The following is a 1,153,433-nucleotide window of genomic DNA, read 5'->3' on the forward strand; positions in this document are numbered from 1 at the left end:
GGTAACCTCCTCACAGGTATTCAAGCCTTATACTCTCGACCCTCCGCAAGAGTCATGATCAATGGTTCTCCCTCTGACCTTATCACCATATCCAACAGTACCTGCCAGGGGTGCCCTCTGTCTCCTCTCATCTTTGCCCTCATCATAGAGCCTCTTGCTGCCTCTATCCGGGCCTGCTCGGACATACAGGGTGTGCGAGCGGGGAATCTGGAGAGTAAGCTCTCTCTCTTTGCGGATGATGTCCTTCTGACTCTCCTCGGAATCGGAAGCCCTCCTCCTTAATATTCCCTCCACAGAAGGACTAGTACTCACCTCCCGCTTTAACTTTCGTGGCATAGAAAGAAAATTAAATACTTAGGTATTTTTATTACCGACTCCTATGACTCCCTCTACCGGGAGAACTACCCGGGCCTCTATGCTAAAATCAAGTCTGAACTGTTCTCCTGGCGCTCATTGATCATCTCGTGGCTGGGCAGGATCATCTCTGTCAAGATGAACCTCCTCCCTAAGCTCCTCTATTATTTTCAGACCCTTCCTGTTCGAGTCCCCCTTTCGGATCTGTCATCTCTCAAGAAATGTCTTTCTAGATTTATCTGGAACGGCCGGTCTCCCAGGATTAAGCTGGCTCTCTTAAAAAGACCCACCAGAGGTGGTGGTAGGGGTTTCCTGGATTTGAAAATTTACTATTGGGCAGCTCATCTGAGCCAGATTGTAGCCATCTTTGCCCCCCCCCGCGGCACTGTCGTAGGTTGACATCGAATCCGCCTATCTTAAATTTCCAATTCTGTCCTGTATATGGGGTCTCTAAAAACAAGCTAGATTTCCCCTCACCTCCCAAAGTCCTACCTTACTATTCCCAGCTGCGATATGGGAGACCTGCCGGCCCCATCTCAATATACCGGTGTCCTCTCTTATGGTTCTACTGTCACTCACCGGACCGTGAGTGCCTCTGCCCTTGTGCGTGGTTCTCTCTCCTTCCTGCCGGCGCCTGTCCTGAGCCGCGGCCGCCCGCCATCTTGATCGGATTGCGCATGTGCAGGATCCCTGAACTCTTATGACCTTGCTTTTAATCTAATTGGTGGATCAATCACCTCTTCCTATTTAAGGCACCTGTGCTCTTTGTATCCTTGCCTGATCTTGATTCTCACTTCCTGTGAGTCTCTGAAGGTGTTTCCTGTGTCCTGCCCGTGTCTTCAGCTTCCTGCTGGATTACCTGCTCTGTTCATCGGCGGTTCTCATACCCGCTACAGACTCCTAGCTCTCCTGCTGTGCCTGCACCTGGACAAGCCTCTCTACTTAGCAGCGGTATACATAATCACTATAGACTATTTGCTATTACCCTGCATATCTGTTCTGGACAAGCTTCTCAGCTCAACTGCTGTATACATACAGCTATAGACTATTTGCTGTTACTCTACTTATCTGCACCTGGACAAGTCCTTACCTCCTTGCAGTGGTACAACTTGCTATCCGCAGACCACTGACTCTCCCTGCTACCTACCTGCACCTGGACAAGTCTTCCCATCACAGCAGTGGTACAACTTGCTATCCGCAGACCACTGACTCTCCCCGCTACCTACCACTATAGCTGCAAGTCGCTGACTTACCTACCACTATAGCTGCAAGTCGCTGACTTTCCTACCATTATAGCTGCAAGTCGCTGACTTTCCTACCACTATAGCTGCAAGTCGCTGACTCTTATCTACTCCATTGACATTCCTTCTCCACCAGTTGTTGTATAAAGTTCCAACTATTTACCCTGCTGCCCAGAGGATCGCTGTGCAATCCGCCCCTCTGGTAAGCATTATCATCTGGTGAATCCTGGGTAGAACTCCTAGTGCCTGTGACATCTACCTCTTTGGGATAACCCTGCCTTTCCTCCTGGGCTCTCCTCTGCCTTCTATAGTCCCTGGGTCACTGCGGGAGTTTGATTTGTCGGAGACCTATTAGTCCAGGGGGCCTTTATTTCCTGGGATGGTCTCCGCTCTAAATATCCAAATCTCCATCCTAAATTCTACGAGTATTTCCACTTTGTGGGCTGTCTCCTCGCGGGGGCTCCTCTCCCCTCTCTTAATTCTCCCTTTGAATCCCTATGTCTCTCCTCACCTTTAGTTAGGGGCACAATCTCCTTTATCTACGGTTTAATTCTCAATGTACTTTTACCTCCAGGTGGCAGGCATGAGAGGGAGTGTGAGAGAGATCTGACCCCCTTCCCCAGAGGAGGATTATTGGGAAATCATAAGGGATCAAGTAGCCACCAGCTCTTTTTCCACCTTGGTGAAGGAGAACGCATATAGAGTATACTATAGGTGGTACTACACACCTGACAAACTCACTAAAATGTTCCCCTCTAGTTCTCCACTATGTTGGCGGGGTTGTGGCCAGATGGGATCTTTCTTACATATTTGGTGGTCCTGCCCTAAAATATCCTCCTTTTGGGATCGAGTTAGGACCCTCCTCTCCTCCCTCCTTCCATGTCCTGTTCGGAAATACCCATGGTCTTTTCTTCTCTGTTATCCTCTGATTGAAGATGATAGACAGTCTGCGAAATTGGCCTCCCATGTCCTTTCTGCTGCGCGATGTCTAGTAGCTAAGTCTTGGAAACAGGTTGAACCCCCCACTATGGCAGCCCTGCCATCCTATATTTGGTTTATTGCCCGGATGGAACAGATTACATACCACCTACATGACAAGGATGATAAATTTCACCAGATTGGGGCTCCTTGGCTTTACTTATAACCCCATACCTCTTGTTCCAACTCCATCCTCCTAAGAAGAACTCCCCTTGTTCATAGGTGGCCTGACGATTGATGCTGTCTCCCTTCCCAGAGTATCTAGGTAGTAATCTCCTTCGAATCCCATTTTTTTTTTTTTTGCCCCTTTTTTTATTTATTTGTTTCTCTTCTTAAAAAGGGAAAGGGAAAGATAAGGGTAAGGAAATGTGTGGATAAAGAGAAGTGTGTTCTCTTTTTCTTTCTTTCTCGGTGACGATCAGTGCCCCCGCCCCCCCCCCTCCACCCCACACACTATATTATTATAAAATGTTATAGTTTCTTGAGTATTCTGGATAACAATGGTATACTTACCTGTCTGTTTAATGACATTCTCTTGCTGTCTTTGATATTTGCTATTCAAATATTTTCAGCTCCATTGTCATATGCCCATGTTATGTATTGTTCTCTGTTTTTGTCTCTATTCCGACAAATGTACTATTTGTTGATTCTTATCTGTACATAATTGCTATTTTTCAAAATAAATAGTTATAAAAAAAAAAAAAAGAGGTGCTTTAAATAGTATAACCCGGCGGTTCCCAAAGTGTGCGCCGCGGCTCCCAGGGGTGCCGCGGCGCTGTCACTGGGGTTCCACGGGCCAACCCTAGAAAAAAGAAAGCAAACAGAAACTTACCAATCCGCGCAGCGCTAGGACCCAGCAGCCTCCTCTCTCCCGCAGCTGTCACTGAATATCGACGTCAGTGACAGCTGCGCGAGAGAGGAGGCTGCAGGGTCCTAGCGCCGTGCGGATTGGTAAGTTTCAGTTTGCTTTCTTTTTTTCTATAGCTGGCGCCTGGCGCAGGGCAGAGGAGAGGGACAGATGGCAGAGGAGGAGGGCAGAGAGCAGAGGAGGGGGACAGATGGCAGAGGAGGAGGGCAGATGGCAGAGGAGGGGGGCAGATGGCAGAGGAGGAGGGCAGATGGCAGAGGAGGGGGACAGAGAGCAGAGGAGAGGGACAGAGAGCAGAGGAGGGGGACAGATGGCAGAGGAGGAGGGCAGATGGCAGAGGAGGAGGGCAGATGGCAGAGGAGGGGGACAGAGAGCAGAGGAGAGGGACAGAGAGCAGAGGAGGGGGACAGATGGCAGAGGAGGAGGGCAGAGAGCAGAGGAGGGGGACAGATGGCAGAGGAGGAGGGCAGATGGCAGAGGAGGGGGACAGAGGGCAGAGGAGGAGGACAGAGAGCAGAGAAGGGGGACAGAGAGCAAAGGAGGGGAACAGATGGCAGAGGAGGGGGACAGATGGCAGAGGAGGGGGACAGAGAGCAGAGGAGGGGGACAGAGAGCAGAGGAGGAGGGCAGATGGCAGAGGAGGAGGGCAGATGGCAGTGGAGGGTGACAACGTGAGAAAGGGCAGAGGAGGGTGACAGCGTGAGAGAGGGCAGAGGAGGGTGACAGCGGGAGAGAGGGCAGAGGAGGGTGAGAGCGTGAGAGAGGGCAGAGGAGGGTGACAGAGGGCAGAGGAGGGGGACAGCGTGACAGAGGGCAGAGGAGGGGACAGAGGGCCGAGGGGACAACGTGAGAGGGGGCAGTCTGCCTGGATGCAGAGGGGGGCAGTCTGCCTGGATGCAGAGGGGGCAGTGTGCCTGGATGCAGAGGGGGCAGAGTGTCTGGATGCAGAGGGGCATTTTTGCATACAACTAAATAAGTATTTCTGTTGTGACCTAAATACTTATTACAATTTTTTGACCCAACTACTTCTAAAACAGGACTGCTCAGTAACTATTTTGGAGGGGTGCCTTGAAAAATTTGGAGACTCTAAGGGTGCCGCGAATTGCAAACGTTTGGGAACCAATGGTGTAATCAATAGGGGGTGTCTGCCAATGGGAATGAATGGGAGCTGTCAAAAGGGTGAAAGCTTACATAACACAAATAATTAATATTTATCAAGATGATTTGTTAGTAGTTAACTAATGACTACTAGGAGGAAAATGTATCAAGCTGTGGGTTTGAAAAGGTCTACAGGCCTATGAGGAAACGGGGTGCTACTGGACTGAAACCTTTGTATTCACCACCCGTTTCTCAGAGTTTAATGTACTTTTGAATCCTTGGCCCAGTCTAAGTATATACAGCAGAGCATTGGTGTATTATGTGTATTATTATTTCATGTTATTAGGTACATTTTGACCTTGCTATTACCTGCAATATTGTATGTAGTATAATTATAAAGACTATTGCCATACTCTGTGAAACTAACAGGAGAGCAGCAGTGATTTTGCTAGTGTTAGCTAATGTAATTACCATTTATCTCAAATGTTCATTGTTATGAGGGGCTACTTAGATTTGGTTTGTAATCAGAACAATGTCTGAGTTAACTAGTTGATAGCCCATATTAATTAGCTAGGTTAACAGGTAATCTGAGAGGTAATGAGGTTAGAACTGATAAATTATATGCCATGTGCCTCCACAGTAATATATTGGGTGAAATAGCATTGGGAAATGTATCAATATGTATCAATATAAATGTTATTGTATCAAAATGTATCACAGATTTAGCTGGTGTTACACTGCTGATACAATGTGTCAAAAGTCTTATTGTTTCATGTAAGCGTGCAGTGTCATTCCCTTGTGTAATATTGTAACCTCCTGTTTAGTGTATCCAGCCAAAATAGCTAATTGAGTTAAGCAAGTCTATTGTATAATCAAGGTAACAGGGACAGTATGTCTAGCAGCTAAAGTGTCCCTGCTGTAAGGGGGAGGTTTGAGACATTTGGCCCTACTTCCTGTGTATACAGGGAAGAATATAGGGAGAGCAGAATGTCAAGGGAGCTATTCTAGCTTGGAGGATCCTGGTGTACACGACATCAGTGAAAAGGACTCTGGGCCAGGCATTGTGGTGCCACTGGAGGCAACCCTGCCAGGACAGGGTCGGTGTGAGCCAGTAACCCAGGCTGGGAGACACCATAACTGTTTTGCTAAACGGTAGTGGTAATATTGCTGGAGGATAAGACTCTAAAAGAGACCGAGATTATTACTTTGGAGTGCTGATTGCAAGAGGCTGCTGGAGAATACATGCTACCATTTACCCTGTAACTTGTGAACGTCTTGTGGTGTTGTGCTGTTGTAAGAAAGTCTTATTTTGGATATATTCTGGTCTACCCGAGTGAGTTGAATCCCACAGAGGGTAACTGCCATCCCAGCTAAGGGTAGTATCATCACAAGGCCCAACAAGGGATATGTGACAAAAGGCAAAAGAGGGGATATGTGATAACAGTGAACAAGTGACAATAGGCCCAACAGGGGATATGTGATAACAGGGGATATGTGGTAACAGGGAATATGTGACAACAGGCCCAAAAAGGGATATGTGACAACAAGCCCAAGAGGGGATATGTGACAACAGGCTCAACATGGGATATGTTACAACAAGGAATCTGTGACAATAGGGGATATGTGAAAACAAGTCCAACAAGGGATATGTAAAAATATGATATGCATGTGTGAATGGTCCATGTGTATTAGCATAGGGATCAGTTCCTTTTCATACAACAAAATTACCAACTTTTTCATTGGAGATTATGCCCTAGTGCCACTGACAGTTAACTGTGTTCGACTATTTTATTTTGAAGTCTGCTCAGATGTATGAACACTTGAAAAAAGAATAGTTATATATAACAAATCTTATGAAAGATCACCATGCAAACGTGGCCCTGGTTAGTCTTGATCAGGAGAAGGCCTTTGATCGTGTTTCTCATGATTTTATGCATAGCGTTTTGCGCAGGTCTGGTTTCGGACAGATGTTTTGTTCATATCTTAACCTGATGTAACTTGACATTTACAGCTCGGTATTGGTGAACGGCTGGAAGACTGACCCCTTTTCTGTCATGTCTGGGGTCAGACAAGGCTGCCCTCTTTCACCTCTTTTTTTGTATGTTGTATAGAGTTCTTCGCAATGAGGCATCACTGCACCGGTCCAGACCGTCTAGAGGCTAAGTGCTCGGTCTACATGGATGATGTCATTGTCTTCTGCGCTGACCAGCATTCGGTGATAGCACTCGTCGAGACCTGCGAGATCTTCAGGGGCAAAGGTCAACTGCGGGAAGTCAGAGGCGATGCTCTTCGGGCAGTGGCATCTGTCATCCCCCACTGCATTCCCTTACACAATCAAATCAGACTTCATCAAGATTCTTGGAGTTTGGTTTGGTGGAGAGCGAGCAGCCCTGAAGTATTGGGAAGAGAGACTTGAGACAGTCAGACAGAAAGTTGGCTTGTGGAGCCTCAGAGACCTTTCCATCAAAGGGAAAGCAATGGTGCTGTGCAACAAGATTCTTCACATTCTGCACTACACGGCCCAAGCTTGGCCACCTCTTGCTGACGTCTGCAAGACCATCATGAGGACAATCTTCCACTTCATCTGGGGCTTCAAGATGGACAGAGTGAAGTGGTCGGTTATGTACAAGGAGCCCCTAAAAGGTGGAAAAGGGATACCCGATATCCCCACCATACTGCAAGCTTTTCTTTGCTTGTAGCTGCATTCGCAGGGCTTTGATTTAAATGAACATTTGCTCTGCTGGAAAGTCCATGTCTCACTTTTTCCTTTTGCCTCTTTGGAGGTCCCTGGTTTGGGAAAAGAGCTCCTTCCCTTACAATTGGGCTGCACCTTGGTTTTACCTGGATGTTGGACAATATGTGAGGGAGCACCATCTAGAGGGAATTAAACCAGACTTGTGAAAGCCAAAAACTCTCTACAAGCTCACCAGAGCTAAAGACGTTATGGAGTCTGCACCAGGGCTCCCTGCAGCGGCAGCAAAATATGTGTGGGAGAATGTGGCCTCTAAGAGGCTGACTAATAGACATAAAGACATTGCATGGATGGCTATCCAGGGGGGACTGCCTCTCAGGACATTTATGCACTCCCAAAACCTGTGCAGATATGTTCACTGTCCCTTCTGCATAACCAGAAGGGAAACAGCTCAGTATATTTTTTGGGACTGCCCCACTGCACAGGCACTGTTGGATGCCTTGGAGCATGAACTTAAGGACAGTGTGCCCAGGACTTGCCTTTCATACCATTCAGTATTTTTTTGGATTATTTCCTGGGACCCACAGTATTGGGGCAATCTAGGAGGCCTAGCGCCTTATGGACACTATATGGTTTTCCAGGAATCGCCACATTTTGAAAAGGGAAAAGATGACCATCCAGGACGGTCGCAGGCTAATCCAAAGCCTGCTAAGAGACTATAAAACCCTTGATAGTCCTGAAGAAGAGGAAGATGATTGACTGTTGTCTCCCTCTTTTTCTTCTCCTGACATGTGTCTGTTTATTCAATAAAGCTTTGGGCTTTTGTCTCCCCTTCCCTTACCCCCTCCAACCCATTCCCCCATCACTGTTTGAAGTTATGTTGAATGTCTTGCCTTAATTTATGCACCCTTCCCTATATTTGTGTCTGTCTCTCAATAAAGCTTCGGGCTTGTTCTCTCCCCACCCTACCCTTCTCACCTACCATCCCCTAATATGCATTGCTTATTTGACTATGTTATATCATTTAAATTTGAATGGTTAGTGCAGTACTTGATTTATAGTGTAGAATGTCATATCTGGTACTTATGTTTTGTACTGTGCTAAAAAGTATGAATGATTATGTTTCACGGTGTATTGTGTATACTTGAATGTAATGTATTGTATGTTTTTTGTACCTGCATACAATTAAAGATGCTTTTAAAATAAATGGTGGTCACAAGGGTGCTATGTATTGTATGGTGGTTTCAAGGGTGCTATGTATTGTGTGGTGGTCACAAGGGTGCTGTGTGGACATCTGCTGCTGTAGCACATCCACTTCAGGGTTGTGCTATGCATTCAGAGGTGCTGGTCTGCATACCACCCATGATTAATTGAGTTACTGTTGCCTTCCTGTCAGCTGGAACCAGGCTGACCATTCTCTTCTGATGTCTCTCATTAACAATGTGTTTCCACCATAGAACTACCGCTCACTGTATGTTTTTGGTTTTAGTTTTTAGCATAGTTCTCTGTAAAATATAGAGACTGTTGTGTGTAAAAATCCCAAGATATCAGCAGTTTCTAAGGTACTGAAACAACCCATATGGCACCAACAATCATTCCACAGTAAAGTCACTTAAATCAAATTTCTTCTCTATTTTGGTGTTTGGTCTGAACAAAAATTGAAATTTTTGAACATGTCTCCATGCTTTTTATGTATTGAGTTTCTGCCACATGAATGGCTGATTATATATTTGCATTAACTAGCAGGTGTTTATGTATACCTAAGTGGACAGTGAATGTAGCCCATATGGCCTTAATCTGGCACTGTGAAGTAACATATCACCTTGCATCCACATCTTACTGGTAATCGTTCTATATTTTTCCCATGTTTACTGTAGATAGGCCACATATTTTCATGTAAAATGCATTTTCATTATTTCTGTCGAAGTTGAATAATTGGATGAAGTTGTTCTAAATTAATAAATATTGATTGTAATAGTTTTCTGTGCGATTGCGATTAGTATCATACCAGGGTAAATACGCAATACACACAGTTAAACAGAAAATACATTTACATTCGCACCTACACTTGTAAATAGTTCACTTTCAATAAAGTTCCAACTCACATCATTTTATTAGTAAGACTTAAAGGTTATTTATACAAAGATAAATTTACATTAAAGGTATTTATGGTTTATGTCTGGTGTTTGATCTTATATTAATCCCCAGTTTAACAGAAAGAATCCAGTATCATCGGAGAAGCGATAGTACATAGCGATCGCTAGTTGTGATTAGTATAAGATTAATTATTTAAAGTGCTCTATTAATGGGTTGGTTTAAAACAGTTTTAGTCGGTTTCCTTAGGCAAGACATGTGCACAGTTGTTGGAGTGACTTGCCCGCACCTCTGGAGAGGAATCGTTTGAGTTGATCTATGGCCTGCATTGTACTGGACTTTTTTAAACCCTGAACCAATGAAGAGCTTTCGTAGTAAGAAGACTTCAGGAATGATGAGCTGTTACTGGATTCCAGTGCGCTGCATATTGTATCGGTTATACTTTCTAGTATTTTGTTATACTTTTTTATACTTTGATGTAATTCTGCTATATTTTGCTATTAAATATCTTTGTGCGTTGAAACCACACTGATTGCATCGGACAATCTTTTTTTGGTGACAATCGAAACTGACATAACATTTCTTACTACCATTTAGAATGGCAAATACTATACAAAATTCATTGCCTTTTGCTTAAGGGTATATATTTTAGGGTAGGAGCATCAATGGGGTCATTACAAAAATCAGTTTTAGGAGCCCACGACTAAGACTAAATTTGTACTAATTTCTCTCTATGCACTTTTCCACTTTTATGAGATATTATAAACTGGAAATATGAAGAGAAAACATTTTATATTTTTTGCAGCACATAGGTTTTATATTGTAAAAACACAATGATATACAGTATAATGCATGAAGGCTGTGGTGATACTTTTGATACTATTTGATTTCATTGGTAAGTCCATTGGTTGGTTGTAGGCTAGTCAAGACTCAGCGCAGTTGTTGTATGTTTATGTTGTATTCTGTCTATATATAAATAATGTAATGTGACAGTTTATGTTTTGACCAAATACAAGGCTGATTATGCAAACATAATATTTGTTTATAGACAATCCTGAAAAGCATTTCCACGGGTGTGATACGATTTTCTGATAGTCAGTACACCGACACTGAGTACACTGCCATTTAAAATGCAAAGACTAACACCCCCGACAGGACAGAAACAGCAACTTCCCATTACACTGACACAGTAACTTCCCAACCCCATCTGTTCCCGACTGCTGAAAACGACGTCACTTGAAAAGGCGACTGCAGTTAAAGCGTCAATGCACGGACCAGGCTTACTTTCATCTTATGTTACTATCATCTTATGTACTACTTACCAGGCTAAATATCATCTTATGTTACTATCATCTTATGTACTACTTACATGAGATGATAGTAAGCCTGGTCCGTGCATTGGCGCTTTAACTGCAGTCGCCTTTTCAAGTGATGTCATTTTCAGCAGTCGGGAACAGATGGGGTTGGGAAGTTACTGTGTCAGTGTAATGGGAAGTTGCTGTTTCTGTCCTGTCGGGGGTGTCAGTCTTCGCATTTTAAATGTCAGTATACTCAGTGTTGGTGTACTGACATTAGACTGAAAGTAGAGTACCACCGATTTCCACAGAATTCTGACATACATGTCCATTTAATTAACTATAAGGTTTAACTAAATATAAAACATGATTGTGCACCCTCGCTTTGCTTGATAAACACTGAATAAACTCTTTCCTGGAATGTATTTCTTATAAATTCACCAAGGCTTAAGCTGGCCACACATGTGGTAATTTCATTAGCCAAAATTAACAGGTGTGTGGGCTGCCACTAACAATCATCCAAAGTAATAATGAAATAACATTTTTACCATTCAAGGCAGAACAAATAAACAACCAGGGCCAAATTCATTAAGGAACTTAGACAAGAATTTGAGTAAGTTTTCTTACTAAAGTTTTCTGGACAAAACCATGTTGTAATGCGAGGGGTGCAAATTAGTTTATTATTTTGCACATAAGTTAAATACTGACTGTTTTTTCATGTAGCACACAAATATCAACTTTAAATTTCAGTGTACAAATAAGCTATCAAGTATTTGTGTGCTACATGAAAAAAACGTATGTGCAAAATAATAAGTAATTTACACCCCTTGCATTGCAACATGGTTTTGTCCAAGAGACTACTTACTCAATTTTTTTACTTTACTGAAATCACTAATTGGGCTCCGTTTATTTGGCCGACTTGGTCACAGATCTGTTCATTAAATGATCACTCCTAAAAAACAGATCTAAACATTTGTGGCAAGTCTAAGATGCATCTTACAAGTTACATGTTTATATACTTTTGTTATAAAAAATAACTTTGTGCCCATTAATTCAGCTTGATCTGTCAGCTCCTTTACTGAACACAAAACAAACACGCCAAAAAAACTGGATCAGTGATTTAAATACAGAGCCATTGTTATGACTCAGGGTTGTGAAAGACAAATACCTATTATCACATTCCAGCTGCAGCAGCTGGAAGCATTTAAAAATAATATTGCTGAAAAACAGGTAGATGAGTCAGTATTGACAGTACGATACAGCAAGGCCACGTGCGACTTGTTTATCTTTAAGATGAGTAAGGCACATATAACTGATTTCATTTTTATAACAAGAATCTGATATATACATGACCAAAGTAATGCATATGTCACTGATTCACTGACTATATCTATTGCCATATATTTACCAGGAAGTAAAAATAAAACATTACATGGGGAAGTGACTACACACCATTTATGATTTATTAATTAATACAGTAACATTATCACAACTACTGTGTCATAGAGAAAAAATAACCTTATTATAATGATAATTAAAGAATCCACAAAGTGATAGTTTGAAAGCACTTGACCTGTGACCTCAAACATTGTTTGAGTAGACAGAATGTTTCAGGATCTTGGGCCTGATTCATTAAGGATCTTAACTTAAGAAACTTCTTATTTCAGTCTCCTGGACAAAACCATGCTACAATGCAAGGGGTGCAAATTAGTATTCTGTTTTGCACATAAGTTAAATACTGACTGTTTTTTCATGTAGCACACACATATCAACTTTAAATTTCAGTGTACAAATAAGCTATCAAGTATTTGTGTGTTACATGAAATGACCTGAGAAAACAAATGGGTGTGTCACCAGCCCATGCAGATAAAGCTTTAGAACAGGCCTGTCCAACCTGCGGCCCTACAGGTGTTGTGAAACTACAAGCCCCAGCATGCTTTGCCAGTAGACAACCTGTTGATAGCTGGAAGGGCATGCTGGGACTTGTAGTTTCACAACATCTGGAGGGCCGCAGGTTGGACAGGCCTGCTTTAGAAGATGAAGACAAGGAGATCATCATCACCCAGAGCACTGGCGTTTTCACTTGTCCTATAACACATTTGGAGATGATGATCCGAGTGAAAAAAAAAGTATGTGGTCACACATACGAGAGAGAAGCAATTGAAAGGATGACTGAAAACAAACTTCAGAAGGGTAAATCCGCCAGGTGTCCAAAAATTGGCTGTGATCACTCTGACATTAGTATATCAGATCTTGTTCCAGACAATGCCTAAAAAGTGCCATTGACATTCACAGAAAAAAGCAAGGTCATCACTGAGCCTCTGCCTCTACTGAGTGTGGCTTTACAAATGCTACAAATGGCTAGACAACTGTTGTCATGATTTGGGTAAAAATAATTCCACACATAAGAGGTGGATTTTTTGGTCTTATGCCCAGGCATGACAGTGGCCTTCTTCTTATCACTGGCAAGAACTGCTTCTAATAGTGGAGGACATACCCAAAAAACACCGTTGTCATAAACATTAGCTGTTATGACTCTGCCTATTCCTTGTATGTAGCAGCAGTACCTCAAATCCACAGGTTCCTCCCTGTTCCAGTGTTTGTGCTTCTGCTGTTGATCTCCCGTTGTGATCCTCTGCCTGATTCCTGGACCCTGCTTGTTTGCCTGTTGCCCCGACCACGGCTTGATTACTGGACTATGCTATTTCGCTTCTGACCCCGACCTCTGCCCGGCTATTGGATTCTGCTTAACCTGATCCCTGCTTGATCACCGGACTCAGTTTGTCTGCTTCCCTGGACAGCCTCGTGCCTCCTGGACTGATGAACTGCCATACAATCTGGGCCTGCTGATTGCACGCCCTCTGCCTTAGTCCTGGGATTTCTAGTGTTTTTGCATAGAACTCTGTGTTTGGCTGTTAAGACATGTCAGTAAATCCACATCTACAAATGCTGCAAATGGACATTATTCAGCTCCGTAACAAAATAATACAGGTATCTACATTACTTCAGGAACTGCTTAAAGCCCTTCCTGCTTCTGTGGTGAGCAGTTTCAACACAAATATCAATTCTAGAGCAACAAACTCCTCTAAAGAAAGCATGCAGACTGCAGGAAATCCTCCCAGAACTTTTTCTGACATTAATGGTACTGCATCCACGGTATTGCCGGTGGTCTCTATCATCAGGGTTTCTAAACGGGCAAGCTACCTGCGTCCCCATCTGACCAAGGAAGAGTGATGGCGCAGAAGGATTGGCAAATTATGCCTCTACTGCGCCAGAGGCGAACATTACTTACAAGACTGTCCACTCCGCAGACCACAACATCCTATGGAGCAGCCTTCAGTGTGCTCCTCTCCAGACCCTGGATTGTTATGCACGTCACCTCCTGTTGCTTTACTACAACCTGATCAGCTCCCTGGGATGGAGCCTAATTCGTCAGTTCCAGCCGCCAGTCCTGAGGTGCCGGTCTCTGCCTCCAGTGCTGAGTCTCCTGCCATTGCCTCCAGCACTGAGTCTCCTGCCACTGCTTCCTGTTCCGAGGTGCCAGCTCCTACCTCCAGTTCCGAGGCGCCAGCTCCTGCCTCCAGTTCTGAGGTGCCCTTACAGTCTGCTCCAGAGGGGGCACTGCCCTTACAGCCTGTTTTAGAAGGGGCCCTGCCCTTACAGCCTGTTCCAGAAGGGGTGCTGCCCTTACAGCCTGTTCCAGAGATGGCCCTGTCCCTCCAGTCTGCTCCAGAGAGGGCTCTGTCCCTCCAATTTGCTCCAGAGACATTGCCAGTCCATGCAGTTCAGCCCGAGTTGCCACTCTATGCGGTTCAGCCCGAATTGCCACTCTATGCGGTTCAGCCTGAGTTGCCACTCTATGCGGTTCATCCCCAGTTGCCACTTGGTGCTGTCTGCTCTGAGGCTTCTCACAGTGTTGTCTGCTCTGAGGCTTCTCACAGTGTTGTCTGCTCTGAGGCTTCTCACAGTGCTGTCTGCTCTGAGGCTTCTCACAGTGCTGTCTGCTCTGAGGCTTCCCACAGTGCTGCCTGCTCTGAGGTTTCTCAAAGTGCTGTCTGCTCTGAGGCTTCTCAAAGTGCTGTCTGCTCTGAGGCTTCTCACAGTGCTGTCTGCTCTAAACGTTCTCACAGTGCTGTCTGCTCTGAGGCTCCTCACGTGCTATCCAGTCTGAGTGCTGTGCCCAGTCCGGGCTTCCCGTCAGGTGTGCCCAACTTGCCGTCCCAGTCGGGGACTCCTGCTCTGCCGTCCCAGCCGGGGACTCTCTGGAGACTGTTGCATAAGCTGTCAACTTTTCAGAGTCTGCTATTGAGCCAGAGTGCCCAGAGTCTGCTATTGAGACAGATCACCCAGAGTATGCTATTGAGCCTGAACGCCCAAAAGCCTCTTCCGAGTCATCAGATCCTCCTCCAGTCATCTTTGACGGAGACATCAAACAGTTTGTTACAGTACTCCAACTTTCCATGAAACAGTTTCAAGAATATCTGGATTATTTTGTTGACTTATTTAACCAAATGGGTTCATTATTATGTGTTTTAGAGGGGAGCCACAAACTTGGGCCTTTTCATTACTAAATTCCGATTACCCCATTATTCATAATGCCATGGACTTTGTTAATGCCATCTGTCAGAAGTACACTCCATCCACAAGTCAAGTCATCTGATCACGATTTTTCTGTGCCCATTCCAGCCTGTGCATCAGTTCCTGCGCTTGTCCATAAGATCTCTATGAGTGTATCTTCCATCAGGTAATCTATTTTATCTAGGGAGAAGGTTAACAAGCAGGAAAAACCCTCGCTTTGCCACTTCAGTCACAATTGACATCAACCTTGGTGGCTGGCTTTATGGGTATATCACCATCTTGCAATAAAATAAAAGGTATTATCCCAACCCTAGGCTGGGACTCAGACTCTGAAAGTGAGTTTACTGAAGATATTAGAGACTTAGTGGCCGAGCTTGTCAATTCTCCTGTTGCTCTTGAAGAATTGGGTCTTCTCTGTACTCCATTGGAGAAGAGCCCAATTGTGTCTCCAGGGAGACCCTATAAAAAGAGAAAGAAGAGGAGAAAAACCTGAAGGGAGCTTATATGGAGCATCTGGAATCCGTTCCTTTAGGGGGGGCTAAATTACGACTCTTCTTCCTTGTATGTAGCAGCAGTACCTCAAATCCACCAGTGGTGCTGCTGTTCTGTTACTGAATTTTTCACCATTTCTGTAGGAGTTAATCCCCTTGCCTGATGCCTGATTAGAACTGCACCTGTCCCACAGCTTGAAATACCTGCCTCAAGCTGTGCTCTGTGCAGTTCATCTTTAATCCCTGGCTGTTGCTGGTGCCTCCCTGTTCTAGTGGTTCTGCTTCTGCTGTTGATCTCCCATTGTGATCCTCTGCCTGATTCCTGCAACCTGCTTGTTTGCCTGTTGCCTCGACCACGGCTTGATTACTGGACTATGCTATTTCGCTTCTGACCCTGACCTCTGCCCGTCTATTGGATTCTGCTTAACCTGATCTCTGCTTGATCACTGGACTCAGTTTGTCTGCTTCCCTGGACAGCCTTGTGCCTGCTGGACTGGGGTAACTCATAATTCTTGTCCCTGCTATTTATCTGTATCAGTCATTACTTGGAACCTGTTGCTCTGTGGACTTTTTCTGCCATTGATCTCACCTGTTCATATCTGTGGATTTGAGTTATACCTGTTAATACTGCAACCTGGAAATCTGCATATCCCATGTACTGAATCCTTGTTAATGTATTTTGCCTGAATAAAGACATTTGCTTTATCATACTTCTGTTGCTGCTTCCTGAGATCGCTAGGAATCATAACATTCTCTCTCTGTCTATCTGTCTCCCTCTCTGTGTGTGAGTGTGTGTCTATATTAGGGAATTTAGACTGTAAGCTCCGATGGGGCAGGGACTGATGTGAATGAGTTCTCTGTACAGCGCTGCGGAATTAATGGCGCTATATAAATAAATGATGATGATGATGATAACATTAGTGCCATTGTCAGCTACACAAATATCCCCCTCATACTGCTGCAATTCCAAAGTGGCATGCTCAATTTGTGTATCACCGACTACATTTGGGCTGCTCATCCACACATCTGCAGAAATGCTGAAAGGAAGCTTCTTTATGAGTACAGTATCAGAAAGGTCAGACTTACAGGTAGCACTCGTGTAAGGAAGAAATTTCTTCTTCTTCCTTACAGTTTTTGAATGGAAAAGAATTACCTGGCGCATAGGTATATAAATCAGTACAAAAAACATTTATTTATACATATAAGATCCATCCCTGGTCCGGACCAGCAGAAAGCGATCTAAAAACAGTTTACAGTAAGGAAAAAGGAACTAAAACTGATTCAATAGGAGGGTATGTATGAATGAGAAACAACAATAAAGAAAAAAAAGAAAAATAGGACAATCCAAAATAACGGAAAAAACAATAAAACAAGAAAAAGGGGGAGAGAAGTCCAAAAAGTCCAGAGAGAGTATCCAGAACTGCAGAAAAATACAGTCCAATGGTAAAAAACAGCAAAGAAAAAAATGTGTGAAAAAATATGAAAAAATCACTCACTGTATCGTAGGAAACTGTCACTCACCGGACCGTGAGTGCCTCTGCGCTGGTGCGTGGGTCCTTATCCTTCCAGCCGGCGCCTGTCCTGAGCCGCGGCCATCCGCCATCTTGATGGACTGCGCATGCGCAGCATCCAAGAACTTATGACCTTTGCTTTTAACCTAATTGGTGGATCAGGCACCACTCCCTATTTAAGGCACCTGTGCTCATTACATCGTTGCCTGATCTTGAGTCTCATTCCCTGTGAGTCTCTGAAGGTGTTTCCTGTGTTCTGCTAGTGTCTTCAGTTTCCTGCTGATTACCTGCTCTACTTATCGGTGGATCCCTTACCCGCTACCTACTCCTGTATCCTGCTCGTGTCCTCAGTTGTCTGCTGGATCACCTGCTCCGCTCATCAGCGGTTCTCATGCCCGCTACTGACTCCTGCATCCTGCTCGTGTTCTCAGCTGCCTGTTGGATTATCTACTCTGCTCACCTGCAGCTCCCATACCCGCTACAGCCGTTCAACGCTCCTGCTCATATTCTCGTGGACAAGCTTCTCTACTCAGCGGTATGCTCACTCGTTATTGACTATCCACTGTTACTTTGCATATCCGCTTAGGACAAGCTCCTCTTCTCAACAGCGGTATCCATACCCGCTATAGACTTTGGCTGATACTCTGCCTATCCGCTTAATACAAGCCTCTCTACTGAGCAGTGGTATACATATCACCATAGACTATTAGCGATAACGCTGCCTACCCGTTTGGAGAAGTTCCTCTGTGCTCTCATTGTCCTCATTCAGTTATTGACTCTTTCCCTGTATTCACTTATCAGCACCAGTACAAGTCCTCACTTACTAGCATTGGTACAACTTGCTGTACGCAGACCACTGACTACCCGCTACCTACCTGCACCTGGATAAGTCTTCTCACCTCAGCAGTGGTACAACTTGCTATACGCAGACCACTTACTTCCCCGCTACCTACCTGCACCTGGACAAGTCTTCTCATCACAGCAGTGGTACAACTTGCTATACGCAGACCACTGACTTCCCCGCTACCTACCTGCACCTGGACAAGTCTTCTGATCACAGCAGTGGTACAACTTGCTATACGCAGACCACTGACTACCCGTTTCCTTCCTTCACCTGTGCACGTCCACTCTGGTCTCCGTGGTTAAACCTGCCTTTCCACTATAGCTGCAAGTCGCTGACTAATCTACCTATATAGCTGCAAGTCGCTGACTCATCTACCTATATAGCTGCACGTCGCTGACTCATCTACCTATATCGCTGCAAGTCACTGTCTATTCATCTGCTTCATTGGCATCCTCACTCCATCTGCTGTTATATACGTTCCACTATTCACCCTACTGCCAGAGGACCGCTGTGCAAACTCCGCCCCTCTGGTAAGCAAAGTCATCTGGTGAAATCCTGGGCAGAACTCCTAGTGCCCGTGACAGTAAGATCAGGCCATGACAGACTAAGGATCGGAACCAACAGCTAAAGAGATGCTGCAGTACCTTGTTACTCGAATTGAACAACAAGATGTTCGACAGCAACAGTTGTTTCAATGTTGTCAGGCTCTAGCCTCCCGAGGGATCCCTGAGCAAAATGTAGCAGCAACTGTTGACCCTCCAGTACCTCCGTCTTCTTCCCCAGTGCCATCTCAGGTGTCTACCGCTTCCACGCTACACCTGCCTACTGCTTCTAAGTATGATGGAGACCCCAAAACCTGCAAGGGATTTCTTAACCAATGTTCCATTCATTTTGAACTTCAACCTCATAACTTTTCTACTCATCGTTCCAAAGTGGCCTATCTCATCTCTTTGTTTTCCGGACAGGCTCTCGCATGGGCCTCCCCTCTGTGGGAAAGAAATGACCCCTTACTGGAAGATAGTGCCATGTTTATTTCCACGTTTCGAAGAATCTTTGATGAACCTGGTCGTGTTATCTCTGCAGCTTCCAGTATTCTCCGACTACGCCAAGGATCTCGGTCTGTAGCTCAGTACGTCATCCAATTTCGGATCCTTGCCTCCGAGCTCCAGTGGAACACTGAGGCGCTGATAGCCGCCTTCTGGCAGGGGCTTGCCGACAAGATCAAAGACGCACTGACCTCACAAGAGTTACCCCCCTCCTTGGATGATTTGATTTCTCTATGCCATCGTGTAGACATGAGGTTTCGTGAGAGAGATTCCAAAAGAGTCATCTTCCACCTCCAGTAGAACCCATGGAGGTAGGACGCTCTAAACTAACATCTGAAGAGAGGGAGCGACGAGTGAAGAATAGACTCTGTATCTATTGCGCTGACTCTACTCACATGCTGAACTCATGCCCTAGGAAGTCGGGAAATGCCAGGCCCTAACCAGTTCTGGAGAGGTAAGGTTAGGGTCCCTGGGGTCCTCTCCAACTTCTATGGATGCTAAAATCTGTGCTTTTGATGTTACCATTTCCTTTGCTACCAACTTGTTTTTGTCTCAAGCACTTCTAGATTCTGGAGCGGCAAGTGGGCTTGGACTGAGAGTGTCCTTGTTCGTTGCCGTATTCTCGGACAGCCCTTACCTGGTAGGCACGGCCGTAATCTCTGTCTCTTTCTTAGAGGGACGTGGTTGGAGATGACAAGGGTTGCGGCTGCGGATCTGCTGGGATCGGATCGCAGTTGGGATATCGGAGGCGGACTGGAAGTGACCATCGTTCATAAGGTAAGTTTGTTTGTGTTGCGTCAGTCCCTGTTTCCCCGCAGGGGGCGTTACATTTTGGCGTAGTCTGCAGGATCAACGATGGCTCATCGGGGGATCATTCCGCGGTACGAGCGACCCAGCTGTGTCCTCTCTTGTGACAGCGTTCATGAAGCCAGTCCTTGAACGTTGTGAGACAAGGAAGAAGAAGAAGAACGGAGGTACTAAACTGCAACTGGTGGAAGAAATGTGGTGCTGGAAGTGTGGGTTGTCTGGACACTTCGCATACAGCAGCCCAGAAGCCGAGGAGGTCTTTGGTGAGTGGGAGGACGATGAAGTCTTTGAGTGGAAGGACGAGGAAGCCTTCCATCAATGGTCTCAAAAGAAGTCGGAGTCTGGAGGGAAGGATCGGCAGAGCCTGCTGACTGTTGGATCGCAGGTGATCGTCCCGTCCAAGCAAGATTCGCGACCGGAATACCCACGGCAGACGGATGCTGGAGCCGGGGTATTGGAGACGTCGGATACATCAGACGACTTGTATGTGGCTGTGGAAGAGTTGGTCCCTGGAGACGAAGGGAGAACTGAGCAGACCCTCCACGGGGAAGTGTCGTGTCTGGAGACATGTGAAGATGTCTGCCCGGTGGTACCTGAGAGGATGGAAGCCATCAGTACCCCGGAAGAGAGAGCTGCTGAAGAAGTACTGCCTGAGAAAGCCGGTACTTTAGAGAGCGCAGCTGGAGAGTGGTGGATGTTGTCACCTTCCGAAGAAGCTTCCCGCACAACCGAGGAGGTATCGGACGAATGGGAGGTTCCGGCAGGCGCCGAGGAAGAGACTCCCTGGATACCGACTTCGGGCGAGGAGGTTGCCAGGATGGTGTGGATCCTGCGCGAGAGGGTCTTACTGCAGAGGATCCGATGGACGCAAGTCAGGGATGCCGGTAAGCGACCCTTGGAGGTGGACGCAGAGGAGAAGACGCCGATTGTGGGGACCACAATGGAAAAAGGCGGCGGAAATGTAGAGAGTGCCATCGCTATGCCCCTGGAGGGGCTGAAGATGTGCCTGGTGCCCTTGAAGAGGGCGAAGATGTCAGGCTGTGCTGCGCCCCTGGAGGGGCTGAAGAGTTCCCTGGTAGCTGAGCCCTGCAAGCAGGTGAAGAAAGAAGGTTACTCACCCGTCCATCGATCCAGCGGTGAGTATCGTGGCTTCTTTCTTGCAGGTCCCGTCCGCGGAGGAAGGATGAGCCAATCAGCGGCCAGATATGCGAGCCAATCGCGGCTCGTGCCCGGCCATTCAAAATATTGGCGCCGACGCGAGCCAATCAGCGCTCGCGCCGGCTAATGACATCACGCCGGCGACTATATAAGTCGCCGGGTGGCGCCATTTTGGGAGAAGAGAGTCGGCGGCCGAGGGAGAAGGACGTTGTGGGACGTCCGGAGCGGAAGAAGACCAGCAGCGGAGATCGTCGGCGGGGAGCCCTTGTAAGGGCTGAGAGCGCCCCCGCCCCAGCAGCAGCAGCAGACCCAGCGCTGAAGAGGAGAAGAGGCGCCGGCGGCTGGAGGGTCTGGAAGACCCGGAGAAAGAAGAGGAAGATGGCGTGGCAAGCTGAGATTCCTGCGCAGAGCAGGTAAGTTGACTCAGCGTTAATTCGAGCACTAGGCCCGTGGCCACGGTCGGGCACAAGGCCCGTGCAGCAGAGTATTAGGGACACAAGGCCCAGGGACCTGGGCACTAGGCCCCGTTGAAGTAGTGGGCCAGTAAGCCGTATTGTTTGATAAAGGGGATAAGCCCCTGTTAGTTAGATAGGGGGCACAGAACCCCATGTGTAAAAGGGCACAAGGCCCTTAGGAAGGTAGTGGCTTAGAGGCCATAGGGAAGGCCACAGGGCCGAGTCAGGGGGCTGATAGCCCATAGCCTGAGAAGGGCACATGGCCCTAGTTAGTAGCCAGGGAGGCCACAGGCCTCAGTAGGCAGGGGCTAGGACCCCTAGGTAGCAGGGCACAAGGCCCTAGTTAGTGGGCTCAGAGCCCTGAGGTAGAGAGGGGGCTGAGGCCCATTAATCAGAGCACAAGGCTCTGTGTGCAACTGGGCAAGAGGCCCATGGTGTGAAGGGCAGAAGGCCCTGGTGGTAGTGTGATAGAGGCGTGGGAGCCTCGTGAGTGTAGGCGCGGTCCTGTGTGAGGTGAGCACACGTAGTTAGGAGGTACAGTAGAGCGGAGGCTCCTGTGGTGCTGTTGCAACCGGCTGGTTGGCTAGCAGCGGTGTGCTCTGGTAAGTAGCTTACAAAGTACTGTATATTGTATTCTGTCTGTGCGGCGGGTATTGTTGAATTACAGTATTTTGGGTGTGCTATGTAATTGTGTCCAGGGGCAAGACGTCAGGCCCCCAATAAAGGTAGGCTCTTGTTCCTGTGTTTTCCTGTGTTAACCCGTGCTGTGGGGACAAGTGTAGTTACCAGCATACACATAGTCAGGGGAGAACACACGTAGTTTTCCTGTCCCTTAGGTCCCCGGGGTCACACTGGTTCCCAGAGGGGGTGGCTGAGTGAGTTGGTGGCAGTGCAGCACACCTTGAGGCAGTTCCAGGGGCGGCCGTGGTTCTGATTGAGGGTCCCCAAGGCCGGTTCCGTGCAGGTGGACCTGTGGTTCCGAACGTAAGGACACGTGTGAGATACCCGAGTACAGGCAGTCGGGCGGTTCAGTTTCGATTGGCTGTTCCGTGCGGCAGTTGGCCCGCGGGTTAGTGTGCTGTTCCACTGAGCCTCAGCTGGGCTTGAAGCAGCCGGTCCTTAGGGTCTGTGGGTGACCCCATAGCAAGAAGGCAGCTTCTTGGTACGACCTGGGTGAGGGGGTTAGGTACCGGCCTCCGGTTTAGTCCGTGAACACCGGCTGGTGTTCCCCGTAGTGTGTAAGTGAGCAGTTGTAGTCAGTTTAAGTTTGTGGGTGCCATCTTAGTCTCACTGAGAGCGCAGAGGGAGGCTGTGTGTGCTTGTCATCCGCAGGAGTCGGGAAGGTGCAGGAGAACCGGATCGGAAGTGGGAGTGTCCCGGTGAGTATCACGCTCGATTCCCCCTTTCGGTTAGGCCCTCACCGGCAGGTGTGTGAGGTACTTGAGGCGGGATTAGTCCTCGGACTAGTCTTGGTCTTAAGTGCCTGTAGTCCCCCGCGTCTTGGCAAGAGCAAAGCGAGGAGGCGGCAAGTGGGCTTGGACTGAGAGTGTCCCTGTTCGTTGGCGTATTCTCGGACAGCCCTTACCTGGTAGGCACGGCCGTAATCTCTGTCTCTTTCTTAGAGGGACGTGGTTGGAGGTGACAAGGGTTGCGGCTGCGGATCTGCTGGGATCGGATCGCAGTTGGGATATCGGAGGCGGACTGGAGGTGACCATCGTTCATAAGGTAAGTTTGTTTGTGTTGCGTCTGTCCCTGTTTCCCCGCAGGGGGCGTTACAATAGTACAGGTACCTGTGTCAAGTTCTTTACTTCCTGGACATGTTCATGCATGCGCCCAACCTCCGGAGCTCGATGTTCGGCAGTGGCAGCGGGATGTAAACAATCCAAACGGAGAGATGTAAAGAAGTGGTGACTGGAATGGTAAGAAGTATCCAATGCGTTTCTCCCAAAGATGGACTTCCTCAGGGATATCAATAAAGGCAACCCTTTGCTGTAGAGAACTTTATAGCAAGGGAGGTCAGTCATGGGTCCAATCATATCGTGAGTAGAGAGACATGTACTAATCAGCCAATAATGAAGCTCAGTCACAGAAAAGGGCTCTTCCATAGGCTCAATGAAGAACAAGAGGTACAAGATTCATGTAGTTGTTTTGTCTTTCATATATGGAGCCATTTTTTAGAAGTCCAGATTCAGCACAAATAGACTAGTAGTAAATAGAAAAAATGAATTTGAAACATATGAAATGATGGGCAATGTAAGAAGGCTAACATATCTTAGAACAGTGACTAGTATCTTGTAGCAGCTTCTTCCACTTGGGGTCCCTATGTCACAATGTGCCCCATTCTATGGGGAGACGTATGTGGGGTTAGACGTGTGTGATTTCTACACGAAGTGGGATTTTCTCACAAAGTGGACGAAAATGCACAGTTAGACAACACAGTTGGCCAAACATTGGACTACATTTGACTTGCTTTTACTCCCAGCAATAAGCTGCATCTGCCACAGCCTATTTCTGCACTACTTGTCTATTTATATGGAATACTGCTAAGAGGTAATTCTTAAAATACCCTTGCTTTTTGCTTTTACCCCTTTTATCACAATGTTTCACAAATTGCTTTTCTTAGTCTCATTTCATGGCATGATCTTTAGGACTGTGTCATCTTTCACCCCTCCACCAACACACAAATTTGTTCATATTGCACCTGCATTACTCCACTCACCTCTATTTAACACCCATGAACTGTTGTCCTATTTATTATCTCTAACAAGTACAGCCTCCACCTGTCGCCAGAAAATAAAAGGCCACACATCTTACAATCCCCTTGCCTATCTTTCGCTCACTCTGCTTCTATTAGCTGGTGATATATCACCTAATCCAGGTCCCCCACACTCCTCACACACACATACATCAGAACACTACCGTTCTATAGCAAACCTCAAACACATCACCTGTCTACCCTCTCTTCCCAAGTCCTTTAAATGTGCCCTTTGGAATGCACGATCTGTTTGTAACAAACTTACCTCCGTTCATGATCTCTTCCTCTCAAAAAACCTCAACCTTCTGGCAATAACAGAAACATGGTTTATGCAATCAGACACTGCCTCACCTGCAGCACTTTCACATGGTGGCCTCCATCTCACCCACACCTCCAGACCTGAAGGCAGACAAGGAGGTGGGGTTGGACTACTTCTCTCCCCACAGTGCACATACACCGTTCTACCAAATGTCCCATCACTCACGTTCACATCTTTTGAAGTACATGCTATTCGCATTTTTAATCCATTCTCCCTACGTGTTGCGGTGATCTATCGTCCCCCTGGAGCACACCAACAATTTATTGAGGATTTCTCTGCATGGCTCCCTCACTTCTTATCTTCAGACATCCCCACCATCATCATGGGTGACTTCAACATCCCCATTGATAACCCACCTTCCAAAGCTGCTTCCAAACTACTCTCTCTAACATCCTCACTTGACCTCTCCCAGTGGATTGAATCATCTACTCATAAGGATGGCCACTGCCTTGATCTTGTTTTCTCTAGACTATGCTCAGTTTCTAATTTTATTAATACACCCTTCCCCCTCTCGGATCATCACCTTATCAGCTACACTCTCACCCCCACTGCTCTAACCTCTCTACTGTCTAACTCTACCAAGCCTCCTCATACTCGTAGAAATCTTAATTCTATTAATCTTCAACAATTTTCCACCTCTCTCCAACACCTTCTCTCCCCTATCTCTACATTCTCATCCCCTGAGATGGCAGTACCTCATTTTCACCTAACCTTAGCAACGGCCCTTGATCAAGTGGCTCCAGCGACACTTCATACTACACGTCGACTTCGATGTCAACCGTGGCACACCAAAGCAACACGAAATCTTCAAAAACTGTCCCGTAAAGCAGAACGTCACTGGCGTAAATCTCGAAGCTCTAATGACTTCTTCACATATACTTCTGTCTACCACTCCTATCGAAATGCTCTGGACACTGCAAAACAAACATACTTTCAATCTCTTATCTATGCTCAGGCTTCTAACCCCAAACGCCTTTTCAATACATTTAATCATCTTCTCAATCCTCCCACCCCGAACCCTCCATCTACTATCAGTGCTCAGGATCTTGCTTCCTACTTCAAGGACAAGATTGACAAGATCAGACTAGAATTGGTATCCTCCTCCTCAACAAGCCATCAGCTCATTTCCTTCCCACTACCCTCTGACACCCTTTCTTCATTTGACCCCACAAATGAAGAGGAAATTTCTACGCTCTTCTTATCTTCCTACTCTACCTCCTGTCCTCTTGATCCTATTCCCTCGCAAATTGGTAGATCCCTGTCTTCTGTGCTCATTTCACCTCTAACTCAAATCTGTAATCTCTCACTCTCTACTGGCATCTTTCCATCACTATACAAGCATGCAGTGATTACTCCTATTCTAAAAAAACAAAACTCCGACCCAAACTCTCTCTCAAATTACCGTCCCATCTCTCAGCTCCCTTGCCCCTCCAAGCTTCTAGAGAGACTTGCCTACACTCGCCTCACACGCTTTCTTTCCGCAAACAACCTGTTGGATCCTCTTCAGTCTGGCTTTCGTTCTCAACACTCCACAGAGACTGCGCTGACCAAGGTTGTTAATGATCTGATCACTGCTAAGACTGAACGCCATTACTCTCTCCTAATTCTCCTTGATCTCTCGGCTGCATTTGACACCGTTGACCACTCTCTTCTCATACAAACGCTGCAATCCCTAGGTCTTCAAGACACAGTTCTATCCTGGTTCTCATCTTACCTCTCTAATCGCTCTTTCACTGTTAATTTCTCTGGAGCCACATCTGCTCCGCTTCCCCTATCAGTTGGAGTACCACAAGGCTCGGTGCTAGGTCCTCTGCTGTTCTCTATCTATACCGCTTCTCTTGGAAATCTAATAAGTTCCTTTGGCTTTCAGTATCATCTCTATGCGGATGATACCCAAATCTATCTATCCTCTCCTGATATCTCGACATCTGTGTTGTCCCGTGTAACTGACTGTCTTTCTGCCATTTCATCTTGGATGTCCTCTCGTCAACTCAAACGTAATCTTTCTAAAACAGAGTTAATAATATTCCCACCCGCCAACAAGAGCATACCTGACATTTCTATCTCTGTTGATAACATGACCATAAATCCCACCCCACAAGCTCGCTGCCTAGGTGTAATCCTTGATTCACGCCTATCCTTTGTTCCCCACATTGACTCTATATCTAAATCATGTTACATACATCTAAAGAACATTTCCAGAATCCGCACATATCTCACACAAGACACTGCTAAAACCTTAATTCATGCACTAATCATCTCCCGCATTGACTATTGCAATTCCCTCCTTACTGGTCTTCCCAAAAACAGACTCAAACCCCTAAAATCTATTTTGCATGCTTCGGCAAGACTGATTTTCCTTGCAAATAGCTATTCCTCTGTTGAATCACTCTGTATGTCTCTACACTGGCTGCCTGTCTTCTACCGAATCCAATATAAAATACTTTTACTAACCTACAAGGCCATCAACAAAGCTGCACCAACATACATCTCCTCTCTTGTCTCAAAATATCTCCCAACTCGGCAACTCCGTTCTGCAAAAGATCTGCGTCTCTCATTCACCCTCATTACATCCTCCCATTCCCGGTTACAGGACTTTTTTCGGGCTGCACCCACTCTATGGAACTCTCTCCCTCGCACAATAAGACTCTCCTCTGTTCTACAAACTTTCAAGCGTTCTCTGAAAACCTACCTATTCAGACAAGCTTATAATATTCCTCAACCACCATCTTAACCTCACTACCTTTAGTCTGTTACACAATTTCACACAAGACAACTACCCCCGGACCAACATTGTTGTGTGACAGGATCATTTAGCTTATGAGTCACCCTACCTTTGCAGTCTGGCTGGGCCAAGATGCAAAATGTATACTTAACCTCATGTGTCAATCTCCCATTGTCCCATAGATTGTAAGCTTGCGAGCAGGGCCTTCTCACCTCTTTGTCTGTTTTACCCAGTTTGTTTATTAGTTTATTACGTTTGTCCCTAATTGTAAAGCGCTACGGAATATGTTGGCGCTATATAAATAAATGATGATGATGATGATGATGATGATTACTAGTGTCTGACTTTTTTGATTTAATGTGTGTCAAGTAAAGTCAGTAGTGTTGGTTAGTCAGTACATTTATATGTGACATCTAAAAAAATACTACATTTGTTGAATGGACATTCTATTAGTGCTGAGGGATAGATGCTTTGACAAGATGTATATAATCAGTAATTAACTTATTATAATGACCTCTTCTGTTGTGATTTCAGTGTCATGACTGCCTACTTTCCACACATTTGCTTTCAGACTGGTGCTCCTTCAATGAGGTCTTGTTGCTAAAAGTCTAGGGTAGTGATATGAAGTCCTACTGTTACCAGTATATAGTAATGACTGAATGTATTGTGTTAAGCTCTCTCCACTGATATAGTTTAACACCACTGTGTCAGAAATATGATGTCAGAGATTGATACATCTGATGGTCAGAGTTCCATGTCATCTAGTTACATCCACAATACATTTGGAATAGTTAGTAACAATCATGCTACATTGGGTGGCCTGTTTCATGTGTTTTACAGACTAAGGCTTCTAAAGTTGTTTGTGCTAGTGAGATCTATTACACATACAGTATGTCTCTCTATTATCACCTGAGTGTGTAGTACGAGTTACTAGTAATCTCTGGTGCTGACTTCGCAGGAGTCTGCTTCTTACAGGATTATGGGATTAGGCACTAAAGTTTGGCAATCATCCAAATAAAAAACAAAACAGGAATGTCCAAATGAATGACTACCCTATAAGGACATTAACACCGGACCATCTGCTTGTCACCCCAAAATGTGCTGCAAATGTGATGTGATATAAAATTTGCAACCAACACTGTAACTTAAACTGTATTAATCAGGTCTGGTTCATATACAGAAATAGTGTGGCTCCTACAATACAGGCCCATACAAAATCCCTGCACCCTAGTGCTTCAGTCTCTTAAGATCTCTAAATGCTCTATTAAAGGTATGCCCTTGACAAATTTACTTGTGTCTTCTTTCATTTCTATGGAGACATACTAGTCCAATCTTGTATGTGTAATGCTTTCCTCTATTCTAGACAAGATGACAAGGGTATGTAGTCTCTAAATATGCAACACTTGGCTATATAGACCATTTACTGTTCTTCTGTTTATAGGCGTTTTCCTATTCAAAATATGGTAACCCCAATGATATTAACATATGTTTATTACCTTTTGGGATGCTGCACAATGTTCTTGCATTTTTATTTTTCCCTGGTAGAAATCACTCACCATTATACTGATATTTTGCAATTTATATTAGTTTAATACCTTTGAGGCATAGCTAGTTTATCATCCTCACCAGCTGTGACTTTTTTTTCCATTTTAAAATTTACAGCACACTCTAAATTGTCACTATGCTCTTTTTACTTAATGCAAATAACTTGGTTGACAAATTCCTCAGTTTTTGAAGGTTATAGCTCCTCTTCCTCTATACCTCTCTCCTGTTAGGCCTCAGTTTAGTTTAGTGCCATAGCTTGGCAGGACAGATTTTGATTTGGCCCTTTTTTTATTGGTTATTTGTTTATTTTATTTTTATTTCTTTATCTACAAGGCTTTTGCCAAATGTACTTAACGGAGCCATATTGGTGGTACCGTGGAGCTGTGATTGCGACTGTCAGGGCTGTGCACTGCTTGGAGTGGAATTGTCTCCGCTTCCATCACCCCCCCCCCCCCCCCACCAGTACCACCACTGGGCACCTCCATAAAAAGAAGCCAGCCACAGTCGCCGCAGGCTGCTCCCAGTCTTCCTCAGCAACAGCTGTATGTGAGCAGCCATTGCCTCACCGAGCAATGGAAGAGCAGCAGATGGTGAGTATAACCATCTCCCAGCAGAGTGTTTAGGAAGCTACGGCTGGCCCCAGAGTCGGCTGTCTCTATAGAGGAGGCAGCCATTAGGTTTCTTAGGAGGCTGGATCATTTAGTAACTTTTTAATTGTAAGCCCCTGCTAGGCACTGGATTTGTGGAGGGGGCTGTCCTTCTGGACAGCATCCAACCCACAGCTGGGCATTGGGGGGTGCTTCTTCTCTCTCCCTGTACGTCCTCCCTGGTGGTCTCTCACTCTTCATGTGCAGACACCAGAACATCAGCCATTTTGGAGTTTTCTTCTTCTTTAGAGTGGATGTTAAAATTCTCTACACCATCTTCATCACATAAGCACAGGCTGGTGGTGGCGCCCCAGCTGGGGAATTAGGCAGATTCTGACTATTCATCCCAGAAGGTGTGCAACATGCTTGTTGGGTCAGACGTGGAGGACTACTCATTTGGGGAGGAAGTTCCCTCTGACTGACTGAGGGTGGAAGAATTGATACGGGCTATGCACCAGGTGCTAGACATTCTGGAGCCAACAGTCCCTGAGACTGCAGAGCCTTCTCTGTTCACATGGAGGTTAAAATGTTTCTTCTCTTTTCCGTCTTCCTCCCAGTAGGAGGATTTGTTGGGTGAGGCCTAGTCATTGGAAGCTCCAGGTGTCCCATCAACTGCATTCCTATTATTCTTTTCCACCTAAGGTTATTGCTAAATGGGAAGTGCCTCCAAAGATGGACGCTTCTGTTGCACGGTTGGCAAAGGCAACTTCAATCCCTATTCCCAACACAACCACACTTAAGGACGGAGCAGACTATAAGGTTGAGGGTGTTCTTAAGTCCATTCACATGGCAACAGGTGTCTCCTTAAGGGCTGCCTTAGGGTCTGCTTGGGTGAACAAGGCTTTGGAATGCTGGTCCAAACAGTTTTCAGATGGTTTGCTGGTTGGCAAACTGAGCTCTGAATGGCTTCCTTTGGTGGAAAAGATATATGGACTATTCGGAGGAGGTGGTCCTAGATGCGAGACTGAGCGGGGCACAGATCTCTGCCTCTGTGGCATCGGCCCATTGGACTCTGGCTTAAGTCCTGGGAGGCTGATGTGGGATCTAAGAAGACTTATGAGGCACTTTCTTTGTCTGGGAGTGTTCGTTTGCATCATGTTGAAGCTCCTATGTCCAATGTGTCCAGGTTTCCCTCCTTTTGTTCCTCCAGCAGCTCACATATTCAGTATTCCAGTAATTGGTCATCTGCCCCAGGGCTATTCTGTAGTGTGGACCCCAGGCTTGGTCTGCTAGGGGCCCAGCAGCTACGTCTGCAGACAAGCAGATGGCATGATGGGCACAGTCCAAGGGGGTTACAATCATCCCTTACCTGATCTTCTTATCAACTAGGCAGACTCTGGAGTTCCACGGTTGGATCCTCAATTTTAAGAAATCCAAATTGACTCCTTCCAAATAGATGATTTTTTTTGTGTCTTCTCTTCGACACTCACAAACAGCAGGTGTTCTTGCCACTGGAAAAGATTTAGCCCTTACAGAAGATGGTAAGATTTCTATTGGCTGTCATACAGACCTCTGTACACTTCAGCATGAAGGTTCTGGCCAAGAAGGTGTCGAGACTGTTCAGTTTGCTCAGTTTCACCTGAGGGAGTTTCAGCTGGAACTACTCTCAAACAGGTCTTACCGGGAACTTTTAGGTCAGTTGTTTGTCTTTCTCCTCAGGTGCATCAGTTACTCCTTTGGTGGCTGCAGAATGACAATCTCTGCAGGGGTTGCTCAGTCTCAATCTGGGATTTGACTTTGATGAGGATGGATGCTAGCTTCGGGGTTGGGGTAATACATATACAAATACCAACGTCTGCCTTTAACCTCTAAATAAAACTGGCAAGAACATCAGTAACACCACAAAAACACATCCAGTCCACCTTCCTATATATTTCTAAAATAGTTTAATACTAAAAACAAAAATAATAATATTGAAAACAATAATCACATGGCAAGTAGCTATTATTCTATATAGCAAACCCAGGGCCATCTTAACAACATTATAGGCCCCCGGGCAAAGCAGTGCATCGGGGCCCCTAGATATAGATATAGATATAGCTATATAGATGTATACAAATATAGATATATATATATATATATATAGAGAGAGAGAGAGAGAGAGAGAGAGAGAGAGAGAGAGAGAGATAGAGATAGATAGATGTACTTGCTCAGTGACCCTTGAAGGTTTTCTTTGCAGGTTTTTTTCTTTTGCAGGATTATTTATTCTCATTAAGAGCCATTCCCATGGGGCCCCCTTGACTGTGGGGCCCCGGGGCATCTGCCCATCGTGCCCAATGGAAAAGATGGCCCTGAGCAAACCTACAGGGTATACTGAATATAAAATAGCTGCTGAAGCTATACTAATACTCCATATATAAGCACATAACCAAACACCAATAATGATTCAATCAATTACTGTAGTTGTCAAGAAACAAACAGATGGTATAGCATTACTTTAATCCACAAAATAAGCATTTCTGTGGTGTAGTAGAGCCATATTCCACACTGGTAGTACTGTACTTTTTTCTTGTATCACAGCTTTCTACAATTTCTCACACTTTGATGTGAGTGGCTACAAGCAAATACCATCAATAATTATTGGATAAGCAGTGCCATACGATCCACACAGTAATTGAAACTAAAGATTGGTCAAATCCTTTGAGTGATCATTACCCAGTAAGGGAGATATTCAAGTAATATTTATCCAAGCTTTCCTGGCACATATATAACATAGTATCCACATCAGCGGCTATCAACTGCGGAGCTTTGCGCTGCAGCCAAAAACAAGATGTTTAGATTCCCCGCCTCATATGGATGATGCTCCATTTAATTTTCAAACTGGGCTGATTTCAATGCTCAATGTCTCTGTCTTACGGTCACTAGGAGTCTCGACCCAGAATCTGCCAATAGTTGACTTTACCCACCAAAGGCACGGAGTCTAACACAGCGGCTGGTCTTCTCCAGGAAGTCCCGCAAAGGAGTATGGGTTTAGCGACTTCCTCTGTGCAGGTCGCGGTCCTCTGGAGAGTATGACAGAGTTAACGGACTTACAACTATACAGGAAGGTGGTCAGATGATAGCACAGGCTAGGTTGTTGGAGATGCTCTGTAGCTATAGGTAATGTCACCGGAGAAGTGAGACTGATCGGCGGGCAGCGGATGATGGGAACAATTACGAAGATGCTCTGTGGATGGCAGGTATACCACCGACGTGGAGAGAAAGTATCCAGGGAGCTGGTAAGGTAATGGGTAGCTGATAGGAACAGTGGACTGTCGATATCACCACAAACGTGAATTAGAGGTTATCAGGCGATAGGTACAGTAGCAGGTAACATGGAGGTGTACTGCGACTGACAGGTATTACCACTGACTATCACGGAACTAAGGGTGCGTAGCTCACTGGTTTCAGCACTGCTCAACAAAGAGGTGCGGAGTCTAACGTGCCCCAGGGACCCCCGCAAGGAAGTATGGACTTTGCTGCGGGAGACACGCAGGTCGCGGTTCTCATAGAGAGCAACCAGTGAAGCGTTTAGATGGAAGAGGAGTCAGGTGGTCCGGGTCAAGCCTTGCTTTCAGAAGGTGCCAATAGGAAAATCCGTAAACGTGGTCAAATAACTAGCCGGGTCGGGTATTTGGAGCACTGGAGACAGGAGGAAGGTCAGAAACGCAGCCGGGTCAAACACGTGGAACACTGGAAACAAGAGTCAAGGACGTAGCCGGGTCATACACTGGGAGGCACAGGAAGATCAGAATAAGTATATCTGGAGCGCTGGAGTTCAGGAGACCTAATACTCTGGCACTCATTAGGTGCCAGAGCTAGGTATAAATAGAGAGAGGGAGTAGGGCTATCTATTGGCGGTGGTGAAGCTGAACACCACTGCCGGATACTGGGACGCGCTGCAACCAGACGCGTGCAGGCAGAGACAGGCGCTCGTCCCTGTGCGGAAGACGTGGCACAGGGACGGCGCCTGACACTGACGTGGGGATGAGATTATCAGACGACAGGTGCGGTAGCAGGCAACGTTGGAGATGTATTGCGACTGGTAGGTATTACCACTGCTGTGGAGACAAGGTTATCCAGACGGCAGGTACGGTAGCAGGTAACGTGGAGATGTACTGCGGCTGACAGGTATTGCCACTGGCGTGGAGATGAGATATCAGACAACAGGTGCGGTAGCAGGTAACGTGGAGATGTACTGCGGCTGACAGGTATTACCACTGGCGTGGAGATGAGATTATCAGGCGACAGGTACGATAGCAGGTAACACTGGAGATGTACTGTGACTGGCGGGTATTACCACTGGCGTGGAGACAAGGTAATCCAGACGGCAGGTAACACGATCCAGGAGGTGAGAAACCCTTGGCTACCTCGGCAGAATGAGGACCAAGAACAGGCATGGGAAGTAGGTCGGAGGTTTCTTAAATAGGAAGAGGCAATTAGTGGACCAATGAGAAGAGAGAAAGGTTTTAAACAGTCCACCAGTCTGTACACGCGCAGAAGCATAGCTAAGATGGTGGACGGGCGCCGGTAGAGAAATGAATGAACTGGATCTAGGTTTAGAGGAACCAGAGGCCCGGTAAATGACACTCTGCTGCAGATGAGCAGCATCTCCAGGCAATAAGAGAGAGGAGAGTTATAGCCGTCCGCCACGCTGGGAATTCTACTGGAAATCAGCCTTTCTGCATTATATCGACCAGACCAGCACACCTGCACAATCACATAAATTGGTAGGTGAACTCAGAATGGAAAATTAACTAATAGAACCAAGGAGAGACACAAATTCCATTTAACGGTATAAATCTCATTACTTATAACAAAAATCATGGGAAAAAAAATCTATATTTTATATAGAAATATATAGATATTTTGATATAAGCACTGGGAAAGTTATTAAAGGCAGATATATATCTCACAGGCTTCTGTCTTGTACATTTTGAAACCCCAGGGAGATTGTTGTGTTTGGGAACACATTCTCAAAATTTGTTTTCAGTTTTAGGAAAAGCTGGTAAGATTTCCTAGGGTATGAATGGAGAGAGAAGGGTGGGCTCCAATCATAATGCCCATTCCTAGTCTTCCAAATTATCTGATCAGTGGTAGCAATCCGGAGTTGCACCTGCGTGGTGCTGATAAAAGCCTGCAAAGCAGCTCAATCGGTATCTCAATACAAATTGCAATTTGTGATCAGTAAGTTTTGTTGTTTTGTATGTGTGTGGGGCACCAGATCCCTCACTTTAGAGAGATGTTCCTGTGTATTATTCAATGCCAGACAGGCAAAGATTTTGTTTATGTTTTGTTTATTTTTAATGCTAGTAAATAAAACTAGCTGAGGCTATTTAAAAACAAAGCACTGGATTGTTGTGACATATTCTGCTTATTGCATGTGAAGTGCAGCCGTCTACCCCAGAACACGATTCCCCTTACCTGATCTTATGACAATATCTATTCATTCATTACCTTTATTATGTAAATATTTACCTACTCATGATTAGCTCTATAAACAATTATAAACAAGAATACAAACTAAATATGTGTTAAAAAGGCTTATTAAAATAAAATCAGGAAAGGGCAAGATATACTAAATAATATAATCTCTATATAAAAAGTTATGGTTACATCATTTAAGTAGTTTAGCCACATAAAAAGCACATTTCTGTTTAACCCTTACAATCTACTCAATCTACTCTTGATTTTTATTTTGACTATTTACCATTATGATTTTTGTCAGTTTGATTAAGCAATTGTTGTCAATATGATTGTGTGGTATTATACATCAAGTAATTAACAGAATTCTTACTTATCTGATAAAAGGTACAACTCACATGGTTAGCTACAGTACCCCTTATTAGTAACATTTAGTTATATACACTTAGCAGTTGAAGATGCTGCACTACATGTCTGTACTGGGTAATCTTTCATTGCTGCCCTGAATTGCTTTCCACCAAAGAGAAGCTGTCCACTCCTACATATAATAACATTTTGGTATTATAAAAATAATTTGATGCCAACTGTGTTGGAAGTGTCCAATTCTTCATTCAATGTTACAGGTGTAGCTATGAACACATGGCTTCTCCATGTTTACACTCTAAAACACCAGTAGGTATTCTTACTACTTGATCTGCCCCTGGCTCATAAATTTGTCTTTCACCCAATTTCACACTTTCTCTGATGAACACTGAAAAACTATGTTTAGCTGCTTTAATTTGGCACTCGGTACGTAATGTGATTGCATGTGAAGGCCTAGGTGCAAGGGGCTTGTAACAAACACTGGAAAGAAGTCCAATCACCAGTCCTACGCAATTCATTTATTCTGTACACAGCATCCCTGCAGACTCTATCACATCCCCTCAATGTATGCATGGGCGTTCTCTTCCTAAAGTGTTCTTTTAACAAGTCATTCATTCTTTATATTCACCCTACTGCTTGAGAATAGTAGAGATTGTGGGACTCCTAGTATACATGTTTGTCTTCGGCCCATTGTTTATTTCTGGAACCAGTGAAATGGGATCCGTTGTCTGTTTATATTTCAGAAGGTGTGACATGATGTGTGCAAATGTTCTTCAACATCTTTAGAGTGCCTGTTTATTTGGCGTGGGCAGTAGTTAACACCAACAATACTCCAGAGTATGTATCTACTGCTGTATGGCAATATTATACTTTTCCTTTTCCTGTAGGTAGAGGTCATATAAAGTCCATCTGCCAAATCTCCAGTCAAAGCTTTTCTGTGATTTAGCTGTTGAGAAGTTTCACATTTTTTGGACAATGTCACTAGCTACGATATGGGTCAATGGAATCACTTTGGCTTTGGCCAAATTATAGGTTCCTTCTGTTCCTCGATGCCCTGATTGGACATGAGCCCTCTCTCTCTGATTTTATAATTCAGTCTCATCAGTTGGGGATAGTTCTACATCTTTCACTTACACCAGAGCATTTAAAATACCATTGTGCTCAAGGCCTGTATGAGCATTTACATGGTCTATGCTGACTGATCATTTATCAAATTGATTCCATATATTAGTCCATAAATCAGTCCTTTCCCAGATTGGCTTGTCGTTCACTTTCCAGTAATCTTGCTTCCATATTGGTATCCATGTGTCCCTTGAACACTGCCCAACTATCTGTATAGATGCCAATAGAACCAATTGTTTCTTCAAGGCACATGTTGACTGCTTTCAATTCTGCAAACTGACTGGATCCACTTTTTCCTCTCTCATGTAGTATCATTTGTTGTATAGGTTGATATGATGCAGCTGTCCAACTTTGACCATTTTGTGTCAAGATTGCTGAACCATCGCTAAACTATACCAAATGCTTCTGTAATCAAAGAGGAGTAGGGCTTGGCTACTGTTACAAGTCCACCTTCAATTGGTAAAGTGGGTAACTACTACTCTGCAGTTTCAAATGAAATCATGCCAGCCAATTGTGTGCTGATTGTAGAGGGCTTTTATGAGGATACTCCACCTCTTTCTGACAGGTACCACCTCCATTTCTGTAAGATGGATTTCTGCGCAACTGCTTTTCTGGAATCAAGTCCTTCTTGTCTGACCCATCCAGCAATTGTAAATCAGTTTTTATGGTCACTTACAGCTGCTTTGGGGTTGATTCCACATACTGTACTGCTGTGTATGCAGCCAGTAGCTACTTCTCTAGAGACAAGTATCTTCTTTAGGCTGGAAAGAACTGTTTAGCCCAAAATCCAATAGTAGTCTTTCTATCTCATGGAATTTATGGCTTCTGCCAGAGACCCCATGACATGCCATATTCTGTCACAGTAATATCTAGAAAGAAGGGCTGGGCTAGGTGTAGTGGACCTAAAGCATAACGACCTGTATTGCTTGCTTTACAGCTTGAAATCTGCCTCCTGCTCAGCGGTCCACACAAATTCAGTCTTTTTTCGGCTTACATTGTAGATGGGTCTTAAAATAAGTCCAATATGTGGTACACATGCTCTCCAGTAGCCCATTGTTCCAATAATCTGTTGTGCTTCTCTCATAGTAGTTGGAGACTTCAACTGTTGATTAGTTTCCAACACTGGTTAAGGTACAGTACACTGTGGTCCTGACCATATCCTGCCCAGAAATGTAACAGTCTGTATTGGGTTTTGTACTTTGAACTAATCATCCAGCCGCGACTCCACATTAATTCAGTAACAGTCTTTAAATCCTGTGTCAACTGCTCCTTTAATTTACCTGACAATATGATGTCATCTATGTAATGCTACACTTGGCAAGTGACCTGTGATATAACATTGGCAAGATCACGTTTGACCAGTCCAAGACAAATGGTAGGACTGTGAAGGTAGCCAAAACAGTGGGAATGTATTGTCTTCCATTCCAAGAAAAAGCCAATTGGTCCTGTGACTCAGTATCAATAGGAATTGAAAAGAAATAATTTGCCAGATCCAATACTGCATGCCATTCTTCAGATGTTTCAGTGATTTTATCCACTATAGCGATCTGGTGCTGCAGCTGCCAGAGGAGAAACTAACTTGTTGAGAACCTTGTAATCAATTGTGAGTCTATATTAACCAACTAGTTTCTTCATAGGTACAATGAAGCATTAATTGGTCTGACAATTTCACAGAACACACCTGCTTATAGCAATGCTTGTACATTTTCTCCAATTTCTTTTAAACCTCCCTGAATGCAATGTTGTTTGAAGTTTACAGGTTGTGCTGGAGAAGGAATGTACACTAAGGACCATTTTAGCATTCCCTCTAATTAGCGGTTTCACTGCAGACACCATGAAGGATCTTACAGAACTGCCAAAAAGTACCTGAGTGTGTGTTTATGGACTGCCCTCTCAAAATGTCCATACCAATTATCTTATCTGGTAATTCAGATACAAACTCTTTAGCTGGGAAAATTGGTCATTTCCCTATTTGAAAACTGCATTGAACACGGGTCATCCACATCTGCGCAACTCCTAAGCCTTATACAGCTACCGATGTATTTAGTGAAGCGGGGAGATGTAAAACATGAAATAGTGAGATCTCTGCTCCTGTATCTAGCAAAGCTGTACATCTTATAGGGCTCACATTTGATTGCCAGTATATTGCCTCTGCTTCATAGGGTTTCATAATACAGATGTTAAAAAGTACTTAGTGGCTTACGGGACCCACCTTCCTTTCATAATGGGTGTAGCACCCTCTAATATCCTCTCCCATCTCCATGTACCTTGCATTGCTCAAGAGTTTTTTGTACTTCTGCATATGGGTTAAAAAAAGTGTGGTTCTGTGGGTGTTACTAGGGGAGGAGAATGTGCTTCCTCTTCCACGTCACTCTTTGCAATGTGCTTAGAGACAATACCTTGTGTTTTTCTTGCACTGTTCTCCACTGTTTAAACAAATCTGCAGTGGTTATACCATCTATGTCTTTAGGTACTCCTGCTTTTAACAATTCAAAAAACATTTGTTTTCTAGTCACTTTGTATCGAGTACTTGCAGTGGGGGCTTTAACTCTTTCTGTTGACACCACATTTACCGAGATCCAGTGCCAACAGCATCCTGCTTTGCAGTTGTTGAACCATGTCCTTCTATTCCATTCAAACATGCAAATTCATGCAGCCTCTTAATCCCTGCTATACCAGACCAATGTGTTTTACGTACCAAGACAGATGGGGATCATACACTTGTGCAATTGAATCTCTCACTAAATGTAACAGTGAAAATGCATTTTTAATCTTTCTTTCTCTCTCCAATGCTTTCTGCATTAGTTAATATTACAATGTCTGCTCCTGTTTCCCACAATCTTAACAACCAGCTTAACAAATCCTCATTATATCTTTGTCTGTTTTTATTCCCCATTTCTGTATATGACCTGGTTTCCTCAGTCCATCTAGCTATGGATTGCGGTTGAACTGTCCCACTTCCATCTTGTTTATATTCTCTCTACTGCTGCTTAGTCATTACAGACAATAATTGCCTTGCTATATATTCTGGGTATTCAATCTTTTTTTTAGAGGAGTCTGTGCTAATATGGGTTAAATCCTCTCAAGCCTGTTTCTGAATGAGCGTCCTCACATGGACAAGATTGGCGGTTTAATTCTCCTTTCTGTTTTTCCTTTTTTTTGTTTACAATATAATCACATAATTGGAGAATTGTATCTCTAATTCACCATTCTGATTTCCTTGATCCCTTATGCATGCACTAAGTAAAGCCAACGGCTCCTTTAATGAAAAAATCTCATCCTACAATCTCTCACATTCACTCTCTTGATCTACCATAACTTGTACACAGATTTTTAACACATTTAGCTACTATGTGTCTCTTCACCTTATCATACCGTGATAGATCTATGGTACATGCTGCCTGATGAGGGTCAATTAAATGAACTGGTATAACATTTTAGCAATTTCTCTCATATATGGTGTTCACATTTCATTAGACCACCTTGAAGGAAACAAATCTAGCTTGTCTGCTTTCTTTCAACAGTGTCTAAGCCACTTAAGCATTTTTACCTTGTGTCAGTTTACAATAAAAAAAACAAGTGATATTAAGTGATTATAAGAAACTCACTAGCAATAAAAACAAACAACAATTAAGTGATTCAATAGTATATACCTCACTATAAACAGTTGTTCACAGTCAGGAGGTCCCTCTGTTTCATTTTAGACACCTGATTTCTTTAGAGAGAAGACTTCTTGACATCAATTCCTTTTAATCCCAGTGTGAGGCCGCTCTTTTTTAGTTTAACTCATTCTTATATAGATGTTAGTCCCTTTACCGTGTCCATATACAAATGTACACATATGATTCGCTTAGCACAACATACCAGTTATGGTTACATCATTCAAGTAGAAACAATAGTATACATTGAAGGTATTTATCAACATAAAAAGTACATTTCTGTTTAACCCTTACACCTGTCTACTATTAAAGTAATTCTATCGTTTTCCAATAAGCATTGTCTAAGCGATTTATTGTGTTTCCAAAGCACAAACAATTTATTTAGCAGAAGCAAAAGTTTTAGCAGTTCAATACATAATTATAATACAGTACAGCCGATACCAAATAAATACATACATACGCTGTGCCCTCTGCTGGATCCAGCTAGAACAGTCCTTCAGTGCAGAAGACTGTGGTCAGTGATGACTACCTTAGCTGGTCCCAGCTTGCTTCTATAGGTTCAGGCTTCAAGAGGGTCCAGTGTAATGCAGGTCATAGGCCAGTTCAAACAACCCCCTCCAAGGGTGGGGGTCAACATTCCAAGGGTGGGGGTCTGCTCTCCAGATGATTACTCTGATTCTCCCACCCAGAAACCAGTTTAAGCCAATCTATTTACAATACACAGTCAGTAACATTTTAAACATTTATTCCCTAACATTGCTAACTAGAGTATGCAATGTGCGATCCCTTCGGCGAATGAACCGGACAACTGTAGACACATAGGGGATTAAAATGATACTAAACATGACATGTTTGCTGTAACCTGAACCTTAAATATCACTAAAGTGTACATATAACCTTAATAACTAAATACCATCTGCTCATAAATCACTGTGGAATGGAACCATTATAAATATGTAATATATAAATAGATGAATGTAAAAAGTGCGAGTGTATGCGTGCGTGTTTTATCGTGCGATCGCGCCAAGCCACGTGTTACGTGGCGTACTGATCGCAATCACATGGTAAAACAATATTAACCAATATACTTTCGTTCATCCAATTATACAACTTCGACAGTACAGAGCCTTCTATAACGGTCTCCACCTCTTTCTGTTACTGTAATCTGTTCTATCCCATATACTTTTACACTAGATGGGTCAAAATTATGGACACTTTCATAATGATCAGACATACTATGGTTCTTAAAGCTCTTTAAAATATTTATTTTATGTTCCACAAATCTATTTTTTATTTCCTCTTAGTTCTGCCTGTGTATTGTAACTGTCAGCTACACTGTAGAACATATATAACAAATTCCGCATTACGGTTCATAAAACTTTAAATACGGAATTTCTTCTTAATTACAGTAGAAATATATTCTACAGCCTTATTTTCAATGTGTTTGGAAGTAATGCAATGCATTTTTAAACACTTATAACATCCCATAGATTTCTGTGGGATCCAACAGTTTATGTTTTGAGCTCCATCTAAATTCTTTATTTTATTACACTTTTTAGAATTAAAGAAAGGCCAAAATACTACCCACATTATTGGCTTTCTTAAAAATTACAACTGGGTTCTCCGGCAAATGTGGTAGTAGGCAATTATCTTATTTCAAGACAGAATGAATTTGCTTAATAATGTTTCTGATCTCATAGGAATTAAATTTGGTGATGGAAATCATGCTGTTATTCAAGGACTTTCTTTCTTCTTGGTGTTAACGTTTCTCTATCGAGTGCTTCTACCTGTTCAGATACTTTAGTAAGAAGGTGGGCTGGATAATCTCTCTCCGTGAAAATTTCTAACATGCTCTTTGCTTGTGTTTTAAAAGTGCGCTCCACAGAACAATTTTGTTCATTCGCATGAGCTGCCTCTTGGGTATATTTTTAATCAAGGGTTTATGATGCACACTTTTATAATGAAGATTATTACCTCAATCCAATTTTTTGTGGAATGTAAGTGTGACCATTTGTGTGCCCCGACCTGATAGGGTCACATCCAGAAAGTCCATGGAGGACTTATGATAGCGGTGAGTGAATTTAAGATTATGAGAATTGGTGTTCAGGTGTGTGACAAAATTTTGTGCTGACAACTCATCCCATTCCATATGGTAAACAGATCATCTATGAAATGGCTGTAGTACAACAGGCTCTCAACTCAGTCACTATCCTATATGTATTGGGGTTCAAACTTTCCCATATAAAGATTAGCGTAACTGGGTGCGAACCTGGTTCCCATGGACATTCCCTTGATCTGCAAATAAATATCACCATCAAATAAAAAATAATTGCGCGTGAAGATAAACAAAATTGAATCCAAAATAAATGTCTTTTGTATATCTGAAATCGTGTCTAGATTACTCAACCAATAATCTATAGATTCATTTCCCAAATGGTGTGGTATATTTGTGTATAAAGATTGGACATTTAGGGGTAAATGTATGAACCTCCGGATTCTTCAACTCCGGCGAGTTCGGCGTCTTCAGCGCTTAAATTTAAAGCGGCGCTGCCTTGTAAAGGGAAGTTTCCCTTTACAAGGCAGCGCCGCTTTAAATTTAAGCGCTGAAGACGCCGAACTCGCCGGAGTTGAAGAATCCGGAGGTTCATACATTTACCCCTTAATGTCAAAAAAGGCATACGAGTCCTGCCAAACATAATTTTTCAAAAAATTTAACAACTGGGTAGAATTGCATAGAAAAGAACTTAATAACGTGACTTAAGGTTGTAAGAAAAAACCTACATAGTGGGATAAATTAGATGTGAGTAAGTTTAAACCTGAAATTATAGGTCTCCTAGGTGGTGTAGTAAGGAATTTGTGGATTTTTGAAAGTTGGCAATTTATAGGTGTAACAGGACAATCCAAATATAAAAATCTCCATTCATCCCTAGATATGACCGCATTAGTCAGAACCTCATACAAAAGTGATTTTAACTGATAAATACTGGTGGGATTATAGGAAAGTTTTACGTAAAATTCAGTATTGTTTAGTTGTCTGTATGCTTCTTTCTGATAGTCTAACACATGTTGTACCACATTACCACCCTCTTTATCTTTAGATTTTATAATGATTGAGGGGGCTGTTTTCAGTTATTTTATAGCACATCTTTCTTGCTTAGATAAACTATGATAGGCCCGCCTGGATTTGGAGCACAAATTCCTAAAGTCGTCCATTGTGACTTTAAAAAAGCATTCAATACTGGCACTCTTTGCTTGTAAAGGGTAGAAATCAGATCTACATTTCAATGTTGGTTTAATACCCGATACTGAATTGAAATCATAAACAAGGATTGATTCATCAGTATCTATACCTAGCTTAGAACTTTCCAGTAAAAGAGCCTTCAAAATATTCATACTCACCATAATGGCACCATTATCAAGGACAATAGGCACAGATTTCATATCACGGTATATAATTAGAGACTTCTGTGCAAAATATTTCGTTTTGCACATAAATCGAACATATCTATTTAATTCGACAAATACATCAAAAATGTTCTGTTCACATGCGGGAGCACACTTTAGGCCTTTGCTTAATAATGTTTTTTATTGGAATGTTAATACCCTATCTGACAAATTGAAAATCTCTCTTATCACTGATTTGCCCATATATTTCTTAGATAACTTTTCCCCCCTCGAGTTCCTTTCCGATATCGCTCTGATTTTTTTGTGTTCTTAATGCCAATGGCTGAAATGGGTTGAGATCTATTATATTCTTTCTCTGATACCAACATTTCTCTAAAAAAAGATTTTCTCCGTCTCAAAATTCCCCTCTCTCCAAAATTGCTGATCCTTATTCTTCCTCTAGTGTCTTGAATAATTATCCCAGATATTTGATATTACCACTAAAGATCTCCTTCTGGTCTTACATCATATTTGGTTGAGTCAGTGTTACCCAAAATTTGTTCTCTATAAAAGGTGATCTTTCTTTAGCTGTTGTTACATTTTCCACATAATTGGAACAATTTCTACCCAAATATTGTCTATCTTTTGAATAATTTCTGTTAGAGTTAATGTTCTATATGATTGAACTTGATCACATTCATAAACTTCAGAATTAGGTTCCTTTTTCCTTTGTTTATTCAATACTAAATTTATTTGTCATTTTCTTATCTCTTGTTTAGATTCAAATCTCTCATTTTTAATTCCTGAGAATCATTAAAACCTTCTAGTGTAGACTTTAACTTTTCTATTTCTTACTCCATTTGTTTTAACTTTATGTCTCTGTGTTTAACAATTTCATAAGAGAGAAAGAGCAGGAATCAAGAATCTGGTTCCATTCCTGTAAAAGGCTTGAATCATTTTGAAATGAGAAAGTCTTATGTATCCTTAATCCTCTTAGGATCATTTTTTTACCTACATATTTCTGTAAACTGATGCCATACCACCAGTGTCACATTTCAGTTTGTAATAAATATTAAAGTTAATTCAATTGCTTTTGTAACTTATACTCAGGCTTTTTATTACTTTTGTTGGTATGGCATCTGTTTCAGAATTTAAATAAGTTTGTCTTCTCTTTAGTCTATCATTGTAACAAATTAAAAAAACTCATATTGGGAGCCTAAAGCAGAGGTTGTCTCCATGACCACCTTCAGGGTGTGAAAAGGTATTGGTACTGTGGTATTCGCACTTTGATCGGTGTGTAATGTTTGTTACAGAGCAGGGTGGTGAAGATATAGTCAGACATTGCCAAGGCAGCACGAGAAGTCCTTTAGCCATGAGAGAGAGTCACGCAGGATCTTTCAGTGGGTTGAAATACACAATCAAGCCCTCATGGCGGTTTTCATCTCAGGGGTGAAAAATAAGGAGGCTGACTTTCTGAGCAGGCAAACTCTTCAACCTGACAAATGGTATTTCCATCCGGAGGTAGTTTATGAGTTGGTGTACAGGTGGGAATAAATGAACATCAACATGATGGAGTCTTGTTCAAAATCACGAGGCTGAGCTCTTCTGCTCCAAGGCAAAAGATCCTTGGACAGTCTAGGTAGACACCATGTTCGTTCCCTGGTGGTTCCTCCTGGTTTACCTGTTCCCTCCAGTGGCTATGCTTCTAAGGGTCTTGAAGAAAATGAAGAGAGAAGATGTTACAGTCATTCTGGTGTTGCCAGACTTGCCTCAGAGGCCCTGTTACACTGCCGTTCTCTCCATGGTGGTGGGTCAGTTGTGGTGTCTGCCGCTGCAGTCAGACCTGCTAAGTCAAGGACTACTTTTTCATCTCAGGTTCGAAAGTCTGGCTTTAACGGCATGTCTTTTGAAGCCATGAACTTCAAGCTAAGGATTTGTCTGAGCGCGTAGTGCAAACTATGCTTTGGGCTTGGATCAGCAAAAAATAATCATTGTGTCTGGAAGACGTATATTGCCTGGTGTGAAATGAAGGGGTGCCCTGCCTCTTATTTTTGATAATTTATGTTGCTTCTGTTCTTACAAGATGGCCTGAATGCTGGTTTGTGCCTTAGTTTACTTAAGGTTCAGGTGTTGGCTCTTTCTATCTTTTTTAAAGGAAAGTCACTTTGATGCCTGATGTGCAGACATTCTTGTAAGTGTATTTCATGTGCAGCCTCCATATATTTTTCCAGTATTTTTTTGGCATTTGAACTTAGTGTTGAATACTTTGCAGCATTCTGCTTTTAAACCCTTGAACACAGTTGAACTGAAATTACTTACGGGGAAGACTGACTTCCTTTTGCCCATTTCTACACCTAGAAGAGTTTTAAAGCTTGTAGCCTTGTCCTGCAAGTCTCCTCTTCTCATTTTTAGGATAAGGTGGTTACTTTGGACAAAACCCTCCTTCCTAATGTTGTGGCCCTGTTCCACATTAATCAGGATATTTTGATCCCGGCCCTGACCAGATGATGGTCTTCGGAGGTCGAGTTTTCTCTTTGTTCTCTGTATGTGGTCAGAGCTTTGCATACATATGTGCATACGACCCATGATATGTGCAAGACTGAAAATCTTTTGGTCCTCTATGATGCGCACAAAAGGGGCTGGCTAGCCTCATAGGTGAAAATTGCTCAGTGGATTATGGCTGTAATTCATCAGGTTTATGGTGGGGCAGGGCTTTTCTGGAAAATCTTAGGGCTCACTCCACAAGGTCGGCTGAGCAGCTGTGTTGAGTGGCTGCCAGGTCCTCGGTTCATACTTTTACCTGGTTCTACAGGTTTCATGTGTTTGGATCCAGGGATGTCAGTTTTGGGAGCAAGGTGCTTCCCTCTATTTCTTCTGAGATAATAGAGAAACTTAAAATGTCTAGTGTGCTGGATAAATGGAGAACACCATAATAGTCAAATACTTTTCACTAATGGAAAAGGGTTTTTAAAATGTATGGCTTGGAGCCTTCAAATATATCATGGATTTTAACAAAGTGCAGGGAAAATGCATTCTACAACGAAGAGATGTATTAGACTAAAAGAACATACACTCATTTGCGCTCCATGGGTGCAAATTAGTATTCTGTTTTGCACATAAGTTAAATACTGACTGTTTTTTCATGCAGCACACAAATATCAACTTTAAATTTCAGTGTACAAAGAAGCTATAAAGTATTTGTGTGCTACATGAAAAAACAGGCAGTATTTAACTTATGTGCAAAACAGAATACTAATTTGCACCCCTTGCATTGTAACATGGTTTTGTCCAGGAGACTGAAATAAGAAGTTTCTTAAGTTAAGATTCTTAATGAATCAGGCCCCATGTGTACAACATTTTTATGTTGTTGCAAAAAAATACTTACGTGCGTATGCTGAGTTACAAGGTTCATTTAAATAAAAAACAGTGGTATATAAATTCCAATTCAAACCTATGGCACACCATACATATAATTAATCCACTATCACTTCTGAAACCTGTACATGATGTAAATGACAACCAAGAAAAAATACAATAATATAATAAATTATATAATAATAAAATATTGAAAGATTCAATTGCAAACTGAAATGAGCCAAAATTGCTACTGTAAGGGGCTATGAGGGAAGAAGGGGTAGCATACACATTTAATAAATAGCCCTATTTCCCACCAACCAGCCCTAAAATGAAATAGTATTTCCATTTAATAAATACATCTATTTCCCTCCCTCCAAACATTTTTCCCTCAACCATCCCCAACATCAAATAAATCATAATCACATTTAATAAACAGCCCTTCTCCTTATACTTAGCCCCCGCCCACAGTCCACCATTAAATTAATAGACCATCTCTCATTACATGAATAACCCCCCTTCCCTCATTACAGTACAATCAGACAAACCCCTCTCTTCCCTAACTACATTAAAAAACTCCCCTTCCCTCATGACTTTAAAACAACCCCTTCTTCCCTCATTACAATAAGACAAATCCCCCTGTCTCCTCATTACAGTAAGTAGCGCTGAAATTCTTGGATATTTATTTCTGCATAACAGCAAGATAAATCACTTCTACTCCACTTCCTTCAATACATTAATATAAATCCCCCTCCCCTCCTTTATTACATTAAGAACATAAGCCCCCTGCCCCTTCCCCACACTTACCTTCATTCAGCAGTGCTGTGTAGAAGACTTCTCTGCCTCTCTTGCAGTTTGCCCTGCACACTTGGGATGGCAACCGTTCATGTGATGCATCCCATGTGACTTGTCAGACACATATACAGGGAGGCCAGAGAGCACGAACCCAGAGACACATAAGGGAGGTAGGGAGATTGGACACAGACACACACACACATATGGAGAGCAGGGACACAGACACACACATGCACATGAAGAGCAGGGAGGAGACATGCACAAATGCACATAGGGTAACAGAGGGAGGAGGAAACGGATCAGCTGCAGGTCTAATGCACACATGCTCTGCAAGGGTAGCAGGGCATGCATGCAATTTTTATGAAGTGGGGAGAAGAAGTGCTGGTATGGTATAACGGCACATACCGCCACCTTCGAGCACTGGCCACGGGTGTCTGCACATAGTGGCTTGTATAGTCATGTCAGAATCCCTAGCACTAGGTGATCCCGCTGCAGCTGCCACCAAATGTAAGGACTGTACATCCTGGGGAATTCTTTGAAAATCACCTAGGCTGATGTTTGCAACCAAATCGCAGTTTATTCAGTAGATGGCAATACAGGCGGGTAGATATACAGTCACCAGGCAAATGAATTCTTACAAGCACAGCGTACACATCTGATGGAAGCGCAGTTCCTAGTTACTAATCCACAACATCAATACAGTCCAAAGGCACAGGTTATATACCTTTTATTATTTCCAAGGTGTTGGAGCTAATGGGGGGCGGATTAGGGCGGTAGCCAGTTTGTAATTGGTGGGAAGGTGGTATTGCTAACCACGGAGTGTCCTCCCCATGGTGGCTGGAGACTGGTGGTTCTCTGTGGAGAAGGTGCCTAGTAGTCTGGCCCAGGGTACTATTATGCAATGACCTTACTGGCCAGATGACAAGTTTGATGACCTTGTATTTGTATGCGCTCATTGTGTAGCCCAGACATCTTCTTCTGTCTTATTCCTGATTAACTACTCTACCTGGTGACATTTAAAAATAAATCTGTCTACCATATAACAAGTAGCATAAATATGTATGGAATATAATAACGTATGTTAAGAAACGCATATGAACACAAATTAAAATATACTGTAGAGAAGCTAGATGAGGACAGTATGCAGAAAGGGGTGATGGATCGCAAGTGTGTTTATGCTTTAGTTGCACAAGTCCAAAACTTGCACAGTGTGGTTTTCACAATACATGAATAGGTTTCATCAAAAACAGTATTTTATGCACCAGACGGATGTCAGGCTTACAAGTATGTATGCTGCCCCACGCTAACAAGATATGACTTGACAGTGTTAAAAAGAAAATACTAATGTCACATTACTATATTTTGCACAGTATAATAATGTAACAAGTGTCATTACACAAAAGAGAATATTGTCTTGACAATTATTTGTCAGCATCATCATAGTTTATTTTTAAGGATCCATAGCATCTGCAGCGCCATACATTCAACATAATTTAAACAAAACAAAATACAAATAAGAAAAGGGCAAGAGAAACAATAACATCAGTAAAAATGAATACAAGAAGAATAATTATATTAGAAGACACTAGAAGAACTAGAACAAAGGAAAACTTTTCAAAGAGGGCTAGGAGACATGAGAGCTAAACATTTGAGAGCTAAAACAATTTCAATATAAAATGTAATGAAATATAAACAAACATATATTTTTTACTCGTTTTAAAAATCAAATGGGAAAATAGTACAAATGGAAATGCCAATCAAGATGGGCTGCAACTTGATATTATATAGCCACAATACTGATGATTTAAGTACTATCAGCTGGACAAGTCATTACGCAATCAGCCAATTAGAAGTCACTATATAGTGATGCTAATGATCATTATCATCATTCTGTACCATTGCACTAGACCTCCAGTACCATCAAGAGAAACGCCTCCTAAAAGAAATATCTAAGGATGCGTCCATGACTATGGAAATGTGTATTTTACACAAAAACAATTGACGTATATCCAATTGCCTCCCCTCAATGTGCACAAAGGCATTAGATAGTCTTCCTTCCCAGTTTTTGATGGTTGAACAGTGTGGAGACAGAAAATCGCAGCACATTGATTTATATAGGAAGACACCATGGCAGTGAACATAGTTCTCTGGGTAGGGTACATAATTGCAACAGAGGAAATGTCGGCACTTAACCTGCTGACATGAACATGTCGGCAGGCTAAATGCTGACACTTCTATTATGCTGACAGGTTAACAATGTCTACAGTATGATTGGCAACATGCACAATGTCACCAAGGACAATCTTGACATTAAAAGTCCAATTTAGCCTGCCGACATTTCCTCTTTCCCAATTATGACCGCCAGCGGGTTATCTTAGGTGGATGATGTAGCAGGGACTGGGGAAAGTAGTTCAAAGATGGGGCCCTCAATGATGTGATTCATCACCAATCACCTCATTTTGGCTCCGCTCCAACACAACAAAATAACATGATTGTGACATTGCATCACAGGAGTAATGCCAAAATGACACAATTTGAGATGCCCAATGTCACTATCCAGCACTCACCTGAGCCTGTGTGATGTTTGTGTGACAAAGAGATAATCAAAAAACAACCACTTGGTCTGTTTCAAAATGATTAAAAGTCTCCCAGGCTGTCCCACACACTAACTTTGCATTACCAATTATGCCACCACCAAGGTTTTTTGTGAAGATTAGCCACTCTTACTCATGAAGCCTTCAGTTCATTGGCCAATGGACTTTAAGAAATTAAGGTATTAACATTCCATTATCGTGTACACTGATAATAAAACTTTTGTCACGGTTCAATGCAGGAATGCAGCTAGGAGCCACAAATATGGTGAATAACACTCAATGTTTATTTGCTGAAGTGTACAAAACAGTAGGTACACTTGTAATGCGCTACGGAGTTTGCTGGCGCTATATAAATAAATGTTGATGATGATGATCATGAGCTTGCAGTAAATACCAGGTACAAAGTTGATGCAGGAAGCAGGAAGCAGGAGGTAATATGAGCTGCTTTAACTCAAGACTGTTTGGTTTTGCTTACCACCCAGGAGTAAGATCACACGGAGACACCTTATAACTGGTTATTTGTCCCTGAAAATCTTAGACAACCTGTTTGGCATTGATCTTCTCTTGAGAGAAGTGTGGTGGACATTTATAGATAAACACAGGAAAATGTAACTGCATATGACATTTCTGCCTGAAATAAAGTTCATAGAAGTGGACCATTAGGACAGTTATTGCCTTTGCATGTGCAGAGGGACCTTGGAGGCACTGACTATGGATTTTACAATAAAACAAGCACCATCAAAAGGATACCATATGAGTCATTATGTACCATCTTAGCAAGATGATCCATTTTGTACCATCAGCTAAATTATTGGCATCTATATTTGTACAGAATGAATTCAGACTCCATGGGATTCCAGTTAATATAGTGTCTGATAGAGACTCGCAGTTTGCGTCTAAAATTTGGAAGGATTTTTTAATTCAATTATGTATCAACCTGTCTGTTTCTTCAGTCCATCACCCCCAAACTAATGGGCAGATGGAATGTACCAAGCAGACGCTTGAACAATGTCTTGTGTTTTGTTTATGATCTACAAGTTGATTGGGTTGAGTTTTAACCATGGGCTGAGTTTGCTCGTAATAATGTGGCACACTCCTATTCCAAGGTCTCACAATTTTTATGTGTGTATTTGTACCACCTGAAAACTTGTTCATTCACATAGACAGGACCTTCCAGAAGTGGGTCACCTCTCCCAATGGTTGAAAACTGTCTGTAGGAAGGTTTAATATTCTTTTGTCATCAGCTTGTAGAGATCCAAATTTTAAATTCAAAATGGGAGATAGAGTGTGATTATCTACCAGAAATATAAGGTCGAGACAACTTTTTGCTAAACTGGGACCATGATATATTAGTCCTCTTAGGATCGCTAACATCATTAACCCTGTGGCTTTGCAGTTACAATTACCTGACTCTATGAGGATACCTAAAAACCTTTCATATATCCCTACTTAAACCGGTGATTAGGATCAGTTTCAATATGAACCCTGCCCCGGTCATTGTTGGTGGAGAGAGAATGTGAAATCGAAAATGTATTGAATTCTAGGTAGTCCAGGTGCAGTTACAGTCTCATACATTGGATAGGATTTGGCCCTAAGGAAGAGTCATGTATTAAGGATAGTGATATTTACGCTGAAATACTGCAGACAATTTCCATAGTCAGTCTCCAGAGAAACCGCATTGTAGGTTGTTTTAATAAAATTACTGAAAAAACAATAAAAATATATTTGTCACGGGCACTCGTAGTCTTTGCCCAGGATATCACCAGATGATGTTCTTACCAGAGTAATATAGCTGGTACTATGGTCCTCTGGTAGCAGGGTGACAACGGAACAGGAGAATCAGCAGATGGTGAGAGAATGCTCAAGGAAAGTCTATGACTAGCAGCAACTGGTAATGACTTAGATGTATGAACACGAGGAACCAGATGGACAAGTAAACGTGAGGAGAGTCAGTGGTCTGCGTACAGCAAGTTGTACCACTGCTATAGTGAGGAGGAATGTCCAGGAGTAGAGAGGAGGTAGTGAAAGTCAGTGGTCTGTGTATAGCAAGTTGTACCACTGTCTATAGTGAAGGAATGGGTTCCAGGTGCAAGTAGGTAACGGGGAAGTCAGTGGTCTGCGTACAGCAAGTTGTACCACTGCTTATGTGAGAGGATACTTGAAACTGGTGCCAATGGGAAACAGGAGTCAGTGGTCTGCGTTCAGCAAGTTGTACCACTGCTATATATATGTGAGGAGGGGCACGAGGAGATGAATGGAATACAGAGGATACACGGGCGGCACACGGAACTTGATCCCACGATGATAACCACAATACAATAATAACTGACAAGCGCTGCTTGAAGTATACAAAGTCACTATAGAGATCCAGGTAATAGAAAACAAAGTCAATAGTAATAATAGCTTCAGTAGATGGACGACTCCGGAGATGAACACAACACAGTCCAGATGGATATGAAACACAATAGCAAAGTCAATGGAAAGTATGCATACCGCGGTTCAGGAGAGCAGGCTGTCAAGGAGAAGTGCAGGGATACCTGAACGGCTGAACGCCGGCAGGAGGAGAGACCACTGGAGGATGGAAGAGGTAATCAGGTTGGTGCAGCGCACGAAAGGTAACCGGTAATCAAAGGAGCAATACTCAGGAAGCAGTAGTAAGTAAAACTGGAAACATGATGAACACGGGAGAGTTGAGGCTGTCTGGTATCCGGCAGTAGTAGCGGAGGCAGCGGAGGGGAGACACGCTGAACACAGGAGAGTAGAGGGCGGTCTGGAATCCGGCAGTAGTAGCGAAGGCAGCGGAGGGGAGACACGCTGAACACAGGAGAGTTGAGGCGGTCTGGAATCCGGCAGCAGTAGCAAATAGGAGTCAGTGGAGAGCTGACACGATGCGCAGACCCTCAGGATGGCGGATGGCCACGGTTCCTGAACACAGGAGAAATGGCACTCACAGTCCGGTGAGTGACAATATTATAAATATCTCAGCAGTCCCCAAAGCAGTACAAACACCATAAAAACATTTATTAATATTAAAGTTCAATCATCACAAACTATAAAATTCATATGACATGTACATAGAAAAGCACAAATACATACTGATTGTGACTGATTCATTAAGAAAACTAAACCAAAAAATTAAGCCTTGGCAAAACCATGCTGCATTGGAGGGGAAAGTAAATTTAAAATGTGAGGACAGATTTATGGTTGGATAGGGCATCTCCTAAATCAACTTTAAATTTCAGTGTACAAATAAAGCTAACAAGTATTTGTTTGCTACATGAAAGAACAGCCAGTATTTAAGTTATGTGCAAAATAATAAACTAATTTGCACCCCTTGCATTGTAACATGGTTTTGTCCAGGAGAAAACTTTTTACTTACTTTCCTTAATGAACCAGACCCATTGTCAGGGTTATGGATAGATACTGAAATATGGAAAAGAAGCAGAGGCAGACTTAGGTATTTCACTGCACCTCAGCTTGTTTGAATTGGTTGTCTGCACATTCACTTGCTCAGCAGTCTGTGAGGGCTGTACTAAATCAATGCTGGGATTCGTCACTGGGGGCTTATTAGGCTGTCAGCACCATTGTTTGGCACATTTTAGAGCATTTGCAAGTCTAAGTATCTGTGCCCTGGTTCGTGTCTACTTGTTACTAATTGTGACAGGATGGACTGCCTATGCCACCCTGTCTGCTGTTGCTGGGAACCGGTTGGGCTTACTTTGCCACCGTTCCCTTTCGTTATCCCAAATGCGCTCTCTTGCCGCAGTAGGAGGGGCTTACACGTGCTGCCACCAGAACCGGATTTCCTCAGGGTGACTGACACTGCTAGCGTACCCTGTTACTGGTGTACCTGGGATGGTACCCCTGACCTCGTCCTATAGATCAGGAATGCTGTAGATGGATCCCCCCTGGCCTATCACACTGGCCAGAGCTGCTGGGTAGTGGGCAGAGTGGTGCTGGTACTGAGTGCTGGGTCCAAACCTCAAAACAGCTTGGAACGGATCAGAACTAGGAGGCAGATTCCAAGGTAAGAAGATGGTGGAGTAGAACAGTAGCAGTGGTCACCGCTGAGGGGAAGGAAATCCAACAGCGCATGGACCAAACGGCATCACTAAGTACTTATAATGACCGGTATGTCTATTAAATAAATTTTTACTCTCTTCACCCTCTTTAATTCAAAACAAATTCTAAGATTCGTTGAGGTCAAACTTAAAGAATATCATGGCTCCCAAATCTGATCAAAGAGAGCTGAGATTAGTGTAAGACAGTATTTATTCTTTGCGGTAATTTTAATACGTCCTCTGTAATAAATTTCAATACAAGGGTGTAGTTTCTCATCTTTTTTAGCCACAAAAATAGAATCCAGCCCACACCTGGGACATGGATGGTCTAATGAACCCATTTTCTTTGATATAAGTTTCCATGGCCTGAAATTCGGGGTTAGATAATGCAAAAATCTTGCTCTTAGGTAATTTAGAGTATGTCATAAATTCAATGGCACAATGAAAGTCTTCATGTGGAGGTAATCTATCATAAGATTTCTTGAAAAACACATCACTATATTCGATGTACTGTGTGGAAACATTTTGTATACAAGTTGTCGCCAACTGAATGGGCTGGAACAAACATATGTTATTACAAGTTAACCCGTGCATGATACTCATGCATTCTAGTCAAATCAAGATACTTAAGGTCTTAAAAAGGTTCTTGTCATGCATTTGGGCCTAGCCCAGGCCTCCTCAGGGGAAGATCATTACTTCCCGACGCAAGCGCCCTTTTTAATGTGTATTCATGAGGTAAAATTACCTCACGAAAATGAGTTTGACCCCTCAACTCGTAAATTTAGCCTTTACTACCCCTCCCACGGGGGGAAGGGGGGATGATGGAAGTTAACTGACTTGACTATTCTAATTTTTTTGTCAAATAATGTCAGTATACCAAAGTTCAGGTCACTTGGATGAGCCCTTTCTGAGAAAATAGTTTTTTCCACACACACACACACACACACACACACACTAATGCACGCCTCTACACATGTGTGTTCATGAGGTAAAATTACCTCACGAAAATGATTTTGAGCCCTACCAAATTTCAGCCCTTTTTGAATTTTTTTTCCCACACACACTAAGAATTTAGTAGGTCAGTGTATAACTCTGCCCAGCAGGTGGCGCTGCAACTTGGGTTTTTTTTTCCACACACACACAGACGCCACTAAGCATTTATATATTAGATATATCTCACCCCATCTGACTTTTTCTCTTTCCAATTAATCACAAGATTATGAGTGCTCAACTATGGAAATCCAACGCAACAGGAAATGTGGAAGTATGTATTAGAAAAAAACAAGATAATTTCATTATGAATTGACCCAACATTAATCATAACTTGAGAAATACAAAAAACAATGAAACCCCCAGACAAGGGACTCCCATCCAACCACTGTAATTCAATACCCTTCTCAAGCTGTAATGTGGGTATATCAAAGACTGGGCAAACTGTATGTCTATACACTTTCCTGCTTAACCACTATCAATGAATGAAAGGTTTTCAACTGACAATTGCCCTAAGGTTAACTTGACTAGCAATAACAATGTGCTTAGTGCTCATGGAAATACCTGTTCATCTAGATGTGCTTCCTTGTACACACTTTGCCCTGGTAGTTTCTCAGCTTCTTGGAGCATGAATGTGTGTAGCAACTTTTCTCTCCACAATAAAGGCAAAGGCCTAATAATCTCATCTGTTTCTCCTTGGTTGACAACCAGGGGACCCCAATTTGCGTAGGCTACACTGAAGGAGAATTAAATGAGGGCACTGTGTAGTAACAAACATGTTCAAATATTCTTTGTTTGATACATCTAGCAATATAGATGGGTAACTGCAGTAAAATCTCCAGACTATCTCCAGCCCTTAACTTGACTTTTAAGAGCAGGGTCTTTCCAACCACACTCAGTGAACTATCATCTGAACTCTGCACAATAATCCTCTACAGGTCATGTCCCTGTCATTAATAACATGGGTTATTTTCTGCTGAAGTATCTCAACAGGATCATCATCTAGTCAGCCTAGCTGCTCAAATGAATCAACAAAATTAAATAAATTATTATGTAGCTCTAGAATAAATGCCCAAGATTGAGAATCTCTTTATAGTGATGAAATCATGACTACAATATTTTGCTGTTCTGATCCTGAAGATCGTATTTTGAGTTTAAAGTACAATTTACAACTTTCATAAAAGTTTTTTTTAAGTTTTCCTATATCCAGTGAACCAGACTGGGAGGTACACTTTAGGTTCTAGGACCCCAGCAACAGCAATCTGAGGCTCTCTAGAAATATCTTCCTGAGCAGTAACTTTAACAGATAAGTCCTGGGTCAGGACCTCTAACTGGTTAGCCAATATCTGGGCCTAGCTAGTCTCCATAAGGGTGTCCTAATAAACCTATAGTACCACAGTCCAGTCTTCACCTGTAGCAGCTGCTCCTTCCCATAGAGCGCTATGTGCTCACCGGTACTCAATTATTGTTGGTTGGATGCATACAAAGATGTTTAGGAGACTAAATTCCAGAATAAACATTAACTACCAAATGAGAAAAGCAGAAAGCACCTGTGACAGGGGCATGTAGTCCCAGAACAAATGGTAACCCTACAAAGTGGAAAACACAGTTGTGAAGATACCGGGTTTATCTGGCCCAATGCTACCCACTTCACGCTGGCTGGCCACCCACGGGTGACTACCTATGCCAGGCAAGTCAACCCGGTACCTTCTAGGATTCGTATTGTTACTTAGGCAAATGCAGTTATAAAAATACAACAGTATATTTATTGTCATACAAACAACACTAGAATATTATGTACACACAGTAAATAAATGCCAGGCAGATTTACCACATCATCTCTCCCTTATCCCACTAGTTTAAGGAATTATAGTCACCTGGCTGTCCAGACTTCACGACCCATGGATCTCTCTCAGCTGCATATATAGACTCTAGTTAGAGAACGACAACTCAAAACTAGCTCTTGCACCTTCATGAATGAAATCCCAGAATGAACACCCCCTCCCCCCTTGGAGTGACTCCTTATATCTCGGGTCTAATTTCCACAGTCTTTCTCCTCCCTCTGCAAACCCCTGGGTCTATTCTCCTTAACCATTGGTCAGTGCTGGACTAGGGGGGGTTGGAGAGGGAAGTGAAGATGAGCTGTCCTTCCACATACCCTCCCCTGTTAGAAGGCCTGTCTGGACTAGCCTGGTGAGAACAATGGACACTAATTAGTTTTCCCACTCCAGCATCTTACAACTTTACCCATAATCCCCCTGGCTTCACTTTAAAGACAATGAATAGCAACCTTACTGCAATTTATCAATATACAATACACAATATTACATATTTACACTGAACTACAATGTCCCCTTAACCACATGTTAGTAGACAATGCAGTTGTAGTTTGGTGAGCTGGGGAACAAAAGCATGGGCAATAAAAAGAACTAGCTATAATCCACATTATGTGAGAAATGAGAAACCGAATGGTCACAGGGTTATCACACTCATTTCGCCAGTATGCACTTGAGACAGTGATATACAATACACTACAATACAATAAACAGTGCAGGCAGCTCTGGTGGAGAACACCAGCCGAGGTCAGGGCAGCAACTTTCAAGGAAGAGTGATAACAAGCAGAGGTCAACACATGCAGTAATCAGGAAGAACTACGTCAAGTTAAGGTTGCTCTGGGCTCAGGGGCGGGCTGGGCCGGGGGGCAGGGGGGCATCAGAATCACGGCTGTTAGGGCCGCCCGCTCCCCGGAAGTAATATCAATGTGATGCGGCCGCGTCATTGATGACGGACGTCAGCCCGCGCCTGTCTGGGCTACAGACAGAAAGCAACAGCAGTTGGGCTGATTGAAGGAGGTTGAATCAGGCAGCAGACAATTAGAATGAAAAAAAGGGACAATATTTAGCGCTACATCCACTGGCCACACTATAACTATTACAAGTTGCTTTACAAATTAAGACTTGTTCTACTCAATCTATTATTTTGATATAATTTCACAATCCACATGTGAATATATACGTCACGGTGCTGCCTTAATAGATACCTATAATCTATAAACCATACAATTAAAAAAGCAAAAAGATGCACAGCCTCTTGTATATTTCACATAAAAATTATTTTATTAAGTGATCAATACCTAAAACCTCAATCAAAATATCTATAATAATAACTTAAAACTTAACAACTAGCATCAGTATGGCCTCAATATAAATTAGCACACAAAATCGGAGTAGTCCAAAAAACAATATGAAATATGGCAAGTTGTTCTCAGTCCAGATATTAGTAAGGGCAATTCCAATGTATTATAAATCACAGAGCGCAGCCACATTCAATTCATCTTCAAGCTCAACGGACACTTACTACAGCAAAGGTTTTCAGGGAGGAAACAGGGTGTTGAATGGGCATTTGGCTGTAGTCAGTGTCAGTAAAGGCACAGGGATTGTCATGAGCAAATACAGCAGCGATCCAAGCTCTGGGCATCACTTGTTTTTTAGCCTTATCTCTTGTTCCAGCTACAGGGCTAGTCTAAGTGCTGCCTACTAATGATGACGACTGTGTATGCATACTGTAATATGTGTATGCAATCAGTAGCAACTGTAAAAATGTATTTTATGTACAGTAGACATTAATAACAACCTAATAAATGTATTTCATGGGGGGAAAAAATGTAAAAACAAACTATTTTTATTTATTTTTAATGTTTAGTGATTAATGCCTATATTATTGCAAGGTAACATTCATTCAATATATATATCTTGTCAGTGTCCTGTGTAGTAGAGCAGAGCAGACCTACACCCTTATTCATCAGTATCTGGAGATCCGCTCCTCCCCGTGCACAGACACGAATTACGTGCGTTCTGAGCCGAACGCACATTGTGCTCAGTATTCATGCCTTGATGAATTTATCCTATCATGTGTAAAAAATGTTATAGTTTTTAATCATTGAACTTTAATATTAATAAATATTTTACTGTATTTGTACTGATATGATGACAGCTGAGATATTTTTTCATATATTTATAATATTTTTTCAATAATTTTATGGAAACAACCTAGCACCACTCACATTTTTTCTTTTTTTTAAAAAATCAGTGGGGATTATAGAGTTTTCTAGAGTTGCTGCTTGTGGTTAATTTTTACATTTATTTCTACATTTTAATAACCATAAGCTACAAATAACCCCTTTATTTCCTTTTGTTTCGCAGTCTCTCTGTGTTCATACGCAGCCATGTGTTCTCATGTTCTCTGCTGTCATGTACTTGCTCTCATGACCAATTAATTGTTTGCACGTGTGTCACTATTGTGGCCAATCAAAGAAGTTCACTGACTGCTTCAGCCACTTAATGGTCTATTTATTAAAATGACACTTAATGCAACATTAACGGTAATTTGTTTATTGTTACTGTTTGCAGTGATTAAAAGACTTATTGCCCCAATTTAACAATATTTTATTGATGTAGCAGCTGATTTATTCTAGTTACTTATCACTCTGGAGGCTCCTGTTCTGGTATACTGAGTATGCATGTGGGGCCTGGCGTATGCATGAAGTTGGTCTGGACTTCCAAATCCACTGCTATGTATATATATTGGTTATATTTCTTATCTTCCCTTCCCCAGAAAATAGTGTTTATTTTCAATGATGTGGTGTAATAGTCCTATGATTTGTGGCCCTCCTGCAGCTGAATCCATGTCTCCTTGTGGGGTCCTCTTGTAAAAACGAGAGCCTTTAGACTCCATGCCCCAAGGGAGACAGAGGCAATTAGCAGACCCACAGAAGGCCCACTTCCTGAACAGATCCTTACAAAGCATAGGTGTCATGATTCGGGGTCTTAGCCCTATATACGTCACTCTGCGGTATCATATCGTCGTGCACTGCCCTCCTGTCAGATTGCAACATTCCAAATCCTGGGACAAAGTGAGACTTCTGTCTTTTTGGGCCACACATTTTTCCACATCCTGATATTCTGAGCACCTGAATTCGTCCACCAATTAGCTCCTTCTGCTGACAATACAAAGCACCTCCTCCGCTTAACAAATTGCCAGTGCAACACTTTCCTAGTAGGACAAGGCTGGAGATCACTCTGTCATGCTGATTAAGTTAGAATAACAGACTGGAAGCTTTAAAAGGAGGGTGGTGCTTGAAATCATTGTCCCTCCTCTGTTAACCATGGTTATCTGCAAGGAAACATGTGCAGTCATCATTGCTTTGCACAAAAAAGGCTTCAGAGGCAAGGATATTGCTTCTAGTAAGATTGCACCAAAATCAACCATTTATCAGATCATCAAAAACTTCAAGGAGAGAGGTTCATTAGTTGTAAAGTAGGCTTCAAGGCCCTAAGAACATCCAGTAAGCACCAGGACCTTCTTCTAAAGTTGATTCAGCTGTGGGATCGCGGCACCAACAGTGCAGACCTTGTTCAGGAATGGCAGCAGGCAGGTGTGAGGGCATCTGCAAGCACAGTGAGGCGAAGACTTTTGGAGGATGGCCTGGTATCAAGAAGTACCATACATTCGCACAAACACGCATACTTATAAAATAGTACACATTAATGGTAGTTGCAACACATAGTCAGTTATGTCGAAATATAGTAGTATTTATATGTTATATCAGAGTTACATACATATTAGTGAAATACACGGAACGGGTTGAAGGAATAACATCATGAGTGGTATCATAATGAACCTTGTTACATATCCTACTGTTTGGTTCACTCTGCGAGGGAATCGCAGAGTGCATACACAAGTTATGAATGATAGGGAATTATGAACTACTTGAGACTAAGGAATCTTGGCGGGAAGAGCAGAGCATACCCCCTGCAGAGATGACCCCCTCCTTTGGATTCCTTAGGATGAACCAGCCAATGATTGACAACCCCTTGGACATTCCTGAGACCTGGACCAATAGATGCAAGCTATACCATCTTCATTGTATTACTGTATTTGATTGTGTATATAAGCAGCAGCTTGTGATCCAGCATGCAGACATCTTGTCCCCAGACTTCAGGATTGAATGACTGCACTGGATCCAGAGCGCCTGCGATAAGTAACGGCTGTATTTACTATTACTTCGCTTGAGCATATTATTCTACTTATTGCGAATAAATCTTTGTGCTTTGGAAACACAAATCGAGGTTCGACAATCGTTATTGGTTAGCGACAATACGCACATAACAATCTCCTTTCAGATTATTTGTGGCATCTGTAAAAACGCCTGTCCGGAGAAGGAAAAGTGAGCACTACCATCAGTCCTGTGTCATACCAACAGTACAGCATCCTGAGACCATTCGTGTGTGGGGTTGCATCTCAGCCAAGGGAGTGGGCTCACTCACAATTTTGTCTAAGAACACAGCCATAAATAAAGAATGGTGCCAAAACATTTTCCAAGAGCAACTTCTCCCAACCATCAAAGAACAGTTTGGTGACAAGCAGTGCTTTTTCCAGCATGATAGAGCACCTTGCCATAAGGCAAAATGATAACTAAGTGGCTCAGTGATTAAAACATTTGGGTCCATGGCCAGGAAACTCCCCAGACCTTAATCCCATTGAGAATTTGTGGTCAATCCTCTAGAGGCGGGTAGACAATCAAAAACTCACAATTTCTGACAAACTCCAAGCATTGATTAGGAAAGATCAAAACATCAAAATTTTTGGTCCTGTCAGGACTTAACCTTCCTCGTTCCAGCGCCGTCTCGCTTGCGCCGCTGCCCAACACTTCCGGGATCGGGTCACGTGACGGCAGCTCAGGGCGGGCTTTTTCAAACTTGCTTTGCTATTTTAGCAGCGCTCTGACACTCGTCCAGTGTCGAAGCAACTTTGTTGCCAGCTCCTGACCCCTGGTTTGATCCATGTGTCTTATCTAGTCTCTTCCCTTTGGAAACGCTCCTGATTGTCTTCTATGTACTGAACCACTGCCTGCGGACCACGCTCCTGATTGTCTTCTGTGTACCAAACCGGCCTGCTAACTATGCTTCTATTTGTCTCTGGTGTACACCACTAGTCCAGTTCCTATTGTAATGTGCGTATTGTCGCTAACCAATAACGATTGTCGAACCTCGATTTGTGTTTCCAACGCACAAATATTTATTCGCAATAAGTTGAAAAAATATGCTCAAGCGATGTAATAGTAAATACAGCCGTTACTTAACGCAGGCGCTCTGGATCCAGTGCAGTCATTCAATCCTGAAGTCTGGGGACAAGAAGTCTGCACTCTGGATCACAAGCTGCTGCTTATATACACAATCAAGTACAGTAATACAATGAAGATGGTATGGCTTGCATCTATTGGTCCGGGTCTCAGGAATGTCCAAGGGGTCGTCAATCATTGGCTGGTTCATCCTAAGGAATCCAAAGGAGGGGGTCATCTCTGCAGGGGGTATGCTCTGCTCTTCCCGCCAGAATTCCTTACTCTTAAGTAGTTCATAATTCCCTATCATTCATAACTTGCGTATGCACTCTGCGATTCCCTCGCAGAGCGCACCAAACAGTAGGATATGTAACAAGGTTCATTATGATACCACTCATGATGTTATTCCTTTAACCCGTTCTGTGTATTTCACTAATATGCATGTAACTCTGATATAACATATAAATACTACTATATTTCGACATAACTGACTATGTGTTGCAACTACCAATAATGTGTACTATTTTATAAGTATGCGTGTTTGTGCAAATGTATGGTAAAAGACCAATTACTGTTGCTGCCACGTGTAGTGGATGCGTACGCCCTTTCACGCCGTAGCGTGCCCTTGTACGACATAGCGTACCGTACGCATCTTTTCAGACAAAGACAACCAAGTTTGCTAGACTTTAATTGAAATGACTTTATCCAATTTGCTGACTTCGACAGTTCCACCCTTTGATAGTGTAATAAACTATCACCCAATCACCGTTTCAAGTTCAGGATTATACAATACTTCTTCACAGACCATGATCTCGGTATCTGGTACCACCCTTTCAGTCTCTTTCTCAGTGTTACTCTTATGAGACCGTTTTCCACACTTCAACACAGTAGGAACACATTTGACAACTAAACCAATTGCTAAGATGACACCCAGTATAAGGAGAAGGAGCTTACCTACACTCGCAATCATTTCCTGTACCCACTCCCCCAGACCAGAGAACCATTTTGCTGGGTTCAACCATGAGAACCAACCCGCCACCTTTTCCCCGACCTCATATAACGAAGAATTATGGCTCTTTCGAAATTCCCATTTCAGCTGCAAAATTTCATCCATCTTCCGGTCTATAACCTCTTTAGGGTTTTCCGTATTATTAGTAATGTACGTGCAACATTTGACACCGAACTGGGTGGCCAGTGTCACACAGTACCCACCAGTAATAGAGGTGAGATAATTTAGTACCAGTCTATGTTGCACCAACTCCTTCTTGTACGCTTGTAGCTCCCTTCCAGTATACCTGAAAGTGTCATCATACATCTCGGTGATATTATCTATTAATTTAGCTAGGTCTTGGATATATTTAAAGTTTAATGTTCCCCGAGCGGTCCTGGTGAGATCTAGAGCAACCATAACTTGGAAACCAGCAGTTTCACTAATCAATTTTGTAGCTATGGGTTCCTCACCAGGAATCATATTTCTCTTGCCACGGTGTTCATACTGTGTGTGTATGTATGGTGGTGATGTAGTCTTGTGAATATCTACCATTTCTTCATGAGTAATAGTCATGATTTCAGGAACCAGTTTAGCTAAGAAACACAAGCCCTTGGAACTCGGAGTCACCCAGGAATAAGCTTTCCTCCCGCAAACAAAATACACATCATCAGGGAGAACATAAGGAACAGTATGCCCATGAATTATATCACACAGAGTCTTGATAAAACTACCCATGCCTAGTGTCTCCATCTGTTCTAGACACGTGTCGGCATTAATGATATTTTCACATTTATCTGTAGAGACTTTTCCAATAGATACCTTCTTATGTTTGGTTATACGCCCCAACTTGTGACTTCCATCAGCATTCCTGCCTAGTAGTGACCTTGTGAGTCTCTCTCTAAAATGAGTGTGGCGAGCCATTGTCTGATCCGATAGGTCAGCCTCCCAATTCTCCAGGCGCTTTGCATGAGATATGTTTAGGCACAGCAACGATCTGCCTATGGAGTATTGTCGAAGCGTCAGACTAGGGGACCTAGTGTTATTGTACCTCCCTTCTATGGGCCTCCCACCCCTTAATTCGAGTACTTCGGATATGTTTAGCGGGAATGGCACTAGTCCTATGTTATGCTGCCCTTGAGGCACGTGAGAGCACACCCAACACTCAGTTTGGTTTAGCACCTTACCCACCAGGGAGTGATAATCCTCCAATGGATGCCCGCCTATATTCAGAGTACTGGGGGACTGGCATCATTGGATGCATCTCTCGTCAACTAGGGAGTTGCAGAACTTGCAGATACAATACTCATCAGACAATAGCCCCTCACACTGCCTCCGAGTTCCTGAGCTAGCAGACCTTTTCATAACCCCTGGACCAAGTTTGATAATGGGCTGCTCAGGATATCCTATTAACTTTTCTTCGGCCTCCATTTCATCCGTATCACTCCCAGAACTCTCCTCCATCCTCCATTCTCCTTCACAAAAATAGAATGTCCTAGAAAAAGTAAAAACAAGGAAAATCCTGGAACAAAAGAAAAACAAAAACCGCCACTCCATCGCTGGAAAGATAGTTCTGAGGCAACGTCTCTGGTTCAGGTGTCTTAACTGCAGGCTTTAGGTCTCCCGGAACAGGCTCACAAGTGACAGCTCTATGTCGTCGGTCTGAGTCTTGTCTTGCACTTTCTCCGGATTATGGACTCTCCTGCAGTGGGTGGAATGGACCCAAGTGTCTCTCTCTGCAACCTTCAGTGATGTAGTACTGGTCAGCAGCACTTGGTACGGGCCTTCCCAACGGTCTGTTAAACAACCTGAACGTAAGAAATTGCGGATCATAACATAGTCTCCAGGTTCAACATCATGACAGTTCGTTTCTGGCATACCAGGTGACAGCATTTTTAGTTTTTGTTGTTGTTGTTTCAGCTGTCTACTCATTCTTATAAGATATTGTACAGTCACTTCATTATTACACTTTAAGTCGTCTTGTGGACTCACGATCAAATGAGGTTGTCGTCCGAACAGTATCTCAAAGGGGGACAGATTAAGAGGAGGTCTAGGAGTGGTTCGAATGCTGTGGAGGACCAACGGCAAAGCCTCAGGCCATGCCAACCCAGTTTCAGCCATTATCTTACCTAGTTTGTTCTTGATAGTACCGTTTACTCTCTCCACCTTACCACTGGCTTGTGGTCGGTAAGGGGTGTGAAGTCTGCTACTGATTCCCATGAGTTTACACATATTTTGGAAGACATCACCAGTAAAATGGGTACCCCTATCACTTTCAATGATTCTAGGGATACCGAACCTACACACAAAGTCTTGTACAATTTTCTTTGCAGTGAACACAGCAGTATTAGTGGCTGCCGGATATGCTTCTACCCAACCGGAAAACACATCAATACACACTAACACATACTTCAGATTCCTGCACGGTGGTAGTTGGATATAGTCAATTTGTATTACCTGAAAAGGTCCGTCTGTAGGAGGGATGTGGGATGGCTCAGTTGGAATAGTTTTCCCAACATTTTTCCTCAAACAAGTAAGACATGACATTGCTTTCTTACCAGCTTGAGAGGAAAATCCGGGAGCACACCAGTATGCTCTCACCAGTTTGCACATACCTTCTTTACCCAGGTGAGTCAGGCCGTGTGCTGCTTCAGCCAGGCTTGGATAGTATGTTCGGGGAGCTACAGGCTTACCTTGTCCATCCCTCCAGAGTCCTGAGGACTCTTGACCACATCCCTTCGCCTTCCAGACCGCCTTCTCCTGCAGGGAACACAAATCTTGCATTTCAATTAATTTCTGCGTGTCTAATGTCTGAAAAACCATCATAGTCTTGGTCGATACAGTCATAGGTTGCCCTGCTGCCCATTTAGCAGCTTCGTCTGCCCTGTTGTTGCCCAATGACACTGGGTCTTCTTCAAAGGTATGGGCTTTGCACTTTATGACGGCTACTGTTCTGGGTAACTGTATCGCTGTCAGAAGTCCTTTTATGTGTTGTGAGTGTGCCACTGGTGTACCTGCTGCTGTCGTAAAGTTTCTAAGACGCCAAAGGGCCCCAAAATCATGCACTACCCCGAAGGCGTACCTAGAGTCAGTATATATGTTGGCTGATTTACCCTCTGCCAATTCACACGCTCTCCTTAGTGCTACTAGTTCCGCCACCTGGGCTGAGTGAGGTGGACCAAGGGGTTCAGCTTCTACCACATCCTGATCGTCTACAACAGCGTAACCAGTACATAGCTCTCCTGTCTCTGTCTGTCTATGGCAACTTCCGTCTGTATAAAACGTAAAACCTACATTTTCTAAGGGGGTATCACATATGTCGGGCCTTGCAGTAAAGGTCTGATTCAGGTGTTCCATACAGTCATGCGTGTCAGTATTCTTGCCTAACTCATCATCAACCAGGGTCTCCTCACCTCCCACCCTTTGTGTCTCTTGAGACACATACGGAAGGTATGTAGCTGGATTTAGGGTGCTACATCGTTTGATGGTGATGTTTGAGGGTGCCATCAGGGCTAGTTCCCACTTTGTGAATCTAGCTGAAGAAACATGTCTGGTTTGGGCTGAATTTAACAGAGCTGATACAGCATGGGGTGTATAGATGGTTGAATTATGTCCTAATACTACATCCTCGCTCTTACTTACTAGAAGGGCCGTTGCTGCTACACTTCTGAGACATGTTGGGAGTGACCTTGCCACATTGTCTAATTGTGCACTGTAGTATGCTACCGGTCTGCTAGCGTCACCATGTTTCTGTGTGAGGACACCTGCTGCACAGCCATCAGCTTCTGTACAAAATAGCTCAAAAGGCTTTTCATAATCAGGTATTCCCAATGCAGGTGCTCTTGTCAGACTATCTTTAAGATTAAAGAACGCTTGCTCCGACTCTTCTGTGTGTATGACACGTTCTGGTTTTGAGGAAGAGACTAGCTCCTGCAATGGCAATGCCAGAATAGAAAAACCTGGGATCCAGGACCTACAGTATCCACACATCCCCAAGAAAGTACGAATCTGCTTCTGGCTCTGCGGCAGGGTCATGTGTTGTATGGCCTCAATTCTGTCGGTTGTCAGGTGTCTTAGCCCCTTAGTGAGGCAGTGTCCTAAGTATTTGACCTTAGTCTGACATGGCTGTAATTTATCCTTTGCCACCTTGTGCCCTGTTTGTGAAAGATGAAGCAACAACAATTTAGTATCATGTAAACATGACATAAAAGAATCAGAGCACAACAACAAATCGTCCACATATTGAATTAGAACAGACCCATTGTGGGGTTGAAAGGATTGCAAACAGTCATGTAAGGCTTGGGAGAAAATACTGGGGCTGTCAATGAACCCCTGGGGTAGTCTGGTCCATGTGTATTGCACTCCCCTGTAGGAGAATGCAAAAAGGTATTGGCAGTCAGGGTGAAGAGGGACTGAAAAGAAAGCAGAACATAGATCAATGACAGTAAAATGACTGGCAGACGGTGGAATCTGCATGAGGATGACAGCTGGATTCGGCACTACGGGGAATTGGCTCTCAACAACTTTGTTAATTCCCCTTAAGTCCTGGACTAATCTATAGCCCCTCCCCCCACTCTTCTTCACAGGGAAAATGGGACTATTTGCTGTACTGGCTGTACGAATTAAAATCCCTTGTTGTAACAGCCTCTCAATAACAGGATATACCCCTAGTTCCACCTCCGGTTTTAATGGATACTGTGGGATTTTTGGGGCTATCCTACCACTTTTTAGATTGACCATGACAGGGGCTACGTTTGCCATCAGTCCAGTGTCCTGTCCATCTCTGGTCCATAGGGAACCTGGTATTTCCAGCAACATCCCCTTTACTTGAGATGGACTTTGTTCTATAACAGGAGAGTGTAACATTAACCTTGGAGGGGTGTCCAATATGTCCTGTACCTCATGTGCAACCCTCTCGGGTATATCTAGGAACACACCATCTGAAGTACAGTATATGACACATCCCATTTTACATAACAAGTCTCTCCCTAGCAAGTTAGTAGGAGCCGCTGCAGCCAAGAGAAACGAATGCTTAGTATGCAGAGGCCCGATAGTAACTTCGGCGGGTTTAGTTAGAGGATAATGTAACACTTTTCCCGTCACCCCCATAGCTGGAATAGTTTTGCTGGTCACCTGTAGATTGAAAGGAGAGGTTATCACAGATCGGGCCGCACCTGTATCTACAAGAAAAGTTTTTTTCCTGCCAGCTATGTCAACTATCATTGTTGGTTCTTCACTCTGACTCTCAGTTAACCTCACTGGCTGTAGACTACAGGTATGACCTGACCCCTAGCGCTGACTAGTGATTTCCCGCGCAGCATTTGCTGCCGTAATATGCGCGGGTAGATGTGAGTCTTCTAGTCTATGTGAATCCTTTCTTGGAGGATATCTATGTGACCCACCCCTATGTGTATTGAGTCTTTCTTTATTACAATCTCTAGCGTAATGTCCTTCCTCGTTACAGTTGAAACACCTGATCACTTTAGGTTTCCTGTTATATGGGTTGTATGCTGGTGGTCGTGTATGCACCCCTTCTAGAGCCTGTATACTTACCGTCATTAACCTATCACTTTTCTCTTCCCTTTTTCTAAAAAGGTTCTTGTCATGCTCCACAGCAGACTCCCTAAGGAAGTCTACCGTGACGCCTCTCCAATTAGGTAATGTGGTTTGTACTCTCGTCTTTAAATTTTCCCTAAGGCCATCCATCAGTACCCCTACAGCTACCTCTCTGTGATGTGGGTCCTCACTTATGTTGGATATCCCAGTAAATCGTGCAATCGCTGTTATAGCTCTAGCAAAGTAATCTGAGGCAGTTTCACTATCCTTTTGTTTAATGGTGAAAATCTTACTCCAATTTACTACTACTGGAAAACAGATGGCTAAGTGTTTGACAATTTGTTCTATATTCCGTTGGTTAATCTCATCAGTCAGGGTGTCATCTTCCTCCAACAAACAATCTCCAATAAATTTTTGTATGTTAGTATTGGGAGGAAGACACGCCCTCAACACTACCCGCCAATCCTTACTGGTTGGTTCATGAGCATTCCCTAAGTCTTTAACAAATTTCTGACATTTAGCTAACTCTTTTCTAGGATCTGGGAATTCAGTCATAATGGAACGTAATTCTGATCTAGTCCAGGGACAATGCATTGTAACATTTCTTAAAGGAACTACACCATCCTTATCCGGTTTCCCATTGGGAACTGATATTGTGCGGACCGGGAACACACCCTCTGGTACACTAACTTCAGGGGACGCTACAGGATTTACAGGCCCTAGATTTAGAACACTTTCACTCCTAGTGATCACGCTACTCTCACCTATCTCAGCCATTTTCTCATACTTGCGCTGAGCCTCTAGTACATTAACAGCATGGGCAATGGCCGAAATCACAGTGGGTTCATCTTCGTTTTCAGATACACTTGATTGAAACTGATTTAAAACAGGGTACAACTTAGTAATTTTTCTATTTTCAGTTTTAACAACGGCTGTACTTACCCCTCCCGCCACATAAGGTGGCGGGGGCGCGCTTGCGCTGAGTTCGCCACGCTTCTCAATGGTTACATCCGCCTTGCGCGCGCTTTTCGCCACGCCTATTTCCGGTTTGTATTCGCTGCTCTGCCACGTGTTACCTTCCATTTGCCACAATTTTAAACAATCATTATGTCTATTTCTCTTTTTCGTTGACTTGATCAACCATATTTTATCTTTTACAGTATTCAGTACCTCTGCATTAAAACTCCCTATTGTTGGGAAAGGCCTATCACAAGCTTTGGTCATCCCGACCCACGTGTCACAATACACAGTTGCATATGCACCATACTTCTTACACATGAGAAACCTCGCTGAACCAATAGGGCCTTCCTTAGGCAGTACACTGACCATCTCTAGCGTATGCTTAGCACCCATGTTGAACAATATACCTTCTACCCGGAACACAGACACACCGCAATGCTCTGTTCCTTCCGGCCAAATGTGAAATACAGACACACCGCAATGCTCTGTTCTTTCCACCTAATAATTTCAACTCTGTTGCTATACTCACCGCTAGAGATCTATAATCCTCGGTGAACGTATTTCCTTTAGCCGCGTTCACTCGCTTTTCTCGCCCCTGGCGAGGATCCCTAATACAGAAATATCACTGTGGGCCCCAAGGGCTATCAGCTCCTCGATACCCTGGCTAAACCACAAAATCTGCTGAGTTTATTATCGCTGGGAGCGCAAAGTCGATACAATCAACCTGCCTTTCCAGTATAATTCCTCCTAGCTGCTTCACCAATTCGCACTAACGGTGCGACCGGATCGCACTGCCTACCAATACTAATTATTAGCAAACCTTGCGATCTATTGGTAGCGCTTTGCGAAAACCCAGTTTTCGCATTCGGTATACCTGCCCTGTATACCGTCCTTCAGTTGGGCAATCCGCCTCGTCAGATAGCAACTGAGCACCTCAACAATAAAACAGTGTATCTACGTTACAACATCACACACTATACACCTTTTCTGCGCAGAAAATCAAAAGTTCCCAACAATAGTAATAATGTCTCAGAGGCTTTCACAAGTAATTATACTATGCATGTATAATAACTATCAACACGATTGTTTAACCACGTGGCAAGTTTACCAGAAGTTCGCGTACGCACAGCAGGAAGTACACATACGCTAAACAATGCAATACAGTTAAAACGCACAATGACAGAAAAAAGAAACAGTTTTCTCTTTTGTCCCTAGGTTCTAGTTAGCGTGCCCTAGATAATGCAAAACGGACATTTCGCAACACAGAGTAAAATTCAGGTTTTGAACACCATGCGTTCTTACCCGTTTATGACGCGTCTCCACCCTTTGTTGAGGAACCGAAATCCGTTGGTCTTGCGTATCATCGGCAACGAAACCTCCAAAGCTCACGAGCCCCCAAATTGTAATGTGCGTATTGTCGCTAACCAATAACGATTGTCGAACCTCGATTTGTGTTTCCAACGCACAAATATTTATTCGCAATAAGTTGAAAAAATATGCTCAAGCGATGTAATAGTAAATACAGCCGTTACTTAACGCAGGCGCTCTGGATCCAGTGCAGTCATTCAATCCTGAAGTCTGGGGACAAGAAGTCTGCACTCTGGATCACAAGCTGCTGCTTATATACACAATCAAGTACAGTAATACAATGAAGATGGTATGGCTTGCATCTATTGGTCCGGGTCTCAGGAATGTCCAAGGGGTCGTCAATCATTGGCTGGTTCATCCTAAGGAATCCAAAGGAGGGGGTCATCTCTGCAGGGGGTATGCTCTGCTCTTCCCGCCAGAATTCCTTACTCTTAAGTAGTTCATAATTCCCTATCATTCATAACTTGCGTATGCACTCTGCGATTCCCTCGCAGAGCGCACCAAACAGTAGGATATGTAACAAGGTTCATTATGATACCACTCATGATGTTATTCCTTTAACCCGTTCTGTGTATTTCACTAATATGCATGTAACTCTGATATAACATATAAATACTACTATATTTCGACATAACTGACTATGTGTTGCAACTACCAATAATGTGTACTATTTTATAAGTATGCGTGTTTGTGCAAATGTATGGTAAAAGACCAATTACTGTTGCTGCCACGTGTAGTGGATGCGTACGCCCTTTCACGCCGTAGCGTGCCCTTTTACGACATAGCGTACCGTACGCATCTTTTCAGACAAAGACAACCAAGTTTGCTAGACTTTAATTGAAATGACTTTATCCAATTTGCTGACTTCGACACTATCTACGCAGTACTACTCCCTGAGGCAACCTAGAGGAACGCGACCTGCGAGTTCCCGGCAGTAAAGTCCATCCTACCTTGCGGCGGTTCTTGGTGAATACCGGATAATCAGGGTTAGTACCTGGGTCCTTACCTTCCTGGAACATAACAGGTCCATGGCCAGGAAACTCCCTAGACCTTAATCCCATTGAGAACTTGTGGTCAATCCTCAAGAGGCGGATGGACAAACAAAAACTAACAAATTCTGACAAACTCCAAGCATTGATCAGGCATGAATGGGTGGCCATCAGTCAGTATATGGCCCAGAAGTTGATTGACAGGGCGAATTGCAGAGGTCTTCAAAAAGAAGGGTCAACACTGCAAATATTGACTCTGCTTAAACTTAATGTAATTGTCAAAAAGGCCTAATAAAAAATGCTTGCAATTTTACTTCAGTATACGATAGCAACATCTGACAAAAAGGTCTAAAACACTGAAGCAGCAAACTTTGTAAAAACCAATACTTGAGTCATTCTCAAACCTTTTGGCCATGACTGTATGTTTGTTTTTTGTGTAAGATTCACATTTTCATACTGTACAAAAAAACTATACGCATATGTCTGTATCTTCGATTTCTGACTTCTTATACCAGGAGAGGTAGTACGGAGAAGGAAGGCAGGGGCAATAGGCCTGTGATGGAAGTATATACATATAAGTCTGTCAAGTGGTATAACAGTTGTGAGTGCTTGGTGCAAATATACACAATGATAATGATGAACTATCTAGCCACATTTGATTGACTGTTTACAGATTGACCTCCGGCTAATGGTGCTTTATTCAATATCATCATCTATAGTAGATCAATTTATTAAATTAATTAGCAGCCATCTATTCACATTACTTAATTCTCATCTCCACATGGGGTGCAGCAGGACAGATGACCCCCCAGGTGCAAAGGTGATTTTTTTGAGAGGGTTTCCAAACTACTCCATAAATGGTGGGGTAGCTTGGACTATGCATGTGTGTGTAATTGATATATATATATATATATATATATTAGAGATGTTCTCTGACCCCCGTGTTCCGCTTTTGTTTTAGGTCTTGGATCTGGATTAACTTCGTGTTTTGTTTTGGTTTTGAATCCCATTTTTTTATAAAATCACATATTTTTGCTTTTTTTCCACCCTATATTATTATTAATCTCAATAACACTAATTTCAAGTCATTTGAAGTTAATTTTGACCACCTCACAGGTCACAATATTATTTTCATACACTTTCAAACAAAGACTGCAACGACCTTGCTGGATGCTGAGCGACAGAGCAATGACTCAAACACACGGCAGTTCTAGGAAACATTGCCACACAGCAGTGTCAGTAAAGAAAAGTGGTGCAAGATGGAATTTTCCTTGGATCATGAAATCAGTTATGGTCCATTTGATCGCTCCACCTGTTCTTTGGATAACTGTGGCAATTCTACAGCTAATACATGGCGACGAGCACTGACCCCCGGCTCCTCCCCGGGATGTGTGCTTTTATCAGACCCAGACCAATCCAGGGTGCCAGACAATGCACTAAAAAGAGTCATTGTAATTCACAGCAAAAAGCAAGTTCATCACTGAGCTTCAAATCAGCCCCAATTCACAAAAAATTATAATATAGTTAGGTACCTTTGACGTAAAGTGCAAATTACAAACACTTTGTGCAATACTGATGAAACAGCAGCAAAGTGGAAGGTAATACATATACATGTCTATTTAGACTTCCATGCTTACATTACTTCTGCAAGCAACGTTGTTCTTTGTTAATAAAACTGTCGTATTTATACCATTCAAAAATTTTTTAAATAATCTTCCACCATTCTTTGGATGTTGATAGTTGATAGTAGGATCAGGTAGAGTTACAGCAGAGGTGTCACTAATTCTGCTCAATTCTTTTACAGTAGACAAGACCAGGGGGTAAATGTATGAAACTCCGTTTTTTTCATCTCGCAGGAAATCGGCGACTTTGCTTGCCTTTACAAGCCATCGCCGCTTTAAATTTTAGCTGCAAAGTCGACGATTTCCCGCGAGATGAAAAAAACGGACTTTCATACATTTACCCCCAGATGTCAAAATGTTGTGCTGATCTGCATCATCAATGTGTGTCTAAGATTTTTGCAAAGCACAAAACAGTATATAGCACATGTAGGTAACAGTTGAAAGGAAAAGGAAAGTGGTGCAAGATGGAATTGTCCTTGGGCCCTCCCACCCACCCTTATGTTGGATCTTAAAGAGGACTTGCACACTTTAACAAACCAAGCACTTCGGTGACAAGGAGTGCCACTTTTGAGGCTGATGTGCTTGGTTTGTTTGGGCCCCAAAAAAACAAGCTAACAATGGACTTAAGGTACCTAAGGTAACAGTGTTGTTAATGAACTCTACTGTGGCAAGATATTGTTGTCATCATCCTCAGCCTCATCCTCACCCACATCAGTTTGTACATCATCCTCACACATTATTAATTCATCACCGCTGAAATCCACCATTACAGAAGTTTAAGTATTTTGATGTAATTGGCGGGAAAGGCCTTCCTTGTGGAAATTGAAATTTTATGAACATCATCTTTTCCACATTTTGAGGAAGTAGCCTCCTACGACGGTCGCTGACAAGGTTCCTGGGTGTGCTGAAAATCTCTTTCCGTGTACACAATGGAGGGTGAGCAGCTTAGGCAGTGCAAAGTGAGTTGGTACATGGGTCTCCAAATTCTCTTTTTTTTCCTCCCAGTATGTAAAGGGACGGTCTGATGTGTCTATTTCTATGCTGTCATGAAAAAAATCCTCCACCATCCTTTGAATGTTGATAGTAGAATCAGGTGGAGTGACGGCAGTGGTGTCACGTTTTTTGGTCAATTCTTTTAGACCAGATGTCAAAATGTTGTGCTGAGTCATCTGCATCATCCCTGGGTCTCTTGGGAAAGCTAAGTTTTCTCCTGGCAGCAGTTGAGTGAGAAACTGAAGGAGAAGACGCCGTCCTGTCATGTAACACTTGAGCTCTCATCTTGCTCACCAGGATGTCCTTGCATCTCTTCAGATGTGGGTCAGTTGGAAACAAAGAGAAGACATAGCTATTAAACATAGGATCAAGCACAGTCGTCAAAATGTAGTGATCCAATTTAAAGATTTTGATAACTCTTGGATCCTGGCAAAGCGAATAAAGTACTTGATCTATAAGTCCGACATACTAAGCGTAATTGCTTTGTTTAATCTCCTCCTTCAGTTTCTCAAGCTGCTTTTCCAAAAGTCTAATTAAGGGAATCACTTGACTCAAGCTAGCAGAGTCTGAACTCACTTCACAGGTGACTACTTTGAATGGTTTCAGCACCTTGCACAACACTAAAGTATTCTCAACCTTACTTGAGTAAAATACATCTCACCTCTTTCCCAATGTCATGGCTTGTGGAGTAATCGTGGATGGATTTTCGCTGTTCCTCTTTCCACAGAAGCATATACAGGGTTGAATTCCAACTTGTCACCACCTCTTGCCTCAGTTGGTGGCAGGGTAAATTAAATTGTTCTTGTAGCTCTTGCAATCTCCTACATGCTGTTGTCGAATGCCGGAAATGTTCAGATATTTTACGGGCCACAGACAGCATCTCCTGCACGTCCATGTCATCTTTTAAGAAGTTTATTGTGTGAGCAAAACAGGAAATGTGATGGAATTCACATAGCTGTAATGCTCTCACAACATTGGTGGCGGTATCAGAAATGACATATCCTGATGAGAGTACAAGCGGGATAAGCCATGTTGTTAGTTTCTGTAACAGATTGTCAGCTGTATGCCTCTTAGTGAAGACGGTGATACACAGAGTAGCCTGCCTCTGAAAAATGTGACGTACTTGAGATACATGCTGCTGCTGTTCCTGCTGGTGAAGGCGATTTACCAACCCAGTGGGCTGTCACAGTCATATAATCTTTAGTTTGCCCAGTTCCGCTTGTCCACATATCTGGTTAAGTGTACAGTGGGTAGAATGGCATTTAGTAGCCCAATAATTCAATTTTTACGAACCTTCTGGTAGAGGTGAGGATAGCTTTTCTAGTAAAATGTTGTGATGGAATTTGGTAATGGGGACACAAGACCTCAAGTAATTGTCTAAAACCAGCTGCATTAATAGAGGATATTGGAAGCAGATCTAATACTAGCATAGTCACCATGACGTCTGTGATCCGCTTTGCGACTGGGTGACAGCTTTCATACTTGCTTCCTCTTGCATAGAATTGTTTAACAGTCATATGTTGTAAACTACTAGTAGTTTTCTTCTTCTTCTTGGTCTGCTTCTGGGATGAAGATTCACCCCCAGCAGCAGCAGCAACAGCAGTGGGACTAACGCTCAAGAATTCTTCTGAGGACTCCAGGATAGTGGAGGAATCATCTAGCCTTAGCAACTTGGATGCAGGACAACTCCGATCGCTATTGAGAATATTGATGAGGACGGTGTTGTAGGTGTAGATTGCAGGTGTCGGGATGTAGCTGAGAGAAGGGACCTAGCTGACGATGGACTGCTTGTTGTTATTTTTTAGCATAAGTTTGATTTTCCCAACAGCTTGACATGAACTCGCTTCAAATGGCGTAACATGACTGAGGTTCCTAGATGGTTAAGGTCCCTACCTCTACTGACTTTGGCTTTGCAAACACTACATATGGCTAGAAAACTGTTGTCAGGATTTGGGTAAAAATAATTCCACACATAAGAGGTAGATTTTTGGTCAAAACTCGTGAGATTCTCTCTTTAGCTTTCTCCAACTCTGTGGTCAGTGCGGCAGAATCTTGCAGGTGTGTTGTCAGCGGTATGTGGTTTTCCCGCAGCCTAGCATTTTCTGATAGGAGAGAGCTTGCTCTGTTTGCCTCCTCTTCATATTTCTGTGACACATCTGCCAACTGCTTCTCCAGTTCAGCCTTCCTGTGATTCTGCTCTGACTCTGCTAATTTTTGGCTTAGTTGAGCAATTGTCTCCTCGCAGGCTCTCTTGATTTCTGCGTGCGGCTGTGCTGGGACATGACTACTTCTCATCTGCCCCTTTAACTCCTCAATCTGCCGCTGCAGCAGGATTTTTTCCGCCTGCAGCTTCTCCTTTTCCCGTGTAAGAGTACTGCTCTTTACTTTCATTTCATCAAATTCCTTCTTAAGTGTGTCCCACTTTGCATCTGACCTTTTCTTTTCCCTGTCTGCAGTTACCAGAGCTTTTTGCCGCTCTGTCTTCAGATTATCTTGTAGCTCATTTATTTCTCTTCCCATTTGCTCCATACGCTGATGGTATTTTAAGCATTCTACTTTTGCGGCCTCAAACCTTGTTTCCGCAATTTCTTTTTCTTGTTTTAGCATTTCTATGGCTTGTTTCTGAGACTTTTATTTTGCTTTAATAGAGCTCACGTTTTTACGGATGTCTTCAAGGTCTTGTTGCCGTTCCCTCTGGTACTCCTCTAAATCCAACTGCTGTTGCCTTATGCCTTGCCTTTGGGCCTTCTCAAAGTATAACTGATGTTGCCCGAAGGCTGTCTGTTGTTGTTTATTTATGGCGGATTGCTGGGCTAAAGCGGATTGGTGGGCCATAGTAGCTTGTAGACAATCTTTAAGCATGTCCTCCTTTTCAAGGCACTGCATCACAGCCTTTTCCCAAAGTTCAAGCAAATGTGCATCTAGCCCTTTATTAGACATAACTGCAGTATCTTGTAACAGCGGTTGCCTAACAGCTGTCTCTTGGGCCGTAACAGTTTGTAGTAAGTCTTTATCGGAAACATCCTCCTTTTTTAACCTAGCACAATGATAAGGGTCATAACCTACTGCTACACAAACGTGCTCCAAGTTCTGATTTTTGTCTTTCTCCATATCGACACTTTGACACCTCTGTATACACTCTTTCTGGTTTGAGACAGTAGGCTTCTACTTTTTCTTGCCCATTGTAGCTTGAGAAGCAGCCAATTTTATCTTTATACGAACAGAGCACTTTCTTTATAGAAGGAGCACCTCACTTAACTTAAGATGTGTGGCACTACAACACAGAGCATATGTCTCAAACTTTTCCTTTGCAGAACCAAAATTATTTTTTTTCTTTTAATTTTGTTCAATAGTTTTGCAAACACATTTGCATGCTTCTTGTTTCAACACAGAAACATCGACTTTACACTGACAAAGGTTCTTAATAACTTTTCTCTTTAAAGTCTCTTGCTCTTTGCTTATGCACAGAACCAGGCCACACCCAACTTGTGCTTTGCAGAAATACACATCTCCTTGACTTCAGCAACACATACTTGGGTTTTCTTCCCAGTTTTAATGAACACATGCTTTCCATCAATTATCAAAGCTCAGTCTTTGCATTGCAGAAAAAATATCCTTTTTAACTTGTGCCAATAATGTACTTATTTTTCTGAGACATCTTGCTGCTCTTTGTGGAAGCCCCTTGGACATTGAGATAAACCACATGAACTGTAATGCAATGGTTGCACTAATCCACCTTTGTAAACACGGAGAATGGCTTCATAAACAAATTTGTATTGACTCTGCTTTACAGCAATTAACAGACTCAGTCCATGAAACACTTCATTTCTTTGCCTTTAATCTGTCTCTCACTGGTCTTTGCATACACTTCTGTTTTTCCAACACAAATAGCCAGTTTTCACTGACAAAATTAAACTCCTCTCAAATCATCATATATGCAGCAAATGTGTTTAAACAGTATTTCACTGTAGGATTTATTACTCACATCCACATGGTTCTGTTTCCCACTGTTGCTGCGCATAAACATCCCAATTTTTAGCTGCTTTTCTCCACATGACAAGACATATTCTCCACAGTGTCTGTCCCTTTTTAAACTTTCCTTTTATCCATATGACAAGACATGCACGTATTTCTCCACGGTGTCTGTCCCTTTTAAATTTTCCAAGCACACACACAGAGCTGGTTCCTGCAAGTATCTCCAAAACTGTTGCTATTCTTGACATGCACAGATCTTTGCAAGCCAATTCTCCACCATATGTAGTATAATCAGGGGAATAGTTACTATCTTCTTGGTGAACAGCAGCAGCAACCACACAAGTCCAGAGGGTAACAGCCACAACCAGTTTATTCACCAGCTTATAAACAAATAAAACCATAAATAAAATCCTAGTTGTTTGGCTACTAGCTAATACATTTTAGCAAGACCCTCTCTCTCTGGTGTTGGACCTTGTGTCCAAACACACAGTCAACATAATATTGCTCACCATACTCACCTCCTCCCCAGGTCTGAGACAATCACTGCATCTTCTAGCTGCTTTTTCACAGGCACCTCCCAGGTGCATCTCTTGATCAGTCTCTTCAGAGACTAGCAGACCAGAAGACCAGGACTGGGCCTTATGTATACAATGCTGGAAGCCTGGGACACATACCTCTCCCATTTAGCCTCCTTCCAGTGACTCTGTCACAATATATATATATATATATATATATATATTTATGAGTGAAGTTTTATTGAAACTTGTTCTATAATACACAGAACAAGTATATGAGGCAGATTAAATATACATACATTAACAAAACATATGTATCTACATGCAAGCACAAATATACATTGACACTTCTATATCTATATAAGTCTCCATTTGTCAAAGTGTGATTCACCTCTGGAGTCGCGCATCGAGTCTTACCTCTTCAGATCCATGGGAGGAGCTACTGCTGCTGGGCATGCACAGCTGTTCTGTTTCTGCCATCTGAATTGTGCAGCTTGAAGGCAAAGAGAAGCAGACACAGTACTCCTCTGTTGAGTAAGTGCAGCCACCATGGGCGTAGTACTGGCTATTAAAGAATTAAACAGAGAGTTAGTTTCGGGCCACAGATGGAGGGTTTCTGGGCAAATGGAAACCACCCTTAGATGAACATCTACTCCAAATAAATTTTCAAAGGAATTAAAAACAGATGTGAAGGTCTTATGTTTAAGTTTTATTAAGTATTGTAAATTACACTTTCTCTTTTATTATAATTATTCTGCATTGTGTGCCTGACCACATTACCCTACTTGTACACAGCATAATAATGGATTGAAAAAGCCACTTCTGCATTGATTACTAACACATACACCTAACTCTTGCGTATCATACGCTTCCATCAGGCTTACTCTCCAAACCCACATGGCATAGGATCAAATCTTGTGTAGTCTGCCTGCATTTTTTTTTATCTTTCTAGTGTTCATTCAAGTCTAGTAAATGTCAAGGAATCAGATTTCTTGCAAGGTGGCTGTATTTACAGGCTTGAACAGCATAATAAATAAGTATTGGTTTAAGAAACAGAATGAGGTATCGCTGTAGCAACAGATTAGTGACAGATGGACAAGTGGTGTCAGCATTTTCAGAATTTTCTGCCTTCCATTTAAAGAAAGTTAAGAGGCCACTGCTCCTCAGTTTTAATGTTGTGGGTGCTCGAAATGATTAAAGGCTGAGCAACTGTAGGAGAAACAGCAGTGAACAGAGTTCCAGAGCAGTGTTACAGTTACAGAAATTGTATGGGTACATGGAAGAAAGGGTAACAAAATAGATTTTCTTAATTATATTTGTCTAACTTTTGTCTTGCCAGGACAACTATTATTTAATAAATAACATGCAGCTGCATGCAATAAATTTTGACTTGTGTTCTTATTGATGTTGTGGCTGCAGATCTCACTCTCACTCTTATGTATTCCTGGACCTTGAATGGTCCTTGGAATAATTATTAGTTACAAAGGCTTATTCACTAGATAGTGCAAACAAGTTTGCACTTCAAAGACACAAACAAAAACCACATACAATCGAAAATCCGTCTGGGAATAATTAATAAATAACAGCATGACCTATTTCACCTGGTAATTGGTTTGCTCTTTCTTCCCTAATTACTTTCCACTTTCTTTCATTATTCTGTGCTGAATTAAAGGTATATTCTTAAAATGTATTAAATATATCAGAACAGCTTACTTCAGATGGAAAATACGATGACCATACAGAGGCACAACCATGTGTCAAAATAAATAAATAAAACACACAAAAATGGGCAGACCTTTGGGGACCCTATAGCACAATTTTGAAGTGCCCCCCCCAAGGCTTCTTAGTGGGGACACCCTTCCTTTCTTACCCTCATTTATCTTACCAAGCTGCTGTCTCCCTTCTCCTCCCACCTGTAGAAGAAGTGGGCACAGGAGTTCTCTTCCCCTCTGAGCAGAATTTTCTTTGGAGCAATGGCATTCTGGTGTTTCAAATCCCTTGCAAAGTTGGCGGTCATTCATCAGCAGGGAGCTCATTAAGGTCTCACAGAAGTGCATTGGTGGCAGCTACACAGGGTACAGCAGCTGGGGGTCTCTACAGCAGTGGCTACCCCTGATACAATGGTAGTTAAGCTGATGTTGTATGGTTTTGCAGTTACTTTTCTGCCACCAACTTCTATGTTTCCACATTATACACATGTTCAGCAAAATTTGTCAGATTCAGCTATTCAGTTGAGTTGGATGCAAATTGTGTTTTGGGCACGTAAAACTCTTTTTAATTTGGCTCAAGCACGCAATGCACTTCCAAAATTACTGCTCAACGTCACTCAGGAGATGCCAGGAATTGAGAGTCACATTATTATTATTATTATTATTATTATTATTATTATTATCGTAGATTTGTAAGCCGCCAGAGTACTCTGCAGGGCCGTACATTAGGGAAAACAGTACATCTAAAAAACAGAGACATACAAGGTAGACGAAATAAACGCAGACATGAAAACAAAGGGTATGAAGGACCCTGCTTACATTCTAAGTAGAGGTAGACAAAGCTGAAACTAGAAGAGCGAATGTGGCTCAGAGTTGAGATTGGGACAGTTGTGAAGATACCTTAGTGTGAATAATGTTATCGGGGATAAGGTCACCTCTAAAAAAGAGATGGGTTTTAAAGAGCGTCTAAAGATGTGAATGCTGTGGAAAAGTCTGATTGAGTGTTGTAGGGAATTCCATAAGTGGGCAGCAGCACGGGAGAAGTCCAATATAATAATAATTTTCAAAGTCAGCCCTGAAGTCCCCTCATTCTCCAGAACAATTTAAAAATTTAAATACACAAATGGGCAGTCCCCAAGCGGTAGTAAGCGGGAACTTAAAGTGACAGTTTCAGTCTTTTCACATTTTCAATTGGATCTCCAGTCTTGTAAAGGTGCCAAATTATTTTCTGGTTTCAAAAATTGGAATTGTGGGAGTGCACCTATGACTGGGCTAATAGGACAGTAAATAAATAATGAATATTTACATGATATTGCCCAAATGTTTTTCACCTTCGTAAAGGTCTGTTATTGTTTACTAATGTTATCTTCACATATATGAACAATTTCATATAAGCCTCTCTTTCATTAATGTTGTTAATATGTTTTAGAACTTTCCGAATTCCTAACAAATTCTTCTTCCAATTATTAGTAACAATGTTTTCTGGTGGAAAATAAAGTGTATTTTATTATTTTGTTTTTCTCTTTCATGAGGGACTTATCCATATTACTTGGTAGTACTTGTAGGGCTGATATTGTAAACTGCTTGCAAATAAATATGTTGAACATTCTACAATATTCTTTCTTCAATAGATTCTAGCTAGTGAGTCTATTTACCATTATCAGTTGAAATAAAAGAGTTTTTATATTTTTTTCCCTTTTTTTAAATAGGTCACTATATCTTTTTGTGATATTCTCCAATATAAGGATACATTATTTGGTTCCATCTTAATACTAAATGTATTTCCCACTCTGTAAATTTTAGGGTTATTAAAATATTTTCATCCTTATTTCAAAACTAGTTAGATGTTTTACAGAAATCAGTTTCTTAAAGTAATTTTCCAATAGAAATAATAATAATTTTATTTATAAAAACCCTTTTATCCCTACAAGGCTCAAAGCACATTACATTTTTGCTATACATACCCTTTACATAGAAAATAAATGACATACAATGACATGAAACAGAAGGTAAAGATGGCCACGCCAAATGAGCTTACAATCTAAAAGGTGTGAGGAGCACTTGATAGATAAGGTAGCAGAAAAATCAGTGTAGCTGCTGGTGGGTAAAGTGTGTATAAGGCAGCACAATTATCAGCCTTCAATAATATAACAGTCACTGGTAATTGGTATTTTTGTGCTTCCACCAGTGCTCTGTTATGGTTGGAAGAAAGAGAGGTAGCAAAATGCGGAGGCACTAATAAGGTAACAAAAGTTATTTCTGTTGTTTTACATATTGGCTCTAAGATGTTTTTATACCTTCTACTTTCAAATTTGGAGTACTAAAATAGACTTCTTGATTCAGTCAGTAGCTCACAGTGGACTTTTTATTCCAAGGTTTGCTTTAAGTAATTGTGCTAGATTAACTAAAATGTGATCATTCTTATTTCTACTGGATACCTTATTCTGTATTAGAGGCTTTCTATAGGACATCATCCATATCAAATAATTTCCTTGTATTTTCTGCAAAGTACTATGCAGGAAAGTAATCACTAGTGTTCTAAATAGGTAAAATATTTGTGGAAGAATTCTCATTTACTTTACATTTATTCTAACAATCCATAACAACTGAAGTGTATACCATTCCAATAACATTGTAAGTTTTCATGTTATAGTCTATAGAAAGCATAAATTATACAGATAAGGAGACAATGTCAGGTTAATTGCCAAATATGTACTGCATCGATAATGATACATTTTAGTAGAAACATAATACTAATAATGGACTGGTTAGTGTCAGAAACTTGTCAGTAACTTGTAATCTGTAAAAATGCATAGCTAATGTTCTGCCCTACCAACCTGTGTCCCTTTTGAAGTTTTTATTACTCTGGCCAGGAGCTTAATTGCCACAATAAACCAGAAGTGGTAGTGGACAACCTTGTTGAGTCCCTCTGTTCATATGAGTATTTTTCGTAAACTGTAGATGCATAAATTACATTTATGGCATACTTGCCGAGTTTTATTTTTTTACCTCTGGGAGATCCCGGAAGGGGGTATGGCAGGAGGGCGGGAGGGGGCATGGTGCTGCAGATAGCTTCATTTTGGCCCCGCCAATCCGTGGCAAAATTGACATTTTGTCACAGGGGACAGGGCCAATCATGCGAATCGTGTCATTGAGCCTCACTTCTTGCCCACTTCACTAGGAACTGAACAAGATGCAGGAAACTTGTCTGCTCTCCCGGGACTCCGGGAGACCAGTGTTACGGTGCTGATAGTTACAGGTCTGATAGTCAGAGCAGGCCTGTACACGACCAGATGCTGAGTCTACTAGGTTCAGAACAAGGAGGCAAGACACGATGTAGTTCTTCAATACTTCAATGATTGATAAATATATATATATATATATATATATATATATATATATAAATATGCAGATGATGATATGCAGATGTCAATTAGCCACGGCGGAGCGTGACAAGGTGATAACCACAATAGCAGTCTATTCACAGCACAGATGATAATATGCAGGTGTCCAATAGCCACGGCGGAGCGTGACAAGGATAAACACAAGCAGTCTATTCACAGCACAGATGATAATATGCAGGTGTCCAATAGCCACGGCGGAGCGTGACAAGGATAAACACAATAACAGTCTTGTTATATGCACATGAATAGACTTGCAGCAGGCTGTGATCAGTAGAGGCACAATAGAGAGAAAACAAAGTCTTTGTAATATGCACAAGATGATACTTGCAGCAGGGGAGTCCCAGTAGAAGTGCTCCAGCAGTAGGTAGAGAACTGAAACTCATACACAGGAAAGACACAGGGTCAGGATACACAGGAGTCCAAGGAATCAGGCTAGCAACAAGTTGCACTGACAGTGAGCAGATGTCAGTGCTGAGTTTAAATAGAGCAGGTTAGAGTGACCCGCCCTGAGGTAGAGTCATGTGATGCACAGAAAAACAGAGCAGACAGGGAAAGTAACAAAACCTGGTCAGGATTGTTACCCCTCCCTTGGGGTGGACTCCGGACACCTACGATATTTTTTTAGGGAATCTTTTCCGAAACTGTTTGAGTAAACGAGGAGCATGAATGTCTGAAGCTTTAACCCAAGAACGTTCCTCAGGCCCATAGCCTTTCCAATCGACCAGGAATTGCAGTGATACTCTGGACCTACGAGAGTCCAATAGTTGTTTAATCTCATATTCAGTTTGATCTTGAGAAGTAGCCGGAAGCTGAGAAGCTGTGACTCTTGAAAATTGATTTTGTACCACAGGTTTTAACAGAGAGACATGAAACACATTGGGAATCCGTAGTGAGGATGGAAGTTCCAGTCTGAAAGCTGCTGGATTAATTATCTTGGAGATTCGGTAGGGACAGATAAACTTGGGTGCTAGTTTCATACTAGGAACTTTTAAACAGATATTTTTTGTGGATAACCAGACCTTATCCCCTGGAAGAAGTGGAGGCGCAGGACACCTTTTCTTATCGAAAAAAATTTTGGCCCGTGCAGCAGAATTCTCCAGATTACTTTTGGTTTGAGTCCAAATGAGAGAAAACTTGCGTAGCAGGGAATCTACTGCAGGAACTGAGGAGATAGGAGTTTGAGAAAAGGTAGGTGGTCTGGGATGACATCCATACATGACAAAAAAGGGTGAATTACCAACAGCTTCATGGAAATGATTGTTATGGGCAAACTCAGCCCATGGGAGGAGTTCCAGCCAATCCGCTTGGTGAGCAGACACATACATTCGTAGGAATTTTTCGAGCTCTTGATTAGTCCGTTCGGTCAGGCCATTAGACTGAGGATGGTATGCCGATGAAAAGTCCTATTTAATGCCTAACTGTGAACAAAAGGATCTCCAGAACCTTGAAACAAACTGTGAACCACGGTCTGACACGATATGAAGTGGACAGCCGTGGAGGCGAAATATTTGTTTGATGAAAAGTTCTGCCAACAATGCGGAAGAAGGGAGTCCTTTGAGAGGAATGAAATGAGCTGCTCTCGAAAAACGGTCTGTCACCACCCAGATAACTGTATGAGCTTTGAAAGGAAGCAGATCGGTAATAAAGTCCATAAATATTTGAGACCAGGGTACTTCAGGAACAGGTAGAGGAATAAGAGGACCGAAGGGTCTATGCCGAGGAATCTTATGTTGTGAACATTTAGAGCAGGCAGAAACAAATGAATTTACATCTTTCAGAAGGGATGGCCACCAATAGTACCGGGTCAGGAGTTCTCCAGTCTTCTTGACTCCCGCATGACCCGAGAAGCGAGATAAATGGGACCAGTGTAACAACTTGAGACGTAGATGTGGTAATATGAAGGTCCTGCCTGGAGGGCAAGTATATTTATGCACAGGAGTAAGAGCCAAGACACAACTAGGGTCAAAGATGGGATGAATGTCCTCAGGAGAATCCTGGTCTTCGTAATGAAAGGACCTAGAAAGTGTGTCTGCTTTTTTATTTTTTGATCCCGGACGGAAGGTAAGTCGAATATCAAATCTTGAAAAGAACAAGGACCATCTAGCTTGACGCGTATTCAGACATCGAGCCGAACAGAGATAAATTAGGTTCTTATGGTCGGTATATACTGTAATAGGAAACAAGGCCCCTTCCAACAGATGTCACCATTCAGACAGGGCTAATTTAATAGCCAATAATTCTTGATCTCCTATACCATAATTCTTTTCTACTGGGAGGAATTTGCGAGAGAAAAACCCACATGGATGTAGTTTCCTAGAAGCGTCACGTTGAGACAAGACTGCACCAGTGCCCACAGAAGATGCATCTACATCCAAGAAGAAGGGACGTTGGCAATCAGGTTGCTGAAGAATAGGAGCAGAAGAGAAGGCTGACTTTAGATGCTCAAAGGCAGAGATGGCCTCGGGGGACCAAAGCTTGGCGTCGGCTGATTTCCTGGTAAGAGCAGTAATGGGGGCAATGATGGTAGAATACCCCTTGATGAATTGTCTGTAGTAATTGGCGAAGCCAAGGAAGCGTTGGATAGCTTTCAACCCGGTGGGCAAGGGCCAATCCACAATTTTTCTTAGTTTAGCTGGGTCCATTTGAAGGGCTGTGCCCAAGACGATGTAGCCTAAGAAAGGAATCTGAGGTTGCTCGAAAAGGCACTTTTCAAGTTTACAGAAGAGGTTGTGTTCTCTCAGACGAGTCAGGACTTGACCTACATGCTCCCTATGTGAAGGGAGGTCTCTAGAAAATATCAGAATATCGTCCAGGTAGATGATGAAGAATTGATAGAGAAGGTCTTGGAAAATATCATTCATGAGGGTTTGGAATACAGCTGGAGCATTACAAAGCCCAAAGGGCATTACAAGTGTAACAAAAGGAGGCATTTAGCTGGCAATATGCAGAGAAAGCAGGGAAGTAGAGTAAAACATTGGCACAGTTATGTACCTAGGTGGAGATTAAACCAGGTAAAAACATATGTGTAGTTTAAAATTGGTTTACTTACATGATTTAAAAGCTGCTTCCTCTCAGCAAACAGACAGGGTGGGTCTGATAGTCTAAACAGAGCCAGGGATGGGTGTTTCCTTTTAAAGAGAAGGTGGGTGTGTCACCTGTCCATCAAGCTAGGCCTGTGGGAGGAGTGTCAGGTATAAAACCCTGCTTGTTTCATTGTTCAGGGAGATCAACGCTGGGCTAGCTGGCTGATCTGGACAGAGAGCTGGACTATGTATAGTAAGCGTTGAGGATCTCCATAATTGCTGTGCAAGTATACGTGTCAAAACATTATTACCATCCTGACAATAAAAAACCATAAAAAGGAAGAAGTTGTACGCGTGTGCTTCTGCAGTAGCGGGCTCTTGCCACAAGTGGTGTCAGGAGTGGGATGCTCCGGGAAGCAAGTTTCCGCTACCCAACCCGCGCAGACGTCAACATGGAGGAAGTACTGAGAACCCTCGTGAATGTGGCCGCTGCGCAGCAACAGCAGCAAGCTCAGATGCTACAAGTCGCCGAGGCACAGGTGGAAAACACAAGGCTCTTAATAGAAGAGTTAAGCCAGGTGAGACATGACAGAAATGAACCACCTGGTCCTGTTCTCCAGAAAATGTCACCAGCTGATGACGTAGAAGCATATCTGGGGGTAAATGTATGAACCTCCGGATTCTTCAACTCCGGCGAGTTCAGCGTCTTCAGCGCTTAAATTTAAAGCGACGCTGCCTTGTTAAGGGAAGTTTCCCTTTACAAGGCAGCGCCTCTTTAAATTTAAGCGCTGAAGATGCTGAACTCGCCGGAGTTGAAGAATCCGGAGGTTCATACATTTACCCCCTGGTGTCTTTCGAGAGACTTGCAAAAAGGGCAAAATGACCTCCTAAAGATTGGGCTGAGAGACTGGCGCCATATCTGACTGGTGAAGCTCAGTGAGCTTATATGGATCTAGATGAGGAACGGGCCTCTGATTATCTGTGTCTAAAGTCTGAGATATTGGCTCGCATTGGAGTTTCCGGGCCAGGCAGAGCCCAACGCTATCACCAATGGCGCTATGATAAAGAAAAACCAGTCAGAGCGCAAGTGGCTGAGCTTTCTAAAATTTTAAAGAAGTGGCTGCAGCCTGAGGAGAATTCGCCTTCTCGGCTTATTGAAGTTCTGGCAATAGATCACTGCATCCGGGGGCTGAACCGCAATTTGCAAAGGTGGGTTCTGCAATCAGACCAACAAACTTATGAAGAGCTTGCCACCATGGTAGAAAGGTTTTGTGCACTACAGCAAATGACTAAAGAACCTGTATTTGTGCCAAAGCCGCTGCCACGCCAAAAGCCAGGTTTGACAATCCTTGCCACAGGGCCCAATGGCAAAACTGCTACGGACAGAGGGCCAGGTGCAAAGCTGTCTAATCTGAAGTGCTTTGAATGTGGTGAGCCAGGCCACTTTAAGGCAGAGTGTCCTAAACTACAGGAACCCATGGACTGTTCTGTAGCACATATTGGACCTGCATTTCCAAGCTGTTTTACCATGAGTCCCACATCAGGAAGTCCTTGTTTGTTCCGGGTGACTGTGCTAATTAACCAAAACCTTGTTCTGGCCTTGGTTGACTCGGGGAGTGAACTCTCATTGGTTTCCAGCTCTGCCTTACCCGAAACCATAACTTCTCGGTTGCCCAAAGTGAAAGTTCTTTGCGTACATGGCACAACAGAGGAGTGTGAGAGAACAATACTACCAGTCACACTCAAAGACAAAACTGTTATGGTGGTAGCTGCCATAGCACCTAAACTCCCATATGCACTCATTTTGGGGCGAGACTTCCCACTGTTTAATGATGTCCTCGGTGAGCGGATCCGGCCGGACATGCCGGCAACTAATGCAACGGTCGGAAGCCCGGTCTTAGAGGAACCGCCTAAGAATCCACAACATCTGGACATCGATCTTTAGGAACCGCCAAACTGGAATGCCATCCTGGGAGTCACAGCAGGAGTTCCACAAAAGCATCCAACTGTGAGGAAACATGGACTGTCCAAACTAGCATTGGTCGGTGATGTCACAGATGAGCCCACCCCGCCTGTCAGTGAGGATACGGACTGGTCCGCAATACCAATTTTGTTTCCTTTGCAGGACTTTGCTCGAGACCAACTTAATGATGCCACTTTGGAACATGCCTTTAAAAGTGTGACTGAGGTAAATGGGGTAGCGAAAGCCGCCCAGCCTGCAGAAGGTATACCATATTTTATTGTTAAAAATAATTTCCTGTATAGAGTTGCTAATGTACAGGGGGAAAAAGTAGAACATTTAATGGTTCCTCAGGTCCATGTAACCCTAGTGTTAAAAGCAGCACATACACATGTCTGTGGGGGACACCTAGGGGAGGATAAAACACAGGAACGAGTTCTGCTTAGGTTTTACTGGCCTGGTGTACACATGGCAGTGAAAAAGTATTGCGGGTCCTGTCCCATTTGTCAGAGAACCTGTCCCAAACCCATGTACAGGGCACCTCTCATTCCAATACCAATAGTACAAGTTCCCTTTGAACGGATAGCTATGGACCTTGTGGGGCCCCTGGAAAAATCCGCATGTGGGCACCAATATATACTAGTGGTGCTTGACTATGCAACCAGGTATCCAGAGGCAATTCCCCTACAAAACATAAAGTCCAGCACCATAGCTAAAGAACTTGTATTGATGTTTACATGCTTGGGAATACCCAAAGAAATTCTCACAGATCAGGGTACTCCATTCATGTCTAAACTGATGAAGGACATGTGCCAGTTGCTAGGGGTTACGGTGCTTCACACCTCTGTATACCATCCACAAACAGATGGCTTGGTGGAACGCTTTAACCGCACATTAAAGCCCATGCTCAGGAAAGCAGTGGCTCAAGAGAAAAAAGATTGCGACACTCTTATTCCCTATCTGATGTTTGCCATCCGTGAGGTACCTCAAGCTTCAACAGGGTTTAGTCCCTTTGAGTTATTGTTTGGGAGACAGCCCAGGGGTATCTTGGATATGTTAAAAGAAGGGTGGGAGCAGCAAGGTTCCAGGGAGCCAAATCTAGTACAATTTGTGTCCCAAATGTATGAGAGGCTAGGAAAGATAGGGCCCATTGTGTAGCAACATGTAAAAGAGGCTCAGGAACGACAGAAGAAAAGTTATAACAAAAGTGCTGTTGTTCGATCTTTCAAGCCTGGGGACAAGGTCCTAGTCCTGGTTCCTACCCAGGAAAGCAAACTTTTCGCCCATTGGCAGGGTCCATATGAAGTTCTAGAGGCTGTCGGTCCTGTCATTTACAGAGTCCACCAGTTAGGTAGGAGAAGGGAGGAGCAAATATATCATGTGAACCTCCTTAAACCCTGGCATGATGAGGAAACCTCTCCTCAGGTAGTGAGTACTGCCATTGAAAAGTCTGAAGTGCCCATAGAGCCAGCCTTGTCCATTCAGCAGAGACAACAGACTGAAGAAATGATTCGCCGGAACAGGGATGTCTTCTCTTCCATTCCTGGGCGCACTACCTTAATCGAACATGACATTGTCACTGCGCCAGGAGTCATTGTCAAGCAGAAGCCATATCGTATTCCAGAAGCCAGATGGGTGGATGTGAGAAAGGAGGTCGAGAAGATGCTCCAGTTAGATGTAATTGAAGAGTCCACTAGTGAATGGAATAGTCCCATTGTGCTTGTCCCGAAACCCAATGGGACAATTAGGTTCTGCAATGACTTTAGGCGCCTAAACAGTATGTAGCAGTTTGATGCCTATCCGATGCCACGTGTGGATGAACTAGTGGAAAATCTTGCTGGTAGCAGTTATTTAACAACCCTTGATCTAACAAAGGGTTCTTGGCAAGTTCCCCTGACTTCCACGGCCAAGCCAAAGACTGCATTTTCCACCCCTGATGGTCTCTATCAATATAAAGTCCTACCCTTTGGGTTGCATGGGGCACCTGCCACCTTCCAAAGGGCTATGAATAAATTGCTACGACCTCACACAGCTTATGCAGCTGCTTACTTGTACGATATAGTGATTTATACCCCAGACTGGGGATAACATTTAGCCAAAGTTGAGGCGGTCTTAGCTTCATTACGGTCCGCAGGGTTAACAGCTAACCCAGAGAAATGTGCCATAGCCATGAGAGAAGCCAAATATTTGGGGTACATTGTTGGTTGAGGGCATGTAAAACCCCAGCTAGACAAAGTGGAGGCAGTCAAAAATTGGACAAGACCAGAGAAAAAGTCACAGTTAAGAACCTTTTTAGGCTTAGTAGGTTACTACAGGCAGTTTGTAAGCCACTTCGCCACTAGAGCTGCTCCACTTACGGACATGTTAAAAAAAGTTGTCCAGATAGATTAACCTGGTCTGACTCTGCAGAAATCGCCTGGTCTGATCTTCGGTTAGCTCTTTGTTCCTCTCCAGTTCTACAAGCACCAGATTTTACCCGGAGGTTCTTCCTCCAAACTGATGCTTCTGGTGTTGGCTTAGGTGCAGTCTTGTCACAGGAGAAGAATGGAGTAGAAAATCCTGTCCTGTACCTAAGTCGTAAGTTGCTTCCAAGGGAACAAAAATATGCCACTGTGGAAAAAGAATGTCTCGCCATAAAATGGGCTACAGAAGATCTGTGCTATTATCTCCTAGGCAGAGAGTTCACCCTAATAACAGACCATGCACCATTAAGATGGATGCAGAACAACCGGGAGGTAAATGCCAAGGTAACCCGCTGGTTCTTGGCACTACAACCTTTCAAGTTCTCAGTAGAACATAGGCCTGGATTCTACACAAAAATGCAGATGCGTTGTCACTAAAATATGCGCTCCTCGCGAAGTCCGCGTCCCCCTACTTGGAGACGCTAGGGAAAATATCATTCATGAGGGTTTGGAATACAGCTGGAGCATTACAAAGCCCAAAGGGCATTAAAAGTGTAACAAAAGGAGGCATTTAGCTGGCAATATGCAGAGAAAGCAGGGAAGTAGAGTAAAACATTGGCACAATTATGTACCTAGGTGGAGATTAAACCAGGTAAAAACATATGTGTAGTTTAAAATTGGTTTACTTACACGATATAAAAGCTGCTTCCTCTCAGCAAACAGACAGGGTGGGTCTGATAGTCTAAACAGAGCCAGGGATGGGCGTTTCCTTTTAAAGAGAAGGTGGGTGTGTCACCTGTCCATCAAGCTAGGCCTGTGGGAGGAGTGTCAGGTATAAAACCCTGTTTGTTTCTTTGTTCAGGGAGATCAACGCTGGGCTAGCTGGCTGATCTGGACAGAGAGCTGGACTATGTATAGTAAGCGTTGAGGATCTCCATAATTACTGTGCAAGTATACGGTGTCAAAACATTATTACCATCCTGACAATAAAGAACCATAAAAAGGAAGAAGTTGTACGCGTGTGCTTCTGCAGTAGCGGACTCTTGCCACACAAGATATTCAAAGTGCCCATCGTGTGTGTTAAATGCTGTTTTCCATTCATCACCTGCTTTAATACGAACGAGATTGTAGGCCCCTCGTAAATCTAATTTGGTGAACACAGTAGCGCCTTTAATGCGGTTGAACAGCTCGGAGATGAGGGGTAACGGATACCTATTCTTAACGGTAATAGCATTAAGTCCTCGAAAGTCAATGCATGGCCGGAGGCCGCCATCCTTCTCTGTAACGTAAAAGAATCCAGCGACAGCTGGAGAGGTGAATTTCCGGATAAAACCTTTTTGCAGGTTGTCTTGAATATATGTAGACATTGCCTGGGTCTCAGGAAGAGAAAGGGGATATACACGACCACGAGGAATAGGTTTGTCAGGAAGAAGCTTGATTCCACAATACCAAATGCGATGAGGGGGAAGCTTGGTTGCCTCCTTTTCACAGAAGACGTCTGCATACTGTTGGTATTGAGGAGGTAAAGATGGTAATGACAATGCAGTGGTTAGATGAAGAGGTACTACTTTCTTCAGACAGTGAGACTGACACCGTGATCCCCAAGACAAAATTTGAGCAGTATGCTAGTCCAGAGTTGGGGAGTGGAGACGTAACCATGGCAGACCTAACACAAGGGAATTGATGGTCTTTGGAAGAACTAGGAAGGATATTTTTTCCTGGTGCAGGATTCCAATCTGAAGGACGAGGGGAACCGTCCGGAACTGAATGAAGCCTCCTGGAATATTACTGGCATTGATGGCTGTGAGGCGTACAGGACGTTCCAGTGGTGTAGTAAGAATATGATATTTCTCAACCACAGTGGTGGCAATAAAATTACTGGCTGCCCCAGAATCCAGAAAGACATTCAGCGGAATAGAGAGATTCCCAAAAAACAGAAAAACAGACAACAAGATGAGAACTGATGAGAACATCTCTTTGTGATGAGAACTGTTGAGGGAAAAATCAAACAGACCTAACGGGGTTCCCACTTGCTCTGTTTGGTATGAGTGTTTTCCTGGACACGTAGGACAACTACTGATGCGATGGGCCTTCCCTCCACAATAGAGGCACAGATTATTTTTAAATCTTCTCTCTCTCTCACTTGGAGAGAGGCGGGACCTACCCACTTGCATGGGTTCTTTTGGGGGCTTAGAGGCCCCTAAGTTCTGGAAAACAGGGTAATGATTAGGACACCAAATCTGTTCCTTTTCTTGAACCTTCTCCTTGAATCGAAGATCTATTTTGACACACAACGAGATCAGATCATCCAAGAAAGATGGGAGGTCACGGGAAGCCAACACGTCTTTTATTTGATCAGATAGGCTTTGCCAGAACGTGGCCACCAGTGCTTCGTCATTCCAGCGCAGCTCGGAGGCCATTGTCCTAAATAAGATAGCATATTGTCCCACAGAATGAAAGCCTTGGCGTAAACGAAGAATTCCTGTAGCTGCACTGGAAAGCCGACCAGGTTCATCAAAAACTTTTTTGAAGGTTGTCAGAAATTCTGTATAATTTTGCAGCAAGGGGTCATTCTTCTCCCATAGGAGTGAGGCCCAGGCCAGGGCTTGACCAGAAAGAAGGGACAAAATGTAGGCAATTTTTGCCCTATCCGTAGGAAAGTTTCTGGGCAATAATTCGAAGTGAATTGCGCACTGATTCATGAATCCTCTACATGACTTGGGGTTCCCATCGTACATAGGAGGATTAGGAATTTGTGGGTACATGGTAGTTGTGTTAGCAGAAGACTCAGCAGATGTCTTAGATTTATGGGAAGATGCCAGACTGTCCTGAAAAAAATCCAGACAAGAGGATACATCCTGTAAGAACTGCATGAGACGATCTTGATTGGTCTCTTGTTTTTCCACTCTCCCTTTTAGGTGTTGAAATAGGTCCTTGGGAGAGGGATCATCCATGGTGTTTATTTCCTTTTTTGGTCAGTGCAAACTGTTACGGTGCTGGTAGTTACAGGTCTGATAGTCAGAGCAGGCCTGTACACGATCAGATGCTGAGTGTACTAGGTTCAAAATAAGGAGGCAAGACACAATGTAGTTCTTCAATACTTTAATGATTGATAAATATATATATATATATATATATATATATATATATATATAAATATGCAGATGATGATATGCAGATGTCAATTAGCCATGGCGGAGCGTGACATGGTGATAACCACAATAGCAGTCTATTCACAGCACAGATGATAATATGCAGGTGTCCAATAGCCACGGCGGAGCGTGACAAGGATAAACACAATAGCAGTCTATTCACAGCACAGATGATAATATGCAGGTGTCCAATAGCCACGGCGGAGCGTGACAAGGATAAACACAATAACAGTCTTGTTATATGCACATGAATAGACTTGCAGCAGGCTGTGATCAGTAGAGGCACAATAGAGAGAAAACAAAGTCTTTGTAATATGCACAAGATGATACTTGCAGCAGGGGAGTCCCAGTAGAAGTGCTCCAGCAGTAGGTAGAGAACTGAAACTCATACACAGGAAAGACACAGGGTCAGGATACACAGGAGTCCAAGGAATCAGGCTAGCAACAAGTTGCACTGACAGTGAGCAGATGTCAGTGCTGAGTTTAAATAGAGCAGGTTAGAGTGACCCGCCCTGAGGGTGAGTCATGTGATGCACAGAAAAACAGAGCAGACAGGGAAAGTAACAAAACCTGCGGGTAAATGTATCAATGTCCGGATTCTTCAACTCCGGCGAGATCGGCGCCTTCAGCACTTAAATTTAAAGCGGCGCTGCCTTGTAAAGGGAAACTTCCCTTTACAAGGCAGCGCCGCATTAAATTTAAGCGCTGAAGACGCTGATCTCGCCGGAGTTGAAGAATCCAGACATTGATACATTTACCCCCTGGTCAGGATTGTTACAACCAGGAATTCAGGAGTTTCCAAGACATTCCGGGAGAGTGGGCAAGTATGATTTATGGTGCTGAGAAATCCTTGGCTGAGTAAAAAGCACTTATGATATTAAACAAGTATGACAATTAACTCAATCAAATGACCTTGAGATGTCTAATTAAAGTAACTTTTCAGATTGTTCTTTTTGCTACTCTGCTGTAGTTATATTTAATAATTATAATCAGGTTCTTCTCTATGATTTAGAACAACTTCCTGATCGTTGTCAGTTATACCAGTCAGGAGCCTTGATGCCAATACTGAGTATATGATCTGTCATTATTTATGACATGTATTAGGCAATAGCTGAAAATATTGTTTTGGCTTTAAGACAAGGGTAATTTGCGCTCTAGTTCTGTCCAGTGATAAAATGTGTTTTATAACAGTTAATTGTATCCTTCAATGTCTGGAACTTTCCTTTAATTTTCATTGTCATTTCTACCTTCTCCAGGGTAAGATCTCTTTCAATAAAGTTTCACCTTGTAGTAGCAATATTTTGGAAAGATACAGGTAACACAACTTACAGTGGTAATATCCTAAACATGATTCACACCTTAGGGCTCTTACATGCATTTACAAATGTTTTCAAAGGCCAGGCACAGGATCTGGATAGCTGGAGATGCAATAGTCTGCAGCACAAGAGCTGGAACACAGGTGGTCTAACTATAATAATTATGGATATAGTTTTAGCGCTCTTCCAAAAGCCGCTCAGACTGTATATATAAAGGACTCCCAAGTGGAAGTGACCAAGGCTGGGACTATATGTCTGGGATTTGAATAAACCCAAATCTTAGACTGAACCTCGTGCCTAACGCCACTGAATGAGGTTCCCACAAAAATTCCCTAAAATGTGTGAGCATCCATAAGGGTCCGCTAGGCATTATTTCAGTGCCTTGAATGTGTAAACTAGAATACCTGCAGTTTCACTTTCATATTGCATCGCAAGTGAATGTGATCAGATATAGAGATTGAGTGGCCTATGAGAAATGTAAATTGTGAATTAGCGCTAAGATTCTACAGTCTGATGAGACCTAGAGTTTCTATAAATTTAAAACAAAACGCGCTTCGGTTTCGCTGGCTGCACCATAACTATGTCCATCCAAAAACTAAAAGATATATAATATAAGAGCCTAGAACAGTTGCTAGATTATAGGGACTAATAATATCTGCATTACAGCAGTGGAATCATGATATCGTATTTAACGCAGACATCTCACTAGGGAATATCAGAGCAATTGTTTGAAAGATCCACAATACTTAACTTATATTCAGAATTAAATTAATAGTAGTGTTTTTAATGGAAATGATTTGGTTACAATAGTATATTATAAATCATATTAAAGTAATTCTAATGTTTTCAAATAAGCATTGCATTAGCGATTGTATTGTGTTTACAAAGCACAAAGTAATTTATTTTAGCAGTTGTAAAATTTAACAGTTCAATGCATAATTATAATACAGTACTGCGCTTCCACTTGTACCAGCGATCAGTATTCCACTCCAGAATATTGTGGTCAGAGAATGACTGAAGCCAGTGGGAGCACAGCTATATTATTAGAGATGGTCACTGACCCCCGTGTTTTGGTTTTGGATTCGGTTTTGGATCTGGATTACCGTCGTGTTTTGGTTTTGGTTTTGGTTTTGCAAAACCGCCATTGCGTGCTTTGGTTTTGGTTTTGGTTTTGTTTGGTTTTGTTTTGCTATTTTTTGGGAAAATCCATGTTTTTGGGCCTAAATTAACCCAATTTAGTGCTCCAACTGTTTTAGAGACAAGTAATCTAATTGTTGAGGTAATAAATCATCCAAAAAAACAGTTTAATTCTTCGTTGGTAGGCCTATTCTACACACAAAACAGATTGTCTTCCTCTCCATCTATGCATATTGGCAATGCAGCCATCGTCTTTGAATGTATATTACACACTTATAGTTAAATATGTAAAGAAATGGAAAAAGCCAGTTTGGTTTCTGTGTCTCAAGGCCCCCCCTCCACTTGTATAAAATACCAAAAAATTCAGCCATTATAGACTGTACAATATTAATTGACATGGAGAAAGCCAGTTTGGTTTCTGTCTCTCTAGGTCCCCCTCCACTTGTATAAAATACTAAAAAATTCAGCCATTATAGACTGTACAATATTAATTGACATGGAGAAAGACAGTTTGGGGTCACTCTGTCTCTCTAGGCCCCCCTCCACTTGTATAAAATACCAAAACATTCAGCCATTATAGACTGTACAATATTAATTGACATGGAAAAAGCCAGTTTGGTTTCTGTCTCTCTAGGCCCCCCTCCACTTGTATAAAATACCCAAAAATTCAGCCATTATAGACTGTACAATATTATGAAAAATGGACAAAGCCAGTTTAGGGTCACTCTGTCTATGACACCCTACCCTTAAGGATAAATTGCCCTAACAGCAGCCTTTCAAGATGGTTTGTGATATGGAAATGCCACAAGTCCCTTTCCTCTTTGGGGGTAGATTGCACCCTACACTTACATAGAAAGTTTTAAAAAGATGTTATCGGCATCATCTTCAGCTTAATCCTCACCCTCATCAGTGTGTACGTCATCATCACAGACTATCAATTCATCGCCGCTTGAATCCGCCATTAGAGAACAGTCAGTGCTTGGATGTCTTGGATGGTGAAGGCCTTCCTCGTGGAAGATGTAGTTCATTTTTATAAACATCATTTTCTCCACATTTTTGGGAAGTAACCTTCTACGGCGATCACTGACTAAGTTCCCTGCTGTGCTGAACACTCGTTCAGAGTACACACTGGAGGGTGGGCAGCTTAGGTATTGCAAAGCAAGTTTGTACATGGGTTTCCAAATGGCCTGCTTTTCTTCCCAGTAAGGAAAGGGACTGTCTGACATTTCCATATCAACTACCTCTTGAAAGTAATCCTCCACCATCCTTTGCATGTTTATACTCATATTGGATGGAGTTATGGGCAAAGTGACACATTTTTTTGAAAAATCCTTCAAACCAGCCCAGATGTTAAATTGTTCTGGTCTGCCCCCTGTGTCTTCCCTGCTTCTTTTTTGGAAATTTAATTTTTTACGAGCAACAGCTTGAGAAAGTGAAGGAGGACACGTCGTCAAGCCGAGGCCCAGTTCAACGGCCAACTTGCTGAGCAATAGCTCCTTGCAAAAGTTCACATCTCGCTCATTTACAAGTAAAGACTCAATGTAGGTTTTAAACCTTGGATCAAGCACAGTGGCCAAAACGTACTGATCCGAGTTCAAGATCTTAATAACTCGAGGATCATTGTGAAGCGAATTAAGTACTTGATCGACAAGGCCAACATACTTTGCTGAATTGCTTGCTTTCAGCTCCTCCTTCATTTTCTCAAGCTGCTTTTCCAATAGTCTAATTAAAGGAATGACTTGGCTCAAACTAGCAGAGTCTGCACTGACCTCACATGTCACAACTTCAAATGGTTTCAGCACCTTGCACAGCACTGAAAGGATTCCCCACTGTGCAAGAGTGAAATACATCCCCCCTCCTTTCCCAATGTCATGACTTGTGCAATATGCTTGGATGGCTTTGCGCTGTTCCTCCATCCTCTGAAGCATGTACAGGGTGGAATTCCACCGAGTTACCACCTCTTGCTTAAGTTGGTGGCAGGGCAAGTTAAACTGCTCTTGGAGCTGCTGTAATCTCCTACATGCTGTGGCTGAATGCCTGAAATGGCCTGAAATTTTACGGGCCACCGAAAGCATCTCCTGCACCTCACGGTTATTTCGTAGGAAGCTCTGCACCACCAAGTTGATGGTGTGAGCAAAACAGGGAATATGTTGGAAATCACCCAGCTGTAATGCTTGCACTATATTGTTGGCGTTATCTGAAATGACATACCCTGGGGAGAGTCCGAGTGGTATAAGCCATGCATCAATCACATCTCTCAGTTTGCGTAACAAATTGTCAGCCGTATGCCTGTTAGTGAAGCCGGTGATACAAAGAGTGGCCTGCCTGTGACAAATGTTACGTAGTGGTGTACATGCTGCTGCTGTTCCTGCTGGTGAAGGTGAATGACCAACCCAGTGGGCTGTCACAGTCATATAGTCTTTGGTTTGGCCACTTCCACTTGTCCACATATCTGTGGTTAAGTGAACAGTGGGCAGAATGGCATTTTTCAGCGCAATCTCTACATTTTTACACACTTTTTGGTATAGTTGTGGAATAGCTTTACGGGAGAAATGGTGTCGCGATGGAATTCTGTAACGCGGACACAAAACCTCAATTAACTGTGAAAAACCAGCTGCGTTTATTGTGGAGATTGGACGCAGATCTAACACTAACATTGCAGCCATGGCGTCTGTGATTCGCTTGGCGACTGGGTGACTGCTGTCATATTTGCTTCCCCTCGCAAATGATTGTTTCACAGTTAATTGCTGAAATGTAGGACTGCTCATTTTATTAACCTGCCTCTGGGATGACGATTCACCCCCAGCAGCAGCAACAGCAGCAGCAGGACTAACGCTTTCTTCAGAGGAATCAATAATAGTGCCGGAGTCATCCAGCCTTAAGTGGGATGCCGGGCTAACTCCGAGCGCTACTGAGGATATTGATGAGGATGGTGTGGTGGGTGTATTTTGTAGCCGTCGGTATGTCGGTGAGCGGAGGGTCTTAGCTGATGAGGGAGTGCTTGTATTCTTTTGGGAAGAACTTTCAGCTTTTCCCAACACTTTGCCATGAACTCTCGTTAAATGGCGTAACATAGACGAGGTTCCAAGATGGTTAAGGTCCCTCCCTCGACTGACTGTGGCTTCACATACACTACAAATGGCTATACAATTGTTGTCTGGAATTGGGTAGAAATAATTCCACACATAAGAAGTGGATTTTTTTGTTTTATGCCCAGGCATGACAATGGCCTTTTTCTTGTCACGTGCCAGAACTGCTGCCACTGGTGCAGGACTTACACAAACAACCTCATCCTCATCAACATCCTCATTAGCGCCCTCGTCGCCTTCACAAATCTCCCCCTCATCCTCTTCTCATTCCAAAGTGGCATCCTCAATTTGGGTATCACCGGCTACACTCGGGCTATTAAGGCACACATCAGCAGAATGCTCACGATTAGACATCCCACTGTTGGATGGACTCTCCACAGGGATTGTTGTCATTTGTGAATCAGAGCAAATATTCTCCTGTAATGCCTCACTGTTATCTTGCAGCTCGGCTTTGACGCGTAACAGTAGTTGTGCACCAATTGTAGGCTGGGTAACTTTTTGGGATCTGCCACTAATAGCCAAAGGTGAAGGCCTCATTCTCTCTTTGCCACTGCGTGTGTAGAATGGCATGCTTGCAATTTTTTTTTTATCGTCACTTAACTTTTGCTCAGTTACACTTCTTTTTCGCTTCAATACAGTAAAATTTTTTTTGGTTTTTGTTTTTTGCACTAATTTGAAAACACTCTGTTGTTTGACATCGCCTTGACCAGATGATGTACTGGGAACACTAACATCAGGACTGGTGACAGAACCTGGTTGCTCATTCAGATCATATGTGGACTGCTTTGAATCCATTCTGAGCGCAAACCACTGGGGAGTGCTAAAAATTATTTAGTAGATACTGCTGACAGTTATGACTTTTGACAGCCAGAAATATTAATGCACAATTAGGGAGGACACCCCAAAAGCACTGAGGAGTGCTAAAAATTATTTAGTAGATACTGCTGACAGATATGACTTTTGACAGCCAGAAATATTAATGCACAATTAGGGAGGACACCCCAAAAGCACTGAGGAGTGCTAAAAATTATTTAGTAGATACTGCTGACAGATATGACTTTTGACAGCCAGAAATATTAATGCACAATTAGGGAGGACACCCCAAAAGCACTGAGGTGTGCTAAAAATTATTTAGTAGATACTGCTGACAGAAATGACTTTTGACAGCCATAAATATTAATGCACAATTAGGGAGGACACCCCAAAAGCACTGAGGAGTGCTAAAAATTATTTGGTAGATACTGCTGACAGATATGACTTTTGACAGCCAGAAATATTAATGCACAATTAGGGAGGACACCCCAAAAGCACTGAGGAGTGCTAAAAATTATTTAGTAGATACTGCTGACAGATATGACTTTTGACAGCCAGAAATATTAATGCACAATTAGGGAGGACACCCCAAAAGCACTGAGGAGTGCTAAAAATTATTTAGTAGATACTGCTGACAGAAATGACTTTTGACAGCCAGAAATATTAATGCACAATTAGGGAGGACACCCCAAAAGCACTGAGGAGTGCTAAAAATTATTTGGTAGATACTGCTGACAGATATGACTTTTGACAGCCAGAAATATTAATGCACAATTAGGGAGGACACCCCAAAAGCACTGAGGAGTGCTAAAAATTATTTAGTAGATACTGCTGACAGATATGACTTTTGACAGCCAGAAATATTAATGCACAATTAGGGAGGACACCCCAAAAGCACTGAGGAGTGCTAAAAATTATTTAGAAGATACTGCTGACAGATATGACTTTTGACAGCCAGAAATATTAATGCACAATTAGGGAGGACACCCCAAAAGCACTGAGGAGTGCTAAAAATTATTTGGTAGATACTGCTGACAGATATGACTTTTGACAGCCAGAAATATTAATGCACAATTAGGGAGGACACCCCAAAAGCACTGAGGAGTGCTAAAAATTATTTAGTAGATACTGCTGACAGATATGACTTTTGACAGCCAGAAATATTAATGCACAATTAGGGAGGACACCCCAAAAGCACTGAGGTGTGCTAAAAATTATTTAGTAGATACTGCTGACAGAAATGACTTTTGACAGCCAGAAATATTAATGCACAATTAGGGAGGACACCCCAAAAGCACTGAGGAGTGCTAAAAATTATTTAGAAGATACTGCTGACAGATATGACTTTTGACAGCCAGAAATATTAATGCACAATTAGGGAGGACACCCCAAAAGCACTGAGGAGTGCTAAAAATTATTTGGTAGATACTGCTGACAGATATGACTTTTGACAGCCAGAAATATTAATGCACAATTAGGGAGGACACCCCAAAAGCACTGAGGAGTGCTAAAAATTATTTAGTAGATACTGCTGACAGATATGACTTTTGACAGCCAGAAATATTTATGCACAATTATGGGGGACACCCCAAAAGCACTGGGGAGTGCCAAATATGAAGAAAAAATAATAAACCTCTATCCTCCTCTCTGCACTAGCGATTTTGGTTAGAGCAATTGCAAGAACAATATTGTATTCTCTGTCCCTGTTCTAATTAGCCTATGACTACACCCTGCTCTCTCCCTCTGTCAAATGGCGATGGATTGCTGTGGAGGCGTGTATTTATAAAGTTGAAGTATCGCGAGAACCGAGCCCCGAGATCCGACGACGTCACAATGACGTTCGGCCTCGATTTGGATTCGGAACGGGCGGGAGAGTACCGAGCTGCTCAGCTCGGTACTCGGATACCCAAAGTTCGGGTGGGTTCGGTTCTCGGAGAACCGGACCCGCCCATCTCTATATATTATATACACTCAGTGTTACAGAGAAAACAATGCAGATGACGTGGCTTGCTTCTATAGGTCCAGACTTCAGGTGGGTCCAGTGTAAACAGGTCATAGGCTAGTTCAAACAACCCCCTCCAAGGCTGAGGGTCAACATTCCAGATGATTCTCCCGCCCATAAACCAGTTTAAGCTAGTCTATTTACACATTACAGTCCGTATCACTTTAAGTATTTATTTCCTAACATCACTAACTAGAGTATGCAATGTGCGATCTCTTCGGCGAAGGAACCGGACAACTGTTGATGAATAGGGGATCAAAATGATACCAGACATTATGTTATTTCCTATAACCTGAACCTTAAATAACATTAAAGTGTACATATAATCATAATATATAAACTAATAATAAACTAAATACTATCTGCTCATAAATCACTGTGGAATGGAATCAATATAAATATGAAATATATATATATATATATAACGAAATGTTAGAGTGCGTGTGCGTGCGTGCACATTTTACCGTGCGATCGCGCCATGCGACGTGTTACGTGGCATACTGATCGCAATCGCACGGCAAAACAATATTAACCAATATACTTTCATTCATCCAATTATACGACTTCGACAATCATTTGGAAACACTGTGGGGCATATTGAATTGTTTACTTTTTCCGCCGCGGAAAAAGTAAACAGGTTATTACGGTAATTCTAGTCAGGTTTCAGCTAGCAGCTCCCTGAGCCGCGAGCTGAAATCCAGCAAGAAAACTACCGTAATAACGGTATTTACGCGCACTATTACCATAATGACGGTAATAGTGCGCGCTGCGAGATTTTTGGCTAAAACGCCAACAATTGAATATGCCCCTTAGTGTTAGAATAGAATTCAGAGGTGATAAATAGAACACTCAGAATACTAGTGATTTGGTTTTGAACAAATATCCATACAAGAGTACGTATCTTTCTGAGAAATTAGCATCAAGAAAGGATTAGCAAGTTTCATATATTAACTTGACATTGACCTAAAAGAACTTTGCCCACATCAATTTAGAACCATAATTATTATTTGTAATTTGTGATGGTTTTTAATATAAACACGCTCCTAAGATATGGATTGTGGTGGTTCGGTTTAAACATAGTCAAAGGGATATACATCATGAAATAATTTAAGAATAAAAGGAACGTGGTACTACCCATTAAATATAAAGGGAGCTACTTCAATTCAACCCTAAATAAATGATTCTGTCCCTAAGTTAGTCAAACTATGTGATATCCTTCTAATAAAGATTAGAAACTAATTGGGTGCATCCAGTTATTTTAAAAACACACTTATTGTTATTTATTTACTTGCACTTTTGTTTGTCCTATTTTGCTGACTTTTAACCTATGATGTTTTTTAGTATTGAATAATAAAAGTTATGTCTTTACTATCCTGAGACATTCCACTTATATATTTGATTGATCAATAATAGGGAGTAAGCAGTGTATCCATTTTAAAATAACCTTCTTTGTCCTCTTTAGTCCGCTTAAACTCCAGTATGGTAGAAATATGCCTGCGGGTATGCCTGCCTCAATGTTTTCACAAATATAGTTACAAAGGATGCATCACAGTAAGTACTTATCATTGTAAATTCTATAGTCTGAAGAAGGCTATGGGTTCTGCACAATTTTATAAGAAAACTGCGAGGTTCTTATACTCCCCATAATATATAAAGGTAGGATATAATTATGGGGCAGAACAACCATAGTGTGGTAGAATTCCCTGCAGGGTCACATACCTTGATAATGTTTTATAAATATGGTTACAGAGGATGTAAATATGTGTAAGACAAAACACCCCTTTCTTACAGAAGGGATATTTGATGTGTATGTGTTAATACAACTAGACAAGACAGGATATAGTAACAAATATGCTAGACAATTATGTATTTTAGAACACTTGATGGATAAATCCACCCAGATGGGGCAAACTAACTTTGTACTGATGCCCTGTTCCCCTATGCAAACTAGCAATGCCCTACGTTGTACCCAATAATGTAAAATAAATGTAATAACAATCAAAGACAAGGAAAAAAAAAGCAATATAAAAATGTGGATACATTGTGGAAATGCATATGCTAAGTGTTTTGTGAAGGAAAAATAATAATAAGACACTGGAAATCCATGCTTGGTAAAGCACAAGGTTTAAACAAAAACTTGCAAGTGTGTTTTAAAACAGTATAATATTATTATTATTTTTTGGGAATTTGTAATTTAAGACTAATTAAATGGTCTGCATGGAGCAGCAAAATAAGCTCTTTGAAATGGGAAATCTACTCAATATTTTAAAAGTTTTTTCATTTCACCTTAATGTTATTATATTGTATCTTGCTTGTATTTTTATTGTGAAAATGTGTTGTATTGTCTCCTTCTAATTGTAAATTAACTTTGTAAGTGAAAAATGTTACAGCAGCTTTTCAACTCTTCTGAATACCCACAGAAACAAAACAGTCACGGAGACAGGATTTATTGACAGTGAGAAAGTTTTGAGGCATCACCCACAGCTCCCCTTCCACTGAAGGAGCAGAGAGTATCACAAATAGTACATTTTTGTGAGAGGTTTGAAAAGAAGTAGTACTATGCCATGATATTGCATTTTGTGTGCAGAAACAGAAATAAAGATAAGAAAGTTTTCTTTTACTTGAGTGTTCAGAAATGTAAAATAAATACTGCTCATCCAGCAGCACAAGCACACTGAGAGACTAGCCCAGCAATAAAGTTAAAGAGTAATTTATTCAGGAAGTAATACAGAAATTAGAGCAAGGAATCCCACCCAGCAAGAATTTATGCAGTTAGTTAAAGAACATTTTGAGAGATTTAAACACCATCCTCCCTCTCTACACCAGACAGTTGTTACATCAGAAGTTCTTAATAAATTAGAGAAAATTAAAATAGCTTGATGGTGCATTCACAAATTGTTCTGATTTTTTTTATAATTTTTTGTCCACACTGCAATGATAATTGGTCATATTTTGGAAGGAAAGATGAGATTGATAACTGATAAAATTATGAATATGGATACTGACTTCCCTGTGTCCTTAATAACCACAAACTGTCTTTGCATATATCCCTAATGCTGATACATGTTTTGTTAGTTTTTGGTTTTTTTTTTCTGCCTCACTAGTGGTTAAGAGTCGCCCGGCGAGTGTCTTTTTAGACTCTGGGAGTACATTAGAAGTAACAATGTATTTTTGTTTGTTTGTTTTGGTTTCCCTGTATGACAAATGTTGACATGATTATTATTGCTACTGATATTTTATATGAAAAGTGCATTGTGCTCCATTTAAACAAGACAATATTTGTTAAAATTCAGTGATGATATTCCTGTTACTGTACATACTTATGTGATTATAATTAATGAGTTAAAAGAGATATTTTCATAGTCTGGATTAGAAAATGTTAGATTAATGGAAGTATTTACTTTTAAAATAGAATATGCTTCAGAATTGCAGGGAATCCTGGGAAATGGTACATACTCTCAAGGGACCTATTTCGCTTCTTCCTTTTGCCTCCAAATTCCTTGAAAGGGTTGTCTACAACCATCTTACCTCCTTTCTCTCCTCTCACTCCTTGTCCCGTTCCAATCTGGTTTTCGCCCCCTTCACTCCACTGAAACTGCCCTCACTAAGGTCACTAATGACCTTCTCCTCGCTAAATCTAATAGACACTACTCCCTTCTTAGTCTTCTTGACCTCTCTGCTGCCTTCAATACCGTTGACCACGCACTCCTTTTGCAAACTTTCAAATCTATAAGCCTATGTAACACTGTCCTCTCCTGGTTTTCCTCTTACCTCACCAACCGCTCCTTCTCAGTCTCTTCTCACGATTCTACATCAACCCCTCTTCCCCTACCTGTTGGCGTTCCTCAAGGCTCCGTTCTTGGCCCCCTGCTTTTCTCCCTCTACACCTCTTCCCTTGGTGTCCTCATCCGCTCCTTTGGCCTCCAGTACCACCTCTATGCTGATGATACCCAAATTTACCTTTCATCCCCTGACCTCTCCCCTTCCCTTCTGTCTCGTGTCTCCTCCTGTCTCTCTGCCATCTCATCTTGGATGTCCCAACGCTTCCTTAAATTCAATATTTCCAAGACCGAGCTCATAGTCTTTCCCCCTGCCAGGACTCTCCCACCTCCCCCCCTCTCTATTTTTGTTAATAACACTACCCTTGTTTCTTTCCCCCAAATTCGATGCCTTGGGGTCATCCTTGATTCCTCCCTCTCATTCAAGCCTCACATTCTGTCCCTCTCAAAATCCTGCTACTTCCACCTTCGGAATATATCTAAGATACGTCCCTTTCTCACCACGGGAGCCACGAAAACTCTTGTTCACTTGCTGGTTATCTCTCGCCTTGACTACTGTAACCTTCTTCTCTCTGGCCTACCTGATTCTCGCCTTGACCCTCTTAAGTCTATCCTCAATGCTGCTGCCCGCCTCATTTTTCTCTCCCGCCGCTCTGTATCTGCTGTCTCCCTCCAACAGTCACTACATTGGCTCCCCATACCCTACAGAATTAAATTTAAACTCCTCACCCTCACCTTTAAAGCTCTTAGTCAATCTTCCCCTCCCTACATCTCCAATCTCATTTCTACCTACACTCCTACCCGCCCCCTCCGCTCTGCCTGTGAACGCCGCCTCACTACTTCACTGATCACCTCCTCTCACTCTCACCTTTAGGACTTTGTCCGGGCTGCTCCCCTGCTTTGGAACGATCTTCCACGTTCCATCAGGTTAGCATCTACTCTCAAAGGCTTCAAGCATGCCCTTAAGACTCATTTCTTTATTCAAGTCTATCAGTCCTCCTCCTAACTTCCTTGTCCTGGTTCTCTCCCCCAATTAGTACCACCCTTTTTCTGTCTCCCCCTTCCCTTTAGTATGTAAGCTCTCTTGAGCAGGGCCCTCATTCCTTGTGCGCTCCTTCTACTTTTCCTTCACCCTCTGTACCTCTTGGCCTGCTTTGCTAACCCTGTTTTCCCTGTTTTCTTAAGTTTGGCCTTCTTCTTGCTGATTTCTACCACCCCTTTCACTACCTGTCCTAGAGTTAATCTGATTTTGCTTGATGGTGCATTCACAAATTGTTCTGATTTTTTTTATAATTTTTTGTCCACACTGCAATGATAATTGGTCATATTTTGGAAGGGAAGATGAGATTGATAACTGATAAAATTATGAATGTGGATACTGACTTCCCTGTGTCCTTAATAACCACAAACTGTCTTTTTGCATATATCCCTAATGCTGATACATGGTTTGTTAGTTTTTGGGGGGTTTTTTCTGCCTCACTAGTGGTTAAGAGTCGCCCGGCGAGTGTCTTTTTAGACTCTGGGAGTACATTAGAAGTAACAATGTATTTTTGTTTGTTTGTTTTGGTTTCCCTGTATGACAAATGTTGACATGATTATTATTGCTACTGATATTTTATATGAAAAGTGCATTGTGCTCCATTTAAACAAGACAATATTTGTTAAAATTCAGTGATGATATTCCTGTTACTGTACATACTTATGTGATTATAATTAATGAGTTAAAAGAGATATTTTCATAGTCTGGATTAGAAAATGTTAGATTAATGGAAGTATTTACTTTTAAAATAGAATATGCTTCAGAATTGCAGGGAATCCTGGGAAATGGTACATACTCTCAAGGGACCTATTTCGCTTCTTCCTTTTGCCTCCAAATTCCTTGAAAGGGTTGTCTACAACCATCTTACCTCCTTTCTCTCCTCTCACTCCTTGTCCCGTTCCAATCTGGTTTTCGCCCCCTTCACTCCACTGAAACTGCCCTCACTAAGGTCACTAATGACCTTCTCCTCGCTAAATCTAATAGACACTACTCCCTTCTTAGTCTTCTTGACCTCTCTGCTGCCTTCAATACCGTTGACCACGCACTCCTTTTGCAAACTTTCAAATCTATAAGCCTATGTAACACTGTCCTCTCCTGGTTTTCCTCTTACCTCACCAACCGCTCCTTCTCAGTCTCTTCTCACGATTCTACATCAACCCCTCTTCCCCTACCTGTTGGCGTTCCTCAAGGCTCCGTTCTTGGCCCCCTGCTTTTCTCCCTCTACACCTCTTCCCTTGGTGTCCTCATCCGCTCCTTTGGCCTCCAGTACCACCTCTATGCTGATGATACCCAAATTTACCTTTCATCCCCTGACCTCTCCCCTTCCCTTCTGTCTCGTGTCTCCTCCTGTCTCTCTGCCATCTCATCTTGGATGTCCCAACGCTTCCTTAAATTCAATATTTCCAAGACCGAGCTCATAGTCTTTCCCCCTGCCAGGACTCTCCCACCTCCCCCCCTCTCTATTTTTGCTAATAACACTACCCTTGTTTCTTTCCCCCAAGTTCGATGCCTTGGGGTCATCCTTGATTCCTCCCTCTCATTTAAGCTTCACATTCTGTCCCTCTCAAAATCCTGCTACTTCCACCTTCGGAATATATCTAAGATACGTCCCTTTCTCACCACGGGAGCCACGAAAACTCTTGTTCACTTGCTTGTTATCTCTCGCCTTGACTACTGTAACCTTCTTCTCTCTGGCCTACCTGATTCTCGCCTTGACCCTCTTAAGTCTATCCTCAATGCTGCTGCCCGCCTCATTTTTCTCTCCCGCCGCTCTGTATCTGCTGTCTCCCTCCAACAGTCACTACATTGGCTCCCCATACCCTACAGAATTAAATTTAAACTCCTCACCCTCACCTTTAAAGCTCTTAGTCAATCTTCCCCTCCCTACATCTCCAATCTCATTTCTACCTACACTCCTACCCGCCCCCTCCGCTCTGCCTGTGAACGCCGCCTCACTACTTCACTGATTACCTCCTCTCACTCTCACCTTTAGGACTTTGTCCGGGCTGCTCCCCTGCTTTGGAACGATCTTCCACGTTCCATCAGGTTAGCATCTACTCTCAAAGGCTTCAAGCATGCCCTTAAGACTCATTTCTTTATTCAAGTCTATCAGTCCTCCTCCTAACTTCCTTGTCCTGGTTCTCTCCCCCAATTAGTACCACCCTTTTTCTGTCTCCCCCTTCCCTTTAGTATGTAAGCTCTCTTGAGCAGGGCCCTCTTTCCTTGTGCGCTCCTTCTACTTTTCCTTCACCCTCTGTACCTCTTGGCCTGCTTCGCTAACCCTGTTTTCCCTGTTTTCTTAAGTTTGGCCTTCTTCTTGCTGATTTCTACCACCCCTTTCACTACCTGTCCTAGAGTTAATCTGATTTTGCTTTACCCTGTCACCTGTGTTTGTATATATTTTTGTATCATGTTGTGTCTTGGTTCTGTTTTCTGTATATGTAATGTACGGCGCTGCGGACCCTTTGTGGCGCCTTATAAGTCAAAGATAATAATAATAATAATAATAATAAAGGAACATGTCAAACCAATCAAGGGGTCCTTGTGAGAATGAGCAGATCTTTCTCTGACAGTGTAGGACACATATCAAATACAGTGTTCTCAGTGCTTAAAATATCATGAAGTACTAAAAATATGTTTATTTTTAAATATAAATTTTGACCCTGTTTATAAAACAAAGGGAACACTAATCTAATGGTTGTGCCAAAATTGATTCTGAATTTTGGGTTGATCTGGTAAGATGGGCAGTGTGTCTAAAATCAATGTTCAAGCCATAAGCGGTTTTTGCTCATGGTGTTTCTTATAGTGGTAAGGAAGACTGATTAGTACAGTGAGCAAAAATTGGTTTGCTCCTGGGTTTTTCTTCCAGTGACCAAATCTTTTGCAGTTCATGACACACATGCTTGCAAAACTACCCATGCAAACCTGCTGCATTGTCATCACCTGGTCATCTACCAATAACTCAATGACCCTTCAATTTATTGTAGGTTGATTTCATTTTTCATTCAGCTTCCTAAATTAAGACATTGTTAATATATACTGGTATGTGTTGATTTGTGGATGTATTAGAACATGATCATGTTGAAAGGCCACTGTGTAGGTAATGCAGAGAAACTATTAACTTAATTTGTTTGTAGATATGGACTTCGTTTGGTACTTTCCTCTAACACAGGGGTAGGCAACCTGCGGCTCTCCAGGTGTTGTGAAACTACAAATCCCAGCATGCTTTGCCACCTATCTGCTGGTTATCTACTGGCAAAGCATGCTGGGACTTGTAGTTTCACAACACCTGGAGAGCCGCAGGTTGCCTACCCCTGCTCTAACATGAGGGCAACTTTTACTGCTCAGGTCACACAAAGTATGTGTCAAGCTTAAGGTGTAACAACTTCATGCCCTTTACCATTCACAAACCAGTGGTACGGTTGATAGATACAATGGAACCATAAAAAACAAACTTGCAAAGGTCCAGAAGCAAACAAGCTTGCCTTGGCCTGATGCTTTACCCTTGGTACTTTTCTCTATTATACCAACGCCTAAAGGTGGAAATAAGTTTTCACCCTATAAAATCCTGTTTGGAAGACCAGGTAACCTTGGACTGAATCCCATAATCCCAGAACAAGCGTCTTCAAATAGGACATGACTTGTTAGTAAAGTATGTAAATGAGTTACAAACCACTCTTGTCTTCAATCATAAACAGGTTGCTGACTCCCTCCACAATGAACCATATTTGTAGTATCATACTTTGCAGCCTAGAGATTTAGTCCTCGCTAAAATGCTCCTGAGGAAAGGAGCCCTCGACCTGAGATGGGATGGACCATTACAAGTACTACTGACTACGCCATAAAGGTAGAAGGTAAAGACACCACGCATCACATTGCAAAAAGATAATAAAATAATAAAAGGGAGGTGCTGGCGAGTCTGATCAAACCCTAATATCCAGTGACCACACTGTCAGCAGTCGCGGCGGCCGCGGGCACCGCCGCAACTCTTACCTTCCTCTTGCAGGCGTCCCGGCCGTCGCCATGGCGACCGGGACCTCACTTCCGGAAATCACCCGACCATTGCCAAGGCAACGGTCGGACGCCAGTAGTAGTAGCGCTGCGTCCCGGCAGCTGGGGACAGCCGGGCGCATGCGCAGAAGCACTCACAAGCCTGTGGGCTAATTAGTTGTGGCATCAGAACCTGCTCATGTGATATCAGAGCTAAGCTCTGATTGGCTGTTACTGGTACTTAAGGCAGTGAGGTCTGCAGCCTCACTGCCGGTTATAGCATTCTGTCCTCAGTCCTGCTGCCTGCTTGTGCTATCCATTTCTTGGTTCCTGCTACCTTGGATTTGACTACCCGTGTTTTGACCCCTGCTTGTTATTGGACCTGTGACCCTTCTCTTCTGACCTTGACCTTTTGCCTGGAATTCGGATTTTGCTTCTTTGCCTGTGACCTTTTGAGTTTGACCCTTCGCTTGCCCTTGGATATTGCATCTGTGCCTGTGACCTTTTGACCTAGGATTCTTCTTATACTACTGTCCACCAATCACTCCACTTCTGGGAACTCCTTAAGTCAGTATACGTTACTCGACCCTTGGTCGGCCCACAGCCCAGTCTGTCCCCACCACTAGGGGCTCCAGCGAACACCTGGCCTTCAGAGTAGTTCCCGAGTTTCACTGTGCTGACTTGGGAGTTCCTAACATTATAACCGGCCAAGGAATATTGGTATCATACGGCCATGGACGGAGAAGAATCGAATCTGTCCCCAGCCCAGATTCTGGCCAATCAGATACAGGCGGTTTCCCAATTGGTGCAGACTTTATCCCAGCGTCTGGCAGTCCAAGAAGGGGTTTCCAGAGACCGGCAGCTCCAGCGAGTTCCCGCTGGTGACACACCGGAGCCTAAAATGAATTTGCCTGACCGATTCTCTGGAAGCAGGCCAGCCTTCCGTAATTTCAAAGAGAGCTGCAAATTGTACTTCCGTCTGAAACCACGTTCCTCTGGTTCCGAACAGCAGAGGATAGAGATCATCATCTCATTACTCCAGGGCGACCCGCAGTCTTGGGCCTTCTCCTTGCCTTCCACAAGTCCAGCCTTACAGTCTGTGGATGCCTTCTTTCAAGCTCTGGGGTTATTGTACGATGACCCGGACAGGGTAGCCTCAGCTGAGGCTCATCTCCGTACGCTAAGGCAAGGACGTCGCTCAGCGGAAGAGTATTGTGCGGAATTTCGGCGTTGGTCCACTGATAGCGCCTGGAACGACCCACCATTGAGAAGCCAATTTCGCTTAGGACTTACTGAGCAGATTAAGGATTCCTTAGTTCAGTATCCGATGTCCGACACACTGGAGAACCTGATGCAACTTGTCATAAAAATTGATCGTCGCATCAGAGAGAGAAAGGCTGAACGGGAGTCCGCTGCTCCGATGGATGTTTTCACAAGCTCTGATAACACTTTGCCCGATTCCTCTGAACCTATGCAATTGGGCGCTTATCGCTTGCCTCCAGAGGAACGTTCCAGAAGACGCTCACTAGGTTTGTGTATGTATTGTGGTCAACCAGGCCACTTAGTCCGTTCATGTCCCAACAAGCCGGGAAACTCCAAAGCCTAAGTGCAGGTGAAGAGGTGCGCTTGGGTCTTCAGATTACCTCTTCAGATAATTCTTTATTAGTCCCTGGACGTCTAACTTTTCGTGAGAGATCCATGGACCTGAAAGCTTTTCTTGACAGTGGTGCGGCTGGTAATTTTCTGGATATACATTTGGCTCAGACACTTGATATTCCACATATCAGGTTAGGATCAAGCATCACCACATGTGGTTTGGATGGTAACCACATGCCTGGGGGAAGGATTCTCGCCAGGACTCCAATGGTTCGGTTGTCTGTAGGAGTCCTCCATACGGAGGAGCTCTCCTTCTATCTTATCTCTTGTCCCTCTGCTCCTTTGATATTGGGGTATCCCTGGCTTCGCAGTCATAACCCCCTTATTAATTGGAAAACAGGGGAGATTGTCCGTTGGAGTCCCGGGTGCTCTACATCCTGCTTGACCTTGCCTCTTAGAATTATACAGCCTAGTCCAGAATTGACCTCCGAGGGGCCTATAATCTTATCCGAATCAAGAAAGGAGATGAGTGGAAGACTGCCTTTAATACCCACTCGGGACATTACGAATATCTCATAATGCCATTCGGTTTGTGCAACGCTCCGGCAGTCTTTCAGGACCTGATTAACGATGTATTACGTGAGTTCTTGGGAAAAACAGTTGTTGTTTATTTGGATGACATCTTAATCTATTCCGAATCATTATCTCAGCATCGTCAACACGTCCGCCAGGTTTTATTGAGATTACGAGAGCATCATCTGTACGCAAAACGGGAGAAATGCGAATTTGAGGTGTCCACAGTGGCATTCCTGGGTTATATCATCTCCTCATCAGGATTCGCTATGGATCCCGCCAAGGTGCAGGCAATTCAAGATTGGGTCCTACCTACTAACTTGAAGGCGATCCAAAGATTCCTTGGCTTCGCCAATTATTACCAAAGGTTTATTGGCTCATTCTCCTCGTTAGTGGCTCCTATCACTGCCCTCACTCGAAAAGGAGCTAACCCAGCGGAGTGGTCCACAGAAGCACTGGCAAGTTTCTCAGCTCTCAAAGCTGCCTTCATTTCTGCTCCAGTCCTTAGACACCCTGATCCAGGACTTCCGTTTATTGTGGAAGTGGACGCTTCGGATGTCGGTGCTGGTGCCATTCTCTCTCAGAAAGACCCACGGAGTAAAAAGTTGCATCCTTGTGCGTTTTTCTCGAGAAAGTTTTTGCCTGCGGAATGTAATTATGACGTTGGAAACCGTGAATTATTGGCCATTAAGTTGGCATTGGAGGAATGGCGACATTGGTTGGAGGGAGCTGCACATACCATTACCATCTTCACAGACCATAAAAACCTCCAATATATTCAGACTGCAAAAACTCTAAATCCCAGGCAGGCTCGCTGGGCCCTATTCTTCACCAGATTTAGGTTCATCATCACATTTCGTCCAGGTTCCAAAAATTCTAAAGCCGATTCGTTTTTTGGCCCATCATCCTCAGTCACCTGACCCGTTGCCTATTGTTCCTTCAACCACGATTCATCTCGGACTCACCCAGGATTTAGGAGCCACTATCCGTCATTTCCAGAAAATCGCTCCGGTGCAAACACCTGCCAACAAATTATTTGTTCCGGTACACCTTAGGAAATCGGTTCTAGGAATCCGTAGGACTATCGAAATTCTTTCTCGCTGGCTTTGGTGGCCTACCTTATCAGATGACGTAGAGACTTATGTCCGTGCCTGTCCTGAATGTGCCAGAAATAAATCTGCTAGAAATCGTCCTTCTGGTCTACTGTTACCCTTACCTGCTCCAACCAGGCCTTGGACTCATCTTTCGATGGATTTTATTGTTGACCTGCCAGTATCTACAGGTCATAACACCATTTGGGTAGTGGTGGACCGATTCAGTAAGATGGCACATTTTATTTCCTTACCCAAATTACCGGATGCCAGGACCTTGGCCACTTTGTTTCTCACACATATCTTTCGTCTCCATGGGCTTCCCGAAGACATTGTATCGGACCGAGGATCCCAGTTTATTGCACACTTTTGGAGATTTTTTTGTAAATCCGTTGGGATCACTATCAGTCTGTCCTCGGCATATCATCCTTAGTCGAATGGTCAGACAGAAAGAACCAATCAGGCCTTGGAACAGTTCTTACGCATGTATGTGTCTAAATTCCATGATAACTGGTCCTCTCTCTTACCCTGGGCGGAATTCGCGTATAATAATTCTTGCCATTCCACTATACACACATCCCCGTTCTTCTGCAACTTCGGGTTCCATCCGAAATCCAACTCGTTCTCTACTACTGTTTCCTGTGGGGATTCCGGAACACCTGCTTTTACTGCCAGGATGAGGGGTGTCTGGAAAAAGGTGCACTCTGCATTAGATCTAGCCTCCCAAAAATCCAAGGTTTTCGCGGACCGCCATCGTGCGCCATGTTCATTGAAAGTGGGGGATCGGGTTTGGTTGTCCACACGCAACATCAGGTTACGGCAACCTTGCAGGAAGCTGGGGCCCCGATACATTGGACCATTTTCGATCGGGAAAAACATAAATCCAGTGGCGTTCAGGCTGAGATTACCACCTTCCTTAAAAATACCTTCAAAATTCCATTGTTCTCTTCTAAAGAAAGCTGCGGCTCCCAGCAAATTCAGTCAGCCTTCCTCTAACAGGCTCCGGCCTTTGATTGTGAACGGAGACCAGGAATACATCGTCGAAAGGATCCTCGACTCTAGGTTGGTTCAAGGCCAAGTTCAATTCCTAGTCCACTGGAAGGGTTACGGCCCAGAAGAGAGATGTTGGATACCACAGAGGCGTCTCCATGCTGAAAGGCTCATTATAGAGTTTTTTAATAAGTTTCCCACGAAACCTGGATGCCGGGGTTCCTTGACCCCTCCTCAAGGGGGGGTACTGTTAGCAGTCGCGGTGGCCGCGGGCACCGCCGCAACTCTTACCTTCCTCTTGCAGGCGTCCCGGCCGTCGCTATGGCGACCGGGACGTCACTTCCGGAAATCACCCGACCATTGCCAAGGCAACGGTCGGACGCCAGTAGTAGTAGCGCTGCGTCCCGGCAGCTGGGGACAGCCGGGTGCATGCGCAGGAGCACTCACAAGCCTGTGGGCTAATTAGTTGTGGCATCAGAACCTGCTCATGTGATATCAGAGCTAAGCTCTGATTGGCTGTTACTGGTATTTAAGGCAGTGAGGTCTGCAGCCTCACTGCCGGTTATAGCGTTCTGTCCTCAGTCCTGCTGCCTGCTTGTGCTATCCACTTGGTTCTTGCTACCTTGGATTTGACTACCCGTGTTTTGACCCCTGCTTGTTATTGGACCTGTGACCCTTCTCTTCTGACCTTGACCTTTTGCCCGGAATTCGGATTTTGCTTCTTTGCCTGTGAGTTTGACCCTTCGCTTGCCCTTGGATATTGCATCTGTGCCTGTGACCTTTTGACCTAGGATTCTTCTTATACTACTGTCCACCAATCACTCCACTTCTGGGAACTCCTTAAGTCAGTATACGTTACTCGACCCTCGGTCGGCTCGCAGCCCAGTCTGTCCCCACCACTAGGGGCTCCAGCGAACACCTGGCCTTCAGAGTAGTTCCAGAGTTTCACTGTGCTGACTTGGGAAATCCTAACACACACTACCCTTTAGCAAGGAGGCCATAATAATGCCCCAGTGTATGTGTTACCACTAAGTACTCTCTGCCCGTGAAGATGAATTTGTTATTCTGATTGCGACAATGGCGGTTTCTTCTGCAGCATGGACTGAGAACACTATACACCAGCTTTATTTGGCTACTGCAAAAGTGACTAATCAAATTGACTGTTGGATTTGTACCCATATAGCTACCTCTGCAGATAGCGATATTCCATTGTATGGTATTCCTGTAGCGCTAGAAGAAATTATGGTTTACAATGGCATAATAGAATTCTGGAACACTATTCCATCTTATGCATTTCAAAATCAATATATTACACTAGCAGGTACATTGGTGATACCTAGCATCTTTGGAAAATGTAAAAGTCCAGTGGGGAAGAAATATAGACATACTTTTAAAAATGTCATTAAAGATGTCAGATTAAAAGACAAAAAGGTAGGCCATTCCAATTGTGCACAAGCTAACATTTGGTTTTGGGCATCTGAGAAAAAATAATGATCCCCTTTCATTTGATTGTAACATGACCTGTAGGTGGAGTAATACCAACCAAACTTCCAATAATAAATGTAATTTTACACAATATCGAGACCTAGATAGAAGGATGGATGCAGGAATAACAGTAGAATGGGGTATGTCATATATACTTCCTAGAGGATTATATTTTGTGTGTGGGAGGAGAGCCTACCATGGCTGCCCCCTGGTGCAAATGGAACCTGTTTTTTAGGTAAAGTAATATTAGGAACAGTTTTAAGAAAAACACTTAAAGGGATTCCTAGAAATACCTATGAACAAGTTTAAACCAAACGTTGTATAGCTTACGAAAATAAATAGGAACAGATTCTGTACTCTTTGTTTCCACAAGTAGGTATAGGAATACTGTCTGATAGACTTAAAGAATATTCTGAAATCCTAGACAAGATAGTTAATGAAACTATGGATTCTTTTAAGAAACTAAATGAAGAGGTATCTCAAATTAGAAAGGTAGCTTCACAAAATAGAATGACACTCAACGTCTTATTAAAAGATAGAAGTGGAGTCTGTGCAATGGTCAGTCAAGAATGTTGAACATATATCTCTGATAATTATGATAGCTTACAAGGACATGTTAATGAGATAACCTAACTTCAACAACAAATAAACCAGAAGAAGGATGGGATCCTTTTGGATGGTTAGGCAATGGAATATCAAACATGATTACAGGTTTTATCCAATATGTGGTTATTTTTATTGTACTATGCTTTATTTTCTATGTACTTTTTAAAAGTATACCAATGTTTTCCAGTATATGTAGAAAACCATATAAAATTAAAATTATTCCAGAACAGATGTTTATGCAGGGGAATTTGAGAAAACAGGAGGGTGAGTGATTCCTTGTAGTTCTGTATGAAAAATACAGGCACTTGGCACATTCCTCTGGTTTTTTTGTACCCTTGTTTATACATCACTCTAAGTTTTCTTTAGCTTTTATTGTATAATGTAATCAAGATTGATCAAAGGGAGGGATGATGTGGAAGTCATCCTGATTGACACAATATTGACTGTTAATAGTTAATATTGTATTAATTAAGCAATACAATATACTTATTTCTTTATCTGAATCACTTCTACTCTAGTCAGCATTAGAGAGGTGTTTTTTTCTTTACCAATGTAAAAGATTGTTTTTTGGATTTCAGTTTCCCTGACTTAAACCCACTATGCCCTTGAGCATAGGCTTTTGCAGATGACGTAGAAGGTATCATCATGACTGGTGCCAGCAGCTGGTTGCCATATTGATGGTGCTGAGTAATGGTACTGGAGACTGACAAGAGCACTGCTACCCCTTGTGTTTCTGTGTGAGCAATGGCAATGTACAATGGCCCTTAGCAATGGCACTGGAGATTGGAGAGTGACAAGAACACTGCTATCTCTTCTGTTTCTGTGTGGGTAATGGCACTGGAGACTGCAGAGTGACAAGAACACTGCTACCACTTCTGTTTCTGTGTGAGCAATTGCACTGAGCAATGGCACTGGAGACTGGAGAGTGACAAGAGCACTGCTACCCCTTCTGTTTCTGTGTGAACAATGACAATGTACAATGGCATAGAGAAATATCACTGGAGACTGGCAAGAACACTGCCACCCCTCTTGTTTCTGTGTGTGCATTGACGGTGAGCAATGTAACTGGAGACTGCCAAGAACACTGCTACCCCTCCTGTGTCTGTCTGAGAAATGCCACAGAGCTATGTCACTGGAGACTGACAAGTGGAATAACCCTAGCCTACCCTAACCCTAGCCTAACCCTCAACAATAAGAGCAGGAGGTGAGCATATTTTTGTTATGGACAGGTAGTGGTAACTGGCACCTTAGCACAGTCAACTGTGTACAAACAGAACCTCAGCACAGCCATTTTACGGTTTGCCATCCATTGTGCTGGGAATACCTTGCCATAAAGAACAGGTTTCACCATGCCCAATGCCTTCTATACCTCTTTTTCGGGGTAGTAGTGGTTTGCAAACTTAAAAAAAACACATACTTTAAAAAATAATTATGATAACTTTTAAACACTAATATCAACTATTCAATATATGTTTTTTTGTTCAAAATAAAAAAATACACCTACGAATGCCTCAGCATAGACAGGAGACTGCAATCAGTTTGAGCACAGTAATTTTAGGGAGTCCTATGCATTATGGTATAAATGCCCTGCCCTCAAGCAAGGGCTCCACCCTCCCAATGCCTTCTGTACTTCTTTTTGGAGGGTAGTGGTGGCTTGCAAACACAAAAGACAACTGTGGATATTTGTAAACACTAACGTCAACAATTTGATATGCTTTTTCTGTTAAATAAATAAAAATACTCCTATGAATGTGCCATGCACAATTTACTGCAAGTAAGATACAGCTGGTGCTCTGCTTTGCAAAATAATTTGCCATGTACAAGTCATATGCAATACACAGAGTGTCCTAGTGACATTATAGTACCATACATACAGTCATGGACAAAAGTTTTGAGAATGACACAAGTACTATTTTTCACAAAGTCTGCTGCCTCAGATTTTATGATGGGAGTTTGCATATACTCCAGAATGTCATGAAGAGTGATCAGATGAATTGTAATTAATTTCAAAGTCCCTCTTTGCCATGGCAATAAACTTTATCCCCAAAACAACATTTCCACTGCATTTCAGCCCTGCCACAAATGGACCAGCTGACATCAGGTCAGTGATTCTCTCTTTAACACAGGTGAGAGTGTTGACGAGCACAAGGCTGGAGATCACTCTGTCATGTTGATTGATGAAGAGTATATAAATAATCTATTAATTTATATCTCATTTTATAATATATATAAGAATTCAGCCATAGTTGAATGAGCTCACTGGCTGTGCAAATACAATCCCTTCCACCCGCCTGTTACTATGGAACTGAAAACCAGAGAAACAAGTTTTGAGCAGTTGGTCAGATTAACATGTGAAAGGCTGTGCTCTGTTTCCTGTCGATAGGTAAACTCCACCCAGAAGAAAGGTTTTTGATACACGTTACACAAAGAAGAAACTTCCTTTTCCTGCCCTGCTCCCAAGGTGAGAGGACTTACTTGATGAAGACTGCAAGCTTTGTGCAATGGTGGTTTGTATAAGGGGACTGGAGAGGCCATTTATATTAGAACCTGGCTAGCAGGAAAAATGTTATAATGGAGATTTGAATGTAATGAATGAAAGGTGGGTGAGTCTGTTAGGAACCCCTCTAGCCGGTACAGCACAACCCGGAGTCTGCTCTGCCAGTCTGGTGTTCACTGGAGCCCCTAGTGGTGGGGACAGACTTGGCCGCAGACAAACAGAGGGTCGTGAAGTGCGTACCGGCTGGGGAGAACCCAGGAAAGCGGAGTGAAGTCCAGGCAAGGGTCGAGGGCCAGCAGCAGACAGCGAATCCAATAAACAAGCCGAGGTCAAGGGTCACGAGCAAACAGGAAAGTCGGAAAACACGCCAGGGGTCGGGGTCACAAGAAAAACAGGCAGGGTCCAAATCTAGGCAAGGGGTCATACACAGGCAATCCAACAGAATATCCACAGGACAAGAACAAGGAGCAGAGCTGGTCAGCAGAACAGGTAACTGTAAGCTATAACCGACAGTGAGGATTCAGACCTCACTGCCTTAAATACAACTATCAGCCAATCAGAGCCTAGCTCTGAAATCCTGAACAGCCCTGCTTGATTACATAAAAAAACCCAATTAGCCCACAGGCTATATCATTGCTTGCGCACGTGCCCGGCTGTCCCCTGTTGCCGGGACGCGGCGCTAGAACCGCTGACGTCCGACCGTTGCCTTGACGGTAATAGTCATATAAAACGGTATTAAATGGCTCTCCATACTTTTGCCAGAATACTAGGGAGATTAAAACCCCATAATCACCCCAGAAATCCTTTTACACTGATTGAGATAGCATAACAGACCAGAAGCTTTAAAGGAGGATGGTGCTTAATCATTGTTCTTCCTCTGTTAACCATGGTTATATGCAAGGAAACATGTGCAGTCATCAATGCTTTGCACAAAAAGGGCTTCAGAGGCAAGGATATTGCTGCTAGTAAGATTGTACCTAAATCAACCATTTATCTGATCATCAAAAACTTCAAGAAAACAAGTTTAATAGTTGTGAAGAAGGCTACAGGGCATCCAAGAATGTCCAGCAAGCGCGAGGACTGTCCCCTAAAGTTGATTCAGCTGCAGGATTCGTGCACCACCAGTACAGAGCTTGCTCAGGAATGGCAGCAGACAAGTTTGAGTATGTCTGCACGCACAGTGAGGAGAAGACTTTCGGAGGATGGCCTGGTGTCAAGAAGGCCAGCAAAGAAGCCACTTCTCTCCAGAAAAAAGGTACAGACTGATATTCTGCAAAAGGTACAGGGATTGGACTGGTGAGGACTGGGGTAAAGTAATTTTCTCTGATGAATCCCCTTTCAGATTGTTTGCGGCATCTGGAAAAATGTTTGTCTGAAGAAGGAAAGGTGAGCGCTACCATCAGTCCTGTGTCATGCCAACAGTAAGGCATCCTGAGACCATTCATGTGTGGGGTTGCTTCTCAGCCAAGGGAGTGGGCTCACTCACAATTTTGCCTAAGAACACAGCCATGAATAAAGAATGGTACCAAAACATCCTCCAAGAGCAACTTCTCCCAACCATCCAAGAACAGTTTGGTGACAAACAATGCCTTTTCCACCATGATAGAGCATCTTGCATAAGGCAAAAGTGAAAACTAAGTGACTCGTGGATCAAAACATCAAAATTTTGGGCCCATGGCCAGGAAACTCCCCAGACCTTAATCCCATTGAAAATTTGTCAATCCTTAAGTGGCGGGTGGACAAACAAAAACCTACAAATTCTGACAAATTCCAAGCATTGATTAGGCAAAAATGAGCAGCCATCAGTCGGTATGTGGCCTAGAGGCACAAATAAGAGATGATAAGCAGAACCTTGTCATGGACAGGTGGCAGTAAGCGGAGCCATAGCACAGATACTAGATGGCGACTGCATCCTTAGTAGGAATGGGAGGAGATGAGTGGAACCTCATCATTGACAGGAGGCAGCTTTGGAAACATCAGCACTAACAGGAGGGGGTTACTGGGACCTCAGCATGGACAGGTAGTGTTGACTGAATCCTCAGCATGAGTAGGAGGGGGTGACTGGAACCTCAGCATGGTGAGGAACCAGCATCTGGAACCTCAACACGAAAACAGGAAGCGGTGACTAGAACCTCAGGACAGCCAAGCAGCAGAGAGTGGAACCTCAGAATTCACATGAGGCGGTGACTAGAACCTCTACAAGGGCAGGAGGCAGTTACCGTAACTTCAGCAAGGAGAAGATATTGCAATTGGAGTCTCTACTTGGACATTAGGCAGCCACTTGAACCTCAGCATGTACAGAAGGCATTGTCTGGAACGTCAGCAAGGGCTGGAGTTGGCAGGTGGATTTCAGTATGCATAGGAGATTGGGACTGGAACCTTAGCATGGACAAAAGGCAGCAACTAGAACATCATCACAAATAGGAGGTGGTGAAAAGAACTTTGTAATGGACAGGTGGCCATAAGCGGAACCTAAGCACGGACAGGAGGTGGTGACTGGAACCTTAGTACAGCAAAAAAGCGGTGAGCTGAACTGCACAATGTACAGATGGCATCGAGTGGAGCCTCATCATTAATAGGAGGCGGTGAGCAGTACCTCATTATGGGTAGAAGGCGGTGAGTGTTACCTCATCAAGCATAGGAGGCAGTGAGTGGTATCTCATCACGGACATGAGATGGCGGCTGGTACCTCAGCATGGACAGGTGGTAGTGACTGGAACCTCAACACGAATAGGAGGCAGTGAATAGAACCTTGTCATGAACAGTTCTGAACATGTGACCTGACAGGAGGTAATCCAGACCCTTGGGGGTAAATGTATCAAGCTGAGAGATTTCCGGTGGGTTTGAAAAGTGGATATGTTGCCTATAGCAACCAATCAGATTCTAGCTATCATTTTGTAGAATGTACTAAATAAATGATAGCTAGAATCTGATTGGTTTTTCAAACACACTGGAAAACTCTCAGCTTGATTCAGTTACCCCCTGGTCTTTTACCAATTCAGGCTGATTCATGCAGCTAGCACGTGCCTGGAGAGATTTCACATATTTAACATTGTTGCTAGTGGCAGGGGGTGTGGACCTTGTCCACAAGCTGCCAGAGGGAGGCTCAGCCTTCTCTCCTCCTCTGATGCCATCAAGTGTAATCTTTACATATCCTGAAAAAAATACTTCCAGGTTCCATGTCCCAAGGTCTGGCTATCCCCTGTAGCCAGGTTTGGCTACAGGGAGTAGACATCCAGACCTTCGGGCATCAGTCCTCCCAGTCTGCCCTGCGAGTCCTGGTTTCATTTGAATCCAGGAGGTGTCAATGAAAATCCCCTACCGCTGACTGCAACTGCCAGTGGAGTTCACATACAGGAAGCCCCAGGCTCCAAATTCACACACAGAACCACCAAGGATTGGGGACACCCCCAGCACCATAGCACTCGGTCAATGCACCATTTTTATGATATCTCAACACTTAAAATTTCCTGATGGGGACACTATTAAAAGTACAGACTTGTGACACTACAAGTGTCAGCATGCACACAAGCAATTGTAGTGTCACAAGTCTGTACTTTAAAAGGTGACCGGATCTGGAAATTGTAAGTATTGCCATATTATAAAAATATACATATTGCCCCACTGCTGATGAAACAATAAGCCACTGTTACAAAAGACAAAACAAAAAAAAACAAAAAACCGCTTACATTTAATCTATAATTACATTTGGCCCACTAATTTATTATTAAAATAAATTGTCCCCGTAAGAAAATTCATAATCATTTTTGCCTCTCTACAACAAAAAGATGGTTTATTTAAACTTCCATTATGCCTCTTGTTATATTAACATTGCCCTGCAGTGTAACAGTAATGTGTTTGCCAATCTCACCTATAGAAAATGGTGTGTTGTATCTGGCGATTTTTAATTTAAACTCAGGCGAGTTTGCAAAATCACAATTTCATACATTTGGCGATTTGTATAGCTAGAGTGAGAAAAATTGGGACCGCGATTTGTAGCGATTTTGAAACAAACACATCTCCGACGATTTTACATAAAATCGATTGGTTAATAAATCAGTGATTTTAAACTGGCTCGAGAAAATCACTGGAAATTCAAATTTGCAGCTTGATACATTTACCCCCTGGTTGGGATTTGGAAAAATCATAGGTAGAGCCTATTTGGTCCTAGTTTTCCTTTTTAGAAAATGAGGCCTAATGTAGAGTTGGACGCAACTTCTGCTTAAAACGTAAGTGTAAATTCATCCCATAGATTACTACGTGTGACTTGGAATAGCATGCAAAATGTGTACATCTTCATATCATTTTATTAAAGCATGTACTACATTAAAAGCGTATGGCATGCCTGAAGCACTGCCACCGTTAGCAGGTACTGACAAAATCAGGTGGACAAAAGTGTGGGGGGTTTTAATCGCCAAAGCCAGCATTAGTGCTGCCAGCCTAGGCTGCTACTGGCAAAATTGGGAGGACAAAAAGCATGCCCCCACCCATAATTACCAGTACCAGCACAAGGCTATGCCAGCCAGGGCTAGTGGCACTACAGCAGGGAAACCTGCAGCAGAGGGTTCCCTTGACATAGTGACAACCAGCCCTAGAACGATCAGCTAATACCCCATTCATACTGCACCAAAAACCCGGGTTTTTGCAGAGGCACGCTGAAAAACCCGGGTCTTGGTGCAGTATGAATAGTCCAACCACAAAATCCCGGGTCTAAAATCCCGGGACTTAGACCTGGGATTTTGCGAGGGGTAATTCCCGTGTTGGACCCCGCTCGCCTGCAGTATGAATGGTGCAACCCGTGTAATTCCCGGGTCTCACCATTCATACTGGAAAAAAAAAAAAATTGGGAAGTAAAAAAAAAGTAAAAAAAAAAGATTTTAATTACTAAAAAATACAAAACAAATGTTTACTTAACTTATTTTCAGCCAGCGGTGTCTCCGGTGCGTTGCCGGCTGTCAGGGGGACCTCTGGGTACTAAAATGACGTCATTTCTAATGGACTAGAAATGACGTCATTTTAGTACCCAGAGGTCCCCCTGACAGCCGGCAACGCACCGGAGACACCGCTGGCTGAAAATAAGTTAAGTAAACATTTGTTTTGTATTTTTTAGTAATTAAAATCTTTTTTTTCACTTTTTTTTTTCTAAAACCCGGGTCGGGCAGGTGCAGTATGAACCCGCCCGACCCGGGAATCTTCTGATCTATACTGCCCTGCGCCCCGGCAATATCCCGGGTTAACAACCCGGGATATAGCCGGGGCGGCAGTATGAAAGTGGTATAAGGGTTGGTTTACACCTAAAAGCTTTGCAGTTTGTGACTAATTGTTTCTAAAACACCTTAACTGGATGGCAAAATTGCAGTGCGCATGGAAACCTCAACAAAGATGATTCTAGGTTCTCTCAAGTAAAATAATTATAATAATAAAAAGTATAACATTTCAATTTCAATGTAAAAGTCTTAATTCTAGCCTTTGTATCTCCCTAATATTAGCCCACACCTAAAGCTTTACCAATAGACTTAACAATTTTTACAGTTCTAAATAAACTTACCTTAGACTATGCAATGTAGAACCTAGCAGAGGCAGCCATTGAAATAGACAATAAATATATATATAATGCTCACTTGCTCACAGGCAGCTGATAACTGACTATTTTGAGCCAAGCACTAACTTTTATTCTCAGGTTGAGTGACATCACAAGAGCAGGTTTTGATGTAAGCCAGCCACATGATCAGCCTAGTCAAAGCTTTCCAATCTCAACCTGCCTGAATGTTGTTACTGGATGGAGGAAAGTTATATTTTTTGATTAGTGGATAATAACAACTTGTGTTCCTAGCAAATTAATTCTGTGGAGCCAAATATATTTTTCAAGGATTTTGTACTAGTACTTGGATGTCAGGGGAGGGCTGGCTGACTTTAGCCCGGGGGGTAAGCACACAGCACTGGCCCATAATTAGCGGCCCATCCTTAAAGGGTGGTTTTTGGTACAATATATATTTATCTATATACAAAGAGGCTATTTGTGTTGCTTAATCCATATATATATATATATATATATATATATATATATATATATATATATATATATATTTATATTTATGCCCAGGCCCAGAGCTGGATTAAGGCTCTGGGGAGCCTGGGCACTTTAGACAGGGTAACCCCCTATGATGTAGCATGGTTATCATTTTAGAGAAAAAATACACAGGCAATACTGTGTGCACTACTGTTAGGTGCACACAGTTCTGCCATCACGTGCAGTACACGGTGAAGCGGGACATACCTCCCAACTGTCCTAAGCGAAACAGTCACCCAAATTCGGGACTGTCCCACCAGATTCAGGACAGTTGGCAGACTGTCCTGCTCTCTCCTACCTGTTCTTGTCACTGTCACCACTTGTGGCTGCTGGTTACTTTGGCTCTGGATCCTTGGAGGTCCTATTTGGTAAAAAAAAATTAAAAAAATGGGTACATGAAATTTAGAAAACTTCAACAATCCCTGGCATTAAATCAATATATCACCCAAGTTTTATAATTAGGCCCCCCTCTGTCCCAGCACCTATAGTCACACATGTCCCCCTCTGTCCAGCACCTTTAGTCACACATGTCCCCCTCTGTCCCAGCACCTTTAGTCACACATGTCCCCTCTGTCCCAGCACCTTTAGTCACACATGTCCCCCTCTGTCCCAGCACCTATAGTCACACATGTCCCCCTCTGTCCCAGCACCTTTAGTCACACATGTCCCCCTCTGTCCCAGCACCTTTAGTCACACATGTCCCCCTCTGTCCCAGCACCTTTAGTCACACATGTCCCCCTCTGTCCCAGCACCTTTAGTCACACATGTCCCCTCTGTCACAGCACCTTTAGTCACACATGTCCCCCTCTGTCCCAGCACCTATAGTCACACATGTCCCTCTCTGCCCAGCACCTTTAGTCACACATGTATCCCTATACCCTGCAGCTTCAATTCCCCCCCCCCCTACACACACTAACTCCCCCTTCCTCTTACCTTTTTGTACACGAGTGGCTCCAGGGACATAGAGAACTGCTGCAGCTCTGCACAGACCATAGAGTTCCAGCAGCCCCGCCTACACTTCCTACCATGTGACCACGGAGGTCACATGACCTGGTGATGTAGCTGTTACTGAGATGCGATGGAGACAGCCTTTGCGGTCTGTGCATGGGCTGTCACATCGCAGAGTACTCACTGCGGGGGCATCATCCACTCACAGAATTCATTCTGTGAATGGATGATGCCCCCGCAGAGAGTACTCTGCGATGTGACAGCCCATGCACAGACCGCAAAGGCTGTCTCCATCGCATTACCACTGGACCACCAGGCGGCCCAAAATACTGTTATGCTGTCCGGCCCGGGTGCCATCTGCCCCCCTGCCCAGCCCGCCCCTGTTGGATGTTCTCAGAGAAAACAAATGGTTAACTTTAACTTAGCTAAATATGTAATGTTTGAACATCAATATATATCAATATAAATAATATTATAAATATATCTAATATATATATAATATAATCACAACACCACGTCTTCGTGCTCTCTACCTCCCCTGCCTTCCCATTCTAAACACTCTTACTTCTATTCCACATGATACAGAGATAGCGGTATAACATTTGGTGGGGAAATTGCGGTTGGCTATTGCTAGGCAACAACATTATCAGCCTACAATAATGAATAATAAAGCAGCCACTGATGACTGGAATCAGTGCAGCTTTTGGTCGTGTGGTACGGTTGGTATCAATGTTTGAAAGTGTATGAAAATAATATTGTGAACTGTGAGATCTTCAAAATTGACTGCAAATGGCTTGAAATTAGTGTTATTGAGGTTAATAATAATGTAGGGGGAAATAAAAGCAAAATTATGTGATTTTTTTTAAAAAAAATAGGGATTTTAGAAAATAAATTGGGATCCAAAACAAAAACATGAAGTTTACCAGTCACTGTAGAAATCTTAAAACTATAAGCTGCTGGTAACCATAACTGTCCTTCCCCTTTTATCATAACTTAGGGTTTTTTCTTTAGTGTCATGCCTGCTCCTGGAAAAGGTAAGCAGCTGCCATCGAACATGGGGAACAAAGTCCTGTCACGGAGGCAGCAGCAGAGATCACCAAGTGAGGAATAGATAGCAACAGCAATGACAGTTAAACTCGCTGGTTCAGCAGCTGAATGAAGATGACATTCAGATTTTCTAAACAGCCCTATCCTTGGTATGATGATGACACACTTTGGCACCCCTGCCCTTACAAATTCTTAGATGTTTTTAATTTGTGGGAAGATGATTATGTGGGAGGTAGAGCACAGAGCTGGTCTAGCGTGCAGCCATCTGCAACTGATGGACGCATGACACCAATAACAGTAGAATAATAATATAGAAAGTAAGTAGATTTGCCAATACAGGCATTGAGACAGAGAAGGATGTGGTCTCGAAAATGAAATGATCATTTGGATCAGTAACAGGTGGAAAGCTAAGAAGCGATACAAATAAGATAGATTTGTAGTTTAGAAATAATTATTAATGTCAATGGTCATGGTAAAGATATCTGGCAATGAGATATACAGAATTGGCAGATAGAATAGAATAGGTGCATTAAAGATGCAGTGTGTGGCAAGAACCTACAAAGTAAGTCACATATAGTTTGTATTTACATTCTCACTATATATATATATATATATATATATATATATATATATATATATATATATATATATATATATATATATATATATATATATATAAAATGTGGCAATAGGGGCAGTTTGCCAAGTACTAGTAAAAGAAAGACTAGTGATTACCCTGAGAACCTGCAGACTGAGAATACAGACAAGGTTAAGCTTGCACACTCTTTCACTCACACACAGCACAGGTGGAGCACCTGGGTGTAATTGACTAGTGGAACAGTTAGTGCAGTGCAGTTAGTGCAGTGCTTGGGAGAAAGCTTAAATAGCTGACTTGTGCTGTGGGTGGGAAGACTGGTGCCAACAAGTGTCCAGTGTCCAGTGTCCAGTTAGGGGACTAATTATCTGGAAACGTTAGGGACGCATGGACTTGTAAATGTTATCTGGTGTGTTAGCTGAAATCACAGAATAGACTGTATGTTCCATCCTGTCAAGAGAGTAAACAGCAAAGTGTTTCAGCTGTGTGGGGAGCATTTTGTTTGGCATGCTTTCACACACTATATATATATATATATATATATATATATATTCATCATCATCATCATCATCACCATTTATTTATATAGTGCCACTGATTCCGCAGCGCTGTACAGAGAACTCATTCACATATATTAGAGATGTTCACTAAACCCTGTGTTCTGGCTTTGGTTTTGGATCTGGATTAACTTTGTGTTTTGGTTTTGGTTCTGGCAAAATCGCCCATGCGTGTTTTGGTTTTGGATCCCGATTTGTTTTCTAAAAGCACTGTTTTTTTTCTAAACTCACATAATTTTGCTTTTTTTTCCCCCCAACCTCAATAACACTAATTTTTAAGTAATTTGCAATTAATTTTGACCATCTCACAGGTCACAATATAATTTTCATACACTTTGAAACAAAGACTGCTGTGACCTGGCTGGATGCTAAGCGAGAGAGCAATGACTCAAACACACGACAGTTCCTAGCACATCTAGGAAACATTGGCACACAGCAGTGGCAGAAGAGAAAAGTGGTGCAAGATGGAATTGTCCTTGAATCATGAAACCAGTCATGGTGCATTTGCTTGCTCCACCTGTTTCTTGGATAACTGCGGAAATTCTACAGCTAATACATGGCGATGAGCGCTGAACCCCCGGGATACGTGCTTTTATCAGACCCAGATCAATCCAGGGTGCCAGACAATGCTCTAAAAGAGTCATTGTAATTCCCATCAAAAGCAAGTTCATCAATGAGCTTCGAATCAGCCCCAATTCCCACAAAATGCTAATATAGTTAGGTACCTTTGACGTAAAGTTCAGATTACAAACACTTGATGATACAGCAGCAAAGTGGAAGGTAATACATATAAATGTCTATTTAGACATCCATGTTTACATTACTTCTGCAAGCAACGTTGTTCTTTGTTAATAAAACTGTTGTCTTTATACCATTCAAAATATTTAAAAATAATCCTCCACCATTCTTTGGATGTTGATAGTTGATAGTAGGATCAGGTGGAGCTACAGCAGAAGTGTCACTAATTCTACTCAATTCTTTTACAGTAGACCAAACCAGATGTCAAAATGTGTCATCTGAATCATCCCTGGGTCTCTTGGGAAAGCTAAGTTTTTTCCTAGCAGCAGTTGAGTGAGAAATTGAAGTAGGAGACGCCGTCCTGTCACGTAACACTTGAGCTCTCATCTTGCACAGTCGCCAAAATGTAGTGATCCGATTTCAAGATTTTGGATCCTGGCGAAGCGAAGTACTTGATCTACATCTCCGACGTACTTAGCGTAATTACTTTGTTTAATCTCCTCCTTCAGTTTCTCAAGCTGCTTTTCCAAAAGTCTAATTAAGGGAATCACTTGGCTCAAGCTCGCAGTGTCTGAAGTCACTTCACAGGTGACTACTTCGAATGGTTTCAGCACCTTGCAGAACACGGAAAGAATTCTCCACTGCGCTTGAGTAAAATACATCCCCCCTCCTTTCCTAATGTCATTGCTTGTGGAGTAAGCGTGGATGGATTTTTGCTGTTCCTCCAACCACAGAAGCATATAGAGTGTGGAATTCCACCTTGTCACCACCTCATGCTTCAGTTGGTGGCAGGGCAAATGAAATTGCTCTTGTAGCTGCTGCAATCTCCTACATGCTGTTGCCGAATTCCGGAAATGTCCAGATATTTTACGGGCCACAGACAGCATCTCCTGCACGTCCCTGTCATTTTTTAAAAAGCTCTGCACCACCAAGTTTATTGTGTGGGCAAAACAGGGAATGTGATAGAATTCACACAGCTGTAAAGCTCTCACAATATTGGTGGCGTTATCAGAAATGACATATTCTGAGTCCAAGCAGGATAAGCCATGTAGCAATGACATCCCTTAGTTTTTGTAAACTAAGGTGATGTATGTCAGCTGTATGCCTCTTAGTGAAGCCGGTGATACACAGAGTAGCCTGCCTCTGACAAATTTGACGTACTTGGGTACATGCTGCTGCTATTCCTTTTGGTGAAGACGAATCACCAAACCAGTGGGCTGTCACAGTCATATAATCTCTAGTTTGCCCAGTTCCGCTTGTCCACATATCTGTGGTTAAGTGTACAGTGGGTAGAATGGCATTTTGTAGCCCAATAATTAAATTTTTGCGAACCTTCTTGTAGAGGTGTGGAATAGCTTTTTTAGTGAAATAGTGTTATGATGGAGTTTGGTAATGGGGACACAAGACCTCAAGTAACTGTCTAAAACCAGCACCATTAACAGGGGATATTGGACGCAGATCTAATACTAGCATAGTCGCCATGGCGTCTGTGATCCGCTTTGCGACAGGGTGACAGCTTTCATACTTGCTTCCTCTTGCAAATGATTGTTTAACAGTCAATTATTGTAAAGTACTAGTAGTCTTCTTATTGGTCTGCTTCTAGAATGAAGATTCACCCTGAGCAGCAGCAGCAGCAGCAGTGTGACTAACGCTCAAAAATTCTTCTGAGGAATCCAGGATAGTGGAGGTGGAGGAGTCATCTAGCCTTAGCAACTTGGATTCAGGACTAACTCCGATCACTACTGAGGATATTGATGAGGATGGTGTTGTGGGTGTAGATTGCAGGTGTCGGAATCTAGCTGAAAGAAGGTACCTAGCTGATGATAGACTGCTTGTTGTTATTTTTTTTAGCATAAGTTTCCAATTTTCCCAACAGCTTGTCATGAACTCGCTTCAAATGGCGTAACATGGATGAGGTTCCTAGATGGTTAAGGTCCCTACCTCGACTGACTTTGGCTTTACATACACTACAAATGGCTAGACAACTGTTGTCGGGATTTGGGTAAAAATAATTCCACACATAAGAAGTGGAATTTTTGGTCTTATGTCCAGGCATGACAATGGCCTTCTTCTTATCCCGTGCAAAAACTGTTTCAACTGGTGTAGGACTTACACAAACAACATCATCCTCATCAACAATCTTGTCGGCTACACAAATATCCCCCTCATCCTGTTGCAATTCCAAAGTGGCATCCTCAATTTGTGTATCACCGGCTACACTTGGGCTGTTCATGCACACATCTGCAGAAATGCTGAAAGGGGCCTTCTTTATGGTTACACTATCAGAATGGTCAAGATTACACATAGCACTCGTGGATAGACTCTTCTCAGGGATTTGTATCATTTCTGAATCTGAACATACATTTTCCTCTAATGCCTTACTGTTTTCTTCCAGCTCGGCTTTTACCGTAAAAGTATTTGAACACCACAATTTGGAGTCCGAATGACAAGGTCTTGCTTGGTCACAAGTGACCTTACAAGAAGATGCCTCAGTGACAGTTGCAGAACTAGCACTCATAGAGGAAGGCAAAGTCCTCATTCTTTCCTTGCCACTGCGTGCGGAGAATGGCATTTTGTCAATTTTATTTTTTTCTGCAGATAACTTTGCCTGGATTACAGTTTTTTTTCTTGACCAAGGTGAAAGGTGTTTTCATTACATTTTTGTTTCCTGACTTATAAACACTATGCACTTTAACATAGGCTTTACCAGATGACGTAGAGGGATTACTATCATCATGACTGGTGCCAGCAGCTGCTTGGTGCTCCTGCTCTTCTGTGCACTGCTGTGAATCCATTTTGATAACACTGTACAATTTGACTGCAATTTCAGACCAAGCCTGCCAGCCCTAGTATGTCTATTTCAGCAATGACAATTAGCAATGGAGCAATGGAGCTCTCCTCTTTGTGTGTTACCTATATAACACTATACAATTTGACTGCAAATTCAGAAGACCAAGCCTACTAGCCCTAGCATTTCTATTTCAGCAATGACAATTAGCAATGGAGCAATGGAGCTCTTCTCTTTGTGTGTAACCTATATAACACCATACAATGTTACTGCAAATTCAGAAGACCAAGCCTCCCAGCCTGGCATTTTTATTTCAGCAATTACAATTAGCAATGGAGATCTCCTCTTTGTGTGTTACCTATATAACACCGTACAATGTTACTGCAAATTCAGAAGACCAAGCCTGCCAACCTGGTATTTCTATTTCAGCAATGACAATTAGCAATGGAGCAATGAAGCTCTCCTCTTTGTGTGTAACTTATAAAACACTGTATAATTTGACTACAAATTCAGAAGACCAAGTCTGCCAGCCCTAGTATTTCTATTTCAGCAATGACAATTTGCAATGGAGCAATGGAGCTCTCCTCTTTGTGTGTTACCTATATAACACAGTACAATGTGACTGCAGATTTAGAAGACCAAGCCTGACAGACATATTAATTCTATTTCAGCAATGACAATTAGCAATGGACCTCTCCTGAATGTCACTAGAGACTTTGAAGAACACTGCTCATCTTCTTTTCTACCTATGATGCTGCCTAACTGCTCTAGAGACTGCCAAGAACTGTGCTACCCCTTCCGTGTCCATCTGTGAAATGAATTTAAAACTCGCGAGATCCGACGACGTAACGCTGACGTTTAGTCTTGTTTTCAATTCCGAAGGTGCGCGATACTACCAAGCCGTACTCGGATCTGCTAAGTTTGGGTGTTCGTTTCTCGTGGAACAGAGCCTGAGCATCTCTAATATATTTATATATATATATATATATATATATATATATATATATATATATATCTCTAATATATAAATGCTTAGTGGCGTCTGTCTGTCTGTGAAAAAAAAAAAACAAGTTGCAGCGCCACCTGCTGGGCAAAGTTGTACACTGACCTGCTAAATTCTTAGTGTGTGTGGGAAAAATTTTTCAAAAAGGGCTGAAATTTGGTAGGGCTCAAACTCATTTTCGTGAGGTAATTTTACCTCATGAACACACATGTGTAGTTAGAGTGTGTGTGTGTGTGTGTGTGTGTGTGTGTGTGTGTGTGTGTGTGTGTGTGTGTGTGTGTGGAAAAAACTATTTTCTCAGAAAGGGCTCATCCAATTGACCTGAAATTTGGTATACTGACATTATTTGACAAAAAAATTAGAATAGTCAAGTCAGTTGAATTCCACCATCCCCCCCTTCCCCCCGTGGGAGGGGTAGTAAAGGCTAAATTTTAGAGTTGAGGGGTCAAACTCATTTTCATGAGGTAATTTTACCTCATGAACACTCATTAAAAAGGCTGCTTGTGTCGGGAACTAACGCTCTTCCCCTGAGGAGACCTGGGCTAGGTCCAAATGCATGACAAGAACATTTTTAAGACCTTAAAAAATCATGGTAACACTGAATATATTTTATCAATTGATATTTTACCACACAGTAGTGCGCCAAAATCATATTTTACCACACAGTAGTGCCCCAAAATCATATTTTACCACACAGTAGTGCCCTAAGTTGATATTAAGCCACAATATTGCCCCAGTTGATATTATGCCACAATAGTGTCCCCAGTTGATATTATGCCACAATAGTGCCCCCAGTTGATATTATGCCCCAATAGTGTCCCCAGTTGATATTATGCCACACAGTAGTGGCCCAAATCATATTATCCCATTTTCTGTGTGGCACCCTTTCTCTTCTCCTCCGTTTTCTGTGTGTCACCCCACCCCCCTCCCCATTTTCTGTTTGGCACTTTTTCTCTTCTCCTCCGTTTTCTGTGTGTCACCTTTTCTCTTCTCCCTAATTCCCCCTTTTACTTTTATGTGTGGCACCTTTTCTCTTCTCCACCGTTTTCTGTGTGTCACCTTTTCTCTCCCCCCCCCCCCCCCCGTTTTGTGTACTTACCTTCTCAGCTTCTTCTCTGGTTCTGTCTTCTGCCTGCTCTTTGTCAGCTGCCTTCCAGGACCTGTACTGATCACATGTACCGTGCGCAGAGCTGCACATGTGACCAGGAAGTGTCAGTGCACGGCCCATCTGACCATCGGCTCTTCTGGCCCTTCTGGCATTTGCCGGAAGTGCCAGATGGCCAGTCCGGCCCTGGATGTGACCCTTTGGATGACCAGACAGCAAGGCCCCCTAGGGTTTGAAAAGCAAATGATAATGGTGTTTCCAGACTTTGCAGTGGAGGTTCAAAATGCTTGCTCACAGTTCACCTCAATCAAAAAAGAGCTACAGGAACACCACCTCTCTTATGCTAGGCTATTTCCTTCCAGGCTCAGGATCACAGCGGATAGCAAGTTCCATTTCTATGCAACTCCGCGAGAGGCAGAGGACTGGCTTGAAAGACATTTACCTGCCCTCCAAAAAGATCATTAAATAGTACCCAGTGATGGGTTTGCATGTATATGTGATATTTCTACATTTTGCTACTGAAGTGGGAGAAAATGTACCAGCGGAGTTAGGCTCTATCTGTTATTTAGATAGTAGGGGGTCTAGGTTTTCTCTTTGTAGGATTTAGGGATATATTGATAGGATGTTTTGTTTTTTGAGGGGTTTAGAATGATCTAGGTATGCCTTAGTTAGAATGGGTATACAGGGTGGGAAGGGAAAAGTTGTTAGTTGTAGGTCGCTATATTATGTGTTCTTATCTACTTAATTAAGTTGAACTCTCTTTTTCTACATACTTCAGAATAATATGTTGCTGCTGTTCTATACTGGTTGCTGCACAGGGCTGATAGAAGGTGAATATACCTAGTCCCGACTTTCCAGGGGTGTGGTCCTACCATACCTGCCATGATCTAGGTATGCCTTAGTTAGAATGGGTATACAGGGTGGGAAGGGAAAAGTTGTTAGTTGTAGGTCGCTATACCATGTGTTCTTATCTACTTAATTAAGTTGAACTGTCTTTTTCTACATACTTCAGAATAATATGTTGCTGCTGTTCTATACTGGTTGCTGCACAGGGCTGCTTGAAGGTGAATATACCTAGTCCCGACTTTCCAGGGGTGTGGTCCTGCCATGCCTAACTGTGAGAAAACCTGCCTGGGGAGGACTCTTTCTGCTTTCCTAGAATGTTAGTGTAACAACCTGCCTCCTGGACTTTTGGACTCTATTATTTGTATTGCTATTTTGTGTTCCAGCAGTACCTCTTTTCACCAGAGGTGCTGCTATTGTGCATTATTCTTGTGCTTAAGGAGTTAACCTGTATGTTCACTAATTATCTCATGCACCTGGGTGTGTCTCATTCCCCTTATATATACCTGTTCCTCCCAGCAGTCATTGCTGGTTATTGTTGTACCACCCTGTGATGTCCTTTCCTGTTGTCCAATCCTGATTGTTTCTGGACATTCATGCTACTTTCTGCATCAGCTGGAACCTGGTATTTATCACTGCTCCTTATTACCTGTTGTTAATACCTCTCTGCAAATAAACACAGAGTGTTTTCACCAAATTTGTGACTCCTAGCTATACTTCTGTTTGAGATCTGTGACAGTATAACCAGCCCAAAAAACAGCTTTGGAGTCAGGTGAAAGTTTTGTTTTATTCTGGGACTTTTTTTGCTGCAATCAAGTTTTCATTTGTCTTTTGCAACATGTCTGTTTTACCAATCATGGAATTACCACTGCTACAAACCTTACAAATGGACATTATATTGTTACGCTCCCAGCTGGCCAAATTTTCCACTTTGCTTTTGGACCCGCTCAGGAGACTATCAGAGACTGTTTCACTGAAATCTAATACTGTTGATTTGACCCAGCCAACTCTGTCTGCTGCTGAATCCGTGCCGCCAACACCTTGCAATAATACCATGTCTAATTTGCATTTAACTAACAACTGCAGTTTAACTAATGCCCGGTTCAAGTGGGCCACGCCCCCATCTGACCGAAGTGGAGCGACAGCGCAGAGTAACCAACAAACTGTGTCTCTACTGTGCCAGCAATGCACATTTCTTGCAGGACTGTCCTGTCCGTAGACCACGTCAGCTTACTGAACCATCTCCTGTTGTTTCTTCTCGGCACTCTAAATCTATTTATGCTTCAGCATTCCTGTTCTCTGCGAAGAGACCCAATCTGCCAGCTCCAGCCACCTGTCCTGAGGCACCCATTCCCTCTGTCTCCTGTGCCGAGGTGCCAGCCTCTGTCTCCTGTGCCGAGGTGCCAGCCTCTGTCTCCTGTGCCGAGGTGCCAGCCTCTGTCTCCTGTGCCGAGGTGCCAGCCTCTGTCTCCTGTGCCGAGGTGCCATCATCTGCCTCCTGTGCCGAGGTGCCATCATCTGCCTCCAGCTCTGAGGTGCCATCATCTGCCTCCAGCTCTGAGGTGCCATCATCTGCCTCCAGCTCTGAGGTGCCATCATCTGCCTCCAGCTCTGAGGTCACATCATCTGCCTCCAGCTCTGAGGTCACATCATCTGCCTCCAGCTTGGAGCCTGCTGCCACTGTGTCCGGTCCTGAGTCTCCTGCCATTGTGTCCAGTTCCGAGTCTCCTGCCACTGTGTCCAGTTCCGAGTCTCCTGCCACTGTGTCCAGTTCCGAGTCTCCTGCCACTGTGTCCAGTTCCGAGTCTCCTGCCACTGTGTCCAGTTCCGAGTCTCCTGCCACTGTGTCCAGTTCCGAGTCTCCTGCCACTGTGTCCAGTTCCGAGTCTCCTGCCACTGTGTCCAGTTCCGAGTCTCCTGCCACTGTGTCCAGTTCCGAGTCTTCAGCCGCTGTCTCTGTTCCTGAGCTCCAGTCTGCTCCAGAGGGGGCGCTGCCCTTCCAGTCTGCTCCAGAGGGGGCGCTGCCCTTTCAGTCTGCTCCAGAGGGGGCGCTGCCCTTCCAGTCTGCTCCAGAGGGGGCGCTGCCCTTCCAGTCTGCTCCAGAGGGGGCGCTGCCCTTCCAGTCTGCTCCAGAGGGGGCGCTGCCCTTCCAGTCTGCTCCAGAGGGAGCGCTGCCCTTCCAGTCTGCTCCAGAGGGGGCACTGCCCTTCCAGTCTGCTCCAGAGGGGGCGCTGCCCTTAAAGACTTCTCCAGAGGGGGTCCTGTCCCTCCAGTCTGCTCCAGAAGAGTTGCCAGTCCGTGCGGTCCAGCCCGAGTTGCCAGTCCGTGCGGTCCAGCCCGAGTTGCCAGTCCGTGCGGTCCAGCCCGAGTTGCCAGTCCGTGCGGTCCAGCCCGAGTTGCCAGTCCGTGCGGTCCAGCCCGAGTTGCCAGTCCGTGCGGTCCAGCCCGAGTTGCCAGTCCGTGCGGTCCAGCCCGAGTTGCCAGTCCGTGCGGTCCAGCCCGAGTTGCCAGTCCGTGCGGTCCAGCCCGAGTTGCCAGTCCGTGCGCTCCAGCCCGAGTTGCCAGTCCGTGCGCTCCAGCCCGAGTTGCCAGTCCGTGCGCTCCAGCCCGAGTTGCCAGTCCGTGCGCTCCAGCCCGAGTTGCCAGTCCATGCGCTCCAGCCCGAGTTGCCAGTCCATGCGGTTCAGCCCGAGTTGCCAGTCCATGCGGTTCAGCCCGAGTTACCACTTGGTGCTGTCTGCCCTCAGGCTTCTCAAAGTGCTGTCTGCCCTCAGGCTTCTCAAAGTGCTGTCTGCCCTCAGGCTTCTCAAAGTGCTGTCTGCCCTCAGGCTTCTCAAAGTGCTGTCTGCCCTCAGGCTTCTCAAAGTGCTGTCTGCCCTCAGGCTTCTCAAAGTGCTATCAAGTCTGCCGCCCAGTCCGGGCCAGCTTCCAAGCCTTCCGCCCAGTCCAGGCCAGCTTCCAAGCCTTCCGCCCAGTCCGGGCCTGCTGCCAAGCCTGCTGCCCATTCTGGGTCTCCTGTCAAGCCTGCCGCCCAGTCCGGGCCTGCTCCCAGGTCTGCCGCCCAGTCCGGGCCTGCTCCCAGGTCTGCCACCTGGGTGTGTCTCATTCCCCTCATAAATACCTGTTCCTCCCAGCAGTCATTGCTGGTTATTGTTGTCCCACCCTGTGATGTCCTTTCCTGTTGTCCAATCCTGATGTAATTTCCTGTTGTCCTTACCTGATTGTTTCTGGACATTCATGCTACTTTCTGCATCAGCTGGAACCTGGTATTTATCACTGCTCCTTATTACCTGTTGTTAATACCTCTCTGCAAATAAACACAGAGTGTTTTCACTAAATTTGTGACTCCTAGCTGTACTTCTGTTTGAGATCTGTGACAGTTAGGGGTTTAATTGATAAAATTAAGCATTCATTGGTGCTATGTTAGGTTCGAAAATCCAGTCCTGAATTAGTGTGTCTCCTGTAAACCCACCTTACTGGTAACAAGGTTTTTTTCCCTTAAGAGACCTTGAGTCGGCTGGCCCTATCATGCCACACATTCTACCTACTCCAGAGGTGTTTCAGTGTTAATTAGAAAACGGCTTAATTTTGTATTAGAGCAGATACAAATTGACCTAGTGGGAATATATGTTTTTCTTAGGGCCTCATTCAATTACATCCCATTGACTTTTTTGGCTGTCTACATTCCCCCTCCATACAGTAATGACATCATGTGTAAGGGTGCCGCATTTGTTGCCACAGCTCTGCACACACCAGTGCTATGTATAGGAGACCTCAATAATGTAATAGATGTATCCATAGATAGATGGCGTGAAGACCCTCGGTCACTACCCAGTGGGTCCACTGCCTTTGCTAAACTTAGTAATGATCTGGGTCTGGTGGATGTTTTGAGATTTAGAAAGCTGGAGGTTAGACATTTTTTTTGTCACTCCCACATCCACCACTCCCTGTCAACAATAGATATGATCTTGGCCTCACACACTCTAGTCCCCTTGGTGTCTGGAGTGGACTACCTTCCTAGAGGCATTTCTAACCATTCCCCTATCTAGGCTGTCTTTGATTTTAAGCCTTAACAGTGACTACATTTCTGGAAACTTAACCCGCATTGGTTATCCAGACTTGGTGGGGGTACTGGCCAGACATGCCTCTGGGATGGCTACTTTAAAGACAATGAGATGCTGGTCAACCCAACTGTGCTTTGGGACTCGTTCAAGGCCATTATGAAAGGTACCTTTATAGAGGAGATAGTGAGTATTAAAACACTTTACAAGCAAAGAGAGGAAAAGTTGGAGCAGAGATGCCGAGACCTAGATGTCCTATACTTTGGGTCTCGTGCTGTTTAGGATAAACTAAACTGGCTTCAAGCACAATCTGATTGGACTGAATTTCTATATGACAAGCAAATTCAAAGGCTTCTTTTCTCCAGACAGAATCAGTATTTCCAAGCAGACTTGGGAGGGAGCTACTTGGCTTGTCTAGCGAGAGTTGAAATATCATATAGGTCAATTCCAGCCATCATAGACAAATATAATGTTAAACAATATACATGGGCCAAAATTGCAGGAGTGTTCTATGAATACTATAGCGGTGTAAGACTCCAGAGGCTGTCTCAAGAAGCGGTTGACCTCTTAGATTCCCCCTTTACTGAGGAGGAAATTACGGCAGCCATTTATTCATTTTCCATCCATAAAGCTCCCAGCATTGATGGTATCCTGATAGAAGCATAGAAATAATACAAAGAATTCCTTGTCCCTAGGCTGTTAGACACCTATAATCAGTTGCTGGACTATGGTTCACTTCCCCCCTCTATGTCTGAAGCCATAGTCATCCTTATATGAAACCTGATAAAGATCCTTTGTATCTGGGTTCATATCACCCTATCTCCCTGATTACCACAGATGCCAAGCTAAAATTCTATCCATACGGCTTAATGAGTGCATTCACGAGCTTGTCCACCCAGATCAGACGGGGTTCATGCCTGGCAAATCTACACTTACTAATGTTAGAAGACTATTTATGCAAATTCAGAGGACCCAATTGGCTGGGGAGAGGGCAGTGGCCGTGTCCTTCAATGCGGCCAAGGCCTTTGACTCGGTTGAGTGTTGTTATCTCTGGCATGTGCTGGAGCGGTTTGGCATAGGACCCAGGATTATTAGTCTTGTTAGGCTGCTTTATTCTGCACCCGCGGCAAGAATGAATGTAAATGAATTCACGACAGCCCCGTTTGGTGTGGGTCGGGGTACTTGACAGGGCTGCCCTCTATCCCCTGCTCTGTTTGCTTTAGCTATTGACCTGTTTGATCCGCTCCCATGAGCACATTAGAGGCATAGAGATGGGAGGAGTCACTGACAACATAGCACTTTATGCGGATGACATGTTGGTCTTCCTTGAGGAGCCTGATGGGTCTTTGTCTCACCTTTTAGAGGTAGTTGAGGACTTTGGTTCATATTCAGGAATCAAGATCAACTGGGACAAATCTGTTTTTTTCGATGGGGTGGCAATCTCCGCCAGGTGCTGTGTACTGTCAGTCACTTCTGTGGACCAACAGGTTTAAATATTTAGGTATCTGGATTACAGCCCATGCATCGAAAAATGTTGCTCTAAATATTGACCCAATAACAGAATATGTAAAGACCAAAAGCCACACATGGCATAAGCTCCCTCTCACAGTCACTGGTGGGATTAACCTAATTAAAATGGTGATCCAACCGAAGTACTTATACCTCCTCCAACACTCCCCGGTGTATGTACCGTTGAAGGTTTTCCAAAACATTAATAAATATCTTATTTCCCTGATGTGGAGTGGTAAGAGAGCTAGGGTATGATTTAACACATTATGTAGAACCAAAAATTCAGGAAGACTGGCCCTGCCCAATCTTACAATTTATTATCTTGCTTCCCAGCTTACACATTTGGTTTCCAGGTTAGGCGATAAGCAGAACACCACTCTCGGATACTACTTGGACGAGCAGACAGACCCCTCCCATGGAACTTTGCAGGTTTTGTTAACTAAGCAGAGACCTAGTGAAGTGGCCCATATTATATGACGGCCATCAATGATTTGGGCAATATCACATGCTCTTATGGGAGGTGAAGGGTTAGACTCGGACACTCTTTTGTGGTTCAATACTGTTTTCAGGAAGCTGGTGGGGTTGGAGGGTTCAATGATGTGGAAGGATGCGGGAATTCACACCATTAGTTAAATATATATATAGACAGTCAATTAGCTACATATGAACAATTGAGAGTGACCTTCCCATTACCCAACAACCAATTCTTCCGATATCTACAGCTGAGACATGCACTGAATGCCGAATTACCTGAAGGTATGCTTCTTATGTCAGATTCTCCGATTAAAAATATATTACGATCTGTAGGGTCATATAAAACTATTTCTGTGCTCTATGCCTTATTGTAACCACAGGTGCCCGAGAGGATTCGATCTGCTCAGAATAAAATGGGAAACCGATCTAGGGGTTCTTTCTAATGAGGAGTGGAATATGATGTTGGGAAGTACTAGACATGCCACATCTTGTCTTAGGTTTCAGCAGTTCCATTTTTACATTGTACACAAGGTATACTTAACACCAACCAAGATGCACCCGATGGGACTGTGCACCTCTTCGGAGTGCCCCAGGTGCGGTATCACTGAGGGCACTTTTTGCCATCTTTTATGGTCAGGTCCAGTTGTCCAGTCCTTCTGGTGCCAAACATGGGACTACATCTCCTCCACACTAACTGTGACCCTTTTGGTATGCTCTAAGATCTGTCTATTTGGCACTACATTAGAAGAAATTTTAAGTAAACCACACTTCAAATATATATTAACCTTAACCTCCCTGGCTAAGGTTATTATAGCTAGGGGATGAATGGCGACTGAACCACCTAGTGTACCTCATTGGATTAATCTAGTTACTGAAGTGTGGAGGCATGAGTGGTTCAAGTATGAAAGTAGAAAGGCCATACATAAATATCATAGGATATGGCACCATTGGTATGTATCAAGTTATGTTATCCACCCTCATAAGGATGATATGGTGGGTTTGGGGAGTCACCAGGTGGATAGATAACTCTCAGCCCTATGCAGCTTCAATTGATCTCACCTGGAGTGTAGTGAAAATGCTATGATAATATCATGACCCTAAAAATTCACTAGATTTCACTGTATAATGTTTATAGCAACATAGGCAGAGATAGATGTTAGATTAGATGTTAAATATGCTATTTGTATGTTGTAACTAAAAATATGCCATACTTGCCAACATTTCTTTTTCTTTTTCCGGGAGATGCCGGCTGGGAGGTGGGTGTGCAGGGGGCGGGGCGGCAAAATCGCGTCATTTTGGCCCCGCCCCCGTTACGGAATGACGCAAATCGCGTCATTTTACAGCGGGGCGGGGCTAAACGCCGCGATTCCGGGTGAATCGCGGCGTTTAAACTGATTTTTTCCCACTTACAATCAGGGAGATTGCCACACTCGTCCGGGAGACTCTCGCAAAATGCGGGAGTCTCCCGGACATTACGGGAGAGTTGGCAAGTATGAAATATGCAATAAAAATACTTAATTCAGAAGATTGCAAATATTTTTGTTGTTTAGGATTGTGGGTATTCAAGAACTGTATCCAAATTGACTTTATCTGGACTAGCACCACCTCAGTTCTTAAATGAAGCCAGATGGATTATATCACAATGCTGGTGAGTTCCCTATTTCCAGGTCTCCAACCCACCTCTCCTAACAAACACAGGAAGTAAGCAGCTCATTGAGCCCCGTCAACATCACAAATGCTTGTAAGGGGTTAGAACAAAGACTTGTTCTTTATCAACAGGGATGAAAAATATCATTATCCACTGTTTACCACCATTGTTCTCCCCTAGACTCTAGTAGACTTGGAGGTACCAACCCAGCAGGGGAGAGCCCCACATTCCCTGCTCAACACATCTTTCCGTTTCAGCCAATACCAAGTCAATGTAGTTTAAGACTATGCCTGCAGGGTGTGATTACACCATGGGAAAATTGGACACTTTAAAAGCGCGCGCAGGGGGGACTAGGCGGGTGTTTATTGAATTTAGAATTTATTGAGCTTTGTGTAGAGTTTTGTCTCTCATCAGCTCCATCGTGTTTCATAAACCTAATCCTGCGATTAAGCCTCAACTACTCTACATATTTGGTTACCACGTATCTCTGCTCCATCTGGAGTTGCTCGTTGGTTTGTTCACAAGGTGCGCCTGCAGGAAGACTGGGTTTCAGATCCCTATCACGCAGATAGAGAGTATTGACTTAGTGACCGTGAACATTAAGAGATCGAGAAGTACCGCAGAGATATTTCCCTTGCAGTGTGTTTGCAAATTTGGAACATACGCAGTGATATTTACTCCACTGCTGGATCACAGAATTACCCCAACCATTTTTCTAACTTGACTGAAATCCAAGGATTGGTCCATTTATAACTGTCGTTCTATTAGTAACAATGAGAGGTTTTTGGGTGTGATTTCCGAGTACTTGCGTTGATTTAAATTATAGATCTTTGTGGGTATTGTTTGTATTAGATGTTTATCTTTTGTAATAAAGGTACAGTTGTATCCTTCCTATCTTCCTTTTTTTGTGTGATCCTGAACCCCAAGATACCTGGACTTTCCTCTGGACCAGACATTTTCTTTTGTTCTCACATATACTGTGGTCTTAATCGTCCTGGCTGCACTTTTTCAAATTATTTCATTCATTTGTATACATCTCATTAATTTTAAGAAGCACACTTTTTTCTTTCTCACAAATTCTGGCTTGCTTTTTGGGAGTTGTTCCTGTTAATCATATGCACTGGAGGATGGAAATGTAGGATTCATCTATTGTTGATTGACTTTTACAATACCAGCTTTTCCACATTTTGACTGGATAACTGACTGTGCTTTTCCGTTACGATGTCATCAGCAGCGTTGAACAGACACTCAGACAGTACAGTAGATTAAGGGCAGGAAAGTATTACAATTCGAAATTGTGATAATTCTGGATGCTAGTCACGCTTCTTCTGCCAATATTCCAGAGTATTATACATATGTGCAAGGCAATTCAGAATGCTACTACCATTTTCTATTTTTTTCTTGCATAATTCAATGTCTTTTAATCCTATTTTTGTTTAAAAAAAACAAAACTTATGCATCATTCCCATAATACTACAATTTTGTGGATTAGTAATAGATTTTCTTTTTCCCTGGATGGAAGTTTTGGTGACATTTTCTGAATTGCATTGTTTTTTATTACCACTGACATGAGGTTGTTTTGAACACACTGATGCATTTTTGCTTTGACATATTTCCTTTTCTTGCTATATGAATTTCTTTGCGTCTTGCAATGCACAAGCACTGACTCCCTTTCAGATGTGGCAGAAATGTGCCACATCTGAGGTGGTACATTTGGTTTGGAACATGTTGTGAGGTCTGTAACAAGTTCCAAACAAATTGTTTTATGTGCCAGTCAATGTATTTTAACAAATATACCAGTAGATATTACAGTGGATTCTCTTTTGTATTTCTATGCAAAGAAAACTAATGTCGATAATTACAGGTGCAGGCAGCCAGTGTACTGTAGTTAGGGTATGAAATGTGAATATATATATATAGTAGGCAGTGTTGCTGTATTGTTTACACAGCTATGAGGCAAATGTAGCAATGTAGCAAATGAACACCAGGGGGTAAATGTATTATGCTCCGTTTTTTTCATCTCGCGGGAGATCGGCGACTTTGCATGTAAAATTTAAAGGGGCGCTGGCTTGTAAAGACTTGCCTTGGCTATTAGTGGCAGATCTCAAAAAGTTACCGAGCCAACAATTGGTGCACAACTACTGTTACGCGTCAAAGCCGAGCTGCAAGATAACAGTAAGATATTAGAGGATAATGTTTGCTCTGATTCAGAAATGACACTAATCCCTGTGGAAAGTCCATCCAACAGTGGGATGTCTAATCGTGAGCATTCTGCTGATGTGTGCCTTAATAGCCCAAGTGTAGCCGGCAGGGGCGAATTGGGATCTTAAAGTGGCCCTGGATTTTTTTTTTTAAAGTAGCCTCATGTAGGCGGGGCCAAAACTGTAGGTGGGGTCAACACAAAGTAGGCAGGGTTACCATACCCTTAGACACAACATTGGTAAGCCAGGCCAATGACTGAGATGGTGACAACAGAATAGGTATTGCATTGGTACAAGTTCCACCACAATATTTGCTAAATATGCTTCCCCGTGCAAAGGCAAAGTTTCCAATGCCAGGGGTTACTGCCAGCGATTATGCTGCTATTACTGACAGTAACCCCTGCCAGTGGAGAGATTGCCTTTGCATGGAGAAAAGCCCAATGTATTTATTAAAGGGTGTTCGTCCTTTAATAAATCAGCCCCTCCAGTGCATGCAAAATCCTCATTGAGGAATCTCTGAGCAGCAGTGTCTCAAAACCCCATTAGCACATGCACTAATGGGGTTTTGAGCATGATGAATATGACCCATAATGTAACAAAAGTTTATTCAGACACTTAGCACAAATCATTAAAGTCAGAAATCGGGCACTTATCTGCCATCCTTATGTTCAATTATGGCTTGGACACGGTTGTGCTTCTGTTCATCCACGTCACCTCTGATCTGCAGTCACCAGCAGTGGTTCTGCTGCCACATCGACTAACAGAAAAGGAGGAACGAAACGTGTAAGGAGGCCAGTGGGTTGTGGGGGCATATGGGAGAAAAAGGAGGGGGGCATGAGATCAGGGGACACTGGAAGACATACAAACAAAGGGGAAGAAAGAAAGGGAACGTCACCCATAATGTGGAGACAGGGAGAAAAAACAATTCGGGACGTGGAGAGAGAACCGCATAGGGAGACACATGGGGGAGACCTACACACAAAGATGGAGAAAGAAAGGGACAGGCAGACACAATAAAGAGACAGAGATGAATGCACACAAATGCAGGGGAGGGGGACTGTGTTATTTTCAAAGTGTTCAAAAAGGGAAATTTAATGAATATTATACTATACGTTCAGTGCATGATCACAGAAAAAGAAAGTGTGCAAAGTGCGGCCACATTGCTTGACAACCACTTCTTGTCCAGGGGGGGGGGGGGGGGCAGAGATAAAGGGTGACAAAGACAGACCCAGAATGGTGGGGGGCAGACTGCTACAGACATAAACAAAGGGTGAAACTAACAGAGAGGAAAATGGAGGTGCAAGTAAAGGTGTGCAGGCTTACTTGGTACAGGAACAGGCTGCGTCATTTTCTCAGTGAGTGAAGAGGAATGAGAGAGGTAAATGTGAGGAGCAGGAGGGGCAGGCCGCGGCACTTCTTCAGATGAGGCCACTCACGGAGGTCGATGTGGGGGCGGGAAAGCGCATGCGCACAGAGCCTGTGCCTATACAAATGGCCGCGCTAACTCTGCAAGGGAACAGGCAGAGCAGAGCACGGCCGAGCCTGTCAAGCTTCTTTCCCAAATAATTGGGACTGGTTCTGCGGCCCAAGCGGCCTCATGACGTCATGGGGGGCCCATCGGCCTACCGGGAAAACTCCCGGTGAGGTCTATGACCAATCGGCTCCTGGTAGTTGGTGATACACAAATTGAGGATGCCACTTTGGAATTGGAAGAGGATGAGAGGGAGATTTGTGTAGGCGACGAGGGCGCTAATGAGGATGTTGATGAGCATGAGGTTGTTAGTGTAAGTCCTGCACCAGTGGCAGCAGTTCTGGCACTTGACAAGAAAAAGGCCATTGTCATGCCTGGGCATAAAACAAAAAAATCCACTTCTTATGTGTGGAATTATTTCTACCCAAATCCAGACAACAATTGTATAGCCATTTGTAGTGTATGTCAAGTCACAGTCAGTTGAGGGAGGGACCTTAACCATCTTGGAACCTCGTCTATGTTACGCCATTTAACGAGAGTACATGGCAAAGTGTTGGGAAAAGCTGAAAGTTCTTCCCAAAAAAATACAAGCACTCCATCATCAGCTAAGACCCTCCGCTCACCGAAATCCTGACGGCTACAAAATACACCCACCACACCATCCTCATCAATATCCTCAGAAGTGCTCGGAGTTAGCCCGGCATCCCACTTATTAAGGTTGGATGACTCCTGCACTATTATTTATTCCTCTGAAGAAAGTGTTAGTCCCACTACTGCTGCTGCTGCTGCTGCTGCTGGGGGTGAATCCTCAGCCCAGAGGCAGGTCAAGAAAATGAGCAGTCCTACATTTCAGCAATTAACTGTGAAACAATCATTTGCTAGGGGAAGCAAATATAACAGCAGTCACCCAGTCGCCAAGCGAATCACAGACGCCATGGCTGCAATGTTAGTGTTAGATCTGCATCCAATCTCCACAATAAACGAAGCTGGTTTATCACAGTTAATTGAGGTTTTGTGTCTGCGTTACAGAATTCAATTGCGACACCATTTCTCCCGTAAAGCAATTCCACAACTATACCAAAAAGTGTGTAAAAATGTAGAGATTGCGCTGCAAAATGCCATTCTGCCCACTGTCCACTTAACCACAGATATGTGGACAAGTAGAAGTGGGCAAACCAAAGACTATATGACTGTGACAGCCCACTGGGTTGGTCATTCACCTTCACCAGCAGGAACAGCAGCAGCATGTACACCACTACGTAACATTTGTCACAGGCAGGCCACTCTTTGTATCACCAGCTTCACTAACAGGCATACGGCTGACAATTTGTTACGCAAACTGAGAGATGTGATTGATGCATGGCTTATACCACTTGGACTCTCCCCAGGATATGTAATTTCTGATAACGCCAACAATATAGTGCGAGCATTACAGCTGGGTGATTTCAAACACATTCCCTGTTTTGCTCACACCATCAACTTGGTGGTGCAGAGCTTCGTACGAAATAACCGTGAGGTGCAGGAGATGCTTTTGGTGGCCCGTAAAATTTCAGGCCATTTCAGGCATTCAGCCACAGCATGTAGGAGATTACAGCAGCTCCAAGAGCAGTTTGACTTGCCCTGCCACCAACTTAAGCAAGAGGTGGTAACTAGGTGGAATTCCACCCTGTACATGCTTCAGAGGATGGAGGAACAGCGCAAAGCCATCCAAGCATATTGCACAAGCCATGACATTGGGAAAGGAGGGGGGATGTATTTCACTCTTGCACAGTGGGGAATCCTTTCAGTGCTGTGCAAGGTGCTGAAACCATTTGAAGTTGTGACGTGTGAGGTGAGTGCAGACTCTGCTAGTTTGAGCCAAGTCATTCCTTTAATTAGACTAGACTAGACTGGAAAAGCAGCTTGAGAAAATGAAGGAGGAGCTGAAAGCAAGCAATTCAGCAAAGTATGTTGGCCTTGTCGATCAAGTACTTCATTCGCTTCACAATGATCCTCGAGTTATTAAGATCTTGAACTCGGATCAGTACGTTTTGGCCACTGTGCTTGATCCAAGGTTTAAGACCTACATTGAGTCTTTACTTGTAAATGAGCGAGATGTGAACTTTTGCTCAGCAAGTTGGCCGCTGAACTGAGCCTCGGCTTGACGGCGTGTCCTCCTTCACTTTCTCAAGCTGCTGCTGCTCGTAACAAATTAAATTTCCCAAAAAGAAGCAGGGAAGACGGAGGGGGCAGACCAGAACATTTAACATCTGGGCTGGTTTCAAGGATTTTTCAAAAAAATGTGTCACTTTGCCCATAACTCCATCCAATACGAGTATAAACATGCAAAGAATGGTGGAGGATTACTTTCAAGAGGTAGTTGATATGGAAATGTCAGACAGTCCCTTTCCTTACTGGGAAGAAAAGCAGGCCATTTGGAAACCCATGTACAAACTTGCTTTGCAATACTTAAGCTGCCCACCCTCCAGTGTGTACTCTGAACAAGTGTTCAGCACAGCAGGGAACTTAGTCAGTGATCGCTGTAGAAGGTTACTTCCCAAAAATGTGGAGAAAATGATGTTTATAAAAATGAACTACATTTTCCACGTGGAAGGCTTTCACCATCCAAGACATCCAAGCACTGACTGTTCTCTAATGGCGGATTCAAGCGGCGATGAATTGATAGTCTGTGATGATGACTTCCACACTGATGAGGGTGAGGATGAAGCTGAAGATGATGACGATAACATCTTTTTAAAACTTTTTATGTAAGTGTAGGGTGCAATCTACCCCCAAAGAGGAAAGGGATTTGTGGCATTTCCATATCACGTACCGTCTTGAAAGGCCGCTGTTTGGGCAATTTATCCTTAAGGGAAGGGTGTCATAGACAGAGTGACCCCAAACTGGCTTTGTCTATTTCTCTTAATATTGTACAGTCTATAACGGCTGAATTTTTTTGTTTTTTCGACAAGTGGAGGGGGGCCTAGAGAGCAAGAAACCAAACTGGCTTTGTCCATTTCAATTAATATTGTACAGTCTATAACGGCTGAATTTTTTTGTATTTTCGACAAGTGGAGGGGGGCCTAGAGAGCCAGAAACCAAACTGGCTTTGTCCATTTTAATTAATATTGTACAGTCTATAACGCCTGAATTTTTTTGTATTTTCGACAAGCGGAGGGGGGCCTAGAGAGCCAGAAACCAAACTGGCTTTGTCAATTTCAATTAATATTGTACAGTCTATAACGCCTGAATTTTTTTGTATTTTCGACAAGCGGAGGGGGGCCTAGAGAGCCAGAAACCAAACTGGCTTTGTCCATTTCAATTAATATTGTACAGTCTATAACGGCTGAATTTTTTTGTATTTTCGACAAGTGGAGGGGGGCCTAGAGAGCCAGAAACCAAACTAGCTTTGTCCATTTCAATTAATATTGTACAGTCTATAACGGCTGAATTTTTTTGTATTTTCGACAATTGGAGGGGGGCCTAGAGAGCCAGAAACCAAACTGGCTTTGTCCATTTCAATTAATATTGTACAGTCTATAACGGCTGAATTTTTTGGTTTTTTCAACAAGTGGAGGGGGGCCTAGAGAGCCAGAAAGCAAACTGCCTTTTTCCATTTCTTTACATATTTAACTATAAGTGTAGGGTGTAATATACATCCAAAGACAATGGCTGCATTGCCAATGTCCATAGATGGAGAGGAAGACAATCTGTTTTGTGTGTAGAATAAATGAAAGCCTACCTACCAGGAATTAAACTGTTTTTTGGAAGATTTATTACCTCTACAATTAGATTACTTATCTATGAAACAGTTGGAGCACTAAATTGGGTTATTTTAGGCCCAAAAACATTGATTTTCCAACAAAATAGCAAAACAAAACCAAACAAAACCAAAACCAAAACACGCAATGGCGGTTTTGCAAAACCAAAACCAAAACCAAAACACGACGGTAATCCAGATCCAAAACCGAATACAAAACCAAAACACGGGGGTCAGTGACCATCTCTATTTAAAATACACAAACATACCTCTTACTGCCTCTAGATACTACCACTCACATCACCCACCTACTGATTACAAAATTAGGGGATGTAACGCATTTACCATACCTCTGCCCTATTCGGCACTCTGTCTTCCTAAGCAGTGACCCAACAGATTGTCAACACAGGGTTTAATAATCACCAGAAATTTATCCCTGACATCCTCTGCTCCAGGAGATAGTGCTGCTGTCACATTAGCCATATGTGTGCAATGTGCACAAGGGTACTCTCAGGGCCTGATTAAGGGTTCTGGCCGCCCTAGGCTAATACGGCCGCAGCGCCCCCCCCTCCTCCGAATATATAGGTGTATAGGAACACTCCTGAATATGAATGTTCAGGTGTATTCTCCAGCATTCAAATTTAGACAGATTGTGCCATTGTCTCTTACCTGTCCTTGCTCTTCTCTCTTGCAACTTTGTTATCCTCTCGCTGGCTTCTGGAAAGTTGGCGTCCTTTTTTGAAAATGCAAAAATGTATTATAATGCAAACCCTGAATGATTAGGCCCTTTAGTTAAAACAAAACACTCCATTATGGCCAGCTAAAAGTACCTCATTGGACAGGCATATATAAGCAATATCTGAATATTTGTTGACAATCAAATACAAACCTCTACCAGCCCCATCTCACTAATATTTAGTATTCTAGTGATTGCTGAGACCACCCATGTGACCACCACACAATCATGAGATTCTGCCCCCCAAAGCTGCTCTATTTTTTAAATACCCCCTGCAGCCATTTTCCTTAACCACAACCCCCCCCCCACAGCCATTTTCCTTAACCCCTGCTGCAGCCATTTTCTTTACCTCCCACCCTGCATCCATCCCCCTTGCAGCTATTTTCCTTACCTCCACTCTGCTAGCTAGCTATCCCCCCCCCGTCACATCAAAACTCCCCCAGTCACATATATCAGTCCCCCTCCTCTGCCCTCCTTCATACATATCAACCTCTCTCCCTCCCTATAGATTTTCATGGCAGACCCCCCCTCCCACCCTATAGATTTGTATGACAGTCCCCCTCTCCCTCCCTATACATATGCATGACAGTCCCCCCTCTCCCTCCCTATAGATATGCAGGGTAGTCCCCCCTTCCTCCCTATAGATATGCAGGGTAGTTCCCCCCCCTCTCTATAGATATGCAGTGTAGTTCCCCCCCTCCCTATAGATATGCAGGGTAGTTCCCCCCCTCCCTATAGATATGCAGGGTAGTCCCCCCCTTCCTATAGATATGCAGGGCAGTTCCCCCTCCCTATAGATATGCAGGGCAGTTCTCCCCCTCCCTATAGATATGCAGGGCAGTTCTCCCCCTCCTTATAGATATGCAGGGCAGTTCCCCCCTTCCCTATAGATATGCAGGGCAGTTCCCCCCCTCCCTATAGATATGCAGGGCAGTTCCCCCCCTCCCTATAGATATGCAGGGCAGTTCCCCCCCCTCCCTATAGATATGCAGGGCAGTTCCCCCCCCTCCCTATAGATATGCAGGGCAGTTCCCCCCCTCCCTATAGATATGCAGGGCAGTTCCTCCCCTCCCTATAGATATGCAGGGCAGTTCCCCCCTTCACTTACCTGTAGTTGTGCCAGCGTTGCTCCTCTCCTCAGATCAGCAGATAGGAAGTGAAGACGTCCTGCTTCCTGTCTGCTGCACAGCAACAGGCAGCCTGGCGATTGGCTGTGTGTTGCTAACCACTGACCACCAATGCTTTTGATCGTCAAGCCCTCCACCCCCCCCCCCCCCGCGGCGACCCCCCCTCCCCCACCCCAAAAAAAAAAAAAAAATGAAGAAAAAAAAAAAAATTAATTTTTTTTTTTTTTAAAAATAAAAAAAAAAATACCCACAGTGCCGCGCCCCCCGGGACCCAGCGCCCCAGGCTGCAGCCTGGTCAGCCTAGTGGTTGATCAGGCCCTGGGTACTCTGGAGTGAAACCAGGGGGCCGCACAGCATGAAATGAGACAAAATCTGATCTCATCTGAGTGATACTACTCTTACCGCTTTGATGGGCCAGAGTTGGGGGATATGCTCATGTGCAAGCCATCTAGCTGGTTCACGCACGCGCTATGGAACTTAAAGCCCAGACTAATAATAAAATAGTCAACAATCGATAAAAATATTTTTATAAAAAATATTTTAAAACTGATCAAAAAAATTATTTATTCAAATAATATAGCATTTTTTCATTCATGATCTTCTGCTATCGAAATTCTGGTTTAGGACAGTGGAGCAGCAGGATTTAGGATTGCTGTGTGATTGTGACATGGTAAACTCTGTACACATAGAAGGGAATGATTGAAAATATTCTGCCAGAACGACTCCCCAATTTTAGGGATACATCCCAAACTCCCAGGAGAGCAGACCACCCTCCTGGATCCCGCCTCTCAGATTTGTATCATCATTCCCCTGCCCCTTGCTGCTCAAAGAAAGGAGATGAGGTCCAAAAAGTAGGAATCATGTGTGACAGTAAGATACAATAAAGCAATACAATAAGGTGGCCAATCCGCTACCCTGAGCTGCGGCACGTTACACCCCCCTAGTTGCTTGTTACAAAAGGTTTCCCATTGAAATTGTAGACTGACACTCGATCTCTGCCGCTAATGTCAACATTTGCACTTTTGCAGCTTTGTATAACAAAGTATAACAAAGCATCTCTCAGGCCTGATATATTTTATTCACCAAATGAAATACACAAATGTGTGTATGCATTTGTTTAGTGTAGTATGGCTTTGTGTTTGTTTTGAAGTACTGTTACAAAGAACTTGAACTATACAAATTGTTTTACATTGAGGTTTTGCTGTTATTTTAAGTAAGCTAAAAATTTGGGAGAAATATATACTACATTAGCGATTTGGAATTTTTCCAGTTAGTGGATTGAGTTGCATGACCTCAATTTCATGCAATCAGTGCAATGTGTTATAAGCCTAGCTAGCTGCAAGTGTGTTAATTAAACAGCACAGGAACCTTATTAAAGTCTACTCTAACATCATGCTCTTTATTCCATTATTGCACAAAACCTATTTTTGAAAGGATATTTAAATGAAAACAACATCATCATTGTTTTCCATTGATTTTTCTCCTGTTGATATAACAACAGGTGCAAAGCTTTAGCCACAGGTCTGCAGACTTATTGTCAAATTTACTTACATATCACTTTTGTTTTCTCCTAAAACATTTTGACTATTTCATTATCATATAAGGAAACGGAATGGGGCTCTAATCTCTAATTGTTTCTTCACTTAGGGTTTGTTCACATGTATATCTTCAGTTGAGAACAGAGGTGAAAAAACATGACAAAAGAATGGCGCAGGCACAGGGGTTCATTGGCCTAAGCCCAAGTTTTTGGTGTTTTAGTTTGAACCCCATTTAACACTGCGGCCAATTCAACATTTTAGGCTCATTTATTGAGTTTGTCTTCTGACCAAACTGTTGTTACACATGAAAATTTGTAAACGTAGACAAAGAATTTTGATGTTTACAAGCCCTTAATGGCTAAAGGTATTTGATATGTTCAAAACCAGGCAAAGGCTCACGTTTTTGTAAAAGGCAAATAAACTGTGAACAACTTTTTGATCTCTTACTTATGTACCTATAGTCATGTCATTTCTTATTGTTTTATTTTTTTCTGTTTTTATGGCTTTATCTTGCGAGCATATATTAAGAAAAAAAAATGATTTAGGTAAAAGGAGGACAATGAGAAAAATTAATGTAATCATGATTCTGTCCATTGCTCCTTTAAAGAAATTACTGCAATTATGTATAATTCTACATATAGAAATGACATACCTGTTTACTTTATGAAAAGTATAGTCTAGTTACATATAACAGAATAAAATACACAAGGATGGCAGGGACTTAAGGGGCACACTATGCACACTGGGCCTGATTCATTAAGGAAATTTAAGTAAAAAAATGAGTTTTCTCCTGGACAAAACCATGTTACAATGCAAGGGGTGCAAACTAGTTTTCTATTTTGCACATAAGTTAAATACTGTCTGTTTTTTCATGTAGCACACAAATGTCAATTTGCATCCCTTGCATTGTAACATGGTTTTGTTCAGGAGAAAATTAACTCATTTTTTTTAACTTAACTTTCCTTAATGAATCAGGCCCACTGTCGACATCATTGTATTTTTGTTTTTATTTTTGTATACTTATTTTATATACTAATAATATATACCTATATATTCTAAATATTTAACCCTAGGGTGAATTATTTATTTTATATAGATGGGATATGGTGGAGGGTTGGTACCATGGAGGGGCTTGAGCTGCAAAGAAATCGTCGCTTAAGGAGGTAAAAAATGAATTCCAGGGCCCTGTGTGTGTTTAAACATAAATATTCAAGCAGTTAACAAACTGAAACCGTGTTTGAAATTGAGCAGAGTATCATTGGGACTCACTAAATGGAACAAAGACAAACAACTAGGAGGCCTGTGGCTGAAAAGTCCTCATCAGTGGCATCTACAGTTAGCAGGTCCTTCACTGCCACCTGCTGGTCATAAAACACAAGAGTAGAATTCAAAATAAGTTTGAAACCAGATGCTATAAGACATTCAGCCCAGTAGTATGTTCTTTTTCTGCTAATATAGTTAAACTTATCTGCCCACTAGGACAGGAATGTAGTAACAAATTGTGGAGATAAAACCTGCTCTAAAGTCATCCTTCTTCCACTAATACCCCATTCATACTGCACCAAAAACCGGGGTTTTTGCAGAGGCACGCTGAAAAACCCGGGTCTTGGTGCAGTATGAATAGTCCAACCACAAAATCCCGGGTCTAAAATCCCGGGACTTAGACCCGGGATTTTGCGAGGGGTAATTCCCGGGTTGGACCCCGCTCGCCTGCAGTATGAATGGTGTAACCCGTGTAATTCCCGGGTCTCACCATTCATACTGTAAAAAAAAAAAATGGGGAAGTAAAAAAAAGATTTTAATTAATAAAAAAATACATAACAAATGTTTACTTAACTTATTTTCAGCCAGCGGTGTCTCCGGTGCGTTGCCTGCTGTCAGGGGGACCTCTGGGTACTAAAATGACGTCATTTCTAATGGACTAGAAATGACGTCATTTTAGTACCCAGAGGTCCCCCTGACAGCCGGCAACGCACTGGAGACACCGCTGGCTGAAAATAAGTTAAGTAAGCATTTCTTATGTATTTTTTTTTAATTAAAATCTTTTTTTACACTTTTTTTTTCTAAAACCCGGGTCGGGCAGGTGCAGTATGAAGCCGCCCGACCCGGGAATCTTCTTATCTATACTGCCCTGTGCCCCGGCAATATCCCGGGTTAGCAACCCGGGATATTGCCGGGCGGCAGTATGAAAGTGGTATAAATGGACTTTGGCTTATGGGAATTTTTCTTTGACAAAGCAGGTAACTGTTTCAGATAACAGTCTAAGGACTAGGCTAAAAAGAGTTAACCAGGTTGCTGTCTGAGAGCTGATGACCCCATCTTACTTTGTGATTAGAACCATCTACCCACATTCCAATCTGTAGTTGGATTTTAAACTTTGGCATACCATTTCTCTCAAAGATGTGAGTAAACGGGTAGGGAGTTGCATTCCAAATTCTTGTTACTGAAAAGCCGTCAATGTGCAGTATTGGACTTTTCTACTTTTTCAAGTTACCTTTATGGACTTAACATTATGTAACAATAACACCTTGCTTGAGTACAGCTAACAAAACAGTAAGGAAAGTTGCTCAATCAATTTATTGGTTAACAGTAGGTGTTTGAAAGGGTGGGATTATCCTGAAAAGAGCAAATGCAGACAAAAATGCCACTGTTATTAACCAGTGACAGAGCTGCCATTTCTACTTGTACTTTAAAATGCAGAATTCTTAGATATATACATTTGAAATGCATAATAAGCCACTTGCCACTTCACGGCGCTACTACTAATAGGGTGGTCCAAACTCTAAACATTGAGAGTCCCTATTTTTTGACCATACATATATGTGTTTTGAAATTGAGAGCTAATTTACCAAGAGGTACCCCAGAAGCTTCCAAATGGGAATACAACACCAGCACCCCCATCAGCTACTGATGCCAGAACATGCCTCTCAGGCAAACAAAACAGAAACGAAAGTTGCTCAATCAATTTATAGGTTAACAGCAGGTGCTTGAAAAGGTAGCAAATACAGTGAAAAATCCCCCAGTACATTGTGGAGTACAGCTAACAAAGAAATATTGCAGCTAAGCGAAAATATTGCTTTTGATGAATGATAAAATTACTGACAGAGATAATATATTTGAATACCAGTACATGAAAGCTGGGCAGCTTTAGGAATTGAATAATTTAGAGAGGATTTGAGCCAAAGAGTGAACCAACAGATCTTCCATAGATCTAATTAGCAGCAGGACTGGGAGAGATATATTTATGCTAAATAACAGAATACTAATAAAAGGAGCGATGATAAACGTTCAGAATCAGGAAAGCACTCACAGGACAGCACGTGTATGATGGAGACTGGCTAGTTGAGTGCCTATACATAACTCCCAACATTCCCCATCAGAAAATCTAGTTCATTCTGCCTCACAACTATTTCTAGTGAAGTCACATCCTTATCCATGAGACTACACCACACCGAATGAACATGTCTACAAAATTTGACTAGCAAATTGCTGTTCTGTATTTCCCATATTAGACACTGATCTGCTCAGCAAAATGTCAACATTATATTGTGTGGCTGTGACCGCTCCCACTGGACACTAGATGTGCTCTTAGAACGAGGAGATCAGAGGTCTTCACCTGAAGCAAACCGTCTTTCCGATACAGAGCGATATTCTCACAGGTACTCAGATGCCCCTGGTCTTATACTCAAAGTAGTAAGAACTTATCTCAGTGACCAGGTAGCAATTGATTATGGAAGCTGAAAGTAATAGTGCATCAGGTGGAATACACAGGATAACTAGAATCAATGCTAAAGGTTGAGGGCAGGGAGCAGACAGAAAATGTCAAAGGGTCACACCAGAAGGTCAGGGTGGGCAGTGAGCAATAGTGGTCCAAAAACAAAGCCAAAGGGTTGAGACGGGCAGCAAACAAGGAGTATCCAGGAACAAACAGGGTCCGGCACAAGGTAGACAATAGGTATAGGATGCAGCAACACAGCAGGGGGTAAATGTATCAAGCTGAGAGTTTTCCGGCGGGTTTGAAAAGTGGAGATGTTGCCTATAGCAACCAATCAGATTCTAGCTATCAGTTTGTAGAATGCACAAAATAAATGATAGCTGGAATCTGATTGGCTTTTCAAACCCACCGGAAAACTCTCAGCTTGATACATTTACCCCCAGGTTTCTAGAAATTGCAGGGTAAGGACATTATAATCAGCAGGGAGGCTAAGCTCTCCCTGCCATTTAAACAAGAGAGGGCCAATCAGAGTACTGAGAGGAGGCAAGCAACCACAAAGTAATAGGTGATTGCAGACTTGTGATTGCAATCACAATATAAAGTGTCCCAGCTGCCTAACAAGCAACCGGGACGGAAAGAGACAGAGCAGACAGCCAAGACAGGAATGAAGAACAGCATCCTGGCTGCTTAGCAACATCTGGGAGGGAAGAGACAGTGTGAGCCGCCGCACCAGCAGGGCGGCTCAGAGAAGGTAAGTGTCCCACCTGGGACAGGGAATGCATTAGTGTGAGCTGTGGCGAATAGCGCTGCAGCTCACAACAGTACCCCCCCTTATGGAGGGGTTTAAGAACCCCTACATCCAGGTTCATCTGAAAATATTTGTTTCAGTTATTCTGCATCTAAATTGTTTGCATGGATCCAAGATCGAAGCGCTTCTTCAGCTCGCATCCAGGCTGTTATGGCAACAGCTGGGACGTCACTTCCCTCCCTGCGTTCCGGCCGTCACCATGGCAACAGCCGGGACGCCCAGCATTAACTCCGTGACCCGGCAAGTGTGGCAGACGGGCAAGTGCGCATGTGGGCTTATTATTTTTGATATTGGAGCTTGCTCCTGATTTTCCACTGCCAGTGTTAAAGGCAGGGAGGACTTAGACTCCCTGACGGTAATAGCGTTCATTCCCTATGGATTGCTGACCGGCTGTGTGTTGTCTGTTGACTCCTGAGTGATTTCTTGTTACTGACCTTGGCTTTGTATTTGGATCCTGCTTGAAATCTTATTCCCCTTACCTCTGCTTGTTATTTGGTTATCCCTGCTCATTGTCAGCACTGATCCTTAGGCCTGCTCCTGACTACTCTGGCTGCTACTGACCCCTAACCCTGGCTAGTTTCTGACCATCCACTCCTGTCAGGCTGCCGCCTCCTAACTACCAGCCGCGGTATTGCATATGAGCTTTCCCTACGCTAGGTTTAAGACCTGGGGACATCCAAGTACCTGTGAGCACGACAGGCTCTACAGAAAAGGCGGCTGCTATAGGCAAAGACCTCTGTCTCCTATTCTGAAAGCTCATGTCAATAGACACAAGCCGTAACACTCATCACATAATTTGAGTGACTGAAGTGTGATTAATTGACTTTCATCAAGGAAGGCATTTCAAAATGTCTCTATTTAATGAACTACTACTTAAGGATGCAATCTATTTCCACACACTAGCCATTTTATTCCTGAGTAATTCACCATTGAGGATATGTGCAATAGTTGCTTTAAACTTATGGGCTTCAACTAACACATCTGACTCTATAGGATGGATTCAATTCGATGCTAGGTGCAGCTGCGCCTATTTCCAGCCATTATGGCTGCACACCTCTATGGGGTACGAGAAACTATGAGCGCAGATTTCTGCCATAACATCTGCGTGATGTGTCTCCGTGCACATTCCGGAGACACCTCGCACCTAGTTAAATCAAGTCTAAAAGTGCAATTTCTGAGGTGATATGGAAGTAAAACATAATTCTGTTTAGTGACTTGTTAGCAATAGTTCTCACAACACTAACCATTGCAATTCAGTATTTTGCTTTTGTTCTAAGTTCTTATCAGTTTGGATAGACGTCACTAATACTAGGCAGACATTGTCTGTGATGAAAGTCTGTGATGAATTCCTTGTCTGAGTTACCTATACTCTACACATAGGAAACAACTCTTCCTCTAGTTAATACTGTCTCTCTTCAACTTTTCCTTTGCTGTATCTTTTCTTTTTATCTATTGAAATAAAGGTTATGTTTTAGGTGGTTGAGTATCTTATTTCGCTCAGTACCTATATTTTGGTGTGAGGAGTCCTTCATCTTATAATTTTTTATTAACGTTAGTTGCTCAATGAGCGTTTCCACATTTTAATGTTTTAATGACATTGATTTATGTGTGCAAACAAATGCTTTTTTCTATATAAAATTCACATAAACTGCACAAAAGGTATCCAGATGATGATAGTGGGTGCCCCTTCATTGCCACCTCAGAAGCCATACAAAAATAAACTGATTCTGCTCATCAAAAAAAGGCTCTGCAGACACCTAATAAAATGGCAGGCCCGACGCTGCATATCTTGTAAAATATACATCTTTTGACTTTGCCATCTTAAAGCAGAAACCCATTTGCATACTCATGAAAACATGCTCAATTACACAGAAATAAGCACATGATGTCACAAGTTTCCAAATTCATAAATGACCTTTATATCTGTAGCAGATCAACGTCACGTTTATATTATTATTATTATTATTATTATTATTATTATTATTACTATTATTATTATTATTATTATTGTCTTCTATTTACAGGGCACCACAATTGTTTTGGTTGTATTTAGGGTGAAAGAGAGTTGTATCTTGGCAATGTTGCAAAAGTGGAAGACATAATGCTGCGAGAGAGACTGGATATGGGGAATTAAGGATTGGGCAGAGTTTAGGAAGACATCAAAGCAGCAGACCTAAGGAACGGAGTAGTGTGTAAACTCTTGAATGAAGGAAGATAATGGGCTCAGTTTTGGACATGATGAGCTCTATGAGGAAATGACAAAAAGGCAGTTGGACTCACCAGATATAGGATTAGGAAGAAGATTTGAATGTCATCAGCATATAGGTGGCACTGTAATCCGAATGAGCTTATTACTTCACTAAGAAAGTTGGTGTAGAGCAAGAAGTGCAGAGGGCTAGGAACTGAGGGGTCCAATGGGCAAAATGGAGAGGTAGGACAGATGTGCTAGAGTAGACATAGAGGGCCTGAGTCATTAAGGCAAAAAAGGAGTAAATGTTCTCTGGGACAAACCATGTTACAACTTAAGGGGTGCAAATTAGTTTATTATTTTGCACATAAGTTAAATACTGGCTGTTTTTTCATCTAGCACACAAATACTTGTTAGCTTTATTATTACACTGAAATTTAAAGTTGATCTAGGACATGTCCTACCCCAAGTATAAATCTGTCCCAACATTTTAAATTTACCTCCCCCTCCAATGCAACATGGTTTTGCCCAAGTGCAAATGTTACTCCTTTTTTATGCTTTGCTCTCCTTAATGACTCAGGCCCAGAGTGATTAGAAAGTTAAGAAGTGAACCAGTAGAGAAAAAGGAAGGACAAGTTGGAATAAATGCAAGCGGGTATTGTGGAATAGAGAGCAGAGAAGATGAGAGAGGGGAAAGGAAGATGGTAGAAATCATCTACAGTTACAAGGGAGAATGCACAGATGGTGAAGAGCGCATTGGTGTAGTGTTGTGGAAGATAAGAAGAAACTGGGATAGATAGGAGAAGATATCCTGATGGATGAAGTTGATTTTGCTAGTGAAGATGACAGGGGTTGGACGACTGGGTGGAAATGAGAGACTTAAAGTAGGAATGTTTTGCAATAGAGAAGGCAGGGCTGCATAACAAAAGAATGAATTTAAGTCTCTCTTTACAAGCCACCGCCGCTTTAAATTTTTCCTGCAAATTTGTCAATTTCCAGCGACTTGCAGAAATCAGAGGTTCATACATTTACCCCCCCCCCCCCCCCAGAGATAGTTGGCTAAAAAGCAAACACTGAATCACAGAAGACCTGGGATCAATCGCAGGGAAAATCTTAAAATAGGTGCAAAATTTGAACTAAATCATAGCAACCAGCAAAATGAGTCCTTTAACTTACTTCTCCCAAATCATCACTTTATCCACATGAATAGCATCATGTCCTTGCTGTTGTAGTTTATAGCATGAAGGAGTTCATCTAAATACAGTTTATTATTATATTTTATTATACACTTGAGACTTTACCAGTGTATGCTGATCATTACGTATTAACTGCATGTAGGATGAAGAAAGCAGGGATGCAGTTAATTAAGTTAGAAGAATTTGCTGAATTAATGACTTTTACTAAGAGGCAACATATTTGCAGATGACTATCTTAGCTTTACATTCTCTTAATCTACCAGTACGGATGCTATGCTAAAGGTCACCTTTGTTCCATGAGATACTTGTCTGTCCATAGGCTCTTCAGATGTTTTGTAATTTTCCATTCTTCAGATATTCTATGTAAATAAAGGCAGTCTGCAGAAAGGATAATAAATGGTACAGTTTTTTACATGCATTGCGGGCACAATGTGGTTTTTCTAAAAAAAAAAAGAAGAAAAAAACACAAACCCCAAAATAAGATCTAAGGGCCTGATTCATTAAGGATCTTAAATGAAGAGGTATCTTATTTCAGTCTCCTGGACAAAACCATGTTACAAAGCAAGGGGTGCAAATTAGTTTTCTGTTTTGCACATAAGTTAAATACTGACTGTTTTTTCATGTAGCACACAAATATCAACTTTAAATTTCAGTGTACAAATAAACTATCAAGTATTTGTGTGCTACATTAAAAAACAGTCAGTATTTAACTTATGTGCAAAACAGAATACTAGTATGCACCCCTTGCATTGTAACATGGTTTTGTCAGGAGACTGAAGTAAGATATCTCTTCATTTAAGATCCTTAATGAATCACACATTAACACTTAGAAGCATTTTGTATACTAGCCTACGAAGTCAGACTTTTCAAAACTAAATGATACCTAAATGTTACTTATTTGATTGTTATGTATGCTTTCTAATGATCTTCATTTACCAATACTTCTAGTAGCATTGCAGATGAGAAGTATTTTACCATTTTATTAACATCTAATAGAGATTATTTCCCTATAAAGAGAAGTAGATTATAAACATTGATCAGTAAAATTTTAGTTGATCTCTTTGTTAAATGGAACCAGTTCTACCCTTTGTGCTATGTGTACAATTGTCAAAGGGCACATGCTAAAGCAGCTTAATTATTAGCAAATTGCAGCAGCTTTACCCTTATGCCACCTGCTTGTTAATGCAAATATCTAATCAGCCAATCAGGTGGCAGTCACTCAATGCATAAAAGCATGCAGACATGGTGAAGAGGTTCAGTTGTTGTTCAAACCAAACACCAAAATTGAGAAGAAATTGGATGTAAGTGACTTTGACCATGGAATGATGGTGCCAAATGAGGACATTTGAGTAGTTCAGAAACCACTGAACTCCTGGGATATTTACATACAAAAGTCTCTAGATTTTATAGAGAATAGTGCGCATAACAAATCACATCAGCAAGCTGATGATTAAGCTGACAGGAAACGGACATTAACTGAAATAAACATGTGTTACAACAGAAGAGTATCTCTGAACGCACAGCCTGTCGCACCTTGAAGTGGATGGGCTACAGCAGTAGAAGACCACACCGGGTTCCACTCCTGTCAGATAGAAACAGGAAACTGGACAGTTGAATATTGGAAAAATGTTGCCTGGTCTGACAAACCTAGATTTCTGCTGCAACATTCAGATCGTAGGGACAGAATTTGTTGCAAACAACATGAATGGATGGATAGCTCCCAGTAAAGTGGTGGAACTGGAGATTTGCACCATAGATATGCAGCCGACAAATCGTCAGCAACTGTGTGATGCTATGTCAATATGGACCAGAATCTCTAAGGAATGTTTCCTGTACTTTGTTCAATCCATGGCATTAATAATTCAAGCTGTTCTGGGGGGCAAAGTAGGGTCCTACCCAATACTAGAAAGGTGTATCTAATAAAGCAGCCACTGAGTGTATGTACCATCACTACTAAAGAAATAAAACTGACCAGTTGGTAAAATGACAACAAAGCAGAGAATGTATATAAAAAAATATTTATTTAATGAAACAAACTAGAGTTGTTCAAAGTAGAGTCATCAGAGGATGTTAAAACACATATATCTTTATGTCATCCAGAAGTATATCAGCAAAAAACTATTATGTCATGTGTCCTTAGTTATGCATTGAAATTACCTTGGTTTGTGATTCATCATATCTTTTTTTCCAGTAAATATTTTGTGTCATAAAATGACAATAGAATAAAACAGCAAATGTATGCTAAAAGCAAATTAACACCATTTTGAAAAGTGTTCCTATATTATTTTTGTTATAGAGTTATAAAGCCATATAAAGAGTCGTACCATTATTAATTCCGTTTTTGAAAGATTGAGTTTGAGTTGGCGAGAAGACATCCAAGATGAAATGGCAGAAAGTCAGTCAGTAACGCAAGCAACACAGATGGTGAGAGATCAGGAGATGATAAATAAATTTGTGTATCATCCGCATAGAGATGATACTGAAATACAATGGAGCTTATTAGTTTTCCAAGAGAAGTGGTGTAGATAGAGAATAGCAAAGGACCTAGGACTGAACCTTGTGGTACTCCAACTGATAAAGGAAGCAGAGTGGAGGTTGTTCCAGAGGAATTATCACTGAAAGAGCGATTAGATAGGTAGGATGAGAACTAGGATAGGACAGTGCCTTCAAGACCTAGGGATTGTAGCGTTTGTATGAGGAGAGAGTGGCCAACAGCAGAGAGATCCAGTAGAATTACAAGAGAATAATCACCTTTAGTTTTATCTGTGATCAAATCATTGACAACCTTGGGCAGTGCAGTCTCTGTGGAGTATTGAGAGTGAAAGCCTGATTTTAGAGGAATCAATAGATTGTATGCAGAAAAGAAACATGTGAGGCGAGTGTAGGCAATGCTCTGAGAAATTTGGAGGGGTATGGGAGTTGAGAGATAAGCCGGTAATTTGAGAAAGAGTTTGGGTCAGAATTTTGTTATTTCAGAATAGGAGTAATCATTGCGTTCTTGAATAGTGATGGAAAGATACCAGTAGAGAGAGATGGATTACAGATTTTAGCTAGAGGTGGAATGAGCACACGAGACATGGATCTACCAATTAGTGAGGGTATGGGATGAAAAGGAGAGGAGGTAGAGTAGGAAGCTAAGAATAGAGTGGAAACTTCCTCTTCATTTGTAGGATCAAATTAAGAGAGAGTGTCAGAGGAAGCAGGGAAGGAATTGAACTGATTGCTAGTTGAGGGAGATGATACCATTTCAAGTCGGATCTTTGCAATCTTGTCCTTGAAATAGGAAGCAAGATCCTGGGCACTGAAAGTAGTCAGAGGGTTTGGGGTGGGAGGATTGAAAATAGATTTAAATGTGTTAAAAAGGTGTAGAAGGGATAGAAGCCTGAGCATAGATGAGAGATTGGAAATATGCTTGTTTAGCAATGTCCAGAGCATTTCGATAGGAGTGGTAGATAGCAGTATATGCGTTGAAATCATTAGAGGTGCAAGATTTACAGCACTGACGTTCATCTTTACGAAAAAGTTTTTGTAGATCTCGTGTTACTTAGTGTGCCACGATTGATAAGGAAGTCTACGCGGAGTATGAAGAGTCACTGGAGCCCCTATATTAAGGGCAGTTGCTAGGGTTTGGTGAAAATGAAGAACTGCCCTATCAGGGGAGGAGAATATAGAAATTGGGAAGAGAAGATGTTGGAGGGAAATGGAAAACTGTTGAAACTCAATAGAGTTAATATTTGTGCGGGTATGAGGAGGTTTGGAAGAGTTTGACAGCAGGGAGGTTAAAGACCTGGGAGTGAGCTAATAACTAATAAGGTGATGATCCGAGAGGGGGAAAGGAGAGTTAAGGAAATTAGAAACTGACAATAGTCTAGAGAAAATAAGATCAAGACAGTGGCCAGCCTGATGAGTAGCAGATTCAATCCACTGGGAGAGGTCAAGCGAAGAGGTTAGAGAGAGCAGTGTTGAAGCAGCATTGGAATGTGAATGAGCAATAGGGATTTTGAAATCACCCATGGTGATGGTGGGAATGTCAGAAGATATGAAGTGAGGGAGCCATGCAGAGAAATGTTCAAGAAATTGTTGGTGTGGTCCGAGGGGGTGATAGATCACAGCGATACACATAGAGAATGGGTTAAAAATCCTAACAGTATGCACTTCAAAAGATGTGAACGTGAGTGATGGGACATTTGATAGAAATGTGAATGGGCACTGTGGGGAGAGAAGTAGTCCAGCCCACCTCCCTCTCTGCCTCCAGGTCTGGTGGTATGGGTGAAATGGAGGCCATCATGTGAAAGGGCCGCACATTATGCAGTGTCTGATTGCGTGAGCCATTTTTCTGTTATTGCCAGAAGGTTGAGGTTATTTGAGAGGAAGAGGTTGTGTATGGAGGTAAGTTATAAACAGAGCATGCAATCCAAAGGGCACATTTAAAGGACTTTGGAAGAGAGGGGAGACAGGTGAAATGTTTGAGGTTTGCTGGATTTTGGTAGCATTCAGATATGTGTGTTAGAAGTGTGGGGAACCTGGATTATGTGATCTATCACCAGCTAATAGAAGCAGGGAGGAAGAAAGATAGGAAAGATGATTGTAAGATGTGTGTCCTTTAGTTTCTGGCGACAGGGTGAGGCTGTTATAACTATTGAATTTAAATAGGACAACAGCTCATGAGTGTTAACTAGAGGTGAGTGAAGTAATGAAGGGGCAATATGGACAGAGGTGTGTGTTGCAGGAAGGGTGAGGGATGATATAGTTCTAAAGATAATGACATGAAAATTAATTTGGAAAACATTGAGATTTAAAAGGAAGATAGCAACAAATGTGGGAATTAAAATAATTACCTAGTTGTAATGTCATGTGCAACTAGAGAGGTAGCAGAGTAAGGCTAGGTACACACTGAAGAATTTTCTGACCGACGTGTTATCTACAACGACTTTACCCTCGACCGAAGGTCCGATCACTCGGATGATTAATGCATACACACTAGTCCCATTTTATATGATCAATAAAAGACTGACCGCCCGGGCAGCGACTTTTCACAGCCATATTGTCGTGAGCAAAGATTACAATTTTGTACACACTAAAAAGACTTATGAGATTCATGTAACGATATCTAGTGAATTTACAGTAGGGATGTGCTAATCTCGGACGCAGCCACAACCATATCTCTTGCTGCAGTTACAGGGCTAGTCTAAGTTCTGATCAGTAGTGATGACAGTCTCGTATGCATGCTATAATATGTGTTTGTAATCGTGTGCAAAAACTGTATTTTATGCTAAGTAGACATTAAGATCATCTTAATAAATGTATTTAATGGAAAAAAACATTTATTATTTTAACATTTTTTTTAACTATTAATGCCTATATAATTACAGGTGACATACACTAAAAAAAACTTTTTCCTGCATGTTCTTTTGCAAATTTATGATCAGCATAGCTATTGGACGCATCCTGCAACATCTTGTGTAGTAGAACAGAGCAGACCTGCCCCCGATTTCAAAAGCCTTGATGAATTCGGGAGTACGCAAAGCCTACATACGAGCATATAATACTGAATGTGGGCTGTGCTCAGAATATGTGCCTTGATGAATCAGGCCCACAATGTGTAACTTTGTACTTTTACAATGCATTCTAACCACATATGACTTATTTAAAAAATCATGTAGCTATTATATACATCAGATCAATGGAAAATGACCTGCAGCATTATATATTCAACTATAGCACTGTGTCTTTTCATTTAAGTACTACAGCTGCTTTTAAAATATAAACCATTACCAAACTTAAAGGTTTCAATTTAAAGCAATGATATGATTACAGATAATATTTTACATCTAATAATTAAAAAATAATAATACTATAGAAAACTATTTGCAAATCAGGAACACTACACTTGCAAATAAAAACTACATATTATAAATATTGTTATCCCATTATTCTGTTTTCTCTTGAGCGATGAGTCCCGTATCAACCTATCTGTATGTGGAGATGTAAAGTTGATGGCAATGAGTCCTTATGTAAATTGTGTTCCATGCATGTTGTTTAAGATAGATCATTATTTTGAATAAATTAGTTACTTGATTAAATTATGTTGGTAGAGTCACTTCTTGTCATTTAATTTTTCATACCATATTCAAAAAATCATAGTTTGAAAGTGTTTCCCTTTATGGAATTTCTAACAAATATTATCAAAAATCGTAGCTACAAACACTGCAAAATACTAAAACACACTGGTTTTAAAATAGAAATGACCAATAGATACTTTTGTGAGGCTATGGAGCATTTTGGTATGTTTTAAGCTATATGTAAATATTAGATTTTTTGGTGTCACAGCAACTATCGCCATATAAATAGTATGTGTAGTGTTAATTTCTGCAAAGAAATGATTCATTAGTTACACTTAAAGTGCCACAAAAGCTAAAATACAACTTAGATAATATAGAAAAGATTTGAAGATATTTGAGAAGTTATGATTGTGGGGAGATATATTTATCTACACACAACACAATTCCTGAAAGTAATGTAATGTAAATATACTGCAGACAGACACTTTAAGCCACTTTTTGCAAAATAAGAAGGCTAATCAAAGACAACAACATCAGACACTCGCTTAGATGGAATATTTAAATACAATGTGAAATATCTCAAGTTCTGTCAAACTATGGGAACTTTGGCATATATGTTATAAGTAGCTCTTTTATATATGATATTGTATTTTAGGTGCATTCAATGGGCTTTTCATAAACAGTTATTGATTTGATAAAATGTATCTTAACTTAAATCTACAGTATATTAATTTCTGTAAATAATTATTACTACTTCTTGTAAATAAAGACTGAAAGTGTTTCCATGTGCCCAATATCAGATTGATTATAAATGTGGAATTATTTATTTGTCCTTGTACAGAAGACTTCTATATGATATTATGATTACTCATGGAACCCTGACTCTTGATTTATAAGACCAATGGAAGCCAGGGTTATAAAAATAAGACTGTAAATATCCATGTTTGTAAGTGCAAATTTAGTAAGAAATATTGAAATAAAAAGCCCTTTGCTTGAGATTTTGATATATAGTTCTACAGTAAAATAAGTAAGTGAACAGAAGAAAAAGCCTAAGTAAAACCTCCAGACATGACTCCACTGTAGGCGACCTTTCTGCGTTTATCTAGAAAATAAAGATACATTACATAGCATAGCCTGAATTGTTTGAAGTCTATGGAAAAATATAATACTGAAGAGTTTTTATTGTGTACAGACAAACACAAAAACAATTAATACTATGTAGTGTGTTTACTCCAAAAAGAAACTTCAACAGGAAATAACACATTAAACCATGAATTGCCATATATGACATATATGTGCACAAGTAAGCCAGTATTCTATAGGGGAAGATTCAATTAGCCACAAGTGGGTTACATTTATCAAGCTGTGGGTTTGAAAAAGTGGAGATGTTGCCTATATCAACCAATCAGATTCTAGTTATCATTTATTTAGTACATTCTACAAAATGACAGCTAGAATCTGATTGGTTGGACCCGCAGCTTGATAAATTTACCCCAAGGTCTTGTATGAACCTCGCACCATGTGTTCCTGCACATAAATACTGCATTTACAGTACAGAAAACATCCCACAGAATCTCACTGCTTATTGAATCTTCCCCTATCGGTATTATTTTGTCTTAACAATTAAAATATATCCTTCCATAACTACCATTGGAGCAAGCCATGAAGCTACTATGGGACTGGTAGTGATGGGGGTCCAGGGATATGTGTCTGTCGCCTCAAGAGTCCCTCCTACGCTCTTCAAATGGGGTTCACTGCCCATGTGCTGGCACCCGAGCGTACTCAGGAGAGCAGAGTGGTGGCCTCCCCTAATTTTGCTGTGGGGCCCCATATTTGGATGGTCTGTCCCTGTATGGGTGCTACTCTGCTTGTTTATAACAGGTAAAATGACTATTATTTGTAGACTCCTTTGGAACATTGTATTAATATATTTAGATCTAAAAAAGAAGGAGAGAAGGCACCTCCTAGTGCTCTATCATTACCGTGCACAAAATGCATACGATATATGAAATAATATACAGCTTACCTGTAGATTTGTATACCATGAGCCCTGGATACCTTTAAATTGCTCTCTTGACCCACATGTCCATACGTGGTAGGAAACAATGCATATGAAGAAAAAAGCAATAGTGTAATATTGTTAAACAATATACACCCATGTGAACACACAGTGGATCGCACAGGCGTGTAATTACATTTAAATAGACGTAAATGACAAATACTTGATAGCTTATTTGTACACTGAAATTTAAAGTTGATATTTGTGTGCTACATGAAAAAACAGTCAGTTTTTAATCTATGTGCAAAACAGAAAACTAATTTGTACCCCTCGCATTGTAACATGGTTTTGTCCAGGAGACTTAAATAAGAAACTTCTTAATTTAAGTTCCTTAATGAATCAGGCCCGTTGTCTTTATCAAAGCAATTTGCCTTAGCAGGAGCATAGAGAGCAAAGATTTCAAGGGATATCATGGGAAATCATGTGCATCACTGGACCCCATATTCAGTGATAATGTAGAATTTATGGATTTTCAACCATGGAATTAGCCTTTAATGTCAGCAGGATAATTTCAAACTATAAGGAGTTAATAATTGAGTTAATGGAAATTTTTAAAGTTTGTGTGAAAGAAGGAGACTAAGGGGGGTATTCAATTGTTAGCAAGATCCCCGGAAAACGAGCGCTCGAAAAATATTACTGTTAATACGATAATATGCGCGTAAATACCGTTAACACAGTAATTTACTCGCTGGATTTCAGCTCGCAGCTCAGGGAGCTGCGAGCTGAAATTCAGCGAGTAATTACCGTATTAACGGTAATATTTTTTGAGCGCTCGTTTTCCGGGGATCTCGCTAACAATTGAATACCCCCTAGGGCTTACACTTTACCTCTGTTATCCAAACAACTGGAGAAAGACAAGCTTCCATGAGATATTGTAGGTCCATCTGCAGAATCATGTTGGGAAAGCTGGGCTTCAGGCAGCAATAAAAAAAAACTGCATTGAGTCATAGAAAGAATTTGTGAATAATTTTCGACTTGTTTGAAATGTACCCTCTACAACATCATGATGTCATCAACATGCAACAGTGTCTGAAACTGGACAAAGCATTATATTGTGACTAGAAAAGAGCTTTCTGCAGGCAATCTTTATTGCAAACTCTGTTGAGATACAGTTTGTCATTTTTCCTTAGACAAAATAACCTTTCAAGACAATTGTTGCTTGCCCAAGGTAACACAGATAAACAAAGCTATTACTAAATGTTATTTTATTTGTATTGCATTTTACATTGCCTTTTAGCAAACGATTTTAAAAAAAGACAAAAGTATATTTAGACTATAGCGGTGATTTAGAGTTGAATGTAAAATTAGCCCATGCAAATATACATCTTCACACTTCCATTTTCTTTAACTTAGTGTATAGTCGTGTCTAGAGCAACTATGCATAATTCATTATCATCCACTCGAAAACTGTACCCAACTTGTATAGGCACAGAAGTTACATTTGGTAAGGAATTTATTTCAAAGATACTTGTGTCCTACAATAAAACTCATCTTGAAGGAGCAGAGTTTAACTCTATGCCATAAATGTACACCACTAGCACATGAACACCCCTGATCTGCCTCTCAAAGCCTAGATGATAGATAATTGCAGCTCAAAATATTGGCACAAGTGTACATGTGCAGAGTGGCAAATTTTATGTTAGGCACCTATTTACTCAGCACAAATGCACTTGTGTCCAACTCTAAATCATCTTATTTATGTTCTTTTATCAGGTGTGAATTGTTGTTTTAAATTCCAATTGTCAAGATGCACAACCTGTTAAAACTGTGTTTCAGTTCTGCTAGGCAAAGCTTTGCCAATAATATAATGATATCTATCACGGAAATAGTTTGCCTCAGGGCTTACTCAGTGACTCACATAGCTTTATTAAGACTCCATGAGTGATGTCAAGTCACGCAGCTGTAGGAAAAACACTGAGCTAAAACATTTTTAGACTTATTTTTAGTCTAGAAATCTATCACTATTATTATCCTGGAACTCAGAGAAAAATAGTCAATCTTTCTTCTGTTTTTCAATTTCATTGAGTAATGTCATTAAAAACTGTCAAATTCATAGCATGATAATTTCAAAAGGAAATCATCTGAAATAATGTAATCCTTTTTAATTTTCTGAACATTTTATTAATTCAAACCAAAGTCTATAATAAAGTTAGAGAAAAACTATTTGCAACAAAATGAAAGAATTTGGCCATAAAAAGAATAAATTGATTTGTCAATTTATTGGTTAAATAAGATTTCCTGCATGAACTTCCAGTCTAGCTTAGTTGTGATTTACCTGGTGTGACCAGGGCCAATGAGAGGATTCCTGGGTCCTGATGCAATTAGTATGCACACATAGCCTCTGCAAAAGTTGTTGCCTTGTGCACAGCTTTGGGGGTGTGACTACACTGCCCTCCCCACACACACACACACACACACACACACACACACACTCTTCCACCTAATCACCACATTTGGGCCTTCAGTGGAGGCATGTGCCTGTGTATACTGTACTAGCCTCCCCCTTGGTCTTGAATTTGCTTTTGGATCAAGCTTCAAGCAAATTCAGCTGGCAAGCAGGTAGAGAGTCTCCAGGAATTGGTGAGCTGCAAGGAATTTCCAGGCTGCAAGCAAGTTAAGAACTGCGGACAAGTTTCAGGATCTTTAAGGGATCAGTCTGGAGTCCAGGAATCATGAGAGTGGGATCTTCTGGGAACTTTAAAGTAACACTGGAAGACCTGCAATCTAGACTTCAGCAACATGGTACTGAGACGACTCCTGTCAAGGCACCATCTGAGGGCACTCCTGAGACATGAACAATGACTGGGTATAGAGTCATAATGTAAGCAGCACTACCTGGGCCAAGTGCTTGGGTGCCATCGGTAACCATCTCTATTCTACCTTACTGTAGTGGTGTCAGGAATGACCCCTATTATTCTAGGACCAGTCATGCAGTGTTTAAATTCTTGGTATCCGCTTTGGTGGTCAAGTGGTTTGCCACTTGATTTAAGATCCTTCTCCTTAACATCAGTGCATGCGGGACACAGTGTGTCAGGTGGCACATTGTGCATTAGGGAGCTAAGCAAATAACCCCTTTTGAAAGAATGCAGATAAATAAAAAAGCATGGGAAAAGAATTGCAATAACAAAAAGTCATCATGTTGTGGAACCAGGCATAGACAGTCTAGGAATGCCAGGCAATCAGCTAGATGGAGTCCAGAAAATGAGAGGTCTACTTCTGCAGTGGAAAAAGTTCTGTAGCCTAGAAAGAAAAGTAGGTTTGTAAGTGGTTAACAGCAGTTAGGAAATTGCATAAGGAAATCTATGAGGTAGGCTTGCAGCTGACTGTTTTTCGAATGTCGACGACTGCACCTGTAAGAGACACGAAGAAAGAAACAGCCAGAGGCGAGAAGAAAGAAACAGTCGGCAGACGGTAGTTATATAGTGATTGCTGGCTCTATGCCCCTTCTAAGTCTATGGGTCGATGCAGGTGAGACATCACAGGTCCCTGGAAGGACTTGTTCTAGCACTATAGATTCCATCACTAAGTATCTGCATGTATTGCTGGCTCAGTTGAAACCCACAAGAGAAGGGGACTCAAGGATATAGGCACATTCTTCTTCAGTTGTGTGGGACCTGGGGGAGGTTTATTTTAAAGTAAACTTGACACAGTTGAGGTACATCTCTCTAGGTCCCCTGGTGGTATGCTGTAACATCACAAAGCTTTACAAAGTGTTCCAACTTGTCAAGACTATCAGCCTATAGTTGTAAACTCTAAATTGACTTAAGGTCAGCTACCATAATCTCAAGCACAACATTTCATATTGTAGATGAAGCTAGCACAATGAGCACAAATGTAATTTGCTGAGAGGTCCTCAGTCAGCACAAACTCAATCATCCATCAAATTATACCAATCGTGGTATAATTATTGTAATATATAATTGGCGACTTATGTAATGGAGCCCCTGAAGCACTGACTTCAGGGGCTTTTAGTAAGTCCATGTGTCACATGACAGCTCCAGGGAGTCCTAGGCTTATGACCCTTCCTTTAGATTTTGGCCTGCCATTTGAAAAAAAGAAAAAAATATGGAAAAAATAATATACTGAAATTGTCACTCTCCTCCCCTTTTTTAAATATGTCATTTCAAATAATTAGAGTAATTCTAAAGTCAAGAAGACAATCAAGTGCTTAAAATGTTCAAAGACAGGCTACAAGCCTTTGCAACATTAATGAGTAGTAATCATAATATTGCTCATGACTGTTCAGCTCTATTCACCTATTTCTACCTATTTCTATACATACATTTCTGAGGCTCACATGTATTATATGGAGGTCTATCTTGATGGTATAATATTATTATTATATTGTGATTATTTAGTGAATATTTTTAATATGTAACAATGTGAATTTAGATCGGAAAATGAAAGGTTATTAGTATGATTAACCTAATGTAAATTCAGATCTTAATTCAATGATCTCATTCTTCATTAAAATAGTATTATTATTAGCTTTAGCAGGGTTCTATTTGTCTAACATGAATGGGGTTCAGTGATTTTACCCAATCCCAGAGTAACTCTCATGTCACTTCATTCCTCTAATTTCATCAAATTGAGCACTGGCCTTCGGCAACACTCAACCAGATGAATCATAAAAAAAAAAGATAGACAGGTTTTCTTTCTATTCTTTTATCTTCAAATTTTTCATAGTTAAACATTTCCAAGATTACTAAAATTAAGAGTATCCTCGTGACACATTCTCTCCCTCACACCATTATAACTGTCCTCACAGTTTGCACACATAAACCAAAAAGCTATATTAAATATAGACAATATTTTATTGTTATTAAATTGATCACTCAATCTATATGTAGTGAACTCCATTTATACTAAAATGTCTTCCTTTATCTTTACAATTCATATGTAGAGGCAAATAGAGATATATTAGTTGTGAATAATAGGCTTTTTAATTGCTATTGCCCATATATTTATCTCATTCATGTTTTGCGGTTAGTTAGAAACATGTATTGTAGATTTTCTATATGCATAAATAACACAGGTCTGCGATGAAAAAGCATTTTTTAACGAATTTATCTGATACTTATAGATTTTTGGCTTTTGAACACGAAAATGACTCCCGATTTTGCATATCACATCACGTTTTTCTGCAAAACGTGTATTTATGAATAAGTCACTTTTTTCATATTCTTTAAAATAATAAATGTGTTCTGCCTACATTTATTATAAAACATTGTCTTAAATTAATTCAGTCGATATAGAATGTTGCAATTCAGTTCTTGTCATAAAACTCCCCCCCCCCCCCCGCCCAGTGCCAGATTGAGGTCCACTTGGACCTTGAGCTGAAATTTACAGAGGGCCTAAACCCCATACTATCTAAAGGAACATTGCACACACACAACAACTACAATTACAAGGTGAGCTGGCGAAGGTAGAACCAAATACAACAGATGCAATACAGTTTTGCCCTGTGCCGGCTCATTTTAACCCCTGCCTACGACCACATGCACCCACACAGTACACACTACACACACACAGTACATATACATTCATAGATTCTTCAAAAAGAAGTTTAGAAGCTGTTTTATTGTACAATGGCAACACATATGCATCAATACCATTAGCACATTCAGTTTATCTTAAAGAAACATATGAAAATTTGAAAACTCTTTTGGAACTGATTGGGTATACAAGACTCAACTGGTTAATATGTGGAGATCTTAAAATTTTATGCACGGTACTTGGCCAGCAATAATATGATATTAGAAAGTTAGTATTATTATTATTATTATTATTATTATCATTTATTTGTTAGGCGCCACAAGGTGTCCGCAGCGCCGTACATAGTACAAACAGTAAACCATACAGGGTTAAACAGTACAGAACAGTAAACACAAAGTACCAGTGCTTCAGAAACTCCGGGACAGACAAATGGAGTAAGGACGGAGCAGAAGAACAGGTGTGGAGACACGAGGGAAGAAGTGCCCTGCTCAAACGAGCTTACATCCTAAGGGAGGGTGGACGAAACAGACACAAGAGGGAGCGGTGATACCAGGGGAGAGAGGGAAGAGTGAGCAGAGTAGGTGAGGGGTTAGGTGGATGATTGGTAGGCTTTAAGGAACAGGTGAGTTTTAAGTGCTCGTTGGAAGGAGCACAGCTTGGGAGCGAGACGGATGGAGCGAGGGAGGTCATTCCAGTGTAGGGGGGCAGCTCGGGAGAAGTCTTGGATTCTGGAGTGGGAAGTGGTAATGAGAGTGGAAGAGAGGTGATGGTCAGTGGCAGAGCGCAGGGATCGGGCAGGAGTGTGAATGGTGAGGAGGTCGGAGATGTAGGGGGCAGTAGACTGGGAGAGAGCTTTGTAAGTGGTGGTAAGGAGTTTGAAGAGGATTCTGTAGGGGATGGGGAGCCAGTGTAGGGCTAATAAAATGTTAATAAAAGATGAACCCCTTTGAGCACTGACGTAAGCAAAGGAGACCAGTAGCTGTACTGGACACTCCAGCAGGTTCCTGAAAGATTTTCTTAAATGTCTCCAGAAAGGTACTGTAATTTTGTAACATAGGATCATTATGTTCCTAAAGAGGGGAAGCCCATGCCAGTGCTTGCCCCGAAAAGAGAGAAATAATAAACGCCACCTAAGTTTTCTCAGTAGGGAAGTTTCCTGGTTGTAGTATGAATTGTATAGCACATTGATTTAAAAAACCTTGGCAGGACTTGGGGTCACTGTGAATATACGTGGTTCCCAAATCACTCAGACACAGTATTTCAGGAAAAATAGAAGGATGATTTATTCTGCAGAACAGGATTAAATACAGCACGGCCCCTTAACGATAACAGGTCCAACAAGTGAGGAAATCAGATCAAATAAATCCAGTGAGACAGGTTCCACAGCACATCTTTGGCAGAGCATCACCTCTTGGCCAAAGTCAGTCACATACATCTCCATCTCCCAGGGTAGCCTCTTTTATCACCTCATAATCCCACCTGGGGAACTGCCTACCCAGGGGAATTGCAAAAGGTCTTGATTGGTGGGCTTCTCACACTATCCAGCCCCCTCCTCTACCTCGGTTTCAGGAAGGGGGGGGTGGGTGGGTCGGTTTCGGGAAGGGGGGGGTTACGCCACCACAGTGGTTGTGCCCTGGTCCGAACCGCCAATGCAAAGACGTCAGGCGAGAGTGCCTTGCTGTGCTCTCGCGTGACTTTGTGGTAGTGCTTGTTTACAGCCTGTGACCACGCCTGTAAGGAGCGCGAGTCATAGGGCTGGCTTCGGTGCAGGCTGAGGCTGCAGCAGGGGACAATGTAAGTAAAGTTACAGGATTGTGCTTAATATCTATACTTACTTGTGATGCTGTAAAGTTTAGTTTCTCCAAGCCAACAAGATAGTGGTTTTTCATGGTGTCTACCTTGTGTATTTTGCTGTTTAGCAAGGTCTTGAATGTAAGGATCAGCTCCAAGTATGATGTTGGGGTGACATAGTTGTGCCTACACAGAGTGCTGTAGTAGCTGACATTTGGTAGACAGAAATATATGTATATTAATAAACCCTCTACTGAGCTTGGTCTTTATAAATCAGATGTTTTAACATTTAAAATTGCAGGATTGTGGGCATAGTTTGATGAATCCGGTGTTTGGGCAAAAAGTGCCCTAGTTTTGCAGGTTTTTTTCGGTAGGAGGGTGGACTAGTGCTTTTAACCTGGTAGACATGGGGCCACAATTATGCATAGCCACGCCCCAATTGTGTGACCACTCCCACCATAGCCACGCAAAAAAAAATCTCCGCTGCTTCAGGGGGCCCCATGAGGTTGCTGTACCGGGGCCCTGAATTCCTCTTGGCAGCCCTGGTTTGGATTAACACAGACCTAGCAGGGCGTGGAGTCTAACAGCCCCATGGTCTTCACCAAGAACCGCCGCAAGGCAGAATGGGCTTAGCTGCTGGGAGACTGCAGGTCGTGGCCCCTGGTTCAGCCCCCTAACGTGGGAGACAGGAGAAGTGAGTGCCTGAGACCAAATATAATAAAAGACGGTACCTGGAAGCAGTCCAGAGGAGTAATAGAAACAGAACTTGATAGGAGCTGGTACAAGACACAATGGGTCAGGTACTGAGCATGATCCTGTAATGGAGTATAGGAGAAGGCCGGGTCTGTTACACAAATCAGTAGGCAACAGTACAAGAGATGTTCCAAAAGCGTAGTCAAGAGTAGCCAAGGTTCGGTACATGGTTCAGATAACAGTCTAGTTCAGGGACGATCCAAGGAGTAGCCTGCAAGCAAGCCGTGTCTGGTGCACAAAAGGTTAAACAGCAGGCAGAGGAACTACATGGAAACGCAGCTAGGAAGCACAGGAGTAAGGCAGTTAGGTCACCTGGGGGGTGACATGATAGGTGATGTGGCAGTGGGTGGCGTGATGCAGCTGAGGTGTGGCATGATGGGTGATTTATCTGAGGGGTGGCGTGACGTGTCTGGGCGGTGGCGGGATGGGTGATGTAACTGAGGGGTGGCGTGATGTAGCTGAGGGGTGTCGAGAAGTGTCTGGGTGTGACGTGGTGGGTCTGGGGGGTGACGTGATGAGTGATGTGGCAGGGGGTGGCATGATGCGTGATGTAGTTGAGGGGTGGCGTGATGTGGCTGTGGAGGGTGTGATAAATGTAAAAATGTATTATAATGTAGTATTATATACTGCATGATCTGTGTTATGTACAGTGTTCATTTATTGCTTGCTTTGCCATATTTACATTTTCCAATAACTCCCAACATTCTAGGTTCCATGCAAAAATCTAGTACCAGGTTGAGAAATCTACAATAACAGGTAGGTGAGAGTAACACCATTTTAATACATAATGAGGGAATTCAATTAGCGCAAAGTGTCTCCGGAACATCCGCAAGACATTTTGCGTCGGAGGTTTGAGAGAAATCTCCTCCCATTTTTCCTTGCACCTCTTTGGGGTGCGAGGGAAAATGAGCGGAGATTTCTACCATAATTGCCGGCAATATGCGCTGCACGATGTCTGCGTGTAACATCGCCGGCAATTGAATTTCCACCAATATGTCATGTATAAAGAAGTGCAGCCCCCAACATTATGTAGCCACGCCCCTTGCTGCTTGCCTTTGCAGTGGGGGGGCCCAAAAAAATTGCTGTACTGGGGCCCAAAATTTCTCTTGGCAGCCCTGGACATACTAGGGGGTTGAGATCCCAGTCAGACCTCCTGTTGGTGTACTCTAGCCAGAACTTTGACCCAGGGAGCTTGTTCTGGGCCTTCTACTGGATGGATTTGGATGATATTTAACATAAACACTGTGCAGCCACCTCATGGGTGTGTTGGAAGAACTGCTAAGCTGCTAATTATTTTTAAAATGTTGACAGTTATATCCAACTCAATGATAACTAAATAACTTGAAGATTTAAACCCAGGCAATACCGGGTACTTCAGCTAGTGTATATATACATATAGAAGAAAACGTTTGTTTGGTTGGTTGTTGGCAAATGTCATCCACAACTCTCAAGGTAAAGCTGCCAAATCTTACATAGTTATTTAGTACTAGTAAAAGTAACCTATTAGACCACTTAGCAACAAAGTGACAGAGAGACAAATATTGAAAACAAAATTTTTGGGGTTGGAAAACATTTGACTGCCGGACGGAAACCTTGCGACAACACCACATAACGACAACGCGACAAAGCAACAAATCTTATTTTCTAAATAGCATTTTTGGTCAATTACCAAATCAGCAACTCCAGAAGACCATGCTATTTTTAAATAAATGGTAAATGACTTAGTGTAAACTGAAACTCGTGTACTAAATTTTACTAATGTGAAAATGAACTTTGTATGGACTGTGCATAGTGGTGCAATTCGGTCTACAGATCGCGAATACACGCTCCCACTGACAAAACGGTACCACAACATCGTGGATTTCCGTGCGCACCCCGTAGGGTTGCGAAGGGAAATCCACGATGCTGCAGTACCGTATTGTCACTTTACACACGCAACCGCGCGTGTCCGTGATGTCTAGACTTAATTGAATATGGCCCTTTGTGTGTTATTGTTAAAGATATGTTAAAAAGTCCCAATGATACAGTTCTTTGTTAAATTACATATTGATGTATATTTGTTATATTTAATTGTTATACATTGTTTGCATTTTAGATAACATATTGTTTCCTGTGAATCTAGCTTCCCTCTTATGCCATATATTAATAGGTTATGTTCTCTGTGTTAAAGCTATGATATGCTATTTTTTATAGGTCTGTCTTCTTGTAAAGCCAGGGAAGAAATTAACTGAACATGCTCATTAAGCAGCCATTCAGCCAGTCAAAATTAATTCTAGCTGCCTGGCTAAATACAGTCTACCCCCTCTTCTGGATTGGTCACACTGCTGAAACATCCACAAAGATTGCTGTAGTGCTTCAAGTATTTATTTGAATTTATGGCAGGGGTGGATACTGGCCTTAGATCAATATAAAGAGCACATGTTGTCAGGGCTGCCAAGAGGAATTCACGGCCCTGGTACAACAACTTCATGGGGTCCCCCTTATAGTTAAGCATGGTAAAAAACTGTAAGTGTGTGTGTTCATACAATTGGGGGCATGGCTATGCATCATTGGGGCGTGGCTAGCAGGTGAAAAGCGCTAGGCCACCCTCCTACAGAAAAAAACCTGCATTGTTGTGCACTCCTGACTTTCAGGACATCTAGCACCATAGTGTGGTATATAAAGAATGCTTTGTGTACATAAAGAGTTCACAGACTTGCCTGCACTTTACATTTGGCAGAACAGTCACCAAAAATTGGGATTGTCCCACTAAAATCACAACATTTCACGGACTGTCCTGCTCTCTCCTATCTGTTCTTGGGGGCCCTATTTGGAAAAAAGATGGATACATTTAGAAAATTCCAACCAGCCTCGGCGTTAAATCAATAGCACCCATGAGTAATAATTAGTCCTTTCTCTAGCCCCAACATTAAAATAATAGTATTCCCATTTAATAAATAAACTAATTTCTCTCCCTGCAAACAGCCCCAGCAATAAATTAATAGTATTTACATTTCATAAATATACCTATTTCCCGAAACCATCACTGTCATTAAATAATTCATAGTCACATTTAATAAAGAGACCTCATTCTTCTCAAATTCACCCCCACATTCAACATCCCCCAAACCACCCCATCTTAAATTCATAGTCCCCACTATTAAATTGTCCCACCATCACCCCACAAACACAATAGCACCCATTAATTAGCCACCACATACCTTACACACACTACATTGCCACAAGCTCCCTGTGCCATCACACACATACTGCCACAAGTCACCTGTGCCATCACACACACACACACTACCACAAGCCCCCTGTGCCAATACACACACATTACTGTGCCCCTTCATCATCACCACGCTGTGCCCCCTTATGATCCCACTGCTCCTCCATGCTGTTTTCCCCCCTTCACCTGGCCCCCCTTCATCACTCTGTTCCATGCTGCTCCGCTCCCCTCTCTATCACTGTGCCATGCTGCCCCCCTCTTCTTCATCACTGTGCCATACTGCTCCCCTCTCTCCATCACTGTGCCATGCTGCTCCCTCCCATCCATTACTGTGCCATGCTGCCCTTCCACTCCTTCATCACTGTGCCATGCTGCTCCCCCCTCTCCTTCATCATTGTGCCATGCTGCTCCCCCCTCCATCACTGTGCCATGCTGCTTCTCCCTCTCCTTCATCACTGTGCCATGCTGCCCTCCTCTTCTTCATCACTGTGCCATACTGCTCCCCTCTCTCCATCACTGTGCCATACTGCTCCCCTCTCTCCATCACTGTGCCATGCTGCTCCCTCCCATCCATCACTGTGCCATGCTGCCCTTCCACTCCTTCATCATTGTGCCATGCTGCTCCCCCCTCTCCTTCATCATTGTGCCATGCTGCTCCCCCCTCCATCACTGTGCCATGCTGCTTCTCCCTCTCCTTCATCACTGTGCCATGCTGCTCCCCCTCTCTCTTTCATCACTGTGCCATGCTGCTCCCCCCTCTCCATCACTGTGCAATGCTGCCCTCCCCTCTCCTTCATCACTGTGCCATGCTGCTCCCCCCTCTCCTTCATCATTGTGCCATGCTGCTCCCCCCTCTCCTTCATCATTGTGCCATGCTGCTCCCCCCTCCATCACTGTGCCATGCTGCTTCTCCCTCTCCTTCATCACTGTGCCATGCTGCTCCCCCTCTCTCTTTCATCATTGTGCCATGCTGCTCCCCCCTCTCCATCACTGTGCAATGCTGCCCTCCCCTCTCCTTCATCACTGTGCCATGCTGCTCCCACCTTCTCCATCACTGTGCCATGCTGCTCCCCCCCCCCTCCTCTCCTTCATCACTTGGTGCTCTGTTCTGTTTTCCTCCCCTTGCCTCCATTCCTTTACTTACCTTTGTATTGACTTCTTTCATCTTCTATCTTCTGTCTTGTCTGAGTCCTCTCTACGCCACTTCTCACTGAATGTTGGGCGTGACGTGATGCCCGACATTCAGTGCAAACGGAGCAGAGAGGAAGGAGGAGGGACCCGGCGTCGTGATCATGTGAGTATGTGTTTTTTTTATTTGTTTTTTTAAATAGCTTGCGCCCCCCACCAATGGAGGGGGCGGAGCCACCCCCAACCCACTACCCCTGCTACCCACTACCAAAAAAAAAGAAAAAAGAAAAAATGTAAAACAGATTAGATGAAAAAAAAATGTCAGCAGGGAGGGCCCGGGTCAGGCCCCCTGGCATGGGCAAGCCCAGGTAATTAGCACCCACCCACCCCCTCTCGGCGGCCCTGCATGTTGTTATATGGTATATGTTACCATCTTGTAATGCTGATTGTTTGTGTGCTAGCTGTCTGGACCGGTGAAGGGTTATGGCTCCCACTGGAGCGACTGGAGAATCAGAGATTGAAGATTGAAGAACTGCGAGGAACAGTAACTCTTCAACTTCTTTCATTGGGGTCTCTGCTGGACTTCTGGATCTTTGTGTTTGCCAAAATGTTACTGTTACATTTACTGCAGTATGACTTTATTACCCATGTCTTGAAACACTATAATTTCTGTGCTTGTGTTTACACCTATCCCCAATAGTGCTTTGGTCACTGCTGTTATCCCTTTTAGTAATAAACCTTAAATATTATATTATTAGATATTTGCCTGGGTGTGAGATATATTTCCACGTCCAGAATACTGAGGGTGAGCGAGGAGCCGAAGGTAGCACAGTTTAGCTGGGTTGATGTGGGAGTCTTTGCAAGGTTGGCCGGAGGATAATAGCTGTAGGGTACCCTGGTATCATGCAAGGACGTATGTGTACACATTTTTGGTGCACATGCACAGTATGAAAATGTATATATTACACACAAAACACAGATGCAACTCTTTTGTGTCTAAAGTGGGTGGTGTCAGACACCTAATAAAAGCTAAGCCAGTTATTACATTTCTAGTCAACATGGGTAAGATTCATTTTATGAACTATAAGTACTCTTTTATATATATGCCTACCTACATTGCAATTTCACATGCTGGATTATGTCCTTCTTTGGCAGAAATACAAATTGTAGAATTATTTTGCTATGCGAGATGATCATCAATGCCTTTATGAAACCTTAACAAAGAGCAGACGATTGTGCTGTGGAAAACATTTTCATAATTCTCAGTCTTGCAAGTCAGAGAATCTAACGAGGATGTAGAAATACTTTCTGATTTTCTCTTTTTCAGTTCTTGCAATATTTGACTGTCTTTTAAAAGCCACGATCAACCATGTGTGAACGCAGCACTGAATGAGCACAGCAGAGTAGTAATTGATTCCTATGCAGAAACAGATGGTCAGTGGAAATTTTTCTATATTTTCTAGCCTAACTGACTTCCCCAAATAGACAGTGCACAGTAAGTTTGTCAACACACACTTCACAAAGTTTGATCATCAAACTGACCCTAAGCCGTGTTACAGGGAACAAAGGCATATCAATGGAGTAAAGCCTAGGATTACTAATTAATACAAACATTAGTAAACACAGTCATAAATTGAACGGAGCCTAATAATTTATTGAACAAACTAATTCATAGTGTACCAGAAAGACTGTTAATATAGACAGGTAAGCCAGTTTGGACTGCATTTTGTACTCCAATCTGGACTACTCTACTCTACAAAATATGCTTTATTATATTACATATTTTTTTTAATGAAATGTTTTTTTAAAAAATGAATAAATGTAATTCTTGACAGGTGCAGTTGCTGATATCAGGAGGGTATGATTTCAGAGCAAGGGAGTTCTGGGCAACTGAAAGCCCACCAGCTGTGTGCCTGGGGTACAGATGAGATGCGGGAACAAAAGGGGACATACACACAAAGGGGAGAAAGAAAAGGACAGCAACACACAAAGGAGAGACAGATATATATATATATATATATATATATATATATATATATATATATATATACACACACGGATGGGTCAGAGGCATACATGGGGAGACAGAGGGAAAGAGGTACAGCAAAACTTTTTTTTATCTCAAATGTGGGACCTCACTGTAGTTGTATGTGGACCATTTAGCATTGATCGATCAGATTGTGTGTTGTGGTCAACATGTACATTGCCTAGGTGTCTTAATCTGGCTTTGTCTGAAGTGATTGGAAAGTGATTATAAATCTACCTACTGAAAAACTACCAAAATTGCACGTTTGTACAATGCACCTATTTGGAATTGTTTGCCTCTCTGCGTCTCCCAAGAATGGATAGTAGGTCTGCAATTTATTGGGTCAAGGGGCGGACCCTCTAGGTTGACTTTATACAGTTCTTCGTAAATGAGGTCCTCTGTCTTTTAGCTAACTTGTCCCTTGCTAATCTTGTCTATGATGCACATTTCAGCATGCATTCCTTCCTTACCACATTGCAGCTGGCAATTTAATGAGACATCATTTCAGACTTCCTGCCACTATTGAGTAAGGAAGCTGCACATGTAGGCAAATGCACCAAAGTTGCCAGCACACATTTTATAAACATTACAAAATTTTTAGTACATTACATTGGAAAAAAAGGTTTTGTTGTTGTGACAAATTCACATCTCAGTATCATGAGTGGGTTACTTTAAATGATCTTGCCCATACTCTCTAGCTACTGATGCACATTCATAGTGAGAATAGCAGAACATGAAAAAAGCCACACGTTGGTAAAGAAATCATTAGATAAATCCTATGACTGATTTAAGAATAGTGGATAAATAACACTGGATTTCATCCCAGAAATACCTCAGTGGTTGTACAGTTTGTTTACAACTGCCTAAGCAAGTTCATACACTGTACTGACACTGCCCTGATTGAATGATTTGTCACATTTCCAGGTTGGAGCAATCACATTCAATATTCCGCAGCGCTCTACCATTCTATGATTTCTAAAACTGGCCCTGGGTTCAGTGTATATGTTTTATATGTATATGTTTTATTTTACAGCAACATAAAGAATTTACATTAATAATTTACATAAAGGTGACACATAAAAAAAAATTCCTGGGCTACTTCTTGAAATGTACTTTCCTGTATAAAATTTAGCTGAAGGCTGTCTTATAGAAGATATAGGATGAAACCTGGTTTCTGCTACCTCGGGGATATAATTAAGACCTTTTGCAAGTAAGGTGTAGGCAGGGGGACTGCTTTTTTACCGGCATATGGGACAGTATAAAATTATACGGAGGAGCTTGCTCAGCTTGCGATGTCCAAAAAACATAGTTTATAAACTATATTACAAGAGCGATAGAAGAAAATCATAATGACCTCTGCCAGGTATCTTGTCACATAAAACTGATTGCTTTGTACTAAGCTTTAAGTAAACACATGCAACAAAATGAGTCACTACATCACCGACATTTCCAGTAAGAAAGTTATGTACCTATTTTATACTGGAATAGATGTTTGTGGTAAAACATCCATTCATCTTTATTCAAGGTCAAAGTCGGTGTAATTGATCTGTAATATATTTCTTGCATTCCATTTGTCTTGTTATTTTTAAAACCCCAGTTTTATGCATATCCTCAGAGCTGTTATAATTAAAAGTTACTATTTTACACTGTGCGCTATGTGTTGCCTTCCCTGTCTGACAGATTTAGGGCTGTCAGTACCAGCAGAGAATGTCATTTTTCACCAATGAATCATGACCTTCAATTGATCAAAGCCAGAGCACTTTTTGGGAAACTACACAGATTTTAAATGATATACATATGTAAGTAATTGGCTGACCTTAATATCATAGTAAGGCATGGGACCATGACCCCGATTTTTTCAATCTTAAGATTTATGCGTCAGGTGCCTTCAATGAGTAGATTGCACCTACAAATCTGGTAAATGAATAGTTATCTGACCATCGGAGGAATTTGCAGAGAAATAGACTGGTGTTGGGTATATTCTTTTTTATTTCTTGGAAAGAATAGATAGTGACTTGTTAACACAGCAAAGACACTTACAGGCATCTGGGTATTCTAGAAGATTTCCTAAAATATATAACGACAACCTATATTTTTTAATATTGAACTTTTTTGAAGACTTTCAAAACAGAGCTTGGATGCTAAGTATATGGAAGGAATCAAAGTAATGATATACATTAGCGTTTCTTAAATTAATAGTGGAAATGCACTAAACATAAATTAACATTCATAACAGCTGTAAACGTGAATTATAGTGTTTGCAATGAGTCTTCTAAATACTGAAATATATTATATACTTTCCTTAAACAAAGAGTACTATATAAGTAACGTAATATATAAGGCACGTGTATAAAATCTAAGAAAGATGATTACCTGATCAAGCCTAAATCTGGCCACACTCTCTGCAATCTTGGTCAGTTGGCATGTATTTGTTTTGTTAGTAACCCAATAATAACCTGAAATTGGCTGGATCATTATCAGACATAATGGAAATTGAGGTCAGAAGATGACTGCACTGATTTAAAATGACACTCTACAAGATCGAGTACCAGAAGTGTTCTCTGATCACTGATAAGCAGCTGCATCTCATCCAAATTGGCCACATATGTGGACAAACAATAGAATGCTTTCAAATTAGTGTATTTTAATTTTTTAATATATTTTTTATTTCCCATTTTTATAACTGAAATTCTATAGCAAGGAAACATCAACAGGCAAAATATAGAAATCAGTAATAGAAATATTTTTCTTGTTTGACACTCAATACTCAATATGTAAGACAAACATGTAAAACTAAACAAAACAGAGGGTCAAGGGTTAAAGGTATAGGGGGTAATCTAAGGTTAGGAAGGGGAAAAAGAGTTGTATGTTCCAGAAGTATAATGTTACTCACTTTACAGTCTGGAAAGATTGCGGACAGTTTTCTCTTAAATATAATAAACTCATTTTAGAATCAACACTAATAGGAGGTATGTGTTTAGGGTAAGAAATAAGATTTGTAAGTAGAAGATTTCTTGAACTCCAGCCATTAAAACCATCACTGTCATGGTGATTTTTTTCCATCGATGAATAAAAATCTACTCACTTCCCTCCTTAATGCATATCCGATGCACAGGGATGAGTTATTTTGCAGCACTGTTTAGACGCTTCAGGCGAGATCACATAATTGGATATGGGAGCATTAGGATAAGAAAGAAGCCAAAACAGAGTCTGGTGGTCCATCTGTTCCTGTTATTTATTCTAAAAGACTAATTACTGCTTGCTAATATGGAGTTTTTTGGTGCAGTCCCACATATATTATTATTATTATCGAAGATTGTAAGGCACCGCAGTGCCGTACAGTAGGGAAAACAGTACATTCATAAAACAGGGACATACAAGGTAGAGAAAATAAATGCAGACATGAAAACAAAGGGTATGGAGGACCCTGCTCATTAAAGAGCTTACATTGTAAGTAGAAGAGGGCACAGCTGAAACAAGAGGAGCAAATGTGGCTCAAAGTTGAGACTGGGACAGTTGTGAGGGTGCATAAGTGTGAATAGTGTTATTGGGGATAAGGTTACCTCTAAAAAAGAGATGGGTTTTCAAAGAGTCTCTAAAGATTTGAAGGCTGTGGGAAAGTCTGATTGAGCGTGGTAGGGAATTCCATAAGTGGAGAGCAGCGCGGGAGAAGTCTTGTAGGCGGGAGTGAAAGGTGGTTACCAGAGACAAGGCACAGGTCAGTGGTAGGAGACCTCCCCTGGAGATATAGATTCTAATCAACATTCTAGGGATTTTTTAGGGCAAGGTACAAGAAATATGAAAGGAGGGGCAGCGCCCATACAAACCGATATGAAGGGGGGAGGGGCAAACCACAAAGACAGAAAAAGGAAACAGATGGAGGGTCAAGAAGGCCCCCAGACACATCGGAAAAGCAACCGACGACAGAGGTATTAGAAGACAATCTAAGAGTGATTAATTTGTCAGAGAGGAAACTTGATGCTATACATATAAGTAAGGGACTAACTTTTTCCCTGACTCAGGCATTTAATAGATTTGAATGGAAAAAGATCTTATGCTCTTTATTAGAAAACTCCTATTAAAGAAATTTTTTAGCACTAGAGAGATCTAATTCTGATGCGAATGATACCATCCTGTGAAAACTTAATTTTGAAACTGAGGATGAAAAACAAACACTTCTAATCTTACAAGAATTAGATGATAATGCAGATCAGAATATATCTACTAATACTAATGCTCCAAATATACAACTAAAGAAGAAATCAACACTTTCTCCCGATATATCAGTCTGTCCACAGGTCAAAATATATAGAGATTTAGTTTTCAGAGATTTCGACAAATTAATGGAAAAATCTAAATTTCGAAAATTCAAATGTAACTCAAATGTAACTTGACCAAGGAAGAGATGAATGCTCTTAGGGATGACATACTAATCATACCCTCTGATAAAGGGGGGAATATTGTCTTATGGCCGATCCCGATGTACAAAACGGAAATATACTGTCAGCTTAACAATACCCAATGTTACTAATTTTTAATCCCACTGCCAACTTTCTATCATAATATGTGAATCTAATTAAGCAAGCATTCCACAATGGAAAGATGGATTATGATTTTTTTTTGATAGAGCATCCTAAGATTCCAACTTTATATGCATTGCCAAAGATTCATAAAAATGTCAAAATTCCACCAGGGAGACTAATAGTCTCTGGAGTTGGGAGTTTGACGGAAAAAGCTTTTGTTGACCAACATCTATGGCAATTTGTTACGAGTTTGCCATCTTATACGAGAGATACACTTGATGTATTATCTAAAATTAATGATCTATCAGGAAACCAAAATACAAAACTAGCATCGTATGACGTTGAGTCGCTTTATACCAACATTTGACACAAAATGGGATCAAAGCAGTCCAATACTTCCTGGACATGAAGGCCCATAATGATCTACATACTTTTCTTATTGAGCTTCTTGAGTTCATATTGACAAGGAACTATTTTCTATTTGATGATAAGTTCTTTTTGCAGATCAGGGAAACTGCTATGGGCACAACATGTGCACCGACATACATACGCAAATATATTCCTCGATTGGTGGGACAAAGAATGTGTATATGGCGAGAATAACTAAAAATACACCAGCCATATATCATTATGGCTTCGTTATATAGACGATATAATCAAAGAGAGGGCGATAAAGTGTTGCACTTAGAGCACTCCAGTTCAAAGAGGATTATTGAAAATTGAGGAGTTTAAAATGTAACTTTTATTGGTAAATATTAAAATTCAATGAACAGTAGGGAAAGAGAATTATTAAAATGATAGAAAAAGTGAAAAGTATGAGAAATGGTGTATTAAAACTTGACCCGGAAGAGGGGCTGGACACAAATGTCCAGAATTGTAGCTCTCATATATTGCTAAGGTGGTAGTTAGGTTTCCGGTTCGTATTACATAGTAAATAGATCTAATCGTAGCTGGGGAAAGATTGATTGTGTATATCAGTTATATATATATATCAACAGTTTATTCCTGATTCGGAAAAATAATATGAACTGAGTCCCCACTACCTAATAGTTGGTATCATTGGAGTGCCAACATATAAGAGGTTGAATAAATGGGTATTGTATAGGTGTGTCTCTTGTATGGACATTATAGATCTAGATAGTCTCTAGATGGATCAATGTCACTTATATTGTGGCAAATTATCCCATTGCACGTAATTGGATATGGAATAAATTAGTGTTCCTAAAGGTATGCAATTGCGATATAAACGCTAGTATAGCAGGTATTGTTAATCGCTAATCTAGCAGTATTGGGGCACATTTAACAATTGACGGTATTGCACTATCGTGCACTTACCGTGTAATTAGGAAAAGGAAGTCTGCAATTGATATTTATGAAGCTGGCGTACATCATCGGAACTGTTACAGATTCTTTTCTTCCTCATTATGTCCAGCTCTGCTATGGAGAGAAGAGCTGGACAGCGCATGTCCAGGGAGTGATCTTGTGATCCCTCCCTGTCATCTGATCTCATTTCAGACTACAGATGCCGAAACACTAGTCTCATGTCTGTGCACAGCCTGGAGGTCTCTAGACTGCACATGCGCAGTTGCATCTACAAATGAAAAAAAAAAGAGGAGGAGGAGATCGGAATACAGCGCGTCCGAAGAGGCAGGGGTAAGTATGATTTTTCTTTTCACAGAAACAGCAGATTATCGGGACTGCTGTTTCTGTGCTCCAGTTTTGATAAATTTGAGAAATGAATCAATACTTATCCGTCCGATAAGGATTGATAACCATTTCTCTATTTCTACGATAAATGATAAATGTGCCCCATTGTTGGCTAAATGCACACTAACGTAACAGGCACGCCTTTTATAGACACTTAAGGTCTCATTCAACCCCTAATTAAATGGATACCTCCTGTAGTGTGATAGGGAGTACCATGGCACACAATCTAATGATATGTAAATGATTACCCCTGGGGTATGTATATGCAATAGGAGTCCGATAGTAACGCTAGTATAGCGAGAGTTCAGCGGGAGTTTATATCGCTACTCACAGCTAGGAGCCGCAGCGAACGGCTGCAAACATCTATCCCTCTACTTCCGGGTCTGACGTCACCACTAGTGACGTACGACCCAACGTACGTTTCACCTGATTGTCAGCTTAATCATGGGAATTACCCGTTCGTTTGACAGACAGTCCTTTTATACATTGGGCAGCCAATCAGCTATACCTCGTATTGTAAGCATTATTCAGACTAAACAGTTGATTAGAAAGTTGTTTATTGTTGCATGGTAATAAACATTATTCATGTGATTGTCACATTCATCGCGGTTTGTTAAGTAATGTATGTACATTTTTCCACAAGTGGCATCATTGATATAGAGTTTTTTATATATCTTGTTTATTTTGATTATATGATGCAGCAGATAGGGTATCAGTTTAGTATTCATCAGTGCAAACACCTAATTCTACTATCCATTATTGGTTTTAGATATTTTGATGTGTATTGTTTCCATTTTTTATTTAATATTATATATTTTCATATTCTTTTTTGTAGTAATTGTTTTTTGTTTGTTTGTTGGTTTTTGATATTTGAGTTATTTATTTATTTGGCAACACCCTTATATGTCAGAGATAGATATATGAGAATCAAAATTTACTGTTAGAATCAAGGGCTCATAGACATAAATTGGATATAGAGGATATTGTCATATCCAAATGTTGTATATTTCTGTGAGAATGGAGTGAGGAGCATATGGTCTTATAGGAAGCTGGCATAGCTGGTGTTTTCATTGAGGCCTGTGGGCATGAGGGAGTTTAGGAGGAAGATCCACTTACTCTCTTTACGTAAGAGTTCTTTAGTGGTGTCGCCTCCTCTTATGTTGGTATATATTTTGGATTGCCATCATGTTCCTGCAAAAAATGTCTTGCCACGGAGGTAAGGGGTTTAAATTTTATCTTGTCTGCTACCGCATTCCTAATCGAACCGACATGCTCCAAAATTGTTTGTTTGAGGATTCTACTGGTCATGCCTACATATAGTTTGTCGCAAGGGCATGTAAGAACATAGACAACTTGCTTGGTGTTACAGTTGATAAAGTTTTTAATTTCATGTTTATGATCAAATTTGTCAGTGAATTCCTTTGTTTTAGACATGTAGGTACATGCCTTACAGCTGCCACATTGGTAAGAGCCCTTGGTGGATTCAGTCCTTCTTTTGGTAGAAAAAATGGCTGCTAACAAGCTTATCAGCCAAGTTGGTAATCCTACACCAGCTGAAAGAGGGTTTATGGTCGAGATAGGATGCAAGTTCTATATCAGATTTGAGGATTGGCCAGTGACGTTGGATTATTCCTTGAATGTCTCGCCACTCGTGGCAAAAGTCACCAACAAATCTGACATTGTTGTTCATCTTAGTGTTGTCTTGTATTTTCTTTTGCTTGTAAATTAGATCGTCCCTATTTATAGTTCTCACTTGGTTATAAGCTTTTTTAATGAGACGTTTGCTGTAACCACATTGCATCAGTCTCAATTTCAATTCTTTAGCTCTTATCTCGTAATCTGATGACTCTGAGCAATTACGTTTAAGTCTCAAGTATTCTCCCTTTGGGATGTTACGGATAACAGGTAAAAAATGAGAGCTTTCATAGTGTAGAATACTATTCGTTGCTGTCTGTTTGCGATATAGATCTGTGGTGATCTTTCCATCAGGATTCTTCCTAATTGTTAGGTCCAAAAAGTTGACATTTTGTAGGTCCATTTCATAGGTGAGATGTAGGTTATTAGGATTATCATTATCATTGAGTTCCCCAAATGATTCCTGATCACCTTTCCAAATGATCAGGATATTATCGATGTAACACAGCCAGGTGACAATGTTGTCGGTGTATTTCTTTAGGGCCTCACTAAACACAGTTTCTCTCTCCCATAGACCTAAATATAAGTTAGCGAAAGTTGGTGCGCAAGCCCCGCCCATCGCCGTACCTCGTACTTGCAAGTAGGGATGTGCACCGGCGACTTTTGGTGTCTCATGTTTTGTGTTTTGGATTCGGATTTTCTTGAGGTTTTGGGTTTGGATTTGTTTCGCAAAACACCTGCCGAAAGGTTTTGGTTCGGATTTAAGGTGTTGGATTCTGATTTTTTTTGAAAAAAGCAAAAAAAGTTCAAAAATCAAGTTTTTGGGATTATTTTCACTCCTACGCTATTATTAACCTCAATAACATTCAATAACAATCATTTCCACTAATTTACAGTGTATTCTGAACACCTCACAATATTGTTATTAGTTCAAAACGTTGAAACGAGGTATCTTTCTGGACTGCGTAGTGGAGTGGTCCCCACAATATAATAAGAAAACCATCAACTGGTCTTAATTACACCAAAAAATGTACCTGGACTGCGTAGAGGAGTGGTCACCACAATATAATTTAAAAACCCTGAACTGGTCTGAATCGCACCAAAAAATGTACCTGGACTGCGTAGAGGAGTGGTCACCACAATACAATAAGATAACCATCAACTGGTCTGAATCGCACCAAAAAATGTACCTGGACTGCGTAGAGGAGTGGTCACGACAATATAATTTAAAAACCCTGAACTGGTCTGAATCGCACCAAAAATTGTACCTGGACTGCGTAGAGGAGTGGTCACCACAATATAATAAGAAAACCATCTACTGGTCTGAATCGCACCAAAAAATGTACCTGGACTGCGTAGAGGAGTGGTCACCACAATATAATAAGAAAACCATCAACTGGTCTTAATTACACCAAAAATTGTACCTGGACTGCGTAGAGGAGTGGCCACCACAATATAATTTAACAACCCTGAACTGATCTGAATCGCACCGAAAAATGTACCTGGACTGCATAGTGGAGTGATCACCACAATATAATAAGAAAACCATCAACTGGTCTTAATTACACCAAAAATTGTACCTGGACTGCGTAGAGGAGTGGTCACCACAATATAATTTAACAACCCTCAACTGGTCTGAATCGCACCAAAAAATGTACCTGGACTGCGTAGAGGAGTGGTCACCACAATATAATAAGAAAACCATTAACTGGTCTTAATTACACCAAAAATTGTACCTGGACTGCGTAGAGGAGTGGTCACCACAATATAATTTAACAACCCTCAACTGGTCTGAATCGCACCAAAAAATGTACCTGGACTGCGTAGAGGAGTGGTCACCACAATATAATAAGAAAACCATCAACTGGTCTGAATCGCACCAAAAAATGTACCTGGACTGCGTAGAGGAGTGGTCACCACAATATAATAAGAAAACCATCAACTAGTCTTAATTACACCAAAAATTGTACCTGGACTGCGTAGAGGAGTGGCCACCACAATATAATTTAACAACCCTGAACTGATCTGAATCGCACCAAAAAATGTATCTGGACTGCATAGTGGAGTGATCACCACAGAATAATAAGAAAACCATCAACTGGTCTTAATTACACCAAAAATTGTACCTGGACTGCGTAGAGGAGTGGTCACCACAATATAATTTAACAACCCTCAACTGGTCTGAATCGCACCAAAAAATGTACCTGGACTGCGTAGAGGAGTGGTCACCATAATATAATTTAAAAACCCTGAACTGGTCTGAATCGCACCAAAAAATGTACCTGGACTGCGTAGAGGAGTGGTCACCACAATATAATTTAAAAACCCTGAACTGGTCTGAATCGCACCAAAAAATGTACCTGGACTGCGTAGAGGAGTGGTCACCACAATATAATTTAAAATCCCTGAACTGGTCTGAATCGCACCAAAAAATGTACCTGGACTGCGTAGAGGAGTGGTCACCACAATATAATTTAAAAACCCTCAACTGGTCTTAATTACACCAAAAATTGTACCTGGACTGCGTAGAGGAGTGGTCACCACAATATAATAAGAAAACCATCAACTGGTCTTAACTACACCAAAAATTGTACCTGGACTGCATATAGGAGTGGTCACCACAATATAATAAGAAAACCATGAACTGGTCTTAATTACACCAAAAATTGTACCTGGACTGCGTTGAGGAGTGGTCACCACAATATAATTTAACAACCCTCAACTGGTCTGAATCGCACCAAAAAATGTACCTGGACTGCGTAGAGGAGTGGTCACCACAATATAATTTAAAAACCCTGAACTGGTCTGAATCGCACCAAAAAATGTACCTGGACTGCGTAGAGGAGTGGTCACCACAATATAATTTAAAAACCCTGAACTGGTCTGAATCGCACCAAAAAATGTACCTGGACTGCGTAGAGGAGTGGTCACCACAATATAATTTAAAAACCCTGAACTGGTCTGAATCGCACCAAAAAATGTACCTGGACTGCGTAGAGGAGTGGTCACCACAATATAATTTAAAAACCCTGAACTGGTCTGAATCGCACCAAAAAATGTACCTGGACTGCGTAGAGGAGTGGTCACCACAATATAATTTAAAAACCCTGAACTGGTCTTAATTACACCAAAAATTGTACCTGGACTGCGTAGAGGAGTGGTCACCACAATATAATAAGAAAACCATCAACTGGTCTGAATCGCACCAAAAAATGTACCTGGACTGCGTAGAGTAGTGGTCACCACAATATAATAAGAAAACCATCAACTGGTCTTAATTACACCAAAAATTGTACCTGGACTGCGTAGAGGAGTGGTCACCACAATATAATTTAACAACCCAAAACTGGTCTGAATCGCACCAAAAAATATACCTGGACTGCGTAGAGGAGTGGTCACCACAATATAATAAGAAAACCATCAACTGGTCTGAATCGCACCAAAAAATGTACCTGGACTGCGTAGAGGAGTGGTCACCACAATATAATAAGAAAACCATGAACTGGTCTTAATTACACCAAAAATTGTACCTGGACTGCGTTGAGGAGTGGTCACCACAATATAATTTAACAACCCTCAACTGGTCTGAATCGCACCAAAAAATGTACCTGGACTGCGTAGAGGAGTGGTCACCACAATATAATTTAAAAACCCTGAACTGGTCTGAATCGCACCAAAAAATGTACCTGGAATGCGTAGAGGAGTGGTCACCACAATATAATTTAAAAACCCTGAACTGGTCTGAATCGCACCAAAAAATGTACCTGGACTGCGTAGAGGAGTGGTCACCACAATATCATTTAAAAACCCTGAACAGGTCTCAATCGCACCAAAAAATGTACCTGGACTGTGTAGAGGAGTGGTCACCACAATATAATAAGAAAACCCTAAACTGGTCTGAATCACACCAAAAAATGTACCTGGACTGCGTAGAGGAGTGGTCACCACAATATAATTTAAAAACCCTCAACTGGTCTTAATTACACCAAAAATTGTACCTGGACTGCGTAGAGGAGTGGTCACCACAATATAATAAGAAAACCATCAACTGGTCTGAATCGCACCAAAAAATGTACTTGGACTGCGTAGAGGAGTGGTCACCACAATATAATAAGAAAACCATCAACTGGTCTTAATTACACCAAAAATTGTACCTGGACATCGTAGAGGAGTGGTCACCACAATATAATTTAACAACCCTCAACTGGTCTGAATCGCACCAAAAAATGTACCTGGACTGCGTAGAGGAGTAGTCACCACAATATAATAAGAAAACCATCAACTGGTCTTAAATACACCAAAAATTGTACCTGGACTGCGTAGAGGAGTGGTCACCACAATATAATTTAACAACCCTCAACTGGTCTGAATCGCACCAAAAAATGTACCTGGACTGCGTAGAGGAGTGGTCACCACAATATAATAAGAAAACCATCAACTGGTCTTAATTACACCAAAAATTGTACCTGGACATCGTAGAGGAGTGGTCACCACAATATAATTTAACAACCCTCAACTGGTCTGAATCGCACCAAAAAATGTACCTGGACTGCGTAGAGGAGTAGTCACCACAATATAATAAGAAAACCATCAACTGGTCTTAAATACACCAAAAATTGTACCTGGACTGCGTAGAGGAGTGGTCACCACAATATAATTTAACAACCCTCAACTGGTCTGAATCGCACCAAAAAATGTACCTGGACTGCGTAGAGGAGTGGTCACCACAATATAATAAGAAACCCATCAACTGGTCTTAATTACACCAAAAATTGTACCTGGACTGCGTAGAGGAGTGGTCCCCACAATATAATAAGAAAACCATCAACTGGTCTGAATCGCACCAAAAAATGTACCTGGACTGCGTAGAGGAGTGGTCACCACAACATAATTTAAAAACCCTCAACTGGTCTGAATCGCACCAAAAAATGTACCTGGACTGCGTAGAGGAGTGGTCACCACAATATAATTTAAAAACCCTGAACTGTTCTGAATCGCACCTAAAAAAATGTACCTGGACTGCGTAGAGGAGTGGTCACCACAATATAATTTAAAAACCCTCCACGGGTCTGAATCGCACCAAAAAATTTATCTGGACTACGTAGAGGAGTGGTCCCTACAATATAATTAAAAGACCCTCCACAGGTCTGAATCGCACCAAAAAATATATCTGGACTGCGTAGAGGAGTGGTCCCTACAATATAATTAAAAAACCCTCCACGGGTCTGAATTCCAAAAAAAAAGTTTCTTGACTGCGTAGCGGGGTGGCCCCGGTACACTATTTTTTACCTTGGCCACAATATAATTAAAAAACCCACCACGGGTCTGAATTCCACCAAAAATGTTTATGGACTGCATAGTGTAGTATTCCCCACAATATTATTTAAAAATTTTGCAGCAAAAGTCAACATTGTTTAATATCTGATACCCCTCTATCTGGACTGCATAGTGGAGTGGCCCCGGTACTAAATTTGGTACCGGGGCCACAATACATCCTCCAACTTCCAAGTGTAGTGTGTATAACATATAAACACTACAGTAATTCTAGCATGTCAATACCTCTTGTTTTAAATAATGACAGGGCATTTTACTTTTGGTTTAATTTTTTGAATTTGTTAACATTTTGTTTTACTTTTTGAACATGGCAAATGACTGTTGAATGGTCACATAATGCCAAAAAAAGAGTTGCAAGATGGAATTGTCCTTGGGCCCTCCCACCCACCCTTATGTTGTTGAAATAGGACATGCACACTTTAACAAACCAATCATTTCAGCGACAGGGCCTACCAAACAACTGTGGCTGAAATGATTGGTTTGTTTGGGCCCCCACACCAAAAAAACAATTCATCTCTCCCTGTACAAATAAAACAGGCTCTACTGAGGAAAGATGTCGTCCTCATCCTCAACCTCTGATTCCTCTCCCCCTACAGTGTGTACTTCCTCCTCCTCACACATTATTAATTCGTCCCCGCTGGACTCCACAACCACAGGTCCCTCTGTACTATCTGGAGGGCAGTGCTGTACTTCATTGAGGAATTGATTATTCATTTTTATAAACATCATTTTTTCAACGTTGTGAGGAAGCAACCTCCTTCGCCGCTCACTGACCAGGTTCCCCGCTGCACTAAAAACTCTTTCCGAGTACACACTGGAGGGGGGACAACTCAGGAAAAATAGAGCCAGTTTGTACAGGGGCTTCCAAACTGCCTTTTTTTCCTGCCAGTAACAATATGGACTGTCTGACATGTCTATTTGGATGGTGTCAGCAAAATAACCCTCCACCATTTTTTCAATTGTGACAGTATCCAATGCAGAGACAGTAGACATGTCTGCAATGGTTGGCAGGTCCTTCAGTCCAGACCAGATGTTATCAGCATCCCCGCCAGCGGCTCTTTTAGGAAAACTAAGCTTTTTCCTCGCAGCCATAGATGTGGAAGAAAATGAGGGTGGAGCTGTTGGCATGTCACGGTCCTCTTCAGAGGACAATCTCCTGACCAGCAGGTCTTTGCACCACTGTAGACTTGTGTCCGCCGGAAACAGAGACACAACATACGCTTTAAACTGAGGATCGAGCACGGTGGCCAGAATGTATTCCTCTGACTTTAAAAGAGTGACCACCCTCGGATCCTGGCAAAGCGTACGAAGGGCTACATCCACAAGAGCTACATGCTTGGTGTAATCGCAATGGTTTACCAGCTCCTCCCTCACTTTCTCCAGCTGCTTCTGCAACAGCCTGATCAGGGGAAAGACCTGACTCAAGCTGGCAGTGTCGGAACTGACTTCTCGTGTGGCAAGTTCAAACGGCTGGAGAACCTTGCACAACACGGAAATCAGTCTCCACTGCGCTTGACTCAGGCGCATCCCCACTCCTTTGCCTATGTCGTAGGTGGCTGTGTAGGCCTGAATGGCCTTTTGCTGCTCCTCCATCCTCTGCAGCATATAGAGGGTGGAGTTCCAGCGCGTCACAACCTCTTGTTTGAGGTGATGGCAGGGCAGGTTCATGGTTTTTTGATGTGCCTCTAGTCTGCGGTAGGCACTGGTTGAATGCCGAAAGTGTCCAGCAATTTTGCGCGCCACCGCAAGCATCTCCTGAACACCCCTGTCACTCTTGAGGTAATGCTGCACCACCAAATTAATGGTGTGGGCAAAACATGGGACGTGCTGGAAATTGCCCATATTTAATGCCCGCACAATGTTACTGGCATTGTCTGACACCACAAATCCCCATGAGAGTCTAAGTGGGGTAAGCCACTGGGAGATAATTTCCCTCAGTTTCTCTAATATGTTGTCAGCGTTGTGCCTCTTATTAAAGCCTGTAATACACAATGTTGCCTGCCTTTGCACGAGCAGCCATTTTGTAGATGCTGCTACTGATGCAGCTGTTGCTGTTGCTGCGGAAGGGGATGCATCTACCCAGTGGGCTGTCACAGTCATATAGTCCTTCGTTTGCCCAGAACCACTTGTCCACATGTCCGTGGTTAAGTGGACAGTGGGTACAACCGCATTTTTTAGAGCACTGAGGACACTTGATCGTACTTCTCTGTACATTTTTGGTATCGCCTGCCTAGTGAAGTGGAATCTCGACGGGATTTGGTACCGGGGACACAATACCTCCATCAACCCTCTAAATCCCACTCCACTGATGGCGGACACCGGGCGCACGTCTAACACCAACATTGCAGTTACAGCCGCAGTTATACGCTTTGCAATAGGGTGACTACTATCGTATTTTGTGGTCATGGCAAACGACTGTTGGACGGTCAATTGTTTTGTGAAAGACTTAGCGGTCTTACGACTTCCCCTCTGGGAAGATGACCGACTAACAGCAGCAACAGCAGCAGTGGCAGTAGTAGGCATACCGCTGCAGGATTCCTCGGATGAATCCCGTATTGAAGAGGACTCAGTCTGGCTGCTGACTTGGGCTGCAGGACTGAATCTGATGGAGATCGTGGAGGAAGTTGACGAGGAGGGTGTTGCTGGTGTGTATCCAACTGGACCACGGGATTTAGGTGTCCCTGTACCGATGACGGTCCTAGCACCAGTTCCTGAACTAACCACTGAACTATGAAGGTTATTCAGGTGACGTATAAGGGAGGATGTCCCTAGGTGGCCAAGATCCTTACCCCTGCTTATTTGAGCTTTACATAAGCTACATATGGCTATACATTGGTTGTCCGGATTTGGATAAAAATAACTCCAGACCGAAGAGGTGCATTTTTTGGTCTTCTGACCAGGGATGACGATGGGCTTTTTCATCCCATGGACATCAGCTGTTTCCCCCCCTGGTGCCTCATTTTCAATAACCACATCACCATCCTCATCATCAAGTTCCTCCACAGCGCCAGCTACATCATCAATAGCCTCCTCCCGAGCCACCTCTTCCCATACAGTGATGGGAAGGTCAGGCTTGACAACCACCAACACCCTTGGACTCGCCTTGGAGATTTGTGATAATTTCTCTTTAGAAGGCAGAGTTGTTTGCTGTTTTGTTGCTGACAGCATAACTCTCTTCAATTTTTTGTAAGGGGGGAGGAGGAGGAGGGCTAAGATCCTTGGGTAAAGCTGAACCACTAGTCATGAACACGGGCCAGGGCCTAAGCCATTCCTTGCCACTCCGTGTCGTAAATGCCATATTGGCAACTTTACGTTTCTCCGCAGATGATTTTAAGTTTTTTTTTTTGCTACTTTTACTTAACTTGGGCTTTTTGGATTTTACATGCCCTGTACTAGGAGATTGGGCATCGGGCTTGGAAGACGACGTTGATGGCATTTCATCGTCTATGTCATGACTAGTGGCAGCAGCTTCAGCATTAGGAGGAAGTGGGTCTTGATCTTTCCCTACTTTATCCTCCAAATTTTTGGTCTCCATTATATGTAGCACAAGATACTGCAGAATGTGTGAACTTGGTAATATTGCAGTAGCAATGGGCTTATACTGCAGGATTGGTTTTGCAAATTTTGTTGTAATTAATTTTTTTTTAATTTATTTTTTTGTATTTTTTTTATAAGTTTTTTTTAAATTTTTTAAACACTTGGGAATAATGGGGAAATAACTATGCCCTTAGAAGCACAGAGCACAGGACACAGCACCACTGGACTGAACAGGACACAGCACAGGACCCAGCAGCACCACTGAACTCAGAAGGACAGAGCACATGACACAGCACCACTGAACTGATACTGCAGAATGAGTGAACTTTGTAATACTGCAGTACCACTGGACTTTTACTGCTGAATGTGTGAACTTGGTAATATTGCAGTACCAATGGGCTTATACTGCAGGATTGGTTTGCAAATTTTGTTGTAATTAATTTTTTTTTAAATTATTTTTTTGTATAAGTTTTTTTTTATTTTTTAAACACTTGGGAATAATGGGGAAATAACTATGCCCTTAGAAGCAGAGAGCACAGGACACAGCACCACTGGACTGAACAGGACACAGCACAGGACCCAGCAGCACCACTGAACTCAAAATTGACAGAGCACAGCACACAGCACCACTGGACTGATACTGCAGAACACAGCACAGCACAGCACAGAACTAAACAGCACAGCACGAGATCTACCAGGACAGAGGACCACCTAACACACCCTCCCTCTACCCAGATCAATGCCCGAGTGAAGATGGCGGCGACTAGCGGGGAATTTATAGGATCCGAGTATCTCGAGATCCGACAGCGGGATTATGACTCCGAGCCTCGGTTTCAGGTTTTCATTTGGCACCAATACCCGGATCTGTCTCGGATCCGACTCGGATTGGAAACGTTCGGGTGGGCTCGGATTCACGAAATATGAGTGCGCTCATCTCTACTTGCAAGTAGAATTTATTATTGAAAACAAAGAAATTTTTGGTCAAAATAAATTCCAAAAGTTCGATGATAAAAGAATTGAATGCTGGATTATCATTCGTACGTAAGAAAAATTGAACTGCCTCTATTCCTTTATTGTGCTGTATGCTCGTATACAATGATCAACATCGCATGTTATGAGCCAGGTGTCTTGTTCTAATATTACTCCGTCTAGGAATTTTAATACGTCTGTGGTGTCTCTGACGTATGAGAGCAGATTTAGGACATGTTCTCTCAAGTGTACATCTACAAACGTGCTAGCCTGTTCGGTTGATCCCCCGATCCCTGATAGGATCGGTCTACCAGGTGGAGTCTGTGAGTTTTTGTGAACTTTTGGGAGTAAATATAGTGTGGGTATTTTGGGATGATTCGCTCCAGAAATTTGAACTCATTTTTGGTAATAGTTCCATTCGCTAAGGCTTTATTGATTAGTAGGTCATATTGTGCTTTGAAATCCCTTCGTATGTAATGGAATGCTCCATTCTCGGCGTGCATCATCGCTGATTGGTCCACAGCAGAAACGAACGCCCATGTCTGAGTGTACAAAATGACAGAGGAACTTGTTTGGCGCCGAGGAGCGTCAGAAGATGGCGAGTGAGAAAGTGTCAGTGGGTGTTATGGTTGAGGAGAAGGTGTCAGTGGGGGTTGCAGCTATGGAGACAGAGACAGAGTCAGAGATGGTGCTGGTAGGGCCAAAAAATGCTGGAAAAGTTAAGGTGGTGGATGGAGATACTCAAGAAGAGCAAAGAGCAAATCCAATGAGCCCAAGAGAGGTGGAGATGATGGTCAAAGTACTGGACCAGGATGACAACGACATTAAAAAAGGTAAGTAGCACATGCAGTGTACCTGCTAGAAGGACTTTATTTCATTCTAGTGTCACACAAGGCAAAGTAAACTAATTTGTAACCTAATTTTTTTATGTCAGAACGAAGAATTAACAGTGAGAAAGTTTAGATACCACTGATACCACTAATGTTATACCTGTTAGCAAACAAGAAAAAATTGAAAAAGAAAAATATACTAAAGAAGTTCTACACAAAGGTATTTCAGTGAACATGTGTAGACAACTAAATGCTTTGGCCGCATACCTGTACCGTTATAATAACCAAAATGGCGCCTGTTTTCCAGAATGTATGGAGTTTAAGCCCGCTATTATTGCGATTTCGCCACAGGGACCAAAATATAAACTGATCTCGAGCAGTGTGCAAGGTAAATGAGAGTATTTATGTGGTTGAATATTAATTACAGATATAGAAGTTAAATGGTAAACATTTTTTTATTTCCTTGTATCGTAGATAAAGAAATCAAAGGGAATAGAAACCCAAGCGTCATCAAGACCTGTTCTGCCACAAACCAGTAGCACCTTTAAAAATACTAAAAATAATACTCTGCAGTACTCTGCGCTCTGATTGGTTTGGGCGTGCTCACTTCTCATGCGGATCTTTCAGACAGCTGTGTGTAAAAAATTTTGTACCTTTTTCCTGCAATAAAAATGTTGCATGAACACTGTGTGGTTTATTCTGGGTACTTCACAATTATAAGTTAATAAAGGTTAATATAACTTTAATAGGTTATAAAGGTTAAACTTTATAAAGGTTAAATGAGAAATGATTGCCAACATAGACGCAAAGGGTAATAACACACGTGCTTTATACAAAACAGTCTGTAGCCAGACAGGTGCAATATACATCGATACAAAACACAAGTCAGTGATGTGCGGATTCCGCACCACGTGGGACTGGGACAGACATCAAAAAATTTACATACACACGCCCCCCAGGTAGAGGAAGTGTCAGAGGATTGTCGTGGATCAGTCGGAAGTTTATACACACTACACAGCGGAAACGAGATTGGAACGAAAATATTAAACGGTACGACCAACCAAATGAGGCGACAATCATCCATTTGGGCAGACTTTCGACCATCGTGTCACTGCACACACTGACCCGACTTTTGAACGAGCGGTCGTATGTCAGCTGATTCAGCCGATTATTGGACGAAAACCTTGTAGTGTGTACCCAGCTTAAGGGTGAGTAATTTTAACTTGATTCTGGAGGACACAGGAAGCCAGTGTAGGGATTTGCAAAGTGGTGCAGCAGATGTGGAGCGGTGAGAGATGAAGACCAGTCTTGCAGCAGCATTTAGGATGGATTGAAGTGTGGATATATGGGTGTCAGGAATGCAGATAGCAGGAGGTTGCAATAGTCAAGACGGGAGATGATGAGAGAATGGATAAGAGCTTTGGTAGCATGTGGAGTAAGAAAAGGGCATATTCTGGCAATGTTTTTAAGTTGGAGTCAACAAGACTTGGGGCTAGATTTACAGAGAATCGAGTTTGGTGACGGATTGAAACCGGCACCGATCGCCAGCGGATTAGTGGTCCAAACCGCCACATTTACTATAGGGCGGCTTGAGGCTTCAATTTAAAATGACTGGCGATGTATGGCCGATTGAAAAAGCTAAACCACTGGCAGTTTGGATGAAACCGCCATCAAAACCGCCATCCAAAATACAGGACAGGACAGTTTTAATATCTGCTTCAGAATGACTTGATAGCTCAAACTTGCTGTTTGAACTATTTTGCCATTCTGAACGTAAGAGAAAGCACCATTGACATTTAAATTATGTTGGCAATAATTATTTATTAATTAAGGGGCAAAATGAATTAAATATTAACTTATGAGGGGAAAAAAAATCATTATATTAAGGGGATAAAATTATTTAATTATTATATTATTCGGATAATATGTAATGTCAAATTGTGCAACATAAATAATTATATCCACCATTAACAATCAGTTAATATTATATATTCACATTTCCCCCTTAATATAATGCTATAATAGTGTCCCTAAAAAATATATAAAAAAAAAATTCTCTCATAAGTTAATATTACATTTATTTTGCTTTGTTAGCAATAAATAATGATTTTCCAAATAATTTAAATGTCAATGATGCTTTCTCTTATGTTCTGAATGGCAAAATAGCCATTTTGGCCGTTTGGATGGCTGTTTTGCGGCGGTTTTGAAAACCACAGCTTTGTAAATCCGGCTGTTTGTATGTTCATCATTGTTAAAATCCGGATGGCGGTTTGTAAAGTGGTGGTTTTGAAAAATGTAAATTCTGGACGTTTTAATGGCAGTTTGGGCTTTAGTATATCCAAGTGGCGGTTTGAGCAAACCGCCCTTTAGTAAATCTAGCCCTTGGAGAGAGTATGGATGTGAGGAGTAAAGCAGAGGGTAGAGTCAAGTGTGACACAGGAAATTGTGTTGTTATTGACAGTGAGGGAGATTTGAGGGCAAGTGGTGACTCTGGTAGGAGGGAATATAATAAGCTCTGTTTTGGACATAGTGAGCTTTCGGTAGCATTGGGACATCAATGTGGAGATAGCAGAAAGACAGTTGGTTAAACGAGAAACAGTAGTACAGAAGGAGAAAGGTCAGGGGGAAGAGATAGAGCCTTGGGTGTCATCAGCGTAGAGATGGTATTGGAGGCCGAATAAACAAATTAGTGCCGCAAGAGATGTACAATAAAAAAAGTAAAAGACCAAGAACAGAGCCTTGTGGGACCCCAACAGCTAGTGGGAGTGGAGGGAAGGATGTGCCAGAGGTAGAAACACTAAAGGAGCGGTACGATAGGTAGGAAGTGAACTAGGAAAGTATATTAAAGTAGGTGCCAATAGCAGAATTATATATCCAGCAGGAATTTATGTAGCAGCTCAGGATTTCTGTACCATAACAACAGAATTTTATATTGTGTCTCCACAACTGAAACCCTGAGTGAACCAGCATGAGTCATTCGCAATAATTTAGTCCACTGTCTGCTAAAGGACTAGGTGTCAGGAGCCGCTGCGGCCCTGGGCACCTCCGCAACTCTCTGCTCCTGGCGCCCTGGCCGTCGCTATGACGACCGGGACGTCACTTCTGGTCCCGACGTCCCGGTTGCCTAGGCAATAACCGGGACGCCTGTAGTTACCTCTCGCAGCGCCCGGACAGCTGTCAGATAGCCGGGCGCGTGCGCACAGGAGGTATATGAACTCAGCCAATAGTGGCTAATTAAGGGGGGTCTGTTGCTCGTTTACTGGCTGTATGCCAGTAATTTATCATGCAGCCACCTGGCTAATTACTCCTAGCTGGGCACCCTTTAGCCTCATTGGCCATTAGCAATTTAATCAATTAGGCTATTCCTGTGGATGCTGGTAGGGCTCTGTTCTGATTTGCTATTTGTACTATTTAAGGCAGTGAGGACTGAGCCTCACTGCCAGTTATAGCATCCTGTTCCAGTACTGATACCTGCTCCTGTGTTTGGTGTTGAAACCTGAGATTGATTATCCATGTATGACCTTTTGCCTGTCCCTGGATTCTGAACCTGTGCTAGTGACCCTGATCTACTGCCTATACCCGGATTCTGAACCTCTGCTAGTGACCCTGACCTATCGCCTGTCCCTGTATCCTGAACATGTGCAAGTGACCTTGACCCTTTTGCCTGTACCTGAAATTCTCTCTGGTGCTCGGTCCAGTCCGCTGATCTCTGGCCTGCCGCTACTCCGTGTGCTACCTCCTGTACCCGTGCGCTGCCGTGTTAGCATAAACTCATACTACTCTGAGCATAAGACCTGGGGGCATCAGAGAACCTGTGAGCATAACCAGTCTCTACGGGAAAGGCGGCTGCTAAAGGTGAAGACCTCTTCTATGAGTTTATGCCGACCCGGTGGCCATAACACTAGGTAAGTCCATGTTCTAAGCCCTGAAGAGCATGTGGGAGAGCTTCTTTCTTTTTGTTGAGTGGATGAGTGTAGAAATAATGTGTCTTGGAACAATGACAGTGTGCCCAATGGTATGAGGTAAACGGCCCAAGCACGATATAAAATGCCTGATTTGCAGATAAGCCAGTAGGTACCTGCCCCTTGCTCTGTTAGTTATTATTATTATTAATATTTATTTATAAGGCGCCACAAGGTGTCCGTAGTGCCGTACAGAGACAAACAAAATCACAATACAATGGGAGACAGCACAGTACAGTAAACACAGCAACTCAGTACGCTCAATGCACAGCTAGAGAGGGCGGGGAAGGGGGAGGGAGGATCCGAAAACGACGGGGCCCAAGAAGGGGGGCGCGGAAGACAGGGAGACCCCCAGGGGGGAGGAGGGAGCGAAAGTGGACGTGGGGTGGAGGACCTTTGAGGAGGAGGGCTAAGTAGTTATATAGATTCTCTTATTTTTATGTTGTACACACCTGTAATCTTCTGATATATGCCGTTAAATTCTGTAATGTAAGGCTGTTGCCAAAGAGGGATATATTTAAGTGTTTTTCAGTCAGAAATGCAATCACTCTAAAGCTTCAATTGAATGAGAAATTTTTTGTTGCATAGGAAGCACTTCAGCTTATATATCTGAATGTATTTGAAACTATTCTTTAGATTTTATTTTCCAATATGCTATTTATTTTCTCATACATATGCTTCTTATGAGTATAGAGAGGTTGCTAACCTATAGATTTTTCTGTTATTTCCTTCATTTATGTACTTTTGCCACTTAGTTATCAGAAAATATATAATCATAATGTGGAGATAAGAACCATATGTTACATATGTACAAATCCCGATTCTGTGACTTCATTGCTTTAATAATTTATTTAATGAAGATAGGAAGCCATTATGTATTAGTAGGAGACATGTTATAATAAGAAAGTTACGTTCTTGCATATTTATTTATGCATTTAATTTCATGTATTTTATGTATCTTATTTTTTTGGCTTGAGAAAGTCTCATTCAGAGACGAAACGCGTCGCCTATTGCTGTGTGACACATCACCGTCTATCGCTTGGAGTTTGAACACATACCCGATACACGGACCAATCTGTGAGGGATCAGACAATCTGGTTCCCTGTTTCTGCCCGGGCAGTTTTTTCAGCACACTGTCACGTGCTGACAGCCGCACGCTGTAGGAGAGCTGCTATACACGATCACTAGGAGGACTCTGTTTTTCAGGATATCGTGGCTATCTAACAGCACACAGCTGTACAAGCATCTAATCCGGAGAGCAGTGAACTGAGCAGAGACTAGGGGATCATGAGTACCATTGGTTTTCGCAATTCCCATCTATTGCTGGACACTTGAAGTAGGCTCCATAATCCGGCTATTGATCCAAGTACCTGTTATTATCGTTACTTCATGCTCTCAGTATCTACATATATATATATATATATATACGATTGTGGCTATGGTTTGCATACTAATGCTGCCTAATAACAATTTATGTGTTCAATTGAAAAGTTGATTGTGGTTTTTATATATCTTAGGAGTATTATCTCATTTTATTTTATTACTGGATCCATAATACATGTATGTGCATTATTAAATGTATAAAGTACGGATTTATTCTGCCCTGGTTTTTGACATTTTTTATCAATAACATAATTTATTCCAGTGTTATTTAGCGCTGTTATCCCTTGTTCCATTGATTTTTTTTTGTGTATTCTGTGCCAGTCGCATCTCCATGTAATGTACTATGTCAGTGTTGGCTAACCTGTGACACTTCAAGTGTTGTGAAACTACAAGTCCCAGCACGCTTTGCCAATATATAACAGCTTATTGCTGAAAGGGTATGCTGGGACTTGTAGTTTCACAACATCTGGAGTATCACAGATTAGCCAACACTGTACTATATGCACAGTCTTGATTGGTTGGCGCCATTTTGAACTGAGAGCTCTCTCCACTTTCCTGTTTACATAGCATCATGTCTTTAAGCATAGGGAAAGGAGAAGAGATTTAATAAATTAGGCATTTAATTCTGATTTAGAGGCGATACACACAATAGATGAGGATGGGCAACGGATAATGGAGAAATTAGAATTTGTACTATTAAAAGAAAGTAAATTGTGGTGGGAAACGGTCACCCTGGAAAACTATATGGCATTATCAAATAAAAATTTGAGGATTAACAATGACAAAATTACTAGCATTCAATATGGCACCTGAAACATTTAAAAGGACTGGTTTGGGATTTTAGATTCTTGTTCCACCTTTGTTGATTGAAATCATTGAAGAAAAGATTGGTGTAGGTTAGATGAAGAAATTTCATCACTTAGGGCCTGATTCATTAAGGAACTTAGGCAAGAAATTTCTTATTTAAGTCTCCTGGACAAAACCATGTTGAAATGCAAGGGGTGAAAATTACTTTTCTATTTTGCACATAGGTTAAATACTGGCTGTTTTTTCATGTAGCACACACATACTTGATAGCTTATTTGTACACTGAAATTTAAAGTTGATATTTGTGTGCTATATGAAGAAACAGACAGTATTTAACTTATGTGCAAAAGAGAAAACTAATTTTCACCTTTTGCATTTCAACATGGTTTTGACCAGGAGACGTAAGAAAGAAATTTCCTGCCTAAGTTCCTTAATGAATCAGGCCCTTAATGTTAATTAGTCCCTTTATGAACCTAGAGGACTATCAAGTAATGTAAGAAGAAATTGAATGTAAACTGAATAAAAGTGAGACAAACTATAAAAACAAACAGAGGATATGCAATAGGGTTGAAAAGGATATCATGTCGGTCCAGTACACTAGGTTAAAGGAAGCTTTAGATGACACTGGGCTTAAAGGAGACTCTCCTTATCTGGGGACTTTTTACATGACAAAAGAATAATGGTGAGCAGGAATAAAGGATCTTATTATATAAGAATTTTTAAATGAAGTTGAGTATCATAAAAGGAGGTTAGGACATCAGTATATAATTAATATTCTTTATTTATAAGGCACACAACATGGAGTGTTTTTTTACACTGCCCCCACTTTACAAGATTCTCAGCTGGCCTCCTTGCGATTTTGTTGTTCAGTGGTTTTATCCCCAACGGCAGTTATAATGTGGTTTTGAATAATCACGCTGATCACATGGCTAAGTTAGGACTAGCACATTGACTTTTCAGGTTCCATTAAAAACGTTCCTAGTTTGGAGACTACGGTTTTAGGACTTGGCATGCCAAGATGCAAAATGTATACTTAACCTCATGTGTCAATCTCCCATTGTCCCATAGATTGTAAGCTTGCGAGCAGGGCCTTCTCACCTCTTTGTCTGTTTTACCCAGTTTGTTTATTACGTTTGTCCCCAATTGTAAAGCGCTACGGAATATGTTGGCGCTATATAAATAAATGATGATGATGATGATGTTGTTGTTCTCAAGTAGGAGAGAGACGTTAAACTGAGCAGGTGTATGGTGGAGTGATGTGGATGAATGTACGTTAGTCAGGGTATTCAGTGTGGGGAGAAGCAGGTGATCCAAGTAGTACAGGACTGTGGATAAATTCAAGGCTCCTTTGCCACTTTCCTGTCTGGGATAGTGGAGTAGGCACTTAGTATACTGACAATTGGGCTTAGTGGCTCCAAGAGCCAAACGGAGATGGCAATAGCAATGACAGTTGAGCTCAATGGGTCCAGTAAATCATCAAAACCTTGTTTTTGGTGTGATGAAACTCTTCAGCACTAGTGTCATTTACCAGTTTCCCACAAATTTTAATCATAACAAACTGGCTCCTACCTCTGCCATCACTCATTGCATAGGCACATCTGGCTGATACTTCCAATGTAACTCCTACCCAAAACCGTTCACCCCTTTATTCACAGAATATCTGCTAAAAATGCTGCTCCTATATATGTTAGCAACCAACTATGGCAGAGAACAAAGAATATGGAGAGTGGAAGATTTACTGCGAGATAGAAAAATTAAAATGGGGCAATTAGAACTCTAACTGTATTTTTCAGCTAATCAGGTGATAATTCTAACTGTATGTTACAAATGAATAACTGAAAACAGCATTTAAACATACAGTGCTGGCGTTACATCTTTTAATACACCGGTGGTGATCCTGAAAAATGTAATGATTATAAAATGGACACTGATCATGAGATAGAGATGAATATAGCTACAATATCTACGGAGAGAAAAACTGATGCTCTGGGATTGTATGGTTTCAGTGATGACTGTATCTAGATCTTTATCTAGCCCTGAGATCATGGCACTTAGTAAAGCAATTGGGAAAATGGGAAATGATAGATAGAAGTAATTATATGGATTAAGCAAAAATTATGTTGAGTGGTGCTCAAATCCAACAGAAAAGTATAAATATTTTGAAAGTGGTCTCAGCCAAACAACACAATGCAGAAAAAAAACGAGTGGGACATTCCTGTCATGAATTACGGGATACAACAATTACATCAACTATTAGACTACTTAGAATATCAGAATGTTCCCTTGGAGCCTCATCATATAGAACCAGACATAATGATGACTAGTCCCTCCGAAGATACTGGCTGACTCAACCACAGAAAGGGACACATGATAGGGGACAGAGACACGCAAAATATTAGGCACTCAGACATGACTAGAAGAGGAAGCTCTATAGCTCCCCTTCACACAGTGGCAGCCCCTTGATCTAATGGAGGTTGGGTCAAACAGACACATTGCTTTGGGCATATAATTAGGAAGCATCATTAAGGACCTTCCAGACCATGACACTAATGGAGAAAACTTTTAAAAAAACAACAACCCAAGATAAGCCTCCATTGGAACAAACTCCCCCGCTCCATCAGAACTTCCCCTAATCTGTCTTTTTTCAAACGAACATTAAAAACCCACCTTTTCCTTAAAGTCTCATGCCTAAACTCCCACCGGTCGGCTACCTCTTTCTCATCCCTTCTTCCCCTTCCTCCAGTCTCTCCGTCTCATCCATGTGTCTGTCTGTCTGTCTTACCCTCCCTTTAGATTGTTCGCCCCTTTGAGCAGGGCTCTCCTACCTTCTGTTTCCATCACTTTTAACTGCGCTCTCCAGCTACTCGGCTCACCTCCTCTCAGTCCCTCTGCCTCCTCTTGCTTCTCTCCGCTCCCCTCAGTGACTCTCAACCTGTCATCCGTGCCCACCCTCTTGGGCCATAGTTACCGGCCTATACTCACTTTTCCCCTCCCTCCCTCTCTTTCATGCTGTGCCTGAGCCCCCAGAGTTATAGTGCTTACTGTTACTTGTACTGTGCTGTTTCACCTTGTACTGTGCCATTGTTTGTCCTTGTACAGCGCTACGGATACTTTGTGGCGCCCTATAAATAAAAATTAATAATAAGCATGACCATGTTCTCTGGGACATTATGAAACCTACACACCTCCTTGCCGATTCCCTGAAACAAATTCAAATCTAGAAGCTAACATACCCCTTGTACAGCAGGAAGCAGAACTTGAGTATATGGAGAACTGCAATATTGTCCCATACAAAATTAACTGGACTAAGATATGTGCTACTATGCAACGCAAAGACAAGACTGAACCAAGGTTTATCACTGGTTCAGATGCATATTCAATGTCCATTCTGACATGCCTGACTGAATTGTTATGGACAGGTGCTTTGCTAATATGACCAAAAGGCAAGCCAAAACAATGGATTGTAACATAAGCTGCAGGCAAATCTATTTTCCCCACCTCTATTCCAGTTAACGCTCTCATTTGCAAAGATCCAGATAAAACCTGGCCTAAGGACTGCAACAAAACAGGGTCCCACTGGACTGAGGACCTTTTTATTCATCACCCATTTCTCAGTTTAATGCACTTTTTAATTCTTGGCCCAGCCCAAGTCTATACACCAGAGTATTGGTGTATTGTTATATCATGTTATTAGGTATATTTTCTTCCCTTGCGATTACCTGCTATATTAGAAATATAAAGACTGTTGCCATATGTGAAACTAGCAGGACTACAGAAGCCATTTTGCTTGTGTTAAAGTAATTACCATTTGTCTCAAATGTCTATTATGAGGTGTCATAGATCTGGGTTGTTAGTAATTAAATCAAAACAATGTTTGAGTGACTGCTACAATAGCCAACTGACAGCTCAAGGTAGTTATCTAGGTCAACAGGTAATCAGGTTAGACCATACAATGTGTCTCAGTACTATACTGACTGAAATTGCATTGGAAAATGTATTAATATAGATCAATATAAATGTTATTGCATGAAAATGTATCAGACTTAAAACATGTAACACTACAATGTGTTTCACAGAAGCATGAAGGGTCATGTTATTTCCTGACGTAATATTGTAACCCTTTGCAATGTATCCAACCAAATAGCTAATTCAGTCAAGCCATTCCATTGTACAGTTAATGTACCAGAGACGGTATATCAAACAGTTAAATAATGTAAGTGTCCACCAATATATCCCTGCTGAAAGGGGAATGATTGGGACACCTTGACCCTACTCCAAGTAGAGAGTCAGGATTATGAGGAAAGCAGTATGTGCATAGATTCATTCTATAATGAAGGTTCCTGGTGTACAAATCACCAGCACATAAGCCTCATGACAAGGCATCGTGCTGCCACCAGATAAAACCCTAGTTAGAAAGGGTCTATGGGAGGCAGTAGCCCAGGCTGAGGGGAGAACAGTACTGTCTACCTAAACAGTACCAGTAACACTGCAGGAGAATAAACCTCTCAAGGATACAAAGATTGTTACTGTGGGGTAGTTTAGTAGGCTGTTGGAGATTACACGCTACCATTTACCCTCTACCTTTTGAATGTCTTATGGTGTTGTGCTACCGTAATAAAACCTCATTTTGGATATATTCTGATCTGCCAAAGTGCACTGAAGCCCACAGAGAGTAACCACCATCCCAACTAATACCCAATTCATACTGCACCAAAATCCCGGGTTTCTGCAGAGGCACGCTGAAAAACCCAGGTCTTGGTACAGTATGAATAGTCCAACCACAAAATCCCAGTACTTAGACCCGGGATTTTGCGAGTGGTAATTCCCGTGTTGGACCCCGCTCGCCTGCAGTATGAATGGTGCAACCCGTGTAATTCCCGGGTCTCACCATTCATAAAAGTAAAAAAAAAAAAATTTTAATTAATAAAAAATACATAAGAAATGTTTACTTAACTTACGTTCAGCCAGCGGTGTCTCCAGTGCGTTGCCGGCTGTCAGGGGGACCTCTGGGTACTAAAATTATGTCATTTCTAATGGACTAGAAATTACGTCATTTTAGTACCCAGAGGTCCCCCCGACAGCCTGCAACGCACCGGAGACACCGCTGGCTGAAAATAAGTTAAGTAAACATTTTAATTAATAAAAAATACAGAACACTTTTTTTTCTAAAACCCAGGTCGGGCAGGTGCAGTATGAACCCGCCCGACCCGGGAATCTTGTTATCTTTACTGCCCTGTGCCCCGGCAATATCCCAGGTTAACAACCCGGGATATTGCCGGGGCGCTAGTATGACAGTGGTATAAGAGTTGTTTCCCTCTCAAGGGCCAAATGTCTTACTGGTGTGGAGGTAATCAGGCACATCCCCCTTACAGTACTTATTTTGACTTAATTACATGGAGCCTAATTGACAACACTGATGTAACTGATTATTCTCTAAAAAGTTTGTATACAATCAGGAATGTGAAGAGATTATTAATTAGAACCACTAGAGGCAACTGCATAAGATTAGCTGCCCGTTTTAAAATGTTTCCCTGAACTCTATTCAATGAGGGTTTTTAAGCAACCTTTTATTAATAAATAGCTAGATTACTAACAGTTATTAATCTAGCCATTTAGAATCCCAACACAAACCTAATTTCCAAAATTTAGCTTCCTTTTATTGGTGGACCATGACACTATCTTGTGCAGTAAACGCATTTGACACATTTAAAAAGTCCAGATCTGATAGCTTATATATTGTCTTTCCCTCAGAAGGTGAAGCTTACTTAAAATGTAAACATACTAAAAACTGGATGTAGAAAAACAAAAAAACAACTGAATAGAACAGGTGATACTACATGAATGTGTCTTTTTTTGTAAAGCACAATAAGCATTATTACTGCAAGATAACACTTAAGCATTACCTCATGCAGTCCATCCATACTATTTTAATCCTTCACTCATCTTTTGACTGTTTCTTGTGTTTAAGTCTCTATCATGAACTGTTTTGAGCTGGTCCAAAAAACATTCTTTCACCCTTCCCTGGTATAGAGTTTGAGAGTGTGGATGCAAGAGTCAGTGGTACAGCTAGACAACTATTCTAATTGTACACTTTGAGACTCATGTTGAAGTCAGAATTCAGGAAGCTAGTTAAAAGCACTTCTGGGCAACTAAGTCACCTATGTTTATGGAACACAACTGTGATAGGAAGTATATGTATATATTTAGTGAAAATGTTAAGATTTAATGTATTCATGATGTCTAGTAGACAAACACACTTTACTTACACAGCAGCAATAGTTTCTGTAGCAGCATAGTTGTGGAAGAAGTACACAGTTACAGCTTCCACTTTATCTGCTGCACTTTTCTCTTGCATTGGACATTTAAACAACACAATATGACCTATTATAATTGTAGACCAACCAATGCATTAAATGCACTTAATGAACATGTTCTACATTGTAAAAACAGAAGACCTTGTTTTTAAAATAAAGACAACAAAAACTCAAATACAAAACAGTTTATTTTGAATCCATATAGCAGTCCTGGCTGTTTTTGCTCTAAGGATAAAGAAAAGAGAAACAAAAACAATTAAGATTCATATTTTATTTATACCCTAAATTTATGTACATCTGATAAGTTTCTGCTTTAGGAGTTTAGTGTCTTAATGCATCTAGGTTAGTAGAGTAGAAATTGTTGTACAGATTACTCTAATAAATAAGGGTCACATGGTGCCACAAATTCTATTCTATATTATCCCTGCAATGAAATTCATGTCTTGGGGGTTATCCATAGCTTCCTTGGACTAGCACACTAATAAAATACTTGGCACTGAGAGACTATTGGGGTGCTGATTAAATTTTACATGTAAGTAGGGCTAAAAAAAAAAAAAAAATGCTAGTAGTGTATGAAGTTTAGCAGGAAAAGTTAAATCGTATTATAAGATGCTATAACACTTATTTGATTAAAATGTAAGAAAGGAGGCTTCAATTTTCCTTCCAAATTCATAAAACATTACAAGTTTACCAGCCACTATGTAGTTCCTTTTAAAACCTCAGATGTAAAAACAGTCTAAAATAAATACCAGATATTCTAGGCTATCACCTCTATGAAAGACCATAGAACACACACACAGTGCCTATAGTATCCTGTAGGGGATTATAATCTTGGTCACTGCGTAAGAACAGCTGGTTTCAGCCCAAGAAGCTCTCTTTGAAGTGACCATTAAGATAGAAACAAACAGCAGGAATTCATAATGCAGTTATACCTTTGTTAGCTTAGTCTTAAACCTGTATGGAGAAAAGAGGAGTTTACAATTAGAGATCACTTTATACAAAAATAAATAAAGTACAACTATAGAGTACACTGTTGTTGTCCAGGAAGTTCTGCACTGTAAAATCTACAGCATCCAAATAGAACCTCTGAAGCTTTACTTTTTGGTCATGTCCACAGCGAGCTACAAACTGAATGTTACAGCAGCTTTGGTAATGACCAGAATATCGGTTTATGCATTTATTAAACTTCTACAGCCAGCATGGTCCATCCCCACTTCCAAGCAAGCCAGCTCGTTCAAGACTAGATTGGAGTCAGTACGAAAAACTTACTGTCATGCTGCTACTATGTGCCATTTCACTGGTTACGATTGGGATGTTTTTCACCTGTGAAAAAATTTAAAGTGTAACACAAGTAAGAAATAGTTAACTTTTAATCTAAGAGATTTGTATCAGCATAAAACCAGGTTTACAAACACAAAAGGCTTGAAAACCAACGATGCAAGTTACTGATTTACTGTTGCACTGTTTAATGAACACTACAATGGGAGAAAGCCATTGAATGCAGATACCATACAGTGCGTGGAAGAAAATTTCATCAACTTACCAATCCGGTGGCACCTGTGACCCACGAGAGCAGACACCGCCAAGCACTCCAGAACCTACAGAAAGATGCAACAGGCTGAAAAAAAAATAATAATCTGTCTACATATGAAACCACCCTCCAATCAGGTGGAAATGAGTTACAGACACTTGTTTCCCATTGCAAAGTAACATGCACCAATAATGTGTTTGAATCATGCAGCTGTTCTACCATTCCTCACATGCAGTTCAGGTGGGTGTCATGTTAAAACAACTTTAAAACCTCTTAACACATCTGTTTATGATATAGCAGGACACTTTAAACCATAAACAGTTTGAATTCACACTAGATAAGCCAGGTGTTAGCAGGCAAATATCAAGTCTGTTCTAGTCAGATATTTCAATTTAGTTCACACTTCCGTCACACAGCAGTTGAACAGAATATCATCACATGAACTGAAGTTTTGGAAACGGTTTTAATAGAATATTTCAACCTATATTGCTTGAACAGAAAGTCCTCTTTGGACAAAAAAAAACCCCCAAAAAACTAAAGGGTGGCCACTGAAAAAGTAAACAAAGTAAGTTGAATAAAAGATAAGAATTACAAGTTACCTGCATGTTGAGAAGGGTGGTTACACTTCATTAGCAGCCAGCACCAATTTAAATTCTTGGCAACTAAAATAAGTGGGTGAAAGATTCTGTGTAAGCCATATGCAGCAATAACATACAGAAACCAGCATTTCAGTGTGTGCTGTTATGCAGTCATAACCTACTAACAAAGTTTAGCAGGCAAAGCAAACTGCAAGATTAATCTCTGAGGCGTTTCCAACGACATGAACTTACATCAAAGTACCGTCGGGATAGACCTCAACTGGAATCTAGTCTCCTTCCATTAACAGTTTTTTGTAAAATAACCCCACCCCCCCCCCAAAAAAAAAACAACTTAGTGAAGACATTCGAGTTAGACTGCTACACACCATTTACCAACTATTAGACATGAATCAAAAGGCATTGAAGTTTGTAACAGCATTGAATTAAGAAATTTAAAATAGAGACTTCCAAATATCTCCTGGATAGGAGTAAAAAATAAGCACAGCAGTGTTTTTGCTCCTATAGGGCATTAAGTTACAAGAATAAGTATTTGCTAGCTCAAACTTCATTATACAAGTAAATATTGTTCCTTTTGAGATTGCACCAAATATGTTAAACCAACCATGAAAGTTAGGGAAGTGTATTAAGCTCTTTATGCTTCATGGATAATGATGGAAGATTGGTTAGGGTAGATGCAAAACCATTATTCATGTCTACAAGACCATTAAAGTGCACAACAAATTCAGGAAAAGGACTCTGGTCAGAGGTTTAAGCAACTGCCAGACAAAGATTTTTAAAAAGAAAAGCATCAACTTCCGTACCTTCAAGTCTGCATGTTCCACACCATCTGAGAAAATAAATAACAGTTAGTATTGGGATATCTGGATTTTTTTTTTTATTATTATTTACTAGATAAAACTGTTCAGAAAGGAGTTTGTCAGTCACCCTGGATCAGAGCAGTTGAACATTGCCAATCATCAGAACAGCGAAAAACTAGAAGACTCCCCCACATTAATAGATGCACAAGTGGTGCTACCCCAATCAGCTTAAGTTACAATGAGTGTTCAAAATTAAGCCCATTACCTTAGGTCATGCTCCACATTACAATGTCAGCACCTGAAAAAAACAAAACGTTCGTTTTTTTAAAAAAGGCTCTTGCAACACTTTAATATGGTATATTTATATTTCAGAAACACAATAAGGGTTGCACTGCCTAAACAAAGTATTTTAGTCCAATAAAGATAGTGTCAAATTAAATTCAGGAAGATCCCACTACACAAAACACTTCACTTCAACATGCTTATGCAAATTAATCTTCATGTCTATATCACTTGTGAGCTGGAGCATTTTAGTTTCAGAACATTATTTGACTCCCTTCTATATTTACAGCAACAAAACTCAGCCAAGATTGTTAGAGGTAACTAGCAATAACTTTTAACTTTACACCATCTGATGTTAGTCTAGGGGCCAACTTTAAGTCATAAAAGTAAATGGGAGATTGAGTTAAGACAAGTGAGGTTCAGCTTTGACAAGCTGGTACAACAAAGGGGAGTTCAGACATTCGAATGAATAGCTCCCTAGATATTATATATTCAAAATGGCAGTAGTTGAGGGACTGGTGGAAGACCCTTTTAACTGAAGAGGCATTCACATAATGCCATAAATTCAATACTTTGAATACATTTGTTAGAAGGCAGTGATGTAGTATGAAATAGGCAAAATTAACATTTTTAGTAGTAAAAAAAATAAAATAAAAATATGTCCCTTCCCGTAAGTAACACAACTCATACAAGTTAAGTAGTTGTGGGTTGCAAGAGAAGGTTTTATTCTCAGCACTCTTATTAGGTCTGCACCAACAGATAGGACAAACCAATATAACTGCAAGTGCTTTCAACATAGACCACAGTAAGAGAATGCACTTACCAATGTCATGGCACATGATCCACACCGAGAAGTTCCACATCACAGCAAGTGAACATTTTAGGCATATGTATCTAGATGGAGGGGGGAGAGCATAGATTAGCACCAGAAAACAGTTTTAGAATTCAAACACCTGAAACATGTACCAGGTCTCATTGTCATCAATGCAATATTTTTTCACATGATGGAAGCAAAACCTGTATATCTATATTGCCTTATTGAATGCGTTAGACATATTCATGTAGGAATGTGCCAGAATATGCAATAAGGCAGTCAGTGACAGCAAGACCGCCACACTGGGGAAAAAAAAAGTCAGGCCTGCAAAAAAAAAAAAAAAAATGATGCATCAAGCATCAATCTACGCTAATATCGATATATTGATCAGCACAGTACACACAGAGGAGATCTAGCTCGTCAATATGCCAATCGTAAAGTACACGCGGGTTGTTTCAGCTCGTTACTGTCTCCCAATCGAGCAGAGATTTAAGTATTTGCAACAAGTCTCATATTGCACACTACAGCTCTGCTGAATTACCCGCATATAAATGCGCACACTGGTGCGTGGAGCTGGTAACGCAGATCCTGGGGCGGCTGGGTGATCCCCTCTATGCCGGGCACCAGCTCTTACCTGCATAGGGAAGGGCGAAGAATGAGGCAGAAGATGGCGCGCGGTAGGGTTTTATAGCACGGAGATCTCGGGTGTCTGCGCGTGTTACTCTCGCGACATTTCATGCAAAACTCGCGCTCTATTCCACAGGTTGCCGCTGTCCCCTATCCTCATAGCTGCCAACATGTTAAACTGATTTCCGGGAACACGATGCTGCGCCTGCACAATAGGGGCATCTAAGCACATGCACTACAATTCATGCACTATATGTGTACTAAACTTTGTGCTACACATTTTTTTAATTCCATTTATGTAAAATGTGTTTAATCCCAAAGAACGAGATTAAATAGTGAGCATTGCATGTACAGTATAAGAATTGTACTGGGCACTATACTGAAAAATAGGGACATTTCCAGGGAAACAATTTTAAAACCTTGCCTCTTCCCTGAAAATTAAGAACATTTAGCAATTTTGCACCATTTTACATCTTACATTTGTGGTGCCATAAATATCATTTGGGCAATGCCCCCATGGCCACGTGCCGCGATCACGTTGAGGCCGGGTGCAGGGCCAAAATGAAATAATTTGAGGCAAATCACATTATTTAAACCCCTGTCCTGCCCACTTCACTAGGAAGTGGGTGGTATCTGGGGCAAAGGCTTGCTCTCCTGGGCGGTTGTAATCGCTTAGCCAATGACGATAACACAATGACCTGTTATCGTCATCGGCAACCCGTACCCCACCCCTCCTGGGGAGCCGGAAGGACTGCCTGAAATTTGTGAGTTTCCCAGACATTCATGTAGATAGGCAAGTATGCATTCACAACAGGAGACAGGCAGCTGCATCATGTTCATTATCAAAGAAAATTACATCTTTACATATAGTTGTTAAAGATTCACTTTATTGGCAGATCTGTAACTAGAGATGGGGCTGCTGGAGCCCAGGTCCTAGACAAGATAAGTTGAAGAGGGGGTTAATATAACAAATTATCGGTTAAAGATATAACATTGCATTTTAAAAAAAGCAATCAGGCTAAGAATGAACAATCATATAGAGAAGGTTAAAGAAATTCGTTTGGCGCTTCACTGTCAATTGCCTCTGGGAGGTACCTAAAGCAAATACACACTAGTTATACACACTAGTTATATTCAAATAATCTCAATTATAGACTAGGGACCTATCCAGTGGTATATATCTCTCAAATAAAGTAAAAATTGACATAAAATACTTATATTCAATGGTGAGTAGGAAAAATGTCATTCACAACTCTTCTATGTTGAGAAGCTGAAATACATGTAGGGAGAAAAAATAAACAGAAAATAGTGCAACTCTGTATATAAGTATAACCAATCTACAATAACAGTGGTTCAATAATAACACATTGTAGCACAGAAATTTCTTCCCTTGAATTCCACATGTTTACATAATTTCCCCCCCTCTATGCATGCACTTACACAATATACCACTGAAATCCCTGAAACAAGTGCTTTATATTAATCACCATTCAGCATATGCCACTCATGTGGAAAACCTACTCACAAAATATTTTTTTGGAATCTTGTATAGAATAATTTGAGATTTCATCAATGTTGGTTCCAAAACAGGGATGCACAAAAATACAGATATCATGTTGATAAGCAATCATGCATGCAGTATATATATATATGCCCGTCTCACAGCAGATCGCCTAAATAGATGTCATCTTCCACGAAGGATAATCCTCTCTCAAGGTACACTTTCCAATGTGTTTCAATCCTTCCAGGGGATCTTTTTCAAGGTTATGGGCAGCACAGCACTGAGGTCATGTGTTCGATGCCTGATCTGTGTGGAGTTTGTATGTTCTCCCCGTGTTTGCGTGGGTTTCCTCCGGGTGCTCCGGTTTCCTCCCACACTCTAAAAACATACTGCTAGATTAATTGGCTGCTATGAAATTGACCCTAGTCTGTGTGTTAAGGAATTTAGACTGTAAGCTCCAATGGGGCAAGGACTGATGTGAGTTCTCTGTACAGCGCTGCGGAATTAGTAGCGCTATATAAATAGATGATGATGAAGGTTGTCCAACTTTTTTCTATATTTGAGAGATATATAGTGCTGGAGGGTCCCTAGTCTATGATTGAGAATATAAGAATAAACAATCGTTTCAGTGTGTATCATCATTAGACTGTTGTTGCATGATCATAAAGAACACACTTCAAGCAACTTTCAATCACGTTATTTAACATTTTCCACCATTCTCAATCAGAATATCAAGTGATTCAGTCATCCATATCTGATATTGAATGTATTATCACCAGCACACTTTTTGAGTACAATTCCATTAAAAATCATTGGATCTTAAAATCAGTTTTTAACATGTATGGCCAGCTTCAGATGAAACATACAAATATATTTCAGCACCTACTGTCTAAATAATTTATAAGCCTTGTATCTAGAACTTTTCGGTGGCTTAACCATAGCGGTACCAGTGTTGAACTTTGCCCAACTGTGGAAATATTAATCACATTAATACCCTCAGGACTGGTACCAGATATTGCGGAGCACAGTACATTTTCACATCTGCTTTACATTTATTGTATACGATTGAATTAAACAAATAAATCCATTGTGCAATAATAATTATATAACAAGCAATTTAAACAATGTAATCTATGTGTACAAATCCCACTAGGATGATACTCATTGTATTATGCTAGGTACACACTGGAGGTTTTGCAGCAGATTATTGGGCCAATCACCCGATAAACGACTGCTCAGCCACATATCGCGTTAATGGAATCACACAATGAACAACAATTGTTCCAATGTGCAGATTGTTGTTTCATTTGGTTGGTAGTACTGTTTAATAATCTCGTTTCAATCACCTGCCGATTATGTAGTGTGTATGCACTCACGATCTCCATAGAATTTACAGTCATGGGGCTAGATTTACTAAGCTGTGGGTTTGAAAAAAGTGGGGATGTTGCCTATAGCAACCAATCAGATTCTAGCTGTCAATTTGTAGAAGGTACTAAATAAATGAAAGCTAGAATCTGATTGGTTGCTATAGGCAACATCCCCAGTTTTTCAAACCCGCAGCTCAGTAAATCTAGCCCATGGTCTTTTTAGCCGATGCCGGCAATGAACATGTCCTGGTGACTTAAATGCAGAGAGTGCTGTAGATAGAATAGTTTGTTTGTTCGTTATAAGACTGAAAATTTAGTTTTATAGTCACAGAAGCTAACAAAATCCGTAAGGACGTGTGGATAGCTATAACAAGGCAATTTTAATCAGTGTGATAGGAATGAATGAGTGACTATTGTGCTGTAATTCTCTAAACTAGAGGACCAGATGAAGAGCACAGATCTGAAGGCAAATCGTCTCAGTGTACTCAAGCGATCGGGACATTCAGTCGTTAGTAAAATCGTTGTAAATACGTTGGTCGGAAAATACTTCAGTGTGTACCTACCCTTAGGCAGAGTAAGTACCTGCTGAAGCTTACTTTGATTTTTCCCTGCCCCTCTCTACTCTAGTGAACAATACAAAATAAGCTCAGTGCTACCTACTTTAGTACAATTAGATGTTCCATTCCAATGTGGCCCATTGCCACAAAATACCCAGGGATACAGTAGCCAGCCAATGAAGGGCAACTAATACCAAGCTGCAAAAGCAGAAATAACCAAGTGCTGCACAAAAGACCTCTCAAGTACACAATTCATACCACAAGACAGGCCTCCTGGAAAGGTATTTCTGAAGCAAGTCCTCCAACAATTCATGGTCAAGCTGTTTATGTATGAGAGCAAAAACTTTTTTGACATACCAAGCAAGAAATGCTTCTCTCTTTTCTTCAGCCAAAGGTGGGATGGGTATCTCAGCAGCCTGCCCCTTTTGCTAAAATAATAATTGCATTTCTACAGCATATTAACTTTTAAGAAAAACATAGAATTGTTAATTTACAAAATACTAGTTTGCGCTGTGATAATATCACATTCAAATTTTATTCCTGAAATTTTTCCTCTTCAAATGAAACAGAAGAGGCTGAGATGCCCATCCCACTTGTGGCTGGAGAAAAGAAAGAAGCATTTCTTGCTTGGGTTTGCAGTATTTAGTGGAAAGAAAATTATGTCCTATTAGTAAAAGAAGGTGAGAATATCAGAGAAAGGACTACTAAACAGCATATCCAGCACATGTGGATTACAGATAAGGTATATATATATTTTTATAGCTTATCTGAGTTGCACAGCCATAATATCAGCGGTCCACCTTCGCTCCAGATATCGCTGGAGGCTGCATATGATGGAATACTACATAAGCGAATAATTCTTTTATATCTGGTATGCTCACACTCATACTAGGTGGAGGTGGTGACATGCAGTATCTCTGGTTCACTAGAATATAGTTGCTGTCCTTTAACACTGAAGCTTTTCTACCTGGGGACCCTTATATAGCTCTACTATTTTATCTTTTGTGACAATTTGTATACCTACCTAATTACAACACCAGAAGGTGTCGTATTCCTTCTCATTTCCTTCTACGTGCCATAGACATACCTATCAAGGTTCACTTTACACACAGAGCACTATATTATCTCTCATTCCAGAATCATCTACCTACCCTTTGGAATTGACAACATAAACCATTACCGGATGGTGTTTAGAGGAGTTATTACAATTCACAACACGATTGGGAATACACCACCAATAGGTATAAATCTATTCTTCTTAACACAGGTTTAATGTGTACCTTATACTAGAGAAGAAAAGTTTAAAGTAATCCTAGAAGCAAATCGATCACCTCAAATAGGTGAATGCAATTCACTTTACACTTTTTCATATTGTATTTTGAACAATACAAGCAGTTTTATTTGGTCTTCCTTTTGGGTCATTATGCGCAAGAGTGTTGCACTATTAAGGCTTTCCTTAAAGTCACATCTTATACCTAAATGGCTGCTTCCTAAAGGAAGGCCAACTGTATCAACTCTCCATTCTGCAGTCCTTTCAGTAACATCTTGGCCCATACATCCATTGCTTTACCATGACAGAGAGTCTGAATGCCAAGCTTGAGGTAATGAAAATGCAGTCAACAGGGTCACTATACCCGAAAAATCAATATTGCAGTGGTCACGTTCCACGTGGCGCAACAATACAATACAATTTTCCATGCACACATTTTCCGTGGCTCTCACTGTTCAGAAATAGCAAAACTGGTTATAAGAAATCACAAACAGCCTTTAATTCAGCACTGAATCTTAGGACACTATCCTAACAAGTACTACTAGATGCTATTCATACCTGTTAAACAATGCAGTATCTTCATGGTCTTTCAACTTCAAGACTTACAGTACCTGCCTCAGAATGATATCCACTAATCTAGGAATGCATCATCCCATCAGAAGGGAATAGAAGATTCCTTATCACTATCTACGTACTCATCCACCCTCCGCAGATTAAATGAATGATAAGGCTAACAAGTCATCTCCATCATCACCTGTGCCTCAGCAAACAATGGATGGGGCCTTGTGCTTGAAAAGTTTTAAGTGCTGTAGCCATTCCCCCCATTATTTTAGGTTGATCCTCAAATGACTGCACTAGGAATCTGGCCCAGGACACTGTGGACACTACTGTGGTAACTGCCACACTAGTGTCCACAGGTACGCAGGGTAGTTTGGAATGGATTCTATTCTTCAATTTAGCCTGCTCAGGCTGAGGTGATGTTTGGATTGCATCCTCCTAGCAGCACATGCATGTACTAAGTAAGCTTTCCAGACCAGGCCCCACTGACCAGCTGCATCTTTATCTGGATCTTTGTACATACATAGATATTAACTAAGGGCTTAAATTGTGGGCTTAGACATGCTTAAAAAATAATTAACAACAAGGGAGAGAGGGAACACACAAAGGGAAGATTCTCTCCAAGGTGTCCATTAGGAAGCAGGGTGCAAATCTCTATGAAAACCAGCAAATGAAAGGCAGCTCAAATGGGTCACCAAATTGGACAGATCCAGCTACTCAGCACTTGCGCAGAAGAACTGGATGAAAATGGTGCTTTTTATAGTGTGATTAGAAGATACTAGATATTTACAGCCATGATCAAAGTGCTACGGAATTTGCTGGCGCTATATAAATGTTGTTTATGATGACAATGACCAATAACAAGATGTATTGTGATTAGGGAAAAAAAAATTCCTAAACAGAGAGAAGGTGAGCACAGAGGGAAGTTTAAACCATATATACGAATGCAATGCTGCAATCAAAACTTTCTCGTAGTGTTGTGCAGTATGGTCTCTATATATTTATTAATTAACAAATACTCCCAGGACTGTTTTTATTTATTTTAGCCCAATTTATCTTTATTATTTTTTTGTCATCTTATCAGAATTATTAAACGTATTCCTTATATTTTACACAGCCTTAACACTGACTAAGGCCATCTACCATTACCATATGATCTTTCACAGATTCAATAATCCACTCATCACATTTATTTCCCATTCTCACAAAATACTTGTTAAAAACAAAAAAGTTTTAAATTCTTGATAAGTTTATGTAACTTAAGCATGCATTTATGCTTTTTCTTTATTATGAAAAAATTAAAATTAAAACAACAAATTTCTGTTTATTAGTTAGTATAGGGTCAAATGTGAGTAAACATTTTTTCCCCCGGATCCCTTTCAATGACTCTAGCAACTTTCGTCATTTCTGGACCTTCATTTTTTTCTTTACTTGCCAATGGCGCTTACTGGGTACTCTACAGTCCAAAATAAAGGAGCCGTTTTCCTAAAATAAAGAAAACAAGTCAATAACATGCAACTACGATTGCCCTAAATCAGGAAAAAAATACCTCTGGCTCTACAGCTGCTGTGGTACATTTCTCATGATGCTTAGCCAGGCATCAACTGTTCATTACAGGAAATAAAACATAGCAATAGCGCATACAGGTAACATAATAAAAGAGACATGTAGTGCAGATTAACAAGGCACTAGAACGAATAGGATACACAAAGTGCACTCAAAGCAAGGTCTTTTACATGTATATTACTTATTCAAAGCTTTTCTGATGAAAATCGTATAATGAACATTTCTCCACTTCTAAATACTTAAGGGCAGATCTATCAAAGGCGTTTCTGTGTAAAAGATAAAAACAACATAAATACATTTTTAATTCCTACCCAAAACTCTCCAAGCTTTTAAAAAATGTTTTATTTTGAAATCTAGCAATTTCTATCTGCTGAGCAAAATTGCTGTTTTACCCGTTAATTTGCATAGACAGTGCATTTTAATTGGTGCAGAAAGCCCATTGAAATTATTGTCCATAGAAATTAATTGGAAAAGCAATGTTTGCATGCTGACTGCTTGTGACTGGCTGAGCAGGTACTGACCTGCAGCCCCATTGATAATATAAATACTATTGTGGAACTGTTCCAGTGTGCCTTGAATGACAGGGCATGCTGGTACTTATAGTTCTATAAAAAACAGTAATTGCCAAGACTTATAATTCCACAACTGCCAGCATGTACAAGCAGTCAATGGCTGACAGACAAACAATTGTTTTACGGGTGTCTGCACTTCTCAATGTAAGCAAGTGTGATAGCTGCCACTAGGGAATGAGTAGGGCAGGATGGTGGTCCCACCCTCCAATATGTAACTATGTATGCAACAGGTATTTTAAATTCCTATTCATTTCAATTGGCAATGCACTTAAATGGGCTTTCGGTGCCCACTGAAATGCATTGTTCATTGAAATGAATAGCAAATTTCACTGAACACACTGTTTTTCTGCTGGCTTCTTTAAATCTCATTAGGCTGTATAATATCTACCACACATATGACACATTAAATGACACCATGTTTATTACTATCAGGGTGGTGAGAATTTACTCCTATCCGTTACTGTATCTCTTTTCTTTAACATGTGCTTCTTTAGCTGTCTTCTTGCCTATCTCTTGTCAGTCCAGCTCATCTCCTCTCTTTTATGCTCCCCTTGCCCTCTGTCTATTCCCCCTTGCTGTTAATCTTATTGGCAAATAATTGGTATTCTGCCAGTGAGGACTACTGTATTCACTTTTAGGAGTGGAATGTATGTAACCCTTATTTAACAAAAACCATGCTATATATGTAATTTAAAGGAGTCCCACATTTTACAAATGTTGCAAATATAAATATAAACTTCCTTCCCTGTAAGCCCCACTTTTGGATAGTCCACTCAATTGTGATTTTTTTTTTTAAATCTATGTACAGTTTTATAAATATTATATTCAGTAATAAAAAGACAATGGAGTCGATGCATTCATATGTAAAGTAAAACAAAAAGGTGATAATGTTATTCACATGATCACAGTAAAAAAATTTTTTAAAAAAATAATTCTTATGTCGAACCTACTAACTATATTTATACGTATAGTTATTGATGTGATATAAGTACTCTTTAAACTATCACAGTTGTTCTTAGCTCTTCCCGGACCAGGTGGCAGCAATTTGGTGGGACTAAATTTATTAATGTCTACAATGTGTTTCAAATTGATTATAATTTCACCCTTGAACTTATCTGCTCGCCTCTATCAGGAAACTAGAACTCACCACAATTTTTACATCAGGGTCCTCTGTTTCATCTTCTTGACAATTTACATTTTCTCTATAACAAAGGAAAATAAATATTTTAAAGTAAACCCCTTGCCTCAAAAAAACATTTGTACTTACCATAAGAAACAGTTCCAATGCTACAGAAGATGAGTAATAACATTATTAAATATCTTTATATGAAACATGTACTGGAAATATAGTTGTTCAAAAATATATATTTTTTTTACCAATTTTTATTGATCATTAAAAGAACATATACAAAAGAAATGAATACTCTGAAACTGAACGAACATGTTAAAAAAAAAAAAAAAAAAAAAAAAAAGGAGGAGGAGGAGGAGAATCGAAAAGGTAACAATAAATTGTATGCCATGGCTGGAAATAAAGTGGGACAACAAATCTTTGAATCAAGGAACGTGCAGGAGCTAAAGCAGAGAAAACTTGTTTCCGGAAGGGCTGAAATCAGGACTGTAATTCTACACGGAGAACTGAAACGAAAGGGGGCTCATTATAATACATGGAGGCAATCTATATTTTTAAAGAGGGGGAGAGTATTAATAAGTTTTATCCAGTGAGAGATGGTAGGCATGGGACAGAGTCATCTCAGAGCCATGACATTCCGAGCATAGAAAAGTACATACAGTTAGGTACAATGATGCAAGAGCCTAGGAGACATATTTTGGGTTGATTGGGGCTAAAATCCCCATAAGGTCAAGGAGAAAGTTAAACATTTGCAAAGACAAGGCCAAAAGTGAATTTTGGGCCAATAAAAAACCCCCCCAAAAAAACTGATTATGAGGGATAGTAGAGGAGTACAAGGTAGCATAGATTAAGCGGAATTGCTCATTAAATTTACCTTGGATATGAGGTTACACTGCCTCCAAGGAGTGTAACAGAGGGAATTATAGGTAGAGAAAAAAAGCAACAAAAGGACTCAAAGCTGTACTTTTGGCTCTGCCTGCTTGAATACATTTGTGAATAAAGCCTTACATTTGGACTTTTCGGTAAGATGCATGGTGTAATCTCTATTTAGGTGTTCCCAAGCCACTTCATTTTCTTAGATTTGTTCAGATTTCAAGACCCCCCAGGCAATGCCATCGTCTGCCACAAAACATTGTTTCTATTTGGAACAGAACTGCTGGAATTAAAGTTCTACTATTTGATTTAAGGGAACTTTTAGTGGACAATAACATTTGCAATTAACTGTGGGTATCTCTGACTTTATAACACATTTGGTGTATCTTTTTGTCAGTATTTAATTCAAGATGGCGCCCACTCAGCAAGAACGCCAGTGATTTTAGCATTTTGGCCTGATAATACCCCAATGATGTGCCAAAGTCATTTGCATGCCCAAAACAAATGAAAACAAAATTGATTGGATAGCTTTTAGGCATGCCCGTAAATCTGGTCACAAATGACATACACAAAATTATAGTGATATGCCAAACACATAAGCAGGTCCCCAAGATTTGGTCTTCTTATTGAGCTTAATGGCCAGATCTGTCATCCAGAAGACCAAATTGGATCTTATCACTCAACAATTCAGGCATAAAATAGAATTGGTCCATGTGTGGCCAACTTAGGTGCTCAAATAATATTTCTCCAAGTTCAGTCACTGGTCTTTCAAAATCTAATATAGCGAAGACATTTTGCTTGTTTTGTTTACTACTAACTCCCAAGGGAGTGACAGATCAGTCACACAATGCATCTTCTACTTTTGCCTTATTTTTGTATTTGGAATCTTTACTTGCAAAAAAATATTAAATAAAAAATTAGGATATCCTCCCAAACCTTTTTCTACATAATATCCTACAATATACCTTCTTGGTATTACATTTCTTTTTAAAGTTATAACAGAGCTGGAGAACATTGTAACGATATGAAGAGGAAATAATGGTAATAAGTCTTCATAATATTAAAAAAAAAAAAAGCAGCATTTTTTGTTAAAATTGAAAGTTGAGGCTGTGTTTCCATATAATATCAAATGCATTAACTTTAAATATTACATAACAATGCAACTGTATCTTACCCAGGCTCAGAAATAGGTGAAATTGGTCCATCGTCATCCATGTATGAATATTTGCGCATTTCTAAGTCTACATCCTCCAAATCGTCAGTCATATCCTTATTCTTAAGAGATTCTTGCAAGCAACGCTCAAATTTAAGATTTTTTACGTAGTTCAAAAAACCACCTAAAACAAATTGCTGCATAACAAGGATTACAAACATTTACTGAATACAATATATTAACACAACATAAAGAACAGCTACTTTCACATCCAAAACAGCATTAGAATCAAACTACTGTTCTCTTCAATACAGGTGCGGTTGTGTCACCTGGAACAAAGTGAACAGCTGTGGTTATATATTTATGATTATCTGACTAGATTACCACTAAACTTAAATGTAAATGTCCTTGTGTAAGAGTCACTAGTACCCCATTGAAGAGCCCTGTTGTGAGCCTTCCTAGGATGACTGGTAACAGATTATAGGTGCTTGCACTCCACTACATAAAGAGGTTACATACAGTAGAAAATATTTTATGTGTTTACATAAGAAAAGTACTGTAGCAATGGTTGCAGCATAGTAAAATGCAGAGAGAAAATAGCACAATATTATTATCGTAGATTTGTAAAGGCGCCACAGTGCTCTGCAGCACCGTACAGTAGGGGAAACAGGACATACATAAAACAGGACATATGTAAACCAATAACAGACAAGGTAGACAAAATGGATGGAGACATGAATACAAAGGGTATGCAGGACCCTGCTCATTAGAGAGCTTACATTCTACAGGCACAGCTGCCAAACAGAGATGTTTATTTCTTTCTCTGAATGCTGCAAAGACCTATTCCAATCCCAGGTATATAACTCCTATAAGATGTGTATTTAATACAGAGTACCCGTCATGCATTTTTTAAAAATCTGTACAGCCTGAGTAGTAATCTAATTGCAATGTACATTTATAAACACCCATACTATTTCGGAACAAGGCAACTACAAAAATTCTACCTCACCCTCTGTGTCTACTACTTCCTAATAACAAGCATTAAGGATTATTTAAAATATTTGTTGGTGTGGGAAAAAGATCATGTAACTCTATATCATGTGATCCCTAAGAGCCAACCAGGAAGATGCTACTGAGATAAACACACACACATTAATACTCATAGGTATCTAGAACTTTCCAGGAGATGACATTCATGTAGAATTGTAAATAATTGAATTTAGAAGAAACTATACAGCTTTATCGCACAGTAAATTTAGCATATGCTTAGGTATATGATGTCTGTTCATATAGGAGTTTTTTGTGTAGTTCAGGGACTATAAGTGGAATTTTTCCAATTGCCCTTTTGTAGAACATGCAACCTAGTCAGTTGTGTCATATTTAGTGCAGGATTAGGTATATACTACCACTAAATTTGTCAGGGTGTTAATAAATGCAAAGCAAGTACATCTGTTTAAAAACTTTGCATTTTTTAGTAAACAACAGTGTTCAAATATTATAATTAATACTCATTAGATATTTGAGCTAGTTTTGCAGCTGAATTTCCCCTTATATTGCACCAACTGTAATACTTGTGTTAACTGTGTTAACTGTGTATTCAACCCTGCACAATTTGGCGATATAGCCAACAAATCAATAACAATTCAAGCATTAAGATAGAAGAAAATTAATGCTTATGTGTAATGCCAATAAATACCATGCATAACTAGATTTAAAAAAAGAACAGAGAATGTATGTGATGAAAGTGCCTTACCTCATATGCATAACACAACCTAAATGGCAAATATTTTAATGTTCTAAAAGGAAATCGAATTCCTTTATGCAGCAATCGCCTCCTCCTCTGTTCAAAGGAAATGGAATATCGAGACTTCTTTTTAGTGACTTGCTTTCCTGGGACTAAATACTTTTTTCTTTTGGTTTTTCTTTTACGGTATCTTCTCTTTCTTCTGAAGTGGTTTTCAAAAATCTCTTTCACATTAAGTTTTTTGGGTGGTAACTCATCGTCTGATGTGTCATCAGAAGAGAAAAGCAATGCAGGTTGGGAATATGGTCTCCCTCTTCCTCGTGTTCTTTTCAGTCTTGTAGGTGTGCATGTAATCTGAGTCTGGAATAAACTATTGACAGTAAAATAAATCACTCTGAAATGCAATAATAAACATATTTAAAGCAAAAGTACAGCTGTTGTCAGAAACCAAAAAAATAAGTGTTACAAATGTGTAAACTACATCTGTTAAAACATTTTTTACATATTGATTTAGTGCTCATAACTGATGCTAAAAACAAACAAACAGCTGTGACTATTTACCACCATGACAAGCATACAACTGAAAACACACTGTGGGGCAGATTCACGTCAGAGCAAGATTCCATTGGAACTCACTGGACGTTGGAGTACTAAATCATTGCTTATTTTTCCTCATACAGAGCAAAAATAAGCAATGTTTTATGTATTGTTATACCCTAAAATGCACAGGAGGACATCATGCTTAATTGAATCTGCCCCCATATATTATGGCAGTGTCAGGATTTCTTAGTTTGTAACTACATTGTTGCTGTTTGACAAAGATCACAGTGGGTCTCTTTCAAACAAACAGAGATTCTCATGGCAGGATCTGCTGCCTATTAGTCCATGTTTTGAGGTGTCAAAATGTCTTACTTTGAAGCAACTTTTCATTTAATTAATATATTCTCTTTTGTGTATTGTGAGTCACAGTTTCCCATTGGTCATCAAAAACAAAATGAGTTTTCATTGCCATACCATATCTCCCTCCATCTGACACAAAGACACGCCATCATCACACTATTTCCTATTGTATGAACGACTTAAATTCTATACCTCAGATTTACTAGTGTGTATAATCAGTATTTGAATTTACTTTTGCTCAATTACATCACACTGAGGTGATCTTATTTATGTAACAGTGTTCCCATCTGTCACTAGTGACTATCAATGGCCTTATTGCTGCAGCTATATTTTATTGCAACTATATTCCCATTGCTCACTAACCATATGCATGCTTGAATCAAACAGATTTGAGAGACTTACTGCCTCCCTTTGTTTAAATATAAATACAATAAATATATCCCCCCTCCTTTTTATCATTTATTTGGGGCCACATTTTACGCAAAATACGTGTCAAAGAATCAGGCCCTGAAAGTTTATTTCTAGGAACAGAATTTGACGGCAGATTAGATGGGCCAAGTGATTCTTGTCAGCCCATTTTAACCCATGGCAACTTCAAACCCTATTTCATCCTTAGTTCTTTGTAAGGATCTTTCCCAAGCAGGTTTAAATTTCTCTACTGTATTAGCCTGTACCACCCCTGATGGAAGGCAAAGCACTAGCTCATACACCAGCTTTAATGTGCTCTATTATAAGATGAATACTGCCTGGAAGAAAGTCTACTAGCAATGCAAAAAGTACATAGAAATCCCATATAGCACATATGCTCTTACCTGTCACCATCCTGGCTTGTAGTAGACATTTCACTTTCAGCGTTATGTTCTGGATTATTGAAAAGCTCTTGGCTTTGAGGAAATGTAAGACTGGCACCACCACAGTTATCTCTGTTTTCACACTCTAAATGAGCATGATCCCTTTGTGAAGCTACAGACATTGTCCTCTATTCTCAGCAGTTCAAAAGTAACCTTTACATAGAACAATTTAACAATAAGCACAATGCCTTGGGGAATTCTGAAATGCCAGGCTTTGAGATTCACAGACTCTGTCAAAACAAACAAACAAACAAAAAGTATTAAATATTAGTAGATTACAACATATCTGGTTACTCTACAAATACTTTGAAGTTTTAAAGTAAACTTAAAAGTTTCTTTAGCAATATTGCAAGTTTTGTTTAAACTACAAAAACAAAACAAGAAAACAAAGATATATTAGAATAGATGCTGTTACTTAATCGTTTCCTTCGTAAACATTTTGAAAGTTCCTTAACCATTCTAAAGATTATCTCATTACATTTCCACCTGTTTCTCATAAATAACTAGTAATAATAATACTGCACACATTACTTTGTGTACACACGCTGCAATACTCTGTAAATCCTCCTGATATGCTCAGTCAGCGTCACATAAAGCTAGATCCTTTTAATCTTAAGGACCTTCTGACGTCACCAGGTCATGTGACTGCTGTAGTCACATGATACACAGGAGAGACTGTTGCTGCTGTTGCAAATGTAAACTTATTCCTTTGTAGCTACTGAAAGCAGGTAGAGCAGTAACTAACATTGCACTATTTTTACTGAATTCAGAAGGTAAAGTTGTCTTCCCTGTCAGGCTTACTCACGTGTGCTTTCCAGGCATTAATCCTAGAGAACAGTCTTAAAAACAGGACACATTGAAGTGTATTAACTAGTTTACATGTTAGCAACTTGAATATTGTAAATGTGCATTCCCAAAGTTGCAATGCATGTCATATATTTTTTTTAGTGCTAACACTAAATGCGATATACTTAATAATGGGCAGTGATTTATCCTAATTGTGCTTTGGCTTTGCTGTCGTCCTGTTATAAATCCCCTAGTGAATTCCACAGTGGTCTCTGTCCCAACAATGGAGGGAGGCAAATTTGCTTAACCCTTTCAGATTGCAGTCCTTCAAAGGCAATATAATAAAGGTTAGGGGGGGGTGAAAAAAGAAGTAATGCAAATTTTGCAAGTGCTCTCTGACAGCTATGAGGTGTTTTTACAAAACAGTCATATGTGAATGTTGCTTATTTTTCATGCTGACTAAATAGTATACACATGCCTTATATAGTTCTCTATGATAACATAATCTTTATATTTCTTTACATGACAGGTAAAGACCAAAAGCACAAAAATGTATTGTGAAAAAATAACTGCTATGGGGCAAATTCACATTCTAAAAATGTATGAATGGAGGGTTTACATGTAAATGGTGTTAAAGTCAATACATGTATTGCAGTTAATGATCAGTAAAATTAGATACCCAAAGAAAGAATGTCTCCCTTGCTTTGAAGAAATATAAATTACTTTGGTAAGAGCCAAGGTGGTTTGTTAACAGAACTCATTGGAGAAAATACATAAGAAAATCTTCTCCTGTTGGCACTAAATGGATAATGCAATATCATCCATTTCATTTCATTCCATTCAAGGGGATGCAGACAAACATTGCATAACAAAGGTTTGCCATCAACAGTCCTAATGAGCTTTTTGTGGTCTCTGCTTTCCTGTAGTTCACTGGATGACATGTTTAAGAGCCTGCAAGCATAGGTGTGACCTTTTCATGAAAACCCTAGACCATCCTCGTAAAAATAATGGGGCTTCTTTTATTCATTAAAAGGAAAACACACCACTTTCTTAGAGTTTGGGGATAGACCGTATGGTTTATTTTGCAATGTAACCGCTATCTGTGAGCATTTGCTATATAAACTCTCTAATATAGTATGTATAGCACTAATGTGCCCTGCCACTCCTGTTATTTTAAAGCAGGCGGCCGCTATGAGCTCTTGTATGGCTGGTCCCTCCACTACACCTTCTTGTCAACATAATATTGTCACGAAAGTAATTTGTGCCAATTCGTTCAAACCTGATGACAGTACATACTACATCTGAAAATGGCAGGAAAGGGAAGTGCTGTATACACTTTACATTAACTTCGGGTGAAAAAATAACCAAAGCAAAGCAATTTAGTCTTTCATTTTGTTTGGTAGTTATATATATATATATATATCTATATCTATCATACTTGCCAACTCTCGGAAACAAGTTTCCGGGAGAGGGGGACGTAATTTACGTCGCGGGAGAGGGGGGTTCGGGGGGGCAAAATGACGCGATTGGCCTCGCCCCGCCCTCCAAAATGGCGTCAATCACAGAGAATCGTGTCATTTGACGCGATTCTCGGTGAAATCCAGGATGCGGGAGAAATGCCAACGAGTCCGGGAGACTGAACCGAATTTCGGGAGTCTCCCGGACATTCCGGGAGAGTTGGCAAGTATGATATATATATATATATATGTCTAAAGTGAAAATGTCTACACCAAAATGTTGACAGTCGGAAGGTCCTCACAGTTAAAATGTGGACATGTAAAATGTGGACATGGTCGTAAAGTTGACAGTCAAAATGTCGACATAAATCACTAGATTTAAAATGGCACATGAAAAAAAACGGCATGCACCCTTCCTAAAATAGCTTAACCAACTCTAGTGCTGCTGGCCTAGACATAAATCACTAGATTTAAAATGGCACATGAAAAAAAACGGCATGCACCCTTCCTAAAATAGCTTAACCAACTCTAGTGCTGCTGGCCTAGGCTGGTACTAGCAATATCAGAGAGACAAAAACCCCGATTTTATAATTACCAGCTCTAGACTCCAACTTGGACTGGTGGCACTATAGCAGGGAAACCTGAAGCATGGGATTCCCTTGCCATAATGCCAAACAGCCTCAGACCGGTCAGCACGGGACTGGGTTCCCTGGAGAAATTGGTTCTCAAAAATGCAGGACATGGGGAACTACAAGTGCCAGCATGGTCTTGCACCCAGGGCCCACTGGGACCTGCAGCGCACCAAGTAAAAATGTAGATAAAACACAGACTCTAGTGTAAAACACTTTTTTTTTAGAAATAAAAACACTCCTACATTACCCTCATTCACCCTGTTTATTGCTCACCTATATTCAGGGTCTTCAACTGTAATAAATCCAAAGATCTCTGGCTTGGCAAAATAATAAAGCCCTCATACTTGCAATACTAGCTCCTAAGAGCTCCTGGCACAAATGAGCTCTTACAGTGGTTCAGTCATATTTATAACATGGGGATTTATCATGGCTTGAACTCAGAGCTAGGTTTATCCAGCCCCTAGTGCTGCTGGCATGGGCATGCATGGCTTCCAAAAACACTAGGGGCCTGATTCATTAAGGAACTTAAATTAGGTTTCTTATTTAAGTCTCCTGGACAAAACCATGTTACAATGCAAGGGGTAAAAATTAGTTTTCTGTTTTGCACATAAATTAAATACTGACTGTTTTTTCATGTAGCACACGATTTTACATGCATCATACGCAAAATCACTCTGCGCAAGCCCGAATCCGGAACATACGACTGCGAATGCAGCCCTGTCCGCTCCATCAACAAACTACCATTACTATAGCCAGGGCTGCCAAGAGGAATTCAGGGCCCCGGTACAACAACTTCATGGGGCCCACCTTATAGTTGAGGATGATAAAAAAACAAAAAAATTTAAATGTTGTGCAGGTACACCTTAAAACGTAACGCAGGTGTCCTAAGGCAAGCTCAGGGAGGACAGAAACTTCCCGTGGAGCAGAAGAACCCTTCTGACACCTCCTGCTTAAAACCCAAAAAGTCAGAAGGATCGTGAGGCCCCGCTTTTACGGTCTGTATTCATACTGAAAATCAAGATCACCGTTGCCACAAGGGTGCAGAGCTCGCTTACCGGAGCGTGACATATGTCCCAGCACTCCTGACTTTCAGGACATCTAGCACCACAGTGTATTATATAAAGAATGCAGTGTGTACAGAAAGAGTTCACAGTCTTGTCCTGCACCTTACATTGGGCAGTCACCGAAAATTGGGATTGTTCCACTAGAATCACAACATTTCACAGGCTCTCCTGCTCTCTCCTACCTGTTCTTGTCACTTTCACTACCTGTGGCTGCCGGTTTCTTTAGTTGCGGCTTGTCTGGGTCGTGGAATGTTGGGGGTCCTATGTGGGGAAAAAAATGGCTACATTTAGAAAATTCTAACAGCCCCGACGTTAAATCAATAGCACCCATGATTAATAATTAGGCCTTGCTCCAGCCCCAACATTAAAATAATAGTATTCCCATTTAATAAATAAACCCATTTCCCTCTCTACATACAGCCCCAGCAATAAATTAATAGTATTTACATTTCATAAATATACCTATTTCCCGCAACCATCACTGCCATTAAATAATTCATAGTAACATTTAATAAAGAGACCTCATTCTATCCAAACTCACCCCCACATTCAATAGCCCCAAACCACCCCATCTTAAATGAATAGTCCCCACTATTACATTGCCCCACAAACAAAATAGCACCCATTATATAGCCTCCACCTACCTCACACACACACTACATAGCCAAAAGCCCCGTGCCATCACACACACACATTACTGTGCCCCTTCAACACCACATTGTGCCTCCTTATGATCACTGTTCCCCTTCATCACAATCACGCTATGCCCCCTTATGATCACACTGCGCCCTCCATGCTGCTTTTCCCCCTTCACCTGGGCCCCCTTCATCACTCTGTGCCATGCTGTTCCTCATTCTCCTTCACCACCCTGTGCCTCTCTCCCCCCCTCTTCTTCATCACACTGTGCCTTTTTCTCTCTCACCCCACCCTTTTATTCATCACCCTGTGTCTTTTTCTCTCTCATCCCCCCTTTTCTTCATCACCTTGTGCATTTTTCTCCCCCCCTCTTCTTCATCACCTTGTGCCTTTTTCTCCCCCCCTCTTCTTCATCACACTGTGCCTTTTTCTCCCCCCCTCTTCATCACACTGTGCCTTTTTCTCCCCCCCTCTTCATCACACTGTGCCTTTTTCTTTCTTCCCCCCCTCTTCTTCATTACACTGTGCATTTTTTTCTCTATCCCCCCCCCTCTTCTTCATCACAATGTGCCTTTTTCTCTCTCCCCCCTTCCTCATCACACTGTGCCTTTCTGCTTTGCTGTTCTCCGTCTCTTTTACTTACCTTTGTATTGGCTTCTTTCATCTCTTTTCTTCTTTCTTCTTTTTAAAGGGACTCTTCACTGCGCCGCTCCTCATTGAATGACTTGATGACATTCAGTGCAAATGGAGCAGGAAAGAGGGATGCCGGCGCTGTAATCATATGAGTATTTGTATAATCACGGCGACGGCGCCCCAACCCCACACCCCGTGCAAAAAAAAAAAAGAAAAAAAAAACTCAGGTTAAAAAAAATAAAATAAAAAACATCAGCAGTGAGGTCCCGGGCCGGGCCCTCTGGCATGCCCAGGACTGGGTAATTAGTGTACACCCCCCCCCCTCTCGGCAGCCCTGACTATAGCCTACAATTTCGCAGAGTGAATTCCTTTTTGCCACAGACACTGTACAGTATGGGTGTGCCAAACTCAAGCACACGCAGCCAGGTCCGAATCCAGATCTGGCCATCTCAAAGTTACTTTTTTTTTCACCATATCTTTTGCTCCAGCTAGAGGGCTAGTCTAATTCCTGATCAATAGTGGTGACAGTCTCATATGCATGCTATAACATGTATTTGTAATTACAAGCCACTTTAAAAATGTATTTTATTCTCAGTAGACATTGAGAACATCCTAATAAATGTATTTCCTAGGGAAAAAAAACAACATTTTTATTTTAAACTGTTTTATCATTACTGCCTATATTATTAACAGGTGACATTAATTCAATATTTTTTTTCTGTGTGTTCTTTTGTTTTACAAATTTATAATCCATAGTTATTGGATGTATCCTGCAGTGTCTTGTGTAGTAGAGCACAGCAGACCTGCACATATCTTGAGATCCGTTCCTTGATGAATTTGAGTGTGCAAATCCTAAATACATGCGTTAAATACTTAACGCAGGTTGCGCTCAGTATGCATGCCTTGATGAGTCAGGCCCAAAATATCCAACTGTGCTAACCATCTGGAAATGTTTTTCAAACTGTTTTATAGACTATTTTGCGCCGGCTAGAATGCACAAAATTTGGCCTGCACACTCCAAATTTTGCTGGCGCAACTGTGATGAAAGAGGATACATTTTCCATATATTTTGGTCTTGCCTTGTTATTCAGCCGTTCTGGTCTGAGGTTTTTGCCCTGGCATATAAGGTTACTAAGATTTTACTATCCCCTTCCCCGACCGTGGCTCTCTTTATACATACCCGGAACAAATTCCGAAACCTCACAAATACATATGGCGTCACATTCCCATTGCAGCAAAAGCAGCACAACTCTGGAAACATCCCTCTCCCCCTACTGTCCGAAAAATGGTAGTTAAATTCCAATTTAGCTTTGAAATGGAGACATTGGTTGTCCCACTCTCCATAGTGGCATCCTTCCCCCTGGTTAAGTGGTTTCTTTGGCAGGCATTTGTTCTAGATGGTGAAGGTTCCCTGCTTCGACAGTTTCTGTGGACCCTTCTCTCCCAATTTAAAATAATCATAGTATTTTAAATATGTACCTTATATTGTTATTGGTTTTATGTCTGCATTTATTTTGTCTACCTTGTATGTCCCTGTTTTATGTCCTGTTTCCCCTACTATACAGCGCTGCAAAGCACTGTGCCACCTTACAAACCTACAATAATAATTATATTATCTGCACATGTGAGATTCTCTGAGATATATGGATATGGTCTTAAATATTCTCTGTTTTGTCTGATCCCCACCCCACCCCTTTTTTGCCTTCTGCTCCCCTTGACTTTTTTTTATCATGAAAAACCTATAAGGTTAAATAAAGAGATGTGAAAAAAACACAAGGATGACAAGTTTAATAAACTAACTTTTTTTTTACTTTTCAATATAATATTTATATTTTTTACTTTTCAATATAATATTGCATCTAAAGTAACGTTAGATGCAATATTATAAATGTTTCATATAAATAACAATGACAAGGTAGTTTTGCTTCATAATAACAATATCACACTCATACAAAAAAGGAAAGAAACCCTGCTTTCCTGAAGAAGAAGAGAAATTGGAACTATGTGGAAGGTGCTTTAAAAAAAAAAATTGGAATGTAGAACCAGGGCCGGATTAAGCCAATGTGGGCCCCTGGGCTAAGAGGCCCCCCTCAACCCCAGTGTATCACCTCCGCTCCCCCCATACATAGAAACTTACCTGGTACTCTTCGCTGCAGCCTTCAGGCGGGACCTCTTCTTTCTTCTTGCCCTGCTGTCAGTGAGGGCGAGGTGCGCAGTGCGCTGGTCAGTGAGGAAGTCTCGTGAGACTATGTCATAGTGTCACGAGACCTCTTCGCTAAGCAGCATGCTACGCACAGCGCCCGCACTGACAAGGTAGCTAACAGCATCAGAGTTGCTGTTAGCTGTGCCTGCCTAACTTGAATGAATGGACCCGATCGCCGGCATTAAGTTAAAATCTTTGTTAGGGCTGTCCGGGGCGCCTGGGCTATAGCCCAGAAAGACTAAAATATTCACAGAGTGTCCTCTGTTGAACCTGGCGTCTCTGTGTCAACCCCCTGCCCACGACTTAGCAGTCCTGAACCATAGGGGGAGAAATCAAGTCACAGAGATGTGTCAATGCAGGAGTCACATGCACTATTTGAACGCTTCCTTAAACAGGCAATTTTTCAGCAGGGTCTTGCAGTTAGAGAGAGGATACTTGGTAGACAGTCAGGTGAAGTATTCCAAGAGTAGTGTGCAGCATACGAGAACAGTGGTAGTCCTGAGAGCTGTGGTAACCTGGGAAGAGAAGGAAGGTTGGCGTAAGCAGAGAGTTAGGATGTAGTGAGATTGTAAGCTTAGATCTAACAAGTGGGAGAGGATTGGAAAGCACAAAATTCTTTTGTAGTGAATGCATAAAATAGGAAGACAAAGTGATTTCAGTAAGAGAAAGGCAGATAATGATGGAGAGGAGAGAGGTTACTCTTGTAGCAGCAATTTTGAAAAGCTTGTATGGAACATTTCACTGCAGCAAGATGGAGGTTGCAGCAGCTTTTCTGGGCATTGATAAGGGTATTAGAAACCAATACGAAGTGACAAATGCAATTGAAAACAGGCATTTGGTGAAGCTGGTAAGTACTGAGCTCAGGGGAATGCTGGGGAATTAGCTGCAGGCGGCAGGAGGGTGTTCTTTTGAGAAAATGGTGGGCGGAGGGCACGACTGTGCGGCAGAGAGAGTGGTGGGAGGAGGGGCACATGACACACAGAGGGTGTTTGGGCACAACATAGAGGGTGGGGACGCAAACGACACAGAAGACTACCGGCAGGGGTGGCATGTGTGGAAAAAGTGGTGAGCAGGGGGCACATGAGAGAAAAGCTAATGTGCAGGGTTGGCATGTGAGACAGAGGGGGCACCAATATTATTAATGTTTATAGAGAATATCTCATACTCACCAGCTTCTCCCTTACACGCTCTACCTGTCCAACACATGCCTCTCTGCCACCAACTCTAACCCTAGTTTTCTTGATTACCGACCAGCTTTTCCCTCACATGCCTCCCTGCCCAGCAATGTGTTCCAAACATGCCCCTCTGCACACAAGCTTTCCCTCCCATGTCCCCCCTGCAAACAAGCTTTACCTCACATGTCCCCTCTGCACACAAGCTTTCCCTCACATGTCCCCCCTGCAAACAAGCTTTCCCTCCCATGTCCCCCCTGCAAACAAGCTTTACCTCACATGTCCCCCCTGCAAACAAGCTTTACCTCACATGTCCCCTCTGCACACAAGCTTTCCCTCCCATGTCCCCCCTGCATACAAGCTTTCCCTCCCATGTCCCCCCTGCACACAAGCTTTCCCTCACATGTCCCCCCTGCACACAAGCTTTACCTCACATGTCCCCCCTGCAAACAAGCTTTCTTTCACATGTCTCCACCCTGCACAACAGCTTTTCTCTCACATGTACCTCCTGCAAAACATATTTTCTCTCACATGCCCCTTAATCACCAGATCATTCCCCACATGCCTCTTTTTCACCAGTTTGTTTCATATAACCACATATCCTTACCTGATTCTCCATTACTTTCAGTAACTACACAGAAACAAATACATTTACAACAGCAGCAGCCTCCCCTGTGTATCATGTGACTACAGCAGTCACATGACCTGGTGATGTCAGAAGGTCCTTTTGATGAAGGCAGCTGACAGTAAAGAAGACAGACAAAAAGAAGACTATCAGAAGGTAAGTAGAGTAGAACTGTGTGAAAAAGAGCACAATGTAATGAGGGGGAACAGTGTGATAAGGGGGAACAGTGTGATGATAGGACATACATATCTGTTATTTGATGCTCTTGCTGTTGTGATTTTACAGCTATATAGTGTTATATATACACCCCCTTACATTCAACCAGATATGTAAGAATAAAAGGTGCTGTAGGAAGAAGAAATATACACAAAATAGAAGTGGTTTGTTTATTTTTTGCAATATTTATTTTTATGATTTTAAATGTATCATTTATAATAATAAAGTATTGCTGGGTTAAGCAACACTAAAATAGCTTCTCTTTTATAGCGATAAATATATATTGTACCAAAAACCACTCTTTAAGGATGGGCTGCTACTTATGGGCCAATGCTGTGAGATTGCCCCCTGGGCTAAAGACTGTGCCAGCCAGCCAGTGTATAGCTGCATGAAATTTTGCAGGGTATATTGATTCACATGGTCAGGGCCTGATTAGGGGTTCAGACCACCCTAAGCTATTATGCTTTTAGCACCCCCTTGACTTCCACACCAGGCTAATACATGGTAGATAAAAGTGAACCCATCCTTAATTTAAAATCTTCCCTCAACTTTCCCCCTCACCACCATTGTTTATATTCCCGTATTTTCGAAACTCCGCTCTACCTAGATTTTTAAAAGGGTCACAACAATCTTTGTCACTCATTTGGTTTTCATTAAAATCAGAACTGTAAATCAGAGCTGAGGCATGCCTGCAGCTGTCACCATCCTTGTCTCTCCTACACTCTTATCCTCAAGCAGCCGCCCAAGGATGACTCATTTTCTTCAGCCTTTATTATGGGAATACGTCAAAATTAAAACATAGTTGTCTACTTTCCCGGAATTTCTGGGAGTACTCAGAGGGCAACCTCCTGAGTTTCTGATCAGTCCATTAAGTTAACTGGGGCGAGGCTTAGTCAAGCGATTCACACCTCATTGCGGCCCCACCCCCCATAGTAATAGAGAGAATGGTTCTGACAGCTTAGGGGGCCAGTCCATTAGGTTAGCTGGTGGGGGTGGGACTTAGTGACATGATTCACGCTTCATCTCAGCCCCACCCCCACAGTAATAGGGAAAATTGGTTCTGTCAGCTTATGGGGCGGGGCCATGTGATGCATCCCGCTTGACCATAACCTCAAAAATCGCCAGCGAGAGCTAACCTCACGGAGGGGAGATCTCAATGGTTGGCATGTATGGATTAAAACCGTATAAATTTCTTTCATTTTTTTTTTTTTTACTCTGGAGAAGACCTATTCTTCACATGAATTTTAGTTGTTACCTCTTCCTGTCACAATTTTACACCCCAAAAATGTGGTGCACCTCCTGCCCCCACCCTTTCACCCTATTATAGACCTATTTATAAAAAAATTTGTCTACTCCTGATTCAACTGATCCTTTATGTGCCACATTTATGTGTACCACGTCACTAAGCCCCGCCCCTTCCAGCCAACTAATCGTATGGGCCAGGAAACGGGAGGTTGCTCTGCTTTCCTGGGAGTCCGGAGTCTCCCGTACATTCCGGGAGAGTAGTCAACTATGCTATGCTTACAAGTTGCATCAGACAAGAGATTCACTGAACAGCACAGGATTCACGTTGGCAATAACTCCCTAGGGAGAATGTTTATTGAAGAAGGTCAGATAAAGATGTGAATCCCGTGTGCAGTTCACTGGACTTCCTGATTGATGCTGCATTTGAGGCATTGAAAACGGATAAGCAAGTAGAGGTCTAGATCAATTCATGCCTTGCAAGACTCTGGCTACAAAGGTACAAATAATTTTTAAATTTGTCCATCAATATAAGATAATTTCCCTTAGCTTCTCCATGGATGCTTCACAATACATTTCCACATGCGGCACAATCGTTGTCTAAAGAGGTTTTAAACAACAACAACAATAATAATAGAAATAAAGACAATAATAGTAATGGTGGGTTAGGGTGTATGGTGGACAGCAGAGTGGCAATTTATTGTAAGTACTAAATATTCACCCAAAGGAGGAGCAAACTCATTTGTCAGGTACCAAAAGTACACCATTAATCAATAATTAACAAAAATCCTAATACCCCATCTATTGCTGATGTCAACGTTTTCCCTCTGGCCTAAGACACAAAAAAATTCCGACATGCAGAAATATCTAGTGAAGCTCGTAAAATAATTGTCTTGTGCAACAACTAGTGTTTATTTTGCCTACATTTGTACATTTGGAATGTCATTCTGCATATATTTTAGGAAAGGCAGAAACACAATTGTGTATTGATGTGTACCATGTCCAGGGGCGCACGCAGGGGGGAGTTTCTGGGTCTCCAGAAACCCCTCCCCTCTGCTAAAAAAGTGCCCTACATAGTGGCACTGTACTATTCAGCAGCCGCGGCGCTGTCAAAGCACTGCCGCGGACGCTTCTTTGACAGCGCCACAGCTGCTGTATAGTACAGTGCTGCCGAAACGGAGCTGCTGCGACTGCACAGGCACATGCGCGGCAGCTCTCTCGCTTTTTTTTTTGGGGGGGGTGGAGGGGAAACCTTTCCTTAAAAATCCTCCGTGCACCTCTGATGTCTTATATCAAAGTAAACTCTGTATTTTTCTTGTGCTCTGTATTATTCATCAGTAAACAAGATAAACATTTCCACTTGTTTTTGTTTTACTTTTTAATCATTAATTATGTTCTGTCACTAACTGAACTTTAGTCTTTTCTGGAAGCATGTTGTATTAAATACTCCTTGTGACTCCATCACTGTGGAAGAATGGCAGACACTGAAAGCTGTGCCCTTCATCTACCTGCCCTAGAGGATATTGCAGAACGTGAGTAATAATTTATACAGCATTTTTTACCTTAAATTTAAGCTCAAAGTTGAAATGTCATCTTTTTTTATTTTGAATATTTGTTATGCGTTCCTGAGATATATAAATTTAGAGCTCATTTTTTTAAAATAAGCTCCCATGTTGTTGACTGGTTAAATGTAAGATCTGTGGGTTCATTTGGCACTAATTTCTTCTTAATACACACCCAAAAATCCCAATTGTCTAATATTATTTCATCTTTTTAATCTGTTTATTTGTGGAACACAAATGCTCATGAATCAGTTGTGAATGCTAGCCGTGTGGGCAGTGGTGGGATTCAAAATAATTAACAACCGGTTCTCTGCCCTAATGACCGTTTTAAGTATACAAAAAGATATACCGAAAGGTATTTTAATATTTCATACATTTAATACTCATATAAGAACAATAAAAGAGGTACACAAAACTGTATTATGTTATAAGAAAGAGTTTTAAAATATTAAAGAAAAAATATGAAATAATACCTGACAAAAAACTGCTATTTAAGATATTTGCCCCCCTTCACACACTGCCATGCTGCTTTTGCCCCTCTTCACACTCTGCCATGCTGCTTTTGCCCCTCTTCACACACTGCCATGCTGCTTTTGCCCCTCTTCACACTCTACCATGCTGCTTTTGCCCCTCTTCACACTCTGCCATGCTGCTTTTGCCCCTCTTGACACTGCTATGCTGCTTTTACCCCTCAAAACACTCTGCCATGCTGCTTTTGCCCCTCTTGACACTGCTATGCTGCTTTTACCCCTCAAAACACACTGCCATGCTGCTTTTGCCCCTCAAAACACTCTGCCATGCTGATTTTGCCCCTCACAACACTCTGCCATGCTGATTTTGCCCCTTACAACACTCTGCCATGCTGCTTTTGCCCCTTTCAACACTCTGCCATGCTGCTTTTGCCCCTCAAAACACTGTGCCATGCTGCTTTTACCCCACAAAACACTCTGCCATGCTGCCTTTGATCCCACTTCACACTCTGCCATGCTGCCTTTGATCCCACTTCACACTCTGCCATGCTGCCTTTGCTCCCCTTTCACACTCTGCCATGCTGCCATTGCTCCCCCTTCATACTCTGGCATGCTACCTTTGCTCCCTCTTGCTTCCGTTCCTTCACTTACCTTTTCTGTTGGCTTCTTTCTTCTCTTTTTCTCCCTTCTTGCTTCTTGCTTGTCGACTCCTCTCTGCGCCGCTCCTCACTGAACGTCAGACGTGATGACGTTACGCCTGACATTCAGTGCGGACGAAGCAGAGAGGAGGAGTGCTTTTAATTTTTTTTTTAAAGGACCCTGTTCCCCCCACCAACGAAGATGGTGGATTCAAAACCAGAGAAAAAACAAGCCTGCGCTCGGTATATCCCACATTATATATGGTACCAGCTGCTTGGCAATAAGCCTGCGCTCGGTATTTCCCATATTGTATGTGGTACCAGCTGCGAGGTAATATAAATGCCCATATATGTATACAAAACACAAAGACAGTTGTCAGCGCTTATCCTTTACACTGCATATCTGTGTGTGTCTAGCAAAATGAAAACATGAGGTATTAGTTCATATTTTGATCAAAACATTTAAGCCTGCATCCCAGCATCAAGGGAAGATGGTGGATTCAGTCTAGTCACCGGTTTGCTGAACCGAGCCTAAAATTAGGTATAGATTCTGGCGAACCAGTGAGAACCGGCCGAATCCCACCACTGTGTGTGGGTAAGCTGTCTGTGGAAACTAGCAGCGGAAATACAAATGCTAATATGTCTCTTTAAAAGAGAGGATAAGATGTCCGTAAAGGATAACCGTGCCACTGCAAAGGTTAATGTGTTTGATAAGAGTGAAGGTAAGATATTTATAAAAGGTAATGGCAGTGATATAAGTGCTAACAAGTCACTTGTGAATCCTAATAATATGGGTGAACTATATGTGAAAGATAGCAGCAATATAAATGCTAATATGAAAACAGTGAGGTAAAGCCATCTGAAAGAGATAACAGCGCAATCTTAATGTGTCTGCAAACAGCCAAGCTAAGCAATCTGTGAAAGGTAACAGTGGCAATGTTAATGTTTCTGCTGTAAATGCTAACCGTGAAGGCAGGCTTCCTATAAAAAGTGACTGTATCAATGTTAATTTTAATGTGTCTGCTATCAGTTTAGGTAAGCAGTCGGAGTTGGATAACAGTGACAGGGTGAGTGTAATTATGTCTGTAACAGATGGGGAAAAAGGTAAACAAACGTATTTACAATAGAGGTGAGACAGTCCACCAGCCAGCTGCAGGGGTTAGTAATGACAATTGATGGGTTAAAACACCCGCTGCAGATACTAGTGTTGATGCAAGTGGCTCACCAGTGGTCCATGATAGTGGTATAGCTGGTAGGAGGAGTAATAAAATAATGAATGTGTCTACTGTGGTTACCATGGAAGTCAGTACAAATAGCAAGCCAATAATATTGTTGTGAGTAGTAATGTGCAGCTGGAGGAGACAGTTCTTGCAGCAGACATTGCACCCAGGACTTCTGGCATAGCAATGGTACTGGGGGTGGTCCCAGCTGACACAAGTTATAATGCAAGTAGAGTGCCAATATCATACCAGGGCAGTTAGGGGTGAGCCAGTAAAAAACACAGATAATCAGCCAAGGGCTTCTAAGCAGAGAAATAATTTAAATGGGTTAGTGAAGCCCCCCGCCCTTCCACCCGACACAAGGAACTGTATTGGATATGATCTTCCACTTAAGGTTCTCAGCAATGATTCGGCTGCACAGAGTACTTCTAACCTACAACAGGAGGTAGTTGTTCCATAGCCCTTATGGCAGGTTCCCACATTAAAGCCTCCAGCACTAAAGGCCAAATCTGTCCCCAAAAAGGTTGTAACACCAGTTCAGACAGCAGTCATGGAAAATTGGTTATTAGTGCAGGGGGAAAGAAAGATAAAGATAAAACAAAAGTGAAAGCAGATAATCTAGACCTAAGTAGTAAGTTCTCCTTTCATATTGGAGAATGGAGAGGCCAGGTTAAAACACAAATTAAAGATTAGCTCTAAACCAAGAAAGGAAAGGCCACCAGTGAAATAAGTATCTAGTGCTGTAGGGGGCAAAGCTAAGAGTAAGGGTAAAACACAACAAATAGTGAGAGTTAGCAAAGAGAGAGGGAGGGTAGTAGCAGGTGTGAAGGATATGGAGGTAGTGGTCAAGAAGGGGAGGGAAATGGTAGTTAAGGTGGGGGCCCAAATGGAGGGGGCAGATGGGGCTGCACAAATTAATATCACATTAAAACAAGAACCAGTAATCCCTGCTAATTGGGCAGTTGTTAATTTGTCCCTCAACGAACCAAGAGGGAAGAAAGGGGGAGTAGCTGGAAGGTATAGTGAAAGGGCAAGGTTCTATCAAAAAAAGGGTGGCTAGCCTTGATAAAGCCATCAAAAACAAAGATCTAGACAAAAGGTTAAGTGAAGGGGAGGACGATTATGAGAATGTAATCCTTTCAGATATTGAAGCTCTCCAATCAGGTATTATGGTTAAGGGGATAGACTCCTCAGATGAGGAATCACAGAAACAGACTAAAAAGAGACGAACTGATCCCACTTCTATCACTCTAAATGATGGATCCCCGACCCATTAAATTGCAACCATTAATGTGGCGTCTGTTCTTTTTGAGTGAGCTCGCTACATGGCCTTCAATTGTTCAGCACAAATGAGGCTGATTTTTTATTTTTGCAGGGGACTAGGGTGGGATGCTTTGCTGATCTTCACAAAGCAAAACGTGAGTGCAGAAGAGGTCCCTCCTATTGGTCTATTGCAGCCGTACGGTGGATTGGCAGTGCTTTTAATGGGATGGTAACCGTTCAATGGGTTTTAAAGTCACAAATGAGTAGATGTGTGATTTGGAGGTCATACTGAAAGGGCAAGCTCTATGGCTTATTAATATTTATGGGCCCCAAACAAAGTGGGATAGAAAATGTCTTTTCAGTGAGATAAAGCCTTTCCGTTTTATGGCCCGTCAGGTGGTCATGAGGCACTAAGGCAGGGGATGCTCAAGGACAACCTTGGGCTATGATTCCCTTTTTTAAATAGGATGATTAGAGATGGAGGTCTGGTAGAAATGCATATTATGCACTCTCCAGACCTCATGGGTTTCACATATTATAGAGGCAGCTGTAGGTCTAGAATCAATAGGTTTGTTAAAGAGGACCCTGAACTGAGGGTGGTAGAGTTCTCAGATCACCTTTTTCTATCTATGACTATGAGCGAGGGGCCTGTGGCGCCTGAGCTCTGAATTCTTAAAGGAGAATGAGGTTAGAAAGTCCTTTTTTGACTTCCTTCAAACCCAGGAGGTTTAAGAAGGTTAAAGTGGTGGGAGATGCTAAAAAAGCGAATTCTGAATTTGTTTTGCAGTCTCGTAGCTAAAAGACAATTGTTAAATTCTCATGCCTACTCTACACTTAGGTGGAAACTTGGTTTCCTGATATCCGAGGGAGGAAATGATGGAGAAATCTCCCAAGTGAAATCTTTGCTCAAGGAGTATCAGTGTGACTGCTTTGCATCTTTGGTTCTGGAGAGGAATTATGGTTCTTACCACTCACCGGACCCTTGCCAGAGTTGCAGGAACTTGGTTGACAACAAAAGCGTGAGAGACATGTATGAAGAGTAGGGAGTCTTCCACAACAAACAGGAAGGCATCTTGGGTATACCCCCATGGGCAGCATGGTGGCTTAGTGGTTAGCACTTCTGCCTTACAGCACTGGGGTCATATGTTCGATTCTCGACCATGGGCCTTATCTGTGTGGAGTTTGTATGTTCTCCCCGTGTTTGCGTGGGTTTCCTCCCACACTCCAGAAACATACTGGTAGGTTAATTGACTGCTATTAAATTGCCCTTAGTCTTTCTCGGTCTGTGTGTGTGTATGTTAGGGGATTTAGATTGTAAGCTCCAATGGGGCAGGGACTGATGTGAATGAGTTCTCTGTACGGCGCTGCGGAATTAGTGGAGCTATATAAATAAATAAATAGATGATGATGACTCTGTCAACTATTTGGAGATCTTGATTTGAGTGCATGCACACTGCAGGATTGGATGGACGTCGTTCCATAGCTGAACAAGATTTTTAGTTCATCTGAACAATCAAATCAAACGATGATCGGTGCTTTGGAATGACTATTGGTAATCATATCAGTGTACACACTAATGCAATATCGGGCCAAACAATCGTTTATCAGCTGAAGGGCCATGGTAAATACAAAACTAACATCTAACATTCAGTAGTAGCAGATTTAGCCCTCATCGCTGGTAGTTATGACCATCAAAGAATGTTGTGTTGCTGAGTCATTGGAGGCAATTACTCTCACTAAATGCTCAGACTTCATTAAAATGACCTCAGCTTTCTTCTCCTCACATTCAACCATCCCTGGCTCGGGCGTACTTATCGAGTCTAGATCTTAGTAATCACTGGTTATTTAATTTGCATCATACAGTAGTCAGCATCACTTCTCTCAAGTTGTTGACATACATTTCATATGAGAATGTAAGATATATAATGGAATTTGAGGGACCACAGAGCAGTAAAAAACATAGACGTGACCCCCTTCTCCCAAACAAGGAATATATCCAGTATGTCATGCTATTAATCCTTTATTTACAGTTATTGACCCATTTTCTGTTTTGTCAACGACATTATACCCATAGTTAAGGTCAGTAATTTTTCCCTTCTTTTGTATGTTTCTAGTACTGGAAAGTGGATTAAAGAAGAATTATGCAGATGTGCATGTTAAGGTTGTGGACTGCCCTGATCTGACACAGGAACCCTTTGGATTCCCTGTGAAAGGTAATGTTGTTTCTCTCATATTAATATATTATACATAATTTGTTTCATTTTTGTTTTTATTTATTTCTCAAGTTTTTTTTCATCATGACACTAAAAATGTGTAGGTTTACAATTGGCAGAATGTAAGCCTGGGTATTGTGTGAATATCATTCCCCTGACATTGCGTACCTACCAAACACTAACATATGTAAGAGCAAGGTTCTGTCTTTGTGGAGGCTGGGCTGAACATGCCATGCCCCATAGTCTCGGTTCTCAAAGGGGTATATCCATGTTAGTCTGCAGAACTCTGCATTTAAAACTTCTGACCCTTGAACTCTACTCAGATGGTACGTTTGTCTGCCTGACCAACATTAATTTCTGAAGTACATCCATGTGCATAGCATTTCTTGCGTGAAATAGCTTGGCGCATGCTTAGAAATGGACATTATGGCAAAGAATGCAATTTATGATTGAGCACAATTGACACTTATGAATGCCTACAACTTGAGGGGCTAAAAGAGATAGGGAAGGTGTGAGCTAACATAGGCCATGTACAGCGATGGCATGCTGAGGGCATCCTGATGCAAATATGGCCTCTACAAGTCCTGGGTTTCTTGTAAGTACAATTGGTTTTAGCCATATAATTTGCCCCTGCTACAGGGCAGGTAAAAGTGCCTGTTGGCTGTGTCCCTGGTCCTTTACCTTCTCTGCCATGCACCAATTTAGTTGCCCTTCTCACTGTGTTTGTGTGGGTGTTCTCTGGATGCTCATGTTTCCTCCCACAGTCAAAAGACATACTGGTAGGTTGGCTTCTGACAAAATTAACTCTAGTCTGTATGTATGTGTTAGACATGAATTGTAAGTTCCACAGGGGCAGGAACTGATGTGAATGATTAATATTCTTTGCAAAGCACTGCGTAATATGTTGGCACAATATTAAAAAATGCTAATAATCTGGTTGTCAGGCTTTGACTTTGAGGAACCCTTGTGGGTGCACATGTTACAGTCTAACCCTTGCTTTGTACAGACTTTATATACTTTCTAATTGTAAATATATGTTTATACATAGAACCTGTACATGATGTCTAACAATATGACTTTGTACACAAAGAAGGTACTTGTGGAAGATTTACTAGGTTTTTTTATTTTGTATTAGGTAGCAAGCTGATAGAGGAAATTACAATTAAGCCAGAATACTGGCCATTTCGTTGCAAAGTCTTTTTTATACTAGCAGATACATTTTTTTATGTAATTATTCTTTATTGAGGTTTCAAAGGCAGTATTGACAAAGGTACAAAACCATAGAAATCAAGAGCCAAACTGGCAAATATATGGTAACATTACAGCGAAATAAACAATCAACAATACAATCTGTTATGAAAGAAGAAGAAAGGAGAACAATGGAAAAAGAAAGAGGACAGATGGGGAGAGGAAGGAACCGGCTGGGGGTAGGAGGAGAGGGGGTGTGTGGCTTACTGGGAAAATGATGAAAGAAAACAGGGGAGGTGAGAATTATCTCAGACTGTTGCTGGTTGGATGGGGAAGAACAGGGCTGGTCAGGGAAGCATATTTTTCTGAATCCTGAAAGTCAAGCCATAGACATCAAGTCGCATAATAATCTGTGAATTTATCTGTTGATGATAAAACTAATTCATCCATTGACCTATAGAAGTCCCGAATGGACGGGGGGATGGGTGATCTCCAATGAGCTGGTATCACTGCTTTCGACTAGCAGATATATTTAAAACACTACAATTGTATGTCAAAATTACAATAGTTGACATAGAGGAGGTCTGATTATACTTTAGATAACTTTTTTTTTTGCACAGTTGAACAGACTTCTACTGGGAGGCACTCATTAACTACTTTTAAATATTTGCAGGGCTGTGTGGAAAGTCAAGAATTGCTGATGTTGGAGGCGTTCCATATTTAGTACCAACTGCACGTCTTGATAAAGTATGTTTTTAAAAAGTTTTAAACACATTAAAGATAATTTGCCTTCTAAAACTAACAATATGTCTATATTGTTATTGTAATATATCTAGTCTTGCATTACTCAATTATCTTGAATTTCTCAATTTTAGCTGCAGAATGCTGTCATGTTTTGCCCTACTACACACATTGAGAATCTAGGGATAAATGCCACACTTTAAATGAATCTTAAAAATCTTTTATGTGCGCTTGAACTGCCGAACCTACAGTATGGGGGTAACGGGTAATATAAAAAGATAGTGGATTCAGGGTTTTGCTGATATTTTACTTCTATTTTATTGTTGAAGGCAACACACAAAAGTGGTTATTAAGTACTGTCTATCACATTTATGCTACCCTAGAATAGTCCAGTAAAGAGACGGTAAAATTAATGAAGTTCTAGCGGCCAAAATTGATACTGCAGCAGCTATATTTTTGATTCAGTACTTTTTATCTGAGCAGTTGTAGATACCCTAAAAGGCAAAGTTTTATTTTAAGCTCAATTGGCTGGGGTAGTGCAATTCAATGGTGCCCCATCTGACATGTCACCTATAATTAAAATTAATTTGTGATTTAATTTTGTTAATTTAAATTATTGGCCTATGTAAATTAATTTTATGCCACACAGTTTTAACTATTATTTGGAGAGTACATGAAAAATGTTATGTTTTTACAGAATATGTAATATACCTCTGATAGCTATGTTTGTTTTGAAGATTTATAACACTAATACAGTGGCCAAGAAGATTGACCTACCTGGAGCTTACATACTAGGTGCTGGAGCAGCTTCTCATAAGAGCGTGGGAATGAACGCTGAGGTTGGTGAATGTCATAATAATTTGCTAAATTGTCGAAGAAAAATCAATGTTTAAAGAGCTAGCTTCACATTTATGTAAACTCGTTTTAATGTGGGTGTGGCACACAATATAAATACTGTTGTAATAATTGGGATCACAATTGCGACCACTATTTCTATTTATATCTGGAAAATGTACCTGGGTTCTCCCATTCCCACCTCCCCTCCAACCCTGCTGCCAATGTCATTTCAAAAATTTACTGGTGATAAGATCTGATGGTGCCGTTGTCTTTCCAATGTATGCATACTGATCTAGGAATCTATGATCTAGGTATGCTCTAGGAGCAACTTGTCACATGTGAGTGTGTACACTTTGAGGCATTACAAATTCGCTATTTAAACCTGCTTCTTCTAATGCTAGGTGCCTGAGCAACAGCTTGAGTGTAGTATTCTACAACATGGTGATTGTTTCCTTTTGTCTACCTACCTGTTATTGAGCCAACCTACCTTTTGACTAAGATTGTGTTTAAAGTGTCCCTGACCGCAACTAAATTCTATGACTCTGCTGTACTATCACAAAGAGTATAGAGAACAGAGTTTATTTAACAATGATGCACTTACAGCCTTAAATTGATCGTTTATTTGTTTACAATTGTTCTGCTGGAATTAAATCTAAAAATCAATACTTTATTATTTAATAATTAAAGTCCTTATAGGCATATAAAAACAGCGAAATATTGAGACAACTTATTGTGCTTTGTGTAATGTGCTCATACAAACTTTAACACCATTTTGATTTATTTCATTCTTATAGTAACAGTACTGCTCCAAATTTATATAAATCAAAATGGCATTAGACGAGTTTTAATTCTAGAGTTTGTATTCACGATACACAGAGCACAATAAGCTGTCTTAATATTTTGCTATTTCCTTATGTTTGTAAGGATTCTATTTTTTAAATAATAAACTATTGACTTTTAGCCGTAACTAGACATTTTAGTGCCCTGGGCGAGACAGGGCACCGGTGCTCCCCATCTAAGTGGGAGTGACTATTGCCGAGTGGGTGTGGCCAACCTAATGTGGGTGTGTGGCTAGCACAATATATATATTGCTTTGCTCTGGCTTAATTTATTAGACCAGAAACATTAATTGATTAGACCAGGTGCTCCACCTCTGTGTGTGCAGATTTAAACCTCTCTGCACCTTTAGGCTGTGGTTTCCTAGGGAAACCATCACTCTTTCCTCTATTAGAAGGTGGCAAAGTGTCCTGATTAACACTAATATATTTTATATATTTTATATATATATACCTGTGTGAGCAACCATCTGTTTGCATGCTTTTCACAAAGTTAAACAGTTGTTAATACCGCAGGTGCACGTGCCTTTAATATTGGAAACCGCACACTCACGTCTTTGTGGGGGTCATTTAGGAGATGATAAGACTCGGGCTGTAAAAAACTATTGCTTATCCTGACCAGCGTGTAACCGGGCCAGTAAAACTTAAGCAGAACTCGTTCCTGTGTTTTATCCTCCCCTAGGTGTCCCCCACAGACATGTGTGTGTGCTGCTTTTAACACTAGGGGTACATGGACCTGAGGAACCATTAATTGTTTTACTCTTTCCCCCTGTACATTAGCAACTCTATACAGGAAATTATTTTTAACAATAAAATATGGTATACCTTCTGCAGGCTGGGCGGCTTTCGCTACCCCATTTACCTCAGTCACACTTTTGAAGGCATGTTCCAAAGTGGCATCATTAAGTTGGTCTCGAGCAAAGTCCTGCAGAGGAAACAAAATTGGTATTGCGGACCAGTCCGTATCCTCACTGACAAGCGGGGTGGGCTCATCTGCGACATCACCGACCAATGCTAGTTTGGACTGTCCATGTTTCCCCGCAGGTGGATGCTTTTGTGGAACTCCTGCTGTGACTCCCAGGATGGCATTCCGGTTTGGCGGTTCCCAAAGATCGATGCCCAGATGTTGTGGATTCTTAGGCGGTTCCTTTAAGACCGGGCTTCCGACCATTGCATCAATTGCCGGCATGTCCGTCCGGATCCGCTCACCGAGGACATCATTAAATAGTGGGAAGTCTCGCCCCAAAATGAGTGGATATGGGAGTTTAGGTGCTATGGCAGCTACCACCATAACAGTTTTGTCTTTGAGTGTGACTGGTAGTATTGTTCTTTCATACTCCTCTGTCGTGCCATGTACGCAAAGAACCTTCACCTTGGGCAACCGAGAAGTTATAGTTTCGGGTAAGGCAGAGCTGGAAACCAATGAGAGTTCACTCCCCGAGTCAACCAAGACCAGAACAAGGTTTTGGTTGATTAGCACAGTCACCCGGAACAAACAAGGACTTCCTGATGTGAGACTCATGGTAAAACAGCTTGGAAAAGCAGGCCCAATATGTGCCACAGAACAGTCCATGGGTTCCGGTAGTTTAGGACACTGCCTTAAAGTGGCCTGGCTCACCACATTCAAAACACTTCAGATTAGACAGCTTTGCACCTGGCCCTCTGTCCGTAGCAGTTTTGCCATTGGGCCCTGTAGCCAGGATTGTCAAACCTGGCTTTTGGCGTGGCAGCGGCTTTGGCACAAATGCAGGTTCTTTAGTCATTTGCTGTAGCGCACAAAACCTTTCTACCACGGTGGCAAGCTCTTCATAAGTTTGTGGGTCTGATTGCAGAACCCACCTTTGCAAATCACGGTTCAGCCCCCGGATGCAGTGATCTATCGCCAGAACTTCAATAATCCGAGAAGGCGAATTCTCCTCAGGCTGCAGCCATTTCTTTAAAATTTTAGAAAGCTCAGCCACTTGCGCTCTGACCGGTTTTTCTTTATCATAGCGCCATTGGTGATAGCGCTGGGCTCGGCCTGGCCCAGAAACTCCAATGCGAGCCAATATCTCAGACTTTAGGCACAGATAGTCAGAGGCCCATTCCTCATCTAGATCCATATAAGCTCGCTGAGCTTCACCAGTCAGATATGGCGCCAGCCTCTCAGCCCAATCTTTAGGAGGCCATTTTGCCCTTTTTGCAAGTCTCTCAAAGGACACGAGATATGCTTCTATGTCATCACCTGGCGACATTTTCTGGAGAGCAGGACCAAGTGGTTCATTTCTGTCATGGCTCACCTGGCTTAACTCTTCTCTTAAGAGCCTTGTGTTTTCCACCTGTGCCTCGGCAACTCGTAGCATCTGAGCTTGTTCTTGCTGCGCAGCGGCCACATTCACAAGGGTTTTCAGTACTTCCTCTATGTTGACGTCTGCGTGGGTTGGGTAGCGGAAACTTGCTTCCCGGAGCATCCCACTCCTGACACCACTTGTGGCAAGAGCCCGCTACTGCAGAAGCACACGCGAATAACTTCTTCCTTTTTATGGTGCTTTATTGTCAGGATGGTAAATGTTTTGACACTGTATACTTGCACAGCAATCATGGAGACCCTAAACGCTAGCAATACATAGACCAGCTCTCTCTCAGGACCAGCCAGCTTTCCCAGCGTTGGTCTCAGTGAACAAATGGCACAAACAAGCTTTTATACATGATACTCCTCCCCCAGCCTTAGCTTGATGGACAGGTGACACACCCACCTTCTCTTTAAGAGAAAACGCCCATCACTGGCTCTGTTTCAACTAACAGACACACCCTGTCTGTTTGCTGAGAGGAAGCAGCTTTTAAATCATGTAAGTTAACCAACTTTAAACTACACATAAGTCTTTACTTGGTTTAACCTGAATCTAGGTGCATAACTGCGCCAATGTCTTACTCTGCTTGTATGTTTTCTTTGCATATTGTCAGATAAATGCCTCCCTTTGTTACAATCTACTATATAAAAGCCTAGTGGCGTGTGTGAAAAAAGAAAAACAAGCTGCAGTGCCACCTGCTGGGCAGAGTTATACACTGACCTATATATTTCTTGAAGGAGAAGTGACAGTTGGGAGTGGTTGGTGGTTGCCAGGGGTGACAGTGGGGAGTTTTTAACACCTTAAGTAGCTTGATTTGACTAGAATGCATGAGTATCATGCACGGGTTAACGTGTGTGTGTGTGTGTGTGTGTGTGTGTGTGTGTGTGTGTGTGTGTGTGTGTGTGTGTGTATATATATATATATATATATATATATATATATATATATATATACAGTGCTTTTTTTCCCATTGAACGCTGGGAACGGCGTTCCGGCGCCTTTTATTTTCCTTTTTTTTTCTCTGCGGTGCTGCTACAGTGCAGCACCGTGTGTGTGTGTGTGTGTCTGTGTGTCCTGCTTCCATCGGCCGGAAGCAGGGCAGCGGGAGGAGCAGCGATCGAACTAAGAAGAGTGAAAAGAAGTATGCAAAGAAGGTAAGTAATACTGACTACAGAAAGCGGGAAGGGGCGAAAGTAGAAGAAGGCTACAGAATAGAGGGGGAGCAGAAAGAAGGCTACAGAATAAAGGGGGAGCAGAAAGAAGGCTACAGAATAAAGGGGGAGCAGAAAGAAGGCTACAGAATAAAGGGGGAGCAGAAAGAAGGCTACAGAATAAAGGGGGAGCAGAAAGAAGGCTACAGAATAAAGGGGGAGCAGAAAGAAGGCTACAGAATAAAGGGGGAGCAGAAAGAGGGCTACAGAATAAAGGGGGAGCAGAAAGAGGGCTACAGAATAAAGGGGGAGCAGAAAGAAGGCTACAGAATAGAGGGGGAGCAGAAAGAAGGCTACAGAATAAAGGGGGAGCAGAAAGAAGGCTACAGAATAGAGGGGGAGCAGAAAGAAGGCTACAGAATAAAGGGGGAGCAGAAAGAAGGCTACAGAATAGAGGGGGAGCAGAAAGAAGGCTACAGAATAGAGGGGGAGCAGAAAGAAGGCTACAGAATAGAGGGGGAGCAGAAAGAAGGCTACAGAATAGAGGGGGGAGCAGAAAGAGGGCTACAGAATAGAGGGGGAGCAGAAAGAAGGCTACAGAATAAAGGGGGAGCAGAAAGAAGGCTACAGAATAAAGGGGGAGCAGAAAGAAGGCTACAGAATAAAGGGGGAGCAGAAAGAAGGCTACAGAATAAAGGGGGAGCAGAAAGAAGGCTACAGAATAAAGGGGGAGCAGAAAGAGGGCTACAGAATAAAGGGAGAGCAGAAAGAGGGCTACAGAATAAAGGGGGAGCAGAAAGAAGGCTACAGAATAGAGGGGGAGCAGAAAGAAGGCTACAGAATAAAGGGGGAGCAGAAAGAAGGCTACAGAATAGAGGGGGAGCAGAAAGAAGGCTACAGAATAAAGGGGGAGCAGAAAGAAGGCTACAGAATAGAGGGGGAGCAGAAAGAAGGCTACAGAATAGAGGGGGAGCAGAAAGAAGGCTACAGAATAGAGGGGGAGCAGAAAGAAGGCTACAGAATAGAGGGGGGAGCAGAAAGAGGGCTACAGAATAGAGGGGGAGCAGAAAGAAGGCTACAGAATAAAGGGGGAGCAGAAAGAGGGCTACAGAATAAAGAAGGGGAGCAGAAAGAGGGCTACAGAATAAAGAAGGGGAGCAGAAAGAGGGCTACAGAAAAAAAAGGGAGGTGGAAAGAGAGGGCCACAAAAAAAACAGGGTGCAGAATAGGGGTGAGAATAGCTAGCAGCCATATGTGAGAAAAGTTGGTAGGCAGCCGCAGCAGGGGACATGTCAGTGTGTAACAGATGAGTGATGTCCAGTTGTTATGTTTGTTTTATTAAATTAACATATGGGGCCTCCCCTCTAGATATCCTGCGTTTACTCCATCAGTCATCTGGACTGCAGCCTTCCAGCCAACCAGAAGGAGGTAGGAGTTATTATTTTTATTTTACAATTGTCAAGTGTGTGAGGGGCAAGGAATATATATATATATATATATATATATATATATATATATATATATATATACATATATATTTTATTTTTTATTTTTTTTCATAAAAGATTAATAAGACGTGAGTTCCGGCACCTTTTTTTTTTACAAAAAAGCACTGTGTATATATATATATATATATATATATATATATATATATATATATACATATATATATATATATAAAATCTAATATGTAAATGCTTAGTGGCGTCTGTCTGTCTGTGTGTGTGAAAAAAAAAAAAAACAAGTTGCAGCGCCACCTGCTGGGCAGAGTTATTCACTGACCTTCTAAATTCTTAGTGTGTGTGGGAAAAAAAATTCAAAAAGGGCTGAAGTTTGGTAGGGCTCAAACTCATTTTCGTGAGGTAATTTTACCTCATGAACACACATGTGTAGAGGCGTGCGTTAGTGTGTGTGTGGAAAAAACTATTTTCTCAGAAAGGGCTCATCCAATTGACCTGAAATTTGGTATACTGACATTATTTGACAAAAAAATTAGAATAGTCAAGTCAGTTAACTTCCATCATCCCCCCTCCCCCCCCGTGGGAGGGGTAGTAAAGGTGATGATACCTTGGATTGACTTATGTCCATCCGAAACAGGACTGCAGTTTAAGCTAAGACGGCGGCAGTTCCCTTTGAAGGCGGCATTTGCTATGACCATTAACAAGTCACAGGGTCAAACACTTGACCGTGTGGGTATTTATTTACCAGAGCCTGTCTTTGGTCATGGACAATTGTATGTCGCATTTTCACGAGTACGGAGAGGCAGTGATGTGAAAGTGCAGGTTATGAATACTGCCCTTCAATGATAGATATGTGTGTGTATATATATATATATATATATATATATATATATATATATATATATATATATATAATGTGATCGATATATATACACAGAGAGAGAGAGAGCAATCTATAGACATAGATATATATTATATAATATATATAAATTTATATGTAATACATTTGGCTTATCATGCCTCTGCAAATATGTGTAACCGGGAATCCTTATATCTCTATCTCTATCTCTATCTCTATCTCTATCTCTATCTCTATCTCTATCTCTATCTCTATCTCTATCTCTATCTCTATCTCTATCTCTATCTCTATCTCTATATATATATATATATATATATATATATATATATATATATACTCATACACACACAAAACCTTGTCTCTGTGTAATTATGTGTTATATAAAAGAATTTGATTTACTGTTACTCTTTTTTCGTGTGTTCCAGCGGTGGGTCATGTTTATAGCTCACATATGTTCTAGGCTATTATTCAATGTACAGATGTACAACAATTTTATGAAAATAAAATATATATATAAAAATAAATGAAAATATATACAAAAATAATAATAGATATATTGTAAAATAGAAGTTAATATTAAAATAAAATTTTAATAAAAAGTGAATTAAGGAAATAGTGTGAAAATAAAATTAGAATTACTTTAATGAAATAGTTGAGAAATAGATAGAGATTAAGTAAAATAAGCTGTCAGTGAGATCAGTTGGAGTAGAGATGGGTGGGAAGGGAGGTGGTATATAAGTGGGCTGGAATAGAAGGTTGGGTATGGAGGAGGTAGGTGGAAGGGATGAGTGAGAATGGTAGTGGTATAGAATTGAGAATTATGCTCTTATGAGAGCAGTTTGTTGGGGAGATTACTTTTCCTCTCTTGCAGTAGTGATCAGCGGTGATTGGTGCTGTAGCTGTGGCCGAGCGGCTTCCTGCATTGGCATTTGTAACGCAAGTTTGTGTTCCAAATGCCTAACTTCCTGCTTTTGGTGGAATGTACATGGGTTCCACTGCTTCCGATGCCGGAAAGGAGTTGTGTCTTGTGGGGGAAGCTGGCGATATCGGTCAGGCAGATGGAGATTAGAGTTGAGGTTCCAGTAGGGCGATGTGTGCAGTGATTGAGCCTGGGCACAGAGGCAGGTAGCTTGCGCCCTGGACAACAGCACAGCCCACACCTGCCTAGTTATGGCTGTGATAATTTAATATCTATATGAATAAAGAGTGGACAGCCTGGCTAATATTTTCTAGTGCAGTAGTTTCTTTATCCCTTTCTTCTTCCATCTTCATCATTTATTTATATAGCGCCAGCAGATTCCGTAGCGCTTTACATTTAGCGTACAGCTGGGTAATACATACAGAGAGGTAAGGCCCTGCTCGGATGCTTACAATCTATGTTACAACCTTTGTTCAGATACTGTACTACCAGCTCCTATCCATGTCTGAATTGTCATTATATACCCTTTGCCCTTGTCTCTTGTCAGGTGCAGCCTAGTGGGTCTAGTTTGGGGGCCGAGAACTGAGGGCATCTCACAGTGAAGTTGTGAGGATCCCTGGTGAAATTTTAAGTGCCTATTAGACTCTGCTGCCTAGGTGAATCAGCGCAAACAAAAAAAGTGTGTCTACTTTTGGTGCTTATGACAGTGCAGTTGCACTTGCACAACCTGTACACTAATTGACTATAACACTTCAGCTGCCTGCTCTCCTGTGGATTCACAGCAGACAAAACATCTATAATGCTGTAGCCCAGAGGATTCCAAACTTTTTCAGTTCAAGGCACCCTTAGGGTTCCCCAAAATTTTTTCAAGGCACCCCTAATCCAAAATAATTACCAAGTAGTCCCCCACCTTGCTTACCACTGGCCCTGGCCGAGTCACCCCTGTGAGATCTCCAAGGCATCCCAGGGAGCCTAGGTGCACAGTTTGGGCACCACTGATGTAGCCTATTGCTACAACTACATCTGCATTCAATCACCAGTAAATTTTAATGAACGCAATTGGAGTCATAAGCAGAGGTATTAATAGAGGGCTGTACTATGTATTGTATACAGGTATATATTAGATCAGTGGTTCCCAAACTTTTGCAGTTCGCGGCACCCTTAGAGTCTCCAAATTTTTTCAAGGCACCCCTCCAAAATAATTATTGAGCAGTCCTGTTTTAGAAGTAGTTGGGACAAAATATTGTAATAAGTATTTAGGTCAGGACAAAAATACTTATTTAGTTGTATGCAAAAATGCCCCTCTGCATCCAGGCACTCTGCCCCCTCTGTCATGCTGTCCCCCCTCCTCTGCTCTGTCACACTCTCCCCCTCCTCTGCCCTCTCTCACGCTGCCCCCTCTGTCACGCTGTCCCCCTCCTCTGCCCTCTGTCACGCTGTCCCCCTCCTCTGCCCCGCTGTTTCCCTCCTCTGCCCTCTGTCACGCTGTCCCCCTCTGCCCTCTCTCTCGCTGTCCCCCTCCTCTGCCCTCTCTCACGCTGTCCCCCTCCTCTGCACTCTCTCATGCTGTCCCCTCCTCTGCCATGCTGTCCCCCTCCTCTGCCCTCTCTCACGCTGTCCCCTCCTCTGCCCTCTGTCACGCTGCCCCCTCTGCAGTCCTCTGTCACGCTGCCCCCCTCTGCTGCCCTCTATCACGATGCCCCCTGTCACGCTGCCCCCCTTTGCATCCAGGCACTCTGCCCCCAGGCACGCTGCCCCCTCTGCTGCCCCCTTTCACGCTGCCCCCTCTGCAGCCCTCTGCTACGCTGCCCCCTCTGCAGCCCTCTGTCACGCTGCCCCCCTCTGCTGCCCACTGTCCCCCTCTGCTGTCACACTGTCCCCCTCTGCTGTCACACTCACACTGTCCCCCTCTGCTGCCACACTGTCCCCCTCTGCTGTTACACTGTCCCCCTCTGCTGCCCACTGTCCCCCTCTGCTGTCACACTGTCCCGCTGTCACACTGTCCCCCTCTGCTGTCACACTCACACTGTCCCCCTCTGCTGCCACACTGTCCCCCTCTGCTGCCCACTGTCCCCCTCTGCTGTCACACTGTCCCGCTGCCACACTGTCCCCCTCTGCTGCCCACTGTCCCCCTCTGCTGTCACACTGTCCCCCTCTGCTGCCACACTGTCCCCCTCTGCTGCCCACTGTCCCCCTCTGCTGTCACACTGTCCCCCTCTGCTGCCACACTGTCCCCCTCTGCTGCCACACTGTCCCCCTCTGCTGTCACACTGTCCCCCTCTGCTGTCACACTCACACTGTCCCCCTCTGCTGTCACACTGTCCCCCTCTGCTGCCACACTGTCCCCCTCTGCTGCCCACTGTCCCCCTCTGCTGTCACACTGTCCCCCTCTGCTGTCACACTGTCCCTCTCTGCTACACTGTCCCCCTCTGCTGTCACACTGTCCTCCTCTGCTGTCACACTGCCCCGCTGTCACACTGTCCCCCTCTGCTGTCACACTGCCCCGCTGTCACACTGTACCCCTCTGCTGTCACACTGTCCTCCTCTGCTGTCACACTGCCCCGCTGTCACACTGTCCCCCTCTGCTGTCACACTGCCCCGCTGTCACACTGTACCCCTCTGCTGTCACACTGTCCCCCTCTGCTGTCACACTGCCCCGCTGTCACACTGTCCCCCTCTGCTGTTGTCACACTGCCCCGCTGTCACACTGCCCGCTGTCACACTGTCCCCCTCTGCTGTCACACTGCCCCCCTGTCACACTGCCCCACTGTCACAATCCTTTTCACTCTGCCACGCGCCAGCCATAAAAAAAAAGAAAACACAGAAACTTACCAATCCCACAGGCGCCGGGACCCAGCAGACTCCTCTCTCCCGCAGCTGTCACTGAACATCGACATCAGTGACAGCTGCTGCGGGAGAGAGGAGGCTGCTGGGATTGGTAAGTTTCTGTGTTCTCTTTTTTCTTTATGACTGGCCTGCGGCACCCCAGTGACAGCGCCGCGGCGCACACTTTGGGAACCGCCGTACTAGATGATTAGTAATGGACAATGGGAACTTTATACTGGATATTTTATAATAGGCGATAGGTACTGTATTTTATATGAATGACAATAAGGGCTGTAAATACTTACGGACTCTACTATATAGTGAATAATGGGGGCTGTATATATTATAGGGCCCTATTTTATTATGTATACTGTATGATATATCTACTGCAAGGCTGTACTGTTGTATATACTTGAGGGAATATTATGGCTAATGGGGGGGCTATATCTACTGAGTTGCAGTATATAATCTCTAATGGCGGTTCTTACTCCTGAAAGGCTATACTGCGCAATTGTATATATTGACTAATGAGTGTATGTTATATAACGGGGAGTTGTGCTATACAATACAAAATAGATGCTGTATTATGTACTGGATAATGAAATCTACACTATATACTGGACTTGTATACTGGAAATTGGTGACTTTACATTATTGGACTATATAAAATGAGGGCCTTTGAAGGACCAGCTCAGATTTTGTACCAGGCCCCAAGGGCCTCTAGCTATTCCACTGTATATGTAACTGTATTGTAATTTCTATTTTGCAGTTTATATTTTCCGTGCAAGCAGAGAGCACAACTGCTGCGGCTGTAAATGGTAATTTCATGGCTAGTGTCAACCCTGCAGATAACAGTTGCCTCTTGGAGAAATACAGGGATAAGTACAGTGACCATGACTTTGGCCTTCTGTCCAACCTGTATGCCTGTGAGGGGAAACCGGGAAAGGTAATAGTACTATAAATACACATCTATACAAATGTTGGAGGCACCCTTTTCTACCGGGGAACTAGAGGAGGCAATTAAAATGACACCCTCAGAAAGAGTCCAGGTCCGGACGGTCTCACAGTATCATACTACAAAACCTTCAAAACTAAATTGATCCCTCTCATGCTTTAGGCCTTCAACTCGATTTCCGCACAATCTCACTTCTCACACCATTCTCTGACGGCCCATATTACAGTATTGCCTAAAGAAGCGAAAGACCCAGCGCTATGCCCAAGCTATAGACCCATATCTCTGCTTAATGTGGACATAAAATTATATGCCAAGCTTATTGCCAAAAGGTTGAAACCACTCTTGCCTAAGATAATCCACTCAGACCAGGTGGGGTTTGTTCTGGGTCGCGAGGCCCGTGACAATACCACAAAAATAATTGATTTGATCCAGTTCATCACATCTACCAATACCCCAACTGTCTTGCTATCCACGGATGTGGAAAAAGGAGTTCGAAAGAGTAGACTGGGACTTCATGCTGGAATAACAAATGAAACGAGACAGGGTTGTTCCCTGTCCCCAATTATTTTTATCCTATGTATGGAGTCAATAGCGCAGTCCATCAGAGCCAACCCAGACATTTCTGGATTGCAGATGGGAGACAAAGAATAAAAATTAGCGCTCTTCGCAGATGACCTCCTTGCTATCCTTACGAACCCTGTAATTTCAATCCCAAACCTAATGTGAGAATTCCGCATTTTTGGAGATCTCTCTAATTTTAAAGTTAATTACTCAAAATCTGTGGTCCTTAATATTTCAACTTCTTTTGATGTAGTTGAAGGTCTGAAGCCGGCTTTTCCCTTTGTCTGGCCCCCCACACAACTTTAATACTTGGGGGTGATCATAAACAAAGATAACTCAAAGATTTACACTAATTAATTTCCTGCCCATCACTGCAACTATTTGTAACTGAGAGATTGGCTCCCGAAGATCTTTTTCCTGATAGGTAGAGTTAATATAGTGAAAATGTTCTTACTTCCGAGAGTCCTTTTCCTATTACATACACTTTCAATCAATATCCCCACATCATGGTTCAATGAACTACACAGAGCTATACTGTCACTCACCGGACCGTGAGTGCCTCTTCACTGGTGCGTGGCTCTCCAGTATTCCTGCCAGCACCTATCCTGAACCGTGGCCGCCCGCCATCCTGATGGTCTGCGCATGCGCAGTTCCTAAGAACTCTTCTGACCTTTGCTTTTAGTTAATTGGTTGATCAGGCAACGCTCCCTATTTAAAGCACCTGTGTTCATTACCTCGTTGCCTGAGTCTCATTCCCTGTGAGTCTCTGAAGGTGTTCCTGTGTAATTCTCCGTGTCTTCAGCTTCCTGCTGATTCCTGCTCAACTCATTGCCGGTTTCCAGACCGCTTCAAGTCTCCCGTGTTCTACTATGTCTTCAGTTCCCTGCTGATTCCTGCTCTAATCATCTGCGGCTTCCAGTCTGCTATTACCTCCAGTGTTCTACTCGTGTTCGCTATCTCCAGTGATTCCTGCATTGCTCATCGTTGTTCTACCTGTGTCAAGTTCTCTGCCTGTGTGCTGACCCGGACCCTGATTACCGCTACCACTCACCTGTGGTTTCTTTACTTGTGCTGGCGTGCAGCCGCTCAGCTGTTCCTGTATCCTCTCGTGGACAGCCTGCTCAACTGAACCGCGGTATGCTTACTTTCTATTGACTGTATTCGTTTGATGCATATCCGCTTGGACTGTTCTCCACTTACCCACGGAATCCTCTATCTCCCTGAGACTGTGTTATTACTCTGGGAAGTTTACCTCTTTGTTCAGTCGTGAGATACATATGCTAATTGACCTTCTGCTATTAGCCTGGATTCCAGTAGTGAATTCGTCTCTGTCAAGCAGCGCCTGCCACACCAACATAGACTTGTGCATATTGTTTGGGATCAAGTTCCTTGTGCTCTCAGTGTCTACATTCTATGTTTCCACTCATCAACACTTGTACACCTCCTCACCTATTAAGCAGTGGTACAACTTGCTATACGCAGACCACTGACTTCCTGGCTACCTACCTGCACCTGGACAAGTCTTCTCACCATAAGCAGTGGTACAACTTGCTATACGCAGACCACTGACTTCCCCGCTACCTACCTGCACCCTGACAAGTCTTCTCACCATAAGCAGTGGTACAACTTGCTATACGCAGACCACTGACTTCCCCGCTACCTACCTGCACCTGGACAAGTCCTCTCACCATAAGCAGTGGTACAACTTGCTATACGCAGACCACTGACTTCCCCGCTACCTACCTGCACCTGGACAAGTCTCTTCACCATAAGCAGTGATACAACTTGCTGTACGCAAACCACTGACTTCCCTGTTACCTTCCTGCACTTCTTCACGTCCATCAAGATCCTCGTGTTCATATCTACCTAATCATTAACCAGATTGCTGCTAGTCATTGACTTTTCTATTTGCATCCTCTCACCATCTGCTGAGTCATATGTTCCGCTAGTCACCCTGCTACCAGAGGACCACTGTGTAACCCACACTACTCTGGTAAGATCATCATCTGGTGATATCCTGGGCAAAGACTCCTAGTGCCCGTGACATATACAACACTTTGTTTGGAGAGATAGAAGACCTCGTTTCAAACATGACATATTATACAAGCGCAAGCATGATGGTGGTTTACAGCTACCACATTTCTCCAGATAGTATGACGCCATTATGTTAAACAGAGTTCTTGATTGGACAAGAGGGGGGCCAGACAAACAATGAGTTTGAATTGAGGTATACACACTAAACAAACAGATTGATCTTGCACAGTGGCAATCATCAATCCACACTGTCAAACATCCGACAACTTCCCCTATTTTGACTAGATGGTCTAGACTGTGAACCACCCCACATATTTGCACACAACACTCACCCCTGACTTCAGTCTTTGACAACCCAGACTTTCCGCTTGGCCTTTTAAAACAAACTTTCCAACATTGGATTCAGGTGGGGATAACGCGTGTCGGCCAACTGGTGGACGCGTCAGGAGTCATACCCTTTGCTGATCTACAGGCAAAGTGGAATTTACCCAATGTAAAAGTATGGATACACTTGCAACTAAGACACTTCACGCGCTCCCTGGGTGTTCGCGAGATGGCGGAAAGGACACTCACACAATTTGAGTCCTTATGCACCACTCTTCAATACCCTTGACATACCTTATCCTCCATATATAGACTCTTGATTGAGCATTCATTAATAAAATATGATGGGGGGACATATTCCAGCGTACCCAAGCAAGTTCAATCAGTATGAGAGTGATTGAAACACAATTCGTATTGACTCGAAGTACCGATGTCCCAGTCTACTAGCTAAAATGTTTCCCGGTGTCTCAGACCGTTGTTGGAGATGTCAAATGGCATTGGGCAGGAGATGTCAAATGGCATTGGGCACTCCATTACATATCTGGTGGGAATGCCCGTCTCTCAGATCTTTCTGGGATACGGTCTTGCTTATCTCCAAAGCAATTGTTAGAATTGAGTTACCTAATTGTCCAAAATACTGGTTACTCAACGATATCAAAATGCCAATTTCCCAATATAAAAAGTCCTCTGTAAAGTACCTCAGTAGTGCAGCAAAGTCTGTGATACCAGTCCCCTGGAGATCCCCAATAGCGCCTTCTATAAAAGAATGGTTTGCATGTCTGGACTTCTATATGTCAATGGACGAGATAATTTATTCCTCAGCTGATAAATATAGAGTATACTACCTGCTGTGGTTTGAATGGATAGAGTTCAAAGGCACCACATTGTACGCTCAGTGGAACAAGTGACATTTCTGTCTCTCTTTGTGCCACCATATGTAAGCTAGTAACATTGGTGTTGTTTAAAATTTTACAAATTTTTTATTAGATTTGATGACATTATTTTTGCCATTTATTGAATCCTTGGTCAATGCGTGTTTTTCAGGTCATTGAGATAAATGTAAAGCGAAGGACGGGTAAAGATAACTTTGTAAGCTGTATGAGAAAGTCTTTAAAAGAACACTACGGAGATAAACCTGTGGGAATGGGAGGAACTTTTATTATACAAAATGGGAAAGCAAAGCTCCATATAATGGTAAGTTATGCATTGAGTTCTGCATTTATGGGCTCTTACCCCCCTCCTTCTTCTTAATAACATCACCTGTGGTGATCCTTTGATTTTGTTTTTTGGTGACAGACCAAATAAATGGATCGCTGGGGGCTCTGCGTTGCTTGCTGGCCAGTGACCACACATACACAGACCCATGCTGTCATCGGAAGACAGTTCAAATTCCAGGAGTTCAATCCACAGACTCAATTTTTTTGTTCAAGATTATCTTGTTAGGTTGTTGGGGGGGGAGGGTGTATGTTTAATTTCACCCCATATCTAATTTTTAGTTATTGCTTAGTGAACATGTTATTGATAGACATCAACAAAATGACAATATGTACCATCAAGTTGACCCTCAGCAACTGCTGTCTTTGGCACTAATTGTTTTGATCTCACTATGTGTTGCTTGTATGCAAGTATTCGTGACAAGACAATGAGATTTACCGAACTATTGGATTTTTTTATTTACACAGAGAATACAGTTTTACAGAGAAAGTAGCCACAGTTGAGTAAAACAAATCATTTCAGCAAACCCAACTGAAAAACCTCAACAGGGAAAATGATTTAGCCCTTCCTGTGCTTGATAAATCACAGCAGGCAGCCTGTCATAACTAAGGTTAATATATAGTATACAAAATGGAGACTTGAACCTATACTGCAATATTGCTGGCTTACTTTTGTATATTATTGCTCTCAGAGGCTTAAAGCTGCACTAACACCGGTGCAGGGAGTGGAGAATTGTAGCGCCACCACTTCTTCAGAGCCCGGTGGGCTGCTCCGTGCAACAATATTTTCCAGGTTTTGTGGTTAATCTCAGAGCCCAGACTGAAAACTGGGTCTGTGTTTTGGAGGTTGGTGTGAGCCTGCCACTAATAAGAATTTTAGAGGTATATTTAGGGCATTTATGGTAAATTGGAGATCTCTTATGGTCGCTTAAATTTGGACCGAAGCAAATGCTACAGTGCAGGAGCAAGATATAAACATAACTAGCATACATTAATAACAGGGCTGCATCAGTGGTAATGATGAATTAATACTAATGCAGTATCGCAGATATGTAGGACCTTGATCTATCATAGTTAAGAAAAGACCTCCATGAAGACAGAATGGTAGCTGATCAGACCGTTTAGAAGACAGGGTCATACATAACTGTACAGGTGTTAGAAGATGAGTGCAGGAGTCCATAAGTTCAAATTGCAGAACACAGAATCTAAATCCATGTTTTAGGACTGCAAACACTATGATAAACAAAAAAACGACAGAACTGAATTTAGATGGTAACTGAATTATGGGTTTAGCTCTTTAAGTTAAACAATAAAACCTATTACTTACATGGGGTCCAGCATTCCTCTTGATCTAGTGGGTTCACCAATGTCTGCAAGAGACTTATGATGCTCTCCTTGCTCCTGCTGAGGTGGGTATTCCTTCAAACAGTGTGGACCCATCTGATAAGGAGGACTGTCAGCCCACAAGTAATATTCAAGGATAATGTTTAACAATGTGAAAAACCATAGGTTTTCATGTGTAGACAGAGTTATTCTTTGTAAGGTTTGAATAACATTTTATATTTTTATTTACAAAAGCACTTTATCGTAAACTATCCAACTAAGGTCATAATAGCAATTTGTTTCATATATTGCTGTTATTTGATATGTTTATCTGTCTCCCCTGTCATCTTTGCAAACAGTATATATGTCATTTTATATAAAATTGCATTTAAAAAATACATCATGGTGTCAATTGCTAGCTAAAAAAATACACTTTTCAACAGCCTCGTGAGTTTTCTGCCTGCCCCCTCAACACAGACGAGGATGTGGATCGTTGGTTGAACTATTATGATATGAAAGCTCCACTCATTTGTCAGTCAGTGTTTGTGTCTCATGACCCAGTAAGTGTGAACTGATTAATACATCTTTTATTTGTCTTATTTATAAAATTAGACATACATTTCATCAACAGTGTAGCAAACAAGTCCATAAAACAGCGTTGTTTTATACATTGATATTTTATAGTCAATGAGCAGCGCGATTCCAGACACTATTTTGTCTTCATATTATTGCAGTAGATGGTGATTTTAATGTGTACTATAGCTATCCTGCTCTGCGTATAGACTTGGACATAATGTTTGTTTTAACCTTAGATGACTTATTAATTTATGTGGATGAATTTTGATTTTTCTAAACACGTCTTACTGTCCTTATAGGGTCTTGACCTCCGTCTGGAACACACCCATTGTTTCAGTCATCATGGAGAAGGGGGACACTACCATAATGACACAACGCCAGATTCCGTGCACTACCTTGGCTACTTCCATCCGGCAGAGTATCTGTACCGCATTGACAAACCACCTGTTACACACATGGTTGGGCGAGATTAGGTTGATCTCCATCTTTGAGCAACATTCACAAAGAAAAATTAGATAATTATATATAATCATTTTGATGTGATGAATTTATAACAAAATCATTTTTGAAAAACTATAATGCTAGAATTTATCAGATCCTCTATGATGGTTTTCAGCTTTTTGATTTATTAACATATGTATTGATTATTACTATAATTTGAGTTATTTAGAGACAGCACAAAAATCATGCACTATTTCTGACGATGATAATGACAGTAAAAAGAACCTTTAGCTTTACACAGCTTCTCCTGTTATGTGTACTATTTGATAATGCCTGAATGCTTCCAGATACAACTTGTTTTGCCTTACTAGCTGTATAAGTATATTCAATGACTAAAATATGTAAATGAGTTAAAGATTTGCCTGTTGTATAGAACTGTGAAAGAAATGTTCCATGTATTAATTGTGGAGCATCACAAGTGATGCATAGCCCCTTGTCATATTACATGTGGGGCAGCATGGTGGCTTAGTGTTTAGCACTTCTGCCTCAGAGCACTAGGCTCATGAGTTCGATTCCCAACCACGGCCTTATCTGTGTGGAGATTGTATGTTCCCGTGTTTGCGTGGGTTTCATCCGGGTGCTCCGGTTTCCTCCCACAATCCAAAAGCATACTAGTAGGTTAATTGGCTGCTCTCATATTGAACCTAGTCTCTGTCTCTGTGTGTATGTGTGTGTCTGTATGTTAGGGAATTTAGACTTTAAGCTCCTATGGGGCAGAAACTGATGTGAGTGAGTTCTCTATACAGCACTGCGGAATTGGTGGCACTATATAAATAGATGAGGATGATGATGATTTATAGATACGTTTTTGGTTGTTTTTTTTTAAAGGAGAAAATAGCTAATGTAGCCAGTGGGACTTGTAAGAAGCTTGGTAACATAGTAACACAGAGTCAAAAGTAAAACATTTGTCTCTTATGGAATCATCAGGCTGGCTCTTCATTGATTATTCAGACAGCAGTTTGATTTGGCAGGGGTTGTACGCCCTTCTATAAATGCTGATTCCTGCTTTTAACAAGGATCGGTTGGACATTCAGTACCATATTTCCACGGTATGTGATTGGTTGGGAGTGGCTCCCAACCATTCGTGCTGACATTTATGACACTGAAAGCCACATTGCTTTTTGAAAGTTTTGATTCTAAACTCAAAAGCAGGAATCAGTGTTTACAGAAAAGAGGGCACATAACCCCTTTAAGCATAAACTCAAATACATACAGTTCTATTAGTCGTGTCAGAATGATAATTGGGAATAATTCATTCACTTGCACAGAATAATGATCTGTAATGTAATGATATAAGAAGTTACCTGTCAGTCACAGGACCCGCTGACTACCTGGTTGGGGTCTGGCGCTCCCACCTACCTCTGACAACCACTCTAACTGCAGAGTGTTACCATGTACACCTGCTCCCAGGTCTCCGGTGTGTCAGCATTATCCTACTGCAGAGCTTTTCCACCAATACCTGTTCTCAGCTCTCCGGTGTTACAGCATCATCCTGCTGCAGGGTGTTTCTACCAGTCTCCATCTCCTGCATATCAATGCTTCTGTTCACTATACCTGCAGACCATCACACTTCCTGACCCTAGGGGCCTCCTAGCTGCACAGGACCTCTGTGCCCCCGTCTACCTGCAGAATATATGCCTTATTATTACTTATTAGCAAACATTTTACTCCTGTAATTTGGTTCTCCTCTCTGTCTCGCTTGTGACCCTCTTTGAGAACCGCGACCTGCGGTTAGGGAGCTGCAAAGTTCAAACTCCCTTGCGGGGGTCCCAGGTGAATACTTCCCTCTCCGTTAGACTCTACACCTCTTGGAGGGTAGCATCAACTCAAGCAGACCATACGGGTCTTCAGGACTCTAGAGCATGACAGTAAGATTTGGCCGTAAAGAATGGAACCCGATCAAAAACCTTCTGTGAAAGATATGTCGCAACACCTACTAGGACGAGTAGAGCAGCAAGACGGTACACAGATTCAACTTCTCCAGTGCTTACAAGCTTTGGCAAACCGCTTAGAAACTCTTCAAGCAGCACCCAAGTCCTCCAGCTGCGGCAGCACCCGAACATCCAGCTCCAGCTGCAGCAGCCACTACTGCTACTCTGTGGCTGCCTTCTCCGCAGAAGTTTCATGGCAACTGTCAGGGATAAGCCCCTCTAGCTACTCTCTGATTAGATATCTTATCATATATTCCAACAGTCATGCCATATATCACCTCCATTTTGTCAGGAAACTGCTCCTGAACCCCTTTATTTGTCACAAACCGCCCTCTGCGCACTTGTGACTTGGAAGCTTACTGTAAGGGAACACAGAATTCCAGCCCCAAATCTCACCCTCACCTCCTTCTCTAAGGCTACAGATATCGCTGGTCCCTTTTCCCAACACAGACGCACTCTTCACACCTCTCCGCAACTGCCACCAGCTACTGATAAGGCCCGTAGCAAAACTATGAATTGTGCACACTCTGTGCTCTGGTAGCTAAACAGTTAACCCTTCACACACTGGTTTCTAAAGAGTTAATCCAGCCAAGCAATCTGTCTCTTCTAAACAGGCAATGAATTTGTTTAGAGCAATAAGGACAGAGCTATTACATTTTAGATTTAATATACAAAAAGTACAATGCTTACAGATAATAAAAAAAACAATTAGATAAACAAAAAAAAATTGCAAACCGTTATAAAAACAAATGGGATAAAAGTACAGAGCATAACTTACTTATCATAACCTGTATGCCTGGGGCAGTCAGAAAAGATGGACAGTCCTTCAATTAGATTGATTCCCAAGAAACTGACAGTTTGTCCCTTCAAAACACAGGTTTTTTAGCAAAATAAAATGGGATTGTCTTCACAGGGGCAGTGTTTAATGCCAATAGGGGGTTGAGGCCTGTGTCACTTTTTCAATCACCATTTGCATGTTGCCTGATTTACTAATAAATTCTACTATGTGATATAACTTTTGTAGAGCGTGACATCGATCCAATTTTATCATTGATAAATCCCCTATGACTCTGTTCATCTTTTGATATCAAACATGCCTAAATACAGTGTATTCGCAGAGCTTACACACATTTCCTTCATTTCTCTGTGGGGCAGAATTCTTAATTCAACATATGAGCTGCCCTTCATCGTGCTATTGAGGAATATGTGGTTTGATCACTACTTTTATTGATTTTAAGTGGCATATTTTGAAACGGAATTCTTTTTGTCTATATTACTTATAGCTTACGTCAGCACATGGCCTCTTTGAGCCAGACCACATGCTTAACGGTACCTAAACGTCTATTCAGGTATCACAACCAGGCTATAGCTCACCACAGGAGCTTATTGAAGCTGCCCCAGGTGACACTCCTATCTTCTCACACTGGAATGTGCAAAGCCATTAAATACATTTACATCAGACTCTGTCTTCATATCTTACACTTTAAAATAATCAATGGATTCATTTGATATAACATATTTACACTGCAGTTATGATTTTATCCCTTATAAATAACTGTAAGCTCTCTATGTTCACGACAGCGACCCTAAAATCTGTTGTGGGTTTATCAATCTATGCTCAATACAGTTCAAGTTGCTCCCACAAAATTTGCCCATAGACTGGTCCAAGCTCACCTATATAGTATCCTTACTCTGGACAAGCGTTGGCTTGGGCATCCCCACTCTTGGAGCGGGATGACCCTATTCTCCGTGATAGTGTTGTCTTCATTTTGGCCTTCGGAAAAATCTTTGATGAGCCGGGCTGCGTCTCCTCGGCAGCCTCTCCGTTTCCCAGTATGTAATCCAGTTCCAGATTCTCTCCTCCGAACTTTGGCAGGGTCTTTTGGATCGAATTAATGATGTCCTGGCTTCTCAGGAGTAACCTACAAACAGGCGCGGGCTGGGAAAACTATGTTTTTTGCATCCGGGGGGTGGCCGTCTGACCCACCGTTGCCCCCCTGCCCCCCGGGCCAGCCCGCCCCTGCTTACAATCCTCGATGCTTTGATCTCTCTCTGCCATTGCGTGGACACACAATTTCGGGAGATGTCTTCTGAAAAGGACTCTCCCTGACAATCTTCTTTCAAGTTGGCACCTTGTTTCCAAACTCCTAATTCTCTAGAGGAACCTATGCAACTTGGACAGTCTAGACTCAGTCCAGAAGAGCGTCACAGAAGGATGGCAAATAATTTATGTATTTACTATACAGAACCTGGGCATCTCCTGGCATCCTGTCCTAGGCACCAGGGAAAACGCCAAATCCTAACCTGCTCCGGGGAGGTCAGGTTGGGGACATCTAAATCCTCTCCAGAATCATACAAATCTCCTATTTGTTCCATTCCAGTCACCATTCATGGACTTACTGGTCCTCAGACAGTCTCTGCCTTCCTAGACTACGGTGCCACTGACAATTTCATTTCATCCTTCTTGGTGGAACCATTGTCTTTGCCTACGGTCCCTCTGCCTCATCTGGTTGTCATCACAGCCATAGATGGTAATCGTATTGCTAACGGCACTGTCCAGATTTGAACTCAGCTGCTACATCTAGTAGTCTTGCACTTCGAGGAGATTTCTTTTTGTATTCTTGCTCATGCCACCAGTCCTGTCATTTTGGGTCTTCCCTGGCCCCAACTTCATTCTCCCCAGATTGACATGACTCGCTCTCAAATATTAGCCTCGGCTCCAACTTCATTCTCCCCAGATTGACATGACTCAAATATTAGCCTCGGATAGTACCTGCCAATCCCGTTGTCTGGCACAAGTTAAACCTTTAAAGGCCTCATCATCCTCCGTCAAAGAATCTGGTCTGTCTGTTCCTCCTCAATAAGCATCTTTCACTGATGTGTTTGACAAATGCCGCTCTGAGCTTCTCCCTCCACATTGTCCCTGGGATAGTCTTATAGACCTTCCTCCTGGTAAAACACTGCCCAGGGGATGTGTGTATCCCTTTTTTCTGCCAGAAACTCAGGTAATGGCAGATTATGTCCGGGAGAACCTCCAACGTGGCTTCATATGACATTCCACTTTTCCTGGTGGAGCTGGGTTTTTCTTCGTAAAGAAGGATGGGTCATTACATCCTTGTATTGATTAGTGGGGCTTAAATGCTATCACCCTTAAAAATCGATATCCTATCCCTCTGGTAACTGAACTTTTCGTCCATATCAAGGGCATCCGGATCTTCACAATGCTGGACCTTCATGGCGCCTACAATCTTATCAAGATTCGTTAATGAGATGAATGGAAGACCGCTTTCAACACCAGAGATGACCACTCTGAATACCTAGTGATGTCATTTGGGCTGTGCAACACCCCAGCGGTCTTTCAGAGTTTCGTAAATGAAGTGTTTAGAGATCTCTTTTACTCCTCAGTAGTTCTGTATCTGGATTACATTTTAAATTTCTCTAGAGACCTTCCCTCACATCGTCAGCAGGTTGCTGAGGTATTGTCCAGACTTCGTGAGAACTAGCTGTTCTGCAAACTCAAGAAGTGTTCATTCGAAACCATCTGAACATCCTTCCTAGGTTACATAGTGTCCAGCACAGGTTTACAAATGGATCCCGAGAAAGTCCGTACCATCCTAGACTGGCCTCTTCCATCCGGCCTCACAGCCACCCAATGCTTTCTCAGATTCACCAACTATTATAGGCAATTGTCACGGAACCTGAGTTTGGAATAGACATCGAAGCCCCGCTCTAGATAGACTTACCCCTAGAGAGGTGCGGAGTCTAACTGTAGAGAGGTATTCACCAGGGATCCCCACAAGGGAATATGGACTTAGCTGCTCTCTAGCAGCAGGTCGCGGTCCTCTAAGGGGGATTAGAGCAGGGTGAGATGGAACCGTGGAGTGGAGCAGGACAGCTGGACAATAAATGCAAAGGTTTAGGTGAATGGCAGTGAACCGAAGCATTGAGGTCTTTAGAAAGTGAATACCTGAGAACAGGACTGATTATGAGGCACGAGGTTCCTGCAACAATACCGCAGGTCTTGATCGTGGAACAGGTAACACAGGATACCAACTGAGAAGTATTGAACAGCAGAGAACTGATGCACTGAGATCCCTGGAAGGCAAATAACTTGAGGACAGGACCGATGATGAGGCACGAGATTCTTGCAATAATATCACAGGTCTTGATCTTGAAACAGGTAACACAGGATACCGAAGTGCAGACGGGTGCCAGAAAGAACAGCGTACTAACATGTAAGGAGACACAGCACCTCCTTAATGGAAACTCCGTCTCCACCTCCTGGAAAGAGGTTTTTTTTCCAGCAAATCTTCGGAAAAGACCCCTTCGGTGGTACCACTCCTCCCGTTTCTCAGGTCTTGCGGGGACACTCAAAACCATTGAGATCATTTCCCGGAATTATTGGTGGCCTTTTCTTCATGAAGATATCAAACAATTTGTTGCTGCCTCTAACATCTGTGCCCAACATAAAACACAGTGGCTCGGTCTAGCTGGTCCTCTACTACACTTCTTTTACCAACCAGACCCTGGTCAAACATTTCAATGGACTTTATTACAGATCTTCCGCCCAGTAAGAAGTTTAACACTCTGTGGCTGGTTGTGGACAGGTTTTCCAAGATGGCACATTTCGTCCCTCTCATTGATCTTCCCTCAGCTCCACTTTTGGCCGTCTGTTTGTTAAGGAGATCCACGGGTGCCCTGTTGAGATCGTCTCTGACCGTTTGCTCATAATAGCCTCTATCATGAGTTAACCTCTTCTACCCCTCTATTGTCTACGTCCTGCATCCCAATCTGCCTAGACTTGCTGCCTTCCCTTCCACTTAGGTTCCAGCAGTTAATAACCTTCATCAAGACTTCTCCTCCATCTGGACACAGACCTTGAGATGTCTCAGTAAAACGTCTATCCGATATAAATGATTTGCTGACAGAAAATGTTGGGCTGTTCCTCCTTTGAAACCCGGAGACAAAGTGGGGCTTTTCACTAAGAGTATTCGTCTCAAGGTGCCATGCATGAAGTTTGCTCCCCAATTTATTGGACCTTTCAAGATTCTCCGATTCCTCAACCCTGTATCATTTAAACTCAAACTTCCTGCCTTTTTGTGTATCTCCAACACTTTACATGTTTCTCTGCTTAAACCTTTGGTCATCAACCACTTTTCCACTAACAAGACCACTTCGTCATCTTTCCCTTCAAATGGGGGATGACCTCGAAAATTAGCCAAATACTGGACTCTAAACGCTCACTAGTTAGAATCAAATATTTAGTAGATTGGAAGGGTTTCGGCCCAGAAGAACATTCCTGGGTTGATTCTTCTGATGTCATCGCTCCATCCCTAGTAAAGAGGTTCCATCCAGATTTCCTAACAAATCCAGAATCAGGTGTTCTGCGCCCACCTTTAAAAGGAGGGGTACAGTCAGGCACAGGACCCACTGACCACCTGGTTTTGGTCCGGTACTCCCATCTACCTCTGACCCCCACTCTCCTCTCTCAGTGGATCCCTGTGACTTGCTCTGGCGGGCGCCATCTTACGTGTTTGTACTGCGCATGTGCAAAATCAGCTCTTTTCAAAACTCCTTCCATTCATCTGATTGATTGATTGATTGCCTGTAAGTCCTTTTTATTTAAAGCGCATGTCTCCTTACCTCAGTGCCAGATCTTCATGTCTCCTCTCCTGTCTAGACGTGTTCCAGTCTGGCTCCTGTTCTCCTGCTGCTACTGAGTATTATTACCAATACCTGCTTTCAGCTATCCATTGTTTTAGCATTATCCTATTGCAGAGTATTGCTACCTTTACCTGCTTCCAGCTCTCCAGTGTTACAGCGTCATCCGGCTGCAGAGTGTTACCACCAGGGCCGGATTAAGGGAAGGGAGGCCCCCAGGCTAAAGATACTGTGAGCCCCCCCCATGAGGCCCCCCTTCCCCCCGTGAACTTACCTCCTTCCGTTGTTCCACTCCCTGTAGCAATTACGCGGTAAGTCCTTCAGTGGCAGTAGGCAGTTAACAGCATAACATTTGCTGTTAGCTGCCTACCATTTTCCTTGAACAAGTGACAGTCAGAGACCCGATAAATGTCAGCGGGCCCCCCAGCTGCCCGAGGCCCCTGGGCTGTAGCCCCTTTAGCCTTATTGTTAATCCAGCTCTGGTTACCACCTACACCTGCTCCCAGCTCTCTGGTGTGCCAGCACTATCCTGCTGCAGAGTGTTTCCACCAATATCTGTTCTCAGCTCTCTGGTGTTACAGAATCATCCTGCTGCAGGGTGTTTCTACCAGTCTCCATCTCCTTTACATCGGTGCTTCTGTTCACTATCTACCTGCAGACCAACACACTTCCTCATGACCCTGACCCTACAAGCCTCCTAGCTCTACAGGAACTTTGTGTCCCATCTACCTGCAGAATATATTCATCATTATTACTTTTATCAGCAACTATCTTACTCCTGTGACTTGATTCTCCTCTCGGTCTCGCTTGTGACCCTCCTTGATAACCGCGACCTGCGGTCAGGGAGCCGCAAAGTCCAAACTCCCTTGCGGAGGTTCCGGGTGAATACCGCCCTCTCTGTTAGCCTCCGTGCCTCTTGGAGGGTAGCATCAACTCAAGCAGACCATATGGGTTCTTCCAGACCTAGAGCGTGACATTACCTTGATGTTTTGTGACCAAGAGACTTTACAACCTTTATGAAGACCCTCACAAACATGTAAATAATTCCATTGCACTATTTAAGGCGTCTGGAATCTTTCATAATTAACTGCAATTGAGAGCATTCCCTCGATACCACTTGTGAAATCAACTTTCCAACAGATTAAACTTCTACTACTCCCCTAAACTCTATCAACATCAATCATTCAAAGGCAATATCACTATTACCATTCCCCCTAACAACACATCCAATCATACAAAACAAGTATATCCATCCTTCCTCCAATAGACTATGCCAATAAAATGCCGCACCAGAACATAGGTTTAACACAAGCTATTCCTTATGTGATTCTGAGTTCTGCTGTATGAACTATCATGCAACCAGATCAAGTAAAACAGAGCAAAACCAGGGATGGTCAAGTGTTTTTAATTATTATTATTATTATTGTTATTATTATTGCTCTTCGAATTCTTAAGCGCTATAAACTCATGTTTGGTTAGATTATCAAAAACCTTTTCATTACGTGAAATGGTAGACCTCATTGTCTACCAGTCTTAAAAATATCCAAATGCTTGAATTAGTTAAGAGGGAAGGGTTCAAGAGTACCACCCCTCTTAAATAGCATCTTTTGTTCAGGTAGTGACCAGCTATGTTTATACAAAAAATAATTTCATAGAAATGAAATAAAAATCACTGCATTTAATCAGTTAAGTTCAGGTAAGTTAAGGGGGTCCCTAATATATATATATATATATTACAGCCAGCCCCGGCGTTAAATCAATATCATCCACGATTAATAATTAGGTCTTTCTCCAACCCCAACATTAAAATAACAGTATTCACATTTAATAAATAATAATATATTATAACATACCTATACAGACCCATATAAAGCCGATGTCAGATGTTGTCCTCCTGAATACTAGGTGACTACCAAAAAAGGTTGGAGGATGGAAGCCTGTAGCAAGTGTATACTAGAGGTGACTTTTTTACTTCACTGACTACATGTGAAGATTCGTCCAAAGTTTCTACCTCTAATTTAGAACCCAAAATGTCTAAACAAGTGGTTCCCAAACTTTTGCAGTTCGTGGCACCCTTAGAGTCTCCATAATTTTTTCAAGGCACCCCTCCAAAATAATTACTGAGCAGTCCTGTTTTAGAAGTAGTATTTAGGTCAGGACAGAAATACTTATTCATTTGTATGCAAAAATGCCCCCTCTACATCCAGACACACTGCCCCCTCTGCATTCAGTCACTCTGCCCCCTTTCACGCTGCCCCACTCCTCTGCCCTCTGTCACGCTCCCTCGCCCTCTGCCCTCTGTCCCCTCCTCTGGCCTCTGTCCCCCTCCTCTCCCTCTGTCACGCTGACCCCTCCTCTGGCCTCTGTCACGCTGCCCCCTCTCCTCTGTCACGCTGCCACACTGTCCCCCTCCTCTGCCTTCTGTCACACTGCCCCCCTCCTCTGCCCTCTGTCACGCTGCCCCCTCTCCTCTGTCACGCTTTCCCCTCTCCTCTGGCCTCTGTCACGCTGTCCCCTCTCCTCTGTCACTCTGTCCCCTCCTCTGGCCTTTGTCACGCTGTCCCCTCTCCTCTGTCACGCTTTCCCCTCTCCTCTGTCACGCTGTCCCCTCTTCTCTGTCACGCTGTCCCCTCATCTGGCCTCTGTCATGCTGTCCCCTCCTCTGGCCTCTGTCACGCTGTCCTCTCTCCTCTGTCACGCTCTCCCCACTCCTCTGTCATGCTGTCCCCTCTCCTTTGCCATGCTCCCTCTCACTCGGTCCCCTCTGCCGCGAGAAAGCCAGAAGGAAACAAAAAAAACCTTAAACTCACCAATCCGCGTGGTGACGGAACCCAGCATTCTCCCTCTCTCTCACGCAGCTTGTCGCTATAGTGACAAGCTGCGTGACAGGTGGGTTTATGTTTTGTTTTTTCCTGACTTTCCCGCGGCACCCCTGTGACAGCGCCACGGCACACCTGGGAGCCGCGGCGCACACTTTGGGAACCGCTGGTCTAAACCCTAATGTTTGTCATGGGATCCACAGGCCTGTACAGAATTTGTCAGTTGTGCATTTTAAATATCCCTTTATTTACTTACCTTTGAATTAGCTTTTTTTCCTCTCTTCTCTTCTCTTTTCTTTTCTTCTGTTTTCTTCTCTTTTCTTCTGTCTTCTTGCTTCTGTCTTGTTCCTCTCTGCACAGTTCCTCACTAAGTGTCAGGCGTGACTTGATGATGTCACGCCTGACATTCAGTGTAAATAGTGCAGAGAGGAAGAAGGAGGGACGCCAGCGCTGCCATCACAGGTGAGTATATGTGTTTTTGGTTTTTTTTTCCCTTTAGCCTGCTCCCCCCTGAACACCAGCATGCATCTATCCACACAGACACATGAGAACGTCTCTTATCCTTGAGATTTCCCGGGATCAATGATTCACAACTTCGCAAGGGAGTAGATTGTTTATAATTAGAAAACTGGACTGGATTCATACTGTGTTTTCTCCAGCTGTGGAAACCACACACTAAACCTTGTGGGTGTTGACTGTACTGAATCCTGTAAGGAGCCCATTACTCACTGTGGAACTGTGCCGATATTCAGTTCCTCTCCACATAGTTGGGAAATCCTGAAAGAGCATCTCCCTGCTTCACTTCATAATATATCCACAAATAGATGGTCTGCACGCATTGATTCTGTTACACCAGTTGTACATCATTTGCATTCTATGGGAACGGCATTATCAAATATTGAAATTCTCCATCTGCACAAACTCTATCAGAAATTCAGGCCATTAAGAACTACTTGCCGAAATTTGAATTTGTTCTAATGTCATCTTTGTGGATACAACTACTTACAATAATCAACCAAACTACACTCCTCATTGAAGCAAGAAATGCTACATTCAGGGCTGCCAAGAGGAATTCAGGGCCCGGGTACAACAAATTCATGCCCCCCCCCCCCCCCCCCCCTCATAGTCGAGTAAGCCCCAAAATTTTTCGTGGGTGTGGTCATACATTCAGGGGCGTGGCAATGGGGCGTAGCTAGCCTAATGGCGGTACAAAAATTTTCGGGGTGTGGTCATACATTTGGGGGCATGGCAATGCGCCGTTGGGGCGTGGCTAGCACATTAAAATCACTAGGTCCTGAATTCACCAGAGCATCACATATGTCCCAGCACTCCTGACTTTTAAGACATCTAGCACCACAGTGTAGTATACAAAGAATGCAGTGTGTACACAAAGAGTTCAGTCTTTGCCTGCACCTTACATTGGGCACAACACTCACCAAAAATTGACATTGTCCCTACTAGAATCACAACATTTCACACACTCTGCTGCTCTCTCCTACCTGTTCTTCTCACTTTCACCACCTGTGACTGCTGCTTTCTTTAGTTGTGGCTTGTCCGGATCCTGGAATGTTGAAGGACCTATTTGGGAAAAAAAAAAATGGCTACATTTAGAAAATTACAGCCAGCCCCGGCGTTAAATCAATAGCACCCACGATTAATAATTAAGCCTTCCTCCAGCCCTAACATTAAAATAATAGTATTCACATTTAATAAATAAACCTATTCCCTTCCTGCAAACAGCAATACCTATTTCCCGCAATCATTATTACTACCATTAAACAACTCATAGTCACATTTAATAAATAGACCTCATTCTCCCTAAACTCACCCCCATATTCAATAGCCCCCAAACCACCCCATCTTAAATTAATAGTCCCCACTATTAAATTGCCCCACCATCACCCTACAAACAAAATAGCGCCCATTAATTAGTGCTTCTCTCCCCTTTTTTTTTAGTGTTTCTCTCCCCTTTTTTTTTTTAGTGTTTCTCTCCCCTTTTTTTTTTTTTTTTACTCTCTGCCTCTCTCCCCTGTTTTTTTTTATTCCCTCTTCTTTATAGCACTGTCCCTTTCTGTTTCCCTCCTTCTCTTCTTTCTTCTAGTCTTGTCTGGCGCTCCTCACTGACTGCCAGGCGTGACTTGATGACGTCACGCCCGGCAGTCAGTGTGAATGGAGAAGAAAGGAAGGAGGGACGCAGCGCCGATCACGTGAGTATGAATCTTTAAAATAAAAAATAAAAACAACAAAAATAAAAAAAAATACAAATTAGCACGCGAGGGCCCGGGTAAAATGTACCCGCTTTCCCCCCCTCTCGGCGGCCCTGGCTACATTGGACATTGAACTGGGCAACACCAAATGTCTTATCAGAGACATTGAACATACGTGCGATAAATGGGATGAGATCGTCGGAGTGCAAAATTGTAGCAACAAACATTGAGATTCCAGCAGAGTTCTCCACCACTTACCTACTCAGTCCGATGCTGAAAAGCACTATAGGGTCAACGTTTTCTATGTAGTCGTAGACTCCATTCTGTCTGGTCTTAATTGTCGATTTACTTAATTGGAAGCGGTTTGTAACTTGTTTAAGTTTCTTTTGGAGTTCAACAAAATGAGTATTGAAGACCTGTGCTCTGCAGCTGAAAACTTTCAGCAACAATACAAGGAAGATATCGCCCAAGATTTCAGTGACAAACTAATTTTCCTGAAGCAAATTTATAGAAAGCAAGCCAAAGGAACCTCTTTGGCTTGCTAGGACTGTCTGGGGTGTTTCCCAACATCACAGTTTTCTTGCGCATTTTCCTCAGTTTGCCAACATCTGCTGCTTCTGGTGAAGAAACTTTCAGTGTGCTGAAGGCCATAAAAAACTATCATCACTCAACAATCGCTGGACATACTCAATATTTTCCAAATTGATTGCTGCTAAACAAAACAAAAAAATAAGCTAGTCAAGCACTTCTAATTTGAGCATTTCTAAGTTAAGCATTAAAATCAATGTAAAATACATTTTTAATGTTTTTTTTTTTTTGTTTTTTTTTTTTAAAGAAAAGGGGGGTTTATGTACCTCTGAAAGGGCCTGTATATAACTGAAGCCATCTTGTGTACAAAAATCTTGTGGCACTATTCAGTGACAGAATGACAATCTGAGAGTATCTCTTAAATGAGTCTCGTCGGCAATACATATATCCTGATCTTATAATAACTTTCTTCACTCACCTGCCCTTTAAGTACCTTTTTTAAGCCTGGTTCTCTAACGACGCTTTAAAAAAAATGTGTTCTTGACACTCCGTGGAAAAAAAAGTTAGTGTGTATTGTTGGATTGGTTAAGGGATAACCGTTACACCACAGTGTTGGGTATTGTTTGGAAGTGGAACAGATCACGACGGATGGCTGGCATTTTAACAATGAAATTATCTAGTTGACCATACAAGCCTTCTTCACAGTAATTCTGTAGGGGCCAGTCATTTCTAGTCCAAGGCAAGCAAATGGCTGCATTAAATGTACCAATACATCCCTTAAAGCATACTGGTGGGTTCATTGACTTTTGACAATATTAACTCTAGTCTGTGGGTGGTAGGGAATATAGATTGTAAGCTCCTCTGAGAGTGATGTGAATGATAAGATATTCTCTGTAAGGCACAGATCAATATGTAGGTGCATATGAAAACTTGTCAATACATAAATCTTATATTATATATGCTAAAAGAATCCCTGCTATGTTTCTATCTTTTGATGCTAAAAAAGTTGTTCAATAGAATATCCTGGAAATTTATGTCTCTTATTTTGGAAGCGGTTAGCACCTGGAGATTAGAGATCTGCTTACAGGCATATTTGCACTATATTCAGACCCATCAGCAATGATACCGATCAATGACACACTATCCGACAGGGTTAATATCTGAAACGGTACTAGACAATGATGTCCGCTGTCGTCTCTGGTCTTCTCTGTGGTTATTAAACCCTTACCGGCAGTCATTAGATATCCACGAGTATTCCAAGACAATTTTCTTCCGCTCTTTTCCAGATTACAAACTTATCTGGCTTTGTGGCGCCCCTTTATTATTTTGTGGCCGGGCAGTATAATTATGTATTCCTTATTTATGTTTAGACTTTAGTCTTCTTGTCTTGACTTTTAAACGTGTTTATTCTGCACCATTTGTGCAGCGTGTATAGAACATGTACATTAATCCCTTAATACTTAAAAGATCACAGGAGACCAAATTCTGCTTATTTTTTTTATTCCATGTTTTTTAGTAGTTGCGCCTAGAGTAACTTAAATGTTACCTAACTTAATGGCAATAGTCCCATGCAGAAGAAAGCTGACACGATCCAAGTAACTGGTGCAACTTCAATGCTACCTAACTTAATGGCAATAGTCCCATGCAGAAGAAAGCTGACACGATCAGAGTAACTGGTGCAACTTCAATGCTACCTAACTTAATGGCAATAGTCCCATGCAGAAGAAAGCTGACACGATCCAAGTAACTGGTGCAACTTCAATGCTACCTAACTTAATGGAATTAGTCCCATGCAGAAGAAAGCTGACACGATCAGAGTAACTGGTGCAACTTCAATGCTACCTAACTTAATGGCAATAGTCCCATGCAGAAGAAAGCTGACACGATCAGAGTAACTAAGCCTTGCACGCAAACTTATTTTTGTTTACATCTGTCATCTGCAACAATGAAAAATTACAGCTTATTAGGTTAAAGATTCAGTTTTTCATGGTAGACAGAATTTGTTAAAGAAATCTTGTACAACACTGGCCTAGACTGTAATTTATACAGTAGCTGTGTCACGGAGGTGACTTCAGTACCTGCAAGTATTGGCACTACTACACAAGGAGGCGCCGAGTCTAACACGCCGCCGGTATTCACCAGGGACCCCCGCAAGGGAGTTTGGACTTTGCGGCGAGTGACGTGCAGGTCGCAGCCCTCCCAGGTAGCTACTTGCGAGGTAACAGGGAAATCCGTAGTCGTACAGGCAGGGTCAAATTCAAACGGGCAAAGAAGGTACCAAATCAGGAGGCAGAGAATAGTCAGCAGGCCGAGGTCAAACCAGAGTAGCAGGACAAGACAAAAGGAGAATCCAAAGGCGAGGTCAGGAAGCCGGGTCAGTAACAGAAGTCAAACAAGCAGGATACTATATGAGTAACAGGAACGCTGGAGGCTAGATAAACTAGTTGCTCTGGCACCCTAATGGTGTCAGAGCAGGGTATAAATAGGTAGTGGTTAGACCTCATTGGTGGCAGCGGATCGCCGGTCAGACGCTCTGACCGCCGACAGGAAGTCCAGAAGCGCGTCCCGTTGCTATGGCGACGGGCGCGCCTGCGCACCCCGCCACCGGAAGACGCGTCCCCGTTGCTTAGCGGGGCGCTCAGTAGGAGACAGACGTCCGTCCCTGCCTAACGAGGAGGCGCAGGGACGGCGTCTGACAAGCTGGAACATATATATTTACCTTTCCTTGTGCCTTTATTAGTGGGCACGTACTTTAAGGTTCCTGTAATTTCTTCTCTTCGGGGTTTTCACTGCCCTCTTTTTGGGCGTGTGGGCCTTCTTTGGTTTACTTCGGTAGACCATGTTATCAGCCTTTTTGCCTTCAGCCAGGAGCAAATGACTTGTGGGCTCCCAGCCCCCTCTTTTATACCCTGAGACTACTGTGTCCTATATGATGTGGTATAGGTGGGGTTTGGGTGTGGTCTGGCCAATTGTTGGTTAATTTGCCACACCCACATGACAAACTAACAGTCATAAGGGTCATACTAAACAGTAACATCTGAGTTCACAACAACAATAAAACAGGTGATTGGAATATATGTTCCAGGAGAACAAAGAAAAGAACCAAGCTTTATATTTGGTTTGTAAATGCAATCACAAATGTTTGGAGACCGCAGGACAAACAACTCAAACAGACCTACACGTAGTGGGAGGGTTATTGGGTACAGCCAGGGTTTCCAGCTGTCAGTAAATTTATTGACACTAAAATAACTGAATTTGCTACCAGTCAATAACAAAAGTAAATGTCAGAAAAAAAAAAAAGACCGTGAGATGAAAATAAATTGATCACAATAATTTACAGGTGGATTATACATAATCATTATTTTTCTCTTGATAGCACCAAAAATGTTATCGCTGCCCTGTCTCCTGAGTTTGGTCCTGCCTGTATGGCGCTGCTATATAGGGAAAATTGGAGGTAATCCCTACCTCTCTAGTTCATAAAGAGAGCAAAAAAGAGAAAGTGTCCCCAAGTGCTCCAAATGGCAGTAATGTAAAATGTGTAGGTGAAAAATGAGTATGGTAACTGCGACAATCTAATATTTTAATACCTATATTCAAAAATGTTAATGTAAAAACAATTAAAATCATGCACACTAATATTGCATGAACAGCTCTAAAATTGAGACAAAGAATATATACAACTAGTAATACCAATTCAGTCACTCTCGGACTGGCCTGCCGGGCAGCCGGACTATCCACCGGTAGGCGCCGACACCTGATAGCCCCGCCCACTTCCTTGGTGGGGCGGAGCAAAGTAAAGATGGTCCTGATCGATTTTCATTAAAACAGAGAGCTCAGACTAACTACTATAATAGCTGTGCACCGCTGCTGTCTGCTCCCCCAGCCTCCCAGCTGCTGCTGTGAGCCTCTCAGTGACGGGCAGCAGCTGTGAGATGAGATCGGAGGTGAACTGCAGGGGAATGACTCGTGATCATGTGATCGTGACTCTGCTTCCTAGTTCATCAACTTCCTGCTGCTGCTGCTGTAAGAAGGAGGCTCTACTGTTAGAGGCTGTGTATTTCTATTTCTCTCATCTTCCAATTATTTGTCCTGTTTACATGCATACCTCATATTCATGCTGCTATTACTATTTATTTACATCTTGTGATACCATTTAGCACAGGCACTTGTTACCCGCTTGTTATCCTTTTTCCATCTCCCTTTTTGTGCCTGTCCCTATTTCTCTTTTTCATAATTATTTGTCCTACTTTATGGAAGTGGAAGTAGAGGATATATCATGAAAATACTGGCACCTGACTATTATTCAGTGTGTGTGCACTGCAGTGATCACCTACATATTGATGACATACTTGTTTTAGAGAACGCCAGTTATTCCAGTAGGGGAAAATGGATAAAACACTATCAGATATATATGAGTATATGTTAACAAGTGATTCTTTAAGAACTAGTCTAATACTAACATGTCACCAAGGACAGGTTGTTTTGTTGTATTGCTGACAGAATAATTGAGGTGTGGAGAGCAGTCACTCCATATTGTTGTTTCTCACAAGTATCCAAGCAAACTGCCCTGGTAAAGCATCTGGTATTGTGTATTTGTATAGATGTAGATATTTATATATATATATATATATATATATATATATATATATATATATATATATATATATATATATATATATATACAAGTTAACCCGTGCATGATACTCATGCATTCTAGTCAAATCAAGCTACTTAAGGTGTTAAAAAGGTTCTTGTCATGCATTTGGGCCATAGCCCAGGCCTCAACCACCAACCACTCCCCACTGTCACCCCCGGCAACCACCAACCACTCCCAACTGTCACTTCTCCTTCAAGAAATATATATATATTTTAAATCTTTATAAACACTTTTTACAATTAACAAATTAAATTAACAAATTAAAAACATCTTAGTATACCAAATTTCAGCCCTTTCTGAATTTTTTTTCCCACACACACTAAGAATTTAGTAGGTCAGTGTATAACTCCGCCCAGCAGGTGGCGCTGCAGCTTGGTTTTATTTTTTCCACACACACACACACACAGACAGACAGACAGACAGACAGACTAACACACGGCACTAGACATTTATATATTAGATATGTATATATACACACAGATATGTATAATCTTAAAGTTTTCTGGTATACAGTGGTATATAGATAGCTAGGTGTGTATGCATATATATATATATATATATATATATATATATATATATATATATATGTGTATAGCTCAGTGGTTCCCAAGGCGTGTGCCTCAGCAATCTCACAGGGGTGCCTCGTGGCCAGTGGTAAGCAAGGCGGGGGACTACTTGGTAATTATTTTGGGTTAGGGGTGCCTTGAAAAAATTATGGAGGCCCTAAGGGTGCCTTGAACTGAAACATTTTGGAATTCACTGATATAGCTAGCTATCTATATACCACTGTATACCAGAACACTTAAATTATATATAATTTAAATTGAATTATTTCTTATTTTATAACGCTAATATTATGTTACTATTAAAAATAATGGGACCACCAAGTAAACGTTCATGTTATTTCACACAATAGTGCACCCAGTTCATATTATGCCACACAGTTGTGTCCCAGATCATATTATATCTCAAAACTGTGCCCACCAGTTTTATCCATCATAGTTGTGCCCCCAACTCTCATTAACCCTCATAGTTGTGCCCCCATTTCATATTATCCCTCATAGTTGTGCCCCCAGTTCATTTTACACCTCTTAGTTGTGAACTCAGTTCATGTTATGTCTCATAGTTGTGCCCCCATTTATGTAAGCTACGTTTGCATTTGAAGATTTTACTGGATTGTCAGCAAGAAGATAGTTTTGCAAGAGATAACAGATAAAATAATATAGTAAATGCTTTCAGGTATATGTGAGCAACTACTCATTTTGTCCTTTGTTCTGATGTAGCTTAAACTCCTTTACTTGATATTAACGGTGCTTTGGTAGACTTGTTTTTAACTAAACAGAACTCGTTCGAAGGGGGGGTCATTTGTACTGTGGGGGTCTCATTTGCACTGGGGGGGTTTCATTTATACTGGGCCCCACGATTTGGCTGATGGCAGCCCTGCTTCTGGGATAAGAAAATCCGCCCCCTGGAGGAGGGGCTGCTGCTCAGAAGAGTTGATTGAAGGATGAGCCATTGTTAATGGTCACAGGTTAGAACAGCAGCGGCAGCGCTCAGACTCTCATTGTAACAGGGAGAGGAGAGGGTAGGGGGGTTAGTTTCGGACAATATAAAAGCACTACTTGTAAACATAAAATTATACTGTTAATGGGAAGGCTGTTAAACTAAATTAAAAAATGTCCATAACTGTATGTTACAACCATTGATGGTTAATTTATATGCTTTCATTTAAAAGCTGCTGTTTAATTTTCTATTTCTAATGTATAGTTTTGTATTTAATCATACATTTGTTTATCAGTATAAATAAAGGTTATTCATTGATTGATACACATTTCTTCTCTATTTTCTTTACATGATACATGTGAAATTGACCTTATTTGCAAGGTCCTCTTTTTCTTTATAGACTACACTTGGTGCTATACGTTGTCCTCCGTGGGCAGACCACACCCCTTTAATGACTAGCAACACCCCCTCTTGCAGTTGGCCACACCCCAATGTAATGGGCCCCTATCACCGCATTTCTCCGGTGGGCCCTTTATGTCCCAGTCCGACACTGAATTCAGTTCATGTGGATTCGCAGTCTAGTTCTGTTATATTTAAAAATTGGAATAAACTAATTTTATGTGACCAGCTATCCAATACTATGCCAGGTACCTGGTCTTTGATTGACTAAAGCAATGGTACGGTGGTAGTCATTATATTGATGATGAAAACGCTGACATCTGTATATCCGACGTGATGAGCCCGAAGCTGTAATTCCCGACATCTCTAAATAGCGACAGATTGAAAAAAAAGACATGAAACAATTTGGAGGAATGAAGATCCCAGCAGACTACAATGACGTCGCTTTCAAGGGCTACACTGTGATTGGTGCTGTTAAGGTTGTAATTTAAGGAGGCGCCGGCTGTACAATGTTGTTTAGAAAGCCTACTACATTGTCCAGCCGGGACCTCCTTAAGTTTCCACCTTAACAGCACCAATCACAGTGTGGCCCTTGAAAGTGACGTCATTGTAGCCTGCCGGGATCTTCATGCTGCCCCTTTGGCTTCCCTGGACCCTGATTGTTTGCTAGTTGCCCTGACCTTTAGGCAACTGTTTCTGACCACACACCCTGCTATGGACCCATGACCACAGCTACTTCTGACTACCCGGTATCCAGGGCCGCCATCAGGGGGGTATGGGGGGGAATGTTGTACCGGGCCCGGGCTCACCAGGGTGCCCGGCAGCGGCGGAACACATACTTACCAGCGGGCCCGCTGTCTTCCAGTCTCCGTTGGTCTGTGCTGCTGTCTGTTGCTGTCTTCAGCCTGGCTGTCAGCGTGACAGCCAGGCAGCAGAATGCGATCACAGGGGTGGAAGAATCATTCCCCTGCGATCATGTGATCTGCCTGTGACAGTCAGGCAGCTGCCAATCATGATCGCAAGGGAATCATTACTCTGCCCCTGCGATCATGTGATGTTCCCTTCTTACTGATTGTGTGGTGTGACCTAACGTCACACCACTGTTCCCGCCGCCGCAGAAGAAGAAGGAGCAGTGAGCAGTAGCTGCAACATCTCTGTAACTGTAAGTATATTTTACAGATTTTTTTTTCAGGTTTTTCTGTTTGGGTAGGGGGCGCTCATAATGGGGGGGCCCGTCCCACTTCATTTGTATTGGGCCCCATGATATCTGATGGCGGACCTGCCGGTATCATCCTGTCTGCTGCCTCCTTCCTATTTCCAGCTGCGCTACGGCCGCCAAGGATAAACTTTTACTACACTAGAGCTTAAGACCTGGGGGCATCTAAGTACCTGTGGGTGCAAGTAAATCTACGGGAAAGGCGGCTGCTAAAGGTGAAGACCTCTGTTCCATCAGTTCTAAAAGTTTATCCTGGTAACTGTGAGCTCTAACAGATATGGCCCCAGATTTCAGTGACAGGCTAATTTTCCTGAAGTGAATTTATACTACAAACTTTAAGCTGGAGAGCAAGCCAAAGGAACTTCTTACAGAAATCCTACAACTGGGACTTCCTGGGGTGTTTCCCAACATCACAGTTTCTTTGCACATTTTGCTCAGTTTGCCAACATCTGTTGCTTCTGGCGTATGTTCGGTGAGCTAAAGAACGTAAAAAACTATCATCGTTCAACTATGGGGCAAGAGCTATTGAATAGGCTGGACATGCCCAATATTACCTGTGACGAGTTGTCCAAATTAATTGCTGCAAAAAAAAAAGCTAGAAAAGCACTTCTTATTTGAAATCTCAAATAATCCAGTACATCAGTATTTATTTTCTAAATTTTAATAAAGTTAAACATTAAAATCAATTTAAAATACATTTTTAATGGGGTTTTTTTGTTTGTTTTTTTAAGAAAAGGAGGTGGGTGGGGGCTCTTAATTTGGGTTTCCCTGGGCCATCTATGAACCTTTGAAAGGTCCTGCCTGGGAAGTAAAACTAATAGGGATATACTGAATCTAGGACTCCCCGACTAGAAAGAGTTGGGTTCGGACGAATCATAAGAATTGAATCCGGATTCACAGCAATCTTAGTGCAGAGAGACACTTCCAGGAGCGAAAATCACAGATAAGAATAATGGGCCTGATTCATTAAAGATCTTAACTTGAGAAACTTGTTATTTCAGTCTCCTGGACAAAACCCTGTTACAATGCAAGGGGTGCAAATTAGTATTCTGTTTTGCACATAAGTTAAATACTGCCTGTTTTTTCATGTAGCACACACATATCACCTTTAAATTTCAGTGTACAAATAAGCTATCAAGTATTTGTGTGCTACATGAAAAAACAGTCAGTATTTAACTTATGTGCAAAACAGAATACTAATTTGCACCCCTTGCATTGTAACATGGTTTTGTCCAGGAGACTGAAATAAGAAGTTTCTCAAGTTAAGATCTTTAATGAATCAGGCCCTATGTCCCTCCTGCTCAGTTGGTATATGCAAATTAAGGTTTGGATTTTTGAGCAGAAAGATTTCTTTGGTCAAAACCTAAAGCTAAAAATATTTCCAGAACTGATAACTTCTGATAACCTAGAACAATCAGAAAGCAAATATCATTCAGGAGTAACCTTTAAAGAATATTCACTTTAGTTCCACTTTAAGAAAACCACTTATCACTCAGCACAACAAAGCTTTAGGGCTAGATTTACTAAGCTGCGGGTTTGAAAAAGTGGGGATGTTGCATATAGCAACCAATCAGATTCTAGCTGTCATTTTGTATAAAGTACTAAATAAATGAAAGCTAGAATCTGATTGGTTGCTATAGGCAACATCCCCACTTTTTCAAACCCGCAGCTTAGTAAATCTAGCCCTTAGTGTGTGGTATGAAAGGTATTTTATACGTTTGTTTTTATTGTGCTTAACACAAACTTCTAATAACAACAAATCAAATTTTTTTTCCCCTCCATATTGATATAAAATGTTGAATGCATTGAATTATGTGCTATAGAATATTTTCTGTTTATAAAGGTATTTGCTGTGCATCTTTGCAGGCCCTACCTGGATTTGACAGATCTAGAACCGGCTCTTTTCAGCACAGCGGGACATCCTCATTCAACTCTTCTCTAAGGAGGACAAAGCGGAAAGCCCCACTGCCGCCATCCCCGCCTCCAAAAACACTAGAGGACAGCAACGGCGAGAACAGGAATGAATATGGTAATATATCTGAGTAGATGGTCTAGATCTATCAATACGGGATACATGGAAATGCAATAGATTTGTATTATCATATGCAGCGGTCAAGTCATGTTGAATAGATGTAGAGTTCTAAAAGGCATTTTGTGGGTTTAGAGTAAAATAAAATGGTATTCTAGTCATGCCCCATGTCCAGTGGTCAGATCATGTAGTCTGAAGAGTGTTATAGAATTATATTGTGATCATTTTCTGTGGTCAGATCATTTTCTGTATGCAGCAGGCGCGGGCTGGCAAGTCTCAGCCCGGGGGGCGCACAGGCGATCGCATCACATGACACGCGATGCGATAATAATGAAATTTGACATCCACCGGGGAGGGGCGGGGGTGGCCCAAACAGGGGTCAGACTAAGCACCTGCCCCCTGGGCCAGCCCGCCACTGGTATGCAGTATCAGGGTCTTTTTACTGACTGTTGTACAATGGTATTCTGATCATCTTAACCTTCTGTTTCATATGTTTGTATATTGAAGGGATCTTGCGAGACTCGGATGTCATAAATTCCCCGCTTGCGGCCACCATCTTCATTCTGCCTGCGATCACTGAAGAGGGAGGTTGTATTTTGGGAGCCCCTGTCCTGCTTATTTTCAGTGGTTACTTGGGAGATCCTGTGCTCTGTCCTGCTGATCAGTTTAGTGGTGCTTTGTCCAGTGCTCTGTCCTGCTGAGTCCAGTGGTGCTGTGTCCTGTGCTCTGTCCTGCTGAGTCCAGTGGTGCTGTGTCCTGTGCTCTTTTCTGCTAAGGCCATTGTTATTTAAAAATTATTAAAAAGTAAAAAAAAATAAAAAAAAAAATTATAAAATTTTTTTACAAAAATAATTAAAAAAAACTATAAAAAAAGTCTATAAAAATTTCTACTGCAATATATGAATAGGTTCACTGTTCCTGCAGTCAAGAAATATTAGTACTGCAATATATAAAAATACGTTTACTGTTGCTGCTGTACCAAAAAATAGGTACTGCAATTTCAAACTACGTTCACTGTTGCTGCTGTACCAAAAAATATGTACTGCAATTTCAAACTACGTTCACTGTTGCTGCTGTACCAAATAATAGGTACTGCTATTTCAAACTACGTTCACTGTTGCTGCTGTGCCAAAAAATAGGTACTGTTGTATAACTCCAGTCCAGTGGTACTCTCCTGTGCCGCAGATAATTTGTAAAGGCTTTGCCGAGTGTGTGTGGTTTAGGGGTACGCTCTCTTTTGCTGCATATAATGGAGTACCAAAATTTGGAGGATAAAGTAGCAAAAGATCCACTTCCTCCTAATGCTGAAGCTGCTGCCACTAGTCATGACATAGACGATGAAATGCCATCAACGTTGTCTGCCAAGGCCGATGCCCAATCTCATGGTAGAGGGCATGTAAAATCCAAAAACTCAAAGTTCACAAAAATTAGCAAAAAAAGAAAATTAAAATCATCTGAGGAGAAACGGAAACTTGCCAATATGCCATTTACGACACGGAGTGGCAAGGAACAGCTTAGGCCCTGGCCCGTGTTCATGACTAGTGGTTCAGCTTCACCCAAGGATCTAAGCCCTCCTCCTCCCCACCCCTCTAAAAAATTTAAGAGAGTTAAGCTGTCATCAACAACACAGCAAACAACTCTGCCTTCTAAAGAGATGGCATCACAAATCCCCAAGGCGAGTCCAAGGGTGTTGGTGGTTGCGAAGCCTGACCTTCCCATCACTGTACGGGAAGAGGTGGCTCCTTCCACCATTTGCAGCACGTCCTCTGCATATGCTGGAAGGATCACCCACAGTCCAGTTACAGATTTGGCTAATGAAGGTGTCAATGTTGTACACCGGGAGGAGGATATTGATGTAGCTGGCGCTGAGGAGGAACTTGACGAGGAGGATGCTGATGTGGTTATCTTAAATGAGGCACCGGGGGGGGAAACAGTTGTTGTCCATGGGATGAAAAAACCCATCGTCATGCCTGGGCAGAAGACTAAAAAATCCACCTCTTCGGTCTGGAGTTATTTCTATCCTAATCCGGACAACAAATGTATGGCCATATGTACCTTATGTAAAGCTCAAATAAGCAGGGGTAAGGATCTTGGCCACCTAGGGACATCCTCCCTTATACGTCACCTGAAGAACCTTCATAATTCAGTGTTTAGTTCAGGACCTGTGGCTAGGACCGTCAGCAGTCCAGGGACACCTAAATCCCTTGGTCCTGTTGTATACACACCAGCAACACCCTCCTCGTCAACTTCCTCCACGATCTTCATCAGAGATAGTCCTGCAGGCCATGTCACTGGCATGACTGAGTCCTCTTCAATCCGGGATTCTTCCGGAGGATCCTGCAGCGGTACGCCTACTACTGTCGCTGCTGCTGTTGCTGCTGGTAGTCTGTCATCTTCCCAGAGGGGAAGTCGTAAGAACGCTACGTCTTTCACCAAACAGTTGACCGTCCAACGGTCGTTTGCCATGAGCACGAAGTACGACAGTAGTCATCCTATGGCAAAGCGGATGCCGTAACAGCTATGTTGGTGTTAGACGTGCGTCCGGTGTCCGCCATCAGTGGAGTGGGATTTAGACGGTTTTGTGTCCCCGGTACCAAATCTCGTCGAGATTCCACTTCACTAGGCAGGCGATACCCGGGATGTACAGAGAAGTACGAAAAAGTGCAGTCCAGGGGGCGTGGTCTGGCAGCCATCCTGGTCAGCCACGTTATTTTGGAGCTCCCGGGGATCTCTCCCAAAACTGTACTCCCTCAACTGTTCCCACCTAAGGATACTCCATAAACGGGTTCCCCTGACCCTGAGGCACCCCCAGCCTGTCCCGGAATCAGGTGCTGCTCAATTCCCTGCCTGCTGACTGCCCGGCGCCCCAGAGGCCTGGCCGACACTGGAGGCCGCAGCCTCAATTTTGGCACCACCTGACGCGAGTGCATCGCTGCCCCCAATCAACTTATCGAGGCCTCCCTCTGAAAGCCGGGACGAGCTGTACTGGCCGGCTTCCATCCTGGGCCGCCGTCCCGCAGGGTCTCGGGTGCTGCTGAGGTCTGGAGCCGCAGAGAGACCTGTAAAAAGAAAGAGTGCCCTACCTGAACGGAGCCGGCGACCCTCCCGGCGATATCCCAGCAAGCCGCGGCCTACTCTTGTCCCCGCAAACACGTCCTCTGGAGAAGCTGCCAGCCGGCCACCCTGACTTCCGGTTTGCGGGTGTCGACTTCCAGTCGGCGGACAGCGGGCGCTGCAGCCGTTGGAGCTGGCCTCCTTCTTGTACAGCGGATCATCCTTCCAGGGTAGGTCTCTGTTTTTTTTGGGTTTTTTTTTCCCCTGCGCACAACCTGCTCCATCTGGTAACCCTGAGTCACAGGAATTGCCTTGCTGTGCCAGTTCTCCCCTGGCTGCCCAGCCCCTGTTACTTCAAACGAGTGCTGTTCAGGAGACTCTATTGGGCTGCAGCTCAATATCATTGTGCCGACAAGATCGTTTGCCATCCTTAGCAACTGGGCTGTGCTGCCACCTAGTGGCCGTTTGTATTCACTACATGATCACAGGCTGTGTTTCATAATATTCTGCTGCCACCCAGTGGTCGATTGTCGGTACTGCAACCTCTATTGTCAAAGCTGCAGGTCTCCATTCATACACAGTGGCCTGAAGCTACAAAGGTTAATAGGAGCTACAATATCAGCACCCCTCTATCATCCCACACTCTCCCCCGGAGACTCTCTATAAAGTGGGTTCGAGTATTCTGCTGGAATTGGGCATCTTGCATCATCTATTTACCATTGTCGCCGCAGAAGGGCGCGTTTCTCCAGGACGGTGTTTTCCCGGCTTTGAGTATTTATTCCATCCAAGTGCAGAAGTCGCAGTGCTCCTCGAGTATCTTTCCTCATACTCTGGTCGCTGGACATTGTTCTGCTTCAATATAACCCGTAATATGGAATAAGTTACAACGCCCCGCATGGCCCCTGTGCCAGGGCTCTCACTTGGAAAGTCGCGGGGATGTTCTCTTCTCTAGCCTAAACACAGAAAATCTTCACAACAGCCCTTTTTGTTTAATCTATTGGCGATCCCCTCCTTGAGTATACCATGCCTAGAGGAGGCAGGAAGACGGGCGATCCGGATCCCTCTTAGAGCCTTAAGAAATTTGCATATACGGAGACAAAGACCCCGACCACCTCCTCTTCTCATCGCGAAGCTCACTCCGATTCTGACGACTCAGATTCCTCACCATTGACTCGCAAGAACTTGCAGTCTTTATTCTCACTAAGGGCGGAGGTCCAAGACCTCGGGAATAGGACACACCATTTGGAAACCAAAATGGATGAAGCTGCCTCGTCTCACCGGGACACGGTGACTGACATCCAACGATTGCAGCAAGATATGCTCCACATGCAGGAACAACAGGAAGATCAAGAGAACAGGGCTCGGCGTAATAACTTGCGTATCAGAGGTATCCCTGAAGAAGTGGATCAACCCCTGGCCACGCCCCCATAATGGGCATAATGCCCTTGCCCGGCCCCCCCTTGCCATTGGCATTGCCCCTTACCTTTCCTGGCCGGCATCATGGACCAGGTGTGTCCCCGCACGCTGGCCCTGTCCACTACCCTACTCCCCTTTTTTCCCTCTCCTTTCCTTCCTACTCCTTTCTACCTCAGGCACTATCTCATACTCTTTGTTCTTATTACAACTGTGTTAATTTGGAACTGTTTTTACTTTTTTTTGTAGCGCGACTGGTCCTCGCTGGGGGACTTGAGGCGGCCCTGTCTTTACCTTTTGATGGCTCTTAGGGTCTTCTCATTGAACGTTAAAGGTTTGAATAGCCCGCAAAAGCGCACAACACTTTACCTCACACTAAAACAACATAGAGCCAATATAGTTTTTCTGCAGGAAACACATTTTACACGTCATTCTCACCCAGAACTGAAGTCTAAAAGGTACCCTTCTGCTTTTCATGCTTGTGACCCCAGACAGAAAAAACAGGGGGTGGCTATGCTCTTTGCATCCCACGTGACATTCGAGCTTTTGGCGTCTCATTCTGACCCTGAAGGTCGTTTTTTAATCCTAGTGGGTAAACTCAATAATACCTTATGCACCCTAGTTAATGTGTATGGCCCAAATCAAAACCAGAGCTCATTTCTTGTTGCTCTAGACTCCCTGCTCTCTCAGGTATGCCAGGGAGAAGTCATTATGGCAGGGGACTTTAATGTTGTTTTAGATGATACTATAGATAGATCGTCCACTTTGCTCCCCCCACCAGTGGCTCGGAGTCCCGTAAATCTAAGGCCTTGGTGTCCCTTCTTTCCCATCACCTCCTCTTTGACTCCTGGAGGCTAAGGGTACCCTCATCCCGTGATTATACATTTTACTCCTCGGTTCATGGTACCTATTCACGAATAGACATGGTCTTCCTTAGCCGCAATCTCTCATTGAAGCTCAGGGTGGCCCATATACATCCGATGGTTTGGTCTAATCATTCTCCCATTTCTGCCGACCTCTCGGACATAGCTTCTCGCCCTCGCCCCGCTACATGGCGTATGAATGACTCCATTCTCCATGATCAACCACTTACCCTAGAGCTCCGGACCCTTCTTGAGGAGTATTTTCTTTTTAATGACCTCCCCGATACTTCCCCCATGACCCTCTGGGAAGCCCATAAGGCAGTAGTGCGGGGCCACCTTATTAGCATGGCCTCACGCCGTAAGAAGTTGGCCATTTCCAAACGTGCATCGTTAACCATCCAACTCCGGACCCTGGAGAGACAACATAAACGATCCCCAGATGAAGAAGTGCTGACCAAACTTCTAAAGGTGAGATCTGATTTGAACCTCCTTCTCTCTGAATCCACTGCTGCGGCCCTGAAACGGCTGAAACAGACGTTCTACGAGAAGGGAGATAAAGCCGATAGAATATTAGCCACCCGTCTGAGGGCTCAGAGATCTCAAAACAATGTCATGGCCCTAAAGTCTCCTTCAGGCTCACCCATATACCGTCCTGACCAAATAGGGCAAGAGTTTCAAAAATTTTGTTCCTCATTATATAACTTGGATGCTCTAAATCCCGGAAGTGCTCCCCCTGCGGACACTATAGCAGCCTTTCTGAGGCAAGCGAATCTCCCTACCCTTTCAAGTAACCTATCTCGCCAACTAAATGAAGAGATCACGTCAGAGGAGATACTGGAAGTCATCAAGGCTCAAAAAACCTCTAAGGCTCCAGGGCCTGATGGCTATTTCGCAGCTTATTACAAAAGATTCTCCCAGACCCTGGTTCCCCACCTTCGCACCCTGTTCAATGCTGTCTTACATGGAGATCCCTTTCCTAAATCGATGTTAGAGTCATTCATAAGGAGGGGAAGGACCCCAGCGACTGCGCAAGCTACCGTCCCATCTCCCTCCTTAATGTCGACATTAAGATTTATGCAAAGATCCTGGCCACCCGCTTGAACGGAGTCCTCCCAGATCTAATCCACTATGATCAGGTGGGGTTCATCCCGGGTCGCCAGGCCAGGGATAATACCCGCCGTGCGATAGACCTGGTTCAAATCATTAACCAAAGACATCTCCCGGCCTTGATGCTCTCACTGGATGCCGAAAAGGCGTTCGATCGAATTTCTTGGGATTTTATGACCCTTGCTTTGAAGGCGTACGGCTTCTCGGCTGAATTTCTGACTGGGATATCCGCCCTCTATAACTCTCCTTCAGCTAGGGTCTTGGTTAACGGATCTTTATCAGATCCCCTCTCCCTCTCCAACGGGACGAGACAGGGCTGCCCCCTTTCGCCCCTAATTTTCGCACTAGTGATAGAACCCTTGGCGGCGATGATTAGACAGTCGACGTCGATCTCAGGTGTGACAGTGGGGCCGCTGGAATTTAAGATCTCTCTCTTCGTGGACGACATACTTCTCTCTTTGACGAATCTTTAGGAGTCTCTACCCGCCCTATATAAACTTATGGATGAATACGGCCTTCTGTCTGGCTACAAAATTAATTTTGGTAAGTCAGAGGCCTTGCTCCTGCATGCTTCCCCTTCCCTCAGGACTAGTTTACAGACTAACTTTGCACTATGCTGGCAGGCGAATAAGATCAAATATCTTGGAGTTTATATCACCTCGACTTGATAGATTGTATCGGGAAAACTTTCCCCCCCTTCTGTCAAAAATCAAACAGGACTTGGAGACTTGGAAGAGCTACATCATATCGTGGCTGGGGAGGATTATCGCTATTAAGATGAACCTGGTCCCAAAACTTCTATATCTTTTTCAGACTCTTCCGGTGAGGGTTCCCGACTCTGTATTTAGAGATTTGCATTCCTCCTTCCTAAAGTTTATATGGTGTGCCAAGCCCCCTAGAATCTCAACAGCAGTGCTTAAAAAGCCCAGGGCTCGGGGAGGTAGGGGCTTCCCAGATATTAAATTTTATTATTTGGCATCCCATCTGTCCCAGGTGGCGGTAACTTATGCCCCTTACCAGTCTATAGCGTGGGTGGACCTGGAGACCCACTATGTTGGGGTCCCATCTATGGCATCACTCTGGGGCCTGGCTAATGTGGATAGACCACCAGCAGCCTCCTCTCTTCAATCCCTCAAATTCTGCTTATCCCTTTGGGACTCATGTCGGGTCAAATATAAATTATCTTCCCCTATCTCACCTTTGACTCCTCTCTGGGGCAACCCACACTTTCCTCCTGGCAATTCCACGCAGCAATTTAAACATTGGATAAAGGCGGGAATACGGGTGGTCTCGGACCTGGTAGTCAATCAAACTTGGGCTTCTATGTCGGAACTTCACCATAGCTTTGAACCGTTTCGTCCACTTTTCTTTGAGTTCTTCCAGGTTCGACACTTCGCCATGTCTATGCCCCCCCAGGAGGCTCTCCGGGCCCCGACCTTCTTTGAATATATGTGTTTACATTCACCTCTCACTAAAGGGATTATTTCCCAGATATATAACTGGCTCATAGACTACACTTTTGACACTCCAGGTCAACATGAGCGGGAATGGGAAAGCGACCTGGGCCCTCCTCCAGACGACTTATGCTGGGAGGAGATCAGGGAGGGGGTTGCCGAAAGCTCGATCTCTACACTAATTAAGGAAACAGCCTATAAAGTGTACTATAGGTGGTACTATACTCCTGATAAGCTGTCTCGAATGTTTCCTACGACCACTCCGAGCTGCTGGTGGCAATGTGGCCAGAGAGGTACGATGCTACATATATGGTGGACTTGCCCCCTCATAGTTCCTTTCTGGGACATGGTCCTTGTAATTATAAACTCTGTGTCAGAACAACAGATAAGTAAGGACCCCTGGTCATTCCTTCTCTCTCGCCCCATACCTGATGAGAGTGGGCCTTCAAATAAGCTTATATCACATATCTTGGCAGCTGCCAAATCTCTAATAGCAAAGCACTGGAAAGACCCTAGGGCTCCCTCTATGCAGGAGCTACGGTCCTACATAAGACACGTCGCAAGCATGAAGAGTATAACGTGCTACCTTCATGATAAACCACATAGATTCGATAGGGTGTAGGCCCCGTGGTTTTTACTAGAAAGCCGTAGCTGCCTATCCAATACGGCTCCTTCTCCTGCAGATGGATCATAGTTCTTGGGCCGCCTCCGGACCCCCCGGGCTGGATATGGTGCGCCACTGGTGAGAAGGGTTTGTATGCTACTTTTCTTTTCGGTAGTATATGCAAGTGTGTGGCTAAGCTTCTTCTAGCAATGTTCCAAGTTTGATTGTTCATTTATTTATTGGCTATACTGTTATCAAAATTTGTGCCTTCCTACCCCCCACCCCTTCTTTTTCCGCCCCCCTTCCTACCGCTATAAAAATATAAAACATAAATATTAACATCTTGAATGTTAATATTTATATGTCAATTCTGTTGATTGTATCTTTTCCTGTTGTTTCCTCTTTAAATAAATAAAGAGTTAAAAAAAAAAGTGCAGTCCAGAAATATTAGTACCAGAGATTAAACTACGTTCACTGTTCCTGCAGTCCAGAAATATTAGTACCAGAGATTAAACTACGTTCACTGTTCCTGCAGTCCAGAAATATTAGTACCAGAGATTAAACTACGTTCACTGTTCCTGCAGTCCAGAAATATTAGTACCAGAGATTAAACTATGTTCACTGTTCCTGCAGTCCAGAAATATTAGTACCAGAGATTAAACTACGTTCACTGTTCCTGCAGTCCAGAAATATTAGTACCAGAGATTAAACTATGTTCACTGTTCCTGCAGTCCAGAAATATTAGTACCAGAGATTAAACTACGTTCACTGTTCCTGCAGTCCAGAAATATTAGTACCAGAGATTAAACTACGTTCACTGTTCCTGCAGTCCAGAAATATTAGTACCAGAGATTAAACTACGTTCACTGTTCCTGCAGTCCAGAAATATTAGTACCAGAGATTAAACTACGTTCACTGTTCCTGCAGTCCAGAAATATTAGTACCAGAGATTAAACTACGTTCACTGTTCCTGATTGGTTTGTTAAAGTGCGAATGTCCTATTTCAACAACATCAGGGTGGGTGCGAGGGCCCAAGGACAATTCCATCTTGCACCTCTAGCAAACTCTTGCAAACTGCCATCCTGTCTGCCACTGCAGTGCCACTCCTAGATGGGCCACGTGTTTGTGCCGCTCACTTGTGTCGCTTAGCTTAGACATCCAGCTACCTCGGTGCAACCTTTTGGACTAAAAACAATATTGTGAGTTGTGAGGTGTTCAGAATAGACTGGAAATTAGTGGAAATGAATGTTATTGAGGTTAATAATAGTGTAGGAGTGAAAAAAATAAAATATGGATTTTAGCACTTTTTATGCTTTTTTTAAAAAAAAATCAGAACCCAAAACCCAAAATCAGAACCAAAACCTTTCGTGGAGTGTTTTGGCAAAACAAATCAGAACCCAAAACCTCAAGCTAATCAGAACCCAAAACCCAAAACCCCAAAAGTGGCCGGTGCACACCCCTAGTCCTATGTCTGTATAGAGTTCCAGTGGTCAGGTCATGTTGGGGGTGTAGTGTCCTATGTCTCTATACAGGGTAATAGAATTGTATTATGATCATGTCCAGTGGTCAGGTCATGTTGGGGATGTAGTGTCCTATGTCTCTATACAGGGTAATAGAATTGTATTATGATCATGTCCAGTGGTCAGGTCATGTTGGGGTGTAGTGTCCTATGTCTGTATAGAGTGTAATAGAATTGTATTATGATCATGTCCAGGGGTCAGGTCATGTTGGGGGTGCAGTGTCCTATGTCTGTATACAGAGTAATAGAATTGTATTATGATCATGTTCAGTGGTCAGGTCATGTTGGGGGTGCAGTGTCCTATGCCTGTATACAGAGTAATATAATTGTATTATGAGTATATCCAGTGGTCAGATCATGTTGGTTATATAGCTCTCTCTCTGTTTGTGTGTGTCTATATTGGGAAATTTAGACTGTAAGCTCCAATTGGGGCAGGGACTGATGTGAATGAGTTCTCTGTACAGCGCTGCGGATTTAGTGGCGCTATATAAATTACTGATGATAGCGTCCTATGTCTGTATAGAGTGTAATAGAATTCTATTATGATCATTTCCAGTGGTCAGGTCATGTTGGGGGTGTAATGTCCTATGTCTGTATAGAGGGTAATATAATTGTATTATGATCATGTCCAGTGGTCAGGTCATGTTGGAGGTGTAGTGTCCTATGTTTATATATAGCGTATTTCACACTAAAGACTCTCAGATATGCACCTAACAGCAATGTGTACCTAGAAAGGTTTTCAAATGTTGATATGTATATACATCACATGTCTTTAAACTATCAACAAAGTAAATAATTTGTATTAGAATTTACACTGATACAAAAATAAATAATGATTTTCTTGCGTTTTACTCTGATACCAAGTGTGTCAGAAGACATAAACCAGGAGAACAGTCTTCATGTGACCTCTCCAACAGGTAAACATTTGTGTGCTTGTTTCTTAAAGGAGTTATATTAAATTCCTGGCATTCTCTCAGAAGGGAAAGGCAGTCAAAGTTTTGTAACATGTATGTGGGAACACCCATTTAATTATATAACAAATAGGGAACCTCGCAGTTACATGAATCAGAGACCCATTGACGTGCTCATTATGCCGACAGCGAGGTTCTACGGATGAGGGGGATGTGGAAGTCTTCCCATTGTTGCTATACGAAAGGCAGGATTTGATAAAAAAGTATTCATAACTCCTAGTGCCTTCCCATATGGAGAGAATAATGGGTTTCCAATATAAAATACTTGACATTCGTGGCTCATTACTTCCTGCTGCCCATGAGCTTTACTATATTATATTGTGGCAGCACTCATAGGGGTTTCCTAGTGCGTGAAAACCCCCCTCCAAGCCTGCGGCACTGTATAATTGAGGTGACTGGACTCTGCTCCCGCTTCACACGGCTCTGCTTGAAAAGGGAGAGCTGCGTGCATCTAACAATAGTGCACGCAGCATTGCCCATGTATATTATAGGGATAGGAAGAGTTGGAGAGCAGCCAAGCACTGTATAAAATTATAGCCACTCCCCCATGCATGCTGGTCACGCCCACTGACGGCATGGTGTGGAAACCCCCCTCTACAAATCCTGCGTTTGCCCCTGGCACTGTATACTAAATGCATTTAGGAACTATTGTTGGTCCAAGCTAAGAAACCTCATCCATGTGTAAACCTTTAGATAGTAATGTGGCTACACATGTATATAGAGTAGGTAAGGATAGATTGATTTTATAACCCCCTGGGGGAATTTTTAGCAGACATGTTTTTTTCCCCCAGATTTTATTATTCTTCAGTCCGATTCTGTGAGGTTAATGTTATAGAGAATATGGGTAGTTTTTTTCCTTACATACACCACACTGATGCTTTGATCAAAGACTTGCAAACTAACCTGTTTACATAAATTGATTGTGATGTTTTGCAAGTCGTTTTAAAACTACAGAAGAGATAAGGTTACATAATATTATTGTAAAGTTAAATCCACTGGTTAAAATCTACTGCAGCAGTCCGTTCCTTGTTAGGTTATACAATCCTATAGCGACACCTGCTGGAAAGTAGCTGAACTGCAGTCACTGCTCTATTAAATGCAATTTGTACAGTGTTTTCTGATGAATATTAAAACTGGTTGCTGAAATATATCCACTAATAATTTGGAATAATGCATTCTTACTCTAATGATTTATCTGCCCTTCTACATATATGTATTACTTATTATTATGTGTGTGTGCTTTATTTAAGTGATTCTGACTCTAGTTATGTTGAAGTAGATTTAAACTCTACACTGCAAGTAAACAAAATCCAATGAGACGAATGAAACCGGCTTCATGAAGCGGTTTTAGGATTAAGCAGGTTATTTTCACAGTACTACATGTCTACATGCCTTCCTCCTTTTGCCTTGCTAACCATTATTCTTCGCTGCGTCATGCAGTGGACTACTTTCCCAGCAGTCCTCATTTCTTCTCCTCCAGTGTCACAAAGGGTCACATTTACTGACGTGCAATTTTGGGTTGTGTATTTTTTCACTTTATGGCAAAACTAGTTTGAAATTCCACCTTTTCTAGCATATTTTTGCTGTTCAATAAAACACCATAATCACAATTTTTCCTTGACTGTTAAAAGTAAATTTTTAATAGTTTTTAGATAGCTGTATTATATGTGGGTGGTGCAAATAGCAGATGATGATGATGGTGGTCACCAGCAATAGCGAACTGTTTGTGATTGGATGTTTGCCAATGCTCCGCTGATGCGGATAGGTGTTCATTGCTGATAGATCTTCATTGCACGCGAATATATTATGCTTTTGTGTGAGTGCTTAAGCATTTTTATTCATGTACGTGAGACGGGGAGTTTCTCCCCAATTAGACGTTTTTGATATTTTATTGATTCCTTATAGCAAATACATATTTTGCAAGCCAAACAAATGGTTATAAACATTGGTTTAGGTATATGCAACGTTAGCCTGGCACATATGCTACTAATGCAGACCAGACAGGTGCAATTGCTTTTTTAGTGAATGCAAATTGGGGCACTATGGCAACCAACTCTGCATCTGCCTCTGTGTGTCTAACTTGCTGTGAAGGAGAAGTGCTAACCACTGAGCCACTGTGCTGCCCAATTGCTGTAGCTGGCTGGTCATGTAGTATATAAAGGGGTTAGGAGCAGCAATTGGTCACATTTTTTTTTGGTTAGAACAGAAATAAATTTTTTTAATAAATGTGATGGTAGCTGCTTTCTTAGTATGAATTGTACACAACTTAATAGGCATTTGTTGTGGTTGGCAGCAGACTGGATGGTATAGTATATGTATTGTATTAAACCTCTGCTTGTCTCAATTGACTTTGAATTTTCAAAATATCATATAGTGATACTCCACATGTCAAGTATCTCCTAAAATATTTTCTTTAAAAATGAAATGTAACGGAAGAGTTTCAGTTTTGATGATTTACAGGGTTTAAAGAGTTTAAAATCTACCACCCACTGTCATGTTGTTAACTGTGTATATTTTTCTTAAAGTATAATTTCACCCAAATTTGAAAATTCAGTTTTCATTTTCTGTTATCATAATTTTACCATTTATTCCAATCTTATTTTTCTGGAGTCCAGAATTTCATTAGATTCGGTGAGTTACCAATGGCTGCTGCGGGATGCTCTCCTTGCTCCTGCCTGTAAGAAGCTGTTCTACACAGGCAATTCTTCTATCAACAACACACTATTGGTGGAAGTAAGGAAAGCATTGCCAGATCGTCCCAAACATCTGGGGGCTGTAGGAATGGGTGGAACACCGGACCTGGAGTAATCCAGTTAAACTATCAGGGGCGAACGGAGGATTGTCGGGGGGGGGGGGGGGGTTTCCCCCCCCGACCCCCCAAAAAAAACACCCCCCGCGAGAAGCAGCAGCTTCGTTTCTTCAGCGCTGTCCTATACAGCAGCCGCGGCGCTGTCTAAGAAGCGTCCGCGGCGGTGCTGTATACACTACAGCACCGCCGCGGACGCTTCTTTGACAGCGCCGCGGCTGCTGTATAGGACAGTGCAGCTATAGCGGCCACTTAGTTAGCACAGGGTGGGGTTTCTGGAGACTCAGAAACCCCCCCTGCGTGCGCCACTGACTATCTACCCAAAAGTTTCAGTATTGGGTGGTAGCATGTTGGCTAAGTGGTTAGCACTTCTGCCTTACAGCTCTGGGGTCATGAGTTCAATTCCCAACCATGGCCTTATCTGTGTGGAGTTTGTATGTTCTCCCTGTGTTTGTGTGGGTTTCCTCCGGGTGCTCTGGTTTCCTCCCACACTCCAAAAACATACTGGTAGGTTAATTGGCTGCTAACAAATTGACCCTAGTCTGTGTGTGTGTGTATGTTAGGGAATTTAGACTGTAAGCCCCAATGCGGCAGGAACTGATGTGAATGAGTTCTCTGTACAGTGCTGCGGAATTAGTGACGCTATATAAATAAATGATGATGATGAATATAAATACAATATGTTTTTGTTTTCACAGTAATTTCTGTTTTGATTGCAGTTGTTGTAATATCTGAACCAGAACTGCAGGAGATTGAGGAGAAGGAGGAGATGAGCTTTAGTTTCACGGCAGAAGACAATTCAACTTCCAAAGAAGAAGTGAATGGTTCTATCAATGAAGAAACCAGTTTATCTTCTGCCAAAGAACTTTCAGATGCAGAAATTGTGATTTCTGAAACACACAATTCTTCTGAGCTTTCTGATGCAGAAAATACCTTTTAATATTTCAGAAGATGAAATAATTACGTAAGTACCATGTGATCTATATTTTTCTGTTTTATAATCTCTCTAATTTTCCTATTATTTGTTTTGGTGGGTTCCGTGGACACATACGGCACTGCTACACTGAAAACTAAAACACTGGCTTGTTTTTTACACCGTAAGGCTTTCTTGGTGGTGTTTTACATACTAAAATGGACAAAACGCACAGGGCCTGAGTCATTAAGGACAGTAAGGCAAAAAAGGAGTAAATTTGATCCTGGACAAACCATGGAACAATGCAAGGGGTGCAAATTAGTTTATTATTTTGCATGTATGGAAAATACTGGCTGCTTTTTCATGTAGCACACAAATACTTGATAGCTTTATTTTACACTGAAATTTAAAGTTGATCTAGGATATTCCCTACCCTAACTATAAATCTGTCCCCACATTTTAAATTGACCCCCCCTCCAGTGCAAAATAGTTTGGCTAAGGTGCAAAGTTACTCCTTGTTTGTGCTTTGCTTTCCTTAATGACTCGGGCCCACTGACTGTAGGTGGATAGTCTGTGGAAGCACAAATTGAAAATCCAGTGGAAAGAGCATTGTCCCAAACACAGTCATAAAATCCCAGAAATTATCCTTAAGGAGTACTTAAAGAGCAAATAAAGTCCTTTTTTTGTCATAAATATATAAAACAGACTATGTATTACTAAGCTGAATAGTGTACATATAATGGAAGAGTTTTTAAATATGTCCACTGTTCACTCTATCTCCCCTCTATAGCAGTTTGTCATGTTAGGAGGGATGTATGTCTCTCTCTGAGCAAACACAGAGTGGAAGACCGGAAAACAGACTTGCTCTGCAATAATGCACTGTGTGGATTGGTGGGCTCAGACACGTTCAGGTGTTGATTGGTGGGCTCAGACACGTTCAGGTGTGGATTGGTGGGCTCAGACACGTTCAGGACCTGTGATGTCACAACAGTTAAAGTAACTACAGCCTCAGTCTTATTTGCAGGACATTGAGGTGTCTTGAACTGATTCTATAGTTATAAAACTGCTCTTCCAATAACCCCATGCTGATAATGCATTTAGCACCGAGGCTAAAGCCTGAAGTCCCATGTGCAGGAAAGAAGCATTCTCTTAATAATTAAAGGTTAGCCCTGGAGACATTACAAATGCACAGGAACACTAAAACATATATATAACTCAAAAGGTTTGAGTAAACATAATGACAGTTAAGTTATTCTTTAAAGATGGTTGCACATGTCCTAAAAAGTTATTCAGTTTCTGTTCTTTTTCTACTTAAAAACATACAAATATGTTCCATGCATTTTTAAGCCACAACATAGACTTCAATAACTGTCTTGCAGGTCAAATCCGTGCACAGAAGAAGACTGTGACTGCAAGTACAACACTGGAATACGACAAAGGTGGTGAGTACAGTATGCAGTGTAGACTTCATGGTAGATGATTAATGCCAATTATAAATTACATTTTTTGGGAGTTCACCAGTGGTTCTCATATCTGTTCGCAAGTGCCCCCAATTAGCAACTTTGGATTTTTTTCCCCATCACTGCGCATCTACTATTGATGGGAAGTCTGTATAACACACACTGTTGGGTAGGAGTGATGATCCCTGCGTAGAGGATAAGCACATTGACGGTATATTATTATTATTTATTTATAAGGCGCCACAAGGTTTCTGCAGCGTACAAACAATGGAAAGTACAGGGAATAACAGTACAGAACAATAAACGAGTAATACCAAGACTTCAGAGGCTCCAGGCAATGCAAATATATTGAAGTTGGAGCAGAAGAGAAGGTAGATAGACAGGAGAGAGAAGGGCCCTGCTCATAAGAGCTTACATCCAAGAGAGGGGAGACAGACCGCCGGCACAAAGGGAGTCAGAGGAGGGGAGCAAGCGCACACACCTCTACAGAGGAGGAGCCAGGAGATGGGGGAGAGCATGGAGAGAGGGTTAGGTGGAAGGCTGGTAGGCTTTAAGGAAGAGATGAGTTTTGAGTGCCCGTTTGAAGGAGCACAAGTTAGGGGACAAACGGATGGAGCGTGGGAGGTCATTCCAATGCAGGGGGGGCAGCTCGAGAGAAGTCTTGAATTCTGGAGTGGGATAAGGTGATCAGAGTGGACGAGAGGCGACGGTCATTGGCCGAATGCAGGGACCGGGCAGGAGTGTGGATGGAGAGGAGGTTGGGAGATATAGGGGGCAGTAGAGTGGGAGAGGGCCTTGTAGGCGAGGGTAAGAAGTTTGAAAAGGATTCGGTAGGGGAAGGGGAGCCAGTGTAGGGCAAGGCAAAGAGGGGAGGCAGAAGAGGAGCGTCGAGAATATTATATATTCTCATCTTATATATATATATTATATATATAATATATTCACACTAACCTTTCCCCTTCAGTTGTTATTTAGCTATGTGTGGGTGCACTTCCCCGCAGCTTGTTTGGAGGTGAACATATAAATCATTTATCTCTTTGCAGAATATGTTGTTAGTTACATTGATGCTTATTAAAGCGTTGGACAGACCTTAAATGCTGCTTGTTCTGTTTGTGTTCCAGCCAGCGTTATTATTATTATTATTATCTTTTATTTGTTAGGCGTCACAAGTTTTCCGCAGCCCTGCACATAGTACAAACAGTAGACTATACAGGGTATAACAGTACAGAACAATAAACTAAAAGTACCAATACTTCAGAAACTCCAGGCAGGCAGATGCAATAGACACGGAGCAGAAGAACGGGTAAGGAGACAGGAGGGAAGAGGGCCCTGCTCATACGAGTTTACATCCTAAGGGAGGGTAAAACAGACCAGGCACAAGAGGAGCCAGTTGAGGGAAAGGGAGAGAGGGGAGAATGAGCGGAGGAGATGGGGGTTAAGTGGATGGTTGGTAGGCTTTGAGAAAGAGGTGAGTTTTGAGTGCACGTTTGAAGGAGCACAGAGTAGGAGAGAGGTGGATGGAGCGAGGAAGGTCATTCCAGTGAAGGGGGGCTGCACGGGAAAAGTCCTGGATTCTGGAATGGGAAGAGGTGATCAGAGGGGAGGAGAGGTGGCAGTCATTGGCCGAGCGCAGGGAGCGGGCGGGAGTGTGAATGGAGAGGAGGTTAGAGATATAAGGGGCAGTAGAGTGGGAGAGAGCCTTGTAAGTGGTGGTGAGGAGTTTGAAAAGAATTCTGTAGGGGAAGGGGAGCCAGTGTAGGGCAAGGCAGAGAGGGGAGGCAGAGGAGGAGCGGCGTGAGAGGTAGATGAGTCTTGCGGCCACATTGAGTATAAAGCGGAGGGGGGAGAGACGGGAGTGGGGGAGGCCGGTGAGGAGGAGATTGCAGTAATCCAGGTGGGAGATGATGAGTGCGTGTATGATGGTTTTGGTGGCCTCCTGAGAGAGAAAGGGATGGATGCGGGCGATGTTGCATAGTTGGAAGCGACAGGCTTGGGCAAGAGAGAGAATGTGGGGGGCAAAAGAGAGAGAGGAATCAAGGGTGACACCCAAGCAGCGGAGTTGGGTGACAGAGGAGATGGTAGTGTTGTTAACGACAATGGAGAGGTCATGGTGGGATGGGAGGCTGGGAGGAGGAAAGACAGTGAGTTCAGGAAATGTTGATTTTGAGAAAGCGCTCCGACATCCAGGAGGAGATGGCGGAGAGGCAGTCAGATACCTGAGCGAGGAGGGTGGAGGAAAGATCAGGTGAAGAGATGTAAAGTTGAATGTCGTCAGCATAAAGGTGATACTGAAGGCCAAACGAGGAAATGAGAGCACCAAGGGAGGAAGTATAGAGCGAAAAGAGTAGAGGGCCGAGAACGGAGCCCTGTGGGACTCCTACAGCAAGAGTGTAGGGGAGGAGGAAGAACCAGAGAGGCCGAGAGAGAGAAGAGTTTGCAGCAGGAGGGGGTGGTCCACAGTGTCAAAGGCTGCAGAGAGGTCAAGGAGGATGAGTAGGGAGAAATGACCCTTGGATTTGGCCGATAGGAGATCATTAGTAACCTTGGCCAGGGCAGTTTCGGTAGAGTGGAGGGGGCGGCAGCCCGATTGGAAAAGGTCAAGGAGGGAATTGTCCGAGAGGTGCCTGGTTAGGCGGCTGCAGACAATCCGCTCAAGTAATTTGGAGGCATAGGGGAGAAGAGAGATAGGGCGATAGTTGGATGTGGGGTCGAGATTGTGTTTCTTGAGGATAGGAGAGATGAGAGCATGTTTAAATGAGAAGGGTACTACACCAGAGTAGAGTGATAGGTTGAAAAGGTGTGCGAGGTAAGAGCAGGCAGTGGGAGAAAGAGAGCGAAGGAGGTGAGAGGGGATGGGATCGAGGGGGCAGGTAGAGGGTGGAGAGGAAAGAATGAGAGAGCGAACTTCTTCACCTGTTGTAGGGCAGAAAGAGCACCAGAGTTGGGTGTTGGTGGGAGGTGAAGCGAAGAGGGAGGCGGGAGAAGGGGAGGAGGAGATGTTCAGTCTGATGGCCTCAATTTTGGAAGAGAAAAAGGTGGCAAAGTCAGAAGCGGAGAGGGAAGACGGGATTGGAGGACTGAGAAGAAATGAGGGACTTAAAGAAGGATTGTTTGGCGAGGGAGAGGGCGGAGCAGAAAGAAGAGAGGATGAATTTAAAGTGAATGAAGTCGGCCATGGAACGAGATTTCCTCCAGAGGCGTTCAGCAGTGCGAGAGCATTTTTGGAGGAAGTGGGTGAGTTTTGAGTGCCAGGGCTGGGGAATAGTGCGGCGTCTGCTGACAGTAGCGGCCGGGGCGACAGCGTCCAGGGCAGTAGTGAGGGAGAGATTGTAGAGGGAGGACGCCTGGTCAGGACAGACCAGGGAGGGAAGGGGTGATAGGAGAGTTTCAAGAGAGGAGGAGAAGGAGGTAGGGTCAATAGCGTCAAGGTTGCGCCTGGTGAGGGTGGCTTTGGGCGAGGCAGGAGCAGGGAAGGAGGACAGAGTGAAGGAGAGGAGATGGTGGTCAGAGAGTGGGAAGGGAGAGTTGTAAAGGTCAGAGAGATCACAGAGATGAGAGAAGACAAGGTCAAGCGAGTGACCAAGACAGTGGGTGGGGGAAGAGGTCCACTGAGTAAGGCCTAGGGAGGAGGAAAGGGCGAGAAGTTTGATGGTGGCGGGGTCAGAACAGTTGTCAATAGGAATATTAAAGTCACCAAGTATGATGGAGGGAAGGTCAGAGGAAAGGTAGTGGGGGAGCCATGAAGCGAAGTTGTCAAGGAAAAGGGAGGAGGGGCCTGGGGGACGGTAGATGACGGAGACACGGAGGTGGATGGGGGAGAAGAGCCGGATGGAGTGTACTTCAAAGGAAGAGAAGGAGAGGGATGGTAAAGAAGGAATGACCCGAAAAGTGCAGTTAGGGTAAAGGAGGAGACCCACTCCACCTCCTGGACGCTCATCCGGTCTGGTGGAGTGGGTGAAGGAGAGGCCCCCATAGGAAAGGGCAGCAGGTGAAGCAGTGTCAGAAGAAGTAAGCCAGGTTTCAGTGATGGCAAGAAGATTTAGAGAGTTGGAGATGAAGAGGTCATGGATGGAGGTCAGTTTGTTACGGATGGACCTGGAGTTCCACAGAGCACATGAGAAGGGGAGGGAGGGAAGAGGGGAGATGCGGATGAGATTGTCAGGGTTCATGGGGCAAGGGGGAGGGTAAGGGGTGGGGCAGCGGGAGATGGGCGAGAGCAGGGGGCTGGGGGAGAGGATGGGTATAGGAAAGGAGCGGGGCGGCATGGTGAGGGACAGGGATGGACTGGGACTAAGAGAAGGGGCAAGGGTAATTAACACAGAGGTGAGGGCAGCAAAGGGAGACCAAAATGGACCAGAGCAGATAAGAGGCTTAGTTAGATTAAGGATAGACGGAGTAAAGTAAGACAAAGACTAAATTAGATTAAACAAGATAGATTAACCTTAATTAGATTAGGGATTGACAGAACAAAGTAAGACAAAGACTGTAAGGGACAAACAGGCGCGGGCTGACGTCTGTCAGCCCGGGGGACACACGCCGCACAGGCGGCCGCATCACATGACACGTGATGCGTCCGCGTCATCAATGACGCGGCCGCATCACATTGAAATTACTTCCGGGGAGCGGGCGGCCCTAACAGCCGTGATTCTGAGCAACCCGGGGGGCCGATGCCCCCCTGCCCCCCCGCCCCTGGGGACAAAGGAATGGAGCAAGAACAAAAGGCGGTCGCAGAAGCGATATAAAGTGCCGTAAAGAATTAAAATAAAATGGAGAAAATTAAAAATGCAAATAAAATACAATAATTAAGCTAAAGTACAATAATTAAGATAAAATAATTAATATAAAATACAGTGCAATACAATAAAATAAATTGCAGTAAGATATGGTTAAGCTAAGGTTAAAATGAGTTTACGGTAAATTAGAGATGAAAACACAAAAAATTAATTAAATAGAAATGAAAACACAAAAATTAAATAGCAGTAAAATAAGGTTAAACTAAGGATGAAATAAGCTAGAAATGAAATGTAAGTTAGAAATGAAAACACAAGGTGGCGAAAATGATGTAGGGCTGCAGAGAGCCGGTACCGGGTCCAGGGCAGGAAAGTCAAGGGAGACCGGGAGTCCAGGGAGGTACCGGGTCCAGGGCAGGGAAGTCCAGGGAGACCAGAGTTCCGGCAGGCGAGTCCAGGGTGGGTCAGATAGTCGCCGGAACAGAGTACATGAACAGGTGAGACAGGAGTCCGGTGGGCCACAAAGACAGGGCAGATCCAGGGACTCTCAGTGGAGGGCAGCTGCAGGCGAAGACAACAAAGCAGCACGAGGTGTAGTGGTGCCAGATGAGGCCGGCACACCGGAGGGTAGGCGGCAGGCAGTGTTAGCCGCAATGTATCCGGAGCAGGCGGGAGACGGCGGGAGTGAGGAGCCGTGAGGGGTCAGAGACAGGGATCCGGCAGCAGCAGGAGGCTGCAGCGGGGCGAGCAGAAATATAGACCGGGGGTGGCCTTGGAGGACCAGGACCCGGCAGCCGGAGTCAAGAGAACAAGGCAGGCGGACCAGACTGCGGGAGTCCAGGCAGCGGGAGACAAGTGTACAGGCGGACCGGCATCAGGTAAGCGGGTTAGAACAAGTGTCCATAACTACTGACAATGCATTTACCATAAACAATGATCTTTATTCACTGTCATTCATGGTACTTCAGCACAAGGTGAATACAGCTGGACTTGACTAATGGACAGCCGCAAGGGGAAAGCCACTTGTACATGCCCTGAGACTGGGGTGGACAAAGTAATGTAGAATTCAGGATCTAGTTAAATCTAGGAACCAGCAATCTTTTTGTAGGAGCAGAGAAAGGTGTGCTTCCATTGACAGTAATGGATATGACGGCCAACTGTTAGACACCAGTGGTCATTTTTTAGACACATTTACTATCTTGCTCCTGGCATTTATCCAGCCCTGGCCCTAGGTAGACCAATTACCACATTTATGCTACATGAGCTGCCAGTGTCGGACTGGCCCACAGGGCTACCGGAAAAATCACCGGTAGGCCCCGCTGCCTTACGGCCACACCCCCTTCTAGAAGTGGGCGGAGCCCATTCAGCTCACATGTTCGGTATCCCTGCTACCCTCACTGGCGTCCTTGCTGCTGTGTGTACAGAGTTCATCTCGTCTGCTTGTTATAAACCTTTGTAATCATTCTCACTGCCGGCCTGGTGTGTAGAGAGTTCCCCAATCACCATCCTGATATCACCCGTGTTACACACAGTACGTGTGCCCAGATCCTGCCAGCGTGTGCCTGCTGGGAGACCAGGTCCAGGGATTCTTGTCAGATATTTCCAGATAAGGGTTTGACCACAGGGAACAGTTCCCCCTACGCACATCAGACTTCTTGTCAGTAAGTGTGTTACACACAAACTGTCTGAGTGTGAGCGGAATAATAAAGGGAATACTCGTAGAATATTTAACTTAAACCAGGAATTAATGAATGGCTGCTGAACATACGTATCCTGTCATCCAGCCGGCAGGTCAAGACTGTGTACTCTTTATATACACACTGCATTCTTTATATACTACACTATTGTACTAGCTGTCCTTCGTGAGCTGACCACTCCCCCTCTAGTGTCTGGTCCCGCCTCTATGATGGCAGGCCACACCCCCACTGGTGGGCCCCTATCGTTGCAGTCCCCCGGTGGGCCCTTCATGCCCCAGTCCGACACTGTGAGCTGCTATATCACAGGCAGTATCTTGCAAATGTCACAGTATCGCAGCATTTGTGGCTCCACGTATGTCCGCAATGTCTATAAAGAGCTTTCATAAACCATGGGATCATTATATGGCATGTTGGGGAATGTTATCAGAAGATGAACGTAATCCGATTGTGTGCAGTTATCTACCAGCCACAGAAACAGCTCCAGTATTGCCAGAGATCTTCCAGCTGTTTGGCCCAAGCATCTAGTGGCAGGATATCGTCCAATTTGGCCACCAGCCATTCTGTTCGTGGCGTGTGTGGCCAACTTTACAAACCACATAAAATAATTGTGCTTTACAGGGAACTCCTTCAACACCATGGGCTTTCACAAGAATGTTTAATTGGTTAATTTATGATACATTCAAAAGGTTTAAAACTGGTAGCTAAAAGATAATTGTCATATTTTTGGGACTGAGCATTTTCATTGCAGCTGGTAGCCTGGTAGTTGGACCTTAATGCTGCTCCCATACAGTCCATAACCTAAGGATATCAGAGCTCACATTTTGGGTTTAGACTTTGTTCATGAGACACAGAGGCCTCAACAATCAGATTTCTGCTTTCTGTGACTCATTCCCAAGGAGCGGAGGCTCAGGAGAATTCTCTCTAGGACATTGCACCTGCAACATTTGAAGCTTATTTTTATTTCAGAGTTTTTAAGAAATGAAAGCACTTTTATATAAATGCTTTCATTGTTGCATGTTAGAATTGCTTTAAGCATATTCTGCAAAATTGTATTTTTTTTTTTTTTTTTTAATGTTCACTGTTGTTGGCTATAGAGCCACCTGATCATCTCACTATTTCCAGCAGCACATAGCATTTCAGAAGATGTGTGCTGATCATATGTGAGGCAGTCCAATCATTCTGTTATGTTAGTGAGGATATGGCTGCATGTGACTGAGTAGTGCCATGATGTGAGATGGGGAATGGATGTACGCAGACGCCACAGACTGAGAGTTAGATTATTGGATGGAGCAGGGTCCCCAATAACACAGAGGAGTGATGTGAGGTTTCTTTTAAACTGATGCAGAAATGCTGGGGTGTCAACACACTTTACATCCCTCTTGTTTAATTACTGTACTTCCCCTTCAGTCCATTAATGTTGTGCTAGCAACATTCAGACATAAAATGCAAGGATAATACAAAAAGCTGTTATTTAGTTTGTGCAACTTGACATTTTTGGCGCGCGTTATTTAAATGTTCCGAGATGTATTTTCCGTATGTGCTGTATAATATGCTCGGCTACAGAACTCTGTTTGTCACCTCTGTAGTGACATACAGAAGATTGGTTTCTTGTAACAAATATCAACTTTTGTTTTCTTTTTTCACTTTAAATTTGTCTGGAATAACTGTTCCCCGGAGCTGCAGTTTATAAATATAATCTGTTTGGATAACTTAAAGAGGGACTTTATTATTATTAGTTTTTAATATGCTGTGGATTTGATCATGTAATTTTATTTATGGAATGTGCAAACAAATGGCATAGTTCACTTTACATATACAAATACTTTTCCCAAACATGCCCTATCCCAGCTCGCTCTCACAGGATGGAGATTTCTGACGCAGCCGGATTTGTGCTTGCAGAATGGAGCTGAAACTGCAGCCCAGGAAGCTGTCTGAACTTCGAGCAGGAAATCAAACATTTTATAACATGCATAGAGGGAGCCAATGAGAGAAAGGTGGTTTAGGCTAATTGTCTGACCTTCTGTCCTGCCAGACATCAACTGTACTCAAACAGAGTAACATATCCTAGGAAGCAGGTGCTGCTCCCAAAGCCACCCCTATCTGGGTCCAGACTGATTACCACCTATGGAAATAAAATATCACCCACTGTAAATTATATATTGCAAACAAATCCCCACACACACATGCGCACACACACACACACACAAATTGCAAACCAATTATTGCAATGAAATACCGCCCCATTGCAAACTACGTTGCAGAGAAATACCCCCAGCTTCTGCCATGTTTTGCACAGAAACCCCCATTTGCCATTTATATGTTGTACAGATTTCCCCCTAACTGCCAGCCACCAGTTGACTGATCTCCCCCCCCACCCTTCAAAGTGCAAGCAACAGATTGCAGATACCTTCCTTGAATGCCATACATTGAATAGAGGCCCCACTCAACTTCCAGCCAGACTCCTCTATCTCAGGAACTTACCAGTCCTCTTCTGAATCTCTTGGCACCTCGATTCCATTCTCTCTGTTCTGGGCTCATTCGACGAGCATACATGGGTCCTGAAAACCCCAGAAGTAGTGTCAAGGTACTTGGGAGGAATTTTTGCTGTATAGAGTCCTATAGGCCTTTGAGCAATTAGCACTCATTGGTCCTTATGACTGCAGAATGGTGCAGCGATTACAGCGGTGATGATAGGTGAGGCCGTCTCCTCTGCTGCCAGCAGGCAGCTGCCGGTATGCGGACCTGTGGGTGAGGTGGCAGAGGAGAAGGCGGTGAATTTGGTTCGATGTTGAAAAACGCAATCAAACCCTTTGAGAAATGGCTGGATTCAGCCACAGAACTTGGTACGTCACTAAAGTAAACACATAATATGACCAATAACCCACACTTATGTACATGGCATGAAATGCTTGACATAACATACTTTAGCAATTGTCCTTCAGCAGAGATATTATCATCTAGGAGGCAAGTTATAACCCCTACAAAGAACACATTCTTCCCAAGACAACATCTCTTAAGTGAGGCCTCGCTGCACTAAAACATGCACATATATACATTCATACCAGCCAACAGTTGGGTCTCTCTTGATATTAACAGTAGTAAGAGTAGAAGCAGATTGCCGAAAAATTGTCAATTTTTGGTGAGTGTCCGATGTTATGCATCTCTTGGTACTATAACTAGTTCACTATTAAAAAGATACAACCCTTCTCATTAAGTGTAGAGCATACTGCACATGTAATTATATATAGCTCCACTACAGAACAAATCCATATATAGATATATTGCAAAGACTGTTTGGAGACGATTACGTATGAATATTGTGTTTTCTTATAAACGAGGACTAAATCCAAATAACAGATTGCTTTACATAAAAGATGTGCTTTCTAAATGCTTTTTTTCTTTGCCTTCATTACATTCTGAACAGAGCACACACAGAAGAGCTCCAAGGCAAAGTGCTGCAGGCATGGGTATTCCTATGCCAATACACAGCTGTCATTCACAAACCCAGGAATGCTAAATGGAAAATGGACAAAACAATTGAAGACAATGGTGTTAGCAGTATTTTGCTCTTAACAAATAGAGAAATGATAATGCACACCTTCAGAATTACCTGCCAGCTTACAGTAAAGGAACAGACTCCTATCAACATCCAAAATGGTCCTATGCACACCAGACTTTTAGAGAGGCAATATAGAAACTTTATTACATATAAGTCAACTCTTCTAGACTGCCATAAGATTTCTGCATTGCCTTTTTAAAAGTCTGGTGTTTAGAGGACCCTTTGTATGGACAGTATATTTTTCTTTTGGTAATTTTTTCTTCAGAAATATACATTATTAGATCTAATTTATATATGAACTTCTTAAAAAGCCCATTACATTGTCGCACTAATGTGCCCCTTTAAACGATTCTAAAAATTCTTGCATGTTATACATTTTGGACGAAGAAATTATGAACAAAGGTTCAAAATAGAAGGACAAATTAGCACTCCTTATGTTTATTAAAATATAACTTTTATTGATTACTGATTAATAATAATATCCTCCCAGAAGACAAGGTGAAATATTTTAAAAGAATAACTACCAAATACACACATACACACGTGTAATAAAAACAGAGACACCAACTGATAAGGATCTGTTATATCAAGGATTAATCATATGAATACAGAGAATTATCTGTGTGTATTCTTGCAGCGAACTTTACCATGTACAGGTAAGTAGTGGTTGATAGGAACAAAGGATGATTAATAGAGTAAATATAAACCGTGTCTCATATGATGTAGATACTGTAAATCTTCTAAAAACCACTATGACTGTTATTGCAGGCAAGTAGCGGAGAAGAGTATATGTTCTCCGTTAATATAGTGAGGGGAAACCCCTAGCTATAAATAGCGTTGACCTTCTTTATAATGATTACAGTATGGGACTAATATGGCTGATTCTGGGTCAATGAGAAATTAAGACACTGCACATTATACATTTGTGCTAATGTGTCAAACAACTCGTATGGTCCAAGCGATTTGTGAACTTATTAAATATGATGAATGCAATTTACTCAGGTGTAAATAGAAGCTCTGTTGTACCGAGCGATATAAATTGCATCAGAGTGGAGTCAAGCTGTTTAAAACAGACAGACTGATTGTTAATTTAGAGATTAGTCCTGCACGTTATAACTACTGAAGAGAAACCACCCTACCAAAGTGATAGTTCTAAGAAAGACCCTATAGAATAAAAGCCATCTCACTAATTTGCCATAAGAGAGGGGATGAAGAAAAACGAGTGTGGCTAATAACGGAATATGTATTGTCCGTGATGTTGGCGGACTTGAGTAAAACCTCCATAAAGGAGAATATTCTCCACATTCAGACTCAATTTATCTGTATGAATTATATCCCATATAATGTGATCTCTTATGTGGCTAATCTGCAGTAAACTGAGGTAGACAAGTGTAACTGGTAGCGTGATGAACGTTGTCCCTAATCTCAGCGGATTTATGTATAACCTCCGTGGAGGGCAGTGCTCACCGCAGTTAGACTCGTTATAATTCTATAAGTGAACTCCTATCACTTTGGTAGGGTGGTTTCTCTTCAGTAGTTATAACGTGCAGGACTAATCTCTAAATTAACAATCAGTCTGTCTGTTTTAAACAGCTTGACTCCACTCTGATGCAATTTATATCGCTCGGTACAACAGAGCTTCTATTTACACCTGAGTAAATTGCATTCATCATATTTAATAAGTTCACAAATCGCTTGGACCATACGAGTTGTTTGACACATTAGCACAAATGTATAATGTGCAGTGTCTTAATTTCTCATTGACCCAGAATCAGCCATATTAGTCCCATACTGTAATCATTATAAAGAAGGTCAACGCTATTTATAGCTAGGGGTTTCCCCTCACTATATTAACGGAGAACATATACTCTTCTCCGCTACTTGCCTGCAATAACAGTCATAGTGGTTTTTAGAAGATTTACAGTATCTACATCATATGAGACACGGTTTATATTTACTCTATTAATCATCCTTTGTTCCTATCAACCACTACTTACCTGTACATGGTAAAGTTCGCTGCAAGGATACACACAGATAATTCTCTGTATTCATATGATTAATCCTTGATATAACAGATCCTTATCAGTTGGTGTCTCTGTTTTTATTACACGTGTGTATGTGTGTATTTGGTAGTTATTCTTTTAAAATATTTCACCTTGTCTTCCGGGAGGATATTATTATTAATCAGTAATCAATAAAAGTTATATTTTAATAAACATAAGGAGTGCTAATTTGTCCTTCTATTTTGAACCTTTGTTCATAATTTCTTCGTCCTAAATATAACAGGACCAGCACCCCCACATGCCACTAGTTAAAGGCTTATATCCTGTTATATATTGCATGTGGTTGTTTCTTTTCAATCCCTGTGCAGAGCATTTTTCCCCCCCCTTGTTTACTCAAAGATGTTATACATTTTACCAACCTATTTTTTTTCCTCCTCACAAGGTGAAAGTGAAATAGGATCTTTAACTACAACCATGGAATTTGAGAACCATCAAATATTTGAAAGTAAAGCAATCGTTACAGAACAGGCCTCACAAACCCAGTCATGGGAGCAGCCCAATGAAACGACGAATCTTGGTTTTCAAAAGAATGGCCACATTGCTGAGGCTGAAACCGAAGCGAATTTGACACAGGCCATCACAGAAAAGGGAAAAACACAGGATTCAGCAGTTCAAACTGTTAATTTTGACAGCTATTTGAAGATAACTGCAGAAGAGGAGTTTGTAAATTCTCAGGGCAATTCTTGTTCGACATCTGTGAGCTACACTGACCATGTCCAGCCCGAACTTAACAGTCACAGAAGTCGGTAGCCACAAGTCAAGGAGTATACGGTGATTGTAACGGGAATAGAAGAAAATAAAAAGGAACATGTCGGCAGTCTCAGGGAAAATGTGCCAACCCAGACTGTTCAGGAGAACACTGTTGAGAGTTCACAATCAAAAACATTCCAGTTGTATAGACAACATTCCGAACCCAAGCCCAAGCCTTCCACTGAGCTCACAAGAGACTATCTTCCCAAGATCGGAATTACCACTTACAAAATTGTACCGCAGAGATCGTTTGACGTAGAAAGATATGTGGAGCCAGAAAGTTCACAGGATGCATAAAATGATGTTTATTCATCTGTGAATGAACATGAGATAAATCATACTGTTACAAATAGCAATATTACATCATCTTTTGATCCAATTATTGAAAGATTTGATCCAATTATTGAAAGATTTGATCCAATTATTGAAAGAAGTGATCTTTCAGCCGCAATGAAAAATGGGAATCACTCGCCACAGGGTACAAGTGTTAACCCACTAAGTATGGTTTCCAAAACTGTCGCTGACCCAAGTCGAAAAGTCCATTTTGCATTAGCAAGAAGTTTATCGTCTGCGCCCACCTTAAAAACTGATAGTACAACTGTTCCAGAGATCAAAACAGAGTCCTACAAGCCCAGTAAAAGGTCCAAGTTCTTTCTACTTACAGATGCAGAGGAGAGCTTCGAGCATGTACGTGACCCAGGCCCAGCGCTCCCATTAGGCAAGGTTAGGCACTTGCCTAGGGCGCCGGGCTCTGGAGGGCACCACAGATTTCTTTAAAACTGTGCGGCGACCACTGACCATATCTTTCACGGCCGCCACACAGCTTCAGATACATCCACAGGGAGGGGGGGAGGGACTATTGATCATCACCACCGCCGCCTCTCTGCTCTGTCTCCTCCCCTCCACTCACTGACTGTCATCATCACGGCCCGACAGTGTCAGTGAGTGGAGGGGAGGAGACGGAGCAGAGAGGAGGCAAGTTAAGGTAAGAAAAGACGGGGTGCGCCGATTTTGAAAATGGGGCGCGGGGCGCCGATTTTGAAAATGTGCCTAGGGCGCCAAAAGTCCTAGCACCGGCCCTGATGTGACCTCTGCTATTGCCAAGTCAAAATCTTCCATTAACGCCACAAACAGTACTGTTAAACTTAAAGATCTAGGTAATGAGGCTTCACAGATAACTATTAAAACACTTCCTTCTAGATTTAATGTGCTAAATTTGTCTTCTAACTTGGAGGAAAGTAAACAGGAGGACACATCAATGTTAGCAGAAAGACATACTGAGGTCAAAAATGGTGAAATGCTCTTGGAAGTCGGAAACAACATTAGCAGCTCACGGTCTCATGTTGAAAGAGAGTCTACACAAAGCAAAGTGCCAATTGAGTTCCCAATTGTAAAGTGCTGCGGAATTTGCTGGCACTATATAAATAAATGTTGATGATGATGATGATGAATTGAGGTTTCTCCTTATAACGTTTCTATACAACACCATAAGTATGTGTCATTTGAAGAGACAAAGCAAAATGTTGACTCTGTGCCGTGTCTGGAAGGAAAACGTTCTGAAACAACAAATGTGTTACCTGACGTCCCCTCTGCTGAGAAAACGTTTCAGGTTGTCCATCATGAATACCAACAAGAAGTCGTTTCTACAACAACTAGCAAAACACCGCGACCTGTGAGCTCTCCGAATGGTCAGTCCGCTCCATTAAGCCTGCAAAAGTTAAGAGCTTTTGCCACCTCAAGACCATTTCTAAGTACAAATCCTAATCCTTTTGCCTCTGCTGTCACATCAGCAGTTAAACGGTTTCAGTCATTCAGTTCTGGTACCTCGCCCGTCAAACAGACATTACACGTGGATGCTCCCATTGGATCGTCTCCAGTTACTTCTCCAAGTGAGTCCAAGAACGATTATCCACTCTTCGCAGTAAATTCACAGGAGCAGACCGAAAGTCAGGTAATAGCTACTGGATTGTTAAAAATGTGACCTTTTTTTTTTTTACACTCAAAAACAAAGGTAAATCTTACCAAATGTTGCTGCCCACTCATTCCTTAAGTCTGCAATTTGACAATTAATATTATTTATTTACAAGCACCTCAAAGGGTTTGCAGCCCCGGACAATGGGGGAGAGCAAATAAGATCAAGTAACACAAAGAACAAACAGCATGACTAAGACATACATAGTACTAAGCATATGACTGATAGGGTTTCAGTAAAACAAGTTGCATAGTACAAGGACTGTTGGGGTGGTGGAGGTTCGTGTGTGTGTGTGGGGAGGGGGAAGGGGGGGTTATACCAGGTGGATAGGATAGTGAAGGCAGGAAAACATAGGACAGTGAGCTTGTGAGAGCTTACAATATATCAATATATTTTTATAGCTAAAGAGCAGATTTATGTATTGTATGCAAATTGTAACATTTTGAATAATTTTCCTTGATGCAGGTTTTTATGCATATGCTTGTTTATGCAAGTGATTGACTTTTGAAGTTTGAAGTCTATATTAGAAAATTTACGTAGCACTCTCCTGTATTTGCATGTAGTTCATCAATCCAAGCTCATGTACGTTTTCCCATTATAAATAATATTTAATATCATAAATGCAATAACTTTTTTTTTTGGGAGGGGGGGGGGATTTTGTTTTGTAACAGTATAATTCATCAAGAGTCTTAACAAGATTCAGCAGAATTACAGCCACTGCAGGGGTATGGAGGCGAGGGGGAAGAGGGTGAAGGCCCGTCCGACCCCCAAACTTTGCAATGTGGCCCACCAATGCTATGTTCTGTCCCTGCAAGGCATCATTACTGTTTTCACTGCAAAAAAAGTTAAATTCCAGCTCAACATTTACAATAGAGTAGAGAATCTCGGGCGTTATCTTAGAGTATTATTTTGCTAAAAGGTGCTTAGAATTATTATTATTATTATTATTATTATTATTATCATTTATTTGTTAGGCGCCACAAGGTATCCGCAGCGCCGCACACAGTACTAAAAGTAGACTATACAGGGTGAAACCATACAGAACAATGAACAAAAAGTACCAATGCTTAAGAAACTCCGGCTAGTCATATGCAGTAAAAACGGAGCGGAAGAACAGGTATGGAGACAGGAGGGGAGGGGGCCCTCTCATACGAGCTTACATCCTAAGGGAGGGTAAACAGACCAGGCACAAGAGGAGCCAGTTGAGGCTAGAGGAGAGAAGGGAGGATGAGCAAAGGGAGGAGATGGGGGTTAAGTAGATGGTTGGTAGGCTTTGAGGAAGAGGTGAGTTTTGAGTGCACGTTTGAAGGAGCACAGAGTAGGAGAGAGACGGATGGAACGATGGAGGTCGTTCCAGAAAAGGGGGCCTGCACGGGAAAAGTCTTGGATTTTGGAGTGGGAAGAGGTGATAAGGATGGAGGAGAGGCGGCGGTCGTTGGCCGAGCGCAGGGAGCGGGCAGGAGTGTGAATGGAGAGGAGGTTAGAGATATAAGGGGCAGTAGAGTTGGAGAGAGCCTTGTAAGTGGTGGTAAGGAGTTTGAAAAGGACTCTGTAGGGGAAGGGGAGCCAGTGTAAGACAAGGCAGAGAGGGGAGGCAGAGGAGGAGCGGCGTGAGAGGAAGATGAGTCTTGCGGCCGCATAGAATGAACTTATAGGGAAAGAAAACATGGAATGCAGCACCAATGATGAAAAAGCAGGGTTGGCTAGGACTATAGTATGCAGAAAAGCCCATGTAAGCTTGGAAATATAACTGAGCTGCAACTTGTCAATCTGGTTATGGCACTGAGCTGAATCTGAGTCACCTAAGTTTGAAAATATTTTTAATGGTTGCTCTAAGTGTTTTTTGTCTTGTGAACTTTGAATCAGTTGCACCTTCTCGTTACCCTACATGTTTTAGATTTTTGACACTCAGTTTGAGGACTTTAGTTAAATTTGCGGGGCCCTCCCTATCAATGCATTGATATTCTCGGCGATTTAAAAGCAACAGTAATGGATTTAAATATGCTTCTTTCCTGGGAACTAACCAGTAACGTGGACAGACTTGATATGTTTTTTTTTTGAGTTTTTATATCACCATTGTATGTTTTTATTTCTTCTAAAATTGATTTGGGCCAAAAACATTGTTATATGATCTGCTTCTCACTTGATTTTGTCAGTTTCAATTAATCAAATCAATGTGATGTTTAGAGATGAAAAATTATGTATTTTGATCAAAGTCCATATTCTGTACAATGTTAGGGATACAACAAATATTGTTCCTATTTTACTGGGTAGATGTGCCGATTTTTAGTATATGTAAAACCAAATATACCAATGTTACCAATTATAGCGCCTCAAATGCTCACAAAATTGCATCATTTATGGTCAGCAATGTCCTACTTTGTGTTATTATGAGGACTTTTAAATGTTATTGTAGGAGAAAAGAACATACATCTAGTGACATTTCAGCTGTAAATATGTAGTAGACAAATTTAAATCCACCCCCAGTGTTCCTTTTTTTTTAAAGGTGCATTTGACTGAGCACCATCTTCAGTATTCATCACAACTTTATTAGCCGATCAAATCATTGGAATATTTACAGCCAAGCCAAACAGATAATCAGAACCAGCATCAGGAGATGATGTGTGAAGCAGTGACCTGAAGCTCTGGGAGTTCATACGTCCAACTTGTCGTTCTTCCTCTCCCATCCATCCACAAGGCAGTGAGCAGATACAGACTACCTAGAGCATTGGAATGTTCACAACACAGAGTAGTAATGTGCAGCTTCTGTCAAAGTGATACAGGTAGATCGTAGTGCCAAGAGCACCTTTATATGGAACAATATCTTGTTTTCATTTTTCATGGTATCCTTTATTTCCCTTTCTGAAAACCCTGTGTTCTTCAGTAGTAAAACCTGGTCAGTCCCTCATAAATCAAAGATATTTCTATTCAACTTGGTTGAATTAAAGGGCAGAACACCCATTCTGATCCCCTAGCGCACTAGCATGTCCCCTGCCTGCAAACTCACCATCTATCCATTACTAGAACAGAAGATAGTTCGGACACTCAGAAGATTCTCATCCCTGCCAATGTCTCAGCTATCATGCTGTGAGCATGGAGAAGTTCAAATATAAACCGCACGGGCCAGGGTTGCTGTTTGGAAGTTGATTGGATAAGTTGTGGCAAGTATACCCGAACCACAAGATTCCACGCGTTCTACTACTTACAATTGTTGTTTGTCTCCCGTCATATAATAAATTAATCTTTACTGGACCCAACATAGGTTGCCTAACTCTGCTACATACATGTAGTAATATACTGTTTTTATCGAAGTGTATTTATGTTGTATGTGCAGTTAAAATGAATGATTATTGTTTTTAAAGGGTAACTCCCATTAAAAATAAACTTTCTACCTCCTAGGCTTTGCCATTTGTTGTAATTATTATAGAAAGAACTGTGCCCCCCTTTCTTACCTCGCTATCTGTTAGCACTAGTTGCGTTGTGAAATAACAGTGGAAAGCCCAGCCTCACTATTATGTGCCTAAACTGTGTGTGATGGCACACTATAGTACATTAGAGTACGGCCAGATCAGTCATATCATATTTCGGCAGAGGAGAGCGAGTAGTCCTGCACTCTCCCCTGGTATTTCGCATCCCACCCAGCGCTAAATTGGGTACATAGGGAAGGATGGGGGCACAGTTAACTTTATAAAAATGACAAATTGTTAAGATTGTGGGAGTGGTAGAAAACTTTTATGTAAGGTAACTTTCATTATTGTTATAACTTTACCAATTAACAGGACAGCACAAATGTGTGGCTTTTAATAAAATGTGCTATTAGTCTGTTTAACCCTCAGAATGTTGTTACAGAGAGAAATTTTGTCTTGTAGACACTAACCCCTGAACTAAAATACAGAGTGCACAGTCCACCTCCCGTTCCTGAAAAAAAGACCACAGTATCCTTCCCAAGCCCTGACCCAGACCACCTCCGCCAGAATATCATGGCTGCCATTCGCTCGGGAGAGGCGGCTGCCAACCTGAAAAGGGTGAGTGCTTCCTAGAAAGTGGCGACCTGGACACGTTTTTAGAGTTTTCATAGAATTCAAAAAAATCAGTCTGCCAGACATGGGTCTAAATATGAGGTTTTTAAGCAATTAACAGTAGTGTTCTAGGTACGGAAATTAAACCACATTGCAGCAGTGACGGCAATCATAGAAAATGTGGACCAAAAACAAGGTCAAATTCAACATATGTTTTTGACAATATGCACTTGGAGAACAATTGGTTTCAGCAAGAGCCCTATTCCATACTTAGTTTTCTAAACAACATTTCTCTTCTTAGAGCCATCACAATTGGGACATTTTTACTTGTAAATCAATTCCCTGCACCTTGTCTGCAGTGGATTAATGCTGCAGTTAGCTGTAATCTCCCATCAAAATCACAGGGACATATGACCAATTAGGCTCCATAAACCTGTCACAGATTTGATAAATATCCCCCACTGTTTTTTTGATTTTTTTATACCTTAGATTAAAAATAGTTGACTTTGGTCTGGCATTACCTTCCACTAATGTCAAGCCCAATGTTCTGCAGGTCTTGTGTACAGAAAAGTATTTAAATGTCACACATAATCCTCAGTGCTTTTTGATTAAATGTGAACTTTACATTACCTATGTTTTAATGGAATTTGACTTTTCCCGTTTCTGAACCATTTTCTTTCCGCTTGTTTACGAATGCGACGCACTGAGCAGGTGCAGGGTCTGTGTAGTGTGTGTCATGGATTCATGTCTGTCAACCTGGTAACTTTTAAAACCCTAATTTTTACTGAAATTCACGTTAGAATTTGAATTAGTGAACAGATATGGCAAATGATTTGAAAATACTAAATTTGTATTATTATTTTTTTTTAATATTTTAATTTTTTCTCATGTCATTTAAGATTAACTTGTCACTATTGTTTCATTCTAGCCCAGGCAATATCTTGTTGCAAATTTGAAATATATCAGGAGATATTTATGAAAACAGATTTGTAAAATTATACTTCCAACAGCAATCAATCATTTTTTTCTAGAGCACTGTAGAGAATTAAATTAAGCCCCTGATTGGTTGCTACAGGTTATAGGACTTTTTTTTTTTGCAACTATTAGCCAATTTTATTCATTTTCCCCTTTAATATACTTTTTTTTGGGGGGGGGGGGTGAATAATTTAGAAATATTTCAGGCTGTTTATTCAAAGTTAACATCTGAAATTATAACCAGTACTTATATTTTATCTGAATTTTATTTTGAGCATGCAAATTCAATATAGAAGTATATTGTAAAGAAATCCGATGATGTTATTAAAGTAATTCTATCGTTTTCAAATAAGCATTGCATAGGCGATTGTATTGTGTTTCTAACGCACAAAGTGATTTATTTTAGCAGATGTAAATAGTCAACAATTCGATACATTATTATATTATGATACAGTACAGTACAGCCAATACCAAAAGATAAATACATACCGCTTGCGCTATGCTGCGCTAACCATGGGCACCCCTGGACAGTAATTCACCTTTGAATACTGTGATCAGTGAAGTCTGAGGCTGGTGGGGGTGCAGCTATTATATATACAGTACAGTGTTACACAGTGAACAATAGAGATGATCTAGCTTGCTTCTATAGGTCCAGACAAGGGTGGTTCCAGGGTAAACAGGTCATAGGCTGATTCAATCTAAGGAATCCAAAGGTGGGGGTCGTCTCTCCAGGGCATGTGAGCATTTCATAGCCAGCATCATACAAAGGTTTATTCCCTAATATCAATAACTAAAGTATGCAATGTGTGATCTCTTCGCCGACTGCACCGGACAGCTGCTGATGAATAGGGTTTTAATATGATACTAGACATGCCACCTTTCCTATTATCTGAACCATATATATCACTGAAGTGCACATATAATCATATTATATAAACTAATAATAAACCAAATACTGTCTGCTCATAAATTACTGTGTAATGGATCCAATATGAATATGAATTACATAAATAACTAAATGTTGTCATGCGAGTGTGTGCGTGCGTATTTTACCGTGTGATTGCCATATGCCACGTGTAGCGTGGCATACTGAGTGCAATCGGCCAATAAAACAATATTAACCAATATACTTTCGTTCATCCAATTATACGACTTCGACAATGTCTACATCCATATTTAACCTTGCTGTCTATTTCAGGAAAATGGCCAGAGGCATATCCTATCTAGCACAATCAACACTGTCTAAAACTCTGCACTCCATGGGTACCTTAAAATAGTGGAGTGAAAGTGCAGGCTTAGGAGCTACTGAAAATTGCAAAATTAAAGTTGCCTTAGGCTGTTCAAGTTACCACTAGGAGGACTCCTTAGCCCTTTGTGTTAATAACCTTTCTGTATATATATGGGGCAATTTTAATTCTTCTATTTATTGAATCTCATTGGGCTCGTCTTGACAGAAACACATTTTTAGTTTTACAAAGATTTCATATGCTCTGCTACAATATTGCTATTTGTCTGCAAATAAGTTAACAAAACTGTATTTTTTTTTAATCTTCTCCTTTTTTCTTCCAGATCACTATCCGCTCAAACACTATTTCTATTAATGGAAAATCTAAAATCAGTCATCCTGTACTCTCGGAATCACTACCAGAAGTCTAGAAATTGTGCCAAAATAATTCGGCCTTTTCATATTACATCAAGCTGCATGTCACACGCCGGTCCCATAGCTAGATACCGGCGTTGTGACTTTCCCTTTAAGAACTATGATTGTGCTTGCTTCTGCTTCAGAGACATTACTTTTTCGCAGATGTTCCTTGCTACTTTGATTGGGACCTCCTCCCGAAGCTTATTGGTTCTAGAGTACTATTTGAACCTCCTGTGATTATGGACTCATTGCCTGTTCTTCGTGTTACTCACGCTGCAGTGGGTTCTGGCTGTATACCTGGACTTTCCGTTGTTCATTACCTGTTCTCTGGATATTACCTGCTGCCGAAGTTACCTGTTATCGTTACTCTTCATCGGCTCAGCTGTATTGCTCTCTGCGGGTTCATCTACAAGCTGAAGTTACTTTCTGCTATTCATCTGCACACTGAACTATTTTGTGAGTTGTCTACCACACCTGTGCTTATATCTATTTGCTCAAGTACAATTCTATCCGGCTGACTATATTGCTGCACTACGATATTGAACTACAATCAAGTTGTTTGTCATCTGTATTTCTACGTCTGGCACGGCTTATTATTACTCTGCTGTTTACTTATTGCTGGACTTTTACTATGAACTGTTTGTCGAGCCTGTAGCCATTTCTTCAGCTCAAGTTGTGTGCTCCTGTTCAGCTGCTGCCTATTGTAGTGAACTCACCTTGTACCTGTGAACCGGATCACCTGTGACCTGTAGTTCCACGCATGGTTCAGATACTCTTCACCTCGCTGTTACTTCTAGGCAACATCCTATTGCATGTCTCTATCTACACCCAAGTCTTTGGATGTCGTATAACGTTTACTGTTCCGCTAAATAAGAACTATTGTGATACCTGTAACCACTTGCTAGTTGAATCATATTATCATTCCGGATCAGCCAAGGTCTAAATACTATTCTAATTGGACTTTAGCTGTATCAGTGATTCACGTTCATCTGCTGTGTGTTTCCTATTGGATCCAAGTGTTCTACTTATCATCTGTGTGTTGAACTGTTATATTGCTTATTTCATGCTGTTGCCAACGGTTACCAACTATGAAGTAACATCTGTGATTATTCCTGTAATCTGATGAACTGCCGAGTGCTCAGCTTTGCTGAGATGTATATATATTTATATTTTAATTTCTGTTGTATCATCAATTAATATACTACGTTGCAACACTACCATCATCTCCTGTGTTATTGTTATCCGTGATGCTTACGAGTTAACAACTTTAACCTGTGATTACCATCACTCTGTATACCATCGTGCTCTATCTCCACCATCCTCTACTGATACCATCTAAAATAGAGGCAGGGGATCCACAAATTATTCTGAGCCGTGATAGTAAGAACAGGCCCAATGTCTGATCCCCCGGTGGAGCCTTCTGCGAAGGATATACTACAGCATCTAGTTGCTCGAGTTGAACAACAGGATAATACACAGCATCAGTTGTTACAATGTCTTCAAGCACTTGCTGGTCGTCTGGATAAGTTGCAAACAAATCAACCAGTGGTGCCAGCTTCTCCTCCTGATCGAGTTTCGGGACACCAGGCCTCCCTTGTGACTTCCTCCAGGCTCAGATTACCTGCTCCTGCCAAATTTGATGGGGACCCTAAAATGTGTCGTGGTTTCCTCAATCAGTGTTCAATTCAGTTTGAGCTTCAATCGCAAAATTTTCCCACTGATAGATCCAAAGTGGCATATGTGGTTTCTTTACTGAATGGCCAAGCCTTAGCCTGGGTATCCCCACTCTGGGAGAAGAATGATCCGCTTCTCTCTGATTATGCATCTTTTCTTTTGATGTTCCGTCGGATTTTCGATGAACCTGGTCGCCTCTCCTCTGCCTCCATGGCTATACTTCGTTTACGCCAAGGGACTCACACAGTGGCACAATATGTCATTGAATTCTGCATTTTATCTTCTGAACTTTCCTGGAATGATGAAGCATTGGTGGCTGCTTTCTGGCAGGGGTTATCTGACCGCATAAAAGATGCATTAGCACCCCATGAACTTCCTACTACCTTGGATGCCATTATATCATTATGTAATAAAATGGACCTACGCTTTAGAGAAAGAGAAGGGAGTAGGACGTTGTCTAATTCATGGGCCCGTGCCACATCCTGTTTCACAATCTTTTGTAATTAATGAACCTATGCAAATTAGGAGATCTCGGTTGACCCCTGAAGAACGTGACCGCAGATGACGAGACAAGCTATGTATCTATTGTGGTGACTCTGGCCACTTCCTAAATACTTGTTGCAAGAGGCCGGGAAATGCCAGACCCTGATCTGTTCTGGGGAGGTCAGATTGGGGCTTGAGAAAACCTCCTCTTCTGCTGCTTGTACTATTCCAGTTTTGTTACTATATGACTCTAAGAGACATTCTACCCAAGCCTTAATCGACTCTGGTGCTGCTGGAAACTTTATTTCGCAAGATTTAGTTACCCAATGGTCTATTCCATTTGTTTCATTGGAAAATCCTGTTGTCATCACAGCTATTGATGCTTCTCAGCTTTCTAATGGTGTAATTCATGCCGGACCAAGTCTCTTTGTCTCAATATAGGAGCTTTACATTCTGAAAGTATTTCTTTCTTTATATTGCCGTGTACTACGTCACCAGTCATCCTGGGCCTCACATGGCTTCAATCCAACTCTCCACAACTAGACTGGACGACGTCTGAGATTCTATCGTGGGGTCCTCAGTGCCATTCAGAATGTTTACTCAAAGTAAGACCACTTCGTTCTTCCAAGAGCATTGTACCATCAGATTCTTCTATGTTACCTCCTCAATATCAATCATTTGCTGATGTCTTTGATAAAGTTCGTGCAGAGATTCTTCCGCCTCATCGTCCATGGGATTGTCCCATAGAATTATTACCTGACAAAATTCCGCCTAGAGGTCGGGTGTATCCTCTTTCTCAACCAGAGACTGAAGCCATGTCCGTTTATGTTAAGGAGAACCTCCAAAGAGGCTTTATTAGACCTTCTGTTTCCCCGGCTGGGGCCGGTTTCTTTTTTGTAAAGAAAAAGGACAGCTCTCTTCGTCCCTGTATTGACTATCGTGGGCTTAACTTGGTGACCATCAAAAATCGTTATCCTATCCCTCTGATTACCGAATTATTCGACCGAATTAAAGGAGCTAACATCTTTACGAAACTGGACCTTAGGGGTGCCTATAATTTAATTCGTATTCAGTCTGGAGATGAGTGGAAAACCTCTTTCAATACCCGCGATGGCCATTACGAATATTTGGTAATGCCATTTGAACTTTGTAATGCCCCAGCCGTTTTTCAAAGTTTCATTAATGAGATATTCCGGGATCTTCTCTATTCTTACGTTGTTGTATATCTAGACGATATTCTCATTTTTTCTAAAACTCTGGATACTCATAGGAGGCATGTGGCCGAAGTACTAAGTAGGCTCCGCAAGAACCATCTTTACTGTAAATTGGAGAAATGTTCCTTTGAAGCAACTTTTATGCCTTTCCTAGGTTTTATTATTTCCGGATCGGGTTTGCAGATGGATCCAGAAAAAGTTCAAGCCATTCTGGATTGGCCACTTCCAGTGACTCTCAAAGCCATTCAACGTTTTTGTAGGCTTTGCAAATTACTACAGACAGTTTATCTTAAATTATTCTAGTATTATGGCTCCAATTACAGCCCTCACCAAGAAAGGGGCTAATCCTAAAAAGTGGTCAGTGGAGGCTTTAGAGGCTTTTTCTCATCTCAAGGAGGCCTTTTCTTCAGCACCTATCCTCCAACAGCCAAATCTTTCGCAACCATTCTTTTTGAAAGTAGATGCATCTGCAGTTGGGGTTGAAGCAGTCTTCTCCCAACGTTCATCTGCCATCCGTCTGTTACCATGTGCATTCTTCTCTCGAAAATTTTTGCCAGCAGAACAAAATTACACCATTGGAGATAAAGAGTTATTGGCGATGAAGTTGGCATTATCTGAATGGCGATATCTGTTGGAGGGAGCACAACATGTAGTAACAATTTTTACTGATCATAAAAATCTGCTATATTTACAAACGGCACAGTGTCTCAACCCTCGGCAAGCTCGATGGTCCCTCTTTTTCTCTTGTTTTAATCTTTATGTCACCTTTAAACCTGGACATTTGAATAAAAGAGCGGATGTCCTATCTCAGGCTTTTGATACTTCAGCAGATTTAGAGCCTTCTAGTAATCGTCCCATCTTGGATCCTAAGAGCCTGTTGGCATCTACTGTGTCTCAATCTCCTCCTCCTGGTAAATCTTTTGTTCCTAAAACACTCTGGGAAAAATTATTATGTTGGTACCATGCTTCTAAAATTTCTGGCCATGCAGGATTTCTGAAGACTTACAAGCTAATATCTTGCTCGTATTGGTGGCCATCCATTCGTATTGATGTTAAAGATTTCGTGGCTTTTTGTGATGTCTGTGCTCAGCACAAATCTTCTCGTTTGGCTCCTATGGGACCCTTGTTGCCTCATTCTATACCCTCCAGACCATGGACCCACATCAGCATGGATTTTATAACTGATCTCCCTCTCAGTAGGGGTCATAATACAATTTGGGTCGTGGTGGATCGTTTTTCAAAGTTGGCTCATTTTGTACCGCTGGTGGGCTTGCCTTCCTCCGCAGTTTTGGCACAACACTTCATTCAAGAGATTTTTCGACTGCATGGATGTCCTCAGGAGATTGTTTCTGATAGAGGAGTACAATTTACTTCTAAATTCTGGCGAGCATTATGTAAAGCCTTAGGAGTTCAGCTTAACTTTTCATCCGGATATCACTGTTAGGGAATTTAGACTGTAAGTTCCAATGGGGCAGGGACTGATGTGAGTGAGTTCTCTGTTCAGCGCTGCTGATTTAGCAGCAGCTATATCAATAGCTGCTGGTGATGATGATAACAATAATATGGGCCTCAAAGGATTGTGCCAAGAAACCTGTCACATCTGAAGTCTCAAAGGCCTGTGCGTATGTATGAATCGACGTGCTCATTGGGACTTTCAATTGTTGGTGAAATCATTATAGAGGCATTTCATCAGCATCATCATCACCATCCTTTATTTATATAGCGCCACTAATTCCGCAGCGCTGTACAGAGAACTCACTCACATCAGTCCCTGCCCCAATAGAGCTTAAAGTCTAAATTCCCTAACATACACACACAGACTATGGTCAATTATATAGCAGCCAATTAACCTACTAGTATATTTTTGGAGTGTGGGAGGAAACCCACGCAAACACGCAGAGAACATACAACATACATTTCATCTGAAGTATGATTGCATAGGTGTGTACTCGGCTTAAGGGACCCTCAAGATTGTCCCTATTTCATGTGTTACTAATGTACAGTTTAATGTTTTCATTACATTGGTAGAAATTGGCCTAAAAATCTTTCCCATATAAACTGCGGCTGGATGCTGTAACAGGTGACCCATTGAATGTATCCGAGGACCGATCACAGAGGTGGCGTGTAAAAATCACAACAAAAATATAACACCAACAAAGTGAAATGTTTTTGTATGTGTCTGCAACGCAAGGCTCTCGTGTTCTCCTACCCTGTATTCAACCAATAAAGCCCTGATCTCTCCAGCTCATATAATTTGAAAGTGCACAGTAAGAAAATCACACTAGAGGTTTCAATGACATACCTAAAGTAGATGCCACTATCTCTGTGCGCTTCTTATTATTATAATTATTATTATTATTATTATTATCGTTTATTTGTAAGGTGCCACAAGGTTTCCGCAGCGCCGTACATGGTACAAACAGTAGACTATACAGGGTACAACAGTACACAACAATAAACACAAAGTACCAGTACTTCAGAAACTCCAGGCAGGCAGATACAGTAGAGACGGAGCAGAAGAACCGGTATGGAGACAGGAGGGAAGAGGGCCCTGCTCATTCGAGCTTACATCCTAAGGGAGGGTAAACAAAATCAGGCACAAAAGGGAGCCAGTGAAGCAACAGGGAGAGAGAAAGGGGGCAGGGGAGAACCAGAAGAGGTGAGAGGTTAAGTGGATGGTTGGTAGGCCTTAAGGAACAGGTGAGTTTTAAGTGCACGCTTGAAGGAGCACAGATTGGGTGAGAGACGAATGGAGCGAGGGAGGTCATTCCAGTGAAGGGGGGCAGCACGGGAGAAGTCTTGGATTCTAGAGTGGGAAGAGGTGATCAGAGTGGAGGAGAGGCGGCGATCATTGGCTGAGCGCAGGGAGCGGGCGGGAGTGTGAATGGAGAGGAGGTTAGAGATGTAAGGGGCAGTAGACTGAGAGAGAGCCTTGTAAGTGGTGGTGAGTAGTTTGAAAAGGATTCTGTAGGGGAAGGGGAGCCAGTGTAAGGAAAGACAGAGAGGGGAGGCAGTGGAGGAGCGGCGTGAGAGGAAGATGAGTCTCGCAGCCGCATTAAGTATAGAGCGGAGGGGGGCAAGGTGGGAGCAGGGGACGCCAGTAAGGAGGAGGTTGCAGTAGTCGAGACGGGAGATGATGTGAGCATGGATGATAGTTTTGGTGGCATCTTGAGAGAGGAAGGGACGGATGCGGGCAATGTTACGGAGTTGGAAGCGACAGGCTTGGGCAAGGGATTGAATGTGGGGGGCAAAAGAGAGAGGAGTCGAGAGTGACACCTAGGCAGCGGAGTTGGGTGACAGAGGAGATAGTGGAGTTGTTAACAACGATAGAGAGGTCATGGTGGGAAGGGAGCCTGGGTGGGGGAAAGACAATGAGTTCGGTTTTGGAGATGTTAATTTTAAGAAAGCGAGAGGACATCCAGGATGAGATGGCTGAGAGGCAGTCAGTTACACGAGAGAGGAGGGAGGAGGAAAGATCAGGAGAAGAGATGTAGAGTTGAATATCATCAGCATATAGGTGATACTGAATACTGAAAGAGGAGATGAGAGCCCCAAGGGAGGAAGTATAGAGCGAAAAGAATAAAGGGCCAAGAACAGAGCCCTGAGGGACTCCAACAGGGAGAGGGGAGGTGGTGGAGGAAGAACCAGACGTGGATACGGAGAAGGAGCGATTAGCAAGGTATGAGGTGAACCAGGCATGGACAGAGCCAGAGAGGCCGAGTGAGAGAAGAGTTTGCAGTAGGAGGGGGTGGTCCACGGTGTCGAAGGCCACGGAGAGGTCAAGGAGGATGAGTATGGAGTAGTGACCCTTGGATTTGGCTGATAGGAGATCATCGGTAACTTTAGCCAGGGCTGTTTCAGTGGAGTGGAGGGGAGTGGAGAACCATCTTCTCATAAAGATGGTTGAACTTTACAAAACCTCTTGCAGCCGCTTTAATTCTGAATCACCCGTGAAGTCATGCTAATTCCACTGCAAATGTGCCCTGTGGTCTAGTTTTAGCAATGTACACATAAATAGTGCTGTTTACTAGCTGGTGGAAACACTTTGGGCCTGGTTCAAGCCCGGACATAGTCCCGTTTGCGTAGTGTATCTTGATTGTGCAGTCCGCATGCCCAGAAAATAAACTTCAGAATTTGCATGGAATTCATATACGTGTGCATTTGACACTTCTGACCCTTTACGATTTGCCAGGTGGAATGGGGGAGGGAAGGAGCGGACTAACGTAGGCCATGTGCAGTAAATGTGTTCATGCATATGCGGCTAATTTAAATCCTGTGTACACTTGTTTTAACCGTATCTTTTTTTATGTTTACTACCTTTCACGCATGCGTCTCAGTACCTAGCACGGGACAGCTGTACACATTGAAGATTTATTTTCTATATACCTTGTGCGCACTCTGTGCATTGAAGATTTACTTATTTTGTTGTTTTAAAATAGATTTATAAAAAAATCTCAAATATATTGATATTGAAAAAAAATATTTACATTAGTTTTTTTCTAGCTGATTTGTTATTCTGTTGGTGGCAGTTGTTTTTTTAATTTATGATTATATAAAAGTTATGTGCATTCTGATTCATTTTGATTTCATTGTAAATACGGATGTATTAAATATAGTGCAACTGATCCTAAAAAGTACTTTGGCCTGTATGTGTGTTTGCTACACACTACTACAGAGCGTATTTCCACCACTATTCAAATCGTACCATATCTTAAAACCCGTTTGAATTTGATTGCGAGCGGGACTAAGCCAAGTGCATACTTTTTTTTAAACAACAATTACGCACAATTTGTATTCCATCTTGAAATAGGTCCTTTGTGTGATCTGTATTTTTCACACCTGCTGCTCGAATCAGAACTCAAGATTTTCTCTTCATAGGATAGCAGTTATTGATTAATAAATTACAGATATCCATATATAAAGGAAAGTAGGACAATTACCTCTAATTACAGTGTATACTTGGTTTCAGGGTTTATGGGTTGAATATTCATGTGTCTTTTTCTGAGGCATCACACTCTACATCCAACTGTGATCCAGAAATTCCTTGGAAAAAGGTGTTATTTTAAAATAAATCGCAGTCTATAAGAAGACTGTTGGTATCTACAATCTTCATCCTGCTGTTAGTGATTTCTGGTTGGATTACCATGGCAATCACAGTCACGTAGCACATGATGTAGTGATCAGAGAGGCTTTGGAATGCCCCTCTGAGCTCTGTCTGCTCTGTAAGATCCTCCTTCTTCTCCTTATGCCAGTGCATGACATACTGACAGTCTGTGAGCCTGTGATTGACTGTGTCTCTGTATGGCTGCAATGTTGAGATATTCTGAAGAGGAAATAGTGATTTGTAGGAGGATAGCTAAACAAAAAAGTCTATTAGATGTATGTTTAAAAGATATATTATTTATTAATATAGTAATACAATTTTATTTTCTTTGCGGGATTGCTGCTTTGAAATGTTGGGACCTGCTATCAAAACTTTGCCATTGGTTTTATTTTCTGTAAAAGTTTATCTAGTTTAATGCCATGATTTGTTATCTAATTTTGTTTTCTCTTTGTAGGATTTTTTTGTCTTAGCGAGTAAAACTTGTCTCAAGGATGAATTTTACATGCATCAAAAGTTCAAGGTAGTTGCAATGCCTTGTACTTGGTGATAGCAGGAAATCAAAAGTTTACCACATCTCAAGGAAAAGAACACACCATTCCTTAAAGTGCCAACGATCCTGTCTATTACTTGCCAATTTTTTTTTGAGAATGATTTATTTTGTAATTCTAGACCAAATAATCTAATTCACAGCATAAGTGGTGAGATAATATATTCATTATATTTTTTCTTCTATTTTGTTTCAATAATGAAATGAATGCTATAAATACTTAATACTTACCATTCTTTAGTTTACGTTTTTTATTTTCTCTTTGTATTTGACTAATGCACAATCTGAGTTCCTCAGGCTCCACAGGGTCTGTAAGGTCATTTTTTGTGGCTCGCTGGAAGGTGGACTGATAAAGGGCAGAACTAATGTAGTATTTCTATCCCTGCAACTGTCCTGCATTGCACCGGGTCTTACTGTGGCTGCGGGAATGGGGACTGTAACAGTGAGTTTAGACAGTCTTCCAGCCAATCACAATGAAGCTGTACTCTGATTTGCTGCCAGACCGTCACTGTGCTGCAGTTTTGTGACTGACATAATCAAAGGTTCATCTCCTTAGAATATGTTTCGCTAAGACTGCCTGGGACTCATCTCGTTCACACCACAGTATAGATAAGTAGAGTGATGATAATAATGGAGACAGCAGGACTGGGACTGGGGGGAGGACATGCGTTGCAAGGGGGGAAGACATGCGCTGCAAAGGGAGGAGAAATGCGCTGCAAGGGGAGGAGAGATGGACTGGAAGGGAATGGAGGAATGTGCTGCTGGGGGAGAAGAGATGCACTGGAAGGGGAGTAGAAATGCGCTGCCATGGGAGGAGAAATGTGCTGCCAGGGTAGTAGAAATGTGCTGCCAGGGGAGGAGAAATGCACTGCCAGGGGAGGAGAGATGCGCTGCCAGGGGAAGAGAGATGCGCTGCCAGGGGAGGAGAAATGCGTTGCCAGGGGAGGAGAGATGCGCTGCCAGGGGAGGAGAGATGCACTGCCAGGGGAAGAGAGATGCACTGCCAGGAAAGGAGAGATGCGCTGCCAGGGGAGAAGAGATCCACTGCCAGGGGAGGAGAAATGCGCTGCCAGGGGAGGAGAGATGCACTGCCACGGGAGCAGAAATGCGCTGCCAGGGGAGGAGAGATGCGCTGCCAGGGGAAGAGAGATGCGCTGCCAGGGGAGGAGAAATGCGTTGCCAGGGGAGGAGAAATGCGCTGCCAGGGGAGGAGAAATGCGTTGCCAGGGGAGGAGAGATGCACTGCCAGGGGAGGAGAGATGCGCTGCCAGGGGAGGAGAAATGCGTTGCCAGGGGAGGAGAGATGCACTGCCAGGAGAGGAGAGATGCGCTGCCAGGGGAGGAGAGATGCGCTGCCAGGGGAGGAGAAATGCGCTTCCAGGGGAGGAGAGATGCGCTGCCAGGGGAGCAGAAATGCGCTGCCAGGGGAGGAGAGATGCGCTGCCAGGGGAGGAGAGATGCGCTGGCAATGGAGGAGAGATGCGCTGCCAGGGCAGGAGAGATGCGCTGCCAGGGGAGGAGAGATGCGCTGCCAGGGGAGGAGAAATGCGTTGCCAGAAGAGGAGAAATGCGCTGCCAGGGGAGGAGAAATGCATTGCCAGGGGAGCAGAGATGCGCTGCCAGGGAAAGAGAGATGCGCTGCCAGGGGAAGAGAGATGCGCTGCCAGGGGAGGAGAGATGCACTGCCAGGGGAGGAGAGATGCACTGCCAGGGGAACAGAAATGCGCTGCCAGGGGAGGAGAAATGCGCTGCCAGGGGAGGAGAAATGCGCTGCCAGGGGAGGAGAAATGCGTTGCCAGGGGAGGAGAGATGCGCTGCCAGGGGAGGAGAAATGCGCTGCCAGGGGAGTAGAAATGCGCTGCCAGGGGAGGAGAGATGCGCTGCCAGGGGAGCAGAAATGCGCTGCCAGGGGAGCAGAGATGCGCTGCCAGGGGAGGAGAAATGCGCTGCCAGGGCAGGAGAGATGCGCTGCCAGGGGAAGAGAGATACACTGCCAGGGGAGGAGAAATGCGTTGCCAGGAGAGGAGAAATGCGCTGCCAGGGGAGGAGAAATGCGTTGCCAGGGGAGCAGAGATGCGCTGCCAGGGGAGCAGAGATGCACTGCCAGGGAAGGAGAAATGCACTGCCAGGGGAGGAGAGATGCGCTGCCAGGGGAAGAGGGATGCGCTGCCAGGGGAGGAGAGATGCGCTGCCAGGGGAGTAGAAATGCACTGCTAGGGGAGTAGAAATGCGTTGCCAGGGGAGGAGAGATGCGCTGCCAGGGGAGGAGAGATGCGATGTCAGGGATGACTGAAGGTATATTCTACAGGTGAGGGGTGGGAGGAGGAAATATGTACAGAAGTAAGAGATGGGGGAAATGTGTTAGAGTTGGGGAGGAGAATGTGTTACATAGGGGGGGAGCATTGTATGCCTGTTATGTACAATGTTGATAGGTATGGCATAACTGCAACGAGGTTCCTATGTTCCTGTTGTGAATTTGACTCATTTTTAAGCAAGTTAATGATTTACTGTGGCCCCTTCCATTTTAAAAAATCTGCCAATGTGACCCATAGACGAAAAAAGTTTGTCCCACTGACATTCGGAAGGTAGCACTGGTGCAGGGGCACGTTGTCAGGGAAAAGGGAAGCAGCTGATTGGTGTATGGGGCCAGTCACAGGCATACAGATCAGGAGCAGGGCCGGACCCATACATTGCAGGGCTGACCCAGATTATCCCTGTAAAGTGGGTCACATACTAGGCGACTTAGGCCCTGGGCTGTCTAACGGGTAATCCAGCTCTGAGTTTAGGCTATTCTAAAATCATTATCAGCAGCAGCAATTTATATTTTGCCACTAATTCCACAGCGCTGTACCGAGAACTCACATCAGTCACTGCACCATTGGAGCTTACAGTCTAAACACACACACACAGACACACGAAATTTGATAGCAACATACCAACTCCACACAGATAAGGCCCTGGTCGGGAGTGAAACTCATGACCCCAGTGCTGTGAGGCAGAAGTGCTAACCACTAAACCACCTTGCTGCCTGTAGATATTATATTATACCATTTTGGGGGAGTAATTCCAGTTGTCGAAAAAGATAGTTGGATATGAAGTACCGGTCGGGAAGGGAACTCATGACCCCAGTGCATTGATACCTTACCGATAGATCACAAAAGATTGCTAACCCAAAGCCTCTTGTGGATTGGGCAGAAGTCCTTATGTATATGTGGCCAATGAGGCTTTCTGTTTAAGAGCAACTATAATAAAGGCTTATCCTATCCTATTGTTAATATTTGTGAAATAATTGGTATTAAGGGGGCCCTGTCCCAGAGGACTAATGTGCCTTAAAGTACTTAATATGGCTTCAAAACAAATTTATCCAGGCAGTTATATATGATTTTGAAAATAATGAGGATTATAATGGCTGTAATTATAATTCAGACTAATGTGCCAGATTGCTATTAATGCAATTAGTTCTGTTTATTATGGAACATTGAGGGCCCCAACACAATTTTACTATGGCCCCAACCATTTCTGCAGGGCATCTGCTGGAGCAGTGCCATCAAAGGGCTGAGTTTTCTACAAATAGAAAACAAATTAAATTCCTTAATATGATATCAAATCATAACAATATATCCCATACTCGAATATGCTGTAATCCAATAAATAATCTAAAGTGGTTAATTCTTGGTATTTTCGTATTTTTCTACGGTATTTTCGTAGAAAAGCTACATTTTATTATACTGTATTTTCGTAGAAAAGCTACAGGGTGACAGGAGACTCAGAACTGGCACCCGGTGAAGCAACCAACAGGAGACTGCACCCACAGTGAAGTGTGTGAGATGGATGCAGGAGGAGGATACTGTTAGCAGGCCCAGAGGCTCGTGGTACTGCTGACAGAAGTTACAGCAGTCAGAAACAGAGCACTTGGAACTGCTGGTAGGAGATATTGCAGTCAGTAACAGCAACAAAATACATACTGGCAACAGTCTGGTGGAAATGGCAGACTTTAGAAGGCAAGGCACAGGTGTTCAGAATCCAGTACATTTGATAAGGGCGTAATATCTTCAGGCAGGATCTGATACAGACAAAGCAGCATCCAAAGCAGAGATGAGATACTGCAGACAGGCAGATCGTGACACTGCGACCTTGTGGCCACATCTAATAAATGAACACCAGATGATAATAATGTGTCCATGGACTCAGCGTCAGAGAAGGAGAGAGAAGAGTGAGTTTGCAATCCCAATGGTTGTCTGCCTAAAGGTTCTACAATGCTGTTGTCTGTGAATTATCCTATACCAATCAGCTATGTACACAATGTCACCTAGTCACTGTTCAGTTTCAAATATACTTCTTTTGAAAGATATCAATTCCTTTTTATATTTTTCTACCTGCACTTGTATTCTGTTCAACCACCACTCAGTCTTGTCCTCTACTAATATCACTGTGCATAATACATTAAATCTATATTTTTCTTCACAAGTTTTTGTTAAGGTCACTCCTCACTTTATCTATAACTGGTAAGATCAAAGCGGTTCAGCATTTATAATAGCACTGCACTAATAGCTGCAGAAGCTTGGGTTGTTACTACCAATTGTTGGTTTGGCTCTTATCCGAATACCCCTCAAGAGCTCAGCAAACTCTGCCTGATTAGGTAACACCCTGTCAGCATCCTCATCAGTTATGCTGGCCTGAACATGTTCTGCCTCATTTAACAACTTATGAAGAAATTTCTGTCCTCTCCTATGATATATTATCAATGGCAGCAGAAGAGCACTTGCTCACAATTCCTTGTCCTTAAAATTAAACATTCATAAAAAAACAAAAACAAACCTGTGTATTCAATCACTGGTAAAACCAATAGTTTAAAGGCCACAAGAATTACAAATAGTTATCAATATCCTATAACAGTCATAGAATACATTATACAGATCCAGTGTTATGTACATGAAAAAAACAACACAAAATGCATTGTGGGAGTGCATGATCCATATTCACTGTAATTTCATAAATACCCTTAGGGTAGCAGAGTCACTTGAAAAAGAATCCGTTCAAGGTGTCTCTGAAATGACCGCAAGACACCTCGCACAGGTTTTTTTTTTGCAGAAATCTCACTCATTTTTGCTTGCACCTCATAAAGGTGCGAGCAAAAAAGAGTGTTAATTTTTACCGTACTACCGGTAAAAAATGCATAGGCGCAATGTTCTGAGGAACATCACAGCCAATTGAATCTGCCTCTAATAGTCCCATATCTATAGCAAGATATCAATCTCTATATCACTCCAGGTGCATAACCAAGAACAACGCCTAGTTGGCAGTTGTATATCCACACTTTTGTCCTTACATATATGCTTTGCTTTACTGGGGTGCACCCTTGTAGTTATTGCAAAATGCTTCAGACTATTCCAGTATAAGTGAAATAGAACGGCACTCACCAGGTTTATAATAGCTCATAATATTTCATTTGTATACCATAGTCATGTTAACAATTAGGGGCCTGATTCATTAAGGATCTTAACTTGAGAAACTTCTTATTTCAGTCTCCTGGACAAAACCATGTTACAATGCAAGGGGTGCAAATTAGTTTTCTGTTTTGCACATAAGTTAAATACTGACTGTTTTTTCATGTAAATTATGACCATTCTTGCATGCAGCAGTGGAAATATCCACAATAAATCCCACATTTAGATATGTACTGTCCTAATGTGAGAGAATCCTCTTATTTACAAGTATACAGTGTTGTATGTGATATGAGGTTCCTTTGTTTTATAATTAATAATTTTGTATGAAACTATTTGTATTCATAAATATATGGGTTTTAACATCATATTCAAGAATACCTGACTTCTGATTACCTGATTTTCTAACAGCATGTACAGTGGGAACCCCTACTAAATGTTGCTATGGGGCCCTTATTACTATTAATTTATATCTCTCTAATATCTCATACCAATATACCAAATAGCCAAAAGGACCTCAACAGCAGAATGTGTGCATGATTGATGTATTGACAAATATCTCAAAAAACATACAGGTCATGTATAATGGCTAAATCAGACTTTTGCTCTTGCTGTATTACTTGGCAACGTTATTAATCAATGTCTGACATACACTGTTTCTATGACATGCAGTTGAGTAAAGACAAACATTTTCACGCATCAATTATATTTAATACATATTCAGTATACACACTGCTAGTGATATCTGCTTAAATCAAACTTTAAGATATCTCTCTTCAAGAGAGTTGTGTTGCCCTGATATGTGGACCTTGTTGTACTAGGTCTGATGCATGTTTTCTATCATGCCTAAAAATACCATTTTGATTTCTCCAAATATATACTTACAGATACTTGAAGCTTTGGAAATCATTATCCCACTTATATTATTTATCCTTAATATTAATCAATAATTACAATTATCCTCCTTGCTACATCACTTGTTCAGCATGAAACCAAAGAAGAGAAAAAGTCTTACGTTCATATCTATAGTTTGCAGTAAAGATTCTCCGCTGCAATCGCTGTTGTTCCAAAGCCCAAAGGTTTTTTTTCACAAAGTATTAGAAGGCAAAGTTTGGTATGCATACGCACGCACTTGTTAGCACTAACACAAGCTCTATCATAACACTCTGGTTTCAAAAGCCAGAGGTGAACAATTTATACACTGTACAGTTTTAAAAAGCAGTGACATCACAAAGATACACGGTTACAGTTTTAAGGTCCACATTTATGGATTGAAGGGTCTTGACCTCCCAAGAACTCGACGTGTCATTGAATGATTCCTCTGGTCATTGTTCCTTGAGATTGGCAGGTGTTCGTCTTCAGATTCCAGCCTCTAGACCTGTGCAAACTGGTTCCTTTATGTTCCCTGTGAACTGGTTATTTGGTATATGAAAAGTCATATTATTTATAAAGATAGAAAATATGTGAAACATATTTAAATGTTATGATAATAATTACGTTGAGTATGAATTGCATCGCAACTGATTGTAGTGTACAGAAATTATTAAGTACCACCTTTGTCCAATTATTAAACTTCAAGAAAAGCTATAGAAATTGAGGTTTTTTTTTTTACTAAAAAGTGCAAAAGCCATAGCAAGCAGATATCAAAGGTCATTTCAGACTGTTCAAAAATGTGCCCCTGCCAGCGCATTTGCTGTTTTGTAACATCATGTACCTATTTTTGGGCCTGATTTTACAGGCTGATGATGGAGGGGCAAAAAGGTGATGTGAAGGGGCACAGTGTGATGAAGGAGGGGGCATTTGTTTCTCTTCTATAGGTTTCACCAAACTAATTTGCCAAAAATGTAACATTTTATTACAAAAAATAAATATTTTTCATTTGTATTATTCATATTGCAATAAATGTTTGCTGTTTAATGTATTTAGAAGTATCACTCTCTATATTCAAGTTTGCTATATGATTTGTATTAAAAGAAGAAAAACATTATTGAATGAACAAATATTTTATAAAAGGAAGGCGCGAATGTATTTTATTGCAGGGGGCACCAGACATGCTAGCACCGGCCCTGTAGTCAATCAAAATCATTATTATCATTTAGTTTTGCTGCACCAGTCTTTCAGAACTCGCAAGAGATAAGCCTCTAGATAGGCATAGCTGCACCTAATTGAGTCGCATTCAAATGAACATGCTCTATGCTTGCCCACCCCTTCCCTCTCCCATCCCACCTCTCCAGGCATGGCATTTTGAGAAGTAGGTCAACCATATGCAAAAGTCTACGGACGTATGTATATGCATATTATGTTACACAGAAAAACAGACATACGTGTAATTATAAATGAACCCCTTTGCTCATAATTTGTATATGTTTATTTGTAACACCATAAATCATTCCCCTGTGACAATATGAAACAACAGTTTATTGAGAGCTGTAAAATTGCCCCTAGATGGACACCTACTGGGACTACTATGATTCAACTTGTAAGAAATAGAATTTGCAAATCAATCTTCATGCACTTTGGACAACTGTTATTATCAGTGACCATAGCACTTTTCAAGGCGGGTTCACCTACTGTTGTATCACTCTTGATGCAAGGTTTGCTTTAGTACTCCTCCAATAGAAATGCATAATCTTAATTTTCTGCTCAATTGTTTTTCATTCACTAAAAGGGGTATGCAGCAAAGGTCAGCAGCAGCTGAGGCACCATGTACAAGGGTTATGCCATTTTGTTTACTGGAATCTGGTTTATGCACCAAAATATCCAGCAATAAACAACTGAAAAGTGTAATTTTACTGTACCATACTGAGGAATTATGGATCTAGATAGCAGGAACCAAATGTCTAACACTTTGGAGGTGGGACAGTAATTTATAGGTCTGTTACCATTACCACTAAAATGATCATAACATATACTTTTAAAATGAGAGACAATAAGAAAATAGCACTAAAGCAGGGTTTTTTATATAAGATATATTATTGTTTGTTTGTTTGTTTTTTTTAAACAAAAAACAGCATGCCTTTAATGATGCTATTTAAAAACTATGCAAATTGTTTAAAATAGCTAACTAAAAACATCGATTATACCTCTGGACCGCTTTGTAAAAGTGCATAGTACAAGGAACTGCTTGTTCTGTCTGTACATTATGTCAAGTGTTCACACAAACATATCAGACAATGAATTCTATGTATTAAATATACCTTAAGTTAAAATCCCAAATCCCACAAACGGATAAGCTTTATACATCTTCTACTAAGAAACACAGTAAGATGTTGTTAATGTATATTGCAGTGGATAACTATTGCTGTTTGTTTTTCACAATACTTTTCACACAATAAAAGTTGGTTGTTCCTGTGCTACATGCATCTGACAGTACTGCGTCAGTATAAAATCCTGGATTGCTTTAGTTCACAAATGTCTCCGGCATATGAATGAGTTGGGGCTGGTTTGTATTGTTATATTGCACCGCTGCACATCCTCTGTTCCACCTCCAGGCGTCCGGAGTACCCCTGCTGGTGCCAGGCAACCAGTACACAACACACGGGTGCTTTACCTGTTTAGGAGCCGGGAAAGTGCTGCACTCTGTCGCTTCTAGTCACCGTGATTTCAGGACAAATCTGGTAAGCGTCTACATAGGGCGATTGTTGTACTGTATATCATGGATCCATTAGCAAATAGCTTCTATGATACTAATAGTTTAAGTGATATCGTTTAAATAATCTTTATCTGCATCTTGTGGTGCCTGTAATAATTACCTTTGCCATATTCCTTATGTATATTTGCCAATTTACAGAGTGTCAGTTTAGAATATTTGTCTCTGGAAGATTTTGCCTTTAAAATATCCACGTTTTACAATACTGCCTAACAGAATACAACAACAGCTTTTCTATGTACTGTATGAGCATTTAGCATAAGCAAGTTTTTTATAATATAACTTAATCATAATCATAGATCTCTGCTAACATAATGATGTAGTATGTAGTACATTATGTCCATTCAGCACACTGCATGTGACATCTACAATATATAAAGTGCATATTAGCATCTGATCAACAGCAAAGCATCCCAGAAAATCAATAGTGAATTTCTGCTATTGAGCAGAACCACCTTTGGTAAAATGGAACCTTTTTGTCAACCTTGCAGGACACCCCTTTAGAAATTAAATTACATTTTTGAAAGCATTGGCTATCACTTGTTTAAAACCAGAGAAAGCAATCACCGATATTGCATCCTTTCCCGTGTGGGCCTTTGGTTATAGCAAATTATTCTTGTATATTTCCTTGTTTCAAAATTTGGAGCAAATGAATAAGATAATGGGCCTCATTTAGAGCCGGACACAAAGTCCGTTTTAGGCGCATCGACCACAAAACCACAATCACGCATGTGCAGCAAGCACCATATCCGCCTGCATCTTGGACGCAATTTACACTTGCGACAGCTTGCGGCTTACTACGAGGGAAAGGGCGGAACACGGAATTGTGAAGGTGTGAACTTGGATAATATAGACACAGGGAGTGTGACCCAGTAGGTAAATCCTGGACGCAGACGCAACACACGTCATAAAAGGACTAAAACTGTGCGGCAGGAATTAGGTGGCGCAAGTAGTTAGCTAGCTGCAGGAACTGCTCGCAGCTCGGTAGGGTATTACAAGTGGGATGCAGCTGGGGTTGCATGCATCACGTAATACCCTACCAAGTTGCGGCACACTCCCATTCCTCCACGTCTTGGACGCACATTGCGTCCAACTCTAAATGAGACCCAATATGTTTCAAATTATTCATAGATATTAATTATACATATACAGTTACATTTTAAGCAAGAACAGTTGTGCCTTTAAAAGTACAAAATTAAAAAATTAAGGAATGTAAACTAGCTGCTGTATTTAAGTGGAACCAGTGTTCAAAGTGGGCTGGTATACAGTGGTATGCCATACTGGTACTTCTCCTATAGCCTTAACTGTAAATCTATCAAATTCAATTCACTTACAGTTCCCATACTGCCATTTCCACCTTGATCACTGTGTGGAATAATATGTTTTGACATGTGTGGAACTTGTAAAAATACAAACATGAGTTGTTGATAATCACCCTTTATTGCCATGAAATACATTGTGTTCCAAACATTTATATTTTCTAATTCAGTAATATAAAAATATAACTAGTTTTTTTTAGGTTTTTGGTTGTTCCTGTACTTACTGTACTATGCATAGACTAGCAATTCTGCTCATTGTTGCCATAGCAAGTAGCTTTTAAACAGCCCTGAGGCATGGGAGCCAGTACACAGCACAGTGCAAATTAGTGGCATAGTAAAATAAATTAGGAAAAAGCAAAACATATAATAAAAACCGAGGAAAAGATAACTCAAAATTGTTAATGGTTACTAGTATGCTAAATTTATTGAGCCCAAGTACAGTGAAGGCTAATTGGCCAAATAAAGCACAATCAGGAAAGTATAAACACCTTGCATGTTGTATCCATTTACTGTTGACAAGGAATTACATGTTGACTCAAACTTTTTAATCTTATGGGTAACAGAGTGAAATAATTATAAGGTCTTTCAAAATTCTGATTTCACAAAACAGCATGTAGTGACAGGGAACATTATATAGCAGCTTGATATAGCAGCACAGATAATAGTGATATAATATGGGAGATCATAGTGTAGATCACATGGAGTAGACACTATAGGTCTGAGGGGTGGCATTGTACCTATGGAAGTTATACATATTGTGGTAAACACCAGAAGGTATCGAAAACTTCACACAATAAATTAGGGGTGCACAGATAAATTGATTCTTTTCAGCTGTGTCCATATATAATGTGAACTTTAAGACAACTGTTATTCTACCAATGTGTGAAAACTTTTACTTATGTGTTTGGTTATGATACAATATTCAATTTAAGGTATTTATGCTGCGTTCCAACTCTCTACCTCTGTGATATTAATACTTTTTTAAATCAAATATGGGTTTTTTCAGTGATATTTAGGGCTAACTGGCTAGTAAATAAAATACATATGATTGGATTTCAGTGCACAAGAAAAATTCTCCACTTTTCCATTTATGTTAATTTTTTGTGATGTCATGGAAACCAGTCAATAATGATTTGAAGTTCTTTATTAATATAGATGACTACTGTGAATATATTTGAAGACATTTTCTCTATTCATATCATTGGTTAAAAATGGGTAAATTTTCTATTTTATATGCAGCTGTTTTAAGGATGGATGAATTACTGCACTGGCTGGAAGTCAGAATTACATCATCTCTGAAACCACGAGTGGATGAAATGAAGAATCTGCTGCTGGATCACACTTACAGGTAGTAAAGTGAAAAAAGTGTGTGGGTTTCACCGACATCTCTGATACATTATAACAGTAAATCCACCATGATATCATTACCAAACTACATATTTTAATAAATACATGAAATATAGCCCTAAAAAGTTGGAATTTGCTTGCTTGCTATGAAGGAAGTCATCATTACTTTGCAAGAATGAAAATAACCATGGTATTGTGCTTAATTCAATTCTACATAAAGGAAGAGGAAGTGCAGGTATAACTGTTATCTGGTATCTGTTTCCCAATTGTAGGGAGGGACTCTATGTTCTCTATAGTGCATGAATATGTTAGTTGATATAATTTGCTGGACTAGTGCCTTCAAGTCCATTTACTCCTAAAGCAGCTGCCTCTTTGCCGCTTTGCCTATCTTCAGCTCTGACCTTTGTACTATAAATTCTAAAAATTATTTTATTTCCCCATGATCTGTTTATATAAGTAAATTTGCAAAGTCTAAAACTGCCATCATCTTTTGCAGCCTTGTACCATGACTTATCAGAACACGGCTTTTGCCATGTACATGTATTAGAAATATATAATGTACCCCATATTAAATAGTAAATTATAAGGCTACTAGAAGTTGCCAAGGGGTAACACAACCTTTTATATACATCACTGAACTTAGATGAGTCAAGTTGGAGAGTAACTTGTATTTGGTCTTGAATTGCTTAAATTCCAATAAAAACTGGAAAAATGTGGGTGTTCTAAAACTGTTGACTGGTAGTGTAATAGTTTAACCTTTAAGGGTGTATATTATGCTTTATAGTACACAAATCTGTTCTTTAGCATACAGATCCACACTAATATAAACTAGTATTTACATGTAATTACACAAAGACTGACAGTTTAACAGATGAACACCCGACTACCTCTTCTCCTCTTTACTTTCTTGCTACTCTGAGCAGAACTGATTTGAAGCTGCTGTTGCCTTCTGCACCTGTTAGGGCCACAGCAATAACTGAGCCCAGGGCCAGTGCAAGGTTTCTCGGCTCCCTAGGCAGGTTTTCAAACTACCACCCCCTCCCCTACATACACCAAATACCTACTTCTTAGACCCTCACACACTTGATTTTTGTAAACAAACAAAAAAAAGATAAGTCTTACCTCCTCCGATAGTTCAGATGCAGTGATGTTTGATGCAGAATGCTGTCCTGACTCCACTATTGCCCAGGGGCAAGCACAGGATTTCTAGAAGGGAGGTCTCCAAGTGTTAGATTTTGGGAAAAACAACAATATTTTGTGATAATTTGATTCCTTGGTTATGTATTATGCACTTGTTAAAAGCAATGGGCATCTTCTTTCCTTTATTGGTCCAAATGGAAATGACAAGTAATACTAATAGATGGCCCTAACCAGAGCCGTAACTTAGAATTCTAGTGCCCTGGGCGAGAAAGACAAATGCCGCCCCCCTAGTCCTCAATTTTAGCCAAATTAACCTAAAATATTCCTAAATTGCGCCCCCCTTCAGCATTGCGCCCTGGGCGGTCGCCCCTGTCGCACAGCCCTAGTTACGGCCCTGGCCCTAACATGTCGCTTCATCACACAATTCCATCTTCATCACACTGGGACCTCTTCATGACACTGCCCCCCCCCCCCTTCATAACACTGCTCCCCCATCAGTAATCCAAATAGACGTCTCTAACATGTCCCTTCATCACACTGCTTCCCCTTCATCACACTACTGCCCCCTTCATCACACTGGAACCCCCTTCATCCCACTGCTGCCCCCTTTATCACATCACTACCCCTTCATTAAATTGAGCCCTGCATCACACTGTTCCCCCCTTCATCACACCGCTGCCCCCTTCATTAAACTGAGTCACCTTCATCACACTGTTACCCCTTCATCACACTGCTCCTCCTCCTGCAGTAATCTGAATAGACGCCCTAACATGTCCCTTCATCACCCTGATCCCCCTTCATCACACTGGGACCCCCTTCATCACACTGCGGCCCCCTTCATCACACCACTACCCCTTCATTAAATTTGGCCCTCTTCGTCACACTATCTCCACTGCATCACACTGCTCCCCTTTCAGCAATTCGAATAGCCCGTCCTAACATGTCCCTTCATCAAACTGCCCCCCTTCATCACACTGCTCTCCCCCTTCATCACACTACTGCTCCCTTCATCACACTGGGACCCCTTTCCTCACACTGCTGCTCCCTTCATCATACTGGGGCACCCTTCATCACGCTGCCCCTCCTGCAAAACAAAAATGACTCCGTTCATCACACTGCCCCATTGCATCAAAATGTCTCCCTGCATCACACTGCCCCCTGCTTCACAATGTCCGCCCTCCAGCATGGGAGTTATCAATCACTCCAATCACCCCACCCCCCCATGGCTCTGAAGCTGTGGAAGTTAAGCTGAGCAGCCACAGCACAGCATTACACAATAGTGCCTAACATTAGTGGCGCCTCCCAGAGGCCTGACTGAGCCTAAAGTTGCAGCCTACATAGGTTGCATTTTGGGCTTGGGATCTGTTGTGACCAAATGATAATGGACGGACCTGTTATGTTATGAAAAGATATGTGAAGCACCTTTGCTGATTTTACAAATATTATTTACAGAAATGTTTTTAGGTCCATTGGTATGTGTATTAAAAAGCAATACATTTCTGACTACAGCATTGATTGTTTCTATTTTGATGAGTTTGTAGCTGTGTTTTATTGTAGCCAGAATACCTTGAATATTGCAGCCAATCATATGTGCCTTTATGTCAACGCCCTCCCCTTTCAAAGTTTATTTGGCTGCTCGCTGTCAAAAACACAAGAGGATCAAGTATATACAAATCCTAGTTAAAAGTGGTAGCACAAGAGCTCCCTCTTCCCAGCCGGAGCCCAGGAGGATGCTACATTACTCCATTTTCCCTGGGGCTCCTCAGTTTCTCTTACAGCCCCGACTGAAAACTGGGAAGTGTGAGTGGGTGGGCCAATCACAAGCCACAATCAAGAGATTTTGGCTTCTGATTTGTCTTCTCTCTTACATCCCCTCCGCCTCCGTTAAGAAATGGTTAACAAAATTAATTGCATTAATTGCATGTTAGAGGCAAGGGATCTCCTGCAAATTAAATGTTTACCAAGAAACATAAAAGTTACATTAATTTTCACCTGTTGCACAATAGAAAATTGATCCTCATCTTTTTTTTATTAGGTCCTACCTCTGTGAATTTCTGAAAAATGAAGATGTCCACACGTTATATGTTTATTTCAAGCTTGCCAAGGCATCCCTTGCAGCTACTCTCACACCCCCTCCTGCCTTACAGAATAAGTGCATTTGCTTTGTGAAACTGGGGACAGCAATTAAGCTTTCACTGGAAAATATAGGTAAGTGTCTAATATACAGTAGTATAGGTTTCTAGTTACAGAATGCTGGAGATTCTTTTATATTTATACAATTGAATAAAAGATATAATCTACTAGAGATAATACAAGTTGGATATATAGAGCTTAACCTACTCCCACCTATACTACCCTCGTTAATACACCCTCACAACTATCCCAATCTATCCCAAACTATTGCTCCTCTTGTCTCAGTTGTGCCTTTTCCCTTTTAGATTGTATGCATGAGCAGGGACGTCCTTCCCTACTACTCTGAAGTTTGGTATTTATTGTTTATTGTTCAGTAATGTCTTACCCTGTATAGTCTACTGTTTTGTACAGTGTACGGCGCTGCGGAACCCTTGTGGCGCCAAATAAATAAAGGATAATAATAATAATAATAATAATAATAAAAGAATGAATAACATATTATTGATAACATGATCTGTTCCATCTTTAGCTAATCATGTGATGTCTGTGGACTGTGCCAAATTCCCATTGAAGTACTTTGATACAGTTCTTCACCAAGTCTACCTGCCACTCCTCTGCATTGATAATTCAACAATCGGCACTTACAGCACTGACAAGATTATTGACATTTTGCATAGGTTCACTGGGAACCTGGAAGTTATAGCAGGTCATGCGGAGGTAGGTTTCATGCTCATCGATTGATCCTTAGACCCTCACAGAAAGGGGATGATTTCATTTTGTTGTTCCATATTGCAATGTAAACTTTATTACATAGGCTAGAACAATGTAACAAAGAGGCCCCAAAAGCAAAAAGCAGCATTTTTCCTGAGAAGAGAAGAAGCATACTTGAGGTGCTCTTTAAAGCCCCATTCACTCTTTTATTTTGTCAGCATAAAAATCAGAACCACAGCTGATCCTTTTTGAGCTCTAAAGACAATGTGAATGCATAGCAACCAGACATGTATTTTCATTGTGTAACTTGCACTTTGTTGATAAAAGTTAGGGCTGCACAGTGGCTCAGTGGTTAGCACTTCTGCCTCACAGCACTGGGGTCATGAGTTCAATTCCCGACCATAGCCTTATCTGTGTGGAGTTTGTATGTTCTCCCCGTGTTTGCGTGGGTTTCCTCCGGGTGCTCCTGTTTCCTCCCACACTCCAAAAACATACTGGTAGCTTAATTGGCTGCTATCAAATTGACACGTGTGTGTGTGTGTGTGTGTGTTAGGGAATTTAGACTGTAAGCTCCAATGGGGCAGGGACTGATGTGAATGAGTTCTCTGTACAGCGCTGCGTAATTAGCAGCGCTATATAAATAACTGATGATGATGATTGCTATGTATTACAGCACATGCATAATTAAAGATTACTGGGCCTCATAGGAACATTTCATGGGTTCCTGACATTTGGAGGATGCTAATGCAAAAGGTCCCAGCTCTGTTCCTCTGAGAGCAGAACATTGTCCTCTGGAAGGTAACCATTCATTATTGGGCTCCCCTCTGGATACAACCCCTTGTTGTGGTAGTAGTTTCGCCACTGCTTCTACTCCTCTTGAAACTATGATATCTATGAGCTTTGGCTGAAATCTAGTTGCACTGGTGCAAATAAAGATGCATGGCACCACCCCAAAAAATTTTCAGGTGCTTTGTGGTTCATCTTATTACGGATCTCAAGTTGATGATAAATGTAACAAAATTAATACCTCAGTGACTGGCAGAAAGTGTGAATAGTCAAGAAATAAAAAATAAGTTGGATGTATGAACTTTATTTCATATACAGAAATATTGCAGACATCTCTTTCTTTTTTTTTCATGAAAAGAAGTTAAAAATTTGCTTATAAAATATATATGCGCTTTTGAACCACCCTTGAAGTATATTTTCATGACTCAATTTATCTAACCTGAACCATACTCAACACTTCAAATATGCTTCAAAATGGCACCCATGTTTCTTAAATATATATAAAGTCAGCTCCAAAGTGTGCATCACTTACCTTGTGCAGTGGGGGGCATAGGGATTTTATTAGAGATCTACGGATTTCACTGACATATGGACATCACTTATCTGGAAACAATTACAGCAGCCACTATCACCCTAACTCTTGAACAAAGCTATGCTACCAGTGTATGAGGTCCATAGCTCTGCAGCATTGTTGTAGTCATTTCTCACCAACCCCCCCCCCCCCCCCCCCCAAAATCTGTACTCACACAGCCACAGTGGTCAATTGCAAATTGTTTTTTCTAAATGTTACTTGACGTTTGGGGTGTTTTAAAACTTTCTGCTCTATATTTTGTAAACTATTGGATCATGGAAAATCTCAACTACATTTTTGGGGTCCTGAACTAAATGTTTGAGCAGGGCAGTGCAAGCTCTACATAACACTGAATAAGGATCTGGTTATGTGAGAGGACAGATAATGTAATTGAATCAAGTTATTGACTTTAAAAGTGCAACCTTAGGCTGACTTTATATATTATTAGATAATTTACACAATGAGAAGGGAAATCACACTTAAATGAATAGCATATTGACAGATCGATTTCATCATTAGGTTGATGAGATGATATGTCCATGAATTGTCAATGACCAATACATTTTTTATTGATCAGTGTTTTTTAATATATACTTTTCTTTAATCTTCCATTTTATGCGCTTTGAAAGGGCTCCATCGTGCTTCCCGTTCCTTCTCTGGAATTACTGAAAAACACACCGTTATTCAACAAATCCGGAGCAGCAATCCATATTATGGAAACAACAGTTATTGGCTGGATAAGGCAAATCAAGGTAAAAACTATCATTATTAACAAGAAGCGTAATAATACCATAAAAACTAAGTGTATAAACTGGATGCCCACATGCAGTGGAGCACCTAGTTATGGATACAGTAATGAGCTTAGCTGTAGTAGGAGGTGGAATATGTGTGACGGCTACAAAAACACAGTGTCCTCTCCTTACTTATAATATCATCACTGTGGAGCACTGTATATACATTACTCCATGGTGACTACTAAATAAAATGCACCACCTACCTCCAGCCATAACCAAGTCTCATATACTCTTCCAACCTTTACTCTTCACACATTATACCCAATGGTACTCCACCACACTACAACTAGCAGTGACCTTGCACAGTATATCGCATGTGATGTTCACACATTGTTGCAGAATATTGAACCCCACACAATAGAGGTAATTTACTAAGTACATCTGATGTACACAGCAAAAGGTCTTGGTTTTGCCCTGCTGCTCCTCACTTGTCCATCCAGTGCACTTCAAGGTGCATGCCTGGCTAAAATTTTTAATCCTTGAGCTCTGCCAGCTGATGAATTCACATAGGACAGGAAACTGAAGGCTTTCAACCAATAACAGAACAGGCTGATAACATACATTGTTCTCTGCTGTGCTGAATTCCATTGCTGGAGCACTGAAAGAGAGGAAATCAAGCTGCTTTCAGACAGTCAATATAAGTGAATGTGATAATACCACTCACACCACCTTCATTACAGGAGCTCTGATAGAGTCGATCAATTTAGCAAAGAGTGCTGGTGTGTGCGAAGGGAGCTCTTGAGGAAGATATCTTTAACCCTATACATATGGGAAGCAGCTGTACCCATGACAGCTGCCTTGCTTGCCTCACCCTAACCAACATAACTATATACATATCACTCACAGATGCAAATATTATTGTTTATTTCTAGGGCCAGACAGTGGGGATATTAATACATATATACATAAAGCATAGCACAAAGACATTCAGGGTATAAAAGAAAGGATGTGGATGGGAACACAAGAGAAGTGAGGGTCCTGCTTGTGAGAGATTACAATCTAGAGAGACAGAAGTTGGGTACGATAGGAGCATGGGATGAACAAAAGCTGGGCCAGTGAAAGAGGTGTCAGGGGAACGAAGGTTTTCAGGAAGTATTTTGGAAAGTCTGATTTGCCATGGAAGGGAGGAGAGTGATATTGGAGAAGCCTTGGAGGTGGGAGTGGCAGGCTGCTATCAGCGATGAAGAAAGGTGTAGTTTAGATTCGTAATAGATAGGGCAGGAGGAAGTTTACAGATAAGTGAGTTTAAAGAAGTAGGAAGGGGAGGAGTGGTTGAGGGCTTTGTATGTGAGTATCACGCATCGCACCAGTTTAGTTCCGTGTGGTTCATTGTGTTGATTGGTTTCCCTTGGTTACCGCTCTCTGCTGTACAGCCTGGCTTTCCTCTATCATCGGACGCCATCTTGCCTAGTGGTCTGCATATGCGCTACCCCGGGAACCCTCAGACTTCTGCCCAGTGATTATTGGATCATCTGCAGCCAGTTCTCTTTATAAGGGCCCTCCTCCGTTTAATGGGGGTCAGATCATCAGTTCTCGCTACCTGATAGGAAGTATCTCCTCTGACTCCTGTTCAGCTACTCCCGTTGTTCCTGACATCATGGATAGTGCAGCTCACTGCTTCTCAGCAAACACCTGTGCAGCTCACTGTTTCTCAGCGTTAACGGGGCAGCTCGTCACTTGCCAGCAATACCTGTGCAGCTCACTGCTTCTCAGCAAACATCTGTGCAGCTCATCACTTCCCAGCAAACACCTGTGCAGCTCACCGCTTTTCATTGTTACCGGTGCAGCTCATCGCTTCTCAGCAAACACCTGTGCAGCTCATCGCTTCTCAGCATTACCGGTGCAGCGCATCACTTCTCAGCATTACCGGTGTGTTAGGAACTCCCAAGCCAGTACAATGAAACTCGGGGACTACTCTGAAGGCCCGGTGTTCGCTGGAGCCCCTAGTGGTGGGGACAGACTTGGCTGCGGGCCGACCGAGGGTCGAGTAACGTATACTGACTTAAGGAAAACCCAGGAGTGGAGTGATTGGCAGACAGTAGCGAGCAGGAAAACCAAGGTCAGAGGTCACAAGCACAGGTACGAAAATCCAGGGACAAGCGAAAGGTCAGGTGCACTAGCAAAGGAGCAGAGTCCGGTATTCAGGCAAATGGTCAGGGTCAGAAGCGAAGGTTCAGTGGTCCAGGAACAAGCAAAGGTCATACACGGGAAGTCAATCAAAGGTAACAATCACCAAGCAGAGAGAGAACAAGCAGGCAGCAGAACTGAGGACAGGACGCTATAACCGGCAGTGAGGCTCTGATCTCACTGCCTTAAATAGCACTAGGAGCCAATCAGGACAGAGGAGGGTAGGGCTGAGAATCAGCCTCAGGAGGCAGCTAATTAATCACTAGCCAGAACTAGCATAGGAAATAACACAACCAGGAAGCATGTATAAAAATAAAAATGAACAGTTTAAATCATATAGAAGCTCCCCCTGGTGTTGGAGGATGTCCCTACACCCTCCTACATCTATGCCACAAGAATAATAACAGAACACAGAATCTAAAGCACACGCCCGGCTGCTAGTTCACGCTAGGATGTGGCATACAGCTACGGCTCGTGACACGGTGCAGCTCATCACTTCCCAGCAAACACCTGTACAGCTCACCGCTTCTCATCGTGACCGGTGCAGCTCATCGCTTCTCAGCAAACACCTGTGCAGCTCATCACTTCTCAGCATTACCGGTGCAGCTCATCACTTCCCAACAAACACCTGTGCAGCTCATCCCTTCGCAGTGATACCTGTGCAGCTCACCGCTTCTCAGCAAACACCTGTGCACAGGGGCGGATTGGGAACTTAAAGTGACCCTGGAAAAAATTATTGAAGTGGCCTCATGTGGGCGTGGCCAACTTAAATGTAGGTGAGGCCAACAAAAAAGTAGGCGGGATTTAGAACTTGCAATTTGGTTGGGGAAACATTTAGGAAAACCTAGATATGATGACTTAATACACAGTGGGTCATTTCTAAAGCAATGCAGGAAAAAAGCTGTAGCCCCCTCACATATAGTTTTTCTAGATGCAACCGCCTTACATATAGTTTTCCCAGATATAGACCCGTCACATATAGTTTTCACAGATATAGCCCCCTCACATATAGTTTTCACAGATATAGCCCCCTCACATATAGTTTTCACAGATATAGCCCCCGTCACATATAGTTTTCACAGATATAGCCCCCTCACATATAGTTTTCACAGATATAGCCTCCTCTCATATAGTTTTCACAGATATAGGCCCCACACATATAGTTTTCACAGATATAGCCCCCTCACATATAGTTTTCACAGATATAGCCCCGTCACATATAGTTTTCACAGATATAGCCCCGTCACATATAGTTTTCACAGATATAGCCCCCTCACATATAGTTTTCACAGATATAGCCCCGTCACATATAGTTTTCACAGATATAGCCCCGTCACATATAGTTTTCACAGATATAGCCCCGTCACATATAGTTTTCACAGATATAGCCCCCTCACATATAGTTTTCACAGATATAGCCCCCTCACATATAGTTTTCACAGATATAGCCCCCTCACATATAGTTTTCACAGATATAGCCTCCTCACATATAGTTTTCACAGATATAGCCTCCTCACATATAGTTTTCCCAGATATAGACCCGTCACATATAGTTTTCACAGATATAGCCTCCTCACATATAGTTTTCACAGATATAGCCCCCTCACATATAGTTTTCACAGATATAACCCCTCACATATAGTTTTCACAGATATAGCCCCCTCACATATAGTTTTCCAAGATATAGCCCCCTAACATATAGTTTTCCCATATGTAGCCCCCTTACATATAGTTTTCCCATATGTAGCCCCTCTCACTTACCTTAAGTATCAGGGCAGGCGCGCTCTGCAGCGTTGCTCCGCACACATGATCAGACAGACAGGAAGTGAATACTTCCTGCTTCCTGTCTGATCGGTGCACAGCGCTGAAGGACCCACAGTGCTGCAACACCAGTCAGCCTCGCGATGCGCGCCAGGTGACCCAAAAAAAATAAAAAATAGAAGGCGGCCTCGTTAGGCCAGCGGCCTCCCGGGGAGCTTCCTGGTAAAGGTAATGGCCAATCCGCCCCTGCCTGTGCAGCTCTCCGCTTCTCAGCAAACACCTGTGCAGCTCTCCGCTTCTCAGCGTTATCAGTGCAGCTCACAGCTTCTCAGCTAATACCTCTGCAGCTCATCGCTTCTCAGCATTACATCTGCAGCTCATCGCTTCTCAGCATTACCTGTGCAGCTCATCGCTTCTCAGCATTACCTCTGCAGCTCATCTCTTCTCAGCATTACCTGTGCAGCTCATCGCTTCGCAGCATTACCTGTGCAGCTCATTGCTCCCCAGCATTACCTGTGCACAGGGCCGGATAAACCATAGGGCTAACTGGGCTACAGCACAGGGGCCTATGGCATCCAGGGAGCCCTTCAAAGTGCTCAGCAGCAGTATTGATCAGTCGGGGGCGCCCCCGGCGCGATCAGTGCTGCTGAGAACTTTCACTGCGGTCCTTCCCCGGCGAGCTGTAGTCTCCTTACTGAGGAGATCTCATGAGTCTCACTCTCACGAGATCTCCTCAGTAAAGAGCGTACATCGCGCCAGAGAAGGAGGTAAGTGCCGGGGGGGAGGGCAGCTCGGATCACAGGGGGGTGGGGGGCTCCATTCCCTTAATCCGGCACAGGCTGTGCAGCTCATCGCTTTCCAGCATTACCTGTGCAGCTCATCGCCTCTCAGCATTACCTGTGCAGCTCATCGCTTCTTGGCATTATCACTGCAGAGTGTCGCACATCATTGGTCCAGTTTCAGAGTTATAATACCTGTGTGGATCTCAGTGCTGTTGCTCTCTGCAGCTCATTTCTTCACCGCCTTGTTGGTTCAGCTTATCTCACAGTCAAGACCTGTGGCTTCACTGCAGAGCATCGTTCATCATCGGTCCAGTTCCAAAGTTATACACCTTTGTGTTGCTCCAGCTCTCTGCAGCTCCTCTCTTCACTGCTACTTCCTTTCTGCTGCCGTACATTTGCTTGGTGGTTCCGCACGTTATCTCCTCTGTGCCCCCTAGAGGACTGCGACCTGAGAGCAGCTAAGACCATATTCCCTTGCGGGAATCCCTGGTGAATACCTCTCCTCCGTTAGATTCCGCACCTTTCTGAGGGTAAACTGTCACCGACCAGAGGTCAAGATCATTCTCATTATCTGGTTTTCATGACAGTGAGTCAAGAAGTTTGAATTGGTATTTGGATGGAATTGGGAGCCAGTGAAGAGATTGGTAGAGTGGTGAAGGGGAAGTGGAGGAGAGAGGAAAATCAGTCTCACCGCAGCACTGGATTGAAGCCGAGGAAGAGAAGTAAAAGGAAAAATGCCAGACTGGAGGAAGTTCATGGTATTTTTGCCACTGAGAGACTGCTTGAAACCAAAAGAACCTTAAAGGAGATGTCAATATTATTATATATCAGCCATGCACTTTGTCCACAGCCCCCCACAAAACTTACTAAGACTTACTTAAAACATAAAACGTTCAAATCTACAACATAAATATCCTTTTGTGACGTCATGTGCCAATATTACCAAGCATACAAAAAGTTAGGTTTCTTGCCTGTCAGATAAGTAAAATGGCAATGGTCCAAAATGGATTTATAGAAGGGCAAAACCAGAATGTGGGAAGCAGAGTACTTCTTGACCCACAATCCCTCCTACCCAGAGAGAATACGAAGGGATATATTTTATGAAGTCTTGTGGGGGTCAAATACCAACAATACATATTGTACATAAAGATATAAGAGCTAGAGGCTAGATCCCAACTTCTGTTCCAGAATTCTATGACTAATGATTTACCCAGTCCTTCTATATCCTTTCTCAAATAGGTTCTCTTATTGAGTACAGGTGCTCAGTATCACGGAGCCACACTTACCTTGATACCTTTGCTTCATTGAGTTCCACTCCAATGACTTCCATAACCCTAGTTCTATTACTGAGCAGAGCTAATGCGTGAACCTTTCAAGATATTATTAAATAAAGTTAACAGCAATGTCCAGTCCAGGTTTCCCAACGTAGCTTCTTGCAATTAGGTTGCCCAAGTAGGTAATAGGGACCTGGTCCAGCATACTAAACAACCCGGAACCAAGAATATTTATAAATTTCATTGCTCATAATGGATTTCACATATAAGAAGGGTTTCCTCCGGTTGCTCCGGTTTCCTCCCACACACCAAAAACATACTGGTAGGTTAATTGGCTGCTAACAAATTGAACCTAGTCTGTCTGTCTGTCTGTCTGTCTGTGTGTGTGTATGTTAGGGAATTTAGACAGTAAGCTCCAATGGGGCAGGGACTAATGTGAATGAGTTCTCTGTACAGCGCTGCAGAATCAGTGGCGCTATATAAATAATTGGTGATGATGATGATGATGATGAATAATCATGAAAACTAATGATATCACTGAGGCAGATCCTGGTGAATTTACAGCTAGCGTTCTCATGAATTTTTGTTGTGCTCACAATATAGCGACTTCCACTGTGTGTAAGCAATGGGTACACTTTAAAGAAGTTGTTCACTCCCCCTTGCTAATGCCATCAGTGATGGGTTTGAATAGAGGAAGAATCCTCTATGCCATAGAAGGCAGCATATGACTGCCTGTAAGTTGCTCTGAAGCCCTCTCCCCTTTTCAAGCCTGCTGATAGCTGTCAAAGACATAAAAAAGTAGCAAGGGAAGATGTGCAACACATTCAAGAGAGCATTATTCCTTCCTATAATTTCTTAAAATAATACATTTTTTAGTCCTAACCTTCTCTCCATAAGATCATTTGCAAGGCCACTTACTATTGCTTTTAATTAGAGATGAGCGCACTCGGATTTCTGAAATCCGAGCCCACCCGAATGTTGCCGATCCGAGTCGGATCCGAGACAGATCCGGGTATTGGCGCCAAATTCAAATCTAAAACTGAGGCTCTGACTCATAATCCTGTTGTCGGATCTCGCGATACTCGGATCCTATAAATTCCCCGCTAGTCGCCGCCATCTTCACTCGGGCATTGATCAGGGTAGAGGGAGGGTGTGTTAGGTGGTCCTCTGTCCTGCTATATCTCGTGCTGTTCAGTTCTGTTCAGTTCTGTGCTGTGCTGTGCTGTGCTGTGCTCAGCCCAGTGGTGCTGTGTCCTGTGCTCTGTCCTTCTGAGGTCAGTGGTGCTGCTGGGTCCTGTGCTGTGTGCTTCTAAGGGCATAGTTATTTCCCCAATATTCCCAAGTGTTTAAAAAAATAAAAAATAAATATTTAAAAAAATACAAAAAACTAATTTTTTTTTTTTTCAATTACAACAAAATTTGCACAACCAATCCTGCAGTATAAGCCCATTGGCACTGCAATATTACCAAGTTCACACATTCTGCAGTATCAGTGCAGTGGTGCTGTGTCCTGTGCTCTGTCCTGCTGAGTTCAGTAGTGCTGCTGGGTCCTGTGCTGTGTCCTGTTCAGTCCAGTGGTGCTGTGTCCTGTGCTCTGTGCTTCTAAGGGCATAGTTATTTCCCCAATATTCCCAAGTGTTTAAAAAAATAAAAAATAAATATTTAAAAAAATACAAAAAACTAATTTTTTTTTTTTTCAATTACAACAAAATTTGCACAACCAATCCTGCAGTATAAGCCCATTGGTACTGCAATATTACCAAGTTCACACATTCAGCAGTAAAAGTCCAGTGGTACTGCAATATTACAAAGTTCACACATTCTGCAGTATCTGTCCAGTGGTGCTGTGTCCTGTGCTCTGTCCTGCTGAGTTTAGTAGTGCTGCTGGGTGTCCTGTTCAGTCCAGTGGTGCTGTGTCCTGTGCTCTGTGCTTCTAAGGGCATAGTTATTTCCCCATTATTCCCAAGTTTTTAAAAAATAAAAAAAAGTTATAAAAAAAATTAAAATAAAAAATAAATAAATAAAATAATTATAACCAAATTTGCAAAAACAATCCAGCAGTATAAGTCCATTGGTACTGCAATATTACCAAGTTCACACATTCTGCAGTATCTTGTGCTACATATAATGGAGACCAAAAAATAAAAGTAGGGGAAAGATCAAGACCCACTTTCTCCTAATGCTGAAGCTGCTGCCACTAGTTATGACATAGACGATGAAATGCCATCAACGTCGTCTTCCAAGCCCGATGCCCAATCTCGTAGTACAGGGCATGTAAAATCCAAAAAGCCCAAGTTAAGAAAAAGTAGCAAAAAGAGAAACTTAAAATCATCTGCGGAGAAACGTAAAGTTGCCAATATGCCATTTACGACACGGAGTGGCAAGGAACGGCTTAGGCCCTGGCCCGTGTTCATGACTAGTGGTTCAGCTTCACCCACGGATCTTAGCCCTCCTCCTCCTCCCCCCCTACAAAAAATTGAAGAGAGTTATGCTGTCAGCAACAAAACAGCAAACAACTCTGCCTTCTAAAGAGAAATTATCACAAATCCCCAAGGCGAGTCCAAGGGTGTTGGTGGTTGTCAAGCCTGACCTTCCCATCACTGTACGGGAAGAGGTGGCTCGGGAGGAGCCTATTGATGATGTAGCTGGCGCTGTGGAGGAACTTGATGATGAGGATGGTGATGTGGTTATTGTAAATGAGGCACCAGGGGGGGAAACAGCTGATGTCCATGGGATGAAAAATCCCATCGTCATGCCTGGTCAGAAGACCAAAAAATGCACCTCTTCGGTCTGGAGTTATTTTTATCCAAATCCAGACAACCAATGTATGGCCGTATGTAGCTTATGTAAAGCTCAAATAAGCAGGGGTAAGGATCATGCCCACCTAGGAACATCCTCCCTTATACGTCACCTGAATAACCTTCATAGTTCAGTGGTTAGTTCAGGAACTGGGGCTAGGACCCTCATCGGTACAGGGACACCTAAATCCCGTGGTCCAGTTGGATACACACCAGCAACACCCTCCTCGTCAACTTCCTCCACGATCTCCATCAGATTCAGTCCTGCAGCCCAAGTCAGCAGCCAGACTGAGTCCTCCTCAATACGGTCCCCCCTCCAGTGTGTACTCGGAAAGAGTTTTTAGTGCAGCGGGGAACCTGGTCAGTGAGCGGCGAAGGAGGTTGCTTCCTCATAATGTTGAAAAAATGATGTTTATAAAAATGAATAATCAATTCCTCAATGAAGTACAGCACTGCCCTCCAGATAGTACAGAGGGACCTGTGGTTGTGGAGTCCAGCGGGGACGAAATTGATAATGTGTGATGAGGAGGAAGTACACACTGTAGGGGGAGAGGAATCAGAGGTTGAGGATGAGGACGACATCTTGCCTCAGTAGAGCCTGTTTAGTCTGTACAGGGAGAGATGAATAGCTTTTTTGGTGTGGGGGCCCAAACAAACCAATCATTTCAGCCAAAGTTGTTTGGTAGGCCCTATCGCTGAAATGATTGGTTTGTTAAAGTGTGCATGTCCTATTTCAACAACATAAGGGTGGGTGTGAGGGCCCAAGGACAATTCCATCTTGGAACTTTTTTTTTTGCATTATATGACCAATCAACAGTCGTTTGCCATGTTCAAAAAGTAAAACCAAATTTAAACAAATTCAAGAAATTAAACCAAAAGTAAAATGCCCTGTCATAATTTAAAACAAGAGGTATTGACGTGCTCTAAAACTACTGTATTGTTGTTTATATTTTATAAACACTACACTTGAAAGCTTGAGTCTTTCAATGAAAAAGTAACTCTCCATTGCACGAATATTTGCAACAGGGACAATTTTAGGGTTAAGAAAGTCAACAAATAACACTTCGACGCTGTCTGTCTTTATAAACACTACACTTGGAAGTTGGAGGAGGTATTGTGGCCCCGGCACCAAATTTACTAGCGGGGCCACTCCACTGTGCAGTCCATATTTAGGTGTATCAGATATTAAACAACGGTGACAGTTGATGCCCAATTTTTTAATTTTATTGTTGGCGCTGTAAAAAATTGTGTTCCGGGCACACCACACTACACAGTCCATACCCTTTTTTGGTGGAATTCTGACCCGTGGAGGGTTTTTTAATTATATTGTGACCTCGGTACCAAATTGTGTACCGGGGCCACCACACTACGCAGTCAAGAAAGATAGATGCGTATCATAGATAAAGTACATTCAGTGTTGTGGGGCAAATTGAAAAATATTCAAAATGCACTGACATTATCAAAAACAAGAGGTTTTCACACGCTGAAACTCCAACATGTATATGATGGAGAGGATGGAGGAGCAGCCGTATGTGCAGTGTAATGCAGACCTGTTGAAGGTTTTTTATATATTTTATTGTGGTGGCCAGTGGCCAGTCCTCTACGCAGTCCAGATACTATTTTTGGGTGTAATGCAGACCTGTTGAAGGTTTTCTATATATTTTATTGTGGTGCCTAGTGCCCACTACTCTATGCAGTCCAGATACTATATTTGGGTGTAATGCAGACCTGTTGAAGGTTTTCTATATATTTTATTGTGGTGCCCAGTGCCCACTACTCTACGCAGTCCAGAAACTATTTTTGGGTGTAATGCAGACCTGTTGAAGGTTTTCTATATATTTTATTGTGGTGCCCAGTGCCCACTACTCTACGCAGTCCAGATACTATTTTTGGGTGTAATGCAGACCTGTTGAAGGTTTTCTATATATTTTATTGTGGTGCCCAGTGCCCACTACTCTACGCAGTCCAGATACTATTTTTGGGTGTAATGCAGACCTGTTGAAGGTTTTCTATATATTATATTGTGGTGGCCAGTGGCCAGTCCTCTACGCAGTCCAGATACTATTTTTGGGTGTAATTCAGACCTGTTGAAGGTTTTCTATATATTATATTGTGGTGGCCAGTGGCCAGTCCTCTACGCAGTCCAGATACTATTTTTTGGTGTAATTCAGACCAGTTGATGGGTTTTTAATTATATTGTGGGGAACACTCCTCTACGCAGTCCAGAAAGATACCTCGTTGCAACGTTTTGTACTAAAAAAAATAAAAATATTGTGAGGTGTTAGGTGTTCAGAATAGCCTTTAAATTAGTGGAAATGATTGTTATTGAATGTTATTGAGGTTAATAATAGCGTAGGAGTGAAAATAAGCCCAAAAACTTGATTTTTACACTTTTTAGTTTTTTTTCAAAAAAAAATCTGAATCCAAAACCTTAAATCCGAACCAAAACCTTTCGGCAGGTGTTTTGCGAAACAAATCCGAACCCAAAACATCGAGAAAATCCGGATCCAAAACACAAAACACGAGACCTCAAAAGTCGCCGGTGCACATCCCTAGTTTTAATAGCAGTTAATGGCAAGTGTAACATAGCCAAATACTCATATTGTATTTCAGCACAAACTAACAATTCTTTTTTATTGTCTTTTTTCTTTATACAGGTTGTACTTAAACATGATCCTCTTGCTGAGGTCAAAGCAAGAGGAGTAACAGCCGGGATTTACCATGAAAAGGAGATGTGGGAAATACATATTAACAACCTTGAATCAATCATTCTGCAGCTAAATTCAGCTGAAGCCAGAGAAATTATCTACCTTCTGAAGCAGGCAAAAAGCATGTATGGAAATTCCATTGCAGCTGTGACACAGGAAGTGCTGAAGGTGAGACCAAACAAGTTATATTATTCTAAGCCGTAGCCTTTATTCTGTAAACTGTATACATATTTCATACTTGCCAACCTTATATTGGCCGGGTCCAGGAAATCCTGGAGGGCAGGATTGGTGTATGGGTGGAGGGGGCGGGGCTTCATGTGTCGCATCATTTTGGCCCCGCCCCAGCGACGTAATGTTTATTTTGGGTCTTTTTACAGTAAAGACCCCAAACAAGCATTACATCACTGGGGGCGGGGCCAAAATGCAGTGAATCGCGAAGCTCCGCCCCTCTCCACCCGTACATTCCGGCTCTAATTTTATTTAAGTGGGCAGGTGAGCCAGATGTGGGAGAATTGCCAGCTCTCCTGGGAGTCCGTGAAACCTACCCGAAATTCGGGAGCCTCCCAAACATTCTGGGAGAGTTGGCATGTATGACATATTTTTATCTGCCTTTTGAATAAAAATGCACCTATGGATTCCTCTCAAATGCCTCTATTTAGGCGGGACTGCCGTCTGAATGGTGTACACCTAAGGGAAGAGTCTTTCCCCATGGCAATTGAAGTGTGATGTTAGGGGAGGGGAAGGGTGTTGTAGTGGCCTAGTGCTTCCAAAGCACTGTGCACACCCCAGGAAGACACTTGACAGGTCCTCAACATTGCATCCCCACAGCCCATTTTGCAGCAGTGCACTATTATTGTCCTGATCACCTCTGGGGTAAATGTGTGAAGGTATGCTTTAATCAGTATTAAGAAAACTGACCTTTAGTGGTTAGTCAGGCTTGTTTTAGTTAGTATAAAAAAAAAGATTTAAATGAGTAGGACTTTCTGGGAAGTCTTGCAGGGACCACACCTAGAGATAACAGAAAAAGACTATTCAAAGTCCATAAGAGAAAACAGAAGCACCAAACTTGGAAGAATAAATACATTTATTAACAATAAGTGGTTCAATATAAAGTTGTGTACCAAAACGAATCAAATTTGTAGCGTATCTGAATATAAAGGATTCAAGGTGTCCTCTTCAGAAACCCAAAGAGAACTTGATCTTCAAGATCATCATGGAACTGTTCAGCCAAAAACAAAGTAGGATATCTCATAGTGTACAGTCATAGTGTTACGAGCGTGGTGGTACGCCGCATCCTGCCGTGACGTAGCAGCCGATCATGTGCATTAGTTTCAATGTACTGTTATCTCTGTGGAGGGTGTAGGGACATCCTCCAACTCCAGGGGCGGCTCTCGCATGATTCTATTTGTCATTTATACATATTCCTGGTTTGTGATATGACCTATGCTAGTTCCCAGCTAGTAATTAATTAGCCACCTGAGTCTGATTGTCAGCCCTGTCCTCCTCCTTTCTGATTTGTCCATCATAGTATTAGGCAGTGAGGACTGGGCCTCACTGCTGGTTATAGTTCCTGCTCTGTGCATACTTACCTGCTCCCTGCTCTGCCTTTGGATTGATCTTGCTGTGTATGACCTTGGACTGTGTACTGGACTCTGCTGTATTGCCTGTGACCTTGATCTCTGCCTGTTACCTGGATTTGTTGTTTGCCGCCAGCCCTGACCTTTTGCCTGGACTATACCACCGCTGCCTGCTGTACCCCTTGACCTTGGCCTGTTTGGACTTTGCTATTCTTCCACCTGGCCCTCGCCTGCGCTGCTGTAGGGTTATAAACTTGTACTACTTTGAGCTTAAGACCTGGGGGCATCTGAGTACCTGTGAGCATGTTCAGCTCTACGGGAAAGGCGGCTGCTATAGGCGAAGACCTCTGTGACCTGTTCTACAAGTTCATGACACTTGCCATCAGCCATAACATTATAACCAGCCTAAAAAGAAATACTGGTGGAACCTAGAATGGAGCCTAGTCCAGCGCAAGTCCTTGCAGGGCAGATCCAGACTATTTTGCAGGTAGTCCAAGACCTCTCAATCAGATTGGTTGCCCAAGAGGAAGCCGCCAAGGCCTCTCAAGCAACCCTGTCACCTGCCATAGTACCTAAATGGAATCTTGCGGATCGGGTCTCCGGGGACAGAATCCAATTACAGATCTTTAAAGAAAGCTGTAAGCTTTATCTCCACCTCAGACCCTGCTTCTCAGGTTCGGAGCAGCAGAGGGTGGGCATAATCATTTCCCTGCTCCAGGGTGATCCACAGTCCTGGGCCTTTAGCTTGGCCCCAGTCAGCCCTGCACTGCAGTCCGTGGATGCCTTTTTCAATTCCCTTGGTCTCCTCTATGACGACCCAGACTGGGTGGCTTCAGCAGAGTCGCACCTAAGGGCACTTAGACAAGGGCGGCGTATCGCTGAAAAATACTTTGCCAAATTTAGGCGCTGGTCTGTTGATAGTGGAACGACCCTGCACTGAAGAGTCAATTCCGCATGGGCCTCTTGGAGCAGATAAAGGACTCCTTAGTCCAGTACCCCTCATCTCCAACCTTGGAGACACTTATGCAACTTGTTATCAAAATTGACCGCAGAATAAAGGAAAGGAAAGTGGAGAAGGACACGTCTGTACCATCATGCCCTCCTCCGGTCTTTTTCACTTTTTCTCAAGACCCATCTGAACCCATGCAGATAGGAGCCTATCGCCTTTCTCCAGAAGAAAGATCTAGGCGGTGTTCCTTCGGGCTCTGCCTGTATTGTGGAAACAAGGGTCATTTTCTACGCACCTGCCCTAACAAGACGGGAAAAGATCTGGCCTAGGTGTATGTGAAGAGGTGCGCCTAGGCCTCCAAATGGTCTCTTCTAATTATTCGGTCCTGATTCCTGCCCGGGTTGCCTTTGAGAATAATTCCGTTTCAGTGTCTGCCTTTCTTGATAGCGGTGCCGCAGGTAATTTCCTTGACGTGGAATTTGCCAAGTCCCTCGGCATTCCTGCAGTGAAACTGGAATCTATCATCACCGTCTGTGGATTAGACGGTAGACCCTTGATCTGAGGCAGGACCCACTCCCGAACCCCACCGTTGCAACTCTGTGTGTGAGCCCTTCACTCCGAAGTTCTTTCATTTTTTCTTATTCCTTGTTCCTCTGTGCCTTTGATCCTAGGGCATCCCTGGGTCCAACATCACAACCCTCATATTGATTGGAGTAAGGGGGAGATCTTACGTTGGGGTACAGCCTGCTCTTCAACCTGCCTGACGCTTCCTCTCCGAGTTGTTCAGCCCTGATCCGAAAAGCTTCCTTCAGCCTACAGGGAGTTCCAGGATGTGTTCTCCAAGAAGGAAGCAGACTCTCTTCCCCCTCATCGTAACTATGATTGCTCTATTGAACTTATTCCTGGTTCTAAGTTCCCCAAGGGGAGATTGTATGCCTTATCCATTCCTGAGACCAAAGGTATGGAGGAATACGTAGAAGAAAACCTTCAGAGGGGGATTCATCAGGCCTTCTAAATCACCAGTGGGAGCCAGTTTATTTTTCGTGTCTAAAAAGGGCGGAAGTCTTAGGCCATGCATAGATTACCGTGGCCTAAATCAAATAACGGTAAAAAACACTTACCCTTTACCGCTCCTCTCTGTTCTTTTTGATCAGCTTAAGCAAGCTGCTGTTTACTCCAAAATTGATCTGCAAGGAGCATATAACCTGGTACGGATCAAACAGGGGGACGAGTGGAAGACGGCCTTCAACACCCATTCAGGTCATTACGAGTATCTGGTCATGCCCTTCGGCCTATGTAATGCCTCTGTCGTGTTCCAAGATTTTATTAATGATCTGCTGCGAGATTTTCTGGGCAAGTTCGTTGTGGTCTACCTCAATGACATTCTAATCTACTCCAATTCTCTGTAATGTCACCGATTACACGTCAGGGAGGTACATCTCAAATTACGCCAGCACCATCTCTTCGCTAAATTGGAGAAATTTGACTTTGAGGTTACACAAGTCACATTCCTGGGATATGTCATCTCCCCTGATGGCTTTTTGATGGACCCCAGTAAAGTCCAAGCAATCCTTGACTGGGTACAGCCTACCAATCTGAAAGTCATTCAGAGATTCTTGGGGTTCGCCAACTACTACAGGCGATTTATTCGTTCCTTCTCGGTATTGGTGGCTCCCATTACAGCCCTTACTCGCAAAGGGGCCGACGCCACTAAGTGGTCTCCCTCAGCGTTGGATTTCTTCAGGGCACTCAAGAATGCATTCACTTCTGCACCGGTCCTTCGACATCCAAATCCAGAACTGCTGTTCATAGTCAAAGTTGACGCCTCCGATGTTGGAGCTGGCGCTATTCTTTCGCAAAAGGATCCCTACGACCGCAAATTGCACCCCTGTGCATTCCTCTCTCAAAAAATGTCTTCCGCAGAAACCCACTATGATGTCGGTAATCGGGAATTATTGGCAGTAAAGTGGGCATTTAAAGAATGGCGCCACTGGCTTGAGAGAGCAGCTCATGTGATTACGGGGTATACTGACCACAAGAATCTTCAGTTCATTCAATCCGCTAAGGTCATAAATTCCAGACAAGCCCGGTGAGTCCTGTTTTTCTCTTGTTTCAAGTTCTTCATCATGTTCCTACCAGGATCCAAAAACACCAAGGCTGATGCCTTGTCTCGCAGCTTTATCTCCACACATCTTCCTGTCGCTGAATCATCTTCTATCATCCCTGCCTCTGACAGGTCTGACCCAGGATTTAGGCACGATCCTTCAGGACTTCCTGCATGTCACAGGCACTAGGAGTTTTACCCAGAATTCACCAGGTGTAGCTACACTTACCAGAAGTGTGGACCTCTGGGTAGTGTGGTGAATCAGTGGAACCATACAGTAGAATAGAGGAAAGGAATGTCAATAGTATAAATGCTGAGTCTTGGCACCGTGGAACTGTGATGGTACAGCAGTTTAGTAAACAGGATAAAATGAAAGAGTCCAAGTGCCTTAGCACGCAGGTAGCATATAGCAGGCCAGTACTTGATAACTGGATAACGTTAGGCGAAGACCAATCAACAATATAGTAGAAGAGTCAGCGACTTGCAGCTACAATACAGAGGCACTTGTAGACTTTAGTCCAGCTAGTAGGTACCATACAGAGTAGTAGCTATATCACAAGGAAACATGAATGGTCTACAGCTGGTAAGTTTCACCACGGATATGTAGAGAAGACTTGTCCAGCGCAGGTGTGTAACAGAATAGCGTGAGTGGTCTGAAATTGGCAAGTTGTACCACTGATGTGAAGGGAAGACTTGTCCAGGCGCAGGCATGGAACGGAGTAATGTGAGTGGTCTGCAATAGGCAAGTTTTACCACTGATGTGTAGAGAAGACTTGTCCAGGTGCAGGCGTGGAACGGAGTAACGTGAGTGGTCTGCAATAGGCAAGTTGTACCACTGATGTGAAGGGAAGACTTGTCCAGGTGCAGGCATGTAACAGAGCAACGTGAGTGATCTGCAATAGGCAAGTTGTACCACTGATGTATAGAGGAGACTTGTCCAGGAGCAGGCAGGTAACGGAGGTAGCGAGAGTAGTCTGCAGCGGGTAAGTTCTACTACCGATGTGGAGAGGAGACTTGTCCAGAAGCAGGCAGGTAACGGAGGTAGCGAGAGTAGTCTGCAGCGGGTAAGTTCTACTACCGATGTGGAGAGAAGACTTGTCCAGAAGCAGGCAGGTAATGGAGGTAGCGAGAGTAGTCTGCAGGGGGTAAGTTCTACTACCGATGTGGAGAGGAGACTTGTCCAGAGCAAACGGATAACACGAGCAGAAACAGGAAACACCTCAGAGTCTCAAGGAATGAGAACCAAGAACAGGCAAAGGTAATAGGGCAACAGGTGCCTTAAGTACTGAGAGGTGATTAATTAACCAATGAGACTAGAGGCGAGGTATTAACAGTTCAGGGTTTCTGCACATGCGCAGTCTTAGTCAAGATGGCGGACGGCCGCGGCTCAGGAGAGGCGCCGGCAGGAGCGAGAGAGACCCATGTCCCAACCTAGAGGCACTAACAGTCCGGTGAGTAGATTATTTGTACACCTGAGGAAGATTGTCCTCACCGTATGTCACAACAATAAGACCTTGGGTCATCCTGGAGTATCTAAGACCATTGAACAACTATCCCGTTCGGTGTGGTGGCCTTCTTTATCCGCGGATACCAGAGAATTCGTGCTTTCCTGTGAAAGTTGTGCTAGGAATAAGTCCTCCTACTGGTCTTCTCATGCCACTGTCTGTTCCAGCTAAACCATGGACACATATATCTATGGACTTTATTGTGGAATTACCTCGCTCATCTGGCTTTAACACCATCTGGGTAGTCGTTGACTGGTATAGTAAGATGGTCCACTTCATTCCACTTACAGGGTTGCCATGTGCCAGAACGCTGGCGTCCTTGTTCATCCAACACATCTTCCGACTCCATGGACTCCCCGCCAATATTGTCTCGGACTGTGGCTCTCAATTTGTCGCCACCTTTTGTAAAGCCTTTTGTACCCGTACTGGACTCTGCTGTATTGCCCGTGACCTTGATCTCTGCCTGTTACCTGGATTTGTTGTTTGCCACCAGCCCTGACCTTTTGCCTGGACTATACCACCGCTGCCCGCTGTACCTCTTGACTTCGGCCTGTTTTGACTTGGCTATTCTTCCACCTGGCCCTCGACTGCGCTGCGGTAAGGTTATAACCTTGTACTACTTTGAGCTTAAGACCTAGGGGCATCCGAGTACCTGTGAGCACGTTCAGCTCTACGGGAAAGGCGGCTGCTATAGGCGAAGACCTCTGTGACCTGTTCAACAAATTTATAACACTTACCATCAGCCATAACACATAGTCAAAAGTTTTGGGAATGATACAAACATTGGTTTTCACAAAATTTTCAGAGTGTTTAGACCTTTTTGTCAGATGTTGCTATGGTATACTGAAGTAAGATTACAAGCATTTCACAAGTGTCAAAGACTTTTATTGACAATAACATTAGGTTTACGCAAAGAGTCAATATTTGCAGTGATGACCCTTCTTTTTGAAGACCTCTGCAATTTGCCCTGGCATACTGTCAATCAAAGTCTGGGCCACATACTGACTGATGGCCGCCCATTCTTGCCCAATCAATGCTTGGAGTTTGTCAGAATTTGTGTGATTTTGTTTGTCCACCCGCCTCTTGAGGATTGACCAGATGTTTTCATGCCTTGGGGATGGAGGAATCTACCTCTTTTGAGGGTCTGAAGACAACTGTACCATAGTACACTTTTTCTTTTGCATTTTGGTGTCACGAAAGCACTGCTGCCAAGCTTGCAATAAAAAAATTGCACAGCCTAAAGAATTTTCATTGATATTAGTATATACAACACAGTTGAGCCTAAACTGAGACAGATAGCAGCCTAAAATTTGTATTTCTTTTCTGGGTCCTAGGATACAGAGGGTATGACCAAATCAAATCAGGGGCATGACTTGGCTGAATTGGGTGTGTTTTTTTAAATCAGGAATGTTGGATGATATAATAAAACTGCTGGTTTGTGATCTCTTCGTGCTGCGTGCAAATTGCATATGTGAACTGCACAATTACACAAATGCAGTTAAAAGATTGCATAAATGAAAATAGAGAATCATTTGTGCAATGGGAATATAATCAGTATACAACATATCTTACTTAAAACTAAAAACAGATCAACTGAGATTCTTCAATGCACTAAATTCGTAGGGACAGCTAGAGGGAGTGTATACATTGTTGGACAATAACTCTGCTAAACGTTATTTCAAGTTAATAAGTTGTTTGCTTTGTCAATGTACACTGACTAATTGCACAAAACGTGTTTTATTATTAGGCACATCGTCAGGCTAAAGAAAATTTGACATTTTTAAAGACGTTGAGCCAGTGTTACGATCAACTAAACTCAGCTAAAACTACCACAGAGAAGCAGAAATACTTCTTTCCCATGCTGCATTGTTTATTTTTAGTTTGGACGCATTCAAGGTAAAATAATTTTACAACAATTAGTTAGAAACCAGCATTTTTAATTCAGGATGTTTAACGTTTGTCTCCAACAATCTGTTTTCTTGATTTTATATACATTTTCTTATCTACAATCTTTACATTTAATTCCACTGAATTGTTATATATTTCAATTATTCTATCATATTACTTATATGTTATTTATGGCATAATTTTTATCAAGGTTAACCCTTCGATAAGCACATCATAATATATTCATTAAGCCTGTTATCATAAGTCGCCTTTTACATTATTCATTTTGTTTTGTGCCTAAGTTTGTTTATCAAAATTCGACAAGCCCTTTACATCATGGGGGTATCCGCAGCATTAACATTGCATAGGGAGCCCTATTTAATAAGTGGTACGAGTAGTGCCGCAATTCTTGTTCTATTTTCACCATCTCAGGATGGCGATAACAGCAGAAAATCCTAGAAAAATATTTTATTCTTTGAATTAAGCATTTTTTCTATGTGTAACATATAATTTCATTTATCAATATTTTTTAATTAGTTTAACCTTTTATTTTAGTTTTAGTTTTTTTCCACTAAGTGGAACTGAAAGCTGAAGTTTGGGCTTTTAGTTCCACTGCACATGTGTGAACTGTCTAGCCAGGTCATGCATATACATACCTCAAAAGACTGACCCATCGGAGTGGTAAGTTTTCCCATACTGCTCTGCAACCTTATCGTTGCACATTGATAAATAGGCCTCTAAATCCTTACTTTTGTCATTACGTTTTCCAACATTATGTTTTCCTCTTTCCTACAATTCAATTGAGCAAAAAAATAATAATTAAATGTAGTTAAGTATAGGGCTATGCACCTAGTTAGTGGTGATAACTATGGTACTTATATATTAAATATAATATAATTGAGGAAATATGAGCTTGAAAAGGATTTAAGAAAACCAATTGACAGAAATCCAAGTAGCAGTGCACAGTGCCAGGCAGCAGCTGCAAAGGCAGATAAAATCCTTAGATGCATAAAAAGGAGATAAATGCATGTGATGTATAAATAGTATTACCACTGTATAAGTTACTATGGATCGCACCTTGAATAGGGGGTTCAACTTTGGATGGCTCACTGTAAGAAGGGAATAGAAGGGTTATATTATAGTAACAGGTTAGAAATGCTAGGTTTGTTTACCTTACAAAAAAAGGCACATTAGATGGAACCTAATTAATATGTATATTAGATTCAAAGTCAATTGAAAGATTTGTCTAACAAATATTTTGTACCAAGAACCATACAGAGGACAATGGGTCATCAATTGTGATTTGAAGAAAGACCATTTCACTATGAGCTTAGATAAGGGTTCTTACTGTATATGTGGATAAACTGTGGAATTCCTTACCACATGTGGTGATGATCCCAAATAAACAGAATTAAAAAATGGGTTATACCCCATTCATACTGCACCAAAATCCCGGGTTTTTGCCGGGGCGAGCTCAAACGACCCGGGTCTTGGTGCAGTATGAATGGTACAAGTGAAAAATCCCGGGTCTAAAAACCCGGGTCTTCAACCCGGGATTTATCGAGGGGTAATTCCCGGGTCGGACCCGGGTTGCCTGCACTATGAACAGAGAGAGAGAGACAGAGAGAGAGAGAGAGAGAGAGTTTTTTTCATATTTGGTGTGATAAACAGATGAGTATATTGCCAAATATCTATGGTCTTTGAAGCTCATTTTGGCTATTTTTCAACTATGCTGTTTACCAGGTACCAGGGCCGGATTTACCATTAGGCAACCTAGGCAATTGCCTAGGGCACACTGGTCCCCAGAGGGCCCTCCCAGGGCCGGCGGTGAGACCACCCTTTAAAAATGGGCCGCTACTTATGGGCCAGTGCTATATGCTTTCCCCCCGGGCTAAAGTCTGCCAGCCAGCCCCTGAATAGGGGTATATGTTATGCTAAAAAACTATAGTGCTATGGATTTTTTCAGGGAGGGGGCCCCAAACCAGTATCTTGCCTAGGGCCCGTTGAGGTCTAAATCCGGCTCTGCCAGGTACCCTGCTATTTGTTTTTGAAGAATTTGCATTTGCCAATTTTTAGAGTTTGGCTAGTAACACAGTGCCTATCATACTCGATGATCACATACTATATATGACTGCACAGAGCAGCTAGTATGTATGTTGACTTCCTGACACTCAAATGCAGGAATGCTCTATGATTGCTGCCTACATTGTGATCATAGTGCTTGATATGTGGATACTAAATGCACTCATGTTTCACTACTCCTAAGTTTCACTACTCTTAATATAGCAGCCACTCTCTTCTCATTGTTCATAATACATAAGTAATTGTGGCAAATGTTAATTAATAGTGGCTAACTCATTCTTGCTGCAGGTTTGTCTTTAAGTTTCAAATAACTGGAATTGTGCTTTCTTCTGCACTCCACAGATATTATCATAAATCCAAAGTATTTATAAATCTTCTCAGACTAATGTCCAATGAAGTGGTTGAAATAGCAGGTAATCATCTAGGAAGAAATATATTAGGCAGTCCTCAGGTAAGACAACTTAATCCTCATTTTCAATATCTATTATGTTATGTTTTCTATTATTTACATCCTCTTCACCACGTCTTCAAAATGTTTAATTAATAAAACTAAATCAATGACGATCTTCTTAAGTAATGTCCAATGACCATTTATCATGTCATCCAATATCAGATATCATATATAAAATAAAGCCTGAACAGCACAGTACACAGTATCCCCTTAACTACAGTATACAGTATACATTAAACATCCTATGGTCAGCAAACACTTCACAATCCCATGACTAATACATTGTATAGACCGATGTCCAAATATATAAAAATATCTTTGACATGTGGAGTGAAACTAATATGAATAAAGTAAAGCATTTAGTTATATACAGTATAATTGACATTTCAGAAAAACTTGGCATCACTTTCAAGTTTAGTTCTTTTTTTTTTAACTGAAATTACCAAACTATTGATATTTAGTTTATATTTGGCATGGGCTTTTTACATAATATATGGCTTTTAATTCTTGAACTGATAACTTTTTTGGTGGTCGTTTGTCAGGTTGTAGGTGATGGAGAACTAGCAGCCAGGTCCCTGTCTGATATTGAGTTATTGACTTAGACCAGTGGTTCCCAAACTTTTGCAGTTCGCGGCACCCTTAGAGTCTCCAAATTTTTTCAAGGCACCCCTCCAAAATAATTACTGAGCAGTCCTGTTTTAGAAGTAGTTGGGTCAAAAAATTGTAATAAGTATTTAGGTCACGACAGAAATACTTATTTAGTTGTATGCAAAAATGCCCCTCTGTATCCAGACACTCTGCCCCCTCTGCATCCAGGCACACTGCCCCCTCTGCATCCAGGCACACTGCCCCCTCTGCAACCAGGCACACTGCCCCCTCTGTATCCAGGCACACTGCCCCCTCTGCATCCAGGCACACTGCCCCCTCTGCATCCAGACACACTGCCCTCTCTCACGTTGCCCCCTCTGCCCTCTGTCACGCTGTCCCCTCCTCTGCCCTCTGTCACCCTCCTCTGCCCTCTCTCACGCTGTCCCCCTCCTCTGCTCTCTGTCACGCTGTCCCCCTCCTTTGCCCTCTGTCACGCTGTGCCCCTCCTCTGCCCTCTGTCCCCCTCCTCTGCCATCTGTCCCCCTCCTCTGCCATCTGTCCCCCTCCTCTGCCATCTGTCCCCCTCCTCTGCCATCTGTCCTCCTCCTCTGCCCCCCTCCTCTGCCCTCTGCCCCCCTTCTCTGCTCTCTGTCCCCCTTCTCTGCTCTCTGTCCCCCTCCTTTGCCATCTGTCCCCCTCCTCTGCCCTCTGTCCTCCTTCTCTGCCCTCTGTCCCCCTCCTCTGCCCTCTGTCCCCCATCCTCTGCCACCTGTCCCCCTCCTCTGCCATTTGTCCCCCTCCTCTGCTCTCTGTCCCCCTCCTCTGCTCTCTGTCCCCCTCCTCTGCTCTCTGTCCCCCTCCTCTGCTCTCTGTCCCCCTCCTCTGCCCTCTGTACCCCTCCTCTGTCCTCTGTCCCCCTCCTCTGCCCTCTGTCCCCCTCCTCTGCTCTCTGTCCCCCTCTTCTGCTCTCTGTCCCCCTCCTCTGCCCTCTGTCCCCCTCCTCTGCCCTCTGTCCCCCTCCTCTGCGCTCTGTCCCCCTCCTCTGCCCTCTGTCCTCCTCCTCTGCTCTCTGTCCTCCTCCTCTGCTCTCTGTCCCCCTCCTCTGCCATCTGTCCCCCTCCTCTGCCATCTGTCCCCCTCCTCTGCCCTCTGTCCCCCTCCTCTGCCCTCTGTCCCCCTCCTCTGCTCTTTGTCCCCCTCCTCTGCCCTCTGTCCCCCTCCTCTGCCCTCTGTCCCCCTCCTCTGCCCTCTGTCCCCCTGCTCTGCTCTTTGTCCCCCTTCTCTGCCCTCTGTCCCCCTCCTCTGCCATCTGTCCCCCTCCTCTGCCATCTGTCCCCCTCCTCTGCCCTCTGTCCCCCTTCTCTGCCCTCTGTCCCCCTCCTCTGACATCTGTCCCCCTCCTCTGCTCTCTGTCCCCCTCCTCTGCCATCTGTCCCCCTCCTCTGCCCTCTGTCCACCTCCTCTGCCATCTGTCCCCCTCCTCTGCTCTCTGTCCTCCTCCTCTGCTCTCTGTCCCCCTCCTCTGCCCTCTGTCCCCCTCCTCTGCCATCTGTCCTCCTCCTCTGCTACAATCCCTCTCACTCTGCCCCACGCCAGGCGCCAGCCATAGAAAAAAGAAAGCAAACAGAAACGTACCAATCCGTGCGGAGCCGGGAACCAGCATCCTTCTCTCTCCCGCAGCTGTCACTGAATATCGACGTCAGTGACAGCTGCGGGAGAGAGGAGGATGCTGGGTCCCGGCGCCGCGCGGATTGGTAAGTTTCTGTTTGCTTTCTTTTTCTAGGGCTGGCCCGCGGCACCCCAGTGACAGCGCCGCGGCACGCCTGGAGCGGCGAACACTTTGGGAACCGCCGACTTAGGCTATGGTCACTTTCCATCTCAGTATATAAGATATATGATATGATTGGTGGGGCAGGGAATTTATTGTATGCTTATTGTGTGTTTGATTGCAGGCAGCTACATCTAGTTGTCTGACTGTTTCCTCGTTATCACCATTCCTCATCATACACTTGATACAACTTTGAAAACAGTGCCTGAAAGTAGTAATCTAAGGGTATATTTACTAAACTGCGCTTTGAAAAAATGGAGATGTTGCCTATAGCAACCAATCAGGTTCTAGTTATCATTTATTTAGTACATCCTGCAAAATGACAGCTAGAATCTGGTTGGTTGCTATAGGCAACATCTCCACTTTTTCAAACCCGCAGTTTAGTAAATCTAGCCCCTAATGTTTGTTTTGCATCTTGAAAAACTGACAAATGTTTTAACTCTAAATAGCTTATATGAGGATGCATCGGATCTAGTTTTCTTGTGTTCCACTAACAGTTGATTTGCTTCTTTTTTTGTACAAGTGGGGTACATTGGGTACATGCAAAGTTTTCTGAGCACACTTGCCCTTTTTTATTTTAACCTGTGTCAGATTTAGGCTCATCACTTGGTAGTTAATTTTCATGATCATCTGATCACTTTTCAACGTGGGGCAAGAGTAAATATTCATCAATAACAACCCTCTTAGGACTATAACATTGTTGCTCTAGAGTCTTATCATTTATATCCTTAAACTGAGGAGCGTAGTCACTGACAGTTGTAATTTCAGATGTACTTTGTTTTCACCACTGCAGGGACCTAACATATTGTCCTCAAGGTCTTTAGAGGTGTGACTAAATAAAGAAAGCTCTGTGTCATGATTTGATAAAGAATAATAATAGAGTTTCATTATCTTCAACTGCCAATTTGAGCTACCCAGTCAATACTTTCATGAATTTGACTCATATCTACAAAACCACCACTATAAACTCTATAAAGTCACTGAAAATCCATACTATAAACTTGATGTAGGATATGGGCTTTAATTAGAGGACATGGATAAACTGGCTAGTGATAATGAAAAGGCACAGAACAAATAGGGGGTTTGTGCCTATCTGTGCACTGTGAATGAATACACTAGTTGAGATGACAATATAGTGTATGGATATTTGTACAGATAAATAGCATATAACATTATTAACAAGTGCAGAAATTAAAAATCATTGAAATAAATATGCTAATTGAGATAGCAAGCTATGTATTGCCTCTATATCTTGGTATTGACAAGCACAAATACAATGGATTTTAGGTTTATTGAAATACTGAATTAAATAAAGAGGGTGGGCGTGTGAAGGTATGACTAATTTGTGCAAAGCCCTCCACAAACCTATTAAGTAGTATAGACTATGAGTCTCTATACGGCTAACTAAGTAGGATATATAATGAAAACTAGGCAAATTAGGCAATGCTGCTATGTTAAAGTGTGCACAGAGCCAAAGTGATAATTTTAATAGTAAAGGGCAAAACCTCTGACAAGTAACAGTTTGTGTCACAAGCCACATTTGAAATCTTTATGTTCCATTCACTGTGATTGGCCTGATTTTCTCTCTCTCTCGTAAATTATTGTGCAAACTTTCGAACAATCTGGATCTTTTGCGAAATGAAAATGACTAATTCTGTTGAATTATATAATTGGCAGAGTTGTTTCCCCCATCTCTACATCAATCTACATCAGCTGGATGTTTTCTCTATGCTTCTACTATCTTAGTAAATAAATATTTCTATCAGTACCCATAAAGCTCCTTTTTGGATGGAAATGTTATAGGCTTCTTAATCTGGATTTTATTCTGGAAAATACTCTACTTCTGAACTGTATTACCCTATACAATGGGGAAATATTTTCATATTTAGCTGGAAAATTAAGTGTGCAAGTGCACACTGGGCTGACCAGTTTGAAAAGCCTATCCCTATTCACATATTTAAACCAGAATGGTTGCTCTGGTGATTGCGTCCAAGTTCTGTAGGGGTTAATGAAAGCTGCATTGGCTGTCATCAATTGCTTTTGTATACATATTACTATTGTTTAGGACATGTTACAAGATATTTAATATATTTTCACATTTACCATTTCATAGGCATACAGTTTGCTTAAGGAAGCTTTAAAAATTTGTGCAACTTTCCGTGGAAACTATCTTGATGTCAAAATCAAGGCCGACGATTTGAATGCAAAAAAGATGACTGAAAATGACAATCTAAACAAGTAAATGGTTTATATAGCTTTGTAATGCAATGTAACCAAAGCTTTGTATTTCATATTAAAACATTGTAGCAATACTATTTATGAGCTATACTGTGTTATCTATTTACACCTCTGCTTTACATGTATTGGCCATGAATGTTACAAATTATCAGTAACAGAATTTCTAAATTTAGTTTCTAAGTTTTGATCAACAAAATTAATTCCTGAAATCTTAGCAATGTTCTTCTGAGTTCTGTGTACTATTTGCATATCTCTGAGGGGCATAGCAACTATTAACTTCTCGTGGCTTACTATTGTATGACAGAGGAGATAACTGTGGTCAATAGGATACATTTATTAAACTAATATCTGTCATGACATCAGATTGGTAGACTGATCTTCTAGACTTCATTTAAATGTGTTTATTCCCGGTGATAATTAGGTTTATCATAGATTGGATAGTAAAATTATAATAACATGCATGTGGGTACTGTTGTCTGCCACAGATCCAATAAATCAAAAGATACAGTGCGGAACATTACCATGTATGAAGTGCCAGCTCCATGGGTTTATGGAAGAGACCAATCCATCTATGATAAAAAGCAGGAGGATAAGGAAGAGGCAGTTTGGATAAATTCTCCCTGGCCACTGTACAATGCTCCCTGTTTTCAGAATATCAACATGTTTATGGAAAGGTGAGACTATCAAAATAGGGGAAAAACTGTTAACCTAGACGTTATGTCAAATAATTCTTATTTTGGGGAACTTAGTTTTCTTTTGAAACTTAATGCTCACACACTAACCATTCATTACAAGTGATAACATCAAGCATAAGCATGATTTACAGGTATAATTTGGAGTATTTTCAGTTGGTCGCAGTGGGCTGGTATATGGTAGTATGCCATACCCCCACTCCTACTTCCTTGATTGAAAAATGTTCAGATTCCATTTACTTATATTTTCCATGCTGCCACTTCCAAATTTCTACTTCGACCACTGAGTATTTTCATATGAGGCTCCTACAATTTTTTTTTTTAATGTTAAAGTTTTGCTTCCTGATTTATTGATAAAGATTCAGTTTACATGCAGATCTGCAGTATCCCTGTAAGAGCCTAGCGTAAAAGTCAGGATTCAGTTGGTGACTTGTTTCTGAATAATCCGTCCCAGGCTACTTGCGCTATTGTTACCTCTATCAGTTTACTTAAACTCTTTATTTAAAGAGGAAACAACAGGAAAAGATACAATCAACGATTGACATAAAAATATTAATATTCAAGATGTCTCCTCTATGTTTTATATTTTTATATCGGTGGGGAGAGGGGAGGAAAAAGAAAGGGTGGGGGGTAGGAAGGCACAATAGATAACAATATAGCTAATAAATAAATAAGCAAGCAAACTTGGAACATTGCTAGAAAAAGCTAAGCCACACACTTATATAGACTACCAAAAAGAAAACTAGCATACAAACATTACTCACCAGCAGCGCACTATATCCAGCCTGGGGGGTTCGGAGGCGGCCCAAGAGCTATATTCCATCTGCAGGAGGAGGAGCCGTATTGGATAGGCAGCTACGGCTTTCTAGTAAATACCACGGGGCCCACACCCTATCGAAATGATATGATTTATCATGAAGGTAGCCCGTTATACTCTCCATACTTGCGACATGTCTTATGTAGGACCATAACTACTGCATAGAGGGATCCCTAGGGTCTTTCCAGTGTTTTGCTATTAGGGATTTAGCAGCTGCCAAGATATGGGATATAAGCTTATTAGAAGGCCCGCTCTCATCAGATATGGGGCGAGAGAGAAAGAATGACCAGGGGTCCTTACTTATCTGTTGTTCTAAAACAGAGTTTATGAGTGTAAGAACCATGTTCCAGAAAGGAACTATGCGAGGGCAGGTCCACCATATATGTAGCATCGTACCTCTCTGGCCACATTCCCGCCAGCAGCTCGGAGTGGTCGTAGGAAACATTCGAGACAGCCTATCAGGAGTATAGTACCACCTATAGTACACTTTATAGGCTGTTTCCTTAATTAGCGTAGAGATCGAGCTCTTGGCAATCCCCTCCCTGATCTCCTCCCAGCATAAGTCGTCTGGAGGAGGACCCAGGTCACTTTCCCATTCTCGCTCATGTTGGCCTGGAGTATCGAAAGTGTAGTCTATGAGCCAGTAATATATCTAGGAGATCATCCCTTTAGTGAGAGGTGAATGTAGACACATATATTCAAAGGAGGTCGGGCCCGGAGAGCCTCCTGGGGGGGCATAGACATGACAAAGTGTCGAACCTGGAAGTACTCTAAAAAAAGTGGATGAAACGGTTCAAAGCTATGGTGAAGTTCCAACATAGAGGCCCAAGTTTGATTGACTACCAGGTCCGAGACCACTCGTATTCCCGCCCTTATCCAATGTTTAAATTGCTGCGTGAAATTGCCAGGAGGAAAGTGTAGGTTGCCCCAGAGAGGAGTCAGAAGTGAGATAGGGGAAGACAATTTATATTTGACCCAACATGAGTCCCAAAAGGGATAAGCAGAATTTAAGGGATTGAAGAGAGGAGGCCGCTGGTGGCCTATCTATATTGGCCAGGCCCCAGAGTGATGCCATAGAGGGGACCCCAACAAAGTGGGTCTCCAGGTCCACCCACGCTATAGACTGGTAAGGGGCATAAGTTGCCGCCACCTGGGACAGATGGGATGCCAAATAATAAAATTTAATATCTGGAAAGCCCCTGCCTCCCCGAGCCCTGGGCTTTTTAAGCACTGCTATTGAGAATCTAGGGGGCTTGGCACGCCATACAAACCTTTGGAAGGAGGAATGCAAATCTCTAAACACGGAGTCGGGAACCCTCACGGGAAGAGTCTGAAAAAGATATAGAAGTTTCGGGACCAAGTTCACCTTAATAGTGATAATCCTCCCCAGCCACGATATGATATAGCTCTTCCAAGTCTCCAAGTCCTGTTTGATTTTTGACAGAAGGGGGGGAAAGTTTTCCTGATACAATCTATCATAGGTCGAGGTGATATAAATTCCAAGATATTTGATCTTATTCGCCTGCCAGCGTAGTGCAAAGTTAGTCTGTAAACTGGTCCTAAGGGAAGGGGAAGCATGAAGGAGCATGGCCTCTGACTTCTTACGGCGTGAGGCCATGCTAATAAGATGGCCCCGCACTACTGCCTTATGGGCTTCCCAGAGGGTCATGGGGGAAGTATCGGGGAGGTCATTAAAGAGAAAATACTCTTCAAGAAGGGTCCGGAGCTCTAGGGTAAGTGACTGATCATGGAGAATGGAGTCATTCATACGCCATGTAGCGGGGCGAGGGCAAGATGCTATGTCTGAGAGGTCGGCAGAAATGGGAGAATGATCAGACCAAACCATCGGATGTATATGGGCCGCCCTGAGCTTCAATGACAAATCGCGGCTAAGGAAGACCATGTCTATTCGTGAATAGGTACCATGAACCGAAAAGTAAAATGTATAATCACGGGATGAGGGTTCCCTAAGCCTCCAGGAGTCAAAGAGGAGGTGATGGGAAAGAAGGGACACCAAGGCCTTAGATTTACGGGACTCCGAGCCACTGGCGGGGGGGGAGCAAAGTGGACGATCTATCTATAGTATCATCTACAACAACATTAAAGTCCCCTGCCATAATGACTTCTCCCTGGTGCACCTGAGAGAGCAAGGAGTCTAGGGCAACAAGAAATGAGCTCTGGTTTTGATTTGGGCCATACACATTAACTAGGGTGCATAAGGTATTATTGAGTTTACCCACTAGGATTAGAAAACGACCTTCAGGGTCAGAATGAGATGTCAAAAGCTTGAATGTCACGTGGGATGCAAATAGCGTAGCTACCCCCCGTTTTTTCTGTCTGGGGTCACAAGCATGAAAAGCAGAAGGGTACCGTTTAGACTTCAGTTCTGGGTAGAATGACGGGTAAAATGTGTTTCTTGCAGAAAAGCTATATCTGCTCTATGTTGTTTAAGTGTGAGGTAAAGTGTTGTGTGCTTTTGTGGGCTGTTCAAACCTTTAACGTTCAATGAGAAGATCCTAAGAGCCATCGGGAGGTGAAGACAGGGGCGCCTCAAGTCCCCCAGCGAGGACCGGTCGCGCTACAATAGAAAATAAAAACAGTTCCAATTTAACACAGTTGTAATAAGAACAAAGAGTATGAAATAGTGCCTGAGGTAGAAAGGGGTAGGAAGGAAAGGAGAGGGAAAAAAGGGGAGTAGGGTAGTGGACAGGGCCAGCGTGCGGGGACACACCTGGTCCATGATGCCGGCCAGGAAAGGTAAGGAGCAATGCCAATGGCAAGGGAGGGCCGGGCAAGGGCATTATGCCCATTGTGGGGGCGTGGCCAGGAATACAGACAGTGAGAAGGCCGTGAAATGTAGACACCCACATTACCTCCCGGCCAGGGTCTAAAACGCAATATAGGAAGCTATGTAGAAAAGGAATGTCGGGGGGGATGAAGGTCAGACTACTACCCAAAACCAGAGATCAGGCAAAGAAAAAGAGAATGAGATAAGGGCAGTAGGTGACTAGCATATTGAAACATTAAGAAAACAATACAATAACCTAACCAAATACACAGAAAGTTAGTAAGAAAACAAGTAAACCCAACAACTTTGTCCAATGGCACCCAATTCCTCCCAATCTACACGAGAAGGACCGATAACCAGTGGTCAGTCATGTAGAGGGGAGGTATATGAAACAGGGTGGTTTCTGAAACAAAAAGAAATAGAGAAACACAATCATCATATATCAAGGCGGTGGAACAGCAGCCGATGACTTAGTGGTTCTTGATACAGTCGACCACTCGGTAGTTTGAAGCCTCCGGGCGGCAGAGGTGGGTCCCCGAGGGCCAGGCAATGGGACCGATGCCGCTGGAAGGAAGAGGGAGGCCGGTGCCGGGAGACCCAGAGTCTCGAGAAGATGGGCTGCTTCTGCCATAGACCTAGCAGAATGAAGCTTGTTGTTATGCCAGACCAAGAGGCGGAACGGAAAGCCCCATCGATATCGAATATTGATATCCCTGAGAATAGACGTCACCGACTTCAATTCACATCTCTTAAAAAGAGTAGGTGGAGCAATGTCCTGGAAAATTTGCAAAGAGGCATCCTCAAATGAGATTGAGTCAGTCTTGCGAGATTCCCGCAGGATCCCTTCCTTGGTGGTATAATAGTGACAATGGAGGATGACATCTTGAGGTTGGGAGGAATCTTGAGGGCGTGGACGAAGAGCTCTGTAGGCCCTGTCCAGAAGAAGCTGATCCTCTGGAGTAGCAGGAGCCAGGCCAGCAAAGAGTCTTTTAAGATATTGGTTTAGGAGGGATTGATTCACTTCTTCAGGGATACCTCTGATACGCAAGTTATTACGCCGGGCCTTGTTCTCTTGGTCTTCATGTTGTTCCTGCATGTGGAGCATATCTTGCTGCAATCGTTGGATGTCAGTCACCGTGTCCCAGTGAGACAAAGGCAGCTTCATCCATTTTAGTTTCCAAATGGTCCGTCCTATTCTTGAGGTCCTGGACTTCCACCCTTAGTGAGCCAATAGCTTTTTGCACTTCTGTTTGGACCGCCTGCACCGATCTCCTTGTCTCCTTGACCTCCCGGAATAAGGACTGTAAATCCTTGCGAGTCAATGATGAGGAGTCTGAGTCGTCACAGTCGGAGTGAGCTTCGCAATGTGAATAGGAGGTGGTCAGGGTCTTTGTCTCCGTATATGCAAATTTCTTGAGGCTATGAGAGGGATCCGATTCGCCCTTCTTCCTGCCTCCTCTAGCATGGTATACTCAAGGAGAGGGTCACCAATGGATCAAACAAAAAGGGGGCTGTTGTGAAGGTTTCTGTGTTTAGATTAGACAAGAGAACATCCCAGCGACCTTCCAAGTGAGAGCCCTGGCACAGGGGCCATGCGGGGCGTCGTAACTTATTCCATATTGCGGCTTATATTAAAGCAGAACAATGTCCAGCGACCAGAGTGTGAGGAAAGGTATCCGGGGAGTGCTGTGACTTGTGCACTTAGATGGATTAAATACTCAAATACAGGAAAACACCGTCCTGGGTAAACGCGCCCTTTTGTGGCGAAGATGGTATAAATGGTATATAGATGATACAAGATGTCCAATTCCAGTAGAATACTCAAACCCACTTTGTAGAGAGTCTCCAGGGGAGAGCGTGGGATGATAGAGGGGAGCTGATATTGTGGCTCCCATTAACCCCTGCAGCTTCAGGCCACTGTGTGTGAATGGAGATCTGCAGCTTTGACAGTAGAGGTTGCAGTATCGACAATCGACCACTGGGTGGCAGCAGAATATTATTAAACACAACCTGTGATCAGGGCCGGATTAACCCGCGGTCTAACTGGGCTATAGCCCAGGGGCCTCGGGCATCCAGGGGGCCCTTCAAACTCCTCAGCAGCATTATTGATCGGTCGGGGGCGGGGGCACCCCCGGCCCGATCGATGCTGCTGAGTACTGTCAGTGCAGTCCTCGCGAGATCTCCTCAGTAAGGAGCTTACAGCGCGCCGGGACGGAGGACTGCACTGACAGGTAAGTGCTTGGGGGGGTCCTCGCGGGGGGTGGGGGGGGGCGGCGGACGGCTCACATTGGGGGCCTCGCGGGGAATGGAGGGCCCCTTAGCCCAGGGGCCTCCATTCCCTTAATCCGGCCCTGCCTGTGATTGTGCAGTGAATACAAATGGACACTAGATTGCAGTGCAACCCAGTTGCTTGGGATGACATACGATCCTGTCGGCACAATTACATTGGGCTGCAGCCCAATAGAGTCTCCTGTTCAGCACTCACTTGAATTTACAGGGGCTTGGCAGCCAGGGAAGAACTGGCACAGAAAAGCAATTCCTCTGCGGGGCTGATTTTACATCTGAGACGCAGGGTTACCAGATGGAGCAGATTGTATGCCTCCAGAGTCAGTGAATCTATATGCGACACCCCTGACTGTCGCTATCCTACAGTGCACAGGCCTCAGATTTTAAGACTGCCAGTCGCTGCCCGCTTAGAGTGGGGAGACACAAAAAGACTTGCCCTGGAAGTCCTGGGAGGATGTTCCACTGTGCAGGGAGGAGGCCAGCCTCATCGGCTGCAGCATCCACTGTCCACCGCCTGGAAGTCGATCCCTGCGAATCCGAAAGTCTGGGTGGCCGACCGACAGTTGCTCCAGAGGACGCGGTTGCGGGGACGAGAGTAGGCCGCGGCTTGCTGAGATGTCGCCGGGAGGGTCGTCGATCAGGTAGGGCACTCTTCCCGATAACAGGTCTTCCTGTAGCTCCGGTCCTCCGCAGCACCATGAGTCGACGTGGGACGGCGGACCAGGGTAAAAGCCGGCCAATATAGCTCATCCCGGCTTTCGGAGGGAAGCCTCAATAGATAGATTAAGGGCAACGATGCAATCGCGCCAGGAGGTCCCACATTTGAGGCTGTGGTCTCCAGTGTCGGCCAGGCCTCCGGGGTGCCGGGCAGTCTGCAGGCAAGGAGTTGAGCGGCACCTAATTCCGGGTCAAGCTGGAGGTGCCTCAGGGTCAGAGGAGCCTGTATATTGAGTTTCTGCAGGTGGGAACAGCTGTAGGAATAGAATTTAAGGAAGATCACCAGGAGCTCCAAAAAAATGTGGCTGACCAGGATTACTGCCAGACCACGCCCCCCAGACTCCTACAATTTTGAAATTAAAAACTGGGAATGTACTCCTTATACACTTTCTAGTCCGGTTGCATCAGGGGTCTGCATTCTAAATAAATTATCATCTTAATTTAAAGTTAAATAAAAAGGGCATGGAAAATCAGAGCAGATGAGAGCCATACTAAGCTTAAGGGCACTTTAAGTTTATTTTTTTTTGTTTAGCCATAAGATTATTGTAATGAGGATATAAAGCATTACATAGCTTTTGATTTTTCGGCTGCATAGCTTCCCGTACAGTTACTATGTGACAAGATAAATATTCACAGTAAGCATTTTAAAGCACAACTTTTGTTTTTAGGTTCATTAGATAGATTAGCCCTATTTATACAATCCTTCTCCTATTAGGGCTATTCCAAAACCAAACAAAACATGTTTGGATAGCCTTAGTAGGAAGATAAATAGCACGCCATTACATTATACAAGCTTGCTAAACATATAATAAAACAAAAAGAAAAATGAGGGTTCTCAAACATAGACGTATATACTGTATAATTCATTTAAAGGATCTAACAATTTGAATATCAGGTTCCTATGAGGTACAGCACTGAAACCTATAAATAAGCAAAAGAAATGTTGTTCATGTAGCAATGTATGTTTTTTTGTGTTTCTGATTAGATGCAATGATGTCCTTGACTTAGTTGAAACAATGAAGCACGTTGAGGTTTTAAAGGCTGTGGCTGCAATAGGGGGTGCAGGAAGCTCAAATTTGGATACTATGGTGCAAGAAATCTGGAGCTCATATTGTCTGGCCAAAGATTCTTTTACAAACCAAATTACAGATATGTTTGCGGTTGAAAAAAACAGTCCATTTCAGAAAGCATTTTTTGAATTAAGAACTACAATTAAGGTAAGTTTTTATTAATCTGAAATAAGTGTCAATTATCTTTACAGTTATAACAGCAAAGGAAGCTTATTCACTCATTCATTCATGCATTTATTAGTTATTCATTTATTCATATTTCTTTATTCAGTATTTGTGTTTTGGTATTCTAGAGCTATATTTCAGATTCATTAGACTGAATGCTTTTTAGGTTTGATGATTTCTTTGCATCATTAGCAATTATTATTTTCAAGATTTTTGTTGTTGATGTACCTGCTAATGTACATCATAATGTTATGAATCCTAGTGCATTCATGAAGAGCAACGGAAGTGTAAAGCAAAGTGTCTTTATTCAGGTAAATACACAAACAAAGATAACTCAGATCCACGGATAAGAACAGGTTCCGAAAGAGACTGTATAGTAAAAATGGCAGGAACAGGTATTATAAGTTTACCCCAGTCAAGGAGGCACAAGACAGTTCAGGAAAGCAGACAGAGTCCAGGGATCAAGCAGAGATCAGACAAACAAATCCAAATAGCCAGGTAGAGATCAAGGTCACAAGTGAATAAGCGAGGTCCAGAAGTCAGGCCAAAGGTCAGGGCAACAGACAAACGAGCAGGGTCCAGAAATAAAGCCGAGGGTCACAACAGAAGATCAATCCAGAAGGTATACACCAAACAGCACAGGAGCAGGGCAGCAGCCACCAGGAATAAAGGGGATGAACTGCACGCAGCACAGCTTGAGGCAAGTATTTGAAGCAGTGCGACAGGTGCAGTTCTAATTAGGCATCAGGCAAGGAGATTAACTCCTTCAGACATGCTGAAGAGTTCAGGAATAGAACAGCAGCACCTCCGGTGGTATAAGGTACTGCTGCTAGATACAAAACACAGGCAGAGTTGTAACACATAGCAGGTACAATTAAGTATGTCCATCCATGTAGATGGGCCAAAATATGATTGTGAAGTAATAATGTTTCCAGTGATAATGGATTACATAGGTGAGGCTACAGTCCTTGAGAAGCCTTGAAAGGCATAAAAAGTTGTATTGAGAATGTTGAAATGCAATAGGTGTTAGGTAGAGTAAGCAGAATGATTCGGAGTATATTTACAGATTTGCTTACACATGTAGAGAGGCAGGAGAGATTTCCATGTGAGTAACTTTCTTTATGCTTGATTAGATAATTGTTAGACTAGTTTTCTACCCTCCATTTTTCCTTTTCTACACTCGATCCTGTACAAAATGCAGAGAATAAATACTCAATCTATTTTTTTGTTTTACTTTGTTGAACTACTTGATAATGTGATGTATTGTTTCTTACTTTTATTTTAACATAGACGCTTACAAAATATTAAACATCAAGGGCTAGATTTACTATCAGCCGTGTTTGTAAACCCGCCGACTTTCGGCGGGTTTGGCGGCGGTTTAGCCATCGCCGGATTTACTAAGGCTAAACCCGCCGTCCAAACGGCCAGAAATGATGTTTTCAAACCCGCCTCTGTATAAAGCGCCATGACGGTTCCAACAATGTTCAACATACAAACAGCCGGATTTACTATTAGGGGGTTTATAAAGCCGCCGAAAAACCGCCATTCAAAAGACCAAAATGAAAGCGCTGCTTGTGAGCGACGAGATTGTTCAAACAGTGTGCTGTTTCAGGTATTTGGTCAATCAGAACAGAAGGAAAAGGGCCATTTCATGTACAAAGTTTGTTCCTTTGGGATTGTATATGTTAAAAGGCCAGTGTCTTGTAATTGCCGTGTTTTTTTGGTTTCTTTTTCTCTTGTGTTTTCCCACCATGCAATTTCTACATTTGTTGTTTTTTATTTTAATATTGCAACAAATCCCTTAACAAAGTGTAAAAGCAATTCTAAATGTGCTCAATAAAGAATGGGTTTCTAGCTGATGACTCCTCTGCTGCATCCTCACACATCTGCACAGCACAAATTCAATGAGGCACATACCCACTAGTAGAGGTGTGTTATAGCGTACCTTTGTACTTTGGTAAACTAGGTTCAGGTTACTAGAATAATCTGGTTGGGTGGCTATGTATGCACCTGAAAAGGGGTCTGATATTATCCTGGCTGGCTGTTTGATACATAATCTAGCATTACATCAACTTACCCCACCGATTATTGCAGTAGACAGTGAAGAAGAAGGGGTCCGTGTCACATCTGGTGATGTGCAGAGCACAGAGGGCGGAAGGCAGATTAGAGTCCGTCTCATTACAAACTACTTCACATGTAAGTGCAGAATAGGAAAAACATTTATTGCTCTAAAATGTGTTTGATGTGAGTGCAATGTTTTTTTTTATTTAAATTGTTTTGTACATTGGAACCTTTAAAAAGAGGATAGTGTGGTAAATATGAACATCCCTGGAAAGTGACAGTCAGAGGTCAATGTGTAAGTGATTTGAGTGCATAGTTTTTTTTAAACATCAGTATACTCTTGTTTAATTAGCAGAAAAGAAACACTGACACCATAGAAATTTAACTACATTTATTGCAGTACAACACAATAAATAATAAAGTATAATGCTTACACAAACTGAACAAAACATTAGGTAATAAGAATGTTTTAGCGCTAGCGACGCCTTTTTGCTGGCATATCGCTATGTCTTGCCCCACTCTCTCCTCTCCCTCGCCCACCCCTGGTGCGAGCACCTCTCCTTGGAGGAGTACTCTGTGCCGATCTGCTTGGCGTACTAGCGGTACTGGTGGTGGCCGATGAAAAAGGTGCAGGCAAGCGGGCAATGAGTTCCTGCTGTAGTTGCCCTGCCAGCCGGGTCACGTTCGCATTCCCCTCGCGAACGGAGGAATGTAAGGCCTCCACAGCCCCAGTCATTTGGGCCATCTGCAGATTTGATTGTTCCCATGCATTAGCCAGACGGTTGATTGCAGCAGGGATTTGGCTATTTGTGCGGTGTATCCGCCTCAACTGGGCCGCAATTTGGGACATGTGGCGAGTTTGGCTCTCCATGAAGAATGTTTGTTGCTGCTGGAAAGCGCCAATAGACAGCACCATTTCTCTGGCTGGGTTCATAATTTGAGGTGAAGGTTGCTGGTGTGCTGGGGCTTCAGCAGGGCCAGGTGCAACATCCTGGAAGCCAGACACAGGGGCATCCACTGTTTCCAGGGTGATTATGGCTCAGGGGACATTTGCAGGGACTCCACCTGAGGTGCCTGGTATGAAGAGGGCCCTGTGTATGAAAAATGACGGTAAGTATATAGGATATAATATGTTTGTATATTGCATTCTGAACACTGGATAGGAAAGAATAATCTTTAGCAACTACAGATTGTTTCACAATGTTTGCATTCCTGATTTCTTGTCCTATGCGACCTGCTTAAGGATGCACTTATTATCCTTTTAATACCCATTATCATTTGCACTATGTATGGTTGATGGAGCTAAAAAGCAAAGTATTTTTAACCTACAAATATTAGGATTTATTACGCAAAATCTGGCTAGACCGTGGTTTGGGGTAAACTAATCCTATTTTAGTACTCCCTCTGTGTAGTACATGCTGGGGTATTTTGACTAAACTGCGTGTTTGAAAAAGTGTAGATGTTGCCTATAGCAACCAATCAGATTTTAGTTTTCTTTTTGTAGAATGCAATAAATAAAGTAAAGGTATATTCAGATTGGTTGCTCTAGGCAACATCTCAGTTTAGTAAATGTAGCCCTAAATTCACATAGCAAACCATATAAAAAAAACAAAAAAAACATTGCCAGCAACATTTGCACAGAAAATCAATTAACTCCATTATTTAGCACAAAAACATAAATCACACACCTGCTTCCTCTTCTGTGCCCGAATCTCTGACTGAAGGTGGAGGTGTAAGTCTCGGACTGGAACTGAACTGCGGTCCTGGCGAATCTGGATGTATTAGAAAAAGAATACAATGTATTTGCAGCAAAAAGCAATTTAGAAATAAAAAAATCTTTGGAAAACATGTGTTTGCACATTAAAAAACAGTTCTAAACAAAATAACTCACCAACTCCTTGGGCAAACGAGGGCGAATCTGTGTCTTGCACATTAATTCCCTCCACTATTTCACGGGGCATTATCTGCCGCAGCTCCTCCTCATAGCTGGTATATTCAATGCGAAGAGGGGGGCCACCATCCGTGCGTCTTGTGGACCTCCTTTCCTGGGCCATTTTTTCTTTCAGCCTCTTCTTAATGTCCGAAAATCGCTTGCGGCAGTGCGCCACTGTCCTCTTTAGTGGGCCCACCGCGTTCACAGCATCGCAAACTCTCCCCCACAGTTGGTGACGCCGCCTTAGAGGAGTCCAGGCTGCCAGGTTGCCTTGGATGACCTCATAGCAGGGAACTATGTGGTGCACCAACACACAATTCTCATCATGTGAGAAACGGACATTCCTCCCTGTCTTAGTCTTCCTGCCCTCTCCTGACTCCTCAAAGTCTCCCTCTCCCTCCTCTACCCCCTCCAGCTCCATCTCCCTCTCCTCAGCCTCTTCTCTCCTCCTATCTCTGGACATTTTCACACAGAAGACAGAAAAACACAAAACACTGAAGGACTGACAAACACAAAGGACAAACTAGACTAACTACAGACACACTTTCAACACAGTCACACACAAGTAACACAGACAAAGGACAAGTCAAATACAAAAAATACAAGACAGAAAATAAATGCGAAAATAAATGTACAAAACAGAAAAATACCACAGGACTACTCACACTTCAATCAGATATCGTTCCACCAAACTCCAACTCTCACCAACTGTCACCAAACCACAATCCTCCAAACTCCTCTCACAAAACTCCTCAAAACCCTATCAAGGAAAAAGTGTCATGCCAGTGGTTTATATAGGGCTTGTGATGTCAAATCTCCTGACTTTGAAAATAGCCAATAGTAACAGGCCATGAGACAGGTGTAATTTTCAAAAAAACCGCCTTCACACGAAAGCGCCGTCATTTAAAGCAAAAGCGCCATGTTCTATTCAAAGTCGCCGGCGGCTTTGAGCATTACATCCCGCCGTGACATCGCCGGCGGCTTCAAATTGAAGATGAAATGCGCCTATTAGTAAATCCGGCTGTTTGCAATGCAAACCCGCCGGAAAACCGCCGCGATGCATGGCGGCTTCAAGCCTGATAGTAAATCTAGCCCCAAGGGTTTTAGAGTGAACGAGTGATACATTATTTAGTCCATACTAAAACAAGGAACAAGTATAATGGATATCGATAGACATATGACAATTACCACAGGGCAACTGTTTTTCTATTTAATTAGTGTTCTTCTGAAATTTAAGTAAAATCAAGATAGTACAGATCACTTTCGTCAGCAATATATCCAAAAATGTTTTTGGGTCTAGTACCATCGTAAATGTGATTTTTTTCACATGATAAAATAGGAATGTTTATTGATACATTAGACCTTCATTATCATATGGTTACCAGATGTGAACCTGGATCAGTGTCCCTGTGGCTCTCACTAAGCCAATACAGTTCCTGTAATAATATGGTGATTATTGTAAAATCTGTTCTTATTGTATTATAATTTATGTACTAGGCAACTTCACATTAATACTTCTCTATTGTATACACTTGTAGGATACTATCATTCTTAGCATAGGTTCTTATTGTGTGAACTTTTTCTTCTTGCTAGGCAGAATATGTTGATCACGACAGGCAATAATATGTTGGTCTTTGCCTCAGGATTCTGATGGAACACCTGTCCAAGTCATAGCAAGAAAAGTGTAAAATTTCAGCCTTTAGGGGCATGCAAATATCATTTCTATCCCTGGGTTTATGTCTCCAAATCTGTTAACGTTACATTGGAGATCAGAAGTGCAGATTTATAAGCAAGACAAATTAATAGAGATATCATATTGGTCCACAACTAATCATTGGATATAATCATGTTTTCTAACAGTAGTGCAAGCATTGTACAATGTTTAAAAAGGCACAATGTATCCCTTTATAATTATTATGACTAAACATATCAACAAATATAAACCCTGGAGATTTATGGAGAAGTCTCCCAAAACACATACTGCAATGCATATATGTCATGTATACATACTAATACAGTCAAAAATAGTCTAGATTCAAAATGTAGTAAACATACAGTATGATAAAGTGCTTTTGTGGACTAGCTAACAAAGCACTCTGGCTTGCAGTGAGTAGCCATTATAATGCAGTGCCAGAGTTGTGTCACACATTCAAATTAGCAGCAATATGTTATTGTATGTTTAACATGTATACTGCACATATGAAGTAGGTAAACAAAATGTTATTTCTTACAGAGTCTGGAACATCAGCTTGGAAATATTCTTAGAAGCAGTTTTGACCAATGTCCTACTATTGCTTCTCAGCTCAGGCTGCTGGAGCTTTTTGAAGGAGTCAGCAGAAGAGATATTGTTAAGGTAATATTATAGTTATTCATTTATTGTGGTTCCATTCACTTTGACAGGATGTGTTGAGCTATAAACCACATGAAATTGAAATAAGCAGTGTTTGCTAAAGTGTCAAGGATTTGATACTCTTTTTAGGGTACATTCACAACATGATATATGTGCATGTAAATCACATTTTGCTATGATTGATTACTACAGTAACATCAGGAAAAACATATGTGCACACATAAAAAACAGGATGTGTTTGTGAAAAGACACTTACAGAATGTCAAGTTTTGCTTGATAGAAATTTTTACAGTTTTGTACTTATACAAATTATTTTCTTTTGTCTTTAAATTTATTTGTAGGATCATTTGAAGGATAAAGACCTCAATTTGCTTAATATGTTTATAGAAGAAATTAGTCAGGTGAAAGACATGTACCAGGAGATGGCAGACAATCCTCCTTTACATGTTAACATGACTCCTACAATCAGCAAACTCCTATGGATAAAAGGACTTAGAGCAAGGATCTCGGTAAGTCTATTTGTGATGTGTATAACATTATCAGAGCTGATATATATAGATATAGATAAAGATGTTTCACATAAGAGCTCAATTTCCAAGCCTCAAGTTATACAGGGTCAAGCATGAGAATCCAGTAAGTCATCAGCTTGTATGAGTGTCTCCAGTGTCCTTATTCCACTGATTGCCCTATCCTATCTTCACTGAACTGGTGTGTAGCTACGGTGATTACAATATGCACATATAACAATTTGTACTCGGTATATGATCAGATTTGGTGCAATCTTACAATTTTTGCCAATTATGTGTGGCACACAAAAATAATAATTAAACCGCATAGTGTTGATGCCTCTTCTTCATTGCACAAAACCTCTCTTATCATTTAAGACTTAACACTCTAATTCATATGTAAATAAGTAAATAAAGACATGGACAACAATTTTGGAGACAGATCACAATTTATTGAACTAAAGAAGAAATGGTGGCGGCAAAAGCAAATTGCGAGTTAGCTAACAACTAATAGGAAAACCAAACAGTGTATGGTCAACAGGCACTAACCACTGGTCCCATGTCATTTTTTTTTACGATTGGCCGCTGCTAAATCTGGTGTAATAGGGACTACACCACTTCTGGGCTCACAATGATGTGCCCACATAAGGGGGGGGGGGGGGTCAAGGGGTCACCCACACTTTAGGACCAAGAGCCAGGTTGGTTCAAAGCGATAGCACCGTATGAATTACTTGCTGACTGCAAAAGCTTTCCTGCCAAGCTGAAGTCCTTTAACAGGCAAAGAGCCCACCACCAAGTGACCGAACTAAAGCCTCCCAACCTCCAATATATTTGTCCACACAAAGCCCTAAACCCTTGATCGTAAGGTGATCTTCTTCTGACCGAAATAGGTGCACCTACTCCATCCTGATTAAGGGTGGTCAATGATAAACCCCCTGAGTGACCTAATAAAAAAAGCCCCTTGAACCTAATGACCTTCTCAAGGAGGGTCCCCATGACGGGGCAGGAATAGTGACTCTTCAGGAGAGTCGGGGATTAGTTTCGACCAGCACAACATTACTGCCGGCCACCATGCCTGAATTGCATGCAGATTGTCTCTAATGAAGCTTAATCAATCCAACGACTTGCCTTTACCCAAGTCGTTAACCTCTAGGTGCATGACAAACTGCTAATAATTAACCCGGCTGGCAAAAGGGGGTGTAAGGGACGGCCATACTAATCCCCTCCTCCCCAACCACTTCACTTCTAAGGGGTAAGAGAAGGAGCTCCAGTCACGGGTCAAGCGGCATCTGGACGCCAGTACAGATAGGAATGGCCCATCACAAATCCGGATCTGCTGGCTGGTTGCACCTAGGACAAAGCAGAGTAATTTGGAGTCAAAGCTCCGCCGTAGCCGTACATGCCAGGAGCGATTGCCACCAGGGTGGAGGGGAAAACCAAAGGGGGGGGGGGGTATCCCATATGAAGGTAAAAATCCATAAAATCCCCAGAGAAAAATTCCTTCATCCCCTCGATAAAAGCGACAAGCAGCAAATCCCTTCATCCCCTCGCTAAAAGCAACAAGCAGCTAGGCCCAGGGTTACCAAAGGATGGGGGGAAGGTGGATACTCATTATATATTGGAACTTATGTAAGTTTCATAGACATCTGACTTCCAACTACTGAGGGACTTTAGTGTTGCGATGGAAGAGCCCTCCACGACTGTGGCAATAGAGGCCCCAAACCGAAAGGAATGAGTGCCATAACGAGCCGGGTCTAGATCCACTACTCCAATGAATCCTTGAAGAGCGCACTGAACTGAAATTTAGGGAGGGGAACTTGCCGGAATGAACCAACCAGAGGTCATCCCAATTGGGTCTAAATCTCAGCCAATTGTGTACACAAGGCAACCACAGCAATAATTGCCCCAATCCTAACGACTGGGTGCTATTGTGTTTACGGTGCAAGCCGATAAATACCATGTACCTCCTAAAAAATGCATCACAGTGGCCTAAGTTAGGGTTGAAGCATACTTGTGTATTAACTACACCTCTCCACAGTCTGCCAACTACGTCCCATACATAAAGTGTCCAGATATATGGTTGGAGCTGGCTGCGGAGGGCCAGTGACCCAGTGCTGTTTACCCAGGTTGGTCGTTTGTGGACTACTGAGTGTGGAATAGAATGTATGTCCTCGATTACCGTGTGTAGCGCCCCCACCCCCCAATCTTCGTAGCGTGTTTAGACTGAGTTACTGTAGCTATCGGACTTCCATCATCCTAATGCATTATCTCTTCGATGGAATACCATTTCAAAGCCACAGCTAGCCCAAACCCAATAGAATGGGTACCCTTGTACTAGTCGATAAACACAATGATCCGCTCAAGATTGCTTCACATGAAATCTATTCAGGGGACAAAAGTCCATGGGTTCCAAAATATGCAACAACTCCCTGTGGAGTAAAAGTACATACATCTTACCTAAAGAGACCGGAACTATGGTCGGTGACACAGGCATGGGGGGGTTTGCCTGTGTCACTGATGGTGAATTGGGGGATCAGAGGAGAGCAGTGTTAGATGGCCCTCTCCTGTCTGAGAAACGAGTAAGGAGTGGTGGGGGGGGGGGGGTCGGTGGTTACAGGAGGTTGGAAAAGAACGGGGGGAGGGGGGTATTGAAAAATTTAATGGGAGGAAAAAGAGGGAATGGAGAGGAATAAGGGCAAGATGCCAGTAATAAAGAGAATGGAAAGCCAGAAACGGGTGAAATTAAGATGAAACTCAAAGGAATGCTATACTACCAGTAGCAGCACAGATACCTATTCTGTGATTCTGTGCAGCAAAATAAGAGGCCCAGCCACTGGGGGAGAATATATGGGCCAGACCAATGCCCCTTCCCTGTGGATACTATTGGCTGGAAGATGTCAGAACACTTAACTCTGAATAGGTAAGTGAATGACTCATGCACAAGCATATGATGTTAAGTGCATTTGGCTTGTGACCTCTCTTGTCATAATCAATTGGGCAGCACTTGAATACAATTGTATTGTTATGTGTGTGGGTAGATTGAAAGATCATAATTAAGCAATTTGTTTTCTGTGCATTATCAATTTATACTGTTCATTCTATTTAGATCATTTTGGTGGTGTTCAAATTATTAAATGAAGAGGTAATTTGGGGAATAACCCTTTGATTAAAACTCACGGAATTGTTGCTTATGTTGGCACAATTAGCTTTATCAGGCAAGGAAAAGGGGTTGCTTTAGACATGTAACCACCTGTGCATCTATTAGGTTCCCAGTTGGTTGTTATGTTCCTGAACCATCTTTATATGAAAGCAAATAACTCAAAGTTTTGTATTTTAATTATGCTATATAAGATTTTTTTCTTTTATGAGGAACCTATGGCAAAGTTGAGAACAATGTCACCTCTCACTCTTGAAGGAGATATGGGCTGGGAATTGAGACATCTCTATACAGATCTATCGGAGGAACTGGAAAGGTAAACTAACCTTACTAAATTGTCACCAATTTTCTTATTGGTAAAGTCTTAATGGGCCAAAAACAAGTGAAAGTATTGTAATATACCAAATGTTTTGTTACATTTCCCATTCTTATTGTTGTTAAATGGACTTTCCAATTACATGATGGGAGTTTTGTGGCAAGATACAGTATGTTATTATTTACCTGGGTATTTAGTTATATTAATAATACAGTCTTTCCCATATGCATAGTTGCGTAAAGGTCTGTACTTCAATTAGCTAAGTAAATCAGAGACATTCATGAGGGTATCCAGACAAGGCTTGTGCAGGGATGAGGCTAATTCAAATACTCCTGCTTACTTCTGAAAATAGACAATTCAGGAAACTGTGTATTAAATCAAACATATGTCTACAATAAATATTTGCTGTCTTACACCACATAGTCACCACTGTATTACCTTCCTGTACTTTGATTTTCCAATATAAAAGGTTTGAGAACAGCCTGATGACTTCTTGGCTTTCAGTTGTGAACACAGAACTGAGTGACTCATTAAAACTTCCTTTGCTTGTAAGTATGTAATGTAATAAAGACATTAGGGATTGTCACAGAGGTTTCAGCTTAGCCAGACAACTCCCACTGTTGGGATCTCTTTGACAGTCTGGCCATTATTTAAACAATAACAACCTTACAAATTTTTCGAGCAAGTGACACATATTCATAAAGTCAGTAAATCAAATACATACTGATCAACATCAAGAAAAGCTAGTGAATGAAGAGCTTTAAAACCAATGAAAGAAGACAGATAATAAATGCAATTGATATCGAATGGCCTTATGTATGGAGATCTATTTAAAATTCCTCAAGGACCAGAAAAGTGTGGGAGTTCTCCAGCAGGTAGCAAGGTGTACCTGTTACCCAGGATAAATGTTTAATGGATCAAATATGGGGTAGATTTACCTATTTTTGCAGAAATACAACAATTTGCACATGGGTCTGCACATCGAGATGGCTCGGTGGTATGTTTTGATGGAATAGCTGTCGGATCCGGTCATTTGTAGCTAAATGTGGCCTGGCGCATTGGATTTGCCTTAAATTGCTGGTTACAGGTGCTGTATTTCCGCAACAAAAGTATTCGATTTTTAGGGTACAAGTACAAACCAAAACAACATTCCAACAGGTCAAGTTTTAATTATTTTTTTTTGATTATCATGAACAACATGTATTAACTGTGCTAGATCTGCCAAATAATTAACCAACATGTTCTTAATCAATGAAATTCATTAAACATTGACTGTTGCTTTCATGTGGAGAGGAATCAGAAGCTGCGCAATAAACACAGCTAAATAGTGATAAAGTAGCTGTTTATTGTTTGTGGATCAAACCTACAGCAACATAACGTAAAACACTTTTCATCAAACAAAAAAGCAAAAAAAGAAAATTGAAACTGTGTAAAATTATAACTAAACACAATAAACAGCACTATACCATATTAAAAGCTTAAATATAATTATAAATTATAACAATTGATGATATCGTCCAAGTAAAAAAATATTATTTTTTTAAACTATTGCAGTCAAATACAAACCAGATACACTATATAAATGTAATCAGTGTACATTAGGCTCATCATTTTAAGATTGCTTATTCTCATCCTTTGCTAAGTTCTAATTCTGCTCTATAGTTCTGTAGTATCTGCTGTGCTTACTATTTGTTAGTGTAATTTTTCTGTTATATTTCAGATAGCTTCCAGTTCAGCATATAGTCCTGGGGATTATCTACACACAATAGAGATCAATCTTCACCCAGACCTGCTGGTATATCTACGGGACGCAGAGTACTTTTTGAAACCTCCTTTCACAATGAAGGTAACCCAAAGTTAAGTTATTGGAAATTAGGTCTGCAAACAGCTCCCCAATGACTGTCTAGTCAGGGCAAACTTCCTTTCTTGGTCATAGAAATAACAAGGATGCACATCTGCCAATTTTTCTTTGTGTATTAATGCCAGGTGCAAATCATTTTGTAACCTAGGTGAAAAAGGAAATCCATTTTTAAAGTGCTGCGACTATATTGGCACTATATAAATACATTCTAATAAATAATAATTAACTCTTCCATTAGACAAATTGTCTTCTAGGTAGATTTATTTATTTAATTGCCCTTAGATGTGACCAGTAATCTGCTGTGTAGATTGTATCCAATTCACAGACCTAAGCTTATTTGATGTGGTACCACCCAAAAACACAGATAGACCTGGAAGATACCAGTGCTTTTTAATATCTTTATTGGTGACATTGCAAATGACATTGAATGGAAAGTATGCCTTTTTGCAGATGACACAAAGATATGCAACAGGGTAGATACACCAAGAGATCATCAACTAATTGATAATCTAGGTAGACTAGAAGAATGGTCAAGAGTGTGGCAGCTACAGTTTAATGCCAGAAAATGCACAATTGTGCACTTGGGTCTCAAAAACCCAAAGGCTAAATATAGTATTAATGGCAATACTGAGGAGGAAATGGATTGAGGAGTCACTATTTCAGGTGAATTAAAGACAGGCAAACAATCTAGCAAAGCAATGAGAAAGGCAAGTCAGATGCTAGGTTGCATAAGGAGAGGAATCAGTAGCCGAAAGAAAGAAGTAATAATGCCATTGTATAGGTCATTGGTACGGCCTCATCTAGAATATTATTTTCAATTCTGGAGGCCATATCTCCAAAAGGATATAATACATTAGAGATTGTACCAAGCGGTGGTAGTGCTTTCATTGTCACTGACAATGCTGTCAGAGTTTATAACTACAAAATAACACAGAAAACTATAACTGCGACCATATGGCAATATTCACTTACCATATACCAGGCAGTCTGGTGTCCGCCACCTTAAATTATGTACAGATTGAAAATTTGACTTTCATTAATATCTACGGGCCTGATTCATTAAGGTTCTTAAATGAAGAGAATACTTATTTCAGTCTCCTGGACAAAACCATGTTACAATGGAAGGGGTGCAAATTAGTATTCTGTTTTGCATATAAGTTAAATACTGACTGTTTTTTCATGTAGCACACACATATCAACTTTACATTTCAGTGTACAAATAAGCTATCAAGTATTTGTGTGCTACATGAAAAAACAGTCAGTATTTAACTTATGTGCAAAACAGAACACTCATTTGCACCCCTTGCATTGTAACATGGTTATGTCCAGGAGACTGAAATAAGGATCCTCTTCATTTAAGAACCTTAATGAATCAGGCCCTACATGAAGAAATTACATAATTTCTAATAGACACTGTGAAAGCGGCGCTTTTAAAGCAGCAATACCTGGATCCATTGCCTGTATAATGTAATCCAGGCAGTGGGTCCGGCTATTGTCTGGTATATGGTAAACTCTTTCGGCATTGTCAGCGCCGTTAATACATATCACACCCGTACCAATATAGACAACTAAAACGGTGCATGTCCTACAGCACAAAACTTACACGGAAAGACTCAAAGATCTTAATATGTATAGTTTGGAGCAAAGACGAGAAATGGGGAATGTAATAGAAACTTTCAAATATTTCAAGGGTTTTAACAAGGTACAGGAGGGAAAATTCTTCAAAAGGAAGAGAAGTATTAGAACACGAGGACATGCACCGAAACTGGAAAAATTGAGGAAAAACTACTTCATAGAAAGAGTAGTGGATAAGTGGAATGGCCTCCCATCAGAGGTGGTGGGGCTAATCCAGTAGAACAATTTAAACATGCTTAGGATAGACATAAGGATATCCTTACAAAGAATAAAGGATCAAATAGGGTTAGAGGTTACCATAGGTTAAAAAATGGGCAAACTAGATGAGCCAAGCGGTTCTTATCTACCATCAATTTCTATGTTTCTATGTTATCACTGTAGGAAAGTGCGATAACATATTTTAATTGTCATATATATTTTGGCCCCTACTAAGGGTCTGAACATATTTCATAGAAATTAAGCACCTTTTTTTTCTTTTCACAAAACTCTGAATCTTTATTTGTAATATTTCACTGCCATAGGTTTGAATATGTAGAGATGTGTATATTTTAAGAATAATTGTAAATAATTTATATTTTTAATAGATATGTAGTGGACTCAAGAGTCTTCTTTTGTTCAAAACTCATTTTGTAGTATTGGTTATATAATAAGGTTGGGAGAGTACCCATTCTAATGTAGTAAAATGCAGAAATGAGATGCTATGTGTGTAGATAGTTTTTTTTTAGTGCGGACTAAAACTCTCTTTTGAACCCATTTGTTTGTCACCTGCAATATTACCTTTCACTCAGAAAAAATACAGATAAAATGTTCTGTTGCATAAACCATAGATTTTGTAGAGCAATGCTTATAAATTGGAATAGACAGATAAGACACACCTTAGTGTTTGTCGTCCCCCCCCCCCCAATAATTAGTTTAAAGGTCCTTCTAACTTTTGGCAAGGCACTAATCTCCAAAAATATAGAGATTAAAAACTTTCAGTACATGTATTAGTAAACAGTATATTTGTGCTTCTGAATTCTAGCTCACTGATTTGTTTCCTAACAAACGCTGCCTTTTTCTTGCAGTAAACTGCTTCTTAAACAGAATTTTTTTTTTTTTTAGCTGCCTGAATCACTTGAATCTCTTATAAGCAAAATGGATACTAACAAGTTTAAAATGCTGTCTACTCGTTTGGAAACAGTGGTATCCAAGTACAATGAAGTAATAAAAACAATATCTCACCACCAGAAGGCGCTGTTTGAGAAGAAATTGTTAAAGATCTTTGAGGTATTGTCAGCATATTCCTGTTCTGTTGTATTCTAGAAATATTGTTCATGATTATTTGGATAAATATGTTGTTCACTAGATTGAGCAATAAATTGCTATGCTTGTTTCTTAACACAAGCTTCCTGAGAGCTGGAACAGTCACAGACTGCCTACTGTTGATTTAACATTTTGTTATATACTCCCAATTCTGCTAATATCTTTATGTTGTCTTCTCTATAAGTGGATCAGTTTTAAGCTCCTTGTTTTTTCTAACAGATCCTGAGAGATGGACTGAGCGTGTTCACTTGGAGCATGGATGAGAATGCAGATTATACTGAACTTGCTACTTCCTACATCTGTACAGACCTCTATAACAACTTCAGTATTGTTACAAACAATAACAAGCTCATTAGCGAGCTCACCGCGGCATGGTGCACGACAACCCTTGACATTTTCACCTGTCGAGAATTCAGCAGGAGCTATTCCATTACTGAGTTAGTGATAAGGCAGAAGTACGTCTCTTTTATGCACATCATTCTGGTTAACTGTGTTAAAAGTGCATTTGTGTTCATTTTTTGTTTTGTGGTCATATTTGTACCATAAGATTTTTGTACAGTTATTTGTTTGGTATATTGATGGAAGATACAGAGCAATAGAGTTGCAGTGTAAACACAACAACAACAATAATGATAATAATAATAGTAATAATACTTACACATGCACACACACATACACAAATACACAAAGTTGCCCGCTCTCCTGGAGTGTCCGGAAGACACTGAAATTCTGGGTAGTTGTACCGGACTCCTGGGAGAGCAAGCCATCCTCTCCTATCCTGCCTGATTGCTAGTGAAGTGGGCAAGAAAGGGGTCTCAGTAATGCAGGGCCAAAATTTACGTAGATCGCGGTTTCACCCCCTTTCCACCAGTAAAGTTGAGGGGTGGACATGGCAGAGGAATAAAGTATGACACACACACACACCTCCATTTTTTGTCAGAAGACAGTTAACTTAGCAGTATATTTTTGGACTGTGTGGTTGATTTATCTTATAAATCACTTAACTCCAGAACTGCTTTTGAATACATAGAGCTGTTTAAAGGGACATAAATAGATAAAGATGCAGAGTGATGCCTTTACAAGATCGTGGAGCAGCTGGTATTGTCTCTTTTAAGTGTTTGTGTTTCATTTTATTAATGTAATATAGAATATGTGTGATTGTATTGTGAAGTTAATGTTAATAGCTTTCCCTATAACATTTACTTGATCTTGACTTGGATTTATAATTACAATGAACACAAAGGACTGGGTTATGCAACATTTGATATTATCCCAGATTTATCTGGAGTCTACAAGGTGTTGGGCGTTATCACCTGAACATGAGCTTTTTTTATTTTTACTGCAGGACACATATAAATAGAAGCAGAAATATTTTTTAGTAGGTTAAACCAAATATTGTGTAGAAGGGACTGCAATTATGGGACCCATGTGTCCAGAAAGCTGATATATTTCTCAATTTGTTAGATAATATGACTTTTACATGTTTTCTCGATGAAAACTATAACATTATTCCTAAATTTTACCTAGTAGAATTGATCTAAAGTTGCTGTTAAACTTCTTCTGCCTTCATCATCATCATCATCATCATCATCATCATTTATTTATATAGCGCCACTAATTCCGCAGCGCTGTACAGAGAACTCATTCACATCAGTCCTTGCCCCATTGGAGCTTACAGTCTAAATTCGTTAATATAGACACACACTCACACACAGACAGACAGAGAGGGAGACAGACAGACAGACAGAGACTAGGGTCAATTTTTTTTAATAGCAGCCAATTAACCTATCAGTATGTTTTTGGAGTGAGGGAGGAAACCGGAGCACCCGGAGGAAACCCACGCAAACACAGGGAGAACATACAAACTCCACACAGATAAGGCCATGGTCAGGAATCAAACTCATGACCCCAGTACTGTGAGGCAGAAGTGCTAACCACTAGGCCACTGTGCTGCCCAAAACTGACCAATTGCACTGTAAAATTCTTCAATTTTACAGATTTTCTCACTATATTTTGTTATTTACTTGGCTCTATAAGTCGAAAATTACTTAAGATGAGTATGAAATGCACAAACAATGACATAATAGTCATGTTCAATATGTTCTCATGAGGTGCAACAAGGTACTAACTAGATAGTGTTCTCTGTGTGACATTCTAAGATGAACCTCCCCAGCATCAAATTGTCCCTGACATTTTTTGGTCAACTATTAATTCATGTATACAGCCCTACATTAGGTAATTCTATTAAAAACTTATTTTTAATCTATGTGCTTTTAGAGAAATCGAGCATGAGCTGACAAGTCTACTTATTCCTGATGGGCAGAAGATACACAGCCTAGTTGAGCAGTCCTTTGATGCCTGTGGTATCAGTGAAGCGTCACCTGCATGGCAGGAATTCATAATGCACATTGATGCTATAGTTCTGCAAGGTCTGAAGAAAGTAACTATATCCAGTTTGGCTGCACTACTAAACACTCTGCTGGACTCTGATGTAAGATGACTTTACCTCCACAAAGTTCATATTGATATATCTTGAATATGCTATATTTAGTAGGTGTAACTTTATTGGTAGTTAGAACAACTTTTGTTAACGAAAACTAATTTGCTCATTTTCATTCTGATCTCATTGGATGCAATCATATTTTAACAATGTCAGTCCTGCACCTGTTAATTATTTCATTATTTCCATTCATCCTATATATGCAGGCAGCAATGTATCTATAATGAGATAAACTAAGGCAACATAGTTTGAGGAGTAATCATCATTTGTTTGCTTTACTTTCCTTAATGAATCAAGCCCATTGTGTTTTTTAGTGTACATTACACTACCACAAATGGATATATTAATTTGTGTAAGGGATGAGATGATGTTGTTCCTTTTGCAAGCCCAGGCAAGAGAATAGCCATATAAGAGTGAATGTAGAAAGACACAAGAAAGAAACCCAATATCTGTCATTATTATATATCAACGTCTGACTATTACTGAGCTAAATACTATTCCTGAAACTGTTACTTGAACACTTAAATCTGTTACTTCAAGTGTTTTAAATTAGAGCAGCCTGCTTAGGACAGTAGAAATTGTTAGCTTACATTACTCTGAGACCGTATAGAAGCTTATGCAAAGTTTTCACCATTGAATAAGAAATGTGGCTTTTGCTGGTCCTGATAGAGGGCAAAATATTTACTTACATTTTATTTTGAAGAAAGTTGAAGTGAAAATCAGGATTTTAACTTCATTCTAGGTTGTTTAGCTGAAACCATGTGTTCTCCTGTCCACAGCATGTTGCAATCCTCAGCGTTGAAGTTGAATTGATTAATGGTGAAGTTGCCTTTAATCCACCTCTTGACCAAAGCACTTCCGATACAAGTGTTATGGAAAATATAGAGGAATGGCTCAAAATGTTTCTATTTCGTGGATCACAAATAAAGGGACTTAGTTCAATGGCAAAGGTAACTATACATATTGTTTACTATATCTCCATTGCAGTTTTTGAATAACTTATATACAATTAAATTACTGTAGTTCTAAATCTTCAGAAATACTCATCTTCTAAGATTCTTTCATTTACAGCTAGAGCCAGTTTTATTGGCCAATGCAAGAATACTTAATGGTTGTGTTTTTTTCTGTCTAAAGTTTCTGGCTTAAACAACTTTACAGCCCACTACTAAATTTGGTGCCTCTTTCCGTTCACCAAACTTAACAAGTATTTTTTAACTATTCTTTACAGTTTTGAGGGTTTCCTCTCAGAATTCATATAGTCTATTCTTACGTTTTATAAAGATGTTAAACAATAGAGCACATGCCATCTTTTTGATCTCATAAATGCTTGCAAGCTACTACTACTGTGACCTATGAAATTTTCTACCATGTCCAAGCAGATACTCCCCCAGCCTTCGAATGTTTGAACACTCTCTGAAAACCCACCTCTTTACAAGAGCCTAATCTGCTCCCAAATGTACTACTCACATTGGTTCAATCATATTGCTGTCTCAATATCCCTGGTGTGCCTAGTTATAAGCCTGCAAAGTCATAGGCACAGCCACAGGATTGTAACCGGCGGTCAAGTCAAATATTTGGGAAGAAATATATACTCTACACATAGAAAACAAGCAAGTGGTAAAACCTACATCAAAGCAGAATAAGTTACCAAAACACAGGACCAAGTGCACAGCGCAGCACAAGTAAAAGTCTGTTAGTTATCTTGCAAAACACAATGTGAAGCCAGGTTTAAATACAGCAAGAAAAATTGTCCAATCGGGCACAGGTTGTGCAACGTAGGTTTACAACCTGTAAGGATCTGCATAAGGAAATTAACCCCTGGTGCTCTGCTAATTGTCACTAGCTCCTTTTGGGCATGGAGTCTAATGGCACTCGTGGTTTCCACCAGAGAAACCCTCAAGGAGACTTGGGGGTAAATGTATCAATCTCCGGTTTCTTCAACTCGCGGGAGTTCAGCGAGAAGACAGCTAAAATTTAAAGCGGCGCTGCCTTGTAAAGGGAAACTTGCCTTCACAAGGTAGCACTGCTTTAAATTTTAGCTGTCATCTCGCCGAACTCCCGCGAGTTGAAGAAACCGGAGATTGATACATTTACCCCCTGGACTCAACTGCAGATTCTCTAGGTCTGATTGGTTGCTATAGGCAGCATCTCCACTTTTTCAAACCCGCAGTTTAGTAAATATACCCCCAAGATCTGAACCCTGGAGTACAGCTGTTTAGCATTCTATTATTTTATATATTTTCAATTATGTTATACTTTTATTTTAGATAGTTTAGATGCATCTGACCAGAAGTGACACTGACTTTTTAAAACCATTACATTGTCTTTTTTTGGGATCAGGTGACAGAATTTAAGTTTTGTTTTTCTGACAAGTTATATTTCAATAAATGGAGTCAAAATGAATCATGGCTATTTTTCAGGTGGGTTATCAAGATTATGTATCAGAAGATAATGAAGCATTGCAATTGATTGGCCACATCCTACAGCAGGTAGAGAATGGTGTCCTTGAGTGTAAGGTGAGCAATGCTTCTTTGTATCTACTTTCTTAGCAATACATCATTAGTCACATGCACATCTTTGTTTGTAACACTAGATGGTGGTACTGCTCCATGATTTAAGAATCCTTTCCGATATCTTCTTTTTCTTCCTTTCTGTGGAAAGACAAATAAAGAAGCAACCTAATGTTTTTTTGAATAAATAATAGCAATAAAAAACCCAACATTTATTTTTCGTTTAAGTTCTTAAATGTCAGTCTGTGATAGTCACATCTTCACCTAACTAACAAAGATTTCAGTACAGTCTGCTCATTCAGTAATGGTGTTACCTTATATGTAAACTGACACTGAAATATGACACAATGGACTGATGCAGAATGAGGACTGTACCTGTTTGTGTAGCGTATATTGTGTGAAATCACATGCATATGCACCTGTACAGGTTTGTGTGATTCTGGCACTTACGGCTGCTGGTGCCTGGAGAGACTGGAGGGGGAGGAAAGGGACGTTCTAACAAAGGCCAAATACAGTAAGGGTGTGTTCATGCAATTGCAAACAGATGCAGACAGGGACACAGACACCTGTCCAAACTGTATTATTTTCAGGTGGTCAAGGGTAGGTACAAATAAAAATAATGTATGATGATGAAGACCTTCAACAATAGTGAACTGCTTGTGACTAGCTGTTTGCAAATGCTCTGCAGGTGCTTTCTACTTTGCACATGTATATGTTATTTTTTTGTGTGCGTGCTTAAGGGGAGCTGTTTCTTTTGCATTAGAGAGGTTTTTGACTTTTATTCAGCAGCAAGATAGCAAAAAGATTGTGGGAAAAAAAAGGAATAAAATAACAAATAATTTAAGTGTGGTGAATAATGACAAGCAAATAAGTACTGAACTGTTGTCAGGTATAAACCATATAATTAAAAATTAAAAATTAGGAATGTTGAATATAAACCAGACTTCACAGAAATTAATTGTATGGAAAACAACACAGAGCTGTAGTGTATAAAATCTATAAGTAGTTACACAAATGTGTAACTTGTATGTTATGATTAATGCAGTGATTTGTCACCAGCAAGATATAGCTGGTAATTATTTAGAAAATTACATGTGGGATATTTGTGCATTTGAAGCTTTTTACTACATCTGAGTAAAGTGTGCCTAGAAATACAGTACACTTGTTCAGGAATTGAACTCATAACCCCAGTGCTGTAATGCAGAAGTGCTAACCACTACGCCACCGTATATAAGCTTTTTTACATCTGAGCATCTGCAGAAGCCAATGGTTTCGGGACCATCTTTTACAATTGTTGGCTGACTTTTTAGCTAAATACGCTATAGCAGTTTAGTAAAATGTGCTTGTTGCCCTGCCCATTTATGGTGAAATATAACTATCATTTTGAGACAATGAGAATAACGCGGCCTGTGCACTATTACCATTAGTACAGTAATTTTAACGCCGATATTTGCTTGCAGCCCCGCGGGCTGCAACAAAAATCTGCGTTAAATTTACCGTAGTAACGGTAATACTGTGCGGGCCGAGTTATTTCTAGACTAACATGGCCCTAATGAATTCCCCCCTCACTATATACTTCAGTATAATAATACAAAATGTACCTTAATGATTGCTGAGTGCAGTGTTTTTCAAATTTAGTTTTTATTTAAAATATGACAATGGTAGACTACAGTAAAACGGTACAGTAAAAATAATAGTAAAATAATGACAGTAAAGTGATTATGTAATGTTAGACATGATGATTCTCTGTGTATGCTCTCAGTTGTGAGTATGTGCAGGTAGCAATATAGAAAAATACAGTTTTGTCATCTGTGAAAGCCGTAATAAAGCAAATGAAGAAGATGATGGAAAGAAATTTCTCTCTTTACTGGCTTTCATCTTTACTTGTAACTGTAAGTCAGAAACTGAGAATCAGTGCTCAATTTGTTTAGCAAGGAGATATGTATATTGACCACCTTTAGCAATAATAAGCTATTTTTATTTTAGGCATTCCTGGAGGTTTTTGGCAATTATTCCTGTTTATGGAAAAATGATGTTAATAAAGAATTCCAACTTTTCCTCCATGGAAAACAGAGAGTTGAAATCACACCAGGAAGTGAAGTTGAGGGGGGTGCGTTGGCACCAATAATCAGGATGTAAGTAAATGTCTACCTGTCTCTTATATAATGCAGAGAAACCAATTTTATTGGATTAAACCACTTAAACCACGTAAACCACTTAAAGTCTGCGGAACATAATAGTATTTTTTTTCTTACAATGTAATATTGCTGTGACGCACAGGTAGAAAAAGTGACATATCCAAGGTCACAAAGAGCTGACACTGAGATTCAAGCCAGGTTCTCCAACATGTTTCTCAAAATCAGAAATTCAAAATGTTAAATCTTTATTTTTGTGACAGTAGTTTGTTTAAACCCAGGGCTATTACTGCATTCAATAGTCAATACAGTTCAGTTGTATCAAGTGGGGGACACTGTTTATTACCAGGATAGGATGTGTTATTATATTAGTCTCTGATTTATATTATCATCAAGTTGGAAACTTGATTATGCCCTTTTTCTTTTTTTTATTGTATATAATGAGAAGTATTTATGCTTTATCTGTCTATTTGTTTATCAGTCTAAGAAATGTTATCTTACAGTATTTTTCTGTCACCTAGTGCAAGTATTTAATTACTGTTAACAATTTTATTGAAACATTTTTTTAGTAAGCAGATACCGTAAAAAATTGATTTCTAATTTGTCTGCTCTCTGGTTTATGCAGAAACAATAATGTCAGAATGAAGTCTCACAACAATCCATTGATCATAGCAGAAAGAGCATTTATTTTCCCTAAAGACACAGCGGTGCAAATGACCCATGGACCACTGTTAGAAGACTTTGATTCTGAAATCTCTGCATACAAGGTTTGTGTGTAAATACCATGGGGTATATTTACTAAACTGCGGGTTTAAAAAAGTGGAGGTGTTGACTATAGCAACCAATCAGATTCTAGCTGGCATTTTGCGGACTGTACTAAATAAATGATAACTAGAATCTGATTGGTTGCTATAGGCAACATCTCCAATTTTTCAAACCCGCAGTTTTGTAAGCATACCCCCATGTGTCTTTAAAAACTGATTATAAATAGATGATCACCAGTTAGAATGAATGATCTGGAACAGATTACCTCAGAAGTACACAATGCAGATTATTATACTATATGGCCCTGACTCAAAAAAAGCACGCATACTGAGCGCAAGATGCATTTGTTTTAAAACGCACGTAAATCGGTTCTGTGTGCTCCAAATTCCACGACAAACGGATCTGAAGGTAGGAGTGCTGAAGAATTCGGGTGTAGGTCTGCTATGCTCTACTACATAAGAAACTGCTGTATACGTCCAATATTTACGTGGATTATATATTCGCAAAAGAACGCACATAAAAAAATAAAAAATATTGAATTAATGTCACCTGTTAATAATATAGGCATTAATGATAAAATGGTAAATGTTCTTATCTTCTCATGAAATACATTTATTAGGATGTTCTTAATGTCTACTCAACATAAAATACATTTTTACAGTTGCACCTGATTGCAAACACATGTTATAACATGCATAGAAGACTGTCATCACTAGTACTCAGGACTTGGACTAGTCCTGTAGCTGGAGCAAGAGATATGGCAGAAAAACAAGTAACTTTGCAATGCCCATAGCTTGATTCAGAAATGGCTGCGTGTGCTTGAGCACGCTATTACTGTAAATGGACTATGGTCAAACGCCCCTTCCCGCCCCGCTTTCTCCCTGAAAACATAGGCTGTAGTAAGTGTCCATTGCATATGAAGATAGAGTGGACAGCGCTGCAGAGATTTTGCATGGAGACTTTAAGGAAACTTCACTGATTTATATATGAAATGGTTCAAAGATGTCTCACAAGACCATTCGATTTGGAGATACATATTTTTGTTCTCAATGTTAGAATATTTTGTAATGTTGTTTTCATTACATTAGGCTGCCAGAGACAGCATTCAGAGACTCCCAGATCATCAACAATGCAGATGGATTCAGGTGGATTTCCAGCCAATCAAGCAGGTTCTCAGTGCATATGCCCTTAAATGGATGTGGATCTTTACCAAATACCTCATAGACCAGGTGACTCACGATTACTGGTTTAGGTGCTGAACATTAATGGGTCTTTACGTACATGACATTTGGCAAATGGATTATCATGGTTGTGTCTTATTAGTACTTACAAACTGTCTATTTGAAAAATGCACGTAAAGATGGTACATGGTACATAGACTCTGCAAATAAAGAAAGTCAATGCCTTCTTCAGAATGTGTGGCCTACAGAGCAGTTTGCACCAATACTGCAACTTCTAAACAGAGAAGACTATTCATATTTGTCAAAGTATTAACACAAGATATTTACCAAATCTCAGTGTGTTAAAGTCAAGTTAGTATTAACACAGAAGCAGCTGTTGAGCATTTTTGTGCGAATGAACCAGCATTCACATATGAAGACTGTGGCTTTATGTATGAAAATGACAAGAATAGCTATGTAGTGATGGGTGAATAGGGGCGGTCCTGTAAATGTAACAAGTAGGCACATTATTTGTACCTGGTACAGCACAAAATACTAAATGAATGTGGCTCAGAAGGCTGATATTTAAATGAGTAAAGGGAGAAATTTGTCAGACCGAATTTTTTTTTTTTTTTAACCCTCTCAGTGGATGTGGAAGAATGGATTTCCTATGGGGCACCTTGCATGACTTAGGCTATGTTGTTCCCACATAAAATTGAATAGAACTTACCTTCTGGTCCCAGACAGCAGCATTTAGCTGTGTGCAGTGCACTCTGACAACAGATTGAATGGATCTGACCATAGATACCATTGATTTGTATGAGAACCAGTGTCTCTACTCATTGATATTTATTTCATGTGCTGACTAAAATATACTACAAGCAGAAAATATTCATTATTATTATTATTAGCATTTCATTTATATAGCACCAACATATAATGCAGCACTTTACTAGTGCAGTTGTCATAGAAATCAGTGGTCTCTATTATTCATATCTGTTCAAGTTACAGCCACCGTTGGGTGAAGTGCTTGGTATAGGTATGTACATACTGTATGTATACATAGGTACAGTAACATATAAGGACATGAACATTTTATTGTCCATTATTAATTACCACAAAATATAAATATATGTATTTCTAGCTTAATGTGAGCAATAGTGCAGAATATAATGACTTCTTATCATAAAGATAGTTGTTACAACATCATTAACAGTTGTCTTCGAATTGGTGAAATTAACCTGTTACCAGTTATCAATAAAATTACAAGTTATTAATATTAATAATCCATACAGTATTAAACCTGCCCTGCTATCTACTCACATGTAAAAGTGTGTATGCATGTATTGTAATCTAAACAAGAAGATGCAGAGGCAGAACTAGCAACTATGGGCCCCGGTCCAGGGAAACGTGGAGGAGGGAACTGGGGCCCACAGGTCGCTAGTTGCCCATGCAGCCGGCCCCATTATCTTCATGGGTCCTGGAGCACCGCACCTGCTGCATCAATGGTAGTTTCACCACTGATAAGATGTCTGGAGTAAATGAATAAATTGCCACTGCAAAATGAAGTAATATATGTCTAATAACACATAATATAGAGGGGCAGCACGGTGGTGTAGTGGTTAGCACTTCTGCCTCACAGCACTGGGGTCATGAGCTCAATTCCCGACCATGGCCTTATCTGTGTGGAGTTTGTATGTTCTCCCTGTGTTTGCGTGGGTTTCCTCCGGGTGCTCCGGTTTTCTCCCACACTCCAAAAACATACTGGTAGGTTAATTGGCTGCTATCAAAATTGACCCTAGTCTGTCTGTCTGTGTCCGCTATATAAATGAATGATGATGATGATGATATACAGTTGTGACAAGTAGATTTGCAATGCAGTGATTGCCACTATTATGATTTGTTTTTATATTTTTTTTCCTTTTTAGTAAGGTTTCTACCTTCAGACAACTTTTATTTACTGGATTTTGCATGCCATTCCAAATGTTTTACTAAATGCACTGCTTTCTATTTATTGATTACTTACTCTATTTTTCATCATGCCATTTATATTAGCCAGAAAGAGTTGATACAGCATGACTCTCTTTGTTTTCTCTTTTTTAGACATGTGCTACATTAAAAAGCTTAGATTCCTTCTTGAGAAGGACCGAGCCCCAGATAGAAAGCATAACAGGAGAAGAGCGAGATACGGGGTCTTTCATGAGGATGATGCACCTTTTTAATGAGGTAAAAGTAATATGCTTTTATTTACACCTTTCAATATGATATTATTTATTTTCACCTTTCTGTTTGTTAACGTATTGATATTTTACGCTGGTGTTAAAATTTTGCATTTAACATACGTTTCAAATGCAAGGTAAGAAAACGTAAATAGAAAAGTAAAATAAAGTAATTGTACTAAATGAGACAATGCGTATTAGTATTTTTATGTGCCTTTCACTTGCATTGCGCTGTAGTGTATTTTATTGAATGCTTCTCGTTGTGTTTCAGTGCTTCTGTTGTTTGTCAATGCAGTAGAAAATTACATTTGTTTCAATGAGAGCTCATAGCAAATGTAATGGGTTGTGGGTAGGAAGTGTCTACATATGCGTTTGGCTTGAACAAGACAACAACGTATTGTTTTGCTGGAGACGCAGGTTTAAAAATATACCTTGAATACATTTGTAAATGCATGCAGAAACTTATATTGAATGAATGTAAAATGTATTCAAATACAAAGTGTTTTTTTTATGCAGTTTTATTTATTTGCATTTTAACGTTATAAAAAAACTAATTGCACACGCCAGTGTGGACAAACCCCTAGGAGTTCTACTATCTTCATTAATACAAGTGTTATCTTCACAATCTCTGTAAAACTTTACAACTCTACCAAAATACAAGTGTTTATACAATGTTATAGTATTGTATTTATGTAGTCATGCTTATTGTTCAGCAGGCTCTATATACTAAATACATTCGTCTTACTGGGATGTACTTTGATTTCTTGAAATCATAGAATTTTGACTGGTAATTCTATGGAATGGCTTCTATATACATCTGTGATCTCAATATAAAGTGAAGTGTGATAAATGTTCGATAAGAATGGATTCAGTTCTGTAGCAAATACATATATATTGCAATCGTTGTAACTTATTGTAACTGATAAGGTTTTTATTCGGAACGGCTAGATCACGCTGATTAAAAACAAATACATCATTATGTTAACATGTTATATGATTTAACACTGACACACATTTTTTAAAGGTACCACTAAGCTTCTTGTTTGCTGCACTGTGAAAATGTCATGCAGAAAATTAGATAACCGAGAGTTAGTAACTTCAAGTATTTGAACCCCTGGGTGACTTCTTTACACTTCTCCAATACCAGAGCTTGTTCACATGTATGCGGTGGTGAAAATGGGTAAAGGGTATTATTAGCAGATAGGTGTGAATGAGCCTTGTTGCAGGACTGTACTGATCACTGATTGCAGTGTGGGAGTGTGATGTCAGACTAATGGAGCCACTGATTGCTGAGCATTTTATTTGCTATCTGACATTTTCACAGTGCAGTAAGTTAGATTGTTGACGGGCAGTGGCTCCAAGTCTCTGGAACTCCACTCTCGCACTGCAGTGACTAAGCAGTAAGGTCCCTTATGTGCAGAGTAACGCATGGTAACTTTTATGGACAAACCATAGTGCTGGCGAAATGGACAGAAACTGATGGAGGTCACAGAATGAGTTCAGAAACTTGGAGACACTGACCACTAAGTATTTTATTTAGTGTGCAAATGCCTATAGAGTCTGTGAAAATACCACTGAAGCTGTACAATGGAGTTGGTGAAATAGGGTATTTGTAGATGTCTCTGTGTGTGCAAATGACATTAGGATGTGTGCAGCACGTTCTGTAACTTGTATAGGTAACCTGGGCAACATCTCCTAAAACTGGGGCAAGTTTTGTGCAAATATCTCTGGGGTCTTTGAAAATAAAACTAATTTCAGTGCAATAAAGTCTTTGAAATAGTGTGTGTGCAAATTATGTGCAATGTGCTCTGTGCATTGTAGTCTGTGCAAATGTACTGAGCTTGTCTAATTGCCAGTAGAGTGGTCTGTACAATAAGTGTGTCAATGGTAGACTATAATGTCACTTTATATATACATAGTTTATATAATTAAAAGGTTAATGCCAACAGGCATATATCATGAAGATTTTAATGAAGACAAAAGCTGCCTTTATTTCTATATTCAATTAATACTTGTACCACAGTGTGTCAATAAAAACATAAGCGTAATAGCTCAGTGAGGCATGTTTATTTTTATTATAATTAAACAAATTAGGTATCAGTCCTGTTGGCAATAGCTTAAGAGTTCCTTTCCATTGACCTGTTTTATTTTTGTTAATGTGATCTGTTTAGCATAACTGGATGTGACTACAATTAGTACTGGCTGGCCTTTAGTACAGTTATACATCAAGTTTCGCCCTCAGCAAGCATTAATAAGAGATAAATCCTCATCTAGGGAAGTGCTGCCAGTTCTTATGATTGGCTAGCAAATATAACTAGAGTCCAAGCTCTAGGTTCATCAGACAGCAATGTCCTGCATCATAGGCTAATGTGGCACTGTATGACCTATTTGGTCTTTCAATCTAGGTCATTCCTTTTGAACATTTGAGCATAGATTTTTTTTTTCAATGTCTAATACAATAATCAGTTGTCTGTGTGTCTTTCTGACAACATATGGTTTTAGGCAATAGTGTACATAGTATTAATTAAGTACAGTGTCCCTGACCATTTGTGCCTGAGGTCTAGTTTTTCGTTCCTGAGACACAAGGAGAGTTGTTAGTAACTTCACCTTTTAATAAAAAAGCAGCTACTCATAAATAGCATTTTTAAGACCCTGACAGCCAAAATAACAAATGTGATCTTAAAACTGTTAATTCCAGATTAAGATCCAAAATGTATTACTATAGTGGATCATTCTTTAGAATATTAACTTGTAATTAATGTTAAAGTTTACTTTAACTTTTCATTTATCAAGGGTCATTCACAGATAGCTGCAAAAATGTGGATCCATAACGCAAATGGCGTTTTGTGGCACGTGCAGTTATTTTTTGCGTGAATTTATTTATTTAGATAACACATGGAATAGATTAGAAATATGACTGCATAGGTGGGGATGTTTGCATCTTCTGATGAAAGGACCTGTCTGAAATTGGGCAGATCTGGATGTTCCCTCCGGACTGGACATAATTATGCATTTCATATTGTGCCCACATGCAGAAGGGAAATGTTGTGTTGGAAGCGGTGGACAGCACATATTTTTGGTAGCATTTCCAAGTTAGCAGAGCAGATATGCTGAGCAATTAGATTTTCACTTGTGCTTGAAGGTGGCAGCAATCAAATGTTGACCTATGCTTTGGGACAACTTTTGTACCTTTTATGCGCACTTTGTACAGAAAAGTGTAATTCCACCAGTGTAATAAAATCAAATATATGATAGTAATACACTTCCGGATTTCATTTAATAAGAGTGTGATTCTTAAAGTGTCAAGTGTTTTCCAGAATGAAAAGTGGTCTATTGTATGTTATTTGATTTTAATCCTTTATATTATATGTGTGTATTTAATAAATTAATTTTTGATTTTTGTAATTGGTTGGTTGATCATATATTTATATTAGATGGAGAATAAACACCCTCTTTTTCTATTTAATACATAACATTAAATAAAAATAGCCCTGATTTCAACACACTTACAAGTCAATATGAATTAAGAGAGTCCCAAAGCGATATTGGGCTGGAAGCTGATGTGACATTTTGTTACTATTACCCATGTTTTTTATACTTTTTACCAGCATTCCTACCAATGCACCTTTTCTTTTAGACCTATAATCCCATAAAAGGTTGTGCAATTTATTTTTTATGGGGGCAGCTTTCAAAAGAACAAAATGTGCATGTACCTATGTATGTGTTTGATGGACAAATGGGCATATTTACCAAAAATAAATGTGTTGTGTGCCTGTATATTCTAAGGTTATTTAGTCAGCATAGCTGTCTCCCAACGTACAAAAGTCGGCAGTGTCTGTGAATCTGGCAGGAAAACAGACATTTTTTAGGTGAACTTTAAAGAGATCTATAATACCATTATTGGGAAATTTACCAAGTTTATGTGGAGCTGGCACAGATTTAAACCACCTAATTTCTAACTGTTATTGTTATACAACGAGTGCTTTAACCACTGAGTTACTCTTCCTGTAGAAGAGAATGTATTAGTGTTCTATGTTTTTGCAAACAAGGATTAATTGATTGCAACTTACTTGTCTGCATCCCATTGTAAATTAGAACATGTTTTACTGAAGCAGGACGTGCTAATTTTGTTGGTACATATTGTTCTTTAAAAACTTTGCCTGAAAGATAAAGGTTACAAAATACAGTGTTTACAGTTTTTACTGAAACTCAACAATCTTTGAATATCTGACATATACTTTTTTTCTGTTGCCTTGTTTTGATAACTGTTAAAATTTGTATTATGTATGTATTACAAATGTAGTATACATGTTGTTTGTTTATTAAAAAGGTTTCGTCAAAGCAAGCGGAAATGGAGGTGCAGTTTATTGTGTTGCAGAGGACAGTGACTCTTTTAGGAAAACATGAGATGGCTCTTCCCGCAGACAGTGAGGTCCTCTATAAGTCAATGCCTGCACGCTGGAACAGTATGAAGACCAAAGTGTCACTTGCTAAGCAACGCTTGGGTCCCAGAATACAGCAGGAAGCTGACATAGTGACCAGGGTAATTTCTCTCCAATTGCACTTCAGCATATCTTTAAAGCTAATATACTGTTATATTTGTTTCTATGGCCACTTTTTTAACTATATCTTTATTACTACAGAGTAAATGTAAATATTTGGATTTTCATAAATAAAAATATTGTTTAGTTGACTAGCAAACAAGAACCACAGAACCATCAAATCTAGAGATGTTATTGTTCGAAATACTGTCTATATGTGATCTCTACAGCCAATTGGTGTTAAGTGAACGCCAAGTGGCTGTTGGGGAGCAATAGATTAGAGGAAGCTGGCATTCCTACCAACACCAATGTTGGCTGCTCTCGGATGTCTGCACCCTGCAGCACTGTTACAATGCAGCTATCAGTTCTTATTGTGGCTGCACTAAAATGCACAAGTGACCGCAAAAATACCTTCTTCTGGCTAAATGAGAAATGCTGTTCTCCTCATGTAGAGATGAATAGGAAGTGTCCCTGGTCAATACTCAAGTATTAAATGCCTTATGCCAGGGAATGAATAGCCAGCAGTGTCAGAGGTCAAGGTAATTCAACCTCCTGTGCCACAAAATGCATTTTGACAGGATTATCCTTGGTAAATGAAAAATAGTCAAATCCTAGTGTGAAATGGATAAATTTAATTCTAGAGTTTAGAAATTCCACTTACAACCACACATATTATATCTTGCATGACACTAACCACTACTAGATGTGTAACCATGATGGCCAATAATATATATATATATATATGTTTTCAAAGAAAAATCTTATTTATTCATAGTTAATGCATAGGTCTTTACTCCAAGTTTCACATCCAACATCACATCGACGTTTCGCTCCTCACAGGGGCCTTTGTTAAGATAATATACTACAAGTGTAAGGACCGAAACATATATGGGATGGGAGATGTGAAACCTAGAGTAATGAACTATGAATAAATATGAATTTTCCTTGAATAATGGTGATTCTCCTCTCTATTTGCTTTACATTACTCTGGTCCTGCATTCATTATAGACTGATAGGTGATGCTACTGGACCTCTGAACCCACTGTCAGACAAAGTGACATTATTTATTTTACAAGCCTTAAGGAACGGGTATGCTTGCGCGATCATCTCATGGTTAGAGCCTCTTGACCTCTGCTAAGTGTGTATTCTGCAGAAAAAATGGAGGGAGTAGCGGCTGACGGCCAGGGTCACGTGATATATAGCAATAGCTACCAGTCTATGGTAAGTGCAGTTGGGGGTTTTATATTTAAATTAAACAAGTTTGGTAGATTTTGATTTAATTATACATTAAACAGAAATATTTTTTTTAATAAAAAATATTATTATTATTATTATTATTATTTTATTTTATATTTCTGTGTGTGTGTGTGTGTGTGTGTGTGTGTGTTATAAGAGATAATATACCGATTACAGTAAATCATTATGGATATTAAAAGTCATGGAAGTATTTATACATAATTATTGTTAGAATAACTGAAAACATGGTCTTTAAGTCATAGATTCAAGTGCTCTACTATAATGGAAAAGATTTTTATCCTCTGGGTTTGCATTCAATTTCCACCGTTTGAAGCGAAGTATCTATAGCAACACTCTTCTGGTTACAGTTTTTAAGGGGTCAAGATTAATAAGTGAAGCTTAAAGGTTTATAGCATTAGATGCTATTTTAATATAAAACGTACATGGCTGGAAGAGGTCAATCCAATTTAATTACCAAAGTACTTCTCAATTGACCTATTGCTTGTAATCCAGTGTATTAAATGTGTATGCTATTTTGTACAGGTTAAGTAGTGGCATAGAAAATGACATAATATTCTACTGATGTCCTGAGGAAAATCTAGCTGTCTTCAGCTGCTAGAAAACAGATTCTTCTGTCTGTATGAACGAATATATATATATATATATATATATATATATATATATATATATATATACATACATACACACACACACACATATATATATATGTATATATATATATATATATTAGGGATGAGCGCACTCGGATTTATGAAATCCGAGCCCACCCGAACGTTGCGGATCCGAGTCGGATCCGAGACAGATCCGGGTATTGGCGCCAAATTCAAAAGTGAAACTGAGGCTCTGACTCATAATCCCGTTGTCGGATCTCGCGATACTCGGATCCTATAAATTCCCCGCTAGTCGCCGCCATCTTCACTCGGGCATTGATCAGGGTAGAGGGAGGGTGTGTTAGGTGGTCCTCTGTGCTGTTTAGTTCTGTGCTGTTTAGTTCTGTGCTGTGCTGTGCTGTGCTGTGCTGTGCTGTGTTCTGCAGTATCAGTCCAGTGGTGCTGTGTGCTGTGCTCTGTCCTTCTGAGGTCAGTGGTGCTGCTGGGTCCTGTGCTGTGTCCTGTTCAGTCCAGTGGTGCTGTGTCCTGTGCTCTGTGCTTCTAAGGGCATAGTTATTTCCCCAATATTCCCCTGTGTTTAAAAAAATAAAAAAAAGTTTTTTTAAAAAATACCAAAAACTACTTTAATATTTTTCAATTACCACAAAATTTGCACAACCAATCCTGCAGTATAAGCCCATTGGTACTGCAATATTACCAAGTTCACACATTCAGCAGTAAAAGTCCAGTGGTACTGCAATATTACAAAGTTTACACATTCTGCAGTATCAGTCCAGTGGTGCTGTGTCCTGTGCTCTGTCCTGCTGAGTTCCGTAGTGCTGCTGGGTCCTGTGCCGTGTCCTGTTCAGTCCAGTGGTGCTGTGTCCTGTGCTCTGTGCTTCTAAGGGCATAGTTATTTCCCCATTATTCCCAAGTTTTTAAAAAATAAAAAAAAAGTAAAAAAAAATAAAAAATGTAAAAAAAAAAAATATATATAATAATTATAACCAAATTTGCAAAACCAATCCAGCATTATAAGTCCATTGGTACTGCAATATTACCAAGTTCACACATTCTGCAGTATCAGTCCAGTGGTGCTGTGTCCTGTGCTCTGTCCTGCTGAGTTCCGTAGTGCTGCTGGGTCCTGTGCCGTGTCCTGTTCAGTCCAGTGGTGCTGTGTCCTGTGCTCTGTGCTTCTAAGGGCATAGTTATTTCCCCACTATTCCCAAGTTTTTTAAAAATAAAAAAAAAGTAAAAAAAAATAAAAAATTTAAAAAAAAATAAATATATAATAATTATAACCAAATTTGCAAAACCAATCCAGCAGTATAAGTCCATTGGTACTGCAATATTACCAAGTTCACACATTCTGCAGTATCTTGTGCTACATATAATGGAGACCAAAAATTTGGAGGATAAAGTAGGGAAAGATCAAGACCCACTTCCTCCTAATGCTGAAGCTGCTGCCACTAGTCATGACATAGACGATGAAATGCCATCAACGTCGTCTTCCAAGCCCGATGCCCAATCTCGTAGTACCGGGCATGTAAAATCCAAAAAGCCCAAGTTAAGAAAAAGTAGCAAAAAGAGAAACTTAAAATCATCTGAGGAGAAACGTAAAGTTGCCAATATGCCATTTACGACACGGAGTGGCAAGGAACGGCTTAGGCCCTGGCCCGTGTTCATGACTAGTGGTTCAGCTTCACCCACGGATCTTAGCCCTCCTCCTCCTCCCCCCCCTACAAAAAATTGAAGAGAGTTATGCTGTCAGCAACAAAACAGCAAACAACTCTGCCTTCTAAAGAGAAATTATCACAAATCCCCAAGGCGAGTCCAAGGGTGCTGGTGGTTGTCAAGCCTGACCTTCCCATCACTGTACGGGAAGAGGTGGCTCGGGAGGAGGCTATTGATGATGTAGCTGGCGCTGTGGAGGAACTTGATGATGAGGATGGTGATGTGGTTATTGTAAATGAGGCACCAGGGGGGGAAACAGCTGATGTCCATGGGATGAAAAAGCCCATCGTCATGCCTGGTCTGAAGACCAAAAAATGCACCTCTTCGGTCTGGAGTTATTTTTATCCAAATCCAGACAACCAATGTATGGCAATATGTAGCTTATGTAAAGCTCAAATAAGCAGGGGTAAGGATCTTGCCCACCTAGGAACATCCTCCCTTATACGTCACCTGAATAACCTTCATAGTTCAGTGGTTAGTTCAGGAACTGGGGCTAGGACCCTCATCGGTACAGGGACACCTAAATCCCGTGGTCCAGTTGGATACACACCAGCAACACCCTCCTCGTCAACTTCCTCCACAATCTCCATCAGATTCAGTCCTGCAGCCCAAGTCAGCAGCCAGACTGAGTCCTCCTCAATACGGGATTCATCCGAGGAATCCTGCAGCGGTACGCCTACTACTGCCACTGCTGCTGTTGCTGCTGTTAGTCGGTCATCTTCCCAGAGGGGAAGTCGTAAGACCGCTAAGTCTTTCACAAAACAATTGACCGTCCAACAGTCGTTTGCCATGACCACCAAATACGATAGTAGTCACCCTATTGCAAAGCGTATAACTGCGGCTGTAACTGCAATGTTGGTGTTAGACGTGCGCCCGGTGTCCGCCATCAGTGGAGTGGGATTTAGAGGGTTGATGGAGGTATTGTGTCCCCGGTACCAAATCCCCTCGAGATTCCACTTCACTAGGCAGGCGATACCAAAAATGTACAGAGAAGTACGATCAAGTGTCCTCAGTGCTCTTAAAAATGCGGTTGTACCCACTGTCCACTTAACCACGGACATGTGGACAAGTGGTTCTGGGCAAACGAAGGACTATATGACTGTGACAGCCCACTGGGTAGATGCATCCCCTTCCGCAGCAACAGCAACAGCTGCATCAGTAGCAGCATCTACAAAATGGCTGCTCATGCAAAGGCAGGCAACATTGTGCATTACAGGCTTTAATAAGAGGCACAACGCTGACAACATATTAGAGAAAATGAGGGAAATTATCTCCCAGTGGCTTACCCCACTTAGACTCTCATGGGGATTTGTGGTGTCAGACAATGCCAGTAACATTGTGCGGGCATTAAATATGGGCAATTTCCAGCACGTCCCATGTTTTGCCCACACCATTAATTTGGTGGTGCAGCATTACCTCAAGAGTGACAGGGGTGTGCAGGAGATGCTTGCGGTGGCGCGCAAAATTGCTGGACACTTTCGGCATTCAGCCAGTGCCTACCGCAGACTAGAGGCACATCAAAAAAGCATGAACCTGCCCTGCCATCACCTCAAACAAGAGGTTGTGACGCGCTGGAACTCCACCCTCTATATGCTGCAGAGGATGGAGGAGCAGCAAAAGGCCATTCAGGCCTACACAGCCACCTACGACATAGGCAAAGGAGTGGGGATGCGCCTCAGTCAAGCGCAGTGGAGACTGATTTCCGTGTTGTGCAAGGTTCTGCAGCCATTTGAACTTGCCACACGAGAAGTCAGTTCCGACACTGCCAGCTTGAGTCAGGTCATTCCCCTGATCAGGCTGTTGCAGAAGCAGCTGGAGAAAGTGAGGGAGGAGCTGGTAAGCCATTGCGATTACACCAAGCATGTAGCTCTTGTGGATGTAGCCCTTCGTACGCTTTGCCAGGATCCGAGGGTGGTCACTCTTTTAAAGTCAGAGGAATACATTCTGGCCACCGTGCTCGATCCTCGGTTTAAAGCGTATGTTGTGTCTCTGTTTCCGGCGGACACAAGTCTACAGCGGTGCAAAGACCTGCTGGTCAGGAGATTGTCCTCTGAAGAGGACCATGACATGCCAACAGCTCCACCCTCATTTTCTTCCACATCTATGGCTGCGAGGAAAAAGCTCAGTTTTCCCAAAAGAGGCACTGGCGGGGATGCTGATAACATCTGGTCCGGACTGAAGGACCTGCCAACCATTGCAGACATGTCTACTCTCGCTGCATTGGATGCTGTCACAATAGAAAAAATTGTGGATGATTACTTTGCTGACACCATCCAAGTAGACATGTCAGACAGTCCATATTGTTACTGGCAGGAAAAAAAGGCAGTTTGGAAGCCCCTGTACAAACTGGCTCTATTTTACCTGAGTTGTCCCCCCTCCAGTGTGTACTCGGAAAGAGTTTTTAGTGCAGCGGGGAACCTGGTCAGTGAGCGGCGAAGGAGGTTGCTTCCTCACAACGTTGAAAAAATGATGTTTATAAAAATGAATAATCAATTCCTCAATGAAGTACAGCACTGCCCTCCAGATACTACAGAGGGACCTGTGGTTGTGGAGTCCAGCGGGGACGAATTGATAATGTGTGATGAGGAGGAAGTACACACTGTAGGGGGAGAGGAATCAGAGGTTGAGGATGAGGACGACATCTTGCCTCAGTAGAGCCTGTTTAGTCTGTACAGGGAGAGATGAATAGCTTTTTTGGTGTGGGGGCCCAAACAAACCAATCATTTCAGCCAAAGTTGTTTGGTAGGCCCTGTCGCTGAAATGATTGGTTTGTTAAAGTGTGCATGTCCTATTTCAACAACATAAGGGTGGGTGTGAGGGCCCAAGGACAATTCCATCTTGGACCTTTTTTTTTTGCATTATATGACCAAGCAACAGTCGTTTGCCATGTTCAAAAAGTAAAACCAAATGTAAAAAAATTCAAGAAATTAAACCAAAAGTAAAATGCCGTGTCATAATTTAAAACAAGAGGTATTGACGTGCTCTAAAACTACTGTATTGTTGTTTATATTTTATAAACACTACACTTGAAAGCTTGAGTCTTTCAATAGAAAAGTAACTGTCCATTGCACGAATATTTGCAACAGGGACAATTTTAGGGTTAAGAAAGTCAACTAATAATAACACTTCGACGCTGTGTGTCTTTATAAACACTACACTTGGAAGTTGGAGGAGGTATTGTGGCCCCGGCACCAAATTTACTACCGGGGCCACTCCACTGTGCAGTCCATATTTAGGTGTATCAGATATTAAACAACGGTGACAGTTGATGCCCAATTTTTTAATTATATTGTGGCCTCGGTACCAAATTGTGTACCGGGGCCACCCCACTACGCAGTCCAGATACTTGTTTGGTGGAATTCAGACCAGTTGAGGGTTTTATTATTATATTGTGTGGACCACTCTATCTATACCACACTACAACTCTATACCACTCTATTTCCTACTTTAATTCTATTTCATACTTTAATTCTATTTCCTACTTTAATTCTATTACTAATTAATTACCATAAAGAGGAACAAAATAAACCAATTTTACCAAAAGTATAATATGACTTAGACTTACAAACACTACACTTTAAAGATCGTGCCTTTAAATAAAAAAGTCAGTCTTCATTGCACGACTATGTGCAACAGGGACATTTTTTTGGGTTTACAAAGTCAAACAATAACACTTCGACCCTGTCTGTCTGGGGTCTCTCAATGACGAATTGTCTGTACCATGTTTGGAGGAGGTATTGTGGCCCCGGTATCAAATTGGGTACCGGGGCCACCCCACTATGCAGTCCAGATACTTGTTTGGTGGAATTCAGACACGTGGAGGGTTTTTTAATTATATTGTGGCCTCGGTACCAAATTGTGTACCGGGGCCACCACACTACGCAGTCAAGATAGATAGATGCGTATTGCGTATCATAGATAAAGTACATTCAGTGGTGTGGGGCAAATTGAAAAATATTCAAAATGCACTGACATTATCAAAAACAAGAGGTTGTCACACGCTAAAACTCCAACATGTATATGATGGAGAGGATGGAGGAGCAGCCGTATGTGTAGTGTAATGCAGATCTGTTGAAGGTTTTTTATATATTTTATTGTGGTGCCCAGTGCCCACTCCTCTACGCAGTCCAGGTACAATTATTGGTGCGAATCATAAAAGTTCAGGGTTTTTAAGATATTGTGGTGACCCACTCCTCTACGCAGTCCAGGTACAATTATTGGTGCGAATCATAAAAGTTCAGGGTTTTTAAGATATTGTGGTGACCCACTCCTCTACGCAGTCCAGGTACAATTATTGGTGCGAATCATAAAAGTTCAGGGTTTTTAATATATATTGTGGTGACCCACTCCTCTACGCAGTCCAGGTACAATTATTGGTGCGAATCATAAAAGTTCAGGGTTTATAATATATTGTGGTGACCCACTCCTCTACGCAGTCCAGAAAGATACCTTGTTGCAACGTTTTGGACTAATAACTATATTGTGAGGTGTTCAGAATACACTGTAAATTAGTGGAAATGCTTGTTATTGAATGTTATTGAGGTTAATAATAGCCTAGGAGTGAAAATAAGCCCAAAAACTTGATTTTTAAACTTTTTATGTTTTTTTCAAAAAAAATCCGAATCCAATACCTTAACTCCGAACCGAGACCTTTCGTCAAGTGTTTTGCGAGACAAATCCGAACCTCAAAAATAACGAAAATCCGGATCCAAAACACAAAACACGAGACCTCAAAAGTCGCCGGTGCACATCCCTAATATATATATATATATATGTATGTATGTATGTATGTATGTATGTGTGTATATATATATATATATATATATATATATATATATACATATATACATATATATATGTTTACATACATATATATAATGTGTATATATATATATAGCAACACAAGCACCCTTCTGATGACACATACACGACAACTTATTGCTTATACTTTCCTTTTTAATTGTCAGGATGGCAAAATAGTTTGCAACTCAGAATTCCACACACTTTCTTGTAACCCTGATGTTAAGTTAACAGAGACAAACTCCCTAGTCACTGGCCAGTCTCTTCAGCATCGGTCACACTGCTCGTACAGCTCTAGTTTGATGGACAGGTGACACTCCCATCTGGTCTTTATAGAGAAGTTCACTTCAGGTAGTCTGCTTGATTAGTCTCACTGCAGACATACCCTGTCTGCTGCTGTTAGCTGTGGAAAAAGATACATCTGAACCACTTAAAAATATGTAAGTTAAATCATACTCTATACTATTATTTTGTCACACATATATACTCCACTTGAATATCCTTAAGCTAGTTGCACTCCTGTACAAATGTGTAACCCAGTCTGCAGCATTGCCCTGCAGACTGTCAGCTGAATACCTAACTTTTCTCTGAGGCCTGTGGAAAACCACTCCTTTTGTGAAAGTAGTAAATGGCAGATATATACTGTAAATCCTGAATTTCTGTCGTTTGTGTTTTAACAACCCCAGGGAGATAGTCTGTGTGCAGGAAAAAGCTTCCCAAAGAGTGTGCTCGCCTGTAGGAATAGCCGGTTTAAGTGTTCCTGGGATATGAAGAGAGAAGGGTGGGTTCCATTCATGGTTCATTTCTCCAACAAGCTAGCAAGTCGAGAGTATTTAGGAGTTGCACCTGATCAGATGCTTTTAAAAGGCTGCTAGGCAGTTAATTCACTCTCTCAATTCCTGAGAGATACTGCATTTTGTGATCTGTAAGTTTGATTGGTTTGTATGTGTGTGCAACATTAGGTTACTCAGTTTAGAGAGGAAGTTCCCGTGTATAAGTAAGAAGCCGGACAGGCTTTTGTTTCTGTTTATTTTTATGCCCAATGAATAAAATTAGATGCGGCTAGTTAAGCAAAAACAATTGATTTGTGTGATATCCTCGGTTGATCTGTCTGAAAAGCAGCCATCTACCCCAGAAAATGGTAACCCCAATATGATCTTATGAAATATGGAGCAGAATGCAGAAATAGCACTTTAGTTGCAGCCAAAAGACTGTCTGAAAGTTTAAAGGGACAGGTACCCAATTTGGGGAAAAGACTTTATATTGTAAAATCTTATGAACCCTAATATGGGACATCGTCTGCTGATTAAGGAGGATACATTCTGCCCTTCCCATGCACCAGGAGGTAGCACAGAGGATGTAATCAAGGCATTGCTATAGGCTACTTTGGCTCAGCAGGCAGCTACCACGACTCAGCAGGCAGCCATAGCAGCTCAGCAGGAGGCTACCAGGGTGCAGCAATTAGCCATTGAGGAGTCTCGGATTCAACAGCACCAGGACTGCAAAGCCTCTAAAAGAGGTGGGACAGTCTCTCACCACCTTGTCCGAAAATGCTTCCCCAGAGGTCACCACTAGCACCAGCTCCATACGGGCTAGTTACTTTTTGCAAAAGATGACCAAGGGGGATGATGTGGAAGCCTACCTACTGACATTTGAAAAAACTGCAGAAAGAGAAAGCTGGCCTAAAAGTCAGTGGGCATACCTATTGGCTCCCTCCCTGTGCTGAGAATCACCAAAGGTATATTTTAACCTAATCCTTACCGATGTCAAGGATTATGATAAATTAAAATCTGAAATCCTGACTCGTTTGGGGGGGGGGAAATGTCGGTCCAGGCACAACTTGTTCAGCTCTGCGGACACCAGGCTGATAAACCCCCCTGCTCACAGATTCATGAACTAATCTATCTCACCAAGAAGTGGCTCCAACCTGAGACTTTGATAGGGCCTCAAATTGGGGAAAGGTTCACCATGGATCGATAACTACAGTCACTGCCTGCTGTTCTGCACAAGTGTGTAAATCACGAGGACCCTAAAACAGCAGACCAGCTTGTTGTGATGGTGGAGAGGTATGGGGCAGCCGAGGGACTGATGAACGCACCCCAACTGCCCTTAATTCCACCATGATGAGCTCCAATGACACTAGTAAGACTGTTCATAATGAAGAATGAACTGAAACTTCCAGAGACTGAAGGCTTGTTATAGAACCAAACAACTATATACCGCACTGGTAAATCCACTATCCCTTGATTTATAATGAGACTATTATTATAACATAAACTTTAATATCAGACTACTAAAGGGAAGGTGCACCCCCACATATACAGCATATTATAGTGCCCCTGTAACACATTTTCTTTTCTCCCTTTTTGAACGATAAGATTGTCCAGTTATGCCAGGAAGGTTCCAGTCTCGTATAAGACTTGATAAAAATGGGATAAGATGTTTTAGATGTAGTGGCTTAGGCCATATTGCTGCTAATTGTTCCCATACCTCTGCAATGCAACCAATGCAATGTGATACTGCTTATGTACAGCACAGAGTATCTCTTTTTGCCCAGTGGCCTGCAATGCAGTTCAACAGGCTGAGCCAAACAAACAAATTTGTGAAATTACCATAGTGTCAGGATGCACTAGGATGAGTGGGATCCTTCTGTTCTGCCTGGTATTGGTGGTAGTTCACCCAGAGGCGTGGAATCTAACAAAGTGGAAGGTTTTAACCAGAGGGTTCCGCAAGGGAATTTGGGCTTGGCAGCTTCCACTCTGCAGGTCGTAGCCCTCTAGGGGAGTTCTCAGTGAGCAGTGATAGTGAACCGGTTACAGAGGAGAATGTAGGAACTAGATAACCACAAATGAGTAGGAGTACTGAGTGGTGCTCAGTGATAGTCCACAGAGAAATAATAGGTGATTTGCAGCAGCACACTTGGAGAGATGGTAGCGATGATCTGCAGTAGTTACCACTTACAGGTGGAGCAGGTAATAGGTGATTTCCAGCAGCACACTTGGAGAGAAGGTAGCGATGATCTGCAGATCTGTGATGTGTTTACTAATCACGCAGCTATGAAACACAGGAGAGTTTTCTAAACACAGGAGAGTTAGCTAAACACGGGAGTGTTTGACATCGCAGCAAATCGCCAGAGATGACCAGCGATTTTTAAGATCAGAGTAAAAATCGCAGTTTAATACATCTGGCAACTTATCACCCACTACTTTCCGCAATTTTAAAACACTGAAAAAAATCGGACCTTGATACATTTACCCCCAGGCAACCTATCAATGGCTAGACATAAACCTACTGTCTAGACACCGGACACTGTTTGGCATTGGTCGCTATGCACCAGTGCACAATACAGGTTTATATAGTTAAGACTCCTCCCACACCCTTGGCTTGAAAGACAGGTGACACTCTCACCTTGCCTTTAAAATGAGTTCCTTGCAGGTGCTCTGTAATCACTCTTGATTGCAGTAAAACCTTTATTTATTCTGTTCTGTGTACTACAGTGCTAGAAATAGCAGCATTATATAGTCTTCATTTATTAATCAGTATGTCTGTTCTAGAGGTTGCTTGTATGCCTCATGTGATATTACTTATACTTTTTGTTCTCATATAAAGAGCAATCATTGTGTGTTGTGTATTTTTATGTTGTCAAAATCAGTGAAATACAAATTAAAAGTATTTTTACATATACTGTACAACCTTTTGTCCAACCACATAAAAAGTAGTAGAGGGACTGTGGAAGGAGGGTGGTGATTGCAGATTTGAATCTACAGTTCTTACATCTTATGGCTTTATCTAACTGAAAACATTATAGACGTTAAACGGTAAGAGTAATTTACGAACTGCAAAAGTGTAGCCTTACAGAACAAATACTCTATTGTGACATCACATGCCTACTGTTGCGCAAATCCACCCAGTTTAACGGCAAAGCACATTGATTTGCAGGCTGGGATGGAAGTATCTGCAGGGGTACAGAGGGAGAAGTTGGTTGGATGTTTCTAGCTCAGGGTAGAAGTTCAAACTGTGAATTTTTGAAAACATCCAGTATAACCGATGATCAGATACAGAGGAAACAAAACTTGCAGCTGATTAAAGAGCACAGAACAAAGTCTCTAATAATGGTCATTTCAGGCAGCTATAGCAATTACAGATCTTAAGAGACACTAGCAGCCTGCAGTACTTAAAACAATATAACAGTTCTGATAGTAGGGAATAGTACTCACAGATGTAGTCTTGGTAATGGTGGATATACAATATTCCTGATCACCTAAAGGTAGCCACTGAGATAAGCCTAGAGGCTCTCAGACTCAGCATGTTGAAGGATTTCTTTAATAGTAAGTAGATAATTATTTCATATAAGCAGTTCTATGTTCAAGCTGCAGTACTCACAGAAGAATTCAAAGTAAGCTGGATGCCAAAAAGCTGAGTTGGAGTATTAATGCTATTGCCAAGGTACAGAATCAGCGTTGAAGCAGAAACCGGTACTTGAAGAATCTCAGAGAGCAGGCTGTCCAGGAGTCCAGAATAACGCCTATCACTGAACAAGATTGCATAGAACAGAAGGGGTATTTTTGATAAAAAAAGGTCCGATCAGGTCACCACTGCTGAGGAAATAATGACAACATACACAGTCAGTGATCCATGCTCACTAGAGTTAATAGCCTAACAAATACAGATTAGGTACATTAGTGTAGTTACTTTAGCACACATGCAAAAATTTAATATTTTGTGTCCTGAAATCATTTACATAAGACAAAGGTGAAGTGGGTGGTGAAGGTGTATTTACAGCCATATTTATTTTTCCGGATGGAGCACAGCTCTTTTCTCTCTACAAAAGCATTACATTTTTCTGGCACCTTGATCGTGCCCTAAAGTTTTAATTGGAACTTCAATTGGCAGCTGCATTCTTAGGTGCATTTCAATGAATGTCATAATTAACACAAAAGTAAAATGTAATAAATATAGTTCTGATGTGCCCTCAGTTTCATGATTAGTTTAAAACATAAATGAGATGAAATTAAGTTTTTAGAGTGGTCATAAGTGTTAGTAGGTTGGACATATCGCTCATTCCACTATGCTTCTGCGTTATGCTTGAACTTTAATGTTTTTATTATGTAGCTCAGCTTATAGTTAATAATGTATTCATTGGTTATTTTACTATCTTAATTTTTTTTAATTGTATTTTTGACATTGTCATTAAAGCCTTTTTAGACATGTTAGTTACATGACTCTCATTATAGGACTTAGAACAGTTTCAACAAAAACTTGATATTCTCGGTCCTGCCATTGAGACTTCTCATGTCTACAAGTATGAATGCACGTCTCAGGAAGCCTTTGGAATCATACAGAATTTCAGCACACAGGTCCAAGTCTTGCAAAACGAAGCAAAGGACTTGAAGGAACTACAAGAACTTCTGGAAACTACAGTTGTTGACTTCTCCATTTTAAACAAGTATGTGTTCTACATTTATTGTGCTATTCTAGAAGTGCAGGTGAAAGGTAAGACTTTCAATGTAATAATCCAAAATGTTGTAGGCTCATATTTAAAAGTTGTTTTTTATATAGTAGCTTTAATATTTTCTTTTCCCCTAACACTCTAACATTGACGTTCATAACATATCTGACATTAATAGCTTCTTATATTATTTTATTATGTTATTTACTTGTCACAGCTGTGAGGACCTACTACATAATCTCAGCCTTGTGTGGCAGCATGTTGATTCAATCCTTAAAGAGCAGGGCATCTGGAAGAAGGATCTGTGGCAAGATATGGGCACAGAGGAACTATACAAGAAAACCAAGCAACACCTGACACTTCTGCAATCTCTTCCAGGAGAGGTCCAAGAATGGGATGTTTACAAGCAAGCACTGGATGCTGTCAATATAATGCATGTAAGTTGGGCTCCCTGAAATTCAGCAAATTAAACTTGAAAGAATGGAGTTAAACTTGGCTAGGGTTCAAGTAGATTTTTTTCTCCATAAAGATGCTGTAAAAAAATGTAGTATGTACACTACAGATTCTCAATGTTTATCATATGTGATTCAAATTATACCTGGGAGTCAGCTATGCTATCTAATATTCATTGTTTAATTATTGATTTACTTTGTTCTTAAGAAATAATTGATGGGGAATTGGGTATAATACAATATACAATTTACTTATACAATATAAAATAATCATATAAAATATAATTATGAATTAGTTTATAAGTATCCTCACTTTGCAAAGCTATTAAACAATAGGTTTGCAAAAAGAGGATCATAAGTTGGTGATCCATGTTTTGGTTCATGAATCAGAGACTAAGGGGTATATTTACTAAACTGCGGGTTTGAAAAAGTGGAGATGTTGCCTATAGCAACCTATCAGATTCTAGGGCCTGATTCATTAAGGATCTTAACTTAAGAAACTTCTTCAGTCTCCTGGACAAAACCATGTTACAATGCACGGGGTGCAAATTAGCATTCTGTTTTGCACATAAGTTAAACACTGACTGTTTTTTCATATAGCACACACATACTTGATAGCTTATTTGTACACTGAAATTTAAAGTTGCTATGTGTGTGCTACATAAAAAACCAGTCAGTATTTAACTTCTGTGCAAAACAGAATAGTAATTTGCACCCCTTGCATTGTAACATGGTTTTGTCCAGGAGACTGAAATAAGAAGTTTCTTAAGTTAAGATCCTTAATGGATCAGGCCCCTAGTTATCATTTATTTAGTACATGCTACAAAATGACACCTAGGGCTAGATTTACTAAGCTGCGGGTTTGAAAAAGTGGGGGTGTTTCCTATAGCAACCAATCAGATTCTAGCTTTCATTTATTTAGTACCTTCTACAAAATGACAGCTGGAATCTGATTTTTTGCTGTAGGCAACATCTCCACTTTTTCAAACCCGCAGTTTAGTAAATATACCCCTAAGGGTCCCTTAGCTCTCTGGACCATCCAACTATTTCACAGGCAGCAACTGGATTCTCACTCACACTTTGGTAACTAAAGTGATAGATGGGTAAATCACTGGATATAGGACTTTGAGCAAGGCATTTGACAAGGTATGCCACAGTAAATTAACTCAGAAACTATTAAACCTTCAATTTGATTCAGATATAGTGAAAAGTATAAAGGTTTGGGTAAATTACAGTAGATGGAAGGGTATATATACTAAACTGTTGGAACATTCTATAAAATGACAGCTAGATTCTGATTAGTTGCTATAGACAACATCTCCACTATTTCAAACCCGCAGTTTAGTAAATATAACCAAGAGTGTGTAGTCAATGGTTTAAGCCCAGAAAGAGGGCTGGTAACAGTGGGGTGTTTTGTTTCATGTATTAATTTGTGATATTACATGTGGTCCAGAAGGCAAAGTGTTTTTATAGAGGGCACAAAGATATATAACAGTAGGAGTAAATTAAATGCTTAGATATTTTAGAGAAAATAGCAAGTGTGAAATTTAATAGATCAAAATGTGAAATAATTAATGAGGGACACAAAATTTCAAAAGCATATGCTGAAATGAATGATGATGTTACAAAAATAAAATCAAGTAAATGTAACTGAATGTAAAGAAAAAAATGCTAGAATCCTAACCAGTCAAAAGTAAAAGTGATAGTGTTCGTTTAAGAAATCGTTGACGTCCTTCAAACATATGCTGGGTCTGATTCATTAACATGCACAAACTGAACATAACTTGCGTTAACTTTGGGCATGTACGTTTTCAACAAGGAGCAGAAAGTGAACATACGTTTGTTGATGAATATTGCTCTAGACCGGCTTTGCTCTAACAGACAATACACTGCAGGATATGTCCAATACATATGTGAAATATATAGTCCAAACAGAAAAAAAAAATCAATTAATGCCACCTGTAAATATTATAATCATTAATGTCAAAACATTACAAAATGTAATATTTTTTTCCTGAAAATACATTTATTAGGATGTTTTTAATGTCTAATATAGATAAAATGCATTTGCACAGTCACTCCTGATTGCAAAACTATGTTCTAGTTTGCATATGTGACCGTCATCACTAGTAATAGACACTTACACCTGTAGAGTAAGACTGGTGCTGGTGCAAGTGATATGACTGAAAAACACGTACCTTTAAAAACTTGAATCAGACACTGCCATGCTGCTTTGATCCTCCTTCACACTCTGCCATGCTGCTTTGGTCCCCTTCTCACTGTGTCATGCTGCCTTTGCTCCCCCTTTATACTCTGCCATGCTTCTTTTGCCCCCATTCACTCTCTGTCATGTTGCCTTTGCTCTCCCTTCACTCTCTACCATGCTGCCTTTGCTTCCCCTTTATTTGCTGCCATGCTATCTTTGCTCCCCCCTTCACACTCTGCTATGCTGCCTTTGCTCCCCCTTCACACTCTGCCATGCTAACTTTGCTCCCCCCTTCACACTCTGCTATGCTGCCAATGCTGTATTTGCTCCTCCCTTGCTACTGTTCCTTCACTTACATTTTCTATCGGCTTCTTTCTTCTCTTTTCTTCTCTTATTCTATCTTCTTTCTTCTTGCGACTCCTCTCTGCGCCGCTCTTCACTGAACGTCGGGCGTGATGACGTCACGCCCGACATTCAGTGAGGACGGAGCAGAGATGAGGGAGGAGGGACGATCACGTGAGTATGTTTTTTTTTTTAAAGTGTCCGTTCCCCCCACCAATGAAGTGGGGAGCGATCAGGGTCGGGGCCTACCGAGGGATAGCCCGGCTCCCTGGCGGGCCAGTCCAACTCTGTAGGTGCCTTGTGTTCGTGCAGCAACACACAGTGGATTTAGGGAATCGGTGTTGGAGGTGGCTAATATGTCGCAGACATGCATCCCTTTCAGGGGGTGTGTGGCCATATACCAATTTAGAATTTTTAATTTTGGGAGGGAAATGTTCCATATTGGTTAATGTTATATTGTTTTTTATGGCCTCATGAGTTCTCAAGGTCACATTAGTCAAGAAACTCAGGAGTCTCTTCTTTAAATGAAGATTTCTATTGCTCTTCTCGGAAACCAGAGTTCTGGAATACAAGCCATTAAAGGTGTCTTATATGCTGTCATGGGGACCCTAAGCTAATGCCCTGTTTTCTTAAGCTTGATACATTTCATGTCTTGAATACTTTATTCCTCTGTTTCATAACATTATATTAATACCTAATTTCTAAGCTGCTTTTATACTGCACAATATTTTTACTTCACATTATTGCACTGCACTGCTTTTCACTTTCTTTTGACAGTTGACCTTGCCGTTAATAGAAGACCTAAGTAACCCTGCAATGAGGACAAGACACTGGAAACAACTAGTTCGTCATACAGGGGGAATGCTTCGGGTTACTGCAGAAAGCCTAAAAGCAATGACCCTGGGTGATTTGCTTGCTATGGACTTACAAAGTATGTCATCAAAATGACCAGTTGTATTAAATGCATTCCTTGTTAATAGGATGAAAGTAAGGAGGATTGTAAGCACGTTACATAGGGTGTATTCCAACTGGGCTCTGGGTCACTTCAATCTATGTCTTTAAATGTTCTCAGAACATAGTTATAAGCCCATATTTTTGCATCTTAAATATTATTCATGTAAAAAAATAAAGGCAATAACACCAGGTGCTAAGAAGTTGTATTGGACAGTTGTTCAGTTTCCAAAAATGAGGAAAATTCCTGGGACAAAAGATTTCATGGACAATTTTTAAATCTGCGGCTGGTCCCTAGAAATTTAGGACTATTGGCAACAATGGGCCTCATTTAAAATTGCACATAAGTGCATTTGTGTGTTGTAAGTTGTGCATACAATTTGCTTCAATGAACATGCCCATAATTATTATGCTCTTTGTATAAGCGGTGGGTCAGGGGTGTTCGTGTGCAGATGCAACATAGTGAGGGCTTGCAAGACTGAGATTCGTTCTATCTTGTTATTATTATTTTTTTTCGATGTGCATTTTAGGCGATGTATTTTTGTGCATCCATAAGACTGTAAGATTATAAATTGATGATGATGACTACTGACATATGTTTACTTTATTTTACGTTACACACATCCTAAAATATGGGCATCTCAAAATACAGATGTAAAAACATGCATCTTTGCTCATATACAAAAGGTGAATCTTTACATGCTCTAAATGATATTCTATGCCTTTCTCCTTAATACCAGTTACATTAATATCCCCCCAGTTAGTAATAAGCACTTTTGTCAAGGTCCACAAACAATATATACTCTTACTTTTCAAAGGTTAAGCCAGAAATCTATTTTTTGTGAATTTTCTTTCTTCATCTCTTTCATATAATGCATTTTTACCAATTCCTACATTCTGTTTTATCTTAAAAAAAAAGCATATAATTTTAGCAATGTATGCAAACTATATATTTTTATTTTATTCTATAAATGTTAAAGATGAGTGTACCTAATTATATCTTCCAACAATGCTGTGAGGTTTGGTAAGACACTTAGGGCTAGATTTACTAAAGGGCGGTTTTCGGCAAGTTTTCCGGCGGTTTTGAAACTGCCAGATTTACAATAGCCGAAATCCGCTGTCAAAACGGCCAGAAATGACATTTTTCAAAACCACCACTTAACAAACCGCCATCGCGATTTTAACAATGATGAACATACAAACAGCCGGATTTACTAAGCTGGGGCTTTCAAAACCGCCACAAAACAGCCATCCAAACGGCCAAAGTGAAAGAGGTGGTTGCAATAGGCAAGATTGATCTAACAGCTGCTGTTTGAGCTATTTTGCCATTCAGAACATAAGAGAAAGCACCATTGATACTTTAATCATTTGGAAAATCATTATTTATTGATAAAGGGACAAAGTAAATGTAATATTAATATTTTTTTATATATATTTTTTTAAAGGGAAACTATTATAGCATTATATTATGTAGAAAATGTGAATATATAATATTAACTGATAATAATGGTGGATATAATTATTTATGTTGCACAATTTGTCATTACATATTGTCCAAATAATATAATAATTAAATCATTTTATCCCCTTAATATAATGAAAATTTTTTATTCCCTCATAAGTTAATATTTAATTAATTTTGCCCCTTAATCAATAAATAATGATTGCCAACATAATTTAAATGTCAATGGTGCTTTCTCTTATGTTCTGAATGGCAAAATAGTTCAAACAGCCTGTTTAAGCTATCTAGCTATTCTGAAGCAGGTATTAAAACTGTCCTGTCCTGTCTTTTGGATGGTGGTTTTGATGGCAGTTTCATCCAAACCGCCGGCGGTTTAGCTTTTTCAATCCGCCATACATCGCCAGTCATTTTAAATTGAAGCCTCAAGCAGCCCTATAGTAAATGCAGCGGTTTGAACCACTAAACCGCCGGCGATGGGTGGCGGTTTCAAACCGCCACCAAACACGCTTCTTAGTAAATCTAGCTCTTAGGCTTAGGTATTTAACTTACAGATGGCATGATTGGCAGCTTTTTGATGATGTCATCACATCAAGAACTGAAATTCCAAACTATATATTAAAAAGATACTGACATGAGTTGTAATTAGGATGAACATTTCTTGTATTACTTATTTAGTCAACACATTTGCACATATATGCTTAGTATATAAACATGCACATTGTATGTAGAGTCTTTACACTACATTACCATACTGTACCGTAATGATTACAACTTGATAATGAAAGTAGTATTGATAGAAAGCTTGTGAAATATAATACTATAACACGGATTTTGTTAACTATGATGTATAACAAATCAGAACACACAGGTGATGTAAGGACAACTGTGCAGCGAGCAATGCGTGATGTGACCATTGAAAACTCCTTAAAAAACTGTGAAGAAGTCTGGCTGAGCAGAATATTTGACCTTAGTGCTCACAGCAGAGTTATATCAGCCGGAGCTGAAAATGAGGTATGTGAAGATCATGAAATCATGTGCTAAACTATTTAGTGGAAAGTGCATTGGAAAGCAGTTGAGTGATTTAACAGTAACTAGTAGAAAACAGGCCTTTAAGTGTAACGCAGCAGTTGTGCCCTGCACATGTGCTGAAATATGGAAATGACACAATTGCTTACTTCCAGATTACTGGGGACAACTCATTTGATATAAGATACAATAATGGAGATGTAAAAATATTTCCATATGGATTTGACAGCATGAATGTTTAGAGACTGGCGAGTCATCGGCTCTGCAGTCTTTAGTGTAAGCTGAAACTACCTGCCCGAGTGTAGTCTAAAGTAAATATTCAGTCTGTAGTTGATATATAGATTTTTAAAGTTTCTGAGCCCAATAAGTAAATTAGTTTTTTGTGTTTTTTCCATTCACAATAAAAAAAATTCAGATTACATTTCATGGTATTATATATCATGTATAAAACATTAATAAATTATAATAACATACTTGCTTTTTTTAATGTTATTTTTTACTTCATGGCCACTATTGAAAATTAACAGCAGTGAACATGAATATGTATGTATTAAAGCATTATTGCTAGACACTATTCATTTACATCTGGGTTTTTTTCCAATGGATGTTGTGTTTCATTTATGTGCTGATAAAAATCTAACTCTCTGCTTGATGTAGTCCAGAAATAATTGATTGGAAATTGATTGAGTATTTCTACAAAGTACTGGATAGTATCATTAACATTTTGTAGTAATGTGTTTATGAATCATTTCAGGCTCTGCTTTCATGAACATAACTATTTTTGGAGGGCAGAAGACAAATTGCTATGAATTATTAGAAAATAAAACTATTTAATTTAGAAACTGTTCCAAATATGTGAGAGTACTAAAATGTATGCAATTTCTTACTTTAAAAACAATGTATCAACATGAGGATTGCATTAATTACAATACAACATTAAAGACTTAAGCAGGTTCATCTTTAATCTTTGCTTTAATTGGGATATATGTATTTCTCTGAATTTGGCAACTATAAACTGATATATAATTGCACATATTTTACTGTCATTTCCTTGTAATCAAGGTTCACAGTTGTTCTGTGTTTCAGAAGGTGGCTGCTGATTCAGATGTCACAGTATATAATATTTGTAAATAAAAACATTGAGTGGCATGAAAATGTACTAGACCTCAGTGCACTTTCTGTGGTACACAGGTGCTTGCTGGGCTGGGAAGGGGGGGGGGAGAGCAGAGAGGCATCTGGGCTACTTTGGACTGGGTCACTGGGCTACCTGCATTTTTGTTCCTTTAAAATCTTCCTAATAGGCTGAGTCCCCAGGGCCAAAATTTGGCAGCCAGCACATGGTAATGCATCATTTTGTGCATATACAGCTAACCTACATCAATGATGAGTACATTAAATGCTACAATAAAGACTGCTCAATCTGTGTGTAGTTCATGGTGTACAAAGTGGTCTCAATGGCAGAAGCAGCATATGCAGTAATATATGAGTTAATGCGAGGTCATGCATATAAATGCAGTACAGGAACATATCAAATGGATAATAAGGAGGGAAACACCAGCGTCATTGGTTTTAGCAAATATGAATGACAGCTAGCCAGTCCTGGAACTATTCTCATGAACAATTGCTTGGAATACTGTATTTGTGTCGTGGCAAAACATTTGCTTGTCTGTTATAGGATATTATGACTAAAGTCTTCACATATCAGCTTCATACGATCTACCATCTGTTTAAACTTGTGCCATTTGTTTTATTCCAGGAAATTGCAAGTTCAGTGTCTGGTAGTCATTGCACCATAGGCAGGAATTTAAGAACCGGAAAAGGAAGCAGACGGAATAGCAAGCAGTCTGACCGTGGCCTATTGTCAAGAAAAGCAGGCAGAGGAAGCACAATGTCCTTGTATGAATCTCTGAAACATATAGAGGTACATTAGACCAACAGTTCAGAGATATGTTGTATTTTCCATTGCCTAATGTGTAATTACATTCTGATGATCAAACTTCCCTTTTAAGCTGAACCCCTGCTGTGCTTTTGTGGCTGTTGGCAGAGTTTGCACACATAGACCCCTAAGAAAATCTTAATGTAAGCCGTAGTTCTCTCAGGGCAGTTACATCTTTGATTTTTTTATTTGATGTCTGGAAATGGCAGCTACTGAGTTTTTCATTTTTTTATATGAAACATCAACCAAAATGATTTGTTCTTTAATTGTGCCCTGTAGTTATGTATTTAAAGCCATTCAGAATGCACATGATTACTTATTATTTTTTTTTTTAGTAATTATGTTATTGATGTATTAATGCATAACCACAGAAACAGGGTATTTTTATACATGCATAGAATATCATGCTTTGCCTGTTACTATATAATGTACTACTGTTTATAAAATCTGCCATCTCTCTTTACATTAAGCTTTGGTAATTATATAAATGTGCCCATTAGGAGTTTGGCAAAGTTCTGCTCCTGAGAAACACTGACTCTGTATTTGAGGAACTGGAACATCACCAGCTGGTGTTGACTAGTATACAACCCTATGCAGAGGCTGGATCCTTCCTCGATGAAGTGACAAAATGGCAGAAGAAGTTGCAAGTCATTGAGACAACTGTGCAGTTGTGGCTGTCTGTGCAAAACAAGTGGACTCAGCTGGAAGAGGTTAGTAATTCATTATCTCTGCTAATGCAAGTCAGTCCTTGTCCATCAGTGTCCCTTCTCCTTATCTGCTAAGGGTATAAGACAGGGTTTCCCAAACCCAGTCCTCGGGGCTCCCTAACAGTGCAGGTTTTCCGGACCACATGTGACATAATTAGGACCACCTGTGGATCTGTTACAATGTGTCAGTCAGTAATGAATACACCTGTGCTCCAGCAAGCAGATATGGAAAACCTGCACTGTTAGGGAGCCCTGAGGACTGGGTTTGGGAAACCCTGGTATAAGACTTAACTTTGAAAAGTAACCACTTTGAAAAGTATAAACTAATACTTCATGTTTTCATATTGCTAGATACACACAGATATGCAGTGTTAAGGATAAGCATTGACAACAGCTGTATTTTTTGTTTTGTATACATATATGGGCATTTATATTGCCATGCAGCTGGTACTATTTATATTATGGGATATACTGAGCGCGGGCTTAGAGCCACGCATCTGGTACCATATGTAACATGAGATATACAGAGCGCAGGCTTATTTCTACTTTGAAATATATGTTTACTAATAATGTTGTGTATGGTCATAGGTGAATCTAGGCTATGTCAATGTATTTATTCTTACTGAACTTTTTTCTTATTAACAACATTTACAAATCAAATGGAATTGAAAGCATCAAACCCCGCTGAACAATGGTTTACCATTAAGTATGTTTTTGGAAAGTCATCATTTAGTTAACATTTTCTATAAAATACGGAATCATTTGGACACTTATCACCAATGGGTTTTATTATAAATGGTAGGTTAACTGGCTTCTGACAGAATGTACCCTAGTCCTTGTGTGTGAGTAGGGAATTTAGAATGTAAGCTCCAATGGGGGACTGATGTGAGTGATTACATATTCTCTGTACAGTGCTGCGTAATATCACTGTCTTTATATAAATAAATAAATAATAATAAATAATAATAAATGCTTTGTCAAGCTGTAAAGCAGGGTTGTCCGCATGCGGCCCAGCCCGCCTGTAAATGTGGCCCAGCGGTTGTGGCAAGGGGGCAGCGCTGTTAATGAAAAAAATATCCTGCAAAAAAAAAAAAAAAAAATACTTACCTTGCGGTCACGTCAGCTGGCGCTCCGGCTCTCTCCCTGGTCTCCTCCTCCGTGCAGTGCTCGCAGTGCATGTCGGGGGTGACGTCATCACACCCGACATCCATTGCGTAGCGCAGCACAGAGGAGTCACCCGCGTGAACTATCAGCAGCAGTGAAAGATTATCCAGTATCTTATTGTTGTTACTCTGAATTTGGACTTTCTGCACCATGCAGTTATGAACTAGCTGTGTTCTCTGTATGTATCTAATATAAATACTAAGAGATGATTGTATTTTTAATATTTTAAACCATTTTAAATGTGCAGTGCTGAGTAGGGTGAAATTATCACCCACTGTTACCCTCATCGGAGGGTGCTCCATGCAGGGGCGGGCTGGCCCGGGGGGCAGGGGGGCAAAGCCCCCCCGGGCCGCTGGGTCAGACGGCTATTAGGGCCGGGGGGTAGGCCGGCCGGCCGCCACCCGGATGCAAAAAACATAGGTTACCCCCCGCGGCCGCATCTGATGATATCAGATGCGCCCGTGTCAGCGCACAGACGGCCGCATCAAGTGACAGGGGATGCGGCCGCGTCATCAATGACGCGGCCGCATCCCCTGTCATATGAAGCGGCCGCCTGTGTGCCCCCCGGCCATCCCTCTCCCAGCCCGCGCCTGGCTCCATGAGCCATTTTTCCCGCCACCCTATCTTTAAATCTCTGTAGGTTTCTATTAGTCCTCCTGATGCTACCTATATCGGTGACCATTTCAAACTGGTCAATAAAAAAATGATTCATGGGTGCAGAAAGAGAGGAAAAAAAAGTTTTTGGCATTTAATTCCCCGAACCCCACTAAGGGGCAGATGCAGGTAAGTTAAATTGCAGCTGGTAATGGGACTACTGCTTTAATCATGATTCTGCAACAGGTTTCCTAACTTTTCATATGTATCCTTAATATCTGGGTGCCTGTTAACTTTGTTGCATCTCAAAAGAGGTCTGATATATTTTGGCCAAGTGGACAACCAGATGCATTTGAACCATGGCTCTGCACCACTTATACGTTTACAGTAATAGGCTGTTATGTGAAGGGAATGAACAGGTGGCTAAATATAATGGCTTAATAGCTGTGTCCTCCTGCATTCGCTGCGTGACTTTTATAGCCTTGTAGTGAAATCTGCTATAGCTTTGTTTATATGGACCATTGACATCAAGTAAACAGTCACAGTATTGCAGAATACAGTAACTGTGGCCCACTGTCACAGTTACTACACATGTTGTCTTATGTGCAGCATCTTCGCAGTACAAGTAAAATCTTGATTGACCTGGGTACCACTTTTAACAGCCCTCCCTGGCTACAGCTAGTGGTGTAATGGGTAGTCTAACAGCTAGTCTTTACCATATATATTGGTTCTGAATTATCCTTAAAGCTGGATAAGAATTGAATGTATGATTTCCCTTTTACATGTAAGCTGTAATACAGTTAGGTGCAATGGTGGAATTACCATTGGTACTAGTGGAACTATTGGAAGTAGTGAGCTGTGGGCCCTAGTTCACTCCTCTCTGCATTCCTGCATCGGGGCCCACAACTCGCTAGTTCCGTCTCTGGTTGAGTATATAGCTTTCCTTAATATACATACATACAAGGATAAATACAAATACAAATATAAAATATATGTTATATATATTTATTTCACACAGGTGTTTTCAACATTGGCATTTCGTGTGGCGCTGCCCAGAGAGGCCATACTGTTTGCCGATGTGCATCACCATTTTTGCCGGCTTATGAAATCGGTGGAAGAGAATCCAAACATCTTGCAGAACTGCATGCGTAGAGGTTAGTGGAGATGGCGTGCCTATCAGTAAGTTACATAACACAGATACTAGTGAATTTGGACAGGTACCTGCTGTTATTAGAACCTATTTCTTATTCAGAGATGGACACATTTGTGCTTCAAACATAAGCATAAAAAGATGTACGCAAAAAAAGCTTACTTATGTGTACATGTTAAGTCAGATGCGTCTCCAGATGCTTCCAGCTAAAAAAAAAAATAGTATTTGGCCGGGCGTACGTCAGGCATACAAGTGTGTACACTTACGCCTGTCTGAATAGTAAAAGTAAAAAACGCATTTTCTACATAAAATATGCTTAAATGCAAACTTTTCCACATCTGTTATTATTTACCCCTTTAAAATCAATTGAGAATCTTCTTTCATGACATAATCCAAATGGAAATGTAAAATATTAATGTGAATAGATGGACAGCTTGATATACTATCGCCACTATGCTAATGATTTAAGTACTATCAGCAAGAGAGGGCAATAACGAAACATCTAATTTGTAGCTGCTAGCTAGTGCTGCTGATAATCATCATCATCATTGTGTATCTTTGCACCAGCCCTCCAGGAACCTGCAAGAGATACACCTACGAGGCGTAATGGGGAATGTGTCTGTCTAATTATGTTGCAATTTTGTGAACATACCCTTACTATACTCAGCTTATGCTTGCCCTGCCCTGATTGCCCTTGTTCCGGCTCTGCAGAAATAAAGGGAGACATGTCAACAATATTCAAAATTCTATATACATTGTGGACCTGAGTCATTAAGGATAGCAAAGCAAAAAAAAAGGAGTAAGTTTGCTCCTGGACAAACCATGTTACAATGCAAGGGGTGCAAATTAGATTATTATTTTGCACATAAGATAATACTGGCTGCTTTTTCATGTACCACACAAAAGCATGATAGCTTTATTTTTACACTGACATTTAAAGTTGATCTAAGACATGCTCTATCCCAACTATATATCTGTCACCACATTTTATATTTACCTCCCCCTCCAATGCAACATGGTTTTGCCCAGGTGCAAAGTTACTCCCTTTTTATGCTTTGCTCTCCTTAATGACTCAGGCCCAGTATGCGTACACATTGTTGGTTCACATGCGCAGTATGGAAATGCGTATCTTGCACAAAAAAACTGGCATACGTTCAACTATCAATGAGGCCCTAAATGTCTGCTACACTTAAGTAAAGTTAAAGGAATCAGGCATTCTGGAGTCTCTGTCCACCTTTAATGCAGTTAGATATGTTTGGCTAGGGCCTGACTATATTATTGTAGTTAATGATCATTTCTTGCCCATCATGGACTTCTACAGTTTTATAGTGTCTGACAAGGATAGTGTCATGATGTGAGGAAAGACTTGGAGGTTAGTAAGACTGACACTGACAGATATTGGAAGTATTAATGACGTCTTGTTCAGATTATGATTTCAATGGTTTCAAATGCACCTCTTTATGTAGCAAAATTCACAAATATAAATTCTTAATTGCGAATTAGGAGGATGAGTGTCCTCTACCAAGCAATTAATGTAAGATTATTTCCTCCAGGTCTACAGTCACTGCTAGACATGCTAAACTACAAACTCATGCGCTGCCAGCGTGCTGTCCGACTTCACTTGGAGCGTAAAAGACAAGCTTTTCCAAGACTGTTTTTCTTGTCCTTGGAAGAAACACTCAACATTGTGTGCTATGGTAAGTAGTTATGTCATTTCTGAATGTGATGGGACTGTTGATAGCAGGGGAGACGTACTTCAGAATTACACGGGGTACTTGTAGAGAGAAGGTTCATCAGTGCAAAAAAAAATTTGGATGGATGTCTTCTATGTGTTTTCAACTTTACTATTGTATTTGCTTCTTCACTGTTTTAAATAGGTATAGGAATGCACATAGCATATGGAATAGGTATGAACAAATGCTGATCGTCCGGTTATTGCTGAATTCACAGTAGTAGACCGATATATTGAATTGCAAAAAGTTAGTCCAGCTTATCTGTTCTCAGGCAACCGTGTTTCTGAAAATAGCTTAAGAGAATGGTTGTCCATACACTGTAAGCAAATGACCATGCACCTGATACAGGTGTTGTTTGTGTTTCAGTATCCATATAACAACTACTGTACCTGACAAAAGCCACGTTGGTTACGAGGGGAAAAAAACACAAATGTATATGCACAGTGTTTACTGCTGATAGTGGTTAATTCCAAACATCAAAAGGCTCAGTTTTTGTGATTGGCGGATGTAGCTTATATATTTTATATTTAAGAAAAGACATATAAACATAAAATGCTTTAACATATATTTTGTTTTGTAAAAACATGTTTAATAACAGTAACACTCTAACTTCATAGCTAAAACTAAAGGAGTTGGTCAGTCACAAACTTATGGAACATATTTAAGAACATATAAAGAATCGTGGAGATGGGGCTTGTTATCACATTACCCAGTATAAAAATATAAACATGGTGGTGGAAAGATTGTGCTTGATTGGGGAACCCTATTTAACACGTATTGTGGCAGTACCTATACAATACCTATACTGTTATCACAATCTCAGGCTGATCGCTATCTCAGGATGGCGGTACCAGAACAAAAGCATTAAAAAAATGTATTATTCTGGGAGTAAAGCATTAATTTAAAATTCAATAATATTTAAATTAAGGGTTTTTATTAATGTTTAAAAGTGCATGCATACATTTGTGGAGACTACGGGCCAGCATCACTGAGCAATTTTTGTTAAATTGTTGCAATTAACTGATTTTCAAACTCTCTGATGGGGCTCTCAATGACAAATAGGCCCCTAAGCCACATACTGCCCCTTGTGGTAATGAATTTACAGGGACTTACTTTACTTTGTAGCTCCTAACCATCTGTTATTTTACTCCCTGACCTTTATTGTAAGAGTTCTCCAAACTGGAGCATTAAATACAGCACTTTGGTAGCATTTAGATCACTGCAACCACTGTAGCTGCTGTTTTAAAGGAACTTGCCACTGATATTGGTAGTCAGGACAGGGTTGATATCATTGTCAGGGCTGCCAAGAAGAATTCAGGGCCCGGGTACAACAAATTCATGGGGCCCCCCCTCATAGTCAAGTAAGCCCCAAAAATTTTTTGCGACGCCTTACGGCGGCGCAAAAAAATTTAGGTGTATGGTCACACATTCAGGGGCGTGGCTAGCCAAACGGCGGAAAATTTTTGGGAGGTGTGGTCATGCATTTGGGGCCGTGGCAAACGTGCCATTGGGGCGTGGCTAACATCAAAACCACTAGGCTCTCAATTCGCCGGAGCGTCACATATGTTCAAGCACTCCTGACTTTCAGGACATCTACCACCACAGTGTAGTATACAAACAATGCAGTGTGTACACAAAGAGTTCAGTCTTGGCCTACACCTTACATTGGGCACAGCATTCACCAAAAATTGGTATTGTCCCTACTAGAATCACAACATTTCACACACTGTGCTGCTCTCTCCTATCTGTTCTTCTCACTTTCTCCACCTGTGGCTGCTGGTTTCTTTAGTTGTGGCTTGTCCAGATCCAGAAATGTTGAAGGACCTATTTTGAAAAAAAAATGGCTACATTTAGAAAATTACAGCCAGCCCCGGTGTTAAATCAATAGCACTCACAATTAATAATTAGGCCTTCCCCCAGCCCCAACATTAAAATAATACTATTCACATTTAATAAATAAACCTATTTCCCTTCCTGCAAACAGCCCCAGCAATACCTATTTCCCGCAGCCATCACTGCCATTAAATAATTCATAGTCACATTTAATAAATAGACCTCATTCTCCCTAAACTCACCCCAAGATTCAATAGCCCCCAAACCACCCCATCTTAAATTAATAGTCCCCACTATTAAATTGCCTCACCATCACCCTACAAACAAAATAGCGCCCATTAATTAGCCGCCACCTACCTCACACACACTACATTGCAACAAGCCCCCTGTGCCATCACACACACAATACTGTGCCCCTTCATCACAACTACACCGTGCCCCCTTATGCTCACACTGCGCCCTCCATGATGCTTTTCCCCCTTCTTTTTTACTTTGTGCTTCTCTCCCACTTTTTTTATTCCTCTGTTCCTCGCTCCCACTTTTTTTCCTCCTCTGTTCCTCTCTCCCACTTTTTTTTCCTCCTCTGTTCCTCTCTCCCACTTTTTTTCCTCCTCTGTTCCTCTCTCCCACTTTTTTTCCTCCTCTGTTCCTCTCTCCCACTTTTTTTTCCTCCTCTGTTCCTCTCTCCCACTTTTTTTTCCTCCTCTGTTCCTCTCTCCCACTTTTTTTCCCTCCTCTGTTCCTCTCTCCCCAATTTTTTTTTATTACTCTGTGGCTCTCTCCTTTTTTTCCTCCTCTGTTCCTCTCGCCCACTTTTTTTTCCTCCTCTGTTTCTCTCTCCCCTTTCTTTATAGTACTGTCCCTCTCTGTTTTCCTCCCCTTGCCTCTCCGTTTCTTTACTTACCTTTTGTCAACTTCTTTCTTTTCTTTTCTGCTCTTCTGTCTCCTCTTCTGTCTTCTTTCTTCCTGCTGGCTGCAGCGCTCCTCACTGACTGACAGGCGTGACTTGATGACGTCACGCCCGGCAGTCAGTGTGAATGGAGGAGAGGAGGGACACGGTGCCGCGCGATCACGTGAGTATTGGGGTTTTTTTGTTTTTTTTTTCTTCCAGCTCCCAAGAAACCCAAGACCCCCCCCCGCGGGAAAAAAAATAAAAAAAGTTAAAAAAAAATATCGCAAAAGAGAAAAAAAAATAAAAAAAAATAAAATAAAAATTAAATTAGCAGCGAGAGCCCGGCCCGGACCCCCTGGCATGGCCGGGCCCGGGTAAACTGTACCCGCTCCCGCCCCCTCTCGGCGGCCCTGCTCATTGGTAGAAAGCAACATCGTTCCCATATGCTGTCTAATTGAAAGTGCAGTACCAGTAGTCACTGTATTCTGTAGTTTGCATTCTATGGAATTTGGAGCTCATCTTTCAAGGTAATATTGTATGAACAAAGTTCTGTTAGTGATCCAATTGCAATATTTTGCTTAGGAAAGTACATTTAAAAAATATTTAATAGCAGTTTTGAACATCCTCTTTAGGAAAATAAGTGTATATTTAAAAGTAATTAATGTGGGCATGATAAATATTACACACATTTTAATGTACTTAAATCAGTCATTTAAAATTCATGTAGTGCAATATATAATCTAGTATTGTCAAAAGCATATGGCAGGAATCTGTATTGGTGCTTTTCTTAAGTAAGTGTGAGAATTACACAAGTATGTTTAAAACAATAATCCTTATCCCATCTGTCCTTAAACACTTATGCAATTAGTAAATCAGATCTTTTGTACATGGAGGGAGTACAGCATGTGTGGAAGTTTTATGGAGAAATGGTAAAACGGTCAAGTTTCTACATGCAGTACTGCGCTGCCCATGCTAAGCATTATGGGAAATACTGTTCAGCAACTATAGAATTGTCAAGGGTGGCTATTCTCTGCCTTAGAGATGGGTGAATCTGTGATAAACATTCAAATTGTTACATTTAAAATGTACAACATTTTTGGAACAATCACTGCTCTTTTAATACTCTGGTGTAAATATCATGTGCTGTTTATCCTACCCAGAAAGTAAAGTCAACTTTCATGTTGAAGCCTTCACATTCCAACCCAGTAGGTGCTTTTAAATTTTAACTGACACTAAAACCAATCTGTCTGTGATCCAATATCCCTGGTTTATTGTTCTGAGCAGCATGATCTTCATCAAACCGCACATATTTTATTCCTTCTGTGCGCTCTCCCAGCATTTAATTCACTCTTGTTCTTAAGCATGGCCATAAATAAAGCATCACAGGCATTTTAGGTCACTGCGGAGTTACATATGTTAATTTGTAATTCAGGATGTTTCACTGCTCAGCATTTGCAGCATATTCCCGCTAGCCTCTTCTGTTGGATTCCAACATCAAACTCTGCATATGCACAAACAACAGCTGATGGTATCAGCGGGGCAACAGAACGCTACAGCTTGTTCACAGTGGTGATCTGTCAGTCACAATACTTTATCTTTCAATCTAGTATTATTATCAACAATGGGATTCTGTCAGTTATACTGTTCCATCTTTATAACATTATTATTAATGATAAGGATATCTTACAGTATTTTATTATTGAATTGGGACTCTAATAAATGGTGCTACACAGTTTCAAAACTACAGAGCTGACTGTGAGTGTTTATGTTTTTAATTAGGACTTTGCGCAAAACTACATTGGCTGTAGAAATCTATTTTAAATAAAATAATTTATACTTAATCTCAAATTTCCCTCATTTTGCCTAGGCTAAACAAGTTGTGCCAGTGATGAAAAGTGTTACATTCAGCTTTGCAGCCCATGTTTCAGTTTTTCAATTAAAATCCATTCCGCTTTAAAGGATAGCTAAAACTCTAACATGATTTTGACAGTTTTTCTTAATCCTTAATATTAATGAATTCGGCATTGACCATTCCCTTCTGCAGTCTGCTGCTGTTCAGATAGGGAGCTGGCTGTCACTGAAACATTGTTTTGTTATATTTACAGTCATATGCACTGCTTGTTAACACTAGAGATGGTCACTGACCCCCGTGTTTTGGTTTTGGTTTTGGTTTTGGATCTGGATTACCTTCGTGTTTTGGTTTAAAAATCAATGTTTTTGTGCATAAAATAACCTAATTTAATGCTCCACCTGTTTCTTGGATAAGTAAGGTAATTCTAAAGCTAATAAATTAGGAAGAAAATAGTTTAATCCCTGGTAGGCCGTCCTTAATTCTCCACACAAACCTGGTTGTCTTCCTCTTCATCTTTGCCTATTGGCAATGCAGCCATCGTCTTTGGGTGTATATTACACCCTCCACTTGTAGTTGAATAGAAAAAAAAGCAGCCTGCATAGACTGTGGAATTAGAAAGTAAAAATAAATGGACCACGGTAGTTTGGTATCTGTCTGCATCAGACCCCTCTCCACTAGGAGTAAAATAGTAAACGATTCAGCCGTTATAGTGTCTAGAATATAAATAGAAATTGAGAAAGGCAATTTGGTATCTGTCTGCATCATAATCATCAACATCATCATTAGTGTCCTCGTCGCCTACACAAATCTCCCCCTCATCCTCTTCTAATTCAAAAGTGGCATCCTCAATTGGTGTATCACCGGCTACACTCGGGCTGTTCAGACACACATCAGCAGAACTGCTGAAAGGGCCCTTCTTTATGGGTACACTAACAGAATGCTCACGATTAGACATACCACTGGTGGATGGACTCTCCACAGGGATTGGTGTCATTTGTGAATCAGAGCAAACATTATCCTCTAATGCCTTACTGTTATCTTGCAGCTCCGCTTTGACGCGTAACAGTAGTTGTGCACCACTTGTAGGCTCAGTAACATTTTTGGATCTGGCACTAATAGAGAAAGGCGAAGGCCTCATTCTCTCTTTGCCACTGCGTGTGTAGAATCGCATGTTGGCAATTTTTTTTTTTATCGGCACTTAACTTTTCCTCAGTTACACTTCTTTTTTGCTTCAACACAGTAAAAAATTTTTGGGGTGTGTTTTTTTTAATGATTTCAAAACACTGTGTAGTTTGACATCGCCTTTCCCAGATGACGTACTGGGAACACTACCATCAGGACTGGTGACAGAACCTGGTTGCTCATTCTGCTCATATGTGGACTGCTTTGAATCCATTCTAAGCCCAAAGCACTTGTAGTGCTAAAAATTATTTGGTAGATACTGCTGACAGATAGTAATTTTGACAGCCAGAAATATTTATGCACAATTATGGGGAACACCCCAAAAGCACTGTGGAGTGCTAAAAATTATTTGGTAGATACTGCTGACAGATAGTAATTCTGACAGCCAGAAATATTTAGGCAAAATAATGGGGGACACCCAAAAAGCACTTTGAGTGCCATATATTGAAAAAAAAACCAAACTCCTCTACCCTCCTCTCTTCTCCTACTCGGCTCGGTACTCGGATACCCAAAGTTCGGGTGGGTTCGGTTCTCGGGGAACCGAGCCCGCCCATCTCTAGTTAACACTCTTATCTCCCTTATTTTAGAGAACAGACCTCCCTTAACCGTTTTTTAACTCCTACATATATGCTCTGGGAATGTTCCATTAATAAATGTAGAAATAATAATAATCAATAATCATAATCATATTTTAATATTATTGCTATTGTTTGGTAATACCCGGCATTGAATTATTACTGTGTTTGTTCCCAATTGTAAAGTGCTGTACCGTATGCTCATACTAAATAGATACATGTTGATAATAGGATGAATATACATTTTGATTATTGTGACTGCTGGCTACACATTTGTACAGTATGCTGTTGTTAATAGCATATACCATTTAATACATTAAACAAACTTAGTACTATTCAATCAGTGCCCTTCAATTTATGACAGTGTGTGCTAACATGATTACATAGGCGGAAGTTTAGGTCTAAGGGGCCGATTAATTTCTGCCGCGAATAACGCAGTGTTAACAGTATTACCTTTAATACAGTAATTTTAACCTGGATTTCATCTCGCAGCTCAGGGAGCCGTGAGTAAAAATCCAGTTTTGAGATTACCATATTAAGGGTAATTATGCGCAGTTTTACCGTATTAACGGTAAAACTGCTAACGCCGCGTTATTCCCGGCAGAATTCAATCGGCCGCTAAATGTCAAATTCATTGTGGTCTGTGTTTGGACAATGACCCGTAGGCCAACTACCCAATGGGCTAGGATGTCACTGGCAATAAAATGCACTTTTTGGGATATATGATGAGGTGTTACTTTTAAAACATGAATTGATAACAAATATTAATGTAGTTTTCTCTTCTTGTAACAGGTTATGATCTGGATGTTTTAAGTAACTATATAGTAAAGATATTTCAGCATGTGCATAGTCTTATTTATCAAGCCAGTTCTGAACAAGAGTCCCACCATATTTTGGGAGTGAGAAGCTTTTTAGGAGAGGAGCTAAATCTTGTCAAGGTGAGTGAAACATCCCTTTACTTATTGCATACATTGGATAGGAGTATAATATGAGAATAATATTGATCAGCATTATATTTGTTTAACAGGGCTTTCTAGTGTTTTCTTGTAAGTTACATGAAACATAAAGATTCAAACAATGAAAGTACAAAGATGTGCTTAAGACAAGGGCGAAGTAATGGTTTGCCATAATAAAGTAATTAATATCACTATTGGAAAATATTTATACACTTCTCCAGTGTTAAACGTGAATCAAGAAATTTTAATCACATGGATAAACATTTATTTAAAAGAAAATTTATAAAACAAATAATATGGAACTTCCAAATATTAATACATTGTCCAAAAGATGTAGAAACTTAAAATCTAATAAATATAAGCCACTGGTTACCAAATAATAAATGGAATCATGCATAACTTATTTTACTTAATTTTACAAAACAAATGTGCCTTAATACTCAATAAATCAGTAAGTATCATCATTATCATCATCATCATTATCAGTTTTTTATATAGTGCCACTAATTCTACAGCCTGTACAGAGAACTCATTCACATCAGTCCCTGCCCCATTGGAGCTTACAGTCTAAATTCCCTAACATACATACACATAGACAGACAGAGAGAGAGACTAGGGTCAATTTTGATAGCAGCCAATTAACCTACCAGTATGTTTTTGGAGTGTGGGAGGAAACCCACACAAACACAGGGAGAACATACAAACTCCACACAGATAAGGCCATGGTCGGGAATAGAAATCATGACCCCAGTGCTGTGAGGCAGAAGTGCTAACCACTAGACATGTAAAAACAATCAAAATATTTGCAATTAATCAATGGAAAAATATAAATCTTTTTATAAATTCCATGAATAAAGTAAGGTTTTATTCAGTAAATATAAATTAAATCGACAAAGTATGATAGCTGTATATGGTCAGTTGCTTAAAAAGATGTCTTTTGCCATCATTGATAAGCTTCCTCAAACACACTAAGTTACATAGTAGTGTGGGTGGACCTTAAACCTGAATGGATTGGAATAGTATATGGGCAGACTGACAGTGCACCTGGAAAACAATAAATACAAGTACAAAGTGTACGTGGAGTGGTGCTCACACCAATGACACAGATTGGAGTAATTTTTAAAATAAATTGTCTTGTTATCATAAGGTATACATTTACCAATTTAGTTTTTCCTTATTTGAAACATACTTATTAACTTAGCTATGTGACTTTTTGGGGTCAATATCTATTTGTATTTCTTGCAAATATCAACTAACTTATTTCATTCCTATTAGTTTGACTATTTTTATATTAATGTTTTCCACAGATGCGTTACAGCTGTGCATCTTTTTCTAATCGCCAAAAGCAGATTTTAAGTGATTTGTTATTTACAGCTATTAGATTTACATGATATTTATTAATTGAACACTTATTTATTTATTTATTTTTGACTATTAACTTATTTTATTCATTAAATTTATATGAACATTTAGATTTTTTCACTGAATGCAATTAGAGTTTATGAAAGGTTGATCTAGAAGGACCTGTGTATTTTTTCACCTTCACTATCTAATAATAAGGCTTAGATATCATTGTTTATTACATTCCCCAATTTCCACTTTTAACATTATCACAATTGGAGGACTACAGATTTCTATTCATTTAAAATACACTACTGATGTCTTCAGAGAAATATGTAAAACATTCCTACTATGTATGTATATTATCATTAGAATGATATAAACTATTTTAGACACAATCTAGGGGTAAATGTATCAATATGCGGGTTCTTCAACACCCGCGTGTTCAGCCTCTTCCGTGATTAAATTTCAAGCGGCGCTGCATTGTAAAGGGTTAACTTCCCTTTACAATGCAGCGCCGCTTGAAATTTAATCGTGGAAGAGGCTGAACACGCGGGTGTTAAAGAACCCGCATATTGATACATTTACCCCCTAGTGTATATTAGAAAGGCATAAATGTAGACAGCCATTTCTTACTTATATGACTGAAATGGTTTAAAACAAGTTTTGTGAGGGATAAATAAATATCTGCTTCCTTTTACCCTCCAAGTATAATATTTTGCCACCTGTTTTTCCTAAAGGTACCTTTAGGAAAAACAATATCCTGTTTACACATCTATTTATTTTATGTTAGTACCACATAAAGAGAATGTATTATAAAATTATTTATTAAACTTTACCTCTCGGTGAAAGAAGGACTCATGTACATTAATAACTACATATTACACACATACATGATGTTTAAGTAATTCTTCTATTTTAGGGTGTTCAAAGTAGTGTATGCTATAGAGCATGGATATATTTCAGTTAATAGTATGCTGATCTTATTTTTTAAAGGTTGAGTCTGCAAACTGGGCAATTATATAGACAACAAATTAAGTGTGACAACTAATATTTAGTTTCATTATTAAACAGAGCCATTCCAAATCTCACCAATTACAATCAAGACATGATTAGGCAAAGTTATTTAACAAAAGGTAATCTTAGCAGTTTATTGACATTTGCATAACTAAAAATGCAACTCCAGTGCATTTAATGCAATAAACTTCAAATAACTAATCTATGATTGCTGTATTTCTGTTTTGGATAAAATCTGGAGAAAGCCTTAGACACAGCATTTGCACTACTTTGTCTATATAGTGTTGATATTTTAGTAAACACTTAACTTACATAATATAAAGTTCTGCTGATCAAAGGAGATGCCTGTATGACCAACTTAGTGAGATGCTCATAAAAGCTCCTGACCAGTGTCTGGCTGGTAACTTGCTTTCTGTTGCAGCCTCTTGAATGCAGCGGCCCTGTGGAGATTTGGCTGCCACAGCTTGTAAACAGCATAAACGCTTCCCTTCAACATCAAGTGTCGGCAGCAGTGGACACCAACATCGTTACCACAAGAAGAAAAGAGATACATAGTGCCGGGGCACGGCGGGTGGTGATAAGCAAAACTGTTTCTACAGAGGAAGCTGCAGCAGACAAGAGAAGTAAGCAGTATTTATTCTGGTGCTGCAAATAAACAATGAAGATTTTTTACTATTTCAAATAATTTCAGTAGTAAATTTAGAGCAGTGTCCACTGTGACTTTTAATAACACATCACAAAATCTGATGTGTTTGCAGTTATATGGCTTTGTACAACAGATGGTACCCGTAAGATCACCAATGATAGCTTTTCAATACCAGGATTCAGGTTTAGTTAAACTCAATTTAGCTAAATGCTGAACCAAATTATGGATTATGTGATTCCCTACTAACAACACTTTGTGAAAAATATTCTTACAGTATGCATGTACTTTATTTGACTCTACACATTGCCCACTGTCCACTACATATAGCAGATATTGTGGTGTTTATTATTTATTGATTAGGTATGAAATGTTCTCAAACCTTTAACCTATCCAGAAGATTTTATTCAAATAATCACTTTGAAACAGAGGGACTGATTTAGAGTAGGTCCAATTCTATAGCCCAAACATACCTGGTAAAGTCTCGGCCTAATGTGTGTATCTTGATTTGCAGGTTTTTTAAGATAAAGTGTAAGTACTGTAACAAATAACTCATTATTTTTAGGGATGTGCACCGGCCACTTTTAGTGTCTCGTGTTTTGTGTTTTGGATTCGGATTTGCTTGAGGTTTTGGGTTCGGATTTGTTTCGCAAAACACCTGCTGTTTTTGGGTTTATTTTCACTCCTACGCTATTATTAACATCAATAACATTCAATAACAATCATTTCCACTAATTCCCAGTCTATTCTGCAGAATCAGTGAACTTTGTAATATTGCAGTACCAATGGACTTATACTGCAGGATTGTTTTTGGATATTTTTTTTTAATTTCTTTTTTTTATAACTTTTTTAAAAATTTTCGTGCTGTGCTGTGCTGTGCTGGGCTGGGCTGTGCTGGGCTGTGCTGTGTCCTTCTAAGGGCATTGTTATTTCCCCAGCACAGCACAGAACTGAACAGCACAAGATATAGCAGGACAGAGGACCACCTAAGACACCCTCCCTCTACCCTGATCAATGCCCGAGTGAAGATGGCGGCGACTAGCGGGGAATTTATAGGATCCGAGTATCGCGAGATCCGACAGCGGGATTATGACTCAGAGCCTCGGTTTCAGTTTTGCAATTGGCGGGAATACCCGGATCTGTCTCGGATCCGGCTCGGATTGGCAACGTTCGGGTGGGCTCGGATTTCAGATATCCGAGCCAGCTCATCTCTAATTATTTTCCTCCTAAATTCATAGTGAATCTTGTTTTATTCTCTCATTTACTAATCTAGTATTAATCCAGTAGGGGACAAAAACAAACCCTGATAGTAAGACGAGAAATTGCTCCTAGAGGAGCCGCAAATCAAATGTCCAGATCTGAGTCATGCACAAAGTTTATAGTGCAATGTAACCCAAAAAAGGTGTTTTGAAAATGTGTGGACTTGTCCTCATTTTTACCTTATTAGGAATAACTCGAAAAATACATCAGCAAATGACAGGAGAAAATAGTCTCCCAGAAATTATTCCTCTAAATGCAAAATACTAATGTAGCTCCTAGTGTTTGTTCACACGTGTTCATGATACGCTCTATTTCTCCCACTGAGTGTATCATAAACACATGTGAACAAACATATATATATATACCCTATTTGCTGGCGTATAAGACTACTTTTTTGCCCTGAAAAACATGCCTCCAAGTGGGGGGGTCGTCTTATACACCGGGTCCAGTATCGCGCGGTATACAGTGCGGCCGCGGCGGGTCATCGGCGTGGCTGCGGCGAGCATCAGCAGCGATACAGGGGTGCCAGCCTTTTTGGCGTGACCGGCCCGTTCTGCTGACAGGGAGGGCAGACAGGGAGCAGGGACCAATCCAATCAGGCTTTTTATACAGCCAACAGCCAACCACAGAACTGCACCATTGTACAGTACAATACAGCATAGAAAATGTCCAGCAGTCAAACCCCTATCAACCCTATCATGGCACCAGCAAAAACAAAGAAATATGATGCAAGTTTTAAACTTAAAGTTGTAAACTTTGCCAGGGAACATAATAATTGTGCTGCTGCAAGACAATATGGAGTAACAGAAAAGATGGTTCGGGACTGGAAATCAAATGAAAAAGCATTAAAGATTATGCCAAGGGGTAAGTGTGCACTTGCTCTCTCCCTCTATTTGTTATCTTCCTTCTATCATTGACTAGTGAATTACGTTTAATAAACTTGCACTGTTTTATGTTTACTGTACATGTTTGAATGTTTGATAACATACAGCCTTGTGACAGTTTTCCTGCATGTCATAAGCATTCGAATACAAATTAACATGTTGAAATCAAATCTGATGTTCTTTTACGTTTTATTTGGTGTGTGGAAGGTGTGCGGAAGAGGGGGTAGTCTTATACGGCGAGTATATAACAAACTCTATATTTTGAGTGGAAATGTTGGGGGTCGTCTTATACGCCCAGTCGTCTTATACGCCGGCAAATACGGTATATTAATTCGGTTGATTGGCTTTGGACTAAATTGGCCTAGTGTGTTTATATAAATTTATGGGCTTGCAGTAGGGGAGTTGAATTGTAATCTCTGGGAAAGAGACTGATGTGTGTGAATAAGCTTTATCTTTATATCACATAATAATAATAATAATAATAATAATAATAATACTATATGTCCAAGCTTTAAGTTGTATTCTCTAGTTGTGTAGATTTTCAACTCTCTGTTTCAGAGTGCTTTTTTCTGGTGTTTTCACATGTCCTGTGAGAGCCATTACCTTGTTTTTACACATAACCAAATATAAAGTATGCTACCTGTAAAATCTGCCTTGTGTGCCTCCAAGCTATATGTCCTGTTGTGTGGGGTTGTACTTGATTCACAGTTACTTTGTAATTTTCAGAAATTAGTGCATCCTCAATAGAAGAAAAGTCATTCATAGGATCTGGGCATGGCGAGAGCCAGGAGTCCAAGCACTGGGTCCTGAATACACTGAGTGATGTGGCTTACCTCTCCACTCAGATTAAGTTCTCCCGAGAATATAGCAGAAATGATGAACACAGAAATACAACTTTGCAGGTATTCAAGTTTGTAACCTCTTGTCTTATTTACTAATATAACTACATGTATACTTATCTAAATGTTAGTATGAATTTGGCAGCACAGTGGCCTAGTGGTTAGCACTTCTGCTTCACAGCGCTGTGGTCATGAGTTAAATTCCTGACCATGGCCTTATCTGTGTGGAGTTTGCATGTTCTCCCTGTGTTTGCGTGGGTTTCCTCCGGGTGCTCCGGTTTCCTCCCACACTCCAAAAAACATACTGGTAGGTTAATTGGCTGCTATTAAAACTAATTGGCTGCTATCAAAATTGACCCTAGTCTTTGTCTGTCTGTCCCCCTCTCTGTCTGTGTGTGTGAGTGTGTGTCTATATTAGGGAATTTAGACTGTAAGCTCCAAAGGGGCAGGGACTGATGTGAATGAGTTCTCTGTACAGCGCTGCGGAATTAGTGGCGCTATATAAATAAATGATGATGATGATGTTTGAATTTGTCACTATCAATGATAAAATCAGATAAATGCCCTCCCTTCCTCTGCTTGTCATTTATTTCACAACTGAAGACATATTTACATTATTGTCATTAATTTTATTATCATTATTATTATTATTATTACCATTTATTTATATAGTGCCACTAATTCTGCAGCGCTGTGCAGAGAACTCACATCAGTCCCTGCCCCATTGGGGCTTACAGTCTAAATTCCCTAACACACACACACACACACACACACACACACAGAGACAGACACAGACTAGGGTCAATTTTGTTAGCAGCCAATTAACCTACCAGTATGTTTTTGGAGTGTGGGAGGAAACCGGAGCACCCGGAGGAAACCCACGCAAACACGTGCAGAACATACAGGCCATGGTCAGGAATTGAACTCTTGACCCCAGTGCTGTAAGGCAGAAGTGCTAACCACTTAACCACCATGCTGCCCCATATTAACCATATTTGTGACAAATAAGATAAATGTGCAGGGGTACAAAGTACCTCAGAGACAGCAGCATTAAAAAAATCACATACCTTTAGATGTGTATGTCTTAGGACTTACCAGTCTCACAACTTTTCCAGTTTTTCTTTAGTAACTGCTTCTCCATATAGACTTCCCTTTTTCACCACACAAGAGAGAGATTAACCGCAGCTAATGATATGTACATGAGTAAATTGCAAAACCCTACTAGGAATAGATGTCAACATAGCACTTCTCACTTGCAGATTTTTTTTCAAATCCCCAGAAAGATTTTCCACTAACTCTTTTGGATAAAAATAGGGAGGTTTCCCCCTTGAGAACAGACACCTGAAATATTGTAGTGATCACATTCGAGAATTGTGGGGAATATGTCTTCCCCCTCTATGACTTTTTGGGTTGTGACTTCCAGCTAAATATATCTCTAGGTAAAATTAAAAAAAGCAGAATTTGTTTACAGTATATAGTGTGTTTTATTCACTTATCATCCAGAGCAGTACGTGTTGTTATGTGCGTATTGTCGCTAACCAATAACGATTGTCGAACCTCGATTTGTGTTTCCAACGCACAAAGATTTATTCGCAATAAGTGGAAACAAATATGCTCAAGCGAAGTAATAGTAAATACAGCCGTTACTTATCGCAGGCGCTCTGGATCCAGTGCAGTCATTCAATCCTGAAGTCTGGGGACAAGATGTCTGCACTCTGGATCACAAGCTGCTGCTTATATACACAATCAAATACAGTAATACAATGAAGATGGTATGGCTTGCATCTATTGGTCCGGGTCTCAGGAATGTCCAAGGGGTCGTCAATTATTGGCTGGTTCATCCTAAGGAATCCAAAGGAGGGGGTCCTCTCTGCAGGGGGTATGCTCTGCTCTTCCCGCCAGAATTCCTTAGTCTTAAGTAGTTCATAATTCTCTATCATTCATAACTTGCGTATGCACTCTGCGATTCCCTCGCAGAGTGAACCAAACAGTAGGATATGTAACAAGGTTCATTATGATACCACTCATGATGTTATTCCTGTAACCCGTTCTGTGTATTTCACTAATATGCATGTAACTCTGACATAACATATAAATACTACTATATTTCGACATAACTGACTATGTGTTGCAACTACCAATAATGTGTACTATTTTATAAGTATGCGTGTTAGTGCGAATGTATGGTAAAAGACCAATTGCTGTTGCTGCCACGTGTAGTGGATGCGTACGCCCTTTCACGCCGTAGCGTGCCCTTGTACGTCGATGCGTACCGTATGCATCTTTTCAGACAAAGACAACCAAGTTTGCTAGACTTTAATTGAAATGACTTTATCCAATTTGCTGACTTCGACAGTTCCACCCTTTGATAGTGTAATAAACTATCACCCAATCACCGTTTCAAGTTCAGGATTATACAATACTTCTTCACAGACCATGATCTCGGTATCTGGTACCACCCTTTCCGTCTCTTTCTTAGTGTTACTCCCATGAGACCGTTTTCCACACTTCAACACAGTAGGAACACATTTGACAACTAAACCAATTGCTAAGATGACACCCAGTATAAGGAGAAGGAGCTTACCTACACTAGCAACCATTTCCTGTACCCACTCCCCCAGACCGGAGAACCATTTTGCTGGGTTCAACCATGAGAACCAACCCGCCACCTTTTCCCCGACCTCATATAACGAAGAATTATGGCTCTTTCGAAATTCCCATTTCAGCTGCAAAATTTCATCCATCTTCCGGTCTATAACCTCTTTAGGGTCTTCCGTATTATTAGTAATGTACGTGCAACATTTGACACCGAACTGGGTGGCCAGTGTCACACAGTACCCACCAGTAATAGAGGTGAGATAATTTAGTACCAGTCTATGTTGCACCAACTCCTTCTTGTACGCTTGTAGCTCCCTTCCAGTATACCTGAAAGTGTCATCATACATCTCGGTGATATTATCTATTAATTTAGCTAGGTCTTGGATATATTTAAAGTTTAATGTTCCCCGAGCGGTCCTGGTGAGATCTAGAGCAACCATAACTTGGAAACCAGCAGTTTCACTAATCAATTTTGTAGCTATGGGTTCCTCACCAGGAATCATATTTCTCTTGCCACGGTGTTCATACTGTGTGTGTATGTATGGTGGTGATGTAGTCTTGTGAATATCTACCATTTCTTCATGAGTAATAGTCATGATTTCAGGAACCAGTTTAGCTAAGAAACACAAGCCCTTGGAACTCGGAGTCACCCAGGAATAAGCTTTCCTCCCACAAACAAAATACACATCATCAGGGAGAACATAAGGAACAGTATGCCCATGAATTATATCACACAGAGTTTTGATAAAACTACCCATGCCTAGTGTCTCCATCTGCTCTAGACACGTGTCGGCATTAATGATATTTTCACATTTATCTGTAGAGACTTTTCCAATAGATACCTTCTTATGTTTGGTTATACGTCCTAACTTGTGACTTCCATCAGCATTCCTGCCTAGTAGTGACCTTGTGAGTCTCTCTCTAAAATGAGTGTGGCGAGCCATTGTCTGATCTAATAGGTCAGCCTCCCAATTCTCCAGGCGCTTTGCATGAGATATGTTTAGGCACAGCAACGATCTGCCTATGGAGTATCGTCGAAGCGTCAGACTAGGGGACCTAGTGTTATTGTACCTCCCTTCTATGGGCCTCCCACCCCTTAATTCGAGTACTTCGGATATGTTTAGCGGGAATGGCACTAGTCCTATGTTATGCTGCCCTTGAGGCACGTGAGAGCACACCCAACACTCAGTTTGGTTTAGCACCTTACCCACCAGGGAGTGATAATCCTCCAAAGGATGCCCGCCTATATTCAGAGTACTGGGGGACTGGCATCGTTGGATGCATCTCTCGTCAACTAGGGAGTTGCAGAACTTGCAGATACAATACTCCTCAGACAATAGCCCCTCACACTGCCTCCGAGTTCCTGAGCTAGCAGAATTTTTCATAACCCCTGGACCAAGTTTGATAATGGGCTGCTCAGGATATCCTATTAACTTTTCTTCGGCCTCTATTTCATCCGTATCACTCCCAGAACTCTCCTCCGTCCTCCATCCTCCTTCACAAAAATAGAATGTCCTAGAAAAAGTAAAAACAAGGAAAATCCTGGAACAAAAGAAAAACAAAAACCGCCACTCCATCGCTGGAAAGATAGTTCTGAGGCAACGTCTCTGGTTCAGGTGTCTCAACTGCAGGCTTTAGGTCTCCCGGAACAGGCTCACAAGTGACAGCTCTATGTCGTCGGTCTGAGTCTTGTCTTGCACTTTCTCCGGATTATGGACTCTCCTGCAGTGGGTAGAATGGACCCAAGTGTCTCTCTCTGCAACCTTCAGTGATGTAGTACTGGTCAGCAGCACTTGGTACGGGCCTTCCCAACGGTCTGTTAAACAACCTGAACGTAAGAAATTGTGGATCATAACATAGTCTCCAGGTTCAACATCATGACAGTTCGTCTCTGGCATACCAGGTGACAGCATTTTTAGTTTTTGTTGTTGTTGTTTCAGCTGTCTACTCATTCTTATAAGATATTGTACAGTCACTTCATTATTACACTTTAAGTCGTCTTGTGGACTCACGATCAAATGAGGTTGTCGTCCGAACAGTATCTCAAAGGGGGACAGATTAAGAGGAGGTCTAGGAGTGGTTCGAATGCTGTGGAGGACCAACGGCAAAGCCTCAGGCCATGCCAACCCAGTTTCAGCCATTATCTTACCTAGTTTGTTCTTGATAGTACCGTTTACTCTCTCCACCTTACCACTGGCTTGTGGTCGGTAAGGGGTGTGAAGTCTGCTACTGATTCCCATGAGTTTACACATATTTTGGAAGACATCACCAGTAAAATGGGTACCCCTATCACTTTCAATGATTCTAGGGATACCGAACCTACACACAAAGTCTTGTACAATTTTCTTTGCAGTGAACACAGCAGTATTAGTGGCTGCCGGATATGCTTCTACCCAACCTGAAAACACATCAATACACACTAACACATATTTTAGATTCCTGCACGGTGGTAGTTGGATATAGTCGATTTGTATTACCTGAAAAGGTCCGTCTGTAGGAGGGATGTGGGATGGCTCAGTTGGAATAGTTTTCCCAACATTTTTCCTCAAACAAGTAAGACATGACATTGCTTTCTTACCAGCTTGAGAGGAAAATCCGGGAGCACACCAGTATGCTCTCACCAGTCTGCACATACCTTCTTTACCCAGGTGAGTCAGGCCGTGTGCTGCTTCAGCCAGGCTTGGATAGTATGTTCGGGGAGCTACAGGCTTACCTTGTCCATCCCTCCAGAGTCCTGAGGACTCTTGACCACATCCCTTCGCCTTCCAGACCGCCTTCTCCTGCAGGGAACACAAATCTTGCATTTCAATTAATTTCTGCGTGTCTAATGTCTGAAAAACCATCATAGTCTCGGTCGATACAGTCATAGGTTGCCCTGCTGCCCATTTAGCAGCTTCGTCTGCCCTGTTGTTGCCCAATGACACTGGGTCTTCTTCAAAGGTATGGGCTTTGCACTTTATGACGGCTACTGTTCTGGGTAACTGTATCGCTGTCAGAAGTCCTTTTATGTGTTGTGAGTGTGCCACTGGTGTACCTGCTGCTGTCGTAAAGTTTCTAAGACGCCAAAGGGCCCCAAAATCGTGCACTACCCCGAAGGCGTACCTAGAGTCAGTATATATATTGGCTGATTTACCCTCTGCCAGTTCACATGCTCTCTTTAGTGCTACTAGTTCCGCCACCTGGGCTGAGTGAGGTGGACCAAGGGGTTCAGCTTCTACCACATCCTGATCGTCTACAACAGCGTAACCAGTACATAGCTCTCCTGTCTCTGTCTGTCTATGGCAACTTCCGTCTGTATAAAACGTAAAATCTACATTTTCTAAGGGGGTGTCACGTATGTCGGGCCTTGCAGTAAAGGTCTGATTCAGGTGTTCCATACAGTCATGCGTGTCAGTATTCTTGCCTAACTCATCTTCAACCAGGGTCTCCTCACCTCCCACCCTTTGTGTCTCTTGAGACACATACGGAAGGTATGTAGCTGGATTTAGGGTGCTACATCATTTGATGGTGATGTTTGAAGGTGCCATCAGGGCTAGTTCCCACTTTGTGAATCTAGCTGAAGAAACATGTCTGGTTTGGGCTGAATTTAACAGAGCTGATACAGCATGGGGTGTATAGATGGTTGAATTATGTCCTAATACTACATCCTCGCTCTTACTTACTAGAAGGGCCGTTGCTGCTACACTTCTGAGACATGTTGGGAGTGATCTTGCCACATTGTCTAATTGTGCACTGTAGTATGCTACCGGTCTGCTAGCGTCACCATGTTTCTGTGCGAGGACACCTGCTGCACAGCCATCAGCTTCTGTACAATATAGCTCAAAAGGCTTTTCATAATCAGGTATTCCCAATGCAGGTGCTCTTGTCAGACTATCTTTAAGATTAAAGAACGCTTGCTCTGACTCTTCTGTGTGTACGACACGTTCTGGTTTTGAGGAAGAGACTAGCTCCTGCAATGGTAATGCCAGAATAGAAAAACCTGGGATCCAGGACCTACAGTATCCACACATCCCCAAGAAAGTACGAATCTGCTTCTGGCTCTGCGGCAGGGTCATGTGTTGTATGGCCTCAATTCTGTCGGTTGTCAGGTGTCTTAGCCCCTTAGTGAGGCAGTGTCCTAAGTATTTGACCTTAGTCTGACATGGCTGTAATTTATCCTTTGCCACCTTGTGCCCTGTTTGTGAAAGATGAAGCAACAACAATTTAGTATCATGTAAACATGACATAAAAGAATCAGAGCACAACAACAAATCGTCCACATATTGAATTAGAACAGACCCATTGTGGGGTTGAAAGGATTGCAAACAGTCATGTAAGGCTTGGGAGAAAATACTGGGGCTGTCAATGAACCCCTGGGGTAGTCTGGTCCATGTGTATTGCACTCCCCTGTAGGAGAATGCAAAAAGGTATTGGCAGTCAGGGTGAAGAGGGACTGAAAAGAAAGCAGAACATAGATCAATGACAGTAAAATGACTGGCAGACGGTGGAATCTGCATGAGGATGACAGCTGGATTCGGCACTACGGGGAATTGGCTCTCAACAACTTTGTTAATTCCCCTTAAGTCCTGGACTAATCTATAGCCCCTCCCCCCACTCTTCTTCACAGGGAAAATGGGACTATTTGCTGTACTGGCTGTACGAATTAAAATCCCTTGTTGTAACAGCCTCTCAATAACAGGATATACCCCTAGTTCCACCTCCGGTTTTAATGGATACTGTGGGATTTTTGGAGCTATCCTACCACTTTTTAGATTGACCATGACAGGGGCTACGTTTGCCATCAGTCCAGTGTCCTGTCCATCTCTGGTCCATAGGGAACCTGGTATTTCCAGCAACATCCCCTTTACTTGAGATGGACTTTGTTCTATAACAGGAGAGTGTAACATTAACCTTGGAGGGGTGTCCAATATGTCCTGTACCTCATGTGCAACCTTCTCGGGTATATCTAGGAACACACCATCTGAAGTACAGTATATGACACATCCCATTTTACATAACAAGTCTCTCCCTAGCAAGTTATTAGGAGCCGCTGCAGCCAAGAGAAACGAATGCTTAGTATGCAGAGGCCCGATAGTAACTTCGGCGGGTTTAGTTAGAGGATAATGTAACACTTTTCCCGTCACCCCCATAGCTGGAATAGTTTTGCTGGTCACCTGTAGATTGAAAGGAGAGGTTATCACAGATCGGGCCGCCCCTGTATCTACAAGAAAAGTTTGTTTCCTGCCAGCTATGTCAACTATCATTGTTGGTTCTTCACTCTGACTCTCAGTTAACCTCACTGGCTGTAGACTACAGGTATGACCTGACCCCTAGCGCTGACTAGTGATTTCCCGCGCAGCATTTGCTCCCGTAATATGCGCGGGTAGATGTGAGTCTTCTAGTCTATGTGAATCCTTTCTTGGAGGATATCTATGTGACCCACCCCTATGTGTATTGAGTCTTTCTTTATTACAATCTCTCCTGTAATGTCCTTCCTCGTTACAGTTGAAACACCTGATCACTTTAGGTTTCCTGTTATATGGGTTGTATGCTGGTGGTCGTGTATGCACCCCTTCTAGAGCCTGTATACTTACCGTCATTAACCTATCACTTTTCTCTTCCCTTTTTCTAAAAAGGTTCTTGTCATGCTCCACAGCAGACTCCCTAAGGAAGTCTACCGTGACGCCTCTCCAATTAGGTAATGTGGTTTGTACTCTCGTCTTTAAATTTTCCCTAAGGCCATCCATCAGTACCCCTACAGCTACCTCTCTGTGATGTGGGTCCTCACTTATGTTGGATATCCCAGTAAATCGTGCAATCGCTGTTATAGCTCTAGCAAAGTAATCTGAGGCAGTTTCACTATCCTTTTGTTTAATGGTGAAAATCTTACTCCAATTTACTACTACTGGAAAACAGATGGCTAAGTGTTTGACAATTTGTTCTATATTCCGTTGGTTAATCTCATCAGTCAGGGTGTCATCTTCCTCCAACAAACAATCTCCAATAAATTTTTGTATGTTAGTATTGGGAGGAAGACACGCCCTCAACACTACCCGCCAATCCTTACTGGTTGGTTCATGAGCATTCCCTAAGTCTTTAACAAATTTCTGACATTTAGCTAACTCTTTTCTAGGATCTGGGAATTCAGTCATAATGGAACGTAATTCTGATCTAGTCCAGGGACAATGCATTGTAACATTTCTTAAAGGAACTACACCATCCTTATCCGGTTTCCCATTGGGAACTGATATTGTGCGGACCGGGAACACACCCTCTGATACACTAACTTCAGGGGACGCTACAGGATTTACAGGCCCTAGATTTAGAACACTTTCACTCCTAGTGATCACGCTACTCTCACCTATCTCAGCCATTTTCTCATACTTACGCTGAGCCTCTAGTACATTAACAGCATGGGCAATGGCCGAAATCACAGTGGGTTCATCTTCGTTTTCAGATACACTTGATTGAAACTGATTTAAAACAGGGTACAACTTAGTAATTTTTCTATTTTCAGTTTTAACAACGGCTGTACTTACCCCTCCCGCCACATAAGGTGGCGGGGGCGCGCTTGCGCTGAGTTCGCCACGCTTCTCAATGGTTACATCCGCCTTGCGCGCGCTTTTCGCCACGCCTATTTCCGGTTTGCATTCGCTGCTCTGCCACGTGTTACCTTCCATTTGCCACAATTTTAAACAATCATTATGTCTATTTCTCTTTTTCGTTGACTTGATCAACCATATTTTATCTTTTACAGTATTCAGTACCTCTGCATTAAAACTCCCTATTGTTGGGAAAGGCCTATCACAAGCTTTGGTCATCCCGACCCACGTGTCACAATACACAGTTGCATATGCACCATACTTCTTACACATGAGAAACCTCGCTGAACCAATAGGGCCTTCCTTAGGCAGTACACTGACCATCTCTAGCGTATGCTTAGCACCCATGTTGAACAATATACCTTCTACCCGGAACACAGACACACCGCAATGCTCTGTTCCTTCCGGCCAAATGTGAAATACAGACACACCGCAATGCTCTGTTCTTTCCACCTAATAATTTCAACTCTGTTGCTATACTCACCGCTAGAGATCTATAATCCTCGGTGAACGTATTTCCTTTAGCCGCGCTCACTCGCTTTTCCCTAATACAGAAATATCACTGTGGGCCCCAAGGGCTATCAGCTCCTCGATACCCTGGCTAAACCACAAAATCTGCTGAGTTTATTATCGCTGGGAGCGCAAAGTCGATACAATCAACCTGCCTTTCCAGTATAATTCCTCCTAGCTGCTTCACCAATTCGCACTAACGGTGCGACCGGATCGCACTGCCTACCAATACTAATTATTAGCAAACCTTGCGATCTATTGGTAGCGCTTTGCGAAAACCCAGTTTTCGCATTCGGTATACCTGCCCTGTATACCGTCCTTCAGTTGGGCAATCCGCCTCGTCAGACAGCAACTGAGCACCTCAACAATAAAACAGTGTATCTACGTTACAACATCACACACTATACACCTTTTCTGCGCAGAAAATCAAAAGTTCCCAACAATAGTAATAATGTCTCAGAGGCTTTCACAAATAATTATACTATGCATGTATAATAACTATCAAAACGATTGTTTAACCACGTGGCAAGTTTACCGGAAGTTCGCGTACGCACAGCAGGAAGTACACATACGCTAAACAATGCAATACAGTTAAAACGCACAATGACAGAAAAAAGAAACAGTTTTCTCTTTTGTCCCTAGGTTCTAGTTAGCGTGCCCTAGATAATGCAAAACGGACATTCGGTTTCGCAACACAGAGTAACATTCAGGTTTTGAACACCATGCGTTCTTACCCGTTTATGACGCGTCTCCACCCTTTGTTGAGGAACCGAAATCCGTTGGTCTTGCGTATCATCGGCAACGAAACCTCCAAAGCTCACGAGCCCCCAATTGTTATGTGCATATTGTCGCTAACCAATAACGATTGTTGAACCTCGATTTGTGTTTCCAACGCACAAAGATTTATTCGCAATAAGTGGAAACAAATATGCTCAAGCGAAGTAATAGTAAATACAGCCGTTACTTATCGCAGGCGCTCTGGATCCAGTGCAGTCATTCAATCCTGAAGTCTGGGGACAAGATGTCTGCACTCTGGATCACAAGCTGCTGCTTATATACACAATCAAATACAGTAATACAATGAAGATGGTATAGCTTGCATCTATTGGTCCGGGTCTCAGGAATGTCCAAGGGGTCGTCAATTATTGGCTGGTTCATCCTAAGGAATCCAAAGGAGGGGGTCCTCTCTGCAGGGGGTATGCTCTGCTCTTCCCGCCAGAATTCCTTAGTCTTAAGTAGTTCATAATTCTCTATCATTCATAACTTGCGTATGCACTCTGCGATTCCCTCGCAGAGTGAACCAAACAGTAGGATATGTAACAAGGTTCATTATGATACCACTCATGATGTTATTCCTTTAACCCGTTCTGTGTATTTCACTAATATGCATGTAACTCTGACATAACATATAAATACTACTATATTTCGACATAACTGACTATGTGTTGCAACTACCAATAATGTGTACTATTTTATAAGTATGCGTGTTAGTGCGAATGTATGGTAAAAGACCAATTGCTGTTGCTGCCACGTGTAGTGGATGCGTACGCCCTTTCACGCCGTAGCGTGCCCTTGTACGTCGATGCGTACCGTATGCATCTTTTCAGACAAAGACAACCAAGTTTGCTAGACTTTAATTGAAATGACTTTATCCAATTTGCTGACTTCGACAGTGTCATCTATAAAATTACCCCCCAGAGTGCATCAATGCTATTTATCTGAAACAAGATATTAGCAGGAGACATTGAAATAAATATTCATAACAGCCCAATTCTCTGAGACAACGTTTTTGTTATCTTGAGAATCTGTCAAAATATATCAGTGCAAAAAGATTAGAAAAATAGGAAAACCATGTAACATTTGTAATACTGATGAATATTAAATATGCATGTATAAGCATCTTGTTACTAATTAACTGAGAGCTGCATAATATAAGTCTGAAAGCAACTGTAACCAGCAAAAGCTCTAAAGTAGAAACATTTCAATATTTATTACATTTGTAGAATCTTTTCACTAAAGGACAGTAAATCTAGTGCACATTTTTCTATGAGAAGTCAAAAATATGCTTAACTTGAATTGTACATAACAGGTTAATCTGCGGAAAGTATTAAGCAATGAGATCCTACATACAGGGTAGAGTTGTCATCCTGCAGCTGGGAATTAATGTCAACCAATAAACACACATGTAATGCAATCCTTGCTGACTTATAGGAGATCATTTTCTATGGGGTTGTGCGCTATTGTTTATATCCTTAGTGGGTTAATTGACAGCTATTAAAGTGACCCTAGTTTCTCTCGGTCTGTATGTGTGTGTTAGGGAATTTAGACTGTAAGCTCCAAAGGGGCAGGGACTGATATGAGTGAGTTCTCTGTGCAGCGCTGCGGAATTAGTGCTGCTATATATTTAGCTGCTGCTGATGACGACGGCTACTAAGTGCGCATATTTGCATTTTTTTTCAGCTGTCAGCCTTACTATGTCATTTTCTGAATTTCAAATTCTCATTGTCAAACTGGTGAAGCCCAGTGAATATGAGTAGATAGTGAGAACTGTATCCACAATGCAAAATAGGAAAAAATTGCATTGTCCACTTGGTCTATATTAAATATGAAGGACTTTAGAAAGGAGCACCAAGTTCTAGGGACAAATCTTTTGTCTCTAAACAATTCCTATTGGTAGAAGTGTTATGCATTTCAAAGAGCAGATCCTTATATGACAGAGGAAAACATGGACATGAAACATAAAATGCATATTTATAGAGTGACCACAAAATCCCAACATAGGTCAACAGGATTTACAGAGGTAATGCTGCAGTCAAGGATGTTTTATAGACAGTTGTTATTATTATTATTATTTATTTATATAGCGCCACTAATTCCGCAGCGCTGTACAGAGAACTCACTCACATCAGTCCCTGCCCCATTGGAGCTTACAGTCTAAACTCCCTAACACACACACACACACACACACACACACACACACAATGCAATTTTTTTAAGCTTTTTAGTTACTGAAGCTCCTTCATCTGATGAATTCATGGCTGCTCTTATAGTAACCAGTAGCAAGCAACCTACACTGTTAACAAATCACAAGTTTCTTTTTGGTTACTGTAAGAGGAGCCATGGCCCGATCAATAAACGGTGCTTCAGTAAAGCTTATTAGATGATACATTGTCTGTAGCCCTCTAGTACTGCATGGGGCTTTCACATGAGAGGTGCCCCTTCCCCCCTTCCTTATTCCCCATTGCAGCTGCTCCCCTTGTTACCAAGATAGCTCCATACCTGATTACAGCTGCAAGATAAAAGATGGTTGTAAATGCTTTCCTTAAAAAAAAAAAAAATACCACATTATTCCAGCCAATTGTGGTGCCTCTAGAAGTGATTTGTCTATATCTCTTGATGGCACTATACAGTTTAGACTTTCATTTATTATTATTTTATAGGAAATTTACTTTGTTTCCCTTTCATTTAATGAACCATTTGAGGTTTATTTGAGAGGATTAGTGTCTCTACCAAATGATTACAAACTGCTTGGTTGATGTTTGTTAGAAAAATCAGTATTCCAATATCCTCTGTTGAGTGGACTGCTGGATGTAGGGCTCACAGACTGCGGTCTGTATTTGCATGTCCTTAATATTATAAGAAATAACAAAGAACAGATTGTATTCATGTGGCGTTGAGGACATTTGCAGAACATTGCACAGTGTGAATTCACCAGCTGCCAATGAGGTAATCATAATAATAGTAATCATAATATAGTAGTTTGAGTTAGGAGCTCATTGAGCAAAATCATTTTGCTGACTCTAGCAATAAAATATTCTACCCTTTATTTATAGGGCTGCCTTAAGGATCTGACAGAAGGAATTGAGTATGCTGCCAAGATATTAAATGAAATTCCCCAGAAAGACATTCAGCTGCTTTCTGAAAGAACCTCAAAGGCAGAGAGGAAAGAAAATGGGCAAGGTAAGTCATACTTAATGATCTTGGTTGGCGTCCATTGATCTGCTCTAGGTTCCTTGGAGAGTCAGATATCTATAAAAGTCTTTTAAAACAGGTCTGAATGTTCATTTTTAACATTAGCAAGTGCTGTTGTGCATTTGTGTTAAAACAGGCTGTAATTTTCTGTGATCCAGCCATTTCCCAGAAAGAGTACTTTATATAAAATGGCTTGAAAAAAGGTACACTACATAATAGGCTGAACAAAAAGCAATTGGTTTGTAAGGGCTTAGCACATGTGTCATAAATTATACCTTATACCTAGGACAAGTACATGAGCTTTATAGATCACTATACTGTTCTATGCTTGTGTTTACTCTTTGCCCCTAAGTCAATCTGTTTGTGGAAATTGATTAATAATTCTTCTGATTTGCTTGAGTGCAGATGTGTTACTGTAATAAAGCAGTCTGAGGCAGCATGTTTTTTCTTTTTTGCAGAATGACGAGTGGGGTGTGGTGGGGGGACAGAGTAAATTGTGATCAGCATGCGGCGAGTTGTATAATGTGCACATTTAGTTCCTGCCAAATGTAGGCCCTGTTTAGGCCTACGTGTGTGAATGCAGTAATAACTCTGAACATCATAGGAATCAGTGATTCCTCTGTAGTGATGGACGGGAGTATATATGAGTTTTCAAGAAGCATAATGAATAAATTGCTGCTAAAAGTTGTGCACAATGGCAGCAGCCCCACCGGTTCTGAGAGACAGACATTACCCACTATGTTTCACTGCTAATGGCCCTCTTAAACGAAATGGGGTGGCTATCCTATTTAGTAATAGAGTAGAGTATATTCATAAATCTTCCATAGTGGACAAGGCAGGTACATATTTGATCTTGATTGGCACATTAGACAATAAACTAGTTACTATAGTTTCGGTGTATGCCCCAAACTCTAGACAGGTTCCTTTTCTGAAGGGGGTCTTTCAAGAAATAGAAAAGTATAAAGAAAGAGTTCTGATAGTGATGGGAGACTTTAATATAGTCACAGATCCAAAATTGGATAGGTCCACCCGATCTTTGACTCCCTCCTCGGATACGGAGACTTCGGGCCCCTCCTTGGCCTTCACCAGGTTATTGGCGGAATTTGACTTATATGACGTGTGGAGAACTGCAGATCCCAATGGCAGGGACTATACATACTTCTCCTCTGTTCACAATTCATATTCACGTATTGATCTAGTCATTACTGATAAGTGGACTTTACAGGCTACCAAGGTGATTCAAATTTTGCCAATAACATGGTCGGACCATGCTCCAGTACTTTGGTCATGGAAGAGCGCTAATGTTTACACCCCCCCCCCCCCCCCAGGCCGTGGCGTATGCCGACATATCTCTTATCTCTTTTGGAAGCTAGACTGGACATAAAAAAAGCGATAGAACAGTATTGTCAAACTAACGCCCCATCAGATACGAACATTTTTAACTTTTGGTGTGCGTTGAAGGCATTTGTGAGAGGGACAGCGATCCAGACGGGGGCCCGGTTGAAAAGGGCCAATGGATATCTACAAAAAGAACTCGAGGTTAAGTTGCATAAATTAGATTCCCAGAATAAAACATGTCCCTCTAAAGAGTTGAAAAAAGAAATAGCCCTAGTTCGAGCTCAACTCCAGAAAATGTTACTATCTAAGACCCAACTAGCATTAACTAGACTCCGACAAAGGTTCTATGTGGCAGGGAACCGAGCAGGGAAGCTTATGGCTAGGAAACTTAGAGGCCAGCCGGCTCAGAATAGAATTAAACATTTGCTAGATAATAAAGGATGAAAGTGTCTAACCCAAGGGACATTGCTAACATGTTCGCTCAGTATTACTCTAAATTATACAATTTGAAGGACGATAGCTCTACTCACCAGCCAATCCCTGCAGACATAGAGGGGTTTCTGCACAGTCTCCATATCCCGACAATTGACCCAGTGACGGGGGTTGCCCTGTCTGCTCCCTGGTCCTGAGATGAGATTCAGGAGGTTATTAAGAATCTTCCGTCAGATAAAGCTCCAGGACCGGATGGTTATATAAATGGTTTTTATGTGACATTCCAGGAAGAGCTCCTTCCGATACTTGAGCAATTGTTTAATGATGTTTCATCTCAGGGGTCATTCTCAACTGAGATGTTGGAGTCTCAGCTAGTTACCATTCCTAAGCTGGGGAAGGACCCTACTTTGTGTCTCAACTAAAAGTTGTGCACAATGCACTATTGATCAATCATGCATTTTCTTAAAAACCTGTATACACAGACATTCATTTCTGCATAGGAGTCAATTATTGGCAGTGTTTGTGCTACCTAAGGTGAACTAAGGTTTAGGGGGTACCCAAGTAACTGAGCAGCTGCTGCCTGATTTTTAAATTAAACACTCCCTATGTCTTCATTTTCTGACAGTGCGGAAGTGGTGGGTGTATTTAAGTAATTAATTGTGTAAAAATGTTATCCACCCATCTTCTCTCCCCTGCCATTTCTTGCTTTGTAGAACAGGTATGCAGAGGAGGCAGATGTCAGGTTCTGTGGTCATGTGATTATACACATCACACTGCTGCTTGCTCTTCAGTGTTGTTAAGTTGGGAGCAGGGTGCTCAGTGGTTGTGTCACAGCACAGCACTAGACTCCAGGCACTTATACTGAGGAGCAACAGTGTGATGCTTTGGATGACATAATTTCAGAGCCTATCATCCCCATCCTCTGCACGCCTAGTCTACAAGATTAGAATCGTCAGAAGAGGAAAAGAGTGAAAAGGTGTAGGAATTGCAGAGTGGGTAGTGAGAGAGAGTAGTATAAATAGGCAGAGGGCTGAAAGAGGGGAACATGAATTACAATGGAAGGGGAGGGAGTTAAAGATTGAATAAAGGGACATTTGGGAGGTGAAGTATGTCCCCTATAAAGCAGAGCGGTGTGAAGAGGGAGCTGAGTACATCTCGCATGGGGATGAGCAGAATTTCAGTGCTGAGCGGTGAGAGAGTTAGATGACAGACCAGAATTCCGTCTCATGGCCACTCCTCCTCTGATGGCATGATGAGGGGGCGTGGGCACAAGCCTCGCCTAGGTGCCTCGAATAAACAAGTTCTCTATCTAATTATTAAATGAATACATTTCAGTAGTTAATTCAAAATTATTCATCTATAACATTTTCTTTAAATAATCAATGGCTAAACATCCAAATAGCAACAGCTCACAACAATATGTTTTCAACTCCTCCTGTTTCATATAAATATACAAACAAGTAAGGTGTATAAACTTTTATATAGAAGTGTTTTGGATAACAAATTTTCTGCCATCAGTTTGAGTACTTAGATATCTATTCTATAAAGTTGGGGAACCCCGCTCCTTCCATTATCTCTCTTCCTCTCCTCACAGCATGACACTGCCTCTTATCATAGGCAGACCTACAATTACTTATGTAATACCAAGATTGGACAGGGCACTGCCACCCACAAGATCAGCACACTAATCTCCTGAAATATTCTGTGCTGCTATGAGCATATCAATGATGTGATTGGCTTTAGGTTGTTCTATCACTGCCTTCTTAAGATCTGGGAACATTCAAGCAAGTACGAGATAACAAAAAGGTACTCTAGCTCTGGTCCAATGTACCTTAAAAAGTCCTGCACACATTTTAATGCGCCAAATGTATTTTAATATGCAAACTTTGATTTCAATAAGCAGCAAACACACCTTAATTTCTGCTCTTATTTATTAATTTTTCATTGCATTATTTTCAGTACTTAATTTCAGTGAAGAGTGGTTCACATCTCATTAACTAATAGCTTATAACTAGAATAGTATGCTTATGTCCTGTGACATCAATACTAGGGATGAGCGCGCTCGGATTTCTGAAATCCGAGCCCACCCGAACGTTGCGGATCCGAGTCGGATCCGAGACAGATCCGGGTATTGGCGCCAAATTCAAAAGTGAAACTGAGGCTCTGACTCATAATCCCGTTGTCGGATCTCGCGATACTCGGATCCTATAAATTCCCCGCTAGTCGCCGCCATCTTCACTCGGGCATTGATCAGGGTAGAGGGAGGGTGTGTTAGGTGGTCCTCTGTGCTGTTTAGTTCTGTGCTGTTTAGTTCTGTGCTGTTTAGTGCTGTGCTGTTTAGTGCTGTGCTGTGCTGTGCTGTGCTGTGTTCTGCAGTATCAGTCCAGTGGTGCTGTGTGCTGTGCTCTGTCCTTCTGAGGTCAGTGGTGCTGCTGGGTCCTGTGCTGTGTCCTGTTCAGTCCAGTGGTGCTGTGTCCTGTGCTCTGTGCTTCTAAGGGCATAGTTATTTCCCCAATATTCCCCTGTGTTTAAAAAAATAAAAAAAAGTTTTTTTTATAAAATACCAAAAACTACTTTAATATTTTTTAATTACCACAAAATTTTCACAACCAATCCTGCAGTATAAGCCCATTGGTACTGCAATATTACCAAGTTCACACATTCAGCAGTAAAAGTCCAGTGGTACTGCAATATTACAAAGTTTACACATTCTGCAGTATCAGTCCAGTGGTGCTGTGTCCTGTGCTCTGTCCTGCTGAGTTCCGTAGTGCTGCTGGGTCCTGTGCCGTGTCCTGTTCAGTCCAGTGGTGCTGTGTCCTGTGCTCTGTGCTTCTAAGGGCATAGTTATTTCCCCATTATTCCCAAGTTTGTAAAAAATAAAAAAAAAGTAAAAAAAAATAAAAAAATTAAAAAAAAAAAAAAATATATAATAATTATAACCAAATTTGCAAAACCAATCCAGCATTATAAGTCCATTGGTACTGCAATATTACCAAGTTCACACATTCAGCAGTAAAAGTCCAGTGGTACTGCAATATTACAAAGTTTACACATTCTGCAGTATCAGTCCAGTGGTGCTGTGTCCTGTGCTCTGTCCTGCTGAGTTCCGTAGTGCTGCTGGGTCCTGTGCCGTGTCCTGTTCAGTCCAGTGGTGCTGTGTCCTGTGCTCTGTGCTTCTAAGGGCATAGTTATTTCCCCATTATTCCCAAGTTTGTAAAAAATAAAAAAAAAGTAAAAAAAAATAAAAAATTAAAAAAAAAAAAAATATATATAATAATTATAACCAAATTTGCAAAACCAATCCAGCATTATAAGTCCATTGGTACTGCAATATTACCAAGTTCACACATTCAGCAGTAAAAGTCCAGTGGTACTGCAATATTACAAAGTTTACACATTCTGCAGTATCAGTCCAGTGGTGCTGTGTCCTGTGCTCTGTCCTGCTGAGTTCCGTAGTGCTGCTGGGTCCTGTGCCGTGTCCTGTTCAGTCCAGTGGTGCTGTGTCCTGTGCTCTGTGCTTCTAAGGGCATAGTTATTTCCCCATTATTCCCAAGTTTGTAAAAAATAAAAAAAAAGTAAAAAAAAATAAAAAATTTAAAAAAAAAAAAATATATATAATAATTATAACCAAATTTGCAAAACCAATCCAGCATTATAAGTCCATTGGTACTGCAATATTACCAAGTTCACACATTCTGCAGTATCTTGTGCTACATATAATGGAGACCAAAAATTTGGAGGATAAAGTAGGGAAAGATCAAGACCCACTTCCTCCTAATGCTGAAGCTGCTGCCACTAGTCATGACATAGACGATGAAATGCCATCAACGTCGTCTTCCAAGCCCGATGCCCAATCTCGTAGTACCGGGCATGTAAAATCCAAAAAGCCCAAGTTAAGAAAAAGTAGCAAAAAGAGAAACTTAAAATCATCTGAGGAGAAACGTAAAGTTGCCAATATGCCATTTACGACACGGAGTGGCAAGGAACGGCTTAGGCCCTGGCCCGTGTTCATGACTAGTGGTTCAGCTTCACCCACGGATCTTAGCCCTCCTCCTCCTCCCCCCCCCTACAAAAAATTGAAGAGAGTTATGCTGTCAGCAACAAAACAGCAAACAACTCTGCCTTCTAAAGAGAAATTATCACAAATCCCCAAGGCGAGTCCAAGCGTGTTGGTGGTTGTCAAGCCTGACCTTCCCATCACTGTACGGGAAGAGGTGGCTCGGGAGGAGGCTATTGATGATGTAGCTGGCGCTGTGGAGGAACTTGATGATGAGGATGGTGATGTGGTTATTGTAAATGAGGCACCAGGGGGGGAAACAGCTGATGTCCATGGGATGAAAAAGCCCATCGTCATGCCTGGTCAGAAGACCAAAAAATGCACCTCTTCGGTCTGGAGTTATTTTTATCCAAATCCAGACAACCAATGTATGGCAATATGTAGCTTATGTAAAGCTCAAATAAGCAGGGGTAAGGATCTTGCCCACCTAGGAACATCCTCCCTTATACGTCACCTGAATAACCTTCATAGTTCAGTGGTTAGTTCAGGAACTGGGGCTAGGACCCTCATCGGTACAGGGACACCTAAATCCCGTGGTCCAGTTGGATACACACCAGCAACACCCTCCTCGTCAACTTCCTCCACAATCTCCATCAGATTCAGTCCTGCAGCCCAAGTCACCAGCCAGACTGAGTCCTCCTCAATACGGGATTCATCCGAGGAATCCTGCAGCGGTACGCCTACTACTGCCACTGCTGCTGTTGCTGCTGTTAGTCGGTCATCTTCCCAGAGGGGAAGTCGTAAGACCGCTAAGTCTTTCACCAAACAATTGACCGTCCAACAGTCGTTTGCCATGACCACCAAATACGATAGTAGTCACCCTATTGCAAAGCGTATAACTGCGGCTGTAACTGCAATGTTGGTGTTAGACGTGCGCCCGGTGTCCGCCATCAGTGGAGTGGGATTTAGAGGGTTGATGGAGGTATTGTGTCCCCGGTACCAAATCCCCTCGAGATTCCACTTCACTAGGCAGGCGATACCAAAAATGTACAGAGAAGTACGATCAAGTGTCCTCAGTGCTCTTAAAAATGCGGTTGTACCCACTGTCCACTTAACCACGGACATGTGGACAAGTGGTTCTGGGCAAACGAAGGACTATATGACTGTGACAGCCCACTGGGTAGATGCATCCCCTTCCGCAGCAACAGCAACAGCTGCATCAGTAGCAGCATCTACAAAATGGCTGCTCATGCAAAGGCAGGCAACATTGTGCATTACAGGCTTTAATAAGAGGCACAACGCTGCCAACATATTAGAGAAAATGAGGGAAATTATCTCCCAGTGGCTTACCCCACTTAGACTCTCATGGGGATTTGTGGTGTCAGACAATGCCAGTAACATTGTGCGGGCATTAAATATGGGCAATTTCCAGCACGTCCCATGTTTTGCCCACACCATTAATTTGGTGGTGCAGCATTACCTCAAGAGTGACAGGGGTGTGCAGGAGATGCTTGCGGTGGCCCGCAAAATTGCTGGACACTTTCGGCATTCAGCCAGTGCCTACCGCAGACTAGAGGCACATCAGAAAAGCTTGAACCTGCCCTGCCATCACCTCAAACAAGAGGTTGTGACGCGCTGGAACTCCACCCTCTATATGCTGCAGAGGATGGAGGAGCAGCAAAAGGCCATTCAGGCCTACACAGCCACCTACGACATAGGCAAAGGAGTGGGGATGCGCCTGAGTCAAGCGCAGTGGAGACTGATTTCCGTGTTGTGCAAGGTTCTGCAGCCATTTGAACTTGCCACACGAGAAGTCAGTTCCGACACTGCCAGCTTGAGTCAGGTCATTCCCCTGATCAGGCTGTTGCAGAAGCAGCTGGAGAAAGTGAGGGAGGAGCTGGTAAGCCATTGCGATTACAGCAAGCATGTAGCTCTTGTGGATGTAGCCCTTCGTACGCTTTGCCAGGATCCGAGGGTGGTCACTCTTTTAAAGTCAGAGGAATACATTCTGGCCACCGTGCTCGATCCTCGGTTTAAAGCGTATGTTGTGTCTCTGTTTCCGGCGGACACAAATCTACAGCGGTGCAAAGACCTGCTGGTCAGGAGATTGTCCTCTGAAGAGGACCGTGACATGCCAACAGCTCCACCCTCATTTTCTTCCACATCTATGGCTGCGAGGAAAAAGCTCAGTTTTCCCAAAAGAGGCACTGGCGGGGATGCTGATAACATCTGGTCCGGACTGAAGGACCTGCCAACCATTGCAGACATGTCTACTCTCGCTGCATTGGATGCTGTCACAATAGAAAAAATTGTGGATGATTACTTTGCTGACACCATCCAAGTAGACATGTCAGACAGTCCATATTGTTACTGGCAGGAAAAAAAGGCAGTTTGGAAGCCCCTGTACAAACTGGCTCTATTTTACCTGAGTTGTCCCCCCTCCAGTGTGTACTCGGAAAGAGTTTTTAGTGCAGCGGGGAACCTGGTCAGTGAGCGGCGAAGGAGGTTGCTTCCTCACAACGTTGAAAAAATGATGTTTATAAAAATGAATAATCAATTCCTCAATGAAGTACAGCACTGCCCTCCAGATACTACAGAGGGACCTGTGGTTGTGGAGTCCAGCGGGGACGAATTGATAATGTGTGATGAGGAGGAAGTACACACTGTAGGGGGAGAGGAATCAGAGGTTGAGGATGAGGACGACATCTTGCCTCAGTAGAGCCTGTTTAGTCTGTACAGGGAGAGATGAATAGCTTTTTTGGTGTGGGGGCCCAAACAAACCAATCATTTCAGTCAAAGTTGTTTGGTAGGCCCTGTCGCTGAAATGATTGGTTTGTTAAAGTGTGCATGTCCTATTTCAACAACAGACCTCTCAACTGCAGCTCATCCCTCCTCTGCGGGGATAATGTCTCCTGTGCTCTGACACGTCACTCTGTGTACTCTCAGCCTCAGGATCTGACACTACAGCTACCATGCCTCTTGTAGCAGCCCTCACTCCAGGGCCTCTTCCATGTGCAGTGTCCCCCTCTCTCTTGGGTTCACTATAGTGGCATGGAGTTCTCCCCCTCATCCAGGGCACACATTCCTTGCCCTGGCTCAGTCACCACGCTCAGACTTCCAGGCAATGCTGGGGGAGCCTGGGAGCTTCCACCCCAGGTCCCCAGCTACAACTCTCCTCTCCTGTGTCTTCTCTCTCTTTCTGACACTTGAAAGATCGTGCCTTTAAATGAAAAAGTCAGTCTTGATTGCACGACTATGTGCAAGTGCAACAGGGACATTTTTTTGGGTTTACAAAGTCAAACAGTAACACTACGACCCTGTCTGTCTGGGGTCTGTCAATGACGAATTGTCTGGAGCATGTTTTGAGGAGGTATTGTGGCCCCGGTATCAAATTGGGTACCGGGGCCACCCCACTATGCAGTCCAGATACTTGTTTGGTGGAATTCCGACACGTGGAGGGTTTTTTAATTATATTGTGGCCTCGGTACCAAATTGTGTACCGGGGCCACCACACTACGCAGTCAAGATAGATAGATGCGTATCATAGATAAAGTACATTCAGTGGTGTGGGGCAAATTGAAAAATATTCAAAATGCACTGACATTATCAAAAACAAGAGGTTGTCACATGCTAAAACTCCAACATGTATATGATGGAGAGGATGGAGGAGCAGCCGTATGTGTAGTGTAATGCAGACCTGTTGAAGGTTTTTTATATATTTTATTGTGGTGCCCAGTGCCCACTCCTCTACGCAGTCCAGGTACATTTATTGGTGCGAATCAAACAAGTTGATGGTTTTCTTATTATATATATTGTGGTGACCCACTCCTCTACGCAGTCCAGGTACATTTATTGGTGCGAATCAAACAAGTTGATGGTTTTCTTATTATATATATTGTGGTGACCCACTCCTCTACGCAGTCCAGGTACATTTATTGGTGCGATTCATAAAAGTTCAGGGTTTTTAAGATATTGTGGTGACCCACTCCTCTACGCAGTCCAGGTACATTTATTGGTGCGATTCATAAAAGTTCAGGGTTTTTAATATATTGTGGTGACCCACTCCTCTACGCAGTCCAGGTACATTTATTGGTGCGAATCAAACAAGTTGATGGTTTTCTTATTATATATATTGTGGTGACCCACTCCTCTACGCAGTCCAGGTACATTTATTGGTGCGATTCATAAAAGTTCAGGGTTTTTAAGATATTGTGGTGACCCACTCCTCTACGCAGTCCAGGTACATTTATTGGTGCGAATCAAACAAGTTGATGGTTTTCTTATTATATATATTGTGGTGACCCACTCCTCTACGCAGTCCAGGTACATTTATTGGTGCGATTCATAAAAGTTCAGGGTTTTTAATATATTGTGGTGACCCACTCCTCTACGCAGTCCAGGTACATTTATTGGTGCGAATCAAACCAGTTGATGGTTTTCTTATTATATATATTGTGGTGACCCACTCCTCTACGCAGTCCAGGTACATTTATTGGTGCGATTCATAAAAGTTCAGGGTTTTTAATATATTGTGGTGACCCACTCCTCTACGCAGTCCAGGTACATTTATTGGTGCGAATCAAACAAGTTGATGGTTTTCTTATTATATATATTGTGGTGACCCACTCCTCTACGCAGTCCAGGTACATTTATTGGTGCGATTCATAAAAGTTCAGGGTTTTTAAGATATTGTGGTGACCCACTCCTCTACGCAGTCCAGGTACATTTATTGGTGCGAATCAAACAAGTTGATGGTTTTCTTATTATATATATTGTGGTGACCCACTCCTCTACGCAGTCCAGGTACATTTATTGGTGCGATTCATAAAAGTTCAGGGTTTTTAATATATTGTGGTGACCCACTCCTCTACGCAGTCCAGGTACATTTATTGGTGCGAATCAAACCAGTTGATGGTTTTCTTATTATATATATTGTGGTGACCCACTCCTCTACGCAGTCCAGGTACATTTATTGGTGCGATTCATAAAAGTTCAGGGTTTTTAATATATTGTGGTGACCCACTCCTCTACGCAGTCCAGGTACAATTATTGGTGCGAATCATAAAAGTTCAGGGTTTTTAATATATATTGTGGTGACCCACTCCTCTACGCAGTCCAGAAAGATACCTTGTTGCAACGTTTTGGACTAATAACTATATTGTGAGGTGTTCAGAATACACTGTAAATTAGTGGAAATGCTTGTTATTGAATGTTATTGAGGTTAATAATAGCCTAGGAGTGAAAATAAGCCCAAAAACTTGATTTTTAAACTTTTTATGTTTTTTTCAAAAAAAATCCGAATCCAATACCTTAAATCCGAACCGAGACCTTTCGTCAAGTGTTTTGCGAGACAAATCCGAACCTCAAAAATAACGAAAATCCGGATCCAAAACACAAAACACGAGACCTCAAAAGTCGCCGGTGCACATCCCTAATCAATACCTTGTCATCTCAGTAAGCTCTACTGCAAACATAGATACATATAAAGCTCGGTCAGAAAGAACTATACTTTTAAAGCAGTGGATTCAGCACTGCTCCATAAAATAGAAGTATTCTATTCCACTTGGGCTCCACAAATTACTAGCAGCCACCTTATCCCTTTATACATTTGCTGTGTGTATTTATGTGATCCAGGTCCTTTATGCTGCTAGTCTCCATAACTGGTGCATAGGGTTCTATGCCTGTAGTTATGCTCTTGTGATACTTGAACAAAAAAGGTGACATATTATTTATTATTATTTATGTTTGAAAAGTATAAAATGCTGGGAATATGTGGAAGCAGAACATGAACTTTAATAGTCAAGGAAATTGGAAGTGTAAACATATATATAATAGTATTGCTCCTATTTCACAAATGTTTGAGTCAAAAACCTGAGCTTTGTTTCTGAGTTTTCCTTTCTCCCAGGTGAAGGCGAGAACTTGGGGAAAGAGCAAGATACCAGCCTGCTAGCTCCCAAACCCACACTGTCTCCAGGAGATGCAGTGAAACTCACCAACCACATCCTTCTACTTTTATATCAGGTAAATGCTATATGTTGTATCTATAATAATCTTTTATCAACAAAGTCACATGTTAGCATCTGTGTGAAAACAAAATGTTTTAACAAATTTAAAAGTGTATGTTATTAACATACAAGAAAATGAAAAAGGAATAGCAAGTGTTAGAACTTGTAGAATGTAAATATTCTGGTATGGTGCTTTAATTATGCTGATTTCTGCAAGTTACTAGATGGGCCTGAAGACCTTTGCTACCTAAGAGGCTATTAGGCACCAGGAGTCAGGGGTGTCAATGGGTTCCCCCTAGCTTCAACGAAGGGGGGGCCTGAAGACCCTTATCCCCCTAAGGAGCCTTTTGGTTCCAGGGTATGGGGAGGAACAGGGCTCTTTCTCTTTAGAGAAAGGTCCATAGACCCAAGCCTTTAGTACAGGCTTTTGCACTTGGAGATTTCACTTCAATAAGAAAAAAAAATTCTGACAGCTCTGACCTTGATGGATGAATGTCCAGTATGCTAATCAGGTTACTGAGATGCGGGGCATGAGACATGGGTTATGATCTTATCGCAGCGATAGAAAATTTTCTTTAACCTAAGTTTAGCAAGAAAATGTTGCTGAGCATGCTCAGATCCCCAGTGATACTGACTGGCAGCAGATAATCAAACTCTTAGGGCTAGATTTACTAAACTGCGGGTTTGAAAAAGTGGAGATGTTGCCTTTAGCAACCAATCACATTCTAGCTGTCATTTTGTAGAATATACTAAATAAATTATAGCTAGAATCTGATTGGTTGCTATAGGCAACATCTCCTCTTTTTCAAACCCACAGTTTAAAAAATACACCCCCGTAGCCCTTTGCCAGCCAGTCTTTGTTCCATTTGCACATTTGTATGATACAAATCCTTTAATGTTTATTTCAGTGAATTAATAATTGTTCTGAATTTTTTAATTTCTCTGAAAGGCAGTATTAGGTAAAATTTCTCTTTTGTGATTGTAATTTTAGCGTGATGTTGCAAGTCAAATTCTATCAGGAATAGTGCCTATATGGAAACAGGGCCAGCCATTGTGCTATGAATATGATGCCAGTACTAAGGACATTGTTGTGAAGGTAAGAGAATATTTAGAATAACTGTACTCTGTAGGCAGAGGATAAGAAAATACCATACTACTTCACCAACTAAAATATAAACAGTACAAACATTTATTTGCATGAAGATATAGCAATCAATGCAACATATGCTACAAAATGTTTGCAAACATGACTGGTGAAAGCCAATATTTGTGCACATGCTAAAGGACATCTAAAACTTATAATGAGATGTAAGTAATATTCAGAAACTAAGTGCAACATTTTGTCATCTTCATTGGAATTAATGATATTTAGCAGTAGATAAGAAAAAGGGAAACAGTTTACTATGCACTAGATTTCCTTGTGTGTTTTTTGAGACACAAAAAAGGCACATCCTGCACTACAAGTTAAATTTGCCTCTGTTTTTGCACAAATGCTCAGGTTATTATGTATCATAGATTTTTCATGCGAGAGTCGCATTTATTTAGCGTCAGGTGCAAATTTTGGCCGCCAAGCAAACCATGCTGCAAAGGGTGAAAATGGAAACATACTGGTCAGCTCTATTCTTACACTGCAGTTCTGAGTTGAGCTATGCCTTGCCCCCTCACAAACCTAAATCAGTTTCTACAAATTATATCCCCCACCCCCCACAGCACAAAGTGTGTTTTACAGGTGCCAATTCTGCATCCAGTAGCTGTGTTTGCTCCCATCTCCAAATCAGCCCCCTTGGCTTTACACCAGAGTCCACAGATACTCCTCCCAGCGCCCTTCAGGGTGTATGTCCACTCCTTGAAGACACATATGCTAAACTAGAAGTGCGCACATGTTTAAAGAAAGGCAGAAATATCTGTGTATATGCAAATTGTAAATATGACACCATTTAAATTAGGGATGTGCACCGGCGACTTTTGAGGTCTCGTGTTTTGTGTTTTGGATCCGGATTTTCGTTATTTTTGGGGTTCGGATTTGTCTCGCAAAACACTTGACGAAAGGTCTCGGTTCGGATTTAAGGTTTTGGATTCGGATTTTTTTTGAAAAAAACATAAAAAGTTTAAAAATCAAGTTTTTGGGCTTATTTTCACTCCTAGGCTATTATTAACCTCAATAACATTCAATAACAAGCATTTCCACTAATTTACAGTGTATTCTGAACACCTCACAATATAGTTATTAGTCCAAAACGTTGCAACAAGGTATCTTTCTGGACTGCGTAGAGGAGTGGGTCACCACAATATATATTAAAAACCCTGAACTTTTATGATTCGCACCAATAAATGTACCTGGACTGCGTAGAGGAGTGGGTCACCACAATATATATTAAAAACCCTGAACTTTTATGATTCGCACCAATAAATGTACCTGGACTGCGTAGAGGAGTGGGTCACCACAATATATATTAAAAACCCTGAACTTTTATGAATCGCACCAATAAATGTACCTGGACTGCGTAGAGGAGTGGGTCACCACAATATATATAATAAGAAAACCATCAACTTGTTTGATTCGCACCAATAAATGTACCTGGACTGCGTAGAGGAGTGGGTCACCACAATATATTAAAAACCCTGAACTTTTATGAATCGCACCAATAAATGTACCTGGACTGCGTAGAGGAGTGGGTCACCACAATATATATAATAAGAAAACCATCAACTTGTTTGATTCGCACCACCAATAAATGTACCTGGACTGCGTAGAGGAGTGGGTCACCACAATATATTAAAAACCCTGAACTTTTATGAATCGCACCAATAAATGTACCTGGACTGCGTAGAGGAGTGGGTCACCACAATATATATTAAAAACCCTGAACTTTTATGATTCGCACCAATAAATGTACCTGGACTGCCTAGAGGAGTGGGTCACCACAATATATATAATAAGAAAACCATCAACTTGTATGATTCGCACCAATAAATGTACCTGGACTGCGTAGAGGAGTGGGTCACCACAATATATATTAAAAACCCTGAACTTTTATGAATCGCACCAATAAATGTACCTGGACTGCGTAGAGGAGTGGGTCACCACAATATATATAATAAGAAAACCATCAACTTGTTTGATTCGCACCAATAAATGTACCTGGACTGCGTAGAGGAGTGGGTCACCACAATATATTAAAAACCCTGAACTTTTATGAATCGCACCAATAAATGTACCTGGACTGCCTAGAGGAGTGGGCACTGGGCACCACAATAAAATATATAAAAAACCTTCAACAGGTCTGCATTACACTACACATACGGCTGCTCCTCCATCCTCTCCATCATATACATGTTGGAGTTTTAGCGTGTGACAACCTCTTGTTTTTGATAATGTCAGTGCATTTTGAATATTTTTCAATTTGCCCCACACCACTGAATGTACTTTATCTATGATACGCATCTATCTATCTTGACTGCGTAGTGTGGTGGCCCCGGTACACAATTTGGTACCGAGGCCACAATATAATTAAAAAACCCTCCACGTGTCAGAATTCCACCAAACAAGTATCTGGACTGCGTAGTGGGGTGGCCCCGGTACCCAATTTGATACCGGGGCCACAATAAAATAAATACACCCTCCACGTGTCAGAATTCCACCAAACAAGTATCTGGACTGCGTAGTGGGGTGGCCCCGGTACCCAATTTGATACCGGGGCCACAATAAAATAAATACACCCTCCACGTGTCAGAATTCCACCAAACAAGTATCTGGACTGCGTAGTGGGGTGGCCCCGGTACCCAATTTGATACCGGGGCCACAATAAAGTAAATACACCCTCCACGTGTCAGAATTCCACCAAACAAGTATCTGGACTGCATAGTGGGGTGGCCCCGGTACCCAATTTGATACCGGGGCCACAATAAAACAAATACACCCTCCACGTGTCAGAATTCCACCAAACAAGTATCTGGACTGCGTAGTGGGGTGGCCCCGGTACCCAATTTGATACCGGGGCCACAATACCTCCTCCAAACATGGTACAGACAATTCGTCATTGAGATCCCATCAAGTATGTTAAAGACAGACAGGGTCCAAGTGTTATTGGTTGACTTTGTAAACCAAAAAACTGTCCCTGTTGCACATAGTCGTGCAATGAAGACTGACTTTTTCATTTAAAGGCACCATCTTTCAAGTGTAGTGTTTGTAAGTCTAAGTCATATTATACTTTTGGTAAAATTGGTTTATTTTGTTCCTCTTTATGGTAACTACTAATAGAATTAAAGTATTAAATAGAAGCGGCAGTTCCTCTTTATGGTAATTAGTAATAGAATTAAAGTATTAAATAGAATTAAAGTATGAAATAGAATTAAAGTATTAAATAGAATTAAAGTATGAAATAGAATTAAAGTATTAAATAGAATTAAAGTATTAAATAGAGTGGTATAGAGTTGTAGTATGGTATAGATAGAGTGGTCCCCACAATATAATAATAAAACCCTCAACTGGTCTGAATTCCACCAAACAAGTATCTGGACTGCGTAGTGTGGTGGCCCCGGTACACAATTTGGTACCGAGGCCACAATATAATTAAAAAATTGGGCATCAACTGTCACCGTTGTTTAATATCTGATACACCTAAATATGGACTGCACAGTGGAGTGGCCCCGGTAGTAAATTTGGTGCCGGGGCCACAATACCTCCTCCAACTTCCAAGTGTAGTGTTTATAAAGACAGACAGCGTCGAAGTGTTATTAGTTGACTTTCTTAACCCTAAAATTGTCCCTGTTGCAAATATTCGTGCAATGGACAGTTACTTTTTTATTGAAAGACTCAAGCTTTCAAGTGTAGTGTTTATAAAATATAAACAACAATACAGTAGTTTTAGAGCACGTCAATACCTCTTGTTTTAAATTATGACACGGCATTTTACTTTTGGTTTAATTTCTTGAATTTTTTTAAATTTGGTTTTACTTTTTGAACATGGCAAACGACTGTTGATTGGTCATATAATGCAAAAAAAAAAGTTCCAAGATGGAATTGTCCTTGGGCCCTCACACCCACCCTTATGTTGTTGAAATAGGACATGCACACTTTAACAAACCAATCATTTCAGCGACAGGGCCTACTAAACAACTTTGGCTGAAATGATTGGTTTGTTTGGGCCCCCACACCAAAAAAGCTATTCATCTCTCCCTGTACAGACTAAACAGGCTCTACTGAGGCAAGATGTCGTCCTCATCCTCAACCTCTGATTCCTCTCCCCCTACAGTGTGTACTTCCTCCTCATCACACATTATCAATTTGTCCCCGCTGGACTCCACAACCACAGGTCCCTCTGTAGTATCTGGAGGGCATTGCTGTACTTCATTGAGGAATTGATTATTCATTTTTATAAACATCATTTTTTCAACGTTGTGAGGAAGCAACCTCCTTCGCCGCTCACTGACCAGGTTCCCCGCTGCACTAAAAACTCTTTCTGAGTACACACTGGAGGGGGGACAACTCAGGTAAAATAGAGCCAGTTTGTACAGGGGCTTCCAAACTGCCTTTTTTTCCTGCCAGTAACAATATGGACTGTCTGATATGTCTACTTGGATGGTGTCAGCAAAGTAATCATCCACAATTTTTTCTATTGTGACAGCATCCAATGCAGCGAGAGTAGACATGTCTGCAATGGTTGGCAGGTCCTTCAGTCCGGACCAGATGTTATCAGCATCCCCGCCAGTGCCTCTTTTGGGAAAACTGAGCTTTTTCCTCGCAGCCATAGATGTGGAAGAAAATGAGGGTGGAGCTGTTGGCATGTCACGGTCCTCTTCAGAGGACAATCTCCTGACCAGCAGGTCTTTGCACCGCTGTAGACTTGTGTCCGCCGGAAACAGAGACACAACATACGCTTTAAACCGAGGATCGAGCACGGTGGCCAGAATGTATTCCTCTGACTTTAAAAGAGTGACCACCCTCGGATCCTGGCAAAGCGTACGAAGGGCTACATCCACAAGAGCTACATGCTTGGTGTAATCGCAATGGTTTACCAGCTCCTCCCTCACTTTCTCCAGCTGCTTCTGCAACAGCCTGATCAGGGGAATGACCTGACTCAAGCTGGCAGTGTCGGAACTAACTTCTCGTGTGGCAAGTTCAAATGGCTGCAGAACCTTGCACAACACGGAAATCAGTCTCCACTGCGCTTGACTGAGGCGCATCTCCACTCCTTTGCCTATGTCGTAGGTGGCTGTGTAGGCCTGAATGGCCTTTTGCTGCTCCTCCATCCTCTGCAGCATATAGAGGGTGGAGTTCCAGCGCGTCACAACCTCTTGTTTGAGGTGATGGCAGGGCAGGTTCATGCTTTTTTGATGTGCCTCTAGTCTGCGGTAGGCACTGGCTGAATGCCGAAAGTGTCCAGCAATTTTGCGCGCCACCGCAAGCATCTCCTGCACACCCCTGTCACTCTTGAGGTAATGCTGCACCACCAAATTAATGGTGTGGGCAAAACATGGGACGTGCTGGAAATTGCCCATATTTAATGCCCGCACAATGTTACTGGCATTGTCTGACACCACAAATCCCCATGAGAGTCTAAGTGGGGTAAGCCACTGGGAGATAATTTCCCTCATTTTCTCTAATATGTTGTCAGCGTTGTGCCTCTTATTAAAGCCTGTAATACACAATGTTGCCTGCCTTTGCATGAGCAGCCATTTTGTAGATGCTGCTACTGATGCAGCTGTTGCTGTTGCTGCGGAAGGGGATGCATCTACCCAGTGGGCTGTCACAGTCATATAGTCCTTCGTTTGCCCAGAACCACTTGTCCACATGTCCGTGGTTAAGTGGACAGTGGGTACAACCGCATTTTTAAGAGCACTGAGGACACTTGATCGTACTTCTCTGTACATTTTTGGTATCGCCTGCCTAGTGAAGTGGAATCTCGAGGGGATTTGGTACCGGGGACACAATACCTCCATCAACCCTCTAAATCCCACTCCACTGATGGCGGACACCGGGCGCACGTCTAACACCAACATTGCAGTTACAGCCGCAGTTATACGCTTTGCAATAGGGTGACTACTATCGTATTTTGTGGTCATGGCAAACGACTGTTGGACGGTCAATTGTTTTGTGAAAGACTTAGCGGTCTTACGACTTCCCCTCTGGGAAGATGACCGACTAACAGCAGCAACAGCAGCAGTGGCAGTAGTAGGCGTACCGCTGCAGGATTTCTCGGATGAATCCCGTATTGAGGAGGACTCAGTCTGGCTGCTGACTTGGGCTGCAGGACTGAATCTGATGGAGATTGTGGAGGAAGTTGACGAGGAGGGTGTTGCTGGTGTGTATCCAACTGGACCACGGGATTTAGGTGTCCCTGTACCGATGAGGGTCCTAGCCCCAGTTCCTGAACTAACCACTGAACTATGAAGGTTATTCAGGTGACGTATAAGGGAGGATGTTCCTAGGTGGGCAAGATCCTTACCCCTGCTTATTTGAGCTTTACATAAGCTACATATGGCCATACATTGGTTGTCTGGATTTGGATAAAAATAACTCCAGACCGAAGAGGTGCATTTTTTGGTCTTCTGACCTTGCATGACGATGGGCTTTTTCATCCCATGGACATCAGCTGTTTCCCCCCCTGGTGCCTCATTTACAATAACCACATCACCATCCTCATCATCAAGTTCCTCCACAGCGCCAGCTACATCATCAATAGCCTCCTCCCGAGCCACCTCTTCCCGTACAGTGATGGGAAGGTCAGGCTTGACAACCACCAACATCCTTGGACTCGCCTTGTGGATTTGTGATAATTTCTCTTTAGAAGGCAGAGTTGTTTGCTGTTTTGTTGCTGACAGCATAACTCTCTTCAATTTTTTGTAGGGGGGGAGGAGGAGGAGGGCTAAGATCCGTGGGTGAAGCTGAACCACTAGTCATGAACACGGGCCAGGGCCTAAGCCGTTCCTTGCCACTCCGTGTCGTAAATGGCATATTGGCAACTTTACGTTTCTCCTCAGATGATTTTAAGTTTCTCTTTTTGCTACTTTTTCTTAACTTTGGCTTTTTGGATTTTACATGCCCGGTACTACGAGATTGGGCATCGGGCTTGGAAGATGACATTGATGGCATTTCATCGTCTATGTCATGACTAGTGGCAGCAGCTTCAGCATTAGGAGGAAGTGGGTCTTGATCTTTCCCTACTTTATCCTCCAAATTTTTGGTCTCCATTATATGTAGCACAAGATACTGCAGAATGTGTGAACTTGGTAATATTGCAGTACCAATGGACTTATACTGCTGTATTGGTTTTGCAAATTTGGTTATAATTATTATATATTTTTTTTTTTTTAAATTTTTTATTTTTTTTTACTTTTTTTTTATTTTTAAAAAACTTGGGAATAGTGGGGAAATAACTATGCCCTTAGAAGCACAGAGCACAGGACACAGCACCACTGGACTGAACAGTACACGGCACAGGACCCAGCAGCACTACGGAACTCAGCAGGACAGAGCACAGGACACAGCACCACTGGACTGATACTGCAGAATGTGTGAACTTTGTAATATTGCAGTACCAATGGACTTATACTGCTGGATTGGTTTTGCAAATTTGGTTATAATTATTATATATTTTTTTATTTTTTTAAATTTTTTATTTTTTTTTACTTTTTTTTTATTTTTTAAAAACTTGGGAATAATGGGGAAATAACTATGCCCTTAGAAGCACAGAGCACAGGACACAGCACCACTGGACTGAACAGGACACGGCACAGGACCCAGCAGCACTACGGAACTCAGCAGGACAGAGCACAGGACACAGCACCACTGGACTGATACTGCAGAATGTGTAAACTTTGTAATATTGCAGTACCACTGGACTTTTACTGCTGAATGTGTGAACTTGGTAATATTGCAGTACCAATGGGCTTATACTGCAGGATTGGTTGTGCAAATTTTGTGGTAATTAAAAAAAATTAAAGTAGTTTTTGGTATTTTTTTAAAAAACTTTTTTTTATTTTTTTAAACACAGGGGAATATTGGGGAAATAACTATGCCCTTAGAAGCACAGAGCACAGGACACAGCACCACTGGACTGAACAGGACACAGCACAGGACCCAGCAGCACCACTGACCTCAGAAGGACAGAGCACAGCACACAGCACCACTGGACTGATACTGCAGAACACAGCACAGCACAGCACAGCACAGCACAGCACAGCACAGCACAGCACAGCACAGAACTAAACAGCACAGCACAGAACTAAACAGCACAGCACGAGATCTACCAGGACAGAGGACCACCTAACACACCCTCCCTCTACCCTGATCAATGCCCGAGTGAAGATGGCGGCGACTAGCGGGGAATTTATAGGATCCGAGTATCGCGAGATCCGACAACGGGATTATGAGTCAGAGCCTCAGTTTCACATTTGAATTTGGCGCCAATACCCGGATCTGTCTCGGATCCGACTCGGATCCGCAACGTTCGGGTGGGCTCGGATTTCATAAATCCGAGTGCGCTCATCCCTAATTTAAATTAAATTTAAAAAAAATCACCTAAAATACTGCTTGGTTTAGCCTCCTTTATATCACAAGAGTGGAGCTACTTCAGGTTTGTCTTTACTACCTATGGGACTTTTGTATGCTTTAAGGTTTTTGTTTAACATTTAGCAAAATGGCAAAATCCTCCTGGAAATGCATTTCCCTGCTAAAGTGTAACTCTATAGGATGAGACCAGACCAGTGTCGGACTGGGGCCTGAAGGGCCCACCGGGGGACTGCAACGATAGGGACCCACCAGAGGGGATGTGGTCAGCCATCATAGAGGCGTGACCAAACACTAGAGGGGGAGGGGTCTGCCCACGATGGACAGCTAGCACCATAGTGTAGTATATAAATAATAGTGTGTATATAAAGAGTACACAGTCTTGACCTGCCCCTTATATTGGGCAGCACAGTCACCAAAAATCGGGATTGTCCCACTAGACCAGGCTTGGCTAACCTGTGGCACTCCAGGTGTTGTGAAACTACAAGCTTCAGCATGCTTTGCCAATATATAGCAGCTTATTGCTGGAAGGGTATGCTGGGACTTGTAGTTTCACAGCACTTGGAATGCCACAGGTTAGCCAAGCCTGCACTAGACTCAGAACATTTGACAGACTGTCCTACCTGTTCTTGTCACTTTTACCACCTGTGGCTGCTGGTTTCTTTAGTTGCGGCTTGTATGGATCTTGGAATGTTGGGGGCCCTATTTGGAAAAGGTAATGGGTACATTTAGAAAATTCCAACCAGCCCCGGCATTAAATCAATAGGACCCACGATTAATACTTAGGCCTTCCTCCAGCCCCAATATTAAAGTAATAGTATTCCCATTTAATAAACCTATTTCCCTTCCTCCAGACAGCCCCTGCAATAAGTTAATCGCATTTACGTATAATAAATATACCTATTTCCTGCAACCGTCACTGCCATTAAATAATTCATATTTAATAAATTGACCTCATACTCCTCAAACTCAGCCCCACATTCAATTAATAGCCCCTAAACCACCCCATCTTAAATTAATAGTCCCCACTATAAAATTAAATTGCCCCACCTTCATCCTACAAACAAAATAGCACCCATCATTTAGCCACCACCTACCACACACACATTACTTTGCCACAAGCCCACTGTGCCATCACACACACATTACTGTGCCCCTTAATCACCATACCGTGCCTCCTTATGATCACACTGTGCCCTCCATGCTGCTTTTGCCCCCACCCATCATCAGCCTGTGCCATGCTGCTTTAGTTCCCCTTCACCCTGTGCCATGCTGCTCTGGCTCCCCTTCACACTGTGCCATACTGCTCTGGCCCCCCTTCACACTCTGCCATACTGCTCTGGCTCCCCTTCACACTGTGCCATGCTGCTCTGGCCCCCCTTCACACACTGACATGCTGTCTTTGCCACTTTTCACTCTCTGCCATGCTCGCTCTTCACTTTGCGCCATGCTCCCCCTTCACTCTGTTCCCCCCCCCCCCCCTGCTTCCATTCCTTCACTTACCTTTTCTATTGGCTTCTTTCTTCTCTTCTTCCCGACTCCTGTCTGCGGTGCTCCTCACTGAACGTCGGGCGTGACGACGTCACACCAGAAATTCAGTGTGAACGGAGCAGAGAGGAGTCGGGGAGCGCCGCGGTCACGTGAGTATTCTTTTTTTTTTTTTTACATTTTCCGTTCCCCCCCACCAATGAAGAGGGAAGTGATCAGGGTCGGGGCCTACCAGAGGGATTTCCCGGTCCAGTGGTGGCCCCGTCCGACCCTGGATCAGACCAGCTTTTTGCTAGTGTTTTTGTAAGTGTTTTGCATATAATATGAAAATACCTGTGCACCGTTCTGTAAAGTAAAGAGCGCCGTCAAAATTTCTCACTTTTTTCCATTTAAAAAATCTTGCTCTGCAAAATAAAATGTCACTAATACACAGATCCTCAAAGCTAGTGCATTGGTGTGCTTATTTCATATATTGAAAGTAATACCCTCTCAAGACTTGTCCAGTGGTTTAGTGCAAATTCCCGCTCCTCCACTAACGTTGCCATATTGCGCTACAAACCCATGGACTTGGTGGAATTTTAAGTTATTCAAATCAAGGCCCAAAGCACCACCAAAGAGAACTTACATTGTGTCTAGGCCATCGTCTTCATCTAGTGGGGGCTAGGCGCTCGTTATGCACCCACATGCAAATTCAAGTGTTTGTTTTCTCGGACAAGATTATATAAATGAAATTCAAGGCGTAAAGAATGCTAATTTACAGAAGTGCTTCCTGTTTATTTAAGGGGGCATTTTTCCACCCACAAGAGTTTTATTTGTTTGTTTTTTTAACAAATTTTAATAGGATTTTGGGAAAAAATTATTAATGTAGGAGGAAAGGGTACAAAACAGAAGGAGGTGCAGGAGATAGTTACATAGGGGTTAACAGTGTGTATAACCTAAATAAAAAAATATTATACAATCCCCTAGACATATTCACACCATAAGACAGAAGAAAGAGCACAGTTGGGATACATAATGTATGCCCGTACTGTTAATGAGAGAGCAGGAGCAAATACTAGAACATACTTGCCAACCTTTTTAAAGTTCTTTCCAGGAGATCCCAGGCAGGGGGGCGTGGTTGGAGGGTGGGAAGGGCGGGGCGCGGTGAATTGCGTCATTTTGGCCCCGCCCCCCGCAACAAAATGCCGTTATTGTCGCGGGGTATTCCAGAGGGCAGTAGCAATCAATATATAATTTGAAAGCTTTGAATCTATGTTGACCCAAATTTTCATATTTTTAGGGGAGGGGTAGTATCTGCCTGTACTTTCATAGTGACACCTTTTGTGCCTTATAGGTTCACTTAATATGGGAATATGCACTTCTAGGCATTTAAACAAGAACCTTCAAACATATAACAGTGAAATAATAATAAATAATAAAGACAGTCACACTGTCTCCTAAAATTAGACTAACTAAACTAAGCAGTATTTTAGGATTGAAATTAATATTAATGTTTTCACTATCCATTATGTGCATTTCCAATTGGACTCACAATCCTGCAAAAGTATGTGAAGATGTACGCGCAAGGTGTAAAAACAAACGCACATTTGCACAACATGAATAGCTTTGCTCACCCGCATCTTTTGCCCTTTTACAAATTCTGTTTACTGTATCTACCAACTTTATTAAAGGTTAGATCTGCGCTAAAGCCTTAACAACCAATCATATGTTTGCTATTTATTTAACCTGTACTAGACATCATCCCCCAGGAGGTGTATTTATTAGCAATACTCAGAAGTAACAACATTTTGGGGCTAGTCCCTATTCCTTCCAACGCTTGACCTCTTACTACCAAAATTACTTTTTCTTCTCACAGATTTCTAGTTTCTCCACCTCTAGCTCTGCTCGTTCCTTACTTTTTCATGCTTTTTCTCATCCCCCCCTCTTACAATCTGACAGGCTCTGTTTTCTTTCTAAGCTGTCTCCCATTTTTTTATGTCACATCTGCAATTTATTTATTACTGCTTGTTATTATTACTATAATAGCGGAGGTATTCTGGGCTGGATGGAATCTGGTGCAGGGCCCCAGTAAAACACAAGGCCCCGTGCAGTGGTACCCCCTTCCAGGTGGCTCTGCTCCCTTGCTTTGTCCTGTTCACCCCCCTTCCTATGATTATTGGGTCAACTTCTGATGGCCACCACATTTTAAAACAATTGTAAAAATAGTCCTTTTAGTGGAAGAAAAAGCTTCTACAGCCACCCGCTACCCAGAGGCTGACCCCGAAAATGTGAAGGTGCAAATGCAGAGGTCAATTTTTGTACTTTCGTAAATGATCCTCACTTGACTGTGGATGTGAGATGGATCTCCACCAAAATATGGCGTGCATAGACCAATTTCTGAAAGATTTTTTGACTATGCAGAGTTTTGATTTTTATGAAAGGTAATATAGCACAGTTCATACTCCTATAGATAATGTAGAAATTATGGGGGGAAGTGTGATTTATGAAGATTGTGTATTTTCCATAAATAAAATATTGCTATAATGTGAAACTGTTGCTAATTTACTTATTGTACACAGATTGGTGACTCTGAAATCCACTATGGTTATGAGTACCAAGGGTCAGCTGAGCATATTCTCATCACACCACTAACTGAACGGATCTTTCTAAGTGTTATGGGTGCAGTGACTGCTGGAATTGATGCCTTGTGTATAGGACCACAGGTAATCTTCAATGAAATGATTACGCTTTGTCATTGACTAGCCATTGAAATAGTCTCATGAAAAAAGATTTTTTAGATGAACTAACAAAAGTGGAACCACTAATTAATGCCACCTAAAAACAGTAATCTAAACAGATATTGACATTTTGGGGCAGGGTTCGCTGGGGGTCAGTGTTAGTAACAGGTACTCCCTGTAATATAAATTTAACTACAGACTATTTCTTTTATCGTGAGTTTTATTTTATCACTTGGCTTCATAATGTATAGTATACAATATGCAATATATCTATCAGCTAATTTGTATACTAGATATTTTTTGTATTATGCCTGATTATTTACTGTATTGACTTATTTCCTTAATTGTTGGATGTATTCACAGTGCCTTCCTTATTTGTTATATGTAAGTACTATACCTAATAACTTTTAAATGTCTATGTGAATGATGTGCTTACTCACCAATTTGAATTTTATATGAATGTTCAATAAATCAATATGATTTATAATTTGGTTTGGAAGCTGTAGCGGTTGGGTTCTTTCATGTTGTCTTGCAGTGCAGGTTATATATATTGATCCACTGAGCTCCCCCATAGAATTATTAATAAAATGATTAACTATACAGCTACTAAAACACCCGTGATTTAATAGGCATTTGGACTTTGTATTTCTGAGTGGTTTGTATAAAGAGATGCATGCTTTCTCTTTTACATTATTATCATAGACTTGTATGGCGCCACAGTGCTTTCTCTTTTAAATTATTATCATCGACTTGTACGGCGCCACAGTGCTCCGCAGTGCCGTACAGTAGGGAAAACAGTACATACATAAAACAAGGACATACAAGGCAGACAAAATAACTGCAGACATGAAAACAAAGGGTATGGAGGACCCTGCTTATTAAAGTGCTTACATTCTAAGTGGAAGACGGCACAGCAAATGTGACTTAAAGTGGAGATTGTGACAAATGTGAGGGTGTATAAGTGTTAATAGTATTATCAGGGATAAGGTAAGCTCGTGTCTAAAGATTTTAAAGCCTGATTGAGCGTAGTAGGGAATTCCATAAGTAGATTTCTTTTTTTTGTCATATTTGAAGTACACATGCACTCATATAAAGTAAGCTATAAAGTAGAGAATTTGTGACAGATGGTGACTCAAATTGAATTTCACAGCAGAGCAGTCCATTGTGCAGAGCTGGGAGTTTTGGTGATACACTCTCGTACCGCGTTTGCTTCCCCATTCTGCTGAATGGCAATCTGCACTATATTTGTAAAATTCCATATTCCATGTCTCAGAACATTCTAGGCTATAAATAGGGCTGAGACAATGACGGTGACAATTCACCCTACTCTGTGTTGTGGTTGGGTTACAACAAGGAAGAAGGTAGAACAGAAATGGTAGCGGGAAGTGAGCACAGAACACATATGGCCAATTTCCGCAGGAAACGTGTGAAATTCCCAGATGCGGATTGAGGCAAATATTCTGCAGAACAGTTTTGAAAATTTCACTCATCAGATATAAAGCATTGAAACTTACTAACTACACTGTATGGTATCATGTTGGATATATGAGAGAGTACCAATATTTTTGAGGCCAATGCTGGAACAATTCCAAGTATATACCAGTCCAAAAAGAGGGACCGTTTTGAATGAAATATTGACAGTAAGATTTAGGGCATCAAATACCATAGATCATAGTCTAATATCAGAGCACAGTTAAATTAACTTAAGTTTTAAATGTGCTTCTTCAGTATTACAAATGGGTATTTTTTAAATAATGTCTCTGACACCTTTCTAAAACCAAGGGTCTATGGATGTTTCTGTTGATGTATTTTGAATTTTATTCACTAGGCCTCAGGAAAAAAGTCTACCATCCGGGAATTAGCACTTGCACTAGGAAAGCCTCTTTTCTGTTTTAACTGCACAAAGACTTCAGATCCCAGAATTCTGCAAGACATCTGTAAAGGACTTGCTGCTGCAGGTACAGTCCTTTCTATTCCATAGCTTATCCTAAAAAGACTGTAACCCCAATGTTTTCTTTGCTTACCCCATTGTACCAGCTGTGAGCTCAGGGCGTGGTTTCTTTCACTCCACTCTCATAATTTTGGTTCGTTCCATAACTGGCTATGTCACTTAATGACATCTTACCCCAACACCCCAATGATGTCACACATAATTTTCCCCATGGCCCTCACTGAAGTAATTGTAATGAGAGAAAACAATCACTTTGGTAAAAAAAACCAGTAGAACTTCTACATATAGGGAACAGTGGCAACTGTACTAAATAGTGAGCTCTACCAACACCATTATAGTTACTAAAGTCCTATTATATTTTTATACATCTGTTCTTTAATATTTATATGACAAACAGAAAGGAAAAATAAAAAAATATAAACTTAGGGTCCCTTTAAATTTAGGGCAATCGAAAAGTCATAAGAAATGAATTGTTTTATTCTGTAAATGTAACTGGTTTACATAGAACCAGTACACCTTAACCAGTTATAATTTGAAAGACAAGAGAAATAGCTTGAAACACACTATTGTCTTTAGCAGTAAATCTTGTGTAACAATCCTGGCCATTGTTAATATGAAGGATTACATTAATCTATGCAGGATGTGTTTCCAGCAAAGGCCATGTCCATGGGCTAATTTGTAAATTCTGCTGCTACAGTGATTTAATGTTAAAGGGAATCCTTTCTATTATTGTAATATAATTTCAATTAGCTGTTACAGTACTACAAATAAGTCTTGTGGACATGTTGGCAGCTGCGGGGCGAGAGTGCAGATGAAATCTCTTCATAATAAAATAACATTTTAGATTGAACATGGAGGTTGTGTCGTGCTAATTGTGTACAGTGCATATCTGATTATCATGGAAGCACACAGAGAAAGCAGATGGTAATTTCAAAATGACTGTGATGGTCACTAGGATTAATCAAGCAGAGTTTGGGTTATTTAATTTTATTTGCACCAGGAAGAATTTTAAGCGGATTTCATTTTCAAGTCATGTGCAGAATCTAGCAATGAAAAACCTAATTGCATTTCGCTTTAACAAATTCTGGTAGATGTAATATTCCAAAATAAGAGGATGGATTATAATAGCACTGCTAGTTTAAAATTAAATTGTACGGAGGCATATTAATTCACTTCTGACTTACAAAGAGCTTCTTTTTTTTAACCTCTACTTCTGCTACTTCTATTTTTGTTTGTACTGTTTATTTTTTTTAAAAACACAAATAAATTGGGCAGATACACTTAGGTATTCAACAAGGAGCGGATGTACAGATATGTCTATTAATGAATATGGGTCTCAGTCCACTCTGCCCTAACAGACAATACACTGCAGGATACGTCCAATACATTTGTGGAATATAAAGTCACAAAAGAACCCACACAAAAAACTATTCAGTAAATGTCACCCGTTAATAATATAATTGTCATTAATAATGATACATTAAAAATAAGGTTTTTTTCCCCATAAAATAGATTTATTATGATGATAAGAATGTCTACTGTACATAAAATGCATTTGTACAGTTGCTCCTGATTGCAAACACATTTTCTAGCATGTATACGCAACCGTCATCATTAATAATCGGCACTTAATTTCATATTTTGGAACAATTAGTAAATTTTTTGCTCTTGTTTTTCAGGAGCCTGGGTCTGCATAAATGGACTTGAACAGTTATCTCAGCACAACCTTTCGTTACTAGCTCAATTGATTACTCAGATTCAGTCAGCAAAGCATGCTGGGAAAGAAAAAGTCACTTTGCAGTTGGAAGAAGTCCCTTTAAACACAGCAGGCACATGCATTGCAATCATTAAAAGGTATGAAAGCTTAATTTTGTCTACTAATTGGGCTCATTTCAGTGATTGCTTTCACTTGAAGACATCACAGAAGACGACATTTGGCAATTACTGTGACTAGTACAGAGTTATAGCACTAACAATCACTGTTACCAGTTATATATCCATATTAATCTCTGTGTATTATAAATAAGAGCACACACACTGTAAAAATGGTTCAGTTCATGTAGTTATACTATATAATTAGCATCCATTCATAGTGTTCATTTTCACACCATTATATTGGCCTTTCATTATAACAATGGTTGGAGAAGTATTCATAATGAACAATGGGATCTTTGTCTTCTTTCTCATTTAAATGGGCCTGATATTTAATATATTCTTAATATATTCAAAGACATTTATTGCTGGTAATTCATTCTAAACTAGGCATACATAATAGATGTTTTCATAACAGGAAAGAGTACCAGGATTATTCTGTTCAGACTACGGCTGGGATTTATTAGCATTTTTGTGTGTGGTTTTAAAAGCTGTCATGCATATGATGCGGTTTAAACGTCCAAACCGCAGTATGTATGAATCAGCGGTTTGCAAGCCATCGCCATTGATGTGTGGTGCTTTCAAAAAACCCAAACCCCAAGTGTTTAAGCCAAGCCACATATTAAAACCTTATGCGGATGGGTTTAGTGTGCCGTTTGCTATGCCTAATAAGATGGCACCTGCCTGACCTAACAGCCTGGGTGGGTGCTATAATTGCTTTAATGTCCGTCAAACCTTTTATAAAAAATATGTGCTAGATACCCGGGAGGTAGTTTCTACAATGACGGGGTGACCCTACACTCATGGTATCCTTGTTATAATGGGAAACAGCCCAGGCTATCTGGTGTTGGTTGTGTTTTTATTATGAGGTGGTGAACCTAACAATTTAAAAAAAAAATATTTATTCATTTAAATTTATATAGATTCTATTCAAGTTCCTGGGCCAAGCAGTTTGGATGGAATTGGGGAAATATATATATTTTTAGAACCTTTTGTAGGCCCATTGCTCATCGCACATGGTCTGAGCAATCTCGTCTACTAACAGATCTAAAATATTTGATTTAAGGTTTTGCAAACAGTCACTTGATACATTGTATGTTTTTAATTTGTCTAAGAAATCAAAAAACAACATTGTAAGATTATGGTATGTAAAAGTTTAATAAATAAGTGCAAGTATTTAATATAAAAAATACAATAAATGGAAAACACTCAACAGGCAATTACTTAAAGCTTTTAGTTTTAGAAATATCTGGTTTATGCCAATCCATCTAACTATAAGCTATAAATCTACTTAAAGTATTAGCTGACCTACAACTCATCGTTTAACCCGTGTAGCATATAGGGGGTAATGTAGACTGCCCCCACTGTTTTGATTATCTAAGTTTTGCTAATTTTAAACATTATTTTGATAATGCTTTATTTTTTTTTGTTTGAAATTGACTAATTTTTGCATTGCTTTGTGTAAATTCAGATCACCCAGTGGCACTGTGCGTGGAAATAACTACACTCACTTGTGTAAGTTTCCTGACAGCCTCCTGAGCTGCTTTCGGATAGTTGGAGTGAGCGAGTTTCCTGTCAACTTCATTGTTGAAGCCAAACTCCTTTTGAAAGGTATTTGGTACTTGTTCAAGAGCTTTTAAAACCCTTTGGAATATTTCAATATACTGAATATAGTCATAAAACACACTCATTCCATATGCATTATAAAGACAAAAAGCCTCTCTCTATTTTTTTATATAACCCTTATGGTATGTTTGATACCAACTTATTATTATTTATTTCTTTTATCCAGAAGTGAATACAAGTAAAGGAAACTAATTTAATATTTTTGATGAAAGCGATTAAATATAATTTCTATTTGCTTACTCTGGTGAAGGGGAATGCTTTATTTGAGTTAAATTGCACTTTGCTTGTTCCACATTACAAGTAAATTGGAGAACAGGCTTTGTGTAGTTTCTCAGTAATCATTCTGAAAAAATATTGGACATGTTCAACTGAAAATATACAGTATTTACAATGTTTTATTTTTATTTCAGTCCATTCTTGGCACTTATGTGAGACAAAAAAAAAAATTGGCTTTCCGAGACAGCGAACGGGCTGTAAGCCACCATAGCAGATGGATGGTAGTGCAGGATGCTAAGAGAAAGTGTTAATGTATCTCTAATGTGTTTATTGAGGAGAGCAATCCAAGTCAGGGGCGAAGAGCACACTGTACAAGCTGTTGTTCACATTGGAATGACAGCTAACTTTCCTGACAGCATCAGCACCTAGGATTTATCCTCCATATATATAAATCAGTAAACAGTGTGTCAGTGGTAAAGAACAGGCTTAATACTTTAAATATTTTATTATTTGACTTTCAGAAGAGGTATAATAAAATACCTGAAATATTCTTTTTTTGCCAACATGACAGTTTAAAAAAAACTAAAGCTATAAATATTGAAATGTTACAGACAATAGACAAAATGGAGGTCAGGTTTGAGATTATAGCAAAAAGTTGAAATAATAAAATAAGGTGGCTATGGGGTAGAAGGATAGATAGATATGAGATAGATATGAGATAGATATGAGATAGATGTGAGATAGATGTGAGATAGATGTGGGATAGATGTGGAATAGATGGATAGATGTGGGATAGATAGATAGATGTAGGATAGATAGATAGATGTGGGATAGATGTGGGATAGATGTGGGATAGATGGATAGATGTGGGATAGATAGATAGATAGATGTGGGATAGATGGATAGATAGATAGATAGATGTGGGATAGATGGATACATGTGGGATAGATAGATAGATGTGGGATAGATAGATAGATAGATAGATAGATAGATAGATAGATAGATAGATGTGGGATAGATGGATAGATGTGGGATAGATAGATAGATAGATGTGGGATAGATGGATAGATGTGGGATAGATAGATAGATAGATAGATAGATGTGGGATAGATGGATACATGTGGGATAGATAGATAGATGTGGGATAGATAGATAGATAGATAGATGTGGGATAGATAGATAGATAGATAGATAGATAGATAGATAGATGTGGGATAGATGTGGGATAAATGGATAAATGTGGGATAGATAGATAGATAGATAGATAGATAGATAGATAGATAGATAGATAGATTGATAGATAGATGTGGGATAGATAGATGTGGGATAGATAGATAGATAGATAGATGTGGGATATATGTGGGATAGACGGATAGATGTGGGATAGATGGATAGATGTGGGATAGATAGATAGATAGATAGATAGATAGATAGATAGATAGATAGATAGATAGATAGATGTGGGATAGATGGATACATGTGGGATAGATAGATAGATGTGGGATAGATAGATAGATAGATGTGGGATAGATGTGGGATAGATGTGGGATAGATGGATAGATGTGGGATAGATAGATAGATAGATGTGGGATAGATGGATAGATGTGGGATAGATAGATAGATAGATGTGGGATAGATGGATACATGTGGGATAGATAGATAGATGTGGGATAGATAGATAGATAGATAGATAGATAGATAGATAGATAGATAGATAGATAGATGTGGGATAGATAGATAGATAGATAGATAGATAGATGTGGGATAGATGTGGGATAAATGGATAAATGTGGGATAGATAGATAGATAGATAGATAGATTGATAGATAGATGTGGGATAGATAGATAGATAGATGTGGGATATATGTGGGATAGACGGATAGATGTGGGATAGATGGATAGATGTGGGATAGATGTGGGATAGATAGATAGATAGATAGATAGATAGATGTGGGATAGATGGATACATGTGGGATAGATAGATAGATGTGGGATAGATAGATAGATAGATGTGGGATAGATAGATAGATAGATGTGGGATAGATGTGGGATAAATGGATAAATGTGGGATAGATAGATAGATAGATAGATAGATAGATAGATAGATAGATAGATAGATTGATAGATAGATGTGGGATAGATAGATAGATAGATGTGGGATATATGTGGGATAGACGGATAGATGTGGGATAGATGGATAGATGTGGGATAGATAGATAGATAGATAGATAGATAGATAGATAGATAGATAGATAGATGTGGGATAGAGAGAGAGGTGTGGGATAGAGAGAGAGATGTGTGAGAGAGAGAGGGGCATGAGAGAGAGAGGAGTGGGAGAGGGGAGAGAGAGATAAGTTGTCATTTAAAAGTGAGTCTATAAACTGTAAACCTATTAGCTGAATAGGTAATTGTCAGACAAAGGTTAGAGGAGAAGAATTTTATACAGAAGCCATACACCATCAGTGGACGTGTTTTTAATATTAAGCTTTTTTCTTTTACTTAAGTACATAAAGTTAAATTAGATTAAGTTTTAAACATTTTATTATGGTGAATAAACTTTAGATAGGAGATGAGAAATGCCTAAATTATTTTCTCAGTGTTTTTTTTTTTTAAATAAGTAAACACATTTATTGTTTTTATTAATATATGATATTAAAATCAGCTAGCTCTGCTGAAAACAGTGTCTAACAGTCTTATTTCCCAAATTTATTCTGAATATAAAAATATATTACTATGTCTGACTTAGAATTGCATTCCAAAAAATCTTGGTGTATTATAATTAAGTAGATATATCACTTTGTGGATAAATACACCCATTATTAGTTTTTGTAAAAACATTTAAAAATCTGAAATGACCTTATCGGTTACCTTGTAATTTCCTTCTGCACAAAATGTGCAGAGGGAACTGTTTCTAGTAATAAAGACCAAGGCTTTGGTATCTTTTGTATGATAGAAAGCTTGTCTTGGCAAACGTTCATAAATCTTTAAAACTCTATTAGCAAACGTGCTATGTACTTGGCTAGTGTGAGATAAAATAATTAGTCTACAAATATGGGTAATTATTATAATTTGGCCTATTGCTTCAAGTGAGAATTGATTCATGTTGTTTGTAGAGCATTAATCAGACATGTTTTGGAGCAATGTTTGTTTATAGTTCTGCACTGATCAAATCAGATTGTATCTGTCTCTATTAATATAAATATAATTACTATTTTTACATAAATATAAATATAGAACAAAACATATTAATAACTAATTTATATATTGCTTCGTAAAATGTGGGTAAGATTTAGTATATTTTTTTTTATATAATATTCAAAGTAATCCTGTACCCAGCTTTGGGAGCAGCTATGGGATCCTTAGCTCCATTCTTAATTAATAACGTATTTCCATTTAATTACTTTAAAATTGTCCGTGACATAGTTGTATAATTTATTTATTAATATAAGACTATTAAACATTTATTTATTTGTATAAATATTTAAATAGTACCCATAATTTAATAATTTGTAGTAATTGTGGTTTTGCATAAAATAAGGTATGGCAAAACATATTTAGAGTACAGATCTCAGATCTAAATGGACTATAACAGATGGACAGTAAGTATATAATAACCTTTCTCCCTCTTGTATAGGTTTTTCACATGTAGCTTATCTGGCTCAAAAGCTCTCTGCTATATTGGGTTCATTTGGAAAGTTATATAAAGAAGATGTTACAGGATCTGGGTCATCTGAAAATGGTAGGCACTATTTTAATATACATTTCATTTACTCACCTATTACTTGAACTGTTCTCTAATGACAGATTTTACTTATGTTTTTATTCGTTTTGTATCAAGGGAAATATCATGGCTCATCAAAACCAGAGCTCAACAATCTCATTGAAGACGCAGGCAACATTCTAAAATCTCTGCATAAATGCCATATTGAGAGCCAAGGTCAGTGGTATTTTAAATTTGGTGATATGTCCTCCTGCTTCACCGTAAACTGACTAGCTATCATTTGTAATCCCAACAAATTATGCAAAGGAATATGAGGATACCCCTGTCATGTGACATAATGTTTATTTGTAGTCCTACGAGGTGCATAATAGACATCATAGTTTTAGTTCACAACAGATATTGAGGAAGGAATAACGTGTGCAGCTTATGTTATAAACTAAAAGAATGCCACAAACAGCTAAAATTAATAAAACAAAGAGTGTGAGTGCTGTATATAGAATTTAAGATTGAGACAGACAGATTTTGATGCCAATGGAGGATTTTACCGGTAAAGGGATTTTAATCTCATATTACAGAGCTATAATTTAGAAAGAATAGAAGGGAAGGTGAATTTGGAAATAGTATATTGATCAAAATAAATAAAAATATTATGGTATCATTTATATTTAATTCAACATATACACTTTATTATAATAAGTATAATAATAAACCTATAATAAATCCACTTTTTTTTTGTTTGTTGCATCTTGCACTTTTGAGGCAGTTTGATGCTGACACTGCTTGCAATTTTCCTGGGACTAAATGTGTGCTGAGTGATGGTTCAGAAGGTGTCCAGTTCCTGCTCTGTGCTCAAACACCCTACAGTGTTATGTTATGCAATCCAGGAAAAACTATAGCTCCATCAGCAACAATTATAATTGCAAGTGTTTGTTCAAGGAACATTATTTCTCCACATCCTCACAATATCCTATGATAACAAGGTCCAGCTGTGCTCTGTATTAGGGTTTCTTTCTGCTTATACCTTGTCTCTCTGCTATAGCGCTAGCGGGAAAGCAATTAAACGCACATAGAAATCTTACCTGATCGAAATCCGTTCACCTGCCATTCACACTATAGCTGCAGCATAGTTCTCTCTGCACTACTTCAGTCTAGGAGTAAGGCAGTGACAATTATTCAAGGAAAGTACAGTGTGGAACCTAATCTTGACCCCGCCACTTAGTCCATCTACTGCCCCATCTTTCCACTCCGTTTTGTTTATAAACTACTTGAACGGCTTGTCTACAGCTATCTCACTAGTTACCTTTCCTTCAATTCCCTTCTCGATACTCTCCAGTCAGGATTCCGCCTCCTCTACTCCACAGAAACTGCCTTTACCAAAGTAACTAACAATATTCTGACGAGTCCAAAGGCCACTACTCCCGACTTATCCTCTTTGACATCTCTGCAGTTTTCAACACAGCTGATCACCCTCACCTGCTACCCATTCTTTGTACCATTGGCTTTTCTGGCACTGTCATCTCCTGGTTCACCTCCTATTTCTCTGACTGCTCTTTATCGGTTTCTACCTCAGGCTCCTCCTCCTCAACTTGCTCTCTTCCTGTGGGAGTCCCTCTGGGCTCTTCCTTGGCCCTCTCCTCTTTTCTCTGTATACCTCTTCACTGGGTGAACTTATCAGTTACTGCAGCCTATAGTACCCCCTCTATGCCAATGACATCCAAATCTACGTTTCATCTCCTGACCCCTCTCTTTCCCTTCTCACTAATCTGTCTGGCTGCCTCTCTGCCACCCCATCCTGGATGTCCCTTCGTTTCCTTGAACTCAACATGCCCAAATCTAAACTAATAGACTTCCCTCCCTCTAGAGTCTCTTCCCCTCCCACCCTCTCCATCACTATTAGTAATGCCAACATCTCCTCTGCCTGGTTGTCACCATTGACTCATCCCTCACCTTCACCCTCAATACCAGCAACACACTAGAACATATGGAATTACCAGGAACACACTGGGGTACTTGGAATTAACACAAGCACACTGGAGCAAATGAAATGACCAGGAACACAATGGAAGAAATGGAATTATGAGAAACACACTCGAGCAGAAAAATATTACCAGAAACACACTAGAGCAGAAGCCAAGACTCAGCTAGCAGGGCAAAAGACTTCATAACTGGCACCATCTTGCAGCCACAGCTGCTTTACGTAGAGTGGAGACAAATGGGGGTGGGTAGGCTGGAGCCAATAGGAGGAGAGGCAAGATTTTATAATGAATGGCATGCATATGCCCGAAAAGCAAGATATCGGCTACCATCCACTGACTGCATCAGCGGCATCGGGGAAGAAGGAAGCCTGCAGTGAAACTATTGTGGGTGCAGGGGGAGGGGCCCAAGGCACCTGCTCCTCACCTGATGCCCTCGCACCACACCTGGGGCCCCTTGCTTTGCTCCTCTGACCGTGCATGCTCAGTTAAACCTTCCACTGTCGAGGAGGCTACAGCTGCATAGCAGAGCCCCTATTAAAATTTTGTTATGGGGCCTGACGCTGCACTGTTCTTCCCCTGGGCATATATGTCAGAAATACATATTTATTCACTGCGCATGCACAACAAAATGCACCCATATCTAGATTTATATGTATCTTAGACTTGAGAGGCGTAACAGGGGCAGGCAAGCATTAGTTGAGTACAGTAAGGGCATGTTCACATACGTGTAGCACACTCCTTTGAGATGTGAGATAATTAGACATGGATGCATCCAAAGATATGCCTCTTAGGAGGCGGTCTGGATGGCTGGTGTAAAGACGATGATGGTGACATCTGCATGACTATCTCCAGCCGATACTACTTCATTTAGTAGCATGGCGGCTATATTATGACAGGTAGCAGCCATCTATTCAAATTACTTATTTGACATTTCCATTTGGACTACTAACGACAATTCCTATTTATTTTTTAAAGTGTTAAAAAAATGGATGTGGGAGTGTTTCTATTTAATTATATTTTATATGGAAAATATAATTTTTACATTTATCAGTGACACTGTAAAGACATTATTCTCTTTTGAGTAGATGAAACTTATATGATTACATTGTGTACAAAATAGGATAATGTTACTGTAACACTGTCAAGCCACATCAATGAGATAGCTATTAGGCAGAAGTATACACATTTGTATACCTGATGTTTTGGAGACATGTGTGGTTCAACATACCCACATAAGTACACTTTTTGCAACAGAATCTTTACACGTAGGTTTGGAGTCCAAAATCTATCCAACTCTAATTAAGGCCCATAGTCCATAACATCACTTTTGTCTCACTTGTGAGACTCTTGTGCTGTGGTTTCAGTAAATAGTTGTAGAAATGAGTCTGAATACTACCTATAAATCTGACAGTGACTGAAGGAGAAGCATGTGAAATCTCTTTTTCTAGCCTAGTTTTCCAGTAACGTCTTTTATGTATTTGGTGCTCTAAGGATTACGGATATGCATCTTATAAATCAGACAATACTACTATCGTATGTATGGAGGGAAAGCTACAGGTGTACTATCAGCAGGTCAAGTAGAGAGAATAGAAAACAGTTCTGATAAGGATATTTTTTATTTTTATATCATTAATATAACTACTGCTGACACAATGATTTACAGATAGAAACCTATATTGCTGTAATATATTCTACATACAGAGAAATACTGGCATCAGCTCAATTTTGTAGCTATTTGACTTAAACATAAATTGGTTACTTTATAGTCTCATGTGCATATCCGAGACACTACATAGAAAAGCTTTAGGGATATTTTGTGTGACATATATTTATTTTTACGGGTTGCCCGTTCAGTTTCTTCTTTATGATAGTAAAGTATATCTCAGCAGATGATACATAGCTACATTACTTCATGTTCTGATGGATTGTTCTTTACCACCAATGAATCACAAACAACTTTCCTTACAGCCAAAACCAGTTTCTTGTATATATGGAGGAGTCTGCATGTGTTTCTGTTACCTAAGAATATTGAAATCAATAAGACTAGTACTGTAACTTAACATAATCAAATTTTAATATACATATGCTCTAAGCATTGAATGACAAATAGGTCCAAAGTAAAGGTTGATCTGATTTAAGATAAATAACCTTGAAACATATCAGGACATTTGAGCAACATAACATTTCAAATATATATGTTATGGGAAAAACGTGTTTCCCTTAATATTTTTTTCTAAAAATAGTGAGAAGTAGAGTGAGGTGACTTAAAAAAAACACATAAGAGAGAGAGCATTAGTGGTAATATAGCCTACTAGGCCTAGGCTACAGATGACTCGGGTACGAAATGAGGCCCCTGTATGATTGGAGGCCAGGGGCTGAATGTGTCTGCTGCTGCAGCTTTATCAGTGAAAAAATAATTTCTTTAAATCATTCTTTCAAAATATAGGGAGAATTCACTTTAAGTTGATGAACACATTTTAGAAGTGAGGGGTACGGGTAATAAATGTAACAGATTCTGGATACTATATTACTAATCTTGATTAGCGCTGGCTTACCTGAGGTGCGGAGTCTAACGATCTCCCCGGTGTTCACCAAGAACCGCCGCAAGGCGGGGTGGGCTTCGCTGCCAGGAGTCGCAGGTCGCGGTCCCCAGGTTCGCCTCAAGATGTAGTACAGCGGAGTGAAGCGGTGGTAGCGGAGTCAACAAGCCGGTTCGGTACACAGGAATGGAGTCAGGCAGAATCAGAAGGCAACTCGGAGTCAACAAGCCAGGTTCGGTACACGGGTCACAAGAATAGGAGAATGGTCAGCAAGCCGGGTCGGTACACAGGGAATAGAGAGCCAGGGAAGTCAAACAGGCAGAGATCAGCACACAGGAGACACAGGAAACAGGAAGACACTGCAATCCACGAAGAGCAGGAGCCAGGAACAGGTAAGTGTTGCTCTGACACTCAGCGAGTGTCAGAGTGAGGTTTTTATACAGAAGGGGATTCAAAATCCCCGCCTCTAGGTTGTGGTCATGTGACCGCCTCCGGGTGCGGTCACATGGTCCTGAATGCGGAAGTGCGGCTGGACGGAGCGGCGGGGATAAGGTAAGTCCGTAACAGTACCCCCTGCCATAAAGGTGGACTCCGAACACCTAATAGGGTTTCAAAGGAAATTTTTTATGGAAGGATTTAAGTAGACGGGGAGCATGTAGGTCAATGGCTCTTACCCATGAGCGCTCCTCAGGGCCGTAACCCTTCCAATCCACCAAGAACTGTATGGCACCTTGAACTTTACGAGAATCTAGGATAGTTTTAATCTCGTATTCCACTTGATCCCGATCCACAGCAGGAGGAGGAGTTCTGGATGAGGTGGAGAATCTGTTGGTTACCATCGGTTTTAACAAGGAGACATGGAAGACATTGGGTATGCGTAAGGAGGGAGGCAGACTCAATCTAAAGGCTACGGGATTAATAATCTCAGATATAGCAAATGGGCCAATAAACTTGGGAGCAAATTTTTTACTGGGAACCTTTAAACGAATGTTCTGGGTGGATAGCCATACCCTGTCACCAACTGCAAAACTTGGAGTCATTCTTCTCCTTTTATCGTAGAATTTTTTGGAACGAGTAGTTGCTTGTTTTAAGTTTGTCTTGGTTTGTTCCCAAATATCAGAGAAGTTACGAACCAGAGAGTCCACTGCTGGAACTTCAGAAGATGAGACTTGAGAGAAGGTGGGTAGTCTAGGATGGCAGCCATACAGAACAAAAAAGGGGGAGTTAGAGATGGCCTCATGAAAATGGTTGTTATGGGCGAACTCGGCCCAAGGGAGAAGGTCCACCCAGTTGTCTTGGTTACTAGAGATAAATATTCTGAGAAACTTCTCTAATTCTTGGTTGGTTCTCTCAGTAGCCCCATTGGACTGGGGATGATATGCGGAAGAGAAGTCAAGCTTGATCCCGGATTTATTGCAAAAAGACCGCCAAAATTTTGATATGAATTGTGATCCCCTATCGGAGACAATATGTTGAGGACAGCCATGGAGGCGAAATATTTCTTTAATAAAAATATCGGCTAAGGAGGAGGAAGAAGGAAGGCCTTTGAGAGCAATAAAGTGGGCTGTTTTAGAGAAGCGATCCGTGACCACAAGCACTACAGTACAGGATTTGGAAGGGGGAAGGTCCGTGATAAAATCCATGGAGATCTGTGACCAAGGGTAATCAGGAATGGGTAATGGGAGCAAGCATCCATAAGGCTTCTTCCTAGAGGTCTTGTGTTGAGCACATTTGGAACAAGCAGCAACAAATCTCTTCACATCCTCCAGCAAGGAAGGCCACCAGTAGCTTCGGGACAATAAGTCCCAGGTCTTGCGAATGCCGGCATGCCCAGAGAAGAGTGAGTGATGAGCCCAGTGAAGGAGCCGGGTGCGTAGATGTGGCAAGATGAATGTTTTGCCTGGAGGACAACCCTTTTTCAGGTGTGTAGCTGCCAATACTTGACATGGATTTACAATGAATTTCTTATCTTCCGAGGATTCCATGTCAGCTGGATCAAAAGAGCGAGATAAGGCGTCTGCCTTCGTGTTCTTAGATCCTGAGTGAAAAGTGATGTTGAAATCAAAGCGTGAGAAGAATAAGGACCACCTTGCTTGACGAGGATTTAGACATCGGGCAGTGCGTAAGTAAAGCAAATTCTTATGGTCGGTATATATGGTGATAGGGAATTGCGCTCCTTCTAGTAAATGTCTCCATTCGGAGAGAGCCAATTTGATGGCCAGGAGCTCTTTGTCGCCAATCCCATAATTCCTCTCAGCAGGTAAAAAGCGACGGGAAAAGAATCCGCAGGGATGAAGTTTTCCAGAAGGACCTCGCTGTGATAGTACGGCTCCTGTGCCAACAGAAGAGGCATCTACCTCCAGGACAAAGGGACGAGAACAATCTGGCTGTTGAAGAATGGGTGCGGATGAAAAGAGAGACTTTAATAATATAAAGGCTTGGATAGCCTCAGAAGACCAAATACCAGCATCAGCAGATTTGCGGGTCAATGCTGTGATGGGAGCCACGAGAGAGGAGTACCCCTTGATAAATTGACGATAATAGTTGGAGAATCCTAGGAAGCGTTGAGTGGCTTTAAGGCCTGAAGGTTGGGGCCAGTCAAGTATGGCTTTCAATTTTGTGGGATCCATCTGTAGACCGGTGCCCGAAATAATATATCCCAGGAAGGGAATTTGTCTCTGCTCGAAGGTGCATTTCTCCAATTTGCAAAATAACTGATTTCTTCGGATACGAGAGAGGACCTCCAATACATGAGTACGATGAGATGCTAGATCTTGAGAAAAGATGAGAATGTCGTCCAAGTAGATGACTACAGATTGGTACAAGAGGTCTTGAAACAGCTCATTCATAAAGCTCTGAAATATGGCTGGGGCATTGCATAGCCCGAAAGGCATGACCAGATATTCAAAGTGGCCGTCTCGGGTGTTAAACGCCGTCTTCCATTCATCCCCCTCCTTAATGCGTATAAGGTTATACGCTCCTCTGAGGTCAAGTTTAGAAAAGATGGTGGCACCCTTGATCCGGTCAAATAGTTCAGAAATCAGTGGCAGTGGATACCGATTTTTAACGGTAATGGCATTCAGGCCTCTGTAATCAATGCAAGGGCGGAGGCCCCCATCTTTCTTTTTTACGAAGAAGAAGCCAGCCCCAGCTGGGGAGGCAGACTTGCGGATGAAGCCCCTGTTTAGATTTTCTTGGATGTACTCCTCCATAGCCTTAGATTCCGGGAGGGAAAGGGGGTAAACACGGCCCCTGGGAATGGGTTTACCAGGTATCAGATCAATGCCACAGTCCCAGATTCTGTGAGGGGGAAGTCTAGTGGCCTCTTGTTGACAGAAAACATCAGAGAAGGTTTGGTATGGCTCAGGCAGGAGAGTCACAGGAAATTCTTGGGTACGTCTGGGACTATTCGGGGGAACCACTCTCTGTAGGCAGCGAGAGAAGCAGGACTGTCCCCAGGACAATATGTGACCAGATTTCCAGTCCAAGGTGGGAGAGTGGGCACGAAACCAAGGAAGTCCTAGGATGACTGGGTTGGTAGATCTTTGTATTACTAGAAAAGAAATCTTCTCCCGATGAAGTGCTCCTATCTGAAGTAGAAGAGGAATAGTGCGTACCAGGATGGACCCCTCAGGGATTCTTCCCCCATCAATGGCCATCAGAGAGATGGGTTGTTCCAAGGCTTGTGTGGGAATAGCGAATTGTTTAACTACTGTGGCAGAAATGAAATTTCCTGCGGCTCCGGAATCTAGAAGAGCCGACTGCGGGAAGGTCTTTTGTCCTAACTGAAGGGAAATGGGAATAGACAGGCAATCATTACTATTGGGAACTGACTGACACTGAGAAAAGAGGCCCAACGACACAGCTTTAGAACTCGTTAGGCCCTGTCGTTTCCCGAGCGTTTGGGACAAGAACTCAGAAGATGGCCACTCTCTCCACAATATAAACACAGCTTGTTCCGAAATCTCCTCTCCCTCTCTTCGGCTGATAAGCGGGTCCTCCCAAGTTGCATGGGCTCTTCAGGGGGAAGAACAGGGGTTTGGAAGTTGGGGGCCAAGCGAATCATGCTACGCCGCGACTGTTCCTTCTCAGAATTACGTTCCTTGAAACGCAAATCAACTTTGACACAGAGGGAGATAATGTCGTCCAAAGACGTAGGGAGTTCCTGGGATACCAACTCGTCTTTGATTCGGTCTGAAAGGCCCTGCCAGAATGTAGCTACTAGAGCCTCATCGTTCCAGCGAAGTTCAGAGGCCATGGTTCTGAAGAGGACCGCATACTGCCCCACAGACTGGTTTCCCTGGCGGAGACGTAGTAAGCCGGAAGCGGCATTGGACACCCTTCCTGGCTCATCAAATATTTTCTTGAAGGTGGACAAGAAGAGGTTGAAGTTATGTAGAATGGGGTCGTCCCTCTCCCACAAGGGGGAAGCCCATGCTAAAGCTTGACCGGACAATAACGAAATCACATAGGCCACTTTCGTTTTTCCGGAGGGGAAGTTCCCAGGTAGAAGCTCGAATTGTATGGAGCATTGATTTAAAAATCCTCTGCAATTTTTAGGGTCTCCATCGAACTTAGGTGGGTTAGGTAACCGTAGCTGCGAGGAAGAAGCTGCTGCTGCGGCCTGAGGTACAGGGGCCACTGCCGGCCCAGGTGATCCACCAGCCACTAGGGTGTTCTGGACAACATCCAAGCGAGTGGATAGACTATTGAGGAATTTTAAAAGTTGCTCTTGGTTAGCTTCTTGTTTATCCATCCTTCCTACTAAATGCTCCAACAGATCTTTAGCTGTGGTATCCATGGTCAGAGCAAACTGTAACAGATTCTGGATACTATATTACTAATCTTGATTAGCGCTGGCTTACCTGAGGTGCGGAGTCTAACGATCTCCCTGGTGTTCACCAAGAACCGCCGCAAGGCGGGGTGGGCTTCGCTGCCAGGAGTCGCAGGTCGCGGTCCCCAGGTTCGCCTCAAGATGTAGTACAGCGGAGTGAAGCGGTGGTAGCGGAGTCAACAAGCCGGTTCGGTACACAGGAATGGAGTCAGGCAGAATCAGAAGGCAACTCGGAGTCAACAAGCCAGGTTCGGTACACGGGTCACAAGAATAGGAGAATGGTCAGCAAGCCGGGTCGGTACACAGGGAATAGAGAGCCAGGGAAGTCAAACAGGCAGAGATCAGCACACAGGAGACACAGGAAACAGGAAGACACTGCAATCCACGAAGAGCAGGAGCCAGGAACAGGTAAGTGTTGCTCTGACACTCAGCGAGTGTCAGAGTGAGGTTTTTATACAGAAGGGGATTCAAAATCCCCGCCTCTAGGTTGTGGTCATGTGACCGCCTCCGGGTGCGGTCACATGGTCCTGAATGCGGAAGTGCGGCTGGACGGAGCGGCGGGGATAAGGTAAGTCCGTAACAATAAAATATACATTAGTAGGATTGCAGGAGGTGCCATCTCTATTGTGCTCAGCTGTTCTTAGGACACTTGACTCATTACATAGTCCTCTGATAACATAAATGGTTTCCATGTTTACCTGTGATACCTAGAAACTATATTAGGCACTTATGTACACATATCCAGGGAAGTTGTTTTCCGAGCAGTGCCATTAATTCTTCACCGATTGTTATCGGACAGTCTCAGAATTTTACAGCTCAGTCTCTTCAATTTCCATTATTATAATTATTAATATAGAAAACAATACACATATTTTTCTTTTGCATTTCACAATTACTAAATTAAAGCCCCTACAAAAAATAAAAAAATTAGTGAGTACAATTAAATTTTGCTTTCTTTACAGGCTAGTGAAAGTACTCATTTGCACTAAACTGCATCTTTTTTTAATCAAAGTGGTTTGTTTTCATGTAATAACTGGTGTGACTGACATCTAATTTACCTAGAACCAGGTTAAGTTAAAAAAATTCACAATGTAAAGGTAGATATTAAAAAGTAGTATGCAAGGGTTGACTCTGAGGTCTTACTACTTTTATACTACTTTTTTTGTAAATAAGTAACTGTGCTTACAGTTTATTAATCAATATAATAGAGGAATTACTCTTATATATTTGCATCTGTCAAATTATCAAACAATTTAACAATTTTAAAGATAACTAGATTAACACAAAGAAACAGAGGACGGAATACAATACACTTGTTGTTGTTATAACTGGTTTACATATCATCATCTTCATCATCAACATTTATTTATATAGCGCCAGCAGATTCCGTAGCGCTTTTCATTTGGGAACAAACAGTAATAAAATTATACTGGGTAATACATACAGAGAGGTAAGAGGGCCCTGCTCGCAAGCTTACAATGTATGGGACAATGGTTTGATGCACAAGGGTAAGTGCTACATCATATTGAATATTTGTACAGCTAGAATGTAAAGGTTGCAAAGTATTAAGTGGGCTGTATGCTCAGTTATGCAATCATGTTGGCCAGAGGGTTGTTGTCTTGTGTTAGCTGTGTAGAGGTTGCAGGGTAACCTGGGAGATTAAGAGGGCAGTTGAGGAATATTATAAGTATGTCTGAAGAGGTGGGTTTTCAGAGAACGCTTGAAGGTTTTAAGACAAGAGGAAAGTCTTGTGGTGCAATGGAGTGAATTCCAGAAAGTGGGTGCAGCCTTAAAAAAGTCCTGTAACCGGGAATGGGAGGTTGTGATGAGAGTAGAAGAGAGATGCAGATCTTGTGCAGAACGGAGGTGTCGAGTTGGGAGATATTTTGAGACAAGTGTGGAGATGTATGTTGGTGCAATTTTGTTGATGGCCTTGTATGTTAGTAGAAGAATTTTATATTGGATTCCTTGAAAAACAGGAAGCTTATGTAGAGACTGACAGAGTGACTCAGCAGAGGAAAAACGTTTTGCTAGGAAAATCAATCTAGCTGCTGCATGCAAAATTGATTGTAGGGGCTTGAGTCTTATTTTGAGAAGACCAGTAAGGGAGGAATTGCAAAGGTCAATGCAGGAGATGATGCGTGCATGAATTGTGTGAGATATGTTTGTATTCTGGAAATGTGTTTTACATGGAAGCCGCATGATGTTGTCACGGCAATAAAGTTTCTGGGATCCGTCTCGGGACCCTTGGGATTAGCTGTGGCAGGGATGAAGTGGAAACTAGGAGGCCGGATGAAGGTCTTGCTCATGGAGGATGTGCTCTGTTCCTGTACACCAAATCTTAGGAGGGGGAGTGCTGGACTGGACTCCGTACTGAAATAAACAACTGGAATCTGGACCTGGTGGACTGGACCCTGGATGCAGTAACAGAGGGACTGAACCCACAGACAGAGACTCAGTACCTCTAAGGAAACAGAAACTCAGATGAATATTATACCAAATTTGGGAATGGGAAGGCCCAGAACTCAGACAGCTGATTATCAGGGGTGACTACCTCCTGAACTGTATAAGCCTGGAACTGGCCCGGGCAATTTAGAACTCAGAACCTGAGACAAGCCTGGAACAGAAAGCTGGTACCCAGAGACACAGACGGCTCCAGAAGTTGGAAGACACAGAGCAGTAACCTACTACCCCAAATAGCCAGTAGGTGAGACAGGAATAGGCTGAAGAGAGTTGAATCCACACGAGGGGTGAGCTGGATTTATACGAGGGGTGACAGCTGGAATCTGTACAGCAGCAGATAGAATGAAGCAAAATTCACACGAAGGGTTAATAAGCAAAGTCTGTATTGCAGTTGGCAGAATGATGCTGAATCTACACAAAGGGTTAATGGCTGAAATCTGTACAGCAGCAGGCAAAATGGACCTTAATTCACACAAAAGGTTATTGGATGAAATCTGAACAGCAGCAGGCAGAATGAAGCAGCAGACAAAGTGGTAAACTGGAATCAGGAACTAGAAAAGTGTTGCACTGGCAATTAGCTGTGTAGGAGGTGACTTTATAGTCTGCAGAGAGAGCTAATTGATGGATGAAGTAAAATGCTCAGAATTAGCAGGATGTAGCAAAATGTCTCACCCAAGATGGCAGCCTACAGTGCAGCAGACAGAAGTTACGCTTTGTCCCAGGATTTTAAATGCTTAATTCTGACAGGAGGGAGATGCACGGTGATATGATATCGCCAAGTGTCGTAAACAGGGCTAAGACCTGGATTCATGACAGATGTAAATATAGAGTTGATGTGGGGAACAGACGATAGTTGTGAGTCAAGGATTACACCTAGGCATCAAGCTTGCGGAGTGGTATTTATGGTCATAGATATGTCAGGCAAGAAGCTTCTGTTTTTGGGTGGGAATATTATTAATTCTGTATTTGAAAGATTGAGTTTGAGTTGGCGAGAGGACATCCAAGATGAAATGGCAGAAAGACAGTCAGTAACGCGAGACAACACAGATGGTGAAAGATCAGGAGAGGATAGTTATATTTGTTATCATCCGTATAGAGATGATGCTGAAATCCAGAGGAGCTTATTAGTTTTCCAAGAGAAGTGGTGTAGATAGAGAATAGTAGAGGAGCTTGGACTGAGCCTTGTGGCACTCCAACTGAAAAAGGAAGCGGAGTGGAGGTTGTTCCAGAAAAATTAACACTGAAAGAGTGATTAGATATTTAGGATGAGAAACAGGATAGTAAAGATCCAGGAGAATTAGAAGAGAGTAATGACCTTCAGTTTTAGCTTTGATCAAATGATTGACAACCTTGGACAGTGCAGTCTCTGTGGAGTGTTGAGAGCGAAAGCCTGACTGAAGAGGATCCAAAAGGTTGTTTGCAGAAAGGAAACATGTGAGGCGAGTGTAGGCAATTCTCTCGAGAAGTTTGGATGGGCATGGGAGCTGAGAGATGGGGCGGTAATTTGAGAAAGAGTTTGGGTCAGAATTTTGTTTTTTCAGAATAGGAGTAAATCACTGTGTGCTTAAATAGTGATGATAAAAATAACAGGAGAGAGAGAGAGAGAGAGAGTACAGATTTTAGTTAGAGGTGGAATGAGCACAGGAGATAGACTTACCAAATTTGTAAGGGTATGGGATTAAGAGGACAGGAGGTAGAGTAGGAAGATAAGAGTAGAAGCTTCCTCTTCATTTGTGAGAAATGAAGAGAGGGTGTCAGAGGATGTTGGGAAGGCATTGAGCAGATTGCTATTCGCGGAAGATGATACCATTTCAAGTTGGATCTTATTAATCTGGTCCTTGAAATAGGAAGGAAGATACTGGGCATTGGTAGTAGAGGGAGGGTTTGGGGTGGGAGAAATGAGAAGAGATTTAAATGTGTTAAAAAGGCATTTGGAGTTAGAAGCCTGAGCATAGATGAGTGTCACGATAACAGTATAAATAATAATAATGTCTGTTACCTTATTCTGGCAATTGAATCCCCAAGGCTGGAAGTTGGCTGGTCAGAAAGGAGTTCCTGATAAATGTTAGCTGAAAGTGATCCGTAAGACTTTAGTAATAAATAGTAATAAAGTCACTGTCCAGAGTCCCTGGCGGTTTGGCAATACTGAAGAGACTTGGCGAAAGTACAGCCTAAATGGGTTAATATCCAGAGAATGTATGTCCAGTACTACACAATGCAATATGTGTGTACAGATATATGTAGCGTTGGTCAAGTTAGGAGATTCCCAGGAAACCGACTGCAGCGTGACCAGTATGCAAATCATGTCAGTAAATGGTAAGTAAATGTCAGTAAGCAACTTTCATAGGATGAAACAAAGGCAAGTCCACTTGTATTAGCCGTGTTGGTACACGGTAATAGCCAAATTAGGAAACAGGGTGACAAAGGAATAAACAAGAGCGAGGCCAAAATCCAAAGCAGGTCAATACACAGTATAGAAGGTCAGCAAACAGGATACCAAAGGCAAAAGGCAATTTCAATTTGTCTAAATCAGGGTTCAAAGCAAGAAGTCAGTGTCAGGTACTTAGGCTGGCTGTTAGCACAATCACCTAGCAAAGACTATATGACAGAGGGTCCCCTTTTATAGTGACAATAGGTGCTTCTTGATGACCTCAGCAGAAAACTTCCAGTGTGAATGAGAAAGTTCTGCACAGGCTCAGAACTTCTGTGGATTCGAAAGGAAACCAGACCAGACTTATAATGGAAAAGAGCCTGGGCAAGACAGGCAAATGTTGAAGACCTGTAACAGTGGGTAAGCCATAAGAAATGGCTTGCCCTAATAGGGAGGGAGCAGTATGTCCTAGCCAAGGACGGGCATGCCACTGCTATAGTCCCTTTTGGCGGTGACAAAGAGAGATTGGAAGTATACTTGTCTAGCAGTGGCCAGAGCATTTCGATAGGAGTGATAGATAGCAGTATATGCGCTGAAATCATTAGAGGTACAGGAGTATAAAGCAAATAAACAATATAATGCAATGGTTCCTCCGGTCATCAAAACACTACTGATGCACTGTGGATATTTGTTTTTATAAGCATTTTATTAAAATCAATCAATTAAGATTAAAAAATAGCATTTATACATGCATATATATATATATATATATATATAAGTTAACCCGTGCATGATACTCATGCATTCTAATCAAATCAAGCTACTTAAGGTGTTAAAAAGGTTCTTGTCATGCATTTGGGCCATAGCCCAGGCCTCCTCAGGGGAAGAGCGTTACTTCCCAACGTAAGCGCCCTTTTTTAACGTGGTTTTGTCCACATGTCACCACCTCATCATTCTTCTCCATCACCTCATCCTTCATTTTCATCGCCACATCTATCCAGATGTCTATCCAGACACAGGGATCTCTCTCAGCGGTCCTGAGTATCACACTCCTCTCACTCTGTCACCCCCGGCAACCACCAACTACTCCCCACTGTCACCCCCGGCAACCACCAACCACTCCCAACTGTCACTTCTCCTTCAAGAAATATATATATATTTTTTTAAAATCTTTATAAACACTTTTAACAATTAACAAATTAAATTAACAAATTAAAAACATCTTAGTATACCAAAATTCAGCCCTTTCCACACACACTAAGAATTTAGTAGGTCAACTCCTCTAAAATGTCCAGCGATATAGATAAAAATGTGTCTGGTCTATGCAATATAGACAAGATTGTTCCCAATCACTGAGCGTGAGGTATTGCAATAAGACTTCTATGATATCCAAATGGAGGTTTTTAGGGAGCAAATAGTCACTATAGGAGGATTAGCAATCCACAAAGTCTAATATAAGAAGCACTGTCTTACCAGGTTCCTGGATAATAGGTATATCATGCGATCTGTGTCTCCTTGGTTGTTCCGTGAACTTTATATCATGAGTGTTGCCAGATTTAATTCCTCTAGGGACTAGTGTTCAGATATTGTATTCCCTTTATTCCATATCGATGTGTATTACTCCCGTTAGCGCTTGCTGTTGGTCAGAGTGTGGTTGTTCCTGCAACTCTGACTAAGTGGTATCTCTATAAAAAAAACTCTGTGATATTTACAGAGGATCAAAGTTCAATCACTCATGTAACTGTGGCTGTAACTTCAGTAAGGAGTATAAAGAGTCGCTGGAGCCACTTGATCAAGGGCAGTTGCTAGGGTTTGGTGAAAATGAGAAACTGCCATATCAGGGAAGAAGAATGTAGAAATTGGGGAGAGAAGGTGTTGGAGCCAGGTGGAAAACTGTTGAAATTCAATAGAGTTTATATTCCTGCAGGTATGCAGAGGCATGGAAGAGTTAGACAGCAGGGAGGTTAAAGAACTTTGAGTGAACGAGTAACTAATAAGGTGATGATCCGAGAGGGGGAAAGGAGCGTTAAGTAAATTAGAGACTGAGCATAGTCTAGAGAAAACAAGATCAAGACAGTGGCCATCCTAATGCGTAGCAGATTCAGTCCACTGGGAGAGGTCAAGTGAGGAGGAAAGAGAGCAGTTTTTACTGTAAATTCTAACAGTATTTACTGCAAAAGATGTGAACGTGAATGATGAGACTTTTGGTAGAACTGTGAATGTGCACTGTGGGGAGACAAGTAGTCTAACCTCCCTGTCTGCTTCCAGGTCTGGGGGTGTGGGTGCAATGGAGGCCACCATGGGAAAGGGTTGCAGGTGAGGCAGTGTCTGATTGTGTGAGCCATGCTTCTGTTATTGCCATAAGGTTGTTTGAGAGGAAGAGATTGTGTATGGAGGTAAGTTTATTACAGACAAAGCGTGCATTCCAAAGGACATATTTAAAGGACTTTGGGAAAGAGGGAAGATCCCAAGCAATTTTTGTGGAGGATAACATTATTCATTAAATAATATTGTCACCTTTCATTTTAGTGGAAATTAGGTGATTTATGTGGATTACGAAGTTGTACATATACAACTACTTTTATTTTTATTGCAGATTTTTGTTAATCTGTCCACAGGATATTTGTTCATTGGATCCAGGAAATGAGGAGTGCAAAATACTTCATGATTAATACATAATTTACGTTCTTTCATGTTACACAGCATGAAAACATAGTTTGTGAGATATAGAAATAGGAATTTGATATTTGTGACTTCATACTCACAAATATAAAATTCACAGTTCTATATTTAACAATCTATGTTTACATGCTGTGTAACATGAAAGAACTTAAATTGTGCTTTCAGGCACGGGCAACCTGATTTTTAGCTAGAGTTGTTTTACAAGTCAATAGGTCATACAATACAATACTCATGTTCTTTAAATATATGCCTATTTTACCAGTAAATATTAACAGAAGATGTACAGCGAATGAAAATAGATCATGAAAATTGTGACTCAAGAAGATAAATTAAGCTTCCTGGGCCTGAGTCATTAAGTAGAGCAAAGCATAAAAAGGAGTAAATTTGCACCTTAGCAAGACGATGTTGTATTGGAGGGGGAGGTAAATTTAAAATGTGATGGCAGATTTATAGTTGGGGTAGGGCATGTCCTAGATCAACTTTAAATTTCAGTTTAAAAATAAAGCTATCACGTATTTATGTGCAACATGGAAAAGCAGCCAATATTTTCTTTAAGTTCAAAATAATTAAATAATTTGCACCCCTTGCATTGTATCATGGTTTGTCCAGGAGTAAACTTACTCCTTTTTTTTAAGTATTTGCTCTCTCCCACTTGACTTTCCCTGGCATTCCCAAAGACAAAAATCTGCAGGGGCAAATCTTTAAAACCAGAAACTTGTAAATTAAGCATAGTAGTATTTCTACTAGTGTTTTTCATGATTATAGTCTAATCAGGATAATTAGAAAAATATTAATGTGGTCATAATTAATTCTAAAATCTGAAGATGCTTTAAGTTGCATGGCTTCCAGCAAATCGCTGTGTGTAAGCAAACAAGAGGTTAATGTATTTTATAAGTTCAGCGTATATTCCATATAGGAAACATAATACAAACAACGCAATATTTTCCATGATCCATGTTTACAAAGAACTCTGTAGAAATTTATAACCACTGCAATTAGTTGTAAGAAATGTGTCAAAGATATATACCATAAGGAACCTATAGAGATAATGGGCCTGATTCATCAAGGCACATATCTGCTGATTTTGAGTATATCGTATGCAAAATCACTCTGTGCATGCTCAGATTTGGGACATACAACCGTAAACGCAGCCATGTCTGTTCTGTCTTTGAACACAAAGGACACTTATTACAGCCTACGATTTCGAGGAGTGAACGGGACGGGGAATGAGTGTTTTGCCATAGTCACTGTACAGCAATGGTGGCAATGGTGTACCAAACTCAAGCGCACGCAGCCACGTCTGAATCCAGCTCTGGCCATCTCAAAGTTACTTGCTTTGCTGCCGTTTCTCTTGCTCTAGCTATAGGGCTAGTCGGTGTCCTGATCTTTAGTGACGACAGCCTAATATGCATGCTATAACATGTGTTTGCAATCACAAGCAACTGTATTTTATGCTTAGTAGACATTGATAACATCATAATAAATGTAGTTCATGGAGAGAGAAGAAATGTAAAAGAAGCATTTTTCTGTGCCTTCCTTTGCAAATTTATAATCCACATAGGTATTGGACCTATCCTGCAGCGTCTTGTGTAGTAGAACACAGCAGACCTACACCCAATTTCAACAGCACGCATATCTTAAGATCCGTGCCTTGATGAATTTGGGAGTGCGCAAAACCTAAATATGTGTGTTTAACACTAAACCGGTTGTAAAACAGATTAGCAAAGCAGCATGCCTATTTCATTGATGCCACAGAAAAGGGGGGTTGGGGCAAGAAAGAACGAGGTTTAAAAAGTGCTAAAATTATCTTTCAGTTGGTTGCTAAGAAACTGTCCACCTTCTATCCTTTCCCCAGGTGACAGATTGCTAAAAATTACCTGAGTGTAGTTTTTATATTTCTTTGTTACTTGATTATAAACTGTTTTGAATTTATATTTCTGCATGTCAATTTATTATCACAATTTTATTTAATAAGCATTGTGACTTTTTGTCAAATTAAATTACATTTAAAACTGTATCTGTGTTTTCCAATAATTCACTTGTCGGATAATCTGTCTTTTTATAACGCTACATTTATGCAGGGGATTGTTTGGTTTACAGGAAGTATGATTAAATAAGGTTGTGATTCTATTTTGGGATAATTCAGAGAACTAAATCTTTGTGGGGACAGGACTTTGTCTTTTTTTTTTTAAATAATTTTTATTGGGGTTTTTTCAAAACAAAACAATGAGTTTGAAACATACAAAAAGAATGTATGAACATATTGCTTACATATGAAATTCAATAAACTTTACACACAATAGTAAGAAAGACTTAGATTAATTATCTAAAATCCGGTATGTTGTACACGGAAAAGAAGAATGTTGTTTGTTTTTATTTTTCAGGGGGGGGGGGGAGACGAACAAAAAGGAAAGGAAAGGTTTTAGGGGGATGGGGAGGGATACAGGAGAATATTTTACTCATTGTTTTATGCTACAGACTATAGGGAAGGGAGGCATTAACCCATGTGGCTATATAGAGATCAATTTAATTTGGGGATTTACAAAATTTATATGTGTGGTGATCCTTCATAAGCCTGATGGGGAAACCTATCAAAGCAATGGAGATTCGTCAAACGGTTGTCAAGGGAGGTTCAGCATCATAGTAATTCGTCCAGGAAGACCATGTGTTTTTGAAATTCACTGGTTTGTCTTTAAGATGAGCTGTGATACTTTCCATCCTATAAACTGACCAAACTTTATTAATAGTGGCTGAGAGAGAGGGGGGAGAGGTGTTTTTCCATAGAGCGGCAATTAAACATTTAGAAGCATTTAATATATGATTGATAAGTTTTTGTATGGACCGACTAGTGCCCGGGAGCCGCCTGGGTAGAAGCGAGTATAGGGGGGACTCAGGCATTTTAACCAGTGTAATATCCTTGATGAGATTATGAATTAGAAGCCAATAAGATCGTAATTTAGGACAGCACCACCAAACGTGCAACAGGGTACCCCGCAAACCGCACCCTCTCCAACATCTATCGCTAGTAGTCGGAAAGATAGAGTGGAGACGAGAGGGGACCAAATACCATCTGTAGAAAATTTTATAAGAGTTTTCCTTTATCCTAACTGATATAGATGACTTAGCTATGTTAGCTCTCACCTTTGACCATTCTTTAGGAGTCAGGGTCTCCCCGGTGTCTCTCTCCCAGGCGGGCTCATGAGGGTCTTTGTCGGGCTGGCCAAAGCTATAAATTAATTGATATAAAGTGGAGGGGAACGGCGACACAGAGATTCTAAAGAAGAACAATGAACCGAAGGGGGGGGGGGGGGGCGCATTTAAAGATCGATAGAGGTGCCTAAGTTGAAGATAGTGATAGAAGATTTTCTGAGGTAAATGAAATCTTCTCTGTAAGTCTGAGAATGTAGGAAAAACCCCAGTCGGAGCCAGATCCCAAATGAAGAGCAAGTTATGTGCGGACCAGTAGTGAAACATTTTATGATCTAACCCTGGCTCAAAGTTTTTATTGTTCCAAAGTGGGACAAGCAATGGGTAGTCGGATCGCAACTTATAGAATCTGGTCACTTGATCCCACAATGAAACAGAAAAACGAGCAGTTGGAAGCTGGGCTAAACGTCTAGTCCTATGTTGGGATGGTATCCAGAGTAAGGAGTACGGAGAATACAGTTGTAATATATCTGTCTCAATCTGCGTCCACACTCTATATTGAGGGGGTGAGTGCCATAAGATACACTGTGACATATGCGTAGCTCTGTAGTATTTTATTATATTTGGAAGGCCCAGTCCTCCAGAGGTTTGATGTTTAGAGAGTATTCGCATACGTACTCTAGGCTTACGCCCTGCCCATACAAATTTACATACCATTTGCTGAAGGTGCTGGAGAACATGCAAGGGAACCTGAATTGGGAGTGTTTGCCACAGATAAATCAATCTAGGTAAAACATTCATTTTAATTGAAGCCATCCTGCCAATCCAGGAAATGTGAAATTTATTCCATTGTGTTAGGTCGCCTGGAATTGCATTAATTAGTCTAGGGAAATTAGCTGCGTATAAAGAGGAGTAATTCTTGGTTATATATATTCCCAAATATTTGATCTTATTATGTTGCCATCGAAAATTATATGTGGTTTTAAGTGGTTGGGTGATATGCTGAGGAATATTAAGATCTAAGATTTCCGCATTAATTTTGTAGTTTGATAAGGAACTATAGAGCGAAATTTCTTCAAAAAGATTAGGCAGTGACTCATGCGGGCTAGTTAATATAAGTATAACATCATCAGCGTATAGAGCTATCTTATTATCTCTAGAGCTCGTGGGAATACCCGTAATTTCCGTATTGTTTCTAATTCTAGCAGCCAAGGGTTCCATAATGAGGGCAAAAAGTAAGGGTGATAGGGGGCAGCCCTGGCGAGTGCCATTACTTATTTTAAAGGGAGTGGATGTGAGGCCGTTCGCTAATACTGAAGCTGTGGGATTATGATATAGTGCCGAGATCCCTTTACAAAACGAACCCTGGATCCCCATGCTTCCCAAAGTCTGCTGGATAAATGGCCAAGCCACTCTGTCAAAGGCTTTCTCAGCATCTAGAGCAACCACCAAGGCAGGGAGAGACGCACTATTAGCTATATGGAATAAATCTATTATTCTTCTTGTGTTATCCGAAGCTTGCCTTCCTGGAACAAAACCGACTTGGTCCGGGTGGACCAGTGAAGGGAGAACAGCCCCTAGTCTATTTGCTAGTATCTTAGCAAAAAGTTTTAGATCAACGTTTAGCAGGGAGATGGGTCTATAGTTACTCACTTCCGTCGGAACTCTGTCTGGTTTAGGTATTACGACAATCCCCGCTCCGGTGGTGGCTCCATCAAATTTGCCCCCTTCTAGAATCAAGCTAAATAACCTTAAAAGCATGGGGACCAGTTGGCGAACAATTTTTTTGTAATATAAAGAAGAAAATCCATCGGGACCTGGGGCTGATTGACGTTTCAGCGCTTTAATGGCCTCAGTAATTTCCTCTGGGGTGAGCTCTGCGTTAAGGGTCGCCAACTGACTTCTATTGAGTTTGGGTAAGTGGCAGGAGCGGAGGTAGCTCTTAATGTTTGCTTTAAGGAGGATTGGATCTTATATCGTTGGACACAAATTATATAAGGAAGCATAATAATCCCTAAACCGTTGCGCAATTTTTTGAGGGTCAAAAAGAGGAGAACCCGTAGAATCTTTTACCGATATTATTCTGTTGCGGGCACGGCGGGCTTAAAGTTTGCGAGCCAAGATACTATCTGCTTTGTCGCCTTTTTCATAATATTTTTGCTGAACCCACAGCAGAGTCTTAGCCGCCTGTTTTGATAGTATTTGATTCAACTGCCCTCTAAGTGAGAGGAGTTTTAAATATAGCTTCTTTTTAGGGTTTGTTTGGTGGCGAGATGCAACTTGCTGAGTCTGCTGCTCGAGTTCGCGTAAGCGCTCTTTTTCTTTCTGCCTTTGATGCGCTGCCATTCTGATGAAGATGCCCCTTATAGTAGCCCTATGGGCTTCCCAGAGTATAGGTTGTGAGATCTCCGGGGTCACATTTTGTGAAACATAATCAGTAATAGCCTGAGATATCTGACTGATGTTAAGTAATGACTCATCCAGACGCCATTTAGGACGTGATTGCGAGAGCCGTGGTAAAAGCAAAGACAGCTCAATTGCCTCATGGTCTGACCGGGACACCGGGAAGACCCGGACATCTCCCAGTTTCTGGGTTGTCCGATGATCAACAAAGAAATAATCTATTCTTGAATACAGGTCATGAGGGGCCGAATAATGAGTGTATTCTCTGGAAGAGGGGTATAGAACTCGCAAGGCATCATACAAATTGAATAGCTTCAATTGGTCCTTCAGCCTGCTAGACTCCTTAGAGTGTCCTGGGGAGATATGAGTTTGGCTAGATCTATCTAGAGATGGGTCCAAGATCGTATTAAAGTCCCCTCCTACAATAGTCATACCACTTGCATGAGAGGATAGTTGCTGAAAGAAATCTGCGTAAAAAGCTCCCTGCTGCACGTTTGGGGCATATACTGAGGCTAAGGTTACAGGATTCTGGCTCAAAGTGCCCTTCAAGATAATATATCTACCATGAGGGTCAGATATCTGTGATTCAACAGTCAGTGGAACTCTACAATGTATCAGTATTGCTGTACCTCTGCGTTTTGCGTTTGTAGTAGAATAAAAAGCATGTGGATAAGATTTAGAAGCCAATGAGGGATGAGGGTCTCTAAGATGCGTTTCTTGCAAGAAAATCAGATCTGGGTTTTTCCTCTTAAAATATTGCAAAGCCATTGTGCGCTTATTCGGTGAATTAAGGCCGTTAACATTTAGAGATATTATTTTAACACTCATGGGGGATAATGATGTAAGAGAGGCTCTATTTTAATAATGAGATTGAATCCTTCATTTAAGCCTAGTAGTTGGATGTGGGGAAGGGGAGACACATAAGGAAAAAGGGGATGGGAATGTATGGCGGTCCTGATCTCGGGACGAGATCCAGGACCTAGATGAAAGAGATGTGGCGGGTTGCATGACACCATCTCTTTGGTAGTGGAATGATTGGTGGGGGTAGTGGCACTACGTGAGAAAAGCCGTGTTGAGCTAACAAAATCTGTGCTTAGCGCACTATTAAGGCACATGGGTGCAGGTGAGACAAGCATGGGTGGAGGGGATCTCGCTGGTAATTACCAGAACGAAGTGACATAAATAGCATAATATAAACATCAAATAAAGATATGTCAGAGCAGTTCAAACAAAAAGAACATTTCAACATTATAAACAAGAACTGTAAACATATTCTATATAGGCTCCGGAACAAAAGAAAACCCGGAGTAAGTACTAGTATACAAATTAAGACTCCATGACTATTTTTATATCTCACAACCGGATCGGAATTGGTTAATTCCACTGGCTACCAATACCTATGTCAAAAAGTTACTTGGTCTGTGAAAATAGCGAACACCTATAATCCATTTTTATGTAAACTTTAAGTATTATAGTGTATACAATAAATGTAAATGAAATATTAAGCTAAATACGTATTAACAACAGTAGCCATAGTTAAGACAGTATAATTACTCCAACCTCACGAAAAGGAGATCTTAAGATAGCGAATAGATTGGAGTCAGTTTATGTACAAGAATCACACTTTCTGCCAAGATGGAGCCGGAGCCGAAGTCTTCTGCTGCGAAGGAGATGCTGAAGTGGAAGGATCAGAGTCCTGGATAAGGTGAAGACGCCTAAGCAGGTCAAGACCCTGTTCCAGGGTTCTCACCGAGTGGTTCCGGACATCTTTTGAGACAATTAGCTGGAATAGGAAGCCCCACTTATATTTTATCGAGTGGTTGTGTAGAACTTTTGTGACATTAATAAGGTCCCTACGTTTTTTCAAAGTAGATGGAGCCAAATCTTGATACAACTGCAGGTGCGATCCAGAGTAGGAGATCGATTGTGCGTTTCTAGCTGAAGCCATTATTCGCTCTTTGGTTTTGAAGAAGTGGGAACGTATAATTATGTGTCTGGGAGGTTGATCTGGGTTTGGTTTCGGGCGAAGGGCTCTATGGGCCCTATCTAGATTAAGTGATTCTTTTGAGAGGTCTGGTAACATCTGGAGGAATAGGCCCTCCATGTAGTCAGGCAATGCTTCTGCAGAAATGGATTCCGGGACATTTTTTATCCGGATGTTGTTACGTCTGTTACGGTTCTCTAGATCTTCCAGTTGGTCCTTGAAAGTGGAGAATTCCGCACGTAAGTCAGCTATCTCCGTGTCTGTTGTTTGTTGGTGCTTGGAGACTACATCCAGCTGATTTTCAACAACATCAGTGCGAGAACCGAGTTCCGATATTTCCGACCGAAGCTCAGAGACAATTGCTCTCAATTCTGACTGAATTATTTTTGTGACTATGGCAATCACATCCTTGGGGGTGAGTAGATTTTCAGGTGATGAATTACCTTCTGAATCCGATCCCGTATTAGCTGCTTCAGTCACTGCTTTGGGTCGGCCACCAGCCTTTTCCAGAGCTTTTATAATGGTATGTTTAGGAGTGCTACTTATTTTTTTATTTTTGTGAGACATATTGGCAAGTAGAGAGCACCCACAATCGTTCCAGGATTACTGCTCACAAGCTCAGCTGCACTCCACAAACCCAGGGGAAAGACAATGAGATTAACTTTAAAAGGAGCCAGAAGTAATAATGCCAGCTAATGGGAGTAGGCACATAGCTGATTTCAATAGAACCAGGAGCAGCTTCGTGACTCACCCAGATCCCAGGAGAATTTCCAGCCTGTTTCTGCTCACCATGAGCTCTGCGATGCACAGAGGATGTCTGGTTTCCAAGGGTAACCGAGCGGCGCTGCTGCCTGGCACTAGGACGATAAATGAGGGAACTAGCGCCACCTGCTGGAGCCTCCAGCCGAATATCTGGCTATGCAAGGAAAACCGGAAAAGAAGCTGGGCAATCGCTTCCCCAACTTCCGGTATCGGCGGTTCCAGGGATCTTCCTCTGTTAGCCTGCACCCGACGTTCGGGAGGTGTGTGCAGGTAAGTGATGGCAGGCGCAGGCAGCGTCTTGCTCCTTTTTCCGCGGGGGTCACGGATGTCACCAACACCTTCCCTCCGCTGAGTGTGAAGTTACAAAATAGGAGCCAGATATAAGGAACTGCTCTGTAGCCTTAGCGGTCAATACTTTTGTAACCAGGTTTTACCGGGGGATAACCACGTGAGGTCCCGGGGCCAAGGACCGCAAGCATGCAGCAGTGTAAAGCCAGCACAGGCGACACCAAGGACTACAGGTTCCTCAGTTGAGGGCAGCGAGTATCCCAATTTCTTGGCACTATGTTTGCCTCTCTTTTATTCCCCTTTTCGTGCAGGGAGACCCCAAATAAATCGGGTTAAATTGCAAACGGTCAGAGAGCTTCTCTGATATGCGACCGTTCAGTATGGTAGCTAAGCCACGCCCCCAGGACTTTGTCTTTTATATTGAGTGTGAGATATGTTTTTTGGAGGATTTTACTCATTTTTAGACAGACCAGTTTGATTTTGACCAGGTGCTACTTGTGGTAACAACTGTTACTGCACATTTAAGTCAGTTACAGTATAAGGAGGGATTTTGAAATTTTGAAATGCAATGTTTGGCAATGCATAGCAAGTTTAAATTCTGCTAAACATCAAGATGTGTGGCATTGCTGTGGAAAATGGTGCGATGAGAAACATTATTTTAAGAAACTTAATCAAAGGAAAAGTCTCAAATTGGTTGTCTCAAGAATTAGCTTTTCCCCTCAACACCCCTTTCTTCTAAGTAACTCAGAAGGGCAATGTAGATGCTTACTGGGGGGGAACTTCACACTTGGGTGTATATCATAGTCTACTCAGGAATAGCCAGAAATTCTTATACAGACCATAAGTTTCCTCTCGTACATTACTGAATCATAATAATACATGCAATCAACAGAGTATAAATTTACAAAATGTGCAGATGTGAAACATCACTGTGAAATATTGGTTATTTGGAACAAACTCTGTTCTATCAATTACTCGCATGGTAGAGCTTTATGCTTGATGTATTAGGTGTCAAGCGTTCTCCTGAATATGAATTGCACTTGGGATTTGTTCAAATAGGTATGAGAAAAGAAGTTGCTTGATGGACATTTTTATTTGAAATTATGGATTGGACCAAGTGCATTCAGTATGGACGGGCATAAATATCTATTTGACATGTGATCCGATAAATGTGCTGCGGAGGAGCTCAGTCCACTAGCTATATCCCCCTTCTTTCAAACAGGACATAATCAACAGTTCTGTGCATGACTATGGCAAATGTTCAGTTGATATGTCAGCAAATCTAAATTGACCCCTTTGTCCACGGTGAGTTCCCTCCATTACCATTATAGTGAAACTCACCTACATGTTTTCACTGTAGTAAATGAAAATCATACACTAGTGCAAAATTATTTGCTTGTCTATTAGCCTAGTTTAGTCTTCATACCCAATCCTCAGTAATTGCATTAAATTCCACTTTTCATTATCCAAGCATCCAACTTTGGTTTTTACCCTTGATCTACATTCCACCATACCTATGGTAACTTTCTGTGTTGTATTTTGCATAAATGATAATCATCTTCAGAAGACTTGCCATTTGTGAAGACTTTTGAAAACATCTGTAAAAGAGATTTTTTAATTACTTTGTGTGTATCTATTTATGAAGTATAATTAAATAACCATATTTTCTTTAGAGTAAACAAAACAGCATATTCTCATGACTTCAATAAAATGTCAGTTATGTTTTCCTTTTTAAGTGTCTTGTACAGATAATATGTATATCCCTATTGCGTTTCTTCCAATAAGACACAAAGTATTTTGCATTGTTGGAGAGTGGAGGCAGCCATCTTGGGTGCACTCAGCTGCTATTCTATGGCATCATACATATCAGTCTCTACCCATTGGAGCTTAAAATCTGAATCCCCCAAACCCCCCCCCCCCCCACACACACACACACTAGGGTCCATTTTTTGTCAGAAGCCAATGAAGTTACCATTGTGTTTTTGGACTTTGTGGGAGTACCCTGAGGAAACCCACAAACACATGAGGAGAACATACAATCTTCTCACAGATAAGGCCATGGTAGTAATTGAACCCATGACCCCAGCATTTAGAGTAATTCTGACCACTGTGTCACTATGCACCATGCACAGTGCAATTTTAAAGAATTTTCTGTAAATTTAGTTTCATGGCAGAATAGAATACAACAAAAAGGCCAAGATTGCACTATAAATAATAATAATATTAATAAAATCTTTCACAAATCATCAGTATATTGTGTTTGAGATTATATTAGGCTTTCAGATAACCTCATGAGACTAGCATTGGTTTTATATGTTTCTAATTTAATTTATATTGATCATACTACATTATTAGAGAGTTATATGTGATTTATATTATTGTGGATGACATTTAAATTATCTATATTTTTACATGTGAGACTTTATTAACATTTATGTTATTATATATAGTGCATTTTTGGTTTGTTAGCGCTGTATTTTTTTTTCCTTTGGTCATGGCAGAAGAGGCTGTTGTGTTATATAATGTATGGTATATGAATAGAGCTGGGATAATGACATGTCATACTGCTGTGTGGGATGGTTGTGGTAGGTCTGGGAACACTCATTTGGGAGCAAATTCTGATTGTGAAACTTGAAACATTTTGTGACCAAAAGCAAAACAAGCTGAATGTTTTGCAGTTTAGAATTGTGTTTTTTTAGTACTGTGCATATCATGTATCTCTCACTATACATCTAAATTCAGCTGGCAGAAATGATTACAGCTTGTGAGTAATGATATAGAGCTGGCTGCCCATTCACACACAGTTATAGTACCACTGTAAAGAGCCATCTTTCTTGTGGAAGAACAGTTATTAATCTTTGAGCAGTATATTTCCATATCATTTTTGGACACTAATTTTCTCACACTACTATTATGGAACCCAGAATTTGTGTCAGTTTTGATGCAGTGCAGCACGCCAGAATATGAAAAGCCATAATTACTGCTGCTGCCATTTGAAATGCTAACCAGACACTAACATTTTGAAATCTGACCAATTTCTTTGTAATCCAGAAATTAGCTGGAAAGATGTGGGAGTTGAATTAAAATGCTGAGACACTAAGGACATTAGGTAAATCCCATTGCCACTAAACAAGAAGACAAACTTAATCAAATATTATCATATATTGGCTCAGCAGATGGATAAAATATAAAGTAACATTTGATGTACGACGTGGTGTAGCTAAACTATGTTATAGGCAGTATTATTTTTTGTAACTGTTCAAATCAATTTTTAAAACAACGTAATTGTAGCCAGTGTACGCAGGCACAATCCTGTAACAAATGTCATCGATCTAGTTATCTGTGCACTCTTTGACCTGCTTGTGAAGAATATTCTGCTGCCTTTGATTGAGTCTCCTATGCCTTCGATTTGTTCTTGCCAGTCTTGAGCTAATATCAGAGGAAGGATTAATGAGCATGTTTTGCACAGCTAAACCTCTTCAGAACAAAGCTTAGGCTAATCAGTTCTCCTTGGAGAAGGGGCTAACATTTTATTACTGCAGTTTTGTTCAGAGGAGATAATATAGACTGTTCTTTTCTATCATTCATTTAAGTGTGTTTCACTAGGATGTGATCAGCTTATTGTTTTCAATCTCCTGCTCATCTCAGGTTTGAAGTTGTGTGTGTGTGGGGGGGGATGAGGGGGGGGGGGGGGCTAGAACATCCTGTAACCAATGAGGTTATCAAAATGTTGAGTGTGCTGATCTTGTAGGAGGCAGTGACCTGTCCACTTATGTAATTGTGTTAGTAAGGACAAGACTGCATGTGATAGGGGAAGTGTCATGATGTGAGGAAGATTATGGCAACCAGACAGCCTCAAACTCAGATACTAGAAGGAGGAGGGTCTACAACAGCAAAGTGTACTGATGTGATGCTTTTATTAAACGGGTGCCTTAAAAGAAAGATTGAGGTGTCAATGACATATATGAAAAGGCTACACTGTCTGGGATTGCTATATTATTTTTATTTTTGTTTTAAGCCAGACCAGGACCAGGTGCAAGAACTAGAAACGTAGAAACACGACACTTGACTTGTCTCAGGGCACAGTGGATGGGTCAGTCTTTTCATTTTCAACACATCACTGAGAGAGGGACCATAAGTCAAATTCTCATATATATCACATAATTACACTGGGAGAGGGTTTATTAGTTTCTGTGTGTGTATATATATATATATCTATAATATAAATGTCTAGTGGCGTGTGTTAGTCTGTGTTAAGTATTTTTGAGCACTTTTTTTAACTATTTCTGAGTACAGATGGAAGAATATTTCAGGTTAAATACTGCAAAAATAGGCACCATTTAATCCTAATGCGATCATGAAGGCTTTGTTCATACAGCAACAATGAAAAATGAAATTTTTACAGTATATGAATTGTAACATCCCTAATTGTTAAAAGAGTTTTCCAAAAGTAGATGCCCCCTTTAAAATTTGTAATATTGACATAATGATTTAGCTACTCAATGCATCTAAGCAATAATAATTATCATTATTTAATTTATATGAGTTTATATAGCTGATAATGTAACCCTTTCTGTAATTTCTTTGGAGGTAACATTTAATGACAGACAATATTCAAATATATTTGGAACTTCTCATTAACACAAAATAGTTTTAGCAAAACAAATTTAGATCTAGGGCGCCTCAACAACCAAAGCAGCCTCGAACAAACCGAATGGAATACCACTAAACCACTAAATCAATTTGGACATACAATGATTTGTAAAATGGCGCTCAGTAATTTGTCATACAAGGTGCAAACTAAATGTCAGAAAAACATATAGGAAAATTCCCCATAGACATATGTAACATATATAGTGAAGTGAATCAAAATAGTTACATAAAATCTTTGAAGCACTCAGATGTCATATATCCTGAATGGATAGGTGTCTTATGATCCCCCCTAGGTGTTATGCTTACATCAAGAGTCAGAGGACAATCAACTTCAATAAAGGGTCTTTACATTCTCTCTTCTCTTGTATACTCTTTCTTCTTATATTGATAAATCAATCACATCTCTTTATCATATATCCGGATGGTCTCCCAGCCCAGTATTGACTGGACCCAATCCTGCTTAGCTTCCAAGATCAGTCAAGATTAGGCTTATTCAGGGTAATGTGGCTAACTTCAATCAAGGGTCTTTTCGTTCTTTTTTCTTTCTTATTACTCCCAAATATTAATTAATTGAATAGGAGATAAAAGAAAACAAAGGCCGAATCTAGGCAGATTACCCTTTTAAAAAATTTTATGCAAAATATTTTAAAAACTTTAAAAACTTTATAAAACAAAATACATCCCATACAAGGTACTTTTGATAACAGCCAATCTTCCTACCAGAATCTCTCCTTTCAGCTGCATATAACAAAAGAATCCAATATTTTCTAGATCCAATCTTGCTTGTATAGTGGCTCCAGGGGGTTGGTAAACAGAAGGCAGTTCAATATATACCAAACAATAACCAACACGTTTCGAACTAAGCATAGATCTTTTTCAAGGCTTTTTTTACAAAATAGTTTCACTTGACATTCTTTTCATTTATGAAGGTCCAGGGCTTTGGCTACTTGTGCCAGATCCAGGACTACATACTCGTATTTATTTTATCATAAAATATCTCTGTGCAACATAATAATCGTAATTAGATATATGTAAAATGAAAGTCCACAAAGCACTGATCCATGCTGAAGGAATCACAATACCATTTGTTTGTATATATTTCCATGAATGGAACTGTAGGAGGTGCACAAGGTGCGGCATCTACAGAACCCGTTGGTAAGGTGGCCTGACAATGCTGGGCTGCCCCCACCTCCTGGACCCTCCACTCTGCTCTCAAATATAGCAATGCAGAGACATTTAGGGCAACACTGTGGCTTAGTTGTTAGCACTTCTGTCTCACAGCATAGAGGTCATGATTTCGATTCCTGACCATGGCCTTATCTTTGTGGAGTTTGTATGTTCTCCCTGTGTTTGCGTGGGTTTCCTTCAGGTGCTCCTGTTTCCTCTCACACTCCAAAAACATACTAGTAGGTTAATTGGCTGCTATCAAATTGACTATAGTCTCTCTCTCTCTGTGATTGTGTCTATATTAAGGAATTTAGACTGTAAGCTCCAATGGGGCAGGGACTGATGTGAGTTCTCTGTACAGCGCTATATAAATAGCTGATAATGATGATGACATCTTCAGAGCATGTGCCAGTTTCACACATTCGTACTGGGCACAAGTGCCAGAGCATGCATGCTCAGAAATGGTCCTGCTCTATTCTATCGAGGACTGAAGGAGGGACCAGGAGATAATAATGCATTATGGGGCCACTAATCAAATTTTGCTATTGGGGCGGTTATGTACTATTCTGTCCCTGCATATCACTCAGAATCCACTGACATTAGGGTGATATAACATCTTTATATATAGAAAAAAATACAGATAAACACATTTCTTGTTATCTCTTGCTAAAATTATGTGATAGAGGAAATCTGAGAGATAGGGAATATTTTTGGTAAATTGCCATGTTGTCAAAATATTGATCTTATTTTTCAGAACAAGAATTTGCAGGCGGTGATGACAATTGGCAGCGAAGTCTTGAGGACAGAGCAGTGGTCACTGCGATACAGAATTGCTGGTTGACACAATTATCAGAAGATAGAGCACATCTATTAAGCTCTTTTGTGGCTGCTGAATGGCCATATGCAGTAATGTCCCTGAATACCTCACATGGCAGTGACATGGTTACCAATAATTTGGGTAAGTTTTGTGTAGATTACCAAATACATGAATACTACAGAAAAAAATAATGTAAATGTTTTCCTGCATATTTCCTGTAAATGTATCTTGAATGAATAGGTAGGGGTCTGCCTCTAATAAGGCTAACTAAGGCAAGTGCCTCAGGCAGCAAGTTACGGAGGGAAATCATTAACAAAATGCTGCATAATCTAAATTGGTGGTTTCTATCTTGAGGTAAGAGTTACAAAAGAGACAATATTTCTGTATTTATGGTATTTTACTCATATGCAAATATTTTATAGTAAGTTTAGGCTATGAGGTGGACTCCATTTTAGTTACCTGATTGGTTTCAAATTATTTTAACATGTGAAACTCTCAGTTTCGGTGTGAAGTAGCCTTATCCCACATGGACAGACTCTCCTCCAACCTTCAATATTTCAAGCACTGTCTCAAAATCCACCCCTTCACTAATGCCTTTCCTACCCTCACCTGCTACCTTACCTGCTGGGCACTGCCAGCTACCATACCATCCCTCTAGTTTCTATTGTCTTAGCATTACTCTCTCCCCCTATATTGAGGGCCCTCTCTACACTCTGTCTCATGTCAACCTTGTATGCTCTTGTTTTGTTTCTATGTATGGTATGTTTTTTGTATGATTTGTTATGCCAACTAGTGCTGCAGAGTGGTGCCTTATAAATATGATAACTATTTAACCCCAGAACTGGCATGGGGTTATTGTCCATGGTAGGTTCTGTTTGGGATACCTGATTACACTGACTCCTCTGACCTTTACTGTGTTTGACAGTTTGCCTACTTTGGACACCGTTTAATTGTTGCCTGTCTTGACCTCTGCCTAGAATTGAACTATTAATTTGGATTGTATTCTGTTGCCTTGCTGTACATTTCTGAGCAAACCTGACCTTTGACCTTGTTCTTGCCTGTGCTTTCTGTGCTTTACTTCGTCGTTCAGCTGAGACTCCTACTGCTTATTGTTATCTCTGCCAGGAGTGTCTGGTTCTCTTCCTTCATAAATAATAAACATTTCTGACTTGTGCTCAAGAAATGTGGATAACTGCATATCAGTAAGCACAGTAATGGAATAGGGGCTCCTATAGGTGAAGAGCACATTAACCTGGTCACCTATAGTAAGTGGGTTCAGACAACATTTTTTGGTGAGAACAACATGTGGGTAAAATAAACTTTTATCAGCCATCATTCAAACATTAAAAATGAGTTCTGAGGATATATAATAAGACATATAAGATGATTTCTAATATTTTTAATTTAGGATGTGTTGTGTGTTATTCTTTATAAATAGATATGTTTTCAAAAGGAATGACAATACCTATCAATTTTATGACATCACTACTTGTAATACAGATATTGTTTAGAAGTGTTTATATCTATATAAACATCAGTTTTGTACACACATTTTAATATCACACATATATGTATAAATACAGAAATTATTTATATCATGCACACCTAAACAGTAAAGGAGCATCCCATATGTGACATGTCTCATTTGTGATTTACTAAACATGTACTTTTGGTGATTTAAAGGATATTATTCAATATATTGAGAACTAATTAAATATATGAGTAGGAATTGTGTGCAGTTTATGACTGTAACAATTTATATACTTAGAGTAAATGCACATATTAAAAAAGCAGAGGCTATTTTTTGTAAATGAGCTTTTTTAGTGTGCCGCAGTATAAACTATTCTCTGCCACTAAATCTGTTATGTCTTTGGCTCCAGATGGTCTGATCCCTGCAGTCATTGTTGCAAAATATGGTCCTGGACAGCAGGTTCCCTCATCTGAATGTACAGAAGAAGGAAATGTCCCGAGTGCCATAATAAAAGCTGGAGAAAAATGTCATATTTTTCCAAGTAACACATTTGTATTCAAAGTTTCCCATCTGGTTCATCTGGCACCAAAGTACCAAACAGTAAGTACAGATGTAGCTCATAATGACTAATTTGAATGCATCATCAAAGTTATTGGAATGATTGCTCTTGCTGCAGGCTAGATATCCATGAAGTGCAGGCGCCTAGCATACCACGTACAATATCAGCAAACATATTCCAGTCATCCCTCAGCTAGCAGAGCCTTGGGAGTGTCAGTAACACAAGCTGAAGATTGTGTACAAGCGATCGTTAACATCTAACAATACAAAATATCCATCGTCTTATAGGTGATGGTAATGCAGAATGTGTATTCTTAAACCAAATCTTTTAAGACATTAGGATTTGGTTTGCTCTGTTGGTTAATTATCACACAAGAAATGCATCATGGTCAAGAGAGAAGTTAACATGATGACCATGTATTCCACACAGTTACAGGGAAGAATTAATGGCATCGCCAATATCATTTTGCAGATCCATGACATGAATATGGAATGAAAGAAGTACTTAGCATGCAGTTATATTTTCATTCTTTGCTCAGGTGGTGGTAACAGGCCCTGCAGGATGTGGGAAGACTACGTGTATTAAAACATTCCTGGAAACACTCAGAGGAGAAGGGAAAAAAGTCAGGACAGATACTGTATACACCAAAGCTCTCCAGTCTGGACACTTTTTGGGGTTCATGAATAAAAGCACTGGGTAAGAATAATCTGAATTCATTCAAGTGTTTGACCAACCAGATTTGTTTTGCAATCATCAGCTAGATCTGGATTAATCAGTGGATAAAAAAGGGATGGCATTCATTCTAGAAGACAGTGTACTACACCATCACACGTGTATGGCAAACAATTGTTCTACTCTCAGTCTAGCCCAGGGGTCAGGGAACTTTTTTACCTTTTACCCCAAAATATATTTAAATACGCCGATGTTACCCCCTTGATTTGAAGGGAAGGAAATCATATATTGTTAATTATTGGAATTCAAAATTTTATTGAATTTATTCAAAATTGCTTTGAAAGCTTTAACTTCAAAACTTCAGGTTTTGGAGAAATGATGTTGCTTCCTTTTTGATACGAGAGCATAAATATTGGGGCATTTTGATGTCAGAGCAATTTAGATACAGTCTTCAGCGTCCAATCGATTTCTCCGCTTTGTTTTTATGTTCATTAGAGTGGAAAATCCTTGTTCGCAAAGGTAGGTTGTTGCAAAAAGCAGCAACTTTTTGACTGTCTCCTCATGTGTAATTTTGAATGCCTTTGCAGCTGTTGACATCCAAAAATATGACAGATCTGCTTTGTTTTCAAATGCAATACGTGCTTCATTATTGCATCAAAGCTCAAGAAGTGCCTTTGCCAACCCTTGAGGTTCTTCTGGTACAACAGCAATTTCACATTTAAAGGGGTCTACAATCCAACTGACAGCATGTGAATCGGCAGCATTACCCCCAGGAATTTCATTTTTACCCCATTTGGGGTAATTTACCCCTGTTCCCTGACCACTGGTCTAGCCATATAGCTAATGCTGTTGGAATTTATTAGTTAACAATATATGCAAGTTCTTCTTAATCTCCCAATTCTTACTTTAGAAAGAAGAGTAGGAAGTTGTGTTATTGGGATGCTTGTTAGTAGTTTACAGTAATACTGCTGAGTAAGTATTAACGCTTGTATAAAAATATATCAATTGAGCCACAATGAAATGGGTGAATATTATCAAATTGATTAAATATGTTGAGAAAATTAAAGGGTAAAGTAGATGATAGCAGCTAAATATCAGGCATGAGGAACAGGATGAATTAGTATTAAGAATTGTAATGGGGAATAACATCATTGGGTGCCTAGGTGATATTAGTAGCTCAGTTTGGTATATATTGATTTATTTTAGTAAGTCATTTAAATGATTAATTAGGCTAATTTATTTTAATGTTCCATGCCTATTTCATCTTACATCTTATTATTATTTTATAGATTGTATTATGTCACGATAATGTCTCTTGACTTCAAAGGTTTTAAAAAAATTAAACTATACATTTTCAGACGAGACCAACAGCATTCCTTTACCCATTTTATAATTGCAGTACTACTATGGTCCATTTTTACCTGCTAACATATAATAATGGAAAATGTACTTGCTGTAAATAGCATTTTCACTACATTTATGGTTTCAGTTCTCTAACTATAGTGCACTCTGTCTATAACATACCATTTCACAGTTAATTTGACTGTATCTTGTTGGTTGTGATAAGTACTGTGTAAGTAGATTACGAATGTAAGATTTTTCAAGACTCAAAGGAACATGCTAGAGGCATAGATGGCTGGAGGTTAAAAAGCAATTTATATTATTTGAAAATACAGTACTGGTTTTATTATATATATGTTTTTTAGTACCCAATTTAAAGGAAATCAGCACAATATTTGAATATTGTGCTGCTATACTATAGAAGAGGTTACCATTTCACCATACTGAACTAATTTATATAACAGTTGTTCTCAAACATATAGCCAGTGTTGGGTCAGATGTCTCTTGTCAATTTAATTTTCTTTCTGTAAAAGAAGCCTAATTAATTATTTACTGCATTGCTGGTACAGTAGATCTTGAATAAAGTGAAGAAAATTGTCTGAACTATGAACTAACCTGTTTCTGGCCTCTATTGATTATGGCTAGACTCCGCACAGTACATGGACCAACACTAGGAATTCAGCTGTCAATGACAACCTTGGGTTCCACTGATGTGGCTTGAGACATTATTTTTGTTTCTGGGTCACACAATCATTGGTGAATACTGTGCACAGATCAATGTGTAAGTGCAAGCTTCCACATAGAAGTAAATTGAAGGGATTTCCCTTAGCGAGAGTGAAGTGGAGCTGTAAGGTAAATCTGTCTCTGATCTCCTCTGCCTCCCAGTACTTACAGAGACAATGTAACCTGGATCTAAGAGTGACTGGAATGTCAATTGTTCTTAAATACAGGTTGCACTGAGTCTACCAATATCGGCATTATTTGAGATCTGAGAAGCCCCATGTGATATATAAAAAATATAACTATGTTGTTCGTTAAAGCAAATCAATACACTTGCTATTGCTATATTTAGGAAATCTAGCCAATTGATTTTTCAGGTAATTTCATGGGCTGACGCCAATTTGATGGAAGTAACTGTGGGAAGAATAATGGAAAAGTATACTATTTTATATTTTGCCTGTTTAGAATCCTTCCTAAAAATGTATTTACTTCAATCTACTCCTGAAAGAAAGGATTCACAATTACATCCAAATTATTTAAATGAGTGTCAATAAAAAAATGTTACTTATCTCCACGAAGAGGCTGTTAGAAATAAAAACATACAGGCCTATTTATTATTATTTGCAAACTTTTTTGTTTTAGCATATGTAATACAAACTAATTATAACGAAATCCAGAAATGAAGAACTGCTATAAAGAATATAGTTAAAACCAAATAAAAGATATTGCCAGCGCATCCATAGTTAATTAAAAGACTGCAATAATATATGAAACATCTGTGTGTGGCAGCACAGTGGCTTAGTGGTTAGCACTTCTGCCTCACAGCTCTGGGGTCATGAGCTCGATTCCTGACTGGCCTTATCTGTGTGGAGTTTGTATGTTCTCGTCGTGTTTGCGTGCGTTTCCACCGGGTGCTCCGGTATCCTTCCACACTCCAAAAACATACTAGTAGGTTAATTGGCTGCTATTAAATTGACCTTACTCTCTGTCGCTCTGTGTGTGTATGTTAGGGGATTTAGACTGTAAGCTCCAATAGGGCAGGGACTGATGTGTGTGAGTTGCATTTTATTATTTTCTACCATATATCTACCATTGCTTGTGCATGTCCTCCTGCAGTGTTTAATAAATATTAGATGTGCGCTGACCCCTGTGTTTTGACTTTGGATGTGGTTTGAGTTCTGAAACGTCTTCGTGTTTTAGTTTTGTTACTGGTTTTGCCCAAAAATCTTGAAAGGTTTTGGTTCTGGATCTGGATTTAATTGAACATTTTGAAAAATAGGTAAAATTATGTGATTTTGACCTGTTTTTGCTCCTATATTTCCATTTATAGCATTAACATTTATTTCCAATAATTTCTAGTTTTCACTCTAGATGTGTTAAATTATGTTCAAATGTTCACCAATTTTAGCCAAAGTCTGCATGTTGTCTAACACTCCAAATGTAATGTGTGCGTAATGTGTCAACATTTTTATATCTTGAACCTTATATGCCACACACTATAGTTTTTGCTGTTTAATTTATCTAATTAAATTAATTTCTTATTCTTACTTACCCCATACACTGCACCCCACCCTAAATACTACACTACACAACACACCACCAGTGCATTTTCAGATCACCTCTGGGCCATGTCGCAAGTGCATAGTACTAGTCTTTGAATTTTTTAGTTTGGGTGCAGCTTTAACTTTAACTTTTTTGTCGAACTCTATTCATTCACACCATTGTCCATTCAATTACCTCTGCCTGTTACTGTAGCTTCACTGTCTATGATGGAGGCCTTGTAACGTTCAAAATGTATTTTGTGCGTAGTCTTTGAAGTTTTGTAGTATGGGTGCAGGCCACCTATGCCTGTTTACTTTTATAAATGTCTAACTCTATTCATTCATACCTCTGTAATTTAGGCTGTAAGCTCTAATGGGGCAGGGACTGATGTGAGTGAGTCCTCTGTACAGCGCTGTGGAATTAGTGGCGCAATTTAAATAGCTGCTGCTGATCCTTGTTTTGCACATCTGACATGGGAGCATCCTTGATGTACACATATAACATGGGAGTATCCTTGTTTTGCACAGGTTACCTGAGAGTATCCTTATTTTACACATGATATGGGAGTAACTTTGCTTTACAAAAGTTGTCTGTTTAAATATTATTTTATGTCATACATATTTTGGTTGGTAAGGCATGTAAAGATTAAAATGCTTATTTTGATTTAACCAAGCTTATTTAAAACATTTTTTTTTTACCAAAAACTTTATTTAATTAATGGAGTAAATGGTATAGGTGATACTTAGAATATGAACAACCTTTTCTGCATGGTAAAAAATTCTAGGTAGAACTTGTGCTCTGTCACAAATAACAATGCTGTTAAAGTGTTAGCCTGCTAAGGCACAGCTTTTGTTTATTTTTCAGATGGATCGATGGACTGTTGCCACAATTGCTAAGAACATACTGTCAGCCATGTACAATAGTTGATGATAATCAAATGAACATTCTGCACTTAGATGGAGAGGTGAAAAATAGCACAAAGCAGACTTGTTATGTTGTTACTGTTCTTTAGCTGTTGTTTTACAACAATAGGTGATAACAAAGCTTGCACGTAATAGAGGCTTCATGCTGGGTTCTGTCAAACTGTCATCGCAATGCAACTTATATAAGCTCTGTAAATACAACTTCGTCTGAATTTACTGTTTATTTCATGAATACATAGTTAAGAACACAATATATCTACCTATCTTCTATAAGCTAGCTAGCACCTTTTTAATAGTTTGTAGCGATCACTATATTAAGAGTGCTGATTACTGTGTGAGCAAATTTATCAGTGACTAAAAGCTCCACTTAGAAACAATCTGCTGTCAGCAGATTAATAAATTATACTACATGTCATAAAATAAAACATTTTTTTTATAAATGTCAGTATACATGTAATGAGCAGGAGGAGCCCCTTAACAATTTTGAATAACTTCCTACAATTTAATCACCAATAGAGAAGCCTGGGTAACATTACCTGTCCTGTAAGGGACTAGGAATCAGGGAGTGTGACTCTCCAAGAAGTCCCACCGCTCTGTTAATTGGGGAAATATATAAAAGGCCTTAACTTTGAGGCTTTCTTCTTTCAAGAATGAATTTCTGAAATACTATGAAGTAATGCAGCAAATAAACACCGATGTCTAATGAGGTTTGAGCACATTATAATGTGCACATTTTTTTCTAGCAAATAGTCACATTGTAGAATCTGTTTTTGATTTATTTAGAATAAATATTATATAGGTTCATTTTATAACCTGAGGCTATTTTCAAAATCAATTGCTCATGGATAAATGAGACTTGGCTGCCTCGGACAGGCTTTGAATGCTAAAAGGCAGCATAAGTGCTATTTCTACTATCAGCATTGATGGTCCTATATTAACTAACTGCCAACACTGTATAATGTTATGTATGACACTGTATCAATAAATGTATCATATTCATTTAGGTTAATGGCCATGAAGTGGAGCTTATGGAGAACTTGTTCTGTAGTGCAGGTAAGAACCATAAGAGCCATAACATTTTTTTAAAGAACAGAACAATGGAGATATGGATAATTTGCACCAAATTTCCACCATTACAATTCATTAAGCAACTATGTATTCAGAGTTGACATTGATTTAACACAATAAGTGATGTAACACCCAGACTTCACATGGGGCCCATTTAGTGTGGTTATGGTATTGGCATGACATAATGCCAATTCACAGTCATCAGATGACCAAATTTTTAATCAGTCCCATACAACATCAAAACGTTCCCTGAATGGAAACTAATTAAGGCTGCTGGTCGTTATTGCTTGTTTGGATAACTTTACGGACGTATTTGCGCATTTTTTTTATCTTTTGTGCAAAACAAATGTGTTTTAGGGTTAGCAATAATCTTTTAAAACTGTCTTTTATAAATGATGCAATGGGAATCTTAATTCGTGGAGCTTTTCAAATGTCATGTGTTGTTTAAATACATAAATAACTTAATATGTTTACATGATACAACAGTGACACTGTGTATCATTAAAGTAACATAGAACTACCGCCACTAAGATGAGCAGTAAAGTAAAATGATCACCTGTTATTTCAGTGACTGTGTATTAGAGGATTGTAAAGAGACACAAGAGGCACAAGTATAAATAATTAATCGTGTATTTCAAGATAATATGTAAAACGTTACTTTTTTGTCAGAGTTTTTTGTCTGTGAAAATAATGAACGTATAAGGATCCCAGACTCCTTCCTTCTCTTGTGGGAGGTAAGTCGAAACAATTTATTTCAACAATTTTCTTTCAAAATCAGTACCACTAATACATAGTCAAAATGACTTTATCTGTATAAATTAGTCAATAACAGATATTTTTGTACTTTAATCTAAAGAATGAAAACGTATAGAAAAATGTAATTTGAAAACTAATGTCAGTTTGTTTCTAATTTACAAATCAATTCTTTAATTAAAAAAAGTAATAATTTCATGTTGTGATGTCTTGCTAACTGAAATAACTTGAGCAGTTGCATGTGTTGCTGCCATTGAATTTCCCCAATAAGCTTAATTTGATGAATTGTCTTTACTTTCAAATTTTTAATGATTTTTTTGTTTGTTTTTAAAAACTTTGCACACAATGTACCAGGATTCCTATGTAATACCCTTTCTGATAATATCGGTCACTTACAAAGTTAGTACAGCTTGATGGAGTGCGCTCAATGTGACACTGAACACAGTAATACAGCTATAGTTTAATACAGTGTTCAGGGGAATTACAGATTACAAATTTCAAAAAAGTGTGCTACAAATTAATGTTATAGCATGTAAATATTCACATGCCACTACCAGAGCTGTAACTTACAATTTTAGCGCCTGGGGCGAGAGGAAAAACTGACAACACCCCTAGCCCTCAATTTTAACCAAATGAACCTAAAATATTCTTAAACCGAGCCTCCCTGGTCGGTCACCCCTCTCACACAGCCCTAGTTACGGCCCTGGCCACTACTCCAAATTCATGAATGAATATTTTTCACAATGTTATTACCAAATTGTATGTTGTTTCATGTGTTGTATTTTCCAGTAATTTGTGAAAACTGCTGAAAATGTACACAGCTTGGTTTATTGTGCCACAAATGTGAGAGATTATATCTCATTATATGATTTAATACTTATGGATGCCTTTGTCTCCATTTTCTTTGTCAAGAGTCAATGCCAAACACTGTGGGGCCCATGTAGAGTTGAACACAACATTCGGTATGCTGCATAAAATACGCATTTTATGGCATCTTGCGCTTACGGACGTTTGCGGCCCTGTAGGTTTGAAGAGGTGGAATAGGGGAAGAAAGTGGCATGTTGGAGCAAATGCGACTTATCTACACTAATACTCAGATGCACATACTCCTGTCAGGAGACAGGAAAACTGATAATGATATGTAAAATGTCTTTTTTCTGATGCAGATCTACATCTGCGTTTCAGACGGAAACTGTGTGCAACTCTTCATTCGCCCCTGTATGTAATGTGTCATAGTGTCTGAACTGTGCTTTCTGTGGACATATTATCCAAATAGATTATAAAGGAAACATATATGGTATTCCTATGTTGCAAGACTGGACTTTTTTTGTTTATAAAAATCTATGGAAGATATATACAAGGAAAGACTGTCAAAGCTAAACATATTTATTTAAGAGAAGAGCAGATTAAGGGGAATATGAGTAAATATATTACATACTTGCCAACTTTTCCTCATTGGCTTCAGAGAGATCCTGGGGGAGGTGGGCGTGCGGGGGCGGGGCTTGATGAATCACATTATTTTTGGCCCTGGCCCCCTAAACGATTGTCACAAGTTTGGGCAATTACAGTAAGGGACGGGGCTAAGATGATGCGATATTTGCGTCATTAAGCCCCGCCCCTGCCACTTATCTATTTCGGGGGCGAGAACCTGGAGGTTGCCCTGCTCTCCTGGGAGCCCAGGAGGTCTCCCAAAAATGCAGGAGTCAATGGGACATTCCGGGAGAGTAGGCAAATATGCGTTAAAGAAAAGCAGCTAATGAATCTCTAGAGACTGAAGTATCTTTTATATTTCTGTCTCCATTACTGAAGTCATGTTGTCTTATCTGTCAGTCTTTGATTAAATCTTGGTCTCCATGAAAATGGCCACCTCCATAGGCATCAATACATGGACATAGGACACAATTTCTGAACTGTGTCATCATGCCACAGATGGCAAAGCCAACCACGTCTTGCACTGGCTCAGCATCAGGGAGAATGCCAGACTCTTCAGGGAGTGAGGGAGATCACCCCTATTTCAGGGAGTCTCCCTGACATTCGGGGAGAGTTGGCAAGTATGATATATTAGTTGCCTATATTGAAAATTCTGCAGCAACTTGTTCAGTTTAAGGTCACCACAGAGGATGCACAAAGAGAACCAGTGTCCAGCTGGGAAAAGGGTTCTTTACTGTAAGGGCTGTGAAACTGTAGAATGCACTCCCACAGGAACTAATTTCTCTTAAAAAAAAATGTAGTGCTACTGACATTAATAACACAATATAGTATAATTGTCAGACTGCCAGGATGGGGTTAGTAAGGAATATTTCTACTTTCATGGAAAATTAGACAAAGCTTTAAAAGTTGTTTTTGAGCTTTGTTCTGGATCTGTTGTGGATTTAGAGGGTAAAAGGTTGAACATTTGTCTTTTTTCCCAACCAAAACAGCTACAGTATGTAAATGTAACTAACAGTACAAGATGCCAAATTATTTTACTGCTGAATGTAGTACATTTTTCTCTATTTGAATAATTCACACATCTTTCAAGGTTTCACATTCATGCAAGTTCTCTGTTAGGTCATAAACTCAGAAGTCAATCCTGTATCCAAATAATTTATTTAGTTTATTAATTAGATTATACATTTTTGTCTCTATCTACCTGATTATAAGCCACAATGTGATCACTGAAGTAACTTGGTTGAATTGTTTGTTCCATTTCTTTTTAAAAGAAAAATGACAGTTTTGGCTGCTGCAAAACAACATATCATGGTTTGAGCTGTCTTGATTTTGTATTTGAACAGATGGTGGCACTATGGTCACATACAAGATGCACAACTATGAGCCGGCAAGATCAATTTTATTACTTAAGGTTCCTGTGTCATTTCTTTTTTGCTTCATTTTTAGCTTGAAACATTAGCTAATGTGAGTCCTTCAGTCTTGTGCTGTATGGGTATCCTGGCTATGACAAGTGATGACATGGATTGGAAATTGCCTCTCAAAATATGGATGAGAACCCATGCAGAACATGAGCCGCTACTTCTCCAGCTCACGGAGACATTCCTAGGTAATGGAATTGATTCCCTGTGCCACACAGATTTACATTATTTCATCATTGGATAAGCTGTATCTTTTAACAAATTGTCCAATTATATCTATGCTTCAAAAATAATTTCAACAACAGAAACATATCACTATAGGGCTTGTTTAATTAACTAATGCTAACCAATTTTTACTTGATTGAATTTTACTATTATAGATCCGCTATAATAATTCTAAAATTCCTCACATTCAGTTTTAATTACGTGGTTACAGATTTAGACACTATTATAAATAAGAAGCAAATTGTTTGTACCAAAACTGTCAGAGGAAGATGCATATAAATATTCTAGCTCCACTAATATCATATGTTTAGAGCATATGAAATTGCCAGTATCAGCCAATGTTATGAGTGTGAGTGCAGGTGGCACTTTTGTAGGGTTGCCATGCTGCAATTTTTTTAAATATAAAAATTAGAAAATGCTGGTAAGGTCCATGATGATTAATGATCATCCTTTTTTTGTAAATACAGGATAATGTGAACATCAAACACATTAGTCAAGCAATGAGCCATCAAAAAATTAATGCGTACACCTTAATGTGACCAATAAATATTTATTTCAGCTCTTTTGAAACGATAAATCCTTCATTTCTGGGAGTCTTGACAATGGGAATGTACATCAATCTAGATCCAAAAACTTTGAAGTTTAGTGACAGATGAAAAATAAGCCCACCTGCACTTCGTGTAGGGCAAGTTCCCAAAGATAAGACAGAATTCACAAAAGTTGTGTCTACTGCCCCCAGATTATTACTTGCCGTACAATTCACAAATTTAAGCAAACAAAAACTTTTTGGGGGAATTTGTCTTTTTCTTTTATTTTTTAAGGTTTTGCTTTTATTTAATGAATTTAACATAAAACATTTGTAAAACCTCCACTAATACACCATTTTAAAAATAGATTTTTTTCTTGGACATGATTGTGATTTTTCCTTACCCAAATAACTTGTGACTTTTCAGACCTCTCCTAATTAATATCTGTGTGCTTGTGGAAGTATAAATAGATTTATGTGGAAATAATGAATCCAAGTTGATGACGTCTGTACAATGACAACATACATGAAGCATCGTTTTTGTAACTGCTGCTTTACACTTCATATTAATTAAATACACTTGATATTAAATATGTCTGTAAACACTTACATTTTAGCACATTCATTACTCACAATATATATATAAAATAATAAGTAAATAATACCCAGTTGTAAATATGTCAACAAAAGAGCATTTGGCAAATTGCACAACTGTTACTTAACTTACTTAGCTTTCTAAATCTAATTTTTATAAAAATGTGCAGCTGTTTGAGGAAGTTTTTGTTAAGTTTTACAGATTGTGCAAATCAGCACATATTGCTTTAATGAGGATTTTCTGGTTTACTTACATCTTAAAGATGCTGAAAGGCATTTTTAAATTACATATTTGTATCATCTGCTGTCAATAGAGTAAAGATTCCCCTTGTGCCCTTTAGCTTGAGTTCATTCCAAATGACTTGGAACATTTATTTTTAAAAAAGGTCAAGTGAGGTTTATTTTGTAAACAATCTGGAGAGATTCTTAAATCATTTAGGGAGCTGCAAAATGTAGCAATGTAGAGCAAATTATGTTGTACGATGTCACGGGCCTATGCACATGCTAAGACCGTGCCGTAACGGTCCAATATGCACAGAGTCCAGGAGTGCAAAATTGTGCTTCTTTAGTTGGGAGGAGCTAGAGGGATTGTGGTATTCCTTTGTGAGTGCAGGCTAGTCAAATTAATGAGCCTTGTATTGCATTAACATGCCAAAATGAGATTTAATTTTGCAGAACAACATATCTAAATGAGATTTAAGGTGTGGAAATCATGTTCCTGGGTTTATTGTCTACTCCTTTTCTCCTTTCAATGTGAAACCTTTTTTACCTTTCAAATGCATTTTATGGGAGACCACATTTATTTCTATCAGAGTAATACATTTCAATGAACAATAATTGCACTTGTAACAATTACAGTCCCTTTGCTTTCATAAAGACATAAATGAGGTTCGACCGAGAAGTATTTAATGAGAAATAAGGAAATAATGACAGGAGTGGTCCTAAAACGATAGTTTGAAGGACTTTGAAATAGTCAGAGGACGGGTTGTTACTGGAGATAGAGGAGGAAAAGCTACTGCTACTCTCTGAACTGGGTTTATTGCAGGAGGCAGAAGGGACTAGCCCATGTCACTGGTGGAACAATGAGGTGACCTGTGAGTGAATCCTGATAAGGGATCCACTTCCCTCTAAAGCTGTGAGTCCAGGAAGCCATGTTCCTCTTAACTTAGTGGCATCTCCAGGGCCTTGGGTGATCATGCATGTCGATCCAAATAAAAGTTTAATTACATTTTAATTAATGATTATTTGTTATATTGTTGTTGTCAAAACTGTTTAAGAGACATAGGGTGCTAAACTTTATGATTATCAGCTGTCACCGGTTATGTGCTAGATACCAACAAATGTCTACTAAATAAGTCCTCTGCTTTTACTTTCATATGTTTCTTAAGCATTAGGACAGTGAGACAGTTGCTATATTCCTGCTGGCTCAGCAGCCAATGACAAGAGGTCTCAGGATTTCATTGAAAGAGTGTCAAGTATTGAAGAGGCCTTAATGATTAATATAGGATTGTGATGTGGGTAGAGTCACGTATTCCAACAACCATTATGATCCCAGTTTGTATAGTTGTCTTGCCCACTGACTTGAGATAGAGATGGGATACTCCCAGTGATGTAACTCACAGATTAACCTCATGAAAACTGCATGTCCTCTATGGGGAAATTTTTCATTACTTGAATTGTTATACTATACTAGAATGAAGATTTGATTTGGGTGTATGGAGAGAAAAGTAGATAAAACTGCATAATTTATGATTATGTTCTCATATATTGTCCCAAAACTAATGTAACAGCAAAATGTACTTTAAAATGTATTTAGTAGTATATCCTGTTTTAAAATTATAGTGAAAACTGTATAAATAAAAAAGAATATATAGTTTATTTATATTGCACTCAGTGGTGAAAGTGGAAACTTAGAAGTGACGGTATGGAAATTTATAGGTGGTGGTATGGAAAATGTAAGTGAATGGGATTTGATAGTCTTACAATGAGAGCAGTAGGAAAAGTGACAGTATGGCATATCACTGTATACCAGCCCACTACAACCCAACTGGTTACACAGCTCTGCACAGAGAATATTTATCATTCCCTGCTCCATTGGATCTTACACTCTGAATCCCCTAACACACATACAGACACACACACTTGGGTCTATTTTAGTCAGCTAATTAAACTACCAGTGTGTTTTTGGGCTGTCGGAGGAAATAGGAGCTTCCAGAGGAAAGTCACACAAACATGGGGAAAACGTTCCCGAAATTTGGGACATAATAGGTCCCCTCCCCTGATTTATCCAAACATCACCAGAACCATCTAAAACATACACTATTAAGGTTTAATCTCAAGACCTTTGCCATGTTTTTTTTGTCACATTTTTGCCACACCTCATTCTGTTGATGACAATCGGGAATGTCTATGAGAAAGTGGGACTTGTTGTTTGCATTAATGGGCACATTTTATAATTAAGTGTGTGATTAACTTGTTTAAAGTAAGATCACTATTTTCTAATTCCAGAGCCTTTCTTTTGCTGGTGAATGTCACTAGTGATGGTATCATCAGAGAGTCTCTCGGGAGGGTATACTAGGGTAAAGGGATCAGTCTGCTTAGAGCAATGGTCACATATTGGGCCTGAGCCATTAAGGAGAGCAAAGCAAACAAAAGGAGTAAATTTGCACCTTTGCAAAACCATGTTGCATTGGAAGGGGAGGTAAATTTAAAATGTGAGGACAGATTTATAGTTGGGGGGTAAAGCATGTCCTAGGTCAACTTTAAATTTCAGTGTAAAAATAAGGCTATCAAGTATTTCTGTGCTACATGAAAAAGCAGCCAGTATTTTCCTTACCTGCAAAATAGTTGTCAGGCCCGAATAGAGATAAACACTAACCAGTATTGGCGCTACTGAGCAGATAGGCGCGGAGTCTAACGTACCCCTGGTTTTTGCCAGGGACCCCTGCACAGGGTACGCAGGTCGCGGTCCTATTAGTCTGTTGCCGGTGTCGTGAAAGAAGAGTCAGACGGTCCGGGTCAAGCCAATCGGTATGCGTGGTACAGAGGGAGAATCCAGGAGAATTGTCAAACAAGCCAAGGTCGCAGGAACACAGTGGGGCACACAGAATAGAGCATGGTCAGCAAACCGGGTCACAACTGGGAGGCAGAGACTGGAGAATGGTCGAGGAAGCCGGATAACAACAAGGAGCAAACACTATGGAGCTAGAGGCAGGAACCTGTTACTCTGGCACCCTAATGGCGCCAGAGCCAGGTTTAAATAATGACAGGTAGGCTAGGATTGGAGGGCTGAATCAGGCACGCCGAGTGCCGATAGAAGCATTGCCTAGCAACGGGAAGGGGCTCGTGCGTATGCGCCCGACAGGACTGGGCGGCGCGGCTGTATGGTTGCCCGGCAACCGTCCGGGCTAAGCAGCGGAGACAGGCGTCCGTCCCCGCCGAGTGGAGGAATGGCGGGGACGGCGCCTGACAATAATAAACTAAATTGCAACCCTTGTATTGTTTGTCCAGGAGCAAATTTACTCCTATTTTTGCTTTGCTTGCCTTAATGAATCAGGCATATTATGGCTACATCACTTTCTTGCTGGGCAGTGGTTGAAAGTCCCTAGTTACATACAGAAGCCATGTGACCCTGCACACAGCAGCTGTAGAACATAATGGGAAGAGTGAGGCTATCATTAAAAGTCCACACACATCTGCACTCTACACTTTGAATACCAGAAGTAGGAAATGCCCTCTTGGTTCACACCAATGAGTCCCTTTTGGACTAATATGAAATCTAGAGAAAAACTACATATGAATGACAAGGAACTCAAATAATAGTCTACCCTCATAATATAAATCGTGGACACCTATCACACTGGCAGTAGACCCAGTGGCCACCTATTCCTTGTAAAACTCAAGTTTTATATCTGGAAAGTGGTTTTATTCCTACATTGTTAGAGCTGTTTGACTCTCTTATTATTTTTATTCAGTAATTCGGTGCTCCACCATATATTAGAAGTTTTAAGGTATTCAAAATACCCCCCACCACCCCTCTACGGAACATAGCTACACATATTTTGTTTTAAAAAACATTAGCGTTGTATCTACATCTACACAAGCTGTGTGTTGGCAGAGTGCCACTTCAGACATTTCTCTACTCTTTACTGTTGATAAAGAGCCCTAGTTCAATACTGTAAAAAGCTTGTATTTGCTCAGAGTTTTCCCCAGCTCTGTAACTAAAACATGATTTCCATTTATTGAGTTAAATTGGTATGATTGCCAGCTCAAACCTCTCTCCGGCTGCATTGCATTGGTGAACTGGAACTCTGATAAAGGAGTTATATGCTGCAATGACAGGAATTGATTTCCAATTTTCTGTAGAATTACACTATCATTGCTCATGACTCAGGCAATTTAGCTTGCATTACAGTGCTCGTTGTGGGCTGTACATCATATTGACAACCTGATCTTCACAACACAAGGATTTTGATGAGATCTAGTACATTTATAGTAAATATGATATTCAATTTTGAATTTGGAAACTGTTCAAAGTTTGTGTAGGTATAGCTTTTGGGTGTATTTTCCAAGCACATGCAGCTCCCTACTTGTAATAAGGACAGGGTCATTTACTAATATTGCTCAATATTGCAAATGTGCACTAAAACAATAGGAACCAATCACACGTTTACTTTCATTGTCTAACTTGTAGGAGAACGATGAAAGCTAATTGATTGCTATGGCAAATGTACATCTTTCAGCAGTCTTAGTAAGTAACCATCTGATTTTATAGTAGTGTATCTTTTACACCACATGCGAGACAGGCACGTACTGACATGAGGGAAAGGCTCATCTAGAATTTAATAATCATTTGGAATTTTAATAACACAGTGGTGCATTTGCTTTTGTGTAACTAAGTTAGCAAAGGTAATTTTAAAAACACCTTAATAGCAGTTTGATCAATTGTGGCATAGCTCACACATTGTACATTCTTTTATTAATTTATATTGCATACAATATAATTAAGTTACTTTATTTTATAACAAAGAGTGTGCAGAAATGCATTTATGTTTGTCATAAATTTATAACCCATTTTATATATGTATGTAATTGGGATTTAAAGTATGGCTAAAAAAATGTCTTGGTTTAATCCAAACACCTGCAGCCTCGGTTTATCTACTTTTGCAAAAATGTATCTTTTCTTTTTTCCTCCATTTTCCCCTTGATTAATAATAATGGGTTAATTTTATTACATTTACTACAATTTATGTTGGGATTCTGAAGCTCTTCTCATCCTTAATAATATGAGTTTCATAATTTCTATAATTTTGTATAATGATAGCTGGAATTATGGAAATAATAAGAACAAAACAAATGTAGAAAGTTAACAGCACAGATGTTCTGTTTGTGTTCACATAAGTATAGTGTTGTGAGGTGTTACAGTATATGGAGTTTTGCACTTTTTGCCAGAATTAGCTTGCCATTTTTAGCTAAAGTTATCATAATCGTTATTTTACGTAATGCAACAATAGTAGTATAACATCCCTTTCCCAGCTTTGTCTATGGGGAGAGGCGTTTTACTTTACAGAATAGCAGTTCTCATCGTTGTATCTTCTGCACAGTTGTTCTCATCGTTGTATCTTCTGCACAGTTCTTCCACCTTAGTCAAGATCCTGTAGTATCTTCACCGAGTAATGTTGAGTAAATCAGGGGGAGACTAAGGGAACTCTCTGCCCACCTACTTATGACCTCAGATATACAAATAAAGTGTTAATGCCCATAAATTGGTCTTTTCAAGCCACACCAGCACGTTTATTGCTAAAACTGGGATCACTAAAGTCTTCAACTGGTTTTTCTCAAAAAATATATTTCACCGTAGAAATGTTAATTTGGCAGTATATACATAACAAAGGAAGAGAATTTTGGTATCAAACCGGACTTATACAGTTGGTGCAGTAAAATAGTCGCTAGGCAGTACCGCTGGCCTGCTTTTCACTGTTTACCAATTGATTACTCTTGATTACTAGAAAACATACACAATATTCTAATCCCAAAAGCAGCATTCTATGATGAGCGGTTAACACTCTCAAACTTGCTTGAGTGCATTGAGAGTACATTTCAAGTACACGTTCATCCAAGCAGACATTTATTAGCGCATTATCAGGTGAAGAAGCCTCTGGGTCATTTAAAAACAGATAGGATCAACCTACAGGTTTTTACTCAGGTTCTTTTACCTATGACAAATTACATAGTAGAGTGTCATTCATAAGTCACTTATAAATTTATGCACTGTTGCTTCTTAGATTAGTAAGATCAATATTTTCTTGCCTGTCTACCCTTCCTAAGTGCGCCTTTTCCCGTACAAGTTTTGAAAGACATTGTCAGTTCACAATTTATAAATCACTCAGAACAGAGTATAGTCCTTTTATCTTTAAAGCAGCCACAAATCTTTTGGTCTTATTTAGTCCTTCTACTCTTTTCATTCAGTGATTCTTCCATTTACATTCATCATCCTTTATCAAGTCATTGACTGCCTAATTTAGTCCAGGCACACCTGGAGGCCAGTAGATACTGTATCCTGGTCCTGGTCTCTGGTAACATCTGCCTTGCTTTAGGAACTTGTTCGGGCAGCAACATAACAGTTGTGCATGCAAGTCGATTGCGAGTCAAAGATTGATCACACAAGTGCTCCTTATTATTGAATTGATTTGTTTAAATTAATAATTAGTCCATTACCTTAGCCAGTAGGGGATATTATCAACTTTGCCAGGAGGGGACAGTATTTAAAATCCTTATCATAAAGTCTAGTTCTAATATTTTGGATCACACTGATAAGAAACCTGATGAGCATTATGTTAGGTATACAAGAACCTCAGCTGGTCTGCCCAAAATGAGGTCCATTTGGAGCTCATGTCATCTTACACCTGCTCAGATGCTTACCAGAAAGGCCAAAACCCCCTCCAAGGATGGACAGGTAGTAATTAACTATATATTGCCTTTGAACCTACAAAGCACCTGCAGTGAACCTATAAATTGATTGAGCAACTTCCATTTCTGTATTGTTGTTTGGGAGGTATGTCTGGTATCAGTAGCTGATGGGGAGTGCTGGTCCTCTATTGCCATTTAGAGGCTCCTGGGGTACCTCTTGGTAAGTTCGCTCTCAACTTAAAAACACATATATGTATGTCCCAATATAGGGATTCTTATTGTTTAGCGTTAGGACCGCCTGCCCCATCAAGCGCCTTGATGGGGCAGGTGGCTTATCATGCATTTGAAAATGTGTGTAGCAGAGACTTCTACATATTTATGTACAAGTATAATAACAACTCTTTCACCAGTTCACAGCAGTATTACAGAAATGTAATATAGTTCTATATTACAAGTGATTAATACAAATGCATTATAATATAATAAATGCATACAATCACATACAGTATATGATTACAGCACTGGCACATACATATACAACACATTTTCTGTTACAAGTTTTCACACAGCATTGAGGTGCAGCCAGATCTCATTGGTCCTTTAGTACTCAAAAACGGTCAGTGCAAATATTATACATATCGTTGTCCTGTGTATATCCTTGCAAATTCCATGGGACAGATTGACCCTAAAAATGAAAAATTAAATACAATGCATTTTTTCAGCATTTTTTTTCACTTAAAGACAAACTTGTATAAAGGGTTCAAGTTTCTAACATAAAGTTATTAATCTGTTCAGTATATTTAAACATATTTCATTATTTAGATATGATTCTTAAGAGAAAGATAATTTTAGATAGAAGACTGGACAGTACCTGTGACTAAAATGCCTTTTAAATCTCAGTCCATATTACATAGCAACACTGTTGCCATGGCAGGCAAAAAAATAATTGTATTCTATTTTAGATTTCCATAACTGCTGTTATGCCGTGGCAGAACATTTCACCCTTGTTTGAACTGGTGCAAACGCAGGATATGCAAGCTGTTGAAATTAATATGATGTTTTGGTCTATCAGATTCATCTCTTTAGTCATAGGACAAATGTCTTCACAACAATGTTAAAATTACCTTGCTGGCTTTTGAGTTTCCTGATGCGTTATGGTCATTTAGAATCCTGTAAGACATGACAGTAACACTGTGCATAGATATAGGCTTAGCTATGAGTGTTCTGGGGAGATATTTTATGGTACTTTGTGTACTGTTCCTGTTAGCTGCAAAGACATGCACTCTATACTGGTCGGCCATGCTCATCTCACAGATTAGCTACAAGAGGGTTTGCATTCTAAAATGCTGCACAGCGTAAGGTTATTTTTTTGGACTAATTTGAAATGTCTGCAATCAAAGTATATGTTACACTCAAACAAAGTACTTCACTTTTACCCTTTAAAAGCATAATTACCAACTTTTGAAAGTTGTTTTCTGGGAGCCTACCGGGGAAGATGGGCGTGATAGAGGCGGGGCTCCAAAATCGCATAATTTTGGACCTGCCCCCCTGATGTAACGACACAAATGCGTCATTTTATAGCAGGGGGCGGGACCAAACGCCGCGATTCCCAAAGCATTGCGGCGCTTTGGATCTAATTCACTAGGAAGTGGGCAGATCCAGGAGATTGCCACACTCTCCCTGAAGTCCGTGAGACTCTCGCGAAATACGGGTGTCTCCCGGACATTACGGGAGAGTTGGCAAGTATGTTTAAAAGCCCTACTACAGTTAGCTGAAATATACAGCTGTTAATGCTTAACAGCACCTTGGCCATACAAAAAGCCACTTGTATGAATTTATGGACATTAAAAGCAAATACCATAACTGTCCTTAAACGTCCTTTCAGTGAATGTGCTATTTTTGTGACTGAATGAATTATAGTATGAATTCTGTTCTTTGTACCAGGTTTACATGACATTTTTCTCTATTATTGTAGAGCCCAGCTTGCAGTTTCTCAGAGATAACCACCTACTTCCCCAACCTGGAGATGAAAGACAGAGAACACCGAGAGATCTCTTTCTATGTGAAGCAAGCGTGGTGCAGACATTCTGTAGGATCTCCGAGGTATTTTTTATGCATTTATTGCACTTTTATCTAATATAATACACGCTATGCTATGGAGCACTAGGTGGACTCTCCCACTAGACTCCACACAAAGGGTCCATCATTCAGTGCTCCATGGCAACAAACAATTAAGTAATACTTTCCCATAGTTTAGCCAGGTGTTTGTATCCCACACAATATTTCCCCACTAGCTATGTGCGTAGGCCGGGGATAGACGAGCATCACCCTATTAGGCAAATATTTTCATTTTATAAAGGATTTCTATAAAAGATTTAGATTTCAGAATTCAGATTTACTTATTTTGTTTAGTAATAATATATAATGTGATCTTTAATTATTAGGCTTTACTCTTTAAGAAGTTTTCTTGAGTTATTGAGATTGTAGAAATAATTTAAGTAGGGATCACTCATTTTTCACCCATAGATATATGTTGCATGGTATTTAAAAAGTGATTTTATTTTTGTAATTTTAGTTCACATTAAACTGGAGAGCTCAATGTTAGATCTCAGGTATTGTTGTACATAAACAGTTTAGAACCATTCCTGAATGTAGAATGTGTGTTTAAAAAAAAATGAAATATCTGCTAATTTTCCTAACACCAACTTTGCACAAGATAATACAAGAAAAATCCTGAGGCAGTAACATTATTATACTGTGTATTTCTCTTCCATATTAGCATTCTGTCTTTGTTCTTCCTTGAGCAGATGGTTCATTTAGCTGCCAATTAATGTACTGCCTCTAAATGTGAGAAAAATTATTCAGCGAATGGCATAAGATTTCCTACTACATCTTCTTAGGCCAAAAGCAACAATTCATACTTGCACAATATTACTAACATTTCTCATCATAAAAGCTCTAATTCTTTTGGAAAAGTGTAATAATCAATATTATTCATAGAGTTAACAAAATAGAAGTGTGATGTATAAGATCATAGGCATTAGATGAAGGCTAGAATCTACTGCATTTATCTATAAAGTTTTCTTGTATATAACATTTTCTTACAAATGTAGTGCTCATTAAACCTTGATGATACTTAAAATTAGCTTGAAAATAATGGATTAACTATACATATGCCATCATTGTTAGCTTAATGAGCTTAATTGGCTAGCATACTAAAGTAATAATTTTAGGTGGCATTAGATGGTGCCTCATTGATAGGGACCTGCCAGCCTACCTATCTTTACCTAGTAAACCAATTAGCATATATAATTTAATAGACAATAAGCATTTGTTTCTTAATTTTTAATTGATTATGGTGTATTTTTCTCTGTAAATATGAACTGAGGTCCTAAAAGTAAATAGAAATAAAGTATATAGTACAGTATGTACACTGTCATTAATCTCCCCAATGCTTAAAGATAAGCGAAATGTTCAAAACTGTTCTCTGGAATAATTGCAACCTGTTCTGTATATGCAAAGCTAGGTTACCTCCTTTTTCAGAAACTGTGGAACAATATCAGAATGCTGACATAGAAATGGTCAAAATGTCATCCTTTATTATTCCACTAATTGTAGACTATTTTTTTTCTTAAAATATGGCTTTTGAATGTGAAATGTAGTAGTCGACATTTGTCGATATGACTGTCTGTGGTTTTGCTATCAGTAAAATGCTTGTATTGGGGACACGGACTGATGTGAATGAGTTCTCTGTACAATGCTGCGGAATTAGTGGCGCTATATAAATAAATTGATGATGATGATAGATAGATAGAAAAGTAGGGCGACTCTTAGGCTATTAGAATTTCATTGACCACAATAATATGAACTCAGTGATATATATCTCAGCTTTGAGATTAAATTGGAGGTAAATATAATTGGTTTTACGTCTATATCCATGTTTATTTTACAGGCTCTGACACAGCATGTCCCAGAAATGTTGCCTGAGGATATGAAGAAGTATTTCATATTTTCATGCATATGGTCTTTCGGAAGTTGGTTGGACTCTCATGAAAAAGCTGTATTCAGCAACTGGTGGAGGCAAACATTCAGAAACCTTGCTACCTTTCCAGCAGAAGGAGAAGTAATTTTAAAAATTTATATATATTTGACTTTTTAAAAAAAGAACATTGTCATGTATGTTGTTACCAATAACATTCACAGTCACTTATTTTAATAACCTTCTTAGATATGTAAATCATTCAGCACCAGCAGTGCCATTAGTAAACAATAAAGAGCCTGCTTTAGAGTTGGACTCAAGTCCAAATTTTGGACATAAAATTCCACTCTGTTTTATTGTGCATGTACATTAAAACAATGTCTGGGGAGGTATATCAGAGGGATGCAAGTGCAACTGAGTTACATTGATTTGCCCTACAAAAGCCACAACTAGCACCAGCCCCTGTCAGATTACAAGCCCCCCGGCCGATCGAGTTTACAGGAATAAGTACTGACTGACTGTGGGTGTCCTTGTTTTAGTGTGATCAGGCCAGCCTGGCATAACCTAGTGTTGCTTGCTGCCTTTTCAGGGTGACCCCATTATATTTTTCCTCCGCATTAGCTGAGAACTGTTGCTAGTTTCACTTTTGAAGGGAAAATATAATTTTGTAAAACAGTTTATTTTTTACACTAAAACATCAGTCATCAAAAAGTGTTGATGGTGATGACTGGTGATCCTAACTGCGGCCATATACTTACATAGTATTCTGAGTTGCACATATCTTAACATATGTGCAGCTAAAAATACACATGAGAGCACACTTTTAAGTGAACGTACAGGATGCAAAATTCCGCTCAACTCTAAACGAAGTCCAATGAAGAAAGCAACTAATTATTTAAATAGTAGGCCTACATTAGTTGATAATTTTAAGGTATTTGTCTAATAACAACACAGCTTGGATACAAGAGTTTCTGTAGAAGGTTATTTATAGACATTATAGTATTTGTCTTATAACAACACAGCTGGGATACAGTAGGCGCTGTAGAAGGTTATTTATAGTCATTATAGTATTAACAAATGTTTACTATTAGTTGTAGTCTCACAAATGAAACATATCTTATGTGTGTGCTATAAGCTCTGCTCGCTCTAGACACCCACACATTTAGACAGTATATAAATATATATATATATATATATATATATATATATATATACATATATACATATATATATATATATATATATATATAAAATGTGTTTATGTATATATACATATATATATATATATGTTTATGTATATATTGTATGGGAGCAGGTATCACAAGTGTTAATATGCATCAGCCACCTTCCCTGGCAAATATCATCTTCTATAAGACACAATGTAACTTGGCACAGGGTATCTTTTGGCAAGGGATGATCATGTTGGAGTGATGTGCCTGTGAATAAGTGTCAGGACCTGCCATCGCTATTCAGGAGCATGAATCTTTAATCCCAATCGAATGTTTGTTGCTGACAATCAGTATTCATTTTTGCTGCAGGTTTGGGACTATCACATTGACACTGAAGCGCAACATTTTGTCAGATGGCATGACACTCTTTCCTCCCACTCTGGTAGTCACGGGCAAAGCATGGCCTCCGAGGCGTTTGTTCACACAATGCACAGTGAGGTAACATTTTATCTGTGCTACACATATTTTCTATTTCTTTTGCTGCCATTACAGTAAGAAAAAAATAAGATTTATTATGAACTAGATAAATATAATTTTTAAAAGTGTTGTACAAATAATGTATACATGTATTATGTGTATTTGCCATTTAGATAATTCGATACATTTACATAGTTCTAATATATTTAGTGTGTTTTTTTCTGAGTTATTTATGAGATGCTTGTAATCACATTGATTTGCAGTGTGTAAGAATTCACATTATTGGGCATGCATTCAAGTTGAGTAGAGTAAGGATGTGGAGACACAAGTCAACCACATCCCTTAGCGATGCATTTGATTTTGGCTTACACATGAAATAAAACAATTAGGGTGCATCTTTAGGCATTGTGTCATTTTCTGAGTTGATGATGATGATGGCTGCATGTTTGCGATGGATGTATCTATACGCATGTTTACAAGTTACATGTAGAAGATACGTGCAGCTCACAATACACATGTACAACCTCAATGATGTGGACATATTTTTACATGTACATTAGGCCACATTTTTCCGGCCAACTCTAAAAGAGGCACAGTGTTTATAGCTAATTCTGGGGTTGAACCAATAGTTATGAGAATTCAGCCTATTATTTTTCTAAGGTCATTAGGTAGTGTCACCAAAGCACAAGCTGATATACCGTTTCATTAGAGCTGACCTACGCTGTTGTGATGGATTTTGTGAAACCCTTTTTTGTAAATGACGAGGTTAGCAGTTGCCGAATTTTCTCTATTCGCAAATTTGCAGCTGAAGGTTATAACGGGTGTCAGAGAGACAAGCCAGTTCATCTAAATAATGGTATGTAGATATTTATAGACTGTCGCCTTGATACTCATCGTGATTTTTCTGTCGATGTTCTTCTTGTCGTTATTGTAGTCATCGTGAAACTGACTACCACCGCCTCCAACATATCATTCACCTCTGATTACATACAAGTTAACCCGTGCATGATACTCATACATTCTAGTCAAATCAAGCTACTTAAGGTCTTAAAAAGGTTCTTGTCATGCATTTGGGCCTAGCCCAGGCCTCCTCAGGGGAAGAGCGTTACTTCCCGATACAAGAGCCCTTTTTAATGTGTGTTCATGAGGTAAAATTACCTCACGAAAATGAGTTTGAGCCCTCAACTCGTAAATTTAGCCTTTACTATCCCTCCCACAGGGGGAAGGGGGGGATGATGGAAGTTAACTGACTTCACTATTCTAATTTTTTTGTCAAATAATGTCAGTATACCAAATTTCAGGTCAATTGGATGAGCCCTTTCTGAGAAAATAGTTTTTTCCACACACACACACACACACACACACACACACACACACACACTAACACACGCCTCTAGGCTTTTACTTTTATATATTAGATAATGCTAAGAATTTAGTAGGTCAGTGTATAACTCCGCCCAGCAGGTGGCGCTGCAGCTTGTTTTTTTTTTCACACACAGACTAACACACGCCACTAGGCTTATATATATTAGACAATGACATTTTGCAACAGACTTGTTAAGATGGCCTTGTCCAAAGAACCACAAAATATTATTGTCTAATTTTCATTTATGCACATTGTAAAATATGACTGTGACAAAGGAATTACTAGATTACTAGGTTTTCAATAATCTATTTAGCTGTAGTGTTTCTGGACATTACTTTCCCGGTAAATCAATGCATGTTAATGGTTATGGCTATTTTAAATGTACAGGATATTTTTCCAACTACAGTGTGTTAGTCTCAGACCATGGAGGATTTTTGTTTAGTGTACAGTAGGAGCTACAGTTTTTTGCATCATTAAATTGTTCTGAGCTGCATACATATAAAGCCATTGGATGAATATTGCTCTCTTTCCGTGGATTAAGTCTATTCCCGTTACTTGGAAATAGGCCCAATTTGTGGCCTATATTACCAACAGCACCCTTGTAGCTGTGGTTTTTCGAGTGGCCAAAGTAGTAATAGTAATTTAGATTGTAGATTAGGCCTACTCAAGTCACTCATGGATAGCCCCAATATGAGGCTTCAATTACTATTAATGATCCAGCATATGAGGGAGCTAGGACCAAGGGCACTTAGGAGAGGTGATCAGACAGAGCAGGGGTTTGGGAATAGGGATGTCACAGTGCCTAGGATAATTGGATCCTGATCTGCTAAGTTCGATGCTACTCCTTTCAGAGGCGCGCAAATTAACATAGTGGATGGTCTTCGCCAGGGATCCTTGCAAGAAGGTTTGGAGTTAGCTGCCTCCACTACACAGGTTGTGGCCCTCTTCGAGAGCACCTGGCGAGACTTGCAGGGAAAAAGGCAAAAAAGGTGATCACGGGAGATACAATAACCTGCGGGTTGCCAGATTAATACCACGGATTTGGTATAAGGTGTGATGACCTGCAGATGGCAGGGAACTTACCACTGGAATGGTGGAAGACAAGATAGTCTACGGTCTTCAAGGCTGATACCACTGAGATGATGACAGGTGTGATGGACTGTGGATTGCTAGATAGTTACCCCTGGAATGGTGGATGGTGTAAGAGTTTGCGGTCTGCGAGGCTGATACCACTGGAATGGTGGAAGTAGCAATAGTCTGCGGACTGCAGAATAGTTACCACTGGGATGGTGAAAGTGTAATAGTCTGCGGGCTGTGATGCTGATATCACTGGAATGGTGACAGGTGCAATAGTCTGCTCTCTGCAAGGAGAGATCACAAAACACATTCAACTCCTAACAAGCATGTAACCTAAAGAACAGGCACAGACTAATAGAAGTTAGTGGTTTAAATACTGGGAGACATAATAGGAGACCAATAGGCAATTTACAGAGGAAATAAAGCAGATTGGGTCTACGCATGTGCAGACCCGCTACGGAGATGGCGGTCAACCGGAGCTGTCAGCGGGACACCAGCAGTCAGGTAAGTGAGCCGGGCTTCAGTTTAGTTGGACCAAAGACCCGGCGTATTACAAGGGAGTAGAGATGGGTTTGAAAATAGCAAGGTCTTACTGGTCCAGCGAATTGGACAGGTCTGTGCTGGAATCTTAGTATTGGAATGTATCTGTAGGTGGACTTTGTTTGTTTGGGGTTGTACACTACTAATGCTGGTGTGTCTAACATGGCATATTTTTTTACTATTACACTTAAGTATTATGACATATCATAACAAAATATAACTTGTCTTTCACAGAGATTATTGTACCTTTCAAGCCTGTTGACCACATCAGGTTACCCTGTTCTATTGGCTGGAGAGGCTGGATGTGGTAAATCAATTCTCAGCCAGGAGTTACTTAATTGTCTGTGTTTGGGGGATGTTTCAGAGATGTCTGAGCTGAGAATTCCCATTAATAGGTAAATATGGGACAAAGCTGTGAATTGACAAAAATTGTGAAAGATACAAGGATTAGCGGAGGAGCACATATCCTGTGCAGGACAAGGGCTGTGATTTTATCCAATGAGTTTCTTCTGTATTTTCTAAAACAAATATGTATATTAAAAAATTGCATACATCCTCTGCATGACACCTACTAATCTCGCAATGTCTAGTATGCTATGGCAACAAAAGATAATATGGTTCTGGGTATTTCTTTCTAAATTCTGACAGATCATATATGTTTGCATTCCTTCCATTTAAGAGATGTACAGTCTCATACAGGTAGGACATATACTTTATGTCTAGAAATGCTTTGAGGAGAGGGGTGCAATATAAATTACTTTCTGTTTAACTCTTTAGATTGTAAGCTCTCACAAGCAGAGGCCTTCTTGTGACCTCTTCCCCATGTGTTTCCTACCCCTCCCTTGTTACTACCTGCCGTCCGTTACCCTGTCTCTTCTAATTGCCTAGGAATTTGCCCTTTGTAATGTGACTTTCATTATGTTGCCCTTCCGGTATTACTACTTGTATTTGTTACACACGTTTTTCAATGCTACTTGTGCTATGTCAATTTATGTGATTTTATGTGATTTATGTTTATGTCTACCTTGTTTTTACTACTGCCATGTGCGGCCCTAAATGTATCACTGTGTGCTTAAACCGAAGTAGTTTCAAATGTGAGCTCTGGCAAGTTGGAGCAGAAAAAAATTCTTTACATTTAGTATTAGTTTGAAAAGTTTCTATTTAGGAATTATAAATGTTTGTTTGTTAGGCATTGTTGTATATGCAAATATACAGACCTGTACTTTACATATTTATTTTCTAGTTCTACAGATCCTCGGAGACTGTGGGGGTATTTAAAAGACCGATTGGAATGGCGACATGGCACATTGCATACACCAGCAGGAAACAAGAAATTGTTATGTTTGGTTGATGACCTCAACCTTGCTAAGGTGATTACTCTATACCCTGGAGACAAGACTAAGAAACCTTTTATTGCAAAGTAGTTTGAAAGACCTGTCTTGTTGTGTAAAATCAAAAGTGCATTTTATAATTGTGGTGCTTGCAAGGTTAAGCATTGTACACAGCAAATGCATGAACTGTGAATTAAGGCTACATTTGAATACATTCATCGTAACATATTAATATATTTAGTAACCTACCAATGCCATTTGCTAAAACTAGTATGTATCAGTGTGTTAGAAGGAAACATGTACCTTGATTTCAGTTCATGCAATAAACACCAATTTATTGTTAGTTTAGGTGTATTGAAGTTTTACTTGTTTTCTTTATTTATTTAAAGTTTGCATTTTTCAATTTCTACTTTTTTTCTGAATGTGAAAATGTCCAAGACATTGATCTTTATATAATGATCTTTCTATAACTATTTATAGAGCAAATAGTTTAGATACCTGCAGAGTTCAGAGTGTATTAGTACTAGTGTGCTTGGAACTTGGTGCTTATAAACAGGCAAAGATTTATGTAAAGTTCACATAAGTCTGGATCTAGGATGAAAGGGTTGCAGGAGGTAGAGGCAGGCGGATAACATTGCTTTTTATTATCATATTTTTTATGGTTTCTTAAGTTCCTGCTAGTGGTTTATAGTTTAATTCTTTTTTTTACATTTTATTTATTCTTCTAGGCATACAGAATCATTGTTATTACTAGAAGAAATAATTGTTTTGTATACAGATAAGATAAGGTGGTTATTCGAATCATAGAGCACTGTGATTAAAGGAGATGATGGGGGCCGCACAACAGAAGTGGTTTTGAGTGGCAAACCTTTTCACTTTGGGCTGCTTTCACTGCCTGCTATGTGTACTACAGCACGGTAGCTAAGTGGTTAGCACTTCTGCCTCACATCGCTGGGGTCATGAGTTCAATTCCCAACCATGGCCTTATTTGAGTGGAGTTTGTATGTTCTCCCCGTGTTTGTGTGGGTTTCCTCCCACACTCTAAAAACATACTAGTAGGTTAATTGACTTCTATCAAAATTGACCCTAGTCTCTCTGTCTGTCTGTGTGTGTGTATGTTAGGGAATTTAGACTGCCCAATGGGGCAGGGACTGATGCAAATGAATTCTCTGGAAAGCGCTGTGTAATTAGTGGTGCTATATAAATAAATGGTGTTGATGATGTAAGTGTTACGGGCCATGGGACTGAGATATGCGGGCGACACGCAGATATGGCGCTCTTGTGCCACTAAGGTTTACATTGTGCAGCATTCTGAGTTGGTAAGCTAGCTAATGTTTTTCCCTATCATGTAGCTAGGTTCAATGGTTATAATTAATAGGGGCGTCAACAGGTCCGAAGCTGTGCTACCTACACTTGGGTGGCCAACTCCTCAGCCCCTCAATGGTAACCTATGTTCAGATAACCAGCTATGAAGTAGCTCTGTGTCATGAATTACTGCCATAGAACAGAACAGGGCCAACATTTCTAATCTGTTAGATGGCTAGCCCATTGGTATCTCTGTGCCAGGTTGAGTTGCTGCCAGTTAAGACTCAAGCAGAGCTGCACCATGTGACCTATAACTTACTATTTAGGGGAAGAGATAATCTTAATGGCATCTACATATGTACATACAAATATTTATAGGTAAAATGTTTGTGCTACATTTATCAATTAAACACATTCCAGACAAATTAATTGACATTCTTTTGTCGAATAATATGAGTCGATACTTTTATCTTGATACACCGCTCACCTTAATATAATCTTTGAGTCTAGGGTATATTAAATTTATCAAAGTAGTTGTTACTCTTTATTATACTGCAAATGTGATGCTATTTCAATGATTTTCATGCTACAGCTTTATAAACATACATTGTATATTGCACTCATTTTTATTTTGAAGAAAGCTTTGCTAAATGACCAATTGCAATCCTCCTTACCGGGCCGCCCATATGCTTTACAATGCAAGCCCTTCCCTTTGTGTGATGTATTATGTGGGCATGGAAACAGAAATCAGCAATTTAAAGTTCTGATATCTGTTTTGATACTATGGGCTAGATTTACTAAGCTGCGGGTTTGAAAAAGTGGGGATGTTGCCTATAGCAACCAATCAGATTCTAGCTATCATTTTGTAGAAGGTACTTAATAAATGAAAGCTAGAATCTGATTGGTTGCTATAGGCAACATCCCCACTTTTTCAAACCCGCAGCTTAGTAAATCTAGCCCTATATCTGTCTTAAGGAAAGTCAAACCTATCACGGAGCATAGCAGAATGTGTCAGAAAATTTAGAACAGACAAGAATGAGAGCACTTGGACAAAAGGGGAATATGGAATCAAATCCACATAATATATTGTAATTTGTCATTTATATGTGTATATATATTTATATATTAGGTGAATGAACATGGCAGTCAGCCAGCCTGTGAGTTTGTTCGCCAGCTTCTTGACCAAGAAAGAATATTTGACCCCATCTCTCTGAGTTGGAAAATGATCAAGGGCATCATATATCTGGCAACATGGAATATAACAAGATCCGAGGGTTCCCCAACTCAGCGCCTTCTCAGACATTTTTGCACTTTTCTCTGCAAGTACCCCAGGTTTGCTACTTCTTTACTATTTTGATTATTTATTATAACAGTTTCTGGAAAAGTCGCCATAGTAAAACCATTATAGCTGTATATAGCATTATGCCAAGCAGTAGTAACTTGCCTTGCAATTTGACCAGCAGTAGTAATATGTCCCATTATATGCCCAACAGTAATGTTGCTTACAAAGTTACACCATTACGTGACTCCATTAGTCACAGTGGGAGTTGGTAGTGGTGATGTCGACACCATCAGTTTGTTCTGGCATCAGAAGCTTGTAAATAAAAAGAACAACAATTAAGAAACAAAACACAGTTGAACCCACTATTTATGAATTCAACTTTTCCCGCAGCTAATACAGCACACTGTTTTTCTCCAAGAAATAAATATACTAGTTAGTTCTAAATGATATCTATCTAACTATCTGTATATACTGTATAGTAGTATTATACATATGCACTACAATGCATTAACAACAACCAGTAGTCACTAGTCGTATAAACTGTATTTAAGATTAGAATCAAAAGCAAATGATCAGCAAACTATTCTAGCTGCCTAATCTCTACAGAACTTCTTTACAATAATGACAGGATGCTATTTCTTTCCTATGTCCCTTGCGGTGATAGTCAGCATATCGATGTTGACTACCCCGACAACACTTACCCCGACATGATGACTCTGAAGGGCTCCTTCCCGACGATCAGCGATGACAACTACTCTTCAAAGTGACTTCAACCAATCACGTTAAAGTAAGAAGCCGGCTCCACTTCATGACGTCATTCACCATGGCGACTGTATTATCGTTGTTGTTAAGGGAGTCATGTAAGTATGCGACCATGTACAATGTAGAAAGCTTTCTAAACTACATTGTTTGTGGACGCATATTTACATTACCCCCTTAACAACAACGATAATACCATTGTCATGGTGAATGACGTCATGAAGTGGAGCAGGCTTCTTAATTCATCGCGATTGGTTGAAGTCTCTTTGAAGAGCAGTCCTCATTGCTGATTGTTGGGAAGGAGCTCTTCGGAGTCATCATGTCGGGGTAAGTGTTGTCGGGGTACTCGGCATCGATATGCCGTACCCCACCCGTCCCTTCTCCCTGAATGCTATTTCCTCCCTACATGCTGTTTGTTCTAAAATGGCACTTGAGAAAATGAGGGAGAACTATATATACAAAGGATTGCGATCAAACATTCACAAGAGTTTTTAAAAAAAAATTCCCCGGAAATGACGTTCTGCCTCGCTTTGAGATCCGAGTTTGGCAGGAGAAACCGAGTCACGGATCCCCAACGTCGGATTTCATATAATCCGAACCGCTCATCTCTACTGATCATTACCCCATCATGATCCCAGTAGCTCTCTCCTGGGATGCACCAGCACTGTGACAATAACACTGTTAAGCCATACCTCTGTTATCTCTACATTATCATGGGGTTTAAGCATTCACATATACACACTTCTTACGCCTGATGTACTTCTTGCAAAAATGCTACTGTTTTTGTGCTGAGCACATCTTCAGATGTGTCCAACTCAACATATGTCCGTAAATATGCTATTTGTTATGTGCATCTTTTCCTATATACGTTTGGAGCACAAATATATCAACCTCTTCATAAACCTCAGTTTCGGAAAGCATTTTTTGGTGAGTCACAAGGAGGTCTGACAGAGATCTTGTGGTCTAATTGGTGATAGTTGTCTGATATTGATTTGATGGGGTCTAAGGGAGGTCTGGTGAGTCTGATTGTCTATGTGAGTTATGTATGCCTGGTGAACTGGTGGGCTGGTGTGATAGTAATGGGTAGCCAGTGGTTAGCATTGCTGCCTCACAGCTCTGTATCACTGACAAACAAAGATCAAGAGAAAAAAGGTCAACACAGAAAAATGTACAGTCAGATCAACAGAGCTTTTTTCTACTGGATGCCTAAAACTTGATCCAAATAAAATTGCAGCAATTGATCATGAGATCACATGGAAACAAACATTCAGCATGTTGCAGGTATTTTGTCAACATATTGAGTTTTGTAAAGAAAGTTTCTGTTCTTTTTGTTTACTATTTAAATGGTACATTGACTTGATAAACTAAAATCAGTATATTTTTGCATAAAATTCCAGCACAGTTTGTATGATTTACGAAGGCCTTTAATTTGCACACAATCTCTAGTGCTATCAATCTGCAGTCCAATGGACAGACTGAGAAAACCTTTAAAATGACAAGCATTTGTTCTCAAAGGCAAAGCAGAAAAGATCACTTCATAGTCATAGTGGAATACAGAAGTTGAGCTAATAGCACGCTCTACTGCCAATTACAACTAAAAAGGAGTCTATCCTTCACATTCCACAATGCCATATAGCTACATACACAATGCCATATACCTACATACACCATGCCATATACCTACATACACCATGCCATATACCTACATACACAATGCCATATACTCACATACACAATGCCATATACCTACATACACCATGCCATATACCTACATACACAATGCCATATACGTACATACACCATGCCATATACCTACATACACAATGCCATATACCTACATACACCATGCCATATACCTACATACACCATGCCATATACCTACATACACAATGCCATATTAATGTCAGACTAAACGCTCTATGGCCACCCTCTGTAATGACAGGAAGCTTGGCAGTGGTCTGATGTGCTGCCTGACAGCCTGTCAATCCGCTCACTGACACGGCCCTTCCCACTGGCTGGAGAAAAGAACAAAAACAGAAATGTAAAAATAAAAATAAAAACAGCGTCAGGAGTCCTTGGAGCATTAGGTGCACCAGCCGCACCGCCAATAGTTCCACCACTGGTTCTCCCACTGTTTGTGTGGGTTTTTTTCTTGAAATAATGTAAATAAGGGGCTCAACTATATTAAAGAATACACCAGGATACTCTCCTTGATTCTTTGACCTGAGTCCCTGCTGTAAGAAAGATTTTTTAACAGGTCTTTGGCAGGCTGTCTAGGTTAAAAAGATTTGATTTTTGATTTACCAGAGATTATTTGGAGGTGCTTAATGTTATTTGTTTAATGTTTTGATACATTTAAAGTTAAATACAATTAACATACATTTTACACATCACAGGTATAAGTAGATTGATTTGCCTTATGTTTTATTCTTCTAGTCACAGTGAACAGCTTGGAATATTCAGCAGCATACTGAACGCTCACTTTGTGCCAGGAGTGACAGAACACAAGGTACCTGTCTTCTTTCTTTCATTAGTGGAATGTTTAGGAAAAAGGACACTATCGCAGCAGTTCAGCTAATCGCGTGCTCTTTGTAAGCAAATAGCGTACAAGATATTAGTTAATGGCCTGTCATAATGAAGTAATTGCAGTGCTTCACAAGTGACTGTAAAATCTAGTGACATATTTAGGATTAAACCCCTTTCAAGCATATATTAAAAAAAATATTTTAGTATTTGCACTTAAAGGGGGCGATTCAATTCGGCCATGTTATTCTAGGAATAACGCGGCCTACTCATTATTATCGTTACTACGGTAAAAGTGCGCAGTATTACCGTTAGTACGGTAATTCTAATGCTGATTTTTGCTTGCAGCCCTCGGGACTGCAAGCAAAACTCTGGGTTAAAATGACAATATTAAAAGTAATAATAATAGCGCAGTGCTATTCCTAGACTAACATGGCTGAATTGAATCGGCTCCAAAGTGTATGTAAAAACCAGTGTCCTTTTGTGGCTTAATTCATTTGTTTTACTTTTAATTCATGGGCATTAATATATAATTTGTAATTCTCTAATTGCAGAAGCCTCTAATACAGGGTTTCCCAAACCCAGTCCTCAGGGCTCCCTAACAGTGCAGGTTTTCTATATCTCCTTGCTGGAGCACAGGTGTATTCATTACTGACTGACACATTGTAACAGATCCACAGGTGGTCCTAATTATGTCACATGTGATCTGGAAAACCTGCACTGTTAGGGAGCCCTGAGGACTGGGTTTGGGAAACCCTGCTCTGATATCTGCTATGTCTTTAACATTTGCTTTTTGTACATTTTTAAAACCGACTCAAACAGTGGATATGTTTCACTAGTCTGGAAAGTTCCCATGACAACCTTCTTAAGGTAACCGTATGTCAGCATTTTAGATTCTTTACAAATATTAGCATTGCACCTAAGGTGGTATTCTTTATTTGGCTCATTATTTGTTGTATTGAGTATGTCATTTTTCTCCTTGATTCTAACTTCTTTACTCATGTTTCTATGTGGGGATGTGTTTTTTAATAATAAAATATCTACAAAACAGAAAGTCTCATTCTGATAATATTAAGCACTCCTTTTCTAACTGTAAACACTAGGCATACACACCAAGGTCTGGGTAGTTGCATTATTCTGACAGTTAAACAGGGTATGAGGCTGCAGATTTTGCAGGACAGCATAAAAACTGCCCAGATGGCAGTATAGAGTTATCATCTGCAAGGATTTGTGAGAAAGGACCTTGGTTGTTCTAACCCAGTAGTTTCAGATAAAGAAGTCATTCTAAGGTGTACTTATCCTTTATTACTTTATGAATTTATCACTGTGCTGCCGATATAGGTTTTTATTAAAAAGACACATTTTGCTATTTTGTAAATATTCCACTTTTGTTTGAAGCTTTCAGCTACAGCACTCAAAATGTATGTGCTAAGATAAAACAGATTACATCACTGAGCGGAATTCAGGACAGGATGTTATAAGACACAAGGCAACTTTTGATCATATTTAAAGGGACATTAAACCAGAACATTACGTAGCTCAATACAGTGTTTTGTTTTCAGCTCTTCTTGTTGGTGAAGAGTGTGTGCTCCCATATCTAAAATCAGTATGTTACTATTTTTCACAAAATATGGCCATGAGGGGTATTTTACTGCTTATATTTAATTTTGCCTTGACAGAACAAGACACCTAATGGGTAATACATGTAATAAATAGGACCTGTCATCACTAGGCATGTTTCACAATTCAGTAGAGAATTGCAAGTTGTAGTTTTTTTCTCCAGTGCCTACAGTACTTATGTCAGATGTGCAGTCTTTTATTCTAATGAGCTCACACTCTGCTCTAAGAGGAGAATAGTCCTCCTGGTAATGCCTCCTTCTCCATTCTGCCCTCTCCCATATATCAGAGGTGAATAAGGACTCACTCATGGTTATATGCAGGATCATGGTGATGCCAGAGTTGCGTTGTTCATGTATCATCATCACCATTTATTTATATAGCGCCACTGGTTCCAGAGCGCTGTACAAAGAACTCATTCACATCAGTCCCTGCTCCTTTCGAGCTTACAGTCTAAATTCCATAATATACACACACACACACACACACACACACACACACACAGACAGAGACTAGGGTTAATATTTTGTTATTTATTTTTTATAGCAGCCAATTAACCTACTAGTATGTTTTTTGGAGTGTGGAAGGAAACCGGAGCATCCGGAGGAAGCCCATGCAAACACAGGGAGAACATACAAACTCCACACAGATAAGGCCATGGTTGGGAATTGAACTCATGACCCCAATGCTGTGAGGCAGAAGTGCTAACCCCTAAGCCACTGTGCTGCCCCATGTATATTCTTGTACCCAGCTGATGACCTGGGGCAGCAGCAATTTGTACTTTTACTGTACTGTGGTATTTGTATAGAAAGGAGTAGATTAGCCTTGTTTTTTGATGAATGGATGATTTTTTCAGACTTATAAATCTGACAAATCAACTTTAATAAAAGGAATATGAAGAGCTATAAGGCTTTCTGTTCAGACTGAGTTATGCCCATTTACTGAAGATTTATAGAAATATAAAAATAAGCTCCAATAATTGTATACATTTTTCCCTTTAGCACATTGCAGTTACAGAACATCATAAATGTTCCATGTATTATTTAGTGTAACCACACTACCAGTTGAAAGGTAAGCTGAGCACTTATTGATTTCCTTTCTGGTCATTATTGGCATTGACTTATTCTACTGTGATTTCAGGCTGGCAGTAAAGGTGCTGTGGCTGCTGAGCCCCTCCAGGAATTAATCATTGCTATCACTAAAGTTTCAATAGAGCTTCAGGAGAGACTGAGGACGGTGTTCCTGGGGACGTCTCAGCGCTGTCACTACATATTTACACTTCGAGACCTTGCAAAAATATTCAGGTAATGGAAATGCAAAGATGTTACACGATGGCCGTCCTCATTTAAAAGGACCATTAGTTCATCTCCTTGAACAGTTATTGTTGTGTCAGCAATTTGTGCTACTTGTAAAAGCTGTTTAAAAATTGCATAGCAGTGACATGTCATGGAATGATGTGATTCATAATGCTAAGTCTTGCCAGCACCACTATAAGTAAAAATGTCAGTCCTATGGCTATATGTGACAATTACTAGAAAAGGCTGATTTGCGCTTGTCTATCCTGTTCACCGCTGCATTTCAGTGTGATGATCAATCACAAGAATTTTAAGATGAACTTGCAGTTTCTGCCCTTGTTAGTCTAGGTCTGTCCAAAATGTCCTTGTTTCATTGCAAACCACTCAGCTTTTTCCGCAGGACTGATGAGCTCTCATGTATTTTCATTGTATTAACTAGGGTTACACTTACTGATGTACTTTTTCCTGTCATCACAGTAAAAATCATTACATTATGTTTCACCCAATGCACACGATGAGCAATTACAACTGTTTTTAAGTTATTTTTGATGAGAAAGATGTCCTGTCCTTACTTTTCCAGAGGGAAATTGGCAGGAAACTTTCCCAGTTTAATGTATACAAATGTTCATTATCACCAGACAATGAAATGACACACACTTCTATAGCAATGTAGTGACTTAATTGCTCTTTGAAAGAATAACCAAAACTCATTACTGGGGTAAGAAGGCAAAGTTGAAAGTAAGTTGTGTTTTGCAACAAATTTATGTCACCATTTCAATCATCATCATCAACATTTATTTATATAGCGCCACTGATTCCGCAGTGCTGTACAGAGAACTCATTCACATCAGTCCCTGCCCCATTGGAGCTTACAGTCTAAATTCCCTAACATACATACACACACAGACAGAGAGAGAGAGATTAGGGTCAATTTTGACATCAGTCAATAAACCTACTAGTATGTTTTTGGAGTGTGGGAGGAAACCGGAGCACCCGGAGGAAACCCACACAAACACAGGGAGAACATACAAACTCCACACAGATAAGGCCATGGTCGGGAATTGAACTCAAGACCCCAGCGCTGTGAGGCAGAAGTGCTAACCACTTAGCCACTGTGCTGCCCCAATAATGCTAGTAGAACTCCCATGATGAAATAGTGTTAAACAGATCAACAACAGCACAAGAAAAGTTATAGTGTTCTAAAGTAAAAGACAGTTCATGAAGATTATCAGAGACCAATAACTAGAAACTACAGACTGAGTTGGAGTGAATACTGTCATACAAGAGCAATAACATGCAAGGATAGATCTCTGCAACATAGGGTCCTTAAACAGAAGTCAGGGTGGAGAGAATATCTGCAAGGCAAAGTTCATGTAACTATGCTGATAAGAAGGTAGGACTAGCCCTTAACAAGAATTACAAAACATAGTCCACAGATGACTCTGGGTATCAGGTTATCCTCAGTAAACATAAAGAAGCCAGGGTGGGAGATAGATTACATTCAGGATAGCTGCAAAAAGGCCAATTGATGCCTACAGAAGACTAGTTCTGCCATCTTGATTGAGGGAGACTTTATCCAAAGGTCGCTGAAACTTACTGATAACTTTCCTTGATGAATCAGGACCGTTAAGTGAAAAAGTTGAGTAAGTAGTCTCCTGGACAAAACCATGTTACAATGCAAGGGGTGCAAATTAGTTTTCTAATTTGCACATAAGTTAAATACTGTCTGTTTTTTCATGTAGCACACAAATACTTCATAGCTTATTTGTACACTGACATTTAAATTGATATTTGTGTGCTACATGAAAAACTGACAGTATTTAACTTATGTGCAAAATAGAAAATTAATTTGCACCCCTTGCATTGTAATATGGTTTAGTCCAGACTACTTACTCATTTTTTTTTTTACTTAACTTTCCTTAATGAATCAGGCCCAACATGATGATGATGTGGGGTGGGTGGGAGGATAAATGGGAAGGTCCTTAACAACTTTGCATGAAGTTTGCAAAAGCCCACCCCGAAGAGGAGAGAGAGTCAACTGTTTGGACCTTAAGAGGCATCTAAAATATGTAATTTCTCTGCCCAACATTTTACTTATAAATGCACAGTAATCTGCTATTTGTTTTTTAAATAAAATTAATATCCAGGAATATGTGTTTAATTCACAGGAATATCTGCCTTTCACTGGATGGAGGGACTACAACTGACAAGCTCCTGCTGCTTTGGAGACACGAATGTGACTGGGTCTTTGGGCAGAGAATGTCAAGTTCTGTAGACTATAGCAGATTTGTACAGGAGCTAACCATTGCAGTACAGAAAGTGTTTATAAATGAAGAACAGGTAGAGTATAGTGTAACTGCAAAAGATTTCATGAGATCATTTTCAAGATTGGAAAAATGTCTTTAGATTCACTGGGGCAAGTAAATACATTAGTTGTATTTAGTGTGATGCAGAATACATATGAAATCTCTTTCTGTAACTTGTGGAGTTTGGGTTGTTTTTACTAAATGCACCAACCATTTCATATGTGCTGATGGCCTCTCATTGCAGGAGTAGATAATAAAATACTGGTCGTCCTGTGACCAGCAGTTAAGCGATTGTGTGATCGATTTAGCGATGAGTGGTGAGAAATAGTGTGAAATGACGCTTGCTGTGGAAAAATTACAATGGTAATTCTTAGTAACCTGTAGATAAAAAGAGAAGAAAATAAAAAAATATAAAAATAGCACAAATAATTAAATGAAGCATTAGCCCTCCCAGCTTAAGTCTAGTGTGGTTGTATGCTTAGCAAAAATGGCACCAAGAAATGGTCCTCATCTACTACAATGCAGTGTGGAGCTGGATTATAATTAAACCCCCAAGTTCCAACCTGCAACATTGCATAGTGGATACTAGCTATAAACCAGATTTTTCTGGTTCCTGCTTGAGTCTAGCAGACTCCAGGAGCTCTGGGGTGAGGGCTGAAAGTACTAGTCTCCAGTCTTTAGTGCTAGAATTGATAAACACATTTTCCCTGAGATGGTTACACAGAATGTATGCCTGTCTACTCCCTAATAGCTTTGGGGGTGTACGCTCTAGGTATTTTACTATAGGGCTAGGGGCTATAAAGTGGATCCCTCTGGAGCTGGAGAGGAACAGCCATGTAACCATTCCCCCTTGAGGCATGGGATATAGGGTGAAAGCACTAGCTTCAAGCCAATCGAGGGAGATCGAGACTCCTATGTGTAAGAAGAGGCCATGGGGCGATAAAGACCAACCAAGACATACAAGGGAAAAGTCAAGTATTGATATTCAAATATTTATGAATGGAAGGGTGGAAACTGAGTCTGAGAATGTTTGTATGTTTTCATGGTATTGTCAGGGCTGCCAAGAGGAATTCAGGGCCTTGGTACAACAAATTCATGGGGCCCCCCCTTATAGTCGAGTAAGCAAAAAAAAATTTGTGTGTATGTTCGCACAATTGGGGGCGTGGCAATGTGCCGTTGGGGCGTGGCTAGCACAATAAAATCAATAGGTCCTGAATTCCACGGAGCGTGACATTTGTCCAAGCATTCCTGACTTTCAGGACATCTAGCACCCTTGTGTAGTATAGGAAGAATGCAGTGTGCACACAAAGAGTTCAGTCATGGCCTGCGCCCACTGGACTCACCAAACATTGACATTGTCCCTACTAGAATCACAACATTTCACACACTATGCTGCTCTGTCCTACCTGTTCTTCTCACTTTTACCACATGTGGCTGCAGATTTCTTTAGTTGCGGCTTGTGTGGATCATGGAATGTCGGAGGACCTATTTGGAAAAAAAATGGCTACATTTAGAAAATTACAGCCAGCCCCACCGTTAAATCAATAACATCCATTATTAATATTTAGACCTTCCTCCAGCCCCAACATTAAAATAGTATTCCCATTACCCCGCAAACAAAATAGCAGCCATTAATTAGCCACTATCTACCTCACACACACTACATTGCCAAAAGCTCCGTGCGATCACACACACATTACTGTGCCCCGTTATCATCACCACGCTATGCCCCCTTATGATCACACTGCGCCCTCCATGCTGCCTTTGCCCCTTTCTTTAACCCCCTGTGCCATGCTGCTTGTCCTTTTCTTTAACCCCCTGTGCCATGCTGCTTGTCCCTCTTTTCTTTAACCCCCTGTGCCATGCTGCTTTTGTCCCTCTTTTTTTAACCCCTTTGTGTCATGCTGCTATTGTCCCTCTTTTTTTAACCCCTCTGTGTCATACTGCTATTGTCCCTCCTTTCTTTAACCCCTTTGTGTCATGCTGCTATTGTCCTTCTTTTCTTTAACCCCTTTGTGTCATGCTGCTATTGTCCCTCTTTTTTAACCCCTCTGTGTCATACTGCTATTGTCCCTCTTTTCTTTAACCCCTTTGTGTCATGCTGCTATTGTCCCTCTTTTTTAACCCCTCTGTGTCATACTGCTATTGTCCCTCTTTTCTTTAACCCCTTTGTGTCATACTGCTATTGTCCCTCTTTTTTTAACCCCTGTGTCATACTGCTATTGTCCCTCCTTTCTTTAACTCCTTTGTGTCATGCTGCTATTGTCCCTCCTTTCTTTAACCCCTTTGTGTCATGCTGCTATTGTCCCTCCTTTCTTTAACCCCTTTGTGTCATGCTGCCCCCCCCCCCCCCGTTTTTTAACCCCCCCCGTTTTCCTCCCTTAACTTACCTTTACTTCTCTCTTCCTTCTTGTCTTCTCTGCAGCTCTGTGTTCCATTGCTCCAGACTGACTGAATGCTGGGCGTGACATGATGATGTCACACCCGGCATTCAGTCAGCCTGGAGCAATAGAGCACAGAGCAGCATAGAGGAGGCACGCCGGCGACGCAATCACGCGAGTATGGTTTTAGTTTTGAAAAAAATAATAATAATAAAAAAAAAACCACGTCGGCGCGAGGGCCCGGGCCCCCTGACATGCCCAGGCCCGGGTAATTAGTACCCGCTCCCCCCCCCTCTCGGTGGCCCTGGGTATTGTGTATCAGTGTGTATGTGGTTGGCTCTATTAATATGCATGAGCAGATATGATAAGGTGAGTTGGAGTGTGTTTTACTAGTGTACTTAGCTTAAAAATATTTATTCTAGATTTTACTATTTAAAATGTTGATCTCATATATCCTATGGTCAGCACAAACGGTATATACATTTGTATTACACAACACAGGTAATGTATGGCAAAATACATTTTGGACTTGGGCAATCTGTGCAAGTGGTGCACAGCACATAGGATTGCAGAGCAAGATAGTGTAATTTATGACATTTTTATTATGATCTTTTATTTATAAGGTGCCACAATGGATCCACATACATAGATATTTACAAAGAACAGAAGTTGGCATACATTGATGGAGGAGTGGGCAAAGTGAGGGCATTCTTAGAAAATTATACAGTGGGCACTCAAGTGAGCCTAGTAGTTTACACTCTGTAAACTAAGGAGTTGAATTTAGCACCTTCACAGAAGTAACGGTCTTCAAATCTCACCCTATAATTTTAATGGGTCTCATTGTGCATCTCAATGTTGCACTTCGGTGGAACATGCCAACTTCTCAGGCAAGCAATGTAAGTGGCTGTGTGGCATGCAGAGGATACTTCCTTGCCGTTCTCATTCAGGAACAGATCATCCGGTGCCAAGCGATTTTGCGTGCACATCAAAAGTGCCTCGAAAATGAGACCCACACTATTTGGAGAGAACAGTCCCCACCTTAATATAAATATAAACAGGCAGGAGACTAGAGGCAGATTTTCGATGTGTGAGATTTTTTTTTCAACAACTTGTTCACATGTTTTATAAACTTGAAAATGCTGTTATTTTTATATTAAAAAAAAAAGTGTAATAAAATCTAATGTATGGTTTACGATAGATTTGGTATTGCAGTATTTGTTAAAACACTTATGTTAAAATGTATTGCAGGTAGAGCTAATCCTGAGGTCTCAGCAGCCCTTCTTTAGTAACATTGTAGAGGATGATGGTGGGTTAATAACTACTGCAGCCAGACAGCAAGACATGAATTTGTTCAGGAGAAGTGAGAAGCCCAGCAGCACCACTCACATCCTAGATGGGTACCTGCAAACGTTTGATTTAGTCCATGTGAAGCAGTTGCTAACAGAGGCGCTGAGAGAATACAACAAAGTGAATCCCAGAATGAGCATCACATTTTATCAGGTCGGTTGCTGTGACTTGTTCGCCTGTCATTCATAGGCTGGCTCATTAATTATTGAAGGGATCATTGTGTGCTTGCTGAAAAGAACAGCTAACTTGAGCAACAGACATATTGATCTATTTCCCTTACACAAATCCTTTGTTGAATGATTAACTTGTTGAAAAAGCAGTTTTATTTGAAGAGACACATTTCTATATGCTGCTATTTATCTTTAAACACTGTTTTAATTGGTGCTGCACTGTATTATTTCTCTTATATTTGCTTATTAGAAGTCATGTTTTTAAGCAATTTTTGAAGACTACAAGTTTTCATGTAGGTTTACATTTATGTCACAGCCATAGCACCACATATGTGTATATTATTTCATGTTGTATCATAACATTTCAGTATTCATTTCTTGAGATAGCCCGATAGAACTTGTGCACCATACTAATAATTATAGTGAGGTACCGTTCTTCACGTTGTTGCTGGTAGGCAGAACAGTCAATACCTCTTTGTTAAGAAATAATAAAAAAAACACTCCAAGTAAATGCTACTGTGAAATTGCATAACATCTCTGTATAAGCACAATATTTCAGCATTTCCTTTTGCTTTAGAGTTCAATGCATACATAGATTAGCTTTGTATGAAGCGTCTCCATAGAGTGTGGTTTTTTTTTTAACTGTTTACTGTTTTTTAATGTATTGCTTTCACCACATATTCTGCATGGCCAGCTTACATATAATGTTTTACAAATGGACTAGTATTACTCTTATTATTATCTTTTTTTGTTTATAAAGCTCTATACATTCAAGGGATCGTGATACAAACTAATAGCATACAATTACATAAAGCAGAAGGTAAGGTTGACCCTGCCCAAATGAGCTTACAATCTAAAGGAGTGGGGTAACAATAGTGTAATAACAATTGTAGCTGTTGATGGATATATATATTAATGGATACAACCATGTGATAATTCTTGGTTTCAGGCAGTTGGTGAATACAGGTTCTGTGTTAGTTCCTGGCTCTGTGCACCTGATAACCCCAGACAGGTACTACTAGTTCTTGGATCCAGGCAGTTGGTGAATACAGGTTCTGTGTTAGTTCCTGGCTCTGTGCACCTAATAACCCCAGACGGGTACTGCTAGTCCTTGGATCCAGGCAGTTGGTGAATACAGGTTCTGTGTTAGTTCCTGGCTCTGTGCTCCTGATAACCCCAGACAGGTACTACTAGTTCTTGGATCCAGGCAGTTGGCAGAGGCAGAGAGCCAGTTCCTCGCTCTGGGCAGCTGATAATTGTAGGTACAGCAATTTCATTGTGTGGAATATATGGAATAGTGTATGATTGCAAGATATTAGAATCTAGGTTCCCAAAGTGTGCGCCGTGGCTCCCAGGGGTGCCGCGGAGCTGTCACAGGCGTGCCGTGGACAGGGGACGAAAAAAACCCCAACAACTTACCAATCCGACGGCGCCCAGAACCCAGCATCCTCCTCCCTTCTTGCTTCTCATTGAACAATACTCTGGCACTATTCAGTGCCAGAGCATCAGGTCTCCTGCCTCTAGCATTCTGCTCCTGCATTTTCATCTCTGTTGCTGTTCTGACAGTCTACAGTAATTCCTGGTTCTGACTATAGCTTGGCTACTCCACTTCCCCTTTATTTCTTACTCAACTTTATGTTCCCTGCTGCTTCACTGGTTTCTGATTCTGGTTTGTTCTGACTTACCTCATATTTGTTATTTGCAGTTTCACTGACAGTTCTTTTACCAGGTCCTGGCTTTACTGATCTTTCTGCTACATACTGATTGAGCTTCATCACCAGTTGTTATCAGTGCGTCTGACCAAAGGATAGGGCAGAGTGTTCTGGCCGGGAAGCCCAAATCTCCGTACACGCTGGTGCTTCAGTTATACCTGTGCTAGCTTTGGCTGTCACAAGAATCCACCATATTTTACCTGGAATCATGACAGATCGTGAGCTGTACAAATGCTATGGGTCTTTACCCCACATATGAGTCTTGACTACATGTCAAACAAAACATAAAGTTGCATATCCTACACTGCAGGTGTGTGGCATGCTGCATAATGTAAATTGCACATGCAGTGGAGACTTGCGTGTTCCTTCCTCACCTACCTCTTCCCTGGTCACATTATGTCCCCCCACCTCTCCTTTTCACACATTATGCCCTCCACCCTCCCTACCTTGTGACATATGCCCCTAACCCTCCATCACCTATATACACATGCCCTCCCACTCTCCATTATAACATCTACTAACCCACCCAACCAGGCCCGGCACGTGTCCCTGGGTGCCCAAGTAGCCACCCCATCCTTCCCATCAGGCGCTACTCCCCCATAAGTGGTGCCCCACTTTTACCCCAGTTTAATTTTGATATTTCATTTCTGATAATAGGAGGAATGGTGGGGGGCATAGGTGACAAAGGGAGAGTGGTAAAGGTGTACTCATAAGAATCGGGACTACTGACACACTTTGTTGCTTTTTCCTACCTGTTCTGCAGCTTTGACTACCTGTTGTCTTAAGCTCTGTTGTTGCACGGCTGGGTTCTGGAAAATTGGGCCCCTGTATGGAAAATGCTTAGCTACTGTTCCTCCTGGACCAGCCCTAAAACTAAGTATAAATCGCCCACATTTAATAAATAGGCCAAACTAGTGCCATTGTTACCACTATTGACATGTAATAAACAGGCTCCCTTCCCCCCTTGTGGCCATCTTTATTCCTCCCATGGTGATCCTCATTAGTGACAGCAGCTACTATCGAATATGACGAAGAACTGTCCTGACTCTTTTTCCAGCAGCGAGCAATGATACTAAAGAAAAACACTGGGCTACACACAGTTACTCCATATTGACAGATAAGAGATTACCTGTGCAGCATTAAAGCAAAAGCCTCTTCTAGAAACAGCAGAGAAGAGACTCCCAACTATGATAAATGTTGAAGGACAGTTATGGTTGCTAGTTGCTTACTGTTTCGGGATTTCTGCATTGACTAGTTCATGTTTCATGTCTGCCTAACAATAGCCACACCCTCTTTCCCCACAAGCAACTACAATTGTTATTTCTCTAACTTATGTATCAACTGTTCCCCACACGTCTTAAATTCTAAGCTAATTTGGGAAAATAACATTGTTACCTTCTTTTCCATGTCATTGTATGTAATTTGTTTGTGTCCTGCTTCTCTCAATGTACAGTCCTGTGTAATATGTCAGCGCTTTATAAATAAAAGTAATAAAGATCTCACATTACATTAACAGCCTCTTCTACTCACATTATATTAATAACTCCCTTACATTCCATGAATAGCCTACATTAGCACCCACATTACATTAATACCCAAACACATATTACATTAAGACCCTTCCCTACACATTACATTAATTACATTATTATTTTAATACCCCCCCACTACATCCCCCACTACATTACATTAATAGCCTCCACTGGCATAGATGCCAAAGGGAAAAGTCAATGGAGATTCTCCATTGATCATTGATGTGTGTTATACATATATAACCAACACAAGGTTTTACATATATTATCTTTATACATACCTTGTTTATTTTTAAACAACTTTAGATCAAATGCAGTTCGAAATCTGTAAAAATATTGATACTTCACTTTTTTTAGAAAAAAATACAAGCATTCTCTAGCGTGTCTTGGTGACTTACCGAGTTTTATGCAATTATTTTATGCAAAGGATCCTGGCAGAGGGGCTGGCACACGCGTTCACACAGAAACTGTCACTAATCAGAGAATTCAGGAAGTTGAGAAAACAATAATGTTACATTTCTTTGCTTTTATAATAAACAAGAATGCCGTCTAACACTTAGGGACTTGGACAGTCTGTTATTTTACGCAAAGGAAAGGATTACAATCTAGGTATAGTCTCTTTACAAGATGAGGTGCAAACTGGAAATTTCCTGCTGTCTTTACTCCACCTCCAAACGACATTGTCTTCTAGGTAAATTTGTATATTTTCTTTGCCCATGGTTATGACAATAGAATTTATGTGTGGCAATAAAAAGAAATGAGTATAAGTGAAAGAGAAAAATAGCTGTAGGTGAAGTTCCCCTTTAAATATGCTTTAATGCTGTTTGTTTCACTGATATGCACCAAGGTGTGCTATCATTTTCTGTGGCATTGATTTAATTGTTATAATTCTCTACAGTGTGCAATTATTCTGCTATGCCGCTTGGCTCGTAATCTCTGGAGTTCTCAGGGAAGTGCACATACACTACTGTGTGGAGAGGGCTGTCCCCGATATAGTACTGCAATAGCTCAGCTTGCATCACACCTCGCCGGATTCAATGTGGTCCAGCTGGGCTCACATATTAAAACAGTGGATGAGGAGCAGCGAAACAGAAACCTTAAATCCCAGCTTGTAGATTGCTATGTGAAAGCTGGCTTGAAGGTAAGCAACACAAAAACACCCCCATCTCTTTTAACAATTGACATGATTTATCATTTTAGGGTCAAAATAAAATCAACTTTTCATAAGTCCATTGATGTTAAAAATTTATGTCAATAAAAATCTCCGTACACACTAATAAATGACATTGGAATAACACACCAGTGATTTTCATATTGTGTAGAGTTAAAAACTGATTATTGACAATCATGAGCTCTCTTTTCCGCAGGTGCTACTAATATTCTCAGTTCAAATTAATCTACTACAATAATGTGTCAATCAAAATGAAATAAAGTAGAGTACATTCTTTATAAAGCTGTTAGTAAAATATATTTCCAAGAACTGGAATCCCTGCCCCAGTTTTGCAATGTTCCCATAAAATCTTATATATCTTTGGTAAACTGCAGAGGGAGAGTAGTATATGGTGCAACAGGAAAAGATATGTGTGGCAAATTAGCATAGCATAGCTACCATTACTTTGGTAGGCACAATTCTATACTATATTGTTTGGGTCAATATGTAGTTAAAGAGTTCACATAGAGATTATGGATCTGATTCATCTTAGGACTGACCTGCATATGTGCCATATAAAGTCCCATCAGAATGCATGTAAAAAAAAAAATCTATAAAATAAATTAACAATGCTCAATACTATCAACATTAATAATATGTGATTTTAAAAAATTTTTTTTTTAACATTAAATACATAAATTAGGATGTTGTTAATGCTATTTAGTAGCATACATACATGTGGTTTTTAATAGAAAGACGACCCTGTGACAGTCATCACTATCAGTCAGCACTTATAAATGCCTGTAGCTGATGCAAATGATACGGCTGAAAAACAAATACTTAAGAGGAACTGAGAACTTGAATCAGCCACACCAGCTTTAACATGTCCTTACTGTACATTGCCTATGTCCGTCTTCCACTTACCGCCCTTGTAGTTGTAGGCAGTTCTAAGTGTCATTTGCGTTCGGACATAAATTGCATAAATTGCTGTTTCACACAAGATACGCCACACAAATGACTTATGTCCGAAGATGATTCAGGTCCTATATGCATAGGCTTGCATAGGTAATATATACAAATGAGAAAAAAACCAAAAGCCACTCAATCTATGAATTATATAATATTGTGGAAGGGATTTTATTATCAAATATACAAACAAGGTCATATAATCCTTTAACTGGTATCTTTATTAAATGGATGACTGCTTTGTCTCCCCCCATGTAAGGTTGAAAGTATCATACATTCCACCTTTGCCCACATGCACTAAAGTGGATGCCTGATCAAGTTCTACAGTATATAGTGACCTACATGAAGGGTAGAATGTGACTAATTTTCCACATGTGTCTAGACATACCTAATTTTGATAATGTTGGCATATACATACACTTAAGTGGGTGGTGGATCAACTACTGTACAGTGACTGATGTCCCTAGAAAATTGTACACTATAAATTATGCTATTATGAATTTTGTGTCCTATACAGTTCTGAATTTGTGTCATGTGATATTATATTTTTGTTCTATATATTATCATGCTGTTTGGTAATATTAGTTTAGAATCTACCATATACATATGACAGTATAGTCTTATTTTTTTTTTTATATATAGGAGATATTTGTATGTTTATATTTATATATGTTTTAAATTATTTCAATAAATAATGTAGTTACGATGTTAAATCTGTGGATTACAATGTTGTAATCCACCAATTTAAAATGTTGTTTTGATGTGGAAAAGTGAAAATGTTTCAGTGATGCCTATGAGATTTAAAGAGCATATTTGTTAGGAACTCATAACTATACTATATATAGAAATATGTTTAATGTATGAAATTCCTATAGAGGTGTGCTTGACCACAATCTTACTGCATCAATTTGAACCTCACAGCACTGCTAGATACTATCAGTGACTCTGCTCATTCCATTATATAACTTTCAGGCTATGGTTTTCGGTTGCCATTGATTCCCTCCTCACATCATATCACTGCCCCTGTCATATGAAGTCCAGCCCTCCCTAACATAACCACATATCATTACCTCCCACAACATCAGCAAACTAATATCCTGACACAATCTGTGCAGCTGTTGGGATTCTAGTAAACTTACTGGCTATAGGTTATTTTAACCCTGGTCACTTCAAGATTGGGGACACACAGACATGTAGGAGATGAAGATACAATAAGGTGCTGTGATCCTATTCCGAAATGGAGCATTTGTCTTTCTGAACATCTTGTTACATTGTCTATGCTTAAAATTGATAGCAAGACTTTTCATCATACATAGTTGTGAATGGTAAATCTTATCATCACTGTTAACTGTACACTGACTATAACTCTTTCTAGGGTCAGAGAACTCTGCTCTTGCTTACAGAAGAAGGCATTGATCCTACAGTACTTGTATACATAACAGAATTTGTTGTTTTTGGATCAGTGTCGCATCTGTTTACATCAGAACAGCAAGCAACTATAGCCAATGCCATGAGAAGTGAGGTATTGTCTGTCAAGCTAAACTGTTTATTATAAATTTAAATTCAATGTCACGTAAAAAAAACTATCCTTCAATTCTATTATATGTATCTATAATCATACAACTATTCTGTTTGAATAAAAACTGCAGGTAGAGCATCTGTTTTTTTTAATGGCTTTAATAAATAGTACTTTTTGTTATGTATTTAGCAAAACAAAGTATATTTTCTGTTGCTCAGTTTGCCTGGGACAAATAATTTAATATAGCGTTCCCGGCCCAGAACACCCCACTTTCACTTAGGGGGTAGTAACAGCCCTTTCTGGGCGTTAGAGCAAGGAAAAAGTATCTGCCTGTTCTGAGCATGCACAGAGGGATTTTGCGGATGATACGCTCAATACCGGCAGATGCGTGCCCTAATGAATCAGGCCCTACATTGCTGGGCCCCATATAAAATTTTGCAGGGCTGGTGCGGAGATGTAGTCCATCTTTCCATGGCCTGTGCTTTTCTCAGGGACCAGTGCATGCACAGTGAAGCACTGTTTTTCTGTATGCTAATAATGGTTACAGGCAGTGGAAGAACTAATACCAATGCAAGCTGTGCAGCAGCTATGCGCCCTGTTCACCTCCAAGCCGCGTAATAACTGTAGTTCACAATCCAATGAATAATAGGATCTCCTGCACCTGTGCAAGAGTTCCTATTCTTATTTAGCAGTGATCACACTAAAATCTCAACTATTGACTGCCAGCATCAACTGCCTTGCTCCCCGTATGCCATCCCAAGAGACGTGAATACTGCATACCAATATAAACTAAATCTATCATCATGCCTCTTCTGTTGTTGCTTGAGACCTTGGCTAATGTGGTCGCCTTCACTGTTGTTACTGTGGCTTGTATCATTGCAATATGATCAGGTTTCTGAGCAATTTTGCCACACCTGTAAAGAGTCGAATTGCACAGTTCTAATCAGATTCAGTGATGCAGTCAAATTGCATTGGGGTTGTCTGCTAATCTTACACAGTTGCTAAATGGAGTCTGGTCAACCTGGATTCCCACCCCACCTATTGAGAGTTCCCCAATCTGGTGAAAAATGATCACATTGATTGATCTAGTCTGCATTTGTGTGCCCATTGGCTTGTTACATTTAAAGGCATTAACAGCAAATAAATTTTGTAGCATGGAGAAAAGGAGATGATTTCAGTTCTCCTTAAATTTGTAATATATCCAGATTGGTATCATTAAAAATATATAGCAAAGCTGTGAAGCACATTTTGCAGAGGTACACTATGTGAAGTTTCTGCTGATAATACTGTACATTTCATATCCGTTTCAGCATCAAAATGTACAAGTATGGCAAGAAATGGTTCTAGCGAAAAGCTCTTCCGACTCTGAAATGTTAATTAGCCAAATACATTATCTCATTCATCTTTAAACAGACTGCACTGTAACCACTTCTCCCAGTGAATGATGTGATAACTCTCTCACCAGCAGTACCAAATGAGAGCAATCTCATGTGTGGGCCTTCTCTTTCTGGCTAAAACTAAACAGCACACAATTTTGTTAATTAGTTTTTAGCTTTCTCCAGTTAAACACATTTTCTTGTTCACTTTTAGGGGTTGTTCACATACAAGCACTAGAGTGCACTACAGTGGGGTTTCACTGCACTAACTGCATGTAAAATACACTCAAAATACAGTGATCCACGAGAACATGGATCCTAAGACAAGTACATCTACTCTGTTTACATGGTGATAATGTATGCTAATGTGTGTGTCAACATTTCGTCAGAATAATCCAGGGCTGTAGCAGTGAACATTTTGAAATGCTTTTTTTCATAAAATATATGTATTTGTACTATTTACATAACCAATGTTTATGCTGTGTGCTCAAGAATGCTGTTCTATAAATGTGTCTTCCTAAACATAAGAGGCCTATTTCATTAGTGAGCTTATCTTGTGCAAAAGTTAAGATGCTTATTTTAAGAAGAAAAATGGGGAGATAAGAGTGAAGTTAAGATGAATTTTCATCTTAACTTAAGAAATTCTTCATTTACGCAGTGGATTTTGCTTCTTATCTCCCTTTTCTGAGCATGCACAGAGTGGATTTGCTTAAGATAAGATAAGATAACTAATGAATCAGGCCCAAGGTGTTTAAGAGCTAAGAGCGTTACATGCAATGGACGTCTATATGTTTTCCATAGCTGTCACATAGTACAGTGCCAACAATATGTAAAGCAATGCGTTAATATCTTTGAAATCTTCCTGCAATAGATTAACATGTTTCCAGTTTTTTCCACTTTTTAAGATATGTTCATGAACTATTTTTTCAGGTAACTAATGCTGGACTGACATATTCTAAAGAGAGCGCCTGGAATCTATTCTTGCAGTCTGTGCAGCAGAACATTCGTTGGTTTCTCATTCGTAGTGACATAGGTTCCACATTTTACAAGTGGTGTCTTCAGTTCTCATCACTTGTTAATGCACTAAATGTATATTACATCCCTCAATGGTCACAGTAAGTAAACACAAAATCTTAACATGTTTACCTTATCTCAGGAGAGTAAATGTAATAGAAATTGGTTTATCACAGGACATCAACCAACTGTTCCAGTTAAAATCTTTAGTCCTCCAACAATATTATGTGCCTTATTCATATCGGAATGCAACTTGAACGCAGTTTGCGGTTTAAAGAAGAGCATGGAACTAGAGTGTAGTTTCTTTTGATCGTAATCAAATCCAAGCAGATATTTTTAGAATGTTAACAGACAGAACAGAGTGTAGGATATGCACAAGCATATGTGCAATACAGTCACATCAGAACGCAAAACAAAAATATGTTGTCTAGAGTTGTTCATGTAATATAATCATTAATAAAAATATGGTTTGTTTTGTAAATACATAAATCAACATGATGCGTACTGTACATACAATGCATTTTTATGGTTTATCTTACATGTTCTGTGCTGTTTAGTGGCACACATATGTGTACTTTTCCAAACAAAGACTATGCCATGTCAGTCATCACTATCAGTCAACACTCACACTTGTCTGCCCAGTAGCTGGTGCAAATGATACAGCTATAACAACCATACTTTAGAGATACACAGGATTTGAATCAGTCGCATCTGTGTGGGAAACTTCCTAGGCACGGCACTTACTGTACATTGCCTACATTCGTCCACTTACTGTACATTGCCTACATTCGTCCACACCTTATCATCCCCATCGTTCCGTACTTCCAGTAGTAGCAGTTTTCAGTGTCATTTCCCTTCGGGCATGCAATTGCATTCATTAGCGTAAGGCATGTTTTTGAGTATGTGCAAAGCTATTTCACACAAGATGCGGCAAGCAAATGGACTTACATCTGAACATTGAAAAGCATAAATCAAACACAAGATTTCCTACTTACCATCCGGATTAATGTGCGTCTCGTCCATATTCTTCCATTTGAATTCGGCCAGTCTGCCACTCTCGAGAGCTATTAACAGTTTGTCACACGCTTTTTACGGTCAGTGAATCCTTTATAGGTTTACCTAGATTGACGCCACCTACTGGGAGGCCCGGAGTCTAACGACTCAAAAGGTTTTCAGCAATGACCCCTGCATAAGGGCTTGGCTGCTTTCGTGCCGCAGGTCGCGGTTTTCCGAGTAGGTGCTAAGTGAAACCCAGTGGAGAAAGAACAAGATATAAATTGGTAGTGGTGTGCTGCTGGATACACAAAATACACAAAGGAACTAGAAGCACAATGATAGGAGTACTGGGTGCAATGATTATGCAGCTGGTAGATGCTGAAGTCCAGGGATGCTGGCAGCAGGGGAGCTGGATGAGTATGTAGCAACTGGTAACAGCAGAATTGCAGGGAGCCAGAAGAAAATACGTCCACACGGTAAAAGACAAAAAACTGGCAATTGAATGAATGAAAAAGGGTGCATTAAATACTGTGGCCACTGGGGAGGCAGCTACCAATGGAAGTGGAAGGCTTTAAAAGACGGGTCTGCGCATGCGATTTCAAGATGGCATCGACCAGGATCCGCGGTGCTGCATGCTGGACCAGCGGAGGAGCGTGTCTGGCCAGGTGAGCTGGGACCTGACAGCAGAATGAGCGGGCCCGGCATGTGATAGTTTGCTGATCTTGGCAAGTTGGAGGATACTTCTGAGAGGCAGTAATACTGCTGGTGCACCCTGATGTCGTGCCCAAAAAAGTCTGTCAACTGATCCAGTTATGTGTCATTTAGGTTGAGGACCTTTGAGAGAGTGGCAATGTGCTTACGAAGCTTCATGGAAGACAGTGTGTGGGGATATTTAGCCCCACATTCTCGGGCAAACAGTAGTATGCAATTGGAGACTTTGAAGTGTGACAAGGCAGCTGGTCTGGCAAACATGTAAACATTTTGTTTATCCACTCCAAATTCTTCATGTTTCTCTGCGAGAAGTTCCATTGCACCGTGCATGGCTGGTGTCAGAAGGATGAGGACTTCGTTCCCTTGTTTTCCTCGGATTACAATGTGAGTGCCGGCAGAGCTTCCTCGTAATCTTGGAAAGCGCTAAGACCACATCTTCGTGGTGATCTAAAGTATCTCTTAAGGAAAAGGTGGTCATCAACATCTTGGAAACTTCCCCTTCCCTTCTTCAATTGAAGAATATCAAATGTGCCAGGGTGACTTTTGCAAGCAGTGCCCAGTGGTTAAACGTAGGCTCAGTGGATAGACCACTTCATCATCATCAGCAGCAGCAGCAGCATTTATTTATATAGCGCAAGCAAATTCCGTAGCGCTTTACAATTGGGAACAAACATTAATAAAAAAATACTGGGTAATACATACAGACAGAGAGGTAAGAGGGCCCTGCTTGCAACCTTACAATCTATGGGACAATGGGAGTTTGAAACACAAGGGTATGTGCTATATCATATTGCACATTGGACCAGCTAGAATGTAAAGATATAATGTATTGAGTGGGCTGTGTGATCAGTCACACAGCAATGTTCGTCAGAGGGTTGTTGACTTGTGTTAGCTGTGTAGTGGGTGGTAATAGGGCACCTAGGGAGATTAAGATGCTGGTTTAGGAATATCGTAAGCTTGTCTGAAGAGGTGGGTTTTCAGAGAACGCTTGAAGGTTTGAACACTAGAGGAAAGTCTTATTGTGCGAGGAAGGGAATTCCACAAAGTGGGCGCAGCCCGAAAAAAGTCCTGTAACCGGAAATGGGAGGATGTGATAAGAGTGGAAGAGAGACGCAAATCTTGTGCAGAACAGAGGTGTCGATTTGGGAGATAATTTGAGAAATGGAAGGAGAGTTTAATATTGGATTTGTTGAAAAACAAGCAACCAATGTAGAGACTGACAGGGTGGCTCATCAGAGGAAGAATTGTTTGCAAGGAAAATCAATCTAGCCGCTGAGTGCAAAATAGATTGTAGGGGTTCAAGTCTGATTTCGGGAAGACCAATGAGGAGGGAACTGCAATAGTCGGTACGGGAGATGATGAGTTCACGAATTAAGGTTTTTTGCAGTGTCATGTATGTAACATGATTTAGATATATAGTCAATGTGGCGAGTTGTGAGTCAAATATTACATCTAGGCAGGGAGCTTGCGGGGTGGGTTTATGGTCATGTTGTCAACAGAAATAGAAATGTCAGACAGGAAGCTTCTGTTTTTGGGTGGGAATATTATTAATTCAGTTTTTGAAAGATTGAGTTTGAGTTGGCGAGAAGATATCCAACATGAAATGGCAGAAAGACAGTCAGTAATGTGAGACAACACAAATGGTGAAAGATCAGGAGAGAAGAGATAGATTTGTGCATCGTCTGTATAGAAATGATACTGTAACCCAAAGGAGCTTATTAGTTTTCCAAGAGAAGTGGTGTAGATAGAGAATAGCAGAGGACTTAGGACTGAGACTCGTGGTACTCCAACTGATAAAGGAAGCAGAGCAGATGTGGATCCAGAAAAATGAACACTGAAAGAACTATTAGATAGGTAGGATGAGAACCAGGATAGGACAGTGCCTTCAAGACCTAGGGATTGTAGCGTTTGTATGAGGAGAGAGTGGTCAATGGTGTCAAATGCAGCAGAGAGATCCAGGAGAATTAGATGAGAGTAATGGCCTTCAGTTTTTGCTGTGATCAAATCATTGACAACCTTGGTCAGCGCAGTCTCTGTGGAGTGTTGAGAGTGGAAGCCTGACTAAAGAGAATCCAGTAAGTGATTTGCTGTAAGAAAGTGTGTGAGGCGAGTGTAGGCAATTCTCTCGAGAATCTTGGAGGGGCATTGGAGCTGAGAGATGGGGGTGGTAATTTGAGAATGTTTGGGTTAGAATTTTGTTTTTTCAAAATAGGATTAAACAATACATGCTTGAATAGTGATGGAAAAATACCAGAAAAGAGAGAGAGAGATTACAGATTTTAGTTAGAGGTGGAATGATTACAAAAGACTGGAACATACCAGTTTGTGAGGGCATGGGATCAAGAGGACAGGAGATAGAGTAGGAAAATGAGAAGATAGTAGAAACGTCATCTTCATTTGTGGGATCAAATAAAGAGAGAATGTCAGAGGGTGCTACAAGGGAATTGAGCTTATTGCTTGTCGAGGGAGATGATACCATTTGAATTCTGATCTTATCTATTTTGGTCTTAAAATAGGAAGCAAGATCCTGGGCACTGATGGTAGTCAGATGGTTTGAGGTTGGAGGATTGAGAAGAGATTTAAATGTGTTAAAAACGTGTTTGGGGTTAGACACCTGAACATAGATTAGAGATTGGAAGTATGTTTGTTTTGCAGTGTCGAGAGTATTTCAATAGGAGTGGTAGATAGCAGTATATGAGATGAAATCATTAGAGGTACAAGATTTACGCCAATGACGTTCTGTTTTATGAGAAAGTTTTTGTAGAGTTTGTGTTACTTTAGTGTGCCACGGTTGGCAACAAAGTCTACGCGGAGTATGTAGAGTCACTGGAGCCACTTGATCAAGGGCAGTTGCTAGGGTTTGGTGAAAATGGGGTACTGCTTTATCAGGGGAGGAGAATGCAGAAATTGGGGAGAGAAGGTGTTGAAGAGAGATGGAAAATTTTTGAAAATCAATACATTAATATTCCTGCATTTGTGAGGAGGCTTGGAAGAGTTTGACACTGGGAATGGTAAAGAACTGGGGGTGAGCGAGTAGCTAATAAGGTGATGATCCGAGAGGGGGAAAGGAGTGTGAAGGAAATCAGAAACTGAGCATAGTCTAGAGAAAACAAGATCAAGACAGTGGCCATCCTGATGAGTAGCGGATTCAATCCACTGGGAGAGGTCAAGTGAGGATGTTAGAGAGAGTAGTTTGGAAGCAGCATTAGAAAGTGGATTAGCAATGATGATGGTGGGGATGTCAGAGGATAAGAAGTGAGGGAGCCATGCAGAGAAGTGTTCAAGAAATTGTTGGTGTGGTCCAGGGGGGCGATAGATGACTGCAACACATATAGAGAATGGGTTAAAATTCCTAAGAGTATGGACTTCAAACAATGTTAATATGAGTGATGGGACATTTGGTAGAACTGTGAACGTGAACTGTGGGGAGAGAAGTAATCCAACCCCACCAGCTTGTCTGCCTCCAGGTCTGGGGGTGTGGGGGAAATGGAGACCACCATGTGAAAGGGCTGCAGGTGAGGCAGTGTCTCACCTGCTGCTTCTCAGCAAGGTACAAGTGCATCTTTTTTATATCTTCCGTGAAAGGTATGAACTGAGGCATGTTCCGCTTGGACTCCTTAAGACTTTTCAAAGCAGCTGATGAGATCAACTTGTTCCATCTCACCTCATATATGTTCCTGAAGCTTCGTTTGTTTTCAACTGCAGCAGTGCAGCTCTCCATCATTGCTCGGCACTCCACAATGCTCGCTATCTTTTGCAGGCCGCACCCGACCTTGAGTGCCGGGGAGGGTGACTTAAATGTACCCGTCTCCTCGTCATAGCCAGCTGCCAGCTTCACAGCGTCTACTACATGCAGAAAGTTTGATGGGGTTGTAAAGTTTTCCATCCTCTCCAAATGAGTACCTCTGCTGGCCTCTAGCAGTAGCCTGCCCATTTCTCTATGCTTCTGACAGATGTACTCGTGCCTGCAGACATCTGAACCGACCCAGTTGAAGAGATGCTGCCCCATCTGCGTGATGCATCGGTCATTTTTTACTGCAAGTCAGGTTTCATCAAGGGTCATGTCGCTTAAGAGCTTTCAAAAGCCACCACTGTTGTCAGGTGGAACAGGCTGAGCAAAGGAACACGGTGACTGGACTGTTTTTCCAGGTTTGGGATTGTTATCCCTTCGGTTAGCTTACATCTCTTCATGTACAGGTATTTTCTTGCAAACAAGCCTTGGCAGGCTGCACAGTGCATGAAGTTTTTCGCATCCATCTCTTTGCCAGGAAGTTTGCACGAGACCAGAACGCCATGTCCTGTCCTCATCATCTCAACATTGTGTGCAAAGTTGCCCTTATTGCGAACATGTGCCAATTGCATGCACCTTTCTTTTGAGTGCTTGGGAATTTCATGGCCCAGGTAACTTCCGTCTCATTTTGGTGAACATGCTCCATATGCCGGGCTATTTTTTAGTTTGGCTTCTCACAGGACAGGTAGTAGGGCTTTTTTGTTATACGCCCTGTAGCCATTGCTGTTTCTGGATAGCATTTGGATAGACGCTGCGTCGTCTCTCTGACCCTCTGTGTTTCAAACACCGCTGCCAACAGGTCGAGAATGGTCGTATATAGAACTCATTTCTGGGTTCCTGCACTTTTCTCCACTGGTGGGCAATGGGGCATTACCCACTGCTCTCCAGGTTATAATCTGAGTCTCCAGTGGGCTCTCTCATGGTTCTGTCCAAGTTTCACTTTCAGCAGCAGACTGATACTACAATGTTTTTATCCCTGTCGAGTGTAAAAAGTACTGGAGCGCTGCATGTGCCTGCTTACGTGTGACTTCTAGCGGTGGCGCGTACACACACACTCTCCCCTCCACATTGGACACGCAGACTTTAGATGTGACAAAAGTGGCTAGTGTGAACATGCCAGATTTTTATGCCGAGATATCAGCAAGGTCCCCTGCATTGATTAGCTTTGGGAAGCTTTGTGGGGCCTCATTTTTTGTCCCCACTACGACAGTGTTGGTGTGTAAAGAGGTCAATGTCCCCATAAGCATAGAAATGCAAATATACTCGCACAATAATTCTACCACAGCAATCACATACACACACTTGCAGAAGTGGAAGTTGCTCAATCAATTTATAGTCTCATAACACAAACACACTTCAGAAAACAATGAGTCTTTCTGGCTGCAGCTCCTCGTCCCTGTGAGTCTGACAGCTGCTGCTCAATCCGTGTAGCCCCGCCCCCTTGCTCAGATGTCACTATCTCCATTCCTTTCCTCTCCTCTCCTTAAGAACTGACAGCCCTATGGGAGCCATAGAGAAAGAAAGAGACTGCAGAGAATGAACTGAGCTCACCGCTTATAAAAACATGGGCATTGAGGTGGCTGCACCGTTCTAGTTACAGCCCTGTTACCTGATTTATGCTATTTATCTTTAAAAGTGTTCAATTGTTCACATACAAAAGTAATATTTTAAAATGTATCAATAAAAACAAAACCTGTTGAATCTATACAAGCAAGAGCATTGTACTAATAAAACAATGATGAAATTAACTTATCTTACATGCCAATTCTGCAATTCTTCAAGTAAACGCTGACCATCAAATAGTATAGTTCAGTCCCCTTTTCCTAATTTTAAACAAACTATTCCCTTGCGAAGTTGCGAGTCTCTCGCCCCTACAAATCTCAAGGACAAGTGGCATTCTCATGTATCTTTGCGGATAGATGCATCATGCTCAGAGAGCAGTAAGCGCATGCGCTGCTACGCGTTATGCCATTTTAATCAAGTAACATGTGTAGGAGCTTGGTTTGAACTTTTATTACTTGGAAATTGTCAAATTAGCAAATGGATAAATATGAAAAAAACAAACAAATCGGAACACAAAAACAATAAGTCAGAAAATTTGGAGGCCCCCTGCCAGTCAGAGGCCTGGGAAAATTTCTCCTCTAGCCCCCCCACCACACACACACACACACACACACACACACACACACACACACACACACACACACTCTAATAGGGCCTGGCTGTGACTTCATGTTTATGGAATAGGCTAATGTCCAGCTGCAATCATAGACAGACATGCTAGCAATGTTAAAGAGGGCAAGCTCACTTAATTAATTTGGTTACACAACCACTGTGAAATGTAGTCACATCTGAACATGTCACAGATAAATACATCTTTACCAGTACACTTATTCCTGTCTTAGGTGTATATTTCTTGTTTCCCATTATTAATAATCTATTGTCTGTCAACAGTGACAGCAAATGCTGTTGCACAGAAATGGATTTACTTGAAAGTCACCTAAATAAAGCAAGAACAAATGTCATACGGGATAAAATTCATCAGCTGCTGTAACGACTAAACAAACAGAATTATTGCTTTAGTTCTCGGAAGATCTTTTTTTGTTTTTTAGCTAAACACAGAGATACTGAATTTTTAGACATAAGCTTTTATTTCATTCCATAGCTGGAGGGAAATAAAAAATATACACACAATATTCTCAATAAGGTATCTCTTCCAACACTCATCGACCAGTCTCAATCCATAGGGAAAGCAGACAGATTAAATTCACTGTAGAAGCTGCAGCTGCGTTACCCTGGTTACCTGCCAATCTTCTACATAATTAATAAGTAAAATAGTTGTTCAGGTCACATGATTGACTGGCTACACAAGGGTACTAAGAAGACATTTCAGCACTTTGGGAAAAATTGACTATGATTATTTAGTTTGGTACAGTATATTGTTTTGTTTCCTCTCTTGCTTATGGAGTCAAATTAATTTGTTTTGATAGGATACATTTGAACCTATGAAGAAAACTAAGTGTACCTCCCAACATTTCTCTGTCTCTAAATATGGACTTTTAAGTTTAGTTATTACAAAAAACTTTTATATACACTCCCCTTGGCAAACTTTTTAGATACAAATTAGGATAAAACACCATTTCTTATGTACAGCTGCAAACATTGTGTAGCACTAAGAGATGTAATAATAAAAAGAGTGAATGTCATTGACAATTTAGAACCATACACTCACTTGAAATCAATTGAGGAGTTTATTTACACAGATCTTGAAAAGGAAATAGAGTATAGCAGAAGTCTGACCGGGGATATACAGTATAGTGTTTGCATTACAATCAGGGCCCTCTTAACAACATTATGGGCCCCTGGGCAAAGCAGTGCACCGGGGCCCAGCACGGAGGAGTAGACCAGGGAGGGAGCCGGATCGCCAGCTGACCACAAGGTAAGTATTTCCTTTCTTTTTTTGGGGGGGCAGGATTTTTTTTTTGCAGCGCTGCCTCGACGGGCCCCCTGTGTTGCAGGGCCCCCGGGCACCTGCCCATTGTGCCCAATGGGAGAGACGGTCCTGATAACAATTTGTTTACTTGGTGAAGCAAAAAAAGGGCTCTAACTGACATTTATGTGCTTGCTGTTGAATCCATATGTATTAAATGATGATTTTTCTTTCTCTCTGTCTGTTTCTGGGGGATGTATGAATCTTTAGTGATCACCTGGTCCTTAGTCGACCATGCACACCTTTGTTTCTGCTTAATACACTGTACATAGTGCTGGATATTCTCCTATGCATATACATGTAACCACAAAAAATTGTTTTATGTTAATACAAAGTTTGTTGCTTTGTGCATTACCAGCAATGGGCTAAAACTGGTCTTTTTGTGATCAGAAGATCCACAATGAGCCCCAGCTCCCAAGTTTGAATACATTTTTCACTGATGTCTTAAAATCTTTAACCAACCATGTACCTTGTAGATGACTGTATATTTAAAATATAATAATTTTGTGCTATATCAATATATATATCAATATCAATAATACATATTGCCCCCGTTATGCTCAGCCAATAATACACTCCCCTCCACATGTCCAGTAAAAGACAATGCCTCCCGTATACTAAATAAAGTACATTGCCTCTTATTTAATATAAACTGACCCATATGCCTAGCAGTTCACACCACTCCCGTATGCCCAGTAATATATTTTGTCCAATAAACCTTTACTCTCCACAACCCTCTCTCTTCCTAAGTACTTCTTCCAATGAAATGTTGCTCTGAATGTTAATAACAACTATTAAACACCCAGCACTCTAAATGGCTAATAGTTCAGGGCTTCTTGTACAGTAGACGTATCTGCCAAAACCCATTGTACATGTAGCCTGGTGCTATGAACTAATTAAAATGACAGTTGGTGTAAGGATGTAAACAAAATCCCAGGCTACCCCATGTGCCTTTTTTGCATATTCCCAATGCCAGCAATGCTTCATCTTTCAAAATATTCTTCATTTTTTCCCAGCTTCTGTAATTGCGCTTTAAGTGAGGTAGACGTCATTGTAATATGTCCATTACGTTATAGTGTAGATCAATTTACAAGTCTAAATACAGAATGTAATTTCTCAAACCATGAACATTTGTAAATTTATAATCCACCACTCACACTTGTTTTGTCTTTGCAGTATGATATTTTCTCACATTTACTAATGTGTTCTGCACCAAAGACGAAGGCGTTCTTGCATATAAACCATTTTAAAGCATATAAACTATGCCTTAAAATATATTGAACAGTGTTCAGCGCCGGTGCTAGGGTCCTTGGCGCCCTAGGCACACTGAAAATCAGCGCCCCCCCCCCTTTAAAAATCGCCCCCCACCGCGGGTACCCTGTTAAAGTTGGCGCTTCCCTCCCCACGTTTTTCTTTATCTTACCTGCATTAAGCTGCTCCTCTCTGCTCTGTCTTCTCCCCTCCACTCACAGACACTGTCGGGCCGTGATGATGATGTCACGCCCGACAGTCAGTGAGCGGAGGGGAGGAGACAGAGCAGAGGAGCAGCTTAATGCAGGTAAGATTCAAAGCCCCTTCCCCCCCCCCCCTCCCCTCCCCGTGGATTTCTCGCACAGTTTTAAACTTAAGTCATTTTTTTTTAATTTTGAGGCGCCCTAGGCAATTGCCTAACCTTGCCTAATGGGAGCGCCGGGCCTGACAGTGTTACAAAAAATAATGTAAACCAGCCCTAAATCAGTGGTTGTTCAACTTCCAGTGATGTGTTGCTGAAGGATAAAAGTGTAAAACTATTTATAAATAAAATAAACTTACTGTAAAATACTTGACTGATTGATTTGAGCCAAACATTCCAGTAATAAAAGTTGACAATAAAATAATGTTCCAAAAGTGTATTTTCTTTCTCAGTCTGCATTAGGGGTACCTTAACATTTTGATTTGTCTTCTAGGGAAAACCTAATAGAACATGCAAGCTATCATATTCAAGATTTAGACATGTTGACCAAGCAAGAGATTGAAAATGTGTGTCATCTCCTCTCATCCATGCACCTCTCAATCATCAAGCATGTTAAGTCAGCCAAAGAGAAGTATGGCAATATCACCAATGCAACCTTTGATTTTTTTGTTCAGTGTTTCAGGACTCTAATGAAAGAACAATATGCTAAAATTATAGAGGAACACAAGCTGGCAAAGGAAGTTCTTGGTTGTATTGAAAAAAAGCTTACATCACATGAAAAACTGACTGACGATCTTATGCATGAAAATATTGTGCTTGAACAACACAAAGAGGGGACATTGAAAATATTACAACAGATTGCTCAGGACAAGGCCGTGGTGGAACAGAAGATCCATGATATCCACCAACAGTTACAGAAGATCAAGAAGTTCAAATCACTTCTTCCAGAATATCAAGTTGCACTGGAGAAAGCAGAGTACAAATGTTCTGCGCTAATAGAAAATATTAAGCAACTAGTGCAAAACATGGATATAACGGCTTTAGGTGAGTAACATCCACTTGATCATTGCTGTTTTGCTCCCATATCTCTAAACATCTGCCTATCTAGACAAACCTTCCAGTTCTTTAGTATGTTACATGTGGTGACTGGTCCGTTATTGGCTAGAAGTACAAAGCCAATAGGAAGTGACCAGAATGTGCTTCAGCAGAGATAAGTTACACACTGAAATATGGCTATGTTCTGCAGAATCCGAATAGCTTTAGAGAAATGAACAACGAATGCTTTCCACAGAGGAATAAAATGCAACACATAGATAGCTATTGAAAAAATAAAATAATAATAAGTAACTAAACTCAACATAGAGGACTCAGTAGTAGTGGACAATTGTTTCAAATATTTTATTTTCCATACAGGAGAACTACGTGCAATGCAAAAGCCTGATGTGGATATAGAAGAGCTCATGGCTTCTGTCATTATAATTTTGAAGTCTCCTAACACTGATCTGACCTGGGCAAAGGGAGCTAAGAGGCAGATGGCCAATATTGACCGCTTCCTGAATGAACTGGTGACTTTCCACATGGCTCAGGTGAAATGATTGTGACTTGTATAATGAATGGACGATTGCACGTTTGCATCTTGTGAGAGGGTCCTTTTAACATTTTGTCCCTTGTAATCTTTAGCTGCCACAATCTACACTGGAACTGCTGGAAACAAACATAAGGAAAGTCCAATTTACTCCAGAAAATATGGAGAGAAAGGCATTTGGTAATGTGGCAGCAGGGAGTCTTATGAGATGGCTTCAAAGTGCAGTGCGGTATTACAGGATTTTAACTTCAAAGGTAAATTTAGAATATTTATAGCGTAAGAAAAAAAATGTATCCTGACTCATTCATGGTTAAGCGCATATAATACATACACTTATTGTTATTGAAAGTCAGCAGCACAGGTATATTATAGCACACAGCAGAGTCATATATTTTGCTTGTCATGCAATATAGGTCAATATGCGTAACTTACACCATGTAATTGCATACACCTATGTATCACTTCTCCCATTCCTATTGAACAGGAACACACATACACTGTAAATTGGTTACTAGCCTATCTCTCACCCCAGTGCACCATTATTCAATATTTTCAATAGTGTTTCCCTTTCTGATCTTCAAACAGATCCTTCATAAAAGCACTGTATGAAAATGTTACTGCATGACAAATAATACATTCCAGTAAATAAATGTAATCAAACGTTTTTCAGGTGTATTTACACATTATAACCCTAAACATCAAATAACATGTACAAAAATTCTTAACAATTAATGTCATTTAATTACTGAAGCACTGGAAAAAGTTTAATATAAATTATGTCTATGTAATGTGAAAAAAGGTAATGATTTTGATAGGGTATGAGGAGTTTCTATAGGAACTCTATGTTAATGTTGTTTCTGATCTCTTTGTGTGCTAGATATTTCATCATGTTTCAAGTGAATATGAAAGGATAGTAGTCTGGGCTTTCATAGTCACTTCTCTTCCTAATTAATTAAATTTCTATTATATATTTTGATTTGTTTTTAATTTACAACAACAATGATGCTGTTAAGTTTAAATGGTTTTTAATCATTACATGGCAAAACAATGTTTGTATGTCCTCTCATTTTCTTCTGGTGCATGTAAATTTAGAAAATTTTAGCATACATCTCCTTGTCAAATTCACTCAAAAGTAAGGATGTAAGAGTGTCAGGCCTAGATTTACTAAACTGCGGGTTTGAAAAAGTGGAGATGTTGCCTATAGCAACCAATCAGATTCTAGCTGTCATTTATTTAGTGCACTCTACAAAATGACAGCTAGAATCTGATTGGTTGCTATAGGCAACATCTCCACTTTTTGAAACCCGCAGTTTAGTAAATATACCCCTCAGTCTTGAATTCACTCAAAAGTAAGAATTTCATTCTTGAGGATTGTGCATTGGAACTTTCACGGCAAGATATTTTTATTAAAATGCACCTGGCAATTACTTTAAAACAGAAATTAAGCATACAGGTTGGGATTGGTTATAGTGTTAGCTACAAATACTGTATGTGCGCTAGTGAGTATGAATGATAGCTCAGATGCAGGCAGTTTAAGCATAACAATGGCTGCCTCCTTTCTTCAGTAACTTATTTTTAGTATGTTATCTATATTAATCACACTAGTTGTTTATGGCCTTTCATTATTGTTTTTTAATGTTTTATTGAATTGTGATTTTTATTGTACTTTATTTAGATATTGTCAATAGAGTATGTGAAACTGTATTCAAAATAATTTTGATAAAAAGTTGAGGTACATGTAAGCTTAAAGTTACTGCGTATTGCTTAAAATACTTTTAAGAAATTAAATCTAAATGGCTTGCAAATCCTGTTTTATGATATCTATTAGAAAGTAATCAGGTTCAAAGAACTAATACACACTATCTAACAAAAAACACATTCCTTAATCTATCTCTGTTCTTTTATGTGTTCAAAGAAACCAATTTAAACTAATTTTTAACCAAGGCCAAATGTCAATCATATGAAGAGATATGTGTGAAATTTTAATTGCAAGATGTTCAGTGCAAATTTAATGAGTTAAATAAGAGAGTTGAGAATTGCGGCATGCTCAGCTCATGCATAATGTTGACTTAAATTGGTTCTCTAGAGGTACAGAGAATTGCATTTGTAGAATTTACACACTGATAGAGCAAATGTACTGGGCCCTGTAGGTTAAGGTTATAAATCAGAATCATTTAACTTCCTTTGAGTGATTGCTGAAGAGTATAATGGTTCAGAAAGCTGGCTTGAGATGTAAGTGATTATTCTACCTAGGTTATTGAAATGCTGCTCAATATTCATAAATCAGTAATCATTAATTCCCCAAATAGTTCCTGTCAGCAATCTAAATAAATCTGCTCCCATTTAATTGAGATTGAAAAAGACTGTGCTTGCTCACTCTGAATTAAATCAAAAGAAAATTATATGACACTCATTTGTAAACAAGAATGAGATACAAAATTGTTTGTGTAATGTCAGTGACAATTGACAAATATATGGAAACTGCTTGACTGACCTCCATTTGAGCAGTACTATTGTAAACAATATCGAATAAAAATGAGCTTACTGGGCAGAATGGCTTCTACTTCATCACTAGGGGCCTGATTCATTAAGGATCTTAACTTAAGAAACTTCTTATTTCAATCTCCTGGACAAAACCATGTTACAATGCAAGGGGTGCAAATTAGTATTCTATTTTGCACATAAGTTAAATACTGACTGTTTTTTCATGTAGCACACAAATACTTGATAGCTAATTTGTACACTGAAATTTAAAGTTGATATTTGTGAAAAAACAGTCAGTATTTAACTTATGTGCAAAACAGAATACTAATTTTCACCCCTTGCATTGTAACATGGTTTTGTCCAGGAGACTGAAATAAGAAGTTTCTCAAGTTAAGATCCTTAATGAATCAGGCCCTAGATCACTAAGTTCACATACACCCACCAAGATCTGATTTATTACAAAACAATGACTAACACTAGTTACAACTTTAACCAGTCTACAGCTAAAGTTATATTCCTGTAACGAAACTGGTGGTATTATCTGAAGGATCAATAGCCGAGTAGATATCCAGCGAGTAGTAAGACGTTTGTCGGGTCGGTACACAAGCAGGTAGTCTCAGATGCAAGGAAGAGTAGCAAGTACCAGTAGCTGAGCAGACAGAATACTCAAGCACATGTCTGATCCAGGAACTGAGCAAATCTAAGGGTAAGTTTACGAATACAGAGACCTCTAGCGGTTAGAGGTGCAAAAATATCAAAGTAATTCCTTACAATTCCTTTCAACCTCAGTAGCTGCTAAATCTGAATGATGCCCAGGTAGATTAATATGCAGCCAGACTGAAAAGGCCCTTAGAGGCATATATTTTACTCTAGGTAATTGGTGCTAGGCCCATAGCAGTCTCATGGGGTTGGGTACGAAATAACGAGTGTGATGTTGCAGACGACGACAACACCGACAAAAAAAAATCAGATTGCAAAAATGACTATAAAAACCAAATGCAGACTTAGTATAAAAATGACAATGTGCGTGACCGACTGTTTGTGCTACATCCCAAACCCTGGCAAAGATGGCAGTTTCTATTCACGTCAGTGAATCAGATTTTGTTTGTCTGTGTTGTCGTCGTCAGTGGCATCAATGTCATTCTGATGATTACCACGGGTCTCATGGTCTGTGATGGGTATAGGTATGCACTTGATTACACATAGACTTGACAAAAACTATGTTGGGAATGTATAAAGTTAAAAAGTTTTCCTTCTTGGTTGTACCACTGTAAAAGGGTACATAAAACTGTGCTATTTCCTTGAGAGTCTGTTATTGCTCTCTGGAATCACTGAGGATCCAGTGGTGAGGTATATATGCTAATAGGATAATGACCGTTTAATAACTACCTTCATTGCCACTCACAAAGGATAGGTTATAGTTTAAATCCATTTCTATTTCAATATCTGCTCAATTTACTCTGCTACACACAGTATAATACAGGGAATAATGATAATCATATCAAGAAAGATTTTTCACAGTCTCTTTTAAGATATGTATTCTTATTAACAGTATGTATTCAGTATTTTCACTCTTTACACATATAATAACACAGTATAGAAAACATAATATAGTTTGCATCAAATACAATGCATTGCCTACTTCAACTATTTTACCAATCTGTAAATGTCTTCATTCTGTTACTAAGTTAACATGATTTTACTATATATGTATATGTATGTATGATTATACGAGTGAGAAAGTAAGGTATGTAAGTAAAATATCAATATGTCCTCTTGGTGTACATATGTCTGTTTGTATATGTTAATATAGAAAGAGTGTGTGCAAGATGACGTCTATCTATCTACCTATCTATGTATATGTATATATACATACATCCATCTATCCATCCATTCATCCATCCATCAGTTTCAGTACATATACTCCAGTACTCGTGGACAACTCTCACCAAAAGAACAGTAGACACTTCCCAGTAAAACATCACTGCTTTGTAGCACTTATCTCAAATAAGGTATACACAAACATCCCTTTGTCTAGGAGCCATTACACATTGACCTCCTTACACATATCTCACATTAAAACTTTTACCATTAGAACATAGATATTAATTAACTCACACAGGTGCCTTTTTGTCCAATTCTGTTGATCACATTGTATATCACATTGCTGCCATATTAACCATACTCAATTTCTCCAAGACTAAACTGCATTACTTCAAAAACAATAGATATTTTCACAGTACAAGGCACTTCCACTCAATCCATTCAACAAACTATCATCCAGTTTAACACTCTAGCCATCTTTAGACCAAACCAAAACCACACATTCTAGTAACGTCCAGTGCAATACCATTCTAATCAGTTTCTAATTCAGAACTTTACTACCTTCCATTACAAGCACAATGTAATCTTTTCCCAAGTCACTTTCCAAACAATATCACTTACTATTTCACTTTCTAAGTACACTAACAATATCACATACAAATCATCATACAATCTAACACAACACAACCCAATTACCTATGTTTAACAATAAATATTAAACATATTAATTCATTATATATTCCCTCCTGATCAAATATTACCACAGCCCAGAAAGACTTATGAAAGTGTCCTCCTCATACCTGGTCCATGCTGTTCAGTGAGTGAATGTATATGTCTGTCTCCAGAGAGCTCTCTTAGTAAAAGAGATAGATTGCATGAGGTTCTCAGTGTTTTTACAGTTTAAACAAAAACAGGTGGTATTATATGATCCACATCTTTTCCCCTGATCCTGCTGAATAAAAACATCACACCGGGTTATATTTTATTTAATTAGGATTTACAGGTATTTATAAACACAGACTTTGAACATTTATGTCTGCTATCAACAAACACTATTTTTCTGTGCTGCGGTTTCTCCATGACTCTAATTAATCATGTTACATAGAATTTTGTGATTTCCTAGTAATGTTACGATAGTTCTGATGCAATTTATCAGATCCTTTGTAACCATACACAAGTGGGAATTGCCACGTCACATTTTTGAGTGGAATATTTCATTGTGCATTATGACCCTCCTTTTTTATTCTTGGCAGATAAACATATTACCAATATCCAGGGGTTTCATTAATTTGAATGCAACAGGGAACCAAACACCTCCAAAATAATGACATGTGAAGTTACTGGATCTATATTATCCCGCCCATATCCAGATTACCCTAAGGGGTATATTTACTAAACTGCGGGTTTGAAAACGTGGAGAAGTTGCCTGTGGCAACCAATCAGATTCCAGTTGTCATTTTGCAGAATGTACTAAATAAATAACTAGAATCTGATTGGTTACTATAGGCTACATCTCCACTTTTTCAAACCTGCAGTTTGATAAATTTACACCTAAATCTTATCAACGGGCTTCACTACATACCTGTGACCACTAGGCAGTTTTCCTTTTACTATTTTTAGTTCTTCTCTACAATACACCATTATAAATTACTTGTTTCTACCTGGGTTTTTAAAATGAGTAGGATTCCAAATACCACCGCTCTATTATCCCATATTTCCTTATATATAGTTTTAAAACAAATTCTCATACAGCTATGGGTAAAAGTTTTGAGAATGGCACAAGTTTTGGTTTTCACATAGTTTGCTGCTTCACTGTTTTTAGACCTCTTTGTCAGATGTAGCTATGGTATACTGAAGTAAAATTACAAGCATTTCACAAGTGTCAAAGGCTTTTATTGACAATTACATTAAGTTTATGCAAAGAGTCAATATTTGCAGTGTTGACCCTTCTTTTCGAATACCTCTGCAATTCGCCCTGGCATGCTGTCAATCAACTTCTGGGCCACATACCGACTGATGGCCGCCCATTCTTGCCCAATCAATGCTTGGAGTTTGTCAGAATTTGTGGGTTTTTGTTTGTCCACCCAACTCTTGAGGATTGACCACAAGTTCTCAAGGAGATTAAGGTCTAAGGAGTTTCCTGGCCATGGACCCAAAATTTCTATATTTTGATCCCCGAGTCACATATTTATTACTTCTGCCTTATCGCAAGGTGCTCCATCATGCTGGAAAAGGCATTGTTCTGCACCAAACTGTTCTTGGATGATTGGGAGAAGTTGCTTTTGGAGGATGTTTTGGTACCATTCTTTATTCATGGCTGTGTTCTTAGGCAAAATTGTGAGTGAGCCCACTCCCTTGGCTGAGAAGCAACCCCACACATGAATGCTCTTAGGATGCTTCACTGTTGGCATGACACAGGACTGATGGTAGCGCTCACCTTTCCTGCTCCGGGCAAGCGTTTTTCCAGATGTCCCAAACAATCTATAAGGAATTCATCAGAGAAAATGACTTCACCCCTGTCTTCAGCAGTCCAATTCCTGTACCTTTTGCAGAATACCGGTCTGTCCCTGATGTTTTTCCGGAAGAGAAGTTTCTTATTTGCTGGCTTGCTTGACATCAGGCCATCCTCCAAAAGTCTTTGCCTCACTGTGCGTGCAGATGCACTAACACCTGCCGGCTGCCATTCCTGATCAAGCTCTGCACTGGTGGTGTCCCAATCCTATAGCTGAATCAACTTTACGAGACGGTCCTGGCGCTTGCTGGACGTTCTTGTGTACCCTGAAGCCTTTTTCACAACTATTGAACCTCTCTCCTTGAAGTTCTTGGTGATCCAATTAATGGTTGATTTAGGTGCAATCTACCTAGCAGCAATATCCTTGCATGTGAAGCCCTTTTTGTGCAAAGCAATGATGTTTCCTTGCAGATAACCATGGTTAACAGAAGAAGAACAATAATTTCAAGCACCACCCTCCTTTCCAGTCTGTTATTCTAACTCAAGCAGCTTGACAGAGTGATCTCCAGCCTTGTCCTCGTCAACACTCTCACCTGTGTTAACGAGAGAATCACTGACTTGATGTCAGCTGGTTCTTTTGTGACAAGGCTGAAATGCAGTAGAAATGTTGTTTTTAGGATAAAGTTCATTGACATGGCAAAGAGGGACTTTGAAATTGATTGCAATTAATCTGATCACTCTTCATGACATTCTGGATTATATGCAAATTTTCATCATAAAAACTGAGTTAGCAGACTTTGTGAAAAATAATATTTGTGTCAATCTCAGAGCTTTTGGCCATGACTGTATACCTTAGACCAGGGGTCCTCAAACTTTTTAAACAGGGGGCCAGTTCACTGTCCCTCAGACCGTTGGAGGGCCGGACTATAGTAAAAACGAAAGCTATGAAAAAATTCCTATGCACACTGCATATATCTTATTTTGAAGTGAAGAAACAAAACGGGAACAAATACAATATTTAAAATTAAGTAAAGTTAAATCAACACATTTACCAGTATTTCAATGGGAACTATGGGCCTGCTTTTGGCTAATGAGATGGTCAATGTCTGGTTCCAGTGTATGTGTGCCCAGGGTGTCTGTACCAGTGTATGTGTGCCTAGTGTGTGTACCAGTGTATCTGTGCCCAGTGTCAGCGTGCCAAGTGTCTGTCCCTTTGTATGTGTGCCTAGTGTGTGTACCAGTGTATGTGTGCCTAGTGTGTGTACCAGGGTATCTGTGCCCAGTGTCAGCGTGAAAAGGGTGTACATACCTGTGTATCTGTGCCCAGTGTCAGTGTGCCAAGTGTCTGTACCTGTGTATGTGTGCCCAGTGTGTGTACCAGTGTAAGTGTGCCCAGTGTGTCTGTACAAGTGTATGCGTGCCTAGTGTGTGTACCAGTGTATGTGTGCCCAGTGTCAGCATGCCAAGAGTCTGTACTTTTGTATGTGTGCCCAGTGTCATCGTGCCAAGTATCTGTACCAGTGTATCTGTGCCCAGTGTCAGTGTGCCAAGTGTCTGTACCTGTGTATGTGTGCCCAGTGTGTGTGCCAGTGTAAGTGTGCCCAGTGTGTCTGTACAAGTGTATGCGTGCCCAGTGTGTCTGTACAAGTGTATGCGTGCCCAGGATGCCTGCCCCAGTGTATGTACCAGTATATGTGTGCCCAGTGTAAGTGTGTCCAGTGTGTGTGCGCCTAATGTATATATCAGTGTATGTGTGTGCCTGTATTTCTTAAAAATTACTCACCTTAAGATTCCTAGCTGTTGTACAGGACGGCAGGGCGCAGCCACAGGTCAGAAGAAGTGGGCCCCACCGCGGATTTTGAACAGGAGTGGCCATCAGACGTGAGGTAGGTGCTGTGCACTGTATCAATAGACTGCACAGTCCCCACTTTGAAAAGGAAGCAAGGAGAGACTAGGGCGCGCTGCAAATTCATTCATTCATTACTTAGGCAGACTCCGCGTCCATCCTCCCGCGTAGTACACCCGCACCAAGCGCTGACGTGCGCGCTGCGTGTACTTGGGAAAAAAAATGCCTGAGACTGCCTCTTGGCGGGGCTGCAGGGTACCCCTCCCTCCCCCTTGCGCCGACTGCCGGCACACACGCCGAGTGTATTTGAAAAAAAAATCCGGCGCTGCTGACAGGTGAGATGATGCGGGCGGCGGGGGGCCCGGGGCACATGCCCCCTGTGCCCCCCCCCCTTAATCCGGCCATGCCGAGGGCCATATAAATGTCCTCAGGGGGCCGCATGTGGCCCGCGGACCGTAGTTTGAGGACCCCTGCCTTAGACATTGCAATCTTAAGGGCTAAATCAATTTCCATTTGTTGATATAACAATGACAAATCCCAGATTCATATTTTACTTATTATCCCCTATTAATGACTTTAAAGGGCAATTACCTGTTCCATGTTCTGAGTACATATATTACATTATTTCTCAAAATTTATAATGTTATGTATATTGCTGTCTGAAATCAAGTCTTTTACAACCATGTATACTGTACAAACCTGCAGTCTGCTTTACTAAAGAACCCTGATTTCGACATACTAACATTTACGTTATCTTGAATGACATAAACATTTGTATTTGCCTGCGCTTGATACAGACTCAATGCTAACCTATGATCCAGTCCTCTTAATTACACCCAGCTCATCAATATATAACCTGATTTTAAGATCTCTAACGGTGATTTCTATAAGTTTTAGCCAAACTTACATGAATAGGTCAAATATACCCCCAGTTGTGATTTTTTTTAAATATTTAAGAAAATCAATGTTTTCTTGTAAAGTTATATTTCCTGACTGTGTCAAAGGCCTGTATTAATATCTCCACTGTCTGTTGCATGATAATGAAGTCTTTAATCCTATAAGGGATTACAAAATTCTTCCCGTACGCCTGATCAACCTAGCCAAAATTGCTAAAATTGACTTTCCAGGGCGACCAATGTACTTTGCCTACTCAAAGTTCCTAATGCGTTACTGAAGGAGTACCCACTAGACAGCTCTCAAAGACGTGTTTCTGCAGGAAATACAGGTTGCAGATTCCCTAATGAATATAATTGTCTGCCTGTTCTACTGAAGATAAGCACAAGTTAAGGGACTATCCATTAAACTAAAATTATTGTATCACCCAACTGTCACGGGCACTAGGAGTCTTGCCCAGGAATTCACCAGATGACTGGGCTTACCAGAGCGGTGAAGTTAACACAACGGTCCTCTGGTAGCAGGGTGACTAGCGGAACATATATCACAGCAGATGGAGAGAGGATGCCAATAGAGAATAGGAAAGTCAGTGACTTGCAGCTATCTTGGTCAATGAGTCAGCGACTAGCTGCTGTTGTAGAAAGGCAGATTTGAACACGGAGATCAGGATGGACGTGAGCAGATGCACGAAGGTAGCAGGGAAGTCAGTGGTCTGCGTACAGCAAGTTGTACCACTGCTTATGGTGAGAAGACTTGTCCAGGTGCAGGTAGGTAGCGGGGAAGTCAGTGGTTTGCATACAGCAAGTTGTACCACTGCTTAATAGGTGAGGATGTGTACAGATGCCGATGAGTGGAAGCATACAAAGGGTAATAGGATGAAGACACTGAGAGCACAGAGGAACTTGAGCCCAACAGATATGCAGTGTATCCAGCAAAGTCTATAACGGTATGTGTGATGCTGCTGGGTAGAGAGACTTGCTCAGCACAGATATGCAGCGTAACAATAACAGTCTATAGCGGGTATGGATACCGCTGCAGAGAGGAGAAGCTAGTCCTAGCAGATATGCATAGTAAACGTGGAAAGTCAATAACAAATAGGCATACCGCTATTCAGTAGAACAGTCTGTCCACAGGAAGATGCAGGGACTGCAGAGACGCTGAACGGCAGCAACGGGTATAGGAACCACAGGTGAGTAGAAGCGGTAATCAGAGACCAGCTGAGGACACAGGCAGGAAGCAGGAGACTGTAGCAGGTATGGAAGCCAGCGATGAGTAGCGCAGGGAATCCACAGGAGACTGAAGACACTAGTAGAACACAGGAGACTGTAGCGGGTATGGAAACCAGCGAAGAGTAGCACAGGGAATCCACAGGAAACTGAAGACACTAGTAGAACACAGGAGACTGTAGCGGGTATGGAAACCAGCGATGAGTAACACAGGGAATCAGCAGGAAACTGAAGACACTAGTAGAACATAGGAGACACCTTCAGAGACTCACAGGGAATGAGACTCAAGATCAGGCAATGAGGTAATGAGCACAGGTGCCTTAAATAGGGAGAGTTGCCTGATCAACCAATTAGATTAAAAGCAACAGTCACAAGAGTTCTTGGGAGCTGCGCATGCGCAGTCCATCAGGATGGCGGACGGCCACGGTTTAGGACAGGTGCCGGCAGGAAGGCTAGGGAGCCACGCACCAGCGTAGAGGCACTCACGGTCTGGTGAGTGACACCAACCTTCTATTGAATGAGTCAAGTTCCATCTACTTCTCACTGTGGGGACTCCTTTTTTCCAGAGCAGCTGCCTAATTGCAGTGACCCCCCCTTCCTCATATTATGGAGACCTTTTCAAGGGGGCTCTCTTACAGGGGGAGCTCTACCCCTAACTCAGCTCCTGCTAGCTAATTGCCTCCACATCAACCCCCCTCACATTATGGGGGCATTTTCAAGGGGTCTGTACAGAGTGTCTTACATCAACATACCCTCCAATTGTGAGTTTCTTACCACTCACAAAAATAAATTTACAGTCCATACCCACCATAGACTGACTGTCACTGCCTTTCCTCTTGAGGAGATATTTAATCTCATTAATTATGGATTATACAATTTGAAATATTTCATTTCTATTTTCGTCACCATCTAACAATTCGTTACCCATATAATCTCATAGCTATTTTCATCAATGTCTAACAAATTGTTACCCATGACGTTGTTATTTTTCTCAACATCTAACATTTCATTACTCATGACATTCCCTAGCTATTTTGTCAACATCTAACATTTTGTTACCCATCACATCTCAGATGTTCTTAAGTGTCATCTCTATATAACGTTCCTAAACTTTCATCTTGTACCATGACCAACTATAGACTAGGGATGAGCGCACTCGGATTTATGAAATCCGAGCCCACCCGAACGTTGCGGATCCGAGTCGGATCCGAGACAGATCCGGGTATTGGCGCCAAATTCAAATGTGAAACTGAGGCTCTGACTCATAATCCCGTTGTCGGATCTCGCGATACTCGGATCCTATAAATTCCCCGCTAGTCGCCGCCATCTTCACTCGGGCATTGATCAGGGTAGAGGGAGGGTGTGTTAGGTGGTCCTCTGTCCTGGTAGATCTCGTGCTGTGCTGTTTAGTTCTGTGCTGTGCTGTGCTGTGCTGTGCTGTGCTGTGCTGTGTTCTGCAGTATCAGTCCAGTGGTGCTGTGTCCTGTGCTCTGTCCTTCTGAGGTCAGTGGTGCTGCTGGGTCCTGTGCTGTGTCCTGTTCAGTCCAGTGGTGCTGTGTCCTGTGCTCTGTGCTTCTAAGGGCATAGTTATTTCCCCAATATTCCCCTGTGTTTAAAAAAATAAAAAAAAGTTTTTTTAAAAAATACCAAAAACTACTTTAATTTTTTTTAATTACCACAAAATTTGCACAAACAATCCTGCAGTATAAGCCCATTGGTACTGCAATATTACCAAGTTCACACATTCAGCAGTAAAAGTCCAGTGGTACTGCAATATTACAAAGTTTACACATTCTGCAGTATCAGTCCAGTGGTGCTGTGTCCTGTGCTCTGTCCTGCTGAGTTCCGTAGTGCTGCTGGGTCCTGTGCCGTGTCCTGTTCAGTCCAGTGGTGCTGTGTCCTGTGCTCTGTGCTTCTAAGGGCATAGTTATTTCCCCATTATTCCCAAGTTTTTAAAAAATAAAAAAAAAGTAAAAAAAAATAAAAAATTTAAAAAAAAAAAATATATATAATAATTATAACCAAATTTGCAAAACCAATCCAGCAGTATAAGTCCATTGGTACTGCAATATTACCAAGTTCACACATTCTGCAGTATCAGTCCAGTGGTGCTGTGTCCTGTGCTCTGTCCTGCTGAGTTCCGTAGTGCTGCTGGGTCCTGTGCCGTGTCCTGTTCAGTCCAGTGGTGCTGTGTCCTGTGCTCTGTGCTTCTAAGGGCATAGTTATTTCCCCACTATTCCCAAGTTTTTTAAAAATAAAAAAAAAGTAAAAAAAAATAAAAAATTAAAAAAAAATAATATAATAATTATAACCAAATTTGCAAAACCAATCCAGCAGTATAAGTCCATTGGTACTGCAATATTACCAAGTTCACACATTCTGCAGTATCTTGTGCTACATATAATGGAGACCAAAAATTTGGAGGATAAAGTAGGGAAAGATCAAGACCCACTTCCTCCTAATGCTGAAGCTGCTGCCACTAGTCATGACATATACGATGAAATGCCATCAACGTCGTCTTCCAAGCCCGATGCCCAATCTCGTAGTACCGGGCATGTAAAATCCAAAAAGCCCAAGTTAAGAAAAAGTAGCAAAAAGAGAAACTTAAAATCATCTGAGGAGAATCGTAAAGTTGCCAATATGCCATTTACGACACGGAGTGGCAAGGAACGGCTTAGGCCCTGGCCCGTGTTCATGACTAGTGGTTCAGCTTCACCCACGGATCTTAGCCCTCCTCCTCCTCCCCCCCCCTACAAAAAATTGAAGAGAGTTATGCTGTCAGCAACAAAACAGCAAACAACTCTGCCTTCTAAAGAGAAATTATCACAAATCCACAAGGCGAGTCCAAGGATGTTGGTGGTTGTCAAGCCTGACCTTCCCATCACTGTACGGGAAGAGGTGGCTCGGGAGGAGGCTATTGATGATGTAGCTGGCGCTGTGGAGGAACTTGATGATGAGGATGGTGATGTGGTTATTGTAAATGAGGCACCAGGGGGGGAAACAGCTGATGTCCATGGGATGAAAAAGCCCATCGTCATGCCTGGTCAGAAGACCAAAAAATGCACCTCTTCGGTCTGGAGTTATTTTTATCCAAATCCAGACAACCAATGTATGGCCATATGTAGCTTATGTAAAGCTCAAATAAGCAGGGGTAAGGATCTTGCCCACCTAGGAACATCCTCCCTTATACGTCACCTGAATAACCTTCATAGTTCAGTGGTTAGTTCAGGAACTGGGGCTAGGACCCTCATCGGTACAGGGACACCTAAATCCCGTGGTCCAGTTGGATACACACCAGCAACACCCTCCTCGTCAACTTCCTCCACAATCTCCATCAGATTCAGTCCTGCAGCCCAAGTCAGCAGCCAGACTGAGTCCTCCTCAATACGGGATTCATCCGAGGAATCTTGCAGCGGTACGCCTACTACTGCCACTGCTGCTGTTGCTGCTGTTAGTCGGTCATCTTCCCAGAGGGGAAGTCGTAAGACCGCTAAGTCTTTCACAAAACAATTGACCGTCCAACAGTCGTTTGCCATGACCACAAAATACGATAGTAGTCACCCTATTGCAAAGAGTATAACTGCGGCTGTAACTGCAATGTTGGTGTTAGACGTGCGCCCGGTGTCCGCCATCAGTGGAGTGGGATTTAGAGGGTTGATGGAGGTATTGTGTCCCCGGTACCAAATCCCCTCGAGATTCCACTTCACTAGGCAGGCGATACCAAAAATGTACAGAGAAGTACGATCAAGTGTCCTCAGTGCTCTTAAAAATGCGGTTGTACCCACTGTCCACTTAACCACGGACATGTGGACAAGTGGTTCTGGGCAAACGAAGGACTATATGACTGTGACAGCCCACTGGGTAGATGCATCCCCTTCCGCAGCAACAGCAACAGCTGCATCAGTAGCAGCATCTACAAAATGGCTGCTCATGCAAAGGCAGGCAACATTGTGTATTACAGGCTTTAATAAGAGGCACAACGCTGACAACATATTAGAGAAAATGAGGGAAATTATCTCCCAGTGGCTTACCCCACTTAGACTCTCATGGGGATTTGTGGTGTCAGACAATGCCAGTAACATTGTGCGGGCATTAAATATGGGCAATTTCCAGCACGTCCCATGTTTTGCCCACACCATTAATTTGGTGGTGCAGCATTACCTCAAGAGTGACAGGGGTGTGCAGGAGATGCTTGCGGTGGCGCGCAAAATTGCTGGACACTTTCGGCATTCAGCCAGTGCCTACCGCAGACTAGAGGCACATCAAAAAAGCATGAACCTGCCCTGCCATCACCTCAAACAAGAGGTTGTGACGCGCTGGAACTCCACCCTCTATATGCTGCAGAGGATGGAGGAGCAGCAAAAGGCCATTCAGGCCTACACAGCCACCTACGACATAGGCAAAGGAGTGGGGATGCGCCTCAGTCAAGCGCAGTGGAGACTGATTTCCGTGTTGTGCAAGGTTCTGCAGCCATTTGAACTTGCCACACGAGAAGTCAGTTCCGACACTGCCAGCTTGAGTCAGGTCATTCCCCTGATCAGGCTGTTGCAGAAGCAGCTGGAGAAAGTGAGGGAGGAGCTGGTAAGCCATTGCGATTACACCAAGCATGTAGCTCTTGTGGATGTAGCCCTTCGTACGCTTTGCCAGGATCCGAGGGTGGTCACTCTTTTAAAGTCAGAGGAATACATTCTGGCCACCGTGCTCGATCCTCGGTTTAAAGCGTATGTTGTGTCTCTGTTTCCGGCGGACACAAGTCTACAGCGGTGCAAAGACCTGCTGGTCAGGAGATTGTCCTCTGAAGAGGACCGTGACATGCCAACAGCTCCACCCTCATTTTCTTCCACATCTATGGCTGCGAGGAAAAAGCTCAGTTTTCCCAAAAGAGGCACTGGCGGGGATGCTGATAACATCTGGTCCGGACTGAAGGACCTGCCAACCATTGCAGACATGTCTACTCTCGCTGCATTGGATGCTGTCACAATAGAAAAAATTGTGGATGATTACTTTGCTGACACCATCCAAGTAGACATGTCAGACAGTCCATATTGTTACTGGCAGGAAAAAAAGGCAGTTTGGAAGCCCCTGTACAAACTGGCTCTATTTTACCTGAGTTGTCCCCCCTCCAGTGTGTACTCGGAAAGAGTTTTTAGTGCAGCGGGGAACCTGGTCAGTGAGCGGCGAAGGAGGTTGCTTCCTCACAACGTTGAAAAAATGATGTTTATAAAAATGAATAATCAATTCCTCAATGAAGTACAGCACTGCCCTCCAGATACTACAGAGGGACCTGTGGTTGTGGAGTCCAGCGGGGACGAATTGATAATGTGTGATGAGGAGGAAGTACACACTGTAGGGGGAGAGGAATCAGAGGTTGAGGATGAGGACGACATCTTGCCTCAGTAGAGCCTGTTTAGTCTGTACAGGGAGAGATGAATAGCTTTTTTGGTGTGGGGGCCCAAACAAACCAATCATTTCAGCCAAAGTTGTTTGGTAGGCCCTGTCGCTGAAATGATTGGTTTGTTAAAGTGTGCATGTCCTATTTAAACAACATAAGGGTGGGTGTGAGGGCCCAAGGACAATTCCATCTTGGACCTTTTTTTTTTGCATTATATGACCAATCAACAGTCGTTTGCCATGTTCAAAAAGTAAAACCAAATTTAAAAAAATACAAGAAATTAAACCAAAATTAAAATGCTGTGTCATAATTTAAAACAAGAGGTATTGACGTGCTCTAAAACTACTGTATTGTTGTTTATATTTTATAAACACTACACTTGAAAGCTTGAGTCTTTCAATAAAAAAGTAACTGTCCATTGCACGAATATTTGCAACAGGGACAATTTTAGGGTTAAGAAAGTCAACTAATAACACTTCGACGCTGTCTGTCTTTATAAACACTACACTTGGAAGTTGGAGGAGGTATTGTGGCCCCGGCACCAAATTTACTACCGGGGCCACTCCACTGTGCAGTCCATATTTAGGTGTATCAGATATTAAACAACGGTGACAGTTGATGCCCAATTTTTTAATTATATTGTGGCCTCGGTACCAAATTGTGTACCGGGGCCACCACACTACGCAGTCCAGATACTTGTTTGGTGGAATTCAGACCAGTTGAGGGTTTTATTATTATTATATTGTGTGGACCACTCTATCTATACCACACTACAACTCTATATACCACTCTATTTCATACTTTAATTCTATTTCATACTTTAATTCTATTTAATACTTTAATTCTATTTCATACTTTAATTCTATTTCATACTTTAATTCTATTACTAATTACCATAAAGAGGAACAAAATAAACCAATTTTACCAAAAGTATAATATGACTTAGACTTACAAACACTACACTTGAAAGATCGTGCCTTTAAATGAAAAAGTCAGTCTTCATTGCACGACTATGTGCAACAGGGACAGTTTTTTGGGTTTACAAAGTCAAACAATAACACTTCGACCCTGTCTGTCTGGGATCTCAATGACGAATTGTCTGTACCATGTTTGGAGGAGGTATTGTGGCCCCGGTATCAAATTGGGTACCGGGGCCACCCCACTATGCAGTCCAGATACTTGTTTGGTGGAATTCTGACACGTGGAGGGTTTTTTAATTATATTGTGGCCTCGGTACCAAATTGTGTACCGGGGCCACCACACTACGCAGTCAAGATAGATAGATGCGTATCATAGATAAAGTACATTCAGTGGTGTGGGGCAAATTGAAAAATATTCAAAATGCACTGACATTATCAAAAACAAGAGGTTGTCACACGCTAAAACTCCAACATGTATATGATGGAGAGGATGGAGGAGCAGCCGTATGTGTAGTGTAATGCAGACCTGTTGAAGGTTTTTTATATATTTTATTGTGGTGCCCAGTGCCCACTCCTCTACGCAGTCCAGGTACATTTATTGGTGCGATTCATAAAAGTTCAGGGTTTTTAAGATATTGTGGTGACCCACTCCTCTACGCAGTCCAGGTACATTTATTGGTGCGATTCATAAAAGTTCAGGGTTTTTAATATATTGTGGTGACCCACTCCTCTACGCAGTCCAGGTACATTTATTGGTGCGATTCATAAAAGTTCAGGGTTTTTAATATATATTGTGGTGACCCACTCCTCTACGCAGTCCAGGTACATTTATTGGTGCGATTCATAAAAGTTCTGGGTTTTTAAGATATTGTGGTGACCCACTCCTCTACGCAGTCCAGGTACATTTATTGGTGCGAATCATAAAAGTTCAGGGTTTTTAATATATATTGTGGTGACCCACTCCTCTACGCAGTCCAGGTACATTTATTGGTGCGATTCATAAAAGTTCAGGGTTTTTAAGATATTGTGGTGACCCACTCCTCTACGCAGTCCAGGTACATTTATTGGTGCGATTCATAAAAGTTCAGGGTTTTTAATATATTGTGGTGACCCACTCCTCTACGCAGTCCAGGTACATTTATTGGTGCGATTCATAAAAGTTTAGGGTTTTTAATATATATTGTGGTGACCCACTCCTCTACGCAGTCCAGGTACATTTATTGGTGCGATTTATAAAAGTTCTGGGTTTTTAAGATATTGTGGTGACCCACTCCTCTACGCAGTCCAGGTACATTTATTGGTGCGAATCATAAAAGTTCAGGGTTTTTAATATATATTGTGGTGACCCACTCCTCTACGCAGTCCAGGTACATTTATTGGTGCGATTCATAAAAGTTCTGGGTTTTTAAGATATTGTGGTGACCCACTCCTCTACGCAGTCCAGGTACATTTATTGGTGCGAATCATAAAAGTTCAGGGTTTTTAATATATATTGTGGTGACCCACTCCTCTACGCAGTCCAGGTACATTTATTGGTGCGATTCATAAAAGTTCAGGGTTTTTAAGATATTGTGGTGACCCACTCCTCTACGCAGTCCAGGTACATTTATTGGTGCGATTCATAAAAGTTCAGGGTTTTTAAGATATTGTGGTGACCCACTCCTCTACGCAGTCCAGGTACATTTATTGGTGCGATTCATAAAAGTTCAGGGTTTTTAATATATATTGTGGTGACCCACTCCTCTACGCAGTCCAGGTACATTTTTTGGTGCGATTAAGACCAGTTGATGGTTTTCTTATTATATTGTGGGGACCACTCCACTATGCAGTCCAGAAAGATACCTCGTTGCAACGTTTTGGACTAATAACTATATTGTGAGGTGTTCAGAATACACTGTAAATTAGTGGAAATGCTTGTTATTGAATGTTATTGAGGTTAATAATAGCCTAGGAGTGAAAATAAGCCCAAAAACTTGATTTTTAAACTTTTTATGTTTTTTTGCAAAAAAATCCGAATCCAAAACCTTAAATCCGAACCGAGACCTTTCGTCAAGTGTTTTGCGAGACAAATCCGAACCTCAAAAATAACGAAAATCCGGATCCAAAACACAAAACACGAGACCTCAAAAGTCGCCGGTGCACATCCCTACTATAGACATGTAGTCCCAGCTATGACGCTAAAATGCTACTCCCGCAATTCTTTTGTTTCGCTGGGCCCTCTCCCAGATATAAACACATGCTTGGACATTTCCACTAAGTAACCCACAATTACGGGTCAAATCGTTATTCCAACACCAGTCTTATCGATAACTTCACCATAATCACCATATATTATAAATGTAGACAAAACATTCAATCATTCTTTCAGTTATCATGATTTAACTTTGTGATCATATATCCGGTACAAATCCTTATATACACTCTATGATACACTAAAATTCAACAGGTAAGATATCATATCACCAAACCAAGTGAAATTTCAGATAGTAAATGTCAATTTGCCTCACCTTTATGAACATTAATATTCATAAATAAATGAATTGAAAATGAAGCAATTGGCTCTTAAAATTAATGTTTTAGGGTTTCTGCAATTAAGTATGTGTCCTCTAAGTCTTTGAGGATCAATATTAAAGCACACTGAGTTCGGGCACCAATGTAAAAGGGTTAGTAAAACTGTACTATTTCCTTGAGAGTCTGTTATTGCTCTCTGGTAGCACTGAGAGTCCAATGGTGAGGTAAATATGCTAATTTGCTAATGAACAATCAATATCTACCTTTATTACCACTCACAAAGGGTAGATTCTAGTTTAAATACATTTCAGTATTCGCTCAAATTACTCATCTACACACAGTATAATACAGGGAATAATAATAACACAGTATAGAAAGCATTCTATAGTTTACATCAAATGCAATGTATTGCCTACTTCAACTATTTTATCAATGTATAAATGTGTCTTATTTAATTCTGTTAACATGGTAGTACTATATGTGTATATGTATGTATGATTATGTGAGTGCAGAAATAATGTATGTAACTAAAATATCAGTATGTCCTCTCGGTGTACGTGTGTCTGTATGTAAATATTAACACAGAGAGAGAGTGCGTGAAAGATGGAGGACAGACCGGATAGCATACAGGACGGTGGACAGACAAAGACAAACAGTAACACATGGCCCAATGGCAGCCATATTTTGCTATATATATTATATATATTCCTCTCTCTCTCATATATATATATATATATATATATATATGCATATATGTATGTGTGTGTGTGTATATATATATATATATATACATATTTATTAACCTTTGCTTCAACTGTATTGGTATATTGTTCTTGTCTTGGACTATGGAGGCATGTGTCTGGGGTGTCCCCACGTGGGTACAAATTGCTTAAGCAAAGATTTAAATACAAAAAATACAAAAATAAATATCTGGTTTATTTGCGTAAACACACATGGAACAACATGCAAATAATAGCAATACAATAATATTAGCAAACTACAGCCATATGATTACCCGCTAGCTAATCCTTGGTTGGTAGATATTACCCTATGTTGGGCCTAGTCTCCAACCTGATATTGCTGCTGTGGTGTCTGCTGATTTTGAGTTGTGAAGATACACAGTTCTATTGTGAGTTAACACCGGCAGCAGTACCGGCTCACACAGTGCTCCGCACTAAAGACTCTCAGCCATACCTCATACTTTACAGCCTAGTCACGCTATTGACCAAATAGAAAGTTTCATAAAGTCTGATAACTGATGGAGACAAGATGTCTAGTTCCCTGCACACAATGGCTTGTGTAGATCAGATTAACAGCAGCTCTGAAGATCATCATCATCATCACCATTTATTTATATAGCGCCACTAATTCCGCAGCGCTGTACAGAGAACTCACTCACATCAGTCCCTGCCCCATTGGGGCTTGCAATCTAAATTCCTTAACACACACACACACACACACACACACACACAGACTAGGGTCAATTTGTCAGCAGCCAATTAACGTACCAGTATGTTTTTGGAGTGTGGGAGGAAACCTGGAGCACCCGGAGGAAACCCACGCAAACACAGGAAGAACATACAAACTCCTCACAGATAAGGCCATAATTGGGAATTGAACTCATGACCCCAGTGCTGTAAGGCAGAAGTGCTAACCACTTAGCCACTGTGCTGTCCCAAGATAGTAGGTTTGCTAATTATTGTTCAGACACATTGTATTTGCATGTATGTACATTCAAGGGACTTAGCAAGCATACACTAATTTACTAATTAAACATTTTGCTACATATTAAGTGACTATCTTGACCACAATGGTCTCTTAATAAGTGTGGGTCTCTCAACAATGACTGTGTGGATAATCTGTTTACCTGCTCAGCTGCACAATGTTAACACCTGGGTGTCATAGTGGCAAAATATCTCTTTGAAGGTGTTTAAAGTTATGTGAATGCAGCAATATTCCACTAAATATTATAACATTATTACAACAATGGTTTGCGATAAACCGCATAGTATAAATGTACTTTGCACAATAATTGCATATAGAGATCACTGTACATTATGCAGCCACATTTGTAACATAACTGAATATATGAAATATATTTCCTCCTTTCGACTGGGGAATTAACTGCAACGTATAGTTTTACTATAATGAAGGCTGTCATGAGGGGACCAGGGATAGAAAGTAAAAGAACTCATTCCCTATTAGTGTAAATAACAAGGTGCAGTTTGTCTGGGTGATCTCATTTCATCGACATTGACCATTGATTAAACTATAGGGATTTGTGTCTCACAAGCCTATACTTTATGGAAGTCAGTGAGCTGCAGAAAGTAGTGTTTGCTTGTGGCACATTTAATAAATTAACATTGCACATTTACTTAACCTTGAGTGCTCACTTTAGTTTTTTTTGTTATCTTACTTTATCTATTTAATTACAGCAAACAAATGCCCCACTAACTTTTAATTTGTTATCATTATTATTTGATCATGCACAAATTATTATCTATCTGAGTAGTGGCAATGCATGACTGACCAGATCAGTCATTCATAGGAGAGGCTGCTGTAGAAACATTTATATAGGTCAGTGGTTCCCAAACTGTGCACCTAGGATCCCTGGGGTGCCTTGGAGATCTCACAGGGGTGCCTTGGCCAGGGCCAGTGGTTAGCAAGGTGCGGGACTACTTGGTAATTATTTTGGCTTGGTGGTGCCTTGAATAAATTTTGGAGACCCTAAGGATGCCTTGAACTGAAAAAGTTTGGAATCCACTGATATAGGTAATAATGTACTCTATAATAGGGGCAATTGTAATGGGGTCTCTGTGGACCTATAATTTATGAACCACAAGAAGTGCAGACTTACAATACTCTTTTTGTGCACCTAAAAGTGTTCCTACTTGCCTGCCTAGAGCATTTCAATGTGCATATCCACGTAATGGTCCTTGAAACTGCCCCTGTAAAATCAATATGTGTCTAGCTTTGTTTACAAATTCTCCTAAAAGGGATGCATGGTGAAACCAGTAAAAATACTATAATAAAGTTCAACCCACCCCTTTCATTCATTTTACTTTTCTGCTTTTCCCCTAAAATACTATTACATTTTGCCTCATTTGTGTCTTAAATAAGTCATGAGATTAATTTATCGCTCATGTGTGTTTCAAGATTTCTGTTACATTGGTTAAGGTGCACCAAGAAATTCGCTTTCCCACAGAAGGACAACTGGAAGTTAAAACTGAGTCTCTTTGAAAGTATAGGGTCAAGACCCTAAGTCAATGCTTTTATGCAAAACACATATGTTCTCTTTCAAAAAGGAACCATTGCTGGTGGTGGTGGTGGTAATGGTGGTAGTGGTGGCGGTGGTACTGGTAGTGCTGGTGGTGGTGGTGTTGGCATCATGATTAAGAAACAAGAAAGACAAGGTGTTATATTACCTGATTTCCCTGATGATGGTAACCAGCAGTAGAGGTCAGTGGAAACGTTTTTCAGAAATGTGGAAATGATGATGTGGTTTTAGTGGTCTCTGACAGAATGTGGTCTTAAGGTCAGTGGTCTAATAAGTGAACCTTTCCACGTTATTATTTTATAATATGTCTATCCACTAAAGCATTTGTATAATCCAGTAGTTGTAATAAATCAACTGTTACCCAATGGCTGCAGTTTTCCTGAGATTATTTTGTTTTGTAGGTAAAACCACTACAAAGCAAAGTGTCAGAGATGACTATTGCTTTAGAAGAAGCAGAACAAAAAATGTCAACTTTACAGCAGAGAAAAAAAGCATTTAATTTAAGATTGGCTAACCTGGGTAAGGGCTTTGAGGAAGCAACCATACATAAGAACAAGCAACAGCAAAGGGCTATTGAAATAGCGCTGAAGTTGGATCAAGCAGCAAGGATAGCACAGGTATTTCTTTCTACAAGATAATTTGTTTATGGGACTAGTAACATAACACATATTTTATACAATTACATTTGTCACTTATAAAATGCATATAGTCTCTATCTTTATAAAGAACCATTTCTTGTTTATTGAGCTCACAAAAGGATGCTTGCTATGTCGCTAATAACCCATTACTTTTATCTCTGAGCTGATGTGAAATGTATTAAGTATCACAGCAACACTGTACTTGCCTTGCAGCTGTTCATTGTAGCAGCATAGGTAGTAGTGCAGACAAAAGGTATAGGCAGGAATGGTTTTTCAGTAAATTATACAGTACTCTGCAGGATTTGATTGCTGTTAATAACTGCAGATATTAAGAATCAGAGTTTACAGCCTTTTCTCTTTATTACTGGCATATAAATTATACAGAATCTGTGGCTGATTGGATTTGTCTTCATTTCACCTGGATTTCATTATTCACAGAACCTATGTAATTTACATGTGTCAATAATTCAAGGGATGAGTTTGTAACTGCATTGAATAGGAAGGGTTACAATGAATATAGTCTTATAGTTATTCCTTAGCACTGATGCAAAATAAATGATGAGTCTGTAATATGAGGGATGTAATAGGGTGGTGTTTTGCAAATTATTATTTTGGTACAACAGTTGCACTGTTAAGTATCAATAGTACAAACTTTATGAGATTATTTGCCATATGGACTCTCCTGGGCAAAATCAGAACAAATTTGTGCATGCGGCATAATAAAGGAAGATGGAGCATTTTGTTTACTGTGTACAGATCTGTAAGCGGGAGATGAGTGATGGTCATAGCCTTTCAGATAACCCTCACCAAGTTCAATCCAATGAAGGACATATAACTTGACAACTACTTTTAAATGTCTTTTTTTATATTTAATCTGTTTGAAGCTTCTTGAAGAGGAGAACAAGAAATACTCTGCTATTGTAAAGGCCCTACCAGACAGACTCAGCGGGATCCCTGGAAGTACAGCAATGGCAGCCGGATTAGTGTCTTACCTTGGTGCTTATGAGCACAACTTTCGACAGCTAATGCTAACAGTTGAATGGCCTACAGCTGTGAAAGAGAGAGGTTTCCCATTAATGATAGACTCAGTTGACCCAAACAAAGGTAAGAAAAGACAGATAAAAATATGTGTATTGTGTGTCTGTGTGTGTATCTATCTATCTATCTATCTATCTATCTATCTATCTATCTATCTATCTATCTATCTATCCACACACTTTGTATAATATAAGAAACTATCAGCCATATGATTGTTCTTTTTTAACTAGATTTTGCAGTAATAGGGATTCATCTTTATTCCTTTTTTGTTATTGTATTCTATATGCGCAAATAATATTATTTTCTTACAGCTGTGACATGATATTTTCTGATTTATATAATTATATTACTGGATACATATTATATATGCAGGACCGTCTGGGCATTCTATACACAGTAAATATTGCTAAAAAATATATCCAACTACATTAATTTATTTCCACATAAACATACAAATCTGCTATTCTACATATGTGCATAAAGCAGGGGCGGGCTGAGCAGGGAGGCATAGGCCCCCCGGGCCACTCAGAATTACCGATGTTAGGGCCGGCCCCATGGATTCAAAATCGGCGATTTTTACCCGCGGCCGCATCTGATGACACGGCATGCGCCGCGTCAGCGCACATTGATGACGCAGACACATCCCGTGTCATGTGATGCGGCCGCCTGTGTGCCCCCCGGGCTGAAATTGCTAGCCCACGCCTGGCATAAAGACATGGACACACAATGTCAGGCACTGCCTGACACTGAGCTGGATGATAGCAGTGAGCTAAAGCGCAGATCAAATACCTGCTATGGCTATATACTCACTACAAACAGATGAAAGTCTATGAATCTACTTTGTCCCTCCAAAACATATAGAAAACTGATATTGACACTGCAATATCAGTGTCAGTACCAAAATGTGGTCAGGACATAAAATGGGACTAATATTTCAAATAGAGCAGTGTTTCCCAAACCCTAGCCCTCAAGTATCCCTAATAGTGCAGGTTTTCCAGGTGACCAGTGATATAATTATACCACCTGTGGATCTGTTACAATGTGTCCGTCAGAAATGAGTACACCTGTGCTCCAGCAAGGAGATATGGAAAACATGCACTGTTAGGGGTACTTGAGAACTAGGCTTGGGAAACACTGATATAGAGTATAGATCATTTAACTTCAACATCAGTGCGCTCGGGTGGGGTAGAGCAGTCCAATCTCCCAGCTGCCTTCTGATTCTAACATTGCAGACACAGTCATAGCCTTCATAATAAGGTATCCCTTCAAAGAATTATAAACTTTAAAGTAAACTCCTTAACAACAATCATGTCAGAAATGAAAGCGGAATTAAGCAACTGGGAGACCAAACAGACCATTTTGAAGGTATATTTCAAGTAGTTATTAAAAATCATGAATCTCATAATGACTGTGCCAAGCAGTATGATCATGAAATACAGCATTTGAAAATAGCAAAAATGGAAGACCGCTGCAACCAGGAATGGCACTAGCACTAGCCGGTGCCCCTCCCCCACAGGTCTGTCGGTGTCCTGAACCTTTGTCTCAAGGAGCTCAATAGGGATGAGCTGTTTAAACTTTTCCTCGTATGACGTGTACATCATCACCAGAGCTGGCTCACCACCAGTCCCTGCAGCTATTCTACTCTCCTCTGCCATTTTCTTCTTCACTCTCCATTTGATGTCAGACATCAGTATCACAGCTGCTTTTTGTTTGCAGCCAGGCTCCCCAAAATGCATTCACACAATGGGACTAGATTTCGTATGAGGACACAATTCTCAGCAAAACTAAAGTGCACATTGCGCCCGGATTTAATTTTGCCCACAGAAGGCCTTACCTCTTCCTCCTGCTCACTTCCTAGTTCCTCTATTTTTCCTCCTCCTCACTCACCCTAGCCCATAGTTGCCTACTCTCCCAGTAGACTCTTGAGAGAGCAGGCAAAAATCCCGGATCCAGATTTTTGCATTGTTTAAGATGGTGGGGGCGGGGCTAAACGTGGCATCGTGGCCTAACGGTGCACTGTGCATGGCCACGCCCCTTTGACGGTCCCCCTCCCGGGAAGCTGCCTGCAAAAGTAGGCAAGTATGCCCTAGACTCCTCACCACTCCTGCCTCTCACCATCCTGACAGGCAAACACACAGGGGAAAGACATACCAAAAAAACAAATAGACTGACAAATTAAACACAGGGGAAATCAAAAACAGAACAACAAACAAATGCATTTGCAAAACCAAGGACGGGGTAAATACAGTAAACACCAAAAAACAACACTCACCCAAAAAAAATTAATAAGCACACAGACAATAAGACAAAAAAAAGCAACTAAACAAAATAAGAGTGAACCCCCCCCCCCCACACACACACACACACACCTCACTTTCTGCACTCAACACAAAGTAAACTTTCTCCTACACTGTCACCTACTCTCTCTATGCCCCTGTACCTTGTTTTTTATAATGTTAATGAGGTCAAAATCGTGCAAGTTTTGCATGTAAATGTTGCAACCAATCAGAAAGGAATATTGGCTTGAAAATGCCGATTTTCAGCTAAACATGGGCGAGTTTAAATCGCTGCAAATCGCAAGAGATTAACTGCAGATATGTCTAAATAGATGTGTATATGTATTACCTTCCATTTTGCTGCTGTTTCATTAGTATTGCACAAAGTGTTTGTAATCTGCACTTTACTTCAAATGTACCTAACTATATTATAATTTTGTGGGAATTGGGGCTGATTTGAAGCTCAGTGAAGAAGTTGCTGTTTGCTGTGAATTACAATGGCTTTTTTTAGTGCATTGTCTGGCACCCTGGATTGGTCTGGGTCTGATTAGCTGTAGAATTACCACAGTTATCCAAGGAACGGGTGGAGCGATCAAATGAACCATAACTGATTTCATGATCCAAGGCCAATTCCATCTTGCACCACTTTTCTTTACTGACACTGCTGTGTGGCAATGTTTCCTAGATGTGCTATGAACTGCCGTGTGTTTGTGTCATTGCTCTGTCGCTTAGCATCTAGCCAGGTCGCTGCAGTCTTTGATAGTGTATGAAAATAATATTGTGACCTGTGAGCTGGTCAAAATTGACTGCAAATTACTTTAAATTAGTGTTATTGAGGTTAATAATAATGTAGGGGGGGGGGGAACATAAATATGTGATTTTAGAAAAAAAAAATAGGGATTTTAGAAAAAAATCGGGATCCAAAACCAAAACCAAAACACGCAAGGGCGGTTTTGCCAAAAACGAAACCAAAACACAAAGTTAATCCAGATCCAAAATCAAGACCAAAACCAGAATACAGGGGTCAGTGAACATCTCTACTTTTAATGTCTGTGTAAAAATAAAGCTGTCAAGTATTTGTGTCCTACATGAAAAAACAGCCAGTATTTTCCTTATGTGCAAAATAACAAACTTATTTGCACTCCTTGCGTTGTAACATGATTTTGTCAAGCTTCAAAGTTGCTCATTTTTTTGCTTTACTTTCCTTAATGAATCAGGCCCTTTATATCTAGGGAACTAGAACTTTCAACAACCCTGTTTTGCATATAAGTGGGCACAAATTCTGTATGTTTTCTTAACGTTAGCTTATACCAAACTATGATATTCAATGTTTATCAACTTAATTAGTTTTTTGTCTAGAGTTTACTACTTGTCTCACTGAACTAGCTGCCAAGTTACAGGATAAGAGGAGCTATTATTTTTATCAACCACAATTTTCTTCATCTCTAAGATTATTTCTTCTTAATATTACAAAGGGTTTAAAATAACTTTTGATAAGTGATGCATTTATCACTCAGGTCATTGTAAATTTTCTTCAACAACATGGAAGCTATCCTAAATGTAACTACTTCTTAATAACATAGCTGTCTGAATTATCTAAAGAGCGAAAACTTTTCTGAAACTCTATATTGCACTTAAATGTGTACAAATGCTGTAGGCACAAAATGCCTTGAAATAAGATATCCTGCTAGCACAATGTTATTACTATATGTTTACAAGGTTTTATAAGGTTTTCTCAAAACCTGTTTATATCAAGCTCTGTGTATACCAGATTTGATCTTAGGCTTACTGAGTTGTTGTGATCATTGGTTTCAGGGATATAGCTGCCAAATTGAAGAATAAAAATAACTCTTATTTTTCTCTGCCTAAACTTTCACTTCTTTTAAGCTAACAGTGTTCCCCTTACCAATATAGAAGGTTTGCAAGAATCCCTGATAAGTGACACATTTAGCCCTCTTGCCAATGCTTATTCATAACATATACAACATCTTATTTCGAACAATAATTGTGTCCGTACAGATGTTACTATAGGAATATCACTTCGTTTTTTTACCATGGGAGCAAAGTACAAATTATTTTTTGGCCTCAATTTGTTGGGCTGATTTGAGGAGCTTACTCATTACCTTAACTCGTCTTGCACTCCCAACAATGTCTTCATGCTTTCTTTTACCTATAGACTTGCAAAGATGATGTGCAGTGTAGTATGGCCCCTACAGGCCTTGAATTTTGTTATAAGCAAATATTCACAGCCCTAAAATAATAAATATAGAGCAATACCTACAGCTTTTATTCATACAAATCATATTGGCTTGCTTTCAAACAATGGATATAATCAATTATTTTATTAATATCTCAGAATAAAAACATCAATCCATACAAGATATACACATAGAAAAATCCACTACGGACAGAGCTAATATTATTCTAAAAAGTGTGTACATACTAATATTATGTAACATCAGTGGCGGATCCAGGGGGAGCGATCGGGGCGATCGCCCCCCCCCCCCTAGCAGACACTTGCTGCCGACGGCTGCACAGTATGTGCAGGTCCGTCCAGCCGTGACAGGCAGGGACAGTGTTCTGCCCAGCTGCTCTGATTGTGTTTAAAACACAATCAGAGCAGCCGGGCAGCACACTCTCCCTGCCTGTCACGGCTGGACGGACCTGCACATACTGTGCAGCCATCGGCAGCCTAAACTGTTAGAAAGGGGCGGGGCCTAAACCACCCCCCTAAATCGCCCCGGGTACAGTAGTTTTCTAGTTCCGCCCCTGTGTAACATACAACAGATATATTGTATTAACTGTTGACCTCAGTATAACGATGCACTAGAAACAGTTGCTTAAAACATTGTTTGTAACATTTATATAGAGAATTGTAAAGTTAGCCTCCTATATTAAAGACAAGATTCACAGTGTGCAGGGTGTCATATAAATGTGCATCCACTTATTGCAATCTCAAAAGAAACTATTGAATAGCTGTGATAATGGACTGGGAAACTATGTAATGCTTACCAAGGCCAACAGAGAAGTCTTGTGGAGAGTAAGGGAAAATTGCTGGCCTGAAGTCACTGGTTCTGGGATATAGAGTGTCACTAGCGGCAGGGAGAAACCTCTCTCTATCTATACGGCTCCTTCCCTAAAACTATATAATGAAACTTAAATGCTGTGGCTGGTTGGGAACCAATCGTCCAAGTTTGAACTACAGCCCTCAGAGCACAATGCTCTCTTCCTCCTCTTAAATAATAACACCATTGTACAGTGTAAACTCCACAGTGCAGTTTCACTCCACAATTGAATAATCTACTACTAGGATAGTGTGTAGCAACACTGTATGTCGTGAACAGAGGGAACTTACAGTTATTTATAAGGGTTAACCCATCACATAATTGTGGGGAATAAGGCCAAATCATAACTGCAGCGTACATATGGTATATCAAATGAATCCATTGATAAGTTGAGCTACTAAAGTGTAAAATGTAAAGCCAGAAAGTCTGTGTGTTATTCGGTGGCTCTGCACATTCCAGTGTTAAGAGATAGCAGTGTCACCCGTAGCAGCTTCAAATGCCCCTGCGGTGAGCTATATCCTTGCCTGGGATGGAGTTTTAACACCTGAATAGACTTTTAGGAACCGCTCAGCATGGTTTCTGGCCCAAAGAGCCTATGTGCTGACTTGGCTATATATATATATATATATATATATATATATATATATATATAGACAAGAATAATTCAGTTTTTAAATATCCCACTTAAAATCAATAAAAGTGGTGATCAACCACAAATTCCTCAATAGCATGATGAAGGGAAATTCATATGTCAAATTAAGAATTCTGCAACACAGAGACAGAGAAGTTGAGGAAATGAGTATAAGTTCTACTAATACACTGTATCTAGGCCTGTTTAGTATCAAAAGATGGACAAATTCATAGGTAAATAGCTATGGTGATGATTATAATAGGGGATTTATTAATAACATTGGGTCTGGGTGATGGTCCACAGAAAAGTTAGGTCACATAGTAGAATTGGGTAGTAAATCAGACAACATGCAAATGGTGATTGAAAAAAGTGTCTCCGACCACATCCTCTAGGGGTAGGGACAGGTGTGAAAGTGTCTTTAAAAAACTGAGACCAGTTACAACAAATTGTCTTTTGGCAAAATAAATCCACATTGATAAGCTGTCCATCTTCCTAGCCAATTTATCATGGCTCAGATTATACAACTCATGTAAGTTATACTCTGAATGTAACCCCTTTTATTTTGAACTGCTTTGCTTGTGTATGTTATGTCAATTGTTTATTAATTGTTTTTTTTATATTTGAATGCCCTGTACCTTTGTATATTAAATCTATAAATTTAATAAATGGTTTCCTTGATACTCTAACGAATCCATTAGCCTGTTAAGAAGAATATAGCTCGAACAAGTTAAACCTTTGAATGCCGGTGTGTTATTTGTTGATACATTTGACTAACAAGCATAGTGTGTGCTTGTATTTTACATTTGTGTAACAGTCTGGAAGTGTGAAGAGTTAACCCTTTGTTTGCTGGTGTGGGCTTTGCTAGCCTGCGGGTAGCCAGAAGCTTTGTGTGCCAGTGTGGGACAGTATATTGGGGTTCTTTTGCCCGTATTCAATAGGTGGTGGCAAACCTGAAGTGTGTGTGGGTGTGAGATCGCTGTGTGTGGGGGCGATTCATTAGGTCTATAACCTGTGTGATAGGTAAGTCACGAAAGCTGGCAGCGTGTTCGTGACACTGTATGAATAGGTTTGGGACCTACAAGGAAATCACCAGGAGGTGAAGAAATGCATTAGGTGGTTTGTGGCATTATTTTTATCTGTTCCTATTAAAAAGCTGATTCTTAACAATTTCTGAAAAACACTTCGGGATAAATTCATCAAGCTGCGAGTTTCCGGCAGGTTTGAAAAGTTGAGATGTTGCCTATAGCAATCAATCAGATTCAAGTTACATTTAGTTGGTACATTCTACAAAATGATAGCTCTAGAATCTGATTGATTGCCATCGGCAACATTTCCTCTTTTCAAACCCTCCGGAAACTCACAGCTTGATGAATTTACCCCTTAGTCGTGAGTTATCTGCCACTCAATGGCCATGCATTTTTTTAAAACATAGGAAAATCTCCCCTTCTCTTATATTTATTGTTGAAATTAGTTTACAACATGGCATGTAGCCCCAATAAAGCTTCATAATATACCCCTCTCTTTGCAACTATATTAGAGCAACTATAACAGTATATGCTCTTTAACTAATATCCTATGAGACTGTCCAAAAAAACATTGAAAATGTGTATTTCCTCTTATCAATTAGTTCTCACCTAATGCAATAATAATTTATCCAACAGTGGACCGTCTCAACTTAATTCAAGACCCTTTTACTAAATAGGTTTTTAATTTGTTTCCAAATCCTTAATGCTCCAAGACAATACATTACCCAATCATGGGGTATATTAATTCTTTCACCCTACTTATGATATATATTTATATTTTCTATTACATTTTATTACATGATCAAAAGTTTTATTGTATTTGTTTGTTGCTTCCTCTCCAATAAAGTTTTTTTTAATATAAATTGCTGCATTGCATGAAAGAGACATTGCACTATACAGTGAATATCCCTTTCTACCAGAGAAACAATGAGTTACAAAATGAGTAATCTGAATGAAGTTAAATTCTTTAAAAATCAGCAGTGTGACCTACCATAGATTGTGTATCAAATTGAAATTTGTGATCTGTGCATATGTATTCATTTGTAATTGAACTTATTTACAGCGTAGTTGTTGTTCTCTAGGGCACGTGATTGAGTTCTCGGTAGTATTTGCCTCTGATTCTCCTATGGATAACCAGAAGATTGATCACAACACTGAGCAAAAAGAAGTTGCAGGTACTTTATGCTGAGTCTTCCTTCATAAAGGGGCTGTACACTGAGACATTTTAATGAATTAAACAGAAGTATTGCCAAGTCATGATGCAGCCACATACTAGTGTTGCCATCATAATCAACTTGATCAATAAAAACAAATAAATAAATAGTATGACGACAGCTGTTAAAAGTGAGCTAAGCATCAGTATTAATACCCTGGGTTAATTACTGCAAATGTGAGGGGATGAACAGTGTGGAGTTCCCCCGCAAAAGCCACAACCAGCACCAGGCTATAACAGGTGGGACACAAACCCAGCCTGAACAGCATTGGGGTGCCTTGGAATTCACAGTATTAAGCACTTAAGCACATGTTGAGCACATTTCTCTGGACCAAACTATATTGTATTTTTTGTGTTTGCGTAAGGCCCAGATAGTGATCTATTTTCCCTACAAAGCTGTATATACCTTGGATAAACTTCATATTGGATTTAAACCCACATAGTCTATCCCAGTGGTTCCCAAACTTTTGCAGTTCATGGCACCCTTAGAGTTTCCAAATTTTTTCAAGGCACCACTCCAAAATAATTACTGAGCAGTCCTGTTTTAGAAGTAGTTGGGTCAAAAAAATGTAATAAGTATTTAGGTCAGGACAGAAATACTTATTTAGTTGTATGCAAAAATGCCCCCTCTACATCCAGACACACTGCCCCCTCTGCATCCAGTCACGCTGCCCCCTCTGATGCTGCCCCCTCTGTCATGCTGTCCCCCTCCTCTGTCACGCTGTCCTCCTTCTCTGCCCTCTGTCACGCTGTACCCCTCATCTGCCCTCTGTCCCCCTCCTCTGCCCTCTGTCACACTGTCCCCCTCCTCTGTCACACTTTCTTCCTCCTCTGTCACACTTTCTCCCTCCTCTGTCACACTTTCTCCCTCCTCTGTCACACTTCCCCCTCTGCCCCCTCTCACGCTGCCCCCTCTGCCCTCTGGCACCTCTCACTGCCCTCTGTCACGCTGTCCCCCTCCTCTGTCACGCTGTCCCCCTCCTCTGTCACACTGTCCCCCTCCTCTGCCCTCTGTCACACTGCCCCCTCTGCATCCAGGCACTCTGCCCCCTCTGCAGCCCTCTGTCACTCTGCTGTCCTCTGTCACTCTGCTGCCTGCTGCCCCCCTCTGCTTCCCTGCTGTCCTCCTCTGCTGCCCCGCTGTCCTCCTTTGCTGCCCCGCTGTCCTCCTTTGCTGCCCTCTGTCCTCCTCTGCTGCCCTCTGTCCTCCTCTGCTGCCCGCTGTCCTCCTCTGCTGCCCGCTGTCCTCTGTCCTCCTCTGCTGCCCGCTGTCCTCCTCTGCTGCCCGCTGTCCTCTGTCCTCCTCTGCTGCCCTCTGTCCTCCTCTGCTGTCCTCTGTCCTCCTCTGCTGCCCTCTGTCCTCCTCTGCTGCCCTCTGTCCTCCTCTTCTGCCCGCTGCCCTCTGTCCTCCTCTGCTTCCCGCTGTCCTCCTCTGCTGCCCGCTGTCCTCCTCTGCTGCCCGCTGTGCTCCTCTGCTGCCCTCCTCTGCTGCCCTCTGTCCTCCTCTGCTGCCCTCTGTCCTCCTCTGCTGCCCTATGTCCTCCTCTGCTGCCCGCTGTCCTCTGTCCTCCTCTGCTGCCCTCTGTCCTCCTCTGCTGCCTGCTGTCCTCCTCTGCTGCCCTCTGTCCTCCTCTGCTGCCCGCTGTCCTCCTCTGCTGCCCGCTGTCCTCTGTCCTCCTCTGCTGCCCGCTGTCCTCCTCTGCTGCCCGCTGTCCTCCTCTGCTGCCCTCCTCTGCTGCCCTCTGTCCTCCTCTGCTGCCCGGTGTCCTCCTCTGCTGCCCGCTGCCCTCTGTCCTCCTCTGCTGCCCTCTGTCCTCCTCTGCTGCCCGCTGTCCTCCTCTGCTGCCCGGTGTCCTCCTCTGCTGCCCGCTGCCCTCTGTCCTCCTCTGCTGCCCTCTGTCCTCCTCTGCTGCCCTCTGTCCTCCTCTGCTGCCCGCTGTCCTCCTCTGCTGCCCTCTGTCCTCCTCCGCTTCCCGCTGTCCTCCGCTTCTCCCAGCCATAAAAAAAAGAAAGAGCACATAAACTTACCAATCCGCCGGGCCCCGGGACCCAGCAGCCTCCTCTCTCCTGCAGCTGTCACTGACGTCGATATTCAGTGACAGCTGCAGGAGAGAGGAGGCTGCTGGGTCCCGGGGCCCGGCGGATTGGTAAGTTTATGTGCTCTTTCTTTTTTTTTTATGACTGGCCTGCGGCACCCCAATGACAGCGCCGCGGCACCCCTGGGAGCCGCGGCGCACAGTTTGGGAACCGCCGGTCTATCCCCTTTTTCTAGTGCACTGCTTCCCTCATCACTGTGGAGATCACATCAGTAGATCTTTACCTCTTGCACTCAAACCATGAACAACATAGAGGGGTTGATTAATTAAAGGAAGGAAAGCAAAACAAAAGAGTAACTTTGCAAAACCATGTTACATTGGAGGGAGAGGTAAATTTAAAATGTGATGGCAGATTTATAGTTGGGTTAAGGCATGTCCATGGTCACCTTTAAATTGCAGTGTACAAATAAGCTATCAAGTATTTGTGTGCTACATGAAGAAACAGCCAGTATTTAACTTATGTGCAAAATAAGAAACTCATTTGCACCCCTTGCATTGTAACATGGTTTGTCCAGGAGAAAACTTACTCCTTGTGTTGCCTTGCTTTCCTTAATGAATCGGACCCATAGAGTGGAGGCAACCTGAGAACTGCAGGCAAGCAGGAGCTAGATCAGACAGAGTTGGTGGGAAGATTCTGAAAGGGACACCACCCTGCAACTATTTTCACTGTTTGTTTCCTTATAAGTGCCTGTGCCAAATTATTATATTACCTAATAACAATGGACAGTTTTTATTAACACAGTTTTAATATTATTTTGCTTCTCACAGTAAATGATCGTATCAATGGGGAGAATAACATTTGGTATGCAAACCAAGGAGAAACTACCTCAACTGAACTGCCTTGTCACAGCCAATGTTTACCAATCATTACAGAAGAGCTCTATTTGGACTTTATAAAGGCCTTAATAATGAGAATTGTAAAACCAGATGACATTCAAAAATGGTCAGCAAATGGTAGGTCATCTTATTACTGGCACTATTTTATTATTTATAAGTACTAATATTCTTAAAGAAAAATATTGTATCCCTGCTCGATAGTTGGGCGACTTATGTATGTTTGCCATGTTTTAATTACTTGTTAAAGTACAACAATACCAAAAAGTGTAATTTTTATATATAAAAATAAATATAAATTTTATATTATAATGTACAAGTAACTTTTATTGGACTTTCTTCTGCTTACTTTATTTATTCCCCTTTCCATCACAAATAACTAACGTCAATTTCTATAGAATTTCTATGACATCACTGGTTAAACTCTTTTCTTTGAATCTAGACAGAGCAATACAGAACAATACTGCAAGCTCATATCTGTGCAATTTTAGACTTAAATGTTATTTAATTTTTTCTCACATGTACAACTTATGCTTTGGGATTTGTATGTAAACAGATGTTTATTGAACTATGCAATATTTTTCTAATACAGTTAAGTCTATCTTCTGGTTTCTGAAAAACTTTTCTTCTGTTTACTTTTAAGAGTTTGTTATGGTGTGTAGGAAGAATTCAGAATCACCCACTGTCTGATTATCATAACTGTGCTTGACTGACCTTGTTATTGGACAGGTGGTAACTTTCCTGCTGCGCCAGAATAGGGGTAACGTAATTGTAATTGGACTTCAGCTCAATACAAATATGTTTTGCTCCGGCAGACTGGACTTCTCAGCAGATGGAGAATGCGGCTATACTTTCCTTTTCTTGTCAGCGTCCTGTGCTGCTGGTAGATCCATGTTTTAAAGGAGAGACTTTGGTTCAAGATATTCTTGGCACATCCCCTGAAAATCCATTCTCTACCATAAATCTACAGGCAAGGTAAGTTAATGTTAGCACAAATAGAAACTAATATACAAAGGGCCAAACGGCTGCTTTTGACAGTTTGTACTACCTTATATTTTTTTCCTATTTGGACTGTGACAGATCAAAAAAGAAAGATTCATTTTTTTATATTTGTTAAAGTGGTAAAATAGGGTTTTTGTGGAGTCTTTTATTCATTTAAAATATACTTGAAAATGGTGTGTGTTTTTATCTATTAATTTAGTGTGTCTCATTTGGTATAATGAGCAGGAGTTTTAGAGGTGGCCCAGGTATAAAGGACAGGGGTCCCCAAGTATACTGTATGTAGTCATTTTGGATCCTAAAGTGGGTTAGGTAGATGTCAGGAATTGCTATTAAGTTAATAGTATTATATTGTATTGTCTTTAATATTTTTAACCTGTGAAGCATGTTATTATACAATAATGCAAGATGGCTGGTCATATCACCTTGTGAGAGGTGCAGTTTGGCCAGGTAAGAAATATGGATACTTACCCACATTTTACAGTGTGCACAAACACTGACACCGAGGCACTTTGTCCATCATGCACACATCAATGTGTACACCTCCTCTCTGAAATTTAATAGTGCATCTTGATCTGCGGAGAAGCAGAAAACTATTTAGGATCTCTGGACCAAAAGTTAAAAGTTAGATTGCAAAAGTTAAATGTCACATCCTCTAACCACTTTAGTACCATCTCTTTCACATAAATGCACTTTGTACTTTTTCTTCTGCAGAGTTTAGCCTTATTTGTTGCTTAAATAAATCGTGAGTGAAGGAACTTCAAGAATGCCTTATCTGTGTAAAATTGTTCTGAATATGCCCAATAATGAACTTCTTCACGGAAGGCATATTCTTTTAATGTGACTCCTGCATTGGGTAAGCTCACTTGCGGATAGACTCACCACCTATAATAAAAAACAGTCCACATTTACAACAAAAAGTAAAACAGTCCATGTATAAAGTATCCTGTGTAATTTAAAAATAAAATGTAATTGAATAAACTACTGCCTATAATTCTTATTCACTATTTCATTAAATAAAAAAATTAAATCTTCTTTTTCTTGATCCATTGTTGTCCATTTTAAATAGGAAATACAATCTTTTTTTCTTCCTTCTTCTTTTATCATAGTCCAAATAAGAAATACAATCTTTGATAATTCCTTCTTGATCCTGCATAGTCCAAATTAGGGGAGGAATCCCTGAGCAAAACCCTATAAATAATTACTCGGTTGCATACTCTGAATGACCGTAGTCAAATGATCAAAGCATGAGTCCCATGGACTCAAAGGCAGCCATTCACAAGCAACCAGCATGGAAAAATGCTCAACCCACTGGGATGGCAAACCAATGGAAATCCAGGCAAATTAGTGGAGCAACAGTGTTTCATTTCCATGACATCTAATATGTTCATTAAGTAAGACACAAATACATGTCAACCTCTAATATTGAGATATATGCATGTTTTGCTTTGGAGAGAGGTACTCTTTATCTAGACTAATGTTTAAAGATGGAAATAGTTAATTTTGATGTGCTCCTGTGTCTAACAAGCTGACCACACAATTTGCCATAAAATAAATTGGTTTTAGATTATGGCATCTGCAACGTTATCTTAATTTGTCAAACTGATTCCCTGCATTACTCCGTTGTTTTTGATTAGGCAAGACAGCAGTATCCTGGCGCCAATTGAAAAGGCAATTTTGTCTAGTGGACCACTGATTCTGTACAACTACTGCAATAAATGGGATGACTTATTGATGCCACTCATTGATCACTGTTGTGCTGCTCATAATAGAAGCAGTCAACAAGGTAAATTTTAATCTTAAACTAGCACAGTACATTAAGTACATTTTTGCCTGTCTGTTTAAAATGACTGCTGTTATATTAAATCACTGGTTGTAATTGCTATAATAAAATAATTGGTAAAATAGGAATATAATAATGTAAATACATGCAAACAATAGTCTTATAGCAGCACACCTATAAAGGCTGCAAGAGTACAAATAAATTCAGTGTAACTGAGTGCAGTTCTGATTCTGCACTTTCTCATATGCACATTGTAGGGGTGAGCTGGGTCCCTCAGCGTTATTTATTTGAGATAACAGATATTTCATCCCCAGTGTGGTGGGTTAGTACATTGGAGACCCTTATATGTAAAGCTGGTAAATTATTCATTTTTATGTAGCATATTATATATGTACATTTTGTTTCTGCCGACTGAATCAACATACTGGGTATATATTTAATTTGGGTATATTTCTCTTTTTATGTTGAAATCTGTCATCAGAATAATGTTTAGAGACAAATTGTTTAATATGGGGCACTTACAAATAAGTTTAAAAGTTTTCATTACAAGGTAACTAATATATGTTTAATATCGGCCTCACCTGTAATGTATTTATGATGTATATTTTGCAGTCTGTAGTTGTTGTAAACACCAATTGCATTTAGTCAGTCTTCGAGATGACAGATTCCTCATTTCCAGAAGTTGTTGGCAATCTGCTGTGAATGGCATAAAAACAGATTTGTGAGGGATAAAGCTAGCAGAGAGCTATATCATCTTTATAGCAATGATTAGAGTTTGATGGACTAATATGCTTTACTACTTTTCCGAGTGGCTTCCTAAAGGTGCAATAGCAGCATTGCTTGAACTAGAGTTGTGATACTTTTTACAGTGCTCAAGTTGTTGCAGATTCTTAGTACTATAATGAGTTTAAAATGACATGTTCACCATTTTTAATTTTCACTAAACATTACAGTATACTCCAGAGGAGCTCATAATCAGCAGTCATATTTTGTCTAGTATCTGCCTTTTTATTAATAGCACACAATTGATAGTGGGATGACTTGCTATTTTTTCTGTCATTTTCTGTAAGTTATAAAGTTCATACTGAAGTTGTTAACCGAGTTTTAAAAGACTGTAGGGCTAGATTTACTAAGCTGCAGGTTTGAAAAAGTGGGGATGTTGCCTATGGCAACCTATCAGATTCTTGCTTTCATTTATTTTGTACCTTCTATAAAATGACAGCTAGAATCTGATTGGTTGCTATAGGCAACATCCCCACTTTTTCAAACCCGCAGCTTAGTAAATCTAGCCCTGTAGTCTCTTTCTTTTACATTCCCCACATGTGAATCATTTATCACAACAAAATTAGTGGCATTTGAATACAAAAATAAATAAAAACAAATAGTTAATTTTTAGTGTTAGATAAGTTTAAATGTTCCCTTTTCCATATAAAACAATGTAATAATAAATAACAGTGCTTTCTAAATAATCTTTTTTATTAAATGGGGATGTGCATGTAATATAAAACATGCCTGTAAATTTCCTTTAAAACTTATAACATCGTGCAGATAGCTCACACAGTAATCATGACTTTAATCAGTCCAATGCATGTTCAACTTATTCTATTTGCATAATTTTAGTGAAATAGTATTAAATGCCAATTCTTGTATTGTCAATACGGTTAGTAGGAAATTATATTTAGAGTCATTGGGTCTGAGTCATTAAGGCACACATACTGACGCATCCTGCATTTGATATAAACTGCATGTAAAACGGCTTTGCGTACTCCCGAAGTTGGCACGGGAAGGATCTAAAGATATGTGTGCTGATGACTATGGGTGTAGGTTTCCTTTGCTCTACTAGACCAGACACTGCAGGATACGTATAATACCTATAGGGAATATAAAATCTCAATAGAACGCACAGAAAAACATAATATTAAGCATTTAATGTTACCTGTCAATAATATTGTCATTTGTGATTATATGATATTATACTTATTTTATATTATGATTTTTTTATATTTTTTTCCCTTGGAAATATATTAGGCTATCTTTAATGTCTACTGTAAATAAAGGACATTTTTACAGTTGCACCTGATTGCAGACACATGTTACGATACTGACTTCATTAGGACCCAGGACTTACGACTTGCCCTATAGCTGGTGCAAGAGATACGGCAGAAAAACAAGTAACTTTGAGAAGCCCAGAGCTTAATTCGGACGTGGCTGCGTGCGCACAAGCTTAGCACACCCTTACTGTAAATTGACTACAGCCAAACGCCTCTTCCCCTCCCCTTTTCCTCCCAAAAAGTGTAGGCTGTAGTAAGTGTCCTTTACACATGAAGACGGAGCAGACATGGCTGTGCTTTCTGGGGTATGGGCTGGCTGTGGGCATTACAGTATGTACAGTATGCTTAAAATAGATGTGTCTTAATGAGTCAGGCCCATTATGTTTTATTAACTAAGGGAAGTGAGTGGATAGTTCCTCTATGTATTATACATCACATGTATTACAGGCAGTTGAACTTGAAGAGTAACACTGGTGCTCTATATTTTAGGTTCCTCTTCCATCATCTCTTTTAATGGACATAGACTTCTCTGCGCTGATCACTTGAAGCTCTACTTAGCAGCCTATGAGTTGGAACCCCGTCTCAGCACTGAAATCAATTCAGGAACAACCATTGTTAATTACAGTTTTTCTGAAGAAAGTCTGATAGAATTGCTAATGAGAAGAGCTTTTGCGATAGTCCAACCACATCTCTACATCCAGTTTATGGTAAGATGTCAACATATTGAGATTTGAAGATAACATACAAGTAATGGTGAGTGACTGATTCTGGCAGTTTTGGATTGCAGATTTATGTCTATTCAGGGTTTAAAACACAACTCATTAAATATCTTATATCTTCTCAAAAGGAATTGTAGAGTGAAACAAACTCATCTTCACAACTATAGATAATAGTGTCAAATGGACCTATTTAAGTCCTGTTCTATTTTCAGAACATGTTAAAAATTTGGTTGAGAATTGTGATGAAACTATTCCTATATAACTGTATCCACCATGACCCTATCACATTAGATACTATAATCATTGTTATAGTATTAGATTCCACAGCACCTATAGCAAGGGTACGTCTATACAAAACAAAACACATGCAGTAATAATACATAAATACAATAATAATACATGAACAGATCATACCTAGGCGCAAATTAGAACAAAACAAAAACAATAATACATGTAGTTAACATAGTAAATAGCACAATATCGCATATCATATGTAGCATACAATGTAGCAGGTACATACAGGCAGGACCGACAGACAGGAGACAAAGGGTAGAGAGGACCCTATGAGAGCTTACATTCTAGAGGGAAGGGAGAAAACACGGAGTAGACAGGGAGAGGGAGCAGATGGTGAAGCGTGGATCTAGAAGGAAGGAATATAGGTGAGCAAGAAAAGGTGGGTTTGAAGGATCATTTTAAGGATTTAACATTGGGGGATAGACTTGTATGGTGAGGTAAGGTGTTCCAGCAGCTCCCAGCAGCTTGGAAGAAATATTGGAGCCTGAAGTGGAAGGAGGTGATAAGCGGAGAGGAGAGGCAGCGAATCGGAGTTAAGCAGGGGTATATGTCGAGATTAGGTCAATAATATAGGGAGAGGAGGCATTGTGTGGGGGGCTTCATAGGTGAGGAGTTTGAACTGAATTTGGAAGGCAACGGAAAGCCAGTGGAGGGATTTGCAAAGGTTTTAAACAGGTGAGTGTCTTAAGAAAAAGATTAGTCTGGCCACAGCATTCATGATGGACTGAAGGGGAATTAGGCAACAGGAAGGGAGGCCAATGAGGACAAGGTTACAGTAAGTTGCAGAAGGTTTCCTGAGGTGGGCAATGATGAGCGAGTGGAACAGTGTTTTAGTTACCTGACTGAGGTAGGGGCAACTGATGGTTGTGACAGAACTGAGAAAGGGCCCTGATGGGAGGAGAGAAACAGCAGAGTTAAGAATAACACACAGGCAGCATGCATGGGGAACTGGGGAGAAAATTATGTTGTCAACTGTGAGTGATATGTTGGACGGAACTATTGCGGTAGAGGGGCAGAAGATAACAAACTCAGATTTGGACATATTGAGATAGAGGTGACATTGGATAATTCAGGTGGAGATGGTTAAACAGCAGTTTGACACATGGGCTAAAACAAGGGGGGAGAGGTCAGGAGAAGAAAGATAGATATGAGTGTCATAAGCATAGTGGTTATAGCGGAGGTTGAAGGAGTGGCGCTATATAAAATAAATAGATGATGATAGTTGATGAAGGAGTGTATAAGATCCCATAGTAACGTTTTCTAGAGAGAAAAGAGCAGGAGACCATGAACAGATCCTTGAGGGTCACCGAAAGAGAGGTGCAGGGGAGTAGAGGAAGATTAAAAGGTGTAAACACTGAGGGTGCGACCACAGAGGTAGGAAAAGAGCCAAGAGAGGGAATTGTCATGAATGCCAAGGGATTGGAGAGCATTAAGACTGAGAGAGTGATCATTAGTATCAAAGGAGATGGAGAAGTCGAGTAGTATGAGGATGGAGAGGGGCCTTCAGACTTTGCTTGGATTAGGTCATTAGTCACTTTGGTGAGTGCAGATTCCATAGAGTGAAGACACAAGCTTTTCAACAATTTTGAAAGCAAATGGAAGGAGAGAGATTGAATAATTGGAGAGATACGAGCATATTTTTAGGTAAAGTGGAAGATACCAATGAGTAAGGAAAATCTGAAGAGGTAAGCAAGGTGACGGCAGACTGTTAGAGAAAGGATCTTAGAAGGAACATGGTCAAGAGGACAAGTTGAGGGAGAAGCTCACGATGGAAGAAGGAGAATGTCGATTCAGTTGCCAGAGAGAAGGAAGAGAGGGTGGCAGAGTGAGAGATGGGTAAAGGGCCATTAGGGGGAGGCAAACTTGGTGAGAAGCGATGTGGATTGAGTCTATTTTGTTTTTCCTATCTAGAAATTTTTTTTTGTTTTATTCTCTTTTGCTGTTCACAAACAAGATTTATTAAATAGCTATTTTTGCTGAGAATCTTAAAATTGGATATTGTATATCCTATGTTGCCTTTTTATTTACAGCTGTTCTGTTGGAAATGAGGCCTTTATTTGGATTACAGATAAATCATTCACCTCTCCTTAAAAATCGCATACTGTTGTATAAAATTGAAATAGTTTATCAATTGTTCAGTTTTGAACATAGCTAGTAAAAGCGTAAGACTTTATCTGGTCAATTAATAATGCAAGAATGATATAACAAAATAAAAATAATATAATATTCACTCCTCCTAGCTACCTTTAGCCCCAACTACAATTAACAAATATAAACTCCAGAAATTGTAGCATTTCCCAAAGTGTTGTGATGAGATATTGATATAAGTGGTGCACAATTAATTGCTTATTGAAAAATTGAATATAATAATTGCAGATTGCATAGTTCAAGTTTTGAGCATATGGATACCATAGCCAACTACTGAAACGTGTTCGTTATCCCAACAGAATTTGTTTTCCAGGGATCCAGGAGTGGAGGAAATTACACTCCTAACTAGAGATGCTTGAACTGGGCATGTTTCGATTCTCAAACTGTTCCATCAATCATCATTGGCTCTAAAATTAAAAAAGTTGCTAACACTTGAGATAATTGAGAAGGTCAAACATGTTCAACTATGTTCGAGCCTGTTCGACAGTGTTTGTAAGTTGGTTCACGCATGTTCAGGATGATTCACACATGTGCAAATCACCTTGAACATGTTCACGTTAAGTTTGAGATATCTGATTTACAAAAAAAAGTTAAAATACACACTGCACTGTGGGAAAGCCGATAGGTTATAAATACTACAGTCCTTGCATCATTCATATTTCATTATGTGGCAGTTGTTCCTCTATAGAGGAACAAAGTTTGTGTCATCTTAATCTTTTATTTTCTTGCCAAGCGAGTTTCTGATGATTATTTAAGGTTCAGCAAGCATGAAGAAAAGAAGATGTTTTTGCCTTACACATGTGGAATATTTTTTGGGGTTTATTTTTTAGGACAACTACAGGCTGCTAGAGCTGACAGGTACATACGTATCCTGCCTGTCCTTGAGATCCGTATCTTGAGATCTGTTCCTTGTTGACTACGGGTGTATTGCCTTACTACTGCCTTAATGACTCAGGCCCTACATGTTTTATCATTTGTTTTACAATTTTATGCTGAATGAATTTACCAACACTGTAATAGAGCTTACATTGGCCATACAGTAACATTTAGCACTTCAGACCACTAGGCAAAATAACATTACATTAATAAATAGGGTCATTCTCAGAAAATGGCAAACTATTCCCACCCCAACCCTTCTTTGTCTCCAGTGTAAAACACAGCATGTCTTTTATCTAGACAATTAACTTGAGAGATATTTAGGTACTTCATATAACACCAATGCTGATGTATATATTTTTCTTTACTTGGCAGGAAAAGGCAAACCTTATCCTAAAACACCAGCAAGATTTAAAACAGCTGGAAAAGAAAAGTAGAGAATGTTTTATTTCTCCAGAACTAAGCAATATGTATGGTGATGTCAACATAATTACAATTTCCGAGGAGAAGAGTAAAGTAAGTTGATATTGTGGCAAAGAGGGTTATTTGCCACACCTTTCCTGCATAGGGAAATGTAAAATCCCAGAGAGTTTGCAGGTACAGCCTGCACACAGGGTTAAATTCTCACTAAGTCTTTCCCACAGCACACAGACACACAGGTGCACAACATGGGTGTCATTGCTGTGGTGTGTGTATGTTTATAAAAGGATTGTAGGATCTGGTGAGCTGGGCTTCCGATGCTGACAAGCGGCAGGACGATAGTCAGGGGTTGTGGGCTAAGAAAGTGTCAGGAAGCCATGGATTATTTATGTTGCAGATGAGCTGTTTTATGCTGCAAATAAAACAGCTACTGCTTGAGAATACCTGGAGCAAGGAGTTTTTATTTGGTGATTTCTGCAATATACATAGAACATTATATATAGATCTATTGTTGCTTAGTACATAGAAATATGTTTTAGAAAAGACATATCCACCACAGTATGTTTTAACCACTTGTGTAAAAACAATACATTTATTTATACATAGCACTTAGTGGACTAGTGATAGACAGCACAGGGAAATAATAGGAAAGGCACAAGCTGCTCTTTTGCCAATATCATGTACGGTAAACAACTTAGCATTAATATTGAACTACCACTTACTTTGACTATTGCGTTCTGTTTAAGATTTCAAGAGTGCTGGAGATGGCTAAATCACAACTTAATAAGATGCTGCAAGTGAGAGAAGCACTGTACCCCTTGGCCCAGCAAGGAGCTCTGTTTTATTCCATCTTGAAGTCTCTGCGATCTCTTGCTGACGAATATGACTTTACCTTAGATTTCTTCCTGAAACTCTTTGACTGTGCCATTGGTGCAAAAAGTGGCAGAAAGGAAGATTACAAACAGGTATGATATCATATCTACTTTTACATCTCTGGAAATTAAGGAACAAGAAATGCAGTGTAACAAAGCTGTACAAATACTTTAGACAATCTTGGAAATATAAGTATGACTTTCGTAAAGTCTCTAAATATATACGTCCCATACTTTCAGAACCTCCCTAGGTGGTATTGGTATTTTAATTAAGAAAATGACAAATTGGAAGAAATACATTCTTGAGCATTAAATGGTAAGTGGCCGGCACTGCATTGTAAGCCCACCGCTAATAGACAACAATTAATTTCTGCTTATTATAAATCCTAAGGGAAAAGACACAGTATAAATTGTGTAGAGAAATAAATAAATGTACAGAGTGTGGTGGCAATTGAGGCCAAGTTAATAGAATTGTATTAACCACTCTACATTTAAAAAATGGCTGTAAGGCATAACAAGTGCATTCTCATTACTCGAGCTATTGAAGAATTTTACTTGCTTGTTTATTTTACTATTTATTACAGTAAGGTCAGTGGACGCTAACATTGCAGAGATAGAATTTATAGGTTATTTACGAGTGGAAGTACACCACATACAGTCAAGTCCATAAATATTGGGACATCGACACAATTCTCATATTTTGGGCTCTATACACCACCACAATGGATTTGAAATGAAACTAACAAGATGTGCTTTAACTGCAGACTTTCAGCTTTAATTTGAGGGTATTTACATCCAAATCAGGTGAACGGTGTATTAATTACAACGGTTTCTATATGTGCCTCCCACTTTTTAAGGGACCAAAAGTAATGGGACAATCGACACAAAAGCTATTTCATGGACATGTGTGGGCTATTCCTTCGTTATTTCATCATCAATTAAGCAGGTAAAAGGTCTGGAGTTGATTCTAGGTGTGACATTTGCATTTGGAAACTGTTGCTGTCGACTCTCAATATGAGATCCAAAGAGCTGTCACTATCACTGAAGCAAGCCATCATTAGGCTGAAAAATAAAAAAACAAACCCATCAAAGAGATAGCAAAAACATTAGGTGTGGCCAAATCAACTGTTTGGGACATTCTTAAAAAGAAAGAATGCACCGGAGAGCTCAGCAACACCAAAAGACCCGGAAGACCACTGAAAACAACTGTGGTGGATGACAGAAGAATTTTTTCCCTTGTGAAGAAAAACCCATTCACAACAGTTGGCCAAATCAAGAACACTCTCCAGGAGGTTGGTGTATATGTGTCAAAGTCAACAATCAAAAGAAGACTTCACAAGAGTGAATATAGAGGTTCACCACAAGATGTAAACCATTTGTGAGCCACAAAAACAGGAAGACCAAATTAGAGTTTGGCAAACAACGTCTAAAAAAAGCCATTACAGTTCTGGAACAACATCCTATGGACAGATCAGAAGATCAATTTGTACCAGAGTGATGGGAAGAGGAGAGTATGGAGAAGGAAAGGAACTGCTCATGATTCAAAACATACCACCTCATCAGTGAAGCATGGTGGTGGTAGTGTCATGGCGTGAGCATGTATGGCTGCCAATGAAACTGGTTCCCTTGTATTTATTAATGATGTGACTGCTGACTGCAGCAGGATGAATTCTGAAGTGTTTCGGGTAACATTATCTGCTCATATTCAGTCAAATGCTTCAGAACTCATTGGACGGCGCTTCACAGTGCAGATGGACAATGACCCGAAGCATACTGAAAAAGCAACCAAAGAGTTTTTTTTAAGGCCAACAAGTGGAATGTTATGCAATGGCCAAGTCAATCACCTGACCTGAATCCGATTGAGCATGCATTCCACTTGATGAAGACAAAACTGAAGGGAAAATGCCCCAAGAACAAGCAGGAACTGAAGACATTTGCAGTAGAGGCCTGGCAGAGCATCACCAGGGATGAAACCCAGCATCTGGTGATGTCTATGCCTTCCAGACTTCAGGCTATAATTGACTGCAAAGGATTTGCAACAAAGTATTAAAAAGTGAAAGTTTGATGTAGTATTGGTTAGTTTGTCCCATTACTTTTGGTCCCTTTGAAAGTGGGAGGCACATATAGAATCCGTTGTAATTCCTACACCGTTCACCTGATTTGGATGTAAATACCCTCAAATTAAAGCTGAAAGTCTGCAGTTAAAGCACATCTTGTTTGTTTCATTTCAAGTCCATTGTGGTGGTGTATAGAGCCCAAAATATGAGAATTGTGTTGATGTCCCAATATTTATGGACTTGACTGTAACTTTCCATATGCACACACCCAAATATGTTTATTTCAAGTGTCCCTGTACATATGATTTAAATTTTTATTTATGGGACTATTGTCTGTCATAGAAGGGGCATCTGGACTGTCTGTATTTCAATACCTTTTTCTTTTATTACATTAGCCTCTGCACATATGGTTCGGCCTTCCAAAGTTCTGTGTGTGTACTATTACATACTATGGCAAACTTTAAAGTTTTACATCACTTGTATTGCAATCCTCTCTGTCTGGGACTGGAGTATACCTGTTTTTTTAGTAGTCACATAAAATATGGATAGATATGAAAATATAAAAGAAAACTTATTCATATTTTAAAACATAAGCACTGTGCTCAGAACATATATTAAGTTCACTGAATTATAGCTCTTGTCAAATGCTTTGAATGAAAAAATCTCACCCAGTGCATTACACTACTCATGTATCACTGCTTGGTAGGAGAGAAAAACAAAAATTATACCTTTCATGACAGATCCTAAGTGATAAACTCTGCAGTAGTTTAGAAATATGATAGCTTCTGAGACGCAAACACTTCCTTGCCATTATATGTGCACTCAGATGATAAGAGCGCTATCATTCTTTCTGCACACAAGATCTTCATGAATTGCACAACTTGGTTCTCTTCTGTAATGCACACACAAAGTATACAAAACAGGTATATGAATAAAATGTTATTGACTCATACTGATGAAGCCTTGAGAGCATGAGGTGGAGTTAAATTGTGTGCAGCTGAGAAATAACTGCATTATGCTAGCTTATCACTACAATCTAGATCACCTTTTGCTGCACCCTTTGTACTGTACATTTATTGATTATACCTACAGCACAGTCAGGGGCGGGCCGGGCCGGGGGGCAGGGGGGCATCGGCCCCCCGGGCCGCTCAGAATCACGGCTGTTAGGGCCGGCCCGGAAGTAATATAAATGTGACACGTGATGCGGCCGCTTGTGCGGCGTGTGCCCCCCCGGGCTGACGTCCGTCAGCCCATGCCTGAGCACAGTGCACATCCATGTTCCTTTGCACACTAAGCCTAATGATTTCAGTTTTATTTTAAAAAGGAAACACTGTCTTTGTCTCACACATGGGATTGCTTCCATCAGAGTTCAAGTTAAAAAATGGCTTTTGTAGTCAGCCAACCTATGTAATCTCATAAGCAAGGATAGGGTTTGATTCAGTAAAACAATAATTGTCACTTTTTATTATAATACAGGATCCTGGCCTGCCAGGAAGAGTAAGAAGAATAAAAACATATATAAATTGAAAAAAAAAACCTTTCATGGAATGAAAGATACCACAATAATTATTTACCAATTTATTAAATATAAATTGGAATTGTATTTTCTTCTTTCTATTCTTGATCTGCGGTAGTCCAAACTGAGAAAAAAGATTCCCAGAAAAAATACCCCCAATCCCCAACAACCCAGCCTCTCATGACAAACACCCAGGGCTACCATCAGAAACTGTGGGGACCAGTGCTATTTAATCTGGCACCCCCCACCCTCCCCATACATGCCTCCTCCCTTTTCACTGTACATGCACCCCCTTCCCTCCTCACAGTACATGCCTCCCCCACTCCCTCATGACAGTAAATGCTCCATTCCCTCCCTCATCACAGTAAATGTAACTGCTCCCCCCAATCACAGCAAATGTTCCCCTCCACCCCCATCCCGTCACAGTAAATGTTCCCCTCTCCCCTCCACGCTATCACAGTAAATGTTCCCCTCTCCTATCACCCCCTCCCCTATTAAATTAATGACCAATTAACTTATCATCTCCTCTGCAATGCTGCAGTAACCGGTCACTGATTGACCGGGAGCACAGCGCGTAGTGATGATGTCACTGTGCAGCGCACTCCCAGACTATCAGAGCCTGGGAGCTGCAGGATCACAGAGGAGAAGGGGCGCAGTCAGTCAGACTAAGGGGCCCGAACAATCCAGGGTGTCCGGACAGAAAGAGAGGTCAGTCTGAGCCTCCCAGTCTGTCCAGGCCCCTCACAGCTGTACTGGCCGTATCCCTCTGCTGGCGGCCCTTCAAACACCTGTTGCTGAATGGCTATGACTGAGACCAGCAAGGTAGCCAGGAATCTTTTAGCCCCAGCCAGTCTCAAGCTGTATCCAGTGCTGACTGCTTGTGATTGGCTGGCGACAATGGAGAAATTGCTGCTGTTTATGGATTTGGATGGGGGGGACACATTTTTGTTTGACATTTATTACACAGGATGAAGTTCACATGCAGAGTTCAGGGTGTTTGCCATACAGAAGGTACGTAAGCACAATACATTTTGCATAATACATAATTGTATGTCAAGTATTGTATGTGTTCCAGGATAATTTTGCCCCCATAAACACTGCCACATATTGAAGTATGTTTTCATGAACATGAGTGTTTAAGACAAACTCTTTCCACCACATCTAAAAATCATTTAATATTTGTGTGAATAATTGACCCAGATATCCCACTAGACACAGTTTGAACTTGTACAATGTACTACTAACTAACTTTTTGTTATAGTGAACAGGTGACCATATAGCTTACACACTGTTACACATGTTAAAATATTTAACTATATGCACTTATTTAGAGACATACCCTCTCAATTTTTTGGTTTTAGATGGAGAGTGCGGCATCTCATGAGGACTCTCTGCCACCATCTCTACATTTGAGTGATAAAATTGACCAGCCGATTTACCAACGAATGGCAGATGCGCAAGAGAAAAAAGAAAATAGAGGTAACATAAAAGATAATAATATACAATCTGAAGAGCACAATGAGATATCTTATTGAAGTGTGATTTCTTCTACTGCATAGTTAGTAACTAAACCTTTATATGTTTTATTTAAGATCCTAGTTGGTTACAAAAACAAACTGTACAACAAGCATGTTCAGTTTGTATTACTATTGATTTCAGAGTATGCAGCATAGACTGAACAATGTGATATAATTCTGTGTGATATTATATTTGTGTTCCTTTTGATCATTTGTAAAGTGGTTTGTACACTAGTATCAAACTGTGGGCATTATTTACTAACAAAGTTGATATATGCACTTTGATCAGAGGTAATTGTCGATTGAAATCTGTTGGTTACTGGACATTTTCACTTTGCAATTTATTTATACTGCACAGTCACAGTACATTGATTGACATTTGTAAAGTACTAAAGTTTGTGCATAATTACTATGCCTAATTAGTGGTCTGATGGATATTGCAAATGGAATATAAAGTATGTGTTGGTACAGTACATATTGCCACATTTTTGCTTTAACACATTATCAAGGGAAAATGTACATGGCAAATAATGGACAAATGCAGTAGCAAACAATGATTTGTATTATTGTACCAAAACAATACCATGGGACTATGTATTATCATGATCACAAAAAAAGACTTCAGGATTGAAACATTGCAAATAACACAACAAACCCAAAATACGTGACAATATGTAGAATTAGTTTTCCATATCTAAAAGAAAATATTTTACAAATGTAATAAACTAACACACAAAGCACATTAATGAGGGAAATTAAAGGGTGGGGACATTCAGCATGGACAATTATCCCCTATGTGTTACATTGACTTAGAATAATACTGTCAGGAATTTGGCTATTGGTTATTTTGCAAATTCAAATATATTGTTGTAATGTGTGACTGTAAATACATGTTAAGTTTTTTTTCACCCTACAAAATATAAATCCATGCGTCCTTTGTATGCATCCCTGGACATTACACACTGTTTCTGTGCTCTCTTTGCCCAATACAATATGTATCCTCTGTCAGAATTGCAACTTTGTTTATTTACTTGATGTAACATAACAATTTATGATTCTGTATATTAATTAGTCAGTAAGAGGACATAAAAATAAAAGTGAATGAGGGGAAAAGATGGTGATAGAAGTCTTGTCATTTACAAGGGATTAAAACATTTGCAGGTACAAATTAACAGGTTGAGCAACAGTATGAATACTTTGTCTGAAATGCCAGATGTCTTAAATGGATTGTTTGCACATAAATAGGGGGTTGCTTAAAAGCAAACAATGGGGGGGGGGCAGCAAGTATATAAAAAAGAGTGCTTGTCCAAAAGTAGACAATTGCATTTATAATTATTGTGCCAGATTGTCAACTCCGCCTTTCACAAATACCCTATCTGAGCATTCCCAGAGTGTTTTAGGCTCTTGTTTGAGTTATTTTTACGTTTTTTCCTTTATTACAAATTCACCCTAGTTATCAGAATTGAAGCTGAAAATTTTACCTATATCCTGTTCACACTGCCTCAAAAACCCAAGTTATTGCCAGGTCGAGCCTCGTCAACCCAGGTCGAGGCTGAGTGGGAACGGGGTTCCCTGCATCTACCCGGGTTGGATGATCCGGGAATTGAACCCGGGTATTTTGAAGGGTTATTCCCGGGTCCGACCCAGGTAGATGCCAGGGCTTATCACTGATAACCATTGACAGGTAAAGAAAAAAAAATCAACATTACAAGAGGAGCCAATCAAAGCTCCTCCTGTGATGTTGCCAGGGAGACCCAAGCAGACCCGGGTTCAGTGTGAACCCAGTCGACCACAAATTTGCCGTTGTGGGAGGCTCTGTCATCTGGCAATATCCAGGGGTTCCTATACCCGGGATATTGCCGGGTCAGCAATGTGAACGTGGTACTATTGGTGGCTATTCTGCATGTTCTTTGTTAAATAAATTTACTTTGTTCTGCTTAGTAATGAGAGATGTTCATCCACATTGTGCCATCTGTGGTACCAACTCCAATTAAACCCCCGCCCCCATGGAGCTCCTTACTCTGGCTGTGCTTTGCAATAGCTGATTGCAGGAAGAAAGACAGTGATATAAATCGTTTGCTATTCTTCATGTATTGGGGCAATAGTGATGGGCAGTGTTAGTGAAGTAAAGGCAAGACAGGAAGAATATTTTGTCTCCCTCTCGTCCCTTACTCTTATCAGTCTCCATAGTCCCAATAGATTGATTGCAGGAAGGAGAGAAGAAGACTTATATCAGCACATTTATTCGTACAGTTGACCACAACGTCAGGGGAGAGGGAGAATTAGGAGGCAAGGTGAGAGTCGTTTCTGTTATTCCTTGAGTGGTGATGTCTGAGAAAAGGTTTTCATCTTGCCTCATGGTGAAACTGCTCTGCTAGTAAATACTGTATATATAAATTATACCAGTCTTTATAAATTAAGTTGTAATGGCTGTAAAGGATGGTTTAGTACAACTTTTCTGGTATGGAAGGCTATATTTTTGGACCTACACATGAATAGAATGGTATGGAAAAATTACTGTTCACACAAAAGAAAATCAATATAAATAGAAACAATAACTACACAGGACATGTGAGAAAGGTTCCTGCTCTACAGGGCTTACAGTCTGAATAGCTAAAGTAGTTCTACAAAGATGAATTAGAGAGAATTAAGTGCAATATTTGTGCAATACTGGCTTATGCATTTAAACCTTAATACCGCTGTTTTAAATTTTCACTATGTTATTTCTCCACACCTACTGCCTTTACTTTTTACATTAAAGGCAGGCTTGCTTCTGTATGAGCACCTGGGTTAGTTGTCCTTTGGTACCTGTAACTTGAAAAAATATAGGAAGCAGGGGACTGATTGAATTGGAATAAATAATAGGTTATGGGGAATATAGTAAAAAATGTATTAAGAAATGAGTCAGTCTTTAATAGGTGCATATAAAAGAAGGCACGTGTTAAAATTATTTTCAAAAGTCACTTTTCGTTAAGTTCACTTTAATAGCCACTTTGCTTACAAGGGGCTTGAGTGCCCAATGACTGCTGCTACATTCAGTTCCCCTTCTACAACCTGTAACTCTAATGTATTTTAGCTGCTTATAGCATCAGTCACTGAGCACTGAAGCCCATTGTAGGTACAAAGGACATCAGCAGTCAACCTATAATTAGATTCAAAAAGAGGTAGCCCAACGAAAGACATAGAACTGGGTAATTATATACTGCTGTCTACATTGCATTTTTTGGGACAGCTCTGTAGGTGAGAAAGGAGGGCATCAAAATATATGTTTGCACCTTAACCCCCCCTACTTCTAGTTTGGCTACAATTTCTGCATTGCCAACAAACGTATTCGAAATTTGGCAGGTTGTACGTTACTGCAACTCTATCCAAATAAATAATTATCCAGGAGATTCAGCGTGTAGTGTTTAAACAGAAAATGACTTCTGATATATTGTCACTCAAAGGAACTTCTTGGATATAATTATACACATAGAAAATTCTGCTAGAAGACCAGGCTCAAGCTGAGTTAATTGTGTGCAGCTGCTGACCACTTCTCAGTTCCATGTAATGAGCCATTGTATTTGCCCTGGAGACACTCTACCCAGTGTTTAGGAATAAGCTAGTCGAGAAAATACTAGGCCATCAACTGAACAAAGCTGCTCTGGCAAGTAATAAAGGCTGGCAATGTGTAGACATGTGTCCATGAGATTTGTATACCCATATATTATATGGACTGTGACTGCCATGCTAGGCTTACACATTACCCTTTTGATTGCTGTAAAATAGTCTGCATTAACTGCTTAGATCCTGAACTACCATAATCTGAAATTATTATATTTTTATGCATGCAAAATCATTAAGTGTGGACTGCTAACTCCACTGTGTGCTTATTAAGGACTCTTTTGCACGTTTTAGTTAAATATATACTGCCAGAGCACAATATTCATTCATATAAATTGATAAAAAGCTGAATGTGGCATGTCTCTGTTGTTGTCACCTTTTGCCCAGGTAATAAATGTAAACAGACTAACGGTGTTTGATGGAACATGGTGGACCTTACATTATTTTTCACTAATTTTGGGATCCCATTGCCTCCCTTTCTGTTTCTTTAGTCTTGTTTCTTTCTCATCAGCATTGTGTTTTCCTGGTACTATTTCTTCTAGACGTATCTTTCCTTAATTGAATCCTTTGTCTTTTTTCTCACTGCTCTGCATCGGTAAGCAGAACAGGATAATGGTGTAGTAACATTATTGTACTTGGTAGAGGCTACAGAGCAGTAACATGTCTCAGTGTCAGGCACCGTCCTGCGTGCATGGGATGGTCTCTTGTCTCTGATACCTGGGGTACCCCATTGGCTAGCAGCAGGACACTCTCCTTCTCCTGTGCCGGGACTTTGTTGGTGCATGCGCAGATGGCACCACGTCCCGTTGCTCCTTGAGTTTAATGTCGGCGATCAAGGACACCCTGACCACCCAAATCTGCTGTGGCCAATCAGGCCTGTCTCCTTCCTATTTAAGGAAGGCTCTGGCACCTCTAGGGTGCCAGAGTATTAGGTCTTAACCCCTGTGCTCCAGCATACTGTTCTGTCTGCTGACACTCTATTTGGATTTGTGGCTTAGACCTTGGCTTTCCATGTTTGGTTAACCCTTTATCTTCTGAGTTCTTCTCCTGGTATCTGACCTGTGGCTCGTTGACTCTCCCTTCGGATTCTGATTGGCACTGCATTGTTTGCCTCGTTCTGGCCCGGATTGCCTGACTACTCTTTTCCGTCTGTTCGCTGGTTACATGTCCGTAGCAGCGAAATCCAATCTCACTTGCGATGGTCCCCAACGAAGACCAGGGGCGCGTTAGATTCCGTCCTCCAGATTCAGTAGTGCCAATACCAGTAAGTAGACATTATTCAACTTTTCCTGCATGACAGTATACTCTAGCCATGACAGATAGTACAGGTGAACCCACCGCCTGGGATATTTTTTCTTCATTAAGCCCAACGGGTTGTGCAGCAAGAATCAGATCAGGCCCAGCTGGTTCAGTGTATAACCCATCTGGACTCCTTACAATACTCTCTGGCAGCCTCGCCACCTGCCCGTGTGACCTCTTCTTTCTCGTCTGCTCCTTTTTCGGTTTAAGCATCTGCCAGCTCCAAGAATCTCTGTATCCCATCTCCTGAGAAGTACGACGGGATCCCAAGAGGTGCAGAGGTTTTCTTAATCAATGCTTTAATGTGGGCCTCTCCCCTTTGGGAACGGGACAACCCATTCTGCATTCTTCATTGAAACCGTCCACAAGATTTCTAATGAACTGGCTTGTGTCTTTTCAGCTGCTTCTTCTTTGTTGAATCTTCGCCATGGTACTCGTCCTGTGGGTCAGTGAACGCTCCAGTTCTGTACCCTAGCATCTGAGTTAAAATGGAATAATGAGGCATTGGTGGCAAGCTTCTGGCAGCGGCTTTCAGACCAAATTAAGGATGAACTGGACTCCAGAAAACTTCCTCCTGATCTCGATTCCCTCTTCTCCCTTTGTATTCGTGTAGACATACGTTTCAAGGAATGTACTCAGGAAAGGTATCGTTCTTGTCGCTTCACCCTGCATCTTGCCCCACAGTTTAAAAACCCAGTGCTTCCCTCGGAGGAACCCATGCATATTGTTCTATCCCATCTCTTTCCTGAAAAATGCAAGAGGAGTTTTAAAAATAAACTCTGCCTCTTCTGCGGGGTACCTGGACATTTGCTTACGACCTGTCCCAAGAGTCCAGGAAACACCTCCTCCTAGCCAGTAACAGGGAAGCCGAACTAGGAGTTTTGGAGTCCACTTCCTATTCCTCAAGAAGTTCCGAATTTGTGATGCCTACAACCCTGAACACTCTTAGTGGTTCTATTCTTACATCTGACTTCGTAGACTCATCTCAGTTTCATCTCCTTCACATTAGTTTCGCAACTCCATCTGCCTTTTCAGGCCTTGCTGCAGCCATTATCCCTCACCGCTGTTGATGGAAACCATGTATCCAATGGCTCCATTTCTAGTTGCTGGTAGGAGCCTGCATTTGGAGCTGATCACCTTCCTGGTATTACCTCAGTCTATTAATTCCATCATTTTGGGATTCCCTTGACTGTGTTTTCCCAAATTAGCTGCAACCTCTAAATACATCATATATGTTAATATGCTTCCTTTAAATGGGCTTGGCTTGCAGTGCGAAATTTACTACTTCATGCCGTCTCAAACATGCTTCATCTGTGCACTTTTAAAGGCAAAGTAAAATATTAAACTTCACATACCACACACACTAATGAAACACATTCCGTTACCTCCTTGTGCCTATTAATAAAGCAAGGGTCAAAGCACATTTAAACCTTAAGGAAATATTAGTTTAATGAGGTGTGGGAGACAGGCTTTACTTACAATGAATTTTCACCTGAAGAGCATGGGCCGATGCACACGTTTAAAATCATCTCAGATGAGAAGCGACATGGGCAAATATAATCACTAGGTACAAAATAACACACAATATTGGACTGTGTCAGCTTGTTGTAAATAATATTAATTTTTATCAATGCAGATACATTATTATGATTCACTACATGCTGCAATTCTTATAATGGCTGTGATTTCATTTGGCCAGTGTGGGTTATGGTTCTTGCAATATAGTGTGTTTGTAAAATAAAATACAAAAATATTTTTTTACAAACCTCATGTGTATACCTAATGAATACTGCAACATTTTAAATCAGTGTAGCCTGCCTTTCACCCCTGCATTCATAGCTCATTTTGGTTCTTAACTTGTGCAGGTGCGTCTACTAAAGAGTAGCAATATGTGCAGTTATGATTTGCTTTTCTTTAATGTGTCACTGGTTGGAGCAGTTCCTCATTTTCTACATTACGCTGCTTTAGTAACGTACTTAAAGAAACTGCAACAATACTTGTTTTCAGGTACAGATGGGAAGATTAGGTATCCGTTCTTTATTATGTGTGAACATCTGGGACTAGTTTTTATGTGGATTTGAGTGCTTTCTGAAGCATGTGATAACCTCATATTACAGCTGAGTTTTTATGTTTGATGCACTTGGATCACAAAAGGGAGAATTTGAAATGAGCCCCATGTAGAACATTTGGACCTAGAACTCTGGCATTAAGACAAAGCATCCTGCATATGGTTAGTGGCTGTAAAGTGCAGCCTCACAAGGATGTTGCATATAATAGAAAAGGTGCTATGTGTGCAGATTAGTTGGAAGTGTCGGAGTGAATTGCACATACAGTGGTTTTGCATAATGAGGTGTGCAGAATCCCATGGGAGGTTGTTAAAACAGACAAGACAGCCTGTGGTAAACAACTAGGAAGGTAGTCTTTGAAAGCAGATGGCTTTGAAATCCTGGCAAATGGCTGTTTTCTAACGAAAAAATCTGTTATTTCAGGACAAGGTTCATCTTCACCCCCTTCCTCACATGCATATTTAACATTTTTAGCTAATAAAATTCTGTTTCTAATTCAACATAAGTTGTACAGCTGACTGTAAACATGTTGGAGGATGAAAGCGATTAGCACCTTAAATGGTCTCATCAATACATAATTCGCTTGCAATATTAAAAACAGAAGATAATGTTCCTGTCTCATTTAGTTGGGCTCATGTATTCACCACATCTTCTCCTAGGGGAACATTTATGTGAACTATGTGGTGATATGAAGTAGTATATATTTGCCGTTTGGCCATCACACAGAGTAACGATGCTACAACCATTTGGAGCATTCATTCCATATGAAATTAATTTGCTTCAGTGAGTATAGTGGAGTGTTTGGGCTTGTAATTTAATATAATATGTCTGGATCTGCATTTAACCTCAGATGTAATGTAGACAGAAAGGTTAATTTACAAACATGGAACCCTGATATTCCACAGCTCAAATGGGCTTTTTTATATCACACTTTTGTGCAAATGTACTGTTTTATATGGGTATGTGCAGTGGTCAATGTAGAAATTTGGCAGCATGGAAAATGTAAGTGAATAGACATTGATAGTTTTGAGACCAAAGAAGTAGAAGTGGTGGTATGGCAAGCCACCTTATACCCACTTCGACCACTAGGTAAGCACATGAATATGCTCATAAATATGGGAACATCTGGCGGGATGTTAAAGTTTGAATTGGCCAATGGGAGGAGTGCAGATTAGGCACATAAGTGCACCTAGTTTTTACTAAAGTGAAACTAGATTTGTTAAAACTTGATAGTAATGAGGCATGATATTATATCAATGAGCAGGCAATGGTGGAGAAGGCACATTTAGGGTGGCATTCCTTGGTTTACAGGTAAGCATGCAGACTTTTCCTCCCCTACAGGTGCCAGAAACCCAACTTTGTGCCTATACTTTTAAAGGGACGGATTTTGCACCTTCTAGTTACCTTTTTGCATTAAAGCTTTTTTTTCTGGGTGCACTATGACCAATAAAAACCTTCAAATACACAAAACGACACATATAAAAGTCCCAATTTCCCCTTGCACTCATGATTATTTTAAATCAAGATGAATTTTAGGAGAAAAATGTAAACGTTTAAATTAATCAAATGGATGATCCCAAAGTTGAAGTAGGTAGGCACAGATTGATTTTATACTGGTGTTTTCAATGACCAGGAAATCGATGTACATTTAAATGTGCTTGGCAGAAAACCCTGCTTATTTTGCAAATTGTAAATGAGCCTAGCGATAACTTTAGAGGGCCATTAATCACAAAATAATATTAATTTCATTAGCCTGAAGACTATGTGACCTGCACCTCTCCGGCTGTTGATGGAAATAAGGGTATGCTGGGACTTGTAGTTTCACAACAGCAGCTGAACAGCAGATTACCTATCTCAAAATAATACCAGCTTGCAGCACTACTTCCCAATCTGAGCTGGCGTCCATCTTTAACACCCATCAGTTAATACTAGCTTCACACTGTAAAATCTGCGTTACAAGTAAATAAGTGATAAAATGAATGTGTGCATATTTTGCTAGTAAATTATTGTTGGCAAAATTGTGGTAAAAAGTTATTCTTAATGGTTTTACCTGTTGTTGCGTGCCTTAATGGGTGTTCCCTTGAATAGTTTGGGGTGCTGCATGCACTGTGTAACACCATATTGATAAACTGAAATAAAAATGCATGCATGCATACTCAGACACATTAGGGCTTAGAGACAACCCTACACTCAATGTAAGCTCCTTACTGAGGAGATCTCGCGAGAGTTCAATGAACTCTCGCGAGATCTCCTCAGTAAGCAGATTACTGAGCACCGAGGACGGATGATTGCAGTGAAAGTGCTCAGCAGCATTGATCGGGCTGGGGGCACCCCCGGACCGATCAGTAATGCTGCTGAGCACTTTGAAGGGCCCCCTGGATGCCCGAAGCCCCTGTGCTATAGCCCAGTTAGACCTCGGGTTAATCCGGCCCTGATTACTGACTGCAGCACTGTGACAAGCAGTGTAACATGTGCACAATGTATCCTTTCCGTGATCCTCTTTGTGATTTAAGGTTCCCCTTAATAATCGTCTCTTGTCTTGTTAGAAGTCAGAAAGGCAAATTATTTTTGTAATAGAGCTGTTATCTTTAGGTAAGTCCAGAGACTTACCTAAAGATAACATTTTAGGTTGCACAGGAATGCCAGTACAAATGTTTTTTTTTAAAAACAGTAATTAGAGCATAAGGGGGTCAGGAGTTTAACTCCTAGATGCTAAGGTACCGTTTTAACTCATTTTTGGTATTGCTTTGTGTCGGATAGTGTTGTTTTGCTAAGAAGCAGAATATAGTCAGGGCTGCCAAGAGGAATTCAGGGCCCCGGTACAACAACTTCATGGGGCCTCCTTATAGGTACGCATGTTGAAAAAATTTGCCCATAGTTGCTAGTGGTTGTGGTCATACAATTGGGGGCATGGGCTATGCATCATTGGGGCATGGGTGGTGGGGGAAAAACGCTAGGCCCTGAATTCACCAGAGCGTGACATATGTCCAAGCACTCTTGACTTTCAAGACATCTAGCACCACAGTGTAGTACAGAAAGAATGCAGTGTGTACACAGAGAATTCACAGTCTTGGCACCTTACATTGGGCAGAACACTCACCAAAAATTGATATTGTCCAACTAGAATCACAACATTTCACACACTCTCCTGCTCTCTAATACCTGTTCTTCTCACTTTCACCCTATGTGGCCGCAGGTTTCTTTAGTTGCGGCTTGTCTGGGTCCTCGAATGTTGGGGGACCCTATTTGGAAAATAATGGCTGCATTTAGAAAATTACAACCAGCCCCGCTGTTAAATCAATAGCCCCAACAATAATAGTATTCCCATTTACCCCGCAAACAAAATAGCAACCATTAATTAGCCACCATCTACCTCACACACACTAAATTGCCAAAAGCTCCCTGTGCCATCACACATACATTACTGTGCCCCTTCATCATCACCACGCTATGCCCCCTTATGATCGCACTGCGCCCTCCATGCTACCTTTGCCCTTTTCTTCATCCCCCTGTGCCATGCTGTCTTTGCCCCCCCTGTCTTCAACCCCCTGTGCAGGGCCGGACCGGCCATCTGGCACTTCTGGGAAATGCCAGAAGGGCTGATGGCTAGATGGGCCGGCCCGACTCTTCTTGGCTTCCTGGTGGCTGGCCACCTCTGTTGCACGCTCCTCCGCTCCCTCCCCCTTAAGTTCTGCACTGTTCCATTCAATCTGGACACAGTTTCCAGATTTTTTTTTCTGAATGGGGAGGGGATCACGGGGTGCCGCAATTTTTGCGCGGGTGGGGTTTGCATGGTGCCGCGATTTTCACACGGGGAGGTCGCGGGGTGCAGAGAGTGTAAGAGAGCAAGGAGGTAGGGGATGCAGGGAGAGGGGTGAGAGAGCAAGCGGGGTACGGGGTGCTGGGAAAAGGGTGCGAGAGCCTGGGGGGAAGGGGGTGCAGAGAGAGGGGTGAGAGATCCAGGGGGAAGGGGGTGCTGGGAGAGGGGTGAGAGAACCAGCAGGGTAGGGGGTGCTGGGAGAGAGGTGAAAAAGCCAGCGGGGTAGGGGTTGCTGGGAGAGGGGTGAGAGAGCCAAAGGGGGAAGGGGGTGCAGAGAGAGGGGTGAGAGAACCAGGGGGGAATGGGGTGCAGGAAGACGTGTGAGAGTGCCAGGGGAGAAGGTGGTGCAGGAAGACGTGTGAGAGAGCCCGGGGAGAAGGTGGTACAGAGGGTTAGGTGTGAGAGAGCCAGAGGGAAGGGAGTGCAGGAAGATGTGTAAGTGCCATGGAGGTAGAGGGTGCAGGAAGATGTGTGAGAGTGCCAGGGGAGAAGATGGGTTAGGTGAGCGGGGCAAAGGAGAAGATTATGCAGGGGCATAGGTAAAAGAAAGTGTAAAGGGAGAGACATCTTAAGAATGGGAATGTCAGGGATGCAACCATTATGAAACACAGGTAGTAATGAAGAATGGGAATGCACAGAGGGGACAAGTGTTAAAAAAATTTCCACTTCAACCACTATGCTCTTTTCCTGCTCCCGACTGCCTGTGTGAGCTGACAGCTGCTAATCCCTCCCCGCCCAGCGCGCCCAGTAAGAGAACAGAACACAGAATGCCATGATCAGGTAAGTTCATATATTTTCTTGTGTGCAATGTGTTTTTAACCATCCTTTCTTGAACTGGGGGCACTACTGTGTATCCAATGATGTTTAAAACACTATGAATTGCTCATTATTGCGCTGTAATGTTTCTTGCATATTTATCTGTACAAAAAATTTTAATTAAGAGGAAAAAACGCTGCTTGTCATATTTTTTTTCTGTGATTGTGTCAATATATCTATTTTTGTTTGCATTGTATTAAGCTGCTCCTGGGACTCACACTCTCAGTATCTGATATGCTGTACCAATTTTTATTTGGGAATGTGTTTTTGTCTGGGCACTACTAATCGATTTGGGGGCACTACTATGGCATAAATATGATTTGGGGGCACTACTGTATGGTATATGATTTGAGGGCACTACTATGCTAGAATATGATTTGTGGCACTACTATGTGGCATAATATGACCTTGGGGCACTACGTTATGGCATAATATGAACTTCTGCCAAAGGCAAGTCTCTTATTGTTGAATATGATGGGAGCCAAAAGAAGTTGCTGTACTGGGGCCCAAAATTCCTCTTGTCGGCCCTGCCTGTGAGTCAAGGAGGTAGACGTCTCGAGGTAAATAATCTAAATGTTTCCTATCTAATCAAACTGATGGATCACATCCAATTATCTCTCACCCATCTCCTCTATACCCCTTAATTTATATACTGTTATTTAAAATGAATTGAAAAGACGCATATCCAGTTAGTAGTAAAAAAAAATGGAAATACTTTTAATGCGGCCGTGTGGGTTTGAATGATCATTCTATGTTTATGGTTTTTTTTAGATATATGTTAGTTTTATTTCCTGTTACCTATATGTGTAAGTACTCTGTTGTTGCTATTTTGTGGGAGATTTGAAAAAAAAGCAAAACATTGGTTTCCTACAGTGGCGCCTGTATAATTGGTGGTATTGCTGTAGTATGGGGATGCGTGGTGGTGGCAATGTTGTAGTGTGTTTGGGGCTTAGTATTGTTAATAAGTAGGAGAGGGTATTGCTATAATGTGGGGATGATTCCGGTTGCTGCAATGTGGGGGTGATGCCGGTTGCTGTAATGTGGGGTGATGCCAGTTGCTGTAATGTGGGGGTGATGCCGGTTGCTGTAATGTGGGGGTGATGCCGGTTGCTGTAATGTGGGGGTGATGCCGGTTGCTGTAATGTGGGGTGATGCCGATTGCTATAATGGTGGGGGTGATGCCGGTTGCTGTAATGTGGAGGGTGATGCTGGTTGCTGTAATGTGGGGGGTGATGCTGGTTGCTGTAATATGGGGGGTGATGCCGGTTGCTGTAATGTGGGGGGTGATGCCGGTTGCTGTAATGTGGGGGGTGATGCCGGTTGCTGTAATGTGGGGGGTGATACCGGTTGCTGTAATGTGGGGGGTGATGCCGGTTGCTGTAATGTGGGGGTGATTGATGTAGTATGAGTGTGTGTGGGGGGTTATTTATTGCTGTAATTTGGGTACTAATGTATTGTCATGGTATTTATTGATGTAATTGGGGTGCTAACAATGCAATGTTGAGGGTCATTAGGAGAAATAAATACCCCCCCACACACACACACACTCACACTACATCATATTGTACTGCACCAGCAACGCACACTGCGCCAGCATCAGTGTGCAAAATATAGTGCATGGGGCCCACAACACGTGTGTGCTTCAAATGCCAGGGCTGATTTTTAGTCCCAGTCCGGCCCTGCCCCTGTGCCATGCTGCCTTTGCCCCCTCCTTTCATCATTCCCCTGTGCCATGCTGCCTTTGTCCCTCTTTTCTTTATCCCCCTGTGCCATGCTGTCTTTGTCCCTCTTTTCTTTATCCCCCTGTGCCATGCTGCCTTTGTCCCTCTTTTCTTTATCCCCCTGTGCCTCTCTGCATTTCTCCTCTTTCACTTACCTCTGTATTGCTTTCTTTCATCTTTATTTTCTTTTCTTTTCTTCTCTCTTCTGTCTTCTGCCTTCTTCTGTGCTCGGCTCTTCACTGAATGTCGGTCCATTCATTGCAATTACAGAGAGGGGAAGAGGGGAAGAGGGACGCCGGCTGCGGGGGGAGAAAAAACACAGCCTCTCGGCGCCCCTGAGTATAGTACCTGCCAATGTGCGTCTAGTTTTCCAGAGCAGTCCAAAAACATGAGATTAAGGTGTGGAGAGAGGAAACTTTTCCTTGTTGTGTAAAGTTGTGCATTTCCACTCTGCGAAGGACACAGTGTTTGTACCAGCTCTTAGCTAGCAGAGATTGGGTCTTGTCCTAAAGATTTTTGGATGCATTTTGCACTTCACTTTGACCAATGTACAAAAAGCTTCAATGTTTTATTTAATTAAAGGGGCAGTTCTAAAGTGGGAGGAGATTATGTTTACACTTTTGCACAGTGCGCCTGTTCATATTTTCCCACCTCCCCCAAACCCTAGTATGCTCTGGGCCACCAGCTAGGCACACCAGTGTAAAGCCAAGATTTCAGCTAAGTGCATTAAATGATTCAATGAGGTGCACTAACAGATCACATTACATTCATAACTGGGTCATACCTCCCAAATGTCCTGATTACAATCCTGATTTGTGGACACCAAGTGGGGTGGAACTTGTGAAGAAGGGACTTATATAAATTCGGTAAACCTCAATTTACAAACGTTTATTTTACTGTTCGATCAACTCAAATATAATCCATCAGTTATGTGATCCATCACTGAACATCATCAACTGGTTTCTTGAACTCAGTTTATAATCTGTACGGAGAAAATGTCTCATTTGCTCATTTGTACACAATTGTATGCTTCATCCCTGGTCTGTTTAGGTTACATAATAGAATTATCAGTCTGTGTTTGTTAATGTTTATACTATACAAATTATATGTATGCAAGCTTCCCTTGTCAGCTTAAAGAAATGTTTCACTAGAGGGCAGTAGCACATCATGAAGCAGTTTATGATGCTTCATGAGACAGAGCTAGATTAATGGTTGTAGATTGTTTTCCATTAGCAAGATCCCACATTTGACACCGATTGACAATGCATCACTTAAAACCATTGAGACTAAAATAGATTAATAGGTTTGAACATATGTGGCTTTTCCTTTGTGCTTATCTAACATATTGCTTTTATGCCTTGATATGCTATTAACATTTTAGCTTAATTTTAGGCTGGGCTCATTTTGATTGCCACACAGTAAGAGAATAATGTAGTTTGGTAATCACACGGCAATTGTTTCTGCCACTCAAGAATACAATAGGGCATAATTTCAAGTTGTCTTAAAATGTTAGTTGTGATTTTTGTTATACATTTTTCCACAGATAATTATTTCTTAGATCTTTTATAAAATACACTGTGTAAGGAATGCTTCATTTCCCACAGGAGTTTTTGTTGAAATAGTCCTACATTTCAGTAATTATTTAAATACAGTTTCAGGTTATACAATAAAGAAAGTAAATATAAATCTGTAGTAAATATATTTTTGTTATAGAGTGCAGCACGGTTATCTTGGCCCATAAGAGCACTCTCCATATCCCTTTATTTTATTTCAGTAATCTCACTCTGCAAAATGTAATCTAATATTTGCACTGCTCTGCACCACTCTACTTTAGTTTGTAAAGTATACCTTCACTTTTTCCCACTCCTCCCATTGGCAGGTACAGATTTCTACTGCTCTGCAAAACCCATGTACTTTGGCAGAAATCTAGACCTATCTGTACAAATCTAGGCATATTGCACTGTACCACCATATAAGATGTTTTGCTGCCTATTGGCTATTTTGCAATTCATAAATTAAATCCTAAGTAATATGGTCATGTACACAAATGTCAGTCAGTTTATTTGCACCATTCTACACTTACTCATTGAGCACAAAGATGTCATGTACATTTCAAAAATACAGTCTGTAGTGTCCATATAGATGAGGCATTGTCCCATAATAAAGGTAAGGTGAGCTCCAAGGAAAAGAGCCCACAAGCACAGTCTAGCCAATGAACACGCTTCAGGAACATGCCAGGATGGTGCAGAATTCTGCTAAAGATATGTCCAATAACAAACTAAGATGAGGGGATGAAGCAAGCGGAGACCAGCAACAGAAAACAAATAACAGCACTTCCATAACTGGCCTGCATACTCGGTTAAATAAATCTCACTGCTGTAACACCTTGGAATTTCACAAAAGAAGAAGAATTGTAGGTAAATCTGTGGAATCACATTATGGGTAAAAAATATTCAACCAATGGATCAAATCTACATAATATATAAACTGTAAAAATGAATGACAAACAAATGCATGATACTGTTAGGAGCCACGGCGGCCACGGGCACCGTCGCGACTCGTCTCTTACCCCACTGAGCATCCTGTCTGTCTCCTTGATGACCGGGACGCCGATTCCCTGCACAGCGCCCCTCAGCAAATAGGACAGCCAGGCGCAGGAGCTGAAATCTCCTCAGCCTGTGGGCTGATTAATGTGGCCTTATTTAATTAGTCCTGGCATGTGTATTGTTACAGGGCTTATCCCTGATTGGTTCCTCTCTGTATTTAAGGCAGGGAGGGCTTAGCCTCCCTGCCGGTTATAGCGCTTCTGACCCAGTCTTGCTAACCTGCTCCTGTTTGTTGTACCCTGTCCAGTGGATACTCTGTTGGATTATCTGTCTATGACCCCTGCCTGGACTTCGCCTGTTTGCTCGTGACCCTGACCCTTTGGCCTGTATCTTGGACTCCTCTGCTTTGCCTGTGACCCCGACCTTTGGCGTGTTTATTGACTACCCTGCTTGCCTGTGACCCTTGACCTCGGCTACCGTCTGACTATCCGCTGCTTTCTACCCAGCCTTCTGCCTCCTGGCCTGCCACTGTGGGCCTGCATTACCAACCCACACTACACCTGGAGCTAAGTCCTGGGGGCATCTGAGTACCGGTGAGCACATCAAGCTCTAAGGGAAAGGCGGCTGCTATAGGTGAAGACCTCCGCCATCTGGTTCTGTGGGTTGGTGATCAGACCTGCAGCCTAACAGATACACACATTAAACACATTACTATTAGTTTTTCCAAATGTGTTTGTATTACAGATGAGCCTGTTGGTGGTTGCACAAGAACCCTCAATTAACTTGTTAGGTGTACTTAGCTAATGAAGCTCAATAAAGAAAGATATTTTCCATACTAGTTTTCGTCTTACTAAAGCATTGCATTGAGTTAGGATAAAATTTGTTAACTTTACCAACATATTCTTAACTCTTAATGGACATGGATGAATGGACTATTTCAACAAACACTATACTGTGCTTGGCGCCCACAAGAATGATTTCATGGCCTTTGTGGTCTGGACAAAGCCTATAAGCGAGAATAAGCTCTGTAATTATAGAGCTAGTGTATGAACGCTAAGCTCTTAATTTCAATAATTGGTATAAATGATGATGAGAAGTGAATTCCATTAACAGATCATACCTTCAAACACTTTTTTTTTGCTTTCCTGTGGTATAGGCATAATAAAATAATATGGAATGTTAGGATTTATTTTTTTCTACATAATGGAAACTTAGTTGAGGCACACAAGCAAAAGAAAAGTATAGATAAAACTGCATCAAAATAGGGATTGGATATTTATTCAGGAGAATACATCAGGCAGAAGTTGATGGAAGAAGAAAACACGCCAGAAGTTATATATGGTGTGCAGAAACTGTACACAGAAATCATAGGATGAGGGAATAAGATGGAATCTGTTGTTGTCCCATGGGTCATACATGATTATCAGACAGGCCAAGCTTCACATCTCAAGGCAGCGGAAACAGACAAGTCGGTCATACATAAAGATCAACACACTCTGAGAATGTCAAGAACTTCATGTTTCATTCAGATGACATTGGGATATACGTTTACCATATAAGAACCACCGATTATTTTATTAACATCAATAAAAGGCAGATCTGTATAAAATTGTGCTGGAAATAGGTTGACTCCACTACCTGTAGAGGCAGTGATCAACTGTTGTGATATCTTTATAACATCTAGGAGAGCAAAAAGAAAAAGCCCCATGTAAATAAAGTAGCCAAATATAAAAGTTTTTTCCCTTTTTTTATTCTACTGACCCACTGGTCTGGCAGTAGCAACACATATTGAGACATTGTTGGTACTTCAGCAACCCTTATTAAATAATAGCAACTAAATTAAGATTGCAAATAGAATGGGGATAAGTAAATGTGGCCCAAATGATGTAAACGTTTGTAGCATTTAGGAAGATATCAGTTTGTAAACTTCTTTAAGGTCTCCTTAACACTAAGGGCTACATTTACTAAGCTGCGGGTTTGAAAAAGTGGGGATGTTGCCTATAGCAACCAATCAGATTCTAGCTATCATTTACTTAGTACCTTCTACAAAATGATAGCTAGAATCTGATTGGTTGCTATAGGCAACATCCCCACTTTTTCAAACCCGCAGCTTAGTAAATCTAGCCCTAAGAGGCTCTGATAAGTAAGGTCCCCCAACTCCAGTTTAGGTATGACTTTGGCATTAATTAGAACTTAGGAAACCTTAAGGATAAGATGATGTAAATGATATGAAAATATAATGGCTAAGATATTAATAGCTATTTTATAAAATCTCGTAAGCTTAACACAAGGTCAAAATGTTGAAGTACTAAACCATTGTTGTCATAGCTCATTTTCATGTTTCTTAGTAACACATTTAGTTCAATAAGGTCATCTTATTTACAATACTACATTATTTATCACCATATTTCTATATGTATATGAAATATGAATGTGTAAAATACATTTTTATAGGATTTCTTATGTTGTCCCTTTTCTCTCGACATCTGATCCCACAAAATAATTCAGTTAGTTAGCTGTTTAATGTCCAGCATGAAGTAGGCTGGGCTCAAGAAAACAGGACTGGGGAAGCAGGCCAAGAGGTACAGAGGATGATGAAATAGTAGAAGGAAATGGGGCCCTACTCACAAGAGCTTACTTCCTAAAGGAAAGGGGAAGACACAAATACAGTCTTTGCCACACATGTTTGTAAACTCATGCAATGCATTGATCAAAGGAGATTTCTGAGGAAAAAGAGTTACAAAACAACTTTTAAAAACTTTGGGCTTCACTAACCTACTGTCAGGCAGATAGTGTACATATGGAGGACAATCAGCACCATTGTTACTCTCCAAGGAGTGGTTGTCCAAAAAATATCACTCGGAGAGCAATGCCTATAATATTGTGGGAGATCACACAGTACCCTAGAGTAACGCCAAGCGATCTGCACACCTCTCTTGCACTGACTAATGTCATCTTCATGAGTCCACCAATAGAGAAGCACCTAACAAGAACAGTATGTATGGAAGGATAAAAAGGAGGAAGCCACTAGACTCCCAAGACAAACATTGCTGCTAATTTAGTTTGCTAAAGACCACCTAAATGAGCCAGAAACTACTGGAAGAACGCTCTGTGGATGAATGAATCTAAAATAGAACTCTTTGGTTTAAATTAGAAATTTTATGTTTGAAGTAAGCTAAACATTGCATTCCAACATAAGAACCTTATCCTAGCCATGAAATATGGTGGTTGTAGTATTCTGGTTTTGGACTGTTTTGCTGCTAGTGAACTAGCATGACTTGCAACCATTGATGGAACTAAGAATTCTGGATTGTACTAGCAAATTCTACAGGAGAATCTCAGAGTATCCATCTGTGAACTGAAACTCAACATAAGGGGACTCTTGCAGCAAGATAGCGACCCTAAACTCACTATCTTATTGAGTTCTCTTCTACTGTCTTTGTATGACTTAGAGGAGTATCTGAACTCATTTAAGGTCACAGTTATGCAGAGAGTCAGTAAAATCTAATGGATTCACAAGCTATAGCAGGAAGGTGTGTGTATGTTTATGTATATGTATATGTGTGTGTGTGTGTGTGTATATATATATATATATATATATATATATATATATATATATATATATTCTATATCGATCAGCCATAACATTAAAACCACCTGCCTAATATCCCTCTTGCGCTGCCATAATAGTTCTGACCCATCGAGGCATGGACTCTGAAGGTGTCCTATGGTATGTGGCACCAAGATGTTAGCAGCAAAACCTTTAAGTCCTGTAGGTTCTGAGGTGAGGACCCATGGCTCTGACATTTTCTAGCACATACCACAGACGCTCAATCAGAATGAGATCTGGGGAATTTGGATGCCAAGTCAACACCTTGAACTCTCTCATGTTCCTAATTCCTGAACAATTTTTGCAGTGTGACAGGGCACATTATCCTGCTGAAAGAGGCCACTGCCATCAAAAATACCGTTGCCATGAAGGGGTGTACTTCGTCTGCAACAATGTTTCCCAAGTATTCCCAGCAGTACATTGCCCAGAGCAACATACTGCCTTTGCCGGCTTGCCTTCTTGCCATCGTGTTTACTGCTGCCATCTCTTCCCCAGCTAAATGACACACATACATAGACCACATAATGGAAAAGAAAATGTGAAAATGTGATTTGTCAGACTAGGCCACCTTCTTCCATTGCCCCATGGTCCATTTCTGTGCACATTGTAGGTGTTTTCAATGGTAGACAGGGGTCAGCATGGGCACAACTGACTGGTCTGCAGCTATGCAGCCTATACACAACAAGCTGCGAAGCACTGTGTGTTCTGACACTTTTCAATCATAGCCAGCATTATCTTTTTCAGCAGTTTGTGCTACAGTAACTCTACTGTGCAGCCGCTAGGCTCATCTTCTTCTTAACGCAGCCGCTAGGCTCATCTTCCTCTCTCGCCGCTCCTCGTCTGTCTCCCCCCTCTACCAATCCCTTCACTGGCTCCCCTTCCCCTTCAGAATCCTCTTCAAGCTCCTCACTCTTACTTACAAGGCCCTCGCCAACTCCACTGCACCCTACATCTCCACCCTCCTCTCTATTCATGCTTCATCCCGCCCTCTCTGATCTGCCAATGACCATCACCTCTCTTCCCCCCCTGATCACCTCCTCCCATGGGCGTATCCAAGACTTCGCGCGCGCTGCCCCCCTCCACTGGAACAAGCTCCCTCCCTCCATCAGAACTTCCCCTAATCTGTCCAGTTTCAAACAGGCTTTAAAAACCCACCTTTTTCTTAAAGCCTTCCAGTCTCCCACTTAATTTCCTACCTTTTCTTCTGCCTTTCCCCCTTCATTCCCCTTCCCCTATCCTCCGTTCCTCCCTCTCTCCCCCGTGTGTCTCTGTCTGTCTACCCACCCCTTAGATTGTACGCTCCTTTGAGCAGGGTCACCTCTCCTCCTGTCTTCACCACTGTTAACTCTGCTCTCCAGCTACCTAGCCCTCCTCCTCGAGGACCCTCTTCTGCCCCGTCCCCTCTCTCTCCCTCCTCTCCCCCTTGGGGGTCTCCCTGTCATTCGTGCCCTCCCTCTTGGGCTCCGTCGTATGCAGACCGTCCCCTCTCCCCTCCCCCGCCCCTAGCTGTGCTTTGAGCTCACGGAGTTACTGTACTTATTGTTTACTGTACTATGCTGTCTCTCCTCATATTGTAATTTCGTTTGTCCCTGTACGGCGCTACGGACACCTAGTGGCGCCCTATAAATAAAAATGAATAATAATAATAATAATAATAAAAATTTTGTGGGTTTGGACCTGACTAGCTAGTCTTCGCCCCCCATCAATGAGCCTTAGGCGCCCATGAGCCAGACACCGGTTAACCGGCTGTCCTTCCTTGGACCACTTTTGATAGGTACTAGCCACTGCATACCAGGAACACCCCATGAGACCTCCCGTCTGGCGATGTTTTGACTCAGTTGTCTAGCCATCTCAATTTTGCCCTCACATGTTTCTTACGTTTGCCCATTTTTCCTGCTTCTAACACATCATCTTCAAGAACTGACTGGCCACTTGCAATATATATATATATATATATATATATATATATATATATATATATATTATACAAATATCAACAATAGGTGAGAATGCCGCAGTCTGAAGTTCAAACAATATTGGTACCCACAAGGGTTGTTCAAAAATTAGGGGTGTGCACCGGCCACTTTTAGTGTTTTGGGTTTTGGGTTTTGGGTTCTGATTAGCTTGAGGTTTTGGGTTCTGATTTGTTTTGCCAAAACACCTGACGAAAGGTTTTGGTTCTGATTTAGGGTTTTGGGTTCTGATTTATTTTTAAAAAAGCATAAAAAGTGCTAAAATCCAGTTTTTTGTTTTTTTTTCACTCCTACGCTATTATTAACCTCAATAACATTCAATAAAAATCATTTCCACTAATTTCCAGTCTATTCAGAACACCTCACACCTCACAATATTGTTTTTAGTCCAAAGCGTTGCACCGAGGTAGCTGGATGTCTAAGCTAAGTGACACAAGTGGGCGGCACAAACACGTGGCCCATCGTAGGTGGCTGTGTAGGCTTGAATGGTCTTTTTCTGCTCCTCCATCCTCTGCAGCATATAGAGGGTGGAGTTCTAGCGCATCACTACCTCTTGTTTTCGTTGATGACAGGGCATTTTCATTATTTTTTTATTTGGCAGCAACAGTGAACGTAATTTAATTACTTTAATATTTGATACGAAGCTTTCTGGACTGCGTAGTGGAGTGGCCCCGGTACCCAATTTGGTACCGGGGCCACAATACCTCTTCCAACTGGTCTGAATTTCACTGCACAGATGGCTGCTCCTACATCCTCTGCAGCATATAGAGGGTGGAGTTCTAGCATGTCTCTACCTCTTGTTTTCGTTGATGACAGGGCATTTTCATTATTTTTTTATTTGGCAGCAACAGTGAACGTAGTTTAATATCTGATACGCAGCTATCTGGACTGTGTAGTGGAGTGGCCCCGGTACCCAATTTGGTACCGTGGCCACAATATCTCCTCCAACTAATCTGAATTCCACTGCACAGATGGCGGACACCGGATGCACGTCTAACACCAACATAGCTGTTACAGCCGCAGTTATCCGCTTTGCAATAGGGTGACTACTGTCGTACTTAGTACTCATGGCAAACGACTGTTGGACGGTCAACTGTTTGGTAAAAAACGTAGCGTTCTTACGACTTCCCCTCTGGGAAGATGACCGACTACCAGCAGCAACAGCAGCAGTGGCAGTAGTAGGCGTACCGCTGCAGGATTCCTCGGATGAATCCCGGATTGAAGAGGACTCAGTCTGGCTGGTGACATGGCCTGCAGGACTAAATCTGATGGAGATCGTGGAGGAAGTTGACGAGGAGGGTGTTGGTGGTGTGTATCCAACAGGACCAAGGGATTTAGGTGTCCCTGGACTGATGACGGTCCTAGCCCCAGTTCCTGAACTAACCACTGAACTATGAAGGTTTTTCAGGGGACGTATAAGGGAGGATGTCCCTAGGTGGCCAAGATCCTTACCCCTGCTTATTTGAGCTTTACATAAGCTACATATGGCCATACATTTGTTGTCCGGATTGGAATAAAAATAACTCCAGACCGAAGAGGTGCATTTTTTGGTCTGCTGACCAGGCATGACGATGGGCTTTTTCATCCCATGGACATCAACTGTTTCCCCCCCTGGTGCCTCATTTAAAATAACCACATCAGCATCCTCCTCGTCAAGTTCCTCCTCAGCACCAGCTACATCAATAGCCTCCTCCCGGTGTACAACATTGACACCTTGATTATCCAAATCTGGATCTACACTGTGGGTGATCCTTCCAGCATATGCAGAGGGTGTGCTGCAAATGGTGGATGGAGTCACCTCTTCCCGTACAGTGATGGGAAGGTCAGGCTTCGCAACCACCAACACCCTTGGACTCGCCGTATGGATTTGTGATGTCATCTGTTTAGAAGGCAGAGTTGTTTGCTGTGTTGTTGTTGTTGCTGACAGCATAACTCTCTTAAATTTTTTGGAGGGGGGGGAGGAGGAGGGCTTAGATCCTTGGGTGAAGCTGAACCACTAGTCCTGAACACGGGCCGGGGCCTAAGCCGTTCCTTGCCACTCCGTGTCGTAAATGGCATATTGACAAGTTTTCGTTTCTCCTCAGATGTTTTTAATTTCCTTTTTTTGCTAATTTTAGTGAACTTTGGGCTTTTGGATTTTACATGCCCTCTACTATCATATTGGGCATCTGCCTTGGCAGACGACGTTGATGCCATTTCATCGTCTATGTTATGACTAGTGGCAGCAGGTTCAGCATTAGAAGGAAGTGGGTCTTGATCTTTCCCTACTTTATCCTCCAAATTTTGTTACTCCATTATATGCAGTATTAATGCAGATTGCAGTATTAATGTTTCTGGACTGCAAGAAAGAACAGTGAACAATTTTTAATAGATTGCAGTATATTAATGTTTCTGGACTGCAAGAAAGAACAGTGAACAATTTTTAATAGATTGCAGTATATTAATGTTTCTGGACTGCAAGAAAGAACAGTGAACAATTTTTAATAGATTGCAGTATATTAATGTTTCTGTACTGCAAGAAAGAACAGTGAACAATTTTTAATAGATTGCAGTATTAATTTTTCTGGACTGCAAGAAAGAACAGTGAACAATTTTTAATAGATTGCAGTATTAGTGTTTCTGGACTGCAAGAATTTTTTTTATATTTTTTTTGTTTTTTTTTTATATTTTTTTAAAATGATTTTTGTATAAAAAATTTTTTTGAAGATTTTTTAATACTTTTAAAATAACTATGCACTTAGCAGAACAAAGCACAGGACAAAAGCACCACTGTACTCAGCAGCACAGAGCACAGGACAAAAGCACCACTGGACTCAGCAAGGACAGAGCACTGGACTGATGCACCACTGGACTCAGCAAGGACAGAGCACTGGACTGATGCACCACTGGACTCAGCAAGGACAGAATACTGGACTGATGCACCACTGGACTCAGCAAGGACAGAGCACTGGACTGATGCACCACTGGACTCAGCAAGGACAGAGCACTAGACACAAGTAAAGAGCACCACTTCACTATACACCCTCCTTCTTCCCTGATGTCAGGCGAAATGAAGATGGCGGCCGCAAGGTGAGTATTTATGACATCCGAGTCTCGCGAAATCCGACGCGAGACTTGGATGTCATAGCCTCGGTTTGGCTTCGTTTGGCGCCCGGATCCCGTCGGATCCGCACTGTACATATAAGTACACACAGTCCTAATTTCCGGTGGCAGCCCAATTTCGTATATCCAGATGGTCAGTCTGGGAGTTAAATCTAGAACAAAAGATTAGGGCGCCTCATGGTGTAGTAAGATAAAAAAAAACATAGCCAATTTGATAGAGTATTATGCGTACCAGATGAAGGCTTGATCAAAGCTCATAACATATAGGCATCAGATTGGAACACAGGTTCTTCCGTCTGGATCTCCCAACATATACAAAAATATGGAAATCGATAATAGTGTAGTATGCCAAAAAGAACTACTTGTTCACCCAGTGTTATAATTTACTGATCACCATATTAAAAACACCAGTGGTTATCTATAATATAAATGCTTAGTGGCGTGTGTTAGTCTGTCTGTGTGTGTGTGTGTGTGGAAAAAATAAAACCAAGCTGCAGCGACACCTGCTGGGCGGAGTTAGACACTGACCTACTAAATTCTTAGTGTGTGTGGAAAAAAAAATTCAGAAAGGGCTGAAATTTGGTATACTAAGATGTTTTTAATTTGTTAATTTAATTTGTTAATTGTTAAAAGTGTTTATAAAGATTTTAAAAAAATATATATATATTTCTTGAAGGAGAAGTGACAGTTGGGAGTGGTTGGTGGTTGCGCGGGGGTGACAGTGGGGAGTGGTTGGTGGTTGCCGGGGGTGACAGTGGGGAGTGGTTGGTGGTTGCCGGGGGTGACAGTGGGGAGTGGTTGGTGGTTGCGGGGGTGACAGAGTGAGAGGAGAGTGATGCTCAGGACCGCTGAGAGAGATCCCTGTGTCTGGATAGACATCTGGATAGATGTGGTGATGAAAATGAAGGATGAGGTGATGGAGAAGAATGATGAGGTGGTGACAAGTGGACAAAACCACGTTAAAAAAGGGCACTTACGTCGGGAAGTAACGCTCCTACCCTGAGGCTAGCCCCAAATGCATGACAAGAACCTTTTTAACACCTTTAAGTAGCTTGATATGACTAGAATGCATGAGTATCATGCACGGGTTAACTTGTGTGTATATATATATATATATATATATATATATATATTTATATAAAAATTTATATTTATATATCCCATTACACATCTCTCCCCATCTACACCATCATCTTTCTCCCATCATCATCCTTTATCCTACTCATTATACACCCTTTGATCATTTACCTACTCCTATATTAATTTAATTTTTTTCTCTGCTCAGTGTATATTTCCTGCAGAGTAGAGCTGAGCTTAGTGTCATCTGAGAGCTCATCCGCACAGAGGTACTGGCTTCAGTTTCCTACTGAGCACTTGTGTATTTGGCACTCCAGAATGAATATCAGAAGGCATTGTGGAACGCACAAGGTCCTCACTAGGAAATGGGACATTGAGCTCACTGCTTTTCTTTTAATGTTATCACATCAACCGATACTTAAAGTTTAAATAAGAGATGTTACTTAGGGTAGCTAATTTGCTTACTTACCTGTTTTTTAACATATCACTCTTGGTTAAAGAAGGTGCTCTTAAAAGCATCACATTGTTATTCTACTACCATTTCAATGAGTTACCCCAAGAAACATTGGAATGGCAATAAATGCTACTTTTGACTGTATCACTTGTTTTTGATCCTCCTTTTATAGTAGTCCAGGTGACTGGCTACTTTGCTGATCAATATGTTTGTGGTGTTGGGAATGTACAGACGAATTTCTTCACTGGTCAAGTTAATCAGCCTAGGCTGGCTAAATTTGGTTACTAAAAAGTTTAGGGGGGCTAGCATTCAGGGGAGGGCTGGCAAATTTTTGCCCGGGGGGGGGGGGACATGACTTGACTCAGCAGCCTATTACGGACATGTCAAAGGAAAAAAACGCAGGTAGCCCACTATAGGACTAGCCCGGGGGTAGATGCCCCCCAGCCCAGCTTGCCCCTGCTTGCATATGGCAAAATGTTTTGAAGACATCAGTGTATGTTTTGGGGTAATGACAGATTCTTGTTGGCTAATTTTCCAAAGCTTTTCATAATTGGATAAAGGGATATGAAGCATCCAGCTCTGGAGATTAATATTGAGCAACTGGGTTTATTCAACAACAATGTATGTGTTTCTATGAATTTCTGTTAACATTACAAGCAGTATTGTGATTCAGAACATGATATACAGGCAGTTGTAAAGTTGTAGATTGTAATTTATGCTTTCCTCTTAAATCTTAACCTGCATTATTCTTACTAGTAAAATAACAATATGTCTTGCAAAAATTAATGGTGTCACTATGTTATTTATTTAATAGACAATAAGGCTATTTGTTTATGGTTGGGCAAAGCACAACACAGTTTAATGGGTTTCTCCGATTTGCATCATAAGTGATTTATTGGCTTTCTGTATTTGCTGTTTTAATTACCATATGAATATAAGATGACACTAGGTAATTAGCTGTGCTATAATTGTTAGCTGAGCAACATTCATCTAAAGCACTACACTGGTTTCTGTTGGGTGCCTGCAAGCGAAGACTTTGTGTAAGATATAATGAAATGACAGCTTTTATTAGATAAGGCCTACAAAAGTCACACATTTCTCTGTCATGCTTTCATGCCGGTGTGCTTTTCTATGATGTTTGCATAAAATATGCTGCTTATCATGTCATGTACATACTTAATAGCTTATATAGAAGCTCTGTGATGTATGATTATGAACTGAGGCCAGTGATTAGTAAAAGGTGCAGGATTTATAAATGACATGCAGACCAAACGCAGTGAATAAACTAAGACGGTACATATAACTATATTAATTCCTTTCTGTCTACAACTTTCTCTAGCAAGTTCCGTTATGCATTGTTTCTAATTGTGCGCTCATATAATAATGGATTAGCACAATGTGCAGTTCACTGAAATCCAAATTTTCAAGCCAAAGAAGATCAGTAGGTGTACCTAATGCATTAATTAAATTATATGGCTAATTATTAATAAGAATGATTTAAGTGACCAGTGCCGTAATTAGGACTGTGCAATAGGGGCGACCACCCAGGGCGCAACGCTGATGGGGGCACAGTTTATGAATATTTTAGGTTCATTCGGGTAAAATTGAGGACTAGAGAGTGGCAGTTTTCCTACTTGCCCCAGGCGCTAAAATTTCAAGTTACGGCTCTGTAAGTGAACCGTTATATAATTATGATGCCTGAGAAGGTGTTGTGTGTGAGCTTACATGTAAGTTTTTTGAAACTATAATTACCTGTAGTGTGAAGGGAGACCTCTCGTAATGAAGAACAGCAATTTATTAATCAGCTCACCTGAGAGAGTAGGAGGTTGTTCTGTTTACATGCCCCAGTCTAAGGATACTTCTTTCTACAAACTAATACAGTAATAGTTTTCTTCTCCCCCTTTATTTATCTATAGTCAAATGATAAAACATTTGCTTAGGGTTACTGTGTTACTTAACGTCTGTGTCAAAACCACCTTTTATAGCAAATTATAATTATATTTTTTACAGTTCTGTTTCATTCTTGTGGTAGTGCACATTTTAACTTTAAATGTTGTAGGCCTGTTGTAGTAAGTTGCAGTAATATTGACTGGTTGCACTATAGACACAACTCTGTGGGGTAAATGTATGAACGTGCAGGTTCTTCAACACCCGCGTGTTCAGCGTGTTCGGCGATTAAATTTCAAGCGGCGCTGCATTGTAAAAGGAAAGTTTCCCTTTACAATGCAGCGCCGCTTGAAATTTAATCGCCGAATACGCGGGTGTTGAAGAAGCCGCACGTTCATACATTTACCCCTGTGTGTTACTATGTACCTCTTCAGTGACTATTAGGGGATATATTTCAAAAGTTCACCAAACAATTAATTATGATTTTTTCGATTTCTTTGATTAATATTATATGAATTTACACAGTAACAATTTTATTACACTTGCTGGAATCCAGCCCCTGCGGACTGCTGTAGTTACTGAGGTGTTGATAAATGGCAGTTTCCTGCAGCTATCATAAAATGTGTTCAATTCTGTACCTACGGTCCCACTCAGTCTATAATATCTGAATTCTTTCCAATTTACTCTAATTAGTTAAATATCATCATCATCATCAGCTGTTCATATAGTGCCACTAATTCTGCAGCGCTGCACAGAGAACTCACTCACATGAGTCCCTGCCCCCTGCCCCATTAGAGCTTACAGTCTAAATTCCCTAACATATACAGAGAGAGAGAGAGACTAAGGTCAATTTAATAGCAGCCAATTAACCTACCAGTATGTTTTTGGAGTGTGGGAGGAAACTAGAGCGCTGGGAGGAATCCCACGCAACCACGGGGAGAATATACAAACTCCACACAGATAAGACCATGGTCAGGAATGGAACTCATGACCCCAGTGCTGTGAGGCAGAAGTGCTAAACACTGAGCCACCGTGCTGCCCAGAAAATATGTTCAAGTGTATTGTCTGAAATAGATGAACAAGTTGTATGACAATATTCCAAAGTTCCACTATTTGGTTTATTTAATAATGTTGGTATTTAAGCTTGGTATTATCTTAGGGGGGAACTGATACAACAGTCTGTGCATATAAATGTTTCAACAAATATTTTCTCCCAGGGAATAGTTATAGAGATACTGACTCTTTTTGTGAGGTAAATTTCTATTACTCCACCAATGAATTTAGTCTTAACAAAATCTGGAGGAAGTTTATTACCTTACATGTTCATGTGGGGCCTATGGGTAGGTCTGGGTGGCATGTGAAGCGTCTGCTTGGCATGTGTTAAATTCAGTGGCGGAGATCTGAGTGGCATGTGGGGAAAATTTGATGTATGTATGGGACCTGAGGGCATGTGGGGGGCATTTTATAGCAAGTGTTGGTATTTTGAAGCAAGCAAATGGCATGTGGGGGCATTTTGGGATGAGTGATGGGAGTGCCAAAGTCATTTTGGTGCTGGTTTTTAAATATTCAAATTAGGGGTTATGTGTGGTCCTTTTGAAGGTGTGAAGGCCACAAAGGCAGCCCTTGAAGTGTGTCAGGTTGCCTACCACTGCTTTACATTCAGATAAGATAAGGTAAGAACACAAAATGAAGGGCGAAAGAGACTTTTCCTCTCTGAGTCCGTTTTGGGTAGTTTTACCTCTGCCTCTGTGGCCATGTCTGCCTATTTGAAATCAACATTTTTTGGTCAAATTCAAAAACCATAGGGTATATTTACTAAACTGCGGGTTTGAAAAAGTGGAGATGTTGCCAATAGTAACCAATCAGATTCTAGCTATCATTTTGTAGAATGTACTAAATAAATGATGGGTAGAATCTGGTTAGTTGCTATAGGCATTCCCCCAAATGTAAAAACCCAAACATTTAACGTGCTGTCCTGTTTCAGTTTATGATGTGAAATACAGACATAAATTAGCTATGCAACAAAGTATATGCCTTATTAGAGATAACTCTACCAAGGATAGAGTGCAGAGTGAGTTTAATAATATAATAATATATTGTGCAATCATAGAGAGCTTATCTGAGAAGTGCAGCCGCTTGCAAAAATGCACAGCAGAACTAATAATGAGCTTGGTAAAGAGCTAGAAAAGATGTTTGCGTGTCCTGGAACTTTAGGAGTTTCTCAAACACAGGGACTCATTAGCAATTGGTAAACACAGCACAATAATAAAATAAGGTAATTGTAGATAGTCAAACAATTGTGTTTAGCTGAAAAATCACATCCTCAATCACTTAAAAAGAAAATTGCACTGTTGTCAACATTTGAAGATAAATTACAATAAGTATTTGCTCTTACGCTATGCAAATATAATTATTCTCCCATTATCATTTGGCCACTAAACATAATCAGAATTTGTTATATTCAAAATACTAACCTAACCAGTATGTAGGTTATGGACAAATAATAAGAATTACACATCCCAAAGAGACAGCATTGTGGCACGCTTGACTTAAAAGTCCAACTTTTATTGAAGGCTTGACAAGAACTAAGCCCCTGATAAGTGAAGGAATCACACTTTCTCAGATGGCATAAAGCAGCAGGTTAACTTATGTTTTGAGAAACGATGTGTGGTAAGTTCAAGCATCTCTGCACAAGTTTCAATGGCATTGAAAAGCTCATTAATTACATCTTAACCATATGTGTTTTGCCCAACATGACTAGACTAATGTTGATATTTTCTCCTTATGTTGCTTTCATTAGGAATAACTTTTTTATTTCAGTATTTGAATTCTATTTAGCTTTGTCTTAAACAAAATAATTTTTTTATTGCATATTATTTTTGTTTAAATTATTATAGATATTTTATTTTATTTATTTTTCTAACCTCTTAAGATAGTAATAGGAAACCAGATACACTTCAGGCAGTAGCGCACGCAGGGGGGGTTTCTGAGTCTCTAGAAACCCCCCCCCCCCTGCGCTAACTAAGTTGCCACTGTCCTATACAGCAGCCGCGGCGCTGTCAAAGAAGCGACAATACAGCACCGCCGCAGACGCTTCTTAGACAGCGCCGCTGCTGCTGTATAGGACAGCGCTGGTGAAACGGAGCTGCTGCGCTCTCTCTCGTTTTTTTTTTTTTGGGGTGGGCGGGGGAAACCCCCCCCCCCCCCCCCCCGACAATCCTCCGTGCGACGCTGTCAGGGATTACATGGGTATCCCTCTCTCCTTCAGAAGGGCTACACATTACCATCAATCTCAGTAACAAGTTAAAACAATACATTTAATTTACCAATGTTTCTGGGAGAAGGGTGTGTGGGATCTATTCTCCTGCATAGCACATACTTCCTAACTGTTCCGATTTTGGCGGCACAGTCTCAACTAGAGGTGATTTTCCAGCGAATCACTATGACGTTCTAATTAATACCCCATGTGCATAGCATTTATGGGGGTGGGACAGCGCCATGTGTGTTGACCACTCTCTCCTCTCATACGTGCCACTGCTTCGCAGCGATGGTCCCATGCTTTTCCAATTCCAAAAAAGAAACATAACTTAGTGTTCTACATTACATTCTGTACAAGTACAAGAGAGCTCTAACAATGCATACTAACTAGCGTCTGTCATGTTCTGGTTGCAAGTGCTGCCCAGATTACACTAAAGTGTTACTGCATGCACTGAAGAGCAAAGGCAAGGTACATCAGAGCGTACATTTAAGACATGGGGTGTATATATTATTGGTGTCTACTGGGTGGCAGTAAGTATCATTTTGCACATTGCATACCGGAGTAATACAAAATGTACTGCTGCTTGTATTTACCATGCCAGGGTTCATTGGCGAGGCCTGACTAAACCCTCTCCCAAACTAACTGACAACTCCTTGGAGGATCTGACCCCTGTGTGTCTATAATGCATGCACAGCTAATGTTGCCCTTGCATAAATTAAATTAATTGAAGGGCTGGTCATTCTCTGGGAAAAACAGCTATTTTCTTCAGATTTTTGGCTCATCGCAGCTTAGTAAATTGATCCCCGGTCTGTTAAACCTATTGATCCAAAGTCCTTCTATTGATCCAAAGTTGTAATAACAGATTTTTGAATTTATATGATACAACCCCAGTAAAAGTAGCCAATCAGTACATAGATACATCATTGTAAGAACATATTATGGAAGCTAATATTATGTAATAATATGAAGCACTGGGCTTGTAGAACACTCACCATTATGTCCAGGATAAGCTGTTTACACAATAATGTGGTTTTGGCTTTGTGGAAGGGTAGTTTCAGAAGAGAAATTGTTATGGAATAAAAGATTATGCAGTAAGTGTAATAGATTTGAACAGAACAGATAAACAGAACAGGGAAGTATTCAAGCTTACTGATAAGGATAGAATTGAAGCTTACTAACCAAGGTCCATTGCATAGAAATACATAATATCAAATAATATAAAAGTAAAAAGCACCTAACAAGTTTGTGTTTGCCTGGTATTCTCCCGGGAACTGCACATATATCTGATAACAAGATTTTTCTTCCAAAACAAAAATCCCATAAAATTAAAAAGCTACTTAGCTAAATATTATTATCCATGCATAACCCTCCATAGAGAGTCTTCTTACTATTATTATTCCGAACTACAGAACTGTGACTGCAATCATAATTATGCACAGAATTTACAAGCAAATGTGTAGTTAATATCCAGGCAAATAATCCATAATTTGATTAACCTAATCCTACTGCTGCTGTTCTTCCCACAGGTGCTGTGCCAGCTCACCAACCACCCATTAGTCCTGCTGAACCACACAACTGTAGCCTGTCTACCAATCACATGAGGAAGGTTGTGGATCAGTTAACCCAGGCAGTATACCAAGTCATGATACAGTGAGTATTCTTGATTACAATAAGTAAAATATGCACTTAAACACTGGTTGCCATTACAGCAAAGGAAAAAGTGGGTGCCACTGGAATTGCTATATAAATAATAACTGTATGTTTGTGAAAAATTATATCAACCTATATTTGTTATGCTATGACACTAGTAGAAAAAAATCTATAGTCAGTGATAATTTTTATAATTTTTTTAGTAACTGAGACATAAACCTCATAGTTAGGGTCATCTCACCTTTTCCTGAATTTCTTGTTATGGCAGTGCCTGTACTTGAGTTGTCCTTTCTCTTTGTGGGTCCTTGCATGGTCCACCAGCGGTTGACTCCTGAAACCCTCTTCCTGGCTCACTAAACCACTTGTAGGAACACACACACTCACAGGTAAAGGGGATATACATTTGGCACAATTATTAGGGAAATTACCTGGGCCGGCACTACCATTGGTGCAGCAGGTGCCGTGCACATGGGTCCATGGAGATAATGGGGCCCGCTGCATGGTAGATGCAGAGGGTCAGGGGCACTGGTTCCCTCCTCCCTGCACAGGATCCATAGCTCGCTAGTTTCGCCTCTTACTGATAACCTATAAGCTTGACACCTGCCAAGTGCTAGGTAGTGTATAAAAAAAGTCTCTGTGCAACGTCTATGGAAAAGGTGCAGAGTAACCATAAGGCAATACATGGAAGATGAGAATTATATGCAAACACAAGTGATTAATTCACAATAAATGATTCCAAGGTGCAGAAAATAATTGATATGGTTGATCATAGAGTAGGGTTGCTTTATCTGAACTGCATAATGTCCCACTGTATATACCTTTGGATACACAGGTGTTGTAAACAAGCTGTCTAGCAGTCAAACATATTTAATATAGTATAAAAAGAAACACATACATAGTGAAAGCTACCACATTATTTCTAGAATAATTTGGAAACTGCCCTGCGTTTGCTCCTCTACACATCTATAATCTTAACCATATGTAAACATGGTGTTGGAAATGTTAAAAATACAGAATCGTACATATACTTCAGAATGTTCATAAAGGTCTTATTTGTACCATTTAGTGTTAGCGCAAATTTCAGATTATCAGTGTTGTTCACTTCACAGTCTTGTTGTGGCCGAGGTGATAGATCAATTATTCAATGTCCCCAGATAGCAAATGACTGAAGCGCTACTGTATATTAAAACTTTTTGCAATGAAAGATGTAACTAAGATAATTTTTGCAGTTCTGTTGCAGTGTAAAATCAGAGAATATTATTCTGAAATAGCAATCCCTGCCCCATGGGACTGGAGCCCACATATGCACAAACATACACACACTATGGCCATTTTAGTAATAAGCCAATTAACCTATGTATGTATTTGGACTGACAGAGGGCGATTGTACTCTACATCGGAATTGGACTTACAGCCCCTGTGTTGCCATGTAGCAGTGCTAATCAACTCGCCACAATGCTGCTGAAATGTAGCAATTAATAATAGCAATAGGTTGATAAGCAGTAATGTGACAAAACAACTTTGGTTTAGGTTGTGGTTTGCTATAATGGCTTAGCCTTCTTAGTGGATTATAAAGACCATACAGACCATGCGAGCACAATAGCCAAACTCATCGGGAGAGATGTCATACATTGTAGTCTGGTATCTTTTCTAATTTCTATATTTGGATTTCATTAGCAAGATGAAAACTGATTTTTATTTTTATTTTCGGAAGGGAAATGGATCAATTTTTTTTATTTTGAGACCTTTGTAAAAATGCATATTATTTTAAAAATGGCTCTTAGTAGGATAATCTGGTCCTTCTGTCACCCAAATTTTCTCTTTTTGACTGAGTATCACTGGATCATATTTTTCTGTGTAGCAGGAGATAACAGCTACTGTAAGTTCAGTTAATAAATACTGCCTATCCACCAATGCTATAGTAAGCCATAAAAAGCTTGCCTCTTGTAATAGGCTGAGCCATGCCTGGTGACAGGTACACAAAGCCATCTGTTTTATGCCCTACACTAAAAGATAATTAGGAGGAATTTAATTGTAAAAACATCCATGCAAGGTGCCTCCGGAAAGACCTAAAGGCATCTCGCACAGATTTCTTTTTACAGAAGTAACACCCATAGAGGCGACCAAAAATGAGCTTTACTTTTTACCGTAGTAACAGTAAAAATGCGTAGCCACAATGTTCTGAGGAACATCACAGATATTTGAATCTGCCCCTTAATGTAGGAAAAGAATCCGAACAGGTATCAGCCAGTGATCAGTCCGATCAACAAGCTGATAGGTGACCAGGAACTCGGCAGCCTGGAGGGAAAGCGGGCAAGGAGGAATCAGCAGGAGATCTTTTGTTTATAGTAGTTTTTGTTTTCAGTAATAATCAGCACTTCTTCTGGAAAATTGCCCTATTTGCCTCTTTCAAAAGCAGACCATGGGGTAAATGTATGAACCTCCGGATTCTTCAACTCCGTCGAGTTCAGCGTCTTCAGCGCTTAAATTTAAAGCGGCGCTGCCTTCCCTTTACAAGGCAGCGTCGCTTTAAATTTAAGCGCTGAAGACGCTGAACTCGCCGGAGTTGAAGAATCCGGAGGTTCATACATTTACCCCCATGACTGGTATAATTGATTTCACATAGGGTGGCCCATGTATTGTGGGAGACAGAAAGATATTTAAACAGTTCTGTTAACTTTTATTTCAATTCCAAAATACTTGCAAGTGGACCGAAATGGAATAATACTACAACTTGTATTCTGTTCTGGCTGTACTGTAAGTAGTGATACCTGCTTTACAGTACATGTATGGACTGCTGCACAATTCAACTTCCCTTATGTTGTATGCTGGATATAAGTCTGTATCTGCTCTTAAGATATATGTATGGACAGCTGTCCAATAACCAGAGGGAGAAATAGATTAAAAAACATAAATGTAAATAATAAAAAATGAACTAAATTATTTATCAACAAAGTAGTTTTTGATACTCTTAAGTCATAAAACATTAATAGTGATATATTCACTTTAAATTGATGCCACTAAAGTTAGGAAATCATCCAACACAATGAATTAGATATCAAACACGTTCAGTGCAATCCTTTTATATGTGCTTTACGTGACAACGTCATGGAATGTGTCTCACTAGAAGTAAAGTGGGTGTTCATGCCGGGCTTCTTATTACATGTTTACTTTAAGTGCATAAAATCATAATCTTAGTAGTTCAATGCTAGTTAATGAACATTATCTGGTTTCCTAACACTCATTATAGAGCACATTATATTTATGAAAGGAAAACACACATTATACTTATGACGCACAGGAGAGTAAAATTAAATTCATTTTTAATACACTCCTTTTTATAGCACTCAGGAGGAGAATAGTCATTTTAAAATGAACACAGATCTCCATCTACAAATTACCACATACATTTCTGTGCATAACATAGAAATAGAATATAGGAGTAGTGTAACTGAGATAAACACTGATTAAACAATTCATCCAATATCAGAAAAATATCAAAGTATTAATATGACTTTATACTGAAACTGATTAGAAACTGATGTGATCTATTACACAGTGTGAGTGGTCCACTTCTCTTCTTAACACTTATTTCCCAAATGCAGTAATCCACGCTGAATTAATTATGTGATGCTAAAGGTGTTTTTTTTCACAAAAATTAATTAATCCAGCCTAGGTTACTGTGACCGGTTGAGCATGAACAGGGAAGCTCGTAATAGATTGGGGTAAAATGGCTTATTTGGAAAGGTTACGTGGTTGCACAATGGTTAGCACTGCTGCCTCCCAGTGATGGGGTCATGAGCTTGATTCTGACCAGATCCCTATCTTTGTGGAGTTTGTATGTTCTCCCTGTGTTTGCATAAGTTTTCTCCTTGTTCTATGTTTTCCTTCCACACTCCAAAAACATTCTGTTGAGTTAATTGGTTTCTAATGAAATAAACCCTAGTGTGTGTCTTTGCATTGTAGGGAATATAGATGTTGCACCCTCTATCCTGCCAATGACTGCACTGTTTAAATCTTCGCACTCTTGCTTCCAGGATTTCCTGACCAGTGAAACATGCTCTATTAGATTAGCTACTAGTCTCCAAGGCTCCAAACGTGCCCTCTAAAACTCATCCCTTTATTCTAGCTTATCAGACCTCCTCCTCCTAACTCCTCTGTCTTTGTTACCATCTCTACTCCCCTCTCTGTACCAGCCTATTTGTGTCTCCACCCTCTCTCTAGGATGTAAGCTCTCATGAGCAGGGCCCTATTTTCTTGTTTTTTTCCTTCATACCATTGCACCTTTAGTCCTGTATCCCCAGCCCTGTTTCTTGAGCCCATGCTCCTGGACACACACCTACCTTAGGCGGACGCAACCTATCACTTATGCTCACTGTCTTGTCAATAGCTGGATCTGCAATTGTGTGTTTTCTGTTTATACTGTTAATTTGTTGTTGACTGGTCATTGCATAATTTTGTATTGTATCATTTTGTGTTGTGTAATTATGTATTACAAGTTAACCCGTGCATGATACTCATGCATTCTAGTCAAATCAAGCTACTTAAGGTCTTAAAAAGGTTCTTGTCATGCATTTGGGCCTAGCCCAGGCCTCCTAAGGGGAAGAGCTTTACTTCCCGACGCATGCGCCCCTTTTTAATGTGTGTTCATGAGGTAAAATTACCTCGAGAAAATGAGTTTGACCCCTCAACTCGTAAATTTAGCCTTAACTACCCCTCCCACGGGGGAAGGGGGGATGATGGAAGTTAACTGACTTCACTATTCAAATTTTTTTGTCAAATAATGTCAGTATACCAAATTTCAGGTCAATTGGATGAGTCCTTTCTGAGAAAATAGTTTTTTCCACAGACACACACACACACTAACACACGCCGCTACACATGCAGGGGCGGATCTAGAAAATGTTTGTACCTGGGGCGATGTTAGGCCGGTGCGATTTAGGCCCCGCCCTCTTTCCGACTTCTGAGGCTGCCGGCGGCTGCACAGTATGTTCAGGTCCGCTCGGCAGTGACAGGCAGGGACAGTTTGCTGCCCAGCTGCTCTGATTGTCTTTAAAACACAATCAGAGCAGCCGGGCAGCACATTGTCACTGCCAAACGGACCTGCACATACTGTGCAGCCGTCGGCAGCAAACCCCTGCTAGGGGAAGGCAATTGCCCCGATCGCACCCCCCTGGATCCGCCACTGTACACATGTGTGTTCATGAGGTAAAATTACCTCACAAAAATGAGTTTGACCCCTCAACTCGTAAATTTAGCCTTTACTACCCCTCCCACAGGGGGAAGGGGGGATGATGGAAGTTAACTGACTTCACTATTCTAATTTTTTTGTCAATAATGTCAGTATACCAAATTTCAGCCCTTTCTGAGTTTTTTTTCCCACACACACTAAGAATTTAGTAGGTCAGTCTATAACTCCGCCCAGCAGGTGGCGCTGCAGCTTGTTTTTTTATTTTCCACACAGACTAACACACGCCGCTAGGCTTTTATATTATAGATTTGTAGCTGTCTGTGCATCATGTAATACTGTTAAATGTGTACTTTGTTCACCCCCTATGTAAGGTGCTGCATATTATTTGTGGTGCATTATAAAAAAAATATAATAAGAAGAATCATAAGCTGCACTCAGTCAGGGACTGAATTGAATAAATATTCTATGCATAAAATGTAGGAGCGATATAAATAAAGGTTAATAAAGGTGTGTATCTAAGAAAGTTCACTGATGGGCTAACAGAAATAGAGGTTGGATCTGCTTCCACTTTATCATTCAATGATGGTTTATTACATCCCTTCCACTCTCTCCTTTCACTTTGCATACAGTTATAATGGGGGCAGTTTGGCATCATACTGTATTTGGTATATATACAAGTGAGATTGTAAAAATCACTGTTTTGTGCATAGAATGGAACACAATGGAATATGGCTGTTAGACAATTAGAAACCTACAAAACTACTGTTCCATTGTCAGGGTTGCATGTTCTGATAGTAATAATGAATAGGAATTTTCATCCCTTCGGAAAATTAAAAGTTCGGTTACCATCTTTCTGACAGCAATGTATTATACATAAGGGTGCTACATTGTTTATATTTTGGATTTGTAGGGCTGTGAATCCATAACTTTCAATTCCAGTATCACGTTTTCCTGTCAGGTTACAATTACATTTTAGTGTAGCATAATTATGTTTTAGTAAAAATGTTGCTTGTTACATTTTTTAAAAACTATTTTTTTTTTCTCATTACTTGGCAACCTTGCTCTGTGTGTTACATTGTACATATATCTCCCCTTCCCGCCTATTACAGATTATTGGCCCTTGGTACATAACCAATTATATAGTCAGCTGTTACGTTAAATGGGAATCCCATTTAAACCATTCTGTTTTTAATACATTCAGTCACTTTCTATTACCTATAAAATATGACAGTAGATGAAACGGCAAACTACTTATAACTGCAATTTCAAGCATGAAAATACACAAGGACTACTCATAAAATTGTCATTTGCTGAGCAGTTTGCATACTAATAGTGTACCTAAGATTCTCAAAAAGACATTTCTCATCTTACAAAGAAAAGATAGTTATTGTATTGTTCTACTAAAGAGGTTTTTAGAATACAAGAAGAATACAGCTTCATATATATATATATATATATATATATATATATATATATATATATATATATATATATATAGGGAACCTGCTATGCTATAATATATAAATATATATATTATAAGGGCATGGTCGTGCCCTTATATTAAGGTAACATGTAAAAAACGACATTCTGCCATTGGAAATCTGTGAGAGGGAGGGCATGGTGTTTGAAGCTCTAAATCTTAAAACGTATTAAAGCTATTAAGCTGAAATTTGGCATGCGAATGGAGAACTATCCACAGGTGCCGCATGTCAAATTTCAGAAAAAAAGAATAAAACATGACAATTTAGGAATAATCTAAAGTTCAAAATCTCGCCGTTTTTTTTCCACTTCCTGTTTTGCAAAAGTCGCTGTTTTTCTGTTTTTTTTTGGGACAGCGTAACTCGGTGTACAGGGCGTTTAAAGACACTTGGTAACTTTTGTTAGAAAGCTATTAGGGCTGAGGAGTGCCTTTGAGGGTTCATAAGTTTGACAAAGTTACAGTTTTTGTACAATTTGGTAAAACATGCCCCATTTTAAAGATAGGGGATTTCAGAAAAGTTCATAACATTGTACATGTCAGATAGAGTCTTGTGCTGGGTGTAGTATATGTGGCTTCACTTGGGAGCACAAATATGGCTGTGTGTTCCTCCGCATACTGATTTTGATTTGTAAACTACAGACAAATTAGATATATTTACTGGCTGTAGGTGGGCTGGTTAGTGTTTTGGGTCTGAGGGGGGCACACTGTATAATTTTTAGCCCTGGCACCGCTTTTATTTCAAAGTTTATCCCTCAGTGCGATGCCAGAGAAATGGATGGGGAATGCACTCAGCACTCCATTCCGGGATTGGAATGCACTCAGCACACCATTCCGGCAACCGGAATGGATGGCAAAGGTACGTGCAAAAACATTCACATATTCTGAATAAGGCCTTTATCACTTTTACATGGAGTTCTAGCAAATTGTATATGTATGTCAACATTTAGGCTAAGCCACAATATTGTTGATTTATTCTCTATGTAAAATGGGTCTTGTATCCACACATCTTTCCTATTGTATGTTAACCAAACTGCTTAAAAACGCTACTCAGAATAATACTGCTACATTTTCACTTTTAACGGCAGAACTGTTTGAAAATAGAACTAGCGATCTTTTACAATAGAGACACTTTGGAACTCAATACATATATAGCAAGTAGAAAATTATTGATTCCACATGCACAAGAGTGTTGGGGAGGAAATAAGCTAAGCCAGTGAATCCCATACTTTCTCAGTTTGAGGCACCCATAGGGTCTCAATAATTTTTTCAAGGCACCCCTAAGCCAAAATAATTACCAAGTAGTCCCCACCTTGCTTACCACCGGCCCTGGCTGCGGCACCCCTGTGAGATCACCATGGCACCCCATCGAGCTGTGGAACACAGTTTGGGAACCACTGAGCTAAGCTCATTGCGCATCGGAGCTCCTACTCTGTAGAAGCTCCGATACGCAATGAACTTAGTTCATTGCATTAGGTCTATTTTGTCCCCTAATACTATAAATAGACCTAGCGCAATGAGCTAAGCTCATTGGGTATCGGAGATCCTACTAGGTAGGAGCTGTTTGTGGCGGCTCCTCCATTTTTTTATTCAAGCAAGAAGATTCGTGGATCTTACTAATATGGTGGCCTTCCTGGCCGAAGAACAGAAGATTGCAATCAACAATAGCCCCCCCTGTGCAAAAGAACTGAGGAGATTTCAAGCATGGACATTTGGAAGTACAAATTTACTTGGGACAGGGGCAAGCATGGACATTTGGATACAAATGTATTTTTGAATTTGCTTACAGCCATTTTTGGATTGAAAGCTGCGGACAAGAAAAGAAAACTTCATTGGTGAGTATATCGAGGATTTATTATTTTTAATAAAATATGTGGTGTAAATGAGGGTGTTTACTGTCATTATTGTGGGTTTATTATTTTTAATACATGTTAGTGGTTGTAATGAGGGTGTTGTGATTTTGTTAACATTTTATTTTGTGGAACTACAGGTCCCAGCCAGCCCTGGGTGTCAGGGCTTGTTGGCACTTGTGGTTCTCCAAGTGCCAAGATGCCCTGGCTGCCGTGGGTATGCTGATGCTTGTAGTTATACAAGTAACAGCATGCCCACACTATTTAGGGCAACCTGGCTGGCTGGGACTTGTAGTTCCACAAAACGAAATGGCGTCTGTTTGTTTTTTTTATGACATATATCGCCGTTATTACCCTACACCCACCTCCCACGTGTGTAGGAAGAGCCCTAGTGCTTTCAGCACTGGGCTGGGTGTCCCTAGGGGGGGCCCGCTAGTTTTTTTTTGGTGGACCCCACTCCCTAGGGAATCCAACCCAGCGCTGAACAGCCTGGAGTTGGTTAGTTATTATGGCAGGGGACACGCCTGCTGCGTGTCCCCCTGCAATAGTGCCTCCAACCCCGGCTGGTTTGCCTAGTGCTGGTTCCATTAAAATAGGGGACACCCCACGCAAATTTTTTCCCCGATTTTCACGGAACCAGCAGTAGGCTGGTGTCACGCGCTGGTCCCGTAGATAGGTACCGCCATTGTGACTTTTTTCCTATGAACTATGTTTTGGACTTGTTCCCACTCAGAGACACTACTTTCATACATGTGCTGCTGGTTGTGTGATCTGGATCTCCTCCCTCATTCTCATTGGTCCTGAGTACTATTTAAACTACCCATGACCTTTGGGTCATTGCCTGTTCTTCGTGTTACTCAGATTGCCTGGCTCCTGGTTACCATTACCTGTTCCTCTGTTTGGTCCTCCTGAGTCTATTGTTGCTGTGACCTGCCGGCTGGACTTACTTAATTCATTGTTGCACTTGGTACCTGTAGTTCTACGCTGTGCCCAGAGTTTGCTGCTGCTGTTACCTGCTAGCTGGACTTTCGCTTATGACATCTTCGCATCTGGTACCTGTAGTTCTACTATGCCAAATCTACTATCATGGATGTCTGCTGATTGAACTTTTGCTTTTACATCTATGCACCTGGTACCTGTAGTCCTCTGTGGTCCGTGGCACTTTACCGCTGTCAAGTTACAGATTGGAAACATCTTCCGTGAGTTGATCGCTACATATTCAAGTTGATTCTATGCACCTGTGCTGTATGTTCAAGCTGGCTCCCGTTAAAGACTCTCCTGTGATTCTGCTCGCTATTCTACTGTGACTGTGTTCCATAGCGAGCTTGCTATTAAGATTACTACTATTAAACTTCTTCTCGGGAACTTTGCTATATATTAAGATATCTCTGTGTTGGATCGTTGCTGGAGGATATTAGCCTTACGGGGTGGCACACGGCTGGGATTCTTTGCTTTTCTATTACTTCTAAGTGACGGACTGTTTAAGGGCTCTCTGCTCTATTTGATCATATTGGGATTGATATATATTGTCCAAGAATTATCATGATATCAGTGACCACCTGCTATATGGAATATACCATCTTCATGTCTGGACTATTTGCTATTTCATCCCATAACAGTTGCTCAGAGTAACTAACAAACTGAAGTATATATTGTGAATTGCATTCTGTTTGTATTCCATTGCCGTGTGTGCTTTCCATGTTATACATATTCTTCCATTGCTATTATACCATCAGCATATATACCTGTTGTGTCATCAAGCAATATATCCTTCAATTGTATCATCTCTCCAGTGTCTTATTGCTACTGATATTCAGCCTGAGTGTTGCCTCCACTATCCTCTGTCACTTTTGAGGTAGATCATTATAGACAGAGGCAAGGGATCATTAAAAAACTACTCAAATCGTGACAGCTGGCAGCACTAGGGTTAAGACTAAATAGAGGGGGGACCCTACGCTCTTTTTTTGTTTTTTACTTTGATCTATTTTTAACACTTTTGACAGCTGCAGGAGCTCCAGCTCTATTGCAGAACAGTGTAACAGTGATGTGTTTATACAACACACTGCTAGCAAGCAGCATGTTGTATCTGGTGTGTTTGCAGCTTCATACATTTGAGAGCTGTATAGCTGCAGTGGCAAACAGTCGGGAGTTTGATCTCTATCGATTTTGCAAATAGCGATTTTGACAGAAGCACAACTCTGGCAATTTTACATAAAATCTCAGCTTCATACATCTGCGAGTTTTAACTCTCCCGAGAAAATCACTGGGTTTTGAAAAATCGCACCTTGATACATTTACCCCCAGGACTCCAGTATGACAGGCGATGGGAGTTCCTAATTTAACATGTCAGCATGCTAGCGATTTTGTAATTGGAAATCAACTATTATTTGGAATGCCAGAGTGATATTACTCTAATACTGTAAAAGAAACTCATTCTATTTTGTCTGGTCTGTTTTGGTACATTAAATATGATCTAGGATGCTTATGTTCTGCTTCCTGTGACTATCTTCGATGTATGTGTAAAACAGAGGATTGATTGATTGACCAATTACTATTACTTAATATAACATAATACAACATTGAACATTGATACTCTTGTGAATTAACATTTAGAATTAATAACGCATCAGATATTACTAGATGACTTTTGAAGAACATAATTGTCAGGGTATTAAGATCGGACATTTACAACCCTCTGATTTAACAGAGATATGTAGATGACAGCAACTGATGAACTCCAAAATTGGATCTAGCAGCAGGATGATATAATCATATTGGATGCATCCGATCCCCTTCTCCTCTGCCTGTCATCCGATCCACTTCTCCTCTGCCTGTCATCCGATCCCCTTCTCTTCTGCCTGTCATCCGATCCCCTTCTCCTCTGCCTGTCATCCGATCCCCTGCTCCTCTGCCTGTCATCCAATCCCCACAGCAGTGTATTTGTGATCCCTTCCCCCCCAGCACTGTGTTTACGATCCCGATCCCCCCTCCCTCCCCACAGCAGTGTATTTGCAATCCCGATCCCCCAGCACTGTGTTTGCGATCCCGATCCCCCTCTCCCTCCCCACAGCAAATTTGGTGCACAGGGGTGACGTGAAAGAAAAGCTGGTGCACAAGGTATGATATGTGAAGGAAAAGCTGGTGCAGAAATGGTGATGTGAGATAAAATCTGGTGCATAGGCAGTGACAAGTGAGAGAAAAGCTAGTGTGAATGGGGGTGATGTGAGAGAAAAGCTGGTGCGCAGGGGGTGACATGAGAATAAAGCTGGTGCACTTGGTAATGGCATGTGTGCATGTGATCAGAAAGCTGGTGGGCATTAGGGTATGTGTGAGAGAAAGCTATGCACTGGAAATGGAGGGTGCTAGGTTTGGAGGAAATCTTAGGAAAAACTACTTTATCAAAACTGTAGTGGATAGGTGGGACAGTCATCCAACAGAGGTGGTAGAGGTTAGTATAATAGAGCAATATTAAAACTCTTGTTTTTTAGGGATTAAGAAAAATAGTGGAAATTAGATTGGCCAAGTTATTTTTAAAGGCCCTACAATTTTAGGCTTATAAATTTATTATCAATATTTTTACTTTACAAAAAGCCATGAAATTCCATAGAAAAAACCTTACGGTCCGATTAAGGTTCCTTACACACCATCTAAAATTGAAGAAAACTATTGAAACTCTTCCACTCAAACTCCAAAAAGCAATGAGATTACAACGATTAAGGCAGAAACCTTATTGGACGTGTTACTTGCGCAATACAGACATGGTATGCCATCACATCCTGTGGTTAACTGCAGATTCAGCAGTATCATGGAGTGAGATTGCTATCACTCACAAAATGGTGGAGCTGCTAATTCACAGATTTGTGTCTTCACTGGAATACACACATGCAGTACTATTACATTTTCTTAGTTTAGCTTTATCGTAGTTTAGGCTGTGTGTCTTAGAAAGAGACATTAGAGCAACTTCATAAAAAAGTAGAACTACAAAATTACATTAGAGTTAAATTACATTAAAATGGTGTATAAGCCTCTGCTTAGTTTGGTTTTCAGTGAGCAATGTTTGCCATTTCATTCTTTTACAAGCTCTAAGCTAACTTTTAAGGATACATAAAGCCAACAAGACTTTAACGGAAAATATTTTTCCAAACTGCAAATAGTGTAATCCAAATGCACAGAGAGATTCTCTGCAGGGATCTGTCAGCTGCAGGAACCATATTTGATGAGGAGGCATGTATTGTAGCTATCTTTTAAGAGCAAGCACAATATTGGAGGGAGGATTGCTCTACAAGGATCTGTCAGGAGGGGTTAGTATGTTGAATGGAGGGATGCTCTTAAGGGGTCTGTCAGCTGCAAGGAGTGTTCTGGGTGGAGGAATGCTCTGCAGGATTCTTTCGGGAGCAGATACTGTTTGGTGATGAGCTATGTTCTGCAGGTATCTTCTTGGTGCAGGCACAGTCTTGGAGGGAAGAATGCTCTGCAGGGGTATGTCAGGAGCAAGTATTGTGTTTCGGGAGGAGGTGGGATATTCAGCAGGAATCTGTTTTATTTATATATATATATATATATATATATATATATATATATATTATGCCTATCACTGTGCCTTAAAAAGATCCTTAGAAGATTTGGAGAGTCATGCAAGATGACTTTATAACTACTCGGGAAGTCCTGGTAATCAGAAGTCATCATATACTTTCTATACAAAGGAAATTTCATTACAGGAAAGTGCATTTCTAGGTATTCCACTAATGTAAAAACATTCAAACCCACAATTGTGATACATGTAATGAAGACAGTTCCGACACTCTGGATGCGTGGTACTACCTTCCTCTGAGCTCTTTCCACAAATGAGCTCTTAACAGCAATACAGTCATATGTGTATCCGGTGGATTTCCCATGTCCTGAACTCAAGATACATTCATTTTGGAATAATAAGTATGGGGTGCACTTTATGCCTATGCTGGGAACATAAATTGCGTCCTACTCTACATGAAGCCCTAAATATGTAAATGTATAGTAGAATCTTGGGAAAAGTAAATTTTTTTACTATTATTTTCAAATATTTCTTATATAATCCAAATAAAATACAATTATATTTGTTTTAAAATTGCTGGATACTTGGATATCCTAACAAATAAAAAGTTATTCTCAGAATAAAGCAAAAAGGTTGACAATGGTCTTGTCATAAATGTATAACCTGGGAGGATTCTAAATCTTAGAGATGCTCAAGTTACAAAATAAAATAGAAATAAAATACTGTTTGATTTTGTCTCATGTACAGGAGTCTGCTTCCAGAGCACAGTACGTTGGCCTGTGCTCTCTTGTTTCTCTGCACACACCAAATGGAGAATAAATATACCATGACAGAGGAGGAACTTGCTTTTTTTTCAAAAGGTACAGGTCATATAAAAAAATATACCTTTTAAGTGTGTACTCCTCACATCCTCCCATTTACTATACTTGTGATGTTATCTGTTTTATTTCTTTTAGATATCCTAGAGTGCCTCAGAAGTTGGCAAATAATTAGTTGATGACTATCCTATTCGAAACAAATGTATATGCTGTACTGATGGTGCATATAAAATTCATTCAAGTACTATATAATAATATTGGACAAACTTGATCAACTCTAATTATGACTAACATAGCTACCGCATAAGTCCTCAGTAAATGACAAAGGTGAATAATGGGAGCATTTCACAGGGTTTAGAGACTTATTTTGCCCATTTCCCCTCATTTGCTCCCTCTTTAAAACTGAAAAATAAAAATAGTCCTGTTCCATAGAAATTATTATCTTTCCCCGATGTTGTAAGAAGTGCCAGAAATTCAATTCACTGTGATTTGACCAAATATTGGTTCAAAATTTGTGACCCACCAGGTGATGAGGGCTGAGAACAGACCTCAGTTGTTATCAGGTGTAGCTTCAGCCTCAGAATGATCAAGAGGTACATTGTTATCACTCTCATCGCCATCAGCAAGGATAACAACTTTAGATGAAAAATCACAATGTTCATTTTTATTTATGGACCTTCCGTCTAATTTTGTAAGGTCTTCAATGTATCAAAGGTGGCCACTGTGCCTTTCCATATGTTTGTTCAGGGGCGATGTTCCAAACTTTGTTCCCTGGCAACCTTGCCAGATCCTTTGTGTACATGCTATGTGCTTGACCGTTACCATCTTAGCCCATGATAATTTGTAGTGTCCGTCACAGTATAATGGTTTTTTGGAATAAGATGATGGGGAATATTGCTTCTCAATTGCAGTTGGTAATAAAAAAACAATTTCATTAATTATTTCGCCTGGGTTTATCACCAAATGGAGCATTGAAACCTTTTTGAGATTCCCATCATACTTCAGAGCTTCCCTAGTCTGTATTGTATGGACTATATTTTATAGTGATAAACTACAGCCCTAACAAGCAACCATGCAGCTCCTCTCCGTCGAAAAAATCATATACAAGTTACACGTATGGAATCCTTTACCCAGAGACCCGGTATCCAAAAATTTACACAAACCAGAAAAAAGTTCTTGTAGCTTGGTGACAAGGCCATAGGCATGGTCATTGTGCATATCCTCATAGGGTCACTGTGAGGAACACAGCTGCTCAAAGGAATGAGGAAGAAATGCCAGGTGCAGCATAGGGAACTACATATGTGATTATTTAATTTGTTTTGGTACATTTTTAACATTTTCCTGAGCATTCTGAACTGAAGATCCTGTACCTGCATTATCAGAGGTAATAGCCTTATAGAAATTAATATTCCTAATTCATCTTCAATGGAATAGCAAATATAAAAAAAACCAATTTTATTCTGCCTAAATGCAATGCTTTTACTCAGTCACTGCAGCACAGCCTTGCAATTAATAGGATAAATCAAATTATTCTTTACAGACTGCTTCTCAAGAGTCTTGCTCAATCCATATCACAGCAAAAGCACTGAAATGTTAAAAGTGTTTCATTTGTATTCCTTGAAGATGTAATATTACAGTTTTACTTGTGTATTAAATCACAGATGAAGACAGAAAAATCCACTTTTCCTGGCAGCATCTTTCAACTAGTGCCATTCACTTATCTGTTTGATAATGAATAATAAAGTAAATACTGCAATCTTTCCTGTTCCAAACACTGATCAACAGTCACAATGTGCCGTCACATACAGACCGCACTGATTAAATTCTGTGATACTACATTCTGCTACATTCCTCTTCCTAACATTCTAATTCAAACCAACCTATGTAATGCAGGGCAGATATATGTGCCACCGATGTTTCCCATATATATGTAGAGTTTGTTGGCACGTGCCTTTAACATGTTTGTTTTGACAGTGTTATGCTTCACTGTGTTCATTGTTTGCGTTCACATGTGTGTGCTGTTTTGAGTTTAGCCGTATAATATACTTTGGATGGTATCATTGAACCATATAGAGATTTACATAAGAAATGTTGGATCCATTATTAGGTAACAGGGGCAGGCTGGGCCGGAGGGCAGGGGGGCATTAGCCCCCATGACGGTCCCATAGTGGGCTACCTTAGACTGGATCATTGGGCCACCTGCATTTTTGTCCCTTTAAAAATGTTCCTAATAGGATGCTAAGTTGAGTCTTGTTCCCCAGGCTAAAATTTGCCAGCCCTTCCTTGTTAGGTAATGATAAACAGCCGGGAATGTACAAGGCAATAAAAAAAATCATTATTATTATTATTAGTATTTTCTATATATTAATAGCATAAGTATGACTATTATGAGTAACTTATTTATTTGATTCCTTTATCTGAGCAGGGAACATTTATACATGTAATGTAGTGTATAAAAAAGTTATTGATTTCTATTAATAAAGTAATTTAGTCATTATATATCAGTTTAATTTAAGAGGGCTTTCTCTAGCTATTATTATTATTATCCTTTATTCATAAACATATTACATAGTGTTTTAATTTGAGGAAATTATGATACAAATATATAAAGTACAATAACATTGAAATGATAATGATGGCTCTGCCCAAAAGATCTTACAATCTAAGCTGTGCATGGAACAATTGATACATAAAATAGTGGATTAACAATTGTAGCTAGTGGTGGGGAAATTGTGTGTGGTTACAATAAGCATTATCAGCCACCAATATTAAAGCCACAAAAGACAATCACCTGACAAGTTCCCCAATATGACCAGAGAAGCCTGCATTTTGATGTAATCGACATGTGGAACAATGACCCTAATGGCTACAAGTCCTGCAATTACATGGACAAACACGCTACAGGAAATCCCATTGTGTATGCACATTGATCTAGCTACACAATAAGTTTACTTCCATTGAAATCTACAAATAATGGGTGTATAAAAATGTTTTGAACTATTGTTTAATGGATTTGACATATGAGTAATGTATTTTTTTATATGTCCCAAATTTGCAGGCAGCTGTGCATTCAACACAATAAAATTGGAGACATTTATCTCCAATATAAGCTCACCACCATGGCTGCCTCATGAAAGATGGGAAGAATTAATGACTTTATCAGCCTCGTCAGTCCACCTGAAACAATTATGTGTGCAGGTAAGTGGCAGTATGAAAAATGTAATGGGGATGTAAGTGAATGGAATTTGATAGTCTTGCAATGAAGGCAGTAGGAGAAGTATTGGCATGGCATACCACTGTATACTCCCCCACTTTGACCACTGAATACACCCAAAAACAAATTGTATGAGGGTGGTTTTAAGGTAGTCACTAAGCTTGGCTAGTTTTGCACAATTTTTGTATTGCAAGTGCAATGGGTAAATGGATATTGCTTATATGATAAAAGTTCTAAAATGATTATAAACTTAGAGGAATTTGTTAGCTGTTTACATAATTTTAGAACTTAGTACATAATGCATATGCTTTTTATTTGTAATTTTTCAGTATGTTTAGATAATACTTTTTAACTGTAGAAATGCTTTTTGTGCAGAAATGTGCATAGCAAAAAAACATTAACAGAACATGGCCATATACAGTATATGTAAAATTGCTCAGCCCAACCCGCGTTTTCTAGTTGGCAAAGACCCATGCTGTACCTAACCATGTATCTGTTACAGCGGGACACAATAATATATATGTTTAATGCTATAAAAAATGCATTTCATCCATATCAATATTATAGTGGTGCTAAGAGTATAGTACTTAATTGGACTGAGCTTCTAAAAAAGCAGTTGCAAACTGGGGCCCCCATTCAATATAGGTAGATTCAGACTGTGGTGGGTAACAGAGTAGTAAACATGCAAGAACACCGCTATTATAATTGTTTACATATATTTATTTAGATAAGTAGCTATCCAAATAATATTTAATATAATAAGCATTAGGACACTGCTGTGATGTGTTAAGGACAGGGTTAGTAAATTCCCCTGTACTTTCGATATAATGCCATACTCCTTTGCATAGAAATACATCTTAAACATGTTAAAAGAAGTAATTTTTTTCTGCAAGCTATTTTTTCTTGCTTTGTTATTAAAGCATTTAGAAACCCCCCTTTAGAAAACCTGTGTATGCCACTGGCAGAATTGTTGAGTTTTACATCAATCCCGCTTCTTCTCTCTATTTCCCCATCCCCATGTTCTGAATCCTGCATATTAATATGGCTCAGGATTGTCTCCTACCCTGCATACTGACAACTGCAAACTAATAGGACTATGGCTTGTCTCCATTCCTGTCTACCAACTCCTGCAACTACGACTTTCACTGTTTTTTTGTTCACCATGTCCTGTAGTCTTAATTTGGAATCTGCTAGATCTACGTCACTTTTTTTGCTGTAGAAAGTTCATCAGTATTAGCAAAATATAATTTTAATATCAAGTGGTCCTTCAGCTCCATTAGTGACCCCACTTGAGACCCACGTCTCATTACCAGCAGTTTGGAGGGGGGAAATCAATGATACCAGGGATTTTTAAATCTATGTTTACATTTCCAAATTCTGCTTTATCAGTTTCCCACTGAAATATTCAAGGTTGGATTTATTTTGACAGATGAAGCTTTGGATTGGGCAGCATTATACATGTACAAGGAAATAAGTTTCTGGGTAGTCTTCAGCCCTTGATATGGTAAATGCTACATGCCAGAATTTGATTCTGATTTCCAATGATGGGTAACTGACATAACATGGAATAATTCTGATCAGAGGATTTGGGAACAAAGATGAGCTGGCCCATTGAGACACAATTCACACCTTAGATGTGTCAATCCTTCTCAGAATTCATATTGATAAAGGGCTTCTGGAAAGGAAATCAAATAAAAAAAAGGAGCAACTACTACTATGTTGGATTCAGCTGTTTAAACCGCTTCTTAAGTTATGCTGTTGACCAAGATATCTACTCAATCAGGCCCTGAAACTGAACCAAAAGTCATGCAAGTTGACTCTCTGATGGTTCCTTACCTTAGAAAAACAAAAACTGAGATGCTCATTAAATGTATGCATATATTGAGGAGGCACATGAAATTATACTAATATCCAATAGCCATAAGACTATAGTGGTATCATCAGACAAAGTAGATCTTAATCCTTATTATTCTTCTGGTCAATGAACACATTTTCTGTTACCCATAACATTGTGTATACAGTAGGCTCATAGAAACAGAATACAAAGGTGATTGTGGATTCAGGAGTAACTCAAATTAAAAAACAGCCCCAATTTTTTTTAGTTGTGTTGGGAAAAGAGGATTAATCCCTTCCGAACTCAAGCCAGGCACTCATGAGGGTTTGGATATGAAATGTCTACAATGAAAATGTTGACATTCAAAATGTTAAAACAAAAATCTAGACAGTCAGAATGTCAACACAGTTAAAAAGTCGACATTCAGAATGTCGACATGGTCATTAAATTGACGGTTAACATCTTGACATTGTGAATGTTGACAGTTTGTAAAGTTGATAGTCAGAATGTCGACATAAAGCAGTAAATTTAAACCAGCTTTACTGCTGGCAATAGAATAAACCCTCCCCCCCCCCCCCCCAAAAAAAAAACCCGGAGAAGATGCTGCTACATCATTGTGCCTAATTTTCCCACTAGATGTCACCTCCTGAGAAGAATGATGATATTGGCAACAAAGAAAATGGAGATCACATAATTGCATTAGCTGTACACCAGAATGTTGTCACTTTTCTTTTCCTGGTTCCAGTTTTTTTTTATAACGACCTAGCAGTGCTGGTGCTAGGGTCCTTGGCGCCCTAGGCACAGTGTGAAAATTGCACCCCCCCTTTAAAAATCGGCGCCCCCCGCCGTGGGTACCCTGTCTAAATTGGCGCTGCGCTTCCCTCCCCTCAGCTCCCCTCCCCATGTCTTTTTTTATCTTACCTGCATGAAGCTGCTCCTCTCTGCTCTGTCTTCTCCCCTCCCCTCACAGACACTGTCGGGCCGTGATGATGTCACGGCCTGTCACTGTCAGTGAGCGGAGGGGAGGAGACAGAGCAGAGAGGAGCAGCTTCATGCAGGTAAGATTCATAGCCCCTTTCCCCCTCTCCTCCCCGTGGATTTCTGCAGTTTTAAATGACCATAGTAATTTTTTTTTTATTTTGAGGCGCCCTGCAGAGCCCGGCGCCCTAGGCAATTGCCTAACCTTGCCTAATGGGAGCGCCGGGCCTGCGACCTAGATATAAAAAATGGCAAGGCTGCTGCCCCTTCCGTCTTCATTTTTACCCCTTTAAAATTCTGCTCCAATGTATTTTTCATCTTGGAGGAAGTATTTCCTGTCATTACTAGCTTTTGCTGTCATCATTGACAGATTGTTGAGCTTTGCTTCAATTCAGCTTTCACCTTTCTGTTTGCTTGTATTCATCCCTGTCTACCAGCTACTGCATAGTACTATGATAATCACTTGTCTCCAATTCCTATGTACTGACTACTGCATACAACTACAACGTGTCTGTTTAAGTGCTTAATGTCTCTGTTCTTGACTTGTTAGCCACGTCCAGTACTTTCCCTGACCAGGTCCCAGCCACTGGTCTTTTCTGCAAGGAAAACACCATCACTTAACATCCTCTATTTAAACCTAATTGAAAGCAAATTGTAAAGAGCATGGAACCTTCAAAACCTCATCAATCAACATCAACATGATCTTTCTGATGTTGATTAGGATGGATGAAAAATCCAGTTGCTCAATGACCATAATTTTTTTGACAAATGATGTCAAATCAGATAGAGCTCTGGCTGCTCGGTTCTCAAATCAAGTTTATGGACACATTTACTACCACACATTGTTTATATTAGAGTATAATAAGGGTGATATGAGCAGTGCAACTTTCATACTAATTAATGTTCCGTTTGTTAGGGAAGGGCAAACTGGGTATAGCCAGGCTTTACTAAGAAGTTTTATAACTTTGCTAAAGTACTACAGAACAGTGCTCATTAAAAGAAGGTCAGATTGTACATATTAAACTGTTAAACTTGCAATTTTTTTCAAATATTCTGCAAACATTCCTTGAATGCTCTATAAGTGCCTGCCCAGAACATGATTTTTTGAGTTGGATAAACTTAGTGATTAATTAAATGTAAACTGTTTCATGTTATGTTTCACCGTATTTTTGTACTGAAAGGAGTAAAGGCGAAAAATAAAAACATTATTAATAGGTTGCTGAGGAAGTCCTGTATGTTTTGACTGGAAGTGCCTGCTAGGTCATATTTGTGGATTCCCACTTGTTATCGCTCACTGTGGTTGCTACTTGTCATTCCTGCCTTAAACAATAATATTTAGTCTGTCAAACCGGCTGGAGAGGAGCGATGCTGGATACTATGGAAGAGAAATAAGTGATAGATGGAGCCCAGTTAACAGTTTGTGAGAGGTGAGAGGGTTGTCTCTAAACTGTGATCAAATCCTCTCTCATGTATACTGCTGTTCAAAACTCGATATATCAGTATAATGGGGAAGAAAAGGTACATGTTCCACAATGCTCATATTATCCTCAAAACTGCAAAACTAGATGCAAATTGACTTTACAGGGGTGTTTCCATGGCACACTCGGACACATAAAAAGGCTTTATGGGCCTGCAGTATTTGCTGTTTGTAAATTACACATTGGTAGGTTAATGGCTGCTGACAAAAGTAATACTAGTCTGTGTTTGTGTTAGGGAATTTAGACTGTAAGCTCCAGTGTGGCAGAGACTGATGTGATAGACTAATATTCTCTGTACAGCGCTGCAGAATTAGTGAATATATAAATAAATTGTGATGATGATGCATGATGCTTATTATTAGTCAATATAATTTGAGAATCAACCCGTTTAATCATTGCAGATAGCAGAAAATCCTTCAGAGTGGAATAAATGGTACAATTCCGATTATCCAGATGTTGGAAATTCAGGTAAATATGTTTATCTTTATATTCATTCATATATGGTGATACCACAAGTGTGTAAGTAACAAAAATATTATTTTTTCCCCCTGAATACTCCATTTTTCATATATTAAAGTTGCATTACCACCTAAGTTAATGTTTTACTAACGTGCCCCATCCTGGTAGCTTGAGCCCTGGGGGCTGACACATACAGGTGTTTTCCTTCTTTTAATGACAGCAGAGGGGTTGAGCAGGAGGACCAATCACAACTTGTGATGTTTTGATTGTGGTTTGAGCTTGGTTCTCCCTCTCACTCCTTCCTCCTCCTCCCAGTTTTCACTTGGGGCTGGGATAGACAAATATCTTCCTATGTGGTAGTGCAGCTTTAATAATTGTAACATTGGATAATAAAATGTATCATAAATAAGAACTAATTGAACTATTCAAATTGATCCTAAAAAAATAAAATATGCTAACACTCTCTAATACTATTTTAATGAACAATAGGCCCACTAGGACTGATGACTCATCGTTAGACTTCAGAATAGAATTGTTGTTCTCCCTACCAAGATCATCCTACGGTTCTGTTGAAAATATAAAGCACAAATATAAAAATTAAAGAGTACTAAGATCAACCTCAGTCTTTAATAATGTATCTTGGCCCTTACCTAGTCCTAAATGTAAACCCAGACCTACATTTAACCTAAATGTAATCCAATAAATCCTAGATAAGTATATGTGCGTTAAGCTCTAAAACTGTCCATAGTTTTTAGCAGAGCTCTGATAATGTCCCCTTTATATGTAAGAAACCCTCACACAGAGTCATTTGGTGGTCCACTCAGTATTGCTGACAACTTCACAATGTACAACCCTTAACATTCATGCATGCACATACATGCACATATGCATTTGGCATCTCTTACTTGGTTTCCTAATAGATTGTAAATTCTAACATGTATGGTCTACAAATGTTTTGCCTCAAGTTATGTCCCTGCATTGTTTGGAATAATTGTAAATAGGAATATTAGCAATCTTATACAATTTAATACCAAGTTATTTATGCAAAATGTATTTCCTAAAACTATAGTGAAATTACTAAGCTATTTGGAGAAAAAACAATGAATTTGCAAAGGCGAAACAACAACTATTTGTGTATATGCTCTTAAATGTTTCTACTCATTGTTTCAGTAAATCCTGTTGCTTGTGCCACAAAGCTGGACCAATGTCCAATTTATGGGGGACCAAACTGGTTGTTCTGCACTCAAACAAAGTGGCCAGTCCACTTCCAGCTAGCACTGGGGCCTGTTGGTGCAGTTGGAATATGATAGCATACACAAGCCAATAGTGGTCTCTCTTCAACCACATTTTCTTATATGCAAAATAGTGATATTTCACTTCATTTGAGGCTGTACATGCTGCTAGTGGCCCACTACCACAGCATTGTGGCCAGCATTATTCAGATGCATAACATAAGTTTTGGAAGTGCAAAACTGCAGGTTCTTAGTGCAAATGACATTTTATGATGTCATGCTCCTATTTTTTTTGTTTATAGATTTGCCTAAATGAGTGTAAACAACCCCTTTACAGTGCATTCTCTAGTTTGTGGGCAGCAACAGAGCATTTATGTAGGATTGTGACACATAATATAGCCCTCATGCCCCCTCACTTTCATGATTTAGTTAAGACATAAGTGAGATTTTAAGTGAAAAAAAGAAAAAACTGAAAGTAATGAAGTAATCCTAAGTTAGTAATAGGCTGGACTTTGCAGGGGTATTTTTACTCCCTCCACCATTCATATTCCCAGCTGGAACTATGATTACGCAACAATAGTGATTTTACAGGGGCAGTTCCAAAAATCTTACAGTGAACAGGCAATTAAGGACACTTACGTAAAAAGGAATTCTCTCCATGCCCGCATAGAGTTTGATAAGTGAATGATCTTTAATGCCCATGTTTGTAAAGCATATAGCATGCTTTGCTGTAACATGAATATTCATATTAAGCGTTAATAGAGCAAGTGACGGATTTATTTTCCAATGCAAGGAAAAATTATTATATAACTATAAGCGCAGACAACATTTACAAATTACCTTGTGTAACTTGCTTGTTCTGTATTCTATGACATATTCCAGCATGCAGTGTTTTGGAAAGTATAGCAATCAAGACATGGGAGTTGAGAACAATAAAGTGTTTACAATTTACAAGAGTACATTCAAAATCATTTCTATATTACTTTCTGTTATAGTGCATCCTCTATACACATCTGCCATGCATTAATAACACAATGAAGGAAAGGTTGTGCCCTAGGACTCTGAATTACTGTATCTCCTTCAGTCCACTTTACAGTCCTAATGGATTCATTTATCATATGTCCCTGGAGATATTTAAGTGGCATCCTTCAGAATGGAAGTGCAGAAGGGACTGGGTCAAACTGTTTGAAGGTCTTCCTGCTTTTTCAGGCGTAAATGTACATCAGGTTACTCAGTTACTCATTTAACCCCTCCATTGCTTGAGATACAACACTGTATAACAGTGATTACTGTACTTATGATATAATTTGTACTTACATAGATACAGAATAATACTGTTAACTTGTAAATTCACAGGACAAATGATTGCACCTTTCTAGGAATGCTAGTGAAGTGATGGTAGAGAGAACACACAGTGCTATGAGACTTTTGCTTTTAATATTCTTTGTTGTCACTGGCAGACATGTCTATTGCAGACAGCGCTTTACATATTCCCATATTTTGCTCATAGTAATGAATTAGAGTGATAATGCCTTGAGGGCGAGGACAAGATGTTCCATCAATTTGATTGCTTTATTTTCGGATTGTCATTTTGGTTGAATTATCTTTCTTACTTAAAAAATCAGAATAGAAAAAATGCAGTTTACTTAAAGAAGAAAAAAAGCAATTATCTTGCTATTGTTTTATTTAGTCAGATACCTTCTCACTTGAATTTTTCATTAAGAGTTGCTAATTAATCTATTTTTTAAATATCCACATAAAATTGTAATGTAGTCATAGTGAATGTTTGAAGCCTGAACACAGGGGTGGACCAATACATAGACGAGCCCTCAGCCAAATTTGGGGAGGGGCCCAGCAGTGCCGCTCCAGCCTCCCGGGGCCCCTGAAAGGCTTTTTGAGTCCTATTATGAGAAAAGTGCTGATAAAATTCTATATTATTATTTTTTTTAAAATTATTATTATTATTATTATTATTATTATTATTAAAAGACTAGTCTTGTTATGTTAATAGTTAGTAGTAATAATTGCAATAGTTTCTTACATTTCTCAGATGTGTTAACCCAAAGGCCTCTTAGTGAATAGCAATATCTACTAATTAAAGTACAAAATATTTATACCATTGTGTTTATATGTCATTGCAATTAGGTTCCCAAAGCACATTTCTTAACTCGTACTTAGTTTAACTGAATGTGATGTAATCAATTGTGAAATACAGGTGTGCAATTAAGTTTGCATTGAACTTACAGCTCATTCACTGGTGATTAATAGATAGTTAACATTGTCTCCTCAGATGATAGATATTTTGCTTGTCCTTTACGTGATAACAATGAGTGATAATATGGTAAAGGACATCTCTAACATATATTTCACAATCACTTGTGTAAATAACTCCAGATGGTTCAGGAAATGAAGAATCTGCAGAGAAAGGTGTTATTCAGCTTCCTGCATGTGGTGACATGGGATGTCAGTTGGATGACTTCCACCGCTTACTGGTGATTCGTGCAGTACGTCCAGACCGTTTTCCTAATGCTTTATGTCGATGGGTTGAAAGATCGTCTAGTGACCTGGAACTCCATGATCTCCTCCCAGGCATTGAAAACATAGCAGGTAAGTAAATGTAGAGCACTAAATACTAGTTTCTTATATTGTCTCTTTTCACAACTCTTCTCCTAGTTATATTTTGACTCAGAAGATAGATATAAACCATACTACTGTCAACATACAAATCATGAGCCCGATTCATTAAGGATCTTAAATTAAGAAATATCTTATTTAAGTCTCCTGGACAAAACCATGTTACAATGCGAGGGGTGAAAATTAGTTTTCTGTTTGCACATAAGTTAAATACTGACTGTTTTTTCATGTAGCACACAAATATCAACTTTACATTTCAGTGTACAAATAAGCTATCAAGTATTTGTGTGCTACATGAAAAAACAGTCAGTATTTAACTTATGTACAAAACAGAAAACTAATTTTCACCCCTTGCATTGTAACATGGTTTTGTCCAGGAGACTTAAGATATTTCTTAATTTAAGATCCTTAATGAATCAGACCCCATGACTTTAAAAATTGTGTAATACACAAGTGATGCCAAGACATGTATAAACTCCTGTAAATAAATTCTGATGTTGCTACTGACAATTTTTGAGTTCAGAACATTGCTTAAATGTTCAGTAGGAAAACTTGTGTATTATAAGGCAAAGCACACTCTCTAACGGATAGTAAAATAAATACATATACATGTTTTTTTTTTTTCTTTCCAGAACTGGAGCAAAATACATTGGGTGTTTTAGTTATTGAACCTTCTAGCAGGACCAAGAGCCCTTCATATGGGGATGCAATCTTGAGCTGCAAAGCCAATTTAGCAATCTGCCGTGCAGCAAAGGTAATGAGATCAAACCTTCTATTCCCCTACTGATTAGTTAGTAGAGCACTGTTAGCTCTGTAAACTACCATTTTCAGATCCAGTTATAAATATATATATAAGCCAAAGAGGGGCAGTAATGATTTGCAATAAAACTATTGTGTTGCTTTAATTATGTAAGCAATATAGCCATTTTGCTTTGAGGACATTTATACATACATTTATACATTAAGCTGTTGTTCTTGCTAAAGAGAAAAGGCTTAGGATTTGATGGCCCATGAGCAGCAATTAAATGAGCAGACTGGATTACAGAAAGACCGTAGGTAATGTAGACTAACTGGAAATGTACTGGTACAAAGCAAGTCTTAGGCTGGGTACACACTACAGAAATTTTCGACCATTGTGTTATCTGTAACGATTTTACTAACAACTTAAAAAAAATAAAGTCCTGATCAGCATGCCAATTCATGTGTACACACTTACACTATTTACCTTCAGATCTGTGCTCTTCATCTGGTCCAAGAGCAATGTAGTCATTTAGAGAATGTTATGAAACTGAGCTAGAGAGCTCAGGTTGAGAGAAAGTTGCCATCTGTCGATCGATGTATCATCACGGTACCTCTATTACAAGCACATATAGGAGCTTGTTTAAAAACCCAGCCTCCAAAACATTCATCAAACAGGCTGGAATTCCAATATGCATTAATATTTTATTAACATCTCTGTGTCCACTCTCATTGCTCCCTCCATTCTATACTAACAATAACTGTTCCCTTACTCTCACTTATGCCCCATCTCCCGCTGCTCCCTTCGTATCCCCCCTCGAAACTCCACTCACGTATCCCGTAGCCCAGTTAATAGCATTATTTTTTTTTCTCTTGCATAACACTAGTTCTGTTTTTATGTCATATGCTCTAGCAAGTATTACTTGCTAGCATTTTATGTACCACCATGCATGATCTGGTCCGGACTCCTGGCTGCAGCTGCTGCTCAATGTTTGCCAGGCTGGAGGAAGAGTCTTGTGGGGTGTATACAGCACGCTGTTTACCCGAACCCCACCTCTGAGCTGCCCCTGCAGGCTCTTGTGCAGGGCCAGGGGACTTGTGCCAAGATGAGTAATGTAGAGTACAGCCTGGCGTGCAGGACGGGTGAGAGTGGTTCAGGGTGAGGAGGGGGCTTCAGATAGCTGTAATATTATACTACGGGGAACAAGAACATGCTGTCACTTTCTCAGCCAATTACAACTGCAGTTGGGGTTCAGGAAGAGGAAGAAAGGTGCTTCCCAGCAGAGTGATGTCTTCTCTGGCAGGGACAATGTGGCTTGTAATGTATTGAAAAGATGGTTGTGAGTGTACACACACACACACACTGCAAAATTGGAATGACATCATTCCATTGTTGAATGAGATTTTTGGTTCAGTTTAATAAAACTCATTCAACGATACAGTGGGTTTTGGAACGATAATCTTTCATCGTTGCAGGGTACACATTACTGTGATATCAGGCAAATCAAGCCATAATCTGGTATATAATTCTGTTAATCATGTGTAATTTAGTCGTGGCCTAATCATCCTCTAAATGCACATTAAGTAGTTATAACATATATTTTGCTAAATCTTTCAGAAGCTTCAGGCTGTAATATTGCCCAAACTCATTTCAGTACCGCAGGTGATATCAGGCAATCCTCCCAATATTACTGCATGTGTGGCTGAAACAGCTGTGGTGTCTGATAAATGATCTCTTAGAAATCTACGGTATCATTATCAGACAATTTGCCAAAAGTGCTTGGAAGATGACTGCTGCTGGCTGTGGGCATTGATCTTCCCACCACAAGGAAAGGCTACAGATACTCCAGGGGGTAAATGTATCAAGCTGAGAGTTTTCCAGCGGGTTTGAAAAGTGGAGATGTTGCCTATAGGAACCAATCAGATTCTAGCTATCATTTTGTGGAATGCACTAAATAAATGATAGCTAGAATCTGATTGGTTTTTCAAACCCGCCGGAAAACTCTCAGCTTGATACATTTACTCCCAGGAATGATCTGGCAGCTCCATCTGAATAGTCGCAGATTGGTTCATCAAGTCAGGGTATGCATCCTTGTTAAGTGTACAAATGGGAACTCACTGGGAAAATCTTGTTTCACACTCTGTGAAATATAAAAGCATTATGCAACATGTAAATGTCATTTGCGTTACCATCACCTTTTACTCAAGATGATGCGTAGACATGCCTTTGCATTAGTACATAGGAGATGTGTGTCTAAGGGTTGGGCATGTGGAAATACACAATAATGGGGTGAAACTATTCACCATAAGTGGCCCCTGTATTTTTTTATATGTTATATTTTATATCTTTTTAGACAAACTAATATGAGAATATTCCTGCAGATAATGATTTTATATATTTGTTTGCAGAATGTTGATAGATCATATTATGTTTATTACAATATCATTTCTATGCCATTCAATATATTGTTCTCAAATGATTTATCCTATTTGTGTACATTGTAGCAAGTAATAGATTAGATAGAAGTGTTCTATAGATGGCATCTTGCTGAGACGCAGCCTGATGGGACATTTCCTGTTAATCTTCAATGCCTTGTACCATTTATTTGTTGCTTTATATCCTGTGCCAGTATCTTGTGTTTCACACAATGTGTTCTTGATTGAGATAACCACATCATGCAGAAGAAACGGTGTTAATCTTGGCGCTTTCAGTCCTTGCTGAAAAGATGTACAAAACAAAAAACACTTATACATGATGTTATCTATTTGCAGTAGACACCCTTGATATTTCTGCACAGTGCTGACTTAAAACTGAAGTACAGAATAGCTGTTTAGAGATGGATCAGTTTATGCAGTAAATAGCACACCATGACATGAAAAACATTTTAGAACTAGTTACAAAATTCTAAGCAGAAGCTGATTGGAAATTTGTTGCATGATTATCCGTTTAAACCTTAGCCATGGCAAAACATTACAATAAAATAAAGTTAGCTCCAATGATAAAAGTTAGCTTCCTCTAACTTTTGTTCTAAATAAGCAACTTTTTTTTCAGGCATTATAGCACTGTCCTAAAAAATTACCATTTTTATGAGAAACGTTCTTTTGAAACCTATTGCATTATTTTTCATGGAAATTTAGAAAATAAATTAAATTTTACTGAATAACATTTCTCGATTTGTTTAATCTTTCTGTAAAACTAAACTTTAGAACAATGATGTATTGACACAGGACAATGTAATTAAGCCCTAAAGACGTTCCCTGCATCAATGTTTGTCTCTTGCACTATGACCTCTAGACTGACACAATCCTGAATGTTATTGGGTGTCAGAACCATTATCCTCCTTCATAGTTCCCATTTCTTGCACTTTCCCCTGGTAGTCTTACAAACTGAACATTATGGAATATCATGGTATCATATGCGGTTACAGACCACCAGGTAGCAGTACAGGCCACCGTTGGGAACATCGCAGGTTTTAGTTGGGGCATTGAAGCTGGGGCTTTTCTATAGGTGCTGTAGAGTAGTGCTGTAGGCAAGTTAGAGTTAAATTGCAATTTGATCACTTTTTATTCTTTATAATATTTGAATGCTTTGGGGATATCGTTAGGCAGTGTCAGTTTTTCCTTCGTAATACTGCTAAATTTGATTAAAGCCTGTATTAAAGTACTCATGCAGGACCTCAGGATTGCATACCTTTACTTCTAATGACATAGGGCCTGATTCATCCAGAGCGCACACATTGAGAGCGCAATGTGAGTAAAATGCATGTAAATCAGCTCTGCACACTCCCGAATTCATCAAGGAACGGATCTTAAGATACGTGCGCTAATTGATTGGGGTATAGGGCTGCTGTGCTCTAGTACACAAGGCACTGCAGGATATGTCCAAAGCCTATGTGGATTATAAATTTGCAATAACCGCCCTTCCCAAAACAACGCACCGAAAAAAATAATATATAGCATTAATGTCACCAGTTAATAATAAAAGCATGAATGATCATCATCCCACCATTCATCATTTTTCATTTAGGAGTGATGGAGGCACACTCACACCACCGCAAGTCACTGTTTCTCCCCACCAGTGATTGGTAACCAGAAATGCTTCCGAGCAGCTGGCTGGGTAAGTCGAAATAGCGATCTTATGATCACTTGACAGCCATCCAGCTCGGGGGCTTAGCTCCTCATGTAGCATTTTGAATGACTACCTGCATCTACATTTAGGAGGGGGGGGCACCGTGCTAAATTCTTTTACTAGTGGTAGTACAGCTTTAATAACTGAGACATATTACTTTAGAAACATTAAGTTTAACCATGAAAGATTACGTTTTAATCAAGAGACGATTATGCAAAACATTAAAGTACACATATAGGAGGGGGGGGGGGGGGGATTCAATTGCCTGCACACTACTACTGTTACTACGGTAATAATGCACATTATTACCAGTAGTTCGGTAATTTTAACGCTGACTTTTGCTTGCAGCTTTGAGAGCCGAGAGCAGAAATCGGTGTTAAAATTACCGTACTAACGGTAATAGTGCACAGGCCTTGTTACTCGTGAGGGTAATGCGATCAATTGAATTCCTCCCAAAGAAAAATATAAATGTATTTTGCATGAACCTCAACTGCTTATTTTCCTGTTAAAAAAAACATTATTAGATGTCTTTGTTTTTAGGAGAAAAGCATACCATTGTTCATAGTAAGTATAAAGAATGGTAATGAGGAAGAGATAAAGACAGCAATAAATGACACAATGAATCAGAATGGCTGGCTCATCATAGAAAATGTTCATCTGGCATCAAAGGCCATGCTAAAGAATCTGCACAAGTACCTGGGATATGCAGCAAAAATGCGAGGTAAGGTACATATCTAAGCTGTACTTAGCTTCCTGTGTGTCTGCCAATCAGGTGCATCAACTGTCTATTGCTATGATAAATGTAAGAATGCTGTAGTTTAACTATATTAGTACTGGTACACATTGTATATATGAATGTCTTGATCATGTGGTAAACATATTTGTACACATAATAGTAAGGGGCATATTCAATTGTTGGCGTTATAGCCAAAATTAACGTGCCGCGCACACTATCACCATCATTATTGTAACAGTGCGCGTAAATACCGGTATTACGGTACTTTTCTTGCTGGATTTCAGCTCGCAGTTCCCTGAGCCGTAATACCGTTATAGTTTTTCCGCGGCGGAAACTGCCGAGAATTGAATATGCCCCTAAGAATATAATAATAATAATAATTGCTAATCATAAACTTCTGTAATTAATAGTATATCTGTATAATCAGATAAACATAGTTCTAATATCCTTGATTATAGTCAGTGAGTGTCCTCACTTTGGTGTTCATAAGGGGACTTGTGTATCATAAAAAATGATGTACTCCCTACTGTAAAGTATTATGAATATTAGGAGTGACCTCAGTCTTCTGTAATCTGTATAAAATTACACAAGCTACAACCTTGTGCTTTTATATGGTCACATACACAGATCAGCAACATACACAGATCAGCAACATTAAAACCAGTGACAAGCGAAGTGAAAAGCATTGATTATCTTGTTACAATGGCACCTGTCAATGGTTGGAATATATTTGGCAGCAAGTGTACAGTCAGTTGTTGAAGTTGATGTGTTGGAAGCAGGAAAATTGGGCAAAGCGTAAGGATCTGAGCGACTTTGACAAGCGCCAAATAGTGATAGCTAGATGACTGGATCAAAGCATCTCCAAAACAGCAGGACTTTATTGGGTGTTCCCGATATGCAGTGGTTAGTACCGACCAAAAGTGGACTAAGGAAAGACAGCCGGTAAACCAGTGACAGGGTAATGGGTGTCCAAGGCTCATTGATGTGCCTGGGGAGCAAAGCCTAGTCTGTCTGGTGGAATCCCATAGAAGAGCTACTGTAGCACAAATTGCTGAAAAAGTTTAATGCTGGCTATGATAGAAAGGTGTCAGACCACAGACCACACAGTGCATTGTAGATTACTGTGTATGGAGTGCCCATGCTGACCCCTGTCCACCTCAGAAGGCGCCTACAATGGGCACAGGAGTGCCAGAACTGGACCATGGAGCAATGGCAGAAGGTGATCTTATGAATTATGTGTAGGGGGTCTTATGAATTACACTTTCTTTTACATCATGTGTACGGCCGGGTGCGTGTACGTCGTTTACATGGGGATTCACTATGGGAAGGCAAGCCGCCGGAGGCAGTGTGATGCTCTTGGCAATGTTCCACTGGGAAACGTTGGGTCCTGGCATTCATGGGGATGTTACTTTGACACGTAACACCTACCTAAACATTGCTGCAGACCAGGTACACTCATTCATAGCAATGATATTCCATGATGGCAGTGGCCTCGTCAGAGTAATAATACGCCCTGCCACACTGCAAAAATTGTTCAAGGATGGTTTGAGGAACATGACAAAGAGTTCTATGCGTTGACATGGCCTCCAAATTCCCCAGATGTAAATCTGAGAATCTGTGAAATGTGCTTGAAAAACAAGTCCAAGCCATGGAGACCCAACCTCGATGCTTAGAGCACTTAAGGGATTCGCTGCTAACGCCTTGGTGCCAGATACCACAGGACACTTTCAGAGATCTTGTAAGTTAATTCCTCGACGGGTCAGAGCTGTTTCATGACACAAGGGGAACCTACACAATATTAGGCATGTCGTTTTGATGTAATGGCTGATCAGTGTATGTCCTCAGTAACCAGGCCCGGCGCTCCCATTAGGCAAGGTTAGGCACTTGCCTAGGGCGCCGGGCTCTGGAGGGCGCCTAGAGGGCGCCACAGAATTCTAAAATACTTTAAAACTGTGCGGCGACCGCTGACCATACCTGTCACGGCCGCCGCACAGCATTCAGATGCACGGGGAGGGGGGGAAGAGGCTATTTTGTCACCACCGCCGCCTCTCTGCTCCGTCTCCTCCCCTCCACTTACTAGTGTCAGTGAGTGGAGGGGAGGAGACGGAGCAGAGACACATAATTTCAGCACCGATGACATTAAGATTAAGATTTGTTCACCTGTAATCCTTGCTGTGACATTTTCTGTCTGTTGTCTACAGTATCTCATAAAGAGGAGAGACAGTTCTGTGTGTGGCTGACTTCTGAGCTCGGAACATATATTCCTCAGGAATTCCTAGCACATCTTAAAAAGGTAAGATTATTGTGTTTGTGTTATTATTGTTGAAAATAAATAATATTCCTATGAATAATTTTGTTGCATCTTTCATTCATCTATCAAATATGTAGCTTCAGCAACTGTAAGTTAAGTTCACTATATTTATTGTATTGAAAAGATTTGTATTTTTTCTTCCATACTGCTTAACAGCATGTGGTTTTTGTTTTTTTTTTTACTTTTTTTTATTATAAGCGTATAATGTATGTTATATATCCAGTGGGACCATATTATCTACTTGAATTTTGTCCAGTTGAATTATTTCAACTTATGTAAATTCAGTTTCTTCTTAATTATAGAAAGTATTCAAATAAATTTAAAATATGTAAATTATAAGTTGGCATGATTTAATTATTGAATACAAAAAATATTCTAAGTGGAAAATGATGTTTATGCTCAATAAGCGTTCAAGTCAGGATTTGCTAACCTTTTCTGTACAGTTTTCAAACTGCCATATGTCAGATGCGGATTTAAAACACAAACTGCAACATGTATAAATCTGCGGTGTGCATGACATCATATGGGATGTGTGGTGGTTTGAAATATCCAAAATGCAATTAAGTTATAGGCTGTCTATTTATTATATGGAAAAAAGCCCTATCTCTGGTGAAAATTGGTGTTTTTACCAGAGATAAAGTTTCTACCTATGTATCATAGTCCCCTGGCCATTGTGAGCTATTACCAGGTGTCTGTGGAGAAGGCTTTCCCATGTAAGGCACAGGGAAGTCTATGCACAGACTTAGTACTGCCAGCCAGTATCAATGGGTAGCTGAGTAGTTAATAGTAAACAAATATAGATTAATAGCTGTGATAATCGGCGATAAAAACATCTTTGATAACACCATATGATGGTAAATAGTTATCTTAGTGTGTGTTTTTTGTGAAAATAAATAGTAAAAAAATCACCCTCACCAATTCCTCTACCAGTGGTAGATATCCTGGAGCTGGTTTCTACTAAAACAGAAGACCACAAGCTCCCTTGCTATATAGTAAAAACCAGAGCAGGGCTGGTGTCTCTTTGAGAAAAGTGCTGGGGCTCTTCCTGGCCCCCCTGGGCTACAGGACTTGGGTTAATGAAGATTGAAGAACTTTGGCACCCCAGTGGACCAGGTTCCTTGAGACTTGCCCATTATACAAAAAAGAAATTAATTAAAACCAAAATTGTAAAATAGTGTCCAATTGGACAAAATACTCACTCAAACCCCTTATCAACCATTTTATAAAAAAATGTTTCCTTTGGCTTTAAAAAAAAACACTCTTCTATCTTGATCCACAGTAATCCAAGGAGTTAAAAAGCCTAGCAAAAATCTATATTAAGAGCAACGCCACCAAACTCCATAATCACTAGCTGGTTAATGACTATGAAGAAGAGTAACCTGCACTTCTCTTAGTGGCCAACCAATCACAAGTATTTTACCATGCCAATCACATTGTGGCCAGCATGGGAAAACTCTTTTGATTGGCTGGCGGCTAAGGGAAGTCCAGATTACGTTCAGTTATGTTCATTTACCAGTAGATGCTTGCAAAGTTTGGTGGAGACTCTTCATGTGGATTTATTTTCATTGCATTGGACTAAAGCTGATCAAGAGAACAGACATTTTTTTTTTTTTAATAAAATGGTTAATGAGGGGAAAGGGGAGTGTTTTATTCAGTTAAACGTTGTTTTGAAATTATATTTTTTTACTTATATTTACACTTTTTCTATAATGGGCACTCTGGTGCATAATACTGGTGGAAGTCCCCGGGCCAAGATGTTTGGATTGAATTGAGGAATTATTATTTATTTTTGTACAATCTTTAAATAGCCACATTGCTCAAACCACATGCAGTTTGAGCAATCTCACCTTTCAGAACCAGGTCTAAAATATTTGAATTAGATTTTGGTTTTACAAACTGCCGTTGGATACATTTTGCATTTTGTATTTCTCTAAGTTTTTTAAAATTCACAAATTGTTAAGTGGAATTGTTAAGAACAAAAATAGAAGTAATTGTACTGGATACTTTCATTAATTTCTCCAAAAAAAATAAGATGGCAATGCCAGTAACTCTGCAGGTGCAGAGGATGTAAAGTAGAATGCTGAACCAGTTACTAAATGTTATCTTGTGACTTTTACAACAATATTGAACACATGGTTTACTCCAAGGATCTTGGGCAACAGGCAGACAAGGCTCAGTGTGTATTGATTCTATGGCAGACCACTGTGGATGGGTGGTGTCTAATATCACCAAAATACATATACAGATACATCTTCTTAAAGACTACCAGGAGGAAGAGGGGATATGAAAAGGATGTGAACAACCTCTGCCTAAATAGACTTCCAAAAATGGTCAACAATGCCCAATCATATATGGAACTATTTCCATCTGTTTAGCCCAACTTACCTATCTTTTCTCCTTTGCATTATAATCCCCTACTTTCACCTTTACCTCCACTTCCTCTTTTGCCTAATTTTTATCTGTTTTAAGTTTTACAATGTTTAATAATGTTATATATTAATTCACTTATATTGACATTGAAATATCTGTTTCAGTTAAGGATGCTGCTAATGTTCTAGTTTGTCCACACCCTTCCCGATTATCACCTACACCCCTCACCCCACCTAAACTCCTTCTTTCAGAAGCTTCTGTAAATACATATTCAGTCCATATAGCAGCAACAATCACACTAAATTGAAGATGTTAAACTCACCTACAGGCTTCAACACTCAAATTTCCTACCTTGCCCACTGTGGCTTTAGTAATACTTTTCTCCAATTTGTTTTATAGACTGCATCTATGCTGTAAAAATCATCTTAACTAGGATCTTTATTATTTTTTAACGTTACCCCTTTTATATATAACTATAACAGCATGGATGTACAATATCAAGTAGTGATATTTATGTGGATTAAGGAGCAGTACCATGGTATCCTAGATATCTCAAAGCTGCTTCGCTTGCAGGTCTACTATACTTCACTTCCTTAAATCTGTCACATGTTACCACTTGGACAGTATTGAGAATGCCTTACTACATCTCATCTCTACATATTCAGTTGTCTGGCTTCCTCCTGCACATAGGTTGTAGATCTATCACAATGGACCCCATACTATCTCACTTGTTCCGATCATGGTCAACTCTTTTTGAAACACTCCACACTAGTGTATCTCCCAAAGCTTCTGCAAAATCAGGTATCTTTTCCATTTCACCATCTCCTTACAAATGCAGATTCCAGGAGCAATTTGAGGCTCTTGACCAAGAGTTCTTTCACAATAGACAATTTGTTAAGCACGAGGATTCTCTCCCTGTCAATATTAGCACTGGCCTAGCAAGGCTCGGAGTCTAGCGAACTCCCTGGACTTCATCAAGAACCGCCGCAAGGTGGGATGAAGTTAGCAGCCGAGAGACCGCAGGTCGCAATCCTTCATTCAACCCACTGATGTGAAAGACAGATAGGAGAGAGCGACTACCACAGACCAAAGAATAAGGAGGTAGTACCTGTAAGGAGTACAGGAGAGATGAGCCAAATCCGAACAAGCCAAAGTCTGATACATGTATCTGAAAGCAGCAGTACAAAGGGAGAATCCGGGAGCGTAGTCAGAGGATAAGCCGAGGACTGGTACACATATCTGGTAGCAGCGGCACACAGGAAGAATCCAAGAGACTGGATCAAAAACAGGCTAGGCCAGTACACAGCAAAGTCAGCAGGCAGGCAGAGATGGATCAATGGGAGAATAGGCACAAGGAAGATGATATAGGAGTCAGACGCTGGAAAAACCTGTTGCTCTGACACCAAGCAAGTGTTAGAGTGATTCTTATATAGGAAGGGAAGTTCAAATTCCCCACTGAAGATCACATGACCGCCAGAGTCGCACACCGGAAGTCCCTGCGTGGCTGTCGGAACGGAAACAGGAGCGTTGATCAGGTAAGTTTCTTACATAATTGGCTTTTAACCATCAGCAAAAAAAGAAGGTGTGGGCTGCACAATGTGACAACACAGAAGCTTATACTTAGTTTCTTGCCTTTACTTTGCAGTGAATCTTGTAAAACACTGACATAGGCAAATAAACCATTTCAAGGCTCCAAATACTTTATAATCCAGAAACCACATTTGAGTCTCTCTGCAAAAGGCCCTACTCAGAAGGTGTTATTACTACCTTAAATGCCTTGTTATGGCTCTATAAGAAAGACTCTAATAACTTCATATGTTCTCCACTGGGTTGACCTGGCTTAATGATGCACTTCCACTCCAATCCTGGAAAGCAGAGTTGTATTCAATAGTAAAATCCTCTATCAACATTATCCTTAAAGTAACTGGTTATGTTACTGATGGACTAGTATGTCAGTCCTACAAAATTATGCCAAATGTCTGGTTCATTCCTGTCACGGAATCTGAAATTTATTATATTTATTATATTAGTATAATCTATCTATCTATCTATCTAATCTTATATATCTCGAATTATAACGATTCCAATATAAGTTCAGATGTGAAAATTCTGCTCTATTAACTTAATTTAGTCACAGGTACGACAAATCAACAGAGTAGGAAGATGCACCATAGAGATAAATATTTCTAATTATATTTATGCTTCTTTAATTACATAACAACATAAACCTATTTTTGCAAAAACTAAACAATTAATACATACTTGCAAGAATGATATGAGGGTAAATACATAGCTACCTTTCCTTGGATGTCATAGAATAGTTATTTCTGTGTGTCTCTTTGTGGTGTTCTGTCCAGGACTGACCCATTATTATACCTATACTCTTTTTTACCTATCTAAGCTTTCTGATAGTGTGTTGAAATCCAGATAAAACCAAAATCATGGTATGCTTCAATATGATCACTATTCCCTTCACTTCAGATGCCTTAGGATATTTAACTTCCACTAATTCAGGTGACTTGATCAAAAGTAAACCTCTTGACAACTAATGGACACATTGCCTGATCCCGATTTGAGGTCCTAATCTTAACCTGTGCAAAGACAACCTGTTTCATAATACACAATAACTCAGTCTAGCAGTCAAACACAAATATACATCTCTATGCATACATATACAAACTAGTTCACTTAATTATCTAACTTGTACATTCAAAGTATTTCATCTACTTCCTACTATAGTATGTGTGTATATACATATATATATATATATATATATATATATATATATACACACATACACACGCCTATATGCTAAAATCCCCCCCTGCTTTTGAGACTGTTGTCACATAAGTGATATTTTATATGTATAGTGATTTTGTCCCTAGTACAACTTATCTGGATATTAAAATAGATTTAACTTTCTTTCAGCACCTTACCAATCTTACTATGACTCCAGGGGGGTAAATGTATTGAGCAGTGGATTCTGCAAGTTTAATTTGGCAGTGGCTTTCAAGGCAAGTTTTGCAAGTTCAGAGAGTTTTATAAACGGGGGAAAAAGTGAACAAAGGAAAAAGAGAAGGAGGAGGGGGGGGGATAGAGAGAGAAATCTCCTCATGGTGTAAAGGTTGCATTACAAGAGAATGAATGCCCAAAGGGAAAAAGTACGATATGTCTATCCTCCCGTGTGTGTCTCTCCACACTCATCTCCACCTGAGAATGGCTAGCCCGAATCAATGAGGGAGCGGTAAGACTGTGGTTCCTTAAATTCAAGCCAGCTGTGCCACATTGCCTTATTTTCAGTGACCTTCTTTTGGCCAGGGAGAGTTTTGTCGCCCATAAGCCTGTACAGGTCTATCCGTCCAAACCACTCCAGCATGTTAGGGGGTGCAGGGGCCCACCAATGGACCGGGATGACTGCTATGGTAGCATTACATAAATATCGAAGTAGAGATTTTTTTATATTGAGAAATGGGTACTTCCGGAAGACTATGCCATAAACTGGCCCCTCCGAGACTGGGCTACCCATTATTTCATCTGCAACTGTTTTCACCTTGCGCCAGAATGACGCTATTACATGGCAAGACCGCCAGATATGAAGAGGGGATCCCAGCCCAAAGCCACCTATCCAGCATGACTCTCAGACCCATGGGCGCATCATGTTAAACTGGGAAGGGCATCTGTACCAACAAGAGAGAACTTTGTACCGTGTCTCTACTACAGAGAGGCCAGAGGAGCTCACAATAAGATATTGAAATGCTCTGGCCCAAAATTGTTCGGAGGTAGGTCTCCCTAGCTGTCTATCTCAAGCACCTGTATAGCCAAGTAGTTTGGGGTATAAATTAACAATGAGCAGTTGGTAAATCATTGATATTGTGTGAGAGGGGCAATAATGGAGATGAAATAGATTTCAAAGGTTGGAACCTGGCCCAGCATTGGAGTGTAGTGCCTATAGTGGGGTGCAAGGTGTGTGAAAATGTGGACAACCAGGAAAGTATGGTTGTGGGAGTCTCCATCGCCTGTCCCTCAATATGGACCCACTTTTAAAGACAGTGCCTGAAATCTCTCAAATTCTAGCATTAAATTAGGCAGAGATATCAAAGGCTTGGTGACCATTGCTAACAAGTCATCCACATAAAGGGCTAATTTGTACTCTGTCCTCCCACATTCACCCCAGACACATTAATAGACTGCTAATAGACCGAGCTAAAGCTTTCATGCAAAGGACAAATATCAATGGGGAAAGCAAGCAGCTCTGGTGTATATCATTATAGATGGAAAATGATTTGGACATATAACCATTGATCTTAATACGAGATGTTGGATTCCTGTAAAGGGAGAGAATTCTATAAAAACAGACTGGACCCAATCCCATATGCTCCATCACGGCTTCTAGAAATTGCCAGTCTACCCTGTGAAAAGCCTTTTCGGCATAAATTGATAGCATCAAGGTAGGTGGATGACCTCCCTCTATCAAATGCATCAAGTCAATAATCTTAGTGGTATTGTCCCGACCCTCACGGCCCAGAGCAAAGCCAACCAGATCACTATGTATTAGACCTGGCAGGGGAGTCTTCAGGTGGTTTGCCGTCATTTTCGTGAAGAGTTTTAAGTCAGCATTAAGCAGAGAGATCTGGCGATAGTTTGAGCACAGGGAGGGATCCTTTCCTTCCTTAGGGAGTATTGTAATGTAATGTGACACATTGTTTTCCTGATTCACCGCAACCAGCAATAAGCTGGTAGGCTTAATACTGTTTACAGGGGGGTACCCAACGCTTTTTTTTTTTTTTTTTTTTCTAATTCATGTGATTTTTATTGTATACAGCCAGCAGGTCGGCTGTATACAGTATATGGCAGTGTAACTGTCGACATTTTCAGTGTATCGGCATTTCTTACATATTGGTGCTTATGGTCTCGGGATTTATTGACTGTCACTGTTTCTAAAGTTAGGTATTTCTTAGTTGTCACTATTTTATGTGTCGTGATTTTGATGTCGCTTTTATTTGTGTCGACATTTTAGTTATAAGAATCATGACTAAATCACAAATGGTTGTGTTCAAAAGAGGAACATTGATAGACACGCATTCTGTACATTAATACGTTATTACTGGCTTTCCCATACTTTATTCAGCTACTGCAGCTACATTAAAAATCATTTATAATTTATGTAGTTATGTAATTCTTATTATTAATATTTAGTACTAAAATGTAAAAGTATCCAGATACCTTATCTCTGGAATCTCCTGAGACAAAAATTATATTGCTAAAGGATTCAGGCAATCTACTTAATTGCAATTAAAGCCTACTCAACCCAAAGCATTATTCTTAATGCTTCATTCAACATATAATTGGGGTCTAATGCACACACTATAATCTTTTAATAACAACAAAATAGAGTTTCGTACATATAAATACCATGCTCATGTGGTTACACAGGTTATTTATCATTTATGCTTTGTGTTAATCTATAAATTTACTTGAAGTTAATTAAACATATGAACCTCCAGTGGTGGGTGATGCTTAATTGCTGTTTATTACATTTTAATGATGTCGGTCATAAGGAGTTTTCAAATTTCAATTAGGTTTGGTGATGCTATAAGCCCACATGATGAATGAGGCAGAGAGAGGTAATATACTACACACACACACACAAATACAGTAAAGCACAACTGTCCCTGTCACCATGAGCTGAATATTTAATAACTTCAGTATGAATTCATCATGCACTTGGCGGTTTACAGAATGCAACTAGGGAACAGAAAATAAGATAAACTTGCCAAATTATTGAAGAAGTATAGAATTGGATGTGCCAATTACATCCATGTAGTTGTGAGCCTAACCATATTATAGTAGCAAATGTCCTATTTATCTGAATTCAATGTTACTTTCTTCTATAGAGTAAAATCTGAAAAGCCATATTTGTACTGTTATTTAAATTCTGTATTTGTGATAATGCTTAATTAAGTGATAATTCTTAATTGAGATACAAAATAGTATAAATTCAGCAAAATTGATCTTAATATTTATTGGTTTGTGTAAAATAAGTTTATTTTCATGCACACCTATATGAAAGGGTGCTGCTACACTGATTACTCCGTCCAAGGAAAGAACAGCAAGGAACTTGAGCGTAGTTCTGTCTGTATTCAAATCCAAGCATATCCTATGATACATTTCGATTGGAATCTGGATGGAAGTACACTCTGGCTAAATGTAGACACACATATAAGACTGCAGTATATGCACATGCATAGGTACAATAAAAGGTCACATCAGAACGCATTAAAAAATATTATAATCTAAACTATAAGAACCACTCTTAACAGTATAATAATTTATATAAATATTTATTTTCAACAATGTTTATTTTTTTTACGTTGAATACATAAAGATGCTTGAAATATGTACTGAACATAGAAAGGATATAAGTCTATATTGCTTGAATACACATGTTCTGTGACTATGTCGTGTCAGTCATCACTATTAGTCGACCTTTACACATAATCTGTTGTGGGTGCAAATGATACGGGTGAAACCAAGTGTACTTACGAGAAACCAAGGACTTGAATCCTGGGTCCTGTATCAGAACACCCTTACTGTGCATGGACTATGTTAGTACGCCCCTTCCCTTCCCCATTCCTCTTCTCAAGCCATAGACAGTTGCAAGTGTCATTTTCGTTCCTACATGAATTGCATGCACTTGTTTTCAATGGCTTTCGTTCCATTTCTGAGCATGACCTGAGCTATTTAACACAAGATTTGCTATACAAAAGGACATACATCAGATCGTGAATGAGGCCCCATGTGTGCATTCATCTTATTGGAGAACCATTGCTCCAGAATAAACAAAACCAATCTATCTAGATATAGACCCAATACCTCTGTGGAATCCCCAAATATGTATATAAACCTTCATCTGAAGAGCCAGTAGAAGTCTGACAAGCTAATATATTAACAGGTTGTATCGCTCACCTCCCTTGATATACATCGAAGTAACTATCATGTTGGGTAATAGCATGTAGATGTGTTTCTACCTTTGTTTCTTTGATATTCATAAGGCTACCAAACTAAGACATTACCAGTTACATCAATAAAAATGCGAAATATGAAATTACATTGTACAATGGATTGTGATATTTGTAATATTAAACTTTAAAGCTACACATTTAAAGATACTTCTACCTCATTTATGTCTTCATTTTTGTCTTAAAAGGTATTTTCTACAGACAAAATATTGATTGAATCATGTTGTATGCAAAATTTAGAGCAAATCATAGTCAACATTGCAACTTGATAGAAAACGGTATCAGTTATATGAATAAAAATGGTTTAATGTTATTTAGTATGCATTAATTCATTTTAGCTATCTATATTAATATAACTTAAAATAAACAAAACAGAAAATAATGTATTTATTAAGAAGTAATTTTTTCCTGTGGGCACCTGTGGCTAACGCCATCCTGAGAGGACAGCAGTGGAACTTGTATCAAAGCTGTCCTTGGTAAATAGGCTTACCTATGCTTTGCTGGTGGCCAACTGGCGGCGACTACCCGCTTACTATCGCTAGCTGTAGCCTATTACTGGCCGTGGGCTTTGGTAAATATGGAGAAGCCCTAAATCCTACAGAAACAGGCTTATGGTCAGTTTAAATTTATAGACTATTTAGTTACTTATGTACTCTCCAGTTCAAATGCTCTCCAGTTCTCATCAATGATCAATTAATTAAGTGGTAATAACTTTTGTTTTGATTGCAGGTGTCCTGGCATTTCCTAATGTTGAATCAGACAAACAGGAAAACATTAATGAGTGATGTGTTATATATTGATTCTCTGCCACGACTGCTGTATTCAGGTAAATAGATACTATTTTTTAAATATAAAGTAATATGTCTTTTGTTTGCAAACGTTTCAAAGTTAAGTTTAATGTTCTTTACTTAAATGTATTTGGTAGAAAAACAAAAAAACATTCCTCTGGAAAATAGTTATAGTTATTTTCTTACATTATTATTTTCTTATATTTATTTGTAAATTTATTATAAGGCCTAGTTACTTTTACTGATAGATAAATTTTAGGGTTTCATTAATATATTAATGAAACGAGTACTATTACTTGTTTTTGTTTTCAATAGTGTGAACGTTTTTTTGGTTTTCATACCATTAATCTAACCCCTCAATTATGTTTTATATTCCTACGTAGCTGCATAGTTTACCATAAAGTGTATCCTCTCTAGCAAGAGTGTATGTACTGTTACCAGTATCTGCAGAAACTGAAGAGTGGTTTAAGTGCCCCAAATGCCAAATCATTTACTGGTGTCAATGCTTTTGAAACCCCTGTTGTGAATAGGTTTTATTGCTGGGAATGTCATAACTGCTGAGATCTGTACATGACACACTGGTGAAAACAGGTATGCTTGTAGTATGTACTACATGTTATTTAACTGTGAAAAGGAGAGGTTCTTTAATTTCTGCAGATTCAGACATCATTACTTACACTCTGCTAGAGAGTATATCTGATCAATCATGCAAGTTAGCTAGTGACTTATATTGGTTAAATAAACCATAAGGGGTTATTTACTAAACTGCAAGTTTGAAAAAGTGGAGATGTTGCCTATAGCAACCAATCAGATTCTAGCTGTCATTTTGTAGAATATACTAAATGAATGATGAACCTGCTGATTCTAACTTGCCATACAGTCTTAGTGAACTTTTAATTTTAATAAATTTTGGAAGCACATAGCCCCTGCTATAGAGTTTCTAAAAGCCATTAGCACCAATAGACTCTTTCCCACACTGACCACCATCGGAGACACCAGATGACTTTTGCCAGAACTTCTCAGCTCCCCATTTATATGTGGATTATATCACTGGAACATATAATGGGCATTTCTACTGTAACTGAAGCACTCAGGGGGTTGTCTAGATCACCCGACCATCTCATTTACTAGATGGAATTTGTGATTGAACAAATAAGGTCTAGAATCTGTGTACCGGTATGCAGTAATATTTTGAAATATTTATTATTTATATCCTATGCACATTTATATTCTTTTGAATATGGTTTATGTGAAAGAGAATGCACATTTCTCCATCTTATTCCTTAACATAGATGTTTTAGAATTTTCTGCTTTTCAAGTCTTTAAAGGGATGTGCTACAAAGCTTTTGTTGTGACCCACATTATTTAATGTGTGAATGCTTCAATGCACGCAGTGTTTAGACAGTTGATATGCTTCTGACATGTCTCTCATGGAGCAAGGAAACAATGTTTCCCATTAACTCCTTCATGTCACTATGGTAGCTATTCCAGCCAGGTAAGCACTCCAGAGTGTTTGTACAAAAGAAACTGCAGTTTGGGGTAGAAGGTGGACAGTTTGTCCTGTGAAACTATATTACTCTAGCTTGTATGATACTTGAACACCATCATCACTAAGACAAAGAGAGAGGAGTTACGGAGAATTTTAAGATTCACTCCACAGGGACAATAAGCCACTCCTAATAATGAAAATAGACTTCTCAGTAAAGTCACTTTACAATCCTTTGAGTAATTTATCTACCCATTGGGGTTTAGATAGCATGAAACAGGCCATCTCAGAGTAAATCTACTTTGTGATCTAAAATAAAGTGGTTACATCATTATCAATTCTCCTCAATAGGAAAATCTTATTTTCATAAGAGATGCTCACTGACCCCTGTGTTTTGGTTTTCATTTTGGATCTGGATTAACTTCGTGTTTTGGTTTTGGCAAAACTGTTCTCGCGTGTTATGGTTTTGCTTTTGGATCTGTATTTTTTGGAAAAATTGCTAAAATGTGCTAAAATCACATAATTTTGCTCTTTTTTGTTCCAATATTATTATTAACCTCAATAACACTAATTTGCAGTCATTTCCAGTCAAATTTTCCAGTCACAATATTATTTTCAAACACTTTCGGTCAAAGACTGCAGCAAGCACAAACACATGGCAGTTCACAGCACATCTAGGAAAGATTGCCACACAGCAGTGGCAGAAAAGAAAAGTGGTGCAAGATGGAATTGTCCTTGGGCCCTTCCATCCACCCTTATGTAAGATATTGAAAAGGACATGTACGGTTTAACAAACCAAGCACTCCAGCGACAAGGAGTGCCACTTTTGTGCTTGGTTTGTTTGGGCCCCCACAAAACAAGCTACCAATAGCTTAGCTGCCTTAACCCCAAAAGAGGCAGGATGATAAATATGTCCAGTTGAAAGAATAGCTAAGACACCTGAGAAAACAAATGGGAATTGTTCAGAGTAATCCCGGATAGGGGAGAAGTCATTTAGCCTTAGCAACTTGGATGCAGGACTAACTCCGATCACTAGTGAGAATATTGATGAGGAAGGTGTTGTCGGTGTGACTTTACAAATGCTACAAATGGCTAGACAACTGTTGTCAGGATTGGATAAAAAAAATTGCACACATAAGAAGTGGATTTTTTGGTCTTATGCCCAGGCATGACAATTGACTTCTACTTATCACGTGCAAGGACTGCTTTCACTAGTGCAGGACTACAGCACAAACAACATCATCCTCATCAACATCCTCATTAGCCATCGTCAGCTACACAAATATCCCCTTCATCCTGTTGCAAATACAAAGTGGTATCCTACATTTGTGTATCACCGGCTACACTAAGAGGCATACCGCTGACAACCTGTTTGAAAAACTAAGGAATGTCATTGAAAACATAGCTTATCCCGCTTGGACTCTCTTGAGGATATGTCATTTGTGATAACCCCGCCAAAATTGTGAGAGCATTACAGCGGGGAGAAAATCCATCACACCCTCTGTTTTGCTCACACAATCAACTTGGTGGTACCGAGCTTTTTCAGAAAAGACAGGGACATGCAGGAGATTCCGTCTGTGTCCAGAAATAATTTGGGTTATTTTCGGCATTCTGCAACAGCATGTAGGAAATTGCAGCTGCTGCAAGAAGAATCGAATTTGATGGGGAATGTACTTTAGTCCAGTACAGTGGAGAATACTTTCTGTGTTGTGCAAGGTGCTGAAACCACTCTAAGTAGTCACCTGTGAAGTGAGTTCAGACACTGTTTGCTTCAGTCAAGTGATTCCCCTAATTAGACTTTTGGAAAAGCACTTAGAGAAATTGAAGAAGGAGATGAAACTAAGCAATTCCGCTAACTATGTAGGATTTGTAGATAAAGTACTTTATTCGCTTCGCCAGGATCTGTGAGTTATCAACATCTTGAAATCAGATCACTACATTTTGGCAACTGTGCATGATCCTAGGTTAAAAGCTAGGTCTTCTTTCTTTCCAGCTGACTCAGATTTCAAGAGATGCAATGAGTTCCTGATCAGCAAGCTGACAGCTCAAGTGGTACATGACGCGATGACTCATCCTCCCTCAGTTTCTTTGGCAACTGCTGCTAGGAAAAAACTTAGCTTTCCCAAGACACCCAGTGGTGATGCAGATGAGTCAGCACAACATTTTGACATTTGGTCTGGTGTATAAGAATTGCCCAAAAATAATGACTGCTCTGTCGTAGAATGAACTACAAATTCTACGGGGAAGGCTATTACTGGCAATTGTATCAAAGTACAGAGATTTCTGTAATGGTGGATTTCAGTGGAGATGAATTAGTATTGTGTGAGGATGATATACACACTGATGAGGGTGAGGATGATGACAGTGTAGATTGCAGGTGCTGGGATCTAGCTGAGAGAAGGGAGCTAGCTGATGTTGGTATGCTTGTTAATATTTTGGGTAGAATGGCATGTTGGCAATTTTATGTTTTTCTACAGTAAACTTTCACCTTTATTAAAGAAGTGTTTGTTATTTTAAAAGGTACAAGCTTTTTTTTACATTTTTGTTTCCCTTACTTAAAACCATTGTGCACTTGAACATAGGCTTTAGCACATGACATAGAGGGATTAGAATCATCATGACTGAAGACTGGAGAATGACCAGAACACTACTACCCATCCTGTTTCTGTATGAGCTATGGCACAATAGAATGTCACTGGAGACTTTTAAAAACACTGCCAGACCTATTATTAGAGTTTCTGTTTCAGCACTGAACACTGCCACCTCTCCTGTTTCTGGGTGAGCTATTACTCTTTACAATGTCAATGGTGCCTTTGAAGAACACTGCCATCCATATAATGTGTCTTTCAGTACTGAAAACTGACACCTGTCCTGTTTCTGGAGGAGCTATGTCACAGTACAATGTCACTGGAGACTTTTTATTACACTGCCAGCCCTATAATGTGTCTTTTAGCACTGAAAACTGCACCCTCTCCTGTTTCTTGGTGAGCTATGGCACAGTACAATGTCTCTGGAGCCTTTGAAGAACACTGCCAGCCCTATAATGTGTCTTTCAGCACTGAAAACTGCCACCTCTTTTGTTTCTGTGTGAGCTACGTCACAGTACAATGTCACTGGAGACTGCCAAGAGCACTGCCACCCCTCCTCTTTCTCTTTCATTAATGACGCTGCCAAACTGTACTGGAGAATGCCAACAACCCTGCCACCCTTCTGTGTCTCTCTGTGAAATGGCGCTGGATCTCCATGGTGGGTGGTACTTATAGAATCCTAAACTCACGAGATCCGATGATGCAACAATAAGGTTTTACCTCGTTTTCACTTCCGAGGGCGTACGAAAGTACTGAGCCGATTCGGCTTGGTACTCTGATCTCCAATGAGTGTAGTTTAAAAACGTATTTTCTCTTTTCATGTCGAACAGATAAGCATTTGAAAATAATTAAATTGTCTATAGGGTGCAAGAATTAAAAAAGTGGGTGTTCACTCTTAACTAGTGTTTGCTAGGTGGACACCTATGTACATATTTAAACACGTCTCCTCAAAAACCATAATATCTGTATATGTAAATTCATTCCTTAGCAATCGTATCAGCACTTGATCAGATGGAAGAAGAAATATGCGAGAGAGTGAAGTTCAATCCGAACATAATTCAAAGACTTTGCTTTGGCATTTGTGTATTGCATGGAGTTCTGCAGACACAGTGGAAATTTCCTAGAACTGGCTTGAATCACTTAATATATCTGGGCCCTAAACAGCTTAACCAGGTGAACTAATTGCCTTATGTATATTATTTGCATATAAATATTTCTGTCCAATAAAACAAACTTTGATTGAAATAGCATACAATTTTACATGTGCTTAGTTATAAATGAGTTACGTAACATTAGCAATAAATCATGTTCTTATAGTCTAAAAAAATGTGTGTACAATGTGACTTCCCATCTATATTAGTTTTATTTCATGATAGTTTGGCTTCAGTATAAAAGTCCTTCCAAGGGAAGAAGACTTGTTTTAAAAATAAATAATAATATATGTAATATCTTGATTTCTCTAATACAATAGATCATGCAGAAAAGTCTCTTTAGAGTGTCTATTTATTTAAATAAAATACATTTATTTTATGATGTTTAGGCTATGTACACAAAGCCTTGGCAAAAAGCTTGTTAAAGCGTAAATACCTTGACCTTGCTTCGGGTGACTTTGAGTTGCATTAAAAAAGGCATCTTAAAGCTGCACTACAGCATAGTGTACTATAATGCTTTCGTAGGCACTAAATCATCATTCCTATGGAACTTTATATACATTATATATTACTGAGCATTAATAATTATAAAGCAATTGCTTGTCAAAACATAGTGTGTGGACAGGTCCATTCCCTACATCATTTTTTTGAACCGCGGCATCACTGTTGTTTGCCAGACTTCACTAATGCGCTTTGAGCACTTCCATTTGTGTACAAGCCCTTGCACAGAATGTATAACTAGAGTAGCTCTAGGTTTTTGCTGTGATGACTGCTTCCTGTTATAATACTGTATACATTGATTCATAATATTCATGAAAATCTATCTGCTTCTGTGATTAGAGCCTCAATGCAGTCTTGTCGACCTATGATAAAATGAAAACATGGGATAACGACTTTAGTGGAGCCGTGGCTGAAGCAGTAAACTCTGTATATACTTGTCTCACGTTAACGTCAGTGGATATAGCTTACATTCAAACCATTGTGCATGAGATTATTTCATCCAGCCAACAGCACCAAGGTAAGTCAAAATGCCAATTACAGTTGGTAACCCTTTAGTCCTGACTAAAGTCCTCATGCAACCACTGTACGGTCACAGTTGTTGCTACAATTTTTCACCTCCTGTGGAAGGTCTATAAAAGGGAAGTTTGTAAGAAGTGGTAAATACACCTTGTTCTATATTAAAAATGTATAACTTTTAACAACACTAATGCCACACCTTATGTTACTTTTAAAAAATGTGGATGGGGTTTTAATCATGCTGAAAATATTGCACTTTAAAAAAAAATTGAAATGTTCAGAATTTGTTATGCATGACAATGTAAAGTCTAGAAAAATGGTTTCAATTTGTGGTATATTAATGAAAACCTTGTTTAGGATCATTTCTATTTTAGACAGCTTTTAAAAGGCTTATTTTTATTAGGATTTCAAGTCCATACGCATCTGCATTGACAGAATTATTGTGACAATAGCCCTATATTTGTTTTTTTGTATTTGGCAGAAATATTGTCTAAAAAACATTTTCATTTTAACTCACAATGAAATGCAACCTTTCATATGATTTATTTTACTTTTGCATATAGTATTTGACTTTTTCTACATAGACAGGCACTTGTTTTAAGTATAAAGCTCTATGTACTATCGTACAGCGAGCCCTAGTGCTTAAATTTTTCCACAGAGTAGTGCTGTAGGTGATACTGACTTATATTTAATACTGCTCTACTTCAAAATGGACCAGACGTGACAGAGGATTTTGGAGCAGTTAAAAGGGGAAGGAGCAGATGGTAATGATTCACATGATTATCATGTGTGTGCACCTCTGCTCGTACATGTCGAGTACTGCAGCAATGCCCCTGGCGCTTGGCGGTGCAGAGTAGCCATTTGAAGGCAAATATGGAGGAAAGAGTGAGAATACTACATGGAACCCATAGTAACTAGAATAGGTGGATATTGCACTGTGTAGAGTTACATTGTGGAAGAAATTAAATTTTTCACCTAAATTTATGTTGTGAAATCAATGTTCCCTTCACTTTCTGTAATAATTTACATTTAATCTGATAAAAGTTAGAGTGGTTCATGTCTAAAGTAAACATTTTGTTTGGACGTTCTCATGAAGAAAAAGGTTAGTGAGGGAGACGTTAAATTGTGCCTTGATTTCTTGCATCTAGTGTATTCATTGTAATTCCTATTGTACTCCTCTTTAGTCATTTAATAGTCATATAAAAGTTGCTTGTGTGAACTGTGTTTTATCTTTGCCCATTGCCTTTAGTTCTTATTACATTGCAAAACAATTTCAAACAGTTTATGGGACCTGTATCCAATATACAAATGGATGACCAAAAACAAGCTACAAGTCTTTTGCCTTTGTTACAACATGTCTAATAATGTAAAAGGCGATATAAGGGTTTATAACGTAGAGTTCCTGAAACACATTTTTCATACTATTTTTTTGATTGCTTTGGTTCTTCATAATTTAGACTTGAGAAATATGGGTATGCAGTTTCTCAAGAACAATTATGTAATACAGAGAAGTAAGAAAAGAGATAATTGATGTTGTGAAAACTTTAAAAATGTTTACATATATGTCGTACAGTGCCGTAACTAGACATTTTAGTGCCCTGGGCGAAACAGAATTTGGTGCCCCCACCCCCCTGTACCTTTATGGGAGTAGATGCTGCTTCTCAGCGGTTAAGCATCACCGGTGTCCTCTGTCTGCTCGTGTCTTATGCGCCGTTGCTGCTTAAATGGATCCTGGAGCCATTGTTATTACTGACCTCCTGGAAAGTTGAGCAGTGAGTGAAGAATCTAAGTCTCCCTCCCCACAACCAGACAGACTTTAAATCAGTTGCTTTTTCTGTTTAAAAACAAGCCTCCTTCCACCCAATCAGCTCCAGAATCTAATTAATAGCATTTACAGTAAATGTCTATTTTCCCCATATAGCCCCAACATCAAATTAATAGCACCCACGTTTAATAAATAAGCCTCCCCCATCCAGTTCTGACATCTCACTCCTTTTCTTCAGACCCCTCACTCCTTCTCTCCACCCCACCCCCACCAGATCCCTCAGTCCTTCTCTGCAGACCACCCCCCCCACCAGACCACTCACTCCTTCTTACCAGACCCCTCACTCCTTCTTTCCAGACGCCCCCCCATTCACTCCACACACCTTACTCTTCAGCCCTCGCTTCTGTCCTCTCCAGACATGGCCCTTGTCCTCTCCAGACATGGCCCTTGTCCTCTCCAGACCTGGCCCCTGTCAACTCCAGACCTGGCCCCTGTCAACTCCAGACCTGGCCCCTGTCCTCTCCAGACCTGGCCCCTGTCCTCTCCACCAGACCTCACTCCTGTCCTCTCCACCAGCCCCCGCTACTGTACTCTCCACCAGCCCCCACTACTGTCCTCTCCAGACCCGGCTCCTGTGTAATCTCAAGCCCCTGCTACTGTCCTCTCCAGCCACTGCTACTGTCCTCTCCACCAGACCTTGCTCCTGTCCTCTCCACCAGACCTTGCTCCTGTCCTCTCCACCAGACCTTGCTCCTGTCCTCTCCACCAGTCCCCGCTACTGTCCTCTACAGCCCTCGCTACTGTCCTCTCCAGCCTCCGCTACTGTCCTTTCCAGCCCCCGCTCCTGTCCGCTCCACCTCCCGCTACTGTCCTCTCCAGCACTGCAGTATTTTACTCAACTGAGCGTGTCTTCTTCTGTCGTTCTCTACTGTCCTCTTCCAGCCCCCACTACTGTCCTCTCCACCAGACCTCGCTCCTGTCCTCTCCACCAGACCTCGCTCCTGTCCTCTCCACCAGCCCCCGTTCCTGTCCTCTCCACCAGCCCCCGTTCCTGTCCTAATCACCAGCCCCCGCTCCTGTCCTCTCCACCAGTCCCCGCTCCTGTCCTCTCCACCAGCCCCCGCTCCTGTCCGCTCCACCTCCCGCTACTGTCCTCTCCAGCACTGCAGTATTTTACTCAACTGAGCGTGTCTTCTTCTGTCGTTCTCTTCCTTCTGCTCCTCGTCGCCTGTGTTTTGACAGCATCCTTACGTCATTATTTGTACGTCAGGACGCTGCAAGAGCTGGAAGCCGGCACCCTCGCGCTGGCTGTCTTCAATGGGCAAAGTAGTCCTGTGGTGCTGGCACCGCAGGACTACTTTGCCATTTCACTGGTGATATGTAAAGGGTGGGCGGGTGTTGCGCCCCCACTAGGCCTTGCAGCCTGGGCAGTCGCACCGCCCGCACCACCCTCCTTACGGCTCTGATGTCGTATTTGTCTTTGCTTGTCATATTTGCCATTTGTTAGGATTGGAAGTTCTTTCTAAATTTGAACGGTTTTCGATCGTATTGGACTTTAATGATAGCAACATATTCATCAATACTTTCTGTTTTGCTCGTCTTGATATTTTACTGAGGTCCCACAAGAAATGTTGATTTAGAGAGTATTTTTTTTGTCTTGTTATCATTAGCACAATTTATTTACCATGCCTGCAATATCCCATTGTTTACTGGTAATATAGATATATTTCAAAATTTATAAGTACTTAACAAAATACATGGTAGATTTATTGGTCCTATGTGATTCTGTCAGTCAGCATTTCTGCACACGTATTGAGAAATCAATTTTGAAATCAGCTTTGTGAAATGGAAAGCTGCCTGGAATTATACATTACTATCAATTCAGCCTTCACTGGCATCTTGCTTTTAAGGAATAAATAACAAATTGTCCTTGCAAAAGCTATCATTATTTTTCCTTAGAGTCATCAAATGAAAACTGTGCTGCATTTGATGCACAGTTTAAATTAATGGTCGCAGGAATTTAATGCAGCATTACAATATGCATTATTTGTGCAATCAAGTGCAGAAATGTTAGTGTTTCTCTTTTTCCCTTTGCTTCAATATACTGCAATTTGACTATATTAGTATAAAGCAAATATGACAATTCTTACATTTTTGTGTACATTTTTGTATTTTTGTGTAGCGCAGTATTTTCGATCAATTTTTATTGAGACCACGAAAGCAAAGTAAAAGTTAAAAAATGTTTTTTACTAAATTGTTCCCACAGTTACGCAGAGAATAAGAGAGTAATACAGAGAATTACACCAACATTTTATCACCTAATTCACCCAAGTATGGGGATACCAGATGTATGTACTTTTGTCAGGGTTTCAGTTAATTATTAGGGTCAGGAGCAATGCTAATGTGTTTTTTAAAATGTTTTTATTTTTCCTAAGTTTTTTTGCTTGGATGTAACAATAATACAGCAGTTATTGTAAGATGTATGGATGTATCAATATTACTGTGCACAGGAGACCTGGATCAGATTTGCTATGCATCTAATGCCAGGGCATGCTTATTACATGAAGTGGTTTTACTTTGTAAAGGTGTGTGTTATTATTTTGGGGACAGGAACCAATCTGTGTATTTCCTCATTCCATCAATGGACTTTCTGGAGGTTCAGGGTTACAGGCTCCTCTTCTTTATACTTACTGTAGGTGAATATGAACACACTAACACAAATGCACACACAATATGTGGCTCATTTATTAACATGGTGCAATAATGTACTGTAACCCATACCAACCAGCCATTTTGATGGTGGGCAAGCAAGAACACATGACCACAAGCACACACATACATAATGAGGCTTAGATAATAGCATGGTGCAAAGAACAATGGTATACTGTAACTTATAGCAACCAACAATCCATCAGCTTTCAGACCAAGACTGGTTTAAGAGCCGTAAGCACAGCACCCCTGGACACCTCACCTCTGGTGCTGTGCCACTAACAATACCTACGGTGGGGTTATTGGGGGTGGGGGGTGATGGCATCTTCTACTCCTCTTTGTCAGACTGGGAGGCACCACCTCCCACCCTTACATTGCTAACTGTTGCTGCTCCTCTACATCAGCTGGCACTGTCTAGTGTGGGGACACCGCAGGGAAATTGGAATCTCTAAATGAGTGACATTATATCACTCATTCACTGTTTTGTGGGACCCCTGAATCTTGGCTCCTATGTGACAGACCAATGAAAGCTATTGCTTGCTAAAGGTTATGTTATGTGTTCTACTACTACTTATTGTAAGACCCCTTTTGTACAACCATGCATGCTTACACACACACACAAAGTACACATACACATTTACAAGACCTGTACGTGCAACATTACTTTATATTTTTATTTGCACGTTCACATTATGTATTCTGTAATAAATGTTCAATAATCATTATTGCTACCCCCCATATATAATGTATATACACACAAAAACAATAATGTTACATTACAAAAAAATGTGATATTAACAGTGCATCAATTTATTTCTGCTAAATCATTGTCCCATAGCAAATGATGAACAGAGAGTTTGAAAGATTGATAAATAGGTCTTGAATTAAATTTACTAAACCATGAAAGTTTATTCCTGCACAAGCTCTTAACACCATCATAACTTATAATGAAAAATATTTCATGTCTCCAAGTACATTAAGAAGCATGTTTCTCATATGGTGTTGTTGCTTTACAGAATTCCTTGTCATCAACCACCTCAGCATTCCAATTCCACCTCCTGATGTGGACCCTGCACAGTATTCCAGCTGGTTGATTGACCACATGCCAGCAAATGATTCCTGTAAAGAATTACTCTTGCCAAGGGCAACTGAGAGAGCTGCTGATGACACATAGTAAGTTGTGTATTGTATTTATGTACAATTTTTTATATGGCAACAATGATGTTGTTACACTTTGATTCTGTAGTAGATTTTCAAAAGAACATTTCTTTTGTCCATAACTTGTAAATAATGACTATAAGACAAAAGGTAAAATTCTTATGCCCAGCATGTTTTTAGTTTTAGTAAACTTAACTCTTTTTATTTTTTTTCCTCAATTGTTAATTATGGTGTAAATGTGACATTGCAGTTCAATCACTGTTTCATTTTAAATCAATTTGGTTTTCATTGACTTTTGTGCTTTAGTACAAATTAAAATAACAAGCAATCAGATTAGAGGTCTCACAATACATAAATTTCATACATCACAATTACCATTACTTAGAGGACTCACACTGTCTCATAACTCCACTTGCACAACAAGAATCAAAGGCAAGTAACCCAACATTGGATTGTGTGCAGATTGCAGTAACAAGCGAATGTGAGTGCATAGAATATTTGAATGTACAGTCATAGCACCTAATGTGCAATTACACTTAAGGAGCATAACAGAATTGCAACATAGATTATTGTCTACCTAAGAGCGGACCCCCTCAACTTTTAAGTGAAGTCGCCACCTCCACATCATATGCTAAATGGGATTTGGTCCATTTTGACAAGACACATATACAATTTATACTTAGTGAATCCTGCTAAGTTATACAGAATGCACCCATCTCACAATTTCATTGACCAGAGACACCATTTTTTCTTTTGATCCTGGCCCATCTGACCTTGCTGTGCTAATCTTGGCTAGTAAGTTAACAAGTTAATCATGTATTGACAAGTTGACCTGTCTGTTATTCAGCAAATGGGAACTCTGGTCCTTTACATACCTTTCTACACACTGCAGTTCAATCACTTTTCATACAGTTTCCATGTATCTTGTTCCATTAAACTTTAATATCAAATCACCTATATGCATTACAAGTATTAAAGTTTACTACAAACCTTTTGAATAAGTTCTTCATCTAGAATCAAAACGTAGTAAGTTGTATTAATCACCTCCTGAGCCTCCAAATTCACCTTAAGAAGTTAAATCTTAAAGGGGAGCTACTGTAGCGCTGGCAGCCCTGTCCTGTAATATAACTGCTGTGTGCCATGTGCAAGCACCAGCTTTGTACTAATATGTGTGTATTGGATGAATAATGCTACTTTACTTGATACTTCCCACAGGTATTACTTGGTTAACTTTTAATAAACTAATTGAAAAATCCCTCTAACAGATTGCTGGTGTGATGCGATCCTTATATTTAGTTATGTTTTGTCTTCACAGACAGTGCATTCCACTATTAAGTAATGTCTAAGAAAGAAAATGAATCATGTGACACCAGTGACCAGGGCTTTTTTTCCTTACACGGATTGTGCATTTTTGGACAATCCCATCTCTTTACGTCCCATCCATATAGCAAATAGTGTGTGTGCGTGGGGGGGGGGTTTATCTTCCCCAGGATTCCTCCATTACCTGAAGCTGGGAACCGGACCACACTGGATGTCAAATCAGCCACTGTGGCTCACAGAAGAGGAGGATTCAATTCATCTAGTTTTATACAATACAGCTGAATTGAATTACTCTACTCTACCCAGCTCTGTGGCATACAACTTGATGGATTGTGTGTGCATTCTGAGCTGCACTGGCTGCCTTCACATATGTAAAGATATCCAGTTCCTAATTTTATGTAATGGGGCTTCCAAATTGCTGAAAAACCCTCCATTTGACCTACAAAATCATGCAAATGTACGGTGCTTTTTCACATTTTAAATATGCATTATGTCAGAATAATAACTGTATTTATGTGTGCCCCTCATTATACAAGTACATCTTACTGTGTATGCACAATATATCATTCAATACACTTATATAAAATACATAATAACATGATTCTGATCAATTGTGCTATAGGACTTTTCAAACAAATCTATATTGTGAAATAATTCTAAATAATTTCCACAAAGATGATTGCTATAAATAAGTGATTGAGTGAACACAAAAACATAGTATATAACTTTTATTTTTAGCATGATTTTGTATATAAAACCATTATTTCTATATGGTTAAAGAATAATATTCTTGTTGTCCTTTTGTTCCAATGTGATATTCTGATCTCTTGCACAATATGTTTTGTGGTGTCCGACAAATTGCATTTGCAAGATACACATCAAGCGGTACCTGCTGTAATCCCTGTGATGAGCATTTCTTGTACACATTGTTTCAGGGGCTGTTAGGATCTCTCTAGAGAAATAAACACATTTGTACTTATCCATTCTGAGTGATGCATGCCTGGGTGAGCATTACATTGGTTTCAAGATTTAATAATAGGCACAGCAGACACGGAGCGGCATGTTTAATTTAAAGCTGTGTCAGGGAGGTGAATATAAACTCACAGCACTTACTAAAGATACGTATTAGATGCCTGTGAATATATCTAGGCAAAATAAAATCTTGTTTTGCCATTATGTGAAGATTGGGAGTGTGGGATTTATTCTGTGTAATTTGTTAGGCTTTTTTCTTATGGCACCAGCCATTAAAGTGCTAGATCTGAAACTAAAGTATATTGAAAGTTTGAGCCAATAGATATGCACAGACAGAGCCGCCATGAGAAATATTGGGGTACATAGTAAGGGCAGGGCCCATCATCACCATCGTTATCATCATCAGCTATTTATATGGCGCCACTCTCCACTAATTTTACATGTCCTTGCAGTTGCACAAGATTGTGGGCAGCACGGTGGCTAAGTGGTTAGCACTTCTGCCTAACAACACTGGGGTCATGAGTTCAATCCCGACCATGACCTAATCTGTGAGGAGTTTGTATGTTCTTCCTGTGTTTGCGTGGGTTTCCTCCGGGTGCTCTGGTTTCTTCCCACACTCCAAAAACATACTGGTAGGTTAATTGGCTGCTAACAAATTGAGTCTGTGTGTCTGTCTGTCTGTGTCAGTCTGTCTGTGTGTTAGGGAATATAGACTGTGAGCCCCAATGGGGCAGGGACTGATGTGAGTTAGTTCTCTGTACAGTGCTGCAGAATTAGTGGCGCTATATAAATAAATGGTAATAATAATAATAATAATAATATTGTACTCAGCCTTATTACAGTTTCCACTAATCTAATACTGTGAAGGAGCTCCAGTATTGCTGCTGTTGGCCTGTGATTACGGAATCGCTGTCTGCATGTGCCAAACTCTTGTGCAGATTAGGATATGAACTGGCTGGTTCCAGAGAATATCAAGTAAATAGAATAACCTCTGACATTTGGCCAGAGCATTTCAAATAAAGAAATTATCTCTAGCATGAGGTTTGGCAGGATGCTAATATCAAAGAAAGAGGATGTGCTTGACAGGAAGTACAGCTGAGCACTCAGAGTAGTGACTCATAATTCCAGTGTCCAGTTGCGGGGGAGTGGTGAAGTAGTGCATGCTGGTTCAGTGTTTATAAACTACTGACGCAGGGAAAACAAGTCCTTTTGGCCATACACATACACACACCTGGAAGCTTGAGACATTCACTGGACATCACATTGCAATATAAGATATTCCCTACACTAACTTCTCTATATTTCTGCAATTTATGTCTGTATAGCCTTATCATCTACTTACCTTATATGTATTATCCCTACAATTTATAATATACTTTGCTTGCATGTATATGTAAAGTTTTTATCTATTTCCATTAACTTTCTTAATCTTTAAATCTATTTACCTTATCTGTTACATTTTATATACAAATATATTTATCCCTCCAATCTGCTTGTTAAGTAGCTATCTCTTTCACACATACTGCCCCCCCCTCCTCCTTGATACTATCTCTCATGCATACTATTGTTTGCAGACCTGTACTATCCTTTAGGCTTGAACACGTTTCCTACTTACACATGGTCTCCTCAAACACAACTTGTTATTTACACACACATGCTTACATACATATATCTTTCTAACACATATTCATGATATCATTTATCTCCCTATTAAACACATCCTCTTTGCTTGCATACTTAAATGCTTCATATTTAAGCGCACACACACACACACACACACACATGCTTGTTTTCTCTCTCTCTCGCTCTCTCTCTCTATATATAAGTACAAGAATATACAAAGAGCAAATACTGATAATACACTCATATACATTATTCTTGTCTTTAAGCATACACACTCGTACATACATGTACACATACACACACAAAGGAATCCCTGAATTTAAATACACAAATCAAAATTACTGAAATATAAAGTTAACACAACAACAGAATAGGTGTTATGAATCCCAGTGCATTCACGAAGAGCAACAGTAGTGTAAGGCAAAGTGTCTTTATTCAGGTAAATATATTAACAAAGATAACTCAAATCCATGGATAACAGGTTCCAAAAGAGACTGTATAGTAAAATGGCAGGAACAAGTATAATAAGTTTTACCCCAGTCCAGAAGGCACAAGGCTGTCCAGGAAAGCAGACAGAGTCCAGGGATAAAGCAGTGATCAGACAAACAAATCCAAATAGCCAGGCAGAGATCAAGCAAATTAGCGAGGTCCAGAAGTCTGTCCAAAAGGTCAGGGCAACAGGCAAAATAGTGTGGTCCGAGGTACAGGTAAATGATTCGGGGTCTCAGGCAAGCAGGCAAGGTCCAAGGTACAGGCAGGGGTCATACACAGAAGTTCAGTCCAACAGGTATATATCAAATAGCACAGGAGCAGGGTAGCAGCAGCCAGGAACAAACAGATGAACTGCCCAGAGCACAACTAGAGGCAGGTACTTAAAGCAGTGCAATAGGTGCAGTTCTAATTAGCATCAGACAAGGAGATTAACTCCTTCAGGCATATTGCAGAGTTCAGGAGCAGGACAGCAGCAGCTCTGATGGATTATAGGTACTGCTGCCAGATACAAAACAAAGGCAGTCATAACATAGCCCCCCTTTAAGGAGCGGATTCCTGATGCTCCATACATGCTCCCTTCAGGTTTTTCTCCTCTTCTTTTTCTTTTTATAAGATCTCCCTGGAGACACAATTGGGCTCTTCTCTAATGGAGTACAGAGAAGACCCAATTCTTCAGAAGCAGAAGAATTGGCAAGTTCGACCACTAACTCTCTAGTATCCTCCACAAATTCACTTTCAGAGTCTAAGTCCCAACCTAGAGTCGGGATAGGACCTTTTATTTTATTACCAGATGATGATATGCCCAAAAAGCCAGTCACCAAGGTTGGGGTTTGTTGTGACTGAAGTGGCAAAGCAAGGGTTTTTCCGTTCTTGTTAACCTTCTCTCTAGATGACCTAGACTGACTGATGGAAGACACATTCATAGAGGTCTTATGGACAAGTGCAGGAACTGACGCACAGGCTGGAATGGGCACAGAAAAATCATGATCAGATGACTTGACTGTGGATGGAGTGTACTTCTGACAAACAGCATTAACAAAGTCCATGGTATTATGAATAATGGGGTCATCAGAATTTAGTAATGAGAAGGCCCAGGTTTGTGGCTCCCCTCTAAAACACATAATAATTGTTACGAGCCGCGGCGGCTCTGGGCCCCGCCGCGACTCGCTCCCGTCTGCTGCTGGACAAGGCAACGGTCGGAACGCTTCCTTTGTGTAGCGCCGCGTCCCGGCATCCAGGGCAGCTGGGCGCGTGCGCAAACTAAAAAAAAACAGCTGGCCACTTAACTCCTGGGCATTTCCTATTGGCCAGTACTTTTATTTAAGGCAGGGAGGGGCAATCCTTCCCTGCCGGTTATAGTTCCTGTTTCTGCTGACTAGCCTGCTCATGTTGCTGGTTGCTGTACCTTTGTTGGATTGATTCTTCGTTGCTGACCTTCTGCCTGATTCCTGACTCCGTTTTGATTGCCTGTGCCCTTTTGACCCTTTGCCTGGATTTCTACACTGCTGATTTGCCTGTGCCCTCTGACTCCGGTTCGTGTCCTGGATATTCTGTTTGCTGCCGGCCTTGACCCTTGCCTGACCTCACTCCGCTATTTCTCCCATCTGCTATCGCTGGGTTCTCCCCAGTCTGCGCACAATTCACGACCCTCAGCTGTCTGCGGCCAAGTCTGTCCCCACCACTAGGGGCTCCAGTGAAAACCAGACTTCTGAGCAGATTCCGGGTTTTGTGTTGCTGGCTGTGGTGGTTCCTAACAATAATTGAACCCACTTGGTTAAATTGGTCAACAAAATAATCCGGACATTCTTGAAACTGTTTCATGGAAAGTTCGAGTCAAAGAAGGCTGGAGGAGGATCTGATAACTCAGAAGAGGCTTTTGGGCATTCAGGCTCAATAGCAGTCTCTGGAGAGTACCCAGCTTGTGCAGCAGTCTCTGGAGAGTCCTCAACTGGAATGGCAGAGCAGGAGTCCCCGACTGGGACGGCAAGTTGGGCACACTTGACGGGAAGCCCGGACTGGGCACAGCACTCTGACTGGATTGCACTGTGATGCCTCAGAGCAGACAGCACTGTGAGATGCCTCAGAGCAGACAGCACTGTGAGATGCCTCAGAGCAGACAGCACTGTGAGATGCCTCAGAGCAGACAGCACTGTGAGATGCCTCAGAGCAGACAGCACTGTGAGATGCCTCAATGCAGACAGTACCAAGTGGTAACTCGGGCTGGACCGCATGGACAGGCAACTCGGGAGAGGACTGGAGGGACAGGGCCCTCTCTGGAGCGGACTGTAAGGGCAGCGCCCTCTCTGGAGCAGACTGTAAAGGCAGCGCCCCCTCTGGAGCAGACTGTAAGGGCAGCGCCCCCTCTGGAGCAGACTGTAAGGGCAACGCCTCCTCTGGAGCAGACTTTAAGGGCAGCGCCACCTCTGGAGCAGACTTTAAGGGCAGCGCCCCCTCTGGAGCTGAAGTCTCGGGAGTAGAGGCAGCGGCTGAAGACTCGGGAGTAGAGGCAGCGGCTGAAGACTCGGGAGTAGAGGCAGCGGCTGAAGACTCGGGAGTAGAGGCAGCGGCTGAAGACTCGGGAGTAGAGGCAGCGGCTGAAGACTCGGGAGTAGAGGCAGCGGCTGAAGACTCGGGAGTAGAGGCAGCGGCTGAAGACTCGGGAGTAGAGGCAGCGGCTGAAGACTCGGGAGTAGAGGCAGCGGCTGAAGACTCGGGAGTAGAGGCAGCGGCTGAAGACCCGGGAGTAGAGGCAGCGGCTGAAGACCCGGGAGTAGAGGCAGCGGACTCAGGACCGGACACAGCGGACTCAGGACCGGACACAGCGGACTCAGTGCTGGTGGTAGCTGGAACTGGCACCGCAGGACAGGCGGCAGCTGGAACTGGCACCGCAGGACAGGCGGCAACTGGAACTGGCACCGCAGGACAGGCGGCAACTGGAACTGGCACCGCAGGACAGGCGGCAACTGGAACTGGCACCGCAGGACAGGTGGCAACTGGAACTGGCAGATTAGGCTGAAGTAAAGCAACAGGAGGTGACGTGCAGAACAATCCAGGGTCTGGAGAGGAGCACACTGAAGGCTGCTCCATAGGATGTTGTGGTCTGCGGAGCGGACAGCTTTCAGCTTTTTAAGAAATGTTCGCCACTGGCGCAGTAGAGGCATAGTTTACCAATCCTTCTGCGCCATTGTTCCTCCTCAGTGAGAGGGGGACGCAGGTAGCTTGGTCGTTTAGAATCCCTAATGGTAGGGACCGCTGGCATTACCATAGATGCAGCACCAATGTCAGAAAAAGTTCTTGGAGGATTCTCTGCGGTCTACATGCTTTCATTAGAGGAGTTTGTTGCTTTAAAATCAGAATTAGTGTTGAAACTACTTAACACAGCAGCAGGAAGAGTTTTAAGCAGTTCTTGGAGTAAAGTGGATAGTTGTATGATTTGGTAACGGAGCTGAACAATGTCCATTTGCAGCATTTGTAATTGTGGATTTACAGACATGTCTAATAGCCAAACACAGAGTTCAAATGCAAACACACAAGGAATTCCAGGACTAAGGCAGAGGGCGTGCAATCAGCAGGCCCAGATTGTATGGCAGTTCATCATGTTATGAATCCCAGTGCATTCACGAAGAGCAACAGTAGTGTAAGACAAAGTGTCTTTATTCAGATAAATATATTAACAAAGATAACTCAAATCCATGGATAACAGGTTCCAAAAGAGACTGTATAGTAAAATGGCAGGAACAAGTATAATAAGTTTTACCCCAGTCCAGAAGGCACAAGGCTGTCCAGGAAAGCAGACAGAGTCCAGGGATAAAGCAGTGATCAGACAAACAAATCCAAATAGCCAGGCAGAGATCAAGCAAATTAGCGAGGTCCAGAAGTCTGTCCAAAAGGTCAGGGCAACAGGCAAAATATTGTGGTCCAAGGTACAGGCAAATGATTCAGGATCTCGGGCAAGCAAGCAAGGTCCAAGGTACAGGCAGGGGTCAGTCCAGCAGGTTTATATCAAATAGCACAGGAGCAGGGTAGCAGCAGCCAGAAACAAACAGATGAACTGCCCAGAGCACAACTAGAGGCAGGTACTTAAAGCAGTGCAACAGGTGCAGTTATAATTAGCATCAGACAAGGAGATTAACTCCTTCAGGCATATTGCAGAGTTCAGGAGCAGGACAGCAGCACCTCTGATGGATTATAGGTACTGCTGCCAGATACAAAACAAAGGTAGTCATAACAATAGGTTACCAAAAAAGATTTGGTTTATTATAAATTCACTTCTGAAGTAGCTTAGTAAATTCTATATTAACATCATGTCTGCTGAAACTATAATGTTTTATCGATATTGTATGAAAGCATTTTATGTACTGTATACTTGATCTCATAGTTATCTTTGTAAAGTAAAATATTTTGTACATTTTGTCTGTTTGTATGTGTAGATAACTGAGAGAAATGACAAATGGTTTTTTTGTTTATACAGATAATGCAGTATAGTGAAGTGAATTATAGATTGGTATTTATTTAGCAATTAACACATAATAGTGAGCTAACTGACGTGGAGGTCAATAGATGTGTAATACTTATGTGATTCCTTTGTTTGACCAGGCTTTATACCACCTAAGTTACTCTTACAGATTTCTAGTTGGGATGTGTAAGCACAACAACTGGAATTCCTTGTTTGTGGTTGGCATCATTCAAGGCGAATGTTTAAAAGGTTGTGTAAAATAATGCCTTAAGTACATTTGAGATGTCATGGGTGCGTGTTATTTAATGTGACTAAAATAGCGAAAAAGTTGAAAATGGCATTATATCCCAATAATTAATGAGATTAGTTGTTAATAAGATCAAAGGCATTGTATCATTATTATGGTGGAACACACAGGATCCTATAACAAATACACATCCCTGTCCCAACTTCAATCTTGAACTCCACCCCAGCCCAAGCTATTTAGAAATATGAGGGGCAGCTCTTTGATTGTGTGTGAATCTTCAACAGAAAATCAGACTTGGTGGTACATTTTAAAAATGAATTTGTTCTACTAGTATCAGCAGGCAACCAAATAATTTCAGTTATCAGTTATAAGATTACTAGAAGGTAGAAATATGAGGTAGTGTTGAGAAATAAGCAAAAGTTGATTACAGCCTTATTACAGGTAAATCATAGTAAATGGCGGAAAATGCAGGAATACAATGACAGGAGCAATCTCGGTATGGTAAGGTTTACAGAACAACTTAGGTGATTGCAAGTAGAATCAACAGTCTATGTAAACTTCAGGTATTGTAGATAATATGGTGACGTTCACAAAACAACTTCAGCAATGTAGATAGAAGCAACAGTCTATGTAAACTGGAGATAATGTAGATAATATGCTAATGTTAACTAAACAACTTTGGCAATGCGGATTGAAGCAACAGTCTTGCACCAGATAAGATGATATAGGTACCAAGAGTTCTGAATATGGAATAGTGTGATGTACAAACAAATGCTGGAGACTCATGATATACAAGAAACAGCTATACAGACAGTTCAAATGGATGACAGTAAAAGGAATACAAAGATGGAATGCAGAGCGCAACATAAGCTACTGAGACTAACACAAAGCCATTCAGTGCTAGATGTAAGGGGCCACAAAGAGACTCTGTGTTTATAGCTACCTGTAAGTAGTGTGCTGTAGGAGATGAAGGTGTGCGAGTTGGTGAAGTCTGTAAAAGTTCCAATGATTTCAAATCCAGAAATCAGAGATCAGCAGTATACCATATTTAGTTCCAATGAATCAGGAACCAGAGAGCAGCCAAATTCAACTCCAGGGATCAGGAACCAGAATTCAACTGAATATAATGCCAGGGATTAGGAACCAGAGAGCAGCTGAATTCAGTGCCTGGGATCAGGAACCAGAGTGCAACCATATACAATGCTGGGTATCTGGAACCAAAGAGCACAGCAACCAGGAAGCTAGCTAGCAGAATGATATCACTGGCAAGGGTATGCAGACAGGAGAGGTCTTAAATAGTGCGGCTCACCAATCAGCTATTCAGAGGGAGGCACATGTGCACAGCAGCTCAGGTCTAATTAAAAGCAAAGATGCAGTGAACAACCAGCTAAACTCTTAACAAAAATATTTAGAAAAAAACTTAAATAAAACTGTACAAACATATATAGCTGAATGTCTAGAAAGCTAGAAAGAAAACTTTGCAAATTTAATTAGAAAGTGGACATTAAACCGAACTTAAATTATAATAAACATATAGTGCAAGCTTTTTGTTGATGTGGCTTGAAGTAGGGGTGATGCTCCTTGTTCTATGGATAGGGGGGTACAGTGGGGAGATTTGGGGTCAGGTATCTCATTTTCTTGATCTGGAGTCCTCACAGCCTGATCTTGACCCTGGAGGCTGGAGGTAGGGCAGGGTTACCAGGCCAGCAGTGTTTCCTGTGACATGGGATATTGGAGTGCAGAATTTGATGACAGACTGCACAGCCTAGGCAACTTTGGAGGCAGATTGCTCATTATAGAAAGCTAAGATAGGGGACTGAACTAAATCCCGGATTTCCCATATGGTTGTGCCAAGCCACTCCAGCCTCACGTACACACGTTTTCTATGATATTTCCAATAAGTATCTGGGAGATCTTTACAATGTAGGAATAATTATCACCCAAAGAGAAGTACATGCTCAATAAAACTAGGGAACATCATAATGAATACTGTGTAGAAAAATGTGTCAAAAATCCACTCATCTAATTTTGTGAGTGAAAGAACCCATAATACAACATTAATGAAACATCAAAGCACCAGATAAAATGTAGTATTTTACTATGAAATATTACACACCAACAGTGCAGTAATGTCTTAAAAATATACTTGTTCATAAGTCTCTGCACTCACATGGAGTCAAATGAATGAATGCTTCAATCAAATATTTTTTTTTTTTAACATGAGAGCTTTCCTCTGCTTTCCTGTGGACTAAATATAATGTCTTCTTCACTAATGAAACTTAGACCACTTCAGCGCATTTCATAAGGACTCCCTCACTTCTTCAGTAAAAAAAGACATTATTTCTCTATTTTTACTTTGATAATTTCAGAATTTAGAATTTGTTCTCCATCACACATATTATCATTGAGCTTACTGCATCTAGATCATAGTCTCTATTTACAATGCTGATATTTCTTTTTTACTTATAGCTTGGGTTATGTACTATATAGTTTTGCATGTTGATATGAAATTGTTTCAGCTTCAGCATAGTGCACCGAAAAAAATGAGGCCATCCAGTCACCCAGTGTTTGGCATTGCGTCCAAATCTGTTTCCAATGTTCTGAGAATTAAACAAGTTACCCCTCACTATAGTCTGAATTGATCAGAAGCACATTTTCACTATGAAAACAACAAATACATTGTTTCATTCTTCCAACCAGTCATGAGCAAGTCTTGGCTCATGTGTAATGCCCAGTAGTCCCTGTGTGATGGGACAGTTATTGTTGCTGGAAGTATAGGAAATTGTTAATTATGCATGTACCTTAGGTTTTGTCCATAATTGCACAACTTCTGCACACAGGGGTACAAGCCTTAAGACCTTTTTAGAATGTAACAAAGAGCAAACCACCATGTACTAGTGTAGAGTTTCTTTCCCTTCTACTTTGTATGAGGTTTGCATCTTATACTGTAGATTATCTGATTTATCAAACAATTAGGTTGGTATGCTGGATTAAGTTATTGCATTGTCTATTTATTTTAAATGATGTTTTCATCAGACAAAGACTGTAGAATTCTACCTGGAGAGGGTTGTCAGCAGTGAAGTAAGAGATCACCTCCAGCTTTACAAGATTGTCCCTTTTGCTTCCTAACCAGCAGCTATGGCATTGAACTGTCTTGTTTATTTGCATAATTCATAATTATCTTGGCTCTTCAGAATGTAGATGTATATTTAAAATCATGATTCAATCTGATTTCATTGCCACCACATTGTGTTCAAAGCAATTACCATTCATTTGGCTTTTGAGGCTGTTGAATGAATTTTCCACATGAGATGTCTTAATTTGTATGTGTTTTATTGCTGTAAAGTAGTTATTGGCAAACTGCCTGAAACTCCAGCAAAGGACTGTAATTCTTTTTGCTATGTAATAAAACAATGGGCTTGTGTAACCCAAAGTGAAATTATTAAAATTGATTTTGTTGGTTGTCAAATTCACAGTGCCACTGGAAAAATGGTTTAAAAATGTAAAAACAGGTTCAGTTTTCACATTTTCAAGAGAAAAGTATAATTTTTTTCTACAGTTGCTACTGTTGTTCTGCCTATATCCAATGGTGTGGCATACGTCAGTGCAGCTGTCCTTCTGTTTGGTTAAAATTTGAAACTTTTGTTGTCTCATATTGTCCATGCTCAATATATCAAGTTTATCTTATTTGGATTGTCCTGCTTATTTTATTTCCTATGCAGGAGTGAGCAGTGCTCTATAGGTGCACCCACCCAAGTAGATGCTTCCTTTATTGTTGTTCCTGATTTGGTGCACTACATGAAATGCATGTGCTTGTTCAGATACATGCATGTGACATCAATCAGGCCTATATTGAATCCACTCTGCCTTTGACTAGTGCCTAAGAAACAGGCTTTGTACCGACAATTGCCTGATCTTCTTCATTATGTGACTGTATTATTGTTTACCAACCAAACTTGTTTTTGACCATGTTTGTTTACTTGCAACTCTTACCTTTAGTTTTTGATTTATGCATCTGTACCGCCTGCCCCTGACCATAGACTAATTATGTGATTTTATATCAGAGCTGGTAGCACCAACCCCAATCTGTTTCTGACTATTCTCGTGCCTTGAGAAAGCACACAATGCGAAATGCGCATTGGTGTTTGCTTTGTTTATCTCTTTTCTCTTGTCTGCAACTATGAGTCTTTGGCCATAAGCTAGATTTCTATTAGGCAGCTAGCAATTCACCAGAACCTATGTTACCCATGGTCACGGGATAGACCTTATATAGACAGGTAGCAATTCATTACATTACCCTACAGAGTGGAAATGCGGCTGATACATTGCTGTACTCTATGATAATAACAACCACTGAACAGGCTAATTAATCCTTCTAGTATATTGGGATAATTTTACCCTACTTTAATTGTTACATCTGTGGGGGATTTTTCCTAACAATAATTAACAACTTGATTTTTGGCTATGTATTTCTGTGGTTACACAGATTACCACTACCTATATTAATTATATCAATGGGTGAATTATTAAATGACACAGATATTAATCCCTATCCTGTTGGGAGAGGCTGTTTGATGTTGCTAATGAATGCCTGGCACTTAGCTGTAACTAACAGGATCATAGAGTAATTTTTATACTAATTCTGATAGGTGAATTCTAATAATATATTTTCTCTACTCCATATAAAGGAGATTAACAATTGCGATATTACTTTAGCAGAGTAAATAAATAAGACACAAATCAAAGTGTTGATTGTTTGAGAAATATAAGAGATAACAAAGTAATTACAGTTGAATCTGCATTTTTAATCACTGCACACTAGTTTATCACCACACTTTATCACGTTCATTTTTATTATTTTGCGACTTCTTTTGAAACCAAAAATACAATTCTTTTTAATGTGTATCAATAAAATATATGATTTTAATGGTGATTGAACATCCCGGAGTGCCTCCAAATATACTTCTGTTTCTCTTCCTTTATGTATTCTCCTGTCTGTCAGAAATGAACTAGCGAGAGTAGCCTTGGGGCCATAACCAGCAAAGTTCATCGCTCCTTTGCAGAGGTCCTTGGTAAGAATAGTGGCTCCCATAAGATTCCTGTCTGGGTTAGTCAGGGGCAATGATTAGTGCCATAGAAGGTCTATGTCTAGGAAGTTTTGTAATAGTTTTCTCAGGACACTGTTATTTGTGTACTGGTCTCTAATTGAGAAGCAGTAAAACAAGGCCAAGATGCACCTCTTTGTCTTCATTAGACTCATCATAATGTAGACAAAGAGGTGTATCTTGTTAGACAGAAGAAAGCAAAGACTGTAATCACATGGGCAAAGGCACAAGCTGAAGAGAAAATTGCCCAGTCGATAGGTAAAGGAGACACGTTTATTTTTAGGTATATATATCAAAGGAGGAAAGAAAAAGGAGGAATAATAAAGCGAAACACAGAGAGTGACAGTCTTGTTAAGAGAGACAAGGAAATAGCAGATTATCTTAATATTTTTTTTTGCCTAGTGTTCACTACAGAAAGAGCGGGGAAGGGACCACAATTAAGTTGCAAGTATACTTGCAAATTCAAGGTAGATACAAGTACATTTACAGAGAAGAAGGTCCAAACAGAACTCTTAACACTGAAATTGGATAAATCAATGGGGCCAGATGGAATACATCCAAGGATACTAAAAGAGCTTAAAGGGGTGCTAGTAACACCATTAACAGAATTATTCAATCAGTCACTGGCTTCAGGAGTGATTCCAGAGGACTGCAAAGGAGTGGATGTAGTCCCACTGCACAAAAGTGGAAGCAAGGAAGAGACAAGCAACCACAGACCAGTGAGCCTTACATCAGTAGTAGGGACATTGATGGAAACACTATTAAAAGAAAGAGTTCTCGAATATCTCAAATCCAGTAACTTACAGAATCCCAAACAGCATGGATTTACAGTGGGAGATCATGTCAAACAAATCTTGCTGACTTTTTTGACTGGTAGACTAAAATAATAGATTAAATACGGTGGGGGGGGGTCATAGATGTAGCTTATCTGGATTTCAGGAAGACTTTTGACACTGTCCCACATCTCAGACTGTTAAATAGACTTGAGAGCATGGGATTGGATTCTAATATGGTTGAATTGATAAGATCTTGGTTGCAGGATAGAAAACGGAGATTTATAGTAAATGGACTGTATACACAGGAGGGAGAGGTTACCAGTGGAGTACCCCAAGGATCTGTTCCTGGACCAGTGCTTTTTAAGATCTTTATTTGTGACATTGCAAATGGTATTGAAGGGAAAGTATGCCTTTTTGTAGTTGACACATATATATGCAACAGGGTAGACATACCAGGAGGGAAAAAAACAAATGATTGATGATCAAGGTAGACTACAGGAATGGTCAAGAGAGTGGCAACTACAGTTTAATGCTAAAAAATGCAAAATCATGCACTTGGGTCTCAAAACTCAAGGGCTAAATATAACATTAATGTCAGTATAATGGAAACTACTGAGGATGAAAGGGATGTTGGAGTCATTATTTCAGGTCACTTAAAGGCAGGTAAGTAATGTAACAAAGCAATGAGGAAAGCATGTCAGATGCTTAGTTGCATAGGGAGGGGAAGGAATCAGTAGCAGAAAGAAAGAATTAATAATGCCACTGTATAGGTCATTGGTATGGCCTCATCTATACGGTGTTCAGTTCTGGAGGCCATATCTCCGGAAGGATATAAATACACTAGAGACAAAGAAGGACAACTGAAATTGTGCATGGCCAACAGCACAAAACTTACCAGGAGAGACCAAAAGATCTTAATATGTATAGTTTGGAGAAGGGAAAAGGGAGACATGATAGAAACGTTAAAATATATCAAGGGTTTTAACAAGGTACAGGAGGGAAACATTCTTCAAAGGAAGAGAAGTATTAAAATACGAGGACATGCAATAAAACTGGAGGGAAGTAGGTTTAGAGGAAATTTTAGAGGCTAATGCAGTAGAGCAGTATAAACATGTTGTCTTCTGCATCTGCTGGTCTACATTTTAGGCAGGGCATAACAGTGGGTCAATATACCATACAATTTAGGACTCTAGCCTCAAATATGGATTGGAACTATAAGGCTGTTTTCATTGCCTTCTGTTAGAATGTATTATTGTAAAAGAATGTGATTAGAGATCTTAATATAGTTTACTTTCTATTTTAGGTCTATGTATACCTAATATTATTTATATATTAATATTTTTTTATATTAATATAAAATAATAATATTTATATTAATACTTGTGTACATGAATAAGACTGTTTTCCTGTACTTAGACAAAGATCTCATTGGTGCAATTTATTGTATGCAGTGAAAATACATTTCTTTTTTTGCATCTCCACATAGAGAATTACAATCTTCCCTATAGAAGAGATTTGTGTGTGTTATCTCATATTGCGCATACTTAATTGCAAGACTTTTTTATTAAATAATGGTATTGAAAATTGGAAGGCTTGTGATGCACAGTTATTTTAAACTCTGCAGTGATGTAGTGCAAAGAGAAACATAGCTAGGGAACAAAATAATTATAATGCAACAATTGATATGTTAGCTTGGCAGAACACCAACAATCATAAAGTAGCATTAAATAGATAACTTCATACCATACCTTCCAACTGTCTGGATTTCAGCTAAGGGTGTGCCGGCCACTTTTGGTGTTTTGGGTTTTGGGTTCTGATTAGCTTGAGGTTTTGGGTTCTGATTTGTTTTGCCAAAACACCCCACGAAAGGTTTTGGTTCTGATTTTGGGTTTTGGGTTCAGATTTTTTTTTAAAAAAAGCATAAAAAGTAATTTCCAGTCTATTGTGAACACCTCACACCTCACAATATTGTTTTTAGTCCAAAAGGTTGCACCGAGGTAGCTGGATGTCTAAGCAAAGCGACACAAGTGGGCGGCACAAACACGTGGCCCATCGTAGGTGGCTGTGTAGGCTTGAATGGCTTTTTTGCTGCTCCTCCATCCTCTGCAGCATATAGAGGGTGGAGTTCAAGCACGTCACTACCTCTTGTTTTAGTTGATGGCAGGGCTGGTTCATGCTTTTTTGATGTAGCAGGAACAGTGAACGTAGTTTAATATCTGATACTATTATTTCTGCACTGCAGGAACAGTGAACGTACTTTAATATCTGATACTAATATTTCTGCACTGCAGGAACAGTGAACGTAGTTTAATATCTGATACTAATATTTCTGGACTGCCTATTGAAGTTGAATCTCGACGGGATTTGGTACCGGGTGCACAATACCTCCATCAACCGTCTAAATTCCACTGCACAGATGGCGGACACCGGAGGCACGTCTAACACCAACATAGCTGTTGCGGCCGCAGTTATCCACATTGCCATAGGATGACTATATAGGAGTGGCACTGCAATGGCAGACAGGATGGCAGTTTGAAAAAACTAGGCCCCAAAGAGCACATAATGCCAAAAAAAGAGTTGCAAGATGGAATTGTCCTTGGGCCCTCCCACCCACCCTGATGTTGTTGAAATAGGATATGCGCACTTTAACAAACCAATCATTTCAGCGACAGGGCCTACCAAACTACTGTGGCTGAAATGATTGGTTTGTTTGGGCCCCCACACAAAAAAAGCTGTTCATCTCTCCCTGTACAAACTAAACTGGCTCTACTGAGGCAAGATGTCGTCCTCATCCTCATCCTCTGATTCCTCATCCTCACACATTATCAATTTGTCCCCGCTGGACTCCACAACCACAGGTCCCTCTGTAGTCTCTGGAGGGCAGTCCTGTTCTTGATTGAGGAATTGATAATTCATTTTTATGAACATCATTTTTTCAACGTTTTGCGGAAGCAACCTCTTTCGCCGATCCCTGACCAGGTTCCCCGCTGCACTAAAAACTCTTTCCGAGTACACACTGGAGGGGGGACAACTCAGGTAAAATATAGCCAGTTTGTACAGGGGCTTCCAAACTGCCTTTTTTTTCTTGCCAGTAAGAATAAGGACTGTCTGACATGTCTACTTGGATGGTGTCAGCAAAGTAATCCTCCACCATTTTTTCAATTGTGACAGCATCCAATGCAGCGACAGTAGACATGTCTGCAATGGTTGGCAGGTCCTTCAGTCCGGACCAGATGTTCTCAGCATCCCCGCCAGCGGGTCTTTTAGGAAAACTGAGCTTTTTCCTCGCAGCCACAGGTGTTGAAGAAAATGGAGGCGCTGTTGGCATGTCACGGTCCTCGTCAGAGGACAATCTCCTGACCAGCAGGTCTTTGCACCGCTGTAGACTTGTGTCCGCCGGAAACAGAGACACAACATACGCTTTAAACTGAGGATCCAGCACGGTGGCCAGAATGTATTCCTCTGACTTTAAAAGAGTGACCACCCTCGGATCCTGGCAAAGCGTACGAAGGGCTTCATCCACAAGAGCTACATGCTTGGTGGGATCGCAATGCTTTAACAGCTCCTCCCTCACTTTCTCCAGCTGCTTCTGCAACAGCCTGATCAGGGGAATCACCTGACTCAAGCTGGCAGTGTCGGAACTGACTTCTCGTGTGGCAAATTCAAACGGCTGGAGAACCTTGCACAACACGGAAATCAGTCTCCAATGCGCTTGACTAAGGCGCATCCCCACTCCTTTTCTTATGTCGTAGGTGGCTGTGTAGGCTTGAATGGACTTTTGCTGCTCCTCCATCCTCTGCAGCATATAGAGGGTGGAGTTCCAGCGCGTCACAACCTCTTGTTTGAGGTGATGGCAGGGCAGGTTCAGCCTTTTTTGATGTTGCTTGAGTCTGCGGTAGGCACTGGCAGAATGCCGAAAGTGTCCAGCAATTTTGCGGGCCACCGCAAGCATCTCCTGCACACCCCTGTCACTCTTCAGGTAATGCTGCACCACCAAATTAACGGTGTGGGCAAAACATGGGACGTGCTGTAAATTGCCCATATGTAATGCCCGCACAATGTTACTGGCGTTGTCTGACACCACAAATCCCCAGGAGAGTCTAAGTGGGGTAAGCCACTGCGAGATTATTTCCCTCCGTTTCTCTAAGAGGTTGTCAGCATTGTGCCTCTTATTAAAACCGGTGATACACAACGTTACCTGCCTTGGAACGAGCAGCCGTTGTGGAGATGCTGCTACTGATGCAGCTGCTGTTGCTTGTCCACATGTCCATGGTTAAGTGGACAGTGGGTACAACCGCATTTTTCAGAGCACTGAGGACACTTTTTCGTACTTCTCTGTACATCCCGGGTATCGCCTGCCTAGTGAAGTGGAATCTCGACGGGATTTGGTACCGGGGACACAATACCTCCATCAACCGTCTAAATCCCACTCCACTGATGGCGGACACTGGACCCACGTCTAACACCAACATACATAGCTGTTACAGCCGCAGTCATCCGCTTTGCAATAGGGTGACTACTGTCGTACTTTGTGGTCATGGCAAACGACTGTTGGACGGTCAACTGTTTGGTAAAAGACGTAGCGTTCTTGCGACTTCCCCTCTGGGAAGATGACCGACTACCAGCAGCAACAGCAGCAGCGGCAGTAGTAGGCGTACCACTGCAGGATTCCTCGGATGAATCCCGGATTGAAGAGGACTCAGTCTGGCTGGTGACATGGCCTGCAGGACTAAATCTGATGGAGATCGTGGAGGAAGTTGACGAGGAGGGTGTTGGTGGTGTGTATCCAACAGGACCAAGGGATTTAGGTGTCCCTGGACTGCTGACGGTCCTAGCCACAGTTCCTGAACTAAACACAGAATTATGAAGGTTCTTCAGGTGACGTATAAGGGAGGATGTCCCTAGGTGGCCAAGATCCTTACCCCTGCTTATTTGAGCTTTACATAAGATACATATGGTCATACATTTGTTGTCCGGATTGGGATAAAAATAACTCCAGACAGAAGAGGTGGATTTTTTGGTCTTCTGACCAGGCATGACGATGGGCTTTTTCATCCCATGGACAACAACTGTTTCCCCCCCTGGTGGCTCATTTAAGATAACCACATCAGCATCCTCCTCGTCAAGTTTCTCAGCGCCAGCTACATCAATAGTTTCTCAGCGCCAGCTACATCAATATCCTCCTCCCGGTGTACAACATTCACACCTTCATTAGCCAAATCTGTAACTGGACTGTGGGTGATCCTTCCAGCATATGCAGAGGGCATGCTGCAAATGGTGGAAGGAGCCACCTCTTCCCGTACAGTGATGGGAAGGTCAGGCTTCGCAACCACCAACACCCTTGGTCTCGCCTTGGGGATTTGTGATGCCATCTCTTTAGAAGGCAGAGTTGTTTGCTGATAGCTTAAGTCTCTTAAATTTTTTAGAGGGGTGGGGAGGAGGAGGGCTTAGATCCTTGGGTGAAGCTGAACCACTAGTCATGAACATGGGCCAGGGCCTAAGCCGTTCCTTGCCATTCTGTGTCGTAAATGGCATATTGGCAAGTTTACGTTTCTCCTCAGATGATTTGAATTTTCTTTTTTTACTAATTGTAGTGAACTTTGGCTTTTTGGATTTTACATGCCCTCTACTAGGAGATTGGGCATCGCCCTTGGCAGACGACGTTGATGGCATTTCATCGTCTATGTCATGACTAGTGGCAGCAGCTTCAGCATTAGGAGGAAGTGGGTCTTGATCTTTCCCTACTTTATCCTCCAAATTTTTGTACTTCATTATATGCAGCACAAGAGAGCGTACCCCTAAACCACACACACTTCGGGACTGCAGAAACAGTGAACGTAGTAATATAGATTGCAGTACCTATTTTTTTGGACTGCTGAAGCAGTGAACGTAGTAATATAGATTGCAGTACCTATTTTTTTGGACTGCTTAAACAGTGAACGTAGTAATATAGATTGCAGTTCCTATTTTTTGGACTGCTGAAACAGTGAACGTAGTAATATAGATTGCAGTACCTATTTTTTTGGACTGCTTAAACAGTGAACGTAGTAATATAGATTGCAGTTCCTATTTTTTGGGACTGCTGAAACAGTGAACGTAGTAATATAGATTGCAGTTCCTATTTTTTGGACTGCTGAAACAGTGAACGTAGTAATATAGATTGCAGTACCTATTTTTTTGGACTGCTTAAACAGTGAACGTAGTAATATAGATTGCAGTTCCTATTTTTTGGGACTGCAGAAACAGTGAACGTAGTAATTTAGATAGCAGTACCTATTTTTTGGGACTGCAATAATATATTGCTCTAGAATTTTCTTATACTTTTTAAATTATTTTTTAATATTTTTTTTAAATTATTTTTTTATATTTATTTTTTTTATAATTTTTTGGGGATTTTTTAGGAGTTTTTAATAATTATAAAATTTGTAGGGACTTAGCACAACAAAGCACAGGACTAAAGCACCACCGGACTCAGCAGGACAGACACTGGCCAAAGCACCACCGGACTCAGCAGGACAGAGCACAGGACAAAAGCACCAATGGACTCAACAGGACAGATCACAGGACAAAAGCACCACTGGACTCAGCAAGGACAGAGCACTGGACACAAGCATAAAGCACCACTGGACTCAGCAAGGACAGAGCACTGGACTGATCACGCAGGAGCACCACTACCCTACACACCCTCCCTCTTCCCTGATGTCAGGCGAAATGAAGATGGCCGCCGCAAGCTGAGAATTTATGACATCCGAGTCTCGCAAGATCCGACGCGAGACTTGGATGTCATAGCACCGTTTTGGTTTCATTTAGCCGCCGGAAATACCCGAACAGTGCTCGGATCCCGTCGGATCCGCACTTTTCGGGTGGGCTCGGATTAGCGGAATCCGAGCCCGCTCATCCTTAATTTCAGCGGAACAGTTCGAAATTGTGACTTCAAAAGGGGAGCTTACATGAAAATGGCTGGATTTCACCCAAAACTGAGTATTTTGGGGAGCATCTGGGCGGGGTTTGCTTGCATTGGGGCAGGGTTTATCTTGTCCTGGTTCTGCATGTCTCAGTGTTGGGAGGTCCTGTATGTCATACTCTTCCCAGCCCTTCTTTTGCAGTGGATGCTGAGGAATATAAACCATTGAGTTGTTCTGGAGGTCAATATAACATTTAAAAGTAATTTATGAATACATAATGTACAGGTGCAAAATGTGTCTGTCCATGCATGTCAATGCACTTATTTGTGCTTACCCTCATAGACTAGTATGTCAAAATGGAGTTGAACAAGGGGAGCAACAATTTGCTCCTTCTAATTGCTGAAGCTGGGAGAACTGGGAAAATTAAGGTTACAGTAATTTAACTAATTTTGTACCCAAGTGCAAAAATTAGATGTAGTTTTGCAGGATGAGATATTGTAATCAACATTAAGGGGCGAACACTGAGCTTTTTGTTGGACATTCTAGATTTAATTGGCACCCAACGAACCTTATTTGTACACACAAAGTGAACTGTTTTTACCCCTTAGATGGCTGATGATTGGTCTTCCGGCTTTATTTCAATAAGATCCTTTTGCACTATTTAGGCATATTTTGTTTGGGTACATGTACCATATTTTTCGCTCCATAAGACGCACCTGACTATAAGACGCACCTAGTTTTTAGAGGAGGAAAACCTACACTGGCCCCTTCACTCACACAAAATACACTGGCCCCTTCACTCCCAGTGTCACTTGCCAGTGTGGTCTAATGATATTTAAGTGATGGTTCCACACAGAACCCGTGTCCTGTTATACCAAATAATCCAACCGCTATAACGTGTTGCTGTAGAAAAAAATCCATCCAGATCACACTAGAGGATAATAAGTAATCAAGTAGGTAGTTCTATTATCAGCGCTATTATCAGATATTGAACGAGGTGGATATAGTGATACTTGCTGTTTGCTCTCTGCTCTCAGTCTCTTCCAGCCACGCTGCATTTCCGGGGGTGTGCCTGCATCAGTCCGTGTACAGGTCAGCTAACCGGCAGACTGAGTGTTAGATTGGGGATTCCCGGCGTTTGTGTCGGGTCACAGATGACTTCGGGACTTTTTCAAGGGTAGCGTCTTGCCAGCAGTATTCGATCCATAAGACGCACACACTTTTTCCCCCACTTTTTTGGGGGGGAAAAGTGCGTCTGGAGCGAAAAATATGGTATTTCTGTAAATACATAAGCTATTGTAATTAAACAATCAATTAAACAATCAAAATTAAAATGTTATTAAAGTGTTGGTCCAAAAATGAAAGTAGGCAATACTTTTCCAGTACTATGATGGTCTGAAATTCTGATAACTGTCACCTAAGTTTCTGCAGGCAGGGCAGAATAAAGTGTGAACATATTTATGTACATGATGGACAACACAGGATAGTTTGATCAAAAATAATTTTTTTTCTATTTTCGAAATTTCACCCATTGTATTGTATTACCCAGATCTTTAAACTCCATGGGGCTGAGAAGAACGCACTGGCCACAGATCCAAATTTGACATAAGTTCTGCATCTTGCTGGGACCACCACTCTCAAAGTAGATTAATTGTGGAGGATAAGATCAATTTGTCACATCATTTGATAGGGAGATTTTAAAGGCATGCAGGCTAATAAGTTACACAAAAAAAATTATCTTAGCTCTCTTTTGGCAAGGTGGTATTTTATTAAATACTTGATTTGTAAAGGGAGCATCAATGCTGGTGACATGGCAGGCAGAGGATCCATGGGTGCCCTGTGCCCCCTCTCCCTACTCACTTCTTACCTTTGCAGATGAACAAATTGAGGTGGTGGTGGTATCTTTTGCTCTTGTCACACTGGAAATATGGCACTGGGCAGTGATATCTTAGTTCAGCACCACATTCCCAGTGTATCATTGACACGGAGAAGCATCACCTGGCAACCACACAGCTAAGTAAATGCTGATGGCTGCCCCTCAATGTCAGCAATTGTTGTGTCTAGTGTGGGGTGCCATGGGTAACATAGTAGGCACCAAGATTTACCATGCTTCAAGGTTCTTTCACTCATTCAATATTTTAAACTTCCCCCAAACCTTGGCAACCTCCTAGAATTGCCTAATGATAGCATGAGCCATGATTAGGGGAAAGGTTTGAATAGATTTCTTTTTATAGGACTATTTAAATATGGTATTTCAGTATATGTAAATTGATATACATTGATATATCGGCTTGGTGGGTGCTAATATATTGACATTAACAGATTTAAAATCTTAATTGTATGCCCATACAATTTAATATAATCTAAATTTTACCAAGTACGGAATCCAATGCAAAATTGTTTTGATTTTCATTTCAGTGCTTCAGAATTCATGCAGGACCTGTCAGCAATGTGTGATGCAATGAGTAGTTCTTTGCCTTTGATCATCCCTGAAGATCATAATTCTGTAAAACAGTTGGCTGACCTGCGTACAACCTGTAATACAGTGTTAGAGCAACTTCCTCCATTGATACAGGTATGTTAAAGTGCAAAAAATCCCAAGTGAATTCACATGAATACTTATAAATAACAGATTTATTTAATAAAGTGCGTTAAGTAGAGATCTAATGTAAATTATATGTATAGTGTTACTTGGTATAGTAAATTGTAAGCCTGAATATTTCCTTTTATCTTCTTTTTGCAGATTGATGTTCTACATCCATCTTTCAAAAATGTGTTTTCCAGTAATCATGGAACTGCAGAAGATCAAATTAGTAAACACATACTTTTACAGGTAACATTCATGAAACTGTCCAAAGAGCTAAAGATTTGGGATCAGTTAGCTATGGGAAGCTGTAGAGCCACCTAAAAAAATAATAATTCTATAAGTCAAATTTTTTTTCCTACAACACGCTTGGCAAATTCTACTCTACAGTCGTGCAACTACTAAAATCTCAGTAAGTTTCTGCAATTAATTTGCAAACCTCTAATTACATGCAGTTTGCTACATCAGGTGTTAGTCATCATCCTCATCTGCTACTTACACCTGCCTATGACCACCCACGTATAAAACCTCTTTATCAGCCGTATCTGTGACTGTTCCAATTTGAATTTGAACGCAATTGGTCGAACATACCCTTACTGTCCATTGTCTACTTTAGAACAGCCTTTCCCTCCCCCATCACCCCACTGCAGGAGTAAGGAGTCGTAAGTGGCAAAAAGTTGCAGCCCAGAATAGCCGCAGTTGCATATGTTCACTTTCTGTGCTTGTACAGTGTGACAAAGCACAAAGAGCAAATGGGCATACTCTGAATCAGGTCCAAAATGTGTTCATGGTTGCTTTAAAACGTGTCCAATTGAAAGTATACTACACCACCATCCCATTAAAGAACAAGCTATGTGAAAGCACCATGCTGGCACTTCTGAAAAAAAGAAAATGCTATTAAGAATGCCACAGGCAGAGCCACCATTATTTATTTATGAGGTGGACGCACATGAAGGGTCTAGTGTGAATCGGGGGGCCGGTGCACTTAGGTGCTACACTGTTAGATACCACTATACTTCTTCATTGCTAGAGGAAAATTTTGCTAGGAGACTCACAACTACCGGTCATCTCATGCTACTATGATTTAAATAGTGTGTTAATAGTAGCTAATAGTGTGTCTCCCGGTGCGCTTACTCTAAAAAATAGAAATTTATCCCAGAATTTTAACATTTAAAATGAGGTTTATTATGTTTTTTATGTTTTCTTTTGCTTTTCTTTATGTTTGTAAATTACATACTCTACCGTTATAGCGTAGTTGAAGGTGAACTGTGCTTTGCCTAGGTGATTAGAACTATTCTTTTTCTCAGTATATCATTTAATAAGAGTTCACTCAGATTTGCTCAGAATGTTTATTCCATCTCACTCTATGATAGGGTGAGTGTTAATAGAGTTGCCTGAATAGATTGTACTGTTAGAAGAACAATATATGCTACAGGCAGCAGAATCACAGAAATGTGTGGGACCCATAGAAAAGTTTTCATGGGGCACCCACTTCTCCCAACACTTAGCTTGCAGGGTCGGCCACCTGTTTCCTTCCTCTGGAGTTTAACAGAGTTTAACTTTGGAGTAGAATGGCAGCTCTTGTGCACACTATTCTGAGGCTTCCAATGCATTAAGCTCACTGCTGACTGTAAATATGCGCAATGCTCCCAGAGGGTGTGCAAGAGGGGATCAGGACCTGGAAGTGCAAGTGGCAGTAACACGATGGTCTTCTCAACTGCCGCCCCATAGCAGCTTTTTGCCCCTACCACCTGGTAGTTATGCCCATTGCTATACTTGTTTGCAATCTTTTTTTTCTGCATCTCATTTTAGAAACAGACAATCCTAGCAGGGCATTTCTATTAGAAAAAAAATATCTTTGCTGTCAAAATATAGTACCGGCCATTATTACATGTCAGTTATAACCAAAATCCTTCTTTATTTTTATGTTTTTAAATAGGGGCCAACATAAGCAGCAATTTATTATATAAAGAAAACTGTAACTGTTCTAATATATTAATTATTTCTATAAGATCTTACAATGTTATATACGACTCTCTAGCTCCTCTAGTCTGTATTTTAATTAAAAAAGTAACAACTTAGCGTCACTTTTTAATTTCTAAACATAGTCCAGTTCTTTTTTTTACAACATAAACTTTAGTGTTAAAAACTGGACTCATTAGGTAAAATCCACTATGAAGGGTTGTACAATGCAGCTCGTTCTCAATGTATCCCTCTGGAGTTCTCAATAGATAAACCTCCGACTCTTATTTCCAAACCGCTCAATTTAATGGGGACTTTGGTTTCAATAATTAATTGGGGCTAGTTTTGGGAAAGCACACACGGAATAACTAATTTTTTAATATCTGCTTGTAAGATAAACGTTTTGATGCTGAGATGCCGCAATTGCGCCCCAAATCACAGATGTAAAATGCATTTACAAAATAAAAATTGCAATTGCGTGTATATGCAAAGTTGCAACTATCTTAAGATGCATTCAGGTCAGCAAGAGTAGTCAGGGCGAACAGAGTATTGTCGGGGGGGGGGGGGGTTTCCCGCCCCGACCCCAAAAAAAAAACCACCCCCCGCGAGAGCTGCTGCGCATGCGCAGCAGCTCCATTTCTTCAGCGCTGTCCTATACAGCAGCCGCGGCGCTGTCTAAGAAGCGTCCGCGGCGGTGCTGTATACACTACAGCACCGCCGCGGACGCTTCTTTGACAGCGCCGCGGCTGCTGTATAGGACAGTGCAGCTATAGCGGCCACTTAGTTAGCGCAGGGGGGGTTTCTGGAGACTCAGAAACCCCCCCTGCGTGCGCCACTGGTAGTATATGTGCCTGGTTAACTCCTGATACACATGAGACACTTGCGCCCATTTTTAAACCATTTCTTTCATGAATAACAAACACATTTGCTATTAGCCATGAATAAAACCTAAAAATCCTCTCTAAAACATCATAAACAAATCCCTGTCTCTTGTACGAAAAAAAAGTTTTGTTTAAACAAACACACAAAAGGGTCATTCCATGTCAGTTCAGCCAGGGTTGTCCACCACCCACCTCAGATTTCTACGAAAAATTTTTAGTTAAGAGAGGATGTCAAAACAACTATTTCTGCCAAATATCTCGACTGTCTGACAATTGATTATATATTGATTTTTCAATTTATTACATAATTTACTAATCGCGGCTTCTTTATCCAGTTTATTTGAAGTATTACGAGTGTTTATTAAGGAATCGACACAAAATTTGGACCCCTAAGGTAACTCTTCCTCCTAAATCGAAAATCCAAACCAAATTACTTTTTCTGCCTCATGTTTTGTGTTACGGCAAAAACGCACGGTTTTTGAATATCATTAAAAACGCTAGGCTCAATTGACATTAGGGATCCCATTTTTTGGGGGATGTTTAAAAAAGGTATAAATTACTACCACAAAAAAAAATCAGCCAGGTACTCTGTTTCATAGTGGAGAAAAAAAAATAATGAAGTTGATGCTCGATTACTGCTGTACAGCATACATAATTTACATATTGTTAACAACCATACCAAAAAAGTGAACTAAACTGAGGCAATGGGATAAAACTCCCATACAGGAAATGAAACAAACAGAAACTGATAGGAAGGGGATTCCCTTTAGAGAGACCAAAGCTGAAACTTTCCAGAGAAAGAGAGAGGGAGACACAGAAAGAGTCAATCATGGCAGCTGCTCATTTGGTAGTCTTTTACATACAGACTGCCATATTACTATTTACTCAAAGAACTTTTGATTACATAGCTGGGACCACTCTACAGATGAAGAAAAAGAACTTTTGATTCCGAGAACTGAAGTTTCAAATGCAGTAACCAATGATCCTGAAACCTCAGTCTGCTAACATCATGAAAAGCTTCTGCTGCTAAGATAGGAAGAATTTCAGAAAATGTGCTGTAATCCTTTTTTGTCTCACAGAAAAAGGAGCCAGAAAAAGCTTAAAAGTTATGTCACTGAAGTGGACCAAAAAACACGGTAACTGTCGGCTTGTTGTATATTTTAGGCAAGATGATTGTGACACTTCAAACTGTGTGAGCATGTGCGTTATTAGCGATACCCATGACCATGTAGTTATAACTGTGCAAGCCTTCATTACGGTAGCTATGAAACACTGTGAATTTAGTGATGGTGCTAGTGCATTATATAAGAATTGCGAAAACGTTTTTAATTTATGCTTCAATAAGGATGAGTTCAACATTCAAGCAGAATGAAATTTTTTGCCACATCTCATGGTAAGAGTCCATGTGATGGTATTGGAGGGACAGTTAAACGTCTAGCCACACGCACCAGTCTGCAAGCAGTGGAAACCCATCACATCTTGACGCCTTTGGACCTGGGCAAATGAAAATGTACATGGCATAAAGTTTTTTTTACGTGTCACAAAACGAAATACAAGACTGCGAAACCAAGCTGCATAGCCGTCTACAAACAGCAAACACTGTAGCAGGAACACTTTCTCACCACAGATTTCGGTCTATTAGTAATGATGAGCTACACATATATCGATTGTCATCAGACGACATAAAGACAGAAGGAACCAAAGTTAGTGTCACTATGACCACAGTCACAAAAAATGTGGACAAAAGTCAGTGGCGCACGCAGGGGGGGTTTCTGGTTCTCCAGAAACCCACCCCCCCCCCCCCCCCCCCCCGCGACCCAACGGTAATGTACAGCAGCCGCGGCGCTGTCAAAGAAGCATCCGCGGCAGTGCTGTATTGTAGTATAATACAGCATTGCCGCGGATGCTGCTTGACAGCGCCGCGGCTGCTGTAGAATTTAGACTCGCCGAAATGGAGCTGCTCCCTCTCGCAATAATTATTTTTTTTTCCGGGGGGGCGGAAACCCCCCCTTCTAAATCCTGCGTTCGCCCCTGAAAGTGATCTGCAACCTGGAACATACATAGCAGCAGTGTATGATAACATCTAGTACATTGGGTATATCATTCAATGTAATGATGAGGAACAAGGGGCCTGATTCATTAAGGATCTTAACTTGAGAAACTTCTTATTTCAGTCTCCTGGACAAAACCATGTTACAATGCAAGGGGTGCAAATTAGTGTTCTGTTTTGCACATAAGTCAAACACTGCCTGTTTTTTCATGTAGCACACAAATATCAACTTTAAATTTCAGTGTACGAATAAGCTATCAAGTATTTGTGTGCTACATGAAAAAACAGTCAGTATTTAACTTAGATGCAAAACAGAATACTAATTTGCAGCTGCGATTAGTAAATTATTTAATAAATTGAAAAATCAATATATAATCAACTAATTGTCAGACAGTCGAGATATTTGGCAGAAATAGTTGTTTTGACATCCTCTCTTAACTAAAAAAATTTCCAAAAAATCTCAGACGGACAAATCATGTTTTTTTGGGTGATCTGATGTGGAATGACCCAAAAGCATATTATATGCCTCAGCGACGAAGAAAGCACCAATCAGTGTCAGCGGAGTATTTGCAATTGCCAAATCAAAAGCAGTTCTCTAGTGTCAGTGATCATCCTCATCATCAGGTATTTGCATCTGTAAATGCATCTTTTTCCTGGTCTGCATCTGTTTGCAATCGCGCAAAAAACGCTTTTCCTGTACTCTGTCTACATTATTGCTGCCTATCCAGACAAAGGTTGGTGTAAGAGGCAAAATTAGGGAAATTTGCATGAGCGCATTGTTTTGGGCATGCACAGTGCAAACTTTAAATGCAAACTAGTGTTGTATTCACTCTGGATCAGCCCCAAAGTGTATAATAACACATTTGTGTTAGTTTATGCTCCACAAACGATTTCACTTTTCAGTGCGTAACAAGCATCATTGCTTTTCATGACATTGGGAAGGCTTCTGTTCTTTTAAGGGCAGCAGAGAACATCAATTTCAACCCTGGTAATATTTTATCATCAGAATATAACAGTTAGAGCTGACACTGCTGAATTAGCTTGTAGCAGTCATGATAATATAAAGCCTTCTGCACCTGCTACTCTTGGCACTTTTCTTTGTGGACTCTTCCCGCTTATGGGTTATTAATCATTGGCAACAGGGGAAGTTGCAGACCAATGCACTTTGGATTGCAGGCATAATAGAAAGAACATCGCTCTCTGAATGTCTTTATTGTGATGAGCAGTTTGAATTGACCATAGTGGTATTATGGTTAACCACTTAATTGGAAAATATTCTCACATTTCTGCAATGAAGCATAAGAGAGCTTATTAAGACACTTGTACAGGAAGTCATGGTTTTTGCAGGATTGTTTTGTGTAAAATAATGTAAGTAAGCTGATTTAACATCATTTGCCATTGAAAATAAATCTTGTAAACTGTGACTAGTTTACACAATTTACAAACCTTTTACATATATTAAGATAATCTGATCATTTAAGAAGTGTGCAATTCATCTTTATAATGTGTAATGTCTAAAAGTTATAAAATTGTAATTTAACAATTGCTTTCATAAATTGGATGCCTAAAATAAACATGTTGGGCCTGTGTCATTAAGGAGAGCAAGGCAAAAAAAAGAGTACATCCGATCCTGAACAAACCATGTTACAGTGCAAGGGGTGCAAATTAGTTTATTTTGCATGTATGGAAAATATTGTTTTTTTCATACAAATACTTGATAGCTTTATTTTTACACTGAAATTTAAGGTTGATCTAGGACATGCCCTAGCGCAAGTATAAATCTGTCCACACATTTTAAATGTACCTCCCCATACAATGCAACATGGTTTTGCCAAAGTACAAAGTTACTCCTTTTTTTTTTTACTTTGCTCTCCTTAATGACTCAGGCCCGTTATTTCTAGCCACAGTAGTTTATAGCTATGTACCATAATTTCAGTGGCACCGAATGATTTGTAGTATGTTGATAGGGTTTAAAGCTGTAAAATAAGTTTTATGATGAATAGACAAACTTGAGCATTTGACTTTCGAAAAGTTGACAGTAAAGTAAACAGCATATACTTATGAAATACGTTGTTATATGCAGTATTGGAAAGGATCATAGACTACTGGAAACACTTCACAAGGTATGCACCTATAGCAGCCCCCACCTGTTAGTAATATGGCCATTGATGAAAAAATTGTTAAAAAAGGTTGTCCAACCCCTCCCCCCATAAAATACATGTATCAGGATATTATTATGTCTATAGAACATGTAATACACTTTTACAGTTGCTCTTGGTTGCATACACATGTTCTAGCATGAATATACAGCCATCATCACTAGTAATCAGCTCTTACACCCTACCTGAGAGCTTGTGCAAGTGATATGGCAGAAAGCACATACCATTGAGATGCCCAAAGCTGGGCACGCCCTTACTGTACATACGCCCAGTCCCTTCCCTGTTCCTGTTCTGCCCATGAGATTGTAGGCCGTAGGAAGGGTACTTTGCGCTTGAAGATGGGCGCTGCTGCATTTACTGGCATATGGCCTAGTACTGGACATGCGCAGATTACTTTTGCGCAAATTACAGCACGTATTGGCATTATTGTTCATGATGAATTAGGCCCAGTGTCTGCAATTGCACCTGACATAATGCAATTTGGGGATTATGTAACACAGTATGTTAACATGGACAAAAGAAAGTATATTCTAGACCATATGCTACTCTTTATTAACCATAAAAAGAAGGATCCTATGGAACTGGACAACAAGGAATAATTACCTGAATGGCTTTACATCAGGGGCGGGCTGGCCCGGGCCGCTCGGTCAGACCGCTACTCGGGCCGGGGGGGTAGGCCGGCCGGCCCCCGGATGCAAAATACAGCACTTTCCCCGCGGCCGCATCTGATGACATGAGATGCGGCCGCGTCAGCGCACAGGCGGCCGCATCACATGACAGGGGATGCGGCCGCATCATCAATGACGCGGCCGCCTGCCTTTTCATGTGATGCGGCCGCCTGTGTGCCCCCCGGGCTTCCCTCTCCCAGCCCGCGCCTGCTTTACATCACCCTACTTGTAGAACATGGGTTGGTTCTATGTACTTCAGAAACTGCTTAACACCCCGGATATCAAAATTTCTCCATCAATTATTTTTAGACAAATTACACACTGACATGCATAAGAAGATGCAAATCAAAAAACTTAGTTTGCAGATGGATCATTTTGCAGAGTTCACAAAGCTAATGAAAACATTTTCGTACACTAAGAAAACCTATTGGGCAAAGTTAAAAGTAATAGAACCCTAAGCCCTTCATGAACAAATGGGGAGTAACCCAAGCTATGATAAATGGATGGCATAATATCCAAGTCATATACTGTACGCATGAAATTCAAATTTTGTATGGACTGGCGACCAATATTTGTAATGACAAAGAATAGTACACTTAGACATTTCTTAAATACTAGTTCCCTGGCTATGCTTTTGCACTGTACCTTATTTATGTGCATTATATATGTAAATATTAATAAAATGTTAACCAACAAATCCTAAATTTGGTGTATCTCTAAAAAGTACTATAAAATTGTTATGCATATTTTTTTGTTACTTTTCATCTGCTTCCTTCAACTCATAACAGATCTAGAGGTCATTCTATTAGTTTAAAAATAAATATTGTTACCTTTCACTGTAGTTTTGAGGAATTTAAAATCATATTTTGTTTAAACACGTGTTGTGTTATTTTGGACTCATTGTTATACAGCAGTGCTTTCAGTGAAAAACTAAACAGAACTGAACTGACAATCTTATTCCTCAAAAAATATATTTTATTTACTACTGTGCATTCTTCTATTTGTCCCATGTTATTTCAAAATCTATAGACTGATATGTTCTTTCCAATATGTTGTACTATATGTTGAGCATCACATTGATTGTATTTTATAGCAGAGCTACAGTATATTTCTAATGCAGCTGTATGAACTGATTTTTGTGTATATGAATTAACAAGTAAAACTAGCTCAAGAATTAGGATTGACATCACATCAAAGTTTTTATTTTTTATGTTCTGTTTGAATCAAATAAAGTACAGCTGGACAACTAAGACAGCTTCCAGTGCTGAACTTAGATAATAAATATTATTATTCATAATTTCTAATTCATATTCATAGACTGGAATAACAGTAATCCAGTCTGACAAGCCTTGTAACATCATAGCAGCTGTGACATACTGCACAGTTATTTCTTGCCTACAGTGTTAGATGAAAATGTGTATTGGAACCATGTTTATGCAATGGAAGAATGAATTGTAGCCTACACCACTTCTTTTTGTATGTACAGTTGTGTCATCCTGCACTTATGTAAAATGACCCGCACAATGTACAGACTCTTTCTGGAGATTTTTTTTTACAGTTACAGTAGTGCAGTCGTAGACATGTGACCCACTCACAAAGAATAGTGTGTCATGCACAGCATGAAACAGGCATACATGGCACACATTACCTTCTGTAGTTGTTTTACTAAATCATGAAATTAAGAGGCCTTGTTTAAATATTAGGATTTTATGCAACTTTATATATAGGGTTATTTGTGTGTGCCAGAGCCACCATCTATAACCTTGAGGCTCTATAGAACTTGACAAATAGAGCCCTGTCTTACCCTCACCTCCTTATGGTGACTGTTATGAAATATAGAGCTCATTTCAGAGCCTAGTGTAAAAATCAGACCCACATCTGGTGGTTAGTATAGAAGGCAATCCCCCACTTTGTGGCTAGTATTGATAGAGTCTGGTGGCTAGTGTGCAAATCAGACCCCAATCTGGTGACTGAAGAAGAAAGCAAACCCTCATTCTGGTAGTTAATTTATAAAACAAGCAATCCAATGGCTAGGGTGCAAAGCAGACTTTCAATATAGCAACCCCCATCATGCAGTCACTGCCTGCATGGACCTTGACTCTGAAATGTGCTTTTTGCAAAGGGGAAATGCCTATGCCAACAATCATTGACATCTACCACTCATTTGTTAATAGTTTCACATAAGAAAACACTCTTACAGTTGACTCCAGTTGGCTTTTTGTGTCCACAATATAAACAATTTCTGCATCCTGATACTAATGACAAATCAGAACTCCAGGAGCTGTTATTGGCATTTCTTGTAGACTCTTTCCCTTTGTAATTACTATGCAGCAATGCAGAGGCCCAGGGTTATTGCTCTTGGGAAAGCTATGACTGGGCATATGTCACAGTATTTACCTGGGATAACAGTTTTTTCATTGCTGCTAGATTCACGCTTATGTATTAGTCCCTGTGCTTCTTAAGGTTTCAGTTCGGGATCGCTATGCTTTGCTAAATTGGTGCCAGATTTGAAGTGTAGTCAACATGGCCGGATGCATGGTTGCATTTTCCGGAATGATTGCATCCCGATATACGCTCATGCTGTCTACTGGATACAGGACAATGTCACAACCAGTGAATGCCCCTGTGTCCAGAAGTGGAACGCAAACAATAGTGTGACTGGCAATTGGCAATGTGCCCAGTCCTGGAACCCAAATAAACCATTCACCAGCTATACACCTGAATCAGAATTTATGCTTGAATCTCCCATGCAAGACTAATTATTACTGTATGTAAGATGGCCATAGCATTGGTATCCTTATGTGCCTGTTAAGCAGTGAATTGTTCCTGCTTGATTCTACGTGTTTCCAGCATCATCTGACTTTCCTCTCCATTTTTGTTCTTTTCGCTTTTGATCTCTGTCTGCTCTCCATGATACCCAGCAATTGGGATCCTCATGGTCCTGTACTTTCACTTGCCAGTAGTGTTATTTTCACTATACACACATCTGTGCCCAAGTCCGGGGGCAACCGAGTACCAGTAAGTGCATTTAGCTTTAAAAAGAAAAGGGCTGACAAAGTTGAAAAACACACTGCCCTGTGTGGTGGAGTACACAGGGGCAATGTGACAGACCCATATTGGGCCCCGACCGTGCCTTGCGTGCAGCAAATATAATGGACACAAGGTAAAAATGGTGATTTAGGTAAGATTTTTTTTTTGTGCTGTGCGTTAATACACTTCTGTGTAGATTAACCACACATGTATCATGAGTTGCCATAATCAATTGATTATATGCGACATATTGCCCATCCATTCCTGAAGCATAGTATATGAACTCACTCTGGACTTGATACAACACAACCAATGTTTACTTAAGAGCAAATATATAAATAGACCATAACAGTTGAAGTTCATGTTCCAAATATTTAAATAGATTTTTCAATGTACAGTATATATTGTAGGTTTTTTTCTTTTACCCAGTTCTGATTTTATTACTTTGTTTTAGGAGTGCAACTGGATGAACACAAACCTTAAACATATCAAAAACAGTGTTTCTATGTTATCAAATTGTTTGCTGGGAGGTGTGACTGCAATACCAGAAGATCTAAGAGATGCTGCTGATGCCTTAGAAAACGCAGTGGTCCCCAGATCTTGGCTTCCCTCACACAGCTGCCAAACATCTCACAATATTATACCCTGGCTGGAAGGCAAGTCATGTACCATATAGGCTTACTAACACGTCATTCTCAGTCTATTCATAAATTACGGATTTACTCTTCAGTACTGTATGTCAGGTATCTTCTATCATTTTTACTACACTGAGCTGCTGGTAATGATGGGATTTCTGACAGGAAGAAGAATGATATGTGTAGAGACTGGATAGGAAGTGAATGAATGCAGCAAGAGCCACTTTCAGACTCTGCAGATACTATACTTCACGGTTTACAATATCACAAGTTAAAGTCTAACTCTAGGGGGGATTAAGTGACCTTTTATAAAATGCAAAGTTTTATTTTATTTACCGATGCTCCCTGGATCAGGCCAATGAATGGGAAGTTAATAAGAAGGGCCAGTGAGTAAAACTTTGTATTTTATTTTAGATCTCCTAATTCCATCCAAAACACAATTTTTAGTGTGGTATAGTTATTAGCCTTTAAACAAATAAATAATAAGCATTTAGGTAAAAAAAATGCATATGTGTGATAGTGAGGAAAATGAGGTATTAAAAATGACAATTAGATGAGAAGGAACGAATTTTGCCCCAATTAAATAAACATTGCATTGTCTTTGGCTCTTAACTTAGAGACCAGAAAATGAAAATCATGTTGGCTAATAATCTCAATCTGCACGTGTGAAGTCAGCAACCAACCTAGAAAATGAAGAGGAACATAGACTGACCTGGCATACAGTATGATCCAGTTGCTTAGCATGGTGCTTAAAAGATTGGATCTGTACCAATGGTCATCTGTGTGCATGGTCAAATTTTTTACATATCCGGATATTTGGTGATTGGATTGGAGATTACACTTTCTGTGAGCATTTTGAGAGAAAAAAATTATGATAATATGTCAACCATGGCAAAAAAAAGTGGTGAGGGTGAATACTCTAGGAAATAAATGGAAGTAAGAAAAAAACGAGGACATTGCTTTGGGAGGCTAATGCAAGATGGTTGCCAGTTTGATTCTTAAAACATTTCTTGTGTCTCAGTGATCTGTGTAATAAAGATTAGTTACTTTGTAGATTAATGTTTAATGCTTCAGTAGCCAAGTTGTAGTAGTTCTTGGTAAGGGATGATAAAGTGTTTTATGATACTTGTGGCTTCTATACTACTTAAGTGTCTATATTCAAGTAAAAGCATGTAACAGGTAGGGAATGAAACCTATTGGTCCCAATGATCCCATACCCACTAATGTGCACTTAAAGTTAAGAGCATTGGCATTGTGGTGCTATTCTTTGGAAGCTGCATGCTCAACTTACTTGCATTCACCGTAAGTGACTGCTGTGGGTTCAGTGGACTGTCCTCCACTCCATCCCACCCTCTCCCTGACCACAAGTCATGTGCTCATTACCGGCATATGTCAAGCGCAACCACCACTGGGTAACCATCCTAATAGAACTCATTATAGTAAAGTCAGGGCCTCACAATATGACAATTCAGAATAGTGAACAAATAGCAGATCAGTTATACTGAATGACTGGATAATCAAACCATATTAAGTGCCCCTATTGTCATTTCTTTGTTTTATATTAAACATTTAGAAGTGAAACATAGAAGTAGCTCATGACTAAAGACAGTCTTACATAAACCAATCCTATTAAACTAATATAAGTTGGTATCTTTGATATCAATAAATGGACATGGCCATCTGTGCAGCTAAAACAGCTACACATTTTCTAGATCAGAGGAATACCAGAAGCTGCACATATCAAACACTAAATTAAGAATATATTATGAGTTGTGAGACACAATAATATCTTCTCATACCAGTGTAGTTACCACTTAAATTTTCTAAATTATACATTTTATCCTAATGTTCTCAGTCCTGTCAAGTTTCATCTAATTTTATAGATTTGGACAAGAATTCAAACAAACAGATGGACCATCTAAATGTCAAACTGTTAGCTTGGCGGTGTACCTTCCTGCATTAGATAGAGCAAATCCTGAGCCAATAAGTCAACATAGCTGCTGTGTATTCTGGATATTTAGCCTCTCACCTATTTCAGCATATTATGTGCAATTGACTGAAAATGGGACTAGCATAGTCTTTGTGAACACTAAATTGTAAAAAGCAGATGAGGCCTTGAAAGCAATCCTGTGTTCATTGTTTATCATTGTCTTGACACTGTCTGACAGCTTAACATAACCATATATCTTTCTTGAGTGTCAACTAGAGTACATAAAATATACAGTTTTGGCTACATAACAATTGGTTTGTCTGTCTGATGATTTGATGTCACCTAGGTCTGCATATGACGCACAAACAGTTAAAGCAGTGGGTGAAGAAAGGACTAATGCCGTTTGCCAAGTCTGAAAAGGGGGCCCTGACCTCCATAAACCTTGGGAGACTGGTTAACCCGGAGGCCTTGTTACTGGCACTGAGAGTGGAGTTTGCAGTTCATCATGGATATTTATTGCATGAGGTATGTTTTTGCAGCCTAACCGACTGCACCCTCCCAACCACTGTCCCAGCTTATGTATTTGGAGGCAGATGTAAATGTGGCTGAACTGCATTATCATTAATTACTGATGCAAATCTACATTAATTACTAAGAGCAGCATATTTGCACTTTGTGTGCTCTGAATCGCTATTGGAAGTGGGATTTATTTTGGACAGTGGGACTGAATCACAGATATAAACTTATTGTTATATAGGATTTGCCATATATACCTGTGAAATTGAATTACTTGAACTACATCTCAATTATAGATTTGTGATTGTGCATCAAGTAGTGGGGAGAGGAATATTATTTAATCTAAAATTTAACATAGTTTTAGGCAACCGGATATGTATTTATATCCACCAACATCATTTCCTTGCTTTCTTTATTGTTCCCTTATGCGTCTTTTCCCTTAAAGTACAATTTTTGAATTTTGTTCAATATTGTATTTATTAAAAACTATACCTGCATCTCAAATGATATCAACCCTTCAAGATATCCTAAGCATTAGCCTAGGTTATTGCTAAATCCTAATAAGTGGGAAAAGCAGAGTCAGCTTTTATCACACTATGACAAGGAGCCTTGTTAGCAGGTATAGATCACACAATATATATATATATATATATATATATATATATATATATATATATATATATATCTCCTATTAGTGATAATGGGTTTATATGGATGTAAAATGAAGTGGAATATAAAATGCAAAGAGATTTATTTTGCTTGGATTATGGATATAAGCTTGGATATCAGGAGTGGTCACACCCCCTGGCCTGATTGACAAAAGAGGTAGGGTTGGGGGCTATGGTCAATTTGCGTGTATATATACAGACGTCCACCCACACCCCCTGTAAATAGGAGCAAACTACCACAGCATGGTTGTTAATAAGCAGAAGTGCAGTGGCTTGGGTAAAATAGCAGATAAATGGAGGCAAACTTAGACAACAATGTAATACACACAGTTCAGTTGAAGCTTGGAGTAGGAGCATACAATGTAAATCACAGTAACAGGCAAATAACATAATTACTACTAAATTCAGATATTATCATGCAGTTCCATCCTAACTGGTATAGGTGGCTGATCACAGTAATGTACCTTACTCTAATTGTGTTAATTCAGTATACAGTATGAATCACTTATAAACTACTCTCACACCTGACCCTCTGGATAACTACACTTCTGATAATGACACATGTATCAGGCAGTGGTGTGGATGATTTTTCAGTGGTGTACATACAGGAACCCATAAATAACTTCACTAACAGATGGAAGTGGTGTCTTAGTCTGTCCTGGGTTTGTATATGAACAATAAATCTCCCTTTGTGTGCTCAGCCCTTAAACCAGTTCTCTCTCTGTGTAACTCCTAGCTGTCTTTATCCCTCCATTAAGTACCTCTACCTCTTTTAAAATAAAAAATACTAACCTACATGTTGATTCCTGCAGGCTGCAGCTTCTCTGTTGCTTCTTCCTATATCATTGGCAGGAACTTCAGTGTGAGGTCAGCTGACAGGGAGAGGGGGCGGATCACATGATCGCAGGGGTGGAACGATCATTCCCCTGCGATTGTGTTTGAAAGCTGCCTGGCTGTCAGTGACAGCCAGGATCAATGCAGCAGTGGGGACGCCGGGATTAGAGGAGAGCGGGCCCCCTAGTGAGCCTGGGCCCCATACGCTGGTACCCCCTGTACCCCCCTGATGGCGGCCCTGCTAGTTAGTAATTCATCCCCCTGGAGGGTATGTTTATTGATGCATAACTGAACAAATGGGAATGCTCTCAAAATGCTGCGTTATGTTCTGTGCTTACATCAATAAACATACCCCACAGGTTTAACATTTTTTTCATGCATACTTTTGGAGTATAGGAGCATATGAAAAATATTGGGCAGCACGTTGGCTAAGTGGTTAGCACTTCTGCCTTACAGCACTGGGGTCATGAGTTCAATTCCCGACCATGACCTTATCTGTGAGGAGTTTGTATGTTCTCCCCGTGTTTGCGTGGGTTTCCTCCGGATGCTCCGGTTTCCTTCCACGATCCAAAAAATTACTAGTAGGTTAATTGGCTGCAAATTGACCCTAGTCTGTCTGTCTGTCTGTGTGTGTGTGTGTGTGTGTGTTAGGGAATTTAGACTGTAAGCCCCAATGGGGTAGGGGCTGATGTGAATGAGTTCTCTGTACAGTGCTGCGGAATCAGTGGCGCTATATAAATAAATAAGGATGATGATGATATTACCCCGTGCTGTTACGGGAGCAAATTATCTGCTTTAACAGATAGGGTCTTTTTTGCTTTCAGGGATTTTAGAGAAGCTGTTGATAGTGAAAATGTTGTATTGTTATTGGTATGAGGTAGCTGTGGTTTTCTTTGCCCTGCAAAGGGTGATGAGTGAAGCCATGTACAAATAGGTTGTTGCAGCTACCAAGACTCCCAAGAGGTGGTTGTATCTATTTCTATATTAATACATATGTTTAGGAGCTTTTGTTTAACTGTACATCATCAAGTTTCATCACGAACAAGGGCCATTTGCTATTCTGTATGTCACTGTCAGTTGTACTTTGCTGATAATCAAAAATACTGTATACTAAAATGACTAAAAATGAGTTTCCCTATTGTGTTTTCTGTGTTATACAGCTCCTGACTCTAAATAGTAATCTAAATGGCTTTGTTTTGCCTGCAGGTTGTACTCCAGTGTCACATAACAGAATATCCTGACTACAAACCTGACAGTGATGTGTATGCACTTTATCTCGAGGGCCTTGTCTTGCAGGGCGCAGCATGGGATTTCAGAAATAATCAACTGAAAGAATCAAGGTACTGAATGCTCTAAAATGTTAAGTTAGTTCATTGTTCAACATGTATACAAAAGAAGAGGTAAATATATTATAATTAATGTCAATTACTTGTTTGTTAGTCTGATTAAAGTGATTAAAAAATACACGATTATAATGAATTTGAATGACAAAATATGGTAAAATAAATTAAAGGTTAGAAAATATTGTAACAAATTGCAGCTCTTGCTATTTTAACATAGTGTAAACATAATATGTCAATATTCCCATTGAAAGAACTACAGAAAATCTATCTAGCTATTATTGTCATTGATTTGTGAGGTGCCAGAGTGCTCTACAGCACAGGACAGTGGTGAAAACATACACAACACAGGAACTTACAAGGTAGAGCAAATTAATGCAGACATGGAAAGGTAGGGAGGTCCATGCTCATGGGAGAGCTTACAATCTAATTGTAAAAAGGTCACAGCGGAGACAGGAGGAGCAAGTGTGGATCAGAGTGTGGAGATTGAGACAGGTGTGAAGTTGCACTAGTGTGAGTAGTATAGGCAGGAGTAGGGTAAACTCTATTGGAAAGATGGGTTTTCAGAGATTTGAAGGAAGTGTCTGATCTGGCGGGATAAGGAATTCCTGAAGTGGGTAGCATCACAGGAGAAGCCATTGTTGGCATTTGCAGAGTGGAGCAGCAGATGTGGACCAGTGAGTAAAGAATATGAAAAAGCACAAAAAAGTTTACAATGGTATAACAATCACAATGAACTGGTGAAACACTGCGGAATTTCAACAAATATAATTTATTAACATATGAATATAAATATAAAACATAACCAGTGGTAGCGCCACTTAATATCAAACAAATTGACTGCAATAGCTGGTCATTAAAACATCAAATATATAGGTGCACCTATAATGACATGTATATATATTGGCCAAGAGTCAATAATCTAACGGCAGAATCAGAGAATAATACTCAATCCATTTGGATGGACAGCAGTGGGACTATTAAGTGTGTAAAAGTGGCAATGACCAAGTGAAACCTTGGATAAAGCTGATGAGTCCACAGAGTGCAGTGACCAAATGCTTGTAGCAAGGTCAGTGAAACGATAAACAGGCTTCAACAGCTAAAAGAAACAGTCTCTTACCAGATTCTTTGATATTGCGGCTTACTGTTAACAGCAGATGGTGTCCCGCAGTGATGAATGGTTATAGCGGGTCCCGCTTCTGGTTAGATGACGAGTACTGTATTAGCCCAAAAGCTCTGTGTAAATACAAACGTTGCACCCGTGTTAGATGATTAATGCAGCAACTCTCAGATATACCTTTATGTGGATAGTATGTTAAATCCTCCTCCTGACTGTGAGGCAGTTGCTAAAGATCTTTGGTAGCTTCCATAGGAAAGACAACATCTCACCTGCCACAAATTAGTAGAGAAACTGCAGGGCTGTCAATCCTGCACTCTTTCAGATAAAGATGAGAACTGGTTTGAAATGAAGTCCCAATTAAATAAATGGTAATTCTCTGCCAGTTATCCATGGAGATCAAAAGGACATAAAATCACTTCATTAGAAGATAGTGGCGGTCACAGGAAAAGATTAAAAACTTCTTACGCGTTTCATTACCATCAGGTAACTTCAAACTTGCCTAGTTAAAGCTAATAGCAAAACGCGCGTCGGCGCACGCCGCGTAAGCTGCTCTGGTATTCCAAATCTCCACTATAATAGCATCTAATCTATGAATTAAGATATGATTATTAAAGGTGCCATGCCGTTTATCTTCCACTTTGTTAGGGATTATCAGCACTGTCCGATATAAGGGGGGAATGAACGCTCCTATAGAATCAGTTCAGCTACTAATAGCCTAAGGAGGGTCAATTCTACCAGCAGTCCCGAGTATAGAGAGCAACAGACTTATATAGCTCCACTCGTAATATCAGATTGCAAAAACGCTATTCTGAGTTATTAGATAGAGGTGACCCAACAATTAGGGGAATCCTTATACCAATGTTAAGAGCAGGAACCCTACATACACCGTAGATTCCGATGATTATAGTGGGCATCATTTCAATCTATTTTGCGTCAGCAGTTGACTATGAGTTTGACCAGCAGTGTCTCCTAATTTGTAAGGAGGTAATTATATCCCTCATAGACCATATAGGTGGTGTGCTAATGCTATTATTAGAGGACGGTATACAATATAATTCAGTTGGAGGTAGTTTGGTAAAATTTGTTATATGGCAAGTGTCCATGATATATGAGACCAATCAATTATTTATTCCTTTGAGCAGCGTCGCGGCAGGACAATTAAATATTGTCCATTTTAACAGTGCCCATTCTGTTTCATTTGTGTGAACCATATTTCAGTTCTTAATATTTTGCTACTAGATACTTTTAAATTAATAATTCAATAAAGATTCATTTAACAGAATAAAATTATTATAAATTTTCTTCTCCATTTTAAGTGCCCCATATGATCATTCTTCTCTTTCTTTCTTGGTTTTGGTTAATGAACTAATATAATGATCGGGTGCACCCTTCCTCTATCAGTGTTTCATGGCATGAGTCCAATTAAGGTATATATATTGAGAGGAAGGTGAATGGATCACCTGGTGCGGTCTTTTTCTCTTCTGTCTGTAAATAAGGCTCTGTATATTTAGATATAGGCTATGAGCCTATAAATTGATTGAGCAACTTCCACTTCTGTTTTTTGTTAGAGAGGCATGTTGAAGTCAGAAGCTGAGGGGGAGTACTGGCGCTCTATTGCCATTTGGAGGCTTCTGGGGTACCTCTTTAGCTCTTAGTTAACTCTCAATTTAAAAACACATATATGTATGGCCTAAATATATGGGACTCTCACTGTTTAGAGTTAGGACCACCCTATTAGCAAAAGCGCCGTGGAGTGGTGGATGGCTTAACATACATTTGCAAATGTGTGCAACTAAGACTTTTGCATTTTTATGTACAAGTAGAATTGGCAGACAGAAGTCTCAATTATTTGTTTTCCATACCATCTCTATAATAGTAAACTCTTTATTTACACTTCTTTTCACTCAAGCACAATACTTGAGTTGCAAAAAATTAGAGTAAATATGTAGATCTTCTTTCTATTTCCAGCACAGTTACTCATCCCTCCTATGCAAGGAACCTATCCCTTGGACTATAACACATTCTTGCTGTGCGCTCTCTGCCCCTCCTGGGATTCTCACACTCTCTTTTAGGTGCACTCTCAGTCTTGCTTGGTAGATCTGACACTCTCACTAGTGTCCTTTTGCAGCCTGTTCATCCATCCCTTGGGCTATAACACCCTCTCTGATGTCCTCTCTGCCCCTCTGGGTCATATTAAATACTGCGACTTGCAGCAACCCTCTGCTTAGGGTCTCTTTACATTCTCTCCCCTCTCTAGATATAGCAGATCCTCAATGCTGCCACTATTTATTGCCTCCACTCAGCTTTGGCAGCGACCCCCTCTTCTTTATAGAGGTCCCCTCTTTTTATTCCCAGGGGCTTTATTATTATGGTGACTCTTCAAGTGGCTCTCTGTACTTGGGGACTCAAGCCCCTCTTTATATGCATCCCTACTTTCAGATAATTTCTCTCTCAAATCTGTCCTGTCTCACACATATTCTTTCAGTTATGATGTTCTTTGGCCCCTTGTGGAAGCAGACCACTGATGTGCTCCCAAATCTGCCGGGGGGCATCCCGGGACCACCTTCCCTCTGTCCCGAGTACCTGGCTGTCACATTCTCTCCACACACTTCTCCTCAGTTCATAGTAGCCTTATATTGCTTGTGTTATGTACTCTGGAGTTCTACTTTCATGATTCCATTATCACAAACAGTAATATTATTATCTTATAAATTAAATGTATCTAAAGAATCACTATAACTTTAAAATATTTATGAGTTTTATTAGAAATACCGTGCCAAATATAACAGAGGATGCAGAGAAATAAATATGCCACAGAAAAATTAATGCTAAAATAAGCTACTTAATATGTTATCTCTTACAGGGACACAGTGCATCCATTACCATTTGTCATCATAACGCCTATGCTTCTTAGGAATATGAAACCCAGTGAGGATGGTACTGAGGTATATGAGTGTCCTGTCTACTTAGACCTTACAATGCAGGTAAGTAGTGTATGGCATCAACAAAAACTGCATGTTGACTATTCACAAATCATTTTCCAATTATATGTGTAGTCCTGGTACCTGGAGACGAGCTTGTAGACTGCTACAATTTGTTAGACCTGGAAGATTTTCTCAGCTCCAATCACCAGCACCCATATTCCAAGGAGATTGACGGGATGTAGGCAGCTCACTTACAGAGGTAGAGGCAATATGGTAAACAGGGAAATGTCCAAAAATACAGTAATTGAACTGTTTTTTAGATGGTAACCTATGCACTGCTGAGGTTATAGATTATATAGCCTTTGGCACAGAGTATTGGTGATATTGTCTTATTCAAGTTTATTTACAGCATAGCAATAAGCTGGCCTTCTTTGGTTACACCAGAGAAGCACTCTTGAGGACCATAATGCCAGACTTTATGTTCCACCCAAGCTCTCATAACAGTGATGAAGACTTGGAGGAATTTCCATAAGGGAATTCCTGGGTCCTCAATTTTGTGGGCAAGTTGACATTTAGAGGATTTTCAAACGGGGCATTGTCTTATCATTAGCTGAGTCATTGGTTTTTGTGGCAATTAAAATTGGTGATGCTGTCAGGTCAAGTCTGATATAATTCTAGCCACCGTACCAGGTGATCACATCCCTGAAGTATGAATAACCGCTAAAGAATAACTGCAATATTCGATGTCGGGTGATGCACACATAATATGTATATTAGACATGAATACCAAAGAACAGAAAGAGGAAAACATGACACACTGGGGCACTCTATGATCCAAATTAATAACCAATAAAACAGTAATCTTTATTGATATATTTTTAAAACTAAAAAGAGGTAAAGAATTCCCATTGATTACCTGAGCCTAACTAGTACCAAAATATGAAAAACAAAATGGTGATAGTGATATTACAATGAAAAAAAAAACCTAAGTGAATAAAATTAATGGACAACCTGAATTAGAATCGACCAATTGTAATCAAATTTCATGGGACTAGGCTACCATAGTGGTCCTGGGTATCAGACTATAGTGAGCCAGCTTTCATTGATATGGGTGAATCTAGCTAGAGATGTATGAAGTCAGCTGTTACCAACATATGGGAATTATAGAGACAAAGATAATAGGTCTCTATAGTACTATTTGTCAAAATAATAATGAATATGACTTTATAGATAGGTCCCTATTCCTTCAAGTTACTGCTCCAGTACAATGATAATGTATTAATCAACCTTATATATAAGAGGTGATTTTATTTTACCAATATATGTAATGAATATCAAAAGTTGAGACAGTACACAGGTAGTTGCAAAGATTTATTAAGGAATGGCTGATGACCATTTTAGGTCCTCACTAGGAACTATCTATCTAATCATGATAACATGATATGTTGCTATTTATATAAACTGATATAATACAAGAGAGTTTACACAGCAAGGTTGGTGGCATTGCTATCATTCCATTCACTCGTTTTCTTTTATTCACTATAATATCACTATCACCATTTTGTTTTTTTATATTTCGCTACTAGTTAGGTTCAAGAAATCAATGGGAATTATTTTCCTCTTTTTATTTTGAAAAATATATCAATAATTACTGTTTTATTGGTTATTATTTTGTATCATGGAGTGCCCCAGTGTGTCATGATTTCCTCTTTTTGTTCTTTGGTATTTATGTCAGGTCAAGTCGTCCCATTGTCTTCGTATAAAAAAATATTCACTCCTTAAGAATATAATTAAAGATTTTATGAAGATATAGTTCAATATTATAAATACTTTCTGAGATTGCGCCAAGATTTTATCCTTGCATGTAGACCAAATTCTGTCTATCAATGTTATAAGCCAGGAGTGTAGACATTTTATCCCTTTTATTAAGTGGCAAATGACAGGGCAATGAATTCTAACTGTGCTAAAAAGAAAGTGACTCATGTTATTAATGAACTTGTTAGCTACCAGACTCAAACAATGAATAGTAATGGAAAACAAAAAGAGGGCATTAAGAAAACTGTTTACACACTGAGCAGCTGGTAGAAATAAGTGACATAGATATGTATACATTTAAAGTTACTGGCAAGAGCACAACTCCAATTAGAAAACAGCACATTGATTTAATATTTATTATGAAAAATAAATTAACAGTAATCTAATTAGATGTGTTAAATTTAGCATTCTAATTAGGACTCCTTCCCAGATGAGGCTAAGTAACTGTCCTTATATATTGGAGCATTTATAGAATATATCTGTAACAAGATTAGAGAATTCAGCTATAGAAATATGTTGAAGAAATAACAAGTCTCTCTACCCATAAGGGAGCTGTTACACATTGCAGGTAATAATTATATTCTCTAAACCATGGGGTTATTAAAGCTGAAACGTAAACTCCATTAACTTTTATGTAGTTCTGTATAACAAGAAAATTTGTCACTGCAAAATATTTGAGTATACAATAGTAAACTAGACCCGCTATATCTTAGTGGGGGGTAAATGAGAAGACTGATGTGTTGTAAAATGATGTGCTGAGAGAACTGTTAAAGACATTACAACGTAGTGGCCTACTTGTACAAACCTTATCACAACAATAGAATAACTAACTGACACAGATTCCTAACATGTATAGGGCTGTGTTACCATTTTGAGCTACCTCGGCAAATACCCAGGACCGTATTTGTCAAGGGGCCGCAATGAAGCATAGAAATGTTTTAATGTCATTTTTCTTTTTCTTTTCATTTATTGCTAGTTATGTAAAATTAATGGGAGGTTTATTGGACATAGGGGCATAAGCCTTTTGATGAATAATTACTAATTTAGGCCATGTATACTTGCACGGCTTACACTAATGCTAAATACGGCTCTAAGCATGTGCTCTGTTTGTTTCTATAAAATAATGGGATACTCTAAGCCTAGCTCACACATATTATGGGGTACATTTACTAAAGCTTCTAAAAAGGGAAAGTGGAGGTGTTGTCCATAACAACCAATCAGATTTTAGCTATCATTTATCTTGTACATTCTAAAAAATGATAGCTAGAATCTGGTTAGTTGCTATGGACAACATCTCCACTTTTCCTTTTTAGAAGCTTTAGTAAATCTACCCCAACATCTGATGTGACACTCACAGTAATACACATTTAGTTGACTGAATTTAGATCACAAATCTGCCTAGTTATCTGGGAACTACTCTTTTTATCCATGGAAAGCCATAACATGATTTACTGTAAAGCAGAAGCTCTATAGGAACAACATTACATTTTAAAAGGTTTGTATTTGCCATAAGTGCAAACTAGGCATGTGCCTAGGGTCGCAGTGGTCAAAATATTTTATGCTAATTTGATTTATCTTTGCCCTTTTAATTTTCTACCTGTGTTACTTTATATTTACCAACCTCTAATTTTTTTGCAGTAAAAAAAATGGCAGTACAGTGTTGGAAATGGTGTCCAATTAGTTAATTGCTATTACTTGCTCTCAATGCCTTGGACATAACCAATTCAAGGCAATACAATAAAGCCATATTATTTTTTATTGTATAAGTGTGTATTGTAATATACATGTTTATTTAAATGCATTTTTCCAGTAACATAGAATAACATAACATGACAGATTAATGAATAAGCAGTGGAGGGGGATTAGAGTACTAATGGCTCACCTTATTCTTCTGCCTATGCTTTAGAGACCTTTTTATCAAAGAAACCACATACACACTGCCAAAACAAAAATCTATTACAAAGACAAAGATATTGACTTTTCATCAGGTGATCAGTCTTGATGAGTCAAAACAATCACTTTGGAAAAATAAAAAGCTATAGCTTTCTATTTTCAGAACACAGGACATTTAATAGCTGATGTTCTTTTCTGATTTATTTATAGTGCGTCCTGTTCTGCTGCCGCTTCCTGGAGCTCAGCCTATCAGTCTGTTCTTTTGCTTTGAGCTTTTCCATATCATGCATAGAAATGTCTGGGATTGCATAGCTGTATAATCTTTTCCATATCAGTCACTGTTCTGCTAAAATACCCATCTGTTAGCTCCTCTATCAGTAAACAGGCAGAAGTAGTGTATGCATTATGAAAGATAATGCTTGTTTTTGTACACACTTATACCAAGTAATTAGGCATTTGGGGGAAATATGGAAAATAGTAATGTGTCATGTTGGAATAAAACGCTTAATTTTAAATAAGGTTTTAAAATTGTGCCTCGGTTATTACTTTGAACAAGGTAATTTACAAGACTTTTCATCTGAGAGAACTTATTTTGCAAATAGATTGACTGAATAAAGGCAATTTATTTTTTTACTGAATAATCAAATATTTTTATTCCAAATGTCTTGGTAGGTAAAATAGAAAAGCTAGCTTGGCGTAAAGAGAACACTAGCACCAAGGTGATTTATAGAGCCAAGATACACAGCCATCAAATTTGGAATCAATATTTCATAGCAACAGCACACACACATTATGTACAGTAATTGCATAAAGCGTAATTACTCATGCAACAGCAATGGGACGATTAAATCATAGCATTGCAGTGAACAGATAACAATGATAAGGTGTGTTAAAAACATATTAGATATTTAACTAAATGTATTCTCACCTACTTAAAACATGGCCAACTCCAAATTAAAATGTGTACAAAAATCCCAGAAAGTGGATAACCATAAATGATTGGGATCACTAGTAATAACTCTTTTAAACAGATGGTATTTACATATGTCTACTTTAAAATAGCATTGCCTTACAAAACTAAAATAAGAATTGAATGTTTATTTAAGGTTCTGTGTGCGGAGATGAGCACATTGTTCCTTATTTCTCCCTGTAGGCTAACTGTGCATCCAGAAATGTGGATTTATAGCACAGATAGAGGCAAATATGTAGTTATATATCCAACTTACATACAGCTGTTTTGAGTTGATTGGTTCTCATCAGTCAACATATGGCACAATGGCTTATATGGTGAAGGATTTGTAATACCATTGCTATTTTATTGCAGAGACATGTAAGTATACCTTTTTGTTTTAAGAAGACTTTTGTTGTGATTTATTTACAGTGGAGGACATTTTTGTTCCTTTTAGATCACTTCAACTTACACTGAATGGTTAGTCTACATGGGATCCATACTAAGATTCTAAATGGTTCTTCAACTTGTCAAACTCAGCTTTGGTGTTGAAGCCATAGCCAGTTCTATTTTCTAGACAACTCCTTGCCTTAGCTTTAGTGTGCAGATATCTTATTCTATTGGAGTGTAGCTTGCATAGGACCAGTTCTCTCATCTCCTTGCTTTTCTGGAGTTGTTCACCTGTGCTCGGATTGGTCAAGACAGATAGAAAATACAGGAAAGGGAAGGTACACAGCGCAAGTAGAGGCAGACAAGAGAACAGGTGCATGAAGTATTAATGCTCGCTTCCAGATAGAAAGTAAAATAACAAGGTAGCTTGTAAAACTACTCAAAAGACAGCAGGGATTTCCGGAATGTGCTGAACTTGTCTCCACTATAATTCCTTTGTGCATAGTGCTAGAAATTACACATCGTACATTTCTGCACAATATGTTCCCTCTAATAAGTAAATCTGTAGCCAATTTCGTTATAATAGGTAAATGTAATAGCCATTTCTATTTGTGAAAACAATACTTAGAGAAAATATGTCTGTTTGTAAAATACATTATTTATTAAATGCTAACTTTACCCTTAACAAATAAGTTTAAATCTGTATGCCCGGTCATTTTATATAAAGTAATTATTGGTTGGTTAATGAATAGGTGGCAGAAACCCTTCTGTGAGGGCTTTACCTTGGACGTCTTGGTTTGGGTATTTTGATAGTTGGTGCTGCCGTGACGGATATTCCAATTCCCGTGTTATTTGGTTGTTTTCTTGTTGTTTCCGTGGCGCAACCTGGGGTGGAGAAAAAGAGGGGGAAGAACAAGGGGGGGGGGGTATGTGTATGTGGTGGTGTGTAGGTATTCTGGATTTTCAAATAATACCGTTGTTTGCCCTTTTGCTCTTATAAGAGCAGTTGTGGGATGTCAGTGCTTTCAATGTTTTCCTGGGCAGGGTGCCGTGGGTGAGCGGGTGGGTGTTGAAAAGATCTTGTTATTAGTAGCACTGGACGAGCGGTCGGGGTGGCTGCGGCCGAGCGGCTAAGACCTCGCTTCACTTCCGATGGACAGGTGGAATGCACAGGCGCCTGTGCGTTCTACTGCGGTGTCGGGCTCTCCCCTTCTGCCTAGCTCGTCTGTGTGGGATCTCTCTCGTGGTGACTTGTGCTTCGGTGGATGTAAACTATGCTGAGAGAGAAGCTGTTAGATATACTTTAATACAGCATGTTGGCTTTCCTGGTCATAGTCCATTGACTTATTACATATTAATGTAGCATTTATTTTCTTGACATTCACTTTGTAATTTGCGATGCACTCTTCAATCCATTAGTTAACAATTCAACATCTTAATAATATACTCATTCACAGTATCCAACCGTGTTCTGTGTAAAGAGCAGAGTATTACATCACCCTTGTTACAAACTTTATGATCAAAGAAGAATACTCTATACACACCATATCACATAATAATTGCTATAATTCATATTAATAACTCAATATAAATTAGTAATTCAGCAATCATAAAACTAGAGTTGCTTGGGCTCAGTTTTCCGAAAACCGAGCCCTTCCGAACACCGCAGTTAAGAGTACTGAGCCAGGCCAGCTCGTTAGTTTTAAACGCCCTCGGAACTGAAAATGAGGCAAAATATTGTTGTAGAATTATCTGATCTCACGAGTTTTGGATTCTATAAGTACCGTCCTCCATGAAGATCCGGCGCCATTCACAGACAGACACAGAAGGGATAGCAGTGTTCTTGTCACTCTCCAGGCTCCAATCACATTGTTCTTGTCACTCTCCAGTCTCAGTGCCATTGCTCACACAGAAACAGGGGTAGCAGTGTTCTTGTCACTCTCCAGTCTCCAGTCACATTGTTCTTGTCCCTCTCCAGTCTCATTGCCGTTGCTGATGTATATTACTGACTGACGTGTGTAACTGCCTGACGTGTGTAACTGGAATCCGCCATTACAGAAGTCTCTATACTTGGATGTAATTGCTGGTAATGGCCTTTCTTGTGGATTTTGTAGTTCATTTTATGGAAGAGCTAACACGATTTTTGGGCAATTATTTTAGACCAGACCAAATGTCAAAATGTTGTCCTGATGATCTCCTGCATGTCACTGTTATTTTGTAAAAAGCTATGTACCACCAAGTTGATTGTGTGAGCAAAACATGGAATGTGATGGAATTGTTCCTGCTGTTATGCTCTCACAATATTGGTGAAGTTATCAGAAATGACATATCCTCAGGAGAGTCCAAGTGGGATAAGCCATGTTGCAATGACATTCTTTAGTATTTCAAACAGGTTGTCAGTGGTACGTGTCTTAGTGTAGCCGGTGATACACAAATTGAGGATACCACTTTGCATTTGCAACAGGATGAAGGGGATATTTGTATAGCTGATGACGGCGCTAATGAGGATGTTGATTAGGATGATATTGTGTGTGTAAGCCCTGGAAGCAGTTCTTCCCAGTGATAAGAAGAGGACCATTGTCATGCCTTGGCATAAGACAAAAAAATCCACCTCTTATGTGTGGAATTATATTTACCCAATCCTGACAACAGTTGTCTAGTCATTTGTAGCATTTGTAAACCCACACCGATAACACCTTCCTCATAAATATTCTCACTTGTGATCGGCGTTAGTCCTTCATCAAGGTTGCTAAGGCTAGATGACTTCTTTCCTATCCAGGATTCCTCTGAAGAATTCTTGAGCATTAGTCCCGCTGCTGCTGCTTCTGGGGGTGGATCTTCAATGCAGAAGTAGACCAAGAAGAAGACTACTAGTAGTTTACAACAATTGATCGGTAAACAATTCATTGCAAGAGGAAGCAAGTATGAAAGCTGTCACCCGGTTGCAAAGCAGATCACAGACGCCATGGCGACTATGCTAGTATTAGATCTGGGTCCAATATCTACAAATAATGCAGCTGGTTTGAGACAGTTACTTGAGGTCCTGTGTCCCCGTTACCAAATTCCATCACGACACCATTTTACTAGAAAATCAATTCCTCACCTCTACCTGAAGGTTTGAGAAAATGTAATTATTGGGCTACAAAATGCCATTCTACCCATGTACAATTAACCACAGATATGTGGACAAGCAGAACTGGGCAAATTAAAGATTATCTGACTGTGACAGCCCACTGGGTTGGTGAATCGCCTTCAGCAGCACTAACAGCAGCAGCATGTGCCCAACAACGCCAGATTTTTCAAAGGCAGGCTACTCTGTGTATCATTGGCTTCACTAAGAGACATACCACTGACAACCTATTAGAAAAACTAAGGGATGTCATTGCAGCATGGTTTATCCTGTTTGAACTCCACCAATATTGGGAAAGCATTACAGCTGGATGAATTCCATCGCATTCCCTGTTTTGTTCACACAATCAACTTGGTGATACAGAGGTTTTTGAAAAATGACAGGGATGTGCAGGAGATGCTGTCTGTGGGCCAAAAAAATTCAGGACATTTTCGGCATTCTGCAACAGCTTGTAGGAGAATGCAGCAGCTGCAAGAACAATATTTTTACCCTGCCACCAACTGAAGCAAGAGGTGGTAACAAGGTGGAATTCCACACTTTATATGCTTGTGAGAATGGAGGGACAGCAAAAAGCCATCCACGCTTATTCCACAAGCCATGACATTGGGAAAGGAGGGAGAATGTATTTTAGTCCAGCACAGTTGAGAATACTTTCCGCGTTGTGCAAGTGGCTTAAACAATTCAAAGTAAAGAAATAGAAGGAGGAGATGAAACAAAGCAATTACACTAAGTATGTCAGACTTGTAGATCAAGTACCTTATTTGCTTTGCCAGGATCGAAGAGTTATCAACATCTTGAAGTCGGATCACTACATTTTGGCGACTATGTCTTCTCTTTCTTTCCAACTGTCCCAGATCACAAGAGATGCAATGGGCTCAAGTGGAATGTGACACAACGGCGTCCCCTCCTTCAGTTTCTCAGGCTACTGCTTGTACGGAAAAACTAAGTTTTTCCAGGAGACCAGGGGATGATACAGATTAGTCAGCAGAACATTTTGACATCTGATCTTGTCTAAAACAATTGCCCAAAAATCATGGCACCTCTGCCAAAACTCCACCTGATCCTAATATCAACATCCAAAGAATGGTGGAGGATTATTTTAACGACAGCATAGAAATAGACAAGTCAGATATATATACTGAGAGGAAAAAAAAAGGCAATTTGGAGACCTTGTACAAGCACGCTTTGCAATACCTAAGCTGCCCATCCTCCAGTGTGTACTTGGAAAGAGTTTTCAGCATAGCCAGAAACCTTGTCAGTAATCAGCGTAGAAGGCTATTTCTTAAAATTTAGGAAAGATTATGTTCATCAAAACGAACTACAATTTCCACTAGGAAGGCCTTTACCGGCAATTACATCAGAGACTTCTTTAATGGTGGATTCCAGCGGGGATGAATTAGTATTGTGTGAGGATGATGTACACACTGATGAGGGTGAGGATGAGGCTGAAGATGACGACAACAGCATCTTGCCACTGTTAGCTTTGCTGTCTTAAGCCTATTGTTAGCTTGTGTTGTGGGGGGCCCAAACAAACCAAGCACTAAAGCCACAAACTTGGCACTCGTTGTCGCTGAACTGATTGGTTTGTTAAACTGTGCATGCCCTTTTTAAGATCAAACATAAGGGTGGGTGAGAGGGCAGAAAGGGTAATTCCATCTTGCACCACTTTTCTTTCCTGACACTGCTGTGTGGCACTGGCAGTGATTCCTAGATGTGATATAAACTGCTGTGTGTTTGTGCCATTGGTCTAACCAGCCTATTGCTTTAGTCTTACAGTTCATTGACAGCACTGTTAGCTTAGCTGTCTTAAGCCCATTGTTAAATTGTTGTGTGGGGGCCCAAACAAACCAAGCACTTCAGACACAAAAGTGGCACTGCTTGTCGCTGAAGTTCTTGGTTTGTTAAACTGTACCTGCTACCCTTCCTGTTTCTGTGTGAGTTTTTTAAACCTTTTTAACATATGGGTGGGTAGGAGTTCCCAAGGACAATTCCATCTTGCACCACTTTTCTTTCCTGCCACAGCTGTGTGGAAATGTTTCCTATATGTGCTATGAACTGCCGTGATTTTGTGTCGTTGCTCTGTCGCTTAGCATCCAGCCAGCTCGCTGCAGTCTTTGGTCGACAGTCTGAAAATAATATTGTGACCTGTGAGGTGGTCAAGATTTACTGAAAAAGACTGGAAATTAGTGTTATTGAGGTTGATAATAATGTAGGAACAAAAAAAGAGCAAAATTCTGTGATTTTAGCATATTTTAGAAATTTTTCTAAAAAATACAGATCCAAAACCAAAACACGTGAGGGCGGTTTTTTCCAAAACCAAAACTAAAACACAAAGTTAATACGGATCCAAAGCCAAAACCAAAACCAAACACGTGAGTCAGTGAACATCTACATAAAACATTCACTTCTGATAGCTGCATTTATGATATAGTTATTGGTTCTGATCACTAGAACAACTAAGATCTCACTTCCAGTTAGGATTTGAGTATGCTATTTATATTATTTATATTAATTATATTAATGAAATACGTGTGCACTTAGTAAATGATTTCCTCAAGAGCACTGTTCTGTAAGAGTTGTAGATTATGGTTGCAGACAGAAATACACACTTGGGGCTAGATTTACTAATCGGCGGGTTTGAAGAAGTGGAGATGTTGCCTATAGCAACCAATCAGATTCTAGCTTTCATTTTGTAGAATGCAATAAAGAAATAACAGCTATAATCTGATTGGTTGCTATAGGCAACATCTCCACTTTTTCAAACCCGCCGTTTAGTAAATATACCCCTTGATGTGATACTGACTTGCATTCCTATACAGGACAGGATTCACAATCAGCCTGTAGGAATAATCCCCTTGATTCCATAAGGCCTGCTCCATCCATTAGCCACACATTTTTAAAACAGAACATTCTATACCATTAGCAGTTCTGTCTCAGAATACATACAGTGATACTTCTCCATGCTAAGATCTCGTTTTAGTTTTCTAATTTTCTCAGTTAATTTTTCTTTGTTTGCTAAAAGACAAAAAATATGCATACATGCTTTGGAGGGAAAGAGACACCATTTAACTCTCTGATGGCTGCACCTAATTCTAAAGCTGGCCCTAATCAAAACTGCTGTTATTGCTTAATGATTTCCCTCCACTCCTTAGCATTATTACATGAGGTAAAAATGAACCTTATATTGTAGAACTTCTGACACCTTGCCATACTGACATCCCTTAGATATCAGTCACAGACAGCTTCTTTCTTGAAATCAAACATACTTTTATTTTCGCATCACAATAAACAGCAACACTTCTTGTCAGGTTGACACCTGTAAGCAATACCAAGTTGCCTACACATCCTGGTGACCCTAATGATAACTAATCACAGTCCAGCTTTCTCATAACTGGCCAACTTGCTGAGCATCAGTCACCAACACAAATGTACAATTCTGGTATGGAGACAAGGTTGGAGATTTAGGGAGCAGTGGAGTTGGAGAGGGCCTTGTACATGAGGGTAATTTGTTTGAAGCGGATTCTGTAAGGGAATGGCATCCAATGTAAGGTTTGGCAGAGACGGGAGGCAGATGTGGTAAGCTGAGAGAAGAAGATACGTCGAGCTACAGCATTAGTATAGATTGAAGATCAGTGAGATGGGAGTCGAGAGGCCAGTAAGCAGAAGGTTGCTGTAGTCAAGATGAGTGATGATCAGTGAGTGGATAAGAGTTTTGGTGGCATCCTGAAAGAGGAAGCATCTGATAAGGACATAATTGGGCAATAGATTCATTGTGAGGGGTGAAGAAGAGGGAGCACCCAAGAATGAAACTCAGACAGCTGTGTTGGGCAACGGAGGATATAGTGGTTTTGTCAACAGTAATAGAGAGGTCAGGAGGGGAGTAGCCTCTTGATGGAGGGAAGACAATGAGTTCAGTATTGGCCATGTTAAGTTTCAAAAAGCATTCAGGAGGAGATGGCAGAGAGGCAACTGGACACCCGAGAGAGGAAGGAAGGGGAGAGGTCAGGAGATGAGTAGTAGAGTTGAGTGTCATCTGCATAGTGGTAGTGGAGGGTGAAGGAGTTGCAGAGTTCACCGAGGAAGGAGGTGTACAGAAAAAAAGCAGAGGGCCAAGGACAGAATCTTGTGGGTCTCCTATGGGAAAGATGGATGGGAGAAGGAGATTTTGTGTCTGATTGCCATCTTTTTCACTTCCAAAATTTAGGCTAAGTCAGTGGCTGTAAGGGAGGATGGGAGGGAAGGAGGGGAACAAAGGAGTGTGTTGAAAGTGTCAAAAAGACTGTGAGGATCGGGGGACTATGAAGAGATGAGAAGAATAACTGTTTATCGAGGGAGAAGGCTGAACTGTAGGATGAGAGGATGAACTTAAAATGAAGGAAGTCTGCCAAGAAAGAGATTTCCTCCTGTGGTGTTTGGCGGTAGATATGTATTTTAGAAGGAACAGGGTAAATTTGGAGTGCCAAGGTTGGGATTTAAAACAGCAAAGGTGTGCAGAAGATGCGAGGGCAGCAGAGCCAAGTGCTCTGTATGGTTGTAGAGAGGCCGCATAGTTGGGGCAGGCCAAGGTGAATAGAGGGGAGAGGAGAGTTAAGTGAAAATAGCAGGATCAAAATTGCTTCTACATAGGGTAGATTTGGGCATGGGAAAGGTGCAGAAGATGAGGAAACAGCAAAGGAGAGGAGATGATGGTCAGAGAGTAGGGGGAAGACGTCCACTGTGAGTGGCCAAAAGTGGAAAGTAGGGCAAGAAGTTTGATTGACGTTTGGTCTGTGGGGTTGTCAATGGGAATGTTAAAGTAATCTACGGTGATAGAGGGGAGCTCTGAGGTGAGTAGTGGGGAAGTCAGGCAGCAAAATTATCAAGCAATTGGGAAGTGGAACAAGGCCGACAGTAGATGACTGAGACACGGAGGTGGATGGGATAGAAGAGACGGATAGATTGGACTTCAAAGGAGGAGATCGATAGGTAGGGTTCAGGGGGAGATGACACAAAAGGTACAATTGGGGGATAGCAGGATACCCACCTCGCTGCCTAGGCGATCATCAGATCTGATGGAGTGGGTAAGAGAGATGCCCCCATAGGAGAGGGCAGTGGAGGAAGCTGTATCAATGGAAGAAAGCCAGGTTTCTTTGATGGCAAGAAGGTTAAAAGAGTTGGAGATGAAGATGTCATGGATAGAGGGCAGTTTGTGGATCTAGAATTCCAGAGTGTACCAGAGAAAGAGAGGGAAGTAAGGAGATATGGATGACATTGGCGGGGTTGTTGGTGCAGGTTGGTGGGCTGGAACTGGGATGGAGATGAGGGCAGGGGGTGAAGATCGATATTGGATTGTAAAGATGGTTATTGAACAGGAGCAAGGAGAGATGGTGAAAGGCTAAAGGATTAGGGAGAAGAAGGATAGAAGGGGAGAGGATGCACTAGCAAATGAATGGGCAAAGGGTGCAGGGGTAATAGAGGATCAGTGGGGTATACAATATATATAATCCATATAATCATTTCTATATAATAAACACTGTAAGTTAAGAACCATCTTCTTTGTTTTTCTTAGTCACACAGGATTGCACAGGCCATTCAATTTAACAAGGATCCTGGGGATAGTTGCTGTATTTACAGAACTGTCCCTTGGTTCAGTATGTCGCTTAGTACAACCCATATCTAAATTACAGTACAACACCACAGCAAGTGTAGCTTTTGAAGATGGAACAAAAATACTATCATCCAATGATAATGCAGTATTCCAGACTCTCTTTATGTGGGTGAAGGGGCAATTAGTGTTAGAATGGGGGAAGTTAGGATGTTTATTGCCATAGTGGGTGTGTTTTGTATACTTGCCTCCAGAATGGACCATGTAAATGGTTCAGTATATTTTTTTAATGAGCAATAATTTCAGCAAAAATAATGAAATACTAGAGATTTTATATAGACACTTCCACAGAAAAACAGTCTATATTTGAAGCCCTGAAGTCATGTTTTCTTCCTGCTTAATCTAAACAAGTATAAATATTATTGACATGACTCATGATAGTACACATCTACATAGAGTATGTATTTTTAATATATAATAATTTAAATTATATATTTATAATACAAGTCTTGAAAGCAACAGCAAGTCTGTGTGAAACAGTTATGACCAAAATAATAATTTAGTCTCTCATTTGTGCATTTTGTTATTGCTCTGTAGCACATCTAAAGCGGTGAACACTTAGATTTAGTTTTCCGCAGGATTGCATAAATCACAGCGTTAATCTCCAGTGTACATTTAGGATCAAAGAACCTGAACGTAGCAATCAGTACTTTGCGCTATCTTATCATTTCTTCTGCTTATAATTAAATTGAAAATAGCTGCAATGTATTATATTAAACCCTCTCTTTTGCTACATATATTTTAGAATTTTATTACTAATGTGAGAAAACGAATATTGTCAAAATTATCTGGACAGCTTTGATTATTCTGGATTTTTCTGATAACTTGAAATATAGTCTATTCCAAGTGTTTACAAAAAGAGTATTTTACCCCTTTGGATGGAGTCATAATATCGGTTTAAACACTTATTTACATATTGTTAATATTATCCAAGTACTCTTGTATACATAACAATAAATAAAGATTCCAAGTATTATCCAGGACTCCTCTGGTGGACTGCAGCTGTTTGTTTATATTTTTGACCTGCTTTGTTATGATTATATTTAGGTATTTAATAAATGTCAGCAGTTAACTTTGTCTTTTTAGTTTACCATAATATATACATCATGTAAGGTTGCATTGAGTCTGATTTTTATTGTTTGTAACTTGTAGACTCATAGATATGGTGCTCGTTTCAGAGGCACAGGTTTGTTTATCATAGTCTTAATGCTAAACAGTGAAAGCATCCTATGGGGGTTTAGTCATTTGTAAATGTGATGAATATACCAGTAGGGTAAAATGTAGAACTGACATATTCACTATTCCCTCTTAGAAGATGCTCAAATTCTATGTAATAGCAATGAATGCCACTAATGTTTGTTTGTTTATTCTTATGTGGTTTAGCATAATATGCATGTACATAACTGTTTTACTCACACACAGCAAATCAGAACATAAGTCTGGGGTTTGAATGCAAAGCAATAACAGCTTTCCAGAGAGATTATGTTCAGTGCTCTAAAGGGATAATGTTCAATCATGCAACAACTGCTTTAAGACCTTAAGTACCCCAAGCAGCACAAACGTAACCCTCTGGGAATAACCATAGAGAAGGGGGAAAAAAGAGATCGCTTCAGCAGAATAAGAGGAATGCTAAACTCATTTTCTTTCACCTCTGCAGTAGAAATAGTCTCATATAGTGTATGTACTACTTTAGAATATAATGTGTTTGTAAATGAAGTCATGTTCAAAAATTATTTAACCACAATATCCTTGCAACTTATTCTGCTTGTACCTCATTACATAAAACTGCTTACAGCGTTGGCAAATTGTGGCATCGAGATTGATTATAAAATGCAATTTAGCTGCTGTCATTTTTTTTATTTGCACTGCACCATATCCTCTTATACACTTGCAGTCCTGACATACAATCAAATGATGACCCGCTCAGCTTTTTTTTTTTTTTTTTTTACCAAGCCTGAATTTGTTTTTGTTTTGTGTTTTGGTCCTTGTTTGCTATAGTGTACATTGTTGTGCACAGTAAGTAAAGAGGTTGTTAGTGTTTCATATATTATTGTGATATAAGGGCTTATGGGCCTGATTCAATAAGGAAAATATTCATTTATTTTACTTAAGTTAACTCCTGGACAAAATCATGTTACAATGCAAGATGTGCATATTAGTTTATTATTTTGCACATTAGGAAAATACTGGCTTTTTTTTCTAGATCAACTTTAAATTTCAGTGTACAAATAAGCTAAGCTATCAAGTATTTGTGTGCTACATGAAAAAACAGACAATATTTTCCTTATGTGCAAAATAATAAACTAATTTGCATCCCTTGCATTGCAACATGGTTTTGTCCAGAACACTTAAGTAAGTAAACTTACTCAATTTCTTGCTTAATTTTCCTTAATGAATCAGATCCTATGTTACCTCTCTTCAGCTGCAGGTCTATTGCTTCCTGCCTTGTATAACTTTAAGATAGTTGGAGCTTGAGCACTTGGGTTGATACAGGGGCATAACTAAACTTTTGTGGGCCCCATAGTAAAACTTGGATAGGGGACCCCATGTACCACCCAGTCTTGAAAAACTCACATACACATGGGGCTTTAACAGATGAGCCCCCCCCCCCCCTCATTCTTGCTAACTTGTGGAGGAGGGACTTACAAACAATAATACAGGTTTACATTTTTATACAATGCAGAATGAGAAACATTTTATATTTAGGTTTTTTTTTAGATTAAATGCATATAATGAAATCATTGATCTAGCATGAACTTTAGAATTGTGGAATCTATGTAAAATAAAATCTTGAAGTACACTGATTCTAAAGACATTATTTTACTTTTGTTATCTGCAGCATTGTGTGATGAGACTTCCTCTTCTGGGAACAAAACCTATAAGACAGTGGCATCTTAGCAGAGTGGCTATTATCTTGAATCCAGACGTTGAAGTCAACACATCTGGGAGAGCTGCGCCAACAATGAAACAAATTAGGAGAGGCATTCCAGTAATAAAGTAAGTCATTTCACAATAATTATGTTTTGTTGAAGCTATAATAGCTACAGATGGAGCTAGCTTATTAAAGTCATTACAACACATTAATTCCAACTACCATTATACAAGTGTATGTGAGTGCAGTAAGGCTTTAGGCAGGCAGATCCATCTGCTCACCACGTGACAAACACTGATCATACTGTTTATCTAAATGAAGCTCTGTTCTAATCTGTACTAAGGTCAACTAAAGTAGACGTTTCAAAGTTTAAGAAACTTGAGATAGAATTCAAAAACTTTTAGAATTGAAAAAAACATTTGAAGCATGTGAACAGGTTTCTTGATCCAAAGCCTCACTGGAAGAGACACACCGTGTATGTGCCTTTCATTGTGTGAACCTATGATTGCATGTCCATAATATGTTTGAAAATTAGAGTAGAGAAAATTCTGCTGCTGCTATGGAAATATGAATAAGTAGGTTGGTATCTTGGACCTTCAAACAGCAGAAACTAGGACATGAATGAAGGTCATTCAGACAGGTAAAAATGCATTTGCAATTCCGTGAAACAATAATATGGTCTAATTACAGTTTTGAGCTGGATTTGAAAAACACTTATTGAATTATTATTTGGTTTTAATTATACTTTAATTGTGTATCAACATTTGTGCATAAATCTGTTAAATTGAAACACAAACATATGCCAGCATTTGAATTTGATATTGTTGTCCTGGACAGTTTTCTATTACAATAATGGTGTTCCTAAAGTGAGAGTGATAGTGGTTCCCGGGTAAAATACATTATAAAAACACTCTACTCTAGAATAAATACATCTCACTGATGGATAATTAATATTTATCTTTGAAAGATAGATATATATATATATGTGCATATATCTGAAGGATGGAAAGACCCATTAATTGAAACTACAATTTTTATATTTTTGTATTGAAACTGTGTGTCACGATCTGCCTTCAGCTGCACAGCAGCATCTTCCATTGAGATACTGCTTGCCTCTTTCAGCTCTTGTCTGCTAAGAACTATGCTTGATCTTTGCCTTTGTGTGTATTGGGTCTGCAGTGCCCCTGCTGTCTCACCATTACACACACCACCTCATTAGCAGGAGTTACCTCATTCCCCAATCAGCACCCACACCTGTTTGCAGCCTTTATAAGTCTGCCTCTCCCAGTAATCTGTGGCAATTCTCTGTTGTCTTGCCTGTTGCTGACTCTTCTGCGTATCCTGTGTCTGAGTTTCTGCTCCAGCTCATTTCCTGGTACCTTAGTGGCTCTCCTGTCTTTGACCCCTTGGCTTGTTTGACCCTCCTTTATTCTGTCATCCACAGATTGATCAAGCGTCTTGTACCTCCTGGCAAGACCTTAAGCTCTGCTTATTGTGGTTTATCCAGCACCTAATTCTCGCACCTCCAGGCAAAATCTCAAGCCCTGCTTATCGTGGATTATCTTGTACCTTGTGCCTCCTAAGCCAGGCTTCTCTGTTTCTCCAGCCTCAGAGTTAGGTCTGCTAAGCACCTTATCTGTACTGCCTCTAAATGCTGTGTTCCCATTTGTAACTCTCAGAACATCCCACCTTTCGATCCATTCTCCTGCTGTAGTTAGCTGGACATTGGTGTTTTCTTGTTGCAATTCATCGTACCTTCTGATCCAGTCTCCTGCTGCAGCTAGCTGGACCCTAGTGTTTACCTGTCGCAGAACATCGCACCTTCCAATCCAGTCTCCTGTTGCAGCTACCGGGAGCCTGGTGTTTACCTGTCGAAGTACATCACACCCTCTGATCCAGTTTCCTACTGTCGCTACCTGCACTCTGCTGTATATCTGCTGCAGATTATTTACCCGCCCGCAGTCTCCTGCTTGCTGCTTCCCAGACCTCCCTGTACACCTCCCGCAGATCTTCCTTCCTACTCTCTCCACTGGGTCTCACTGAGTACCTACCTAGAGCATTTTTTCCATTGCTGCCCACGGCTAACACCATCATGAGATAGCATTAGAAATCAGAGGACAATAATGGTGATAGTCATCACAAGGAGGGCTTTTGTAATTAGGCAGAAGCTATCAGTCCTGAGAAAACTCTAATTTTCTCAGGATTTAGATTTTTTGTTACTTTGATAAATAGACCCCATAAAGATATATTAGGGGAACCATTCCCTAAATTAATGGTAGTTCATCTGCTTGTGGAATGCATTATTGCATGGAGTTCTCCTTTTAGCAAGATTTATTGCCATCATGTCAACATCCCCAGAACATGTATTAATGAATACAGCTTTGCTGCAAATACATATTCACTGCACACATTTGTTTCTCTGAACATTTAAGTGAAAATATATCCCACTTACAAAACAGGATGTATTTTTTCATATAGGATTAAGAAAACATTCCCAAGGGCACCTTGATCTACTTAGCTAACATTATTTGATGTGCACTGTAGTACATAAAAGAACATTTTTATGGCTTCCTTCATGCCACTTAATGGAACATTCTTATGTTTGAAAGATAAAATTCTTACAAGTACTTTGATTTCCTGTCTCTTTGTCACAAATAGATTTCTCGGTGGTGATAAAGCAGAGAGCTGCATTCCTATAAAATAGATATAATGGGTAAAGTGTTGTTTGCTAAAGATATTAATGTGTTCTTTGTTGCAGTACACAACTTCTTGCAACACACCTGTGGGAAATGCACTACTGTAAGGATCTGGTTTAAGACTTTCCGGGTACTTTCCTAAATAATTGTAATTGACATACATAGGTGCCTATACAGGTTTTTGTTGTGGTGAGAATTAATCATGTAAATGGATGTAAACTACAGCATATTTATTACATTTATATAAGCTCCACTGTGTTGCTCATGGTTAAATGTAAACAGAAAATGGACTCTCTTTAGAATTAGATTAATATATGCTCAAAACGTATGCAGGGAAAAGACGCATCCAAAAAAAATCATATTTAGGTGCATACATTAAATTGGGTGCATCTCAAGGTGTGTCCAGCTTAAACACAGTAGCATTTGCGCCTGGCATAGTATACATAACAAGTGGGCATAAGTATACCTCACAACAGCATAGGGAGAAGTTGCATTAAGCTATTTGTGCAAAATATAATAATGTAATGAAGTGTCATATACACAATAGAGAAAAGTATCTAGACAGTGTTACTAATACATGCAAAAGTCACATTTTCTATATTTACTGTAATTAAATACAAACACAAATCCAAAGGAAGTTATATTAAATTAAATATAAATATCTGTTGTTATCCCCTTTAAAAGTCCAATACCAATTTTTGGCAGATTGATGCTGTCTTCTTAAGTTCAGTTACTGCTTTTCTACATTTTGGTAAGTTGGGGCTCTTTTTGGAAAACAAATGGGTACATGAAATAGGCAAAGCTGAGCAACGAGTGAATAGTCTAGGCCTCCCTACCGCCAACTATAGCTGACGCTTGGCTCTTGGTCCATCAAGGGGGCTGCACACCTTTATGTGAAGCATCAGATTACACTATGAGAGCAGCAGCAAGAAGTGTTCATGCAACCTAAACAATAGTTATTTTTTGACTGTCCAGAAAAACTGGTGAAAAGAACTGCTGCTCTACTTGTGTTAATGCACACTAGTAACTACCCTGGTCATGAGCGCTGCATTGGACCACTTTAAGATGGGCTGCCTGTTGACCTTAATTACAAATTTAGGAACATTAACATTTCACTGAAATGGGAAGCAAAGTGGTACATTGGTAAGCATTGCTGCCTCAGCACTGTGGTCATGGATTTCAAACAGGCTGTATCCGTGTGGAGTTTATATGTTCCCTCTGTGTTTGTGTGGGTTTCCTTTGCGAACTCTGAATTCCCTTCCCCTCCCACAGTCCAAAGGCTTATTTGTGTGTGTCTGTGTGCATGTGTACTATGATTGGCACTAAAGTAATAATAATAATACATGTTGAATACATAGTGTTAAGTTACCGTCAACTCTTTGCTTTGTTGAATTATTCATATCCATAGCAGAGCCTAATCATGTTCTTAAAACAAATAACATGTTTTTGTCTCTTCAAATAATAGCTTGAAGAGCAGGTTGGTGACCTGATCCTTTGTTTACAGCGTGAGAACTGATGTTGTGTTTCTTTTATCATTGTATTAATTTAGTTAATTTTCAATCTCAGTGCCAAATTTTCACTTCCATCTACTAAATAACTTCCCTGGGAATTTATGAATCTTATATCTATCAATTTAAGACAGACCTTTGTCAAGAGAAGATAATTATGAAACCCATGTTTCTGAGATAAAAACTCTCCTGCTGTGTTTTTTTTTTCAAATCACCGTAGGCTTCTATATTTTGTAACAGTAACAGGGAGGAAACTGTTTATTACTGGCCTTCTGTAGAATTTGTCAAGGATCATTTTCAGTGGCGTAGAATTGGGATGGGGGGATTATTATGTAGAAAAGTCTGTTGCACAAATCAGAATTAAGTTTTTATAGACAAATCTAAATCAAGTGTTTTATATATGTAAAACATATTAGAATAATGTTTATTATTAATGATGAGAATTTGTTTTTTGGGACTCTTGCAGAATTGATCATAAGACCATTCACTGTAAAATATGTATATTTGTACTGTACACGCGCACAAAATAGGCATATGTCTATGTCTACGTGCAGATTCAGTTCTTGGGCCTAGTTACGCTTGGAAAGTTGGAATGGGGAGGTAAAGGACGTGCAAACACAGATAGAGCAAGGTAAGGGCATGTGCACGCAATTGCCAAATGAGGAAGGTCCGCACAGAGATGCCTGTTAGTAGCCATATCCAGGGCCGCCTTCAGAAAAAATCGGGCCCAGTACGGGCCCCCGTGCCGCCCGGGCCCCCCCCCACCCATGAGCGGGGCCCCCCCATGAGCAACACATACTTACCTGGGGCCCGCCGCTGGTCTCCGCTATTCTGTCTTCAGCCTGGCTGTCACCGTGACAGCCAGGCACCAGGATCCGATCGCAGGGGTGGAGGAATCATTCCCCCTGCGATCATGTGATCTGTCACAGGCAGAGCACCCAGGTAAGTCTGTGCTAAGCTGTTGTACCGGGCCCCCTGGTGAGCCCGGGCCCGGTACAACAGTACCCCCCGTACCCCGCTGATGGCGGCCCTGGCCATATCACTTGCGGGTAGGGACTGGTGCAAACACATGCTGATGTCTATGATGGTCACCAGCACTAACTAGCTGCTTCTGATTGGCTGATTGCAGATTCACCTCTGAAGCAGATTGGTGCTTTCTCATTGCGTATATTTTATGTTTTTATTCGTGTATTTTAGAATTTACTTTTTACATGAGAGGAAAGATTACACCTGCTGTATTATAGATTATTTTTTAGTTTAAATCTAACCTAATAGCGAATGCTATCAAAACTAGTGTTAAAAAACTTTTCTTGGGCTTATGACCTGTCTGGGTGTAAGTATGCCTGATGTAAATCTGGCACATATGCAATTGGTGCAGAACTGGATGCATTTTGAGATGCATCCAGGGGCCGGCTAAGCTGGGGGGCAGTGGGGAATCTGGCACATGGGGTAAATAGGCTATTTTTATGTGCCGCTATTTAGAGAGTATTTTTTAGAAAGTAAATTCGTCCAAGTCAGAGCGAGTCCCTATATTTTTAAGATTTTCATTACAGTAAAAGTCAATATCAAAATGAGCACAAAAATGGAATCTCACACTATTGATTTCAGTTTTAATTTGTCATAACCAGGCTCATGTGAAAGCATCAGGCCCAGTTATAAATTGTGTCAGTACTGTGTATGCCTCTATACGCATTTGTCTATTTGCCCAGAAGAATGTTTACGAAAATGCAGTGATCCCCTGAGTCACCATTGCTTTCTGTTTTCCAGCTCAGTGACAAAAGTGGATAAATCATCACACTCCAGGATTTTCAACAGAGCAAGCAAGAGTAAGGATTGTCTATTAGTACAAGCCGACTCACAGGAGACTTCTAGGATAACTGGTAAATATGTGATTTATCACAATTGATTCCCTTCTTTTAATACATATCGGAAAAAAAAGGTAGAACATGCATCACAATCGCAGTGCAAAAGCTAAATGCATCTGGTTATTTGTGAATTCTTTTAATGTTTTTCATTGGCTAGTTCTGTAACCAAGAATGTGGCACAGGAGTTGACTGTGTAATGACCAGTACATGATGGTCAGTAGTCACTACTATTTTGTACACGTTTTGGAGCATGCACAGTGCAAAAACGTGAAACAAAAAATGTGAATTTGTTTAAATAAGTCACATTGCTAATAATTTGCAATTGAACAAGTACATTTAATACACAAATGTAATTTGTATATTTTTTTTTATTTTTAACTTTACAGTAACTTTAATATGAATTTGAGGATCAACCAAGCAGTAAAATTTGCATTAAAAAGGTATTGAATTAGGCAGTGTATAAATATGACTTTGTGTCTAGTGCATGGGAACCCCACATGTGTATTTCCAAAAAAGGGCACATCATTCCTGTTTAGGCAGACTGTGAGCCATGGTTTTACACAGAATTGGGTACATTCCATCAAAGCTGGCCGTGAACATAAGAAATGTTAATGTATATGGTAAGTGTCTACACAATAATGCGCACAAGGCACACAGTCACAATCAGGCTTAAAAAGAAGCACATGTTTTGCACTACAGCTGCATGTTATAAATGATCTGCTTTACTTTGAACAAAAACGATTGTCAAGAAAAGTATTATAAAGCAGATTCCAAATATACAAATCTGCTTAACAGTAACATCTGACTTTATTAATTTGGGGAGCCTAAAAATAAATTTGAGTTGATAAAGTATTAATTGCAACAGGCTTATCTACTTTGAGGCAGTTAAGGTATGGTCAGAGAGAATATGCTCAACAATGACCCAATGTAAATATGATTTACATGGCAAATGGCAGCTGCTGGCCTATGGATTTAAACCAAAGACTGCCTCTATTTCCAGTAAGGTAGTTGTATGAGGGCAAAAGCTGTTGGATTTAGTTCCCTGTAACCTGGTCATTTCAACTTTTAACCAAACATTTTCATGTGAAAATGATGTGCTACATTTAATTTCCTGGAAAACCTAGTGACAAACTTTTAAAGTGGAATCTAGGAATTGTGCAGCTGAAAAGATATTTGATGGATGTGGGGTAGACCAAGTCTGGCTTATTAAAGGAATTTATAACTTTTTCAGAAATTATAACTTTACCCACACCCCCACATTGCATCTCTGATAGTGTATTTTACCCCACTATTTATTTCATTATGTAATCAGTGACTAATGCAATGAAGGGCAACAGGCAGCCCTAGGTCCTTGCTCCAGCATTTCTCTGTGACTGATCCTTTTGTATACTAGACCCGGCTTCTTGGAATTTCCTTTAGCCCCTCGATTGGCCACTACATTTGGTGACTTTCTGTTGCTGACCAAGGCTTGTCCTGATATTTCTTTTGCTTTCCGATTTGTCACTTCACTGTATTGTGCATCGGACAGCCTTCATGTTGATTTTTATGAGCAACAACGTTCTGGCTGAAGAACTCCATGTCTGCTACCTTGGTACCATTCTTGACTTCACCGTCAGCTTTACTCTACACATCCAGTCCCTCGCACTTTCGTTTCGTCACCTTCTTTTTATACATTGCAAAAATTTGTCCATTTCTCCTGGCTACAAGAGCTTTCTCTTATCTGGCCTTCCCTACATCAACCTATCCCAGCTACATTGCATCCGAAATACTACGGTGAGACTAAAATTTATATTTCTGCTCTACATCTGTTGCAAATCTCTGCTTATCCCTACACTGGCTCCAATACTCTAAAGAATCTAATTTTAAATACTCACACTCACCTTCAATGCTTACCAGAACCTCCCCTTCGTAATTCTTTGACCTCATCACTCCTTCCAGGTACTGCGAGCTACCATACAAATCTCCACTCCAAGGGGTAAATGCATCATCCTTCAATTTCTGCAAGTCGCCAGAAATCAGCGACTTTTAAGTGAAAGTTTAAAGCGGCGATGGCTTGTAAAAACAAGCCATCGCCGTTTTAAATTTTCACTGCAAAGTCGCGATTTCCAATAGTTTGCTATTTCAAGCCTGGGGACAAGGTATTAGTCCTGGTCCCAACCCACGAAAGCAAACTCCTTGCCCTCTGGCAAGGTCCATATGAAGTCCTAGAGGCTGTCAGTCATGTCAATTACAGGGTCCGTCAATTGGGGGGGGAAGGGAGGAAAAAATATACCATGTCAACCTCCTTAAACCTTGGTACGACGAGGACACCTCTTCTCACATAGTGGGTACTGTCAACGCAAATTCTGAAGTGCCCATAGAGACAGCTTTATTTATTAGGCAGAAACAATAGACTGTAGAAATTATATGCCAGAACAGGGATGTCATCTCTCCGATTCCTGAGTGCATTACTTTAATTGAACACGACATTATCACTCCATTGGAAGTTGTCGTAATCGCATTTCTGAAACCAGATGGGCTGATGTCAGAAAGGAGATTGAGAAAATGGTCCAGCTAGACGTGATTGAGGAATCCATTAGTGAGTGGAAGAGTCCCATTGTCCTTGTCCCAAAACCCAATGCTAGTAGTTGGTTCTGCAATGTCTTTAGGTAGCTGAACAGCGTGTCTGTTCGATGCCTATTCGATACCATGTGTGGATGAACTGGTAGAAAATCTAGCTGATAGTAACTATCTGACTACTCTTGATCTAACAAAGGGGTATTGGCAAGTTCCCCTGATTTCCTAAGCCAAAGACCGTATTTTCTACCCCTGATGGTCACTTCCAATATAAAGTCCTTTGGGTTGCACGGTGCACCGGCCACCTTCCAAAGGGCTGTGAATAAATTGCTACGAACCCACACAGCTTATGCAGCTACTTATATAGATTATATAGTAATTTATACCCTAAACTGAAAGTCACTACTGACACCGACAAAGTAGAGTCGGTCTTAACAGCTAATCTATAAAGTAAAACCACAAAATCTGGAAAGTAAAACCCCAGATAGACAAAGTGGAACAGTCAAAAACTGGCCAAGATCTGAAAAGAAATGACAGTTAAAAACCTTCCTAGGCTTAATAGGTTATTACAGGCGATTCATAAGCATTTTTGCCACTAGAGCTGCTCCACTTACGGACATGTTAAAAAAAAGTTGTCCAGATAGATTAGCCTGGTCTGACTCTGCAGATGCTGCTTGGTCAGAACTTTGCTGGGTCCTCTTGTTCCTCTACAGTTCTACAAGCACCTGACTTTACCCAGAGATTCTTCCTTCGAACTGATTCCTCCAGTGTTGGCTCAGGTGCAGTCTTATCGCAGGAGAAGGATGGAGTAGAAAATCCTGTCCTGTATCTATGTCGGAAGTTACTTCCAAAGGAACAAAAATATACTACTGTGCGGAATGAATGTCACACCATAAAATGGGCTACAGAAGCTCTGCGCTATTATCTCAGGTAGAGAATTCTTCTTAATAACAGATCATGCACCATTGCAATGGTGTCTATAGAGCTGGTCTCTGTTAATTAAACGTCAGGGTCACAAAAAGTGTATGGATTCTTTATGTCGTCAAGTACTTTGCTATTCTGATATTAAAGCAGAGAAAGAAAGAAAGAGATTGTTTGCTTGTGTTCCACCTGAAATGTGCTTTTGCCCCAATATATATATTTATTGCTTTAAATTACTCTTTTTCTGTAATAGGAGTAGCAGTATGTTTTGTTTACAGTCTGGAAAACATCCCCTGTCATATATAGTAGAACAGTATATTGCCCACTGTAGCTGTGTTCTTGACCTTTCCATATTTCCTTAACATCACATTTTCTGTTACATTGTGCTTTGCGTTACTCTTTGTACAACATCATAATATTTGAAGGACATTTTACACTCCATTTTATCCTTGAAGCAAACAACTTAAGTTGATACACTGTCCCCTTTGAAAATGAAACAATTGAACTACAAGAGTGAAAGAACAGCTTATGTTTTCAGACTTATTATTCTTTCAACATGAACTTTGCTCAGTGATTTTTTTTGTTTCTTACAGCTAGGACTTTACATGAATAGCAAGGTCATTTGAAGAACAGCAATGTTTAGCTGACACTTTTGACAGAAATACAAGGTGCTTATTACATCTTGGAAATACTGGTGTAAAAAGCTTTTTGCTTAAAATGAACCTTCGTATAGAGATTAGAAAAGAAATGTCAGTTCTACGCATTCACACACAAGTTTATATTTGGAATCTGAACTAAGCAGCAATATATATAATAAATAATGTAATATTTTATCAAGTTCCTGCAATATAAAAAAAATATTTAATTAATGTCATAAAGCAGTGGTGTCCCGACGACAGGTCACCTGTGCCCCCCCTGCCGGCTCCTCTCAATCTTATTCTCTGCTTATTAGGCAGAACAGGGGTAGCCGACGTTAAGATCACGTGACCTGCTCTGCATAGTGCAGGGAGGTCACGCAGTTTACCTGGAGGAAAATGGGGTACAGTGTGCTTTCACACCTTCCTCTGTGTGGTCCATCACTGTCATAAAAGGTGTCACTAGTTAACCCACCATCACAAGCCTGGTAGGGCTCCTTATATGTTTGTAAATGTGGCTTCCAGCTGGAGATGAGTGAATAAGTTGTCATGCAACTTCACAAAATTTTCTGCCATTACAGTCTTTGGGCTGGTTGGAAGAAAATAAGGGGACCCCACTCTGTTTGTCCCCCCGATTTTCCTCTGGCCGGCCCTAGGCTGACAGCATTAGGGTAATTTAACACATTCATTACCCAGCACCCACCTGCCAGGGGTGTGGAAAGAGCCCTAGTGCTTTCAGCATGGGGTTTGTTCCGCTGCTGCAGTATGTCTTCCTTGCGCTCACCAGCGGATGGAACAGGCCTCCATTCATGGCCGTATCTGCCGGTTCTGGGCATTCGCAGAGTGATTTTGCGTTTGATATTTTCAAATTCAGCAGATACATACCTTAAGGAATTAGGCCCTTTGGGGGGTATTCAATTGTTAGCGTTAATGGAAAAAAACGAGCGCTCAAAAAATCTTAGCGTTAATACGGTAATTACTCGCGGAATTTCAGCTCGCTGCTCCCTGAGCGGCGAGCTGAAATTCCGCGAGTAAACTACCGTATTAACGCTTTTCTCGCGCAATATTACCGTATAAATGGTAATATTTTTTAAACGCTCTTTTTTTTCCGTTAACGCTAACAATTGAATACCCCTTCCAGAGTTATATTTTTTCCATTATCATCATGCAGAATGCCCATTCCTAACTGTTTTTGTATATTTGCATGTTGCTGAATTTATAGTATTTAAATAGCGTTGGGGCGACAACAGTTTATTCATTCTTCTCTGTGGTGTGGTTGGGTTATAAGGGAGATGTCTATAGGGAACTAAGATGACAGGAGAATTACAGGTAGAAACCATAAATCCCAATTCTACCAGAGAAATGTACAAAATTTCATGCCCAAATATGGAATAAGGCAAATATTCCACAGATTACATTTGAAAATGTTGCTAATCTCTTCTACAAGTTACTACAAGTGGCTCTTCTCCTGAATTTAAATTAGGGGCTTTTTGTAATGTAATATATTGTAAAGGAAAACAAATTACAACACACTCAACTCTAGTACCAGATTGTACTATTCATAAAAACTAAGGGTGCTCCAGGTATATAAGAGAGGGTGGGCCTGATTCATTAAGGAACGCAAAAAAAACGCAATTTGTGTTTTTTTAAAAACGGACAGAAAATGCAAGTAGGTACGTCCATATCTAACAAGAAGAGGATTCTAGTTGGATAGGGGTCTAAGTACACTCTTTCTATGTGGCACTTGCCATATGCAGTCAAACACAACACACTACAGAATACACACAATGCATCTGTATATAATAAAAGTCCCATCAGAATGCACAGATATAACATTGTTTAAAGACATTTATACCTGTTAATATAATCATTAATAAAAATACTTTCAAAAAAGTTTTTTCCACCCCATGAAATACATGTCAGGATGTTACTTATGCTTACTGTACATAATATGCATTTTTATAGTTGCTTTTGATTGCAAACACATGTTCTAGCATGCATACACGATCGTCATCACTATCCCTCGGCACTTACACCTGCCCTGTAACTGGTGCAAGTGACACAACTAAAAATTATGTACCTGAGAGATGCCCAGAGTTTGAATCATACGACTGTTCGTGCGCACAACCTCGGCACACCTTTACTGTACATTGATTATGTTGATATGAGCCTTCCTTCCCCTGTTCTGCCCTTCTAATCCCACTCTGTTGGAAGTGTCCTATGCAATCAAAGATGAATTGCAAGTACTTGCGTTCAATGAGGTATAGTCCATTTCTGAGCATGTGCAGAACAATTTTATGCAAAATACAGCACATATAAGCAATTATGTTCCTTGAGGAATCAGGCCCGGTGAGAGCAGACGCGGGCTGGCGAATCTCAGCCCGGGGGGCGCACAGGCGGCCGCATCACATGACAGGCGATGTGGCCGCGTCAATGATGGCGGGTAAATATAGAAAAAAAAACAGTTACCGGCATCCCAAACAGGGGTCAGACGGAGCGGCCCGGGGGACCGATGCCCCCCTGCCCCCCGCCCCAGCCCGCCCCTGTGTGTAGCAAATACTTAAATGTGTTCCCAATATTGCGTGGCGAACCACAGCTTTTTTACTGCAAAAGGCCTTGAATTTAAGGTCACCTCAGAGGTAGCATTAAAATGGTTTTCTTCTGCTCATATAAGCCATAGTAAGGTGCAAATATACCAATGTAATTATACACTATACAAATAGGGCATTGAAATAAAGACTTGATGCCACTTTAATATTATGAGAATTGTAAGACCTGACTAAGGTTAAATTAGTATGTAATTATTTAGTCTAATATGGAAGTGGGCACAAATGGGCAAGTAGGTAAAAGTTTTGACCAGACTGTTTTCCCTTTGCCCACATAAGGAGCAACAGGTGGCAGACCTGTCTAAACAAAGAGAAAGGGGGGATTTGGGGCAGGATTAATTAGAAAGTTATTGTCCAAAGTGGCTTGCATTGTACAGTCCATCCTTTTATCTATGCTCTGCTACATATTTGCAACAGTATTTGTAAAAAATGCAATGTATTTTATTTGTATTTGTTTTAATCAATGCTAATAATTTTAGGTATTTCACTTGTCATCCATGTCAGTTTAATATTTGTGCAATGGATTACATAAAAATTTGGAAATTATACCCAGAAATTCCATTGCTGTACTTACCAGATAACAGCACATCTCTCTTACAAAAGAACATAAGAAAATAAAAGGCTGTTTTGAAAAATGTGCACATTCTGTTTAGTTTTATGAAACACGCTTTTGTGCATGGCTAAGTAGACACTTCACATTGTATTGACAAAGACTGTATTTTATATTTACAAGGAAGAGGAATATATGAGAGAATATTTTAATTTAAATTTATATTAAATCTGATCTGAACTGTTACATCTAAACCTCATTACAAGTTTAATTGGTTTATTGTATGCTTACATTCACCTTGAGGCAAAGGTTGACTTTACTTGTTTCAATGATTTTTCCTCTTAGTGTGTATGGTAGATGTTATACGATTGCAAGTTTTCCACAATTAATTATCTTATATGATGGAATATTTAAAGACAAAGTTCTGGAAGCAGAACGTTCAGAAATACAATTTAATTACGGTTTTGTAATAATTTAATTACTAACATCAATTTAACTGTTTATTTAAGCAACTTTGCATGGTGTACAAATAATAACTTCATGACTATGTATTTACATTGGCATAGCACAGCACAACTGATAAATATGGCTTTACGTTTCAGTAAAGGCGACTGTCACCTTTGGGCAGGGCCGCCTTCAGAAAAAATCGGGCCCAGTACGGGCCCCCGTGCCACCCGCCCCCCCCCCCCCCATGAGCGGGCCCCCCCTCATGAGCAACACATACTTACTTGGGGCCCGCTGCTGGTCTCCGCTATTCTGTCTTCAGCCTGGCTGTCACCGTGACAGCCAGGCACCAGGATCCGATCGCAGGGGTAGAGGATTCATTCCCCCTGCGATCATGTGATCTGTCACAGGCAGAGCACCCAGGTAAGTCTGTGCTGAGCTGTTGTACCGGGCCCCCTGGTGAGCTCAGGCCCGATACAACAGTATCCCCCGTACCCCGCTGATGGCGGCCCTGCCTTTGGGTACTACTGACACTGGTGTTCTATATATATATAATATTAACAAATCTAACACAGGTTTTAAGTTTTTATAATTGTATTATTACCATGAAACTTCCATGATAATTTTAGACTTAACAATCCTTTCCAAATAACTAAGTTACTAGACCCATAATTGAGTGATGTCTCATGTCAGGCTTAACATACGGAAATCCATCCAGAACTGCATTTCTGGATAAAGGAGCCCAACACTTGAGTAAGGAGGAAACTCTCACCGCTGCAGAGTGGTTATCTACAGTCCTTGTTTTTCCATTTAAAGATGCTCAGACTAGGTGCCCCACATAGGGCTAAATAATGGTGGTTGTCTCTATTGTCTGGAGCAAGCAATATAACCTCAACCAAAAAGGGCATGCCCTGCCATACTGTTGTGGGCTAAATCTTCCTATAGAACGGTTTGGCATATATATATATATATATATATATATATATATATATATATATATATATATGTCTGTTCTTTGTGCTTGAAGGTCTGCCAGCAAAGACAGTTCAGTGGGGCTCCATCAATTAGGTAGACACACAAGAAGGATAATTGTGACAAAAAACTGAAAGAGAGCAAAGCTAAACCTGGGTGGCACTCAACCACTAGCCGCTCCCCTAAATCTGAATGTCTAGAAAGTATGCATTACCATGTAGGGGCTCACATGCGAGAAATATCCTATTTGGTAAATGGTATATTTTATTTAGCACCTTAAAATGACTTAGGCATGTACATAGCAAAATCCACTATTTGGGATACATTTCCCATGCATTTTAAGCTAGAAGAACCTGGTTCTCTGGTAGTGGCTGTATCAAGTAAACAATTTAGTTAACTCTGGAAAGCACTGTAGTAATAATGGATTTGCATTTATATTTAGATGAAAATACACAAACAGAAGCACGTTTATAGGCTGGCCCCAAATGGGCAAAATAACACAGGTTAACCTGTATTTCCCATGCATTCAGCAACGCGTTTCAAAGGAAGACCTTTCTCCTTCAGGCTTCAAAACCTGTGTATTTTTTAACTAAATCTAAGTGTAATTCTATTATTAATATTGGTGTGAAATATACCTCTGTCTATTGTTTTTCTGTTAATCATTTACAGCACCTTCCAGACCTAACTACTTGTAGCCTTCACTTGTGTGGCAGTATAATCAGAGATTACTTGGTCTGGAATATTTCTTAATGATGGTGCAACCTTTTTGGACATTATAGATGGAATATTTAATTATTCCTAATTTTAAAGGGTAGCATTAGATTGATTTTACTTTTGCTAAGGATATACTTTCCGAAGAAAATATTTTTAACAATTTTCTGGTATTTATATGTCCCATTTAAAGTCTTCAGTGTTAGTGTTACTTTAATTAGAACTATTGACCTGCAACAATTCCAATGACATGTCAATGCACAATGCATTTCTTGTTAATCTGTGCATAACAAATAACCTGTTGTTATACATCAACTGTAAGAAATGTAGGTGCATATTGCTCATGTTAGTTAGCAAATCTTATCACACTGATAAGAAATGAGTTGCAATTTATTAAAATTGGTTAACTGGGACAGTGGGCTCAGATAGGAGCCTGCCCCGGCGAATAATCTATTATAAAGTGATTAGAGCTTGATAAATAGGATTTTTTCATAGACACCTATGGGGACTGCATTTGTGATTGAAGAGGTTGGGATCACCAATCCTCTAATAAATAAATAGACTTGTTACTTTAAAATGCAGTAATCACCCCATGACTGCAGTTTTCGGGGGATTTACTATGATAAAAACATCTTCTGAGGTTCATAAATAAGCCCCTTAATACATAAAATAAATAGACACAGAACTGTATAAATGTGTGTTGTTCTAAGACACATGATATATCCTCTTATTAGGCAGCTTTATGAATCATCTGGCATGACTGTCTTCTCTTTTAGTCTTCCTTGACATGACCCTCTATTTAGATGAACAAAGATGATATAAACCTTTGTATCTTTATTTTATTATCTTCAGATAAATCCAGTTTTCCACCACTCTTCTGCTACTATATGAGCCAAATCAAATAGATGACAAAAGTGCTGAAGCATTTCCAGCTCAGAGTGTGCCTGCGGGTTCTCTCGTCCTCCTGTTTATAGTTTTATTCCATTTACTGTCTTTACATTTGATCTCTATCTGTTTCAAGCTCCATAGTGCACACAATCCCCTCGGTAAACACAAATGCCAATACCAGGGCGATTTGTTGATACACATAAAACAGACATCGTCTTTATACTGTGTTTTTTTGTATTCTGATCTCTGTTCGGAATAATTTACATTACAAAAGACAAAACAAAATATTATTTTAGCGTATGGCAACAATTATGATGAATTGAAGTCTGTCACTTCTATTTCATTTTCCCTTCACAAGTGAGAAATGCTCTTCTGGGTAATCAGATTTGTATATGTATAGCAGAAGTGCTAAACTATTAAGGGGATGATGGGACAACAAATGTATTAACCAAATATATGTAAATCAATAGAATTTTTAGGGATGTATTTAGTACACTTGATCTTGGTGAAAATCTACTATCTGTGCAGTGATCTAGAAGTGTAATACATAATAAGCCCATAAGTTTCTTAGCATTCTCACTACCTTATTCATGATAACTGACAGTTGTGCTTAAAGATCCAATATGGAAATACCAAGACCTGCAGACACTATAATATTAGAATCCTTTTATAAGATCAATTATAAAAATATGGTAACGCTAGTGCAGGTACTTATATTAATAATTAGAAGCTCTTACTGAAGGAAATAACAAATTTTAATTCACACGTGTCTTTGTGTATACGTGGTTTTTCACTTTATATTTTATATTTATGTTTTTTTAATATTTCACCTTAATATCCTGGTTGAAGATTTTATTTGAGATATGAATAAAAATGTAATTTTATGATTTATCAATCTTTGGTGGACCGGAGTACTCTACGTCCCTCCTTTTTGAACCTTGCTCATTTGTTTCTCTTGGTATATTTGTTTGAACAAAGTACCCCTCTATAAACAATGAATGGTATAATCCATGTCATATAAATATGAGGACAGTTCTATTTTCTTATTGCGGAATCACCCACATATGTTACATAATCAGAGTTGTAACAATAAATTAAAATAAACAAATAAAAAGCTAGTTTCACTGATTCATACACTTCATACTTTATACATACAAGTGTTAAAATACACCAGCCTTTTTAATGCCAGTGCCACGTACGTAAACCCATTGTTTCCAATATCAACATACTCGCTTGTGCTTTCACTTGCATGTGGATGTGTTGTGCTTACGTTACAGCACTTTCTTTTTGGAAGATTCCAATTTCGATTTAGTGGGCCTGAGTCATTAAGGAAAGTAAGGCAAAAATAGGAGTAAATTTACTCCTGGACAAAACATGTTACAATGCAAGAAGTGCAAATTTGTATATTATTTTGCATGTGAGGAAAATACTGGCTGTTTTTTCATGTAGCACTGTAATACTTTAGCTGTATTTTTACACTGAAAATTAAAGTTGATCTAGGATATGCCCTACCCCAACTATTAATCTGTCCCCACATTTTAAATTTACCCCCCCCCCCCCCCTCCAATGCAGTATGGTTAGGTGCAAAGTTACTCCTTTTTTTTTTTGCTCTCCGCCAATTTCATGAAGTCAAGTAAACATTCTAGTTAACAACTGCATCTCGAATGTATTTCCCTTTGACATGCTTTTTCAGTTGCATTTTTAAAAGCACATCAAAAGTCAGTGGTTGCAATGCCTTATTATGTAAAAAATATATGTTTGATATAGGCATTGTAGAATATGCCATATTGTAAGAGGCACTTTAGGTTACATGTGCCTGGAGTCCCTTCCTTGGTAAAAAAAAAAAAAAAAAAGAACTCACCCAAAACACAAAAACACTGCTTGGAAAGCAAGAAAATAAAAAAAAACAATACTGCACCTCATTAGCGTAGTACATCGTGTTCTTCCAAGCCTCTAGTTTTTCAGTATGTGTCTCAGTATAAAGACTTGAATATCTCAATCTATAATTTAGTCTCTTGAGTATGAAAACCTGCACCTGCTGTTTAATGATAACACGTAACAAATCTCATAGCTTATTACTGATTTATTTTTATTTTTCTTGCATGATCTTAAAAAGCAAAAACATAAATAACAGTTGTGTTGCAATACTTTGAATACTTTGAATTAAGATGCAAATTGCATTTATAAAGTGTGTCCAAAATGCATGCATCTAAGATTCCTGTTTTGCTTGATATATAAAATATTTGTACTCAAGTGTAAGTTGTGACTTAATACACTGGGCTCTGTGTATTATTACTTGAATGCAATCTGTGTGATTTATATTGCCTCATGTTGTAAGATCATTGAAATTATTTTTAGTTTTGTAAAAATTGATGGTGCCTTTGTGAAATAACTTCTCACAGTGGCAGTTTATCAAACTTTCAGGAAGGACAATCTCATTTATGTTTCTGACAGACTAAGTACTAAACTACAAAATGTATCATTTTGTATAACAATATTTGTTTCTGCTCCGAGAGTAAAGCTAAGTACACACTACTGAAAATTTCTTTAAGGATATTTCAAATGACTGAAAGTCCCGATCAGCATGTTGATTCATGTGTACACACTTACTTGATTTTGCATGATTTACCTTCAGATCTGTGCTCTTCATCTGTCATAACCATCTGCTGAAAAGATTGTGTCTCTGTAAACTCTATGGAGATCTGGCTACACTGCTGGTCGTGAGTGCATACACACTGCAGAATTTGCCCATCATTGTTCCATCGTTTATAGAGATTTTTAGTCTGGTTCTAAAAAAAAATTAAACAATACAATGTGTTTTGGTACGATAAAATATGATCATGAGAGCGTACAAACTAGTGCAATATTGGACCTAAAAGTTGTGTATTGTGTGATTGGCATGGTAGTCGGGTGAAAAAACTGTATTGTGTACCCAGCTTAACTTGTGATTTGTTACATTTTTTGGGTTACAACGTTTTCCTTTTATCATTACAGGTAATCAAAATATTTCTACAGAGAGAGAACTAAATCATAGCTTACTATTTGATGAAGCAAGTGAGTCTACAGCATTTCAGCAAGACCTGAAAACTGATGTGGTTAGTGAGAAAAGGATCACAGTTTCCCGTAAAAACTCTGTATCAAATCAAAATGATAAGTTCATCAGAGATGTCAACGATAAAAATCAGATGTTGTCTGTGGCTGATGAAAAAGATGACGACAAGGAACTGAAAATGGGGCTATCAGAAGGAACTGGTTTCATTGCATTTCAGTCTGACGGAGCTGAAGATTCAAAAAAGAAACCATTCATTAGAGAACACTTAATGGTGCATACAAGAAATTCTGATAATGAACATGGCCATGGTTGTAACAATGGCAACTTTGATGGGTCTGAAAATAAAGAATACAAAGGAGAGTTTGATAAGTGGCGAGACACCTTTAATGAAAGTCTGCCTAGCAATAATGATCATGAGGCAGGTGAAAATCAAGCTGGCTACAATTATGGACAGGACAATGTACGCTATAATGAAGAGGATTTTAATTGCAGTAACGATAGTTCATATGTTAATGCAGGTGATGACAACACAGGTGACACTAGGGGGCATATTGTTAACAGTCAGGAGGCTGAAGAAATCCTCTGAAGAATCAGAGAGCACTGGTACAAAGAGATGAGCTATCAAATGCATGCAGAACAAAGTATAAAATTAATGGGACTTGCGGTAACTGCTATTTGTCTTACTGGACACATGGCATCATTGGATGTAATGATTCTTCATGAAGCTAAAGAAGTAATGACAGTACAGAATGTCATATGAAAGACATTTGTGAAAAAGATGGAATCTGCATTACACAATAGTAATTTGTCAATGTATAAATAGGACATAATCCATATTTCATCTAAATGCATAGAATGTTTCACTACAAATATAAGAGTATATGATATATTGGTTTACTTTTCTATTGTAACATAATGTGGCTTATAAAATAAATGATGGTGGGTGAACATTATATTGTGTTATTAGTTTTCTTGATACAGTATATATCTATTACTAATGGCTACAGAAACATGACAATATTGTTTACAAAGGTATAACCTAAGGTTGTCTGAGTCTTGCCTTACATGAAGACTTGTGCTGTGGATTATATATAGGTCACCTATGCTGTAATCATGTTATGGATTTACTGCTCAATAACTTGAGCACTTGACATGTAAACCCCAGTCTTCTGGTATACCACACATTTGTACTGACAACAATTCATATTTAGTTTCAGTAGGGGACCTTTGAGAGAGAAAAAACCTTGCTGTTAATGAAATAAAAAAAACACATCATGGATTATATGATACACATACATTGCTGATAATGCAAAACTGTACAGATTGTGGCACATGACATGTTCTAGAGTCCAGTACATTAATACAAATAACAATGACACAGACTTAGTGAGATGTACAGTAAGCAATCACAGTCATGCTGGTGAATTCAAGTAGGCATTCAGTGCTTTATCTCCATGTAGATATACTGTAGGCACTTAAGAAATCACTTTCTAGCACTGTTAATGGTTTAAGGCAGACAACTTTTGGCCAGTGGACAAGACACATCTAATTACAGTAAAGGGTTATTATGGGTAAAAATGTACAGCAAAGTAGATAGTCATAATGGTTCAGCAGCTGCATGCTTCTGCATGATAGTCATAGTTATCTTGTGTCATATAATAGTTCATAAAGCCAGTGACATCCAGTAAACTGCCACATAGGTTCTATAATACTAAATATGCCCTGCACAATCTGCCTCTAAATGTGAGTGGTTCAAGAAACCTTTACCCTTGCAAGCAATTCCCCAATTGCAAAATTTTCAATTGGGAGTCCATTCTTTTATTTTGTACTGTACTTAGTTTTTTTAATATAAAACCTATATATACACCGATCCACAACAGTAAAACCACTGGCAAGTGAAGTGATTAACATTGATTATCTCATTATAATGGCTCCTGTCAATCAGTAGGATATATTAGGCAGCAAGTGAACCATTAGTTTTTGAAGATGTGTTGGAGCCTTTGACATGCTCCAAATTGTTATGGCTAAATTACTAGGTCAGAGCGGGTTGTTCCCAGTATGCTTTGGTTAGTACCTACCAAAAGTGGTCCAAGCAAGGACAACTGGTGAACCGTTGACAGGGTCATGGGAGCCCTAGGCCCATTCATGTACGTGGGGAGTGAAGGCTAGCCCATCTGGTCCAATCCCACTGAAGAAGAACTATAGCATAAATTGCTGAATTACTAAATGTTGGGTATGATAGAAAGGTGTCAGAGCACACAGTGCATTGCAGCTTGCTGCGTATGGGGCTGCGTAGCCGCAAACCGATCAGCGTGCCCATGCTGACTCTTGTCCACTGCTGAAAACGCCTACAATGGACATGTGAGTGCCAGAAGTAGACCATGGAGCAAAGGAAGAAGGTGGGCTGGTCTGATGAATCACATTTTCTTTTAAATCATGTGGACGGCCGGGTGTGTGTGTTCTTCATTTACCTGGGAATGAGATGGCACCAGGATGCACTGGGAAGAAGATAAGACAGTGGAGACAGGGTGATTCTCTGGGCAATGTTCTGCTAGGAAACCTTGAGTCCTGGCATTCGTGTGGATGTTACTTTGACACGTACCAGCTACCTAAACATTTTTGCAGTACAAGTACACCCCTTCATGGCAACAATATTTCCTGGTGGAAGTGGCCTATTTCAGCAGGATAATGAGCTCTGTCACACTGCAAAATTGTTCAGGAATGGTGTGAGGAACATGACCAAGAGTTTAAGGTGTTGAAATGGCCACTAAATCCCCCAGATCTCAATCTGATCAAGCATCTGTGGGATGTGCTGGAAAAACAAGTCAGAGTCATGTTGCATACATGTAAAATACATGACTATAGACTATTGTAATTCCTTCCTTACTGGTCTTCCCTGAATCAGACTCTTACCCATACAATCTATTTTGCATGCAGCTGCTACATTGATTTTCCTTGCAAATCGTTCTTCCTCTGCTGAGACACGAGGTTAAGTCTACCAGTCAGATTCTAGTTATCATTTATTTAGTACATTCTACAAAATGACAGCTAGAATCTGATTGATTGCTATAAGCAACATCTCCACTTTTTCAAACCCACAGTTTAGTAAATATACCCATTGGAGTGGAGATTTGGATGGAAGCTGGTAGTACCTTGAATCAGTGATGAGGTCAGATAATTATGAAGGGGAGATTTTGGAAAGCATTGAAGGTGAGTGTAAGTATTTTAAACTGGATTCTTTAGAGTATGGGAGCCAGTGCAGGGATAAGCAGAAATTTGCAGCAGATCTACCTCTCAGTCTCTACATTAAATAAAATACTTCTACCTACAAGGCTATCAAGACTGCACCAACATACATCTCCTCACTTGTCTCAAAATATCTCCCAACTCCACAACTCTGTTCTGCACAAGATCTGCCTCTCTCATACACTGTCATTACATATTCCCATTCCTGTTTACAGGACTTTTTTTGAGCTGCACCCACTATATGGAACTCCCTCCTTTGCCAAAAAGACTTTCCTCTGGTCTTTAAACTTCAAAGCATTTTCTAAAAACCCACTTCTTCAGGCAAGCTTATATCATTCATCAACGACCCTCTTAACCTCACTATTGTACCCTATTATCATCCTTTACACAATTCACATAAAACAACAACCCTCTAACGCCCTGACTAACATTGCTGTGTGACTAGATCATATATCATACAAATCACATTTTACCTTTGCAGTATGCAACAAAATGCGATAAGTAGACTTAACCTCATGTATCCAACTCCCATTGTGCATTGAAAACGTGCGAGCAGGACCTTCTTATCCCTTTGTCTGTATTACCCAGTATTGTTTTTTTTTACTGTGTTAGTCCCCAATTGTAAAGCACTGTGGATTTTGCTGGCGCTATATAAAAAAATGATGATGATGATGATGATGGTGGTGATGATGGAGGCCCCACCTTACAGCTTACAGGATTTAAAGGGTCTGCTTCTCACATCTTGGTGCCAGATACCACAAGACACCTTCAGAGGTTTTGTATAGTCCATGCCTCAATGGGTCAGGGCTGCTGTGGTGGCACAAAGGGGACCTACACAATATTAGACAGGTGGTTTTAATGTTGCTGATCGATGTATAATATATATATGCAAATGTGTGTGTATATATATATATATATATATATATATACATACACACACACACACACACACCCACACACACACCATGTCCTAGGAGATTGTGGTGACACATCTGATCATGGACAGACTACCTTGGTCCTCTGGCCTATTTTCTGCATATCACCTCCATTTGTCTTGTCCTTATGGCAGCAAAATTTGTAAAATAGCTCTCAGCCATGAGGCTAAGGCAATAATCACTTAACACTATTTTATTTATTTCATCTCCTCTTTTGTCACCTGCAATTTTCTTTTTTTTCCACTTGGATTGACAGGGTGCAGTAAGCCCTTATGGGCTCTGCATTACCTGATGATCTGGGGGCGGTGGTGTGACCCTGAAGCTCCCACTCCCCTGAAAACTCTCAGGGGGTGGGCAAGTTTACAGTCCTTGAGTGAAGCTTTGGCGGATCCCAGCTGAAAGGTACCCACTCCTAGACTTACAGTGGAGGGTGTATGAAGACTATTGACCCCCTAAGAGACCTTTTGGTCTCAGGGTCGGGGATAGAGGGGCCTTTCCTCTTTTGAGGAAGGCCTGAAGTCTGCTGCATCCTTGGGTATTCTTTTGGTTTTGCACCTTTTTTTTTAGCTCTTAGCTCTTGGGGCACGAAACCACTGATCCTGGGCTTTCACTTAAAAAAATAAATATATATTTATATATATTCTCTTTTATTGACCTTTCTTATTTGTATCACATTTGTTAAGCTTATCAATACTGTATTCTCATTTTACTTTGTCTTGTTTTTTCAGGCCCACTAACACTAGTTTCTAGTTTCTCCCATTGTTGTACATTTGTAGATTTGTCTAATTCAGAAAGGAAGAAATTAAAGCATAATATTGGGGATGACTAATCATCTCTGTAACAGGTCATGAGTAGGGGCAGGATGGGCTGGGGAGCAGGGGGGCATCTGTCCCCCCCAGGGCCGGTCTCATAGTGTGCTACCTTGGGCTGGGTCACTGGGTAACCTGCATTTTTTTTCCCTATAAAATGTTCCTTACAGGCTGCTGAGTCGAGTCTTGCCTTCTTGGCTAAAATTTGTCAGCCCTCCAGCCTGGTCATGAGCTTGTGAATTGTATCTGTCCATTACATCGTCTATGGTAAATCTCATATATGTACATTTTTGGCCCATTTTCTACCAGTTATCTTGCTTATTACCTATCACCTGGTTAAAAAGAACCAAAACTGCGATTTGCATTTGTGTACAAAACAATGTACCTCAGTGGGTCATTAAAGGAGCAAAATAATGCTCATGTACATTAGCCTAAATTTTGAACTATAATTCCGGTTGGTTGATTTAATGACATGTTAGATAGGTTAACCTTGAGAAGTACTAAATTATAAATTATGATCGTTACTAGATGATTATGTCATTCTCATACAAATTGTGTCCTTTTAATGTGCAACGATAAAGCCTTGAGTTCCGACAAATGAATTGGCCACAGAGACTTTTATCAGGTCACCAGGTGCTCAAGTTAAATATATACTGTATAAAGGAATGTGTTTGTAGGAAGGTATATGGGCATATGCAAGCCAATGCATGATTTATTATGCAAAAAACCCAACAACTTTCTTTTATACATTTACATTTTAAGCTTGCAAATGTGCATGTGCCACAATAGCAGTATTGTGCACATATGACAACATAAACATATAAATTATTCAAATATAAGAAAGAACATTCAGAGTAGATTAAATAAATAAATCTTATTTCTCCAATGTCTGGTTTGCTTTTCAAGTACTTGGAATGGCTGATTTATTACTAATGCTTTATGGCCTAAAACCATGGTTTTCTGATATCTCCATATCAATAAGGAAGGAAAAAACTATTTCAAGGCACATGCTTATAAGTAGACTCTATGCATAGAGCTCCCCTTGCAACTACTGCTATATTGCTCGATGTGAAATAGATCTTCCCCATTCGTACCAAACATAAGGATTGAGACAAACAAGAAAATTCACCATTTGTATCACTTTAGCAGACCTCCAGTCAAAAAAAAATCTTGATCATAATTAAAATAAACAAGTTAGATGTATGAACTTAATTTCATAAAGTGGTGAGTTTAACACCACGATCTTCCTGCATCAGTGTGACAGGAGCCTCAAATCACTACACTGTGCTATTGGTGCTCCTGATCCTTCCACTATATAATTCACAGTCAGTAACTTCTTGCTTGTCCTCATATCATTACACTAGCCTGGTTAGATGCAGCATTGTCCTCACTACCATAATCACATATGCCAGATAAGCATATTCATCTCCTGCTGTGAACATTCTGATGATCTGATTGGCTAGTAAACAAGCGAGCAGGAGATGAAGATTCTATACAATAAAGGTATGTATACATTTGGATTTGCAATACATTTTTAATACATGCTAAAATAAAAGTGAAATACATATAAACTGACAAAACAGGAATGTATTGACTTGTTCAAGCCAAACACATATGGAAAAACAAATGGAAACACTTCTTTTCACATCTCAATTAGTGTCAAACTCACTAAAATGGAACAATAAGTGTTCAAAATAACACAGAGCAATGCAAGTTGAACGCATATAAAAGCACAAATATGTCTATGTTAATCGCATAATTTTAACGTCAGTGGGTACGTAGCTTTAGTTGTTCAGACTATCGTCAAACGCATTTTAATAAACTGGGATTACAGCCAACGAAGTATTACCTTAATTTCAGAATGACAAAGGAAGATTGTATTGCGTTAGTGATTAATGGAAGCGGAAAATTAATTTAAAGTGACTAATTGAACAGATTTAAATTGCAAGATTCAAGGCTACTAGAGTCTCTACAGACATAAAAGTAGTCTTGAATATTTGATATTGAAATCTGCTCACATAATCAATGAAGAGTATCATTCTAACTCATTTTTTCCCTGGCGTATTTTCATATCATTGTTCTCTTTACATTGATCATTTTATTTCCATTTTTCATGTGAAAATATCATCACAAAGGATACTACAATGTTTGATCGTCTAAGAGTCTATTGCATATCCCAGGAGATGGGGAGAATAAATTAGCTCCTATTCGCTCATATGAGACTTAGAGAACTTTACAGCATTTCCAGTATTGCTTAACTATATGCTGATTTACAGTAATTCTTTCCATTTCATTTCTAATTGAACATTTCCCACAGGATTAACTCTGACAGTGTGATCTGAGGTCTCAAGTCTAAAGTAAAAAGCAAGGCAAATTGCATGACTTAAGGCAAAGACAGAGACATTTTTGGAAGGCAAATGGAAATCAATATGTATCATCCCTATGAACTGGTTTTAAGTGAGATCCCTGCAAGTATACTGAGAGCCAGTAAATTTGGCAGAAATGTGAAGTACAATGACAGCCCATGAACTTATTGCCATTTTATGAATATTAATGTCAAGCAAGATTATGAAGAAGTGCTACATTTTAATGCAGTCAAAGACAAGATTACTGCAGTCTTCAAAATTGAATTTCCAAGCACTCATCTACTTTAAGAGGAATGATGTATAATATAATATTTTTGCAGATATTGTCAAGCACCATTTTTAGATTACTTTAACTGACCTCCAATATACTTAACTGTATGCAACAGACACTATAAGGGTAAAAGATTTTTAGTTTTATATTGTAGCTTTTATATAAATGTACACAGGTTTAAGCATTAGAAGCAAATTCCATATTGTTGTAAAGTCTACTTATCTTTGAATTGCGATTCATAATATTTATATGCTACTTGTTACTAAAGTTGTTATTAAAGTTGAAGTTACTATGTATATAGTAACTTCAACTTTAACATCATGGTTAAAAAGAAATTATAATAATAATTTAATAATAATAATTAATATTTAAGCAGAAAGAAGAAAAATGTTCAGGTTTCTCAATATTTGGTAAATGTAGTCAAAAAAATACCAAGGGCAATTTAAGGGACAAATCAAAGGCGACATCTAATTTCTTAAATGATAAAATATAAAATGATTGTTTGTGCATGAGAGAGTTTACAATCTACTGAGCAAAAAGGCACAGCCGAGAGGAAGGCACAAGGGTGGCTCAGAGTGGGCATTGGGACAGTAGCGATGCTGTACCAGTGTGAGTAGCAAAGGTGGGAGTAGGGTATCTAATAAAGAGTTGGGATTTCAGAGAATGTTTAAATATTTGAAGGCTGAAGGTGAGTCGAACTGGGCATTTTAGGGAATTCCATAAGTGGGTAGCAACATGGCAGAAGTAGTGGGCATGAGAGGTTGTTATCAGAGATGACAAGCAGGTTAAAGGTATATCTACAAGTCCATGACAAAGAGCATTTGAGATTTGAGATGTATGAAAGGGTATTCGCTATAAATATACACAAATTAAGTTTTTTTTTATATATTTGCCACTAATGCCATTTAACTCTCCCCACATCTCACTGACAGTGGGCAACTTCATTCTCTCCCCTGTACCCCATGCAGACTGAATCTGTGACATCCTTCACTCTGCCCTCAGCTTCACCCCTAACATCCAGTCTCTCACAGTCTTGCCACCTTTTCCACAATATTTTTAAAATACACCCCTTCCTCACTCTGCAGCTAACTAAAACCCTGGTCCACTAGTTCATTATCTCCCACCTTGACTACTGTAACTTCCTCCTCACTGGCCTTTCCCCTGTACTGTCCATCCTGAATGCTGCAGTTAGACTAATCTTTCTCTTCTGTCACTTCTCATCCACTGCCCCTCTCTGTACAGTCTTTTACTGGCTCCCTATTACTTCCAGGATTTAGATCAGGCTGCTGATCCTCACATACAAAAACTTCACTAACAATTTCCCACCATACATCTGACCTCATCAAAAATGCACCCCAGCTTGACCACTCCGCTCTGCCTCTGACTTTCAATTCTCTTCCCCTCTCATAAACTCTTCCCACAATGGTTTTCAAGGTTTCTCCTGAAGTGCGTCCCACCTATGGAACTCCTTGCGAAGCCCCACGAGACACCTCCTCCAACCTTCAATCCTTCAAATGATAACATTAAAAATACTTGGTTTATACAATTAGGAGGTGCATTAGAGGTACTCCATTAACTATAATTATATACATAATATATAATACTAATTATATACATAAATGTCATCCTACTTGATATTACATGTCACTAAGTTTGGTGTTAGTGCCCTGTTCCATGCTGACCACTCCATTAGACCAAAGAAATAATATAATAAATTATGCCAGATATTTGCCAATTCCAAACAGCTTGCAGGGAAGGCATAGTAGTTATAAAATCACTGAGACAGGGCTGATATGGTACCTATTGCAGTACCCTAAGCAAGCTAGCACTTCATGATATTGCAATGATGGCACATAGTTTGAAATGCTAGATAAGGATTCTTCTGCATCTGAAGCCAGCATTATTTGATGATATTTAGTCATCTGAAAGCTATAAAGTAAGACACCATTATCCTATACCTACATACAGAACAGTTATGGAAAGATAATTTCTTAACTAGATATAATTTCTCTTTGGATAAGATTACACAATTCTACAGTATATAAACAACTAATGAATCTTACCGTGATAAATGTCCCTCTTCAAATATAACTCATACAAGAAGAAATGAATATCATTATTATATATCATGTTCCCCCCATAGCAAATGAGGCCCCCGCTTTTGCATGAAGCTGAGAGCCAGAGGATTCAATCAATCAATATCTTCTTTTCTGTATTCTATTGAAGAGTTTTGTAGTTGACATCTCCCAAAATTAGGGGGTTTTCTGGGGGACCCTACCAATTTTCTATTCAGATGTATTATGTTAATTAAAAGTATGACCTAGTGAGCTGTTAAAAATATAAAATTAAATTGTAGAAAATCCAACAACTTGAATAAATAAAAAGGAAGACATGGAGGTAACTTCAAGGAAAGAAATACAAATTACCTATTGGAAACAAAATAAAATAGGCTTCTATGTCATAAATATATGTTTGTAAACTCCTTTGTCTCAGTTGTGCATTTTAATTTTTTGCTTGTATGTGGCCAAGATGACTATCATATTTCAAACTAGTAACCCTATGCTAACAAACTCCACATAAAGTCAGAATAAAGAACTGTCTATAGAGGATTTTCTGCTTTCAATATATAGGTTTCCATGACAATCAACCAGAAGCAATGACTATCTTCTGCTGCTTGTACTTTTATTAGGATCCAACGGAGGCCCACTTTAATTTACATTTGAATTACACAGTTCCTAAAAAGTGTAGAATGCATGTTAATAATAGTTTAACATTAAGTTATTTTATAGTATAAAGTATCAACTCTTATAACTGATAGACTACAAAAACATGAAAAAACATGAAAAAAATAGAATACTTTGTAGAAAGAAAGCATAATATTTATTTTGGTGTTTTGTGCTAACTAGCAAATACTAAAATATTTATTTGATTTATAAAACAGCAAACATATACAGTAGAACTGTACAAGTTGGGAAACAAAAATAAATCTTCAACAGTCCAGTTTTAGTAAGCTTGTGCCCAAAGTAGCCTCAGGTTCCTAATCTTAGCTGACAGGAGTGAAATCCAGCCTTTTCTTTTGCTGCTGTAGCCATCCACTTCAAGCTGTGTGTTCAGAGATGGGTGTATACATGCAGGGATGTCTTAAGAGTATTATAATCCTTGGGGAAAGGCAGTGCACTGGGGTCCTACCTACACATCCACTCACAGGAACAAAAATTTAAATTATCGATAAAATTAAGCTTATACTTATTGGTACCTCCATCAAAGTCCAAAGTCCAGTACCTCCAACAGAGTTACTACTAGCACGGAGAGGCAACTACATGGACTGTTAAAAATATTAGAAGAACTTTATTAGAGCTTTACGAACTCCAAAAATATGTGTGTTGATTTTGTCTTGCTTATGTGCAGTTAGTACATGTATGTTGTTTTCGTCAAGGTCAAGATATGTATTCGCAACAGCAAGATCAGATGTATAGATACTGATACTGATACTGAGGTGATTAGTTCACCTAAAGGTTTTTATAAAGAGGGTTTGAAGGTTCTGAATAAATCTGCTGGAATAAAATACTGAGAGGTTTGCAAGCCCATGGGGACCCCCAGGCAACTGTCCAGACAACTCTGTATGCACGTAGTCAATGTACAGTTAATGACGTGCCAAGTGCATGCAGCAGTCTCCAATTCAAGCATTGGCCATCTCAAAGATACGTGTTTTTCTCTCGTATGAATTGCTTCAGCTACAGGTCAGGTGTAAGTGCTGATTACTAGTGATGATGGTTGCGTATGCAAGCTAGTGTTACGAGCCGCGGTTCCCTGATGGGCCGCGGTGGCTCACTTCCGGTCTCCTCAGGCGTCCCGGCCGTCTCCATGACGACCGGGACTACTTCCGCCCCACAACCTGGGACGCGCTGTCTCGCCTGCCGCATCGCCCGGCCAGCTGTACTACAGCCGGGCACATGCGCACAGAAGAAAGTAACAGTTTTTTGTTCCTCCAGTGCATCTGTAGCTTGTATTTATATGCCCTTACTATACATATATATACTGGGCACAGATTTGTTTATTATGGTTATACATACTCATCATCATCATCATCATCATCAGTTATTTATATAGCGCCAACATATTCCGTAGCGCTTTACAATTGGGGACAAACGTAATAAACTAATAAACAAACTGGGTAAAACAGACAAAGAGGTGAGAAGGCCCTGCTCGCAAGCTTACAATCTATGGGACAATGGGAATTTGACACATGAGGTTAAGTCTATATTTTGCATCTTGGCCCAGCCAGACTGCAAAGGTAGGGTGACTCATAAGCTAAATGATCCTGTCACACAACAATGTTATTCCGGGGGTAGTTGTCTTGTGTGAAATTGTGTAACAGGCTAAAGGTAGTGAGGTTAAGATGGTGGTTGAGGAATATTATAAGCTTGTCTGAATAGGTAGGTTTTCAGAGAACGCTTGAAAGTTTGTAGAACAGAGGAGAGTCTTATTGTGCGAGGGAGAGAGTTCCATAGAGTGGGTGCAGCCCGAAAAAAGTCCTGTAACCGGGAATGGGAGGATGTAATGAGGGTGGATGAGAGACGCAGATCTTTTGCAGAACGGAGTTGCCGAGTTGGGAGATATTTTGAGACAAGAGAGGAGATGTATGTTGGTGCAGCTTTGTTGATGGCCTTGTAGGTTAGTAAAAGTATTTTATATTGGATTCGGTAGAAGACAGGCAGCCAGTGTAGAGACATACAGAGTGATTCAACAGAGGAATAGCTATTTGCAAGGAAAATCAGTCTTGCCGAAGCATGCAAAATAGATTTTAGGGGTTTGAGTCTGTTTTTGGGAAGACCAGTAAGGAGGGAATTGCAATAGTCAATGCGGGAGATGATTAGTGCATGAATTAAGGTTTTAGCAGTGTCTTGTGTGAGATATGTGCGTATTCTAGAAATGTTCTTTAGATGTATGTAACATGATTTAGATATAGAGTCAATGTGGGGAACAAAGGATAGGCGTGAATCAAGGATTACACCTAGGCAGCGAGCTTGTGGGGTGGGACAAGCATGGCAAGTCAGCCATTTTGGATGGTGACTACATTGCATAGAAAGTGATGGATTAGGAAGTGATCAGATTGTGGTTAAGTGATCAGATTGTTAGATATGCATAGAAAGTGCAGGTTATGTTGGTTTATGCATAGAAAGTGTAGTAGTTTGAACTGGTTGAAACCATGTGCTTGAAAATGGCCGCTAGACTTTAAGTGAGGTATGTTTGTGGTCTGTATGGGATGAGTCTTGCTGGCACACTGCTCCTATTGGTTCAACTCACTACTTAAGGCAGTGAGGACAGAGCCTCACTGCCAGTTATAGCTCCCTGTTCCGGTTTCTGCTCCTTGATTGTTTTGCTTAGACCTGACCTCCCGTGTATGAGCCCTGGCTTGTTTCTGGACCTTGTTGTATTGCCTGTGACCCCTGACCTCGGATTATGCATGGAATTTCTTTGGCTGCCGCCGGCCCTCAACCCCTGCCTGGATTTTACTCTGTCGTTGCTTTTACACGCCACAGCTGGATTCTCCCCAGTCAGCGCTCATCTCTCGACCCTCTGTAGTCTGCGGCCAAGTCTGTCCCCACCACCAGGGGCTCCAGTGAACACCATACTTCAGAGCAGACTCCGGGTTTTGACGTGCTGACTGGAGGGGTTCCTAACAGCTAAAACATATGTTTGCAATCAGGAGCCACTGTAAAAATGCCTTTTATGTATAGTAGGCATTCATAACATCCTAATAAATGTATTTTAATGAAAAAAATTGTTTTAATTTTTTTTAATGTCTTGTCATTAATGGCTATATTATTATCAGGTTTCATGAATTGAATAGGTTTTTTTTTCCTGTTGTTCTTTTGTAACTCTATATTCCACATACTGTATGTATTGGATGTGTCCTACAGTGTATTGTTGGTAAGAGCAGAGCGGACCTAGACCTGTATTCATCAACAGATACATCTTTACATCCGCTCTTTTTTGAATAGGGATTTGCTTATGCCCGATTTATGTGCGTTTTTAAAAAAAAAAAGCATAATACTTTGATTTTGCATGCCCTAATAAATCAGGCCCTGAGTTTATAAACTGTTTCAGTATATGCAGTTATGATATATGGGTAAGTCAGCACCACAGTAAAGTGTTTTAAAATAGAACATCTCAGCATTTAGGGGCCTATTTATTAATCATTTTTTTCCCTGTAAATTCCACGAAAACGGCAGTTTTTGGGGAATAGCTGCAAAACTAAGAATACTGCAAATTTATTATTGGTGCATTGTAGCAGATATAATAGATATCTGCTGCTTTGCATTTTGTTTCTAAATACATAGCAGTCCCAATAGAGCTCTATAGGGACTGCTATGTACCCTTATTTAACAACTTTTGAAAATGTATTGAAACATACGTTAAAGTACGCCAGATAAGACTGCTGTACATTACCGTTTTTGATAGTTTTCAAATCTGTTCAGCGAGCAGAGCTTTACAGCACATGTACAGCTCTGTCACATGACCGAGGTCCTTCTGTCAGTGCTGTTTGGATGTCTGTGTGCATGCCTGAGTTTTTCACTTGCCGCGTGCCCACTAAAGTAAGAAGTGGACACAGGGGATCACAATCTTAATCACATGAGAAGAGGCAGGTGTAAGTAAATTTTTTACTTCACAGGGATGTTAGGAACTCTTCCAGCCGGCACAACACAACCCGGAGTCTACTCTGTCAGTCAGGTGTTCACTGGAGCCCCTGATGGTGGGGACAGACTGGGCTGCAGACTGACAGAGGGTCGTGAAGTGTGTACCGGCTGGGGAGAACCCAGGCAAGAAGAGTCAGGTCCACGCAGAGGTCAAAAGGCCGGCAGCAGGTATCAGTATCGATGAACAAGCTGAGTTCAGAGGTCACAGGCAGAGAAGCGGAACGGGTAAACGAGCCAAGGATCAGGGTCAGAGGAAACACAAGCGAAGTCCAATACAAAGCCAAGGGTCAAACACGGGTAGTCAAAACGTAGGTAACAGGATACAGGAACTGGAACAAGCAGGTCAGCAGACTGGAGCACAGAAGCTATAACCGGCAATAAGGCAGCAGACCTCATTGCCTTAAATACAGACACAGACCAATCAGCAGTTGAACACACTCCTGCAGGCTAATTTACTAGTATCCAGCAGGGCCAATCAGGGCTTGCCCCTGACCTACACAGTTGCAGGCTAATGCCTGTTAATAAGCCTAATCAGCCCACAGGCTGCCTGCTATGCGCATGCGCCCGGCTACCAGCACCGCCGGGACGCAGCGCTAGTGTACTAGCGTCTGGCCGTTGCCCTGGTAACGGCCGGACAGGAAGAGGAAATGACGTCCTGGTCGTCAAGGTGACGGCCGGGACGCTGGGGCGCATGAGAAGCGAGCCGCGGCGGCTGTGAGTACCGCCGCGGCTCGTGACAGTACCCCCCCCTTTGAGGAGGGGTCAAGGGTCCCCGTCACCCAGGTTTTCTTGGAAATTTCCTGAAGAATTCCTTCAATTGTTTGGGAGCATGGAGTTGTCTCCGCGGAACCCAAGAGCGTTCTTCTAACCCGCGGTTCCTCCACTGTACCAAAAAGTGCACCTGTCCTTGCACTTTTTTGGAATCCAAGATTTTCTGAACACTGTACCTCTGTGGCTTGCCTGAAGACTGGGCTTGAGCTGGATAAAGAACTGGTTTTAACAGAGAACAATGAAATGTGTTTGGAATTCTTAACGAGCCCGGAATTTTTAACCTAAATGCAACAGAGTTCACCTGCTTGATGATGGAAAACGGCCCGATGAATTTAGGGCCCAACTTCTTGCAAGGTTGCTTCAGCCTGATATTTTTTGTAGACAGCCAGACTTTCTGGCCAACCTTAAGAGAGCAGATGGTACGGTGTCGGTCCGATTTTTTTTTTGCAACAAGTGAGGCTTGTCTTAAAGATGAGTGCACTTTCTTCCAGATAACTCTGAGATCCCTGGCAGTGGAACGGATCTCCTGGATACCAACGGACTGGAGAGAATACAAAGAGTTCGATCTGGGGTGAAAACCATAATTGCAAAAAAACGGAGAGGTTTTGGTGGAGGAGTGACAGGAGTTGTTACAGGCAAATTCCGCCCAGGGCAACAAGGAGGACCAGTTGTCATGGAACTCCGACGTGTAGCATCGCAAGAACTTCTCCAAAGACTGGTTAACCCTTTCCGTCTGCCCATTTGACTGAGGGTGGTACGCTGATGACAAACTAATCTTGATTCCCAGGAGGGTACAGAATGATCTCCAGAACTGCGCAATGAACTGAGAACCCCGATCGGAGACGATGTCTGTAGGGAGTCCATGGAGGCGAAAAATGTGTTGAATGAACAGGACGGCCAAATCTCGAGCAGAAGGAAGCCTGGCTAGTGGAATGAAATGCGCCATCTTGCTAAACCGGTCTACCACAACCCAAATGGTATTGTGTCCCGCAGAGGGTGGTAGATCAACTATAAAGTCCATGGATAGATGTGTCCAAGGTTTAGCAGGAGCGGCTAACGGAACTAACTGTCCTACCGGGCGAGTCCTGGGAACCTTGTTCCTGGCACAAACTTCACAGGACAGGACGTGACTTTTGACGTCGACAGACAGAGACGGCCACCATACGGTACGGGAAAGTATCTCTAGTGTTTTGTAGATGCCAGGATGTCCAGCAGTCCGACTGTTGTGTGCTTCAGCAAGAACTGTCTTCCTTAAATGAACTGGGACAAACAACCGTCCCACCGGAGTGTTGTCAGGAGCCAACTTCTGAAACCTTTGTAAGGTACAGCTCAGATCTTGAGTTAATCCGGCATGGACCATGGATACAGGAACAATAGGCTCTGGGTTAGTGACTGGGGCATGATGTGCCAGAAAACTTCTAGATAGAGCGTCCGCTTGAATATTTTTAGAACCAGGACGATAAGTGATAATAAAGTTAAATCGGGTGAAGAACAGTGACCACCGAGCCTGACGGGGGTTTAGGCGTTTAGCTGACTGAATATACTGCAGATTCTTATGATCCGTTATAACGGAGATCTGGTGTGCAGCGCCTTCCAACCAGTGTCGCCATTCCTCAAAGGCCCATTTAATTGCTAGCAATTCTCGATTTCCCACGTCATAATTGGTCTCCGCTGAGGAGAATTGGCGGGAAAAAAAGGCACATGGATGCAAGCGGTGAGTCTGAGGATCCTTTTGTGACAAGATAGCTCCAGCACCGACGTCAGAAGCATCTACCTCGAGAATAAATGGTACCTTTGGGTCCGGGTGTCTGAGGACCTGAGCGGACACAAAAGCTTCCTTTAAGGTTTTAAATGCATTTATTGCTTGCCGTGACCAAACAGCCGGATCACCCCCTTTGCGAGTCAAGGAAACGATAGGAGCCACGATGTCAGCAAAACCGCCAATAAATCTCCTGTAATAATTGGCGAATCCTAGGAATCTCTGGACCGCCTTGAGGTTATTGGGTTGTACCCAATCCAGGATTGCCTGGACCTTGGTGGGGTCCATGGAGAAACCCTCTGAAGAGATTATATAGCCAAGAAAGGATACCTTCTTAACCTTACATTTTTCGAGTTTCGAGTAGAGATGATGTTCCAGTAGTTTCTGTAGGACTTGTCTGACATGACTCCGATGTGCCGGCAATGAATTGGAATATATGAGAATGTCATCTAAGTAGACAACAACAAAGTGTCCCAGGAACTCACGTAACACCTCATTAATCAAATCCTGGAACACAGCAGGAGCGTTACTAAGGCCAAACGGCATGACCAAGTATTCGTAGTGGCCCGAGAGCGTGTTGAACGCCGTCTTCCACTCATCACCTGCTCTAATGCGTATGAGGTTATAAGCACCACGAAGGTCGATTTTTGTGAAGACCGTTGCTCCTCTTAATTGATCAAAGAGTACAGAGATGAGAGGAAGCGGATAGGTGTTTTTAACCGTAATCATATTCAGTCCCCGATAATCGATACATGGTCTGAGTCCACCGTCCTTCTTGGACACAAAGAAGCACCCAGCCCCTACTGGAGACTTAGATGGCCTGATGAAGCCTTTCTCCAGATTTTCATCAATGTACTCCTGCATGGATTTGGTCTCTGGACCAGTGAGAGAATACAAACGTCCCTTGGGTAGTTTAGTACCTGGAATTAACTCGATGGCACAGTCGAACTCCCGGTGCGGTGGTAGAATATCAGCAGCCTTTTTAAAGAAGACATCCCAGAAGTCATGATACTGGGAGGGAGGCTGCTCCGGAATGGACCGAACCACACATAGAGGTACTGTCAAACAGGACTGTGAACAATGAGAGATCCACTGGACAATCTCTCCTTTTGCCCAATCTATGACAGGGTTATGACAGGATAGCCAAGGATGACCTAGAATCAAAGGCACTGACGGGCATTCAATGAGACGAAAGACTATAGATTCGGAGTGGAGAGCCCCAATCCTCAATTGTAGTAGCGGGGTCTCCCAGGTAACCTTACCGCCTGGCAATGGAGCACCATCTAAGCCACATACCGTGATGGCGGATTTGAGTTTAACCCGCGGAATTCCAGCAGAGCGGGCAAACTCGAAGTCCAAGAAGTTACCTGCAGCTCCACTATCAATGAAGGCCGCCAGACCCACAGAACAAGCACTGAACGTGAGCTGTGCAGGAACCAATACCGCATTTTTTTGGGAGACAATTTGTAGACCTAAGTGAACTCTCCCCTCGTTCCCTAGGCATGCTCGTTTCTCGACTTGTTTGGGCAAGAACGGGAGAAGTGGCCTCTTGCGCCACAATATAAACATAAGCCTTGTGACCGTCTCCTGTCTCTTTCCTCAGAGGAAAGACGGTATGCTCCCAATTGCATTGGTTCCTCACCATCCTGGGAGATAGGAACGAAGGCGGATGGAGGTAATGACGTTTCCTTTTCAGTTTTCCGCTCTTTATATCTCCTGTCAATTTTAATGGAGAAGTGCATCAGATCCTCCAGAGAGCTAGGAGACGGGTATTGCACCAGCGAATCTTTAATCTGTTCAGATAGGCCGACACGGAACTGACTACGTAAGGCAGGGTCGTTCCATCCACTGTTAGGTGACCATCTACGGAATTCCGCGCAGTATTCTTCTGCCGACCGTCGGCCTTGTTTCAAGGACCGTAGATGAGCTTCCGCGGAGGCCACTCGATCCGGGTCATCATACAGTAAACCCAATGCCTCAAAGAAGGAGTCTACGGACTGCATGGCCGGACTGGTCTGTGGCAAAGAAAACGCCCAGGACTGGGGGTCACCCTGTAGAAGGGAAATAATAATCCCAACTCGTTGCTGCTCTGAACCGGAGGAGCGGGGTCTCATCCGAAAATAGAGCTTGCAGCTCTCCCTGAAGTTCCGAAACAAGGTTCTATTTCCGGAGAACCGATCCGGTAAATTCATTTTGGGCTCACAGATGGGATCTGGAGGAGATTGTGAAGCTTTTGTGGCTTCTTCTTGAACAGACATACGCTCAGCCAATCCCTGCATCATCTGATACAAAGACTCAACATGGCCTGCTAGGGTTTGTGCCGGAGACGGTGTGGATCCACTTGCATCCATCCTAATCTTGTCTCCGTGAGTGGGCTGGTTATAATGTTAGGAACTCTTCCAGCCGGCACAACACAACCCGGAGTCTACTCTGTCAGTCAGGTGTTCACTGGAGCCCCTGATGGTGGGGACAGACTGGGCTGCAGACTGACAGAGGGTCGTGAAGTGTGTACCGGCTGGGGAGAACCCAGGCAAGAAGAGTCAGGTCCACGCAGAGGTCAAAAGGCCGGCAGCAGGTATCAGTATCGATGAACAAGCTGAGGTCAGAGGTCACAGGCAGAGAAGCGGAACGGGTAAACGAGCCAAGGATCAGGGTCACAGGAAACACAAGCGAAGTCCAATACAAAGCCAAGGGTCAAACACGGGTAGTCAAAACATAGGTAACAGGATACAGGAACTGGAACAAGCAGGTCAGCAGACTGGAGCACAGAAGCTATAACCGGCAATGAGGCAGCAGACCTCATTGCCTTAAATACAGACACAGACCAATCAGCAGTTGAACACACTCCTGCAGGCTAATTTACTAGTATCCAGCAGGGCCAATCAGGGCTTGCCCCTGACCTACACAGTTGCAGGCTAATGCCTGTTAATAAGCCTAATCAGCCCACAGGCTGCCTGCTATGCGCATGCGCCCGGCTACCAGCACCGCCGGGACGCAGCGCTAGTGTACTAGCGTCTGGCCGTTGCCCTGGTAACGGCCGGACAGGAAGAGGAAATGACGTCCCGGTCGTCAAGGTGACGGCTGGGACGCTGGGGCGCATGAGAAGCGAGCCGCGGCGGCTGTGAGTACCGCCGCGGCTCGTGACAAGGGACAGCAGTTTATCGGAACTACAGTTCCTATGGAAGTTTTTTGATAAATATGAAAGATAGTTCAATCCTTATCTAAGAGATAAGGATTGAAAACTATCTTTCATAAAATGTGGTGGTACATAAATATGTCCCCAAGTACCAACTTTCACTACGGCAAAAATAATCCAAGGGAGGAGAAGTACCACTTAGGGGTTAACACTTATCAACTAACGGTTGGATACTAGCAGTGCATTAAAGGGTAATTTCCAGTATAGTGAGTTCCTATCAACATATATCATCACGCATTGTATACAGCCTGCCATTATGCAGACACTCAATTTAATCCTTCTGTGAAAAGACCCTGCTATATACATCGATCTACACCGAAACGTCAGCCTGCATTTAAGATATAGGATGACACAATGGGGCACCATTTTTTTTCCTTCAGCCAGTGAGGATTTGGAGTATTTGAATGAAGCTTCCGTAAATAAATTTGACTCCACATTAGCCATCAGTCTACATCAAGGTCTCTATTACTGTGAGTATATTTGTGACCCTGACTGAAAGATATTACATCTTATGCTGTGTCCATCATTTTCAATACACTACATGCTGAATTTTACTGGCAAGGATTCACCCACGTGCTAAGTAGTGACATTGATATTTTTCTTTAAGTGGCTAAATTAGCTTTTCGATGTCTGGATATACATGTCAATACTGCCATAATTGGAGCCAGCTGCATGATCTCTAACCAGCTTCCAACTGCATCTTGTCCATGTTGTTGTGATACAGGGTCTCAATACTGACATTAAAATTGCTTTCCTTATTTTCACAAGTTGATTTAAATTCTGCTTTGCTTTATTTTAATCTCCACTACGAGTGACTTTTGAAATATAGGTTCTAGTGGTTATTATATGTCTATTATATTGTTCAGTGTTTTAGTGCTTGATTGCATTTATTATTGCATGTGAGCTCACATTCATTTGGTACAATTATTTGTTGTAATCCTAAGTTTTAATAAATGTGTTTTTTATTCATTTATCCATGGATCTACATTTTTTGTGCATTTAATGATAGCTTCTGTGCACTGTTGTATTTACATATTTTTACTTTGATGGTTTTTATTTGGGGAGTGGCCTTGAGCTATTTAAACACCCAGCGTTTAAAAGGTTTTACTGTACTTATTTGTGTTTCCATTACCCCTACAATCCAAAGCTTTCCAGTTCACTGGGGAAAGTGAGAGTCAATGATGTGTAAAATCACATTATTTTAACACTAAGCATAATCTATAGTTAGCAATACACTCACACTGAAGACTTTCAAATATGCTAAAAGGTAAAAGGTACTAATGGGAACCCCAAAGACGGATGAGTCCTACATTTAAAATCATCACTTTATGTGGAGTTAGCAGGCATAGAGTTACTAGTTTGAAATGTGTTAATTAACTTGGCAAAATACAAGCGTGAGTAAGTACCAGATAGATGGCAATTGCTGATGAACCCCATTTGATTCTCAAGATATTTTTGCTTATTGGGATATTACAATTGAATAATCTCTGCTCCATTTAGTTACAGTGCTCTCTGGATTGTTATTTTAAAAGAGAGAATCATTACATGCATCCAAGGTCACCAGGAGGAACTTTGAGCCTTGATACAGCAACTCTTTTGGGCACCTTCCATATATGATCAGGACAGAGTTTTTGCCACTGAAGGGGTGTGATCTTACCATGTTAAAGACATGGCCACTACATAGGCAGGCCGGGTCCTGGTACTTTCTAGCCACTGCTCACCACTCTCTGCGCCCATAGGGAGTAATAGATAAGTTTTAGGAGGGTTATAGTTTTAAAGCCACAGGAGAGGGCTAATAGGTTAATAATAAGAGGAGTTATAGTTGTACAGGGACAGGAGAGGGGTTTAGTATTGGGAGTACTTTTTACAGAGGCAGGGAAAGAGAGCACACATTATGTCTGACAATCTCTTTGCTTGTAAATTATGTCTCCTCAGTGTACATGGAATAATTGTTTCCCTGCACTCTCACACTCTACTATCACTGACTCTCCAGGATTCTGTATCTCTGTCAGCCACCTCTTCCTGAACTTATGTCTGAGCTTCCTGACACTCTAAGACAATTGTCCCTCTCTTTTCACTTCCTCATGGTGTATTTTTGCTTGTGGGACAAGAATCCAGTCCAGACATATAGGAAAGGTTCAGTCGCTCTCTTATTCCTGTACAACCAATTCTGGACTGTGTACAGTGATGTGCAGCTTGAGGGTACAGTCCATTCCCAGCATTGCTGAACCCATATTGCTATTTGTTGAGTTATACATTCTATTACTGTGTGCTGTATGTTCAGGACTAGATTAAGGTTTGTGGGACCTAAAACTAACTTAATAAAATTAGCTTTATGGGAATTTACCTAAATAAACCCCACTGTACCCCCCCTCCCCAAATACTTCCAGCACTGTGACCCCTTTAGTCAAATGCCACAAGCACTTTTTCCACATCACATGGGTCTTCCAGAATTATAACACCAAAATACATAAAGAAAGTCCTATAATATTTGCATGATCAACGCACCCAGCAGCTTCAAAGGTGAATTTGTAATCTACCAATCAGAAGCAACTAGTGCTGGTGATGGTCATCATCAACATCTATTTGTATCAGTACCTAGGCTGGTGTAAATAATACAGCTGTAAAAAGCATATCTCCATCAGCGTTCATGCCCTTACTGTACTCAGTCTACGTTAGATCGCCCCTTCCCTCCCTTGACATGCCTCTTCAAGCACAAGCAGACGTAAGTATGGATGCGTGCAACTCTGCATAGGATTAGGTACTTGCGCCATTTGTTGTGGGCATGCACGGAGCAAAATAATGCAATTTTTGCTACACGACCAGATGTACTTCAACTCTGCATCAGCCCCATTATGTTCCTAGGGAGTACATTTTTGCAATACAATGAAGAAATATACACACAGAGGAAATAAACACATTTACAAAATAAAACATCAACCACGTTAGACACTTAAGAGCCAATTCTCATTTTTCACATATGTACAATTCCCATCTTAATGCTAAGACAGTGATTTCAGCAACCCATATAAACAATGCTGCTTTCAAATAGAGTACACAATTAAGGAAATGTTTGACAGGAAAAGTTGGCAGCACCTTTTGACTGGCATTTCAAGGGCATAATCTGCTGTACTCATTCTTCCAGAGAATTCTCCAGACACCGTGTATTTAGATATGTTGACGGATGCTTTTATTAAGAACTTGCTCTGGGCCATATTACCTCTCCTTCATTCTCCTCATCAATCCCGTTCTGCTGCAGTTGGAAGAATTCCCCATGGTAGTATTCAATGCCTTCTGCATTATTGCTATATTTTAAAGCGGCTGTGCTCTAGGTTTCACTTTAAGAATACTAATGTATTTCACTTGGAAATATTCATTATTTCGAAAGGTTATTTTAGTGTATATCTATATATTTGAATATAGACACGTTCTTTTCAACAATATTATATATGGAAAAACAATACATACTTTTATTCTCTGTTTCTGCTGGGGTTTGAAAACTACTCAAATTAAAGAAAAAGTATTACTTGCTAAGGTCTTTTCTATCAAAGGCATTAGCCACTAGGTGGTGCTGTTCTATTAAAGCCTATGCATGAGGTTTTATTAAAGGATATCTCAACATAAATGTGTTATTCTTTAAAACTAATGTGCAGGTAAAGGGGTCTTTACAAAAATGATTATACCAGAAGCCACCATAGGACAGGCTGCCAAAATTTCTTAACACACACTTCTTCATTTTTTTATTTATTTTAACCTGTGAAAAATGTTTGGTTTTGTTGCAGTAGGAGTCTAAACTAATGCCAGAGAGAGAGATGTGTTTTTGTATAAGTTACAGTGTGACTTGCATAACTTGTTAAGGATCTGTTCAAATTAATTCAAACTACTTACCCTTATCTACAAAGCCCTCAGCAACACCACCCCATCGAATTTGCATACATCTGAAATCTCATATCAAAATTCTCTCTCTCCAACCCTCCTAGATCTACCTCTGGCCTGCACTTTGTCTCGTCTCTGGTAACCACCTCTCAATCGCGCCTAAAAGATGTCTCCCGTGCTGCTCCCCACTTATGGAATTCCCTTTCAAGCCCAATCAGACTTTCCCACAGCCTTCAAATTTTTAGAGAGTCTCTAAAAACCCATCTCATTTTACACCCTCACAACTGTCCCAATCTCCACTCTAAGCCACACTCGCTCCTCTTGTTTCAGCTGTGCCCCCTTCCACTTAGAATGTAAGCTTTCTAATGAGCAGGGTCCTCCATATCATTTGTTTTCATGTCTGCATTTATTTTGTCTGCCTTGTATGTCCCTGTATTTTTGTATGTCCTGTTTTTCCTACTGTACTGCGCTGTAGAGCACAGTGGTGCCTTACAAATCTACAATAAATAATAATAATAATAATAATAATAATAATAATAATAATAATAATAATAATCTGTGGGTCTGAAAACATGCCTGGCAGCAAAATCATGCCTTAGATACCCACACCAGGCACCAAAGAAGGCAGTCGTGGACCTGACATGTGGGTCAGGCAGTGGCGGAATGTAAGGGGTCTGGTGCCATCTACCCATCCATGACCTCCTCTGGCCATCCATGCCATCGTTTGAGCCAGTTTATAAATGTGACTTTGCACATCAATTGCTTCTTATTGGTCGATGTGGTCATACTGCCATAGGTTGCACCTGCTTTGGCTGAGGCTTCTTGGGAGAGGGGGAGGATTCACCAGTCCCATTTTGGGCACCTCACACCATTTTTAGGTATGTTCCCCCCTCTTCTGCTCTATGGAAATCAGAATTGAGCCTCATGTTTGCAGAGGTTCAATTGGCCTCATTTACACACTAGAAAAAATGTGCCTTATCCATTCCAAGCACATCATAGTGCATGTCAACTTTATGCTTTTTTGCAAGTTGTCTTAGAAAAGTACACATGTGTGATTGATGATCCAGTTGTATTTTTCATGGTGAAATAAATAAATATGATTTCCAAATCTTGGAGACTATTGCTTTAGGACTTACCAATCATTATCATCAGCTTTGAGATTTTCTCCTAAAATACTATTCGTTCCATCCTCAATCATGTCTTAAATTAAAAATATTTAAATATTTTAAGTATAGATTTAAGTGTAAAAAGCTTATGAAGCAAGCTGGCAACAGTTATGGAGGAGCAGAAGTTTGCTGCAGTTGTTGGGAGGAGTTTGGCAAGAGAGAATGCATTCCTTGCAAGGTAAGGATGTAGGGCACCTAATTCTGCAGAGGCAGTACTGAAGCGAGATATCAGTATTCAGATTTCAGGATTTCTGATCATTGAAATGAGATAAAGGGGTTAAGAGGTTCCACTAAAGTGAGAGGTCGCTAAATTGGCAAAAAGTTGGACATTTGAAATCATGTCTACATTTTTGCAGAGGGTGTCTCTTCAGAGATTTCCACCACTCAACACACCTACACATGGGCCACTTCTAATTTGCACAGGCATCTCCAGAGAGTGGGGAGTATGTGTGCACCTTGAAGTGTTCAGGGTGGACCCTCCAGGCACAGAGAAGCAAAAGCATTTTGCACTGTGCATTGAATGTGAGCAGTAATTCCAATGTCTTCCATTTCACAAACAATAGAAAGCTGTGCTTGTCACATTGCATAAAACTGTTTTGTGTTTAAAATTGTGTGGAATATATAATGAGTGCTAAAGGTGCTTGGGTTTGGACTCACTACAGTGTATCTTAAGAAAAAACAGCATTGTATACAGTAAATGGCTTAAAAAGGTACCATAAACACAATAACAATGCTAGAAACTAATTTGTTTTAGCTCGTTCTGTAGAAAATAAGTTCCTAGAAACATGGCATTCATCATAAAGGTAGAATGTCACAAGCCTGACTGGGGAGAATGGCTGTATACCTGCAAGTATTTGACTGAGTCTAACACGGGATCGGTGTTTACCATAGACCCCCACATAGAGGTTTGTTTGCGTGGGATGTGCAGATCTCGGCCCTCAACGCAAGTCACTAGTGAGGTAGATGGAATCACAGGTAGAGTGTAGTGGAAAAGCAGTACAACCAGTACGAAGAGTAGATGGGGGCAGCCGAGGTCATAACCAGGAGATCCAAACAGAACCAAATCCACAGGCAGAAGAATAGCAAGGAACAGGCAGAAGTCAAACCAGGAATCCACCAAAGCCAGTCAGAACCACAGGAGAACAGAAACTTAAGTGGCTCAGGAATCGGAACCAGAGTCAGACCGATGGAATTTGATCCAATACTCTGGATCAGAGACTGTCTTATTTAGACTGTCCAATGATAATTTTGACTGTTAGTGACGTCACGCTGACCGCCATTATATGTTTTAAAGCAGCATCCCGTTGCAGGTCGCGCTTGCTTTGGCTAACAGGCTGAATATCTGGAAGTCGGATCCAGGGCGTGCACTGCCAAGAACCAAAGTGGTCCATCCCTATGGTGCTTGACATAGAAGAAAGATTGAACAGTTCTACAATGTTTTAAATTTTTATTGACAGACGTTGCGATGACGTCAAGCTGCAGAGCTGAACTCTTCTCCAATCGGGATAAGTTGCTGTCACCATGGTGATCCAATCGGAGATCTCCAGCATCGGCTTCAAGGTAAGTCTGTTTATTTTCACATCGGTTGTTCAGACATTCGGTTTTTTGTTGGAGGGCTTGTCGATGTCTGAGTTTTCCTCATTGATCAAGCGTACCCAACCCCTTTATCTTGCCAAACAATAATGACATGGTGAAGGGAATGGATGATGACTTGCAGAAAAAAATGAAAATGGACTTTGTTAACTGTTGTTACTTTTCCTTGCAGTTTTCTGAATCCTCTGATATAGTTGATACTTCTCAATTAATTGTGTTCACAAGAATTGTATTCCCTGATATGAGTTACATGGAGGAGTTATCCCTCTGAAATATAAAGCTTAAGTTGAAGACATTTACCAACAGTTTCTTAGTTTTGCTAAGAAAATAAGCTTTCTTCTTTAGATACTTGTAAGAACAATGGGCTTCTTGCAAGGACTAAAGAGGCAATTTCAGGATATGAAGCAGTTTGAGACAATTTTAGTTTTCTTGTCATTTCCAGTTGCTGATGCTCACATTGAAGTCATTTCTGCAACTATCTCCTCTATATTTAATATTAATGCATCAGATTTAGATGAAGAAATATTGAAGCTGCAATATTGATATTCTTCTGAAAGCAAGAGCTTCTGATAAATATTTCTGGAATATACTCCATGAAGACCAGTACACAGGTTTGAGATTAATAGCTCTTTGTTTGACAGCATTTTTTTGGATTACCCTACCTTGGCAAAACAGTCTTCAAGATAGAGAAACCTTCTGATCAAACATTTAAAATACCGCTTTTACTTCTGACTAAGTATTTTTGAACTATATACATTGCAAGATATATAGTGTCACCTATCATCTTACATATGAAGGTAAGTGAAAAACACATTTTAAATATGATAAAATATATGTTTGATATCATTATACATGTCATTGCCTAGTTGACCTAATAAATGCAGAAAACATAGCATACTGGGTTAAAGGCTCTCTCCTGTGTAAATGTGATTCTAGGAGAACCCTGTGTTTTTTCTTACTACATAGTGCTTAAAGGACTACGTATTAAATTACAAAGATATTCATGATAGAGGACCTGGTGACAGGTCCATTTTAACATTCAACAGGACACCAAAGACCTCAAAGAGAGGCTATAAAGAGCAAGATAAAGAAAATGACTAAAACAAGGAAACATAGTGTGAGAGGTATCACCACTGATTCCACTCAACTGGTGAAATCAGGTTCTGTAGTGAATACTACAAGCTGTATTCTAGGTCTACTTTTCAATATTGATGAGTTAATAGAACAGCTAGGTATAGTCTGGTACCAACTATTAATTGACTAAAATCCTAATAGCATGTTTATTTTACAAAACAAACAAGGGAAAAACTGTTTTCCACATCATACATTTGTTTCCTGTATAAGGTATTGTTATTTGGGATACATGGGCCCCTTACAACTTCCAAAGGATGATGGTCAGAAACTTCAACGTTAATTATCCTAACTTGATAACATCATTATTCATAGCAAAGACTAGGAATTTTAATAAACCAAAGTCCAAGTTACCGTAGAGGTTTTCAGAGTTTCATTCTTGGTACTTGATTTTTCTGTTGTTAGCAGCTCTTTTACTACGGTGTAGTGATCTTGATGGGCACAGAAAGCCAATGTAACAACAAAGCCACTGTACATTTTAATGCAATCTTGCATCAGTAATACCGCTTTCATACTGCCACCCAGGCAATATCCCGGTTATATGAACCCGGGATATTGCCGGGGGACAAATTGAGGCAAAGGTTCCCCCAGAGTCAAATTCCCGGGTAGACCGCGTTAATACTGAACACGGATCTGCCCGGGGTCATGATGGGAACATCACAAGAGCTCTGATTGTCACCTCTTGTGATGTTTTTTTTTTTACTTTAACATTGTGTCTGGTTTTTCAACCCGGGTTGCACCATTCATAGTGCAGCCTTCCCGGGATAGACCCCCAAAAGACCCAGGTCTAATTCCCGGGTCTGATGACCCGGGAATTAGATCTGGGACCATTCATACTGCACCTCGACCCGGGTCGTCTGGGCTTGCCCTGGCAAAAACCCAGGTTTTTAGTGAAGTATGAATGCGGTATAAGAGAAAGGAGAGCAGCAATGGACCTTTAGAGCATTTGGGCAGGCAAAACCCAAAACTAGATTGTAAACTTAAGGTAAAGTTCTTCTGATTTAAATTCTACAGTGAAACAAAGTTATTAGTCAATCTCAAAAGTTCACTCATTTCTAAACACACGTTTTATCTTAAGAAAATGTACTTTTTGGAGGTTGTACATAAGTTTAATGTTGAAGCAGAGAATGAAGGAGAGTTTCCATGTTTGTTATGCGTAGCAACCATCAGGCAATTGAATTAATAAGCTCAGATTGTAACCTTGTTGCAGATTTATATTGGGAGGTTTTTAAATATAAATTTAGTCTGCAGATATGTATCAATGGTTTTTAAAACTTGCTACAATGATCTATGTATCAATTGTTTGTACTGGGATTTTACTAAAATGTCTCAGCTTCTGTGGCAGGTGTGGCAAAATGCCTGCTGAAACTCTATTTTGTTGTTTTATACTTCCATGTGCATATTACTTTAAATGCTTTTAGTAAACACAGAAGAGTCAAGACAATGCTAACATATCTTGCCAGGGTGTCGTCTCAGGGTTACTATGCGATGCAGAGAAATGTATTGTTTTTATCTCTATTGTACCAATCAAAAGACTGAATTCATTTAAATAACAAGTGATTTCGCAATGCTTATATAATCATGGCCTTTCTAGAATCTTCTACACATTTCCAGTTAGGGCGGTGGCTTTGGGCCTACTGCACATGCTCAAGATGTTATCAGTATTAAACCAATAGAATGTTCGAGATCATGTTTCTAAATTATATGCAAATGATGTTAGGGTCCCCGTCAATAAAAGTAAGTTATCTGCGACATAACCTTGCCTCAGCTTGGAATGCTGCAGAATTGCCAGTTGTTACAGCCAAATAACTGTTTGTTGCCAGTAGACTTCCTGGCTTTTGAGTTTGTGTGCCAGGTTGACACGGAGAAAGGCGGGGTCCTAGGAAATAATGAATAATCGATATCTGTGATTAAACATATCTACAGGATGATCTGTTGGAAACAGCTAAGTATTTTATTTACTTTTTGTATTATACTAACTTTGTATTATATTTGCTTTTTTATATTCTTTACATCAAATAAAATATATACCTGTTAGACAATCTGAGTGTTACATGTTATTTAATCCACTGCACCCCGAACCCACAGTTGCAACAGGGAACAGCTTCAAACAGTTCATAGGTCAACATTTTGGCATTGATATTGTTTTTGAATCATTTTCATCTTTTAAACTTAACCTGCACATGTGGAGGAAATAAAGTTAAATAAACCAAGAAATACCACTGTTTACACAATATTTTAGTTATTTAATAACTTATACAGGCAGTTTTTTTTCACCAGTGAAATAGCTTTACTGCACTATTTTGCGCAATAATGCAAAATAAACATAACATGCATTTACTGTACTTAATACATACCGGAAGACTTATAATGTTCACTAGATCATCTTCAACATCTATTTTTGTTTTAGTAAACATAAGTAAATGACAGTATGTAAATAAGCATATGTATACTGAATAATATGAATTCCAACTAAAATATAAAATTATATTGAATTGGAAAAGTAAGACTAGGGAAAGGACAATTCCATAGAGATCAAATTCTGTATTTATTTTGCCCCTAGCTGATTGCATGAGGCATGTTATTTGTATGGTGACTATTTAAATATTTTCCTATATTCTGTTATTTAAACTATCATGCAAACTATGTTTTGCAATGTCACAGGACTATTACTATTTGTCTCTATTATTTGTTTATTATTTGTGATATGTATTGTTGTTTATCTGATGTATACTATGAAAACCTTGTAAAAAGGAAAACATATTATAAAAGCACACAAATGATTTGCTGTTGTTGCTCAAAAAGTGAGCTCCTTTTATCATCCTGGAGGTGGTAAAAAGTAAAATACATTTACAGTGCTTATTGAATCTTTGCTTCCCAACGTGCATATATATTGTCATGAACATAGAGAACTTACAGTTATTTATAAGGGTTAACCCATCACATAATTGTGGGGAATAAGGCCTAAATGATAACTGCAGTGTAAATATGGTATATTAATTAAATCCATTGATAAGTTGAGCTACTAAAGTGTAAAATGTGAAATCAGAAAGTCTGTTGTATGTGTATTTGATGGCTCTGCACATTCCAGTGTGAGAAGATAGCAGTGTCACCTGTGGCAGCTTTAAAGAGCCCCTGCTGTGAGCTATATCCGGACACAAGTTAGTTTTTGGACACCGGAATAAACTTTTAGGAACCGCTCATCAGGGTGCCTGGCTCAAAGAGAACATGTGCTGACTTGGCTATAATTTTATATAGACAAAAGAAGTCAGTTTTAAAATATGCCACTTAAAATCAATAAAAGTAGTGATCAACCACATATTCCTGAATAACATGATGAAGGGCAGCTCATATGCCACATTAAGCATTCTGCCACACAGAGAAGTTAAGGAAATGAGGGTAAGCTCTACTATAACACTGTATCTAGGCCTGTTTGGTATCAAAAGATGGACAAATTCACAGGGAATTTATTAATAATAAAATTGGGTCTGTGTGACGCTCCTCATAAAAGTTAGGTCACATAGAAGAATTGGGTAGTAAATCAGTCAACATGCAAATGGTGATTGAAAAGCGTATCACAGACCACAACCCCCGTTAGTTGGGGAAGATGTAAAGGTGTCTTTTAAAATCTGAGACCACTTACAACAAATTGTCAGTCTTCTGGGAAAATTAATCCACATTGGTAAGCTGTCCATCTTCCTAGCCAATTTCCCATGGCACAGATTATACAACTCATGTAAGTGATACTCTGAATGTAACCGTTTTTATTTTAAACTGTTTTGCTTGTGTAACTTAAGAAAATTGATAATTATATTTTATATCTGAATGCCCTGTACTTTGTATATTACATCCATAAATTTAGTAAGTTGCGTCCTTGGTACGCTAGCAAACCCATTAGCCTGTTAAGAAGAATATAGTTCTACCAAGTTATATCTTTGATTGCCGGTGTGATTTGTTGATACATTTGATTAACAAGCTTAGTGTGTGCTTGCATTTATATTTGTGTAAGTTTGGTGTGAAGAGTTAATCCTTTGATGCTGGTGTGGGTCTTGCTAGCATGTGGGTAGCCAGAAGCCTTGTTTGCCAGGGTGGGACAGTATATTGGGGTCCTATTGCCTGTATTCAATAGGTGGTGGCAAAACCTGAAGTGTGTGGGGGGGGGGGGGGGTGAGAGTGCTGTTGCAGGGGTCGATTCAGCAGGTCTATAACCTGTGTGATAGAGAGATACTTGAGTGCTGGAATCATGTGTAACCTCATACAGTGAACATCCCAAGTCACGGCAGCTGAGAGCGTGTTCGTGACATGTTTCAATACCTACAAAAACACTGTATATAGATCCCCCTGGAGAACTCCAACTTGACAAAGCACATGGTGAAAGGCATCTAACATTGAAATTAACTGCTAAAATAAGGGAAAATTGCATTCTGTAGCTTACTTTGTATTCAGAGCCAGATGCATCTTAAGGTATGAGTGACTCAGAATAGCACGCAAAATACATAAAATTTTGCGGGTCACACTTAAAGCATAAAGTACAATACGCAGCGTATTATTTGCTTTAAGAATATCATACATAACAGGCAAAAAAGGACAAAAATGACATACATTTAAAAAAAGAGCAAGCTGGCCACACCAACAAAAAGGATAGTCATCCCAAATACTATCAGCCTAGCCTCGTTCTGGCAAAATCAGTGACATCCAGCCCTTGGCTATTCAGCATGGCCTGGGGGATCAGGGCTGTAAAATAGTTGTCGTCCTCCTTCAAATTAGGGAAACTAGCCCTGTGCTGAATAGCACTAGGGCTATTCCAAAACCCCTGGAGCAGTGGGTATGGCTTAATGTAATGAAAAATAGAATAATTTACTACAAATGCCAACATGCCCAACCACTTATTGGCGACCTGAGCATGCTGGAATCTGTAATGCACCATGGACAAAATGCTTAATTTCTTCTATTTTTTTATACTATATTAACTGATATGCATGTGCCATTCAGCACAATCCTGCTTAATCCTGGGGGGGGATGCCCACATTTTATTTTTGCAGGCTGAACCACCCTATGCTCTCCCTAAGTCAGTGGATGCCAGACTTTCTCAGATCAAGGCACGCTTGGGGTCTCCATAAATTTTTCAAGGCAAAATAACTACCAAGTGTTCCCCCGCCTTGCTTACCACCGGCCCTGGCCGTGGCATCCCTGTGAGATCGTTGCGGCATCCTAGGGAGCCGCGGCACATAGTTGGGAACCACTGTCCTAAGTAACTCAGCCCCATGCTGACTGAAAGTCAATATGCAAGAAAACAGGTCAGGAAATGCCTATCACTAAATTGCACAGAAGGGTAGAACCTGAGAGAAACTTAAGGATTCATATATGTAGACCACACCCTTCATTGGTCATATTCAACATGTGCTTAGTTATTAGTGATGTTGTATATTACAGGGATCAACATTGAACTTTGTCGTTTTACATTTTTTTATTAACTAAATTGTAAGTTGCCTAGAAAGTGAAATGTATATATGACTTATGACACTAGGGTGCCAATAGTTAGGGGGCATGTGACAAAACGAGTTTGATAACACTTTAACCAGCCTGTCCCTTTTTTCTCACTTAATGTGGATTATAGCCCTTGCTTTTGTTCCCCAGCTCAACAGAGTACAACTGCAGCGTCTAATTACATGTGGATAAGGGAACATTGTAGCTCATTGTAAATATGTATATTGGTTATTGTATATTGCTGATGTGGCAGTGAGGTTGTTATTCCTTTTTCATTTTTCAAGTGAAGTCAGGGATTTTATGGGTAAGGATCAGGTTGCAAGATACTGGTGAGGGGGAAGGCTAATTAGTATCCATTGTTCTCACAAGACTACTCCAGACTTTTGGTCTACAATCTGGCAGGGGAAGTTCTGTGGAACTACAGCTCATCTCAAGTCCCCTCTCCAATCTCCCTAGTGCAGGACTCACCAAAGTTTAACAAGGAGAGGCCCAAGGGTTTGCCCAGTGAGGGGAAAGAACTGTGTACATTTTAGCCTACATATAAGGAGCCTCTCCAGGGGTAGAGGTGATATTCATTCTGGGATTTGATTCATGGAAGGTGCAGTGTAGCTAGTAATGAGTTTTCTTTCTCTACCAATGGACTACAGCTGCAGCTAAAAGAAGAACTCCATGGGTCTTTAAGTCAAGACATCCAGGTGACTGTAGCTCCTTAAGCTAGTGGGGTAAGGGATAGATGATGTGGTAAACCTGCCTGGCATTTATTTACTGTGTGTACATAATAATCTAGTGATTGTTTTTATTACAATTAATGTATTGCTTTACTATCTAACTGCATTTGCCAGAGTGACTATACGAATCCTAGAAGGTACTGGGTACAATTTCCTGGCCTTGGAAGGCACCCGTGGGTGGCCAGCCAGCGTGAAGTGGGTAGAATTAGGCCAAAAATCCCAGTATCTTCACAGGGCACATAAATGCTGAGTGATGTGTTGGTCAAAACAAATTCACTAACTGGATTTAAATATTTGATTTAATGTCTTTCTTAAAATAAATTGCCCCTGTAGCTATAAATAGTAGACAACATTATGAGAATGAACCAGGGAATTTATCTGATTGCTATCAGAAAGGATTCCCCCCTTGGAGCTAACTGTTACACTAAGGGTTTTTGGCAAAAGTTTTTGGAATTTTCTTGAATTTTTCATCACTAAAAAAACGAGCTAACAAGTGAATTTACTGGTGGGCTCAACATTCCTCACAGTCAGACATTGGTAGTGGTTGCACCACTCTGGGACAGTACAGAAACCAAAGTGAAGGTGACCAGAATTCTGGATGACCATGTGGATGTTTGGATTTTATATAGCAATGATGTAGGCATTAAGGATCTTTTATACAACTGTGTAAAACTGTGGGCCGGTAGCTTAATGCCATATTGTGAGTTCATGACACTATTTTTGGTGAGGATTCTCTCATTTACATAGTGAGGAGCATCGATTTGAAGGCCAAGATGATGCCACCTGTGGGGGTATAACATTAGCACTAGTGCCGATCAGAAAATTGTATGTAAGTAAATGTGATAGCAGCTAATACAAAATAGATACTTTAGGATGTCTGTCCAAAAAATTTAAGATGAGGTAAGTAAGATCATAAAAAGAAAATAAAAATATGGTAACATGGAATCTGTTCAGAGGATCTCTGTAAATAATTGTACATTAGCCTACACTTAATCCATAGTCAGAATATACAGATAAAGTCCACAAATGATTTTAAAGAATCATATATTTCAGATTGGGGTAATGTACACTTTCCAGGCTACCAATGGTTGCATAAAAGGCTCCTAATAAAACTGGCTTGAATGCCATAAAACGTTAAACTACATTTACTTTTTTTTTTGCCTATAGTGCTGTTAATTACTCATTGCTAATAAAAGTATATGACTAGAGTCTGCCTCTGGAAAGCGTTCTTCTGCCTCCTGGAAGAAATATGCTTCCAGCTATTATTACTTACATCAGACACGTCAGTCCTTACATTGGTTGCCTGTTTTTCAACAAATCCAATATAAAATTCTTCTTCTATCATACAAGGCCATCAACAAAATTGCACCCACATACATCTCCTGGCTTGTCTCAAAATATCTCCCAACTCGACACCTCTGTTCTGCACAAGATCGGCATCTCTCTTCCACTCTCATCACATCCTCCCATTCCCGTTTACAGGACTTTTTTCAGGCAGCACCCACTTTGTGGAATTCCCTCCCTCACACAATAAGACTTTCCTCTAGTCTTCAAACCATCAAGCACTGTCTGAAAGCCCACCTCTTCAGACAAGCTTATAATATTCCTCTACCACCCTCTTAATCTCCCTAGGTTACCGTATTACCACCCTCTACACAGCTAACACAAGACAACAACCCTCTGACCAACCTTGCTGTGTGACTGATCATACAGCCCACTCAATACTTTTTATCTTTGCATTCTAGCTGGACCAATGTGCAATATGATGTAGCACGTGCCCCTGTGTATCAAACTCACATTGTCCCATAGATTGTAAGCTTGAAAGCAGGGCTCTCTTACCTCTCTGTCTGTATGTATTACCCAGTATTGTTTTATTAATTATTGTTCCCAATTGTAAAGCGCTACGGAATTTGCTGGTGCTATATAAATAAATGTTGATGATAAGGACACATCACATTCTGGTGCAGACCTACCACAAATGTACCTTCATGTAATTCAGTACAACATATACTACAGTACAATTATTTGCTACCTTCTTCTTGTAGTCTAAGTTTACTATACCATTATGTCATGCAATTGCGTGTTTAGATTTTGATTTGCACCCAGGTGTAATCAAACAGAATTTCCTATACATCAGTAGATATTGCAGCTCAGAGATCCATAATTACATATTTTAATAATTTGCATATGCATCATGTTTCTATTGTATAATATTATTATAATATGTGTAATATAATTTATAGATTTGAGTAATCAAGACATATGTAAAGTATTTTGTCCAATTAAAAAGTAGATGTCATATTATTGTTGCAAAGATTTCTTGGAAACCAAGGATGGCAGGAGAGAGCTGCTAAGCATCTAGAATTGTGTCCTCTATCTAGACATCACAATTTAATTGGAACATTTGATGAAAAGCAGATTACTTGGATGCAGTGCGAGAGGAGACATCTTATCCATTACAAATTCTCAAATAACACAGAACAGGCCTCTTGTTTCCCTAAACATGCTTTCTGCGATGTCTATGACTTCCTGTAACCAATTTTATTTTCTGCTAGCTGATGAATTAATGCTTCCTTGGGAAATAATTGTAACCACTGACAACACATTAGCATAAGTTTTCCAAGAGGATTATAATATTCCTTAGGATACTGGAAATATTTCCACCTCAGTGAATCTCAATATATTAAAGTTAATCCAGTTCTGTCATGAACTGTAGCTGTATATAATAATGTATATAATAATGGTTATTAAGTAGTTTATGAGTTTGTTAAGATACTATTGACCCCATTAACCTATACAGTGCATTGATTCCTTAGTAAGTTATCATGCTGTGAAATCCATTTAGTGACTCTGGGGATAAGCTTATTGATCGATGCTTGGTATGTTTCAATAACAATATACTCAGAGTGGGATCATTCATAGCAATAGGCAAGCAATTGCTTTTTGGGTCATGTAGTAAAGAAAATTAAAGATCTCTGTCAATGTATTATTCATTTTCATACTTTCATTACTCAATAGATAACTGGTATGGCTGTTTTTTGGGGTACTTAGTGCATTATAATAACTATGGAACAATAAGCTGTCATAATTAATAAAGAATGGCCCTGGACTTTTAAACAAAGTTTTGCCATAACTACAAAAACCATAACATAGTCACATTGCAATATTTATTAAAATACAGTATCAAGATGATGATGATGACTGCTGTATGTTTGCTCTGGTTGTAGCAAAATACACTTATTAGATATTAAAGGTATTATCGTAATGCAGCAGGAGAGTTGCACAATAGTTGTAGTGGTGCCAATCTTAAGATATGTACCACTCCAAATATACACATTAGGCTGTAATGTTGTGGCTCTAATCTTACTCTTATGCCCAGGCCACAAATTTGTGGTGTACTCTAAATGAGGTCCATAATTTTATCAATGTATTTAAAACCCCATATAAGAACTAACTAACCTTGACTTACTGAACTAAAGATCAGGTTCTTAATGCTGAACTGTGAAGTTTCCTTTGCTGAAAACAGAAATGTTGCTCTATGGAGCAGTGTTTGGCTTCCAAACAATCTAGGGAACAGAAAAGCTCAGGTCAATGATGTCACAGGCAGCTTAACTTTGTCTATTCCCCACTGCCTTTACAACACCTCATAAACTACCTGTCTAAGAGCTGTAAGATGTAACTTTAGCTGTTTTTTAGAGAGTGGGTACGGACTATCCCAGCACATAATGATGTCTGTCCCTTTGCATGCCATATTTGTGAAATCTTGCGTGAAATTGCTCTGCGCATGCGCTAGAACGGGAATTAGGCCAGTGATAGCAATTTGCATGTAATTCATGTCCAAACGTAAATGACAATTCCGACTGCCTACAACTTGAAGGGCAAAACAGGGGTGGGAGGGGCGGACTAACATAAGCTATGTACAATGTCGAGCGCACATACATTTGGCTGATTCAAGTTCTGGGAATATCTTAGGTACGTATTTTTTAGCCATATCACTTGCACTAGCTACAGGGCAGGTGTAAGTGCCGAGTGATGACTACATATATGAATGGTAGAACATGTGCTTGCAAGAAAATAAACTATAAAAATACATTTTATGTACACATTAAGAACATACTGATTTATGTATATAAATCCAGATGTGTGATTTATGTAAATATTTTTTTTAAAAACATATATTATTTATAGTATTAAGAGTTGTTAATTTATTTAACAAATTATGTTTTTGTGCACGTGTTCTGATGGGACTTTATACTGCACATATGCATGTTCCTATCTTGCACTGTGTTCTATCTGTCTGCATACAGCAAATAACATATAGTCAGAGTATACCCAGATTCAAATGTAAACTCTTCTTGAAATCCGCTTGTATATGAATACGGGCATACGTGCGTGTAAGTTATGTGCAGTTTTTTTAATGAAAGTTGCGCTCAGATTGCGATGAATCGGGCACAATATTTTTCATTCTTAATCGGCTTCACAGTGTAAAAACATACAGCTTTATTGTGTCATTTTAGCTTTGCCCCTCTTGTGACATAATAATACCACCAAACTTTGCTTCTCTTGTGCTCCATGGTTTCAAGTATACATACTATTAATGCTTTTCATACTTTATGTAATTATTATATCCATTTGTGGATAGTGGTATATGTCTTCTAAAGAGCTGAGGAATGAAGTGCATTTTTTGATTACTAATAATATCTAATACAACATCTTAAATTTATTACATAGCCATAATATGGAAGATTTAACATCAGTCACTCAAATTAGGTATTTTTTGTTGCAAACTTATACATTGCAATTTATTAACTACAGATACAAATTTAACAGCTAATACGAGATGTCCAGTCTGATGTGTTCACTAGTAATGAAACAGTCTACATTTCTCAAGGGACCTTTTCAAGTTTGACCTTTAAATGTTTTGTGTGTTCTATAAAATATCATAGTGCCTACATCCATAATTACTACACCAAAGCAGATAGCATAACATCATTTTCTGTTATAAAAGTTCATGAAATAAAGGCACATTTAAAAATGGTAATATTATTAATATAGGGAAATAAAAAACATTTCAGTAATAATTTAATAAGATGGCTTTAGTGCACATATGTTAGAAACTCTCAGATGGAGTCATTGCTTTATTTATTTATTTGTGCAAGCTTCTGGTTATTATTTTGCTTTTATGAGGAATGGTTACTTCTCTTTTATATTTAGAACATTCCACATTTTCATTGATAATGTTGTAAGTTACAAACAGTTTGCATCAAATTTGCACGAAGGCACAATTAACTATTGTTTTATACTATTGTGCTGCACTATAAGGATAATCTTGCCTTCACGCAGCTGTTCTCCCCATTGAAACCAAGCTGTTAAAGTATCTTTATTTGGGTACATACACAGGGCCTGATTATCCAATAGGCTGACAAGTCTGTAGCCTAGGGCATAAAGTTTTTGGAGCCACAAAAGTGTGACTGGAAGAGATCTAAACTGAAATTTATTGTAGAATTTAAATCTTGACATATTTCCATGGTGAAGACCGAAGACAATGAGTCATCTTCAGGGAGTAGGAGAGCCAAGGACTGTGACAGGTCAGGAGTGAAGGAAGTCGGATTTTAAATTCAGGTCAAATTTGTTTTAGCCTACTGCTTATTAGCCTGACATGGAAGGCAAGGGGCACTATGAGCCTATTAGCTTAGGGTGGGCTGAACCCTTATTCAGGCCCTCCTTTAGCAACAATGCCTGTAGGATCAAGGATATGCAGTACACCAGCACATAGATGGAAATAAATTAAACTAAAGTTGTCCCTGTTGAAAATCCAGCAAAGATACACCAGTCCTCTAGGAGTACTATAGATCCAAATAATTGAAGTATTTTTTCCATGTAGTAAGTTCCCAGGGTCTCCAGTCACAAAGCAGAGGAATGCCCAGGCAATCGATGATTGTGTGTTTGTCTAGTCCAGATGTGGAATTCTTGGCTGTCCCCTCACCTCCCTTGCTGGTCCCACCCACCCGTCCATGAGTTCTCTACCAATGTGATAGGAGTCTGGACCCTAGTCACCCTACCCCTGTAGGCACATCAGCAGGGCAGTCTCATTAGCAGCTCCCATCGGAGCAGAGGTTTGCAGATTCAGGATAACCAGTTGCAGATGCAATTAAGATGCAGAATTGTGATCTGCACTCCCGATGGAGTAGGTAGGAGACAGAAAAAGTAGCTTAGATGATCCAGATAATGCAAGGTTATTCTGAAGTTAGCTGTGGAGGGATTGACTGGGAGATGCATAGGAGCTCGAAATGAGTGGAGAGGATGGTCAGATCCACGTGGGGTTCTCCACTGGTGGGATGGTGCCCAGAAGTCTAACAGAGTCTAGGCGAAAGCAATGGGCTTCCAACTTCCTGTTTATGTAGTGAGAAAGTATAGTGGTCAGGAAATAACATGTCTTAGCGTGAAGAATGTGTAGTGGCTGCTGAAAATGTCTACATGTTTGTAAGACCAGCCGCTTTATCACATTTCAGAGGCTCTGTTTACATACGACTCTTTGCTCAAGATGGAGCTAAAATGTGGAGCTAAAAATCTCCAAACACTATCCTTCATGAATCTTTGAAAGCATGTTGCTACTCTTTCAAAAGTTCTCAACCTAAACAACACAGACTTGGATCAACTGGCAGACTTCCTTGGGAGTGACATCAGGGTGCACCAGCAGTATTAGAGCCTCCCAGAAAGTAGCCTCCAATTAGTCAAGATCAGCAAGCTTTTAATGGCTCTGAAGAGGGAAAGATTGGCTGAATTCAAAGGCAAGAATTTGGAAGAGTTTTACCTTCTAAATGGGTCATTTATATATTCGTTCTTCTTTTGAACCAGTCCAGCTACTGAATGACAAGTTAGATAATGAACAATCCCCTGAATCAGAGAGACAAGTGGGCATGCATGTCATCAAAACTTTCCTTTCACAAGTGAAACAATGTAAGTATCCAGCAACACAGGACCAAAGCACAGCTGAAGCTTCCAAAAGTTGTTGTAGCATCCTGTTTTGCTACTAAAAGCACAATTCTGCTTTCTTTCAGGTCATAAAAAAGTGCGGGAAATAGCCTGGGACAAACAGGAGGTCAAAGCTGTAAAGAAGCACATGGTGAAGTATATTCACACATGCAGGGTGCCCGGAAAGCATGATTACATTGCATGCATCATGGCTGAGCAATCTGCACTGAGAGCTCTATACTGGTTAGCTGTGAAATTCTACATCAAGAACTAGACAACAGTTGTAAAGAGAAATAGAAATAGTTAAACACTTAAACACTCAACTATTATCCCGTAGGTTAAGTGGTTAAACACTTAACCTACGGGATCCCGACATTACCGCTTTAAATGAACATTCATACAGACCGCGATGACGTCACTTTGTAGTGCCGGTGAGCTCTCCAGTTGGAATAAGTTGCGGTCAGCATCCTGGTCCCATCGGTGATCTGCATTGTCAGTTTTCAGATAAGTCTGTTTATATTTAAATCGGGTTTTCCTGAATTTGGATTTTATTTGTAGGTCTCCTCAGTGTTGGATTTGTGGTAATCGTTTTAACGATTAACACCTGGTCAAGAAGTGCTCATATGTGATTACACATAAGATAATATAAAATTGTCACGGGCACTAGGAGTCTTTGCCCAGGATATCACCAGATGATGGACTTACCAGAGAAATAGAGTTGGTGCTATGGTTCTCTGGTAGCAGGGTGACAACGGAACAGGAGAAACAGCAGATGGTGAGAGAATGCTCGAGGAAAGTCTATGACTAGCAGCAACTGGTAATGAGTAGATGAATGTACACGAGGAACCAGATGGACAAGGGAACGTGAGGAAAGTCAGTGGTCTGCGTATGGCAAGTTGTACCACTGCTATAGTGAGGAGGAATGTCCAGGAGTAGCGAGGAGGTGGTGAGAATCAGCGGTCTGCGTATAGCAAGTTGTACCGCTGTCTATAGTGAAGGAATGGAATCCAGGTGAAGGTAGGTAACGGGGAAGTCCGTGGTCTGCGTATAGCAAGTTGTACCACTGCTTATGTGAGAGGATACTTGAAACTGGTGTCACAGGGAACAGGAGTCAGTGGTCTGCGTCAGCAAGTTGTACCACTGCTATATATATGTGAGGAGGGGCACGAGGAGATGAATGTAAAGCAGAGTATACACGGGGCACACAGAACTTGATCCCACGATGATATCCACAATACAACGATAACTGATAAGCACTGTTAGAAGTATACAAAGTCACCATAACAGTCCAGGCAATAGGAGACAAAGTCAATAGTAACAATAGCTACAGTGGATAGGAGGCTCCGGAGGAGAACACAACTCAGTCCAGATGGATATGCAATACACAAGCAAAGTCAATGGAAAGTATGCATACCGCGGTTCAGGAGAGCAGGCTGTCAGAGAGACGTGCAGGGATACCTGAACGGCTGAAGGCCGGCAGGAGGAGAGACCACTGGAGGGTGGAAGCGGTAATCAGGTTGGTGCAGCGCACGGCAGGTAATCCAGAATCCACGAAGCAATACTCAGGAAGCAGTAGTAAGTGGAACTGGAAACATGAAGAACACGGGAGAGTTGAGGCTGTCTGGTATCCAGTAGTAGAGGTGGAGGCAGCGGAGCGCTGACACGATAAACCCAGGAGAGTTGAGACGATCAGGAACTCTGTAGAAGTAACGGAGGCAGCGGATAGGAATCAGCTGAGTGCAGGCACGATGAACACAGGAGTGTTGAAGTGAGCAGGAACTCTGTAGAAGTAACGGAGACAGCGGATAGGAATCAGCTGCGTGCAGACACGATGAACACGGGAGAGTTGAAGTGGTCTGGAAACCACACTAGCAGTAACAGGAATCAGCAGGAGCTGAATACACGAGGAACACAGGAACACCTTCAGAGGCTCATGGGAAATGAGACTCCAAGATCAGGCAACCAGGTAATGATCACAGGTAGTTTAAATAGGGAGGGTTGCCTGATCATCCAATCAATTAAAAGCAACAGGTACTGAAGGTTTGAAAGGGCTGCACATGCGCAGACCCTCAGGATGGCAGACGGCCACGGTTCCTGGAAACACAGGAAATGGCACTCACAGTCCGGTGAGTGACAAAAATCTTCCAAAAGTGGTCCACTCATGTACATAATAAAAGTTGAAGGAGAATTGTGACAACACCACATTGACCAAATAAGAGAAGACAAAACACAGAAATTCATCCGGGTTTGCTACAGAGACTGAGCTTTCTATGGATTTACCTGAACCTGAGGCACTCATGGTGGCAACATCTGATCCTGAACCTCATGGTATGATTACAGCTGAGAATCCTACATCTCCAGTATTTAAACATCGCTACCCAGATCGATTTCATAACACCCCCCCCCCCCCCCCCCAAGGCTTGACCTGTAGCCTTCAAGGGTAACTTATATATTGTATTTTGATAACATTTTATTTTTGTCTGCATTTAGTTATGTTGGGAGGAGTGTGGTGTATGTTGCTCTTATTTTACTATGTGTATCCAGAAGAGGGATACACCAGCATCTCTCTCTGTCTTTACCGGTAGTGCTCAGCATACGTGTAGTCGACTACTTGGCAAGTTTAAGGCTATGTCAATGGGTTTAACCCTAGATTTCACCTAGCTTTTGACTTCCTCTAGTCTCAGTCACAAAAAAAGTGATTCCCCTGAGCCCAGTCTCTCCCTTTCCTTCACTTGGGATCACCACTAACACTTGATGGTGTTTAGGCCAAGAGGCACTAAACTGGAAATAAAAATAAAAATAAATATCAATAAAATGTACAAATTTAAACATTATAATAAAAAACATTTCTTGTTGTTAAAATAAATCCAGAAATAATAATGAATAATTATACTTAATAAAATAATAAGAGGGATATAGCAGTTAGGTAAAAAACACAATTAGCATATTAAACAAATAACATAAAAAGGAAAGTGCATTAAATGCATCTATAGAATTCATAAAAATATAGATATTAATGCAAAGAATGTTCACAAATAAATAAATTTACTTAATCAATTTATAAGAATATTCAAAAATATGTAACTTATATATCCATTACTAGCATATGTGCCAGGTTTACGTCAGGATTGTGTATACTTATGCCCCATTATAGCGTAGAGAAAGCATAGAGACAGCGTAGTGATATGGCAGGACAGAGTTAGTATTAAATGCGTAAAGTAAAAGCAGTAGAGTTGCTTTACTTCCTTTGTATACAAAATAATAATGTAGTGAAGTGTTATATATACAGGAGATAATAGTGTCTTGACTGTTATAAACAAATGTGAAAGTTGCATTTACAGTACAAAATTAAATAAATACATACACTTATGCAAAATACAGATAAAAGTAAAATTCAATTAATTTAAATACAAATATCTGTTACTTTCCCTTTAAAAAGCAGGTGGGGATCTTCTGTTGCAATCCAAATGGAAATATAAATAAAATAATGTGATAAAAGGTTGTGACTTTGAATAACAAAGCAGTTACTCTATGAAATTAGGTACTATCAGCTAGAGCAGTCATTCTGCTCTCAGCGAATTAGAAGTGAATAGCTAATGCTGAGATCGTCATCATCATCATCATCATCATCATTGCATGTTATTTCACCAGGTATCCAGCACTTGCAAGAGAGGCGCCCACTTAAAAATGTATATTAATCTGCTCCAGGTCTACTTCAATTATAATTACATCAACATGCCCTTGCGGTACTTGATCTAAGTTTGTCCACCCCTTCCCTTTTCCACCTCGCTCTCCTAGAGAAAGGAGTCATATGTGTAAATGTATGCATTTTTGGTACACATGAGCAGTACAGTACTTATAATGTATTTATACTCTATGGGGAATACCCATGACAGCGTGGGAAATGCCCATGAAGTATAAATACAGCACATAGCTGTATTCTATTCATTAACGTCGGACTGCTTGTACAGCGTACAAGCAGAAATAACGTTGTTTGTGTATTGGGTTTATTTTTTTATCAAGCATGTTTCAGATTTGGATATACAAATATGAGGGTCCTTGTGGCCTGAAAAAAACGAAGATATCTACAAGCATGGACATTTGAATCTACAAATATTTAAGGACATGTCTTTCTATCACATTTGGATTAAAGGCTGCTGACAAAAGAAGAAATCAGATTGGTGGGTATTTTAGGTTTTATTATTTTTAATACATTTATGTGGTAATAAAGAGGTTGTGTTATGCTTTTATTGATTTTTTTTACTTTTATTACATTTGTGGGGTTTTAATGAGGGTGTTTTGGGTTTTTTAACATTTTGTTTTGTGGAACTACAGGTGGCAGCCAGCCATGGGTGTTATGTCATGTTGGCACTTGTGGTTCTCCAAGTCCCAGCATGACATGACTGCCATTGGGTATGCTGGTGCTTGTAGTTATACAAGCATCAGCATGCCCAGACTGTTTATGGCACCCTTGCATGTTTGGGACTTGTAGTTCCACAAAACAAAATGACGTCCATTTTTTTTTTTTTTTTAACTCTATAATTACCGTTATTACCCTACTACACCCATTGCCCAGGGGTATAGTAAGAGCCCTAATGCTTTCAGCACTGAGCTGGTTATTCCTAGAGGGGGGTCCTGCACTTTTTTTTTGTGGACCCCCCTTCCTAGGGAATCCAGTCCAGCGCTGAACAGCTAGGGGTTGGTTTGTCACTAAGGCAGGGGGACCCCTGCCTCTTGTCCCCATGCTATAGTGCCAACCACCCTGAATGGTTTGCCTAGTGCTGGTTTATTGAAAATTGAGGGGACCCCACACATTTTTTTTTTCCTATTTTCACGCAACCAGCAGTAGGTTGGCAGTGCTAGAGTTAATAGTGGTCGGACGGGGGGAACCCATGCATTTTGTTTATTCAACACTTAACTATTTTTATGCTTTTGACAGCCGCCGGGACCTGCGGCTCTATAGACAGGGCAGTATAACAGTGATGTGTTTACTAATCACGCAGCTAGGATGCTGCGTGTTTTATCTAATGATTTTTAAAGCAAACTCGGGAGAGTTTCTTAATCGCAGCTTCATACATTTGAGACTTGTATAGCTAGAGTGGTAAACATTCGGGACTTCGATTTCTAGCGATTTTTGAGACAGCGATTTTGACATTAACACATCTCTGCCAATTTTACATCAAATCTCAGGTTCATATATCAGTGAGTTTCAACTCTTCAGAGAAATTTGCAGGATTTTCAAAATCACAGCATGATACATTTACCCCCAGGAGAGGTAAAGGAAATGATTGATGATCTACGAAGACTAGAACAATAGCCAAGAGTATGGCACCTACAGTTTAATGCCAAAAATGCAAAATCATGCACTTGGGTCTCAAAACCCATAGGCTAAATAAAGTATTAATGGTACTATAATGAAAGCTACTGAGGAGGAAAGGGATCTAGGAGTGACTATTTCAGGTGACTTAAAGGCAGGTAAGCAATGTAACAAAGCATTGAGAAAGACAAGTCAGATGCTTGGTTGTATACAAAGTGGAACCATTAGCAGAAATAAATAAATAATAATGCCGCTGTATAGGTCATTGGCACGGCTTCATCTAGAATACTGTGTTCGATTCTGGAAGCCATATATTCAGAAGGATATAAATATATTAGAGACTGTACATAGACGGACAACTAAAATGGTACATGGCCTACAGCACAAAACTTACCCAGAATGACTGAAAGATCTTAATGTGTATAGTTTGGAGCAGAGAAGGAAACCAGGGGACATGATAGAAACTTTCAAATATATCAAGAGTTTTAACAAGGTAGAGGAGGGAAACATTCTTCAAAGGAAGAGAAATATTAGAAGAAGAGGCCATGCACTGAGACTGGAGGGAAGTAAGTTCAGAGGAAATTTGAGTAAAAAATACTTCACACAAAGGGTAGTGGATAAGTGGAATAGCCTCCCACCAGAGGTGGTAGAGTCTAATACAGTAGAGCAATTTAAACATGCTTGAGATAGACATAAGGATATCCTTACAAATAATAAATAATAATGGTTAAATAATGGGCAGATTATATGGGACAAGTGGTTCTTATCTGCCATCAAACTCTGTTTCTATGTTTTATTTCACAAATGCAGACAGATAAATCACAACAGTCCAGGGTTTTTGCACAACTTTTCTCAGCGTTTTGTTAAACAGAAAAAACAAAGAATATTTAAAATTAAACACCTTGCCTGTCCAGCAATAACTAAACACACAAAACACTCTCTCCTGTGAAGGACCTTGTGTCCCACACACATACAAAATATAGAGCTTACTGGTCACCATTTGCAGTGTCTGTCAGGAAGCATCCAACCTCCTCCACAGGTCTGAGAGAGAGAGAAAACTGCCTAGCAGCTTTTTGTCAGCAACTTGCAGGTGCAGCTCCTGATTACTAGCACTTGCTAGCTGGTTGGAAAACCTGAAATGGGCCTAATAAATGGAACCAACCCTTCCCAATACATTTATACCCCAGGAATCCTTATACCGGCTCTTCTTAAAGTCGAACACACTCTTTGGGAAGTTTTTTTCCCACACGTAGACAATCTCCCGGGGGACTAAATGCATATAAGAAAGACAGCCTAGGACATATTGTATACCTCTGTCATCCACTACTTGCTCAGTGCTTCCGTCACACTGGTAAAAAACAGACCTTGAGATATGCAGTAGACAAGAAGGGTTAAAAATGAGCAGAGTGCATAATCTTGGCAAGCTGACGATATTCAAGGCAATGAGTAAATGGCGTTGAGTCAGAGACTGTCATGGCAAACAACACACTGTCCAAATGGACTGAGAGGCAATGGAACACCTGAGTCTGCCATTGTTTCTATCCCAACCTCTGTCCACAATCTTGAGAATGCTGCAACAGGTTAGTGACAGGATGCAAAGAAGAAGATACAATGTTAATGACCATAACCACTAGTTGCTCTATTAGACTCAGCAGTACTACACATACTGAACTGCCCCTTGGTCTCGTGAACAGAATGTCATCCAGTAGATGATTTGCTTGTTCCCTGTTTCTTCCTTAGAACCCACTCCAAAATGAGCTGAATGTTTCAAAAAAGGAACATGATATTGAACATTCCATTTCTCTACATAAATGTTTCTAAACATATCCAAACAAGTGGAAACATTCTGACTGAACATCTAAACCCATATAATGCCCAGTCAAAAGGGTGTACTGCATGTCACAGAATAAATTTCCTCATATTTGGAAATAATTATGGATCTGTCAGAATTTTCAGGGCTCTTTTTTAGGGAATACACCCAGCAGGGAGATACAAAACCATTTCTATTTTACCACAATTGGTTAAAGAGGTCAAAGTGTCCATATTCACACTCATTGAATCCACTCGGCAAATGCAAAAGCATGCTCTCATTCTGCCCAGTATAATGAACACCATCTCACTCTCTCCCATCTGCGTCCCAGTGCCTTGGTAGTGTGTAAGTAATAGAATGTTGTACCTGTGACTTGTGTGGGCCTGCCAGTCTCAGCATAGAAAGCCTCCTAATCTAATCACTGTCCCAAGGCTCCTGTTACTGCTGGACACTGACTATTATCCTTTGGTCTCCATTGAAATGCTTCCACCATCTGCTCCTTAGGTCTGAGATGCACACCCTGGTGTAAGGAAGCTGTTGCAGACAGTCTTATGTCCCTAATTGAGGCCTTACTTCTGCTACGCATCATTATTTGGCTAGATTGCCACACGCATCATCCAGATCCACTATGCTCCGTTCATCACTCCTATCTCTCCTACCTCGCTTTTTCTCTAATCTCGTTTGGAAAGGCCTTATGTTCCTCCCAGTGCTTGGCCTGTTGTTGTTGAAAATATCTCTCCTGAGCTGCCTCCCTGCTAGAGCCATGCTGTTCTCCACAGGTGCTCTAAAAGGTCTCCACAAGGGTGGTGCAGAGCCTACGGGGGAATAAAGGACTGAGGTGCCTTGACCTCCAAGTGCATATTGAGGTACTTGGCCTTGCTTGCCCAGATCTCACCCACATTTCAATATTCAAACCCCAAAGTGTGACCTGAAGTCACACTCCTACTCTCACTAGCACTGTAGCTAATAATTGGGCAAGTGCACGTCAGCAATTTCTGTAACAATTTCTGTATAGAGTAGATGCTGTCCCTTGGAAACTACCATCAAAGAACACTCTTCCATTTTTCTCTATACATAGTCGCACTGTGAGCCTAAGTGAACCCCCTAGCTATCTTAACAAATGTTTACTCTTTACTTTGCAATACTTCTTTCTCATATTCCTAGCTCAGTTATTTTCCTCTTCCACAAATCTTTGCTTGCCCCAGGATCTTTAGTAGCCTAAATATAGTAAACTTCTCTCCAGAGCAATTGAAAATAAAAGGAAACAAGTACCCACCTGTGTATTAATGGGAGAGGAGGGTCCACATTACATAATTAAGATTGTAAACTCTGATTTGTGCTTACTTTGATTCAGGGCCGGACTGGGACTAAAAATCAGCCCTGGCATTTAAAAAACACACAGGCCCACCTGCTGTTGACTCCATGCGCGATATTGTTGCACGCTGAAGTGGCGTTGCTGTGTATCACACTTTGTCTTCAGCCCACCCTGATCAAATGTCTTGTTGTGCAAATCAGTTTGCTTGAATAACAAAAGCATACCGTTCCGACTGTGTGCGAAAAATAAAACGACTACAGTAAACCCAGGGCCTGAGTAAGGGTTTCGGTCACCGTAGGCAAATACACCAACAGCGCCTCCCAACCCCCGTTCCACCCAATGTATAGAAATACTCCTAAATATAAATATTCCGAAATATTCTTCAGTATTCAAATTTAGATTGATTGCGCCGTTGTCTCTTACCTGTTCTTGCTCTTCTCTCTTGCTGCTTTGTTGTCTTCTCGCTGGCTTCTGGAAATTTGGAGTCCTGTATTGAAAATGCAAAAATTTTACTATATTGCAAAATGTTAACAAACCCTTAATGATTAGGCTCTTTAATTAAAAAAACCCACTCCATTATGGACAGATAACACTACCCCATTGTACAGGCATATATAAGCAATATCTGAACATTTGTGGTCAATAAAATATTTACCTCTACCAACCCCATCTAATATTCTAGTGATAGCTGAGACCAGAGAGCAGCCATGTAACTGCCACACAAAACAGATATCATGCCCCCCAAAGCTGCTCTATTTTTTAAATACCACGCAGGACATTTTATAAACCCTGTAGACATATTCAGCCCCTCTCCCCCCTGCAGACATTTTCAGTCCACCTTCCGCCCCCCTGCAGACATTTTCAGCCCCTCTTCCTCCCCCTGCAGATATTTTCAGCCCCTCTCCCCTCCCTGCAGACATTTTCAGCCCCTCTTTTCCCCCCATGCAGACATTTTCAGCCCCTCTTTCCCCCCCATGCAGACATTTTCAGCCCCTCTTTTCCCCCATGCAGACATTTTCAGCCCCTCTTTTCCCCCTCATGCAGATATTTTCAGCCCCTCTTTCCCCCTCCTGCAGACATTTTCAGCCCCTCTTCCCTCCCCGCACGCATTTTTGTGTCCCGTCTCTTCCCCCCATGCGTACATTTTCGGGGTCCTCTCTCCCTCCCTCGGGGACATTTTCAGGTCCTCTCTTTCCCCCCCTGTGCACATTTTCGGGACCTCTCCCCCCCCACCTGTGCACATTTTCAGGTCCTCTCACCCCCCCTGCACACATTTTCGGGTCCTCTCACCCCCCCCCTGCACACATTTTCGGGTCCTCTCTTCCCCCCCTTCCTGCACACATTTTCGGGTCCTCTCTTCCCCCCCTTCCTGCACACATTTTCGGGTCCCCTCTCCCCCCTTCCTGCAAACATTTTTGGGTCCTCTCCCCCGGGAGCACCATTTTCCCTGTGAAAAGAAAGAATACACTTTTTCGGGTCCTCTCACCCCCCCCCTCACACATTTTCAGGTCCTCTCACCCCCCCCCCTTCCTGCACACATTTTCGGGTCCTCTCTTCTCCCCCCCCCTGCGCACATTTTTGGGTCCTCTCTTCCCCCCCCTTCCTGCACACATTTTCGGGTCCTCTCTTCCCCCCCCCACCTGCGCACATTTTCGGGTCTTCTCTCCCCCCTTCCTGCACACATTTTCGGGTCATCTCCCCCCGGGAGCACCATTTTCCCTGTGAAAAGAAAGAATACACTTACCTCAGCAGCCTCCGGGAATCCACTGTGCGCCCTCCACAGTCAATCCTACGCGCCCGCGCGATGTGACGTCTGACGTCACGCGCGGCCGCGTAGGACTGACTGTAGAGGGCGCACAGTGGATTCCCGGAGGCTGCTGAGGTAAGTGTATTTTTTATAAAAGCGCTGCAGCAGGGCCGGCCCACAGAGCCGTCATGACGTGTGACGTCATGGCGGCTCAAAATATAAATTTAATTTAATTTAATTGTATTTAATTTAAACGGGGATCGCAGGGAGCCGGACCGGCCCACACTGCCATCGGCCCTTCTGGCATTTGCCAGAAGTGCCAGATGGCCAGTCCGGCCCTGCTTTGATTGCATATACTTAAAAGGTAGCATTTAAAATTGTATTCATTATAGCCATTAAATTACAGAATACCCATACCTTGCTACACATTTAAATTTATGTACAAGCATTTATTTACACTCATCCTCACAAGATATTAAATAACCCTTAGATATGTAAAACTTGTCTGCAACAATATTCAAGTAGGAATTGCTAGATCCATTAATTACAATGCATGTTTGACTGCCCAAATAACATCAAAGTTAACTTAATCAGGCCAGTAACTGAATTGATTAGTACTTCAACATAATTATCAATGCTGTGGCTTTAAAACACAATAAAGTTGCAGTCGACTGCCGCAGTGAAAGGATGTGTAAATAGAATAGCTGTTGTAATCACCAATGACATTCCTTTGGCTGTGTCTATCAGGACAGGAAGACACATTTATCATTTTGCTTTATTGCAGATTCTATTCTCCCATCTCTGAAGGCCTTTGTAAAGGGCATTTGGGCAAGATTTTTTTAGGCTGATATAAAGAGAAGAAAAATGTGCCTGCCAGTCTGCTTATTTGCTTCTGAATATATGAGATGATGTGGCACAATGTAATTAAAAGGACTCTGTTGAGTGCTGCGGCCTATGTGCTGCATTGCATATCATTATTGAAGATGTTGTCTCGTTTATTGGTCGTACTCTAATTATCTGCAAAAGACAGTTATAAATCTACTAGGAGCACATGTGGCATGCAGTAAGTAGTAAAAGCAGAATTAATAGAGGTAACTTCAAAATGTAATTTATCTAAAGAGTCTTTAATATCCCTTATACACTCCTCTCACTGACCATTTACAACATCAGAATAATATATTGTATGCAGTGCTAATATGACTTACACTGGAGTTAGATACAATATTGTATACTCATGTCTGCAGTCGTCTTGATTTTCTTACAATTTTCTTATTCTTCTTTTTATGATAAACAGTAAAAGTAAGTCTTGTACATCAGTCAGCGTGTTTTTAAAATCAATACAACATACAATAATGTATTCTATCTGTTCTTATATTTATGTCAAGAAACTGTATTTCTCATTTAGTAGCAGTCAAAAGAAGAAAAGATAACAATACAAAGAATTTTGACAGCAATTAAATACTCACTTATTAGTGGCAACACTTTCCAATGTGTAGGAGGTGTTCCCACACTGGGCTATAGTTGGCCAGCATCGCTCCTCGCTCCTCAAATCAGCAGACATGATGTGAAGACTTCCTGCTTCCTGTCTGCTGCACAGTATTGTGGGTGCCCATACAGCAACAGGCAGCCTAGTGTTTGGCTGCCTGTTGCTGACCACTGACCACCAATGCCTTTGATTGTCGCCACTTCCACCCCCCATGAGCAGCGGCGACCCCCCCCTGCGGTGATACCCCACTCCCCCACCCCCAAAAAAAACAAAACAAGTGAATTAAAAATAAAATAAAAAATAATAAAATAAAATAAATACCAGAAACGCTGCGTTCCCCCGGGACTAAGCGCCCCAGGCTGCAGCCTGATCAGCATAGTGGTTGATCAGGCCCAGTAGCACACAGAATATGTATTCTCCTCTATGATCTATAATAAGTCCTAAAATTCCGATGCTGCTGGGCTTTGGACTACTGCAATACAACACAAGTATGTTTTCTAATATAAATAAATAAATCACTTGTGGTAAAGCAAAATCCAAACTGACTACACCGTAAAGTAAGATTAAAATGAAACTTGGCAATTCAACTATTGAAGAAGAAGAGGGATATTGTCACCTTTTTCTTCAGTTAGAAGACCCGCAAGATGGAACAAGTGTAACGCTCTGGTCCCACAGATAGTACCTGTCTCGTTACCTGCAGTCCATTCATCTGGAAACTGCCATGACCCAGCATCAGACATTCTCCAGTTCATTCATTCAGCTATATTCAGATCTGTGCAGGTGCAAGCCTATTGCACTTTAGGACCTCATCCCTCTATTTCATTGGCTAAGCACTTCTGGAGCACTATTTAAACCTCCTGGATTCACCTGTCTGATGCCTGTCCTTCAAGCTCACTTCCTGCAGCCTGTGGTTCTGGTTCCTGTTCTCCTTGTGGTTTACCTATGTTCCAGTCTGCTCTCAGTTCGTGGTCTGTGCTAAACCATCGCTGTTCCAGTACCTCTCTTATGATCTCCAGTGTACCTTATCGTGACAGCTCTGGTTCTCTCATCGCTACCACTCAGAGCAGCTATTACACCTGTGACTCCTCAGCTGCTATCACGAGTTACTTCCGCTACTCCAGCCTGCTTTCAGTCTCTGGCCGTGTTGAACTATGGCTGCTCCAGTACCTCTATTACCATCTCCAGTGTATTTCATCGTGACAGCTTCAGTTCTCTCATCGCTACCGCTCAGAGCCGCTACTCTCTCTGTGACTCATCAGCTGTTACTACGAGTTACCTCCATAACTCCAGTTTGCTCTCAGCCTGCAGCCGTGTTGAACTATCGCTGTTCCAGTACCTCTATTACCATCTCCAGTGTACTCTATTGTGACAGCTCCAGTTCTCTCATCACTACCGTTCAGAGCTGCTATTTCATCTGGAACTCATCAGCTGTTACCTCCACCACTCCAGTGAGCCTTCAGCCTCTGGCTGTGTTGAACTATTGCTGCTCCAGTACTTCCATTACCATCTCCAGAGTACTTCATAGTGACAGCCTCTGTCCTTTCGTTGTATACCACAGAGCACCTATTCTCCTAGTGACTCATTGGCTGCTGACTGTCAGCCTATATTATTGTTGTGCCTGTATTTATACCACTCATCTGTGGACTCCATCATCTCCATCCACTTCACCTGGCTCCCCCACATCGTTCTGCTGTACACTCACTCATGGGACCGCGACCTGCAGACTTGGTGCAGCTAAGACCATACCTCCTTGCGGGGGTTCCAGGTGAAAACCACCTGTCTGTTAGACTCCGCGCCCGTGGGTGGGCTTAGCCATGTTCAGCAGAGCCTAGGGATCAATTTCCTGTTAGCCAACCGTGACAACAAGAGCATTCCAGCCAAACATCTGTCCTAAATATTTCAAATGGAACCACAATCCAAGGCAGAGTAATGGAGGAAGATGCAAAGAATGCCTATCAACAGGAAGCAGAAGTGGATTAAATCTGTTGATGAAGAAATTCAATCTGCCAACTAGCTCCAAACCGGGAAATTCATTAAGTTTCCAACTGACAAGCATGCAATTGGAAGCACATGAGTTTTTAATACTAAGCACCCCTCTGAAGGTAAAGTTCAATTATTCAAGACAAAATTAGTTGCAATCACATATTTTTTTTTCTGAAAAAGGAGAAGAGGACATTGTTTGCAAGCTATAGAGATGAATCCAGCAATCAGCCACACTTCTGCGATCAGCAAGGCTTTGTTAGAGGAAAGGTTCACATGAAGTTAAACTAATCCATGCTTAAACCCCAAGTGTAACAATTAAAAATGAATGTTCCTGTCTCTATGTAGATGACCTTATAATAGCTCAAAAGGAAGATAAACACTTCACAAAGTTAAATAACGTTCTCAACAAATACTTTAAAGCTAAGGACCTGGGACATGTAACACACTACACTTTATGATTCATAGAATTTTCTACCAGTGGGCTTTAATCAGCACAATTCTCAATGCGTTTGAGATGACAGAAACAAAAGTTTCCTTAACACAATCATCATTTTCTCCTTCCAACTGCAGACAAGAATTGTTGTATATGGAATTGACTACATGTCCAAATATTGCTGAGATTGAAATGAAATTAAGAGAGGCATGACACATCTTAAAACAGACTCAGAACATGAATCTGAAGATATTGAGTCTGATTCATTTAGGAAAGTGAAGCAAAAAAAAAAAGGAGTAACTTTGCACCTTGGCAAAACCATGGTGCATTGGAGGGGGAGGTAAATTTAAAATGTGATGGCAGATTTATATATGGGAAGGGCATGTCCTAGATCAAATATAGATTTCAATGTACAAATGAAGCTATCAAGTATTTGTGTGCTACATGAAAAAAACAGCAAGTATTTAACTTATGTGCAAAATAATAAACTAATTTGTACCCCTTTGCATTGTAACATGGTTTGTACAGATGAAACCTTACTCCTTTTCTTGTCTTAGTTTTGTTAATGAATCAGGCCCATTAGCTTTAAACTCACAGGTTATGTGGATGCAGATTGGGCTGGTGAATCCAATGTTCGCAAGTCAACAAGTGGTTGCTTGTTTTATTTTAGGGAATATCTCAATTTCCTGGTCCAGTAGAAAGCAAGTGTCAGTTGCATTATCATCCACAGAGGCAGGATATGCTAGCTTATGCTAGCTGAAAGGTGATTTGGTTGTGCCAGATGAGGATCTTTAAAAGCCACCAGGTGAATCAACAGTGATACACGAAGACAACCAAGGGTATATCAAGCTTGTAAATAGTAATAAGATCAGTGCTGGAATCAGCTATATTGATGACTGAAATCATTACCGACCTGATTTAGTGGAGCGGGATGTGACTGTGTTTGTGTACTGTAAGACTGGGAAGATGATAGCTGATGCTTTGACAGAGCTGCTACCAATTCCCAAGCTTGAACTCAGAACCAACAAGGGACTCACATAATAAGTAGCTGTTGAGTGGGAGTAAACATGTAGTTTTCAAGTGGGTGTAGACTAATGTTTATTTTTATGCTTATTGTGACAAATACCTGTACTGTATGTGCTTTGATAAGTTATTAATAAAGTTAAAAAAAGATACAAGATAGGAAAGTATAAAATGACTGTGGATGTGATGTGTGTTGGTAAAGTCTAAGAAGAAGATTGTAAGATTTTCCATTAAAATAAAAACATCTTATTTAAAAATGTTGTCCTGAATTGTCTTCTGTTAACAGGGGGTGAAAACATTATGAACAGGTTGGTTTGAAGAGATGTATCTTCAAGGACCTGATGTATTGAATACATAGTTAATTTCATTATTATTACATTATAATTATAATTATAATTTTAATGACCCTTTTAATGACCAGTCAAAAGGGACAAATGGATTTGATATATCCAGTTATGTTCCAAATGTCCCAGCATTATGTACAGTAATGTCTATATGCAATTATTGTACAAAGAACATTTATGTTTTGCAGTGTATTGCACACCAATGTTATAATATTTAGTGGACATACTGCTGCATTCACATATTTTTAAATAACACTTTCAGAGACTTTTTTTGCCACTATAACACCCAGGTGTTAGCATTATGAAGTTGAGCAGGTAAATAGATTATCCACACAGTCATTGTTGACAGGCCCACACTTAATAAGAGACCATTGTGTTCAAGATAGTTAAAATGTTTATTTAGTAAATCAACAAATTTTTTCTGTATGTTTATGCAGACATACGAACTGCAAACCTGTAATCTCCAGACCTGCTGTTATTCTCATCACATATACCCCATTGTGTGCAGGGAAATAGACATCTCATCTCCACTCCTAACCAGACTTTAAGACACATTCTATGCGGTCAATAGTGTAACTAGGTTATAAAGTATGAGGGAGGATGGCTAAGAAAGAGTGGGGCATTTGGATCTCAAACACTGAACTGTATCTGTGGATCCATCCCTGGTGCACGCCACTGTGTGAGCAGGTATCCTAGATTGAAAGACACATAACTGCTGCCGGACATTAACATGTAATAGGACTGCTTACATTCTCAACTCAATAGCGGCATGGACAGCAGCAGTGGACAGTCTCAGGCTGAAGATTAAGCACCTCACATGGTAAATACCAACCAGGGCTTAGCAAGCGGGTAATCATATGCTTGTCATTTGCTTATTTTAATGTATTGCTATTATTCTTATGTTGTTCTGTGTGTATATATGCAAATAAAATGTGTGAGAATTTCTTGTTTTTAGAATTGAAGTTCACTATGTTACCCTGACCTCTTAGGTTCAGGAATCATACAGGCAAGGAGGAGAATGAAAGATACAACGCTATCATTACTTTTTCTGCAGTAACACAACTGATCATAAGCCTGCACACTTTAAACAATAGGTCAGCAGATCACCAGTATCAATAGGAATCCCAGCAAAGTTCCCCACCGATCTTAGTTATGCAACAGTAAACAGTCTGTCAACAGAAGGTTCAGGGAGTCCTGGTATTTGGTTGTTCCTGGCCGCTTGACCAGCCTTCCACCAGTATGGTGGGGCTCCGGGTATCAGTCTCCCCACTCCTATGGGCACACCAATTTACCTAGAACCTGTTGAGTATCTCCCAATGGAATGAGCTGATGACAGGCCCCCAGATGGTACAATAACCTCTTTCCCATGATACAGGACAGTGATGATCACCGGGTGTGCTGTTAGAGCACAGAAACTGAAGCAAACTCAACACCAGTCCACCCTGCACCTTATAGGAAATCAATCCTCAGAAAATACACACACACACCACATTTCCCCCTGGGGTGGCTCATTATATCCATGGTCAAATTCCCATGGGTGTCTACTTCTTAAGCATTGTAGGTGCTGGACCAGGGGGTTGAAATGAGAGTAGAGATGAGTCAGCCTTCCACAGTGGCTCCCCTGCTTTGTCCCTGACACAATGTCTGGACCTGTCCTGTGGAAGACAATAGGTAAACATTGGATTTTCCATGTCCAGATCTTACATGGCACCCAGTCCCTCATGAAATTAACCTCTTCCATGCTTTTGGTACGTGTCAGGGCTTCTAGCTGTCCCTCACTTTCTGTCCCTTCCTTCTTACTTCTCCATGTGTCCGCAAAAATCCCCCCATCCGCCGTACAAAATTGCAGAGATTCTTGCTTAAGCTGGGTACACACTACACAGTTTTTATCCAATAATCGGCTAAATCAGCCGACATACGACCTCTCGTTCAAAAGTCGGGTCAGTGTGTGCAGTGACACGATGGTCGAAAGTCTGCCCAAATGGACGATTGTCGCCTCATTTGGTTGGTCGTATTGTTTAATATTTTCGTTCCAATCACGTTTCCATTGTGTAGTGTGTATAAACTTCCGACCGATCCACAACAGTGAGTATGAAATTACAGTCATTGCTCACGACAACATGGCTGTAAAAAGTCGCTAACGTGAGGTCCGCTCTTCCCTTTATCGTCCTAAACAAGGCTAGTGTGTATGCAGTCCATGGACCGAGCGATCGGAACATCGATCGCATGTAAAATCGCTCGGCATAAAAAGTTGGATGAAATTTCTGTAGTGTGTACCCAGCTTTAGAGATACTAATAGTTTGATATGAGATGGTGACTAGAGGAGCACAAAGAGACAATAGGGCAGTATTTTTGTCTAAAATATATATTGGATAGACGTTATCTAGGTATTTGTAGGCAACAGATAATTGATTTAATTGTATTGTGGAGATTTTTGTGAGCTAATGTAAAGATTTTCAGGGAAGATTGAGGAAGTTGAGGAATGGCAGGATGTATAAATGAGTCCATTATTCAGGCAGAGGTGACAAGCAAGATAATGGGAGGCTAGAAAGAAGGACATTGCAATAGTTAGATATATATGAAACACCATATTGTCTGTTTGTGCTGATTTGTCTGAATTTGGATGCAAATTTGACTTGCCTCACCCAGTTTTCAAAATTCAAGTCTTTTTGCAGAGCGAAAATGACTGCGTTCTGTTATGCAAGGATCATCCCTAAAAATCACCACTTTATCTCATTTTAATAATGTCATGCATCAAATTGAAATATTGTTTTCACATGTTTTCACAAAACTAGGCGCAGTCCGCACTTAGGAAGTGATGCTCTCCCTTTGGTTAACTCCTTCTGTTGGTCCATGCAAATAACATCAATTTACCCTGCAAACATGTGTACTTGGTAGAAAACCAGGTGTGCCAAAATAAATTGATTCCAATGACGCTAGAAAGGAGGATTTTGCAGTGTTCATCTGCAGTTTTGCTTGTAGTACAGGACCTCCTAACTATTTAAGTCAACATATATCAAGACTGTTCAATTAAAAAAATGTACAAAATACAACCAAAATTGTACTTGCAGTTTAATATCCAGTTTCTACTTTGTCCCAGATCAATGTAATGTTACACCTATCAAAGAACAGTACATTTTATACATAACAGACTTATTGTTCTTGTGAACCTTGGGCATGGAGAAATTTAGTGGGTATCCATTGTTGATTATTTTCCAGCATTTCTGGGGATAACTGAATGTGCTTATTGGCTACGATTCCATTGGCAGTACTGAACATAGTCAGACAAATACTTTAAACAGTGTTTTTCAAACACAGTCTTCAAGGGATTTCACATTTTCAGCGAAATTTCCAAGCAAATTTGGTGTTCAGTATTCCTCTTACATACCATGTTTAAGAAAGGGTTAGACAAATTTTTAGCGGAAAGGTGTATCCAGGGATACGACCGTTTATTTAAAATAAAGGATAGTAGTGGATATAGGGTAAAAATTGGATTGCAATATTGAGTCTGGGGGGATTTTCAAAATTGAAACAGATTGCCGGTTGCTTACTCTGGATTAATTTCAAATATAAGTGCAGGATCGCAGGAGATCCAAAATAGGTTGAACTTGATGGACTGCTGTCTTTTTTCAACCTCATCAACTATGTTACTATGTTACTATGTTACCATCATTGGCCTATTTAGAGACTATGGGCCTGATTTAATTAGGAAAGTAAAGCAAGAAAAATCAGTAACTTTGCACCTTGGCAAAGCCATGTTGCATTGTAGGGGGATGCAAATTTAAAATGTCATGGCAGATCTATAGTTGGGATAGTGCATGTCCTAGATCAATTTTAAATTTCAGTTTAAGCTATGAAGTATTTGTGTGCTACATGAAAAAACAAACAGTATTTAACTTATGTGCAAAATAAAAAATAATAGTTTGCACCCCTTGAAATGTTACATGGTTTTGTCCAGCAAAAGTTACTCAGTTTTTTGCCTGACTTTCCTTAATGAATCAGGCCCTATATATTCAGCAAAATGCAGAATTTACAAATACTGAGCAGAATGCATTTGCAAAGCAAAAGTGGATCTTGAGGCTTGTATCATCAAACCTTCACACCTCTGCAAAATGGCCAATACCTTTGAGAAATTTGTTTGATACAAGATTCCACCACAATTTTACACATCTCTACTAATCACTATTGAACTTTCTGTTTGTGCCTGTCAGTGTTTTTGAAAAAATACACAATTAATTGTTTGTGTATTTCTACACCAAGATAGCTAATGGTGCTAATTACAGCTATAGAAAAAATTGTGCTCTGTGGTGGTCAGTGTGTTGTAATAATTGTGTAAAATAAAACAGAAAATATAAATCAGGCAGGCAGTGCTGCAGAACTGTTTGCACAACTCAGAGATTATTCACGTTTAATGACCAATTTGTCCATTTTATTATCACATTCTGAGTCATAGCCTAGGACTCTCCTATTTCTTTGAAATCCACACAATCAATTTATTTTTTCTTCTCAACCTTTGCAATCATCACCCCACAGGTCCAGTCTCCCAATTCTTTTGCTTGGCTCACTTATTGCCTATTCTTTGACCTGACTACTCTAATACTAGGTGATTTCAACATTCCAATGGACAACTTAACTGTCTCCGCCACAAAAGTTCTTTCACATACTTCCTCTTTTGATCTGTCCAGGAGGACTTCATCTCCCACACTCTATGATGGACTCTACCTTGACCTTGTCTTCACCCGCTTCTCTTCTCCTAAACACCCTTCACTCCATTAGCCTCCACATTTCTTTCCTGGTCTTTCCTGACTTTGTCACTATTCAGTGTATTAGGTGCTCCTTAACCATTGTTGCCCTAAGCAACAGTTTAGCTTCATTCAAGTTCGGTTTTAATTTCTTGGAAAAGAATGACCAAAATAGTTGATCAACGCTAGATTGACATTAATTAAAACAGTAACTTTCACGCTCATTGCAAAAAGAATGTAAGGCAAACAGCTTGTCTTTTTTTAAGGAAAGTGTGCCTTTTTAGTTATTCCCTCATTTACTGTCCTTGAATGCATTTTGCCAATTCCTGCAGACCTTGGAAATTTGTGCAAGCGACAAATTATTTGATCACACAGCATGAACTGTTTCTCAGCCTAATTTGAAAATATGAAGCTGCTGTTCACTAGAATAACAGACATACACTCTCATGGACATATTAGCAAAAATTGGCTGTTCGTGAGGATGGAAAAGAAGACTCTGGAGGAATAGTCTAAGTTAAAAATAATGTGCTTATTAAATTTGCAGTGTTTGCATGAGGATACAAACTGTTAAGATTGAGACAAAAAACTGTACTCCTTAAAGTTGCAGTACCATCTGGAAAATATTTTCCTAAGGTGTCCTCTCACTTTTGACATATTTAGAATAACGAACCAGTAAATTCATTTCCCACTCACACCATCCCCTCATCCCATCCACCAACATTAAATGCTGTTGGGGGGTGGGAGGAATGGTGTGAGTGGGAGGACCAGTCATCAGCCACAATTTCTTCATTGCAGCTTTTGGTCTTCCCGCTTACACACCTTCTGAATTTGCCTGATATTGTGGGAGAAATGTAGCAGCCGCTGAAAAAGCTGACACACAGAACAACCCCCAAGCTACGGCTAGGGGAAGGGGCACCGTAGAAATATATTTTCCTATAGTGCAGCTTTAAGCATTATGTCTTTTAAGTTGTATTAAAGAAGTCCATCCAAATATTTTTTACCCAATAACCCCTTTCCCATCCAACTAACTAGAAGAACTGCCAGAGTGCTCTGTCTGTGTTCCCTGTATTTGGGAGGTGCTCAGCCTAAACAAAGCTTACAGCCAGGAAATGTTTGAAAGTAAATCATATTGCCGACATTAAAAGACCAAAGCCATCAGCTGTACCCCGGGCCCAGCGGCATTGGAATTTTAGTATCGTCAATGTGATTGGCAACATTGTGAATGTCGCTGACAACATTGATGACGTTGTCAACTTGTCACACAATGCAAGTGTTGGCATTTAACCTGCCGACATTTTAGTGTGGGCAGGTTAAGTGCCGACATTTACATTGTCGAAAAGATGTATGTAACCCGGTCAGTAGTGGTCTCTTCTCTTGACAAGAATTCCTGCTCCTATTCATTCTTTGCAAAAATTTGATCCACCATCATCAATAATAAGCATAAAAACTGCTTCTGCTCTGTGCATTTGCAGTTTTGTGGTTTTTAAATTACCCCTGTCATAGGCAAACCGAGGGGGTGAGGGGGGGGGGTTCCCAGTGCCCGGTAACCCCACTTCAAGCCTAGGGCATTGTATAAGTGAATTGGCTGGAATCTGCCCCCGCTTCAAACGGCTCTGCTTGAAAAGGAATAGCTGTGTGCACCTAACAGTAGTGCAGGCAGCATTGCACATGTATATTATAGGGATAGGAAGAGTTGGAGAGCAGCCAAGCACTGTCTAATATTATAGTCATGCCCCCATGGATGCTGGTCACGCCCACTGGTGGTGTGATGTGGAAACCCCCCTCTACAAATCCTGTGTTGATGACTAATCAAACCATCTTATTCATTAATATGTTGTTAAAAAAATGTGTATCAAAATAAAATTGAAATAGAGTGTTCCCTACAAAGGAAAACCCTTTTACTGTTAACTTTAAAAAATACTAATCATTATTATCTTTATCCTGTTAAAACACACTCTGTGAAAAAGATTAATTTAATAGCGAATAGTAATCATCATAACAACCATGATCATATGATTTTCAGGGTCATTACTCTTTGAGGTGAGGTGAGAGCTTTATCTCAGGCAGCACAATTCTATTGTTCTCCTGGCTGTAACTTTTCATATGTCCTCCAGTGCGTGGTCACAGGTTGTACACGGTAATAATTGGTTACAGCAGTGGTTCCCAAACTATGCTCCCTGGGGTGCCGTGGCCAGAGTCAATGGTAAGCAAGGCAGAGGTCTACTTGGTAATTATTTGGCTTAGGGGTGGCTTGAAAAAAAATCTGGAGACCCTAAGGGTACCTCGAACTGAGAAAATTTGGGATCTACTGGGTTAGAGGACGGAGCTGCTACTGCATCTGCAAGTGCCATATCATTGTATTTTTCCTCTCTTGCTCCTATTCCTCACACTGTGCAAGTCCTTGCAGTTAGTGGCCAGTGACCAGAGTGACCGGTGGGGAGCAGCAGTGTGAAAGTGCTGCTTTGAATGTCACAGAATGTTCCTGTACATATCCCTTAAAATTGATATGGAATACATTACATTATTATTGCACATTTCACAGCACATAATTAAATCTCACATTTTACATTACACACATTCTTAATCTAATTGAGTTTAACTGCTTCCTTAATCCCTTAAACTGTAACACAGGTGTTTAAGTCATTGTGGGCCATATCAATTCTAATTCTAAGCAGGCAGTTTGAATCTTCCTACAATACATATATGGGCCATTAACAGTAATATACATACTGCCATATATTTAATTTATAGGAATACTGAATTGTAACGGTTTTCATTTGTTTTAAACATCTGGCAATGTTGAAAATAAAAAAAAAAATCGATGTGTTATGACTAATGAACTAACATTGGGAGAAAATTGATTACTTAAAATGTAATTATGATATACAGTATGTAAATGATGATATGGTATGTAAATTGTGTGACCATATTAAAGCCTTACTATGGTTGTGCCAAGTTAGAGGCATGGGCAATTGAAGTTCTCCCTGAAGCAGCTGTCTACTAAAAATGCCAAGAGTACTAAATAGAAGCAAGTAGATGGTAAGATACAGAATGATGAGCAACACTCATTACCAGGTTCCTATTCTTCATTCAAAATTTCCCCACAGCATCTGTGTTGGTGTATGAAAACTTGGCATGTGTTTGCCGACAAAGTTTCCAATATGTGTGGCAAGACAAAAATCTGAAGACAGCTTTAACTGAGCAAGCAACATAAATTGTCTGCCAAATTGGTCATTATTTGATTTTGGCCATCAATATAAAAGCTAGTAAACACGATTTGATTCTGTTGAGCAGTCTATAAGGTAGATCTTAAATACATTGAATATGTTCCATTATTTGGCTTTCTAGGTTGCAAGTTGTGAATTCTTTTCATTCTGATGAATAATTAATATAATAATAGACCCATCTCTAACAAATGACAACTGTGTCCGAGGCATATTGGTCTATTAATTGAATTAATTAACAAAAGTATTTGTATAGAAGTTGCAGTGAGCTTAAATCACACCGTTGGATCAATATATCTATCATATACATTTGTGTATCATTGATACTTGTATTAATCTTTGCTCATGGACAAATTAGTTAAGGGAGCCTATGTCATCAATTTCAATAAGGGTTCTCCAATGTTGAAGAAATGGTAGAGTCTGTACTTGCCGATTCCATGCAAATATTCTGTTATTTTTCATTATTATTTGTTCCTTTCATATACAAAACGCTATTAAGAATAAATATTTGTACAGAAGTTTAAGAACTATCCCTCTATCTCCTCCAATAAGCTAAGGTAGCCAAAGCATTTTTCTTTGACTGCTCTCAGAACGGTCACAAAGTTTTTTCCTCACACCCTAAAGAGGTAATCAGGAAAATGTGGAATGTTGGGGTGCCATAGTACCCAGAAATGCCACACAGCTGAACAGCTGTGGTGATGTTCGGTGGTAAATCATGCAGAACTGAATTCCCCATTAGACTGCTTGTTCAGTCTGTCTCCTGTCTCTCCCTTGCATAATGTAATTGGCAAAATAGTTAGCTGACACATTTTAGGGTATGTAAAATAATTAAATGTAGCACTGGCATGAAACATGTTAGTGTACAGATTTCACCTCCACCTTGGTTCCAGTGTCTCACCTACTCTTTTCATATTATTAAAATTGCAAATTAGAGCAAGTTGCTAGTTTAGTATGATATGTTGGTAGTATGTTAGGTATTGCTGAACTATAAATTGTTAATTAGCAGTGACATATCCACTGTAACCACCCAGTGAGCCTCCATTTAATGAAGTTAGTCTGATTGCTCCTATTCTTTATACCGTGCCATCTGCAGCATAATTAATAGCAAAGTCACACTTAAGTCATTCTGTAAATTAAAATCAGCATATTTAGCAGGCATGTCATCTTTCACAAACACCACTTATCATCAATACTACAGCTTTCAGGAAAGGTCATTTTTCGACAGTATAACTACAGCATCACAGTGGAAAAGATAGATATGCAGTTATATACACTGATCTAGATGCTTAGTGGTATGGAAATTCAGCTGCAATTTATTGGACAGCAGGCTAGGATAGCCCCTGACAGTGATGCAGGTATGATCAGGATGGGCCGTGATGAGGATAATATACAACTGTTAAATATCCACAGCGCTGAAGAACTCATACTATGGAAGACCATGTCAGATTTGATACTTCCCCAGGAAGCAAGACCCAGAGAACGAGGTAATGTGTGTCTGTATTAATTTTATTTTTATTATTTAATTGTATTTATTCTTTCATGTTTTTTAATATAACTTTATTTCAAACCACTACATAACTTTTCAGGAATGGATTTTTTTCCACCCTATAATATTCTACATTACTAAATGACACAATGATTGAGTGTAGTAAACTTTTTTAGTATATATTCTTATTTTCTATGTACGCACAACTTCATAATATTATTTCTTGAATTCTCTATGCCCAAAGTAATTCTCACTATCTGTTCTGGTTTTCTACTTCTATTTTTCTGTATGTATTCTGTTTTTTTAATCATGGTTTTGCTTTAACCTAGTTATGTACTATTCAACTTACATTGACAAAGATCCTTCCTGCTTCATGCAGTAAACAATGATGATCACATCACCGAAGTTTCCTATATGCCAACAGGTATAGTGATGGTGATCTCTATAAGATCACCTTTTCATCTACTGTGCAGCCTAACTACAGTTCTAAATTAGCTTTGCATGCAATAGGAAAGAGTGCCAGCTAACATAGGAGTTATGCTAATGGACCCTTCAATGAAAGTGTCATTTGTTGAAAATGCAATATGGTGAATGGGATAAAACTGCTGTTTAGTGTCATTACAGATCTTTGAATGGTTTATGAAAATACATTTGCTGCATTATAGAATTTTTTCATCAAGTTTTCACGTATCCATGAGGCCTACCTTCTCCCTCTATACTATATCTGCAGCATAATAAACAAGAGGGGCATCAAAATAAAAAAATAACTATAGCCAAAATTATATATTATGTCTGTAACAGATAAGGTTCTGGTACCCCATGGAGTTGATAGAATCTATGAAATTTAATCACTAAATGACATTTTCAAACCTGACAATCTCTGCTGTGTTTTGGGCTGGAACCCAAAGCATCATGTGGTTGTGAGGAAAAATTGCAATATACACAATGTAAAAGATCCCCTGATTACACTTAATTGCGCATGCTATCTTCATATTCTATTCCTAGATACCTAATTTACTGTATCTCACAGAGTTCTATATATAATAAAAATTCATTATAAATTCATAATTGCAACGCAAATATATATGTATGAATTTGAATCTTTTGTTATGAGCGTTTTGTCGCTATCCAATAACGATTGTCGAATCTCGATTTGTGTTTCCAACGCACAAAGATTTATTCTCAAAAAGTAGCAGAATATATTCAAGCGAAATAATAAGTACAGCCGTTACTTATCGCAGCGCTCTGGATCCAGTGTACAGTCATTCAGGTCTGAAGTCTGTGGTCAAGGTGACTGAACACTACATCAGAGCTACTGCTTACATGCAAACAGAGATACAGTGAAACAATGCAGGTGGTATAGCTTGCTTCTATTGGTCCAGGCATCAGGAGGGTCCAGGGGGATACACATCATAGGCTGATTCAAACTAATGAATCCAAAGGTGGGGGTCTCTCCAGGGGATGAGCTCTGTTCTTCCCGCCAAACTCCAATTACAATCAGTCCATTAGCATTTGACAGTTAATATCATATTCAAGGTTTATTCCCTAACATCAATAACTAGAGTATGCAATGTGCGATCTCTTCGCCGAATGCACCGAACAGCTGCTGATGTAAAGGGGGTTAATATGATATTAGACATGACACATTTCTTTTAACCTGAACCATATGTATCACTAATATGCATATAACTTATAATATTACACATAAACACTACTATATTTCGACATAAATAACTATGTGTTGCAACTACGATTAATGTGTACTATTTACAAATGTGTGTGTTGGTGCGAATGTATACTATAGTGTAAAAATTGCCACGTGTTCCGGCTGGATACGCCCTTCCAAGCCGTAGGGTGCTCTATGCATAATTTCAGACAAAGACGATCAAGTTTGCTCGATATCAATTGAAATGACTTTATCCAATTTGCTGACTTCGACACTTTACTTGTACAACAATGTAATAATATAACTTCATTAACATAAATTTACACAAGGTACATATTATTTAATTTCAACAGAGATGACAATCTGTGTGCTGTCACAAAATCTTATATTACTAATTTCTTGCTAATTGTGTATATACTTAATCATCTGTGTGTGTGTGTGTGTGTGTGTGTGTGTGTAGCTTAGAACTCATTATCATTCCCATGTTGGCTGCATTATCTCCAGCTTACATATAGTGCAACAATATCCATGCATCCTAACTGCACTCAATATATACATACACACACACACACACACACACACACACACGTCCATATATATCACAATTTCGATACATATGCTCTAGTACTGATAAGAAAACAGACAAATCTTGCCAATGCATCATCACTGCTTATTAAAACTTCCCTGTGTAAAGTCACTGCTTAACAAAGCATGGTATGAGGTCTGCCATTTTGAGATCACATGTTAACAAAGCATGTAGCTCTATGGTGGGCATTTTTCTAATTACCTGTTTTATACTACTCATGGTATATGGCTATAAAAGAAGTACTGTATAACTTGATATTCACACAAAACCATGTAACAAGCAAATTACATAATACAGTCCATATTAAACTCTACAACCACTATATAGCAATGTTAATACTAACTCCAACATAACAAAGAAATATTTGTAAATATCACCTTGCTGCCATATTAAATAACACAACTGAACTTATCCCATGTAACACTTAATTCTGTTTCGCTGTGTCCCATAAATCACCCACAATTGTACAGTACTGCAGAAGTCACTATATCTAGCCATATTGTTCAATTATAATGCTATCTCAAACTTATTCAATTCCTGTCTATACAGCACAACATACACAGTCACATATTAATCATACAATCTCCATTATCAAAACTTCATGATCACATTACCTTACTTAAACTAACTTCTGTAAACTTACACAAGCCTTTTCTATCAACACATATGTCCCATTGCAGGGGGAGGGGAACAACCATTTTCTTTGTTTCACGTAAAACTATCTTTCCCATCTAAGTCAAATATCTGTATCATATTGTTTAACAAACAGTCTATGCAATTACACTGAACGTATCCCATGTAACAATTTCCAATCACTTTTACCAACACCACACATTCTACTAACTTCCATTGCAAACCCATTTTCTTGCGCTCTTCATGCATTCTGGAAACAAAAGACAAGTCCATTCAAACTCCACATATACTGACCAAACTGATCAAAATATGTAATCTTGCCCAGGTACCACCCAACCATTCCTCCTTGTTGGCCTACCTTGTAGGTCCTATATAATCCATGAATACTTGTTTGTCCATTGGGTCTGCATATAGGTGTGTGTGTGTGTGTGTGTGTGTGTGTGTGTGTGTAAGAAGAGTGCTAGCCTTGTGTATCAGTGGGATTTTAACAGATTTCTAAGGGCAGGAGAGATCTGTGTAACAAGGAATGACTCACAGCATTTGATATGTAAATGTAGGCTGCTTCAAAGACCAAAACCTGTTTCTCTAGTTAATGTAGGGGAGGAGAGTTATGTGCAGGGAAATCAGTTCATTTTGATAATGGCTATTCTTGATGAAAAATTGACTATATAATAATGGTTTATATATATTCTTCTTTGTACAACATAAAATTATATGTTGTAGACCTGATACTTTACTGGAAATAAAGATACAAAGGCTAAATTTAATAGCATACACACAGTTTACCCATAAACCCCACAATATTGTAAACTCAGTTTGTGAAAATAAACTCCATTATTCACCTAGCTGTTCCACTTAAAGTTATTACAATACAAAAGCTGGGTATAGTGATTACCTAAAATCATATGAGAGACTCAGTCTGGAAAATTTGATTTTCAGACCTCTTAGATCATCCCCTTTCAGATTTGACTGAAGAATCACATTATGTTTGAACCCAATGACTGGGGGCTCCTTTCTATCCGTAGATAGCACACTATTGGCCTACACTACTAAATATAAACAACAACAAGATTACTCCCCGGTGCTCTAAAATAAAAAAATTAAAAAGAGGAGGAGAGTGAAAATAAACACATTTATAAATATAAATATAAAATTGAGCTCATTGAACAGCGAATACCATAAATGGCTAAAGCCCTATCTGTATACAGAAACACGCATAGGAGAAAGAGCCGGCTGGCGTCTCTTCATTCATCGCTGATAAGGAACTGGAATTACATTTCTTTGGGCTGTCGGTTTTCAAGACATACTCCTTTGTTGAAGTATTCAATGTTTTAATTTGGATAAAGTACTTGTTGGAACCATTAACTTTATATTTGAGACAGCAATTTTGGTGGTGCCGATGCAGACCCATAAGGGTTTTGACTTTTTTGCTTAGGGATTCATTTTTCTTCTTCTTTGGATTTGTTTTTACATTTTTTCTGGACTGTTTTATTCTTCCATTCCCCCTTCCATTCCCCCTTTTATATATATATTTTTTGGTTCTTTTTTATATGTTGTGTAAATTGTCTGCAGACATTTACAATTTTCTTTATATATTATGTCCAATTCTGTGACTCAATAGGGCAGTGCTAGGTCTGGTTAAGATTTGTTGGCAGTATAGTGTTTAAATTAAATGATGTCACTGAGGTGGTGGGACATTTAAAATGGATTCAGTTACAGCCTCTTGCACTGCTTGGACTGTTTAAACCCCCCTTTGCCCCAAAACACTAAGATACCCCTCTCAATACCACAAATATGGCTAATTGCTCTCCAGCTCACAGAAGATAATCTGTGAGAGAGGGCAGCCATATTTCTACTCTCAAGTGAAACCACTCTGACTACACCCAGCATAAGCATTTATTTGACATGGCCAATGGTATGAAATCCCCTATCTTGAAAATGTGGCACATTTTACCAAATTGTAAAAAAAAACATTTCTCAAAAATGTCACCCTTCAAAGGTACTCCACTGTCACAATAGTTTTCAAACAAAACAAACCCAGAGTCTTTAAACACCCTGTACACTGAGTTACACTCTCCCAAAAAGTGGAAAAACAGGGATTTGTAAAAACAGGAAGATGAAAATGTTTCATTCTCATTCTAATTTGGCATGCAGAACTCACAGGCGGTTCTCCATTTGCATGCCAAATTTCAGCTCAATAGCTCTAATAATTTTTGCGATGTAGCCATTCAAACACCAGGCTTCCCCCTATCACAAAATGAACATGGCGGAATGAAATTTTTATGTGTGTATTTATATATATTATAAGGGCACAACTGTGCCCTTATAATATATATAAATACACAGATACAAATGAACTCATTAATTAATCAAATTAATTCAAGAATTCAAATATTCACTTAATATTTTTTGTTGTCTTGATATAAATTTTTGCTTTTAGTTTTCCTCCTTTATTATGTTATATGGCTATACGCTGCATGATATTTGATGCATTGTTTATGGAAATAATGATTGTAATTACATTCAATGAAGTCTGTTAATCTATTATTATATGATTATGCTATTCATTGATATATTTAGTTACATCTATCTGGATTATATAATTATTTACATAGTATGTAATCTTGTACTGGTGACACCTATTACAACTTGAACACTCAACACAATTGCTAATTATCAAGTTGTTAAAAATCAATGTGCATGGGTGACAATCTATCCAATATGATCAGATGTAGGTGGCCCAATTGATCAATTATCTGATCACTTTCAGTAGAAATTGTCTATCCAGTAATCACTTGTTGGATACATCCCTCATGTGCAGTAAATGTCTTTCTGTTTTGTCAGATCAAAATTGTAATTTGTGTGAAGCAATGACTTCTTTTTTTACTGTCTGATAAATATGATCATACTGAGAATGATTGGATTGCAAAGCTTGAGCTGCATTTGAGCCTTGAGCCTTGTTTGTATATTACTGTGATTTAGTAAAAATCATTGTTACACAAATGAAATATGATGTATGTGTGGAGGGCTTTAACATAAGTGATTACTTTAACTGATTGATAAATTGAACATTATCTATTTTTACCACTAAATGTACTATATGTAGCTTAGTTTGGTTTATCATGAATTTATTTCTAGCATGTATGTAAGTTCTCTAGTGCTGTACCACACAGTTCTAGTTTGTTCATTGTTATTATTTATTCAGAGGTTATCAGTTGGTTGGCTCTAATGTACACTTTAAAAAAAATCAATATAATTTTATTACAGTGCAAGTAATCAATATAACTAAAATACAACATGGGCTTTAATCTTTTGACAAGATTACACATAGTATTTACATTTAAATAGATTGAACAAAGACATTTTTAGGTTAACTCTACACACAAAAAATCGTTGTCTAATTAAAATCATTATGGTGATTATTACAACTTACTGGAATAACTCCTGATTCTTGAAATAGGACGTCTGCCTGAAATCACTTGCTTAAAATGCAAGTCTAAAAGGATCAGTAAAGTAATCACTGATGTTGATGTAGGTAATATCTTGTTATAATGTTGCAAAAATTAAACAATTTCTAGGCAGAAACTTTTAATACATTGTAAGTAATCTGGTAGAAGAAAAAAATATCCTGACATTTACTGTGTCCCAGAATATGCTTTCTACAGTGAATCAGCCGACACTGCTACCAGTTCCACATACCATGCTCACTGACAGAGTGTTTGCTCACGTCTTCACATTGGAAGTTTGATGAACCAGAACGGTGAATACAGGAGATGTAACATGATTGGAATGGTAAAGAAGTATTCTTTGGGAGGAAGGTTTTTGTCACGTAGGTTCAGACCCACTATTCCGAGTAATGCTCTCAGTTCTTACTCCTGAAAACATCATAAGATTACCAATAACAAGTCCACATATGTACTGTTCTTCTTTAGTCGCAGGAGTAATGTTAAAGTTTACCTGTCACCTGTTTGGTATTTTTGGAATATTATGGCCTGGAGGAGCTTCTTTTTGGCATACTATGATCCAGGGGCATTACTGTTTGGCATATTATGAAGTGAGGGAACTTCTATTTGGTATAATATGATTTAGGGGCAAAACTGTTTGGCATAATATGAATTGTGCTTTATATAATTTGGCTGAGCCGCATGAAAATGCGTTCGCGGTTTTCTTCACATACAGTTCAGGAGCAGACAAACTGCTGCTTTATTTACTCTACACTGCTATTAAGTACAAGGATATAAATATGTTCTCGTAGAGAAATGTACCTCTCAATCGTTCCAAGTACAGAGTTCTTTTGTCATGCTCAATATGTCACTGAACATTTGATCCTTATATAAGTATAAGACATTTCATTGAATTCTCTGCACAAAAGTAAGGTTGGTTTACGGTCTTTTAAGAATATATTTTAATATTATTTTTTATGTGCAGCTATTTAGGATTTTGTTTGGAAATTAATAGTGATTTTATATAATAAAAATGTATAGTTCAATGAGCCGGTTTTTGCATGTGTTTTGTCTGACACAATAAATATGACTTATTATGTGAGTGTTCAATAAATGCTCCCCTTTAGAAAGATAAATTTCCTTGCATGCACACACACCCTAGTGACATGTGCTACATGCAGCATCAGTGGAGAACAGTCTGGTGATAGTGGGGTGCAATAAGAAGCTTAATAAGTTCCTGAACGTCAATATTGATAAAAAAAATTTAAGCCCCATAATGCATGCATTCTAGGGCTCCAAAAATCAAATCTGCTCAGAGTGGAAGGGAACTACATTCCTTCTTCCTTGAGAAGGATATTGCCGAGCAGGGCCGCCATCAGGGGGGTACCCTTGTACCGGGCCCGGGCTCACCAGGGGGCCCGGCGGCACACTCTTACCAGGGGGCCGACTATCTTCAGCCTGGCTGTCACTGTGACAGCCAGACTGAAGACAGCAGCGAAGACGCCAGGGCTGAAGGACTTCCTTCTTCAGCCTTAACTTCCCCTAATACTAATATATATATATATGTGTGTGTGTGTGTAAAAAGTGATTATATATATATATATATATATATATCTACACATACATATAATCACTTTTTTTTAAATAAAATATATATTAAACAGTGATTTTATATATATATATATATATATATATATATATATATATATATATTAGGGCCCCTTAACTTACCTTTCAATCACCTAAGTGTGACCCCCTTCATGGAAGAGAGGATCAGGGAGGGGGCTGGATCGTGACCACAAAAGGTAAGGTTTTTTTTTGTTTTCTCTACAGGATTTTTTTTTTCATTGCCTTGAGCCCCCTTTCCCCCTGGGCCCCCAGGCACCTGCCCATCTTGCCCAGTCGGAAATATGGCCCTGGTTCATGGGGGGGTCATCGGGTGGGGTCATGGGGGGTCATCGGGGGGGTGGCCCTGCTTGCTTCATTGTACTGGGCCCCACGATTTCTGATGGCGGCCCTGTTGCCGAGCATGCGCAGTGTAAGCATAAGCAGGAGAAGAGACCAGGAGCTGGCTGCCCAAGTTATAGGTAAGTGAGGTGAGGGAGTTGGGGGGATTGATGGGTGATATGATGACATGGGGGAGATCGGGGGGACATGGTGATGAGAGAGGGTATTGATTACATGAAAATAGTGCTAGACACACCCACTGGGTGGTGCTACACACACCTCTAAGTGGTGCTAGATACCCCCCTAAACAGTGCTAGACACTTCCCTCTGGCTGCATGCCATGGCACAAGGTATCCCCTCTAGATTTCTCTAGGTGCACACCCTAATGAAATGTGCTGTGCACGCCTAGGATGTCAACATACATCAAAAGTTAAAATTAACATAAACACAGCTAAGATGAAGCAGGTGCAGTGTAAATACATGTGTCTACTTTTGTTTTTGTCACGTATACATACATGCGTATGTACATGGGTACACCTACAAAGCGAAAGTTTGCCAATTTATTTTGGCTGTCTGAGTTTAACTCTTTTATGCAAAGTAAAGTTTAAGCACTGCTAAACTGTATACCTGTGGTTGCTCCACTCATTTAATTATATTGTCTAAAGTACTGTCACTTAGCTGCTTGCTTCTCTCTCATTTTATCAGTAAACAACTTGAGGGAGTAAGTAAGGGGCTGTGTCCGATTAATGTTTTTCTGGTTTGTAAATGTAAATCTAGCTTTCTTTCCAATATACTATTTTCCCCAAAGGAAAACATACGGCTTCCCATTGAAAATCTATGTGCTCACCACATCAAGATCAGGCATAAAATATGTGGACAATGTAGCTCATGAATGATACCAGGACACAAACAGCTCCCTTTACTATTGTTTATTTATATAGCGCCGTCATATTAGGCAGCGCTGTACAGAGGATATGCGATTATTCAAATCAGTCGCTGCCTCGTTGGAGCTTTCATTCTAAATTCCCTACCACACACACACAGGTACAAACACGCACACTAGGGTCCATTTTGTCAGAACATCCCAACCCTCCCAATGTTCTAATAAATTTAAAGTGTATCTGCAAGCATCTAACTTTACATGCAGAGAGACCATCTTGGTGCATGAGTCAAGGCACCAAAACAGGCTCAATAATTGAAAACATGGAAATTATTTGTGCTATGCCTGTACAGTGTAGATAGCAAATTAATCAGTGCATTGGATAAAGAATATTAGTTTTTCTCACGTGGTTTCCTGATAAATTAGCTCTGCAAATGTCTAATGGTATGTATGTATGTGTGTATATCATCACCATCAGCTATTTATAAAGCTCCACTAATTCTGCAGCACTGTACAGAGAACTCACTCACATCAGTCGCTGCTCCATTGTAGCATACAGTTAAATTCCATAACATACACACACAGACAGAGAGGGACTAAGGTCAATTCAATAGTAGCCAATTAACCTACTAGTGTGTTTTCGGAAGAATGTTTTTGGAGGAAAAGATAGATAGATAGAGACAGTGGTTGAAGTGGATATCTAGAAGTGGCGATATGGAATTTTAGAAGTGATAGTATGGAAAATGTCATGGGAGTACATGCGAATGGATTTTATGGTTTTGTAATCAAACTAGTAGAAGTTTTAGGGAGGGAGGCCTAATTATAAAATGTGGATGTTATTAATTTGATGCCAGGGTTTTCTATATTTCATGTGCATGTTTTTTCCAAGTGGGGCACTAACATTCCAGGATCCAGATAGACAGCACCTGAGCATAAGTTACCAGGTAGTGAAAACTGCAAGGACAGGTAAGACATACTAATAAAAGCAAATAGCTATTTTTCTTTTAAAGTGACCTAACATTTGTCTTTGTCTCAGCTGATGTCAGGATTAATTAGTATTATGCATATAATTAGTATTATGTCATTTTGGCTTAAAAGAAAATAACATCCTTCTACCCCCACGCACACATACACATATCTCACTTTCCCGCAATAGACATATAAAAAATATGGGAACATCTAAAACATTTATTATTAATGCATGAATTCACTAGTAAGAGGGAAATATAGTAGCAGGGACAGGTATAGATATATGGGAGCAGGGGGGTAGGCACAAATGAGAAGAGGTGGGGCGAGAGAGAGGAGTTACCTTAGATAACACAGGTTTGCAACATAAAGCTGTTTTCATAATTTTATCTGATTCTTATGTTTTTTGGTGCGCTAAATTCGAAAATAACCACCGTTTTTTCCTGGGACGTCAGGTTTTTTCACAATCGGAATGTGCCTTGGTCAAACAGGTAGCTGGAAATAGCTAAATTTCAAATTCATCATACTCGGGGAAAAAAAACTGAACATGGAAAAACAAATCTATTTTCACTGCCAGTGCTCCCAAAAACATGAAAATCCATATTTATTGGTCCTGATGGTGATCACTGCATTGTTGAGTGTGCTTGCTAGGGCCTGCCCGGACATGTTGTTTCATGCATTAACTTGTTCTCTGATTCCTCCACAATCTTGTATTTCATTTCAGTCGTCATCCTGCTATTGTCTGTGTGGTTCAAAATTAGTGCAATGCCTCCAGGAAAGTGTGTAAATTCACCTGACAGTTTCTGTTTCATATGTGGAGAGTTCATGGTGAAAAAGCAGCAGTTGAATATTACGGATTTTGTTAAGAAAGTTTATTTTGTTTATTTTAAATTAAAACTTGGTGACCAAGATAAAGTTTGGGCTCCTCATAAAGTATGTAAGCGGTGCATCGAAGATCTTCGTAATTGGTCAAAAGGCAAGATAAAAGCTTTTCGATTTGGAATTCCTATGATGTGGCGCAAGCAAAAGAATCATAGTGATGATTGTTATTTCTGTTCCTGTGATGTGAAGGGGTACAATTCAAAGTGGACGTGCACAATCACGTATCCCAATCTTCCTTCTGCTATTCGTCCCAATCCCCATGGTCCAGACGTCCCTGTGCCCGACCCTCCTACAAACCTGGATGAAGTCAATTGGCCGGACGAGAATGGAACTGTACCTCAGCCTGAAGATGGATCAAGTTCTTCAGATGTTGAAGTTGACAAACCAAAAATTTTGCAAGAGGAACTCAATGATTTGGTGAGAGACCTAGATCTACCTAAGCAATCTTCCGAATTACTTGGTTCTAGACTTAAAAGCAAAAATTTGTTGATGGAAGGTACATCTTTTGCATGGTGCAGACATTGGGAAAAAGACTTTCTGTCTTACTTTTTTCATGAGAGCAGTTTGGTGTTTTGCTCTGATTTAGAGGGGTTGATGGCTCAGTTCCACATTCAGTATGATTCTTCTGAATGGAGGCTTTTCATTGACTCTTCCAAAAGAAGATTAAAAGCAGTTTTACTTCACAATGGTGGCCATTATGCGTCCATTCCTGTTGCTCATTCGGTGTACTTGAAGGAGACTTATGAGAACTTAGAGTTGGTACTCAAGAAAGTGGGCTATCAAAACCAAAACTGGTTGGTATGTGGGGATTTAAAAGTATTGTGTATGCTGCTGGGACAACAGGCTGAGTACACCAAATACCCTTGTTTTCTATGTTTATGGGACAGTAGAGACCGACAAAATCACTGGAAGCAAAAAAATTGGCCACAAAGAAGTCTAGTTGTTGGTGAAAAGAATGTTCTCAGAGATACATTGGTGCCCCCTGAGAAGGTTTTATTACCACCACTCCATATAAAATTAGGATTAATGAAGCAATTTGTTAAGGCACTTCCCAAAGATAGCGAATGCTTCAAGTACTTGGGATTCAAGTTTCCAGGTTTAATGGAGGCAAAACTGAAAGAAAGAAGGGGTTTTTGTTGGCCCAGATATTAGAAAACTCATATCCGACAAAGACTTCATCAGTTCATTGACTCCAACTCAAAAAAAAGCGTGGGTTACTGTGGTCATAAAAAACTTTTTGGGAAACCAAAAGGACCCAAATTACAAGGAAATGGTGGAAACAATGTTGAAAGCATTCCACAAGCTTGGTTGCTCCATGAGCTTAAAAGTCCATTTTCTCAACTCACACTTTGACTATTTTCCTGAAAATTTGGGAGCACTGAGTGAAGAGCAGGGAGAACATTTCCGTCAAGATATAAAAGAAATGGAAAGAAGGTATCAAGGGAAATGGAGTGTTACAATGATGGTTGACTACTGCTGGATGTTGTACAGGGATCTACCGGAAGCCATCTACAAGAAGAAAATCTCAAAAAGAAGTTTAGAGTTTAAAAAAAGACGATTTCACAAGCAATCTACTTGAGTGTGGTGTTAATTTTGTCGTCACCTGTGCAAATGAGTTAATATTTTTCATGTAAATAAAATATTTGCGTTAAGAGATTTTTTTAAACGATGACCACCCGTTTGTTCTAAAACCTGACGTCCCAGGAGAAAACAGCTGTCATTTTTATATTCAGCGCACCAAAAAACGTAAGAATCAGTCAACTAAACCAAAACAGCTGTCCAAAAATTTTTTTTTTGCAGATCTGTGTATGATAGGGCAGATAAGGGAAAGTTGAAGGGTAACAAGGAAGACATAATGGAGAGGTGCAGAAACTCCGGATTTTTGGTTGACACAGGGTGAGTAGCCTTGCATTATCATTATTTAATGTTTTGCAATATACAAAATCCCTATAAACTCAAGGCGGCCCCCAGACTTTCATTCAAAATTCCATACCTGCATGTCTACATTCCCACTTCGACCACCGTATATATATATATATATATATATATATATATATATATATATATATACATAATGTATCTGTGTGTATGTGAGAAATATTCTTCTTCTACTACTAAAAGATTGAGATATCAGTGCAACTACAGTGAGATTACACAACTGTGTGAATATCGTTGAACAAAGATTATGTGCATTTGGTAGACTGCTTTGAGAACTATGCTCTAGATTTGACAGTTAGCGCAAGAAGCCCGTTCAGGTGTGATGCATTGGGATATCTTTTGTAGTATATGATATGTGGTCATGAATAGTTACTTGATGCTTGTATGACAGTCACAAACAATGATTTTGAGACGGTGTGAGAAGGGAGCCGCTGATTTCAGGACTGCGTATTCAGAGATGGAGAAAATACCTAAACATTTTCATAAATAAAAACAAATGCAAATATTTTATTTTCAAAAATAATTAGCAAACCTTTCATATATTTTTTTACTCTTGATTTACTTTAAATAATAATTTTTTATTCTTATATCATAAAAAATATAATATTTTTAAAAACGCTCTTGCTCTCTTGTTTTGTGTGTATTCAAAGTGTATTTTCTTGCTTATCAATATTAATTAATTCTTATAGTTATTAATACTGATTTACCATCTGGGTAAATTTTTTATAGTCTCTACCTCAACATATAATTTATTTAAATATCTGTCCCATGGCAGTCAGCATATGTAAGCCCATTAGTCATTCTTGCTCTAATGTTGATCTTCATTAATATGTCTTGGATAGTTAAGACTGTGTGACAAATTAATCCAAAGTATTTAAATTTTATATTCTGATATAATATTTAATTAGGCTTAATAAATTGATAATAAATAGAAACCAAATTAAGCAAGCAATTGATGAGCAGTAAAATCTGTAAAATGTGGTAAAGCCCTTAAAAGCATAAACTCAAATACTGATATTGATATAAAAATGTTATACAAAATTAGGGTGGCAGGATCAGCAATTTAGAATGGGAGACATATTGCATGCAGATGATTAATGGTGATCTGATTGCAATGCAGCCATGTAAAAATAAAGTAGAATAGTATATATACACAGTACAGCCTTTATAGTAACAATATAAGCATAATATGTACAGGAATTGATTACCTTTTTGTAAAAGAAAAAAAAATCTGTTATCCTAATATGTTTCAGTCTACTTCTATCCAATTTTAAAATGTGTCCCCTTGTTCTAGAAATACACCTATTTTTAGAAATCCTGAACTCTATTAATACCTTTCATATAGTTGACTGTTTATATCACACTGTACCTTCTCTCCTCTAAGTCGTGCTTGTTCAGCTCTTGAAGTCGCTCCTAATAAGTTTGGCTATGACTTTTTAAAAGTATCTTTTTGAAATAGGACTTCAATACTACTGTGCACATACATTCAGGGATAAAAAAAAATCTGAATATACTACCTAGCTCTATTTGTTAGATGGGGTGTTTTTTATTTAATGTTGGAGCAGGTTGGAGAGATGGACACCTAGGGGCATATTCAATTAACCACGATGTTCAGATTAACATTGCGGCTGCGCATTTTCAATGGTAATATAGGACCGCAACATTGCAGATTTCCCTTAGCAATCCTATGGGGGACAAAGGTAAATCCGCAATGTTGAAGCAATGCAGAGTGCCTTTGCACCTGTTCCGGAGGCACTCCACGCTTAATGGAATATGCCCCAAAGAATATTCACTCATTGTCTGAGGATGTGAAAAGTACCAATCTTTTTTCCAAATAGGGCTCTATTCCAAGGTCCAGACAAGCAACACCTGAGCTTAAGCCACCCGCAGGTATTGTAACCTTCAAGATCTGTGCCAACTGTTTCAATTATGGTGGCACTTTCTCACACAGTCAGGACTGCTCTGGTGGTGAAAAGGGAGTTACATATATGTTATATTCTAAACTTTTTTTCTCAATTTTTTTAAGGAATAACCATGTGTCTGAAACCAGTGAATTAATTTGGCGATCTATTAAATCAATTGTTCATAGGTCACCTGTTCTATACTTAAAACTGCAGAAATCTGTGATTCACAGAGTTTACAATGTCTGGTGTTTTTCCCTGGCAGTTTAGAAACTAGTAACTTCCATAGTGATTGCCACGTAACATTTTCTGCCATGTAAACTGCCCCAAGATACAGATTAATATCACTATTTATGAAAATTGTTCTTTAGCAGACCTCTGTATCACTCTATATTTGAAATGTTCAGTACGTCTGAACACACTGAATTACCATTGGCATATATATAGACTTTATTTGCTAAGCATTTCAGGGCAAAAAAAAAATAATAAAAAAAAAAAATATATATATATATATATATATATATATATCTACAAATATTTATAACTTATTTGCATGAAATTACTATTGAACATGGAACTACTGAATTATGAGTTATCGTATATCTATCCTTTATATGCAAAGAGTTGAAGTACAAACTGGCATAGTAAAATATGTACATCTTTTTTGTGCCACTTTTACACTCAGCACACAAGCATAAATTTGTTTTATGTTTGTACATTACAAGTCATTTCATAAAGGAAGTAAGAAAACCAAAGAAATAATATTGTAACACTAAATAGTAAGTCTCTAAATGCAAAAAAATGCCCAAATCCTTTAAGGCCTATTTCCCTTTATTTTTCTATAAATGCTCAGAAAATAATACTGCTATGTACTGTTCCTCATAGAAATTGTTATATATCTGCATGCTCTGCATTTATGGAAACAAAGAGCTGCAATATTTTAAGTGAAATTAAGTTATGTACAGTGAACATAGGATGGGATAGCAGAGTTGACAACTTTTTCTATTAAATACAACTGAGTAGGAGGGGCGGTGCACCACTATTTGTGTAATTTTGGCTGTGAATTGCATCATGGAGGAAGTGGACAGGATGAGGGAGAATGGCCTGCTCTCCTGGTAGTCAAGAGAGGCTTACCCGAAATTCTGGAGTCTTGCAGAAATTTTGGGAGAATTTGCAAGTATGGATAGAGGGTTACTGTTTTACATACACCGCTTGGTGGTCCTACTTATCGGGCCATCTGTACTTCTCAATATTCGTCTATGTTCATCTATCTTAAGATACCTGCAGCTCATAATACACCCTACAGATGGAGCTGCTTCAAACTACTATTCTGAAAGCATAAACATTCAGCTGGAGTAAAGATACTTGATAATGATAATAAAAATGTAACCAACACTTGCTAAAAAATGGAGAACAATGAGCGTGGGTTCCCCTTGCAATGTGATCCTCCTGTCCTGGCATAAGGGGCTGCAAGTGCAAGTTACTTGAAATCCTAACTAGGGATTGATTTTTCTCATCGTGAGCAGTGCAGCAAAGCCCATTTTCCTATGCCACAGTTAGACTTACATCCAATTCTAAATTAGCCCCTATATCAAGCATGGTGCACTCTTTACTGTACAAGCAAAAAACTGTAGCTTAAGTATATCACAGAAATCTGTGGCAATATCTGTAATAACTCACAGGAAGGAGTGCATCATTCCTCATGGTACACAGTAATACCTACTGAACACTGAAGCGATGGCATCGGAAATCACTTATTATAAATATAACATCAAAATAAGCTGCTTATACAGATATTATTTACAGGAGTGTACACATATATTGTACATATATGAATATTTTTCATGTAATTTAATATTTACAAAAAGGTAATCCAATCACATAAAAATACAAAAATTGCAAAGAAACTGAATATATGTTCTAAACAGGTCACGCATATGGATCACTTCAATATAAAATATAAATGTAAAAATAATTAACAACACATACACAAACATTGTACTAATTCAGACCTAAGGTCACTGAGATAAATACAGCGAGTGAAATAAGTATTGAACACATCAACATTTTTCTCAGTAAATATATATTTGATGTGGCTATTGTAATGAAATTTACACTAAATGTCAGCAACAACCCTTGCAATCCACACATGCAAAGAAATCAAACCATAGATGTCCATAAATTAAGTTTTATTTAATAATGTGAAATGACACAGGGAAATTGTCAGGCCTAGCCATAGACTTGAGTGTAGAGAGCCACTAACAGGTATTAGCGCTACTGAACTAGCAGTGCGGAGTCTAACGTACCCCTGTTCGCCAGGGACCCCCGCAAGGAGATTTGGACTTCGCTACACAGGACACGCAGGTCGCGGTCCTACTAGCCAGTTGCCGGTGTAGCGGTAAGGAGGGTCAGATGGTCCGGGTCAGAAGCCTGTCAAAGTCAGCAAATTGGATAAAGTCATTTCAATTAATATCGAGCAAACTTGGTTGTCTTTGTCTGAAAAGATGCGTATTGCACACTACGACGTGGAAGGGCGTACACAGCCACAACACGTGGCAATAACAGTTTTTACGTTTTTACACGCATTCGCACCTTCACACACATTTGTAAATAGCACACATTAATGATAGTCGCAACACATAGTTATTTATGTCAAAATATAGTAGTGTTTATGTGTAATATTATATGTTATATGTATATTAGTAAAACATATGGTACAGGTTAAAGGAAAGGTGTCTGGTATCATATTAATCCCCTTTACATCAGCAGCTGTCCGGTGCATTCGGCAAAGAGATCGCACATTGCATACTCTAGTTATTGATGTTAAGGAATAAACCTTTAATATGATGCTGACTATAAAATGCTAATGGACTAGTTGTAGCTGGAGTCTTGGCGGGAAGAACGGAGCACATCCCCTGGAGAGATGACCCCCACCTTTGGCTTCTTTAGTTTGAACTAGCCTATGATCTGCAACCCCCTGGACCTTCCTGAAGCCTGGACCAATAGAAGCAAGCCTCACCATCTGCATTGTTTTACTGTATTTCTGTTTGCATATAAGCAACAGCTTTTCATCTAGTGTTCAGTCATCTTGACCACAGACTTCAGACCTGAATGACTGTTCACTGGATACAGAGTGCCTGCGATAAGTAATGGCTGTACTTATTATTATTTCGCTTGAATTATTCTGCTACTTTTTGAGAATAAATATTTGTGCGTTGGAAACGCAAATCGAGATTCGACAATTGTTATTGGATAGCGACGAAACGTGCATAACAATTAATCGGGATGCAAGGTTCAAAGGAGGATCCAAATGGGTAGTCAAACAGGCCAAGGTCGCAGGAACAATATGGGTCAGGAAACAAGAGAATGGTCAGTCAAGCCGGGTCACAACGGTAAAACACAATCCAGAAGACTAGTCAGGTCAGAATCCAATAATCAGCCACAAAGAATATGCTGGAGACAGAAACCCGTTACTCTGGCACCCTAATGGCACCAGAGCAGGGAAGCAGGGATTGGAGGAAGCAGGAGGAGGCGTGGACAGGCACGCTGCGTGCAGACGTAAGCATCACATTGCCTAGCAACGTGACGGATCAGGAGCGCGGCGTGCCTGTTACTAAGCAACAGGGCGCCCCGGCCAAGACCCTTCAGGCATCCGTCCCCGCATAGCGGAGGAACAGTGGGGATGGCGCCTGACAGAAATGTATTGAACAAGCTTCCTCAAATTTATTTAATACTTTGTACAAAAGCCTTTGTTGGTAATGAAAGCGTCAGGACAACTGTATGGAGAAACTAGTCGCATGCTTTGCTAAGGTGTGATTTTGCACCATTCTTCAACATAAATAGTCTTCAAATCTTTAAGTTTTCGTGGGCTCTTTCTATGAACTCTGATCGTTAGTCCTTTCCATATATTTTTAATTGGACTGGGCCATTATAGCAGCTTTATTTTCTTTCTCTGAAATCGATTGAAAGTTTCCTTGTCTGTGTATTTGGGATCATTGTCTTGCTGAAATGTCCACCCTCGTTTCATCTTCAGCATCCTGGTAAATGGCAGCAGATTTTATCAAGAATGTCTCTGTAGCTTTTTCAATTAATCTTTCCTTCAATTATATACAATATGCCAGTACAGAGTGGAGAAAAACACCCTCTCACCATGATGTCCCCACCTCCAAACTTCACTGTTGGTATGGTGTTTTTGGGGTGATGTGCAGTGCCATTTCTCCTCCAAACATGGTTTGTATTATGGCATCCAAAGAGTTCAATTTTGCTCTCATCTGACCACACTATATTCTCCAGTATTTCACAGGCTTGTCCAAATGTTGTGCAGCAAACTTTAAACGAGATTCAACATGTTTTTCTTCAGCAAAGGAGTCTTGCGTGGTGAGCGTGCATACAGGCCATGGCGGTTGAGTGCATTACTTATTGTGTTCTTTGAAACAATTGTACCTGCTAATCCCAGGTCTTTCTGAAGCTCTCCACAAGTGGTCCTTGGTTCCTTGACAACTCTTCTGATAATTTTTTCACTCCTCTGTCAGAAATCTTGCGAGGTGCACCTGATCGTGCACAGTTTATGGTGAAATGATGTTTATTCCACTTAGGGATTATGGCCCCAACAGTGCTCACTTGAACATTCAGCAGTCTAGAGATCCTTCTGTAACCAAGGCCATCAGTATGTTTTGCAACAAAAACTTAGTGAAGGTCTTGAGAGAGCTCTTTGCTTTTACCCATCATTAGATGTTTTTTGTGTGACACCTTCATAATGAGACACCTTTTTATAGGCCATCAGTTGTGGCTGAACCAGCTGGAAGGATTGCTTTCTAATTACTGATAGATTTAAGCTGGTGTCTTGCCTTTCCAAGGCTTTTTGCACCTCCCTTTCTTCGTGTGTTCAATACTTTTTTCCTGTGTCTTTTCACATTATTACACAAAACTTAAATTATGAACATCTATGATTTGATTTCTTTGCATGTGTGGATTGCAAGGGTTGTTGCTGACATTTGGTGTAAATTTCATTACAATTGCCACATTAAATATATATTTACTGAGAAAAATGTTGATGTGTTCAATACTTATTTCACCCGCTGTATGTGTATAATCATACATGTGACACTTTTAGATATGTAACTGAACATGAGTTTATTAGTATAATGTTTGTGATTACTATTGTAATAATGTCTGGCTTTTATGCTGTACTTAGGTGCTATTTATTAACAAGCAGCGATAATAATGACTTTTTGTTGCTGCTTATCACAGCGATAAAATATTTTTTTATTGCAGCAATTTATGAATAAAATCTCACTGAAGCAGCTGAATGATACTCAGCTGTCTCTGTGATACTGTTCCAGAGCGTTAACGTTTATTAGTGACACGGTTTGCTGGCTCACGCCCCGCAAGAGCAAGTGGCACACTAATTTTCACAGGCAATAGGGTTTTTCACCTTTCATAAATATAGCCCTCAGTTTCTTTGCAAAGTTCTACAAAATCTGCTGTGCAACATTTTAGCATAATCTAATTTTAAACGATCTGTTTTGAAAGACACAGGCATGAAATGCATCTGGACCAAAAGGCTACATGAATGTGTATACAGTTTTACAATTTATAGTCTGCTATTACAAATAGTTCTAATGGCTTACAAGGGATACAAACAATTTAATATACACAGAAAGTTCCTCTTCTGAATGCATTTGACAGTAAATTATTAAGTCTTCAGGTTTTTTTAAGCTTTAAACCTACTTAGGTGTAAATCTCTAAAATCTTCATATGGATTCTACCTTTTATTATGCCCTGCAGGTTTCTCCTAGTCAAATTTACTTTCTCTTGCTAAACCACAAATCCATTATAACTCTTCGGAAAGATGCATCTTTGCATACTGTAAATGGTTTGTTAGGACATGCTTATTAGTCCCCTGTTAATATAATTTATCCTCATCCTTTTGTTTTATTTAAACTTCCCTATCTTTATCTTATTCATAATTGCTCATGTTGACATTGAGATGTAGGTTTTAGGCAAGCCTCAGTGTCTTCGGATTTATGGACAAAATGTCAGCAACCCTTAACCCAGAGTATTCGCTGCTAAGTAACTTATTCTATGTTTTACAATGACTAGCAGCTGTTATATCCACCATGTTGAAGGTCTTCAACCCTACAGTTTAAAGCATTAAGGGCTGACACCTCCAGCACAGCACCACCATTCCCTTTCCCCCAAGCTTATTTAAGCTCCGTAAACCAACCTGAAATAACGACACAAACACAGTTTTAACTTTTGGCGCCCCAAGGTCACAGTTTTAATTATTAACTAACATAGTGGCAATGAAAGCAGATGCAGTAAAACAGCTACCAGTCAATACCTACAATAAATTGGGGTGGCCAGCTGGCTCTGAATCCCCGGCGCTACTTTAAAGACGTCAAAAAGACTTCACCCCTTCTGGCTTCAGAGGCACGTTCCAACAAACGATTCCCCGGACACCTAAACAAGTGACCCTGAAGAGACTAGAGCAAAAGGGAGAGACTACTGTCACTGAACATAAACACTTGCACCCTTCTATTAGACCGTTGACTCTACTGCTTTCCCGCTGACTGTGCCTCGTCTGAATTAGGAAGAAAACAAGTTAATATGAAATATACATGATGTCAGTGTCCTGGAATACGATGTATATATAAATATTAGGGGAGGGTGGGAGGGAATCTTGAAGAAAAGAGGATGAACTTCACATGACCCTAAGCTTATAAAGACTTCCTAAAGAATCCACGCCAATGATCCTATTGGCTACTTCAAATTCCTGAGGAAAAGTTTAACCCTTGAAGGTAAGTGCTGTGGTGTGAATGCAAGCCCACTGCTTAATAACATTCGTTCCCATTTGAGTCCTCATTTAAAACATTTTTTTTACATTTAATTCTATCATGTGCTTCTTTCTTATTTAGATATGACCAGTGTCGGACTGGGGCATGAAGGGCCCACCTGGGGACTGCCACGATAGGGGCACACCAGAGGGGGTGTGGCTAGCCTTCAAAGAGGCGAGACCAGACACTAGAGGGGGAGTGGTCAGCCTATGAAACGAAGGACAGCTAGCACCATAGTGTAGTATATAAAGAATGCAGTGTGTATATAAAGAGTACACAGTCTTGACCTGCCCCTTAGATTGGGCAGAACAGTCATCAAAAATCGGGATTGTCTCACTAGACCAGGCTTCGCTAACCTGTGGCACTCCAGGTGTTGTGAAACTACAAATCCCAGTAGGCTTTGCCAATATATAGCAGCTTATTGCTGTAAGGGTATGCTGGGACTTGTAGTTTCACAACACCTGGAGTGCCACAGGTTAGCAAAGCCTGCACTAGACTCAGAACATTTGACAGACTGTCCTACTGTTCTTGTCACTTTTACCACCTGTGGCTGCTGTTTTTCTTAGTTGCAGCTTGTCTGGATCCTAGAATGTTGAGGGCCCTATTTGGAAAAAATAATGGGTACATTTAGAAAATTCCAACCAGCCCCGGCGTTAAATCAATAGGACCCACAATTAACACTTAGGCCTTCCTCCAGCCCCAACATTAAAGTAATAGTATTCCCATTTAATAAACCTATTTCCCTCCCTCCAGACAGCCCCTGCAATAAATTAATCAAATTTACATATAATAAATATACCTATTACCTGCAACCGTCTCTGCCATTAAAGAATTCATATTCACATTTAATAAATAGACCTCATGCTCCTCAAACTCAGCCCTATATTCAATTAATATGTAGGATTTCCAGCTGTAAATAGTTCTTACCAGTTAAAAATCAGACAAATAAATGTCCCATCTAAAATAGGACAGACAACATTTTAAAAGCAGACCCATATTTATTGGCTTCCCTAGACAGACATTCAATCATTCTATACTCAATCAATCAATCCCCACTCCATTCTCTTTAGACCTGGACAACTGCTGATGCTCTGTTTCATCTAGTGTCACTGAACCATTGCACATCCTCCTGTCCCAAAACAGCTGTCACTTTGTGTGTTTTTGGTGCTATGTTTTCTTTTCCTCCTGTTGTATCTGTCATTTAAAAGCAGCATGTGACAGTAGAATTAGAAACAGCAGGCACAGGACAGTCAAAGAAGGGTTTCGGGAGGTGTCAGAGAGGAGACAATACAAGGGGATTTGGGACATTAATGGAAGTAAGTAGATCAGCAGGCGGAAGGGTTGTAACACCAGTTATTTTGACATAAGGAGGGAGAGAAATGCAGAGTGAAGTCTTTATCATGAAGTTTAGAGCTGTAAATTGTACAATACCACTGATGTTGGATTTATGATGCTATACATCATGGTTACCAGTTTTTGCAGCTTTTACCAACTGAAAACATATACATTGCTTGTTGGAATTGCATAACCTTTCAGAAGTAGGATTTGGGCTTTTAATTCTCTACCTGCCAGTGTCACTCTTAGTTTATTTGTTGAAACTATGATTTATCTGCAAACTATATGGGTGTGAGTGAAACAGTTTGCTGGACTGCAAATACAAAAAGTCTAAATAGAGTAAAAAGAACCCAAAAACAAATGCAAAATGTCAAAGTGTTGACCCATTACCCCATCACACAGTAACAATAACATCACAAATGCATAATAAATGTTTGCACTGTTAACCCAGTCCTTTGTAAATGACAAAGTGTAAGCCATCATGGGAGGGCATCAGAAAAAGCCTGATGTTGGGATTCAGTAATACTGTAGCAAGAAGCTTGCAGGAGTTAGTAGTGATCAATTTTCTTATATAGAGAGTGGGCACCCTAGAGGGTATATGAAAATGAAGACCTAGCTTTAGGAAGAAGAGGAAATGTGGTTTCTAATACTGTATGATACTAGTTAATGTTTTAGTTCAATGAAATATGCACATTACACCAAATGTGGCAAAATCTACCCAGACTGCTTACAAATACATACATTTCAGTTGCAATTAAACAATTGTTAAAGAACCATGATAGGTTTTCACCCAAACGGTATCAATATATTTACAGCCAACTAACTCCAGGGGGTATATTTACTAAACTGCTGGTTTGAAAAAGTGGAGATGTTGCCTATAGCAATCAATCAGATTCTAGTTAGCAATAATTTAGTACTGTCGTGAATATAGAAAACTTTTTTATAAGGGTTAACCCATGACATAATTGTAAGGAATAAAGGATAAATCATAACTTCAGTGTAAATATGTTATATCAAATGAATCCATTGATAAATTGAGCTATTAATGTGTAAAATGTGAAGACAGAAAGTCTGTTGTATGTTCAAGTGTGAGAAGACAGAATTGTCACCTGTGGCAGCTTCAAAGAGCCCCTGCTGTGAGATATAGCCTGGCCTGGAATGGAGTTTGACACCTGAATAGACTTTTAGGAACCGCTCAGCATGGTGTCTGGATCACAGAGGCAATGTGTTAACTTGGCTATACTTTATATAGACAAATAGAATTCAGTTTTAAAATATGCCACTTAAAATCAAAAAAAGTAGTGATGAACCACATATTCCTCCATAACATGATGAAGGGTAGCTCATATTTCAAATTCAAAATTCTGCCCCACAGAGAAGTCAAGGAAATGAGTGTAAGCTCTATGATTACACTGTATCTGGTCGTGTGTGATATCAAAAGATTGAGAAATTCATAAGGGATTTAATAATAATAAAATTGAATCCATCTGATGCTCCTCATAAAAGTTAGGTCACATAGTAGAATTAAGTAGTAAATCAGGCAACATGCAAATGGTGATTGAAAAAAGTGTCACAGGCCACAACCTCTGGGGGTAGGAAGAGGTGTGGAAGTGTCTTTAAAAGGCTGAGGCCAGGTAAAGCAACTTGGCAGACATTTTGGAAATCAATTCACATTGATAAGCTGTCCATCTTCCAAGCCATTTTCCCTTGGCCAGAATATACTACTTATCTGTAAGTTATGCACTGAATTCAATTCCTTTTATTTTAAACTGTTTTTGCTTGTGTATGTTATTTCAATTTATTAATTGTTTATAAATTCTTTTTTATATCTGAATTCCCTGTACTTTTCTATATTAAATCTATAATTTAATATGTTGTGCCCTTGATACTCTAAAAAATCCATTAGCCTGTTAAGAAGAAATAGCTCAACCAAGTTAACCAGTTTAATGCCAGTGTGTGATTTGTTGATACATTTGATTAACAAGCTTAGTGTGTGCTTGCACTTACATTTGTGTCACAGTCTGGAGGTGTGAAGAGTTAACCCTGTGTTTGTTGGTGGGGGCCTTGTTCGCCTGTGGTAGCTAGAAGCCTTGTGTGCCAGTGTGGGACAGTATATTGGGGTCTTATTGCCCGTATTCAATAGGTGGTGGCAAAACCTGAAGTGTATAGGGGTGTGAGAGCACTGTGTGGGGGCGATTCAGTAGGTCTGTAACCTGTGAGATAGGTAGAGAGAGCCTGGGGGCTGGAATCGTGTGTGACCTCATACAGCAAACACCCCAAAGTCACGTCAGCTGGGAAGCGTGTTCATGACAAGTACATTCTACCAAATGACAGCTAGAATCTGACTGGTTGCTATAAGCAACAACTCCACTTTTTCAATCCTGCAATTTAGTAAATATACCCCCAGAAGTTGTTCAGAAAGCACATAATACACTTAAGGTTAATGCAGTGCACAATGTTTATCATATGGGGGATAGTAGTAGGTCATATAATTCTGTACTAATCCCAAATTGTTTTTCTTTACACAAATGTGACCACATTTCTGTCATATTCCTACAAAGAGCAAAAAATGACTGCAGATGCTTAAAAAGTACCTTGACAAGATCATCATATAATACTCACTTACCAGATAGAAGCTAGTATTTTGCTATTGTTTCTTTTCAAAAAGGAATGTTGTTGCTGCAAGAAGAGAAATGATATCTGGTACAATTGCTAAAAAAATTATATACAGCAGGCACCACTTGCCAGATTAGGTGAATTCTAAATCTCAGATGTTGTAAAAGCATGCTGGAAATAAAAAGAGAAAAAATCTGATATAGTCTCCTGTAGGTAAAGACAAGGCGTATTTGAGAGCAGATGAAACACATTTAATTTTCAGGAACGGGGCTGCTGTGATAGCAGCTGGGGAAAATCAAATGCGCAGCAGGGTAGTATAATTCACAATAATTTTGTGTGGCAGTTTTGATGACATGATGTCAGGCAATAATTTTTTCTGCTTCTTTTGCTGTTCACCACTGCTTTATCACTCTAGCCTGTGCTTCTGATGTTATTCAAACAATCTGCAAACCTCTGACTCCCAGGCAGATGAGAGTGGCAGAAAAATGCCTACAACTCCTCAGCGCATCCCTTTGTTTATTCTTAAATGATAATAATTGAAACAAAATCTGCAAGCTGAGAGGCTTTATCATCACTGTAAGTCAGTGTTATATACTTATACATATAACGTGTACACATACATAGACACACACACAATAACAAATTAGCGTATTGAGATTGAGAAATTGTTTATTATTGATATAGCAACAACAATTTCAGTTCTGAATGTGCAAAAGAAAAATAACAAAAGTGTATACACAAGCAGATTAAAACAAAAGCTTATTGTTGTTGGTGTATAAGGCACTACAGCGCACAGCGGCACCGCACAGTGGTAAAAACAGGGCATACAGAACACATGCAATGTACACCAACATGTGCAGCCGTGAAAGGAAAGGTTAGGTTGAGCACTGCTGAAGAGAAAGCTTACAATGTAGACTGCGGGAATTGTGGTGATATTCATGGCAATGGAAATTTGATGGTGGGTAGTGACTCGGGGAGGAGGGAAGATTATAAATTCTGTTTTGGACATGTGTTTTAGATGGTTTTGGAACAGATGTATATATACGGAGTTGGCGGAGCTTGGTGAGTGGGGAACAAAAGGTGGAGGGATGGGCTGTGCCAAGATTGAGAGGCATTACTCTCTGCCTGCCATCCCCGCTTGCCCACCGGCCCATGCAATAAACCCAAAAAAACTTACCTCTATGCAGAGGCGGTAATGTCTTCCTTCCCTTCTCCCTGCTCTGTTTGCACTGACTGTCGAGCGTGACGTAATCACATCTGACATTTTCAGTGAGGAGCAATGCAGAAAGGAGCCACAAGCCTAAATAAAAAGAACAGAATAAAAAAAGCCACAGAAAGGTAAGTAAGGGAATGAAGGGGCAAAGTGTGATGATGAAGGGCAGTGTGATAAAGATGGCATCATGGCACAGTGTGATAACAGGGAAATTGACGGAGGGGAAACTGTATTGGAGGAGCAAAAGTATGATGGAGGGCACAGTGTGATGTTGAATGGTGTGGAAGTCAAATAATTGGATGAAGTAAACGAAATTGATTATTATTTGTTTTCATTGCGATTAGAGCGCCATGTGTAGTGACACAATCGGACGGATTAATAAAACACACATTTACAATCGCACTTACACTTGTAAATAGTACACATTTATTAAGGTTCCAATCCACATTTATTTATTAGTAAAATTTATTAGAGATTATTTATATATAAATTATATTATATTAAAGGTATCTAAGGCTCAGGATATAGGAAATGTATAATGTTTAGTGTCATTTTGATCTGCACATTACCATCAGGAATCCGCTACTATTTGTGAAGCAATCGCTTCCTGCGATCGCTAGTTATGTAAGATAAAGGATTAATGCTAAAAATGATATTGGGTTTGGAATGCAAATAGGTTGGTTTAAACTGGATTCTTGTTAACTGAAACTGCATATAAGCAAGTCCTGGGGCCAGTGTTATATAGCTTTGTACTCACGGGCCTACTTATATTCGGTGTATCAACAAAGGATAGACAACTCATCTTATGTTGCAAAACCAAAACCTGCATGCTGATTTGAATAGTCGCTGAAAAGAATCTTAGGACTATGGTAATTATACATAGTCCGAGTGTATTATTGCATTGCATATTATTGCATTTGCGATTTATTTTAGTTTGCTTTCCGTTTATTGCCATAATTCTCCATTTTTTATATAGCTTTGATAGCTTGCTTAATATTGTATTGGTTGTTAGTTGAAATTAATGCAAAGTATGTTAAGATATATTGCCAACAAAATGAATATTATATTTTCAGATTGTGTGTGAGTATATATGTTGTAAAATACTGATGGACTGCGTGCTAGAATAATATTGTGTACTTTAGTGATAGTGTGGTGCCCCAAAATCTGAGTACCCTGATGTGTATCTATATGTTTTTAATTTGTTAATTTAATTTGTTAATTGTTAAAAGTGTTTATAGAGATTTAAAATTTTTTTTTATATATATTTTCTTGAGGGAGAAGTGACAATTGGGAGTGGTTGGTGGTTGCCGGGAGTAACAGGAAGGAGGAGTGTGTGGCATAGCAACAAGTCCACTAACTTTAGTAATAACTGTGAACTCCCAGAAAGCAGTGGGAAGAGGAAAGTTCTAGACTTCTGAGGGAGAGAGATCCCTGTGTCTGCATAGACTAAGAGAGAAGAAGATAAGAAGTGAGCCAAAGAGAGGTGTGAGTAAAAAGGAAAGTACTGAAACAAATAAGCAGTATAGAGATCTGTGACATCACACTAAACAGACTGAGCTATGTACTGAGAACAGTGTGAGAGGAGAGAAAATAGAGAGGTCTGTGAATACACACAAAAGAGACTGTGCAATACAAAAGATCATCAGTTTATTTGGTGTGAAAAAGTAATTTATGGGCCCCAACCACGTGCAGCACTTCTACTAAATTCCTATGCACAGTTCAACCCAGGACTGAGTGTAAAATATGGTAACGTTACCAAGTTAATATTGGTGCACCAAATGTTTTAGTTGAATATTAATGTTAAGTGATTTACCTGAAAATTGATTTATTATTATATGTTAAATGCTATTGTGCTCTATGTTGATCAAATGAGTGTTTTGTCATTGCCATTGAGTTGAAGGGGTCAGTGGCGCGGTGGCTTACCAAAATTATCTTTACCGCATTATTATTAAACCCAAGTTATTTGACCAATCCTTGTCCCTCTCATTGAAGTATTTATCTCCTGACCACCGGATGTCCGAATAAAAAAGAACCTGACTCGTGTCTGAAGCAACAAGGCGAGGGAAGGGAATCCCATCAGTACTCGGCCACCACAATAGGTTATCTAGCAATAGTTAGAGTATAGTAGAATAATTGCAACGTAAATCAATTATCGTGGACGTAGAGCCTCATACCATCCATCACAGATGATACTATAAGGTTGAGTGTTCGTCGTAAAGACTTGTAAGGCTACAATCAGGCACCATGAATCTCACTTGTATTGGTTAGGATTATAGCATTAAAAGTACTGTGTGCTTCTATGACTTCGGTGGATACACTATAATCAAACCTAACTATCGAGTACTGTTGGGTGTCTGCATAGTCGGCCACAGACCATGGGAGTTAGGCAGGCTTGGTAAATATACCATGTACAATGGTGATAGGTTCGGCTATTTTTATTACAGAGAGGAAGTATGGTGAAAATGCAACTGTGTACTCTGAGAAGATGACTGCTCAATGTGTGCACCCATTTCCTGTTGTTGCCAGTTTTGATAGACATATTAAAGAGTGTTTGTGATAGGATTAGTAGAAATAGCTCACACAAGTTGTGGCTAAAACATATAAATGTTTTGAATTATGGCAATGTGATGGTGAGGAGTGTTGTGAAAAATTGCAAAACTGTGAGAAAAAGAACGCAATAGTTTTGCACGCAACAACATCACCACCCACCACCATATGTAGATAGCAGCAAAAGTAAAGTACCACCAATATTGCAAAATTGTATCCTGTTTTAACTGACAAAATGTTAAAGAAGGTATTGAGGAGGATAAACACTCCCTAACGACATCACTTACTCATCTGTTACAATTACCAGCAGGACAACAAAGGTGAGGAGTGGATTTTCCGCCCAAGCCAAACATCATCATTGAACCACAGAAAATGAATGTTATAAATATGAATACACCTAGGATTATTCATAGCTCAGCTAAATTTGAAAGCCACAAAGATCTACAGCCGGTGCATACTTTTGCAGTCCCTAGTGGGGCAGATAAGGAGGGTGCAGTACCAATTAGGAAACTTGACAAAATTCATTAAGGATGCCCATGAACTCATTAACTGTAATTGGCGAATTGTACTTGCTTTTCCTCAAGTACTGATATTTGGGCTTTTATTAGGAGTACTTGGCTCAAGAGAGACACAACTATAATGGACAAAAACAATCAAAGCAACATAACTAATATTTATGTCTAATTAAGTCTTTTTTTCTGTAGTAGTAGATTGGTATAATTTTTTTTCGCATAACACGTTTATAGCCAAAGAGACCCAAGTGTTTCAAACAGAATTAATGCAACATAGAATGGTGTTAAATTATCTAATAACTGGTGGATATTGTGTCACATCAGAGACTAAATTTGGTACCAAATGTTGTACCTACATTGCTAATAAAACAAATGATCCAAGGGAAGTGTAAGAGGAAGGCTTCTTTTGATGATATTGGAGATGTTAGTACTAATTTATGCATTTATGAAATTGGTATTGTTAGCATTTAAATGGGGTAAAAATGTATATATTACAAATAAGAAATTAACAAAACACCCTAGTAGAGAATTGACCATAAGAATCTCAATACATTAAATAGATATAGAATTGGAGAATCTGTATTATGATCCTAAAGTTGAGCAAAATTTATGATAGCTTTTGGGTACTATCAAAGCGTGGACTATCAAAGTCAAATCATTTAAAGATAAAGTCATTATTGAAAAAAATAATTTCTGTACACATTATTATTGCTTGCGATTGCAAGTTATATTTTGCAATCGTAGATAGCAACTGTATGTATATCCAGTAACTGCAATAGTATGCATAGGAAATAGTTAAATGTATAGCTATGAGTTAATTTTAACCAAGGTAACAAATGTAAGTTTCTCAATAAGTTTATGTTTGATAAAGACCCAAAGGCGAGGGCCCGAAGGTATTTACATTTAAAGACATTGAAGGGCACCTGTAACATGTAATGCAATGAAAGGCTATGACCAATTGAGCGTTGACTTATTAAGAGGTCTCAACTTTTTACCATTAACCTGAATTCTTACTGTAATCCATTTTATTGTACTGCACAAAAACCCCACACCTTAGACTGTGCGGGAGCTTGCTCATAGAAGCTTTGTAGCTAGTACTAGTCGTTAGTGCACACTTTATTGGCAATATCTTTTAACTTACCGTATGTACTCGTGTATAAGCCGAGTTTTTCAGCACATTTTTTATGCTGAAAAAGCCCCCCCTCGGCTTATACTCGAGTCAATAAGTTTCCCCAGTTTTCTGTGGACCTTGGCTTATATTCGGGTCGGCTTATACTCGAGTATATACAGTACTTTTATCTGCAAAATTAACCTTCTGTGATTTGACACCAGACTATGGTATCGGACAACTAGTTATTTGACCTTTTGCAGCCCTTTAAAAAGTACCATTAAATTGGGAAGCTCTTTTTCTATTTAGAATATACACAACTTTATTAGTATGGATAATTTTATCAAAGAGGGTAGCTATTCCAATTGACATGGATTTTGCAAATATTTTTAGATCAGCATTCAAAAGAAAGATTGGTCCGTAAATAGTACGTTTAATGGGATTGTGATTTTCTTTTGGTATCACTTTAAGATCCAATATGTGTCCCCAACAAACTTTTCACCTTTGAGGATCCTGTTAAATAGTTCAGCAAGGATCAGCTAAATATAAATAAAATGCAGTAAAACCACCTGTCCACTAGTCATGTTGTTTCTCATTGATTAAAAAATAATTTCTATATTCTATATATTTTATATATAGATATAATCTCTATTCAGGAAATAAACTTATTCTTCTGTTAGTCTTTGGAGATTGCAAGAGCACAGATATATATTAATATTTGTATTTTTCAGCGGAAGGATTATTATAATCCTATAATATTATTATTATTATTATTATTATTATTATTGTATTTTATATTCCATAAGATATGGTAATAATCTTGAAACATGTCTGTTATTATATTTTGGATCATGAACTAGTCTATGAATAGAATCTTCTATCTTATAAGATGATAGTAAGCAGGACTTTGAAGGAACTGTTTCACAATTTTCAGCATGCTAATTTCCAGTTGTACCTTTTCCCAAAAACAGGATGTTTCTGTTTGAAAATGAGTCAAAAAGAAATTCACAGATGAAAGGATTAGTGGAAATATCCATCTATCCATAGTCGGGGTTGATATTTATAATTAGAGATTTAGGTGAGCAATGTTAGCTTTGCAGATCTAGGTGTAAATTTTGAGGATGATGGTCTCAGTAAGGATTTGTCATAACCTCTTTTTGAGTATGGGACAGTTAGGAAACTTCCCATTTATTCTTTCTACTGACAGTTAATATTTGATATATTATCAATGTCACTCAAAATAAATTCCAAATTCACGATTTTTGAGTTGCATTGGTATCTGGCTTTTTAGATGCATGGCTTGGAGAATTTCCAGCCTTGACATTATCTAGTATTGAATTATTGTTTTTACTTACTGTGATAAAGTACATGTTCCTTGTAGTGTAATTGTTTTTTTCATTTTTGGGGTGACGGGAAAAGAGGGTGGGGGTGTTGTGCTTTTCAAATGTCATTGGTGGGGAAGGCAAATTTGATGTTTATCATGCATGCTGAGCGAGAGGAATATTCTTATCATATGTATGCATGCTGAGTGAAATGTAGAGCTACTTTCGGTGCATGACTTTTTCTTATTTACAATCAATGCTGCACACAACTTAGCATTTTAAAAGTGCTGAAATTTTGTGAGGAATTGTCACTAGTATCTACAAAGACAGATTGTTTCACATTTTTACAAATGTTTGCCACCTATTATAATTTTTATATTCAAAATAAATTAGATGAGGATACAGCATGCTTCATTACCACTCTCATTAGTATTGCTTCTTGTGTTGGATAACGTAGTTAGCGATGTGTTGTCTAGGCACATTTTTCCCTCTTTTGCCTATACCAGATTCTGATTTAAAAAGAAAACACTGCCTCCTAATGGCATACAGAGTGGTCAGATAATCAAATTACACAAATTTCTATGAACTAAATAAATAATAAAGTGGTCAATAAAATAATATAATAATTTACATTAAAAAAACAAAGCTAATTGCTATGTTTAGGCAAACGGTTCCCAAAGTGTGCGCCGCAGCTTCCTGGGATGCCGTGGCACTGTCACAGGGGTGTCATGCCCAGGGTTTCTTGTCCACTGGCCAAAGGAAAAAAAATAAGAAAATACCACGCTGGCGGCTCTTCGGACCTGGCATCCTCCTCCCTCCTCCCTCCTCACTGTCCCTTTGTCACTGATTGTCGGGCGTGATATCATCACGTCCAACACTTTCAGTGAGGACTAGCGCAGAGAGGAACCTCATGATAGAAAACAGAAGAAAAAGAAGAAAGTAAAAGCTAAGTAAAGGAACGGAGGAGAAAAAGCAATTGGGGGACACAGTGTGTGACTTGGTGAAGGAGGACATAGTATGTGACATGATGAAGGAGGATGTGCAGAGTGATGATCTTTGCACACATTGTTGTTTACTTGTGTTTTATTTTGTTTGATCTTATTCCTATCAATGAGTGCTGTAAGTTCTTTGAAGGAAATATAATTGAAACTAATATAAAAATATTCTGTTTCTTCGGATTTATGTGTACTACTTTTGCAAATAATTTATATATATATATATATATATATATATAAAAGCTATGTTACATAAATATATAATATGTATTTCTGTCCTGAGCTAATTACGTTATTTTGACCCAACTACTTAAAATAATTACAGAGCAGTCACGTTTTGTATCTTTGGGGTGCCCTGAAAAAATTATGAAGACCCTAAGGGTGCTTAAAACTGAGAAAGTTTTGGAACCATTGGTCTCGGCAACTGTTGCTGCTATACAGGGGAAGATTGACAAGCATTGAAACAAGAGAAAAACAGTACAGCACTGAGAGTTGTCCAAAAACCCAATTATCAATACAGATTTAATATAAAATACAGTAATTTATAACATGAACATAAAAATTCATGTATAAAAAATAATCAATGCTGTGCTAAAAAACACACAATATTCTGGTATACATAAAATATAACACTGTTGTCACATCAGTAGCAGATATCATAAATGACCTAAAAAAAAATAATGAATCAGCCTAACTGGCCTGATTGATAACAGAACTTACAGACAAGAGTTTGCACACTTAGCCTGCTGCAGTCATAAAAAGTGAAAATGTAACTTGATTTATTAAAGATGATACTTCTATTAGAGATATTTGTGTGTGCTTATTCAAGACAAAAAGGCCTTGAATAAGCACGCAGAAGCGAAATGCGTGTCAGCTGGATGCACTAGCTGATTCCTACTGATTAATAGGGGCTATAGAAAAAGACACACTCCATTAAAGCCTAAGTTAGTTTGGAGCATTTAGGAGGTAGGCAGCAAATCACTCCACGTATCATTCATTTTAATAGAGGCAGCTGCTGTATTTAATTTACGATAATTTAGAACTACCAGGCTAGCTAGTATTAACAAATACTTGGAACTGCTTTCTATATATATGTTTATAGAGACTTTCCAAAACTAGTCATAGCATGTGGATTGTCAGTTAAGGAAACCATAATAAAAAATAACCTATTTGGAGGAATTGAACTGATATTCAAGAGAACACATATCCTTATAAATCATACCTACCTCACCAAAATAAAATGATATATATTTTGTGTTCATCTTATACATGATACTCCCCAATCTATATTGAGAAAATGTCAATCAGTGCATTCAGCAGATTTTAAATTCATATATTGTTTGTCTTTATTTGTTCAATTATTTTAGATATTTCGCTGTTTGTTTAACAATATTAATAAAACTCAAGTTTTATATTTATGTACCATGATACCTTTACCTAGCAAAATGAGTGAGCTCTAGTGCATCTTATTTAGCAAACTTTTTGTCTGTCCTATGTTATAAGCTATGTACCAACTGCAATGTACACAGAAGTGTACACAGAAGTGTATAACAGTCTGGGCATTGACAATCACAGCTCAGATTATGAGAGCAGCCACTTATACTATCCAGGAGGAATGATGGTCAGAGGGGTTATAAGCTGCTTATATAAGGTTACAGACATGTAACATTTGTTGATGCCTGCTGATTGGCTTCTTTAGGTTTCATGCACTGGTCTGCTTGGTCTGATTCTCCATAGGATGTTATTTATTCTGCAATTTTTGTTGATTAGGCTTTGATTTGCAAGATAATTTAAATATAGCAAATCTCAAATGAAACCAATTTTCAGAATTGCCCATCTCCTTTGCCTCAACCAGTGACATGTGGCATCCCTTACACCCCACATCATTTTTCCAAGTCTCCTATTCCACAACAGATTGGAAGTCATCTACTAAGAACCTTTCTATTTTGTCCGAGTTAATTCTATGAGTATTATTAATCTTCTGTGTAATGCAAATATCCTTATAGTGCTTTATTAATCTTACAATGTATCACTTATTTAACATCATGACATAAAAAACATTGTCTAATAACAATATTATAACTGAATTTGGAATCTGTTTATATTGTATATTTTTATCAAAGGGTAAAGTTAAAAGTAACACAACCGTTTTGATAGCTGTTATTGTCAATTTAGGAAACTTGGACCCTCCTTTAATAATAGTAATAATAATAATAATAATAATACTAATAGTAATAGTGTTTAGGATTAAATTATAATTTCCAATGAAGTTACTGTTTTATTAGACTATTTCCTACATTCCTTTGCTGCATAAATTACAGATATTTCTCTCTATGGGTATGAGTGTATTGATGCACATGCAAAGTAATTATTTTTACTGTGAAAACTAGTCACTAAAACAGTATAGAATTTTTATCCTGTATTGATTTCCCAGCATGTGCTTAATTGCATGATCCATTCCATTTAAAAAAATATGAATGTGAATAAACAATCTGTATAATCGAGTTAGTTTGCTACATTTTGTCATAGAAACTAGATTTGCTCAAATTCAGTATTAACTGCTTACATACTTCTTTTACTGTCTAAACAGCCACCTGGATTGCCAAATATTGAATTTTTTCCCCAAAGTAGACCATGAAGCCTTTCCAGATTTTGGATCGGTGCCAATGTTCAGAGCTGTTTCCTGGTGCCTTTGACTGACCTTTTGTGCACACACTACGCACATGTTTTCCATATTACTCTAAAAAGCGTTCAAACCAACAGTTTTCAACTTGTAATATTGGCTGGACTTTTGACAATGCTTTTTGCATTGGAAGCTTCTTTGACATTTGATTGTATCTATGAGGGTGTTGTAGAATTTGGGGCATCAGGTGCTCTTTATCAATGTGTGGAATTTGCTGACACTATATAAATAAATGATGATGATGATGGTTGATGTGGCAGGTAAATTATTTTTATGCTTATCATGGGCCTGTTGAATGGAAGCTCCATCTAGTTGCGTGGTTGTTTCCTCTTTATCGTCATTTCTCAAGAACTTTGTTGCCTCTTTTATTTAATTTTTTGAGAAATTGTCACCAGTATCTACATTTGAATGTTGCTTAGGATTGACACTCATTACATTTTTTGCGATTTATAAATAAGTTGAATGAGGACGCATTTGCCGTGCTTTTATTTGACTTTAGAATTGTTTCTTTTATTGTACTATGTACTGAACAATGTGAGAGTTTCTCAGTATATATATCTTTTTTTTGCCAATACCAGATTTTTGTTTATTAAGTTTATCAGTAGTCTTGATTAATCATGTTGCATTCATATGTGAAGTTCCTGTGGATTAATAATGGACGATGAGTGTTAAAATGTCTGCGCATTTTAGTTTTAAATTTAGATAATATTTGAATATGTAAAGTTATTGATATGTATTGTTCCCTGTACCTTTTGTCATGGAAAGCCCTCTTTCAGACCTGCTGGAGCTGTTCCCAAAGGAGCCAGGGAGGGGCAGGTAATATGGCTGCTTGTTAGCCAACCCCCTGCAGATCTGGGGTATCCAACCACAACTCTCAAGATGCCTAAGCATGTGGAATGTGAAGGATTTAAAAGTTTCATACCAGAGAAGGTATTCTGTGTGGAAGATCATTTAGAAGTGATTAGGGGTAAGGACTGGCTGATTCTGGTTCCCACTGCCTGAACAGTCATAACTGGTGAAGGGAATGAAGTCGTAGGCAAGTGGGATTAAAGAAGAAGATCTTGGAGTTGTGTGGAGCGCAATTCTGACTTTAGCTGGACTTGTACAGCCATGCCAGGATCAAAAGTAGACAGACACTTGGAAGATACAAGCGTTACCTATCTGGGGTGTTTGCACAGTTTTGTGTCCAACTATAGCGAGGTGTCATTTCCACTAGACTATGGCCACATCAGGCAATAGCATGTAAATTATCCAGACCTCCTATTTAAAGAAGTGCTCTCACAATAACATGTCCAGCACCAGTAAAGCCTCTCTGGCTATTGTATTTATATACCCTATGTGTGTGTCACTGTGCGCAGTATTGTTGTAATATTTTATAGAGAGGTTTCAGTATTATTATTCGGTAATTCACTCTTACAGTGTTATAGCCTATTATGGGTGTATGTAGGTACAATTACTACACTTGTCCTGGGATGGATAGAGGAGGCATAGCCCCTATCTTAGAGTATCATGACAACTGTATTCTTTTTTCTGACTGTACTCCCAGATGGTTATACTTTTGCCTGTTGTGGGATTGTCTAGAGCACTTCTTTCTATTTTCAGATTCAGATATCTTTATACAGTTACATAATAGTTGGTGCCAATAATATAATGTTATTATTATTATTATTATTATTATTATTATTATTATTATTTGTGACTTTGTTGGTCTTGTGTTTTTTGTTTAGTATTTTTTCATTCCAAATAATGCATTACTGAATTTTAGAATCACAGCTTCAAACATTTTTGTAGGAAGCAAACAAAGCAATCATTTCAACTACAAGGAATATAAACTATATTTAACCACAACTCTTCATATACTTTATTTGACTCCATAAGTTAATGTATTTTCTTGCCTTGTTTCGACTTACAGTTTTATAATAACTTATTACCTTGGCAGTTACAGAATGAAATGCAGTGCTGACAAGACATAAACTTTCACCATGGTAAATGTTTTGTGATTCACTTCATTAAAATACAAATATACAGCAACTGTAGCATTCAGTGTCCAACATTTTATTTACTCTGAAACAATAATACCTATGCTGTGTTTACAGTACAGTATACTTAAAGACATTGAAAAAGTAAAAAATGGGTTTGTTGGAATCTGTGGCCAGGTCCCCCTCACCTCCCTCATGGTCAAGATGACTGCTGTAGCATTGAATGGGTTAATACCTGTTGTTGCTGTGCCAAATGGGTTAAACACCAGCATCAATGAATAAAAGTAGTATTAAAGAGTATATTTAAAGGGTTAAGTCCTGGCGTTAAGCAATGGTAGTGTAAATGTATTTATTTTCATATTGATCATGTATTGATTTATGAGGTAATGTTGGAGGAAGTTTGTTTTTGTAAGAAAATAAGAAATTAACTCGTATGCTAATTAAGTATTTTCATCACCGATTGACCAATATATCTTTTTAGTCTGAATGTTCAGCAGAGGGTCGTTACAATTATATTCTGTGTAGCTTTATCATCCTGTGTCTTAGAGAGATAGGAAAGCTCTGAACAATGTAAACAGCAAGTGATTTGGGAAATCACAGATTGGTGTAAATTTTGTTAAAGTTAAATTGCTTTATCTCCAAATCTAGAGAATATTACATCCTGAGCATAGATATCGGATGTAATATCTCAGACTTTGTTTTGCCAGCTAGGATCAGGGAACTGGGTTACCGCCTGCCAATATGTGTGTCAGAAACTCTATAAAAAGAACCATGCTTGACCATGTATGGAGATCCCTAGTCCCACTAACTAGTGCGTAACTCTCCTTATAAAGACTTCTTGATCTAATAAACATCATTGCTTCAAGATCCTGCTTTGGTGCCTACATACCTGCTGTAATTCCTGTGACCTACAGATAAGACCACTCTAATCCTATATCTGGCTGTTCTGAGGTTGAGACTCAGCGTCTAATAACAACATTCTGCCTGCTACCCTACAACTCTGGCCAATGTGAAAGGCCAGGGGGAACATCCACAGCAACCCTGATCTGAAGGAAGAGGTCAGAGATACGAGCCCAAGTTCCAAGCAAGGAAGTATACTAGCAGCTAGAGTTACCCAGATGGAAGCAGTTCTAGATGTCAGTAAAGAAGCCTAGTGATGGCAACAGAGCATCTCCTATTGCATTTAGAGGGGCGTAATTGGGATAAAGAAAGGGGACGGTGGTAAGGCAATCCCAGCCGGCCCCCAGCAACACAGACAGGGCTGTCACAAATCCACTTTTCTATGCAGAGATAAGTTCTACAATTAGTGTCAAATGCCCTCTTTTTCCAGGCCAGACCAATAGTAAAAAAAAATAAAAAGTTTTTGTCTGGGTAAGACACTGTGTGGGTAAGGGTATTTTATAGTGGTTTGGAACCCATAGGTTAACCAAGTATCGTGACACATTTAGTAAACTTGAACTGGAATGTTTGTAAAATCCATGGCGCTCCACCAGTTGCATAGTTTTGTAAAATGCAATGTGCAGTGATATAAAAGTTGAAATAAGGAATGTGTGTATTTGGGAAAGCCCAGATATTTTTGTTATTTCTTTTTCTTTTATGTGGATAAAAATGTGATCTAACATGGAAGTCTCTCCCTGACTGTGGTCACAAAATATGTAACACTATATATGTGAGGATAGCGGGTTTAATCGTAACCTTCTGCGTCACACAGCTGGCCAACCCAGTACCTACACAAGGTTCAAAATCACCCAGGTAAATGTCCAAAATAATACAAATAAGTTTATTTAACAAAATGGTAGCACAAAACAGCAATAAACATATTTAAATAATAGATCAAAATATAGTAAGAGTTCACTTTGGCGCTCCACTCAGATCTGCAGCTTAGTATGTGACTGTGAATGCCACTAAACTTCACAACAAAAGTACATGTATAAAGAGAATGTCACATATATTGGCGCTCTCTTTTTCACTCAATAACGCAATACATATGCTTCATCTCATTCAGGGAATGATGCTTTTCCATTCTATGTATATCCACTCTTCAATATGACCCATAAGATATGAAAAAAACATATACACAAACATCGTATAGATGGTACACACTAATAAAGATAAATCCCGTCACCAAAACAGCATTATGACAGACAGTGATATATGTCCATAGCAGAAATCCAACAGTGGCGTCAATCTTTGGAGAAGACCCCTTAAGGGTATGTGCTTATGAGACAAAACTCGATCATGCGCTTCACACAGATGTCTTTGATCCAATGAAATACCTCCCAGAAACGATGGACACCCTGTCTGTCATAATGCTGTTTTGGGGACGGGATTTATCTTTATTAGTGTGTACCATCTATACGATGTTTGTGTATATGTTTTTTTCATATCTTATGGGTCATATTGAAGAGTGGATATACATAGAACGGAAAAGCCTCATTCCCTGAATAAGGTGAAGCATATGTATTGTGTTATTGAGTGAAAAAGAGAGCGCCAATGTATGTGACATTCTCTTTATACATATTTAAATAATAAATTGCAACAAATATTACTATAGTCTGGCACAGACAACATACAGGGTATAATGAAAGCATATCACCAGTATCCTTGTCACTCTCAGGGACTGCTGTCTATCAATCCAAGCTTATACCCGAAGGTAGCTGCCTTGAGTCACTGTCACTCCGCTTTCGGCAGACACACAGCTCCCTTAGACCTGGAGAGGTAGATCAGGGCAACGGCAGTACTCCAGGGACCAATTGTTCCTTTCCTGTCAGGGGCAGAGATCTATATCTCAACGCCAGCTTGACTTCAGCTATCACTTGGTAGTAAATGCCCTTTTACTGTCCTCCATAGCTCTCTTTTAAGCCCAAAAATGACCTCATCAGAAATTTCAGAACCTGCCTGATTGGTCCTTTTCTGTGTTTACCTTTTCACAGGTAAACATACAGACAAAGGGATAGCAGATGAGTCACTCCTGATTTAATTAGGGACAGGTATTGTTCTGTGGCTATACAGCAGAGTTTGTTTAAGCAGGATACATCACAATCCAGACATATTTACATTTAAATACACAATGCAGTCCTCTGCATTTAAACATAGAGCTCACGGCTAAACAAAGACAAGAGACCCCCTGTTGTGATGTACATTCATACAGGACTGGTTGAAAATAATAATCTTTTTACCTAGGCTGACACAATGGACTAGTCTGCAAGATAACAAACCATGCTGGCAGACATTTTAACTACTTTCAAAATAGAATATATACATGCTTAAATATGACTGACAAATATGGGGAACAAGAGGGCTAGAAAAATTATATGTTTTTATAGTCCACAGTTTGTGAGAAACGAGGTGCAGACAGGTTGAGGGGATATTAATACCTCGTTTCCCCACAATATATATACATATATGTTGATTGTACCTGTAACTGATTTTCAATATGTAACAACTATTATTGCATTATATGTATCTGAACTTCTTCAATAAAAATGTTTTAAAAAAAAACATCCGCAGCAGGTCCGATTAGGTTCCAGCTGTTGTTTCTTTCTCAGTCTGTTCCGCTTACGTCCCGCAAGCAAGCAATTCCTCCCAGGTTGCAATTTAGGTAGCAATTCAGCTTGATACACAGTTCTTAACAGTAGGATGTAGTGTGTCCATGAAAGAAAAGTGGAGAGGGGAGCAATTTTGTTACTAACACGTTTCAACTCATAAAAGGAGGCTGCCTTAGGAATATGTCAATATGTGTGTCACGAGCCGCGGAGGTACTCACAGCCGCCGTGGCTCGCATCCTGTCTGTCCCAGCGTCTCGGCCGTCGCTATGAAGACCGAGACGTCACTTCCTTCCAGCTCCAGACCATTGCCAAGGCAACGGCCGGGCAGCGTCGCGGCAGCCAGGCGCGCCTGCGCATTAGGGGCTAATAGTTAGATTCAGCCTGTGGCTGAATTAGCAGACTTTAGCCTGCAGGTGTGAGGTGGCCTTTTAGTATCTGGCAATTAGTCTGCAACTGTGGCTCTGTTTGTGATTGGCTCTTGGCTGCATTTTAGGCAATGAGGGCTGATGCCCCATTGCCGGTTATAGCGTACTGTCCTCAGTTCTGCTGTCTGCTTGTTCTCCCTGTTTGGTTATTATTACCTTTGATTGACTACCCGTGTATGACCTTTGCTTGTTCCTGGACCATTGAACCTTTGCTTCTGACCCTGACCATTTGCGTGAATTCCGGATTTTGCTCCTTTTGCCTGTAAACCTGACCTTTCGCTTGTCCCTGGAATTTCGTACCTGTGCTGGTGACCTTTGACCTTGGATCTTCTCCTCACTACGGCCTGCCAATCACTCCTGGGTTCTCCTTTAAGTCAGTATACGTTACTCGACCCTCGGTCGGCCCGCAGCCAAGTCTGTCCCCACCACTAGGGGCTCCAGCGAACACTGGGCCTTCAGAGTAGTCCCGAGTTTCACTGTACGGGCTTGGGAGTTCCTAACAATGTGTCCCTAGTCAGCATGCAGGTTTAAATAACCCTCCTCTAAGACCCTGATTGGTTGTCCCCTGGAGATAGGAGGTGCTGATAGAGATCTTATTGATTTGTTATTCATCATCGTCATCATCAGCTATTTATATAGCTGCCACTAATTCTGCAAAGCTGTACAGACAACTCACTCACATCATTCCCTGCCCCGTTGGAGCTTACATTCTAAATTCCCTAACATATGTTAAAACTCTGCCTGTTATTTGTATCTAGCAGCAGTACCTTATACCACCAGAGGTGCTGCTGTTCTGTTCCTGAACTTTTCTACATGCCTGAAGGAGTTAATCACCTTGTATACCTGGCTGTTGCTTGTGTTCCCCCTGTTCCAGTTTTATTCTGCTGATATTTGATCTGCCGTTGTGACCTTGGCCTGTTTACCATTTATGCTTGTCTGCTCGTGACCCTTAACCTTGTCTGAATACTGGATTCTGCTTGACCTCTCGTTACCTTAGACCTTGGCCTGATTACCAGACTATGCAAGTTTGCTTGTGACATTTACTTTGCCTGGACTCTGTTTGCTTCCTGGACAAGACTTTTGCATCCTGGAATTGGGTAACTCACCCTTATTATCCCTGCATTCAAACTATATTAGCATTCTGTGGAAACTGTTATTTCTGTGTACCTTCCTGCCACATCTGTTCATGTTTATGTTGGGAGTTATACCTGTTTATGAAAACCTGCATGTTCCTGGAACTGAATCTTTGCTATACCTGTTTATGAAGTCCATCCATATAATGTTTATAATTATCTTGTAGCAAAATCCAATGTTATAAATAACTGCTTTCAACTGGGATGTGAACATGTATTTGGAAATACCTAAGTTTTACTATCTATGTACCTGTCATAGATAGTAAACTTTAACATTCTGTGATTGGCCACCAGATACACTCCTGGGCTCTAGTCGGAGGATGGATGTGTCCTGTTTTTTATCTTTATTGATTCCTTTACCCAACCCTACATTTTATAAATAACGTATTAGTGGCTCTTACAATCAGTCTGCATTGAAAGTCTGATATCCACCACTTCCTCTCACTCAAGAATGCAGTACCTGGACTGAGCTTTAGAGAATAGTTAGGTAAAAAGTACAGAGAGAGAGAGAGAGACCTGCTGTCCGTACCCCACCCCCCATCATCATCATCATCAACATCATCATCATCATCATCAGTCTCCTGAATGGATAGCTGCCACTCAGTGCTGGTCATCTGTATGTAAGATAAACTGCATGATCTACAGTACCTTGCTCTTAGACTATTGAGGTGACCAAGATAGAACCTTTCTGCATCTAACCAAATTTTCCAAATTATTTCAGTAAAGTATTAAATGTATTAAAATGACTGGTGTCTATTTCCATTATACTCTACTATCAGGCAATAAACATTATCAGAACATACCATTCATTCTCATTCTCTGTGGTGGGTCTGCAAATTCAGATATCTGGGAAGATGGATATAATCCAATGGATTAAGTTTTGAATAATATTATTTATTTGATCTATTATGCACATAATTTCTCTGTATTGACCCTTAATGTATTTGCACATATTAATCATATCTCCTCTTAGACGCCTCTTTTCTAAAATAAACATGCCTAAACTGGCTAACCTTTCCTCATAACTTAATGACTCCATACCCTTTATCAATTTTGTCGCCCTTCTCTGAACCCTTTCTAGATCCAAATTATCTTTTTTACAGAGTGGTGCCCAGAACTGTACTGCATATTCAAGATGAGGTCTTACCAACAATTTATACAGTGGCAAAATTACACTGTCTTCCCTTGCATCTATACCCCTTTTTATGCATGCCAATACTTTATATGCCCTTGCAGCTGCTGCTTGACATTGAGCACTATTGCTAAGTCTACTATCTACGAGCATTCCCAAATCCTTTTCAATGATAGATTCTCCTAAATTAATTCCATTTAAAATCAAAGGACACTGAATCCCAGCTTAAGCACGGAGTAAATAAAATAGGAAAAATATATATTCAAATTTTCTTGAAATCTTTTGCACTAATACTAGCAGAATTCAATATACCCAAAATGGTTTTCTATAGATATTTACAACTTTTTAACTTACTTAACATCCAGTATGAGAATTGTGAGCTGAAACTCATTGCTTCCACTATCAAAATTATATACCAATGTATATGAGCTCACAAATATATTTCTGGTTTATACATAGAGTTCATAAAAAATGAAACTTAGATGAACTTATTTAGCTTCAAATGGATTGGAAAGAAGATTTAGGATTTTTTTCTGGCTGTAAAATGGATTTAAATGTTAGGGTTGGCTTGGAAATCTGCACTGTGGATAAAATACTAGCAAATATAATTATTTATTATACATAGAGTTTATTTTACACCAGTAAGAATGGAAAAAATGGAAATGGGTAAAGATCAGATTGTCTAAAATTGGATGTGGCTCAAGGTACATATTCTGTAAGCTTGCGAGCAGGGCCCTCTTACCTCTCTGTCTGTATATATTATCCAGTATTGTTTTATTACTGTTTGTTCCCAATTGTATTGCGCTAAAGAATTTACTGGCGCTATATAAATAAATATTGATGATGATGATGGTACGTTTTGGCAATTTCTTTGGCAATATCCATTGGGAAATATATTTTGGTTCCAGGTAGTTTGATGTATTGATTAAATTGGTGTTCTGGTTCCTCTGTCTACACCACCTGTGGCATCCTTTGATTTGTCATTAAAAGAATACACATGCAAGTGTTTTTTGCCAATATATAATACATTTATTTTCTTTGGCCAAGGAGTTTATAGTAAAAACCTGGATTGCTATGGAGGGATAACATTTTTGCTATTGGAGATGTTGCTGCTGTATCTCCCTGAGGCAAGTAACACATATACCCACCAACCCCCTTGCTTATTGTATTGTAACAATACCATTTGTAATATTTTTTTATTTTATGTACAAAAATCAATAAAAACACTTAATTAAAAAAAAAATCATCCAAGTTCCATCCCTTGCCATATCTAACATAAGGTATTCTGCTACTGTTCAAGTCCCCTGGTTTAGACCCTCAAAACAATATTATTTAAACAGATAATTTAAAAGTTGACATTTTGGTCACCACAAGTAATACATTCCTGATAGCAATGTTTAAAATTAGTCACAAATGTCATCTATGAAAAGGGCCTGAGTCATTAAGGAGACCAAAGCATACAAATGGAGTAACTTTCCACCTGGACAAAACCATGTTGCATTGGAGGGGGAGTAAATTTAAAATGTGGGGACAGATTTATAGTTTAGGTAGGGAAAATCCTAGATTATCTTTTGTATAAATAAACCTATCAAGTATTTGTGTGCTACATGACGAAACAGCCAGTTGTGCAATATGACAAAACAGCCAGTATTTAACTTATGTGCAAAATAATAAACTAAATTGCTCCACATGCATTGTAACAAGATTTCTCCCGGAGAATATTTACTCCTTTTATTGCCTCACTTTCCTTAATGACTCAGGCCCAGGATGTTAAAATTATTTTTAAAATATTTTAATGCATTATATTTGGTACAAAATGAACCTAAAAACATTTTCAATATGTTGCAATAAATAATGTAATTACTTTCCCTAGGTTGTCAGACTAGCTCTGTTTACCGAATAAATTGACTTGGTCTAGGTAAATGTACTTTGCTATTTCATTGCAATGTATGTTAGACAAGATCAAACTACCACTGGCGCAGGACATGCAGCAACTATAGGGCCCACAGATGTGGGGGCCTGTCTTCCCTGCCAAAATGTCAAGTGTATATGTGAGTTTTTCATCATTGGAAGGTAATGGGTGGACTAAAGGCACATTTGTAGTATCCCTGATGAGCAGACATTTTTGCAAACTGAATTTATGTTAACATAGAATTTTTTTTGCTAGTCTTTGAAAAATGACAGTTTAACTGACTGGCAGAGAACACAGGCAGCAAAAATTCTTAAACAGCAAAACTGATGCATTTCACTATATATTATCCATGCATCACTTCAAAATTTCTGCTTAGATACTTTTTTTTTTTTTTTACAAAGCACTGCAATGTCTCTCAATATTCTCATCTCAGTTTTTGAGTATGTGCACAGTTATCAGAGGTATTGGAGGTCATAATCTAATGCTAACGAAATCATAGATGTAACACAATAATCATTTCTTTATTGTAATGACGTTTCTGTTTTTTCTCTGTTGTTTGCGTTTTTACTTATTTACGTAATGAAAGCTTTTTTCCTTGGAATTTAGAGTTTTGATGCACCAAGACAAACATCATTTTTGCTATACTATTTTACTATATTTAAATAAATAAATAAATATTGGCTCATTATTGCTTAGCTGCATTGAACGTTACAATTTTAATAAGAGGTTAATGTAGCGTGATCCAGGGATCCTCTGATCTTTTGGAGAATGCTAGAATGCTAGATCATGCCAAATGCTTCATTCAAATATACTCCCTTTGTATGTGAATCATATGCACAGGAAATGGTTTAAATTGGTTCCCACCATTTCCTTTGTATCTGATTTTTCTTTCAGCATGAAACATCATATTAATATTAACACCTCTGAAGTTTTTCAATTAGTAAAACTATTTAATTCTCAGTTTGCAGTTTAAATGTAATTATGAATTGCTAAACAAATACATTTTGACTATAAAAGCTCTTAGTTACTGTAGCAGATGCTGAAAAAGCATAATTACTCTGAGTTTGCCATAATAATTATAATCATATTCCTTAAATAATGAATGTGTTCTTTTAAACACACCAGCAAGTAATCAAATGGCCAAGGGTATATTATGAAACCCAGGACATAAATCATGTTACAGATTTGCAAAATGTACTCATCTATTAGATGTGTAAGCATTATAAAATATTCATGGCTGTTTGTGAACAGAGAAATAATTTATGCGTGCTGAGATGCATTTTTTTCTTGGTCAAATGAGGAAACTTATATAAAATACTTGAGTGACCTTCTAGCTAAAAGACAATTTGTGGCTTATTTTTAGGTAGCTGTACCTCAATTTGCTTGTGAATGAATTTCCATATTGTGCATGTCTATCTAAATTGTCTACTCATATATTCGTATGTAGTATTTTGCATATCATTGTCTTGCATCTCCTTAGGTCTGGAGAGGCAGAACATGGGCGGGCAGGGGCAGCCACACTTATGTACAGTAAGGGCTTATTCATGTAATTGCCACACAATTAGATGTGGATGCATCCACAAATACACCTTCTCTGAAACATCTTTCTAGAGTGCTGGTGCAATAATATGTGATGATGATGATGACTATAAACAGAACTATGTAGCCACTTCTTATTGGTTGATTGCGTATTGACCTCTCTTGCTGACTGTACTTAATTCATTAGCTTCCAGCCATAATTATGAAGTTGCAGACATCTATTTGCATTACTCAATCTCCATTTCAATTTGGACTATTGCAGGTTGAAGTTTCCCATCTAATTTTGCAAGGGGAAAACAATAAATAATTGTATTTATTTGAATTTAATGTAATCTGTATCTGTATTTGCATTTGTGTTTACTTACAATGCATATTGAAAATGCAGCTTTCACATTTAATAATAACAAGTTTATGACATGTTATTACATTATTATATTGTGTACAAATAGGGTAAAGCAAAGTTGGCATTTATTACTTACACTGTCAAGCCATATTCCTATGGTATTTCTACTTTATAATGGGAAGTAATTGTACAAACTCATATGCAAATGTACGGCTGACCCAAATGCTGCTGCTGTTGAAAGCCAGACACAATCAGTCTGTTACACAGATATAGGCAGCTCGCAGTGCATGTCGGGCGTGATGTCATCACGCCCGCCCGACATCCATTGCGGAGCGTGACGGAGGAGGAGACCATGGAGGGAGCCGGATCACCAGCTGACCGCAAGGTAAGTATTGTTTTTTTTCCAGGTTTTTTTTTTTTTGCTGCCTCTGACGGGCTGCAGGGCCCATATATATATATATATTTTTTTTTTATATATATGTATATACAAGTTAACCCGTGCATGATACTCATGCACTCAAGTCAAATCAAGCTACTTAAGGTGTTAAAAAGGTTCTTGTCATGCATTTGGGGCTAGGCCAGGCCTCCTCAGGGGAAGAGCGTTACTTCCCGACGTAAGCGCCCTTTTTTAACGTGGTTTTGTCCACATGTCACCACCTCATCATTCTTCTCCATCACCTCATCCTTCATCTTCATCGCCACATCCTTAATCTCCATCGTCTTACTGTTCTAAAACCTCTCGATACACGTTTCTGCTAAACACCTTATCGCTGTGCTCAATCATTCTTCCTTGAAGGGCAGTATTCATAACCTGCACTTTAACATCACTGCTTCTCCGTACTCGTAAAAATGCGACATACAATTGTCCATGACCAAACACAGACTCTGGTAAATAAATACCCACACGGTCAAGAGTTTGAGCGCTCAACTGATAAATTTAGCCTTTACTACCCCTCCCACGGGGGAAGGGGGAATGATGGAAGTTAACTGACTTCACTATTATAATTTTTTGTCAAATAATGTCAGTATACCAAATATCAGGTCAATTGGATGAGCCCTTTCTGAGAAAATAGTTTTTTCCACACACACACACACACACACACACACACACACTAACACAAGCCGCTAAGCTTATATATATTATATAGGGGCCCCGGTGCACTGCTGTGCCCGGGGGCCCAAAATGTTGTTAAGAGGGCCCTGGATATAGGCTCACAGCTCTCAGCATGTTAGGTCATGACAGATGAGGAGGAAGATGTCATAGTGCAGACAGAGCTCAGAGGGTGTTCCAACACCTCTCTGCTCACTGCATCATGTGCCATGTGACTGTGTTGGCATGGCAGTCCAGAATTATAAATCTTCAACAGCAACCTGATGAAAAATAAAGTGTTTGGCAAACCCTTATCAATGGTGGTAAGGAATTTAAATGGAGGGTAATGGCATACTGGCTCTGTTTTGGGCATGTTGGAATATAAAGTGATGTCCGTCTTGAAATAGACACATTTATCACGATAATAGGATGGTAAAGAAATGGGGAAAATATACATGAACAACTTCTACTGTGCTTGTTCTATGCTGTTTAACATTGTACTTGTTTGGCTATATTACATTTATCTTATGGAAACATGAAGTAATACTTGAGTACACATTATTAAGATATTCTTTCTCACTTATACCGCAGGGATGCAATGGAAATAGTAAAGTCCCTCACCAAAGGAATTGGTGAAATCAAAGTCAGACAATTCCAACAGGTCTTTGTTAATTAGTATGATGAAAATTATGTTTCTATCACAAATTTAGAAGATTCTTAGGAGCCTTGGATGAAAATACAGCCAAGTAAGGCATGTATTAGGAATTCACAGGAATACAAGGTAATGTTGTAGTAAAAACAATATGGAGTTTATTGCAGTTCATCGCATATAATAATGGTGTGAGCACAGTGGATAATGCAGTAATCAAAAGAAGTCATGTAAAATAACACGCTCTGTGGTAGTTTATGGATGAGTTGCTACCAAAAGAAAATGCAGTAATATACCTTTACTAGTTAAAAAAAGAATAATAATAATAATAATAAAAAAGCATTCCCCACTAAAATAAATGCTAAAACCTGTGCTGGTTACCAGTGAATTATGGGAAAAATTAGCATGGGTTTCCCTTGCAAAAATGTCAACCAGCACCAAGCTATGCCAGACTTGGTTGGTCCAGGGTCGGAATGGCAATCTAAAGTGGCCCTGGAAATTTTTTTGAAAATGGCCTCATGAAGGAAGACCCAAACCAACTGTGGGTGGGGCCAACACAAAGTAGGTGGTGTCAGCACAGTCTTAGTCACAATGGTGGTAAGCCGGGACAACCCCTGAGATGGTCATAACTTGTTAAATAGGCTTCCACATGCAAAAGGTAATCTTTCCACTGCCAGGGTCTACCCCAAGCAATAGCAGCATTATCGCCAGCAGCAGCCCTTTGAAACAAGAAAAAGTCCTACTGATTTTACTCTTTAATAAATGTGTCCCCCAGTGCCTGCAAAATCTACAATAAAGAATCCCCGCCAGCAGTGTCTCAGAACCCCATTAGCACATGCAGTAATAGGGTTTTGAGCATGATGAATAAGATTTATAACATGGCAAAAAAGTTTACAATTGAGACAAAATGCCTAAAATCAGAAAATTGATCTTACCTGCTATCCTTAGGTTCAGTTACGGTATGTGGCATTGGACATGGTTATGCTTCCTTCTGTCCACATCACTACTGATCGGCAGCTACTAGCTCTGGTTCTGTCTGCGAGACTCCAGCAGAAAAAGAGAAAGGAAAAGCGGGAATACACAACAAGGGTAACAGAGGCACAGAGCCATAACTAACAATTATAGTGCCCTGGGAAAGACAGAGCCCTGCCATGCCTGCTTTCCTACATACTTGAGGGATATGGAGCTGCTGCTGGTATCTTAAACTCAGTTGCTGATTTTCTGGATCCTGGAATGTTGGGGCCCTGTTTGGAAAAGAGGTAGTTATTATTCACTTCCTGAAAAGTCGAGTAATGACTAAACACTAGACCACCTTAACCCCAACCAGCCCCATATTAAATCATTATCTGTTTTTGTTCAATAAACAAGCCTCCTTCCACATAATAAGACCCAGAATTGAATTAATAGCATTCACATAAATATTAAATATAATTATTTTCCTCCCATATAGCTCCGACATTAAATTAAATAGCACCCGCATTTAATAATTAGGCTTCATTATATTTTTGTCTATTAAAGTACTATATATTGTAATCCAAAGAAATCCCCCTTCACTCCAACACCCAGCCCCCCCCCATTTTTTTACAGCGCCCCTCCATTTTTTACAGTTCCCCCTCTCCTCCTCCTCCGTTTTTACAGGCAGCTCTACCCCCCTCTACTTTTTACAGCCCCCCCTCTCATCCCGCTCCATTTTTACAAACCTCTCTTCCTCTGTTTCTTACCCCCCCTCTCCTTCTGTCTATTTTTTACAGCCTCCTCTCCCCCTCCCTCCATTTTTTACAGGTCCCCCTCTCTTCACCCTACATTTTTACAGACCCCTCTCTTCCCGCTTCTTTTTTACAGACCCCTCTCCCTCTACTTTTTATAGCCCCCTCTCCTCCCCCTCTATTTTTTACAGCCCCCTCTCCCCCCCCTCTATTTTTTACAGCCCCCGTCTCCTTTTCCTCCATTTTTACAGCCTCCTCTCCCCCTCCGTCTATTTTTTACAGCCCCCCCTTCATCCATTTTTTACAGATCCTCCTCTCCTCCCCCTACATTTCTACAGGCACCTCGCCCCTTCCCTCTAATTTTTACAGCACCCCTCCATTTTTAACAGAAGCCCTTCTCCTACCCAATACATTTTTTACACCCCTCTTCTCATTCATTTTCTACTTACCTTGAATGCTGAATGCTGCCTTGTTGCTTCTGCTGGGACTGTGCAGTGCAAAGTCCCAGCCAATGAAGGATACCGCTGAGAGTAAGGGGAGGAGATGGGGCGAACACACACACACCAATTGCTCAGTCTAAGTGGCCGAGCACTTCATCTGTAAAGCAACAGACAGCGCGCGGTGCAGCCTACAAAGATCCGGTCCAAAATGCAACAATTTGCCCTGCCCTGCCCCCAAGCGGCCTCATAACATTATGGAAGGCCATCAGCCTACCAGGAATTTTCCCTGTAAGGTCTATGGCAAATCTGCCCTTGGGTTGGTCACACTATGACAGGGAGACTTACAGACAAACAAGCCCTGTGTTGAGTTGCACTGGGGCTTATCCTGGCAGACATGGCTCGCTGGAACATTTAGTTTCCCAAATGTGCTTAATAGTAAAAAAAAAAAAAATACACCAAGAATTACATATCACAGACTTTGCAAACTGTTTGGGAATGCATGTGCCCAGTATTGCCAACTGGAGGCATCATTTCCGAAGATCAGAAATCTCTTTGAAGGTGCTATCTGTCTATACATCCACTAGTGCACACGGATTTGTAGAACAAGATGACAACGACTGGGGATGAGCAGATGTTCGAAGCAACATATGGGAGGAATTAGGAAGACTTAATATACACAGGCAGAAAACAGCAGCACACTCAGGAATTCCACTTCTTGAAATGTTCATCCTTGTTATTCAATTGCAGAAAATGTATGAATAATATATAATTGGAATTACATTACCTTTATCAGTTATAAGGGAATGTGATTTTGAAATGTTATATATTATTCCCACACTTTCTGCAATTAAATAAAAAGGATAAACATTTCATAAGTCCCTATTTTCTGTGTGCATATGTATAAAGTTTGGTTGATTTTGCACTGTTTCATTTGAAGAGCTAAGCACCAGGTGGAAGTGATGTCAGCATGGTCCTAGAAGCTGGGTGATGGCATCGTGGTTTGTTTAAGTACAGAGTAGCCACACTGGTAAGCCTGCTTTTACAAAGAGGTACAAAGAAGGATTTAATTTATTTCATATTAGTAAAATGAGATAAAATTGGATAATGTTATTGGATAAGTCTTGGATACTGTTTGGAAAGGTCCATGTCCACTCATCAAAAGAACTTGATGTTTGTACCAGCATTTTGCAACTCCAGTTGTATATTGTTGACAAGTGCACTTCTAGGTACTTTTTGCCCAATGTTAAAAAAAACTGGTCATATATACTGAAAACAGTCCTCTCGGGATTGACATTACCCATAAATTATATTAAACAAGACAGTATAATGTAATACTAAGTGGTAGGAGGTTAGACTTTGATGTAATGTTTACACTTTTGCAAAATGCTCCTCTGCCTCACAAAACTAAAAGATGTCTGCTGATAGCGGAAAGTAGGCTTGCGCTTTGAAATGTGCTGGGTGGACCATTGACGATGTCCAGGCATTTTGTAGCACATCCAATGCACTCTGTATATGAGGTCCTGTGTGTCTTGAATTTTGAAAGGTTTTATGCATTTTCACAAATGGGCATACTAGAAACTAAAATCATATGCAATACATTGTGTAAGATACTGAAACTAAGGGTACTCCACACACTTAGGGCCTCATCGAGTAACTCCCAAAGAAAAGTGTATATATCATACTGGGAAACTTAGTGTGATCACCGTTTCCCAGAGTAAAAAGTTGTCACAAGCAACATATACAAGAACTCAGCCACACTGCACATAAGGCACATAGATAACAATTTCACATAAGAATTTCACATGCTGTAAGACAAACATCATAGAAGGTAGTCTTTAAAGGTCCTAAGAAGACAAAAGGGCAACAAAATAAATAAAATTGATTACTTTTTTACATGGACATACAGCTATTTTCAGATTGAATATACAGTATGTATCCATTAACAAAAATACAGAATACTAACATGCCTCAAATATGCAACTACAGATATATTAAAGCACTTTAGTCTTACAATATTATCATACACATAATAATTATTTACTAAAACTGATGTTAAAACAGTCAAAAACACATAAAGAAAAATCAAGTAGTATGAGCTTCAAAAACTGCTATATATGAATTTTAGTTGATATTATAGCAGAAGTTCATAAAGATTGTAGTGCAAATTATAAAATTAAGAATTAATGTTTTTCAATCAATAACCGGTCATCATTTGGCTTTAAGTTAGATCAATGCATTCAAATTACTTGCAAGTTAATGTATTCTCTATTTATCATAATAACAAATGCTGTATCTAGTACTAAGTAATTTGATAAGGTATCTCTCACATACTTACCTGTTCCACACACATGTGCTGCTGATTCCCTCTGTCTCTGTGTAAACCCAGCGCTTCCTGGTTCAGGGGGTCACATGATCGTGGCTGGGAGGCAGGATATTGATCTGCACAGTGTATAAAGCTCACTCTGTCACAGCACTGTCAGAGCAATAGGTATCCATACCCAGACTGACTCCTTGTTATGCTGTATTGCTGTTGACCTCGGCTTCCCTTGCAATTCCTGCCTGGATAATGCTTCTGCCTGTTAACCCCTTATGTACCAGTCCTTGTTTGTTTTGACCACTCTCTCTCAGATCATGATTTTGTACTGCACTATTGCCTGTGTTCCAGATCCTGGATTGATATTGCACTTCCCTACTGCTTACTGATTTTATACCTGGTTGCCACCAGTATATCAGTTCTTGGCAAGCTGACCTTGGATTTCCATTTCTCTCCACTGTGTTTCGTCTAGTGGTTGATCAGAGGGCCGTGACCTGCATGTTCCTGGCTGCAAAAGTCCATCCTGCCTTGCGACGATTCTTGGTGAAGACGGCGGGACTCGTTATACTCCGCGCCAATGTTTGGCCAGTGCTTGACCAGGCTAACACGTTTATCTATCACCCCAGGGCTCTCCTCCCGCAACATCATTACAGTATCACTCATTCATAATAGCTTATTGAAACTACTAGTGTCAAACTGGATCACAACTTACAGGCTTTTTCACCTACATTTTTAATTTTTTCCATTCCTATCCCTCTTTCTTGGGTATCTAATTAGTACACACTACCATTACTGTCTTGTAATGGCTATCCAGAATTAACATCTACAGCTGTAGATTCAGTACTGCTTCTGATCAAGGCAGGTGCAAGACGGTAGCACCCCTCCACCCTCTGAATTGGCACCACCCCCTTGGAGGTTGCAGCATCACCCTCAGTAATTATTACCTTTTTCTGCTCCGTAGACTGGGTGTGTTCTGCTGGGCAGTGACATCATAACTGAGCACTGACATTGAAGTGCAGCAGTTGACAGCTTCAAGCTCCCGCCTGTTTCTCATGTCAGCTCTGTGTGGGGGCAGAGGGAGGCATTAAAACCAGTGGAGGAGTGACATTATTTCACTCATTCAGTGTTTTAGGTGCCCCTAATCATTAGTGCCTTAGGTTGCTACCTAGGTTTACCCAATGGTATCAAAGACCTTGTTCATGGTTCTTGGTTGTTACACCAATATTCTAGACTTCTTTCTATTTTTCAATACGTGTCAATATTTAAAAGGTCATTCATTGACATCTATAGTAAAAGAAAGGGTGTTTGCTTGTCAGTGTCAACATAGCTGAACACCCAAAAAAAAGCTATATATTCTAATCCTTTATATTTTTCAATACTTTCTAAAGGGTTATTCAAAGGATGTTTGCATGTGAGGGTTTTTTCTGGGCATTTTCAACATTCCGTGACCCCATGTAGAACATTATAGCGGCTGCAAAAATATGTCATTTGCCATGCCACCAACTGAAGCAAGCCCATTAGATAAATTAAACAACAACAAAAAATTAGTGTAAGGCGCAGAAGATAAAAATGTTGAAAGTATAAACATTAGACAGAATGCGTCATGGAGAGTGAAGAGGCATCAGTAAATATTTAAACAAGTAGATACTCAGTTGCAAAGCGCCATGTAATTTGCTGTCTCTATATAAATAAATGAGGATGACAGACAAAGGTGCATGTACTCATACCAAAAACGCCAAAGACTAGTACTATGCACTTCTTGATGGACAGAGCATTCACCTTAGCCAAGAGAGGAGCTTCAAATACCTTGTTTTACTTAAGTGGTTGTTTATGCTACAATTAAGTTAGATGTGGGCTGTAATGCAGCCCTTGTTATTCAAACAATGGGAATTGTATGGTGGGGTGCAGTGTATGAGGAGTGAAGAGGCAGCAACAAAAAGATGTCATTAGATAGACAGAGGCATCAGTTGATATTTAGACAAGTAGATACCCAATTGTAATGTTCTACATAACTTCGTGTCACTATATAAATTAATGTTGATGATGTGAGATTTGAAGATGGTCTGCACCCTTACTGCAAAACTACAAAAAGGCTAGACACACAATCCATTTTGAATGTTACATGGCATCCAAGCTAGTCAGTGAAGCTATGGTAACAGGCAGAAGTCATTGGATGGACAGTGGTATGAATGAATAGATTTAGACATTTATAAAAGTAAATAGACAAAGGTGACCTGCACCCATACCAAAACGTCAAAGATTAGTAATATGCACTTCTCGATGAGCAGAACATTCATCATTTGCCAAGAGTGAAGCTTTCAAATATTTGTCCACTATATAAATAAATGTTTATGATGGTAGATGACGGTGACCTGCACCTATACTGCAATGCTTCAGAGACTACACACACAATACATTTTAAATGTTACAGGACATCCATCATAAACAATGAAGCTACAGTAACAGGCAAAGGTCATTGGATGGACAGTGGTATGAATAGAGTTGGACATTTATAAAGTAAATAGATGAAGATGGCCTGCACCCATATCAAAATCTTAAAAGACTAGTACAATGCACTTCTCAATGGGCAGTACATTCATCAGTAGCCAATAGCGGAGCATTCATATACCTTTTTTTACTTATATGCCTCGAGTAAGGTTGATCTGTGCCGTAACGCTGCCCTTGTGAATCAAACAAAGGAACTCTGATATTTATGCCATGAATACCTACATCCAGTTACCATGTCCAGTTTGATATTAAAATGTCAATATCGATTCATCCTTTTGGCTAAGCTCAAGTGTAGTATCTGACCTAGTGTGGTTGGTTCAGGATGTCCTGAGTGAGTGGGTCCCCTAGGTCTGATGCCAAAAGGCTGGTGTTTCTTGGAGCCCCGAGGTACCTGTGCTTCTGGGGACAGGGTCCATAGGCTACCTGAAAATGCAGTGGTGGTGGCACTGGATCCCTCACCTTACACAACCCCAGAGTAAAGGTGACTGTCTGAGACTTCCAGCGGAGGTGGTGCCCAAAACCCGTGTATATAAATATGAAATGTTTATAAATAATATTTATATGTTCTATTAGTGAACTGTAATAAATATGTAAAACAGACAAATAGGCAAATAGTTGCTATTCCCACACAAGTGTGTATTTATAATACTCACATTGATGCAGATTTGGCTGCCCAAAATATGTCTTGACAATGCATTTGAAAGTCCACATTCTGAGAAATTAAGAGGACAGAATTTTTCCCTGGCAAAAATTATATGTAGAGGTGGAGAAATGATGGCTGACGATTTACTCTATGTGATGGAGTTAGAGTTTTTATTTTTTAATGTTTTACCATTAATACCTATGACAAGTAAGGCCATATTCCAAACACATTTAAACTCATGTGTTTGTACAAGTGTCATTCACTTACCCATTTGGGCTTAAGTCTCCTGCATTCCCAGCCAATAAGATCCACAGGGAGTATTTTAGACTTCTCTATATATTTTGCCCCAGTGGATGCTGAGTCTCATTGTTAACCTGTTACCTTCTCTTGCCTGTCTTATTGCATTATTGTCTGAGTTAACAATTTTTGCTTTTTCCCTATCACAGAGGAGGTACAGGAGGCAGGAGAACATTGCAGTCAGCAACTATTTCATATGGCGATACCGCTGATTGGTCGCAGGTCACTGCCCCTTTCCAAGTAACCTGACTCTTGGTCCTTTTATGTAGAGAATCGCTTGACCTGCTTTGTGTTGGCACATCATTAGGAGTCCAGAAGTGGTGTAGTCAATCTGATGCCAGATTTAGCACTGGCCAATTGTAAAGGATTATATCCTGGGACCAGCGCTGTAATGGCAATTTGACCTTGCACTTTTTGGTTTTGCTATTAGTTGTTAGTTGACTCGCATTGCTCTTTCCGCCACCATTTTTGTTTAAATAAAAGAATATGCAACAATGCTAAATTAGAATGTTAATGTTATAAATAGTAATATAGGAGAAAAAACAGCTCAAAATTACATTATTTTACCAATTTTTCACAATTTTTAATTAAATCCAGAACCAAAACCTTTCACAATTTTTTGCCGAAACCAGTTACAAAACCAAAACACGAACATGTTTTTCAAAGAAAACCACATCCAAAACCAAAACATGGGGGGCAGCCTACATCTCTTGTATATATGGCTCTTGTCGTATTGAGAAAGATATAACGCACTACAGTTTATATACAATATATATGTGCAATATAAAGTCCCAGCAGAACGCACACAGAAAAAAAGTATTAAATTATCGAATTATTGTCACCTTCATAATATAGTCATTAATGAAAGATCATTCTAAAAAATGTTTAATTTCCCCCACGCCCACCTCCACCAAATACATTTATTAGGATGTTTTCAATTTCTACTCTACATTCAAATTGTAGATTATTGTCGGGAGTGTAATTTACGTGTGAATATGAATTGCGGTCTTTGGTCTTTCGTACATGCACAGAGTGAAGGGCGCAAAGTCCGTCACATGAATGGACTTATGTTCCTATATGAAACAGGACCACAATGCGTTTTTATAGTCTATCTTACTTGCATATGCATGTTCTGTCTATCTATTGGTTCATACGTGTTCTTTTCCAAACAAAAACTATGCGTTGCCAGTTATTGTCATTTGCATTCAGACATGAATTATGTTCATTGATTTAAGGTACATTTCTGTGCATGCGCCTCGCAATTTTACGCAAGATACGGAACACACATCCAAACATGAATCAAGCCTAATATTTACAGTATTTAGAAACATACCTCTGGTAATAGGTTGTTACATACACATGATAAACAAAAAATGACATTTATATATATTTAAACATTTTTTTTATTGATGTGCAAATAAAAAAAGAACCAGTTCCAGACACAGGCTTATAGCTTAGAGAATAGAGTTTTAGATTTTCTGGCAGTGAGCCAGCATTACAGTGTGCAGATTAGGGATACTTATATATTACTTCTCTTAGAAAAGTCAATATCCTGTGGGTTTGAGAAAGCAGTAACCACATTATTTTCATTCATTTTTTGTCAAGTGGATGTGTATTGCCGCAGCTGGTTTCCCATGGCAACATCTTATTACAGTGAAAGTAACTACCACTTATTTTGTTGTATTATAAAGTTGACAAATCTCCTCCAGAAGATAGTCTGTAATTACTGTATATCTTCTGAGAATCCAGCTCAGAGCACACATTCAATTATTAGTCCTTGCAATAGCTGATTCATTCTTTTCAGAGAAATTACAATTTAGTTTTACCTTAACCTTGAAAATATATAAATAGCAATGCAAAATGACCCATTATTCTGATTGGAAGTGGTAAAGCTGTCATTCCAGGGGCTAGCTGGGCAGGGGGGCATTTCCCTCCCAGTTCATTCCCATAGTAAGCTACCATGGACTGGGTCACTGAGTTAATTGCTTTTTTCTCTTAAAATGTTCCTAAAAGACTGGTGAGACTAGTCTCGCTGAAAGGGCTAAAATTTGCCATCCAGTACCTGCCCTCTCACCACTTCCACCACTTTACAAAATATGAAAAGTCACAGTGCATATAAGTGCATTGAACAGAGGGATGGGGTACGTGGTAACAAAGAGCTAAATTCCGTCACGAGTTACACCAATATGTTAATCGTGGCTGAGCTCATTTCAAACTTTTAGGAAATTAGATGTCTTGAAATACTGACTAAATAATTCCACAAAACACACATACCAACAGTGAGCTTTGTCACTTGTAAGGGCGACAGTTCCATTTATACTATTAAGGGGGCAATGCAAAGACCCAGCCGCTGTATAATGTTTTTTTTTAGGAAGGATTGTACATTATACAGCGGGTGGGTCTTTGCATTGCCCCTTAATAGCATGAACAACACACCACAAATAATCAACAGTTTAGACTCTTTGCATTTTGCTTGCTTTGACTCCACCCACTACGGAGGCACGGAATCTAATGAGATGAAGCTTTTCACCAGGGACCCCCGTAAGGAGGTTTGGACTTTTCAGTCTGCAGGTTGTGTTCTTCTGCATGGGTACCAGGTGAGGCTGAGAAGAGAAGATGTTATAGTTGACAAGAAAAAGATCAGAACAGAAACGAATACTGGACAGTAGGTACCAGGATAAATTGAGAGGCTACAGCACAGGATACCAGGATCTGCTGAACAGGAATGGATACTTGATAATAGGATACCAGGATTAGCTTAGAAACAAATGTAGCTGGATACCAGGATCTGAAGCATAGACACAGATACAGGATAAAAGGATTAGCGAGAAGCATATGACGTTGGATGCCAGGATCTTATGAATAGACAGGGATATAGGATACCAAGATACCAGGATTAGCTGAGAAGCATATGACGCTGGACGCCAGGACCTGATGAATAGACATGGATACAGGATAAGAGGATACCAGAATAAGCTGAAAAGCATATGACGCTGGATACCAGGACTTGAGTAGATATGAAAACAGAATACCAGGATCCCAGGATTAGTGGAGAAGCATATGACGCTGGATACCAGGAGCTGAAGAACAGATATGGTAAAGGAAACCAGGATTTAAAAGAGTCAAATATTGCAGCAACTTTACAGGGTACAGGACTTGAAGATCTAACCCCATCTTGATAAAACAGGTACCTTAAATAGTTTGGTGAATGAGAGGGCGTGCCAATCAATCAAGCAATGGCTAAATATATTTATAAAATTATAAAAGATGGGTCTGCGCATGTGTATACCAAAATCAAAGGTGGTGACCAACATCGGAGGAGCCACGCTAGCATTAGCACCTGGAGGAGGCCTGCTTTGTGCAGTGGATCATGGTAAGTAAGCCAATAGGGTCCAATGAATGACAGTATACCCCATCCTAGTGGTGGGCTCCAAACACCTTTCACAGGGTTTGTTGGGAAATCGAAGATGAAATCTCTTCAGGAGAGTAGAGGCATTGAGATCAAAGGAATCAACCCAAGACCGTTCTTCAGGACCAAAGCCCTTCCAATCCACCAAGCACTGAATCTTTCCTCGGGAATTTCTGGAATCAAGGATCTGTTGGACTTCAAATTCATCTCCTTTCTGAGTGCTGATTACAGATGGAGTAGAGGGTGAAGAAAGAAAATGAGTGATAATGAGTAGTTTCAATAAAGAGATATGAAAGGTATTACAATTCAATATGATGACTGCCATCGGAGGAGTCACGGTGGCATCAGCGCCTGGAAGAGGCCCGATGGTGAAGGTCTGCTTTGCTTTCCGGACCCCAGTACGTGATCCGGAGGGTTCGGTGCATGACAACAACTGTGTCATTGGCGCACTTCATGGAAATAGTGGCATAGATAAGTTACTGAACTATAAATGATGAGCGTAGCAGTGGCCAATAATTTCTCCAATTTTGGGAGAAAGCAACTATTGTGAGGGGGAAGGGTCGTGATGACAGTTGGAGGTGCTCTCCAATTTTAATCACACTAGCAGTGCCACACATGGGGAAAGACAAAGTCATACATACATTGGCACCCAATGTAGAGGTAGTGTCTAGTTGCTATGCATTAGCAATACTTGCTACTTACATGTAGTAAGGTTACTCATGGTCACTGTTACTCATGGTTTCTTAGCCACTGTTCCAGGTGCCACCAACTGTTTTACACAAATTACACTTACGACTAGTAGTACTTGAGAGGTGCGATGGGGGAGGAAAGGGATGTATTAACTTATAGTGATGACTGACACAGCATAGTCTTTGAATTAAAAATGCCAGTAGCTTGCACAGAACATTACTATGCAAGTAAGACAGACTATAAAAACACATTGACCCTGATTCCTCAAAGCACGTATACTGAGCGCCAATGGTAGTCAGCATACTGATGCTGAAAAGTCTGACAAGACTTACCTAAACATCTTGAGGGTGAACCTGTCCTTCCCAACGCACTTACAATTACCACTGTTGTAAAAAGTGACGTCCAACAATTGAGATGAATAAGGAAGCCGGCAACAGTAAATCACTGTTAAACCCGATGCTATTATTCCTGCTGTTAAGGGGGTAATGGAAGGAGTCAGTGATGTACAATGTAGTTTACAAAGGCTTCTACATTATGCATCGCTGCCTCCTTCCATTACCCCCTTAACAGCAGAAATAATAGCGTCATGTTTGACAGTGACGTGATTTGCTGCTGGCGGCTTCTTCATTCATCACAATTGTTGAACGTCATCTTTTTAGAACAGTCGTGACTGTAAGTGCGTCGTCGAGGACAGGGTCATCTTCAAAATGTTGGGGTAAGTCTTGTTGGACTTTTCAGCATCGATATACAGTACCCAATCCCTGAGCGCAGAATGTGTTTATTTTAAAATGCACATAAATCGGTTCTGCGCACTCCTGAATTCAACAAGGAACGGATCTCCAGACTCATGTGAGAATGAATTCGGGTGTTGGTATGCTGTGCTCTGCTACACAAGACACTGCAGGATACGTCCAAAGTCTATGTAGATTATAAATTTGTAAAAAGCATAGAAAAATAAAATAATGTCATCAGTTAATAATAAAGGTATTATTAATATACCAGTAGAAAAAAATAAAAGTTTTTTATTTACATTCCCCCATGCAATTTATTAGGATGTTCTTATTGTCTGCTGAACATAAAAATCATTTTTACAGTTGCTTCTTTGCAAACACATGTATGCATGCATTCCAAACTGTCATCACTAATACTCAGGTCTTAGACTAGCCCTATACCTGGAGCAAGAGATATACAGCAGAAAAATAAGTTTCTTTGCAATGCCCACAGCTTGATTGTATGTACAGAACACATTGGAAGCTGTTTTATTTATGAATAATGTAAAAAGTAAAATTAAAAACAGAAAATTCTATGAATGATTATATTGTTATCAGTTGATGTTTAATTTTATAATATAATTGTTTTTAATGTGGTCTTTTCTGCGTGACCTCTTATGTTACATCTGCAAATGTGTGAGTCTTATCTGTTCATCTGGCGGCTGATGGGCTCGTTCCGGTCGTCACAGCAGCTCCCCTTTTGGCCGGATCGGTGAGCCAATCAGGGCTCACCTACTGGCCTTTTGAAAGTCTGGTGCCGCGGTGAGCCAATCAGGGATTGCCGCATCACCACACAGCATCTCTTTGACACTGCCTGATGTTGGTGCGCCTGTGGCTATATAAGCTGCTGGGTGCCACCATCTTTTGTTCAGTCCGGGCAGCGGAGCCCATCAGAAAGGACATCGTGGGAAATCCAGAAGGAAGAAAGAAGAGGATGTGGCAGGGAGCCCTTGTAAGGGCTAGTAGCTGCCCTGCCACATGAAGACAACAGAAGAAGATGCTGGGATCAAGCAAAAGAAGACATCACCAGCAGGGAGAGTCCTAGTAAGGGCTAAGAACGCACCCACCAAGAAGACAGGGAAGAAATCAGCGCCAGAGAGGTGCCACCGGCTGAAGGGTCTGGAAAAACCAAAGACGCTGAGGGAAGTTGAGTATTCTGCGTGGAGCAGGTAAGTATAATTACTTTTGTTAGGTTGGGCACAAGGCCCGTGGGCCATCTGGGCACTAGGTAGTGGGCACAAGACTCTGGCCAGTTAGGGATAGGTAGAAATATTGGGCCATGCAGGCCCTTTAGTATATCTGGGGCACCAGGCCCCTGTAGCTAAGTGGGGCACAAGGCCCCTAGGAAAGGTTAGTGGGCACTAGGCATTAATTAGCTACTGGGCACAAGGCCCATAGGTAGCTAGAAGGACACAAGGCCCTTTAGCTAAAAGGACACAAGGTCCTATAGGTAGTAACTTGGGGCACAAGGCCCTAGGTAGTGAGGGGGCATATGGCCCTTAGGCTGGGCGCAAGACCCATTAGTTTAGTGATTAAAGCACAAGGCCCTTAGTTAGTTTATAGGGCACAAGAACTCCTCATAGGTCAGGCGCAGGACCCATCGCTACGTAGGGTGTATGGCCCACAGTTAGCTGGCACCAGGCCAATAAAGTAGGAGGGCACAAGACCCTTTGTGTAATTCGCAGTTAGGCATTGATGGTTGGTTAGGTGGCACTGGGCCCTATGTTGTTAAGAGGGCATTAGGCCCTGATAGCTTGAGAAGATGCTAGGTCCTGGTTAGTGCAGGAGGGCGTTAGGTCCTGGTTAATTTAGGAGGGTGCTAGGCCCTGCTCAGTTAGTAGAGCGCTAGGCCCTTGAGGTAGTGGGACATCTGAGTGAATTTAGTAGTAAGCAGAGAGTGGTTGGTCCGGAAGGGCACCCAAAATCCTGAGCTCCAAGAGAGGCAGGATAAAAAGCTGGGGTTTAGGCGACAGCCGGAGGCCTGCAGAGTGGTGGAGTACAGGCGGACAAAGGTGGCCCAGGGCAGGTGAGCAGAAGCTGGAGTGGTAAGGTTTCAGGTTAGTAAAGGTAGGCCTGTGACCATTGGTGAGGTGGGCGCTGGCCCATGATGGACTGCATGTTGTTTTCTATGCCAATTGTCTGTTTACTTTAGTGTAGCACTCTGTAGGGTTCAAGTGTCAGACCTTAACTGAAGATGGTGCTGAGACGAAGAGAGGCTAGGGTGGATCTGAAGCTGACGGTAGATGGCCCATCGTGACTATAGTGAGACATCTGTGTACGTCTGTTCCATTCCCCCGCAGGCGTTACACATATACATATACTGCAGTCTGTTATATGTGTCTTGGCATGGCAAGTATTGTTTAGGATACACCCAGATTCAAATTCAAATGTATCTTGAGATCCGCTTGAGATCCGCTTGGATATGAATGTGGTCGGAACTATGCTCAAGTTCCATGCTCTTTTTTTATTTAGTGAATTACAACTCCAATATAAATTTTCTCATGAGCATTGCCCTTCATAACCATTTTTTCACAATTGCATTTATTTTATCTACCTTATACTGTATGTCCCTGATTTATTTATCCACTATTTTAATACTGCTTTTGAGCACTATGTGATTAAAATTCAACAATAGTAATAACAAAAGTAATCATAATAATTCACATTTAGGCTGTAACCAATGGCAGAGCTTTGTAGTATAGGCTGTAGGGAGCTTGTCACAAAATAAAGCTTTCTCACTGCATGTAAACTTGCGAGCACCCTCTTTCCTCTTTGTCTGTATTACCCAGTTTTGTTTTATTACAGTGTTTGTTCCCAATTGTAAAGTGCTACGGAATATGCTGAGCAATATAAATACATTTTGATGATTGATTATGATGATGGGTGATTGTGTTGTAGCAGTTGCATTTAATCTAGTGTGAAAATATTTCTGCAAATTGCCTCATTTCATATTAGCAAGAAAGGTCTACAGTAGAAGTAAGTCAACTGTTCAATGTTGGCTCCATTTTTATTACCAAAGTACATGGGAACTATTTAAAACCAATCCTGGTCAATAAATATATAATATAATTTTATCATTCCTATGTTTTAGCATTTTTTTTTTGCTTATTCACTGTTGCACTAGAGCAGATGGCTGAGATTGTAGCATAATTGTAATTTTCCTAAACACAACATTTTTTCAATTAAACATAACTTTATTATGTCATTTTGCTAGGACAAGCCATGCTGCTAGTTATTATATTCATGAGGGAAAGACACACGTATTCATTTTTCAGCTTCAGTGCCTGCAGGGCCGCTATAAGACATCAATGGGCCCAAGGCAAAAATCACATTCGTTTTTCCCAATCTGCTTAGCAAAACAAAATGGGACATCTGCAACTCTATCCCAAAAGAAGAATGTAGTTTCCTTAAGAATAAAAATAAAATTCTTCCTATTGGTATACATTATTTAATTTTTACAATAGGGGCACATAAGATAAAATATATTTTAGAACATAGTTTTAGAACTAGAGTTAAGAGTATGGGTAAACTTAAATTAGGGCTTAACATAGATCTACTGTTAAATGTGATGTAGGTTTATCAATAGTGCATTATAATGATTAGTTTAGATTATACGGTGGAGACTAATATTTTATTTACTTGAATTGTTACCTTTATATTCTACTTAACAAGGGCTCTCCTGTTTGAAACAAGGTATCTCTTGTCTTACTAGGACATCATTAATCTAAGGTAGAAGCTATCCAACCCGAACTCCATTGTTAGGAAGTGTAATAGTGGACTCCCGTCCTGAGTGACACCTACAACTTCTATAACACCAGTCAACATTGTTAACTTTCTGGGTGTCCGAGATGCCGGTGCTCGTTCTTAGGAGTGTACTTTCATCTCTACTTGCTTGTTATAATATGTGGTTTGAGATATGGCCTTGAAACTGTGCTCTTCTTTTAATCTTGGAACACTTTGCTTATTTCGAGTCACAATGTTTTTTTATACACAGCTTATTGGGCCGATACAATCTTATCCATATTAAGGAAAGCTGCAAGGCCATTTCCAGAACATGCAGTGGGCACTAACACATCATGCCATTTAGGCCATGAAATTTGTCAAAAGTCTTTCAACATTTTTTTAAATTGTTTTTCCACTTTAAATATGACCTTCGAATTGCCTTCCTTCCCAAAAATAGTACCGCAGCCAGTGAGATCACATCATTCACTGTACCTAGCAGAGTCCTACATACATATAGCCAGGACCTATTTCTCCGTTGCTCAGCTCACTCCACAGCCGGGGAGATCTTAATTGATCTTAATTGACTGTCTTAGTCGCAGGAACTGGCACAGGAATTACAATTGAGCTAAGTTTCTTCCAGGTAACAAGTTTGGTCACCCTTTAGATTTGGTTGGAGAGAGGTCTCCAGAACCAAACTCATAAAAATCACCAATAACACATAATCTCTCCTGCAGGGTCTTTTAAAGCAGCTTAAAATTCTCAAAAGGAAAATCCCACCCTACAGGCTTATTCTAAGTTCATCCAGGATGCTATTGGTTCACAAATATTAAGGGGATGGAAATACAATGGGAAAGCAATAACTGCTCAGACCAGTTCCTGATTGTTTTACGCCTGGGTAAGTAAGAGAGCCTCCTTGTTTTAACCGCTTTCATGCTTTTTTGATGTCGAAGGGGATATAGTTGGTCCAGACTTCCTGTCTGTAAGAGAAGAGTGGTGTCTTGGCCAGGAAACAGTAAATCCACCATTTTGCATTCCGATATGATGTTCAGATGAATACATGTAACCAGTTGGTTTTATTTAAAATTAGTATGGGTAAACTTAACTCCATTGTGACACAGTTAGATAGTTTAACAAATGATGTTAATAAATTAAACAACCCAACTAAACAGTTCAGACAAGCATCTTTTCATCCTAAGTGTTTAAAATGTCAGATGGGGAAAATTAGACCTATTGTGTTGCAGAAGGGGATCTAGTAAAATCCAAATTTAAAAAAGAAACATTTCTTTATTTATTAGTCTTTATAATGACATTCTGATTTCAGATTTAATCTGACATCTCTTCCATGTCAAAATGTTCTCAAACACTTTTGATAAAATAGATTACATGTCAAATTTAAATAATATGTTATGAACAATTATAGGTTCCCTTCCTTCTGACTCCAGTCTTAAAACGTATCTGCATGAATATAGCCCTGAGTCTATTGAACAGTGTGACGATTATGTAGTATATCTAATGACTTATTGTTATTTTTTGTTGAATTCATGTATGACAATGTGTATATTTTATGTAACCTCTCAAAGTATGCTTTGCTGACTGACCTGGGTGACCTGTGCAATTAACAAAGAGTATTTTGAAACTAGCCAGATAGATAAGGATTTTGGAGGCATTTGAAGCCCCAAAGTTGTAAACTATCTAGCCACTCAGGCAAAGAAGAGATTCTCTGAGGTGCCCAAACATATATCTTAGTGATAGATAATTTACTTCGGAATGCTCTGTGTCATTTTGGGAATCAATCTCACTTAATAGAAAATTTAATCTCTAAGGTGGGGGTTTTTGAGCCTGTAAGAAGGGTGCACAATCTTCTGCTATAGACATTGCAGTGTGCATTCTCATGAGAGGGTCTATGAAGACTGAAATGTCCCATTTTCTCAATTGAGTTACCTCACACCAGGGGGTAAATGTATCAAGCTGAGAGTTTTCCGGCGGGATTGAAAAGTGGAGATGTTGCCTATAGCAACCAATCAGATTCTAGCTATCATTTTGTAGAATGTACTAAATAAATGATAGCTAGAATCTGATTGGTTTTTCAAACCCGCCGGAAAACTCTCAGCTTGATACATTTACCCACAGGTCTTAACTAGTAAGTAGTAACTGTGATTTTATTTTCTATTTTATTTGTGCAAATTTATAGTATGCCTTGTTGTTAACTTTTTTTTGTAATAAAGCCTTGGAAACATTTTTCAGATTAAATAAATTTAATCTAGCATGTTCTCCATGATTATTTTTGAACTTGCGAAGCCCAGGGTGGCTCATGCTACAGGTGTATGTGATTTAAGTGTGAAATATGAAAGTGATTTGGGTGAATGTAAGGACACCATAATAAATCCTTTGTGGTGGCAGAAAAGGTGTATTAATTGCTAAGTGACTAAGGTGACGCCAGTCACGGTCAACTGTTCAGATTGCTGAACAGCTGGGACAGGTTGGTCGTTCGTGACAAACTGGTTGGCAGTGGTGGGATTGATAATATTATTCTTTTTATCATAAGAACTTAATGAATTAGTGGTGTGTGATTGTAGAGATAGTCAGCATCCTAATTGCCCAGAGAATACGCTCAAGGCTTAAATTGTTTTAAAAGACATACTGCGCAAATAGGTTCTGTTCCCCACATATTGTTTTCTTTCTATTTTTTATTTGGTGGAAGTGTGAGGTCCAGAATGGCCCCTGACTATAAGCAGATGAAAAAGGATGAGTCTTTGGCTTTGTGTGTCGAAAGAGGAATTGCTGTCATCCCTTGCAGAAAGCTAGAGCAACTGATTCAAGCGCTTGTGGAGGCTGATCAGAAACTAAGACCCGGAGGGGACAGTGGTGCAGCTGCTACATTTGTATGTGATTTAAGTGTGAAACATTAATAAGTGGTTTTGTTGAACGTAAGGACACCATAATAAACCCTTCGTGGTGGCAGAAAAGTTGTATTGATTTCTAAGTGACTAAGGTGACGCCAGTCACGGCCAGTTGTTCAGATTGCTGTATCTAGGACAGTCTGGGCGTTCGTGACAGACAGACTAAGATGTTAAATCATTTTCTTGTACATAATTTCAGAACTTCACTTAGCAAGATGACTGGGCAGATGTGCTTATAAAAATCATGTTCTTGAATGGACTATACAAATAAACCTGTAGATACCTCTATCTGTAATACTGAAGACATCTGGAGAGAAACTTATTAAGCACTACTTGAGGCCTCTATTCATCACATGAATATGCAGGTAGACCACATTGACAAATGCCGCTTATACATCCAGGAGATAAGTTATGACTTTTCACTAAAAATATTAAGCTGAAAGTGATTTCTCTCAACTTTTTGATTCTTCGGACCTTCAAGTATTTTGGGACATATTAGCCCTGTCTCGTTCCAGATTAAATTACTCCCTGTACATACCAAATGTCATCCAAGTTGCTCTTCTTAAACCTTTAGTGATTAATAAAATTTTCTCTAGGAATTCTATGTTATAGCCCTGATGAGAAACCCGGGTTCAAAGATTCAGCTCTTTTTATATAGAGATGCTCACTGACTCCTGTGTTTTGGTTTTGGATCTGTATTAAGTAGAGATGGGCAGGCTCGGTTCCCCGAGAACCGAACCCACCTGAATTTAGGCTATCCGAGTACCGAGCCGAGCAGGCTCGGTACTCTCCCACCCGCTCAGATTCCAAAACGAGGCCGGACGTCATCGTGACGTCGTCGGATCTCAGGGCTCGGTTCTTGCGATACTTGAAAATCATAAATACCCGCCTCCACAGCAATCTATCGACATTTGACAGAGGGAGAGAGCAGGGTGTAGTCACAGGCTGATTAGAGCAGGGACAGGCAAGACAATTCTGATTCCAATTCTGCTAATAATCGATAGAAAAGAGCGGAGGATAGAGGATTTGCATTAATATTTCTGGCTGTCAAAAGTACTATCTGTCAGCAAATAGAAAAAATAATTTGTAGCACTCCAAAGTGATTTTGGGGTGTCCCCCATTCTTTAGCATTAATATTTCTGGCTGTCAAAAGTCATATTTGTTAGCAGTATCTAAAACATTTTGTAGCATTACAAGTACGTTGGTCTCATAATGGATTCTAAGCAGTTCACATATGAGCAGAATCAGCAACCAGGTTCTGTCACCAGTCCTGATGGTAGTGTTCCCAGTACGTCATCTGGGAAAGGTGATGTAAAACTACACAGTCTTTTGAAATCAGTCAAAAAAACACACACCAAAAAAAAATTTACCGTGTTGAAGCGCAAAAGAAGTGTAACTGAGGAAAACGTAAATGCCGATAAAAAAAACTTGCCAACATGCCATTCTACACACGCAGTGGCAAAGAAAGAATGAGGCCTTGGCCTTTCTCTATTAGTGCCAGAACAAAAAATGTTACTGAGCCTTTTTCTTGTACGGACACTCGTGACAAAGCAAAACCAAGTAATGTGGAGTCTAAAAGTGGCGCACAAGTACTGTTACGCGTGAAAACCGAGCTGCAAGAAAACAGTAAGGCATTAGAGGATAATGTATGCTCTGAATCAGAAATGACATCAATCCCTGGGGAGAGTCCATCCACCAGTGGTATGTCTAATAGTGAGCATTCTGTTAGTGACAGTGTATCCATAAAGAAGGTTCCTTTCAGCAGTTCTGCTGATGTGTGCCTTAACAGCCCGAGTGTAGTCAGGGCATAGATAGCCACCAAACTACCAAGGTCCATTTATTTTTACTTTCTAATTCCACAGTCTATGCAGGCTGCTTTTTTTCTATTCAACTACAAGTGGGGGGTGATATATACTTCCAAAGACGATGGCTGCATTGCCAATATAAAGAGGAAGACAACCAGGTTTGTGTGGATAATTAAGGATGGCTTACCATGGATTAAACTGTTTTCTTCCTAATTTATTAGCTTTAGAACTACCTTACTTATCCAAGAAACAGGTGGAGAACTAAATTAGGTTATTTTATGCCCAAAAACATTGATTTTTAATCAAAATAGCAAAACAAAACCAAACAAAACCAAAACCGAAACCAAACCACGCAAGGGCGGTTTTGGAAAACCAAAACCAAAACACAAAGGTAATCCAGATCCAAAACCAAAAACAAAACCAAAACATGGGGGTCAGTGAGCATCTCTAGTATTAAGTTCTTGGTTTGTTTTTGGTTTTGGTTTTGGCAAAAACCACTCTCATGTGTTTTGTTTTTTTTGTTTAGTTTTGGATCTGTATTTTTTAGAAAAATTTTAAAATATGCTAAAATCACATAATTTTGCTCTTTTTTATTCCTACATTATTATTAACCTCAATAACACTAATTTCCAATAAATTTTTGACAACCTCACAGGTCACAAAATTATTTTCATCCACTTTCGGACAAAGACTGCAGCGAGCTGGCTGGATGCTAAGCAACAGAGCAATGATACAAACACACGGCAGTTCATAGCACATCTAGGAAACATTGCCACACAGCAATGGCAGAAAAGAAAAGTGGTGTAAGGTGGAATTGTCCTTGGGAACTTCCACCCACCTATATGTTATAAAGCTTTAACAAACTCACACAGAAACAGGAGGGATAGCAAGTACAGTTTAACAAAGCAAGTACTTCAGCGAGAAGGAGTGCCACTTTTGTGTCTGAAGTGCTTGGTTTGTTTGGGCCCCTTCCAAAACAAGCTAACAATGGCCTTAAGGCAGCTAAGCTAAAAGTTCTGTCAATCAACTGTAAGACTGCAGCAAGAGGCTGGTTAGAGCAATGGCCCAAACACACAGCAGTTTATATCACATCTAGGAAACATTGCCAGTGCCACACAGCAGTATCAGGAAAGAAAAGTGGTGAAAGATGGAATTGTCCTTGGGCCCTGAAAAGGAGACTGATAAGAAGAACGTCGCCTTCTCTCCTGTTTCAGTGTGAGCTATGGCATGGTACAATGTCACTGAAGACTACCAAGAACACTGCCACCCCTCCTCTTTCTGTTTTAGCTATGATGATGGCCAACTACACTGGAGACTGCCAAGAACGCTGCTATCCCCCTCTGTGTCTGTCTGTGAAATAGCGCATTATCTTCGTGGAGGCTGGTACCTATAATATCCAAAACTCGCGAGATCCGACGGTGCAACAATGAGGAATTTGCCTTGTTTTCAGCTCAGAGGGTGCGCAAAAGTACCGAGCCAGCTCAGTACTCAGATCTGCTAAATTTGAGTGTGCTCGGTTTTCGTTAATTCGAGACAGAGCATCTCTTCTTTTATTGCGGGTATTGTAGCGTGTCTCTTTTAGCGATGTTGCCTGGCGCTCCTAGCTGTTTACATCTGTACCGCTTCCTCCTACTTATACCATGCCACTCGGGATGTTCGCCCACACATCAAGACTGTGCAATGTAGGCTCTGAATTCAGAATATCTCTGACTGCACATCATTGTGCATGTATTGATGTGCTGTTAGTTCTTCTGACCGAGTATAGTATTTTTTTTAGCCATTACTGAAATATCTTATATAATGTCGATTCCTGTCTGCTAGTGAACCTAACCTTTGACTTGTATCTTGTATTGGAACCTAGCTGTCTGTACTGACCACTGGCCTTTCTCTAACTACCTATATATCTCATCCCTAGTCACTTGATCCAACCTGCATTGACTGTTGATAAGCAGGGCTCACTACTAACGCTTATGAAAACTTCCTCACCACTCCTCTAGAAAAATATCTGCATAGAGAAATAAATGCATTTAAATTAATGCAAACATAAAGAATACTTGCTATTCTAGGAAAGATTTTTTATGATATGCTAGAATGAGTTAAGGCAATTAAAATAATATGAAGCTATAATATGGAATCTTTGGGACACAATTTTCTAAATAGAGTTTTTGTAATTTGGAGTACCATACTTTAAATATACTAACTTATATTTGGCCTTCTTTCAATCTTGTTTTATTACTGTGTTTGTCCTCAATTGTAAAGCACAGTGGAGTATGCCAACGCTACATAAATAAATGTTAATAAAAAGAATAATAAAATTAGACTATTCCTGAACATTCATTAAGTTGTTTAGCAATGATTTTCCAAGTGAATGGACTAAGCATTTGGAGTGAATGTTTGTGTGCTTCGTTCCCTCTAAGATGTGAGAATGTCTGCACACACACAACCTGTAACCCAGCACACAGGGATAAAATTGGAACTCTCACACCTTAATCTCAGACTCAGGGGTCTCCGCATAAAGCTAATTTCCACTTAAAAGATGCAGAAACGGCTGTTTCCATCTAAGAACCTCATCCGTGTTATGCCATTTGACGCAAGTTCATGGCAAGGTGTTGGGAAAATTAGAAAGTTATGGTAAAAAAATAACAACAAGCAGTCCATCATCAGCAAGGACCCTTCTCTCACCTACATCCCGATGCCTGCAATCTACACCCACAACAACGTCCTCATCAATATCCTCAGTAGCAATCGGAGTTTATACTGCATCCAAGTTGCTAAGGCTAGATGACTCCTGCACTATCCTTGATTCCTCTGAAGAATTCTTGAGCGTTAGTCCCACTGCTGCTGCTGTTGCTGCTGCTGGGGGTGAATCTTCATCCCAGAAGCAGACTAAGAAGAAGACTAATAGTAGTTTACAACAATTGACTGTTAAACAATCCTTTGCAAGAGGAAGCAAGTATGAAAGCTGTCACCCAGTCGCAAAGCAGATCACAGACGCCATGGCGACTATGCTCGTATTAGATCTGCATCCAATATCCACTATTAATGCAGCTGGTTTCAGACAGTTACTTGAGGTCTTGTGTCCCCATTACCAAATTCTATCACAACACCATTTCAGTAGAAAAGCTATTCCTCACCTCTACCAGAAGGTTCGTAAAAATGTTATTATTGGGCTGCAAAATGCCATTCTACCCACTGTACACTTAACCACAGATATGTGGACAAGCGGAACTGGGCAAATTAAAGATTATATGACTGTGACAGCCCACTGGGTTGGTGATTCGCTTTCACCAGCAGGAACAGCAGCAGCATTCACCCAAGTACGTCACATTTGTCAGAGGCAGGCTACTCTATGTATCATCGGCTTTACTAAGAGGCATACAGCTGACAATCTGTTACAAAAACTAAGGGATGTCATTGCAACATGGCTTATCCCGCTTGGACTCTCCTCAGGATATGTCATTTCTGATAACGCCACCGATATTGTCAGAGGATGGCAGGATGGCGTCTCCTCCTTCAATTTCTCACTCAACTGTTGCTAGGAAAAAACTTAGCTTTCCCAAGAGACCCAGGGATGATGCAGATGACTCTGCACCAAATTTTGACATCTGGTCTGGTCTAAAAGAATTGACCAAAAAAACGTGAAACCTCTGCCGTACGTCCACCTGATCCCTACTATCAACATTCAAAGGATGGTGGAGGATTATTTTCACGACAGCATAGAAATAGACACATCAGACAGTCCCTTTACATACAGGGAGGAAAAACAGGGAATTTGGAGACCCATGTACAAACTCGCTTTGCACTGCCTAAGCTACTCACCTTCCAGTGTGTACTTGGAAAGAGCTTCTAGCACAGCCGAGAACCTTGTCAGCGATCGGCGTAGGAGGCTACTTCCTCAAAATGTAGAAAAGATGATGTTCATAAAACTGAACTGCAGGTTCTACGAGGAAGGCCTTTCCCACCAATTACATGAAAATACTGAGACTTCTGTAATGATGGATTCCAGCGATGATGAATTAATAATGTGCGAGGATGACGTACACACTGATAAGGGTGAGGATGAGGTTGAGGATGATGACAACAACATCTTGCCACAGTAGAGTTCATTAACAACACTGTTATCTTAGGTGGCTTAAGGCCATTGTTACCTTACCTTGTTTTGTGGGGGTCCAAATAAACCAAACACTTCAGCCACAAGGAGTGGCACTTTTGTGGCTGGAGTGCTTGGTTTTTTAAAGTGTGCCTGTCCTTTTTAAGATCCAACATATGGGTGGGTGGGAGGGCCCAAGGACAATTCCATTTTGCACCATTTTTCCTTTCAGCTACCGCTGTGTGCCAATGTTACCTACATGTGTTATATATTGTTGTGTGTTTGGCAAAAATCTTAGACACCCATTCATGATGCAACATTTTGACATCTGGGGGTAAATGTATGAAAGTCCGATTTTTTCAACTCGCCGGAAATCGGCGACTTTGCGAGTTGAAAAAAAATCGGACTTTTATACATTTACGCCCTGGCCTTGTCTACTGTAAAAGTATTGACCAGAATTAGTGATACCTGTGCTGTAACTATAGTTGATCCTAGTATCAACTATCAACATCGAAAGAATGGTGGAATAATTAATTAAAAGTTTTTTGAACGGTATAAAGACAACTGTTTTATTAACAAAGAACAACGTTGCTTGCAGAAGTAACGTAAGCATGGATATCTAAATAGACATGTATATGTATTACCTTCCACTTTGCTGCTGTTTCATCAAGTGTTTGTAATCTGCACTTTACATTAAGGTACCTAATTAGATTATAATTTTGTTGGATTTGGGGCTGATTCGAAGCTCACTGATGAATTGGCTTTTTGCTGGGAATTACAATGGCGCTTTTTAATGCATTGTCTGGCACCCTGGATTGGTGTGTGTCTGATAAAAGCACGCATCCCAGTGGGATCAGTGCTCATTGCCATGTATTAGCTGTAGAATTACCTTACTTATCCAAGAAACAGTTGAAGCAATTAAATGACCCATAACTGGTTTCATGATCCAAGGACAATTCCATCTTGCCCCACTTTTCTTTTCTGTCACTGCTGTGTGCCAATGTGTCCTAGATGTGGTAGGAACTGCTGTGGTAGGAACTGCCGTGTGTTTGAGTCATTGCTCTGTCGCTTACCATCCAGCCAGATCACTGCACTATTTGTCCAAAAGTGTATGACAATAATATTCTGACCTGTGAGGTGGTCAAAATTGACTGCAAATGACTTAAAATTAGTGTTATTGAGGTTAATCATAATGTAGGATCAAAAAAAGAGCAAAATCACGTGATTTTAACATATTTTAGCAATTATTCAAGAAAAAAAATACAGATCCAAAGCCAAATCCAAAACACATGAGGGTGATTTTGCCAATATCAAATCCAAAACCAAAACACAAAGCTAATCCAGATCCAAAACCAAAACCAAAACCACTTCACGGGGGTCAGTAAGCATCTAGTTTAGGACGCCAACACAATTGAACCGACATACATTTCCTCACTTGTCTCAAAATATCTCCCTACTCGACACCTCCGTTCTGCACAAGATCTGCTTCTCTCTTTCACTCTCATCACATCCTCCCTTTCTCGGATACAGGACTTTTTTTGGGCTGCACCCACTTTGTGGAATTCCCTCCCTCGCACAGTAAGACTTTCCTCTAGTCTCCAAACCTTCAAGCATTCTCTGAAAACCCACCTCTTCAGACAAGCTTAGTAGTATTCCTCTACCACCATCTTAATCTCCTCTATTACCACCCTCTACACAGCTACCACAAGACAACAACCCTCTGACCAACATTGCCACACACACAGCCCACTCAGTACTTTTAGCTTTGCGTTCTAGCTGGTCCAGTGTGCAATATGATGTAGCACATGTCCTTGTATTTCAAACTCCCATTGTCCCATAGATTGTAAGCTTGCGAGCAGGGTTCTCTTACCTCTCTGTCTGTCTGTATTACCCAGTGTTGTTTTATTAATATTTGTTCCCAATTGGAAATCGCTACGGAATTTGCTGGCGCTATATAAATAAAGGATGATGATGATGATTATGATGATAGTCTAATATATATATATTTTCTGTAGTGTAGTGTGTCCTTATTAGTGTAGTGTTCCTATTAACCCTTTCCTGTAGTGTAGTGTAGTGCTCGTTGTCAAGGGGCAGCAGGCAGCAAGAGAGAGAGGGGAGTTCAGAGCATGGACTTTTATAGTCCAGACCTGGAAACTCCCAGCCTGCCCAGCAGCCGCGTGTGTGTGTGGTGATTCACCACACACACATGAAGCTTCCTCTGTGTCCAGGGGTGATGACATCATCACCCTGGCATTTCTACCCACCATGTATGTGCCGACTTGAGTCGGCACACACAGTGGGGATTGTACTATGCAACTGCGCATGCGCGACTCGCGCATGCGCAGTTGTACTCGGTGCGTGAACGCGTGCGCCTGTCACGCGCACACGCACCCCATATGTGCGCACGCCTGTCACGCGCACCCATCCTGCGTCTCTTCTTCACATTTCAGACTCATGTCATTTAGAAAAGCACACGTTGAGATTACATTACAAGATTACATAAATTATTCACATTGTCATACATGAATTCAACAGAAAATAACAATCAGTCATTAGATATACTACATAATCATCACAAAAATCTTGTGAAACATTACAAAGAGTTCAAGGTGTTGACTTGGCCTCTAATTTCCCTAGATCTCAATCCTATCAAGCTTCTGTCCGATGTGCTAGAAAAACAAATCCAAGCCACGGATACACCACCTTGCAACTTACAGAACTGAAAGGATCTGCTGCTAACGTCTTGGTGCAAGATACCACAGAACATCTACCGAGGTATTGTGGAGTCCATGTCTTGACAGGTCAGAGCTTTTTTGGCGCACAATGGTGACCTACACTATTAGGCAAGTGGTATTAATGTTGTGGCTGATTAGTGTATATGTCTGTTTGTGTATGTGTTTTTGTGCATCAATGTGTCGTGAACATAGTGAACTATTATTTATAAGGGTTAGCCCATCACATAATTGTTTGGAATAAGGCCTAAATCATAACTGCAGTGTAAATCAGATATATCATTTAAATCCATTGATAAGTTGAGCTACTAAAGTGTAAAAATGTGAAGTCAGAAAGGGAGCTATGTATCTGGGATATATCTGTGAATAATTACCCAAACGTCAAAACTTTGGGAATATTTGTGAGCAAACTATAGGGGCACCCAGGGAACATCCTTGTTCCCCTATTAGCATTAACACTGCCCCTGTGAAGGCCATCCCATTTCATTTGGCTTAAACAACCTGTACTAGGAAGGGTCAAATTGTCAGTCTTTTGGGAAAATCAATCCACATTGATAAGCTGTCCATCTTCCTAGCCAATCTCCCATGGCACAAATTATACAACTCATGTAAGTTATACTCTGAATGTAACCCTTTTTATTTTAAACTGTTTTGCTTGTGTAAGTAATGACAAAATGTTTATTAATTGTTTTTTTTATATCTGAATGCCTTGTACCTTTGTATATTAAATCTATAAATTTATTAAGTTGCATCCTTGATACTCTAACAAATCCATTAGCCTGTTTAGAAGAATATAGTTCAACCAAGTTAATCCTTTCAATGCTTGTGTGATTTGTTGATACATTTGACTAACAAGCCTAGTGTGTGCTTGTATTTACATTTGTGTAACAGTCTGGAGGTGTGAAGAGTTAACCCCTTGTTTTCTGGTGTGGGCCTTGCTATCCTGTGGGTAGCCAGAAGCCTTGTGTGCCAGTGTGGGACAGTATATTGGGGTCTTATTGCATGTATTCAATAGATGGTGGCAAACGTGAAGAGTGTGTGGGGGTGTGAGAGCGCGGTGTGGGAGCTGGTTTAATAGGTCTATAACCTGTGTGATAGGTAGAGAGAGACTGTGGGCTGGAATTGTGTGTAACCTCATACAGAAAACACCCTAAAGTCACGGCAGCTGGAAGCATGTTCGTGACACTGTGCTATTTATGTTTTGTAGTTTTAATAAAATTTGTCTATTGTAAGATTTCATTTATCCATTATCCCTTTAGCTCTTATAATTCCATAGATCATGGAATTCTGGTGTGGTTCCTAATATTAGCAATGGAGGGAGTACATGTGGGTTTGGGGGTCCTCCAATAGAATTTTGCAGCAGAGTCCAAGGGTAACTGGTACTGTATAACATTTTAATTTTAATAACATTTCACAACACTCTGAACATGCAAAACGAAAAGGAGATGCAGTAGGCAGAGTTGAAAGTGGGACAATTTTAATTCCAGCAATGTGAAAAATACGGTGGACATCATTCTCCCCACCTGTACCAAGTGTTTTCAAGCAAATTGCTTCAAATACACAGCAGAAATATTAATTACAAGTTAATCACAATGATTACTTCTGCTAATCCCAGTTCTATATCTGTAAAATATTCCAAAGTTGTTTTCAGACATGTATATCCCATTTCATGTAATTACAACAACTTAGTAGCTTGCTGGAGACATAAAGGCAGAAAGTAAAACATTGTACTTACACAGCCCCAGTGATTTCGGCAGCAATCATTGTAGGATTTAGATAATGGCAGGGTTTAGAGGCCCAGCTCCTGCTGAGATTCCATTACCTTGTAATTTTCAGCTTGTTCACTTTTGCAGTAAAGATCTTCTGTCTTGTAATTCTTCTAGCATTCACATCTCATCTTTTAAAGACTTGAAAAACATAAGATGCATTCTGCTGGGGATTTATTTAGATAAGTTACTACAGTCAAACAGTGGGACAAGCGTGCAATATTGTACTATTCAACTACATTTATTTTTTCACAGTTGTCTTTGAAAGTCTAATGTGATTGCAAACAATGTGTTTTGTTGATGTTAAAAAATTCATCACTTTCCTGCACAATGAAGAAAGTGATTTGAAAAACATCTGACTTTTCCTCGATGTCTTGAAATGTGACTTATAAAGCACATGCTTGTTAAGACAAACAGCTGTTTCTGTAAAACCTTGTTAAATATGCCTAGGTCAATTACACCATGTGAACACATTTTCTAGAAGAAGATGACATTCTAATAATAATGTATATTTTTATTGTCATGCAGTTTATTTTATCCAGAACTATAGAAACAACTTAGGTAGCCAGTAGTCCTAGAGGACAGTTCACAATGAAGAGAATATTGTAGTGAATATCAAGTTTAAACTGCTCTCTAAGAAAGTATCAGGACTTCTGAAGAAGGTGTACAACCTCTTGGTTCCTGTGAGAATAAACACAATAAAATGCTTAACGGCTGATATCTTTACTTCCTTTAACCTCTTAACCTTATTTTAACCATTCTTGAATAAACGATACAACATCTTAGAGTGGCAAAATTAACAGAGTTTATTTTGAAGATATGGTGGTGGAGAAAAAAAACAGTCAGTTTGACATCCACCAGGCAAACCAGGATGCCCCAGCATTAATCATGGGACACGCGCAGATGGGGGGACAACCAAACACACCCTGGGCGCACATATCTACCTTCTATGGGGCATTTGCCCCGGGCACTACAGAAACCCGCAACACCTCTGGGCTAACAGAATGCAGCCACAAACCGACCCGCATGGGCGGTACTTGGATTGAGACTATAGCCGACTCCATCAAAGAGAGTCAGGTTAAGGGTGCCTGCTACTGTAGGAAAAGAAGAAGAGGAAAGGAAAGTAGAAGAAAAGAGCGTGAAGGGGGAGGGCAGAAAAGAGAATTGGAAAGTTTGAGGGAGGGGGGCAGGAGATGAAACACTGGGGACGGAAACAAAACACGGCACCAAAAAACATAGGAGGGAACAAACAGGGGAGAGTGGACAGGGAGAAGGAGTAGCCCAGTTCTTGTCAGTCTATAGTGCAGTTGGGCAGCGTCTCTAGTGCAGTTGGGCAGAGTCATAGGTAGAATAGAAAGAGGAGGGGTAGCAGTGTTCTTCAAAGTCTCCATTGACATTCAGTGGAGCTCCATTGATCCATTGCTAATTGTCATTGCTGAAATAGAAATAATAGGTCTGGCAGGCTTGGTCTTCTAAATCTGCAGTCTCATTGTACTGTGTTATATAGGTAAAACACAAAGAGGAGAGCTCCATTGCTAATTACACCACTTTTCTTTACTGACACTGCTGTGTGGCAATGTTTCCTAGATGTACCAGGAACTGTTGTCTGTTTAAATCATTGCTCTGTCGCTTAGCATCCAGCCAAGTTGCTGCAAACTTTGTTTGAAAGTGTATGAAAATAATATTGTGACCTGTGAGGTGGTCAAAATTGACTGCAAATGACTTTAAATTAGAGATGAGCGCATTCGGATTTATGAAATCCGAGCCCACCCGAACGTTGCCGATCCGAGTCGGATCCGAGACAGATCCGGGTATTGGCGCCAAATTCAAATCTGAAACTGAGGCTCTGACTCATAATCCCGTTGTCGGATCTCGCGATACTCGGATCCTATAAATTCCCCGCCAATCGCCGCCATCTTCACTCGGGCATTGATAAGGGTAGAGGGAGGGTGTGTTAGGTGGTCCTCTGTCCTGCTATATCTCGTGCTGTGCTGTGCTGTGCTCAGTCCAGTGGTGCTGTGTCCTGTGCTCTGTCCTTCTGAGGTCAGTGGTGCTGCTGCGTCCTGTGCTGTGTCCTGTTCAGTCCAGTGGTGCTGTGTCCTGTGCTCTGTCCTTCTAAGGGCATAGTTATTTCCCCAATATTCCCCTGTGTTTAAAAAAATAAAAAAAAGTTATTTAAAAAAATACCAAAAACTAATTTAATTTTTTTTTAATTACCACAAAATTTGCACAACCAATCCTGCAGTATAAGCCCATTGGTACTGCAATATTACCAAGTTCACACATTCAGCAGTAAAAGTCCAGTGGTACTGCAATATTACAAAGTTCACACATTCTGCAGTATCAGTCCAGTCAGTGGTGCTGTGTCCTGTGCTCTGTCCTGCTGAGTTCCGTAGTGCTGCTGGGTCCTGTGCTGTGTCCTGTTCAGTCCAGTGGTGCTGTGTCCTGTGCTCTGTGCTTCTAAGGGCATTGTTATTTCCCCATTATTCCCAAGTTTTTAAAAAATAAAAAAAAGTTATAAAAAAAATTAAAATAAAAAATAAAATAAAAAAGTAATTATAACCAAATTTGCAAAACCAATCCAGCAGTATAAGTCCATTGGTACTGCAATATTACAAAGTTCACACATTCTGCAGTATCAGTCCAGTCAGTGGTGCTGTGTCCTGTGCTCTGTCCTGCTGAGTTCCGTAGTGCTGCTGGGTCCTGTGCTGTGTCCTGTTCAGTCCAGTGGTGCTGTGTCCTGTGCTCTGTGCTTCTAAGGGCATTGTTATTTCCCCATTATTCCCAAGTTTTTAAAAAATAAAAAAAAGTTATAAAAAAAATTAAAATAAAAAATAAAATAAAAAAGTAATTATAACCAAATTTGCAAAACCAATCCAGTAGTATAAGTCCATTGGTACTGCAATATTACCAAGTTCACACATTCTGCAGTATCTTGTGCTACATATAATGGAGACCAAAAATTTGGAGGATAAAGTAGGGAAAGATCAAGACCCACTTCCTCCTAATGCTGAAGCTGCTGCCACTAGTCATGACATAGACGATGAAATGCCATCAACGTCGTCTTCCAAGCCCGATGCCCAATCTCGTAGTACCGGGCATGTAAAATCTAAAAAGCCCAAGTTAAGAAAAAGTAGCAAAAAGAGAAACTTAAAATCATCTGAGGAGAAACGTAAAGTTGCCAATATGCCATTTACGACACGGAGTGGCAAGGAACGGCTTAGGCCCTGGCCCGTGTTCATGACTAGTGGTTCAGCTTCACCCACGGATATTATCCCTCCTCCTCCTCCCCCCCCTCCAAAAAATTGAAGAGAGTTATGCTGTCAGCAACAAAACAGCAAACAACTCTGCCTTCTAAAGAGAAATTATCACAAATCCTCAAGGCGAGTCCAAGGGTGTTGGTGGTTGTCAAGCCTGACCTTCCCATCACTGTACGGGAAGAGGTGGCTCGGGAGGAGCCTATTGATGATGTAGCTGGCGCTGTGGAGGAACTTGATGATGAGGATGGTGATGTGGTTATTGTAAATGAGGCACCAGGGGGGGAAACAGCTGATGTCCATGGGATGAAAAAGCCCATCGTCATGCCTGGTCAGAAGACCAAAAAATGCACCTCTTCGGTCTGGAGTTATTTTTATCCAAATCCAGACAACCAATGTATGGCCATATGTAGCTTATGTAAAGCTCAAATAAGCAGGGGTAAGGATCTTGCCCACCTAGGAACATCCTCCCTTATACGTCACCTGAATAACCTTCATAGTTCAGTGGTTAGTTCAGGAACTGGGGCTAGGACCCTCATCGGTACAGGGACACCTAAATCCCGTGGTCCAGTTGGATACACACCAGCAACACCCTCCTCGTCAACTTCCTCCACAATCTCCATCAGATTCAGTCCTGCAGCCCAAGTCAGCAGCCAGACTGAGTCCTCCTCAATACGGGATTCATCCGAGGAATCCTGCAGCGGTACGCCTACTACTGCCACTGCTGCTGTTGCTGCTGTTAGTCGGTCATCCTCCCAGAGGGGAAGTCGTAAGACCGCTAAGTCTTTCACAAAACAATTGACCGTCCAACAGTCGTTTGCCATGACCACAAAATACGATAGTAGTCACCCTATTGCAAAGCGTATAACTGCGGCTGTAACTGCAATGTTGGTGTTAGACGTGCGCCCGGTGTCCGCCATCAGTGGAGCGGGATTTAGAGGGTTGATGGAGGTATTGTGTCCCCGGTACCAAATCCCATCGAGATTCCACTTCACTAGGCAGGCGATACCAAAAATGTACAGAGAAGTACGATCAAGTGTCCTCAGTGCTCTAAAAAATGCGGTTGTACCCACTGTCCACTTAACCACGGACATGTGGACAAGTGGTTCTGGGCAAACGAAGGACTATATGACTGTGACAGCCCACTGGGTAGATGCATCCCCTTCCGCAGCAACAGCAACAGCTGCATCAGTAGCAGCATCTACAAAATGGCTGCTCGTGCAAAGGCAGGCAACATTGTGTATTACAGGCTTTAATAAGAGGCACAACGCTGACAACATATTAGAGAAACTGAGGGAAATTATCTCCCAGTGGCTTACCCCACTTAGACTCTCATGGGGATTTGTGGTGTCAGACAATGCCAGTAACATTGTGCGGGCATTAAATATGGGCAATTTCCAGCACGTCCAATGTTTTGCCCACACCATTAATTTGGTGGTGCAGCATTACCTCAAGAGTGATAGGGGTGTGCAGGAGAAGCTTGCGGTGGCGCGCAAAATTGCTGGACACTTTCGGCATTCAGCCAGTGCCTACTGCAGACTAGAGGCACATCAAAAAAGCATGAACCTGCCCTGCCATCACCTCAAACAAGAGGTTGTGACGCGCTGGAACTCCATCCTCTATATGCTGCAGAGGATGGAGGAGCAGTAAAAGGCCATTCAGGCCTACACAGCCACCTACGACATAGGCAAAGGAGTGGGGATGCGCCTCAGTCAAGCGCAGTGGAGACTGATTTCCGTGTTGTGCAAGGTTCTGCAGCCATTTGAACTTGCCACACGAGAAGTCAGTTCCGACACTGCCAGCTTGAGTCAGGTAATTCCCCTGATCAGGCTGTTGCAGAAGCAGCTGGAGAAAGTGAGGGAGGAGCTGTTAAGCCATTGCGATTACACCAAGCATGTAGCTCTTGTGGATGTAGCCCTTCGTACGCTTTGCCAGGATCAGAGGGTGGTCACTCTTTTAAAGTCAGAGGAATACATTCTGGCCACCGTGCTCGATCCTTGGTTTAAAGCGTATGTTGTGTCTCTGTTTCCGGCGGACACAAGTCTACAGCGGTGCAAAGACCTGCTGGTCAGGAGATTGTCCTCTGAAGAGGACCGTGATATGCCAACAGCTCCACCCTCATTTTCTTCCACATCTATGGCTGCGAGGAAAAAGCTCAGTTTTCCCAAAAGAGGCGCTGGCGGGGATGCTGATAACATCTGGTCCGGACTGAAGGACCTGCCAACCATTGCAGACATGTCTACTCTCGCTGCATTGGATGCTGTCACAATAGAAAAAATTGTGGATGATTACTTTGCTGACACCATCCAAGTAGACATGTCAGACAGTCCATATTGTTACTGGCAGGAAAAAAAGGCAGTTTGGAAGCCCCTGTACAAACTGGCTCTATTTTACCTCCAGTGTGTACACGGAAAGAGTTTTTAGTGCAGCAGGGAACCTGGTCAGTGAGCGGCGAAGGAGGTTGCTTCCTCATAACATTGAAAAAATGATGTTTATAAAAATGAATTATCAATTCCTCAATGAAGTACAGCACTGCCCTCCAGATAGTACAGAGGGACCTGTGGTTGTGGAGTCCAGCGGGGACGAATTGATAATGTGTGATGAGGAGGAAGTACACACTGTAGGGGGAGAGGAATCAGAGGTTGAGGATGAGGACGACATCTTGCCTCAGTAGAGCCTGTTTAGTCTGTACAGGGAGAGATGAATAGCTTTTTTGGTGTGGGGGCCCAAACAAACCAATCATTTCAGCCAAAGTTGTTTGGTAGGCCCTGTCGCTGAAATGATTGGTTTGTTAAAGTGTGCATGTCCTATTTCAACAACATAAGGGTGGGTGTGAGGGCTCAAGGACAATTCCATCTTGGAACTTTTTTTTTTGCATTATATGACCAATCAACAGTCGTTTGCCATGTTCAAAAAGTAAAACCAAATTTAAACAAATTCAAGAAATTAAACCAAAAGTAAAATGCCCTGTCATAATTTAAAACGAGGTATTGACGTGCTCTAAAACTACTGTATTGTTGTTTATATTTTATAAACACTACACTTGAAAGCTTGAGTCTTGCAATGAAAAAGTAACTCTCCATTACACGAATATTTGCAACAGGGACAATTTTAGGGTTAAGAAAGTCAACTAATAACACTTCGACGCTGTCTGTCTTTATAAACACTACACTTGGAAGTTGGAGGAGGTATTGTGGCCCCGGCACCAAATTTACTACCGGGGCCACTCCACTGTGCAGTCCATATTTAGGTGTATCAGATATTAAACAACGATGACAGTTGATGCCCAATTTTTTAATTATATTGTTGGCGCTGTAAAAAATTGTGTTCCGGGCACACCACACTACGCAGTCCATACCCTTTTTTGGTGGAATTCTGACCCGTGGAGGGTTTTTTAATTATATTGTGGCCTCGGTACCAAATTGTGTACCGGGGCCACCACACTACGCAGTCAAGATAGATAGATGCGTATCATAGATAAAGTACATTCAGTGGTGTGGGGAAAATTGAAAAATATTCAAAATGCACTGACATTATCAAAAACAAGAGGTTTTCACACGCTGAAACTCCAACATGTATATGATGGAGAGGATGGAGGAGCAGCCGTATGTGCAGTGTAATGCAGACCTGTTGAAGGTTTTTTTATATATTTTATTGTGGTGCCCAGTGCCCACTACTCTACGCAGTCCAGATACTATTTTTGGGTGTAATTCTGACCTGTTGAAGGTTTTCTATATATTATATTGTGGTGGCCAGTGGCCAGTCCTCTATGCAGTCCAGATACTTGTTTGGTGGAATTCAGACCAGTTGAGGGTGTATTTATTTTATTGTGGCCCCGGTATCAAATTGGGTACCGGGGCCACCCCACTACGCAGTCCAGATACTTGTTTGGTGGAATTCAGACCAGTTGAGGGTTTTATTATTATATTGTGGGGACCACTCTATACCACACTACCACTCTATACCACTCTATTTAATACTTTAATTCTATTTAATACTTTAATTCTATTACTAATTCCCATAAAGAGGAACTGCCGCTTCTATTTAATACTTTAATTCTATTAGTAGTTACCATAAAGAGGAACAAAATAAACCAATTTTACCAAAAGTATAATATGACTTACAAACACTACACTTGAAAGATGGTGCCTTTAAATGAAAAAGTCAGTCTTCATTGCACGACTATGTGCAACAGGGACAGTTTTTTGGTTTACAAAGTAAACCAATAACACTTCGACCCTGTCTGTCTTTAACATACTTGATGGGATCTCAATGACGAATGGTCTGTACCATGTTTGGAGGAGGTATTGTGGCCCCGGTACCAAATTGGGTACCGGGGCCACTCCACTATGCAGTCCAGATAGAGGTGTATCAGATATTAAACAACGTTGACTGTTGCTGCAAAAATTTTAAATAATATTGTGGTGACCCACTCCACTACGCAGTCCAGGTACTTTATTGGTGCGAATCATACAAGTTCAGGGTTTTTAATTTATATTGTGGTGACCCACTCCTCTACGCAGTCCAGGTACATTATTCGGTGCGATTCATACCAGTTGATGGTTTTCTTATTATATATATTGTGGTGACCCACTCCTCTACGCAGTCCAGGTACATTATTGGTGCGAATCATACAAGTTCAGGGTTTTTAATTTATATTGTGGTGACCCACTCCTCTACGCAGTCCAGGTACATTATTCGGTGCGATTCATACCAGTTGATGGTTTTCTTATTATATATATATTGTGGTGACCCACTCCTCTACGCAGTCCAGGTACATTATTGGTGCGAATCATACAAGTTCAGGGTTTTTAATTTATATTGTGGTGACCCACTCCTCTACGCAGTCCAGGTACATTATTCGGTGCGATTCATACCAGTTGATGGTTTTCTTATTATATATATATTGTGGTGACCCACTCCTCTACGCAGTCCAGGTACATTATTGGTGCGAATCATACAAGTTCAGGGTTTTTAATTTATATTGTGGTGACCCACTCCTCTACGCAGTCCAGGTACATTATTGGTGCGAATCATACAAGTTCAGGGTTTTTAATTTATATTGTGGTGATCCACTCCTCTACGCAGTCCAGGTACATTATTCGGTGCGATTCATACCAGTTGATGGTTTTCTTATTATATATATTGTGGTGACCCACTCCTCTACGCAGTCCAGGTACATTATTGGTGCGAATCATACAAGTTCAGGGTTTTTAATTTATATCGTGGTGACCCACTCCTCTACGCAGTCCAGGTACATGTTTTGGTGCGATTAAGACCAGTTGATGGTTTTCTTATTATATTGTGGGGACCACTCCACTACGCAGTCCAGAAAGATAGCTCGTTGCAACGTTTTGGACTAAGAACTATATTGTGAGGTGTTCAGAATACACGGTAAATTAGTGGAAATGCTTGTTATTGAATGTTATTGAGGTCAATAATAGCGTAGGAGTGAAAATAAGCCCAAAAAATTGATTTTTTAACTTTTTATGCTTTTTTCAAAAAAAATCCGAATCCAAAACCTTAAATCCGAACCAAAACCTTTCGGCAGGTGTTTTGCGAAACAAATCCGAACCCAAAACATCGAGAAAATCCGGATCCAAAACACAAAACACGAGACCTCAAAAGTCGCCCGTGCACATCCCTACTTTAAATTAGTGTTAATGAGGTTAATAATAATGTAGGGGGAAAAAAGCAAAAATATTTGATTTTAGCAAAAAAATAATAGGAATTTTAGAAAAAAAAATCGGGATCCAAAACCAAAACCAAAACACGTAAGGGCGGTTTTGCCAAAACCAAAACACAAAGTTAATCCAGATCCAAAACCAGAACACGGGAGTCAGTGGACGTCTTTACTGTCAAGCCAAATTTCTAGGCTGTTCTTACGCTTTCTCTATGCTATCGTGGGACATAAGTAAACTAAAGTAAATCTAACGCATATGCTAGTGATGTACTGCAGGATGCATCCAACTGAATATATGCACAAACATGCACTTTTCATGGGTGCATCTTTTCCTGATTACATTTGGGGTGAAAATGTGCTCTACTCTACTCTGAAACTCCAAATTTTTACCTTAATTTTGTAAGCTACTAGTAAAATGACAGAATCTAACTGTTACTATGGGCAATGTCATCTCCTCTACACTGTTACCTGTAAACAAGTTTTCAGAAATATCCTCCAATGAATTAAGGTGAAACCGTAGGCCCAATGAAGTTGAGAGTGAGGAGATTATACTTTCATATTTCATCATATTGTATATTTTAAAATAGAAGCATATTTTTTGATTAAACGTATATTTCTTATTGCCACATCTCATTTTTAAATTTAAATTTTAGTGTGATTTTTGCTCAAAAAATTTATAAAAATATGTTTCAAAATAGTACACTTGCTACATAGCAAAGCAGCGAGTATAATTGTTTCTGCATATTTTTAAAGGAAAAATCACAGTAAAATTAACAAACAATAACAAATAGCAAAAACGTAAAATGGAGCTGATGTAGACCCAAAACGCGTGTAACTTACTCATGTGCAGTACTGTATGTATATAAAGGGATCTCTCATCAGCAGCATATGTGCCTGGTTTACGTTAAATCATCAACATCATCAACATCAGTACGTATTTGCAAATGCCCAATTTTGGTGCAAAACATACTCCTTCTTATGTGTATATGTGCCTTTCTGCATGTCTGCCTGACGGGCATTTGCATTAACACACCTTTATTGTAACCCAGCCTGCGTTTGTAACTTCCTTTCCTTCTCTGTCCCCTCTCCAGATCAGGCGGGCGTAAGCGCCAGAAGTCTGCATAGGAGCATAGGTGTGCTCCTACCTTTTTGGTATGCTCAGAGCAATTTCACGTAACATACGCTACGCAAACTGGCATACTTTTTTTTTGTGTGCTATAACATGTTTGTCAGAGTACTGGAGTGTTGGGTATTAATTTGCACCCTTCAAATCAAGTTAAATTTACAATGTACATATAATGAGTTATTTAGTGGATGATCGTGGGCACACAACTGGTTAATACCCAATTCCTCTACCAGTTTGTTAGAATATGCTTTCTTGCAATCAATGTTATGCATTTTATAAGTTGAATTGATTTTTTTCCAATTAATGCTTTAAGTGCCAATGCAAAGCTATGAATGCTGATAATATGAAACTATGTATTATATTTTGTTTTAGCAAGAATTTAACTTTTTTTTAGAAAAGGAAATAAAATACAATCACCCCGTCATCCATCCTTTCCTGCTTTATAACTCCAAGGTGAATTTTCTTTCCTGCACTAATCCAAATGGACATGACAAATAAGTAATATGAATAGATGGCCACAACTTGATATACTATAGCCGTGATGCTAATGAATGCTATACTATCAGTTAGAGGGGTAAATATACAAGCAGCCAATCAGAAGCAGCTAAATACTGCTCCTGTGTTATCATCACTATCACGTATCTTTACACCAGGCCTCCAGTAACCAAAAAAGATATGCCTCATACCTCATATCTGGGGATATGGCTAAGTTTAATTAGGCTGTCTATCCAGGGAGAGTGCTTGTAGTGCTTATTTACTTGTAGACGGTCTTACTGTACTGACCTTATTCCTGACTCCCCTGTTCCGCCTTTCCAAATGTAAGGAAATGGAAACTGAGGAAAACCTGTGTGTGTGGGGTGGGGTGGCGGTGGGGGTTATACACAACCTTATTTAGAGTTTTGCAAGGGGTGTAGTCTAGCCTAACTATAAAATGTAGTGTAAAAATATAGCTAACCAGTACGTGTCTGCAGACCATGCAGTATATATCCTGCATCCGAATAAAATGTTTGCGTTTGCACCTATTGCAGCGCAAGATGATTTGTCTGGCGGGAAAATCTGCACCCAAGCAATATTTACACCTCTAAATCAGTCTCATCGTTTCTAGTAGAGTGTTAATATCAAATGTCTTATATATCATGATCATCGGGGTGCCAGGGCTATGCATTACTCTATTTACCCCTACCAGTGTTGTAACTCAAACCAGAAGTCACTGGATTTGATCTTTTACCTAGTTGATATTTTCTAATAGTTACAAACTAATCCATTCTGGAGTTAATGCACCGATAGGGCTTAACACAGCAGCAACATAATTTTTTAAATGTTGTAAGTGATAGTCTCTTTTGATAGCCTCTTGACCATTTAGGAGACCAGTGGGGTTTTGCCATCCTAATTGTTGTTGGAAAAAATTTCCATGTACATTATACTTAAATAGTTTTTTGCTTTGTACATTTTAAACTTGCTGACTTTGATGAAAGAACTCACAGGGGAATTCCATATCTTCAGAGTGTGTCTGCCTCGAAGACAGAGTAGGCTGCTGCATTTATTTGATTCAATATATCTCAGGGTTGTACTGGCCCACCGGGGTACAAGGGATATCCCCAGTGGCGCCCGACTGCCTGACGGCCATACACCATTTCCAATGTCGGCACGAGAAGTAGTTTTAAAATAAAATAAAGAAAAATTCAGTTACATATATGCTGGCGCTACTTTTCCGTTGCTCTTCATCTGGAGGGGAAGGGGGTCAGATTTCAGTCAGTGCCAAAACAGTACCCCACCTCTACTTCTCCTTCACTGGAGAGTGCATGAAATCCTCTTTACCACCCCCCTGCACATGGAGCTATATCTGTATACTATCTGCGCAGCCTCATTTTCTATCCCCTCTCTGGGCCAGCATATTTGTTCTTCGCTGCTGTTTGTCAGCCTCTGTGCCATTTTCCTCTGTGTGCTAACCCCTCGGCCCTGTCCTTGTTTGTGCCAGCTTCTCTTCCCTTCCCCTGCCTGTGCCAGACTCTCTGCCCTTCCCCTGTGTGTGTCAATCCATATCTGTCCACTTTCTGAACTAGATTATCTGCCCTACCTCTGTCTGTGTCTGTGCTAACCTCTCTGACCTTTTCCTATCTGTGCCAGCATCTCTGTCCTTCCCCTGTCTGTAACAGTCTCTTTGCACTTCCCTTATGTCACTCACCGGACGGTTAGTGCCTCTGGTCTGGTACGTGGCTCTCTCTCATTCCTGCCGGTGCCTGTCCTAAACCGCGTCTGTCCACCATCTTGACTGGCTTGCGCATGTGCAGGACTCTTGAACTTAAAACCTTGCTTTTAATCCTATTGGTGAATCAATCACCACTCACTATTTAAGGCACCTGTGTCCTTAGTATCGTTGCCTGTTCTTGGTTCTCATTCCCTTAAGACTCCTAGGTGTTTCCTGTGTTTTGCTCGTGTGATCGGTTTTGCTGTGGACAAGTCCTCTCTGCTCATCCCTGGTAAACTTGCCCGCTACAGACTACCTCTACTCCGCTGCATGCCTACACCTGGACAAGCCTTATCTGCTCATCTGTGGTAAACGTACCCACTATAGACTGCTTGCCATTCCGCTGCATACCTGCACCTGGGCAAGCCTGCTCTGCTCATCAGTGGTAATGTACCCGCCACAGACTATTCGCTATTCAGCTGCTTGCCTGCATTTGGACAAGTCTCCCTTGCTCATCAGTGGTATACTTGCCGCTACAGACTACCCGCTATTCCGCCACCTACCTGTACCTGGACAAGTCTTCCCATCACCGCAGTGGTACAACTTGCTATCCGCAGACCACTGACGCTCCCGCTACCTACCTGCACCTGGACAAGTCTTCCCATCACCGCAGTGGTACAACTTGCTATCCGCAGACCACTGACACTCCCACTACCTACCTGCACCTGGACAAATCTTCCCATCACCGCAGTGGTACAACTTGCTATCCGCAGACCACTGACGTTCCCGCTACCTACCTGCACCTGGACAACTCTTCCCATCACAGCAGTGGTACAACTTGCTATCCGCAGACCACTGATGCTCCCGCTCCTACCTGCACCTGGACAACTCTTCCCATCACAGCAGTGGTACAACTTGCTATCCGCAGACCACTGACTCTCCCCGCTACCCTCCTGCACTGACACGAGTCTTCACTGCACATCAGTTGTTATACCTACCTCCGCATTATAGCTGCAAGTCGCTGACTCTCATGCTGCATAGCTGCAAGTCGCTGACTCTCATGCTGCATAGCTGCAAGTCGCTGACTCTCCTGCTGCATAGCTGCAAGTCGCTGACTCTCCTGCTGCATAGCTGCAAGTCACTGACTCTCCTGCTGCATAGCTGCAAGTTGCTGACTCTCCATTGACAGTTCTTATCCTAAGTTGTTGTACTGTTCCAACCATTCACCATACTGCCCAGAGGATCGCTGTGATAAACTCCGCCCCTCTGGTAAGCATAATCACACCTGGTGAATCCTGGGTAGAAACTCCTAGTGCCCGTGACACCTTATCTGTACCAGCCTCTCTGCCCTTCCCCATCTCCAGCGGCCTCTATGATCTAACCTAAGTCTTTGCCAGTTTTTTTGCCTGTGCCAATGTTTCTTTCCTTCCGCACTCTGTGCCAGTCACTCTCAATGTCTCTTCATGTGTGCTTTTTATGTGTCTGTCCCTAATTTTGTATGTGCACCTCTGTCTCCTAATCTGCCTCTCTTTATCCCCCCCCCTTTGTTTTTATGTGTCTCTGCATTGTGGGTGTCTGTCCTTTATTACGCTCCTTTTGTGTGTGTGTCTGATTATCTGTCTCTCTTTACCCCTCTTATAATATCAATCCCCCACAGTCTTCTTTCATTTGCCTCCACACTGTGTCCCTTCATATTCCACATCTCCCTCTTCACTCCTTCCTTCACTTCTGCTGAAGTTTATGATGGAATCCTGGTGGCTGCTGATCAGATGCATTGAAGATAAATGGAGGCACAATATTTTTTCCATTATATGCAAAACTATAGCACTAGCCATGTCCTATGTGGGCTGACCACAATCCCTCTGTGTTTAATGGGCCCCTTCCATTTAGGTGGACATATATTTTAAATGCTTTTTATGTAGGCAATGAAGCTTACTTTTAATGTTCTCCATTTGTTTAATGTCAATTTAATCCATTTAAATTGTTATTAGTGGGGTTTTTTTCTTTTGTTTGCTATTAGATTTGTAGCATTTGTATTCAATAACTCTGTTTGCTACTTTAGGATCTAGAAGCCAACTAATATATCATCATCATCATCAACATTTATTTATATAGCGCCAGCAAATTCCTTAGCGCTTTACAATTGGGAACAAACATTAATAAGACAATACTGGGTAATACATACAGACAGAGAGGTAAGAGAACCCTGCTTCCAAGCTTACAATCTATAGGACAATGGGAGTATGAAACACTAGGGCATGTGCTACATCATATTGCACAATGGACCAGCTAGAATGCAAAGGTAAAAGTATTGCGTGGGCTGTGTGTGTGGCAATGTTGGTCAGAGGGTTGTTGTCTTGTGTTAGCTGTGTAGAGGGTGGTAATAGGATGATCTAGGGAGATTAAGATGCTGGTTGAGGAATATCATAAGCTTGTCTGAAGAGGTGGGTTTTCAGAGAACGCTTGAAGGTTTGAAGACTAGAGGAAAGTCTTACTGTGCGATGGAGGGAATTCCACAAAGTGGGTGCAACACGGAAAAATGCTTTAATTAATGCCCATTTTTAGCCACTTATTTACTGTAATTAAAAAATGCATAGCATTGATACTTCCTTTCATGCACCCTCCCTCATTCTAAATTAAAATCTACATGAATTATATGTTACCAAAATAAAAACACGGACTTCAGATTATGATTTGGAAGAAGGACACAGTTTATTGCATTTTAATTTGCTCAAAAGCGGTGGCGGCAAGAGCAGGGCAGTAAGTTAAATCTTTTGCAACACCAATAAAGTTGAAAATGTCAGACCATTATACCACCAACCCAGGATATACCTTATCTATTGGCCAGTGCTAACTTCTGTCGACGGAGTGACTGTGCCACCTCTGGACTCGACAACAGCATTCCCCCCCTTAGCAGACTAAAGGGTCCTCCTGTTGACTTCAAAAGGGGCAGTGACCCGTGACCAATCCTTAGCAGCACCATATGCTATCTGACTGCTGACTGTGATGATCTCCTATCGAAAACTGTGCCTCGTCTGTGCAGTAAAAACTAGAAGATTAGTGCAAACATTACATTTCAATTGCCGTGAGGGAGGTATCCAGATGCATGAAAAAAAAGGGTCCTCTGCCAGGGGATGAAACGTATATAGAGAAAAAAACCTGGACACTCCCAGCGATAACTATTGGCTGTTCCTCTGGAGACTTAACCCTGAATGGGTAAGTGCTATGACTGTTACAAACTCATGATTTTATATATACGTTTGGCTTATAGCCTCTCTTGTAATTATTTTATTTTAGGAAAATAATACTCCAACATACTCCAGTGAAACTTGAAAATATATCACATTATTATAATAAGAACTATTTAATAAAAAATACATGTTTAACCAGTGGGTACAGGGCCATTTTTATCAAGTAAGCCAATGGAGCTATAATGTCATACCTTCTTCAAGTTGCATTTAGAAACTTTATTTAATAGAGAAATTTGTTTGATAGTAGATTCATATGGGATTGTTAGGGTCAGTGGAGAGTGCAAGACACTAGGGGGTAAATGCATTAACCTCAGATTCTAGCAAATCGCTGATATTCGGTGACTTTGCTGGCCAAACTTACAATGGCAATTTATTTAAAGGCAAATTCTGCCTTTAATTGGTAGTGGAGAGAGCACACTGCAGGACAGCTTAAGTCTGATTACCGAGCCAAATGTGTAGATGGCCAGCTGGCCCTGACTCCACTTAACCAAGGATGTAATCCCTTAACAGTGGCGGAACTACCATTGGTGCGGCAGATGCAGTGCACCGGGGCCCATAGAGATAATGGGGCCAGCTGCATGGCAGATACATAGGGTCAGGTTCCCTGGTTCCCTCCTCCCTGCCTCTTTGCACCGGGGCCCACAGCTTGCTAGTTACTCCTCTGTGCTTTACCGAATGGCCAGTACTAAATCTGGTTCCAGAGTGACTACGTACCCACTAGTCTCACAATGACTTATGGAGTGGTTAAGCTTTTTAACAAGCTTCTGCATGGTCTTTAAGGAAATCTCCACTCACTTACATAGGTGAGGCATTACTGCAGACCAGATCAGGGTAATGACCGGCCATTTGGTGGAGGTAGACAGTAACCCATATGAAGGTAAAATCACGAAAAAACCCTGGAGGCATGCAGCTAATCAGGCCTTGATACAGGGAGAAAACAGGAAAACTCCCTTCATGCCCTCGCTAAAAGCAACAAGCAGCAAAGCCCTAAGTTACCAAAGGGAGGGGGAGGGGGCGGAGGGGTTTTTGAAGGGGGATGGGATAGGGAGTAAAAATTTAAATTTAAATATCTAATGTACTTATTGTAGACTGATGATTTCCACCTGCCTAGTGTCTATATAGTGGCCACAGAGGAGCCAGCCAAAGCAGTGTTCATAGCCGCCCAAATCCGGTATGATTGGGTACCATATTGGTCCAGGTCTAAACCCATGAATTCTAACGTTCTTTTAAACAGGGCATTAAATTGATATTTGGTTAGCGGAGCACCTTCATTATGTACATGGAACTAGCCATTGGTCTAATCCTCACTAACTGCCTGGTTAATGCTTGTGGGCAAATGTTAGTTTCTATGTGTGAAGGAATATGAATCCAACAGACTCTACCTGCTTGATCTGTTAATGACTGGTAGTTCACTGAAATATATTGTGTTGATTGAGTTGTTGACCAAGTCACTGGTTGGTTATTAAGCGGAATTTGCCCGCTGACTCCTTGGGTAAAACCCTTATGGGGAATACAACTAAATTGGGCAGGGGAGGGGATGAAATAGGACCTAACATCCGGCCAAGGCTGGTTTCTTTAAAACCATTCTTAGCCAGTATGTCCGGAAAAATGTATGCAGACTTTAAGTTCTTCAGGATGGGATGACAAAGTGTCTCTCGGAAGGGTATTCTGAAACTTTCCTGAAAGCCTTGATTCAGAAATGTGGCAGCCTTCTGATCAGGGAAAAGGCTAAGCCATCTTTTTAAAGCTTGCACATCAATTGGTGAAGTAAGTAGCTATATCAGCAGAGAGAGAAAAGACAAATGTAATAAACACAGCAAAAAATGATTTTAAATATACAAATCCTTTTCCTGCAAGTCTATCCCCTTTCAGTGACGCAGCACTACAGTCAGAGTGGGACTTTATATAAAGATCCAAGACACTCCCCCTGTCTGCCATTGGCTGAAATACATTCAAGAAATGGTAAGTCTTGCAGGTAAGGTGTAGTGTACATAGAAACACACATCTTAATTTAAGTGCGTTCATTTTGATTACTCTCTTGCAAATACTATTTTTTCTCAGTAGCACCCTGTGCAGATAATTTGTGTTTTTCCTTATTCACATATATTATTCCAGTATAGACTAATGTTTTTACATTAGGCAATACTTTCAATAAAACACCTTTTGCAACATTAAGACTGCACCTTATGCGGGAAGGTACATATATAGTTGCAGAACTCAATGTAATATAAGCATTGCATATTCTATAAAAACAGCCCAAATATCTATTAGTCTCAAGACATAAATGATTCCCCAATAATTACTGGAGAAAAATATAATGTTGAAATTAAGATAAAGTGCCTATAAATTAAGTTTTGCACTATAATGTGAGACTCTGCAAAATGTAACCTCAGAAACAACATTTTGTGCTACAAATTGGAAAATGTTAAATGGACATCCTAATTTAGGGTAGGGATGTGCACCGGCGACTTTTGAGGTCTCGTGTTTTGTGTTTTGGATCCGGATTTTCGTTATTTTTGAGGTTCGGATTTGTCTCGCAAAACACTTGACGAAAGGTCTCGGTTCGGATTTAAGGTATTGGATTCGGATTTTTTTTGAAAAAAACATAAAAAGTTTAAAAATCAAGTTTTTGGGCTTATTTTCACTCCTAGGCTATTATTAACCTCAATAACATTCAATAACAAGCATTTCCACTAATTTACAGTGTATTCTGAACACCTCACAATATAGTTATTAGTCCAAAACGTTGCAACAAGGTATCTTTCTGGACTGCGTAGAGGAGTGGGTCACCACAATATATATATTAAAAACCCTGAACTTTTATGATTCGCACCAATAAATGTACCTGGACTGCGTAGAGGAGTGGGTCACCACAATATATATTAAAAACCCTGAACTTTTATGATTCGCACCAATAAATGTACCTGGACTGCGTAGAGGAGTGGGTCACCACAATATATTAAAAACCCTGAACTTTTATGAATCGCACCAATAATTGTACCTGGACTGCGTAGAGGAGTGGGTCACCACAATATATATTAAAAACCCTGAACTTTTATGATTCGCACCAATAAATGTACCTGGACTGCGTAGAGGAGTGGGTCACCACAATATCTTAAAAACCCCGAACTTTTATGAATCGCACCAATAAATGTACCTGGACTGCGTAGCGGAGTGGGTCACCACAATATATTAAAAACCCTGAACTTTTATGATTCGCACCAATAATTGTACCTGGACTGCGTAGAGGAGTGGGTCACCACAATATCTTAAAAACCCTGAACTTTTATGATTCGCACCAATAATTGTACCTGGACTGCGTAGAGGAGTGGGTCACCACAATATCTTAAAAACCCTGAACTTTTATGATTCGCACCAATAATTGTACCTGGACTGCGTAGAGGAGTGGGTCACCACAATATATTAAAAACCCTGAACTTTTATGATTCGCACCAATAATTGTACCTGGACTGCGTAGAGGAGTGGGTCACCACAATATCTTAAAAACCCTGAACTTTTATGATTCGCACCAATAATTGTACCTGGACTGCGTAGAGGAGTGGGTCACCACAATATATTAAAAACCCTGAACTTTTATGATTCGCACCAATAATTGTACCTGGACTGCGTAGAGGAGTGGGTCACCACAATATATTAAAAACCCTGAACTTTTATGATTCGCACCAATAATTGTACCTGGACTGCGTAGAGGAGTGGGTCACCACAATATCTTAAAAACCCCGAACTTTTATGAATCGCACCAATAAATGTACCTGGACTGCGTAGCGGAGTGGGTCACCACAATATATTAAAAACCCTGAACTTTTATGATTCGCACCAATAATTGTACCTGGACTGCGTAGAGGAGTGGGTCACCACAATATCTTAAAAACCCTGAACTTTTATGATTCGCACCAATAATTGTACCTGGACTGCGTAGAGGAGTGGGTCACCACAATATCTTAAAAACCCTGAACTTTTATGATTCGCACCAATAATTGTACCTGGACTGCGTAGAGGAGTGGGTCACCACAATATATTAAAAACCCTGAACTTTTATGATTCGCACCAATAATTGTACCTGGACTGCGTAGAGGAGTGGGTCACCACAATATCTTAAAAACCCTGAACTTTTATGATTCGCACCAATAATTGTACCTGGACTGCGTAGAGGAGTGGGTCACCACAATATATTAAAAACCCTGAACTTTTATGATTCGCACCAATAATTGTACCTGGACTGCGTAGAGGAGTGGGTCACCACAATATCTTAAAAACCCTGAACTTTTATGATTCACACCAATAATTGTACCTGGACTGCGTAGAGGAGTGGGTCACCACAATATCTTAAAAACCCTGAACTTTTATGATTCGCACCAATAATTGTACCTGGACTGCGTAGAGGAGTGGGTCACCACAATATATTAAAAACCCTGAACTTTTATGATTCGCACCAATAATTGTACCTGGACTGCGTAGAGGAGTGGGTCACCACAATATATTAAAAACCCTGAACTTTTATGATTCGCACCAATAATTGTACCTGGACTGCGTAGAGGAGTGGGTCACCACAATATATTAAAAACCCTGAACTTTTATGATTCGCACCAATAATTGTACCTGGACTGCGTAGAGGAGTGGGTCACCACAATATCTTAAAAACCCTGAACTTTTATGATTCGCACCAATAATTGTACCTGGACTGCGTAGAGGAGTGGGTCACCACAATATCTTAAAAACCCTGAACTTTTATGATTCGCACCAATAATTGTACCTGGACTGCGTAGAGGAGTGGGTCACCACAATATATTAAAAACCCTGAACTTTTATGATTCGCACCAATAATTGTACCTGGACTGCGTAGAGGAGTGGGTCACCACAATATATTAAAAACCCTGAACTTTTATGATTCGCACCAATAATTGTACCTGGACTGCGTAGAGGAGTGGGTCACCACAATATATTAAAAACCCTGAACTTTTATGATTCGCACCAATAATTGTACCTGGACTGCGTAGAGGAGTGGGTCACCACAATATATTAAAAACCCTGAACTTTTATGATTCGCACCAATAATTGTACCTGGACTGCGTAGAGGAGTGGGTCACCACAATATATTAAAAACCCTGAACTTTTATGATTCGCACCAATAATTGTACCTGGACTGCGTAGAGGAGTGGGTCACCACAATATATTAAAAACCCTGAACTTTTATGATTCGCACCAATAATTGTACCTGGACTGCGTAGAGGAGTGGGCACTGGGCACCACAATAAAATATATAAAAAACCTTCAACAGATCTGCATTACACTACACATACGGCTGCTCCTTCATCCTCTCCATCATATACATGTTGGAGTTTTAGCGTGTGACAACCTCTTGTTTTTGATAATGTCAGTGCATTTTGAATATTTTTCAATTTGCCCCACACCACTGAATGTACTTTATCTATGATACGCAATACGCATCTATCTATCTTGACTGCGTAGTGAGGTGGCCCCGGTACACAATTTGGTACCGAGGCCACAATATAATTAAAAAACCCTCCACGTGTCAGAATTCCACCAAACAAGTATCTGGACTGCATAGTGGGGTGGCCCCGGTACCCAATTTGATACCGGGGCCACAATACCTCCTCCAAACATGGTACAGACAATTCGTCATTGAGATCCCAGACAGACAGGGTCAAAGTGTTATTGTTTGACTTTGTAAACCCAAAAAACTGTCCCTGTTGCACATAGTCGTGCAATGAAGACTGACTTTTTCATTTAAAGGCACGATCTTTCAAGTGTAGTGTTTGTAAGTCTAAGTCATATTATACTTTTGGTAAAATTGGTTTATTTTGTTCCTCTTTATGGTAATTAGTAATAGAATTAAAGTATGAAATAGAATTAAAGTATGAAATAGAATTAAAGTATGAAATAGAATTAAAGTATGAAATAGAGTGGTATATAGAGTTGTAGTGTGGTATAGATAGAGTGGTCCACACAATATAATAATAATAAAACCCTCAACTGGTCTGAATTCCACCAAACAAGTATCTGGACTGCATAGTGGGGTGGCCCCGGTACCCAATTTGGTACCGAGGCCACAATATAATTAAAAAATTGGGCATCAACTGTCACCGTTGTTTAATATCTGATACACCTAAATATGGACTGCACAGTGGAGTGGCCCCGGTAGTAAATTTGGTGCCGGGGCCACAATACCTCCTCCAACTTCCAAGTGTAGTGTTTATAAAGACAGACAGCGTCGAAGTGTTATTAGTTGACTTTCTTAACCCTAAAATTGTCCCTGTTGCAAATATTCGTGCAATGGACAGTTACTTTTTTATTGAAAGACTCAAGCTGTCAAGTGTAGTGTTTATAAAATATAAACAACAATACAGTAGTTTTAGAGCACGTCAATACCTCTTGTTTTAAATTATGACACGGCATTTTACTTTTGGTTTAATTTCTTGTATTTTTTTAAATTTGGTTTTACTTTTTGAACATGGCAAACGACTGTTGATTGGTCATATAATGCAAAAAAAAAAGGTCCAAGATGGAATTGTCCTTGGGCCCTCACACCCACCCTTATGTTGTTTAAATAGGACATGCACACTTTAACAAACCAATCATTTCAGCGACAGGGCCTACCAAACAACTTTGGCTGAAATGATTGGTTTGTTTGGGCCCCCACACCAAAAAAGCTATTCATCTCTCCCTGTACAGACTAAACAGGCTCTACTGAGGCAAGATGTCGTCCTCATCCTCAACCTCTGATTCCTCTCCCCCTACAGTGTGTACTTCCTCCTCATCACACATTATCAATTCGTCCCCGCTGGACTCCACAACCACAGGTCCCTCTGTAGTATCTGGAGGGCAGTGCTGTACTTCATTGAGGAATTGATTATTCATTTTTATAAACATCATTTTTTCAACGTTGTGAGGAAGCAACCTCCTTCGCCGCTCACTGACCAGGTTCCCCGCTGCACTAAAAACTCTTTCCGAGTACACACTGGAGGGGGGACAACTCAGGTAAAATAGAGCCAGTTTGTACAGGGGCTTCCAAACTGCCTTTTTTTCCTGCCAGTAACAATATGGACTGTCTGACATGTCTACTTGGATGGTGTCAGCAAAGTAATCATCCACAATTTTTTCTATTGTGACAGCATCCAATGCAGCGAGAGTAGACATGTCTGCAATGGTTGGCAGGTCCTTCAGTCCGGACCAGATGTTATCAGCATCCCCGCCAGTGCCTCTTTTGGGAAAACTGAGCTTTTTCCTCGCAGCCATAGATGTGGAAGAAAATGAGGGTGGAGCTGTTGGCATGTCACGGTCCTCTTCAGAGGACAATCTCCTGACCAGCAGGTCTTTGCACCGCTGTAGACTTGTGTCCGCCGGAAACAGAGACACAACATACGCTTTAAACCGAGGATCGAGCACGGTGGCCAGAATGTATTCCTCTGACTTTAAAAGAGTGACCACCCTCGGATCCTGGCAAAGCGTACGAAGGGCTACATCCACAAGAGCTACATGCTTGGTGTAATCGCAATGGATTACCAGCTCCTCCCTCACTTTCTCCAGCTGCTTCTGCAACAGCCTGATCAGGGGAATGACCTGACTCAAGCTGGCAGTGTCGGAACTGACTTCTCGTGTGGCAAGTTCAAATGGCTGCAGAACCTTGCACAACACGGAAATCAGTCTCCACTGCGCTTGACTGAGGCGCATCCCCACTCCTTTGCCTATGTCGTAGGTGGCTGTGTAGGCCTGAATGGCCTTTTGCTGCTCCTCCATCCTCTGCAGCATATAGAGGGTGGAGTTCCAGCGCGTCACAACCTCTTGTTTGAGGTGATGGCAGGGCAGGTTCATGCTTTTTTGATGTGCCTCTAGTCTGCGGTAGGCACTGGCTGAATGCCGAAAGTGTCCAGCAATTTTGCGCGCCACCGCAAGCATCTCCTGCACACCCCTGTCACTCTTGAGGTAATGCTGCACCACCAAATTAATGGTGTGGGCAAAACATGGGACGTGCTGGAAATTGCCCATATTTAATGCCCGCACAATGTTACTGGCATTGTCTGACACCACAAATCCCCATGAGAGTCTAAGTGGGGTAAGCCACTGGGAGATAATTTCCCTCATTTTCTCTAATATGTTGTCAGCGTTGTGCCTCTTATTAAAGCCTGTAATGCACAATGTTGCCTGCCTTTGCATGAGCAGCCATTTTGTAGATGCTGCTACTGATGCAGCTGTTGCTGTTGCTGCGGAAGGGGATGCATCTACCCAGTGGGCTGTCACAGTCATATAGTCCTTCGTTTGCCCAGAACCACTTGTCCACATGTCCGTGGTTAAGTGGACAGTGGGTACAACCGCATTTTTAAGAGCACTGAGGACACTTGATCGTACATTTTTGGTATCGCCTGCCTAGTGAAGTGGAATCTCGAGGGGATTTGGTACCGGGGACACAATACCTCCATCAACCCTCTAAATCCCACTCCACTGATGGCGGACACCGGGCGCACGTCTAACACCAACATTGCAGTTACAGCCGCAGTTATACGCTTTGCAATAGGGTGACTACTATCGTATTTTGTGGTCATGGCAAACGACTGTTGGACGGTCAATTGTTTTGTGAAAGACTTAGCGGTCTTACGACTTCCCCTCTGGGAAGATGACCGACTAACAGCAGCAACAGCAGCAGTGGCAGTAGTAGGCGTACCGCTGCAGGATTCCTCGGATGAATCCCGTATTGAGGAGGACTCAGTCTGGCTGCTGACTTGGGCTGCAGGACTGAATCTGATGGAGATTGTGGAGGAAGTTGACGAGGAGGGTGTTGCTGGTGTGTATCCAACTGGACCACGGGATTTAGGTGTCCCTGTACCGATGAGGGTCCTAGCCCCAGTTCCTGAACTAACCACTGAACTATGAAGGTTATTCAGGTGACGTATAAGGGAGGATGTTCCTAGGTGGGCAAGATCCTTACCCCTGCTTATTCGAGCTTTACATAAGCTTTACATAAGCTACATATGGCCATACATTGGTTGTCTGGATTTGGATAAAAATAACTCCAGACCGAAGAGGTGCATTTTTTGGTCTTCTGACCAGGCATGACGATGGGCTTTTTCATCCCATGGACATCAGCTGTTTCCCCCCCTGGTGCCTCATTTACAATAACCACATCACCATCCTCATCATCAAGTTCCTCCACAGTGCCAGCTACATCATCAATAGCCTCCTCCCGAGCCACCTCTTCCCGTACAGTGATGGGAAGGTCAGGCTTGACAACCACCAACACCCTTGGACTCGCCTTGGGGATTTGTGATAATTTCTCTTTAGAAGGCAGAGTTGTTTGCTGTTTTGTTGCTGACAGCATAACTCTCTTCAATTTTTTGTAGGGGGGGGGAGGAGGAGGAAGGCTAAGATCCGTGTGTGAAGCTGAACCACTAGTCATGAACACGGGCCAGGGCCTAAGCCGTTCCTTGCCACTCCGTGTCGTAAATGGCATATTGGCAACTTTACGTTTCTCCTCAGATGATTTAAAGTTTCTCTTTTTGCTACTTTTTCTTAACTTGGGCTTTTTGGATTTTACATGCCCGGTACTACGAGATTGGGCATCGGGCTTGGAAGACGACGTTGATGGCATTTCATCGTCTATGTCATGACTAGTGGCAGCAGCTTCAGCATTAGGAGGAAGTGGGTCTTGATCTTTCCCTACTTTATCCTCCAAATTTTTGGTCTCCATTATATGTAGCACAAGATACTGCAGAATGTGTGAACTTGGTAATATTGCAGTACCAATGGACTTATACTGCTGGATTGGTTTTGCAAATTTGGTTATAATTATTATATATTTATTTTTTTTTAAATTTTTTATTTTTTTTTACTTTTTTTTTATTTTTAAAAAACTTGGGAATAGTGGGGAAATAACTATGCCCTTAGAAGCACAGAGCACAGGACACAGCACCACTGGACTGAACAGGACACGGCACAGGACCCAGCAGCACTACGGAACTCAGCAGGACAGAGCACAGGACACAGCACCACTGGACTGATACTGCAGAATGTGTAAACTTTGTAATATTGCAGTACCACTGGACTTTTACTGCTGAATGTGTGAACTTGGTAATATTGCAGTACCAATGGGCTTATACTGCAGGATTGGTTGTGCAAATTTTGTTGTAATTAAAAAAAATTAAACTAGTTTTTGGTATTTTTTAAAAAAACTTTTTTTTATTTTATTTAAACACAGGGGAATATTGGGGAAATAACTATGCCCTTAGAAGCACAGAGCACAGGACACAGCACCACTGGACTGAACAGGACACAGCACAGGACCCAGCAGCACCACTGACCTCAGAAGGACAGAGCACAGCACACAGCACCACTGGACTGATACTGCAGAACACAGCACAGCACAGCACAGCACAGCACAGCACAGCACTAAACAGCACAGCACTAAACAGCACAGCACTAAACAGCACAGAACTAAACAGCACAGAACTAAACAGCACAGAACTAAACAGCACAGAACTAAACAGCACAGAACTAAACAGCACAGAGGACCACCTAACACACCCTCCCTCTACCCTGATCAATGCCCGAGTGAAGATGGCGGCGACTAGCGGGGAATTTATAGGATCCGAGTATCGCGAGATCCGACAACGGGATTATGAGTCAGAGCCTCAGTTTCACTTTTGAATTTGGCGCCAATACCCGGATCTGTCTCGGATCCGACCCGGATCCGCAACGTTCGGGTGGGCTCGGATTTCATAAATCCGAGTGCGCTCATCCCTAATTTAGGGTTGTAAAAGGAAGGGGGGAGGGTTCATGGACAAGTCCAGATCTAAATGCAGTTTAAAAAAAGAACTGATCAGCATGTGTTTGCAGAGTTTGCAGAATGCAATACATGCAGAAACATTTGTATATGGACCCCTTGCAGTACAACATGCTTTTTCTCAACTGCAAACTGTGATGTTATTGCATTAGATATGCTTAATGTTTGTAGACACTCCCTTATATGTTTAAGCTTGAATCTTTAGTGATGGTCCCTAAGACCATGGGGAATGCTGGGAAGTGGGTGTGGCCAGTGTGCAATGTACCCAGAGTCTGCAAATGGCTGAATAAAGAGCTCAGCAGTGCCCACCCATGCTTCAGTGTCCTGATGAACTGATTTACAAGTATATTAACAAAACATGGTGTCAGAAGAAGTTTTAACTGGACTGCTAGAGCTCAGAGTGTGAAAGGATCCTGCAGAAGTCTGTAAAGCTGTGACACGCAGTGTCTGAATATCTGCCTTGTGCTCTGGTCACATCAAACAGTGAGTAACTATGGATAGGCTGTCTCCTCCAGCAGGCATGCTCATGTCTGGCAACTTGTCTGAAAACTGGAAAAGATTTAAACAAAGGTTTAATATATATCTTGCTGCATGTGGAGCTGATGCAATGGAGGATAAAACAAAGTCATCCATCTTCCTCCATGTGATAGGAGAGGATGTGCTGGACATTTATAACAGTTTTCAGTTTGCTGAAGGGCAGAATATGGTGCTATCTTCTATAATGCAAAAGTTTGAAGATTACTTTGTGCCAAGGAAAAATGTGACATATGAAAGATATAAGTTTTTCACCTGTGATCAGAAGTCTGGAGAAGGATTTGATCAGTATGTTACAGAACTGCAATCACTCAGCAAAACCTGTGAGTTTGGTGATTTAAAGGACTCACTGATTAGAGATCGTATTGTCTGTGGAATACCTGATAATGGACTCAGAGAAAGATTGCTGAGAGAGCAAGACCTAGAACTTGACAAGGCAATGACTATGTGCAGATCTACAGAAATGACCAGACTGCAAGCCAAACAGTTACACAAGGAATCTGATACTACTGTACATGTGGTGAAGAAAACAGAGCCAAGCAAACCACCATTCTCTAAAATGAAGCAGTCTAAAATGCAATCTAATAGGAAAATCTGCAGTAGATGTGGAAATACTCACAATCCTAAAATGTGCCCTGCTTATGGTAAAACCTGCATGAAATGTGGTGGACTTAATCACTTTGCCAAATGCTGTAGAACCAATAGTGAAACAAACAAAGTGCATGCCGTTGAACAAGCTACGTCTGAAGATTTTTTTGTGAATTGTATTGAACTTTGCAGTACAGACAAGAAAGAATGGATTGTTCCTTTAACAGTGAACGAGATTGTCATTCCCTTTAAGCTTGATACTGGTGCGCAGGTGAATTTGATATCGTTTCAAGACTATAAGACTTTTAGAGTAAAACCTAAAATTCATCCAGCCAATGTGAAAGTTACAGGCTACACTGGGGAGGAAATTCCTGTGAAAGGTACATGCCTAGTGACCCTGAGCTACAAAGGACAAAAGTTCAAAACATCGCTACTGATTGTGGATAAAGATGTACAACCGATTCTAGGATTAAGTTCATGTGAGAAGCTTAACTTGATAAAGAAAGTTTTCATGGTGACATCACAAGTAGAAGATGAATGCAAATCAGTGTTTACAGAATACAGAGACATGTTTGAAGGTTTAGGTTGTCTGCCTGGCGAGCATAAGATAAATCTAGACACGCAAGTTCCTCCAGTGATACACCCCTGTAGAAAAGTGCCATTTGCGCTAAGAGAAAAACTCAAACAGGAGTTAAACCGCATGGAAGCTTTGGGTGTGATACAGAAAGTTGATGAGCCTACTGAATGGGTGAGCTCCTTAGTAATTGTTGAAAAGAAAAATGGACAACTCAGAATATGTCTGGATCCAAGAGATTTAAATAAGGCTATTAAAAGAGAACATTTCAAACTACCAACCAGAGATGAAATCATGTCACAGTTTGCGGGAGCAAAATGGTTCAGTAAATTGGATGCATCTTCAGGATTCTGGCAAATGAAGCTAGATGAAGCCAGCTCAATGCTGTGTACATTTAATACCCCAGAAGGTCGATACAGATTCCTTCGACTACCATATGGGATATTGTCTGCTCCAGAAGTATATCACAAAAGGATACACATGATTTTTGAACACATTCCAGGTGTTGAAACAATGATGGATGACATTATTGTCTGGGGATCTACAAAAGAAGAACATGATTCTAGACTGAGACAAGTAATGGAACTTATCAAGAAGGTGAATCTAAAGCTGAACAAGGACAAATGTGAATTTGGTGTGAAAACACTTACCTTTATGGGTGACGTGGTCTCGGAGGAAGGTGTGAAGCCTGACCCGAGGAAAATATCAGCCATAATAAACATGGAACGTCCTAACAACAAAGACGACGTGAGAAGATTCCTAGGAATGATTACTTACTTAGGAAAGTTTATTTCTCAACTCTCCAAACAAACAGCACCTCTAAGATGGTTGTTGGACAAAAATAATGAGTGGATGTGGTCACATGAACAAGAAGAAAGTTGGCAAAACTTGAAATGGACCATCACAGAGCAACCGGTACTAAGATTCTTTGATCCTACAAAAAGTATAAGAATTTCAGCAGATGCCTCGCAATTTGGCCTAGGCTCAGTGTTGTTACAAGAACATGAGGATACATGGCAACCGGTAATCTATGCATCAAGAGCATTGACAAGTGCTGAAACAAGATATGCTCAGATAGAAAAAGAACTTCTAGCAATCACATATGCATGTGAGCGATTTCATCAATTTGTGTATGGTCAAGCGTTTACAGTGGAAACTGACCACAAGCCATTGGTAGCTATCATGGCTAAATCGTTACATGACTGTCCCATGAGAATTCAAAGAATGCTTATAAGACTACAGAAATATGATGTCCAATTGCTGTACTGTCCTGGTAAATACATGTACATTGCTGACACACTTTCCCGTGCTGTGAACAAAAGTGAAGGTTCTGAAAGTCTGATGGATAAAGAGATAGACGCATATGTTAATTTGATTGTAGCTTCTCTACCTGTGTCTCTTGCAAGACAAGAACAGATAAGAAAAGAAACAGAGACAGACATCACAATGAAAGTGTTACAAGACATCATTCTGAAAGGATGGCCAGCAGAAAAAAATGCGTGCCCACTGTCTATTCATGATTATTGGATGTACCGCACTGACCTTACGGTTGTCAATGGTATTATTTACAAAGGCAATAGAATTATTATACCTGCACGACTAAGAAAAATTATGCTGTGCAAGATACATGAAGGCCACTTAGGAGAAGAGAAATGTAAACGGAGGGCGCGTGAAGTGATGTATTGGCCAAGAATGAACCAGGACATAGCACAGACAACAGCTACATGTGAACTGTGTCTTACGTACAGACCAAAGCAACAAGTCGAGCCGCTGAGTCCTCATGCAGTGCCAGAGAGACCATACCAGAAGGTAGGCGCAGATTTGTTTGATTGTATTGGAAAAACACACATTGTCGTGACTGATTATTATTCTAATTACCCTGAGGTGCAGACTCTACCTACAACTACTAGTAAAGCCGTAATCAGTTGCATGAAGTCAATCTTTGCAAGGCATGGTGTTCCTATGGAAGTGTTCACTGACAATGGACCTCAGTTTTCCAGCGCTGAATTTAGACAGTTTGCTGAAGAGTGGGAATTTGTCCATGCAACATCGAGTCCCCACTATCCACAGTCAAATGGGTTGGTGGAAAGTTCAGTAAAAACTGTAAAGAGTCTAATGAAAAAAGCACAAGCCGGCAAAGAAGATTTCTACAAAAGTCTTTTAATCTACCGCAGTACACCTTTACAGAATGGACTCTCTCCTGCACAAATGCTGATGGGAAGGAGGATTAGAGCAAATCTTCCGATAAGTGACGAACTGCTTAATACGCATAACTCAGCATTGGTGAGACTGAGTAAGGTACGTCAACAGGAGAAACAGAAACTGTACCATGATAGGCGAGCAAAAAGCTTATCTGATCTAAGATCAGGTGACCAAGTCCGTCTCCGAGATCATGAGAAAGGCATTTGGATGCAGAAAGGTATTGTGCAAGCACAAGTAGCACCAAGATCTTATATTGTACGTACAGATCGTGGAACAGAAGTAAGAAGAAATCGGGTCGATTTAAGATCTCAACCCAACCATAGTGATGGCAACACGACTGAAGAATACCCTTCATCTGACATGTATGATGGACTTGATAATGGTGAACAAACCATGATGGAAGAAAGGTCCAACATGGTTGACGATACACAGACTTTGTGTGAAAGACCCATAAGAGAAATACGCAGACCTGAGAGACTCATTGAAACGTGTTAGATGATGTTCTTAATGTTATATTGTTAAATTGTTATACTGAAGGATACAGGGCTTATCTTTAAAGAAAAGAAGATGTGATGTTATTGCATTAGATATGCTTAATGTTTGTAGACACTCCCTTATATGTTTAAGCTTGAATCTTTAGTGATGGTCCCTAAGACCATGGGGAATGCTGGGAAGTGGGTGTGGCCAGTGTGCAATGTACCCAGAGTCTGCAAATGGCTGAATAAAGAGCTCAGCAGTGCCCACCCATGCTTCAGTGTCCTGATGAACTGATTTACAAGTATATTAACAAAACACAAACTAAACTGTGTACCCAGGCATATTTTGCACCTAACTCTAAACCAGCCACATAGTGATAAAAGTATGAAGATAAACTGTTTCATTGGCATGTCTAGCACTGCATAAGCACTTGCATTGACTCTTACCCATCCAAAAGCTAATAATTAACTGGAAAATACCAGGGTGCATAAGCATTATAGTGAGCATAATGTATAATGTATTAACTAGAAAGTCGAAAAGTTCAAACCTGTTTCACTAAATATTTGGCTTGCTCTGGCACCATTTCACCACAAAATTTAGCATTTGTCCCAAGCTGAATTTGGCCTTAAGTTTTCCCAAATCTATCCCAACAGCACAGCACAGCAGACTTCAATGACCACCGCAGTTCCAGCTTAATTCATAGACTACTGTATAAATTCAGTGAAATGCAAATGAACTAACACAGTACAGAAAGTATTCTACAGAATGCTGAAGCTAAATCATAATTCAAAGATTGTATAGCAGAAAATTCACTTTGCATCTGTCGAGGGTGGGAAACTATAAAGAAATGATGTCTGCATATTTGAACCATTGCAAATTAGAATTGGCAAATGGTAACTGTGAGCAATTACTTTTAATGTAAAATTAATGTAAGCCAATTAATCCCCAGCCTAGGCACATAAGTGTGAGCTTGGAGTTGCATGTATGTCAACCTAAAGCAGCAGGAGCTACTGTATTCTTCCTTTCTCAGTTACAATTACAGACAGCCTTTTACTTTAGGTCACATCATAATAGCATGTTGGGTTATCACAGCTCATTAAAAGCAAAGGGTGACTATGTCCACACTCTATAGTGAGCTTTCTTGTATTAAACAAAAATGACTGTAATGCTATGTGGCCTGGCATTCACCCGTAATTAAAAGGTTGAGTTACTCTTGTAAACAAATTACCAGGAACAAAGGGGTTTACAAACACTTGCTAATTAGTTTAGATTCCCTAAAGCTTTTAGCTGTTTGTAATTCAATAACTCAGTATAAATTCTCCAGTTAAAAATGTCTAATGGGAATTGACAGAAAACTAAATAATTGATATTGTCAGCAATTGCAGCCGGAAAACACTAGTACATTATTGTCTGCCAGTTTGCAGGACTGCAGTGATTTCCAGGGAGGATGAATAACTGGCTTTAATGAATTAGCAGCATAAATGGTAGACAGCTGGCTCTCCATATTGCAGCTGAGAAAGCGTAATCTTCTAGCTGACTGAATCAAAAAATAAACATACACCTTCAACATGACTGGCTTTTAATTTCATCAGTTTCTGTCTAATGACCAGGCATGAAATCATCTGAAATGGGCTAAATTATATCATCTGTGTAGAATTGTATATAGAATTGCTCCCCTTATTAATATGCTGTCTGCTCCCTTACTGAATCTGTAAAGAAAATGACCCATAACTTTATGTGGGAATATTTAAATTTACCTGTCAAAGTTGTCAAATATCGACGATTTGCAAAGATCGCTCTTTAATACAATTACCCACTGTAGTTGAAAAAGACAAATACTAATGTTATGAAAGCTGAAGAGTAGTCAGCAAGTAGACCAAAACTCAATGTACAACTCAGGCAGGTTCGCTGCTACCATTAGACAGCTTTAGGCAGCTGCCTAGGGCTTCGGGACTTAGGAGACACCACTGGGGATGGACAATAAAATGACGTGCATTTTTAAAAGAGACATACTTGTTTCATTCTGGTGGCCTCACAGCTTTTTATTACCCATCCGTTCCTGACTTTCATCATGGACAGGCTGTGGCACCGCTCCCCTCTCCTGCCAGTCACACAAGTTCCATCCCTGAAGAAAGCAAAGAGTTATGATGGCCTGCTGGACCCGTTAGATGTGCTCTCTCTCCCCTGCTGACCATCTACAGCCCTGTATTTATAGAAGGTAAGTGAAGAAGGGGGAGAGACAGATTTCAGAGTCTACAAAAAGAGAGTCAGCGCAGCCGTCATTTCTGTGGATGAAGTAGGAGTGTTGTACATGGTACAAACACTAGTCTGTCTCTTTTCTCAACCTGAAAGTGCAAGAGCACTTTCAAAGCACTGGATCCATTATCATTGGTAAGGATTTTTGTGGCTTGAACCTCTTCAGCAAACAGTCAAATGATGATCAATACATTCTAACATGAGGATAGTTATATAACCCTTGCAGAAATCAGCACAGTTTACATTAAAAGCTCATTGCATTTCTCATGCATTAAAACCAGAACAAACAGTTGTCAATGGTGTAATATTGGTTTTAACTTGGTCCTAGCACATATGAATGAATGTTTCATTTCTTATAGCTCCTTCTATATGAGATAGATTTTCTTGTTATGTTCAGATATAGTAGAAATTATGTCTGTTTTCACATGGATTTTAATTATTTCATAGTTCGGATGGTCACCATGTTCTGGAACTAGGCAAGTATGCAAAATGTAGAAAATTCTCAGTTTATGGCATACTTGCCAACCTCTAAAATCTCCCCTTTGGGAGATCCTGGAGGGGAAGTTAAGTGGCAAGTGCAGGGGTGGCATAGTGCTGCAAATCATATCAGTTTTGGCCCCACTGCACAATGACGTGATCGTGTCAGTGCGCCTCAGGGAAGTGGACAAAATGATACAATTTGTGCCGCCATCCATCCCACTTTACAAGGAAGTGGGCAGGATCTGGGGAGCAATGCCTGTTTTTGTGGGGTGTGGGAGAACTACCCAAATTTGGGAGTCTCCCGGACATCCTGGGTGAGTAGCTAAGTATGGTTTATGGTTGATATAAAGGTTCTTAATGCTATATACTGATCCTGGAAGACATACATGTGTGAAAAAACCCAAAAAGTAGATAACACACTGGTTTCATTAGTATTTTTGTATCCCATACTGTCTAGACAGCTTTAGCTGTCTGTAATGGAGTACTGATATGGTGTTTAATACTTTACTTTTTAAGCACTGGTGCAATGAAATGTTAGGTTAATACTGAGTCATGTATTTTACCTTTATGGATCATACATGAAAGATTCAATTCTGGGGGTTTAGCGGTCCTATAAGTGCAGATCTGTGCACTGGACTGCCAGTAAAGCTATTAAAAAGGCATAATTTATGAGCTGTAGTATATACCCATTCTACATGTAAAGTGCTAAATGGGTAAACAGTAGATATGATTGGTTAGGATTATTTGAAATCTGATAAGATCGGATGTTGGGGTCCGAGTGAAAACGGGTTGTGGATGGGTTTCGCATGACAAATTGAGACCTCAGAACGAGGCAAAACATAATTTCCAGATTTTTTTGTATATATATGTAGTAGTATTTATTTAGTAGTGGTCGGCCAATCTCAAACTCCAGTAGCAATCAGAGCTGGATTAAGGTTCTGGGGGGCCCGGGGCACTTAAGACAGGGGGGCCCCATATTGTCGAATATGGTATTCATTTTAAACAAATAAACAGGCAATGCTGTGTGCACTACTGTTAGGTGCATGCAGCTCTGCCTTCACAAGCATAACAGTGTGAAGTAGGACATACCTCCCAACTGTCCTTGTAGTCAGACCAAATCCCGACTAAGTGAGACAGTCACCCAAATTCTGGACAGTCCCACCATATTGAGAACAGTTGGAAGATGGTCCTGCTCTCTCCTACCTGCTGTTGTCACTTTCACCACCTGTGGCTGCTGGTGTCTTAAGCTCAGTTGCTGCTTGTGTAGATTCTGGGATGTCGGGGCCCTATTTTGAAACAAAAACCGGTACATAAAGTTTAGGAGTCCCCAAACAGTCCTGTCAATAAATCAATAGCATCCCCCTTTAATAATTAGGCCTCCCTCCCTGCAACCAGCCCCAAATTTGGAATTAAATTAAATTAATACTATTCACTTTTAATAATAGAACTATTTTCCCCAAGCAGCCCCGACATTAAATTAATAGCGTACACATTTAATAAACTTATTTCCCTCCCCACCAAACAGCCTGGTATAAATGAATAGCATTTACATGTAATAAATAAACCTATTTCTCAAAACCATTGCCAACATTTTATAATTCATATTCACATTTAATAAATAGCACATTCTCCCCAAACTCAAGCACACATTAAATTCCTCACAATCACTCCACAAATAATTAACAAAATAACCTTACTATATTTAAGTATATATTGGTTATCCCTAACAGCCTAGTCCAGCTAAGCACTAGCAGGCCTGAATTTGTGGCAAGGCAACAGAGCTAGCATGGAGGCATTGTACATTTTGTACATTATACGTTTCCATATAAAGTAAGTGTATGTCCAGCTGAGGAGAGCTAACAGAATGAGTGGCCTTAATTTTGTCATTTTTCCAATAATGCCCACTTTTAGAAATGCTACTTCCCTGGGGCATGGAGAGAGGGTCCACAATAAGTAGAAAATCTAGATCTGAGCACATTGTACTTCTCTGTTCTCCATTTATATCCCAACATCCCACTCCTCAATCCTCTTCTTCATCTTAATCCTCTATCTTCCCTCTCACTCCTCATTCCCCACCTACTTAGCATCTTCAACCCCCTTCTCATCAGCATTGGTTTCCCTTCCTGGGTTGTCACTCTGCAACCCCCTCTATGTGTATAATCACCCCCTCCTTGTCCATAAATCACCCCTTCCTTGTCCATAAATCACCCTCTCCTTGTCCATAAATCACCCCCTCCTTGTCCATAAATCACCCTCTCCTTGTCCATAAATCACCCCCTCCTTGTCCATAAATCACCCCCTCCTTGTCCATAAATCACCCCCTCCTTGTCCATAAATCACCCCCTCCTTGTCCATAAATCACTCCCTCCTTGTTCATAAACCACCCCCTCCTTGTTCATAAATCACCCTCTCCTTGTCCATAAATTACCCCCTCCTTGTCCATAAATCACCCCCTTCTTGTCCATAAATCACCCCCTCCTTGTCCATAAATCACCCCCTTCTTGTCCACAATTATCCACTTCATTTTCATAACCACCTCCTCCTCTGGCTGAAACACAGACAGACACAGTCACACACACACACACACACACACACACACACACACACAGACACAGTGACACACACACACACGCAGTCACACACACAGACAGAAAGTAACACACACACACACACACATACACACACACACACACACACACAGTGACACACACAGTGACACACACAGTGACACACACAGTCACACACACACACAGTCACACACACAGACAGAAAGTCACACACACAGCTGATATTACCTTACCTTATGCCTGACAGGCAGGGCAGCTCTTCTTTGCTCCTCCTCACACTGTCATCTACACGGCAGCTAAGGAAGCCCAGAAGACTCAAAAAAAAAAGCAAAAGCATGCTTGTGCTTATAGTGCCGACAGAGCACTTAAAAACTGAACCCTGTGCTGCCCCCTGTAGACTGACATTTGGGGGCAGCAAAAAGAGCCACAGCTGGTCCAGGGGGCGCCCTGAGAGATGGGGGCCCGGGGCACGTGCCCCCTGTGCCCCCCCCTTAATCCGTCCCTGGTAGCAATCCCCACTCCTCTATGGTTTCCACCATTGCCTTTGCCATAGTTTTTGCGGTTCCATCCTGAAGTTTCGGAACTGAGAGCAGCTTTATTACATTCTGTCCTGAAACCAGAATTGGGAGCCTGTCAACCCATTTTTGGGGAAACATGGTAATAACAATGAATATCTCCCATATTATCACTCATTGACATGACTGCAGTGCATTAGGATATTAATGCTCACTTCTATTTGTTCCTGCAATTATACAACATTAATAGAAATATTTATAATGCATATTCTTAGCATAAATTGTGTATTGAAGTCACTACGTCTGATATCGTGGAAAATCGTATAACATCAAACTTTGACCATCTTGTGACTCAAAGACAAACTGGCTTACTGTGCTACAACCGTATGTGTCACCTCAACATATTATATATAATATATCATACAAAAATTCATATATCCTCTTGTCGCATACCCTATATGAGATTGCCAATCTCCAAAATGTATATAGAACCACAATGATAGACAGGGTGCATCCAAAGAGGGTTTAAAAATATTTATTACAAAAAAATGTATAGAAATATATATAGCCGAATTTACATGTGTGTCATACAGATGATAGAACGAGTAATACCCGATACGATGTTACAATAAACACATTCCCAATGAGTGGGTAAAAATGAGTAATAATAAATGTCTGGCCAGTACACTATATCATAAAAACAATATATATGGATCAGGTCCTGATGATCAACAGGTAATAACAGGAGAGATCTCATCCAATGATTTAGTACAGCTGCAGCGCGAGGGTGCATGAACACAGATCCGTAATATGATCTAGCGTGATCCTCAGCGTTAATACCTTAGCGCTTTTACTATCTATACACGGATCTGTGTTCATGCACCCTCGGGCTGCAGTTGTACTAAATCATTGGGTGAGATTTCTCCTGTTATTATCTGTTGATCACCAGGATCTGATCCATATATATTGTTCTTTTGACCATCTTGTGCATGTTGAAAATATGCACTGAATAAAAAAATATTTAGGATTCAATGTAAGTATACCAAGTGGAACCGAATGATGGGTTGGAGAAGTATGAAAATAAAATATTGGCAACTGGAGATGGAATCACCATAGGAGGCAGTAACAATCAGGTATTTAAATGGACAGAGGGATCAGTAGATATTTAGACAAGTAGATACCCAATTGCAAAGTGCTGCCTTATATAAATAAATGAGTATACTGAGACAAAGGTGGCCTGCAGCCATACTAAAAGTCTTCAAAGACTATGCACATAATACAAAACATTACCATAGTATTCATTGTAGCCAAGAGCAGGGCTTTATCTACCTTGCCACTATATAAATAAATGAGGATGCTGAGAGATGAAGGTGGCCTGCACCAATACTACAAAAATTCAAAGATTAGGCATACAATACAATAATTGCCAGAGTATTAATCCATTGCCAAGAGCAGGGCTTTCCTTACCTTGCCACTGTACAAAATAAATGAGGATGCTGAGAGATAAAGGTGGCTGGCAACCATAATAAAAGCTTTAAAAGACTACATACACAATACATATTTTGATGGACAGTGCACTCTTCGGTAGCCAAGAGCAGGGCTTTCCTTATCCTGTTTTACTTATATGCTCTGTGCTGTCATACTGTCCTTCTGAATCAAACCAGGAGACTCATAAAGATTTATGGGGCGTGAGGGCTAAAAAATCATTCCCCGGGGAAAGCTTCGTCCAACCCCAGGGTAAGGGGGACTACCTGAGAGTTGCTGCAGATGAGGTCCCCAAGAAGGAGTGTACTCACTCTAATGCCAGGGCCGGTACAACTCACACTGCTGCTGCATCCCTAATCCCTAACTAATGGCATGGCAAGCAGCGGTAATTAAATTATTACTGCCTCCTGAGTCGATGTGGGCAGCGTGCTCTTGGCTCCATTTCTCCTATTTCCTGTTTTCCATTAAGTTATTAAATGTGGGTGCTATTAATTTAACATTGTGGTTGGTTGGGTGAAGGGAGGCCTAGAATGTTCAGCTATTGCCATGTTTTCCATATTTCATGTACATATTCCTTTTTCCAAACAGAACCTCAACATTTCAGGATCCAGACAAGCAGCAACTGAGCTCAAGACACAAGTAGCAGCAGGTAGTTACAGTGGCAAGAACAGGTAGGATAGAGCAGGACTGAGAGGTATGTTATGCCTCACTGTTCTGCTCGTGAAGGGGGAGCTTCGTGTTCCTGACAATAGTGCATGCAGCATTGCCTGTGTATTTGAAGGAGATGGCAAGATGTTGGTTTGTGGCCTAGGACTGGCTAAAATTATAGCTATGTCCCTTGCCTGCTGGTTTTGCCCACTCTGCTGGCCTGGCCTGAGAACTCCTCTCTAAACATCCCCTGAATAATAAAGGCAGAATTCATATTATTTTCAAAAGTCAAGTCTGTGTATGAGTGGCTGGGAAGAGGCTATTGGGGGTAGCAAGAAAGGCAATAGGTTAAAGCTTTGCCTAGGGTGCCTAGAAAGCTTTTTACTGGCCCTGGCAACAATCATGGGGGAAAAAATGTTGTGTGTAGTTTCCTTGCAGGATAACCCCACCCTTTCAAGCACCTGTTATGGCCTATAAATTGATTTGAGCAGCTTCCACTTTTGTATTTGTCTGAGAGGCATGTTGGCGTCAGTAGCTGAGAGGGGGTACTGGCACTGAATTGCTGTTTGGAGGCTTCTGGGGTACCTCTTTGGTAAGTTGGCTCTCAATTTAAAAACACATATGTATGGCCCAAATATATGGGACTCTCATTGTTTAGAGCAGGGCCATCCTATTAGAAAAAGCGCCTTGGCGTGGCGGATGGCTTAAACATACATTTGCAAATGTGTGCAACAAAGACTTTTGCATTTTTATCTACAGTAGAAATGGCAGATCTGTTGCTGGCTATTGCAGTGTGCTGGGGGAAAAAATGTTGCGTGTAGTTTTCTTGCAGGATAACCCCACCCTTTCAAGCACCTGTTATGGCCTATAAATTGATTTGAGCAACTTCCACTTTTGTATTTGTCTGAGAGGCATGTTGGTGTCAGTAGCTGAGAGGGGGTACTGGCACTGAATTGCTGTTTGGAGGCTTCTGGGGTACCTCTTTGGTAAGTTGGCTCTCAATTTAAAAACACATATGTATGGCCCAAATATATGGGACTCTCATTGTTTAGAGTAGGACCATCCTATTAGCAAAAGCGCCTTGGCGTGGCGGATGGCTTAAACATACATTTGCAAATGTGTGCAACAAAGACTTTTGCATTTTTATCTACAGTAGAAATGGCAGATCTGTTGCTGGCTATTGCAGTGTGCTGGGGGAAAAAATGTTGTGTGTAGTTTCCTTGCAGGATAACCCCACCCTTGCAAGCACCTGTTATGGCCTATAAATTGATTTGAGCAGCTTCCACTTTTGTAACAATCATGGTTGGAGTAAGAAAGACATTAGAGACGAGTGAAATTTCAAATTGTTCAGTTGAAGATTCACCTAATTCCATTTTTTTGCAAACATTATCAAGTTTCACTTGCGAAATTTTCCCTTAAGGTTTTCCCGTCATACTCTGAGAACAGCAGATGACTGTCATCATCTCAGTTCTATTCATAGACTTCTAAATTCTGCAAAATGAATATGTACAAATACAGTGTGAAATGGCCATTCCACAGAATAGCAAAGCAAAATCAGAACCAGACAATTGTATCATTGAAACATCACACTTCTGCAAAACAACATACTGTGCTTTGAAATCGCATAAATCTAACATGCAGAAAACCAGGATTATAATTGTGCAATTGGTCAATTCGAAGTAAAAATTTAGAAGTGGCGGTATGGAAAATGTAAGTGAATGTAATTTGATAATTTTACAATGAGTACAATAGGAGAAGTGGCAGTATGGTATAACACCATATACCAGTCTAATTCAGCTTCTTTTTTCAGGTATAGGCAGAAACCAGAGAGCACAATTACTAGAGATGTTCACTGACCCCCGTGTTTTGGTTTTGGATCTGGATTAAGTTTGTGTTTTTGTTTTAGTTTTGGTTTTGGCAAAACCGCCCTAGCGTGTTTTGGTTTTGGATCTGTATATTTTAGCTAAAATATGCTAAAATCACATAACTTTGCTCTTTTTTGATCCTACATTATTTTTAACCTCAATAACACTTATTTCCAGTCATTTGCAGTAAAGTTTGACCACCTCACAGATCACAATATTATTTCCATCCACTTTTGGACAAAGACTGCAGCGACCGGGCTGGATGCTAAGCCACAGAGCAATGACACAAACACATGGCAGTTCACAGCACATCTAGGAAACATTGCCACACAGCAGTGGCAGAAAAGAAAAGTGGTGCAAGATGGAATTGTCCTTGGGCCCTCCCACCCACCCTTATGTAAGATATTGAAAAGGACATGTACGACATGTACAGTTTAACAAACCAAGCACTACAGCGACAAGCAAGGCCACTTTGTGTCTGAAGTGCTTGGTTTGTTTGAGCCCCCACAAAACATGCTACCAATAGCTTAGCTGCCTTAAGCCTAACAGTGCTGTTAATTAACTGTACATTATTACACCATGTCTGCTTGTGCTGCATCTTTAATATCCTTCTCCTATGTGGATACCTCCCTCTCATCCCTGAGGAACTGCCAAACTTATGTAGGCACAGAAATGGAAACTACAACTGGAGTGGAATTACATCTGCTTCAGACAGACTGTGACACGGAACATAGGGGCAGCATGAAATCTTTCATGTTGGAATACGCTGCATTGAACAGAGATTCAAACCAATATATAGATGCAGTTGAGGAGACCGTACTTAAGTTAAAACTTGACCAACCGGATGAGATCACATATTTAAGAGAGTTTGTACATGAGAGTTACACCGCGCATCAGAAGAATAATACAGAGGAGGCCCTGAGGCAGGACGATAAATATGTCCAGTTTAAAGAACAGCTAAGAGACCTGAGAAAACAAATGGGTGTGTCACCGGCCCCTGCAGACTAAGCTTTGGAAGATGAAGATGAGGAGATTGCTGTCACCCAGAAGACTCCTATAACACAGTTGTAGATGGTGGACCCAGTGAAACATAAAGTATGTGTTCACACGTATGAGAGAGAAGCAATTTAAAGACTGAATGAAAACAAACTTCAGAAAAGTAAATCCGCCAGGTGTCCAAAAATTGGCTGTGATCACTCTGACATGAGTATATTGAATCTTGCTCCAGACAGTGTAGTAAAAAGAGCCAGTGAAATTCACAGCAAAAAGCAAGTTCATCACTGAGCTTCGAATCAGGCCCAATTCCCCAAAAATTTAAATATAGCTAGGTACATTTGACAAGTGCAGATTACAAACACTGAACATGAAACAGTAGCAAAGTGGATAATATATGTATGCGTCTATTTAGACATTCATGCATACATTACTTCTGTTCTTTGTTAATAAAACTATTGTTTTTATACTGTTCAAAAAAAAAAATAATAATCCTCCACCATTCTTTGGATGTTGATAGTTGCTAGTAGGATCAGGTGGAGTTACAGCAGAGGTGTCACTAATTTTGGTCAATTTTTTTTACAGTAAACCAGATCAGATGTCAAAATGTTGTGCTGAGTCATCTCATAATCAATGGGTGTCTTTTAGTTTTGCAAAGCACACAACAGTATATAGCACATGTAGGTAACATTGGCACACAGAGGTAGCTGAAAGGAAAAGTGGTGCAAGAGGAATTGTGCTTGGGCCCTCCCATCCACCCTTATGTTGGATCTTAAAAAGGACATGCACACTTTAACAAACCAAGCACTTCAGTGACAAGGAGTGCCACTTTTGTGGCTGAAGTGCTTGGTTTGTTTGGGCCCCCACAAAACAAGCTAACAATGGCCTTAAGGCACCTAGGCTAATTAATGTTAATTAATGTTACACTAAGCTGTTAATGAACTCTACTGTGGCAAGATGTTGTTGTCATCATCCTCAACCTCATCCCCACCCTCATCAGTGTGTACAAAATCCTCACACATTATTAATTCATCCCTGCTGGAATCCATCAATACAGAAGTCTCTGGACTTTGATGTAATTGGCGGGAAAGGCCTTCCTCGTGAAAATGGTAGTTGATTTTGATGAACATCATCTTTTTCCACATTTTGATGAAATAGTCTCCTACGCCGATCGCTGTCAAGGTTCCCGGCTGTGCTGAAAACTCTTTCTGAGTGCACATTGGAGGGTGGGCAGCTTAGGTAGTGCAAAGCGAGTTGGTACATCCAAATTGCCCTTATTTTCTCCCAGTATGTAAAGGGACTGTCTGATGTGTTTATTTCTATTCTGTCGTTAAAATAATCCTCCACCTTCCTTTGAATGTTGATAGTAGAATCAAGTGGAGTTCCAGCAGAGGTGTCACGTTTTTTGGTCAATTCTTTTAGACCAGACGTCAATATGTTGTGCTCAGTCATCTGCATCATCACTGTCTCTTGGGAAAGCTAAGTTTTTCTGAGCAGCAGTTGACTGACAAACTGAAGGAGGAAACGTTGTCCTGTCATGTAACACTTGAGCTGTCATCTTGCTCACCAGGAGCTCCTTGCATCTCTTGAGATCTGGGTCAGTAGTAAGCAAAGAGAAGACATAGCTCTTAAACCTAGGATGAAGCACAGTCGCCAAAAGGTAGTGATCCGATTTCAAGATTTTGATAACTCTTGGATCCTGGGGAAGCAGATAAAGTACTTGGCATAATTGTTTTGTTTCATCTCCTCCAATCTCTTCTCAGCCTTTTGGCTAAGATCAAGTGTAGAATCTGTTCTTGTTAGGCCCAAAACCCGGTGGTCGTAATGCTGATTCATGGCTCTTCCATAGCATGATCTAACACTGGTGAGGGTTCAAACTGTTTAAGACTCTGCTGCACTGGTGTACAACCTGTCCTTTTCAGGTCCAACACCCAGTGGTCATAATGCTGATTGTGGCTCTTCCATAGCATGATCTAACACTGGTGAGGGTTCAAACTGCTAAAGGGGGTCTGCACCTGATTCTTACGCTGGCCAGAAGCAGGAAGACAATGAGGAAGATCGACTTTGGGGAAAGAAATTCTGCTAGATCCTGCCTGCTGGAAGAAAACTTTGTGATCAACCCCTGCCGAAGAAGCCTTCTTTTCTTCTGGAGATCCTGCCCTGCTCTTCCCTGCTTGGGAAGCCTTCAGGATCAACCCCGACGGAAGAACCCCTCTTCTCAGCGGAAGACCCTGCTCTTCTCTTCCCAGTGGGAAGAAATCTGCATAGCTCCACCCCCTTGAAGAAGATTGCCCTCCAGACCAGCTATTCAAGCACTTCTGCCATGGGAAAAAGAGCCAGGAAGATGACCTCAGCTGCTGCAGCTCCTGTCTCCACCCCTGCTCCTCTCCCTAGGAAGAAGGGAGAAAAGACCTCTGAACCAAAGCCTCTCCCTGAGGCCGGAAAACCTGCCTCCACCGCTCCAGCTGCTTCTGGACAAGGGAAGCCCAACCAGGATACCTCCCAGAGAACTCCCATCCTTTAACCCTGGATGAGGCAGACCCTCGTCCTGCAGCTAAAGGAAGTGGACGGAACAGTTCCAGATCTGAGGGCTGAGACCTTTAGGAAGAAGATGGTCCTTGAAAAAGGCTTCTCGAAGGCTGAAACCCTCAGCATTCAGACCTACATCAAGGGGATCTTCTACATCACCTTTGCCTCCATAGCGATCTGTAAGAGATACTAGGAGGTGGTGAAGTCAGCAAGACCGGAATCTCAATTTTCTCGATTTGTGGGGAACTGTCCCATCCAGAGAGAGTAAAGAAGAGTGACGGTCTCTACGAGGAATCCTCTACAAGGATATCGCTAACTTCCTGAACCGCTTTTGCTCTGTGGTCAAGGACACCTCCAAGATCCTGGATGCCAACTGTTTCTGGACAGGCAAGTGGTCCATCATTTTCAGGCTGGGAAGAAACGACACTGCAACAAACGGTCTCCAGCGCCTGCCATCATGCTTTGCCCTGGGCGGCTCTGCCGGCCTTCTTAACTATAGGGATCAGCCAAGGAACTGCAGGAAGTTCGGGGAAGCTGAACACATGTCGAGAAGCTGCAATGTTTCAGCCTGCAGGAACTGCAGAGTGGCAGGGCACGAGACCAAGGATTGCCTAAGGAAGACATCTTGCAACCTCTGTGGCCTGGCCAGCCACTTCTACAGGGACTGCCCCCAGAGGGCCAGAATCTACGTTGCAGCAGCTGATAAAGGAATACTAGAAGGTGGACCTGCTCCTGCCCTGCAGCCCAAGCCAGCCAAGAGGATGCAACAGAAGCAACAGAAGCCTTTACCACACCCATGAGTGGGTAAGATTGCTGGGACCTATCCTGTTTCTGTGTGAGCTATAATAACACAGTACAATGTGACTGCAGATTGTGAAGAACTCTACCAGCCCTATTATTTATATTTCAGCAATGACAATTAGCAATGAAGCAATGGACCTCTTCTGTTTCTGTGTGTACTATAACTCAATAGAATGTCACTGGAGACTTTTAAGAAAACTGCCACCCCAGGGTGTGGCCTAACTGCCATTTTGGAAGGACGTGCAGGCTTGGAGCTCTGTGTCCCGGGACCCTGAATATCACCTTTTGGGGCCCGTTATCTACCTATTTCTGTCCAGAGGGCTGCCTAAGTGCCGTGGGCACGGCTGAAACCTACAAGTGCTGCATTTGAGGCAGATCCGGTGGCTCCTTGCACAGGGAAGTGCTGCAGCCCGGCTGGTGTGTATGGTGTCACCCATCCTACCTTTCCGAGGATAGCTGCATGGTTCTTTGGCCTCCTGCCCTGCTCTTGGTGCCTCCCCGCCGGATGTAGGTCTGTGCTGGAGCTTGAACCGAGTGAGAAGACCGAAAATTAGCCACTTCCGGTCCGCGGCGGGGCACTTCCGATCCACGGAAAACGGAGGCCAGATCCCCGGCCTAAAGTTGGAGACTCCTTGGGCACCACCAGTGTGGGAGAGGACCTCCTCAAACACCCATTGCAGGCGAAAACCGGAGGTCTTGGACACCCGTACATCCGGTTCGCCACAGGGACGCTGTCTGTGGGCTCACATCATTGAAGTCTCGGTGTCTTCCTCATTAAGGCCCTCGGCACCTCTCCACACCTTGCCTCACTCGCAGTGCCTAAAGTAAGTGAGATCAAAGTATATAACTCCATTGCCCCAACCTGGAGTGGCAATCTGATTGGCCCGATTAGATTGTAGTATTGTGGAATAATACTGCCCTCTTGGGGTGGCTAAAAAATACTACATCCACTGTTTATTGCTGTTGCAACTATTTTCATCTAGCTAATGTCTATTTGAAGGATCAGCGTCAAATCACAGTCTCTTTACACGCTGACACCCATATGCTGGCCCTTATCCGGTCGCTGAATATGTGACCTCCTCCATTCAGGCTGGACCGGGACTGACCCCTATAATACTGACAATGTAAAAGTGTGTCCCTTTTTCGCCTCCTTTCCTCATCCCAGCCTTCCTCTGCCTCCTTCATCCTTCTCAACTGGCCGACGGCTCCCAGCTTTTCCGTCATGTCCAACAAACCAAAGAAAGTGACCTCCGGGTCCTCTGCTAATTTTTTTGGTTCAAAGAATAAACCGTCTTCCCCGCCTTCGACTCGTACAGAAGTGCCTGGCTCCCAGCCGCCTGCTGAAGTTGAGCTGGACCCACAGATCCTAGCCATAATGACCAGTCTACTAGAAGGAGTCAAGCAAACATTCCACCAAGAACTCTCCAAAGTTGTTAATGACTTTAAAACCAAACTAAACTCACTGGGCAACAGATCTGACGCGCTGGGGTCAAAAACAGACGACCTCTGCCGCTCACAAACTACGATGGACAACGAACTTACCCGTCTTCGTGACGAAGTTGAGACTCTCAAGGAACAGCAGGAGGACTCTGAGAACCGATCTCGTCGTAACAATATCCGTATCCGAAATGTCGCTGAAGAAATCTCTCCAGTGGATCTTCAAGCTTTTCTTAAAGACCTTTTTCAACATATCCTTCCAGAGCTTTCTGACACTGACTGTTTGATGGATTGTGCTCATAGGGCTCTTCGGGCCTGTCCTGCCAATGGCCTGCCTCCTCGAGACATTATTGTGCGCCTGCACTATTTCCGCACAAGGGACCGAATTCTCTTTGCGACTAGAGATCAATCTGCTCTCTCTTTCCGGAACATGGACATCCAGCTGTTTCAGGATCTTGCTCCCTCCACAATTCAGAAACGGAGAAACTTGCAGCCTGTTACTAGGATTCTGCGACAACATAATTTCCGGTATCGCTGGTGCTTCCCGTTTCAACTTTAGGTGTTTGCAACCAACTCATCGTATTATATTAAAACGGTGGACCAAGGACAGGAACTATTGGCGAAATTGGACATCCTTCCCGTAACGATTGCTTCGCAGACCGGCTCTCCGAAGGCCCAACGATCAGCGCCTCCACAACCAGATTGGACCCGTTCCTCCCGCCGCAAAGTCCGAGATGCTACGCCGCCATGACGTGTCTTTTATTGTTACTGATCATTTCCTTTGCTAACGTTTCATCCAACAGGTGGACTTCCTATACGGGTTGGAGCTCTGAGCTCCTTGTCTTCATCTATAGATATATTAGTTTTTCTATGTTGCCAGTTTGTTAGTATATTTATAGTGGTATTTATTTGACATGGCATTAAATTTAAAGTATCCTGTTGCTGCTATAATCTCTTGTGTTTTACTTTTGGTAAGGTGATCCCTGCTCTCTTCTCTCCCGTAGGGCTGCTATTACCATGCAGAAATTACAGCAACGGTACTACGATAAATCTGACAAAGCAGATTCTGTGCTAGCCAGAAAGCTTCGTAAGAAGATGGCTCTAGGTCACATCGATAAAATTTACAACCCACAAGCGAGCAGAGTTACATATAACCCTAAGGAGATAGTCCAGATGTTTCAGGAATTTTATTCCTCCCTTTATAACTTAGCCCCACCACCCACCCTTCTAAGAGCTCATATGGTGCCATCTCTAGACGAATATCTAACCGCCACCCCCCCTCCCTAGGCTCACTCCACCTCACATAGAGTCCCTGAATGAAGACATTACCCTGACCGAGGTTTTGGTGGCTATTAAATCCCTGAAACCCTCTTCAGCTCCAGGCCCTGATGGTTTCACCCCACAATATTATAAGAATTTCGCTGCAGTACTAGGCCCCCATCTGACATCTTTTTTTAACGAGATCTTGGTGCCACGTTTGATGCAGCCACAACCAGAGCTAACATCATTGTCATTCCAAAGCCAGGGAAGGACCCAACTCTCTGCTCTAGCTATAGACCAATATCCCTCCTCAATGTGGACCTTAAAATGTATGCAAAAATTTGGGCCTCTAGATTGAATCCCCTCCTCCCTTCCCTCATCCATCCCAACCAGGTGGGATTTATCCCGGGGTGTCAAGCCCCGGACAACACTAGGAGAACAATTGACCTGATCTATACAATTCACAGGGGTAAGCTCCCCTCCCTCCTTATGTCATTAGATGCTGAGAAGGCGTTCGACCGCATCTCCTGGTCATTTATGGTTGGGGTGATGGGAGCGATGGGTTTCTCTGGCAAATTTATGACTGCCATCTCAGCCTTGTACCGGTCCCCATCGGCCACAGTCTCTGCAAATGGTCTGACGTCAGTCCCCTTCACTATTTCCAATGGCACACGGCAGGGCTGCCCCCTCTCCCCGCTCATTTTTGCCCTTATCATAGAGCCATTAGCAGCTAGAATCCGGGCTAACCAGCAGATACTAGGCATCCCGGTGGGTAGTTCTTCTCATAAGATAGCATTATATGCGGATGACGTCCTGTTAACTATTGCTAACCCAAATCTTTCCGTTCCTCCTCTTGTAGACAAATTAAATCTCTATGGCCACTTCTCGGGATATAAAGTTAACACTGACAAGACAGAAGTCTTAGACTTTTATGTTTCCCCAGCAGACAAGGTGTCTTTAGAAAGTTCCTTCCCATTTAACTGGCGTCTTCAAAAACTTAAGTACCTTGGGGTATACTTGACTAAGCAACTTCACCAGCTTTTTCAGGCCAACTTTCCTCGCATCCTTGCTCAAATTAAGTCGGATCTTGTTTCGCGGTCGCAATTATACATCTCCTGGATAGGTCATATTAATGCGGTCAAGATGAACATACTCCCTAGACTTCTCTACCTTTTTCAAACCCTCCCCATCCGGGTCCCCCCCTACGTTTTCAAGTTTCTCCATTTCCATGTATCTAAATTCATCTGGGCAGGTAAGCGCCCCCGAGTCCGTTTCAAGCTTTTACAGAGAGCCCCGCGGGGAGGGGGACTGGGAATCCCTGATTTTCGACGCTATTACCTCTCCGCTCAGCTTGCTCAATGCGTTCTGTGGTGTAGTTTAACTCCCTCCAGGGTCTGGGCCGAGATTGAGGCTGAAAGTCTGGGTATGCTTTCCCTATCTACTCTCCTATGGCTCCCACGGGCTCGTCGACCAAAACGTATCTCCCTTTATCCGCTCATTACACATTCCCTGGCGGTCTGGGACTCATGCTCTCAGAAATTTGGCCTCTCCCCCATCCCGCTTCCCTAATTCCTTTGTTTAACTCCTCAGACTTTGCTCCAGGCCTAACTCCTAAAGCATTCTCCTCGTGGACCTCACAAGGGGACAGTTTCTTAAACGATCTCACCTCTATGGCTATGTTCCCCTCGTTTTCTGACATCCAATCGCAAATAAATATTCCCACTAAATTATTCTACCAATTCCTCCAGCTCCGCCAATTTCACCATACTGCCAAAACTCGCCTCTCCTCCCGTCCCCTTACCACATTTGAACATCTTTGTCTCCGTCAGTCCTCCACGAAAGGCCTTATTTCAACATTATACTATGAACTTGCCCCACCTTCCACAGACCTTAGAGTTTCGCATGAACTGGCCTGGGAACGTGACCTGGGTGAAGTTCTTTTGAGCGAGGAATGGTCGGAGATATATGAGAATGCTGCCTCCAGCTCAATCTGCGTTAAAATAAAAGAGAATGTTTATAAGGTATTGTACCGTTGGTACTACGTTCCCTCCCGGATTCATAAAATCCTCCCAGACTCTTCTGATCGCTGTTGGCGTGGGTGCTCCCATGAGGGTAACTTTATCCATATATGGTGGACTTGTCCCAAATTATCAAACTTTTGGGCCGAGATTAAACACCTGATCCAATCGATTCTCCAGATAGCAATACCATTAGAGCCTAAATTTTTTCTCTTGCCCTTGGGAGCGCCAGCGGCGACTCGACACCAAAACAAGTTAGCTAGGCATATCCTGTCGGCAGCTACCTGCCAAATCGCAGCAGACTGGAGGCAGCAATCTCCACCTTCGCTTCAGGCCGTTATTAACAGAGTTTGGCAGGTTCAGCGCCTGGAATACATGACCAGCATCATCAATAGGACATAAGGATCATTCACTAAGTTATGGAGCCCATGGCTCTCGTTTTTTCAGGCTTACTCCCCTTTCACTTGACTCTATACCTACATATATCCATCCTCTTTTCGAGAACCCCTTTCTTCCTTTCCTTTTCTGCTCTGTTCTGGTCTCTCTTCTCCTCTCTCCCTGCGTTATGCCCTCCTCTTTCGTGGCATTTTGCTCTCTCCCTTACATCTTTTAAAAAAAATAAAAAATTCTGGTCATTCTTTATACACGTAATTTAACCTCTTTGCACTGATTTTTTTACGATATTCTGTTGATTTTATATCATGTTTTATGTGATGTGTTTTTTTTTCTTGCTGACACTGCATATCGGTTTTGTTTGTTATTTGACCTTCCAAAAATAAAAATTAAAAAAAAGAAAAAAAAGAAAACTGCCACCCCTCCTCTTTATGTTTTAGATATGATGCTGCCCAACTGCACTAAGCAAACCATGCTACCCCTTCTGTGTCTCTCTGTGAAATGGCGCTGGATCGCCATGAAGGGTGGTATTTATAGAATCCAAAACTCGCGAGATCTGGCAATGCAACAATGATGTTTTCACTTCCAAGGGCGCGTGAAAGTACAGAGCCAAGCCTGATCGGCAAAGTTTGGGTGAGTTTGGTTCTCCGAGAACCAAGCCCGTGCATCTCTAGCAATTACAAGAATCTTAGCAAGAAACAGACACTGGTGAAGTCTGACACATAACTAGTATAGGAAATGTTCAGCAGCAACTCTGGTTTTAATTTCTGATAAAGATTGATTTATTAATTTTAGGTATGCAGTATTTCTAACCAGGTGGAAAAAAGGCACACATGTGAAGGAGCAAAATATTTCAAATGAGCAAAGTGTATTTCCTCAAATAGTCCATTGCCAGGAAGAAAAAAAGACCAAGGGGTAGATTTACTAAGAGTTCTAAAAAGTAAAAGTGGATGAGTTGCCCATAGCAATCAATACGATTCCAGCTCATACAAAATTCTATATCTAGAAAATTATGGAAAATAACAGCTAGAATTCTTATTTGTTGCTATGGGCAACAACTGCACTTTGCTTGTTAGAAGTTTTAATAAATCAATCCCCCAAATTAAAATATGCAATATAAAAAATGAAACCTGAGATGCGTCCTTTTTACAAAGAATATATAAACGGACACTATTTTTAGGATGTCTCTTTTAGGCTGTAATAGGAATAATCCTTGCAGGAAGGTTTCTCCACACTACTCCTTTTTCCTACATTTTAAAATAATTGTCTCCTAGATACTCACTAGTGATGTCATCATAATTCCTTTTATATGGCTTCACTTTTCCAATATTCACTGCCCAACAAATGTGCTATTGTGGTAAATGGTACCTTGCTTTGCCTTATTGCCATTTTTTTGTGTTGTCATGACTTTGTTATAATTCCGTAGTTCTGGTCTTGGTCTGCACCTTGATCTTGAAACAGTTCTGCAAACCTTGACATTTTTCTTTTCTGGCTTTCAATTCATCAAACCAAAACCAATATTACAACGAGGGTGACATTATGACTGTGACAGGATGGACCTCCTATGCTACCCTATCCATGTTGCTGGGGACTGGCTGGGCTTGCCTTGTCACCATTCTCTTTCTTTATGCCAATTGCACCGCTCTAAAAGCAGTAGGAGGGGCCTGCTTCCACCACTAGGCTCCTTCCCCAGTGCCTAGAATCGCTTCCTTCTGGGCAACTCTTTCTGCTAGTGTACACCCTTGCTGTGCATCTGGGCTGGTACGTCTGACCTCTTCCAGATCAGGGTTGTTGTAGATGGTTCCACCTTGCCTATCACACTGGCCAGAGTTGCAGGGTAGCGGGCAGAGCGTTGATACTGGATGCTGGGTCCCAACCTCTGAACAAAGGGATAACAGAATTAGATTGGTTTAATCTGTAGGTTACAGGAATTACAGCAGGTAAGTAGGCATCAAAGCAAGATCTTTAAGCAGTGATGTTTTATTAGCTCAAGTAGTCCTAATAAGGACAGTTACACGCTAGTTTGAGGTACTAGTGATCCAGAAGTTACAGATGGAATGATACAAAACATGGACAAACAGTGCTCTTTTTACAGTTTCTGACTCATATGTTGGCAGGGGCTAAACCAGCCCCTTTTCTGACCAGGCACCAAAAAGTCTGAGATATTACCATTCAAAGGTTAGCCTCAGAATACAATATGTTCTTTAAACTTGGATTTTAAATGCCATTTATGCTTAACAAAATTTACACCAGTCTGTGATTTCCTAAATCACTTGCTGTTCATATTATTCAGAAAGGTTCTAAGATACAGGATGAAAAGCCACACAGGAAAGAAAGGTAACAGCCTTCTGCTGTGTGTTCAGGCTAAAAAAGTGTTGACCATTCACAAATGTAAAGTCCTAATTAGCATGAAATCCTTCCTTCAGACAGTTACAGAAACACATTTCCTCCAACATATGCCTATTGTATCAGATACATTTCTAATACCAAAAGTTAGTACATTAGCAAAAATATACAGAGGCACCTGCGCCACTAATTGAAATACATTTCTACAATAAGTTATTTCTACCTGTTCTAACCACAATGACACATATCATGAGATTTATACATTTTAATGTGCAGATAAAGAATTCAAATAATATTATAAACACGGTGGTATATAAAATAAGCTATCTAAGTGAAAAGAACTTCATAGGAAAAAATCATGGTATTCACTGTATCCATATCCAGGAAACATGTTGTACACAATATAGGGTGATGTGGCGCTTCACTAGAATTGCAGCCTAATACGTGGTGTGGAGAGTCCACCTCTCTCCAAAATGTAATATTGTAAAATCATAGACCACGTACGTTTCCTCCCACTTGATGATAATTATTCCGTGTCTATGGATGGATATACCAAACCTATAACGAACTCGAACGACACAAGAAACAGGGACAATAATAGTGCAGTATGTTCACAAATTAATAATAATAGTCCCAAAAGAAGTCCCAAAGGTAGATTGTTTATATTCATTCACTTTGTGCAGGGAACGGAAACGACACCAAAAGAGAATCCTGTGTTGTTCATATCCAACTCCCCCAATGGTATTATGCTTACAAGAATGTAACAGGTATTGGGCATCTCGTGAAAATATATTCAGAAAACTCTCCTTAACATCCCATCTCAGGGTACACTCCACCGATTAGATGATGCAAAATAAAATAATAAAACACAATCTGGTGCATTAACTTTAAAAAAACATGTTTATTACATAACCAACATGTCATGCTTCACAAATTAAAACATGTATAAAAGATAATGCATATATTCGTACCAGATTTAGCTGTGATCAAACGTATCTGTTCAAACGTCGATTCTATCCAAAAAACGTCAGGTACTGCGAGTGCCAAGCCTCATTTTCACTCTAACTAGAACAACCATAGGGCGGAAGTGACTATTCGTCCCCGGAGTTTAGTGAGTATAAAAGATGAAGTTTTAGAAGAGATTAGCTTACCTTGAGAAAGACTCTTGTCTTGAGTCGAAACGCGTAGGATGTAAGCTGATTTGTGTTCCTGTTACCTGACGTTTTTTGGATAGAATCGACGTTTGAACAGATACGTTTGATCACAGCTAAATCTGGTACGAATATATGCATTATCTTTTATACATGTTTTAATTTGTGAAGCATGACATGTTGGTTATGTAATAAACATGTTTTTTTAAAGTTAATGCACCAGATTGTGTTTTATTATTTTATTTTGCATCATCTAATCGGTGGAGTGTACCCTGAGATGGGATGTTAAGGAGAGTTTTCTGAATATATATTCACGAGATGCCCAATACCTGTTACATTCTTGTAAGCATAATACCATTGGGGGAGTTGGATATGAACAACACAGGATTCTCTTTTGGTGTCGTTTCCGTTCCCTGCACAAAGTGAATGAATATAAACAATCTACCTTTGGGACTTCTTTTGGGACTATTATTATTAATTTGTGAACATACTGCACTATTATTGTCCCTGTTTCTTGTGTCGTTCGAGTTCGTTATAGGTTTGGTATATCCATCCATAGACACGGAATAATTATCATCAAGTGGGAGGAATCTATATTGATATGGAACATCTTCTATGTGTGAAAGTCTGCGCTTAAAACGTACGTGGTCTATGATTTTACAATATCCAGGAAACATAATCATCCCTGTGTAACACCTTCTTACTAGGTATTATTGAGCCGTTAGTGGCTCCACCTGAATTTATACTACGATTAGGGTAAATATTGAGATATAAGTGCCAGAGTTGATTCAGAAAACCCCTCCCTATAGTTCCCTGGTAAAGATTTAATCTGATAGACTCACACAGCAACCAGAAATATGTGTTATATTATATTTTTGATTATAGCAATGGAAAGTATTGAAACAATAAGCAATAATAACAGTAGTGAATATCATACAGTACATCCCAGAAATCAATACATTCAGTGTACACAGAAATCAGCATGTAATCTATATAATTTAACTAATCTTCATATCATATTAGTCCCTAAATCACTCATTTATAACTAGTCAAAACTCAAATTACACATGACAAATCTGATTGATGTGCTACTAATAATTCTTGATTGGCTGTTTGTGCTTGTAATGACAGTTGAGGTATTTAACTGCTGTAGTGCTGAGGTGTCCAGTATAATCAGTATATTATAATTTAATCACGCTGACCAATATTTCTTGAATTAATAAAAAAAACTACAATAAATGAAAAGGGTTTCCACTTCCATCTTCAAAGAAATTATAAACCACATCATTTAAACCTCACTTTGTTTCTTTAAAACTGCAAGATGTTGTTGAATCATGACATTTAACGTTTCATAAATTATGACATAAATGTCTGTGGAAAGATGTTCACACTCCGGACACTATATAGGGCTCAGTCACAACATTAAAACTGCCTAATATTGTTTAGTTCACCCTCGTGCTGCCAAAAAAGCTCTGACCCGTCAAGGCATGGATTACACAAGACCTCTGAAAGTGTCCTGTGGTATCTGACACAAAGGTGTTAACAGCAGATCCTTTAAGTTCTGTATGTTGTGATGTGGGGCCTCCACAGTTTGTATTTAAACACCTGCAACTCTGTCCTGTTCCTCAAACCATTCCTAAACAATTTTAGCCATGTGACAGGGCACATTACCCTACTGAAAGAAAACACTGCCATTAGTAAATACTGCTGTCATGAAGCAGTGTCCTTGGTCTGCAACAATATTTAGGGAGCTGTCAAAGTATCATCCACATAAATGCCAGGACCCAATGTTTCCCAGTAGAAAATTACCCAGAGCATCATGCTGTCCTCACTGGCTTGCTTTCTTCCCTTAGTGCATCCTGATGACATTTGCTTCACAGGTAAACAATGCACACGCACACAGCTGTCCCCATGATGTAAAAGAAAGTGTGATTCATCAGACCAGGCCACCTTCTTCCTGTCACTCGCCGGATCTCTGGACCTAGATCCAGGCCACTCACCTCTCTGCCGGCGCCTGTACAGCGCCGCGGCTGTCCACCATCTTGAGAGTACTTCTGCGCATGTGCAGACCAGAGGGAACTTTATTACCTTTCCTCACTTCGTATTGGTTACCCGTTAGCCTTCCCCTATTTAAGGCACCAGTGACCCCTTCCTAATTGTCTGTTCTTGATTCTCACTTCGCTGTGGTAGCTGTGATCTACTCTCCTGTGGTTCCTGCTACCTCTCACCTGCTGGCCGGATAACTCACAGCCACGTCCATAGTAAACCTTCCTCTCGCTGTTCATCGCAGCACCTGCTACATCTCACCTGCTGGTCAGATAACTCGTAGCCACGTCCGTGGTAAACCTGCCTCTCGCTGTTCATCGCAGCACCTGCTGCCTCTCACCTGCTGGCCGGATAACTCACAGCCATGTCCATAGTAAACCTTTCTCTCGCTGTTCATCGCAGCACCTGCTACATCTCACCTGCTGGTCGGATACTTCTCTGCCACGTCCGTGGTAAATCTGCCTCTTGCTGATAATCGCAGTACCTGCTCTCCCTCACCTGTTGGCCGGATAATTCTCTGCCACGTCCGTGGTAAATTCCAGCCACCCGCTTAATATAACTACACCTCCTATTATCTCATCCACTGGCCGGATAATCATCGCCAGCTCCGTGGTAAATCCCAGCCATCCGCTGAATATAACTACACCTCCTATAATCTCATCCACTGGCCGGATAATCACACCACCTCTGTGGTAAATCCCAGCCATCCGCTGAATATAACTACATATCTTATTATCTCATCCACTGGCCGGATAATCATCGCCACCTCTGTGGCAAATCCCAGCCATTCGCTGAATATAATTACACCTCTTGTTATCTCATCCACTGGCCGCATAATTATCGCCACCACGGTGGTAAATACCTGCCGTTCATTGAACTTATCTACATCTCCTGAACGCCACATCACGTGCCATTGTCCTGATTGTCCTATTCTCCTATCCCTCTACTGTATTCCGTTGCTCTGCCGCACTCTTTTGAGGGCCGCGACCTGCGCAGTGGTGCCGCTAAAACACAAACCCTCTTGCGGGGGTCACTGGAGAAGACCAGCCGCTGCCTTAGACTCGAGGGTAGTGACAATTACTGGCAGAATTCTGGGTCGAGAACCTTAGTGACCATGACACTTCCATTACTCCATGATCAAGTTCTGTTGCTCATGTAGGACCTTTCGGGGTTGGACAGGGGTCAACATGGGCTCTCTGACCAGTCTGCAGCTGCGCAATCCCATACGCAGCAAGCTGCAATGCACTGTGTCTCTGACACCTTTGTACCATAGCCAGCATTAACTTTTTCAGCAATTTGTATAGCAGCTCTTATGTGGGATTGGAACAGACTGGCTAGCCTTTATTGTCCACGTGCACCGATGAGTCATGGGTGCCCATGACCTTGTCGCCGGTTCACCGCTTGTCCTTCCTTGGACCACTTTTGGTAGGTACTAACCACTGAACGCCAGTAACACCCCATAAGACCTGCTATTTTGGAGATGCTCTGATCCAGTCCTCTAGCCATCCCAATATGGCCCTTGTCAAAGTTGTGCAGATCCTTACGCTTGCCCATTTTTCCTATTTCCAACACATCAACTTCAAGAAATGACTGTTCACATGCTGCCTAATATACACTATATGAACAAAAGTATTTGACCTCACCTGTTAATTATTGGTTTGAGGTGTTTTAATCAGACCCGTTGCCAGAGCTGTATAAAATCAAGCACCTAGCTATGCAGTCTCCATTTGCAAACATTTATGATACAAAATGGGTCATTCTGAAAAGCTCAGTGACTTCAAGAGTGGTACTGTGATAGGATGCCACCTTTGCAATAAGACGGTTTGTGAAATTTCATCCCTGCTGGATATTTCACGGTCAACTGTAAGTGATATTATTAGAAATTGAAAGCATTTAGTAACAACAGCAACTCAGCCACAAAGCGGAAAACCATGTTAAATAAAAAAGCGGGGTCAACAACTGATAAGGCGCATGGTGCGTGCAAGTCGCCAACGCTGATTTCATAGCTGAAAAGTTCCGAACTTCCACTGGCATTAATGTAAGTACAAAAATTGTGTGGAAGGGTGCTTAATAGAATGGGTTTCCATGGCCGAGCATCTGTATGCAAGCCTCACATCACCAATACCAATGGCAAGCATCGGATGGAGTGGTGTAAACGTGTTCTGTGGAGTGATGAATCACGCTTCTCTGTTTGGCAGCCAGATGGGCGAGTCTGGGTTGGCGGATGCTTGGAAAAAGTTACCTGCCTGATTGCATTATGCCAACTGTGAAGTTTGGTGGAGAAGAGATAATGGTACGGGGCTGTTTTTCAGGGTTTGGCTAGGCCCCCTTATCTCCAGTGAAGAGCAATCTTAATGCTTCAGTATACCAAGTCATTTTGGACTTCCAACTTTGTGGAAGATCCTTTTCGATTCCAACATGACTGTGCCCCAAGGCACAAAGCAAGGACTGCAAAGACATAGTTTGATGAGTTTGCTGTGGAAGAACTTGACTGGACCGCACAGAGCCCTGACTTTAACCCCATCGAACACCTTTGGGATGAACTGGAACGGAGATTGTGAGCCCGGCCTTCTCATTCAAAATCAGTGCCTGACTTCATAAATGCTGTACAGAATGAATGGGCACAAATTCCCACATAAACACTTCAACATCTTCTGGAAAGCATTCCAAGAAGAGTGGAAGCTGTTATCACTGCAAAAGGGGGACAATTTCCATATTAAGGTATATGTATTTGAATACAATGTAATTACAGTTATTTTTGGTTTAATCGCCAAGCATCCAAATACTTTTCTCCATATGGTGTATCATTTCCCATGACAGGTGCCATTGAATTGAGATAGTCAATGTTATTCACTTCCATTGTCAGTGGTTTTAATGTTGTGATTGGATGGTGTCTACGTATGTGCTCATTAGCTGACTGCAGTGAGTGAGATAAAGAGTTATTATAATTAATTATCTCTGCTTGAAGTAAAATCTTATTCTGATTACCTCTAAATCTAGTATGTTTTTTTAGAGAAAGGAATTACTGCAGTTTACTAATGTAAACATCTGTAGATCATTTTAATGTTAATTATTCTTAAATATTATATTTATTATTTGAGCACCACTGTTTATTAAAAAAAAAATCTTCCTATTTTGTTAGAAAACAAGCCTGAGTTATGTGCTCTCTAGTCACTAAGGGGGTCATGTAGAGTTGGATGCACGGAGCAGTATGCTGCTTATAATTAGGGATGTGCACCGGCCACTTTTGGTGTCTCATGTTTTGTGTTTTGGATTCGGATTTGCTTGAGGTTTTGGGTTCGGATTTGTTTCGCAAAACACCTGACGAAAGGTTTTGGTTCGGATTTAAGGTTTTGAATTCGGATTTATTTTGAAAAAAACATAAAAAGTGTTAAAATCAAGTTTTTTGGGTTTATTTTCACTCCTACGCTATTATTAACCTCAATAACATTCAATAGCAATCATTTCCACTAATTCCCAGTCTATTCTGAACACCTCAGACCTCACAATATTGTTTTTAGTCCAAAACGTTTCACCGAGGTAGCTTTCTGGACTGCATAGTGCAGTGGTCCCGGTACACAATTTGGTACCGGGGCCACAATATATCACCCTCAACTGGTCTCAATTCCACCAAAAAAGTATCTGGACTGTGTAGTGGAGTGGTCCCCACAATATAATAAAAAAACCCTCAACTGGTCTGAATTCCACGAAAAAAGTATCTGGACTGCGTAGTGGAGTGGTCCCTACAATATAATAAAAAACCCCTCAACTGGTCTGAATTCCACCAAACAAGTATCTGGACTGCGTAGTGGACGGAGTGGTTCCCACAATATAATAAAAAAACCCTCAACTGGTCTGAATTCCACCAAACAAGTATCTGGACTGCGTAGTGGACGGAGTGGTTCCCACAATATAATAAAAAAAACCTCAACTGGTCTGAATTTTACCAAAAAAGTATCTGGACTGTGTAGTGGAGTGGTCCCCACAATATAATAAAAAAACCTCAACTGGTCTGAATTCCACCAAAAAAGTATCTGGACTGCGTAGTGGAGTGGTCCCCACAATATAATAAAAAAACCCTCAACTGGTCTGAATTCCACCAAACAAGTATCTGGACTGCGTAGTGGACGGAGTGGTCCCCACAATATAATAAAAAAAACCCTCAACTGGTCTGAATTCCACCAAACAAGTATCTGGACTGCGTAGTGGACGGAGTGGTCCCCACAATATAATAAAAAAAAAACTCAACTGGTCTGAATTCCACCAAACAAGTATCTGCACTGCGTAGTGGACGGAGTGGTCCCCACAATATAATAAAAAAAAAACTCAACTGGTCTCAATTTTACCAAACAAGTATCTGGACTGCGTAGTGGAGTGGTCCCCACAATCTAATAAAAAAACCCTCAACTGGTCTGAATTCCACCAAACAAGTATCTGGACTGCGTAGTGGACGGAGTGGTTCCCACAATATAATAAAAAAAACCTCAACTGGTCTGAATTCCACCAAAAAAGTATCTGGACTGCGTAGTGGAGTGGTCCCCACAATATAATAAAAAAACCCTCAACTGGTCTGAATTCCACCAAACAAGTATCTGGACTGCGTAGTGGACGGAGTGGTCCCCACAATATAATAAAAAAAACCCGCAACTGGTCTGAATTCCACCAAACAAGTATCTGGACTGCGTAGTGGACGGAGTGGTCCCCACAATATAATAAAAAAAAAACTCAACTGGTCTGAATTCCACCAAACAAGTATCTGCACTGCGTAGTGGATGGAGTGGTCCCCACAATATAATAAAAAAAAAACTCAACTGGTCTCAATTTTACCAAACAAGTATCTGGACTGCGTAGTGGAGTGGTCCCCACAATCTAATAAAAAAAAACCTCAACTGGTCTCAATTCCACCAAACAAGTATCTGGACTGCGTAGTGGAGTGGCCCCGGTACCCAATTTGATACCGGGGCCACAATATAATAAAAAAACCTCCCCCCCGCCCTACACTTGTAGTTGAATATAAAAAAAGCAGCCTGCATAGACTGTAGAACTAGAAATTCAAATATACAAAGAAATGGACAAAGGCAGTTTGGTATCTGTCTGCATCAGATCCCCTCTCCACTAGGAGTAAAATAGAAAACTATTCAGCTGTTATATAATCTAGAATATAAATAGAATTTGAGAAAGGCAATTTGGTATCTGTCTGCATCATAATCATCAACATCCTCCTCAGCGCCAGCTACATCAATATCCTCCTCCCGGTGTACAACATTCACACCTTCATTAGCCAAATCTGTAACTGGACTGTGGGTGATCCTTCCAGCATATGCAGAGGGCGTGCTGCAAATGCTGGATGGAGTCGCCTCTTCCCGTACAGTGATGGGAAGGTCAGGCTTCACAACCACCAACACCCTTGGACTCGCCTTGGGGATTTGTGATGTCATCTGTTTAGAAGGCAGAGTTCTTTGCTGTTTTGTTGTTGTTGCTGACAGCATAACTCTCTTCAATTTTTTGTAGGGGGGGGGAGGAGGAGGGCTTAGATCCTTGGGTGAAGCTGGACCACTAGTCATGAACACGAGCCAGGGCCTAAGCCGTTCCTTGCCACTACGTGTCGTAAATGGCATATTGGCAACTTTACGTTTCTCCTCAGATGATTTTAAGTTTCTCTTTTTGCTACTTTTTGAGAACTTGGGCTTTTTGGATTTTACATGCTCTGTACTAGGAGATTGGGCATCGGGCTTGCCAGACGACGTTGATGGCATTTCATTGTCTATGCCCCTAAGCCACACACACTCGGCAAAGCCTTTAAAAATTATATGCGGCACAGGAGAGTACCACTGGACTTATACTGCTGAATCAGTGAACTTTGTAATATATCAGTACCACTGGACTTATACTACTGAATCAGCGAACTTTGTAATATATCAGTACCACTGGACTTATACTGCTGAACCAGTGAACTTTGTAATAGCAGTACCACTGGACTTATACTGCTGAATCAGTGAACTTTGTAATATATCAGTACCACTGGACTTATACTGCGGAATCAGTGAACTTTGTAATATATCAGTACCACTGGACTTATACTGCTGAATCAGTGAACTTTGTAATATATCAGTACCACTGGACTTATACTGCTGAATCAGTGAACTTTGTAATAGCAGTACCACTGGACTTATACTGCTGAATCAGTGAACTTTGTAATAGCAGTACCACTGGACTTATACTGCTGAATCAGTGAACTTTGTAATATATCAGTACCACTGGACTTATACTGCTGAATCAGTGAACTTTGTAATATATCAGTACCACTGGACTTATACTGCTGAATCAGTGAACTTTGTAATAGCAGTACCACTGGACTTATACTGCTGAATCAGTGAACTTTGTAATAGCAGTACCACTGGACTTATACTGCTGAATCAGTGAACTTTGTAATATATCAGTACCACTGGACTTATACTGCTGAATCAGTGAACTTTGTAATATATCAGTACCACTGGACTTATACTTTGTAATATATCGGTTTCAGTTTTGCAATTGGCGGGAATACCCGGATCTGTCTCGGATCCGGCTCAGATCGGCAACGTTCAGGTGGGCTCGGATTTCAGATATCCGAGCCCGCTCATCTCTACTTATAATACGCTTTTTTGTTCTATGAATGCTCACAAAGCACTATTTATGGTTGTGGCCATATGAAGACTGATGTCGCATCTTGCATTTACAACCACTTGCAGCCCCTTACAATTGAATAAGCAGAACAGGGGAAGGACGGAGCATTTAAACAATGGTGGACAGGCGCATAAACAGTCCTCTGGGAAATGCATTAGTAGAGGCCCACAAAAAAAGAGTGAGGTGTCACAAAGTGACAGCACATTGATGAAGGTGCATGCCAGCTGCCAGAGATAAATGGCCAGCGATTAGAGGGTGCAGAAGAAGTAAAGAAGAATAACTGCCCCTGCCACGACACCTGAGTAATTCTTCTTTCCTTCTAGCACAGTGTTTGTGGGTTGTGGCTATTCAATTTTAGGCAATGTTGAGTGTCCTACTGTTATGTGCACACAGCTTTCCATTCACGAACGGAGCAGTATGAAGTGTGACATATCTCCCAACTGTCCCTGCAGTGGGGATAAAATCAGTCATCCAAAATAAGGACTGCTCCAACAAAATCAGGACAGTTGGCAGACTGTCCTTACTCTCCTATCTCTTCTTGCAGATTTTACTAGTGTTGCTGTTGGTGTCTTTAGCTCATTTCCTGGATCCTTGAATATTTTGGTCTTGTTTGGCAAAAGGAAAGGTACATGAAATACGGAAAGTCTAGCAATGAATGAGCCCCCTAAGCCTCCCTGAACTAAGCCAGGCCCAATGTTAAATCAATAGCAGTCATGTTGAATAAATAGATCTCCCTACCTGCACCCAACTCTGTCATTAAATTAATTGTATTCACATTTAATAAATAGTCCTATTTTCTCCCAGCTAGCCTTGACATTAAATTAATATTATTCACAATTAATAAATATACCTAATTCTTCCCAACTTGTACTGGAATTAAATTAATTGTATTCACACTTAATAAATACCCCCCCAGCTATATAAAAAAAATCCCCAAATCAGCCCCACATTCAATTATCAGCCACCAAACCACCCTTGCATTAAATAAATAGTCCAATCACTTCATTTTAAATAAATAGGCACTACCATGATCCCCCTATTAAATTACGTAGCTCTCAAATCGCCTTACTAATACATTAGTAACTCTCACCCTCTGTTAATGACAAGCCCTTACCTTTATCATTAAATAATAAGCCCACTCACCCTATGCACATTACATAATGAGCCCTCCTTCTTCCCCATACATTCTTCTCTGCACCAAATCCCCAAATCTCCTCCCAAAGGTTCTCTCTAACAAGCTACCACTTCCCAATTCTTTCCAAACCCTCAATAAGTAAACTTAGCATTGGATTCCTCTCTGCTTCTTCTTAGGTGGCTCCTCCTTTTACTTCTTGGCACCTTTTCACTTACTACATAGAAACATAGAATTACACGGCAGATAAGAACCGCTTGGCTCATCTAGTCTGCCCATTATTTTTTTTATTAACCTATAGTACCTTAAACCCTATTTGATCACTTAGGGTCTGATTCATTAAGGGAAGTTAAGTAAAAAAATTGAGTAAGTAGTCTCCTGGACAAAACCATGTTACAATGCAAGGGGTGCAAATTAGTTTTCTATTTTGCACATAAGTTAAATACTGTCTGTTTTTCATGTAGCACACAAATATCAACTTTAAATGTCAGTGTACAAATAAGCTATCAAGTATTTGTGTGCTACATGAAAAAACACACACAGTATTTAACTTATGTGCAAAATAGAAAACTAATTTGTACCCCTTGCATTGTAACATGGTTTTGTCCAGGAGACTACTTAATGTTTTTACTTAACTTCCCTTAATGAATCAGATGCCTATTCTTTATAAGGATATTCTTATGTCTATCCCAAGCATGTTTAAACCGCTGTACTGTATTAGCCCCTACCACCTCTGATGGGAGGCTATTCCACTTATTCACTACCCTTTCTGTGAAGTAGTTTTTCCTCAAATTTTCTCTGAACCTACTTCCATCCAGTTTCAGTGCATGTTATCGTGTTCTAATACTTTTCTTCCTTTGAAGAATGTTTCCCTCCTGTACCTTATTCAAACCCTTGATATATTTGGAAGTTTCTATCATGTCCCCCCTTTCCCTTCTCTGCTCCAAAGTATACATATTAAGAGCTTTTAGTCTTTCCGGATAAGTTTTGGGCTGTAGGCCATGTACCATTTTAGCTGCCCTTCTTTGTACAGTCTCTGATGTATTTATATCCTTATGGAGATTTGGCCTCCAGAATTGAACACAGTTATCTAGATGAGGCCGTACCAATGACCTATACAGTGGCATCATGACTTCTTTCTTTCTGCTACTGATTGCTTTCCTCATGCAACCAAGCATCTGACTTGCTTTCCTCACTGCTTTGTTACATTGCTTACCTGCCTTCAAATCACCGAAATAGTGACTCCTAGATCCCTTTCCTCTTCAGTAGTTTCCATTATTATGCCATTAATACTATGAAGGAGAGGGCCTTTTGCTCCCTGACCCGTGGAACCAAAAGACACCATAGGAAGCAAGAGTATTTTGGCCCCCTTTTCAGCATGGCTAAGAGTACGCTTTTTTTCCTCACCCCAGAACCATAACGCCTTTTCTTGGTTAGGGGTTTTTAGGCTCTATTTCACTACAATGCTATGGAGAGCCTTTTCCCTCTGGGTTCAGACAAAGCTTTCTCCAAGAGGGAGCCTCTAAGTGTACCAGGATGGTGGCAACATAGTGGAAACACCAACCCCCATAGAAATAGGAGCAGAAGCTCACAAGGGCCGACCTACACAAATTGTTCACACACAAAAACCCCCCAAAAGAAACAAACTAGAAATAAAGTGACCTGAAATAAAGTAATTAAATAATGGCCCAGCCTTTCAGCTACTATTGTAAGAAATCAATAGTTAATGACAATAAATCACTCTATTGTTTGCAAGCATACATTGTGAAAGTTAATGACCTTTTGGAGATTTAGCGACTGAGTCATTAAGACAAAAAAGGAGTAACTTTGCACCTTGGCAAAACCACGTTGCATTGGAGGGGGGGGGGTACATTTAAAATGTGGGAACAGATTTATAGCTGGGGTAGGGCATGTCCTAGATCAACTTTAAATATCAGTGTAAAAATGCTATCAAGTATTTGTGTGCTACATGAAAAAAACAGCCAGCGTTTTCTTTATGTGCAAAAAACTAATTTGCATCCCTTGCATTCTAACATGGTTTCTCCAGAAGCAAAGTTACTTCTCTTTTTTGCTTTATTTCCATAATGACTCAGGCTCTTACTGTATATTCAGTTCAAATTATCTCTTACTTTTTGTCTTCCCAATGTTTTACCTCATCATTTTTAAAGAGAAAGCTTATGTTGCAAAAAGCAATGTTTTAGATCGCTGCACTGAAACAATTAGCATTAGAGAGATTTTTAACGCTATACGATTCATTTGAATAAACTTCTGGGAAATTCTATTTACATAGTGTCCACCCTCCCTTGTACAGCATATGGTGATTGGTCTGAATTTCATTGTGTGCTTTATCTCATGCATATTTTATATAATCAATGTTGCGACAGTCTCGCCATCATGGGATGAGGCAAAGTGCGCATGGGTAGGGAGGGTGCACCTCAAATGGCATTAAATGTAGCAATGTCCTTCCATAAGAGTAGGCAAATTCATGTAGTAAAGTATTTTTAACAGGGTGGACTACAGTAATCATATTCTCTTAAAAAGAAGGTCTTCTAAAAAATATTTCCCTCCACAATTATTTTTGCTTATATTGTATTTGCATATCAGTACTCTTGGGTTACACCTACTTGCGATATTACTGCAATCATACAATGTTTAAGGAGATAAAATATTAGATAACTTGCAAAGACTGATTAATTTAAGGAACCCAGAAAAACAGTCCTAAAAGAATAGATGATATGATATATCTGCGGACAAGTTAAATCAAATTCAGTCATTAGACTAGTTGGGAAAAATTGGATGCAAACCACCTGAGAAATCAAAACTATGGTTGTTATTGTCTGCTTCTGAGAACAGCAAATGCAAATCACTTACTAATATGCTTATAATTTTCCCATAGCAGTGAACAAGAAAATTCACTTGTAGAAGAAATTTACAAGTTAATTAGTATATGCATATTACATATGCAGGGGGTTATTCTGAACAGTTGATTGCATAAATGATTAATGTAAAGGACCCATTAAATGAATTTCAGCGCACATTTAAAGACGGCAATCAGTTTTGGTTTATGATGTTTTACTTGTAATATAACCCGGAGGTACATAGGAAGACAAGCGAGTTGAGTCACAGCTTTACTCTTGTTCTAAAGTTATCCACAGGCTCTTATAGTATAAAAATGGATAGCTTTCCATTATTTTATTTTCTTGCTAGGCAAGTTTTTACTGAGATCTCTGGGCTCTAATTACAACAGCTTCATTTACAAACGCCTGACAGTCTGTGATTGTCCAATTATCCACAGTATTGTTTGGCTCATAGTGCAGATGTTCTCAATGCCTAGTAATATGTTCTTCTATCTTAAGAGCTCATTCTCTTGAAATGCAGAATTCTCCCCAGCTCACCAGTTTTTTTCTGATTGGTTTATGTAATTGGTCTTTAAATGGCCTATTGTTTTGAAACATTAAACCTAAGTTAATTGAACTATTTTTGCAAACTAGAATATAACTGTATATAGGATGTCTTATTTTATAACTGAAAGAAAAATAGTACATTCACTGCATTTAATAGTAATAAAAAACATGTTGCAGTTGTAGAGATTTAGGGCTAGATTTATTAAACTGCGGGTTTGAAAAAGTGGAGATGTTGCCTATAGCAACCAATCAGATTCTAGCTGTCATCTTGTAGAATGTACTGAATAAATGGTAACTAGAATGTGATTGGTTGCTATAGGCAACATCTCCACTTTTTCAAGCCCGCAGTTTAGTAGAACTAATCCTTAGAGAGCCAACCACCTTCCTTCCAGCTTCTAGATTCTGTTAATGGTTGGGCCTTATACCCACTGACACCAGGAAAAAATGTTTCTAGTATTTTTATAACCATTTGAATTTTTATTGCATTGCATTCTGTTGAAGTTTAATAATTAGATGAAGGTGGTAATCAATATTTTCTGTATTCTACAATTAGTTGTGATGAGATTAGTACACAATCAAATAATTATTATTGCAAATAACATGCAAATAAGTTTAATCTATTTATTTTAGTTAATATAAAATATAAACTGGTAAAGAGGCTAAATAAAGGTTACAACATACAAATTACATTGAGTTTGATATCATTCTGTTTGCAATTCCATTAGAGCGTTTCTGATATTATTTATGTAGCGTTTATACTTTGCGAACGCTGTTTATAAATAATATTACTTTTTCATACACTAGATAGCCAGCTCACAGTGATCATAAAAACTAGTTAATAAATGTCTAGAGGTGGGAATCTGGAGAAGTACACTTGGCAGTTTTAAGGAACAATGATCAGAGGACTCTACCAATGCCAAATTGAGTTCCTGGGAAGTCAAGACCCTTCAACCTATGAATGAAGACCTTAACACTCTAATTGTGTATCTGTGCGTGTCACTGCCTTTTACAGCTGTACAGTGTATAAAATTGTTGAGTCCTGGCTTTGAAAACCAGAGCATTCCGATAGAAGCTTGTGCTAGTGCTAGAAGGCGCAATCTTATGTATACCAAACTTTGTCTTGTATTCTGTTTGCGAAAAAAAACCTGTGTGCTTTGGAACTACAGCGATCGCATTATTATTATTATCATTATTATCATTTATTTGTTAGGCGCCACAAGATTTCCGCAGCGCCGTACACAGTACAAACAGTAGACTATACAGGGTGAAACAGTACAGAACAAGAAACAAAAATACCAATACTTCAGAAACTCCAGGCAGGCTGCTGCAATAAGCATGGAGCAGAAGAACAGGTGAGGAGACAGGAGGGAAGAGGGCCCTGCTCATTCGAGCTTACATCCTAAGGGAGGGTTGACAGACCAGGCACAAGAGGAGCCGGTTGAGGCAATGGGAGAGAGGGGAGAATGAGCGGAGGAAATAGGGGTTAAGTGGATGGGTGGTAGGCTTTGAGAAAGAGGTGAGTTTTGAGTGCACGTTTGAAGGAGCACAGAGTGGGAGAGAGGCGGATGGAGCGAGGGAGGTCATTCCAGTGAAGGGGGGCTGCACGGGAAAAGTCCTGGATTCTGGAATGGGAAGAGGTGATCAGAGTGGAGGAGAGGCGACGGTCATTGGCCGAGCGCAGGGAGCGGGCGGAAGTGTGAATGGAGAGGAGGTTGGAGATATAAGGGGCAGTAGAGTGGGAGAGCGCCTTGTAAGTGGTGGTGAGGAGTTTGAAAAGAATTCTGTAGGGGAAGGGGAGCCAGTGAAGGGCAAGGCAGAGAGGGGAGGCAGAGGAGGAGCGGCGTGAGAGGTAGATGAGTCTTGCGGCCGCGTTGAGAATAGAGCGGAGTGGGGAGAGACGAGAGTGGGGGAGGCCGGTGAGGAGGAGGTTGCAGTAATCCAGGCGGGAGATGATGAGTGCGTGTATGATGGTTTTGGTGGCCTCCTGAGAGAGAAAGGGACGGATGCGGGCGATGTTGCGTAGTTGGAAGCGACAGGCTTGGGCAAGGGAATGAATGTGGGGGGCAAAAGAGAGAGAGGAGTCAAGGGTGACACCCAAGCAGCGGAGTTGGGTGACGGAGGAGATGGTAGTGCTGTTAACGACAATGGAGAGGTCATGGTGGGATGGGTGGTTGGGAGGAGGAAAGACAATGAGTTCAGTTTTGGAAATGTTGATTTTGAGAAAGCGCTCCGACATCCAGGAGGAGATGGCGGAGAGGCAGTCAGATACCTGAGCGAGGAGGGTGGGGGAAAGATCAGGTGAAGAGATGTAGAGTTGGATGTCGTCAGCATAGAGGTGATACTGAAGACCAAAGGAGGAGATGAGAGCGCCAAGTGAGGAAGTATAGAGCGAGAAGAGTAAAGGACTGAGAACAGAGCCCTGCGGGACTCCAACAGGGAGAGGGTGGGGGGAGGAGGAGGAGCCAGATGTTGATACAGAGAAGGAGCGGTTAGCAAGGTATGAGGTGAACCAGGCAAGGACAGATCCAGAGAGGCCAAGAGAGAGAAGGGTTTGCAGCAGGAGGGGGTGGTCCACTGTGTCAAAGGCTGCGGAGAGGTCGAGGAGAATAAGTATAGAGAAGTGACCCTTGGACTTGGCCATTAGGAGATCATTAGTAACCTTGGCCAGGGCAGTTTCGGTGGAGTGGAGGGGACGGTAGCCGGATTGTAGAGGGTCAAGGAGGGAATAGTCAGAGAGATGTTTGGCGAGGCGGCTGCAGACAATCCGCTCGAGAACTTTGGAGGCGAAGGGGAGTAGTGAGACAGGGCGATAGTTAGCAAGAGAGGTGGGGTCGAGATTGGATTTTTTGAGGATAGGGAAGATAAGAGCGTGTTTAAAAGAGGAGGGGACTATACCAGAGGAGAGTGATAAGTTGAAGAGGTGAGCGAGGTAAGAACAGGCTGTGGGAGAGAGAGAGCGAAGGAGGTGAGAGGGGATGGGGTCGAGAGGACAGGTAGAGGGTGGGGAGGAGAGAATAAGGGAGCAGACTTCTTCACCTGTAGTGGGGCAAAAGGAGCACCAGAGTTGGTTGTTGGGGGGAGGTGAAGCAATGAGGGTGGCGGGGGAAGGGGAGGAGGAGGTGTTCAGTCTGATGGCCTCAATTTTGGACGAGAAAAAGGTGGCGAAGTCAGAAGCGGAGAGGGAGGGCGGGACAGAGGGGGGGGGGAGAGAGTAGGGAGTTAAAGGTGGCAAAGAGGCGGCGGGGATGGGAGGACTGAGAAGAAATGAGGGACTCAAAGAAGGTTTGTTTAGCGAGGGAGAGGGCAGAGCAGAAAGAGGAGAGGATGAATTTGAAGTGAAGGAAGTCAGCCAGGGAACGAGATTTTCTCCAGAGGTGTTCAGCAGTGCGAGAGCACTTTTGGAGGAAGCGGGTGAGTTTGGAGTGCCATGGTTGGGGAATAAGGCGGCATCGGCGGATAGAGGAGGCCGGGGCGACCGCGTCAAGGGCAGTAGTGAGGGAGAGGTTATAGAGAGAGGACGCCTGGTCAGGACAGGCCAGAGAGGGAAGGGGTGATAGGAGAGTTTCAATGGAGGAGGAGAAAGAGGTAGGGTCGATAGCGTCCAGGTTGCGCCTAGTGAGGGTGGCCTTAGGCGGGGTGGGAGAAGGGGAGGAGGAGAGAGTGAAGGAGAGGAGATGGTAGTCAGAGAGTGGGAAGGGAGAGTTGGAGAAGTCAGAGAGATCACAGAGGTGAGAGAAGACAAGGTCGAGGGAGTGACCAAGACAGTGGGTGGGGGAGGAGGTCCACTGAGTAAGGCCAAGAGAGGAGGAAAGAGCGAGAAGTTTGATGGTGGCGGGGTCAGAACAGTTGTCGATGGGGATATTAAAGTCGCCAAGTATGATGGAGGGGAGGTCAGAGGAAAGGTAGTGGGGGAGCCAGGTGGCGAAGTTGTCGAGGAAAAGGGAGGTGGGGCCAGGGGGACGGTAGATGACGGAGACACGGAGGTGAATAGGGGAGAAGAGACGGATGGAGTGAACTTCAAAGGAGGAGAAGGAGAGGGAAGGTAAGGTGGGAAGGACCCGAAAAGTTCAGTTAGGAGACAGGAGGAGGCCCACTCCACCTCCTGGACGCTCATCCGGTCTGGTGGAGTGGGTGAAGGAGAGGCCCCCATAGGAGAGAGCTGCAGGTGAGGCAGTGTCAGAAGATGTAAGCCAGGTTTCGGTGATGGCAAGAAGATTAAGAGAGTTGGAGATGAAGAGGTCGTGGATGGAGGATAGTTTGTTTCGGATGGACCTGGAGTTCCAGAGGGCACATGAAAAAGGGAGGGAGAGAGCTGGGGAGATGTGGATGAGATTGTCTTTGTTGATGGAGCGAGGGGGAGGGTGAGAGTTGGGCCAGAGAAGGGTGCTAGGGGAGAGGACAGGTATAGGAAAGGAGCGAGGCGGCATGGTACAGAGCAGGAACAAAGGCATTGGAGAATCTTTATTTTTAAACGATAGTTTCAGACTTAATTCCATTGCATCGTGGTAGTATTTTTCAAAATTATACTTGTTAAAAACGAGAGATAATCGGTTCGGTTTCAGAGAAATTAGATAGATCAGAATTGCGGTGACAAATTCAGATCAGAAATCAAAGCAAAACCTCTTTTCCGGGTAAAAATGTCAGATCTTGCGAGTTTTTCTATTGATATCTTCTATGTATAGCCCTCCACCCTGTTCTCACCTGCCATTTTAAAAGTGATAGCATGTGGGTAAGAGGTTTGCTGCAATTCTGTGCTCAGAAAATTGCTTGTAGAGGGTTGGACAGGGGCAATTTATATTGCAATACCTGGGATTTTACTGCAGAAATTTTTAGAGATTATTTAGAGATCAGTCTGCTGGAATTGTATGTTGAACAATTGGGTATGAGAGAGTGAAGAGTAAACAAGCAGTATGCACTGGTTGTAATAGTATATTATAGTATATATAGTACAGACATATGAACTATTTAGTAGAGAAAAAGCAGGTATATCTGTATGACTGTAAGCAGCACACCCCAAAAAATAATTATATTTCTTTCTTTTAAAAGTGTTTAAATCTGAAAGCAATTATGTGAGTAGTAATACCACTGACATCTTTAGTAAGCAGCCAAAAAACAGTGTGTTCTTTGACTATGAGCAGCACAACAAATATATTTCTTGCTTTTAAAATCCCAAGAGTTTCAAACTTAATGCAATTGTGTGAAGGGCAGTATCAATGACATCTTTAGTAAGTGGCCAAAACAAAGGAGCCTGAGTCATTAAGTAATGTATCTGGCATTTTTGAGCGTATCCTCCACAAAATCAGTCTGCTGCTGGTTTAGTAGTGAAAAAAAAAACTTACTACAGTCTATGATTTAAGGGAGTGAGGCAGATTTATGTAGGCATTATACTGTAAGGGTGTTCCCGTGCAGAAATATCCAAGCTAGTGCGCTCGATTTCTGCCGTATCTGCTCCTCCAGCTAAGTTCTAGTCCCCCGGACCCGGCAGCACTAGACAATGTTTAAATAAATATATTTTTTAAAAAACAGCTTCCTTCCCTATCAGATTAACCCTTGTGCTGCCAAGAAAAATCCCTGACATTGTGGGACTGTCCCAGGTTATAAATAGACCTTTGGTCTTTCATATTTTTCATTTTGCGGTGGCTGCATCTGCATGCAGATGCAAGTTTGGGTCATCTTAGATGGGTTTTTTTTTTCTGCCATGCAAGTTCCACAGGATTAACCAGGTTGTTTCAAGCTGAAGGACAAGAAGATTTTTTTAAACACGCTTGTATTCATTTTTATGTTTTTTTTAAAATGCCATTTGGATTAAAAGCTTAAAGGATATGGATCGTTTACAGATGAAGAACACAGATGTTGTTAAGCATTACTGCGGTTGTTTGTTTGTAAATACATTTGGTGGTGGCATAGAGGTGTCTGGTTTATTCAAATTTTGTGTTGGGGCACAACAGGTCATGGGGGTCCTGGGTGCCAGGGCATGCTCACACTTGTGGTTCCCCAAATACTAGCATGCAGAGACTTTTAATGGCAACCTGGGCTTGCTGGGACTTGTAGTGCACAAACATAAAATGGAGTCGGGATAATTTAAAACACTTCTCTTATCCCACATCTTTTTCTTTTGCAGACCCCAGTTCCTTAGGGAATCGAGCCCCCTGCTGACCAGCCTGGGTTTGGCGTATCTTGAGATCCGTTCCTTGGTGACTATGGGTGTATGCAGAGCCTATTTGCGTGGGGTATTTCTACTCCCTGCAGATACGCTCGTTAATAACGCAGGCCCATGTATTCTCTGATTATGAGCAGCACAGCCCAATAAACAAATATATCACTTGCTTCTAAAATCCCAAGTATTTCAAGCTGAATGCAATTGTGTGAGTGGTAGTATTAGTGACATATTTAGTAAGCAGCCATTAAGTGGGGTGCTTCTTGACTGTGAGCAGCACACCCCAAAAACAAATTGTTTAAATTTGAAATATATTGTAGACTAACATTCCCTCTATATCTCATCTGGGATTTACCTGGTGTGGTGGCAGCAACAAGTAGCTCCAACTGTAAGTAGTTTTACTCCTCTTGCCAACCATGGATAAGTCTGCAATCATGGCCAAAAGTTTTGAGAATGACACAAATATTGGTTTTCAGAAAGTTTCAGTGTTGTTAGACCTTTTTTTCAGATGTTGCTATGGTATACTGAAGTAAAATTACAAGCGTTTCATAAGTGTCAAAGGCTTTTATTGACAATTACATTAAGTTTATGCAAAGAGTCAATATTTGCAGTGTTGACCCATCTGTTTTGTACATAAGTTAAATACTGACTGTTTTTTCATGTAGCACACAAATATCAACTTTAAATTTCAGTATACAAATAAGCTATCAAGTATTTTTGTGCTACATGAAAAAACAGTCAGTATTTAACTTATGTGCAAAACAGAATACTTATTTGCACCCCTTGCATTGTAACATGGTTTTGTCCAGGAGACTGAAATAAGAAGTTTCTTAAGTTAAGATCCTTAATGAATCATGCACTTAGGGGTATATTTACTAAACAGCGGGTTTGGAAAAGTGGAGATGTTGCCTATAGCAACCAATCAGATTCTAGCTTTCATTTATTTAGTACATTCTACAAAATCACAGCTAGAATCTGATTGGTTGCTATAGGCAACATCTCCACTTTTCCAAACCCGCCGTTTAGTAAATCTAGCCCTTAGTCTACAATAACAAAGAAAAGAAAAGTGCTTCCCTCAGGTTTCTGTTAGGCTGCCATGCATAGAAATAGCAGATATGCAGGCTGCTGTAAAATTGACAAAATCTACAAAACACAAACTCCCAGTCGTCACATGTATAACAGTAGTTATATGTTGACAATGTGAATTCAGATTAAGTCCAACAAATTCTTTAAAAAATGTAATCAATTGTTCAGTATCATGCAAGTATAGATAAAAAATATAAACCAATGGCAAGGATTCTCAAAGACCCTGCAATTTAAAAGTCCATTCGCAGCAAACAGTTTCTTGTTTCAAAGTACCAACCGGTCTTGACTTAAGAGCCTTTAATTTGCAGTCAAGTTTAAACTAGTCTATTATTTATAGAGATGAGCGCACTCGGATTTCTGAAATCCGAGCCCACCCGAACGTTGCCGATCCGAGTCGGATCCGAGACAGATCCGGGTATTGGAGCCAAATTCAAATCTGAAACTGAGGCTCTGACTCATAATCCCGTTGTCGGATCTCGCGATACTCGGATCCTATAAATTCCCCGCTAGTCGCCGCCATCTTCACTCGGGCATTGATCAGGGTAGAGGGAGGGTGTGTTAGGTGGTCCTCTGTCCTGGTAGATCTCGTGCTGTGCTGTTTAGTTCTGTGCTGTGCTGTTTAGTTCTGTGCTATGCTGTGCTGTGCTGTGTTCTGCAGTATCAGTCCAGCGGTGCTGTGTGCTGTGCTCTGTCCTTCTGAGGTCAGTGGTGCTGCTGGGTCCTGTGCTGTGTCCTGTTCAGTCCAGTGGTGCTGTGTCCTGTGCTCTGTGCTTCTAAGGGCATAGTTATTTCCCCAATATTCCCCTGTGTTTAAAAAAATAAAAAAAGTTATTTAAAAAAATACCAAAAACTAATTTAATTTTTTTTAATTACCACAAAATTTGCACAACCAATCCTGCAGTATAAGCCCATTGGTACTGCAATATTACCAAGTTCACACATTCTGCAGTATAAGTCCATTGGTACTGCAATATTACCAAGTTCACACATTCAGCAGTAAAAGTCCAGAGGTACTGCAATATTACAAAGTTCACACATTCTGCAGTATCAGTCCAGTGGTGCTGTGTCCTGTGCTCTGTCCTGCTGAGTTCCGTAGTGCTGTTGGGTCCTGTGCCGTGTCCTGTTCAGTCCAGTGGTGCTGTGTCCTGTGCTCTGTGCTTCTAAGGGCATAGTTATTTCCCCATTATTCCCAAGTTTTTAAAAAATAAAAAAAAAGTAAAAAAAAAATTAAAAATTAAAAATTAAAAAAAAAATATATAATTATAACCAAATTTGCAAAACCAATCCAGCAGTATAAGTCCATTGGTACTGCAATATTACAAAGTTCACACATTCTGCAGTATCAGTCTAGTGGTGCTGTGTCCTGTGCTCTGTCCTGCTGAGTTCCGTAGTGCTGCTGGGTCCTGTGCCGTGTCCTGTTCAGTCCAGTGGTGCTGTGTCCTGTGCTCTGTGCTTCTAAGGGCATAGTTATTTCCCCATTATTCCCAAGTTTTTAAAAAATAAAAAAAAAGTAAAAAAAAATAAAAAATTAAAAATTAAAAAAAATATATATAATTATAACCAAATTTGCAAAACCAATCCAGCAGTATAAGTCCATTGGTACTGCAATATTACAAAGTTCACACATTCTGCAGTATCAGTCCAGTGGTGCTGTGTCCTGTGCTCTGTCCTGCTGAGTTCCATAGTGCTGCTGGGTCCTGTGCCGTGTCCTGTTCAGTCCAGTGGTGCTGTGTCCTGTGCTCTGTGCTTCTAAGGGCATAGTTATTTCCCCATTATTCCCAAGTTTTTAAAAAATAAAAAAAAAGTAAAAAAAAATAAAAAATTAAAAATTAAAAAAAATATATATAATTATAACCAAATTTGCAAAACCAATCCAGCAGTATAAGTCCATTAGTACTGCAATATTACCAAGTTCACACATTCTGCAGTATCTTGTGCTACATATAATGGAGACCAAAAATTTGGAGGATAAAGTAGGGAAAGATCAAGACCCACTTCCTCCTAATGCTGAAGCTGCTGCCACTAGGCATGACATAGACGATGAAATGCCATCAACGTCGTCTTCCAAGCCCGATGCCCAATCTCGTAGTACCGGGCATGTAAAATCCAAAAAGCCCAAGTTAAGAAAAAGTAGCAAAAAGAGAAACTTAAAATCATCTGAGGAGAAACGTAAAGTTGCCAATATGCCATTTACGACACGGAGTGGCAAGGAACGGCTTAGGCCCTGGCCCGTGTTCATGACTAGTGGTTCAGCTTCACCCACGGATCTTAGCCCTCCTCCTCCTCCCCCCCCTACAAAAAATTGAAGAGAGTTATGCTGTCAGCAACAAAACAGCAAACAACTCTGCCTTCTAAAGAGAAATTATCACAAATCCACAAGGCGAGTCCAAGGATGTTGGTGGTTGTCAAGCCTGACCTTCCCATCACTGTACGGGAAGAGGTGGCTCGGGAGGAGGCTATTGATGATGTAGCTGGCGCTGTGGAGGAACTTGATGATGAGGATGGTGATGTGGTTATTGTAAATGAGGCACCAGGGGGGGAAACAGCTGATGTCCATGGGATGAAAAAGCCCATCGTCATGCCTGGTCAGAAGACCAAAAAATGCACCTCTTCGGTCTGGAGTTATTTTTATCCAAATCCAGACAACCAATGTATGGCCATATGTAGCTTATGTAAAGCTCAAATAAGCAGGGGTAAGTATCTTGCCCACCTAGGAACATCCTCCCTTATACGTCACCTGAATAACCTTCATAGTTCAGTGGTTAGTTCAGGAACTGGGGCTAGGACCCTCATCGGTACAGGGACACCTAAATCCCGTGGTCCAGTTGGATACACACCAGCAACACCCTCCTCGTCAACTTCCTCCACAATCTCCATCAGATTCAGTCCTGCAGCCCAAGTCAGCAGCCAGACTGAGTCCTCCTCAATACGGGATTCATCCGAGGAATCCTGCAGTGGTACGCCTACTACTGCCACTGCTGCTGTTGCTGCTGTTAGTCGGTCATCTTCCCAGAGGGGAAGTCGTAAGACCGCTAAGTCTTTCACAAAACAATTGACCGTCCAACAGTCGTTTGCCATGACCACAAAATACGATAGTAGTCACCCTATTGCAAAGCGTATAACTGCGGCTGTAACTGCAATGTTGGTGTTAGACGTGCGCCCGGTGTCCGCCATCAGTGGAGTGGGATTTAGAGGGTTGATGGAGGTATTGTGTCCCCGGTACCAAATCCCGTCGAGATTCCACTTCACTAGGCAGGCGATACCAAAAATGTACAGAGAAGTACGATCAAGTGTCCTCAGTGCTCTAAAAAATGCGGTTGTACCCACTGTCCACTTAACCACGGACATGTGGACAAGTGGTTCTGGGCAAACGAAGGACTATATGACTGTGACAGCCCACTGGGTAGATGCATCCCCTTCCGCAGCAACATCAACAGCTGCATCAGTAGCAGCAACTACAAAATGGCTGCTCGTGCAAAGGCAGGCAACATTGTGTATTACAGGCTTTAATAAGAGGCACAACGCTGACAACATATTAGAGAAAATGAGGGAAATTATCTCCCAGTGGCTTACCCCATTTAAACTCTCATGGGGATTTGTGGTGTCAGACAATGCCAGTAACATTGTGCGGGCATTAAATATGGGCAATTTCCAGCACGTCCCATGTTTTGCCCACACCATTAATTTGGTGGTGCAGCATTACCTCAAGAGTGACAGGGGTGTGCAGGAGATGCTTGCGGTGGCGCGCAAAATTGCTGGACACTTTCGGCATTCAGCCAGTGCCTACCTCAGACTAGAGGCACATCAAAAAAGCATGAACCTGCCCTGCCATCACCTCAAACAAGAGGTTATGACGCGCTGGAACTCCACCCTCTATATGCTGCAGAGGATGGAGGAGCAGCAAAAGGCCATTCAGGCCTACACAGCCACCTACGACATAGGCAAAGGAGTGGGGATGCGCCTCAGTCAAGCGCAGTGGAGACTGATTTCCGTGTTGTGCAAGGTTCTGCAGCCATTTGAACTTGCCACACGAGAAGTCAGTTCCGACACTGCCAGCTTGAGTCAGGTCATTCCCCTGATCAGGCTGTTGCAGAAGCAGCTGGAGAAAGTGAGGGACGAGCTGGTAAGCCATTGCGATTACACCAAGCATGTAGCTCTTGTGGATGTAGCCCTTCGTACGCTTTGCCAGGATCCGAGGGTGGTCACTCTTTTAAAGTCAGAGGAATACATTCTGGCCACCGTGCTCGATCCTCGGTTTAAAGCGTATGTTGTGTCTCTGTTTCCGGCGGACACAAGTCTACAGCGGTGCAAAGACCTGCTGGTCAGGAGATTGTCCTCTGAAGAGGACCGTGACATGCCAACAGCTCCACCCTCATTTTCTTCCACATCTATGGCTGCGAGGAAAAAGCTCAGTTTTCCCAAAAGAGGCACTGGCGGGGATGCTGATAACATCTGGTCCGGACTGAAGGACCTGCCAACCATTGCAGACATGTCTACTCTCGCTGCATTGGATGCTGTCACAATAGAAAAAATTGTGGATGATTACTTTGCTGACACCATCCAAGTAGACATGTCAGACAGTCCATATTGTTACTGGCAGGAAAAAAAGGCAGTTTGGAAGCCCCTGTACAAACTGGCTCTATTTTACCTGAGTTGTCCCCCCTCCAGTGTGTACTCGGAAAGAGTTTTTAGTGCAGCGGGGAACCTGGTCAGTGAGCGGCGAAGGAGGTTGCTTCCTCATAACGTTGAAAAAATTATGTTTATACAAATGAATAATCAATTCCTCAATGAAGTACAGCACTGCCCTCCAGATACTACAGAGGGACCTGTGGTTGTGGAGTCCAGCGGGGACGAATTGATAATGTGTGATGAGGAGGAAGTACACACTGTAGGGGGAGAGGAATCAGAGGTTGAGGATGAGGACGACATCTTGCCTCAGTAGAGCCTGTTTAGTCTGTACAGGGAGAGATGAATAGCTTTTTTGGTGTGGGGGCCCAAACAAACCAATCATTTCAGCCAAAGTTGTTTGGTAGGCCCTGTCGCTGAAATGATTGGTTTGTTAAAGTGTGCATGTCCTATTTCAACAACATAAGGGTGGGTGTGAGGGCCCAAGGACAATTCCATCTTGGAACTTTTTTTTTTGCATTATATGACCAATCAACAGTCGTTTGCCATGTTCAAAAAGTAAAACCAAATTTAAACAAATTCAAGAAATTAAACCAAAAGTAAAATGCCCTGTCATAATTTAAAAGAAGAGGTATTGACGTGCCCTAAAACTACTGTATTGTTGTTTATATTTTATAAACACTACACTTGAAAGCTTGAGTCTTTCAATAAAAAAGTAACTCCATTGCACGAATATTTGCAACAGGGACAATTTTAGGGTTAAGAAAGTCAACTAATAACACTTCGACGCTGTCTGTCTTTATAAACACTACACTTGGAAGTTGGAGGAGGTATTGTGGCCCCGGCACCAAATTTACTACCGGGGCCACTCCACTGTGCAGTCCATATTTAGGTGTATCAGATATTAAACAACGGTGACAGTTGATGCCCAATTTTTTAATTATATTGTGGCCTCGGTACCAAATTGTGTACCGGGGCCACCACACTACGCAGTCCATACCCTTTTTTGGTGGAATTCTGACCCGTGGAGGGTTTTTTAATTATATTGTGGCCTCGGTACCAAATTGTGTACCGGGGCCACCACACTACGCAGTCAAGATAGATAGATGCGTATCATAGATAAAGTACATTCAGTGGTGTGGGGCAAATTGAAAAATATTCAAAATGCACTGACATTATCAAAAACAAGAGGTTGTCACACGCTAAAACTCCAACATGTATATGATGGAGAGGATGGAGGACCAGCCGTATGTGCAGTGTAATGCAGACCTGTTGAAGATTTTTTATATATTTTATTGTGGTGCCCAGTGCCCACTCCTCTACGCAGTCCAGATACATTTATTGGTGCGAATCATAAAAGTTCAGGGTTTTTAATATATATTGTGGTGACCCACTCCTCTATGCAGTCCAGGTACATTTATTGGTGCGAATCATACAAGTTGATGGTTTTCTTATTATATATATTGTGGTGACCCACTCCTCTACGCAGTCCAGGTACATTGATTGGTGCGAATCATAAAAGTTCAGGGTTTTTAATATATATTGTGGTGACCCACTCCTCTACGCAGTCCAGGTACATTTATTGGTGCGAATCATACAAGTTGATGGTTTTCTTATTATATATATTGTGGTGACCCACTCCTCTACGCAGTCCAGATACATTTATTGGTGCGAATCATAAAAGTTCAGGGTTTTTAATATATATTGTGGTGACCCACTCCTCTACGCAGTCCAGGTACATTTATTGGTGCGAATCATACAAGTTCAGGGTTTTTAATATATATTGTGGTGACCCACTCCTCTACGCAGTCCAGGTACATTTATTGGTGCGAATCATACAAGTTGATGGTTTTCTTATTATATATATTGTGGTGACCCACTCCTCTACGCAGTCCAGGTACATTTATTGGTGCGAATCATACAAGTTGATGGTTTTCTTATTATATATATTGTGGTGACCCACTCTTCTACGCAGTCCAGATACATTTATTGGTGCGAATCATAAAAGTTCAGGGTTTTTAATATATATTGTGGTGACCCACTCCTCTACGCAGTCCAGGTACATTTATTGGTGCGAATCATACAAGTTCAGGGTTTTTAATATATATTGTGGTGACCCACTCCTCTACGCAGTCCAGGTACATTTATTGGTGCGAATCATACAAGTTCAGGGTTTTTAATATATATTGTGGTGACCCACTCCTCTACGCAGTCCAGGTACATTTATTGGTGCGAATCATACAAGTTGATGGTTTTCTTATTATATATATTGTGGTGACCCACTCCTCTACGCAGTCCAGGTACATTTATTGGTGCGAATCATACAAGTTGATGGTTTTCTTATTATATATATTGTGGTGACCCACTCCTCTACGCAGTCCAGATACATTTATTGGTGCGAATCATAAAAGTTCAGGGTTTTTAATATATATTGTGGTGACCCACTCCTCTACGCAGTCCAGGTACATTTATTGGTGCGAATCATACAAGTTGATGGTTTTCTTATTATATATATTGTGGTGACCCACTCCTCTACGCAGTCCAGATACATTTATTGGTGCGAATCATAAAAGTTCAGGGTTTTTAATATATATTGTGGTGACCCACTCCTCTACGCAGTCCAGGTACATTTATTGGTGCGAATCATACAAGTTGATGGTTTTCTTATTATATATATTGTGGTGACCCACTCCTCTACGCAGTCCAGAAAGATACCTCGTTGCAACGTTTTGGACTAATAACTATATTGTGAGGTGTTCAGAATACACTGTAAATTAGTGGAAATGCTTGTTATTGAATGTTATTGAGGTTACTAATAGCATAGGAGTGAAAATAAGCCCAAAAACTTGATTTTTAAACTTTTTATGTTTTTTCCAAAAAAAATCCGAATCCAAAACCTTAAATCCGAACCGAGACCTTTCGTCAAGTGTTTTGCGAGACAAATCCGAACCCCAAAAATAATGAAAATCCGGATCCAAAACACAAAACACGAGACCTCAAAAGTCGCCGGTGCACATCCCTAATTATTTATTCTATATCCACACGCAGTGGTCAGTGGTGTGTAATAATTGGAATCATCAAAGTTTTTCCAAATGTAATAGTCCGATCGATGCATGCAAAAGTTGAGTGAGTTCCAACGTTTAAGTAGATATTCTTTAATGGGTCCTTCTAATATATGTTTTCTGTCCTGTCCCTGACTGCTATGGAGCACTTCTGTTTGCAACTGTCCTGATTGACTTCCTGTATGTTGGAATGCATCTTGCATTCCAAAAGCCACACTTCCGGTATATGGCTTTGGCGTGTGGAATGCACACTGTTCATTGTGTTACACTACAGATGAAATGTAGTATGGGTTATATTTTTATCTATACTTGCATGATACTGAACAATTGATTACAGAATTTGTTGGACTTAATCTGAATCCACAATGTCAACATATAACTACTGTTATACATGTGGCGCCAGGGAGTTTGTTTTTTGTAGATTTTGTCAATTTTACAGCAGCCTGGATATCTGCTTTTCCTATCTATGACTATTTAAGAAATAGGCCCTATAACCTATTTCTATCTGATATTGTGCAGCGGCAGCCTAACAGAAACCTGAGGGATGCATCTCATATCTCCGTACAGGTTGAAATTCAGCACAGTATATGTGGAATCTTTATCTCTCAACTGCGTTTCACCAGTATGGTATCATTAGAGATAGAGATTCCCTCATATCCTGTTTATTTAAATAGTGCTCAGTTTGTTATTCCTCCAATCCATTTGGGGCTTGAATATGCTCTTTAGTTATGCTTAACCAATCGTAGGTCCTTGCATACATTGGATATTTCCAATTGTTGAAACATATAAAGCATACATGACATGCTTTCAAATTATGATTATATAAACAAAACCACGAGTCCATTGATATTTGACAATATATTAGAATAAAGAGTATGTGATAGGTCTATCAGCACATCATTCAGACAGGATTGACCCAGACAAAGCTTTACATATATCTGGTATGTCATATCTGTTGTTAATATAATCAATGTTATCCAGACAAAGCTTTGCGCATAGCTGTTCCATTACGCATATCAATGTCAGCATTCTGATATCATTGTTCCAAATATTAATGTCGACATTCTGATGTGTTTATTTGATTATCTCATTAGGAGTCATTTCCATACCATACTCTTTTTGGAAATAAATCAAACCATATTAGGACAACCAAAGTATAATTCCAATATCACTTTTCACTCTACCCAATATTCTCTAATTTTAAAATCTCGGCTCATAATTCATTGTACTTCTGTAACATGACATTCTGGTATTCCAGTCTTCCAACCAGTATCTATTTATCCAATTTATATATATACCATATGTCAAGTTATTTAAGTTGAGATGTTACATATAACTTATGGTCACTGTCCTTATTTATCTTGAAAACTCTCCAAATCAAAATCTACATTTAACCCTTTTTGGGCCAAGATAGAAAGCTCAAATATCCATTTTGCTTTCTCTCTGGATAGTTTAGTAAGGAAATCGCCACCTCTCCAGGATTTCTTAATCCCTTTTATGCCTATGAACTTGAGGCTTGAGGGATCAGCATTATGTGTCCTTGCGTAGGGATTTGATAGACTATGAGTTTCAAGCTTGATCTTGATATTCCTACAGTGCTCAGTAACTCTCACGTTAAAACTCCTAATAGTGCTGCTGATGTATTGCAGGCCGCATGGACATTCTAAGAGCTAGATCCCCCTATGGTGTAATAGGTGATCTTCTCTCTTATTGAGAAATCTTAGCACTGAAGCCTGAACTAGTGTGGGAACAGCAACGATCAGCTGGTACCTTATGTTAGCAGTGTATGGTCCACTAGGAATGCTATACAAACCTATAAACCTAGCAATTAACACTAGCAGTGCTCAGACTGTTCAGTCTGTCCTAGTTGCACAATGAAGAGAAGGATTGTGGCACTTGTCAGAACTATACTTAACACTATCTTAGCAATCTTAGCTCACAGCAAAACTGACTCTATTCATATGTGCAAAATGATGAATGCTCTAAAATAAGAACAAACAAAATCAGATGAATAGGTAAAGTATCATCTGGTACTAGTAGAAATTTCATCTCAGTGTGGGTGCATGCATAACACTAGCAATAACCACTAAACAGCACATATGCCATGCAAATGATTTATGTAAAAGGGTATGAATAACCTTCTGTTGTATGCAACATCTATAATTCTCATAGGGATTTAGAATATGTGAGATAATACAACCTACATATGTGCATGTAAAGCCTGAGATCCTGAATGTTACACCTAAGAAATAAATAATCACTATAATTGGTACAAATCCTGCCAGTAAAGATGCTTTAGCCCTTATATATAGGGTATACATTAGTGGTGATATGAACAAAATGAATTCACATAAAGTTCACTTAAAAAAAACTAAAAATATACTAATCGTAAGTATTAAGAACAATTATAATTCTTCATAATATAAACTCCACTCTGGCCTCATTGAGGAATCAAATTAAGGTATAATTAAGTGATTATGAGATAGAACTTATAGTTATACAACAAATATTTAGTAATAAAGAAGACCCAATAGGTGAATATTGTCCCTTTCCCCCTTCTAATTTTATTTACATTGAATTTCAATCTTTGATCACATTTTCATTTTTTTATTGGATTATATTTCACAGAGAGAGCTCATTATTATATTATAGGACAAATAGATATAATTGTAATTTTAAGTATTATTATTATTAATTTTATTTATAAGGCACCACAAGGTATCCACAGCGTTTTGTTTTTATGACATAATAATTGATTAAATACTTGTATAAGCACTGGTTATAAATTGACAATGCCTCCAATATCAGAACTTTATTTTCTTCTTTTTTGTATGATTAATATAAGGTCTACAATGCAAGTGTCAATAGTATTATTAGGTCGACAATTCACATAGTCGATAGTATTATTAGGTCGACAATTCACATAGTCGATAGTATTATTAGGTTGACAATTAAAATGTGGACAGTATTATATATTTAGTGTTAGGGTTAAGGATAGTGTTAGGATTAAGGTTAGGGATAAAGTTAAGGATATTTTTGTCAACCTAAAAATACTGTCTCCATTTAATTGTTGACCTAATATAATACTGTCAATGGGCCTGATTCATTAAGGATCTTAACTTGAGAAACTTCTTATTTCAGTCTCCTGGACAAAACCATGTTACAATGCAAGGGGTGCAAATTAGTATTCTGTTTTGCACATAAGTTATATACTGACTGTTTTTTCACGTAGCACACAAATACTTGATAGCTTATTTGTACACTGAAATTTAAAGTTGATATTTGTGTGCTACATGAAAAACAGTCAGTATTTAACTTATGTGCAAAGCAAAATCTAATTTGCACCCATTGCATTGTAACATGGTTTTGTCCAGGAGACTGAAATAAGAAGTTTCTCAAGTTAAGATCCTTAATGAATCAGGCCCAATGTCTTTATTGTCGACTTTCCAACCCTGTTTATATTATGGTGTTGACCATATAAATAATGGTCATGTAACTGTTGAAAATATGTATAATGCCCAGCAATAACTAGTAGCAAGGTAGAATTCCACACTTTCTATGCTTTAGTGATTTTCTCAAACTATTTCAGATTTAGAGAGGCAGTTGTGAAGAGATCATTAGAAAATAGACTCTAAATGACTATTAATGCTATAAATAATAATGTAGGAACAAAAACAGCTCAAAATCATATGATTTTCTCTGTTTCTCAATTTTTAATTTACTCTAGATCCAAAACTAAAACACATGAAGATTTTTGTCTGCACACATCTCCATTAAAGACATACAAAATAAGTGGTCTTAAAAGATAATGAAAATAAATACATAAATACAAAATGTATTAGTGTCCTGTAATATATAATGTGCAACATAAATGCCCAGTGTCTTTGATTGTATACAGTATTGCTTTGCATTACTTAACAATTACCCATATCTATCAATAATGGCAAGACATGACTTCTTATACTATTGCTGTGTTACTCATGTACTCGTTGCACATGCAACATTCGGCACATTAAGAGCCCCAGGTGTCACCAGCTGTCACATAGAAAATCTGTTAACATCAGCTAAAATCTGGCAGTGAAAATGATCACTACAGTTTTGCATATCTGAATGATGGAAATACGTATGTATACATAATATTGATGCTAATATTGATGAGTTCATTGGTATTATTCACATTGCAGGATGAATTGATATTGCTTATTCTTAAGTTATTTAGATTAGGGATGAGCGCACTCGGATTTATGAAATCCGAGCCCACCCGAATGTTGCGGATCCGAGTCGGATCCGAGACAGATCCGGGTATTGGCGCCAAATTCAAATGTGAAACTGAGGCTCTGACTCATAATCCCGTTGTCGGATCTCGCGATACTCGGATCCTATAAATTCCCCGCTAGTCGCCGCCATCTTCACTCGGGCATTGATCAGGGTAGAGGGAGGGTGTGTTAGGTGGTCCTCTGTCCTGGTAGATCTCGTGCTGTGCTGTTTAGTTCTGTGCTGTGCTGTTTAGTTCTGTGCTGTTCTGTGCTGTGCTGTGCTGTGCTGTGCTGTGCTGTGCTGTGTTCTGCAGTATCAGTCCAGTGGTGCTGTGTGCTGTGCTCTGTCCTTCTGAGGTCAGTGGTGCTGCTGGGTCCTGTGCTGTGTCCTGTTCAGTCCAGTGGTGCTGTGTCCTGTGCTCTGTGCTTCTAAGGGCATAGTTATTTCCCCAATATTCCCCTGTGTTTAAAAAAATAAAAAAAAGTTTTTTAAAAAAATATCAAAAACTACTTTAATTTTTTTTAATTACCACAAAATTTGCACAACCAATCCTGCAGTATAAGCCCATTGGTACTGCAATATTACCAAGTTCACACATTCAGCAGTAAAAGTCCAGTGGTACTGCAATATTACAAAGTTTACACATTCTGCAGTATCAGTCCAGTGGTGCTGTGTCCTGTGCTCTGTCCTGCTGAGTTCCGTAGTGCTGCTGGGTCCTGTGCCGTGTCCTGTTCAGTCCAGTGGTGCTGTGTCCTGTGCTCTGTGCTTCTAAGGGCATAGTTATTTCCCCATTATTCCCAAGTTTTTAAAAAATAAAAAAAAAGTAAAAAAAAAAAAAAAATTAAAAAAAAAAAAAAAAATATATAATAATTATAACCAAATTTGCAAAACCAATCCAGCAGTATAAGTCCATTGGTACTGCAATATTACAAAGTTCACACATTCTGCAGTATCAGTCCAGTGGTGCTGTGTCCTGTGCTCTGTCCTGCTGAGTTCCGTAGTGCTGCTGGGTCCTGTGCCGTGTCCTGTTCAGTCCAGTGGTGCTGTGTCCTGTGCTCTGTGCTTCCAAGGGCATAGTTATTTCCCCACTATTCCCAAGTTTTTTAAAAATAAAAAAAAAGTAAAAAAAAATAAAAAATTTAAAAAAAAAAAAATATATAATAATTATAACCAAATTTGCAAAACCAATACAGCAGTATAAGTCCATTGGTACTGCAATATTACCAAGTTCACACATTCTGCAGTATCTTGTGCTACATATAATGGAGACCAAAAATTTGGAGGATAAAGAAGGGAAAGATCAAGACCCACTTCCTCCTAATGCTGAAGCTGCTGCCACTAGTCATGACATAGACGATGAAATGCCATCAACGTCGTCTGGCAAGCACGATGCCCAATCTCCTAGTACAGGGCATGTAAAATCCAAAAAGCCCAAGTTCTCAAAAAACAGCAAAAAAAGAAACTTAAAATCATCTGAGGAGAAACGTAAAGTTGGCAATATGCCAATTACGACAAGTAGTGGCAAGGAACGGCTTAGGCCCTGTCCCGTGTTCATTACTAGTGGTCCAGCTTCACCCAAGGATCTAAGCCCTCCTCCCCCCCCCTACAAAAAATTTAAGAGAGTTATGCTGTCAGCAACAACAACAAAACAGCAAAGAACTCTGCCTTCTAAACAGATGACATCACAAATCCCCAAGGCGAGTCCAAGGGTGTTGTTGGTTGTGAACCCTGACCTTCCCATCACTGTACGGGAAGAGGTGACTCCATCCAGCATTTGCAGCACGCCCTCTGCATATGCTGGAAGGATCACCCACAGTCCAGTTACAGATTTGGCTAATGAAGGTGTGAATGTTGTACACTGGGAGGAGGATATTGATGTAGCTGGCGCTGAGGAGGATGTTGATGATTATGATGCAGACAGATACCAAATTGCATTTCTCAATTTCTATTTATATTCTAGATTATATAACGGCTGAAAAGTTTTCTGTTTTACTCCTAGTGGAGAGGGGATCTGATGCAGACAGATACCAAACTGCCTTTGTCCATTTCTTTGTATATTTGAATTGCTAGTTCTACAGTCTATGCAGGCTGCTTTATTTATATTCAACTACAAGTGTAGGGCGGGGGGGGCATAGATAGCCACCAAAGTAACGTGGTCCATTTAATTTCACTTTCTAGCTCCACAGTCTGTGCAGCCTGCTTTTTTTTATCTTCAAAGTATTTATATTTACAAGCCTTGCAATCTAAATTAACTAGAGGTAGTGACGTGGTAGAACTCCAAAAGGCAGTTTGGAAGCCCCTGTACAAACTGGCTCTATTTTACCTGAGTTGTCCCCCCTCCAGTGTGTACTCGGAAAGAGTTTTTAGTGCAGCGGGGAACCTGGTCAGTGAGCGGCGAAGGAGGTTGCTTCCTCACAACGTTGAAAAAATGATGTTTATAAAAATGAATAATCAATTCCTCAATGAAGTACAGCACTGCCCTCCAGATACTACAGAGGGACCTGTGGTTGTGGAGTCCAGCGGGGACGAATTGATAATGTGTGATGAGGAGGAAGTACACACTGTAGGGGGAGAAGAATCAGAGGTTGAGGATGAGGACGACATCTTGCCTCAGTAGAGCCTGTTTAGTCTGTACAGGGAGAGATGAATAGCTTTTTTGGTGTGGGGGCCCAAACAAACCAATCATTTCAGCCAAAGTTGTTTGGTAGGCCCTGTCGCTGAAATGATTGGTTTGTTAAAGTGTGCATGTCCTATTTCAACAACATAAGGGTGGGTGTGAGGGCCCAAGGACAATTCCATCTTGGAACTTTTTTTTTTGCATTATATGACCAATCAACAGTCGTTTGCCATGTTCAAAAAGTAAAACCAAATTTAAAAAAATTCAAGAAATTAAACCAAAAGTAAAATGCCGTGTCATAATTTAAAACAAGAGGTATTGACGTGCTCTAAAACTACTGTATTGTTGTTTATATTTTATAAACACTACACTTGAAAGCTTGAGTCTTTCAATAAAAAAGTAACTGTCCATTGCACGAATATTTGCAACAGGGACAATTTTAGGGTTAAGAAAGTCAACTAATAACACTTCGACGCTGTCTGTCTTTATAAACACTACACTTGGAAGTTGGAGGAGGTATTGTGGCCCCGGCACCAAATTTACTACCGGGGCCACTCCACTGTGCAGTCCATATTTAGGTGTATCAGATATTAAACAACGGTGACAGCTGATGCCCAATTTTTTAATTATATTGTGGCCTCGGTACCAAATTGTGTACCGGGGCCACCACTATACGCAGTCCAGATACTTGTTTGGTGGAATTCAGACCAGTTGAGGGTTTTATTATTATATTGTGGGGACCACTCTATCTATACCACACTACAACTCTATACCACCCTATTTAATACTTTAATTCTATTTAATACTTTAATTCTATTTCATACTTTAATTCTATTTAATACTTTAATTCTATTTCATACTTTAATTCTATTTAATACTTTAATTCTATTACTAATTACCATAAAGAGGAACTGCCGCTTCTATTTAATACTTTAATTCTATTAGTAGTTACCATAAAGAGGAACAAAATAAACCAATTTTACCAAAAGTATAATATGACTTAGACTTACAAACACTACACTTGAAAGATGGTGCCTTTAAATGAAAAAGTCAGTCTTCATTGCACGACTATGTGCAACAGGGACAGTTTTTTGTTTACAAAGTCAACCAATAACACTTGGACCCTGTCTGTCTTTAACATACTTGATGGGATCTCAATGACGAATTGTCTGTACCATGTTTGGAGGAGGTATTGTGGCCCCGGTATCAAATTGGGTACCGGTGCCACCCCACTACGCAGTCCAGATACTTGTTTGGTGGAATTCTGACACGTGGAGGGTTTTTTAATTATATTGTGGCCTCGGTACCAAATTGTGTACCGGGGCCATCACACTACGCAGTCAAGATAGATAGATGCGTATCATAGATAAAGTACATTCAGTGGTGTGGGGCAAATTGAAAAATATTCAAAATGCACTGACATTATCAAAAACAAGAGGTTGTCACACGCTAAAACTCTAACATGTATATGATGGAGAGGATGGAGGAGCAGCCGTATGTGTAGTGTAATGCAGACCTGTTGAAGGTTTTTTATATATTTTATTGTGGTGCCCAGTGCCCACTCCTCTAGGCAGTCCAGGTACATTTATTGGTGCGATTCATAAAAGTTCAGGGTTTTTAATATATTGTGGTGACCCACTCCTCTACGCAGTCCAGGTACATTTATTGGTGCGATTCATAAAAGTTCAGGGTTTTTAATATATTGTGGTGACCCACTCCTCTACGCAGTCCAGGTACATTTATTGGTGCGAATCAAACAAGTTGATGGTTTTCTTATTATATATATTGTGGTGACCCACTCCTCTACGCAGTCCAGGTACATTTATTGGTGCGATTCATAAAAGTTCAGGGTTTTTAATATATTGTGGTGACCCACTCCTCTACGCAGTCCAGGTACATTTATTGGTGCGATTCATAAAAGTTCAGGGTTTTTAATATATTGTGGCGACCCACTCCTCTACGCAGTCCAGGTACATTTATTGGTGCGATTCATAAAAGTTCAGGGTTTTTAATATATTGTGGTGACCCACTCCTCTACGCAGTCCAGGTACATTTATTGGTGCGATTCATAAAAGTTCAGGGTTTTTAATATATTGTGGTGACCCACTCCTCTACGCAGTCCAGGTACATTTATTGGTGCGAATCAAACAAGTTGATGGTTTTCTTATTATATATATTGTGGTGACCCACTCCTCTACGCAGTCCAGGTACATTTATTGGTGCGATTCATAAAAGTTCAGGGTTTTTAATATATATTGTGGTGACCCACTCCTCTACGCAGTCCAGGTACATTTATTGGTGCGAATCATAAAAGTTCAGGGTTTTTAATATATATTGTGGTGACCCACTCCTCTACGCAGTCCAGGTACATTTATTGGTGCGAATCATAAAAGTTCAGGGTTTTTAATATATATTGTGGTGACCCACTCCTCTACGCAGTCCAGAAAGATACCTTGTTGCAACGTTTTGGACTAATAACTATATTGTGAGGTGTTCAGAATACACTGTAAATTAGTGGAAATGCTTGTTATTGAATGTTATTGAGGTTAATAATAGCCTAGGAGTGAAAATAAGCCCAAAAACTTGATTTTTAAACTTTTTATGTTTTTTTCAAAAAAAATCCGAATCCAAAACCTTAAATCCGAACCGAGACCTTTCGTCAAGTGTTTTGCGAGACAAATCCGAACCCCAAAAATAACGAAAATCCGGATCCAAAACACAAAACACGAGACCTCAAAAGTCGCCGGTGCACATCCCTAATTTAGATATACTTATCCCCTAAATGCACATGTTTAATAGATTAAAATGATTTGCATTTCCAAAGGGTTTGTTTATGCTCCGGTAATATTGAAAACAAACATGAGCAACAAAGAGTAATCCTGCTAAGTGTCTGTCTCAAGTAATGTCTTCAGAGCTACCTCTAATTTCTTCTATGAGTTCTAAATTTACAGCTACCAAACAATCCATTTCCAAGGTTCCAAAGGGGTCAGTATGTGCGCACATATCACAACTGCAGTCCTTTGATCTTCTCATGTAACTACAATTGCTGACAGCTAAAAATCAATATGCCTATTTCACACTTGGCAAATGTGTCAATGAGTTTGTCTATATTTGCTAATTTTGTTTCCTCTGAATAAGATATCCATGTTGCCGATCGAATTGCCTTGATCTATTGCAAGATTTAAAAGGTTTTTGTATTTGTACTACGCTGGCCAGCTAGATATGTTCAACTAGCCAGAGTCCAGTATATATGTATATATATATATATATATATATATATATATATACACAGACAAGGGCGCTATTGGATCAGTATTCTCCGATTATCTGGCTAATTTTCTGCAACTTCCACTAGGCAACCTGCTGAAGTTGCCCACTCAAAAATGGAAATATAAACTATATAGGGAGGCGCTGAAAAAATAGTTAATGTAAAATTTATTGAGAGATATTTACACCATAAAACCTATATAGGATTAAAAACAATTAAACATACAGGAATACATTAATTCATGATCAATTAACCCACAGCTCAAAATATCCGGTTTAAACAGGATCTATACTTCTTCTCTTAGTGCCATGTATATTAGAACACAAAGGTATCCATATGAATGATGGATATAGTAAATATGGCAAAGAGGTCTTCTGTGACAGATCCAGCCTCCAGCAAAACAATCATTAGGACATCTTACATATAAAAATCTGAATGTCTACAAACGCAGAAACTTAGATTTGAGGTGCCTTCTGTGTATACACATCCGCTGCAGCAGCCTGTTGATGCAGAGAGCAGATGTAGTAAAGTTTGTAGACAGCTTGCAATCCTCTTGCTGCCAATCGGAATTCCGGAAATTAGGTCAATGACGCGTTTCTCCATCGTAAATGATGGTTTTATCAGAGGTAACCCTAATCTTAACCCTAATATCCCTAAAACCCCTAACCCCTAAAATAGTACTTACCTGTCATAAATGACATGCGCCTCCGGCCATCGCCGCCTTAAAGGACAGTCGCGCTTGAGGATGATGTCATTTTCGGGAGCCGACAAGATAGCAAGTCATCATCTGAAGACATCTGCATTCCGGTAAGTACTTCTTTTGGCAGGTCGCCCTCCTCTTCAGTCGGAGTCCTTGTGTCGTCATGTCTTCTGTCGGGGTAGTCAATACCGTCTTACTGACTACCACCAGTCTACATAAGGTCCCGCACTTGACAGTGCATGTCAGAGCACAAACCAAGCATGAAGTCAAAGAAATTGTCTGTAGACCTCGGAGACATGATTGTCTCGAGGCACAAATCTGGGGAAGGGTATAGAAAAATATCTGCTTCTTTAAAGGTCCCAATGAGCACAGTGGCCTCCATCATCTGTAAATGGAAGAAGTTTGGAACCACCAGGACTCTTCCTAGAGCTGACTGGCTGTCTAAACTGAGCAATCGGGGGATAAGGGCCCTAGTCAGGGAGGTGACCAAGAACCTGATGGTCCCTCTGTCAGAGCTACAACATTCCTCTGTGGAGAGAGGAGAACCTTCCAGAAGGACTGGAGAAATCCACCAATCAAGCCAGTATGGTAGAAAGGCCAGACGGAAGCCACTGCTTAGTAAAAAGCACATGGCAGGCTGCCTGAAGGTTGCCAAAATACACCTAAAGGACTCTGAGTCCATGAGAAACAAAATTCTCTGGTCTGATAAGACAAAAATTAAACTCTTTGGTGTGAATGCCAGGTGTCCTGTTTGGAGGAAACCAGGCACCGCTCATCACCAGGCCAATACCATCCCTATAGTAAAGCATGGTGGTGGCAGCATCATGCTGTAGAGATGTTTGTCAGCAGCAGGAACTGGGAGACTAGTCAGGATAGAGGGAAAGATTAATGCAGCAATGTACAGAGACATCCTGGATGAAAACCTGCTCCAGAGCGCTCTTTACCTCAGACTGGGGCTATGGTTCATCTTTTCAGGAGGACAACGACCCTTAGCACACAGACAAGATATCAAACGAGTGGCTTCAGGACAACTCTGTGAATGTCCTTGAGTGGCCCAGCCAGTTCCCAGGCTTGAATCCAATTAAACATCTCTGGAGAGATCTGAAAATGGCTGTGCGCCGACACTTCCCATCCAACATGATAGAGTTTAAGAGGTGCTGCAAAGAGGAATGGGCGAAACTGTCCAAAGACCAGTGTGCCAAGCTTATGACATCATATTCAAAAAGAGTTGAGGCTGTAATGGTTGCCAAAGGTGCATTAACAAAGTATTGAGCATAGGCTGTGAATATACTTATGTACATGTGATTTCTTAGTTTTTTATTTTTAATAAATTTGCAAAAATCTCAAAAATCTTTTTTTACGTTGTAATTATGGGGTATTGTGTGTAGAATTTTGAAAGAAAAAGGAATTTATTCCATTTTGAAATAAGGCTGTAACATAGCAAAATGTGGAAAAAGTGAAAGACTGTGAATACTTTCCGGATGCACTGTATGTATATATATATATATATATATATATATATATATATATATATATATATATATATACACATATATATATATATTATATATTAAATGGGCTGTTCATGTGAAGTAGGCTCCTATATCCTTATCTTTGCACCAAATCTCTATTGCTTTTGACAGCAATTAAACTTTTCAAGCTACCTGACCATTTTGATACTGCTAATTCAGACTAGCTTTATTAAAATTATATTGCAAATAAAACCCAAATCATCATTAAAAATTTTTTGTGACTGTGTCTCTAGTAATATGACGACACTGTGTGAATAAGTTGAGCGTAATTAGAATGCAGCAGGACCACTGGAGACTTCATGTCTCCAAAGTATCGGATGAACTGCAGATTTAAACTTACCATACTAAAATTCATCTAAAACTAGATTGTACATGTTGCTGATATGACAACAGAAAAATTACCCCCAGGCAAGGATGTGCTTTGTGATTTTATCACCTGAGATTGTAATTGAACTGATATCCCTATCACCATGGCCACAATAAGATTTAAGCATTTGTATTAGGTAAATGAAGACTTTAAAAGGCAAATTGAGTCACTTTCACCATTATTAGAGCTAACAATAATGAAGAAATAGCTAATTTAGAGAATTGATATAACAAAGGATCTTATCTGCGCTACCCTCAAATAGGTATGTGTAAAGCAACCAGGAAGGAGAAAAAGTAGGGAAACATAAACCTACCACAATAGATATAGATACACAGAAAAAATCTCCAGGCGCTATAATGTACATCAGTATCGTTTATAGTATCGAAATTCAAATACACTAAGAGATAGTAAGAATTTCAAAGCAATATAAAAACAAATTCAATGCTCCTGGCCAGAAGCAAGCATAAGCATAGCATACAACAATAAAGCAATGAAAGCCAGCATATGAAACTGTACACGACGTCCAATGATAGATGGTAGTTATTGCATGTGAATAAGTAAGAGTTCCGAGTTTCAAATGTAAGTGATAGATAAACAAAAGGCTATGACTATGATTTATTCCAAATAGGTGAAAATTAGGCCTATATTAGGACATCCCTCAAAATTTGATGATAGGAACATTATATATTAAAGACGCCGTAGGAAATTATTTCAGGAATTGGTCATTCCCTGCATGTGACAATAATCTCCCCATTTATGCACATGTCTGGGCTATGGCAAGATGGAAACTATTTCTCCCAAAAATAGAACATCCAAGTCAGTGTACATTTGGCAAAAAAATACATTCAAACCATGTGCAAAATGTCTTGTGGTCTGACGAGAACTAGGTTGCACTTTTCAGCACAAATTCAAAAAAATATGTTTGGTTACATTGTGACATAGCTCATCATCCAAATAATACCATACGTACTCTAAAGCATATTGGTGGCAGCTTCATGCTTTGGGGTTGCTTCATTTCAGATGAGACATGGTTTCTATAAATGAAAGAGGATATAATGAATGTCCTGCTCTCTTATAGTAGTGGGCAAATGGCAGAGCAGGAAATTTGTTCTAGCTATCATATGAACACCAACATCATAGGCATACTCATTTTGAATCTGTCAGAGCATAATCATCATCATCTATTTATTTATAGAGCGCCACTAATTCCACATCAGTCCCTGCCCCATTGGAGCTTACAGTCTAAATTCCCTAACATGCATACACACACACACACAGACCGAGAGAGACTAAGGGCAATTTAATAGCAGCCAATTAACCTACCAGTATGTTTTTTGGAGTGTGGGAGGAAAACGGAGCATCCGGAGTAAACCCACGCAAACACAGGGAGAACATATAAACTCCACACAGTTAAGGCCATAGTTGGGAATCAAACTCATGACCCCACTGCTTTGAGGCAGAAGTGCTAACCATCAAGCCACAGTGCTGCCTATTTAAGCACTTCTCTGTCTACAATTCAGAGCCACAGTAATAGACTCACTTTATACCTGAGCTTCAGTGTTCCCTGTGACATCTTGTGGATGATCCATGTGTAAAAGACTCAGACTGTCATTTCTTTTGTTCTTCACATTCAGTACTGCTGTTTATTCCTGACTTGATTTGTATTGACTCTCCGTCTGTCTTTTATTTGGAACTCCACAATCCGATCATGTACCAGACCCCAACTAGTTGACCTGTCTCCTTCACACCATCCTGTCACGTTACAGGGCAGCACAAAATTCCGCAACCTGCGAACCCACCAATGGCAAAGCACAAATCTTCTTGCAGCGGACCCTGGTGAATACTCATTCTAGCTCTTTAGACTCTACTCCTCTGTTTCTGCCTTTACAAACCTTGGCTGGCAATAAGAAATCCACTATTTAGGACATTACCATTACTGTATAATCTGGCCACTGCTTACACAGTTAACCCCTCTATTTGAGATCTCCTACAACAACTTGTGTGTAGAATTGAGAAACAAGAAGCAAATCAGGATACACTCAATCAATTTATTGTTGTAGTGTCAGGCGCCGTTTCCGCACTGACACTTGGTGCAGGAGACGGACGCCTGCACTTCCCAAGCAACCACGTCCTGTTGCCTAGCAGCGGGACGCTATCTCTGCTCACCTGTCTGCAGTCAGCATGTCTTACCACCAAAATCTCCCTAATCCTATCAGGAGGCACCTTAGGGTATATAAGGCAGCCTCTGACACATGTCTAGTGCCAGAGTATTTGGTCTTCAGCCTTGCTCCAGCGTTTGTTCCTGTGTTGCTGTTATTTGGATTCTGACCCCGGCTTGTTCCTGACTTCTCCTTGGTTCCTGATTCTGGCTTAGACTGATATTTGGTATTGACCCGGCTTACTGACCATTCTCCTGCTTCTGATATGGCTATATCCGCTCCTCTGGTTTTGACCCGGCTTGCTGACTACTCTTCCATCCTGCATCCTGGTGGGCTCTCACTGCTGCCTCAATTGTTACCTCGCCAGCTGACTGATACTGAGGGCCGCGACCTGCATGTCCCTTGCAGCGAAGTCCATACCTCCTTGCAGGGGTTCCTGGTGAAAACCAGGGGCGTGTTAGACTCCGCGCCTCAGTACTCAGTAGCGCCAACTGCTGGCAGGTATCATCAATTCCACCTAGTGATTCTGACAGTCTGTGGAAGGACTAGAAACGAGATCCATTCAAAATGGAGGAGACCAACTTGCAGTCGGATCGGCCGGGTGGCCTGAGAGTTAGATCCATTGGCCACTCTGTTATCATCCACCGCTGTCAGAACCAAGGGTTGCAATAATGATTCCAGGGGGAGATGAAGGTTAGCTGCTAAGGATGCAGAAATAAAGTTTCCAGCTGCCCCTAAATCCACGAAGGCCCAAAGGGAGACCGGACCCTGGGAAGCATGGATGATGATGGGCATCAAAAGTCTGTCTTGTCTGGGGAATAAGGGGAAGATGTACTCAGTCCTAGACCGGCTTTCCTGGCACAGACTAGGATCTGGTGTTTCCCTGGTCTCTTGGAACACTGAGATAGAATGTGAGAGGGGTCAGCGCAGTAGAGGCATAGATGGTTTTTAAACCTTCGTTCCCACTCCTCCACAGTTAGACGTGAAAGCCAGATCTGCATAGGCTCCTCAGGTAGAATTAGGTGCAGCTGCAGCAGGAGAGCCGACAACGGGGGGTGCGGGAGCAACAGATACTCCGGGAGGAGTCAGGGTTCTCTGAAGGGTATCCATGTGCGTAGTCAGTCCCTGAAGGCATTGCAGAAGCTGAGTCTGGTTAACCTCTTGTTGATCAACTCGGCGAGTCAGGTGCTGCAGGAGGTCAATAGCAGAGAGATCACCGGTGCCTTCAACATTTGACATGGCCAGAGTATACTGTCAGAATCACTAGGTGGAATTGATGATACCTGCCAGCAGTTCGCGCTACTGAGTACTGAGGCGCGGAGTCTAACACGTCCCTGGTTTTCACCAGGAACCCCCGCAAGGAGGTATGGACTTCGCTGCAAGGGACGTGCAGGTCGCGCCCCTCAGTATCAGTCAGCTGGCGAGGTAACAATTGAGGCAGCGGTGAGAGCCCACCAGGATGCAGGATGGAAGAGTAGTCAGCAAGCCGGGTCAAAACCAGAGGAACGGATATAGCCAAATCAGAAGCAGGAGAATGGTCAGGAAGCCGGGTCAATACCAAATATCAGTCTAAGCCAGAATCAGGAACCAAGGAGAAGTCAGAAACAAGCCGGGGTCAGAATCCAAATAACAGCAACACAGGAACAAACGCTGGAGCAAGGCTGAAGACCAAATACTCTGGCACTAGACATGTGTCAGAGGCTGCCTTATATACCCTAAGGTGCCTCCTGATAGGGTTAGGGAGATTTTGGCGGTAAGACATGCTGGCTGTAGACAGGTGAGCAGAGATAGTGTCCCGCTACTAGGCAACAGGACGTGGTTGCTTGGAAGGTGCAGGCGTCCGTCTCCTGCACCAAGTGTCAGTGCGGAGACGGCACCTGACATGTAGTGTCTCTCCTCCTCATGGATATACTCCAGCATACCTTGGTGGTCAGGTTAATTTACCCGCTACGACTAAAGTACCCAATGTACTGTTCCAGCTTCGTATTCCAAACCCACCTAAATATGATGGGGATCCTAAAGCTGGTAAAGGGTTCTTGAATGAATGCTCAATCTGGTTTGATCCTATTCCAGGGAATTTTCCTGGTATATATAATCTAAACATCTAGCCTCCAAATGGATTTAGAAAAGGTAGATGCAATCAAAAACTGTCTCCAAACCTCTGGACTTAAATCATTACAAAACTTATTAAGGTTGATAAATTACTATAACCATTTTATTAAGGAATACTCCAACGTAGTTACACATATCACATCAATTACCTGGAAAACCCTTTACACAAATGTGTGGCATCCCGGGGTATCTGAAGCCTTCAACTTTTTGATGCAAGTTTTTATTTCTGCTCTTATTCTTAAACAACCAGATACCACCCACCCCTTCTTCCTCAAGTGTGATGCCTCATCCATCCATTGTCTCAGCAAGCCTCTTCTTTTAAGTAAATTAGTTCTGGAGCAGTGGAGATATCTTCTTGAGGGAGCCACTTTCCCAGTCAATGTCTATACAGACCATGAAAATCTCCACTATCTTTAAACAGCCCTACCCTTACATCAATGCTAAGGTTCATATTATTTTGTTGCTTCAGTATTATTCACATATTGATCCGGTGCTAAGAATACTAAAACAGGCACTTGTTCTCACTTCTTTGATCCTTCTGATCATGAAACTTCTGTGATGGTGGATTCCAGCGGGGATGAATTTGTATTGTTTGAGGAAGATGTACACAATGTTGAGGGTGAATATTATGACACTGTAGATTACAAGTTCTGAAATCTAGCTAAGAGAAGGGAACTACCTGATGCTGATATTCCTGGTAATATTTTGGGTAGAATGGCATCTTGGCAATTTCATGTTTTCTATAGTAAACTTTCACCTTTTTAGAGAGGTTATTTTTCTTTAAAAAGGTAAAAGCTTTTTATTTACATTTTTGTTTCCCTGACTTAAAACCGCTATGCACTTGAACATAGGCTTTAGCACATGAGGTAGAGGGATTAGTATAATAGTGACTGAGACTGGAGAGTGACAACAACAATGTCACCCCTCCTGTTTCTGTATGAGCTATAGCACAGTACAATGTCACTGGAGACTTTTAAGAACACTAACAGCCCTATTATTACAATTTCTGTTTCAGCACTGAACCTAGCCACCTCTCCTGTTTCTGAGTGAGCTATGGTATTATTATTATTATTAATTTTTATTTATAGGGCGCCACAAGGTGTGCGTGGTGCCGTACAGGGACAAAAACGAATTACAATACAAGGTGAGACAGCAGAGTACAGTAAACATAAAGCACAGTAACTCAGTAAGCTCAATGCATAGCTAGTGAGGGCGGGGGGAGTATCCGCAAATGACGGGGCCCAAGAGGAGGGCGCGGAAGACAGGGAGACCCTCAGAGGGGGGAGGAGGGCCCTCGAGGAGGAGAGCAAAGTAGCTGGAGAGCAGAGTTAGAAGTGGTGGAAACAGGAGGAGAGATGGCCCTGCTCAGAGGAGCGTACAATCTAAGGGGAGGGGTGGACAGACGGAGAAACGTACAATACAATGTAACTGCAGATTTAGACCAAGCCAGCCAGGCCTATAATTTCTATTTCAGCAATGACTCTTAGCAATGGAGCTCTTCTCTTTGTGTGTAACCTATATAACACAGTAGAATTTGCCTGCAAATTCAGAAGACAAGCCTGATTGCCTTCCTATTCATCAATGACTCTTAGCAATAAATCACTCCTCTTTGTCTGTTACCTATATAACGCAGTAGAATTTGCCTGCAAATTCAGAAGACAAGCCTGCTTGCCTTCCTATTCATCAAAGACTCTTAGCAATGGAGCACTCCTCTTTGTCTGTTTCCTTTATAATGCAGTAGAATTTGGCTGCAATTCAGAAGACAAGCCTGCTTGCTTTCCTATTCATCAATGACTCTTAGCAATGGAGCATTCATCTTTGGATGTATATAACACCCTACACTTTTTGCTGCAAATTCCGAAAAAAAGGTTGCAAGGAGGACTAGTATATTATATTTGTATTTCAGCAATGACAAATTCAGCAATGGAGCTCTTGTCTTTGGATGAATATAACACTCTACACTTTTTGGTGCAAATTCAGAATAAAAGCCTGCATGGCCTGGTAGATTAGTATTTCAGCAATGGAGCTCTTCTCTTTGCCACTCTATCCTACCCCTTCTGTATCCCTCTCTCAAATGGCAGCTAAAAAGTGAGATCCGAGATCCGACGACGTCACAATGACGTTTTGCCTCGTTTTGGAATCCGAATTAGCATTAAAGTACCGAGCCGACTCGTCACGGTACTCGGATTCCCAAAGTTCGGGTGGGTTCGGTTTTCAGGAAACTGAGCCCGCCCATCTCTAGTTTTCACATGCTTTATTATTCATATCACTGGGCATTGTTTCTGCATCGTTTGTTTCTTCTGCACTAACACTTGTTGTCTGAGTCAAAAAATTGATTTTTAAGCACTAAATAATTCTGCACACAATTTAGAAGCTCTGCTTCAAGCTGAACAATGTCTACCTCTGCCAAATCAGCAACAGTTCTCCAAACTTCTGTCGTTATCTCACCCTGCTTCATTTGGTTACACTGTCTTTTATATTACTTATTTTTAGGCACCTCCACCTGGATTTTATCTTCTGAAATTGAACTTATTTTTCAAGATATTTTATAGTGCCTAGCGACAACACAAACAATATTTTTCTCATCAGTGATGCCCACTGAAGATCGTTTAAAGCCATGTCTGCAGATAGTTCCAACGCTGTTTACCTCAGTCATGTATGCCAATTTCTTATATCTCCTCTTTATCATTAGCCTGTCATCCAATAATCTCTTCATTAGAAACAAACTAATCATCATGCCATTCCCTCAAAGTATATTAATTCCCTCCAATGATCACATAAGTATGAACATGATATCATCTCATTATAATAATGCTATTCCATTAGCAAAGCAGTTTTAATCATGTCATGCAAACATATTATACATTTTCTGATTAGCTTGTTAAAAATTAAATCTTTACAAACATTAAAAATATTAGTATAAGTGCCATTTGAACTGTGACTGTCTATGTATACTATTTTTTTTGGGAAACTTTAATAAAAATATTTTCGAGTTAAAAAAATATAAATTTAAAGAATTGTATTCCTACCTGTAAATAATGAGTATCTGTATCTCTGATTGATCCTGGATTCTCAATTTAGTAGCTGCTGAATTTAGGCCTGATCTGGTTTTTCAAATTTTTTTCCAGTTTGCAAATGGGGCCAAGTGTGTTTTCTGTATTGTAACATATAGCAACAATCATCAAAAATGCTTTCAATAGAATTTCCACAAACGTACACAAAATTGAACCCTACACACCCCAATTTTCTCTTATGTTACATTTTAGCAATGGGTATTAAATAGAGATGTAAATTATGGTTGTAAAACGTTGTCACAGGCCCCACTGGTGACCACATCCCAGTAGGAGGGGGAAAGTGGAAAAAGTGTCTTTAAAAAGTTGAAACCACTTACAAGATATTGTTAATCTTTTGGGAAATCAATCAACATTTTAAAGCTGTCCATCTTCCAAGCCAATTTCCCTTGCACAGATTATGCAACTCATATGTAAGTTTATATTCTGAAACTTTGTCCTTTTTATTTTTAAATCTGTTTTGCTGTATATTTTGTCACTTTTATTAATTTTTTTACTAACCTGTAATCATTGTACTTTTTTGCTTATTAAATCTAACATTTAATAATTGCTGTCCTTATTGCTCTAAACAAATCCATTAGCCTTTTATGAAGAGTATAGCTTGATCATATTAACCCTTTGATTGCTGTAATGTGAATTGTTAATACATTTGTCTACCCAGCATAGTGTGTGCCTACATCTAGATTTGTGTAATAGAGTCTGGAGGTGTTAAAGCGTTAACCCTTTGATTGCTGTTGTGTCCCTTGCTAACATGGGTGTAGTAAGGATCATGTTGTGCCTGGGTGGGACAGGATATTAGGGTCCTATTCATCATCATCATCACCACCATATATTTATATAGCGCCACTGATTCCGCAGCGCTGTACAGAGAACTCATTCACATCTGTCGCTGCCCCATTGGAGCTTACAGTCTAAATTCCCTAATATAGACACACACTCACACACAGACTCATACAGACAGACAGACAGAGAGACAGAGAGGGAGACAGACAGACTAGGGTCAATTTTGATAGCAGCCAATTAACCTACTAGTATGTTTTTGGAGTGTGGGAGGAAACCGGAGCACCCGGAGGAAACCCACATACAAACTCCACACAGATAAGGCCATGGTCGGGAATTGAACTCATGACCCCAGTGCTGTGAGGCAGAAGTGCTACCACTACGCCACCGTGCTGCCCTATTGCCCTTATTCAATAGGTAGTTGTGGAACCAAAGTGGGTGTGGTTGTGAGAGTGCTGTTTGGGGGTGATTTGGCAAATCTGTAACCTGTATGATAGGTGAGAGAAAGACTGAGTGCTGGAATCGTGTGTAACCCCATACAGTGAACACTTCAAAGTCATGAGTGCGCAGAGTGCATTTTGTGACAGGCAAAGGTAGTTAGAAGTTTCCTGACAAAATAGAGGTGATATATTGTTTGACTGTTTGAATATATGATACGATTTTAAACCAGGCAACTGGCAGAGGCAGTAATTCCTGACATAATATACAAGAACATTTTATCACAGATGCTTTCGCAAAAAAAATTCCACAAACGTATATAAAATTCAACCCACACGTCCCACTTTTCTCTGTATTCCGAACATTTCTTTTGTTTTCCAAACCTTCACATATAGTGCCAGACTAGGAGTGTGTCTGCGATTTTGTGTAATGAGGGAGAGCTATCTCTGATTAGACTTTGTCAGGGACTTTTAGGGACATTAAACGCACAGTTCTCCTGCTGTCACTCAGAAGCAGGCATAAACTAACTCTATTCAGTTCTGGACATGCACACTGAAGTCTTGCTGCAGACATTGCAGCTCTGTCTGGTATCAGCCACAATAAATCTTCCTTGGCAGGAGACAGTGTTTACTATTATTTTCAGGAGAAAGAGCAATACATGTAAATCATTTTGTTGTGAAATTGTTGTATGGTTTTAAGTACTTGCATTTTTGTATTTTATTTTTATTATAAGGCTTCTGGAGTTAAGACATTTGTGCAGAATAATCTATATTTTTTAATGAACAATACAGTTTTACTTTTCTTAAGTGCCAATCAAAAATACTGCGTAAACTCCATAATTGGGGTAGGTTCTCAGTGTTTGATGCAGAAGTCAGATGTTGATGAATTTGGGGCACTATTTTAAGGCACTGAAAATATGAGAACTAAGAACAAAATGTAGATTATCTGCTTACAAATTTACCTTTAAATTGCAAGCTGTGAAAAATACATCTACTTCTCTTTTAGATGCCATTTTCATATAGCTATTGTCTCATTTGTGCTGTATATGTATTAGAGATGTTCACTGACTCCAGTGTTTTGGTTCTGGTTTTGGTTTTGGTTTTGGATCTGGATTAACATTGTGTTTTGGTTTTGGATTTTCCTAGCAGCAGTTGAGTGAGAAACTGAAAGAGGAGACGCCATCCTGTCACGTACCACTTGAGCTGTCATCTTGCTCACCAGGAGCTCCTTGCATCTCTTCAGATCTGGGTCAGTTGGAAACAAAGAGAAGACATAGCTCTTAAACCGATTATCAAGCACAGTCGCCAAAATGTTGTGATCCGATTTCAAGATTTTGATAGCTCTTGGATGCTGGCAAAGCGAATAAAGTACTTGATCTACAAGTCCGACATGCTTAGCGTAATTGCTTTGTTTAATCTCCTTCTTCAGTTTCTCAAGCTGCTTTTCCAAAAGTCTAATTAAGGGAATCACTTGACTCAAGCTAGCAATGTCTGAACTCACTTCACAGGTGACTACTTTGAATGGTTTCAGCACCTTGCATAACATGGAAAGTATTCTCCACTGCGCTTGACTAAAATACATCCCCCCTCATTTCCCGATGTCATGGCTTGTGGAGTAAGCCTGGATGGATTTTCGCTGTTCCTCCATCCGCAGAAGCATATACAGGGTGGAATTCCGCCTTGTCACTACCTCTTGCTTCACTTGGTGGCAGGGCAAATTAAATTGCTCTTGCAGCTGCTGCAATCTCCTACACGCTGTTGCCGAATGCCGGAAATGTCCAGATATTTTATGGGCCACAGACAGTATATCCTGCACGCCCCTGTCATTTTTTTAAAAGCTCTGCACCACCAAGTTTATTGTGTAGCAAAAGAGGGAATGTGATGGAATTCACCCAGCTGTAATGCTCTCACAATATTGGTGGCGTTATCAGAAATGACATAGCCTGAGGTAGAGTCAAAGCGGGATAAGCCATGTTGCAATGACATGCCTTAGTTTTTGTAACAGATTGTCAGCTGTATGCCTCTTAGTAAAGCCGGTGATACACAGAGTAGCCTGCCTCTGACAAATGTGACGTACTTGTGTACATGCTGCTGCTGTTCCTGCTGGTGAAGGTGAGTCACCAATTTAGTGTGCTGTCACAGTCATATAAGCTTTAGTTTGCAACAGTTCTGCTTGTCCACATATCTGTGGTTAAGTGTACAGTGGGTAGAATGGCATTTTACAGCATAATAATAAAATTTTTACGAACCTTTTGGTAGAGGTGGGGAATAGCTTTTCTACTGTAATGGTGTTGTGATGGAATTTGGTAATGGCGACACAAGACTTCAAGTAACTGTCTAAAAACCAGCTGCATTAATAGTGGATATTGGACGCAGATCTAATACTAGCACTAATACTGGGTGACAGCTTTCATACTTGCTTCCTCTTGCAAAGGAATGTTTAACAGTCAATTGTTGTATACTATTAGTAGTCTTCTTCTTGGTCTGCTTCTGGGATGAAGAGTCACCCCCAGCAGCAGCAGCAGCAGTGGGACAAACGCTCAAGAATTCTTCTGAGGAATCCAGGATAATGGAGGAGTCATCTAGCCTTAGCAACTTGGATGCAGGACTAACTCTGATCGCTACTCAGGATATTGATGAGGATGGTGTTGTGGGTGTAGAGTGCAGGCGTTGGGATGGAGGTGAGAGAAGGGTCCTAGCTGATGATGGACTGCTTGTTGTTATTTTTTTAGCATAACTTTCTGATTTTCCCAATACCTTGCCATGAACTTGCGTCAAATGGCATAAGGTTCCTAGATGGTTAAGGTCCCTACCACTACTGACTGTGGATTTACAAATGCTACAAATGGCTAGACAACTGTTGTCAGGATTTGGGTAAAAATAATAAATAATGAACCGGCATGACAATGGCCTTCTTCTCATCATATGCAAGAACTGTTTCCACTGGTGTAGGACTTACACAAACAACATCATCCTCATCAACATCCTCATTAGCGCCCTCGTCAGCTACACAAATATTCCCCTCATCCTGTTGCAATTCCAAAGTGGCTTCCTCAATTTGAGTATCACCAGCTACACTTGGGCTGTTCATGCAAATATCTGCAGAAATGCTGAAAGGGGCCTTCTTTATGGGTACACTACCAGAAAGGTGAGTTTTACACATAGCACTCGTGGATAGACTCTCCTCAGGAATTTGCGTCATTTCTGAATCTGAACATACATTTTCCTCTAATGCCTTACTGTTTTCTTCCAGTTCAGCTTTTACACGTAAAGTATTTGGACAGCACTTTTGGAGTCCGAATGACAATGTCTTGCTTGGTCATGACCTTACAAGAAGATGCCTCAGTGACAGCTGCAGAACTAGCACTCATAGAGAAAGGCGAAGGCCTCATTCTTACCTTGCCACAGTGTGTGTAGAATGGCATGTTAGCAATTTTTTTCTTTTCTGCAGATAACTTTGCCTGGATTACAGGTCTTTTTTTCTTGACTAAGGTGAAAGGTGTTTTTTACATTTTTGTTTCCCTGACTTAAAAACACTATGCACTTTAACATAGGCTTTAGCAGATGACATAGAGGGATTACTATCATCATGATTGGTGCCAGCAGCTGCTTGGTGCTCCTGGTCTTCTGTGTACTGCTGTGAATCCATTTTGATAACACAGTACAATGTGACTGCATATTAAGAACAAAACTGCCAGCCCTAATATTTCTATTTCAGCAATGACAATTAGCAATGGAGCTCTCCTCTTTGAGTGTTATGTATATAACACAGTACAATGTGACTTCAGATTTAGAAGACCAAGCCTGCCAGACCTATTATTTCTATTTCATCAATGACACTTAGCAATGGAGCAATGGAGTTCTCCTGAATATCACTGGAGATTTTGAATAACACTGCTACCCCTCCTCTTTCTTTTCTACCTATGACCCTGCCCAACTGCACTAGAGACTGCCAAGAACTGTGCTACCCCTTCTGTGTCCCTCTGTGAAATGGCGTTGGTTCGCCGAGGGGGGCGATACTTATAGAATCCAAAACTTGCGAGATCCGATGATGTAACAATGATGTTTTGCCTCGTTTTCAATTCCGAGGGCGTGCTAATGTACAGAGCTGGCTCGGCTTGGTACTCGGATCTGCTAAGTTCAGATGTGTTAATTTCTCTGGGAACCGAGCCTGAGCATCTCTAATATGTATGGGTTCATGCTTACAAAATACCACTTTTTGTCACACTTTGACTTTTTGACTTGTATAGATACCGGCCTAGAGTTAAATTGATTATTTTCTCTTCTAACTGAAAAAACTTCAGTACTCTGAATAGTTTCTTTAAGTGTGCTCTTATTTTATTTTACTGCAAAAACAGTTCTTATATTAGTTAAAGAAATAACAAATAAAATTGCACTGTCATGGCAGCACAATATAACCATTCCCTAGAATGTGGTAATTAGCACTTCTGCCTCACAGCTCTGGGATCATGAGTTGATTCCGACCATGGCCTAATCTGTATGTTCTCCCCGTGTTTGCTTCAGGCTGTTCCCACACGCAAAAAACATACTAGTATGTTAATTGGCTGCTATCAAATTGACCTTAGTCTCTCTCGGTCTGTGTGTGTATGTTAGGGAACTTAGACTGTAAGCTCCAATTGGGCAGGGAATGAAGTGATTGAGTTCTCTGTACAGCACTGCAGAGTTAGTGGTGCTGTATAAATAGCTGCTGCTGCTGATAATTGATTGCCAAAAATATAAAAACCCTGAACATAAAACTGTGTGATAACCCAAATAAAACATATATACAATAAAAGCATATAAAGGGATTTAATTTGGCAGTTTACATGATCAAGCTTATGTGGTCACTGCACTTAAAGCAAAGAGACTGTGTAATAAACATATACTTATTGTATGAGTGCACTCATACAATAAGTATATAAACATATACTTATTGTATGAGTGCACCCCCCACCACAGGTGGTGGGTCTGGCCACTGTTGCTTTAAAAGCAATGTTTTAGTTTGGCAATTCCAAGTCATTTCTCAGTGTACATATTTCTTCAAGTCATATTTTACATGTGGAGGTGATTCAAGCTGCTGGACAGATTGCCTGTCTGTTATATGTTAAGTAGAAATTTTAAGCTTGTCGCTGTTATGGTAATCGCTATTTTTTTGTAGTTCTAAACGGTGTCAGCATTTACAGTGCCGATTAAATGACTATCACCGGCCCAAGGTTGACTCATTGTTTTCATCCTTTACCATGGAAATACGTCAAGATTAAACCTTACTACATTCTTCTTTCAGATTTTCTTTTTACTTTGGAGAACAAATATTCTCTTATATTTGAAAATTCAGTTGATACCTCTCTGTCATAATTTTGCACCATAGGCTGCAGTCTATTCAGCCTATTGGATAATCAGACCAGAAAGTCCAGAACCCCCCATCCCTAATAATGATGTATATAGTATTTAGGAGTGCGACTTTAATTTTTGTAGATGTGTATTCTCCCCAGCCCCCATAACAGTATATATAATGTTTACTAGTAGTTCTTTTTAATATTTGTTCATTGGCTAGCTTATGTCAGAACATTAAGATGTGATAATAGATTCCTAAAGGAGCCACTGGCAGACTAAAGAGAGCCAAAATCGTTGCTATAAGAGGGCTTTGTCACCACCTGATTTACTAAAAATGAAGTAAATAAAGAACATATATATCTGCAACCTGATCACTGTGTTGGTATATATTATAAGCTAATTGAACCATATTCTTCCAGTATAAATGTTATGTTTACAAGTAGTGCTTTTTTTATTTTGTCAGAAACCAATCCCTCTCCCACCTCCCTCTCCCTGTTACTATGAGAGGCTTAGCGCTGTAGTACTAGCTTTGGAGGCAGCTCCTCCTCCAATGGGCGGGTTTTGTAAGCCCACAGCGATGCAAAGTCATCGACGAGCTCGATACTAGCTTTAACTTGCTCCGCCCCTCCACTAAAAAGGGTGTGACTATGAGACATAGGGGCCCACCAGGGAATTCCCCGGCACCACGGCAGGTCAGTCCAAACTGCCTGGACCTTATAATTGAGCCCAATCACCATGAGACTTTCTTACTGATCTCTACTTAATTTCCTATTATTTTGGGAATTCCTTGGTTGGCTGCAAATAATCCATCCGTTAGCTGGTAATCAAAGACACTTTAATTTTCACAAAAAACACATGCTCCCGAGACTAAATCCTAACCCACTCTTGAAGAGGTGAGTGAGTTATGTAGTTCCTTGTCTCAAGTGTTGTCACTCACCGGACCGTGAGTGCCTCTGCGCTGGTGCGTGGCTCCCTAGCCTTCCTGCCGGCACCTATCCTGAACTGCGGCCGTCCGCCATCCTGATGGTCTGCGCATGCGCAGCTCCCAAGAACTCTTGTGACTGTTGCTTTTAATCCAAATTGGTTGATCAGGCAACTCCCTATTTAAGGCACCTGTGTGCATTACCTCATTGCCTGATCTTGGAGTCTCATTCCCTGTGAGTCTCTGAAGGTGTCCCCTGTGTTCTACTAGTGTCTTCAGTTTCCTGCTGATTCCTGATCTACTCATCGCTGGTTTCCATACCCGCTACTATCTCCTGTGTACTACTAGTGTCTTCAGTTTCTGTGGATTCCCTGTGCTACTCATTGCTGGTTTCCATACCTGCTACAGTCTCCTGTTTCCTGCCTGTGTCCTCAGCTGGACTCTGATTACCGGATCTACTCACCTGTGGTTCCTACACTCGTCTCTGCCGTCCAGCGTCTCTGCAGTTCCTGCATCTCCCTGTGGACAGACTGTTCTACTGAATAGCGGTATGCCTATCTGTTATTGACTTTCTACGTTTACTCTGCATATCCGCTAGGACAAGTTTCCACGCTCAGCAGCTGTATCCATACCCGCTATAGACTGTTATTGTTAAGCTGCATACCTGTTTGGAATTAACCGTACTACTTAGTCGTTATATGCATAACTGTGATTGACTATCCATTATTGGCCTGCATATCTGTGCTGAGCAAGTCTCTACCAAGCAGCGCCACACATACAGTTATATAGACTTTGTTGGATACGCTGCATACCTATTGGGATCAAGTTCCTCTGTGCTCTCAGTGTCTGCATCCTATTATCTTTGTATGCTTCCACTCATCAATACTTGTACACATCCTCACCTATTAAGCAGTGGTACAACTTGCTATACGCAGACCACTGACTTCCCCGCTACCTACCTGCACCTGGACAAGTCTTCTCACCATAAGCAGTGGTACAACTTGCTATACGCAGACCACTGACTTCCCCGCTACCTACCTGCACCTGGACAAGTCTTCTCACCATAAGCAGTGGTACAACTTGCTATACGCAGACCACTGACTTCCCCGCTACCTACCTGCACCTGGACAAGTCTCTTCACCATAAGCAGTGGTACAACTTGCTGTACGCAGACCACTGACTTCCCTGCTACCTCCCTGCATCTACTCACGTCCATCCTGATCTCCGTGTTCAAATCTGCCTTTCCACTATATCAGCTAGTCGCTGATTCATTGACCAAAGATTGCTGCAAGTCACTGACTTTCCTATTATTTATTGGCATTCTCTCTCCATCTGTTGTGATATCTGTTCCGCTAGTCACCCCGCTACCAGAGGACCGTTGTGTGAACTTCACTACTCTGGTAAGCCCAGTCATCTGGTGAATTCCTGGGCAAGACTCCTAGTGCCCGTGACAAGTATTATAAGAGTTACCTCTACAATATAAAGACTTTTCTGATGTCTTTAATAAGAAGAATGCTGACAAATTACCACCTGACAGACCCTATGTTTGCCTGGTGGATTTGTTACCTTGGTCTGCCATACCCTTTGGACACTTTTATCCATTAGCCGAAACTGAGTTAAAAATCCTCAAAGATTATGTGGATTAAAGTTTAGAAAAGGGTTTTATTTGTCTCTTCACATCTCCAGCAGTCGCACCTATTTTTTTTGTTCCTGCTTTTGTTGTTCCTGTGTTGACTGTTTTTTCCTGACCATTCTCCTGGATACTGATTTGGTTCTGTTGCACTTCTGGTTTGACCCTGCTTGTTACCTAACCATTCTCCTGGATACTGATTTGGCTCAGTTTCATATCTGGTTTGAACTTGGCTGCTCTGGTCTTGGAATTCTCCTTGGTACTGCTTCTCCTGCTTGGCTTGACCCATATCATTTGACTACTCTCATGACTACTACACTGGCAACTGTCCTGGGGAACCGCAACCTGCACACCTCTTACAGTCAAGCTCAAACCTCCTTGGGGGATCCCTGGTGAAAACCAGGGGTGCATTAGACTCCATGCCTCCTTGTTCAGCGCTAATACCAGTTAGTATCTCCATCCAATATACAATCCTTACTCATACTAACCTTCTCAAAAACAAATTTGAATGGTAGTGAAACGTCTTCGCAAACAGCACTTGGAAAAGTATGAATTCCACCAAACACAGGTTCAGTGCTTGGGCTATATTATCTTACCTCAAGGTTTGAGAATGGACCCTAGCAAGGTCCAGACTATAGTAGATTGGCAAAGAATATTACAGAGGTACAAAGGTTCATAGGATTTGCGAACTTCTATAGACTTCACTAAACACTTCTCCAAAATTGTGACACCAATCACTCAACTAATCAAGAAGGGATCATCTTTCCATTGGTCTCCAGAAGCTGAAGCTGTTTGCTTAAAACAAAGTATACTACAGATGCCATGATAATATATACCAACCAAGAGCTTCCTTTTATCCTCAAGGCAGACAGGAATCATAATGCTGCACCAGTTTCAAGCATTGGCGACAATGTTGGTCTTTCTAAAAGTAAGCATACCTACTCCTAAACTAGGACCAAAATATATTGGTCCCTTTAAAATTGTGGCACAAGTCAGTTCATCTGCCTTTCGACCTAAACTCCCAGGATTGATGAGGGTTCATCCTGTCTTTCATGTTTCTGTTTGGGCCTATAATAGGCACTTCCTGGATCAGAACTTTGCTTGAGTGTTCTGCCTGCTTAGCTCCTGCTGCCCGTCAAAGGTCTGACTACTCACTTGTGTACCGACCCGGAAAATGTCTGACTATTCACATGTATATCTGCTTGGCCATTGGACTTATGACCAGTATTGCTATATTCAAGTGTTTACCTCTTGGAATTACTGGTGTCCCACACTCCACCGGGACATGAAGGAATTTTTTACAGTTTGTACGCAGTCTGTTTCTAACACAAAGTTCCATCACAGAGTACTCCGGCTTCTTTGCTCTCACTACCCATGTCTGCCAGACCCTAGACCCATCTATCTATAAAATGTAAAAATAATAATCAGGTGCTGAAATGGATATAAAAAAATTGTGTTTGCACTCCTGTAAACCTCTGCTGCAGCTGTAAAAGGAATGCGTCAATTCCAAAAAAAGAGAATAAACTATAAATTTGAAAGATCAGCACAAATAAAAGATCTACAAGAATTGTTGAAATTGAATTTATAACATATATTATAGAAAATCCAATAATGAGAAAGAATAAGGAAATCGCTGTGGTAAAAAATGCTTCCTCATAATGTTTAACAATACAATACATAGAAAATATATATAAAAACCGACATACAAACCAAAGTGTACTATAATTCCTATGAAAAAAGGAACGATATTGCACATAATATATGATTCTAAACATCCATGGCTGATATAGTGTATCAAACAACAACACAGGGTATTGATTACGCCCAAAAATCTCCACACTGCTGCCATCTGTGTCAGCTCTCCGATAGCAGCAGGTCCAACAAAGTTGGTGCGCACCTGTTTTACTGCCCGGGCAGTAAAATAAATAAGGTATCTGGATCCACAATGTAACTTTCGGTCTTAGCACTGACTGACGCATTTCATTCCCTATTCGCAAACTGTATCAAAGCCACATGTTGATACACCCTAAAATCATTTTATATACCCTGTCTTAAATAGTGTTAAGATTATATCAGATAGGGGCCAGGGAGTGCCTGAATTTCGCCACAGGCAGTGAAAAACACATTAATCATGCCCCCACGTTCATGCCCCAGCAACTTGCCCAAGTGCTGGGACACGGCAAATCTGAAAGGAGGGACCCAGCTGCTGTCCAGGCAACCTGGACGTCCTGGCCGGAAATGATGTCCTGGCTGTCTGACAGGCAGCCGAGGCGCGAGTTAAGGAGACAGCCTTGAGGTCACTAGTAGTGCGGCGACTCGTGACACAAAGATATTTTAATCAACTCCAGTATATTTATATGTTAAGTATGCAAATACAAACATATTGTCATGAGTCGCAGTGATGCTGAGCCACCGCATATTGCTCCAGCAACCTGGCTGTATCCTGGTTATCGTCATGACGACCTGGACATCATTTCCGGTTTTCGGCCCAGGATGCTCTTCGTTTCACCGCCTCGACCCGACCAGCTGGGCATCTGTTGCGTGCACAATGTCAACTAATTAATTAAATCACTGCTATGGCTAATTCCCCCTCCAGTGCCTCCCTGTTTCTTATTGGCCCTTCAATTTATTTAAGGCAGGAAGCCCTCCCTGCCGGTAATAGCGTCTGCTGCCTGTGTGTTGCTGACCTGCTTGTTTCCTGACAATCCTGATGGATTCTTCGTTGTGACCTTACCTGATCTCTTGGACTTTGCCTGATTGCCTGTTGCTCTGTCCTTTTTCCTGGATTTTAGATATTGCTTCTTTTCCTGTGACCCTGACCTTCACCTGAATTATGGACCTGCTTGATTGCTGCCAGCCCTGACCCTCGGCCTGTATTCTGATCCTTCTTCTGTCCACGGTTTCTGCTACCTAGGTCTGGCCCCGACCTCCGGCTCCAGTCTTCCAGTTACCTTATCCTACACCGTGGTTATCCTAATAAGCCTCTACTACCATAGTGTGTCCTGGGGGCATCCGGGTACTGACGAACGTGTATAGTTTTATGGGAAAAGCAGCTGCTATAGGTTAAGACTTCTAATAGCTCAATTATCAGTAGCTGCGACTCTAATACATATATAAATAAATAATGCAAGGATTTATAGAGCAACTCCATATTAACTGAAGAGGTAAGCATGCATATATCATATACAATGAATACTTTAATAAATGTAAATTAACATTCTCCACAAATGTATAAAGAAACATCTCATTCACAAATACCAGTCATTAAATTAAATTCAAGCTATCTGGAGGTAGTGTCTGTAGTTTAAATATCCAAACGGCTTCACCTCGGTATAAGTTTTTATACTTATCTCCACCTCTGGATGTTAAATCAAAGTTGTCTACCCCCATCACCATAAGACCGGAAAGATTACCCCATTTCAAAAGCCTCTGGAAATACTGTGTTAATAAACCTTTTTTTATATTTAGTCTATGTTCTCTGAGCTGAACCTTTAAAAGTCGAGTAGTTCTCCCTACATACTGAAGGCCACATGTGCACTTTAGTATGTATATGAAAGGGGCTGTTTCCCAATTAATGAAATGTGTAATCTTATAAGCAATACCATTTGCAATAGACTTGCAGGTCAAATTAGTGTTCTTATTACACCAGAAACACCCATTCGGTTTCGGTAGTAACCAAAAATCGGTCTCTTCTGGGTTTTTTATTGTTTTTTTGTGAACTAGGAGCGAGTAAGTTTTTCAAGTTATTGTTTTTCTTAAAAACCACCTTTGGTTTCGCTTCCAAATCTATAACTAGGGTTATTCTGATATGTTGGATGATTAGTAATGAATTTATTTATAATATCTATTGTATGTTAACACCATTTGAAATCAACTTAGTCTATTGATTTATTTGTTGTCATTTATTGTTGAGATAGGGCCTGATTCATTAGCGGTCTTATCTTCTGCGAAAGTTGCGATACGTATTTTAAGAAAAAGTCGGGAGATAAGTAAGGAGCGAATCAACAACAGACGGAACTTAAGATACTCTCCCATCTTAAGTCATTTATGCAACGTAAAATAGGATGCAACACGAAGTTCCGTACAAGGGCAGATCTTAAGCAGTCAGTTCATCTTAAATTAAGATCCGCTTGTTACTTAAAGATAAGACGGTGTTACATAGCGGAAAATGTGGGAGGTGTGAAGGGTTTGTTTACAAATTTAAAAATACAATCAGAGTGTGTTGTGCAGAACTGTTATTACCTAATTATACGTTTTTAAAAAAAAACCACAACACAGGTACTCTTCTTTATTACAAAAAAATATATGCCAGTTAAGGTCTGCATGGTTACCTTAGTGGTTTGTACTTCTGTCTCACAGCATTGGCGTCATGAGGTCGAATACCGAACATGGACTTAGCATCTGTGTGCAGTTTGTGGTCCTACTTAATTAAGGAAAGGGCCAAAGATTAACTGTGTCCAAACCAGATTGTTAACATTAGCAAAATTAGCAATGTGTGTTATATTTCCATATAACACACAAACACTTGATCACTTGATTTTTACTCTGACATTCAAAGTGTACCTATGACATGCTCTACCCCAATTATAAATCTATTTTCATATTTTAAGTTTATCTCCCCTATTAAAGTAATTCTATCGTTTTAAAATAAGCATTGCCCAATCAATTGTATATGTTTCTAAAGCACAAAGTGATTTATTTTAGCAGATGTAAATAGTCAACAATTCAATACATTATTATATTATGATAAAGTACAGTACAGCCAATACCAAAAGTTACATACATACATACTGCGCTCTTATCGCATTACGCTCGCTGCGCAACCACGGGACCCAATGGACAGTATATCTGCTTAGAATACTGTGTCAGAAGTGACTGAGGCTGGTGGGGGATGCAGCTATTATATATACAGTCAGTGTTTCATTGTGAACAATAGAGATGACGTAGCTTGCTTCTATAGGTCCAGACGTTGGGTGGGTTCAGGGTAAACAGATCATAGGCTGATTCAATCTAAGGAATCCAAAGGAGGGGGTCGTCTCTCCAGGGGGTCTGCTCCTTTCATAGCCAGCATCATACAAAGGTTTATTCTCTAATATCAATAACTAAAGTATGCAATGTGCGATCTCTTCGCTGACTGCACCGGACAGCTGCTGATGAATAGGGCTTTAATATGACACCAGGCGTGGTACCTTTCCTATAACCTGAACCTTGAATATCACTGAAGTGTACATATAATCACTATATATATTTATATATATATATATATATATATATATATATATATATATAGACTAATAATACACCAAATACTATCTGCTCCTAAATTACAGTGTGATGGAACCAATATGAATATGAATTATATAAATAACTAAATGTTGTAATGCGAGTGTGTGAATGCATATTTTACTGTTGCAATCGCATCACGCCACGTGTTACGTGGCGTACGCTTCGCAATCGCACGGCAAACCAATATTAAACCAATATACTTTCGTTCATCCAATTATACGACTTCGATACCCCCCTCAAATGCAATTTGGTTAGGCCAAGGTGCATTTTTTATTTATTGCAATGTTTTTATATCCAAAATGAATGCATGCCTCCAGGTTGATTTGGATGGGACATGATCCTTTGAGTTTAATGCAACTATTTTCTGCAGACCTTATATTTTTTATTCATCTACCGTTTGTATGTTATGTACTCTGCTTCCCTACAAATCAATGCAGACAACACTTGAGTAGCACAGTGGCTTAGTGGCTAGCTCTTCTGCCTTACAGCACTGGGGTCATAAATTTGTTACCCAACCATGGCCTTATATTCGTGCACTTTGTGGGCCATTAAGCAAAGTAAAGTCCAAAAAAGAAGAAATTTGAACCTTGCAAAAGCGATAAAAAATAGTTGAATTTTTAGGACCTAAATAAACTATTGGCTGTTTTTTCAAGTACCACACAGATACATTAAAAGTTAATCTAGGACATGCCTTACCCCAAATATAATTATATACCAACTTTTTCAATATACCTCCAATGCAACATGCTTTGGCAAAGTTACTTATTTTATTGCCTAAATTTTCTTAAACATTTTTGCCCTGTATGTTCTCCCCATGTTTGCTTGTTTTTCCTCCGTGAACTCCATTTGACTTCATCAATCAAAATACATATTAGCAGGTTATTTGGCTGATATCAAATTGACCATAGTCTGTGTGTGTGTGTGTGTGTGTGTGTTTGGGGATTGTTAGACTGTAAGCTCTATTGGGCCAGGGATTGTGTTCTCTATACAGCACCGGTGAATTGCTGGTGCCATCATAATCAAATAAATTACGAAATGATTATCGAGTAGGAAGGGACCAATGACTAAAATAACTTTAACACATTTATTGTAATTATATTACAAAAGACACACACACCAATTTATTTTTAATTTTTATAACAAATATTTTAACAATAAAAGATCAAACGAAAACATTATCAAATTATTTTTTTACAAATAATATTGTTTAAACATATTTAATTTTTAACTCATTCATTTTGAATATTTTTAACATTTTTTTTATATATTTTAACAAATCATTAATTAGTTCTTCTTTTGAAGGTGGATTTTCCCCCACAGCCTGGATGTCTTCTTGAGCTGTTTAAAATAAAATAAAAAATGAAAAATTAGCATGCCTCCTCCTTCATGACATGATCCTGGCCACACCTGCTTGGTTCTCAAATTGACAGCTGGGTCATAAGGTCTGTTGGAATAAATTACACACATTTAGCTATTTACTAAAATGGCGTCTGTTTCTCACCAACAAAATGAAAGATAATGTAAGGTATCTCCATTAGAACACATTGACAAATCAGTGACTTAAAATCAATATTCAGACACAACACTTACTTGCTGTACATGACCTGGTGTTATAGGATCCTATGTTCCGCCATAATAATGATACCATGCCTTTGATCTTATTAATAACTAATCTCATTAAATATTGGGATATAATGCAATTTGCATCTTTTTCGCTATTTTAGTCACCCATGACATCCCAGATGTACTTTAGAGGCATTATTTCACAGAACCTTTTGAGCTTTCGCCTCTTACCATGCCAACTGTAAACAAGGTATCCCAGTTGTTCTGCTTACGCATCCCAACTAGAAATCCATAAGAACGGCTTACGCGATCATTCTGTTTGACAAGGCTACATACGCCTAAGCATTACATATCTATTAACCTCCATGTCAGATAGCCCACCATTATGTGTTAATTGCTAAATAAATACCTACAGATAATACATTATAGATTCAACAGGCATGATGTTAATACTTCAAAAGTGGATATATAATATCCTATTCTGTTGTAGTTGTTATTAACCTTATGCCTTAGCAATCCTCATTTGTATATTTAAGTCCAGAGTTTCCCTTGTGTGTGTGTGTGTGTGTGTGTATATATATATATCTTGTAACAAAACCGCACCCTTCTCTTGGCACTTTTGTCACCTTCTGTTGCAAGAATACCCAGTAGACATCAGCAACTGGAAAACTTCTTTTATAAATCAAATATATTTATTGTTTTCCATCACAATAAATTGTACAACTTCCGTCAGGATGACACCAGCAAGCAACTACCTTTTACGTGCACCTCCTGGTGACTCTAAACACTAACTAGACACAGTACATCTCTCTACTGACTGGCCAACTGGTTCAGCATCAGTCACCTCTGACAAGAGCACAACTCCAGGTTTAAGTACACATGTCTCCTCCCACAGGCTTGGATGACTGACAGGCGACACTCCCACTTTGTCCTTAAAGGATGGCTTTATCAGTTGTTCTGTAACGCCTAATCAGCACAGCCACTCCTATCAGCTCTGTGGATACAAACACGTTAAAGCATGCAAATAAATCACTTTTTTACATTTACTTTACCACATGTCTCTGACCTGTACATTACTGAACTTAAGGCCAGTGCTACACCTGTATATAACTTGGTCTGCAGCCTTTTACCTGCAGACAGTTAGCACCATAGCTAATTCCACTATTAGAGGCCTGTGGAAAACCACTCCCATTGCCACATATCCCTTCCCCTAGCGTCACCATGTAAGGTGGCGCAGACCTCGCGAGGAGCGCATTTCTGCGGAAGAGAGCCTCTGCGACCATTTTGTCCACCTGACATTTTATAGCCTGAGACAAGGAAGGTTCTATTGTGTCTTTAAATGTCCTCACAATCACACCCACCAGTGCACTCATTGTGACCTTCTCTTCTTGACACCTGAGAACCCTGTTCTGAAACAGCCCGTCCTGTCTCTTTCTCCACTCATAACCCCTTATTTTCTTAATAGGACGTCTATGAGCTCCTTCTGATTGTGGTTGTACTATTACAGCGGGATAGGCCTTCTGGCATTCCGGACAAGCCCTACAAAACCTTTTTACTGCCATATAGACTCCGGGCCAGTAATATCTGCGTAGAACTTTCTCCCTCATTTTACCTTCCCCTAAGTGTCTGCCACTCCCCTGCGTGTGTGCAGCTTCTAGCACTAAGGGTACATGGTTTTCTGGGACTACCAACTGTTCTACTTTTCTCCCTTTAACAGTAGTCACATGCAACAGCACATTATTTTTAACAATATACGATGGCCCACAGTCTGTTGAATTGACAGGCTTTGATATATTCCCAACATTACTAGCCAAATTAAAGATACGCTTTAAAGCTACATCATTTTTCTGTTGATGTGCAAGGTTTGGCTCAGATAACAATTCAGGATATTCAGACCAGTCTATATTGTCACCAACAGGTAAGGTGGGCACATCGGCGATGTCACCCGCCAACACCGATTTCGTTCGCCCAGTTTTCTGTGAAAGTTCTGCCGTGACCCCCACAAAAGTACTCCGGCTTGGCGGCTCCCAGTGATTGAGGCTCAGACTTTGTGGTGTTTTTAGCAGATCCTTTAAGACCGTGCTTCCGACCAGTGAATCAATTGCCGGCATGTCCGGCCGGATTTGCTCACTGAGGACCTCGTTATAGAGTGGGAAGTCTAACGCCAGAACAATTGGATATGGCAGCTTGGGCGCTATAGCAGCCATTACCTTCACAGTTTGGCCTTTCAGACTAATGGCCAAAAGAGTTCCTTTTAATCTCCTGACTACGCCATGTGTGCAGCGCATATTCATTTTGGGCAACCACGAGATCTTGGCCCCAGCTAGGACAGAATTGGAAACCAGCGTAATGTCACTGCCAGAGTCCACGACTGCATGTACAATCTTGTTGTTCAAACTCATTGTCACTTTAAACAAAGGTGAACCACCGCTAGTGAAACTCTGGCAACAGCAACGAGAAAAGACAGGCCCAGCTTGGCCAACCGAACAGTCCACTATGCTTTGGCGACTAGTGCACCTGGCTTTATAGTGACCAAGTTCTCCACACCTGAAGCACCTCCTGTCAGGCACACTTACAGCTTGACCTAAATTAGCAGCAGGGTTCCTGTTTAGGCCCTTGATTTTGGGTTTACCGACTTTGACGCTCTCATCCTTGGTGTTTACCAAACTCCTCTGAGTGGATGTCAAGGCCACTGCTTGGTCACGTTCTTTTCTTCTTCGAGCAACTGTTCCAGCTTTTCATGCTGTTCAACAAGTACAAGCTTCTCCAACTTGCACTCCTCATGCTCTCTTGCAGACTCTCTTCCTAAGAATACCTCTTGCTGAGCCAAGACAATCTTCTGTTCTAAAGCAGCAATTTCTCTATCTTTCTCTGCTACTATTTCATTAAGAGCTTTCTCTGATTTTTTTCTGGCTTCACACACTTTTTGCAATGCATGCAACTCATTTTCCACAGATTCAAAAATCACATTTTCTTGCTCTCTCTGCTGCTTTAAATTCCACACTTCTTTTACAAGACAGCAGTTTTCCTCAATAAACATTTTTTCTAAAGGAGTCCCACAGGCTTGGATGACTGACAGGCGACACTCCCACCTTGTCTTTAAAGGATGGCTCCTCAGGTGTTCTGTAACGCCTAATCAGCACAGCCACCCCTATCAGCTCTGTGGATACAAACACGTTAAAGCATGCAAATAAATCACTTTTTTACATTTACTTTACCACATGTCTCTGACCTGTACATTACTGAACTTAAGCACAGTGCTACACCTGTATATAACTTGGTCTGCAGCCTTTTACCTGCAGACAGTTAGCACCATAGCTAATTCCACTATTAGAGGCCTGTGGAAAACCACTCACTTTGCCACAATATATATATATATATATATATATATATATATATATATATATATATATATATATATATACTAGTGTTTAGGCTGTAAGACCGATATGTATAGATTAGATGTACCAAGAGACATAAAAAGGCATTTATGTATGGAATGTGTTTGAGCAGGCACATGTTCGTGCGTGTTTAAATAGGAAGAGTATGTGTTTCAAATGCAAAATGTGTAAAGAGAAATGTGTTTAAGTGGGAGATAAGGAAAGATTAAATGAGAGATATAAAGATATGAAAGTATGAGTAAATAGTAGGAGTGAGACAGGATGGGTGCATGGTACATGTGTGTGTGACATGTGGTCAGGCCTAAGGGATAATACAGGCCTGGAAACAATAGCCTGTCTGAGGAGAGGACACTGCGGTAAATTTAGGTTTTCCGATGTCAGGGGATGCAATACTCCATCCATGTCTCCAATCTCACACGTTAACATATGAAGGGTCTCATCCATATCTATTTAACAAGGATGGATGTTGGAGGCGAGAAGGCGCTATATTGTGACATGGGAATCATGACAGAGTACTCAGGCAGCAGTGCTGGGATACTGAAGAATCATATTTGATGGATGTTAGTCCAAAGCCATCATCTAATTTAAAGTATCTGGGTCAAGGTTACTGGTGCTGGTATCAATTCTAAAATGTCTTGTATACTGTTTTTGCTACTAACTGCACCCAAAGAGGAAATCTCCCCTGAGGAGCATATTGTACTCTTATTCCCACTCTAGGTATGGATGTAGCAGACGAGATGGGAAAAACACCAGTGACCCCAGAGAAGCAACTAGATATTTACCAAGATATTCCTGTGATGCTTCAGAAAATTCCACTTGGTTTCGGGACAGAGCTCAAGAACTAGCTGCTCGACTTCGGGAAGGAGGACGACATCTTGGAGAAACTCAAGGAGATGGAGAAACAAGCGACCATGAAGCTGGAACATGACGCAATCAAAATCACAAAGTTCCTGCACGTTATAGAGGAAGATGCCAAAGTATCTTGGTGGGAAAGCATATTTGGTTACAGTCCAAAAGCAACATCATTTTTCAATCTCCCATACATCCCATAATAGTTTTCGTTTTGATGATATTAATCATATGTATTGTACTACTGGTTGTCTACAGAAAGATAAACAGAATGACTAAAGAAGACACTGTAAAACTATACAAAGAAGAACAATGTATAAGGACTAGAAGACAACAAATGTTGAACTATTAAGGGAGGGGGGATTATGGACTGTTATGGACTATTTCATTTATGGACTAGTTACTAAATCTACTACATGGAAGATTTTTGTTATGTGCCACCAGATACGACAAGATTCTCATTTTTTTTATGGACTTCACTATTAACGGTGCAAGAATTGCTATTTTCATAGAATATCCCTTGGGAGAGGGGATAATCTTTCCACTATGGATCTCTTAGGGGGTTTTTCCTGGGATATCGTCAATTGCATAGTGGTTTTTTAATCTCCGCCATAGTCGGTAGGAAGAGGACAAGTGAGAGTTGGTGATTATTGGGGTCCTACTCTCCCTCTTCCTGGATTCTTATCCATCTGGACTGGACTCTAATAAAGCATTCAAAATCTTTGCTAACCTTCAAACAGAAAATCATTTAGATCTGATTTCTGCTCGAAAATTCATATACAGAACTTGTGAAAAGACTTAGGGCTAGATTTACTAAGCTGCGGGTTTGAAAAAGTGGGGATTTTGCCTATAGCAACCAATCAGATTCTAGTCATTTTGTAGAAGGTACTAAATAAATGAAAGCTAGAATCTGATTGGTTGCTATAGGCAACATCCCCACTTTTTCAAACCCGCAGCTTAGTAAATCTAGCCCCTAGTTATAACTTGAAAAAGGACTCTGTTAGGACTTTAAACAGGATTTACACCAAGCAAGTATTACTCAAGAACTCTTTGCAAGATATCTATTTATGGACTTTCTCAAGGATTTTGATTGTGGACTTTTGAAGATTACCAACCATTCTTGTGCACTTCCTTGGAACTTCCTTTAAAAACTGTCTTATAATGTTATGTTTTATGTTACTACAGAAGTCAGTATATAATAGTACAAAATACAATTAGATAGGGACAATTGGTTTTAAGTAAACCTTCCAACTTGTAGTGTCAGATTACCAACAACAGGGGGAATGTGAAGGAGCTCCTATATCCCTATATCGCTGCTGATGACGCAGTCGCAGTGGGCGGAGCTTGAGCTATGCATAATAGCAACTAGCATTCTACTGCTGTTTACATGCGCCGAACTTATGCACAGATTAAGATATGAACTGGCTGAAAGCCAGTGCATTTCAAACAAAGAAATTGTCTTTCACATGTGGCATTTGGCAGAGAGCATTGCAAACAAAGGAAAACATGTGCTCACAGGACAGGAAGTTACAGCTAAGAAACACAGAACAGTGAGTCATCACTGCAGGCAATGTCCAGTTGTGGGAGGTGTGGCAGAGGTCAACAACCCCCACCTGAAGCAATGCATTCTGGGTAAAGTTTTATAAACTCAAGAAGCAGACAAAACTGTCTCTTTTGAACACACACACATCTTACACACTACTGGAAGCACTGGACATCACTGCAACATTCCACTGTAAGTTTATCCTGCAATAACTTCTCTATGTTACCTAACTTTTATCTTATCTGTCTGTATCTGCCTGCATCTTATATACTACTATTTCTTTCTTAATCTTTATAAGTAACTTTTACAAAGGCTGGATTTTTATTACAAAGCTATGCTTCTTACAGTCTCCCTTCCCCCAATCTCAAGCACCTGTGACATGTCTTTCTCTCTCTCATTTAATCTTTCTTTATCTTCCACTTAAACACATTTCTCTTTACATATTTCTCATTTAAAACACATATTCTTCCAATTTAAACACACACGTTCTCTTCATAAATGGTTTTATCTTTCACTTGTTACATCTAAACAAGAAACACAGAGCAGTAAGTCAGCCAGTTCATATCTAAATCTGTGCATAAGTTCGGTGCATGTAAACCGCAGTGGATTGCTAGTAGCCATTATGCATGGCTCAAACTCCTCCCACCTTGACTATGTAATCAGCGGCGATATAGGAGCTCCTTCACACCTGGGCAGAAAAGAACATTCACATAGCGAGTCAGATATATGATTAATACAGACTATGGTTGATTGCTGAATATTTTCCAGGTGAGGCAGACATCTCCCAGCTAAAGCCTAGTTGTTTATCAATGAAAGCCTTTACTTTGGTCTTTTTTCAGCTAAGCTCTAACAGTTAAGCTTCAACATTATTTTTATAACTGCTATAGCTACAAAACTCACATCTGATAAGCTCAGCAGGGGAAGAGGCAGCCCTTACAGCCCGATTAGAAAATAATTACAGATTTCAAAGCTAAACATTTTTTTCAGTCAAAATTTAAAATAGAGATGCACTGTTATTGTGGAGCATGAAATATCTTACAACTACTAACTTTTAAAGTGTCTATAAAAGAGTAAGAGAAAATATAGCTCTTAATACAAATAAAAGTCCACTATACAAATCCACACCAGTAAACTCCACTATAGACTCCTAATCAACTTCAAGTGTGCATGAACCAGTCTTTTATAGTGGATTGCAATGAGACAGGTGTGTTCAGGTGTATGGGCCACTGTATCAGATGAGGAGGAGATCTGATGCTGGGTCTATGCAATGCTGTTTACAGGTATGTCGTATGCCTTTGTTTATACTGAGTATTATATCATCTATGTTTATTTATGCTTATGAATTATTAGCTTTTGAATGAACATCCAGTATTTACAATACAAAATTACACATGACACGTTGTTCATGTGGGAGAATAAGAGAATGTGTGTGTAATTCTCTATTGTTTATCCTTAAACCTTCATGTTGCCATTAGTGCCTTTATCACCTAAATTGACATTTTTAATTTGTGTGGAGCTACAACAGAGACAAGCAGCTGATCAAAATAAAGTTAATCCAAACAAATAGAAAATGTCCACAGATAAGAGATAGACAGCCAAGCCAAGGCAAAAATTACATATAATAAAGCTTGTGACAAGGTATGCCACAGCCTAGTAAAAGCACATTTTAAAATAGAAATACATTATTTTGGTTGACAACAGATTTGCATACCATTTATACATCCAAATAAAAGCAAATAACACCTAAGTCACAAAAAGAATCTGCAGAACTGAAAAAATGACAAACAAATTAGAGTGTAACTATTATTATTATGACTATTATTATATTATAAGTCAATGAATTTACATTGCAATTTAATAAAACAATGCATCTACCATGGATTTAGGGGAAAAATAGTTCATTGTATAATTATTGACATTAATAAAAATTAAAAAAAAATGTTTGTTAGGATAGAAGTGTATGCAGGTGTATGTTGTGCATAGTTTTTTGTGATTATAGCTATTTAAAGCAAACCTTAGTTTTACAACAGTTTAGTGTTGTGCCTTATTTGGCGCTGCTGGTGTGTGCAATTGTTAATGTTTCTCAGTAACACTTTAGCTTGCCACTAGCACTTGACTTGCAGGCAAAGGTGTATTGTTGAGCTTGTTGTTCTGGTCTATATAATGCACATATTGTTTCCATCGGCATGCTGCCTTAGTGGTTAGACAATCCACCTTCCAACATTGGAGTCATGTGTTCGCATCCTGAGTGACGGCCTTATCTCTGTGGAGTTAAAATATCGTCCCCATGTTTGTGTGGTTTTCCTCTTATGGAAGAGTACGTATGGTTTATGTACTCTCATTTTATTTACATAGTTTTAACAAATGGAACTGTAATGCTTTTTATTTATACTAGCGTATTATTAGCCATTAAAATAATCCAACAAGGTATAGGCTATAATTATTAGAAATTACACATCAACCACTACACATAGCAATTTATTAAAACTGTGCATCCACCATGTTTTTTTTTCAGACTAGTACATTGTTTCATGTTTGACATTAATATAAAAAAAATTTAAAAAAATATTATGAGTGAAGTGTATTAAAATGTCTGTTGTGCATATTTAGTTGTGAGTAGGGGTATTTTAAACAAGCAATGCTTTTTCAACAGTTTAGAGTTGTTATTCAGTGCTGCTGCTATAGCTTTTTTGGATTTAAACATGACCCCAAGCTTCCATAAGTGTTAAGCATGAATTTAAGAAAAACGTTAAGTACTGCTTCTTATCTATCTGACAGATGCAGAGGTAAATGCCTACTCTTCATAAGTCCCTCTGATCTCACCTGATCTCTGTATATTCCCCGCCTTTTCCCAGCCTTTTTTTCTTAAGAGGTTGGAGAGCTTCTTAAGTGAAGTTAAGAAGAATTTTGATCTTAACTTAGGAAAAACTTAACATGACGAATTGTGTTTCTTATCTCCCTCTTCTGGGCATTCGCAGAGTGGATTTTTGTATTATCCACACAAAATTGGCAGATAAGAAGGCTAGTGAATCAGGCCCAAAGACATTCGATTTAAAGTTTAATATGGTAACATGTTTTTTATTTAATCAGAGTTAAGTACCGTAAGTTTCTGTGGTTTTAAAAAGGACTCATATCAGACAAAATAAAAACAACTCTATTCTTATTTTTATTTTCAACTTATGATTTAATTATTTTTATTATATTACATATCCGAAGTCCAATCTTTCTTCCCACCTTCTGAAGTGCTTGCAGTAGATCCACTTTTATGGAAGATTTCAGACATTTGGACAGGGTCAAGGAGATTTTAGTAAAAGCCTCTTGTCATCAAAGTCCTCCTCTGTTAAAAAAAATACATACAGTAACCAAATTAGTACTGCGTGACTACTCAGAATATCCGCCTACAGCCCCAAACATGAAATCCAACAGAACCTAAATAAGACCCTTTAAAATCCTACAAATATTTAATCCAGTGGTCTTCAGTTTGGAGTTGCCAGCTTTTTATGGGTTCCACATGTATTCCATGCTTAATTATTGAACCTTTTCTTTTCTTTAACCACTACTCTTCGTCCAGTTCTCCTCCATCCTCTATTATGGTACAGTAATGAAAAGAAAATGTAGTTAATCAAAATATGGACTCCTGTATTTCCAAAGGCAAGTTGCAATTCCTTGTAGATTGGAAAGGTTATGCTTCAGAGGGATATACTTGAATCAAGGCTTCAAACGTTCATTCTTCCTATCCTTTCAGACAATTGTTAAGAGCGTTTTGTCACTATCCAATAACGATTGTCGAATCTCGATTTGTGTTTCCAACGCACAAATATTTATTCTCAAAAAGTAGCAGAATAATTCAAGCGAAATAATAATAAGTACAGCCGTTACTTAATCGCAGGCGCTCTGGATCCAGTGAACAGTCATTCAGGTCTGAAGTCTGTGGTCAAGGTGACTGAACACTAGATGAGAGCTACTGCTTATATGCAAACTGAAATACAGTAAAACAATGCAAAGTGTGTGGCTTGCTTCTATTGGTTCAGGTTTCAGGAGGGTTCAGGGGGTTGCAGATCATAGGCTAGTTTAAGCTCAGGAATCCAAAGGTGGGGGTCATCTCTCCAGGGGATGGGTTCCGATCTTCCCGCCAAAATTTCTAATCCTAATAGTCCATAATTCCTTAACATTAATAACTTGCGTATGCACTCTGCAATCCCTTTTCAGAGTGAACCGGACAGTTGCAAATGTGAGGGGGATTAGTATGATACCACACATGACATGATTCCTTTAACGTGTACCATATGTTTTACTGATATGCATATAACTTATAATATTACACATAAACTCTACTATATTTCAACATAAATAACTATGTGCTGCAACTACCATTAATGTGTACTAATTTACAAATGTGAGTGTTTGTGCGAATGTATGTAAAAGCGTAAATACTGTTTATGCCACGTGTTGCGGCCGCGTACGCCCTTTCACGCCGTAGCATGCCATACGCATCTTTTCAGACAAAGACAACCAATTTTTCTCGATTTTAATTGAAATGACTTTATCCAATTTGCTGACTTCGACACTGTCATAAAATGTTTCCTAACAAGCTTTTTGTTGGCTGTACATAATTCACCTTTATGAGGATGGGAAAGGGGGATTCTTTCCCATAGTTCCTGTTACTTTGTTTCTGCTGTCTTTCTCCCTGACACTAGCCCACTCTTCTATAGTGGTGGGAGCACGACAAAGCAGGTAATTTGTATTTGTGATCATTTGACAACTGACATCATGAGCATGCCAGTTTTGAATCTGTTTAAGCACAGTTCAGTGCCAGAGTATTAGTGTCAAGGTACCAACGAGGGACAGCTGGATCCTGGTAATTCATCGGAATTGACGTGACTTCAGCTAGGGGCTCGGAGTCTAACAAGCGAAAGCTGTTCGCCAGTGATTCCCGCAAGGGAATATGGACTTCGCTGCTTCCACTTGCAGATCCCGGCCCCCTAGGAAGTTCCCAGCGAACCACGAGAGAGAGAGCGTAGAGTAGACAGATGTAGGTAGTATTCATTGCTACTGGCAACTGGCGAGGAGATGAGCCAAGAAATGTTGCTAGGAGCGGATCTACCAAATAGCCTGTCGCGTTGCCACTGGAGGTGGTAGCAAAAGTAATGCGATGAAGTCACCTGGAGTGAATAGCGGAATAGACTGCGGCGTAGGAGCCCGGAGGAGCAGGAACTCGGAAAGGCGGAGTAGGAATCCCCGGGAGCTTGGAACGACACAGGAGCTGTATTCAATACGGAAGTCAGAGACTGACTGAAAGAACCAGCACAGATTTCAGGTCAGAAGGTATTTTATAGTGTAGTTCCAATTAGGCAGCCAATAGAGGGCAGTAAGAATACAGAAAAGAGTTAGGACGTTCTGCGCATGTGCAAAACCAGTAAGCGCCGAACAAGGAATGAGAGAGGCGGCGCTGGACGGACTGCAGCAGCGTGGAACCAGGTAAGTAAAAAGAGCAGAGGAGTCAGGCGGGGACCCAGCGGGGAGACAGCGGGAGTGCAGCGTGTGACAATTAGGTTCACTTTGCACCTTTACTCCAGCATTCCCTGTGACTCCTTATGGCCAGGGCCACTGAGAGGGGCTGTGACAGGGTTCCCAAGGTAAGACCATGGAGTGAAAGTAGGTGAACAAAGTGGTTTTATTAGAGACACAGGTAATACAGGTTCAGGATGCAATAACTGGTAAGGCAGTAATATAACCACAGATCTTAACAGCGGAATAGGCAATACTGTAAAGCAATGGTGAGAAGCAATAGTCAGCGTGTTGCAGGGTAGATACCTCTGGAAGAGGAGGAGAGATAAGTAGCCTGCGGATTGAAGGGTCAGATAACTCTGGAAAGGTAGTGAGATGAGTAGGCTGCGGACTGCAGGGTTGGAGACCTCTGGAAAGGAGAGATGATTAGCCTGCAGATTGCAGGGTTGGATACCTCTGGAAAGGTAGTGAGATGAGTAGCCTGTGGATTGCATGGTTGGATACCTCTGGAAAGGTGGTGAGACGAGTAGCCAGCGTGTTGCAGGGTAGATACCTCTGGAAGAGGAGGAGAGATAAGTAGCCTGCGGATTGAAGGGTCAGATAACTCTGGAAAGGTAGTGGGATGAGTAGGCTGCGGACTGCAGGGTTGGAGACCTCTGGAAATGAGAGATGAGTAGCCTGCAGGCTGCAGGGTTGGATACCTCTGGAAAGGAGAGATGAGTAGCCTGCGGATTGCAGGGTTGGATACCTCTGGAAAGGAGAGATGAGTAGCCTGCGGATTGCAGGGTTGGATACCTTTGGAATGGTGGTGAGGCGAGTAGCCAGGTAATGCTGAAATATTTGAGGGCAGACAACAGGTAAAAGTGAAAGTAATCTGAACAGGTCACACTGAGAAGCAATGAGCTGCAGAGAGCAAAAGCATAGAGATCCACAAAGGTGTATAACTCTGGAACAGGGTAGATGAAGCTGTGTCTTCGGCACTGGAATGAATCAACAAAAAGCAGGAACAGGAGTCAAAGGCGAATGCTTCCTATCAGGTTGATTGACCGGATGATCTGGCCCAGATTGCTGGGCAAGGCTGTCTTTTAAGGAGCAGCAGCAGGTGTAAATCATCCTGAGAAAACAAGCTTAGCTCAGTAGGAAGGGAAACAGTTCAAGTGCCACAGTGGCCCCTTTGGTGACATAGTGGTACTGCAGGCTATATATATCCAGAAGGTCCAACATAGCTCCTGACAACAGGAGCTTCAGGAGGCAGATCGTGACAGGCTGCTTTTTTATTTTAATTGTCCAGCTCCCACACACCAGCAGATGTTCCCAGTGCCTGATCTCACTGACTGGACTTCATCCGGCCATGGTGTCTGTGATGTCTCTGGCTGCCAGCCAATAGGAGAACGCTGACAATGGTAGCTACAGGCAACTCTGCCCTGCGGGGAGTATCATCCGTAACTTCTGACCAATTGAATCAGGAAGCCGCTGCGGTTACCTTTCTTGAAGGCACGTTTGCCAGGTTCTGTAGTGCGCTCAGTACAGGTGCATCCTGTATCTGCATCACCCTCATAGGTAGTTTACTGCTCCATAATCATACCAGACTTCTGATACTTACAGAAAACACTGATCTGGAGGATTTCATGTCTTCTCATTATATGCAAGGTGTCTTATATAACTTTCACATTTCTTGATAGCAGCTTGAAAGTAATATTTTTATTTTATGCATATTATATAGAAAACATACACTTTTACATGCTGCTCCCAATACACTTTAACATGCTTCTGCCAATTGTCACAATTAAAAGGTATTTTGGGCCACCTGGTGGTATAGTGGGAATGCAATGCAGGCAGCCTATGGGGTTATAGGTGGCCATATCGCATGATACTAAATGTGGGTGCACCATTCATTCATAGAATATTGTACAACAATATGTCCTTCTCATTACTAGAGGCTGTAGTACAACATTCTATGAATAGATGATGCAGCCACAGTGAGTAGTATGCAATGGGGCCACAGGGAGCGCATAAACTGCCTGCACCACATCTCTGTAGGGTAGTAGCTAGATCCCCTTCAGACGTCAATGTGATGTCATGTGGCTGCAGCAGTCACATGGTACACTGTGCAAGAGGCTGTTGGGAACCTTCCTGTTTCTAAGCAGGGGGAGAAAAATGTAAAAATAAAGGGTTATGTGATGGGGAAGGGGCTTGTGTGTGTAAAGCATGTGGGCAGAGGGGACATGTGTGAGTAAAGCTGCTTGGCAAAGGGGGATGTATGAGTAAAGCATTTTTCTATAGGAGGGTGGCCTAGCATTTTTCACCTACTAGGTACTAGGCACGGCTCTAATCTCTGAGGGATGCTAGTCAACGCACTGTAATTATTTCCCCCCCCCTTTCTACAAGATATGTTTATTATCATTACTGCAATCTTTCACCATTAATACCGTTTATAGGATTAAGTATGATAGGTATTTGGTTTATATACCCATGACTCATGCCCATTAGCGGTATGTATAAACTTGTTAGAGGCAGCCCACACCCATGGCTTAATTGCTCCCAAAGAGACCAGCTGTTTTTGGACTGCTAAACAGCACTCTATCCATCTACTTACTAGAAATGTAAATTTATGGAAAAAGGGGCACTATTAGCCCTATACACATCTAGTACAACAGAGAATGGAACGGACTTGTTGCTCAGATCACTATATGTGACAATGGTTTTATTCAAACCAGAGCGCTCCATCTATTTACCTTCACCAGCTGCTCTAGTATGGGGACAATATGGATCATCGCCCATAGGGCGGGACACCTGTCCATCACAAGAGGCGACCAACGGTAAGACGAAGATGAGGAACCAATCAGCAGCAGTCTACCGGAAATGGCGCCTATTTGAATCCCCAACATTGTCCCCACTTCAAGTACGATTCCTGAGGAAGCCAGCAGGGCGAAACGCATTGGAATGTACTCCTGAGACCAACTACACTACCATATGTGACCTTACTTCATGTGTGGACCATATACCATCACCGCCACAACAACGGGACCCAGCCGCCGCATGCGCATGTGCTACACAACCCGGAAGCACAGAGACACTCGCTCGGCAGAAGGACACTTGGAGTTCCCATGGCAACCAGCCAGATACTATTGGAGTCTACTAGGAACACAGCAACTGATTTGCAGTTGAGCTGCAACCTAACAGTTACAAGGGTAAGGGTTTACCAGCTCCCATCTCTGGCGATTCCGATGGACAATTCTCTGACCAGGATTCCGAGTATAGACTTTTAATATGTTCACACTTGTTTATGGACTATCTTAGTATTAGCCTACAAGGATTTACAATGTCTGACCATTTATGCATTTTATCTGCAATTGTTCTATCACCGTTTAAGATTGCTGATATCCATAACCATTTGGTTGATTTGTATGTTATTCACAACCTATGTCTGTTAATTCATGAGTTGCAACTCGCATTTATGGCTATATTAATAAATGGTCATTCCATTATTGATGCTTATTAGCCATTATCAGTCACAAGCGGCCAGGGAACCACAAATTGTGTTGCCTACAGGGTTGAGCTACCCTTTATCCTACCAACTTTACCTTGTCCCCTTTACCTGCTATCCTGTTCCCAATCCCCTTCCCAAGTGTCAGCTACTACAAACCACTACATAGGGAGCGCTGATTCTACCCCATCTTCAACGGCTCTAATGATGCATAGCCATGCCCCTAATGGCATAGCCATATCCCATTGATGGTGCTCCGCCGTTATGCAGCAGCGCATGAGTTTACATACTATTCGACAGCAGGGGGCCAAACTCCTTGCGGGAGACCCTGGTGAATTCCAGGGGTTCATTAGACTCCACTCCTCCGTTTCTGCCAGTGCAAACCTTGGCTGGCAATAAGGAATATACTACTTCAGACATTATTGTTATTATTATTATTATTATTGAAACAAAGATATTTTGGCAAGAAACCTGCTTGCATCTTTCAAAAAGCTGAAGAGGAAAAGGAATTTCCCTCACAAAATGATAATGATCGAAAACACACCCAAGTCAACCAAGGAATGGTTTCATAAAAGCAAGATCAATTTCTTAGAATGTCCCAGTCAGAGGCCAGACCTCAGTCCCATTGAGATCCCCTCACAATTTGATGGAAGTTGAATTTTTTGCAGGGAAGAGTGGGATAGAATTGCAAGCTCTAGGTGTGCAAAGTTGGTGGAGACTTATTAAAAAATACTCACTGCTATTATAAAAGAAAAAGGTGCTTCCACAAAGTATCAGTTTAGGGTAATGTAGGTTTTTGATTGTCACTTCTGTTTCCTGAAAATTGTCTACTTGTTTTTCACTTAAATTTTGTTGGTTACAAGGTTACATTTAAGGTATAAAAAGGTCTGACATGTATCTTAATTTCAGGTTTTACATCACAAACACATTCAATTTCAACAAGAGTGTATAGACTTTTTATATCCACTGTACAGTGTTTATTTGACACTGTAAAGTTATGAATTGTAACAGAACATTGTGTTATAGCTGTTGGTAATTTTTCTATCTTAAATGCTATTTGCCAGCATTCTAAAACCACTCTCAGGGGGCAGCCTGAAAATAGATATAGCAAGTTAAGTGTGTGCTCTTTCAGTAGATAACAAATGCTTTGCTCAGTGATCAAACAAACCGTGGATGAAACAGTAACACTGAAGAACTATAAATTGATAGTGAAATAAAGCAATTTGAGCATTCTGCATCTGAAGGATGCCAAAGGCAGACATTTTATGTCTGAGATACATTTTCTTCACATGTGATTTATGTTGGTCTTCATACTCAAAGAACAATGCATGTATGTTTTTATTCCATCAGTCGTGGGGTCAAGGTCTATTGTTTTTCTCTATTTTCCATTGTGAATGTAACAACAAGGAATGTTAACAACCAGTTGACATTTTGTTATGCACTTCTTTTGTAGTTGGCAAAATATTGTAAATATAGATCTGGTAGCATTTACTTCAGTAAAAAATGGGAAAAAACGATTGGATCCACAGAAAAAGAGTTCACAATGAATTAAAATCTCTGTTTAACACATATTAAGATCTAAAATTCTACTCAAAACCTGACCTTCCAGTTAAATGCAGACAAATGACTATGCAGATTTCAGATTTAGCAAAGAGTACAAATATGGTATATCATAATGTAGGTGCTATTAGTATTAGTATTGGTATTAGTACATGCTTTTGTACAAGCTATATGATTTCCCTCTATTCACTCACTTGATATTTTTTAGCTACACTTTAGTGATTATGCTATTTAGGTGTCTTCTTACTAGGGGGTCATAAGATCCTGGCCACTTATTACCCTAATATACATAGATAGTTTATTAGCCAAGCAATGGGCAAAAAAGAGCTGAGTTTAAACATCACTCCAGTAAGTGGTGGTGAATGATGTTGCTTAGAACTTTTCCCAGGTTTAGTGCCTCTCACTAAAGTATGATGTGGACAGAGTGACATATGACATATGATGTGGACAGAGTGAATAAAAAATAGATTATTGCATAGATTATTATGCTTTTGCTGCGCTGTTGTCACAGAATCCATTCCATATTATGCTATGCCAGAGTTATTGTGTTTTTGTGTGGTGCTAAACAACCATACTCACCTTGCTCACCTTGCTTGCTGAGCTGCTAACGGGGATTTCACATTGCAGCTGATTTATCAGCTCTTGCGAAGCTCATTACTGCTCACTACCTAGCAGATGATCAGCTGACACTCTCTGCTCAGAGGGACTGATTGGCCAGGACCTACTTAAATACACTTATTGCCATTATTGCCTTGCTGGTGTTAGGTTTTTCTATGCTAGTTACTGTACCTTTGTTCTATATAGAGTGATATCTTCTGCTTTTGGATTTAGTGTGTTTGACCTTGGCTTGTTTATTGGACCTTGCGGTTGAACCTCTGCCTTCCCTTGAACCTCCTGCCTGTTTATTGACCTTGCAATCCTCTTCTGCCCTTTGACTCAGCCTGCCTATTAACTATTCTTTATGGTGTCATATCTGTCTTGTTGTGCCTACCTGTGGCTCCATAGCTGAGAGTTTCCCTGACTCTACCTCACTCATGGCTGAAAACAGCTATACACTACTGGTACCAGTGAACAGTCTGGTTCCGGGAAAGGTGGCTGCTAAAAGTGAAAAACATCCAACGCCATAGGTTCTCTATAGGGGTTTTCAGCCATTGATTGTGGGGTTAATTACACACCCTGAAAAGTAACATAACCACTATGGCTCTAATAATAATAATAATATAATAATAATAGTGGCTAAAGTAATTAACTGATGAAGCCAACTGTTACAACTATATATTCTCTTAGATCTCTGTATAATTTGAAATGGATCCATAAGCTGCGTGCGCTCGAGTTTGGCACACTCTTATTGTACATTGACTATGGGCAAATGCCCCTTTCCCTTGCAGAAATTGTAAGCTGTAGTAAGTGTCCTTTGCTTACGAAGATGAATTGAACATTGCTGAATATTATTGCGTATGGTACCTCTCTGTATGTATGTATTACCCAGTATTGTTTTATTTCTGTTTGTTCTCAATTGTAAAGCACTATGGATCTGCTGATGCTATATATATATATATATATATATATATATAAATAAATGATGATGATGAACTTACCCCCAAGTTGCCAGTGATGGAATGGGGAAAAATATGAAACTGGAACTCAGAAAATGGAAAAAGTCCCCCATTATATTTCACACTACTATACAATGGCACCAACTTTAGTGAAATAGCTGCTCCCCACTTTCCTTGTTTTAAATATTGCCCTGGCAGTAGTACCCCTGGAAGAAACTCAGATTGCCTTTGTGATACCGAAAATGTAAGCAAGGTGGCAGTTGTTGTGAGAAACCATGGAGAAGCTATTGATGAAGTTTTTAGAGGCAGTGCTCGTGTAGTGAGACAGAAAGCTACATATTGCCACTGCTGACAGCGCTGAGAGAGCAGAATGAAATACTAACAGTTCAGAGTAAAGAGATAAAGTAAATGGCAAGGATAGAAGAGTTGAGCTGCGAGTATCAAAAGAGAGACCCAAAATGGGGATAGTTACACTGAAGAGAGATCAGTGTGGGCAGAGATTTTACAAGTCAAGCTAGCCGTGGTCTGAGAGAGAGATTCCAGAACTTGTTGAATTGCAAGTGAACTGTGAAGGATTTCAATCAAGATGACAAGGAGGACCGTTGTCAGCATCCCTACTTTCCTACAGCGTAAACCTTTGGTTCGGATAACTGTGTCTACAGTAGTCTTATACATATTCCAGCACACCAATATTCATTACATTTGTTACCACCACAAGTCATTGAGTGTCAGTTAAGAGTAATAAAGTGGACATTTGGAAGTCACATTTACTTTATAATCCCAGCATAAGTAACCCAGGTTACAAACTATTAAGTGCATCAATGGTACAACTATTATCATTGTTTAGGATTGTATTCAAATTGTTTAGTTATAACTGCATTTAAATATTGTTGATTTGTCTGCGGTTGTGATTGACAGGATGTTGGAGAGGCATAATTTTTTTTTCAGATAGAGACCTGTAAAACCAATAATCTCATTCAGTTGTTCTGATTGCAATTTTATTATTTACAATCTGCATTCCTTACTTCCTATTTACAACATATTTACAATTGTTGTTTGTTAGTTGCCTTTTACTACCAATCCATCCTCACTCCCTTTAATAATTGTGTGTGGTCATTTTTATAAAGTGTTGCCTATGTGTGCTGTTGTATAAATAAGCATAGTGATAGGTACAAGGGGTCTTCTGAGTCAAACCCTGACAAAAGAATGCTTTTTGCATCCTTCAGACATCAGCGAGGGTTCGGCTGTAGACACCGCACCAGAGACACAAAGGTGAGACCACACATACTCAACATTCTAAATATTGACCTCTACCTGATGAGTGAGTGCCCAGAGATAGTGTTGCATAAAATCATTTTATTTCCCGTCTTCTTGAAGTGTCCCATCTCCAATCTTTCTTATTTTTCCATCTTCTGTCCTTCTATGCCGCTTCTTTCTTTAGTGTCCCTTTACTCACTTAGTAAGACTCAGTGCTTGTCTTTTATAGAAACAGTGTTCTGTACTTTAATTGCTTCAAAATTTCAAGCAATCACAAGATTCTCTTTTTTTCTATGTCAGAGTTTTAATCAATCAGATACTTATCCATGCAAAGGTTATTTATAAAGCACACCCAGAAAATACCTTGTCTTTGATGGTCTGCTTACAAAACAACAAAAAAAGCGTTTTCAGCGCTAATCCTTAACACTGTGAAAAATATGTGACTTTTTTCAAAGTGTAAGGTAATATTTGAATTACTTATGATTGTAGAGTATTTTGATGTGTCATGTGTGTGTGTGATGGGGGAAACACCAGTTTTCGATTGAACTGGCCCATTGGGTATTTAATTTCCCTGTCTCCATACTGCCCCTCTTTCACACTGCCCATCCATACCCCTGCTGCCACACTGGTCCCCAATGCCAATCACCCCATGCTGCCAGTGGACCCACCAACACATTTCTCCACTCTTCTGGCAGACATCCCCTGTTGCTGAACCTCACCTGCCATCATTCTCCTCTGCAAGACTTCAGGTTGGTCTCCCTGCACCGCTTTCATATCTGCACTGGAGACATCAGAATAGAGAAACAGAACAGAGATGACAGAACAGAGAAACAGAGAGAGTTTACATCTATGTTTACATGAGTTACATGTACCATAGTTTTAGACATTTCTATAATTATAAACATTTTATTAATTTTATTTTTTAGGATAAAAATAGCCTTTCAGATGCAAAGTATTTAAAATTTGCATAATATATAAACAAAATTTGTTTTTTTAAATTTAATCTTATTTAAATGAATAAAGTTTAATTTTTTTCTTTTGACACTTGTAATTAAGCACCACATGGCTGAGGAGCAGTGGTGTCCAAATAATTAACAAGTACCCCCCCAAAAAAAAAGACTTTATTTCATGGCCTCTCTAGCAGTTGGTCCCACTTCTTTGGTGGCTGTCCACAGGCCCTCTGGTGGCTGTGTACAGTCCCTCTGGAGGCTATCCACAGCCCCTCTGGTGGCTGTTCACAGTCCCTCTGGAGACTGAACCATGTATCAACTAGAGCTCTCTGTTCCAGACAGAAGAAGGCTCCCCTTTTGTTGGACCCTTTGCTTTCACCAAACCAGATGAATTGCATTTAACTTAGTTGCAGGAGGATTTGTGTCCTTTTCAGTGTTTTTTTCCATCACTATTTTAATAGGCAAGATCTGGAATAAAATGATAGTAATGTGAATGTTTATTGAACTAAAATTAGGGATAGCTATAAACCTACACCTTTATCAACATTTGTAAAAAAAAATAATACAGTGGCCATAAACAATTCTAAAAGAACACTGTATATTTAAGTATTTTAGAATTACCATAATAAGAGTTAGTTGAATAATATATAGCTATAGCAGTTTCAATGTTTAAAATGCAACTTTAAAAATAATGGAATTATCATATCAGCCACAGGTCAAGGATTCATAGTGCAGCACTAGTCCCATTAAAATTAAATGATATGATTTGTGCATTCTGGTAGAAGTATCAGACACCTCTGCCATCACTTGCAAAGTACCTTTTAATGGGACTCAGTAATTTTACTGCTATATAAATGTGTGCCAGCTGGTTTTCATTGATGTTATGATCATATACAGAGGTTACTCAAGGTAAATCTCTATTATTCTTTTGTGCAAATTGAAGAAAATAAATCATTTCAGCTGAGAGTCCTTTTAGTAAAATTCTTGAGCTGCTACAGAATTGATATAAATACATGCATAGGGTGTGTTAACATGTAATATTTGCATTCTAAAAAAATAAATCATATTTCTATGAAAGTTTAACAGACACATAGAGTAGCTCAAATTTAGAGTGTTTCAACGATAGGGCATCAGAGAAACATAATGACTGGGATTACAATTATAATGTAAAGATATGAAAATGAAAAGCATTAAACTTGTGTGTAATGCCGCAAAGAATTAGAATGAAACAGTAAAATAGAATTAAATATGTCTGATGACTGCAATGCTTTTCCTCATTGCTGTCCTCCGTCTGAAAAAAAAGAATGTTAGTGCACGACGCATAAACATATAATAACTCTGATTGGCCCTTTCCTACAAACAACCGAGCAGCACAAATTTAGCTGCTTCTATAACCCTTAAGCCCCCATCTTCCGAAATCCTAACACAACCTTAAACACCTTCGGGCTTATGCAGCCCTCTGTTATTTAACTGGTAACTTTTTTTTAGTACTCTCTTAAAATGGCCCTTAAACTAGTATTCCATAATGTAAATCCACATAGACGGTTAGGAGAACTAGGTAATTGGGGGCCAAGGTACAAAAATATAACACTATCCTAAAAATACATAAAGAATAGCATAAATAAAATAGATCTTTTATTATTATTATTATTATTATTATTATTATTATTATTATACAGTATATTAGGTTTTGAACGCACATTAAACTTTCTCAAATATGATGATGAAAGGACAGTGTGAGCAGAGTTGATGGGAAGGTACAAGATTCCCTAGGTGCCTCTTCCTCTTAGTTGCTGCACCCCTCTCAGGTGCTGCACCCTACCCTCACATCTTATCTTGTGTGGAGCAAGCTGCCAGTGATGCTGCTGGCTGCTGCTCTTACGTATCAGTCTGGAAGTGTGGTACTGTACTATAGCACAGCATTACAATCCTAGCCTATCACCGACATGGAAGAGCAGCAGCCACCAGCATAACAAGAAAGAAAGTGCTCAGTTCACGTTCAAGTTAATTTAAATAATTAAACGCATATGGCTTGATTCATCAAGGCACGTATCTGCCGATCTAGAGCGTATTGTATGTAAAATCTATCTATGCATGCCCAAAACCAAGAAAAATGTCTGTGAACGTAGCCCTGTCCGCTCCGTCTTCGAACGCATAGGACAATTACTACAGCGTGCAATTTTGGGGAGTTAACCGGGCAGGAAAGGAGAGTTTTCCTGTAGTCAATTTACCAATTGGCAAACTCAAGCGTACGCACCACGTCCAAATCCAGCTCGGGCCATCTCAAAGTCACTTGTATTTCTGCCATATTTCTTGCTCCAGCTAAAGGGTTAGTCTAAGTCCTGATCAGTAGTAACATTCTAATAAATGTATTTCATGGGTAAAACAAAAACATTTTTTACTGCATTATCATTAATGCCTATATTATTAAGAGGTAGCATTAATTCAATAACTTTATTTTTTTTCCAGTGCGTTCTTTTGAAAATTTATAATTCACATAGGTATTGGGCATATCCTGTAGCGTCTTGTAATTTTGAAATCTGTCCTTTCACAAATTCAGGAGTGCACAAAGCCTAAATACGTGCGTTTAATACTAAACACAGGTTGCACTCAGTATCCGTGCCTTGATAAATCAGACCCACCCTCTCATTCCCCTCTTCCAACATTCCCTGCAATGCTTAATTTGGGGAGTCTCAGGGAATTAAGTTGTGAAATGTCACCATATATCCACTGCATTCATGTGATTGTATTACAGCTATTATTACAGCTATTATTCATGTGATTGTATTACACCATCTATACATATATACAGTATATAATATTTATTTATATATATTAGTGACAAAGAGGGTTATTTGTCAGACCTCTCCTGCATAGGGACAGGGGAAATTACAAAGAGTCTGTGGTACAGGCTGAAAAGAGGGTTAAATTCCCACTCAGACTTTCATACAGCACATAGACACACAGGTGCACCACATAGGTGTAATTAGTTTATTATTTTCTTTACAGTTTAGTTACTGCTTGGGAGGAGAAAAAAAGGCTGTTTGTTGTGTGCAGGGCAACACAAGCTAGTTAGTTGGCCGGTGGCTAGACAGAAAATACATGTCTAGAGAAGGCTGGACTGGAATTAAAAATCAGCCCTGGCATTTAAAAAGAAAAAATGAAAATAAGGGAGCTTGTCATGAACCACTCTATGAGTTGAGTTATCAGAACCTGTTGCTGATGAGAGCTTCACCTCTAGCAACCCCCTTTACCATAGAACCAGATATGTTTGCCAGTATTCGGTTGTCCCTAGGACTTATTCTCGAGTAGTGATAACTCAACTCTGGTAGGTATGCACCACAGAGGATTAGACAGTTGGATGCTGAGCAGGGATAATCTTGGACCAGATAAAAGCATGAACGCTGAGGTAGCAACAGGATGCAGAACCAACCTCCACCAGTATAACAGATTGGCAATGTGGAGTAGAGGTGTAGTACCAGCTATGGAGATGGAGCTAGAGAGCAGCACAGTGTCAGAGAAAATGCCCGAGTAAGATAAAGCAGTAAATCAGTACTGTGAAACACTGCAGACACATTTTCGTCTGATGGTGCGAATAGCTGGCACCGCGATCCTGCGGATGGGAGGCGATCTCTCAGATGAAAAGGTAGAGTCCGAATCCAAGTAGAAGTCAGGGCCACGAGTAAACAAACAAGGTCAGAATTCAGGCAGAGGTCAGGGTCACGAGCAAACAAGCAAGGTCGGTATCCAGGCAGAGGTCAGAACGGGTATCAATCAGGAAACTGGCAGACTAATCACAGAACCAGGAGCACAGAGAAGCAAGCGTGTGAACGCTATAACCGGCAAAGGCAGAGTGAAGGTGTCAGAGTTGCAGGTGAGCAGAGTTCAGGTGATCACACTCAGGCTGAAAACAACACTTCAGCACCCAAAAAGAAAACAACAGTTACCCACTGTTCCTAACAGAGCTCTAATAAAATAGGTGTAAATTTAAGGACATTCTAAATCCCATAACAGTGAATTTACTGAAGGACTGTCATAGTCGATAGGCAGCTTTTCAGATTCAACTAGGTACTCATGTCAAATTATTTTGGTGGATTACTTAAACCTACACTTTCAAAGCCCCAGTTTTCTCTTCCAACTATTACAGTTTTCAAGTCACATCAGAAACCACAGGACTCCTGAGATACTCTTGCAAATTACTCAGGTCCTACAAAACCCTTCAAGACACAGCCCCGGGTTGTCATAATCACCCAAATGCCACAGGGTGTTCCAATCTGTTGATTTAAACCTCAAGGGGACATTATACAAACAAAGGAAGATGCTATTTAAAAAAAATCTTCATGGGAGGACTGTGGGTCTTTTTCTTGTCTGAAGTAAAAATCAAGAGCAAGTGCATATAGTTTAAAGTCTCCTAGGTAACATAAATATTCTACATAGTCCGCAAATTGGTTGACTTCAAACAACTTCAGTAATATTACAGGAAGCATAACTGATTCTTTAAATTTAATATTAGAACTTCTGACAATGTCATACACCATACATGCTTTATATATGAAGTATTTCTAATAACTATTTTCTTTATACATTGTTGCATTAGTAAAATTCCTCTACTCATCTTGGGCCTGATTCATTAAGGATCTTAAATGAAGAGGTTTCTTATTTCAGTCTCCTGGACAAAACCATGTTATATTGCAAGGGGTGCAAATGAGTGTTCTGTTTTGCACATAAGTTAAATACTGCCTGTTTTTTCATGTAGCACACAAATATCAACTTTAAATTTCAGTGTACAAATAAACTATCAGAGTATTTGTGTGCTACATGAAGAAACAGGCAGTATTTAACTTATGTGTAAAACAGAAAACTCATTTGCACCCCTTGCAATGTAACATGGTTTTGTCCAGGAGACTGAAATAAGAATCCTCTTCATTTAAGATCCTTAATGAATCAGGCCCCCTTGATCCTTACCAATTGTCTTTTGTGGTTGTAATTTGCAACATGGGTATAAAGACATCTATTTTTAGGAAATAGACACATACATTAACGTTTAATGTTAGTTTTCTAAAAATGTATTTTTCTATGAAAATAATAACAAACTAAAAAGTTTACAGTTTTTTGAGTTCATTGCTGATTTGTAGGATATTCATAATTTTTAAAAAAAATATTCAGTAATATCTTATTTACAAGGTATGGTCTTGCTATAGAAATGAACAATCATGAATTTATCTGTTCCTTACTATTAGACTTTGGTGATCAGGTCTGATAATATACACATAAAAAATGTCATTTCTGATAATCCTATAATCAGTATTCAATCTAATTCTTGACAGGCTGTATGGGGGGAAAAAAAATCTGTGCAACTTTTTGGAAATAGAGTTCGAACTTCACTGTGAATAAAAATTGTAAACTGCAGTAAATCAGGTTGAGCTTTGCTAAGTGGACTACCTGTTTTTCTTTTGAGTAGACGAATAATTTCTATGTGCTTTTCATTCAAATATGAGTCTAGAAAAGCAGCTTTGAATTTTTATCAATAAACGTTTATCAATAAAACGTCCTTAGATTAACATTATTGTTTGATAATTTGTAATTACATTAAGTAATAATGCTGCTCACACAGCATGTAAGAATATTGAAGTGTAGGGTAGTATACACACTCTGTAGTTAAATAATAATTATAATGCTGCACGTAGGTGCTTCAGAAATTAGAAATTCACATGTGCTGTGTAAGTTATACTATGCTGGATTGTGTAACAGCAACAATGTGGCAGTAAGGGGCATATTCAATTGGCCGCCTTACCGACAAAAGTAACGCGGTGGGCGCACCATTATCATTACTACGGTAATAGTGCGCATTATTACCGTAAGTACGGTAATGTTTAATGTTGATTTCTGAAATCAGGGTTAAAATGACTGTATTAGTGGTAATGGTGTGCTGGCCTTGTTAATTTAGACAGTAGCGCAGCCAATTGAATATGCCCCTGAGAGTCATAAGAACCAACATTTCAAAGAGATTAGGGATACTTAATTTGATGCAATGATCCCACCTCACAATACACCTCCAGTTTAGAATGATCATGTCTTAACGCTTATGGAAATGCGAGTGAAGACACATGTAAAAAGGGGTGACACTAGATATCATTGTTTATAAAGTCACAATTGCCACTACTACTGTTACTAGCTAGCACTGTGGTAGTGTTCCAGTTTTCAAAATGCATCTTGTTCTATCCAACATGTGTTTACCATGGGGAAAAGTATTGTGGAAGCATCTAGAAAACACTGGATGCTAGTTGTATTTGACATGCGTGTTAACTCGCATTTTTACTAACATAAAAAACAATATGATAATAAAATGCCAGTGATTAACCTAGCTGTATTTTTTATTTTTATTTTGCTAAAATATCATTTTAATTAAAAGAATATAATATATTAAGGATTATCCTTTGATAATTTAATTTAATCAACATTGTTTTTGTTTTTTTTATGGAAAAATATTTAGCCTATATAATAGCCTTTATAATATGGACATGAGCTTGTTATCACTTAACATATTATGTTCATTTATTCTAATTTGTATCCTTATAAAAAAAAGTACAGCATTTAGGCTTATTATAATTCAGTCACTGCAATAGATCAGATTACAGATGGATATTTGGAAAGCACCTGCCAAGAATCCTAGATCGATCATTCCCCTTGTCCTCCCTGGAGAGAGGTAATATTAAATCTCATGTACTGTCTGTGCCATTTTTTTGCTCCTGCCTGCATGCCTCTGTCTCAGAGGCAGGCTGATGCAAGTGCTGGGGCAGGGTATTCATAATTCTCCTATCAGGGGGCAGGGCTCGGTGTGATGATAAGTTTGATATCACCTTAACCAGCCTGTCCCTCACTGCTCAAGAAATGTGGAGTAAATAACCATGTACTTTCTATAGCCCTGTTAATGTTCCCCAGCTCACCAGAGAACAAGTGCAGTGTTTAAATACATGCAGATTAGGGGACATTGTAACTGTACCTATATAGGAGACTTTTAGCTAAGTGTATCCCATTGTAAAAATGAGTTTTGCTGATATTGCAATGATAGTTTTATACACTGTTCTTTAATTAAGCCAGGGGTTATGGGTAAGGAGTGAGTGGGGTCCATTTTTAGGATACAGGTGACAGGTGCATTCATTCCAACCTCTTTTCTCTACTCTAAGTTCTGATCAGGTAAAAGCTAGTTCTGGCTAGGGACGGCTCTGTAACTGCCCCTTTTGACAGACAGCCATTCTCAGAGGATCCCACTATCAAAGGCCACTTCTGAACCAGCCCCTGGATGGTGGAAAAACCTCAGGGTATAGAGAAAAGAGAGCCAGGTGAGTTTTTTTGTCTTTTTGCTTTCATCCTGGGAAGAATTCCAGCTTTGAAGTCTAGGCTTCTGCTAGACTGGGTAGAGGAGAGATTTGACATGTAAAGTGGTCGGGATTCAGCAAGTCAGAATATGCAGGTGATTGAAGCCCCTTAAGCTAGTGGCTTAATGGACAGATAATTTGGTAAACCTGCCTGGGCATTTATTTACTGTTTGTATATAGAATTCTAGTGATTGTTTCTATTACAACAAATGTACTGTTGTACCATTCTGCATTTGCCTGAGTGACTATAGGATTTCTAGAAGGTACTGGATATACTTTCCTGGCATAGTAAGGAAACCCTGAGTGGCCAGCCAGCGTGAAGTGGGTATAAAGGGTCCAGAAAACTCAGCAGCAGTAGAAACCAAATAGGGAGTCATTCAGTGACATCAGTGAGTGTCTAATTGTTAGTTTGTCCAGGCACCAGGTAGACTGATAAAAAAAGGTCTCTGCATGCAGCAGCACAAATTTGGAACCCAAAGAGCTACCCCCTATGATAAGAGTAATTATCACTTTACTTCTCCCCTATTTCACTTCTTCCCTATGCCTCCAAATTACTTTAACAGATTGTCTGCAAATGGCTCACAAGGCACCATCTCGGGCAATTCCATCCATGACCCTCTCCAATCCAGCTTCCACCCCCTCCACTTCACTGAAACTGCACTGGCCAAGGTTACTAATGACCTCCTCTTGGCTAAATCCAGGGGTCACATCTCCCTGCTCATCCTCCTGGACCTCTCCGTGGCCTTCGACACCGTGAACCACCCCCTCCTGTTACAGACCCTTCTTTCTCTCTGTCTCTCTGGCTCTGTCCTCGCTTAGTTGATCTCTTACCTTGCCAACCGTTCCTTCTCAATATCCGCTTCTGGCTCACCCCCTCCCTCCACTCTCCCTTTTAGAGTACCTCATGGCTCTGTTCTTGACCGTTTACTCTTTTTACTGTACACTACCTCCCTGGGTGATTTCATCACTTCCTTTGGTCTCCAGTATCACCTTTACGCCTATGACATTCAACACGTCTTGTCCTGATCTCTCCCCTCCTCTGTCATGTATCTGACTGCCTTTCCACCATCTCCTCTTGGATGTCCTCAAATTTTTTCAAAATTAAGATTGCCAAAACCGAGCTCATTGTCTTCCCTTCTTCTAGATATTTATAGCATCTTGATCACTTTAACACTATCAATAAAACCACCATTATACCTGTTACCCAACTCTGCTGCGTGGGCATCACGCTTGACTTCTCCCTCTCTTTTGCCCCACACATTCAATCTCTTACCTCCTCTTCATTCACACTACCTTCCGTTTGCCAATGACCGTCTCCTCTCCTCCATTCTGATCACCTCATCCCACTTCAGAATTCATGATTGCTGCCCTCCTCCACTAGAACAACCTCTCATGCTCTATCCGACAATCCCCTAATCTGTGCACCTTCAAACAGGCAATTAAAACTGATCTGTTCCTCAAAGCCTACCAGCCATCCACCTAACCATCTCTCTCTGCTTGATCTCCTCACCTCTCTTTCCCCCTGCCCATTACTCACTCCTCTTGTGCCTTTTGTCTGTTTGCCCTCCCCTTTAGGATGTAAGCTCTTATGAGCAGGGCCCTCTCCCTCCTGTCTCTATACCAATTCTTCTTCTCCAACTTCACTGTACTAGCTAAGCTTGGAGCTTTGGAGTCCTGTTATCATTCGTTTATTGTTCTGTACTGTTTTACCCTGTATGGTTCACTGTTTGTATTTTGTATGGCGCTGCGGAAATCTTATGGCACCCTATAAATAAATAATAATAATAATAATAACAATAATAATTACATTGTTCCTTTATATTTACATACCTGTGCTATGGGAAAATGACAATGCCAACCCTATTTTTTTCCTTGTGCTTCTTGTTTCTTCTATGACTGCTATTTTGCTGGTCTTAGATAAGCAGATGCATAGATGTAGGAAGACATGTTTCTTTCCACCCCTACACTTATGTTCCCCTCCAGCTCAGCCTCCACCTCGAAGTTTAAAGGAACCTGTGATTGGCTGTCAATCCAGTACAAATGTTATGTTGGCCAATCAGATGCTCGCTCTCACTTCAAGCAACTTGGGTGGGCACGTTTTACCGTATGAGCTGTATTTAGAACCTATGTGCACACTCACAGGCAAAGAACATAGATAGGGCCTCTAACCATATTTGCTTGATGAAATGCAAATGAATGCCTATTGCGGCCTCAGTTACCTGCAAGAAACAATTTTCAGTACAGAAATAAGTATGTTCCAAAGCATATGCTGTACATTTCCTATGGCATTGGCCTCTGCTATACTGTTATCTGAATATACTCAATCTTTTTAAAATATTAAATAGAGTATAAAGAGATGTCATATCACAGACTGCTGGAAACACGTGCTTGGTTCCTGGAATGCATTTTATAAACTAAATAGTAACTGCCGTTTATTTCTAAGAAAGAACCAATACATTTATACAGAAATATTTGCACTGAACAAGTTTAGCATATGAATTAAATCTTTAGAAAGCTCAATCTTGATTCTGGTGATCAGGAGATATTGTATACTCAGATTTCAGTGAGGTGCACTTACTTGCATGTGAAAGCAAAACATGCTTTTGTTCACAAAATAACAATTTCTCCAATAGTTTTGTTGTTCTGCTGAATAAATATTACTCTAAAGAAATGATAAATAGTGGACCTAACCTAATATTTATGTTTCTGTAACAGTGTGACCTGGAATTGTTTGTTAATACATAATGATACTTTCTAAACAGTAACTAAGAATTGTCATGCTGACATGACTTTGAACACAAACGACTACATCAGGAGTATAGTTTACTTCAATGCCTTGCTTTACAGATGTTTTAAAATAGAAACAAAATCTTATGCTCTAACATTCTAGCACTATAATTCTCTGTGAAATCAAGCATGTCATGTTCATAGTGATTGTCTAAGCCAGCAGGATCAAGACAATAAAATGTGTGCCTGCTGAATTAGTAAACCTTGACCTCAATATTGTTTTCCCAATTCTGCTCAGACTGTGTTAGAAAGGATGACAGTTATGAATGTATGACTTAAAACTGCAAACAAAAGCAGTTTTTAAAATGAAAATAACTATAACTAAATAAAATAGGTAGAATTTAAAAAGATCATGCGATTTGTAATGATTGTGTATAGTGAAAAGTAGGAAGTAAATTTAAAATAAGGATTTTATGGTAAGAGGAGATAACTGTTTTAACTTAAAATTGCCCACACAGAGACTGAACCTGGCGCTTGTCAAGTGCTAAATAAGATTCCTTTCTGGTTTTCCGACACCCATTGACGGCTAACAAATACACTCAGTGTTCATTTTGTGAGGTACACCTGTACACCTACTCATTAATGCAAAAAATCTAATCAGCTAATCATGTGGATCTGCCTAAAAAAAATCCTTTTTTAGGAAGATCTGATTATTGAATAAATTTAAAAGGAAAAGGGGAAAAAGGGGTGGTCTAAATAAAAAAGATAAGAAATCCCGGGAAAAAGGAAAAGGGAAGAATCCACCACAGGTCAGAAACTATCTAATCAAGAAACAGTGAAAATCTATAACCTCAGTTAATTAAAGAAGAGAAAAGTGTACTGCAAAGGGGCCTCAAATTTGCTCCCTCTAATAAACTACATGGTTTTGATGTATTTGTGGATCTCACAAAGTTTGTGAGAAAAATGGCATTAAAAAAGGCTGTTTTAATTGTAATGTGTTATTCCTTCATGTAACAGGTGGTCGTCCGGGATCCCATGAAGATGGAGATTTCAAGCCATTCATTTGTATTTTGGGCTAGCAAAACCCCTTCAGCAAATAACATTACCATATTCCCAGGAGCTAGGGGCGTTAGATGGTTACGCTTTTGGTGTATGCAATGGCCTTGCCAACTTTAAACCTTGCTCATTGCTGAAGCTAAATTTGATATTCCTGATGTAATTATTATATATCTAAGAGGTAATGACTTGGAAGGGTTGAAGGGCATGGAGCTGTTTGTGAGGATTAAGGATGATTTTAACATGATTATGGCTAGTTGGTACTCGTTTAATACAGTCCGACATCATTGCCAGGAAGATTATGGAGTGGCCTCAATTGAAGAGTTAGTATCAATAAGACCAGTTCTAAGGTAAACTTGGCTATTGGTAAATCTGTATTAGGAAAATGAGGGATGGTGGTGGTTCACTACAGAACTAAATTTGGGTGTGATCATCGTTACAGACCGGATAGAGTGCACTTGAAAGAAGTAGGTCATGTGGAGTGGTAAGCGGTCATGTTGGTTGGTGGGCTGCTCTTCCTGAGGTTGAGAGTTTAGCTGTGGAAGAAAACCATGCCAATCAGCAGCCATAAATGACTCAATTGAGTGGTGGAGCTCTCACGTCCCCTCTGTGGTGGTTATGGGGCACCATCTATGCGGATGAGCCAAAACTACTGAGCCAAATAAGGGAGAGTTGGGCTTTGCAGCCTAGAAGCGTTAGAGGGTTCATGGTCACCATAATTTTGGTATGAGGAATGGGTGGTAGCTGATTGACAATGCTTTTTTTTCTTCTCCATGACTTCTCCATCACTTAATTTAATTTATTCTCTAAATTTTGTAACCTTTCTCTCTCAAGCAAGCCTCCGGTGTCTTTATTTCTTAGTTAAGAGAAACTTCTCAATGGCATTATGCACACTTAGGGCCTGATTCATTAGTGATCTTATGTTGTGCAAAAGTTAAGATGCTTATTTTAGGAAGAAACAGGGAGATAAGAGTGAAGTTAAGATGGATTTTCATATTAACTTAAGAAATTATTCACCTAAGCAGTGGATTTCACCACTTATCTCTCTTTTCTGGGCATGAGTGGATTTGCTTAATATAAGCAAAAAACGACAGATAAGATCACTAATGAATGAGGCCCTTAGTGTTCATCAAATCTCCTCCCGAATATTGCAAAGGTATGGGGTACAGAAAATAAGAAGGGAGTCAAACAATAACATGGGGAAAGATGGGGGGGACTGGGGACTAGGGGAATCCCCTCATCAGGGGGAGGTGGATATATTTGCTGAATGAGCATTACAACAAAACATAATTCACAGATAATATTGAAAAGAAAAGAGAAGATATTATCAATCCTTTGTATGAAAAGTAGACTTGACATTATCCAGAGTGAGATTATAGACCCTCCTAGGTACAGCACGAGAGTTATACTACCATCCATCCTGAGGGCAGTCAGATAAGGCTTGAGGAGAATGAGTGGGAGAGGGGAAGGGGGGTCCTCCAGATGCTCAGCTCCTATTGTAACATACATGTTCCACTTAAACCACATCATGATGGGGGCCGAAGCAGAGGTTGAATAAGGCATGTCGATTGGCTCCATCTCAAAACTGTGCTGGACCTTAGAGATGATTCTAGGCAAGGTAGGGGGAGTGGCAGCCTTCCAATTCTGAGCTATCGCTGCTCTGGTCGCTATTATTAGGATGTTACCCAGGAGATATCAGTCTTGTTTAGGGACCGAGGTGGGGTAAAGATGGAGTAGTGCCATGCCTGGATCCATGTCAATCGGGCCCCTCAGAACAGTGGAAATGAAATCAGAAACCTCTTGCCAAAGAGGCTGTATGATGGGGCATATTCGAAAGACATGAAATATATCAGCTGTTTGATCACATAACATGGAGCCAGGCTGGGGTAAGGTATAATCCAGTTTAACGTGCATCTCTGCATGGTTGATACACTTAGATATACTGTGCAAAGTAGTATAAATAGTTTCCCACTGCTGGGGGGAAAGGTTAAGGTGGAGGTCCAATTCCCATTTAGTTTGGGATGGGGACTTTATGGGTACTATGAGGGATTGGAAATACTGATACCAGAAAGTTATTCCTCCCCTATTAGAGCATTTTGTCAGTCTGTCAACCATGGGAGTAGGAGGTAAGGATAAAGAGTACGGTTTCTTAGCGTTCGAGCTTATTCAGTGGCGAATTTGAGCTCACTTAAACATGTCTTTATTAGGGATATTAAAATGCTCCTGAATAAAGGAAAAGGATAGGAAAAAGTCCGGACCATGAATATCTTTAAGGGATGTCAGTCCCCTAGAGCACCATGTGGTAAGGTTGAGCTCAGGGAAAAATTTAGAAAGGGCCTGAACGGAGATATTATGAGTTGTTAGGCGAGCATTTATAGGGGTCCACAGCAGGTTCACTAAGGGAAAGGTTGAGTAGTAGCCCCATTCCGTGTCTAACCACGGCTTAGGGGGAGAGACCAATCTCTAAGGTAAGTTAAGATGCAGGCCTCTTGGTATAGGGCTAGATTTGGGAGTGCCAATTTACCCTGTTGTTTAGGGAGAGTCCTACATTGGTAAGCCAGGAGGGGACATTTTTGTTTCCATACATTGATGATGAAGAGTACATAAATAATCTATTATTTATGTTTAATTTTATAATATATGAACAGATTCAGCTACAATTGAATTTGCACACTGAGTGGGAACAAAAATCCTACTCCCACCTAGGACTATGGGTTGTTACTTGATAATCAGGTTTTTGGAGCAGTTGGTCAGTAATTAGCATATGAATGCTTTGAGCAATTCCTATAGCCGTGTTCTAGACTCCGCCCACAAAGTTTTTTACTGTACACAGAGAAATAAGCCCTCACTCCATGCTTGAATCCCGGACTGAGAGGTCATGCTGCTCCTAGGTGAACAGGCCTACATAGGCCCTGACTAGTGTGAATGATGGAGCTTAAATGTAATGAAAGGTGAGTGAGTAAGGATACATGAATGTTACATGGGAATGAATGATTATTTGTTGTAAGTAATATGAAAGTTTAAGTGAGAATGAAAGTTTGAATACAGATGGCAAATGCATACCTTGTTGGGATAGATTGTTGGTTTAAATGAAAGCATTTATGCTATACATAATTTGAATTCCTGTTGTGTTTGGGATAAATTGTTGATATAAATGGAGACGTTTGCGCTATGCATGGTTCTTTGTTGGTTAAGTTTTGGTCATGGAAACATTGGTGCTTTATGTGAAATACCATGTGTTAAAATTGGCCAGTGAATTTTGTGTGTTAACTGCTGAATAGAGAGCTATTTGTGGTGGACTGGCTAATACTGCTTGTAATGAGTAATGGGTCTGTACTAGAGATGGGCGGGTCCGGTTCTCCGAGAACCGAACCCACCCGAACTTTGGGTATCCGAGTACCGAGCTGAGCAGCTCGGTACTCTCCCGCCCGTTCCGAATCCAAATCGAGGCCGAACGTCATTGTGACATCGTCGGATCTCGGGGCTCGGTTCTCGCGAGACTTCAACTTTATAAATACACGCCTCCACAGCAATCCATCGCCATTTGACAGAGGGAGAGAGCAGGGTGTAGTCATAGGCTAATTAGAGCAGGGACAGAGAATACAATATTGTTCTTGCAATTGCTCTAACCAAAATCGCTAGTGCAGAGAGGAGGATAGAGGTTTATTATTTTTTCTTCATATTTGGCACTACCCAGCGCTTTTGGGGTGTCCCCCATAATTGTGCATAAATATTTCTGGCTGTCAAAAGTCATATCTGTCAGCAGTATCTACTAAATAATTTTTAGCACTCCTCAGTGCTTTTGGGGTGTCCTCCCTAATTGTGCATTAATATTTCTGGCTGTCAAAAGTCATATCTGTCAGCAGTATCTACTAAATAATTTTTAGCACTCCTCCGTGCTTTTGGGGTGTCCTCCCTAATTGTGCATTAATATTTCTGGCTGTCAAAAGTCATATCTGTCAGCAGTATCTACTAAATAATTTTTAGCACTCCTCAGTGCTTTTGGGGTGTCCTCCCTAATTGTGCATTAATATTTCTGGCTGTCAAAAGTCATAACTGTCAGCAGTATTTACTAAATAATTTTTAGCACTCCTCAGTGCTTTTGGGGTGTCCTCCCTAATTGTGCATTAATATTTCTGGCTGTCAAAAGTCATATCTGTCAGCAGTATCTACTAAATAATTTTTAGCACTCCTCAGTGCTTTTGGGGTGTCCTCCCTAATTGTGCATTAATATTTCTGGCTGTCAAAAGTCATATCTGTCAGCAGTATCTACTAAATAATTTTTAGCACTCCTCAGTGCTTTTGGGGTGTCCTCCCTAATTGTGCATTAATATTTCTGGCTGTCAAAAGTCATATCTGTCAGCAGTATCTACTAAATAATTTTTAGCACTCCCCAGTGGTTTGCGCTCTGAATGGATTCAAAGCAGTCCACATATGATCTGAATGAGCAACCAGGTTCTGTCACCAGTCCTGATGTTAGTGTTCCCAGTACGTCATCTGGCCAAGGCGATGTCAAACAACAGAGTGTTTTCAAATTAGTGCAAAAAACAAAAACCAAAAAAAATTTTACTGTATTGAAGCGAAAAAGAAGTGTAACTGAGCAAAAGTTAAGTGATGATAAAAAAAAAATTGCAAGCATGCCATTCTACACACGCAGTGGCAAAGAGAGAATGAGGCCTTCACCTTTGGCTATTAGTGGCAGATCCCAAAAAGTTATCCAGCCTACAATTGGTGCACAACTACTGTTACGCGTCAAAGCCGAGCTGCAAGATAACAGTGAGGCATTACAGGAGAATATTTGCTCTGATTCACAAATGACAACAATCCCTGTGGAGAGTCCATCCAACAGTGGGATGTCTAATCGTGAGCATTCTGCTGATGTGTGCCTTAATAGCCCGAGTGTAGCCGGTGATACCCAAATTGAGGATGCCACTTTGGAATTAGAAGAGGATGAGGGGGAGATTTGTGTAGGCGACGAGGGCGCTAATGAGGATGTTGATGAGGATGAGGTTGTTTGTGTAAGTCCTGCACCAGTGGCAGCAGTTCTGGCACGTGACAAGAAAAAGGCCATCGTCATGCCTGGGCATAAAACAAAAAAATCCACTTCTTATGTGTGGAATTATTTCTACCCAAATCCAGACAACAATTGTATAGCCATTTGTAGTGTATGTCAAGCCACAGTCAGTCGAGGGAGGGACCTTAACCATCTTGGAACCTCGTCTATGTTACGCCATTTAACGAGAGTTCATGGCAAAGTGTTGGGAAAAGCTGAAAGTTCTTCCCAAAAGAATACAAGCACTCCCTCATCAGCTAAGACCCTCCGCTCACCGACATACCGACGGCTACAAAATACACCCACCACACCATCCTCATCAATATCCTCAGTAGCGCTCGGAGTTAGCCCGGCATCCCACTTAAGGCTGGATGACTCTGGCACTATTATTGATTCCTCTGAAGAAAGCGTTAGTCCTGCTGCTGCTGTTGCTGCTGCTGGGGGTGAATCGTCATCCCAGAGGCAGGTTAATAAAATGAGCAGTCCTACATTTCAGCAATTAACTGTGAAACAATCATTTGCGAGGGGAAGCAAATATGACAGCAGTCACCCAGTCGCCAAGCGAATCACAGACGCCATGGCTGCAATGTTAGTGTTAGATCTGCGTCCAATCTCCACAATAAACGCAGCTGGTTTTTCACAGTTAATTGAGGTTTTGTGTCCGCGTTACAGAATTCCATTGCGACACCATTTCTCCCGTAAAGCTATTCCACAACTATACCAAAAAGTGTGTAAAAATGTAGAGATTGCGCTGAAAAATGCCATTCTGCCCACTGTTCACTAAACCACAGATATGTGGACAAGTGGAAGTGGCCAAACCAAAGACTATATGACTGTGACAGCCCACTGGGTTGGTCATTCACCTTCACCAGCAGGAACAGCAGCAGCATGTACACCACTACGTAACATTTGTCACAGGCAGGCCACTCTTTGTATCACCGGCTTCACTAACAGGCATACGGCTGACAATTTGTTACGCAAACTGAGAGATGTGATTGATGCATGGCTTATACCACTCGGACTCTCCCCAGGGTATGTCATTTCAGATAACGCCAACAATATAGTGCGAGCATTACAGCTGGGTGATTTCCAACATATTCCCTGTTTTGCTCACACCATCAACTTGGTGGTGCAGAGCTTCCTACGAAATAACCGTGAGGTGCAGGAGATGCTTTCGGTGGCCCGTAAAATTTCAGGCCATTTCAGGCATTCAGCCACAGCATGTAGGAGATTACAGCAGCTCCAAGAGCAGTTTAACTTGCCCTGCCACCAACTTAAGCAAGAGGTGGTAACTCGGTGGAATTCCACCCTGTACATGCTTCAGAGGATGGAGGAACAGCGCAAAGCCATCCAAGCATATTGCACAAGTCATGACATTGGGAAAGGAGGGGGGATGTATTTCACTCTTACACAGTGGGGAATCCTTTCAGTGCTGTGCAAGGTGCTGAAACCATTTGAAGTTGTGACATGTGAGGTCAGTGCAGACTCTGCTAGTTTGAGCCAAGTCATTCCTTTAATTAGACTATTGGAAAAGCAGCTTGAGAAAATGAAGGAGGAGCTGAAAGCAAGCAATTCAGCAAAGTATGTTGGCCTTGTCGATCAAGTACTTAATTCGCTTCACAATGATCCTCGAGTTATTAAGATCTTGAACTCGGATCAGTACGTTTTGGCCACTGTGCTTGATCCAAGGTTTAAAACCTACATTGAGTCTTTACTTGTAAATGAGCGAGATGTGAACTTTTGCAAGGAGCTATTGCTCAGCAAGTTGGCCGCTGAACTGGGCCACGGCTTGACGACGTGTCCTCCTTCACTTTCTCAAGCTGTTGCTCGTAAAAAAATAAATTTCCAAAAAAGAAGCAGGGAAGACACAGGGGGCAGACCAGAACAATTTAACATCTGGGCTGGTTTGAAGGATTTTTCAAAAAAATGTGTCACTTTGCCCATAACTCCATCCAATATGAGTATAAACATGCAAAGGATGGTGGAGGATTACTTTCAAGAGGTAGTTGATATGGAAATGTCAGACAGTCCCTTTCCTTACTGGGAAGAAAAGCAGGCCATTTGGAAACCCATGTACAAACTTGCTTTGCAATACCTAAGCTGCCCACCCTCCAGTGTGTACTCTGAACGAGTGTTCAGCACAGCAGGGAACTTAGTCAGTGATCGCCGTAGAAGGTTACTTCCCAAAAATGTGGAGAAAATGATGTTTATAAAAATGAACTACATCTTCCACGAGGAAGGCCTTCACCATCCAAGACATCCAAGCACTGACTGTTCTCTAATGGCGGATTCAAGCGGCGATGAATTGATAGTCTGTGATGATGACGTACACACTGATGAGGGTGAGGATTAAGCTGAAGATGATGCCGATAACATCTTTTTAAAACTTTCTATGTAAGTGTAGGGTGCAATCTACCCCCAAAGAGGAAAGGGACTTGTGGCATTTCCATATCACATACCATCTTGAAAGGCTGCTGTTAGGGCAATTTATCCTTAAGGGTAGGGTGTCATAGACAGAGTGACCCTAAACTGGCTTTGTCCATGTCAATTAATATTGTACAGTCTATAATGGCTGAATTTTTTAGTATTTTATACAAGTGGAGGGGGGCCTAGAGAGACAGAAACCAAACTGGCTTTCTCCATGTCAATTAATATTGTACAGTCTATAATGGCTGAATTTTTTGGTATTTTATACAAGTGGAGGGGGGCCTTGAGAGACAGAAACCAAACTGGCTTTTTCCATTTCTTTACATATTTAACTATAAGTGTAGGGTGTAATATACATTCAAAGACGATGGCTGCATTGCAAATATGCATAGATGGAGAGGAAGACAATCTGTTTTGTGTGTAGAATAGGCCTACTAACGAAGAATTAAACTGTTTTTTTGGATGATTTATTACCTCAACAATTAGATTACTTGTCTCTAAAACAGTTGGAGCACTAAATTGGGTTAATTTAGGCCCAAAAACATGGATTTTCCAAAAAAATAGCAAAACAAAACCAAAACCAAAACCAAAACACGCAATGGCGGTTTTGCAAAACCAAAACCAAAACCAAAACACGACGGTAATCCAGATCCAAAACCGAATCCAAAACCAAAACACGGGGGTCAGTGACCATCTCTAGTCTGTACTGACTTCACATTGTTAGTAAGTGAGGCCTTGTGAGCCAACATGTGTTTGTAACAAAGCATGGCAAGTCAGCCATTTTGGATGGTGACTACATTGTAAGAAGAAGTTTCATTATGGACTTTGAATGAGATGAATGGAGTGAGTGTATCTGTATGGATTGCCTTTCCCTCCCCCTTCACTACACAATGCATTCATATACACATAACTTAAAGCATACACACGCACACTACACCTTTAGGTAAGAGTTAGTCAACACACACACAATTACATATATATGTATATTACAGGCAATAATAATGATGTATGTCACAAAATCTATATTTTGTGTACAATATTGTTACGCTGTTTATTGTTCTATAATATAATACAACACACTTTAAATGAATTTATATTTTGTTGTGGTTATTCTTGAAGTCTGTCGATATGAGGGAATATAATAATGATGTTTCTTCGGTCAATTTAGAAATACCTTTTGCGAGGAGTTGGTTGACGGTAATAGTCATATATATAACGGTATTAAATGGTCATACATACATTTGCCAGAATATTATGGAGATTGAAACCCAAAAGAAGGTAAAAACCCTTTAACAATTGATGTCATCAGTTTATAAAAAAGATCTAGATACCTTTTGGGTACTACATATATGGGATAGTACAGAAGATATACATTAATTTCGGGAGAAGCATCATCTTGAATGACGCAATACGACCCAGCCAGGAAACCTCGTAGTTGACCCAGCTCTTGGTCAATAATGAAATATGCTGGAGTAACGGGACATAGTTGGCTTCACATGGGTCAGGGATATTAGGGGTAACTTGAAAACCCACTAGGGTAAGAATTTCTGTACCCACACAAAGGGAAATATCTGCTGCAGAGATACAAGGGGTTTGGAGGAATATTAGCAGGCAATGCTTTGGATTTAGTAACATTTAATTTATAGCAGCATACAGCAGCACTGTATCGGTCTAGGATAAGTTGCAGGGCCACCAACGAAGTCTCCAGGCTGGTAACAAATAGAAACACATCATCTGCAAACAAGCAATATTTATGGGAAATTGAGTACAAAGTGATCCGTGGGAAGTCAGGTGCAGATCGTATTTTTTGGGCCAGGGGTTCAATAGCAAGGGGGTGACAGAGGAAACCCTGTCTAGTACTGGTATAGTACCATTAAAAATAGAAAAAGGGGAGAAGAGGAATCCATTACTAAAAATCCTGACTTTTGGGCCCTGGTATAATGCTAATGTTGAGTGAAGAATATTACCTTGGAAGCCGAATTTAACTAAGACCTTCGTCAGATAGCGCCAGTGGAGCCTGTCAAAGGCTTTCTCCACGTCGAGGGAAAGTAGGACCAACTCATCTGGAGTTGATTGTACAAAATTCAACACATTCAAGAAACGTCTAGTATTATCGGATGCTTAATGTCCAGGTATGAAGCCTACCTGGTCCAGGTGGATAAGGTGGGGAAGAAATAGGTTTAATCGAGTAGCCAGAAGTGTGTCAAAAATCCTTTTAATCATTTTAAGCAAAACTATCAGACTGTAATTTTTAAATTCTGAGGGGTATTCATGTATCCATCCGGAACAGAGACATTATGTTTTGGGAGACTTTTTATAGCTGCTTCCACTTCTTGTTGGGAAAAGGGGACATTGAGAAATGTTAGACTATCGCTATCCAGGATGGGGAGATTTAAATGAGACAGAAAAGCAGAGATTGAATCGGGAGTGGGCTGAGGAATACTGCTTTCATCACCCAGGTTATATAATTTAGTGTAATAATCAGTAAAGAGGTGTGCAATCTCAGCAGGGTTATGAGATTTAGTACCACGGGAATTATAGAGCGATTTAATTCTGTTATAAGCTTTTGTTTACTTCTGAGCTTACGGGCTAACAACCTGCTTGCTCTATTCCCTAAAGCATGGAATTTTTGGCATAACTTGGTTAAAGCAGTAATCATACGAGAGATGAACAGAGTGTTTAGTTGTTTCCTTATACCATTTCATTCTTTCTGTAGTGGTTTAGAAGGACATGTCTGATTTTGAGCCTCTAGAATGGCTAGCTGAGATTTAAGGATTTTTGATGGTGAAGATATTATTTTTTCATGTGGGCGCCCATTTGTATGGCTTTACCCCTAAGAACTGCTTTAAATGCACACCATGGTGTGGCTAAGGACGTATTATCTGGATTGTTAGTTTGGGTATAAAGGGATAAGGCCTCTGAAAGGCTAGAAAGAAGGTATGAAGGCATTCTCCAGGGTCTAGGGGGAACCCTGGTTTGGTGGAGGTTCCAGGACCATTTAATGGGGTCATGATCGGACCACATAATTGGTAAGATTTTTATGAAGCCATTGTGTTGTAATGTCCACTTATCAGTCAAAATATAATCAATCCTAGAATAGGAATTGTAGCAGTATGGTATTATTTTCCTTTAATTTTGAAACAAGATGGAGTCTATCATTGATTACTGTGTCTCTTTATGAACAGATACTAAATCTGTGATGTTTCATCACATTATTTACTTGTCTTTTATAGCCATGTTTTCCCTAAACCTAGTAAAGTGGACTATGTCCTTCAATCCAGCTCAGACAATGGTTATTTACCAACTTAAGGTAATGTTGGTTTTACAACAGACAGAGAGTATTTGTGTATTCTTAAGTATTTGTTGCAATGTTTGTTGTTAAGCAATATATGGATATAATTGCTCAGTTTGCAAACTTAGCTGTTTTACTCAGAATGATACTGTCATCAACTGCCCATGTTGCATCAGCATTCACTTTAGTGTAAGGAAAATGATTATATAAGATGGCATAGTTCAGACCTTCTTGAGACCACGCTGGTGAGTCAGGAAGGCTGTGCCAGATCTCCTCCATTAAAGTATTCTAGGATGCACGATTCAACTTGAATGTGGGGTCTCCATGCTGAAAATCCAGGGAATTACGTGTGTGTCTAACAACCTATCGAAGCTAAGTATTTTAATTGTCATATTAATTATTAAATCTTTTTCTTATACATAGTTTGTGAGTGTATCATTCTTTCTTTGTGCTAGTATTTCATGATTGTAATCTTGAAACCTGATACAGGAATTGTGGACTGCTGAGTGATAAGTGCATTCCCTAGCACCCGGAGAATTAACCCACCATATGTTGTGAAGGTCATATTCCGCCAGTAGATTACGAAACTCTAAAGAGGGTCCTAAGTTACTCTGTGTGCTAGTTGTTGTCGGGGTTTGTGATTTATCTAGTTTAGGGTCAAGAGTTAAATTAAAAGCTCCCAGTATTATCAAATGGCCCCGTTGAGCTTTGGATACCTCTTCGCATAACAATTTTAGGAACGGGATCTGGCATATAATGAGGCGATAGTCACTTTCCTCTGGTCCAGTAACCCAACAAGTATCAGGTAACGGCCAGATATATCTTCTATCTTCGTCTGTAGGGAGAAATTGAAACGTGTACTAAGTAAAATGAACACCCCATTTCTCTTGAATACCCCATTTCTCTTAAATGGTCCACTAGCGGAGTAAACTGTGGGGTATCTTAAGTCACAAAACATAGGGGTGGAACTGTAGGAGAAGTGTGTTTCCTGCAGTGCTACTACATCTGCTTTACGCTTATGAAAAGTTGTAAGTGCTAACCTGTGTTTGTTGGGGGAGTTCAAACCGCTAACATTCAAAAAGAAAATATTAACCATTGTTTATATATATTTTGGGAGATAACTCTGAAGACAATAAGTTAGAGAAGTGTATCTCACGAGCAACCATTGAAAGGTGAAGAGGCTGGGAGGGAGGAGGGGTAAGAAAAAAAACAAGAGGGTTAAAACAGAACTAGCACGAGGAATGGAGCTAGAGCATTTGCCACAGAGGAGAGGAAGTTTCAAAGTAGATAACATGGGGGTGGTGAAAGGTTGGGCACCACCCATGTGGCTAATTAACATTTAACGTAAGATATACAGTCAGAAAATAAAGTTTTTTACCTAAGAACATGTAAACATTCGTACTTCAATAAATAAGAGAAGAACTTTTGGTGTATGAAAGGAAGAAAATCTTATATGTTACATAACAAAACAAATAACAACCAAGCTGTGTTGACAAGGTTTATCCCGCCAGCATCCGCAAAACCAACTAGGGGCCTATATCTCAAATCCCCTTCAGGGGGCAGGGCGAGTCAAACCCTCATCCCTGCCGCCCCATGGGGGGAGCGGAACAGGCAACACCAAGAGAGAAAAAGAAAAAAGCCCAGCACCACGCCACACGTGGGCATACATGATGCGTACATTGTCAAACTAACAGGTCCCAGAATGTAGCTTAATGAGAACAAGCACACTCAATCAGCCAAAGGCAGGAGATGGAACAATTCCTTAGAGGGACACAATGATGACTAGTTCCTTGAGACTTGAGATAATTCTGTGCGGAGAGGAGACTGCTGTTCATCTGGACCAGACGGAGGGGACATCTGCCACACCTCCAGCTTCTATCAAAGACATGACGTAAGTGGAGCCTTCTCGGTGGACCATCATCATCAGCAGCTATTTATATACCACCACTAATTCCGCAGCGCTGTACAGAGAACTCACTCACATCAGTCCCTGCCCCATTGCAGCTTACAGTCTAAATTCCCATACATACACACACAGACAGAGAGAAAGAGACTAGGGTCATTTTGATAGCAGCCAATTACCAGTATATTTTTGGAGTGTGGGAGGAAACCGGAGCACCCGGACGAAACCCACTGAAACACGGGGAGAACATACAAACTCCACACAGATAAAGCCATGGTCGGGAATCAAACGCATGACCCCAGTGCTGCGAGGCATAAGTGCTAACCACTAAGCAGCTTGACAGGAAAACCCCATCAATATGGAACATTGTGTACTCACAATACAGCTGTGATCTAATGGAAGGATCGGCTTTTATTGATGGTTGTCAGGGGAAGGTCCTGGAACAGCTGAAGACCACCAACATGATCCGTGTTGTCAGTGCTCCTAACGGCTCGAAGAAAAGCTTCCTTGATGGGACAGAAATGTATACGTAGAAGCGTGTCTCTGGGCTGGTTGCCTGATGCTGAACGTGCGCAAAGGTACCAGGGTGATATGATCAATTAAGAGATCATTTTCGTCAGTGGAAGGTAGTAACTTTTTAAACAGTGAAGCGGCAAAGCCCTCCAGGTCAGGGCCAGAGACATTTTCTGAATGCCCCTTATCTTGATGTTATTCCTGCATGAACGGTCCTCAAGATCTGCCACCTTGTCTTTGATGAAGGAGACCTTATTTGGTAAATGGTCACGAGAGGTAAGTAGGTCATTAGGTGAGGTTATCACTTCCCCCATCTTAGCCTCCAGATGATCTGTTCGGGCTCCCAATTCTGCAACTTCTGTTTTCAGACTGCCGATCGAAGCTCAAAGTTTGATAAACAGATCTGCTCTAAGGGCAGTCAGCATGTGGTGCAGACTGAGAACAGTGAGTGTAGCATCCAGCTCCGAGTCAGCACTCATCCTGCTCTTTCCTACCTGTCACTTTTATCACCTGTGTCTGCTGGTGTCTTTAGATCAGCTGCTGCTGGATCCTGGAATGTTGGAGGCCCTATTTGGGGAAAAAATGGGTAAATGAAATGTAGAATATTCCAACCAGACCCGGAGATAAATCAATAGCACCCACGTTTTATAATTAGGCTTCCCTCAACCCCCAATAGTAAAATAATAGCATGCACATTTAACAGCTAGACCTATTTCCCTCCAACCAGCCCCAACATTAAATTAATAGTATTCCCATTTAATAAATAAATCTATTTCCCTCCTGCCAAATAGCCCCAGGAATAAATTAAATAGCATTTATATTGAATAAATAAAACCATTTCCCGAAACCATCCTCTGCATTTAATAATTTATATTCACATTTAATAAATTGCTCACTTACCCAAACTCCCCCCCATATTCAATTAATAGCCCCAAACCACCCTAGCATTATAATAAAGGTCATGTCAACTCCCCTTAAATTAATAGGCCCCACTATTAAGTTAAATAGCCCCAAATCACCCCACAAATAAATTAATAGTATCCACCATTAAATTAGCTCTAACTCACAATCCAGCATTAAATTAGTAGACTACCATCCACCCATATTATAATAGAGATACCTCCACCCCTTGCAATAAATTAATAGGATTATTTATTATATGTACATGCTACTTCTCGCAACCATCAGTGCCATTAAATTATTCATATTCACATTTAATAAATGGACCTCATTTTCCTCAAAGGGACTCACATTCACTTATTTCAATGCTGGGGTGAATTGGAAGCTCTTCATTAAATGTGGCAATACTGCAACATAATACACATTGGGGCATATTCAATTCTTAAAGCCAAAATTCTCGCGGCACGTGCACTTTTACCATTATTACGGTAATAGTGCCCGTAAATACTGTTATTATGGTAGTTTTCTCACTGGATTTCAGCTCGCGGCTCAGGGAGCCGCGAGCTGAAATCCAGCTTACTATTACCAAAATAACGGTAATAGTTTTAACGCCATGGAAAATGGCGAGATTTGAATATGCACCATTATGTTTGTGTGATCCGTCTTAGGCTGTACACTACTTAGTTGGTTGTGCCTCTTAATAGAGGTGACTGATAGTTCCACCACTGGGGCGGTGGTAGTCAGCATATCGATGCTGACTACCATGACAATACTTACCCCGATGTGATGACCTCGAATGGCTCCTTCCCAACCTGGCTCCAGGACGACTGCTGTGATCAGTGACTGCAAAGTTTCGTCTTGATGATGTCACTGCCGACCGCGACTCTCTTTTCCCTGCTGTTAAGGTGGAAATGTAAGTATGCGGCCATAGACAGTGTACAACGCTAAGCAAAGTACATTGTCTATGCCCGCATATTTACATTTCCACCTTAACAGCAAGGGAAAGAGCATCGCAGTCGGCAGTGACGTCATGAAGACTGTTCGGATTCTTCATAGGTTGCGATCCCTTGCAGTCGCCGGTCACAGCAGTCGTCCTGGAGCCAGGTGAGGAAGGAGCTGTTCGGGGTCACCACGTCGGGGTAAGTATTGTCGGAATAATGGCAACCATTATTCCGTACCCCACCGCCATGGGGAGGGGATTGTTAGTGGCGGAATCAAAGAATATAAAAATGGTCCCATCTTATCCCAGGGTTCAGTGTGTTTGACACAAGGGGTAGCACAAGAAATCAGATACAGAGGAAAACCCCAGGAAAAGATTGAGCAGTGTGTGTCTGATCTAGGTGACAGATGAGTTAAGAGTATGCCTTCCTCAAAGTGTAAATAGAGATGGAATTGCAGAGGTCTAAGTTCAAGTAGTTTGACATCCTACCCTGACCATGCTCCCAGGTAGCCAGTTTGAATATGAGTAGTAGCCAAGTTGAGTTAAAGTCCATTGGGATAATTTGACCTTGTCTGGTAGTCAAATGGTAGCTCAGGACTAACAGCAGAGACAGAGAGAGCTGCAATTGTAGATGCAGCAAGCAGTGTAATGAGTGAAAGCCTACCAAGAGCCAAATGAAACTGAAGACACATTGATTGCATCTATGGGCATTCTGGGGCTGAAACTGTGCCAAGCCTGAATCAGTCAACCCATTTATAAGTAATATTATGTAAAGGGATGCTGAGTATAACTATAGAGCTCAGGTATCTGTAATATGTATACTAACCAAACCTAGAGATAAAGGGACAAGAGACACTTAATGACTGCGGTGATAACCTAATACAGCATGATCAGAACAGTGCTATTATATAGGATTGTATAGAGGACAATAGTGAGAGTGATTATCCACGAGGTGTGGAGTGTCAGCTATTGCACAACAACTGAGGGACACTCTCAAGTTTTATTGCAACTAAATATATGCTAAAGGTGTTCAATAAAAGAGTGGACTTCGTTGACAGATGATCTGTCGCCCATTTACCACAACAATTGGAAACTATATTGATGCACTTGTGAAATCCCACTGTCAACCGTGTTTTCCAACTTGCATTTGTAAGTTTTACATTTTAGCCCACAGAGCCCAGGGATGTGATTAAACTTCCCATGCTGGAATATTGAGTGGAAGGTAGGTGCACCGACAACTAGCACCACACACTTACACTTATCGAAAAGGCCTACATGTGCAATGTTGAGTAAAACATTTAGGTATAACAAATACTGCTGTAATATTGCAATTACACATTTGGCGTTGACTTTGATGGTCTGTAGAGGTATATTAGCATTACACAGTTGTGAAATACTGTTTACACTAATATGAACTTTGTATTTCAAATCACCTTCATAATTTTATTCAAGTGTCTGTAGAACAAAGCTCCAAAATAATAAATGAGTAGTTTAGTCTGTTGCAGCAATTCCCATGTGTTACCTTTGGATGATTTTAAATCACACAGCAGAAAATGCAGTGACCTAAAGTTGTTTTAAATAATTTTTGCAAAAATCATTACAACTATTTGGCATAATTCCTAGTTTCCTCGTCCAGCAGAAGTTTTAAACTAGGTGAAGTGCACACTTGGGAACCTTGTTCTATGTGACCATCCATTGTATAGCATACTGTGACAATAGTGTCACCTCTACTTTGGTCCTTTATTTCTCACATTTTTCCCTAGTGTGACATTGGGCTACTTAACAACAAGTAATGTCTTCCATTAGTTTGTTTGGTGTGAAAGGCACCACTTGAACACTGTAAGAAAACTACATTAAATAACGTTAATATTTTTTCTAACTGCAAATAAAGTCTATTGAAACGGTCCTAGATTTAAAAATAAAAACATTTGAAAATACTATTTTAATGTGAATGACAAAAAAGAACCATGAACAGCAAATGTGGTATATCTTGCACACGTACTGCTCTCAAATCATATAGCTTATTCTGAATATTGTATTGCAAAACTGCTCGTGTTGCTAATGACAATGATAATTAAAACAGGGTGTAATCACCCTAATCTGTAATCCGTCTTGTTGAGAAAGGACCTTCTTTTTTAATCCCAACTGTAATATTTGGACAAAAGAGATATATTGCACTTCTAATAAAATCCACTTTTTTGGTAATGGGTAATCCACCTTGTGGTAATAAGAGGTAGCTGGAGACTCTCTCATTTGATCTGAAAGATAGTACTAGGATCAAGTGGGCATAATCCCCTAAATCTAGTCCACGTGATTATCTGAAGATAATGTTAAAAGGGGTCAATATTCTGGAGGCACCCTTGGCGGATAACAATATAGTTGACTGCAGGTAAAATGTATCTAAATAGATGCCTAGGTGTAAGAATGGGTTTATTTTGAATACAGAAAAGTCCCTAAGTCAAAATCAAGATCAAGATTAAAGCCCCTTGGAGAGAGGATACACAGGTCATAAATCCTGTTTTTTATATAATCCAATGCTTCCAATGTTTGGGGACCTTCTTTATTGGTTTTAAAGAAGAGAAAACAACAACAATAAGGACACTGAACATATAAACAATTCCACAAATTAAGGCATTACAGTACAAATGATAACATCAGTTTAACTTATCAGAATAAAAACTGGTTAGGTATATCAGTCAAAATAGGCATGATATATGCATAACTATGACCAATAACATTATTATAATGGAGTACATAGGAATCATGAGCATCCATAAATGAGAAGAAAAGAGATAATAGGGGATAAGGGGGCTATAATCAGGGGATAGTGAAGGTATAGTAGTTGTTTACATCAGGGTAGGATCAGTGTATGGCAAAATTGAGTTCCAGGGCGCAGTGGTTTGATTCATTAGGCAAGAAATTGAGTAAGTTTTCTTACTTAAGTTTTCTGGACAAAACCATGTTACAATGCAAGGGGTGTAAATTAGTTTATTATGTTGAACATAAGTTATATACTGTCTGTTTTTTCATGTAGCACACAAATACTTGATAGCTTATTTGTACACTGAAATGTATAGTTGATAATTGTGCACTACATGAAAAAACAGACAGTATTTAACTTACTCGCAAAATAATAAACACCCCTTGCATTATAACATAGTTTTGTCCAGAAAACTAAGTAAGAAAACTTACTCAAATTTTTGCCTAAGTTCCTTAATGAATTAGGCCCAATAAGTCCAAATATCCAAATAGGATTAAACAGTAGAAGTTAAACAGGGTCTAACCTTGTCTAAAGTTGTGCTCCTTGCCGTAGTCCAAAGGGGTAATAGTGAAAAGGGAAACAGTCTGACTGAGTATAAAGTCAATAGAAACTTAGTCCATACAAATGTCCCACATAAATGGAATTCCAGGTGAAAAAATGTTATGGAGGAAATTCTTCAAGGAACACAGCAATGGGACTTACAGTTGTGAAGAGATGCAGCCTAATTGGGCTGTGTAGACATGATCCACTCAGTTTTCTTCTCTGGAACTCATCTCAACTCTCCCGAGTGAAGGAGGGCTGTGTTCACTGGTGGTCCTGAGGTCTGAACGAGGTGTAGATCATTGCACATGTGTAGTCGTCTGTTGTAGCGGTGATAATAAGCCCGGCTGTCAGCTGCTACCGGTGGCAGTTGTTTCTAGTGATGTTCCGATGAAACAAGGCTAGGTCTAGGCAGGCAGTGAGAATGGGACTGTAGTGAATGAAGTTAGTGGTCTTAGAAGATAATGGATGACTAGAATACTAATGCGTTTCGCCCCTTGTATGCTCGTGGGCTTCCTCAGGGATAGTAAGCCCGGCACAAACTGTAGGTATAACTATTATCATTAATATAGGTGATAAAGGCTTTGAGTTTCATTGAGTGTCATTATTGGCTTTCCAGATACAAAATATACCCACATAGATCATCAATAAATGGGTTCTTTGTCCAAGTGTGTGCATCTTCCCAATGCACCATAAATAGGTTATGATAACTAGGTACAATTTTGCTGCTCATTGCAGTGCCCTGTGTCACGAGCCGCGGCGGTACTCACAGCCGCCGCGGCTCGCTTCCCGTGCGCCCTGGTGTCCCGCCCGTCACCACTTCCTCCCAACTCCCGACCATTGCCGAGGCACCTGCGAACACCTGGCCTTCAGAGTAGTTCCCGAGTTTCACTGTACTGACTTGGGAGTTCCTAACACCCTGAACATGTTTGTAATATTGATCTCCAAACCAAAACTAATTTTGAGTACAAACTGAATGGCATCAATGATAAACTTAAATTGAATAGTAGGGATGCCAGACTGATTTGTGAGTATTTAATTTACATGCCTGCAACCAGCTTTATAATCAATAACTGTATATAATGATGTAACATGCTTTTTTATGTGACATCAGCCAGGGCTGTTTCAAGAAAATAGTGCTCATAGTGCAAAGATTACATTAACATTAGTGTTCATAGTGCAAAGATTACATTAATATCCCCCCTTGCTCCTTTGCAAAACCTGAGGCTACCTTGCAACTATATTCTTAAAGTATTAAGTATATATCACATTTTTCAAGAGAGAAGCATATTGCAATAGTTGTTTTGATCTCATGTTAACAATGCATTTTAGCAATGTATACTTGTATGTTCACTGCACTTACTGTGACACACCGCACATGCCATTGCTGTGATTAAATAGAAACAAAATGGTGTTGGGGATCTGCGCTCTCTAATATGCGTGGAAGTGTAATGCTGCCGTAAGGGGCTGGTATTAAGTGGAAGGGGAGTTTCAGCCCTTCGAATGAATGAAATAAAAAAGTGTTGCCCCTTGGCGCAAATAGATGCAATAAGTGGTGTATCATAAATTAAAATAAATGTTAATAATACACAGAAGTGAGTAGATCATGAAGAAAATTAATGGGTAAGGTTGTAAACTAACGTGAGCATATAGCAAATAGCAAAAAGGCCAGTAATGCATGAATCCCGAGTGGGAATTGCAGGAAAAAATAGAAAATGTTCTTGGTTCAAAAACCAAATAAACTCGACATAGAAACAAAGTCCAAATTCAATATCATCAAAAAATACTAAAGTATTAGAACAGTAAATGGTATCAAAGCCACTGGTAATAAATAGAGATGTTCACTGGCCCCCATTTTCTGGTTTTGGTTTTGGATCTGGATTAACTTCGTGTTTTGATTTTGGTTTTGGAAAAACCGCCCTTGCGTGTTTTGGTTTTGGATCCCTATTTTTTTCGGAAAAAAGAATTGGGCTAAAATCACACAATTTTGCATTTTTTACCCTTATATCATCATCATCATCATCATCATCAACATTTATTTATATAGCGCCAGCAAATTCCGTAGAGCTTTACAATTGGGAACAAACATTAATAAGGCAATACTGGGTAATACATACAGACAGAGAGGTAAGAGAACCCTGCTCGAAAGCTTACAATCTATAGGACAATGGGAGTTAGAAACACAAGGGCATGTGCTACATCATATTGCACAATGGACCAGCCAGACTGCAAAGGTAAAAGTACTGAGTGGGCTTTGTGTGTTGCAATGTTGGTCAGAAGGTTGTTGTCTTGCGTTAGCAGTGTAGAGGAGGTAATAGGGTAATCTAGGGAAATTAAGATGATTTTGAGGAATATCATAACCTTGTCTGAAGAGGTGGGTTTTCAGTGAATGCTTGAAGGTTTGAAGACTAGAGGAAAGTCTTACTGTGCGTGGGAGGGAATTCCACAAAGTGGGTGCAGCCCGGAAAAAATCCTGTAACCGAGAATGGGAGGATGTGATGAGAGCGGAGGAGAGACATAGATCTTGTGCAGAACGGAGGTGTCGAGTAGGGAGATATTTCGAGATAAGTGAGAAAATGTATGTCGGTGCAATTTTGTTGATGGCCTTGAATGTTAGTAGAAGAATTTTATATTGGATTCGTTGAAATACAGGCAGCCAATGTAGAGACTGACAGAGTGGCTCAGCAGAGGAATAACGGTTTGTAAGGAAAATCAATCTAGCCGCTGCATGCAAAGTAGATTGTAGGGGTTCAAGTCTGACTTTTGGAAGACCAGTAAGGAGGGAATTGCAATAGTCGATGCGGGAGATGATGAGTGCATGAATTAATGTTTTTGCGGTGTCTTGTGTCAGATATGTGCATATTCTGGAAATGTTCTTTAGGTGTATGTAACATGATTTAGATATAGAGTTGATGTGGGGAATAAACGACAGTTGTGAATCAAGGATTACACCTAGGCAACGAGCTTGCAGGGTGGGATTTATGGTCATGTTATCAACAGAAATATAAATGTCAGGCAGGAAGCTTCTGTTTTTGGGTGGGAATATTATTAATTCAGTTTTAGAAAGATTGAGTTTGAGTTGGCGAGAAGACATCCAAGATGAAATGGCAGAAAGACAGTCAGTAATGCGAGACAATACAGATGACGAAAGATCAGGAGAGGATAGATAAATTTGTGTATCATCCGCATAGAGATGATACTGAAATCCAAAGGAGCTTATTAGTTTTCCAAGAGAAGTGGTGTAGATAGAGAATAGCAGAGGACCTAGGACTGAGCCTTGTGGAACTCCAACTGATAAAGGAAGCGGAGCAGAGGTGGATCCAGAGAAATTAACACTGAAAGAGCGATTAGATAGGTAGGATGAGAACCAGGATAGGACAGTGCCATCAAGACCTAGGGATTGTAGCGTTTGTATGAGGAGAGAGTGGTCAACAGTGTGAAATGCAGCAGAGAGATCCAGAAGAATTAGAAGAGAGTATTGGTTATTATTTTTTGCTGTCATCAAATCATTGACAACTTTGGTCAGCGCAGTCTCTGTGGAGTGTTGAGAGCGAAAGCCTGACTGAAGAGGATCTAATAGGTTGTTTGCTGTAAGAAAGTGTGTGAGGCGGGTGTAGGCAATTCTCTCGAGAAGCTTGGAGGGGCATGGGAGCTGGGAGATGGGGCGGTAATTTATGAGAGAGTTAGGGTCAGAATTCTGTTTTTTTAAAATGGGAGTAATCACTGCATGCTTGAATAGTGATGGAAAAATACCAGTAGAAAGAGATAGATTACAGATTTTAGTTAGAGGGGGAATGAGCACAGGAGACAGGGACATACCAATTTGTGAGGGAATGGGATCAAGAGGACAGGAGGTAGAGTAGGAAGATGAGAAGAGAGTAGAAACTTCCTCTTCATTTGTGGCATCAAATGAAGAGAGAGTGTCAGAGGGTGCTACAAAGGAATTGAGCAGATTGCTTGTCAAGGGAGATACCATTTCAAGCCTGATCTTATCAATTTTGTCCTTGAAATAGGAAGCAAGATCCTGTGCACTGATGTTAGTTGGAGGATTTGGGGTGGGAGGATTTAGAAGAGAGTTAAATGTGTTAAAGAGGTTTTTGGGGTTAGAAGCCTGAGCATAGATGAGAGATTGGTAGTATGCTTGTTTAGCAGTGTCCAGAGCATTTCTGTAGGAGTGGTAGATATCAGTATATGTAATGAAATCATTAGAGGCATAATGATTTACGCCAGTGACGTTCTGCTTTACGAGAAAGTTTTTGTAGAGTTCGTATTACTGTAGTGTGCCACGGTTGGCAACGAATTCTACGCGAAGTATGTAGTGTCGCTGGCGCCACTTGATCCAGGGCAGTTGCTAGGGTTTGATGAAAATGGGGTACTGCCCGATCAGGGGAGGAGAATGTAGAAATTGGGGAGAGAAGGTGTTGGAGAGAGGTGGAAAACTGTTGAAAATCAATAGCGTTGATATTCCTGCGGGTACGAGGAAGCTTGGAAGAGTTTGACACTAGGGAGGGTAAAGAACTGGGGATGAGTGAGTATCTAATAAGGTGATGATCCTTATGTTATTATTAACTTCAGTGACACTAATTTCAAGTTATTTGCAGTCAATTTTGACTACCT

At 40.6% G+C, this 1,153,433-nt stretch overlaps 3 protein-coding genes, 1 long non-coding RNA gene, 5 other non-coding genes and 3 pseudogenes across 13 annotated transcripts; 5 read left to right on the forward strand and 7 right to left on the reverse strand.

Annotated features, from left to right (window-relative positions):
• Window positions 1-216,767: 216,767 nt before the first annotated feature.
• Window positions 216,768-221,159, reverse strand: LOC142138366 (uncharacterized). 4 transcript variants are annotated; one of them, XR_012688018.1, is made up of 8 exons: window positions 220,630-220,903; window positions 219,790-219,822; window positions 219,528-219,553; window positions 218,728-218,790; window positions 218,141-218,195; window positions 217,867-217,920; window positions 217,530-217,551; window positions 216,768-216,822 (listed from the first exon to the last, which is right to left on the reverse strand). It is a non-coding gene; the product is annotated as an uncharacterized LOC142138366 (long non-coding RNA). The 4 variants fall into 4 exon arrangements; XR_012688016.1 differs by having other exon boundaries at window positions 217,530-217,920; window positions 220,630-221,159; XR_012688017.1 differs by having other exon boundaries at window positions 216,768-217,551; window positions 220,630-220,897.
• Window positions 217,979-218,116, reverse strand: LOC142141865 (small nucleolar RNA SNORA8). The gene has a single exon (XR_012688899.1). It is a non-coding gene; the product is annotated as a small nucleolar RNA SNORA8 (small nucleolar RNA).
• On the reverse strand, window positions 218,865-218,987 carry LOC142141875 (small nucleolar RNA SNORA18). Its single transcript, XR_012688908.1, has one exon. It is a non-coding gene; the product is annotated as a small nucleolar RNA SNORA18 (small nucleolar RNA).
• LOC142141864 (small nucleolar RNA Z40) lies at window positions 219,623-219,694 on the reverse strand. The gene has a single exon (XR_012688898.1). It is a non-coding gene; the product is annotated as a small nucleolar RNA Z40 (small nucleolar RNA).
• LOC142141888 (small nucleolar RNA SNORA40) lies at window positions 220,464-220,589 on the reverse strand. Its single transcript, XR_012688920.1, has one exon. It is a non-coding gene; the product is annotated as a small nucleolar RNA SNORA40 (small nucleolar RNA).
• Window positions 220,765-220,898, reverse strand: LOC142141869 (small nucleolar RNA SNORA1). The gene has a single exon (XR_012688903.1). It is a non-coding gene; the product is annotated as a small nucleolar RNA SNORA1 (small nucleolar RNA).
• A 6,568-nt stretch (window positions 221,160-227,727) lies between the features above and the next one.
• Window positions 227,728-235,902, reverse strand: TAF1D (TATA-box binding protein associated factor, RNA polymerase I subunit D). The gene is made up of 6 exons (XM_075195003.1): window positions 235,820-235,902; window positions 235,250-235,518; window positions 233,547-233,907; window positions 231,815-231,990; window positions 229,786-229,840; window positions 227,728-227,985 (listed from the first exon to the last, which is right to left on the reverse strand). Exons 2-6 carry the CDS (start codon window positions 235,408-235,410, stop codon window positions 227,902-227,904), a joined length of 837 nt encoding a protein of 278 aa, XP_075051104.1. The 5' UTR covers window positions 235,411-235,518; window positions 235,820-235,902; the 3' UTR covers window positions 227,728-227,901.
• An 8,618-nt stretch (window positions 235,903-244,520) lies between these two features.
• C2H11orf54 (chromosome 2 C11orf54 homolog) lies at window positions 244,521-274,262 on the forward strand. Of its 2 annotated transcripts, none has more exons than XM_075195002.1 (9): window positions 244,521-244,652; window positions 247,385-247,486; window positions 253,222-253,320; window positions 255,182-255,255; window positions 255,987-256,088; window positions 267,237-267,413; window positions 271,386-271,535; window positions 273,322-273,438; window positions 273,754-274,262. In XM_075195002.1, exons 2-9 carry the CDS (start codon window positions 247,429-247,431, stop codon window positions 273,925-273,927), a joined length of 951 nt encoding a protein of 316 aa, XP_075051103.1. In that variant the 5' UTR covers window positions 244,521-244,652; window positions 247,385-247,428; the 3' UTR covers window positions 273,928-274,262. The 2 variants fall into 2 exon arrangements, with proteins under 2 accessions (XP_075051103.1, XP_075051102.1); XM_075195001.1 differs by having other exon boundaries at window positions 244,522-244,652; window positions 247,372-247,486.
• Window positions 274,263-322,236: 47,974 nt separating this feature from the next.
• LOC142139869 (cordon-bleu protein-like 1) lies at window positions 322,237-334,870 on the forward strand (annotated as a pseudogene).
• A 20,285-nt stretch (window positions 334,871-355,155) lies between these two features.
• On the forward strand, window positions 355,156-837,041 carry LOC142139871 (uncharacterized). Its single transcript, XM_075197730.1, has 100 exons — window positions 355,156-355,258; window positions 358,433-358,605; window positions 359,060-359,247; window positions 361,228-361,350; window positions 372,792-373,010; window positions 380,725-380,873; window positions 383,289-383,397; window positions 387,927-388,051; window positions 388,537-388,725; window positions 396,337-396,568; window positions 402,814-402,933; window positions 403,272-403,439; window positions 406,806-406,909; window positions 407,379-407,457; window positions 408,630-408,755; window positions 411,507-411,671; window positions 411,927-412,162; window positions 413,985-414,198; window positions 414,987-415,157; window positions 416,628-416,723; window positions 418,704-418,852; window positions 419,478-419,619; window positions 420,706-420,846; window positions 422,881-423,003; window positions 427,327-427,539; window positions 441,153-441,364; window positions 441,585-441,804; window positions 445,145-445,298; window positions 447,640-447,791; window positions 449,563-449,727; window positions 450,243-450,452; window positions 453,226-453,361; window positions 454,911-455,054; window positions 462,217-462,362; window positions 465,160-465,361; window positions 468,252-468,427; window positions 481,887-482,013; window positions 493,698-493,813; window positions 494,789-494,893; window positions 507,355-507,498; window positions 509,342-509,471; window positions 511,144-511,318; window positions 512,808-512,947; window positions 516,813-516,917; window positions 517,017-517,115; window positions 548,924-549,127; window positions 550,867-551,057; window positions 551,555-551,712; window positions 556,156-556,255; window positions 557,219-557,267; window positions 557,952-558,016; window positions 560,913-561,072; window positions 571,114-571,241; window positions 573,091-573,261; window positions 574,656-574,784; window positions 577,981-578,141; window positions 578,990-579,116; window positions 581,512-581,714; window positions 584,860-584,932; window positions 587,704-587,867; window positions 590,027-590,198; window positions 593,794-594,045; window positions 598,205-598,447; window positions 600,798-600,944; window positions 603,248-603,432; window positions 614,265-614,815; window positions 615,185-615,357; window positions 615,452-615,610; window positions 638,584-638,799; window positions 639,705-639,924; window positions 647,938-648,030; window positions 650,933-651,118; window positions 651,814-651,973; window positions 653,635-653,783; window positions 656,321-656,538; window positions 660,244-660,384; window positions 661,035-661,253; window positions 666,095-666,212; window positions 699,010-699,133; window positions 712,930-713,042; window positions 716,059-716,198; window positions 720,906-720,972; window positions 724,590-724,802; window positions 725,462-725,583; window positions 730,237-730,417; window positions 732,634-732,725; window positions 742,862-742,958; window positions 747,983-748,167; window positions 748,986-749,163; window positions 754,653-754,809; window positions 779,109-779,265; window positions 779,434-779,523; window positions 790,479-790,680; window positions 792,936-793,114; window positions 795,814-795,947; window positions 796,299-796,309; window positions 799,939-800,051; window positions 816,652-816,809; window positions 822,656-822,768; window positions 836,031-837,041. The coding sequence occupies exons 1-100, from the start codon at window positions 355,161-355,163 to the stop codon at window positions 836,672-836,674; spliced, it is 16,065 nt and encodes a 5,354-aa protein (XP_075053831.1). The 5' UTR covers window positions 355,156-355,160; the 3' UTR covers window positions 836,675-837,041.
• Window positions 837,042-1,022,651: 185,610 nt separating this feature from the next.
• On the forward strand, window positions 1,022,652-1,023,356 carry LOC142139872 (E3 SUMO-protein ligase NSE2-like; annotated as a pseudogene).
• Window positions 1,023,357-1,024,816: 1,460 nt separating this feature from the next.
• LOC142142017 (U2 spliceosomal RNA) lies at window positions 1,024,817-1,024,958 on the forward strand (annotated as a pseudogene).
• Window positions 1,024,959-1,153,433: the final 128,475 nt, after the last annotated feature.

The sequence above is a fragment of the Mixophyes fleayi genome, chromosome 2 (genome assembly GCF_038048845.1).
Source record: "Mixophyes fleayi isolate aMixFle1 chromosome 2, aMixFle1.hap1, whole genome shotgun sequence".
NCBI lineage: Eukaryota > Metazoa > Chordata > Amphibia > Anura > Limnodynastidae > Mixophyes > Mixophyes fleayi.

Excerpts from the sequence above, each read along its gene's own strand:
- C2H11orf54 (XM_075195002.1), top strand. The coding sequence starts at position 247,429 with ATGGCAGACACTGAAAGCTGTGCCCTTCATCTACCTGCCCTAGAGGAT. Across the intron at positions 247,487-253,221 it reads CCTAGAGGATATTGCAGAAC|TACTGGAAAGTGGATTAAAG; the intron begins GTGAGTAATAAT and ends GTATGTTTCTAG. Across the intron at positions 253,321-255,181 it reads CTTTGGATTCCCTGTGAAAG|GGCTGTGTGGAAAGTCAAGA; the intron begins GTAATGTTGTTT and ends AAATATTTGCAG.
- TAF1D (XM_075195003.1), bottom strand. The coding sequence starts at position 235,410 with ATGTCTGTAGCTTCACAAAGGGATCATGCTCATTTAGAGTGTGAAAAC. Across the intron at positions 231,991-233,546 it reads GGTTGTGTTATGCATATGAG|CAATTTGTTTTAGGTGGTTT; the intron begins GTAAGGCACTTT and ends CTTGTTATGCAG. Across the intron at positions 229,841-231,814 it reads TCACCTATTTCTGAGCCTGG|AGAAAATGTAAATTGTCAAG; the intron begins GTAAGATACAGT and ends CCTTTGTTATAG.
- LOC142139871 (XM_075197730.1), top strand. The coding sequence starts at position 355,161 with ATGGATGAATTACTGCACTGGCTGGAAGTCAGAATTACATCATCTCTG. Across the intron at positions 408,756-411,506 it reads AACCTCCTTTCACAATGAAG|CTGCCTGAATCACTTGAATC; the intron begins GTAACCCAAAGT and ends TTTTTTTTTTAG. Across the intron at positions 482,014-493,697 it reads GAGGAAAGAAAATGGGCAAG|GTGAAGGCGAGAACTTGGGG; the intron begins GTAAGTCATACT and ends CCTTTCTCCCAG.